The sequence below is a fragment of the Eschrichtius robustus genome, chromosome X (genome assembly GCF_028021215.1).
Source record: "Eschrichtius robustus isolate mEscRob2 chromosome X, mEscRob2.pri, whole genome shotgun sequence".
NCBI lineage: Eukaryota > Metazoa > Chordata > Mammalia > Artiodactyla > Eschrichtiidae > Eschrichtius > Eschrichtius robustus.
This window is the reverse complement of record NC_090845.1, coordinates 109,288,004-110,441,436: the sequence shown is the minus strand read 5'-3', so window position 1 is coordinate 110,441,436 and position 1,153,433 is coordinate 109,288,004. Positions and strand designations below refer to the sequence as shown.

At 38.0% G+C, this 1,153,433-nt stretch overlaps 5 protein-coding genes across 8 annotated transcripts; 1 reads left to right on the top strand and 4 right to left on the bottom strand.

Moving 5' to 3' along the window:
- Window positions 1-73,987: 73,987 nt before the first annotated feature.
- LOC137757264 (short transmembrane mitochondrial protein 1-like) lies at window positions 73,988-74,283 on the bottom strand. The gene has a single exon (XM_068533947.1). The coding sequence runs from the start codon at window positions 74,273-74,275 to the stop codon at window positions 74,132-74,134; it is 144 nt and encodes a 47-aa protein (XP_068390048.1). The 5' UTR covers window positions 74,276-74,283; the 3' UTR covers window positions 73,988-74,131.
- Window positions 74,284-179,794: 105,511 nt separating this feature from the next.
- On the bottom strand, window positions 179,795-181,246 carry LOC137756424 (testis-expressed protein 13D-like). The gene has a single exon (XM_068532686.1). The coding sequence runs from the start codon at window positions 181,244-181,246 to the stop codon at window positions 179,795-179,797; it is 1,452 nt and encodes a 483-aa protein (XP_068388787.1).
- Window positions 181,247-516,518: 335,272 nt separating this feature from the next.
- TENM1 (teneurin transmembrane protein 1) lies at window positions 516,519-1,086,518 on the top strand. Of its 3 annotated transcripts, none has more exons than XM_068532554.1 (32): window positions 516,519-516,735; window positions 593,717-593,977; window positions 595,604-595,660; window positions 733,120-733,360; window positions 757,954-758,192; window positions 790,859-791,008; window positions 820,833-821,032; window positions 822,185-822,395; window positions 827,170-827,271; window positions 828,934-829,128; window positions 832,825-833,025; window positions 907,255-907,440; window positions 909,015-909,038; window positions 910,887-911,033; window positions 922,045-922,261; window positions 939,231-939,350; window positions 945,871-946,132; window positions 951,655-951,922; window positions 967,554-967,697; window positions 975,395-975,644; window positions 983,662-983,682; window positions 988,913-989,145; window positions 1,015,475-1,015,629; window positions 1,046,927-1,047,293; window positions 1,048,727-1,049,237; window positions 1,060,120-1,060,292; window positions 1,061,443-1,061,678; window positions 1,074,446-1,074,742; window positions 1,080,832-1,081,219; window positions 1,082,068-1,083,288; window positions 1,083,880-1,084,022; window positions 1,085,760-1,086,518. In XM_068532554.1, exons 1-32 carry the CDS (start codon window positions 516,519-516,521, stop codon window positions 1,086,516-1,086,518), a joined length of 8,196 nt encoding a protein of 2,731 aa, XP_068388655.1. The 3 variants fall into 3 exon arrangements, with proteins under 3 accessions (XP_068388655.1, XP_068388653.1, XP_068388654.1); XM_068532552.1 differs by having other exon boundaries at window positions 790,856-791,008; XM_068532553.1 differs by lacking the exon at window positions 983,662-983,682 and having other exon boundaries at window positions 790,856-791,008.
- An 8,982-nt stretch (window positions 1,086,519-1,095,500) lies between these two features.
- SH2D1A (SH2 domain containing 1A) lies at window positions 1,095,501-1,114,306 on the bottom strand. Of its 2 annotated transcripts, none has more exons than XM_068532555.1 (4): window positions 1,114,165-1,114,306; window positions 1,101,499-1,101,562; window positions 1,096,713-1,096,857; window positions 1,095,501-1,095,707 (listed from the first exon to the last, which is right to left on the bottom strand). In XM_068532555.1, the coding sequence occupies exons 1-4, from the start codon at window positions 1,114,299-1,114,301 to the stop codon at window positions 1,095,667-1,095,669; spliced, it is 387 nt and encodes a 128-aa protein (XP_068388656.1). In that variant the 5' UTR covers window positions 1,114,302-1,114,306; the 3' UTR covers window positions 1,095,501-1,095,666. The 2 variants fall into 2 exon arrangements, with proteins under 2 accessions (XP_068388656.1, XP_068388657.1); XM_068532556.1 differs by having other exon boundaries at window positions 1,095,566-1,095,707; window positions 1,096,722-1,096,857.
- A 12,002-nt stretch (window positions 1,114,307-1,126,308) lies between these two features.
- Window positions 1,126,309-1,127,688, bottom strand: LOC137756423 (testis-expressed protein 13D-like). Its single transcript, XM_068532685.1, has one exon. The coding sequence runs from the start codon at window positions 1,127,686-1,127,688 to the stop codon at window positions 1,126,309-1,126,311; it is 1,380 nt and encodes a 459-aa protein (XP_068388786.1).
- Window positions 1,127,689-1,153,433: the final 25,745 nt, after the last annotated feature.

Genomic DNA, 1,153,433 nt, shown 5'->3' with positions numbered 1-1,153,433 from the left:
AGATTTTCTTTATATTTAAGCTGTGCAATATCTCTTCAATAAAGTGAGACAATCAAATCATCACCTCTGTCTTTAAAGGCATCAATTTTCCTCAAACTATTGATAAGCAGTGATAATCAAGAAGACTATGGGTCTGAATGGGAAGCCCAAATCAACAGGTAATGTGCTTTAAAAAAGTTGATTAAAGTAAACACTTGAGGGAGTCAGATATAGACTATTAGAACATACTAAAATGACTCAAGTACCATTATATAGTCTAAAGGACTGCAACATTACTTTAAAAATGATCAAATATTTTTGAATAAAGTTCAGAAACCACTTTGTTCACTTTGTAATCATACAACATGGATGTTGAAGCTGCTACAGTGAATTAGGAGACAAATAATTACCCAGAATATTGTACAATGCTATTTTTTGCCAAGCTATGAATCTGGCTTCAGTTAGAATATTAATTTTTTTTCAAAAGAATATATATCCAGTGCAGTTCTTTAAACACATCTGGTAGTCACTTATATAACTATTGTATCTTATTTGTCTTAAAACAATGGGTTCTGTTGATAGTGAGTAAAAATAATATGCATTATCCAAATGATTTCTTGTGTGCATTGAAATAAACTGTGTTAGTATCTACATATAATAGCCTCTCTAATATGCTTTCAATAGAAAGTGATCATTTCTAGCGGAGAACATGGCATTTATTGGACTTGGTAACGTACACTGAAAAGTGTTTTCTTCTCAAATCTACCCGTTACCCACAGTAAATTTTAATTTGCTTTTCACAAAGTACCTTTTAATTTTTTTACAAATGGTTAATATTGGTGTACACATCATCAAAAAGAAGCAGAAACAGAACTATAGCAATAATCATTAATGGATTAGATGGAGGATTTAGATATTGAATGAATGTACTTGGCAAAGAGATATAAAATGTTAGAAATAATAAATAATAAGTAAAATATACAGCCAATAATATTATAATAACTGTATGGTGACAGACGGTAAAAAGACTTATTGTGGTGATCATCTCATAATGTATAAAAGTACTTAATCACTACGGTGTACACTTGAAACTGATATGATATTGTAAGTCAATTATATTTCAATAAAATTTTTTAAAAGAATAAGTAAAATAGAAAGTTCTATTAATTTATGAAGGCCATTATATGGGCTTTATGTGTTAAAGAGAATTAAGATGACAGATTCCAGGTAAAGTGGGCATGTAATCAGAAGTGTTAATTTCCCTCCCTCTCACACTCTTCTAGAAGTGAACTGCAAAATATTTAAAAAAAAAAAAAAAAAAAGGTAAAAACTTATAATGGTGCTGAAATGTAGAAAAAGTGTCTCAACAAATATAAGAAGATACTCAATGAGAGTGTTTTCCCCTATGAAAGAACAGGTTTGGGGAGTAATTGGAGGAGACAGCCTCTAAATCACTGAGGGCAAGTGAAGACAAGATGCAGAAAGTTAATGTGGACACTATCCTTCCTGACAAGTCATACTCCCTTCAAGAAGAGATGTAGTGAGGAAAAGAGGATAAGTGGGCACAACAAACAAAAGCTGGTACACCTGTGTATTTCTCCAAAGTGAGAAAATTGTAAATGTGGTTGGATTTATGAAGCGATACTGTAGATCAGAAGAAAGGGACCACCTTAAGAATCATAGTAAAACTATTTCTTCTAGTCTTATGATGAGAAACATAAGAAAATATCTAATTTGTTTTTTTTTTCAAAGAGATTAGAAAGAATCCTGCATTTATGAAACCAAAGCAAGTAGTTGAGAATAAAGAGTAATCTGAGATCAGGAAACACAGCATAGAGAAGATTGCTGAATAAAAGCAATAGAGAATAAACTGCAAATTGGCATTCCTGATTTTTAAATCTCTTTTTTAAATAGGAGCAAAATATTTCATCCATTACATGATACAATTATTTATTTCAAACCAACAACCAACTTCATGTTTAATGGTGAGAAGCAAAAGCAGTGGTTTTCAAACTTGGTTGTACATTAGAAGCACATAGAGAGATTTAAAAAGAACTTTTTTTGATTCCTAGGTCTCACTGGAGATCAGTTAACTCAGAATCTCTGGAGGTAGGATCCAGACATGAGTATTTTTTAAGTTCCATGGGTAATTTTACGTGCAGCCGAGACTGAGAACCACTGTACTCTAGCATCATTTTTCAAAGTGTTTCTTTAATATGTTAATATAAATTGTAACTCTGCTGGAGAAGGATATGATATGTAGCACTTCCACAGAAACTATTTAATGTGAAGCATCTGGTTGGACCACTATTCTATAAAACAATTTGGGAAATGCTGAACCAGAGGTATTGCCATTCAAAATAGGAGTGAGACGAAGGTGTTTTCAGCATCATTATTTAACATTCTGGACACTCTGGCAACTATAATGAGATAAGAGATGAAATAAGATTCAAATATTGGAGAGAAGGGGATATATTACAGTTACCATATTGTAGTATACATGAGGAAATTGAAGATAATCAAAGGGAAAAAATAGAATTAAGAAAGTTCAAGGGGCTTCCCTGGTGGCGCAGTGGTTAAGAATCTGCCTGCCAATGCAGGGGACACGGGTTCGAGCCCTGGTCTGGGAAGATCCCACATGCCGCGGAGCAACTAGGCCCGTGAGCCACGATTACTGAGCCTGCGCGTCTGGAGCCTGTGCTCCGCAACAAGAGAGGCCGCGACAATGAGAGGCCCGCGCACCGCGATGAAGAGTGGCCCCCGCTTGCCGCAACTAGAGAAGGCCCTCGCACAGAAATGAAGACCCAACACAGCCATAAATTAATTAATTAATTTTTAAAAAAATACATTCACCCTTTTAAAAAAAAAAAAAAGTTCAATAAACTTGCAGTTACAAAATTAACATTCAAAAAAATAATAGCTTTATCTTATACCAGCATTTCTTGATCTTAATACAATTGGCATTTTGGGTCAGATAATTCTTTGCTATGAAGGGCTGTCCTGTGTATTGTAGGATGTTTGGCAGCATTCCTGGTTTCTACCAATTAGTCAGCAGTAGCACCACCCTACTCCCAATATTATGACAACAAATATGTCTCCAGACTGTGCCAATATTCCCCACGACATAAAATCACCCCTGGTTGAGAACCACTACCTTGTAGCAAATAATACTGAGGCTATACAACAACAACAAAAAAGTGAATTCATCAATAAAAGCATCAACAAATACAAAGCAGTTACGAATAAACTTGGCAAGGTATCTTTAAGAAAACTATATAAAGAAACTATAAGCTTAATTGAAGGATACAAAAGAGGATGTAAATATTTTAAAAGATATATTACATTCTTAGATGAAAAATCTCAATACTATATAGTAATGTGAACTCTCCCCAAATGAATTTATACATTTAATGCAATTTTAATCAATATCCCAGTGGACTTTATTGTGTATCGATATATAATTATTCCTTAATTTATATGTAAGACTAAGTAGGCACAAATAACCAGATATATATTGAAAAAGATTACTAATAAAAATAAACATGCACTCTCTGATAATAAGAACTGTTTTATTCTTTAATTTTTTTCCAGCTTTATTAAGATACATTTGACATATAACATTGTATAAATTTAAGGTGTACTCATGATGATTTGATATGCATATACTGTGAAATGATTACCACAATAGGATTAGTTAACACATCCATCACCTTGCATAGCTACCATTTTTTGTGTGTGTGGTAAGAACTTACAAGATTTACTCTCTTAGTAACTTTTAAGTATACAACATATTATTCTTAGCTATAGTCACCATGCTGTATATTATATCCCCAGAACTTACTCATCTTGTAACAGGACGTTTGTACCTTTTGACCACCTTTGCCCACCCCCACCCCAGGAAACCACCAATCTACTCTGCTTCTATGGGGTTTTTTTTTTTCCTTAAGATTCCACACATAAGTGAGATCATACAGTATTTCTTTCTCTGCCTGACTTATTTCAGTTGGCATAATGCCCTCAGGTTTCACCCACGGTGTTGCAAACAGCAGGATTTCTTCCTTTCTCATAGCTGAATAGTATTGCATTTTCTTAATCCATTCATCCCTTAATGGACCCTTTGGTTGGGACTGCTAGGTGGGCTCCCTGATTTGGTGGGGCTTCTGGCTATATTCCACAATTAGGCAGGACCACTAGCTGAACTCCGGAATCACCTCTCATCAGTAGGGGAAGCAAGCTGTTTTCCTTGGAAGAGTAGTTTCACTAGTCAGATTCCACAATTGTTTAGGGCTTCAGGCCATGCTCTGCAATCACTCCTGGTCAAGTGGGGCCTCAAGCTGTGCTCCCTGACCAGATGGTGACGCTGGCTGGTCTCTACATTCAGGTGGGGCTGGAGCCTGGGATATAGGGTCGAATGGGGCCTCCCACTGTGCTCTGAGATCAGGCAGGGCCCCAGGCTGTGCCCAGAAGTTGGGTGGTACCTCTAGCTGGGCTTTGTAATGGGTCGGCCATTGACTGTGCTCTGCTGCTGGGTGAGGTTGCTGGCCCAACTCTCTGGTCATGTGGGGTCTCTAGCTGTACCCCACAGTTGGGTGAGGCTGGAGACTGTGCTCCGCAGCTGAGCGAGGTTGCACTCCAGGCTCCCTGGTCAGGTGGAGCCGCAGGCTATGCTCGACAGTTGGGCAGGTTCACCGGCTGTGCTGTCCCTGGGTGAGCTTCAGGCTGTGTTCAGCAATCAGGTAGGACTGTTTGCTGGGCTCAGCTGCTGGATGAGTTGGTAGGTGAAGCTTTGCAGCTGGGTGATAAGGTAGGCTGGGCTCCAAGGCTGCTCAGGGTCACTGTTCAGGTTCCCTGGTGGTCTGGGGCCAGAGTCTATGCTCAACAGTTGTACAGGGCTGCTGGCTTGACTCCCCGCCCAGGTGGACCATAAGATGTGCTCTGCATAGGGCCGTGGTCTGTGGTCATGCTTCCCAGAGGGGTGAGACTGGAGGCTATGCTCAGCAGTTGGGTGGAAGAATAAGAACTACTTTAAAGCTATCACAATCAAAATAACATGAGCCAGAAAAAGAATATACAGTGTGATCACTGGAACAAAATAAACAGTCTAGAACCAGACTTATTTTGAATGTCAAAAACATGAGTAACATAAAACTTTGAAGAATATTTTTAACATTTGGCAGATATAACTCAATACCTATTATTTATAAAGAGCTATTTAAATTAGTAAACAGTAGACACATACTCCAATTAAAAGTAGTTCAACGAAATGATCAGCAATTGAAAAAAATGAAATAAATTCTGACATTAATTTGACATTAATTTTGCAACTTAAATTTCCCTTCCTTAAAGAAGGGCTCACTGACTCTTTAGTCTAGGTCAGGTCTCAATTATGTGCTTGCATAGACCCTTGACTTAAGCTTCACAGCTTACATTAAAATTGTAATTTAATAACTAATACAATTATTTTATAATATTTACCATAACCATCTCTCAAGTCAGACTTTAAGATTTAAGTGCCATGCCTGACTTTGTTCAGTGTTTCAACCCCAAATACAACACAATGCTTGGATCATAGTAGGTGTTGAACAAATTTACTCGGAGGTATTATAGTGTGGCAGCTATGAGTTGAGACTGTAGAGCCAGACTCTACCTGGATTCAAATTCCCACCCCATAAATAGCACTCACTAGCAATGTAGCTGTGTGACTTTGATAAGTTATTTAGCCTCTTTTTGCTTCAAGTTCCTCATCTGAAAAACGGGGTAACAAAAATACACTCAACTCACAAGGTTGTTTTGATAGCTATTTTGACACAAATATGTGTGTGTTTTACATATATATAGTGTATTTATATAAAATAATATCTAGATAGTGCCTGGCAGAGAGTGTTACATAAGTTATATAAGTGTAAGATATTATATTTATTAAATGGATGTTGAATGAACCTCAGTTCAATTTATTAGCCACTGATGCTAATTACAGCTCAGAAATTTCCCAACACCAAACTCATATATCAGATAACATACATGTGTATATATTTATATATACCTATAAATCAAAGTAATCAAAGAAATATGTAATAATCAACATATAGTAACCACTATATATTAGTTCATATAGTTACTATATAACTATAGTTATATAATAATTGCTATAATTACTCTAGAAAGATACAGTTATCAAAGAAATAGAAATTAAAATGATGAAAGACCATTTTTAACCTTTTTCTTAATAATGATCATAATGAGTCAACAGTATTCCCTAACACTATGATTAGGAGCACAAATTCATATATCCTTTCTCTGGGGCAACTGAATGGCCCTAAATCTGTTTTTATTCTTTAGAAAATCTAATCCCTTTCTAGATACTTTTGTGAGAAAATATTCAAAGATGTGTATAATAATGTATATGATTATTCAAAATGTCAGCATTTATAATAGTAAAAATTTTGAAGCTAACTAGATATCTAACAATAGAACATTTGCTAGATAAATTGTAGTACAGTCAGCCCTCGGTATCCACAGAAGGGATTGGTTTTAGGACCCCCACCACCACCCCAACCCTGTTGCAGATACCAAAATCCACGGATGTTCAAGGGATATAGTAAGGGATATAGTTCAAGGATATAGTACTATATCCATGCAATAGAATACTATGATGCTTTTAAAACATAAATGTGTACTGCTAAAAATATTTAATAGCATGGTAAGATGTTTATGATTTTTACAGTAAAAAAGTTTATAATATTAAAGTAAATGTGTGAAATTATATTAAATATGCATAGAAAAAGGAATAGTAGGTAATATCTTAGTATTAATCTCTGAGTAGAGTGATCAAAGTTCTTATTTCATTATGCTTTTCTTTATTTTCCCAATTTTCAACTATCAACTTGTATTTGTTTTATAATCATAAAAATCAATAAATGCTATTAAAATTATAAAGGCAATTAAAACTTGGATTTTCAAATTAAACTTATTAGTAAGAACAAGAAAAAATGCTTCATGGCATAGGATTACCTAGATGTGATGGTTAACTTAATGTGTCAACCTGACTGGGCTAAGAGATACCCAGATAGTTGGAAAAACACTGTTTCTGGGTATATCTCTGAGGGTGTTTCCAGAAGAGATTACCATTTGAATTGGTAGACTGAGTAAAGAAGATTGCCCTCACCAATATGGGTGGGCACCATCCAATCTATTGAGGGCCTGAATAGAACAAAAAGTCAGAGGAAGTGTGAATTTACTCTATTTGACTGGGGACAATCCATCTTTCCTTACTCTGGACATCACTGCTCCTGGTTTTCAGGTCTTCAGACTCTCGAACTGGGACTTACACCATTGGCTCCCCTGGCTCTCAGGCCTTCAAGTTTGAATTGGACCTACACCAATGGCTTCCTTGGGCCTCCAACTTGCAAATGACAGATCGTGGGACTTTTCATCCTCCATAAATCACATGAACCAATCCCTCATAACAAATCTCTTTTTATATATCTATATATATCCTATTGGTTCTGTTTCTCTGGAGAACCCTAATGCACTGGGTTATTATTTACATTTTTTAACTTGCACTGGCTTCTGGATAGAACTAGTAATCAGTGTTTATATATTTCAGCTAAGGTCAAAAATATGACTCGATAAAAGAAGACACTTAATGAACTAATATATTACTTATATCTCTAAAGCCCTGTAAAAGATGCATATATAATATATATCAGATACATATGAAATATATATATGTGTGTGTGTGTGTTTATATATACAAATATATGTTATTTGATATACAGGTTTGGGGAAGTTGAGTTTTCTCAGCTATAATTAGCATCAATGGTTAATAAACTGAAGTACTCATAAGTAATAGAGGGACAAGTAAATCACAAGTTGAAAAAATATTCTTAAATTAGATTTGCTAACATAAGTGGAGGGAGTGTACAGTGAAGTATATTAGCAATTACTTGGACATTTTTGAAGGTTCCTTGCAATACATATATATAGAATTTATAGCACAAAAATTTTAACATTAAAAACTGCAATCCCCCATTTCTGCCCTCCTACCAGCATATGTCCAAATTCATCAAAACATATACATTAAATAAGTGCAATTTTTCATATATCAATTATACCTAAATAAAGCTTTTACAAAAGAAAAAGAAAAAGAAAAACTACAAAGAAAACCCACTTCACTTATTCATTTTAACCTAGGTTCCTAAGTTATTCATCTTGATAATCAATTGACAGAATAAAGTAAATGAATTCTGGGCACAATTCAAATACCTTAGAAAAATCATATGCGTGTTAGAAACATTAGATACCACCCATATCTTGCCCAAAATATACTAATATATGTTGGTATTTAATTAGTATATTTAATATATCAAATATCCAAAGGTGTCATACTAGCATTATTCATTTTCTTTTCCTTACATATCAGTTTTTATGAATGATAATTTTTTCTCCTATTTCAGCTTCTGATTGTCAGAGAATTTTGGTCTTGCAGTTTGCGTCTGCCTTTCATTTTATCTTCAGATACAGATTGTTTAACTTAAGATTATTACCAACCACTTATGTATCATCTACAGAATCTCCTTCCTCATAACCTTAAATATCCACTGTGATCCCTCTCTTGCTGTCTTACCATGTGACCTTTAAAAATTGCATCTTCCAGGTATTTAGGGAAGCCATCTTTGCTGATTCCAATGAACAAGCGCTCTCCCTAGTTTTATTATTGAAAACAGTACTCTATATTAATGATTAAGTGTTTACTCATTCATTCACGAATTCATTCAAAAAGTACTTAACACAGACATAGTACTATACCATACAATAGTTAAGAAATGGTGAGTATTTTATAATTCTGCATTGCTGATAAAAGTTATAAAAACACAACTTTGGTTATATTAAATTTCCAAAATCAAAGAACATTCAATTAAATTAGATATAATTCATTAAGACTGGTGGTAGCCATGACTTTAAGAAATCATTTATAATACTTAAGTACACTTAAAATGATGTGGTTGGATTTGAGGGACCGAAGAAAAAGGGGGAACATGTATTTTCATCATTTCTAGGAAAGAGCTTAGGCAAGAGCGTATACACATCATCATCATCATCATCATCCATACTAGCAGGAACACACCCATTAGAAACTTTTGCTGGCAAGAGCCATACCTCTGAATATAAAAGGCATTGTTATTTTTCTGGAAGGAAAAAATTAGAAAAGAAAAGGAAATCCCCAAAATGGCTACTATAATGAATGCAGAAGAAATACAGTTTCATATTTAGAAAGGAAACGTTGTAAAGAAATTGGTGTAACATATTTGTCTTTCCAAGTATGTAACAGATTGGCTATGTCTCTAGCTTCCATTTACATCTCCATATACCAGCCTTAGATCCTTTCCACTAGGAAAATGTTTGAAGCTGCATATTTCCTAACTCTAAGAAAACTTAGTAGCTCATTTCCCCAAGAATATTCTAAAAATTGCATTTAATATTTGACTCTTTTTTTGGCAGTTCAAACTATACCCATTACTCAAAAAATTAAAAACAGAACTACCATATGAACTAGCAATCCCACTTCTAGGTATAGGTCCACAAAAATTGAAAGCAGAGTATCAAAGAGAGACTTGCACACCTACATTCATAGCATTCACAATAGCCAAGAGGTGGAAGCAATCCAAAGGTCCATGAACTGATCAAAATAAATTGTGATATACACATACTATGGAATATTATTCAGTCTTTAAAAGGAAGGAAATCTTGTCTCATGCTACTATGTGGATGAACCTTGAAGACATGATGCTAAGTGAAATAAGCCAGTCACAAAAAGTCAAATACTATATGATTCCACCTATATGAAGTATCTAAAGTAGTCAAATTAATAGGAACAGAAAATATAATGGTGGTTACCTGGAGATGGGAAGAGGGGAAAGTGGGAAGTTGTTTAGTACGTGTAATAAAGTTTCAGTTTTGCAAGATGGAAAAGTTCTGGAGATCTATTGCACAGCAAAATGAATACACTTAGGAGTACTGAACTATGCATTTTAAAATGGTTACGATGGTAAATTTTATGTTATGTGTTTTTGCCACAATTTTAAAAATTAAAAATATATATATATACATGTATATATATGTATGTATAGATAGATAGATAGATACATACATACATACATACATACATACATACATACATACATACATACATATGTATCTCCAATTGTGGAGAGTTGTCCTGCTTTATGGTAGACCAGGACGATTTCTACCCAAAGGGGCTACTGGGATCAGAAAAAAAGGACAGACTAGGTGTACTATTACTTACATTTCTTGGCCAGAATTAGCTAGTTTGGCTATCATGAGTTCTGAGGAAAAGAATAAATATCTATTGATTGGATTTGGGGAGGAAATGTTTTCCTTAAAATATATCTAGTATATTAATAAAAGAATATATATAAACATAGTAAATAGGAAAAATATATAGATAATCTTATCAGAATAATAGTTAATTTATATAGGGTACACCAATCCTGTCAGTAATTTAACAAGTAGAAACTTGCAACATGTAGTAGCAGAAAATATATCACAAACATTGTAGTCTAGTGTAGTTCATGACAGCAAACCAAAAAAGTTATAGACCTATTTAAAAATAAAAGTGCAGCACTGTATCCTGTAAATAAAGCCTTCAGTTCTTTGAATGCATTTTTGAAGTGAATTTTCTTCTTTTGGAAGAATAATATTAGTAGCATTGAAAATCACTATATTCATTCCATTTTGACAGATCCAGTGTTTGATTTGTATTTTGTATTATATTTGATTTGTTGTCTTAGGGGAAAGAGACACATATGACCCTTTCATTGAATCTTCCTATTTTCCCCATATGAGTCATATCTTTGCAACAAGTATGTAAGAAACTGAGTAAGTTTTCAAGACAGTCTTTGCCAGTCATTTATTGAACTTAAATCTAAACATAGGTATGGCTTAATTTTAAGCAAATTTAATAAACAGAAATATAGGTTTATAAGACAGATCAGTAAATCAGTGACTGCTCACTTCACAAAAGGATTCTTCTTAAATTATATACTTCCCTAGAAAATTTTAACTGGAATTAAAATTTGTTTTATACAAGTTCTCTCTAAGACGTTTACTATGTTGCTAATACCCTTCAGCCAAAGACCGCCAGGAACACACCTGTAGGTGAACAAGTTGGCTTTATTACTCATTTCAGTGTCTTCAGTAAGAACGTGTTAGGAAGAATTTATGATAGGATTTGGGCTTTGGTTGGGTAATATTGTGGAGGATCTAAGGAGGCAAGGCTTTGCTTTGTATTGAGTGCTGTCAGGAAGTGGGGACAATTCTGTGACTGGGCATCTTAATAAATTTTATCTATAGGGAGGGTAGACTAGAGTAAGAATAAAGCTGTAATTGGTTAAGAAGTATCAGTCACTCATAGTGGTTTAGTTTAGATCATGTAAGCCTTGTATAGAAGGCTAAAACTTTTATATTTTACATTAAAAATGAAGAGTAATTGAAGAATTTTAAGTAAAGAATGGCATAACCAGATTTGAATTTAAGAAAGACAATGAAGATTAGAGGGGGTAAATAAGAGATACAATAGCAAATTAGTAGGTAGCTGTATTAATTCAGATTTTGAGGGCTCAAATTGACCATAAAGATGGAAAGATACAGATCTGAGAATTATTTGGGAGGTAGAATCTACAATACTTAATGACTAACTGTGTATTAGTCAGGGAGAAAAGAAAGTCAAGCATGACTCCAAGATTTCTGAACCATTACCTGAAATGAGAATATGAGAAAAGGTGCAGGGTTTTTGAAGGGGAGTGGATGGGTAGGGCGAGGGAGATATTGAGTTCACATTTGAACATAATTCATGTCCTAGAAGACATCCAAATGGAGATATCTAGATAGAAATTTAAATGTGAGACTCAAGAAATACATAAATAAACAAACAAACAAATGGTTTGCCCTGAAGGTAACATTTCAAAGTCATTTCATCGTACATATAATGTAATGGTTAGTTTCACGTGTCAATTTGGCTGGGCTACAGGATGCCTAGATATTTGATCCAATGTCTTCTGGATGTATCTGTGAAGGTGTTTTTGGATGAGATTAACATTTAAATCAGTAGACTTTGAGTAAAGCAGATTGCCCTCCATAATGTGGGTCAGTCTCATGTAATCAATTGAAGGTCTGAGTAGAACAAAAACACCATCTTCCTCTGAGCAAGAGAAAAAAATCTCCAGCAGATCGCCTTCAGACCTCATTTGCAACATCGGCTCTTACTGCTTGTATTCCAGATGGCTTTCAGTCTGGAACTGCAGCATCAGATTTCCTGGGTCTCCAGCCTGCTGGCCCACCCTACAGATTTCGGACTTGCCAGTCTCCATCATCATGTGAGCCAATTTTTTATAATAAACTTCTTCATATATATAATATATACATACATCCTGTTAGTTCTGTTTCTCTAGAGAACCCTGACTAATGCATACTATATATATATACATATATATACACACATATACATATATATACACACACACACATACACACACATGAATGGTTTGCCATCACGTAGGAACAAAGTATAAAATAACCAAGAACAGTAAAAATATTTGGAAGGTGCATGGAGCAAGAAGAGTGATGGAAACAGGCTGAGAAGGGGTATTAAGAAATATAGGAAGGGAAGCAGCAAAAAATAGTGTCCAAGAAGAGCTGACAGGAGAGTTTCAAGAAGTGAATGGTGAACAGGGTCACGTGCTGCAAGGAAGTACAAAAAGATAAGGACTAAAAAGTGCCCAAGTGGATTGTGTGAGTACGAGGTAGAAGTTAGATCAGCCAGAGGATCATCCTGTCTTTTATGAGATGCTGTGACAGCAGAATATGAGAATAATACCTTATATTTGTAGGGTACTTCATCATCTACACAGCCCTTTTACATACTTATTTATTTCATTTAATCTTCATAACAACACACTGTGAGAGAGGAAGGTATAGTTATTCTCATTTTGAATTTAAGGAACTCAAAACTTGAATAAGCTTCCCAAAGGTTTAACTTTTAAATGTCAAAATCAGTAAAAAAAAAAAAAAAAAATCTAGACCTGCTGATTCCTAATGTAATTCAATTACACTATACCACAATGAACTTCTACCAAGCTACATAAAATTCTAGAGAACCTAGATACATACTAGCAAGAAACTTGGTTATCCTTGACATCAACATCAGAAGTCAGATTTCCCAAACATTCCTGGCTTCAGTAAACTATTATGGAGGTTTCATTCTTTAATCTAAACCACTGTGGAAGCTACTCTCATTTTTGTTCTCTACTACCTTGTAGGGTAATTACATTCCATATGTTACTATTTTGCATGCAGTCACACTCTTTTAAAATAGTAATAATAATAGCTAATATTTACATTGTGATTACCATATGCTGAACACTCTTCTAAGCATCTTACATATATTAAATCATTTAATCCTCACAACAAACTTATGAGGTAGGCCTTATTATTATTACTCCCATTTTGCAAATAAGAAAACAGAGGTACTGATTATTTGAATAACTTGATCAAGATAATACAGCTAAGAAATTGTGAGACTGGGATTCAAACTTATTCCTTTCTAGTATGCTAGCTGCTATTGTCTTCTAAATTCAAAGAGGCCCATTAACTCTGATATTCTAGCATTGGTTAACAAATCCATATATACTCAGTTTGTCCCCTTATTATCTTACAGACTTCAGAGGATTTCAACCTGTGTTTAAAAATGAAATTTTAATCATCTTAGCCTATACTCATATGGCAGCCACTCTAGTTCTCCTCTCCTGTCCCTCTCCCTATCTCTTGTAGGCTTTTTTTTGCTGTTTTTCTACATGTTATTCAACACTTTAGCCTCTTTCTTCAAATGTGGTACCTGAATCCCAAATAAGTTTTCATGATTTACAGATTCTTGTGTTTTTATATAGACTAAAGATAAAGGGCTCAAATGCTCTTAGCAATGTTGTCATAAAATTATATTATTACCATGTTTATCTTTTGGGCTGTAAGTAACAATTATTCATTTCTAAAGTCAGTAGGTTTATGTAAGCCTATTTCATCTGTTCAAAAAAAAAAAAAAAGTAGTATGACAAGAGCAGTGTGTTTATCCAGCTTTTGAAAGGACAATTCTCTTGATCTTTGCCTCTCCCCTACCCCAAAAGAAGACTGCAATATAGTATTTTCATCAATCTTCATTCAAGACCTTTAAAAACATTAATTTGCTTAATCCATAGGACTAGTAATTAAGAGCTGTAGAAAAGACTGTACTGAACTGTACAGTTCAAGTACTTTACATAGACACAAGGTTGATAGGTTTTTGAAACCTCTAACTGCTTAAAGCACATCTTCTACTCTGTCGTTAATCGATTGGCATTCTTTTGACTGTTTGCTCTACAGTAACAGAGAAAACTTCATTACACATTTCAATGACACTTTAGATAGAGTGAATACTGGAGAGACAGTAGATTGCCTGCACTAGAAGAGAGAAGATAAGTAGATTTATACCCTTTTTTGGTTTTTTTCTTGCAACTCTGCAAAAACACAAACAGAATTATACAGCCAATCATTAAAACTCCTTTATTTTATTACATGGGCCTAGATCAAGATAATTCCTTTTTAACACAACAGTGATGATGTCGCAGTGCTTCTCAAAGCAGTTATCTTCCTAATGTTTCATTAGCTTTTTAAACTTCTTGCTTTGATCCAGAGTATTTTTTCTCTATTTCATTTGTAAAGCAAGTAAATGTAATAAGCTTCCTTTTGGAAAATCAGCCCAGTTTAAATCATGCATTCTTTATACAATGTTAGGAGGAGAATGGTTAACATTTGTAGCCTCATGACTTGCAAATGAAAGAAAATAATAATGCTTAGCAAGACATTAGAAGAACACATTCACCATGAATCATACTGCCCTTGAAGGTGCAGCTTAAAAAAGCAGAGAAATAGATTTGACACCACTTGGACTTGCAGCTCGGACATGCTGCATTAAACTGTTCAAAATTAATTTAATCTGAGCAAGGAGAATAATAGCCTCTCAGTTCAAGGCTTCTGATAGCAGTAATTTGCACTCGAAAGTACTTCCAAAGGAAAGGAATAAATGAAGGGCGACTCTCCAAAACTGAGTGAGCAAATGTATTCACTAAAATGAAAGCCTCTTGATCACCCTATAAAAGATCATGCCAAAAAAATGACAAATTCTATGTCATTCTCTTGGGTAGGAATTTTCTCTTGCAACTGTTCACTTGCTCCGTTTTGGGGACAGACTTATCCCCTTTTGAACTATTGTGGCTCTAGAGGAAGTGTCTAGCTTCAGTTGCTACATTAATTCAGTGGCCCAAAACCAGTCTGACAAAAGATCATGCACTTGTGGGCTTTGGGCCCAATATTCTCTTTCATACTCTTGGGGAAGGCATTCCTTGGTGAGTAAGTAAACAAGAGTCATAGCAAGTACTTCGGGTTTGAGACAATCCATGCTACTTTCTTACAGTCACAGAAATGCTCTCACCAAAGCCAGGTGCCAAGGTGCTGAGCAAAGGAAGGACGTGTACCCAAAAGAGGGGGCTCACGCTAAAAAGGTCTGACTCATCAAACTATTCAATGAAGTAACCAGTGGGGGCAAACTGGTATATAGTGCAATTTGAGGAGAACCACTAGGGTCTCCTTGCTCAAAATTCTCTCTTCCATTGACTTATCACAGACTCAAAAATTCTGCCCATATGTCACTGCCTTGGGGATAATGCCTTCAGGAATAACTAACATATTTATTTACTGCATTAGCAATCATCTAGCACTTCCCATAAATCTGAGAAATCGGGACACCACACAGGCATTGAGAAAATTGGCTTCAACAGTTCTGGGCAGGTGAGTCCCTTCGAAAGTAGATGGAAGAGAGGACTCCTGATAAACGCCTCTTATTCATAACTAGTAAAAAAGGAGTAAACACGGACAAAAATAGTGATGATAAGTACTCAAATAATTACACGCACAGAAAGACAAAACTAACTTCATTTTTGACAATTTCTTTTCCTTGATGTTAATCAAGTAGTTTTCTGCATACACTGGGAGAAATTATTTTTCCCTTGATTTGAGATCTAATGGTGGTGAGAAAGAACATGCAGGGAAATACAAAGAATGAGTTTTTCCAAATAGCATGAGAATAAGTAATATATTAGTATTCAAGTTTCATTTCCACTTCCTTAGTTGCTTTCCTTTTGCAAATTTAGAGGAAGGAAAACCAGAAGGTCTTCTTAAATTCTCTGGTAACACATAATTTCTTCTGAATAATTTACCTGCCAGTAGTTATTTGTTCTATAATAATTCAAAGAAGGCTGGTTATGCCAAAGGCCTTTAAAAACAACAACAACAACAACAACAAAAATAAAACAGGAATGAATATAATTTAAAAGTTGCACACAATGTCTTGTATACTTATCTGGTCTTTAATGAACACTAATGAAATTTCTTCCCACAGTTGTACCATTTTTCATGAGTTAGATTGACATTATTAGATTAGTGGTTTTAGGACATTTTTAGTTAACAGAAAATTTCAGAAATGGCTAAAATTCTGTTTATCTCCTTAGTTAGCCAATTTCTTCTTTTCACTTCAGAAGAAACATAGAATTCTACATATTATTATTTGATTACAAATCAGGTCATGTTTCTCAAAGTGGGCCTGTGAACCATTTATATCAGAATCACTTGTGGTATTAAGAAAATATGCATTCAGGCCCCATCCCTGAGGCCCCCTCCCTAATCAACTGACTTTAATTAAAAAATTTTCTTTCATTCTGATTTTTGAGAACCACTGTTTTCCATATTTTAGACCAACTACTACCCAATGCAGAAACCCACCCTACAGTATCATTGAAGGATAGGTTTATAGCCTCTGCTTTAAAATTTCCAGTGAAATGTAACTCATGAGGTCACACATCAGCCATTATTAAACAGCCTTAATAGTCAGAAACTTTTTCCTTGTACTAAGTCAAAATATATCACTAAACTTCTACTTGTTGGTTCTAGTTCTTCCCTCTGAAACCACACAAAATAAATGTAATCCATTTCCACATGACAGTCTTTCAAATATTTGGAGACAAGTACTATATTCCCTCTGTTTTCTACCCTGGGCTAAATATCTTCAGTCTCCACAACCATTCCTTCTCTGATCCATTTCCATATGCTTTACCATTCTTGTTGCCAACCTTAGATATGTTCCAGTGTGTCACTATTAGTCTTAAATGTGGTGCCTAGAGCTGAACATAATATAGAAGATGTGATTCGACCAGTGTAAAGTATTGTGACACTATTCTTTCTGTGATTTGTTTAGAACAATAGACATTAAGAAAATACCCTAAATTCATGCAGGCTTCTGTGTCTGTGTGTGTTTTGTTTGTTTTTGCAGTCACATGTCACTGAAGCAGCATATTGTGCTTACAATGAGCAAAAGCCTCTAGGTCTTTGTCATGTAGAAGGTTATCAAGCCAGCCCTGCTTCACACTCTATGCATACAGTTGACATTCTCATCTAAGGCCAGGACTTAGATTTATTTCCTTTATATAAAATGATATTATTAGTGAAACATCACTGAAGCATATTGACTTTTTGTTTATCAAACATAATTTGGTAATATCCATTCCAACCAGCTTTTGTTAATCTGTTAAATTTGAGAAGTCTTATTTTTTTATGCTTTCATTCAAGTCACCAACCAAAATACTGAAATTCAGGACAAAGTTTATAATCCTATAGCAAGCCCTTAGTGATCTCCTACCAGGCTGATCTAAATCCATTAATTAAAACCCCCCAAATTTTTTTCACTTACATTTATTTGTGACTAAGTTTTAATTTTTTTTCAGGCGTTTGGTATTTATATTTACTTTTTGGTTATTAACTTCATATCCTTTACTCACTCTTTTTCCCTTAATAGTTTCATTGAGATCTAGGTCACATCCCATAAAATTGACTTATTTAAAGCATACAGTTAAGTGTTTTTTTTAATACAGCCACAGAATTATGCATTCATCCCAAAATAAATTTTAGAACATTGTCATTACACCATAAAGAAATCCCATACCCTTTAACAGTGACTCCCCATTCCAATAACCCCAGCAATCCTAGGCAACAACTAATCTACTTTTTGGCCCTATACACTTGCCTATCCTAGACATTTCAACTAAGTGGAATCATATAATATACAGTCTTTTCTTCTGTCACTTGGCATAATGTATACAACATTCATCCATATTGTAGTACGTATTAGCACTTCATTCCTTTTTATACCTGAGTGGTATTGCATTATATGGGTATACTACATTTTATATATCTTTTCATCAATTGATGGACATTTGGATTGTTTCCAATTTTTGACTATTATGAATAATGCTTCTATGGACATTCCTGTACAAGTTTTTGCATGGACATATGTTTTCATTTTCCTTGAGTATACACCCAGGTGTGGAATGTAGGTCAGATCTAAACCCTATGTTTAATCATTTGAGGAACTGCCAGATTGTTTTCAAAAGTGGCTGCATCATCTTATACTAGCACCAGCAGTGTATAAGGGTTCCAATTTCTCCATATGCTGAGCAACACTTGCTATTGTCTGTCTCTTTTCTTATAGCCATTCTAGTGGATAAGTAGTATCTCATTGTGGTTTTTATTTCCATTTTCCTCATATCTAATGATGTTGAGTCTAGTTTCATGAGGGTATTGTCTATTTATCTTCTTTGAAGAAATGTCTACTCAGATAATTTGCCCATTATTTTAAGTTCTTTTTTTTGTCTTTTTATTGAGTTGTAAGAGGTCTTTATATAATTTGGATGTTAGTCCATTATCAGATATCTGATTGGCAAATATTTTCACCCATTCTACAGGCTGTCTATTCACTTTCTTGATGATGTCCTATAACATGCAAGGGTTTTTTTGTTGTTTTTGATGCTGTCCAATTAATCTATTTTTCTTTTGTTGTATCTTTTGGTATATCTTAAAAAAACACTGCATAATCCGAGGTCATGATGATTCACACCTATGTCTTCTACTAAGAGTTTTATACTTTTAGCTCTTACATTTAGGTATTTGATCCATTTTTAGTTAATTTTTGTATATGGTATGAGTTACGGGTTCAATTTTATTTTTATGCATGTAGATATCCAGTTGCCCCAATGCCATTTGTTGAAAAGACTATTCTTTCCCCTTTGAATTGTCTTCATACCCTTGTTGAAAATCATTGGCCATAGATAAATGGGTTCATTTCTGTACTTTCTATTCTACTCCACTGATATCTATGTTTGTCCTTATTCCAGTACCACACTGTCTTGATTACTGCAGCTTTGTAGTAGGTTTTGAAATCAGGAAGTGTGAATCCATCAACTTTGTTGTCTGTTTTCAAGATCATTTGGCTGTTGTGGATTCCTTGAGTTTACACATGAATCTTAGGGTTAGCTTGTCAATTTCTGCAGAAGAGGCAACTGTGATTTTGATAAGGATTGCACTGAATCTGTAGATCAATTTGGGGAGTATTGCCATATTAACAATATTAAGTATTACAGTCCATGAACATAGGATATCATTCCATTTATTTAGATCTTTAAATTCTTCAATGATGCTTTATAGTTTCCAGGTGTATAAGTCTTACACTTCTTTTGTTATCTTTATTCTTTATACGCCTTGCAAATGCAACTGTTTTCTTAGTTTTAATTTTGGTTTCTTTATTACTATATAAAACACAATAGATTTTTCCATATTAATCATGAATCCTGCAACCTTGCTGAAATTGTGTATTAGTTCTAATAGTTTTTGGTTTTTTTTTAATTTATTTATTTTATTTTTGGCTGCATTGAGTCTTCATTGCTGCGTGCCGGCTTTCTCTAGTTGCAGTGAGTGGGGGCTACTCTTCGTTGCGGTGTGCAGGCTTCTCATTGCGGTGGCTTCTCTTGTTGCGGAGCGTGGGCTCTAGGCACGTGGGCTTCAGTAATTGTGGCGCACGGACTCAGTAGTTGTGGCTCATGGGCTCTAGAGTGCAGGCTCAATAGTTGTGGCACACGGGCTTAGTTGCTCCACGGCATGTGGGATCTTCCCGGACCAGGGCTCAAACCCGTGTCCCCTGCATTGGCAGGCGGATTCTTAACCACTGCGCCACCAGGGAAGTCCTAGTTCTAATAGTTTTAAATGATTCCTAAGGATTACCTATGTACAAAGTAATGTCATTTTCAAGTAGAGATAATTTTTTAAATTTATTTCCAGTATGTATGACTTTTATTTCTTTTTCTTCTTCCCTATTTGCCATGGCTAGAACCTCTGGCACAATTTTGAATAGAAGTGGTGAAAGTGGACATCCTTGTCTGGTTTTTGATATTAAGGGGTAAGCATTCAATCTTTCACCATTACGTCCGATGTTATCTGTGGGTTTTTCATAGATGGCCTTTATTCTGTTGTTTTTGGGTGGAATGTCCTATAAATATCAATTAAGTCCATCTTGTTTAACGTATCATTTAAAGCTTGTGTTTCCTTATTTATTTTCATTTTGGATGATCTGTCCATTGGTGAAAGTGGGGTGTTAAAGTCCCCTACTATGATTGTGTTACTGTCGATTTCCCCTTTTATGGCTGTTAGTATTTGCCTTATGTATTGAGGTGTTCCTATGTTGTGTGCATAAATATTTACAATTGTTATATCTTCTCCTTGGATTGATCCCTTGATCATTATATAGTGTCCTTCTTTGTCTCTTGTAATAGTCTTTATTTTAAAGTCTATTTTGTCTGATATGAGAATTGCTACTCCAGCTTTCTTTTGATTTCCATTTGCATGGAATATCTTTTTCCATCCCCTCACTTTCAGTCTGTATGTGTCCCTAGGTCTGAAGTGGGTCTCTTGTAGACAGCATATATACGGGTCTTGTTTTTGTATCCATTCAGCCAGTCCGTGTCTTTTGGTGGGAGCATTTAATCCATTTACATTGAAGGTAATTATCGATATGTATGTTCCTATTCCCATTTTCTTAAATGTTTTGGGTTTGTTATTGTAGGTGTTTCCCTTCTCTTGTGTTTCTTGCCTAGAGAAGTTCCTTTAGCATTTGTTGTAAAGCTGGTTTGGTGGTGCTGAACTCTGTCAGCTTTTGCTTGTCTGTAAAGGTTTTAATTTCTCCATCAAATCTGAATGAGATCCTTGCTGGGTAGAGTAATCTTGGTTGTAGGTTTTTCTCCTTCATCACTTTAAGTATGTCCTGCCACTCCCTTCTGGCTTGCAGAGTTTCTGCTGAAAGATCAGTTGTTAACCTTATGGGGATTCCCTTGTGTGTTATTTGTTGTTTTTCCCTTGCTGCTTTTAATATGTTTTCTTTGTATTTAATTTTTGATAGTTTAATATGTGTCTTGGCATGTTTCTCCTTGGATTTATCCTGTATGGGACTCTCTGTGCTTCCAGAACTTCATTAACTATTTCCTTTCCCATATTAGAGAAGTTTTCAACTATAATCTCTTCAAATATTTTCTCAGTCCCTTTCTTTTTCTCTTCTTCTTCTGGGACCCCTATAATTCTAATGTTGGTGCGTTTAATATTGTCCCAGAGGTCTCTGAGACTGTCCTCAGTTCTTTTCATTCTTTTTTCTTTATTCTGCTCTGCAGTAGTTATTTCCACTATTTTACCTTCCAGGTCACTTATCCGTTCTTCTGCCTCAGTTATTCTGCTATTGATCCCTTCTAGAGTATTTTTAATTTCATTTATTGTGTTGTTCATCGTTGCTTGGTTCCTCTTTAGTTCTTCTAGGCCTTTGTTAAATGTTTCTTGCATTTTGTCTGTTCTATTTCCAAGATTTTGGATCATCTTTACTATCACTATTCTGAATTCTTTTTCTCTGGAGCTCGTTTAGGCGGCGCTCTGAATCCCCTCTCCTCGCGCACCAGGAAACAAAGAGGCAAGAAAAAGTCTCTTGCCTGTTCAGCAGCTCCAGACCTTTTCCCGGACTCCCTCCAGGCTAGCTGTGGTGCACTAACCCCTTCAGGCTGTGTTCATGCAGCCAACCCCAGTCCTCTCCCTATGATCTGACCTCCGAAGCCCGAGCCTCAGCTCCCAGCCCCCTGCCCGCCCCGGCAAGTGAGCAGACAAGCCTCTCGGGCTGGTGAGTGCAGGTCGGCACCGATCCTCTGTGCGGGAATCTCTCCGCTTTGCCCTCCGCACCCCTGTGGCTGCGCTCTCTCCTCCGTGGCTCCGAAGCTTCCCCCCTCTGCCACCCGCAGTCTCCACCCGCGAAGGGGCTAGTGTGTGGAAACCTTTCCTCCTTCACAGCTCCCTCCCACTGGTGCAGGTCCCGTCCCTATTCTTTTGTCTCTGTTATTTCTTTTTTCTTTTGCCCTACCCAGGTACGTGGGGAGTTTCTTGCCTTTTGGGAGGTGTGACGTCTTCTGCCAGCGTTCAGTGGGTGTTCTATAGGAGCAGTTCCACGTGTAGATGTATTTCTGATGTATCTGTGGGGAGGAAGATGATCTCCGCGTCTTACTCCTCCGCCATCTTCTCCTCTCTCCCGAGCAGTAAGATTTTGAAAGAAATCTTTTTTTCTGAGCACTTGGTCTCAATAGTGGGCTTAAAATGTTCAGTAAACCATGTAGGAAACAGATGTGCTGTCATCCAGGCTTTGTTGTTTCTTTTGTAAAGCACCAGCAGAGTAGATTTAGTATAATTCTTATGGGCCCAGGGATTTGGGGAATGGTAAATGAGCACTGGCTTCAACTTAAAATCACCAGCTGCATTTGCCCCTAACAGGAGAGTCAGCCTGTCCTTTGAAGCTTTGAAGCCAGGCATTGACTTCTCCTCTCTAGCTATGAAAGTCCTAGATGACATCTTCTTCCAGTAGAAGGCTCTTTCATCTACAATGAAAATCTGTTGTGTAGAGTAACCACCTTTATTAATGACCTTAGCTAGATCTTCTGAATAACTTGCTGCAGCTTCCATATCAGCACTTGCTGCTTCACCTTGCACTTTTATGTTATTAAGATGACTTCTTTCCTTAATCCTCATGAACCAACCTCTGCTAGCTTCAAACTTTTCTTCTGCAGCTTCCTCGTCTCTCTCAGGCTTCATAAAATTGAAGAGAGTTAGGGCCTTGCTCTGGATTACACTTTGGCTTAAGAGAATGTTGTGGCTGGTGTGATCTTCTATCCAGACCACTAAAAATTTCTCCAAAGCAGCAATAAGCTGTTTCAGTTGCTTATCATTCATGTGTTCACTGGAGTAACACCTTTAATTTCCTTCAAGAACTTTTCCTTTGCATTCACAACTTAGCTATCTGGCACAAGAGGCCTAGCTCTCAGTCTATCTTGGGCCTTTCAACATAACTTCCTCACTAAACTTAATCATTTCTAGATTTTGATTTAAAGTATGAAACATGTGAGTCTTCCTTTCACTTGAACACTTAGAGGCCACTGTAGGCTTTTAATTGGCCTAATTTCAATACTGTTGGGTCTCAGGGAATAGAGAGACCCAAGGAGAGGGAGGAGAGATGGGGAGAATGGCCAGTTGGTGGAGCAGTCAGAACACACACATTTATCGATTGTTTGCCATCTTATCTGGGCTTGGTTCATGGCGCCCCAAAACAATTACAATAGTAACATAAAAGATTATTGATCACAGATCAACATAACAAATATAATAATAATGAAAAAGTTTGCAATACTGCAAGAATTACCAAACTGTGACACAGAGACCTGAAGTGAGCAACAGTTTTGGAAAAATGGTGTGTCAATAGACTTGCTCAACATAGGGCTACCCCAAACTTTCAATTTGTAAAAAAAGCAATATCAAAAAAAAAAAAAAAGCAATATCTGCAAAGCACAATAAAGCAAAGTGCAATAAAATGAGGTATGCCCATAAAACAAATATATATATATATATATATATATATATGTATCCATTCGGTTCTGTTTCTCTGCAGAACCCTAACACAAGAGAGTTCCCATATATCCTTCATCCAGTTTCATTTTCTCATAGTGTTATCATCTTCATTATGATGATGTATTTGTCAAAATTTTTTCAAAAGGCTGATTATTAACTGAACTACAGCCTTTATTCAGCTCTTACCAACTTTTCCTTTGTGTACTTTTTCTGTTCTAGGATCCCATCCAGGATACAACATTGTATGTACTTTCCATGTCTCCTTAGTCTCCTCTGGTTTTTGACAGTTTCTCAGATTCTCTCCTTGTTCTTCATGACTCTGACAGTTTTGAGGAGAACTAGTTATGTATTTGTAATATGTATCCCTATTTGGGTTTCTAATGTTTTCTTTTCTCAAGATTAGACTAGGAGTATGAATTTGGGAGAAGAATACCACAGAAGTGAAGTGCTCTTCTCATGACATCATAACAAGTGGTGCATGATATCTATATGATATCACTGCTGATATTAACACAAGTCAGTTCTCTAAGGAATGTTTGCCAGGTTGTTCTACTATAATGTTAGCATTTCTCACTTTCTGTATTCTATTCCTGTGAAACAAGTCACTATGTTCAGTTCATATTAGGAGGCATGAAGGGAGTCATCTCCACCTCTGGGAGGTGGAAGTATCCACATATATTATTTGGAATTTTGAGAATTACATATTTAAGATAGTCTTATTCCTCAGTAGAAGAGATTTCATCAAGAAACTAAATATATGATGCTCAGCTATAGAGATTCAAACTATAGAGCTTGTGATTCATCTTTGCTTATACATCATATCATGTTCATAGTGACACTTCCAAGGTTTATGGGTAGTAAATCATTAAAGGCCTTTTTGTTTTTCTTCACTAGGAGATGTTTTTATGTCCCTCAGACAGGTGGAAGCTAGGACAGAGAAACACAGACTGAAATTTAACTCCTGTCTCTTTGTACTTCATTTCAATTTCTGGCAATATTGGTCCTTTTGCTCTCAACAGTAATTCAAAGTGTGGATCTCACATCCTTGACAATGGGAACTAATAAGAAATTTCATAAATGCTGAACACATTGTGAAAGTTACTAAAAGTCTCATGTGTTTAGCTCTATTTTAAAAATATGATACTGTCTTTGAAACAAGTTTTTCTCATTGTTGTCATCCTTGCGTTTTGGGTTTTTTTAGGCACTTTAACTCCTTTTACAGTTCTTATCACAGTTGAGCATATCCTATTATTCTCTATGTTGTATTAAGCAACTAATTTTTTCTCCTGAAATGCATCAATGTGTGCATTGGAATATCATTTTGTTACCAATTCAAAAATTACATTTTGCCTTCTAACCCTCCCTTTTGAAAAATCGGCAATATCACTGAACATTGCTCACTAAATAATAAAGGTGAAGGAGAAACTATGATTCCTACATTAATAATAATAAATATTATATTGCCTCGCAGTTTACAGAGGGTTTTCATATATGTTCTCTCATGTGATCATGTGATTTGCCCCCAAAATCTCAGGAGGAAGGCATAGACTAGAAATCATAATTTTACAGCAGAAAAACTAAGATACATAGAAGTTAGTGGCGTGCCCTTACTGGTCATGAAAATTAGGGGCATGTGTCTGAATATGTTTCAATCAGATTAGATGAGTTTAGGCTATGAACCAACATCTCAGTAGCTTAACATACCAAAAGTTTATTTCTCACTCACACAAAATCCACTCTGAGTCTGGGAGAGTCTCCAGGGCATATGACATCTATTTGGTCATTCAATATTTCAGGCTGCGTTTGTCTTTCCTCCTCACCTTCAATACAATAAATACATGCTTCTACAATTACTATGGCAAAGAAAGAGAACACGGAGAATCTCACACCAGCCTTTAAATACTCCTAACCAGAAATGGCACAGGTCACTTCTCTCGTCCCATTGGATAAAGCAAGTCATATGACTATGTCCAACTTAAAGGAGGCCTGTGCCCAAAAGGCGAAGAGAATCAGAGACTTGGGTGAACATTTGTATGTCCGCTACAGAATATTTGTTTGGTTCCCTTCCACAAGATCATACTGCCTCAACTCAGAATGTTCATGAGTAGTGTCAGTAATGACCCACCAGCTAATGAAGTATCCTTCTGGACTTAAGAGTCTGAACAATTTTAAGACTCCAATACACTTTTTCAATCCACATTAGCTAAAAGATTCTCAAAGAGGCACTATTATCTAGTAGTCAAAGCTTGAGCTTTAAAGTCAGAACAACAGTTCAAACCCAGCTTTACTACTTATTATCTTTGAGACTTGGGGCAAGGTGTTTTACATCTCCAAGTAAAAAGGAAATAAAAATAGTATCTACCTCACAGATTGCTTTTGAGCATTAAGAAAGGTAATGCATAAAAGCACAGTGCTTGGCATATAGTAAACCCTCAATCAATGTGTACAACTTTCATTATACTGTAGCCCACTGTAATTATAATAAACATAGGTCCTAAGTTTTCAAGGACAATCCCAGTGTTGCCTTCTCTTACCCTATATGTATTGACTTAGGTGCAAAAACATTGTTAAAAGTATAATCCACAATAAGATAAATTTGAAATCTTAAAGAAAAACAGATTACATCTAAAAATGTTCACATATGAATATAAATACACTAGACTAATATTTCGGGAAGAGTGACAGGAACATAACATCTGCTTCACTTCCATTCTATTTAATAAGGCCATTTGTCAGTAAGAGGTAGAAATTTAAATATTCCAATATGAATGATTCTTTATAATTCCATGTTGTTTATTATATTATTCTGAAGTCTTATAGATATGTGGCTATTAATTGTTTAGTATTTAGAACCATGAACTTCTAAGATGGAGTGGTCTTACAAATTAGAAAGCGGGAACACAATTAAACCATAAAAGCCTTTTCAACCAGGTACCGTTTATGGTATCACTGAAGGTATAGAAATTTATTTTTAATCACTATAAGCACTAGCATAACAGAACTAATTCCTTTAGTATTATTTTTGAAGTGCCTAATGTGACAGAAACACTTAATATTGTGAATTAATATGCTTGCAAATATTAGCTTTCCCTCAACACCAGTAGAATGCCATAAAACTGGAAACTTTCTATTTTCATTCACTTTATATAAATAAAATTCTAAGTTTACAACAGTTCCAGATAAGAAACCATTTAGATAAACTCCTAATCAATATCAGGCTCATCTAACTGCTAATCAAAAAGGAATTTCTGAACTTTTGAAGTTTAGCCATATACAATATTAACAATTTAGTATTTTGTGTGTGTGCCTCTGTGAAGCATGAATTTATCCTTAAAATTACACTGAGATAATCTGCTAACTTCTTTTGTATACCTCAACAAACATACACAAATGGAAGTGAACTATTGACCTAATGTGAAGACAAAATTATGACTTTACTTCCAACTCTATGCTAGTTGATAAGCACTTCCTGAAATAATATTTTTCACACAAAGAACTAATATATTTTCTAACACTTTCCTCACCCCACTATTTTTTTTTATAAAGTAGTATGTTTATCATGACTGTCACTGATTAAAATTTGGTCCATTTTCCCACTTTCAGAAGTGTAAGTTAACTTTTGAAATCTGACTGAAATAAATTACAAATGACAAACTTTGCGCTCCTTTGTAGAAAGAAGCTAGATTTCTTTTAAAGTCCACTTTCCTATAGTCACCCACACGTGTCCGTTCTGAGAAATGAATTTCTCAGATTGTCTCAGTAAGGTCATGTTTCCTTACTAATTTATACTAAGTGAATTTTGTACCCTACGTGAGGGGGACAACATCCAACTAAATTGCTAAAGTCCCACCAGATTTGAATTGTAAGTTTATAGTTTTATACCAGATATTTTTGACCTTTCCATTTTCCAAGATCAATTTAAAAATACTTTCCACTAAGATTTCTTCATGTAAAAAATTAGTTTGCATATTAGAAAACTCAGATTTCTTTTCATTATTCCAGAAAATTCAGAAGAGGAATAAAAATAATAACATGGAAGTAAATAACTAGTATCTTATAGGAGCACTGTTCTTCTAAACATCTATTGGGAAATATTGATCTAGACAGCATGCTGCTCAAGGGCAGTGACCATGATTTATTTTTCTATGCAATTTCCCCAGTACGTAGTTCAGTGCTAATAAGTGTCTAATAAATGTTGAAAATGTTGAATGAATGAATGGACAAATGGATGGCTAGATGGATGGATGGAAGAGTGAATGAATTAACAAATGAATAAAATGACTTTCAGTCAACAGTTACAATAGGTCAGATACTTCACTTTATGAGGTCAAAATTTCTTTGCCCCTAGAAAAATTCTTTTTGTACTGTATTAAATGGCCTTTTAAGATTTGAACTTGACATTATCATCAAATCAGTAGATACATTTCAAGAAATAATACATGATTTTGACCTTTTTTATTGTAGCCACCATATCATCACTCTGCTTGATTAACTTGTCAGCTTTCTCCTCTTCAGACGGTGAGCCAAGCCCTTTGCACTGAAAGCTTTTAAAATGGCTAAAGAATTCATGATAAGGTCAGGCTATATCAACAGAGAAAGCAGAGCAAGACTTTTTATTTTATTTTATTTTATATTTATAAGATGAAAATGACTAAAAATTGATTAGTGGCTGTCTCATGACACTTCACTTATTCATGATTTTTTTTAATGCAAGTTGGACATAGGGTTTTCTCAAAGTAAAGACTTTGAAATCAATTTAAGGTATATTTCTGTTTTAAGACCCCATAAACTAAAAGTTCTTTATAGAACTGCAGCCTGAGCTGCATCTTCAGGAAGTATCTTATTTATTAAACAAACAGAATAGTAAAATACCCTGAACTAAGCAGGGACAAATAAACTACATTTCCCAAGACTAGCTGTTATCAATGTCAATCAATATTTTTGACGATCCCATTTGACACAAAGCATTGTATTTTGTTTTATGAAGGAGTTAGAAAATAAGTCTTCTAAATATCTAAAACCTATATTATTCATGTAGAGAGAGAAAACAGCCATATGTGATTCAGCCTAAGACCACTTAAAAACATTGTGATAAACACATATAAATTTATGAGACTGACACGCTGCCCACTGAAAACATATAAATTTAAATACTCAGAAGAAATAATATGCAGAGGACACCACAGTGAAGGAAGGATTAGGATGGTGGTTCAGAATGGATCAGCTAAGTCAGTGGTTCTCAACCGGGGGAGATTTTGTCCCCAGGAGACATTTGACAATATCTGTGGACATTTTTGTTTGTCACAGTTGTGGGTGTGCTAATAAATTTAGTGGGTAAAGACCATGAATAATGCTAAGCATCCTACAATGCACAAGATAGTACCACAACAAAGAAGGTGGCACAAAATATCAGTAGTGCTGAGGTTGAGAAACCCTGAACTAAGTTCTGGTAAGACAAATTCATGGTATTCTTGTTCCAACTCAACATCTTCCCATAGTATTGGGTTACTAAGTTTGCACTAAAGCAATCAATATTTGAATGCACACACTGCTCTAAAAATTATGTGATCTAAGTCTATTTTCCTACTTTAATGCAACGACACTTGATCCTTATGCATCAAAATGATTTTAGTGGTGGATATAAACAATATTATTGTTTATTAGGGTATGAGATAAGATTATTTGATTTTCCATGGCGCTTCTAAATTTTCAAGGAAGAGGAATAGTGAAATCAGCAAAGAGTTAACGACAGCTATTATAACGTCTTATCTTGAAGGTAAAAAATATATATATATAGAACTATCCATAATGACCATAAGTCATATAATTAGCATTGATGATTTTGATTTTAAATGACACTCTTTGCTCTAGAGCTTTTGCCTCTCAGAGAGGGCAGTATACTAATATCAGGCCTTAGTTTATTTCCTCATTTCTCTCATCAAAGGTTTTGTTTGTTTGTTTGTTTACCATGTAGTGAGAATCATCACGATTAGGAAAAGAAAGTTTGAATATTGGTATAATGAACTTCTTTTTATAAGGCAAACATTTACTTCTCACTTTTGTCAGTTAAAAGTACCTGGTCAATGAGTGAAAATATCCCGAACATGATGGTCTCAGTTCTCAGTGTCTTTGGCCAAGGTTTTATAGACTCTTTGATTTGTGTTCTAAAAGAAATGCAACAATCTCAGGAATAACTTAAAAATTTCAGGACTCCATTTCACATTTGGTCTGAGCAGATGAGACATGATTTTCAAATGACCTTTAGCAAGAGGTATTAAATAATGTCCTGAGCTTCTGCATTAGACAGGTAAATTCAGAATGGAAAAAAGGTTTTAGTAAAACCTTTTGAGTATAGCTCATGTAGTAATCCTATCGCTCTACCTCTGGAACCTTGGTGCATCCATAATGCTCCTCAATTCCCAGCATCCTTTACTTCAATGTTTCCATTCTTCCCTCCCTTGCTAGGGCGAAGTTCCATAGCCAGAACTTATATGGCCCTGCTTCTCTCAGCAGATATTCCATTTGACCACTGACAGGTAATCAAAATGACCAATCCATACTAATCACCGCCAAAGTATAATTTCTCCAAGATACTACATCTGCATTTTAATATGAGCCTTTTAGAAATACAATGCCTTACATGAAAGCAGTGATTCCAAAGCAACACTAGTTAATTACCATATTGATTGCATTTTTGGCTTAATAGATTTATTAATATGTGAAAGATGCAACTTAACCAAATGATAATTGAAACAATGAATTCAAAGGCCTAAAAAAATAAAACATGAAATAATTGAGAGATGGGTGTCTCTGATAGAAAATGACCCTGATCATAATAAAATATACACATGCATATTCAGTGATTGCAGGAAAGGATACAATCTTGTCTAGTATTAATATACTTGTAGAACATTGGTAGTAGAATCTGAAGTTGGTTCATTTTTGATAAATATTAATATAAAATATTATTCTAAAAATAATGCATTTCTTTGTTGCAGTGGTCATTTTCTGGTTATTTTTATTTAAAACAAACAAAAGAATACCGAATTGACAACTGTTTAAGTGTTCATCATAAGATAAATAGTAAGGACACATCTACCAGCTTATTTTAATAGTAATTCTAGCAAAAGTCAACTATTACATTTTACAAATGAACAGAATATAACAAGGGAATATAGAAAGACAGGGATTCTATTAGACTAGGACTGTATGTAACTTGGCTTGAAGTTTATTTTCTGTGACACTTACAAGTGAGTGTGCTATTCCTCTCCATTATCAACCAAAATCCAAGAAAACACAGATAAATTATGGCTGAACTCCTACAGCCTGAGAGGGAAGTTAAGGCGCATGTTACCATGACAAACTGTAAAAGCTGGGAAGGAGTAAGTCCAGATGTTACAGTTGAGAACATTACGTGAAATGATAGATTGAAAATAATGGTTACACCAAAGGAAGAGAGAAAATTTCACTGTAGGAGGAAAAGATATAACATGATAAAATAGTATGTAGGAAGGGTCATAAAATAATGAATTGCCAAGACAGTAAAAACTAATATAAGAAAAATGAAGAAAATGCTACAATCATTTTGGATAAGTTTTGGATAACTTTGGTAAGTTTTGGATAACTTACCACTGAAATATATTTTTAAAAGAATTATAGCAATAGCATATTGGCTTTAGAATGAAGCACAGAAAGCATCTAGTCCATCTCCATCACTTTGAAAATGAAGAGAATGAGATCAGGATTGAAAAAATTCATGTAAAGTCACAAAGTAAATCAGTGGCACAACAGTAACAACTATCACTTAAATGCTGCAGATAACTTGTTTATTAGAATTAGAGCCCAACGTCCCCCACATTAATTCTCCAAAGTAAGAAGAAATATTATCCAATGGGGACTTTTCTCTCACTTAGCAAAAGACTGCTGTTCATTTTAGACTGGTTTTATCCATATTGGAAAATAATAATTAGCATGTATTCATTGCATACTGTGTCAAATACTGTACATATTTTTCTTTTCTCTCATTTAGCTCTTATAGCAACCCTATAAAGAAGGCACATTTAGTGTCCCTATTTTCAGATGAAACAAACTAGAGGCTTAACAGGGGAATAAATTGCCCAAATTTTCACAGATAAAAATAGAAGGACCAGCAGTCTCCCAAGGCAATAGAAATAAAAGCAAAAATAAACAAATGGGACCTAATCAAGTTATAAGCTTTTGCACATCAAAGGAAACCATAAACAAAACGAAAATACAACCTACAGACCGGGAGAAAATATTTGCAAATGATGTGAATGATAAGGGCTTAATTTCCAAAATATACAAACAGCTCATACAATTCAATAACAAAAAAACAAACAACCCAATTGAAAAATGGACAGAAGACCTAAATAGACATTTCTCCAACGAAGACATACAGATGGCCAAAAAGCACATGAAAAGATGCTCATCATTGCTAGTTATTAGAGAAATGCAAATAAAAACTACAATGAGGTACTACCTCACATTGGTCAGAATGGCCATCATTAAAAAGTCTACAAATACTAAATGCTGGAGAGGGTATGGAGAAAAGTGAACCCTCTTAACACTGTTGGTGGGAATGTAAATTGGTGCAGCCACTATGGAAAATAGTGTGGAAGTCCCTCAAAAAACAAAAAATCCAGCAATTCCACTCCTGGGCATATACTCAGACAAAACATAATTCAAAAAGATACATGCTCCCCTATGTTCATAGCTGCACTATTCACAATAGCCAGGACATGGAAACAACCTAATGTCCATCAACAGATGAACGGATAAAGAAGATGTGGTATATATACACAATGGAATATTACTCAGCCATTAAAAAGAATGAAATAATGCCATTTGCAGCAACATGGATGGGCCTAGAGATTGTCATACTAAGCGCAGTAAGTCAGAAAGAGAAAGACATATACCATATGATACCACTTACATGTGGAATCTAAAATATGACACAAATGAACACATCTATGAAACAGAAACAGACTCACAGACATAGAGAACAGACTTGTGGTTGCCAAGGGGAAGGGGGGGGTGGAAAAGGGAAGTATTGGGAGTTTGGGATTAGCAGATGCAAACTATTATGTATAGGATCGATAAAAAGCAAGGTCCTACTGTATAGCACAGGGAACTATATTCAATATGCTGTGATAAACCAGAATGGAAAAGAATATGAAAAAGAATATATATATATATATATATATATATATATATATATATATATATATATATATATGTATATATATAACGTATAAATGAGTCACTTTGCTGTATGGCAGAAATTAACACAATATTATAAATCAACTATACTTCAATAAAATTTCTAAAAAAAGAACTAAGGCCCAGAGAAGTAATTTTCACAAAGTCACAGCAATTTTATGGTAGAACAGGTCTAAAATACAGTTTTTCCAGCACACTGACAAGTGTTCAATCCATTACGTACCTTTTCTGAGTTTGTACAGTATTTATAGTCTGTGACTCAAGATTTCAGTCAATGTTGTATTCACTTCAAGTTATTTCTCATATACACATGGGCCCTTCTCCCAACTAAATTGTCATCATTTAAATTCTCTTTTCTCTTGTTTCATCTTTCAGAAGCATGTTTATCATCCATTCCTGGTAAGCACAATTTTTCAACATCTTGCTAATAAATAATTTTTAAAAATAGAAAGACCAGGATTTTGACTTCAAGTAGTCTAGTTTTGGATACCTCTACTGGCTCAAATACCTAGTTTGTCAAGGTCTGTAGGGTAACAAAATGAACAAGGCTTAACACCCTTGACTATTCAGTAAAGCAACATGAAAATTAAGTAACATGCAAATAAAGCAACAAATAAAAGAACAGAAAATTGCATGGGATCTAAGCAAACATTACTGCAACAACACTACAACAACAAAAGAAACCTTCAAGGAAAATACCTCTTTATGGGAGAAGTTTGATTTATTCATGAGGTCCACTAATGAGGACAGACACTTAGAATGAACCAACAGGAGCAGAGAGGTTGGCAATAAAACAGAGAAGGAGTAATTCATAGTGCAAGACTCCTACAACAAGAAAGGATAGGACTCAGCTCACAGGTGACACAGTTAGCTTCGGAAAGGAGAAAGGATACTGCTTCCCTGTAAAAGAAGAACAAGAGGAAAATACAGGTATGAGTGAAGATATAATTTTTGGTTTGGTAGCAGTGAGACAAAGGGAGAAGTAATTTAATGGTGCCCATTTTCTCTGTGAAATAAGCAAGAGGTAATCAACTGTAGAAGGTTAGAGGTTTAAAGAGAATGAAAAAGTTTTGAAACTTTTGTTGTAAAGAATGGAAGACAGCTGAATGGGGAAATGCAGAAATCTTGTCAGGCAGCATTAAAGGTTCCTCTGAAGTAGGAAGTAAATTATGTAAATATTTTGTTGTGAAATATACCATCTATGGTGGTTAATTTTATGTGTCAACTTGGCTGGGCCACTGTGCCCAGATATTTGGTCAAACATCATTCTGGATATTTCTGGGAGAATGTTTTTCAATAAGATTTACATTTAAATCAGGGAACTTTAAGTAAAGCAGATTGCCCTCCATAATGTGAATGGGTCTCATCCAATCAACTGAAAGCTTAAATAGAACAAAAGGCTGACTTTCCTCTGAGCAAGAGGGAATTCACAGACTGTCTTCAGTTTTCATCTGCAACATCAGCTCTTCCCTAGGTCTTCAGCCTCACTGCCTTTGGACTTAAACTGCAACTCTTTCCTGAGTCTCCAGCCTGCCAGCCTCCCTCATCAGATTCTGGACTCATTAAGTCTCCCCAGTTGCATGAGCCATTTCCTTAAAATAAAGCTTTTCCTATATATTTACACATACAATTGGTTCTTTTTCTCAGGAGAGCCCTGATTAATATATCACCTATACAGAACAGTGAATTAAACGTAAATATATAAAGAAAAAGTTAAAATTACAAACATTGGTGTTTACAGATCAAGAAATAGACCATTCCCAATGTTCAGAAGACCTTATGTACCCCATCCTGATCGTACTTCCTCCCAAGACCATATTCTAAAATTGACAACAGTTTGCACAGTTGTATCTTTTTTTTTTTCTTAATAGCATTCAGCATCCCTCTGTAAACTCCAAAAAAGTATATAGGTGGATTGAGCCAAAGTTGTATTTAAAACGATGGTACAACATAAGGACAACTGAATAAAAAAATAAGAATATTAACAGAGTGTCATTGATGGAATGGGCCATACAGGGAAACAGGTAAGCTGAGAAGACTGGAAACCTATGAAATATAAGCTTAATAGACAATAGCCACTGCTGGCTAATGGTTGCCAGAAAGAATGGCTTCCAGTGTTCCAAAATTAGTTATAATTTTCAGTAAATATCCCCTAATATTTAACTGACATATAACTAATAAAACTGTCTCATCATATAACCTAACCAGCTTATACTAGAAGGCTAACTGGAGAGTTATATTGCTTGATTAAGATGTATAATGGATGATATACTGAAATTTCTTCTTCCAGATGAGAACGCATGTGGCACCAAACTTTGGGACGTTGGGTATTTGTTTATCTGTGTGCCAAAGCACAGAACATATTAGCCTTGCAACTCTCAAACCACCTCTACAAAGGTGAAAGGGTCTTTTTTTCAAACATGAACTCTCACTAGGCTTCTTGATTTGATAAGAAGTCATTGCTATGCCCTATTGACGCCTAAAGTTTATGCGTCTGTACTTAACCATTACCACACTTAATGTTATATACCTCAGACCTATTCCAAATCAATATTTATTTTAAAAATTACTAAGTAAAATAGGGTTTAGTGGAGTGCCTAAAAACTTAGCGTTGTGCAAACCATTTATTTCTCTATTCACCAAAAATTTGTCCTTAGATTAAGCTAGACCAGCAGAGAGTGATATATTTAAATCATATTATTTAGGACTCATATAGAATTATTTTTATTAATGTCATTGTCTTATCTTGAAGAAGCCTATAGAAAAATCTTATGAAATGCTTCATTGTATTTACTATAAAGCTATGGTTGAGGACATTGTTAATCATATTATATAACATCTTCCTTATAACAAAGCACTGGGAAATTTTCTCTTATGTCTCAGTACCAGGTATAATTGGATTTCTTTTATGAAACTGGCTTATTTATATCTTTTGTTTACTGTAAATCATGTGTCAGTCTTTGCATTAAATGTTTGAAAGCTCAGAGCTAAATGTTGGGCCAACTTCTAGCAGGTGTACCGACATTATGGCACTAATTCTGTGTATTTATATCACCCTTGGCTTCGTTTTACTTTTCTATGTTTATTTTTATTTTGCCCTGATTGATCTTCCTTACTTTTTGCTTCAACTCTTTTATGCTGTATGAATTTTATAAGCCATCTTAAATCCTTTTGGGAACAAGACAGGACATAAATCAGTAAATATACTATATATAAATTATGGACAAAGAGGGAGGCATGGACTAGTGGAAAGAACAAATGCTAAGGTCACTTAAGTGGACCTCTGTTTCCTAATATAAAAAATATATGTTACACTTTCTTCTATTCCTCAAGATCTTTGTGAAAAGAAAATCAGATAGTATATATGAAAACACTTTAAACAGCAGACTAATACTTAGGTGCAAAATAACCACAGTATTGTCATCTTTCAAGTAGAATATAATTGATGATTTGTGCAATAATTAGTCAAATAAGAATTATATCCCCCAATCACGTTGAAAATAAAAAGTGCCATCTAAAAATAAAGACACTGTGGCCAATATCAATGGTTTTATCCTAAGTCTTGGTGACAATCTGAAATTTGGCATTATCATCACCTAGTTAAAAATTATTTATTGCCTTCCTATGAGCACAAAATGTTCTGCTACAATTCACAAAGCTCTTTATTCCAAAAAATAAGTTACTAAAATTACACATCTGTAAATTAAAGAGGTTGGACCACACGTTCCCTATATTCCCTTCCAGACAAAATCTATGTGATTTTATAGCTTTTCTGGATTATATAAGCCAAACAACTATTCACAGTATTTTTATGGTGTCATAAAATAATAATTACTATTTACTTTATTAAACATTTATTTACAGAACTAATTACCACAAGTTCAGTGCCCTATTCATCATTTTATGCCATATATAATAGCCTCCTGCTTAATACCAAGGTCCAATCCACAATGGTATCATAAAAGATGTTAGGTTAGTGAAACAGAAAACCACTGGTAGCACTGAGGAAATATCATATTCAACACACATGTTAGGAGCCAAACACAGGACAGATAAAACATTTCCTGGAAAATAGATACAAGTGACTGCTTTGAATATGGCTGTGAAAACCCAGGAAAGAGCATTAAGTCTATTTGGAAGCACTGTTAATAAAGTATATAATAACATTAAGATATTAAAGTGACTATAGGAAAAATATACAGGTACCAACTACCATAGCTGCCATTAAAGCCATAGAGAAATAAAATCATACATCCAGATAGCTTTCTTAGTGACTATGAGGAATGACCAAGAGGAATAGGTGACCAATCTGGTGGCTTTAAGATATGTACACAAATCCTATGACACTCCTCACTTCAAGAGGCAGAGCCTAATTTCCCTCCCCTTGAGTGTGAAATGCTTCTAACAAATAGAATAAAACGTTGTGTGACTTCAGAGATTAGTTCATAAAAAGCACTTCCTGTCTCTCTCTCTCTCTCTCTCTCTCTCTCATCACTCATTCTGGAGAACACCAGATGCTAAGACATGAAGACACTCACTTACCCAGAGACCCCCGTGGTAAGGAGCTGAGGCCTTCGACCAGTGAGGAACTTGAGGACTCCAACCAACAGCCATGTAAGTGAGCTTGGAAGTGAATCCTCTAGCATCTCAATCCTTCAGATGACTGCAGTCTTGGCTGACAACTTGGCTGTAACCACATGGAAGACCCTGAGCTAGACTCGCCCAGCTAAGCTTCTCCCAAATTCCTGACTCAATGAAACTGTGAGATAATAAATATTTGTTGTTTTAAGCCACCAAGTTTGGGATTAATTTGTTATGCAACAATACACAACTTATACAAATAAGGATCTCAGTCTGAAATATATCAGGTATATGAATTCATGGGGAAGAGGGAGAAAGAAATTAGTTAGTGAATAATGGAGAACACCAAAGTATTATACTTTCATGTTTCAATGGATGTGGGGCCATCTATGTAAGTAGGTTATTCCAGTGTGAGAGTTTTTTAAACATATTTTGAAACCAGTTTTCAAAATTTAATCTTTTAATAGGGCTTTACTAGTGACTCCAAAGAAACTCTTCCTTATGAAAGAAGCATTGCTCATACAATACAGGGTGCTTCTTCCTACTTTTTCCTTCCTTTTTAGGCACTGTGATGATTCCTAATCCCCACCAGACTACTAATCAATTTGAAAGCATTTGTCATTTTAGTATTGCTAGAATCATAACCATTGCTAGGAGTTCAGAAACCAAACAAGAAATGCTTTTAAATATCACAGAGGCATAACATTACCTATCTACAAACAAACCTGAAAAATTGCAGATAATCACTCTCCCAAACATGTGCTACTTAAAATGCACTACCCCATCCATTTTGATTGCCCTCCTCATTTTTCAAGCTGACAAATCAGAAAGCTGGACCTCTTACTTTCCCTTCTGCTATTGTATTTATTCAAAAGTGAGCCATGAACAGACTTGGAAAAAGGTAAATTTAACTGACAAGGTGACAGTTGGGCAATGATATAACATACTACTCCAGCCTTCACCCGCCTCACTTTTAAAAATCCCTGGTGCTGTTTTGTTGTACATTTTTACTCCTTGATTCTTATACATGCAAAATAGAAGAAGCCTTTCCATCTTATTTTTATTAGATAAAAATAACATTGAAGGGCTTCCCTGGTGGCACAGTGGTTGAGAATCTGCCTGCCGATGCAGGGGACACGGGTTTGAGCCCTGGTCTGGGAAGATCCCACATGCGGCGGAGCAACTGGGCCCGTGAGCCACAAATACTGAGCCTGCGCGTCTGGAGCCTGTGCTCTGCAACAAGAGAGGCCACGATAGAGAGAGGCCCGCGCACCGTGATGAAGAGTGGCCCCCGCTTGCCACAACTAGAGGAAGCCCTCGCACAGAAACGAAGACCCAACACAGCCAAATAAATAAATAAATAAATAAATAAATAATAATTAAAGGTGCTAATAATTAAAAAAAAAAAACACTGAAAAGTTTACATTGTCCTCCTCATTGATTAATACACTAAATCATCACCATAACAAGATTTGCTACATAGAAACTTCTACCTCCATTCAAATACACACTAAAATACAAAAGACCTCATTATGAGGCAGTTTGGTCTTTGATAGCCTCAAGGAAGACTGCAAGGCTACAGTAAAGTGCCTGGCGTGCTTATTTTACCTCATCAAAACTATGCCGGAATGAGTACTAAGAATGTTAGTTGAAAATAATAGGATATCAGTATGAGTTCTGAAGCTTGATTTTTTAACTAAAAGCACATTTACTTTGAATAACATGGCAAATAATTTAAATTAATATGCATTTGTTAGGCTTTTAAAAATTATATAAAGTATGTGAAGTCACTACAGCAGGCCACAGATTGCAGCATGGGCTCAATAGATAGTACTTACTTATGGTACTAAGTAAGAACAATAGATAGTATTTATTAGCAGATAGTATTTATTAGCAGTGCTACTGCTAGTACTGCTGGGCTCTCATTTTTACTATAAGTAGTAATAGTAATAGCAGTAATAATACAGTAGCTTCATAGTAGTTCCCTGCTCTCCTCCCCCTTTTTACGTGTGCATTTTTTCCAGAACATCATATCAATCGTAGAAGGGCCAGCCTCTGAAACGTATTACCAAAATGATCATTGAGTCCCCTTATTATATATAATCAAGAGAAAAGGTCCAGATTTTATGCAAGACAATGAAAGACCCAAGTGAGAATAGAAAGGAGGGAAATCTGGAGAATTCTCCCCAACTTTTGCAAAGGAAGAGAAGCCCATATTTTAGCTACTGACACATATAATAATACTAATCCACTGTGGGATCCACTGCTATGTGATGCAACAGATATTACCACTACAGAAAGAAGAGGAGAAAAAAAGAGAAAGAATAAAAATCATCATCGCCATCATCCAATATGGAAAAGAGTACAGAAAGGAAAGCAGTGACCTATACAAAAAAATAAACTCAAAATGGGTTAAAGATCTAAATGTAAGGCCAGATACTATAAAACTCTTGGAGGAAAACATAGGCAGAACACTCTTTGACATAAATCTCAGCAAGATCTTTTTTGATCCACCTCCTAGAATAATGAAAATAAAAACAAAAATAAACAAATGGGACCGACTTAAAAGTTTTTTCACAGCAAAGGAAACCATAAACAAAAAGACAACCCTCAGAATGGAAGAAAATATTTCCAAATGAAGCAACTCACAAGGGATTAATCTCCAAAATATACAAACAGCTCATGCAGCTCAATATCAAAAAACAAACAACCCAATCAAAAAATGGGCAGAATATCTAGACACTTCACCGAAGAAGACATACAGATGACTAAAATGCACATGAAAAGATGCTCATTATCACTAATTATTAGAGAAATGCAAATCAAAACTACAATGAGGTATCACCTCACACTGGTCAGAATGGCCAATCATGAAAAAATCTACAAACAATAAATGCTGGAGAGGGTGTGGAGAAAAGGGAACCCTCCTATACTATACTGTTGCTGGGAATGTAAATTGGTACAGCCACTATGGAGAACAGTATGGAGGTTCCTTAAAAAAAACTAAAACTAGAACTACCATATGATACAGCAATCCCACTCCTGGGCATATATCCGGAGAAAACCATAATTCAAAAAGATACATGCACCCCAATGTTCACTGCAGCACTATTTACAACAGCCAGGACATGGAAGCAACTTAAATGTCCATCGACAGAGGAATGGATAAAAAAGTTGTGGTACATATATACAATGGAATATTGCTCAGCCATAGAAAAGAATGAAATAATGCCATTTGCAGAAACATGGATGGAACAAGAGACTGTCATACTGAGTGAAGTAAGTCAGAGGGAGAAAGACAAATATCATATGATGTCGCTTATATGTGGAATCTAAAAAATGGGTACAAATGAACTTACCTACAAAACAGAAATAGAGTTACAGATGTAGAAAACAAACTTATGGTTACCAAGGGGTAAGGGGCAGGGAGAGGGATAAATTGGGAGACTGGGATTGACATATACACACTACTATATATAAAATAGATAATTAATAAGGACCTACTGTATAGCACAGGGAATTCTACTCAATACTGTAATGGCCTATATGGGAAAATAATCTAAAAAAGAGTGCATATATGTATACGTATAACTGATTCACTTTGCTGTACACCTGAAACTAACACAACATTGTAATTCAACTATACTACAATAAAATTTTTTTTAAAAACAAGAAGAAGGAAGGCAGTGACAATAACTGAAGATAAATTTGCTAACTGTAAAATCATATTGACAAGAAGAACAGAGACAAAATGTGGACATCTCTTTCAAAGCTTAGTATTTTACAGTCCTAGGCATTTACCCGGTCTATTTTTTGTAAGGAGGTTACTCTGGCCCTAACTTCTCCACAGAAGAAGTTGAATTTATAGAGGCATACAGATTTCCAAGAAAGGCAATTTAAGAGAAGTTTGTGGGTAGATATTTGGGTTAAGGGATTGTAAATCCTGGGGGATCTCTGGTTCAGACACTGAATTACCCTTAATCCTCTCTTAAATCACTCAGCCTCTCTGCTCTATTGTTTTACCTAGTTAAGAGGTCTCTTTTCTAAAGTCTAAACAATGTATATTCCTATATCAGTCATGAAAAAGACTCCATAGAAATGCAAAATAAATTTCAGCTGTTATAATTTCTTTTAAAATTAAAAGCTCTGGTTTTATCTAAGATCAGAATGAAACTGAGACTGAGGTGGAAGTCCAAGAGGAATTTAGAGTCCAGGAGATTAATTTTTCTCTATCTTTAGCACTTCTGAAGAGTTCACAGAAATACTAGCATCCGTTTAATTGAAAGTAAGAGAGGGAGTAGTGGTGAATGAATTATAAAAAAGAACTGGATTTCATATTTAGTTCCTTTAGTCATCGAAGTTCTTTCAAAACACTTTTCACATTAATGAGTTAAATGTTAGCAGCAGTGAGCATAGGTCAATTGAGATACTTTTTGCACTTCTTTTAAAGTGGGGAAATTTGGTAGGATGCAAAGTGCTATTATTGTTGTTCTTCCTGTTGAACAAACATTTGTACAGACTCAGCATTTTAACAAGTGCCTAGAATAATTTTTATTATTTATTGTTCATAGGTACCTAAAGAAATGATCCAATATTAATCATCCCATTTTCCAAATGAGAACACTGAAGTACTTAAATTTTCAGGTAGTTGTTACCTGAATCATTCATCGACAAAGACCTTTTTAAAAGTGGTTTACCCAAATAGGAACCAGCTCTAATTAGGAGTTATTCTTAGAATCAATAGGACTTTAACTAAAATGGCATTTGAGTCCATCCAATCCAAATGTCTTATTAAAACATAAATTGATACTGTAAATTCAAAACTTCAAAAAAATCACAAAAATATAAGGAGAACAAAATCAGAACTTGATAATAGCTATATACAGTTTGCTGAGTATCAATTTAAGCATACAAACTGTACATTAAAAAGCAAATATCAGACAATCCCTTTTCACTGGTCTCTGATACTTCCACAACTGTCACTATTTTATGCCTCTGCTGGACCACAAGACAACTAATTTCTGATATAATAATTGTTGACTTGTCATTCTCTCTCAGAACTTATTCAAAATTCAGACTTTATATTACTCAAAGGTCTTTTCCTCTTAGCCATTTTCTTAAAACTGCACACTAAAGAAGCTAGAATTAAAAGTTGATTCCTTGCAACAATAAAAAAATGCTATTTTGCTGAGGTTTTCCCACTCAACTATTTCATGCCTTTGGCCTGTGGGTTACAAATACAATTCTCTACTCCTGTCTTTCTATTCAGTTGCTTAACTACCTGTGAAAATCCTTTACTACCTTCAACACCTGAATAATCATTGCTATTTGACCAAGAAACGACTACCGCAGGAAAACAAAACTGTATGGGGAAGGAAGTAGATAACTGGCCTTATTCTAATACTGCATTCTACCAATATTCTCCTTGTGAATATTTTTTAACCGAATGGGTGAGTTCCTGAAAAATAGATTACATGTTTCTGTTCACAAAAACATAATTTTTCCTCTGGCTTATATTTTTTTAATTAGAGGTATATATTCCAGTGGGGTGATTTGGCAGAGAAAGGAGAAAAAGACCATTTAAAAATTGTGCAAGCAATTTATAACCACACTTTTAAGGAATTATTAAACTCCTTATTTCATTAATGAAAATACTCAAAATCATGAATAATTATTACCAGATACTTGTACATAGTTGGTGATCAAAAACTATTTATTGAATAATAAAATATCACCATATAATCTTGCATGATCTCAATGGAAAATATATCCTTTAAGGCACTGGAGTAACATGAAATTATATATACCCTCTGAAAGTTCAAAGATCTGTAGAAAGCAATAGAAAAAACAGAACTGCCTCATTTGTAACACTTGAATAGATTCACTGTGTGCCAACTAAATATTCCTTTTTTCTATGCTTACTATTGAGTTGGTAACCTACAGCCATGAGTTTCTGAACTTGTACTATACTCTCTTAATTGCTCCATTAATGTTTCTAACTGGGCTTGTTAACTTCTTAAAGAATAAGGAAATAGAGAGGAAGGTATTTCCATTTCATTTGAAATATACTTGTGAACTAGGCAGCACTCTCCATGGATTAGAAGATGCGTCTTAGCAGATGCGTCTCCATGGATTAGAAGAACTAATAATCTTTATTATTTTCATAAAAATGATTATTTCATCTACTTTGGAATTCCTTTAATTAAAGTGTATAATGTCTTATATATGCCCCCCTCCAAAAAAAAAGCTGCATTTTTGTTTGGTTAAGTAATACCTTCATCCCACATAGCAAATTCTGTCAATGCTCTTTATAGTTTCACCTTGTTATAAACAATTGTAGACTTCATTCATTTTATATCATTGTATTGTTCAGTAAAGGAGTCATTCTTTTTTTTTTTTTTTACATCTTTATTGGAGTATAATTGCTTTACAGTGTTGTGTTAGTTTCTGCTGTATAACAAAGTGAATCAGCTATATGCATACGTATATCCCCATATCCCCTCTCTCTTGCATCTCCCTCCCACCCTCCTTATCCCACCCCTCTAGGTGGTCGCAAAGTACCGAGCTGAGCTCCCTGTGCCACGCAGCTGCTTCCCATTAGCTATCTATTTTATATTTGGCAGTGTATATATGCCAATGTTACTCTCTTAACTTCGTCCCAGCTTACCCTTCCCCCTCCCCGTGTCCTCAAGTCCATTCTCTACGTCTGTGTCTTTATTTCTGTCCTGCTCCTAGGTTCTTCATGACCTTTTTTTTTTTTTTTTTTTAGATTCTATATATATGTGTTAGCATACGGTATTTGTTTTTCTCTTTCTGACTTACTTCACTCTGTATGACACACTCTAGGTCCATCCACCTCACTACAAATAACTCAATTTCGTTCCTTTTTTTTTTTTAAGATTTTCATTTTTTTTTAACATCTTTATTGGAGTATAATTGCTTTACAATGGTGTGTTATTTTCTGCTTTATAACAAAGTGAATCAGTTATACATATACATATGTTCCCATATCTCTTGTGTCTCCCTCCCTCCCACCCTCCCTATCCCACCCCTCTAGGTGGTCACAAACCACCGAGCTGATCTCCCTGTGCTATGCGGTTGCTTCCCACTAGCTATCTATTTTATGTTTGGTAGTGTATATATGTCCATGCCACTCTCTCACTTTGTCCCAGCTTACCCTTCCCCCTCCCCATATCCTCAAGTCCATTCTCTAGTAGGTCTGTGTCTTTATTCCCATCTTACCCCTAGGTTCTTCAAGACCTTTTTTTTTTTTTCTTAGATTCCATATATATGTGTTAGCATATGGTATTTGTTTTTCTCTTTCTGACTTATTTCACTCTGTATGACAGACTCTAGGTCCATCCACCTCACTACAAATAACTCAATTTCGTTCCTTTTTATGGCTGAGTAATATTCCATTGTATATATGTGCCACATCTTCTCTATCCATTCATCTGTCAATGGACATTTAGGTTGCTTCCATGTCCTGGCTACTGTAAATAGAGCTGCAATGAACATTGTGGTACATGACTCTTTGAATTATGGTTTTCTCAGGGTATATGCCCAGTAGTGGGATTGCTGGGTCATATGATAGTTCTATTTTTAGTTTTTTAAGGGACCTCCATACTGTTCTCCATAGTGTCTGTACCAATTTACGTTCCCACCAACAGTGCAAGAGGGTTCCCTTTTCAAGGAGTCATTCTTCTATACCAAAGTCACAACATGTAAGTGGAGCTAAGCCCTATTTAATGTAGTTTTAAAGTTTTTCAACAGTGTTGAATTAGAAAAGTAACACAGGACTTCCCTGGTGGCTCAGTGGTTAAGAATCCACCTGCCAATGCAGGGGACACAGGTTCGAGCCCTGGGCCGGGAAGATCCCACACGCCGTGAAGCAACTAAGCCCGTGTGCCACAACTACTGAGCCTGCGCTCTACAGTCCATGAGCCACAACTACTGAGCCCGCCTGCTACAACTACTAAAGCCCGCACGCCTAGAACCCGTGCTCCACAACAAGAAAAGCCACCGCAATGAGAAGCCCGTGCACCACAACAAAGAGTAGCCCCCACTCACCACAATTAGAGAAAGCCCGTGTGCAGCAACGAAGACCCAACACAGCCAAAAATAAAATTAATTAATTAATTATTTTTAAAAAAGCAACATAGAGACAGAAGATGATCAGAATCTTCAACACTGGATCAAAAAATAATTTGAATAATGCCACCCTAAATCACTATCACACACAACCATTAGTCTTCAAAAGAAACAAACACTAAGGGAAATTCATCAGAAGGAAAACTCCAAGATTTAACTAAGGAGTCCAGAGGATTTAACTACAGACATTTTTCTTCTTTATAAGAATGGCAAAGAAAAAAAGAATTTGAGTTTGAATTTACTTACTTACTTCACCCTGCCCACCCAGAAGTAGAAGTAGTGACGAGATTAAATAGCCATAGACCTGAAGAATAAGAGAAAACAAAATAGCACTTGGATCATCAATCTATGAACATCTGAGTGTGAATGGTACCGGAAAAAGGTTTCTTCGTTTGTCTTATGTTAGTAATCATGCTTCACCTTGTACTTATGTTTTCTCCCAGTGTTTGCTAAATTCCTAGCAAACACTTGTCTTTTAGAAACATAGTTTAAAGTATTTTAAAATATTGATTGTTAAAGCCCTGATGCTAGAATTGGGCTGTGAAATGAGTGAGAATTATCCTACACTAGCTGCCAAGATAAATCAATCTTCACTTGAAACTCTGACTTGGTTAAAGTTCAGGGACAGATTTTCATCAGGGGATTTTTCACATAATTGCATAGCCAAGAGTAAAAACATTTGACAGATTATCACATAATTCATTACTAGCTAGTATCTTGGTCAAGCAGGAGAGCCAACTGTCTGTCCCCAGGATATGTACCTGTAATTGAAGCTTTGCAGCCACTAATACAGCTGTTGACCTTTCACATGTACACAGAACATCTGCACAATTCAGTCACAATGATCAGTTTTAGTAAAAGAAAAAGATGAGAGAAGGAGGAGGAGGTAAGAAGGGGAGAGGAGGAAAGGGAGGGTGAGAAGAGAGGGAAGAGAAGAAATCATAATGTGCTACTGAATCAAACTTGGGTCCACTCACCCACCATGCAACAAAGCCAATCTACTGACACCGGGTGTGGTGAAAGCACAGCGTTGACTTGCAGAGCACCAAACAAGGAGATCGGGCAGCTCATGCTCAAAAGATACCCCAAACTCCCCAGTGGCTTTCAGGGGAGGGTTTTTAAAAGGCAACATTTGGGTGACGGTTGTGGACTTTCTTCTGATGGACTGTTGATAAGGTAACAGGGTGATGTTTTGGGAATCTTAATCATAAACTTTGGGGTTCTGGGGCTTCCCTGGTGGTCCAGTGGTTACGACTTCTCGCTCCCACTGCAGAGGGCCCAGGTTCAATCCAAGGTCGGGGAACTAAGATCCCACATGCTGCGCAGCATGGCCTAAATAAAGAAAAAAGGAAAAGGAAAAAAAAAACCTGTGGTTCCAACTAGTCTGGGGTCCACGGGCTTGTGGTCAGCATGTAGTCACCATCTGTCTAGGTGGAGGAGTCTTAGTTTCTACAGAACTCAAAGATATGCATCAGATTATTACATATATTCCCCTCCCTTTGAGTGTAGGTGGGACTGATGACTTTCATCTAACCCACAAAATATGTCAAAGGTAACAGGATGTCAATTCCATCACTGTGTTATGCTATACAAAACTATCTTGCTAGCAGACTTGCTCTATAGGGTCTTGTTCTCCTTGCTGGCCTTGAAGAAGCAAGCTGCCATGAGTCCTACAGCCATAAGGAAATGAATTCTGTCAACAACTTGAGAGAGCTTGGAAGCAGACACTTAGTCAAACCTCCATGTGAACATCCAGCCCTAGCTGACACCTTGATTACAGCTTCGTTGAGGACTCAGACAAGCTGTGCCTGGATTCTTGACCAACAGAAATTATGAGATAGTAAATGTAATGTTTTTTAAGCCATTAATTTTGTGATAATATGTTTTGTAGCATAGAAAACTAATACATCTCCTCTTGATAACATAAACTTTTGATAACATAAAATTTTGATAACATAAAATTAACCTATCCTACTTATTGTTTTCTCCTGAATAAAATAAAAAGTCTGGCATAGTATTTTGAAATTTTCATATTCCATCTATAATTGAGATGTGAATGCCAACTACTGATAACTTATTTATTTTCCTCAAAGTAATACTATAAAATACTTGGAAAAATAGAAAAATCAGTTTCTACTGCTATCTACATGTATCAACTCACAGTAATTAGACATATTGTTTATAAAAAGCATTAAATGCTAAAATTTTAGATACTCATTTATTGTCAATATTAAGATGATTTAAATTAAATCATAGATATACTAGAGGTGAAAGGGACCTTTGAGACATTTAAATCCTTATTATTCTTTTCAGAGATGAAGAACTTGAAGCCTAGAGAGGTAAAGTGACTAAGGTAACTTAGCTAGTTAGTGGCGGAGCAGGAAACTTGGATACCTACTACTTTTTACCATTTTATCCTTACACCTAATAATTGTGCCATTATTTTAAAAGAAATGCATAACGCATTCAAACGAATATTACATATTCAGAATGTAACTAAATGTTTAGTTATACAGGTAAGAATTATAGTGCCTACTATATTTCTGGGTTTTCTTTTTCTATTACAAGAAATGGTGTGCTATTACATTCACGAAGTTATGACATCTTTTTCTATCACACTGTCTCTGCATTAGTGCAAAGTGGTGGGGGTCAATCCATTTTTGCTTTTACTGTTTTGAGACAGAGTTACATATGATTCTTGTTGAAAGACATAATATTTGAATTGTATAGTGCAATATTTCACTATATTGATTAAACACTGCAGTTTCTGTAAGTGGCTCCTGAGTTGTTGAGTCAGTATTGAAACACTATAATTCTCATACTTGCAGTTGGCTCAAAACGTTTCTATATCAATCTGCCATATATTAAAGACCAGCTGGTACTACATTCTATATTATAACATTTTATTTGGGTTTTGTTAAGACAAATTTTTTTTCAAAATAAATCAGTTCTTTTCCCCCAAAAAGTGAGCTAGTTATGTTATTCTTATTCAAGAGCATCATGAGGTAACTGAGTCAGCAAATACTCCTTAGTCACAGTTTCCATAAATGTAGCAATCCAGTTAGGTAACCTTTCGAACTATAATATTTGGGTCACAAATCATCCCTTTAAAGATGTTCTGGTAAAAAAAAAAAAAAAATGAAAGGAAAACATACTATCCACATTCAAAATTCAAGCTGCAGCCTTAAATTTATAATTTCTTTATAAATTCTTATTGCCCAATAGATGTTTCTGTACTCTATAGCCTTGAATGCCTCCCAGGGAAGAAAATAAAAGGAAAAGGAGAGGAAGGAAGGATAAATGTAGGAAGAGATAACAATGCACTAATAAAAGAGTAGTAGAATGTCACTAAAGATTGCTTCAGTTAATTGAATTTTTCACACCTATCCCTTGGTCATTCAAACTATATTTTGAAACTTTCAACACACGTACATACACACACACTTTGATCTGACCTTTTGAAAAAGAAACAGAAGCAAACTAAAGGAATTTACATGGAGAATAGCACTTTTTGGCATTCATCCTTTGGTAAATACATTCCCACCCCATTAGGCCAAATTGTCCATTATTGTCTTTGTGTAGCTTATGAGACAGCAAGGCACTACAGTATATGGATATGCCAAGCAATAAGCGGCCTACAGCTTGGGAGCCAATTCAAAGGTATCAGATCACGCCCATGTTACAGGATTGCTCAGAAATGAATGGAGACCCTTTATTAATGCCTTATCATTACTTGGGAACTATATGACTGAGTTCAACCACGTCTTTTCATTTCCATTTTAGTCTCTCCAAATATAATGTAGATAATAAATACATTGTGGTGGTCCAGTGTTGTAAAAGTTGTTAAACTAGTACTCTTAAACAATATTTAAAATGGCATTTTTATTAAGTTGGCATGAACCATGCTGCTAAATTGCTTTTAATATGATAATGTTTGCAGTTTACTCTGCCATAAGTGCAGTTTGGCAGTAGAGTGTACATGAATATTTCATCTAGCAAAGGCCATGATTCTGTAATTATAAATAGACGTGTTCCAACAGAAGTAGACAGATGCTTGTGTTTCAAAGCAAATGTTCTAAAGTATGAGGAGTTGGTTAAAGGCTTGGGGAAAGGCAGATATGCGGGGGCCGGGGGGGGGAGTTGTGTGTGGATGTGTGTGTGCACACACATACACGTACATGTGTGTGCAAGTGCGCACACCCAAGTGTGTATGTTATCTGTAGGAAGTCATTTAAGGCACCATGAAAGCTGAGAAGTCAACAGTAAAGTCAGCCATAGCTGTGACTTAGACTACACTACCTCTGTAGCACTCCATTGTACTTTTGCTTCTCTTAGGCTGCTTCCATTTCAGAAAAGAGCTTCTGTCTTTTGCCCCAAGAACAAATATCCCCCTAAAACCTAATCAAATAGTACACACATTACCAAAGGGCTTAAGCAAGCTGTATGTTCTATATTCTGCCATGAGTAAATTAATTAGCTAATGCAACGTTTTTCTCTTTTCTTTTTTCAAAATTATCACATGATATATATTGGGTATGATGTTCCCCGGATGAAATGACTGGTAACAAAATGAAGTAAAGTAAATGTTGTCCATCTCCTTGTGTATACTCCTAGTGAACTCTTAATAGTCTGAAATTTTCAATGCTCTACTCATTTGATAGTGCCTGTTAAAGACTTACACACGGCTGAAGAGATCGGCCAAGATGGTGGAGTAGAAAAACCCTGAGCTCACCTCCTCTCAAGGACACACCAAAATTACAGCTATTTAAAGAACACCTATCGACAAAAAAGACTGGGACCTACCACAAAAGATCCTCTACAACTAAAGATATAAAGAAGGAACCACAATGAGATGGGTAAAAGGGGCAGTTGCAGCAGAATCAAGACCTATACGTGCGGGTGGGCAACCCAAAAATGGAAGAATAATTACAACTGCAGAGATTCTCCCCAAGAACGGAGAGGTCTGAGCCCCACATAAGTTTCCCCAGAATGGAGGTCCTGTGCCGAGAAGACAAGCCCCTAGAGCACTTGGATTTGAAGGCCAGCAGGGCTTCCTTCTGGGAGACTCAGAGGGCTGTGGGGAAGAGACATTCCACTATTAAAGTGAAATCTCATAAAAAAATCTTACATGCTCCAGGACACAAGCAGTAATTTGTTTTGTTTTGTTTTCTTTTTTTATATATATCATTATTAGAGTATAATTGCTTTACAATGTTGTGTTAGTTTCTGCTGTATAACAAAGTGAATCAGCTGTATGTATACATATATCCCCATATCCCCTCCCTCTTGCGTCTCCCTCCCACCCTCCCTATCCCACCCCTCTAGGTGGACACAAAGCTCTGAGCTGATCTCCCTGTGCTATGCGGCTGCTTCCCACTAGCTATCTATTTTACATTTTGTAGTGTATATATGTCCATGCCACTCTCTCACTTCGTCCCAGCTTACCCTTCCCCCTCCCAGTGTCCTCAAGTCCATTCTCTACATCTGCGTCTTTATTCCTGTCCTGCCCCTAGGTTCTTCAGAACCTTTTTTTTTTTTTTAGATTCCATATATATGTGATAGCATACGGTATTTGTTTTGCTCTTTCGGACTTACTTCACTCTGTATGACAGACTCTAGGTCCATCCACCTCACTACAAATAACTCAGTTTCATTTCTTTTTACAGATCGGTAATATTCCATTATATATATGTGCCACATCTTCTTTATACATTCATCTGTCGATGGACATTTAGGTTGCTTCCATGTCCTGGCTATTGTAAATAGTGCTGCAATGAACACTGTGGTACATGTCTCTTTTTGAATGATGGATTTCTCAGGGTATATGCCCAGTAGTGGGATTGCTGGGTCATATGGTAGTTCTATTTTTAGTTTTTTAAGGAACCTCCCTACTGTTCTCCATAGTGGCTGTATCGATTTAAATTCCCACCAACAGTGCAAGAGGGTTCCCCTTTTCTCCACACCCTCTCCAGCTTTTACTGTTTGTAGATGTTTTGATGGCCATTCTGACGGGTGTGAGGTGATACCTCATTGTGGTTTTGATTTGCATTTCTCTAATGATTAGTGGTGTTGAGCATATTTTCATGTGTTCGGTGGCAATCTGTAGGTCGACTATGGAGAAATGTCTATTTAGGTGTTCTGCCCATTTTTGGATTGGGTTGCTTGTTTTTTTAATATGGAGCTGCATGAGCTGCTTGTATATTTTGGAGATTAATCCTTTGTCAGTTGCTTCGTTTGCAAATATTTTCTCCCATTCTGAGTGTTGTCTTTTTGTGTTGTTTATGGTTTTCTTTGTTGTGCAAAAGCTTTGAAGTTTCATTAGGTCCCATTTGTTTATTTTTATTTCCATTTCTCTAGGAGGTGTGTCAGAAAGTATCTTGCTGTGATTTATGTCATAGAGTGTTCTGCCTATGTTTTCCTCTGAGAGTTTGATAGTGTCTGGCCTTACATTTAGGTCTTTAATCCATTTTGAGTTTATTTTTGTGTATGGTTTAGGGAGTGTTCTAACTTCATTCTTTTACGTGTAGCTGTCCAGTTTTCCCAGCACCACTTATTGAAGAGGCTGTCTTTTCTCCATTGTGTATTCTTGCCTCCTTTGTCAAAGATAAGGGGACCATATGTGTGTGGGTTTATCTCTGGGCTTTCTATCCTGTTCCTTTGATCTGTATTTCTGTTTTTATGCCAGTACCATACTGTCTTGATTACTGTAGCTTTGTAGTACAGTCTGAAGTCAGGGAGCCTGATTCCTCCAGCTCCACTTTTCTTTCTCAAGATAGAAGCAGTAATTTGAATGGAGCCTGGGTCAAACCTACCTGCTAAAATTGAAAAGCCTCTCAGAGAGGCAAGAGACAACTGGAGCTCACCCTGGGGACACAGAAACTGGCAGCAGCCATTTTGGAGAGCTTGTTCTACCATGACGACACTGGTACTGAGAAGCATCATTTTGGAATCCTCCCTCTAGCTTATTAGCACTGGCACTCGGCCCCAACCACCACCCTGTCAGCACCAGTATTGGGACAAGCAACTAAGTGGGCAGGGACACAGCCCTATCCACCCACCACCAAACAGGTTGCCTTAAGAAACCCTGAGCCCAAAGGAACCACTGAACGTGGCCCCGGCCACCAGAGGGGCCAGGACCAAGCCCCACACACCGTGCACAGGCACTAGATCTAGGATCCCCAGGGCCCTGTAGCCAGAGACCCCAGAACCCAACTCCACCCAACAGTAGGCAGGCACCAACTCCAGAATCACCAACCCTGCCCACCTATGAGCCTGCTCAAGCCTTGGGACCAGCCTCACCCACCAGGAGGCAGAAACCCACCCAAGGAAAACTACAGCCCCACAGCTTGTGGACTTAGTCAAACTACCAGCAGGCCAGCACCAGCCCAGAGACCAGCCAGACCCCAGCCCCTCCCACCAGTGAGTCTGTTACACCCTCAAGACCAGCCTCACCTGCCACCAGGCAGACACCAGCCCCAGGAACATCTCAGCCCTGCTGCCTGTGGACAAGGCCCATCTACTAGCAGGACAGCACCAGACCTGGGACCAGCAGGGCCCAAACCCTGGCCACCAGCAGGCCAACACAAGCTTTGGGACACCCCAGATACTGCAGTCAGCTGTGTCAGGAACCAGCACCACCCACCACCAACTCTAGGACTCCTGTGTTCTGCAGCCAGACCCCAGGACCCAGCTCTGCCTGCCAGTGGGCCAGCACTAGTTCTAGGACATAGCTTCATCTACCAGTGTGCAGGCACCAGGTGCAGGAACTCCTGGAATCCGCCTCTGGCCACCAGAGAGCCAGCACTAGCTCCAGGACCCGCAGGATTCTACAGCCAGACACCTTGTGACCTGGCCTCACCAAGCAGCAGCCAGAAGTCTCTGCACAAGGCAGGGATTAGCAACGAACTGGACCGGGGTCAGCCAAGCCTACCAGACAACCCACAGTAGTCATGCCACCACAACAGAAAGACCCAAGAAGCTCACATAGAAGGCACAACTAGAGCATATACCTCTAGTGACCAGAGGGGAATACATACTTCTGGGGCTAATAGGATATCTCCTAAAAAAAAAGGCCACTTCTCCAAGTTCAGGAAATGTAACCAACATACCAGATACATAGAAACAAAAAGAGCAAGTTAGGTGAAATGAGATGACAGAGGAACATATTCCAAACAGAAGCACAGGATAAAACCCCAGAAGAAGAACTAAGTGAAGTGCAGATAGCCAACCTACCTAAGAAAGAGTTCAAGGTAATGATCATAAAGACACTGAAATAACTCAGGAGAAGAATGGATGCACTGAGTGAGAGGATAGACGTTTATACAAAGAGTTAGAAAAAATAAAGAAAAAACAAATAGAGATGAAGAATACAATAACTGAAATGAAAAAATACACTGAGAAGAATTGAAAGTAGGCTAAATGATACAGGGGAAAAAGATCAGCAAGCTGGAAGACAGAGTAATGGAAATCACTGAAGATGGAAATAAAAACAAAAATAAACAAATGGGACCTAATGAAACTTAAAAGCTTTTGCACAGCAAAGGAAACCATAAACAAGACCAAAAGACAACCCTCAGAGTGGGAGAAAATATTTGCAAATGAAGCAACTGACAAAGGATTAATCTCCAAAATGTACAAGCAGCTCATGCAGCTCAATAACAAAAAAACAAACAACCCCATCCAAAAATGGGCAGAAGACCTAAATAGACATTTCTCCAAAGAAGATATACAGATTGCCAACAAACACATGAAAGAATGCTCAGCATCATTAATCACTAGAGAAATGCAAATCAAAACTACAGTGAGATATCATCTCACACCAGTCAGAATGGCCATCATCAAAAAATCTAGAAACAATAAATGCTGGAGAGGGTGTGGAAAAAAGGGAACCCTCTTGCACTGTTGGTGGGAATGTAAATTGATACAGCCACTATGGAGAACAGTATGGAGGTTCCTTAAAAAACTAAGAATAGAACTACCATACGACCCAGCAATCCCACTACTGGGCATATACCCTGAGAAAACCATAATTGAAAAAGAGTCATGTACCACAATGCTCATTGCAGCTCTATTTACAATAGCCAGGACATGGAAGCAACCTAAGTGTCCATCATTGGATGAATGGATAAAGAAGATGTGGCACATATGTACAATGGAATATTTCTCAGCCATAAAAAGAAAGGAAATTGAGTTATTTGTAGTGAGGTGGATGGAGTTAGAGTCTGTCATACAGAGTGAAGTAAGTCAGAAAGAGAAAAACAAATACAGTATGCTAACACATATATATGGACTCTAAGGAAAAAAACAAAATGAAAACGTCATGAAGAACCTAGTGGCAAGATGGGAATAAAGACATAGACCTACTAGAGAATGGACTTGAGGATATGGGGAGGGGGAAGGGTAAGATGTGACAAAGTGAGAGAGTGGCATGAACATATATACACTACCAAACGTAAAATAGATAGCTAGTGGGAAGCACCCGCATAGCACAGGGAGATCAGCTCTGTGCTTTGTGACCACCTAGAGGGGTGGGTTAGGGAGGGTGGGAGGGAGGGAGATGCAAGAGGGAAGAGATATGGGAACATATGTATAGGTATAACTGATTCACTTTGTTATAAAGCAGAAAATAACACACCATTGTAAAGCAATTATACTCCAATAAAGATGTTAAAAAAAAAAGAAAGAAAGAAGGACATTTAAGAGACCTCTGAGATTACATTATACATACTAACATTCAGATTATAGGGTTCCCAGAAGGAAAAGGGAGAGAGAAAGGGGCAGAGAGTATATATGAAAAATATAATAGACAAAAACATCCCTAATCTGAGAAAGGAAACAGACAGTCTAAGAAGCAAAGAGAGTCCCAAAGAGGATCAATCCAAAAAGGACCACACTAAGACACACTGTAATTTAAATGGCAAAAATTAAAGATAAAGAAAGAACATTAAAAGCAGCAAGGGAAAAGCAACAAGTTACATACAAGGGAACTCCCATAAGGCTATTGGCCTTATAAGTGATACAAGTTTACCTCAGGAAACAAGAAAAATTTCAAATAAACAACCTAACCTTACACCTGAAGGAACTAGAAAAAGAAGAACAAACAACACACAAAGTTAGTAGAAGAAAAGAAATCATAAAGATCAGGGCAGAAATAAATAGACACCAAAAAACAATAGAACAGATCAATGAAACTAAGAGCTGGTTCTTTGAAAAGATTTTAAAAATTGATAAACCTTTAGCTAAACACATCAAGAAAAAAAAAAGAGAGGGCCCAAGTCAAGAAAATCAGAAATGAAAAAGGAGAAGTTACAACTGACACCACAGAAATACAAAGGATCATAAGAGATTACTACAAACAGCTATATGCCAATAAGATGGACAACCTGGAAGAAATGGACAAATTCCTAGAATTGTACAATTTCTCAAGACTGAACCAGGACGAAATAGAAAATATGAATAGAACAATTACCAATAATGAAATTGAGTCAGCAATTTAAAAAACCCTCCTAACAAACAAAAGTCCAGGACCAGATGGCTTCATAGGTGAATTCTACCAAACATGTAGAGAAGAATTAATACCTATCCTTCTCAAACTATGCCAAAAAACTGCAGAGGAAGGAACACTTCCGAACTCATTCTATGAGGCCAGCATCACACTGATACCAAAACCAGACAAACATATCACAAAAAAAAGAAAATTACAGGCAATATCACTGATGAACATAGGTGCAAAAGTTCTGAACAAAATATTAGCAAACCAAATCAAACAATACATTAAAAGAATCATACACCATGATCAAGTGGGATTTATCCCAGGGATGCAAGGATGGTTCAATATCCACAATTGAAACAATGTCATAAACCACATTAGCAATTTGAGGAATAAAAGTCATATGATCATTTTAATAGATGCAGAAAAATCTTTTAACAAAATTCAACATTCATTTATGATAAAAATTCTACAGAATAGGGATATAGAGGGAACATACCTGAACATAATAGAGACCATATATGATAAGCCCACAGCTAACATCATACTCAGTGGTGAAAAGCTGAAAGCATTTCCTCTAACAACAGGAACAAGACAAGGATGCCCACGCTCTCCACTTCTATTCAACATAGTATTAGAAGTCCTAGGCACAGCAATCAGGCAAAAAATAAGAAATAAAAGGCATCCAAATTGAAAAGGAAGAAGTAAAACTGTCACTGTTTGCAGATGACATGGTACTATACATAGGGTATCTTAAAGACACCACCAGAAAACTACTAGAGCTCATCAATTAATTAGAAAAGTTGTAGGATACAAAATTAATATACAGAAATCTGTTGCATTTCTATGCACTAACAACAAACTACCAGACAGAAATTAAGGAAACAATCCCATTTACAATTGCATCAAAAAGAATAAAATACGTAGGAGTAAACCTACCTAAGCAGGTAAAAGACCTATACTTGGAAAACTATAAAACACTGATGAGAGAAATTTAAGAACACACAAACATATGGAAAGATATAATGTATTTGTGAATTGGAAAAATTAATATTGTTAAAATGACCTTACTAACCAAGGCAATCTACAGACTCAATGCAATTCCTATCAAAATACCAATGGCATTTTTTCACAGAACTGGAACAAATAATTTTAAAATTTCTATGGAAACACAAAAGACCCTGAATAGCCAAAACAATATTGACAAAAAAGAACAGAGCTGGAGGTATCACACCCCCTGACTTTAGACTACACTACAACACTACAGTAATCAAAACAGTATGGGTACTTGCACAAAAACAGACATATAGATCAACGGAACAGGATAGAAAGCCCAGAAGTAAACCAACACACTTCTGGACAATTAATCTATTACAAAGGAGGCAAGAAGGAGAAAAAACAATCTTTTCAATAAGTACTGCTGTGAATACTGAACAGCTACATATAAAACAATGAAGTTAGAACATTCTCTAACACCATATTAAAAAAATAAACTCAAAATGGATTAAACACCTAAACGTAAGAGCAGAAACCATAAAACTCCTAGTGGAAAATATAGGCAGAACACTCTTTGACATAAATCACAACAATATTTTCTTGGATCTGTCACCTAAGGCAAAGGAAATAAAAGCAAAAATAAACAAATTGGACCTAGCTAAACTTAAAAGCTTTCACACAGCAAAAGAAACCACAAACAAAACAAAAAGAAAACCTACTGAATGGGAGAAAATATTTGCAAATGATATGACTGATAAGGAGTTAATACCCAAAATATATGAACAGCTCATACAACTCAACATCAAAAAAACAAACAATCTGATTAAAACATGGGCAGTAGAACTGAATAGACATTTTTCCAAAGAGGACATGCAGATGTCCAACAGGCACATGAAAAGATGCTCAACATTGCTAATCCTCAGGTAAATGCAAATCAAAACCACAATGAGACATCACCTCACATCTGTCAGAATGGCTATCATCAAAAAGAACACAAATAATAAATGCTGGTGAGGATGTGGAGAAAAGGGAACCCTCCTGCACTGTTGGTGGCAATGTACATTGATGCAGCCACTGTGGAAAACAGTATGGAATGTCCTCAAAAAACTAAAAATAGAACTACCATATGACCAAGCAATTCCACTCCTGGGCACATATCCAAAAAAAACCAAAAACACTAATTCAAAAAGATACATGCTCCCCAATGTTCATAGCAGCATTATTTACAACAGCCAAGATATGGAAGCAACCTAAGCGTCCATCAACAGATTAATGGATAAAGAAAATGTGGTATACATATACAATGGAATACTACTCAGCCATAAAAAAAGAATGAAATAATGCCATTTGCAGCAACATGGATGGATCTGGAGGGTATTATGCTTAGTGAAATAAGTCAAGCAGAGAAAGACAAATAATGTATGTTTTCACTTACATGTGGAATCTAAAAAATAAACTAGCAAATGTAGCAAAATAGAAACAGACTCACAGTTACAGAGAACAAACTAGTTGTTACCAGTGAGGAGAGGGAAGGGCACTATAGGAATAGGGGATTACGAGGTACAAACTACTATGTATAAAATATATAAGCAACAAGGATATATTTTACAGCAGAAGGAATATAGCCAATACTTTATAATACTATAAATGGAGTGTAATCTATAAAAATTTTTAATCAATATTTTGTATACCTGAAACTAACATAATATTGTAAATCAACTATACTTCAATTTAAAAAAGACTTACACACTGCTTGCCACATTTTTATGTTTATTTTGTGTTCCTTTTTCTCCTCATGTTTGATTTGATGAAGGCAACAGAATACATGTTGGTAGAACACAACACATGGATAATACTAACATTGCACACAACTAACAATTATGGTAATTTTCCATAAGACTAATTCTCCACCAATACATCTAAAAGGGATTCTCTTAGTATATCTCAGGATCTAAAAGGAGTCTCAAAAATATTAATATAACCTCCATTTTACATATGTGGAAAATGAAGTCTTGAGTAGAAATGCAAATGGTCTATACACCTGGAAAAAGAAAGAAGCTCTTTGAACCTGTTAAATGGCCAAAAACAAATCCAGTCTGAATGAGTTTGTATTTGAATAAAAAGCAATGTCTTGATGAGCAGTGTAAATTGCGATGGAGTTAGAAAGTACTCAACATTTCCTTGCTTTACCAATAATGGAATCTTTGGCAATGAGGTAATTTAACATAATTTCATTATAATATTTTTCTAAGATTGTTTTTTCAAACAGTATTGGATTAATAATAAATGTAAACTATAACTTTTATGTAATAATTCATGCAATTAAGATGTATATGAGATGAGTTACTTGAGTATTTATATTCATTTATCAGTGAACTTTAGAGTTTGTATTGTTTCCTTAGCCAGTGGAAAATTAGATGGATACAGTTTATATGTAAGAGAAACACAAAAAATTTTTTTTGAAAGTTGTAAAGTACATTCTTGGAGGATGTTTTAACATCTTCCCAACAATACTGCATATGGGTTCTAAATTCTCTACCTCCTCACCAACACAAGCTATTTCCTTTTTTTTTTTCTTTAATCATAGCCATCCAATTGGATATGAAGTGGTATTTAGTGGCTTAATTTCCATTTCCCTAATGACTAATAACTTCTTTACATGTGCTTCTTGGCCATTTGTATATCTTCTTTGGATAAATGTCTAAATAAATCACATGTCCATTTTTTTAATTGGGCTGTCTTTTTGTTGTTGAATTGTGTTTTTTATATGTTCTGGATATTAGATCCTTATCATATATATAACTAGTAAATATTTTATCCCATTCTGTAGGTTTTTTCACTTTCTTGATAATGTTCTTTGATTAACAAAAGTATTTTTTTCACCTATAAGCTTTTTTCTATCATTTTTTCATAGCATTTTGAGTGTTCCAAGTAGTGATATAAATTTTACTTTTGTAGCAACCGTTATTGGTTTCTTTTATAAGTATGCCTGTAATTGTATACCACTAGTGTCTACATTTATCTGACAGATGGGTTTTGTTCTGTTATACTTTTACTAAAGCTATAAGTCACTATAAAAATGAACAAAAATGGATTACTTGAGTTCCTTTATAATTCTGTTTCAATTAAATGGCTGACAGTTGCTTCCCATAAAGTTGCTATAAAATTAGATAAAATCAGAGTATTATTGCACTTATTTAAAAAATGTATTCTCTTTCAACTCATGGTGCCTTTCCCCCCAGCTTTATATGATAAGGATCTACTTTTTTAAAGAATCTACTTTTTCTGTTTAGAAAATAAATTATTAAATTTTTATTTCAGTTTTGTAGAATTCCTCTGTTCTCCTGAATTACATTTAATATCTTCTTTTTAAAAAAGATGTTCCTTCGAAACTGAGTTGTTTGTAGTGAGGTGGATGGACCTAGAGACTGTCATACATAGTGAAGTAAGTCAGAAAGAGAAAAACAAATACCAAATGCTAACACATATATATGGAATCTAAAAAAAAAAAATGATCATGAAGAACCTAGGGGCAAGACGGGAATAACGACGCAGACCTACTAGACAATGGACTTGAGCATACGGGGAGGGGGAAGGGTAAGCTGGGACAAAGTGAGACAGTGGCATGGACACATATACACTACCAAACAAAAAACAGATAGCTAGTGGGAAGCAGCCGCATAGCACAGAGAGATCAGCTTGGTGCTTTGTGACCGCCTAGAGGGGTGGGATAGGGAGGGTGGGAGGGAGGCATATGCAAGAGGGAAGAGATATGGGGACATATGTATATGTATAACTGATTCACTTTGTTGTAAAGCAGAAACTAACACACCATTGTAAAGCAATTATACTCCAATAAAGATGTTAAATAAAAATTAAAAAATAAAAAAGATGTTCCTTAATTAATATATGCACAGATTTTCATGACAGCATAAATTGTTTTCATTTTTTAATGTTCTCAAAATGTCTGCTTTGATACAATTGCCTAAAATATTAACATTAACACAGAAGCTAGTAGAAATGTTCCTGCAAAAGACAATGATGAATGCTATTTTGAAATAGCTATAAACCATCAAGAAATACAGTAAGGGCTTCCCTGGTGGCGCAGTGGTTAAGAATCTGCCTGCCAATGCAGGGGACATGGGTTCAAGCCCAGGTCCGGGATGATTCCCACATGCCGTGGAGCAACTAAGCCCATGTGCCACAACTACTGAGCCTGAGCTCCAGAGCCCACGAGCCACAACTACTGAGCCCACGTGCCACAACTACTGAAGCCCGCACGCCTAGAGCCCATGCTCCACAACAACAGAAGCCACCGAGGAGAGCGCAGCAACAGGGGTGCAGAGGGCAAAGCGGAGAGATTCCTGCACAGAGGATCGATGCTGACCAGCACTCACCAGCCCGAGAGGCTTGTCTACTCACCCACCGGGACGGGCGGGGGCTGGGAGCTGAGGCTCGGTCTTCGGTCAGATCGCAGGGAGAGGACTGGGGTTGGTGGCGTGAACACAGCCTAAAGGGGTTAGTGCACCACAGCTGGCCGGGAGGGAGTCCGGGAAAGGCTGGAGCTGCCGAAGAGGCAAGAGACTCTTTCTTGCCTCTTTGTTTCCTGGTGCGCGAGGAGAGGGGATGAAGAGCGCGGCTTAAAGGAGCTCCAGACACAGGCACGAGCCGCACTCTCAGCGCAGACCCCAGAGACGGGCATGAGACGCTAAGGCTGATGCTGCCGCCACCAAGAAGCCTGTGTGCAAGCACAGGTCACTATCCACACCGCCCCTCCCGGGAGCCTGTGCAGCCCGCCACTGCCAGGGTCCCGAGATCCAGGGACAACTTCCCCGGAAGAACGCACGGCGTGCCTCAGGCTGGTGCAACGTCACGCAGGCCTCTGCCGCCGCAGGCTCGCCCCGCATCCGTACCCCTCCCTCCTCCCCGGCCTGAGTGAGCCAGAGCCCCCGAATCAGCTGCTCCTTTAAGCCCATCCTGTCCTAGTGAAGAACAGACGCCCTCAGGAGACCTACACGCAGAGGCGGGTCCAAATCCAAAGCTGAAACCCGGGAGCTGTGAGAACAAAGAAGAGAAAGGGACATTTCTCCCAGCAGCCTCAGGAGCAGCGGATTAAAGGTCCACAATCAACTTGATGTACCTGCATCTGTGGAATACCTGAATAGACAACAAATCACCCCAAATTGAGGAGGTGGACTTTGGGAGCAAGATATATTAATTTTTCCCCTTTTCCTCTTTTTGTAAGTGTGTATGTGTATGCTTCTGTGTGAGATTTTCCCTGTATAGCTTTGCTTTCACCATTTGTCCTAGGGTTCTGCCCGTCCGTTTCCTTTTTTTTTTTTCCCCCTTTTAAAAAATTTTTTTCTTAATAATTATTTATTTTAATAACTTTATTTTATTCTATCTTACTTTATTTTACTTTATTTTATTTTATCCCCTTTCTTTCTATCTATTTTTTCTTCCTTTTATTCTGAGCCATGTGGATGAAAGGCTCTTGGTGCTCCAGCCAGGCATCAGGGTTGTGCCTCTGAGGTGGGAGAGCCAACTTCAGGACACTGGTCCACAAGAGACCTCTCAGCTGCATGTAATACCAAACGGCAAAAATCTCCCAGAGATCTCCATCTCAACACCAAGACCCAGCTTCACTCAACGACCAGCAAGCTACAGTGCTAGACACCCTATGGCAAACAACTAGCAAGACTGGAACACAGCCCCATCCATTAGCAAAGCAGCTGCCTAAAATCATAATAAGGTCACAGACACCCCAAAACACACCATCAGACGTGGACCTGCCCACCAGAAAGACAAGATCCAGCCTCATCCACCAGAACAAAGGCACTAATCCCCTCCACCAGGAAGCCTACACAACCCACCGAACCAACCTTAGCCACTGCGGACAGACACCAAAAACAACAGGAACTATGAACCTGCGGCCTGCAAAAAGGAGACCCCAAACACAGTAAGATAAGCAAAATGAGAAGACAAAAACCACACAGCAGATGAAGGAGAAAGGTAAAAACACACTAGACCTAACAAATGAAGAGGAAATAGGCAGTCTACCTGAAAAAGAGTTCAGAATAATGATAGTAAAGATGATCCAAAATCTTGGAAATAGAACAGACAAAATGCAAGAAACATTTAACAAAGACCTAGAAGAACTAAAGAGGAAACAAGCAATGATGAACAACACAATAAATGAAATTAAAAATACTCTAGAAGGGATCAATAGCAGAATAACTGAGGCAGAAGAACGGATAAGTGACCTGGAAGGTAAAATAGTGGAAATAACTACTGCAGAGCAGAATAAAGAAAAAAGAATGAAAAGAACTGAGGACAGTCTCAGAGACCTCTGGGACAACATTAAACGCACCAACATTCGAATTATAGGGGTCCCAGAAGAAGAAGAGAAAAAGAAAGGGACTGAGAAAATATTTGAAGAGATTACAGTTGAAAACTTCCCTAATATGGGAAAGGAAACAGTTAATCAAGTTCTGGAAGCACAGAGACTCCCATACAGGATAAATCCAAGGAGAAACATGCCAAGACACATATTAAACTATCAAAAATTAAATACAAAGAAAACATATTAAAAGCAGCAAGGGAAAAACAACAAATAACACACAAGGGAATCCCCATAAGGTTAACAGCTGATCTTTCAGCAGAAACTCTGCAAGCCAGAAGGGAGTGGCAGGACATACTTAAAGTGATGAAGGAGAAAAACCTACAACCAAAATTACTCTACCCGGCAAGGATCTCATTCAGATTTGATGGAGAAATTAAAACCTTTAAAGACAAGCAAAAGCTGAGAGAGTTCAGCACCACCAAACCAGCTTTACGACAAATGCTAAAGGAACTTCTCTAGGCAAGAAACACAAGAGAAGGGAAACACCTACAATAACAAACCCAAAACATTTAGGAAAATGGGAATAGGAACATACATATCGATAATTACCTTAAATGTAAACGGATTAAATGCTCCCACCAAAAGACACGGACTGGCTGAATGGATACAAAAACAAGGCCCGTATATATGCTGTCTACAAGAGACCCACTTCAGACCTAGGGACACATACAGACTGAAAGTGAGGGGATGGAAAAAGATATTCCATGCAAATGGAAATCAAAAGACAGCTGGAGTAGCAATGCTCATATCAGACAAAATAGACTTTAAAATAAAGACTGGGCTTCCCTGGTGGTGCAGTGGTTGGGAGTCTGCCTGCCAGTGCAGGTGACACGGGTTCGAGCCCTGGTCTGGGAAGATCCCACATGCCGTAAGAGCGGCTGGCCCTGTGAGCCACAACTGCTGAGCCTGTGCGTCTGGAGCCTGTGCTCCACAACAAGAGAGGCCACGATAGTGAGAGGCCTGCGCACCGCGATGCAGAGTGGCCCCCGTTTGCCACGACTAGAGAAAGCCCTCGCAAAGACACAAAGACCCAACACAGCCATAAATAAATAAATAAATAAATAAATAAATAAATAAATAAAATTAACAATAAAGACTATTACAAGAGACAAGCAAGGACACTACATAATGATCAAGGGATCGATCCAAGAGGAAGGCATAACAACCGTAAATACTTATGCACCCAACACAGGAGCACCTCAATACATAAGGCAAATACTAACAGCCATAAAAGGGGAAATCGACAGTAACACAATCATAGTAGGGGACTTTAACACCCCACGTTCACCAATGGACAGATCATCCAAAGTGAAAATAAATAAGGAAACACAAGCTTTAAATGATACATTAAACAAGATGGACTTAATTGATATTTATAGGACATTCCACCCAAAAACAACAGAATACACATTTTTCTCAAGGGCTCATGGAACATTCTCCAGGATAGATCATATCTTGGGTCACAAATCAAGCCTTGGTAAATTTAAGAAAATTGAAATCATATCAAGTATCTTTTCGGACCACAATGCTATAAGACTAGATATCAATTACAGGAAAAGATCTGTAAAAAATACAAACACATGGAGGCTACACAATACACTACTTAATAACGAAGTGGTCACTGAAGAAATCAAAGGGGAAATCAAAAAATACCTAGAAACAAATGACAATGGAGACACGACGACCCAACACCTACGGGATGCAGCAAAAGTCGTTCTAGGCGGGAAGTTTATAGCAATACAATCCTACCTCAAGAAACATCTCAAATAAACAACCTAACCTTGCACCTAAAGCAATTAGAGAAAGAAGAGCAAAAAAACCCCAAAGTTAGCAGAAGGAAAGAAATCATAAAGATCAGATCAGAAATAAATGCAAAAGAAATGAAGGAAACGATAGCAAAGATCAATAAAACTAAAAGCTGGTTCTTTGAGAAGATAAACAAAATTGATAACCCATTAGCCAGACTCATCAAGAAAAAAAGGGAGAAGACTCAAATCAATAGAATTAGAAATGAAAAAGGAGAAGTAACAACTGACGCTGCAGGAATACAACGGATCATGAGAGATTACTACAAGCAACTCTATGCCAATAAAATGGACAACCTGGAAGAAATGGACAAATTCGTAGAAATGCACAAGCTGCCAAGACTGAACCAGGAAGAAATAGAAAATATGAACAGACCAATCACAAGCACTGAAATTGAAACTGTGATTAAAAATCTTCCAACAAACAAAAGCCCAGGACCAGATGGTTTCACAGGCGAATTCTGTCAAACATTTAGAGAAGAGCTAACACCTATCCTTCTCAAACTCTTCCAAAATATTGCAGAGGGAGGAACACTCCCCAACTCATTCGACGAGGCCACCATCACCCTGATACCAAAACCAGACAAAGATGTCACAAAGAAAGACAACTACAGGCCAATATCACTGATGAACAGAGATGCAAAAATCCTCAACAAAATACTAGCAAACAGAATCCAACAGCACATTAAAAGGATCATACACCATGATCAAGTGGGGTTTATTCCAGGAATGCAAGGCTTCTTCAGTATACGCAAATCAATCAACGTGATACACCATATTAACAAATTGAAGGAGAAAAACCATATGATCATCTCAATAGATGCAGAGAAAGCTTTTGACAAAATTCAACACCCATTTATGATAAAAGCCCTGCAGAAAGTAGGCATAGAGGGAACTTTCCTCAACATAATAAAGGCCATATGTGACAAAACCACAGCCAACATCATCCTCAATGGTGAAAAACTGAAACCATTTCCACTAAGATCAGGAACAAGACAAGGTTGCCCACTCTCACCACTATTATTCAACATAGTTTTGGAAGTGTTAGCCACAGCAATCAGAGAAGAAAAAGAAATAAAAGGAATCCAAATCGGAAACGAAGAAGTAAAGCTGTCACTGTTTGCAGATGACATGATACTATACATAGAGAATCCTAAAGATGCTACCAGAAAATTACTAGAGCTAATCAATGAATTTGGTAAAGTAGCATGATACAAAATTAATGCACAGAAACCTCTTGCATTCCTATACATTAATGATGAAAAATCTGAAAGAGAAATTAAGAAAACACTCCCATTTACCATTGCAACAAAAAGAATAAAATATCTAGGAATAAACCTACCTAAGGAGACAAAAGACCTGTATGCAGAAAATTATAAGACACTGATGAAAGAAATTAAAGATGATACAAATAGATGGAGAGATATACCATGTTCTTGGATTGGAAGAATCAACATTGTGAAAATGACTCTACTACCCAAAGCAATCTACAGATTCAATGCAATCCCTATCAAACTACCACGGGCATTTTTCACAGAACTAGAACAAAAATTTCACAATTTGTATGGAAGCACAAAAGACCCCGAATAGCCAAAGCAATCTTGAGAACGAAAAATGGAGCTGGAGGAATCAGGCTCCCTGACTTCAGACTATACTACAAAGCTACAGTAATCAAGAAAGTATGGTACTGGCACAAAAACAGAAACATAGATCAATGGAACAGGATAGAAAGCCCAGAGATAAACCCATGCACATATGGTCACCTTTTCTTTGATAAAGGAGGCAAGCACATACAGTGGAGAAAAGACAGCCTCTTCAATAAGTGGTGCTGGGAAAATTGGACAGGTACATGTAAAAGTATGAAATTAGAACACTGCCTGACACCATACACAAAAATAAACTCAAAATGGATCAAAGACCTAAATGTAAGGCCAGACACTATCAAACTCTTAGAGGAAAACATAGGCAGAACACTCTATGACATAAACCACAGCAAGATCCTTTTTGACCCAGCTCCTAGAGAAATGGAAATAAAAACAAAAATAAACAAATGGGACCTAATGAATCTTAAAAGCTTTTGCACAGCAAAGGAAACCATAAACAAGACCAGAAGACAACCCTCAGAATGGGAGAAAATATTTGCAAATGAAGCAACTGACAAAGGATTAATCTCCAAGATTTACAAGCAGCTCATGCAGCTCAATAACAAAAAAACAAACAACCCAATCCAAAAATGGGCAGAAGACCTAAAGAGACATTTCTCGAAAGCAGATATACAGATTGCCAACAAACACATGAAAGAATGCTCAACATCATTAATCATTAGAGAAATGCAAATCAAAACTACAATGAGATATCATCTCACACTGGTCAGAGTGGCCATCATCAAAAAATCTGGAAACAATAAATGCTGGAGAGGGTGTGGAGAAAAGGGAACACTCTTGCACTGTTGGTGGGAATGTCAATTGATACAGCCACTATGGAGAACAGTATGGAGGTTCCTTAAAAACCTAAAAATAGAACTACCATACGAGCCAGCAATCCCACTACTGGGCATATACCCTGAGAAAACCATAATTCAAAAAGAGTCATGTACCACAATGTTCATTGCAGCTCTATTTACAATAGCCAGGACATGGAAGCAACCTAAGTGTCCATCATTGGATGAATGGATAAAGAAGATGTGGCACATATGTACAATGGAATATTTCTCAGCCATAAAAAGAAAGGAAATTGAGTTATTTGTAGTGAGGTGGATGGAGTTAGAGTCTGTCATACAGAGTGAAGTAAGTCAGAAAGAGAAAAACAAATATAGTATGCTTACACATATATATGGAATCTAAGGGAAAAAAAAAAAGTCATGAAGAACCTAGGGGCAAGACAGGAATAAAGACACAGACCTACTAGAGAATGGACTTGAGGATATGGGGAGGGGGAAGGGTAAGCTGTGACAAAGTGAGAGAGTGGCATGGACATATATACGCTACCAAACGTAAAACAGATAGCTAGTGGGAAGCAACCGCATAGCACAGGGAGATCAGCTCGGTGCTTTGTGACCACCTAGAAGGGTGGGATAGGGAGGGCGGGAGGGAGGGAGATGCAAGAGGGAAGATATATGGGAACATATGTATAACTGATTCACTGTGTTATAAAGCAGAAACTAACACACCATTGTAAAGCAATTATACTCCAATAAAGATGTTAAAAAAAAAGGAGAATCCACCGCAATGAGAAGCCTGCGCACCGCAATGAATAGCCGCCGCTTGCCGCAACTAGAGAAAGCCTGCGAGCAGCAACGAAGACCCAATGCAGCCAAAAATAAATAAATAAAATAAATAAATATTTTTTAAAAAAGAAATACAGTAATATTTTCATCATTGCATAGTTTTTCTGACCAGCAGGAAAAACAGATCTTTTCTTACTTGAATCCAAAGAATATGGCCAGTACAAAACAGGGAGCTTAGGCATATGCAGTAAGAGACTCTGGTATTTACTTTTTGACAAATCTAAATTTGTACAGAATTAAAGAAAGAATCTTCATCACTTTAAAGGTGACAATGTCAGGGAAACTATAGTTTCCCTGGGGTGGGTTCTAACAAATCAATTAAAAATATGACTAAAGGAGTCATTTTAGTTGCCTTTATAACTAATGGCAAGAATTCTAGAAAAAAATGAGGAGTAAGAAGACTCATGAGGGCTTCCCTGGTGGCGCAGTGGTTGAGAGTCTGCCTGCCAATGCAGGGGACACGGGTTCGAGCCCTGGTCTGGGAAGATCTCACATGCCGCGGAGCAACTAGGCCCGTGAGCCACAACTACTGAGCCTGCGCGTCTGGAGCCTGTGCTCCGCAACAAGAGAGGCCGCGATGGTGAGAGGCCCGCGCACCGCGATGAAGAGTGGCCCCCGCTTGCCGCAACTAGAGGAAGCCCTCGCACAGAAACGAAAACCCAACACAGCCAAAAATAAATAACTAAATAAAATAAAAAAATTTTGAAAAAAAAAAAAAAAGAAGACTCATGATACAAATTATAACATAACTACTCTGAGTCTGGGACCAAGTGTTTAAATACTAGGCAAGGACTTCCTTGGTGGTGCAGTGGTTAAGTATCCGCCTGCCAATGCAGGAGACACGGGTTCAAGCCCTGGTCCAGGAAGATCCCACATGCCCCAGAGCAACTAAGCCCATGAGCCACAACTACTGAGCCTGTGCTCAAGAGCCCACAAGCCACAACTACTGAGCCCGCATGCCACAACTACTGAAGCCCGCGTGCCTAGAGCCCATGTTCCGCAACAAGAGAAAGCACTGCAATGAGAAGCCTGCGCACCACAACGAAGAGCAGCCCCTGCTCTCTGCAACTAGAGAAAGACTGCGCACAGCAATGAAGACCCAACACAGCCAAAAAATAAATAAATAAATACTAGGCAAATATATAAAGGCCTTAGTAAGTCCAAATGTAGAACAGTATCCTATAACACAACACTTTCAGTAATGGAGGCATCCTTTAGAGGAGGCAAGACAAGTAATGCCAGCAATGTGGTAGGCAGCAGACAGGTGCTTGATACAAGAGTAGTACAGTAGAGGGCCAAAAGCCAATTTTCAGTTACCAAAAAAATAATGTGCATGAGTGGAGAATTTTGCCATTAATTATTAGTGATGCTATAAATCTGTGCATATACATCTCTAGCACCAAAATAAAGATAGAAATAACTTTATTAAGAAAGCATTTTAGGTCAAGATTCTGTATTATGTAAACATCTTAAAAGGGAGAAATTATTTACCTACAAATATTCCAGATCTGAAACAAAAAATGATAAGACTGTTATAATAATAGTTTATTTTTAATACTTCATTATTAAGGCAGTTTTACATTCACAGAAAAATTGAGTGGAAGGCAAGAGATTTCCCATATATCCCATAATCCTACACATGGATAGCTTCACCCATTAGCAACATTCCACACTAGAGTGGTACATTTGTTACAATTGTTGAACCTACATTGACACATCCTTATCACCCAGAGTCCATAGTTAGGGTTCACTCTTGTACATCCTATGGGGTTTGACAAATATATAATGGCATATATACACAATCATAATTTCTTACAGAGTAGTTGTACTACCCTAAGAATCTTCTGTGTTCCAAGTACTCATCTCTCCTTCTTCCCATGACACCTGGCAACCACTGATCCTTTTACTATCTCCATAGTTCTGTTTTTCTAGAATATCATATAGTTAAAATCATACAGTGTATAGCCTTCTCAGAGTCACTTCTTTCCTTAATAATATGTATCTAAGGTTACACCATGTCTTTAATAGCTCACAGCTCATTTGATTTTAGGCACTAAACAATATTCCATTGTCTGGATGTACTACTACAGTTTATTTATCCATTCACCTAATGAAGGACATCTTGGTTGCTTCCAAGTTTGGGGCATTATGAATAAAGTTGATGTAAACATTCATGTTCGGGTTTTTGTGTGGATAGGAGTTTGCAATTCATTTGGGTAAATACCAAGTAATGCAATTGGTAGATCGTATGGTAAGAATATGTTAGTTTTGCAAGAAACAGCTAAACTGTCTTCCAGTGCTGCTGTACCATTTTGCATTCCCACTAAAACTGGATGAGAGTTACTGCTGCTCCACAATCTCACCAGCATTTTGTGTTGTCAGTGTTCTCAATTTACGACATTCTAATAGGTGTTGAGTGGTTGACAATTTCTTGATAGATTATTTCTCTATAAAATAATCTTAATTTCCTTTCTTAAGAATATCCATAATCTATACAATACGTTATAGCATACATATGTTGTCAGTAAGAATAGAAAGTCCTCAGACTTTCCCCTTGGGGCTGTCTCCTCTTTAATGATGCTCTACCTGAGAGTAAGAAAGGAGAAACCTGTACCCTAGGCAGCCATTGCCAAAACTATAAGAGAATAGGTATCGTTTGAAAACAGAGCAGTGATTTCTGTTTTGCCATTGCGTGGATTTTCCTCCTTCTAAATCAACTTTATTTTAACATAGTTTATGAAAAATTAAAAGCATTAATTTTAACTGTACAGTTCAATGAATTTTGACAAATGTATATACCTATTTAAGTACCACCACTTCTACAATAAGAACATTTACATCACTGTCCCCCTCCAATACCTCCTCCAAACCTCCAAACCCCTCCAAACCTCTCCTTCCTTCCCCTTTTGCAGTCAATCATACCTTCCCCCACACACACCAATCCACGTCACTAAGCAACCACTGATCCGATTTCCCTCATTAAAGATTAGTTTGGCTGTTCCATAATTTCACATAAATGAAATCATAGCGTATTATTTTCTGTCAGTTCTTTCATTCAGCATGTTTTGGAGATTTATCCATTTTTTGTGTGTATCAGGAGTTTTCTGCTTTTTATTATAAGTAATATTTCCTTGTACAGATACACTACAATCTATTTATCCATTTATCTGTGATAGATCTTTGAGTCATTTCAAGTTGTGGGCATATGAATAAAACTGCCGTTAAAATTGGAGCATAAGTCATTTTGTAGACGTATGTTTTTATTTCTGCTGGATAAATAAATACCTACGAGCAGAATGGCTGGGTCATATGGTAGGCATAACTTTAACTTTATGAGAAAGTAGAAGACATTTCCAAAGTGGTTATACCATATTATATATGCCCATCAACAACATATGAAATTCCTGGCTGTTGCACATCCTTGTTAACAATTGTCACTCTTTTTTTTTTTTTGACTAAAATCTACTATTTATTGGACAATTTGCAAAGCACTGTGCTACACTGCTACACATCACATACATTATTTCAACTGTTTCTCATGGAAGCCCTATGAGGTAGGTATTGTATCCACATCTTAAAGAGAACACAACAGTTTCAGAAAAATAAGCTGCTTGCCCCCGATCACACTGCAAAGGAGAAGCCAAACCATAATATGATCCTAACCTGTCTCACGCACCAGTACAACCTGACAGGGACAAAACTTATCTCCATGTATGAAAGATCCAGGTTTTCAAAGAGAAGTAGAATCACTTCATTTTATAATCACATTTAGTATCAGTGGCTTCACTGTCTGAAAAAAAGGTCTCTAAACCATTCTTCCAGTTTACTAATTCTGCTAAAATGTCTTCAGAAATGGCATCATCAGTGAAGCTGCCCAACAAGCCCTCTAGAACAAAACACCCAATGAAATGGGCCTTTATTTATATTTACTGCAAATTGCACTTCCAGGACTTTAGCTTGGAGCTATCCCCCTGCACAGATATGTATAATAACATTACGTGTAAGGTTATCACTCTAATAGCAACAGATAGGAAACAACCTAAACATTCCTCAGGAGCAGATTAAATAAATTATGGTATATTCATTCAGTAGAACCTTATGTAGCCAAAAAAGGAAAGAGGTTCTTTGTTCCTTACCTACTAAAATGGAATGACCTCCACTGGGGAAAACACTGTATAAAGTTTGTTATCATTTGTATAAAAACCCCCATGTACGTGTGTTTGTTCAAGCACAAAATCTTTTGCAAAAGGATACAGGAAACTAGCGAGTGCCTGACTCCAGGGAGAGGAACTAGGAGCTGGGGGACAACGCAAATCACTTTGTATTGACCCAGGGGGAAAGTTATGTATTTAAAATTTTTTTTCAATTAAAAAAAATTATGGACTGATTATACACTTGAAAAATTACAAGAGTAATGTATGGTTCCAGAAGAAAAACCAAAGTCTTCTTATGAAAATCACTATAAAGTTATAACGTAAATAGATTTTTTTAAATGTAAAAAGGCATAAAATTTCCTTTATAGACAACTTCTCACTTATCTACCATGTAATGATAAATGTGCCTGTAATCCCATAAAATAAGTATGATTCTTATGAGAGAATAGAGCCAGGTCAAATGCATCATTAAAAAAAAACATGCATACTAGACTATGAATTCTACTGAGAACAAAGGCCATTACTTTAAATACTTTTAAATTTCCTAGTTCCTGATAGGGTTTTCAGAACAGAGTTTCTTGGTTAATGAATAGCAAATTGATTTATTGGTTAAATTAGCAACTATGGAGCTTCCTGACAACAATATAAAATTAGTGGATAATTCACCAGAAACTAGCTTCTAGATTTTCATTTTAATTACTACTTTGAAACAACATAATTTAGTACCAAAGGTTTAAACACCCAATATAATTGCTAGACTGTGAAATCAGCATTATTTATATCTCATCAGCTATACAAAACTCATCAATTTTTCTTTTGAAAACGGTAGCAGAAATCCCAAAGAATAAAAGAGAGACTATTAATTAAAGGTCATATTTACTAATATAGCACCATAATTCCATTCTCAGGACCTCCCAAGTGGCTGGAAGGAGGAAGGGAAGAAGTGAGGATGTTGGAAAAGTGAGGGTTGTTCTTAACTTGTGGCCCAATTGTGCTGTAAGGCAATGCAGGGTCTAGCAAAGAAGAAAATTGCTGAGGCTGGAGATGAAAACAAAAGCTTTTGGTTCAGATGGTAAAGGAGGCCCTCAAGAACAGTAGAATCAGTTTATCCAGGAGGCAGTGCTGGAGTCGGCCTCATGAACTAGGGGGTTTCTTCTTGGCGTCCACGTCCTTTTTAATTTCTTCAGGTTTTTTAGACAGGTTTGGTATGTCATAGTTCTGAGCCAGATACATTCCCACCACGTTGCCAAGAGTAAATCCAAGCAGGAACTGGAGCATAGTGTCGGCAAGGAGGGCTCGAAGGGCCTCCCCCGGAGTGATGGGTCAACAATTGTCACTCTTAATTTTAGCCATTCTAGTCGGTGTAAAGTGGTATCCCATTGTGGTTATCATTTGTAGTTTCCTAATGATTAATGAAGGTGAGAATATTTTCATGTGCTTAGTTGCTGTTCATTTATATTCTTTGGTGAAGTGTCTTCAAATATTTCTCCCAAATTATACTGAGTTGTTTTTCTTCTTAGTATTTAGTTGTAAGAGTGCTATTTATAAAACATATTATAGATACTAGTTATTTGTCAATTATATATAGAAAGAATCTTTTCTCCCAGTCTGGAGTTTGACTTTTTATTTTCTTCATGTCACATTTCAAAGAGCAGAAGTTTTCATTTTGATGAAATGCAATTTATCTTTTTATTAATTTTATGATTAGTGCTTTTGTGTCATCTCTAAGATATTTTTGCCTATCCCAAAGTCACAAAGATTTTCTCCTATAGTTTCATTTAGATGATTTATACTCTTAGCTCTTTCAGTTACACCTATGATCCATTCCAAATTTAGTTTTGTATATGGCATGAAATAAAGGTCAAGGTTCATTTTTTTCCACATGTATATTCAGTTAATTTAGCACTATTAACTTACTGGAAAGACTATCCTTTCCCCCATTGAATTTCTTGATAATTTTGTTGAAAATCAATTTATCATACATGTGTGGTTTTTTTTCTGGACTCTTTTGTGTTTCCTAGATCAATATGATCTATAATAATCTTTGAAACTAATTTTAGAGTAAGTTTCGAAACCAGATAATGTGAGTCACCATACTTGTTACTCTTCTTCAAAATTGCTTTGACTATATAATTCCTTTGCATTTCCATATTAATTTCAGAATCAACTATTAACTTCGCTATAAAAGCTGCTGGGAATTTATTTGGGATTATAGGGAATCTATGGATTAGTTTGGGGAGAATTGACATGTTTACAATATTGAGACCTGCAATCCATGTACATGGTATATCACCTCATTTATTTAAATCTTTTAAAATTTCTCTCAGGAGTGTTTTTTGTTGTTTTTGTTTGTTTGTTTTGGTTTTTGTACACACTATTTAAGAGCCAGAGGAAGTTTCTTCCCCTTCCTAAATTGCTGGAAGTTTTTATCAGGAATAGGTGCTGAATTTTGTCAAATTCACTTTCTACATTCATAGGTAAAATTTTTTCTCCTTTATTATGTTATTATGGTAAAATATAATTGATTTTAAAATATCAAACCAGGCTTACATTCCTGGAATAAACACAATTGGTTATGATGTACTGATATTACCCCTCTAAGTACTGCTTCAGTTACATTCCCAAAATTTTGATATGTTGGGTTTTCATTTTCATTCAGTTCAAAACTTTATTATCTAATTCCCTTGTGATTTCTTCTTTGAACCATGGCTTATTTAAAGATTTGGGTTGTTTTTTTTTTTAATTTTTATTTTATTTTATTTTGATTCTTTTTTTTAAAAATAATTAATTAATTAATTAATTATTTTTGGCTGCGTTGGGTCTTCGTTGTCATGCGCGGGCTTTCTCTAGTTGCAGAGAGTGGGGGCCACTCTTCGTTGCAGTGCATGCACTTCTCATCATGGTGGCTTCTCTTGTTGCAGAGCATGGGCTCTAGGCGAGCGGGCTTCAGTAGTTGTGGCTTGCGGGCTCTAGAACACAGGCTCAGTAGTTGCAGTGCGTGGGCTTAGTTGCTCCAGGGCATGTGGGATCGTCCCAGACCAGGGCTCGAACCCGTGTCTCCTGCACTGGCAGGCGGATTCTTAACCACTGTGCCATCAGGGAAACCCTAAAGATTTGTTTTTAATATCTAAATATTTGGGGATTTTCCTAATATATTTCTGTTACTGATTTCTAATTTCATTGTGATCAGAAAACAAAATCTGTATGACTTTAATCCTTTAAAATGTATTAATACTTCTTTTTATCACAGACCATATTCCATATCTAAATGACTATGCCATATGCACTGGAATATAATGTACATTTTGCTTTTGGGGGTGTGCTTTATAAATGTCAATTAAGTCAACTTGGTTATTAGTGTTTTTTGTACAGATTTTGTGTGAACATAGTTTTTCATTTTGATGGAATAAATACCCAGCAGTAAGATTGCTGTTTTGTATGGAAACCATATGTGTAGTTCTGTAAAAAATGCCAATCTGTTTCCCAGAGTGGCTGGATTATTTTACATTCTCACCAGCAATGTATGAGTGACCAGTTTCTCCAAATTATTACCAGCATTTGGGGTTGTGATTTTTAAATTATGGCTATTCTGATAGGTACCTAATAATACTACATTGTGGTTTTACTTTGCATTTCCTTAATACCTAATAAGATTGAACACCTTTTCATATGCTCACTTGCTATATGTATATCTTCTTAGGTGAAATATCTCTTTATGCCTTTTCTCATTTTCTAACTGGATTCTTTGGGGGTTTGTGTTGTTGAGATTTGAGAGTTCTTTATAGATTCTAGACATTAACCTTTGTTAGATATGTGGTTTGCAAATATTATCTTTTAGTCTGTAGCTTCTCTTTTCACCTCAAAAGGGTATTTCATGAAGTGACATTTTCTAATTTTGATGAAGACCAATATATCATTTTTTCTCTATGAATTATGAATTTGATATCCTCTAAGAACCTTTTCTAGCCCTAGATCCCAAAGAGTTTTCTTTTTTTCCCTAAAAGTTTCATAGTTTTACATTTGACATTAAAGTCTGTGATCCACCTTCAGTTAATTTGTACATAAGATGTGAGGTTTTGGTCAAGGTTCAATTATTTGGCTATGGATATGCAGTTGCTTCAGCACTATTTGTTGAAAAGGCTATCCTTAGCCCATTTAGTCTGTTTTACACCTTTAACGAAACTCTGTTGATGATACTTGTGTGCCTGTATTTTCAAGTTCTCTATTCTGTTCCATTGATCTATGTATCTTTCTCCACAATCACCACAGTCTTGATTACTGTAGCTATATAATAACTTTTAAAATCAAGTAGACTGATTGTTCCCACTGTATTCTTCTTCATGTAAGTTATTCTAGTTCTTTTGTTTAATATAAATTTTAGAATAATCTTGTCCAAATCTACAAAAATAATCTTGCAAGTATTTTGATAGAAATTGCATTAAACATGTATATCAATTTGGAGTGAATTGACATTTTTACTATTTGGGGTCTTCCACTCTATAAACATGGTATATCTCTCCATTTATTTAGATGTTATTCGATTACTGTCCTCATTGTTGGGTCGTTTTCAGCATACATCTTATACTTGATTTGATTGATTTATACTCAAGTATTTCACTTTTTGGATGATTATAAATGGTGCTATGTTTTAATATTGATATCCACGTGTTTATTGCTAGTACATAAAAATGCGATTAATTTTTGTATATTTATCTCATGCCCTCTAACCTTGCTGAACTCACTTATAAGTTCTAGAATGTTTTATTGTAGATTCATTGGGATTTTCTACACAGTCAATCATGTCATCTGAAGATAGGGACAGTTTTATTTGTTCCTTTCTAATCTGTATGCCTTTTATTTCCCTATCCACTGGCTAGATTTTTTTCAGCACCATGTGGAATAAGAGTGGTGAGAGCAAACATCTTTGCCTTCACAGTCTTTCACCAATGAATAAAATACTAGCTATAGATTTTGCTAGACAGTCTTTATCACGTTGAGAAAATCCCCCTCCATTCCGATTTTTCTGAGAGTTTTTACCATGAACGTGTGTTAAATTTTGTCAAGTGGTTTAACTGCATGAATTGGTATTATCATGTGATTTTTCTTCTTCAGCCTGTTAGTCTGGTGGATTACATTGCTTGATTTTTAAATATCGAACCAGCCTTGCATCACTGGAATAAATCCCAGTTGGTTATGGTGTATAATTCATTTTACATATTACTTAATTCTGTTTGCTAATATTTAATTAAGTTTTTTGTATTTATCCTAATTAGGGATATTGCTCTGTAGTTTTCTTTTCTTGTACTGTCTCTTTCTGGGTTTGACATCAGAGTAATAAAAGCTTCATAAAATGAATTAGAAAGTGTTCCCTCCTCTTCTACTTTTAGAAGCAACTGTCTAGAATTGGTGTTTTATTTCTTCTTTAAATGAATTACAATTCACCAATAAAACATCTGGGACTGGAGATGTCCATCTGGGGACTGTTTTCATTATTAATTCAATTTCCTTAAATATTATGAGAGTATTCTGTACTTCATATTGAGTGAGCTGTGGTAGATTGTGTTTTTTGAGAAATTGTTCCATCTCATCAAATTTATTTGGTGTCAATTTTATTTTTATATTGCTGTTTGAAGTGTTCTCATATTATTCTTTTGATATCTTCAGGGTATGTAGTGATATGCTGTTTCATTCTCATTACTGAAAATTTGTCTCTCTCTCTTTTTTCATTTGCAGTCTTGACGAAGGTTTCTAAATCTTATTTTTTTCAGAGAACCAGCACTTTGTTTCATTGATTTACTCTACTGTTTTTCTGTTTTCAGTTTTACTGATTTCTGCTCTTTATTATTTCTTTCCTTCTGCCTACTTTGGATTTGGTTTGCTCTTCTTTTTTCTAGGATCTTGAGGTAGGAGCTCAGATTGATTTGAGACTTTTTATGTGCACTTCGTGCTCTAAAGTTTCCTTTTAGCACCACTTTATCTATGTTCTACAAATTGTGATATGTTGTATTTTCATTCTCATTCAATTCAACGTATTTTCATTATTTCCATTGGAGACTTCCTCTTTGACCCATTGATAATTAGAGAGTACTTTGCTTAGTTTCCAAATGTTTGGAATTTTTCCTGTTTTCTTTCTGTTAGATTCCATTTTGAACTCTAATTAGATTCCATTATGTTTGGAGAGTGTATTCTCTTTGATTTCAGTTGTTTTACATTTGTTAAAGTTTTTTTTAGAAGCCCAGAGTATGACCTATCTTGGTACACATGCCATAGCCACTTGAAAAGAATATGTATTCTGAGTTTTGGGGATAGAGTGATCTATAAATGTAAATGTAAATCAGATCTTATTGGTTACTAGTATTGTTGAGTTCTCCAACATCTTTGCTTATTTTCTGTCTGTTGTATCAATTGTTGAGAGAAGGATGTCAAAGACTCCAACCATAATTACAGATTTTTGTCTATTTTCAGTTTGATCAGTTTTCATCTTATATTTTTCAACTGTCTTTTTGGAGCATATGCATTCAGGGTTGCTAGGTTTTCTTAATGGATTAACCCTTTTACCATTATGTACTTACCCTGTTTTGGGTAGTTTTCTTCACTCTGAAGTCTATCTCAAGTTAGTATAGCCACTCCTGTTTTGCTAGGATTAATAATTAATGCTATTTTTCCATTCTTTTACTTTCAACATGCCTATACAATTATTTTTTAAGTTACTTTCTTAAAGACGGCATATAACTACATCATGCTTTTAAATCTAGTTTGTCAACCTTTTAACTGATGTGTTTAGACTACTTACATATTGATATATAATGGCTTATGTCAGCCATCATATTTTTTGTTTTCTCTGGGTTCTCTCTGTTTTTATAGTGTTTTATTTTTTCTGCTTTCCTGTGAGTTAATTGAATATATTTTAAAATTCATTTTTATCTGCAGTGGTTTTTTAAGTGTCTCTTTGTATCATATTTGTGGGGGTTGCTCTAGTTATTAACAAAATAAAAATAAAATTATATATACATAACATCACAGTGTGCTGGTGTCATTATTTTACCAGTATATATATTTTACCATTATTTTACCAGTATAAACCTTAATTCCCACCTCCCTTTACTCTCCTACATTAAAATTGTTTGAAATATTTCCTCTATATACATTTAGAACTGCATTGGACAGTGTTATAAGTTTGCTTCAACTGAAAAACATAATTTAGAAAATTCAAGAGGAGAAGAAAAGCCTATTGTATTTACCCAACACCTTCCTGATGTCCCAAGATTCCTTTTTATCATTTCCTTTCTGTGTAGCCAACTTCCTTTAGCCACTCTTTTAGGGTAGAATTGCTGGTGAAAGAACCCCTTAATTTTCGTTCATATGAAAATATCTTGATTTCCCTTTCATTCCTGAAAAATGTGTTGTGTGATATAAGGTTCTGGACTGATAGTTCTTTTCTTTTGGCACATGAAAAAATGTGCCACTTCCTTTTGGCCTCCATGGTTTGTGATGAGAAATTTAGTCATTCAAATTCCATTTCTACTATAGCTTGGCCTTTTCAAGACTTTGTCCTTAGTTTCAGAAATTTAATTATGATTAGCCTTAGTGTGGATTTATTTACATTTATCTTCTTTGGTATTCACTTACCTTCTCAATTATGTAAGTTTATGTCTTTTGCCAAATTTGGAAAATTTTCAGACATTATTCTCTCAAGTATCTTTTTAGTCCTGCACTCTTTCTTTTCTCTTTCCAGGGCTCCAATATGTGGCTATTAGATCTTTTGTTATAATTCCACAGGTACCTGAGGTTCTGTTAATTTTTTGCCTATTTCATCTCTATTGTTCAGATTAGGTAATTTCTACAGTTCTGTATCCCTGTTCACTGATTCTTTATTCTGTTCCTTCCCTTCTGTCACTGAGTCAATCTACTACCTTTTTAAATTTCAGTTACTATGTTTTTCAGTTCTAAAATTTTTATTTCCTTCTTTATATCTTCTCTCTTCTGATATTTTCTATTTCTTTGCCAAGGCTATTTTCTCAATTGTTTCAAGCACATTTGTATGCTTGAAACACTATACCCACACTTCAATTACTCATTGAGGCATTTTTTTGATGGTTATTTAAAACCTTTGTCAGATAATTCTAACATCTCTGTTATCTTGGTGTTGGCATCTATTGATTGACTTTTTAATTAACATTGTTATCTTCCTAGTTCTTAATGTGATGTTATTTTTATTGTAATTTGGACATTTTGTGTTTTACAGTTTTTTAATTTTGTGTTCTACATTATGAGATATATCTTTTTAAAATACTTAGTTTTAGCTGGCTTCTTCTGACATTGCTCTATCAAAACAAGGGCCGGGACAGGAAGGGTTGCTGTCTTGTTACTGCCAGTTGGAGGAAAAGGAGGTTCTTCATTACTGCTGGGCCATGGGAGTTCTATCTCCTTATATGACCTCCACTGAAACCACAGAGGGAGTGGCCTCATTACTCCTAGGCAGTGGTGAATGTCCTAGGCTTTTTATTACATCACCACAGTAGGGAGAGGCTAGAGTACCTAGTAACTGTTGATGCGGCTGGAATTCTAGGCTTCCCACATTGTTTCCATTGACACTGTAGTGAGGAGCTTATTACTTCCGCACAATGATGACAGTCCCAGGTTGCTACTTGACATTCTCTTACATTATCTTGGCAAGTGTATTCAGGTGCCTCATTGCAGCCTTGTGAGCACAGAATTCTAAGCTTCCCACCCAGCCTCTGCAGGCATGGATAGGGGTAAGAATACAGTTTTTTCTGTGGTGTCTGGATGAAAGAACAGTTTTTTCTAAAAGCGTTCTGTCTTTCTAAGCTATCCCTGTCCTGGTCCTTTAGCAAGAGAGTCAGTTCTTGGTGGAACTCTTTGTGTATGTGTCCATTGGTATTTCTGGGTTGCTGGTTTCTTCTGATCCAAATCTGAGATATGTGTAGAAAAAAGAAAACCCAGTGAGTTTACCACCGTATCATCCCTTGGGTCCTGAGTTCTCTAGCTGAACTGCCTTCTTTCTACCTTTCAGTCTTCTTATGTTTGTTTTACATATAATATTCAGGGTTTTCAGTTTTACTTAGTAGGAGGAATAGGGGAAAGTATGTCTACTCCATCTTCCTAGAAACAGAATTGTACAGTTTGCTTTTTTTTTTTTTGATCCTGACATTTAGTTAATTTTGTAATTTCCAGTAACAAAGAGAGAAACTTAAGATTGTTATGATTATCATGAGGAAATTTTTTTTAACTAGAAAACACAAGTCTGACACAAAAATCTCCTTAGGTGCTATTTTTTGTTGTTGTTGTTCATTTTAAGCACATTCAGGGACTTCCCTGGTGGTGCAGTGGTTAAGAATCTGCCTGCCAATGCACGGGACGGGGGTTCGAGCCCTGGTCCGGGAAGATCCCACATGCCATGGAGCAACTAAGCCCGTGTGCCACAACTACTGAGCCTGTGCTCTAGAGCCCGTGAGCCACAACTACTGAAGCCCGCATGCCACAACTACTGAAGCCCGTGCGCCTAGAGCCGGTGCTCTGCAACAAGAGAAGCCGCCACAATGAGAAGCCCACGCACCACAACGAAGAGTAGCCCCCGCTTGCAGCAACTAGAAAAAGCCCACACGCAGCAAGGAAGACCCAACAGAGACAAAAATAAATAAATAAATGTATTTAAAAAAAAAATAAGCACACTCACATTTTTTTTTTGTTCCTATGAACCAAAGTTATCCATACATAGTTTTGATGATCATACAATATTATTTTCCACACTGTTCTATGACATTTGGGCTTTTTCCAGCTATCATTAGACTTACCAGGAAACACTGTGCATACATATAGTATACTTTGAATTATTGTTCAAAAATTGCTTTATCTACTTCACCTGATACACATGGTTATTTTTTTTCCAGCTATAAATGGATTTTTTCTAGAAAAACTGGTGAAAAAACATGAAATTATCTGAGTTGTCTTTATGTTCAGGTGCAAGTGCTAGCAAGACAACAGTCAAATTGTAAAAGTAGTAATAAAAATAGTCTTCCTATCTTTATTTGAATTCCCCCTTTACGTAAACCAACTGTTTAGTAATTTCCACTGAGTTATCTTACCTGTGCTTTCGCTCCACCTGCATTACCAAATATCCTGGACATATCAATTTTAAAAGATGAGACAATTTACAACTGACATGTAAAGATATCCATACACATCATTAAGTGAAAAGAACTGGTTACAGAAGAATATGTGTAACGTGATTATTTTTGTAGAAAACAAAAATGTGCATAAATATGTAAGCTTTATATATGCAGAGAGAAAAGCTCAGAAGGAAAAACACTATACATTCAACAAGGGGTTGGCAAACTTTTTCTGAAAAGAGTCAGATAAAAAGTGTTTTAGAATTTGCGGGCCACATGGCATCTGTCACAACTATACAGCTCTATCATTGTAGCATGAAAGCACAACAGACAATATGTAAATGAATGATCATGCCTGTGTTCAAACAATACTGTATTTATGGATCCTGAAATTTGAATTTCCTGTAATTTTCATGTGAGACAAAATATTCTTCTCTTGATTGTTTTAAATCATTTAAAAATGAGAAATAATTTTAGTTTGTAACCCATAAAAAAAAGCAGGCTAGATTTGTCCCACAGGCTTTAGTTTGCCAACTCCTGCTCAAAATTATTAGCTCTTACATTGTGAGGTACAATTTTTTTGGAGGTTGTGGTGGGTGAAAGCACTTTTTATTTTATACTTAATAAACTTTCAAATTATTTAAAAATTTTAGAGCAAATTTGTGTTACTTTTAATAAAAATAAAAATATTTTATACTGAACAACAAAATGTTGGTTTTCCGATAGGAGCTAGTAGAATTCTAGAACGGATACTTCCTACTTCTTTGGTAGATAGCTTTGTTATCATTGTTAATTTTCCTCACTATCACCTAAACTAAAATAGAATTTTTCTGGGAGAAATATATAGGTATAGATATAGATGATACAGATTTAGATTAGATATAGATACAGATATTACTTAGACCTGAAATCATCTTTGGTGGATAAAGACTGAATGATTTCCCCCTAAGTTTGGGAACAAGGCAAGAATGTACTCTCACCACTTTTATTCAACAATGTACAATGGGTTGTAGTTAGTGCAACAAGCAAGAAAAATAGCTAAAAAGGCATACAGATTGGAAAAAAGGAGATAAGATTCTTATTTGTTTACAGACTCTATTTATTTATTTCTTTATTTATGGTCACAGATTTAGAAAATCCCAAAAAGTCTACATAAAAGCAACTAAAACTAATAAGTGAGTTTAATAAGGTCACAAGATACAGGATGCTATAGAATGAATGTTTGTGTCCCCCCAAATATATATGTTGAAATCTAATGCTCAATGTGATGGTATTAGGAGGTGCGGCCTGTAGGAGGTGCTTATTATGTCATGAGGGTGGAGCCCTCTTGAACTGAAATTAGTGCTTTTATACAAGAGATCCTACAGAGCACCTTAGCCCCTTCCACTATGTATGAACACAGTGAGAAGTCAACAGTGTGCAACACCAAAGAGTGCCTTCATCAGAACCCCAACCATGCTGGCACCCTGATCTTGGACTTCCAGCCCCCAGAACTGTGAGAAATAAATTCCTGTTGTTTATAAGGCACCCAGTTTATGGTAGTTTTGTTATAGCAGCCCAAATGGATTGGGTCAATACAGGGTCAATACACAAAAATTTACTGCATTCCATACACAAACAGTGGAGAAGAGGTAATAGAAATTTATTAAATAAAAAGTACCATTTACAATGACATCAAAAATATAAAATATTTAGGGATATATCTAACAAAATATGTATGTTGAAAACTATAAAGCATAGGTAAAAGAATTAAAAACATATAAATGGAGAGATCTACCATGTTAATGACTTAAAATTCAATATGTTTGAGATATCAATTCTTCCCCAAATGATCTATATATCCCAGAGTAATCCCAAACAAAATCCCAGCGTGCTTTTCTTAGTAGAAATGGAAAAGCTAATTCTAAGTATTATATGTAAAAACAAAGAACCTAGAATAGCCCCACCCAAAAGATAAAAGAACAAAGTTGGAGGACTTACAGTACCAGATTTTAAAACTTACTATAATGGTAGACTAATCAAGATAATATAGTGTTGGCACAAGGCTAGACATACACCAATGGAACACAATAGAGAATCCAGAAATAAACCTATACATATATGGTCAACTGCTTTTCAACAAAGTTGACAAAGTACTCAATGGAGAATGAAGAAGCTTATCAATAAATTGTGTCAGAAGAACTGAGTATCCATATAGAGGGAAAAAAACACTCAACCCATATCTTGCACCATCTACTAAATTTAACTCAAAATGGATCATAAACCTGTATATAAGACCTAAAACTACAAAAGTTCTAGAGAAAACATGGAGCAAATCTTCGTGACCTTGGGTTAGGCAAAGATCTCTCAGTAAAATCACAAAAAGCAAAAATGATAAAAGAAATATTTGCTGAATTTTAAACTTCTCATCCTTTAAAGATGATGTTTAAAAAATAAAAGGACAAGTCACATACTAGGAGAAAATATTTGGACATATATTTCTGATAAAACTCATATCCAAAATATATAAAGAATTCAAACTACTCAATAATAAGAAAACATAAAACCCAGCAATAAAATGGACAAAAGATTTAAACGGACACTTCACTCAAGAAAAGATATAGATGGCCAAAGTGCATATGAAAACATGGTCAGCATCATTGGTCATTGGAAAAATGCAAATTGAAACCACAAGAAAATATTACTACACACCTTTTAGAATAGTTAAACAATTTTTTTAAAACTGACAATACCAAGTGCTGGAGAGTGTGGAACAACTGAAATTCTCAGATAATGCTGGCGGAAATGCATAATGGTAAAGCCATTTTGGAAAACAGTTTGCCAGATACTTATAAAGTAAAACATACACATACTCACCATACTACTCAACAATCCCTGTTCCTGAGTATTTATCCACATGTAAACACAAAGGTCTATGCTCGAATATCTATGTAGTTCCTTAAAAACTGGAAATAATCCAAATGTTGGTCAGTTGCTAAATGGATGCACAAATTGTGGTACCTCAATAAATAGAATACTACTCCTTAATAAAATCAGTCAAACTACTGATTCATGCAACAACAATGATGAATCTCAAAAGCATTATGTTAAGTGAATGAAGCCAGAAACAAAAGACTACACATTCCATTTATATGATATTCTGAAAAAAGTTAAACTGCAGGGACAAAAATCAGTTCAGGGAATAGGGTAGATGAGGTGATTGATTACAAAGTGGAATAAGGGAACCTTTTAGAATGATGAAAATATTCTATAACTTAATTTCAATAGTGGTTATATGACCATCATGGTTACATAAATAACATACATGGTTACATATTACTCAAACCCATTAAACTGTACATCTAGGGACTTCCCTGGCGGTCCAGTGGTTGGGACTTCGCCTTCCAAAGCAGGGTGTGTGGGTTCGGTCCCTGGTTGGAGAGCTAAGATCCCACGTGCCTCTCAGCCAAGAAGCCAAAACATAAAATAGGAGCAATATTGTAACAAATTCAATAAAGACTTTAAAAAAAAACTGTACATCTAAATAGGAACAATGTTACTGTAAGTAAATTAGACCTTAGTAAACCTGACATTAATAAAATATCAAAGTTTCAAATATTATAAATTTGGAGATTTTTATTTAGATATTTGATAGAACTTTGAAAACCTGCTTTTTGTGAAATATTCAAGTATATGGACCATAGTTTACAAAGTATACTTCTAAGTGGAAGATTATATTAATTGCTCAAATAGAAATAGTACCTTTATTATTTTGTTTTGGGTTCATCACATTTATCATGAAATCATTAAAACAATTATCTTTTTTCCTTTCCCTAAAGGTGAAAACTATAAACACTAGTACTAGTATTTAACACTAGTACTAAAAGCAAAGGATTATACTTAATATTATTTTTTCTCTTTACAGTTTTGGAAAATTATTTTGTAAATGTCACGGGTAGTCATTTGTTTCTGAAATTTATTCTTAAAAACTTTAGGAAAAAAAACCTCAGCTCATTCTGCTAGAACAAATGTTGCTTTATTATACAATTATCAGCTTCAGAAATTACTTCCTACAGATTTGTCTAGTCCAGCTGAAAATGCATTCTGTGATTTCTTTGGACCCATATGCAAATATCTTTGGTGAAAATAAACATTCCCTTTGGAACCTGTAGATTCTTATGAATTAGGGTAGTAGGTACTAAACTATGCACTGAAATTCAAGGAGCTCTAGAAAGAAACTACCTGACAGAACCTATTTTCTCTGTTTGTTGGCTACTGATATGAGAAATCCCACTAATGTCCATCTGCTTAAGATGCAAGTGCTGTTGGAAGAGAAAACCAATAATTTCTCAACACCTTAGTGTTAATAATATTAATTTGTTTATTTTTCTCTATCAGTTAGAGTAAGGAATCAATTTGAAAACCTTGGAGGAGTGAGGAGGGTGCTAAAAGTGAGAAGAAAGGATCAAGAAAGGAGAAGATTGGCCCACAGAAGAAAAACTTCTACTAACCTCACAATACTGCCTGGTACTAATTGTTTAAGGTTAAATGTGACTGTCTCTCTACAAAGTTCCTGAATGATGATAATTTTTTTCCTTTATATTGTCAATAAAATCATTATTTTAAGATACAAATAATTTTAACAGCTATCATACATTTGCCCTTTTTTTATTTACCAAGTTTTACTTTCATAACTCACACACTCACTTTATTGGATTCCAAGAGCACAATGGAAAGAACGGGCAACCTGTATATCATTCACTGAACATACGTCTTATTAAAAAAAAAAAAAAAAGCAATCAATACAGGATACTTTACTCCTATTTGTAACGCTGCAATGTGTGGTGTTTCAACAGGAAAAAATAGTGATGGTAAGCTTTTTCATTCTTTAAGTCTTCAGCAAGGTAAGAAATATGGCCACTTTTAAGGCTGTATTCATTTTTAATGATATAACTTTTGGTAAACAGTAATGTTTTAGCCTTAAGAAACTGTATATATAGCTTAAATATCAGTTTCATTGGAGAGCCATGCCTTTGTTCTACTGTGCTCTTCAAGTAAGATGAGGTGCCACTGATTTTCTAAGTAAATTTTAGATTTCTGACTACCTATGAATTTTTTTTTTTACTCTGTATAGGAGAGAGCCATCAGCTTCATCACCCACAAGCAGTTATTAACATCTTAAAAAGTACTTTTCATACATTCAACTTCAGTTCCAAGAATATCACCCCAATATATTAATAAAATTCTATTTTATTTTCTAATCATGGTTTGGAAAATTATAGTTGAAGGTGTAATGGAAAATTACAGGTCTGGAAGGGATGGCAAGGACCTCTTATATTATAATGTTAAAAAAAATTACGTCTCCCTCTTTTTTAGATTACATGGTGAACATATTTTATCAAATCAATTCTCATAGATACTATATATGGATACAATGTTAATAGAGTAATACATTTATTTATAAATACTATATAAAGATATTATATATGGGTATATAGATACCATATGTGGGTATCATTTATAGATACTATATATGGATACTACTAACTCCTAATAAATCATCTTGAGGTAGTTAGAGCATGTTTGTTAATTAGTTCTTGGGACTTTGTTATAAACCTTAAAAATCTAAATTCTGTACATATGGGTACCTAGCTTTGGGAACCCAGTCTTAACGGTAAGATGTTATAATGAAAATTGTGTCATTTTAATTTTAATTTATAAAAGATTCTCAGTGTTTGAGTCTCATTTGCAAAGCTCAAATAAATAGATGATTATTTATTCTGTAGTTAAGAAACAGCCCAATGACAATTCCATATTTAATATCCATGTCATAAGAGTATTAGGCAAATTTAAAAAGTCATAAAACATCGTCACACAATGTATTGCTGGTTAGCTCAACTGGATATACTAACAGGCCTAATAGGTCAAGATCATGTGGTAAGATGACATCAGCAAAAATGACAGAAAGAACCTCTAAAAAACTGCTCCTTCATAAAAGCAATGAGAACATTGGCAAAAAATTGTCAAATCGGTTTTTTCAGAAACATGAGAACTAACCAAAGTCTTGCAGAAATCTAGGTAGTGTTTATTCAAAAAAAAAAAACAAACAAACAAACAGCTGAATTTCAGTAATAACAGCAAGCTCTGTGGTGTTTTAAACTTCCCCTATTCTCATCTGCCCCTCTACCAGATCAGCAGTACTCCTGAAAATCAACAGCACACAGTCATAATGAAAACCAAAAGCCTTGCAGGAACCACAGGAGGCAATAAGGAGTTTGAGATCCTTCTAAGCCCCATTCCCAGAGGATTATCATTATTTGACCTGTTGGCTATTCCCTGAAAGATCTCACTTCCAAGAATGTCTTTATTTCAGGAGCTTATCCAGTGTGAAAGCCTTTTGCCCAGGAGCCTTGGTCAAAGACAACTGCAGGCAATTATGGCTGCCTAGGTCGGTGTATACCAGTTGGGGCAAACAACAGATTATCCAAAAAACTTAAAAGTAAAAACTTTTGAATAAGGAGGCTTGAGAAGCTATGAAATATTCCTGGGAATTTAGAAGTCCATGTGTGTAGGGCTGTGTACAGCCCGATACTGTGTACATAGTCAGGAAAGATCTGAGAAGGCCCTTATTTCTCATAGTTGGCTAACCTTGAGGCTCTGCAGAAGCAGGAAATAGAGACTAAGGCAGAGTTTTTAACTGTTTGGTTGAGTGTTGAAGGCATGCCTCAACAAACACACAGAGCCCCTTGGTGAAGACTGAGAAACGTATTGGTTCTATGCATTTAAGGAAATCTTGGCTAATCTTGGCTAATCATTAGCTAATCACTAAACTAACCAAGCAGAGACTTCTGTGGCCATACACAACAAAGGAAACGGACTTTACAGAATTGGTCCATAAAAGTCACCAAGCAAGCACAACAACTAATAGCAAAAATAGCAAACCTGGAGAGGGTGGAGAATCTGATATCCAGAGTTGCTACATTATATTATTTAAAACATTCAGTTTTCAATTGAAAAAGACAAGACATGCAATGAAATAGGAAAATATAGCCCATTCACAGGAAAAAAGGAATCAGTAGAAACCAATCCTGAGGAAGCCCCGGACTTAGTAGATAAAGATTCTAAACCAGCTATTTGAAATATGTTCAAAGTAAATGTGTCTAGAGAATTAAAGTATGAGAATGATGTCTCACCAAAGACAGAACTTAAAGAAAGAGATAGATATAAAAAGAGACAGATAGAAATGCTTAAACTGTAAAGTGAAAAATTCCACTAGAGAAGCAAGAAGAGAATGTAAGATTTGAGAAGGCGGAAGAATCATTGAACTTAATGATAGATCAATTGAAATTATCCAGTCTGAGGAGAAGAAAGAAAAAGGAATGAAAAAAATTGAACACAGCCTAAGAGACCTGTGGGATGCCATCAAACGTACCAAAATATGCATGAGGAGAGTCCCAGAAGGAGAGGAGAGACAAGAGTCAGAAAAAAATTTCAAGAAAAAAATAGCATAAAATTTCCCAAATTTGATGAAAGACATTCATCTAACATCCAAGAATCTCAACAAATTCCAAGTAGGATAATCTCAAAAAAATCCACACCTAGACACGTTGAAAGAAAGCTCTCTAAAGAGAAAGTCTTGAAAATAGAAAGATGGAACCCATTTATTATGTATAAGGGATCCTCAATAAGATTAACAGCCAATTTCTCATCAGAAACCACAGAGGCCAGGAGGCAGTGTGATGGCATATGCAAAGTGCCGAAAGAAAATTACTGCCAACCAAAAATTCTATATCCAGCAAAAGTATTCTTAAAAAATGAAGGAGAAATTAAGACATTTCCAGATAAGCAAAAACTGTGAGAATTTATTGCTAGCAAAACCACTCTAGAAGAAATACTAAACAGAGTGTTTCTAGCTGAAATGAAAGGCTGTTAGACAGCAGCTCATATCTAATGAGGAAATAAAGAACATAATAGGTAAATATTAAAGACAATATAAAATGCATTCTTGTTTGTAACTGTTTTTTTTCCATCTAATTTAAAAGACAAATCTGTTTGACAGGCATAAAATATATATAAATGTAACTTGTGTGACAATAAAAGCACAAAAGATGGGGTGGGAAATGGAGCTACATAGGAGCAAAGTTTTTATATACTATTCACATTATGTTGGTATTAATAAGAAATAGATTGTTTCAAGTCAACATATTAATTGTTATCCGTATGGCAACCACTACAAAAATAACTCAAAAACCAGTGAAAGAAATGTGAAGATAATTAAAATGGTACATTAGAAAATATCTAACACAAAAGAAGGCAGAAACAGAGAAACAAAAGAAAAAGACATAATACAAATTAAAAAACATAAATCACACATAATTAGACTTCTTTACTGCAAGACTTCTCAAATCTTTTAAAATGTTAATGGATATTATGAAGCTTCAATAATGGGATATAGTATGCAGAAATTTCCAAACATGTTTGGACACAGAACTATTTTTTCAAAGATTATTCCATAGGTCTAATGTTCCATTCAGAATACTCTTTAAAACATACTAAATTAAATCTTTATAACATAGAACAACAACAAAAATCTGTCATCCCTTTTGTGAGTCATAATTCATATGCTTGAAAATGAATTTTGACAGTATTCTCGGGACATAAGAAGTAAATTTCTTACTATCTTTCTTATGTAAAACAAGATGAGAGTTTTATTTTATTTACGAGAGCTCATACTGGCAGATACTGTATATCAGAAAGTAGATTAGAATCAAGCAAAGAGGGACTTCCCTGGTAGTCCAGTGGTAAAGAATCCACCTTCCAATGCAGGGGACGCAGGTTTGATCCCTGGTCGGGGAACTAAGATCCCACATGCCACAGGACAACTAAGCCCACATGCCACAACTACTGAGCTCACGCACCTCAATGAGAGAGTCCGCATGCCGTAAACTACACAGCCCACGCACTCTGGAGCCCATGCACCACAACTAGAGAGAGAAAACCCGCATTCAACAAATAGAGAGAGAAAACCCGCATGTCACGACTACAGAGAAGCCCAGGTACCACAACTAGAGAGAAGCCCACGCACTGCAACAAAGAGACCATGCGCTGTAATGAAAAGATCCCGCATGGCTCAATGAAGATCCCATGTGCCGCAATTAAGACCTGATGCAGCCAAAGAAAAAAAATAAGGAAAATAAATTAAATAAATATTTTTTAAAAAAGAATCAAGCAAAGAGTAGAATGGAGGGAAAGGAAGTAGTTGCTTGGGCTTGTGAGTCTGATAGAATTGCTAGCCAGTTACACACTTTATAACATCAGTTAAATGGCTTAATTTAGTTAAGACTCTATTTTCTCCTTTGTAAAATAGAAGGTGATAATACCTAGCTCATAAGATGGCTGAGAGGAGTAGAAAACAGAAACATCTAATTATATCAAACATCTTATTATGGCATCTGGCACATAGTAAGTACTCAAATATTACTCATATATGAATCCATAGGTAGCATGAGTAACATGCTACAGTAGGTCCAATAAATGCTTCCATCAACATCCTACCAGTGCCATGGCTCATTCTCAGAATACTCAGACGGTTGTTTTTTTTTTTTTTTCAGTTATTTTGTGTAAGATTTTCTGTTAAATAATGATTGCATCCATTAGTGAAAATGCAGCAGCTACTATACAAGTAAATGGTTCATGTGAAAGTTGTGAGCTGTAGCTACTCTTTTAGATTAGTAACCATGTCAGAGGAATGTTTGTCTGTACAGAGACAGGCAGTGCGGGAATAAAATGTCACCTATAAGAGGTGGATGTAAGTCAGTAACCATTGCCACATATAGTCTCCTGCCAAGGAAAGGAAATCAAAGAATTAAAATAGTAGCTACTATTTATTGAGCACGTACTATGTGCTTAAATTGTACTTTACCTCTATTACCTCATTTTTTCTTCACAACAGCTTTATGAGGTTGCAAAACTGCTATCTCGGCCTTTAAAAAGTGAATACAATTATTATCCCTGTTCTACTAATGGGGACACTGAACCCAGGAGAATTGACTTGCTGAACCACTCAGAAAATGTATTCAGCAGTTTTGAAGATTAAATGAGAAGATGTGTATGGAACACTTAGTTGATCCGATGTTTCTGTTAGACTTGGTGCTGGGCTCTCAATCTTAATTTCATGACTGAATACTGTATTTCTGAGCCCACCTAGTTTAATTCCTCACAGTTGAACCAGTGCAAAAGAGACAGTTGCATCCAACTCCACAATCAGCCCTGATTCCTCTCTGGATGGGAGGAATAAAGTTCAGCTAATATCCACAAAAGTATTGTTAAACACAGACCTTCACTGCCCAACAAGTCAAATCTCAGGTGAACAAATTTCCTTTCACAGTTCCTTATTTTACTCCTCCCCTTTCCACTGCCCATTTTGGTTGCTTACACTCTGTGATGTAAGGCCTAAAATTAAGCCCCAATATTATGTGTTGCCTTGACACCTGGTGAAACTGGGAGGGTCTTAAATGGCCTAATGGCATATTCTCCTCCCCATTCTGCTCCTGTGGAAAAAATATCCAAGTGAAACAACTCTCCTTATAAAATAGACCAGGTACACTTTCTGCTTTTCCCTGAGTAGTGAATTTCAGTTCCATGCAAGCCCATGGAATTAAATAAGCCAATGACATTGTCCTGCAGGTACAAGATGCCACCTCATCCTCTTAATACTACAAAGCCTGCTTCCCACAGCCTCTACTTGTTCACTCTGTTCCCAAGTACAACCCCCATGTGACCCTGCACGGCATGCTGTATGTTCTTCCCAGGCCATGAGTGTATGTGACTGACTAACTGCTGTCCATCTCATCTATCCAGCATCTGGTGTCATGTGTTTGGCATTCCCCATAACCCTATGGCAGGAATCCCTCCCTCATCAATGAGGTGAATAGAAAACAAAACAATTGGCATCATTAACAGGATGGTCCACCATGACTGATAACACCTGGTTAACTTTACCTAACTCTTGGCTAACTGACTGGCTCCATGACATACTGAAGGCCACCTACAATGGAACCACAAATTGCTGCTGCGCTTGGGCTTTGGCCTGAGCAGCATTTTGCTGCCTTTGTTGGATGTGACAATCTCCTTTCACCCTAAAATGCTCTTGTCCTCAAGGTGATAACTGATGTTAACTGAATATACCCCAGCATGATGTGCTGTTAGGTTCAACCTGTGTTTGGGAAGTCATCTCTGAGGTTCCCACCTATTAAGGTGGTGACAACACAGCACCTTAACCAGTTGACACTTGAGTTCTGCATACCAAAGATCAGACTAGAGCTCTCTGGACACAGCATATAGCCTTGTGACCATCATTGGGTGCTTGGGGCAGCCATATGGACACTGTTTGTGATTGTGCACTGCTAGGACGAGCTCAAGAATGAGCCTTTGTTTGTTTGTGGAAAATAAGGAAGCCACCGACCTGAGGAAAATTAACAATAGCACCCCAGTTGCCTAACAAGACTCTTTGTTGTTCAGGCAAGGTGGCTGCCTTGTCCATCTCCTGTACTGCTGTTTCCCTTGCTGCTGTCATCTGGGGTCTCCTGACCCCCAAAGATATCAAGGTGAACATTTATGGTAGTCCATTGCCCAGGTGCTAATGCGAAAGAAATTGGGAAGGAGTATTTGGTATTAGCCCCTCTAAAAACAGTGAAGAACAGCAGTCCCACCCCCTGCGCCCAGAATAGAGCCCACGTTTCCACAGAGCTGGAACTCCTGGCTCGGGGTCTCCTCCCGCCGCCGTCACTGAACTGCCCCGGAGCCCGAGGGGAGGGCAGCCTCACTGAGGCTGCCGGCGTTGGAGGGGCCCCAGCAGCCGAAGCCGCGACAGCCCTGGGGACTGCGGGCCGGATCACTCATTCTGGGGTAAGCCAGCTGTGATGGCATGAGGACACTCAAGCAGCCCTAAGGAGAGATCCATGTGGCAAGGAACTGAGGCCTCCTACCTACAGCCACATGAGCTCTTGGTGCTCCAGCCAGGCGTCAGGGCTGTGCCTCTGAGGTGATAGAGCCAAGTTCAGGACACCAGACCACAAGAAACCTCCCAGCTCCACATAATATCAAACGGTGAAAATCTCCCAGAGATCTCCATCTCAACGCCAAGACCCAGCTCCACTCAATGACCAGCAAGCTACAGTGCTGGACACCCTATGCCAAACAACTAGCAAGACAGGAACACAACCCCACCCATTAGCAGAGAGGCTGCCTAAAATCATAAAAAGGCCACAGACACCCCAAAACACACCACCAGACGTAGACCTGCCCACCAGAAAGACAAGATCCAGCCTCAACCACCAGAACACAGGCACTAGTCCCCTCCACCAGGAAATCTACACATCGCACTGAACCAACCTTAGCCACTGGGTGCAGACACCAAGAACAACGGGAACTACGAACCTGCAGCCTGTGAAAAGGAGACCCCAAACACAGTAAGTTACGCACAATGAGAAGACAGAGAAACACACAGCAGATGAAGGAGCAAGGCAAAAACCCACCAAACCTAACAAATGAAGAGGAAATAGGTAGTCTACCTGAAAAAGAGTTCAGAATAATGATAGTAAAGATGATCCAAAATCTTGGAAATAGAATGCAGAAAATACAAGAAACGTTTAACAAGGACCTAGAAGAACTAAAGAGCAAACAAACAGGGATGAACAACACAATAAATGAAATTTACAATTCTCTAGAAAGGATCAATAGCAGAATAACTGAGGCAGAAAAACGAATAAGTGGCCTGGAAGATAAAAGAGTGGAAATAACTACTACAGAGCAGAATAAAGAAAAAAGAATGAAAAGAATTGAGGACAGTCTCAGAGACCTCTGGGACAACATTAAATGCACCAACATTCAAATTATAGGGGCCCAGAAGAAGAAGAGAAAAAGAAAGGGACTGAGAAAATATTTGAAGAGATTATAGTTGAAAACTTCCCTAATATGGGAAAGGAAATAGTTAACCAAGTCCAGGAAGCACAGAGAGTCCCATACAGGATAAATCCAAGGAGAAACATGCCAAGACAGATATCAAACTATCAAAAATTAAATACAAAGAAAAAATATTAAAAGCATCAAGGGAAAAGCAACAAATAACACACAAGGGAATCCCCATAAGGTTAACAGCTGATCTTTCAGCAGAAACTCTGCAAGCCAGAAGGGAGTGTAAGGACATATTTAAAGTGATGAAGGAGAAAAACCTACAACCAAGATTACTCTACCCAGCAGGGATCTCATTCAGATTTGACGGAGAAATTAAGACCTTTGCACACAAGCAAAACCTAAGAGAATTCAGCACCACCAAACCAGCTTTGCAACAAATGCTAAAGAAACTTCTCTAGGCAGGAAACACAAGAGAAGGAAAAGACCCACAATAACAAACCCAAAACAATTAAGAAAATGGTAATAGGAACATGCATATCAATAATTACCTTAAATGTAAACGCATTAAATGCTCCAACCAAAAGACACAGACAGGCTGAATGGATACAAAAACAAGACCCGTATATATGCTGTCTACAAGAGACCCACTTCAGACCTAGGGACACATACAGGCTGAAAGTGAGGGGATGGAAAAAGATATTCCATGCAAATGGAATTCAAAAGAAAGCTGGAGTGGCAATTCTCATATCAGACAAAATAGACTTTAAAATAAAGACTATTACAAGAGACAAAGAAGGACACTACATAATCATCAAGAGATCAACCCAAGAAGAAGATATAACAATTTCAAATATTTATGCACCCAACATAGGAGCACCTCAATACATAAGGTAAATACTAACAGCCATAAAAGGAGAAATCGACAGTAACACAACCATACTAGGGGACTTTAACACCCCACTTTCACCAATGGACAGATCATCCAAAATGAAAATAAATAAGGAAACACAAGCTTTAAATGATACATTAAACAAGATGGACTTAATTGATATTTATAGGACATTCCATCCAAAAACAAAACAATACACATTCTTCTCAAGTGCTCATGGAACATTCTCCTGGATAGATCAAATCTTGGGTCAGAAATCAAGCCTTTGTAGATTTAAGATAATTGAAATCATATCAAGTATCTTTTCCGACCACAATGCTATGAGACTAGATATCAATTACAGGAAAAAATCTGTAAAAATTACAAACACATGGAGGCTAAACAATACACTACTTAATAACCAAGAGATCACTGAAGAAATCAAAGAGGAAATCAAAAAACACTAGAAACAAATGACAGTGAAAACACGACGACCCAAAACCTATGGGATGCAGGAAAAGCAGTTCTAAAAGGGAAGTTTATAGCAATACAATCCTACCTTAAGAAACAGGAAACATCTCAAATAAACAACCTAACCTTGCACCTGAAGCAATTAGAGAAAGAAGAACAAAAAAACCCCAAAGTTAGCGGAAGGAAAGAAAACATAAAGATCAGATCAGAAGTAAATGAAAAAGAAATGAAGGAAACGATAGCAAAGATCAATAAAACTAAAAGCTGGTTCTTTGAGAAGATAAACAAAATTGATAAACCATTAGCCAGACTCATCAAGAAAAAAAGGGAGAAGACTCAAATCAATAGAATTAGAAATGATAAAGGAGAAGTAACAACTGTCACTGCAGAAATACAAAGGACCATGAGAGATTACTACAAGCAACTATATGCCAATAAAATGGACAACCTGGAAGAAATGGACAAATAGAAAAGCACAACCTTCTGAGACTGAACCAGGAAGAAATAGAAAATATGAACAGACCAATCAGAAGCACTGAAATTGAAACTGTGATTAAAAATCTTCCAACAAACAAAAACCCAGGACCAGATGGCTTCACAGGCGAATTCTGCCAACATTTAGAGAAGAGCTAACACCTATCCTTCTCAAACTCTTCCAAAATATTGCAGAGGGAGGAACACTCCCCAACTCATTCTACGAGGCCACCATCACCCTGATACCAAAACCAGACAAAGATGTCACAAAGAAAGACAACTACAGGCCAATATCACTGATCAACATAGATGCAAAAATCCTCAACAAAATACTAGCAAACAGAATCCAACAGCACATTAAAAGGATCATACACCATGACCAAGTGGGGTTTATTCCAGGAATGCAAGGATTCTTCAATATATGCAAATCAATCAATGTGATACACCATATTAACAAATTGAAGGAGAAAAACCATATGATCATCTCAATAGATGCAGAGAAAGCTTTCGACAAAATTCAACACCCATTTATGATAAAAACCTTCCAGAAAGTAGGCACAGAGGGAACTTTCCTCAACATAATAAAGGCCATATATGACAAACCCACAGCCAACATTGTCCTCAATGGTGAAAAACTGAAAGCATTTCCACTAAGATCAGGAACAAGACAAGGTTGCCCACTCTCACCACTATTATTCAACATAGTTTTGGAAATTTTAGCCACAGCAATCAGAAGAAAAAGGGATAAAAGGAATCCAAATCGGAAACGAAGAAGTAAAGCTGTCACTGTTTGCAGATGACATGATACTATACATAGAGAATCCTAAAGATGCTACCAGAAAACTACTAGAGCTAATCAATGAATTTGGTAAAGTAGCAGGATAAAAAATTAATGCACAGAAATCTCTTGCATTCCTATACACTAATGATGAAAAATCTGAAAGTGAAATTAAGAAAACACTCCCATTTACCCTTGCAACAAAAAGAATAAAATATCTAGGAATAAACCTACCTAAGGAGACAAAAGACCTGTATGCAGAAAATTATGACACTGATGAAAGAAATTAAAGATGATACCAACAGATGGAGAGATATACCATGTTCTTGGATTGGAATAATCAACATTGTGAAAATGACTCTACTACCCAAAGCAATCTACAGATAGAATGCAATCCCTATCAAACTACCACTGGCATTTTCACAGAACTAGAACAAAAATTTCACAATTTGTATGGAAACACAAAAGACCCCAAATAGCCAAAGCAAACTTGAGAAAGAAAAACAGAGATGGAGGAATCAGGCTCCCTGACTTCAGACTATACTACAAAGCTACAGTAATCAAGACAGTATGGTACTGGCACAAAAACAGAAATATAGGTCAATGGAACAGGATAGAAAGCCCAGAGATAAACCCACGCACATACGGTCACCTTATTTTTGATAAAGGAGACAAGAATATACAATGGAGTAAAGACAGCCTCTTCAATAGGTGGTGCTGGGAAAAATGGACAGCTACACGTAAAAGAATGAAGTTACAACACTCCCTACACCATACACAAAAATAAACTCAAAATGGATTAAAGACCTAAAGGTAAGGCCAGACACTATCAAACTCTTAGAGGAAAACATAGGCAGAACACTCTATGACATAAACCACAGCAAGATCCTTTTTGACCCACCTCCTACAGAAATGGAAATAAAAACAAAAATAAACAAATGGGACCTAATGAATCTTAAAAGCTTTTGCACAGCAAAGGAAACCATAAACAAGACCAAAAGACAGCCCTCAGAATGGGAGAAAATATTTGCAAATGAGGCAACTGACAAAGGATTAATCTCCAAAATTTACAAGCAGCTCATGCAGCTCAATATCAAAAAAAAAACAACAACAATCCAAAAATGGGCAGAAGACCTAAATAGACATTTCTCCAAAGAAGATATACAGATTGCCAACAAAAACATGAAAGAATGCTCAACATCATTAATCATTAGAGAAATGCAAATCAAAACTACAATGAGATATCACCTCACACGGGTCAGAATGGCCATCATCAAAAAATCTAGAAACAATAAATGCTGGAGAGGGTGTGGAGAAAAGGGAACCCTCTTGCACTGTTGGTGGGAATGTAAATTGATACAGCCACTATGGAGAACAGTATGGAGTTTCCTTAAAAAACTAAAAATAGAACTACCATACAACCCAGCAGTCCCACCTCTGGGCATATACCCTGAGAAAACCATAATTCAAAAAGAGTCATGTACCACAATGTTCATTGCAGCTCTATTTACAATAGCCAGGACATGGAAGCAACCTAAGTGTCCATCAACAGATGAATGGATAAAGAAAATGTGGCACATATATACAATGGAATATTACTCAGCCATAAAAGGAAATGAAATTGAGTTATTTGTAGTGAGGTGTATGGACTTAGAGTCTGTCATACAGAGCGAAGTAAGTCAGAAAGAGAAAAACAAATACCGTATGCTAACACATATATATGGAATCTAAAAAAAAAAAAAAAAAGGTCATGAAGAACCTAGGGGCAAGATGGGAATAAAGACGCAGACCTACTAGAGAATGGACTTGAGAATACAGGGAGGGGGAAGGGTAAGCTGGGACAAAGTGAGAGAGTGGCATGGACATATATACACTATCAAACGTAAAATAGATAGCTAGTGGGAAGCAGCCGCATAGCACAGGGAGATCAGCTCGGTGCTTTGTGACCGCCTAGAGGGGTGGGATAGAGAGGGTGTGAGGGAGAGAGATGCAAGAGGGAAGAGATATGGGGACATATGTATAGGTATAACTGATTCACTTTGTTATAAAGCAGAAACAAACACACCATTGTAAAGCAATTATACTCCAATAAAGATGTTATAAAAAAAAAAAACAGTGAAGAAGGTCGCGTTGGTGGTATAGTGGTGAGCATATCTGCCTTCCAAAAACACTGAAGAAGGTAAGTTAATTACTCTCCCAATACAAAATCCCAAGCCAGTGTGCCTGGGCTTTTGCTTAGTGCTGCTGCCTACCAACACATGAAGGGTTAATCTTGCAATCACAGGGCTTAATGACCCCCACCTGGTCCACAGACAAAATGACTTTACTGGATGTGGCCCCCTCAACCCGGGGAGACACTCCCTGGAGAAGGAGGAAACAACCTATGAGATGAGCCACTGGGCACTCAAACTTTTCCCTGTAACCAACTAGAAGGTTTGCACTGTGGGTAATCAGACGGAGACAGAAACTAAAAGTTGTGATTTCACGTAGCTAGAACTCCAACATATTCTGTGGGAATCTGTACTGAGAGAAAGGAGGGAAAAGTACCCATTAGATTGTAAACTGAGGTCCACATTCCTAACAGCAGACAATTCACTAGCACCCTTAAATACTACTGCTGCTGCCGCCTATGACTGTAACAGCAAAAATTCTGGTCCTCAGGGTTATAGGGGAAACACCCATGGTACCCCTGTGGCACAGTGAAGGGGTTAATTCAAACCTGACTCAAGCCTGGGGTCCTTAAGCCCTATAAAGCAACCATGGCCATGGAGGAGGCCCCTAACCCTGGGAATATTTGATTTGAAGCTCTCTGGAGGAAGACATTTATAAATATGAGCAGAATAAAGGGGACAACTCCTGAAGTATATCAAGTTAGGGCTGGGGAACAGGAAAGAAACAAACGTGGATACAGGGGAGGAAACAAAAAACTGAAACAGAGGTCCACAATTTGAGCTAACTGGAAATTCAAAGTTTACTAAAAGAATTTATATAAGAAAAAGGTAAAGGTTGCTGATTGGCTTTTGCATCTTTGCAACATAGGTTTTGAATTAACTTCAATAGCTGCTGAAATGCATCAACTGTGAAGCCTTCATGATCTTAATCTATACTGGGGCTCAGATTACAGTTACACCAGGGGATCTCACTAAATTTAAACATGGCACACCGTGTAATCTTAGTAAAGTTATTGAATATAAAAGACATATATGTTTCACCTTAACCAATGGAACCATTCCTTTGCCTAAATTCCCCATGGTCATAGCACCCACTGGCCTAATTTTAAGACAAATTCACAGTGAGTATAGACACTCTGACACAATGAGTAATAAGTTAAAATTAAGTCTTTGACACAAATTTGCTTGAGAAGATGGGACTCCATAAATCACACCCCAGTTACAACAGGTAATATGGCCCAATGTAAATTAAAACAGGGTCTTCAAGGATTGACACCCATCATACAAGACCTATTTAGTAAAGGGGTGATTATCCCGTTTCCCCTTTCAGCAGTCAAATTGCATTTTCTTAAGCTCGGAATGAGTGGCACCTCACAGTGGTTAACACAACCTTAATGCTGTGGTCCCATCCATTAAGGCCTCCAAATCCAATACCCAATATTATCTAAATTACAAAGTCCATCCAATAAGCAAATGGTATACATTTTGCTATTACAGATTTGGCCAATATGTTATGCTGGGTGCTTATTTCAACATCCTTTCAGTCATAGTTTGCTTTCATGTCCAAAGGGAAATGATACTTGGTACCCCATGGAGTACCTCAGCAGCCTTGCAATCGCACACGGTCTTCACAGGCAATATTTTAGCTGTATCAACCTTTCGCCATGAGCACAGATATGACATTAGATGGACGACATCCTGAGGAGAAAATTCATTTGCCACATTTATTCAGGACATACACATTTATAAAAGGGCTCATAAAAGCAGCATGGGCCATTGTCCTATATACAATGCAATGGCCATGCCACTTTGGTTAAATTCCTAAAAATTATTTGGTAACCTAAGGGTTGCTCCACCCCTGACACTGTCAAGAGACAATTATTGATCCTCTCCACACCCTCAATGTTAAAACAAGTCCAACATCTTTTAGGCCTTTTTAGGCTCTGGAGGCAACAAATTCCTCATTCAAAAATTTTATTTAATCTGTTACTTGCAAATCAGCCCACCATGAATAGCAGCCACTCAAAAAAGGCTCTAGAATCTGTCCAAATTGCCATACAACAGGCACTCCCATTAGTGACCCTGAGACTTAATTTTAGAGGCTTTAAGCAACCTCCTCTCATGTCTCCTAGTCTCTGGACCACCCAGGATAACTAAAAATTGCCCACAAACTTCTGATGCAAAACACTGCCCTCCTTGGCCACATGTTATACACCATTACATCAGCAATAGCTGGCCACCTACTTGGCTTTTTTGGAAGTTTAGGCCCTGGGACCACAACCCTCTGTACTTAGCTGACCATTATACCTTGAGTTACAAAAGCAGCACCTTGAAAGCTTGGCATGGCTACTAAGGGCTCCTTGCTACAAGATGAAGCCAAACCTGGACCCTCTGGCATATCACACCTACAGGAAGGGGTGGACTCCTTTGCTCTCAGTCCCTTGCCAGATGCCATGGTACTGGAGGGGTCACTCCTCTTCCAGACCCACTGGCTACTCAGAGAGTCCCTTGGGATCAAATGAGTGGAGAGCAACAGAAATTCATACACTTTATGGATAGTATTGCCACCATGTAGGTGATGGAGCTAATTGGGGAGTTGCTGCTTTTTCATCCCTTAACCAGGACCTCCCTGATAAGGGGCCAGACCTAAATGTCAGCACAATTGGCTGCACTTCATACAATCACCTCAGCACAGGATGCCCTGGCCAGAAAATGGCCCCACCTAGACATTCTTTCAAACTCTTAGACCACTGCCTAAGAGCTGTCCCCTCTGGGGTAAAGAACTCTGGCAGTCTCTTGCCTCACAGATACCCAAAATATAAAGCAAGGTAACAGATGTCTCTATGATATTAAGACCATAATACAAGGTCTTACCAGGACACCTTATCAACTTCAGAGCCCCAGACATTGCTGATAGTGACCAAGACACTCAATTCACTTCTTAGAATACACAATGCTGGGTTCTTGAAGAAGGCATTCGATGAAACTTCTACCTCCCCCATAAACCCTAGGCAGCTGGAGTAATTGAGGAATAATGGGCTCCTCAAAGAACTCCTACTTAAGTTCAAAAGAGTCAAATGGACCCCCTTGTGGTTGTCACTATTGCCACAGGCATTGATTAGTCTAAATTCATGCCCCCTGGGAATGTGTACTCCTTACTCTAATGCCACACAGGTCTCTCAATTGACTTTATTGGCCATAAAGGGGAATACTTCTAAAGTTCATGGTTTTTACTACCACCTCACCATGTGCCCTCTCCCTTTTGATCAAGGGCCTACTTTATTTCCTAAGGAGGCACTCTACCTACTTCCTTGAAGTCCTAGTCATCACCTAGGTTTAAACTGATGTCAAAGTATCAAGGAGTCAATTGCTGTGTAAGGCCTAAAATTAAGAGCCAATATTATGTGCTGCCTTGACATGTGACAAAATTGGGAGGGCCTCAAATGGTGTAACTGCAAGTTCCCCTCCCTAGTATGTTCCTGCAGATAAGGCCCCCTAACCAAGTAACTCTCCTCATCAAGAAGACCAGGCACAGTTCCTATTTATCCCTGAGCAGTAGACTGCAGTTCCCTGCCAGCTCACAGAATTATGCAAACAAGACAAACACATCCTCCTGTGGGAACCAGGGGGGCACCACACCCTCTTAATACTATAAAACCTGCCTCCCACAGCCTGTGGTTATTTACTCTGTTCTCAAGTGCAACCCCCAGGTCACCCTGCATGGTATACTGTGTCCTCCTCCTCTGGGTTGTGAGTATATGTGCCTAATAACTACTGTCAGTCTCATCTGTCCGGTACTGGGTGTCATGTGTTTAGCCATACTCCTAATCCTAGGGCAGGAATTCCTCCCTCACCAACAGGTAAATAAGTGATTAAAACACACCCTTTCATTGGGTCACCAATAAGCACAGATGAACGCCAAGCAGCTGTGCTTTCAGGAAAGCCTGTCCTCTGCCAGACATGGAAAACAGGAGGGGGCAGGAGATAAATTTCATTTGGAAGAAGTGCAAGCTGTGTCAGGGTAAATATGGATCATGAGGGAGAATGATGTACAAATTAGTCAGATTTGAGAAATATAGGCTACATGATCTTCCTCATCCCAAACTAAAATTGTGAGTCGTGAGAATTAAAGGTAGCGAAGTAAAAGGAGAGCAAAGCAGTGGGGGGAGGGGGGTTAAATACCACTTCCCAAAATGTTCCTAAGGAACCTGTGAGACAGGAGGTAAGTGACTTGAAAGAGCAAGATAGCAGGTGGATAATGCACAAACACATGTTTAAATAGAAACTGGAGTTCTATTTAAACGGAGAAAAATGTGCAATTGTAAGAATGAGAGCAAGTGAGAAAAAGTCTGTTACAGATGAGCAGGAACCATTTCTTTGTTCCTTTATTGTTACACGTATTCACAGACCCTAATAAGCAGTGGATCCATGCAATGAATATAAGAGTTAAATAACAGAAAGAATCATCTAATCGACCAATCCCTTATGTCAATTTATAAATTCAAGATTGTTTTGTAATTTTCTCTACATTGTATTGTAATTAATTTATGTTACCTGGAATAATTAACCACCCTGAATAAGAAAAGACCTCTGCTTAACCTTTTAATAAATATTTTTATGGGCTATTTATTGGAAAGCTAGGATTCCGTTAGGCCCTGTTAAAAATCAGATTCAGGACTGAGCTTCCCCTTTCAGTTTGAAACCTGATAGCCTAAAACAGGAGCAAAATTAACTTTGGAAAACTGATCAGTCTCTACATCTATTACCAGGAAGTTGCAGCAAGCATTAGCTAGAACTTCAGATAGCAACATCATACTTCCAGAGCAGGTAAATAACCTCTAGCTCTGGAAGACAAAGTGTCTATCCCTCTTATGAAACCAGCATTGGAGCAAGAAACAAACATGAGAATTATTGTGGTTCCCTCCCTGGAAGCATTTTTTTTAATTGGAGTATAGTTGCTTTACAATGTTGTGTTAGTTTCTGCTGTACAGCAAAGTGCATCAGCCACATGTATACATATATCCCCTCTTCCTTGGATTTCCTTCGCATTTAGGTCACCACAGAGCAGAGTTCCCTGTGCTATACAGTCTGTTCTCATTAGTTATCTATTTTACACGTAGTAGTGTATATATGTCAATCCCAATCTCCCAATCCATCCCACTCCCCCCCTTCCCCCCTTGGTATCCATGTTTGTTCTCTACGTCTGCCTGGAAGCATTTCTAATTTAACTACGACAGTTTCTTAGTGCCCATTATATAGCAGCTGGGTAATCTTTTGATTACAAGGAAACCTCCTCCTGTCCTGCTGCCCCTGGATGAGATCTCCCTCAGTTGTCTGCACCTGGAATAGATCCACTTTGTTTTTCACTTTACCCTAGGAATGGTGCAGTCCTTGAAGTTTGCAAAAAAAGTAAATGTAGCCAAGGCACTGACATAACTTATTGCCAAATGAGAGGTGTTACTTTGATTTATTTAGGAATTCAGAGTTGGGAAGTCAAGAAATGAAGGACATTGTCTTTGGTTTGGTTCTTTTTTTTTTTAATGTTTATTCATTTTAATTTTGCCTTTTTAAAAATTTTGAAGCCAATATATTGTGTTTTCCACATCAAATATTTTTTCTTTTTAATTTTATTTTTTTATACAGCAGGTTCTTATTAGTTATCTATTTTATACAAATTAGTGTATATATGTCAATCCCAATCTCCCAATTCATCCCACGACCGCCAACACACCCCTTGGTTTGGTTCTTTTTTTCTCCTCACATAGCACCTAGCAGAGTTCTAAGCACACAGTAAGTGCACAGTAAATACCTACTGATTGTTTTTCTACTAAATATGCAAATAGATGACTGTACAAATTGCTTCACATTGAGTGTTTTTTTCCCAGCATGATCCATATCTAATCAGAAAATACTCAAACCTAAACCCAATGGTGGAGAATAGAGACCTTGACAATTCATCCCTGTATGCTTTCCTTAAAAACATGTATTTACTTGGTTTTTTTTCTAGCTTGGATGAAGGACAGTCCTGCTTGCTGGTACAGGGTGTAGCCTATAAATTTGGTTCCAAACCTATAGATCATAGACTCCTGGGCAACTATGAAGTTATTTATTGTAACTGGTATATGATTCTAGATTCTATTTGCTTAGAATAGAATAGAATTAGAATAGAACAGAAGTAAAAAACAAGGGTCTTCATCCAAAAAAAAAGTTGAGACCTAACAGTCTAGATAAATGCTTTGGTATTGTTCTAATTCTATAGCTCCACTGACAATGAAATATAAGATAGTTAACAAATGTTTTCTAAGTTCCCAAAAGTAAATTTTAAATTCAAAGGTCTGACATACCATTTCCTGATCCATGCTCTTGCTCTATGAATCTCACCCCTGATTTTCTAATATCCCATGTAGTTTTATGACAGAAGTCTCTAAATGTTAAGAAAATCCTTGATTCTGTTCATTTTTAAAAACAAACATATGCAAGAACAAGCTACAACAATGCATATGAAGTTCAACCACAATTCTGTAAAGAAAAAAACCACAGGAAAACAAAGTAAAATTATGGGTGATTTGTATTTTCTTCTTTATATATTTTTATACTTCAAACATTTCTAAAACAAACACAAAAATATTTTTTATAATTAACAAAGGCCTTTTAAGTTCTCTTAGGAGAAAAGAGTCAGAGAATAATGTGTTGTTACAAATCCAAAAGGGTTTTGAATTCCTACTTTTTGTAACAGGCCATGCTGATTATCAAATATTACATTTAACTTTTCCTCCTAAGACTACTTCATATAGTGTTATCCAAGTCAATATTACTGGAAAGCTAAAATAACCAAAATGTTTTAGAGGATTGTGCATCTGCATCTTCTATCTTCTGCATGCATAAGAGTAAGAAAGTGTAAGTGAAGGACACTCTACTAAGGACTTATTAAGTTTTTCAGCAAATCAATTCAGCTCCCCCAAAGAAAACCGAAACATACCAGTATCATTCCGACCTAAGTCAGTCTACCTACATCTAAGATCCAAAAGTGCCTGCTGAGTCATCAGGTTTTCATGTTAAGTATATGTTACTAGATTATTGTCACTCTTGACAATCTCCAAATTCAAGAACATCATGACAAGAAGATTTATGAAGATCAAGAAGCAAGTTGAAAATAATATCTCATTCCAATATTTGTGTGTATGTATGACTAAGACCATTCAGTAGTTAAGTGATTTACTCTTATCCAAACAATGAAGGGCTAATATAATTCGAATTTGTGCTTAGTAAATTTACAAAATATTCCCTGTTGTGGACCTTCAGGTATTTGGAAAGTGGCTGAACTCTTAAATAATATTTATTCTTATATAATTAGTAATCTGTTCAGTCACGAAGAATATTTGATTAACCACCTATTATAAGATCATTTTTTATTAAAAAAGACTTTAATGAAAGAATATAAATATCTTGAATGTTCACAGCTTATCTGTTTGTTGTATGCATTGAGAGAGACTTCTGATATTTTCATGGTTTATTTATCGCTGCAACACACACTTACTTTTAGCTTTGGTCCACATAGTGCACTGCCCTGAGTATCTGAATTTGGATGTTGTATCTGTCTTCACAGCTTTAAAAGGTCTACTTGTCTGTTGATTAAACTGGGCTGATATCTCAGCAAATACTTGGACTAATATGTAGTCAAAATGCCCTGCATTTTTTTGTGCAGGAATCATTTAGGGAATACACTGTGAAAAATAACAAAATATATCAAGGGACTATGTTAAGATAGATCAGCAACTATTACATGAGGGTTTTTTTTTTCAGCTTTGTGTAAAAATGCAAGGTAACAAGATAGGATTCTTTTTAAATTTCTGCTTTCTTCAGTAGAGCTGAGGCCTTCCTCATGTTCCATTGTAATCCAGATAAAGAAACTATAAGGCACGCAGTTAATATGAGGCAGCACAAATTGGGTAGTATTTCCAAGAAACAGAATTTCCTGTGCTGTTTTTCAGCTGAAATCTTTATCCTGGCCTTGTTTTAAGAGTCAAGAATTTGGAGACAGAATACTACAGTTTGAGTCCCAATGGTAGCACCTATAATTTCTTTAACCTTGGGTAACAGGTGTAATTTCTGTGAACCTGATTTTTTCTATTAAAAGGGTAAACATTATACAATATAGTATCTATAATATTAGTTTCTATAAATAATAACACCATTTAAACAATGGTAATGATTTTTCCCTGGCCTGTATGTTATAAAATGCCACACAAATAGTACCATTATTCATATTAGTATTCAATCTTCAAGTCTCTTTATTTTCTTAAGGGAATTCGAGAGAAGAGTTATAAGCTTTCAACCAGCACCTTACCATGAAGACTGCAACTCACTATATTAAGCAAAATTTCTTGCACCTAGTATGTGGAAAGCTTTATACCAGGGAATGCTATCTCTTAAAACATTCTTTGGCTTTTTTTTATTGTGGTAAAATTTACTTAACATAAAATTCATCATTTTAACTATTTTAAAGTGTATAATTCAGTGGCATTTAGTACATTCACAATGTTGTATGATCATCACCATTATCTATATCCAGAATATTTCCATCACCTGAAAGGAGACCCCATACTCTTTAAGTACCCACTCCTATTTCCCCCACTATTCGGTAAATATCGTGTAAGTGCAATTAACATGTGGCCTTTTGTGTCTGGCTTCTTTCATTTAGCATAATGTTTTTGAGATTCATCCACATTGCAGCATGTGTCAGTACTTCGTTCATTTTCATGGCCAAATAATATTCTATTATATAGATAAACCACATTTGTTTATCCATTCACTGGTTGATGGACATTCTGCTTTTTGACTATTATGAATAATGTTATACTGAATATTCTTGTACAAGTTTTTGTATGGGGATAAGCTTTCAATTTTCTTGGTTATATACCTATGAGGGGATTGCTGGGTCATGGAAATTCAATGTTTGGCACTGTTTTCCACAGTGGCTGCACCATTTTACTTTCTCACCAGCAATGTAAAAGTGTTCCAATTTCTCCACATCCTAACCAACACTTGTTATTTTCCTTTTTATTATAGCCATCCTAGTGGGTATGAAGTGGTATCATGTGATTTCAATTTGCCTTCCCTAATGACTAATGATGATGAGTATCTTGACATGTACTTGTAGGCTATTTGTATCTTTTCTTTGGAGAAATGTCTATACAGATCTTTTGGTCATTTTTTAAAAACTGGGCTGTCTTTTTGTTGTTGAGTTGCATGAGTTCTTTATATACAGTATTCTGGATACTACACCCTTATCAGATATATGATCTGAAAATATTTTCTCCCATTCTGTGGGATGTCTTTTCATTTTCTTTTGATGATGTCCTTTTGAAACACAGAAGTTTTAAATTTGATGAAATCCAATTTAACTATTTTTTCTTTTGTTGCTTGTGCTGAGTTACATCTAAAAGTTCTTTGCCAAATCCAAGATCATGAAGATTTACCCCTATGTTTTATTCTAATACTTTTATAGTTCTAGCACTTATATCTGAGTCTTTGATCCATTTTAATTTTCACATATGTTGTGAGGTAGGGTCCAACTTCATTCTTTTCATATGGATATCCAGTTATCTCACCAATATTTGTTGAAAAAACCTGTTCTTTCCCCATTGATTGGTTTGGGCACACTTGTCAAAATTAACAGGTCATACACATATGGGTTTATTTATGGACTCTCAATGATATCCCATTGGTATGTATGTCTATCCTTATCCACAATCACGCTATTATGATTTCTGTAAGTTTGTACTGTGTTTTGAAAACTGAAAGTTGAGTCCTCCAATTGCGTGCTGTGTTTTGAATACTGTTTTGGTTCTTTGGGATCCCTTGAAATGCCACACAAATTTTAGAATCAGGTTTTCTATTATTGCAAAAAAACAAAAAAAATTGGGATTTTGATAAGAACTTCACTGACTCTATATATTGCTTTAGTGAGTATTGCCATCTTAGCAATATTAAGTCTTCCAATCCATGAACATAAAATGTCTTTCCATTTACTTAGATCTTTAATTTCTTTCAGCAATGTCTTGCACTTTTCAGTATAAGTCTTCCACCTCCTTAGATAAATTTATTTCAAAGTATTTTATTCTTTTGAATACTACTGTAAGTTGAATTGTTTTCTTAATTTCCTTTTTTGAGTGTTCACTCTTAATGTATAGAAATACAACTGATTTTTATGGGTTGATCTTATACACCGCAGCATTGCTGAAATCATACAATATTTTTTCCTGGATTCTTTAGGTTTTATTATATATAGGATCATGTCATTTGTGAATAGTGATAGTTTTACTTCTTCCTTTCCGATTTGGATGCCTTTTATTTATTTTCCTTGCCAAAGTTATCTGACTAGAACATCCAGTACAACATTGAGTAGAAATGGCAGAAGCAAGAACCTTTGTCTTGTTCATGATTTTAGAGAGAAAGCTTTCAGTCATTCACCATTGAGTATATTGTTAGATGTGGGTTTTTCATAAATACCCTTTATCAGGTTAAGGAAATTCCCTTATATCCTTAATACGTTAAGTGTTTTTATCAAGAAAGGGTGGTGGATTTTTTAAATTTCTTTTTCTACATTAAGATGATCATATAAACTAACATAACACTGTAAATCAACTACACATATATATATAATCATATAGTTTTCTCCCTTTGTTCTATTAATATGCTATGATAGGTACATTGATTGTTTTTCATATGTTGAACTACTCTTGGATTCCTCAAATAAATCCCACTTAGTCATGGCATATAATCCTTTTAATATGCTACTGGATTCAACTTGCTAGTATCATGTTGAGAAATTTTACATCAGTAGTTATAAGGGTTATTGGTTTGAAATTTTCTTTTCTCATAATGTCTTTGTCTGGCTTATTATCAAGGTAATACTCGCCTTATAAAATGAGTTAGGAAGTATCCTGTCCTCTTCTATTTTTTGGAAAAGTTTAAGTAGGATTGGTGTTAACTCTTCTTTCAACATTTGAAATAATTCACCCCTGTACATGTCCAGTTGCTTCTCTCTTGCTACTTTCAAGATGTTCACTTTATTTTTATCTTTTGACATTTTTATTATAACATGTCCTGATGTGGATCCCTTTGTGTTTATTCTACTTAGAACTTTTTTTTTTTGGCTGTGCCACATGGTTTGTGGGATCTTAGTTCCCCGACCAGGGATCGAACTCAGGCCCTTGGCAGTGAGAACAAAGAGTCCTAACCACTGGACCGCCAGGGAATTCCCCTACTTAGAATTTTTTGAGCTTCTTAGATGTGTAGATTCATGTCTTTTATAATTTGGGAAGTTTACAGCCATTATTTCTTCAAATATTTTTCTTCTTATTCTACTCCTCTCATTCTCAGTCTCCTATTATATATATGTTGTTATGCTTAATGGTATCCCATAGGTTTCTTAGGCTGTGTTCATTTGTCTACACTCTTTTTTATTTCTGCTTCTCAAGAGTGGATACTCTCAATTAACCTATCTTCATGTCCACTGATTCTTCCTTCTGCCTTCCCTACTCTGCTGTGAGCTCCTCCTCTAGTGTAGCAATTTCAACTGTTACACTTTTCAGCTCCAAAATTTCTCTTTGATTCCTTTTGATAATTTTTATCTTTTTAAAAATATTCTCTATTTAGTATGACATTGTTCTCCTGGTTTCCTTCAGTTCTTTGTCCATGGTTTTCTTTAGCTCTTTGAGCATATTCAAGACAGCTGACTTAAAGGCTTTCTTTAATGAGTCCAATTTCTGTGCTTCCTCAGAGACAGTGTCTATTAATTTTTTTTTCTGGGTATGGACCAACTTTCTTATTTCTTTGTATGCTTATAATTTTTTGCTGTAATTGGACGTTTTGAATATTATAATGTGCTAACTCTGAAAATCAGATTCTTCCTTCTCCTCAGGGTTTGTTGTTCTTACTTACTGTGGGTCGTGGATACTTGCTTATTTAGTGACTTTTCTAAAGTATATTTAAAAACTATTTGTTTGTTGTATGTGGCCTCTGAAGTCTCTGTTTCTTTAGCTTGTGGTCAACTAGTGATTTGACAGAGATTTCCTTAAATGCCTGGAGCAAAAAAGAAAAAGGAAAAGTAAAAACTCTCCTGGTCTTTGCAAATTATATGTGCACTGGATACTCCCTCAATACTTACCAACCCTCTTAACAACTTTACCTTAGCTTTCACTTCCTAGTTGGGCTGATCCTAAAGCTCAGCCACAGGTGAAAGCTTAAGGCCTTCACAGGTCTTCTCTGAACATGTGCACATGACTTCCCAGATTCCCTGTTATTTATGGGAGTTTTTCAATTCTCTTACTCACCAAAATAACTCTTTCCCCAGATTTTCTGCCTGAGCTTTCAGCATGTCTATTATTTTTTTCCAACTGTAATACTTTGCCCCTAGTAGGCAGTAGTTTATTCATATGCCTTACAATTTTTTGACGAACACCCTCTATTTAGTCCTTTTCCACCCTGAGAGAGTTCTGAGTTAGGTAAAAAAAACAAAACAAAACCTTGTGTCAGGCCTTTGAGGAATCCTCAGATAGGTCAAAGCAGATACACACAAGTTCTTAGAAATAAGCTCTGCTCTGCTCCCTCTGAAAACAGGTACCCACACCAAGAATGTGAGTGCTGTCTCTAAGACAACTGCCATTCCAGCAAAGGGAATGGAGTAAGGCTAATTAAAACACCACAAAACCTGACTTCCATGTGTAAGTCACCTTTTTCTTGATTCTGTTATTGCTTGGTTGCTATTAATTTTTGCCTATTTTCCAGAGTTCCAAAAAAGTTGATTTTGAAAGTTTTCACTCATTTTTCAGTGTTTATTTGGAGATATCAGCCCTTGGAACTCCTTCCTCCTCCATTTTCACTCTGATCATACTATGAAAGTAGCAGATGGGTGATGGGATATGGTCAGGAAGGAGGGTAGAAGGAATAATCAAAGGTGATATGATTTACTTTTGCTTGTATACTATTTTACCAATTATGGAGCATTCCCACCACAGTGAATATATAAAAAGTTTCAAAAGATGTGACCCTCACAGTTCACAGTGTTGAAAGCCAAGTCCTTTTGTTTTGTAATATAATAGACCCTTAGAACAACACAGGGGTTGGGACACCAACCCTCCACACAATTGAAAAATCTGTGTATAATACACAGTTTACACAGAAATCCTCTGTATCTGTGGTTTCACATCCATGGATTCGAACAACTACAGATCATGTGGAAAACATCCATGTATAAGTGGACCCACACAGTTCAAACCCACGTTGCTCAAGTGTCTACTGTATTGGTAATGAAGGGATAAGGCGAAAATGTGTGATTTTGCCAGAGAATCTATACATAGAAGAAATCAGAGGTCTAGTCAGATTTAGAAGAGAATTTAGAGGTATAAAAAATAATATTGCAGGGCTTCCCTGGTGGCGCAGTGGTTGAGAATCTGCCTGCCAATGCAGGGGACACGGGTTCGAGCCCTGGTCTGGGAAGATCCCACATGCCGCGGAGCAACTAGGCCCGTGAGCCACAATTACTGAGTCTGCGCGTCTGGAGCCTGTGCTCCGCAACAAGAGAGGCCGCGATAATGAGAGGCCCGCGCGCCACGATGAAGAGTGGCCCCCGCTTGCTGCAACTAGAGAAAGCCCTCGCACAGAAACGAAGACCCAACACAGCCATAAATAAATAAATAAATAAATAAATAAATAAAAATAAAAACCCAAAGTTAAAAAAAAAAGATTGTGGTTTGTGGCACAAGGGCAGGCACCCCAAAGCGGACGTGACGTTATCATCTCCGGGGAACAACTATTCAGCTTTCTGCCCTCGTCGTTTCATTTATATATGTAATATATAATGTGTGTATGCGTGTAGGGAAATAAAGATAGGTGCTGGAGATATATGCCGTTAAAAAAAAAAAAAAAAAAAAAGTAATATTGCAGGTTGGAGGTCTCTGGAACCAAGTTCTAACATTTGGAAGGAAGAGGGAGAAAGCAAAATTGGGCACAGGGTGAAATCAAACTGTGATGTAGACCTAGACATTTTTGGTCAACTCCACCAGGAGCTCTGTAGCATATATGGCCCTTCAGACTTATCCCACAGTGGACCAAAATGGTTGGGCCTTTATACCTCATCTCAAGCAGTCATTGGCTATGGGCTGCCCCTGGAAGGACGTGATCTCAAACAGGGCAATTTTCTGCAGTTGAGTCACTACCTAGAGCTGCTGACAGCTGAGGCAACTAGTCCTTCCTTGCAGGGTCTGAACGATACATCTCTGAGTCAACCATAAGTCGAAATTCTAGTCTAAATTAGGTACATGTTAATATAACTGGCACTGTTCCATCTTCATAGAACTTTGAAGAGAGGTGTATAATACAAAGTTTAAATTAATGCTTAGATATCAATAGGGATATACATTATAAAGATGTCATTTCAAAGCCCTTCACTAGTGCTTCTTAAGAAAGTAGATTTTAAGTCAATTTATGTTTCAAAGGAAAATAAAGAAATTTGATAGTGCAGAGAAAGAGTTGTGCTAAGATAGGAGATATCAATACATTATTTAACAACAATTTTTGGTTGCCTGTTTTTTCCCCAAGGATGATCTGGGGACAGAATAGATGTAGTCTTCTCACTGAAAATTTCTTTAGGTACACCACGTTAGAAGTCTGTAGAGCATCTTACTTTTATTGTTTTTATTCATTACCCTTTCAACCATAAAACTATACATCAATGTACTCCTCTATTAGTTATAAAATGGCAATAAGGGCACATAATCCGGATTGAATCCCTGAAAAACATAGTTATTCTAATTTTAATGACCATTCCCAATAAGATTCTAAAAGACAGCATATAGCATTATATTCTCCAGAAATATGACATTGCTGATCAAGAAGTTAGAAGGATAACATATCATAAACATAATGCCTCTCCTTCCTGACTTGTTATGGAAAAGGTATAGAAATATTAAACATATTAAAGACTCATCAATATTAGTGATGATGATATTACAGTAGGTTATCAATAAGCTCTGATTTCAAAATTAGCAACTGCTGTCTTCTGCTTTAAATATTCTATTTGTCCTGCTATCCAGTGTTATAATAGGACACTTCTGTATTCTTTGTTATTCAAAAAATGTTTACTCCTAGAAAAATCTGAAGAATGAGTAAATGCCTCCTTTTTAAAACAAAATGCATCTAGAAGGTTTAAAGGATAAAGCAATTAAGTTGTGTCTCATATTTCTTTGTAGCTAAAACGAAAATGCCAAGACTCTTAGAACACTGGCTCATGTGTATGTAAGAGTAGACTTGCCAATGAAATTGATACAATTCAACAGATTTTTTCTCAATTTTCAGTTCTTTGCCAAATATCTTTATCATCTCATAGCAATTCTCTAAAGGCTTATTACAACTGAGAAAAAGGGAACAACTTAAAATTTTAGTCTGAATCAACAAGCTACTATATCAATTCAAGCTAGTATATCAATTCAAATCTTAAAAGTTCCTGAGCCAAGTAGTTTTTACCTATAGTACATTATACATACCTAAACCTATATGAAGGATCATACATGAATACAAACTGAGGAAAATATAAGCAGTGCTAAGTATTGTAGTCTAACAGAAACACCAGAAGCAGCAAAAACTTCCCAAGTCAATAAACAAAACCATTCTCATATTTAGGGGTATTATGTGATGTGATCAGTAACATAAATACGCACAGAAAAATTCCTGGTATGGGCAGGAGAAATATTTTTGTTTCCCAAGGGTGATTTAACAGCACAAGAAGATGTTATACACTGTCTCTTGGAGCTCCATAGAGTCCTCATCTTTTAATAGAACACTTTTTTTCCATTTTAATTTTAGAAATGTCTGTTTTGCATCGAAGAGAGGGAAAAGCTCTATTCGGTCATTCAGTCAGTCATTCAAGAAATAGTTTTAGTGCATCAGCTATGACAGGAAATAGACAAATAAATAATTCTTTAACAAATGAAAAGTTGGTAGTTGGTATAGAGAAGAATAAAGCAAAGAAATAGGAAGTGATATGGTGGAGAAAGTAGAAGGGTTGCCTCGCAGGCCACAGAGCTTCACGGGGAATAGTTAGGAATAGGATGATCTAGGATTCTAGAAATCCTGGACTTCTTTCAGGGATTGATGAAAACAGGAGAGAGGACATCATGGGATTCATCCGGATAGTCTCACAACACATAACAGAGGTGAAGCTGGGACACTGAGAGGTCCAGAAGGGTGGTGGACTGAAGTTCTGGGCCCTCCCCTTCAGTCCTGCCAGTGATTTCTGGGAAAGAAGGTAATCTTGTCCTAAGCTAATGGAGACTTCCTCTTGACTCTGGGACTTCCTTTTGACTCTTCTTGAATGAGATGTGGAGGCCTCCACACGATAAAACAGAACATGTGTTTTATCTAACACCTCAGAAATAGCCAACAACCTATTCAATGAAAACCAAAGGAAACATTTTTACAACTGTAAATAAAGCCTCACACACACACTATTTGAGAGACTGCAAAGGTTTGTGGCACATTGACAGATTGTTGGTGAATTCTTTTTTCTTCTTGAAAAACTGTGCAAGTTCATGGGACTGGAAATTGCTGATGGAATTTACTCCATGTCTTACAGATATTTTGTTGGACAGCACAATATAAAGCAAAGTATAGTAATCATGTTTGGTTCACATTTATTCTTGAGTTTCTACAATATTTTACTGTCCACCAACATGAAAGCAAGTAACCTGAGGCACTGGCAAGACTTTATTGTGGCATTCTTCAATAACTTTTATATACTGTTTCCTTTCATAATTTGAGATGCAATAATGATTTTTGTTATAAATTTCTTCATAAATATTCTTAATGATGGATGATGCATTTATTTAAGCATCAGTGGACAAATAAAGTTATCCACGGGTGACTAACAACCTTGAATAAATACTACTTCACTCAGTTACTATCCATAGTACCTAAGAAATGCAATTACATGCTGGGACCTATTATCCCAATTAATGGACTGTTTTATATTCATTGTGCATTATACTTGAAACACTTTAGAGGCCTGGCCTTCACTTAGCTATAGGCAAAGTAAAATTTATAACAAATAACCAAGAAAAGGCTTTCATTTACTGACCAAGATATGTAGCGTGTAATTATACTTTAAGCATAACTAGGCAGGGCTCAAAAACGCCCTTTGATTTAAACCACAATAAAAGAATATTTTTAAAATCATAACAAATATAACTTTGTAATGAACAAGTCATTGTGGGTTGTTGCAACACTGGAGTTTTCATTATCAGCTATGTCTATCTTTCCCTTCTTGTAATGATGTGGCCAAAGGTTAAACTTGATTATTATTTATTATATTCAGAGAGAATCTCATTATTCCAGGCATATGAACTAAGAGAGCAACAATACACGGAGGTCTTCCACTAGTAGTATGGGTGAACAAATAAAATAGTCTGCTAAAAAGTACACAACCCCTTGTTGTGTTGCTACTTTGTAAAATGTCAGCCTGAGGCTATGTTTTACCGCAATGGAATTTGACCACTGAAGTCTAACTCTACTCCCTCTGGTGGTTTCCAAAGCTGTATTACCAAAGCTATAAAATAAAACACAGTTGTAATTCTTCTCCTTATTGTAAGAAGCATTGATCGCCTCTGATTGTATATTATAGCAAAGGGGTAGTCTATTACATGAATTTACTGCACTTTCTTCCTGATAATTACTGGAAGTTATTGAACAAGGCAGGGAGTTATAGCCAGTAAGTTCCTACGCTAGCTGAGGAAGCAAATCTACAGATATTTAGTGGATCTAAACAGCTGTAAACAACACATCCTGTTTACAGTGTACTAGAAATTTATAATTTACAGTGCATTTGAGGTTATTTTAAGAATCACACTCTCAATTCCACAAATTTAGAATTGAAATATGAACTGTAGCAAAATGTCATGCTAACTATATCATCTTTGTTTTTTAAAACCGATTTGACAACACTTAAAATGTCAAAAGTCAAACCATTTGGATTTGCTATTTCACTTTGTTAAGACAGATGAGTTTTGTTAATTTTTATTTAAATTTGTCATGTATAGCGAATATATCATCTTTGGTCATATTTATTTCTGCACTTGAAATTATAATTATTTATGTATCTAAACTCATCCTTATTTAGTAGAAAAACTGTCCAATAATAAAAAATATAACCAATTTAAAAACATCAAGTTCACCAAAAGAAAAAGATACAAGTTAAAATATAATACTTACATTCTCATTCTGCAAAATATACAATTAAAAAGGGGCAAACATAAGAAATAAAGAAACATTAAAATTAATCAATCAACCTCCAATTACTTCTACTGATATATTAAGTCTGAAATAAGATTATATTTGTACAACAGTCAACAAAATATAGATTGGGAATCAGCTAGTATCATTTACTATCTTATTTATATATTCTAAAATCACATAGTTTGAATATTCCCTGTCTGATAACGGAGAATTAACTACTATAAAACCAACACTCCTAGAGATACAACTCTAGGGAAAAAATGCCTGAAGGTACTAGAGAGCAAGCAGAAGCAAGCAGATACTTTAGGGAGATTATACTTGGAAAAAGGAAAGGGCAATGGTTGAGTTTCCATATTTTAGAGCTTTCTGCTTGAAGGCAGGCCCTAGGCAGTCCCACCTGACACAGATAAAATTGAATAGAAAACCCCAAACCACAATGACTTGAAGAAATAAATAAGGGACTTAGGAGCAATGACAGCAGCTGGAAAGTGAAGGCAGTATCTCATAAAAAAGAGAGCTACAGAGGAGGAGCTACAGAGGGGGATCTAGTGTGTAAAATCTTCCTATATATCTAGCTGACTTCTGAATTACACAGGTGTGAGACAGATTGAAAGCATCCCAATTATGACTAAAAGAACTAAACAGAGATTTCAACTCCTGGCCACCACAGGGGAGACAGAGCTAGGAGCAAAGTTAACTGCCTGTTGTAACAAAAACAACAATGACAAAAAGCAATACCCTTCAGAGGAATATAACAGAATTCAGAATTTCTGGATTGTATCATTTATAATGTCCAGAATATAATCTAAGACTACCAGACATATAAAGAAGCAGGAAAATGTGACCGATATTCAAGTGGAAAGGGAACCAACTGAGACTGTATCAAGATGACCCAGATGCTGGAATCAGCATATAAGAATTTTAAAGTAGCTATTATAACTATGCTCAAAAACACAGGAAACTCTGCTTGTAAGAAATTACATAATAGAAACTTTTAGCAAAGAAATAGAACTATAAAAAAAAGAGCCAAAGGGAAATTGAGAAAAGAAAATATAATTTCTGAGAAAGAATATCACATGGCCAGATTTATTATCACATGGGAGATGACAGAAGAAAAAGTCAATGAACATGAAGACATATCAATAGAAAGTATCCAATCTGAAGGACTGGGAGAAAAATGATTGAGTCTCAGTAACCTGAGGGATAATATCAAAAGGTTAAACATGTATGTAAATTTAGTACCAGAAGGAGAAGAGAGAAAATAGGTCAGGAAAACAAAACATATAAAGAGAAAAATGACTAAAATTTTCTCAAATTTGGTGAAAAATATAAATTTAGAAACTCACAAAACTCAGCAAACCCTGTCAAGTTAATACAAGGAAATCCATACCAAGGTATATCATGTCATTTTGCTAAAAAATAGATATGTAATATTTTATATCTATATACCTAAGGCTTATAAGATATATATGTGCCATATATATCTTATAAGATATACATAGTACTATATATTATATATAATATTCCTTGCCCCTCTCTCTCTCTACACACACACACACACATATATATATACACACACATACACACACACACACACACACACACACACACGCACACATATATCTCCATCCATTCCCAGGCCTTCTTTAGACTTTGATAAAGTGATTCTAAAATTTATGTGGAGTCGAAAGACCCAGAATATCTAAAATAATCTTGCAAAGGAAGAATAAAGTTGAAGGAATTATCTGTATGTCAATTACATCTCATTAAACTGGAAGGAAAAAAAAGTTGGAGGACTGTTCTACTTGATTTCAACACTTACTATAAAACTATAAAAATCAAGAGAATATAGTCCTGGCATAAGGATAGACAAATGTATCAAGGGAACAGAACAGGGGGCCTAGAAATATACCCACATTATATGGTCTATTGATTTTTGGTAAAGGTACCAAACCAATCCAATAAATGTCACTAGAACAACCTACCTCACATCACACACAAAAATTAAGATGTGCCATAGTCCCAAACTAAAAACTAAAACTATAAAATTTCTAGTAGAAAACAAGGAATTTTTTTTTTACTTGGGGGTTGGCAAGGCTTTCTTAGACGTGACACAAAAAGCAGCAATGATGAAAGAAAACTGTGATGAATTTGACTTGATTAAAAATAAAACTTCTGCTCGTTGATAGACACAATTAAAGAAATGAGTGGCCAAAACATAGGCTGGAAGAAAATATTTGAAAATCACAGTCTGATAAAATATTCATCCAGAATATATAAAGAACTCTTCTAACTCAATAATAAAAAGACAAAAGCATTTTTAAGGGACAAAAGATTTGAACTGACATTTGACCAAGAAGATATACAAACAGCCCATAAGCACATGAAAAAATGCTCAACATCATTAATCACCAGGCAGATGCAAATTAAAACCACAATGATATACCATTAGACACCCTCCAGTTACAATTAAAAGACTACAATATCAAATGCTGGCAAGGATGTAGTGTAACTAGAACTCTCATACATTGTTATTAGGAATGTAAATTATATAACTACTTTGAAAAAGTATCAGGCAGTTTCTTATAAAATTAAACATACACTTACACTATCACCCAGCAATTCTACTCCTTAGTATTTACCAAAGAGAAATGAAAGTTTATGTTCACAAAAAGACTTATATGAGAATGTTCAGAACAGTTTTATTCATAATAACTAAAATCTGGAATCGATTTGGATCCACGACCAGAAAAATGGATAGACAAAATGGGATGCATTCATACAATGGAATTCTACTTAATAATAAGGGAAATAAACCTCTACTAAATACAACATGGATGAATCTCAAAACCATAAATCTGAATGAAATAAGTCTTACACAAAAGAGTAGAAAATCTATAGTAACTTTTATATTAAGTTCTAGAACAGACTAAATTTATAGTAGAAAAAAATTAGGCAAATGCCTTCTTGGGGTGCTAGCTACATGACTTAGAAGGGACATAAAGGAATTTTCTGCAGCAGTGTTAACATCCTATATCTTCATGAAGGCTTGGGGTTATACATGTGCACGAACTGGTTAAAACTCAGCAAATTTCACTTAAGATCTCTGTGTTTCATTGTATATCAATTTTCTCTCAAAAGAAAAAAATATATATAACCACATATTGAACTCTGGGCAGCTGTGGCTCACCGTGGGGAGGACACTGGCAGCAGAAGTTCTGGGAAGTACTCCCTGGCGTGAGCCCTCCTGAAGTCTGCCATTAGCCACACCAAAGAGCCTCTAGGCTCCAGTGATAGGTCGCCTCAGGCAAAACAAAAGGGAGGGGACTCAGCCCCACCCATCAGCACACAAGCAGATTAAAGTTTTACTGAGCTCTGCCCACCAGGGCAACACCCAGCTCAACCCACCATCAGTTCCTCCCATCAGGAAGCTTGTACAAGCCTCTTAGATAGCCTCATCCACCAGAGGCCAGATAGCAAAAGTAAGGAGGAACTACAATCCTGCAGCCTGTGGAACGAAAACCACATTCACAGAAAGATAGACAAGATGAAAAGGCAGAGGCCTATGTACCAGATAAAGGAACAAGATAAAACCCCAGAAAAACAACTAAATGAACTGGAGATAGACAACATTCCAGAAAAACAATTCAGAATAATGATACTGAAGATGACCCACAACTGCAGAAAGAGAATGGAAGCAAAGATCGAGAAGATGCAAGAAATGTTTAACAAAGACCTAGAAGAATTAAAGAACAAACACCTGGAAGAATTAAAGGACAAACAGAGATGAACAATACAATAACTGAAATGAAAAATACACTAGGAGGAATCAACAGAATTACTGAGGCAGAAGAATGGATAAGTGACCTGGAAGACAGAATGGTGGAATTCAATGTCTTGGAACAGAATAAAGAAAAAAAGAATGAAAAGTAATGAAGACAGCCTAAGAGACCTCTGGGACAACATTAAATGTACCAACATTCGCATTATAGGGGTCCCAGAAGGAGAAGAGAGACAGAAAGGACCCAAGAAAATATTTGAAAAGATTATAGTCAAAAACTTCCCTAACATGGGAAAGGAAATAGCCACCCAAGTCCAGGAAGCGCAGAGAGTCCCAGGCAGGATAAACCCAAGGAGAAACATGCAGAGATACATAGTAATAAAACTCACAAAAATTAAAGACAAAGAAAAATTATTAAAAGTAACAAGGGAAAAATGACAAATAACATACAAGGGAACTCCCAGAAGGTTAAGAGCTGATTTCTCAGCAAAAACTCTACAAGCCAGAAGGGAGTGGCACAATATATTCAAAGTGATGAAAGAGAAGAACCTACAACCAAGATTACTCTACCGGCAATGATCTCGTTTAGATTTGAAAGAGAAATCAAAAGCTTTAAAGACAAACAAAAGCTAAGAGAATTCAGCACTACCAAACCAGCTCTATAACAAATGCTAAAGGAACTTCTCTAAGTGGGAAAAACAACAAAGGAAAAGTACCTACAAAAACAAACCAAAACAATTAAGAAAATGGTCATAGGAACATACATATCGATAATTACCTTAAATGTGAATGGATTAAATGCTCCCACCAAAAGACACAGGCTTGCTGAATGGATACAAAAACAAGACCCATATATATACTGTCTACATGAGACCCACTTCAGACCGAGGGAAACATACAGACTGAAAGTGAGGGGATGGAAAAAGATATTCCATGCTAATGGAAATCAAAAGAAAGCTAGAATAGCAATACTCATATCAGATAAAATAGACTTTAAAATAAAGAATGTTACAAGAGACAAAGAAGGACAATACATAATGATCAAGGGATCAACCCAGGAATATATAACAATTAAAAATATATATAACCAACATAGGAGCACCTCAATACATAAGGCAAATGCTAACAGCCATAAAAGAGGAAATCGACAGTAACACAGTAATAGTGGGGGACTTTAACACCTCACTTACACCAATGGACAGACCGTCCAGACAGAAAATTAATAAGGAACCACAAGCTTTAAATGAGACAATAGACCAGATAGATTTAATTGATATTTATAGGACATTCCATCCAAAAACAGCAGATTACACTTTCTTCTCAAGTGCGTAAGTAACATTCACCAGGATAGATCACATCTTGGGTCACAAAACAAGCCTCAGTAAATTTAAGAAAATTGAAATCATAACAAGTATCTTTTCCGACCACAAAGCTATGTGATTAGAAATCAATTACAGGGAAATAAACGTAGAAAACACAAACACAAGAAGGCTAAATAATACGTTACTAAATAACAAAGAGATCACTGAAGAAATCAAAGAGGAAATCAAAAAATACCTAGAGACAAATGACAATGAAAACACGATGATCCAAAACCTATACGATGCAGCAAAGGCAGTTCCAAGAGGGAATTTTACAGCAATACAATCCTACCTCAAAAAACAAGAAAAATCTCAAGAAAACAACCTAACCTTACACCTAAAGCAATTAGAGAAAGAAGAAGAAAAAAAAACAAAGTTAGCAGAAGGAAAGAAATCATTAAAATCAGATCAGAAATAAATGAAAAAGAAATGAGCAACAGCAAAGATCAATGAAACTAAAAGCTGGTTCCTTGAGAAGATAAACAAAATTGATAAACCATTAGCCAGACTCATCAAGAAAATTAGTAATGAAAAAGGAGAAATAACAACTGATACTGCAGAAATACAAAGGATCATGTAAGATTACTATAAGCAACTCTATGCCAATAAAATGGACAACCGTGAAGTAATGGACAATTTCTTAGAAAAGTACAACCTTCCGAGGCTGAACCAGGAAGAAACAGAAAATATGAACAGACCAACCACAAGCACTGAAATTGAAACTGTGATTAAAAATCTTCCAACAAACAAAAGCCCAGGTCCAGATGGCTTCACAGGTGAATTCTATCAAACATTTAGAGAAGAGTTACACCTTTCCTTCTGAATCTCTTCCAAAATACAGCAGAGGGAGGAATACTCCCAAACTCATTCTATGAGGCTACTGTCACCCTAATACAAAAACCAGACAAAGATGTAACAAAAAAAGAAAACTACAGACCAATATTACTGATGAACATAGAGGCAAGAATCCTCTTTGTTTATTCAAATTCTTTGCTCAAGGGAAACCATAAACAAGATGAAAAGACAACCCTCAGAATGGGAGAAAATATTTGAAACTGAAGCAACTTGACAAAGGATTAATCTCCAAAATATACAAGCAGCTCATGCAGCTCAATATCAAAAAAACAAACAACCCAATCCAAAAATGGGAAGAAGACCTAAAAAGACATTTCTCTAAAGAAGATATACAGACTGCCAACAAACACATGAAAGATGCTCAACATCACTAATCATTAGAGAAATTCAAATCAAAACTACAAGGAGGTATCACCTCAAACTGGTCAGAATGGCCATCATCAAAAAATATACAAACAATAAATGCTGGAAAGGTTGTGGAGAAAAGGGAACCCTCTCGCACTGTTGGTGGGAATGTAAATTGATATAGCCACTATGGAGAACAATATGGAGGTTCCTTAAAAAACTAAAAACAGAACTACCATACAATCCAGCAATCCCACTACTGGGCATGTACCCTGAGAAAACCATCATTCAAAAAAGAGTCATGGGGGCTTCCGTGGTGGCACAGTGGTTGAGAATCTGCCTGCTAATGCAGGGGACACGGGTTCGAGCCCTGGTCTGGGAAGATCCCACATGCCGCAGAGCAGCTGGGCCCGTGAGCCACAATTACTGAGCCTGCGCGTCTGGAGCCTGTGCTCCACAACGAGAGGCCGTGATAGTGAGAGGCCCGCGCACCGCGATGATGAGTGGCCCCTGCTTGCCGCAACTAGAGAAAGCCCTCGCACAGAAACGAAGACCCAACACAGCCATAAATAAAATAAATAAATAAATTTTTAAAAATTTAAAACGAAAAGTCACGTACCACAATGTTCACTGCAGCTCTATTTACAATAGCCAGGACATGGAAGCAACCTAAGTGTCCATCATCGGATGAATGGATAAAGAAGATGTGGCACATATATGCAATGGAATATTACTCAGCCATAAAAGGAAACAAAATTGAGTTATTTGTACAGACGTGGACGGACCTGGAGTCTGTCATACTGAGTGAAGTAAGTCAGAGAGAGAAAAACAAATACCATATGCTAACACATATATATGGAATCTAACTATTTTTTTTAATGGTTCTGAAGAACCTAGGGGCAGGACAGGAATAAAGACGCAGATGTAGAGAATGGGCTTAAAGACATGGGGAGGGGGAAGGGCAAGCTTGGACGAAGTGAGAGGGTGGCATGGACACATATACACTACCAAATGTAAAATAGATAGCTAGTGGGAAGCAGCTGCATAGCACAAGGAGTTTATCTTGGAGCTTTGTGTCCAACTAGAGGGGTGGGATAGGGAGGGTGGGAGGGAGACACAAGAGGGTGGAGATATGGGGATATATGTATATGTATAGCTGATTCACTTTGTTATACAGCAGAAACTAACACAACATTGTAAAGCAATTATATTCCAATAAAGATGTTTACAACAAAAAAAGGAAAACTAAAAGACACTGATGAAAGAAATCAAAGATGATACAAACAGATGGAGAGATATACCATGTTCTTGGATTGGAAGAATCAATATTGTGAAAATGACCATACTACCCAAAGCAATCTACAGATTCAATGCAATCCGTATCAAATTACCAATGACAATTTTACAGAAGTAGAACAAAAAAATCTTAAAATTTGTATGGAGACACAAAAGACCCCGAAGAGCCAAAGCAATCTTGAGGGGAAAAAAACAGAGCTGGAGGAATCATACTCCCTGACTTCAGACTATCCTACAAAGCTACAGTAATCAAGACAATATGGTACTGGCGCAAAAACAGAAATATAGATCAATGGAACAGGATAGAAAGCCCAGAGATAAACCCATGCACCTATGGTCAACTAATCTATGACACAGGAGGCAAGGTTATACAATGGAGAAAAGACAGCCTCTTCAATAAGTGGTGCTGGGAAAACTGGACAGCTACATGTAATAGAATGAAATTAGAACACTCCCTAACACCATACACAAAAATAAATTCAAATTAAAGACCTAAATGTAAGACCAGACACTATAAAGCTCTTAGAGGAAAATATAGGATGAACACTCTTTGACATATATCACAGCAAGATCTTTTTTGACCCACCTCCTAGAGTAATGGAAATAAAAATAAACAAATGGGACCTAATGAAACTTAAAAGCTTTTGTACAGCAAAGGAAACCATAAACAAGACGAAAAGACAACCCTCAGAATGGGAGAAAATATTTGCAAATGAATCAATGGACAAAATATATAACATCTCATGCAGCTCAATACTAAAAAACAAACAACCCAATCAAAAAATGGGCAGAAGACCTAAATAGACATTTCTCCAAAGAAGACATACAGATGGCCAAGAGCACATGAAAAGCTGCTCAACATCACTAATTATTGGAGAAATGCAAAAATCAAGACTACAATGAGGTATCACTTCACACCGGTTAGAATCAGAATCATCAGAAAATCTACAAACAACAAATTCTGGAGAGGGTGTGGAGAAAAGGTAACGCTCTTGCACTGTTAGTGGGAATGTAAATTGATACAGCCACTATGCAGAACAGTATGGAGGTTCCTTAAAAACTAAAAATAGAACTACCATATGACCCAGCAATCCCACTACTGGGCATATACCCAGAGAAAACCATAATGCAAAAAGACACATGCACCCCAATGTTCACTGCAGCACTATTTACAATAGCCAGGTCATGGAAGCAACCTAGATGCCCATCAACAGATGAATGGATAAAGAAAATGTGGTACACATATACAATGGAATATTACTCAACCATAAAGAGGAACGAAATTGGGTCATTTGTAGAGACGTGGACGGACCTAGAGACTGTCATACAGAGTGAAGTAAGTCAGAAAGAGAAAAACAAATACATGTGGAATCTAGAAAGATGGTACAGATGAACCAGTGTGCAAGGCAGAAATAGAGACACAGATGTAGAGAACAAACATCTGGACACCTAAGGGTAAAGGGGGCGGGGATGAATTGGGAGATTGGGATTGACATATGTACACTATTATGTATAAAATAGGCAAGTAATAAGAACCTGCTGTATAAAAATAAATAAATAAAATTCAAAAAGAAAAAACTATCCCAAAGCTTGGTAATTAAAAATTACAACCATTTTGTTTTACCACATGATTCTGGGAGTCAGGAATACAGTCAGGGCTTGGCTTGACAATTCTGCTTCACATACTGTTGACTGGAATCACTCTGTAATATTCAACAAGCAGCTAGACTGATCTGGAGGGTACCAGACAGTTTCACTCACATGCCTGGAACCTTGGCAGAATTGGCTAGAAGGCTGGCCATAGGTAGGCCCTTAGCCCTTTCCTTGTTGTTTCTAGAGCTCTCCCACTGGTCTTTCCAGCCATATTGTTAGATTCCTTACATGACAGTTCAGGGTTCCGAGAGACCATCGTGGAAGCTCTTTTAATGGTTTGGCCATCATATTCTGTTAGTCAAAACAATCATAAACCAGCCCACATTTAAACAGAGGAATGTCAAATACTTTGCAGCTATCTTTAATCTGCCAAACCTAGCAGAAGCATTTGTTAACTGAAGCAATTTTGGTATTTAAGTGTTTGAACTACTGAATACATATGAATTGACTACTTATTATAAGAGGACAGAATTTAGTGATACATGGTTTGAAAACGTGAGTCTTGCCTTCAGTGAGCTTACTGTTTAACTTATGAAAGGAGTGGTAAATATAAACTTAATACAATATGATAATTACTTTAATGGAGAAATATACAGGGCAGCTGGGAACATAGAAGAGGGAGCAGAGAGGAGCCAGGGAAATTTTCCTAGAAGAGAGAAAAACTCCGTAGACTCTAAGAGCAGTAGTGGAAATTTGCCATACAGATAATAACAAGATGGTACTCCGTAAAGAGGGGGGAAGCATGTTACCTGGAAATCGTAACATTAATTCCAATATGATAACATTAATTCCACTATGTTAAGGAGGGACGCTAAGAACTAAGCAAAGCCCTTTGTCATTATAAAGAAAAATTAAAGCAAATAAAAAGCTACCAAACATCCTATCAACTAAGGTGAAAAACCTTGTCTCCTGCTCTGATCCTCTGGTTTGAAGAACAGAGTCAGAATGAATAACCTCTTCAAAGGTCCCTAGTGAGATAGCCAAGAGCAGAGAGTCCTTTTCTCAACAGAGCCTTGATCAGATGCTTTCATATTAGATTCCCACAGGAGTAGGGACAGCCTCAGCCATTTCCCTGTCTAGTCAGAGATATCAAAACTTACAAAAAACAGATCCCAATCTCTCTTCACAAAGATTCAGCTTTACCTGATACCAAAGCCCTAGTATTAAATTATTACTAAAGAGAGAAAAATAATCACTCCTTAGCTCAGGAAGTCTCCTTAGGACCATTCTGTTTACTCTGATTATGAGAAAAGCCCAGATTGAGAAAGCAAGTGTGCAATGTTCACATAGTTGTAATATTCTGAAACACTGTCTGTCACTGATAGAAATTAATGCTATAATAAACAAGGAGACCTGTGATGGGCAAGTAAGAATTGTGGTGGACAAAAGAAAAATAAATGTGAACAATCAATGAGTTAATAATTGGTCTCTCTTAAATAAGAATCCCAATTTCTTCTTTAGCTATGGATCTTCCAGTTCCATCTTTCTCTCCTGGTTGTGAACAATTTTTTTTCATATTGACACAATTATATTTTCATTTGAATGAATGTTTATCTATATAGCACACATGCTTAGGACTAAGCCTAAAGAAAAACAGAAAGAAATTTTGATGCATTTTCCCAAACTTCTTTTGTCTAATTGAAAATTATTAAAATTGTTTTATTATTATACATGGCAAGCTTCCCTAAAGGTTGTTGGCTAAACAAATATGTATGTCTTTTTACTTTAAATTTATTGACACATCATACTACTTTGGAGAAGATAAAGGATTTATCTTTAGTACAAAGTCATTATTGCCATAATATTTCACAACTGACTTGCCATTTCCTCTATTATCATAAAATCCAAATTATCCCTGATGACCACCCAAGTCAGAGCTAAAGACAGAATAAAAGGCACCATATTAAAGGAAATTTTAAAACTATTCATCATTGTCCTGGTCTTATTTTTTTTAATATAAAGAACTTCAGATAAAATATTTAGAATTATGCCCTTTTAATCTTTTTTTTAAATAAAATGGATCTTTTTCTCCTAAAAATATTTCCTTCCAAAATATTTATATTTATTTTCCACTCAATGCATATTTTATTATTTAATCAGATACAGGAAATTCTTGTTACATAATAAGAGCTAACATTACTGAGTCCCTACAATGTGCCTGATACTGTTTTACTTGTTTTATATAATAATACTAAATATAATATAATAATATAATAATATTATATTATATAATATAATAATATAATAATATTATATAATAATATAATAATACTAAAAGCAACATTCATATTGACAGATAACATTTAATGAGTCAAGTATTATTCTAAGTACTTATATTCATTTAATTCTAACAACCTTATGAGATAGCATAATCATTACAATTGTACAGATAAGAACACTGAAATGCATCAAGATATGACTTATGATTGACAGGAAGACCCCGACTTCACCAAGGAGGATACCCCACGTCCAAGGACAGAGGAGAAGCCACAGCGAGACGGTAGGAGGGGCGCAATCAGAGTAAAATCAAATCCCATAACTGCTGGGTGGGTGGCTCACAGACTGGCGAACACTTATACCACAGAAGTCCACCCACTGGAGTGAAGGTTCTGAGCCCCACGTCAGGCTTCCCAACCTGGGGGTCCGGCTACGGGAGGAGGAATTCCTAGAGAATCAGACTTTGAAGCCTAGTGGGAATTGATTGCAGGACTTTGACAGGACTGGGGGAAACAGAGACCCCACTCTTGGAGGGCACACACAAAGTAATGTGTGCATCGGGACCCAGGGGAAGGAGCAGTGACCCTGGGGGAGACAGAACCAGACCTACCTGCTGGTGTTGGGGGGTCTCCTGCAGAGGCGAGTGGTGGCTCTGTTTCACCGTGGGGATAAGGACACTGGCAGCAGAGGTTCTGGGAAGTTCTCCTTGGCGTGAGCCCTCCCAGAGTCTGCCATTAACCCCACCAAAGAGCACGGGTAGGCTCCAGTGTTGGGTTGCCTCAGGCAAAACAACCAACAGGGAGGGAACCCAGCCCCACCCATCAACAGTCAAGTGGATTAAGGTTTTACTGAGCTCTGACCGCCACAGCAACAGGGAGGGAACCCAGCCCCACCCATCAACAGCCAAGTGGATTAAGGTTTTACTGAGCTCTGACCGCCACAGCAACAGGGAGGGAACCCAGCCACACCCATCAACAGTCAAGTGGATTAAAGTGTTACGGAGCTCTGTCCACCACAGCAACAGTCAGCTCTACCCACCACCAGAGCCTCCCATCAAGCCTCTCAGATAGCCTCAACCACCAGAGGGCAGACAACAGAAGCAAGAAAAACTACAATCCTGCAGCCTGTGGACCAAAAACCACAGTTACAGAAAGATAGAGAAGATGAAAAGGCAGAGGGCTATGTACCAGATGAAGGAACAAGAAAAAACCCCAGAAAAACAACTAAATGAAGTGGAGATAGGCAACCTTCCAGAAAAAGAATTCAGAATAATGATAGTGAAGATGATCCAGGACCTCGGAATAAGAATGGAGGCAAAGATTGAGAAGATGCAAGAAATGATTAACAAAGACCTAGAAGAATTAAAGAACAAACAAACAGAGATGACCAATACAATAACTGAAATGAAAACTACACTAGAAGGAATCAATAGCAGAATAACTGAGGCAGAAGAATGGATAAGTGACCTGGAAGACAGAATGGTGGAATTCACTGCTGCGGAACAGACTAAAGAAAAAAGAATGAAAAGAAACGAAGACAGCCTAAGAGACCTCTGGGACAACATTAAACGCAACAACATTCGCATTATAGGGGTCCCAGAAGGAGAAGAGAGAGAGAAAGGACCAGAGAAAATATTTGAAGAGATTATAGTCGAAAACTTCCCTAACATGGGAAAGGAAATAGCCACCCAAGTCCAGGAAGCGCAGAGAGTCCCATACAGAATAAACCCAAGGAGAAACACGCCGAGACACATAGTAATCAAAGTGGCAAAAATTAAAGACAAAGAAAAATTATTGAAAGCAGCAAGGGAAAAACGACAAATAACATACAAGGGAACTCCCATAAGGTTAACAGCTGATTTCTCAGCAGAAACTCTGCAAGCCAGAAGGGAGTGGCATGATATACTTAAAGTGATGAAAGGGAAGAACCTACAACCAAGATTACTCTACCCGGCAAGGATCTCATTTAGATTTGATGGAGAAATCAAAAGCTTTACAGACAAGCAAAAGCTAAGAGAATTCAGCACCACCAAACCAGCTCTACAACAAATGCTAAAGGAACTTCTCTAAGTGGGAAACACAAGAGAAGAAAAGGACCTACAAAAACAAACCCAAAACAATTAAGAAAATGGTCATAGGAACATACATATCGATAATTACCTTAAACGTGAATGGATTAAATGCCCCAACCAAAAGACATAGACTGGCTGAATGGATACAAAAACAAGACCCATATATATGCTGTCTACAAGAGACCCACTTTAGACCTAGGGACACATACAGACTGAAAGTGAGGGGATGGAAAAAGATATTCCATGCAAATGGAAATCAAAAGAAAGCTGGAGTAGCTATACTCATATCAGATAAAATAGACTTTAAAATAAAGAATGTTACCAGAGACAAGGAAGGACACTACATAATGATCCAGGGATCAATCCAAGAAGAAGATATAACAATTATAAATATATATGCACCCAACATAGGAGCACCTCAATACATAAGGCAACTGCTAACAGCTATAAAAGAGGAAATCAACAGTAACACAATAATAGTGGGGGACTTCAACACTTCACTTACACCAATGGACAGATCATCCAAAATGAAAATAAATAAGGAAACAGAAGCTTTAAATGAGACAATAGACCAGATAGATTTAATTGATATATATAGGACATTCCATCCAAAAACAGCAGATTACACGTTCTTCTCAAGTGCGCACGGAACATTCTCCAGGATAGATCACATCTTGGGTCACAAATCAAGCCTCAGTAAATTTAAGAAAATTGAAATCATATCAAGCATCTTTTCTGACCACAACGCTATGAGATTAGAAATGAATTACAGGGAAAAAAACGTAAAAAAGACAAACACATGGAGGCTAAACAATACGTTACCAAATAACCAAGAGATCACTGAAGAAATCAAAGAGGAAATCAAAAAATACCTAGAGACAAATGACAATGAAAACACGACGACCCAAAACCTATGGGATGCAGCAAAAGCGGTTCTAAGAGGGAACTTTATAGCTATACAAGCCTACCTAAAGAAACAAGAAAAGTCTCAAGTAAACAATCTAACCTTACACCTAAAGAAACTAGAGAAAGAAGAACAAACAAAACCCAAAGTTAGCAGAAGGAAAGAAATCATAAAGATCAGAGCGGAAATAAATGAAATAGAAACAAAGAAAACAATAGCAAAGATCAATAAAACTAAAAGTTGGTTCTTTGAGAAGATAAACAAAATTGATAAGCCATTAGCCAGACTCATCAAGAAAAAGAGGGAGAGGACTCAAATCAATAAAATCAGAAATGAAAAAGGAGAAGTTACAACAGACACCGCAGAAATACAAAGCATCCTAAGAGACTACTACAAGCAACTTTATGCCAATAAAATGGACAACCTGGAAGAAATGGACAAATTCTTAGAAAGGTATAACCTTCCAAGACTGAATCAGGAAGAAATAGAAAATATGAATAGACCAATCACAAGTAATGAAATTGAAACTGTGATTAAAAATCTTCCAACAAACAAAAGTCCAGGACCAGATGGCTTCACAGGTGAATTCTATCAAACATTTAGAGAAGAGCTAACACCCATCCTTCTCAAACTCTTCCAAAAAATTGCAGAGGAAGGAACACTCCCAAACTCATTCTATGAGGCCACCATCACCCTGATACCAAAACCAGACAAAGACACTCCAAAAAAAGAAAATTACAGACCGATATCACTGATGAATATAGATGCAAAAATCCTCAACAAAATACTAGCAAATAGAATCCAACAACACATTAAAAGGATCATACACCACGATCAAGTGGGATTTATCCCAGGGATGCAAGGATTCTTCAATATACGCAAATCAATCAATGTGATACACCATATTAACAAATTGAAGAAGAAAAACCATATGATCATCTCAATAGATGCAGAAAAAGCTTTTGACAAAATTCAACACCCATTTATGATAAAAACTCTCCAGAAAGTGGGCATAGAGGGAACCTACCTCAACATAATAAAGACCATATACGACAAACCCACAGCAAACATCATTCTCAATGGTGAAAAACTGAAAGCATTTCCTCTAAGATCAGGAACGAGACAAGGATGTCCACTCTCACCACTATTATTCAACATAGTTCTGGAAGTCCTAGCCACGGCAATCAGAGAAGAAAAAGAAATAAAAGGAATACAAATTGGAAAAGAAGAAGTAAAACAGTCACTGTTTGCGGATGACATGATACTATACATAGAGAATCCTAAAACTGCCACCAGAAAACTGCTAGAGCTAATTAATGACTATGGTAAAGTTGCAGGATACAAAATTAATGCACAGAAATCTCTTGCATTCCTATACACTAATGATGAAAAATCTGAAAGAGAAATTATGGAAACACTTCCATTTACCATTGCAACAAAAAGAATAAAATACCTAGGAATAAACCTACCTAGGGAGACAAAAGACCTGTATGCAGAAAACTATAAGACACTGATGAAAGAAATTAAAGATGATACCAACAGATGGAGAGATATACCATGTTCTTGGATTGGAAGAATCAACATTGTGAAAATGACTATACTACCCAAAGCAATCTACAGATTCAATGCAATCCCTATCAAATTACCAATGGCATTTTTTACGGAGCTAGAACAAATCATCTTAAAATTTGTATGGAGACACAAAAGACCCCGAATAGCCAAAGCAGTCTTGAGGCAAAAAAATGGAGCTGGAGGAATCAGACTCCCTGACTTCAGACTATACTACAAAGCTACAGTAATCAAGACAATATGGTACTGGCACAAAAACAGAAACATAGATCAATGGAACAAGATAGAAAGCCCAGAGATTAACCCACGCACCTATGGTCAACTAATCTATGACAAAGGAGGCAAAGATATACAATGGAGAAAAGACACTCTCTTCAATAAGTGGTGCTGGGAAAACTGGACAGCTACATGTAAAAGAATGAAATTAGAATACTCCCTAACACCATACACAAAAATAAACTCAAAATGGATTAGAGACCTAAATATAAGACTGGACACTATAAAACTCTTAGAGGAAAACATAGGAAGAACACTCTTTGACATAAATCACAGCAAGATCTTTTTTGATCCGCCTCCTAGAGTAATGGAAATAAAAACAAAAATAAACAAGTGGGACCTAATGAAACTTCAAAGCTTTTGCACAGCAAAGGGAACCATAAACAAGACGAAAAGACAACCCTCAGAATGGGAGAAAATATTTGCAAATGAATCAACGGACAAAGGATTAATCTCCAAAATATATAAACAGCTCATTCAGCTCAATATCAAAGAAACAAACACCCCAATCCAAAAATGGGCAGAAGACCTAAATAGACATTTCTCCAAAGAAGACATACAGACGGCCACGAAGCACATGAAAAGATGCTCAACATCACTAATTATTAGAGAAATGCAAATCAAAACTACAATGAGGTATCACCTCACTCCTGTTAGAATGGGCATCATCAGAAAATCTACCAACAACAAATGCTGGAGAGGGTGTGGAGAAAAGGGAACCCTCTTGCACTGTTGGTGGGAATGTAAATTGATACAGCCACTATGGAGAACAATATGGAGGTTCCTTAAAAAACTAAAAATAGAATTACCATATGACCCAGCAATCCCACTACTGGGCATATACCCAGAGAAAACCGTAATTCAAAAAGACACATGTACCCGAATGTTCATTGCAGCACTATTTACAATAGCCAGGTCATGGAAGCAACCTAAATGCCCATCAGCAGACGAATGGATAAAGAAGATGTGGTACATATATACAATGGAATATTACTCAGCCATAAAAAGGAATGAAATTGAGTCATTTGTTGAGACGTGGATGGATCTAGAGACTGTCATACAGAGTGAAGTAAGTCAGAAACAGAAAAACAAATATTGTATATTAATGCATGTATGTGGAACCTAGAAAAATGGTACAGATGAGCCAGTTTGCAGGGCAGAAGTTGAGACACAGATGTAGAGAATGGACATATGGACACCAAGGGGGGAAAACTGCGGTGAGGTGGGGATGGTGGTGTGCTGAATTGGGCGATTGGGATTGACATGTATACACTGATGTGTATAAAATTGATGCCTAATAAGAACCTGCAGTATACAAAAACAAACAAAACAACTAATACTAAAAAAAAAAAAAAAAAAGATATGAGTTATGACACTAAAGCATGAGCAACAACAGAAAAACCCAGTTCAACTTGACTTCATCAAAATTAAAAACTTTTGTTCTTCAAAGGACACCATCAAGAAAGTAAAAAGATAACCCACAATATGGGAGAAACTATTTGCAAATCATATGTCTAAGCAACTTGTATCCCAAATACATAAGAATACTTATGATTTAATAATAAAAGACAAATAACTCAACTAAAAAATGGGGAAAGGTCTTGAATAGACATTTCTCCAAGGAAGATACACAAATGACATCATTAGTCATCATGGAAATGCAAAACAATACCACAATAAAATATAACTTCATACCCGCTAGTATGGCTAGAATAAAAAAATCAGAAAATAACAAGTGTTGCCAAGGATGTAGAGAAATTAAAACCCTTTAGCTGTTCTAGTGCACCATGTAAAATGGTACAGTCACTTCTGAAAATAGACTGGCAGTGTCTCAAATGATAAATATAGAGTTACTATGTGACCCAGCAATTCCACTCCCAGATATATATCAAATAGAAATGAAAGCATATGTCCACACAAAAACTTATATATAAATGTTCATAGCAATATTATTCACAATAGCCAAAAGATGGAAACAACTAAAATGCTCATCAACTAACAAACAGATAAACAAAATCTGATTTTCCATACAGTGGAATATTATTCTGCCTTAAAAAGGAATGAAGTTCTAACTCATGCTTATATATGAACGGATCTTAGAAACATTATGCTAAATGAAAGAAGCCAGTCACCAAAGATCACATATTATATGATTCCATTCATATGAAATGTCCAGAACACATAAATTTACAGACACAGAAAGTAGATTACTGGTTGATAGGGCTGAGGGAGAGGGAAAGGGAAAGGGGGATGCTGGGATGATAGCAAAATGGTACGGGAGTTTCTTTTTGTGGCAATAATAATGTTCTAAAACTGACTGTGGTGATGGTTGCATATCTATGAATACACTAAAAACAACTGTATTGTAAATGTTAAAGGGACGAATTGTATGGTATGAGTTATATTTCAATAAAACTGTTTTTTAAAAAAGATTAAGTAACCTGTTCAAGATTTCACAGCTGGTAAGTGACAGAACTGGGATTCAAACTCAGGCAGTTGGGTCCCTGAGTTCAAACTTTTACCCAGCATATCCGTAGCCTCTCATGTGTTTTCTTTTGTTTAATCTTTATAATAACCCAGAGAGATGGGTACTGTTATTAAATGCATGTTATAGATAAATGATAAATGAATATATAAACATGCTCTCTGCCTTTGGGGAACTTTTAATCTAGCATGGAGGAGATACATGCATTAAAAAATAACTAAAATACAAGGCAAAATAAAATGAATATTATAATAAAGTATGGAATACTGATATAGTGCAGAGATCAGAGAAGCATTTGTTGTATAAAATTATTGTTGTAGAACATTCAAGAAACTTAATCCATATAGCACTATTCCTTTAAATGAACAAAAAGGACTTAGAACCATTTTTGGAAACTGCTCAAAAACCTTCACTGCTCTGTCTTACCTACCCATCATCACATTGCCAGTAGAATGAAATCCAAACTTCTTATCAATGATATTTAGGGTCTGTCACCATCTGGCCTTAAATGTACCTCCTAGCTTCTTCAATGACTGCATCCTAACACATATCCTATGTGCTAGCCATAGTAAGCCATGTATTTTCAGGCCTCATCACTTCTGTCATGATTCTGGTATGGAATACCCATTTCTCCCATTTTCCCATCCATTTGGTATTAATTATTCCTTCCTCTGCACTCTACATCAGCTTTTTGTACCACTATAATAAAGCTTATTTCAACTTATTTTGTTCCATCTTGTATTATACTTCATTTCCCCCCCAACTCCCACTAAATTACACACTCCCTGAAGGCAAAGACCACATCATCCTTTCCAGTACTTTAAACGTCAAAAATGTTTGCTGAATGAAATCCTGCTAGCTCTAGATGGCAATTATATAATTGTTTCCCCTATTTTACCTGTGTTCTTATTTAGATATTTGTGTCACAAGCTTGTTATATACTTCATTAGCAACTGTCACTTGGAACAATTAGCTTATGCATGAACTGTAATGCATAGACCAAGTGCCCTGGAGACTCTGACTTTATATTTTGTATCTGTATCTCTAATTCTGTGACTAGTACACATTAGGCCCATAGTGAAGTGTTACTGAATGAATAAACAAACATTCAGATGAGACTATTTCTCCTAGTAACATAAAACATGCACCCAATTATTATAGATATCATATCTGAGCAATATAAACAATGGACATAGCAGCTTAAAAGTTGTGTAAGTAAAGATTAATACCTAATAGTGCAAATACTGGTTTGTCACTCTCATTTCCCTTAAATTGCACTGCCAATCCTTAGTTTCAGGACATTTGTAATCACAGTTGTTTCTTAAATAACTCAAGAGTCTGGTTATAAAAGGAAATTAACGTAAAAACACATTTAAATGAGTGTCGTGTCAGAAAATACAGTGTAACCATGAATGCTATAATTAAGGCTAAAAAGGCAACTAGACTATAAGCACATAATTTTAAGGCTTTTATTTCTCACAGAAAGATTTGTGAAGGTAAACGTTTTCATGGTTGTTCTTAGCCTAACTGTCCATTTTATTTTAGAAAGTTTTAGAAAATGCGTCAACGTTTTGTAGTGAGTCTGGCCTAAAATACATATTCTAGTCACTACGAAATTATTTATATGCTTTTCTCACTGCTAAATGATTCAAAACAATTTTACATTAAAATGTCAAGCTTGTCACGTGTGCAATACTGAATGGTGATGTGTGACGTTACTATAATCAAGTGAGTTTGATTTTCAAAATTGAAAAAATATTTATGGAATTTTAAATAGCATACTTAAAATAGTATGCACTACAAGGATTACTGTTTCTCTTCAAAGGAGACAAGTCTGATGTTTGCTCTACTCTCTGCAGTTGTAGATATTAAAGGTTCCAGTAGTCAGAGAGAGAGGAGGGAGAGGAGGAGGAGGAGGAGGAAGGGAGGAAGTGGGGGAGGGAGGGGGGGAGAGAGCGAGAGAGAGAGAGAGAGGTTGATTCAGCTCTCTCTTTTTAAGGAAATGTGTTCTTTTTAAACATTTCTTCTTGGTGTTCCAAGAACATTTATATGACGAAAACATTACTTTTCTATTGGAAGAGTCAGGAAGAAGAAATAATTCTCCACTGCAGTAATTGATCCATGCAAAGCTCATTTTAAAAATTATAATATTATAAAATAAACACATGAGATTTACCCTCTTAAATTTTTAAGTACAATACAGTATTATTAACTGTAAGCACAATGTTTTACAGCATATCTCTGAATTTTTCATCTTGCATGACTGAAACTTTATATGCAATGAAAGAACCTCCCCATTTCCTCCTCCCCCCAGTTGCCAACAACCACCATTCTACTTTCTGCTTCTGTGAGTTTTACTACTTTAGATACCTCGTATAACTGGAATCAAGCAGTATTTGTCCCTCTGTGCTGGTTTATTTCACTTAGAATAATTTCCTTAAGGGTTCATTCATACTACAGCATATGACAGAATTTCCTCCCTTTTTAAGTCTGAATAATGTTCCACTGTATTTATATATCACATTTTATTTGTTCATCCGTCAATGGACATTTAGGTTGTTTCCACCTCTTGGCTCTGAATACTGCTGCAATGAACATGGGAGTGCAAATATCTCCGGCAGATCCCGATTTCAATGTTTTTGAACACCCAATATTGGGATTGCTGGATAACATGGCAGTTCTGTTTTTAACTTTTTGAGCCTCCATACTGTTTTCCATAGCAGCTGCAACATTATACATCCCCGCCAACAGTGTGTCAGCATTCCAATTTCTTCACATCCTTACCAACACTGGTTATTTTCTGGTTTTTTGAAAATGGCCATTCTAACAGATGTGAGATGATATCTCATTGAGCTTTCAATGTGCATTTCCTGATGATTAGTGATGTGGAGCATCTTTTAATGTGTCTATTGGTTATCTGTGTCTCCACTTTGGATAAATGTCTATTGAAGCTGTTTGCCCATTTTTTAATCAGGTTATATGTTTTTATGCTAAGTCACAGAAGTACCCTATGCATTTTGGATATTAACCCCTTATCAAATATATGGTTTGTAAATATTTTCACCCATTCCATAGGTTGGTTTTTCACTCTGTTGATTGTTTCTTTTGCTGTACAGAAGTTTTTTAGTTTGAAATAGTCCCACTTGCTTTGGTGTCATGTCCAAGAAATCATTACCAAGCCAAAGTCAGAAAGCTTTTCCGCTATATTTTCTTCTAGGAGTTTTACAGTTTCAGGTCTTAAATTTAAGTCTTTAATATCAAGTTGATTTTTGTGAAGGTCCAATTCCATTCTTTTGTATGTGGATATCTAGTTTTCCCAGCATCATTTGTTGAAGAGACTATCCTTTCCCCATTGTGTATTATTAGCACCCTTGTCAAAGATCATTTGATCCTACATACATAGTTTTATTTCTGGGTTTTCTATTATATTCCATTGGTCTATATGTCTCTCTTTCTGTCAGTGCCAAACTATTTGATTACTGCAGCTTTGTAATATATTTTCAAATCAGGAAGTGTGAGGCCTCCTGCTTTGTTTTTCTTTCTCAGGATTGACTTGGCTATTCGGGGTCCTTTGTGGTTTCTTACATATTTTAGGATTGTTTTTTCTATTCCTATAAAAATGCCATTGGGATTTGATAGGGATTGCACTGACTCATTAGATTATCTGGGGTAGTATAGACATTCTGACAATATTAATTCTTCCAATTCACAAACGTGGAACATCTTTCCATTTATTTTTGTCTGCTTTAATTTCTTTTATCAGTGTTTTGTAGTTTTCAGCGTACACGTTTTTTGCCTCCTTTTTTAAGTTTATTCCTAAGTATTTTATTCTTTTTGATACTGCTGTAAATGAGATTCTTTTCTTAACTTTCTTTTCTGATTGTTCACTGTTAGTATACCAGTCAGTGTATACAATTATTCACTGTTAGTGTAGTGTTCATTGTTAGTGTATCAATGTGCACAACGGATTTTTATGTTGATTTTATAGGATGCAACTTTACTGAATTCATTTATTAGTTACAACAGTTTTTGTGGAATCTTTAGGGATTTCTATATATATGATCATATCATCTATGAATATAAATCTACTACTTCCTTTACAATTTGGAAAATTGGAAATCTTTCTTTCCTAACTTCTCTCTCAAGGACTTCTAGTACTATGTTGAATTGAAGTCACAAGAGCAGGCATCCTTACCTTGATCCTGATCTTAGAGGAAAAGCTTTCGGTTTTTCACCATTGAGTATGATGCTACCTATGGGCTCTTCATATATAGCCTTTGTTATGTTAAGGTAATTTCCTTCCATTCCTAGTTTGTTGTTTCTATCGTGAAAAGGTTTTGAAATCTGTCAATGCTCTTTCTGCATCTATTGAGGTGATCAAGTGATTTTTATGCTTTGTTCTGTTAATGTGGTGTATCACTTTGATGGATGCTTTTTTTCATGAGATGGTCAGTCAGGTTCAGCCACAAGAGGGGGACACAAGAGGGGTACAGGAAAACAAAATGTATTACACTCACAAGCCCTAGAGAGACAGAGTCACTGCATTCCATGAGGGGACCACATAGGGTGAGCACCAAGGAAGCAGGCTCCACCAAGCAGGTAGGAGCTGAGAGAAAGAGCAAGAACCCATGGGCAAGTGCCTTTATTGGGGGTCTGGATGGAGTACCAAGCAAAAGGCATGAGGTGATTTCATTGGTGTGTTTGAATGTCACAGTGAGGGGAGGGCAAAAAGGGGAACTAGAGGCAGGGGCCAGCCTTATCACACTAGTGCACCGGTCACCTGAACAGGGTGTAAACAGCCTGTTTGTGGGGATGTTGAAACAGAGGTAAATAATTAAGTTTTTAAATTTACTATAAAATGTACTTTTGTATGGTTTTAAACCATCATTACCATCACAGGGATAAACTCTAATTGGTCATGGTGCATGATCCTTTTAATGTGCTGTTGAATTCAGTTTGCTAGTATTTTGTTGAGAATTTTTGCATTTATATTCATAAGGGATACTGGCCTGTGGTATTCTTTTCTTTTAGTTTGTTTTTGTTTTTGTTTTTGTTTTTGTTTTTAAATTTCTGGCTTTGGTATCAGACTAATACTGGCCTCATAAAATGAGTTTGGAAGTATTCTTTCCCCTTCAATTTTTCGGATGAATTAGAGAAGAACTGGCATGAATTCTTTAAATGTTTGGTAGAATTTATGAGTGAAGCCATCTGGTCCTGGGTTTTGCTTTGTTGGGAGATATTTGAATACTGATTCAATTGATGTACTAGTTACAGGAATGTTCAAATTTTCTATTTCTTTATGATTCAGTCTTGGTAGGTCAAATGTTTCTAGGAATTTATCTATTTCTTCTCGATTGTCCAATTTGTTGGCATATAATTGTTCATAGTATTCTTTTTTAATGCTTTTTTATTTCTCTGGCATCGGCTGTAATGTCTCCCCTTTCATTTGATTTTGAGTCTTCGCTCTGTTTTTCTTTTCTTTTTTTTTTTTTAAAGGTAATTCGTTTTTTGTTTTAAACTTTTGGGTTTATTTATTTATTTATGGCTGTGTTGGGTCCTCGTTTCTGCGCGAGGGCTTTCTCCAGCCGCGGCAAGTGGGGGCCACTCTTCATCGCGGTGCGTGGGCCTCTCACCATCGCGGCCTCTCTTGTTGCGGAGCACAGGCTCCAGACGCGCAGGCTCAGTAATCGTGGCTCACGGGCCCAGTCGCTCCGCGGCATGCGGGATCCTCCCAGACCAGGGCCCGAACCCATGTCCCCTGCACCGGCAGGCAGACTCTCAACCACTGCGCCACCAGGGAAGCCCTTTCTTAATCTAACAGAAGATTTGTCAATTCTGTTTATTTTTTTAAAAAACAACTCAGTTTCATTTATTTTTTCCATTGTTTTTCTATTTCCTACTTTATTTCTGCTCTCATCTTTATTATTTCCTTCCTTTTGTCAGCTTTGAGCTTAGTTGGTTCTTTCTTTTCCCTGAGGTGTACAGTTAGGTTGTTTGAGATTTTCCTTCTTTTCTACTGTAAATATATCCCTATAAACTTACTGCTATATTGCTTTTCCTGCATCCAATAAGTTTTGGTATGTTGTGTCTTCATTTTCATTTGTCTCAAAATATTTTCTAATTCCCCTTTTGATTTCTTCTTCGACACATTAGTTGTTCAAGAGTTTAATTTTGACATATTTTGAAATTTACTTTTCCTTCTGCTATTGATTTCTAGTTTTCATTCTATTATAGCCAGAAAAGATACTTAGTATGATTTCAATCTTCTTAAATTTTGTTTAAGAAAGGCTTGTTTTGTGATCTAACATTGATCTATCCTGGAGAAATGTTGTGCTTGAGAGTGTGTATTCTCTGCTGTTGGGTGGATTTTTTTTTATATGTTTGTCAGGTCCATTTGGTCTTTAGTATTATTCAAGTCCTCTGCTTCCTTATTGACCTTCTGTCTGGATATTCTATCTGTTATTGAAAATGGGATATTGAAATCTACATTACTGTGTTACTGTCTGTTTCTCCCTTCAGTTCAGCTAATGTTTGCTTCATATATTTAGGTACTCTGATGTGGAGTGCATATATGTTTATAATTGTTACATCTTCCTGGGGAATTGACCCTTTTATCATTATATAATGTCCTTTATCATCTACTGTGACAGTTTCTGACTTGAAGTCTATTTTGTTTGATATAAATGTGGCCACCTCTGCTCTCTCCTGTTGCCATAACCATGGAATATCATAGTCCATCCTTTCACTTTCAAGTATGGGTATCCTTAAATCTGAGGTGAGTCTCTTTGTAGACAGCATAGAATTGGATCCTGTTTTTAATTCAGTCAGCCACTCCATGTCTTTTGATTGGGGAGATTAATCCATTTACATTTAAAGTAATTATTAACAGGGAAGAATTTACTATTACTATTTACTATTGCCATGTTGTTGATTGTTTTCTGTTAGTCTTGTAGTTCTTTTGTCTGTCTTTTCCTCTCTTGCTGTCTTCCATTGTGTTTCACTGATTTTTTTGTATTGACACACTTTGTTTCCTTTCTCTTTTCCTTTTGCATATTTTCTATTGGTATTTTCTTTGTGGTTACCCTGGGGATTATATAAAGCATCTTGAAGCTATAACAATTACTATTTATTTTAAACCAATAATAATTTAAGTTCAATTGCATACAAAAACTCTACACTTTTTGCTCTCCTTTCCCAACACTTTATGTTAGTGATGTGACAAATCACATCTTTTTATACTGTGTATTCATTAACATATTTTTATAGTTTACTTTTAATTTCTATGCCAGAATTAAAAGTGATGTATGTACCACTGTTACAATATTACAATATTATGTATTTGTCTATATATTTACATTTACCAGTGAGCTTTATCTTTCATATGCTTTTATGTTGCTGTTCAGCACATTTTTGTTCCAATTGGAAGGACTCTCTTTAGCACTTTTTGTAAAGCAAGTCTATTAGTGAACTCGCTCAGCTTTTGTTTGTCTGGGAATGTCTTTATCTCTTCTTCATTTTTAAAAGAAATTTTTGCCAGGTATAATATTGTTGGTTGACAGGTTTTGCTCTTTTGGGACTTTGAAAGACTACCATCCTGCTCCCTTCTGGCCTGCAATGTTTCTGCTGAGAAATACACTGATAGTCTTATGGGGGTTCCCATGTATAGGCTAAGTCACTTTTCTCTTGCTGTTTTCAAGTCTTTGTCTTTGAATTTTGACAATTTGATTATACTGTCTCTCAGTGTGTTCTCTTTTTAAACACCAGTCCAGTGGTATTCTTGAATATGGATGTCCACTTCCTTCCCTAGATTTGGAAAGTCTTCAACCAGTTTCTCTGAATAAGGTTTCTGCCCCTTTCTCTCTTTCTTCTCCTTCTGGGACTCCTAAAATTTCATGTTTCATAAGTCCCTTAGGCTTTCTTCACTCTTTTTCATTCTCTTCTCTTTTTTGCATTTCTGACTGAATAATTTCAAATGACTTGTCTTCAAGTTCACTGATTCTTTCTTCTGCTTGATCAAGTCTGCTCCTGAACCCCTCTAGTGAATTTTTCAGTTTAGTTATTGCATTTTTTAGCTGTAAAATTTGTTTTGTTCTTTTATGTATTTTCTCTTTGCTGAAATTCTTGTTTTGTTCACACAATGTTTTCCTGAGCTCATAGAGCACCTTCATGATGTTTTTTTTGTTTGTTTGTTTTTTATGGTGGTTATTTTTAATTCTTTGTCAGGTAATTCAAATACCCTCCATTTCTTTAGGGTCAGTTTCTAGAGATTTATTTTGTTCCTTTGGACAATTTTTCCCTGTTCCTTAGTGTTCCTTGTAACTTTGTGTCAGTATCCATACATTTGAAGAAACCAGGCTGTATAGACTGACTTTGTATAGGGAAAGATCATCAATCATCCTGACTAGAGATTTGGGGGGGCCTCTCAAACCTTTTCTGTGGATGTGACTTCTCTAACCTTCTGTGTGTAGGTTCCTTATTAGAGGGATATGCCAGTTTCTTTTTTTCAGGAGCTTGCTATCTCTTGATCCTTCTGGTGTCTCTCTGCTGTCCCTTTGGACCGTGGAGTAGCAACACACCACCCATCCCTTTTATTGTTTCCAGTGGCTCTCAGCTGGTAGAGTACCCTCAGTCCTATCTACATCCTGTTGGGTGAGACAGAATCCAGTTCCTCATGCAGCTCTCCAAAAAGCCAGAACATTGTACACTTGCTCCACTCTTCTCTTTCCCCCCTAAGGGAAAGGCCACAAGCTGTATTATCCTCTGTCTGATTTACCACAGGCCCTTTGGAACAGTAGCATGAGTCCAGCTCTTCTATGTGCTCAGTGCCCCAGGCTTCTAGGGTATGCCAGATCCTGTTCATATTTTGAGAGAGGTGAGACAGACACCAGTCCCTCAGGTCACCCCTAAAAAAAGCCAGAATGTTCCTTTCTTCTCTTTCCCCATGAGGAAGAGACTATTAAGCTGTATTGACCTTTGTCTTCTGTACTACAGATCCTCTGGAGCAGCAACATGTTACCCAGAATTTTTTTTTTTTAAGTCTTAGTGGTCTCCATGCATCTAAAGCATGAAGGATCGTATCAGTGCTCCAAGAAGGTGAGACAGAAGCTAGTATTTTGGGCAGCCCCCTGAAATGTCAGAACACTGTACATATGATTCCTCTTTTCCTCCCCAGGGAGAAGCCAGAAGCTGGGAGTTTCCTCCCAATAGGATGGCACTGTGTCAGGGAAAGAGAGTATCAGGAGGAGGTGACATGAATTTTCCTACTGGCTTCAATGTGGTCAGTTTCACACTCACCTGGGGTGCAGGAGCCTCTTAACCTTCTCACGAAGGAAACTGGTGCATGTATTATTGAATTGGTGTGTCTGTGAAAGGAAGGTCTGTTGCTTACTTTTCTGCCATCTTGCTGATGTCACTTCTGTTAAAACCTCATCTTGACTGGTAGAATATAGATAGAATTATTTGGGAATATTATTTTAATTCCTATGGAATTAAAGGAGATTTCCAAAGTACTATGTTAAATTAGACTTTTCTAGGATCAAAACGCGTGTTTGTCATGTTCTTTTTAACAGGAAGCAAACACCTAAACTTTGCCTATTTTAACCACCCAACTTCACAACAGAATGTCTTGACTAAGTATCCTTTAGTTTTCATCTAGTTTAGTTTAGTTTATTTATTACTTATTCATTCTTTCATTCATCCATTCTCTAATTTATTTATTAACATTCTGCACTTTAGTTAGGCGGCTTAGGAGAAACAGAGTCCCCAGAGCTTAGCAAACTATGGCCCAGCTCCAAACTGACTCATCACATGTTTTTATTAAGGTGTTATTCGAATATGGCCACACTTATTCATTTTATCTAGGCCTATTTTCATTGTACAATGGCAGAGCTGAGTAGCTATTACTAAGACCATATGGCCTACAAAGTATTTATTATACAAAGTCTTTTATAGAAAAAAGTCTTTTATAGAAAAAAATTTGCCTACCCTCCTCTATGCTATAGTTAGTTCTCATTATTGGCTTGTGTAGACATTCTTCTTTATATAAATATAGTGATATTTAAATTCACTATATAAATTTATATAAAAGAATATAAATTCTTTATATAAAATAGTGATATTTATAAATGTTTGTGTTCAAATTATATTTTTGTGAATTGAATTGTGTTATAGGAACCCCATCTCTAAGTTCTGTCATCCATGAAGAAACCCTTGGGAGTACAAATAGTACACTGCATGTGTTCTACTGGATTTAAATTCAAAAGAACTTTTTCTATAGTAGCACCCAGATAGAACAGCATGGTGTACCAGTGGAATGGCATCAAAGAGCATTTTGCTCTTAAAAATAAGAAGTATGTCTTTTATAATTCACTATTTAAAAATTCTCTGTTTTGAAAATAGGATATACACAAAAACACCATACACCCGAAGCTGAGATTGTTAATTATCACCCTGCACTTTTAGTGGACTATTTAATGTTCATTTGAAACCTAACTGTGATTATTTATTAATTTCCCGCTCTATTTATTTTAAACCTGTAATTTTTTTAATAAGAGGCTGTTTTAAAGTAAGTTGCACTTTTACCTTTACTTAGAATGTATTTTTACCCACATAGAGTGTAGTTTATACATATAAATACATTTTTCATGAATAATTGCAAACTAGAAGGCTATTTCTAATGTGTATATTTTATTACTTTACGTAAGAATCTTCCAAAATCTTTCTGTAGCTGTATCATATTCCTTTTTTAATTTTCCAAAACACAGCCAAGTAAAGATATCTCTGTGAGTAATAAAATTCATTTTACTTAGTCATGTGTACATTTTAAATAAAGAGATCATTTCGATAACCAAACAAGATGCTATTTGGCAGCAAATGTAGTAGAACTCATTTGACATGTTTCTTTATCCATTTTCTGGTCCTCTGGTTAGAAATGGAGGGGAAAAAAATGAATTCAGCATTTCTCAGAAATTACACATCATTATAAAAATAATATAAACAAATATCCAACTTTTCTTAAAAAAGCTAATCAGCTTCTCCTTTAGATTTTTACTATAAATAATTAGCTCATAGAATGATTTTGCTTCCATAAACGAAAACAACATAATTAGATTCCAAACAAAATATAAGTATCCCACCACATAAAACTGTATGGTAGAGAGACGTTCAAGATGGCAGAGGAGTAAGACGTGGAGATCATCTTCCTCCCCACAAATACATCAGAAGTACATCTACATGTGGAACAAACCCTACAGAACACCTACTGACCACTGGCAGAAGACCTCAGACTTCCCAAAAGGCAAAAAACTCCCCACATACATGGGTATGGCAAAAGAAAAAAGAAAAAACAGAGACAAAAGAATAGAGACAGGACCTGCACCTCTGGGAGAGAGCTGTGAAAGAGGAAAAGTTTCCACAAACTAGGAAGCTCCTTCACTGACGGAGACGTGGGGTGGCAGGGGTAAAGCTTCGGAGCCACAGAGGAGAGTGCAATAGGGGTGCAGAGGGCAAAGCGGAGAGATTCCCGCACAGAGAACCGGTGCCGACTAGCAATCACCAGCCTGAGAGGCTTGTCTGCTCACCCGCTGGGGCGGTTGGGGGCTGGGAACTGAGGCTCGGGATTTGGAGGTCAGATCCCAGGGAGAGGACTGGGGTTGGCTGCGTGAACACAGCCTGAAGGGAGCTAGTGCGCCACAGCTAGCCGGGAGGAGGTCCGGGAAAAAGTCTGGAACTGCCGAAGAGGAAAGAGACCACCGTTTAGGGGTGCACAAGGAGAGGGGATTCAGAGCACTGCCTAAATGAGCTCCAGAAATGGGCGTGAGCCACGGCTATCAGTGCAGACAACTGAGACAGGCATGAGACACTAAGGCTGCTGCCGCAGCCACCAAAAAGCCTGTGTGCAAGCACAGGTCACTATCCACACCTCCCCTCCCAGGAGGCTGTGCAGCCCGCCACTGCCAGGGTCCCGTGATCCAGGGACAACTTCCCCGGGAGAACACATGGCGCACCTCAGGCTGTTGCAATGTCACATGGGCCTGTGCCGCCGCAGGCTCACCCAGCATTCTGTGCCCCTCCTTCCCGCCAGCCTGACTGAGCCAGAGCTACCTAATCAGCTGCTACCTTAACCCTCACCTGTCTGGATGAAGAACAGGCTCCCTCAGGGGACCGACACGCACGGAGGAGACAAATCCAAAGATGAACCCCAGGAGCTGTGTGAACGAAGAAAAGAAAGGGAAATTTCTCCCAGCAGCCTCAGGAGGAGCAGACTAAATCTCCACAATCAACGTGAAGAACCCTGCATCTCTGGAATACCTGAATAGACAACGAATCATCCCAATATTGAGACAGTGGACTTCGGGAGCAACTGTAAACTTGGGGTTAGCTTTCTGCATCTAATTTGTTTCTGGTTTTACGTTTATCTTAGATTAGTAGTTTCAGTTTATTATCATTGGTAGATTTCTTTATTGATTTGGTTGTTCTCCTCGGTTTTTTAATATATAAATATATTTTTTTCCTTTTTCCTTTTCGTGAGTGTGTATGTGTATGATTCTCTATGTGATTTTGTCTATATAGCTTTGCTTTTACCATTTGTCCTAGGGTTCTGTCTGTATATTTTTTTCTTTGTTTGTTTGTTTTAGTATAGTTTTTAATGCTTGTTATCATTGGTGAATTTGTTTTTTGGTTTGGTTGCTCTCTTCTCTTTCTTTCTTTTTTCTCTTTTTTAATACTTTTTAACTTTAAATAATTTTTTTAATTTTAATAAATTTATTTCTTTTTATTTTATTTTTTCTTTCTATCTTTCTTTCTTTATTTCTCCCTTTTCTTCTGAGCCATGGGGCTGACAGGGTCTTGGTGCTCCGGCCGGGTGTCAGGCCTGTGCCTCTGAGGTGGGAGAGCCGAGTTCAGGAAATTGGTCCACCAGAGATCTCCCAGCTCCACATAATATCAAACAGCGAAAACTCTCCCAGAGATCTCCATCTCAAGGCTAAGACCCAGCTCCACTCAACGACCAGCAAGCAACAGTGCTGGACACCCTATGCCAAACAACTAGCAAGACAGAAACACAACAACACGCATTAGCAGAGAGGCTGCCTAAAATCGTAAGTTCACAGACACCCCAAAACACACCACTGGATGCAGTGCTGCCCACCAGAAAGACAAGATCCAGCCTCATCCACCAGTACAGATGCACCAGTCCCCTCCAAAAGGAAGCCTAGACAACCCACTGAACCAACCTTACCCACTGGGGGCAGACACTGAAAACGAGAACTACGAACATGCAGCCAGTGAAAAGAAAACCCAAAACACAGTAAGTTAAGCAAAATGAGAAGACAGAGAAACACACAACAGATGAAGGAGCAAGATAAAAGCCCACCGGACCAAACAAATGAAGAGGAAATAAGCAGTCTATCTGAAAAAGAATTCAGAGTAATGATAGTAAAGATGATCTAAACTCTTGGAAACAGAATGGAGAAAATAAATGAAACATTTAACAAGGACCTAGAACTAAAGAGCAAAGAAACAATGATGAACAACACAATAAATGAAATTAAAAATTATCTAGAAGGAATCAATAGCAGAATAACTGAGGCAGAGGAACGGATAAGTGTCCTGAAAAATAAAACAGTGGAAATAACTACCACAGAGCAGAATAAAGAAAAAAGAATGGAAAGAATTGAGGACAGTCTCAGAGACCTCTGGGACAACATTAAACTCATGAACATTCAAATTATAGGGGTCCCAGAAGAAGAAAAGAAAAAGAAAGGGAGTGAGAAAATATTTGAAGAAATTATAGTTGAAAACTTACCAAATATGGGAAAGGAAATAGTCAATCAAGTCCAAGAAGCACAGAGAGTTCCATATAGGACAAATCCAAGGAGAAACACACCAAGACGCATATTAATCAAACTACCAAAAATTAAATACAAAGAAAAAATACTAAACGCAGCAATGGAAAAGCAACAAATAACATACAATGGAATCCCCATAAGCTTAACAGCTGATCTTTCAGCAGAAACCCTACAAGCCAGAAGGGAGTGGCAGGACATATTTAAAGCAATGAAAGGGAAAAACCTATAACCAAGGTTACTCTATCCAGCAAGGATATCGTTCAGATTTGACAGAGAAATTAGAACCTTTACGTACAAGCAAAAGCTAAGAGAATTCAGCACCACCAAACCAGCTTTGCAATAAAGGAACTTCTCTAGGCATGAAACACAAGAGAAGGAGAATACCTAAAATAACAAACCCAAAACAATTAAGAAAATGGTGATAGGAACATACATATTGATAACTGCTTTAAATGTAAATGGATTAAATACTCCAACCAAAACACATAGACTGGCTGAATGGATACAAAAACGAGACCCACATATATGCTGTCTACAAGAGACCCACTTCAGACCTAGGGACACATACAGACTGAAAGTGAGGGGATGGAAAAAGATATTCCATGTAAATGGAAATCAAAACAAAGCTGGAGTAGCAATACTCATATCAGACAAAATAGACTTTAAAATAAAAACTATTACAAGAGACAAAGGAGGACACTACATAATGAGCAAGGGAACAATCCAAGAAGAAAATATAACTATTGTAAGTATTTATGCACCCAACATAGAAGCACCTCAATACATTAGGCAAATGCAAAGAGCCATAAAAGGGGAAATCGAAATTAACACAATAATAGTGGGGGACTTTAACACCTCAGTTACACCAATGGATACATCATCCAGACAGAAAATTAAAAAGGAAACACAAGCTTTGAATGACACAAAAATACCAGAGAGACTTAATTGATATTTATAGGACATTCCATCCAAAAACAACAGAATACACTTTCTTCCCAAGTGCTCATGGAACATTCTCCAGGATAGATCATATTTGGGTAATAAACCAAGCCTGGTAAATTTAAGAAAACTGCAATCATATCAAGTATCTTTTCCGACCACAATGCTATGAGACGAGATATCAATTACAGGAAGAAAACTGTAAAAAAAACAAACACATGGAGACTAAACAATATGCTACTAAATAACCAAGAGATCACTGAAGAAATCAAAGAGGAAATCAAAAAGTACCTTGAAACAAATGACAATGAAAACACGATGAACCAAATCTATGGGATGCAGCAAAAGCAGTTCTAAGAGGGAAGTTTATAGCAATACAATCCTACCTCAAGAAACAAGAAACATATCAAATAAAAACCTAACCTTACACCTAAAGCAATTAGAGAAAGAAGACCAAACAACCCCAAAGTTAGCAGAAGGAAAGAAATAATAAAGATCAGATCAGAAATAAATGAAAAAGAAATGAAGGAAACAATAGCAAAGATCAATAAAACTAAAAGCTGGTTCTTTGAGAAGATAAACAAAATTGATAAACCATTACCCAGACTCATCAGGAAAAAAGGGAAAAAATCAAATCAACAAAATTAGAAATGGAAAAGGAGAAGTAACAACTGACACTGCAAAAATACAAAGGATCATGAGAGACTACTACAAGCAACTCTATGCCAATAAAATGGACAACCTCGAAGAAAGGGACAAAATCCTGATGGTACTTCATCTTCCAAGATCAAACCAGGAAGAAATAGAAAATACGAACAGACCAACACAAGCACTGAAATTGAAACTGTGATTAAAAATCTTCCAACAAACAAAAGCCCAGGACCAGATGGCTTCACAGGTGAATTCTATGAAACACTTAGAGAAGAGCTAACAACTATCCTTCTCAAACTCTTCCAAAAGATAACAGAGGGAGGAACACTCCCGAACTCATTCTATGAGGCCACCATCACCCTGACACCAAAACCAGACAAAGATGTCACAAAAAAAGGAAAACTACAGACCAATATCACTGACGAACATAGATGCAAAAATCCTCAACAAAATACTAGCAAACAGAATCCAACAGCACATTAAAAGGATCATACACCATGATCAAGTGGGGTTTATTCCAGGAATGCAAGGATCCTTCAATATACGCAAATCAATCAATGTGATACACCATATTAACAAATTGAAGGAGAAAAACCATATGATCATCTCAACAGATGTAGAAAAAGCTTTTGACAAAATTCAACACCCATTTATGATAAAAACTCTCCAGAGAGTGGGCATGGAGGAAACCTACCTCAACATAATAAAGGCCATATATGACAAACCCATAGCCAACATCGTTCTCTGTGGTGAAAAATTGAAACCATTTCCTCTAAGATCAGGAACAAGACAAGGCTGCCCACTCTCACCACTATTATTCAACATAGTTTTGGAAGTTTTAGCCACAGCAATCTGAGAAGTAAAAGAAATGGAAGGAATCAAACTTGGAAAAGAAGAAGTAAAGCTGTCACTGCTTGCAGATGACATGATACTATATACAGAGAATCTTAAAGATGCTACCAGAAAACTACTAGAGCTAGTCAATGAATTTGGTAAAGTAGCAGGATACAAAACTAATGCAGAGAAATCTCTTGCATTCCCATACACTAAAGACAAAAAATCTGAAAGAGAAATTAAGGAAACAATCCCATTTAACACTGCAACAAAAAGAATAAAATACCTCGGAATAAACCTTCCTAATGAGACAAGAGATGTATGCAGAAAACTGTGAGACACAGATGAAAGAAATTAAAGATGATACAAACAGTTGTAGAGATATACCATGTTCTTGGATGGGAAGAATCAACATTGTGACAATGACGATACTACCCAAAGCAGTCTACAGATTCAGTGCAATCCCTATCAACCTACCAATGGCAATTTTCACAGAACTAGAACCAAAAATTTCCCAATTTGTATGGAAACACAAAAGACCCAGAATAGCCAAAGCAATCTTGAGAAAGAAAAACGGAGTTGGAGGAATCAGGCTCCCTGACTTCAGACTATACTCCAAAGCTACAGTAATCAAGACAGTATCGTACTGGCACAAAAACAGAAATATAAATCAATGGAACAGGATAGAAAGCCCAGACATAAACCCACGCACATATGGCCACCTTATCCTTGACAATGGAGGCAAGAATATACAATGGAGAAAAGACAGCCTCTCCAATAAGTGGTGCTTGGAAAACTAGACAGCTCCATGTAAACGAATGAAATTAGAACACTCCCTAACACCATACACAAAAATAAACTCAAAATGGATTAAAAACCTAAGTATAAGGACAGACACTATCAAACTCTTAGAGGAAAACATAGGCAGAACACTCTATGACATAAATCACAGCAAGATCCTTTTTGACCCACCTCCTAGAGAAATTGAAAGAAAAACAAAAATAAACAAATGGGACCAAATGAAACTTATAAGCTTTTGCACAGCAAAGGAAACCATAAAGAAGACGAAAAGACAACCCTCAGAATGGGAGAAAATATTTGCAAATGAAGCAACGGACAAAGGATTAATCTCCAAAATATACAAGCAGTTCATGCAGCTCAATATCAAAAATACAAACAACCCAATGCAAAAATGGGCAGAAGACCTAAATAGGCATTTCTCCAAAGAAGATATACAGATTGCCAACAAACACATGAAAGGATGCTCAACATCACTAATCATTAGAGAAATGCAAATCAAAACCACAAGGAGGTATCACCTCACACCGGACAGAATGGCCATCATCAAAAAATCTACAAACAATAAATGCTGGAGACGGTGTGGAGAAAAGGGAACCCTATTGCACTGTTGATGGGAATGTAAATTGATACAGCCACTACGGAGAACAGTATGGAAGTTCCTGAAAAAACTAAAAATAGAACTACCGTATGACCCAGCAATCCCACTACTGGGCATATAATACCCTGAGAAACCATAATTCAAAAAGAGACATGTACCACAATGTTCACTGCAGCACTATTTACAATAGCCAGGACATGGAAGCAACCTAAGTCTCCATTGACAGATGAATGGGTAAAGAGGATGTGGCACATATATACAATGGAATATTACTCAGCCATAAAAAGAAACAAAATTGAGTTATTTGTAGTAAGGTGGATGGACCTAGAGTCTGTCATACAGAGTGAAGTAAGTCAGAAAGAGAAAAACAAATACCGTATGCTAACACATATAAATGGAATCTAAAAAAAAAAAATGGTTCTGATGAACCTAGGGGCAGGACAGTAATAAAGACGCAGACGTAGAGAATGGACTTGAGGACACAGGGAGGGGGAAGGGTAAGCTGGGACGAAGTGAGAGAGTGGCATGGACATATATACACTACCAAATGTAAAATAGATAGCTACTGGGAAGCATCTGCATGGCACAGGGAGTTCAGCTCTAGGTGTTTTGTGACCACCTAGAGGGGTGGGATAGGGAGGGTGGTAGGCAGGCTCAAGAGGGAGGGGATATGGGTATATATGTATACATATAGCTGATTCACTTTGTTATATAGCAGAAACTAACACAACATTGTAAAGCAATCACACTCCAATAAAGATGTTAATAAATTTAAAAATAAAAATAAAAATAAAATCATTTATCCATAAAACAAACAAATATAATTAGGTCCAACAAGACTGCTGATTAGTTTTAATATTTGGTCTTAATATTTGTTTGGATTTTTATTTAGATACTTAAATCATCTTTGAATGTGGAGAATTTTTATTCCCTCCTTTCTGATAACTGTTTTTCTTTTTTCCTTTTATTTTTGTACTGGGTAGAATTTCTATTGCAATGTTGAAAAAGATGAGAATGGGCATTTCCGCTTGCTGATGTTAAAGAATGCACTTAATATTTCACTATGATATCTAAATAGGTTTTTGGTAGATAGATACCATTCATAAGGTTAAAGAAGTTAATAGTTTGCTATGATTAGATGTTAATTTCATTAATAGCTTTTCCTGTATCTCTTAAGATGATACTATTTATCCCTCTTCTGTTAATTTTATTAATAGATTCTCTAATATTAAACCATTCTTAATTTTTAGAATGTAATATATTTGAGTTACTTTTCAAAAATATGTTGCTGGGACTTCCCTCATGGCACAGTGGTTAAGAATCTGCCTGCCAATGCAGGGGACATGGGTTCGATCCCTGATCCGGGAAGATCCCACATGCCGTGGAGCCACTAAGCCTATGTGCCACAACTACTGAGCCTGCGCTCTAGAGCCCACATGCCACAACTACTGAGCTGGCGTGCCACAACTACTGAAGCCCACACGCCTTCAGCCTGTGCTCCGCAACAAGAGAAGCCACCGCAATGTGAAGCCCTCACACTGCAACGAAGAGTAGCCCCTCCTCGCCGCAACTAGAGAAAACCGGCGTGCAGCAACGAAGACCCAACGCAGCCAAAAATAAAATAAAATAATGTTGCTGGATTATATTTGCTAATATACATCTCAGTATTTTTGCATCTATGTTTCTGATATTTGCCTATTATTGTCCTTTATTTTATTATTCTTATCAATATGGTGTATCAGGGTCACAAATTTCCCATAAAATAAGGAAAAACACTCCCTTTTTCTATTCTCTGGAAATGTTTGAATAAAGAAAGGGATTATCTGTTCCTGGAGGGTTTCCAAAACATGCGTTTTTACACCCTCTGGACCGGGTATTTGGAGAAGGAGTAGATTAATAACATTAATTCAGTATATTTAATGTTTGTAGGACTATTCTGAGTAATTGAGTAAATTGATCTAACTTTGTTAATACATATTTACCTGGAAGTTTTTCCATTTCATCTTTGTTTTCTTATCTAGTGGAATAGAGTTATTGATAGTAATGTTATAACTTCAAAAGTTCCTACCAAAGCAATACAATGGCCTCCTTTTCATACTAATACTATTTAATTGTGCCTTCTACTTGTTCAACAATATTGCCAGAAGTTCCTATACCTTCATAATTATTTCAAATATTTAGTATTTCAGTTTTTTATCCTCTCTATTGTTTCTCTGTCTTTTCTTCGAATTAATATCTGCTTTTCTGAGTTACTTCTATTTTTGGGTGGGGGGGGGTTGCTTTATACTGTTTTTTGTCCAACTTTCAAAGTGAATGCTCGCCTCAGTAATTTTAAATATTTCTTTTCAAATACGTTCCTTTTAGGCTATAAATGTCCTTCTTTAACTGCTTTTTCTGCATTCTACAAGTTTTGATTTATAGTGATTTCATTATTCTTCAGTTATAAGTATTTAATAATATCCATTATGGTTTCTCATTTGGATCATTTATTTATTTAGAAATTTCTTCCTTTAGGTGCTTTTAATTTCCACATATGGCAGTTGCACATGCAAGCTTTATTTGGGTGACACAGTGACAGGTTTGCATGCATGCTGGAAGTCCCTCACAGCATGAGACTGCCCAAGGGTTTGGTGCTGGTGCATGGTTACCATCCAGAAGAGAATGTGGGCAAGGGAACTCCAGGAGAGGCAATCAGAGATGAGGTCCACGTGTCTAGGTGATGTGGCTCAGCAGCACTGCAGGGAGTCTCTGGGTCAGAGCGCTCTGAAGGGCAGCAGTGGCTGGGAGTCTTTATAGCCACAGGGTTTATCTTATCTGTGGCTAACAGATGTCTTGCAGTTTCACTGGCTTTGCAAAACAGGCAGACTCTCTAAATGGCTAAAAATCTGCTCATTTGGGGATGTTTAAAACAATCAGATGTGTAAAAATTTGAGTTGGTGCCAGAGGGCATTTGGGCTAGGATGTCAGCCTGCTCTGTAGGAATAAACAACCTAGGGGCCAATATACAGAGGCTATCTTTGGTTCATTTATATAACAATTTTTAAAAGGGCATGTGCAGTAGTTTAATATATCATGTTGCCTGAACTGCTATGCTTAGTTTTTTATCAATGAGCAGCATGCTGAAATAGTTTATATTTCAAGTATACTGGGCTAATTCTTAAAGAACTCTTTTAAACTCCAGTAGTAATTCCACAATGAATGGTAATAAAGTAGTACTTAGCTGGCTATGGCCAAGACTGGGTCTTCCTATATAAGCCAAAGTCAGTGAAATGTAAGATGTTTGAGGGGAAGGAAACTTGAAGCTAAATCATCTGATCCAATGCTTCGTTTTAAAGATGAAAAAGTTGAGTCATAGAAAGACTAAATAAATTGTTTACAATCACATGCTAACTAGTGACGGAACCACAGCTAGAATCCAGGTCTCTTGGTTCTTAGTCTAGTAGTCTTCCAACTGTACTACAACAGGCCAAACCTATTAGTTGCATTAATAATTTAATAAACAAAATCTACCAATTGTTTTGTCCCTACAATATTCCATTTATTTTAGCTACATTCCTCATTTTGTCTTTATCAAGTTTTATGTTACAAATGAAAGCAGAGTAAAAGTGTAAACACACATAAAGCCAGGGTTAGCATCTAGGTGTCACTTCCCAATCTCTTCCTCTTTGTGCTACACAATGGTAATAGTGGGAATATATTTATAGTTAGTAAAGACACAGTGTAGTTAATGCTACATTGCTATGCTGAAATTTTATCATGGCTAGCACTTTCTCTTACTAAATCAGCTACATCAAAGTGTTATCTGAAAAGAGCAACAAGTAAACAGTTTTATCAACTCAATTCATTCTTAGCAATGGGTGGTAGTTTCAGTAGGTGTTTTTATGAGTATAAACAAGTTTCTGCTTGCTCCCTAACAACTCTTACCTCATGAGAAAGAAAGAATATACAGGAGATAAGAGGGATGCACACAGTGGGCTTTATTTTGTTGTGCTCATTATTGTTTTGTGTTTCAAACAAAGTAGAGTAATAAAGAGTATTTACCATGTACTCTTATCAGTAACTCTTGTGACCCAGTCTTTTTGTCAGCCTTTGTGGACATGTGTTTGTTTAACTACCATCTTAACTTATGAAATTGAAGTAAGGAATGCTTACCAGTTGCTTCAATGTTCTTTTTAAATTTAGGCACGTTTTCCTCTTCAAATGATATGAGTGACATCTTTAAAGCTAATTTTGGCTCCTCAAATAAAAAAAGCTGAGTATACAGTAAGCACAAAATTTACATTTATATGCAGACATGAGAAAAGCAAGAGAATATGCTGTGAAAGGTGAATATTTCAGAAATATTGGGAGCATGCACATTTCAAAGTAAGTTATGCTGATAACCTATCAATCTTGGAATGTAGATCATCTGTAACAGAAGCACTTCATCTGAGTCATGTTAGTTTTATAGAATACGGGATTCTTTTCTTAGTTTATTAGTCCTCTTTTATTGCTTTTAGTACAAAGTGTTCCACAAGAAAGATAACACTGATGACCACACATCATCATTTCATAAGTGTCTCTGGCATTAATCAGTGTGTTTGAATCCAACGAGCGATTATTTTAGCTACATTTAAATCCTGATTGCATTTTATTCTGCTTTGGCAATGCTCACAGTGTGATCTTCATTAGAATGTATTTTAAGCTTTCACATGCTGGCATGGCCATTATTTGTATCCTGCACTGTGAGCAGTAAATCATGTGGAAGATGCCTAGATGCAGGGTCCCAGGCTCCAAAATTTGCCTTCTTTTTGTTTTCGTTTTGTTCTTAGTGTTTTTCAAGGACTGAAAGGGGGTGTAGAATATAACCATCTCTGGAAACTAAGTCCATTTCCTGGAGAATCTCAGATCCATACTATTTTCAAATAAATTTAGACGTCTGCCCAGTTCCTCAAGTACCTTCACTCTGGTGAGTAAACATAAAATAGATTGGGTGTATCCAGGCATTTTGGTCCATATCAGAACTCTGTATAATTACTTCAAATGCTTTGGGTAGTTGAAGCAAATGTTAAAGAGCCTAATGTCCTGAAGGTTTTCCTACAGCACCTGCACATTTGTGTCCCTGCTGTGGAAGCTCTTTTAATTCACTTCAGAAAGGGCCTCAAGGCCTCACACTTGTTACATTCCCCTTAGCAGTGTGAAGCTCTAATGTCAGAAGCCATTTATAACGAGTTTTTCAGTCATCATGAGTTAGGTCAAGTTGGGCATCCACACCTGACTTCTCGTCGCATGTACTCTTTTATCCTGCTTGGCCATTCAGGGCATATCTATGTCACATTCTATAGGAACAGTTTCACATAATGTTAAAAATCATGGGATTCTGAATCAGGTAGACTTGAGTTTGAATCCCAGCTCCCACCTTACAAGCTTATGACCTAAGGCAGTGGTTCTCAACAGGAGGTAATTTTATACCCTGTCCTCAAATGCCCAGAATATTTGGCAGTGTTTAGAGATATTTTTGGTTAGCACAGCTGGTAAGTGCAACTAGTATCTACTGGTAGAGACTAGGGAAGGTATTAAACATCCTACAATGCACAAGATAGCCCCTTAGAACAGAGAATTATCTGTGCCAAAATGTCAATAATGCCACACATATCCACATATCCATTTGTCAAATAAGGCAAATTATTTAGCCTTTTTATGCTTCCTCATATTTAAAATGGGAATAATACCGTCAACTCTCAATTATATGGTTCAAACTGACTATTTGGACGTTAACTTTAATTAGGGCTCAACGAGTGACCCAGGATATATACACAAGGGGTAGGGAGATTGCTACTTTTGCCTCTAGGAGTGGAGGAGGCAAACAGCCTTGTGATTGAAGCAGGGCTGGAGGCAGTGGGCCACAACTCCTCCTGCTAGGCCTCTCCATCCTTTACCAGTCCCCAGTTTAATCAGATATATTTAAGTCTGGTTTAATGTCAGAGAACAAGAGAGTACATAGTTTCCTAGTAACTTGAGTTAGTTGCTGAGTCCTTCTGGAGATAGCGCCCCCTCCTTCTCTCTGTGTTTTCCATCAGTAACTCTAATAGCTAGAATTTCAGACCAAGTCAGAAGGAACACCATGAAAGTGCATTATAAGAGACAGTTTTCTTCCAGTTGGTCCTTTCAGCATCTCACACAGCATACCAGGCAGCTAGCTATTCTTCTGAAACAGAATGCAGCCTACAGGTAAGCACACAGGACACGTATAATAACACTTATATAGCACTATGTGCAAGGCACTGTACCATCTAAGTGCTTTACATTACTCACTCACTTTAGTCCCCACACGAACCCTATGAGGTAGCTACAAATATCTTATTTTTACAGATGAGAAAATTTGGGCACTGAGAGGCTAAATAACTTGTCCAAGTTTACACTGCTAACAAAGTGGAAGGGCCAAGATTCAAACCCAGGATATCTGGCTCCAGAGTCTCTAGAGTCTATGCTATTAACCACCATACAAATCTGAGTCTCAAATAAGGAATACAGAAGGGACTTGGAGTACAACAATCTGTATTCCAAAGGAGAAATCTTGCTCGAAAGGCAACTGAAGTTTTATGAATTGGGTAGAAAGGAAAATGCAGTTCAAATACATAAAAGCTAGTCCGATTTTAAAGTGGAAGTTAATACAGCATAGAAGAATGTACATAGGCTCTGAAGTCAGAAAGACTTCTGGGCCTAAATTCAGGCTTCTTAGATAAAGGAATTCAGTGACCTTAGGCAGATTACTGTAGTCTCTGATCCTCACTTCTTTTTGAAGGCCAAATTAACCAAATTTGCAAAATACCTTAAACAGTGGCTGGTACATAATAGTCACTTTATAAATGTTCAGTTGCGTCCTTGCCACCAACGTTCTGCTCACATCTATCCTTCCCCAAGGAAGACTAGGCAAATAAACATTCTCCTTGGAATACCCTAACCTACAAAGAACCACACCCTAGATCACATAGACGAGATGGTGGCCTAGACAATATAGAGGGCTATACATCCTCACTGTGCTTCGACTAGGAATGTATCTCTTACCTTTGAGTATATGTCTCCCTACTTCAAGACTAAGGATGATATGGCAAACCCACCATCATCAGAGAAATTTAGTGTCACCAAATTAAACAATTTTAATAGACTACACAAGCTTAGAAAAACCAGCAAAGAAGGGTAAATATTATATTGTGAAATATTTGTTTCACATTACATATACATATGCGATATAATTATATATATGCACATATACTTATGTGCACACATATATAAATATACATTCATACACACACACACACACACATATATGTATATATACAATAAGCCTTGATGTAAAATGCATATCTTTTGTAGTTAAAAAAAAATTGAAAAGGACTACATTAAAGTTTGGGATTTGGTTTTCGTTTCTGACAGGATGTGTTCACAATGTGCCATTCATAATCTCTCAGAGAGAGACTGGCCCTGATCACAAAGTCCCCCTTGTGATCACGGCCACAGAATTGTAAGGTGATTAGCTAACACTGAGGTATAGAGCAGACTGTGACAGTGAAAATACAATGTGTTTCATTAAAAAGGATCATATAGTTATTTCTTGGTGTCCTACTTGTCTATCGCAGTACTCTGAACAGAGTAAATGGTCAGTAAATAATGTTTGATTTGATTTCATGAAGTAATTCAATAACAGGTAAAGCACCACCATGATGCTTTCAGAACCATGTCCTAGAGTAGCCACAGAAGAACATTTTTGCTGGCTCAACAAATTTTCCAAAAACAAACAAACAAAACCCACTTCACTTTAATTTTAATTTTCTCTTCTGGAAAGGTAAATAATTGGTAGACAAAGGATACACTCCAAAATAGTATCTTTAGATATCAGATTTTTGCCAGATTTTAACAGGATAGAGAAATTTTAACAGGATAGTATCATGTGGGTCAGATGACACTAAAGTTAAGGGAATGTACAACTAGTTGAACAACTAAAACAAAGGATGCAATTTAACAGAATAATGTCGACCTAAAATGGAATAATGTTAACCTAAAAGGAGATCAACAATATGCCAAAGAAGTTCTCTGGTCTATGGCCTGTTTAATAATTTGATTAGTGAATTCTCTGAAAATATGAATGGCATATCTAGCAAATTGGTAGATGCCACATATCTGGGCAGAGGAGAAAATGCTTTTGTTGGCAAAAATCAGAATCACTATGGATTGATCATCACAGGTTTGGCAAATGACAGGTGAAATCTAACAAGATGAATAATTATAGAGATAAGTGTAAGGTCCTGAATTTGGATTCAAAAAACCAACTCTACAAGTGCAGCATGGGAAAGACATGACTCAGCAACAATACATATTAATAAAATATAGAAAGGAAAAAGATTTGGACATTTTAATTTAAAATTAATACAAAATGAGTTAGCCTTCAAAAAGTGGGTTACAATTTAGGTTATATTAATACAAGCATAGTATTTAAAAGATGGGAGTCAATAATCTTGCTTGGACCACACCTGGGTACGGTGTTCAGTTTTGTGAGCGATAATTTAAGAATCTGTTTATATGAAAGCAGTCAAAATGATGAGAGAACTTGAAATCATTTTACATGAAGAATAGGTAAAGGAACTAGTAATGTTTAATCTGAAAAAGAGAAGCCAAGATAAAGACACTAGATTACTTCTGTAAACTCCCAAAAGAAGAAATTGGGACTGCTGGGTGAAAGTTGCCAAATGTCAGCTTTCATCTTGGTATAAGGAAAAACTCTGCTTTCTCCAGGGGTTATAAGTTCCTGGGTAGAATGAGGGAGTAAACTATTTACCTGGACACTTGGAAACCAAACAATCACTTTGAGGAATTTGGAATGTTCTGATGTCCAATGACCTTTAAGGTCCTTTCCAACTTCCAAAGTAAATACTTTTAAAAATAAATGTATATGCTATACATCCTTTTGTAGACTTAGCATTGTCTCTAAATAACAATAATTTTAAAAGGTAGAATATTAAAACTCCACAGGACTGCAAATCCTTACATTAAACCTTTTACATGATACCTATTAGCTGACACTCTTTTGGCATAAAACAAATTTGAAACTAGCAGTAGAAACGTATATTTTGAAGCAAAAAGTATAATAAACTCCATGATAACCTTCAAGTAGTTAGATGAAAAGTAATATATCTCTCTGATGACTGACAGATTAAAGGAGACAAAATTTCACCTGAATATTTTCAAAATATCTGTATACCTGCACTCACACATATTAAAAAAAAAAAAAAAACTAAGGCTATGGCAGATTTTCTTTTCACTTTTATTTTGCTATTGGATAAATGGAACCTGAAGCCCCAATTGCAGACGGATTTGCTAGGAGCAAATAGTAGGGGACTTTAACACCCCACTTTCACCAATGGAAAGATCATCCAAAATGAAAATAAATAAGGAAACACAAGCTTTAAATGACACAAATATACCAGATAGACTTAACTGATATTTATAGGACAGTCCATCCAAAAACAACAGACTACACTTTCTTCTCAAGTGCTCATGGACCATTCTCCAGGATAGATCATATCTTAGGTGACAAATCAAGCCTTGGTAAATTTAAGAAAATTGAAATCCTATAAAGAATGTTTTCCAACCACAATGCTATGAGACTAGATATCAATTACAGGAAAAAAATCTGTAAAAAATACAAACACATGGAGGCTAAACAATACACTACTTAATAACCAAGAGATCACTGAAGAAATCAAAGAGGAAACCAAAAAATACCTAGAAACAAATGACAATGAAAACACAATGACCGAAAACCTATGAGATGCAACAAAAGCAGTTCTAAGAGAGAAGTTTATGGCAATACAATCCTACCTCAAGAAACAAGAAACATCTCAAATAAAAACCTAACCTTACACCTAAAACAATTAGAGAAAGAAGACCAAACAAACCCCAAAGTTAGCAGAAGGAGAGAAATAATAAAGATCAGATCAGAAATAAATGAAAAAGAAAAAAAGGAAACAACAGCAAACAACAACAAAACTAAAAGCTCGTTCTTTGAGAAGATAAACAAAATTGATAAACGATTACCCAGACTTACCAAGAAAAAAAGGGAGAAGAATCAAATCAACAGAATTAGAAATGGAAAAGGAGAAGCAACAACTGACACTGCAAAAATACAAAGGATCGTGAGAAATTACTACAAGCAACTATATGCCAAAAAAATGGACAACCTCGAAGAAATGGACAAATTCTTAGAAATGCACAACCTTCCGAGACTGAACCAAGAAGAAATAGAAAATATAAACAGACCAGTCACAAGCAATGAAATTGAGACTGTTATGAAAACTCTTCCAACAAACAAAAGCCCAGGACCAGATGGCTTCACAGGCGAATTCTATCAAACATTTAGAGAAGAGCTAACACCTATCCTTCTCAAACTATTCCAAAATATAGCAGAGGGAGGAACACTCCCAAACTCATTCCACGAGGCCATGATCACCCTGATACGAAAACCAGACAAAGATGTCACAAAGAAAGAAAATTACAGGCCAATATCACTGATGAACATAGATGCAAACATCCTCAACAAAATACTAGCAAACAGAATCCAACAGCACATTAAAAGGATCATACACCATGATCAAGCTAAGTTTATCCCAGGAAGGCAAGGATTCTTCAATATACACAAATCAATCAATGCGATACACCATATTAACAAATTGAAGGAGAAACACCATATGATCATCTCAATAGATGCAGAAAAAGCTTTCAACAAAATTCAACACCCATTTATGATAAAAAAAAAAAAACCCTCCAGAAAGTAGGCATAGAGGGAACTTGCCTCAACATAATAAAGGCCATATATGACAAACCCATAGCCAGCATCGTTCTCAATGGTGAAAAACTTAAACCATGTCCTCTAAGATCAGGAACAAAACAACGCTGCCCACTCTCACCACTATTATTCAACATAGTTGTGGAAGTTTTAGCCACAGCAATCAGAGAAGGAAAAGGAATAAAAGGAATCCAAATTGGAAAAGAAGAAGTAAAGCTGCCATTGTTTACAGATGACATGATACTATACATAGAGAATCCTAAAGATGCTACCAGAAAACTACTAGAGCTAAACAATGAATTTGGTAAAGTAGCGGGACACAAAATTAATGCAGAGAAATCTCTTGCATTCCCATACACTAAAGACAAAAAATCTGAAAGAGAAATTAAGGAAACAATCCCATTTACCATTTCAACAAAAAGAATAAAATACCTAGGAATAAACCTACCTAAGGAGACAAAACACCTGTATGCAGAAAACTATAAGACACTGATGAAAGAAATTAAAGATGATACAAACAGTTGGAGAGATATACCATGTTCTTGGATGGGAAGAATCAATATTGTGAAAATGACTATACTACCCAAAGCAATCTACAGATTCAATGCAATCCCTATCAACCTACCAATGGCATTTTTCACAGAACTAGAACAAAAAATTTCCCAATTTGTATGGAAACACAGAAGAACCCGAAGAGCCAAAGCAATCTTGAGGAAAAAAAACGGAGCTGGAGGAATCAGGCTCCTTGACTTCCGACTATACTACAGAACTACAGTAATCAAGACAGTATGGTACTGACACAAAAACAGAAATATAGAACAATGGGACAGGATAGAAAGCCCAGACATAAACCCACGCACATATGGCCACCTTATCCTTGACAATAGAGGCAAGAATATACAATGGAGAAAAGACAGTCTCTTCAATAAGTGATGCTGGGACAACTGGACAGCTACACGTAAAAGAATGAAATTAGAACACTCCCTAACATCATACACTAAAATAAACTCAAAATGGATTAAAGACCAAAGTGTAAGGCCAGACACTATCAAACTCTTAGAGGAAAACATAGGCAGAACACTCTATGACATACATCACAGCAAGATCCTTTTTGACCCACCTCCTAAAGAAATGGAAATAAAAACAAAAATAAACAAATGGGACCTAATGAAACTTAAAGGCTTTTGCACAGCAAAGGAAAACATAAACAAGGCAAAAAGACAACCCTCAGAATGAGAGAAAATATTTGCAAATGAAGCAACTGACAAAGGATTAATCTCCAAAATTTACAAGCAGCTCATGCAGCTCCATATCAAAAAAACAGACAACCCAATGCAAAAATGGGCAGAAGACCTAAATAGGCATTTCTCCAAAGAAGATATACAGATTGCCAACAAACACATGGAAGGATGCTCAACACCACTAATCATTAGAGAAATGCAAATCAAAACCACAAGGAGGTATCACCTCACACGGGTCAGAATGGCCATCATCAAAAAATCTACAATCAATCAATGCTGGAGAGGGTGTGGAAGAAAGGGAACCCACTTGCACTGTTGGTGGCAATGTAAATTGATACAGCCACTATGGAAAACAGTATGGAGGTTCCCTAAAAAAACAGAAATAGAACTACCATCCGACCCAGCAATCCCCCTATTGGGCATATACCCTGAGAAAACCATAATTCAAAAAGAGTCATGTACCACAATGTTCACTGCAGCTCTATTTACAATAGCCAGGACATGGAAGCAACCTAAGTGTCCATTATCGGATGAATGGATAAAGAAGATGTGGCACTTAGATACAATGGAATATTACTCAGCCATAAAAAGAAACAAAATTGAGTTATTTGTAGTGAGGTGGATGGACCTAGAGTCTGTCATACAGAGTGAAGTAAGTCAGAAAGAGAAAAACAAATACCATATGCTAACACATATACATGGAATTTTTTAAAAAGTGGTCATGAAGAACCTAGGGGCAGGACGGGAATAAAGATGCAGACCTACTAGAGAATGGACTTGAGGACGCGGGGAAGGGGAAGGGGAAGCTGGGACAAAGTGAGAGAGTGGCATGGACATATATACACTACCAAATGTAAAACCGACAGCTAGTGGGAAGCAGCCGCATAGCACAGGGAGATCAGCTCGGTGCTTTGTGACCACCTGGAGGGGTGGGATAGGGAGGGTGGGAGGGAGACGCAAAAGGGAGGAGATATGGGGATATAAGTATATGTATAGCTGATTCACTTTGTTATAAAGCAGAAACTAACAAACCATTGTAACGCAATTATACTCGAATAAAGATGTTAAAAAAAAAAAAAAAGCACCTGAAAGAAAATGACTGGTTCCACTAATCATGTCATTAATGGTATTAATCACTGTTACATTCCTAACCATGTTTATCACTGCTTCTGGGAAAGCAGCTATATGGCCACTAGGCAGTAAGGTATCCTTCAATATATCATAGCATAGTTTGGCATCCCAAAGCATATCATAACATATGATCATCATGAAACTTAGGTACTTAAAATATTAGGTATTCAAAACATAAATCTTATCCACGTGAATGTACATATTTACACATAAACCAATGATTTCCAAGAGTGATGTGTTCTGTGCAGTTTAAAGCCACAGCTATAAATATCAAAAGTTAACAGAAAATAATAACAATAAATAAACACAAATACTCTAATATATATAGTTCCCTTTACTCGGTAAACCTTATGCATGTTTGCATTTATTTTTTTAAAGGTAAAAAATAAAAGTAGTTCTACAGCATCATGTGTTGTCTCTCATGCTATAGAGGATAAACACATTTTCAAATATTCCTTCAATCACTTTCTCATCATTATTATTAGGCACTATTAGTTTTATTTTGCCCTTTTATCATCTCACAGAATATTACAAGTGCAAACAACAGGGATCAAAAGAAAACGAATGTTACGTGCATCTGTAAAATGTCACAGCAGATAAAGTCATTCGTTTATTTGGTCACCTTTTCTCTGGCCAGGAGAAGCTATGTCTTTAAGCTTCAGAGAAATCTTGGCCTCTCATATGAGATCACATACACAAACACACACACACACACACAACTATGAATTATTTTAATCAAACATAAAGTATTCAGTGTGTAAAACCAAATTGCAGGCAGAAGAAAAGGTGATTACTCCAATCTAATAATGGATACTATATCTTTCTTTTAAAAGTGAGGAATATAACAAAGAGCCATGTTGTGAAAATATTTTTCCAAAAGACAATATGTTTTTCTTTTCATATTATCTTAGCTCAAAGCAGTTTTATAAAGCACTCAATTTTTCCTAGGGACAGAATGTAATTATATGTGAATTATTCTTTGCTAGTGTTTTAGCTGATCATGTGACTCATTATTATGAGGAAATCAAATCAATATGTTCACTTTGCCTTTCTTATAAAGGCAAAAGGATGCCCAATTTGAATCACTGCCACGTTTTCATTTTTTTTCAGAGAAACCTCAGAGCCGAATCCTTCACCTTCAGTGTTACAATAAATCTTCTTACTTATAACAAATCAGGGGAAAAGTGGCTTTTTTTCAGTTAAGACTTTCTTCTACATGTCTAAATATGGAACTATCCAGAGGTATGACAAATTCCATAAAAAAATAGCTGAAGGTGTTAGATACATGTAAGACCTTTGTGTGTGTGGTTTTAAAGAATCAGTTTATTATTTCAAAGTTCTGTTGCTATGTATCTCTCATAAGAGGTTAAGAGAGGTTTCTGTGTTTTCATAATAAATTTTTAATTTATTCTAAGTCCTTTAATTATTTTTCCAATGAAACCTATGACCCACTTATTCTGCAATGAAAAACAGTGTTGGGGTGTATGGTTCATGAATGCAGAATATGACCTGTATTCAACAAAAAGTAAGCTAAGAACCCAATGCACATATCAAAATTAGTTCAGGGTGTTCATAAATGTGGAAAGTTTTATCTTCTAATTTTTCAAATAGTTTCATAAAATTTTAATTTTGTTTACATATATAAAACATGTTCATTGTAAAACTTGAAAAGAACCACATTTTAAAGGTCTTGAAATCCTTCCACCAGAGATCACAACATTTAATATTTCATTCACATTCTCTTCATATTTCTATATATCCACATGCATACATATTTCAAAGAAAGTACAGCAGATGAGAAAGAAAACTAAACAAAGAACAGTGAGCCAGCTGGAAGTTCACATGATTTTAAACATGAAGAAAGTACTGTGAGTTCTGTATCAGTACTTGTAGTAGGCAGCTTCTGACATAGTCCCATGATCCCTGTCTCCCCAAGTTCACAATCTTATGTAATCCCCTCCCCTCCATTGTGGGCTGGACCTAATAACTGGCTTCCAACAAATGGAATACACCAAAAGTGATGAGATATCTCTTGTGTAACTAGGTTACAAAACACTGTGAATTCCATCTTTTCAGTTCTCTCTCGCGCTTGCTTTCTTGCTCTCTTGCTCTCTCTTGCTCTCTCTTGGTTTTGCTCTTTCTGAGTGGTTGCTCTGATGAATCAAGCTGGAGAGGTCCACATCTCAAGGAACTAAGGATGGCCTCCAGCCAACCACCAGCAAGGAACTGGGGCCCTCACTCCAATAACCCCTGAAGAACTGAATCCTGCTGCATTAGTTTCCTATTGCTGCTATAACAAATTATCACAAACTTAGCAGTTTAAGACAACATAACTTTATTATCTTACAGTTCTGGAAATCAGAAGTTTGAATTGAATCTCACTGGGCTAAACTCAAGGTATCGGCAGTGCTGCATTCCTTTCTGGAGGTTCTAGAGAAGAATCCATTTCCTTGCCTATTCCAGTTTCTAGAGGCTAACTGAAATCAAGCAGAACTCCGTGGGGCCCTCCCAAGTACGAAAGCCCTTCCTGTCCCCCGTTTCTTGTTTGTAGAAAAAAGGTTTCAGCCTCTTAGACCTCCCCTGTGTTCCAAAGGGCAGATTCAAACAGTTAACTAATTAGAGGAGTGAGGGAATGCAGAAATAAAGAAAAGGCAGTCAAAAAATGATAATGCAGCTGATGTGGCAGGGTCCTGGTTCCTCCTCAAGGGATATACATAACAATCTGATACATATCTCAGAGTTCTTCTACAGGAACTAAGCCCCCCACCTGGGTGGAGGATGGCAACTTCAGGCTGAGCACAAGCACATAGACCCCAGACTGGTTGGAACCAGAAGGCTGATGATAGAGATTCCTGGAACATCACCCTGTTACCTCCCCACCAACCAATCAGAGGAAGGTCACACACCCTGCAGCCCTCCCCCCAAATTTTGCCTATAAAAACTCTTCCCTGAAAACCACTGGGGAGTTCAGGTCTTCTGAGCATGAGCCACCCATTCTCATTCCTCGGTCCTGCAATAAACCTTTCTCTGCTCCAAACTCCTATGTTTTGGTTTGTTTGGCCTCACTGTGCGTAGGGCCCATGAACTTGGCTTTGACAACACGACCACATTTTTTGACTCACACCCCACCCTTTTCTGTCTTCAAAGCCATGCAGCAATGAATGGACAGCTCTATCTCACTGTATCACTCTCACACTGATTTCTCTTCTGTCTCCCACTTCTACCTTTAATGCCCCTTGTGATTACACTGGGCTCACCCAGATAATCCAGGATGATCTCCCTATTTTAAGGTCAGCTGATTAACAACCTTAATTTCTATCTGCAACTTTAATTCCCCTTTGTCATGTAACATAACATATTCACATGTTCCAGGGATTAGGACATAGGCTTCCTTAGGGAACCATTATTCTGCTTACCACAACTGCCAATAACCAAGTGAGCTTGGAAGTGAATCCTTCCACAGTGGAGCCTTCACATGAGCCTCTAGCCCTGGCTGACACTTTGACTGCAGCCTCGTAAGAGACCCTGAAGCAGAGGACCCAGCTAAACCATATCCAGATTCCTGACCCATATAAACTGTGAGATAATAAATGTATATTGCTTTAAACTGTGAAATTCTGGGTAATTTATTACACAGCAATAACTAATACAGTACTTTAAATTATTGTTTTTATTTGCACATTTTCCCTCGATTTTATTTTGGCATCCTTTTAATTAAAAATAAATGTACTCCACTGATTTCAAGTTGTGGAAATTAGGAGTTACATTTAAGTTCAATAGCTAAAATGATCAATTATGACAGTGTTTGTAATGAAAAGCTCCAATTTGCAACACCCACACAGTAATTCTATTACATCAACAATACAAATCACTCTTCTTTTAGCAACAGACTGATCCTCAAAATATGATTACAGTATAGAAAGATGATCAGTCAGAAGAAAAAGCATGGTGGCCCAGCTACACCACAATGCTTGTAATTATAAAGAAATTGTGGTACATTCAACTGAAATTTTAGCTGCTGAAATCAAATTAATGTGTTGCTAGTTAAATTTTTTCTTCTTCAGAAATTAAGAATGCTTTTTTCTTCTTTGTAAAACAAGGAACACCAAGAGACGATATTACTTTAAAAAGTGAAAAGTTGATTTATCTTTTAAAACTTTTGTTATATTCAATGGGTGAGATCTATACCAATTGATCTGTAACTGATTCACTCAATTGGTTAAATCATGGAGATAATGAGTGAAGCTAATTGCCCTAGGTAGACTAGAGCTCAAGACTTTGTTTCTTTAGCACTATGTTCCCATCAGCCAAATGATCACTCTTTTAAAAAACCATTAGGAGGGACTTCCCTGGTGGTGCAGTGGTTAAGAATCCGCCTGCCAGTGCAGGGGACACGGGTTCGATCCCTGGTCCGGGAATATCCCACATGCCACGGAGCAACTAAGCCCGTGTGCCACAACTACTGAGCCTGTGCTGTAGAGCCTGCGAGCCACAACTACTGAAGCCCACGCGCCTAGAGTCCGTGCTCCTCAACAAGAGAAGCCACTGCAATGAGAAGCCCGCACACAGCAACAAAGACCCAACACAGCCATAAATAAATAAATAAATAAATTTATGGGGGGGAAAAAAAAAACATTAGGAATATTAGTCGAAACTCTGTCTCTCATTAGTAAGAAAGTCTAAAATTGTACATTTCCATATGCTTGTATTTGGTAACTATTCAGAGAGATTACCTGTTTAATACTAATCAGTTAGGTTTCGTTGTTACTTCTGAGAAAAAAAAAATCATACAAATTATTTTATAAACTGAAGCCAGTACTGTTCTAAGTGCGTTTTCATATATTACTTCATTTAATCCCCATAACATCCTTATTCAGTAGGTATTATTATTCCCATTTTATAGATGGGAAAACTGAGGCACAGAAGTGATAAGGAACTGGCTTAATATCACACAGCTAACAACTGGCAGTGCTGAGATTCAAATCTAGTTTACTCACTATACTAGAAAAGAGTTCTAAGAGCTTTGAGAGTTTTAATTGTTCTTAAATTCAGATGTCTAGGTAGAAAAATCCGTATTTAGGATTCTCACGCGTTGAATTGTGTCCCCTAAAAATTCACATGATGAAGCAGTACTAAATTCCAGCACCTCAAAATGTGACCTTACTTGGAAACAGGGTCACTGCAGATGTAATTAAAGATGAGGTCATTAGGGTGGGCCCTAATCCAATACGATTGGTATCTTTATAAAAAGCGGAAATATGGACACAGAGACTGAGACACACGTAGAGAGAAGATGATTTGAAGAGGAACTGGTAGAAGATGGCCATCTATAAGCTAAGGAAAGAGGTCTGGAACAGATCCTTCCTGCACACCCCTCATAGCCCAACTCTGCTAACACCTTTATTTTGAACTTCCAGCCTCCAGAACGGTAAGAAACCAAGCTGCTTTTTGAAGACCACACCGAAACAAAAGATATGACCTGTGAGATGTTAAAAAAGCTCTGCTGAACCGTGCCTCTTTCTACAAGTTCAGGAAAACTAATTTCATTTAAAAATGAGCAACAGAAAATGACAGAAGTAAAATCCCAAACAAAGTTATTATAAAAGAGAATACAGAGCAGAATGACATCTCTCCTCTCAATGTGCGTTTGTCCTGGAAGGGAGCTTGGGATGCAGTTTTGAGAGTTCATAACACCTAGGTGATCCAACCCCATCAACCTTACCACATACCGCCTGCACCCATTCTAGTTCCACTTGCTTTTCTCAAATTGGTCCACTGTGCTCTCTAGTAAATACTTGTAGAGTACTTTGGTTCGCAGAGTATTTTAGGGTTTTCCTATTTTCTGGTCTGTGAGATGATCCATTGTTCCTCTATGCTCATTCCCTCACAGACTGCTCGGGTCGTGTAGCTGTCATTTGCCCCCAACCTCTTATACTTAGGGCTTATGAGAATATCTTATCACATACATTTTTGCAGATGCTGTTCACGGATTAATATTAAAATGTTAATATTAATATATCACATGCACAGTTCACTCACCCTTTCTGGTGTCAGCAGTCCCGGTCCCGCCCCTGCTCAGCCTCGGGGCCTGAGCCCGGTCCCCAACACCGGACCACGGGCCCCTGCGAACAGGCGCCACACAGTGACTCTCCGTGGGGGAGTGTAGGGGGGATGAGGCATCCATGAGGATGGGGTTTGCTTGATAGGTGGTGCGAACCAGACTCCTTGTGAACGAGTCTGGGACCAGAGGCCTCTAGCCTCTGCCACACCCCGGTATTTCTCACCCTAGGGCTGTCCTGCCAGCCCCCGTAGAACCCCCGAGATCCCCCAAGATCCCGCGAGATTCCCCCGAGATCCCGCGAGATCCCGCGAGATTTGGCTTCCTCTGGGGAGTGTAGTACCGGTGGCCACACCTTTAGCCTAATTCTGCCGTTTTATGAGCCGACTCACGCAGTCAGCGCGTCCCAGCCCATTCTCTCCCTGCCTCTCCATCTGTACCCACATTTACACCTCCACACACACCCGAAGCCACAAAGTATACCCTGCGCGCTCCAACTGCACTCTGTTTTTACCTTCCCGGCAAACCCCACACTCCACCCACCCGGACCAGGCCCTGGTCCTCGCCCCGGCCTGCAGGCGTCCTCTATGCTGTTGAAAAGGGAACATTTACGGATGGAGGGGCTTGGGTAAATGGGCCAGTTTCCCCATCGCAGGGTGCTGGCAGTTGGGCTGGGTCTGAGAGAGCAGTGCCCTGAGTCTTTTCTTCAGGGGAGAGGCTCCAGGTACAGGCAGCGATGGTCTCCTGGGACGAATTCTAGACACCTAACTAGTGCTGGGAGGAACAACTGGCCCCAACGATGTGCAGTGGAACCGGTGTGTTCGGGTTGCTTTGGCCTTGGACCTTGGGGCCCCATGGTTCCTGGCCAGAGGCCCACGTCACTGCCCCAGGAGAGACTTGCGCCCCTTGCATGTGCAGTTCATTCCCCGGTTCTGGCCTCCGGCAGTCCTGCCCCTACACAGCCTCGGAGCCAGAGCCCTGTCCCGGACACCTGGCCACAGGCCCTGAGCAGAGGCGGTGCTGCACTGTGCCTCTTGAGTAGGAGGGAAGGCATTGAGGAGGATTGGGGTTTGCTTAATAGGTAGCATGAGCCACACTCCTTACGGAGGAGTCTGGGACAAGGGGCCTCCAACACTGGGGCACCCAGGTGTAAAAGAAAAAAAATTTAATTAATTTAAAATAAGGCTATAGGTATAAAGTTTCAATTATGCAAAATGAAAAAGTTCTAGAGACCTGCTGTACAACATTGTGTTTATAGTTAACAGTGTAGTTAAATTTTAGTTAAAATTTTGTGAAGAGGGTAGATCTCATGTTGGTTTTTTATCACAATAAAAAAAAGGCTATAAAATATGTACAATTGCATGTAAAGGATGTTTTTTAAAAAATCTGTTATGCCAGTGTGTGTATGTGTACAGATATGGAATTAAACACATAAAAATATAAACAGTGGTACCTCTAGTGGTGAGATTCTGGTTGAATCTTTTTTTTTTCTTTTTTTCTGTTTTCTAATTTTTCTAAGTGAAATTAAGCTACGTTTATAGCTTTTTTAAAATATAGCTATATTTATAACCAGAGACCTACTCAGGAAATTGATTTTTGTTTCAGATCTCCTTGGTTCCCTCTTACATTTCTGAAATCAAAGAGGACTGCCCCATAAGGAGACAGAACTCCTGTCCAGGATCAGACATCTCCTTCATTTGAAGCATGGTTGCATCCCAGGAATCATTTTTTACCACTTTCATCATTCCAGTCCCTTGGTTTTTACAAGGTATAATTCTCTCATCCCTAAGGGATCTTAAGAAATGCTGAGCCCTTTGTTCCTGTCCATTCTGCCACTGAAGCTGCCGCCACCTCTTGTCTACCACAGGGACTTTTTTCCATAACCCACACCTGCCAATATGCTATGCTAGCAGCAGATGCTCTCACAGGAAGTGCTCTTATTTGAGGTGCTTCTGATTCTGCTTTTGTTAGTGGGAGTGGAAGGGGTTAAATGATAGATGGTATACTAATTGTGGAAATGGGAATGGGTGTTTGAAGGCACTGCTCCTGTGTAGGGTCCAGTAGCAGGTATGAGTGATAGAATGGGTGAGGAGGTGGAGTGGAAGAGAATATTGCTATGATCCTTCACTTTCTCCACACAGAATTTTTCTTCTCTTGCTCTGAAGCTCCCACAGGATTTAAAAGGCCTCTTCCCACCTCCCCTGCACTCTCCTGCTCAGAGAAATACCCATATCCCTCCTCCAGCACCACCATCTTCATAAGTGCCTGTAAGGGAGGAGTACCAGGCCCACCCCTACCACCAATAATGGCATTAGTTGCTGCCAGGCCTGATTCTTTCCTCCTTTGCTCCACCACCATTTATACTCTTCCTCTATTGCACCAGCACTGAATTTACATCCAGCAGGAAAAATACCAGCACATGCCCATCTTTCCAAGTGTACAGGGCACATTAGGATCTACAAAATATCATAGTATCTCCTCTCCTCCCCCTCAAATAGTTTCACGTTTATTCCCCCTGACAGCCCTCTTCTTTTCCTTTATTCCTATCCCAAGTAACCAAGGCTGTTACGGTTAGTCATCTCTGAGAGAAGAGAGTTCTGGTATGACAGGGACATTTTTATCATCCACCCCCTCACCTCACCATACCCATTCCAAAGGTGTTCAGATCTTGTCCCCCCTTATCCCAGGGGAGGTTTATGCTGCCAGCCTGTATTTGGTTTTCTATAATCCTGACCACTTGAACCGAATTAGGCTAAGAGAGACAGGAGTGACTTAGAGAACAGAAAGGAGGAGAATGCTGCTTATGATACCTAAGCACTCCTTACTCCGTGCCAGGACCCCAGGGAGAAGGCAGAGCCCCAGAGGGAAATGGCTGCATAGGGTATTTAGAGAGACTGGACCCTGGGCATTAGGGCTTCCAGCACTGGAAGACACCTCCAACCCCCACTGGCTGTGGAGAAGTAGACATGCCCACCCTCAAGGGACCACGTGGACTTGGGACAGTGAGAGTACCAGGGACAATAACAATGGATTGAAAGCCCCATAGAAGGCCCTCCCCCTCCCATTCTTGGGTAATTCACAGGAAGAGGAGAGGCCCTTCAATAGTGAATGAAATTGAACTTTCCATCACCTCAGTGGGAGAGAGGGAAGATGCAGATTTAAACTGCCGCTCTAAGCAAACCTGCCCCAAGGTACACACTACACAGAAGACACAGCAAGTAAGTGCACACTTTATTACTAGTTAGAATCAGGAAACCTCTGACAAAGGTTGAGCTTGGTGAGCTGGATTCTCCTGGGGGAACTCGAGGACACCTTTTGTTCAGCCTGGAGGCTGATCTGACTTCTCAGCCCCTGGGCTCCACTTGCCTCTGAGAAGCTGGCAGAGAACACACCAAGTGGAAGAGAAGGGCCCAGGAGCATTCTCAAGAGTGCTTGTCCCAGTCCAGTTCTACTTTTAATCCAATTAGTCCTCCCAAGAGAAGCGCCATCCACAGCACGATGTCTGTCCTTGGAATCCATTTTGTTCTTCATCCACTGACCGGAAAGGGGCTTGCGATGGTGGCTGCCTGAAGCTGAGGGCTCAGACACTCCCCCAAGCACTGTCCTTCTTTAAGACAGTCGCCCAGTGGTCTTTCAGACAACCAGGAAACTAGCTGTCCCTCGCAAGGGAGGAAATCAGGAGAGTATCAGAAAAGTCCTGCCTGCAATTTTATTAGGCCACTTTTCCACTCTTTGCCACTACTCATTTGTCTCACCTGGGACCAGTGAGGTGAGCAGTTCGGCAATCAAGTCCCTTCACGAAAGTCTCTTTGAGGTTGCTCCCAGAACTGCAGAAATATCTGGATGTTATATCAATTAGGTTTATCTGAAAGTTACCATACATGCAAGACAAATAAGTCACCTCTGATCTGTAATGTATCTGAAATTATGCTCTCTCCTGTCATCTAACCAAACTCACCAAAAAGAGTTATGTGTGCACTAGATAATACCATATAATTCTAGCTCCTATCATATACTAGGCAATCAATAACTATTTAATTACTTAAATGAAATCCAACAATTTGCTATCATCTATAGTATTTAACACTGCTGAATTAACTTCTGAATTAATTCCATGTCCCAACAGAGAAATTAAAGCCTAACAAAATTATTTTGCCCCCCCTTTTCCCCCTAATAAGTGCCAAAGCATCTCTTCTTCCCCGACTTCTCACTCTTCTTGGCTTCAGCCAGTGGTGGGGGGGATGGGGGTCTCACTGCGGTGTGGGTCAGTCAGAAACGAAGAGTTACTTCTTTAGACTCTTGGGAGATCTTCTAACGGGATAGGTTCAGATTCTTCAGCAACAAGCAAATTCCGTGGGGCTCAGAGACACAAAAACAGGCCCTCACCTATAAAACTTAAAAACAAGAAGAAAACATGAACACTGCAGTAGGTTACAAAGGAACAATAGCATTTTCAAGGAAAAGCAGTGCTCCTAAAATTCAATACAGCTTATAACTCCAAAAACACATGGCTGTTCCCAGGCAAAGACATGGTATTTTCAGGAAAAGAAGGTTAATGAGACAGACATGAGTGAAAAAGAAAATAAATTCTTCATGACTTCAGCACCTCCAGGGTGTCAGCGAATCAGCATCAGCCATCCAGAATCCAGCCCCTGCAAACTTAAAAGAAATCAGGAGAAATCCCTTATTTTAAAAGTGTGATACTCAAAGTAGTCTGTCTTTGTTAAAATAAATGTACAAAATAAGAATATAAATGTGTGTGTGTGTGTGTGTGTATATATTTGTGTGTGTACTCAGATGATAAAATTTGCTTAATTTGGGTAATGGGATAATGAATTATTTTATTTAATTTTCGATATCATGATTTTGGTTTTCAAATTTTCTGTGAAGTAAATGAATTACTTTTGGATCAAAAGAGGGGGGCTTGTTTGTTAGGAAACTGGTTTCTCTTTGGAGTGTTTCCATTCTTACTTACCTTCCTGAAATTAGTGGGTTTGTCCTGGGTCCGGGCCCTCACTCTCAACAGCCATGCAGACTTTCTTGCATTTATAGCACGCCTCGCGCCATGGAAAATTACTCCCTTTACACCACGGGCAGTCCCAATTCTTAGGTCTGGAGCATGAGTCAGGCTTCCCCCGATGCTGGGAATCCGAAGCCTTTTTCCCTTTTGGCCGCTTGGCCTTCTTTTCCTGAGGCTGCTGTTTCTTTGGGCTTTTTCTCACATCACGGCTTGTGCTGCCTCCCGGGGGAGACGTCCCCTGGGAATTCTCTGGACCACCTTCTTGGTTGTGGCTCTTGCCCTTCCCCAGGGGGTGCTCTTCCTGGCGCAGCACTGGACGTTCGTCCTGGCTGTGGCTCCTGCTGTCTCCCAGGGGGGCTGTCTCCTGGGGCCTCGCAGGATCTGCTTCCTGGCTGCAGCTTCCGCTGTCCCCCAGGGAGGGCATCCCCTGGGGACCCACAGGATCTTCCTCTTGCCTGTGGCTTCCGCTGTCCTCCAGGGAATACTCGCCCTGGAGGTTCTCAGAATACTCCTCCTGGCCACAGCAATTCTGGGCATACACTAGGGCCATCTCTTCCTGGGCCCCCACTGCAGCCCACAGGCCAGGTGGGTAGGTTCCCGGAGCAGAGCTCTCGGGTGTGACCGCTGCTATTGTTGTCGCTGCCGCGGCTGCCGCTCCTTCCATAACGGCCGAGGATGGTAAGGAGGTCGCGTCCGGGAATCCCACTGGGAACGGCACATGGAATGGGAATGGCTGTGGCACCGGCACTGGCACAGGGGGGTGCATGACCTGGGCCCAGGGGCTCTGGGATCCCGGTACATAAACCACAGCTGCTGGGGCTGCCATCTGGCCCTCTGACTGAGGCATGCCCTGTGCCCCCATAGCTGCCATCGTGCCCTGCTCCCCTGCACCCACGGCCCACGCTGTGGCCCCAGGCTGCTCAGGTAGAGGCCAAGGCATCATTTCATGGGCCCATGGGGCTACATGGACCGATCTCTCGAGCTGGAGCAGTTGCCCACGCAACATATCTCGCTCGCCCAATGCCTGCTGCAAGGCGGCCTGCGTGCATCGTAGCTGCACTGCCGCCTCGTTGCGCTCCTGCCACCGGCGCCTCAGCTCGGCGGGGAGGGCCCAGGAAACCGCCTCGCGTTCCTCTACCTTCTCCTGGAGCCACCGACCCAAGCGCGCCTGCTGCTCCTCCTGCCTCGAGCCCCCACACATGCTCAAGGCCAGCGCGCTCCAGGCACAGGCCCTCTTGGTGTCGCGCAGCACCAGCGGGTCAGCGACGACGCCGCGCAGCAGATCCTCTGCCTCTTTCCAGCGCCGCGAGGAGGCCACGTAAAAATCGGGGCCGCCCCTGTACATGAGGACGTTACTGTTCGTGAGTCTGATCCCCTCGCTGTGGCGGAACCCGCTGGCACGGTCCCCGAGGTCCATGGCCAGGGCCGCTGCGGCCTAGTCAACCGACCGCCTCACGGGAGTTGCCGCCCGCCGCCGCCGCCGCCGCCGCCGGTAAAGCCCCTCACGTCCCGGCTCAGTCCTCCTTCAGTTCTAGCCCAGTCCTGGCCTCCTCCTCGGCCTCTTTCCTCTGTCACGGTCCGGCTTTCCTCACAGAAAGTAAAGCAGAACCCCTCACAGCGCCAACCCCAAAACGGCAGACGCAGGCGTCACACCTCACAGGCGAGCTCTGACTGGCCCCGCAAGACCTGCTGGGAGCAACCTCGCTGCCAGAGCCCCTCCTACCGGGTGAGCAAGGCCTGCTGGGAGCAACCTCGCTGCCAGAGCCCCCCCGTACCGGGTGAGCTGGCCGGAAGCTGCACCGGGTGCCGCAGTGAACCCAGACGTGGCAGAGGCCGGAAGCTGCACTGGGTGCCGCAGTGAACCCAGACGTGGCAGAGGGGAGGAGGGAGTTGGAGCAGGCAGCGGGGCGCAGGCGCACAGTGGCAGCTGGCATAGCGGATCCCTTGGAGATGCTGATAGTTGCCAATCCCACACCTAGGGCCTGCAACCACACACACATACACACTCCTGTTCTAAAAGGAAGGGTGAGTCAATGGAGGTCAGAGAACTTCTGGGGGAGGGAGGGAGTTGAGGTGGAGGAGACTGGGGCTGCAAGACCCCTAGTTTAGGGAGGTAAATAGGGTGCAAACTTGGCGTCTATCAAAACCCAGAAAAGGGGAGGGACAATGTTGGGAGAGACTTGAGAGAGAAGGCTGTGCTTGCACTACTGTAACGGGGAAGAACAAAATCTGACTCCACGTTGGATCCGTTTCTTTTACTTTGACCTTTGCTTTCCATTGTTTTTGTTCTGTCTCTAGCTATAGGCATACATAATGGCCTGCCTCAGGGAAACCTGCCCCTCTGCCTGAATGTTAAGCTAAAGTGCCTTTTATTTACAATAGCCAGGACATGGAAGCAACCTAAATGTCCATCAACAAAGGAATAGATAAAGAAGATATAGTACATATATACAATAGAATATTACTCAGCCATAAAAAGGAACGAAATTGGGTCATTTGTAGACACGTGGATGTACCTAGGGAGTGTCATACAGAGTGAAGTAAGTCAGAAAGAGAAAAACAAATATCATATATTAATGCATATATGTGGAATCTAGAAAAATAGTATAGATGATCTTATTTGCAAAGCAGAAATAGAGACACAGAGGTAGAGAATAAATGTATGGATACCAAGGGGGAAAGGGGTAGTGGGAGGAATTAGGAGATGGGGACTGACACATATACACTATCGATACTATGTATAAAATAGACAACTGATGGGAACATACTTTGTAGCCCAGGAAACTCTACTTAATGCACTGTAGTATCCCAAATGGGAGGGAAATCCAAAAGGGAGAGGATATATGTATATGTATGGCTGATTCATTTTGCTGTGCAGTAGAAGCTAAGGCAACATTGTAAAGCAACTATACTCCAATAAAAATTAATTAATAAAAAAAACAAAGTGCCTTTGTTCAGCTCACAGGGAAACACCCTGACCCTGCCCACCTGTGAATGGCTGCAGAAAAGAAGAAATTAACACATCCCCTCCCTGAAGCTGATCAAAACTAGGAGATATGTTGCAAGACTTAGGCCTTTTTACTTTAATTCCTCACCTCCTCCCCCTCTCTGTTCTATAAAAGAAACTAGCATCCAGACCCCGATAAGATGGTACTCTAGGACACTAGTCTGGCATCTTCTCAGATGCCTGGCTTTCCTAATAAAGTCGCTATTCCTTGCCTCAACACCTCATCTCCCGATTTATTGGCCTGTTGTACAGCAAGCAGAGCGAGCTTGGACTCGGTAACAAATTTGGCTTAGCCATCCAGGAGCCTTGCTGCTTGTGGCTAGCCGGCCCGGGTCAGGGAATTTGGGGGCAAGGCCTTAGCAGCTGCTGGGACCATTTGTCCTGAGGATATTCCCTTCAAAATTCCCTGAAGCGGCACCGGCTACCCCAGCACTTGGCAGTTGGAGCAAGGAATTGATGAACTTCTGTGAGTTGATGGACTCGACCTTTGCTGGGTAAGTTGCTCTGGTGTGTACAACCAGGAACAAATTCCCCCCTCAATTTGTTTTGCGTTTGGTTGGGGTACCCTACTGGACAGGGGAATTGTTGGACTCTACCTGATATGGGAACCGGTTCATTTGCTTTTGTTTTGTGTGCATCAATGTTGGAATTTGTTTGTGCTCTTTGTGTTGGAATTTGCTTGTATCTTTTGTGTTGGAATTTGTTTGCATCTTTTGTGTTTTGGTGTTATCAAACTTATAAAAATGGGAAATACTCCATCTATCCCAAAGGAGAGCCCTTTGGGGCATATATTAGATAAATGGGCAAAACATAGCCATGAGCCTATGACTAAGAAAGAGGTGATATATTATTGTAATAGGGTGTGGACCCAATATATGTTAATATCAGAGGAGCGATGACCCCTGAATGGCTCACTCAATTATTATACGATCTCACAATTAGAAGTGTTTTGCAAAAGAGCAGGGAAAAGAGATGAGATTTCGTATGTAGAAGCATTTATGCTATTGCATCAGGAGGAAAAGGAGTCAGAGGGCTGCCACCTTATGGTGCAGCGGTCTGAAAGAAAACCCAAGGAGGGACCTAGACAAAAAAGCTTAAACAAAATTTTAGGAGATAAAACAAAAACCAAATGAGGATCCATCAGAGTCTCTAGAAAGGATTTAGCAAGTTTATAGGCACTACACGGATGCAGACCCTGAGGCCCCTGAGAACGTAAGGATGGTAAATATGACCTTCATCGTGCAAAGCGCCCCAGATATAAAAAGAAAATTACAGAAGTTAGATGGTGTATTTCGAATGAACCCTTCTCAATTAGTAGATGTTGCTTTTAAAGTATTCAACAACAGGGAACAACAGCAGAAGCAAGAAGATGCAAAATGGAGGGCAGCTTTTCTGGCAGCAGCATTGAATTCCTGGAAGGCGAGTAACCTAAAGGAAGATAAGCCACCATTGGGGAAGGAACAATGTGCTTACTGCAAAGAGGAAGGGCATTGGAAAAAAGATTGCCCTAGACTAAAGAATAAGAAGGTGAATAACAGAAGGAAGACGGGAGCCTCTCATATGGTAGAAAGAGAGGAAAACTCTGATAATGAATGAAGAGGCCCGAGGACTCCCTTGGACTTGAGGCGTCTGATTCTAATTTCCCCACAGGAGCCCCGGGTAACTCTGACAGTGGGGAACAAGTTGATTGACTTTTTTTTTTTTTTTTTTACTTTTGCTATGTGGGATGCATTTTGATATACTTTTTTTTTAACATCTTTATTGGAGTATAATTGCTTTACAATGGTGTGTTAGTTTCTGCTTTATAACGAAGTGAATCAGCTATACATATATCCCCATATCTCCTCCCTCTTGTGTCTCCCTCCCACCCTCCCTATCCCACCCCTCTAGGTGGTCACAAAGCACCGAGCTGATCTCCCTGTGCTATGCGGCTGCTTCCCACTAGCTATCTGTTTTACATTTGGTAGTGTATGTATGTCCATGCCACCCTCTCACTTTGTCCCAGCTTATCCTTCCCCCTCCCCGTGTCCTCAAGTCCATTCTCTATCAGGTCTGCGTCTTTATTCCCGTCCTGCCCCTAGGTTCTGCATGACCATTTTTTTTGTTTTTAGATTCCATATATATGTGTTAGCATATGGTATATACAATGGAATATTACTCAGCCATAAAAAGAAACGAAATTGAGTTATTTGTAGTGAGGTGGATGGACCTAGAGTCTGTCATACAGAGTGAAGTAAGTCAGAAACAGAAAAACAAATACCGTATGTTTGACTTTCTAATAGATACGGGTGCCACATATTCTGTGGTAAATACCAAGGTGGCACAGAAAACATCTCAGTTTATCCCGGTCACGGGAGTTTCTGGAGAAGTACAAAACCGTTTGTTCTTACAACTTCTAGAATGCCAACTAGGGGACCTAACCCTGAAACATCCAGAGTGTCCAATCCCCCTTTTGGGACGAGATCTCCTTTGTAAAAGGGATTCTGGGACACCTAATCTAAAACAATATCCTCTGAGACAAGAGGCCCAAAAGAGAATTCAGCCAATTCTGGGAAAGTTTTTGAAAACAGGACTGACTAAACCTTGCAGGTCCCCATATAACACCCCTATCCTCCCAGTCAAAAAGCCAAACTCAGCAGAGTATCACTTTGTCCAAGATTTGAGGGCTATTAATGAAGTAGTCCAAGACTTACACCCTGTGGTGCCTAATCCATACACTCTGCTCACAACTATTCCAGGAGAATACAGCTGGTTTTCAGTCCTGGACTTGAAAGATGTTTTTTCTGCATTCCTATTGCAAAAGAATCACAGCAGCTGTTTACTTTTAAATGGCAGGACCCAGAAACACAGGTAGTCTAACAGTATTGTTGGACAGTCCTGCCTCAAGGATTTAAGAAACCTTCCAAACTGTATGTACATGAGAGACAAGGCATTAGCCTTGGGGTGTTAATTCAAACCCTGGGGAATATCCCTGACCCACTGCCTACTTCTCAAAACACTAGAACAGACTGTTAAGGGATAGCCCCCTTGCCTTGGAGCTGTAGCAGCTACCTGTGATGTACTTCAGGAAGCTGAGAAGTTTACCCTGGGCAACCCACCATTGTGTATGTTCCTCACTGTGTCCTTTCTTTGCTGGAACAGAAAGGGGGCCTGTTTATATTATATGTCTGTGTACACATTATACATAAGAGATATCTCTATCTCTGAAAAATATTATCAAAATTGAATTTAAAAAGAGCTCTATTCAATTTAAAAGTAAGCGCTTACAAATTAAAGAAACCGGCCAAAATGACCTTCAGGTTCATGTGAACTGGGAAGTATTCAATATTAAGTTGACACCTGGTATTAAAGGTTGTTTGTTGATCTAATTAATATAGACTTGTCTTTAGAGTCATCAACATTAAGTATAATACTTTCACTGCACCTAGGTTTAATAGAAGTTAAATGAAATCTTGTTATATCTGTTGCAAATTTGTCAGCAAGAAAAATAACTTGGTATGATAAAATTTTTATGAGTGAATTAAATGCAAACGAGATAAAGAGCTTTTAGGTAAACACTATAGAAATAATTACGTTCTGAAAATTATCTAAAACAGTCTTTCCAGATTTTGGTAACGATTACTTGCCTCTTGGTTTTCACTAGAAATTATGGTTTTTAAGAGTTGGGGATTCTAATTTAAATATGTAATTAAAGCTACTAAAAATAACAAAACATTTCACTATACAGTAGGCAAGTGGGATACATGTTTTGAGTAAAAAGGAGTTTTATGCATGGTCTGAAATTAGATTAAACTTAATTGGGTAAATGAATTTTGCTATTAAAAGTAGGCTGGTGTAGGACTTGACTTGGTTCCTCTCTCTGCTAAGAGAACAAGTTTACTTAGAATGCTGCTTTTGATAACAGACTGTGTGAACTATCTTGCCTTTAACTGATCTGTATTTGTTCTTAAATATTCTATCTGACCAAATGTTTTTCAAAAAACTTTTTGATATTTTTGACAAACTTCCTATCAAATTCTAATTAAAGTTCTTTTGACTTCAGCTAGCTTTGGGATGCTTCAGAGGGCCCCTGAGAGCCTTCCCTATGGCGTACGTTTTGCCTGTGGCAGGCGTTGGCTGGGATTTTCTCTTTTGAACTAGCCTTGATCATTCATTCAGCTTCATCTCCAATGGGGCATTGGCTGGGGTTCTCCCATTTTGGACTGATGGGGCATTAGTTGGGAATCTTCCTATTTTGGGGCTAGGGAACTGTGACGCTGAGGCACCTCAGAAAAAAAATGTATGTATATATGTGTACATATATATATATATTAAACTGACTAGAATTGGTTGATATGCTAAATTACATGGAAAGCATTGTCAAATGAGTGATAAGCCTCCTCAGAGTATATGGTATGAATAAATGTTATTAATATAGACATTCTAGAAATTATATAAAGTTTCTGAAATTTGTATGTGTCCTGGTATAATGTTATAATTTTAGTCATTATCTTAAAATGTTGTATGTCACAACAACTTGGATAAGCTTCATTGCCAAGAAGAATTGTAATCAGATCTTTACCTTGCCTTTTTAAGACCTTTATCATTCATAGGCAGCTAAGGTGATGCTTTGCAAAACTGCCACATCTCCAAGAAGACTCATGAAAAAGAACTTTTTAAAACAATATAAGTTTCTGATAGCCTTTAGATAATACCACTGGGTAACAAATGACAAAACTAATGGAAAACCTGATTACTTCACCCAGATCAACAGGAATTAATTACATGGGACTGAATGAACTGATGAATATGACATAACTTTATGACTTTGGGAAACGTATTGATGCTAGCCTTAATCTTTGTCTTCCAGAAAAACCTTTTCTCTTATGCTATGACCTACAACAAGTTGATAAAGTATACCCTTGTAAACAAAGATGAAACATTTATCTTTTTCTCTCTACATGATCCTGCCAGAATTTGGCTTCTCCAGCCAGCTCTACTGTGGATTTGACGGTTTATTGTAACTGGATTATAACCAGTTATACTAAGCATTGTTTTAATTTGTTCTTTGTTTCCAAATTGTTTATACTTTGTGTCTCCCTGCTAAACTAGGACTTTGTCAATATTACTAGCTGCATTACTTATATCCTATTTTATGAATGTTGTCTCTTACAGTACCCAGTATGTAACCAGGCCTCCAACAAAATTGATGATGGCTAAACATCTTGAGGAAATAGATCACATTTATGACTCTTAGAGAATAATTGTAATAGTGTGATTCTAGGTATGGGAATAAGCAATAAGGGAAAACATTTCCTGGATCATAATAGACTAATAAGACAGAGGATCCAGAGAATCTTTAATAATCAACAGGGCCTTATCTGGAAATTAGCACCTGGAGTGGCATATCAACAAGAATTTTCACCTGATCTGGGATGAGCCTCCCAGCACCATGGGACAAAATTTGGTCATGAAATGTCTCCCAAATATTGGTCGAATTCCTAACCAAGAGGGGGATCTGAGAAATGGAATATTTCCTGCCACAGTCTTCAGTGATTGAAGCCAGCACCGATGGTGAGCTGGTAAGCCCTGAGGGAAATCAGGAAGGAAAGAATGCCTGCCATCTAGCAGCCATCAGACTGCAGCCACTCCCTATGGTGAGCCTTGAGGAAACTCAGGATGTGAAAACACAGGATACTGGCCCCAGATAGGTGAGGTTCATATCAAAGGAATAATTTCAGTGAGCCCAGACTCTTGTATCTTCCCATACATAGAAAAGCACTAAATTCCTTAACTTGAGATTGCAATTTCCTTACTGCTGGAGAAGGGTGGGTCAATCTACTTGTTTATTCCTGTTCTACTGAACAACACAGCATCAGGTTCAAATAACTGAGAGTTGTACTATTTAGTAAAAATTCTGAGAATTATTCCCTGCCCAAGGCTGATCAATTCCATTCCACCATCACCCTTCGTCACCCCTACACAGCAGGAAGCAGTTAGAGCTGTCATCGCCCTTTATCCCACAAGATTGTGGAATGGGCATTGACAGTGGGGAATTGTAACAGGGAAGAACAAAATCTGACTCCATGTTGGATCTGTTTCTATCTATAGCTATAGGCATACATCAAACTAATAAAATTAGAAATGAAAAAGAAGTAACAACTGACACTGCAGAAACAAAGGATCATGAGAGATTACTACAAGCAACAATATGCCAAAAAAATGGACAACCTGGAAGAAATGGACAAATTCTTAGAAAAGCACAACCTTCCAAGACTGAACCAGGAAGAAATAGAAAATATAAACAGACCAATCACAAGCACTGAAATTGAGACTATGATTTAAAATCTTCCAACAAACAAAAGCCCAGAATCAGACGGCTTCACAGGCTAATTCTACTGAACATTTAGAGAAGAGCTAACACCTATCCTTTTCAAAATCTGCAAATCCGTAGCACAGTAGGCAGCAGGTCAGTCTCATAAAGGCTACCCAAGTGGGTTCAACATTCAAAAGAAGAGCAGAATTTTCTTTAAAGACAATTTGAGTCAGCTACAGTAATCATGCATGGGCTTATTGGGCTTCTGGGTACAAGCCTGAATTTTATTCCCATCAACTGGCTTTGACAAAACCCTAGGAATTGCCAACTGTAGTTGCCTGGTGATTCCCCAAGCCCGATGGTATAACAAAACAGCAGGGATTACTTTATCTCCAGGGTGTAACTCTAAAGACTTCCAAGGATTATTCCAATTAGCAGTTTTTATCCAGTGTTGGGTCTGGCCTTCATCAACAGGCATATGAGCTAGCTGATAAGTCAGAGAAACCAGGATGACAAGTTTGAATGACTATATTAAATTCCTCAGGAAATCTGTGGGGATCCCCAGTTGTTTGGGGGAAATCTTTGACTATGGCTTATAGTTCAGCTTTAATCCAAGGAACATAAGAAAATAAGGGTTTAGCATTTAGATCCTCAGAGAGTCTGATTTTAAGAGGTTCAGGGGAAAAAGAAGCAGGGGGAGGTTGGGAGAAAAGGGAAAGTTCAGTGGGGGGATTCGAATGAGGAAGCAGAGGGTGTAGAGGAGGTAGAATGGTGCGGAAGGGAAAGAGGAAGATGGGAATAGAGACAAAGAGGAAAGGGAAGGGGGAAAAGTCCTCAGAATCTTTTTTGTTTTCTTCCAATTATTTGTTCTCCTCAGTTTATTTAGAAATGGTATCTTACAAAGAGGGAATTTTAGAGGCTTGAATGCGTTTGAAAGCTTCCAGGTACCAATTAAAACAGCATCCCATTCAGTCTATTTAATTTTAGAGGCATAGTGCTCTAACTTAGTTCTGAGAAAAACAAGTTTGGAGAGGTCTAAAGTTCCCCATAACGGCCATTGGAGTTTTAAATTATTTTTGGTTAAGTTGATCCATTTAGTTAAAAATGTGCATGAGGAGGAACCATAATTTTTAACATAAAACCAGCCAGGGTCCCAGAAGGAGGACCCTCCCAAGAGAATTTAGAGGCTTGGGATCACATACTTTAAAACCAGAGGTTAAGAACTTCCCTGGTGGTGCAGTGGTTAAGAATCCGCCTGCCAATGCAGGGGACACGGGTTCGAGCCCTGGTCCAGGAAGATCCCATATGCCGTGGAGCAACTAAGCCTATGCACCACAACTACTGAGCCTGCACTCTAGAGCTCATGAGCCACAACTACTGAGGCTGTGTGCCACAACTACTGAAGCCTGCGTGCCTAGAGCCTGTGCTCCACAATAAGAGAAGCCACCACAATGAGAAGCCCACACACCACAGCAAAGAGTAGCCCTCTCTCACCACAACTAGAGAAAGCCCACGCACAGCAACAAAGACCCAATGCAACCATAAATAAATAAATAAATAAATAAATAAATAAATAAATAAATAAATAAATAAAAATAAAATAAAACCAGAGGTTAAGAAATGAGTACTTACCAAAAGGCAATACCTTCACACACACACACACACACACACACACACACACACACACACAGAAACAGATCCCAAATAAAGTCAGAGAGCTCAATCAAAAAGAAGGAGCTCAAATCTGAGAGACTTGCCAGATCAGAAGGAAGAAGACAACTCATAGAAGTGAAGAGCACAAGGGGCTCAAGTGGGTACTGCACACAGTTCCAGGGGTCATTAATTCCTCAAGGGTTCAGCTCCTTCTATCCCACTTCTGACACCAAGTAATATCAACCTTTAAAACAAAAAGATAAGTGGTTGAACCGGTGAAATCAAGTTTATTCAAGAATGGCAGAGGAATTGCAATTCAGGACATGCAAGCTATGGCAAACCATAGCCAAGTCCAGAGAATATAGGAGAGGAGCACTCTTTTATGGAGGAAAGGAAGAATTTGGGAGGGGCTGTTTTGAGACAAGGTTCGTTGGAGGAGAGCGAGAGTTCTGGGTTGTGGCAGCTTCTCATTGGCTTAGTTGTGGTGGTTGCTCATTAGCTGGGTTGTTGCAAAGCAAGGAGAAAATCTTTCGTCTTCCTGCTGGGGTATGTAAAGCAAGCTTCTTACTGCTGGGGTATGTAAAATAGACTGTGACAAGTGCTGCGTGTGAGAGCTCTCCCTTCAGGGCTTCCCAATTCCATTTTGAATGGGGGTTTTCCTTTATTCATTTTCACACCAGAAATAGGGAATTTAGGGCCAAGAAGGCTGTATAACAAATATTGTTACTTCACTAATTTACTACCCCAAACCCAAACATTTTTCTCTTGTCAAATCTTTGCAAATGCATTGTTTCTCTGTCTAAAAGTATAAAAGCTGCCTGCTTTGGCCACTTATTCATCTCATATTTTTATGGTGCTCTCATACTTAAATTTGTTTTTCTCCTATTAATCTATCTTACGACAATTTAATTATTAGACCAGGCAAAGAACCTATAAGGAAGAAGGGAATAGTTTTCTGCCCCTACACAGGCTCAGCTGTGTACCCTGTACATGAGTGAAGGGAGAGCCTGGCAACTACAGGAGATTATAAGTCTAAACGTGTTGGTGAAGTCTGGTGAGGGGCACTAGAATCGTGGCCGAGTGGATAAGGAGGAATGGGAAGCCAGACCAAGATGTTCTGGGAAAATAGGGAGTTCTCAAGAAAAGGAAGCCACACTGAGGATAAGTGACCTGATTCAGTGAAGAGGTGGGAAGGACAGTTCAGATTTTAGCATTCCAAGCCGGAGTACTCTAATGGATGATGAGACAATGTTTGTGAATAAGTATGGGAGAAGTGAATCATAGTGAAGATGTTGAATCTCAAATATTTCTGGGGGCTTCAAGAGTACACCACAAGCCATATAAAGGGGTTTTCCATTCTGGATTGTGTGGAAGGGAGTTCTCTTTGCTCAGCTCCTTCTCTTATACTTCTTAGTTGCCATCCTCTCCTCAAGCCTCCTACATATTTCCCGCCTCACTTGCTCTTGCAGAAGAATTTTCTCTCCTCAATTTTAAAGCTACATCCTTCACCTGTGATTTGTATCTTAGCCTCTTCCATCTTCTCAGGGAGTTAAATCCAGTCAGAATCTCTCCACTGTCTTCTATATTTCAGCCTTTTCCTCTCTACTAGCTTTTCCCCATCATGGTATGAGCATGTTCAAGCTTCTTCCATCCTGTAAAATGTTCTTATATACATTCCTGTACCTTAATTTACACTCATAAAACTATAGAAAATATTCTAAGGGTAACACCAGTGACCTTCTCCCCTCTATTAGTTCAAGTTTCTTCTAACTTGACTTTTCTGTAGCCTTTAACTCTATTGATCACTCCATTTTTGGAATTCAATCTTCCCTTTTCTTTGGTGACACCAAATTCTATTGATTTTTCTCCTGTCTTTCTGGCTGTTCCTTCTTAGTTTCCTTTTGCTGTCTGCTATGCTTCCATTCAGCCCTTAAATACTGGTGTCTCCCTGAGTTTTGTCCTTAGACGCCTTAATTTTTTTAGGTACTCTTCCTTATTCCAGACACTTTTTCTATGTGATCGTATCTATTCTCTTGTTCTTAACTACCATAATTAATTGCCAAAGACTCCAAAACTTTATATCCAGTCCTGCTCTGTGTCCCACACTTGAGATTTACCTAATCAACTAACTAGAAACCTTTACTTGGATCTTCCATAGGCACCTTATTTTCCACAAATCCTAAAATCAACACTACGTTGGACAAATGGCTTGCCAAATTTCTTAGCATTTTTGAGGATCCACTTACTCAAAGAGTTGTTGCAAGCATAAAATAAGAACATATATATATATATATATATATATATATATATATATGGTAATTTTCACTTTCATCATATCATCCTTATTATTATTAAAGAAATCTTCATGCAGAAGGTAGGGCTTTATCTGGGATTTGAACAATAGGTAGAATTTAGATGAGAACAGTGAGGGAGAAAATGAAATTGACAAAATATGTTTCTTTGTTATTTACCAATCAACTGCTTAGCCAAGATTTGTACCGGGTCACCCAGTTCTTCCATATCCAGTTGAATTATATTGCTCAATTCATACAACAACTGCCTCTTGTGCTCTTGTTCCACTATGTTTTTAGAAGCTGACATCTGGTCCCCCACCTACCTGCCTTCTACATTTCAGCTATTTCCATGGATGCCCTTTGCTAGAGGTACACATGTGATACCACCAAGGAGGCACCATGTGAGTACTGATATTTGTGATATTTCCAGGATCTGTGTTGCTTTCTGGGTGCTGAGGCATCATCTGTCTCTGATCAGAAACAAAACGTATCCTGTATATGAAAGTAGAAAGATAGAGTTGTTAGAGAGTACATATAAGACTATAATTGGAATATAGAGAAAAAAAAGAAAACATATTAAGAGGATATAATTATGAGGGTAAATGATTTTATATATAATAATAATCATATCTTCTTAGGTCAGTAATAGAAAAATGAAAATAAAATGGAAAAATCTGGTATGACCCCAAAATATTAAAAAGCTACATTCAATGTGTTTATATATGTCTCTATGTAGATAACCAGATAACAGCTTTCCCTGAAAATAAAAACATTTTCATGCTTGGACCTGTTCAACTTACCAAGTATAGAATAAATATTATAAATAACTGCACTGTTTTGCTAGCTATATAAAAAAGCATTCAGGTGTAACAGGAGCAATTATCAATATTACCAGATCTAATTTCCAAATTGGCACTAATCATTGTTGCATATTATGTGAAGGTAGAAGTGATTCCATTTAAACTAAAACTAAAGTTGCTCACTGATGATCCTTTCAATAGTCTCTTGCATATTTATATTATAAACAATAATATGGTGTTAAAAAGTTTCTCTTCTGGGCTTTTTATATAGTAATAAATAATAGATAACTTTTTAGTACTTACTATGTGCTAGATGCTGTGCATAGTTTGTGAGCTTTATTTCATGCAATCATCACCACAACCATGTGAGTTAAGTAACAGTATTACCTTCATTTTTTAAATAAGGAAACTGGGGCTTAAGAAAGCTAAATAATTTTTACAAGGACCCACCACTAGTATGTGGTGAAGCCAGAACTAATACCGTGATTGGTCTGAGTACAAAACCCATGCTCCTAACATTACACTCTACTGCCTTCAATGACACTTTTCCCCAGAATGCTGAGACCCAAACTAATAAAGTCAACACATGATAGATAGATATGATTATACATGTGCAAAAGTCATACTAAAAGAGAAAATGTCTTTCAAGCAAAAAACAAAAACAACTCTTGCCTATAACCTATTAGGTAGCCTAAACATATTTTAAAAATGAGTCGAATGAAGAGAAATAAACAATTTGAAACATAGGAAAGCAGGAATCAGAGGGTACAAATTGAAATTGGCATTAAAACCTGTACAGTGTAGAGGGTGTTCTAACCAATGGATGGTAACATTCTGGTCCTCTGGTCAGATCTGTCTCTATAGTGGAGACAGAGGCATCAGACCAGAGCATTCCATGACAAAACTCTATGAAAATCTTCCAACCTATTCCAGTTGTTCTCATTACATGTTCATCTATTGTTTCCTGATAATATTTGGACTTCCAGTTTAAGTTACAAATACGGAGGGAACTCCCTCATCATCAACCTAAGTGTTGCAGTCTGCTTGACAGTTAGGCTTATAATTGTAAACAAATAAAGCAGCACTCTGATTTTAAACGTTGATCCTTTTTGAATTAAACTAATGTAATCTAGTCTCATATAAATTGGTAATATTTGGGAACCTGATCAAATTGAGCATCTGATCTACCGAGCTGAGAAGCATATCCTGGATAGGGTATCCCCACAAAGATATATCCATGCCAGGTAACAACTCTATGTCATGATTCATGCAGCCACAGGTTCACCTACTTGACCTAAACTAATCAAGATAATCATTATAATTTTAGGGAGAATCAGATACATAGTGCCATTTGTAATGTTTCTCATTGTCTGAAAGCCCTACAAATAATTGAAATTACAAATAATAGCATTTGTAAAAAATAAAAAATGTTTGGTTACATGTTATAATAACTGCCAGTATTCCACTAAAGCAACACCCCTCTCTGATGTTCTACTTCAAGAATTGACCTTCTATAACTAATGAGTATTAGCAATTAATTTTAGATGGCTGTAATAGAATACCATTGCTTTTGATCCACCAATTTAGGTCATCATTGTTCATATTTCTAGTGGCAAGCTTAGTGTGTTTTACTTCCCAGGAGAGTTATTTCCTACTCCACCCCTGTGCTTCTGTTGTTTTCCTCTCAGTAGTCTTTGTCAGAAAGCTAAAAATATTGCATTACCCTTCTGAGATTGCATTCTAAATTGACAGGAAAATTAGGATGCAGTCATGTGTTCCCATCCCTGCGCTTATAGTATGTCAATAGGGTAAATAAACCCATGAGTTATCACCCATTTGGTATTAATCCAGACAACATTACAAACGGTCCTATGGGTGAGTGTTATGATAAAAACATAAGAAATGCCTTTTATGTCTATGCATGTCAATTTAATGAAGCTACTGCAAACAACCTTTCTTTTATTAATAAATACCATGGATCTGCAACTCACAAAATTATCTTAAAAAGGCAAGAGTTTTTTTCAATCTGTATCATGTCTTGGAAGCTAGAAATTCCAGTGCTCTTCTACCTGGTCTATGTACAAGAAATGAAGGGAACATCCTTCTATTAATCCTAAGTATTGCCCTCTTAGCTTCCTACTCAATCCTCAATTTCCTGGATTCTAGATTCTATACTCACTATCGTAACTGATCTTGCAAAGCTTTTAATTATAAGCTCCAAGGGAGATTTTTTAACCCTTACTTTTCTGGACCTCTCTACTGTATTTGGTAATGATAATCACTCTCTTTTCCTGAAATTCTTCATTCTTGACCCCCAGGCCCCCAAATTCCTCCAGTTAATTTAGTATATCTTCAACCATTTTTTTTTGTTTGCATTTGCTCAGTAAATATTGATGTTTGCCAGAGTCTGTATCATTCCTCTTATCTTCTCACTTTGCACCTTTCCCCAGATGATCCAATTCATGCACAAGTTCTTAAATATTACCTATATATTCATAACTCCTACATCTATATCTCTAACCTATATCACTCCTTCAGGCTTAAGACTTGTACTAAATTGCATGCTAAATGTCTTACAGAACTTAATACCACAACTGAGCTCATCTCTAAATCTCGTGTCACATCCTCTCCTCCCTCTGTAATTATTTGGTATCTATTGTCATCATCTATTCAATCACCAAAACTAGAAATTTTAAAGTCATCTAGACTCCTCCCTCTCCTTCCCTCCTCCTATATCCAATTGGTGGCTATATCCTCCTTAATATTCCCTGGGTCTGTCATCACTTTAACATCCATACCACCATTATCCAAGGCAATTGTCATCATTTGCCTAGACTAGTACAACAGCTTCCTAACTGTTCTCCCAACCTCTTATATATTCCCTTTCAAATTTATCTTCCAAAAAGCTTCCAGGATGATATATTTTTAAATTTATATATATATGCTATGCCTAAAAATAAATGAATGCCCATATTTCCTACACAGTAATGCCCAAACTCCTTAATATGTTTTTTAAGCTCTTCATGATTATCCCTATTGGCCTTGCCAATCTCATTTTTCATCCATTCCCCTATCAAATGCTACATTCAAGCAATGTTGAACTGCTTGTAGTCCCTTACACATGCCTTCCTGTTTCTCTTTTTTGTTTGTTTGCCAAGCCATGTGACATTCGGGATCTTAGTTCCCCAACCAGGGACCAAACCTGTGCCCCCTGCAGTGGAAGCACGTAGTCCTAACCACTGGACCTCCAGGGAATTCCCCCTTCCTGTTTCTCTTGTATTTCCTTTGTTTCTGCTGTCTTCTCTGCCTAGCTCCAAATACTCTTCACCTTGTTATCTTCTAATCATATTTTAATATTCAAAATAAGTATCACCTTATCCAGAGAGCATTTCCTAAAATTCCCACATCAGGCTTTTATGGACTATCCTATGAACTATTTTATTTTATTCATCTTCGTGTCTCCAGCATCTAGCACAGTACCTGTTACACAATGCATGACTATTGAAAGAAGGAATTCCGAAGGGCAACCCTACTTATTAAATATGGACATACAATGAACAGTCCTAAACTCATTCTTTCCCTTACAATGTCTAACCTTCAGCTTCCGTCTTATCAGATTAAAGAAGCTTACTCTTCATAGTCTACTCTTGAAGATTTGCTCCTCAATCATCCTGATTACTTGTTACTTATATTTAGAACTTCTCCAGTTCAAACACACCTTCAAGATATGGGGATAAATTTTTAATTTTTTAAACAAAGTAGGATGCTGTATTTTTTATGTTTGATATCCACTGTGATTATGCTTTTTATTTTCTTGAACTTTTGACCACAGTAGCATGCTAAATTGAGGTCTTCAGGATATTCATGCATTCAACAAATATTTAACAAGTGTCTATTTTTTTTTTGCTAGGAGCTGATGATTCAGCACAACAGATAATAACAACTAAAACCAGGGTGCCTACTCTCATGGAGCTTTCATCTTGATTTGGGGATGGGAGAGGTCGACATAGACAACAAACAAATAAGGAATAATAAAATATGAATGGCAAGTGCTATAAAGAAAATAAAACAGGTGGATATGATAAAGTGTCCTTGGGTGCCTGGAGAGGCTATATTAGACATACTCACAGCTCCATTCTATAGATGGAACTGATAAACTAGGAATCCATTAGCCTATGAGTATAATTTGGATTATTACCCTCATGCTGCATACCATATGAACTTTCACTCGCCACTTTCCTGCCCACTCACCTTTAAAAGTCATACCTCCTTTCTTTAATCACATCTTGTAATTCATTTTAGTCAGGGAAGTGTTAAAAGTGGTCCCTCAAAGTCCCTGGTTGAATTCATGTCTTTGCATTACAGAACGTTAGAGTGATCTCACAGAGGATGCATTTTCCTTGTTTTACAACCTCCAACTTAGCATTTCACTAACCTAAAAGACTGTGATATTAACTGCCAACTTGGCAAATGTATTATGGCTTCGCTCCTCCACATAGTTTTATTCAACAAACATTTAGAAAACATTATATTATAAATATATGAAAAATAAGATTAATCTTAGTATTTATACCTGTGAGACATCCCAGTTCCCACTTTATCTAGAGAAGTACATGCCTAGCATCAGTGTGTCTTTGTAGCTCTTTTCTCCTCATGAGCTCAGTAACTCCCTTTAAAGTAATAAAACTCTTGTTTCTTTGTGAAAAATACCCCAAAATATCCAACTGCTGGTGTTTGTGATAGAAATGAAGAAAAAGAGAAAATGAGAAGCTCTAAGGTAGTGATGGTTCTGAGCCATCAAAATAGAACTTCTATGTGTGAAATTACAATGATTAGCAATATTGAGAATTTCCAAACGTCTCTGGATATGTCCTTTGTGAACATTGAGAGTCTATAGAAGCATTTTCTAAAATTGCCTTACCATAAGAATCACCTGGGTTACATTATATCAGGCCACTCCTCCTGATTACCATTCAGGAAGTGAGCTGAGGGCAGGGAATCTGTATTTTTAACAATTGTACCGGGTGAATATAATGACCTGACAGGACTGGGAAACACTGATCTATATTACTTTCCTCATAGGATAAAGATTGCATGAAAATAGATTGGAAATTTTTTCACAAATAATAGGTACTTGATAAATGTTTTTATCCCTTTCTCTTACTTGTTTTTATGTCCCTTTTATGAAATTGTGATATTCAAGGAGGTTTGTATATCTCATTTCTAGAGCTCTGCTTCCTATGTGAAAGGAGAACCAAATTCTTACATTTTCTCCCAAAATTTTGCCATATAATCATTGTTATTCTATTTAAGCAACTTGTTTAGGCCATTCATCATTGTTATTTTACTTTCATCATGTTTTCCATTTGAGTGGCCTTCAAATCTCAGTATTTTTCTTAGACTTAGAAAAATGATAATTTTATCCAATTTGTTACTCCTTGGGAAGAATAGATTGGTATTACTATAACACTATTTTAATCAGGGCAATCATAGAACTAATTAGGGGCAGAAGTAAACCGGAAAAAATTTCTCAATTATCAGTCCAGTACTCTTATCACCACACTACACTGTCTCTCAGCATATATTAATGTAAACAACTATAAATGCTCATTTCGGACATGATACTACATATAGAAAATCCGAAAGATGCCACCAGAAAACTATTACAACTAACCAATGAATTTGGTAAGCTCGCAGGATACAAAATTAATGCACAGAAATCTCTGGCATTCCTATACACCAACAGTGAAAAATCAGAAAGAGAAATTAAGGAAACAATTCCATTTACCATCACAACAAAAAGAATAAAATATCTTGGAATAAACCTGCCTAAGGAGGCGAAAGACTTGTACTCAGAAAACTATAAAACACTGATGAGAGAAATCAAAGATGACATAAACAGATGGAGAAATATATCATGTTCTTGGATGGGAAGAATCAATATTGTAAAAATGACTATACTACCCAAAGCAATCTACAGATAGAATGCAACCCCTATCAAACTACCAATGGCATTTTTCACAGAACTAGAACAAAAAATTTCACAATTTGTATGGAAACACAAAAGACCCAGAATAGCCAAAGCAATCTTGAGACAGAAAAATGGAGCTGGAGGAATCAGGCTCCCTGACTTCAGGCTAGACTACAAAGCTACAGTAATCAAGACAGTATGGTACTGGCACAAAAACAGAAATATAAATCAATGGAACAGGATAGAAAGCCCAGAGATAAACCCATGCATATATGGCCACCTTATCCTTGACAATGGAGGCAAGAATATACAATGGAGAAAAGACAGCCTCTTCAGTAAGTGGTGCTGGGAAAACTGGAGAGCTACATGTAAAAGAATGAAATTAGAACACTCCCTAACACCATACACAAAAATAAACTCAAAATGGATTAAACACCTAAATGTAAGGCCAGACGCTATAAAACTCTTAGAGGAAAACATAGGAAGAATACTCTTTGACATAAACCACAGCAAGATCTTTTTTGACCCACCTCTGAGAGTAATGGAAATAGAAACAAAAATAAACAAATGGGACTTAATTAAACTTAAAAGCTTTTGCACAGCAAAGGAAAACATAAACAAGACAAAAAGACAACCCTCAGAATGGGAGAATATATTTGCAAATTAACAACAGACAAAGGATTAATCTCCAAAATATACAAACAGCTCATGGAGCTCAATATCAAAAAAAACAAACAATCCAATTAAAAAATGGGCAGAAGACCTAAATAGACATTTCACCAAGGAAGACATACAGACGACCAAGAGGAACATGAAAAGATGCTCAACATCACTAATCATTAGAGAAATACAAATCAAAACTACAATGAGGTAGCACCTCATGCTGGTCAGAATGGCTATTATCAAAAAATCTAGAAAAAATAAATGCTGGAAAGGATGTGGTGAAAAGGGAACCCTCCTGCACTGTTGGTGGGAATGTAAATTGATACAACCACTATGGAAAACAGTATGGAGGTTCCTTAAAAAACTGAAAATAGAACTACCATCTGACCCAGCAATCCCACTACTGGGCATATACCCTGAGAAAACCATAAGTCAAAAAGAGACATGTACCACAATGGTCACTGCAGCACTATTTACAATAGCCAGGACATGGAAGCAACCTAAATGTCCATCAACAGATGAATGGATAAAGAAGATGGGGCACATATATACAAGGGAATATTACTCAGCCATAAAAAGAAACGAAATTGAGTTATTTGTAGTGAGGTGGATGGACCTAGAGCCTGTCATACAGAGTGAAGTAAGTCAGAAAGAGAAAAACAAATATCGTTTTCTAACGCATATATATGGAATCCAAAAAAAAGTGGTACTGATGAATCTAGTTGCAGGGCAGGAATAAAGATGTAGACATAGAGAATGGACTTGAGGACAAGGGGTGGGAGGGGGAAGCTGGGGCAAAGTGAGAGTAGCATCGACATATATACACTACCGAATGTAAAATAGTTAGTGGCAAGCAGCAGCGTAGCACAGGGAGATCAGTTCTGTGCTTTGCGATGACCTAGAGGGGTGGGATAAGGAGGATGGGAGGGAAGCTCAAGAGGGAGGGGAAATGGGGACTATGTATGCATATGGCTGATTCACTTTGGTGTACAATAGAAACTAACACAGTATTGTGAAGCAATTATACTCCAATAAAGATCTATTAAAAAAACCAATAAATAAATTGTTAGCTCTTATTTATTCTAGAACATCTTTATTCTGCTGAATCTAAAAACCATTTTTACTCAAACTGAATAATATTTGGAGTAAATGTTAATTTAATTCTTGAATTATCAAATTAGATTAGTGGCATTGTTTTTCATTTCTAACCTTTTCATCCTTTTGCATAGCAGAACTAGATATGTCAGGGTTAACTGTGAGGGGGAAAAAACATTCTAAAATGCATTCATTTCTGTTAACCTGAGTTTCTCAGAAACAACATCATTAGGGAAACTTCCAGTAACACATAGATTTTTAAATATGGTGCTTCACCAAATATGACTCACCAGAAGTTTATGGGCTAATCGTAAGTTATCTTTGCACTTACGTCCTCGTTTATATCATTACTTTTCCACCCATATGTCCTGTTTTCCCAAACTAGATGATTAGCTCCTAGAGAGCAGAAACTACCCGGTAAACCTTTGTTTTTAACCCAGGACATAGTAAATTGTCATTAAATGCGTGTTGTTTTGTTGATCACTTTCTTAGAGTATTACAAGGCACAAAGGGACCTCCTGGGAGCATCTAACTGGTTTAAACCCATTCTTAAAACTAGGTGAATGGCTAAACCATAATTCACACAAACTGGCAGCCCTCAAATTGAATCTAGCCTTCCTATAATAATTGTCACAAGATTTTTAAAAGAAACAAACTCAATAATCCCACATCCATACCTCTCTGACATTTGTCATCTGCCTGTCATAAGTCAGTCACTAATGCCATTTTCCTCATGGAAATTTCTAGAGGTAAAGAATTTAAACATATATAGATCATCACCCGGATGATCCATAAAGTTTACTTAGTAACCAACTCAAAGTTTCCCACTTTTATCATTTTCTTTACTCTTTTCCACTTCACGGTAATCAGAGAGTAGACAAAAATCTTTCACATTAAAATCTTATATTGGAAGACTGTGACCAAGTCACCCCTTAGCCATCCATTCTCCAGAAGTAAGCCTAATTCACTTCCTTATCTCCGTAAATCTATTTTCTGTATCTTTCATTCTATCTCCCTGCCTCTAATCTCGCCCATTCTAATCCCTACCACCACCAGTGATTTGAGCCAAATGTAAACAGAAACATGTTAATTCCCTACCTTAAGCCCTTCCCTGGCTCCCCATTGACCCTGAGGACCCAACTTCTATCAAACTCTTCCACATAAACTCTAGTTACTTCCTTTTTTGCATTCTATTCTCCAGCAACTCTACTCTTGTGTTTTCCCACTGTTCACTTATACGCCTTTGCTCAAGACGCCCTCCTTACTTAGAATATCCTTCCCAAGCTGTCTCCACCACTTTCTTACCCATCCTTTAAGGTTCCAGGTTTCCATTGTTATTCTCATTCTCCATTGATTTCCACAGTGAGGAGTGCACACTTGAGGGAGTACACAAGATGGTGCTTTGGAGTGTGGAAAATATTAGAACTCTTATGTGTATATATTCTTATATCATCTTTTTAATATTGACATTTTGGTGGTATCTGTAATAAAAATATTTACAAAATATACACATATACAGTTAAACGAATATACCCATACATGCATAGAAGCCAAACATTTTTATGGATGAAATACATCACCAATAAAATTTGGAACGTATTGCTTTGCTCTTTTCACTTTTCATGATTTCTCTAAATGATAGTGTCCACTTCTGTAGCATCAACTAACATATAAGTACAGATGACTCTATATTTTGAGCCCAAACTCCTGACCTTCACATTTAAATTTCTAACCAGCTACTGAATATCCCCACCTAGGTGTTCTGGAGTTATCTCAAAGTCTACCTAAGTATGAACCAGTTGTTTGTTCCTCTCTATTTCCCCAATCTATTTTTCCTCATATGTTTCCTACTTTTGTTAAATACAAAGTTTTCTAAGATAGAAACCTAGAAGCCTTTTTGACTCCATTTCTTTCAAATACATTTCTTATTCCATGTTCCTACAACCATGTCTTTATCTGAAGCCCTCAAATTATTAAAACCGGACTGTTGCAAGTGTCCTAACTACTTTCCCTACCTCCAGTTTTCCTTTCAGTTCTTCCTTCAGTCTACTGTCAAAGGACTCATATAAATTGCAAATGAGATTATGTCACTTTTCAGGACTTCCCTGGCGGTCCAGTGGTTAAGACTCTGCACTTCCACTGCAGGAAGCACAGGTTGGATACCTGGTCTGGGAACTAGGATCCCGCATGGCACGTCGCCCGGCTAAAAAATAAATAAATGAAAGAGAGAGATTACCTCACTTTTCCTTCTTAAAACTGTTTGTCAGTCACCACTGACTTCAGAATACAATGCATGATCTCTTAGCATAGCCTGGCAGACATAGGAGGCCCTTAATGATGTCCAGGGTCATTTTCTGACCCTCCCACAAGATACAGACAATGACTTGCTGTTTTCCAAGTACACCATGCTCTCATTGCTCAGTGATCTTGCAGGACTCAATTCACATGGTCAATTCAATTCAATTCAAATTCAAATTCCTCCTCTAGGAATTCTTTGCTGATAACAATTTGTTCCAAGATTGGTTATGTCCATCAGTTGCTAACAAAGGAATAATTATTTAATCGTTAATTAACAATTAATCTTGTTGACCTTCTTAGGTGTTCCCAAAGGTCCAGGTGCACAGTTTTAGTGTGTGTGGAGTGTGAGTAGAGATTATTTTTGAATGAATGAATGGTCTAAAGCTATTTTCTGAAAAATCTCCAAGTTATCCGTATATCATTAGAAATTCAAAGGAAAAATTTTATTTTATAAGATCTCAACTAGTTCAGAAAATGGTGGAAAGGTGATTTGTTTGCTTTTGTATAGATTCTGTGAGGTTTAGAGCTATACGGGAACAACAGCAATCTATTAGACTCACTTTCATTTTACTGGTTCAGGAGACTAAGGCTTGGCATTTACATACTTGTCTAAGGTATGTATTGTAGGTAATAAGCAGCAGAGCTGGAAATCAAAACAACCTCTTCTGTCTCTCTTTTCAGTGTGTTTTTTCCCCACAACAAGAGAGTTCTTCACCCTTTTTGGGCCATAGACCCCTTTGACAGTCTGGTGAAGCTTATGAGCCTCTTCTCAAAATAACACTTTTAAATAAATAAAATACATAGGATCACAAAGAAACTGAATATATTGAAATAAAGCTATCAAACTATTAAAAAATTGTGATATAGTAAAATACATGTTCATTAAAGCAGTAAGTAACAAGATCTATTGGCATGTTTAATAGCCATCCTAATTTTGAAGTAGTGATGAGAATGAATGATATTTTGAGATATCTACAAAAACTAAATGTGATTTCCATTGATGAAAAAGTCAGAGGTACAACTAATACAACTGTGTGGGGTTTTTTTTTTTTAACCTAAATTGATAATTGAAGGAAGTGCTAAATTTCAGTAACAGAGTAGTGGAAGTAAAGAAGTAATAATTTTCCCGTAAAAATTCATGGATACCAGATATTTGAACCTACACATGTAATAAAATTGTACAGAACTAGACACACACACACACACACACACACACACATGCACTTGACTATAAAACTGAGGAAATCTGATTGTGATCAGTAGATTGTATAAATATTGATATCCTGGCCTTGATATTGTACTATAGTTTTGTAAGATATTACCATTGGGGGAAATTGTATTAAGGGTATACAGGACCTCTCTGTATCTTACAATTGAATGTGCATCTATAATTACCTTAATAAAAATTCCAGTTAAAAAATTCATACTCCAGGTTAAGAACCTGTAGGGGAGCAAAATTTGCCACCCCAAAATATGCCTCTTTAGCATATTAATTACTTTAAGCTAGTTATTTTCCAAGAAACAGCAGACAAAGGAAAAGCTCTGAAAACCAAGTAAGAGTTACCCTTTTGTAAGAAACATTTACATTTATAAGGGAAATCTTCATTTGTAAGGGTGTCTCTCTCCCTGTACCAGGAAGAGGAGGATGACCAAATCTCTAGAAACTCATCAGTGAAGTGAAGGCAATGACTTAAATCTTCATAACAGCACTGTGCTGTTCTTAGTAACCTCCCATAACTGACTCTCCCTATCCTCAACATCCTTTTTGTCTTTAGCTGAGTATGGTATTTAAGGTGAGGGCTTAAGTCATTTTGTACTCAGTTTTCCTGGGTCTGTCCCATGTATACATGTTATTAAACTTTTGTTTAATTTTCTCCTGTTAATCTCTCGTGTCAATTTAATTCTTAGACCAGCCAGAAGAACCTAGAAGAGGAGAGAAAATTCCTTCCTCCCCGACAAACACTCGCAATATCAAAATCTTGATGTAGTGTTTCCGAAGTGTTCTCGAAGATGTGTTCCAAGGCATTGAAAGGTATTGAGAAGTCAAGAAATATTTTTAAGAAAACTCTAACTCAGACTTGTCCAAGACTATTTGCCCCCAAAAACCTTATTTTTGTGGAATACTTATTAGTATCTCAAACAGACTTGCATTCCACAGACTCCACTTTGAAAGTGCTGCCTTGTTCATCAAGGAATCATGTCAGCTCTTATCACAAGAGCACAAGAAAAGCATTCAAGATAGCATTTGAATAAGGATATTGCATCAGACTGTTACCACTTTCCTTTCATCATTGTTTTTGAGCTACATAGTTTGCTTTGGGGTGGAGTCTGTTTGGAAGGATAAGGCAACCAGGTGGAAGGACTATGTGGGTGTACTGTAACACTTTCACACTCATTATTTTCCTTTGCAATTCAGTGAGCTGTACTGAATTGAAAATAAATCTGTCAACAACCAAAGCAAAAGAAAAAATAAAAATGTTCTGAGGAAAAGAAGAATCAATTTAATGGAACATAGCAAAAAAAAATATATATATATAAATATAAATATAAATATAAATATAAATATAAATATATATATACACACACACAGAAAGAGAGAGAGAGAGATGCACACATACACTTACCATGAGATATGTACAGAACTCTTTTCACAAACTTATGCACATAAACCCACATTTAAAGAAATTTAGGCATTTGCATGCTCTTTTGAATATTCTTAGAGAAGGTACTTCTAGGTTGAGTCTTGTTCAGCATATCAGCCCTTTTGAATTTTTCTTTCCCAAGATTTCTGAGGTAGTACTATATGCTTTGGAATGATTATAAGTTGCATTCGACTTGATGTAGTACAGTGTGGTGAAAAGAACACTCGGCTTGGAAACATGTAAGGGGGATCCCAATCACAACAATGCTACTCACTATGTGACCTTAGGCAAGTCATTTTGAAACAGGAGGGAAGGGGGCAGGGCACAACCTCTAAAAGAATGACATAGTCCGAGGACATGACATAAACTGATTAGAATTAAATAGGTCCAAGATGGCAAACAAGTTGACTTCCACCAGACCTTGAGCTTCAGTATATGCTCATTGTAACACACCCTCAAGCACCATGACAGTTCCAAGGCCGACTATAAAGGTCAAAAAGTGGGCAGTGGCCCAATTCCTGGATATCCCCACCCCTTCCCCAAAATAGCTGGAATACTCCTCCAACTCATTAGCCTATGAAATTACCCACCCCTATAAAAACTGACAACACCGTACCCTGGTGCCTTTCTCACTTTCTGAGATGGCCCACACTCTGACTGGGGAGTGTGTTTCTCTCTAAATAAATCTACTTCTTACCTATCACTTTGTCTCTCACTGAATTCTTTCTGTGACGAGACATCAAGAACCTGAGCTTCATTAAGTCCTGAGACCAGATGTGTGATCTCAGTTAAAAGACCATGGGTTGGGGGCTTCCCTGGTGGCGCAGTGGTTGAGAGTCTGCCTGCCAATGCAGGGGACACGGGTTCGATCCCTGGTCTGGGAAGATCCCACATGCCGCGGAACAACTGGGCCTGTGAGCCACAATTACTGAGCCTGCGCGTCTGGAGCCTGTGCTCCGCAACAAGAGAGGCCGCGATAGTGAGAGGCCCGCGCACCGCGATGAAGAGTGGCCCCCGCTTGACACAACTAGAGAAAGCCCTCGCACAGAAACGAAGACCCAACACAGCCATAAATAAAATAAATAAATTAAAAAAAAAAAAAAAAAAAAAAGACCATGGGTTGGACTTCCCTGGTGGCACAGTGGTTAAGAATCTGCCTGCCAATGCAGGGGACACGGGTTTGAGCCCTGGTCCGGGAAGATCCCACATGCCGCGGAGCAACTAAGCCCGTGAGCCACAACTACTGAGCCTGCACTCTAGAGCCCGCAAGCCACAACTACTGAGCCTATGAGCCACAACTACTGAAGCCTGCGCACCTAGAGCCCGTGCTCCGTAACAAGAGAAGCCACCGCAATGAAAAGCCCATGCACTGCAAAGAAGAGTAGCCCCCACTCGCCGCAACTAGAGAAAGCCCGAGCGCAGCAACGAAGACCCAATGCAGCCAAAAATAAATAAATAAATAAATTAAAAAAAAAAAAAAAAAGACCATGGGTTCAAGTCCCAATCTGGGTTTTGGCTGGGTTCGAGTCCTGGCCTGTGGGTTCAAGTCCCAATCTGAGTTGCACGGTTTCAATTTAGCCTCCCTTGGACTTCTATATGTGGTTTGTTGCCTACATTTATAACTGAGAGAGAATAAAGTGTAGGCCAGCTGACCTCAAAGGAATCTTTTAGTTATATAGAAGCAATTGTTATCCTTGAGCTACTGTACAAAGCATGTATTATGCTCAAATCAAAAGTATAACTGCTAACATTTAATGAGTTTTATTGTACAATAATTTTTCTGCGTGTTTTACGTATATTATTTATTTGGATCCTCACTAAAATCCTAAGGGTAACTATTACTATCATCCCTGTTTTACAGATGAAAAACTCTGAGCCATAGAGAGGCCAAGTAACTTGCCCAATGTTATGCAGCTAATGAATGGAAGAGCAGAGATTTGAACCTAGGTATTCTGACTTCAGAAACTCTGAGATTAACCAAGGTGTTGAAGGGGGGCAGAATTTGCCACCCCCAAATATGCTTCTTTGGTATAAGGATTATCTTGAAGGGAAATCTCCATTTGTAAGTGTCTACCTCTCTGTAACAGGAAGAGAAGGATGACTACATCTCTAGAAACACTTATCAATGGAGAAGGCAAAGACCTAAATATGCATAACAATGATACCCATGTTACTGTGCTTTTCCTGATAGCCTCCCATAACTGGCTCCCCAACACCCAACGTCTTCTTTTGTCTTTAGCTGGAATTGATATTTAAGGTGGTGACTTGGGCCATTTTGGAGAGTTACTCAGTTTTCCCAGATATCTCCCATGTATACAGGAAGTATACATGCTAATAAATTTAACTTTATTTTTCTCCTGTTAATCTGTCTTTTATTACAGGGGTGGGGGGGTGGGGAGGTGAGCCAAGAACCTAGAAGGGTAGAGGAAAAATTATTTTTTCTCTCCTACAGTAGAAAAGAAACTGAAGAAATAAATACTCCCACAAAGAGAGAAGATGGGACCAAAAGAAAAAAAAAGAAAAAGAAAGAAAAAGGAGAACACTCTAACTAATCAATTTCAGTAGTTGCATATTCCATATGTTTGTCAAGAACTTGAGTGGTATTACACAGATGGAACAATGTGAAGCACTCAGGAAGCTATTTTGCTGCTCTGAAAGCTATCCAGTAAAAGAAAGACACTAACAAAGAATAAGATTTAGTGGCCTCAAATCCTTATTCCCTGGCCTGCACTTACAAAAATAGATCAATGTGTTGTTGCAAAAGCTTATGGATAAAATGTTTTCCTTTTGGTATATTCTGTTTGGAACATATAAAATAAAGTGTGTGTTCTCCATAGATAAAGAATGCTAGCCTGTATGCACGTAAGAAATCTTAATAGTTTCCAACATGTCAATGAATACTTGTATAACAAAGAATTTCGTTGGCCTTTGTCCTCAGTTCCTGGGAAGTAACTTCTATATTCTTGGAATTTCCTGAGTGATAAGAGTGTCTTTGTTATTCATGGCAGGCGCTGATAGTTTATGCTAATGAGGGGACACATGGTGGGTTTCTATAGAAGCTAGCTAAGATGACTTAGGGTAGGAGAGCTGGCCACGCCAGAAAGAACAACTATATGATTAGAAGTTCAAGGCTTTAAGCCATGTGACCTCCAGGGAGGGGCAGAAAGCGGGAGATTGACTTCCGTCACGTGGCCAGAGATTCGGTCAATCATATCTATATAATGAAGCTCCAATAAAAAGTCCAGACACTGAGGTTCAGGTGAGTTTCCTGGGTTAACAATACTGTGTGCATATTGTTACACACTGATGTGCCAGGAAGATGACACATCCTGATTCACTGGGAGAGGACCCTGGAAGCTTCACATTTGAGACCCTACCAGATCTTGCCACATGCATCTCTTCTTTCGGCTGATCTTGATTTGTGTCCTTTTTACTATTATAAAACTGTAATCCTAAGCATAGTACTTTCCTGAGTTTTGTGAGTCATTCTAGTGAATTATTGAACCTAATGGGGTAATGGGAAATCTTGAATTTATAGCCTGTTGGTCAGAAATGTGCATGGTTTGAGACCTCCCTTCCCTCAGGCTGGTAGCCGATGTCTGAGGTGAGGACAGTCTGGGGAGGATTGTGCCCTTAACCTGTGAAGTTTGGCTTAACTCCACATGGCTAGCACCAGGAGTCTTTCCAATAATCCAGTAAAACCTGACTTAGAGTATGACATCAGAAATATTTAATAAAAGTTGACCACTGCAGATTTCCATAATGCATCAGGACTATACAAACAATATTCAAATATATATTTATACATTTTTTCAACACCATAAATCATAATAATGTTGCCAAAATAACTTTTCTAGTCAATCATTAAATCAAACTCATCATTTATGAAATCATACATTTCAGTGCACAAAACTGAATTTTTGGTGTAAACCAAAACATTCACTGTTTCTTTTTCTCACTAAAATCAAAGCCTTTTGACCAAGATATTTTCATCTCACTAAGTAAACTGATTATATTCATCAGCTTTATGTCAGCATTAGACAGGTAATTTTCAAACAAAACTTTTTTCTCACTGAGTCTGAGTCCAAACTTTAATCTTATATCTGTGTTCTTCAAACTCAGCTTACAGTAACATCAATATGGTTAGGAAAAACTCTTACTATGTAATATGCAGATAATAGTGTTAAGTTTTCAGTAACATGAGAGTTCTACAACTATGTCCAGTGATACTGAAACTTGTTTTCAGAACAAAATAAGGCCATTTTGTTTGCTGACTCTAATAGATTTCCTAAATCAAGTTTAAAGAAAACACATCCCATTAAGTAAAAGAAGACTACGGTTAAATAAGGAAGCTAGTAAATAAGGAATTAATTGAACTCATCCCCAGCATTTAGAGGGTGGGTCGATTTGTTTAGTGTTTCTGAAGGAAGCTGAGACTGTCCAATCTGATTTTCTAACAAAGTGAAGGACTATTGACCATTAGCGCTTAGTTCAGTTTTCCAGTCCTCATGATGAAGAGCAGTTTTAGATCCAGTGCTTCATTCGTCTTTTCAATAAATTTTTACAGTTATCCTCCACTTTTCAAAAGTTCACTTGATGCCACTTCTGTTTTACTAAAGACCTACATTAGCATCTGTTTTCACTAACAGAAAGAAATCCTAATAGGATTTTCACTTTTACCAAAAACAAAAGGCAAAAAGTGAAAATAGGATTCGGTGTTTGTTTTTCAGTGAGCCATTACAGAAGCCGTGGGCACCCCAGGCAGTGGGAATGGAAGCTCCTTCCCCACGGACTACACTCAGCATCTCAGCATCAAGCCACCATAGCTTTGGACCGGGTTTGTGAGTACCTGTGCTTTATCTCAGTTTATTTTGTGCATCTGTTAGCAAGATGTGTCTTAAGGTAACTGCTTCTTCACTTTTCGCCATTTTGGCTTATGAAAGGTTTCATAGGAACGCTCGACGTTTGGATAGAGGGGGAAACCGGTATTGATTACTTGTTATGTACCCAGCACTGTTAGGCACCCAAAAAAACAGAGATGAAAAAAAACTCAGTTTCTGCCCTAAGGAGCTCTTATCTAATGGGAAAAACGACCAAGGAAGCAATGTGGTAAATTCTGTAAAAGTGATATCCAGTGTTCTACGGGAGCAGAGAAAAAGGAGCACTTAGCCAGTAAGTATCAGAAAGTTTCATGGAGGAGATGGACTGCTTAGGCCAAGCCTTCAAGCTGTTGTTTGAAAACAAGTCAAGGCAAAGACAGGGAGTTGTAGGCATAGAATAAAGACATGGAGACAGGATGACCACTCATCCTGCTTTTCCCAGAACTGAGGGGGTTCCTGAGACACAGGACTTATAATGCTAGTAGGAAGGTCCCAGGCAAACCAGGATAAGTTGGTCAAATTTCAAGGAAATTGTATGCGTATAGTGAGTCAGCACCAGCATTTTTAAGAAGAACGTAGTAAGATTCAGTGTTTTTTCATAATATTTTTGTTTCAGAAATGTGGTGTGTGGGTGTAGGTGGGTGGGTGTACACGCACGTGCATGTGTATAAGTAAAACCCAAGTAGAGGACTATTTTCATTCCTTTTTTTCAACATTTCTTAAGCGCTTTTGAGCAACTACCTGTTCAGAGAATAAACAGGGACCTTGTTTTCCCAAGTGAGCCCATCTTGGAAGACAGGCTATACGTGCTTAAGACCTGTGTAGTAAGGAGGCCCTGATCTCATGAGTCCCACACTTGATTTAATGTTCTGCTGTCACCATCATGAAATTCTTAATAGTTTTGCCTTTGAACTTGTGTTTCGTAAATCAAATCCAAAGGTACAATGGAGTATGGGCATGAGCGGAGGAAATATGCATGGCGCCAGCATACATACCAAAAGCTCAGGCTCAGGAGCACGATGAGCACTGTACTTGATTGCCTGAGACCCACTTGCTACCTTAGGGCAGTCTGGGGCTCTGCTGGACCCTAAGGAATGACTGGGGTCACGACCCAGACCCATATATATGCAGCTACAGTGATGGCAGCAGCAGTAGAATTAGCAGCGGTGGTGGCAGTGGCTGTGGCCTAGGGAAGAGGAGGGGTTCCTCATGGGGGCAATGCTGAGAACTGCAGTGGGAGGTCAGCTTGCCTGTCCATCCTGGCATCCCACCCCTCCAGCATCTGTACAAATATTAACTCTCTGAGCAGGAACTGCAAGAGCTCGGGAACAGGCAGTAAATTTTTTCAGTTAATTTTTACAAAGTAAAAGCATATACATGGACATTGCAATAAAACATATCAAGGAATTATTAGAATTCTTTTAAGAGTTTAGAATTTCTGGATTTGAAAATTGCTGCAACATTGTAAAGCAAATATCTACAGGCTTAGTAATAGAAATTAAATTTAAAGAACACTATTTCCATTTGAGCATCACATGAACCAATTATTAATGGGGAAGAAAATTTAAAAATTAATTTTCCTTATAATTGAAGATAAAGCAATAGAATGTATAAACAGGCATTTTGAGCTATGGACACACTTTCAGTTTCTTCTCCAACCGTAACAAGTTACAGAAAATGTCAGAGGACACATTAAAATGCCATTATATGAGTTCGCATTTAAAATTAAATTCAGACTTACATGAAACTGAATTGTATGAAGAGTTAAATATTTTTAGAAAAATTGTTCTGAAAAAAAAAATCAGCTTTAGATGTACTAAAATTTTTATTTAGAACTAATTTATCAGAAATTGTCTCAATGTCGTCATGGCCTCTAAAATACTCTTAACAGTTGCATCAGCAGAAAGATCCTTATCAAACAAAAATTATCAAAAATTATTTGCGATCTTGCATTTGCCAAGAGCAACTGATGTCACTTTCAGTTCCAGCAATTGAAAATGAAGTGGCTCAGATACAGAGAACCAACTAATGGTTACCATAGGGGAGAGGGGTGGGCAAAATAGGTGAAGGGGATTAAGAGGTACAAACTACTAGGTATAAAATAAATAAGTTCCAAGGATGTAATGTACAACACAGGGAATATAGTCAATATTTTATAATCACTTTGTATGAGGTATATTATATAAAAATATCAAATTATTATGTTATATACCTGAAACTAATATAAGTTCACTGTACCTCAATTTTTTAAAAAAGGAAAAGAAAATAAGGTGGCTAAAAGTACACATTTTGATGACCTAATAAATGAATTTACAGAGCAATGAGCCAGAAAAATCCTTTGATGGATCAAGATATCACACTAATAAAGTATTATTTATTGTATTTTATAAAAGTATTACACCAAAATATTTTTTTCAATTTGCAAGGTTATGTTTTTATTCATGTGTTTTTATTACCCCTATTATGTTTTATAAGTAAAAAGTATTTCAAAGAAAAAAGCTTTATATTTTAGTACTTTCAACTACTTTTTCCTGCTTTTTGAACAAGAGACCATACACTTTCATTTTGCACAGGCCTTGCAAATTACGTATCCCTCTCTTGTTGCAAGTATTACCATAGAGTAAGAGAAACAGAGAGAATCTAAGGCATTCTACAAATAAATTTCTTTTGTTTTTTTGGTTTTTTTCCCCAGGATCTCAGTTCCCCTCAGATCCCCCAGTACCAGGGATCAAATCCAGGCCACGGCAGTGAAAGCTCGGAATCCTAAGCGCTAGGCCACCAGGGAACTCCCTTGTATTTTTAATACATAAATCATCAAGCAAATAAAACTATGATATGTAGTAGTTCTTATCTTTGTCTGCTCAGGATATTTTCCTAGCCCCATTTTTTAATAAAAATGAGTGAACATGTGACCCAGGCTGAGACCATCACAGCAACCCAGTTGTTTGATCTTGGTGATTAGCAATGGGATGAGCATGCCATTCTTGCATGCAATCAGAGTCCTTCCTCAGGATTTTTCAGCTGGAGGTGGTGGTGAAGTGTCTCTCTTAACTCTAGTCAAGGAACTGTAAGGATATCAAAGAACTGTAAGGCTATGACTCTAGGGGTACCATAGGCTATTTTTTCCACCAAGTAGAGAAGCCTGAGAGGAAAAAGCTAATACAATGGTCCCCCCCCTTATCCATGGTTTTGCCTTCTGCAGCTTCAGTTACCTAAGGTCAAACATGGTCCAAAAAATATTAGATAGAAAATTCCAGAAATAAACCATTCATAAGTTTTAAATTGTGCACCATTCTGAGTAGCATGTTGAAATCTCACGCTGTCCTGGGACATGAATCATCCCTTTGCCAGCGTATCGTGCCCATTAATCACTTAGTAGCTGTCTTGGTTATCAGATCAACTGTCGAAGTATCTCTGTGCCTGTGTTCAAGTGATCCTTATTTTACTTAACAGTGGCCCCAAAGCATAAGAGTCGTGATGCTGGCATTTTGGATATTCTCTGTGCTTAGTTTATAAATTAAACATTATCAGGTATGTATGTATAAGAAAAAACATAGTATATATAGGGTTTGGTACTCTTTGTGGTTTAGGCATCCACTGGGGAGTCTTAGAACGTATCCCCCATGGATAAAGGGGGAATACTGTATTCTCCAATGGGAGAGAGAAGCAGGAGAAAAAGAGAAAGCGAGAGAAAAAGAAATCCATGGCACTGAGACCTTACTTTACATACCTGATATTCCTAGAGCTACCCTGTCCTTGCAGTTTATTTTTTCCTTCTTTCTTGATTCAGAGAGCTACCCTATGCACTTTCAATACATTCATATTACCCCCTTAATTTAGTTGGAGTTGGATTTCCATCTCTTGCAACCAAAATAAACCAGACTAATAGATAGATGACAACAACTTGATATGATCAAAATTCTAATGCTAACTTTCGTAGAGTATAGTTGACCCTTGAACAACACTGGTTTGAAATGCGCAGATCCACTTATACACGAATGTTTTTCAATAGTAAATTCTACAGTACTATACAATCCAGGGTTTAGTTGAATCTGTGGATACGTAGGGTCAACTATAAATTATACACAGATTTTTGACTTCCTGAAGGGTCAGTGCCCCTAAACTCGACGTTGTTCAGGGTCAATTGTATTTCATAATGTGCAAAATACATACAGTATCTCATTTGACCTTCACATCAATTCTGTGAACAAGGTAGGATAAGTATTACTATGGCTTGTTTTCCATGCATTAGATGGCAAACTTCATAAGGGAAAAATCTTTATCTTTTTCAAATTTTATAATTAGCCACCAGCCAACTATATTTCAGAAATAATAAAACTGAGGTTCAGAGGATATGATTGACCCAAGGTTATACAAATGTAAGCATCCCGTCACAGACTGGTTCCCCTTTACATCCTGTATTTTCTATTTTATGATAGGCCCCATATTTGGCATTGGAGATGCAACGGTGAACAAGATGCTCTCAAAGAATTCAGAGTCCAGTGCAATGGTTCACAAAGGCACACTCCTCAATTCTCACATGCCCCATTCCATCCTGTTGAAATGACTGGTCTGGTGGTAGGTTTGTATTAACTATCCTTACAAAAGGGTCTCAAAGTGCACATTGTTTATATATTTCATCGTATTTTAATTTTTATCAAATGATAAAATAACTAACTGGATAAGAAAGACCCCCCTCCATGGGAAATCTGCCACATCCAGTGCAGTACTAAAACCTGGCCCATAATGGACACTTAATTAACCAGCTGTATTGCTGCACTCTACACCCTCACCCCCAATAGTCTTATTCAGAAGTGATATTTTAGGGTAGTTAAGAGATTGGGATCTTGGGATAAAAAGAACTTGGTCAAGACTCAATTCTGCCACTTATGAGCTCTTCTACTACTATAAAGTATCATAATCTTTTTGTGCTTTACTTTCCTTTTCTGGAGTACGAGGATAATAACAGTACTTATCTCACAGGATTTGGTGTGAGGACTAAACGTACTATTTCAGTATAAAGCACTTGGCCTATATTTTGCAATGTAATATATTTTATTTTTATTTACTTTTGGCTGCGTTGGGTCTTTGTTGCTGTGCGTGGGGTTTCTCTAGTTGCAGGGAGCGGGGGCTACTCTTCGTTGTGGTGCGCGGGCTTCTCACTGCGGTGGCTTCTCTTGTTGCGGCGCTCAGGGTCTAGGCACGCGGGCTTCAGTAGTTGTGGTGCACGAGCTTAGTTGCTCCGCGGCATGTGGGATCTTCCTGGACCAGGGATCGAACCCCTGTCCCTTGCATTGGCAGGTGGATTCTTAACCACTGCGCTACCAGGGAAGCCCTGCAATGTAATATATTTTAAATTTTGTTGTTTTTCCTAATTCTAAGTTAAAATAAAGTATAAGAAGTACCGGCAGGTGATTAAATAATCAGAACAGCATGATCTATAGTAAATAAAAGGCATGTGCAATGCTGTGATGGTATGCTTTCATGATTAAATAAGAAAGGCCTACCGACAGCACTTTTTAATGAATTTACTCCTAAATATCTCTATTTGCTTTGACCTTAAGATTGATACCACAACCACATTATTTGCAAGCATCTAGTTTATGAAACTTGCATGGTTCATAGAATATCAAAGTTAAAATGCATTACAAAGTTAAGTTGTTACTTCGGTAGTTGAGCTTGACAAGGCACACCCATTGCAATCTCCTTTTTCCCCCATTTACTTCCCTTTTGAGAATAGTACTATCCAAACTTCTTTTGGGGACTAATATTATTTAAGTCTGAATGTGAACTTAGAAGTATTCAATAGATCAACTGTCTTGTTAATTTGTAGTAATTAGCTTACCTTTTTTCTAGTCTAATTTTCAAGAGATTTAAATAGCAAAGTAGCATGCATTGATTAAAATTCTAAATTGACAAAGGCTATTAATTTGGGAAGCATAAATTTTATGCAAAATATGGTGTCACACAAAGATTTATTCATTTCAGTGTAGGATGATCCAGCATGGTGATCAAGACACATGCAGATCAGATATCAGCATCAGCCCTATAATAGTTTTCTTTGGGGAGAATAAAGAGCTGCCTTTAGATGCTGCAATTTCAGGCACTCTTAAAAAACACTTTGAATAGTTGCTCCATTCTAGTGAATTTATTTAATGTCAACAACTTCTATGTATATTTTAGCTTGCTAACAATTTCTTTTGTTCTATAACATTTCCTTAGTATAAATCAGGGGTCTGCAAACTGCAGCTCATGGGCCAAATCCAGCCTGCCATCCAATTTTGTAAATAAGGGTTTTTTGGAACACATCCACCCAGGCCAAATTGTTTATGTTTTGGCTGCTTCCTTGGCTTTACCATGACAGAGTTGTGACAGAGACAAGAGGGTCCTTTACAGAAAAGTTTTGCTGACCTCTAGTCTAAATTATTCAAACCATTACATCATTTCTCTAATATCTTGAATCTGCCCCACTTCATCAGAAACTTCACTAAGCCAAATTTGTTTGAAGGGCTCCTTTCAACTATGATAGCATAGTTTCACTTTTTCTCAAATTCCTTTAGAGTTAGAATAGACCCATTGGTCACATCTAATAATCATATATCCACTCCATGCCTAACTCTATTTGAGGTTTCCTAAATTTCCTTTAAACATTTTTACCAGTTTCCTTTAAATCCTTATTATCCTAAACCTCTCATACATGACACATATGATCCCCCCACCAAGAAAGAAGTCCTCTCTCATTTCTTGGCTATGATATATGATAAACTCCTATTTCTCCTACTTTTCTGTAGTTTTCTCTAGCTCATCTTCTTCTTATGCTCTCTGTGAATGTTCCCCTTGGCCATCTTCTAGTCTCATGCTTTGTATATTTATTAAAAACTGATTTATTCTCATTACTTTAACTATCATATCTATGACTGCTGACTCCAAAAAAGACTACCAACAAAAATCTGTTGATCAAATGTTACCAAATGCAAGTTTGTGTGCCCAATGCACAGCGAGGCTGTTTCCAGGGAATTTAAGGTTCTTTCTTCGTCGCAAAAGAATTCAGAGACCAAGTGATAAGTAAGAATCAGATTTATTTAGAGAGAAACACACTCTACAGACAGAGTGTGGGCCATCTCAGAAGGTGAAAGAGAGCCTCAAAATATGGTGTGGTTAGTTTTTATGGGCTGGTAATTTCATAGGCTAATGAGTGGGAGGATTATTCCAACTATTTTGGGGAAGGGGAAGGGATTTCCAGGAATTGGGCCACCGCCCACTTTTTGACCTTTTATGGTTGGCCTCAAAACTGTCATGGCTCTGGTGGGTGTGTCATTTAGCATATGCTAATGTATTACAATGAGCATATAATGAGGCTCAAGATCTACTGGAAGTCGAATCTTCCGCTATCTTGGACCCAATTGGTTCTGACTAGTCTTTGTCATGTACTATGACTATATCTTTCTTTTAAAGGTTGTACCCTGCCCCCTTGCCTCCTGTTCCAAGGCCAAACAAACTGAAACATCAGAGTTTGGAGCAGAGAAAGGTTTATTGCAGAGCCAAGCAAGAATGGGTGGCTTGTGCTCAAAAACTCCAAGCTCCCCAATGGTTTTCAGGGGGAGGTTTTTATAGGCAAAATTTAGGGTGAAGGCTACAGGGTGTGTGACTTTCTTCTGATTGATTGGTGGTGAGGTAACAGGGCGGTGCTCCCGGAATCTCTTGCTTAACCTGAAGTTACCATCCTCCACCTGGGTAGGGGTCTTAGTTCCTGCAGAAGAACTCAAAGATAATGTTATGTATATCCCTTAAGGAGGAACCAGGACCCTGTCCCTTGCTGCAGTATTGTTTCTTGACTACTCATCCTTTGTTTCTGCATTCGCTCACTTCCCTGATTAGCAACTGTTTGAATCTGCCCTTTGGTATTCAGGAAGGTCTAGGAGGCTGAAGCTTTTTTCCTGAAAATAAGAAATGGGGGACACAGAAAGGCTTTTGTGCCCAAGAGGGCCCCATAGGGTCCTGCTTGGTTTCACAAACGAAACTTAATGTATTACCTGTTTTAGTAAGGAGAACTATCACCTTGACAGAGTCTTAGTAGTATCTTGGAAAGGGAAAGTCAAAGGCAGATATTTGTAAAGTTTAGGGGTTTGGTTTAAGGAACCTCTTTCAATGCAGGGATCTGATTGGAATTGGACAAAATTTGTGATATAGATTCTTAGATTGGTGACTATAGCAAGGCAAGAGTTTTGAAGTATGTCCTGTTGAATAATCATTTGATGAGTGAGCAATTTGCCCATCTGAGAATGGTGATATTTACTCTGACCCGTAACCTCTTGCCTTGAGAAGGGCAACTAGTTAAGCCAGCTTATTATTTTAATAAATAACTTTTCAGAAAGTTCCTGAAACAAACAATAAAGTTATTTACAACTTTATTCTCCTAAAGAAAAATTTGCTGTACTAGTAATGTTAATATCGACCGCCTTAGTTCTGGATCTTAATAAGCAGTATGCTTACAGGAAGTTTGTTCTCACTTCTATTCCAATAACTTTCAAACAGCATCTACAAGACTCAGTCTCCTTTACTCTGGCTGTCTGCTATAACAGCTCCTATTTCCAGTTTCCATTTTATTGATGGCATTAATATGTTTCAGGAATCTCAGATTTGAACCCTAGGCACTATTCTTAATTCTTCTTTCAAAATCACTCTAAAGGGGAGCAGAATTTGCTACGCCAAAATATACCTCTTTGGCATAAGGATTACCTTGAGCTGGTTATTGTCAAGAAGGAGGAGACACAGAAGAAGCTCTGAAGCCCTAGTAAAAGTTACCCTTTTGTAAGGGCCATTTACATTTATAAGGGAAATCTCCATTTATAAGAGTTTCTCCCTCTCTGCAATAGGAAGAGGAGGATGACTAAATCTCTAGAAACTCCTGGAGAAAGGAATGACCTATATCTGTGTAACAACCATACCCTCATTTCCCCAATCTTTCTTTTGTCTTTAGCTGGAGATGGTATTTAAGGTGATGACTTGGGCTATTTTCAGGAGTTACTCAGTTTTCCTGGGTCTCTCCCATGTATGCAGGAGGAACACATGCTATTAAACTTCTGTTTGATTTTCTTCTGTTAATCTGACTTTTATTACAGGCGCAGCTGGGGTGTCTCAGCCAAGAACCGGGAAGTATAGAAGGAAAATTATTTTTCCTCCCCTACTTCCAATATTCAACTAATCCCCACGTGCTACCTATTTACTTTATGAATCTCTTTGATGAAACTCTCCAAAAAGTGATGAGACTGGCCTACTGAGGAAGTAGTTGAGCAGAGTCACATAGCATGAGACTAGAAGATGGCCAAGGAGAACATTCACAGAGAGTAAGAAGAAAAGTAGGAGAAATAAGATATTACTGTGTCTCAGAGCCAACAAATGAGAGGGGACTTCTTTTTGGATGGAGTGATCATAATTGTCATGTGTGAGAGGTTTAGGATAATAAGAATTAAAAGGAGAGTGCTTAAGCCCTCTCTATAAGGGCTATTCCTCCCATAGACTGAAGAATACCTTTGGTTAGAGGTGAACTGAAACTTTACAACAAAATGTCTCTTGACAAGGAGAGTGAGAGAAATAAAAGGACACTAATTCATCTGTAATTTACTGTTGGTAAGCCTAGCAGTAAAGAGACATTGGTCAATTGCTCTGACCCTACAGATCTAATCTTTCATCCAGGTAGTTTCCTGGATGAAAGAATAGATCTGTAGATTAAACAATGTATTAGTTAATCATCAGTTTGACATTTAGGGTTGTACAACTTCCAGAATGGCAATGTAGAAAGAAAAGGTTACATTGCAAGACAAATGATGGGAGAGAGAGATTTGGAAACCATTGGTAAAACTGAAAGTGAAATTTGCAATGCTATGAAATGTCTTAATTAACATCTACAACCAATTAGAAGTTAGGGATCCATAAGAATTCAATTTCAGTATGCAATCAGGGTTGAATAATATTTAGCTTAATGACCAAATACCCCAAGTAGGAAAAAATAAGTATTAGCTGAATTGAAATGATGAACGCTCACTATCTTTGGGAAGCATTCAGGAGTAAAGGCAAAGTATTGTTGCTCTGTTCTAACTTACCCCAGAGGATAGAACGTACAGAAACCAACAAGCCTACTGAGCTTCCCTCAACAAAGCAATTCCTTCCCTTTCATTGACCCCCAACATTCTGATCATGGATAACTTGATATTTGGGGAAATCTTTTTTTTAACTTTTTATTTTATATTGGAGTATAGCCGATTAACATCATTGTGATAGTTTCAGGTGCACAGCAAAGCGACTCAACCATACATGTATCCATTCTCCCCCAAACTCCCCTCCCATCCAGGCTGCCACATAACATTGAGTGGAGTTCCCTGTGCTATACTGTAGGTCCTTGTTGGTTATCGTTTTTAAATATAGCGGCATGTACATGTCAATCCCAATATTGGGGGAAATATTGATTCTGGTTGCCGTTTGGCAGTGAATTCCCTACTGTAGCAAATAGGTCTAAGCTATTGGTTTGGCCAAAAAGTTCGTTCGGGTTTTTCCGTAAGATGTAACAGAAAACCCGAACGAACTTTTTGGCCAACCCAATATTTTGGCAATTCTGGGAATGTCAGGTTCTTCTGGTAAATATCGGCAATCTCCAGTGATGAGAAAATAAATGGAGGTTACCTATCTTTAATCCTGAAGTTTACTACCAGGAGAAAGCAATTCTCAAACCAAATTCCACCAAAGGAACTAATATTTCTTGGCAACCCATTTATAGATAAAAGAGGTCCTTTTCTCTGCCCTCAAGTCTACCTTGCATGAAAGGCTCACTCTGAAACAAATACAATTATATTCTTCCACCCTAAATGGCAGAATGTGGAAGCCTTGTAACCATACCAAGTGGCAATATTTTCAATGAATAGGAGGTGCAGGGTCAATAAGCTTCAGACATAAAGCATTGTGCCTAAGGCTTTTGGGCTTCTGATTTCCAACATCTCATTCATATGAAGGAGTTTGGTCCTCTTGTGCTATTCCTAACCAATCACATATCTTAACACTGCTATTTATTTAAGATAGTTCACCAGCTAATTAGCTAGCCCCCAAGTGTTGCTACATATTAAAGACACTTCAGGGCTTCCCTGGTGGCACAGTGGTTGAGAATCTGCCTGCCAATGCAGGGGACATGGGTTCGAGCCCTGGTCTGGGAAGATCCCACATGCCGCGGAGCAACTAGGCCCGTGAGCCACAACTACTGAGCCTGCGTGTCTGGAGCCTGTGCTCCGCAACAAGAGAGGCCGCGACAGTGAGAAGCCCACGCACCGCGATGAAGAGTGGTCCCTGCTCGCCGCAACTAGAGAAAGCCCTCGCACAGAAACGAAGACCCAACACACCCAAAAATAAACAAATAAATAAATTAATTAATTTTAAAAAATTCCTATATAAAAATAAAATAGAATAAAGACACTTCATTTGGTAGTCAACCCTAGGATTTTAATTAGAATTAACTTCTTTTCTCTTACCCATCACACTGCTAACACAGTCCTGAAGTATTTTAAATTCCCACTCAAACAGTATAACTCACTGACTACTGCAGGCCCACATGTGTGTTAATGTCAGTAAAGCCCTCCCCACACTCTATAACCTGGCTGCCAGGATGTGGGAGAGCTACCTTTCACAGACAACTGGGATGAACCCAGCTTGACTCTCAGCTCTGCCCTTTAATGTATAATTGAGTATTTATGTCCATTGTCCCTACTAGAATTTCAAACCCACTATCATTATCTCTTTCTCTGAATTATCACAGCACTTCTGGATCTCTTATAAGATCCTTAAGGCAGGGTCCAGTCTGTCTTGATCACTGCTCTATTTATAGCTCCTAGAACAGTTTCTGATGAATAAATGTGTCAATGAATGAACACATTAATGAATAACCTGAGTGATTCCAGGCTATTACTGAATCTCTCTAACCCTCTGAAATTTCCTTATGTTCAGAATAGGAATAGTAATAGTACCTACTTTATACCACTAATTTGATATCCTTAACTCAAGTGCACTTTACATAGTGCTACCACATTAATTTTCTTGAAATACTATCTTATATATACACCCCTGCCACTGACTGTACTTATAATATTGTTGCATAATTATCTCTTTACTTGTCTGATTTTCCCACTGGATTGTGAATTTGTTGAAGGCTGAGACTTGACATTTTAAATTGTATCCCCAGATCTAACACTGTGAAAAGCACATAGGAAGAAGCCTCAGTGAACGTTTGTTGAATGAATAAAACTGCCTGAGTCATTGAAATTGTTAAAATGAACCTAACTGTAACTGCCCTCAAGAATCTGAGTACCAAATTTAGTGTTACCCTTAGTTTCAAAGTTTGCCCACTCTGAAGATTTCCAGTCTATTATTAAATTGTATCATTTTAAAAGTTACCTTTTCATAGGAAATGAATTCCTCAGAGTAAGTTAACTGAGCCAGTTGATTTGCGGCTATGTGTACAAAGGCAAATGAAGTAGAAAGTTGAGTAATTGCTCTGTCAATTTAGTCAATATCGACAGACACTCTGGAGCACCCACACAGTACACTTTTTACTTAAATAGTACAGATACTTGCCTCACATCTAAAAAGAATGACCCTGAGTTTGTTCCCCACATGACATAAAACTGGTTGCAGTGAAATGGAAAATTAAAACTCATACAAAGATACTAGTACAAGGGTACTAGTTCTGTAAGTATCAGAAGGAAATAGTTCTAAAGAGCTTTTCCATACAGGACAGCTACATGACATGAACCTTGAGGAGAACACCAATGGGGACTGTATAGCTTTCAAGGAAGGGCACCAAAGAGTTGAAATTTTTATTTCCACCATAAACTCATTACTTACAATTCCACACCAACAAACGAGCTTAACCCTTCTTTAAAAACATTTGTCCTACGAGTTAAAAGATAAAATTAACTCACAACATTCCCAATTGTTCACAACATTCCCAACTGTTCTGGCATAACTCTAAAATAAGCAGAGAACTTTAAATTCCTAGTTTGAATTTTTTTAATATAAAAAAGCATTTGAAAAGAAGCATTTATATTTCCACTTCTAGTTCTTCCAAATTCAAATCATTTCCTCTTCATTCTTATCTTCACAATATTTTGCTCAAAATCTGAAAATTATTCCAAGGGGTATAATATATTTTATCTTATTTTAAATTGATTTGTAATGTTAATCAGTACCATCATCCATTAAAATTACTGAATTGACTTAAATATTAAAGTATATGTGACAATCAAATGCCATTAGTCAGTAAAATTTGAATTTTGCTGGGAGGTTAGGCTTGATCTGGTTGCAATTGAGCTTTCAATCTAGTTCTAATCTTCCTGGACTCAAAGGTAAAATGGGAAACATTATGGGGTTATATAGTTCTTATTTTCTGTAAAAGGAAACAAAAGTATTTGTTTGCAGAGACTAATGTTACTGGCATTAAACTATTACATGAGTGTTTGAGTAACATGACACAGATATGGAGGAACATGACAGGCATTGACCTCCACTTAGATTTGATAGAACGTACAGAAATATTTTCCACATGGCCATTTCTTATACAGACTCAAAAATATAATGTAAGGTCTTGACAGCAGGTTGTGATCCAGTAAAGGTATTGTTGCTAGAAAAAATTAGAATTTAAATTCCACTGGGAGAATCTCAAGTTCCTGCTGCAACATTGCTGTCCATTCCCAAGAGTCTCACAAATATGCCCTTCCCCCTCTTCACCCGTCCCAGGGCAGCCAAGAGGACAAGAAGGATAACTTCTTTAAAGTTCTCCTTATCAGATGCTTTTTGTCTCGAAACACTTGAAATAAATTTAATCTGGAATGGAAGTGAACTATTAGAGCAGAATTTGCAACAAGAGGGACCCATTGTGTTTCAGGTAATCTTGGTGGAGATATACTACATTGTCTCTAAAAAGCAAATGCCAGACAGACATGAAAATTATGTCTCAAGGGCCTCTGATTTTCAGTCCTGCAGGTAAGGAGCTTAGAAGTCTTCACTCCATCCTAACAACAAATAAAAAGCTGATCAAAATGAAAAATCACCAACACTTCTTAGATCCATCAGAGAAGTGAAGTCACAGGGCAAACCAATGTCCCCAGAATTAGAGAGACAGACAGGTGGATACAGAGAAGCACAATTTACAGGGACAGAAATCCATGAGCAGAAACCTCTATGGGAATCAGTGCTGTGGTTGGAAAACCTAAAATGTAATTGCAAATTGCTAGAGGCTCAGTATAGACAAGCCTAAGGAATAGAAAATCCAAGAGGACCTAGTCATAGAGGGGCCCTCACACTTCCGTGGGTTTTACCTCCAGGAGCCCTACCAGGTCCTCAGAGTGAATATCAGAAAAAAGTCTTCTCATGCTTTGGGCAGGGGGAATGGAAAAGGAACCATTTTTAAATATGCCAGAGAATTCTATTTCTCTTAACAAGGCTTGCTGTAGGAAAAATGACTTTACCAGAGCCCAACCTGCTGGTAAAATTCTAGCATATAATGTCATTATATCAGAGCCTAGCTTACCTGGGGAAGAGGAGGGATATCCAACACCAGGCCCCTTTAACCTTCTATGTGGGGGAAGGGAAGTATACAACTCCAGCCCTCTCCAGCCATCCTGTCCCACCTAAGCAGGGGGCAGGGGTAAGGCCTTGGGGAGATGGGGGATAGAGAAGCACTGATGAGGTTCACAGTCCAGAAGCACAGGCTCACCAGAAGACTGCGACCTAATCACAGGACTATGCAATGCTTCACCTCCCCCACTAAAGGCCTATTTACTGCAATTCCTTTTACCCTGTATATCATATCTACCTTTTAAGAAAAAAATTACAAGGCATACTAAAAGGCAAAAAGCACAATCTGAAGAGACCAAACAAGCATCAGAAACAGAGTCAGATATGGCAGGAATGTTGGAATTACCAGACCGGGAATTTTAAAAAGATTATGATTATTATGCTAAGGACTTTAATGCCAAAAGTAGACAACATGAAACAACAGATGCATAATGTAAGCAGAGGGTTGGAAATTCTAAGAAAGAATCAAAAATAAATGCTAGACATCAAGAACACGTAACAGAAATAAAAAATGCCTTTGATTGGCTTATTAGTTGACTGGGCACAGCTCAGGAAAGAATCTGAGTTTGAGAATATGACAATAGAAACTTCCCAAACTGAAAAGCAAAGAGAAAAAGACTGAAAAAATACAGGAAAGGACGTCTAAGAACTGCGGGACAACTACAAGAGGTGTAACATATGTGTAATGGGAATACCAGAAGGAGAAGAAAGAAAGAAAGGAACAGAAGCAATAGTTGAAGCAATAGTGAATGAGAATTTCCCCTGAGTAAGGTAGATCAGAGAACACTAAGCAGGATAAATGACAACAACAACAACAACAAATATATATCATAGCTAAACTTCAGAAAATAAAAGCTAAAACAAAATTCTTGAGAGAAGCTAAAGGAAGAAAGAAAATCTTACATATAGTGGAGCAAATATAAGAATTACATCCAACCATGAAAGCAGTAGAGAGTGGAATAAAATATTTAAAGTATTGAGAGAAATAACCACCAACCTACAACCCTGTTCCTATGAAATTATCCTTCAAAATTAAAGGAGAAATAAAGACTTTCTCAGGCAAACAAAATTTGAGGGAATTTATTGCCAGTAAAGCCAGACTTGCAAGAAATGTTGAAAGAAGTTCTTCAGAGAGAAGGAAAATGATATAGGTCAGAAATTCGGATCAATATAAAGAAAGGAAAAACATCGAAGAATGGAGAAAAGGAGGTAAGATAAAAACTTTCATTTAAAAAATTCTGAATTGATCCAACAGATAACAGTTTGCTCAAAATAATAAAAGAAACAATGTATTTAATTTTATGTGTGGACATACATATATTTATATATGCTTATGTATGTTTATGTATAAGTGAAATGAATGACAGCAATGATACAAAGGATGGGAGGAAGGAATTAGGAATATTTTATTATAAGATACTTCCACTACCCATGAAGCAGTACAGTGTTATTTGAAACTGGACTTGAATTAGTTGTAAATATGTATTGCAAACTCTAGGGCAACAACTATAAAAAGAAGTAAAAGAGGTATAATTGATAGTCTAAGAAAGGAGAGAAAATAAAATCATATAAATTGTTCAATTAAAACCAAAAAAAGCAGAAAAAAGTGTGGAACATAAAAATAGGAACAAAAACAAGGGCAACAAACAGAAAACAGTAACAAATATGGTAGATATTAATCCAACTATATCAATAATCACTTTCAGTGTCAATGGTCTAAATATACCAATGAAAAGACAGAGATTGTCAGAGTGAATCAAAAACAAGACCCAGCTATATGTTGTCTACAAGAAACCAACTTTAAACGTAAAGACACACATAGATTAAGAGTAAATGGAAAGAGAAAGATAGACCATGTTAACACTAATCAAAAGAAAGCATAAATAGCTACATAAATTTCAGAAAGAGCAGAATTAAGATCAAGGAAAATTATCAGGGAGAAATATGTACATAACATAATGATAAAGGACTTAGAGGAGCCTGACTGAAGTTTGGTTAATGAGTCTTTGTCAGGGATTGCTTCGTATAAAAATATTTCAATATACCCTTTCATAAACTTGGGCTCTGGAAAAGGAGTTAGGTTCAAATCTATGTTCTGCCACTTGCTAGCTGTGTGAACTTAAAAAGGGATAATAAATAGTGCCTCTCTTGTGGGGTTATTATGAGAAATAAGTGGGAATATATTACAGGCGGTAAGCATAAGGGTATGAAACAATGAAATACAATGTCTACCACATAGTAAGCATCTGAATGTTAACTGGTATTAAAAATAAAGTAATAATGATAATTTAAGACTGTAGACATTGTATGACCAAGGGAGAATTTACTCCACATAAAATGCATATTATATTATTGAGCAATTCATAATGTTTCTTTATGACTAGAATTGTAATACACTTTTTAAGAAATATTGACTAATATGGAATTTTGTCTTATATAGGTTTTGACTATGTTGCTGGGGAAATTTTTAACCTTTTTAGTACTGAGATAACTGTAGGAATTTTAAGGTTACATGTTTCCTCAAAGTATTACTTTATAGAAATCTGTTCATTTGCATCCAATAATATTTCTTTGATCTGCATGCTAAGTTATCTATCACTGCATAACAGATTACTATGAAATTTAGAGCTTTAAAACAACAAATACCTCATGACTTCTGTTAGTCAGGGATCCAGGAGCAGGTTAGTTGGGTGGCCTTGACTCAGTTCTCTCATAAGATTGTAGTCAAGCTGTCAGCTAAGGATGGAGTATCTGAAGACTAGCTGACAGGAGTCTGAAAAATCCACTTCCAAGTTCACTCCTGTAGCTTTAGTCAAGAGGCTTCAGTTCATCAGCACATGGGCCCCTCCGTTAGCCTGCTCTGACATGGCTTTCTCAAGAGTATGTAATCCAAGAAAGACAGAAAGAGGGCAAGTGGCAGTGAGCATGCCCAAGCCAGAAGCCACAGCCATTTACATCATTTCTGCCATATTCTATTGGTCACACAGGCCAATTCTGGTACCATGTGATGTGGGCTACACAAGGATGAGAATACCAGGAGATGGGTATCATTGGGGGTCATATTGGAGACTGGTCACCACGATCAGTGACTGTGGATTTAGATACATCTGCCCATAGAGTCTTTCAGCACCTATTCTCACTTTCTCCTAATACTTTAATCGCATTACAGTAGTGTCTAGATTAATATGTATCTCATATATCTTCATTTCTGTGGCTGCAAGATCTTAATTATATTTCAAACCACAGCATGCTCAAAGGCTGAAAATATATACAAGTGTATGTAGATTTCTTTCTCAAATACAATAAATTGTGTTTAAGACATGAACTCCTCATGGAGAGCTCACAACTTATTGTAGTGCTCCTATTCTTGTATCGACCAAAAATTATGTAACATTTTAAAATGTTATTCTGATTAGTAAATCATTGTTATGACTAAATGGAAGCTGACACCTAGCCTCCCATAATGAGATTCTGTGGAATCATAAATGAATCAACACAGTTAGCTTTGAAATGACAATTTTGCACCTGATGTATCTGCCTGTGTTGTGTATCTATGGATAGTTGTATGCACCACAATAATTATCACATTTAAATATTCTCGGGACCTCCTTGGCGGTCCAGTGGTTAAGAATCCGTCTTGCGATGAGGGGGATGACGGTTCGATCCCTGGTTGGGAAACTAAGATCCCACATGCTGCGGGGCAACTAAGCCCACACACCACAACCAGAGAGCCCACGTGCCACAGCTAGAGAGCCCACGTGCCGCAACTACAGAGCCCATGCACTCTGGAGCCCGTGCACCACAACTAGAGAGAAGCCCGTGTACCGCAAGGAGGAGCCCGTGGGCCACAGCAAAAGATCCAGTGTGCCGCAACTAAGACCTGACACAGCCAAAACTAAATTAATTAAATAAATAAATATTAAAAATAAATAAATAAATAAATATTCTCCCAAAATTTTCTTTGTGGGTTATCTTTAGTGCCTAGCACAGTGCCTGGCACAAAGTAAGAGCACATTTTATAATGTTGCATTGAATCTAGGAGAAGTGGACAATGGTGCTGACATTTATCAAGAACTAAAGAAATATGCGTTTATGCATATGGCATAGTTCAGTGGTTCTCAAACGTCCATATACAGCAGAATCTGTTTAAGAACTTGTTTAGAATTCATATTTCTTGGCCCTAAGCCCAGGGATTTGTTTTGCTGTGTTGGAGGGAGCCATGTGATCTGTATTTTTAACAATAATTTTTAGGTGATTCTGATATAGGTAATCAGTATTTAATATTGTACTCCGAACATGTACCTAAATATAGCATAGATGTTATCAGGTCCCTTTTAACATCCAAGCAAAATGTCTCAAGCTCCCATCTTCTCTACTGTGGAAAACTGTCACCATATCTCAGCCTCCAGCATTTCCAATGGTTCCTTAAATGTGATACCAAAAGCACAAACAACCAAAGAAAAATGAGATAAATTGGTCTTCACCAGATTTTTAAATGTTTGTGCTTCCAAGAACACCATCAAAGAAATGAAAAGACAACCCACAGAATGGGACAAAATGTTTGTAAATCATATATTTGATAAGGGTCTAGAATCCAGAATATATAAAAATTCTAACAACTCAAGAACAGAAAGACAGTTATCCCAATTAAGAACGGGCAAAAGGGGGGCTTCCCTGGTGGCGCAGTGGTTGAGAATCTGCCTGCCAATGCAGGGGACATGGGTTCGAGCCCTGGTCTGGGAAGATCCCACATGCCACGGAGCAACTGGGCCCGTGAGCCACAACTACTGAGCCTGCGCGTCTGGAGCTTGTGCTCCGCTACAAGAGAGGCCGCGACAGTGAGAAGCCCATGCACCACAATGAAGAGTGGCCCCCGCTCGCCACAACTAGAGAAAGCCCTCGCACAGAAACGAAGGCCCAACACAGCCAAAAAAAAAAAATTAAAAGAATGGGCAAAAGATCAGAATAGACATTTCTCCAAAGAAGATATATAAATGGCCAATAAGTGCATGAAATAATGTGGGAAATGCAAATCAAAACCACAGTGAGATACCACTTCACACCCACTATGATGGCTGCAGTCAAAAAGACAGACAAAAAAAATACAAGTGTTGGCAAGGATGTGGAGAAATTGAAATCCTCATATGCTCCTAGTAGTACTGTAAAATGTGCACCCACTTTGGGAAAGTTTTGCAGTTCCCCCAATAAATTCAACATAGAATTACTATATGACTCAGAAATTCCACTCCTAGAGGCATACCCAAAATAAGTGAAAACAGATGTTCAAACAAAAACTTGTAAACCAATGTTTATAGCAGCACTCACGTTAGCCAAAAGGTTGAAATAACTCAAATGTCCATCAACAGATTCGTGGATAAACATACTGTGGTATATCCATACCATGGAATATTATTCAGCCATGAAAGAAATGAAGAAGGTATGTATATGTATAGCTGATTCACTTTGTTATAAAGCAGAAACTAACACACCATTGTAAAGCAATTATACTCCAATAAAGCTGTTTAAAAAAAAAAAGAAAAGAAATGAAGTACTAATTCATGATACAACATGGATGAACCTTGAGAACATTATACTAAGTGAGAAAAGCCAGACACAGAAGGCCACATATTGTGTGATTGCATTTATATGAAATGTACAGAATAGGCCAGTCTATAGGGGCAGAAAGTAGATTAGTGGTTGCCAGGGGCTGAGAGACGGGGGAATGGGGAGTGACTACTAATAGATATGGAGTTCTTCTTAGGAGTGATGAAAATGTTCTGGAATTAGATACTGATGATCAATGTGCAACTTTGTGAATACACTAAAAACCACTAAATAGTAAACTTTAAAATGGTAATTTTTATGGTATGTAAATTATATCTCAATAAAATTTTTATTTAAAGTTTTTCATTTAATTTTTCCATTTTAGTTTGGCATGCCACATGAAAATTAATAAAAATTTTCAAATATTAAAGTGAGTATTTCAGACAATAAGGCACATCTTCGCAGTTGTGTTTTGAGGGAAGGTATTTGCTAATATGAGAGCTAATTCAAAGCTTTCTCCCGTCTTCATTTCACATTTTATCCATCATCATCTTTTTTTTTAAATTTTTAACATGTTTATTGGAGTGTAATTGCTTTACAATGGTGTGTTAGTTTCTGCTTTATAACAAAGTGAATCAGCTATACATATACAAATATCCCCATATCTCCTCCCTCTTGCATCTCCCTCCCACTCTCCCTATCCCACCCCTTAATTGGAAATGTTTTCAGCTCTATCTAACAAAAAATCTCTGGCCAACAGTGTTTTAGATAGTATTCAATTATATTTCGTAACTAGAAGTCTGGAACCAGGCTGTCCTAGAGTTGCTTTTGGAGTTCAGTGATATCACAGTACTACTGTTGGGTTGGTATCACTTCAATTCACTTGGCCATTGTGTTGTGATCAAAAGATTGTTGCCACAGTTCCAAATACTACACCCTTACACCAATATCTGAAAGAGTGCGAGGCAAAAAGGAATTTCTTCTTACTCGGCTCATGCCCTTTTTTTTTAAGAGATAAAAATCTTTCCCAGAAAGCCCCATCAGACTTTTATTTGCAAGAATTAGGTAACGTGCCTACACCTAGACCAATTACTAACAAATCAAAGGGTAACTTAGAACAATCATGATTCATTCGCTAGAGCTGGAATGAAATCAGGGGGTCTGTGTTGTCTAATGATTGGAAAATGCCTGCCACAGAGTAGCCAAAATCTTTTGCCACAATGTGACTGGTCTCAGAAAGACTTAATAGTTCTTAATAACTCTGAAAATAGAACCGACTTCCTGCCTCTACGTAGAGGACCCAAGTGTTTGAAGAATAAAACTGATTTCTTTCCATAAAAATGACTGGTGATCTTCCCTGATTATTCCATTTTTTACTGATGTCTCCTATGATTTCTTTAAGTATGAATAGCCTATATCCAGGGCCAGATCCAAAGTTTGTGGGGACTGGACTTATATACAATTTGGGGAATCCTCTTTAAGGAGAATAATATACAATTAGGTTCAGAAGTGAAAATTTGTTTAGAATTAGGAAATAAGTCACAACAAATTACACATTTCAATAACTGACAAATACCACAAACATCACAAAAATCAAGAAAAATAACACATTTTATTACTCAACTGACTGACACTCATTTATTTCTTGAATGCATACTCTTGATCACCTCTTAAGATGACAATTATTTTGTAAATTTCATTGTCTATAGAGAGAATAGAAAGATAATTTAGTTTTTCACAAGATCAAAACTGGTGCCTTTTCTATTATTGTTGATAAATATGCATAACGCATGTAACTTCATACAGACATATTCACTGCTTATAATACTTCTGTAGATAAGTGCCCTACAAACAGAAATTTTGATAAATTATATTTCATATAATTTCCATCAAAAATGAAAAGAAACATATGGTCCTTTTATAGTAACATTTTCAAGAATATTGCTGATAGGAGAGAATATTTGACTAGGCTCTGGTGAGAACCAAATCCTTTGCTTATAATTTTATATATTTAATGTTTGGAAGACTTTTGCATAGACAGGTTTCTGACTTCATACATTTCAAATCTTGCTTATCCTTCATTGCCTTTATATTTCCAGTGCCAGCAGCTATAGGGTCATATTCATATCACAAAACAGCTCTAGCTTTGCATCTTCCTGTGGTAGGCACAGAGGTGACAGGAGTATCCCTGGAAGCCACTCCTACCCTGGGGCAGCTAGTAATAACTATACAGAAAAGTGACTATGAACCACATAGATAAATCCTACTAATGCCAGACTAAATGATCTTCCCCTTAGCCAGATCTCTAACGTGCCTGTGGCTACACCAACCCCAGTCTATACAAGGCAAAGGGGGTGGGAAGACAAAGGTGAAATATAGAAATGGAACTGGGTAATGGATGGAGACTGGAAGAGTTTTGAGGTGCATGTTAGAAAAAGCCTAGATTGCCTTGAAGAGAGTGTTGATAGAAATATGGACATTAAAGGTAAACTCTGGTGAGGACTTAGAAAGAAAAAAGGAGAGCTGTGGATAAAGCTTATATAATCTGAGAGATATACATACATCATCATGAACTGAATGCTGGTAGAAATATGAATGTTAAAGGTGCTTCTGTTGAGATCTCAGATATGAGAAACATGTTATTGGAAACTGGAGGAAAGGCAATCCCTGTCATAAATTGGCAAAAATTTGGCCAAATTGTGTTCTAGTGTTCTGTTGAAAGTAGAACTTGTAAGTGATGAATCTGGATATTTAGCTGGGGCGATTTGTAAGCAAAGTGTCGAAGGCACAGCTTGGTTTCTCCTTGCTGCTTACAGTAAAATGCAAGAAGAGAGAGATAAATTGAAGAAAAAATTGTTAAGCAAAAAGGAACCTGAACTTGAAGATTTGGAAAATTCTATCCTATGCCTCCCCCCTATTGTATTTTGGAAGCAGATAACTTGCTGTTTTCATAGGTTCACAGCTGAAGAGGAACTGTGCCTCAGGATGAATCAAACCTGGAACCTTTCCATATTTGATTTAGATGAGACTTTGAACTTAGAATTCATGTTGGAATGAGTTAAGACTTTTGTGGCTGTTGAGATGGGATGAATGTAACATGCATGTGGCAAAGACATGAATTTTGGGGATCCAGGGGGCAGAGTACTATGGGCTGAATTTTCTCCCCCCCACAAATTCATATGTTGAATTCCTAACCTCCAGTAACTGAGAATGTGACTGTATTTAAAGATAAGGTCTTTAAAGAGGTACTTGAGTAAAAATGAGGTTACGTAGGTGGACCCTAATGCAATATGATTGGTATCCTTATAAAAAGAGGAGATTAGGACACAGATACGGACTAGGTGAAGACACAGAGATAAGATGGCCATATACTAGCCAAGGAGAGAGGCCTCAGAAGAGACCAAACCAGTTGACACCTTGATCTCATATTTCTATCCTCCAGAATCGTGAGAAAATAAATTTCTGTTGTTTAGGTCACCAGTCTGTGGTACTTTGTTAGGACAGCCCTAATGAACTAACACAGTCCTAATGAACTAACACAGTCCCTCTTAGGACCTTGCAAGGGACCCATTCTAGTAAGGGTCTCTGAAGTTTAAGTTTCATTAGCTTCATGAATATAACCATCTCTGTATCTCACAACTTATCACTTAATTTGGTTCCACCTTGGATCATTCATCAATCATTCTATCCAATTCTATTTTAAGTTCCTTGAGGGCACTGATAGTTTTCTGATTCTTCAGCATCCACCCTTGTCTTGCCCCTCTTATGTCCCAAAATAGAATTGAACACAGTAGGTATCTAACAAGTAACTTTCATTGATTTATTCATCACACCTACATGTAAGCTCATGTAGAGTTCTTAAAAATTTATTAAAGAGAGAATTACCATCTCCCTAAGATTAACTTCTTCTCTGCAAAGTCATGGTTATTGTTGTGAGTAAAGATTTTCACATGATACTTTTGTTGAAAGCCAAGGTAATTTTAGTTTTGTAGTAAATACTGTCATAGGCTGAAATTATGATATATAAAATGCTAAGTACCAGATATCAAATAAATATTTATTAGTAACTAAAAATAAGAAAACTGATTTATATCTAGGAATAAATGTCATGAAAAGAGAACTTCAGTAAGTGATCAAATGAGTATACAGAATCACTAACTTCATGTGTGTTGAGGCCACGGCCTAACCAAACCCCTTCTTGAAATCAGAATCTGAAAATTATTTTTATATATGCAGAAACCTAGTTTCACTTTTTCATATTTTACAACTCTGGTGATTGTTTGTAAAAAGATTTTATTCATAAGGTAAACCGATGCCTGTTTAAAAGGATCTATAAACATTCTAAATCCTATCCATTTGTAATTTATTGTTGCAAATTCTGTCTTTTTTATTGATGGATTCTTAAAATTGGCTTGATTTCTATTTGCAGTTCTTAAAAATTACTATTGATTTAATTATTTTCTGGTTAATAATTTAATAGGTTTCATTCTCATAATTCATTAAAAGAAAACATCAAGGGCTAGAAAACACAATTACTATTATTTTCATAATGATTTACTTGATTCTCCTGATTGTTTCCTAGGTGTTGTCTTGAGAATGGAATGTGGGATATCTGACATACGGGGAAAATGCTAGACATCGCCCTCGTGAAAGAGTAATAAAATGCAGCAGTTCTCTTCCAGAGGAGAAATAAAAAGTTAAATAAGTCCTATATCTCCTAAATATTATGGTGTAAGAAAAAAATATAACTAAGTACATATTATTATGTAAGAAAACAGCTGGTAAACTGGATTTTTAAAAGTAGAATTAAATATACAATGAAAATAACTTAGTCAATGGGAAGCAGAAGGTTTAAGATGTGTCTATGCAAACCCTGTCTCCTTTTCAGTCATGGATCAATGTTTTGTATGTGATAAAATATCAAAGTTCATGGGCATCTTGACAAAATGGTTATGGTACTAAGTTTTGCTTGCTTATTTAGCCAACAACCTATTATTGTTGATGATTTCAGATAATAACTGTGCTTAGAAAAAAATCTTGCTTCTGTTTAACTTGCCATGCTAAAGGCTAAAAATGTGTTTTATAAAAAGGTTCTGCCTTGGGAATTCCCTGGCTGTCCAGTGGTTAGGACTCAGCGCTTCTACTCTAGGGGGCATGGGTTCGATCCCTGGTCAGGGAACTAAGATCCCACAAGCCACGTAGCGCAACCAAAAAAAAAAAAAAAAAAACAGGAAAGGGGTTCTGCCTTGATTATCATCATCAATATATAAAAGGGTAGATAATGAATGTATTTTCTAAGTTGGGTTCCATGATGTGAAATGCTGAAATAATAAATTTTACTTTCATAGAGTCATGAAACAAAATAGATAGGTGTTGTAATTGTTCTCTTCTAATTGTGGTTTTGACTAGGGTCCCATTAAATAAACATGTTACCTGACTGTAAATATAGTATATGCTCATCATAGAAAATTGGGAAAACAGGAAAGTTTAAAGCTAATATTCTATATACAGTTGTATCCCATTTTCTTTTTTTCTCACACATTGCATATCTTATGCATTTTCCCAAGTACTTTATAATTCTTTGTAAACATCATTTTCAGAGTTTCTTTTTGATAGTAACTTACAAAAATGGCCTAAATAAAAGGTTACACTTAGAAGTATATTAAACATATTTAAAACTACACTATGTTGAGAAAGAATGTGTGTAACCAGAGACTATTATTTGTTTTTTGTTGGACAATACTACACTCTAAAACACTTATCCTTTCTAGTGTTGTTCATTTACTTGAGCTCTCATTTATGGAAATGAATAACTATGTCTGTGAATAAATGTGTCTAAAGCATATAACAAAAGCATGTCATTAATACTTCCTCAGAAATATTTTAGCTGTGGTGGAAGTGGGAGTAGACTTTTAATTCGGACTTCCCCTAGCTGATAATTATAGCTTCTAGTTAAATTGATGTAAACATACAATAATTCAAATACTCAGCCACAGGACTTTTTAGCACCTTAAATTATGTCTTCCCTAATTAAGGAACTCATTAAGCTAAAGTTTCAGGTAACACATATTCTCAGCACTTCACTGAACTTAGGTCAGTTCCTTGGTTTTATTTCAGGCAGTGTCTGTTCTGAGATTTTCCAGACCATTTTTTCAAATGTTAGGGGAAGGACTATAACAAATTAGTGAACTGTCTGTCCATGAACCTGTCGAAATTCTTTACCAATAATTAAGAAAAATATCCTACTTTCCTCTTGATGTGGTTTCCTTAGAATAGAAAATAGTCAGAACCTTGAGATTATTTTTAACAAAACCATTTCTAAAGAGAGAGAGAACAGGTGGCTTAAAGAGAGAAAGAATTTTAACTTATGAAAGTGACTAAATCTTTCTAAATCTATAAATAGCATTCCAGTCCTCCAGTTGTTCAACTCTTAAAATTTAAATGCTTTTGGCTATAAAAATATTACATCTAATAATTTTGAAATGTGCTTTCAGTAATGCATTTTTTATTTAAAAATGTCTTAACATTGAGAATGTCATCGTGAATTATGAAACTTTTCTATATTTAATTTTATTTGGTGCCATGGGCTATGAGGAAAAGATTTTAGTGAAATAAGAGCTAATAATAACTTCACTTTAACATTAATTATTTTTCTTTATTTTTTCTTCTTTTATTAGCTAATCATGATTGAGTGCCCCTTAAATCAGGACACCAATGACACTTTGTTTCCAATTAACAGTAAAAACCTTCTTTGATCCTTTGACTTTTTTTATGAGATGAATTTATATTTTCCAGACTAACATGCATGACAACATAATTCTCTATACTTATTAATATTCAACTGTGCTGCTTTAATGAGAGAAACCAGGAGAAATGTAATGTCATCTGCTTATCTAAGGCATTAGTATCTTTTGCTAATATAAAGAGACCAAAAACGCTTTTGAATAATAATAGCCAACATTATTTGAGCACTTGCTATATGCCAGACACTGTTCTAAGTGCTGAATATGTATTTACCTATTTAATATTCAAAACACCCTTATGAGGTAGAAACAATTGAACAGTGAACACAAATAAATATGCCTAACCTACTTCTAGGTTTAATTTTTTATTGATTCCATGGCTCTATGTTAACATTAAGATGAAACTCTGAAAATGATGCTTCAAAAAAATATTTAATGACCTGGAAAATATGATTTAATGCTTAAACTCTATATACAGTGCTATATTAGCTCCACTTTATACAGGTGCATATTCATGTATATATAGAGAGAGGAAGTTCACCCAATATCCATAGCGTTCCCTCTAGATAATGGAATTTCAGGTGATTTTCATTTTCTTCTTTATACACTCTGAATGTTTTGAACCCAAGCAGCATCCACAAACTTAGCATGACAATAGAATATTAACAAAAATCACATGAAGGATGTGGACTGGATTGATAGAAAAATGTATTGTATGTTAGCCATTAATACTCCAAAGCAGAAGAAGGAAGAGGCTATAAAAATCGTTGATCCAGTTTCAGCTGATAATCTGGTGATCTAGGAGCTATTCATGATAAAATGTGTAGGAGACAATCCAAGCATTTTCCTTTGTTCTAATGAGCCAAATGGTCATATATGTAACCCTTACTGATCCATTACTAAAATTAGATTGAAGTAGCCAATGCTAAGGATACAAAAATAGAACTCAACAGCGCTTTTCAACTTTGTGTTATGTAAATCCAAAGAGGCCCATTTAATTCTGATCCATATTTAACAGGAAGGATTTGAATGAAGTATAATGAATTTGAAAGAGGCTATAATATTTTTTGAGAATGTGTATATTCACTAAAAATATTAATTTGAAAATAGGGTCTTATACTCTAGTAAAGGCAACATATTGAAGTTGATATAGAACACTGTCTAAACCAGTGTTTCTCCAAGTGTGGTTCCCTAGTTATGTGTATCAGAATCATCTGTGGTACTTGTTAAAAATGCAGAGTCCTGGGTCCCCTCCCAAACTAACTGAATCAGAATCTCTGAGAGTGGAGACCATGTTATATGAATTTTCAGCAAGCTCCCTACATGATGTTAAGCGTACTAAAGTTTGATGATCACTGTCCTAGAGGTAGGATTTAGTCTCTGACAATGAGATATTTTTTATGTTCACAATATAGAACCATAAAGGAGGATGCAGTTGGACTGCAAAACTCAAATTAAGGACTCAATTTTCTCTGAGGAACACAGTGCTGAGGACAAACCCCTCCCATTATGCCTCTTGTGGTAATTTAGACTAGTGCATCTCAAATGTGGTTGAGTCTCAGAATTTCCTGGGAAGATTTTTAAAGCACAAATTCTCAGACTCCACACCATACCTACTGAATCAGAATCTCTGGGGAAAGGATGTGGGAATTTGTCTGATTTTTTAACATTTTCGGGCGATTTTGCTATTTGCCAGTTATGTTTGGAAGCCTCTGGTCTAGACTACATGGTAGGCCAAGGTTTTCATTCTGAACTAGTTTTCCTTTCTACCTTGAAGTTCGTTTTTCCAGGCCCCTGAGTCTGCCATAGAATGAAACTGCGTGTTTTTTGTTTTGTTTCATGTTTTAGGAAATTGATCAAAATGCTGATCACTATGATATCTTATAGAGACTTGCTCATGGGTGCAACAGTGTATCATTAGCTCCACTGACACTGATTTCTGTTAATTGCGTTGTGCAAATAAACTGTGGCACATTGGTTAGACTGAACATTAACAGCAAATATGAGTGATCTACTGCGAGTAGGTTATACATGTATAAAACCAAAGGATTGAAATTTTAAAGCTAATTTGACTAAATTTATTTACCACCCCATTGAGAGGTGGGATTGAGGCTCATGAACCTTAATTATAATAAAATGTTCTGTGATTCTTTCATTGGTAAATGAAATTATGTGGAAACTGGCAGTTCCCTCAAATTCAAAAATAATTACACAAGAAACCTTTTAATAAATATACCTAACCTCTTTCTGGTTCTTCATGGTTTTCAAAAATCTTTCACATACATACATTTTCTTATTTTATTAGACCCTCGGAGGAATATGTGAGGTAGGAATGTCTAATATTATCTTTTCCATTTTATAGATGTGTAAGTTAAGGTCTCGATATTAACTAATTTGTGTGTGAGTTTGCCTAGAGCTAATACAATCATAGAACTTAGCCCAGAAACCAAGTCTGGTAAGACCAAGTGTCTTCCCCCCACTGCATTATGCTACCTCCTTCACTGAAACCCACTCAAGGTGGCAAGCACTGGACAAATTGATTTTTTTCTCCTTTAGAGGAAAGAAAAAGGGAAGAAAAAAAGTCTTTAATTGGAGTATTTTCTGAATTCTACCCTCACTGAATGCTGCCTTATTTTAAAAAAAAAAAACAAACCTCATTTTCAGAAGAGTTTGTTTAGTCCAACCCTCTTGCAAATAAGTCAGTCACTAAGATACAAATCCAAGTGCACAGCAGGTCCACACTGGTGCATTCATTATATGAAAAAGATAATAATCTTTATTGATAAACAGAGTTTCAGACCACTAATACATTACTTCATAAAACCATGAAAACAAAGAATGCTAATAAAAAGAGGTCAAACTGTCATGACTGTATTAAGCACATGAATATAAGGAGAAAAAATATCAGCAGTCGGATGGAAACTTTAAGGATAAAAGAAGATTGTAAAGATGTTATTAAATAAGGAATTGAAAAGTTAGGTCATGCTGGCCTCATCAAGGTACTATTAGGTTACTGACAAAAACAAAAAAATAAAACAAAATGGGGGCATTTTGAAAAGGAACATATGTCAGAACAGTGATGCAGAATGAAAGTAATTATTTTTACTTTAGAAGATAACCCTTTAGATGCTGCCTGCCTTGTGACAGTTTACAGTGACATGGAATACTCAAATACAGATCAACCTTTCCAGCCCAACAGGAAATTTCATGTGAAGCACATTGGTAGAAACTAGAGAAGTTCCTTCAATACAAATCAAGGATTTTGACTAGACCTTAAAAAATCATTTCTGTTGCTGAAGAACAAGACTTTTATCTCATTCTGTAACTGTCATCTCAGCTGATGATTGTGCAGCAGAGGTTTCAAAATAGAGGAGCCAGGTCTTAACAAAAAAGTATAAGCGGTTTTTTAAACCTTATCAGCAAAACTTTCCTTGATCAAAGCTGACTTTATCCAAACCAGATTTTTGCACAGTATTTATGTGTTCCTAGAGGGTAATAAGCACGATAAACCCAATGAATAAAATAAAATATATTTAGCCATATTCTCTCCTGTGCCTAAGTCTCTCTCTGGGAAGGGAGCAAAGTGGTTAAGGAGGTGCATTAATGTTTTTAGGCTACTTACTGCATAACTGCTAGAAGGGCCTTAGTGGGCTCCCTAAGCCTCTAACTTACTCCTAAGGAGAGACTTACTGGGAATATTAACCTCCAGGTTATATAAAAAGCTTGATCAAGTGTTAAAGGTACAAAGGAAGTATTACAGTCAGCCTTCCATATCCCCAGGTCCTGCATCCGCAGATTCAACCAATCACAGATCAAAAATATTAAAAGAAAAAAAATTCCAGAAAGTTCCAAAAAGCAAAACTTAAATTTGTCATGCTCCCAGCAACTATTTACATCACCTTTACATTGTATTTATGACTATTTGCATAGCATTTACATTGTGTTACTTATTATAAGTAATCTAGAGATGATTTAAAGTATAGGGGAGGATGTGCATAGGTTATATGCAAATACTACGCCATTTTGTATAAGGAACGTAGCAAATCCCTGCGGGTCCTGGAACCAATCTTCAGCATTTGGATATCGAGGAATGACTGTATTCTAGATATGCAAGGGATACAGTCAGCATGACATAACTTTTAGCCTAGCTGAAAAAAAATGCTCCAGAAACCACAGTGGGCCATGTTGCCCAAAGGAAGAAACAGAAGCTAATCTACCTGGAATAAGTGAGTATTCTTATTTTCTCTTACACCGAGAATTATTTAATAGCCCAGCAAGGGGTGGTTCTCCATTACTCTGTCATATGATCATATAAGGAAAAATCACTTATAACAAGGATACCAAACACTGATCTGGGAAGAAGATGGATATATATATATATATATATATATATATATATATATATATATATGATTATGGTTAAGGGAGAACCAACTTTAGCAGGGAGATATATATATATATATATATACACTCCCAGATCAGTATTTGATACCCTTGTTATATTTCATTTTTTCTTATATTTTTTATATTTATAGCATTGTCATCTAATTGTTTTAAAATAGAAATATTATGTTTTTTAAGTGAATTTTGTTCTTCTCTTTGTTTTAAATTTTCTTATTGAAATAGCAACATTTCTTCTATACTTAGAAAAACAGGCAAGGAAAAAGAAAAATAATAACTCTCAAAATCCTGCCACCTAGAAACAACTGCTATTAACATTTAGTGTTCTTCCATTCACTCATCAGTATAGAAATATTTTATGTTAAAAATGCAAGTTTTATTGAGTAATTGATAAGATTGAATCACTTCCTTCTACCTCGGTAAATCAAATGGCTTTACATGTTATCCCTCCCTTACAGACAAAAATCATAACTCTTCTTTGACATATATGGAGACCTGTTCATATAAATGTTTAAGTGGATATTAAAGTATGCTTTTCATCCTGTTATTTTAAATCTGGAATATGTATTGAATCTGGTATTCAAAGATTTTTGAAATTCTATCAATTAATAGATGGTTGATTTCTTAGACAGACCCATCTTACCTGAAGTATAATAGTGCTTATAATAGTGTCTTTCACAAGAGTCAGGACTCAGTGTTCACCCTGGATTCACCTTTGAATTAGAATTGTATCATGGATGTTTAAAAAATTGAGTCTTTTGATTAAAAAAGGAGAGAGGGACTTCCCTGGGTGGCACAGTGGTTAAGAATCTGCTTGCCAGGCTTCCCTGGTGGCGCAGTGGTTGAGAGTCTGCCTGCCAATGCAGGGGACACGGGTTCGAGCCCTGGTCCGGGAAGATCCCACATGCCGCGGAGCAACTGGGCCCGTGAGCCACAATTACTGAGCCTGCGCGTCTGAGCCTGTGCTTCGCAACAAGAGAGGCCGCGATAGTGAGAGGCCCGCGCACTGCGATGAAGAGTGGCCCCCGCTTGCCGCAACTGGAGAAGGCCCTCGCACAGAAACGAAGACCCAACACAGCCATAAATAAATAAATAAATAAATAAAATTTAAAAAAAAAAGAATCTGCTTGCCAATGCAGGGGACACAGTTTCGATCCCTGGTCCTGGAAGATCCCACATGCCATGGAGCAACTAAGCCCGTGTGCCGCAACTACTGAGCCTGCACTCTAGAGCCCATGAGCCACAACTACTGAGCCTACATGCCACAACTACTGAAGTCCGCGTGCCTAGAGCCCGTGCTCCGCAACATGAGAAGCCACCGCAGTGAAAAGCCCGTGCACGGCAATGAAGAGTAGCCCCCGCTTGCTGCAACTAAAGAAAGCCCGCGTGCAGCAACGAAGACCCAGCACAGCCAAAAATAAATAAATAAATAAATTTATAAAAAAGAAAAGAAAAGGAGAAAGAGAAAGAAAGAAGGAAAGAAAGAAAGAAAAGAAAAGGAGAAAGAGAAAGAAAGAAGGAAAGAAAGAAAGAAAAGAAAAGGAAAGGAAAGAAAAGAAGCAGTATTTTTTACCTCTAACATGAGGAAATCCTTATGCTTTAGAATTTATAACAATATATCTGTGGCAAAATATAACCTGACTGATTTACTATGTAAAAAGATTGTGAGAACTAGGCATGACATATCAAAGTAGTGAGGCATTTGACAAAAATTTGAAAAAGATACACTTGAGTGGAAATGACTGAATATTTTTAATTAAAATTAGAAAAATAACTAAGGCATTGGTGCTCAATGGAAAAAAATACACTTAAAGCTTTGTGTTCTATAAAGAGAATTTTGAATATGCACCAATATGCATGCATCAATATTTTTATTTACTATGTAAATAAATCAACTCTATGGAACCAATTCTTCCACTGAGGCATGAAGAAATTATATAGGAAAGTAACTCTCAAATGAATCAATGAAAGAGTAAGCTATTTAGCATTTTACAATTCTCTTTATTCATTCATTCCATTTCCCACATGAATATGCCCCAAACCTCAGAACCAGAATCTGTAAAATTACAACCTACAATAAAATGCACTTTCCAGGAAAGTGCTATGTGCTAGCACTTTGTGTATCTAGATATGCTTATCTTTGAGATTTTGGAATATTTAAAATGCATCATGCTTATAAGTATCCTTTTTGAGATACCCACATTGAAAACGTTGTTTTAAAACAATACTTACACTGCACTCTACTTTCTGCAGTTATAGGCCACACTCTTCCCCAAAGTATTTTGCAGGGCTTTTACTGGCAAAGAATTTCTCATTGCCTTCATATTTCAGATATTGGTTTACAGGAAATTCATACACCCTTGGAAAGTTCTGGGAAAGGGTAGTACACATTTGTTCAAATCTTTTTTTTGTTTTGATTAAATATGTGTGCATGATATAGAGGAAGTTAATCGTGTTGCATACAAAACACTGCTCCAAGTCACAAGGTGTTTCAGGGATATGGGAATGCAGCTAATAAAAACATTTATAAAATAGAATAAATCAGGTAGAACTCTCAGAAGTTCTATTCCTATTATAGATCCTTTGCATAACAGAGCAAATGGAAACATTTAGATAACATTTAGATACATCGATAACCAAAAATTCTAACACTATTTCACTGTGTGTCAGTAGCACAAAATAAGAGATCCTTAGAAATTCCTGATGGAGATAAAAATCAGCAACAACTAATCAGGGAGTGGGAAGAGATCTGAAGAGGTTAGGGTGCCTAGCCTCAGGCTCCTAAAAGTAACTGTACTCATCTGAGATAGAACTTTTGCACCATCAGCATTGTCAGAAGCATTAACACCTTATTCATCTGCAAATTCCAAATTCAGAATTTCTGATGATCAAAATGGATTTGGGTTTGAAGTTTGCTTTTGTAATAACCGTGAAAGAAAGATTTTCCATGTAATTAAGGGTTTGAATCAGACAACCGAGGGAAATGTTCAATTTGATAAGAAAGTACACTTTTCAAGCCCTCTTTAAAAATCACTTTGATGGTTTTTATTTCCTTCACCGTAAAAGCACCATGGAAAACTTGGGGAAAACACAAACGCAGAAAGAAAAATCAAAATCAAAATTTCCAATAATCCAATAACTCAGATACCCACAACTAATATTTTAGACAGCAGAGGTTGACAAACTTTCTGTAAAGACCCAGATAATATATATTTTAGTCTTTGTGAGCCACATAAGATCCCTGTCAGTTTTGCATTTTGTTTTTGTTTTGTTTTATTTTGTTTTTAACAAACCTTTTAAAATGTAAAAACCCTTCTCCTTCTTAGCTCAAAGGTCATACAAAAACAGATCCTGAACTGGACTTGGCCCATGGGCTATAGTTTGCCAACCCCGTTTTAGTGTATATCCCTAAAGGTCATTTTTCTTTTAAAGATTATTCTTTTCAATATAAAATATTTTAAACACTCAAAAACAATATTTAAAATATTAATATTTTACATTATCAATTTTCAGTATTAAACTTTGCTGGATCTTATTTGAACTCTTCCTTCAAAAAGAACTCAATATTACAGATGCAGCTAAAGTCTCACCCCCTTCCCAGGAATCAAGTTCTAGAGGTTTTATTTTCCTGAAGTTATGTATATATTATTCCTGCACATAATTTTTAGACTTTTACTATTTCTACATATACCCATAATGATACTTTTTTGTGTGATTTTTAAATTTATGTAAAATAATTGTATTATATGTACCTTGTGTTTTACATTCAACATTATGTTTTTAGATGTCTCCAAGTATTTCCCCCTATTTAAGTCCCCTTAATAATGCTATATACACACGTATAAATTCCTATAAGTCATTCTAACCTATTTTAGAGTGCTTATATTTGACCGTACCCCGTTAACAATTAGTCTGCGTTACTGAATGCATTAACCTCACATCTTGTACATCATAGTTTAGAGCTGAGGGGACTCAGAGACTATCTAGTCCAAACCCCTCATACTACAAACGAGTAAACAGGCCCAATGACAGTAACTGGCATGTCCAAGATCCCATAGCAAGTTAGTACCATATTCAGAACTAGAACTGAGCTTTTGTGCTTATACTAATAAAGCTAGTACAACCCATGTCCTCTTAATTGGGGCACAGTAACAATGGCAAAGTATTTACCTTACCTTGCTGGCATTTGTAGAATTGCTGGAACTCCTGCTCCCTTCAACTTGCTCCATTCAGTGAGTCCCTGAGGAATATCTCACATGAACATGAACATGTGCATTGCTTGATTATCACATGGTGTCCATCACGTTCCTTTCAGATGTCCTCAAGATCGTAGTTCTCTGGAGGGTAATCTTCTTGGATATGTTCTGCCATTTTCTTTCTCTGGCTGCTATAATTGACAGCTCTCACCTGCAATCACAAGAGCCCAAATAGATGATGTCCTCTTTGGTGTCTCCTTTATGCCCTTCTGTAGGCTGGTTTGGTTTGTTGTTCTGGGTGCTGTGCACATGTTGTATTCTAAAAGTGACCACAAATGAAGAACATGTCTATCACATTACTAAGTCCTACAGAGATTTAGTGAAGCAGATTTTTACGAATTTAGTGCAGCTCCTCTCCTTTGGACTCTGGCAGAAGAACATGAGGACTGGACAATGGGATAGTGAAAGTGACAAGATCATTCTACCCATATGAAACTGACTGTTGTCCCTTGGACAAGGCTTATCTGCCACAATTTTCTCTTTGTTAATAACGAACTCCATCCTCACGCCCAATCCAGGATGGTCTCTAACCCTTCATAAAAATAGTTACCTTGCAGTCTATTCTACCAACCCTTCAGATGTGCCCAGATAGTAGAGCTCTAAGATGATCAGTCTATTTCTCAAACTAAGATTTCCTGATGTAAAAATTCTACAGAAGAAATTTTTTTATTACTTTAGTCTAGCCTTTCCTATAACCTTCTTATTCTGGTATTAAAGATTTAATATAAGAACACATTTTCTTCTAATCCAAGCAATACATTCTTTTCTCCCCCTCTGGCTTTGTTGAGATAAAATTGACATACAACATCATGTAGGTTTAAGGTATACAATATGATCATTTGATATATGCATATATAGTGAAGTTTACCACAATAAGGTTAGTTAACCTTCACCTCACATGATTACCATTTAGTTGTTGTGGTGGTAACAGTAAAGGTCTGCTCTCTTAGCAACTTTCAAGTATACAATACAGTATTGTTAACTATAGTCATTACGCTGTACACTACATCCCCAGGACTTATTCATCTTAGACCTGAAAGTTTGTATCCTTTGACCAACATCTTCCCATATACCCTATCCCTCAGCCCCTAGCAAGCACCACGTTACTCTCTGTTTCTATGGGTTAGATGTTTTTACACTGCACATATAAGCAAGATCATACAGTATTTGTCTTTCTCTGTTTGACTTATTTCACTTAGCATAAGGCCCTCAAGATCCATCCACATTGTTGCACATGGCAGCATTTCCTTCTTTTTTATGGTTGCATAATATTCAAATATATATACATATATATTTTATATATCATCTTTATCTGTTCATCTGTTGATGGACACTTAGGTTGTTTCCATGCCTTGGTTATTGTGAACAAAGCTGCAATAAACATGGAAGTATAGATAATTCTTTGAGATAGTGATATTTCATGTCCTTCAGATATATAACCAGAAGTGAGATTGCAGATCATATGGTAGCTGTATTTTTAATTTTTTATTGAACCTCCATACTGTTTTCCATAGTGGCTGTACCAATTTATATTCCCACCAATTGTAAGCGCTACATTCTTGATCCACAGGAAATGTCATGTGAGATTTCAGTATTTAACTACTATGACTATGAATAAAAATTTAACTATTTCCTATTCATTTTCCCCCCTTTTTCTCTTAAAAACTAGTCAGGGTTAGTGTAGTAGACATAATAATGCCCCCGCACAAGATGTCCATGTCCTAATACCTGTAGCTTTTGTATATGCTACCTTACATGACACGAGGTACTTTGCAGGTTTGATTAAGAGTAAGAACCTTGAGATGGGAGATTATCCTGGATTATCTGGGTGGACCCAATATAATCACAGGGGTCCTTAAAAGTGTAGAACCTTTCCAGGATGTAGTTAGAGGGAGATATGACTACAGAATAATTGTCAGCTAGATGTGATGTCGCTTACTTTAAAGATGGAAAAATGAGCCATGAGCCAAAGAATGTAGGTAGCTTCTAGAAGCTGAAAAAGGCAAGGAAATGAATTCTCACCTAGGATGTCCAAAAAGGAATGCAGCCCTGCTGATATCTTGAGTTTATCCCAGTGAGACCTGTGTTGGACTTCTGAACCACAGAACTATAAGATAACACATTTATATTGTTTAAGCCATTACACAAACTTGTTATGGCATCTGTTACAGCAGCAGTAGTGACAAACCACTCCAGTTAACAACCCATTTACAGGCTGTTTTATTTAAACCTGCTTTGTTCCTAAAAGGCTAAAGTAGTGTACAAGGATGCATACCATAAAACAAGACAGTATAAATTAAACATTGGCACAAAAGGGATAAAAAAGCAAATCAAGGACAGCAACATAAAATGAAACCTAAGAATGAGGTTAATACAAAAATGCATACCATACATACATATATTACAGGTGAGCTCTAGCTTTCTGGTAGCCAATGCAAAGAGGGAAGCCTGATCAGTTCTAAGGATACTATATGCTATCGTAGTATTCATTTTATAACAATCGACGATTTGCTTAGAAGAAGTTCACTTTAACTTGAGACTTGAATCAGATGAGAAGTTGTCCCGAGAAAGTTTATATTACGCAATAATGTCCCCACCCAAATTCGTATGATAGAGACAAGTCTAACTATGCTAAATTATACAATTAGTGATATATTTTGATGAGTCCACTTTGGTTTACAATTTGCACAAATCAATGTAACAATGATCTGAGTTAAAAATCCTCACAAGCTGTCTTTCTAATACTTGAATCATTTGGAATTCCATCTCCTAAAATCAAGTAATTTTAGGGCTTAATGAGCTTAAATATCCTCTAGTTTGACTCGATACCTTTACAGAGGAAGGAATGGAGAGTCAGAGTGACATCACAATCACACCACAAATTACCATCAGAGCTGGGGATAGAATGCAGGTGTTTCCACATTTGTTGGCTCCTCCCATATACCTCTGTAAACTTCCTTAAAAGATGAGTCACAGTTTCTTTAAAACGAAGGCTTAACCTCCTTATTTTGACACATTCTTCGTCATAATTCCAAAGGGTACATATTCTTCCTCTGATCCAAGCACTGAATTCTTGATACCTAGGCAACTCACAAATATTACCTTTGGCTCTTTCAAGACTGGAAGAGCTAACTGGGGAATGAATTCTGTTCTTTTAGTAGACCTAGGTTCCTTCCATAGGTAGATTCCTTTCTTCTCCAAGGAATAGAATTTCTTTCTCCCTGTACACTTTCAAAAATAGAAAATTCGGTGTAGTACAGGTATAAGAGACTCTTAGTAGAGGAAAAAAAAAAAAAAAGAAAGATGGTCAACACTAAAGAAATGTTAGCTACTTATCATTCATTGAGAAAAATGCCTTTTTAAGTCAGAGGAATCACAATGTGGCTTCATTTAGTCACACAATTCTGTCTCAAACCTTCCTGGTAAAATAGTGACAACAGATTGGCTTCAACCAGAATTCAGAAAGATCTTTTGATCTTACCTCATGCATTATCTCCCATCTGAAGACATAGAGCCTTTTTTTTTTTAATCGAAATATAGTTGATTTACAATGTGTTAATTTCTGCTGTACAGCAAAATGATTCAGTTACACATATATATGCATTTTTTATATTCTTTTCCATTATGGTTTATCATAGGATACTGAATATAGTTCTCTGTGCTATACAGCAGGACTTTGTCGTCTATCCATTCCATATACATTAGCTTACATCTTCTAACCCCAACCTCCCACTCCATCCCTCCCCCAACCCCCTCCCTCTTGGCAACCACAAGTCTGTTCTCTATGAAGACATAGATCTTTTTAAAAACAGCAAGAACTTAATACACGGTAGAGGGAAATGAGTGACAGAGCAACAACATTTTAAAGGGTTGTTATTAATTTGTATACTGGATATCATGTCTTTGTTTTGATTATGGTATTTAATGGATGAAAATTCATTGTTTTATTGAATGGATTGAATGTTATTATCTTTTAAAACATGGAGCAGCATTTTCATACTTCGGGAGTTTCTATTCTAACTAAAACAATATGTTCCCATGTTTAACATTCTAGAATCAGAAATATTGCATCAGCCATGCAGATGGAGAAAGCACTAGACTTTACAATGAAATTTAAAAAGAAACAGTAGTTACCAAAGAGCCGTAGGAATGAATGCACACAGAAGGGGCAGAACATGCCAGTTTAGAATTGACGGGTTGCTAAGAATAAAACTGAGCGATAGCAATAAGACAATATTCTTTTTCAATAGTTTTTTCAATCACATCTGTACTTAACGACTCTAATATATTTCTAAGCAAACAACATAGAAACTAGAGTCATATTTAGGGTGAAATGACTGTCACAAAGCAGGTTAAATAAGTCCTTGGAAAAGTAGGACACTTGGAAAAGTCTACAGGTACCCCACCCAGGCACAGGTGTCTTTTTCAGGATAGGGAAAAAACATGTGGATTCTCTCTAGCCACCTGGCTAACCAAAACAATTAGCTTTCTGGGGATATCCTGCCTTGTTTCGTATCAGACAGCTAAAGTGCTCTTCTACGGCTTTTAGTTTTTTTGCCAATGGTCCTCAATCCTGCCCTGGAGGACCCACCTCCTTTTTGTTTTCTTGGTTTGTTAAGGAGCTCTGAATGGGATCTGTGGCTCCTATAGGGGTACATGGATGGTTTCAGAGATGTGGTTCTTAAACTCCCTGAAACTGTCTACAGATGTATAAGAATATACAGTTGATTAATTGGGTGTCCATATATATCCAGTGACTCAAACTAGACTTTGAAGACACAAAGGCATAGAATTATGATGATTATAGTATTTACAATGCCTTACATACTATCACACATCACATACCTTACAAACTACTTTCATATAAGGGTCTATCGATGAAGAGCTTATATCTCAGTTGGGACCAAAAATATACACTTCAATTGTTTAATAAATATTTATTAAGTTTCTACTATGTGCCAGGCTCTGTTCTAAGTACTCGAGAAACACCCGTCAATAAAACAAAGATCTCTGCCTTAGAAGATCATCTTACATTTTGCATTTAACAAATGTAAAACATGAGAAGAGTTTGAAAGCTATATATACTCTTATGCAAAGTGAATAGCAAAATGGTTATAGGCTGCAGAGTAAAGAACTTATATTTAAACCTCTACTCTTAAAAAAAAGCACTATCTTATATATCAGAAATACCCTGCCTTTCACACTGCTTCCTACTTTCAAATAATGTTAAGGAATTAAGTTTGAAACTTGCCTGGCCCTAAATCCTAGACTTAGCCTTAATAGCCTTCAATATTTTTTATTTTGGATCTTCTCATTTAGGTTGATTGTAGAAACAGCTGGTCTATTTCAACACAAAAGCCTAGAGGTGAAAGTAACCATGATTTTTTTTTTTTTTTTTTGCCTCTTTACTAGAATAATACATTATTTCATAGTGGTACAAACTTAGACCATGTATATTACAAAGTATCTCTTCCTGTTTGGGTTTTGTGCCCTGCTGGCACTGTGCCTGGTAAAAGTGGTAAACAAAGCAATATCATTTTTTCTTTCCAATTAATAAGAAGGTAGCAATTTATTTTTAGGAGCACAGAAAATAGAATGTACACATTTATTTAAGTTGTGAAGAATACCAAGAAAAAAAGCATTTGCTGACAAAGCCTAAGAAATTTGGATGGTGATGCATATAAAACCATGCAGATGAAAGAAATTTTAGTCCAACATATTAATTATTCAATATGTAGTTTCTGGGTTCTTAAAAGAAACTCATGCCTGAGAAGGAAAAGCTGACATGGTAAAATATTATAATGTTTAATTATAAATATTATATTACTAAATATTCTTACTAGTGGACTTTCTATCTTTTGGTCTGGACTAGTTAGTGTGCCTAATGTAAGCTAGAATATAGAATTGCCAATTTGTTCCTTTTAGAGGATGTTTGTAATCGGAGAGAAAATCTCTTTTCCCTTGTCACGGTTACCCCCCTCATCAGCCACTGTGCAAATGCATGTATTTAGGGGAGTGCGGAGGGCTCAAAACAGAGTAGCCCCTTGTCTAGGAGAGAAACAACACTGCTCCTAATAAATGAGCCACAGGTGTCACCTTCACGTACAAAAGACAGTATGTACTGTCTTTGCATCATGCTCGTGACTCAGATTACCAGAACTCTTACCAGTTTTATTTTCCCCCCACCACCCCCTTCTACATAGAGTATGTATTAATTTAGCCTGAATGCTCAGTTCCTAATATTACAGAAGGTGTTAATCTTTTCTCTAAGGGTCAGAGTGGGTTCTGGTAGATCATAAAACTGATGTTCTGGGAAGAATTGCTGTAATTGCTGTTCTAACAGAGTTCTTTGTGTCTTTGTATCTATGGAGGGAAGAGAAATTTTTCCCTTTACTAATTGTCTTTCCTTCTCCTTAGAGTGCCGATTTCATTTAGTAGGACAATTTTAAAACTACCCTTTAGAAAATGATTTTTGTCATTCTTTAAAATATCTAATTCTTATGGGGCTCATTATACAGGTTCTCCAGTGAGGCTTTCTACCTGTGTGACACACAAACAACATTTTCTCTTCTCCGTTTTCACATCCTTAATACGTCTATACTCTCTACTATGAAAATATATCTACTTTTGCTTTAATCCCTATCTCTTTATCTGTTGTTACCTTTAGGTCTATCATGAAATCACTTTAAATCCAATAAATAAAATCTTATTTTTAAAGTGCTCAGTTCTCAGAATTGGAAGAATGCTATTACTGAGAAAGTGGCTATCAGAACCCACCTAACATGGCCTTGAGGCACCTCTCAGCCCTAATAAACCAGAAGAGCCAGAGGTAAGAGCCCCCAACTCAGAGCTTCAGATGAGCTCACCATCAGAGTCAATTATCTCTTTGGCTCTTCTCCAGCTGCTCAGGTTCATGGAGCAGTCTGCTTGGGCTGCCACAACAAAATACCATACACTGGGGTGTCTTAAACAAAAAATATGTATTTTCTCACAGTCTGGAGTCTGAAAGTCCAAGATCAAGGTGCCAGCAGAGTTGATTCCTGCTGAGAGCTCTCTTCCTGACTTGTAGATGGCCACCTTCTCACTATGTCCTCACATGGCCTTTCCTCTGCATGAAGAGAGATCTTTAGTGTCTTTTCCTCTTCTTAAAAGGCCACCAGTCCCATCGGATTATGGCCCTACCCTTATGACCTCATTTAACCTTAATTACATCCTTGAAGGCCTATCTCCAAATGCAATCACAATGGGAGTTAGGGCTTCAACATACAAATTTTGGGGAGACAACGTTCAGTCCATAACAGTACTATTCTTCTCTATCCTTGAATCTCTATTCTGAGGATTCAGTTCTCCCCCCTCCCCCCTTCCACAGTATAACTTACCTCGGCATGCCTCTTAGGTGACATTAATTGTATTTGGCTTTTCATTTTACGGTCTCTCTATTCCTGGTTCTTGGTTCCTTTGCCTCTATGTTTCAGGTACCACTTCTGTAGGCCTGTGTATTTAGACTGTTCAGTGAGTTGTCTCCCCAGCTCTTCCCTCAGGAGACAGATTTTTCTATGAAATGATAGAATGATTTTTATTTGATAGTAACATTCTAGTTGAATTCCCTTAAAGATAGGTGAACCTCACCCATTACCTAGCTCCTACACACCCACCCAGGCCCACGCAAGCACCTGACCCTGCTCCTCCCCGTCAGTTACTGTAACCCTAAATTCCAGTCAGGAAGCCCTGCCCTGTCCTGCCTAACTTCTCTGAATCCCACATAAACATCAAACAAACCACATACCCTATAGTTTCATTTGTTGCTTTGTTTTTCATAATAACCAAAGTAGCACTGCCATTCAGTGGTAACCCATGAAAGCTCAGTTTTTTGAAGGATAAAATACAGTTATTTTTAACATTGAAACTGAACCTGAAGAGCTGAAGTCACTCACTGACAACACTATCATGAGATTTGTTTAAATTAATTAAATTTTTCATGTCTTTTACTAAATTTTAATATATCATTGTTCCCACCCCTCGTCAACTGTACTTTTTAAAAATTGAGCCATATATCAGATGATACATGTCTGTATTCTAAACTCTTATATAACAAAATAAGTGTTTCCATGGTTTTGTGATATAATTTCTTCTATAACAGTTTTTGGAATCTTTTCACTATCAAGTTTTGTGAAAATTCCAGGTAAATGGCTTAGATTTTTGAGGGATAAGAAGGTGGCGTGGGTAAAGGAGAAACTATTTCTAGTGAGAAAAAGAATCCTCTGAAGAACTTTGTGCACCAGTGAATACCAAAGAGAGAATTGAAATTGATGTCTCTGGGGCAAAACAGCTCATATAGCCTTAGGCAAAATTCTATCGACCTATCTGAACACATCTAGCTGATGAGAGACTATGTTGCTTGAGATTCTTCTGTTTTCCCAAATGTGCTTAACTTCGATTTCTATATCCTTTGTGCTTTCAGTGGAAATCCTCCAGGAAGAATTGCAGTGATTTAAAAATAGATACTTGCCACACTTTTCTTTGCATATTTCAGTGGCATCTGACTACAGATCATTTGAGGAGTTCGAATTCCAAAATATCCTAAACCTGCATTGAAAACAAACAAAAATCTATGAGTTCTGTGTGTTCATTGTTAATGTACAGCTCTTGAAAACAAGAATTTCATACGTGTCTATCACAAAATCCAGAAAAAAATGTGTACTTGATGCTTCAGTGTCTAAAAGAATGCTTGGGCTTCCCTGGTGGCGCAGTGGTTAAGAATCCGCCTGCCAATGCATGGGACATGGGCTCGAGCCCTGATCCGGGAAGATCCCACATGCCGCGGAACAACTAAGCCCGTGTGCCACAACTACTGAGCCTGCGCTCTAGAGCCCGTGAGCGACAACTACTGAGCCCGCGTGCCGCAACTACTGAAGCCCACGCACCTAGATCCCGTGCTCCTCAACAAGAGAAGCCACCACAGTGGGAAGCCCTCACACCGCAACGAAGAGTAGCCCCCGCTCGCAGCAACTAGAGAAAGCCCGCGTGCAGTAACGAAGACCCAACGCAGCCAAAAATAAATAAATAAATAAATTTATAAAAAATAAATAAAATAAAAGACTGCCTAATGCTGAAGGATGAATAAAATTTGTCTTCAGAACTATTGTTTCTTTAGAGCATATTATTTCTTTAATTGACAAGATTTTAAAAATAACATAGATGTTGCAAGAAGATTACTGTGCCAAACCCTTTTTTTATGGATTTTTTTCTTTTTAATGTTACCACATTGATTATAAAAATAATGTATAGTCATTCTGTAAATTTTGTAAAAATGTATCAGGAAAAGAAATAGTCTTTTTATAAACCCACCAACTTGAGATGATTACTGCTAACATTTCAGCAAACTTCTTTCCAAATACTTCTATAAATATTATAGAGTTTAAATATATGATTTTTCTATCATTTTAACTTAAGATTATGTCATAAGTATCTTCTTATATTACTAAAAAGGTTTTTAAAAATATTATATTAAATGGCTATGTAATATTCTTTCATACAGACAGTCCATAAATTTTTAAACATTCCTCTAATGTTGAGAATTTAGTTTGCTTTTAATTTTTCATTATTATAAATAACACTGTATAAATCTTGATACTTAAATTTCTGTACAATTTCCTCATTATTTCCTCAGGGTAAATTCCTAGATAAGGAACTATTGGATGAATAAAAATATCTGTTGGAAAATAAAAAAACTTAATGCTGAGGTTTCTAACCTCTTTGGGTTTGCAGATACCTCCGAGAATCTGATATAAATTTTGCCCTTCTTCCAGAAAATGCTAGCAATTATAGTTTCCTTCACATAAAGATACTATAAAATGTTTTTTAAGTATGTCTTACTCATGAAACCACGTTGAAATTCTGAAAATAACAAAAAGCACATTTAAATTTTGCTCAAAAGTAAATTTCAATGAGAATGTCTTTGTTTCAAATGAGTTTAAAACTTAGATGACAGCACATGCGATTTGAGTCACCAAGTGACTTTTGATGGCCACAGGTGCTGAAAACTCTGACAAAATTATATTGAATAACAAATTGAATCACACAGGTTTGCCAGATGAAAGTAAACTTGTGTCAATGAGCCTCAGAATTCTCCAGAATTCTTCCAGTTGAAATCATGTCCCAACATGTCATTTGTTCTCAAATGAATAAAGACATCTTCTGTCAGAATTTACTTTGTTGATGCTGTCCATTTTACTAAGGGCGAGTTTAGAAATCAATACTTCAGGGACTTCCCTGGTGGCGCAGTGGTTAAGAATCCGCCTGTCAGTGCAGGGGACGTGGGTTCGAGCCCTGGTCCGGGAAGATCCCACATGTCGCAGAGCAACTAAGCCCATGAGCCACAACTACTGAGCCTGTGCTCTAGAGCCCGTGAGCCACAACTACTGAGCTCACGTGCCACAACTACTACCTGCGCGCCTAGAGGCCGTGCTCCGCAACAAGAGAAGCCACCGCAATGAGAAGCCCGCACACCGCAACGAAGAGTAGCCCCTGTTCGCCGCAACTAGAGAAAGCCCGCATGTAGCAACGAAGACCCACCGCAGCCAAAAATAAATAAATAAATAAATTTATTTAAAAAATCAATACTTCAGTTTCAACATCATCTGAGCAAGAACTTTCAAAGAATTAGGTAATGTTTTTAAGTATCAGCAAATTTCTGCCTGTAGAAAAATTGACCCAGTTTTGGCAGTCTTGGCTCCACCCAGCAGAAGTTTGTCCAAGTTTGAAAAGTTTGTAAAGTTGCCTACTTCCAATCCCCTTTTCCAGAATAGCAAGCTTGGCAAAACAAAACAACAACAATAACAACAAAATTTTTATGTTTTTTCCATGGCAACCATAGTTGTGACTGCAGGACTTTGAGTGAAAAGATTTTTCTTAACCCTATGGCCAAAAATCTTCAAATAAGCCAAACCGTCATCTGGTAAGTAAGCTATAAGTTAATTAATCAATCAAACACTTTAGAACTTGTTTTGTGGAAAGCCTATGTAGTCAAAAATTTCAAATTCTGTTCACCTTTCTTCACAAAGCCTCTTGAAAAGAAGGTGATTCCAGGTTCAGGCTTTCAGAAAGTTGGCAAATTCTACAATATCATAGGTCTAGCCAAAAAAGAACAGAAGGGGTAAGTCTCCTGGTGCCAATCTACAGGTGAACCACAAAGATGGCAATTTAGGCTTGGCGGTAGTCTCCCTTTATCTGCAGGGGATACATTCCAAGACCCCCAGTGGATGCTTAAAAGAGAAGATAGTATGAAATATATATACACACACACATATATATACACACACACGTATATGTATACACACACAGATATATATATACACACATATATATACTGTTTTTCCTGTACATACATATGTATGATGAAATTTAATCTATAATTTAGGCAACCATTACTAAAATAGAACAATTATGCCAATATACTGTAATAAAAGTTATGTGAATGTGGCCTCTCTAACTCAAAATGTCTTACTGTATAAATTTAATGCCTTTTCCATCATAACTAAGCACTTGTCACGCACTGTGGCTGTAACTTTTGCAGTTTGAAGTGTGACAGCAAAACTAGCATGAATTTCTTTTTCCTTCTTCACAATTTCATGGAGAGAAGATTCGTTCTTTTTTCTTTTTTTTTGGCTGTGTTGGGTCTTCGTTGCATGCAGGCTTTCTCTAGTTGCGGTGCGCGGGCTTCTCATTGCGGTGGCTTCTCTTGCTGCAGAGCTTGGGCTCTAGGCACGTGGGCTTCAGTAGCTGTGGCACACGGGTTCAGTAGTTGTGGTTCATGGGCTCTAGAGCACAGGCTCAGTAGTTGTGGTGCACGGTCTTAGTTGCTCCGCGGCATGTGTGATCTTCCCAGACCAGGGATTGAACCTGTGTCCCCTGCATTGGCAGGTGGATTCTTAACTGCTGCGCCACCAGGGAGGTCCCGAGAAGATTCGTTCTTACCATAGATATTAACAATTTAGAACTTATGAATTGTTTATTTCTGGAATTTTCTATTTAATGTTTTCAGACCTCTGTCGACCTCGGGTAATAGAAACGGCAAATAAGGGGGGACTACGGTATAGAGATTGAGCTTCCTATAGAGTGAATGTGTCCCTCCAAATTTGTAAGTTGAAATCTAATATCTGATGTGATGGTATTAGGAGGTGGGGCCTTTGGGAGGTGATTAGGTCATGAGAGCAGAGCCCTCATGAATGGGATTCTTGCCCTTATAAAAGACACCCTAGAAAAGTTCATTGCCCCTTCTGCCATGGGAGGGTGCAACAAGAAGTCCATCTATGAACAAGGAAGCAGGCTCTCACCAGACACCAAACCTCACCAGACAGATTCTGCTGGTGCCTTGGTCTTGAACTTCCAGTCTCTAGAATTGTGAGAAATAAATTTCTGCTGTTTATAAGCCACCCAGTCTATGGTATTTTGTAAAACCAGATGTACGGTCAAGCACTGCAGATACTGTATAAAAGACTACCAAGATTGTTTCCCCTATTGAACTTTTGCTTGGCAAATAACCTCCCATTTTAAAGACATCAACAACATCTGAGTTTCTAAAAGGGGCTCACAAAAACAGGAATTCTTTTGTGACATTAGCATGCATATAACATATAAATACTAGATGCAGTCTGCACTGAGAGATGTGAGTGATGCTATCCAGTTCCAGTTCTTGCTGGAGGCAAACGTTTTAGCTGCCTATTTCTTCATGTCTCATTTCAAAATATTTGAAGAAAAATCATCAATTATGGAGTCGATGGGTTTGACAGAAACACTGCTCATATTTTCTCTGGTTTCCCTAAGTCATAATCCAGTTCAGCCTTTTCCAGAGCACATGGCTTCACCAAATCCCTCAAAGTATATGTGGCTTCTTTTGGCTGGCAATGTGACAAGCAATCTTATAGGAAAATACTAGAAAGGTTTTTGTGCTGAGGCAAATTTAAGTCCTGGTTATTTCCTTGTCTTTTCAAACTGAACTATATTTTTAAAAATCCACACTGTTGGCTTCATGTTTCCATTGACAAAATCTTTGGCACATAGTAAGTATTATGGCTTTGTGTCACATCATATTCAGTAATGAAAGTGAAACCAAAGTACATCTTAAGTATTTTAATACATTATTTTAATTTTTTTGTGTGTTTTCCCACTTAGGCTTGGGCAGATATAAACAAAAATATGTCCTTTATTGTTAACTATGTTTTCTTTAATTTAAATTAACATTGAATTGTATGAAAAGTCAGAGCATTGTAATACTATCTGATGTGACCTTTCATTCCACCCCACAGTTAATAACATAGTTAGGATAAAATATTTCAACACAGTTTTCAAAATCAAAGGGAAAATATATTCATACACGTGTAAGTACACACATCTATAGACACACATATATATTTCATACCTCATGACACTTAACAACATTATTTGAATACATTTTTTCACACAATTTCTAAAGTAACAGGAAAAACACTGAAGTTATATTTACACATATATGTTTATGTATGTATGTGTGTGTATATGTGTGTGTGTGTACACATATAATTTTACCCTGTTAACAATTAACAATAACTGCTATACACTTTTACAGCTCCTATGAACATGACTATATAATAGAGATCACAGAATATGGGTGTTCATAATGAGGACCTAGAATCATTATCTCAGTTGGAGTTATATTCAGTAGACTCTATAAATTCAGAGGATGAGTAATCCTTTCTATAAATATTTCCATCAAAAATAAAGTAATTTTCAAAATGCACAGATATGCTCTTTCAGTTTTCATTGGCTAGAACTGTGTCACATTAGAAGTGTCACAGTTTTTGTATTCTATCATGTACTGCAATGAAAGGAAATCAATGCATACTTAGACATTGTTGTGCTTTCTTACTTTGGAAATTTTCTAACTTAAGCTAGGTTCATTGTAAACAAAAGCAATCATCTGTGATTATAATAGCTGGATACATTTTCTTTAATTCCTAACAAGAGAAATAATTCTAGATGTCATAATGTGGCAATAATAATATACTGATGGTGCTCATTTAGCATACCGGGCCACCTATATTAATGAGAATAGGCTAGGCTGGTGTAGCATTAACAACCATACCTTAATGGCCTAACACAGAAAATATTTAGTTCTCATTCCCACAAAATCCAGTGTGGGTTGAGACAACTCTCCAGGGCAGTTTCCCTCCATGTGGTGGTGATTCTTGCAATAATTAGACTAGACTCCTGCAATAACTTGACTCAACCATTTATTTATTTATTTATTTATTTATTTTTATTTAAAAATTTTTATTGGAGTATAGTTGATTTACAGTGTTGTGTTAGTTTCAGGTGTACAGCAAAATGAATCAGTTATACACATACATATATCCACTCTTTTTAGATACTTTTAGGTCATTACAGAGTATTGAGTAGAGTTCCCTGTGCTACACAGTATGTCTTTATTATCTTTTTTTTTTTAATTTTTGAATTTTATTTTATTTATTTTTTTATACTGCAGGTTCTTATTAGTCATCGATTTTATACACATCAGTGTATACATGTCAATCCCAATCTCCCAGTTCATCCCACCCCCACCCCCACCCCCCACTGCTTTCCCCCCTTGGCGTCCATACGTTTGTTCTCTACATCTGTGTCTCTGTTTCTGCCCTGCAAACCAGTTCATCTGTACCATTTTTCTAGGTTCCACATATATGCATTAATATACGATATTTGTTTTTCTCTTTCTGACTTACTTCACTCTGTATGACAGTCTCTAGGTCCAACCACGTCTCTACAAATGACTCAATTTCGTTCCTTTTTATGGCTGAGTAATATTCCATCGTATATATGTACCACATCTTCTTTATCCATTCATCTGTCGATGGGCATTTAGGTTGCTTCCATGACCTGGCTATTGTAAATAGTGCTGCAATGAACATTGGGGTGCATGTGTCTTTTTGAATTATGGTTTTCTCTGGGTATATGCCCACTGGTGGGATTGCTGAGTCATATGGTAATTCTATTTTTAGTTTTTTAAGGAACATCCATACGGTTCTCCATAGTGGCTGTATCAATTTACATTCTCACCAACAGTGCAAGAGGGCTCCTTTCTCTCCACACCCTCTCCAGCATTTGTTGTTTGTAGATTTTCTGATGATGCCCATTCTAACTGGCGTGAGGTGATACCTCATTGTAGTTTTGATTTGCATTTCTCTAATAATTAGTGATGTTGAGCAGCTTTTCATGTGCTTCTTGGCCATCTGTATGTCTTCTTCGGAGAAATGTCTATTTAGGTCTTCTGCCCATTTTTGGATTGGGTTGTTTGTTTCTTTAATATTGAGCTGCATGAGCTGTTTATATATTTTGGAGATTAATCCTTTGTCCGTTGATTCGTTTGCAAATATTTTCTCCCATTCTGAGGGTTGTCTTTTGGTCTTGTTTATGGTTTCCTTTGCTGTGCAAAAGCTTTGAAGTTTCATTAGGTCCCATTTGTTTATTTTTGTTTTTATTTCCATTACTCTAGGAGGTGGATCAAAAAAGATCTTGCTGTGATTTACGTCAAAGAGTGTTCTTCCTATGTTTTCCTCTAAGAGTTCTATAGTGTCTGGTCTTACATTTAGGTCTCTAATCAATTCTGAGTTTATTTTTGTGTATGGTGTTAGGGAGTGTTCTAATTTCATTCTTTTACATGTAGCTGTCCAGTTTTCCCAGCACCACTTATTGAAGAGACTGTCTTTTCTCCATTGTATATCCTTGCCTCCTTTTTCATAGATTAGTTGACCATAGGCCTGTGGGTTTATCTCTGGGCTTTCTATCTTGTTCCATTGATCTATGTTTCTCTTTTTGTGCCAGTACCATATTGTCTTGATTACTGTAGCTTTATAGTATAGTCTGAAATCAGGGCGTCTGATTCCTCCAGCTCCATTTTGCTTTCTCAAGATTGCTTTGGCTATTCGGGGTCTTTTGTGCTTCAATACAAATTGTGAAATTTTTTGTTCTAATTCTGTGAAAAGTGCCATTGGTAGTTTGATAGGGATTGCATTGAATCTGTAGATTGCTTTGGGTAGTATAGTCATTTTCACAATATTGATTCTTCCAATCCAAGAACATGGTATATCTCTCCATCTGTTGGTATCATCTTTAATTTCTTTCATCAGTGTCTTATAGTTTTTTGCATACCGGTCTTTTGTCTCCCTAGGTAGGTTTATTCCTAGGTATTTTATTCTTTTTGTTGCAATGGCAAATGGGAATGTTTCCTTAATTTCTCCTTCAGATTTTTCATCATTAGTGTATAGGAATGCAAGAGATTTCTGTGCATTAATTTTGTATCCTGCTACTTTACCAAATTCATTGATTAGCTCTAGTAGTTTTCTGGTGGCATCTTTAGGATTCTCTATGTATAGTATCATGTCATCTGCAAACAGTGACAGTTTTATTTCTTCTTTTCCAGCTTATATTCCTTTTATTTCTTTTTCTTCTCTGATTGCCGTGGCTAGGACTTCCACAACTATGTTGAATAACAGTGGCGAGAGTGGACATCCTTGTCTTGTTCTTGATCTTAGAGGAAATGCTTTCAGTTTTTCACCATTGAGAATGATGTTTGCTGTGGGTTTGTCGTATATGGCCTTTATTATGTTGAGGTAGGTTCCCTCTATGCCCACTTTCTGGAGAGTTTCTATCATAAATGGATGTTGAATTTTGTCAAAAGCTTTTTCTGCATCTATTGAGATGATCATATGGTTTTTATTCTTCAATTTGTTAGTATGGTGTATCACATTGGTTGATTTGTGTATATTGAAGAATCCTTGCATCCCTGGGATAAATCCCACTTGGTCATGGTGTATGATCCTTTTAATGTGTTGTTGGATTCTGTTTGCTAGTATTTTGTTGAGGATTTTTGCATCTATATTCATCAGTGATATTGGTCTGTAATTTTCTTCTTTTTGTAGTGTCTTTGTCTGGTTTTGGTATCAGGGTGATGGTGGCCTCGTAGAATGAGTTTGGGAGTGTTCCTTCCTCTGCAGTTTTTTGGAAGAGTTTGAGAAGGATGAGTGTTAGCTCTTCTCTAAATGTTTGATAGAATTCACCTGTGAAGCCATCTGTTCCTGGACTTTTGTTTGTTGGAAGATTTTTAATCACAGTTTCAATTTCATTACTTGTGATTGGTCTGTTCATATTTTCTGTTTCTTCCTGGTTCAGTCTTGGAAGGTTATACCTTTCTAAGAATTTGTCCATTTCTTCCAGGTTGTCCATTTTATTGGCATAGAGTTGCTTGTAGCAGTCTCTTAGGATGCTTTGAATTTCTGCGGTGTCTGTTGTAACGTCTCCTTTTTCATTTCTAATTTTATTGATTTCAGTCCTCTCCCTCTTTTTCTTGATTGACTCAACCATTTAAACAGAAGGTTCCAGAATTGCCAAAGAAGAGAAGTGGGAGCTGAGGAATTGTGCACTATGTCATAAGTGTTTCAGCCCAGAAGTGACACATATCATGTCTGCACAGCCCTTTGAACAGAAATATGAAGATGACCCCACTTACATGTGAGGGATCTGGGAAGTATAGTTTTACAGTTACTCAGAGGAGAACAGAACTGGATATTGGTGAGTAGTAAAAATGTCTACTATACCCTTCTAGACTCCCTTAGAATGAAGAGAAAGATTCTTCAAAGAAGTGAGAAGGAAATCAAAGACACTGTAGTGATCTTTGGGATCCTAGTTAAGGACTCTTGATTTACTTTCTAAAAGTTATAAATCCAACTTTCACTCAACTGATTCCAATAAGAAGCAGAATCATTTAATGAATTTAACATGAATTTTGTGTTTAATTCTCAAGTTCACCATATACTAACTCTGTGAGCGTGTGTTCTTGAACAAATGACTTATTATCTCTAGTCTTTGATTTTCTCATCCTTAGAAGGAAGACGATAATGCCCAACTTCCATGGTAATTTTGAAGAGTAAATGAGATATTATGGAAAATGAACTAGCATTGTCTCTGGCACACACCAGATTCTTAATAAATACTAGTTCTTTTCTCTATCTCCTCTTCCTTCTTCCCTCACTTTTCTAAATATTAGCCCTTTCCAGGGAGAAGAAAGAACTTGTGCGGTTATAGGATTAAACTCTGAAAATACAAAGCTTGCATCTTAGCTGTTACTCACTAGTGCATAATCTTGGGAAAATTACTTAAACCTCCTGACCTTCAACATTCTTATCTATAAAGTAAGGGTCAATACTTACCTCATAGGGTTTTTAGGAGCATTAAATTATATAATTTCTATAGAATATTTAACAAATTTTTCAATAAATGTTGGCAATTATCATTATTAACAATGCAGTGCATTTGCAGATTCATGTCAGAAATTTGGCCTGCTTAAGTCAAGCTTTGGATAATGCATTAATAACCAGTTATTCAAAATATAACCCATGGACCAGCAGAATTGGCAAATTTTAGGAGGTTGTTAGAAATGTAAACCCTGCCCCAGACGTACAGAATCAGAATCTATTGTTTAAAGAGATTCCCAGGTGATTCTTTTTTTTTTTTTTTTTTTTTAAATTACACTATACTAGGTGTGCTTTATTTATTTATTAATGGCTGCGCTGGATCCTCGTTTCTGTGCGAGGGCTTTCTCCAGTTGTGGCAAGCGGGGGCCACTCTTCATCACGGTGCGCGGGCCTCTCACTATCGTGGCCTCTCCTGTTGCAGAGCACAGGCTCTAGACGCGCAGGCTCAGTAGTTGTGGCTCACCGGCCCATTTGCTCCGTGGTATGTGGGATCCTCCCAGACCAGGGCTCGAAACCGTGTCTCCTGCATTGGCAGGCAGATTCTCAACCACTGCGCCACCAGGGAAGCCCCCAGGTGATTCTTATACATGCTGAAGTTTGAGAAGCACTGCCCTACTATATGTGGTGGGTGAGTGTTTTCATGTAATGTAAATATTATCAGAGTGGTGACAAATAGGATGTCCAAGAAGGTAGCACAGCCTTTTGGAAAGGGCATTGGATTGGGAGTCAGAAAATCAAAGTTTACATTTGAATCTTCCACTGACAAGCTGATTGACCTTATACAAATAATTTATTTCAGCCCTTTTCCTCATTTACGAAATGAAAGACTTAAACTCTACCTATGGTTCTTAACCAGGAACACACATCAGAATTCACAGAGGGAGTTATTACAAAGTATCTGACAAGCCTGCGACACGTGAAGAGTCTAATTCATTAGATCTGGAGGCAGCTATCTCCAGAGGTGGGAAGAGTAATAAACTGGAGAGGGGACACCTGTAAAATAACCTCAGAAAAGAGCAGAGGGTGAGAACCTGGAAGACAACATGCATCATGCAACAGACATTAACAAGCACTCCAGTGCAAGAACAAAATCCCATGAATAGGGCAAGCTGGAGAGCTATTATGCTCAGTGATCTTGTGGGTATAAAAGAAATTACGTGGGGGAAGCACTTAGCCTAGAGCCTCGCACAAAACAGACTCTCAATAACTTTTCCTTCTCTTTCCTATTTTCCTCCTTGAGGAAGTTCCCAATTCACTTCAGAGCTATCTAACTGATTTCCAAATGCCCCCCCTACTTTAACTCATCTAGGCGCAAGAAACTGGATATTCTTAAAAACAAACAAAACACCTAATAAGTAATTTCGGCAAATCAAACAGAACAATAAAATGTCTTGCTTTATTAAACAATAGAGTTTTGATGTTGTAATACTAAGACTTTAGACCAGTTACATTATTTGAGGGGCCCAGTGCAAAATGAATATGTGGGAACTCTTTAATCAAAAAAGTATTTAAAAAAGGGGGGTAGGGATAAATTGGGAGATTGGGACTGACATATACACACTACTATCTATAAAATAGATAACTAATAAGGACCTACTGTATAGCACAGGGAACTCTACTCAATACTCTGTAATGGCCTATATGGGAAAAGAATCTAAAAAAGAGTGGATAGATGTATATGTATAACAGATTCACTTTGCTGTACACTTGAAACTAACACAGCGTTGTAAATCAACTATACCCCAATAAAAAAAATTTTTTTTAAATGTAGTAAGAATTTCAAGGCAGTGACAGCAGAGCATTAAACCAAGTGTAGGTCCCTTCTGCACATGGGCCCTTGGAGAATGCACAGGTCACATGCCCTGCAAGACTAAAGGAATCCTGAACTTGAAGTCTGAAGGCCTGGAAAATATGCTAGCTAGGCACCTTTTTTTGCCAGTTGATCTCAACCCCATCACTTTGTTTCTCTGGGCCTTAAAAATTTCCACACCTGTAAGAACAGCTCTGATATTCTATGAGTCTATGGTACACACTGAAATTTCCTAGAAAATACATTACTTAATTTTTCACTCCATTGAATAAATTTTTAAATGACATTGGGCCCATGAAACAAATTAATTCAGAACTTTGTTTTGCCCTCTGACCTGTCTTTTATTTAATGTGTGCTACTCACCATGGAAGCAAGGCAATACAGGGCTAATATAACTAATAAAAATAAAAAGTATTTTTCCGATGTCTGAGTGCAAAGAATCCAGATTTTCAGGTAATAGGGCTTATTGGGAGTAGCCAAGCAAGCAGTTGCAGGTCCCAGCACTCCACTGGGAGAAGGGTACAGATTTACATGGAAAAATAGTGGAGATAAACACCAAAGTCTGGTGTTAATACGCACGCATTATTTGGATTCATCTCAATTATCTGAAATATTCAGTCATACCAATAGCTTTGTTCCCATTATATTCAGTTTGCTATAGACTAAAACAGTGACTGTTTCAAAAACACAAGGCTACACGAATGTTTATCCTCCTCCTCGTTATCAAAGACCTTTGCTATACAGACTAATCAAAGAGGAGAATTTGGAAAAGCACCAGTGAGACACAAGCTTAGCATGTGTGACCAAGATTAACTCAAAATTACTAGAAGGGAGACAGAAAAAAATAAATTAATCCATACCCCCTGCAAGGGATTAAAAAAAATGAGCAAAAAGCTTGATTAAAAAAAAATCTCAAAGTCAAAAAAGACTATTTGAACAAAAGCAGCACTTGCACAAGGTGAAACAGAATACCCCAGGCAGAACAGAAATGGTATCCACTGGAAAGCTAATGTTCCCCGAAGAAGGAAACTCCCCAGAAATTCAGAACAAAGATAAAGGCATAAAGAATCAAAGTGCACATTAAGAATATTAAATTCTTCTAAGTGAACAAAGTGCTTGATTCATAAACAAGCACAGTAAGGAAGCTCTCTACCGAGTATTGTGTTCTGCCTGAAAATGCAGGCAATGAGTGAAAATAGCCACACAAGGCCATGTGGAGACCAACACCTTACTATGGTGTCACCTTCGTGGTTCATGGCATGGGACCATACTGTAAATGAAATGGTGTCTCAGTGGGGTTGCTATGGACTGAATGTTTGTGCCCCATCCCCAATTCACATGTTAAAGCCCTAATCCCCAATGTGATAGTGTTTAGAGGTGGGGCCTTTGGAGGTAATTAGGTTTAGAGGAGATCATGAGAGTGGAGCCCCCATGATGTGATTATAAGAGCAGACCTCTCTCTGTCTCTGCCTTGTGAGGACACAGCAAGCTGGAAGAGGGCTCTCATCATACACCCATTACCACCAGCACCTTGATGGTAGACCTCCTGGCCTCCAAAACTATGATAAATATTTGTGGTTTAACCCAGCCAATCTATGGTATTTATTATAGCAGCCCATGTTGATGTGGACAAGGATTCTTTTCAGACTCTCGGAGATAATATCCGCTCCCCACCCCCTGAAATTAAAAGGCATCAAGATAGAGCTAACTTAAGCTGTTTTGTATAGTTTTTAAAAGTTTTGTTAAACATCATCACTTTTTATGTTTGCTTCAATTTATCACATATTTACTGAGCACTTAGTATCTGCCAGGCTCTGCACTAGGCATAGAAGATATAGAGATAAATAAGGCAGGGCCCATATCTTAAAGTACCTTAAAATCCAGTACAGGAGACTATAGGAGACCAGATGGTATTAATACATGGTATACAATCTTTAAACTTCTTTTTAACAGGTACATAATATTCTACTGCATGCATTTGCCAGAGTGGACTAATCATCCTCCTATTATGAGATATTTAGGCTTTCCCCTGACTTTTAGCAACCATAAGCAATAATGCATAAAATACAATTGTACACTTTATATTTTCCATATACGTGTGAATGCATGTTTAGGGAAAATTCCCATGCATGAATTGCTTTATCAAAGCCTATATATTTTTTAGTTTTTATTTTTTTAAAGAACTGTTTTATTCAGATAAAATTCACATAACCACACAATTCTCCTATTTAAAGTGTACAACTCAATGGTTTTTAGTGTATTCACAGAGTTGTTCAACCGTCACCACAATCAGTTTTAGAACATTCTCATTACATGCCCTTCCCACAAAAAATCACACTCATTAGCTGTCACTCCCCATCTCCTCTCCACCCACCCTTCTGCAAGCCACTAATCTACTCTCTGTCACTACAGATTTTGCCTATTCTGGACATTTCAAATAAATGGAATAATACTGTATATGGTCTTTTGTGACTAGCTTCTTTCACTTAGCATAAAGTTTTTAAAGTTTACCCATGTTGTAGCAAGTGTCGATATTTCATTTCTTTTTGCCAAATAGTATTTTATTGTATGAATATACCATATTTTTTTATCCATTCATCAGTTGATGGACATTTGGGTTGTTTCTAATTTTTGGCTATTATAAATATGCTGCTGTGGACATTCATGTTCAAGTTTTTGTGTGGACACATGTTTTTATTTCTCTTGGGTATATACCTAGGAGTGGAATTGCTGGGTCATATGGTTACTCTATGGTTAGCCTTTTGAGGAAGTACTAGACTGTTTTCAAAAGCAGCTGCACCATTTTACATTCTCATCAGCAGTAGTTGCTTAGGGTACTAATTTCTCCACATCCTTGCCATTATTATTATCTTGCCTTCTTATTATCTGTTTTTTGGTTATAGTCATGCTAGTGGATGTGAAATGGTATCACATTGTGGTTCTGATTTGCATTCCCCTGATGACTAATGATGCTGAGTATCTTTCCATGAGCTTATTTGTCATTTGTATATCTTCTTTGGAGAAATATGGAGAAAATTTATTCAGATCCTTTGCCCATATTTAAAATGGATTATTTGTGTTTATACTGATGTGTTGTGAGAGTTCTTTATGTTTTCCAGATAAACATTCCTTATCAGTTATATGAATCAATATTTTCTCTCCTTCTATGGGTTGTCACTTCACTCCTTAATGGTGAAGCACAAAAGGTTTTTTTGTTGTAGTTGTTTTTTCATTGGAGTATAGTTGTTTTACACTGCTGTGTCAGTTTCTGCTGTACAGCAAAGTGAATAGCCATACGTATACATATATCCCCTCTTTTTTGGATTTCCTTCCCATTTAAGTCGCCACAGAGCACTGAGTAGAGCTCCCTGTGCTCTACAGTAGGTTCTCATTAGTTATCTATTTTATACATAGTAGTGTATATATGTCGATCCCAATCTCCCAATTCATCCCACCCCCCCCTTCCCCCTTGGTATCCATATGTTTGTTCTCTACGTATGTGTCTCTATTTCTGCTTTGCAAATAAGATCATCTTTACCATTTTTCTAGATTCTACATACGTGCATTAAAATACAATATTTTTTTTTTCTCTTTCTGACTTACTTCACTGTGTATGACAGTCTCTAGGTCCATCCACGTCGCTGCAAATGACCCAATTTCGTTCCTTTTTATGGCTGAGTAATATTCCATCGTATATATGTACCACATCTTCTTTATCCATTCCTCCGTTGATGGACATTTAGGTTGCTTTCATGCCCTGGCTATTGTAAGTAGTGCTGCAATGAACATTGGGGTACATGTGCCTTTTTGAATTATGGTTTTCTCTGGGTATATGCCCAGTAGTAGGATTGCTGGGTCATATGGTAGTTCTATTTTTAGTTTTTTAAGGAACCTCTATATTGTTCTCCATAGTAAAGCCTATACAATTTTTAAATTTTGCAAAATTTTCTCTCAAAGGGCTTGACAACATGCAGGCGTAGAAATAGTACATGCTTCCTCAAACTCACATAATTTTCAAGCCTTTTACATATCAATATGATGAGTGAAATATTATATCGAAATGTGATTTGGATTTGTTTTTCACTAAAAATAAATTTCAATCACTTTTTAAAAAATATATGGTACAGATGGAAAGGTAATACCAGTGACAGAAGTATGAACCTTGGCCCTCCACTAAGTTTGTCAGAAGGAATCTCTTTATACTGTTAGCAGTTTACGAGCCTTTTGGCCTCTTGGCCATACATTCTTTTTTTCCCCCCATAATATCACCTTTGCTAGGTAAAGATACTGCCTATGTGGACAGGATGCAAACAAAACAAAACAAAACAAACCTCTCCAAAACAACCCGGTGCCTTGGATGGGGAAGCTAAAGCAATCCTATCGCCCCCAATTAATGGCCATCAGTGGACAAGATTGACTTCAAGTAATATCTCAAAGCTAGAGAGGTTTCCTTTGGCTCCTTCTCACTCCTTTTTTCAGAATCCACCATTCTAGACTCTCAGTACCAACTTGTGCCTCTAGGACCCTAAAAGCAGCTTTTAATTCCTCATCCTGCTCCTTTTCAAAACAGACAGTTTGTTGGAGTTCATTAAAATAACAATTAGGGCTACTATGGCATATTGAGCATTTTGTAAGTAAGTGTCAAGCTCCTTGCTTAACATTTCCATATAATATCTCATTTAATTTTCACAATCCTGGGAAAGTATTTTATTCCTCATTTTATGGTTAAGGAAACAGGCTCAGTGAAGTTAATTCAGCTGATATTCCATAGCTCCTATGTGGAAGAACAGGATTCCAACCCAGATCTATCTAACTTTTAAAGTCCTGTCGTTAACCCTAAAGGATGCTGAGTCTATAAACAAATTCTGGTCGTTGTGTTAATGGTTAAGACTAAAGGAAATTGTTATCTTCTTTGCAAGGTGTCTGTATTTCAAAAGACAACATTGGAGAATGCAAAAATTCACATCAAAGGAATGATTCTCTAATGTTGGGATTGCTAGCACTAAAAAAGAACAGGTAGGCACTATTTTTAGCCACATGGGACTTTTGACTGTACTTCTAAAACTACACTGGGTAGGTAGGCACTTTCTCCACTTGTGTAGAGGCTGACGTCCAGTTCTTTAACCTGTCACATCTTTTAACTACAGCATCCACAGTTTCTGGTATGATAAAGGTGATTGTTTAGTTCATTCATTCATTCATTTAGTCATCCATTTAAGAAATATTAAGAGTCATACACTGTGCAAGGCACTGGAAATGCAATGGTGAATGAGACTGATATTGCCTCTGGCCTCAGGGTTATAGAATAATTAGACATGATGAATATCTAAGTATAAATATTACTTAGAACATACAGCAATGGCTATTTCTGTCCACATATATATTATAGGCAAAGATATTCTTATAGCCTAGTTGTAAAATAATCTAAATCACTCTGCAGACATGCTTAGTTTTCACATGAAGAAGAAATTAATTTTTTAAATCCACAAGAAAGTATTGTGAATTAGAAAGCATTCTTCTGCGATGAATTACTTTTTGAATGAGGAACTTTGGAGAATATTCAAATCTATATGGTTTATTGGGTTCTGTGAATTTGGAAAGGAAATTGACTGGATTATGTTAGAAAAATAAGGGCACTACCTCCCCACTTCTTGATAAACACTAGAATACACATCTCTTTAAAGATGAGCAAAGGAACAGGTATTTTCCAAGTCATTCAGCATTTAAATGGATCAATCTCACTGAAAACCATTGAGATTCAAAGATATTAAATGGTTTTTTTCAATTAATTAATTAATTTATTTATTTTTGGCTGCGTTGGGTCTTCGTTGCTGCGTGTGGGCTTTCTCTAGTTGTGGTGAGCAGGGGCTACTCTTTATTGTGGAGCGTAGGCTTCTCATGGTGGTGGCCTCTCGTTGCAGAGCATGCGCTGTAGGCACACGGGCTTCAGTAGTAGTGGCGCATGGGCTTAGTTGCTCCACGGCATGTGGGATCTTCCCAGACCAGGGCTCGAACCCGTGTCCCCTGCGTTGGCAGGCGGATTCTTAACCACTGCACTACCAGGGAAGCCCAAAGATATTAAGTTTTAAAGCAAGGATATTGTTGAATGCAGAGCTTACAGTAACAAATCTGTAGCAACACATTAAGACTACTTCTCTGACATATCACATTCAGTAGATGCCCTTTTCAGGAGAACACTTAACTCTGTCCATTTAACAATCCATTCCTTGCCTTTTGCTTTTGAAAGCGCATTGACATTTGCCCTTCTTATTTCTGTAAGCAGTGTCATAAAGCTTAATTTCAATCACAAGGTTCAGCAGCTCAGAAAATTTGTACCCTTCCATTCCTCTTGTGATGAAAAGAAATACATTTTTCTTCAGCAGGGAAAGGGGTAATGAGGTAAAGATTTAGTGTTCATGATTATGAGTGGTTTCTGTGGTTAATCAACTCGTCTTTTTAAAAAGTGTCTTTGTCTATATGCTGCAAGTATAACTGATGTTGATATAAAGCATATTTTTTAGTTTCTGTTAATTTTAGACAAAATTTTATCATTGGTTAATTAGCATTAACAAAACACAAGTGCTACTAACTCATTTAACCGTAATTCATTTTAGTTTCAAACATACTGACAATTTTTGCTTTATTTAAATATTCTGAATGGATAATTCTTTCATCAATGTTTATTATTTTTCATACCATTTATTTTTCTTTTTCAGTACAAATGGGAAAGTGTATTTAAGGAATAAACAAATTCAAATTAAAGTTGAGTACACTTTGTATTAGTTTCCTATGGCTGCTATAACAAATTACTACAAACTAGGTAACTTAGAACAACAGACATTTGTTCTGTTACAATTTGGGAGGCTAGAGTTGTGAAGACCGTTTCGCTGGGCCTAAATGAAGGTACTGGCAGATCCATCCATGCTCCCTCCAGAGGCTCTAGGGGAGAATCCATTCCTTGCTTCTTCCAGCTTCTGGTAGCTATCCGCATTCCTTGGCTTGTGGCCACATCACTCCAATCTCTCCCTCCATGGTCATACTGCCTTCTTCTCTTCTCTGTGTCAAACTTTCCTCCACCTCCCTCTTATGAAGATACATGTGATTACATTTACGGTCTACCCAGATAATCCAAGGTAGTCTTCTCATCTCAAGATTCTTAATTTAACCACACCTGCAAAGTCCTTTTTTTCCATATAAGGCAACATTCACAGGTTCCAGGGATTAAGACATTGATATCTTTCGGGGGGCCACTATTCAACCTACCACTCCCTTCTGAAGTATATACAGGGCCACATATGATTTCTGTGGGCCATAGACACTTTTGTTTTTGTGGTCCTTTCCTCCAAAAAGAAATTTAAAATTATATTTTGACTGCAGTGATATAAACATAAATATTCATATATTCACTGTTATCATTAATATATGTGTATTACTATTGTGTTCATTTTTTCTTCTGATGTTAAAAGAAATTAAAATGAAAACATTTTTGCGGACCCCTAAAAGTGTTATGTGCTCTAGGAACTCTGCCTAATGGAAAAGTCAGTCCTGTATATAGAAAACATATAAGGTCTCTGGACCTCAGCAGCTGATAAAATTTTAAAAGTACACAAGCGGGCTTCCCTGGTGGCGCAATGGTTAAGAACCCACCTGCCAATGCAGGGGACACAGGTTCAATCCCTGGTCTGGGAAGATCCCACATGCCACGGAGCAACTAAGCCTGTGCGCCACAACTACTGAGCCTGTGCTCTAGAGCCTGCGAACCACAACTACCGAAGCCCGCGCACCTAAAGCCCGGGCTCCACAACAAGAGAAGCCACCGCAATGAGAAGCCCACACACTGCAACGAAGAGTAGCCCCCGCTCGCCACAACTAAAAGAAAGCCCACACGCAGCAACGAGGACCCAACGCAGCCAAAAATTAAATAAATAAATAAATACATAAATTTACTTTAAAAAATAATAAAAAAATAAAAAATAAAAGTACACAAGCTTGGGAAAGAATTCTAATATATACGTACGTTTCTTAATTGCACTTGGGTTTTCAAAATTCACATGATTTCTGCTCCAGTTTAGATGTTTTCCATTTTCTAAGCTCTATCATTTTTCTATCATGTAATCATTAAAAAGGAAAAGATGAAATATTTTTAAGGTCTGTTTCTTCCATACCTCACTGATATGAAAACTGAGAAAAATAATGTGCATGATTTTTTAAAATGTGATAAAAATTGTTTCATTCTGTGTCATCTCACTGCAGATTCTGCATGTAACAATACATACCCCACGGTGTTTGCTTTCTTTTAAAATTTTAAAGATTGGGTGTAAGAGAGAAGTAACACTAATAACATTGAACTAAATCACACAGCTTCAATGTGACCTGGTTGGACGTCACCCAATTTACACCTTGTCCAAATTAGGTTTCTCAACAATAATGTTGTTCTACTATCAAATGGTTCATAATTGTTAACACAGTTCATTTGTGGTTTGCAGAACTACATTTCCTTTGGCAATACAAGGAGAGTGAGAAATCATACAAATTTTTATTTTCACTGTGTTATGAAAGATTATGTTAATCAAAAAAATCAAGCTTGGTTATCTAACAGCAAATCAAAGTTTGTTTTTTCTCCTTTAGTAGGAAAATGCTATTATTATTGTGCATGGTTTTTCAACTAGGAATTCAACAACCATATATTTTTTTAATATGTAAGCTTTGTTTCACAAACTCAGTTCATTAGTTTTAATAAGCTCTTCTGATTTACATAATGCAACAGATGATATTTTATATTATATTTTATTACCTCCAGGACAGTTTTAGCTACACCTAAACTAAAATGTGCTATTGCACATTTTATATTTATTCATTGCTTTCTTTGGGAGAACAGAATGAGTAATTATATATGGAAAGGATAGATGAATATATCATAAAATATACTTATTAAAGACTATTCCTATGTTTATTTTCAAATTGAATTAAATTTTTCATGCTATTATATAGTTTACAACATTCTCAGTCTCACATAGTTATGATATCAGAGTAGTAATAACAATAGTTATTTTGGCTTCACATGTATTATCTCATTCACTGCTCATGACAAAATTTGAAACAGTTTCTTTCATTATTCCATTTTATTGGTGAGGACACTGAGGCACAGAGCAGTTAAGTAATTTGCAAAGATCACAAAGCTAGTAAGTAATGAAGTTGGGATTTAACCCTAAGTCAGGTCTGTCTGCCTACAGAGCCTATACATTTAACCACCATATTATACTGCTCCCACATAGACTATCTTTCCATGTTATTATAATATTTTAGTTCTACTTTTCTGTCGAAAATGCCAATGATCATACAAAGTTTTTGATGACTGCAAAGTAATAACCAAATTCAATTAGTAAGATACATGTATGTCATGAATCAAATGCAGAATACACTCAGAAAGTTAACTCAAGTTTGCAGTTTAGTGGGCTGAAGAATGGGATTAAAAATGACAACATTTTGATAGCCTTGTAGATAAAGCTGTTTGTTTTACTTTGTTACAAAGTAACAGACTGGACCAGTAACCCCATCAGTTTCATAAATATATGGAAGGCACAAAGAGGATTTGGGCAGAGAAGATGAACAACTCATAACAAATCTGTTGTTTCTACTAAAAAGGAAACCAAAGATTATGTCCCACTGAGGAGGTAACAGTAGTGCCACATTACAATCAGAGGACAACATTACAACATAAAAGAGCCAAAGGCTTTAATTGAAAGCACTGTTTCCTATCCATTGCTGTTTTAAAAATGGGGGTATCTCTATTACTACATGACACCAGAAGAAGTAAGATAATAATAATAAGAAAAAAAAAATAATACATGTATGAATGTTTGCAGAATGCCAAAGCACTCTTTGGCTCACCCCCTCATGCTGCTCAAATTCACAAATCGTTCTGATACCATAGAATCTAGGAGTTGGAAGAGATTGTGAGAGTTCCTGAGCACAGCTTATGAGCAGTGCAGAGTTTCCCTCTACACTATGCCTGGTAGGTAGATATCCAGTCTCTGCTTAACACTGCCAGTGACGAGCAGCATGAAAAGTAGTCCATTCCATTATTGTACAGTAATTTTAGATTTTGTTGTTTTAGCAGACTGTCTGTACTTCCATTTATTAGGCCTAGTTGGCTTTCTGAAGAAGACAAAATTAGACGTAATCTGTTCTGCACATGACAGTATTTTAAGGTAGCAATTATGTTTTTTTCTCTTCCTTTGGCTAATCACTGCAGATTATGTTAACCACTCTTCATATGGAATGTTTTCATAGAAAGAACATGCAACTCTTAATTTACTTCTCCATTTATTCTGGGCCAAAGATCACAAGATGAACCTTGTAAGTTTTAAGAGAGAAAGGAGTCCCTTGTTTCATATCTGCAGTTTTCCCTCAATTCTGAAGTTATTATCTATTTTTTTCCTGAAGCAGATCTCATGAGAAAAACATCTTCTTCCTCTGATATTTCACTATGCATGTTCTTAAGCAATCTGAAAAGAGAATGTCTTTGCCAAAATTCTTGCTTGATTCAGAGGCATTTGAATTTGTTGTATCTGATCATGCATCCATGCAGTTAAAAGGTTTTCCACCTCATGTATCAGCCCAGCACACTTTCTTTTAACTGTTGATTATATTGGCTTTGTGCCTACCTTACAGTTTTATCCTCATACTGGCATCAATTACAGTCCCTAGGATGCCATAAACATGAGTTTTTTTTTTCACTGTGTGGATCTGAGTCAAGACGAGGTGAGGAGAAGGCTTGAAAGTCAAGCATTCAAAAATTAAGGATAGCCTATCTTTTATCCCCTGAGACCAACATTCTATTCAGAAACCTGAAGCCATTTACTTGTCTCCAATCTTTTCATCACATATGCTTTCTCAAACTCTCAACCTTCTATTGCCTTGAACTTCCTCCTTCCTCCCATTCTTCCAATGGGGATAGGGTTCCCCTCTCCAACCTTCCAACATCTTCCTCCCTTACAATGCTTTCCACTATGCCAATCTGTTTCATGATAAACAACCTACCTCTTCTCCTTTGTTCCTGTTGTTTGTTCTCTCCCAAAGACAAGGAAGTTTCCTCTAAGAAGTCCTCTGGAGGAAAAGCTACTCATCCTTATGCTTTGGGTGAGGGGAGAGGACAGGGTGTTCCTGGGAATAAGTATTAGCTAGCTCTCCTTTACTGCTTTCAAAACTTTACTTCACCTTCCTGCTAATGTATCTTGTTCTTGAGGATGGCTTTACCATTCTCTAACATACTCCATTACTATAATCCACAGACTTCCCGGTCAGTTTTCCACTGTTTAGTTTTTAGAAGCTCAATCAGCTTGCAGATGCTTTTTCTAGGGTAGAAGACAATTATATCTGGAAGTTAGGATGAAACAAACAAAAATTTGTAGGACTGAGTTTGGAGTCTGTTGCCACCTGCTACTGACTCTCCTGATATCTAGAGTATATTCATTCATTGTCTTCATTTATGCTTCCTTGCCTCCTTTTGCTAAACTACCCCAGGCAACAATCAGGATTTGCAAGTAAGGGGTTCTCACCAAGGTCTTCAATGTCTGCTTGTTGACAAATCCAGTTGATACATTTTTTTTTAGACATACCAGTCAAAGGCTGTAGGTCATTCATAAATGATCTCTTACTTTGGCTCTCATGACACTATTTTTCTCTAGGTTATCCTTTTATCTCTTATACTCCTCTGACCATCCCCTACATGTTGATGTTCCTCCCATTCTGTCCTAGGGTCTCTTCTGTTTTTACTTTTTTAAAAAAAATTAATTAATTAATTATTTTTATTTTTGGATGCATTGGGTCTTTGTTGCTGCGTGCGGGTTTTCTCTAGTTGTGGCGAGCAGGGGCTACTCTTCGATGCGGTGCGCAGTCTTCTCATTGAGGTGGCTTCTCTTCTTGTGGAGCATGGGCTCTAGGTGTGCGGGCTTCAGTAGTTGTGGCACGCAGGCTCAGTAGTTGTGGCTCGGGGGCTCTAGGGCGTAGGTTCAGTAGTTGTGGCACACAGGCTTAGTTGCTCCGTGGCATGTGGGATATTCCTGGACTAGGGCTCGAACCCGTGTCCCCTGCATTGGCAGGCAGATTCTCAACCACTGCACCACCAGGGAAGCCCCTCTTCTGTTTCTACTTTATACCCTTTCTTTTGGAAACAGAATCCCTTTCTTCTCATCTCACTCCATTCACCACCATTCCCCTGATTCTGAACCTGTCTGTTCTCTCTGGTCCTTCAAGGTTCAGCCCAGGAGTTCTTTCCTCTAAGGACTCTTTCTTGACTTATTTCCCTTCTACCTCTTAGAGCGTCCTACAGTTCTTTGCTTTTAGAATATATATTCATTAGATCTTAACTTTATTTTGTCTTAACTTTTTTGAATGTTACTTTCCTTAAGGCCTATGGTATGTTAACTGTCTACGTTTTTTTTCCCCTTGTTTATTCAGTTTAAAAGAGGTCATTCTCTCTGAATGCATCTATTGCTATCCTTTCCTCAATTAGTTCTGCATTGTTAGTAAATATAAAGTCCAAAGCAATGTTTCCCATTGGTGCTTTCTCCTTCTTTCCTTGTGAGGAATTAAATCGTCAACAACAATTAAGACAGGAATATATAAGTGTTTTTACCTTTAGCATAAATAACTCTAAAATATATATATAGGTGAAGCTCTAATCCCTATGATGTCTTGCCTATGTAAGAACTGGGGTATTTTAAAACAGATATCTACCATAGTCTGTCTATTTGGGTAGTGTATATATGCTTTTAAAAATCATATAAATTCTCCCTCCTTTTCCTTTAACCTAATAAAATACCTGCACCACATTTCTACACTAAGATTCTTGGATTTTCATATGGGTGCTCATTTTGATGAACTGTGTCATAACACAATTCTTATTTTTTATTTCCATCATTGCCTTCCAATTATGAATCACATTTGTAGTAGGCAGCATTCTAAGATGGGCCCAAAGATTCCTTCCCTCTGGTGTACAGGCCTTACATAAGCTCCTCCTCTTAAATATGATCAAATCTATGAATATGATGAGATATCACTTCTCTGATTAGGTTACTAATCAGTTGACTGTGAGTTAATCAAAAGGGAATGGGCTTGGCATAATCAGGTGATCTCTTTAAAAGAAGGTGAAACATCAGAGAGACACTTCTGCTGGCCCAGAAAATTCAGTTTCTCCACTTTTCTGAGCCTATCACTACTACAGTTTAACAGTGTTTCCCCAATTTCCCTGATGATAAGAATCCATGTTGTGAACCTCCATCAGTGATAGATCACATGACAAGGGAATGTGGGCAGCTTTAAGACCCCACACCCCACACCCCACACCCCACAAGCCCCACACCTGAATAAGGATCTTCAGGAGGAGGGGCTTGGTTATCTGTTTTGTCAATAATTCCTTCTAGTGAATCTTATCCAGGAAACTGGGGAAATGCTGGTTTATAACATGGTCCAGAAAACCAGCTTATCTTATTTGACACAGCTATGGAACCACCTGATAAATCACCGTATTCCTTACTGCTTACAAAATCATGATATTCAACTGGAAAAAATGAAAATTCCACTTGCGTCCCAACACCCTCCATTTCCTACCCCAAATTGAAAAATTACTGGAGATTTTATTACTGTTTAGTCTGGTAATAAAACGTATTCTACAAGGTCTCACTATGTTTGGATTTCATCCTCTTCACCCTACTGGTGAGGGAGGTATTCCCACCCTAGGGTTATGGAGAAGGCTGAACACATTACACCCAACACAGGACAGATGAGATTAAAAGCAGTTTATTAATCACATATACTCACAGTCTGGGGCAGGAGACACCACATGCTATGCAACATCATACAGAGTGGGGATGGGGTTGTACTCAGGAACCAAGTGAAGAACCAGGGGCTGCAGGAAGCAGGCTTTATATTATCAGGAGGGAGGGGTGACCCCTGGTGCCCTTGGAGGATGTGATTGGTTTGTTTGAATAATTCCACAGACTGACAAAGAACTGAAGCTCACTACTCAGGGATAAGCAGGAACTGTGTCTGCTCTCCTGGATAAGGATGGTTGTTAGACAAGGGGACCTCCTCCATGGGAGCAGAGTGGGGAGGAAAAATATGGTTGGGCTATTTGAGGCTCTCCTGGTTTCACGAGATGCCAAAGCAGCACATAATTCACGGCCTTAATTTTAGGCCTTACACCACACACAATCTCTAATGAACAGTGGCAGGCAAGACCCTCAGTATACCCTGAATATGTGTATGTAGAAGGGCTTATGCCCCACTTAACCATGCTGGATGAGTGAATCTTTAATGTATATTTACATGTAACCATTTTTTATTTGCAATATTGATAACAATAAAAAAATTAGGTTCTTAGACTCCTAGCTGAATGCATATCATGCATTTATTCCCTGTTAAAATATCAAATTTTCAAAATTATTAATGGAAGCGGGATATTAAACTATGTTACCATGAAGTTAAAGTCTTCTTTCAAAATAATTCATTTCAATTGTACTTAAAATATCTCGCAGAATAGAAACATTGAGAAGACCATAATGCATTATATCAAATAAATTTGTGTCCGTCTTATTTCTAGGAAGTTGTTAAAGGACATATTTGTCTAAATAAATTTACCCCTGGCTCCAGCTTCAGAAACAAAGAGCAGAAAGCCATTAGGTCTGCTGTTTCATTTTTCTGATAAGAGGAAAGTAGACAATTCTTTCTCTATGAAAAAAAATTAGCCATAAAACTTTTTTTACTTTCCATAGCACTTGCAAAACTTTTCAAACCTGACACATATGCCCTCTTCTTTTCCTCCCTTTCTGCCCCACCTTATGATATTACCCGCTAGGGGAGGTTGTTTCCTTGGTAAAGAATCATTGCTGTAGCCTTCAGTATAGCCATGAGTGTGATTAGAGACAGAGCAGTTGATAACCACTGTGCAATAGTATAGTATTTCCCTCCCTTTCCCCCTCCTTCCCTTCCTTTTCCCTCCTCCTTTTTCTCTCCCCTGTTTTTACCTTACTACTGTTGCAAGTTAATTGAAACTTATAAAAACGACTTCAGCTTCAGGTTATGAAAGAAGGCAGTAAGATAAATGAGTCTTGAAGCCAAAGTTCTCACGGCCTAGAGTTGCAGGAGGCTTAAAAGTCTGAAGTCTTAGAGCTGTAGAACTTCTCTGGGGTGGATATAATTCTAAAACACAATTCAGGGTGATCTAATGAGTAGTATTATCAAAACAACCAAAGTGAGAATTAAGAATAAGGTTAAAGTGTTGCTTCTGTTGAGGATTTCTGGGATGTTCAGGGATTTTCTTCCCCAAAAGCTTACTTCATAAGCATAATCTTTAAATATTATATTTTTAAAGTATATCTATACATAGCTTATAAAGAAGAAAAATAAAGGTATATCTATTTGAGACACAGGGGAAAACATTATTGTTTGGACCCAGTATTCCTATTCATAGTACCTTTGCCAACTGGGAGTAGTGATCATATCTGTGATAAAAGCAACTAAATGGAAAAAACCCTAACTCTAGTGAGCTGAACTTACAAACCTCAAGTTACGCAGCAATTGCAAACATCATGTATGTCAATGTAATAGTTGCAAATGTGAAACATGATCTACTTTAAATCATAATTAATGAGACGGGCAATGGTTCAGAAATGTAATGTTTCCATTTAAAAGATGTTAAAATTCATTACTATATTAGCGTCATATTTTTAAATTTTTTGGACACTGGGTTTAGGCCCAGAGGAATTTCGAAAATCAAAATTGACAGTACATATTTAACTATCATAACCACTCAGCAGTTATGCTTAGCTGCTATATTCTCATCCAATAACTCCACAATCTAGGAACTTCTGTGCATATTGAGATTCTTATGGAAGTTATAGCATTAATGAAATTGAGTTTTAAATTTCCCTAGGCTCAACCTACACATTAAGAATATAAATGTAAATTAAATACTAACACTCAAATTACATTCATTTCCATTTAAATTTTACGCAGACAGCAGGGAAACAATTTCTCCTCCTTTCCTCCAAAGAAATTATATTAATAATTTTGGCAGTCTTCCTGTGAAGGTACAATGTGCAACATCTTTACCTTACTTAGAAAACAGGCATATTGTAAACTAACACTTGATAGATCACATTTGCTTTGCTAGTGGGACAATTTTAGAGGCTTAAATAGGCTACTCCTGCTTTGAGGAGATTCTAAGTTTAAAAATATGAGTTGAATATACTTACTAACCAATAGTTTGTTAATGGCATATAGTACTACCAGGTATATCAAAAAGAAGCATAAAGTAAATAGTCAAAACAACAACAACTCTGCATAATGATATAACTAGTAGCTCCCCCCATCTGTCTAGAAGATTCTGCCATGATGAGAGTGCTGTATGTCTCTTACGTGGCTTTACTCACCCTTCTATCTTCCTCCTTTCCTTCAGATTAGACAAACAAAAGAAAAGGGGGAAAGAGTAACAAACTGCTGGCTGCTTAGTGTTTGGTTTACTTGATGTTTGGTAAAGGAGGGTGTCTACTATAGGTAGACGGACAGGTCCAAGTAGTATGGGGCTCCTGGGGGACAGGTGGATACCAAGAGCAATCCCTAGTGAAAGTGAAAGTTGTCCAGTGAGTAGCTCCATTCCAAAGTTGTTTATTTGAAACATGTATTAGGTATGGTTGAGTAAGTAGGACAATGAGAGCAAGAAGCTTAGCTTATGTGTCCTAGCTCTTGGGCCCTTCACTCAAGATAATAATTTGATCCTCTTTATCTGCCTCATGGGGTCTCCCCACCAAATTTCTCTGTGAATTTCTCACATGGACTGTCTTTTCTGATGAAAGTTTATTCCTTGGTGTTACAGATAATTTTCTTCTGGGGAATACATTCTCAAATATTGTTATATAACAATAATCCAAATTCATAATCAATTTTCCAGAGCATTCCTGATAGACATGTGGGGTCATTATAAAAAATTCTGTGTAGTAGAAAGATCTTGAAAGTTCATATAGGTGAAAAATGTGCACAAATACTCTTCTTCTTTTAACCACAAAAAATGTTTAAAAAAGAAGGATGAGAGAGGAAGGGGAATGCCTTCCTGGAGAGATGTCAAAACACACTATAAAACAATGTTAATATAGGATGGTATTCGTTCAGGAAAGTCAGTCAAATCCATGGAGCATAACTGAGAATTTTCAAAAAAGATGTAGGGCTTCCCTGGTGGTTCAGTGGTTAAGAATCCACTTGCCAATGCAGGAGACACGGGTTCGAGCTCTAGTCTGGGAAGATCCCACATGCCACGGAGCAGCTAAGCCTGTGCACCACAACTACTGAGCCTGTGCTCTAGAGCCCGTGTGCCACAGCTACTGAGCCCACATGCTGCAACTACTGAAGCCTGTGCACCTAGAGCCTGTGCTCCGCAACAAGAGAAGCCACTGCAATGAGAAGCTTGCGCACCGCAACGAAGAGTAGCCCTTGCTCCCCACAACTAGAGAAAGCCTGCACACAGCAACGAAGACCCAAAGCAGCCAAAAATAAGTAAATAAAATAAATAAAATTTTTAAAAATGTATAAAGGTATGCTCATTTGGTTTATAATAAACTTCAGATTACTGAGAAAAGGACGGACCTGTCATTAAAGGTTTTGGGACAAGTGGGCAATCAAATGGACAAAAAAAAAAAAAAAAATAGGCTGTACCCTAAACAGAAGCCACTAACAAAAATAAACATTAGAGTCATGGTTTTAAAACATATTGAAAACAGTAGAAGAAAAGAATGGATATTCTAAAAATATGTGGGTGGTAAAGTATTCTTAAGCAAAATACAAAACCCAGACTCCATGAAAGAAAAGACTGACAGATTTGACAACACCAAATGATAGACTGAGAGAAGATACCAACAACATATATAAAAGAGTAATGCCTAGAATATAACAGAATTCCAACAAACCCATGAGGAAAAGGAAGATAATTTATTAGAAAAATGAGACAATGACATAGGTACTTCACAAAAGAAATTTTAAAAAGCAATAATCATATGAAAAAAAGTTTGACAAATATGTAGTAATCAAGCAAATACGTAGTAAAACGTCAATGAGAAAAAACAAACAACAACAAAGCAATAAGATATTTTTGTCCACCAAATTTAAAATGTTTGATGATGTACAATGTTGTTGAGTATAGGGGAAATGCACACTTTCACACACTTCTGCCTTTTTGAAGGGATATTTGGCAGTATAGAGCTCGGTCTTTAACTCATCACAGCCACTCTTGGAATCTATTCTAAGGAAATTCTCATACAAGTATGCAAAGATTTCTAATGAATAAAAAAAGAACGAATTCAAGAATGTTTATTATAGCATTATTTGTAAAAGGAAATAATTGGAAACTACCTGCATGTCCATCAATAGAAAATGGTTAAATAAATTATAGTACATCCACAAAATGGAATACTATGCAGCTGTTTAAAAAAGGAGATAGATCTGTAGATACTGATATATCACCTTGACTGATTTTTAAGTAGAAAAGGCAAGTTTCAGAATCCAGCATATAATGTGATCCAATTTAGGTAAGGAAAATGCATCTGAACATATTTATATACATAAATGTGTAGGACTAGGACTAAAGAAATGCATATCAAATTGTCAACAGGGTGAAAGTAGCGGCAAGATTAAGGAGAGTTATAGCAGAGTAGTTAAGTACATAAGCTCTGTGGTCACAGAATTCAGTGGCCTGCTACTTACTAGCTATGTGACCTTGGCAACTTAGACCTCTAAGTTAAGCTCTCTGTGCCTCAGTTTCTTTATCTACAAGATGGTGGTGATATTATTGCTTACCTCAAAGACTTGTGAGGTTTAACTGAGGCAATGTTATATAAAGCACTTAAAATGAAGCCTGGTCATAGTATAAGCTTACTGTGTAAGAGTCTGCTATTATTATATGCCTTAAACATTTTGCAACAAGAATGCATTCATGGATTTCTTATTAACAAAAAAGGGAAAAAAAAGAGAATGGGACAGAAATGCTTCTAAATAAAAAAGGGAAAAAAGGAAAAAATTATATCACCTGCACTGGAATTTTAACTATATCAGAATCCAGTAGAACACTGAATTTATAATAATTCATATCTGAAATTGTGCCTATGGTACAAAGAAAAGCATGGCCACATTATTTTGCAGCTCCTCATATCAAGAGATGAACAGTCTATTTCTCCAGTCCAGTGATTTTCTTTGAATAATAGAACCCAGCAGAAGCAACACTGTGTGTGTTCTAGAGCCTAGGCCTTTCCAGGCCTTGTAGCTCCTACATTTGCCATCCTGGGATGCTGCCCTGACACCAGCATTTGAGGCAGCTGGTGTAGCCTACTCTAGAAAAAGAGACCATGTGGAGAAGAACTGACAACTAAGGCATGCAGACAGCACCCGGTACCTATTGCCACCTTGTACCTTTGAGCCCAGCCAACCCTCCTGCTGAATGTAGCCACATGAATGTGTCAAGGAAAAATCAGCAGAGCAAACGTGTAGTTAACCTACAGAATCATGAGAAATGATAAATTGCTATCTTTTTAAGCCACTAAGTTTTAGGGTCATTTGTTATGCAACAATAGTTAACTGATACAGAGGATATGGCATCTCATGGAGACACCACACGGAGAGAGGTTGACACCTCAGTTGTTCGTGCCAACCCAGCTAAGTCACCAGACACATAAGGCCATGTGACCTGCCAACTAAATGCAGCTACTTGAGTGAGCCCAGACAAGATCAGCAGAAAAAAATTCCCATCTCACCCACAAAATTGTGAGAAATGGTAAAATGTTGTTTTAAGCTATGAAGTTTTGAGGTAATTTGTTATGCAGCAGTAGATAATTGACACCATATCCAAAAAGCCTAATTTATTAGATACATAGAGAGAATCTCTTTCAAGCACAATATTACCTCTTAGACATCCCCACGGCATGGACTAAGGATGGTGTTAAATCAAGGCACCAGATTTTAAAGAATATGAGGTAGGAAGCTTGATAATTACAATTAAACTTGATCAAAAAAAACATATTACAGACTTCTCTTAATTCTTCTCATTAGTTTAATCCTTTGCTTTAGAAATAAAGTTGTTAAATTCAAGATTTATCCCCAGTTATTTCTCAAGGACCTACTATGTATAACTAAGATATATAGAAGGCCATGTCCCTGCCCTTGAAGAAATAAAAGTACAATGGGAGAAATAAGCATCTAAATGACTAACTGTAATACAAAGGAGAAGGGGATAAGGGCCAAGAGAGGAAAAGTACTTTAGCAGTTCAGAGGAGAGAGAGCATTTCAGGATGGAAGTTCAGGGAGGGCTTCTTGGAAAAGGTAGTAATGGATATAAGTCTGATAAATATGAATAGACAGCTAGAGGTGGAAAAGGAGGAGCATCCTGGACAGATGCAGGATTCTTTTTACGTATAGAATTTATAGGTTTTATTCACAATGTACTTGAACGGAAGGATAGACTGCCCCACTGTAACTAAGTGTCCATTTGATGGCCCGTGGGATAAACTGTACTTTACACAATTTCAAGAAAGACAGAGAGGGGGAGGCCTTCAAGATGGCGGAGGAGTAAGACGCGGAGATCCCCTTCCTCCCCACAAATACATCAGAAATACCTCTACACGTGGAACAACTCCTACAGGACACCTACTGAACGCTGGCAGAAGACCTCAGACCTCCCAAAAGGCAAGAAACTCCCCACGTAACTGGGTAGGGCAAAAGAAAAAAGAAAAAAAACAGAGACAAAAGAATAGGGACGGAGCCTGCACCAGTGGGAGGGAGCTGTGAAGGAGGAAAGGTTTCCACTCACTTGGAAGCCCCTTCGCGGGCGGAGACTGCGGGTGGCGGAGGGAGGGAGCTTCGGAGCCACGGAGGAGAGCGCAGCCACAGGGGTGCGGAGGGCAAAGCGGAGAGATTCCCGCACGGAGGCTCGGCGCCCAGCAGCACTCACCAGCCCGAGAGGCTTGTCTGCTCCCCCGCCGGGGCGGGCGGGGCTGGGAGCTGAGGCTCGGGCTTCGGTCGGATCCCAGGGAGAGGACTGGGGTTGGCGGCGTGCACACAGCCTGAAGGGGGCTAGTGCACCACGGCTAGCCGGGAGGGAGTCCCTGAGAAAACCATAATTCAAAAAGAGTCATGTGCCACAATGTTCATTGCAGCTCTATTTACAATAGCCAGGACATGGAAGCAACCTAAATGTCCATCGACAGATGAATGGATAAAGAAGATGTGGCACATATATACAATGGAATATTACTCAGCCATAAAAAGAAATGAAATTGAGTTATTTGTAGTGAGGTGGATGGACCTAGAGTCTGTCATACAGAGTGAAGTAAGTCAGAAAGAGAAAAACATACCGTATGCTAACACATGTATATGGAATCTAAAAAAAAAAAAGGTTCTGAAGAACCTAGGGGCAGGACAGGAATAAAGATGCAGATGTAGAGAATGAACTTGAGGACATGGGGAGGGGGAAGGGTAAGCTGGGATGAAGTGAGAGAGTGGCTTGGACATATATACACTACCAAATGTAAAATAGATAACTAGTGGGAAGCAGCCGCATAGCACAGGGAGATCAGCTCGGTGCTTTGTGTCCACCTAGAGGGGTGGATTAGGGAGGGGTGGGAGGGAGACACAAGAGGGAGGGGATATGGGGATATATGTATATGTATAGCTGATTCACTTTGTTGCAGAGCAGAAACTAACACACCATTGTGAAGCAATTATACTCCAATAAAGATGTTAAAAAAAAAAAAGAGAGAGAACCGCAGTAGCCTATAGCATCTAGAACTTCAACCAATGTATTAGGTATCCTAGAAAATTGATGAACCTACTTTGTGGTGGTATGTGACTCCTACCTATACCTATCCTGCCATTGGAATTCCTTTGGTAATAAAATAAAGTGGTCTTGCAGGAGTCTGCATTATTAAAATGACCATGACTGAAAAAATGTGTTTAAAGCAAGTCTTGAGATAAATAAAATCATACCTTTGAATGAAAGGCATGAAGACGTATAGGATATGTCAGGAAGATTAGTTCTGTTTTAATTTTTTAATTGTAACTTTCTGATTATGAATTAGCACATACTTATTATGGAAAATTAAGTATAGAAATAGAAAAAGGAAAATTAAAATTACTAACAATCCCATGAATCACTATTAATATTGTGATTTCCTAGTCCTTTCTCCATGCATCTATTTGTAAATAATTTATTTTTAATCAATTCATATAAATCTCAGATTACATGCTTTTGTAATCTCCCATATTTCCTATTTAAAAATATTTGGGGGATCAGTTCAGTTTTAAACAAGTTGAGTTTGAGGTAATTGTGAAATATTAAGGAGGAAATGTCTAGCCAGCCGTTAGAGGTGGCACCTGGGAGGAATGCTGGGACAGGGAATATGGTCTCAAAGGTATCAAACTAGAAGTAATTATTGCAACCTGGAAATGGGGTGAGATCACCCACACTTTTTACTGGGTTAAGAAAGCAATTGATTTGGTTGGAATAGAATAGATAATTTCAAAACGCATCATAGAGTAGTTGTAAGTAATCATTCTGGATTGCAATGTAAAAGTCAATTTCTTATTGTAAATCTAAGAGTGAGCCTTTAGGAACAGAAAAAGATACTGATAGGAGGGAAACCACAAGCAGTTTTAAGAAAAGAAGAAGATCAGTGGTTGGCACTGGTCTCTGGACCCCTTTTTACTCTAAAATTTTTTTGAAGACCCCCATAGTGCTGTTGTCTTTGTGGGTTATCTCTATTGATATTTATTTATCAGAAGTTAAAGCAGAAAGAAATTAAATATTTATGTACCGATGCACTTAATATAACAGTAATAAACTTAACACATGTTAAAATAAATAAGAGTTTCATGAAAAAATACTATATTTTCCCAATTATTGAGAAGTTATATTGTTATCTTTAATACCTGGCTTAATAGAACACAGCTAAATTCTCATATTTGTTTTTGCATTCAATTAATTGATGTACATTTGTAAGAGAATGTGAGTGAAAGGCAAATATTATCTTGGTATTATTGTGAAAATAATTTTGACTACACAGACACCTTAAGTCTCTAAGGAACTCCCAGGAGTCTCTGGACCAGAGAGAGGTCAGGAAGAATAAGGATAGAAAAGGGGTTACTATTTGAGAGTTGGCAAGTATCAGAATTTGACGCAGGTAAAGAGCCATTGAACTGTAAATCAGATCATAACACATCCTCCCGTTGTCCTTAGGGCAAAATCCAAAGTCCTTATCAAGGCCCCTAAACCCTTGTATGATTTGGCTCCTTCCTGCCTCTCCTTCCTCATCTTATGTCACTCTCCGCCACCCCCCACCCCCAGGACACTACTTATGTTCACTACACTCCAGATGCACAGGCTGTCCTTGTGTACCTTGACATTGCATATTTCTCATGTCGAATACCATAGATTCTTTAGTCGGTGCCTGGAATGCTAACTACTACTCATTCATGCCTCAGATTAGTAGCCGCTGCCTCAGGGATGCCTACCTCAAACTAAATGGAGTCTCTTCCGTTCTCTTGCCAATACTGTGTTCCTTTCTTTCAGAGCCCTCATCGTGGGATTGGTTTTGTCCATCTCCTGCCAGTGGACTGTAATCTCCACAAAGGCAGGAACAGATATGTTTTCTTTATCACTCTCTTCCCAGTACTTAGCACTGAGTAGGCACATAGTAGGTATTCTATAAATCTTTGCCTAATGAAAGTATGAATGAGAGAATGAAGATACTTATGGAGAGCCTGTTTCCTTAATGTGAGAAGAAATTTTTCGTGTTTATTGTGTTGCATGGAAAATGATGGCATCTTAGTTCCCAATTTTCTTATAAAATGTGTTTAAAATCCGTTTATGATAGACTATCCTAATAATTGTTAGCATCTAATAGCAATTGTTAATGTATGTGGCTATAAAATTCTTCTTATGGCCATGATTAAGCATGCATTTTAGAAGCACTAAGTGCTTTAGTTATTTCAATACAAATTAATAGTTAACTGTAAGTCAATCATGATAATAATTCACTTAAAAGGTTATGACGATGAGGTCAAAAGTTAGAAAGAAGTTCAAGTGCATTTAAATGCCAACAGAACAATCCTAATTGTTCTATACTCTTTTCAAATTCTTTTTCTGGAGTGTAACTTCGTCTCTCAAACAGAAATCATGGTACATTTTGAAATCAGTATTTCCCCTTTTCAACAACTGTGATAGTTAAAATGTGCCAAAAAGTAATATTCTTAAAAGTATTTACAATAAAAAGGCAAACACTAGCATAAAGCCAGCTTTCAGATCTGCAAGGGAAGGCACTATGTCATCTTTATGAGGGTACAAATTATTGTTATTGCCATATTTTTATGTGTATGCATATCAAATATAAGTGAATTTCATATAAATTAAAGATCAAGGTGCCATTCTTTTAACTGTCTATAATTTTAAATTTAGGCAATTATTTGAATCCATTATATCAATGATACAAATGAATTGCCACTATACCCTACTGAGAAACCTTGGTTTCTGAAGGTTATGATTAATCTGTATTAGGGATACATTTTACTTTGAGAGTAAGGTGCAGAGAGTAAGGTGCAGAAGCACTGATGGAGCCCTTCCAGTAAGGGATATTCTGTATGAATGTACACTTCCATGAACAGGGCTTGCTATATGGAATACAAAGTGACTTGCTAAAGCCCAAAGTTAAAAAAAAGTATTTTTCTTCTCCTTGGAACTCTAGCCAGAGAAGTGGATCCAGAGGATCCATTTGGGTACTAAATAGGGATAGGTAAAGAGAAGACTTTAATTGGCTTGTCTGTGGCTCTCCTGAGGCTTGAGTGTGACAAATGTGTCTATCTGCTCTGAACATATGGATGCAGAATCATGGCCACAACCTGTTCACATCCAGGCTCAAGTGAACTTCCTTCAATGTGGCTGCTTCCCCCAGAGGGGCGCATAGCTAACTGGAAATGGGCACCCTCTAGCAGCAAACTGGTGACTGCAATTTTACAACTCTGTTTATGACAACTGTTTGGGTAGAAAATCATTAAGCTACCTTTCCTGCTTCCAATCATTGTAGCCAAAAGTTGAGGTGCCAGCACCATTCATAATCCCTGGTAGTTAATCTCTAGACGACATTGTTATCAGTTGCAATAGGAAATAATGGTTCACCACAAGTATGTATTGAAGGTGTGCCTTTGAAATCATCTTCCCATTAGACAAGCAACCAAACAAAACTCCTCCATTTCAGATGGTTCACATTGATTTTCTTTATGTAATTGTTATTGACTTCAGTCTTTTAATATTATTGTACTTACACTTTTACTTATGAGGGTACTTAGAAACAGGATTGAAATAAGTGATATTTTCCATTTTCCATTCTTTGCAGAGAATGCAACCTATGGATTAAACAAATACTTAAGAAAAAATCAAATCTAAATACTGTTCTCTAGGACTGAATTGTTCTAGGTACATGGTAACAGTCATTCATTTTATGCTTGTTGATTAGTGAATTGTTCACAAATCTTTGAACATTGTCTTAGCTTCTGTAATTTCTTTACCTATTCTCAGTGCTGGCACAGTTCCTGGCACATAGTAGATGCTCCATAAGCATTTGCTGAATTGACTTATGTAATTACATTAGTTCTGGGAATAAATGTATCAGGGTGGGTATGCATGCATGTGTGTGGTCTTTGTTAATGAAAAGGCAAATCTCTTTAACAATTCCTAGCAAATTATTTGAATAATATAACCCAGGCAACTGGGTAACTGTGTTATACAGACTGCATGCTCCATTACAATTGGTTATATTTTCCTTCACATTGGCCATTCTGAAACTGGCAATTTAGTGTGGCTTCTTCCTGATATCCACATTTGAAATAGAAATTCTTGGTCCCATGAGCAAAACGACTTAAAAATTCTGCAATTTCCTGTTGCTTAAATGTGTCTAGGGAATCTCTAAAGTTGAATAAACGCTTTAGGAAATCCACCTACAGTATCAGGCTATGGACCTCCAGAAGCAGTAAATCAGTTCTTTGGAAATGGAGAAAAGTCACAGAGCCCTCTGTACCTTGGAATTCGAAAGGGAAACAATGTTTCTGAAGGGACTAAAGGGAGACAGGCGCAGACCAAATGAATTAAGGACTCCAGGGAGCTGTGGAAGACGATAAGGAAAATGAGAGGCAAGAATGTGAGAGAAAACATAAGGAGGAGGCGGTAGAGGAGAGAGTTTTTTTAAAATGATTAAACAGACTGCCGAATCGCCAGGAGAGAAACAAGCTGAGTTTCCTTTCATGAAATCCCTGGGGATCAACTGTCCCTTCCTCCCTACGTCTTCGAAAAGAGTAACAAAGAGGCAGCGAGTGTGAGCGTGAGGATGATCATGGTTTTAAATCGTATATTCCATTTCCGTGGCTGTTATGATCTGTCCAAGTCTCATTCTGCCAAAATTCCCTTTTCATTAATGAGGAGCTCTTTCTTTAATCATTGGTGACAGAGTTTCCTTAGACTCAGAGTGTTTCCAGTCACTGGAGAACTAACTGGCCAGATGTTTCTTTTTCCTCCTTCCAGAACTCTTAGATGGGAATTGGGGAGGTATCCTGAAAGTCTTTTCCCTCCACAGTTCGTGGTTCAGGTCGTTCTTAATGAGAAATCTTTATTTTATTTAGGAGATACATGTAAACATATCTCCTATATCTCCTAAATATATGTTTTCGTTTTGTTTTGGAGGAGAGTAGGGGGTTTTAGGAAGGTTCGTTTACGTGTTGGTGGCTAGACACAGGTTTTATAGCCATCCCTTCCCCGCTGCTTTTTCAACCGCCCAACAGAGAGATGGTTCTGGAAGCAGTTGCTATCCCCCTCCAGAGTCGAGTTGTCATCTTTTGTTTCTTTGTCGGCAGAGCGATGGGGTGGGCGTGGGAGGGGTGATGGTGAGCGGCTGGGATCCAAACGATTCCTGCCCGAAGCTGAAGGCAGTGTTTAAAAAGGGACGATGGGAATAAACATGCTCTTGCTTCCCCGATTCTTACCCTGAGAGTGTTCAGCTCGCTGTATTTCCTCCCCTCGTTAGTGTGCTGGGCTTACAATGCTCCCTCTTTGCAAATACCTGTATCAAAAACCAGGAAGATGGGAACACACGGTTCCGAGATCTATCCCTGGCGTCACCGTATACTCTCTCTTTTTAGGAAACTGAATCCGGCCCCCCTGCTAGGGAGCGCAGAGACCATCCAGCCCGGAAGCCGTTCTCACGCAGCTGCCACCACCCAGGGAGAAGAACAGCTGGAAGCTTTGGTGCGCGCCCACCGCGCCGCGAGCAACTCTTCCCGGTAATTAGCGCCAGCCAAGGCTCCAAATGTGCCTTATTGCAACCCCTAGCGGGATCTCAACTCAGCAGTAGCTTCTCGCTTTCCTGTCCCTGCTCTTGAGGAGAAAAATTACAAACATGCGTGCACACATACACATTCACACATGCCCTTCTTTCTTCACTCAAGAAAACCATCAGTAACGTCTGTCTCCTAAAGATTCAACTCTTCGCGCTCTCTTTTCTTTACCTAGAGGCTAGCAGTCCCTGCAAACACACACGAGGCTCTCTTTGCTGCTTTGCGCGCCCCCTACCTGCCTACGGCGGGGGTGGCGCTGGGGGGAAGGGGGTCTGGGAGTACGCTAGACTCCAATTGGTGCAGCTCCCCTGGCTCGGCACTTGGTATCTCCCACGGTCTTCCTCTAGCTGGGAAGTCAGGAAGGAGAAGGCGACTGTGGGCGTCGCCGCCGCCCTTCCCGGACCCGGAGCCAAACCCCAACCCCGGACCAACTTCTCTCACCTCAGACTCACATCTGGCCCAGCCGTGCAGATGTTGGCGGCTGGAGAGTTCCTCCACGCGAAGCGCCCCAAGTCCTGAGCATGCCCAGTAGGACTCCTTAGGCTCCCAAAGCGAGTTTCTGGGCATGCAGATTCCGCTTTTCCGCTTTTTCGAGGAAGCTGAAGACAGCGGGAAGGGAGGGATCCAGGGCTTGGGGCAGCGCGCTGGGTTCGTCCGGGTACTTGCCCTCGTGCCTGGCTGGGTGAGGGGCGGAGCGGGTTGGGGAGCCCAGGGACCTGGGCGGCCAGGCTGGGTAGAAGCTGGAGCGCAGGGCCCCTCTCCAGGGGGAGATTGTCAGCGCTGACCCGACGCGCCGCCAGGAGGCTGCTGCATGTGGCCGGCCGGCCTTGGCGCGCTGGGGTCACACTGTCAGCGGGAGGCAGTCGGCGGTGCTCTCACACGCACGCACGCTAGAAAGCTTGCGGGTCTCTTACGCACCGCACTCACGGGCTTGGCTTTTCTGGAAGGCGGGGGAGAGGGGGAAAGGAGGAATCCAAACAATTTTCTCTCTCTCTCTCTCTCTGTCTCTCGCTCGCTCGCTTTCTTTCTTTCTTTTTTTTTTTTTTGCCAAAGTTATACTGGCAAGAGACTTTGCATTCTTTCTAAGTCAGTCCTCAGGCTTTACACATCGCGGTAGCGTTCGCGCTCCTGTGTGTGTGTGTGTGTATGTGTGTGTGTGTGTGTGTGTGTGTGTGTGTGTGTGGTGTGCAACAGCGCGCGCGTTTGTGTATGTCATGACTATAAAACACTGTTCCAGGTTGCTTTGGGGATGACAAACACTCCTCCGAACCACCCCCACCCCACCTAACCCTCCGGAAAAAATAGAATCTGGTCATGAGAGTACCCTGGCCGGGAACTCATTGTGGTACGAAATCTAAATTTTGTTGATCCTTATTTCCTTCCTCTGCTCCCACCCCCAGCTTTCTCCTTCCTTCTCTCCACCCTCTAACACCCTGATCTTTCTCATCTCGATTTCCCTTCCTTTGCCCGCTACCTGGTCCCTAAGCCCTCCTCCTCCGGAGCTCCCCCCCCCCCGCCCCCCCATCTCAGCTGCGGCTAAAACCTGGAGTCTTAGTGGAAAAGGAAAAAAAAAAAAAAAAACCCTGGCTGTGGAGCTGTCAAACCGGGCATGCTCAGTAGACAGGGCAGGTTTTTTGGTCTCGAGTAGCGGAGAAACATTTTTTGCACCACCGCGACCAGCCTTAGAGCGCGGCGGCGGCGGCCACGGCAACATCAGCACAGCCATCAGCCGTGCAGAGGCCCCGCACCCGGGAGCGCGGCGGGCTCCGGCTTAGTCCGGAGTTCACCTCCGAGTGCCCCGGGGGCTGGGCTCACCCCTTCTGCTCGCACACACACCCACACTCTCTCTTTCACGGACACAAACGCGTATACACACTCTCGCACCCACGTACGACCCCGGGCGCAAGCACCCTCCTGGCAGCGATCGTCCGCTGGCGCGGTAGTAGCCAGGTTCGGTCCCTGCCCCCGGCGGCTGCCGGCTGAGAGCACCGCCGCCGCCAACCGGAGGAGAGCGATGCGGGGGCCCGAGCGGCAGCTCGAACAGTAATGTGGATTTACAGTCGTTTCCCGCAGGAACCGGCTGAGACGCCTGAGGTCCCGGGCACGGGCAGCGCCCGGCGGGGCTGAGCACCTGGCGAGGGGGCGGGGGACCGCACCTGGGGACGCCATCGAAACTTACGCCTGGACTAGGTAGGTGCGTTGCTGCCGGCTCCCACCTCCTTCCCTCTGGCTCGCGGCTCCCAACCCCCCACTTCCCACCCCAAGGACTCCCGGCGAACTTCGCCCCAAGGCTGCAGGCGGCCGATGGCGGTTCCCGGCCGTGAGTGGCGGGCAGCGTCCGCTCTGGGAGTCCTGCCCGAGGTGGCATAACCTCGGCTCCTTCTTCTCTTGGTCTTCGCCCGGCCCGGGGCTCTGGACCACCCGGGGGAGATGGGAGGTCGGCCTTGTTCGCAGTTCAAGCTTTCAGCGGGCCCTGGGGGCGCTGCCCTTCGAGGGCTCATTAGGCTTCTCAGGCGACACTTTTGCCAACCAACTCCTCCAGTTCTGAAAGGGGGGCCCTCTCCTCAGCTCTCGCTCAGAGCCCTGGCGCTCTAACAAGTGGACCTGGACGCTGGGAAGGGGGGTGGGCTCGGTCCGAGAAGAGACAAGGGGGCGCCTCTCCTCCTGCATCCTTCCCTCCTGGAGCGTCCGCCAGGGGCTCGGCCACTCGGGTCCCGCTCCTGCCGTCTCTCTGAGAGAAGATACTCAGGGGCTAGGAGGCACTTTAGTACCAGTTTGCTTTTGAATTTCTCTTTGAACCTCACTCGGGGAGCCCATGTTCCGGGGGGTACTGCAGGACCTCCTTCTAACCTACGCCGTCTGGGGCCCTACCCAATGCTTCCTTCCTACACCCCAATCTCTGTCATAAGAGACAGTCATTACGCAGCAGTCGGTGCTCTGGGAGCCGTCGGTGTTGGCTTTAACCACGCGCTGAAGCTGCGCGGGTTTGTGTGTTTTCGCATTTCATCCTGAGACGTGGTACCGGCAATCTAGCAGCGGCCAGCACCTCTGCGGACTGCCAAGTACCCACTAGGCATGCCTGAGGAAATGTAACCTCACTTTCTTCCACTCCACAACGGGCGGATTGCCAGTTCAGTTTTAGGATGCTTTTCCTAGAGGTGGAGAAGGGGAGACTGTTAGCGCGACTTGGTGAGTGGATGTGTTTGCAGTCAGGAGTGTATTTAAAGATTTCAGCAAACCCAGTGCAGCCGGTTGTTTACAATTGCGGAGACAGACGATCTCACTCCACTAGTACAAGTCTTCTCGACATCTATTTTGCCACCGGGAGAGTAGGGGCGGGGGCGGGGGCTGGTTTGCAGCTCATGCTTGCCGTCGGCAGCTTTGGGTTTAGCGGATCTGCATCATTGCTACTGGCGATATGATAATATGGGTAGGTCTTCAAAATGCAGCAATTGGTCAGGAGACGTCCTGAACTTTCCCGTTTTTTTCCCCTGGGATGTTAATCCGGAGGAGTATTTGAGGTGGCCCGAAGAAATACAGAGAGAAGTTCCTAGTGCCATAGAAGGGAAATTAGTAGCCGCTCGGGTTTAGAAACCAAAAGGAAACGAAACACTCCAGTGGATCCTGTTAGGTACTGTTAGATTAGCACTTAATTGATCGCGTTCGTGGTGAGGGTCACAGACAGCTTCCTTGAATTTTAGATTGTTGTTCTATGGTTATAATTAACAAACCAGGTACACTGTACTGTGAGAATCAATCGCTACTCTTAACCTGTTAGGGGAAAACATTGCAAATGTCTGCTCTATTATTATCTTTTGGCTGAAATATCCTTGTCCATCTTCTTAGTCCGAAGACTTCCGATTTGGAGCATAGGGTACTCCAGTGCTGCCAAGAAAGATGACAGTCTAAGAAGAAAAGGCTTATTATTATGATGATGATGATGAGATCCACAGCTTTACATTCTGCTCCATGGTTACCCAGCATTTGCTTGCTTGCTCACCGCCCCTTCACCCTTGCTCTTAATATTTTCAACGTGGGGAAAAATGAATTTTCATAAGGCATAGTATGACCCTTTAAGTAGTTAACTGGAAGAGCAGAATCCTAGTTTTGCCATTTTTGTCCAAGTTCATAAGACTTTTTGTGTGTGTGATGCGTTAAATAATTTACCCTTGCAAAGTTTTTTTAAAGGGTAGTTAAAAGCTTGCAAGTATGCCAAAGTCATGTTGGAACCTTTTAATGATAATAAAAGAAAGTCACGAGATGCATTTTAAAGGGGTTTGGGTAATTTCTAAAATGAATCCATGCTCTAAATGTTATTTAAAAGTTTTCAGATTGTCCCCCAGAATGTTTTTGAAAAACAGGTGTTTCTGGAAAACAACTCAACGAACAAATGTTAACATTTGTATAATAAAACCAATAGAGTCTAGTCCCTAGAACCATGCCAGACACATAGTAGAAAATGAGTATTTTTTGAATACATGAATTAGTATTTACCATTAGCTCTAAGTCCCCATTATGAATTAAGAACCATCATGCCATTTGACAAAATATACAATGGAGCTGAAGGAAAGAATGCTTTGTGGAATCATTGTGCTGTAAGATTAAGTGAGATTCCACATATTCAAACAAATAGGTGTGTTAAAAAGTAAAATCAGATTATATGTTAACTACCATCTCTTTCAGAGGCCTAATTAGAAATCTGAGTACTCTAAAGGTCTCGGTGTTTCATTTCAGCTATCATTTGTGTATATAATGCTGACATGATCATAGTTTCCCTTATAGTCATTGTACCTTTCTGATGCTTTTAATACACAGATTCTTGCTGAAGCAGAACAGTCCAACATTCAAGTTTATTCTGTACAATATGACTTTAAATTGTCAAACTGCAAAATATTCTTTTGATATGTTGCCTCTGAAAACAGAAGGTTTAGTGGAAATTTATTTTCCATGACAGCCTTAAAAACTTGGAAATGGTAAGAAGGTTCAGTATTAACAAAGAGTTTTTCCATTTTATGTTAGAGATAGCAATTAGAATCCATGTAATTTTTCCTTGAAGCTTGCTTTTCCGGAAAGTCCATCAGTTTCAGTTTTCAGTATAGTTATCAAGTACTTGGTATAGATTATGGTTAATAAATTTCCTAAGGTTTCCCAAACAAATGATTTATTTATCTATTTATTTACTTACGTACTTACTGACCTGAGGTCAAAAGAAGACCAGTACTTTGAATACTTGACACAATGATTAATTATTTTAACGAAAACAGATTTTCTTATAATATTCACATATTTGTTCTAGCACTCTCACATACGCACACACACTTTTAGAAGCAACCTCATGAGAATGCCATGCATCAGATATGAGACATGTATGATAATTTTATTAATATTACATATATTTAAGTTCCTGTCGATTTAGCCTTAAAAATAGTAATCCGTGCGTGCTTTTTTTTTTTTTAAAAGAAGCTTCCCATCCTTTACCAGAGTGGTTTGAATTGGATTACTAGCACAACTACAGGCAGATTAAATGATGAAGAATATTGTAAGGGATAGTATTTAGCAGTTATGATCAACAACATATATCAATAGCTACAAATATAGCTGCTGATTATAAAAAATTAAAAGGAATCAGATTTCAGAACTGTTTTCATATACAGAAACTGCTTTAAATCATCTGCAGATTCTGAGTATTAGATTAAATCACTATTTTGAATTGAAATTAGTCTGTTTCCTTCCCCTAAATGGTAAAACATTCTGAATCCTGGCTTAATATATTATTTCTTTTCCTTTCTGTTTTCCATTGATTTTTTTTTTTTTTTTTAGAACTGAGGAAAGTAAATATCAAATAGAACCAGCTAGAATTGTGCTTAGTTTGAGCAGGTGAATGCTATAAAAGGTTTCACATAGCTTTTGATTATTCCTAACAACCTTGATGGTCCAAGCATATGTGTCTCTTCCAAATGTGGTACCCTGTTATGACAATTTATATAATGTATAGAGATTTTGTAGTTTGCTAGTTGTACTATGGTACAATTTAGCAAGACCAATGAAATTGCTTACATTTGGAACCCATGAAAAATAGGGCTGAGGAAATTGGAATATAATGGCATAAACTGAAAATTGTTTTATAACAATATTTGTACTAATTGTACTGCTAACATTTCTATATATAATCAAAGCAAACTAGTTTTAATTGGAGGTAGTAAATATTTTTACAATTGATGTTGGATCACTAATGTTTTAAATATAATAATTTAGAGTCTGATAAATAAAGCCTGTTAAATTCTTATGTAACTTCAGGACACATTTCTAGACCTGGGAGTATAATCTTGGATAATTTACAACTTAAAAAAAATTCTGACTTTTACTTCCTGTCCAGGCCTCCACTTTAGGTAAACAATAGCATATGGTGAAACATGCATATATGCCAACTAACCACTGTCTCTTGGATGATGTTTTCAATGTGATGTAATGATTCTGAAATATTGGGTTCTCCATTCCCACCTACTCTAAGTGGAGTGGAGAAGGTAATTGGAAAATGGACACAGGAAAATGTGTTAAATCATCTCTTTTTATATCAGTGAATTACGCCCTGTGAAGCTCTTACTCAGAGCCTTCATATCTGTGTTTATGGTAGGTATGTGCCAAGATTAATATTTTTTTCCTGGGTACTTATGACAGGTCTCTATGGCTGTATCTAGGTGACACCCAAATATGTGAGTGAAAAGTTCCGTCAACCATCCAGCTGTTTGAGGTGATGCAAACAAACATCTGGTTGGTTGAGAGAATTTTTTACTTAGTTTCTGGATGTTTTGGAGTCATTTAACAGGCTGATGAATCTTAATATCTATGTCAAAAAAGAAAGAAAAACATAAAATGAAACGCTTTAAAATACATGTAGAGACCCTTAAACATTCTTGGGTTACTATAAAATACATAATGAGCCAAATGCCATCCTGAATCTACAGCCTTCTATGAAATGTGTAAGGAGCTGTTGCTTGCATCCCTCAGCAGTGACAAAAACAGAAACACACTGGCCTTTTCAAAAAGCCAGGAAATAAAACACTTTAACTTCAGTTCTACCTCCCCCCACCCCCACCGCCGCCCCCGGTACTGATTCATCAGCTTAAAGAAATCGACTTAAAGAGTTTGATATGTCGGCTTCTTACAGTTTCCTGCACCTCACTTTTCACCGATTCTTCTACTGCCATGGAAACTAGATGGGACAGACAGCTGGGAGTCACTAATTCAGGATGGGACCTGCTTGTTAATTTAATTTCATGCCAGCCTGTTGGTCCCTGAGAGTAACTGTAAAAGGCTGGGGGATTGAATTTGCGAGCAATAAATGATTAAGCAGAACAAAAATCAGTGCCATCTCTGTCATTTTCCTGAAGATTTTATGCAACCTGCCTTGTCCCTACTCAAGCAGTTCTTTAAAAATAATCACAGAAATAGAGCTTTGATTTGTGCATTCCTATTGGTATTTATGTGTATGCTACAGAGAGTTTTTTGTTCTATGAGGACATTCACAGCTGTAAAATAGTTTCATAATAGCTATTACATTGAAAAAATATGTTCAGTCAAATTATGATTTTGTAGACTTTGAAGAAGCCTAGTTAGAGATCACAGTAAAGTTAAATATAAATGATGCTTGAATTTTCTGGTAAGATTAGTTATTTTTCCTTTTCAAGTATAAAAACTATTTTATTAAAATATCTGTGCCCCACTTTTTTTTATTACAGAGACCAAATGGATTTGAATACATTTATTTGAAATCTGTAAAACACTCATTTTACCCATCACCATAAAGCATACTGATTGTTTTAATTTTAATTGACTAAGTTGTCAGTTGATAAGTAGTCAACAATGAGGAAATTGCCTTTTAATGTTTCTCATATTCTGCTGTAACATTTTTGTGGCTGATTATGACTTACTAAATTGAACTTGGGATCACAAACTCTAATATGAGCTGAATTTCAATCCATGTTAAGCCTTTTGCAATATTATCAGCTATGGGTTCTGATAAACTAATATTTTTTTGTCTGAATTTATAGCTGTAAACAAATTTCTGTATTATGGCTAAGAAAGAGTGATTCCCAAAAAGGATTTTGGTAAGGAAAAAAAGAATGGAGATCTAAATCTATATCTATATTTATATGTCACCAGGTAATTTTCTGTTTTAAAGTGACTATAATTTCAAACTATAAATGTCCCAGACAGAATTATTAAAGATAGAATGAAGTAGGATTTAAAAGTTTAGGAAAAATTGGGAATTGCCTGGCAGTCCAGTGGTTAGGACTCCGTGCTTCCACTGCAGGGGGCCCAGGTTCAATCCGTGGTCGGGGAATTGAAATCCCGCATGCCGCACTGTGTGGCCAAAAAAAAAAAAAGTTTAGGAAAAATAATATTTTCATTTTTACATGTTAGGGAATATTCTTGATATCAGTATCCAGTTGTTGGGTATTGAATTGCATATATTTTGTTAACTGGTTTATTTTTGTTACTTGAGCTATATCTGAGTAAAAATACCAAAATATCTGAGTAAAACATGAAAAATTCAGTCAATCATCATTATTGAACATGTAGATTTCCTAGTATCTATCTATGTCATATTTTCTTTGTCATGTCGATTTCCTCTAACCTTTCAGCAGATGCTTGGCATTTGGATGTACAGTGAAAAAAAAAAATTAGTCAATCATCTGAATAGTTCCAAAGATCTGATCAATGAATTTTAACTGTTCATCCAAATGATATTGTGAAGATACAGCCTCAGTTTCCCTTTAGAAATGACTGTATATTTACTTTTAAATTGTTTTCCTATTTAGATGAAAGGTACTGTAGATATTCAGAATGTTGATTGCATATATATCTGTGTGTGTGTGTGCATGTATATGTGTGTGACTTTAAGTAGAACCCCTATATGGTTTTATCAAAGGAAATCCAGTTTCATTTTAATGTTTGGAATCACTGCTTAGTGTTTTTAACTGCCCGTGTGAATGAGGGTTTTTAAAGCAACCAAAATAAAAAATACATTGCTATCAGTTTGCATACGTCAGGGAAAATATGATCGCAGGCTAAGGTCAAGGAGAAAATTTCCCAGTTCCAAGGTTTTGTATAATTGGTGGATTCTAAGTATTTATATTACTCCTAATGCCTCTATCTGGTTTAGACACCTGTCAAAGAGAAGGTGCCAGATTAGCTGGACAATTGGTTTATTAGATATTGCCTTCCCTGTGTCCCAGATGTATATAGACATTTTAAGAAAACTCTTCAGTTGTTCAGGGAAATTAGAAAAAGATACTGCAGATGGCCTATCTCAGTAATCCAGGTTTTTTCAGGTACATTTAAAATTAAATGTCCTGAGAGATGATTAATTCAGGAAAGTTATTGATAATGAACTCATGCTACACATCCTTTGCACCTATGATGATGCCTTATTAAAGGTGTCTCAATCTTGCTAATTACCACCTGTGTTTAAATATAGAGGTGTATAAATACACTACAACCACACAGTGGCTGGAAGCTTTCTAAACCCAAAGTGTTCCTAGCTAACTCAATTGCTATCAACAAAATGTTTCTCATCAACATTTTGAATTTATATCTGTGCATTACCCCCCTTTAGCATTAATGATTTTCTTTTTTCAAAGCTGCTCTGCTTAATTGCAGGCATTTGAGTGATATTGATGTGTGATCTCCTGCTCCATTAACTAACCCCCAAATATATTTGTATTTATGCGTGTGGGGATGGGATTTTTTGACTAAAGGAATATTTATTAAAAATTATGTGTACATTTTTGATGTGGATTTTGCAAGCATCGTTCACAGAAACATACATCACCTATTTGCTTACTGCGTGCTTGAAATGAATATATTTTTGTGATTGTGACTCATATCTTTAGAGCTTTAAGCGATGTAGGGAAGCATTGACAGAATTGCTGTGCAAGTCAAATAAGAAACTCCTTTTATAAATTTCACTAATGAGATCTAGTGACCTCTAAGGGAGAAGGCTGTGCAGTTGATTGGCCACTTGATACCTATTACTTCGACTTAAGAAGACTCTTGTACCTTGAAATACCAATAACATCACTCTCTTTTCTTCCTCCCTCCTTCCCTTCCTTTCTTTTTCTTTCTCTTTCTTTCTTTCAGCTATTTCCAAGAGTTGAGGTAGTATACAGATTTATGAGAAAAGAAGCTCTGGGACATTCACTAAAGTTTTCGGAGTGATTAATCTTTTTATTCTTTTTCTAAATCCGACCAATTCCTTAGGTATATACTAGCGAATATAAGTATAAAGTGAAATATTGTTTTTTATATTGTTTTTGGCTCATACATTCTTTCAATTATCTTGGGTAGGAGCTAAAATAACATATAGATTTTCTGGATTGGTACCCTTTATTACAGATTTACTCTGTGCATGTATCCATTCGTTGTGAGTGCATTTGTGATTGATCTTTCATGTTTAGTCTAATAAAATGTCAACCCTTAGGTGTGACACCATTACTTTTGGTTTCAAATACGTGAAGTGTTAACACAAGAGCGCTACATTTTCTTCTTTGTTTTGTTCTTTTCCCCTGTTTGAGCCATTGCCTTGATGAAACATTGGACAACTTGTGAAAGTGAGGTAATTTTAATATAAACAATTAGAATTCAGTGCAAGGGAAATATTTTAAGGGTAATTTAACACGGAATAGAGAAAAATTTAACGATATAGTTCTGCTAAACATGGAGTAGACCATGTTGAAGAAAATGTGTAAAACAGCACTAGACTTAGTAAGAAGGGAACACTGGTCCTAGACATTTAGCAAAATGCTTGGGACCGCTTTGTTGTTGAAAAGGCAGAAAAAGAATCAATGTTTACCCAGAGCTCTAGGACAATGGGTCTTGAAATCTCAAGTGTTTTCCACAAAGACTCTCCAAGTCTCATGGACTGGCTTCTTTTTTACTGAAGACTTCAGTATTACAGGGTTTTGGTTATACATCATAAAACAATCTTCATGAAGAAAGAACTTCATCTGTTCAATCATTCATTCATTCATCAAAGCTTTTTAAATGTCTCTGTTTACCCAGTGCTACAAAGACATAAAAAAAAAACTTACCATCTAATGGGGGAGACAGACATTTGAATTGGCTCTTAAAGAATAGCTAAGAATTTTTCAGTCAGAGAATATGGAGACCCACAGTCCACAGGGCTAAAAGATCCTGAAAGGATACAAGGCTAAATTAGCATTGGGGAATACCAACCCAGGAAAATAGAGTGTCATTTTATTTCCTACCCAGGTCTGGGGAACAGACGTTAGGGATAATGTCTTATTTTATTTCCTTACATGTGTCTGACACCCAGAGGGGGCTTAGTACATATTTATTGAATGACTGGATGTGTTAGGATTTTCCTCCATGGAGAATTATATTGGAGAATTGTGGTTTTTATGGAAAATTACACAATGTAATGCATTGTAGCAGAATCTACTGAATTAGATGAAGGGCTTTAAAGTGAGGGGGGCAGGTCACCAACTTTGAGTTTTAGAAAGATGGCACCTGTATGAAGGATGGATTGAAGTGCATTAAGAGTAGTAGCAGTGAGACATTAAGGGGCTATGTTGCAACTGTGAGCGGTTATGAAGGTGTGAACCATGGCAGTGACAGTAAAGATGGAGAGGAGGGGGAAAGTTTGAAAGCCACTCATAAGGTAACATCAGTGGGACATGGAAATTGATTACATTTAGAGGCTGAGGGAGAGAGAGGAAAGACACTGAGGCTTTTGGCTTGGAAAATTAGGTAATGCCATTAAGCAATACAGGGAACATGGCAGAAAAAGCCAGTTTGGGTGGGAATAATGAGGTCAGGTTTGGATTTATTTAATATGAGGCACTATCTTGACATCCAGATAGAGATGATTTGTCACAGATGGAAATTACAGATCTGAAGATCAGGTCTGGAAGTAGAGATTTGTGTGTCATCAGTCAACGTAGTAGTTGAAATCATAGGAAGGTGGGTTCACCTAGGGAGTATATGTAGAGGGAGAAGAGAAGTAAGGATGAAATCTCGAGACACACTGAACTTAAGAGGTTGGTGAAGTAAGAGGAGACTTCAAGAGAGAGCAGGTCAAGAATAAGGTCAGAGAGGTAGGAGGCAAACCAGGAAATAATGAAATAGAAGCTAAGGGAGGAAAGGATTTTATAAATGCCATCTGGGCAAAGGCGTGGAAAGCTAATTCATAAGAGGCAATTAAAATGGCTAATAAATGCGAAAAAAGCTCAGTCTTCAGTAATCAGAATAAATGCAAATTAGAAAAAATAAATACAAGGGTTTTTTTGTTTGTTTGTTTTGTAAGATAATGCTCGGTGTAATTGCTCAAGTCCCAAACCTTAGAGTTTTCTTGATTCCTCTTTTTTTTCACACCTGACATATGACTCTACCTTCAAGCCATATCCTTTGAATCATTTGCCTCTCCTCTCATTCACCATTAGTGTTTTAGTCTACACCACCATCACCGCTAACCTGGACTACTGAAACAACCTTCTAATTGATGCCCTTACATACATTTTTGCCTCCACATAGTTTTCCACACAGCAGCTAGGGTGATCCTTTTAAAAAATAAATAAGATCTTCTGATTTTCCCACTCTCTGCCCTCTGATGGCTGGCTTCTTATCACACATAAGATAAAATTTTTAAAATAAGTTAAAAAATCTTTACCATGTCCTACACAGTCCAACAGGATTTGTTCCCTATTTATCCAGTCTCATATCATTCCATTTTTCCCACCAAACCTTGCTCATAACATTCTAGCCAAACTGCCTTCCATTCTGTCCCGTAAACATGCCATGCATTTTTGTCTCTCAGGGCTTTTGCACTTGCTATTTCCTCTGCCTGAAATGAATTCTCACTTCATTCAAATCTTTGATCAAATTTTCCTTCACCATAAAGGCCTTCCCGGACCATCCTATGTAAAGAGTCCTATCGTGGTTTATTTTCTATGCCTTTATCCGCTTCTGTTTTTCCTCATATTACTCATCACTACCTGGTATCACACTGTATGTTTGTTTATTTAGATTTATGAAATCTACTAACATACTAGCTCCCTGAGGGCATGGACTTGATGTCTGTTTTGCTCACTACTGCATCCATATCACCTAGCAAGCACAGTGCCTGGTACACAGTAGGTGTTTAATAAGAATTGGGTGAATAAATGTATGAATAATAAGGACATGATGAAATGTTAGTTGGTATAGATTTGGCAGTTTGCAGCAGAAGCATTAAAAATGCTCATACCATTTGACCCAGTAATTCTACTTCTGGGAATTTGTCCTAAAGAAATAATGTGAAAGGCAGAAAAAGCATTATTTGCAAAGATTTTCACCAAGCATCATTTGTAATAGTGGAAAAAATGAAGGAACTTAAATGTTCAACAAGGGAATTGCTAAGTGATTTATAGTACGTTTAGACAATGTAATATTTTATGGCCGTTACAGATGATGTTTACAAATATTTTATGATAAAAGGAGAACGTTTATGTTATACAATCAAGTGGTAAAGCAGGATACCAAATTATATATACCCAATAGGTAAGAAAAGAAAGACTGGAAAAAGATGCAGAAAAGTGCCAAAAATAATTATCTCTGTTTGGAGGAGGTGGGTAATAGGTGATATTTTTCCTTTCTGTATTTTTCAGATTTTCTGTAATAAGTCCGTATAACTTTCACTACAGAAAAAATACATTTACAAAACAAAGAGGAAACAAAAACACAAATATAAATATTGCCACCTTACAAGTGAGGTTTAGGTAATAAAAAACAAGGAGAATAAACCTATTCTCCTTGAGAGATGGTGCTGGAGGGAGAGGAATATACCAATTGTAATTGGGGCCAACTGTTCTGTGGCAGCTTTGCTTTGAAGAGGTCCACAGCCAGGGAAAATAATTGAGATCCACTGATCCAATCTAGTCTTCACTCACTGGAGAACCAAGGAGGGTTGAGTTTATCATGTCAGGATTTAAACAGGATGTTCGAGGGAGATTAGGCAAGTTAAGGCTTCTTCATATTGCTGTGGAAAGCACTAGCAATTTGCTTCATGTAAAACAGAAGTGATTACTCACTATATTTCTTCATGTCATGTAGTAAAAACAATTAAGTGAAGTTAGACTATAGATTACTTGGCTATTCAGCCACAGTCACCTCTAATGGAAAAGAAGAAAAATAGCATTGACAAGTTTTGGCAGGTCTCATCATTAGAAATGCCCATATTGCCAGAAAAAAAAGAAGCTGCAGCCAATAATGTAAACCTAGATGTTCTCTAGACCCTGAGGAAGAAAGTGACAATACAGAGTGTTGCAGCATTAATTGTCTGAGAGCACTGATCATTGTAATGGGGAAACTGTCTCTGTTATTAACACAATTATTTTCTACAAGGTCTTTGAGTAAACGTCCCATTAGAAAAATAGCATTAGGGGTGTCAAAGCATGTGTAGCAATATGTAAAGATACACTCATTAGTAAAATAAAGTGTGACCTGTATGCATCCCAAAGTCTTTTGAAAATATAGTGTTAATATAGGTGTTATAGTTATAATTAGTTTATAATTGAGTAATTATTGAAAAACAAGTTTGAAAAGTCCCATTTTCTAAATGAGTAGGAATTATACTTTTTAAATGCATCTGAGAAAGATATCTATCTATACACACATATATGCATGTTCATATATATGTATATATTTTTTGAACCAGATTTTTAGACCTTTCTTCTGCTCACCTCCAGTTTATGCATTTTATCTCCATAGCCAGTCTCAGATGATAGTTTCATTTTAAGAAGCTGAGAACTGAATGATGTAGTATATTATTCTCTAGGTGGGCCCAAACAAGAGGTAGTGGCACTAATGGAAGTTTGGGTTAGATGATCCCTTGATGAGCTTTTCCAATTTGGATTTAGGACTAGAGCTTGTTCTGTGAGATGCATTTCTAACATTTGTGGCTCCTGCTGTTTTTGCCTCTGGTATGCATTATTTGGTTGCGTTCAATGATGGTCCTGTCAAACATTCTAACTTGTTTTTTCTCTAAGGGTAGCTAGCCCTCATGTAGTATTAAGACAGTCAACAGTTTCTTTTGTGGAAATGAATTCTTGAGTCGAACAAAAAGGTAAAAGGTGAGGGAAGTGGTACATGTTGGGAACTGATAAGTGATGGCAAGTAACCTGGGGTATCTTATATAGATCGTGTGAACTGGCCTTCTCTAATCATAAAGGGGGAGATAGACTCCGAAAGGCTTCAGTCAGAAGGCAATTGAGAAGTGAGCAGAGAAGAGCTATATGATTTTAAAGCCCTCTTGCTTCCCAGTCCTCTGTGGATCTCACCCAGGCAAAATGCTGCATATAGGGCGGTCTGTTTTTTAAAGCAATTTTGCTAGCTGCCTTGCAGAATCAGCCTGATGAGTATGAAGCCAATTTCTACAGACTTGCTCTGGTATATGTGGCAGAAGAGCCAGAAATACTTTTTGTAGTCTAGATCTAAGTACTTTCTGAAATGTCTTCCCTTAAAAGATTCTATCTTAGCACTATTATGGAACTACATGAACACTGGAGCAGAACCATGTCTTTTTTGAGCAACATTAACAGTGATGAAAAATGCACATCGGGCAATTAGATTGCAACTAATCAAGAGCACCACTTTAGTCTATTATGAATGATTTATATATAGTGTACTGGATATGGAGATCATTACTAATAATATTATACTCTTATCATTGCAAGGTCACCTTGGTGATCTTTGTCATCTTTGTCAAAGGTGACAATGACGTTATTGACCTACATTTTTTAAAAATTGCATTTAGATATTGTCTTCTGTCTTGATTCACTGTGTAGAAATTTTAAATTGTTTGCCCTTATTACTAAGATTTTTGCCTCAAATATTAAAAAAATAGGTTTGGGAATTACTTGATTGATAAATTAGGGCCATCAGGTTAATTAAGTGCCAATCATAAAATATTGGAATGTTAATGTTTTCCTTTTTCTTTTGCTTTATAATTCATCACACTGCCTTTTCTTTTCTTTTTTTAAATTAATTAATTTATTTTTGGCTGTGTTGGGTCTTCGTCGCTGCGTGCAGGCTTCCTCTAGTTGTGGCGAGCAGGGCCTACTCTTCACTGAGGTGCGCAGGCTTCTCGTTGCGGTGGGCTCTAGGCGCATGGGCTTCAGTAGTTGTGGCACTCGGGCTTAGCTGCCCCGCAGCATATGGGATCTTCCCAGACCAGGGCTCGAACCCATGTCCCCTGCATTGGCAGGCGGATTCTTAACCACTGCACCACTGGCGAAGTCCCCACACTGCCTTTTCTAAAATGGATTTTTGAAGAATTTAAAACATGTAGCTTTTTAATATATGGGTGATATAAGTTCATTTTAGAAAAATTAGAAAATAATGTGCTTTTTTGTTTATCAATATATTGTTAACATATTTCTATTTCAATAAAATATATTATATATGTATACACACACACATACAGAGACACAGAGAGGTGAAAAAACAACCAAAAATGTAAAAAAATAATTGTAATTCTCCACTCCCCCAGCTCTTCCAGAGTATAGTTTAAAAGCAGCAAATTAAGCCATAGGTAGAGATGATATGCAATGACAATTAATATCCTGACAGTTCTCACATCATATTTAATGGCTTCTTAGTAAAACATCCTATGGTTGTTCCTTGATTTATTTAACCAAACTCCAATTATTGGGCATTTAAGTAATTTCCAGTATTTATGTAAAAAACATCATGAAAAAATTCTTATACTTCTTTGTATACATCTCTGATAATTGCCTTATAAATATATAAACATGCAGTAAATGGATTGAAGGGAGCGCATATTTTTAAGGCTTTTGGTACCTATTGACAAGTTCCCCTCCAAAAATACTGTACCAATTTATATTACTGCTGAAGTGTTTTTTAAAGTTCATATGTTAAACATCTATGTGGCTTCATATGGGGCCCTATATAAATCAGAGGGAGAAGTATATCTGTCAGGTGGAATAAATTAATGGGGGTCATTATAGGGTACACTTCCTGCCCTATTGCCCAGTACCAAGTGTGGCACATGGAGACATATGCTCCATTTTATAACTTGAATAAAGGAAGTCATGTGGGACTTGGGAAGCCAAAGTGAGGAGACATGGATTCTAGTCCTGGCTCTGCCACTAACCACATTATGCGACTTTATGCCAGCCATTTAATCTCTCTGGGCCTCACTTTCCTGAGAATTAAATGAAATGTATATATGAAGGTTTTCTGTAAATTGTAAAGGACTATTTTAATATAAGAAATTACAATTATTATAAATTGTTTACATTGGTGAAAATTTCTTGAAATTGTGGGCATTTCATCTCAAAATGAGTGGTATATTGAGCAAAAATTGAATAGTATTAAGTTGGAAGAGTCTTTGTAGGGGAGAAGTCCATAGCCCTCCAGGTATACTCATTCGTAATTAAGAAATTCTTTATTAGCAGCATAGTTAATATAATTGTTTGGAGTTTCAAGCAGATCTTTTAAGAAACTGACACCTTTATCCTTTGTGAATTGCAAAATGAAGCCTTATATTCACAACTCCCGTGCCCACTCCCACCCCACGTGTCTCTTCCTTTCCCTCGTGTAAGGACTGCTTTGGACCTGCTTGTACATATGTTTGAAGGATAATTTGGCCTAATTTGTTTACAGGAATTACAAGGGTGACCTTTATTCAGCTGTCTCCTTTTTGATTCCCATAACTTCTGGATCTATCAAGGTATGTGCATTCTACACTGAAATTTACTTTGGAAATTGAACACATAGATATATAATGTGAAAAGAACAGAATGTTCCACCTTTATAATCAGTTACATTTATTGCGTGCCATGTGAATGAAATACATTGTTTTAAACTTTAAAAAACCCATTTGGCCATTGTATAGATAAGCTTGTATCTGTACTCCATAATTGCTTGAGTCTTTGCAAAACCAAATGTGCGGGCTGCCCTCTGTATTTGAATGATTCTGTGACCTTTTCCACACACAGCTACTAAAACCAGGAGACTCTTTAACTAATGGGAATATCTGCAGAGTACAAGGGAACAGCAGTGGCCAATGAGGATGTTTGCTAAACCATTTAGTAGTTAACATTAACTGCAAATAAACATGGCATTTCTCCATAACAATGGCAAAAGTATTTCCATTCAGATAATTTTACTGACAAAACAAATATTTGCCTCCTGAAAAGAATGTTTTAATTTTTTAGGAAAGTCTGAAGTAAAATATCTGTATTGTCATGGTATTACATTAATTTATTTACCCTTCCATTTTTCCTTCCTTTCATCTATCCATCTGTTGAACCATACTGGTTGCAAGTCATTGTGTCTTTTCTTTTGGTAAATATGCCAATGTAGATAGAATTCACCTGGAATATTGAGAAAGTGACTGCTTCTATGTTCAGTCCTATGTTAGGTGAAATATGTGAGAAAATGTGGCAAGATGGGGGAGATTTTCAGATTAATCAAAATCTTCAGTTACTTAAAAGACTTCCCTCATTGGGCTTCATTCTTATTAAAAATATTCATCATTGTTAGGTTCTTAGTAAGTAGAGAAGAGGAAGCATTGACTTTTTTTCTTTAATACCTGTATCTGGCAGTGCTACGTATCATTATTCAAATATGAATTCTCACCCCACTTACAAAAAAAATCAGAAGAATGACCTGAATTTGTGTTAAGTTTTTGGAATCACTTGATACTTCCTTTAAAGAACATTAAACAATGAAATTACATAAAAAATGAAATCTTTAAAATCTTGGAATTTGCATTGCCCTTCAAAAAATACAGTACAAATACATTAAGGGTTTTTTTTTTTTTTTTAATTGGGTTCCAGTTAATTGAGATTAGTCTGTTAGGGAAATTTTAAATGGATTTGCCAGTTTTAACTCTGCACTTAGTTCTATTTGCCATTCTTCTAGAGGTACTGCCTTTAAGGGGATACCATTGCCAAAAGTTCATTTCACTACAGGAAAAAAAAGAAGTAAGATCAGAAAATAAAATGACATTAAAAAAGAAACTTACTGGGAAGGAATAAGAGATTTTTGCATATTGTGTCAGTTGTGAAAATAATTTGGGAATTGTGAGTCTGCCAGTTGTGTAATATTAACTGAAAGGTATTTTTTCATACTAAAAAGGTTTAAATGTGTGAAAAATGATGGTCTTGCAAAGCTAATGTGAATGAAAAATCAGAATGGAGGAAAAATGCCTAGCAGGCCAAAAGGACGCACACTTATGAAAATAATTGGCACTAAATATTTAAAAGGTTCAGAGAGCAGCTACTTTCCCTCCCTTAGAGAGACAACATGGTATAGCAGAAAAGCCCTTGCCTGTCAATCAGAAAACATAGGATCTACTCCCAGTCTTATAAGAGCGATATGGTCCTCCTAGGTCACTTATCTGCTCTGAGCCTTGGTTTTCTCACATCTATAATAAAAACTTTCTTCCTGATAAAACAGTCGATGATTTTTAAAAAAATAAGGGCTCTGCTCAAGTATGCAAAATGGAGTCAAGATTGGCCATTAAGTGAATACACACACCCGTTGTTAAAATGATTGCTGCTTGTTTAAGTGGTTTAGTGAGTTGGTAATAGGGCATTTATTTACTTTTTATCTTAAAGCAACTGTGTATGCTAACACCATTGCCCACCCCACTACCCTCCACTGTGCACACCAGTATTGGCATTATACTAAATAGATTCAAGTAGAAGTTTAGTTAGTAGTCTCATTTTCCTCCTTGATAAAAATGCTCAACTTTGGGGTGCTGCTGTGCCGCTCCTCTGTCGGTCTCTTGAAGTTCAGCAAAACTATGTTTTCTCCCTCTTGCAAGGTGGTCGTTCAAGGTCAAGTATCTCTCTGAAACTTGGAACCAGCCAAGTGCATAACCCGATGACTTCAGACTCCAATGCTTTCAATCTGGCACCCTTCATGAGCATTGAATTCATATTAAAGCACTTAAAATATATTCTCCTTCATCTACATATCACAGCAATAACACCCTGGGCACAGGACAGTGCCTGGGAGCAAATAACCACTTGGAGTTAATGATCTGAGGGGCAGCTGAAGGACCATTGACTCTTCCTAGTCAGTCCTTCATCCCTATAAAATGCCTATTCCTGAGATGCCAAGCCTTCAATAATTTTTCTGTCTCACGTCAGATGAAGTAGTAGCCATAAATAATAGCGTTTAATACATAATAATGAGATGTGGTAATGCAATAAAATGTCAACAATTCTAGTACTATATAAAGATGTCTATTCTGATCAAACCAAGAGAAGGAGCGGTAAATGAAGTTCATGAATCATAATATTTTAGAAGTGACTTTCCCCTTATTGGTTGAAATGAAATATAAGTAAGAATTCATATGGTTTAGGGGAACAGTTCCCTTTCTTTTGCTTCTTATTCCACTGCTGAATGATCCATTTTAGAAATAATTTAAAAATACCTCTGACATCTATTTTAAATAGATTTTTAAAAATCGTGTACGTTCAGCTTCCTTCTCCTTTTTTAGCAGTAGATTCAGCTTTCGAGATATATACAGCTCTGAAATAAGTAACAAATACAACTCTATGATTTTTTTTCCCAGAGGAAGCATTTTTCATTTATTTATTACTGTGATAACAATAAGTTTCTGCAATGTGCCAGGCATGGTGCTAGTTGCTGGGGAAACAAAAATCAGTGAGGGACACGGTCCCCAATCACAAGCTATTGGTAGAGAGGTGAGGACTGACCTATATAGAAAGAAGTAAAATAATCAAGTGTTGTAGGTGTGGAATGCATGTGAATTTATTTGCTCATGGCATTCATATTCTTTTTTCTAAATTAAAAAAACTTCACACATCAGAACCTAACCAGTAGGGCAGTGAGATGTATAGTCTCAATAACCACCCACTCAAAAAATCTATAGGAATCACTGGTCATGGTAGGCAAAATGGCCCCCAAACATGTCCATGCTCTAATCCCTGGAACCTGTGAATATGTTGCATCACATGGCAAAGGGGAATTAAGATTGCAGATGGATTTAAGGTTGCTATTCGGCTGACCTTAAAATAAGGAGATTATCCTGGTTAACTCGGCCTGATATCGCTGGCTTTGAAGACAGTGGCCATGAGCCAAGGAATGGGGGGTAGCCTCTAGAAGCTGGAAAGAGTAAGGAAAAGGATTATCTCCTAGAGACTCTAGAAAGGAATGTAGCCCTGCTGACACCTTGATTTTAGCCCATCAAGACCCATTTATGACTTCTGACTTAGAGAACTGTAAGATAAATCTGTGTTGTTTTATGCCACCAAGTCTGTGGTAGTTTATTACAATGGTAATAGAGAACTAGTATATTGAGGTTTGCCCAGTACAGAAAATCTGGGGAGAAGTCTCTAGTTGTTAGCAATTGCTGTGGCTGAAAGGTATGGTTTGTGCTGATCTTGGTACACAGAGATATTTGTCTAGTGATTATTTTTCCTGAATATCCGTATCAGGCCCCTCTATTAGAAGTACAACCACTATGAGATCCCTGAAATACCTGGCAGTTCTCCTTTGCTCCCACCCCAAGTCTCAAGGAGAATGTAGCTCTCTTTCCCTCTTCTTCTGTAGACCACTTATGCCCTTTCCTCCCCTCCCCTTGCCCTTCATCCCTCTGCCTTGAGGTCTAGGATGCAAGGTTTGTGGATAGGTGAAAAGTGGAAAATTATCTTTCTTTCATGGGGTACCTACAGCAGTGAGAAAGATGCAGGCACTACTATCTAATAAATTATCCTGGCAGGGGCTTTACGACAAGCATAAAGTTGGGAATTGAATATAGTATGAAACAGGAGTCTCAAGCTAGTGGCCTACTGCTCAGGATCATTCCTCAGATATATTCTGTTTGCATCCCAGGACTCTTCTTTTCCTCACTCCTTCCTCTCCTCTCCCCTTCCTTTTTAAAATGCTTATAGCTTGAGTGTGCCCTGTTCAGTTCCATAGTGTCTGCCACCCCCCTACTGTCTTATTCCTTGCTTACCTGACTTGTGTGTTATGATCCTGGTCCCTGTGCTGTAGAAGTTAAGGGCAAATGCTTTGGAGTTTAAATAGGTGAGATGATTCAATTCTGCCACATATTGGCTGTACAACTTGGGCAAGTAGAATAAGCATAGTCTTTCTAACTTTAGTCTTCTCACCTCTAAAATGGGATAATAATTATACCTCACACCTCATAGACTTGTGAAGTTTAAAATAGCCTGCACATGACACATAAAGCACTTTGCACATACAACATAGTACATCTTCAATAAATATTAATTGTCACTCCCACTACTATTATCACCACTGTGAGGGCACAGAGGGGGGTTAATCAAGTCCATCTAGTAAAAGGATGAGAAGCAGGCATCTGAAAAGTTTTCGTGGAGAAGGTAATGCCAGTGCTGGAGCTGTTCTGTAGGTATGCACTGGTGTGGGGTAGGGACTAGCAATTTGGTATTATCTGATGAACAAATGGTGGAGATGGGCAGATGTTCTATGCAAAAGAAGCAGTGGCACAAAAACACCAAATAGCCTGGTCTCTTAGAGGAACTGCGATCATCCTGTTCAGCTAAAGGGTGATGTAGAAGGTAGACATGAGAGAAGATGAGGCTGGAGAGGTAGGCTGGGGGCAGATGAAGAGGGACTTCTCTGACCTAAGAACATCTCCTTTTTCCAGGAGGCCAGTGGTTTTTTAACGCTACTATGAACTTTGAAGTTTGGTGTACTGCCCACTGAGCTTTTGTCTTGTCTGTCAGGCAACCCTTGAAACAGGTTTACCTAGGAACACAGCTTAAAAGCCACTTCTAGAGTCATAGAGGAACTAGGGAAGGACTTTAATGATCATATTTGTGATATAGAGGGTTCACCCTGGTGATAGTATGGAGAATGGATTGGAGGGGGCAGAACTTCTGATGGCCGGGAAACCAGTTAGGAAACTATTATTATAGGCCAGATGAGAGATGACGAGGGCCAGGTGGCCATTTGCAGTGGGAACAATGATGAAGGGATAGGTTTGAACAGTGGTTCTCAAACTTGAGGGTTTGTTGGAGGGCTTGTTAAGTTGCAAATCTCTAGACCCTGCCTCCTCTTGAGCTTCTGTTTCAGTTAGTCTGGGGTGGGGCCCAAGAATTTGCGTTTCTAACAAGTTCTCAGGGGATGCTGATGCCACTGGTTCAGGGACTACAGTTTGGGAATCTTGAGATTTGAGATATGCTAACTGTAGAACTGACAGGCATGGGTCACTCAGTAGATATGGGGAGTAGGGGAAAGCTCTCTGGCTTGGGAGACTGAGTGGATGGTGATACCATTCAGTGTTACTGAGATCAAGTTTAGGCTGAGTTGAAAAATTCTTTTTCATGACCCTAGCAAGGGAAGCTCAGCTAAAAATCTTTAAATAGGATTTGTAGTCATATGCTGGGCCCTCTTTTAGATATCTTGACCCTGTACTTTTGTACCAGTTTTTCCCAACCCTACCGCACCCCACCCCAATCCCATTTACCTGCCTTGGTGATAGAAGTGAAAGTAGAGGTCTAGGGGAGGTAGGTTAAGGAGTTCCATTTTATACCTGTTTGTTTGTTTAAGAAGCCTGTGGAGCATCTAAATGAGGGAATCTCAAAAAAATAATTAAAGCTTTAGGGTTTTGTAGGTTTTTTGAATTTAAAATAAGTTTATCTCCTTATTTCAGTTTGGTCATCATCTTTTCTTTATGTAAAATCAGAATAGTCAAGGTACAGGTCCTGTAGTTAGATTGAGCTTTCATCTAGTGACTTCCTGTATATTTGCAGTCAATCCTATAAGGATTTCTCAGTGCTAAATTTGCTCGTACCTGACACTCATCCTTTTTATAGTATAGATCGGTGAATCCAAACATGTTCATTTTTAAATTCCCCTTGAACCCTCCTGTGACCCAGCTTTCTCTGTATTGCCGCTTCACCTAAAAGAAAAATCAAAGTATGGCAGAATATCCATGCTGTTAAGTAGGGGAGAGTAAGAGAGCATCATTTAGGTTGCCCTTTTTTCTACTTTTCTTTTCTGTTTTTGTGTGTGGCCTATTTCAGTAATGGTCAGATTTTTCACCAAAGCTACAAGCTATCTCTGTAAGGTTGAGAGTAGGCAAAGAAAAGATCTTACAATAGGATGAAGTACCTACGTGCAATGGTGAGATGAGGAATAAAACAGCCTATTAGACTTTGGAGAAGCAGAAGAAGTGGATACTAAGCAAGAAGAATTAAACCGATAGACTTGATTTTGTTGCAAGGGGGCAGTTGTACAGGTAAGTCGATCTTTTCTGGCATAGAGTATATCCTTACAGAGATAGATAGATAGATAGATAGATAGATAGATAGATAGATAGATAGATAGATAGATAGATAGATAGATAGAGATATATAGATATATATAGATTCTCAATTCACTTGTCAGCTTATAGTTCCATGAAACTGTAGAATCATCTTAATTTGGGAGCAGAAATACTTAACTTGTAGATTCAATTCATTTTCTTGTGGCATTTAGCTCTAATCTTTTAAGGAAAATGGGAGTATTGCTTAGTTGGTACTTATTCCTCTACTCCAGGAAAAACACACACACACACACCACACACACACACACACACACACACACACACACACACAAAAAAAAAAACAATCACAAAACTGAAAATAAAGCCTTGGGCTTTTCCTAAGTGTTTCTAGATAAGCCAGAATCTGAAATGCATCCATTATTTCCCAACAGAAAGTCCAACATTGGATGTTTAGGATATGGAATCAGAGTTAATAGAAATGGCTCTTAGGATTTCTGGAAAATCTCTTTGAGCAGATGATCTTCCTTAGGAGTGTTATTTCAGCCCCATAATATTGCTAACCTGACAGCCGAATGTGGCAAAGTGTCTTTTGGGTGAGGCAAAGTCCAGCCCTCCATCTCACCATTATAAATTTGAAATCACTATTTCTTCAGCCTAACGTACTTCCAAAGTATATTGAGAATCATTATATATTATGTTTTTTAAAGGTAAAAAAAATAAAAAATCAATGACAAAAATTCTGAAATAAGTATAAAGGGGCAATGTAATCCCTTGCCGTGTGGTGCACTATCCGAAGTAGTCAGGGTCTTTTCTATAGGACAGGCATTGAATTGGTGACCTTCAAATATTGTCCTACTTTCGCTAGATGTCTGACATATGTCAGATGAAACTATTCAACTTGTATGATTTTAAATGGCTGTTTTCCAAGAACACATCAGCTACCTATTTTGTCCCAGACTCATCTGTACGACTGCATGCGAACTTTAATTTTGAAAGATACACTTTAAGTGACATGGTTGACTATCACTGTGTGTAATAGATGACTGATTTGTTCTCTTCCTATTTGCAAAATTCTCACCTGGTTAAATGGGTTAGATATAATTCAGAGTGTATGATGTAAACCTTCAATGATAAATTAATGTAAAGAATACAAGTTTTCAATGCCCTTCTTAATTTTATTTAATTTTACACACTGCTTTGTTCAAAAGCACTCTGATTCATGCTTGACTCTTTTGTATACTGTGTATGAACACAAAATGAAAGATGCACTTCTTTGCATGCCGTGGTCTAAGCTTGCGTCTACATACTGTATGATGTGAATGCTACCTATGAGTACTAATTTGCATCAAGCTTATAGTTTTAATCATAAGAGAGCACATGAAGTTACTACTCATTTTACTGTTGACAGTAGTTTGAGGAGGTGGAGGTAGGAGCTGAAAGAAGACTGGTAATTCTAAGAAAGGCTGATTTTCAGTTAAGTACATTTTTGTAAGTCATTCTGTCATTTGGTAAACACACAATGATTATTCCTTCAGACAGATGAAATATTCATTAGAAAGAGTAGTGAGGAAATCACAGTACTATTAAAGAATAGCAAGGGAGTGGGAGGCCTGTCAAGAATATTCTGACCCTAGGAAAAAGAAATCAGAATTGCCATACAGAGGGACCACAGAATGCAAACTTTTAAAAAGGTTATTTCCATAAAGTCTGAGGAAATCTTGGCCTCCATTAAGATTTTTGTCCCTGAGAGCCTGAACTGTAAGTATGGTATCTGCTTTGTCTGCAGAATAAAAAAGATCTTCACTTAATCATTATCCTGGGAGCTTAACATCCTGCTACATTTGAATAAAAATGCCTACTTCATTACTGATGGGAACGCAGAGTTCGGTGTACCAAATGATTTACAGTAGAGCTTACTGACTGGGGTACCTTATAAATGAATGGGCTGTTTAAAGAATACTAGCTGTTAATGTGTTTAGTATTAGATGAAGCACATAATTAGATGAAGCCCACAAATTCTAAGAAATCTACCAAATGAATGCTGTCTAGTAAAAAAGTAGTTCTGTCATACCTTTAGGTAAAATGGAAAATGATGACGTAGAAAATAGATTTCTGATGCGTCAACAATGCCATCAGTTGTTTTCTCTAGTGAAATCTCTTAAAATGATGGAAAACAGAGAGCTATGAAATAACTGAGCTGCAGAGGACCTTGAGAAATCATTTGCTCTAGGCTTCTGCTTTCAAGCATGTGAATGTCTATACAAAGGGTAAGGGAGTCATGTTGTCAGCGTTATGAGTATAGAATTCTTTATTTAGCAAATATATGTGTGTATATATGTATATAATATATATAGCATTTGTGTGTCAGGCACTGTTCTGAGCACTTAACAAACATTAACTGGGCACATATGTCATGGCATTGCTTTTCCCTCCTTCCAGTCTTTTTTTTCCCATATTTTTTCTTAGTACGTCTTTTTCTGCTTCCCTTTTCCACTGCTTCTTTCTTCGTTTTGCCACAGGCCTTCCTTAGCACTCTTCCAGGGTAATGAGGTTACTGAACTCTAGCGCAAGCCTCCTTTTTTCTCATTGCTTTTAAGAATGTCACGTAATTGAAGTCAAATTTCTTATAGAAATCAAAATAGATTATTTTATCATTTTGCCTTCATCTCTGTGACTTGTCATTTTATCTTGGAAAGGGATAAAATTGGCCTAGAATAATTTGATATCCACGTAGCATTGATAGTTACATCTGGTGTCTTAAGATCGTTTCTTTAATGATAATACTTTTGGATAAGACGAGAATTGGAAAGGGGACTGCATATAGACTACTCCTTAAATAATGATTTCCCATCTTAAATTTCCAGTTTGCCAAATCACATGAGAATCTTTTTTTCTCATTCCTGACTTTTGGCAAAAGAGGGTGAATATACTTTCTTCATTTTATATTTTCTCTTCTCATTCTTGAGTTTGTGTTTTTTTTATTTTATAAACTTAGTAGGTCTTTATAAATGACTTTTCATCTTGTTCTCTCAGTTTTCTGCCTAGAAGATAGATAATCCTATGTGACTGACATACATACTTGTATTTTAAATAACAGTAGGAAATTCAGTTTTTGACCTAGTATTTAAAAAATCATGTAGAATTTTCTATGTGTTGCTTATTGACGGCTGTGATATAACAAATTATGAACAATTACTTTATGCCAAGAACTATTCCATTCATTTTACACCTGTTATCTCATTTAACCCCCACAATAACTTTATGAAGCCAGTACTACTATCATCTCCAGCTATAAAGTTTAGAAGACTGAGGCCAAGAGAGGTTAAGTAATTTGGCTCAGGTTACATAGAATCTAAGTGGTATGGCCAGTATACAAATATGGTTTCAGCTACTCTTATATCTCTATTTGTTACTAAATCAATTAAGAAAAGAAATCTGGTTTTTAAAAATCTGACTTGTTTTTCTTGTTTTCTGACTTGTTTTCAAATTCCAAATTTTGGAATTCCTAAGTTAAGGCATCTGAATATTGGACTGGACCTTTGGATATGGCAGATGAATTTCAGACACCTGCACAGAGAGTGCTTTTATTGTAGAATACCTCAACTAAAGGACCCTAATGTGATGCCTCCAAAATATAATTCTAGTAGGTATATTCTGAAATATAGTCTTAAAAATGTTTGCAGTAGTCTGAATAAAAAGAAAGGAAGAAAGAGAAAGAAAGGAAGGAAGAAAGAGAGGAAGGAAGGAAAGAAGGAAGGAAGGAAGGAAGGAAGGAAGGAAAAGTGAATCAGAGTAACTTGGTTTTCTGGTGTCCCCTAATCTTTTGCCTACTCATATCACCATTCTGAAAAGAACTTGTTTGTCTTCTCTTTGCCTGATATCAGTGTTGTTCATTTCCCGTGAAGCTTTCTTGAGTAAAGAAAATGGGGATTTCTTCCTGGATTATTTTGTTTCTTATACTCAAACTATGGATATACTCAAGATCCATTATTTTTCTTCCTCTACCTTTTCTTCCTTGGAGATTTCATCTACCTTTATGAGTCTAACTACCATTTCTTATATAAATTATTTTTTCAAAATCTGTTTCCTGCACTATGGTCCTGTAATCTCCAACTTCCTGCCACATGTATATGCTTGGATACCCTGCTGATATGGGAAACGCATCGCGTTTCTAAAGGTGAGCACATCATGTTTCCGAGGTTGGAAACATAGAGGTTGGATCCCCTATTCATCTTCTCGCTTTCTGTCAGAAATTCCATTATTCTTCTAGCTACCCAGGCTTAAAACCTTGAGGTTTTCTTTGCCCCCTCCTTGTACTTTGCTTTCTGTATATAATCAGTCACTGTGTCCCATTGGTGGTTCGTAATGTCTTTCACTTCCCTCCTTTCTTTTTTATATCACTGCCATGAGATTTACCTCTAGTTTAGACAGTTTAGCATCTTGCTCATTAGTGCCCTACCAAAGCTTAGTATGTTGCTTTGCCCGTAGCAGGAACTCAGTGAACTTTGGTTTTGTGATTGACTGAGGCACAAGTTCCCTCCTACCTCTAGCAACAATGAGCAAGTCACTTTTTGGAACCAGATTTTTTGAAGTCCATCTTTTCCTGCATGTGTGCAATATTCCTTTTGTAGCCAAGTGTATATATTTTATCAGGGTCAGTATTATATATCTATCTTTCGTGAGCTGCTAGGGGGAAAGGGATTTAAATAGATCCTGAATTAATGAGTTCCAATGCTTTAGAAGGACTATCAGTACAAGACAAATTTTTAGAGCAGTTTAAAGTTCACAGCAAAATTGAGAGGAAGGTACAGAGATTTCCCATATGCCCCCTGCCCCCGCCCCCCCAGATGCACAGCCTCCCCCAGCATCAGCATCCCCAGAGTGTGGACATTTGTTACAAATGGTGAACCTACGCCGACATGTCATAATCACTTAAAGCCCACAGTTTACATCAGCATCATTCTGGGTATTGTATGTTCTGTGGGTTTGGACAAATGTAAAATGACATGAATCCACCGTAATAGTATCACACAGAATAGTTCCACTGCCCTAAAAATCCTCTGTGCACCCACCCCCCATATTCATCCCTCCCCCACCTTCCCCAGGTCCTGGCACCACTGATCTTTTTACTTTCTCCATAGTTTTGCCTTTTCCAGAATGTCCTATAGTTGAAATCCTCTTCAGATTGGCTTCTTTGACTTAGTAATATGCACTTAAGGTTTCTCCATATTTTTTTCATGGCTTGATAGCTCATTTCTTTTTGGCCTTGAATAATATTCCATTGTCTGAATGTACCATAGTTTATTTATCCATCACTGAAGGACTGGAGGACATCTTTTGGTTGCTTCCGTTTGGCAATTATGAATAAAGCTGCTATACGCATCTCTGTGCAGGTTTTTATGTGAACATAAGTTTCCATTTCCTTTGGATAAATACCAAGGAGTGTGATTGCTGGATCGTCTGGTAAAACTATGTTTAGTTTTTTAAGAAAGCACCAAAATGTCTTCCGAAGTGGCTGCACCATTTTTGCGTTCCTGCCAGCAATGAATGAGAGTTCCTGTTGATGATCAGTACATTTTATCTGGTGAGGGTGAGATAATAATCTCCATGACGGTGGAAACTATCTAGACTTTATTCACTGCCAGATCCCCAGCACCTAGCTATGTACCTAGCATCTAGTAGGTATTTACAAATATATGTTAGATGAATTAATAAATAAATGCCAATGATAATGATAACTCTGCTGTCCCCAAATGGGAGAACAAAAGCCTCCTGATGACTTGCCTCATTTGCTCTAATATATTAGACTGAGGGGATTGTACCAAACATACTGAGATTTTTCCACACAGTCATATATTTAAGGCAATAATTGAATCTTTAAGTAAAATTTATGTCCATTCTAAATTATGCTTCTTGTGGGATATCATGGCATGATTCTACTTGGGCACTACAAATTATATTGATGGGTTGAAATGTGTTTTCATGTCCGTTTGTGAAATGTGGAATGTTATTGAATTACTTTAAGTGTCATGTTTGAGACGAGTTTAGGCTGGTTTCTTTGAGTTTGATACATTTCAGTCTGTCATCCTGTCCTTAGAGATGCTGGAAATTAAATGGGGATACTTAAATAATTTAATTTATAAGCTTGCTTACAGCTATGTGGTTTCTCAAGCCAGATGTCGGTAGCCTCAGTTTCTTGCAGCTCAGATGTTGCCAGAACATAAATTAAAATTGTTTCTGTGTGTCAGGGATTAGCATGTAAAAACAGAAGACACCTTCTATCAGAGGGCCAATAGTCTCTGCTGGGCAGCGCCATTTTTGTTAACCACTGGCCAATTTTGAAAAAATAAAAAAGTATAATTCACTTATAATACAAGCTCAATTATATTTCTGGGGAACTCTTGTTTCCTGTGTATGTGATGACGTAACTCATCTCTCTAACACAAAGTCTATAATAGAAATGTTATTCTGGTTTTATGCCTCTCCCTCCCCAGAAGTCATTTTCTGTTGTTGTTTAAATGCAATAGATTTACTCAAGTTTTTATGGTTATATTGTCAGCATTTCCAGGTTCTCTTTTAGAAATTGGTCTAGACAATGTTTTAACAGGGCGTTTTTCCTAGCAAAAAAGTATGCATCTGAGACCTACTAGAGAATGGACTTGAGGATACGGGGAGGGGGGAGGGTAAGCTGGGACAAAGTGAGAGAGTGGCGTGGACATATATACACTACCAAACGTAAAATAGATAGCTAGTGGGAAGCAGCCGTATAGCACAGGGAGATCAGCTCGGTGCTTTGTGACCACCTAGAGGGGTGGGATAGGGAGGGCGGGAGGGAGGGAGACGCAAGAGGGAGGAGATATGGGAACATATGTATATGTATAGCTGATTCACTTTGTTATAAAGCAGAAAGTGACATACCATTGTAAAGCAATTATACTCCAATAAAGGTGTTAAAAAAAAAAAAGTATGCATCTGAGCACATCTTCCCCCACATAAATAGAAAACAAATAGCCTCTATGTAATTTAAGTGAGTTTGTAGGAGACTACTTGAGGTGATAGGAGCAATGAAGATTCTCTCCCAGCATTGCACACATCCACTGTGGGACCTTGGGTAAGTCAGTTTCTCTATCTGGGTTTATTTCTTGTATAAAATACGGAATTTAGGAAGAATCATCTCTTAATTTCCTTGCGTGGTCTAGAATTCTTTGAGATGTTTATAAGTCTTAGGCAGCCTTTATTTCAACTCTCTTTGCATTATTAAATTCTTTCCATCCTTTCAGGCCCATGAAGTATTCTAAGCTGCATGACTCTAGCTTGACTTTGCCATGTTTTGAATTCGTACAGCTTTTATATAGTCAGAATGCAGAATTTTGCATGTTTGTATAGTCATATTTTATCTAATTCTTTTTTGTGCATTAAAATGATTTCCCCCACTGTATTGCAGGAGTTTTTAATATAAGAATATGTCTTATAGTTCTCTTATTTCCTTTATTAAATCTGTTAATTATGAAGTACATAAAATTATTAATTGATTTGGATGAGATGTGAATCACTTATCACCTGTATTGAAAGAATTTGGAGTATAAACAAAGATAGCCTCTTTTCACGGGCAGTTGATTCTTTGGTAGCTAAAAAAGGGTATATAGGCCTCCTCTGAAATTACTGCTCTAGAGCCATTAAATTGAAGTAATACTCCAACCAAAAAGAATGTTTCTGGTTCTTTAGATCTGGGGGATTCCATTTGTGAGAAACAAGTACCTGTTTGGCAAGAAGGAGCTATTTTGGTTATTTTTCTTCTCTGGACCTCTAATATCAATTTTGTAATCCAATCCGGCCAACATAAATTGAGCACACACTATGGTCATGTTCTGTTATAGACACTGTGATGGTTTGGAGGAAGACTGGTGTGTGTAAAGACTGATGGGACATCATTTTTGGCCTCAAGGCGTTCACAATGTGGAAGTTGAGGCACAACTGACATAAAAACAAACAAACAAAACCCCCTACAATATAATGTAAAATGAACAGTAATAGAGGTATATATGAAGTGATTTAGAATCACAGAGAAGGAAGTTTCTGACTATATCTCATGTTTTATATCTGGGAGTATACTATAGAAAGGTGACATTTATTTGGACTTTAGAAAATGACTAGGAACTTGGCTGTTAGAAAAGATAGAAAAGTGAATCTAACTTAGATATATTATAATAAGTAAAAGCATAAAGGCATGCAATCTATGGTATGTCTGAGGGACCATCTGGTATGGCTAAATTATAGGATGTTTAGGGAAAACGTTTCAGAAGAATGGACTGGAGTAGCAGGCCTGCTTCCTAGCTTATCACTGATCTTCCAAGTACATTTAATTCCCTAGAGGATATATATCATTGAGCATTTTCTAAAAATGATGAAGGCCATGCGGTGGGGGAGACAGTATACAAGAGGAACTTGTGGCTATATATTCCTTTCTGCCATAAAATTTTCAGTCAACTTCTTCAACTGTTCTATATATTCCACGCAGTAATTTTTTGTCCTTTTCCATTGCATTAGGAATGATGAGATTGTCTTAATTCATTTTAATGACTAATTAAAATGGAAAAAACAAGTATGCACCTGAAACTGAAATCTTACAACTCATAGCAGTAGGCAGCCACCCAGACAGCTGACACTACATCACATTCAGGCTTGAATACAGAAAAATTCTTCAGCCAGTTTGGAATGCGGATCTCGCTTTCTTGTGTACTTTTTCAAGTCTCAGTGGTGGATGTCTCCTATTCCCTCAGGCAACCAGGGAATTTAAGTTTACCCTCTTCCTTTGTGTCTACTCCCTGGAAAACATAAAGCCTACTTTCAGAAAAGAAGCTGATAAACTTTGTCATTTGGAACCCTAAAGCGACTTAAGGCTCTGAGGGATGGTCTCCCAGTGCTGTTTGCATTTTAACAAGGGGATAAAGGCCTTGCTTAACTTAAATAACAGACTTTAGAATTCCCTGGTAGTTGCTACCTCAACATTAACAAGAAGTCACTGATAACACTTTATGTCCTTTCATCTTGTCCCATAATATTAAGCTACTTGAGGTTTGATATTTCTTGCAACTGAAATGAGAATATATAGCTAGATTTCTATAATAAAAACTGTATGAAGGATTTGATTCTCCATACTATTTCCCACACTTATTGTTTCCCTTTATAGTAATGAATAAACAATATTTTAGCTGGAGAGGAAAAGAGAGTGAGAATAAAAGAAAAAAAAAAACAGACTGAATGAAGAAATGGTTTTCCGGGCCTTTGGTTCTTTCCTATAAGACGTTTACTTTGGCTTCTCCTACATGTTGCTGAGTTTAAGAAACTGATCTTTGATTGGCAAGGAGAGTGTTAAGGTTTTGAGTAGAAACTTAGCTATTAAGAGAACTGCATTTTTTGTAAGGAAATCAGCACGGGCTCGGGGTGTTTAGTTTTAAGATAAAACTAAATCTCTTAAAAACTATCCGAGGGTCAGATAGGAAATAGATACCTCCGTTACTTTAAAAGCAAAGCTGTAGCCTGACTGAGAAGCAAATTAAGAAAGAGGAAAATAATTCTGATTTATACCAGCCATGTGTGGCCACCATAGCCAGTTTGTTAGTCAGTTCATTGTAATTGGATTGCTGAATTATTTTTTTTCATCTTACATTATTGCCATCTTTAAAAGGAATGTGGTCATTTTTCAGCTTCATGCATTGATAAGTAGGTACACAACTCCCACTGTTTTTCATGTGTGTCTAATTTTTGCCACTCTGTTGAAAAATATGTGACAAAACAGAAGTCAGTATATTGCATTTTACTTCCTCAGTAGAAAACAGTTTCAGCAGGAAGTACAGTATAATACCTAGTGCTCACAAGTAGAAACGATTTATTTCAGCCTGCAAGTATGCCTGTACAGTGTACTTGGCTGGGCACTTGGCACTGAGAGAGAGGGAAAGCAAAAGATGTGCTTTCTTCCCTCAAAGTGTTTATCCTCTAGGATGAGAAGTATGATCTGTACACACACAGCGTGTACTGGTTTTCTATGGCCCTGTAACAAATGATCACAACCTGAGTGGCTGAAAATGACACCAATTTATTAGCTCACAATTTCTGTAAGTCAGACATCTGGGCATGACTTCCATGATTTCTCTGCTCAGAGTCTCACAAGGGCGCACTCAGGTTGTTGGCTGGGCTTGTTCTCATCTGGAGGCTAGACTGGGGAAAAAATCCACTTCCAACTCCCTTATGTTGTTGTTGGAGTTAATTTCTTTCCAACTATAAAATTCATGGCAGTTTGGTTCTTCAAAGTCAGCCACAGAGAGAGAGAGAGAGAGAGGGACTCTGCTACTTCAAATCTCTAATTTCAGAGATGGCTTTAACGGTGTTTTAAAGGGCTCTCCTGTCCACGTTAGGTCTACCCAGGATAATCTCTCTTTTGATTAAACTAAAGTCAACTCATTAGGGGGTCCTAATTATACCTGAAAAATCCTTTTGCCTTTTCCATATTCTATTGATTAGAAGCAAGTGACAGATTCTGTCCACACACAAGGGGCGGGGATTACATAAGGGCATGACTTATTGGGTGTTATCCTAGGATGTGTTTGCCACATACAGCAGACACTAAATACAAGCAAAGGCTATACAAGTACCTTGGTCCAGACAACAAATCTAAGTGTAAAGTGTGCACAGGGACTGAGGGAACTCGGAAAAAATGGGTAAACCCTGCATGGGGGTAGCTCATTTATTCAGCAAATGTTTACTATATGCTTACCATACACCAGGCCCTCTGTTAAGCACTAAAGGCTGAAGTAAATGCTGAATGGCAAGCACCCTAGGTTACTCTTGAAGACAAACAATGTTCAATTCCAGAACACTCCAGAACCCTGTTAGATGTATTTGTCTGAAAAAGAAATACTAAATAAATAGATGATAATAATATGTTTACTTATAGCCATGAGTTCTTTATATCTTGCTGGGGAGGTACAATACAGACAGACACAGACACACACATAAGCATGTCAACAAAGCAACGTAAGTGAGTTTGACTGTATATAACAATCTGCAAATATATCCCTGGACACAAAATTGTGATTGCTTTATTCTGGCCTCTTTATTTAGTTTGTGAGGAAGGTGGGAAATTGTAATGATCCAGGCCAGGGTTTGAAGTTCTCACTATTGAGTCTATTCAGGTAATGTATGTGGTGAGCAAAGAAGCTTCTCAGATCAGTCAGGGCATTTAACATATCACTTACAATTTGTTTGACTCTTTTGGATCTGAATCCTATCACATACACAGAGCAAAGTTCCACTCCCACTTTACAGAGGAATTCTTTGTCCAGAATTACATAAGCAATATAGCGGAAAACAAGGGCAAAAACCTAGGTCTCTCTTATTCCAAATCCAGAGTTTTCTATAGGATACTTACAATTTAAGAGGGAGGAAGTAAGGTGGAGAGAAAAAAATAGTATAGAAAACAAAAGTATCCAGCTTCTCTAGTTCTATTTTGTAATACAAGATTTCCCATTTTATTCTGTGTTTGGTGGGCCCTTTTTTAACCTTGTTCATTTTGAAGCCCCAAATCATGGAGGTTGGAGTTCTTTATGGAGTCAGAGTATTTACACTCAAGAGTTTATGAAAATAAAAAAGTCATTGTCCCTAAAAAGTGTCCTCAGACACACCTAGAGGGACCACTTCTTACGATTAGGTTCTCCATGCCCCATAAGTTTCTTGATATTTCTACTGAGACTACAAACAAGCGTACCGTTTTCACAGTGATTGTAATGATGTGAATATCTGCCCCATTGAGAATGAGACTGAAATCACCAAATCATTTCATATAGGCTATTGCACAACTGACAGTGATGATAATAAATTTCAGGACACTGCTGTCTGCTTTTTCAAATCCACTTTGGGATGTTTGCAGTTCATCCAATTTTGCCCCAGATTTTATGTGCTAAATATTATTCAGACTACTTTAGGCCAAATGTTTAGTCAGTTTTTAATTTTTTATCCTTTCTGTCTGCATCCAGACTTTACATGGTATACTGGAGATACTGCTTAGTCACCTAGAGCTGCCACATCCTGTCAGTGGGAGAGTGGGCTGGGCACTAAATCCTGAGAGGAATGGGCATTTGCTTCATATAGGTATCTCGAAGGGTAATTGCAAAAGCCCTCTCAGGATTCTATTGCAATGTTTGTTTGTTTTCTGCAGGTGAAACTCAAAGATTAAACAACAGTGTCATATCTGGCTGAAGCTAACAGCAGCAAACCAAACTAGTTATGGGGATTTGATTATGGGGAAATGGAATTTATGATTCCATAGCCATTTAGATACCACCTAATATGCAATTTTATCTGTCTTCAATTATTTGTATCTCATTTCACAGACACATTAAAGTTATACCAACCCTTACAGCCAACCATTTTTGGTATCCTGTTTCTCTAAAAATCTCTTTAAGAAGAATAAATTTAAATGTTTCTAGTTTTTCAATATTTAATATGTTATAGTGTAAACATAATGAGCCTTTCACTTTACACTATAAGTACGTTAGATTAGTAATCTGGGTCCTTTAATTTCAGTTGCTGACTTTATTACTAACTAGCTGTGTGACATTGAAGAATTCACATAACCTCTCTAGGCCTTGGTTTTCTAGTTTATTTCCCAAGGCTACTGTGATGAAAAATCAAGATAGTGTGTGCAGAAATACTCTGCAGAAAATGAAGTGGAGTGTAAGGAGTAGCTAGTAATAATAATAGCAAATGTTGATAACTTGGGGTTACTATTTAAATTCATATGGTAAATTCATATGGTAAAACTTTTGTAAATGGTGTTCATTCCCTAGTGTGAATATGAGCATTCTTAAGTTAACATTGCTTCATCTGAACTTCAATGTTGTTTCCTAATGAGGTTATGATGTTTTAAAGTTATCAGGTGTAAATGAAAAGGGCCAAGTTTCTCGAAGATTCCTAATGATATGTTTTTTTTAAATAAGGCATTATGTGTTACTAGATTCTACTTCCTGACAAGTAGGGTACAGAATGAGGAACAGATATTGGTTTGTTCTGCTTGCAATGCTATTGTGCATCCGTATGCATTTCAAAACATGCTCTATGTCAGTATATATCACATGTGCAAAACTTGAATGTCATCAGCACCAAGTCATTTGATTCATTCTTTACTAAAATTGTTCTTCTCTCTAATGGCAAGAATTGTGGCTCTTGAAGCACCCAGAAAGTACCTCAGACCAACCATGATGGCTTAAAAATGTGACTACTTTGTTAATTATAGTAGTGATAAAATATGTGGTGAACAGGGAGAAGACAAAATGTTTTCCCAGAAAAAAAAAAGTCCACGTAATTTTCACTACCTGTGTTCTCTGTTGAAGCAAGCTTAAGGAGTTAGCATAATGCTCGTCCTGAATTGTGGACCTGGTACCACCAGTCTCTCAAAAGTTGAACAGAAAAGTAGCTCAGCTTTTGTCTTCCTACTGTCATTAAAAGCGTCTCTGAGGGGCTTCCCTGGTGGCGCAGTGGTTGAGAATCTGCCTGCCAATGCAGGGGACACGGGTTCGAGCCCTGGTCTGGGAAGATCCCACATGCCGCGGAGCAACTAGGCCCGTGAGCCACAGTTACTGAGCCTGCGCGTCTGGAGCCTGTGCTCCGCAACAAGACAGGCCACGATAGTGAGAGGCCCGCACACTGCGATGAAGAGTGGCCCCCGCTTGCCACAACTAGAGAAAGCCCTCGCACAGAAACGAAGACCCAACACAGCCAAAAATAAAAATAAATAAATAAATAAAAATTTAAAAAAAAAAAAAAGCGTCTCTGCTTCTCTTCCCCCTGCCTGTATCCATGGGAGTCTCACCACATCAAGGAACATTACCTGTCATTGTGATGCCTTTATGATGCAGGTGTCTAAATATTTCTTTTTCCACTTTTTATTTCATGCAGTGTAGTAAATTTAGTCTTCCTATGGAGAGGACATCTTATAAATAAAATAATGTCTCAGATCTGCATGCACATTTCTCTAGGTTAGTGTCTAATGATTTTGTTTTGAACCATTGGTGTATTGTCTATTAATCGAGCCAGAGAGTATGGCAAAAATCCAACTTCCTCCACATTTCTGTTTAATATGCAAAACCAATCCTTCTCCATCCTGTTCTTTCCCGCCTTCTCCTCCTGTGTCTCTTCTATCCTCATAATGGTGTTAAGAATTGGTATAATTTCATTAAATAGAGGTTGTGCAAATTAATACAGAAGGTTTCTTTTGATGGCCCAGATAATGTGAATGAGAATCGCTTTCTCACTGTAAACTAATCTGTAATGATACTCAGTGTCATTTGTGTCGCTGACAGCTTTTTATGCCAGCTTTAGCAACCCTTGTCCTACTGAATCAAGTCTGTTTTCTAGTCATAAACATGATATTCAGTCATGAATACCTCTTTGGTAGAAGTTGAATGGAGGAGGTGGTTGGTATTGGAAGTAAGCCCTAACTCCTTCTCCAGAAACTTATTGCCCATTGCAGGCTGACCCGCTCTGTTATGTCTTCAGTGATAGAACAGTGCCTACAACTATGGTATGCTTATACAAATTAACATTGATTCAGTGGAGAATTAAAGGCACACAGGAAAGGAGATTTTCCCTGTTATTTACTAAGTGAAGTATAATTTGGAAGGTTGTTATCACACCTTAGGTGCATTCTTATTCCATTGGAAGAAGTCGATGAGGCAAGTTTACAAGTGTCCATGGAGTATCTACTATGTGCTAGGTACTCTGTTAGGTGCTCTGCCAGGTACAGAGCAATAATTTTGACATTTCACGTGTTAACTTTCTGTTCTTTAGATTTTAAGTTCAATACATACTCAGAGAAGAGAAACTTAGTGCACACTGTAGTAGTTATGGTTGCTTTTGTAGAGGAGTTGAGACACTGGGGCTTGAGGAGAATCTATAATCTGGAGAGATTGAGAAGAAGAGTGAAAATTTTCCATTTGGGCAGAATGACATAATCAAAGGCTCGGACTTTATTTGTAGGCAAGAAAAAATTACTTGAGGATTTTAAGCAGGTATGTGACATGATAAATGATAGTATTGGAGAGATTGAAGGTGGCTTGGGAGGATGGGGGTTTATCGTTTAAAAGGGTATCACAGTAAGCTACGTTTGTACATTACTTAAACAAATGGCCAGTTCAGGCTTTGTGTTCACAGGTGACTGCAATAAGTCAAAGACCTAGTTGTTTTGAAATTAAGTGACTTGGAACTGTTGTGAAAACAACCAGTTTGATTGAATTCAGTTGGTTCTCTCCAAATCAGCTCATTATTATAGAAGCACTATGTGTTAATTACACTCAGAAAAAAATCACTTAAGCTTGTTGTTTCATGGCTCACAAGCAAACCAGCTTGTAGATTACCTAAAAATTTGGCTTTTCAGCTGGAAGTTTCAGTGTTGTGTCGATACAGCCTTTTAAGAGTTACATAAGATATTGGCAGGCAGTACTGAGATATGTTAGAATTTCTAGGTGTTAGGAAAGACTTAAGTTATCACCCATAGCAAAATAAATCCTTGAGCAAAGAAATTACAAAAACCCATATGGTATATTAAATTACTTTCAGTGGTTTAGAATTTGCTAACTTATAAATTAAAATTTACAGAATGGAGACTGGTTGAGGAGAAAAAAGTGACTTAAAAGCACTTTATTTTATATATCATGTTGAAAATAATCCATATTGAAGAACACGCTATTGCTAGGAAACAGTCTTTTCTGAAGAGAAGGAGTTCATTTTTCAAAACCATATTCCAAAGGGTTAGTACCATGCTGAACATTAAGCAGAGGTCATGAATATTTTTTTAAACACTCATTTTCTCAGATCTGAATGATGTTTCAAACTTACTCTTCCTGAAGGGATACCAACCAACTGCTCTACCCTTAATGATATCCTGGACATCTTTATTTTTGCTTCTCATAGCCAATCTACATAGAATAGTTAGTTATATCAGTCTCTCTTGAACATTAGCGATCAATGCTTTCTAGATAGCTATTATGATGACATTGTCAATGCTGAGTAAGTTAATCTGGTTGTGACAACCAATGGCAAGGGTTACTCACTGACTAGTGGCATGTGCCCTAGGGTAAGTGGGGCAATATGAAGCAAGAAAGTCCCTTTGAGAAAATAAGCACTTCCCTGTGGCAGTTCTTGCCCAATAACCACATGCTGCCACTACTAATTTACTTCCAGCTTCCAATTTATAGCTATATCAGTAATACAGCATCCAGAGAGACTAGAGGCAGGAATACTACTTAAGAGGCCATTGGCACAGCCCAGGAAAGAGTTGACATTTGTCCAAATTAAAGTATTGGCAGTGCGGGTAGTTAAGAGATGGACATATGATTGAGACATTCAAACTTTGGTAACTCTGGGAAGATGCAATGTTAAGAGTGAGAGGGAAGGTAAAATGACTCCAAAGTTTCAATCTTGGGCAACTGGGAGTGTGGGTACCATTAAATGAAATTGGATATTTAGGAGGTGGGGTAGGTTTGTGATGGGGAAAGATGTTCCATCCTGGACATGTCTTTGAGGTGCCCAAGGGGGTAAAAGTCAACTGACTGTTGGGATTGTGAGATTGGGGTTTAGGTAAGAGATTAGGGCTGGAGATGTAGATATGGAAGTCATCAGTATATTCAGAGTTTGGGTATTAACTGAATCTGTGGCAATGGATACAATTGCCCATGGAGAGAATATAGAGAGCAAAGAAAACAAAACAAAATAAAATGGACTGAGGAAAAGACCTTGAGGTGCTGGTGGAGGAAGAGTAGCCAATCAAAGAGTTAGTGAAGGGGCAGTCAAAGAGATAGAATGAGAACCATGATAATGTAGTGTTTTGGAGTCTAAGGGAAAAGAGGGAATCAAGAGGTGTGAGGGTGGTCAGCACTATGAAATGTTGCAGAAAAGTTGAAGAGACTGAGGACTGAAAAAGGCACTTGGCACTTTGACACTTTGGTGACCTTTATTTCAGGAGCAATTTCAGTGGAGTGGAAAGAGCAATTATCAGATTGCAATGAGTTATTGAAGAAGTAGAAGTAGGACATATATGCTAGGGCACATATCATCAGTGATAGGGACTATGGTGATAAAGCAAAAAGAAATATGAAAACTGCCTTAAGGTTATGGATTTTAATTCTGACAGTGCACAAATGCTTCATTAGGTATATCCCCAAGTCCATATGCTTACCTCCCATGAATCCAGTATAGCAATGTGAAATTCTGTCAACAGCCATTGTAATTTTTGCAGCCAAAACAGGGAGCAACAGAGATGAAGTCAAGGAAGCCATTCCCTTAGTGAATCCTTTTCTGAGTTCCTCTGGGTCTCCCAGCACCTGGCACATAGTAGGCACTCAACAACTGTTAGTTGAATTGAATCGACTCACTTGAGAATCTCTGTCTTAACACACTGATTGACTTAGGGAAAAACAACCAAATAAAAGCTTTTCCACTGGCAAGGGCTCACACGTGCTCCCATGTCTTTTGAGAAAGGAGAAGTTGACATTTTTATTCTTCAGTGCCAGTGTTTGGTACTGGGCTTGTGGTGAAATGCCCCTAGTTTCTTTGTCTGTTTTTCAAAGCAACTGTAATAACTAGGGACTTCATGTATATTAGCAAATGATCTTAACAGAAACTCCAGAAACTCCCTCACCTAAATACACATGCACACACACTGACTTAAAGTCTATTGTGAAATGGAGGATTTTCTGTCTAGAACTGAGAATGATTTAGAGTTTTGTTTCATTAAACATTTGTCATGATTTCTCAGACAAAACATTGCTGACATTCTTTCATCTAATTGGTTTATCATCCAGACTTAAGCATCTGCATCAAATCTACTTAACCTGGTTATTATCATTAGAACTACCTGTTAACTTACAAATTCTAAACATTTGTCATGCCTAAAATTTATACCACCAGTGGTTTTGCATGTTTCTATATAATGTTAAGATTTTTCACATCAGGTTATATACAAGGAAGGAATTTCCGGGAGATCTGTTAAACACTGAAAAGTGATGGAGAGAGAATACATTCATTCTCTAAAAGTCTACTAATGATTTAAATAATTATCATCTCTTCGACAATGGGGTGCAGGGTTCACTGTCAGATAGGGTTGATGGACATGGTAATATGAGCTCCTAAAGACTTTTCTAACTCTTAATTTTAAACGATTATTTAGGTAGTTCAAGTGATTTTGGTGTAAGATGGAATGTAAATAAATATTTTTTATTATTTAGGATGTTCTCAACTACAAATTGAAAAAAATGCAACTCAGAGTGGCTTTAACAATGAAGAGATTTATTATCTCACCATAACAAGAACTCCAAAGGTAGTGTTTGTCACTTCTGTAGCATAAAGACATCATTTTATTTCCTGCTCTTCCATCCACAATATGTAGAGTAATTTGCCCCTCATAATATCAATATGGCTGCAACAGCTCCAGGTATCACATCATTGTACAACAATGCAGAAAGGGGCAGAAAAAAGAATTATTTGTTTCTTGTAAGTCTCTAAGTGCTAAGAAATCTTTCTCATCCTTTTATCCTCAAGAAACCATTCCCTTACATCCTATTGGCTAAAATTGGGTTGCATGAGTTTTCCTTAGCCAATTGCTGACCAAAGGAAGTGGAGTTACCATAATCTACGTACACTAATCAAGAGTAACACTCTGTGATTGAGTCTGGGTCTGAGTCTGGGCTTGCAGCCTTATCTGGGACTGAGGACGGGGCTGTGGATGGACTTTTTTAAACAGCTTTATTGAGATATAACTCACAATACAATTCACACATTTAATGTGTACAATTCAATGGTTTTGGTCTATTCACAGAGTAGTGCAACCATTACCACAGTCAATTTTAGAACATTTACATCACCCCTAAAGGAAATCCTATACCCTTTAAGTAGTCACTCTCTAGTCCCCCTTCAACTTCATATTCTATACATTTCTTTGAATTCTCAGAATTTCTCAGTTACTGACTCAAGAAGGATTCAGTATAATAAGCAAACATATCTGGATATAATCATCCTTTTTTAAAACTGAAGTATAGTTGATTTACAATGTTATATTAATTTCAGGTATACAACATAGTGATTCAATATTTTTATAGACTATATTCCATTTAAAGTTATTATCAAATATTGGTTATATTGTCTGTGCTATACATTACATCCTTGTGTCTTATTTATTTTATACCTAGTAGTTTGTACCTCTTAATCCCATTCCCCAATCTTGCCCCTCTCCCCACCCCCTTCCCCCCGGCAACCACTAGTTTGTTCTCTGTATCTATGAGTCTTCCTGTTTTGTTATATTCATTCATTTGTTTTATTTTTTAGATTCCACATAAAAGTGATAACATACAGTATTTGTCTTTCTCTGTCTGACTTACTTCACTAAGCATAATACCTTCGCGGTCCATCCATGTTGTTGCAAATGGCAAAATTTCATGCTTTTCTATACAATAATAATGAACTACCAGAAAGAGAAAGCAAGAAAACAATACCACTTATAATTGCATCAAAAGAATAAAATACCTAGGAATAAACTTAACCAAGGAGGTGAAAGACCTATACTCTGAAAACTATAAGATCTTGATGAAGGAAATTGAAGATGATACAAATAAATGAAAAGATATACCATGTTCATGGATTGGAAGAATTAATATTGTTAAAATGTCCATACTACCCAAGGCAATCTACAGATTTAGTGCAATCCCTATGAAAATACCCAAGACATTTTTCACAGAACCAGAACAAATAATCCTAAAACTTTTGTAGAACCACAAAAGATCCCAAATAGCTAAAGCAATCTTAAGAAAAAAGAACAAAACTGGAGGTATCAACCTCCCTGACTTCAGACTATACTACAAAGCTACAGAAATCAAAACAGCATGGTACTGGCATGAAAACAGACACATAGGTCTATGGAACAGAATAGAGAGCCCAAAAATAAACTCACGCATATATGGTCAATTAACCTATGGCAAAGGAAGCAAAAATATGCAATGGGGAAAAGACAGTCTCTTCAATAAGTAGTGTTGGGAAAACTGGATGGCTACATGTAAAAGAATGTAATTAGAACATCTTCTCACAACATGTACAAAAATAAAGTCAAAATGGATTAAAGACCTAAATGTAAGACCATGAATAATCAATTCTATAACTAAAATATGGTATGAAAAATATAACTCTTCAAATTCATTTGGGCTGTTGTATTAATTCCCCCCAGTAGATGGTATGAATGATACAAGAAATGATCAATGTTATAACATCAATTCCCAGAAGACCAGAATACTTGTCAGGTCCATTTATCCCAGGACTGGGAGTTGGGTTTGGTGAAGAATGGCAAAGTTAAATTTTTTTAGAAACATGATCATGCACATAGGAAGACTTATTCAGGAGATGGGGGTGTGAGTCCTGTAAATCCATAGGCCAAAGCTAAATTCAGTCTGAGAATGTCAAGGGAGCTAACATGAGAAGTTAAGGGGCTTAAAACCAAATGAGAGTCTATAGCTTCTTTCTTGTGATTAGCAATTATATGCCCATAGTGCTTTATATGTACCTCCCTGATTATTTATGGGTCATTGTGCAATTTCTTTTTTGACTGAACTTGGTTTCCTACTGGTTAGCTGTGCCCTTTTTGGATCTCAAAATCTCACCTCTTCATGTGTTTATGGACTGTTTCTGCCTTGGCTCTCCTACACAGCTTGGATCTCTGGAGCTGACTCTAACTCTCCTTGTTTGAATAAGTGCATAAATAAGATCAGATACCACTACATCTGCTCTTCCTTTTTTGTTCACATAATATCAGATATTTTTCAGGAATCCTAGAATCCTAGAGTCATAATCATACTTGATATTTTATACATGGAGGGAACTTGAAAGTCGTTTAGTCCTCATTTTCTAACTGTAGGAACTACATTCAAGCCTATAGGCTTGGCATCTCAAACACTAACCTCTATTAGTAGTCAGGTTCACACTTATACAGTGGTTCCTTGAAACAGGTCTGAGCGTCATATTTTGCCTACTAATACCATATGAGCCCTTGCTCTCTCTTGGGAACCTATTAAATCAGAATCTCTAGGAGTGGAACCCAAAATTGGTACTTTTTAAAAAAAATTTATTTATTTATTTTTGGCTGTGTTGGGTCTTCGTTGCTGTGCGCAGGCATCCTCTAGTTGCGGCGAGTGGGGGCTACTCTTCGTTGAGGTGTGTGGGCTTCTCACTGCGGTGGCTTCTCTTGTTGTGGAGCATGGGCTCTAGACGCGTGGGCTTCAGTAGTTGTGGCATGTGGGCTCGGTAGTTGTGGCTCACGGGCTCTAGAGAGCAGGCTCAGTAGTTGTGGCGCACGGGCTTAGTTGCTCCGCGGCATGTGGGATCTTTCCGGACCAGGGCTCAAACCCATGTCCCCTGCATTGGCAGGCAGATTCTAAACCACTGTGCCACCAGGGAAGTCCCCAAAATTGGTACTTTACAAGCTCCCAATAGCAATTAAAATGTGCATCTAGTGTTGAGAGCTGCTAGCTAGTCTAACTTCCTAAAAAATTGCTTTGAGAAGTATGGATATTAATGCCATAAAGGGCTATGCTCGGATACTACCCTAAATTTTTCTGGTTGATATCATGTAGACACTCACAACCCTTCATCCCTACTCCAAAATGCTCCTTGATACCTCTACAAAGACCATCTTGCCTGGGAAGGACCCTATTGATTCAGTTTGTTATTTTCTGTGATTTTAAAAAAATATATTTGTTATCTATGTCAGGATGTAGGTAAGAACACATCCAAAAAAATACTCCTTCCCATCCATAAATTCGATGTCTTTATTTTTGGTTTAGGGATGTGTATCATAGAAAGTTCAGTTTCTTCACATTGGTGTGATATATGCTATATACATTCAGTTGAAAACATGGGTTTTAGGAATACTGAAGCATATTGAGTATTCTGCTCTTTTACTTTTTATCAGCTAGCGAGTTTGTTCAAATGATGACCCTTTTCCCCTGATTTAGTGAGATTATTGCTCAGATATATGTCCCAGTGTAGTGTGCTGGGGAACATATTTCGACATTTCTAGGTTTTCTTTTGTGAATTGTAATCTAATTAAGCTCTGAATAACATGATTTTATTTTTATACCTTGGTTGTGGACTCCTTTCACTTTAGAAATGCATTCCAAACACAGCCATCAGTGTTGAATTCATAATGCAAAGTTATTTGGAAATTGCGGCATGTTTGTTCACACCAGATAGACTTGTTAGGAGGTCAGCCATTCTTGGAAATTACTCCCAGAGAAAACAATCATCAAGTTTTATTACATGTGCATGGTGTAAAGTGCTCCAAAATCTATAAGAGCAACAAAAACATGATATCAGTCGATGGATACAAAAGTATATGTTATGTATAAGTGTCTATCTGCGTGCAGCCTTGTGCTGAGTACTTGGATTGTGACCTGGTGCTGCTATTTTCAAACTGTATTGCATATTGGGGTGATTGCTATAACAAGCTAGTTAAACAGAAGTATAACGTTGTCCCAGTGCTTCTAATATAAGGCAAACAGCCTATGTCTACATGTATGACTACCTCAACTCTGCCTGCATATTAGGATCCGCTAGGGAAATTTTTAAAAAATAATGACACTCATTCTCTGCTCTCACCAATTCTGATTTAATTGGTCTGGAGTGGGGCCCAGGCATCAGTATTTTTTTTTAAGTCCCCGAGATGATTCTAATGTTGAACCAAAGTTGAGAATTGCTGGGCTTAACTGTATGCCTTGTGAGAATAGGCCAGTGCCTGACACAATAAATACTTGTTAAATGCAAAGTTATCAGCAGTTGAGTTGGTAGAAAGATGAACATTTAGATTCAGTTTTTTAGGCATTCAAATAGCAACATTTGCTCAATGTTTAATGAGAGCTGTGAGTGGTTACAAAGAATATAATCTCACAAAAGCCCTCATTAGGAGGGTTTCTTAACTAATGGTCCATTATGTTTGTGTCTTGCCTAAAATGCAAAAGTGTCAAAAACAAAAATATACAGGCTTTGACCTCAAGGTGTTTGTAACCTACATAGTTTTACTAATTTTCCATGTTCTCCATTTTGTGTGGTCTCCTTCCTGGTCTTTACTCCCTTAAGAAATGGGAACAAATACTACTTCAGGTGGGTCTGCTTTTTCTTTTCATAATAATATAAAGAGGAGGAAGGTGAAAATATGTTGAGTAAACAGAGCAAGAGACCTCTGTAGAATTTTCAAGGTAGTTTCTAAGTCTGGTAGCACAGTAATGTCTCTGGTTTATATTCTTGGTGTAACTTCCTTCTTTGAGATCTAGCTTACTCTTAATTGCATCTCAGAAACTTCTCCAAACAGAAAATTTTCAAACTAGTTTCCACCTCTTACTCTTTGTCATAACTTCAATGACTTCAGAGTCTCATCCCATACCCCAGGGTTATGACTCCTATTTAAATATGTAAATTTAAGAAATGTAATGCCAGTGCCCTTTCTTTTTAGTGTAGATTGGCTCCAAATGCTGGCATAGCTGGGATTTGATAATTACTTTGGCCTATAGTAAATCTAGTTGGGTAGTGAATCAGGTAACATTTAACTAATTGATTGTATTTTCTTTTTATTAATTCCATGTTTGCAATTGAGTTATGTATGAAGCAGTAAAAACATCCCGCTGTTCTTTGAGAATGGTGTTATATTTTATCACACAGTGTCTTGAGAATACTAATAATGTTTAAGGAGACGACGTGAGGATTAAAATGCAGTTTTAGCTTATGGAAGAAATACCGCTCAACAATAGTCAATACAACTTACATGCAGTGAAAATGACAATCAACCGATCTATTAAGTGTGGAGACAGATGTCTTGTGTAAAAGATTTCTGTGTCATTGCTGGAAGACGTGAGTGTGCATTATTCATCTCTGCTCAGACACTACATTCAAATCCTTTCCAAGTGTTCCCTTTTGAAGCACTTTCATGCTGAATCGCTGTCTGTGAATTTGTACCTTACATTTAACACCCAATTTGACTTTTAGCAGAATCACAGTACCAGAGTAGGGAGAAACTAAGGGTCAAAGAATAGCTTAATCTGAAAATCCCAGCTTTATGTAGATACAGTTGGTGTAAGAGGACTCCAGTGAGGAAGTGCTTTGTGAAAATGAAAGCTTCAGAATGTTAGATGGGGTTATTGTACTCAAGTATGCTTGGCATTAAAACTCCCTCTTTTTTGCTGATTAGTAAACTTTCTCTGACTACCCATCAAGAAACAGTGGGAAAAAAAGAAGTAACTTTCACTTCTGTTTTAGTAGACTCACCTGAGGAATTTAAGCCAGTTAGGCTTTTTTTATTATTATTTTTCACTCAGGAGATTAATTCAGTTTACATCTAAAAGCGGAAAGGACCTTTTTCTCCAAAGGATTGAACTAGTGTAGAAAGGCCTATAATTAATGCAGTAAGTGATTCTGGAAACTGCGTTTGAATAGAATCCCTGTCCCCTGTCCCCTCCGGCCCCCCCCCCCAGTCGTATACCCCAAGGGCATTCTAACAGTTGAAACTCGGAGAACTCAGCTTGTTTTACCTTTCCAGTGTTAAAAAAGAACACTTGGTGGCAGTCCTTCTTAAGCACCAAATTTCCTTGATTTAGCTCTTTCTTGGGGAAACAAGAGTCTCCCTCAAGCTTTTCTTGGGCTCCTGACAGATTCCTTTCTCCTTTAAGCGGTAACTGAATTACTAAGACATTTCTTCCGGTGAGGAAACAGCAGTTGGGGGACTCTAGCCTTATGATTTGCTTTTTCATTTGAGACTCAGCTTGCTCAGGAAGGAATTGTTTCTTTGGGATTTTAAGACACACCTCCATTTTTTGCATTATCACTGACTTAATGGTTCTCTATTCCTTCCCTCTTTTCCCTTTTCTGAAGCAACATTTCCAGTGTGTATACTTTGGATTAGCCTTGTCATATTGTCCTCTTTAATAACATCTACCAGCTTCTTGACCATATAACACATCTTGAATCCAGAAGGTATTTTTGGGCGGCAGTAATCTTGGTCTTCACAAGCTTCCTTCTTCACAATATCATAGTTTGCACAAACTAGTCAGGCAAATCTGCTTCTGTGTATTCCTAGAACTATATGGCTGTAGCTCTCTTCTTAGAAATTTTTTTATGTAATGATGGTTCCTAAGTCATATGGAAAGCTTTCTTTGAATATTGTGAACAGAGATTCAAAATGCATGTGTTATTTTTGACCAAATGAACAAAAATAATCATTTTTCTGTTGTATAATTCATGTCCTCTCCTTTAATTACAACTAAGTAGTATTCCATACTTGTGACTTTTTTTTCCTCTTCAACCATATCTGCATTGTGTGGGAGAGGAAAAATAATTTTCCCTGTACCTTTCTGGGTTCTTGGCTGAGACCTCCCTTAATAAAAGACACGTTAACGGGAGAAGAACAAACAGAAGTGGAATACCATGTATACCTCCTGTATACATGGGGGATACCCAGGAAAACTGAATAACTCCAGGCCCAAGCCAGCATCTTAAAATACCATCTCCAGCTAAAGACAAAAGAAGATTTGGGTGGGGGGCAGTTATGGGAGGTTACCAGGAAAAGCACAGTAAACAAGGGTATGGTTGTTATGCAGATTTAAGTCCTTGCCTTCTCCATTGATAAGAGTTTCTAGAGATTTAGAGTCATGTTTCTCTTCCTTATACAGAGACAGAGACACCCTTACAAATGGAGATTTCCCTTGTAAATATCTCTTACAAAAGGGGTTTTCAAGCTTTCCCTTTGTCTATTTCATTAATTTATTTATTAAAATTTTTTATTGACGTTTAATTGACTTACAATATTATTTTAGTTTCAGATGTACAACATAGTGATTTGATATTTTTATACATTACAAAATGATCACCACAATAAGTCTAGTTACCATCTGTCATCACACAAAATTATTACAATAATATTGACTATATTCACTGTGCTGTACATCACATCCCCCTGACTTATTTATTCTTTATCTGGAAGTTTGTACCTCTTAATTTTCCTCACCTATCTTACTTATCCCCCCACTTCCCTCCCCTCTGGCAACCACCTGTTTGTTCTCTGTGAGTCTGTTTTGTTATTTGTTTTGTTTTTTAGATTTCACAGATAAGTGAAATCATACTGTATTCGTCTTTCTCTGTCTGACTTATTTCACTTAGCACAGTACCCTCTAGGTCCATCCATGTTATCACAAATGGGAAGATTTCATTCTTTGTTATGGCTGAGTAATATTCCACTGTGTGTGTGTGTGTGTGTGTGTAATATATATAGCACATCTTCATTCATCTATCGATGGACATGGATTTCTTCCATATCTTGGCTATTGTAAATAATGCTGCAATGAACATAGGGGCGCATATATCTTTTCAAATTGGTGTTTTTGTTTCCTTTGTGGAAATACCCAGAAGTGGAATTCCTGGATCGTATGGTAGTTCTATTTTTAATTTTTTGAAGAAACTCCATACTGTTCTCCATAGTGGCTGCACCAATTTCAATCCCACTAACAGTGTACAAGTGTTCCCTTTTCTCCACATCCTCACCAACACTTTGTTATTTGTGGTCTTTTCAAAGATAGCCATTCTGACAGGTGTGAGGTGATATCTCATGGTGCTTTTGATTTGCATTTCCCTGATAATTAGTGATGTTGAACACGTTTTCGTGTGTCTGTTGGCCATCTGTATGTCTTCTTTGGAAAAATGTCTATTCAGGTCCTCTGCCCACTTTTTAACTGGGTTTGTTTTTCTGATGTTAATTTGTATGCGTTCTTTGTATATTTTAGGTATCAACCCCTTATCAGATGCATCGCTTGCAAATATTTTCTCACATTTAGTCTGCTGCGTTGTAGTCCTGTTGATAGTTTCCTTTACTGTGCAAAAGCTTTTTAGTTTGATGTAGTTCCATTGGGTTATTTTTTATTTTGTTTCCCTTGCCTGAAGAGCCTATATCTGCTGTTTCTTAAAAATAATCAGCCTAGAATAATTCTTACGCCAAAGAGGCACATTTTGGGATGGTATATTCTGCTCCCCTTCAATTGATCAAGCCATCTCTTATCTTCTCAAACCCACTCACATTCACACACATATTCCTCTGCACATTCACAGTACTTCTGACTCTTCACTGCCTTCCATGGAGTATACTGCCCTACTAGATGAATACACAGAGTAGATTTATTATAATGCTTTCTAGGAAAACACATGTATTAAAAGTAAAATCAACTCCTAGGTAAAAATATCTTTTAATATGTTTTGTACAGTGCTTGGACATGAGATCTAAGATGGTATTCTTTGTGACAAATTTCAGTTGATGTTATCTAAGGTTTGTGAGGTCTCGGTATAGTCACTTAGGACAGGGTTTCTCCACAGAGGCACTATTGATATTTGGGGTTGGCAATCCTTTGTTATGAGGAAGTTATCCTCTGTGTTGTAGGATGTTTAGCAATATCCCTGGCCTCTACTTGCTACATGCCGGTAGCATATCCCCCACCAACTGTGACAATCAGAAATTTCTCCAGACATTGTCAAATGTCCCCGTGCGGGGGGCTTGGTGGTGATGGGGACAAAATTTCCTCCAGTTGATACCTACTGGGTTTGAGTATCTTGGGCCTGGCCTTTCATTAAAAAGATACAATCACTTTCCAATATAAACTATATATACAATATCCTCATGACTCTGAATATACTTCCTATATTTGAAGAGTTAAAAATAGCCTCATCTCTTTCCTATGACTGTGACATGATTATCAAAGTAATTTATAATATCCTTACCCAAGCCCCATTGTCAAGCATTTTCTCTTACAAAGCAATAATCTATAATATACCACAAACAGTTCATCTGTGTCGTTTTCTGCATTGGTCTCTGATCCGTGTGTTATGCTGACTTGCCATTATTTTTAAAGCAGTGATGCTAAACTATTTTGGATAAATACTTTCATTGCTTTGTAACTTTGCTGGAAAGATTAAAGACACTTTGTTTTAATATTTTGGGGGATTTCTTTTCTACTAAGGATTTTTAGCCAGCATTGCTTTTTAAGATATCGTGTTCTGATGATTTATTTGTTAAGTGTACCCTTTCAACATAACTGCTGCTATAAGCTTGAGATGCATCATACATTTTCAAGACCAGTCAGCCCACTAGAATTTCGATTTTTTTCCCGTCACATTTGCAGGAATTTTATACAGACAGATTTCCTATTTAAAGATAACTTTGATTTTGTATAAACCTCACTGTGCCATTTAAGTAATAAATATTGGTGCATGAACTGGTTTGACTTTCTGCTGAGAACTGCTAAAAGCCTTTTAATAGAAAACAATAGGGAATGTCAAACATTGAATCACGATCTCACTGAAGCAATTTTTCTTAGAAAGACTTTCATCACACAGAAGTTTTCTCCGTGCTCAAATTTTGCTAGAAATTATGTCTGGTTAAAATCTATTGCGATGCTTTGTCCTGCTTGTTTACCCATATTTTTATGAATAAAAAGCATACTTTTAATATGTTGATAGCTTTTAATTTATTAAATCTTTATCTGTAGATATATTTAGAGATAAAATGAGATTACAACTTTATTTTAGGTTAAATATTCACTAGGAGATATGGCAGAATAGCCACATGTATGTTTAATAGTATATGACTGGTTGCTTTGAAGCAAATAAGCTAGAATTCCCCCAAATGAGCCACCTATTTTCACTCTGTCTTCTTGCCAGTCTGTGCCCTCTTACCCAGGCCAGCTGCCTCACAACAGAGACCATGTGAAAGGAATGTAGACTCGGCAGAGTTCAGTCACCATAGAGAAAATTTGCTAGAATAATATAAAGTACTAGGTTTATTTACTTTAGTATTTTTCTCTTTTTTTTTTTTTTAAATTTATCACTTTAACCATTTTTTAAAAAATTTATTTATTTATTTTTGGCTGTGTTGGGTCTTCGTTTCTGTGCGAGGGCTTTCTCTAGTTGTGGCAAGCGGGGGCCACTCTTCATCACGGTGCGCGGGCCTCTCACTATCGCGGCCTCCCTTGTTGCGGAGCACAGGCTCCAGACGTGCAGGCTCAGTAGTTGTGGCTCACAGGCCTAGTTGCTCCGCGGCATGTGGGATCTTCCCAGACCAGGGCTCGAACCTGTGTCCCCTGCATTAGCAGGCAGATTCTCAACCACTGCGCCACCAGGGAAGCCCCTACTTTAATATTTTTCAACTACAATATGCTTTCTGTGAGTTTTGACTAGGCCTTAATTTTTACAGCTCATGTAGGTCTCTTTAGAACAGTTGAGAGGAGGAAATAGAAGTGAAAACCAAATAATAACTCAGATTATTCATTCCGGCTTTACGTAAACAGAGTCTGTGTTTGCTATGTGAAAAGTCCCTTTTCACAGCTAACCACCATTTTGGACTTTTCCTTATCTCCCTCCCTTTCTTCCTTCCTTCCATTTCTTATAGAAATATTTAGCTAGTGATGATCCTCATTACACATTTTACAAACATGTGTTCGTTGCTGAAATAATGGTATAATTAGGCTAAAAAATAAGAATGTTGCCTGTGTTGGACCCAGAGGAAGTGGGTCATCAGACACCTAAAAGATGTAAGTTGTGGTTAGATTGTATGTTATATTCCCTCATTGTACACTTCCATCCTAGTTCAGTGCCTCACATAGGAAAGGTACTTTTATTTCCTTTGATTAGGGTATTCTTACATTAGAAGTGAAAAATGATTCTTTTTTCTTCTCCATTTACTTCCTTCAATGATCACAGTTAACTCCTCTTCCCAGATGGGGACAGAAAAATGTTTTATATAGCATTACAGTACAATTGCTTAGATATGCTCGATTCCATAGCACTCGAGGTATATTAGAATTTATCCTTTGTTGCATGGAAGTACATGACTTGTTTGACATCTGTGTCATATGTTCCAATGTTGCATTGGGACAATTTAAAGTATATAATACTAGAAAGATAGAACCTCGAATGCCAATTAATGAATTTGGACTTTATTTTATAGGCATAGAGAGCCTTAAGCAAGATTCTGGCATGATCTCCATTTTATAGAGAGAATTTTGGTAGCAGTATTGAAGATGCATTAGAGGGAAAGGATATGGGATGTAAAGGAATCAGTTAGGAGTTCACTGCAATTATACAAGTGATAGATAATGAGTGTCTGAATTAGTTCATGGGCAATGTAAATGGAAAGGAAGAAATATTTTGTAGATATGATAGACAGAACTTAGCAACTAATTACATTTGGGGCATAAGGAACAATAGAGAAGAATGACCCAAAGGCTTCCGCTACCACCTAGGGGAATACAGGACGAGGAAGAGGAGAAGGAAGAGAAGGAGGAGGAGGAGGAGGAGGAGGAGGAGGTTTGATTGGGAAAGGTGAGGTTGGATGTGTTTGTTATAAGATTACTGTAGAACGCTAGGCATGCAGAACATTTAGAACAATGGAACTGGAGTTCAAGAGAGAATTTAGAGCCAGACACATAGATTTGAGAGTCATCAGCATATACGGGGTAGTTAAAACCATGACCTGAGTGAAATTGCTCAGTGAGAGCATATAGAATTGTGAAGAGTACAGGGAAGAGGACAAAACTCAGGGGAAAGACAGGTTTTAAGAAGCTGGTAGAGAAAAAGAAGCAGACAAAGCTAGAGGTGTCGTGATCAGACTAGAGGAGAACTAGGATACAGTGCTGGTGAGGAACTTGAAAGAAGAGAATGAGAAGAAACAGAAGGAATGAGAAGAGAGAAATTAAGAAAGGGAGAAAGATTGAGAGAAATTGAGTCAGAGAGTGATTGAGAAAGATATTGAATGCTGGAGAGAGAGAGCGAGAGAGCAAGAGAATGAGCAAGAGAGAGGAAGATAGATAGATAGATATACACACACAGAGTTAGAGACAGAATTTTGAAAGGAAATATAACTGACAGAGCAAATTTTCAGAAAAGACTATACAGGTGAGATGGAATTAAAAGCACAGATGTGGGAAGATTCTTGGAAAATAAGGAGGACATTTCTTCCTCTGATGCAGAAAAGATAAGAATAGATGAAAATACATTTTGAAGGTATAGGTAAGGGAATTTGAGAGTTCAGACCTGATGACCCTTGATTTCTGTAAGAATAAAGGAAAAAGTCATCCATGACCAAGAGAGTGAGTTGGCCTGAATGAATTAGGGCTGAGTAAAAGCATCAATGTTAGATTCTTAAGGACCAACGGTTGTTAAAAAAAAAAATTCCAGCTCTACAGTGGAACCAATCAGCAAGGACATGTGGGTTTTCTCTTGCTTTCAGCTGCCTGTGGGCTTGAAGAGTTAAAAAAAAGAAAAAAAACAAACAACGAAGGAGGGATGGGTGCAGGGTTGTGAATTGGCAGGTCCGATGTGTTGGCAGGTCAGGGGCATAAGGGAACTGTGATTACTGATGAGGGTCAGGTGGGCATGTAAGGGTAGTCAGGAAGAGGCTGATAGACTAGGATGTGATTGGAGGTTTCACTGAGGTTGAAAAACAGATTTAGCGGGAGTGAAAAAGTATATTTTAACGTCTAATTATAAGGTTAGAGTCTTGCAGATGTAAACAGAGAGTCTATTATGGCTTAACTAATTTTTATAACTAAAAAGTAATGTTGAGTAAAACATGAAAAGAAGCTTTAGACTCCCGTGAAGTGTGTGTGCCTGTGATTAGAGTTGCACAAGTTTATAGGAGTAAAATCAGAAAAACTGAAGCTGGAAATGGAATACTCTTTCTCTCTCTGTATATATGCTGTGTGTGTTTATATATACACAAACATATATACATTGTTATATATATATTAATATTTGTTATATATGATATATATTATATATTTTTCTTTCAGCCTATTTGAAACAACAAAAGCTTGAAAAAATCGATGAATCTGTGTTTAACTGAAAAGGGAAAGATTGGACCTGAGAGAAGCTAACAGAAACTATTAGGGGTTATGCTTAGATTCTTGGTAGGTGGGCTTAGAACTCAAAAGTGACTTTTATATATTGAAGAAATGGTTAGAAATCAACCAAATTCAATAATGGCATATTTTGGGGTAACTGAGAGGCAAAAACGAACCATGGGTGAGGAAGGTCTGGCTTGCTAATCATGAACCTTTTAAGTTTTTTTACACCTCACTAAATATGTGTTGCATTAACTTAAAATGTGAATAAATTTTCCTTATTAATATGAAAAAACTGCCAATTAACTATACCCTTCACTCTATTTACCATTAACTCTCTATCTCTCATCCCCTATCCAGTTGGTCCCTAATTATGGTTGGTTCTACCTCAGAAATGCCTTCTTGAATTGATCTTTACACCTCTCTGTTGATGTACTGACTTCGTGTTTGTGTAAAATTCACATATGTTGCCTAGTAAATTTTGCTGATCATTTGTGCAGATTAAAAGGTATAAAAGCTCTCTCTGAAAAGGGACAACATTCTAGTTAGTTTTGCTATCACAGTGTCCTGAATCAATATGGTTTCCATGATTAAGAAAGTTAGAAAGCAAGTTGTAAAAATTTAACTTTGTCCTATGCCAGTGAACCCAACCTTGATCAAACCAAACTTGAGTTCTCAGATCTAAGAGGGCATTTGTTCTCAGTGTTTTCTGCTTGATTTCCCTCAGTGGAAGTGAAATGGTTGAGGAATTTTAATTTGTCTTTTTTGCATTCAAATATAAAAAGTCATTGAGTGTTAGTTGAAAATTTATGAAGTGACAGTCTTGTTAATAAAGATAAATGAGATGGCTTGTTTTATTAATATTAAAGTTGCACATAATGTAGCTTTGCTAAATAAATACAAGGTTATATTTGGCAAATTTTGCAAACTCAGAATCTATAGCAATTATAGAGCTTAAGGCTAAGTTGTAATTTTCAGGTGCATTTTATTTGTTGTTAAATCTAAAAAAATTGGAGAATCACTTGGATTTATTTGAAATATTTATGAGAAAATCTGGTTATAACTTTAATGATTTCCAGTATTTGTAGTGATGTCTCAATCATCATACTTAAACAATGAGGACTAATGCAAAACATATAGGTATCTGGTAATTGAAAAGCAGAAACCTCCATGCTCTAATACAAGTCAGTCCCACCACTATGAACTCCATAGGGGAGTCACATGTTCTGGCTGCAGTGAAGTGCTTACAGCCTCAAAGAAAAAGTCAGGCCCAGATTTTCTGTGGGAGATGGGGGTTAAAATAATAGTTAGGGGGGAAATGGAAAATGGGAAAGGAGAAAGCCTTGGACATGTCTTCATTTCACTCATTCATTCATTAAATATTTGTGAGTACTTTTATTATGAGTCAGGCCTATGATGGGTCCTGTGAATAAGACAGTTCTTGCCCTCATGGATATTCATCCCTTTACTTCTCAAATGTGGTGCTCATGTGCTTCTATGGTATTGTTAGTTGTTTGGGGAATTTGGCTGGATCTTTCTGGTCAAAGTCCTAACTTAGTAAAGATGATTAAGATGTAGAGGTGGAGAGAAGGGAGGAGAGTTATTGCTGAACAAAACTGATGTGAAGAACTTAGCTGTTCTCTCCTTACCTCTTTCCCTTTTTGACTGCCTGCCTAAACTTTCACAATGGATTAGCAAATAGGATGTGTTCTATAGGCAGCACAGGACTCCATTTCAAGTTTTTCATGATTGTTTTGGAAAGTGACAGGAATTAGAAGCCCAGTTTGGCTACACAGGAGGTAGAAGTGACATTTATTCCAGACCATTTTTTTTCTTATTTTAGTTTTATGATGTAAGCTGTGATTATGAATGTAACTGTTTTATTCAGTGTTTACACTTTTATATATTATCAGAACAAGTATTAATGTATAAGAGAGGAACAATGTAAAAAGTGAGCTACATCTTTGGATTTATTGGAAGGTTAGTTTTCCTAACTTATATTTATAAATGACTCAGGATCACTAACAATGCTAATGAATTTGACCGAAAGTTATCATCAGAATGATCCTCAGACACCGTGTACATTTGGATTTAGTAACATACCATTCTGTACTTTAATAGGGAACAAAAACATTTCAAAATCATTCTGCTTTGAGGAATTTAGTTACTTCTTGCTCTCTTAAATAAAAGGATTTGCATTATGACTCAGAATTCCTGTGTCAATAAGACATCAGAGATATCTCTGACGAACTTACGGTTACCAGGGGGGGAAGGGTGGGGGGGAGGGATAGACTGGGAGTTTGGGATTGACATGTACACACTACTATATTTAAAATAGGTAACCAACAAGGACCTACTGTCTAGCACAGGGAACTCTGCTCAATATTCTATAATAACCTAAGTGGGAAAAGAATTTGAAAAAGAATAGATATATGTATATGTATAACTGAATCACTTTGCTGTACACTGAAACTAACACAACATTGTTAATCAACTATGCTCCAGCATAAAATAAAAGTTTTTTAAAAACTCTGAAAAATAAAAGTGTATAAATTATCCATATGTTTTTTGAGACATCCAGGTGTTTAATTTCATGGTCTAGGAAAATTAACCTCTACATTGACTATTTTCCCCAAATCTGCTATTGATACTTTAGATAATGTAAAGGGAGAAAAAGTAAATGCTATATTAGTCTCTTTTCCAAGAAGACTTATGGCTTTTTTTCTGATTTTTTTCTTCATGGGATTAATCATTACAGTATTAGAAAAATTCTTGTTTCACAATCTAGACTGTTATGTGCCTTTGCTTTGTGTAAAGGATAGTTAATTTCTCTTTGACAGAATTTCAGATTTCTAATACCGCTATGTTAGCATGTGGGTATTTTGGTGATAGGTACTTTAAAGAAAGTCACAAATGGTTGCACTACTTTTACCTAGTAGCTAACATTAGTTTCCATGGCAGAAGATACATAAGCTATTGTCAGTCTTGACAATATAGAAATAAGATCAGCTTTGCTCAAGAAAGTTTTCATTTAGGTTAATAATATTAGAGTAACATCCCAGCTGAGTCTATATCAGGAAATCTTTTATGCTCTGGTATCATTACACATTCAGGAATAACAAACTTTCCTTTAAATAAAATTAGAGAGAGTTGGTTTGAGACTGAGTAAAAAAATATGTTGGAATACTGTGTACAGTGGAGATACATACTCTTGCTCTGTTGGGAACCCATTTATCTGTGACTCTGAGACTAATCATGTTATTAATAGTCATACACACTCTGGGCAACTTGAAAAACAATCAGTTTGTTCAGTTCCAGAAGGACCCTCTGAGATAGCGTCTCTTGCCTGAAAAAACCTGTTTGACTCTCCTTCTGAGATTATTATTTTTTACATTTTTTGCTTGTGCATGTGTATGTATTCCATGTATTTCATATTCTTTTATCTCATTTTTTTTTCTCCTTTGGTAGACCCTGTCAAGTATTACTGATCATTAACAGACATTTTCTTGGAGAGCCAGTTCAGAGGCCTACATATCATTTCCAAAGGGTTCTTGCATGCCACTGGTCTGGTGAATCCAAACCCCTACTGCTATTTCCTTTGTATAAGTTTGTTCATGACTGTGTTTGGGCAGCATACACTTATACCAGTATACTTAAGATAGGTTATATTTTCAGATAGCAATTCTGATCCATGTTAGAATGACCTGAAACCTTATGGTTATAGCTGTACTAGAATGAGATGGCTAGAAATGCTAAGTGCTCTGAAAAATGAGATTGAAAACCACTGGGGTAATAATAAAATTTTTTGGAAAATCATTGATCATTGACTTTGGAATGTTTAAAAGTTTTTTTTTACATTTTAAAATTGGAGTGTCAGCTGTTTAGGAAAGTCAGTCATATCAGTTCACATAAAAATAATAGTCCTGCTATGCAAACTGGATGCAGGAAGAATTAAAAATCTGTCCATCTTTACCACCTTAACAAAAGATTAAGTAAATATATGAAATGTGATGAAGTTTCATGTAATTTGAAAACTGGATTCCACACCTACCCCCATATCCACCCCACTGGCAGGAGGGGAACTAATTTTTGTTGAGCATCTACGGCCTGCCAGGTGCCCTGCCGTGTGTATTATATTCTCTAATTTAATTCTCACAACAACCCTGGGAGATAGCCATTATTCTTATTTAACAAATAATGAAAATTTGGCTTGTAGAGATAAAGAAACTTGTCTACGGTCGCACAGCTAGGAAGTGAAGAATCTGGATTCTGAACCCTAAACTGGCTGGCTGACACTCCCATACCCTTTCCCCAATGTTATGCTACCTTCCCAATAATATAATGAGGGGAAGCAAGGATATCATGAAAGGGAAATACAAGAGAGTTCTGGAAAATCTGCATAGGGATGCCTTTGACCACAAACGCAGTCTTTTTCATTTACTGCCTGTGTACTATTATGTTAGTACCTCTTCCTTTCATTTGCAACATATTTAGTATATTCTTTCTCCTTACTCCTTTCCCTTCTCTCTCAGTAGGGAGAGAGTTGCACAGTCTTAAGGGGGCTAGGTCCTCCTCTCCTCTAGTCAAGGTTCTTTTTGATTACAAACAGTGGAAATTCACTTAAGATAGTAAAGTGGGGAGGTTATTGAAAAAAACATAGAGCTATCTCACAGAATGCAAAGGCAAGACATGAATACTAGGGACTTCCCTGGCAGTCCAGTGGTTAGGACTTCCTGCTTCCACTGCAGGGGACATGGGTTCGATCTCTGGCCGGGGAACTAAGATCCCGCATGCCGCGTGGCACGACCAAAAAACAAACAAACAAACAACAAAAAAACCCCACGAATACTATATTAGAAACTTAGGCATCTCTCTCCACCTCTCTGCGAGTGCGTGGTCTTTCTTAACGCCCGCTTCTTGCTCCCGGATTCTCACTGAACATCTGCTCTTTCTCCCCTCACACCTCTACTCCCCTTAATTGGATTCCTCTTCTTAGTCCTCTGAAGCATTGGTCACTATGGATGTCCAGGCCCTAACTTGGCATGAGCTTTCAGATCCAGTACCTGGACTTTTCCTCCACATCTCTAGGTTTACATTCCTGATGGCTTATGATCTGCTCGGCCCAGCTCCGGAAGAGTCCCTCCTTCTTGCATTAGGTATTCATCCCTGGTCCAGTCAGCTATATTGGTGTGGCAGCTCACAGGTTCAGATATAGTCCCTTCGGTAGAGGCTCTAGATAGGGCCTGAACCCCAAGACATGTCACGTATACTTTCCTTTATACTGGACTTTGCTTCCACGTGTACCCTTCTCCCCTGCACCCGAATTACTCTAGGATAGGAGGGAAGGAGGGACTGTGTAGCTAGCAGGACTTTCTCCTACAAAGGAGGTTACATGGTTCCACGCAGGACTCGTCGTAGGAGACATGTTTAGTTCAGTTGGGCCTGGGCATCCCAGAGAGTGGCAGAGGGCTCAGAAACCTTTGTAGGAAAATAAATGGAAAACAATGTTCTTGGGTATTTGTTTTTGTATGGAGTCAATCCTTATAAAACTACTTTTTGAATTAGAATGAACAACATAAAAAGCCTTTACCATGTTGAACAGTTGCTTTAGACATGGGTAAGAAACATGAATGTAGTCCACCTTGCCTGGGGTTTTCTTACTTGTGCAAATAGTAGGAAACGTACTTCTGTGAATAAGATGTACTGGATGCTTTGTTTCTCGTAGGTTCATCCATACTTGAAAGAGAAGTATCCATAATGCTGCTGCCGTTTAAGGCCCAGGACTTCAAAGAACATCCTCAAACTACAGTGCAGCCCTTTTATACTCATGTGTGTGTATGTGTGTGTGTGTATGTGTGTGTGTCTATGTTGAGAATGGAGAAGTGCAGTGTGAGGCTGGAGTAATGCTTGCATTATAGGCTAATAAGGTTATATCAAACTTTGGCCCTTACGATTTGACTAGATGATAAGAGTTGTGATATATAAGGAAGTGGTTAAGATAACTCTAGGGTACGAGTCTAGTCTTGATGTATCATGTTGTGAGTTTGCAACTCTAATTTTCTAAAAAGCCTAAAAAGGCTTCCTTGGTGCTCTTCGGGCATCTTTCATTATGAACATTTAACTGAGGAAGTAAAGAAGATGGTCATAATCAACAACTCCTCAAACTTGGCAGCATATCACTTTCAGGTTTGAGAGTTTTTCCTGGAGATGCTTTGCTTCTAGATACTACCTCTTGCCTTCCCCACAGCGTCAGCAGGTTTAGTGCTAGCTTAGAGAGGGCTAGCCACTCCGTGGTTGCTCAAGCTTTTCTACCTCAGGGCCTTCATATGTGATGAGTCCCCTAGACTTCATGGGTGATGACTTGTCACTTCAGGGAGGCCCTCCCCAACTATCCTGTCTGCAACAGACCTCCTCATCCCTCCTATTATCTCACTTTACACTCTGTTTAATTTTCTACATTTTCTTTACCACAATCTACAGTTATTTAATCATTTTACGCTTTATTGAATGCTTTCCCATCAGACTGTGAGCTCTGAGAGGGCAAGGACCATATCTATGTCAGTCACCATTGGTATCCCCAGTGCTTTACACAGTGCCTCGCACGTAAAAGGTGCTCAGTAAGTATTTGATGGATGGATGAATGAAGAAAGCAATGGAACACTATCACCCATGATTACAAAGGAGCCACATAGCCACTGCTTCACTTTAGAAAACATATAGGAAATCTGTTGCCACACTGGCTGTCTCTCTCATATTCACTTGGTTAGTGTTAGTGCCATCCATGCAGAAAGGGATGAGGAATTTGAGCAAATCTTACTACGTGGAACGTCCCCACGCCTACCTTTTAAAAATAATATTTATCCAAGTTTAATATAAATATAGGAAGGCTCCCTTATTATAAATGTGCAGGCTAATGCTTTTCATACATTGAACATGGAACCAACGCTCAGATCAAAAAACTGAATATCCCCAATACCCTGGGTGCCCCCCTCATGCCTTCTCCCAACTGTTATCCCTTTAGGGTTAACCACCATCTTGTCTTCTAACAGCATACGTTAGTTGTCCATTTTAACTTTCTATAAATGGAATCATAGTTTGTGCCCTTTCAGTATCGTGTTTGTGAGATTCATCCATCAGCCATATTGTTGCATGTCCACACTTAATCTTTTTAAATAGTGGAAGTGAATCCCAAGACATAGTGAGAGGCCAAGGTAATGGGAGAAGGAGGTTAGTCATACAGAGTGAAGATTGGAGATTTATGTGCTGAGGTGAGCCATGTTCTATTAAATTCATCTGGCCTTCTTTGCTTCCTCTAGCCTTGCTTCCCAAATCTTAGACATGTAGCTTACAAATATTTTCCCTTGGGAAAAATACTTACTGATCCACTGAAGTCCATCTCTGCTACTGCAAAAAAATTAAAAATCTTTTGAGCCCACGCTCTCTCCCTGAGGTGTGCCAGTAGTACCACTTCTTTGTACCAGGGGCAGCATTTAATTATTGATTCTTAATGCATATGTCCTGAAGGTGTTTATTAAGCTGAGTTTTGGAACATTGTTCTTTCCTTCTCAATGCATGAGGTTGTGAGAAGACCTACGGGGGGGAAGGGGCGATGAAAAAACTGATTAAGTTTCTGGACTTTAACACAGAGACAGATAAAAATAGGATACTATGTGTGATTTAAAATTGGCAAGGACAGGCCTTCGGGATGAAGAAATCTCTTTGAGTTATTAATCATGAGTTATATGTTTTTGTGACAGTGAAAGGTAGAAGCTTTAATTAAATACACCTTAATAACCTTCCCTTAGAAAATCTCTTTTTAAAAATACATGTGGCATCAAATAATCTATGGAAGGTGAGGAGTAACTCTTCTCGAGTCCAATATAATGAGGAAGCACTCCCTGACAGACAAGGTTGCCAAACACTTGCACAAATTACTGAAGAAAGCTGGGGAATCGGTGGCCATCTGTTCAGCATGAGTCTCAGGCAAGTGTGCCTGGAGCCAGGGGGCTGGTTGACATGATCTTAGAAGGAAAAGGCCTTTTGCTTTGCATTTGATGATGATCAGGGTTCTTCAAGCCTTAAAAATGCTTTAAAACTTAAGGAATGAAATAAGATGTGCCTTTGGCTCATGCAGTGTGTCTGTCTCCCTCTCAAGCATTTTCAGACTTTATGCCAGAGACCACTTGGAGGCAAAAGACACCATTTATTTTCCTCCTTCCACTCTTAGTACCGCACATTAAAAAAAAAAAAAAAGGTGTTGTGCTGTTGCTTGAGTAAAGAGCTATTATTTACTGGGCCTCATTGTAAAATGTTTTTATTGCTTTTTAAAGTGGTCAAAATGACACTTTTAAAACCCACAATTTTGTGTGACCTGCATATTGAACCAGGCCAGACACCACTTGAGAGGTCTTTGCAGGCCACTATGGCTCCATACACAATAGTAATCAATACCACTTAGACTACTTATTGGGTGTATACTAGGTGCCAGGAACTGCTAGGCACTTTACATATATTATCTCATTTAATTCTCTCAATGATCCGGCAAAGCAGGTATCATTATTACTTCCCTTATAAATGAGGGAAGTATGTCTTGGCCAAGTCAGATAACTAGCCCTCAGGCACATAGCTGGTTTTTCCAAGCACTGAATTATGAACTCAGGTCTATCTGACTCCAAGGCCCACATTTCTTTTCTGCATTATACTTTCCTAATACTTTGAGAACCCTGGCGTATTTAAAGTAAGGCTCTGAAACAAACACAACTGCTGATTTGGATATATTTCTACGCTCAACGGATTTGTTTCCTAGTCATTTTTGACATATCGGTAAGACTGGGTTTTAGAATTGGATAGTCCTAGGTTTGAAGCCTGCCTTTTCCTCCTGTCACCTATGTGACCTGTAGCAAGTTAATTAACCTCTTTGAACTTCAGCTTCCTCTTCTGTGAAGTAGATCAAATAATAGAACCAACCTCACAGAGCTAGCTTAAGGATTAAATGAGATGATGCAAGTGAAAGCATATATCAAAATAATAAAGAGCACGTAGTAAGTGTTCAAGAAATATTAATAACAATGATACTAGGAATGGTTTTTGAACTTACAGGACCTTGGCAGTCTCTCTTCCCCTGCTCAATATTTAACTTGGTTGCCTCCCTCAGAAGGCTTTCTTGTTCCAACAGGGCCAGAAAATGTTTCTTATCACCCAGAGTTTAGGTTCACCAGTTTAATGGAGGCTGTCATTGCAAAAGAATCTTGTTTCTCAAACTTAGATTTTTTAGGAGCCTGTCTTCCCATCCTTAAGGTCCAAAGAATAACCACAAAAATATAAACTAACCCCAATCAAATCAATTCGTATGTGTTCTAGCACTATAAACCTTTAAAATGTTGTAAGAGCAGAATTCATGCCTATTTACCTGGCCCTGTGATTCTTATATATTCCAAAACAAAGATTGGGACACATGGTCTAACAAAGAATTTTTTTTTCAGATTTTTAATCTGTTATATAGGCTAAGATTAGTGGAGACGTAACAATTAAATTGCGTTTATACATTTTATGCATCACTTTTATGGGAAAAAATATAGGAACTCCATAGAGTTGAACTCTCCCGAAGATCAGGGACACGTGCTACTCCACATCCTTCTTTCCAGTAAAAGCCTATCAGTGATCTTTCGAATCTCCTTGAAAAGTAGAAGGTAGAAGGTGATTAACATCTATTGCAATGTTAATAACTTCATTCTAGAGTTTCCTTGGATTTCTGGTGTATAGCTTCACTTGTAGAACTCTTATTAATGCAATGCTCAGTTTACAGAAACACATGCTTTGCCTAAATTTTGGTGTTGATAAAAGTGATGCATATTCAGAGGGGGGAAAAAGATAATTAGCCCCAGGGTTTGATAGACATCATTTAGTAGTCATCCAGTTAATCCAAAATCCTGCATATAGCCAATTACCATTGTAATGAGAACTTTAATTTTTAAACTTCCTATCCAATTTCTTTCAATCATTGCTGCAAAACATTTGAGAGCCAACAATGCAGAATTTGCTCTATAGGGCTGTGTTAGAGACAGTCAGATCCCCAGGGAGCTAAAACACAGATCACACGTGTAGAAAGATCTTTTTACTCTGAATGTTATATAATTTAGGCTTTTGAAAAAGTTGTATTAATAAGGAGGAAACCCAGCAACTTTCAGTGATAAAAAACACTTTGCAATCATGTTCATAGAATACCCACCCAACACCATTGTTTCTCCTGATTTTTCTAAAGAAATTGCACTAACTGAAGTGAATCTAGATAAAGGATGTTGAAGGCAGTGGGTGTTAGTAAGATTCTTGTTTGGTTTCTGCAGGTCTCTGTGTGCCTTTTGCTATTCAGGGCCTTTTCTGCTTCTCCTCCCCCATCAACTTTCCTTTTCTACCTGTTCTTAAAGACATTGCCCTGTTAGTTGAGGGTGATTCATTTCTACTGGTGGTGAAAAGGCATTTTCTTCCACCACTCTGAGGTAGTATTAATCTGCTAAGCCTTCATAAATTTCATTGTGAAGGGACTTAATTTGTTTCCATTATGAGAACTTCTGAGCACATTCAGTTATCATAATCAAAAAGCACTTAACTGCGTGTGTGCTACACCAAGAGAATTACAGAGACACATTTTCTGCCCTCTGAGTGTTCAAGTTTAAGAGTAAGTGCCAGGTTTGGTGGAACGCTGTGCAGAAGGACGAGGTGATGCGTGATCTTGGTGAGCAAACTTGGGGTCAGGCTGTCAGTTCAAACCAGAGGACCTGTGTCACAATTGGGAATTTCAGGGGAGCTGGGAGGTGGTATAGGAAGTCCAGCCATGATAGGGACACAAATGGAAGCCTGGTTAGTTTGTGTAGATGGGAGAAAGAACTGCATCCAGAGGATCAAGCACAGCTGGAGGGTACAGGCAGGAATGGAGTCCAAGTACATTCATGTCAGATAAGAAGAAACAGGTGATAGAGTTTTGACCCAGATTCAAAACAGATAGGCATGTCTACTTAATAACACAGCCATGGTGGGAATCTATATTCCTCCCCTTGCCCTGATTTTAAACAACTTTTCTGATATATTTGGTTTAGGAATACTGGTTTGGGCTACTTCCTCAGGTGAGGCAGGCTGCTACTGATCCTGGGTATTGCAACACAGACTGGGATCCTGGAGTGGGCTCTTGCAATTTTACCTTTGACACCATATTAATATGAATAAACATTCATTTGAAGGTCAAATGATATCTAGTGTCTGAGGGCTACAGTGAATCGGACCTTTTCTTACAGTTCCTTCTTTCTTGGCAATGAAATACAGAATATAGGCTGACTCCCATCAAAGCAGCTTTTAACATTTAGAACAGAGGAAACCAATTGGTATCTGAATAGAACTTTTTCCCCCATCTCTTAGTCCCTAAGGAGAGTAGATTTCCCAGAAAGGGTTCTTAGATTGTGGTAAATTCCAGGTGATCAGTGAATCTGTTAAGTACAGTGGTAAGTACCAAATTAGTCCCTGTTTAAAATTTTTTTTTCAATTTTTATTTATTTTAAAACATTCAACTTGTACTTCTAGTCATCATTTAGTTTGATGCACACTGGCTACTATACTGGTTTCAACTTAGACAGTGATGTGTATTATTTCTTCATAGTGTCAACTGTGATTTGATAAACAGATACTAGTGCCCTTTCTGGAATAAAGGCAAACATAAGCCCTTGGGTGAGTGAGAGGGGAAGGAGGCAAGGTCTTTAAGGGGATGCTTAACAAGCTGCTAATTACTTTTGATGGCATTATGCCATTGTACATGCATTAAGGATTATCTTGATGTTGAAACAGCGAACCAGAGAGTATCACTTGGAACCCTGAGGGCAGGAAAGATGATAGGGGAGACTGCCCTAAAGAATTCTGGGGCAATAAGTCCAAGAAAGTTAGGGCTCCAGTTGAGTGTGACAAAAATAAGTTCTCAGTGATACCTGAAGAATTGAAGCTTCTCCTGGGTTCCTAAGAAATGGAGAGGGAGAAATGGGAGAGAAAACCACCCACCATCTGTGCATTTGATCTTCATAATAACATTATGAGTTGGTATATATTATCATCCTTGTTTGAGTAAACTGGATGCTCAGTTTACAGTTGAGTAAACTGAAGCTCAGAGAGGTTAAGTAAGTCGGTTAAACATTGTGGTTAAGAATTAGGACCCTGGAGGCAGAGGAAGCTGAGTCTGAATTCTAGCTTCCCCTAATTTCTAGCAGTATGACCTTGGGACAGATCATTAAACTTTCTCTGTACTTTGTTTTCACCATCTCTGAAATAGACATTTTAATAGCACCTATAATCAAAGGCATTTTGTGGCTATTTAATGACATATGTGTATAAGTCACTTATATGAAGATCAAATGCATTTAAAAACAAAGATAAAGGGAACTTTATACTAAGAGGCATGGTCACTAGAAAGCCACTGGCTAGCAATTGTCTCAGGTGCCACACTCAGCGTGTCCTACACTAAAACAACCCTTCCTTTCTAAACCCCTAAGGTCATTAGATTGTAGAGAAAAAAACCAACAACATGTGATCAATCAATGAGATTGATCGATCGGCCTTCATTAAGCTCTGTTTGAGAAACCCACTATGTAAAATTCATCTAATATTCTGGCCTGTAACTCGAAGGGGGTTCAAAACTAGTTGTAAGGCCATGCACATGCAATGGAAAATAATGGTCAACCCAACATATTTATCTGTCTTAATGACTGAATTAAATCAGTTCCATTACCTGTGAGATATAAGGAATGATCATTAAGTATTAAATTGATCAATTAAATCTATTGAACTTTCAAAGCCATGGATTTTTTGTGTGCCAAAAATTATTCAAATTGTGCAAAAGCTATGTGAAACTATTAGGTTGGGCCACTTTAACTCAATTTCAAATCATTTGCCTGAACCTCCATGTTTCTTCTTACAGCACTCAACAAAGTAACCAACTGTGTGCAGATGGAGCTAAATTAGCCTGATGAATTCATCTTTCCTGCGATTGCTGGTTTGACCTTCATTTTAATATAAAAGCGAGAATAAATAGGATCCTTTTCACTTGTTCCTCTAGTAATTGATCACCATTTCTACTAATTCATTCTTAGTCTCTACACCATTTTCCAAGGGTATCCAGCCAGATGCCTTCCACCTGAGAAATTCCTGGTCCCACGCTTGAGTTACTTTCATGAGTATTGAAGTTCAACATACAAAATTATTGGACAATAGCTGATGAAGAATTAACCATTTTTGGTCAAGTGGGACTTTTAAGTTCTGAGTAGAAATTTCCCACATTCTGAGACTTGGACTTTTGACCTGTGGGGCAGTTGATACCGTAATCAAAGTAGTGTTCTCTTTATTCACTAGGTGGCAGGAGCTCCTTAATATAAATGTAAGGGATTTCTATAAATGCATGTTTAGACCAATGCATCAATAAAGCTGTCATTTTAGAGAAAGGAGAATACATGAAAATGTGAGGCCATGAAATATTGAAACAGAGCCTATGAGGAAAGAAATCCTTTTTGTTAAGCACAGCAGTCTAGGATTTAATAATAATAAAACAAGGTTACTGTTCCTTTACATAATGCCATTTTGAAGAAATTCCAGTAGTAAGTTAACCAAAATGGAGTGATAACACTACAATTTACTAGCATTTTACTGTTTAATTTCAGTTTTTATTTCTGTTTTGAGCAGTTGTGTAGTATTTTCTGGTGTCTCTTTTTATAATGGCATCAGTCCTATTGGATTAGGTACTGTAATAGGCACTTTAAATGAATTATCTCATTGTAGTAGTCAAATATTTTGGTAACTTCCCACAATAAATATTTATTTGGCATTCACATCACAATCCCATGAGGGTCAGTGAGAGGAGCTCTTTTCCATGTGATTATTTAAAACACAGACTCTTTCCATCTCATGGCTCTGGTTTCCTCTAAGTCCTAGGAGTCTAGCCAGTGGATGATTAAAAAAGAGTGGGGATTGCAAAAGGGAGGTTTTTATGGTCTATGCCTGAAAATGATACTTTACCACTTTTCATTAGCAAGAGCTTAATCACATGGTTATACCTAACAGCTGAGAGATGCAGTCTCTCTGTGTGCTGAGGAAGAGGACAACAAAGAAATACAGATCTTGGTGAGCTTTAGCAATCTCTAGCATACTCACTTATCTTCACAGTAACCCACTGAGGTAGGTACCATCATTGTGCTTATTTTACCAATGAAGAAAGGATGAGTAATTTGCGGAAAGTAACACAACTAGTAATTTGGGGTTGAACTCAGTCTAACTTCAGAGGTTTGCTTTTAAACACTATGCTGTTCTTTCTGAACTAGGGATAAAAGTATTATTTCATTACTATAGGGAATGTTTGAAATGTTTCAACCATCCCTCAAAGATGTTTTAGCAAGTTGCTATGTTTGGATAATAGATCAGTTTGTTTAGTTTTAATTTGTTTTGTTGCTGAAGGAAAGAAGGAAGGAAACAAAACGGGAAAGAAGAAAGGAAATAAAGGAAGGAGAGAGGGAGAACAAACAAGAATAACAAGCTTTTGGTGGAAGTGTTGGATGCTGTTCATTATATTCAATCTTATGTGTACTTGTTAATAGAAGCTTATTCACCATTAGGCTCTTTTCCTCATTGTCATAAATTAATAGAGTTACTTTGAATGTGTTTAGGGTATGATGGTGATATCAAAGTATATGAAGTCTTTTGTCTGTCCCCCCATAACTACCTCTTCAACAAAGGAGGTCGTACTGTCCAGAGATACCATGCAAACTCATCTCAGAATCTGAATCCATTTGTCTGTGTTGACCAGAAGTTGAAAGGTCGAGAACTAGGATACTGCTTCCCACTGAGCTAAGAGGTTCCTGAAGTGATCCAAGAGAGGGGGGTGGGGATAAGAGACTCCCCCATCCCTTTTATCTAAGTGAATACAGTACTGAATATAAATGACAATAGGCTGCCACTTGTTTTTTGTATCTGGGGTGACTTACAGCCACTTGGATTGGGCTTCCTTTCCACTGTACCACATTAAATGGTGCATTGGTTGATTTGCAATATTCAACAAACATCTACTTTTTCCATTCCTATATTGTAGTTGAGAGTTAAAAAAAATTTTTTTATTGAAGTATAGGTGATTTACAGTATTAGTTTCAGGTGTACAACATAGCGATTCAAATTTTTATGGATTATACTCATTTAAAGTTATTATATAAAATATTGGCTATATTCCCTGTGCTGTACAATATATCCTTGTAGCTTACTTACTTTATACATAGTAGTTTGTACCTGTTAATCCCCTACACCTATCTTTTCCCTCTCCAGTTCCCTCTCCCCTTCCCTCTCCCCACTGGTAACAACTAATTTTTTCTCTATATTTGTGAGTCTGTTTCTGTTTTGCTACATTCATTCATTTGTTTTATTTTTTAGATTTCACATATAAGTGAAAATGTACCATATTTGTCTTTCTCTGTCCTAATTATTTCACTTAGCATAATACCCTCCAGGTCCATCCATGTTGTTGCAAATGGCAAAATTTCATTCTTTTTTATGAATGAGTAGTATTCCATTGTATATATATACTATTGATACATCTCCTTTATCCATTCATCTGTTGATGGACACATGGGTTGCTTCCATATATTGGCTATTGTAAATAATACTGCTGTGACCATTTGGGTGCATGTATCTTTTTGAATTAGTGTTTTCGTTTTTCCCAGATATATACAAAAGAGTGGAATTTTTGGATCGTATGGTAGTTCTATTTTTAGTTTTTTGAGGAACTTCCATACGTTTTCCATAGCGGCTGCACCAATTTACATCCCCACCAACAGTGCACAAGGGTTCCCTCTTATCCACATCTTTGCCAGCATCTGTTATTTGTGGTCTTTTTGATGATAGCCATTCTGACAGGTGTGAGGTGATATCTAATTGTGGTTTTGATTTGCGTTTCCCTGATGATTAGTGATGCTGAGCATTTTTTCATGTGCCTGTTGGTCATCTGTATGTCTTCTATGGAAAAATGTCTATTAGATCTTCTGCCCATTTTTTAATTGCATTGTTTGTTTTTTTGATATTGAGTTGTATGGGCTGTTAATAAATTGTGGATTTTAACCCTAATCAGTCACATTATTTGCAAATATTTTCTCCCATTCAATAGGTTGTCTGTTTGTTTTGTTGATGGTTTCCTTTGCAGTGCAAAAGCTTTCAAGTTTAATTAGGTCTCATTTATTTTTGCTTTTATTTCTTTTCCCTTAGGAGACAGATCCAAAAATATATTACTACAATTCATGTCAAAGAGTGTTCTGCCTATGTTCTCTTCTAGAAGTTTTATGGTTTCCGATCTTACGTTTAGGTCCATAATCCATTTTGACTTTATTTTTGTATGTGGTGTGAGAAAATGTTCTAATTTAATTCTCTTACATGTAGCTGTCCAGTTTTCCTAGCACCAGTTACTGAAGAGAGTGCCTTTGCCCCGTTGTATATTCTTGCCTCCTTTGTTGTAGATTAATTCACCATAAGTGAGTGGGTTTATTTCTGGGCTGTCTATTCTGTTCCACTGATCTATGTGTTTGTTTTTGTGCCAGTACTATACTATTTTAGTTACTGTAGCTTTGTAAACTAGTCTGAAGTCAGGAAGCATGATATCTCCAGCTCTGTTCTTCTTTCTCAGGATTGCTTTGGCAATTCAGGGTCTTTTGTGTTTTCATACAAATTTTAGAATCATTAGTTCTATTTCTGTGAAAAAATGCCATTGGTATTTTGATAGGGATTGCATTGAACCTGTAGATTGCCTTGGGTAGTATGATCATTTTAACAATATTAATTCTTCCAGTCTATGAAGAGAGTTCATTTTCTTTTGACAGATAGTACAATACTACCCTAATTCTAGCTAAGTTGCACTAACAAACTACAGAATATGAAATTCTAAGCTCCGAAAAGTTATTTTTCTACCATTCAGATGGTATGTTTCTTAAAAATGCCAACATATCTCAAAGACAATTTAATTCAGCCTTCTTGAAGCACAAGAAGGAAGTATTGCTCTAGTAAAGCTGTTCTCCTACCATATTAAGTGAAATCTCTCCAATACTATAATAGTTCTGGTAGCTTTTGAAGGTGGAGGGAGATAAAGTGTTTAGACAGAGTGTGAAAGAGCTTAAATGTTTCCTTCCTATATTAAGGAGAGTAGCACACTGGGATAATTTCATCTTAAAATAAATTTGTGTTCTGTGGTTGTTGGTAAAGAGATAGGGAAGTGCACTGGACTGACCTGTTCCATTATTAAAAGCTAAGTCCAGATTGTTGCCTGTGCATATATATGTGGTCAAATGAGAGTTCATAGACAATGACATTACAACATTAGGCTTTCATCTGGTGCTTTTGATAGTAGCAATAATATGGATCAGGCCTGTCTTACCAATTCTGAAACACTTTATAATCTGAGAAAACATTGAAACCAGACTTGTAGAACTGAATTAGAGATGTGTGGATATTAAAATACTCCATCCAACCCATTTCCACATGTACCATCTGTTGTTTCCAGATGTACTGCTTCCTAGAGGCAGTATTCATGGGCATGGTATTATAACAACAACAAATCGGCATTCCTAGTTCTGGGACTTAATTCCCAGAAATACAAGTTTTCATGGGCTGCACTTCAGGGAATTAGACTCCTCTGTGGCTAGGGACATGCCATTACAACCATGGTAATGGAAATAGACCAATTCAGAGCCTATAAGGCATGAGGGAGCCTTCAAGTTGGGAGCAGTACAAAGTTTCTCTTATGTGTCTGTAACTCAAGGTAAGTTGCGCAACACTATTAACGCTCCCCCCTTGGTGATTAGATATGCCTAGCTCATTGTAGATAAGGTGTCGGAGGTACCTCTTCTATGTTAAGTTTGATAAGGAAAGTTATAAAACGCTCCAAAGGCTCTAGAGTATATGTTGAAAGCCTCGTATATTGTCCAGCACCTTAATCTGGTGCTGTCTGTAAAGCAATGGGCTGTCACCTCCCTCAAGACCACTGCTTGCCTCATTAATACCACTGGAACAAATTATCACTTCACAGCCCAGAAATCTTCTATAGCAGTTGTGGTGATTGATGTAACAAGGCTAAAAAATAATGATGAAATGCATGTTCCAGAAGACAGATTCAAATGGCAGGAGCTTCAAAGGCAATTAAATGTGACACAGAAGGAGTCTTCCTGGAAAAAAGTGTTTTCAAATAAATGGTAAGGTAAGTGTGATAATCTCCTAGACTCACATTACACATAAATTGGCTTGCTATGAATAATTATTTCTGAAGGCTTAGTGTGCATTAAAGTAAAAGTTTAGAAACAGCCAGTTTGAACTATTTTAAAAATATATTTTTGAGTTTAAGATGGGGAAAAAAAGCAATGCTTTCAGACTGGCATATAGGCTCATAGGCTCGTGATGGGATTTATTTATTTGTAGCCATAGTATTTGAATGACATCTTTTGATAGGCTTTAAAGTTTCCTGTTGGTTGGAAAGTAAAGAATCGTGACTACAGATGTCAAGTTTACCTGCCTTCCTCCAAAGTGAGTCAAACGATTCTTACGATATATTGATTCTATACCACTAAGTTACTAACTGTGCTGTGGGAGGAACCTGCCTACTCAAGAGAGTGCAGCTGTACATTAGACAGGCACATTAAGGTCGCCGTGAAGGGGAAATTTAAGACATGTGGAAGTAACTGGAACAGCTGGGCAATGTTAAAGCACTCTGGCATCTAAAGCCTTGGAAAAGGTAAACCTCAAACTGCCATTTTGGCTCTGTAAGTGCCCTTGTTTTCTTGAAATTTGAACATAGGACAAATAGGTGAGCACTGGCTCAGATGTAGCAAGAGAGAGGTTATTTTTATAGGAATTCTCCACTAAAAGGTTAGTTAATCATAGGACTGGACTTCCAAAGAGACTTTTAAGAATAACTTCTAAATAGTAATTTTAAAAAATCATGTTGTTTGAGTTTGGTGTAAAATTATCTGGGGTTGCATTGGATACTTGTTTAAAGTTATTTCTTCACTAGTCTATTATTAGCCAAACCCGATGAGGTCATTTGTTGATTTCTTGGCAGGATCAAAGGAACACATTTATTTAAGGTAGATTATGTGTCGCTCTCACTCAGAATTATCTAGATATGAGTCAATGCAAGTCAACAGCCATTCATTGCACTTTAAATAATCAGTTTCACATTTATTTTTTTTAATGATATCTTGACCATCCTTTTCAGTGAAATGATCAAAGGATTCAGAAATGTTTTTCTGATTGTACAGGCCATCATTAACACTGTTATTTACTCTCGGTGGGGGGTTGAAGTGTCCTTTTGAAATAAAAATTAAGGACTATTTTGACCTAGTTCTTTAAAATAAGTAACACTTTTATGCCAGGACACTGGTTAATATGTAGACCACAGACAGAAATATTCACCAACTGTCAAAAGAGGCTTAGAGGTTATTTCCACTCTAAGATGTCTACAGTTCACTAGGTTAGACAAAGATACATAAACATGAAGCAAGTGACTTGTTTTTTTCCTTAAATTGCTTTAAAAAATTGCTTTAGCTTTAAAAAATTGCATTCGCCTCTTAAAAACTTCGAGTTTGGACTTAGGAAATTCTGCCTTTTACTTACCTGTCTTGTTAACTGGTCAGAAATATTGAAAATACATACTTATGTATCATGGATGGCAGAAAACACATATGACTAAAATGACAGCTGCTTGAAATAGAAAAGGCAATAAAATGACTTTGTACTTTTATGACACATTTATAGGCTGGTGATAAAGCTCCTTCCTAATCTCATTCTCTCATCACAGCACCCAAGTGATTTGTGTAATAATTATTTAATCTATCTTTTTAAACAATGGAAAAGCCAGAAGATGAACCTAATGACCCAGCATTCATTTTTATTGTTACCTGAATGCATACTCATAGTCACTTTGAAGAAAACCCTGGGTTTTTTAGTCCAATCCAAAACTCATGTCACTAAGTTCTCATATCTTGTGACAATTGACAAAGAATAGCCAGAGTGTATTTTTTTATACTAACTGATTTTAAACAATGTTGAGAATTGGTTGCTTATATAGGGTAGTTAAATTAAAACACAGAGATAAGCCTTTTTAACTGGATACTTGGAAGCACCCCATTCCAAATTAGTCATGTAATATTTTGAGAAAGGAAATATACTTACGTGCACTGAGTGCCTGCTCTGGGCCAAACACTGTCATGTATGTAAACTTATTTAACAGCAACTTCACAACAACATTGTGCGGTAGTTATTTTTATCGCTCTTTTTATAGAGGAAGAAACCCAACCTCGGAGACGTTAAGGAGCTTCTCCAGTGACACACCAGCTGCTCAGTGGCAGAGCCAATATTCAAATGTGCATCTGCCTGGTTCTAACTAGCACATTACATAGCTTTTAAATAAACGTGGAGAATATGTTTGATAATAGTGGTTATATTGTAATACATTGGAGTAAATCTGTATAATACCATTCATCAAGGTAAAGTATGTGTTTAGTTTGTTAAATTGCTTTATTTAAGCTGCTGGAATAAATGAAATGCATGAATGATATCAGAATGTACAGAATCGAGTTTATTATATTCATGCTATTTTATAAATTATAGTAATGATTTTCATATAGGAACAGTCTACACAACTACTTAATGGAAAAAATAAAGTTATTTGCACCCACACATTGATAAAATTATGGGTTTTAAAGCTGGAATTTCTATCTTCTACAACCTCATATATAAAATAAGCCAACTACCAAAACTGAAAAATGATATTGCTTCAGATTTGAACTATCTGTTGCTAGGTGTGAGGATTGTTAAAGATATTCTGATGCAAATTACCCTTTAAAAAGAGGACTTAAATTAAATATGTTTAATTGTATAATATACTTTTGGCTTTAGGGTGTAATACAATTATTTCACTGCAATTTAATATTGACATATTTCTGCTGGAGAAAGAGGCCAATTACTATGGAAAGCAATTGTATCATTCTACATGTGTAGAAATCTTACAATGTAATTGCATTTCTGTTATTTTGCTACTAATCATTTATGAATGTTTTTATTTTTTTTCACTTTCAATTTAAATGACACTATTTTTGCAGACTTATAGAAAGAATAGCCTAAACTTAGAAATGTACTTATTAGAAATAGTAACTATGCCAGAAAGTGCAGCAAAATAAGTTCCTATTTCTTTACCAGATGAATCAGTGCTAAGTACCTATGATAACCCTTGAAGTCCATATGACCTTGTAGTTCTGTAACCTCTCTGAGGCCATAGCTTTCCTTTCTTATCTATGAAATGGGGTAATAACTACGACTCTGGGCTGCTATGATAATTACATGATATAGTGTACAAGAGGGTAATGAACAGTGCCTAGCAATGAGTAGCTATCAAATTATTATGGAATCAATTAATGTTTGTGCATATAATTTAGCATTTTTGAAATATAATTTAGGAATGTCTTAAAATCTGATGCAGAAATTGATTTTTAAAATGAATGAACCCTCAGTTACACTGCAGCTGCTTATCAGATCCCTTTGATAGCTTCCCCAACATTGATCAAAATGACATAGACCTCTCAAGAGCATGCCTCCTTTACCACATCTTACCCTATACTTTCCCTCTTGTGTTTCACTAGTTTCCCTCACAAAGCAGAGCGTTTTGATATGGCTCTTTGACATGACTATTTTGATGGAGGCATATTGACATAACCACATCTAAATAATACTTTCAAATATAAAATCACTGTTTTTTTTCCTTCCAAGGATTGTATATCATATCAAACATTGCTGAACCTAGTTCTATCTCTACCACTCAGACTGCATGGCTCTTTCTCTTCCTGCTTTACTCGTATTTAAATTGTTTGATTTTTCTTTCATTAAAATATATTGCTTTTATAGTCATAAAAAAGAGAACTATTTTAAAAATGCATACAATTGAGTTAACCTCCAAGGGAGAGGGGTGGTTTTGTCTTCCAAAACCATGATTATAAGAGTGCTACCATATAATGTATGTATACCACTGTGGAAATTGTTAGAAGAATTATTCTCATCCATCATCCCCAGTGTCTTATGGGGTTAGCAAAATCAAGAAACCTACCAAAAAACAAATGGCCATTTAAAAAACATTTTCTACTGGAAAACAGGACAAATTCCGTGATTACAAGGCTAAATCTGTATATCACTAGAGATTAAGTATGACCATTGTAACTTTAAGAGATCATCCAATTTGAAATGGTGACCATTCAGCAAACAAAATGAATTATGACTGATACTCCGTTGTGAGAAGCGCATGTGTGATAAGCACGTGGCTCCTAGTTTTATGTCATGTGGATGCCAGATGGTGCCGAAGGCCAACCTCATCTTTTACCCTATTTCTGAGCTTCTTGTCATCTCATACTCTTCCGGCATGTAGATCAGGGATGGGGTGAGGCTCAAAGACAGGCTGAGGATGACTGCTTCACATATTGCTTGCTTTAAAATAATCTGAATATTTAATAATTTTGTTGGTTAAACCTTGTCACATTATTAAAATATAAGGTACCCACTTCCTTTCTTTTCAATATTCTTGTCTCCTCTCTCTACCAAAGTAGCAAGTGGTTGATAGTTGTGCTACAGGTCGGGGTTGGTAGGTGGGGATGGAGTGGAGAATGATGTATGCAGTTGGTATAAGAGGCTGGACATCATTTTCCTTGATTTTTTAAAAATTTTGATTCCCTGCTTCTGTGTCATAAAACAAGTAAAAGTTATAAAATTGTATAACTAAAGAACTGTAAGATATTGCTAAATAATAAAGAATATTAAAATGTGCTTTCAAAGTAAAAATTAATCTCTATTCAAAGAGAATGTCTTGGAAAATGCAGTGGAAAGGCCAGAACATCTGCAAGAGATACAGATGAGAGAGATTTGGAGAGATATTTGTGTTAAAAAACAGGCCCTATTTTTGCAAGCAACCTGCCTGACTATAGTTATATAGTAACAGACAAAGATTTGAGTGAGTAGAATGATAATAGAAAATACCAATACATGTATATGTGTAACTGAATCACTTTGATGTGCACCTGAAATTAACACAACATTGTAAATCAACTACACTCCAATAAAAAGAAAGAAAAGAAAATACCAATATGGAACAAGCTGGTGATATACTTTATAAGGCCACGTTGGCCATGGCATATCCCATACAACAGGCAGATGTTAAAATAGTGTCAATAATTATGCATTTGTTGAGGATCTATGAGCAGTATGTTTTTATAATATAATGGATGCAGGCATTTTGATTCTTGCCTTTAGACGACTTTCAGTCTAGAGGGGACCATATGACACTGTAAAGAAGAACAATTTTTTAAATGTTGCTCAGACAGATATTTAAATATTGTTAGTGCATAGAATTGTTATAATCCAGATTAATCCAGAAAAGGTCTCTGAACCAAGTGAACCTTAAGAGGAAATTTCTAGGAAAGGGTTTTGTTACTCGTACTTTTGAATCAGAGGTATTAAAGACTGCTCAAGGAACCCTGCAATCTATATTATCTTCTAAGTCCAGAGTGGAAGAGTGCTATCATAAGAAAAAGTTCATGAAGAAAGACTGTTGGAGGCTTTGGTTGGGTTTAGTACATGCTGATTTTATGGTAACAGTATGTCATCAACTGGTGCTATAAAGATTATTACTCACTACTCACACAATTAGAAGATAGCAACCATTCATTTCCATTTTGATCATCTTCATTTTTTTCTAGGATATTTATAGCTTGTAAAATAGGATAACCTGATTAAATTTAGTCCCTTGAATCACAAGGAATTCTAGATTATTTCCTTTTTAATTCTGGGAGAACTTAAGCCATCTGTTGCCTTGAAGCAGAGAGATTTAGTAATCAGGCACAGCAGTAAGAAGGTATTTGTCTAGGGATGCTATTAATTAACAAACTTGGAAAGCATTCTGCATTTCTTACCTTAAAGTCAAAGCACCCCTAACAAACAAGTACATTGGACACTTAGATGAGAAAATCTGTCTTGGGTCAGATGCTCTTTATGTTCTGCTTTGGGTAGTGCAGAAGAAAATGTGAATAGAAGGTGTTAGATCCATTACCGTGAAGAGAAAAAGCACTAAATGACAAAACTTGTTGATTCTGAGATCCCAGAGAAGTGTGCATTTAGAAAACCCCAATATTTCTAAATAAGTATTATGATATTTTCATATAATCCTTTTTCACTTAAAAGTAACTCTCCTGGTGTTCCTTCTAATTAACTACTAAATTTAAATTGGAAAATTTGTGCAAAAAATTTTGAGGGAATTAGAGAACATATTTTGTTCCTTTTTAAATCAACTTTATTTAGGTATAATTGCCGTACAATAAAATGCACTCATCTTAAGTACATACATTAATGAGTTTTGATAAATATATATACCCATAAAATCACCACCACTGCTCAAGACTTAGGATGTTTCCCTCATCCCTTAAGATAGATTTTTTTTTTTTTTTTTTGCCCCTTCCTGGTCAATTCTGCGCTATCCCCAGTCTCAGAGAATCACTGATCTGCTTTCTGTCACCATAGATTAAATTTGCCTTTTCTAGAATTTCATATTAGTGTAATCGTATAGTATTTACTCTTCTGTATATGACTTCTTTCACTTAGAATGAGCGGTTTTTTGGGTTTGTTTTTCCATCTTTACTGAGGTATAATTGACAAATAAAAAACTGTGTACGTTTAAGATGTACACCTTGATGTTTTGATACATGTCTGCATTGTGAAATAGTCAGCACAGTCAAGCTATTTAACATACCTATCACCTCACAAAGTTGCCGTTTTCCCTCCCCTCCTTCTTTTCTCCCTCCCCCCTTCCCTTCCTTCCTTCCTTTCTGTGAGAATACTTAAGATCTTCCCTCTAGGCAAATTTCAAGTATTCATTACAGTATTGTTAACTATATTCACCTTGCTGCATGTTAGATCTCGAGACCTTATTCATTTTCCATAACTGAAACTTTGTACCTTTTGACCAACATCACCCATTTCCTCCTCCCCCTAGCCCCTGACAACCACCATTCTACTCTTTGCTTCTATGGGTTCAACTATTCAGATTCCACATAAGTGCGATTATGCAGTATTTGTCTTTCTGTGTCTGGCTTGTTTCACTTAGCCAAAAGTCCTCCAGGTTCATCCGTGTTGTTGCAAATGGCAGAATTTTCTTCTTTTTAAAAGCAGAATAATATTCCACTGTATATATATGTTTTATATACCACATTTTCTTTATCCATTCATCCATCAACACTTAACGTTGTTTCCATATTTTTGAATAGCATGAACAATGCTGCAAAGAACATAGGAGTGCAGGTATCTCTTTGAGATCCTGATTTCTTTTCTTTTGATTTATACCCAGAAGTGGGATTGCTGGATCACAGAGTAGTTCTATTTTTAATATTTTGAGGAACCTTCACACTATCTTCAAAAATGGTCGTACCAATTTACATTCCTACCAGCAGGGTACAAGGGTTCTGTTCCTTTTTCTCCACATCCTTGCCAGTACTTATTCCTTGCTTTTTTTGATAATAGCCATCCTAAGAGGTGTGAGGTGATATCTTATTGTGATTTAGATTTGGATTTCCCTGATGATTAGTGACGTTGAGCACTTTTTCATGTAACTGTTGGCCATTTGTATATCTTCTCTGGAGGAGTGTCTATACTCAGATCCTTTTCCCATTTTTCAGTCAGGTTTTTTTTTTGCTATTGAGCTGTCTGAGTTTTTGTATATATTTTGGATACTAACCTCTTATCAGATAGATGGTTTGCAAATACCTTCTCCCATTCCGTAGGTTGCCTTTTCATTTTGTTGAGTTTCTGTCCTCAAATTCCTCCAGGGTACATAAGTAAATCAAGAATATCCAGTCTAGACTTTGACATCAAGTAGACTAGCATTTGAGTCCCAGCTCTTCCATTTACTACCTTTTTACTTTTGCAAGTTATTTAACCATTCTAAAGCATTGCTTTCTTAACTCAGAATTAATGATAGTACTTTATGGATATATTATTATTGCTAGGATTGAATGAGTTAATGTATATAAAGTGCTTTTACAATAATGACTGCCATATAGATGTTTCCCACAAATGTTAGTCCTTCTCTTCTGTCCCCCTAAGAATTGACTTTATTCTTTAATAAACTTCTATACATCCCATCCTTCCCCATTCCAAACTATCCTGTATACTACAACCATAGCAATCTCCTAAAAATAGCTTTTGGATCCTGCTGTGCCCTGCCACACAGTGTCCAATGGTGTTCTATTATCTACTGGGTAAAGTTCAAACTTCTTAGCTCAAAATTCAAGGTCCTCCACAATCTGACCCCAGCTGTTTCCTCCCTACCACTCTACGTGAACATTTCACTCGCGCTCAATTAGTAGACCCCAGGGGCTTGTTGTTTAAGGATAGGGAGGTTTGGTATTGCAGGGGTGGATGGTGGTGTGATGATGGAAGTGCTGATAGCATTTCAGAGAGGGGAGGGCAGGATTGAGAAAAAATGTCCTCTTTTTCTCTCTGCTCCGCTCTCCCAGTAAAATATCCTTTTATGAAGTACGTCCAGGTTATCTCAGCTAGGGAGTGTTACTTTAAAAGACCAGGTACTGAGCACCAACTCTGTGTGTAAGATATTACCTTAGAAATGAGGACCAAAGTGACCTGAGAGTTCATCACAAACAGGAGACACACATGAAAACAATTTTTACAAATTGTAATATGACGTGGTACTACCCTTCTGTGTGTGTGTGTGTGTGTGTGTGTGTGTACCCTTTTGTGTGTCTTCTATGGAAACACAGAGGGAGGTGTGGCAAATGGATGTAGGTAATCATTCACTAAGAAGGTAACATTTGAGTGTGAACTTGAGTTATGTAAAATTTCAAGGTGAATAAGAGCACTGAGTAATGGTAAGGCAGGGAGGACGTTTGAGACAGAGGTAACAGAAGATGCAGAAGGATAGAGGATGTGAAAGGGTTCCGTGTGTCCAGGGAATCACAGAGTCTAATGAGGTTTCAGTATAGAATTGGGGTGAGGAGGGAGTGGAAAATAATGAGAAATGAGGCTCTGAAGGTAGATTAGAGCCAGTTTATGGATTATATTACAGGAATAATTGCAATTATAATTTATTGAACACCTGCTGTGTGTTAAATGCTGTATATACATTGCCTTTTCCAAAGATTTGTATCAACCATATGAGATATAAGGAATATTATTATCCCCATCTTATAGTTGAGGAAACTGAGGCAGAAAATAAGTAGTTGCCCAAGATCACCAACTGGAAAGGGCAGAGCTAAGACTCAAAGCTAGGTCTGAATGACCACAGAGTCCATGAACATGAATGAATGGAGCAGTGACGTTAGCAACGTGGATATAGAGCAGGGGGAGTTGCATCCTTTGAGGCATCCTATGAGGTAGAAAGATAGTGTTGATGTGCCTTGGTAATTGGCTTGATGTAGAGGGATAAAGTAGAGTGAGGCATAGAGGATGATTCTAAGGTTTCCACCTGGGGAGATGTGGTTTTGGGGACATGGTAAGCCCATTTGCATTAGGAGGGAGAAGAGTGGTGGGAAGCATTCATGAATTTGCATTTGGATGTTTCATAAACTTCAGGATCTTCCAGGGGATTGAAGCTGGTCACTAGAGATTTATAAACATACATGGAGAGATCTGGACTGGATATACAGATCTGGAACCATCAGTATATTGGCAATAATAGGAGTTTAGTGTAAAAGTAAAAGAGCGGAGCACCAAGGATAGAGTGCTCCTTCCTTTGAAAATTGTTTACATTTTCCTTGCTAAATAGCATAAGCCTCCTAGTGTTATATAGAGTTTTGTTTTGTTTTGTTTTAAATCTGTCTGGTGTCTGTGGATTATCAGCTACTTGAGGACCGAGACTGTTCTGATTAATTTCTGCACGCATTTAGCAGAGAGCCTTGTGCATAGTGTGAATTCATTATATTGGATTGCCTTGGAGCATGGGATGGTTAGAGATAGGACTCTGAGAAACCATAAATGAGGGGCTTTGGGTGAGAGCTGTGCATCAGGAGCAATGGAATCGAGGAGAAAGTGTCTACTGCTCCAGTCTTACCAAGGGTTGGGCTACTTCCCTTATTTAAAGGTGGAAATATAGTCATTTCCAAAAGTATTAATTTTGTGTTTTGTTAAGTAAATGTTCTCAGACTTGATGTTTGATAGAATTTAATGGAGGCAGAGAGAAGTCTTCATTTTGAGCTTTCACATTGTGAAGAAAACTTCCGTAAAGTTTTGACAAACTGAATAAATGACAAACTGAGTTTTTTTTTTTAATTGAAGTATAGTTGACTTACAATATTGTGTTAGTTTCAGGTGTACAGCAAAGTAATTCGGAGATATATATATATATATATATATATATATATATATATATATATATTCTTTTTTTTGATTCTTTTCCATTATAGGTTATTATAAGATATTGAACAAACTGAGTTTTTATTTGTTTTAAAATTTAGGAATAATATTTCAACTATGCCTCACAATGCAGCTGTTTAAATGAACTATTCACTGGTTATTCTGGGATTTGAGAAGACTCAGGGCACCAAATAAAAGCCGACTATTGTTATTTCATTGTTGCTAAAAGGCAAAATCAATACTTGATTACTCTGAATTAGTACATGCAGCCATGCAAATCTTTAACCTCAGATTAACTAAATGTAGGACCATGACCCAACCTACAACAGTAACATTTAGAAATAGAGAATTAACTGATGCAGAGCCCATTTGTAAAGCGTGCAGTTGCACTGATGCCGAAGCTATTAATAGTTTTCTATCATTCTGTCTGAAGTAGTGGCAGAATTATGGCAAGCAGAACGTTAACTAATTGGCATTTCCGTGCTCCTTCCCCTTCTCCCTATCCCTACTACCCATTTTATTTTTTTAAGATATTTTTTGGTGTGGACCAATTTTAAAGTCTTTATTGAGTTTGTTACAATACTGCTTCTGTTTTATGTTTTGGTTTTTTGGCCGCGAGGCATGTGGGATCTTAGCTCCCCCACCAGGGATGGAACCTGCACCCCGTGCGTTGGAAGGTGAAGTCTTAACCACTGGACCGCCAGGGTAGTCCCCCCTACTACCCATTTTATAACACAGCTCGTAAATGAGATCTTCCTACCCCCAGTGGTATTTTGCATCATAGTAAAGGTTGTTTCCTTTCTTAATATCCCAGATAGTTTTACAAATTGCCATTTCTCATGTCCTAAAATATTCATTAAATCATTCAAACTTTAACAATTGTGTATTGAGTACCTGCTATGTGTCAGGTACTATAGTAGTACACTAGGCATTGGAGCTGTCGTGGTGAGCAAAACTGACAAGGAACCTGACTGTACATTGTGTAATGAGACAGAAAGGTAATAGACAAACAAATGCATAAGTAAATGAGGTAATTTCAGATTAGTGTCATGTAGACAATGGAACAAGATAACGGGATAGAATGATTTGGTGGTGGTGGTATTGCAGAGCTGGGAAACATCAACTAAGATTGTTGTCAGAGAAGGCCCCCCTCTGCCAGGAGGTGACATTTGGGCTGAAACCTGAGTAGGGGGAAGGACTCGGCCAGGCAAAGATATAGAAGATATAGGAGAAGAGGGTCCCAGACGGGAGGAAGAGCAGGTGCACAGACTCCAGGCTGGGAATTAGTTGGCAGGTCTAAATAACCTAGAGAAGGTCAGTGTGGACAGAGCTAGTGATGGGGTGGCGGGGCGGTGAGTATATGAGGTGACGTTGGAGAAGCAGGTGGAGTCTGGGTCACTTGGGGCCTCAAGGGCTATGCAGCTTGGGTTTGATTCCAAGGACAGTGGCGAGTCCACACTGGGTTTACCAGTCCGGCTTCTGAGATTTGCTCTTGGGCCCCCTTGTGTCCCCTCATCCTGCTTCTTTCTATAGTGAATGATACCTGTTTTTCAGTGTCCCAGAGGAATGCTCGGATCTCCGGTATTCTAGAACCATCCATTCTATGCTGTCACTGCCCCTCCCCAATTTCACCTCCTCCTGCCCCGGCTCAGAGTGGGAACCCCTCATTGTTCTCAACAGAGGGGCACAGCCGGAACTGGGGGACCAGGTCAGAAAAAGAACTCCCCCACCTCCGAGATGGAAGGTAACATGAATCTTCCTGGAGTAGGTCAGTGCCACTTCTTGCAGCCGAACCTCAAGACAGAGGAGTGAAGGTGCAGCTGCGGGTGGGGGGGAGTGTCTGACACCAGACAGGGCAGTGTCTCCAGAAGGGTGTCCATCTCAGAGGGAGCTCATGGCAGAGACCCTGCAGCCAGCATCAGTCATTTCAGCATGTGCTTTGTGAGGAGACAGCAGGAGGATGGAAGCTTTGGGTGTCTAATAAGGAATTTTGAAAAAGGTGTTAGAGACTGAGATTTCTCTACATGTCCAAGGCACAGAGACTACATGTGGTGGCTTTGAGTCCTTAGAAAAGCTGTCTCTATAGTGCAGTAAGGATTTTTTTTTTTGGTTCCACCAGAGTGGGGATAATATTGCCTACTGAATTCTCCAAGCCCCTTTCTCAGATTCTATGCCCACCAAACTGCCTTCTTATTGTTAAAAGTAACTTTTCTATTTGTACTATGCTCACAAATATTGCCATATATGCAATCTAGTTTAGTCATCAAACCAATCCTATAAGGTAGGGTTTATTATATGTCAAAGATTATGAAATTAAAGCTCATAGAAAGTGCCCCCAAGAAAATATCAATCTTTACATAAAATGTAGGGAAATGAACAAAAAATGGGGTGAATATCTTGGAAATAGAGCCAAGAGGATTTTTTTTATGGATTAGATGTGGAAGATGAATAATATAGCTGTTTTGTCATTGTTACAGACAGAGAAATTGAATTAGTTAGGGTTAGTCTATAGTTCTTACTAGAAAGCAGCTATTAATTCGTCCAACACATTGTTGTGTTTAGGTTTCCGACAACTAAAATAAAAACTTTTAGGAAGGCTTTTCTCTTTTTTTTTCCTTTCTAGTTATTTCATCCTTGGGGTAGCTCTAGATTAAGTCATCCAATTGTAAGTATTCTGTTTGCTTATAAGTACTCTGTTTACTAATGTAAAACTTTCTTTTTTAATGTGAGGAAATTGGTTGTTTCCCTTAGTGGGTTGATATGGTTGAGGATGGAGGGAGTTGGATCTTTGAAGAAGCTCTTACTAATGAAGAGCAGACTTCAGCTCTTCAGTGACAAATTGGATCCAAGGAGGTTTGGAATTTTGTGAAGGACATTTGACAATATCTTAAATGAAGGATGGAGTTAGACATAGATCTTAGTTTTCCTGGGCTTTTGTAATCAGTGATGTGCTACATGTAAATCACTTCCCTTTCGGAGTTGTTGGTCTTACGGAAAAGTTTTGGAAGTAACTGGGAAAGAGCAATTGAACTCAGATTTACAGACCTCCTACAATGTGCCAGGAACTGTTGCAAGATTTTTCTAAATATTATCCCATCCACTTTCCACAAAAACACTGGGAGGAAATATAAAGCCCTCTTAACAGATGAAAGGTTGCCACTCACCCTTAAAGAATTTAAGTAACTTGCTCAAGGGACAAAGCTGGTAAGTGTCAGATTCCTGATTCAAACCACAGCCTACCTTCTCTTTACACTACAGCCCTTGTGATGACATGAATGAACTGCCTTATTTAAAATTGCTGGTTTATTTGTATTTTTTAAAAAATATTTATTTATTTATTTATTTTTGGCTGTGTTGGGTCTTCGTTTCTGTGCGAGGGCTTTCTCTAGTTGCGGCAAGCGGGGGCCACTCTTCATCGCGGTGCGCGGGCCTCTCACTACCGCGGCCTCTCTTATTGCAGAGCACAGGCTCCAGACGCGCAGGCTCAGTAATTGTGGCTCACGGGCCCAGTTGCTCCACGGCATGTGGGATCTTCCCAGATCAGGGCTCGAACCCGCGTCCCCTGCATTGGCAGGCAGATTCTCAACCACTGCGCCACCAGGGAAACCCCTATTTGTATTTTTAAATGTGCATCATAACTAAGCTTCTGACTGTAAGTAAGTCTTAATTTTACATTAAGCAAGCAAGATTGACCTCCCTAACTCTGGAAATTAGATGGTTGAATTATGGAAAGATACTTTATGGAACCACTCTATATGATACTTCATTTTGCTGTCAAGTTTAGGAGAGCAATCCCTCTTAATATCACAGTTTTGGGCTATGTGATTAGCTTTTTCTTGGGATTGTCAAAAATATCTAAAGGGTTGTAATGAAAACAGAGCCCTAAAAATGTGAACAATTACACCACGGGCCAAAGAGAACTCCAAACACTAGGCGGCATGGGAACCAAGGCACCTGATTATGTACTGAGGTATCATTAAGACCTGAAGTGTTAGCTCCAAATGAGAACAAAATGGGACTAGAAATGTTCACAGCTTTCATGATGAATTTATAATATTGAAACCAAATTAACTTGGGGTACCATTTTACAATACCTATGTCAAAAAGAAAATTACTAGAGCTGGGAGAATCTAAGAAAAACCAATAAGAACTAAAATGGAGGGCTTCCCTGGTGGTGCAGTGGTTAAGAATCCGCCTGCCAATGCAGGGGACACGGGTTCGAGCCCTGGTCTGGGAAGATCCCACATGCCGCGGAGCAAATAAGCCCTTGCGCCACAACTACTAAGCCTGCGCTCTAGAACCCGCGAGCCACAACTACTGAAGTTGTGGGTAGACACAACTACCCACACGCCTAGAGCCCGTGCTCCGCAACAAGAGAAGCCACGGCAATGAGAAGCCCACGCACCGCAATGAAGAGTAGCCCCCGCTCGCCACAACTGGAGAAAGCCCGCATGCAGCAACAAAGACCCAATGCATGTGGTGTGATGAATTGGGAGATTGGGATTGACATGTATACACTGATGTGTATAAAATGGATGACTAATAAGAAAATAAATAAATAAATAAATAAACATTAAAAAAATAATAATAAAAAATTAAAATAAAATATGACACACACACGCACACACACACACAAGACCCAATGCAGCCAAAAAATAAAATAAAGCAAATAAATAAATTAAAAAAAACTAAAATGGAAAATCTTTATATTTGGATTTTTAAAAATTAAGAGTATATAAATTCAACACACACCACTTACCTTTTGCATTATAGTTTAAAAAATTTTTGATTACAAAGGAAAATATATGTGCAATGTCAAGTCTGCTACCTCAAGGAGAATAATTTATTGAGAGTCAAAATGTGGGATTTAAAAATCATTTCAGATTAGAATTATTTTCATCATGACATTTGTTAGTTTGTTTCTTATACTTCAGCAGAAATTTCCTCACTGTTTTGGCTTAAGTTTCCATCTCCAGGACATAATCTTGCAAGATCAGCTGTCACCCTTATCTCTTGGTGACTGGGTACTGAAATGGGACATTATGAACTTGATCTGACAACTTAATAAGATGTAATAAGACCTGAAATAGGGGCAGTGCCCTCTCAACTGAGAAGATCTAGATAGGTACAGAATCTTTTCAAGGGTATGTCTAACTAAATTCCCTTTAAGACTTCTCTTTAAAGCATTAAATGTCTTTTCCTGTTTCAAACTAGAATGTGATCAGTTGGAATATTGGCGAGGAACAGGTCATTAGCAAAAACTCCAATGAAGACAGTTGGCTTTGGGTTTGATTTTCCTGTTTTTGCGGTTAGCTTAGCACCAGATGGTGCCCTCGTGAGTTCTGTATAAATAATACAATCATAGGGTTGAGTGATTCTCTACCAGTCACAGACTCAAGCAGAAAATAGCACTTGTCTTTCCACACAAGCCCGTGTAGATTCTCTTATTGCAGAATTGTTCTTATGCAGCTCTAACCCTCAAGTTGTTGTTATGGTTGATGGTTTTTTTTTTTTTTTCCTATTTCTTTATTGGGCAAGCAAGCAGCCAAATCCTCACTGTGACCCAGAGGGAAGGGCTACTGATTTGAGGCTCTTTAGCTGATACATCCATCCGTTGCAGAGAGGAGGAGAGGCAAAGAAGCAAAAATCTCTGCATTTCCTCTATTGTTCCTGAAAAGGAAGAGTGGCCCCAATACTCCCTTGACAGTTGGTGCACATTAGGGGGTGAACTGGCTTTGCTTACAGAAGCCCTGTGGCAACCCCCTTACAGGCTTTCAAGGTCCAGCTCAAGTGCCAACTCCAGCCCATGATGCTCAGTGATCTTTCCTCTTTCTCTGGGTTCATATGACAGTTACAGTTTGTTCCTCAAGATCTAGCTCTTCATTAGGTACTCTTTGGTATACTTTCCCCGCACCTCTCCCTTTGGATATGTCTTATCTCACCTGCAGGATTCTAAGTTGCTCAAATCTATTTTCTTACAACCTGAACTACGTCGCACAGAATTGGGCATTTAATAACTGTTGTTGAATTGATGACACTGGAGCACAGTTTTAATGGTCAGTACCCCACTCAATGAGCAGAGTTCATCCATTGTGATACAAAGGATTCTAGTTAATTAAGAGTGATAGAGAAAAAATGAAAAACCTCCCCTACTTTTCCCCTTTCACTTTACTGTCCTGAAGATCTGGCCCATATAGTAACAAACCACAGAAAAGGTGATGTAGCACACTGGGGGAAATAGGCAGAATCACTAAGAACCTTTCTTCTTTTGAAAGCTGCCTGTATTTTTACTTTGGAAGCACAAATAACCATACAATGTGTCCAACATTCACAGAGACCTGCAATAAAATTGACCCACTCAAGTGTTTTCCTGAGCTTGGGGCTCCATTTCCAAGTCTTTGTTACTTCCTATGTATTAGATGTTTTGGGTGACCTCAAAAAGGTGCTTAGGAATTCAGATCAGACTATTTAAACCAGTAATTTATTAATTATATGCCTAAATAACTTATTTCACATATTTCCCAAAATATTTTACGGTCTGCAGCAGAGTTCTCAAAGTGCGTCCTGTGGAATATTAGTATTTCATGAGATATGAATAGATGCTTCCTGAAAGAATAACTGCTTGCTTGGTTGCTAGGAGAAATGTGACATACTCTGCCTCTTGGAGCATCACATAGCATATTAAAGGCTCCAAAGAGTCTTGCAGCAAAAAGATCTGTTTAATTTGTTTAACTTGGCATTTAGCAAACATATTTGATCTTAGGAAGAGAAATAACATTTAGTGAGTATTCTGTGTCAGGTATATATTAGCTTATCGAATTTTCACAATAAGACTCTAAATTAGGTATTACTATCTATATTTAAAGATAGGGAACTGAGGTTCCGCTATATTAAATGATTTGTTCCAGATCAAACAGGGACAGAGTCTTGTGTAGTGGGTTCTCATGTTTGACTCTGCCACCAATTAGCTATGTACGACCGTTTTGGACAAATCAGTCAATCTTGCCTTAATTTCCTTATGTATGAGTCACATCAAAATAATAATGTTGGTTTAAAGATGAAAGGAATTGAATTTATATTACCATATTTTGACAAAAAAGTGCCACACAAGTAGCATTTGTACTTTACAAAAATAGGAGGAGGAGGAGGAAGAAGAGGGCAACAACTAGTCCTAGGAAACATGTTCACTCATAACATATAATGCTAAGTGCTAGACTTTTAAGAACAAACACACACACACACACACACACACACACAAATAGTTGCAGCTGCCCTGAATGTTTACCAGAGCACATATATTTTCATTTTGTAAATGCTGTAAATTTTTGGTATAGATTCTCAGATTCGCGGATTGATCAAATTGGGTAGTGCAGCATTAAAGCACCCAGTGGTACTGTTTTGAAATGTTAAGGCTAGAAGTACATTATGACTAGATATTGGAACTTTGATCCTTAACTGCAACTTTCTTTGCTTCTATGGCTTTAAGCCTCACTCTACCAATTCTACCGTATGGTACCTGATTCTTAGGACTCTATTGTCTCTCTTAATTTGTCAAGTTCACCATATGAGGTAAACTCATTTCTGCTCAGCCCCTTGCAAGCTTAATTTTGAATGATTTGGAAGTAGATACATTTTCCCCCTAAATTTCGAGAGCCTTTAAAAATGTGTTCTACCTGTAAATTCTACAGATAAATAAATAACACAATGTATAATATAACACATAATTCCAGTTCTCTCCAAACTTACTCCACATACTGACCTGAATGTGGTGATGGGTTTATGACAAAGAGGAAGAAGACTGCTAATTAGATGTCTACCTTGCCAAATTGGAAACTGATTTCCTTGTTACCTAAGTTGAACTGAATCCCGTTTCCAATCTAGAAGTAATTACCAAGGCAGTGCACAACTGAACTGAGGCAGACTGAATTTTGCATTCTGTATCCCTAAACTATCATTAGGTGGTATCATAAATATTGATATATAGTATAATACTTCACCAAGTTTATTAAAAGAATAATTTAAAAGTCCATGGTGGTTTTATCATCCGGGGTTCTACCATTCTCAAAAGTGTGGTGTTTCCGTGGTTTTCCTAGATTTTGTATTTATGAGTTGTTTATGGCTCTGACATTACTTTATGCCAGAATTCATTAACCTTTAAAAAGTTTCTGATATGATTAGGCACTATTGTCACCTCTGGTTTCTAGACACACAGAATGCATCCTAAAAAGAGGAGATGGAACTGATAGCATTCAGATTCACCGAAAGCTGCTTTCTTTGGCCACTTGGTCTCTGAGGTGCAGTGCCAGATGTACTGGAGAGGGCAGAACTGCCTTTGATGTGATGACATTCCAGGTCCTTTGTTAGAGCCTCGAATTACAAGCTTCATTCTCTGATAACTGTGATTTCTTGAAAGGTGTGCATCCGTATCTTTACTGTAAATAATAGAAGAGAAATAATGCCACTGTTTAAAGAATGGTTTCAATATATAAAAAAGGGTAATTGCCATGGAATCTGTACATAGCCTAAACGAGCTTCTACTCTGATAAAAGCATTTCTCTAAAGGCAACCGCATGGGTAGGGTAGATTAATGCTACCGTCTGCGTTCTGCTCAATAGAGCTTATGGGACTGAATGGGATGGACAATAAAAAACAAACAGACAGACATAAAAACAAAAACCTCTTTCGCTCTTTTCTAAACCCTTTGGTCTTTATGCAGCTCAAAAGATGAAGCAAGTATCAGAAGTACTTCTTAACACTCATTAAATACTGAGCCTTCTGCTGCTAAGCAGTGACTTAGGAAGGACTGAGGTTGAAGTAAGATCTATGCTAATATTGATTCTGGCCTGAAATAAATGTTTATGTCCTTGAAGTAATTTGCTGGTGGTTGTTTATTCATTATTTTCTTTATATATTAAATAGAAAGTCCTTTGGTCTCCTTCGAGTTCTGGATGGGCTAATTAGCCATTTTGTAAACCAATATAGTACAGTATTTCATCTGGATAAATTAATTTATAGTCCTGCATTGAAATGTAATTAAAATGTTGTTGCAACTAGTTTTTAGTCCCTAATCAGCAGTTGCTGTTACTCTTTACATGAATTGGATGGTAAATTTCATTAGCTTGTTTTCCTGGGCAAAAGATAGTGTCTAATCACAGTCTCTGATCCACAGAGCTGCAGAACAAAACCTTGGCTTCAGCTTGCTAAGCAAAAGTTTTCCATGCTCTGTAAAGATATAGAGATGAAGATGCTTTCTTTAGGCTTGATAATCCCTACTTAGGAACTTGAAAAGAAATAAGGCTATTTTTGGCCGCAATTTAAGCCAATATTCACTTATTTTGTTCTTCCTACATAAGTGTCAAGTACAATCAATCCATCAGTTTGTCTACCAGTGCAATGTAGAAGTAAATTTCAACACTGAAACTTATCCATTCACTCATTTATTCTGTCACTCAACAAATATTTATGTCTGACTACATTGTTCAAGGCATTGTGCTAAATATACCTTATGATGCTTTTTGTGAACGTAGCAGGACAATTTCTTAAGTTTAAAATTTGAAGTTAATAAAATTAAACATTTTAAATATCAGATTTTTAGCAGAATGAGGCCAAATTGGTGGCAATATTTATCACTAAGCATGGTATATTTTCAAAACTTTAATACTTAGTAACTGTGTAAAGAGCAACATATTTGCTGAATTAGTGACTTTTTTGGAAATTTAAATTGCTTGACTGGTAGCCTTTTAAGAAAACACTGACAGACTTTTCTGTAATGGTCTGTGTAATCATGTGATTTACATCGCTAAGCTTTTTTCCTGGGAAGGCACATTACCTCAGGATCAAAATAAGAAATACTGTACTATGTTTGTGTCACAGACCTCAATTTTAATACATTTAGTAAATAAAATTGAACAAATTAAAAATCAATGAGGCTTTTGGGTTGTGAGAAGGTTATTTGGAATTTTTGACAACAGGTCTGCACCTTAGGTGAGATTTTAAAAAATGCTAAATGTTGCTTTACAACATTGTTTGAATTTGTAGAAATGGGGCTTTGTGATTGTTTCTACACACACACACACACACACACACACACACCAGTTGAGACCCCAGTTGAGAAAAGAAGGTTGGATTCAGTCAAAACTGGTAGACACAACATAGTTAATGAATCCACTTGTCTAATTCAATGTATACCTTCCTGATTGGTTATGGTGTAGGCCAGCAAAATATTCTGGAGTTTGAGCTAGTTTACATTATCCTGACAGGGGTAAAGAAGGAACAGAAAATACCCTCTCACGTCAACTTGTTCTCAGGCATCAGGTCACAACTACCACTCAGTACCAGAAACCCGGTCTTCAGTAGGTAGGCCCAGATGAAGGGCCAGCTTTCTAGCAGGAGGGTCGGGCAGTGGTGGTTGGTGAATGTGGAGACCGGACAGCCCTGGAGCGCAGGGCCGCACTCCTCTACGGTGGCTGAGCACACGAAACACGGTGCCACTCTTTGACCAGCTTTTCTGTGACTTACCGGGCTCTTGTTTTCACACTGCTGTCTCTTTTCACCAATCTTAATAATCCTTCTCCTAATATTTTACCACTAAGATAGTTGAAAAGATAGCCTTTCTTTCTTTCTTTTTTTTTTTTTCTAAATGTCAGTGTGTATTTGTGCACATGTATGTTTATCGTACAGCCTGAGTGATTGCATCTTAAATGTATTTATTTTTAAAGATTTTTTTTCTTGATGTAGACCATTTTTAAAGTCTTTAGTGAATTTGTTACAATATTGCTTCTGTTTTTTATGTTTTGGTTTTTTGGCCACGAGGCATGTGGGATCTTAGCTCCCCGACCAGGGATCGAACCCGCACCCCCTGCATTGGAAGGTGAAGTCTTAACCACTGGACGGCCAGGGAAGTCCCAAGATAGCCTTTCTGAAGCATGTGCTTGTTGGAGAAACTGTTTTTCCCATCACTCTGCTACTGTGGTAGTCCTCCAGAGAAATTTTCTTCACTGGATGCTCTGCTCCAGGTGTCATAGGGAATTAGTACTATGTATTAGGTCTAGTTAATCAGGTATCACAGACTTCCACGGTAGGAGGAAACCTTCTGGTCTTTAGGCCAACATTCATCTGATGTTTGGATGTCTTCTGTTTTTAAAAAGAATCTCACAGGGAACTCATTGCCTCCTGAGACAGCCCTTATTCAGTGTTTCCTCAGGGGTATCCTCTTTAGTGGCAGTCCCACGAGGTACTTTACAAAAAGAAGTGTTCCATGGTCAAATAAGTTTGAGAAGTAATGGTCACCATTTAGGCTCTGAGTATTCCTATAGAAAATAGACTTGTTTAAATTAACCTAGAGCTTCCCTCAACTGATTTGGTCATGAAACCTCTTTCTCCCATATAACATATTTTAATATCCATTCTACAGAAAATGCTTCAATATATGTCTTTCCAGATAATACATATTTATTAAAGCAACTTAAAATTGCATTGACTTTTTGGACTCATATCAAGCTGACCTTAGACTCCTTGAGTCTTATTCTCTACTACAACTTGCTGTTCAGTCACATCTTCTTCCTGTTTTGCTGCACTTGGCTTTTTGGATTCAAGTATTGGTCTTCTTTTTTACATTTCATCTTATTGGATCCAGCTCACCTCTCCAGCTTGCCTTTTTGGATCCTGACTGTGTCACCCCGTACGTTCATCAGCAGTCTGAGATCTGTGCTATTCACTGATGTCATGAGCATGCCATCTACATCTTTATTCAAATTGTTGATTAGAAATGATGAACAGGACTGGGCAAGGTTGGTATCATTCCATAAACCATCACCCTTTGGTTCTGATTGCTAATTTCCCTAATCAGTAACAAATCCTTGAGAAGAGAATTTCCAGTTGCCCGGGCGTCTGGTCTTTGTGGTTTGCAAACCTTTTTTTTTTTTCAAGAGGCAGATCATCTTTTCCTATTATTAGCTCTCCCAATTTTTTCCAGAGCAAAACTGGTAATAATTTTGTTTCTAAATATAGTGGCTCATCAACTCTTCATAAAGCCAATGCCACCTCTTTTCAGGAAATAATGTTGGTCAAAATCCTGCTTTATTTTTGCAGAAAATATTTTTGGGATGTCTTATAAACACTGGGGTGTCTTTCTGTGCCTAGATAATTTAGTTGGTGTGGTTTCAGTATACTTGTATTGTAATTTTCTATCTGGAGGAATAGTCTTTTGAAATTGTATACACTAATTAGTGTAGTTTGTAAAATAATGGATATTTTTGAATGTGTGGGAGGTAAGGCTTTCAAATGCAGCATTTAAAAATAATTGCTCTTTAAATATCATTTCACTTAAAAGACATGTATTAATTAATTTTTCTTATAACTACAGGTTTGGGGTGGTCTATTGTTCTATTTATTTATTCATTTATTTTTGGCTGCGTCGGGTCTTAGTTGCGGCACGTGGGATCTTTCATTGCGGCATGTGGGCTTAGTTGCCCTGCAGCATGTGGGATCTTGGTTCCCCCGCCAGGGATCGAACCCACGTCTCCTGCGTTGGAAGGTGGATTCTTAACCACTGCACCACCAGGGGAGTCCCTGGGGGGGTCTACTTTAATTAATCTCCGCACAAAGCAAAAAGCAAAAAAAAAATCCAATGATTTCCCAAACTTGCCCCAAATATCCTATTTTTAATATAGTTTATTTATATTTGTGCAAGTATATTTGCAAAAGTTTAGCCCCATCTGTTTATTTCCACCAAATCGAATCCTGGAGAAGAATTTTTGCATTGTGTGCAAATCACTAGGGTAGTATTATTGAGATTTTGAATCTACTTTTCAATATCAGAGCATCTTTATATTTTCATTGTTAAGGTTGACTTAGAAAGGAGTGTGTTAGAAGCAGTAGAAACCTCAAGTTCTGAGACTGAAAACACGTGAGTTCATAATTGACACCATGCAATTTTCTAGCTGGGGTACCTGGAATAAGTTATTTAATGTGTCTGAACCTCAGTTCTTCATTTATGAGATGAGGATGATGATGGATACTTACCTCATAGGATTGCTTTAAAGATTACATGAGGAGTATTTATAGAAAGCACTTACCACATTGCTTTACACACATTGAGAATTGGATGAGTGATAATCAATCTGTTAAGTTTCATCTGTAAGCAAAACTCTTAAAATGTCCAGAAAAATTTGGCATATTATGTCAAAGTTTTATTTCCACAGCGCTCTGGCAATCAAAATGGTTATATTTCTCAAAAGTCTTCAATTTTCATGACGACTGTGGATTTATATTATCTGACTCACAGTCATACAACATGGCAGCATAGTTGGAATTCAGACTGTTCTAGACAGTCTATTTCACATAGCCACCATCCAATAATAACCAAAACATGTCTCAATCACAGTACCTACCACAGTGCACTATTCAGTCTGTAGGAAAAAACAAAAAACAAAACGACAGGCTCTTTCCATGGGGCATCTGACTAGTCTGAATTTGTCAAAGTGCAAATGGGCTTTTTTAAGTTAATTTAAGTTTAGGACATGGTTCTGGATATATTTGTTTCCCTATCAAAGCCAGCTAGTTTGATTAAAATTTTTTCTGGGTATTTTTCATTTCTTAGGAACAGCCTAAGTTACAAAAATCCAGCAGGGTGCATCATGGCTCAGAGTAAAATGTCTTTGGGTAGAGTAGACCCCTATTTAATATTAAAAGGACAATGAGGGTTGTCGATTGAAAGAAAAATGCACAACCTAAAAGTTGAGAATGATGTTTTATTTGGGGCATTACTGAGGACTGTAAGCCTGGGATACAGCCATGTAGAGAGCTCTGAGAAACTGTTCAAAGAGGTGAGGGAGGAGCCAGAATTTGTAGGAGTTTTTGCTGGAAAAAAAAAAAAAAACAAACCACGTAGTCGGACGTCAAAAGATGACTGCTAATCACAAAAAACAGACATCTCAAGTTAATAATTTTAGTGCTTTTCTACGAATGGGAAGAGGCAAGAGTCTGGGCTAATTGAAATTATTCCTTTGATATAAACCTTAACTATCTAGCGCCAGTATCCTGTCTTTTTCCATCTTGAATTCCCTTCAGGGTGCACCGGGGGCAGGTGGCTTTATGGCCACATCCTTTGTTTACTGAAGTGGCTGGCGATATACTGGTTTATTGATCACCAATCCTGTGAGGACCTAAGGTGAAAATACCAGCCAACAGCCCAAGTCCTCTGGAGTGATAGCTCCAGAGAACAAATCCAATAGATGATTTTAGGCAGTCAGCAGGGCCTCACAGATGCTTGTGCGATTTGTTTTGTGTACAAGGATGCCCTACCGAGGGGACATGAATTTGGGTTGAAATTTAGTCTGCGCTCCACTCACTGTGGGCCCTTTGTAGTTGTTCTGCCTGGAGATGGTACCCTGTGGTAATTCCTCCAACTCGAGGGAGTGTCTTGTTCTATTTTGCACAAAGATATTTCTACTCCCATGTGCCTCTGACTGTACCTTGAAGATACAGAACCCTTTCATGGAGAACTTGTGCTATGGTAAGGGCTGAAAAGGCATAACCTGGTCCCTCTTGGTTTCTGTGATATTGTGATTTATAAGAAAAATATATATTTGGCCATTATCCGTGGTGTCTGGACTCAGCTCCCCAAACCCTTGGAATTTCAAGTGTTGAGCGAGATTAAGGTGTTTTTTGTTATGTTAATGATTGCTTTTGGAAAGAGCCTAAGGGCGGGGGCTGGTTGCTGGTAGAGCCAACCTAGTGATTGAGGGTTGGAACTTTTATTTCCACCCCACCCTCCAACCTCCGGAGAGGGGAGAGGAGCTTGAGGTTGAATTAATGGACAATAGCCAATGATCTAACTGAACATTACTACGTTACGAAGCCTCCATAAAACCCCAACAGGCAATCTTCTGGTTTGGTGAACACGTGGAGATTTGGGGAGAATGGCGAACTCCGAGAGGGAACGCAGGCTTCCTCGCCGTTTTCCACATACTTTGCCCTATGCATCTCTTGCATCTGGCTGTTCCTGAGTTATATCCTTTCATAATGAACCGGTAACATAGTAAGTAAAATGTTTCTCTGAGTTCTGTGAGCCGCTCTAGCAAATTAATCAAACCTGAGGAGGTGGTCATGGGAACCTCTGATTTATAACCAGTTGGTCAGAAGTACAGGTAATAACCTGAACTTGCAACTTCCCTCTGAAGTTGGGGGAGGGGGCGGCAGGGGGACAGTCTTGTGGGACTGAGCCTTTTACCTGTGGGGAATCTGATTCTGATCTCGGGTGGTCTCGGCCTGCAGCAGCTTGAAGCAGGATTTTGGCTCTCAGCCAGAGATTGAGTCAGGCCGTGGCAGTGAGAGCGCTGAATCCTAGCCACTAGACCAACAGGGACCAGTGGCAGTGACAAGGCCCTGGCCCATCAGCTGTGTAGAAATGAATTTCCACATACAGATGGAAAGCAGTGAAACAAGTAAAGTGTTTATTAGGAGGAAAAAGGGTGCGTGTTGATAGACACTTGGGTGGACTCAGAGAGTCAAGCCCCTGTGGTAGTTTGAATCACTTTTATGGGGCATTTCTCTCAGGTTTCCTTTGGTCAGTCATCTTGCTTTGCCTGGTTCTGAGTCCGTATTTGGTTTATCTCAGAGTCCTCCCATGTGTGTGCGTGTGCATCATTTAGCCAAGGGGGGTCTAGTGAAGAGGCCTATGGGTAGCTTGACATCACCTACTTTGGGTGGCGTCCCCTCCCTTTTTGACGTTCAGGGAGGCTTTCTGCGCGTGTGTAGTCAGGAAGGTCTCCTTGACTTCAGGAATGAGGAATAAGTGGTCATTTATCTCTTATCTGGGCAGGGCTTAGCTTCTCCTCCCTCCCGTTACTGTCTTCGTCTTGGAGTCTGTCCACGTCTTGGAGTCTGTCCACAGGGGATGAACTCCAGCTGCTCAGCCTGGGGCCCATCTAGCTCCTGTCTCAATTATGTCTCCAGGTGGATAGTGTCAGAATTGAGTTAAATTGTAGGACACCCAGCTGGTGTTCCCCCACTCACCCACCCCCGCCCATTGGAAACTGAGTCTCAGAATACCAAAAGAGTTCCATAATATTTCCAGAAATCATACAAGGATCACGTTAGTGTTACAATAGAAAAAACTGAGACTTTGTAGTCAGAAAGCCCAGGATTTGAATCCTAATTTCAACAGTTACTGCTTTGTGACCTTGGTCAAGTTAATGAAAAATTTGGGATGTACATCATCTCTATAACATTTTAAATGATCACATATGCTGTGAATTTTACTAAATTTTGGTGAAATTTGGTACATAAGTAGAAAGAAATGATTTTTGAGACAAAGAAATGACTAGATTGCTATTTTAAAGCGAACTAGTCATCCTGCCTACAATATTTGCTATAGGTAAAAATCACCTCTGGTTCACGTTGACTGATAGAATATATGTATGATTCTTACAACTGTGTGAATTCTGGAATTCAGAGAACCATCTCTTATATAATGACTGCCTCTAGGATTTAGAGGGAGTGACTCCCCATGCTGTTATCTGGCCCACTGGGGTCTGAGCTGCAGAGGGGTGATGCCCTACACTACTACATTTTGAATAGCTTGAGATTCAAGAGCAGCAAACCAGGTCACATTGCAACGTCCACTGTGCCAGCCTTACAAGTATATTTCAGAAATGGATAGGTGACCTACAAAAATCCTATTCTGTTAACAAAGTTTTTTGTGTTTTCCTTTAATTTTCCAAGTAGAGATAGTTCTCTGGGGGAAGACCCATTGCATATAGAATACACTTATCAGCAACAATATTCCAAGGTTCTTATTTACACAGGAATGGGAAAAACCAACTGAAGGTTCGAGGTAGTTTTCATCATTTTAATATGCAGTGTATATAGATTCTGCAGTTGTTAGTCAGGCACAAGATGTTCTGCAGGAATCCTGAGGTGTAACCTAGAGAAATACATAACTAAAAATATCAAGCTCCAATAATATCCCTATAATTCTTACTACCTCTAGGAATATGGGAAGAAGCCTTACAAAAAATGATTGCCTTTCATGTAAATACTTTTAATAAACAACATTGAATCATAGGGAATGTTCTGCGTGTTGTTTGCTAGTTGTTTTTATAATTTGATCTGTGATTCATATATTTAGTTCTGTTCCATATATGATCCTTGTTATTTTCTGGTGGTACTTGGGTCAGAACCCATATTAACTTGTAGTTTCCCTGGTTCACAAATTTCTACTTTTCTGGAGCACGTTACTCCCATATTAGACCATAGAATTAAGCTTCATCCAAAAATTGGTTTTCGTAGCACCTACATTCCTTGAAATCACATCTGCAGTTGGGTTTTATGTTCCTGAAGAATATTGTCTTTCATATGACTACTTTTAATGTGTCTTTGGTTTTTTATTGTTGCCTTTATTGACAACATTTTTGGGAGAAACGTTAAGGTAGTTCTGCAATTTTTTTGTCTGCAATAAAGTCTACAAACCTTTAACTGCAAAGTAATATTGCCAAAAATAGTAATTTTATAATGCATAAAACACTTTAATTTGAACTTTCCCTTTCATTTTCTTTTTTTTGAGTGTTTTTTTTCAATTTTTTTTAACATTTTCATTGGAGCATAACTGCTTTACAATGCTGTGTTAGTTTCTGCTGTATAACAAAGTGAATCAGCTATATGCATACATATATCCCCATATCCCCTCCCTCTTGCGTCTCCCTCCCCCCCCATCCCACTCCTCTAGGTGGTCACAGAGCACCGAGCTGATCTCCCTGTGCTATGCAGCTGCTTCCCACTAGCTATCTATTTTACATTTGGTAGTGTGTATATGTCAATGCTACTCTCTCACTTCGTCCCAGCTTCCCCTTCCCCCTCCCCGTGTCCTCAAGTCCATTCTCTACGTCTGCGTCTTTATTCCTGTCCTGCCCCTAGGTTCGTCAGAACAATTTTTTTTTTAGAGTCCATATATATGTGTCAGCATACGGTACTTGTTTTTCTCTGTCTAACTTACTTCACTCTGTATAACAGACTCTAGGTCCATCCACCTCACTACAAATAACTCAATTTCATTTCTTTTTATGGCTGAATAATACTCCATTGTATATATGTGCCACATCTTCTTTATACATTCATCTGTCGATGGACACTTAGGTTGCTTCTATATCCTGGCTATTGTAAATAGAGCTGCAGTGAACATTTTGGTACATGACTCTTTTTGAATTATGGTTTTCTCAGGGTATATGCCCAGTAGTGGGATTGCTGGGTCATATGGTAGTTCTATTTTTAGTTTCTTAAGGAACCTCCATACTGTTCTCCATAGTGGCTGATCAATTTACATTCCCACCAACAGTGCAAGAGGGTTCCCTTTTCTCCACACCCTCTCCAGCATTTATTGTTTGTAGATTTTTTGATGATGGCCATTCTGACTGGTGTGAGGTGATACCTCATTGTAGTGTGGATTTGCATTTCTTTAATGATTAGTGATGTTGAGCATCTTTTCATGTGTTTGTTGGCAATCTGTATATCTTCTTGGGAGAAATGTCTATTTAAGTCTTCTGCCCATTTTTGGATTGGGTTGTTTGTTTTTTTGATATGAGCTGCGTGAGCTACTTGTATATTTTGGAGATTAATCCTTTGTCAGTTGCTTCATTTGCAAATATTTTCTCCCATTCTGAGGGTTGTCTTTTCATCTTGTTTATGGTTTCCTTTGCTGTGCAAAGGCTTTTAAGTTTCATTAGGTCCCAACTGTTTATTTTTGTTTTTATTTCCATTTCTCTAGGAGGTGGGTCAAAAAGGATCTTGCTGTGATTTATGTCATAGAGGGTTCTGCCTGTGTTTTCCTCTAAGAGTTTGATAGTGTCTGGCCTTACATTTAGGTCTTTAATCCATTTTGAGTTTATTTTGTGTATGGTGTTAGGAAGTGTTTTAATTTCATTGTTTTACATGTAGCTGTCCAGTTTTCCCAGCACCACTTATTGAAGAGGCTGTCTTTTCTCCATTGTATACTCTTGCTTTCTTTATCAAAGATAAGGTGACCATATGTGCATGGGTTTATCTCTGGGCTTTCTATCTTGTTCCATTGATCTATATTTCTTTTTTTGTACCAGTAGCATACAGTCTTGAGTACTGTAGCTTTTTAGTAGAGTCTGAATCTGGAAGCCTGATTCCTCCAGCTCCATTTTGCTTTCTCAAGATTGCTTTGGCTATTCGGGGTCTTTTGTGCTTCAATACAAATTGTGAATTTTTTTGTTCTAATTCTGTGAAAAGTGCCATTGGTAGTTTGATAGCGATTACATTGAATCTGTAGATTGCTTTGGGTAGTATAGTCATTTTGACAATGTTGATTCTTCCAATCCAAGAGCATGGTATATCTCTCCAGCTGTCTGTATCATCTTTAATTTCTTTCATCAGTGTCTTATAGTTTTCTGCATACTGGACTTTTGTCTCCTTAGGTAGGTTTATTCCTAGGTATTTTATTCTTTTTGTTGCAGTGGTAAATGGGAGTGTTTCCTTAATTTCTCTTTCAGATTTTTCATCATTAGTGTATAGGAAGGCAAGAGATTTCTGTGCATTAATTTTGTGTCCTGCTACTTTACCAAATTCATTGATTAGCTCTAGTAGTTTTCTGGTAGCATCTTTAGGATTCTCTATGTATAGTATCATGTCATCTGCAAACAGTGACAGTTTTACTTCTTCTTTTCCAATTTGGATTTCTGTTTCTTCTCTGATTGCTGTGGCTAACACTTCCAAAACTATGTTGAATAATAGTGGTGAGAGTGGGCAACCTTGTCTTATTCCTGAGCTTAGAGGAAATGGTTTCAGTTTTTCACCATTGAGAATGACATTGGCTGTGGGTTTGTCATATATGGCCTTTATTATGTTGAGGTAGGTTCCCTCCATGCCTACTTTCTGGAGCGTTTTTATCATAAATGGGTGTTGAATTTTGTCAAAAGCTTTTTCTGCATCTATTGAGATGATCATATGGTTTTTCTCCTTCAGTTTGTTAATATGGTGTATCACATTGGTTGATTTGCGTATATTGAAGAATCCTTGCATTCCTGGGATAAACCCCACTTGATCATGGTGTATGATCCTTTTAAGGTGTTGTTGGATTCTGTTTGCTAGTATTTTGTTGAGGATTTTTGCATCTGTATTCATCAGTGATATTGGTCTATAATTTTCTTTTTCTGTAGTGTCTTTGTCTGGTTTTGGTATCAGGGTGATGGTGGCCTCGTAGAATGAGTTTGGGAGTGTCCCTCCCTCTGCTATATTTTGGAAGAGTTTGAGAAGGATACGAGTTAGCTTTTCTCTAAATGTTTGATAGAATTCGCCTGTGAAGCCATCTGGTCCTGGGCTTTTGTTTGTTGGAAGATTTTAAATCACAGTTTCAATTTCAGTGCTTGTGATTGGTCTGTTTATATTTTCTATTTCTTCCTGGTTCAGTCTCGGAAAGTTGTGCATTTCTAAGAATTTGTCCATTTCTTCCAGGTTGTTCATTTTATTGGCATAGAGTTGCTTGTAGTAATCTCTCATGATCCTTTGTATTTCTGCAGTGTCAGTTGTTACTTCTCCTTTTCCATTTCTAATTCTGTTGATTTGAGTCTTCTCCCTTTCTTTCTTGATGAGTCTGGCTAATGGTTTATCAATTTTGCTTATCTTCTCAAAGGACCAGCGTTTAGTTTTACAGATCTTTGCTATTGTTTCCTTCATTTCTTTTTCATTTATTTCTGATCTGATCTTTATGATTTCTTTCCTTCTGCTAACTTTGCGGGGTTTTTGTTCTTCTTTCTCTAGTTACTTTAGGTGTAAGGTTAGGTTGTTTATTTGAGGTGTTTCTTGTTTCTTGAGGTAGGATTGTATTGGTATAAACTTACCTCTTAGAACTGCTTTTGCTGCATCCCAGAGGTTTTGGGATGTCGTGTTTTCATTGTCATTTGTTTCTAGCTATTTTTTGATTTCCCTTTTGATTTCTTCAATGATCTCTTGGTTATTTAGTAATGTATTGTTTAGCCTCCATGTGTTTGTATTTTTTACAGTTTTTTTCCTGTTAATGATATCTAGTCTCATAGCATGGTGGTCAGAAAAGACACATGATACGATTTCAATTATCTTAAATTTACCAGGGCTTAATTTGTGACCCAAGATATGGTCTATCCTGGAGAATGTTCCCTGAGCACTTGAGAAGAAAGTGTATTCTGTTGTTTGTGGATGGAATGTCCTATAAATATCAATTAATTCCATCTTGTTTAATGTGCCTTTTAAAGCTTGTGTTTCCTTATCTATTTTCACTTTGGATGATCTGTCCATTGGTCAAAGTGGGGTGTTAAAGTCCCCTACTGTGATTGTGTTACTGTTGATTTCCCCTTTTATGGCTGTTAGCATTTACCTTATGTATAGAGGTGCTCTTATGTTGGTTGTGTATATCTTTACAATTCTTATATCTTCTTCTTGGATTGATCCCTTGATCATTATGTACTGTCCTTCTTTGTCTCTTGTAATAATCTTTATTTTAAAGTCCATTTTGTCTGATATGAGAATTGCCACTCCAGCTTTCTTTTGATTTCCATTTGCATGGAATATCTTTTTCCATCCCCTCACTTTCAGTCTGTATGTGTCCCTAGGTCTGAAGTGGGTCTCTTGTAGACAGCATATATATGGGTCTTGTTTTTGTATCCATTCAGCCAGTCTGTGTCTTTTGGTGGGAGCATTTTATCCATTTTCATTTAAGGTAATTATCGATATGTATGTTCCTATTACCATTTTCTTAATTGTTTTGGGTTTGTTTTTGTAGGTCTTTTCCTTGTCTTGTGCTTCCTGCCTAGAGAAGTTCCTGTAGCATTTGTTGTAAAGCTGGTTTGGTGGTGCTGAATTCTCTTAACTTTTGCTTGTATGTAAAGGTTTTAATTTCTCTGTCGAATCTGAGTGAGATCCTTGCTGGGTGGGGTAATCTTGGTTGTAGGTTTTTCCCTTTCATCACTTTAAATATGTCCTGCCACTCCCTTCTGGCTTGCAGAGTTTCTGCTGAGAGTTCAGCTGTTAACCTTATGGGGGATTCCCTTGTATGTTATTTGTTGCTTTTCCCTTGCTGCTTTTTATATTTTGTCTTTGTATTTAACTTTTGATAGTTTGATTAATATGCGTCTCGGCTTGTTTCTCTTTGGATTTATCCTGTGTGGGACTCTCTGTGCTTCCTGGAGTTGATTGACTATTTCCTTTCCCATGTTGGGGAAGTTTTCGACTATAATCTTTCCAAATATTTTCTCAGACCCTTTCTTTTGTTTTCTTCTTCTTCTGGGACTCCTATAATTCAAATGTTGGTGCGTGTAATGTTGTCCCAGAGGTCTCTGAGAATGTCCTCAATTCTTTTCATTCTTTTTTCTTTATTCTGCTCCCTGGCAGTTATTTCCTCCATTTTCTCTTCCAGCTCACTTATCCGTTCTTCTGCCTCAGTTATTCTGCTCTTGATTCCTTCTAGAGTATTTTTAATTTCAGTTATTGTGTTGTTCATCTCTGTTTGATTGCTCTTTAGTTCTTCTAGGTCCTTGTTAAATGTTTCTTGTATTTTCTCCATTGTGTTTCCGAGATTTTGGATCATCTTTACTATCATTACTCTGAATTCTTTTTTATGTAGGTTGCCTATTTCGTCTTCATTTATTTGGTCTTGTAGGTTTTTACCTTGCTCCTTCGTCTGTAACATATTTTTTTGTTGTTTCTTTTTTTTTTTTTTTTTTGATGGGTGGGGCTGTATTCCTTTCTTACTGGTTGTTTGGCCTGAGGCGTCCAGCACTGGAGTTTGCAGGCAGTTGGATAGAGCTGGGTCTTTGTGCTGAGTTTAGGACCTCCAGGAGGCCTCACTCCAATTAGTAGTCCCTGGGGTCTGAGGTTCTCTGTTAGTTCAGTGGTTTGGACTTGGAGCTCCCACCATAGGAGCTCGGGTCAACCTCCGGCCTGGGAACCAAGATCCCGCCAGCTGCGTAGCATGGAAAAAAAAGAAAAAAAGAAAAAAAAGAGCAGTACAATATCAAAGAATTAAAAAAAAAAAAATTAGAAAGATAAAAATATATTAGGAAAAAATAAAATTATAATTAAAACAACTGCAACAAGTTAAAATAAAACCGCAACAGAAAAAAGAAAAAAAAAACAATAGGGAGTGTGGGGGGAACAAGCCAAAAGGAAAGAACAATAAAAAAGTATAAAGAATAAAATAAAATTAGAATAATAAAAGATTTATTAGGAGAAATAAAAATATAAATGAATCAAGAACAATGAATCAACGAGGTAAAACAGAACCCCAGTGCAAAAGAGGAAAAAAACAAAGCCTTGTCTATTGGGGTGACGTTTAGGCAGGGGTGGGGTTTAGGGTGGGGCGGGACCTAGGCTCAGTACCCATGCAGCCGGAAAAGGCCTTTGGGGCGGGGCTTAGGCAGGGCAATGTTCAAGTTCAAGCGTGGGGCAGGGCCTCTGCTTAGGACCTGAGTGGAAGGGGAGAGGCAGCACGTGGAAAGGAGGGCCTCTGGAGTGTGGGGTTCCAGAGTTTGGAGGTAGGGCCCTGAGTGAGGGTGTGTGGGTGGGGTTTAGGCCCGGCCCGTTGGAGGGGGTCTCTGAGTGTAGAGGTGGGGCCCTGGGTGGGGGTGTAGGGGTGGGGCTTTGGCTCTGTGAAGCAGGAGGGAGGCTCCAAGGCCAGAGGACTAGGCCTGGGAGCTCAACAGGCTCCCCGGTGCCTAAGTGGACAGGGAAAGTGCTGGCCGCGTACCCTTCTGTTCCTCCGTGCCCCCCCATCATCTCTCCTAGGGTGTCCCCCTTCCCTGCTGGACCCCTAACCGTGGGGGGGTGCCACTGGGTGTATGAACTCCTCCCCTCCCCCAGGCACCCCTCAGGGGCGCCAGTCCCATCCCACCTCCACTTCTCCTCCCCCTTCACTCCCCCCATGGCCCACATCCTACCCGGCCACTGGGGGTTCCTCCCATCCCTTTAGGTTTCCGTGGTTCCCCACTGGTGCCTGATAGGTGCCCTAGTTGTGCGGAGATGCGAATTCCACGTCCTCCTAGTCTGCCATCTTGACTCTGCCCCCCACTTCGTTTTCTTGATTGAATAGCTTCCTTCTGTTGGGATCCTTAGATTGATAAGCTAGTTAAGCAAGGCATGTGTTTGTTTGGTAGATTGTTTGAGTTGTCACATTCTAGAGAGTTTCATTTGATGTGTGCTTTGATTGAAAGAATTTATATACAAGGGTGGGACAAGATTTCTGCAGTTGGTAGAGATTATTTGGACATTTTCTTTTCCTACTTTCATGTGGATATCTTTTTTTCAAAACATCACTTTGGCAGATAATGGTGTAAATATCCCAAGCCAAAAAAAAAAAAAAAAGTTTTAACAATCCTTTGTCCTAATTACCACAAAATCATCCATTTCTCCCCTTAGAAATACTACTCATGGTTTGAATTATAGGTCCACATTAGATGCAAAGGAAACACTTTCTCTTCTATCCTGTGTTCCCTAGCTGATAGATTTGGATCTTATGAACCTTTATTGTGAATTAACATTGGGCTAGCCCTCCTGACCCCTAGATGGCCTTCTTGGTATTCTGTCTACTTGGGGGCAGGTTTCTGGCCACCTGTCTTTATGCTCCCCCATGGATCAATTCTCCTGACACCCTGTGTCATTTACTTAACACACTTAACCTACCTGGTCTCCTGTGAGTTGACTATACTACCATTTAACACTTCCCAACTTAGCTGAGCTCTCTGCATTTCTTTCTTTTTTTTTTTTTTTTAAAGATTGATTGATTGATTGATTGATTGATTGATTGCTATGTTGGGTCTTCGTTTCTGTGCTAGGGCTTTCTCTAGTTGCGGCAAGCGGGGGCCACTCGTCATCGCGGTGCGCGGGCCTCTCACTATTGTGGCCTCTCTTGTTGCGGAGCACAGGCTCCAGACGTGCAGGCTCAGTAGTTGTGGCTCACGGGCCCAGTTGCTCCGCGGCATGTGGGATCCTTCCAGACCAGGGCTCGAACCCATGTCCCCTGCATTAGCAGGCAGATTCTCAACCACTGCGCCACCAGGGAAGCCCTCTGCATTTCTTTTATAAGACAATCTTTCTATCCCTCCACAGTAAGCTTCTTTTTCCATTCCTTTCAATAGCTGTCTCCAGCCATGTCTGCCTCACAGTAGATGATTAGGCCTTCTAATTTCACCAAGAAAATGGAGGTTGTCAAGCATGAACGCCCTCAACCTTCCTCACCTCTGTCTTCAAAATATGCTTCAAAATAGGCTTAAAAATATGCTCAAAGCATTTTTCCTCTTTCCCTGTTTTTGAGTAACAAACCTGTTTTGCCAGTATTTGCTCATTTGTCCTTTTGCTTTCTACTTTCTTGCTACAATCCCATAATTCAGACTGTCATCATCTGTCATCTTATACCTACCATTGTCTCCAGTCTTGTCCCCCAGCCCACCGATCCATTCTCTGCAGTGTAGCCAGAGTGATTTGCCACTCGAGTGGTAATTTTATATCTCTGTGCTTTGCTCATGAAGCTATCTCTATTCCCTTTTCCTACAATGTCTTACCCATCTTCTGGTCATAGTAAGTTCCTACTCATCCTACAAGACCTTGTTGAAATATTGCCTCCATGTGAAGCCTTTTCAAGACCACCTCTAGGCAGCATTCAATTTCTATACATTTCCATGGCCCCGTTTGCATATTTCTCTACAGGGTCTCCACATTGCCTTCGATTACGTGTTTACATGCCTTTCTATCCTTACTAGCCTGGTGAGCATCGTGTCCTAATCATGTTTGTTTCTCAATTTTCTAGCAGAGTGCCTGACATGCATTGGATACTCCATATTATTGAAAGAGCAAGTAGAAGAACTACAAGTGAGCAGAACAGGTTTCATTTTGGATAGTCAAGCATAACTTGAAGCCTCAAACTCCAGACACTTGAAAAGATAAACAGCATTACAACAAAACTGGCAAAGTCAAAGTTAGAGATGACATGGATAGTGGCAGAGATAGTTATGGGATTGCTAAAGCCGTACACAAGCTGAGGCTTTTGTGTTGGTAGTGGGGGAGTAGGGGTGCAGGGATAGAAAGAGAAACAGGGAGCCAGAATGGCCGACAATGATGGGTCCCCTCTCCATCCCATGACTTCCACACACACTTCTAGATTTTCTATCTGGCACTTCCTGTAATCCTCTTAGATGGATATAGGAAGTCCGCATCTTTCATTTCTCTCCGGAAATACTTTCCCAAAGGGTCATGTTTACTGCTTGACTGTGGTGTTCCTGAATGTCTTTCCTTGTGCTTCTCCATGGTAGAAACACCAAAAGGAGGATGGTTCAACTTACTCCCTTCCTCACCTGCTACCATCATCAGACTCCTCCCATTTGGCTTTATCCCATACAGCATGCCTAATATTTTTATTGACTTCTGTCTCAAAAGACTCTAAATAGATCTAACCGCCCACTGAGAGGCATAACATAAGTTTAAATTATGAGCTTCTAAACCAAATGTGTTGAGTGACTGCCCCATTTATTCATTAATTCAACAGTCAGATTAAGAGTACCTACTGTGTGCCAAACCACAGAGTACTCAGAAAAATGTTCATCATGCCCTATGTGGATGTCATATTCTTATATACTAGTTTGAAATGATGCATTCCTCTTGCTTTTTAATTTTTAAGTAGTTTTTTGGAATTTAGTTACCAGTCATTTATAAGGGTGATTAAAGTTAGGTGGTACTAATCAATAATCTTCGAGCCAACAGTCTTAAAAGTATCTTAGTGCAGGTAACTCCAAGAAAAGTTTGACAAAATAGGGTCTTACAAAGTAATTGCTAAAACCATAACAGAGGGATCTTTAACTATGAGGATGACCCTGATAATTTATGAACCTTCTCTGGAGATCTTTATAAAAGATCAACACCCCAGTAAAATGTTACAGACAATAATAAACTTGGACCAGAGATCTTTTTGAGATCCTTTGAGGTCTAAGATCCTATGGTTAGAATGCATGCTTGATATCATACATTCTAGGACAAACCTCTATTCAGTTCTCTTATCCCTTTTTTGGCATCCCATTTAGGAAAGTGAACAGTCTTTGGGCTAATTTGGAATACAGTGAGCCCTCTTTACATCACTGGTGATGGGGGAGAACTGTTTTATATCAAAATTTTACTGTGTATAGGGATTTTTGAAGCTATGATTTGACTCATGATATATGAATTTATTCATATTGTAATTTATCCTACTGTAATGAGCTATGTTATGACATTGACATTTAGATGAAGTGGATTTGATGTTAGGAAAAGTTTGTCTGGTGTTGTCTTTATACCCATTTTCCTCCAAGAGGTCCAGGAGGTCAATTTTTTCCTCTTTCTTCACTATAATCTCCTAATTTTTCTGACCTCTGCTGTTTTACAAAATGAAGTAAAAAAATTAATAGGCTATGTTTAGAATAGTTTTAGGTTTACAGAAAAATTAAGCAGATAGTACAGAGATTTGCCATTATGCCCCCCCTCCACAGAATTTCCCCTCTTATTAACGTCTTGCATTATTATGGTACATTTGTAACAATTAGTGAAATTTACATTGATTCATTCACTAAAGTCCATAATTTATTCAGATTTCCTTAGTTTTTACCTGATGTCTTTTTTCTGTTCCAGGATCCCATCCAGGTTACCACATTAGAGTTACTTGTCATGTCTCCCTATATTCCTCTTAGCTGTGACAGTTTCTCAGATTTTTTGTTTTTTGATGATTTGGACAGTTTTGAGGAATATAGTTCAGGCATTTTGTAGAATGGCCTTCTATTGGAATGTGTATTATGTTTTCCTCATGATTAGGCTGGGGCCATGGGTGTTTGGGAGGAAGACCACAGAGGCAAATAAAATCTTCTTCACAAATTATCACAGGTACATATTATCGACAAGACTTATTGTTGATATTGGCCTTGCATCACCTTACTGGGATAGTGTTTGTTAGGGTTCTCCACTGTAAACTTCCTCTTTTTCCTCCTTTCTATAGTATACTCTCTGGAAAGAAATCATTATGTGCAGCCCACACTTAATGAGTAGAGTTAGAGTCTACCTCCTTGAAGGTAGAATATCTATACAAGTTATTTGCAATACTGCACAGGATATTTGTCTCTTCTCCCCCATTCATTTATTTATTCAATCATCCATTTATATCAGTAGGGACTCATGGATATTTATTTTATACTTTGGATTATAGTCCAATACTATTTTTTTTGTTGATTGTTCCAACTTAGGAGATCTTTCACTTGGTTCCTGCGACCCTCTGACATACTCCCATCAATGCTGGTTATTTTTTTTTTAAGCATTTACTTATTTTTTGGAACAATGGGATGCTCCTGTTTTTCATTTCCATTTCATTTTGTACATTCAGCGCTTTGCTTTTAATCTTAGTGATTTTTGTGAAGCTGTTAGAAGATCACAGATGACCAGAACAAGCTGATTAATAGTTTAGAAAAGTGGGATGACTTAAGCCTTTGCTAGTCTCTCATCTATGACTTCAGATTGCAGTTAATAAGAATTCTTCTCGTGCTTTATATTGATTTCCCAAAAAATTAAATTGTTTTCTATACTACTAAACTGGAATTTGTGGGTGATGACTTTCATAAATTTACAAAGCCTTCTGTGGATTTTAGGTTCACGGAATCAACCTTAGTCTTTAGAAAAAAGTAGTTGATATGCTTGTGCCCAGACATCATAGGCATTAGTTATAATTAGTGAGTTAGAAGAAGACATTTTTCAGTATAAAATATTGAAAATATGATATATTGTCTAAATAATTGAAAGGCTATGTAGATTGATTATGTCCTAATAGTAACTTTAAGGGAGACAATGGACACTGAATGATAAATAAGAAAATGATTTTCAGAAAAAAAAAAAAAAACCTTATCAGTTTACATATACTGCCTATGTATACAGAGATTGTCACTTACACATAAGTGACATTAGAGGTGCTCACGATACTACAGTCTTCTCTCATAAGGTCTGTCAGCATTTTCATTGTAAACTTGCTTTTCAAGGGCATATAACATCTCTAAAATTTCATTTGGGATTTAAACTTGCCAAACACAATTGCAAACTGTGAAAATTTCCTTTGAAAATTTAATCAGAATCATTGTTTTTGTCCCAGTGCTTTGACTTGTGGATAGCTACTTTCTTCCTGTGTCTTGATAAATGGTTTCTCTCTCATCTGAGAATGATGACTGTGGAATGAGAACATGGCCTTAAATTCTCTGAGTTTGATGGGTGATGTGTAATATCATAACTCTTTGATTCTACAGAAGGCAACTTCCAGCAGAGAATATGTTTCTGAAATGACAGTGTTTTGTCTTCCTTTTTTTTTTTAATGGCCTATTAATGTAGTCCCTATGGGCTGTGCTATACTTCTCTGTTGATGTACCCACAATAACCAGTTAGAAATTATAAATAGGAAAAAAGAGTTTATTGGCAATACTTAAAAATAAATATCTTCAAATTCTAAGGACAGTTTTAACAAGAAAAATATAAGGCCTATATTTTCTTCAAAATTACCAAAATTTCTGGAGAAACATAAAGTAAAATTTGATTAAATGGAAAGATGCATCATGTTCTTGGCTAGGATATCTGAATATCTAAAATATGTAAGTTTTTCCAATTTAATTAATTTATAGGTTTACAAGTATAGGAAATTAAAAATTAATTTGTAAGTTTCATATAAAGTCAACAAAAATTTGTTTACCTTTTGGACAATGTTTCTAAAGTACATTTTGGAAAAATAAGCAGATTTTAATAGTTAAAATGTGTTTTAAAAACATCAATAAAAGATATTAAAATGTATCACAGAGTTATAATTATTAGCATGGTAAGGTTGTAAGAATGGAAAGGTGAATAAAATGAACCAGATAGCCTTGAAAAAGTATTATTTTTATGATAACAAACATGAAAAATGGGGAAAAGAATAATTCAATAAATAGTTCTTTGAAAATTGGCTGTTTGAGAGGTGAGGGAATTTACTGTAGAATCTCAGGTTAGAGCCTCACTTTACACTATATGCCTAAATGAATTTTTGAAACATTTGAGTTAAATGTTTTAAAAGTTTAAAAATAAAAACAAATAGAGTTGGCTATTAACTAATTTTATGATGAGAAGAAATCCCAGAAGAAAAGGTTGATGGGTTTAAATCTATAACAACCAATATTTTTTCTTAAAAAACATAATTAACAAAATGAAAAGGCAAATCACAAACATGCAAAATATATGCACTGTATATACCAAAGGCCTAATAATATATAAATATCTCTTATAAATCATTAAGAAAATGGTGAACACCCCTGTAGGAAAAAGGCAAAGATCTGAGTAGGAAATGCAAAGAAATGCACATGGACAATAAACATTTGGAAAAGCAGATTTTTTTTGTTTTTTTGCCAATGATATTCACAGAGATTAGTTCTTGTGAAGTTCTTGTGAAGGTACTGTGAGACAGGCAATCTCCTGTACTTCTAGAAGAGTGTAAATTAATATATTTTTTCTGGAAAGCAAATGGTAATATGTACAAAGAGCTTTACAAAGCTGTTAAGCTTTAATCCAGGAATCTTGTACCTAGAAAACAATCAAGAGAAAATGATCAGGATGTGGACAGATATTTGCAAGGTCAGTCATTTTATTATTACCAGTGGTGAAAGACTGGGGAAAATCTAAATGCCTACAAGATGGAAATTTTTTTTTTTTTAAATGCTTAGCTTTCCTTTTTTCTTTTTTTTTTCTTTTTTTTAATTTTTTATTTATGGCTGTGTTGGGTCTTCGTTTCTGTGCGAGGGCTTCCTCTAGTTGTGGCAAGCGGGGGCCACTCTTCATCACGGTGCGCGGGCCTCTCACCATCGCGGCCTCTCTTGTTGTGGAGCACAGGCTCCAGACGCGCAAGCTCAGTAATTGTGGCTCACGGGCTTAGCTGCTCCACGGCATGTGGGATCTTCCCAGACCAGGGCTGGAACCCGTGTCCCCTGCATTGGCAGGCAGATTCTCAACCACTGCGCCACTAGGGAAGCCCAAGATGGAAATATTAAAAGAAAATTATAGTACCCCCATTAGAATAATGTGCAGGCATTTACAACCATGTGGCTTACATGATTTGAGTTGTCATTTGAGTAGGTAACTTTTTCTCCTCCTGCACTTTTCATCCCTGAGCCTTATCAAATTAAAAGATTGATATTTGAATCAAGGAAACTTTATAGAATTTCCAAGACTATACACAGGTGCTGTTCACTGTTTCCAGTTGGATTTTTTGGCCTGGGTCAGGACCGTGCTCTTTTGCTGTTTTGTGGGTATCAAATTACACTTGCACTTGCGACCTGCTTAGATCACCTAACTCTGAAAAGATCTCAGAAACTACGTCCCAGTAAAGAACTCAGTTTCTGTTCCCAAGTAGGTACATCAAAAGGTTGATCATTCACTTTCCTGAAACTCTCTTTTCCTTACTGCTGGGTCGCTACTCTTTCTGGTTGTTCACCCATATTTCAAATTTGTCCTCTACTGTCTCCCTAGTATGAAGGGGGAGATACCATGTAGGTCTCCCAAACAACCCTCTGCCATTGAAAATGACTGTGCTTTGGGTTAAGACACTTAATCTATCATGAAACAGAATGATGAGCATAGAATTTGGGGTCAGATTTACCTAGCTTTGCTACCAGCTAGGTAGTGACTTTAGGCAAATGGCTTAACCTCTCTGAGCCTTAGTTTGTTATGGATTAAAAGATAAAATATATATAAAACACTTAGTTCATTGCCTGAGATATAGTAGGCGATTAAAAGGGTAGCTATTGTTACTACTATTGTGTATCAGGGACTGCAGGAGACCAATGAATTTCTAAAGAAAATACTGAGGTTTTTAGGAAAAGGTACTTTATTGTTATCATTAACAGCTAATGCTACCAGAAGGACAGAATATCAGCTGAGCTGCCAGTCTAAGTACTTAAGTTATAAAAGAAAGAAGTAGCTCTCAGGAAATGTTCTAAGCAAGTAGCTCTTAGAGACTTTCATTCATTTCTTCCATTTCTCTATCCCCAGCACCTAGCACAGTTCCCAGCAGGTAGTAGTACACAAAGATTTGTTGAATAGATGGATGGATGGATGGCTGACTGGCTGGCTGGCTGGCTGAGGTGTGACAAATCAAAGCCCCTGGTAGCCAGGGAGTAGTGTGAAGGAATATAGCGCATGTGTGCCTGGAGAAGAGAGGACACACGTAACTGGGAAGAGACGGGAAAGGTAAGACAAAGGGAGATGCAAGGGTGTGAAAAGACATCTTCAACTTTTTGAATTACGATCCTCATGTCCTTTATGTTGTTTTCACACCCAACTAAAATAGCAGGGAACATACTGTAAGAAAGGCAAACTCTTATGGCCTTACTGATGGACTTGAGAATCCCCTCCTTCACTTCCACCCTCCTAGTGAAAATTAGTGACAAGATGACAAGGCAGAGACTACTCCAGGGAGCTATTTCTGAAGTCTGTGGGGATCCAGAATCTAGGCTAACAGAGCAAAAGGACCATGGCCAGAGTGACCTATTTTCTGAGCCTTAAACTGGGACACATGGTCTGACCAAAGATTTTTTTTTAATATGTGAGTGCATTCATGGTGACAATTTCAAAAGATATATATGTCATATATCCTTTAATAAATTACCATTATTGGAAATAATAAAATTCTCTGAAATTAAGGCTGTCCTAAAAAGTTGAAAGCACATGGTTGCCATGGTTTTTGGAATCTTTTAAAATAGAAGGATTCTGAGGGGCTTTCAAAAAATTCAGTAATCTCCCAGATTACACACACACACACACACACACACACACACACACACACACACACACACATTTCTTTATTGTAGGAAGTCCTATGAGGATTTCAGACTGGTAGATTTTTCCATAGTCAAGACCAGGGTGCAAAAGCCCAGGTAGGACACGTTCAGCTTCAGAAGTGGTGGAGGAGTGGGGGCCAATAGATGTGATGTTAAGCGGACTTGACTGATAAGGGTAGCATAGTAGAATCTAGACCCCAGGAATTCAGGAATAAAAATGGGACTCGAAGGGAGGATTAAGCATTTATTGGGATTGGAGTATGATAATTATGTATGCTTTGTAAATAAACCAAAAAGTACATACACTTGTTCAAAGAGAAAGTGAATCTTTGTGGAAAGACCATAAGAGATGTCAGGCTTTATGAAAGAGGAAAAGGGCACATACTTAGTTGGCTTGAAAAGAGAATAGTAGAATGAGGAAGGTTTCAAAGACAAAGGTGGTGTCCGTCAGTATTCATTCAGTTACCAAATATTTTTGGCGTGCCTTCCATGTGCCAGATAGTGTTCTAGGCACCAGGGATACAACAGTAAGCAAGATCTACCAAGTTCCTGCCTTCATGGAACTTGCGTTCTAATGGGAAGACAAACAATAAATGAATAAACAAATACATGTATAATGTGTTAGCTAGGGATAAATGTTATAAAGAAAATAAACCAAGACAAGGGGATAAAGAATGGTATAGTGCAGTTGGAGTGTGAATTTGGCTATGATGGTCATCAGGGGCCTTCTTCCTGAGGAGGTGACACTTGAACAGAGACATGAATGAGGTGCAGGAGGCAGCCATACAAAGCCTAGCAGGGAAGGGACCAGCATTGCAAACAGATTGATCAATAAATGAATATGCCCTGGGGTGGTGTTAAGCTTTGAGTGTTAGAAGAACAGAAAGCAAGCCGGTGAAGTTGGAGCTGAGTGATTTTGAAGGAGGCAGGGGCAGTTTGTGTGGGACCCTGTAGGCTATGGTGGGGAATTCACTTCAAGTTTGATGGAAAGCCATTGGAGGCCTTTGAGCAGAGGAGTTAGGTGATCAGATTTATGTTTTAAAAAAATTACCCTGGTTGCTGGGTAGGAAGAGACTTTAGGGAGGCAAGAATTGAAACAGTGAGGCCAGTTAAGAGGTTATTGCCATTGTCTAGGTGCAGGCTGATGGTGGTGTGGATGAGAGTGGGTATGGTGAGGACTGGCTAGATTCAGATGTTTTGAAGGTAAACTTGAGACAATTTGCTGATTGATTGGATAGAAGGGAGAGAGGAACCAGGGAGGGCACCAAGGTTTTTGGTCTGAGTAACTGGGTAAGTAGTGATGCCATTTATAGAGGTGGGGTTATAAAGGTGGTTCCGGTTTGGGACGCAAATCAAGGGACAGATTTTGAACATGTTAAATTTGAGATGTCTGTACTGTTACCAAGTGGCCATTAGGAGTAAGTAGTTGGATACATGAGTTCAGGGTATGGTCAGGATTGAAATTACAGTTTGAGGAGTGGATACATAGTATCTAAACTGTGGGACTGGATGTAATAATCTAGGGAATGGGTGTAGATAGAGAAGAGCTCCAACAGATATGCATTCCATAGAAATTGCTCTCACTGAGATTTATTTGTTCAGTCAGCAAATGTTTCTGAGCGCTTATTATAGGTTAGGCACTGTTCTAAACTCTGGGAATATAGTGGAGAACCAAATAGAGCTTCTGTCCTTACAGAGCTTAGAATGAAAAGCTGCATGGCTGATAAAAGGATCAGGAGAAAAGTGTCGCCCAGAAAGACAGATTAAAACGTTGAGCTTTACAAAGAATAAAATAAACGTAACAATTGCTAAGTTAATATGCTCCAGTTAAACCAGAAGACAGAGAAAATGAGTATTCAGGATATGTGTAGGGAAGCAGAAGAGGATGAGTCAGGGACCCCCCCCAGAAGTGAGGTTAGGTATCTCTGGAGAACATACAGACAGAGGAAGCCTTGGATGGAAGTTTTGGAGTCTATGGGAAAATATCTTTCTTACTCAGGGTAGATATGGAATAGAAGTACATTCACATTGTGCCAGAAAAGACATCCTAGAGTCACAAGTAGAGAAAAGATCAAAAAGGCAGTAACTGGTTATGAGCTCAGGTTCCAAAGTCATGTGTGGATTAAAGTGAAAAGTATGGAAAAGTATGGAAAGTATCTAAGAAGTTGCCTGCTATATAGTACACAGTGAATAAATGTTATCTTATAATAATACTGCTTCTGATGATAATAAAGTTTGAGAATCTTCTACAGCTGGGCTAGTATTGCTTTCCATCAGTCTGATATTTCCTCCCAACAAACTGAGGGAAGAAACTGGGTTAATTGAGGCTCATAGGTAATCGATGTCAATGCTTGGTAAATATGTCTGGTTTTGTACTTTTAAATTTTTTTCTTAATTTCGTCCTTTCATTTTTCATTGTTTGTGGGTCAAAATCTTTTCATATGTCCCCTCTCAGCTATCTCAGAGAGAAAGAAAATATTTTCTTCAACTGGGCGTCTTACCATCTCTAGAGCAGTGCTTCTTAAATGTGCTCAGGAATCACCATGGGATCTTGTTACAATGCCGATCTCAATTCAGTAGGTCTAGGGTGGTGCTTGAGATTCTGCATTTCTAACAAGTTTCCAGGAATTGCTGATGCTGGTTCTGCTTTCCATGAACCAAACTTTGAGTAGCATTGAGCTAGGAAACCTATCTATCTGGAGAACACTAGAAAATAGGACAATCAGTGATGTGAGTCTCAAATAAGTGAGGCACACTTGCCATGATTACTTCTGCTTCTCATCTCAGCCTCAAGTGGTTCTCTCACATTACACCCCATGTAAGGAGAGCATTTCGGGGTGGGGAACCCCGGTAACAAAAACAAGAACGCTGCATGTGATCCCTTACTGCCTCCATGTTGTCCTGAAACAGACGTGAGTGCACGGCTGTCTACTACAAAGAGAGCTTCTGAGGAAAGTCTCCATGGAGCAATATATCTTACTTTTATCATTTTCCTCCTTATGATGTTTTCTCAATTCCATGAAAAATCACATAATGGGATTTTATTGTAACCTGTTTGAATGGATAGGACAATGGAGAAATAATGTAGCCAAGAAAGTGTTCCCACACTAAAAGAAGTTTATCTGAGAAGTGTTTGTGGCCGAACATAAGCAACCATTAAAAATGAAATTTGGGCAAGTTGAAACATCATTCAATATAAATTGCATATTGTTTATCAGAAATATTTGTAACATACAGAAAGACTTTCATTATGATTATTGAGATAAAAAATGTGGCTTTCAAATATATTGTTCCAATATGACCAGCATATTTTCTTGCAAAAATAGTCCTTCCTCAAGAAAGGCCTCTGATAAATGGAGATTGAAATAGACAGTATATTCAGATACTGCTGAATATCCTCAGATATCTTGGCCTTTTCAACATGATCCACCCTTTTAATGAATAAAACATTGAGTTTTATCCCATTACTTTAGAGGCATTTATTATCTTTGTATATTGTTCAGTCTTTCTTTGTTGTCTAAAATTGTTTAGTTTTCAATCCACAGCCCTTTAGGAATTTTTTCTGTACTTGATTGTTTGATACGAGAGGCAGTATAGTGAAGTGTTTAAGAGCATAGCCTTTAGAGACTGATTTGAATCCTGCCATTGCCACTTATTACCTGTGTGACTTTGGAGAACTAACTTAAGGTCCTGATGTCAGTTTCTTCATCTGTGAAATGATGAATAATAATAGTCATAGGTATAATAATAGTCCTTAATTTATAGAGTTGTTGTAAGTAATAAATGAGTTAATACTTTAAACCAGCCTAAACTATGACCAGTGTGCTTGTGAACACTTACTAAGCATTCAAAATATTTTGGATAATCTGATTAATGATGTTAAATGGTAAACCATTTCATATCAGTGCTCATGTTTTACCTCCCCAGCCAGACTACAAATACATTTTAATTATGGGAGCAATATCTTTTATTTTCTGTTTATTTCCTTCAATGCATTATTATTTCTGTACGTTTGCCATCGTCACTTTAGATTTGGTTTGCAGATGCAACTACCATGAAGTAAATTATACATAAAAAAATTAGAAACTGCAATTAGGAAATGCTGCCATCAATAAGCAAGTAATGAGGTGGGGTAAATGGAAAACATTTTCTCATTAATAATTAATACTAATTATAATAATCCTATTTATCAAGTACCTGCTTTACTGTGTTAGACACTATGTCATATCCTTTATTCTTCACATTAATTATATGAATTAGAAAACTGAAACTCACAGAAATTTAGTAGCAAGTTTCAGGCCACTCAGATAGGATTCAAACTGATTACTTACTAATTGCAAATACTCCTTTGCCTTATCCCTTTAAAAAAAATTTGAGATATGTTTCTTGGTTAAAACAGCTGAATTGAGTTCACATAACAGTTCTGCTTCTCACTAACCACGTGACAACTTGGAATTCAGAGCCCATGTTTGTACAGAAAGACTCTCTAAATCTAAATCTGAGGCTTCTTTGTAAAAGACTTCATCCTTTGCCATTTCCCTGCTAGGCTGCTGCTCTTGCCTCCAGAACCACATGAGTTGACCATTTCCTCCAAATTCCCTAGTTACTGCCAACCCAAGACGGCGCATCCTCTGTTATTATGCCCCAGGATTTGTCTTCTTTTTCTTCGTAGGTATAAGTTAGGATAATGTATTTCTGATTTTCCATTCAGTGAGAATAATCCAAATGTGAAAACATTGTATTTCTCCATCTATTTCAATACTTGGGCTAGCGACCACATTTTAATTAGTAAGTACTACTCTGAAGCAGTGGTCTGGAACAGAAAGAGAATGATCAATGCTGCTGGTTCAAGTGCAGTTGTACTATAATGAGTATCTTGGCTATAAATAGGATTACTTCAGTTGACTTATAGTCTTGGCATTGGCACATTATTAAACCACTAATAATCTCCCAGTTCTACTTTGCCTGGGGCCAATAATTTCAAGAGTTTTTCCTTTCTCTCCTGATCACTTCTATTTCTTACTATTCTTATGGAGTGTGTGTTGAGTGGGGGAGTTGGTCAAGGGTAGGTATAGAGATGGTGATAGATCAGAGAGTAGGAAGATCCGGAATGTACTTTTTTATGCCCAAGTATCCTTAATATGAGAATATACTTTGCCTTATATTGATTCAGTCACCTGAATAATATGTGTCTTTAAGGTTTTGATTACAGTTCCTTCATCATTTGCTTTTCTTCCAATTTGAGTATCATTTGCAAACTAGGAAATGTTTTCAATATCCTCATCCAAATAATTACATTCATATAAAAAATCTGTTAATGAAACATTAGCGCTAAGGGCTTAATTGCTGAAAAATCAACTCTCAGAGCTAGAAAATTCAGTTAAGGTTCCATGGCAACAAGATCTATTATTAACTGTATGAATGTTATCTAATAACATTTTGAAATTAACATGCTAGTTTAGGTACTTTCAAGACTATATATAAAGGTAAGGTGCTGATAAAAAAATAAAAAAATAAAAATAAAATAGTCTGTTTAAATGGTTTCTCTGGATGAAAATTTTGGAAAACTTCCAGTTTCTCTCAATTATTTTATTCCTTATCAGATTTTATGCTCATTTTTCTATCAGTTAATGTGAAAAGGCTCCATTTCTTTTGAAATACGACAGCATTTAATGCCCAAGTCTTATTTCTGTCTCAGTTTTTTCTAAAGAAAAAAACTAGCAGAAAAGAAAAATGCAAACACAAACATAATGACGTGGGAAAGTTGCTATAGGATGTGTCTAAGAAGGGAATCCAGGAGAGCAGATTGTCCTTTGAAGGAAAGAATTTTAGACATGAGAAAATATTTTTGCAATTTGAAAGTATGATAAGGATACAAAAGTATCTCAAGTTGAGTGAAAGATATTACATACTTATTTGCCACAAGAAGTGAAAACTGGCCCAGGTTAATAAAAATGAATTTAGGAAGGCGGTAAGAGTTTTTAGTTACCACATCATTAATATAAGGCAAAAATGATTGAATATTGAAACTATTGAATGTATAACTGAGGACTTCTAGTAAGCATATTGAACAGATGATTCAGGAGTGGGAAGCACTGCTGAGATTTTTCTCATTCAAACGATGCCCATGCTACAGATGGCAAAACAGGGGCCCAGGGCTGGGCAGCAATTTTTCCAAAGGCACACAGCGAAATAGTAGCAGCCTCAGCATATAGAAGAATGCCAAGCTCCACTCTTCTAGAGAAAAATAACACATCCTCATGAGAGATGATGGTAGTATGCAAACACTGGAAGAAGCATTTATTAGAAACATGCTGTTTATTCATCACTATGCTGGTTAACACAGGGGATCCAAAACAAAAAGACATGGTATTTGCCCATGAGAAGCTTTTTATCAATTAGGGAAGACAAGGGTCTAACATATTTACAGCAACACCTAGAGGACAAGTCCAAGTTCAGGTAAAACATAAGGCTCTAAAAGACTACCTGGAGCAGACTAAATACACGTTGTTGGAGCAGTTCCGAGTAAAGGTAGATTGTTAAGGGGTGAGGTGACTAAAATATGATGGTGCTTCAGCTGCTGGTGCCATACTGACGCTAAAGCAAAAGACTGAATGTTGACCTTAATACGAGTAAGATTTAGGTTAATATTAAGGAATAACTTTCATTAATTAAAAAAAAATACTGAGCTCTGTTTATACTACTTTCTGGGACTGAGGAGAAGTCAAAGGAAATATAGTAAGTGGTTCTGCCTTACCCACGGTTTCGCTTTTCATGGTTTCAGTTACCTGCAGTCAACTGCGGTCTGAAAATATTAAATGGAAAATTCCAGAAATAAACAATTCATGTTTTAAATTACGTGCCATTTTGAGTAGCGTGACGAAACCTCGCGCTGCCTTTGGCCTTTGTCCGACGTAACCCGCCGTCCGCCTTTCAGTAGCCACCTCGGGTATCAGATCAACAGGTAACCCTTATTTTACTTAATAATGGCCTCAAAGTGCGAGTGGAGTAATGCTGGCAATTCTGATGTGCTAAAGAGAATCTGTAGAGTGCTTCCTTTAAGTGAAAAGGTGAAAGTTCTTGACTTCATAAGGAAAGAAAAAAAATTGCGTGCTGAGGTTGCTAAGCTCTATGGTAAGAACAAACCTCTCCACAAAACTGTGAAGAAAGAAAAAGAAATTCGTGCTAGTTTTGCTGTTGCACCTCAAACTGCTAAAGTTACGGCCACAGTGCATGATAAGCGGTTAGTTAAGATGGAAAAGACATTAAATCTGTACAAGAAGATATTTTGAGAGAGAGATCACATTCACGTAACTTTTATTACAGTATATTGTTATAATTGTTCTATTTATTATTAGTTGTTGTTAATCTCTCACTGTGCCTAATTTATAGATTAAACTTTATCGTAGGTATGTATGTATAGGAGAAAAGGTATATATAGGGTTTGGTACTATTCGAGATTTCAGGCATCCACTTGGGCTTTTGGAACATATCCCCCCCATCACCCCCCCAAGGATAAGTGGGGGAGGGCTACTGTACATACTTCTTGCTCTTCATAAACTTACAGTTTGGTCGTAGATACAAGGCATTTGTTTTGAAGTGTAAGACATAGATAAGGAAGTTGATGATGAAATACTAAAGGAAAGATGTAAACAGGAAATCAAGTGAATATCCTAGAGTGATCTCAAAGAAGAGGATTAGTGACTACATGGTGATGTGGAAATATTGTGAGCTATGGAGTCATACAGATTGTGTTCAAATGCAGGCTCTGATGCTTAGCGGGTGTGTGACTTTGCTGATCCTCTGTTTCTTTATCTGTAAAACTAGGGGTGTAATACCTAACTTGTAGGGGATCCTATGAAGATTGTCAATAATGGATGCATTGGTTTGGGACTTCATTTTGGGGTGGTGAAAATGTCCAGAAGTTGATTGTGGTGATGGTTGCACAACTCTGTTAATATATTAAAATCCATTGAATTGTATACTTTAAATGGGTGAATTATAAGGTGATATATATATATATATATATATATATATATATATATCTCCAAAAAAGTTAAACATAAATTTACCAAATTGAAAAAATTTACCATATGATCCAATAATTCTACTCCTAGGTATAGAGACAAGAATAATAAAAACATATTTGAATGTTCGTAACAGTGTCATTACCAATAGCCCCAAAGCAGGCACAACCCAAATGTCTATCAACTGGTGAATTGATTAGTAAAATGTAAAATATCCGTACAATGGAATATTATTCAGCCATAAAAAGGAATGAAGTTCTGATGGATAAATCTCAAAAGTGTCATGGTAAGTGAAAGAAGCCAGATGCAAAAGACCACATATCGTATGATTCCATTCATAGGGAATGTCCTGCAAAGGCAAATCTGTAGAGACAAATAATAGATTAGTCGTTGCCAGGGGCTGGGGGTGGGAACAGGGAGTGACTGCTAATGGGCACAAAGGATATTTGGGGGGTAATATAAGTATTGTAAAATTGGTTTGTGGTGATGGTTGCACAGCTCAGTAAGTTAACTAAAAACCATTGAATCGTACATTCTAAATAGGTGCATTTTATGGTATGTAAATTATACCTCAATAAAACTGTAATGGGTTCAAAGTGTCAAGTAATATATGCTTAATATATTATAATATAATTGCTTTTATCTTTGTTGAAGCAATCAGGGAAGGCCTTCTGAAGAAAAGGACCTTTGATGATGGGTGGTGGGTAGGTTTTGGCTAGATAATGGGGAAGGAAAGAAGGAAGGATAAGGAAATAGTGTGAGTAGTGGCCTGGAGTGAGAAATAGGCCTAATGTAATGAGTGTTACTTTAGAGCTAACTGGAGTATGGAGTCTACTAGGGGCTATTGGTAGATAAGGAACTGCTGCAATCAGACTGAAGACTGGTAGTGCACAGCTGGCACATACCAGTGATGAGTAGGTAGAAATGAAGAGGTCTGAGTGACAGAGGACCCAGGTGATAGTGACAGTTTGTCAGCTGGCTGGTGCTGATCCAAACCATTTAGAGGCCGATTTCGTTCGGAAGAGCTTAGGTGATAGGATGTGATACTGGTGGGGTGTGATGTGGTGTGACAGGTGTCTAAGCAGTAACTTACATAGTAAGATCCGTTTTATGTCTGAGCAAGTATGCTAGAAGGGCCAGCCTGAGGAGTCAGGCCCAGAGTGACTAGCTTGGGAGCAGGTAAGGTAAAGATAGAGTTGTGGAGACATGTAGGTAAAAAAAAAGTTGTGATCCAGCTGGCTATCTTTTCTCTGGCTGCTCTGGAATCAGGTAAGAAGCGCTGACTACACTACCTTCCAGTCTTATGAGTTAATTACGTAAGCAGCCCCATCAACATTATGGCTTTCCAACAAATTCAGTGAGGTCTCTGGGGGAGAAGTCTCCACATGTCTTCTCGAAGTTGTCTAGAATTTTAAAGATTTCCCACCCAACTGGAAGCAAATCTTTACAGTGCTTAATCTAAGCGATGTGATGAGATCATAACCTTTCCAGAAATGCCCTTGCTGTCAATCCTAATTCCACTAAATTTTACGTGACAGGGGAAGAATGAAACATTATAAACTAGTTTGTCAAGCATCTCAGTAATCTACTGTGGCAATAATCTGCTGCAGCTCAGCTCTGCAATGATGGGGTCTGGTGAGTGATGTTCTTTAACTTGGAAGGAAATTATTAAGTATTTGGCCATTGATTAATGAAGTAAAAATGCACTAAGTAGACCTTGAAGTGATAAACTAAATAGAAACCTTGACAGCCATTAGTCCCTCCTGCCCACTATCCATACTGTGATTTATTTTGAAAATGATGACTGTTCATTTTCTTACCCACATACCTACAATGACTCAGAAAAACCAGTGTTGACAATCAACAGATACAGAAATGAAAAATACTGCGGGTAACTCCTATCTTGAGTTTTAATCACCATTATAAAAGTGAAAAAAAGTGCCTATAAAGGATTAGAGTTGTGAAAGCCCATCTTTCCTCAAACGGCTGTTCTGATGTATAAATTAAAGAGCTATGCTATCACTTTTTGATAATATAAACATAAAAGATCAAGGAAATTGAAATTGCATCTTTATTTTTTCAGGTGCACTTTATGATTGGTCATAACAACAAAGTAAGTATGTGATATTTTTGAGTTGATCATCCATTAAGTTTTAGAACGCTTTTAATCTCTTCTTCATCAATGTGTCCCATTTTCCCAAAGACCATAGATACTACAGTTCACAAACTGAAGAAATGGGATTATTTTGGTCATTATTGCTTTTCTTAATATTTTCATGAGTTATCAAGTTTCTTTCTGTTAAAATTTCCCTCTGTATCCACAAAGATTATTGAGAGCTTAGAGGATTGACAGCATACAGCATATTCGTTTTTCTGCCTCCTGCTTTTGTGCCTCAATGTGATACACAGGGTACAGTCTGAAATATTTGATACTCTTATAGACTAGCAGCTCATGAATCCCTGTTGAGGCTTGTTTGCCATGAATAACTCTTTTTTTTTTTTTTTTTTCGTCCAGGTTAGATTTTAGCATGTCATGCCAGACTATATATAGTTTTTGAAACTTCTTTCTAGAGCTATTCTCTCGATGTGATCATAAGGCAAATGAATGAAAACCTCCCCCTTCATCATAAAAAGGCTTTACCGAACATGAACATAATGTAACATTCATAATGGTCAGAACCAAATGATATATAGAACCAAGGTGGCATGGAAGATTCTACTAGAGATGGAAGGCTTACCAGTGTTGCCTTGAAGCTTCTTCCCTAGACTTCGAACGTTTTTTGTTCATTACAGCCCCTCAAAATTTGAATACTACAGCCCCAAACCTTGCTTCGTGACAGTCCCTGTGTGGGCAACTTATTTACCAAGAATTATAATTTCTTAAAAAGAAAGTGAGAAGATACTAGTTTGATAACACGAATCAATTCTTCATATCTTGGTGCTCAACAGGTATGCTTATGAATTACTGATATATAATAGTAGATGGCAGTTCCTGCATCACTGCCACTAAAAGATAAATCTATGATGTATTATTACAGCTTTTATTGTCTCTTAAAACATCATCAGATTGATTTTTAGAGTAGCAAGAATGTAATATTAAATACACAAGATACCCTTCTCATAAAGGAGAAGAAAATCAGCCTTCTTTGTGCCTAGTGTCAAAATGGAATGACATTTCTGAGAAACTTCTTGTTTCAGCACAAAAAAATGTATACCTGTTTCATACCTGACTTTAAAAAATGCAGAGCCAGTTTGTTGTAGAAGAAAAATCACAGGACCAAGAGAAAGAAAAGCCAATGTTTCAGTCCTACCGCTATCACTAACAAGCTGTATGACCTTTACCAAGTCACTTAAGTTCTCTGCACGTTAGTTTCCACCTCTGTACAATTTTATGGTTAAATTAGATGACCTTCAGGTTCCCTTTTGGTTTTAATATCTTATAGTCTAAAATGATTAATGTACATAATACATATGTACCTTATTTATAATTATGTACCTTAGTTGTATGACGTGACAGCAATATAGAAGTGAAAATGAACTAGTCCCTTTCCCTTCACATGTAATAGTGAAGGACATGGTTCTATAATATAGAAAATGCTTGACTAACTAGATACTTAGGGAAAGGGATGTTAACTGAGGCTTTTAAAAAATTAAGTAGTACAGCTATCTTTTATTTAAGTCTTTGTGTTTAAAACATTTTATAAACCTGTAGTCCATTTTACTACCTTAATAAGTACAGTTTAGTGAACATAATTGAGTTTTACTTTAGTATTTGGAATATTTTTTCAGGGTCTCAAGTTCATAATTCTGAAATCAGTCCTTATTGTACAGGAAAAGCAAGGGATTGTGATGAATTTATATTGGACCACACCATTTCTTAGGAGATGAGTTTGGTTTTCTTTAAGTGCATTCAGGATATCTGCTTGCTTAGTCACCATGTTTCTTTTTCTCATAAAAGTTGAGTATAGAACATGAAATAAGATGTTTCATCAGTTTGGCTTCAGTTAATTAAGGTTTTACTGTACATAAAATCCTAATTAGTAACATGGGAATCTGGTTGGGTTTTTGGGAATTAGTACATTCAGCTTTCAGTGCCAGATTTGGTTAGGAACATGGGCTGACTACATGATGGTATCCAGAAGAGATCAACCAGAAAGGTAAAGGTAAAGCATGTGGGAGTTGCTATTTTTTTACCCAGCTTTATTGAGATATAATTGGCATATAAGACTGTGTAAGTTTAAGATGTATTACGCAAAATGGATAAAGAAATTTAAAATATTTGTGTTGAGGGAATTCCCTGGCAGTCCAGTGGTTAGGACTTGGTGCTGTCACTGCCGTGGCCTGGATTCAATCCCTGGATGGGGAACTGAGATCCTGCAAGCTGTGTGGCGTGGCCAAAAAAAAAAAAAAAAAAAATCTCTCTCTCTATATATCTCTCTCTATATACACCTATATGTATATATATCTATATATATATATATATACACACACACACATATATATGTATATATATATTCGGGTTGAAGAAAAAAGAGCAGGAGATAGATCTATCTTTCATCTCTTTGAAGAGCTCTCTTATGGAAGAGTGAGTAGAATTCCACTTGGAAGGGATCTGAAAAATTGTCTATTCCAATACCTCCTCTTATACATATCCATATAATATTTGAATCCCTTCTACAGCATTCCATTAAGTGACTGAGATCATCTGGAGAACTTCTGACGCAGCCCATTCCACCCATGACTGCCCTTGTTAGCTTTTCATTATATTGATCTCAAATATGTCCATCTGCTTGCTGGTTTAAGCTGTACAGAATACGGCTTTCATACCATACCCCTTTCATACCATAACCCCTCAGATACTTGAATAAGAGTTAATCATGTCCTCTTATTGGATCTGATTTTTGCCCCAGAATCTTAACAAGTAGACTTGTTCTCCAGAGGGTGGAGGTAGCACCAAGAACACTCCACTGCTTAAAATCTGCTGTTGGCTCTCTGTTGCCCGAGATATTGTACCAAGTTCCTTATCATGGCATTTAAGGATCTGCCTACCTTTGGCCTTAATTCCCATTATTTCTCCCATGCCGGCTTTACTCCAACCTCCTTTGACCTTTCTCTGTTCTATTAATGAGTTATTTATTTTGTTTTCATTCATGCCCCTCTTCTAGAATAGCCTTCTTTCCCTTCTGAGACCAGTGAACTTTCAAGTTCAAGGTCCAGGTCAAATGTCCTCTCTTCTGTCAAATCTTCCTATGCTTCTCTTCATTCCTATCTCCTTTCATCAGAAAACTATTCCCTAATATGTTCTTTAAAAAAAAAATTCATTCCTTTTTATGGCTGAGTTATATTCCATTGTATATATGTACAACATCTTTTTTTTTTTTGGCCACGCTGCATGTGGGATCTTAGTTCCCTGACCAGGGATCAAACCCATGCCCCCTGCATTGGAAGCACGGAGTCTTAACCACTGGACCGCCAGGGAAGTCCCCTAATATGTTCTTATACTCACAGCCCATAACTCTTTTAAATCATTTATAACATTTTATCATGTATAGGTTTTATGTATTTGCCCAGCTGGTATGTGAACTCTTGAGGTTAAATACCATATCTTGTCCATATTTCTTTCCCATAGATTTAACATATTTGAAAAAAATTAATGTATAAATGATATATAAAGTAGTATTTCATTTCATTGATCATAAACTTCATTCATCAGTTTCATAGGATGTTACCTAATTTTACCTTACTGAAATGTGATTCATTCAATCTGTAACTTCTTTTGTTAGATTTCTATCATATACTTTTCTTCTCAACCTTTGTCTTTCCAGATTGAAGAACCTTTTTTTGTTCCTCATTCCATTAATTACGTTTTTTTCTGAATCTTTTCCATAACTGTTGTGGAGCAGAACACGGAGCAGGAATAATTGGGGAGGGGCGGGGAGAGAGGCACCATGGCAACCGATAGCACCATTCATCCTAGGTGAAAATTCTCAGCATTGTTCTACTACCATCACTACTTCTTTCATTCTTGCTTGCTTCCCCCAGGACAGCTTCTGATTCTCACTGAATCACATAGCAGTTGTGATTATTTCCAAGTCAGTGGCTTACTATTAGTTTGTCTTTTTTTGCTCAATAATGCAAATCCAGAGAGTGTCGTCCTTAAAATTATGTGCATTTTAGTGTGTGGTACTAGAATGTTAGTTCTTACTCTTCCTTTGAATATGCATCTTCCAAAGCATTGCAGATCAATACTAAATCAACTTTTCACTGGAATTTATGTAAAATTACAGGATATTTCAAAACCAACTTTTATTCTCTCAAAAAAGGAGAGAGGAAGGATGAGAAGGAAAAGTATAAAGGTTGAATGGGAGCCTGAAGTCAGTTTCTTTAGGTGAAAGCTTGAAAACAGAAACAGTCTCCTTCTGAAACAAAAAACAAAACAAAAACAAGAAACAACCACCTAGAGAGGCCATTTCAAACTTTGGCAGCAGTAAGAAAGCTGTGGCCTGCTACATAGATCAGACATGATAGAAGTTTGCCTGCCTCACCAATCTTTGAATAGCAATTCCTTTTAATGACTGAACTTGAGTTACTGAAAGCCCAGATAAGTGATAACAGTCGATCAACTGGAACCCAAGAAGTGATGAGCAAAGTTGAATGGTTTTTAAAATACAGGGGAGCAATAGGAAAAGCTTTCATTAGATAAACTATATATTCCCTTCCCTGTCAACAAATAGTATTTCAAATTCTTTAACCGAGAGTCTCTGGCAAAACGTCCCTTACCCAGAAGGCTCCAACATGATAAACTGAAATCTATTTGAACCCCAATGTTATTTTGGGAATAAATGCCCTAAAATGCTTGGGAAGCTCTTCATGTCATTGGATTTTTTATGAGACTGGATTTTCCCCCAGATCCCTTGACTTGAATTCTAAGGAGAAAGAACCCTTTCTTTGGGGGTGTTGAGGCAAGAATGAGCTGTTAACATTTGGTGTGCATCTCTGCAAAGCGATGTATTATTATGGTGAGCAGCGAACATTGATCTCTGAGCTGCCATTTCTATTTCTGAGAAAAATTACATTTGAAAGTCACTGAAAATGAAGCATTTATGCTTTAAATTCTATATCTATAAATACTGTATGTTTAGGCCTTTTACTTTTTCCTTATGTGAGATATTTCTGCCTTTAAACAAATGACACATTTCGGTTCAAATATGTAAGCTGAATCAAAAACTAGAAAGAGCTATTCTAATTTGAAGAAACCCTGCTTGGGAAAATTCATAGCAGGCTCACTCTTCTTCTGTGGCCTTTTAGGGCTTCTGACCTTCTGTCTCAAGCATAGAATTTTGGCTCCAAATTCCTTTTTTGCTTGTCCTGGCATTTGCTCTGCTAAGAGACAGCTCTTTAAAGAAGGAGAGTGTGAATTTCTACCAGATTGAACTAATGTTGTAAAAAATGGACCTGAGTTTGAACCAACCAACCAAACAACAAACAAGAGACCATTTAAAGCAATTAGAACTGGAAATAAAACTATGTTTGCCTGAATCACTGAACTTAAAGTTCTTAGCGTTCTCTGCACTGAATATGTAGTGTGGAGTTATTTCATTCAGTTTAATTCACTAAGTCAAATGATGGCTTATTTTCCTGCTTTGTTACTGCCTTTGAAGAAAATCATAAGATATTCTTTAAAAATTAACACAATAGTGATAGAATTATAGTATATTTTCAATTTGAAAATGACCTTAGAGACTAATCTGACTGCCTCCTTTCTCAGATGACAAAATTGAGACCCAGAGAAAATGAACTAAGGCAGGTCTTATATAACCTTGGTATCCTCTCAGTTCAATGATCTTTCCAGTACTGCAAGTTGTTCCCTCTGTAGTCAACTCTTTGGGGATTGTAACTTGAAGAGAACAATAATGAAGGGCGCTAAAAGTTGCCACTAAGTTTCTGTTCCTCTTCATTAGCATAAGTAGCTAGGCTCAGAATCAGGCTTATTGGAGGGAGGGACTCTGGGCTAGAAGCCGGTAGTAGATGGAACTGGGGAAGGTTGTCACAGACCCTCTGAGTTTCAGAGAAAAGCTGACCCAGACAGAAATTTATCTGTGAAATACCCTTAATTCTGTACCAATCTTGTGTGCCTTAGTTCCCAGCTTCCCACCAGCTTGCCTCTTTAAGGCACAGACTTAGGCTTGGCAAAATCCTTGTAGGTATGTAAGTCATCTATTCCTGTTGTTTGAGTCCTTTCCACAACTTTCTTGACAAGTGGCCATGGCCTTTTAAAGACGGGGAACCCATAGTTGAATACAACACTCTAGGTATAGTTTGGGCAGCCCAAATTAGATCAAGAACATCATAGTTCTCTTCCTAGAGTCTACGTTTCCATTCACACAGCCTATGCTCACGTCAACCACATCATCCTGCCAACTCATTGTGCTTACAGTCAACTAAAATCTCTTAGTCTCTATACACACACTATTCTAAAGCCAATTTCTCCCACGAGGTACGTATGTAGTATAGATATCTTTTAATGCAAATGCAAGATTTTATATATCTGTGTATGAAATTATAACATGTCATATTTGGCTCATAGTTCCATCCTGGCATGAATTTGGGGCATCATGATAGTATTATTCAACATGTTAGCTATTCTGGCTAGCTCTGTGTCACCTAAAAACTACTTCCTCACCCATGGCATGGATTTAAAAAAATGTTAAATAGGATGAAGGAAAGGAGATCGCTAGAGACAAATTAACCAAATTAAACCTTGGTATGGTTGTTCATTCATTTATGTGTTAACTTAATCGGCACCGTCATTTGTCTCACATATTGTTTAAACTCATCTAATAGTATCACGAAAGACTTTGCAGAATGCTTTGCTGAATATGAAACACAGCTACCTATTTCCCTGTTCTGTCAATTAGTCAGCCTGCTCAAAAGGAAAGTGAAGTTAGTCTGTCAAGACATATTCAGAGTTGCCTAGTCTGGCTACTGGTTCTGGATGCATCCTAGTCTCAGAGCTAAGTCAGTACTCTCAGAAGTCTCTCATGCGGGCCAAGAAACATAAGTGCTTTTAACAGTACTTCCTCATGAATCCTGGGCTTCAATTTATTCTTACTAATGATTCTGTTATTCTTTCGAGTTCAAAAATCTCTTTGACAGAAAAGACAGATGCAGAATAGGGGTTATCTACTTAGTGATTCCAGGATTTGTTAGACAACTAGCATCATTACACCACTGACTCGAGCAGGGTTCATATTCACTCATTTTTTATCATGCCCTGGATGTAGCTTAAAAACCCTCCACCCCTGAATTTTTTGGCCTCCACACCTTTCCTAAGTTATATTAGGTTTAGCTAATCAGACCCTATTCTTGATGATATGCTATTATCCTCATCTTTTAGCATCATCTTTAAAAAAAATCTGACTTTGTGAAAAAGTTCCCAATTGTAGCCATATCTTAATCTTAAGGAAATTTCCCTTTTATCTCCTGTCAATAGTGCTAAGATAATGATGATGAAGGTTATGAAAATGACAGTGACAACAACAAAAGTATTCTAGGAGCTAACAGCTATTAAGCACTTACTAGGTGCCAAGAGCTATTCTGTTTTAGTCTGTTCAGACTGCTGTAACGAAGTACCATAGACTGGATGGCTTATAAACAACAGGCATGTATTTCTCACCGTTCTGGAGGCTGCGAAGTCCAGTATCAAGGTGCCCGCTGACTCAGGTTCTGGTGAGGGCCCACTTCTTTCTGTGCCTTCGCATGGTGGAAGGGGCAAGAGAGCTCTCTGGGGTCTCTTTTATAAGGGTACTAATCCTGTTTATGAGGATTCCACCCAGATGACCTAATCTCCTTCCAAAGGCCCCACCTCCTAACATTGTCCCATTGGGGGTTGGGATTTCAACATGAGTTTTGTGTGGATGCAAACATTCAATCCATAACATATTCCTGGTGCTTTTCCCTTGTTAATTCTTAATTTTTACAACAACCCTTTGAGATAAATCCTATCATCTCCATTTCACATATGAGCATAGGAGGGCATAGAGAGGTTAAGTAGCTTGCCCCAAATCCCATGGTTAGTAAGTCTCAGAGCTGGAAGCCCTGCATTCTGATTCCATAGCCTGGGATCTAAACTTTTACTCTACTGCTTGAGAACACAGGTCAGACACTGAAAGGTTGAATTGTCAGGCGAATCATGATGCAGTCTCAGAACATCTTACGGGCAAACTTGTGGGGTGTACAGAATTAGTTTTTGGCATGCCTCATCTCCTCTTCTGCACATTTAACTACCCTACTGCTTCTTGCTGCCAGCCTCTAGGTTTTCTCTACTTGTCAGCTATCCTTAGAGCTTCAGCTAAATTGTAAAGTTCTAGAGGGTATGGTTCATGTTTCCCACATACTATAGCCAAGCACAATGTTAAATGTGGGGTGTATGTGAAATCCTTGTGGAATTAAATAAGTGACAAACTTTGGAATTCATTGTTCAAAAAAATATAATGGGCTGCGTTCTAGAGGAGGTGTGTGTGCACGTGCACATTCAGGAGCTCAAACACATTCTCAGATGAGCTGTGAGTAGTGAGGGGAAACACAGTACCTGGCATAGAGCAGTGCTCAGTGACTGCTGAATGAATAAATGAATGAGTCAGAGAGGCAGAGAGAGCTTCCTTGGACTAAGATCCATATCAGTGGCCCCCCTGCCTTATTTCTGCAAAATATATACTCTTTTGAACCATTAACTAATTGATCCAGTGTGTTAAAAGTCTTTTATTCAGATCTGAGTCATAGTAATTATGCCAACAGTTTACTATACTGTCTCATCACAAGTTCAATTAAAAACACAAGTGTGTATCTGTATGGGATGTGTGTTTATCTATATAATCTCCAAAGACAGATAAGAATATTATGTGTTTTTTGTTTGGGTAAACAGATCAACTCGTAGTGTGTTTCAGGTAGGTGGATACAGTTTATTATCTTAGTATCTGGGTAAATCTTGAGGTAAAAATTGACTCAGACCTATTCAAATTTTAATATCAGACTTCAGACAAATCTTTTCATAACAAAAAATAAATGGAGACCATATGATGGCTTAGGTCTTTTATATATAATTATATGGTTCCCAGAGGGGAGTTATAATTGAATTATAAACTGCCTCATGAGTATTCTAGCCAGTGTTTAGAGAACCACGAAGCAGAGCTGAGCAATTTTTTTTTCACCAGCTAGAATGTGAACAAGACACCCTATAATTCAGTTATAACTAGCCTCCAGGAACTATAGAATCATATTATAAAGTAGTTTGGGGACACTGGGAAACTGAATGTTTTTCAACACATTGTATATGTTTAAATGATAATTTGATAATTTTACTTCCCCTCTCACCTTTCCTAATCACGCAGGTGTGGGGACACGTTTTGTGACATTAGTCTCATGTACTTTAAAAAATTTTTGGAATAAATTATCATCCTGGGAAGTCCTTAGCTTACTCTCCTTTGATTGTAGGATTATCTGTACATACATACACATCACTTAAACTCTTTGGTCCTCAATTTTCCCAACTATAAAATGATAGGTTCGATTTAGATGATATTTAAAGTATTTTCCAACAATTAGGGTGCTTCAGAGAAGAAGACCAATAGGATCAATTGATTGATCTATGATATAAATATATATCATATATATAGAACTATATATATACATATATATAGAGAGAGAGAGAGAGCGCACGAGTGAGAGAGAGGGAGTTTAAGGAATTGGCTCACGTGCAGGGTAGGCTGGCAGACTGGAGACCCAGGGAAGAGTTAGTGTTGCAGCTTGAGTCTGAAGTCTGGAAGCAAAATTCCTTATTCCTCAGGCCACCTCAGTCTTTTCTCTTAGGCCTTCAACTGATTGGATGAGATTTATTCACATTATGGAAGATAATCTTCTTTACTCAAAGTCTAATGATTTAGATGTTAATCACATCCAAAAAAATACTTCCACAGCAACATCTAGACTGGTGTTTGACCAGTAAGTGAGTACTATGGCCTAGCCAAGTTTACACATAAAAGTAACCATCCTAAGTCTTTATAGCAAGAGAATTTTGTACTATTCAGGGTCTGCTTCTCTAGATTGTGAATTATCTTTTAGGAACGTGAATGTAAATTGGGAAGGTGAAACTTTAGCTCTGAAGCTTTGGTATAATTCAACATTGTCATGAGTATAATATAGAAAAGTAGATATTTTTATTTGTAACAAACTCATCCTAAGAAATATGCCTTCAGAAAAGAAAAACAACGTGTTTAAATCTGTTTCCTATTGAAGACTTCCTCGAATTTTCTATTCTATAAGTAACTGATGGTACAGTAACTCTCTGTAGAAAACCCACCCTTATCTGCTTTTCCACCATCTTACCATCTTACGGAGGTTTCCTCTGAGTAACTAATAGTTGTGGTGGCTATATTGATTTTTAATATTTGCACTAGTTTTTATTTAAAAGTAATGCATACACATGTACATTAATGCTCATAGCAGCACTATTCTTAATAGCTAAAAAGTGGAAACAACCCAAATGTCCATCAACTGGTCAATAGATAAACAAAATGTGGTATATACATACAATGGACTATTATTCAGCCATAAAAGAGGGTGCAGTTCTGATTCATGCTGCAGTAATGATGAACATTGAAAACATGCTAAGTGAAATAAGACATTCACAAAAGGCCACATACTGTATGATTCCATGTATATGAAGTATCATGAATAGGTAAATCATAGAGCAGAAACTAGATTGGTGGTTATCAGGGGCTGAGGGGGAGAGTGGGAAATGGGGAATGACTGCAAATGGGTACAGGGTCTCTTTCTGAGGTGAAGAAAATATTTTAAAGTCAATTGTGGTGATGGTTGCACAACTCTGAAGAGACTAAAAACCACTGAACTGTGCATATTAAATAGGTGAATTGTATGGTATGTGAAATATATCTCACTAAAGCTGTTGAAAAGTAATGTACACATAGGAAAAGTTTCAAACAACACTGAAGAATATATATTGGAAAGTTAAAGTCTCCCTTTCACTCCCATCCCAATCTGCACTCACCCCGGGACTCATTCCTTACTGGTAACCACTGTTAATATGTCTTGTCTTTGATTTTTCACTCAGTGATGTTTTAAAACTTTCTGTATCAGCACATATACAGCTTTAACATTCTTTTGAACAGCTGTCTAGTAGTCCTTTATGTGGGTACATCACAATCTTTTTAAACATTTCCCTCCCGCAGAATTCTTAGTTCTTTCCGGTTTTTGCAAAAATGCTGCATAGACATTCTTTCATATCTATTCACAAGACAGTAGAAACATATATCTGTAAGATAAATTCTGAGACATGAAATTGTCTAGTGAAAGGGAATGTGTATTTTATTTTATTTTTGAATTTTTGAATTTTATTTTATTTATTTTTTATACAGCAGGTTCTTATTAGTTATCCATTTTATACACATCAGTGTATACATGTCAATCCCAATCTCCCAATTCATCACACCACCACCGCCACCCCCCGCCACTTTCCCCCCTTGGTGTCCACACGTTTGTTCTCTACATCTGTGTCTCTATTTCTGGAACGTGCATTTTAGATTTTGATAAGTATTGATTGCTTCATTGCCCTATACAATAGTTGGACCAATTTAGACTCCCATTGACAGGGCTTGAGAGCACTTATTTCTCCTAATTAACACTGGGTATTATCAAGCTCATTAATCTTTGTCAATATGACGAGTAAAAAATTTTTTTTCTCATTTCAGTTTTTAATCGTGAAGAAAGTTGAACATCTTATATTTTCTCATATGTTTTCTTCTTGTGAATTTTCTGTATGCTTTGTTCACATTTCTATTGGGCTATTGGTCTTTTTATTATTGATTTGTAAGAGCTCTCAAACATTAAGGAAATTAGCCCCTTGTCTGTCATAAATGCTGCCAAGATTGCCCACTTTTTCATTTTTCTTTACTGTCTGTTTATGATATTTTTTGGATGGGTACTTCTTTAAAGTGTTTGCTTTGTTGCTTTCAAATAGATTGGAATGTACAATAGAAAATATAGTTCACACTAAAATCACACCTTTATGTGACTTATTTTGTTTCGATGAGGCCATGAAGTCCCCTCTGGAGGAAACCCTCAAATTACCAGTGCTGTCAATACTCCACTTCACAGACCCTTGTCCTCATAGATATCAGATATTCCTTAATTCTCATCCTCAAGTTTAAGGGTATTTTTTGGTTGTTTATTTTTTAATTGAACACAGATTGATCAGTAAAAACATGATAACACTGAACAGATTTCAGATCCTTTTTCTCTTGCCAGGGCATTCTCACTTCACTCAATATAACAGCTGCCACAGTGCTTACATTATATGCTAATTTAACTCTATTACTCTTTCCTTATATACCAGATAAGAGTCTTTACAACACACGATTTTATAGTGGAGACAAAAAGGCACAGAAAATGGTTTAAAGTAGAAAATGCAATTAAAAACACAGAAGACCTGACAGTAGGGTATTAGCTATTAGTACTACTTTCCTTTTCTCTTCCCTTCCTCCCTCTCTTTATCTCTCCCTCCTTCTCTCCCTCATTTCTATTTTAGTTTTTTCATTTTTGCTTTTTTTCCCTTCCCTCTTTCCTTTCTTCCTCCCTCCCTTCCTTGTTATGAAAGCAATTACACACACAGTAAAAAATATGTGTGTGTGTGTGTGTGTGTGTGTGTAGATAGATATAGATATATCATTAGAAACAGGATACATAAAGTAAAACCTCCCCTACTCTGCATCCCCCCCAACTCTCCATTGAAATGCCCCAGAAGGTACAAGTTTTTTTTTTTTGTATTTTTTTTGAAATTTCCTATGGAAATACAAATGGGTATGTGGGTGTGGGTGTGCAGTATATCATCTTGCAAGAATATATGCATACAGATGAGTGTGATTCCCTTAGGAATAATCATCTCAGCCTATACACTAAATCTAGTGCCATCACTGCTAAACATTTTCTTAGGGTTTCTTTCTGACGACTGCTTTTAGACCTTGCGAATTATCACAAAATGTACTCACTGGTGGAATTTGTTTTTTTGAAGATGGAGCTGATTTGGGGGAATAAGCAAATGCTATTTGGAGTCAAGTCTGTTGAATATAGGTGTTCAAAATATGTAGTATGACCTTTGATCAAAAACTCCAGAACAGTAAAGCTGATTTTTTAAGCAGCCCATAAACAAACACTAAAGATGATCATCAATGAGGAATTGTATTTTGAGTAATGACAACATTGTTTGTATGTTTATGGCATCACAAGGTGACAGAATCAATGAAGGAGCCAAGGCTCATTTGAATGTATGAATTCCACTGTACTGGTTTTTGGATGTCAGAGTTCTACTTATAAAATTTGCCTTAGTTCCCCTCCTTAAGAGAAGAAGCCTCATTCTAGGTCAGCAGTGTGGTACATCCAGCATAGACTTCTGCTTCTGACAGTAGCCCTGAGGGGTATAATGACAATCGCACAGGTGAGGAAGAGCCCCCTGAATTTTTTTGGCAGTCTTTAATAACCCGTTGTACAAAGACTCTTTTTTTAAAAAAGAAACCTATTTTTAAAAGGATGTCTGATTACAGTCTGTATCTGGCACAGATACATTGTTTTAGTTTGGCTTAAATTCATCTCTTATCTCTTCAGAGAAGTCAGATATACATCTTACGACATTCTCTATCATCATTCACATTGAGACACTTAAAAAAAACTTTTCAAAAGCTGTCACTTAATGAAATCATTATTATGTCCTGATATTCAAGAGTTTCTTGCTTCAGGACAGCTGCTCTTTTCATTGACTTTGATGGCCTATATAGAAGCTTAAGATTTAAATTAATGAAGGGCACAATAATAATCTATGGTCAATCTTTCCTAGTTTAGGTAAGAATTGTGGCACAAATAATTGCTTTTTGTTTTTCATTCTGTAACGTGTACAAATGCTAGATGCGGTAGAACTAGGAAAAGTATTGCACTGTGATTATAAAGAGGACTTGTGGTACCATGTGTTGGGCATGAAAGAAAGTAATTATCAAAGCCATTCATAAGAAGTGAAACTTGGTTTCTAAATATGACAGGGTAGATAGGAGGAGGCCAACGATTTGGATTCTTAGTAAGAGCCCTGACTTTCAAAATGAAGAATAGTCCTCTAAATTAACTGCACATTTCCATCAACATATTTTTTTTTCAGATGAAATGTGATGGGGCAATCCTGTGTTGTTAATCCTATGTTGTTCATATGTTGTTTTAAATATACAACTGTTCACGTCTATATACAGTGAAGCCCGTGTCAGGCAGTCCCAGTTCTTGTTAAATATGGGCTTCCATGTTTCTATTCACTAGTTTGTTCCTTTTTGGAACATGGCCCTTCACTGCAACTGAATGGGCAAAATGTGGGTAGAATCGTCTTCAAATGGTTTTATAGAATTTATGTTGACAGGATGTCATTCCTTCATTCAACAAGCATGTGTTGAATACCTACTATGTGCCCGTCACTGTGGTAGGAGCTGGGAATATAGAAATGAAGAAGATGGCATATGCCCTTGAGGAACTCACAGTCTGAGGACAGAGGTTGGAGTAAGGTGCTGAGAAAGAAGTGTCTTTATGGTATTGATTGACTATACTAAAGGCTTTCTCGATCTCCTCCTCCATTAAATAAATAAAAGGCACACCTGAATTCAAATCCCATAATAATTACCTCACAGAATTTCAGTGAGCTTTATAATTTATGCATATAGTGTGACTAGTCTTTTGTGCACAGTCAATAAATGGTAAGTAAGAACATGATTATTAATATATAATTTGCTTATATGGATTGCAGTTGTGTGGCTGAGTTTTTTTTTTTTTTTTTTCTTTTCTTTTCTTTTTGGAAACATGATTTTTACAATTTAAAAAGTGACAAACGTTAGAAAAGAAAATGACTATTTTCCCAAAGCCTTACAAGTGCTTATAGATCACACCAAACATGCTTTTATGGTGACACATTTCCTATCTGTCCAGCATGGCATGCATATTACGCTTGCCTTAAACACAATAATTTCATCTGCCACTTAACTCCTGTCTCACACATTTTTCCTTCCTACTTCCCTTGTAAGGGTCATGCTAAGGAAAAGTGTGCACAGAAAAACGTTACCCTCCCTTCCTCCACATGTCTCCTTTCTAGTCTCTGATATCTTCCTTGTCAAATTGAAGCCTTAAAATTGGACTCACTTTAGGACATGAAAAGCCAGCATTGAATAAAGAAACAGAAATACTTCAACCTGACTTATGGCAGAAAGTTTTATGTGCTGTTTTCCTGTCTCTGTCCTTTATGTCCCTGGTTTCAAGCTTTCTCTACTTAATGTTGAAACATTCAGTCATTGGGAAAAAACCAGCCAAATTAGTTGGCAGTTTATAGACAGATTTTTTTTTTTAACTGACTGCACTTCTCGAGATTTTTGACTTTATGATATGTTGGTACAGACTTAAATGTATCTTTCAAATGAGAGATAATATTTGCATTGGAGTAGGAGTGTCAACTTAATCACATTTTGTTTTTGTTAACTGACTATTAAGCCTAAATTCATTTTTAGCTTATTACTAGTAAAAAGCCCAGTAAGTAATTTTACTTCCTTAGTAAATTCAATAAAGGCGTGGATAGCACACTGTATATGTGTATACTAAGGAATACGTGTGTATCATGTGCCAGCTATTGTGAAACATACTGAGGAAGCAGATAAGGTGCTACCTCCTTCCCTCATCTTGAAGAAGGGTCACAGTGTAAATAGAGACTTACTGTAGAAATTTGGTGAGTGCTATGATAGAAATATGAACAGATAAGATAGGGCAGTTATCTTTTCAATAACTATCATTTATTCATTAAGAAATATTTCTTGAGCACCTACTATATGCTAGTTACTATGCAAAGCATATTTTTATACCATTCGGTAATTATCCTTCAGCATACTTATTACAATTTTAATTTTATAACTATTTCTTGTCTGTCTCATTATTAATTCCAGAAAGCAGAGACTGGGTCTGTCTTTTCATTGCTAATTACCCAATGCACGGGGCTCCTCCCTCCCCCAGCAAAGAACTATCCAGCCCCAAATGTCAATAGTGCTGAGGCTGAGAAGCCTTGCATTAGATTCTAATAAAAGAAGGGAAGATCAGTGTACCGGGGAAAAGTACAGAAATAGTACAAGAGAAACCTGAATTCAGTTCAGCAAACTTTATTGAGTATGTATTGTGTACTAGGTATGAGGGTGAAAGACATCGTTCCTCTCCTTAATGAGCTTAATCTACTAGGGAAAACATAGGTAAACTCCAGAAGTAGTACAAGTGATATAAATAATTACACTGTGCAAAGGACACATTGACAAGGGGTGACTAACACATTTTGAAGAGGTCAGGAAAAGCTTCCCTACAGATAAGACACTTGAATAGATTTTAAATTGTGAATAAGAATTAATCTTTCTGACACCTTTGGAATCACTGAGGGCAGAGAATTAGAAAATGGACTACAGAACCTTAGAAATGGACTAGGGAGCCAAAATTAAGGCTTAGGAACACAAGAGAAGGGTATGACATTCCCTAAGCTAGCAAGCAGGTTCATCCCAGTGGGTCCTGGAACAAAAATACAAATGTAGCCTCAGGCCTGCGAACTGACCCCCTTCCTTGCCATCCGCAGCTCTTTGTAGACAATTTGGGCAGAGAACTGTGGGGCACAACATGGTCTGGATGGAGGGGAAGATCAGGCTCAGTGTGGGCATGGCTCCCTGGGCTCTGCAACATTCTCATTCTGTGAGCAAGAGAGTGTCTAGGGTCCTCTAAGGTGAGGTGCAAGGCCGGGGTGTCAGCAGCTGGAAAACCCAGAAAATGCAGCTAGAGGCTTGGAGTCAGTTAAGTAGTTACAAGTCAGGGCACAGAAAACACAGGTTACTTTAGGTAATGGATATACTCTGGATCTAGGATAGCTTTTGGATAGTAAACATGAGACACTGTTAGCAAGGACATCTTCATCCTGAGGCCCCAACCTCTGAAACAACTGTCTCAACCAGAAGCTTCTTGTGTATCTCCTGCTAGTGAAGGAACAAATACAAAAGTATTGTAGATAAGTGAATATTTCTTCAAAATAATTCAAAATTTGGGGTATATAATGTTCATTCTTCTGAAACACTCTTTTTCTGCTGTGCAGGATTGTACCTAGAGATGGTATAGGCGGTTTAGTTGATTGTATCTTGACCCTTGTGCCCATGCTGTAAATTCTGATGTCAATTTAATTAGCTCGTTGTAGAGCTATGGAATTTTTTAAAGCTAAAGAGGTCTTTAGAGCTTATGTAGTCTAATGGGGTTCAAAATTTTACCTTTTATTTTTTAAGCAACAGAAACTTCTGTTTCTGAGACAGCATAGCCGTAGTGGTGAACAGTGTGCGTGGTGGAGCCAGACTGCCTGGGTTCAAATTTGCATCTTTTATTTACTGGCTATGAGAACGTGGGCAAGATCCTTAACTTCTCTGTGTCTCAGTTGTCTCATCTGAAAAAATGGGGATCATGTGCTGATTAAATCAGCTAATGCATAAAAAAAGGCTTAGAACACTGCTTGGCACCCAAGGAAGTATCATTAAAATGTGTAATATTTTTCCAAAAAATAATCTTTTACAGAACCCAAACCTATACAGCAGACAAAAGAAAACCATTTTGGTTGAATGGGAGAGGGTGACAGAAGTGACATTGCTGCTCAGCCACACTCCACCCTACAGCCACTACCAATGTGGAGCCATTCCTTTTTCTTCCAGTAGAGGCAGTCTGGAGAGACTTTGAAAACCTGGAAATAATTTGAAAACCACCGATCTAAGCCAGTCACCTCTTTTTGCAAATGAGAAAATTGCTTTAGGTGTATTAACTCAGTTAGTCCTCACAAAAGTTCCCATTTTGAAAAAAGTTCAATAACTTGCTCAAGGTCATGCTACTAGTAAACTGCAGAGATGGAATTTGAACCCATGCAAAAAAGCGTGTCAAAGGATACAGGTATTTTTACATGTTGGCTCCCACGTCTACCATCTTCCCCAAAGAGGACTTTGTCATAGATTAGATACTTGATTTTGAAGTCATCTCAACTTTGTTTAATCTCAATTAAATTAGAGCATAGTGAATTAGAATATAGTAAACTTTCAATCAATATTACCTAGTATTTTTCTTTCCTACAATTTTCAGTCACTTTCTACTGTTTTTTATAATAGTTTTAGCATCTATCATGTCAACATGCTACCTTAAAATTTATTTAATTAAATTTGTGCCACTTTTGGAAAATGTGTTTGGGCGAACAACCATTTCTCTGCTTCTGTTTTCTGTTAGCAAAGCCTGAAACATTTGTGTTCTGCTCATAAAAGTACTTGGTGCTGGCAAGCAATGGAGTGGGAGTTGTATTGTCTGTTTTATTTGAGGGATCTATCCATTGGATTGCAGGTCTTTTAAAAAATTGTAACAATATTGGTCTTCATGTGCAAAATGAACTAAATGTCCTTTTCATATTATTATTGTTATGATGATGATGATGGTGGTGATGTCTTTGAAGGAGGGGAGAAATCTGGTTGCTTGTTGTGTGGCACTATGGTAGCAGTTGAGCTTGCTCTCTCCCGTATAAAGTGTCTTCGGTTAAAACTGAATGCGTTAAATTTCCCCACTGCATCCAATTACTTCAGTAATTGAAAAGGACAGCATTCCACTGTAATTATGTTTTCTCATTTCTGCATTTCTTTTAATTTATGGATGATAAAAAGTAAAGCAATGCAAAAAACAACCATTTGAAGAGCCATTTGGTGCTGTTCCTGTTTGACCCCGTCCATTTGATATTTCCAGATTTTCTGTGATTTTGGTCTGTCTCCCTAAGCATGGTTGGTTAGCTTCACTCGATATTTTCAACAGCACATTAAATGTCCCCTGAGACCCTGCTTTCTGGCTGACATTTGATACTGTTTCTGCCGTCACTTTGAAGATTCTATACTTCTCCAGCTGTCCGGTCCTGGAGTAACCTGCCTGTGTTGCTTACATCAGAATCATTTAGAAATTACAGGGAAACATGAATGGGAATGTGATTGCATCAGTATTTCTTTCTTTTTTTTTAAAATTTATTTATTTATGTATTTTTGGTTGCATTGGGTCTTTGTTGCTGTGCGTGGGCTTTCTCTAGTTGCGGCGAGCGGGGGCCACTCCCCGCTGCAGTGCGCGGGCCTCTCACTGCGGTGGCCTCTCTCGTTGTGAAGCACGGGCTCCAGGCGTGCGGGCCTCACCAATTGTGGCATGTGGGCTCAGTAGTTGTGGCTCACGGGCTGTAGAGCGCAGGCTCAGTAGTTGTGGCGCACGGGCCCAGTTGCTCTGCGGCATGTGGGATCCTCCCGGACCAGGGCTCGAACCCGTGTCCCCCGCACCGGCAGGCGGACTCCCAACCACTGCGCCACTGGGGAAGCCCTGCATCAGTATTTCTAATGAGCACTTTTTTACTTCCTATAGATGAAGTAATAGTAATAATAACAATAACAACAACAACAATAATAATAATGGAAGATGGAGGATGAAGGTGAAGGATGGGGAAGAGGAAGATACCATCAAGAAAGTGAAATGAATGGGGAAAATATTTGCAAACCGTATGTCTGATAAAGGACTTATGTCCAGAATATATAAGGAACTCTTAGAAGTCAATAATATAAAAATAAATAACTCAATTAAAAAATGGGCAGATATCAGCAAGATGGTGGTATAGAAGGTATCACACTCATATGTCTCCTCAGCAACAATAATTTGACAGCCATCCAGGGACAAAAGCACCTTTGTGAGAGCTTTGAGCTCCAGGTAGGAGATTGTAAAACCTTGGTGGAGTCCAACACTGAGGAGGGCATTTTGAGAAGTCAGGCCCCTGCCCAGGTGGCAGATTCCCCAACCATGGTCCCCCAGAACAGTTCTGTCTCCTCGTGGACTCAGCTATAGCCCTGTTTGGCTTTGGTCCTGCCTTACCAGCACCATCTGCTGAAGAACTTAGCAGAAATCATGCCCACTCGTGCCCCAGATGACAGGCCTGCTGAACTCAATCCTGGCTGTGACTATGACCCGGCTGCAGTCCCACACAGTCATCAGTCCTGCCTGGGAACTGGGCAGGAGACATGCCTGACTGTGCCCTGAGACAGGCCTTCATATCCTGAAATGGGCCTATGACTCAGTTCCAGCCCCTCTCAGCCATGGGTTGACAACACATGGCAACGTTAGCCATGGCCTGCTCAGAGACCGGCTGGGACATGCACCCATCCATGTCCCTGAAGCAGGCCCTGTGCCATCGGTCCAACTGCAGATCCCTGCAACTCAGCTCAAGCCCCTCTCAGCCATCCATGGGCCAAGAATATTCTTGTCTACCCAGGAGCCAACTGGGAGCCATGCCTGCCTGTGCCTTTGGAGGTAGACCCGTTGACCTTGGTCCAATTGTGGGCCTTGAAACAGTCCTGTAACCTGGCTCCAGCTCCTTGCAGCCATGGCCTGGGAATAATCCTGTCTGCCCAGGGACCCAGAGGGAGATATGCCTGTCTGTGGCCCTGAGGCAGGCCTATAATCTTTGGTCCCAATTGTGGGCCCTGAAGAAGTCCTGTTACTCAGTTTCAGCCCCACTCAGCTGTGATCCGGGGCCAATCCCACCTGCCCAATGACCTGTTGGGAGCCTTCCCAGGGACTCGGAAGGAGCCACAGCTGTTTGCATACCTGGAAAACAGGCTTGCTGTCTGAAGACACTGGGGAACGCTTGTTACGGTGCCAGTGCTACTGACCAAGGTCCTGGAGGCAGTCTCATCCACTCAGGGACCAGACAGAATCCACACTCACCTGCGACCCTGGTCATAGGCCCGCCAACCATGCACTCCACTGTGGACTTAAAAACAGCCACGTGGGGCTTTCCTGGTGGCGCAGTGGTTGAGAATCTGCCTGCCAATGCAGGGGACACGGGTTCGAGCCCTGGTCTGGGAAGATCCCACATGCCGCGGAGCAACTAGGCCCGTGAGCCGCAATTACTGAGCCTGCGCGTCTGGAGCCTGTGCTCCGCAACAAGAGAGGCTGCGATAGTGAGAGGCCCGTGCACCGCGATGAAGAGTGGCCCCGCTTGCCGCAACTAGAGAAAGCCCTCACACAGAAACGAAGACCCAACACAGCCATAAATAAATAAATAAATAAAAATAAAAAAAAAAACAAACAAAAAAACAGCCACGTGACCTAGCTCCAAATGGCTTGACTATGACGCTGTACCATCAGATGAGGGACCTGACATAAAGACTTTACCAGCCAAAACTATTCTTTAAAGCCTGGAAGAGATGTTTGCTTCTTCAAATGCACAAACACCAATGCTGGGCTATACAGATCATGAAGAATCAGGCAAACATGCTATCACCAAAAGAAACTAATAAAGTTTCAGTAAGTGACCCCAAGGAAATGGGGATCTATGAATTGCCTAACAAAGAATTCATATAATCCTCCTAAAGAAGCTCAATGAGTTGCAAGAGAACATGGATAGACAGCTAAAAAAAAATCAGGAAAACCATGTGTTAATAAAATGAGAAGTTTAATAAAGAAATATAAACCTTAAAAGAGTGGAATAAAAATCCTGGAGCTGAAGAATACAATGATAGGACAGAAAAATTCAGTAGACAGCTTCAACAGCAGACTCGATCATGCAGAAAGAAGAGTCATCAAACTCACAGAGGTCATCTGGAATTAGCCAGTTGAAGGAACAAAAAGAAAAAAGAATGGAAACCCACACGTATATAGTCAAAGGAGCCAAGAATATACAATAGGGAAAGGATAGTGTCTTCAATAAATGGTGTTGGGAAAACTGGATATCCACATGCAAAAGAATGAAATTGCACCCTTATCTTGCACCATACACAAAAATTAACTTGAAATAGATTAATGACTTAAATGTAAGACCTACAGCCATAAAACTTCTTGAAGAAGCATAAAGTAAAATCTTCTTGATATTGGTCTTGGCAATGATTTTCTTTTTTTAATGTACAATGCTTTTAGATATGACACCAAAGCACACGCAAACAAAGTAAAAATAAAAGTGTGGGATTATATCAAACTAAGAAGCTCTGTATAGCAAAGGTAACAATTGACAAAATTAAAAGGCAAACTAGGGGAAGGGAGAAAATATTTGCAAATCATGTATCTGATAAGGGGTTAATATCCAAATATAAAAGGATCGCCTGCAACTCAATAGGTAAAAAACAAATAACGTGATTTTAAAAATGGACAGAGGACCTGAATAGACATGTTTCCAAATAAGACACACAAATGCTCAGTAGGTATGTGAAAAGGTGCTCAATATCAGTAATCATCAGGGAAATGCAAATCCAAACCACAGTGAGATATTATCACCTCATACCTGTTAGGGTGGTTATTATCAAAAACACAAGAGATAACAATTATTGGTGAGGGTGTGGAGAAAAGTGAACCCTTGTACACCATTGGTGGGAATATAAACTGGTACAGCCATTATGGAAAACACTGTGGAGGTGCCTTAAAAAATTAAAAATAAAACTATGATATGATCCAGGAATCCGCTTTTGGGTATGTATACAAAGAAAATGAAAATGCTAATTAGAAAAGATTTATGCACCCCATGTTCATTGTACCATTAGTTACAATAGCCAAGACTTGGGAACAATGTAAGTGTCCACTGATGGATTAATGGAGAGAGAAGATGTGATTTTATATATAAATACACACACACACACACACACACACACACACACACACACAGTGGAATATCCTTCAGCCATAAAAAAAGAATGAAATCTTGCCATCTGCGAAATGGATAGACCCCGAGGGTATTATACTAAATGAAATAAGTCAGACAGTGAAAAACAAATACCCTATGATCTCACTTATATGTGGAACCTTAAAAAAAAGCCCCGCGCTCCTAGGTACAGAGAACAGATTGGTGGTTGCCAGAGGTGGAGGATAGGGGTTGGGCGAAACGGGTGGAGGGGGTCTAAAGGTACAAACATCCAGTTATAAAGTAAGTAAGTCATGGGGATGTAAAGTACAGGTTGCATCTTTGGAAGTTGCTAAGAGAGTAAATCTTAAAAGTTCTCAACACAAAAAAATTGAAACTCTTTAGTGACAGATGTTAACTAGACATGTTGTGATCATTTCACAATGTATACAGATATCGAATCATTAATACACCTGAAACTAATATAATGTTCTATGTTACTTATACCTCAATTTAAAATATAAATAAGTAAATAAAATAAAAGTAGATATTTCCCTTTTTCATAACTTAAAAAGATGATTTCATTTACTTTTATATTCTGTCAGTGATGAGCATTTAAAATGTTACCATTTTATCCTATACACATATCTTTGCCATTAAGACCGTCTATATTTATATGGGATGTTGGGTAGGAAGGCACACAGGAGTTTTGATTCCCCCTCTTGATGAAAAAAGCAACAGCAACAAAAAACATATGTCCATTTTACTTGAGTGTTCAAAGCAGCATTATTCATGATAGTGAAAAAATAGAAATTCACAAAATGTCCATCATGTGATGAATGGATGAAACAAAATGTGAAATATCCTTACCAGGGAATATTATTCAGCCATAAAAAGGAATAAAGTTCTGATACATGCTGCAATGTGGGTAAGCCTCAAAAACATTATGCTAAGTGAAAAAGCCACACACAAAAGGCCACGTATTATATGATTCCATTTATATGAAATGTCCAGAATAGCCAAATCCAAAGAGATAGAAAGTAAGATTAATTATTGGTTGCCACTGAGGGAGGAGAAGACAATGGGGAGTTACTGCTAATGAGTATGGGGTTTCTTTCTCGGGTGATGGGAATATTCTGGATTTAGATACTGGTGATAGTTGCACAATTAGGTGGTTATACTAAAAATCACTGAAATGTACACTTTTTTTAAAAAAGGGTGAATTTTATAGTATGTAAATTAGATCTCGATAAAGCTGTTACCAGTTTTTTTAAAGGGATAGAATAATAGCCAACATTGAGCACTTACTGGATTCTAGGCATTAGGCTAATCATTTTGCAACACATGATCATATTTAATGTTCAGAACAACTGTATGTGCATAGATAATATACGTTTTCTCCTTTTTACAGATCTGAAAATTGAATCTTAGTAACATTACTTAAGTTACTTCATAATGTACCCAAGGTCCCATAGGCTAAAAAGTCCAAGGACTGGAATTTAGCATCTAGATAGCCATCTGGCCATCTTGACTACGACATATTCTTCCTGCCTATATTTTTTATAATAACTTTAAGATATAATTAACATACCATATAGTTTGCCCATTTAAATGAACCACCCATCAATGTTTGTTTGTTTCTTTGCTTGAGTATACTCACGGATATGTGCAACTGTCACGCTAGTCAATTTTAGGACATTTTCATCTTATAACACATACAACCCCTACCCCCACCCCCAGCCCTAAGTAACCACTAATCTGTCACTGTGCTGGTAGATTGATAATGCTACCTGTAGCCACTTGCGTCACTGTATTATCTGTTAAAATTGTGTTAGTCGATATAGATACAACCAAGGAATTGAGACCGTAGAGTTGCTTTTAAAAATGACTTGGAAACCTCCATGGCTAGAAAAGGGAATTACTGAATATGATTTAAATGGACCGAAGGCAAAGGAGGGACATTGCAGGTGTCGATTTGCCCTGCTTCTGGAATTACATTATTTTACTGAGGAGCTGGGTCTAACCAAAAAAAAAAAAAAAAAAAGGAAATCTTGATTGCAAAAAGTATATTTTGCTTCTGAGCAAGGATACAGAAATTGTTAGGAACTTTCCTTGACTTTGAAATTGGCACAATGCCCTCTAGCTAAATGGTTTTGCTAAGTGGCTTTGCAAGAAAACCTTTCCTACCCTCCTTGTCCGGAAGCTACTGCTTTTCCTCCTGACCCTCTTGACTTCAGTTTGAGTGCATGTCTTCCAGTTAACAAGTAATTTGGGGGAGTGTCAAAAGGTAACTAGTGTCCCCTGGGTTACAATTAACCTAAAAATTAAAAGGTGGAGTTTAAAATCCTCATTAAGTATAACAAAAACATAAAAGAGAGTTTCTGAATTGGAGTTGGATTTAGAAAGTCACCTTTGAATTAATGAAACTGACCGTACTTGACTAAGTACCAGGCTAGGTATTTGAGAGAGGGTATGTGCTTAAGAGAGGATCTGTAGTATAGTTTAGTAGGGATTAGTGGTTTAGGCAAAACGAGTAGAAAGATATTCTTTCTGGGAGTCTTTTTCTGTGATCCCACTCACAGTGCACATACTAATGCCCTTGAGTTTTAATTACCACTAATTTCTGAAATATGTTTATGAGTGTTATATTATTGGAATTAAGAATTAGTGTTTTCTCATTTAACCTGGCCAGATATTTGGCAATGTCATATTGCCCTGAGAAATTCTTCATGATTTATTTTTAAAGATAGCATAATAAATATAGCTGGGGTTTCTAAAAATGATTTATAGTGAACTTACAGCTTAGTGGTGAATTCTAACTAATATGCATTACTCATAATGGAGGCCTATAGCTTGTCAACTCTGAGCTAAAAGTGGGTAACAATATTGTTATTCTTATTATGTAAACCTTAAGCACCTATTTTGTGCTCGATATACTCAAAGCATGGTGGATGCTTAAAATATTTAATAATTCAGACATGCCAGTGTTTTTAAAATAATTCTAAAAATTGGTTCTAAATGCAACAATGTTCTTACCCTAAAATAGCATTTAGAATCTCATTTTTTGGAAGTCAGTTTGTGACTTCTAGAAGCAGAAATATATAAATATAATCATCTACTGAACAGGAAACATTGGGGAAAGAATTGAAAAATACCACTGCTCTTTTGGAATATTCAGAACTGAATTGTTCCCTCAGAAGTGCACATGCTCTCTTCTGGTGTTTCTATTAAATGGTGCCTGGGTAGTAATAAGCCTCAATTACTTATTCAAATGTATTCCTCTCACCCCATCCCCCAACATACACGTTTGAATGAGCAGATATGCTGTGGGTTCCATTGTCTTAACCTTCTCAGTTGCCAGGTTTTTAGGGACGTTCATTTGGAGGCATGGAAGGATTTAGAGGTGAAATGAAGATGACCCCACTGACCCACAGTCAGTAGGCCATGTCCCTTGAGTTTAGAAATGCAGATGACCTTGCCAGTTCCTCTGTTCCCTGTGGCGAACATTTCTGCAGCAGCTGGTTGGGTTAGGCTTTCTTCTGTATCCATGGAAGAGAGAAAAGGGAACTGGCCCATTTGAAGATCAGACCCCCACCTCGGCCTCATTAGTGCTGGGCTTTAACCAATGGATATGGGATTATATAGAAGTGAGCAGGTAGCAAAGGGCAACTAGCAAGTTCATGGCTATATGACAGAGATATAGTATAGATATCTAGGACATTTTCTTCATTAGGAATGCCTCTGAAAGGCTCAAGCGCTTGAGTTCTTTGGAGAGCCATTTAAGATATCTCATGTGTAAGGTTTCAAACAGATTCAAACTGAATTCAGACACACTGTAGGTTTTTGGACTGAGGTCAAAGAAAGATTTTTAGTTGGTATGAGTGCATGAGCAAGTTTGTCTCTTTGTGAAATGCAGGCATACAGATAAAAATAACACTTTCTAAAAGGGTAGTGTTTTTGTACTTATTTCCTTCATCCTTTAATAACATCAATAAAAAGTGAACAGATTTGGTTACTTAGTGGGCCTTCTCTCAGTTTAGTTTCTATCACCAGAAATGGATTGGCAAAATTTAGAATTTGAGGTTTTGTTTATTTTTAGTACTACTCTTCCAATATTTTGTTTTTTCCAAACTACCTCCAAGTCAGGAGTGCAAATATAGGAAGTGGTTGCTCTGCTTCTTAAGAGAAAAAGAAATGTTTCTAGTATTTGTAAATGGAAAATGGTATACTAATGCATATGAGAGTTTTCTCTTTTTTTTTTGAATTTTATTAATTTTTTTATACAGCAGGTTCTTATTAGTTATCCATTTTATACATATTAGTGCATATATGTCAATCCCAATCTCCCAGTTCATCACACCACCACCCCCTGAGTTTTCTTTTTTTTAATTGAAGTATAGTTGATTTACAATGTTGTGTTAGTTTCTGGTGTACAGCAAAGTGATCCAGTTATATATATATTATATATGTATATGTATATATATATTCTTTTTCATATTCTTTTAACTTATGGTTTATTACAGGTTGTTGAATATAGTTCCCTGTGCTATACAGTAGGACCTTGTTGTTTATCTGTTTTATATTACATATAGTAGTTTGTATCTGCTAATTCCAAACTCCTAATTTATCCCACCCCCACCCCCTTTCCCCTTTGGTAACCATAAGTTTGTTTTCTGTGTCTGTGAGTCTATTTCTTTTTGTAAATAAGTTCATTTGTATCATTTTTTAAGATTCCACATATAAGTGATATAATACGATATTTGTCTTTCTCAGTCTGACTTACTTCACTTAGTATGATGATCTCTAGGTCCATACGTGTTGCTGCAAATGGCATTATTTCATTCTTTTTCATGGCTGAGTAATATTCCATTGTATATGTATACCATATATGTATATATCTTATTTATCCATTCATCTGTCGATGGACACTTAGGTTGCTTCCATGTCTTGGCTATTGTAAATAGTGCTGCAGTGAACATTGGGGTGCATGTATCTTTTCGAATCAGAGTTTTCTCCGGATATATGCCCAGGAGTGGGATTGCTGGATCATATAGTAACTCTATTTTTAGTTTTTTAAGGAACCTTCATACTGTTTTCCATAGTGGCTGCATCAATTTACACTCCCACCAACAGTGTAGAAGGGTTCCCTTTTCTCCACACCCTCTCCTGCATTTATTATTTGTAGACTTTTTGATGATAGCCATTCTGACTGGTGTGAGGTGGTACCTCATAGTAGTTTTGATTTGTACTTCTCTAATAATTAACAGTGTTGAGCATCTTTTCATGTGCCTATTGGCCATCTGTATATCTTCTTTGGAGAAATGTCTATTTAGGTCTTCTGCCCATTTTTGGATTGGGTTGTTTGTTTTGTTACCGAGTTGTATGAGCTGTTTGTATATTTTGGAAATTAAGCCCTTGTTGATCGCATCGTTTGCAAATATTTTCTCAGGAGAGAAAATATTTTAATTGAAATTAAGTTGAAATTAATTGGTAAAACTGTTTTTGGCTTAAACTGAATGAGTCATTGATGTGCTTTAAACTCTCGCAAAAAATGAAGAATTTGATGGAGAAAAGAATCTGGAGCTGATTCGTGACAACAATTCAGTAACTTGAGTGTTGGGACTATTTTCTACTTTCACTGAAGTCACAACGATGGTCAGAATTTCCATTGACAAGAGTTATGCCTAACTGGCGTAATGATTAAGGAATGTGGATTTGCTGAATCCTGAAGATAGATTTGATAATTTCTCTGGCATTTAATGCTGAGCTATAGCCACAGGTAGTAAAACATTCAGGAGTAAAGGAAAAAGGAAAAACAAACAAACAAACATCGTTCCACCTTTCCCTTTGGATATATGCATAGGAATGGAATATGTCAATCTACAACCTAGTTTACTATCAACCAACAACAAAACTAGAGACCACTCCGTAACTTTGAGATTATGTAGAATATCATTAGTCTTAGGTATATTTCAGAAAGAAATCAAAGAACTAGCTATTAAGAATTGAATCAGTAATGGAATACGAACGTTAGTATAAAGATAATAAAGTCATTGTCATATCTTGTAACAAATTTGAAATTACTCATCAAGTTACAAGATTTGGTAGTATGTTAGCTCTCCATTCCTGCAAATGGCTCAGTTGTCATTTAATGTAGAAGAATATCCTTGTATAATGAGTTGGATTTAATAGAGAGATGTGAATGCTTTCTAGGCTGATAATACACCACCACCTGGAATTTATATAGTCTCTGTTGTGGTTAGTGAGGTATCCTTCTGCCAAAGAGATACATTTCTATTTCAGGGTTTATTAAGGAACATTACATATGATTTGATGATTTTATAATTTTTAACTCTCTGTAATTTGTTAGGTACCTACTCATCTCTAAAGATGAAGGTCAAATTAACCTGTTCCTAAACTTTATACCCAGATATGATTTTCTTGCCTTGTAATACCCTAATCTGTATAGTGTGCTGACCAACCTGTTGTTCAACTCTAGGCCTGAATCTGACTTTTGTCACCTACCATCCATCCCTCCAGGTATTTTTTAAATGTCAGCGTCTAGTCAGGGTCTTGAACTTTGTTACCTAATGATATCCTCTTCTAATGGGTTGATCATATTTCTTTTAAGAGCTCCACTTGGTATATATTATAAAAGAGGAGGAATTTCATATCAATGCCCTCTCCTTAGGTATCTACATATTTTTATTTTCTCCCCAAACATCTCTGACCAACCCCACTATGGTGCCTAAAATTCCTTCTTGAGAGTTAAGGCATCATTGCTCTAGGAGTCCCATGCTATAAATGCAATTACTTGTATTGACATATTTTGTTTGATTAGTTTATCCAAGTCATTTTTAGGTTTCTCATTTGAGAGCAGAGCCCTAAGGGAAAGGTTAAGTTTTGGCTTGGCTTGGGAATGAGAGGAACAAGTCTGAAGATCATATTATTGTCCATTCTGCTATTAAGTGAGAAGACTGTTTAAAATTACTAGTGTTACCTATTAAGATAAACAAGGGGAGAGCTATAGAAACAGGGAAAGAGGACTTAGAGGGAAAAGCAGATCTGCGAAGACCAACATTACCTACTTTACCGTTCTGCCCAAGACTGATTCAAAAATGTAACTCAGCTCACTACTGGCATTCACTTCAAGGTATATTGCTGCTTTTAAACTTAAACTGTGTCTAATTCTGTGATGAAGAGAAATTAATGAACAACCTCAGCTTTTTGGTATTTTTTTAAAGTGCACTAGAGTCATACTTAAAGCTGTTGAATAGAAAGTGCCCATTAATTGAAGTATGGGATATGTGCTGATATGAGAGGTTTTATTATCCTTTGGAAAGTACAATGAATAATCTTTAAGAGTCATTAAAGCACACGCATTCTACTTGACCTGCTATGTTTACATAAGCTTTGCCAGTATATGCCTGTGTGGTTATATCCTCTTCAATTTTTTTTTCTATTCTTTCTCCCTTTTATCCTCCTTACTATTCATTCATGCTTCCTTCAGCTGTTCACAACATTGCTAGGCTAAAGTAATATATAGTCCACTGAGTGGTACCATTGAATGGTACCATTTGAGGGATGCCACAAGGTCTACTTGCTAGTGTCTTTTGCTCTGTCCTGCACTGGTGCCTGAAATTTCCACCATTTTGGTTATGGTTTGTGGCTAAGCCTAAAAAATAAAAAAACAACAAACAAAAAAACCCATACGGGTAGTGCATATGTCCAAAGTAAGTATACTTACATTTATTTCTTAGAAGGCAGAGAGAAGATTAAATGTTCCATTTCCTTAAGACTTAGGTAACCTGGCATGTTAGAGTTGGAAAGGATCTTTTAGGTCCTCTCCAGTTTTTAATTAAAGTTGGATTTTTTTTGTTTGTTTCTTTTTGTTTTGTTTCAGAATCCTTTCATTAAATGAGATTTGATATGAAAGTTCAGTGAGTAAAATAGATGAATGAGAGAACATTAGGGCTCACCTCCTCTGGTCATTATCAGTTCTGTGGAAGCTTAGTTCTTCCATTTACTTTAAAATGAACTCAGAGTCCCGGAACTATTTTGTGGAGAAAGGTGTTACTAGAAGCCCTGATTCTGATTCCTAATACGTCCTCTTTCTATCCATTGAACTAGTCCAGTGATTACTTTTTGTTTAACTCACTCAAATTTCTTCTACTCTGTGGAAATATTCATATGAACATGCTGCATAATAATACTGCAGTAATACTAAATAGAGAAATGACAACCATAGGGAAAATAATCCAAACGGGAAGGAATAAGGGTGGTTCTGAAATAGAACCCTTTCTTGCAGGACCTACAACTTTTAAGAGAATCTCTGAAATATGGCTAGGAAGATTGGGGAGGGGTGTTGTATTATTAGCAATTTTTATTGTTTTTGACGACTCCCTAATTGACATTAAATGATATTCAACGAAAGTGGCCTTTAATAGAAAGGAGAGTGAATTGTAGGTCAGATCCTCCCAACTCTAGAAGATTACTTTCTGAAAACAAATAGCAATATCTGGTGAAAACCAGTTTACTGAGGTCATGAGCCTAAATTTTATTACAAAGTTCCAAATGATGAATAGTATCAATTGTTTTCCTTCAGCTCAGATTTTTAAAATCAGAGGAAAGGATGTTATATATGGCAAAACAGATGTAATTAGTGAATCCAAATAGAACAGTTACTGTGCAGTGAAACAGTGGATCCAAATGGAATCTTATTAATTAAAATATGTCATATTAATTAGGAAGACAGTTGATGTCATAACATGTAACTAGATGTTTTAAAATATTGTAACTGATGAAAGTTGCCTATATTAAGCATCTGAATGGGTTTTTGCAATAGATGGGAGAGTTCCCAGTTTTTGAGAACTGCAATTGGAGCGTTAAAGAGGTGCTGACCATGAGGGAGAGAAATAAATATCATATCATTACGTTTAATTTCCATAGAGTTCCAATTATCCGATTTTTGTTGTCCAAGTTTCTACAGCTTTTCCTTCAGAAACACTTCTGGAAGACATGCAGGCAGGTGAAGATGCAGGTTTTTTGGAGGCCTGAGGTTTATACAATTTGGGGGCCCCTCTTTAAAAAAAGAATACAAGATCACAAATACAAAATTAGATATGAAAGTGAATATTTAGAAGGGGCCTATGCAAGTGAGGTGCCCTGAGGCTTAAGCTTCAAGGTAAATCCACTCTGGCATGCAGAACACACCACTAAATAATTCAGTAGTTGATCAGTGAAGGAAAGGGAAATTTTTCAAAAGCCACAGCCCTTTGATATTGGCAGCGTTTTTGATATGCTAATGACATGTATAAATACAAGTGACAAGATTGCAATCATTTGGTCAAAGAAAGACGAAATTATAATGCACAGTTTGATGAGATCTAAATTAGATCAATTAAACTTTGATAGTGCTGTGACAATCTGGTATATCTTTATGCAGTGCATCTTGAGGAATTTAGTTACAATTATTTTAAATCATTGGTAGTGCATTTTATACCAATGAAATGGGAATTACCAAGAAATACATTCAATCTGATCAAGGTTAATAAGAAAAGGCTCAACATTTTCATAAATGCCCTCTTAAACAGATGGTCTTGTATAACATGTAAAATGAAATCTAGGATTAAAGTAATGATTCATTTTTTAATTTGTGATATATAGTCTGCAATTTAATCTAGAATCACTATAGTTTTAGGCAGCTGAGTCTATTGTCTGGGCAGTTCACAAAGTAACAGCATCGAGTTGATTTCAGCTTCAATAAGAACCTTTGTACACACACTTTTTTATCTATCAGTTTCAAGTTTAATTATGTCTTTTTTTTCTGTAATTCATTAGAAGCTTTTTTTAAGGTCTATGTATATCATTACTAGCAGAAAAGTTAGAGTATATGTTGATGGTTACTAATGGTGGATGAGCACAATAGATTCATGCTTTTGGGACCAGTGATATAGGTTAGGGAAGCTTTTGGCTCTCTGAGTGGTACCATTTGTGGGGCACCACAAGATCTACTTGCAGACTGTCTCCCCCTCTGTTCTGCACTGGTGCCTGAAATTCTGCTCACCATTTTGGCTATGGTTTGGGGTTAAAACACTGGTCTGAAAACACAAATCATCAGAAAAATTAAACCTGCTGGAAGGAAAAAAACCTTATCTGATATCGATCCATGCTAAATATAAAACTGATAAGAGCTTGGCTATAAATCCAGTTAAAGGTGTGTAGTCAAGAAGAAGATAATGAATGTCACTGGAATGTATTCATACACACGCAGCTTGAATTTAGGGATATAAGTGTGATAAATTGGCTCATTGGGAATGAGACCTTAGTTCTACTCTTTGACTTGGTTACTAGCTAACTGTATGACTTCAGGAAAGTCACTTGAATTCTGTAAGTTGTCCCTCTCTGTAACATATAGGAATTAGTCCCTTCCAGTGACAAAAGTCTGTTTAGTTAAACACATGTTGAGCATCAAACTTTTTTTAGCTTAGTCTTCTGGAATATTAATCTGGAGTTCTTTAAGCTGAGGTCTGTAAGCCACTTGCCACTGATGAGCCTTGCACTCACCATCTGCTCATGCACTACTAAATTCATATTCACTCTCCCTCTTCTGCTATTCACTTTTGGTATAGAGGTCTAGGTCAATTACAGTGCTTTTGTGAGATGAAAAATAAATTGAAAAATGACAACTTTATAGGCTGATTTAAAATTTTAATTTGAAAATCGTCTACTGTAGACATGCATGTCATACTTCAAAACAGGTGTGAATGTCCCTGTGACCACGATATCTATTGCAGATAGTTAGATGTGGCCCTCAGAGAAAATTATAGTAGAGGTCTCAGTTTAAATAGCAGAGAATGCCATGTGCCTATAATAGCTGTTATAAACATAAGGTGCTTTTTGTACAGTAAATGTATGTATATAGCACTTACTATGAGTCAGCCACCGTTCTGGGTGCTTTAATATATTCACTGATTTACTCTTTTTAATACATCAGTGAGGTTTGGCACTCTTATTATGTCCATTTTACAGATGATAGAATTGAGACACAGAGAGGCGAAGTAACCTGTTTAAGCTCACAGAGCTCAAAGTGGCAGATGGGAGGATTGAACTTTCTGACTCCAGAGTCATACTGAATAAAGGAAAACAAAGGAAGGCTAAGCTGTCAAAGGGCGTAGAAACATCCCTGGAAGTAGCCAAGCAAAGCTATTTCACATCTATAAAACTATATTCTAAAGACTATGTAGTTATTAAGAGCTACTTATCATAATAATCTACAAGAGTGGCTAGTATGAGACAGAGAGGAAATGTGAGACAAGCATGGCTGGAGAAGTGTGGAAAACAGGGCTGTGAGGCTCTGTTGTTTTACTGACTCTGTCTTTCTGCCTTGGAATAATGATTACAGCCCCTGCAGAAATACACCTGTGAATGTGGTGTTCCATATACCAATGTGAAACAGATAAAGTTCTTTCCCACTTGGTTCTGTCGTAATGGCATGAGGAAGACAGGGCAGCTTATAACAAAAGTCTGGGAGAAAGTAGTGCACAGTACTGAGAACATTTCAAGAGCCTAGAGAGACTAATTTATGGGGAAAGATTAAAAGGATTAATTATATACAGCTTGGTTAAGTAATGACTAATGAGAAACATGAGACCTGTCTATAAGTATTTGAAGAACAAATATAGCAAGGAGAGAAGGGATTTACTTATAGATGAACTAGAAACATTAGTTGAAATTACAGAATGGATCATTTTGGTGTATAAACCTTCTTGACAGGTGATATCTACTATACTGTAAAATAGATTCAGAAAATAAAACAAAACATAAAAGGGCCCAGTATGGGTTTTAAGAACATCAGTAGGTTTTAAAAGAAGGTACAGTGACATATATCAAGAGGTGTAGTCTAGTTTAAATACTCTGGTTCTAGAGTCTGATATCCCTTAGAGTTGGGAAGGTCATTGCCCATCTAGCTCATAACAATGTTATAGTGCGAGTTAAGGTTGTTATGTTTTTCTTTTTATTGCCCAGTGGCATGTCCAGTAGTTTTTGTGCCTGGTTCCCTGGATAGGTGTTGCTACAGCAAGAGGGGCACCAGTGAGAATCAAAACCTGTTCTCCTGAGGGAGGAAGTGTTGTTTCAAGCAGAGACCAGAGGCTGGAACTCAGGAGATTAGACATTGCAAACTGGGCATTTTACTTAACATAGTAAGTATTCACTTATTTATAGACTGAATAAATGGATAAATGAACAAATCTCATTGAATCAAAATATCTTAATCTGTAAAACATGGTTAGCAAAAAATACATACTCATTAGGTCAGTTAACTACTGTGTGTGGAGCCTGACATATATATATATCTGGTGCTCAGTGAACTGCTACAGAATGATGTTTAAGCTCTTCCTTTGACTACTCCCTGCTCTTGCACCCATGATTATGCCTACCTTATCGGGAGGGTGTTGACAGGGGTCATAATACTTAAACTCCTTGGGGGAAGTCAGGACTTCAGAATGAGCCACTATTGAAGCATTCACTTTTGGATTCAAGTTAAGTCATTCTGCACAGAGTAGAAGCCTGACGGTGCCGCCGAAAAGAAAAATAAATCACCATGTTTCACAACATTGTTCTGGTAGAAGAAATTAAGATTATTTTATACAATAGCTTGCCAAAGCATTTGCTTATCCTTTTGATTCTCTGTCGCTAGAAAACACCCATGTTCATTAAGTTGAAAGTCCCAGTTGGCCATTCGAATATTCTCATAGACACTCCAAGTTGTGGTGGGCATTGCTGTGCATGTAAATACAAGTGTATCGTGTCCTAACCTCTCCCCAGTACCCTGTATTATAGTTGAACTCTATGGGGTTTTTGTCTTTGTTTCCCTTTTACAATTCTTTGCACATTTTGACACCTTAACTCGTAAACATTTCAAACTTAAATGTTTTTTTTTAACTCTCAGTTGTTTAAAATCAACACAAATATGTTGCAAAACCGTGATGCTTTATTTAGGGTGAAAAATCATTCTTTTTAAAGATACAGTGGTTGAGCTTTCAACAAATGCATCCTTAAAATGAGTATAACAAAAGCAATACCAAGCATAAATTACATTCAAAGATAAATCAGGTGGAAATAGAAAATTTTGACTAAGTGCCAACTGCTACATAATGTTGCTAAGACTTAAAGAATACATTTACATTTATTTAGTAAAGATTAAAGGCATCTCTGTTTGTGAAATGTCAATTAATAAGGACCTGCAGTTTTTGTTAGAGTGAGCATGCATTTTAATTGTTTCTGTGGAATTTTAATAATGATTAGATTGTCCTTTTAACCCGATTACTAGCCCTCAGTCTCCAGAGTAGCCTGAGATAATACACAAGATAGTTCCTGCAGTCTTTTTTTATAGAGTTGTCCATTGAGAGTGACGTGCTATTGTTTCTAGTGGAGCACCGTAATGGGAGGACAGCACACCTTCTCCATTCACGAGGGATAGGCCCTGAGACCTTCTTGACTCCGCACGTCCTCAAATATCACTTTAGCATATAATTTCCCTCATAAAATGTAGTAAAGTATAACTGAAAAATTTAACAGACCCTTTTCAGACCATTAATGATTCTATAAATACAAGACCAAAGTCATTTACAAAGCCATTTTCTAGCTAAGAGCTAGCACTTTCTTTTCACTGCCAGGATTCTCACTAGCAGTTGTTTTTCTTTTCAGGGCCATTTTTCACACAGAAATAAAGTTAGCTTTTATCACTTCAGTAGACTTGCTGCATACACCCCAACACATATAGAAGGGCATAGAGTTTTGGATGCTAGGTAGTTGGCCAGCTACTCCGTAGCTATACCAACTTTAGTAGACCAGCCTCTCAACACCAAAGATCCAAATTCCTGTGTCAGCAACACAACCGGTTACTACAGGTCATGGACCCATGGAGTCACTTCATGAATAGTCGAAATTGCAAATGTTAAATCCATAAATTCCAAGGATCTACTGTATTTACTACCTTAATGAGCTTGGAAGTTGCTCTTCACTGGTTATTAGAGCAGAGTATCAGAAGCATCTGAATCTTAACGGACTCTTGGTGCTAATATCAACTCTACAAAGAAATCTAGAAAAATGTTTTACATCATAGGTGTTGAAGACCAGTACTGGCCTTTTTTTAAAGGAATCAATCTACCTTTACTTTAATAATGTGGAGATTATGGATTGCAAATTAAGAGATTTTCTGCACAAAAGAATCCCCAAAGAGGGCTTTTTAAAAAAGGTTTTTAAAATGCTGCTATCCATGCTCACTTTTTGATACTCCCAAAAGTAGAATATCATTTCTAGTAAATTTTACTTATATTACTATTAAGAAATTAGAGAGTATTCTATTTATCTGAAAATTAGATGCTAAATAGCAGTATGTATAAGCCCTAACTACCTGCTATATCCAAACACTGTGCTTGGCACTACAGTGTATAAAGATATTAATATAGAAGCTTTCATTTGTTGTTCACTCACCATATGTCAGACATTGGGTAATCCCTTTACATGCATTACATCTTATTACTTTTAATGATGAGCATATGAGGGATTCTCCTTGCTCTTAAGGAATCTGTAATCTGTTTGAAGTGAAGTCATAAAAGTTACATCTGATTGGTTCCTTAGGATGGCCTGAGAGGCATAAGGGGTTTTACCCGAAAATAAACTGAAAGTCCAACATCCAGTTTTCCAAGTCAATTGCGTTCTCATTTTTTTCACAAACCAATTAATTTAGAATTTCTGGTAATTCAAGTAGGTGTCTCTGAAGTTAAAACCTTTGTTTGTCTAATTTTAAATGATTTATAGAATATTATAATGATTTATCAAGAATATAGTAGGATAGTATAGTAAAATCTTAATCTTCATTTGACCAATCTGCTTTTGTGTTTTTTATTCTAAAGCTTTTCATTACATATAACAGGATCTTTATCTTCTATTAAGTAGTCTACGGCCCTGTTGGGTTTGTGTTAGTTTGTGAGTTTACTATAATCCTACCAGTGATCTTAGATCAAAATTTCATTTTTTTTCCATGGGAGTTGCAGGCATGAGGCAGTCCCAAGCTTGTTCCTTTAGAGCAGGCTCAACTTACTGAATTAGAATTTGTTGATCAGTGCATATTGATGCCAACTTTCGCAAATGACAATTTTTGGTCTCCCGCCTCCTCTGGTGTATGGTTAACTAAGAGCAGTGTAACATAGAAAATCCTGCAAAACCAAACAGATTGCAGAAGTCTAGCATCTTGGACGGTATGTAGATTTGTTGCTTTTCCTGGAGGACTCTTATCTGTGAAGCAATAAAGTCTCCTGAGTTATATATTGTCTAGGGAGTCAAGAACTCTAGCTTTTAGTCCAGGCCTTGACACAGACTATGTAACTTCTAGCAGGTTACTTTATCTCTAGGGGCCACAGTTTCTACGGCTATAAAATGGGATGATGATGTCTATCTCAGAGTGCTAGTATAAGGACAAACGCCAAAAAAAAAAAATGTGTTCCTTTCAGAAGAAAGGCACAATATACATCCAAAGTAGTGTTCTTAGATATGCACGTATGATGTGTTTTTTCATTGTTGACATGTATAATGAAAACTATTTGTCATTTTATTTAACTGTTGCAGCCCAACAAGAGGTACAGATGAATAAAATTTGGTTATAAACAAAGGAAGAATATTGTGTAGATGAGCTGAGTACATTTTTCTTCTGCAATGCATGCAGTTTATGATTGTTATAGTCAGGAAGAGGATATGAAAAAAGAAAGTAAATCTGCAGTAATTCAGCACCAATCTCTATAAAGTAAAATGTTCTATAGCAAACTCATGGTTCAAGAGAAGGAATTGCGACTTCCACTGTTTTACCGACCCTTTGTTGTTCCCTGTCTCCTACTACTTATTGCCAGAGGCTGCTTTTTCCACTCTTAAAACCCCATTGCTGTCCCTCAGGAGGTTTAGCAGGCTCTACTGTCACAGCTTTGTCTTCTTCACTGATTTTAAAATACAGTAAGGATGATATGATTATCTGTAGAACTATCCTTCCCCTGGATGACATAATAAACATTGAATTTTGGGTTTTTTTAAAAAAATAGCTTTCAAGTCAGTAAGTCTTTACCTAGTGTCTGCCGTATATCCAGACTAGTGTTAGATACCACAAGGGACTGATGGAAAATAACCAACATAGTCCTGACACCAAATAGTTTACATGTTGAGATGTAACATTTTTATGTATAACACTCATGCTATCTTCCCTTTGAACCAGTAAGCTCACTGAGGCCATGAGCCATGTCTCATTCGTCTTGGGGTCTTCACTCACCTTTTGGGAGGGAGAATTCTTCATATATGGGACTGCTCCACACCATTGCATGAGAATTATTATTCCTGGACCCTGTACACTGCATGCCAGTAGCACCTCTCAGTCACTGTAACAACAAAAACCACCCCCGCACATTTCTACATTTGGGGTAACTGTCCCCTCAACTGAGAGTCACTGTTCTATAGCCTCATAGATGTTACCTTGCACATGATGGGAGCTCAGTTAATATTTTCTGAAGGAATGAATTCATAAAACATAACAATTGGAGAATAATTCAAAAGAACATGAAATCACATGTAAGAATCTTTGGAACAGAATACTGGTACATTAGGGCTCTGGGAAGCAATACTGTATTATGTTGGGCTGTATGAATTGTTACCTTGGGCTGTGCCTTAAAGGCTAGGTAGACTTTCAAAACTGAATGGGAGATTAGCAGCCCCTGTAAGTAAGAGTAGCAAAATTAAATAAAAGTAGGTTTTGGAAGGTGCCATGCTGACTGGGTTGGAAGACTGTTTGGGGAGATAGTATAAGAAATGTTTGTTTATGTAGGAGTGGACCAGACTGTAGACAGCCGAAGAGTCTAGACTTGAGCCTTGCTCCCAAAGGCTCGCGTACAAGGTTATAACAAGGTGGAAGTCTTATTTTATGAAGATGAATTTGGTAATTTGGGCATAATTTGGATATAAGAAGGCACATAGTGGTGACTAGTGAGGCATTGTTACCATAATCTAGTTGGAAAATATGTCATTCCCTCTTCTTTTTTGTTTTCCCATCCACATTTTTCTTTTACTGTTTCTTCATCTCTTTGGGGTATTTTGATACCAAAATTTGTTAATGTATTTTTTTACTTCTCCTTGCCTTTCTAGTACCAATGGAACATGTTCTATTACTTTAATAATTTTTAAAAATCTGCATAGTTTTATCTTCTAGTCTTTATTTCACATTTTAAAACCTTAAAATTAAAGTACTGGAAGATGGAAACAAGAATCAACTCAGTCATCAATCTGCTCTGCTCCTAGGAGAAATGGGAGCATAAGAGGAAACATTTAACTCTAAAATTTAATTCTTAAATATGAATGGATGAAGTTCACAGAGGAACAATGCCTTCTAGTTTCTGAAAAACAAAAAACTTGACGATGAATTGGACTGTATTAACTCATGTTTTTCTTAGCAGATTCTTTTATTCAGTTGTCAGTGTTTTAAAATTTCAGTTGGAAGAGGGTTAGAAGAGGGAATGATATATGTCCTTACTTCTCAGAACAATTGTTACTTACTTAAGGTAACCAGAAAAGGGGCAATATAGTTATTAATATAGCAATATAATATGGCAACAACTCATTAATGTCTATTAATTTATAAAACAATTCAGATTAATAACTAATACAAGATTCCTAGGCTGGTGATTCAAACTTTGGAAGAAATACATTTCCAAAACATAGTTTTACTCAAGTGCCCATTTATATACAATCAATATACCAATTTCATATTATATTTATCTAGTCATTAAATGTCCCTAAGGGAACATCACGTAGCAGTTAACAAGAATCATTGTTTACAAATTAATGAAGCTATTGCATTAATTAAAATATTTTAAAATTTACACCTTTTTAAAAAAATTCACAATTTTCTTACACCACTAAGATTTTACGCTCTGTATATTACATGTGTTATATAACATTAAGCAGAACAACTGTTAGACTGTTTGGGTAGAGATAAATGAACTTCTGACATCTATCATATATAGTTTGAAAGAGAATTCTGGGGAAAAGAAAACATAAGATGGAACGTTTTTCATGAACAGGTAGTTAAGAAAGTATGGAATACAAAATCCTACATGACATAGGAAGCCACTCTGGTGGCTCAAAACTAGAGTAGTGGCTTTTTACCTTGATAATTAAATTTTCTTTGACATCTTTTTGAACTGAAGTCTTTTGGGAAGCCGATAAAAGAATGGTTAAAATAAATACATTTATGAAGCAAAGACAACAGTGTAGTTAAGAGTGAGAAATGTATTTTTCCCATAAGAGTTCATCTGAGCTTCATGTGTTCATAAATGCCAACCTTTGAATCTTTAGGATTTAATTTTGGTAATATTTAGCCAATTGTGATTCTGCAATTTGAAGAGGGGGAAAAAGGCCTCCTAATATCTACCGTGGCCAATGTGCCCCCTGCTTGGTAACATTGGTCCTCGGTTCTCATCAGTGCCCTACCTTGGGAACTGGGTTGGTCCATGTGTCAACTGCAAGGTCTCTATTTGCCTAGGACATGGGCAGACTATAGGGATATGCGGTGCCACTTGTTTCCTCTTGGCTTTCTAAGAGGCCTGTGGTGAACTTGGGCCTGTGTTCCCTACAGGAGGACTCCGCAGCTTTCTTATTGTGCTGGTTGCATGAGTTCCAAAAAGTAGAAGAGCAGAGCAGTGTAATATTTACTTTTGAGGTTAACTAAGTTATCTTAAACATAGGAGAAGGACATGGACTTTGTAATCAGACCAACCTAAATTCCAATCCCAGGTTTGACACACATGAGCTTTGCCATGTAACCTCAGGCAAGTTGCTATACCACTCTGAGTCTAGGCTCCCCATCTGTAAAATGGCCAAAAGTATGCCTATTACCTGCTAGAATGCTTTGATTTTAAAGTGTGGCAAGACATAAGAAGAGATGGGGTATCTTCTGGATGTTGGAAAGAGTTGATATAATATAGACTGGTTCCAAGAGTGATTAATACCTGTTGTTGAGATTTAGCATGACGATAAGAATAAATAAGAACTATTCTTAACATCTGGCTTATGAATAGATTTAAGGAAAATCAAATAGAACATAGATCAGGATAAAAGCGAGACTTAAATGGACTGGAGCCAGAGAGCTCTCCAGAAGAAGGGTGAAAGAACTACCTGTAAGCTCACCGTCAGGCAGCCTGAGGACCAGCCTGAAGGCCAGTGTCATCATTACTCAGTGTGCATCAGGGCAGGATCAGCAGTGCCCAAGGTATTCGCAGAGCAGGAATTCAGAATATTTCATGGCCAGCGTCTATAAAATGGAGGGCTATACCAGGAAAACAAGAGTGATATTTTTATCTAATGACAATAGGATTCACATCCATAAAGCCAATTAATTCTCATCACAAATCTGTGGGAGAGGCATGACAGCTATTTTTATCTTTTTTTTTTTAATTTAAATTTATTTATTTATTTTTTTAATTTATTTTTTGGCTGTGTTGGGTCTTCGTTTCTGTGCGAGGGCTTTCTCTAGTTGGGGCAAGCGGGGGCCACTCTTCATCGCGGTGCGCGGGCCTCTCACTATCGCGGCCTCTCTTGTTGCGGAGCACAGGCTCCAGACGCGCAGGCGCAGTAATGGTGGCTCACGGGCCTAGTTGCTCCGCGGCGTGTGGGATCCTCCCAGACTAGAGCTCGAACCCGTGTCCCCTGCATTGGCAGGCAGATTCTCAACCACTGTGCCACCAGGGAAGCCCTATTTTTATCTTTTTTAAAAAGTCTTTTTTAATAGACTGGAAACAGGTTTGGGAGAAGCAGTAAAAGGATAAAAGATCAAGACAGGCTCGCCCCTAACGTTTGCCAGGCCTCAGGGTAAGAATATACATATATTATCATATGACTAAAAATTTTAAAGCTGTATATTAAACTGACATACTTTGAAATAAAATGTATTATACCTTCCTGCCTATGAAATTTATCTTCACAGTGACCTAGAGGGTCAGGTTCAAATTTAGAACACTTCTAAGTGTCCTCACATAGACACAGTTGACATTCCAGCCACTGTGTAAACTCCATCCACATCTGCTGCAAACAGCTACTTCTTGACCCCAGTGGACCTGGGGATATGGACACAGAAATCATGTCTGCCATTAGGGGTAAGGACTTGGGGAAGAAACCCTTAAAAATCTTGGAAATGGTTTCTAGCTCTTTGGGGAATTCCAGGGTTTTGGAACAAAGGATTCCATGTTCCAGAACATAGTCTCTCCCTCCTTTCCTCCCTCCCCCTCCCTATCTTCCTCTCCCTCTCTCTACTGTCTTCCTTATGTGAAGCTTTGGGTAATTACTGTGTAAGATATTTGACTTCTAAAGTCAAATGTCATTAAAAGGCATCTTTAACCTAGCAGCAATTCATAAGAAATTTAAAAATTTCTGCTCAGCTCGCAATTTTTAGGCTTCTTTGGTTTCTCTTTTAACTGCTGCCGTTTTTTTGGGGGGGGGCATTAAGATGCATTAATATATATTTAAACCAACTTCTCTGTTCATTTAAATCATTTGATGTTTTATAGAATTTGGTATCTTTGGAGTCAATATTTGGAAATCTTTAGTGGCATGTGAAGTCAGCATACAGCTGCTAAATGCCAACTTAACTAGTACCTCAGGATGAAACTTTTAATTCTGGATGAGTTTATCCTGGGTTTTTAATGCCAGGCTGGTTCCTAAACTTGGGAGAAATTTTTAGGAACATTGGGTGAAATGGTTTTTATTTTCCTCTAAATATTTTTATTAATGATGAAATATGTCAAATATACAGGAATTTCACATAGCAAATATGCATATACCCATCGCTCTTTTCTCAGCTCAGATCTAACATGTTACCATATTTTCTTTAGATTTATTTTCAGGAAATAAGACATTACAGACAAAATTGAAACTTTTTATGTATCCCCCCATCTCATTTTCCTCCCTCTCAAATACAATTCTCAGATGTAACCAGTATCCTGAATTTGATATTTATCATTCTCATGTATACTTTTTTTTCAGCATCCACATAAGTTTTCATTAAATACATATCCTTCGTCAATGGTCTTTTGTGTGTTAACACTGTTTCTGTGATTTAACTATACTGGTATGTGAGGCTCTGTTTCAATCTGTTAATTTATATAAATGGTCTATTAAATTAATATACTAATCCTCCCCTACTAATAGACATTTAGACTGTTCCTCAAATTTAATTTTACAAACAGCTGCAGTAGAAATTCTCGTGAGTGTTTTTTGTGTGTATGTGTGAGAGAGTCTTTTAGAGTATATACCTAGAAGTGGAATTTCTGAGTCAAAGAGAATGAGTATCTTCGACTTTACTAGATATTGCCCAATTGCTCTCCAAAGTGCACGAGGTGAGACTTCCACCATCAGTACCTGAAATTCCTAATTCTCTATATTCTTATCAACATTTGTTTTTGTTAAATTTTTGCCAATCTGCATGCATGTTATTGTTCCTCACTGATTTAATTTATATGTCATTGATTGCTTGTGAAGTAAAGGGCTTTTTCAGATTTCTTTGTCTGAGAATTGCCTGTTGGTATCATTTGTTTATTTTTCTACTTTTTTTTTACTTGTAGTTTTTAAAGAAATAAATCCTGGATACTAATCTTTGTAGTTAGGATCTTTGCAGTTTTTGTCTCCAAGTTTGTGATTTGTGTTTTCAGTTTGTTTCTTGTGTCTTTGATTGATTGGCATTGCAACAGGTTTATAGATTAATTGGAGTACAGTTCATATCTTTCTGATATTGAGTCTTCCAATTCATGAACATATTTTAACTCGTCCATTCATTATAATCTTTTATGTCCTTCAGTAACTTTTGCAGCTTACTCCATAAAGGTTTTGCACAGCTTCTGCTAGATTTATTCTTAGGTTCTTTTCAGCTTTTGTTAATACTATAAATAGGATCTTACTTTTTTTTTCTATTGAATTATCTAATTGGTTATTACTTGTATAGGGGTTTGCTATTGATTTTAGTATATTGATTTTGTTTCCAGAAACCTTGCTAAACTTTCTTGTTAGTTCTAATAGTTTTTACTGACTCTTGGATTTTTTTTTTTATGTAGACAGTTATATCATTTGCAAATAATAACAATTTTGTCTCATCCTTTCCATTTTTATACCTGATTTATTTTCCTTATTTTACTGCATTGTCTAGGACCGCCATTAAAATGTTGACTAGAAGTAGTGAGAGTGGGTGTCTTTGTCCTGACTTTAATGGAAACACTTCCAAAATTATACCATTGATTATTCTGTTTACCGCAGGTTTTTAACAGGTACCCTTTAAGAAGTCAAAGGACTACTGCTGTATTCCTAATTTGTTATATAAAAATAGATTTTTAAACATAAATAGATGCTGATTTTGTTAAATGCTATTTCTTTATCTATTCCGATAACATGCATTTTTGTTTCCATATTTGTTATTTGGTTAATTACACTGATTAATTTTTCTAATGTGGAACCAGCCTTTCATTTCTTGGAAAAACTCAGCTTGGCTATGATATATTATCTTTTCTTACACATTCCTGGATTGGTTTGTTCTTTTTTTTTTTTAAAGGATTTTTGCATGAGTAAGATTAGTCTGTAATTCTCCTTTCTTAAATTGCCCTTGTCAGGTTTTGCTATCATGGTTATACAAGCCTCAGTGAATGAGTTGGATAGCTTTCCCTCTTTTTTTAGTCTCTGGAACTGTTTATATAGACAGAAGTTATCTATTCCTTGAAAGTCTTATAAATTTTGCATTTAAAATTGTGTGAGCCTGTTGTATCTTAGAGTGGGAGATTTTTGATTACACATTCCATTTGTATAATGGTTATTGTTTATTTTTAATTTTTTATTTCTTCCTTAAAGTACTTTGGTAATTTACATTTTCCTAAAAAATATTCCTTTTATCTAATTTTTCAAATATATTTGCATAAAGATGTGTATTGTTATCTTTTATGGTTTTTGTAGTCTTTATTATATCAGTATTTTTTCTTTTTGGTCTTACTTTGCCTTTTCTCCTTTTTTATTTATCAATTTTGCCAAAGGATTGTTCATTTTATGTTTTTTTTTTTTAAATGAACCAGCTTTTAGCTTTACTGTTCCTTTCTCTGCTTTCTTTTTTTTATTGCAATAATTTCTGTGCATATTTCTATATTACCTTCCTTTTACTTTCTGTAAGTTTAGTCTGAGGTTATTTTTCTAACTTTTTGAAATAAATATTAACTCACTTATTTTTCCATCTTTCTTGTTAGTTAATGAAGGCATTTAATGCTGTCTCTTTCCTTCATTGTATAACTTTAGGTGTGTCCCACAGATGATACGTGGACTCTTGCTGTCTCTAAGTTCTAAATGTGTTTTTTTAATTTCCATTATGATTTCATATTTAACTCATTAGACATTAGATATTTAGCAGTGCATTTAAAGTTTCCATACATCTGGGGGTTAAGGACTGTCCTGTTAGCATTGATTTCTTAGTGCTCATCACTGTGTTCAAGGGCTCTCACTAATCCTGTCCCTGAGCCAGTGGGTACTTAGGTCAGTGCTGGTGTCTGTGCCTTGTTCTCTTTTCTCCCTAGGTCAGCAGTTTCTTATAAATCTGTGACCCTGTTCAGGTGGCCTGCCATCAGGACGTTTTACTATTCACCTAGCCTGCCTCAGAGCACTTTTATTGCTGACAATCCTCTGGAACTGAAGTCTTGGTTAGCACCACATGCTTTTGGACTCAGAACCCAGCACATCATTTGCTTCACACCACTTTGCAGTTTCTCTTCTGTTCCTAGTCCAAGGAGATGCTAATCTCGTCTTTGAATCCAGCTATGTTTTTTTTCTGTTTTGCTTTTCCCTTTGTATGAATTATCTATCATTTCTGTGTATTTAGAATAGAGGGATGAGTCATTTTGACTTCCAGTAGCTTTCATATTGTTAAGGCATTTTATTCCTTTGTAAAGATAAAGAACTGGTATAACATCTTCTCTTTCACTTCCCTGCCCCACAAGCAACAGTATATATACTTATAGCCCCAATTAATCTTCTATTTTGACTAAACACCCCTCTTCATGCAATGTTGAAAATTCCTCTTTGCTTTATGGTCAGGCAGCTCAATACTTATAGGAACATTGCCCTGTTTTTTGGAGCCTTCAGAAGTGATTATTCCCAAATAAAATAATACTTTTGTTTTGTGTCGAATATTCTCAACATAATTTTTTAAAAACTTTCAACTTTTCAGTATAAAACTGAAGGTCATGCTGCCTGTTGATAACCAGCTCACTCAAGTAACAGTGAATCATAAGGCCAAACAGAATTGATTGGGAATTGGCAGGACTCTCTGCATTCTCGGGGCTTACCAGGAGATTTAGTGAAAGCTAATCACTTCACTGCAAAAACAGCTAAAAATGTAAAGATCCCTTTTGCGTTAGGTAAAGCATATTGATAGTAATTAGATGAGAATAATAAAGCTAACTAACTGCATTATTCTAAGCATATTTTAATGGGTAGTAAGAGTATAGGTTTTGGGTTAAAGGAGGCATTGTAGAATGCATCTCCTCTACCAGCATCCATGACTGAGAACAGTGGCTACATGCTTTATACTGAGTCATCTGGGAGCATTATTTATACCACTGACCCATCCAGTGAATTTTTTTTAGGTTCTTTTGTCTTTATTCATGAGGCACAATCTACTCAGTAAAAGTGTATGCATGTTATCATCTGTCATCATCCAATGTTACTCTTCCGGAGCATTATTCCTTTCCAGAATCTTAACCTGCCCAGTTGATGAAGAGCTGTAAGACTCTGGTCAGTCTTCGAAATATATTGTCACATGTCCATGCCTAAAACTTAGCCAAATGGTGGATTTACAACCTGATACTTGCGGCTTTCAGAACTCATGTGGCCCAAAGCTTAGTGGACCACTTATTCCTTTAATCCTGCATATTATTTTTGTACATTCAATATGCACAATATGTGATGTATAATAAATCTACATTTAAAAAGATAACACAAGAAAGAGAAATGAAAAAGTCTTATAGAATTAAGTTGTATTTCTTGGGGATCCACAGAGAATATATGCACATTTAATGCAGACCTAAGTTTCTCAAATATAAAATCAATTGTACTTTAACTCATACCTTGGAGGGATAAATGGTCTGTTTTAGTAGAAAGTGCCTTACTCTAAATTAATTAAGCCCCTTGATGCTTGGGATGCTAAACAGAAAATTTTAAAAGTAATTTTGTAGTAGTCATGGAAGTGCTCTTTAAAAGGTTCATTATATAGCATATTTGAGACTGGAGGTTTTAGAGCACTGGGCTATTACTGAAGTTGCTAAGACCAAGCATCAAACTCTGTTTACTGTAATAATTTTGCTACTTGGCCCCCATATTATAATGCCACCCGAATCTCTGAGGAGTTAACCTAAAACAAGATCATGTATTTTATACATTTTGACCTGAAAGCTTTCATCTTGTATTCAGCCTTTTTTTACGGAACCCTGAGCACCACCTCTGTTAGTTCTTTGGCTTCCTCTTTGCAGAGGGACACTAGATGTGGTCAATACTGAGAAGACTGAAACCTGTAAGGTTCTGGTTTTATTTTTTTCTACAATTTTAGTTTCTTTGGGTCTTTCAGCCACCGAGTATAGAGTCACTAAGCTCTAAAGTGAGGTCTTTTTCCTTGTGGAAAAACTACTTATTTGCCCTACAGGGGTGAGGCACATATCAATTATTTGAATATTGGGGTGGAGGGGCTTGATGTTGCTAACACATTCATTTCTAGCCAAAGAAACACTCAACAAATAATTTGCTGAATGAATGAATGACCATATATTGTGCTAGTACTTGCTACAACTTCCTTAATTTTTTAGTGCTGTATCATCATCAGAGGAGAAAAGGATAATAATTTCTGCCATGTACAAGTGTCATGGAACAACTTAGAGCAGGGGTGGGCCAACTACAACCCTCAACCAGATGCAGCCTGCCTCCTGTTTTTTTTGTTTTTGTTTTTCTTGTGGTTTGTGAGCTAAGAAGGATTTTTGAATGGTCGAAAGAAAAAAATCAAAAGGAGGATAATATTTTGTGATATGTAAAAATTATATGAAATTCCAGTTTCTGTGCCCATAAACAAAGCTTTATTGAAACACAGCCATGTTGATTTACTTACATACTTACTGCTTTCACACTACAAAGGAAGAGCTGTGTATGACAGATTCTATATGAACTGCAAAGCCTAAAAAATTTAGTATCTGGTTCTTTACAGAAAAAAAAAGTTTACCAACCCCTGACTTAGAGGATTGATGAAATGGTTCTCATAAAGAAACCAACTAGGGGAAAAACAGTGCAATATAAACGCAAATCGTTATGACTTTCATTTCTAAATCTGTTGCTATTATTTCTGAGCTATTTGCTTGCAGGCCTTTTTAATGGTAACAGGTGCTAATGCACAAGAATAGAACAATAATTCCTACCATAATTGTCCACATTCATACAAAACTACAGGTATAGCTGCAGCCAGATGTTTAAAGAATAGGAACTGAAATGGAAATGTGAAAGTCTTCACTGGGAAAAAAAAAAAGGGTAAATGATAATAGGAATTGCACCAAAGACCTGTTAAGAAGCACAGGCAAAATAATTTTGTCTTTAATTCATGTGTATAATCCCTGTGGTGGATTTTTAATAGACAGCCCAACAAAAGCTCAATAAATTTTACTAGACCATAAAGCAGTTTTCTAAGGCAAAACCTTAACTTCCTTAAAATTTACAAAACATCAACCAGTTCAAGTAAAAGCTACATTTTATTTTATTAACAATGAGTCATATAGAAAATTTTGGCAATTTATTTACAATCACAACATAAAGCCTTGGTGAGATATTTATATTCCTATGGGGTAAGCGTGTAGCGTATTAATTCAGTGGTGGAGGGAGAAAAAGAATGGAATATTAAATTTTGAATAATACAAGGAAAATTCGGCAGATTTTAGGATTACAGCCATTTTTAGGACTACAAACTTACAACATAGGCTATCTTAAAACTGCACAAATGGAAGTGGAGTTTAACTAATGGAGTTCATTTAACTAATGTAGACACTAAAACCAGATACATCACTCCCCAAATGGGATTACATTTTGGCAGTTACCTAGTTAATTTGATTCATGGGGATTTGTAAATTGGATCATTCAGAGTCCAAAGTGAAATGGTGATTTAAATGCAGCCCAGTGGCCTCTGGAGAAATAATCAATTCTTTAGAATTCATCTGAAGACTTAAGTTTTATCCTAATTACTCACCTGGAGAATTAACTTGAATTTTGAAGCATTTGACTAGGAAAAAAAAATAAACCTGGGCCTTCCATTTAGAAAAACCCTCCAGGGAACAAGTTTGGAAACATTTGAGCCCTGAAGCGACAGGCCCATACCCTTTCTTGATCAAAAAAAAAAAAAAAAAAAAAATTCAGTTATATTGCTTCATGGAGTTAGCAGATCTATTCACTTGTTTATTTAGTAAATATTTATGAAATCTTTCTATATGCGAAGTACTTACGGAACTATTGGGAATACAGAGATAAACATGTGGACAAGACAAATAGGTTCTCTGCCTCTTTGGAGCTCACATTCTTGTTGGGGGAGATAGATGAAAACTGTATTTAAAAAACTTGTTTCAGGAAGCAGTGAGTTTCATGTAATTAAAAAAAAAAACAGGTCATTCCACAGAGATTGAGATAAGAGGTACTACTTTATGGTCAGCAAAGGCCTCCCTGAGGAGTAGCTTTTGTGCTGAGACCTGAAAGATGAAAAGGAGCTGGTCATGGGGAGTTTATAGAGAAGATACACGGAAATATGTGAAATTAACCCCAGTATGGAGGCAGATTTCATTTCAGAGACTATTTGATTTTGCTCAACATTGAAACCCAACCTGTTTTCCAATCAATTCTCAAAAACACCTTCGAGGGACAATTATGACATGGATTTTATTGCTATCATTATTTTTGTTAGATTATGATTAAGATTTTATAACTCTTAGAGTTAAGGGATGTTTTCATATATATCATACCATTTGAACCTCATGTGGTATGGGTCCTAATAATATCCCCATTTTATAGAAAAGAAGACTTGGCATTCAGGGAGCTCAAGTAGCTTACCCAAATCCACTCAGAGAACAGTTTAGTAATTGTGCAGATAGGGCCTTGAATTCAGACTTTTTGTTCCAAATTTCCAAATTGCTCATTTTATTATACCATTCCACCTTAAGCTATACCTGGAATTATAAATGTCTGAATACTAATTAATATCCACAACAGACAACATATTTCTGTCTGATAAAATAAGATGGTTTAATATGTGCTACTTAGGAAAAATAATCAGAACAAAATTTTCCATCTGAAACTTCACAATGATTTGTGATCAAAATAGAGGATATGATTGATTTTATATAGTATCACACATGATTACCCATGCTTAGTTTTTTGGGCTTCCTCTTTTCAAAGTAACTCAACATGTGTAAATATCAATATTGTTACTGGTTTATTTTTAAAAGGGGAATGGTTCTTTGAGCGTAGAATTAGTCATAGTGTAAATTTGCAATTCAGTGGGGGTTTGTTTGGTTTATTTTCTGTTTTGCTTTTTGTTTTGCTTTTTGAGCCTCCCTGGCACTAATGCTAAAATGCCCACCTGTAGTGGCCTGGGTTTGTGGGGTATTCATTGACTTTATGTCCATACTGAAGTAGTGCACATTGTCTTATGTGCAAAACACATTTGGCTATGGTTGACAGGATTTTCATTTTCCATTCACAGATGTAAAGCATTTTCAATATAACACAAGCCTCAGCACAACAAAATCAGCAATTTATCCGAGTCATACAGCTCTGCTTACCTTTCATTTGTCAAAGGTTGATGTGAAACATCTATATTGCTTGTTCAATCTGTTAATTGTATGTTTTCATCCAAGCTGAACTGACAAGCTAAGATCTGTCCACTCATATTAGTCTGCAGGGATGTGCTTGTCAATAAGGCCTTTAAACTGCTTTACATGTGACCTATAATTCAAGTGATTCTTAATAAAACAATATTCAAAAGGTTATCTACACTTTAACATTACAGTTGTGACACACTCTAAAGAAAGGATGCAAATTTCAAAGACTGCAGTGTCATCATCTCTAAGGTTTGTAATTTAGTTAATTTTAGATGGGTTTAGTATTAGTTTTGAGGAAGGAGCTAGGAAATTTACCATCGAAATAGTCTGCTTTTAATTTTTAAATTACTCAGACTTTTACAGAGAATTTGGAGAAGTTTGGATAAGTAACGTTGTGAGTTTAAGAGATGTATTTTCCCCTATAGATAAGACCTGAAAAGTCTTTTCAAAATCCAAATTGTAGAATATTCGAACCAGAAGCATAGTGGGCTATGAGCCCCTTGAGAGGAGTGTCTCAGCTGGTTAGCTCTGGGTCTGGTGTATAAAAGGTGCTCAGTAAACAACTGATGAGTAAGTCAGTTGTCTAACTTATTATTATTTACTATTTTTGAACCTGGGGCCCAAAGAGGTGAAATGACTTTTACATGCTCACACAACAAGTTAATGGTAGAAGAGGAAAGAATTGAATCCCCTTCCACTCACTGCCCTTTCCTCTACAGCACCGTGTTTCTTTTAATTAATTTACCTTGCTTCCTCAATCCTAATTTCCAATGACTAGGGTTGGGTAGGTGATTGGCTATTTAGACTCTGTCCCAGTATAAGGCTGCACTCTCAAAACAAAGAAAGTATAGATAATATATCAAAGCATTTATATGGAGCTTTTAAGGTTAATAATGATTCCTCCATAAAGGGGTCAGTTTTTATTTTATAGGTTGGATCTCAGCAGTGACAGCTGAAACTAATGTACAGCACAGCTTTTTCTCATTAAAGAGCTATTGGGCAACATTGGGAGCAAGAACATTTTCTGAATAAATGATCAAGTTGAATTGCTTGCTCTGATATATTACATGTATGCTCTATGATATATTGCATAATCCCTTGGGAAGTGTTATCTTATTGATGCACTAGAGGGAAGGTTTCACTAAGTGTTGCCAGATAAAATACAAGATGCCCAGTCAATTGTAACTTCAGAGAAACAATTAATATTTCTTTTTAGTGTAAGTATGTCCCATCTGGGACTTAGTTGCTGAATCTGGCAATCCTAGATTATCTACCATGTAAGGTTGTCTTGATTTGCTTTTTGACAGCTTGCTCTTCATTGCTTGATTTTAAGAGTGGTGGTGATTGCTTTGCTCACTGTTCTCTTTACTGTGTGTCAGTGAATCTTCAGAGCATCACTGTGGGCCAGTTGCTAATGCTAGCAATTTACAGGACCTGTTAACAGATTAGTGATCTAGGCATAACAGAAACCTTTCCCCAGAGCCTTTTGGGAGCTGGGGCTAAACCTTTGAACTATTTTTTAACCTATTCAAACACTTATCTCCTTTTAAGAAACGTAAAAACTTATGGCCCTGAACTCCCTTGAGAGTGTTATTTTCTGTAGATTCTTTTATGAAAATATTTAATCTTTTCCATTTTACAAATATAAAATTATATTATGATAGTAAGTATGCTTTTTCAAGTTACACTCCGTATAACATTGTTCTTGAGATTTTGAAATCCAACCCTGGAGAATTAGGCCCCCAATTGAGAATCAGTGGTCTAAGAGATGCCAAAACCAATCAGTGAAAAGTCAAGTATTCAATCAAGCTACCCATTTAAATTTTTCTCTTTCTTTTTTGCTAAATCAGTGTTTCTCAAAGAGTAACTTCAACAAAGGTTAAATAATAATTATATAGTTATTTTAATGTGTATTACAAAATTATAGTTTTCCATTCTGTTGTAGAGATAGAAAGCTTCAGTTTGGAAACCACTGGTCCATATGAAAGCCCAGAAATAGGTAAGCAGAAGACTGCTGCCTTTAAAAATGGCCACATACAAATCTGAAAAGCCTTTTATTGTTAACAAGTGTAAAATTATAATACCTTGCATTTTTTCTCAATTTATCTTTTCAACACTGGGATATGATTATATTATTCCCATTTTGCAGATGAAAAAGCTAAAACTCAGAGTGGAGAGATACCTGGTTAAGCTATTGAGGATCAGATTATAATCTTTATTATAAACCATAGCTTGTTTTTATTTCTATTGAATTAATTTAAAAAATTATATTATTGCACATTTCTGTGCTTCAAGTGTCTATTGATATATGAACTATTAGATTTAAAGGAGGAAGTTTTTATGAGAAGATTAATATCTAGGCAATTACAGCTCTAGGAAAGAAGCTTAGAGATATGTATTAATTCTCCTTGTAGATATTTATTTTCATCCAAGTGATAGGTTTAGCATCATGCAAAAAATATGTAATAGCAGTGTTTTGTATTGTATCATCCACTTGTGGATTAAGCTTGCTGAAATGTTGTAGCAGCCCAGGGTTCGCACGCTTAATCTGGTTAGGCTGTTGCCTGCCAGTTAACTAGGACTTACTGATTTTTTTCAGGTTGGAGAGCACTGTGACTCAGAAATCTTTAATCTTTGATTTAATCAATCTAAAATAAATACCAAACTTAAACTGATTTCTGAGTTTATCACATAATATCACTCAAGCACAGACCATCGTTTATCATTGTGGCATATCCTGGCCTCCTAAATAAAGGAAAACACAAATTACCCCGTGAAATTTTTTGGTGGAAAGGTGTGAAAACACCATTTTACTAATTGACATCCAATATTAGCTCTTCATGTTAACCAAAGGCAGAAATGAATAATCAGGATCTTTAGTGGTTACTGTAATATGAATTACGTATTTTAAGGTTATTGCAGATTAAAGTATTAAGCACTGATTATTATTAAAATTAAATACTAAGATATTTATCAGGCTCACTTTAAAATTCACTGTCTTGAAACAAAATTTCTACAGCAATAAAATTTAGATAAAATGTCTAAAATTCTAACCTAAAGCAATCATTTTGTAGTTACTCTACATTTATGATTGCCCATCCCCATTTGCCTAGACATCTTGATTTTTGAGATAACCAGTTTTGTCTTTTCTGTTTATCATCATATAAATCTAAAAATGTTACCAGCTCCTTTGGAGATGAGGGACAGTGAGGTGCAGGAAGATTAGGTAACTTCATAAAGGACTTCTCTGAATCTTCGTCCTCAGCCAGCACCAGACAGAATTGTAGATATTGAATACTTTGGTGTTCTGTCTTCTGGATAAAAAAAACCATTCATAGAAAAAGTGAAATATTGCCTGTTAACTAGGTAGTCAATCTATACAATGCCCAACTTTCAGATACTTTAAAAATATCTGGTTGTTTATTTTCATCTGTAAATCAGATGCTTGACAAGCTTGTTGCCCTAGCCATCTCGTATATTTTTAGATAAAGCTAAAATACCATGTTAATCAATCAACTAGACACCAAATGACCTCAGCTAGTATCCGTGAATTGTTTTGATCTCATGCACACCCATCTTTGGTCTTGTGCCGTATCAGTGTTTTCATGTTTCCTTCCTTTAGCCTTTATTTAAATTGATTTTAGGGATAACAAAGTATAATTCGGGTTAAATATAATTCTCACTTGATTTAGAGTGTTTTTTGCAAATATAATCATTATACTATTCTGTGAATATCTAAGTCACTTTCCAATTTACTATAATGAGATTATCAAGATATATATCAAAAAGAACACTTTAATTAAATTATTATAACCTAAAAAAACTGGCTCTGGGTATGATGGTATGATTAAATTATTATAATTATATGATGCTTTTATTTTAAAGTACAGTTATAAATATATTTAATTTGAAAATCTACTTTAATATTTTAAAGTTGTAAGGAGCCAATTCACTTCTACATGGGTAGTCTCATTTTAATATTTGAAAGTGGACAGGAATCTGTTCTTAGTTTCTATCACTGGAATATTACATCATTTTTCCTTGAAAGTTTTCTTCAACATGTAAAGTAAAGCAAACCCTAGATTCTCTTAGTGGAGCATTTATCAAAATGTTTTCTAGAGATACCCCTTAAACAACAAAAATAATACACACACAGCAACAACAACAATCAAAAGTTCATCGTTTAATACAGTGGAGAAATACTGCATACAAACTGTAATATTATCTTGGAGATTCCCAATGTATATTAGTTAATTAGAGGCTCTATAAAGTACTGCAGCAAAGAAACCTGTTTATTTGAACCAGGGTTTCCCAAACTTATTTGACCATAGCAGTCTTTTTGTGGGTGTGTGTAACACCTATTAGCAGCCTAATGAATGAGTATTACGTGGAACACACTTTGGCTAATGGTGTCTCAGTCTAATTTCTTTCAATATTCTTTTGGAATGAATTTTGAACAGCAACTTAGTTTCCTAGAAAGGGCATTGAGCTAAGAGGCAGGCAAGTTGTCATTACCTTATTCCTAGTGCCTAGCCCAATGTCTGACACAGAAAAGGGATCCATCGTTTCTGTTCTGTTACAAACTTGCCCTGGTATCTCGGACCAGTCTTCTGAACATTCCTTAAATTTCTTTGTCTTAAAAAAAGGAAGATCTCTTGACCTATGTTCTTAATAGATGTTGAGAAAATAGTAGAAATTTAAATATTTTGAAAGTAAAAGTACAATATAAAAGGTTATGTTCTTTTTATATACAGAAATACTTTGGGGAGAGATATTTCTGGGATTTACTTTAAAATACTCCAGCAAAAAAGAAAAATAAAGCAAATTCAGCAAAATATTAATAATTATTCAATCTAGGTGATGGGTATGTGGGTATCTATTATACTATTCTATTTTTAATCTATGTTTGAAAATTTTTTGAATTAAAAGTTTTAAAAATTAAAAAAAATGGTATGCTCATTGTATGTAAAGCTGCAGTTACAATTTAGACATGTTTGCATGATTGTACAGAACAGGGCATAAGATTACAAAGAAGCATGCCTATTTTGCCATCTTGTCCTCCCTGTAACCTAGGGCAGACATATGTTGAGCTGTCATATCTGGTTAGGGTGATCACATCAGAATTTTTCTCTATGTAAAACCAACTGATTGAAATGAGATTTGAACTTAAAACCTTAGGCTGATTATGACCATGCTCTAGCACAGTGATTCTCAAAGTGTGTTCCTTGAACCAGCAGCATTGACATCATCTGGGCACTTGCTCGAAATGCAAATCCACAGGTCCTATCCCAGACTTACTGAGTTAGAAACTCTGGGGGTGGAGTCTAGAAATCTGTGTCATAACAAGCCCCCCAAATGATTTTGATGCATGCTCAGTTTTTAAAATCACAAATCACTGCTCTAACCTATCGTGTCGATCTACATAGACTGAAGTGCAGTATGAAAACTCTATTGTTAGCATTGTGTAAATTCTCTCTTAACTCTATACTAATAGGAAGAAGTTAACAGAGATTGTATCATTGCTTGACTTAACCTGCTGCTTCTCCATCTTTTGAGCACTGTTTACACAGGGTGAGTAGATTGAGGTAGGAGCTGAGAATGTGTCTACTATCTTAATGACCTAAGAGCCTTGCTGCATGCCACGATAGTCCCATCCACACAAGGCATGCTTATGGCATGCAGTGAGAACCTTTCATTGTGCAGGTATTTTTAGACACATCTTCTGAGTTGTTGTGGATGGCTTATTATCTTGTTTTTTTGTGACAAGGATATTCTCTAGCATCTATAGATGATGGGTCGCATCCCATCTCCATGCCCGCAGCATATATAAAAGCACTCAAGTTACTGGATCACAGAGTTTGGGTTCAGTTACTATTTAACTAGAACTAGTTACTAAAGTAGAAATGTCCTTCTCAGTTTTGGTAAAAAGCAAAAGGAAACCATAGTCATCAGGCTGAGGCTTCCAAAAATTATAAAGCAGCCCAAACTCTGTCCCTTGAGGCTTTATGGTAGAGGTGGCTAACATCTTATAACTTGAAAATAAAATCCTAAATCAAGCTTCTTCAGAGGAATTCACAATGCTCTACATTCCTCTATTAACTTGTTGAATTAGAGAAGAGGAGAATTATTTCCATACGGGGGGGGGGGATTGATGAGAAAATGGAAATTTGGGAACTTTTCTCTAATTGCATACTTGGCATTATATATGTATTCTAAATGCAAAGCAATATAACCCTCTGTTCTTACATTTCTTAATGAGGAAGGCCATTTTGTTGATCGTATTTCACTTTTTATGCTAACACTTGGCAAAAGTTCTTCCCAAATGTTCATGGAAACACAGGATCAGACATAGCATTACAGGTAATTTCCTCAAACCTTCTCCCTATTTCTGTTGCCCCATCAAAAAATGGCAGAAGCTTTTGGCTTCATAGACACCATGGCCATTTCTAATCATGACAGCTGTAGTATGAGATTTACTGGCGCTATCCTGCTGGCAAATCAAGGGCATGTTCTCACTTTGTACAGTGAGTCAGTATTGCAATAGGGTTTGTCGTTTACAATGTTTCCTTTCCTGCCTACTTTTAATTTATTCAATTCTAGAGCAATTAGGACTGTGAAAAATGTCCAGTTCCATTTAACAAATCTCTTGGGACAGTTAAGAGTTAAGTCAAGTTATGAAGAAGTGAATTGTAGAAACCAGAGGGCCCTTTAATTAGTTAGTAGAATCACTTGGGTGTGTAAAGGAAGGACCCATTTACTGGGTCTTTGGCAGTTGCTACAACAGAGTCTAGTAAAGAGGAAAAGATGAAGGAGCAGGTCTTATGGAAGTGGTTCATTTTCTTCTTTTACTTTATTTTCATCTAAATCTATATGAAGTATTTTAACTGAAACCCATTTGGAAAGGGCTTACTTTTATGAGTCAAATGTACACCAATAAATGTTAAGGCTATTTTTAAACTTTATCGAGGTATAATTGACAAACAAAAATTGTATAATATTTAAGGCGTACAACATGTGATTGGATATATGTATACATTGAGAAATGTTGATCACAATCAAGCTAATTAACACATCCATCACCTCACATAGTTACCCTTCTTGTGTGGTGAGAACGCAAGATTTACTCTCAGCAAATTTCATGTGCACAGTAGAGTATTGTTGACTGTTGTCACCACGCTGCAGGGTCCCTTTGACCAACATCTCCCTCATTCCCCCCACCCCCCAGCCCCTGGCCACCACCATTCTTAATGATACTGGGGACTCTGGCAGAAAACCAGGCTTTCAGTCTAGGACAGGTTACAGGCCAGTTTGCAATGAACAAGGACAAAGTTCAGGAGATTTGGGGGTACCAAGACACTTTTGAGCTTTGTCTTAAGCAGGAAAGGACCCTCAGTCACTCAGGGGAAGGGAAAGCGACTTAGAGGGCAGGTCTGACTGAGGGCCTTTATGTACACAAGGCAAGAACTCTTTTGTTGGCCCCAGAAAGCATTCTCCACTTACAGTATGAAAACATTCACTGAGTTCAGACCTTGATTAAACAAATACTTATTGAGCACCTTGCTCTCTAAAGAAGGAGACAGACAATATATAGCAATTACAGTATAAAGTGATAGGTGCAAGGATGGTGCAGGAAGCCCAGGTGAGAAGCACCATGTAATTTAAGGCCTCCTTCATTGACTAAGCAAATATTTACTGGACACCTTCTATGATCCTGGCACTAGGTACTGAGAAGGCAGTGATGAATATAAAAGACAGGACCCCTGCCTTCCTGGGGCTTATAGTCTAGGAGGGATGAAAATTCAGTAGCTATAGCTATACTCCCCGGTGCGATCAATTTAGTCATGGGGGTGGGGGGATGGGGGTCGTATTGATAGATACCTTCCTGATGAGCAGTAGGGCCTCATGCTTTGACCTGAAGTGTGTGCGTGTGCCTGTGTGTGTGTAACCTCTTTAGACAAATAGAGGTAAAGGTATATGTAGAAGTATATATGAAGTTAGGGTAAGTAATATTTACTGCTGTAACAAACCACCCTCAAATCACAGTGGTTAAACACAATGAAAGTTTATTTTTTTGCTTACTTCTTAGTCCAATGTGGATTGGTGGGAGTAGGAGTTAAGGGACTCCACTCTATGCACCCATGCTTCTCATTTTGGTACATAGTAGCCTTTTCCTACCCTGCACTGTTTTGTATCCTTGTACGGATATAATCTTATTTCTCTAACTGGGTTTCTAGCCACCTTTAGAATCTTAGACCTCTTTGTCTCCCCAGTGCCTATCATATGTTTGTTGAAGATAATTTTCTAAATGTGTGTAGATTATTAAATCAAATAATAGAGCACATTTAAAGTGAGTCGAGTCGTAGGTGGTTAAAGCAGGGGAAAGAATTTGCACATCATTTAGTCCCAACTACCTCATTTTACAGACAAGGAAACTGAGGTCTAGCAAATAGTTCTAAGACTATCATTTCGGTCAATAAATCTCACCTGACACAGTCAGCCAAGTGTGTCCTATCTCGTACGGAAAGGATATTGTGGGACCAAAGGAGATGATAAAAGGTAGCTAACTATGGTGGGCCCTGCTTCCTTTTACTTTGCAAGGGAGGCTGGAGGGGTGTTTTAGTTAATCCACATTATTCACTGTTTCTGATGCTTGGATTCGCCTCCCTCATCTCATAAACTTATATGTACGAGGATCCTTTCAAATATATAGCAGAATTTGAAAAGAATTGAAATTAGACAAATAAATAAAAACAAGGTCGCACATGTACGTATGGGATGACTGGAATACACTCTTAGGACAGCGGGCAAGCCCTTGGCACGCTTGTAAGCAAAGTCCTCTCTGGAATTTAATCAAGACACTAATTTGAATTGAAACAGGTGGGGGAAAAAAATCGAGCTCATTCAAGTACAGTAAATTGAATTCCAGTGGAGTGAGTCTCTGGCTGTGATTAGAAGCCTTTGGAAGTCTCAAAAACGAGAAACAGAGTCCTCACCCTCATAGAGTCAGCAGCTCAAGGTGAGTTTGGGAAAGGTTTTATTTCAGAATATACTTCTTAGATGGCTGGGCTTGCGGGCCAGCAAGAAACCATCTGGCTGCAACAAATACAACATGTACATGGTCATTTCTCATTTTATATGAAAAAGCAGACTCAAACAGAGTTCAGAATTTTCCATACAGTTTATCACTTAATGAAAAAAACAAAACTTACTATTTTGATGTTAAGGCAAACATCTTCTGCTCATGCCAGACTCTAACTCGATGTACATTAACTTGGCTCCTCTCATATTTGTAACATATGCATTTTGGAAGTATGATGGTTTTAAAGGAATTCTGGAACTATAAATTGCACAAAACAATGTAATTTTCTTTGTTCATGTATTCTATATTTTTCTGTTCTGACATAACTAAAAAGATGGCCTCAGTGTTCAGAGACTTCTGTTATTCTCAACTACGAATTTCAGATGAACTTTCAAGTTTCAACATTTTCCTTCCTCTAGGTCAGATAGTATTTTCAATTATTAAAATCATAATCTTGAAGATAAGCATAATTTTTGTAGCTTACTTGTAAATTTGTAATTTTAATGACTTAGTTTATGCTGAACATGAATAATAAACTATCACCTATTGAACCTGGAGAGCACCAGAAGTTACTAATATGATTTACAATGCACTGTGAAATGGGATTCATTATTGTCTTGCATTTTAAAGATTTTCAGTAGAGTAGTGTAAACAAGTATTTAATTAAGGAAATAGCAAGGATTTTTTTAGGGCCATGTTTTATATAGAAAATAATTATCCAATAACCAAGGAAACTCATACTTGGTAAAAAGAATTCTCTGCGGGTACTGAATTCTACCTGAAAACTCGTTCATCCTTTTGAAAGCCAATAAGGCATTTCTAAAAGCTTATCTACACGCTGCTGATGGCCCCTTTTCGATCTTGCCAGCTCACCCTGTCTTTAAAGCAAGGTCAGTGGGAGGGCCTTTACTCAAGGGAGAGAGAATTTGAAATATCCATGTTACTTTTCTTTTCTTAGATTGCCTTTGTAGAGCAAGACATTTATTAGTGGGCCTTGACAGATCCTTGAGACTTACAAAATCACAGGTGGAGGGATAATAGGCTAACTTTATTTTTTTTTCTACTTTTTTTTTTTTTTTTTTTGGCTGCATTGGGTCTTCGTTGCTGTGCGCCGGCTTTCTCTAGTTGCAACGAGCGGGGGCTACTCTTGGTTGCGTTGCACGGGTTTCTCATTGCGGCCCTCGGGCTTCAGTAGTTGTGGCACATGGGCTTAGTTGCTCCGCAGCATGTGGGATCTTCCCGGACCAGGGAATGAACCTGTGTCCCCTGCATGGGGAGGCGGATTCTTAATCACTGCGCCACCAGGGAAGTCCCTAGGCTAACTTTAGATCATGCTCAAACTCCCCAGCTAGCATTCATTCGGCAGCCCTCCTCCCCCTGTAATCTGAGTCTACCGTACTGTCTATGTTTGTCTCTCACTGTTCTCTAATATTAACATCTGCTTTTGTTGATGTTTGGTTTAAAAATGAGTTTCAGGTGGGCTTCTATTTCATGGATTAGAATCTTTTTCAAGTCCACTTTTATTAACTCATCAAGTCAGATTGTTCTACACTACGTGGAAGATCTTTTCCCTTACTTACTGAAATTTCCCGCGTTCTTCAAGCCCAGGTCATCCCTACATCTCTCCATAAAGCCCTTGTCAGCTAGTCTAGTCCATACTGATCTCCACATAATTTGAATACCCATAGTATTTATAATGTATCTGTGCATGGATATCCACATGTAGGAATATTATTCTCTAATGGTCTTACATGAAATGTGTGATGTAAAATGTATAACCTCTTAATTTTAATATAAAGATTTGCATTTTAATATGAGCCCACATACTAGAACCAGAATTTATAGAGTTAGGCTTTCTTCTAGGGAAGTTATTGCTGATTTTAAAGATGCTGCCACTGCTCCAGAATTTGGGGGGAAAAATTCCATCTGATTTCTCCATGTCACATCATGTTCTTGATCCCCAATGAAATTATATAGCTTGATCGCTTACTTCATTTGACAGACTTTATTCCAATTTATTTATTTATTTTTAGGTATTTACAAAATTTAAGCTTCACCTCAAGGATAGAAGGTTTCCACTAGTGAATAGGATAAGTGTGTTTCAGGTTTAGAACACAGTCACTAGAAAAAGAGTTTTGAAATGTTTGCAGCAGTGTAATAAGTGTATGGCTCCCTAAGGTGACTACTTTGAACAAGACAGTCCTCATTTGTTTGTATAAATTCTGCTGTATTGTTAAAAATCATCCATGGTTGCTGGGTTCTCTGGAGGCATATGTTAAATTGCCTCAACCAGAATGTAACCTCATGCCTCAACCTGACATTTAATCTCAGGGAACTTACTTAAGTTCTCTGTGCCTTACTTTTCCCATAAGTCAAATGGTTATAATAAGGCCTGTCTCATAGGATACTATGAACACTAAATACGAATACATAGAAAGCAGGTATACGTTGAGCCTGCCATGCAGTAAATATTCAGTAAATATTAACTGCTCTTGTTATTGTTAACATTGGTTCTTTGTAAATCCTTGTTCATGTCTACCTTCTTTTCTCAAATCCTCTGGTCACATTTCATATTTTGGATCCCAGTCGTCTTATGTTAAGTGACCATGCACAACACTCCTGCTAAAATCATCTTTATCTGTTTCCGAGCTTTCTCTTATTCTTGAAACCTCTCAGTAGCTTCCTATTTAATTCTGTTCTAACTTAAAACCCCTTGATGCCAGTTTCAATGCTTATATCCTATTACACTCATTGAAGTCAGAGACTATACGTCTTTATGGTATCTAGCATCATGTAAATTATGTTAATAAATAACAGTAATACCATAATGAGCTACGTTGAAGAACTAGCAGCAACCAGAAAGGCACTTGTGGGAAACAAAAATTTTTTTCTGAAATGAAACTCCCCAGTTCAAAGCCTCATGGTGATTGGCCATAATATAGAATCACAGGTGAAGCAATTGAAAAACTCATCCCTTCTAAAATGAACATGGACAACTGATGCTGTTAATAAACAAACTCAAGGATCATTGCCTTGACCTTGTACATAGATGAAAACAGAGTGGTTTAGGAGATGGAGGCTTTCCAGAGTGGTTTAAAAAATGGTCAGATGTTGTTCTACTTGAACAACCTTACTATCCATGTTGAAAATGGGACAAGGGAGCAATCAGATCTAAAGTCGAAAATTACAGCCCAGTTTGTGTTCAGGTCTCCTCTGTGTCTTCGTGTGGTGTCCAGAACCACTGCCTCACACCTGGCACTAACTGTACCAGGGAATTTGAGACTTTGGCATTTGACAGAGCACATGGTCAAAGTTCTTATCGTTCACTTGACCTAAATTAATGGAAGCATTTGTGATGAGAGCACACCAGTTATGATAAAGCACATTAAACTGAGACCTTTTGTCTCTGCAGAATAATGTTCTGCTTTGAGATTTCTCATTACACAAAGTAATGAAACAGCCAAATCACTATGTACATCTGCGTTTGTTGATACTTGACATTTGGTTTTAAAGTGAGATTTAAGAGGACCCATATTTAATGTGGGTTAGACTCTCCTGTGATCCAATTTATTTGCTGCCATTTGGATTTCATTTCTGTAGTTGAGCATCCTGTTGCCCCAACATAAAATTAAAAGGCCTTCTTCCTTTAATTAATTATACTTAACCATATTCTGTACCATTATTCAACTCATTCACCTTGAAGAGTTGGAATTAACTGTATCTCAGGGCCATAGACAAATGGCACTCTCAGCTAAAGTTGTGCTTTGGAGAGGTTTTGGAATAGAGTTGCTAATTGCTATTGGCTCAAATTCAAACTCCTTAATCTACTAGCATTTCAGACCTTCCAAAATCTGGTCCCAATTTGCCTTTTCCTTTCATAAATTCCCTTGTAAGTTCCCTGCACAAGGTAGTTGCTTTATAAACCAAGTATGTTCCTCCTTTTCCCAGCTTTCCTTGTACTTTAATCAAGCTGCTGTCTTCATACTTCTGTGCTTTCAAACTACCTGTCTTTTAAAGTCTACTGAAATCCCACCTTTTCTTGAAAGTTTTCCTTGTAGTATAGCCTCCTCTACGCTTTCCCTCTTTTCTTTAATTTCTTTGGGGCTAGGTGCTAGATTCTGCTGGCTAGTTGATAAATGTTTTACAAAGATAGATCTTTTAAACAAGATTATAACGGCTAAAGGGGCAAGGACCACATCTTATTCACTTATAAATCCTCCAGAGTGCCCAGCACAGTGCTAAGTGTATAAACAACACTTACTGATCTATGATCAAGTGGTTGATCGGCCTGATGTACCTTTGAAATTGTTTATTTGATGAGTTTATATTGCCTACTATAAGGAGGATTCTGAGAAAGTGAGAATTTCATGATGAATGAAATACAGGGTTGAATTTCATTTGAAAATGCAATTGTATTATTCTGGAAGGATAAAAGTGGTTGGTTGTTGTGGTGGTGGTAGTTGTGGTTTTTTTTATTTGTTTGTTTGGGGTTTTTCTTGTTGTTGTTGTTATTTGGTTATTTGCCTTTTAGCTGTAATGGAATCAGTAAATCCCCTTTTGATTTAACATGGAATCTGTTGGTAAGCAGCTGTTAAGTTTCTAATCCTGCAATCCAGAAAATAAAATTGGACTTTTGACTGGAATATCTATTTTTAGGAGTGCTGTATTAGACATATGTCTTCATATGGACTACTCAGAACCAAACTACATCTGTAAGATAGTTGCTAACATAGGGCAACCTGAATAAATTAGGTTTTTGTGTCACTAAAATATTTTCAGGGACTTAAGAGTGTTTGCAAAAAGCTAGGTCAAAAAGTTAATATGGAGAAGGATTAAAGAATTTGAAAGATCAGGCACCTATTAGATGATTTTAGTACTTCAGGATTATAACTTGGATTTTCTAAAGAATATGCACAATTCTCAGATTTCACTATTAAAAGTCTACTTATGAGTTTAAAATAAAAACCTTCCATAAGTAGTTTTTCCAGAAAAGCATTTCATCAATTTTCTTTATTATGTCACTTAGCTTTAAACATCTAAAAATGTAAATACATATTTCCACTTAACGTTTTTTTAAGGAAGAACGGTGTTCTGTTTTATTTTTTCCTTCCAAATAAGTAACAACTTAGTCTGTGAAAGGTTGTTTGTGATGTTTCTATAAAAACATTAGGCATCTTAAAGAAAAATGAAATTCAGAAACCCAGGTCAGCAAACTGAAAGTATTGAGGAAAAACTTTCAAAAGAAACTTAAATGCGCTTGTAATAGTACTACATTCTTTCCTTTTATGGTTAATGCTCAAATACTTAACTTTAAAATTCACATATACACGTACTACTTTGATGATAATAAAAATACTTTGTGCTCACATTCTTTAAAGCATGTGGTTTATTGTTCTACCAGTGGGACTGAGTTGCTAATGCATTCATACACTCCCCTTGGTGAAAAATGTCGTACATATGTGTAGCAGCTGGCAGAAGTTAAGGGGTTAATATGAAGCCAAGAAATAGAAAAATGTCCCAATCCTGTGTCGTTGGCCTAAATAGAAGCAGCATTGTGCCATGAGGAGTTCCAAACTAGGACCCAGGAAACTTGAATTCTATCTCTGTGAACTTCTGGAAATTCATGCATTCATTTATTAAATTAGTATTTATTGAGCTAAGGGCAGGCATTGAGCTGGGTATTGGGGCTACAGTAAAATAAAATAGACAGGATCCCAGCCCTGATGGAACTTACAGTCTGGTGGTGAAGACAGACATTATTAAAATAATCACACATCTAAACTATAAAACTGTACCTGTGATAAGTACGTGAAAGGAAAGATACAGTGCTAAATAAGAGCATAAAATAGGGGAATTTGAACAAGTCAGGAAGGTCAGAACAGGCTTCTCTGAAGAAGTGATGATTAATACCTGAAGGTACAAATTAGGCAAAGAGGGGGAGGGAAGATCATTCCAGACATAGGAAAAGCATGTGCAAAGGCCCTGTGGTGTGAGGGAGCTTGGCAAGTTTAAGGGACTGAAAGCAAGTTAGAATGATTAGAGCAGAAAGAGTGAGGATGCAGGTGGAACAAGATGAGACTGCAGAGGTCTGCAGAGGCTAGATAGTATAGGGCCTTTTGGGTCACATTAAAAGTTTATTGTTCATCCTAAGATCAATCAGAGGCCTTTGAAGACTTTTAGGCAGAGGTAAGTTGTGATCAGATTTGCATTGTGAAAAGATCACTCTGACTACAGCATGAAGAGCAAATCAGAGTAGGGCCAGAGGAGAAACAGAGAGAGTACTTAGGAGACTGTTGCAGTGGTACAGGGGGGTGGTGGTGGCAGCTTGGACTAGAATGGTGGCAGTGGAGAGAAGTGGAAAGATTCGATAGGAAGGACACAAAATTGGAAGAGCTTAGACTGGATCTAGGGATGATATAGAGGGGTCTGTTAAATGACTTGTGGATTTCAGGCTTGTCTAACTAGGTAGATGGTGTGTCGTTCCTTGAAATGAAGAACACTGTAGAAGAATTGTGATTATTTTGGGGGTCCAGGAGGGTAACAAAAACCATGCATTCTTAAATCAGATATATTGAATTGAAGTCATTTAACCTGTTTGGGCCTCAATTTCCTAATCTATAAGATGAGGGTGATGATTCATTGAGGTCTCGGTCTCCTCTAGAGCAGAGGTTAGCAAGTTTTTTCTGTAAAGGACCAAACAGTATTTTTGACTTTGTGCAACATGCGGCCTCTGTTGCAACTACTCCACTTAGCTGTTGTAGCTGGATTAAAGCTTTCTACCTCAGTTATCAGATATAACGTCCTTAGACCACGTCAACATAAACCTGCCAACTGATTTGATCAATTGCAGGAAATAATCAGTCAATTCAATGAAGGACTGATTGTATATTCAGTTAATGAGTCAAATCAGTAAAATTAATTGAAGCAGTAGACTTGAATAGACATAAGTATATGTATTATGACTATAACAGACCCAGCTGCCAACTTAAGGGGTGGCAACCAGGAAGGTATGGATTACCCACCAATGCAATAACTAAACAAAGCAAATCAGAGCAATCCTTGTGAAATGAGGGCTGTACTAGGCATTTACTTTCTGAATAGAAGTTACTGTCTTTGCAGATGTTACTTCCTGTTCCAGTCATGGGTGTTGCCATTGCCTCTTGTTTTGCAGCCTCAGATTAGTGGGACAGCCCAGGTACATAAATGATATGTGTGTACGTGCATGTTTGGCAAAATAAAACTATATGAAGAATATTATATTGTAATCTGATTTTTCAACTTAATGAATATTTTGGACATCTCTTAATTTTATAAACTTTTTTGTTGAAAAATGCTTATTCTTAGCTTCGTGAATTGTCTGTATTTAAGTCTCATTTGGCTTTATCCTTGCCACTCAGAGTTTTCTGAAATAGCTTCCTCTCATCCTTAATTGGTGTATATTTTGTCTGTAGCCACTGCTCAATAAATGTTTGTGTGGGAATGGGGTAGAAGCATCATATAATGTACTCCCAAAGCTCAGAAGATTTAAGTTTTGAATAATATGCTATTGTTGATGAAATGTTTTTCTGCTCCTCACCATTAACAGGGATGATCAAGGGTTAACCATGAACATGACTTATGCAATAGGTGTGCCAAATGAGGCTTCTGAGTATATGGACTAGGGCAATTGGGTGAATAATTGAGTATCTCAGGAAAAAGTAAAAATTTTAATCGAATCATACCCATAATTCATCCTTATGGAATACTAATTCGTTTCCACTCTTTACAACTTGTCATGAATGAATGTAAGGAAGCTAAGCCTAAAACCAAAGATATTTTTCATAAAATTCTTTCAATTTGAGACAGGTAGGTTGACATTTCCATGATTTATTTAATGAGATACTTTTACTTCATGCTATATTATTGTTATTTTATATTTATTGAACACTATAGACTGAGATGGTTGCAGGGAGAAAAGAAGGGAGTTTGTCAAGTCTTAGTTGACACCAATTCTGAGCAAAAGTTTTGCTCTAGCATTGAGTCAAAGCCACTGTCTCTGCCTACCATGAGTGGAACATGACCAGCGGTGAGGGCAAACTAAAGAGGCCAAAATCTGGAAGCCAGGCAGATGGAGAGGGACTAGACAGAGCATTACAAAAACCCAGGAAGGTCTTGGTTGTGGGGAATAAATAGAAGGAAATCTAGACATGTAGGAAATTGTCCTCAGGGAAACCAAGCAGTAAATAAAAGTCTTAATAAGCAAGTTTAACATGTATCAGAGAAGGCCAGTAACAGATATTTAGGTATTCTGGTAGTCGCTAAATGTCAGGTCTAGCTCTACCAGGAGATGATGGGGCCTGAGATTCAGAGCCAGGTTTCCATTCCCCAGAAATACTAGAGTGAAGGTACTAGCCATGACCGGGGAACTGTCGTTTTAGGCTAGAGAGTTATGAGAAGGCAAGACAAAGACTTGGTTCCTGGAACTAGGATCATGGGTGGGGCTTAATTGTAAAGGAGCAATAGTGAAATACTAAGAGTTCACAGGGTTAGAGCAAGTCTAGCAGCAAAGTTGATTGGATGCCAGACACTTGAGTCACTTAGAACTTTAAAATATTTTTCCACTTGTGTAACTGGTCCCAGATTCAAGGATGGGAGGGGGGAGCATTGAACACAAATGTGGGTACCTAGTGACACTGGCTGCTCATATTAGAAGAATATGGAGTCAAGTATCCTATCATTGTCAGAGCAGGATGATAAGTTTCCCTTTTCCATCAATCATTTGACTGAAAGTGATAGAGTCATGAGAACAACTTTGCTACATGAATTTGAATGCTCTTTCTCTTTCTCTCTGTCACACACACACACACACACACACACGTACACACACACACACACACACACACACACCACTTCCACTCTCACAAATATATGGATCCACAAGAAGACAGCAGAGCCAGCCTTAAGTGTACATAGTCTTGTCTGTGGTGAGCTGTGCTCTCCCCCAACTGTATCCATTTCCGACTATGACTGGCCTGAAATTCCTGCACTGGCCGCTCCTTTGGGAAGAAAAAGAGATGGTTGCTAAATGGTTTCTTTGAGATATTCCAGATATTTAAGGGAAGACACAGAAGGGGTAGCAAGTGTCGCTTTGTCCAGGGCTGGTCCTGTACAAAATTCTTAAGTAGGGGTGAAATCAATCGATCTTTGCCTCTCTCCCACCTCCCCTTTCATACCCTTCTTCCCAATATGGCAAGTCTACCAAATTATATTCAGACTCCTCTGCACAATAACAAAACTCCCAATCATACAGCTTTAATCTCCCTATTTAGCTTTATCACTCCATGCTCTCCTATACTGTCCCTCTACTTCAGACAAATAGACCCACTCAACATTCTGTGAATAACATCAGCATATTCCCACTATGCTGCATTTGCTCAAACTGTTCCCTATGCCTAGAAACCCCTCTTATTTATATCATGGTTCTTCCACTTACTGTGTGACTGTGAGCAAGTTATTTCACCTTCTGTAAACCTTAATTTCCTCGTGTATAAAATGTTAATAATAGTCCCTTTCTTGTAGGGGGGTTGTGAGAATTAAATGAGAAATGAATAAAAAGTGCAAAGCACAGTGCCTGACACATAGAATATGTTCAATATATAATAACTCTAATTAGTTTTATGATCGTATCTTAAATACCCTATCTCTTTCATGAAATTTCTTCTTGATATTATTTCATGTGCTTTGGACCTATTTCAACATTTCCTTTCACTTCTAGAATTAACTTTTTAATTAACTGTCACTCAGTGATAATAGATAATCGTGATATAGTGATTTATAATAAGAAATAGATATTTAGTCTTCATCCACTTTTTCTGGCACAGAGCTCCTAAAACCCTTGGAGTTTCCTAAGTGATGAGAGCAATAAAGGTGTCTCTTGTTATGTTCATGAGGTGACTTTTGGACCTCACCTAAAGATGGAGACTGGTTGCCAGGAGAACCAACCGTGTGACTACAGGGCTGTAACTTGCAGTCCTACTCCCCTGACTTCTGGGGAGGGGAAAGGGGCTGGGGATTGAGTTCAGTCACCAAAGGCCAATGATTTAATTATTCATGCCTATGTAATAAAACCTCCATAAAAACTCAAAAGTATGGGGTTCAGAGAGCTTCCGGGTTGGTGAACACGTGGAGGTGCTGGGAGAGGGCATGGAAGCTCTGCAGCCTTTCTTCATACCTTGCCCTATGCGTCTCTTCCATCTGGTTGTTCCTGAGTTATATCCTTTTATAATAAACCAGTAATTAGTAAGTAAAATGTTTCTCTGAGTTCTGTGAGCTGCTCTAGCAAATGAATCGAACCCAAGGAGGGGGTCTTAGGATCCTCTGATTCATAACCAGTTGGTCACAAGTACAGGTAACAACCTGGACTTGCAACTGCCATCTAAAGTCCAAGGAGTAGATCATGGGAACCTCCAGTCTATAGCTGGTCTATCAGAAGCACAGGTAAATAGTTTGGGCTTGCAACTGCTGGCCAAAGTGGGCAGGGGGGCAGTCTTAACCTGTGGAATCTAATGCTGTCCCCGGGTAGATAGGCGTTAGAATTGAGTTGAATTAATTGTAGGCCACCCAGCTGGTGTCCTGAGAAGTGCTTGTTTGTGTGGGGACTCACCCCCACTGCCACATTGGAATTGGTACCAGAACCAATTTAATAATAATAATAGCAGCAACCATTTTTTGAGTTCTTATGTCATGCCAAGCACAATATTAAGCACTTAACTTAATGCATTATCACATTCAGCCCTTACCACAATTTTGTGAGGGAGGCACATTCTCTGTCTTTCCAGGCACCAATTCTTCTCCATGTCTGTGAGGAAGGTGAAAAATGAATTTATCTTTGTTTCTAGCCTTAGTGACTAACACAGTGGCTGTCATGTTAGAGGCACTCAGTGGAGGATTACTGGTTGAGGGAGTGAATGCTGTTCCCTGGCTGCTCAAACTCTGCCACCACAGTGCTCTACCTAGGTTTCAACACCTGAGCTCATCCCTAGCTCCACCCACATTAAGTTGTATCTTTCCTACATTAGATACCCTCAGGGCTTTTGTTTCTGCTGGACAGTTGATAAATTAATCCTGATAGGATGATAGCAGCAGATAATTACTGTGAGTATGTTAATGTGTCACCCCTCCTACATACCTTATTTGCATTTTAATGGAGCAATTCTGGAGATAATCCCTTAAGGCAAAGGACTGAATCTTGAGGGTAAGAAAGCCAGAGTCAGTGCCAAACTGCAGTTGTAGGGGTGGGGAGGAAGGTGGTGATGTACATATCTCAGAAGTGACACCATATAGACAGCTACCTACTCCACTTATGTGTTGTGCCAGCTTTGATGAGTAATTTTTAAAAGCCAGAATTATGATCTATGGCTGTCCTTCCTTAGTATTTTATTAGATTTGTGGATTCTCTAGAGCAAAACCTCAAGCCCTTTTGGGCAAAGATGAATGGCTAAGCCTAATAAGATGCATGGTGCTGTGAAATTAGATTAATTAGCTAGGATTTGAATTGAAATTGTTTTCCAGATAAAATTTATCCAGAATGTATTCTTATGAAATGTTTGTTTGCAGAGCGTACAGTATGCCACTTTGAATGTAATTTTTCTCTTGGTACTGGGAAGGGGAGCATGTAGTGGGACAGCTTAGAAGAGGAGAAAAATATCTCACTCTATACCTTTCTATTATCCAGGAGGCTTCAGATTAACTCACCATGGTGTATTCCATTTGGGGTCAATTATATCTGTAAGAGGTCATAAGAGTAACCTTTAAAAATTGTATTTAAAAAAAGAGGTCATAAGAAGTATATTACCACGGATTTTAAAAGGTTTGCTAATTTTACCTTGCTAAGATATATGCACATAATCTGCTTTTACACATAAATGATTAATTTTGAGGTTGATGGAGTTAGATTATTTTCAAATAATATGATGATGTCAGTTACCACAGAGAATTAATTAAATTTCTGCCAAATGGATTATTGCCCTAGCGTGAATGCTTAAGATGGATTTATTCAACAAATGTTTGATGAACACCAACTATGTACCAGAACTGTGAAAGGTGTTATGGGGAATGTAAAGATTATTAATAAGTGAATACATTTCATATATCCTCAAGCCAGACCTGGGGTTTCAGACTTTTTTTCCTGCATAAGGCTTCTTTAAGAAATTGCTTCCATTTAGTTCCATTGGTCTATTTGTCTTTTCTTACACCAATACTATACATTCTTGGTTACTGCCATTTTGTAATGCATTTTAAAATCAAGTAGTGTAACTCCTTCAACAGTGTTCTTTTTCAAGATTGTTCTGACTATTCTGAGTTATGTGTTTTTCTACCTAAATTTTAAAATCAGCTTGTCAGTTTCTATAAAAAAAAAAAGCCTGTTATTTTGATTGGGGAGGCAATTTGGGGAGAATCAACATCTTAATGATATATATCCATGAACATAGTATATTTCTTCATTTATCTAAATATTGTTTAGTTTCTCTCAGTAACATTTCATAGTTTTAAGCATAGAGGTCTTGCACATTTTTGTTAAATTTTTTCTTAAATATTTTATGCTTTCGTTTAGGCTATAGTTATTGACATTTTAAATTTGATTTTCCAGTTGTTTGTTGCCAGTATGTAGAAATACAGCTGATTTTCATATATTGATCATGAATCATGTGACCCTCCTAAATTCACTTATTAGTTTCTAGTAGTTAATTTGTTAGCACCTTAGGATTCTCTATGTATCCTGTAATTTGCAAATAAAAGCAGTTTTACTTCCTTCTTCAAAACCGGTATCTCTTTTATTTTGTATTTTTGCTTACCTTGTTGCATAGTCTAGGTCCTGTAGTACAATATTGACTAGAAGTGGTGAATCCATACATCCTTTGCTTGTTCCTGATCATAGGAGAAAAGTTTTTAGTCTTTCACTATTATGATATTAACTATAAATTTTTTATAGATCCCCTTTACAGGTTGAGAAAGTTCCCTTTTTTAATACTTTGCCAAAAGGTTTTTTTTAATCATAAATGGGTGTTAATTTTTGTCAAATATTTTCTGCATGCATTTTTTGAGGTGACCATATGAATTTTATCTTTTATCCTCTCAATAGTGTGAGTTACACTGACTGGTTTTTGAATGTTTTATTAACCTTGCATCCCTGTGATAAACCCTATGTATTTATGATTTATTATCCTTCTTTATATATTGCTTGATTACCTTTGATAATATTACATTGATGATTTTATATCTATGTTTATGACAGATAATGATGCATAATTTTTTTTCTTGTAATGTCCTTGTCAAGTTTGGGTATTGGTGTTATAGTGGCCTTGTAAAATGAGTTGGGAATATTTCCTCCTCTATTTTCTGAAATAGTCTAAGATGATTATTATTTATTTATTTTTTAAACGTCTGATAGAATCCACCAGTAAAACCATCTGGGTCAAAAGTTCTTTTCTGAAATTGGTTTGAAAACTACAAGTTCAATGTTTTTAATAGATATGGGCGTAATTAGATTTTCTATTGCTTCTTGTGTAAGTTTGCCAATTTTTAAGAGAATTTGCCCATTTTATCTATGTTTTTATTGCTGTAAAGCTGTCCCTATCCTATTTAATGTCTATGGGATCTGTATTGATATCCCTACCTTCATTCCTGATATGTCTTCCACTTTATTTGGTGGTGGTGAAGAAATAGGTCAATCCTGAATTCCATAGCCAGTGCTTCTTAAACTCTAGGCACTTGTTTCTCCTCTTCAATAATCCACCACTCCATCCTTCCCAAAATTCTACAATTACCCAGAAAAACCATTTTTAAAAAATATTTTATTGAAGTGTAGTTGATTTAAAATGTTGTGTTAATTTCTGCTGTACATCAAAGTGATCCAGTTATATGTATATATATTCTTTTCCATATTCTTTTCCATTATGGTTTATCACAGGATACTGAATATACTGTAGTTCCCTGTGCTATACAGTAGGACCTCATTATTTATCCATCCTATATATACTAGTTTGCATCTGCTAATCCTAAACTCCCAATCCTTCCCTCCCTCACCCCCGACCCCCCTTGGCAACCACAGATTTGTTCTCTATGTCTGTGACAGGAATAACAATTTTTTTCTGTATAAACTACTGCTATTTTTTTTCAGGGAATTTTTAATCATTAAGAAACAATCCATTACCTTGAGCCAATCAAACCTGACTCCAAAAATAGCTACCACTTTGAATTTTAAGCTACAGTAAGTTTTCAGATTGTTTGAGGAACAACCAAAAATCTGGCATTAATGTAAATGCTTGAATTAATCAGCCAGAGTTCGTGGTTCTACAGATTGTCTTCTAAATTCCTAGGGGGAGAAACATAAAGGTAGTTAGGAAGTATAAAATCTTTGCTGAAAATTACATAAATGTCTTTGAAGATAGTCTTATACCATCTTTTAAAATTAAAAGATATATATAAAATGGAGAGCATGTGGGCAATATATATCATCTATAGTTCCAGCATCTTAACTGCTGTCATTTTCATGCATTTTCATTTGGTCCTTTTTAGGTGTTTCCATTTGGTCCTTTTTATGCACAGATTTGTTTTGACTTAGTTACAAACAATAGGATATATTTCTTTTTCCTTCACTTAACAATATATCATATACATGTCTTTAAGTCTCTACATAGTTTTCGTTGCCTTCACTTTTAATGATGGCATCATAGTAAACCAAGTGGTATACCAAAATATAACTATTTCCCTACTTTGACCCATTGGATTTTTCCCCAAGTATTTCAGTTCTCTAAACAATGCTGAGATGAACATCTTCATATATATAACTTTCCCCAATATTTTGTCTCTTTTAATTAAGATGGGTTTATAGGGGTGAGATTATAATCGAGTGTTAAATAGGAAAGCCACCAGATTCTTTTTTAAAATTAGGTTAACTACAGAGACTGATCATGAACTTCTTATTGGAATTCCTTACATGTTGAAAATGATGATTAGTATTATTATGGGATCTCAATTTGGCATACTAAAAAAAAAAAATTCTTGAGAGCAAAAGGTAAGGTATAGTATAGCAGAGACACAGGAAAACTTTAAGCCTTTCAAGATCATGGATTTATAAGGAATCCAGGTCTAGGGGAAGGATGTGGTGAAGGAATGGTAGGGCAAGGTGTACAGTTAATTCCCCTGAAGAGTAAGAAGACATGTAGCATCTTAAGGTCTGCTGCTGAGAGAGGTGAGATACGTCCACTGGGAAGGCCCTTGTTTCATAGAAAAATCACTTAAATATTCTCTGTAAGAATTCAAAGCTTCAAATGCTTCTAAGGTTGTTGGACATTATATTGTCTTGTATTCAGAGGGAAACATTTATAAGAGATTGCCTAAAAGAGAGTGTTGTATGATCAAGTAACCCCTAGGACAGCAGCCTCCACACTTGAGTCCAGGAGGCTTTCAAATTCTTCCTCAGCATAAGGTTTAGGTATTATTATGTGAAAGTGACAACTCCATTTCATTTCTTAATTAAGAGGAGAAAGGTCACCCTGACCATCATGCTCAGAAAGGTTCTTGAAAAAATTCAAAAGTATATTATGTGATAGATAACATTGGGCTAGCCTTTCCCAAAGAAACTGTACATCTTAGTGTTTCATTTTCACTGATGGAAAGGTCTTAGGTCAAAGAAAAGGGAATATAAGATGTAGAACATGAAATAACTCCTTGTTTAATATATATCTGATTATCTGATTTTGAATAGAGCTATTATTAGTTGTATTATTTAAAAAATTAATAGTGATCACCTCTCCTTATATTTCCCCCACTGTGTCAGCTCATACACCATTCTTTCTAACCTATGTTCTGAATGTCAGTAAGAGACTGCAAACTTTTAACTACCAGATTTCCCCCATCACTGGCACTGCAGCTGAGCACATTTGATGTGCCACATTTAATTTTCCATGCTTTTCAAAATGATGTTTGAGTTGTGATGTTGTGTAGAAATGTCAGGGCTACTGACTTGTCAGCCTCATTATGCTGTGCTTTTCCCAAACATTAATTACATTGCACAGAGACCATGTCTATTGTTTTCAGTTTTTTTCCCCTTAAACTATGAACTTTGAATTGCTTTAAAAATTAAATGCAGCCAATTAGTGTTTATAATATTCTCTTAATTAAACACAGTTGGAGGTCCAGGCTACGTATTATATGAAACACTGACAGCATTGCCAAAAGATAGCCCACACCCAGTTCATTTTCTGTGACAAGGAGTTTGTAAATGATTACAGCTCATGCCACATTTGTCAACCTATGTGTATTCTGATGTCAAGATACCTTAGAGATACAAATGACTACTTATCTCTAAGCATAGTGGATGTCACCCATGTGTTAGTCACAGTTGCTCATGAGTAAATGTTTTAAGGTGACACTGCATCAAAGAAAGTTACAGTGGTCCTAGAGGGTGATTCAGAGGTCTGTGTCTTGATGGCAGTGTTTTTATAATTTCAGTATGATTGAATAATCAGATGCCCAGCTTAATCAAATAATATGCTTTGTAGCACTTCCAAGGAATGAGAATTTAGTAAACAATATTTAAATGTAAAACTTCAACGAGTGGAGTATAGTCTTTCTTTGAATATTCAGAAGGCACTTCCAGTTGAGGCTCTTCTTCAGGGTCATCATTAGAATTATCTATTATAGTACTGGCTGAAGCCCCAGTCAAGAGAGATTTCTTACTGACAGAATGCCAGAACACATAGTGTTGACTGTAATTCACATGCTTTGTTGACGACAAAAGGGTCAGAGTCAGTTACTGTGGGCATTTTTAACCTTAGATATTTGAAACAAACACTAAATGAGACTCAGTGAAAAAAAAAAAATCTAGAAATACCAATTCCTTCTCAGTAACTTGAGGCCAGTAGCTTCTTCAGGACTCTTACAGCATTGGCAGAGGGGGAAAAGAGCCCTAGCTTTGTATCACTGAATCCTATTAGAGGAATTTTATATAAGCACAGGAATACAACAATTCATAGGAAGTTACAAACTCTTAACCTTATTCAGCAGTGCTAATTCATATGTTTAAGCAACCAGTGATGTAACACTGAGTCCCTCTGAGGCTGCAGAGGGGAAAAATTTTATCATTTGTTAGTTTCTATCTAGAGATGAGCTCAATTCTCCTCACTTAATATTAAACCCATGGAAGACATTCCGTGAGGATTCAGGCCAGTCCTGTCTCTACCCTAAGGCTTAAAGAATCATGTCTGGCTAGAACTCAGCCCTGTAAAGTTGGTGGTTGCTGGAATACTTTGACTTTAGAAGCACAAAGGAAAGCACTCTCTAGTCACAGGATATCTTCTTAATGGTCTACTATGGGGCTTCTTTTTCAAAACTAGAAATTAATACCTTTAGTCAAAGATGCTGAATTTCCAAATGCCCTCTGTAAAAATTAACTTCTTCTGGTAGGGATAACCCATTTAGTTCTGATTAGTCATTAATCACTTTGAATAAGTTGTTGACAGGTAACATCTGGAAAAGACATGAGAGAAAGGGATATATAGACAGATCAAGTAACCTCTGATGAAGGAGAGGAAAGAGGGATAGATTTAAAGTAGGGATGAAGGAAAGGTACTGTAGTAGGATCTTTTATTCAGTCTGGGAGCAGCAAAAAGCCACTGGAATTCCGAAGAAGCAAGGGGAAGGGATCGTGGGTGTGGGTGTGGGTGCTCAGGCATGTATACAAGATTGAGAGAGAGAGAAAAGCTTTACCTACTGATGGAAATCTATGAGAATTGGCAAATTATTATTAAAGACTATTGTTATTCTTTAATTTTCAATATTGGAAATCCCTTCCTTTTCTTGATGTGATTTTATGACTCTGTCAAATCTTCATATAATTTCTTGCATACATTGTTCCCTTGTCAAAATTTTGCTCCATTTTAAGCAGTCTGATTGAGTGAGGGCTTATGTGTTGCTCAAGTTTGGGTTGGTGACTTTCTCAACCAAATCTACTTATTCATGATTCATAAAATGAGATGTGTTTATATATGTGTAGATTTCAAGCAGTATGTTAGGCATTTTGCTTGCTTCTGAGATACATGGAATTAATAAGTAAGCTACCAAACCTCTTTAGGCCTCTTATTTTCACACCTGTAATAGGAAGAATAAGATGATGATGATATCAATGACAATGATGATGGCAGCCACCAATGAGGAATGAGTCCTTATTCTGTTCCCCACACTAGAATAGGAACTTCACATATATTATTTTAAAATAGTATGTGATATCCTTTTCCTCATTATAATATTAGAATGTGTTCATTGTAAGAAAAAATAAGATGATAGAAAACAGTAAAAATTTGCCTTAGTGCTATTATTTAATAATTAACCTAAGAATTCTACCATCTTATCCATTGTTGATACCTTGATGATATATATACTTTCAAACTTTTTGCTACAAAATACATCCAGCGTATGTTTTTGTTAATTCTCACATCAACATTGCAAGGTAGATATTGTTATTCTAATTTTATAGATGAGCAAACATGAAGTTAAGTGAATGGAAAAGATGGTAGTAGAACCCAGATCTGTCTGACTCAAGAGCCTTCTCCAATATGCTTCTTCTCATTCTTCTATAATAGAGGTATTTAAGGTTACATACCCCTCCCTTTAGCCAAGTAGACATCTGCACTTAGACTGAACTCCAAAATATTTCATTTCTTCCCCTATACAAAACAACTTGCCAGTAAGGAGTCATATGCATGTAAGACAAGGTTTACCAAATATAAAAGATTGACCATACCCGCTGGAGGACCAAGTGACACTGTCTGTCATCCAAAGTGATGGTGATATTTCTGGAAAAGTCCCCTGTCTCACCCAGTGAACCCCTTCACTTAAACAGGAGGTATTTTCCTTGAGAGTTTCTATTAAACTGATAGCAAATGTTCTTGTAGCAGATAAAGCAAAATTTTCTTATTCTTAAAAATCTACAGAAATGTCTTCTTCATGGGACTTCCGTGGTGGTCCAGTGGTTAAGACTCTACGCTTCCGCTGCAGGGGGCATGGGTTCAATCCCTGGTCGGGGAACTAAGATCCCGCAAGCCGTGTGGCGCAGCCAAAAACAAACAAACAGGCAAAACCAGAAATGTCTTCTTCAGATATTCCACAGTGCCCTGCTCTCCAGCATCTTTCTTCCCTGTTAGAGAAGAAGTAGACTAACTTGCAATGATTAGATCCTTTGTATCAAACTAAGGGCTACTTGGAGATTTCACAACCTCGGAGGGCAAAAAGGGCAAAGATATTATTCTGCATAGGAGCCCTTAGCTACTTTTGCCCTTACGCTTTTAGTATTTTTGGTTGCTTCCTGGTTTAACTTTCATTCTCTTTCCTGAGGGTTACTTTCATTTTCTGAAATTATAAATCCCCATTCTCTAGCCAGAGATAAACATAAGGCTCAGCTGTATCCCCACTTTCCTTGAACTGATGACGAATCCAGATGACAACCTAGAGTCCTTCTCCACAGTGGATAATCTGGATAGTTTGTACCCACAAATGGGTCAAGCATATTGCATTCAGTGTTCCATCAAGTCATGCCAAGTCCATGCTCTTACAGGTTTAGATTTTAAAAGAAAGGGCTAGGAGGTTGGTGCATTTCCTGGCATGCAGTATACCTCTTAGTGAAATGAAAGACACTTTGCAGACCAAAAGCTGGCATGAAACATACCTTTGATTTCATCGGCAAGCATGCCATATGTCACAGAATTCTACTGCTTCCTCCCTGTTATTTCATCTGAGTGCGTCTTTCCTGCACATGGCTCTCAGTTGCAGTTAAGTAAAATGGATAGTACAGTTAATTGATGTAAATAACTTGAATTCATTTGGGCCTAAGTTAGTTATTTGCTAAATTAACAGTATTCTGAGTTTGATACTCTTTATGGGAGGTAACATGTTACAGTGAAAAGAGGAGCAGACTAGGAATAATGAAACCTGGGTCCTCGTCCAAAGTCTGCTACTGCCTTGCTGTGTTTTGCAAGTATTTGAGGCTCTGTTTTCTCATCTGAAAGTGGGAGTAATAATATCCTGCCAACGTGCTATGTCAGAGGGGTGTAAGCGTATAAATTGTAATATTGTATGTGAAACTTACAAGTTGAAAATGTCTAAAGTACTTTGCAAAGTGCAAGGTACTCTTAATATACACATTCTAATGAATGGCCAAATAGCCATGCATATATGAACGTGGATAGGAAAAGCAGGAAGGACAGTAAAAATTTAAAGTTTTCCACGCAAAACTTGTCATTCCTAATATTCTGGTGAAAAAGTGATACATCCTCAATGTAGAGAATAGGGAAAATATAAAGGAAATAAAAATCATTCATAGTCACACAACACAAAGATAATTGCCATTAGTATTTTGATGTATTTCCTTTCAGTTTTTAATTTTCAAAAAATAATTGGTAATAAACCTCTGTGTATGAGGGGTACTGCTTTTCTGGTTAAAAATTAATAGAAGTTAATTATAGAAAACTTAATAGTTCTCTGTAATCAACCCCTCTTCCCATGAAAGTAGTTTTAACAATTTTTCAGTATTTCAGTTTTGTACCTTGTTTTTCTCATTTAACATTGTATTCTAGTGTTTCTCCAAATCATTAAAAATGCTCTGAAAGTATTTTAACTGTTTAGTATGTAAAATTTTAAATATATATTGAAGTAGAGAGCATGATTGAATGAATCCAATATTTAGCCATCACATAACTTCAGTTAATTTTCCACTCATGGGCAATCATGCTTTATCTACACCTCACTCATTTCCCTCTGTTGCCTCCCTAGATGTTTTTGAAGTTCAAGATATCATATCATTTCATCCAGAAAACTTTAGTATATGACTACAAGATATAAAGACTCTTCCTTAACCTAATTTTGATACCATATTGCACCTTAAATATAAACAATAAATCTTTAATATCATCAGATATGCTGTACATTTTCAGATTTCTCAGACTATCTCATAAATGTATGTGTAGTTTTTCATTTCTTTGTTCAAATGAGAATCCTAGTAAGATGTACACATTACAATTTATAGCTATGTCTCTTAAATCTCTTTCAATTCGTGTATTTCCCTTCCTGCTATTAATTTTTTTCCTTGCAATTTATTTGTTGAGGAAACTCGGTCATTTCTCACACTCTTGATTTTGCTGTTTGCATTCCTGTTGCATTATTTGATGTGTTTCTCTGTCTTTAGTATTTCCTCTTAACTGGATGTTAGATCTGGACTACCACTGGTTAATAGAAATATAATGCAGGACACATATGTAGTTTTTAAATTCTGGGAGCCACATTGAAAAAGGGAAAAAAAAACAGGTGAAATTAATTTTAATAGTATATTTTACTTAACCCAATATGCCCAATTGTTATCACATCAATATAAAATTATTAATGAGGCATTTAAAATGGTTTTTATTATATTCTTTGAAATACTAAGCAAAAAAGCTATAAATACCTAATGTGTAGCATTTTTATAAAGTCCTGTCGTTAAAAGATCAGTGATTTGGGCTAGATTTCTGGCTGTGGCCTAGTAAGGATCTACAAAACCACTTCCTAAAAAACACCTATAAACTATGAAGCTCTACAAGTTGATAAAAACAACCATTTAAGCACCCTGGAAATCAACCAAAAGCCTCCAACAACCCAAAAGGCACCTATACTTGAGTAAACTATTGGACTTTAACTAATAGTAGTGGGACTCTGTGGTTTTTTGGCCTGGAAATACTCATGCTGTACACACACCCCTCCCCCCTTCTTTACACACACACACAAACACACACACACAGACTGGTCAGTGCCCATGGTGGGACAGGCAGTAAGAATTGTAGCTGCACTGCCATGGTTGACAGTGGTTCACTTAATGTGGAGAGGTGCACAATGCCCACGTCCAGTGACATTGCTGGTATAAGTGATAATCTCAGTGGAGTTTGACCAGTGGGGTGGGCCAACCGTTCTGCTAATCTGAGATTGTGGTAAGCATATTCCTGTCTGAGACTGTGCACATGTGCAGTAGGCAGTGGAGACTTGAGAGAGCCTCAAGCCAGCTCTATTCATCACCCCTGAGGCAGTGCACAGAGGAGACGTGAAAAGGCCCAGTGGAAAATGAGAGCTTTGGCAAACTTAAAAATGTCATGAACTTTGAATGTGCTCCCTTTTCCACACACAGATCCATTGGCAGAAGATAGAACCCTTATAGATTCGAGGTGGTTGAGGACAACCTCTTTGCAATTATTGACTGATCACAAAGCTACAGGGACACAAGAGTTCACCCTTAGGAAACCAAGCTTAAAAAAGAATATAACAAAAATACTGACCAGAGAAATCAGCCGTACATCATCGGGTGACATATTTCACAGATTTAGCCCAGGCGGGTTAGTAAATAAATTAAAAATTCAGCAACAGTTACCTTCAGGGGAAAAGTCAGAATCCAGAATTGTTATATTTCCAAAATGTCCAGTTTTCAACACAAAATTATGAAATATGCAAAGAAAAAAAATCAGTCAATATAAACTCTCTTAATATCTCCAGATGTTGTAATTAACAGACAAGACTTCAAAGTAGCTATTATAAATATGTTCAAAGAAGAAAAAGAAACCATGAATAAAGACAGTGGAAATTATGACAAATGAACAAACTAGTGATTTTGAACAAAGAAGTAGAAATATAAAAAGAACCAAATGGAAGTAATTGAAATAAAAAATTCACTAGAGGGACTCAACAGCAGATTCAAGATGGCAAAAGAAACGATCAGTTAACTTGAAGATTGATCTATAGAAATTATTTAATCTGAAGAACAGAGAGAAAAAAGATCAAAGAAAAATGAACAGAGCCTCAGGGACACGTGGGGCAACATTAAGAATACAAAAAAAAAAAAAAATACCAACATATACATAGTATGAATCCCAGAAGGAAGTGGAAAAAGAAAGGGGTGGCAGAACATGCTTAACAAAAATATTTGCAAATTTAACACAACAACATACAAAAAGGATTATGTTCAGAAATAAAAAGGACATGAAAGACTGATAAATGCTCCAACATGGATGAACAAGAGCATTATGAAAGCATTGTGAAAGTAGCCAGATGCAAAAAGACCACATATTGTGTGATTCCATTTATAGAAAATGTCCAGAATAGGCAAATCCATAGACAGAAAGTGTATTAGTAGTTGCCAGGTGCTGGGGGGGAGGTTGAATTGGAAGTGACTGCTTGATGGATTTAGGGATTATTTTTAGGATGATGGAAATGTTTAAAAACTGGATGGTGGTGATGGTTTCACAACTCTATAAATGTACCCCAAATCATTGAATTTCACATTTGAAATGGTAAATTGTATGTTATATAAATTATATATCTAAATAAAGCAGTTTAAAAAAGAAATAGTAAACCAACAACAGAAACAAAAAGATCAGTAACAATTGACTCCCTGAATATTATTTTTTCAAAACAATAGATAACCTAGGATTGCTACATTTACAGTTGCAAAAGTCATTAATTAATAATCATAACTGTATAAATTGTTTTGCAGTTTACATGGGGCTTTCATATATTTTATTGGAGTCATCTGCCAGCACTCTGGGGAGGAAGGTCGTTTAGCCTTTATTATGCAAAAGGAGAAGAGGTTAGCTGATTTATCCAATGCCATACAGTAAGTGACACAAGATAGGCCCAAACTCAGACTTTCTGACTCCAAGTTCAGTGCCCTTTCTGCTATATTATATCAACCCCACTCTCTGTGGTAGCAACCCAGTTGGAATTACATTGTACTACTCCCTGTAGGTAAATATGGAAACAGATATTAGAAGAGGGAATCACAAAGGTGAAAATTACAACTCAATCTGTGCTGTGTTCTTACTGAGCATTTGTTGGTAGGGAGACTGAGGAAGTCTAGTAAGCTTCCGGCTTGTGGCCTGGAATGGTGCAGAAATCTGTATCAAACTGATCACACGTTGACCCAGCAACACCAAGCCTGTTCTAGCGCTCTTTCATCTGGGTGTCTAGTAAAGGCAAAATGTGGTAGGCAGGAGAAATTGTGTTGGAGATTTATACCCAATAGCGTTTGCAGAACAGCCAAGTTTTTATAGGTTTACTGGTATCACTCATGGCATTGTAGGACCCTTCCACTTAGATCTAAATTCCTCCTTTCCTGGGCATCTTTGTGCCATCCTTGTCCATGAAGCTTATTCTCTTTGTTACATATGCAGTACCTTTCAGATGCTTTGTAGGATCTAGAAGCCACTTAGTCTCCTTCTAAGCTGCTAAGCTGCAAACTAAAATCTTGCCTGAGTTTCCCACTCTGGTTCCAGCAGCTTCCTCTGAATCTTATTTCGAAGAATCTGTGACCCTCATAGCAAAGAGATTAAGAGTACAGGCTATGGAGCTGGACATTTTGGATTTGAATTCTAGCTTCACTAGCTGTGTGATCTTGGTGAAATTACTTAACCTTTCAGTGCTTCTGTTTCTTTATCTGTCAATGAGGAAAACATATCTCATTATGAAAATTCTGAGGATTAAATGCAATCATGGATGTATATTGCTTAAAAGAGTTCCTGGATCTTCTTTTTAGTCCTTTTACTTCTGATAATAATAAGAATAATAAGGGGGAGGAGAAGAAGGAAGAAGAAGGAGAAGGAGAAGAAGAAGAGGAGGGGGAAGAAGAAGAAGAGGAAGAATTATTATTTAAGCAAGCTGAAAACTTGAACTTATACTACAGGCTTTCCTCTGGTACTTGTTTTTTAAAACTTTCAATCATATTATTTTCATGTGCTAGCCATAACAGCCCTGTGAGGCTCATAGGATTAATGATATTAGATATTTTCCCCACTTTACAGAAAAGAAAATAGTGGTACACTACTTTGTCATAAAGCTGGCTCTGGAACACACATTTTAAGATTCTCTCATAGGGCTCTTTCTAATACAGCCTGCTGCCTTTAACATAGTTAGCATTTGCCCAAAGGAGCAAAATACTTGGTGCAAAACTCAGCAATCATTATTAACCCCTGTATCCACCTCTACAATTAAGTCACTAAAGGGTCTACATCTTTGTGGCATATGTTATGTTAATTTGATTAGCTTCTTTTCCACCTAATATTTAACATAATTGAAATCGAAGTTCAAGCAGTAAGCAGTGAAAATGTTTCTGCTCCCAATTGTTTTACATGAAACTTGAGAGGGTTACTGATAAAGTGCGAATTTCACTGAACTAATGTAGAAGATGGATGGCAACAGAAAGCTATGATTAATATTTGCTATTTGCAAACTATGGAAGAAAGTGATATCTCTGGTTGTTCAATATCATATTTAAAGCCTATGACTTTTCAAGATACTGTATTAAATTTGATGCTACATTTTGGATAAGTGTGTTAATGCTAAAATTACTATGAAATTTACAAAACCCCAGTGGATTTCATTGTAAGAAAAATGAATCCACTGTGATTGTTTATTTGGGGAAATAAGCAGCTATTGTTCTTCTCCAAAGAGTGAAAAGGCTTTTATACATTGAGTTACCTTCAGTTTTTTTGAAGCGTGTTCCCCATATTAAGTGTTTAGCTGATTTACATAATCTGCCACAAGGATATTGAGAAGTTATAAGAGAAAGATAATTTGAAATTACTTTAGGTAGTTGTTGGAGTTCCAAAACAGGGATGGTGTGATGCAGATAGATGTCACTGCAACTCAGAGATGTATTATTATTTTCAAATTACTAAGGTATAGAGATGTGCTAGGTATTTGTACACAATTTTTAAAAAATCCCTGCCTCAACAAATTTGAAATATGAACCAGAGATTCTGGGCCCTCATTTTGGCATGTGGTAAGCTGTTGCCATTTATCTAATGGGATATTATGAAATGCTCAATAAATCTTTAAAATTATGATATATATTGTTCCAGTTCCCAAGAACTTTGACCAAACATCTGTGTGTCTGTGTCTGTGTGTCTGTGTCTGTGTGTGAGTTTTGGAGTCCAAATTCCCTAAGCAGCAATGGGGAATACGAAATTAGAGTGTCTAAAATAATTGGTCTAGAATTCTAGATGTTTTTCTTCTAAAATCATTTTCCAGATTAGAGTGTTTTGTGGAGTCTGGCAACAACACCAACTTTGCCATTCACTACTTCTTCTCTCTCCCTGCTTGTCTCATGTGAACTAGCATCCATATCCATAAAAATGTTTAGAGTTTTTATCCAAAAATAATGAGAAAAAATAGACACAAGAAGCCAGAAAAAAACAGAGCATCTACAGAAAGAGATGTGAGATTAATCATCACTATTTAGTTGTGGAATTAAATGACTTCCATTTTTCTTTTTCAAAATGGCCTAAAGAGCCTGCCGAGGCACTGGGAGGAAATCCACTACAGCTGTTCTCACAACTGAGTCAAATCAGTTTTAGAGGAATATTTTTCCAGGAGGGACCTTTCATGCTTCCATTGTAAGACTTTAAAAGCACTAATAGAACAATTAGGTTAAACAAACTCATGTGAACCAATGCGGTAAACAGAATTTCATTTCAACTCTTGAGTGTTATCTCTTTGATATAATAGGATATCTATGTACCACAAAAGCAGTCTACTTCTAAAGGTATCATTTCCTGGATAGGAAGCCGCATATGCAGTACATAAAATTCTCAGCCTATCTCCTGAAAAATGATGATTTATTTCTCTTTTTATTTACTAAAATGTTATAGCAGTATCCTTGAGACGCCATAATACCTGGCCAATTCCATAACAAAGCAAACTAGTGCTTTAGGCTTTATGTACCTATCTAGGCTCTCATCATACACATATTGATAGGTTTTCTTTTTTTTTTAAATAATAGAATTCAGTCAAACTACAATTTATTTGGTGTATAAGTAAATGAAGTCAATCAAACAGCTGCCGGGTAGTTGGATACTAACAAATTGTTTTCAGAAAAACTCTTGGTTTTATCAAGTTTGTCATATTTTTCTAAAGCATCTAAAGCAACTGATTTATGTCCAGCCAGTGATCATGCTTTCCTCTTAGTATAAAGTTCATTCATCTAAAAAGGACAAAAATAAAAAGGGCAAACAACAAACTATGAAAGGCAGTTTCAGCAAATATTATAAAGGCTTAATTTATTTGCCGTATTGTACCAATATAGTTTAATTTTTAAAAAACTCACTAAGGACCCCAGTCGATAAATGCACAAAAGCCGTAAATAGTTCAAAAAGAGGATAAAGAACTAGCAAGCACATGCAGAGGAAATATTCAACATCACTAATAATCAAGGAAATGCAAAGTAAAAGTGAAGATACCTTTAATTTACTTATTTCAAGTAGACATTAAAAAATAATACTCAAAGTTGACAAGGGTACAGTGAAAGGAGAGTGTTCCCATACATTGCTAATAGCAGGGTAAATCATTATAATCCTCCAAACCTTTTGACTCATTAATTCAACTTCTTGGAATCTACCCTAAGGAAATAATAAAAAATATCGACGATGTTCGTGTTATTTTTATATGACTCCAGTTAGAATACTTGTAAATAGAAAGGGAAGAATATAAATACCCAATAATAGGGGAATGGGTGTGTAAATTATGGTACATCCACACTACACTGCTATTAAAAATGATGGTTACACAAATTCTACAGAAACATGCAAAAAACATCTACTGTGAAGAAACGACATGAAAAAAATATATGTGTATATTATGACTGTAAGGAAATGGGCCAGAATGACAGCAGTCACTCTTACAGGCTGGTAGGATTATGGGGGAGATTTCTCCCTCAATTTTGCAAAGATGCAAGTGATTATGTTGCTTTTAAAGCTTCCCCTGCCCCCCAACAGTTCACTACTTAAGTGTTTGCTTAAGAAAAACAAAGACTGGTGAGAGAAGAATCAGCCCAGAGTTCACATTTACTTCCTAAGTTCAATGTCTTCTGAGTCAGTCAATCTGCATTAAAATAAAAGGTCCTCATTAAGGAAAATTATTGTAATAATTCCAAAGAGTACGATCCCCCTTTTGCTAGCTGTTCTCCAGGTACTTGGTGGCCTCATTTGGTCTTGTCTGGTGTGCTATGAAGGCCTGTTTTCCTTGGGCAATGTGCTCTGTACCATTTAATTTTTTTTCTAGGGTGGAGTGAGCCTTTTTGGTGAAAGCCCCTACAGTTGCTATGAGTAGGACAAGTCTGTTTTCCGATTTGAGAGGGCAGCCATATATGATAAAGAACAAGATATGGAAAGAGAGTAACAGGAATAGAGGAAGAGGAAGGGAGGTTATCCTCAATGCATAGATGTATACACAGACCCACGGATTCAAAAGCAATATTTTACTTAAACTACCCTATAATAGATTGGAATGAGTGTAAAGGATTGGGAAAAGGGAGGGGAAAGGAAGGAAGGCAAGCTGATAGGAGGAGGAATGATAAATAATGTAAACTTGGCTTTGAATATACCCACCATTTTGGGGGGCAATCAATTTAAGCTTCCCTTCAGTTTCGTATACAATCATGGGATTTTAGAGCTGGAAGAGCTCTTTGAGATAATCTACTCTCCTTTTATATTTAGGTAAACTAGAGGCCCCGAGAGAGGGAAGATGATGTACCTTAGGCCACTATTCCAGGTATTCTTCTGAAAGACAAAGTGGAATAGTGATCAAGAGTGTGGCCTTTGGAGACAGATTGTATGAATTGAAAGCTCTCCTGCTTACTAGCTGTGTGACCTTGGGCAAGTCGCCTAACTGTTCTGTTCCTTGGTTTTCTTTATAAAATGGGTATAAAAGTAGTACCTACCTCATAGGGTGCTATAAGAATGAAAAGAGGTAATATATGTAAAGCATTTACAACAGTGTCTGGTAGGCCTGATACCTGGTAACTGCCCTGAGTTAGCTGCTGCTGGGGCAGCTGCTGCTTTTGTTGTGATAATCCTGCCATTCCAAGGCCAGTGATTTCCCCATACCAGATTGTCTCTCCATAGCCTTATGTGACTAAAGAAATAAACATAAAACCTCCTTGGGTCTCCTCGGAAGTCACCTTGGAGTTTATCTTGTTAGCAAGTAGAAAGTGGAAAACACAAGGGTAAACCACAGGTGGTGACATTTGAATTTATACTAGGTGATCTATCTGAATGGATCTTCTGCAGTAGCAAAGATAATTGACTTCTTTGTTTTTTACTCTGTTACATTAGCAGCATGCGCTTACCTACCCAATTGCTTTTTTTTTTTTAAACTTTGGGTTTATTTATTTATTTATGGCTGTGTTGGGTCTTCGTTTCTGTGCGAGGGCTTTCTCTAGTTGTGGCAAGTGGGGGCCACTCTTCATCGCGGTGCGCGGGCCTCTCATTATCGCGGCCTCTCTTGTTGCAGAGCACAGGCTCCAGACGCGCAGGCTCAGTAATTGTGGCTCACGGGCCTAGTTGCTCCGCGGCATGTGGGATCTTCCCAGGCCAGGGCTCGGACCCTTGTCCCCTGCATTGGCAGGCAGATTCTCAACCACTGCGCCACCAGGGAAGCCCCCACAATTGCTTTTTTAAAAAAAGTTTATCATTATCAAAATAATAGAGAAATAATTATTTTGATGTGAATTGCATTATATGTACCTTTGGTTTTTCTACTAGTTGATAATGTCATCATCATGTCTAAATGACATTGGCTTGTCAGTGGACCTCCAGGCACTGAATGAAAAAGTCAATTAAGCAGATATGAGCCTATTCTTTACCTTAGTATTTAGAACAGCATCTTTTCAGAATTATTGTGCTTTCAAACTTTGTTACATTTAAAATATTAATCTCTTTCTTAATGTTTTACCACTTTTTTATTTTCAAAAGGTGAACTAGTTTTGAGTAACGTCAAGCTCTGTCTCTCAAGACCTTGGTAAATCTCACAGTTATATACTTTCACAGCTCTAGGCACACAATTATGTATGCCTCCGTATCATGTGTCTAAACAGAGCTGGAGTATATCTTCTGCCACCTCTGTCCACTGACATAGATTTTAACATAAGAAATTGTGGTTGAGGGTCAGGGAACAGGGAAAGATTATTTTCTCTTGGTTTTTACCAATTTGTGGTGTAAGATTGTTTCCAAGGGACACTCAGTGATTATAGCTGTGAATAACTGTGATTAGAACTTCAAGAATGGTTCAGAATGGCCATAGGAATCTCTCTCTCTCTCATCTCATTTTCATGTTGCAAGTACACATACTGAGGGAAAGAAGAATGTCTAGATTTCCATACATAAAAATACAGGTGATTTTAACATAATAAATCATAGTAACCAAAACACAACGTTAGGCATTAGAAGTGAGATGTTCTTCATTTTTAAATTTAACTTGTCAGGTTCGAGTGGTGTAAATTTATAACCAGCTGAGGCTTAAGAGGGAGCATTATTTTGGCCATACCTCTGCTATGTTAATCCCAAGCAGAGTGAACCAAAGATTTTACTGAAAGAGCAAGTGAGAGATCGGAAGTGTGCTTTAGAAAATAAAATAATATCTATTTATCTCCTTATTATAACATTTTATCAAGCATGTTATTGTTATTTTTAATTATAAGGTCCTTGATTGATATTTTTGCATTATCAATGACCTTATGTGGAAAATAACTCTCCACCCCTGCTCAGTAAACTTTCAGTCTTTAATGAACAAAGAACTGTATGTGTTGGTTAAAATGAAGTGAAGTGAATTTTATTGATGCCTCCTTTTCTGGGTGAAAGTCCAATCTTCAGCTGCAACAATGCATCTCGGGAAGTCTGCTATTGGTACATTTCTCACTTTGCACTGTTTGTAGCTAAGTCAAGGCCTAAAATCCAGGCAACTGTTTACTTTCTGAAGAATATGCTATGGGAACCTAAGAAGAAAGAGATTAAAATTGGCTTTAGATGCTCAATGGAATTTCAGTGGTTGTGGTGATGGTGTTGGTGATGAACAAATAAGCAGTCCTTTCCCAATATCTTCATCTTTGGTGCTCAGACATTACTTTGTCTTTTTTTTTGAGTCATTTCATTCTGCTTTGTAGTAGAGTTATTTATTTATCACTTATATTACATAACAACTGTGAGTTCCTTGGGGGCAGAGACTATGGCCTATTCATTTCTATATTCTCTCTGGCCCCTCTTGTGAGTCTTGGCAATGGTTTATTCATTTCATTTAACAGGTATTGATCAAATGTCTACTATATGCAAGGCACTGTGCTCATTTGGGGGATATAGGAATGAACAGAACAGATAAAAATATCTACCTTCATAGAGGTTGCATTTTAGAGGGGAGAGACAGGTGGCAGACAATAAACAAATAAAATATACAGTATATCATTTAGTGACAAGTGCTATGAAAGACGGGAAGGAGGATGAGAAATGACACTTTTCAGTGGTTTACAGTGAGAGGTTGCAAAGGCCCTGAGGTGGAATCGTGCCTGGTATTTTTGGAAACAGCAAGAAGGCTAATACATCTAGAGTGCATGAGATGGGGGAAATATCAGAGGATGAGTTTGGAGACGTTAGGGGAGGGAGAGGTGGACATTGTAGGGGTCCACCTAGGTCACTGTAAGGATTTCAGCTTTTATTTTAAAGGAAATAGGGTGCCATTGCTACTTTTGAGCCAAGAAGAGACATGATATGACTTAGATTTAAAAGCTTCATTCTGGCTGGAGCGTGGGGAACGTGCTATAAGGGATTGATGGTGTAAGCAGCGGATCAATTAGGAGGCTCTTGCAATAATCCTGGTGTGGTGGTGGGGAAGTGGAGAGACGTTGTTGGATTCTGGATATATTTCAAAGGTAACACCTACAGGATGAACTGATGGATTGCATGTGGGATGTGAAAGACAGGAATCAAGGATGACTTCAAGTAGTGTGGCCTGAGCAAACAGAAGAATGAAGTTGCCATTTACCAAGGTGGAGAAGACTATGAAAGGAGCAGTTTTGGGAAGGGAAGCAGTTTTGAACATAGTAAGTTTGAGATACCTTTTAAATATCCAAGTAGGGACATTGAGTAAGCAGTTGGATATTCAAGTCTATGGCTCAGGGGAGGGACCTATGCTGGAGCTACAGATTGGGGGACTGTGAGTGTATAGTCAGTATGTGAAGCCATGAGATGGCATGAGCTTAGATTATTGTCGAGTCGTCAGTATATATTCATTTATAATACTTTATCTGCTTTCTCTCCAAGGATGCTCAACTCTGCTGTCAGTTCAACCAAGCTAGGTGTCTCCGTGGGCCACTTAATGGAATTTGTAGATTCAGGAGTTAAATAGTTTTTACTATGAATGTGCCTAGAGTAGTGCTAAGTGGTATGGGGGACATAAAGAGGAATAAGACTCAGAGTCAGCCTTCAAGGACCTGGTTAGGAAACTAAGACTTCAACTAGTGAAACTTTGCTCATACTACGAAGCATTATGTACCATTGAATGCATATCAGTCAATTGATAAGCTTTATTGAGTGATTTCAGTGTTCTTTTTGCTGTACATGCAATAGAAATTCCAAAAAGTGAGATACTGTACATGATAAAGGAGCCACTATCTAGATGCCTGATGATTTCTTTGACAATGCATATGGTGAAGAGCTGAAGAAAAATAAGGGAGTCATTTTCACTGCAAAATAAAGTCATGGCATTATTTGATTTCAAGCTAGGTTTCTTTAACATTGTATGAAAGGACCAAGTTGCAGAGTTGCAACAGCGGATGAAAATGATGATAAAATAATGCAGAGAATGAAAATAAGAACATTTTGACAGGACTTTAAACTTTTCAGAAGACTTTGACATCTCAGGTGGCGTTTGATCTTCTCAAACCACTCTGTGCTAAGTAAGGTGGATAATGCCTCTATGGGTCTTAAGAGCCTTAGTGGCTCCTAGCTCAGCATTCTGTGGGGAAGGGGGGTTCTTTCAGTGATTTATCATGAAGTGTTAAATCTCTATTTCCAAACCCAATTTAGATCCTGCTGTTCCTACACCAGTATACTCACCAGAAGTGTTGTTTATATCCTCTCGGTACTATGAAGAACAAAAATTTACCACCACCTAACTCATTAAAAATGCTCTGCAAGCCTGAGGCGCAGAAGCCACAGTATGAACACATAGAGCTCAGTCCCCCTTAAGGACACTTTATTTCATGAGCCTCTCTAACTCAGAATCATTCTCTTCCTCAGAGCCCCTTTCTTAAATGCAATATTAAACCAGAGGCAAGTATGTGTTTTTTTCTGAATGTAGTTCTCTTACCAGTTTTCATTTCAGATGTAGGATGTGCTGGGTTAATATTTGTACTTCTGGCCACTTTCAAATCTTACAATATTTTTTAAATCTGACCACAGACTTTAACATTAAAAACATGCACACACCATAGAACAATGCTGTCCTTTATTTGCCTTCCAATACAAATATTTTTGAAGGCTGACTCTCTTTCACCTTGTATTTTCTAATACTGCTACCTCCAACTTAATCCTAACTGCTTGACAAGGTATGCGTGTAACGCAGTGTTATTATTGCCTCCGGCTAGCTTCATGTCATCTAGTTTGTTTTTTGCTCCCCTCCTTTGACAGTATTATCAGGACCAATTGTGAATCGGCCAGATGCATTTTCTCGCAAAAGGGCAAATCTAAGACGGCTTGTGTTTTTCCCTCTTTCTTTCAGGACTGCTTACATTAAAGGAGTTCCTTTTTTCATGAAACTGAGCTTGCTTAATCAGAGATGGAGCAAACAGACTGCAAACCCTATCAGCCTCTGTCAAAAGTCAAGCATGAAATGGACCTAGCTTATACTAGTTCTTCCGATGAGAGTGAAGATGGAAGAAAACCAAGACAGACATACAACTCCAGAGAAACTCTGCATGAGTATAACCAAGAGCTGAGGATGAATTACAATAGCCAGAGTAGGAAGAGGAAAGAAGTAGAGAAATCTACTCAAGGTATGTTTTTATTGGATTTTTATAGCTAATATTATTTCTCATTAGGGAATGCTTGTATGCATAAACTTAAGTTTCAAAAACAAATTTGCTGACGTTAACTGGTTAATAATTCGCGCTACTTACATATGCTTAGAGAATCTGTTTCATATGCCAATCCAGCTGAGGTTGTCGGATTGTGCATGAATTTGGATGCAACAATCCTCTTATCAGAGCATTCAAAATTTGTCTAATCCTACAAATAGCCATTTACAGACTGAAGGATAAATAATTTATAGTAAGATGAAAAGTAAACAGCTAAGTGCTTTTCAAGCCATTGCCTATATGGGACAAAAGTCTCAAATAAATATTTGGCATCTAAAAGAGCTTTAAAAAGGTTAGTGGGGACTACCAAGCAGAGGTCCAGAAAGTTTGTCCACAGAATGCTGCAACCTTGTGCAACACAGTCCTAAGGGAAGGTTCAAGTAATTCGTTTTAATCTTCCCTATTTATTCAGCTAAAGACTGAAACTTTGTTATGAGTAATTTTATTCTTCTGCGTAACTGGAAATTGGAAAATGTCTTCTTATGGGAATTTTTCTGGGGGTGTTCTATTATGCTTTAAGAAATGTGTAGTTACCATTCAAATATTTCTCTATACGTTTGTCTTTACAGAATATGAACTTACAATTGTGAGTTGTGGATTATGGAATTGGAGTGTAGAGTAGTTGACTTAATAATGTTGTGAATTTAAATAAGAATGTATTTCTGGTGACAGTTTGTTCTAAAAGTATAAGCAATTTTATATTAAGTCAGTATAAAGAGCTAGCCAGCCTCGGATTTTGTCTCTCTGCATTGTGATCAAAATGAATTTTGCGACGAGATAAGTTTGTCTTTAAAGATGTCATCCTAATTTCCTTTTAATAACCTATTATTACTCAATAAGTTTATTTTTTAACATCTTTATTGGAATATAATTGCTTTACAATGTTGTGTTAGTTGCTGCTGTATAACAAAGTGAATCAGCTATATGTATACGTATATCCCCATTTCTCCTCCCTCTTGTGTCTCCCTCCCACCCTCCCTATCTCACCCCTCTAGATGGACACAAAGCACCGAGCTGATCTCCCTGTGCTATGCGGCTGCTTCCCACTAGCTATCTATTTTACATTTGGTAGTGTATATATGTCCATGCCACACTCTCACTTTGTCCCAGCTTATCCTTCCCCCTCACCGTGTCCTCAAGTCCATTCTCTACATCTGCGTCTTTATTCCTGTCCTGCCCCTAGGTTCTTCAGAACCATTTTTTTTTTTTTTAGATTCCATATATATGTGTTAGCATATGGTATTCGTTTTTCTCTTTCTGACTTACTTCACTCTGTATGACAGACTCTAGGTCCATCCACCTCACTACAGATAATTCAATTTCGTTTCTTTTTATGGCTGAGTAATATTCCATTGTACGTATGTGCCACATCTTCTTTTTTTTATTTTTTAATTTATTTTTTTAAAGTATTTATTTATTTATTTATGGCTGTGTTGGGTCTTCGTTTCTGTGTGAGGGCTTTCTCTAGTTGTGGCAAGCGGGGGCCACTCTTCATCGTGGTGCACGGGCCTCTCACTATCGCAGCCTCTCTTGTTGCAGAGCACAGGCTCCAGACGCGCAGGCTCAGTAATTGTGGCTCACAGGGCCAGCTGCTCCGTGGCACGTGGGATCTTCCCAGACTAGGGCTCGAACCCGTGTCCCCTGCATTGGCAGGCAGATTCTCAACCACTGCGCCACCAAGGAAGCCCTGTGCCACATCTTCTTTATCCATTCATCTGTTGCTGGACACTTAGGTTGCTTCCATGTCCTGGCTATTGTAAATAAGGTTGCAATGAACATTGTGATACATGACTCTTTTTGAATTATGGTTTTCTCAGGGTATATGCCCAGTAGTGGGATTGCTGGGTCGTATGGTAGTTCTATTTTTACTTTTTAAAGGAACCTCCACACTGTTCTCCATAGTGGCTGTATCAATTTACATTCCCACCAACACGGCAAGAGGGTTCCCTTTTCTCCACACCCTCTCCAGCATTTATTGTTTATAGATATTTCAATGATGGCCATTCTGAGTGGTGTGAGGTGATACCTCATTGTACTTTTGATTTGCATTTCTCTAATGATTAATGATGTTGAGCATCTTTTCATGTGTCTGTTGGCAATCTGTGTATCTTCTTTGGAGAAATGTCTATTTAGGTCTTCTGCCCATTTTTGGATTGGGTTGTTTGTTTTTTTGATATTGAGCTGCATGAGCTGTTTGTAAATTTTGGAGATTAATCCTTTGTCAGTTGCTTCATTTGCAAATATTTTCTCCCATTCTGGGGGTTGTCTTTTCATCTTGTTTATGGTTTCCTCTGCTGTGTAAAAGCTTTTAAGTTTCATTAGGTCCCATTTGTTTATTTTAGTTTTTACTTCCATTTCTCTAGGAGGTGGGTCAAAAAGGATCTTGCTGTGATTTATGTCATAGAGTGTTCTGCCTATGTTTTCCTCTAAGAGTTTGATAGTGTCTGGCCTTACATTTAGGTCTTTAATCCATTTTGAGTTTGTTTTTGTGTACGGTGTTAGGGAGTGTTCTAATTTCATTCTTTTACATGTAGCTGTCCAGTTTTCCCAGCACCACATATTGAAGAGGCTGTCTTTTCCTCATTGTATATTCTTGCCTCCTTTATCAAAGGTAATATGACCATAAGTGCATGGGTTTATCTCTGGGCTTTCTATCCTGTTCCATTGATCTCTATTTCTGTTTTTGTGCCCGTACCATACTGTCTTGATTACTGTAGCTTTGTAGTATAGTCTGACATCAAGGAGCCTGATTCCTCCAGCTCCGTTTTTCTTTCTCAAGATTGCTTTGGCTATTTGGGGTCTTTTGTGTTTCCATACCAATTGTGAAATTTTTTCTTCTAGTTCTGTGAAAAATGCCATTGGTAGTTTGATAGGGATTGCACTGAATCTGTAGATTGCTTTGGGTAGTATAGTCATTTTCACAATATTGATTCTTCCAATCCTAGAACATAGTATATCTCTCCATCTGTTGGTATCATTTTTAATTTCTTTGATCAGTGTCTTATAGTTTTCTGCATACAGGTCTTTTGTCTCCTTAGGTAGGTTTATTCCTAGGTATTTTATTCTTTTTGTTACAGTTGAAAATGGGAGTATTTCCTTAATTTCTCTTTCAGATTTTTCTTCATTAGTGTATAGGAATGCAAGAGATTTCTGTGCATTAATTCTGTATCCTGCGACTTCACCAAATTCATTGATTAGCTCTACTAGCTTTCTGGTAGCATCTTTAGGATTCTCTATGTATAATATCATGTCATCTGCAAACAGTGACAACTTTACTTCTTCTTTTCTGATTTGGATTCCTTTCATTTCTTTCTCCAACAGTGACAGTTTTACTTCTTCTTTTCTGATTTGGATTCCTTTTATTTCTTTTTCTTCTCTGATTGCTGTGGCTAAAACTTCCAAAACTATGTTGAATAATAGTGGTCAGAGTGGACAACCTTGTCTTATTCCTGATCTTAGTGGAAATGGTTTCAGTTTTTCACCATTGAGAATGATGTTGGCTGTGGGTTTGTCATATATGGCCTTTATTATGTTGAGGTGAGTTCCCTCTATGCCTACTTTCTGGAGGGTTTTTATCATAAATGGGTGTTGAATTTTGTTGAAAGCTTTTTCTGCATGTATTGAGATGATCATATGATTTTTGTCCTTCCTTTTGGTAATATAGTTTATCACATTGATTGATTTGGATATATTGAAGAATCCTTGCATTCCTGAGATAAACCCCACTTGATCATGGTGTATGATCCTTTTAGTGTGCTGTTGGCTTCTGTTTGCTAGTAGTTTGTTGAGGATTTTTGCATCTATTTTCATCAGTGATATTTGCCTCTAGTTTTCTTTTTTGGTGACATCTTTGTCTGGTTTTGGTATCACGGTGTTGGTGGCCTCGTAGAATGAGTTTGGGAGTGTTCCTCCCTCTGCTATATTTTGGAAGAGTTTGGGAAGGATAGGTGTTAGCTCTTCTCTAAATGTTTGATAGAATTCGCCTGTGAAGCCATCTGGTCCTGGGCTTTTGTTTGTTGGAAGATTTTAAATCGCAGTTTCAATTTCAGTGCTTGTCATTGGTCTGTTTATATTTTCTATTTCTTCCTGGTCCAGTCTTGGAAGGCTGTACTTTTCTAAGAATTTGTCCATTTCTTCCAGGTTGTCCATTATATTGGCATATAGTTACTTGTACTAATCCCTCATGATCCTTTGTATTTCTGCAGTGTCAGTTGTTACTTCTCCGTTTTCATTTCTAATTCTGTTGATTTGAGTCTTCTCCCTTTTTTTCTTGATGAGTCTGGCTAGTGGTTTATCGTGTTCTCAAGGAAATAGCTTTTAGTTTTATTGATCTTTGCTATTGTTTCCTTCATTTCTTTTTCATTTATTTCTGATCTGATCTTTATGATTTCTTTCCTTCTGTGAACTTTGGGGTTTTTTTGTTCTTCTTTCTCTAATTGCTTTAGGTGTAAGGTTAGGTTGTTTATTTGAGATTTTCTTGTTTCTTGAGGTAGGATTGTATTCCTAAAAACTTCCCTCTTAGAACTGCTTTTGCTGCATCCCATAGGTTTTGGGTCATTGTGTTTTCATTGTCATTTGTTTCTAGGTATTTTTTGATTTCCTCTTTGATTTCTTCATTGATCTCTTGGTTATTTAGTAGCATATTGTTTAGCCTCCATGTGTTTTTATTTTTTACAGTTTTTTTCCTGTAATTGTCATCTAGTCTCATAACCTTGTGGTTGGAAAAGATACTTGATATGATTTCAATTTTCTTAAATTTACCAAGGCTTGATTTGTGACCCAAGATATGATGTATCCTGGAGAGTGTTCCGTGAGCACTTGAGAAGAAAGTGTATTCTGTTGTTTGTGGATGGAATGTCCTATAAATCTCAATTACGTCCAACTTGTTTAATGTATCATTTAAATCTTGTCTTTCCTTATTTATTTTCATTTTGGATGATCTGTCCATTGGTGAAAGTGCGGTGTTAAAGTCCCCTACTATGATTGTGTTACTATCGATTTCCCCTTTTATGGCTGTAAGCATTTGTCTTATGTATTGAGGTGCTCCTATGTTGGGTGCAAAAATATTTACAATTGTTATACCTTCTTCTTGGATTGGTCCCTTGATCATTATGTAGTGTCCTTCTTTGTCTCTTGTAATAGTCTTTATTTTAAAGTCTATTTTGTCTGATATGAGAATTGCTACTCCAGCTTTCTTTTGATTTCCATTTGCATGGAATATCTTTTTCCATCCCCTCACTTTCAGTCTGTATATGTCCCTAGGTCTGAAGTGGGTCTCTTGTAGACAGCATATATATGGGTGTTGTTTCTGTATCAATTCAGCCAGTCTATGTCTTTTGGTTGGAGCATTTAATCCATTTACATTTAAGGTAGTTATCGACATGTATGTTCCTATTACCATTGTCTTAATTGTTTTGAGTTTGTTTTTGTAGGTCTTTTCCTTCTCTTGTGTTTCCTGCCTAGAGAAATTCGTTTAGCATTTGCTGTAAAGGTGGTTTGGTGGTGCTGAATTCTCTTAGCTTTTGCTTGTCTGTAATGGTTTTAATTTCTCCATCAAATCTGAATGAGATCCTTGCTGGGTAGAGTAATCTTAGTTGTAGGTTTTTCCCTTTCATCACTTTAAATATATCCTGACACTCCCTTCTGGCTTGCAGAGTTTCTGCTGAAAGATCAGCTGTTAACCCTATGGGGATTCCCTTGTATGTTATTTGTTGTTTTTCCCTTGCTGCTTTTAATATTTTTTCTTTGTATTTAATTTTTGATAGTTTGATTAATATTTGTCTTGGCATGTTTCTCCTTGGATTTATCCTGTATGGGACTCTCTGCACTTCCTGGACTTGATTGACTGTTTCCTTTCCCATATTAGGGGAGTTTTCAACTATAATCTCTTCCAATATTTTCTCAGTCCCTTTCTTTTTCTCCTCTTCTTCTGGGACCCCTACAATTCGAATGTTGGTGCGTTTAATGTTGTCTCAGAGGTCTCTGAGATAGTCCTCAGTTCTTTTCGTTCTTTGTTCCTTTTTCTGTTCTGTGGTAGTTATTTCCACTATTTTATCTTCCAGGTCATTTATCCGTTCTTCTGCCTTAGTTATTCTGCTATTGATTCCTTCTAGAGAATTTTTAATTTCGTTTATTGTGTTGTTCATCATTGTTTGTTTGCTCTTTAGTTCTTCTAGGTCCTTGTTAAACGTTTCTTGTATTTTCTCCATTCTATTTCCAAGATTTTGATATCTTTACTGTCATTACTCTGAATTCTTTTTCAGGTAGACTGCCTGTTTCTTCTTCATTTGTTTGGTCTGGTGGGTTTTTATTTTGCTCCTTCATCTGCTGTGTATTTCTCTGTCTTCTCATTTTGCTTAACTTACTGTGTTTGGGGGTCTCCTTTTCACAGGCTGCAGTTTCGTAGTTCCCATAGTTTTTGATGTCTGCCCCCAGTGGTAAGTTTGGTTCAGTGAGTTGTGTAGCCTTCCTGGTAGAGGGCACTTGTGCCTGTGTTCTGGTGGATGAGGCTGGATCTTGTCTTTCTGGTGGGCAGGACCGCTTCCGGTGGTGTGTTTTGAGGTGTCTGTGACCTTAGTATGATTTTAGGCAGCCTCGCTGCTAATGGGTGGGGTTGTGTTCCTATCTTGCTAGTTGTTTGGCATGGGGTGTCCAGCACTGGTGCTTGTTGGTCGTTGAGTGGAGCTGGGTCTTAGCGTTGAGACAGAGATCTTTGGGAGAGCTCTCGCTGACTGATATTACGTGGGGCCAGGAGGTCTCTCGTGCTCCAGTGTCCTGAACTCAGCTCTCCCACCTCAGAGGCTTAGGCCTGGCACCTGGGTGGAGCACCAAGACCGTGTCAGCCACATGGCTCAGAAGAAAAGGGAGAAAAAAAGAAGAAAGAAAGAAAAAAATAAAATAAAATAATTAAAATTAAAAAAATTATTAAAACTTAAAAAAAGTTTAAAAAGTAATAAAAAAAAAGAGAAGAGAGCAACTAAATGAATAATCAAATCCACCAATGATAACAAGTGCTAAAAACTATACTAAGATAGACAAAAAAATCAGAAACTAGTCAGTCGCATACAGCTAACCCCATGTCTACAGTTGCTCCCAAAATCCACCGCCTCAATTTTGGGATGATTCGTTGTCTATTCAGGTATTCCACAGATGCAGGGTGCATCAAGTTGATTGTGGAGATTTAATCCGCTGCTCCTGAGGCTGCTGGGAGAGATTTCCCTTTCTCTTCTTTGTTCACACAGCTCCTGGGGTTCAACTTTGGATTTGGCCCCGCCTCTGCATGTAAGTTGCCCTCTGGGGTCTGTTCTTCGCCCAGCCAGGAGGGGGTTAAAGGAGTGGCTGATTCAGGGGCTCTGACTCACTCAGGCTCGGGGGAGGGAGGGGTATGGAATGCGGGGCAAGCCTGCGGCGGCAGAGGCCAGTGGGACATTGCACCAGCCTGAGGCGCACCGTGTGTTCTCCCAGGGAAGTTGTCCCTGGATCACGGGACCCTGGCAGTGGCGGGCTGCACAGGCTCCCGGGAGGGGAGGTGTGGATAGTGACCTGGGCTTGCACACAGGCTTCTTGGTGACAGCAGCAGCAGCCTTAGCGTTTCATGCCCGTCTCTGTTGCCCGTGCTGATAGCCGCGGCTTGCGCCCATCTCTGGATCTTGTTTAGGTGGTGCTCTGAATCCCCTCTCCTCGTGCACCCTGAAACAATGGTCTCTTGCCTCTTAGGCAGGTCCAGACTTTTTCCCGGACTCCCTCCCAGCTAGCTGTGGCGCACTAGCCCCCTTCAGGCTGTGTTCACACAGCCAACCCCAGACCTCTCCCTGGGATCTGATCTCCGAAACCCGAGCCTCAGCTCCCAGCCCCCGCCTGCCCCGGCGGGTGAGCAGACAAGCCTCTCGGGCCGGTGAGTGCTGGTCGGCACCGCTCCTCTGTGCAGGAATCTCTCCGCTTTGCCCTCCGCACCCCTGTGGCTGCGCTCTCCTCCGTGGCTCTGAAGCTTCCCCCCTGCCCACCCCCCATCTCCGCCAGTGAAGGGGCTTCCTAGTGTGTGGAAACTTTTCCTCCTTCACAACTCCCTCCCAGAGGTGCAGTCCCGTCCCTATTCTTTTGTCTCTGTTTTTTCTTTTTTCTTTTGCCCTACCCAGGTACATGGGGAGTTTCTTGCCTTTTGGGAAGTTTGAGGTCTTCTGCCAGCGTTCAGTAGGTGTTCTGTAGGAGTTGTTCCACATGTAGAAGTATTTTTGATGTATTTGTGGGGAGGAAGGTGATCTCCACGTCTTACTCCTCTGCCATCTTGAAGTGCTCTCTACTCATTCAGTTTTTATTTAGCACTTGCTGTGTGTCAGGCCTCAAGTCAGATGCTGGGGATAGAGATGACCATGATAGTTTCTGCTTGTAGGAAACTCATAATGTGGTGGAGAAAATAGGCATCCAACAAATCATTACAATTAAATGTAGTAAGTACTTTTACAGATAAAGTGCTATGGAAGTACATGGGTGAGTCAGGGTCCATAGAAAGGTGATATTTGATCAAGGTCTTCATATTTGAATAAGAGTTTACTAGGAAAAGGACATTCCAAGAGGGTAGATTAGCAGGTGCAAAAGCATAAAACTGTGAAAAGGCCTAGCATGATGAAAATTTCAGTATGAAAAGCGTGAGGTGCATTGGCGCCAGATGACAAAAAGTCTTGCATGCCCAATTTAGGAGTTCCTTTTTTTCTTTAAACTTTTTTTTTTAAAAAAGCTTTTAAGTGATAGAGAACTTCACGATGAATTATAATTTTTAGGATGAGAATTGTAGAAGCGAATTGTAGATGTGTAAGCAGCAGTATAGAAGATTGATTGCAACTGGGGAAAATTGGGTGCAGGGAGACAATCTGTGAAGACACTGAATTAGCCCAGGCTAAGAATGGTGATGAATGTCTAAGCTCTGGCTGTATCAGTAGAGGTGAAGAAACATATTCAAGAGGTATTAGTGTGGTAGAATTGATAAGACTTAGTAATTGATTACTTGTCGAGGTTGAAAGAGATAACAGAGTCAAGGATGACTCTAAATTTCAAGGTTGGAAAACTGGGAGGATGGTGATCCATTTACCAAGAGAAGTAAAATAGGAGTGGGTTTGGAAGGGAAGAGAATGAGTTTCTTTCTGAACATGTTAAGTTTAAGTTGCTTGGGTGACATCCAGGTGGATTTTCCTGTCAAGCAGTTGTTAATGTGTGCCTAGAGTTCAGGAAAGATCTGGACTGTTGATATAAGTAGATTTGAATTCACAGGTTTCTTATAGTAGGAGATGCCTGGGGATGGATGAGATTACCCAGGGAGAATGTGTAGAGTGAGACCTGAAAAAAGTCAAGGACAAAAACCTGATTCTATCATCCATGAACTGAAATAAACATGTTTTCAACCTATTTAAATTTTTAACTCGCACCATCCTTTGCTATATTGAGTTATGTAAAGTATAAAGATCCAGGAGGTGAAGGTCTAGAAACTTAGGGTCTTCTTGCCACTGACTTCATGATCTTTAGAGATACCTAGGAGGGAAAATATGTGCCTCTTTGGGGAAGAAATGAATTAACCTACATTAAGCAACATGGTGGGCCCCGTGATCATCTTTTCTGTGAAGTCTGGAAACCTCTTTGTTATTCTAGTTCATATATTGCTACCTATGTGTTAAAAAAAATGTTGTTGATTTTCACAAATATATGGTAACATCTTGCATCAGCCTAGCTAAAGGTGAGCCTGACATTATTTTTAAGGAATAAAATTCTCAGAAAATCATTGAGTTTTAAGATAGGAAGGAAGAAAGGTAACATAGTGTTGATTGGGCATCTGCTATAGTGCCAGACACTGTGCTAGATGCCTTTTAAGCTCACCAGCTGTGCAGCCTTAAGCAAGTTACTTCAGCCCTCTGAGCCTGTAAAGTTCACTGCAAAGTTGACTTCATCATCATCATCATCAATACCATAATCACAATAATAAAAATAAAAGTAGTAATAATAATTTAAAAAAAAACTTGAATAGTACCTGCTCTGTTCCAGGACTCTGCTAGATGCTTAAATTTACTCCTCATGCATGCCTTATGAGATATGAGAGGTTATCTCCAGTTTACCAATGAGGTAACTGAAGCTTGGAGAGAAATACTTTGCCAGTTTCTGCAGCTAAGAAGTAGTAAGAGTTGAGTTTGGAGATCAAGTCTGTGACTCTCATATGTACATCATGAGGTTGTGATATGGAGTAATTGTGATCATAAGTGTGAAAGTTTTTAGGGACTCAGTAATTGTTAGTTTCCCTTCATTTCCTTCCCTAAAAGCCTTGTCAGCCTCTTTGTGTTCCGATGACCAAGGGTTTACAAGGAGGTTTAAAAAGGTTTTCTGTTCTGATTTTTCTTTAGTAAAGGGTAGATGATATGCTATGTAATTTATAATGAAATATTCCTGAGTCTGTTTGTTGTTTTCCACTTTTTAGGGAAGTTACAGTGTCATTCAATTCAGGGCTTGTTGGGGGGAAATATTAATAAGAGGAAATACTTGATCCCATTTGAAAGTATCTTCATATTCTTATCTTTATTTGCTGAGAAAACAGAACCCCCCCTCTGCCACGTACACAGAGTGCTGGATTTTAAAACTGGTTTTCTTATTTTCCAAAAGCTTTCGAATTAAGAGATGGACACTAATCTAATATTATTCACAATTCTTTGCTAATAGGATGAACGAGCCTTAGGCAAGCTTACTTTATATGATTTTTGGTAGGTAATAGCAGGGGTACATTTCCTGGAGGCACACGGGCTGGCAACTGTTCCCAAGCAGCCTTACTTCCAAGGGAGGCATCAGTTAACTAAGAAATTAGTATAAAACAAATGAAAAAAAAATGGATATATAAATCAAGATAATAATTTTAGTTATGAGAATTGCCCTATAATTTTTATAACAGGTAAGATTAGTTTTGAATATAGCCATTTTACTGAAAAGTAATTATGAATGAAAGTCACCCATGCATAAAAAAAAGGTATAGGGAGGACCTATTACAAATCCCAGAAGATCGTAGACTCCTGAGATACTGCAGCTGACACAGACATTTCATTTCTCCCTTCTTAACCTCTGTTTTGTGGCTTCTCTTTCTCCTAATATGGTTTTTGTTTGGTTGTTTTCTGCTTTCTGTATTACAACCTAAACCTAAATCTCACATTATCGCCATCTGGTGGAAAAAAACTAAAACTGCCAATCTGTATTTACCAAGATTACATGGGAGCAAAGCTTATCTGTCATCCATCTATCCATCCATCCATTTTTTCAGTTACTCATTTATGCATCAAACATTCATCTAGTGTCAACTGTTCCAGGTACTTTGTTAGGTGAATGCAGTTCATCTTGAACTAAATGGGCACAAGTGACTATTATTTTCCTCTTAATTGCCCCTGGCTAATAAGCCACTTCATCCCACAGCAGAAGCTGCTCAAACAGTATTGCTGCTTGTGGGTTCAAGGTGTAGACAGAAGCCCAGATTTGAAAAGCACATTTCTTGACTCTTATTTCAAGCACTTAGCAGTAGTATAAACTCTTGTTGGCCTATGTCTAAACAGTTTGGATAACAGTTCCTACAAAAATCTTGAAAGAACTCAACCTCAGAATCTGTATTTACGTGGTAAATATCACAGATGGCAGGTGTAATATAATGTAGCAAGGCCTATGAAATGAAAATTTCAACAGCGTTTGATCACCTGTGATGAATTTTCTGCCGTAAGCATGTTATGCTTCTAGTTGTCACAAGTTTCTAGCATAAAAATCTATAATGATTGCCCAAAAAATTAAACTCTAAGAGAAAAGTTATTTAGCAACACCTCCAATTTGCTCATGTCTTTCAGCCAGTATAATTTGTTTATGAAAACTTAATAAACAATTATTTATATAGCATCTGAAACTGGTATGGAATATCAACGGCACTTGTGCCACTGCTCTCTCTACCTGTCCCATGGCAGACATCCCTGATCAAACAGTGGTGCTCTTTCTTGCTGAGCCCAACTGCAGCCTCACATCCTTATCAACACAGCATTCCATGCAAACATTGTCAGTCAATTAGAGTTAGCAAGAGAGATGAAACCTATTTCCTATCTGTGGTCTGCTTATCTGTGCCAAGTTCTGTGTTAAACTCTGAAGATATAGATGAATAAGAAGCAATCTTTGCCCTCAAAGAATTCAGAGTACGTTTAGGAAGGCAGGTATAAACCAGCTACAGTGCTGCAGTATGATTGATGTTGCAATAGTGGTGTAGGTAAAGTACTATGAGAGTCTAGAAGCTAGAAACATGTTCTCTCTTTGGGGAATGATAACAATGATTATAAGTGAAATATCTAACATTCATTAAGCACTAGGCATTGAGTAAGGCACTTTAGATGGATTATGTTATTTAATCTTCGCCATATGCTATGAGGTTGGGAATCATTATTATCCCCATTGTAAAGATGAGTAAAGTGAGGCACAGAGATGCTAAATAACTTGCCCAATATTACAGAGGTAGTAAGTGATAGGACTGGGATTGGAACCCAGGCAGTCTGACATTAGATCCAACTGCTGCATGCAGAGATAGCTCCAAATTCAGATCTTAAGTTCAAGGAAATGGTGTCACTGTGTGTGTGTGTGTGTGTGTGTGTGTGTGTGTGTGTAATCATCTAGAAATAGATGGTTCCTGAAGTAGTGAGAGTAGAAAAAATCATCCAGTGAGAATATGTACAGTCAGAAATAAAGAGAGCCAAATATAATACCCTGAGAAACATCTGAATTTAAAGTAGTGGGCAGAAGAAAAGAGTTGGTCTTGAGATGTCAGAGAAGAATCAAGGGGAAGAGGTATCGCATAAGCTAAGGGAAGAGGCTTTCCAGTGGGAAGATGTGACTAAATAGTCAAACACTTCAACAAATAGAATGAAAATTGAGAAAAAGCAATAAAACAGGCAATTAGAAGGTCATTTCTGACTTTAGACCAGAGATTCTCTACCTTGGTTGGACATTAAAATTACCTAGGGAGTTTTACAAATCCCAGGGCCAACACTGCTCCTCAGACCGATTAAATCAGAATTTTCAGTGGTGGGACCCAGGCATTAAAAAAATCTCCTCAGGGAATTCCAATGTGCATCCAGACGAGGATCCACTGCCTTAGAGTAAACAGTTTCAATAATCTTAGAGAAAGACGCCAAATCCAAGGATTTGAAGGGTGAGTACAACTGAATATAATGACTGGAATAAGGCTCTACTGGAGAATGTTTCGGAATCTCAGGTGGAAGGAAAGGCTTTGAAAGGGTTCATTGCTTCCTCTGAGGCAGGAAGTAAATTCCAAAACGGAGTGGCAAGTGTTGAAGTTCGAGTCTTGGATAAAGGAGGGGAAGGTTGTCTGCTGAAAGTGTGCATCAAGTCAAGAGCTGCAGATGAGTAATGAGGGAGTTTTTTGACCTGGCCAAGATGGAGTGTACATACATATCTGCAGCTCAGGTGAGGCAGGACGGAAGATGGAGATGTGGGAATATTAATGACAATAAATATTACTGACCACTATGTGTCAAGTAGTCTGCTGAGTGGGTTCACATATCGCTTGTATTTAGTCCTTGTCATAACCCTATGATGTAGCGATAATCGTCATGACCCCTATTTTATAGAAGTACATAGCTTGAGTAAATAGCAGAGCCAAAAAGTAAATTCATGACTGATGTTCTTTCCTCTACACTGTTAGGTGCAGCCCTAGTACCTGATGTCCACGCTGTGCTCCATGCTTTAAATATTTGTTCTCATTTGAAAAAATGGTTTCCAAAGAGTATTGAGTGCCAAACTGAAGTTGGAAATTCTTTATTTTGGGGGATGCCACTTTGTAACAGATTTAAAGGAGATAGGGTGTTTACTTTATGTGTTAAAGTTTCTTCTAATGAAAAGGGAACTCCAGACTCTCCTCCATATTGTTACCGGTGATCTTTGTAAAAACACAAATCAGATCACACCATTCTTCTGAAAATCCTTCAGCACGTCCCAATGCCCAGAGAAGTGGTTCTTCACAGCAGGGGGTAGAGGGGGGCGCACTACTAAATGCTTTGAGAGTCTAATCAAAGCTCTGTATCTTCTTTGCAGAAAAAAATGCACACACACACAATATCTGCCATGTATTTCAAGGGTTTCAGGAAGCTTGAAGTCATTCTACATCCATGGACCATGGGTTAAGATTCTCTGCTAAGGGAATTTCATGTTCCCTGAGTTAATGCAACTTAGATCTTCCACGATCTAGTACTAAAAGTAGAAGCTACAAGGAGAGGCTGTTGGGGGTGGAAGGCTCAGCCCCTGAATTTCACCTTCCCTTGGCATTCAGTCACCTTGATTTATTATGTTCATCATCAGCTAGGAAGTTTTCTACCCAGTGCTAAATCCACAGATGGTCTGCATTTTGTTTCCGACAAGGGAGACAATATTTCCTTATATAGACATTTATATAACACACCCCTACATACAGATGATTTTAAGTTAGGCTGATGTGTACAAAAATATATATTGCACAGGTAAGTTTGGAAGCCGACTTTGGAGAAGGGAAGAGAACCAAATAGGTGGAAAATTGGAGGAAGGATATTTACAGTGATGCACTATAGAAGTTGTACCTTCATGCAACCTTCAGGAAGTCCTCATTTCTGTAAAACTCCCCTTTGCTCTTCATCATTTAGCCACGAGTATAGGTAGCCACAGTCAGTCACAATTCGTCGCTTCCTAGATACCAAGTCATTATCAAATGGGAGGCTCATCTAGTGGGGCTAAATTTCATGGAAGTAATTCTCTATATAGATTCTTAAACTAACTTTATAAAACAATACACAGTTACCACTAATTATAGACATATTACACAGTGTGGTTTTACCTTTGACCATCTCTCTTGTTGATGGACACTCTTTCTCCAGGAATAGCTCGGTCAGTTTCCCAATTCTTCAGCCTTGCTGCTTCTGAGGCTACATGACCTTTTGCTCTCAGTCTGAAAATATCTCATCTCTGCACACTCATCCATTCAACTGCCTATCCCTGAGCCCACTTTGCTTAATACTTTAACCCTTTAATGCTTCTTTCTCAATCTAGATTAAAACCTATACCACAGTATGGAGAATAATTATGGTGTTTTCTTCTTAAATAACTCTTTACTCAGTGGAATTATGTATTTTCCTTTGAGGATCTACATGATTTCAGAAGGAAAAGACTGGCTCCCTGGCTGAGTGTCACAGAAGTGACTATGCCCTGGGAAACAAAGCAACTGTCCTCTTTTTAGGTGCATAATCTGGTTCCTCTTTTTGAACTGCTTCAGCTACAGGGAAGGCTCAAAGGGGATATATACCCTGGGGTTGTGAAGACTGGGAGAAAAAAGCTTTGTTCTTTTCCTTTTAACTCTTTAGGGCCCATTTATTATATGGTTAACACAAAGGCCGGACAAGGGTAAGTCAGATCATTTGAATGGCAAACATGATAGATAACATGGCTGGAGCAGAGAGACTATTGAAGATTGATGAAAAAGGGAGGTTGGTGAAATATAGAAGAAAGCAGTTGCTAAACCTAAAAAGTGAAGTGAAGGGGCATGGATTTGTTTCAATACATAACAGGGAAGCTGTGGCATCTTGAAGGATTCATAGAGTTCATTGAGACCATATCCATGTTACATGTTGATTCTCTTTTAATACAACGGTTTGAACAAGATTTCAGAATTGGCATTTGAAAATGTAGCTTTATATTTCTGTGAACAGTAAAAAACAGTTTTAAATATCTGCAAAGGAATGACTGTGAGGTATGCCAACATGTCCTGTCAGGAAATCGCCCTGTCAGAAAACTGTTATTCTGCTTTTTTGGTCATCTGTGATGCAGAACTAGCTTCATATACAAATAAGTTCTATTTATTATCTTCAGCACTTTTCTTTCTCATTATAATTCTGAAAGGGTCTAGAGGTGACAGAAGATAAATCTTGAATCTTCTGGAACCTTGGAAATATTCTCATTTGAAGCCTTTATACTAAAAGCTGAGGATTCTGCTGTCCCGTCAGTATAAACTGAACCATATGCAGTGCTATTTTGGTGCCAGTCATTCCTGTAACACATGAAGTATTTAATTTTATTACTCTTGAGTCTTTAACTGTTTGGGCAAATGACCATTTGTGTCTTTTATGTCATGTAAGAAGAAGTTAGAAATGAGCTCAAAGGCAAAAAAAAAAAAATGAAATTAATAAGGACACGCCCAAACCTTTCATAGAATTTAAAGGTTTAAGGTAAGATTCATTTCTCTACCTTCAACCAAGACATTTACAAGGCTTCACTACTAAAGTCCAATTATGTCTCCTCATTAACGGTTCAAGTCTAGAGTTTCAAGAACACTTTAAAAAATTATCACATTGACATACAAGTAGGCCGAATGCTAATGTGTCTGAAATTAAGCAATAAATATGGTCCAAAACCACCTTCACTAATTGGAAAAAAGGTAATCTGTGGTATTGAAAAATGAGAGAAATAAAGACACAGACCTACTAGAGAATGGACTTGAGGATATGGGGAGGGGGTGGGGTGAGATGTGACAGGGTAAGAGAGTGTCATGGACATATATACACTACCAAATGTAAAATAGATAACTAGTGGGAAGCAGCCGCATAGCCCAGGGAGATCAGCTCAGTGCTTTGGGACCACCTAGAGGGGTGGGATGGGGAGGGTGGGAGGGAGGGAGATGCAAGAGGGAAGAGAAATGGGAACATATTGTATATGTATAACTGATTCACTTTGTTATAAAGCAGAAGCTAACACGCCATTGTAAGGCAATTATACTTCAATAAAGATGTTTAAAAAAAAAAACAAAAAAAAAAAAGAAAAATGAGAGAGTCAAAGGAAATGCAGAATTTTATTGTACATTTTCTATGTATAAATACACATATATTTTGTGATCATCATTTATATGTATGTAACATAATTTATAGTTTTATATTTATATAATTTATATATGTAACTTAAAGAAACAGTGAGGTAGATTAATTTTTAATGGAACGGCTCTCTGATTTTTTTCCTATTGATTGCATTTTCTTAAGCAAGGCATACTTGTATATAATAATGGAGAGGCAAAACAGAAGAGAAGCTATATGAAGTAGCATCTAAAATTCGAACATGGATACATGCCTCCTGTTTTTCCCATAGTTTCCCACTCCAAATGCCCTAAGCTCCAAGTACGCTCAGCAAGTGTTAGTGGCTGGCAAGCTATGTGTTTCTCAATTGTTCCTCTCAAACTACCTCTTATATAGATGGCAATAAAGCTGATTTCTGCTACATCCTAACTATAACACACTGCCAAGTCCATCAGTCAGCATGCTGTTTCCAAGCCACACTGTGGTTGGCAGGGCCAGTATATATGGTCAATGGGCTATGCAACCTGTCTGATCTATTTGACTTACAATTGGGCTGGCTATGCCATCTTTCTGCCACCATGCTTTTGGAATTAACTTTAGAGCCTAGAACAGTATTTGGCACATAATAGGTGTTTGATGAATATTTATTGAACAAATGAATTCATTAAATGTGTCGCACTTAGTATTCTCTTCTGGTAAATTAAATTTGTAAGAGGCTCAAATTTGAATTTTGGCCACCTTGATTGCTATATATCTTTTTTACTTTTCATAGAAGAGCATTTGATAGTTTTAGTGTATGATGCTTTGTCTGAATGGTTTGTAGTCTTTGCCATACCATAAATAACAAGTTTAGATAAAATTGAAATATAAGTTCAAAACCTTTTGCAGTTAACAACAGTTAGCGTAAAATTCATTGACAAAAAGTTTTCTAAAATGTGTGAGTCTTCTTTTTCCCATGCCTTAGTTTGTAGAGTTGGATTTGGATGTGGGATTGGTTTAAGTGACTTTCTGTGTATGAGGAGGGGGTTATCCTGATCAGTTACTTCCAGTTTTATTGTACTAGGCTATAGATGTAGAAGCCAATGAAGAATGACCTCAGTGTAGAAATATAGAAACAAAGCTCGGAGGTGGCTTTGTATTGTTCATAATTATCTCATTCTTATCAATGCCAGCTGCCAGTGATGAGTGGAAAGGGAGATAATTCCAATTAAATGAGACTCCCTATTATTTAGACTTTTAATCGTGGTTATACTGTACTAGTAAGATGATCTAAAAGGTCTATTTGCAATTCTTATTTGCACATACTTAAATATTGTAGGGTTGACATGTACGTTTCAGGAAAAGTTTGGAGCCCACGTTTTTAGGGTTCTGCCTTCCTAAGAACACTGTGGAGGGCTGTTGTCCTGGATTTGTAATCTTATGTGATGTCCAGACTCAACAAGAGTGCCATCAGAAAGTTACCTTTTCAACAAACTTCAACAAACTAAACAAACTCTCATGAATCATTCTCTTGGTCAAACACTTGAACTTCTGCTAAAATAAAGCTTAAAAAAATAGAAGCTGTAAAAAGGAACCCAATTAAGCAGTTTTTATTACTCAGGTTCTGAACCAAAGTTCAAAGCACTTAAAATTGAATCACAAGGCTGCCAAGGACCTTCAGAGAACATGCCTTCAGGCAGGAACACACAAAACCTCCCCCTCTACGAGTTTTGTGAAATTTGGTTCTATTTCACTTGTATCACCAAGCTTTGGTGATAGTGGGGTGTGTTGATTTTTCCTTCCCTATGTAAGTGTAGCAGTTCTAATTATTCATTCTTTATACCCTAAGTCTCACCAGAGTTCAACGCAGTAATCACTGTTTTCCAGAGGAAGCATTCAATAAGTATTTGTTGATTATTGATTTTGAAGGCATCAAGGGATTTGTACCATTTTCTAGTGTTTGACAATGTTTATTGCTGAGCGTATTTTACCAGAATTCCACAGGTAGAACTTTAAGCCCCTTTCCCCTTGTCCCATCCTTGGAGATTATGGATTAAAACCAGACATTATTAACCAGTAACTGGGCATTTTTTATAGTGCAACATTTTGCACATAGTGAGCCAGGGATTGAACAAATATTTATAAATTGAATTAAAAAGTTGGATACCTTGGTTTTGATGTATTTGTTGATAAATTATTCAGGATGGTATAAGAGAAAGACTACTGAACTAACAGTGATTTACTTAATAGCCTAGCACAGTGTCATTACAGAATAAGTGCTTAGTAACTATTTCCTCAAAGAATGAAGGCATTGAATTGAATGAATGAAGCCTTGGGCACCCCTTCCCCTGCAACTCTCTCAGGCAATTCCTCATACCTTCCATCCTGCCTCAGGCATGACTCTCCTCTGAGGCTACTATTTCTCCATCAGCCACTTTCTTGGAGCTACTCTTCACTCTCTCACACTCCACAAACCTCAGTTCCCGCTGCAGCACTAAAACCCTTATGTTAGAAACCAACAAACCTCAATAAAACAAAAATCCTGCTCCTTTGTGGTGCATGCCATCTAGCTATACCACTTTACCAACCCTACTGGCATGGTCCCTTATTTCTTTATTGTTTTTGGAACTGGTAAAATTCTTCCTGTTGATTCCAAATGTTGGTATAGCCCCAGGTTCACTTGCACCAGCTTTCATTTGTGGCTGAAGCATTGTTATAAACCTGCTCTTCCCCTCTCATCACCTGGCTGGGTCCTTCTTAGCCTGCAAGTCTCCATCTAGACACTGCCTGCTCTGGAAAGCCTCTCTTGGTCCTGTGCAATCTCAGCTAGATGCCCTTCCTATGTGCTCCTACAGCACTCAGTACATATTCCTACCAAAGCACCAATCACTCTTAATTGTAACTGACTCTTAACTTGTTTGTGTCTCCAACTAAACTGTAAACTTCTTGAGGGCAGGGACTGTCTTTTTTACTCTTGTAGACTTTGCTACATAGGTAAGTTCTCAAAACATATTTTTTCTTTTAATAAGATAACTTTTACAAGGTTTTGTTTCCTCTTATGTAAAATAAAGATGATATTTGCTTACTGTGGTACAGAGGATCAACTGAGATTGCATACATAAATCATTCTGAAAGCTGCTGGGACACAAATATTATTCCCAATTGTCAAATCCTTTCACAGGTGCCTTCCACTCACAGAATGCCAATTACAGCCATTTTCAGAGAGTGACTTCCTGCCCATTCTTAGGATCTAGGAAATTGTGTCACTGGAAATAATATGAAAATGAATGAAGCGGAACATTATGTATGGGAATAAGGACACATGCTATGTCCACACCAGCTGGTCTGAGTTCATTGAGGATCGTAAATTCTTATGTATTTGCTCTGTAGCTTAACTATATGGATGAGCAGTAGTAGAAACAGGCTTAACAAACTTTTTGGCTCTGTCATAGTGATTGTAATTGTAAGACCTCCAATTAAGTTGCTGTGGAACACCAGAGAATGGTTTTCACTTCAGATCTTCTTGAGAATGTCTGCTAAAAATGACGTGATTAACACCAGATAATAAAAATTTTAAATCCTGAAAGAATATTGATGAAAATCAAATGTCTAACATCCATCTTTTTCAGTATTGTAGTCATGCATATTAACCAATTAGATTAGAAGAGCCTTCCTCTGCTATAATCTACCAGAAGTGTCATGGCTTTTGTTACACTGTAGCTCTCTAAAAACTCTATCCAAAGTAGTTCAGCATGTACTCCCTCTAATACTTGCTGATGGCACTGACCTCAAAGACCTTTCAGTAGCAGATGAGTCTTATCCTGTTGGATTCTTTATCACCTTCTATTGCCTTCATGCCACAAACCCCTTTGAAAAGTTTTGTGATCCAATCTCATTTCAGTTACTATCATTGCACACCTATACATATAATCAAAACTCTGTACATATTAATAGGTCTATTATGTTGGGAATTCTCAGGAACTGTTAAAAAATTGAACAAATTTATCTGAACACTTCCCTTCATTGGTAGAATATAGGAGGCACATTCTAATTGATGTTGTAGTTGAATAAATGGAAATATTGCTCTTTATTATCCGGACGGCCTTCCTAAGTAAGCATCCACTGGATTATTTTACAATTTAGTCTACTCAGAGTGAGAATGGGAGAGTTTCTAATCTTCTAGGGGATTTTTCTTTCTTCCTTGAAAGGTTATGATAACTAGAATTCGTAGCTCATAAAAAGCCCAAATCAATATTGCCATTGACTTAATCCACATAAGAGGCTTAACTTCATAGGTGACTTCTGAAAAGCTGAAACAAAACAAAAATCAGTCTCTGTTGAGTTCCCAAGTTTAAAATAAAGTTGAAAGCTGTTGCAGAAAAACGCTTCTAGGCTAACAAAGACAGCGCGGTAGGACCCCGTGAACAATTATATTTCAGCAAATAAATGCTCATGCTTTCCCATTTTCAAGAACAATAAGAGCTAATATTTATTATGTGTCAGACACTGTGCTAAGCATGAACTTTAAGACAACCCTATGACATTTAGACACACTTATAATCCCAGTTCACAGGTGATGAAATTGAGACTTAGAGAGGGAAGTTACCTTTCCCAATATGACACATCTAGTAAGTGGCCTAGTTGAGACTTAAACATATGTCTGCTGGATACTAAAGATCATGTCCTTTATTTTTTTTTTAAACACAGGGTAAATACTTGCTTTATTTATAAAAATATTTATTTATTTATTTACTTGGCTGCGTCAGATCTTAGTTGCGGCACGTGGGATCTTTAGTTGCGGCATGCGGGCTCCTAGTTGTGGCATGTGGGATCTAGTTCCTTGACCAGGGATCGAACCCGGGCCCCCTGCGATGGGAACGTGGAGTCTTAGCCACTGGACCACCAGGGAAGTCCCTAAAGGTCATGTTCTTAATCAATATACTGTGTATATAAAATTCACTCATCAGATATAGTAGTTGATGTTCAAATAGGTCTATAATAGAAGATGATGCTCGTTACCTACCATTAGAAATATCTGTGTGATTTTCCTAGATATAGGGAAACACCCTGAGCCTCTGCTCTTTAATGTCAGGAATCCACTGTGATTGGCATCAGGCCAGTATGGCTGTGCATGACTATAGTGTATGCCATGGCCATGGGACAGTGTTCTTTTCTTTGTCAGAATAGCTATCTAGGATTAAGGTCAAATTCTTGACTTTATTCTAACATTATGCTCTAACTACTTGAATTAACTGAGCCAGAGGTAGTGTACTCACTGATAAACAATTTATTCCAGGCCTTCAGTTTAACAGCCTTTCTTCTTTTGAAATTCATACCATCTGACTTCTGTTTTCTCCTTCCTTCTGCCTCATTAAAGTGGTCTATCAATCTTCAGACTACTGACAGGTGTTTTTCAGTGTCTGAATTTTGCATCATTTCATTCTCTACTAGTATCTACATGAAATCCAACATTGAGGTTAACAATTTTTCTAACGTCTAACCCTTAGAGTTCTTTGGCATCTTTAGTAAATGCACTTGTCGAGATCACCAAGGCCTCCACGTTGCTAAATTCAGTGGTCAGTTCTTAGTTCTCATCTTGACCTTTCAGCAGCATTTGACACCGTTGATCACTCTTCCTTCCTCTTCACTTGATTTTCAGGATCTCTATATTCTTCTGAGTCATCCTATGATTCTCTGTTGGATCTTCCTCATCTTCCCAACCATGAAACATTGGAGGGCCCGAAGACTTCTTCTCTTCTCTTTGAAACACTTATTCCCGCTGTCCTATCATCCTGTCTTATGATATTAATACCATTTATATGCTGAAAAAAAAATTCACAGCTCCGGCTTGGAACTTTCCCCTCAAATTCAGATTCGTATATCCAGCTGGCTATTTTTCATCTCTACTTGGGTGGCCGATAAGTATCTCAAACTTAACATATCTATACCAAACACCTCTTGTTCTCCACCTCACATTCTCTCATCCCACCTTTTTATTCCAGCTGTTAACTGCAGCTACCAGCTGTGTGCATATGTACACTAACAACATCTCCTCTCAGCTGCGCCAGATAGCTCTATTTCCTACCTTTTCTGCTACCTCTGTGTGGAATGCCTGTGGCAGCCCACTCAGTCAATCTGAACCATGTGTAAGCAGGGAAGTGTGAGAGAGTTAATATGGCATGGGACAATTCCTGACCTGTAAGAGACAGAAAGCCAGTCGTGACTGTCTCCCTCTTCTAAGTTCAAGCAGGTAATCTTCCAGGCATTTTACAAGCTCCTCAGAGGGCCCCCAGTAAGACTAAGCTTCAATTACCCATAGCTGTGACTGGCTCAGAAACTCACCCTTGGATTGACTTTCCATGCTGGTCTTCCATTCCTGTTTGGGAATCACTTCCCAAAGTTCACTCCCGGCAACACAATCTCTTGTCTCAGGTTCTGCTTTTTGGGAAACCTGACTGAGACATTATGCAAAACCAAACTCCCGGTTCTCCCTCCAAAACATACTTCTCTGTCTCAGATTATGGCAACTCTTCTTTCCAGGTCCTCTTATCAAAAACCTTGGTGAGGTCACTAACCTCAACTATTTTATCAGGAGACCTTGTCATCTCTACCTTCAAAATAGGTTCAGAATCTAATTTTTCCCACTTCCTCTGTTACTCTCCTAGTCTAAGCCAGTATCATTTTTCATATTGATTTTTGCAGTAGTCTTCTAACCTGTCTCCCTGCTTCTGCCCTTGTACCCCAACATTTATTCTCAATACAATTGTCAGAATGATAATTTTAAAACCTAAGGCAGATCATGCCCACCCCCCAGTCAAAAGCTGCAATGGCAGGACTTCCCTGGCGGTCCAGTGGTTAAGACTCTGCGCTCCCAATGCAGGGGGCACTGGTTCGATCCCTGGTCGGGGAACTAAGATCCCACATGCCGCACGGTGCAGGAAAAAAAATTTAAAAAAGCTGCAATGGCTCTCCATCTAACTCAGAACACAAGAGTCTACATAATGTGGTCTCCCTTCACATTTGTGACCTCATCTACTACTAACTTGTTCAGTCGTCCTGCTAAAACCACAGTGGCCTCTATGATAGTTCTCAATACAGGCATATTTCTGCCTTAGTGCCTTTGTAATTGCTATTCCCTCTGCCTGGAATGTTCTTCCCCTTGATAACTACCAGGTTTGGTCTATCACCTGATGGAGGTCCATACTCAAATGTCACCTCAGTGAGGCATTCCCTGACCATACTACTGAAAATTACAATCTTCCCCCCATACACTCCCTTTTCTGCTTTTTTTGTTTTTCATAGTTCTTACCACTTAGATGACTGTACAATTTATTGTCCAAACTGGGACATTTTTGAGAGTGAGAGAGCGCACTAGGAAAAATCACACTAGGACCACAGATGTAAGCCAAGACTGTTTGAGACAACTGAGACACTATGGTCACCCTACTTATCACCATCTGACGTACTATTTTGCTTATTTTTATTTATATTTTATATATTTATACTTACTATGTATGTATACCATAATGTATAATTAAATACATAGTTATTTATATTTTTACTATATTTTACTTTACTCGTTTATATTCTATCTCCTCCACTAGAATTAAGTTCTATGAGAGCAGGACTTTTTGTCTGTTTTGATTTCTGCTGAATCCTGGTACTTAGAACATTGCCTGGAACATATTAGGCATCTGATAAATATTTATTGAATTAATGCAAACCCACTAGAAGAGTGTCTGGTACATAATTAGCTCCCAATGAATATTAGTTATTGTTACCAATAGTTATTATTTATCATCAAACAGAAGTGATTTCTTTTAGCTCTGATGAGAATGGTGTATCTTGGGTGGCATTACTCTATTTTATTTACTCTCCAGTAATATTTTCATGGGCCACCTGTATAGAGATGCTTGCAACTGCCAAATAATTTTTATTGAAATGGCCTGCTCTCCTCCAGCTTTTTAATCAAGATGCCTCATAGTTGGGTGACTTACAATCCTTTGTGATTCCTGACATACTGATGAACTGTTCTTTTATACGTCAGAGCAGATAAAAAAAATTAGCTGGTAAAACCTTGTAGGAAGTTCGTGTTTTAGAACATTGGATTAGCTTATTTAAAGTCCAGTTGTGAACATATTAAAAAAAAGCTTGAACTTCTAATTGTAATAAAAAGTAGCACATCTCTTGTGTACTTTATCAAGTTGAGGAATGTGGCTAAAAATATCTTAGAAGAGTGATTTTGAGTTCTTTCAGTAGAGTTCTAGAAATGCAAATTCAGGTAATTATAATGATCAATCATTTACTGGTATGTTAATTTCTTAATGCATTCAATTTATCAGCAGCAGGTTTTTCCTAATTCTAAAGAAGCAACGCTTAATTCTCTTTTTACTGATTAATTGTGGAGAATTATACTTCTGGCAGTTGACAAAGGGACTTACATGGCTTGCTTCAATACCATTCAAGACATAGGTAAATAATAAAAGTAAACAATTCATGAGAAGTGGAAACATAATTAACAGCAATCTTATAAATGTTTGTCTCCTCTTGCGAACACCTTGGCAAGCTATGGCATGAGCTTCCGGTTTTCTTTGGATGAGAAGTACTTGTTAGCTAATCAATGTATAATCCCAAATGCTCCTTAAACATTAAAAGATTGACATTAGCCAATTAGATAATTCAATTGGACAAGCATTTATGGGGCATTTACTATTCAGAGAATTTCCTTTTGGTCACAGTCACAAATTAAATACAGCAGCAGCCCTTTGTAAAGCTAATGTTTGGAAGCATAACTGGTAGCTTTTTTATTTTGGCTTTTGTCTTACTGAGCCTTTGTATTTCAAGGCACAGGATTTCCTCTACAGTATATCTGCAGCCTTATAATCGTGGGCTGCGTTGTAACAGGATTGTGCTTTATTGAGATAGAATGGATGCATTGAAAGTTCACTTGGTAACTTCTTTTATTTTAATACAGAATTCCATGCTGAGAAGCCTTGTCTTCTAACCTTTTGTGCAGATAGTGTCCCTTATTCCCATTTGCCCCCTTTTGGATAGCCTCTACTATATTGTCTACCAGAAAGATCACATCACTGGGTCAAGACTCATGCTTTCAATTTTGCTTCATTCACTCACTGAATGACCTTAGGTCTTCTTTTAACTGCCTTTACTAGTATATTAATAGTCACCTGGGGTCTTGTGGCACAGTTAATCAAAGTCCTAAAAATAATTTGAAATGTGCAGCCCTCCCTTCTGCCTCTAGAGAGAATCTTTGAACCAAAGAAGAAAAGTGAAATGGAAAGGGAGATTTGCTAAGATAATCAACAATATCTCTGTGTGATGATTTTCTTTTTTGGCACTGGCCTGTCTGATCCTCCTTAGTCTCCTAAAACTGAAATACTCATTTCTGAATTTCTTCTTTATAATTCCTCATTTGAAGAACAGACCTTAGAAAATGACGAGACTGACATCTATTTGAAATAAAAATAATAAAACTGGTGATATTTCTTTATGATGCCTGTGTTAAGGTACAAGAGAACAGCAATGACTTCCAATATATGCTAATCATATAATATCGGGCTTGATCTGCATATAGATATGGTTCAGAAGAAGTGATTGAACTCTAGCAATATCCAAATTGTAATAAGAAGTCAGGTAAGAATTTAATTCTCCTCTAAATTACATTGCCATCTCTTTTTCTCTACTGTTTTACCTCTTTGTCTAACGCTATTACCAGTATTCAGTGACTTCTTATTGCTACTAATAGACTTCCACTTTACTTAGTTAATTACAGCCTTATCAAAATAACTTTGAAACATTCAAAGGTACATTTTTGAATCATTTATAATGAGCCGGGTGGGGGGAAAATGTACAGTCCTCAAGGTGGACTTTGGTGTATTTTAAGCACATTCCTGTGCATTGGGGGAGATTTCCTAACTTTTGTGGTTTCTGTTGGGAATGTAGTGGGCCCATTGGAAGAGTAAAAGACAGGTTGAAAAGTTCCCAGTTAGGAAGGCATTGCAATAATCCAGAGGAAGAGATGATGAAGAGCTTAACGTAAGCATTGAATTTCTGAGTAAAGAAAAGGAGACATACATGAGAGAGAAATTAGAGTTTGCAGGACTTGGTGGCTGACTGGATGTGGGTGATGAAGGAGAGAGAGGAGTGAAGGTTTCCATCTTTGGTAAGTGAGTGAAGAGGGGTGCTAACAATTAAGGTAGGGAAGCAAGAAAGACAGAGTTTTGGAGGAAAACTCTTCTCATTTGAACATGACTTTGCAGGTTTTCCAGGTAGAAATATCTAGTATGAAGTTAGATATAAACTTGGAGTAGTGGTGCTGGAAAATGGATTTGGGAGTTGTTGATGCATAATTGATACATGAGATTAGATATGATCACACAGAAAGAGCATATACAGTGAGAAGAACAGAGAAAAATGCAGATAATGGACAAAATCATAGCGTACACAAACATTTAAAGGACCGGTCGGAAGAGGAGCCCAGGAAAAATGCTGAGTAGTTAGAGAACTAGATGGAGAATGAAGACAAATGGTATTACAGAAGTCAAGAAAGAACAGAATCCAGAAAGAGGGGATAACAGTATCATATACGAAAAAAGGTCTCTGAAATCTTTACCAGGTTTGGCAATTAGGAGTTCATTGCTGACTTTACCAAGAGAGTTTTTAATGGAATAGTAAAGACAGAAGACAGATTCCAGTGGACTGAAGAATGAGAGGAAAGGAAAGAAGTAGGGACATTAAGTATAAGCTTTTAATATGCTTGGCTGAGAAGGGATGGGATAGTCAAGGATAGGGGCAGTAGCTTAAGGAGGGCACAGGTTCCAGGAAGGAATTTTTCTCATCTTGTTTATTTAGTTTATGGGAAAAAAGAAAAACTTGAGCATGTAGGCTGGCCTAGTCCTGTATCTCCCACAGTGGCAATGAATAAATATTTGAAGTGTGAATGAATGGATGCTTATACAATGAAAGAAAAGGACTAATGAAGAAAGAAAATTTTAAGTGATAGGAAAGACAGGTAATAACTGATAGAGCAAGGTCCTGGAGAAAGCCAAAAGGGATGGGATCTGGAATACAGATGAAAGAGTTAGTCTCTGAAACATGAGAGAAGGAGGGATAATTGAAGGCATTCATGATTCATTAATATCTGTTTTCTATGTTAAGTAGGAGACAATGTCATTTACCAATACTCAGTGAGAGACGGTTGTGAATGGAGTAAGACATTAGCAGAGTGAATAATTAAGACATTGAACAGACTAGGAATAAATATGCTAAGTGGTATTAGGGTTGCAAGGAAGGTTAACATATAAATTAGGATTTTGGTTGTAAGTGATAAAGTCAACTCAAACTAACCAAAGCAGAAAAGGGGAACTTATTTGTTCAGAGAATTTTAGAAAAAAATTTTGAATATCAAACTTCGGAAAAGGTAGGGTTGTGACTGACACCAAAAACAACTAGAGCTAATGAACCAAATATTACCAGCATAGTCTTTAAATCTTTCTAATGGTCTTTATATTTAAGCTTCATTTTCTTTTATGCACATAGAATTTCTCCACAGAGTCAGAAACATGGCTGGTAAGGGCTCATGAGCTTCTCCTCTTCTAGTTCTAGCCACTCTGAGAGAAAAGGATTCTATTCTATGGGCTCTAAGTCCTAAAACAGTAAGCAAGGACTCTGATTATTCCTGCATGGTTCAGTTGCCTACTTCTGGATCCATCAGTTATGACCAAGGGTGGGATCTGTGAGATGGTACCTTGATTGATAAAGCTTGGGTCAGGTGCTCACACATGAACTGATCAACTGTGGCAATTCATTACATCAATTCAATAAGTATTTATTGGGTGCTTAGAGTGTGCCAGGTCTTGTTGTAGGTGTTGGTTACACAGTGATGAAAAGCACAGACATGGTCCCTATGGTCCCTACTTCTGGGAGCTTACACTCTAGTAAAGGGAGGCTGATAATAAACAAGATGTTTCTGGCTATTGATAGACTGAAGAAAGTAAAACAGAATGGGGCTGATAGACTGGGAGAATAGGAAGATGTCCTCAGCCTTGTGGTTTTTGAACCACCAAATTAAAGAGTAGGTTTTACGGCCATGATAAAATCCAGTAGGTAGAAGAGTAGGAAATCATTGTCAGAGGGGGATTTCCTAGTTAAAGGTGTTGTAATGTCCTTTCTTGTTCAGGTGAACATTTGTTTTCATATTTTTACCTATGTCTAACCTACATGCTTGAATACTTTGTTAATGTACCTAGTTTCCAGGAACTTTCTGATGTGGGTTCAAAATACCCTCTCTTTTTCTCCCTTCGTTTTTAAATTGTGATCTTTTCCATTATTAAACACTGGCTTTTTTCCCAGGGATGGTACTGAAGAAGAAAATCAATGACATATCTAGCCAGCCGCCTTGGACTGAATGGGCATTCAAATAGACTCCAAGGGCCAAGTACAGATGGTGATTTATTGTGCATACAACTTCTACAGAATGCCTTCATTTGAGCATTGTTGTATATACAATTACTTACCAGAATGCTGCAGTTTTACAATTTAGCCAGGAATCTGTGGAGAGATTATGTTCACTAAGAAATCCACAAATGCAGTTTTCGCCCTTTTCAGTAATTCTACAAACTCTCAGTAGTCTTCTACATGAAGAAAAGAGATTTCAAAATAGTTCTTCCATTTTACCATATTTCTCACTATCGTCATCTTTATGCAATTCTTATTTCAGAACCAATTCAAATTTTATTAAACCATGTTCTTCTCCTGACATGTAGGTAGATGGAGTTGCTAGACTCAAATCATTTACTGTGGCTATTGTGAAACCTAAAATTGTGGTAGTCATCCACACATATCACAGGCCTGCTCATTGTAAAGATCGTTTTTGGCAATGTTTATGTGATACTGAAATAGTCACTTGAAAGTTGAACAGTTTAAATAAACCAGATACTTGACATCTCATAGGCAGAAAAAACACGAGGGCACTCCTAAATTCCTTTTTCTTATTGAAAACAGTTTGAATTACCCAAGTTTGTCCTTATAATTTGAAGTTGAAATTGTAAGGATATTACTACCTTTAAGAAGATATTTTCCAAATCTTGCTTTTTCTCTCTGGTCAAATATTACCTCATTGCTATGCTATTTTGGGAATGGCACCCATGTCCAAGCATTTATGAGTTTATATTGTATTTGTGTTTTATAATATTATGGAGAATGGGTTGTTTACAACTGAAATTAAATTACATTTTTCTTTGCACCAACATATATGGCGTTCTATCACAATGTATTTTCTTTAGTATTTTGGCTAAATTTCAGTGAAAAAATAATGTTAATCATTTTAATAGAAACACTTCAGACCACTCCTTAATGCAAACAATACACAGTCAAGATTAATAGAAGCTATAAATAAAAAGAAGCTGTGATAGTATTGATAAAAATCAGCTCAGCAAATGAAAATGAGGAAGTTCAATAACAAATAATATACTGCAATGACATAGCCCATCGAGTTGCTATATGAGGCAGCATGAATAATAGCCCTTGATTTATTTATGTACCTTACAGTATGATCAGCATCTTGGATGGTAAGCTACTAGAAGGGATAATCAAACTTAGTATACATACAGTGTTGAGCCTAGTACCACCCCTAAATTAAACGTGAATGTGCATTCGATGCCACATGACAGTGCTTCTCCTAGTGTGATTGTGCCCATCATCACTGACTAAGTTTCCAGTTCTCATTAGGGTTTTTTCTTCTTATCTGTATTTTCTCTGTGCTTTCCCAGGGAATTTCTACATTTGAATCTTAGTGTGAATTTCATAATGGAAAAGTTCATGGTCTGTGTCTGTTAATACAGGGAGAAGCCCTGACATGAGCATCGTTTATTTGTTGAGCATTGCAATAGGCACTCTTGGAACGATAAAAATAAAATCTACAGTTGCTACTCTCCACGTATAGAGTCTATTCTCCATATATAGGAAGAATAAGCACATACTTGTGGAGGAGTTTACAGGCAGTTAAATATAATTTACCAAAAAAAAAAAAATAGTTCCATTTTATTTTTAACTGGATCCATCCATTTATGATAACAGTTTTTATACATATAGATTATCATAGTCATTATTGATTCCATATTACTATATCATTTGTTAAATGAATGACTGAATAAATGGGTGAATGTTTTCAGTGGTTCTTGCCAATATTTATGGGTGAGGTGTGGTGGATAAGTGCTAAATAATTATAGGTCATTTTAAGAATTGTGACTAACCACTAAAGATCTATTTATTAAGAACACCCCTCCTCCATGATTAACCATATTTTGCTTTTGCACCAAAGACAGTGTTGTCATTATTTGTACTCTCAGTCGGTATCTATTACGCATTTGCTTAGGATTACATTTCAACATACTGGAATGTATGTGCTGACTACTGTGGTACACGAAAGAAATATAGATCCTACCTTCATTGAGTTAATGGTCTACTAGGGGATATGCACAGCAAACAGTGCTATGAAGGTAACCAACAGAGTGTACTGTTAGAAGATGTGAGGATGAGGCTAGGGGTCTACTTAGTGTGTTCGGGGATGGCCTGTCTAAAGAAGTAATCTTTAAACTGAGAAAAGAGAATGAGAAAGAGCCAAGCACGTGAAGAACCAGGGACAGAGCACTCTGAGCAGGGGGAACAGCATATGCAGAGTCTCAAAGGCATGAAAAAGTTTGGTATGTTTCAGAAACTTTAAGGAGACCTCTGTGGCTGTAGTGCAAAGAAAGAGGGAAAAGGTGCTACTTGAAGCTGGGGAGATAGGAAAAAACCAGACTTAGGGCTCTGTAGGTCATGCTAAAGAGTTTAGTCTTTCTCTTAAGGGTAATAGGAAGATATTGATGGGTTTTAATCTGTGATAGGAGGGGATTTACACGTTTAAAAGATTACTTTGGCTGCTGTTTGGATAATGACTGGAGAATACAAAAGATGGATAGGAGAAATCAATTATAAAGTTATTGCAGAGGTTCATGTAAGAGGTAAAGCTAGAGGGAAGTGGACTAAATTGATATATATTCTGGAGATACAATCTATAGGACTTTCTGTTCCAGGTTATATTTAAGTGGAGAGGGAGAGAGAAGAATCAAGAACGAGTCAGGTTTCTGGCTGGAGCAACTGATATGAAGAAGAATAAGAAATGAATGGGTTTTAGGCTGAGAATCAAGAATTTTGTTTTAAACATCTTCACTTAGAGACACTCATTAGATATCTAAGAATATAAATAGGTATTTTTATTTGCTAGACAATGATGTAGGAAGTTCCGAAGTTTCTTCCATGAAAATAATCGACAAGAGTGGTTTGACTGTCATGCTTTAATTAATTCAGCAAACATTTGTTGAGTCTCTGCTATGTGGCAGGTATTGTACTAAGCACTAGGAATAGTAAGTCATAGTCACTGCCGAAGGAGTTTATTATAATCTAATGAGGAGACTGGAAAAAAAAACATGAATAATTTAAAATCCAGTGTGATAATAACAGTAGGAGGAACATATAACTCAAATAGGGGGTTGGAAGGGTAAGGGAAAGATTCCTGGAAATATGATATCTGAGTTTGGTTCAAAAGTAAAATCTAGCCAGGCACAGAGAAGCAAAAGTCATTCCAGACTATCTTTATTGGAAAGAATTGTGTCAATAATGGACTTACGATAAATCTGAAAAGGAGCATTTTAGTATTTTTCTGACCACAGAATATTTTATGTCTATACAATATGATTATTGAATATGTCCCCAATACAGAATCATAGAAGTGAAAGAGCTGTTAGAAATCATCAGGCATAGCCACCTAGTTTTACAGATGTGGAATTAGACTGAGAAAAGAGGCCTGTCTAAAGAATCAATTCCACCGTTACTTTTTCATTTACAAATATTGTAAGTATGCTGTGAATGCACAGTCTAAGTGGTGCCCCAAAGTATTAATTTTTTAATTTTGTTTTTCTTTTTCCTTAATTTTATTTATTTATTTATTTATTAACATCTTTATTGGAGTTTAATTGTTTTACAATGTTGTGTTCGTTTCTGCTGTATAACAAAGTGAATCAGCTGTATGTATACATGTATCTCCATATCTCCTCTCTCTTGCGTCTCCCTCCCACCCTCCCTATCCCACCGCTCTAGGTGGACACAAAGCACCGAGCTGATCTCCCTGTGCTATGCGGCTGCTTCCCACTAGCTATCTGTTTTACATTTGGTAGTGTATATATGTCCATGCCACACTCTCACTTTGTCCCAGCTTATCCTTCCCCCTCCCTGTGTCCTCAAGTCCATTCTCTACATCTGCGTCTTTATTCCTGTCCTACCCCTAGGTTCTTCAGAACCTTTTTTTCCTTTAGATTCCGTATATATGTGTTAGCATACTGTATTTGTTTTTCTCTTTCTGACTTACTTCACTCTGTATGACAGACTCTAGGTCCATCCACCTCACTACAAAGAACTCAATTTCGTTTCTTTTTATGGCTGAGTAATATTCCATTGTATATATGTGCCACATCTTCTTTATCCATTCGTCTGTCGATGGACACTTAGATTGCTTCCATGTCCTGGCTACTGTAAATAGTGCTGCAGTGAACATTGTGGTGCATGGCTATTTTTGAATTATGGTTTTCTCAGGGTATATGCCCAGTAGTGGGATTGCTGGGTCGTATGGTAGTTCCATTTTTAGTTTTTTAAGGAACCTCCATACTGTTCTCCATAGTGGCTGTATCAGTTTACATTCCCACCAACACTGCAAGAGGGTTCCCTTTTCTCCACACCCTCTCCAGCATTTATTGTTTGTACATTTTTTCATGATGGCCGTTCTGACCAGTGTGAGGTGATACCTCATTGTAGTTTTGATTTGCATTTCTCTAATGAATAGTGAAGTTGAGCATCCTTTCATGTGTTTGTTGGAAATCTGTATTTCTTCTTTGGAGAAATGTCTATTTAGGTCTTCTGCCCATTTTTGGATTGGGTTGTTTGTTATTTTGATACGGAGCTGCATGAGCTGCTTGTATATTTTGGAGATTAATCCTTTGTCGTCAGTTGCTTCGTTTGCAAATATTTTCTCCCATTTTTAATTTCATTTATTGTGTTCTTCATCATTGTTTGTTTGCTCTTTAGTTCTTCTAGGTCCTTGGTAAACGTTTTTTGTATTGTCTCCATTCAGTTTCCAAGATTTTGGATCATCTTTACTATCATTACTCTGAATTCTTTTTCAGGTAGACTGCCTATTTCCTCTTCATTTGTTTGTTCTGGTGGGTTTTTACTTTGCTCCTTCATCTGCTGCATATTTCTCTATCTTCTCATTTTGCTTAACTTACTGTGTTTGGGAGTCTCCTTTTCACAGGCTGCAGGTTCGTAGTTCCCGTTCTTTTTGGTGTCTTCCCCCAGTGGCTAAGGTTGGTTCAGTGGGTTATGTAGGCTTCCTGGTGGAGGGGACTGGTGCCTGTTATTTGGTGGGTGGGGCGGGATCTTGTCTTTCTGGTGGGCAGGGCTGCATCTGGTGGTGTGTTTTGGGGTGTCTGTGAACTTAGTATGATTTTAGGCAGCCTCTCTTCTAATGGGTGGCATTGTGTTCCTGTCTTGCTAGTTGTTTGGCATGGGGCGTCCAGCACTGCAGCTTGCTGGCCATTGGGTGGAGCTGGGTCTTAGTGTTGAGACAGAGATGTCTGGGAGAGCTCTCGCCGATTTATATTATGTGGGGCCGGGAGGTCTCTGGTGGTCCAGTGTCCTGAGCTTGGCTCTCCCACCTCAGAGTCTCAGGCCTGACAGCAGGCTGGAGCACCAAGACCCTGTCAGCCACACGGTTCAGAAGAAAAGGGAGAAAAAACAAAGGCTGACTAAATAAATAAAGTTATTAAAATAAAAAAATAAAAAATAAAAGGAGAAGAGAGCAACCAAACCAATAAACAAATCCACCAATGATAACAAGCGCTAAAATCTCTACTAAGATAAAAATGAAAATCAGAGACATGTGAGTCGCAGACTGCAAATCGCAAGTCTACAGTTGCTCCCAAAGTCTACCGCCTCATTTTTGGGTTGATTTGTTATCTATTCAGGTATTCCACAGGTGCAGGGTACCTCAAGTTGATTGTGGGGATTTAATCCGCTGCTTCTGAGGCTGCTGGGAGAGATTTCCCTTTCTCTTCTTTGTTCGCACAGCTCCCGGGGTTCAGCTTTGGATTTGGACCTGCCTCTGCTTGTAGGTCGCCTGAGGGCGTCTGTTCCCACCCAGACAGGACGGGGTTAAAGCAGCGGCTGTTTAGGGGGCTCTTGCCCATTCAGGCCGGGGGGAGGGAGGGATACAGTAGTTATAATTGGAATGTGGGGCGAGCCTGCGGCGGCAGAGGCCAGCATGTCATTGCACCAGCCTGAGGCGCACCGTGTGTTCTCCCAGGGAAGTTGTCCCTGGATCACGGGACCCTGGCAGTGGCGGGCTGCACAGGCTCCCATGGGGGTGTGAATAGTGACCTGTGCTTGCACACAGGCTTCTTGGTGGCTGAAGCAGCATCGTTAGTGTTTCATGCCCATCTCAGGTGTTTGAGCTGATAGCCGCGGCTTGTGCCCGTCTCTGGAGCTCATCTAGGTAGTGCTCTGCCTTCTCTGGGCAGACAGGAGAGGAATCCCCTCTCCTCACTCACCCGAAAACAATGGTCTCTTGCCTCTCTGGGAAGTCCAGACTTTTTCCTGGACTCCCTCCTGGCTAGCTGTGGCGCACTAGCCCCCTTCAGGCTGTGTTCACACAGCCAACCCCAATCTTCTCCCTGGGATCTGACCTCCGACGCTGGAGCCTCAGCTCCCAGCCCCCACCTGCCCTGGCGGGTGAGCAGACAGGCCTCTCAGGCTGGTGAGTGCTGGTCGGCACGGATCCTCTGTGCAGGAATCTCTCCGCTTTGCCCTCCGCACCCCTGTGGCTGCACTCTCCTCCGTGGCTCCGAAGCTTCCCCCCCGCCACCCCCCATCTCCACCAGTGAAGGGGTTTCCTAGTGTGTGGAAACCTTTCCTCCTTCACAGCTCCCTCCCAGAGGAGCAGGTCCCATCCCTATTCTTTTGTCTCTGTTTTTTCTGTTTTCTTTTGCCCTACCCAGGTACGTGGGGAGTTTCTTGCCTTTTGGGAGGTCTGAGGTCTTCTGCCAGCGCTCAGTAGGTGTTCTGTAGGAGTTGTTCCACATGTAGATGTATTTTTGATGTATTTGTGGGGAGGAAGGTGATCTCCACGTGTTACTCCTCCGCTATCTTGAAGGTCCCTCTCCCAAAGCATTAATTTAAACCACTGAATTGTTCACTTATTACAAAAGAGTATTTTATTCTCAGGGAGATTGCGTTTATACCCCGATTCTGCTCCGTTAATTTTTCCCCCTTAATTCACAGGGAATAATGTGAGGCAATCCTTGAGTGAGTGGTATCTGCAATTAAACAGCCTGTTTAACATTATCGGGCAACATTAACATATAGTCTTTCGAAAGAATGTTCTTAATTGTTAAGAATGTTAAACATTCTCTTTACCTCCTAAGCCATTTATGTTTCCATTTTCTTCCACAGGACATACCAGTGTTTTGGGGGAAAGATGAAAGAGCTGACTATTCATAGTTAAGTTACATTTGGTTGTCTCTTAGCCCTTTGTTTCTACTGCTCCTATCCTTTGCCAGACTAACTCTCTGTTCAGCTATACCATTGATTTCCTACTTGTTCTGCCACCGTTGTTTCTAGTTTTGTACATACTAGGAAAAGCAGCTCCTCACAAACCATATAGTCAAAATAATACAAAAGCAGAGAACAACACAGTTTTCATCTTCTTCCTCTCCCTGTAATGTCAAACACAGTATAAATGAGCTGAAAACTAGCAAAGAGGGCAAAATATGTCACAGTAGCAGCAGTGTCTTCAGAATCAAAGGAAAGGATTGTATACTGGTCCTCACTAATTTAGACCAGTTGAGAAGAAGCTCATCAGCATGTTTGAATGTATTAGTAAGAATTGCAATCTTATTACTCTAAAATATAGAGAATCAGCACTCTTGTGTAATGCAAGTCCATGCAGTCTCTTTGGGGGAAGATTGTGCTAATATCTGACAAAAACAAAATGGAATCATCTTAAATCTCTTGTCAGTAGGGACTGGTTAAAAAAAAAATCAATTCTTCCATATGATGGGATACTATGCAGCCCTTAAAAAGGGTGTGGATGGATATATCTCCAAGATATTACATTATTAAACAAAATTAACAAAGTATAGAATAGTCTATGTGAAAAGTTCCCAGATTTTATTTAAAATATATTATACATGCACTCATACAAAAAATACACATGCACTATACTTTGATCCACACATACAAAGGTGCACACACACAATTACAAACACATATAGGTGTGTATATGCATAAAAGATACACAAATATTCTTAACTGTTACCTATGGAGAGTAGCACTTAGGAACAGCGATAGAGGAAGTATCACTTTTCATTCTATACTTCTTTTTATTCTTTTGGAAATGTTTACCATGTGCAAGTACTTTTTTTTTATAATGAAAAAGTATGAAATAACGTGAAAATATTTGTATGGAAAATATATCATGCAAAATAATATACATATTGTTATATAGCTATATAAAAATTATGGAATAAAATATATCAAAATGATTTTTAAATGCAGAGGAACTTAAACTGGGTAAATAAAGTATGGCCAAATAGAGATTCTTTGGTGTCTGCTTTAATGAACAGATAAGAATGGTTACCAGTTGTTGGAAATGTAAATGCATGCCTTTAAAACACTTTTTAAAAGGCTTATTTTAAATAGCTGAAGCTTTTTCTCTTCAAATTTTAATTTTGCAATTAATTTGTCTTACGTGTATCTTTTCACTAATAGTAAATTTCTGACAAAGCCTGTTGGAATTTTAACAAATTCTGGATTTGTAGACCATGAAAGAGGATTTTACCCATTTTTTAAAATTAACAATGGATAATATCGAATCCCTCTTTTAACATACTCTTTGAAACACTGAATTGAATATTGTCTGTAAGTTGAGAAGTCACTCAAGATTGCTCTAATCACCCTTAATGTGTCTTTAGATTTATTTATCATCTTTGAAATCATAGATATGTTCTATTTGGTGAGCCAGATTCTCACAACTTTGGGTTGTTGAAAGAGGGCTTTCCCAGTTGGTAGACTGTGGGTGCCTTTCTTTCTGTGGCTGCTGGCCTTTGTCCTTTTAGCTGCTCATTAACACCTTCCTGAGAGTGCTGGTAACTGAAAGGAAAGGTGAAATACAAACTGCTTAATACTGCTGCCCCCAGGATAAAAATCTAGGAGGAGGGTTCTATGAAAACCACAGGTTAATTTTCTCTACTGCTACCACATGGATAATGAAGAGTTAGAATCTGTAGAGTTGGAGGATTTGGTTTTACGATTACTCCTGGGATTATTTTTAAACAGAATATATGATTGATTTGAACATGAACTCACCAAGTGTACTGACTTTATTATGGATCACATTCAGAGGCACCTCTTGGGATTTTTTTACTCTGGCACTAATTCTGATCTTGAATGGAAGTATGCAGAGGTGCCTGAAATTTAATTAAAATAAAAATTTTAAAATTTATTTTTCTGTTGGCGTCATAGGCAAGTTTAGAAAAAACCCCACATGAATTGTGATTTATTTCATTTTAATCTCTAGGGACTTTAATTTCCATATTAATAAGACTATCTCCACTGATTCTTATACTCAAGAGTAAACATAGTAACTGTGACTCATGCTGAAGGTCATATTTGGAATCTCATATTTCCCCTGAGTTTTGGTTACAAACATTCTTTCTGGGATTCTTTCTTGGCGTTTACAAATCCTACCCATCCCTCAAGGCCTAACTCAAGTCTCCTGCCTTTGATAAAGTCTTCCTTCCCCACTTCCGCAGCAGCGCTGCCTTCTGTGAGCTCCTAATGGTTTATATTGTCTGACATTCACATCTTGCAGTTGACTATTTACTACTAGCTTAAGCATTGGTAATAAAGCTTGTCTCTCCAAAGAAATGGTAGCTTCCTTAAGGGTAGGAACTGTAAATAGTTTTAATTGTACTGACATAGAGGTCTGTTGAATTCCTTATAGTACCTAACATAGAGGACCTAGTGGGTGCTCAGTAATATTGGATTTATTTTTAGTCCATTTTCAGGCTGTTACACAAGTTACATTAAAAATTCTTTGTATCTCACTATTGCCACTGCCTCAATTAGTTCCATCGCTTACTATATCATTTTTTTTTTTTTTTTTTTTTTTTTACAAAGCAGGACAAAATATTGCCACTGATACTGAACTCTAGTTTGGCTTATCTGCTGGCAGCAGGCTTTCCTGTAGGGCACTGTGAGCGTTTACAAAGCTAGTATAGCTAATCTGTTATAGAGCTATCTTACCCTTTTGGTCTGATTTATTTTCATGGGACTGCAGTATTCTCTAGGTGACTGTGGAAGCTCAGAATTCGACTTTTGCAAGCATCAGTGACCCGGTAGTAACTTTGTGGAACCAGTAATTATGGCATGTTCACAAGTGACCATCAACACTTTTAAAGGCCAAACACTTCCTGTGGTGACGAAGGGCCTTTTGGCCTCTTTATCTACCCCGCCAGTCCCAGTAGGCCTCAAGCCACCTGAGCTCTAATACCTATGTCATATTTTAATATAGCACATAACAATTTATCTTCTTTCTCCAACGTAGACCATAGAAAATGTTTGCCTCCCTCCTCTGCTCAGATCTTTAAGAAATTTCCCTCTATCTGCCAGAAAAACAACTTGAGATACTATAAAATTTGAGAGACCTGCATGGACTCTTATGCAAGCCAGCCCTGCCAAGGAAATAACTCCAGAGGAATCAGGGACAATAGTTCAGGGTCGCAAGAGGCATCCTATCCTGCGCTTGGGCGTTTTCTGCTGTTTCAGCCTCATGGTTCCTCTCCCTGAAAAGAACAGGTGTGCCTGACAGCAGGTGTGTTTGTTCTACTTTTCCTATGGCAGCTGTCACTCCCCAGGTAACTCCCTTTTCCAGGTGGTGAATTCTTACAACCCATCATCTTCTTTCCTGGCTACCATTACTTTAAAAAAGGTTTGGCTGTCAACTGCCATCGCTGGACTTTATATTCTGTTGAAATGTCATTGTTGTCATTGTTGGTTTGTTTTTTGTTTTTGCCTTTGTGTTTTGGGTTGATTTTTTAAAAGGGAAAATATGTCTTCAGATGGATTCTATTTACAATTCAGACAAACTTAACGTTTTCCTTTTAAAAGCCTCCATGAAAGTCTGCAGCCCTCTTTGATTTGGATTGAGTTTTGAAGGCTTCTTCTGTGACAGCTTTGGGTTTCTCCATTTTTGCCTTTTCCAGTAGATCTTGGGATCTGTCCTCAGTCAAGACACCTGCTGCTGGGACCGCCAGTCACAACATGCTTGGCTTTTATCCTCCCTTGTTTCTATTCATAGCGTGTACTTCTCATAACTCTAAAGGACTATTTGATGCCCCCATGTTGTTTAATATCTACATGATTAAAGCAGCTGAGAGAATTAGCACATGTCCTAAGCCTAAGGAAAATCCAGTCCCAAAGAAATTATATTACAGACCCAGATCATTTTTAATAAGTACTGCTGCTCAATCTTACCTATGCCTCTGTTGGGCTCCCTTGGGCATTTTGTAGATATTTGAGAGTTAGCTTTAAAGGGATGCTTTCAGGCATGCACTCGGCTCTCAGTATAACAACATTTACTGAGGCCGAACAGTGTGCAGGACCCTTATAGTGGTCCCCTGGAAAGATACAAAAGAAGCAAGCATACCATTCCAACGCTCAAGGAATCAAGGGACCTGGAACTTAAGATGAACTGAGGGAGACAGAGTGCATACAAATAAAAGGCTTATGTGTATTTTGAAGGCACCGGATGGGTAAGAGTGACACAAGTGCCCATCGGGTACATAAGGGGGGGGATGCATAAAATGAATGTGTGATCACAGTTGGAAGGAGGTAGGCGTCTTTTTTTTTTTTTTCTTAAACGTAACAGATTTTTTATTTATTTATTTATTTATTTATTTATGGCTGTGTTGGGTCTTCGTTTCTGTGCGAGGGCTTTCTCCAGTTGCGGCGAGCGGGGGCCACTCTTCATCGCGGTGCGCGGGCCTCTCACTGTCGCGGCCTCTCCTGTTGCGGAGCACAGGCTCCAGACGCGCAGGCTCAGTAATTGTGGCTCACGGGCCCAGTTGCTCCGCGGCATATGGGATCTTCCCAGACCAGGGCTCGAACCCGTGTCCCCTGCATTGGCAGGCAGACTCTCAACCACTGCGCCACCAGGGAAGCCCAAGGTAGGCGTCTTTAGTGAGAGCTTCAGAGGAGTGAAAGGTGTGAGTGGAAGAACTTTTCTGCTGAGGCTTTGCAGGGACTTCAGTAAAGGTGATGAATGCACAGTGCAGAAAACAGGTTTGTCTTCTGATAGAGTTATAGGATAGCAATAATAACTGCTACTATTTATTGAATTTCTACTCTGTGTCAATCTAAAATGAGTGGAAAAATTAAGAGAACAAGAAAATATAAGCTTTAGAGAAATACATTTTTTAAAAAACTTTTGGTTGCGCCGCAGGGCTTGCGGGATCTTAGTCCCTTGAACAGGGATTGAACCCAGGCCATGGCAGTGGAGGCGCGCAGTCCTAACCACTGGACCGCCAGGGAATTACCAAGAAATACATTCTTGAAGTGTTAAGTGTATGACCATGGGTTGCAGTCTACCTGGGGAGGTGGGTGATGTGTGCGTGTGTGTGTGTGTGTGTGTGTGAGAGAGAGAGAAAGAGCGCCAGAGACAGATGGAAAGGGAGAGAGGCAGAGAAACAAAGACAAACAAAGAGAGACAGAGAGAGGGAGAGAGAGAAACTTGGAGAATAGGGCAGGGTCTGGGAATTAGGGGTTACAGTATAGGTGAATAGTAAGTTAAATGAGGAAAGGAGTACAAGAAAAGACAGTGTGTTCAAAGAGAAGAATTCATAGTTCTAGATCTTGGAGTTAAATTCTTTACCTTCTGAATGGATTTGTCAGTGAAACCTTGGACTTATTTTGCTCATGCGTAATGAAATAGAACATTTAAATTTGAAAATAGTGTTTTCACAGAAAATAAAGTGTTTCTTTAAAATACTAAATTCTTGACTTCTAGAGTATGTCCAAATTTTCCACATATTTGTAATCCATGGTAAGTCTAGGGCATAGCCTATTGGAAATTAGAATGCCAAAGCCATGTCAGAAAACTAAGCAGGTAGAGATTTGCAGTGAATTATTTAAGAAACTCACATCATCACATTAGCACATGGCTTAGCTGTATTATGACACTGGAAAAGCTGGCATAAGAGCCTCCTAGAGCACCAAGTAATATGCCTGAGGTACCTTTCCTGCAGGTGAATTCTCTAGTGGCCGTTATCACAATTTATGCCAGAGGCTTATTTTTATGCAGACATAATCTCTGGCAGAAATTTCACAGCCTCTGTTGACAAAACTGACAGTGTCTATTGGCCCAGGCTACTAGACAGCACCAGCAATCAGTTAGCAGTCAGCAAATATTTATTATGTCTTGACCATGTGCCTAGCACCAAGCTAGAAATGAGGGGGGTATAAAAGAAGAGGCATACACAATCCCCTCAAATACTTTAGTCTAGTTTGAGCAACCGGGCTGACATACTTAAAGTAACTAAAATAGTGACAAGGCTATATTGAATCAAATGCCATGTTGGGAGAAGGGTGAGTATTTTAGGATGTTAGCAAAGGGAGAGATCAGTTAGCTCAATAGATTGGGGAAGTCTTCATGAAGGAAATAAACTGGTCCCATAACTCAAAAGATAGGTAGAATTTAAAGAAACAGAGCGGAAAAAGGAGATCTGTTTACGTGGAGAATAATTCAAAGGAAGGCAAAGAAGAAACCTGGTGTTTTTATAGTTTAACAAGGAGACCGGTTTGATTGGCATGGAAGACAGGTTTGAGATCAATAGAAAATAAGTTAGGTAGGGCCAGATTGTCAAAGGACCTTAACAACCAGGTCAAATATTTTGAATTAAATATATTGAGAAATGGGGAACCATTGATAGTTGCAAGATAGGAGTATAGCATAATCATTAAGGGACTATCTTAAGAAGGTGAATGTGATACTGATATACAGGACAGGTTAGAGAGGGGAGAGAAAGGTATTCAAATATTACCATAGCTGTAAAAGAAGCACATATTTGACTTCAATCCCACCTTTCAAAGAAGTCATGCAGGCCATTCCCAACAAAGTCCTAGATTCCATTGTTAGAGGGACCATGCACTTACCTCAGGGTAGAAAAACTCCAGTTCTTAATTTTGATTTGGTTTCTACAGATTTTCTTTTAGGAATTATCATTCCTTTTTATTAGAGCTACCGCTCAAATTTTCTCCGTCTAAGGCTGATGAAATAGCTTGGCAGCTCTTACTGTAGGAAAAGTGGAGCATATAAAAAAGATGGAGTTCTTTTGTTTGTTTGTTTTTAGGAGAAACAGTATGTTTCAAGAGGAAAATATAAGCAAATCAAAATAATTTAGGTGGGTGACCCAAAACCCAGGATGTAGCTGAAAACAGAAAGGCAAACAAGTGCCATCCCAAAGAAAGACAAACTAGAATAAGAAGATGGGCACTGCGGAGAACTCAGGACATAAACTAAATATCACCGGAATTATACATAAACATTAAGACAATTAGTTATTTCAGTTTTGATTCATGCACTTGGTTATTTCCCTGTTAAACTTTGTAAGCGTAAACTTCGTTATACTTATATCATCATCAAAGGGTACTTGATTGCTAGATTTGAGGGAAGGAAGTACTTTTCTTTAAAAAACTGGAAATGAAGACTCAGGAAAGCTACTTCTCCAATGAATACCTTTTAAAGATAATTGATATCAAGAAGAGAGGTTAATTAAATGACACTGTAAGGGAAAAAGTCAAGTATATCTTTACTTATTTGTCTTTTGCCTTCCTTTGTTCTTCCCCTACAGCATGATTTCTTTCCTTTAGACCAGTGGTTCTCAATGCTGGCTGTACATTAGGATTTCTATGGGAACTTTCAAAAAATTTCACTGCCCGGACTCCACCCTAGATTAATTCAAGCTTTGGTATTTTCCAAAGCTCCCTAGGGGATTGTAATAGGTAGCCAGCATCTTTCCCTCTTCCCTCCTTATTTAGTCCCTTAAGGCATAACACTTTTTGCAAGGGACATATATTTTAACGAGACTACAAACTAATGTTACACTGATGACTGAAAGCTCTCGAGGGCAGATCCTAGTTTTGTTCCCTTTTATGTCACTCACTGGGCTGTGGTCAGTAAAGTTTGTTAAATTAATATTAAATAGAGGTATAAGTGGTAACTGGGATTGGAAATAGGACCTAGGACACATGAGTTTTTATATAAGGGGTGAGGGGCAGGAAAAATCCAGGTTGTAGGATGCACTAGTGGTGGCTCTAGCGGGAAAGTCCTGGCTAGATCCTGTGGATAGAAAATGCCACTTTAGAACTGTAGTCTATTGCTAGATCTTTTAGTTATTTGTATTGTGACTTTAGGTAAGGCACTTGTCACTGGATGTCTCTGATCTTTGTGAAATGAGGAAAATAGTTTCAGCCCCATCTACTTCACAGGGTTGATGTGCAATTCAGTTGAAATTTATAGTTATGAGTGTTCATTTGACAGTATTTTTAAGTACAATAAGCTAGATATATGTAAAATTGTTATTATGATTCATAAAGCCAGCGAATAGACTTTTTGTCAGGATGAAAAGCCTGGAAGGATCAATAGAGCACTATAAGTGCCTTTAACCATCAAATTCAGTAGAAGTGAAAGAAATAGACTGTTTTTGAAAGGCTTCTTTCCTCAAAGGTTGTGTTCTCTATAAAGCTGAAAGAGGATTATGTCCATGTTGGACATTACATAATTTTGGCAGCTCTCATTAGTGCTATGGAAATAATCCTAAAGAAGAAAGTTGATATGAATTTAAGTTCAAGGTACAGTTATTAACTTGCATTTTGAACTTGGGCAGCATACACATACATGTACTTGCCTTTGTTTATTCATGAAAGGGAAGGAGTCAAGGCATTATCATTTGTTGAAATCATTAATTAATCTATTCAGCCTATATTTATTCAATACCTATTATATGCCCAGCAATATTTTAGAGCCTGGAATAAAGTAGTGAAAAAAATAGACACATTCCCTACCCTCATGAAACTTACTTTCTAGTTAAGAGGTGGGGCATAATATAACTACAGTTGCACAGAATTACTATTGGAAAAAAAATAGAGCAGGGTAGGGTCATAGAGTGACGAATGAGGCTAAAATAGTGGATGTTTTCTATGTGTAAAGATCCCCTATAGGCACCTCCCATATGTTATGTTTATATAATCTTCATAAGTATCTTATGTCATATATATTATTACCTTTGTTTTAAGGAGAGGGAAACTAGGCTCAGAGTTTAAGAAACTTGCCTAAGGTTACATAGTAGCTATGTAACAGAATTGGAATTGAACTCAGATGTACCAGAGTTCAAATCCCATTTTCTTTCTGCTACATGTGGCTAAGTACTTAAGTGACTTCATCTGTGTTTCCATATTTCTTTCTGTAAAAAAAGAACGTTGGACTTGATCAGAAATTTAAATCTGGCATGCTATGCACCCTATATGTCTTGCAGATAGTAACATTTTAAAAATTGAAGTAGGTAGCATTTAAAAGTAAAATATTTCATATAAAATTATTGATTTCCAACTTGTCTTTAAGTATTGGAAAGTCTGCCCCCCCCTGCCCAGGCCTGTATTACCACTTGTCAACACCAGCTGAAGCTGAGCAGTAGCACCTCTTTCAGACAGAGTATATTCTCTGGCTCTCCACCAATCCTTATGGCCATAACCCACCCACTTCCCTCGCTTATATTACCCGATCCATGAAGGTATTTGAATGTGTGACTCACTAGACCACATGGTCTGAAAAGCCCCTTCCAGTTCCAAAATATAATCCAATGTTGAAAATTCAGTTATAAACGTTATATTTTTCTTTTAGGCTTTTAACTATTTATTTGACAGCCTTAGCTATATTTCAGTGAGTTTTCTTCCTTCATGTATTTCTCTCTTTGCTTATATTTTATGGTTTAGCAACCATGTAAGTGGTAATCAAAACTGCACACTAACGCCTTTATTTTTCCATTTAAAAATATGATCCAGTGAGTCTTTATGAAGGAAAAAAAATGTGAGACATGCTAAACATGTTAAGTCTCAAGAATGCATATAAAATATAAACAGCATAATTAACAAGTAATTCATAATGGTAGTTGAATTCTGCCAGTGTGGAAGCATGTAAGCCAGTTTAGAAGTCCATGTTTTAGTTAAGTCTGTTATTCACCATAACCTTTAAGATCCAAATAATTTATTAAGCTAATTTTGGTGAGAAGAGAAATCCAATGATAATACTGAAAAGTGTGTGGGAAAAGATCTCTTTCATGAAAATCAATCAAAGTATAATTATTCTTAAGCACAGCATTATTAAAATGTATTTCTATAATATAAAAGTTTTTATTAGTATTCTATGATATAAGGTACCCTATTGCATTATTATGTTAAATTCTTTCTCTCTCCATATTTATAAGATTTATAGCATTTATTTTATAGTGGTAAACAATGGAACCTCTGCTAGAGTCAGAGTGAATTACAGTTGTGTTTAATGTTATGGGTACAAGTTGTTTTGTCATCTCACAGGCCCAATTATCTGTCCGTATAGTTGCCTTAGAGCTGCCCTGAGGCACAATCGCCTCTAAGTCTTGGTTGGTGGTTCATTCTCTGTTGTTACTTGTTTGATTTCACACAGGCGTAGTAGGAGCTCACTTACATAGTGCAGGGTGAAGTATGATGTGAAGTCCCCTTCCCTTGTCCCAGCCACAAATGTCTCCTTATGTAGCCGGCCACAATGCCTGTGATTACCAGCCTTGGAGAGCCATTTCTTTGAGTATAGTTATTGTTCCCTTTTGCAAAGCAAAACCGCTTAGGAAAAAAGGTGAAGCCATTGTCCCACAGATAAATAATATATGTTTCATTAACAGCATGAACTTGTTCATTGCTTTGCATGCCAAAGTGTCATGGAGCATAGAGCAAGTCCCTACGGTGACAGGACACGGCACAGGTAACTCTTAAGGGAAGAAAGAGAATAATTGGTTCCAGATATAAGATATTCACCAGGAAGGTCATGCCTGGGATGGCGCTCTTTGGTGGAGAGCCTTGAACAGTCCATTCTTGGTTGGGGATAAAGGAAAGGGACAGTAAAATGGGGAGGTAAAAGTGAAATAAGGTTAAATTTCACCTACTTCCTGCTACTCCCTCCCTGGGGCTAACCCTCATGTTATCTGTTGATTATAAATTAAAAGGATAGTAAGACTTCAATTAGTATTAGTGCTTGAGGAATGGGCCACTATAACTGAAAGCTTTTGTTAATTTAGATTGAGATATACTGTAAAATAAAGATACCAGTAAAGTTGCAAATTGCTGTGAAAGGGCAGGTAAGGGAGAAAAAGCCAATTTAAAAATTAAATAAGGATCCAAAATCTTGGAAATAGAATAGACAAAATGCAAGAAACATTTAACAAGGACGTAGAAGAACTAAAGAGGAACCAAGCAATGATGAAAAACACAATAAATGAAATTAAAAATACTCTAGATGGGATCAATAGCAGAATAACTGAGGCAGAAGAAAGGATAAGTGACCTGGAAGATAAAATGGTGGAAATAACTACTACAGAGCAGGATAAAGAAAAAAGAATGAAAAGAACTGAGGACAGTCTCAGAGACCTCTGGGACAACATTAAACACACCAACATTCGAATTATAGGGGTCCCAGAAGAAGAAGAGAAAAAGAAAGGGACTGAGAAAATATTTGAAGAGATTATAGTTGAAAACTTCCCTAATATGGGAAAGGAAATAGTTAATCAAGTCCTGGAGGCACAGAGAGTCCCATACAGGATAAACCCAAGGAGAAACACGCCAAGACACATATTAATCAAACTGTCAAAAATTAAATATAAGGAAAACATATTAAAGGCAGCAAGGGAAAAAAAACAAATAACACACAAGGGAATCCCCATAAGGTTAACATCTGATCTTTCAGCAGAAACTCTGCAAGCCAGAAGGGAGTGGCAGGATATACTTAAAGTGATGAAGGAGAAAAACCTACAACCAAGATTACTCTACCCAGCAAGGATCTCATTCAGATTCGATGGAGAAATTAAAACCTTTACAGACAAGCAAAAGCTGAGAGAGTTCAGCACCACCAAACCAGCTTTACAACAAATGCTAAAGGAACTTCTCTAGGCAAGAAACACAAGAGAAGGAAAACACCTACAATAACAAACCCAAAACATTTAAGAAAATGGGAATAGGAACATACATATCGATAATTACCTTGAATGTAAATGGATTAAATGCTCCCACCAAAAGACACAGGCTGGCTGAATGGATACAAAAACAAGACCCATATATATGCTGTCTACAAGAGACCTAGAGACACATACAGACTGAAAGTGAGGGGATGGAAAAAGATATTCCATGCAAATGGAAATCAAAAGAAAGCTGGAGTAGCAATTCTCATATCAGACAAAATAGACTTTAAAATAAAGACTATTACAAGAGACAAAGAAGGACACTATATAATGATCAAGGGATCGATCCAAGAGGAAGCTATAACAATTGTAAATATTTATGCACCCAACATAGGAGCACCTCAATACATAAGGCAAATACTAACAGCCATAAAAGGGGAAATCGACAGCAACACAATCATAGTAGGGGACCTTAACACCCCACTTTCACCAATGGACAGATCATCCAAAATGAAAATAAATAAGGAAACACAAGCTTTAAATGATACATTAAACAAGATGGACTTAATTGATATTTATAGGACATTCTACCCAAAAACAACAGAATACACATTTTTCTCAAGTGCTCGTGGAACATTCTCCAGGATAGATCATATCTTGGGTCACAAATCAAGCCTTGGTAAATTTAAGAAAATTGAAATCGTATCAAGTATCTTTTCCGACCACAACGCTATGAGACTAGATATCAATTACAGGAAAAGATCTGTAAAAAATACAAACACATGGAGGCTACACAATACACTACTTAATAACGAAGTGATTACTGAAGAAATCAAAGGGGAAATCAAAAAATACCTAGAAACAAATGACAATGGAGATACGACGACCCAAAACCTATGGGACGCAGCAAAAGCAGTGCTAAGAGGGAAGTTTATAGCAATACAAGCCTACCTCAAGAAACAGGAAACATCTCGAATAAACAACCTAACCTTGCACCTGAAGCAATTAGAGAAAGAAGAACAAAAAAACCCCAAAGCCAGCAGAAGGAAAGAAATTATAAAGATCAGGTCAGAAATAAATGAAAAAGAAATGAAGGAAACAATAGCAAAAATCAATGAAACTAAAAGCTGGTTCTTCGAGAAGATAAACAAAATTGATAAACCATTAGCCAGACTCATCAAGAGAAAAAGGGAGAAGACTCAGATCAATAGAATTAGAAATGAAAAAGGAGAAGTAACCACTGACACTGCAGAAATACAAAAGATCATGAGAGATTACTACAAGCAACTCTATGCCAATAAAATGGACAACCTGGAAGAAAAGGACAGATTCTTAGAAATGCACAAACTGCCGAGACTGAACCAGGAAGAAATAGAAAATATGAACAGACCAATCACAAGCACTGAAATTGAAACTGTGATTAAAAACCTTCCAACAAACAAGAGCCCAGGACCAGATGGCTTCACAGGTGAATTCTATCAAACATTTAGAGAAGAGCTAACACCTATCCTTCTCAAACTCTTCCAAAATATTGCAGAGGGAGGAACACTCCCAAACTCATTCTACGAGGCCACCATCACCCTGATACCAAAACCAGACAAAGATGTCACAAAGAAAGAAAACTACAGGCCAATATCACTGATGAACATAGATGCAAAAATCCTCAACAAAATACGAGCAAACAGAATCCAACAGCACATTAAAAGGATCATACACCATGATCAAGTGGGGTTTATCCCAGGAATGCAAGGATTCTTCAATATACGCAAATCAATCAATGTGATACACCATATTAACAAATTGAAGGAGAAAAACCATATGATCATCTAAATAGATGCAGACAAAGCTTTCGACAAAATTCAACACCCATTTATGATAAAAGCCCTGCAGAAAGTAGGCATAGAGGGAACTTTCCTCAACATAACAAAGGCCATATATGACAAACCCACAGCCAACATCGCTCTCAAAGGTGAAAAACTGAAACCATTTCCACTAAGATCAGGAACAAGACAAGGTTGCCCACTCTCACCACTATTATTCAACATAGTTTTGGAAGTGTTAGCCACAGCAATCAGAGAAGACAAAGAAATAAAAGGAATCCAAATCGGAAAAGAAGAAGTAAAGCTGTCACTGTTTGCAGATGACATGATACTATACATAGAGAATCCTAAAGATGCTACCAGAAAACTCCTAGAGCTAATCAATGAATTTGGTAAAGTAGCAGGATACAAAATAAATGCACAGAAATCTCTTGCATTTCTATACACTAATGACGAAAAATCTGAAAGTGAAATTAAGAAAACACTCCCATTTACCATTGCAACAAAAAGAATAAAATATCTAGGAATAGACCTACCTAAGGAGACAAAAGACCTGTATGCAGAAAATTATAAGACACTGATGAAAGAAATTAAAGATGATACAAATAGATGGAGAGATATACCATGTTCCTGGATTGGAAGAATCAACATTGTGAAAATGACTCTACTACCCAAAGCAATCTACAGATTCAATGCAATCCCTATCAAACTACCACTGGCATTTTTCACAGAACTAGAACAAAACATTTCACAATTTGTATGGAAACACAAAAGACCCCGAATAGCCAAAGCAATCTTGAGAACGAAAAATGGAGCTGGGGGAATCAGGCTCCCTGACCTCAGACTATATTACAAAGCTTCAGTAATCAAGACAGTTTGGTACTGGCACAAAAACAGAAATATAGATCAATGGAACAGGATAGAAAGCCCAGAGATAAACCCACACACATATGGTCACCTTATCTTTGATAAAGGAGGCAAGCATATACAGTGGAGAAAAGACAGCCTCTTCAATAAGTGGTGCTGGGAAAATTGGACAGGTACATGTAAAAGTATGAAATTAGAACACTCCCTGACCCCATGCACAAAAATAAACTCAAAATGGATTAAAGACCTAAGTGTAAGGGCAGACACTATCAAACTCTTAGAGGAAAACATAGGCAGAACACTCTATGACATACATCACAGCAAGATTCTTTTTGACCCAGCTCCCAGAGAAATGGAAATAAGAACACAAATAAACAAATGGGACCTAATGAAACTTAAAAGCTTTTGCACAGCAAAGGAAACCATAAACAAGACCAAAAGACAACCATCAGAATGGGAGAAAATATTTGCAAATGAAGCAACTGACAAAGGATTAATCTCCAAGATTTACAAGCAGCTCATGCAGCTCAATAACAAAAAAACCAACAACCCAATCCAAAAATGGGCAGAAGACCTAAATAGACATTTCTCCAAAGAAGATATACAGATGGCCAACAGACACATGAAAGAATGCTCAACATCATTAATCATTAGAGAAATGCAAATCAAAACTACAATGAGATATCATCTCACACCGGTCAGAATGGCCATCATCAAAAAATCTAGAAACAATAAATGCTGGAGAGGGTGTGGAGGAAAGGGAACACTCTTGCACTGTTGGTGGGAATGTAAATTGATACAGCCACTATGGAGAACAGTATGGAGGTTCCTTAAAAAACTACAAATAGAACTACCATACGACCCAGCAATCCCAATACTGGGCATATACCCTGAGAAAACCATAGGTCAAAAAGAGTCATGTACCAAAATGTTCATTGCAGCTCTATTTACAATTGCCAGGACATGGAAGCAACCTAAATGTCCATCATCGGATGAATGGATAAAGAAGATGTGGCACATATATACAATGGAATATTACTCAGCCATAAAAAGAAATGAAATGGAGGTATTTGTAATGAGGTGGATGGAGTTAGAGTCTGTCATACAGAGTGAAGTAAGTCAGAAAGAGAAAAACAAATACAGTATGCTAACACATATATATGGAATCTAAGGGGAAAAAAAAGGTCATGAAGAACCTAGTGGCAAGATGGGAATAAAGACACAGACCTACTAGAGAATGGACTTGAGGATATGGGGAGGGGGTGGGGTGAGATGTGACAGGGTAAGAGAGTGTCATGGACATATATACACTACCAAATGTAAAATAGATAGCTAGGGGGAAGCAGCCGCATAGCACAGGGAGATCAGCTCGGTGCTTTGTGACCACCTAGAGGGGTGGGATGGGGAGGGTGGGAGGGAGGGAGATGCAAGAGGGAAGAGAAATGGGAACATATTGTATATGTATAACTGATTTATATGTATAACTTTGTTATAAAGCAGAAGCTAACACACCATTGTAAGGCAATTATACTTCAATAAAGATGTTTAAAAAAAAAAAATTAAAAAAGAAAATATAAAGAATAAATAACAAAGGTGAATATTAATATCCTTATTTAATTCTTGAATTGACTTTTTCTCATTATCCATTTACCTCTCCCTTCTGCCCCCAGTAATTTGGAAACGTACCGTTATCTACATTTTACAATATTGTATTAGTTTTCTGTTGCTGCTGCAATAAAATTACCACAAACTTACTGGGTTTAAACAACAAAAATTTGTTATCTTACACTTCTGAAAGTCAGAAGTTTGAAATGAGTCTCACAGGGCTAAAATCAAGGCATCGGGATTAGGACATAGACATCTTTGGGGGGACCATTATCCTGCCAACCACAAATATAAAAAATATAAATTATTACACTGATTAAGACATTGGGTTTGTCACAATAATAAAAATGGGTTGACATCTCTTATTCCTGGAGTAAAACACACAGATTTATAAATTTTAACTATGTACACATAAAAGAGAGAAACATTAAACAAAATGGTGAAAATGTTTCAAAATAAAGAAACAAAGAGGTGTAAGAAAACTTTCAATAAATAGTGAGTAGAGAGATGCCAATATCAGATAATGTGGCATTTAAGACCAAAAGCATTAAAGTAGAACCTACATGTATTCATTTATTCAAGAAATATTAATTATACATAACTTTGGAACGATACACAAATGATTTGGTAAAACTACAAAGACGGTTGTGGGATGCAACTCTCACAATTTGAAAAATAAGTAGGCAAAAAAGTAACAGTACAATGTATTTGAATAATATAATTAAGAAACTTGACCTAATATTTTGACAAATACATAGAATTATAGACTTTAATGGAAAAGAATACACATTCATATCGTATGCCCTGGACCATTTAAAAAAAATGATCATGTACTTTGCCACAAGAAAAACCTGGATAAATTCCCAAGTAGAGAACTGACAGGTGACATTCTCTGATGAGAATTTTATAAAGCTTAGAAATAAACAATAAAAAATATGACAAAAAAGTAAATAGGAAAAAACCTTGGAATCATAAAATACTTTTTGTAAATAATTTTTGGATGAGAAAGGAAGTCTAAGCAAATTTAAAATTATTTAAAAATAAACAAAAATCAGATTACTTCATAAAAAGCCTAAGGATGTGGCTAAAAACAGCACAAAGGAAATTTTATAGCATTAAATGAATTTAAGGAAATATTGGAAAGAAACATCCAATTCAAGGGAACAGAAAAAGAAAAAAAAATGTATCACATGAAAGTAGTCATACGGAAACTAAGGTAAAATTATTTAAAGAAATTAAAAGCCAAAAGTTGGTTCTACAAAAAGATGTATAGAACAGGAGTTCTTTGTTTTACACTTAAACATACATTGATAAATTTCCTGAACTCCAGGAATAACGAGAAAATCTTGCAGTGTTCCTGGCAGAAGGAGCAAGTTACCTACAAAGAAAAAAATTAAGACAGGTATTGGTTTTCTCATCTCTATTGTGGAAGCTAGACTATAATGTAATAGCATCTAGAAATTTCCAAGAAAAAAGGACAATCCAAGCATCTTATTACCCAATCAGGATATCATTCACCTGTTTGATTCAGAGAGAGATGTTTGAGGACATACCAGAATTCAGAAAGTATATCACTCTCATACAGCATTGAAAAAAATGTTTGAGAAAAAACTCTAACCAAACAATAAATTAATCAGAACAGAGACCTCAAGGTGAGAGAAGATAAATAAGGGAGGAAACAAGGATGAGCAATGAACCTTGCTCTCTGGAAAAATATTTAAATCTAAATAGAAAGGCAGATTGCTTCGGATAAAGGTCTAAATTAGTATTCTTTAAATAGAAAGGATATTTTATAAGGGAAATGTAATAACATTCAGAACAGACTCTCCAATAGAAATATGAAATCTAATTTAAAACTCTTCAGTAAACACATTTTAAAAAGTAAAGAAGAAACAGATGAATATATTTTATTTAGCTCAATGTATCTAAAACACTTCAATGTGTGATCAGTGTAAAAAATTATTAATGAGATATTTTGCTTTCTTTTTTATGCTAAATCTTAGGAACCCCACATATATATATTGTATACTCGTAACGCATCTCAGTTCAGACTAGCCACATTTCAAGTGCTCAGTAGTCACAGGCTACCATAATTGGACAATGCAAACCTGTAACTAAAAATACTAAACCATCTCAGCAAAACATAAGAGTTGGGGGTGAGGAAAAGGGGGGAAGTAACAGCACTCAGAAGATCTCATGAGATCAGGAAGATAAGGGAGAAGGATATTGAATGTAATATCATTTTTAGGGTTAACAATAATAAGAAAAAGAAACAACCTGGATATCTAACAATAGAACACTAGTTTAAATAATTAACGGCACATTCATAGCATCGAATATTCCTATATATGGAAAGCATGAATTAGATGCATATCCTATCATAGAAGAACATCCATATTATATCATTAAGTAAAATAAACAAGTGTAATGTAGTTTATAAAATATCCCATTTTCATAAACATAAGAGGAAAGTCTCTTCATATGTGTCTGTATATTTATATATATGTTTATGGGCCTAGAGAAAGGTAAGGAAAGACAGTCACTCTATAATGAATATCAGTTGCCTTGTAATGGAATTGGAGGAGGCAGAGAAGGAGTTGTTAACTCATTTTGTCTTTATGAACATCTGTATTGTTTGAATCGTTATAATGAGAAATGTTTTGGTAATTTCAAAAACATCTTATATAGTATAAATGGACTGAGAAAGAGAAATAAACAGCAATGGCCCTTGGTGAGTAGAAAGGATTTGATCTCTCTTGATGGAGTCAAAGCCTGAGTTAATAGCATAATAATTCAGTCATTAATAAAGGGAGGGTGGGATTAAAGGGGAAAAAAGTGTAAAAACAATTCTGTTATATAGAAGACCTTCCTAAGCAAAGCATGAAACCCAGAACCTGTGAAGGATAAAACTTGACAAATTTGATAACATGAAAATTGAACACTCATAAGCAACAATAAGGGAGAAGCAATAGGCTGAGAGATAATATTTGGCACATATAAAATGCAACGGGATAGCACATTCCATATACAAATGAAAGAATTACACATTACCAGTAAATATATAAAAAGACATTCAAATAAAAAGATTATAAATACATATAAATAAAATGCAAATAAAAATGAAATAACATTTTTACCTTCTTATTTGGCAAAAGGAACAAAAAGATGACTAAGATCTACTGTTGGCAAGGACATAAGGAAGCTGGCACTTGGGCACACTGTTGGTGGGAATGTGAATTAGAATAATCTTTTGTAGCATAACGTGGCAGAACCTAACAAAACTTAAAAAGCATATATGCTGTGACCCAGCAATCAGGCTTTCAGGAATATATCTTACATAAAAATAGCAAGAGTGCAGAAAGATGTCTGTACAAGGATAGTCACTGAACTTTGATTGTAATAGTAAATACTTCAAAACAAGCTAAATATGCAGGTCTGGTTAAATAAATCATGATATCCTCAGACAATGGAATTCCTTGCAAGTATTAAAAAGAAGGAAGTAGATCTATATATTCTGACACGGAAAAAGTCCATGATATAGTATTGAGAGGTGAGAGAGACAAGTTACAGAACTTGTCATATGTATCAGTTAACATGATGCTTACAGAACGGGGAATTCAAGTAAATCCATATTTTTGGTTGATTCAGGGTTAACCATATTTTTTAAAAATTTCAACCTTTAATTGTTGAAAATCTTTTAAAAATGATTCCTTTTCTGTCCATGTGATATCTAGGAAACATTTTTGAACCTTCATTCTATGACTGTCTGGTAGTAGAAGAAAGAGACAAACCAAAGAACTACTACAGGGCATTTAATAATGAGTACTTAGTAATGAGTAAAATAACACTAAGTAGAAGACTAAGTGGTTAGAACAAGACTTTGAAAAGAGATGATTTGAAGTGAGCCTTGAAAAATGATTATAACTTTCAACAGGCAAATATAGAGAGGTTGAACTTTCTGTGCAAAAGAGTCACTTGAGTGCAAAAGTGGGAATTTAAGGACAATATTCAAATACTGAATAGCGTAGGTGTGGTTGGAGTGTAGGTACTTGAAGGTCTGGCTTACTCAGGCTAGGCAGGAACAGGCTTTAGAGTGAAACAGATATGTGATCAAATTCTAGCTCCATTTTAAAAAATTGGCAGCGTTACTTAACTTGCCAGGTTACTTAGCTTGACCCTGTTCTCTCATCTGTAAAATAAAGTTAATAATGGCTACCTCTCTGAGTAACTGTGACGGTTATATCTTTAAATGTGAAATCTATGTAAAGCTCTTTCTTGGCACAAAGTAGGCCCTTACTGAAGTCAGTTCCCTTCTCTTCCTTGACATTGACTTGAGTAAGGCCTCCTTCACTTGGCTGAATAGGTAATGGGCAGTATATTTTTCTTGGAATTTCTCTTCAGGCTTAGAGCCCCACCATGACACTTTTCCTTGCTTCTGTTAGAAAACTGACTACTCTCTGACTCAAGTTTTCAGCATCTTCATCGAGTTGTCTTCCTCTTCCTATTTCTTATATGTAAATATTAATTCCTGTACTTCAGAGACAGCCCAAGCCAGGATATGAAACTCAGTCCAAGGAGTTTGGATAGAAAGAAGGAAGAATGTAGACAAGGTTTTTGTTTAGTTAACCTGAGCTGAGAAACCAGCATCACAATTGGGTTTGAGATTTGAGTCCAGATCTTATAAGCTACGTGTTCCCTTTCTGTTTCGTTCCTAGGGGGCAGAGCTGATGTCAGAGTATAGAGAGCTCTGAGTATATACATTACCTGGCTACCACGGAAGAGTGTTGAGCCAAGCGATTTAATTTTACTTGATAAAGGTGAGAAAGTCAGATGAGCCAGTGAATGTACTAGAAAGAAGCAGAGGGTGAATAAGTTAAACAGGGGTGTCCAGAGTTAAATCATATCACGCGATAGCAAAATAATGTGACCAGCTAGCAGAACAAGCACATAAACAGGGTTTATTGGAGTTGAAGAGATAAGAAAATTAAAAATCTACAGGAGGAATCTACCACAATTCAATCCAATAGACAGTTATCAGGCACTGATTCTGGACCAGGCTCTCCTCTTGGTCCTGGGACGTACAGGGAATACACCCAAGGGCAGTTAAAAATCCAAGTCAAAAAACAAGAGCCAGTAAATCTGTGTGGGGTTAAGGGATGAGATACAAACATCCATTAGCAGAGACTTGACCATGAAGATATTTTCCAAATCCAACTCTACAACTGTTTCCTCTGATTTTTTTTAGTAGTCAGGACTCCAATTGCAATGATGGAAACCCAACCCCAACTAGCTTAAGAAAAGAAAAGAATTTTTTTGGTTCATATAACCAATCAGCAAGGTGGACATGGTCTTAGGGAAAGCTAGAACACAGGCCAGAACCATGGACTTGAGGACAGTCAAGACCTCTTCTTAAGCCTAGCTCTCTCTGCATGTCACCTTCATTGTATACAAAAATTGGAAATCTGGCCGCGCTGACTGCTCTGGGCCATCAACCTACCTAGCTGACTGAGAGGAAAGGGTCCTCTTCTGCCTATTTGCAGAAAACATTTAAAAAGCAAAGGAAGAAAACCTGAGGACATACCTGGATTGGCCTGGCCTAGGTCCCAGACTAGATCAGCTGTCCACCTCTTGAATAATCGCTGTGGCTAAGACTGCAACACAAAGGTAGGAGCTTGTTTTCCAAAAGCACAAGTCTAAAATGGTGATAAAAAGAATGGTTTCCTTAAAGAAGTGAGATTACAGATAGATGTGGTCACTGGGAAAATCACTGTGAGCCAGTCATTCAAACATGTGGCAGTTCCATTGGGCAGGAACCTTTCCAAACACAGCTGGTCTAGAGATACTGAAGGTTGGGACAGGTATTTGGAAACTCTAGGCTGAAATGGAGACTACATGAGCGACTGTGAGAGCAGCAGATACCAAGAGGCATGTCTGAACCACCTCAAGCCTTCAGTTGTTCTCTATTGCCTACAGAATAAATTCTGAAATACTTACCTTATTAATTAAAGTCCTTCATAATATTATCTTTCTTTTCACCCTCTGTATGAACTCTCTAATCCAGCCAGACTGGTGTATTTCCTGAGCAGAGAACCATGTGCTGAAGCTACTCTCACGCTATCGTCAGTCCCCTAGATTTGGCATCCTCATTCGCATCTGTCTGCTTATGCTACCATCTTCGCTTAGAATGCTTTCCCAATGCAATCCTTTATTCACCAAATATATATTGATGCTTCTTTGTATAAAAAGTTGTTTTGGACACGGCTATATACAATGATGATCAAGACAGATATGGTCCCTGCTCTCAAGGAATTCACACTCTGGTCATGTTAGACAGTCATTGCATAATTATATAAATAATCCGAAAATTATAACTGTGGTAAGTGCTATGAAGAAAGAAGGACCTAATCTGGGCTGAAGGGCCAAAGAAGTGAGCTGAAATCTGAAAGATAAGAAGGAATTAACCAGGTAAAGAGTAAAGAGATGGGAAGGAGAAGAGGGAACGATATGTACAAATATCATGGGATGAAGAGGAGGATGACACATCTGAGAAAGTGGAAGAAGTACAAGGTTGCTGGAGGAAGAGAGTAAGAGGCTAGAGAGATAGATAGGGAGCCAGATCATATAGGGTTTTGAACAGTATCTTAAGGACTTTGGGATTTACCCTAAACATTACAAGAAAGTATTGAAGGGGGGTGATGTGGTTAGTTTGATCATATCTTTGGTGGCTATGCAGAGAATGGATTGGAACGGAACAAGATTAGAAGCAAGGAGACCAGTTAGGTTACTGCAGTCATCTAAGCCAGGGATTATTGAAAGTGGCAAAGGAAAGAACTGGATAGGTTCAAGGTATAATTAAGAGATAAAAATGACTGGGTTTGATGTTGTGTTGAATATGGGGGTGGGGGGATGCCTCCTAGGGTTCCGACTTCTGCAATTGTGTGGTTTCATTCACTAAAAGACAATGCCAAGAGGAGGATCTGATTTGGAGGCAATAGTAGTCATATTAGCTTTGGATATTTTCTTTTTATTTGAGGTACATTTTAAGCATCTAAGTTAGATGACAGATGAACAGTTGGATATACAAATCTGGAGCACAGTGTTGGGTCTAAACTCTTCCCTCTGCTCGTTCAAACCTTATCCATTCATTAAATCCTAGCTTAATCTACCACCACCATGAGATGTCACCGACCTATTTTTCTCTCTGACCTTCCTCTCCTCTCTGCTCTCCTAATACTTATTGTCTGGACCACTCACTGGGCTCCAGTTTTATACTCTACCACGTGTATGTTCCTTGAAATTGGCGACCATGTTAGATTAGACTATGCTTCACTACCACCACTAGCTCTACATATAGTAAGAGTTCATTTTACCTGTAACAAAGTGAATGCATAGCCTTTCTGCTACTAGGTAGTATATAGTTAGAAGTAAGAGGTGTTAAATGACTGGGGTTTGAATTTTGACTTCACTTCTAACTAGCAATGGTGGCTATAGTCAAGTATTTTAAGCTCTTCTCAGTTTCCTCATTTGTTAATTCAGGATAATACTAATACCTCTCTCAGAGAGTTATTGTTAGGATTAAATGCATAATGTCTGCCAAGTGCCTAGCATAGTGTTTGGCACACGGTAAGCATTAGAGTAACTGTTTGTTGTTGCTGTTGTTGTTATTATTATTTTGGTAGGGATCAGAAGGTACCATAATTTAATGTGACATCTAGTGGAGACCAGCCGTCAATTTGTCCTCATTATCCCTGGTTGGAGCTTGGCTCCTGGTTTTAGAGAACGTTCTAGTGGAGCCAGTCTCTTGGGTTTCAGAAAGCATAAGTTAAGGTATGGCTGGAAATCACAAAGTGTTGAGTTGTGTGCACATGTGGCTATATGTACATAAATATGTACCTATTAATCATTTTTATTAAGAAGACCCATTGCTTATGGTGCGTGCCATGTACTGGTTTTTATGTTGCTAACAACTAAAAAGAAATCACTCATTTTAGAGGAGAGAAGCATATTAACTCTTTAAACTAGTAGGGGGTGCTTTTTATAAATTACTTGTTCCAGTTGCTTTAATGGTGCCCTAGTCACCACCACCCACCCACCCAGTAATGTATCTCTGAAGACTAAGTAGTTTTCTGTCACCTCACCAAGAGAACTAGGATATTTCTTTTTTAACATGAAGAGCCTTGGGAGGCCGTGTGGATTTTTTCCCCTTATTTAAATTAATGAAATATTTATGTATGGAATCATGTTGGGAATGTATATAAGTGCATAGTAGACATAAATTGCTACCTCTGCTTATAAAAATCCAGTGTCTCTTTTACATGAATAGTAGTAGTAAAAAAAAAAAAAGTTATGATAAACGTTTTTCCAATTTTTTACATACCAATGAGTCCAATTTTATACTTAAATTATTCTACTAATTCTTATTGTAAAGGGCTTTTTTATTGAAATGTGAATTTGGAATCCAGTTGCATTTTTAATATACCAGTAGATAATATATATTTCAATTTCATATATGAATAATTAGAATTCCAAATGGCCTTTCCAGTTTTCTTTTCACACTTCTCCGAAGGCCCATTTGAATTTTATGTAGGTTAAGAAATAAAACTGATTTCCTAGATGAGTGAAAGTTATCTTTCTATAATTTTAGCCTAATGCTAAAATTAAACTCTTCAAATCGACTGTTTTAAATAACCCTGCCCAGACTTGAAATTCTTAGAGCAACTATTATTTGGTATTTAAATGGGGCACCCTATCCAGAATGTACTTTTTTTATTGATTATATATCATGAGGTAGAACAGTGATATGCGTATCATTTTATAGGTAAACTGTGGAATAATTCAATTTTTCTCTTCCTCCCCCCTAGCAAGTCCCAGTCACTGCAGGCTAGCCTCCCACTTCCTCCCCTGCGCTCAAGATTATTTTAACCTCTCAAGTATTTAGCCAAAAATATTTTTGGAAGCAAAGTGAATACATATAGCAGGGCCAAATGTAGCATATCTCAGCCTAGCTTCCTGAGGTCCTCAACTTCCCCGCTGGAAGATGCACAGAAGACATTGTTTTCACATAGTAGATTCAGGTGTTACAAGAAGCTAAATTCCTGCGTGTCACTGCTTTCATATACACAAGGTTTAATGAAGCCTCTGGAAAGACCTTAAATTAATACCCAGATGAAATACACAGACAGTAATACACAGATTAATATACAGATGAAAATCTGTGTAATACTGATACTGAGTTTGGTCTGAACACCATTCTTACAAATTTATTCCAACTAGAATATGAGCTCCATGATGGCAGGGATTTTTGTCTGTCTTGTTCGTTTTTCGCTAGTACCTAGAACAGTGCCTGCCACATTATATGGTTAATAAATATTTGCTAAAAAAAGTGAATTTTCTTACATTCTGGATGAAAACTCAGAGCTCCAGAATTTCCAGGATGCTTCATAGATTTCTGAAAATTTCTTAAAATTTGATTACTTGTGTGTAATGATTCTGACACCCTTACATATAAGGCACAGTAAGCAGCATGGGATATAATTTGAGACAAGGCCCTTTGCAAACTGGCCCCTCTACCTATACACCTATAGCATAGACACAGCAAATCATTTGCTATTCTTTGAATTTACCATTTCCCTGCACATACCTTTGCCTTTCTCTCTGCTAGAAATGCTCTTACCACCTTTTTAACTTGCCAGAGGCATATTCATCCTTTTTTAAGGTGCGACTCAAAGTATCATCTCTTCTCTGAAGCCATTCTCAATCTTCCAGGCAGGAGGAGTCCCTCACGTCCCTTGGACTCCACAGTCCTTTATGCCTAAATTTGTCATGGCATTTACCTCCTTGTCCTGTCATCATTTCCAGGTCTGCACTAGATTGTCAGCCCTTCAAGGGCAGAGGACATGTCTTTTTTCCCCTTCTTTCTTATCTGCCTGGATCATATCATAGTGTATATCACACAGTAGGTGCTTCATAAATGCTTATTGAATAACTTACAAACTGAGTGTATGAAAACTAAAGGTGGGAGTGTTCTATTAAAAATGATAATATATAATTTGGCATGAGTTTGGAAAAAGTAAGTGTACTAAACCTGGCTTAGATTTATCAGATTTGCTAGCACAGTGCTGTGGTTTCAGGTAACTGGCCACACAAAGGAACAGTTGAAAAAGAAAGAGAGAATAAACAGATGGAGTTAAAGTTCTAGGCAAGGAGGTGACACAATAAAGATAATGAATGCCGGATATGGAGTCAGAGAGGCTAAAGGGCAAGTGGGTGGACAAAAGGAACAGACCTACCTTAGAATCGTGTCTAGGACAAACCTTGGAACCGGTGAAAGAGCCAGTGACTACGTCGGAAGTGAGTATTCAACCAAGCAGATGTTTTGTCAGTACAACATCAAATCACTGTTTGGCTGTTTGTGTAGGTTGATTTTTTCCCCCAAGGTGATGATTTGGGGACTGAATGGAGTCAACTGTTCAGGCATTATGTAGACTCATATTATATCCGTCCTTATATCATTAATGTCGTTGGGCAATTCTCATAGACTGATTCATGTGCACATCTTTCCAAAATCTGTAAAATGAACACAATTGCATTCGTGTATATAGATTGACCATTGTTTTTTAAGTGCCTGAAATGTTCGTTTGCTTGTTTGGGTTAAATATTTAGGGCAACGTTATTAAGGAATTGGGCCATATGAATTTCCAATTCAAAAGCATTAATGTTATTGTTGCTGTTTGTATTTGCTTTCTAGCTTTAAAAGGTTTTGGAAAACACATTTTGTAGAAATCGCCTGCAGTGTTAGCACTAAACGATAGCTAAAGAAAAGCATGCCTTTATCTAATTTCATACCTCCTTGATAAATTTAAAATAAAGAGAAACTTCCTCAACATTTAATCAGAAACTGTAGAATATTTTGAACTCAAAGCCGTTCTCTGAATGCTGTAATACATGTAAAGTTCTGAATGTAGATCACAGATTTAGCCTCAATCTATTTAGCTTGAAATGGTAATGCTACCTTGTAAACAGGAAATGCCCCCAATTTTGATCTGATTGTCTCCTCTGGCGGGGTGATAATGTGATGTAGTAATACCCCAACACGCATTTCCCAATGAATAATATTCCTCTCTATTTTGTTAATGTTAAATAATTTCAAAACTCAAGGTAGCTGCTGTGAGCTAGGGATCTAAACACAGGAGAGGCCAGCGTTTTATTTGTCCGCCTGTAGACACAGATGTTGTTTGTGTTGTCTGGAAGCCTGGAATATGCTCTAAGATATCACTGTTATTTTCAGTGACTTAAAGTGCCATGATGGTGATGAAGTGAATCCGTAAGAATTTGTACAAAGTGAAATAATACTTCAAAAGGTATAAAAATATATTAAACTCTTATAAGAACAATGAGCTTATATATGCATAGTTTAAGGATCTCTTTTTCATACTGTCAGTGACAAAGGAAATGCTCATTGCCTCCCAGCTGCCATATCCCTCAAAGTATTTTGGCGGCTGGCTGTGAAAATCCAGATGGAAACAGCAGCGAGGTGAATGAAACCTGGGAAGGCGAGAAGCAGGAAGTTCTAGCATGAGCCACATGCGCACTGTACAAAAGAGGAAAACTAGGCTGTGAATTCGAATGTGCTACTTATAACTTCATATGCTGTATAAGGTGATTAGGACTCAGTGATAAAATTGTTCCAAGTTGGCTTTGCCACTTGGTATCTATGTGGCCTTGGACAATTTACATAAACTCTCTTTGAGCCTCAGTTGCTTTATTTGAATGATAGGGATAATAATAACCTTTCTCACAGGGCATACTGTGAGAATTATATAAAATAATGTATGTCTTGGGACCTGGTACATTGAAGATGCTAAATTTATGTCTGGATGTGATCTTGGTGGCCTCGGCCTGCGGCGGCTTGAAGCACCATCTCAGTTCCCCAACCAGTGACTGAAGCCAGGCTGCTGCAGTGAGAGCGCTGAATCCTAGCCACTAGACCACGAGGGCCAGTGGCTGGTGACAAGGCCCTGGCTCGTCTACTTTGGAGAAAGGAATTTCAACAGAAAGACGGAAAGTAGTGAAACAAGTAAAGTGTTTACTAGGTGGCAAAAAGCACGTGTGGATAGACACACACGGGCAGGCTCAGAGAAAGAGTCACGCCTTTGTGGTAGTTTAAATCACTTATATGGAGGCAATTCTTCCGGGTTTCCTCTGGCCGATCATCTTGCTTTGCCAGGCTCTGTGTCCATATTTGGTCTCAGTCAGGGCCCTCCCCTGTGTGTGCACGCATCTTTTAGCCAGATGGATTCCAAGGGTTTCTGGAAAATAGACCAAACATATTATGGTCTGGCGCCCCCTCCCTTCTCTGACCTCTGAGGAGCCTTTCTGTGCATGTGTAGTCTGGGAGGTCTCCTTGACCTCAAGAAGGAGAAATGTGTGGTCTCTTTATCTTTTATCCAAGCAGGACTCAGCTCCTCCTTGCTCCTGCCATTATCTTTATCTTGGAGTATCAGCCTGGGGCCCATCTATCTCCTGCCTCAGATGTACTTTTTTTTCAATACATTAAAAAAAAAAAAAGAAAGCAAAAAAAAACCCCTGCATGTTCCTTGGTAGCTTGAGTTCCATCCGCTTGTGCCCTAGGACTGGAGAATGTGTGCTTTGAAATCAGAATTACTAGTCCAAGTGTTTAAGTCTAAAACCTTGTACTTTGTCAGTTACAAATGAATTTCCTGGTAAATGAGGTAGATTAGTTTCTCAATTTCCACAGCAAATAGAGAATGGCCTTTCTTTCTAAATATAGGTTTGTACAGGTAGGATTGTAATGTAAACACAACTCTCAAAAATAATTCTATTAGTTCAGTTGAACTGTACTTTAGAATGAGGTCAAGACTGGCCCTGATTACTAGAGTATTTGACTACTGTGCTACTGTTTCTGTGTAATAACCTATTCTACCATTGACTATATATACACTATGCTACTAAAGAGCCCTTGTAGAAATTAGTGGTAAACAAAGGGGACATTACTAACCTCCCATTAGTGAGAGGTAGCTTTTGAAGGTTAGGGCTGCATTTGCACTGAGTTAACCATTTCCTCTCATCTAAGTCTTCTTTGAAACAAATAACATGCATTTGGACAGAATAGTTAGCCAGGATTATGTGAGAAATCTATAGCTGTAGACTAAAACAAAGGCAACTAGCCTGTTAAGGTAGGAATGGCAAATGTGTGTCACTGGTGTCGAGTCCACCTGATCTGTCGCGGTACTTTATTGCTGAGCTCAGATTGGCCCATGAATCCTTCCTGCCACATTAGGATCATACCTAATTTGTTGATCATGTTTGCATCAGTCTGTAACAATCAAAGCATTCAGGAATTTTAGTGTCCAGAATCGAAGCCCTTCTGATTTCACCATAATGAAGGCAAAATGGCAGACAAGTCAAGAGAAATTCACCTGTCATTTCCTCATTCATGGCGGTTTGTGAACACAGATTGGTTTTTCAGTCTTATCAATTATGTTACTTTGTTTCACTGCTCCCAGTGTTCAATTGGGACATTTGAATTAGGCAAACAAAACATTCTTGTCTTCTCCATTTTCTAAAAACTTGCTTATTAAGGTATAATTAATATACAATAAACTATACATATTTATAGTGTGCAATTTGGCAAATTTTGACCCATGAAAACATCACCACAATCATCATAGTGAGCATATCGATAACACCCCAAAGTTTCCTCTTGCCACTCTGTAATGCTTTTTCCTCTACCACTCCCAACCTACTCCACTCCCAGGCAACCTGGGATCTGCTTTCTGTAGATTAGTTTGCATTTTCTAGAGTTTTACATAAATGGAAAGAAGCATATAGTATGTAGACTTTTTGACCCTTTAAAAAGAATCCAGCATAGCTTGATATTTACCCATATTTTTGTATGTATCAATAGTTCATTCCTTTTTATGGCTCAATAGTAGTCCATTGTATGGATATGTGAGAGTTTACAGTTATTCACCTGTTGATGGCTATTTGAGCTATTTCCAACTTCTGGCTCTTACAAATAAAACTGTTGTTTATGTACAAGTCTTTGTGTGGACAGATGATTTCATTTCTCTTGGGTAAATAGTTAGATCATATGGTAGGTGTATGTTTAACTTGATAACAGTTGAAGGTCTAATTAGCCCTAGAGCAAACGTTGTACTCCACCCACCTAACAAAGCTTAATAGCAAGACCCAAAAGGATAAAACCGTTGCCGAGTATGGACCACACACCAAAACAAAGTTCAATAATAGATATAGGAATGCAAAACCCTTTTTGCGTACTCTACTCAGTGCTCATGAATTATGAGGTTTTTCACTCTGGTTGAGAATAGGGACTATTTGCAGTCCTGTTTCAGATTCAAAGTTGCTTCCTTTAATCCTTTCAGATGGTTCTTTCTCCAGTCTCAAGTGGTTTCCTTGCATCCATGTGCTGTTCCGGACTCCGGTGAACATCCAGGGGGACCCTCTGCAGATCTCTGGAATTTTCTTTCTCTGCAGCTCTCTCCTCTTTGGTACTCTGTACTGCCAGCTCTAGCTGTCTTGGCTTTCCCAGACTACCAGGTCCGTCTCCACAACTCAGAGAGAGACTGCCAGGCTCCCCCTACAGTCTCCCTCCCCTGTGCTAAGGCCTGGAAACTCTTTGCAGGCAGTAAGCTGGCGCACTCATAGGGCTCATCCCATTTGTTTCCCACATCTCAGGGATTACCGTCCTTTGTTGCCCAATGTCTGAAAACCATTGTTTCATATATTTTGTCTGGTTTTTGTTGCCGCTGTTTCAGGCATGAGAAGAAATTTGGTCCCTGTCACCCTATCTTGACTGGAAGTGGAATTCTTCTCCAGAATTTAATGTTTTTCTCTAAACAGAATTCAAATTCAGAAGTCCCTGATGAGTATCCTAAAAGTTCTTTCTATAACTTTTGCCCGTTTGGAAAGTTTCTTCTATCTCTGGGGGAAAAAAAAAAGACACATTCTCTGAGTTCATGAAAACAGAGTCTCTCAGAGGAGCCACCTGTTTACTCCAGGACACGCTACAAATTTGCCAAGATGGTAATTTCTATCTGGTACATGGGATGGGACCAATGGGTAAGAAGAACAAAAGAAGTTTTGACTCAAGTCAGCTGAAAGATCATCTTCTGCCAAGGCTCTGTGGCTGGTTTGATCAAAGGCCTCCCGTTTCTATACCCTAGGGTATATTTTGAAGAGTTTTAATAGGAATTAGTTTCCCAATTCTTTAAGCCAAAAAGAATAGTGAGGACAACTTCCTTGGTGAGACTATCTCAGTCAGAAGATGGTACAGAGAACTTGTTCCCCATTAGTTTAATATTGCTATAAATTGGTTTTTTTCCCTAAATCCACAGCCAGTGTGTTGCTGTCTTTCTCTTTCTGCCACATTTGTGGAGCATCAGTCAAAATGCATAGCTAATTTACCAAAATAGCAATTTTTCAATTTGTAGTGGCAGGCATTGTTTTCTGTTAAACAAAACCATCTCATATGTGTCAGAATTGGATTCAAGAATTTAACCCTTTCAAGAATGGTTTCATATTAAGTACTGACTTTAAAACTTTGGTATTTTATGCTCACTCCTTGCCTAGAATTATTCTAAGGCTGGACGGGATGGCAATACTACCTTATATTTATATGTTCCTTCATAGATCATACAACACTTTGCAGAAATTATCTCATTTGATTTTGAGAGATACTAAAAAGTTTAGAAAACTCTAGGATCCGGAGGCCTGATTCAGGAGGTAATACAGATGATATACATATAGAGAAAAAATATAAAATCAGGTTTAAAGTCATGTAGTAAAGAATAGAAATGCTATAAGGAAGGATGAGATTATTGGGAGGAGGGAGAAGAAAGTCAGAGAATACTTTGTGAAGGTACTGACCCAAACTGGATATTAGGAATTAGATGGGTGAAAAATCAGAGGGCCGTATTCCAGGTGGTTGACACAACATGTCCAAAGATACTGAGGCACAAATAAATAGGTCATGTTTGAAAGATGGTAACAGGAATCCCCTAATGGAGCAGAATGTAGTTTATTCAGTAGTTCTTTGTGGCCAGTGACTCTGGCGCACAGTTCTATCTTGACTTCTTTACTGAATCATCACAAAATAAATGCTTACAGATTAGGGTAGAATGTTATAGAAGTCACATTGTTTGCTTTTAAGAGTATGTGTTTGAAGCACTCTCAAGTGTTTTTAGTGGTCATCTAACTCTTTAGCTCACTGTTCTCACTTCTCTAGATGAAATTGTGCTGCAGATTAATGCAGTTTAACATGTACACATACAAATACATACATTAAACAAACAGCTTCACATACTTTGTGACCATAATGAAAATATGGAAGTATACATGGAAGACCACAGTGGTCAGTCAATAAGGATTCAGGCTCCAAAGTGATATGAACAGCCAGAAAATTGGACCAGCACAGGTAAGAAATGAGAAATTTTTAGGGCCATTGAACAGCATGCATTTTCAGTGTTCAGTAGCCCTGAAAATCTCTCATTTAGGCCAGGAAGTCTCAGTCTCATTTGAAACGTTGAAATAAAGAGAACATGCACAGGTTCTCATTGATCTAAATTTCTGATGAAGTCCAGGACCTCCCACCATCTTTTCTAGTCCTTGATTCTTTTTCCAGACTCTTGTTATGAAGGCTGTAGAGCAGGCCTCACCTTTTTTTATTGTAGTGGTAACTGCTGTCTGAGTTAGCTTCAGAGCAAATTCTCCCATCTTATGTGAGTACAGTCTAAGCTGGACCCTGCACTAAGATGAATATTAGTTCAAGGAAATAAATGGAAGTTGTTTATTCCCACATCAAATTTCCTTCCTTCTTAGATTGCTGAAGGATATTTTCATCTCTTTCTAAATAAGATTGGAGTCCCTTTTGATTTCTTCTAGGTTCCTATCTCATCTCCCTTCCTTTTGACTTTATGCTATAATTCTTTGTCCTTCTCTGGTTTGAGCCATTTTTACAGATTTGCAAATCAGTATACTTTTTTTTAACTGTTTATTTTATATTGGAGTACAGTTGATTAACAGTGTTGTGTTAGTTTCAGGTGTACAACAAAGTGATTCAGTTATACATATACATGTATCTATTCTTTTTCAAATTCTTTTCCCATTTAGGTTATTACAGAGTATCGAGCAGAGTTGCCTGTGCTATACAGTAGGTCCTTGTTGGGTATCCATTTAAAATATAGCAGTGTGTACAAATCACTATACTTTTGAGAGCATCTTTTTTTTACATTAACATAGTCTTTTAACTATGTTCTGAGATGGCTCCAGTTAGCCAATATCGGTCACAAAGGATGAATAAGTTTATACTTCGGGCTTTTAACTCTGCCAGATTTTTTGCCTTACTTTTCACTATACTGACAGATGGGGAAATCTTGAAAATTAAATAAGGCAAAATTGGTAGGTCCTGAGTACCGAGATAATGGGTACATTTGGAACTGTGAGGGGGGAGATTAGGCTTCAGGAAGCTTAGTTATTTAAGTCATCTGATACCCATAGGCTCCAGACTTGCATGTGGGAGCACTCCATCTCTCACTCTGGTGCCCCAGAAAAGGCTGATGAGCCCTGAGCAGAAAAACAAAGGTCAGGTCTGGGTGGTGTGCCTTTAATACTCTGTTGTCATTTGGACCTTTAAAAAGGCTCTCTGTGATACTTGCCAAAGGACATGACATGGTCCTGTTAACTCACTCTGCTCAGTGCCTAGTACAGTACTGTGCATTTGATACAGGTTTTTCACAAAGTAACAGAAGAGGAAATTAAATTGGGCTAATTTTCTAAGACTAGGAGAAATCAGAGAAGTCTATTTTGTTTTGTTTTCTTGACTTGAAATTGAGTGGGTGTTCAGCAGAGCTGTGTTTAAGTAAACTTAGATGAACTGATTCGTTTGACAATTTGATATCATTTCCCCTTCAAAGCCCCCAAACTGAGAAATATAAAATGATACCCAGTTGTGAAAATTATCTGCCTCCTGTCTAATGTTGCTCCTTCCTTCCTTCCCTCCCTCCCTCCGTTCCTTCCTTCCTTCCTTCCTTCCTTCGTATTTCTTGCTTAAGACTGTAATAACTCATTGTATTTTTCCCTAGAGCCAGTCATGAATTATTAGTGGGTCTGTAGTATTTTTTTTTAATTTTATTTATTTATTTATTTATTTATTTATTTATTTATTTATTTATTTATTTATGGCTGTGTTGGGTCTTCGTTTCTGTGCGAGGGCTCTCTCCAGTTGCGGCAAGTGGGGGCCACTCTCCATCGCGGTGCGCGGGCCTCTCACCATCGCGGCCTCTCACCATCGCGGCCTCTCTTGTTGCGGAGCACAGGCTCCAGACGCGCAGGCTCAGTAGTTGTGGCTCACGGGCCTAGTCGCTCCGCGGCATGTGGAATCTTCCCAGACCAGGGCTCGAACCCTTGTCCCCTGCATTGGCAGTCAGATTCTCGACCACTGAGCCACCAGGGAAGCCCTGTAGTATTTTTAATTGTGTGAATTTTTATTCACTATGCCATAGAGTACTGTTTGTAATAGCCATGTTTATAAACTGATAATTTCATGTTTGATGAGGAACTATTTATTAAGTAGACTTTTTACATGATATATTTTATGTACTCTGTTTATTAATAATCTTGCAATTCACAATGGATACCTAGGCTGTATCAATACTTTAGCATAGCAAGACTTGTAATCATGACACAAGATTTTATTTAGCTAATGTGACTGATTATCTATCACAGTAGAAGTATGAATAGCACCTTGACTCATAAAACCACTAGTTCTTTTCCCATTCCAATTTGAAAATATTAACCATTCCACATTTTGCCATAACAGGCTTAAGTTATAATTACAGAAATTTATAGAGGTCAAGGGAGGTCACCTAGAGATTTGTTTCTAGTTGGACCTGAACATTTTGCAAATGAGGAAACTGAGGCCCCAAGATATTAAGTGACTTACCCAAAAACTGCATGGCTAATTAATAACAGCTGTCTTTGCATATAGTCTGTAAGGCTTGTTATGAATTACAGTAATTAAAGCTAATAATTTTATCCCCTCTGCCTCTTCCTTATTTTGGAAATGGACTATACTCTTTGGAAGTTATATTCCAAATCACTCAGGTCATGGCTAAGATTTACCATGCTTTTTGGCCTCCAGTTATTTATTTGGAGTATGATGACTTAAAGCTCCGTTTTAAGAGGAAGTGTGGATGGGTAGAATTTAAAGAAAAATAAAGTCTTGAGCTCATCAGAAACCAGAAGTTCTAGAAAAATGCTGATATAAGTATTACTTTCCCTTTCAAGTTCTGATAAATGGCTTCTCCAGGCTGAACACCTGAAGATCAATCCCTAGATTCAGAGAGAATATACAGTAGTTCATTTTATTCAGCACTTCATAGAATTTTTAAAAATTATTAAATTATTAGCATTAATAGAGGCCTAAAGTGATCCTTCATGCCAATCCACTCAACCTAGTCACATGATTTCCAACTACAGAATGTTCCCTTAGCTGCTGAAAGCTGATCAGTGATCAGTTTCATATTTAGTTTCTCCCCTAAAACTGGTTTTCGAAAAATGGTTTTCAATAATGTTCCTAGGAAAAAAGTGCTCCCTAGAGGATCAGTGAGAAATCATGAGTCACTTAGCCTTGATTGCCTCTTGACTTATAAATAAGCAAAACAGAATTTTGACTACCTTTTTGTTCATATTACATGTGCTTTCTTCTACTAGGAGGAAAAAAGCAGGGCCTCCTTCTGGCTCAGAGACCCTTAGCTCCACCTATGAACACTAACGGATTCTCTAGTCTCCTCACTCTCTTACTATCTGGTGGGGTACAATCCACTAAAAAAACAATTATAGAGGTATAACTGAAGTACAATAAACTACACATACTCAAAGTGTACAATATGATAAACTTCGGTATGTATACACATGTGTAACTATTGCCATAGTCAAGATAGCAGATATTTAGATCATCCCAAAGGTTTCCTTGTGCCCCTTTGTTCTCCATTTCTCCCTTATTGTCTTCGCCAGATAACCGTTGATCTACTTTCTGTCACTATAGGTTGGTTTGCATTTTCTAGAACTTTATTTAAATGGAAACATGCATTACATACACATTCTGTTGGTCTTTTTTCACTCACTTATTTTGAGGTCCATGCATCTTGTTATGTATCAATAGTTCATTTTTTTTGACTGAGTAGTATTCCATAGTGTGCATTTACCACAGATGATTTATCATTTCAGCTATTCATGGACACTTGGGTTGTTTCTAATTTTTAGCTGTTAATGAGTAAACCTTCTGAACAACCTTGTACAGATTTTTTGTGTGGACAGAAATTTTTATTTCTCCATGATAAATGACCAGAAGTGCCTTGCTCTCCTGTTAAATTTAGCTTCACCTTTTTAGGGAACTGCCAAACTGTTTTCCAAAGTGGTTGTACCATTCTACTTTCTTACCAGCAGTGTATGTAGTTGCTCCACACTTGGTGTGATCAGAATTTTTTAGCTGTTCTGGTAGGTCCGTAGTGGTATCTCATTGTGGTTTTAGTTTGCACTTTCCTAATAACTAATGAGGTTGAGCATCTTTTCATTCATTTATTGGTCATGCCTGTATCTTTTTTTATGAAGTATCTCTTCAAATCTTTTGCCCATTTTAAAAACTGGATTTCAACTCTTTATTAATTTGCTCAGATTTTGTCTCCTACAAGGCTGCAAAATAGGTTTTCCTTACAATAAGAATTAAATACATGTTTGTAAGGCCCACATACATCATTCTCTTGGCAACATCTGTGTCTGTTTACTCCTGAAATGTAGTTTCTCATGTTTCCAGTCTATCCATTTAAATCCTAGATATTCTAAGATTGTACTTACATTTCTCTTGTGACTAGCTTTTTGGTAAGAATAGATCTATAATAAATCCATTGAACTTTATCTTCTCTAGGGAATCTGTAGTATTTTAGGTAACAAGGTTATATGTGCAAGGCTAAAAACATCCACTTATGGTGCTTTGTAAGTGCTTTATAGAAAATGCATCCTGTGGGAATTTTGAACGCCACCAAGACATTTGTGTATTTAAGGAAATAATTTACAATGGTAACATTGATTTCAAGAATGGGAAGCGAGGCTGTTCAATGAATAACACTTACTGTAAATAAGTGAAACTTTTCCTTTTCTTTCTTTCCTTGTTTATTTATTAATTTCTTTCTTTATCATTAAAAAATGAACAACTGATAACTTACTTGCGTTGTTTCTTTTAAAAGTTATATATCGGCAAGGCAGTGTACTTTTATCTGACTGTATCTAAGAGAATGTGGGGTTTAGTCTTTGTATTCAAATCATAGTTCCACTAGAAATCTTATGTAATTTTTTGATCGTGTTACACCACATTTCCTTAGAAGGGAACAAATCCATGTTCAAGTTTCTTTCTGAATAGGAAACAAATCTCTTTAACAAAGAGGGATTGTGCTTACATCCATCAGTGATTATTTTTAAAAACTTCTCTGTTATCTGAAATGACAGATTAGCCATGTATTTATTTTTATTTGCTCATCCTTTTCCAATGAATGTCTTTACTATGACTCAGATGCTCATATTAAAATCTTTGGAAAGTCTCATCTCATATGCCATCGTATGAGTGAAAATAAATGCAAGTCTGTAAATTTATTTCCTAAATATTCCTAAAGTAAATTTAATTCCCTAAAGTAAATTTAATTCCTAAAGTAAATTTCCTAGTTAGTGCCCTGAATCCATGGCAAATAAATGGGGGGCGGGGCGGGGGGCGGCAGTTCACAGTAATTCAGTTCAAACACTTTCTTGCTTGTGTCTCCGAATAGAATTTGAGCTGTTGTTGAAAAATCTTTGGTAATGCCACAATAAGGTTGCTCTCTCACTTCTCCCCTTTTCCTGGCTCCCACTGATTTCAGAGAAATCTCTAGGGAAGCAGTTTTCAAAGTCCCTGGACGAATAACGTAGGCCTTACCTGGGAACTTGCTAGAAATGCAGATCCTCGGCCCCTACTGCAGACCAGCTGAATCAGACACTGAAACTGGGGGTGTGGGGAGGGCAGGCCCAGCAGTCTGTGTTTTGACACGCCTTCCAGGTGATTCTGAAGCATGCCAAAGTTTGGGAACCACTGGTCTAGGGGAATGAAGGAAGTTGTGAATGCAGGCCTATATAAAATTCCTTTCCTACAGCTCCAAGCTGACAGGTTCATGATGAGGTTGCTGTAGCAACAACTGCACAGTAGGATTGGAGAATGAAACTTTGTGAAATTAAGAGGCATGAATATTAACCAATCCCATATTCTAGATCACTAAGATTTATATTGGGCAAAATGGATTTTTACTTTTAGCCTTATGTCAAGAAGCAGTTTCATAAGGTTTTATGTTTGACAAGTGGAAACCATGCCATTTTTTTAAGCATCACTCCTATAGAATTTAGACAATTTTGGTAGAAAAATAGAATTACTCTTAAAGACATTCATCACAGGACTTCCCTGGTGGCACAGTGGTTAAGAATCTGCCTGCCAATGCAGGGGACACGGGTTCTATCCCTGGTTCGGGAAGATCCCACATGCCCCAGAGCAACTAAGCCCATGCACCACAACTACTGAGCCTGCGCTCTAGAGCCCGCGAGCCACAACTACTGAGCCCGCGTGCCACAACTGCTGCAGCCTGCACACCTAGAGCCCGTGCTCCGCAACAAGAGAAGCCACTGCAATGAGAAGCCCATGCACCACAACGAAGAGTAGCCCCCGCTCGCCGCAACTAGAGAAAGCCCGCGCGCAGCAACGAAGACCCAACGCAGCCAAAAATAAATAAATAAAAATAAATAAATTTATTTTAAAAAAAGACATTCATCACAGAAATCATAAGCAACATCCTCAACAGTGACATATAACCCTGAAAGAATTTATGATTGACTTTTCATAATAAAATATAGTAGCTTTATTTACCTGTAATACCTGTTTCACAGAACACAGTGCTGGGTACCTAATGGCTGTTGAATAAGCATTAAGATTTGATTCGTTAAACCCTTGTTTGGCAATTGCATGTCACAAAAATTGCTATTTTAAAAAATATATTTGTATTCTGTACTCTTCTTTCTAGTATATGGTCAGTCTAAATTCTAGCACTTTCTGTATTCAAAGAATTAAATTCATTTTAGGGTTTGCATTTTATTGATATGTGCTAAGGATTAGATCCACTCAGTTAAGCTTCTTCCTGGCCAAATGACATACCCTGTCTCTGATGTCAGTCTGAGAAAATCCTATATAGTGTACAACATCCCCGGATTACCTTATCTAAGTATTACATGGACATTTCAGATGATATGTCTTGGCATGTGGTCATTTTTCATTAACTTATTAAGGTCTGTTAAAGCATCTTTTCCCCTTTTTGACACCTTGCCATAATTGAATGCAAAATTGACTGTAAGGCTGAATGAATGTCTGATATTCATGCAGTAAGTTGATGGGGCTTCCTTGGTGTCTAGCAGACACCACGCACAGATGAGTGTTTTAGGAAAAGGGGCTCTGTTGCTATCTAACATTGGCTATGGACAAGTGACATCTACCCTGTGGACTTCATTTTCCTCAACTGTAAACAAAAGGGATTCATTACAGCATCTCTAAGATCTTAAACATTTTATGATTCTAAGGCTTAGGGGGAATTGGGGGGAGAATCCAAGCCTTGAAGCACTGCTGAGGTGCAATATACGATTGAAAGTTTTTTTATGTATTTCTTGAAAGAATGAATGAAACAGAATAATTAGCATAAAGTCAGCCTCATACTTCTTTGGAGACAATGGAAAATAGTGATATTAAGTACTCATAATTTTAGAGTTTAGACTAATGTGTTTTAGGAAAAATACTTTCAAAAAGTATACTTAAACTTAATGTTTCTTCCTCAGAGTTTTCACATTGAATTATTTATTCTTAACCCTAAGGTGTATTAAATACTTAGAAAAGCCAATAATTTTAATATTTTAAGCATAGGTGTGCTCTGCAGATCATATATATTCTTCCTAGAAGAGAAATATCTTTTAAAGGACAGCTCTCTGCACTTTATACTCCCCTGCACTCACTTATTTCATTACATTTGTGCAACCTAAAATTATAGGTCTAAAGCTATTTTGGGCATGCTTTTTCCAGAACCTTGTAAGAATCAACAGGAGCATAATTTTAAGCTACAGAAATGCAAAATAAGCACAGAATCCTAGCTACCATAAATATAAAGGCCAGAATTCTAACTTGGCAAAAACACATAAATACTAGCAATGGAGGAGAGGGACATAAAGACAAAAAAGTAGAATTTTACCAGGTATTTCTGTATGTTTATAAACCTTTTCTCTGAACTTTGTTTCTTCTCAGAGATGGAATTTTGTGAAACTCCTCACACTCTGTGCTCTGGCTACCAGAGAGACATGCACAGTGTTTCTCGGCATGGCTACCAGCTAGAGATGGGATCCGACGTGGACACGGAGACAGAAGGTGCTGCCTCACCTGACCATGCGCTGAGAATGTGGATAAGAGGGATGAAATCAGAGCATAGTTCCTGTTTGTCCAGCCGGGCCAACTCCGCATTGTCCTTGACTGACACTGACCATGAAAGGAAGTCTGATGGAGAGAATGGTAATAGAACTATCTATATTGCTTACATAAAACCCAGAGAGGATGCAGGTTTTAGCCTTTGATTTGTTTTCCTTCCCTATGTCTGCCTACCCTTCATTTCGTCTGCAGAATGGAGATGCAGGTTAGCAGGGTCCCATGGTCAAGGCATGTACCTAAGTATCTGGCAAATAGACACATTCATTTACAATAATAGATGAAGTACTTTTTATTTCTGGTGATTCCCCCAAGGGAAATAAATCTCAAAGAGTCAGCAATATTGTGCATGTCTTATTCATTACTCACCTTTTATTTTCATCTTTATTTTCCAGTGCAATACTAGTGATATTTATTTTAGAAGTACTCATGTCATGTATTTTGGCTTTGTATCACTATATGAACAATGAGACGAACAGCTGTATAGCAAGCTTATTCTGTATGTGCTCTCTATTTTGATTCAGATTAACCTGTCAAGTGTACAGACAAAGGCAAATTAACCAGATTGGACTGAAATGACTAAAAAAAAACAGAAGGTGACCATCAGCCATTTGCCAGACAATACGTAGTAACAGCAGTATCATTAAATTGTAGTTATATATTATTTTCTTACAACTTTTAGAAATGGAAAAGTTTTGTCATTTTGATTTGTTGGGAAGAGGTTAATTTATTTTGTTGTCTGCTTTTCTGTCCCTACCGAAGAACAAAGTCCCTTCATAAAAGTCACATTAATGCTTATTAAACACATTAATCTAATCTCCTCCTCATTCTGTTTGTCTAAATTTCATAGGTCCCATCACCATGACCACAAAGCCTGGTCTGTTAGCAGTGGCTAATGAGTATTTTCTCAGGTGCCAGAGAGGTAGCCAACAGCCCTGTACCTGCAGCGTTTTCTATTCTATCCTCCTCTGCCTCCTTCAGCCTGTAGGAGACATTGGCCACAAGGATATAATCAGGAATGACATTTGTAATATCACTAAATATCCTATCACCAAATATCCTTGAGGGTCTTGATATTTTAGGTTTATTTTCATGTATGTATGTATGTATTGTTGACTTAGGCCAAGAGTGTAGAGGAGGTGAAGTGTGGAAGTGAGAAGGGAACATATTTGATCTATGTCATGCATATTCATGTAAGTGAAGCAGCGTTAGGATGGAAGTTGGGAGACCTTGGACTAGCCCCTACAGTTTTGGGGCTTCAACTGTCAAACAGGAAAAATAACGACCAAATTTATGTGAAATGGGGTGATAGAGGATCTCCTGTATTTCAAAGACTTATTGTTCTTCCTCATCTCACTCCTGACATAAGGAAGTTATAGCCAGTTCACTGGGTTGAAACATTAAAATAAAAGAAAGGAATTTCCCCGTAGGGCTCCACCATTCTTCTACTCCTGCAAGACCCTAGGTATGGGGTTTCTTCTGGGGTGATGAAACTTCTGGAATTAGGTAGTGGTAGTAGTTGCACAACTCTGTGAAAATACTAAAAGCCACTGAATCGTACACTTTAAGAGTGTGAACATTATGGTATGTGAATCGTATTTCACTGAATTTGTTATTTAAAAAATACTACTGGATGAAGGGTAAGGATTGAAGATTGAAGAATCCCAGATGACTTAGACAAGGATTAATTAGTAAAAATGTTTGCTATTACAGGTTTTAAATTCTCTCCTGTTTGTTGCGACATGGAGGCTCAAGCTGGGTCTACTCAAGGCAAGTGTTTCCAAATATTCGACGACAAATTATTTTACCTCACCCCATCCCTGACACCCACCCTACAACATTCACCCCTGCCCGTCTGATAAACAACACACAGGCCTGGTTAATTAACCTGTCAAAGATTAGTTTATTGGTAGCTTGTTGGTTTGCTTTCCTCTGGAAGACTTCATGTGTGTGCATGTTGATAGTAATGAGGAGGTGGAGGGGGAGCTGGGGAGAAAGACGAGATTTAAGGTAGAATAGGGAAACGTTGATTTAGCATGAGGGCAGAGATTTAAATCAGGTTGGGTTGGTTTTGGCCTCATGACTTTCTGTTCTATCAATACATTATCTATGATTTTTTGCATGACTCTAGCCATTAATATAGTATAGTTCAGATACTGTCATAACTTTACACCTAGCAAATGGTCTTGGTCTTTTCCTTCCGGTGCTCTGGCTCGGCTTAAGAATCACACTATACCCATGTCATCAATTATAAATAACACCTTCAAATGAAGGAAATGTCGTTCATTCTTTTCTGTAGACCTGTTTTTATACCGTGTCATTCCTCAGTGAGGGGACATTGGTGTCCGTTTACTTTTGCCTTCATTGTGCTCATTGGGCTTTGCCCCTTTGCAGAGGGATACTGAAAGCAATATTTATTAATGATTTTAATGAAAATCAAACACTTTGTGGCAGAGGGAATCCTCACATCTGACCACAGGGCAATGACTCAAAATATGTAAGGAACTTGGGGAAATGGATCAGAGGGAAGATATATTAGAATCAGCTTCATCAAAGTGCACATTATCCTCCCCTTCTTCCACCGTGAGAACTGCTTACTGTGATGAGCCACTATATGCACTGTGTTCACGTGCCACGTCCCTTGGATGTGTTAGGAACCTTCAGGAATGTTTGGGGCTGTTCAGTTTCGTTTCGCCTTCAGTCTATAATCAGCCATCTACCTTGACCATGTAACACTATTTACTGAGACAGAGTTGGAAGACTCAGGAGTAAAGGCTGTGTATCCTTTCTTTTCTTTATAGGTTTATTTTCCTTATGATTTATTTTAGGAACTGGATGCGCTACCACAAAATTGGGCAGGGCGCCGATATAAAACTATGATCCACTCTGCTAAAAACTAGTCCTTAACTGTAAGCCTCTTTTGGCCCAATGTGCACCTCCAAGGAGGATTTCAATAGAGCATAGTGATAAAAAGTTTGTATTGTGAAGCCAGGCAGCTTAGATTTAAATCCCAGCTGTGTGATCTTGAGAAAGTTGCCTAAAGTTTCTGTGCCTGAACTTCATCATTTGTAAAACAAGGAGAATATTGCTATTTACCTCTAAGATTTTGTGATGATTGAATAAATTAATGTATATAAAGGTTTAGAATAGTACTTGTAACATGTAAGTACAATAAGAATGTTCACTATTCTTACTGATCAGCACTTCACAATTTCCAAACACACTTTTAATATCTTTATCTCATTTCATCCTCATGTCCCATCTGTGGAATGATTCTATTGTTATCAGCATTTTACATAGGAGGAAGAGTTAAACAGCAATTCAGAAACAAGTTAGCTAAATACAATTGATTGTTTTCCAAATAGCCACTTTTTTCCTCCCTTGGATCATGAATGAATATAAGATATGAACTTGAACAACTTTTCTCTACTCAGAGTTCTGTAAGTTTTACTCTGCTCCTACTAGTAATTTTCAGTAAGGAGTATACAATTTGGAATCTTACGACCTAAAGTAAGATTTCACCAATTTAGATTCCATAAATTTTCAATCAGTGATAACCAGGCCTGGCCTGCCTTCAACATTTCCATAGATTCTCACAGAGGAGGTTTGAGTTGAGAGTGTAAATGGTTTTCCTAAAAACGTGTTAATTTGAAAAAACAAGTTATTTTTAATGAATTAACATTTATGTGCAGACGTGGCTATTTATTTCCCATTGATCTCATACATTCATGAAAGCAGGCCTAGCAAGGAATCTATTTCAGTAATTTGAGTTTCTATATACTTGTTTGAAAGGAGTAAATAGCTTAAAATTTGGGGGATTTATATACTTCACTACCTCAGACTCCATGCCGCTCCATCCCTGTGTTTCAGTTAGTGTCAATGACATTTTATTTTGTTTCTGTCTTCCTATACATTCTGATTTTTAGATTATTGATGAGGCAATGGAAACAATATCATGGATCGGTTTAGGATGATTTAAGCTTCACTCCTGTAAATTTGGGAGAGAAGTGAAGATAGGGGAAATTGTTAATTTGGGTGTGCTGTTCAGCTGAGAAAGATTCTGAGATGTGATTTCAAAGGCACTTTCAATTCTATCCATCCTAGGCTATAATGTCTTGGATTTTCTACTTATATTTCCAAAATCATGTCTATAAGGACTTATTTCTTTCATTTAATTAATCGATCAAGCCTTTGAAAATGTTTATTTTTTCTCATTTTCATAAACTCTATTTGGTTACCCTTAATTGAATTGAAGTTTCTGATATGCTTTAACCCATGAAAAATTAAAATAAATAACCTTCCATTTCAGTACCGAAACAGACTGAGAGGTCTGCAGTACAAGGAAGGGAGAGCAGCAGGTAACAGAAGAGAATGTGGATTTCTCGTCTTTCACAGGGCAATCAGAACACTAATGCACTTTATTTCCATTCCCTCAAATTTGTCCTAAGTAAACCCTTTGTTGTCTATTGACGCTTAATCGGCTGTTAGGAAAAATGCAGATTTACTCAAGTTAGCTTCAGCCTGAGGCCCATGAGCAGGACACTTCTATATCAGTCATAATGCTTTATTCATTCTACTCCTTTTCTACTCCCATTCCACATTACTACCAACCTTACTATTCATTATAGTCTAATACTTGAGTTGTGTATTTTCTATCTTCACGATGGTTTTTAATAAGTACTAGATAGGAAGCTACTTGAAGACAAAGCCTGGTTTATTCATATTTTTGCTTCAGTACTTACCCACTGGATCTGGAGCCCAGTAGGCACTAAATAAATGAAAAATATGCTTTGCTCTGAGGGGAAAAATTAAAACTGAGAGCTAATATATTTTGTAGATCTTCTCTAATAGAAATGCTACAGTGGGTCAAACCTCTGGTCATCTAACACACAACTCTGCCTCTGACAGGTGATCCAGTGGGCTTTTCTTAGAAGGATTTGGCAGTCCTACTTGAGCATTAACCTCAGTGATTAGGGTGTTCCTCAATAATTACATTTGACTCTACATTAGGTTGGAGGAAAAAACTATATCAGCAGCTAAATCTGAATAATCAATTTCCAAGAATGTGTTTTTCACATGTGGCCTAATTGAAACACTTGGATTAGAAAATGTGAAAACGAAATTGCTTATCAAGAAGCTAAATAGGGGGAAATAGGTAGAGAAAAGACATTTATAACCTTTAACTAATAAAGTATAAGTTGCAAAGAAATTATTTATGGCTATGCTCTTGTTGATAATGCTATTTCTGTGTAAGCAATATTTACTGAGCACTTACTCTTTGCCAGGCTCTGTATTGGAGACTGGGGATATATACAAGATGACCAGTACACGATCTCCACCCTCAAGGAATTTACAGTCTAGTGGGCAAGATTGATGCCCTATTAATTAGGATTGTTTATTATTATTTATTATTGTTATTGCAGGTAACAGCTTGAGCTAGCTTAAAGAGAGAAAAACAAATTCATAAAAAGGGCATGTGAATGCTTCATGGGACCAGGACAAAAGAAGGAACTAGATTAGAAGAATTGCCGGGGCTTTGCCTCTTGCTTCTGAATCCATTTCCTTCAGTCCTGTCTCTGCAGATTTACTTTCTCTAAATCTCCATCCACAAGGCAGGCATAAAACCTCATACAGTTCTCCAGTTTATATTTCTTCTGTTCAGGAAAGAAGTTGAGATTAACTGGATGTTTTTCAATGCCGTTTCTAAATTCCAATGAGACAGATTAATTTTCCCAGCTTGAGTCAGATGTCTACCACTGGTCCCATCAGCTGCAACCAGGGAGTAAGGTCAGCAATACAAATGTTGCTTTCTGGGAACCCACCCACTGGATTCTTGGAGCAGTTTGCAATGCAGGCGGTCAGAGTCAAGTGGGCATGTATACCCAGCGAGGTCTACCAGAGAAGATAAAGAGCTAACTTTAATACGATTTAGTTAGTACCCTGATAAAAAAATATGTGCAGCTTGCTATGAGAACACAAGGGATGTGAAATCATTTATTAAAGTAAAAATTGTTGTATTAATGCAATCTAAATAACAGTGTTCTCCAGACGGTGAGTGATTAAGAACATGGACTGTGGTATAAGATAGACCTAGGTTTGTGCCCTGGTTCTGCCACTTTACTGTGTGTCCTTGGACAGGTAACTAAAGCTCTCCAAGCCTCAGTTTCCTTGTCTGTCAAATGGAGACATTACCTATTTTAGTTTTTGTATGTGAGGATTAAATGAGAAAATGGACATATAGCACTTTACAGTGTTTTATATTAAATGCTCAATAAATCTTAGTCGTGGTTATCTTTCACACAACAAGAATTTATTATGCATGTATTGTGAGGTAGGTGCTACAGGGTGAAGTCTCTTTTATCAAGGATTAGCCAGACATGCAGTGTGGCTTCTGAAACATCTGGTGTCCCAGGAAACTCTAGCGTAGCAGAGTTCAGCCTACCTTCTCATTTCAGACTGGGTAAAATTCCTTGCACTTGTCTTACCTTAAATAATACATCATTTTAATAGCCAACAGTCTTGTTCTGCTAAGTAGAGAAGACTATGAGAGGGAATTCAATGAAGCACTTCAGACCTGGCTGAGGGTTAACTTTGTACTATTGTATGTCCTATTGTCATTGTAGTAGCCCCTTAAGGTAGAGCTGGGATTTCAACTACTCAGAAGCCCTGTTGATTTCCATGATTGTTGGGCGGCTGAGCTCCCTATGCACTGCTCAGGAACTTTACAGGTAACGGATTATCTGGTCCAATCCCATAATAGCCAAAAAATCCGTTAGTACTACTCCCTATTGCTTCTGCACTGCATACCACAGAAACCTGGTAATATACCATGTGCTACCAACAAACACCATACCATCATAGCCATGCATTTGTCGTTCTCAGACCCTGAATTGCTTCATCGGAACAGCAGGCAGGAGTGGTGAAAAAATAGCTAGCCTAACACCTGGGTTTCTTGAATGACATGTAATAGTTATACCCAAATGAGGAGTTATGCCTTCTGATATTTGACCATGTGGGGCCATTCATGTGCATTTAATGGAAAAATGTGTTTGTTTTACACTTCTTTCTTTTGCTTTTTTTTGTTTTCCCTTGGTAGTGTAAGTTATACAGGACACTTCCATAGCCATGATAACAGTTCCTCGGGAACCATCTGAATGTCGAAGGAAGTGTGTGAAACAATGCAGTGACTTGGTAATAGCTTTGGCAGGAGCCCTGCCATATAACTGACATCCTAATGGCTCTGTTGGACCCATTAGGCATGTATAAGACAGTGCAGATGACGTTGTAATGGCTCCTTTGGAGATGTTACACGATCAGAGGAAGAGTGTGAGTCATTGGGATTACTTTATGTGTGGGTGAGACACTTCTGCGATGACCATGATACTCTTACAGTTGAAAACGATTTTGATGATATTGAAATTTCAAGCCATTATAAAGTTAGGTATAACAAGCTTATATTTTCCTTTTTAGTAGGGAATTTTAACTACTATTTTTTTTAGTATGAAAGTAATATCAGCTGATGGTTTAAAAATTAAAACAGTAAAAACATGGGTTTTTGTTTTTTTTTTAAATTAATTAATTTATTTATTTTTACTTTTGGCTGTGTTGGGTCTTCGTTTCTGTGCGAGGGCTTTCTCTAGTTGCGGCAAGTGGGGGCCACTCTTCATCGCGGTGCGCGGGCCTCTCACTATCGCGGCTTCTCCTGTTGCGGAGCACAGGCTCCAGACGCGCAGGCTCAGTGATTGTGGCTCAAGGGTGTAGTTGCTCCACGGCATGTGGGATCCTCCCAGACCAGGGCTCGAACCCGTGTCCCCTGCATTGGCAGGCAGATTCTCAACCACTGCGCCACCAGGGAAGCCCTAAAAACATGTTTAAAGTGAAAATCCTCTCCCTCTTTACTCTTCTATATAAAGTATAAAAGTCATAGGATTACAAAGATTCCATCGTGCATATGCAAGAAAATAAAAATTATTAACCGGCATATAAATCTTTTAGGTAATTTTATAACTAGGACTTCCAATTGTATCACCAGGGCAAGAAATTATCAAGACACTATTGAGAGGTAGCCAGTGTTAACAGTGTATTATGTATCATTCCCCAAATGTTCTGTACATGTACAAATGGGATAACATAGTAAAAAAAGAACAATAACTTTTTTCTAGTTAATATTATACCTATATAATATATAATATTAAATATATAAATATATAATATTAAATTATATCATATATTTATAGATATAATATATAGATATATATAATATTATAATATTATATAATATTATTATCTAGTTAATATTATATTTTCCCATGTTTGCAGTATAGATCTGCCTTATTCTTTTTTTTTTTTTTTTTTTTTTTTTGCCACACTGAGTGGCTTGCGGGATCGTAGTTCCCCGACCAGGAATCGAACCCAGGCCCCGACAGTGAAAGCGCCGAGTCCTAACTGCTGGACCACCAGGGAATTCCCCTGCCTTATTCTTTTTAATAGCTGTATATAGTATTCTGTTTCTGTATGTATCATTTTTTACTTAGTCCCCTGTTTATGGAAATCTAGGTTTCCAGGGCTTTGATATTAAAAACAATGCTGTACTTAACATCTTTGTACACATCTTTTTGCTTACCTGTTGGATAATTTCTTAGAAGTAGAAATGATGGGCCAAGGATATGTACATTTGACATTTTTTATAGATATTACCAAATTTCCCCTTTAAACAACCAGTTTATCTTCCTACTAATGCTATATACTACTAATGCATCTGTTTTCCTGTATCCTTTTCAACACTGGCAAGGAATGAAAAAGATTTCTAATACCCAATCTGCTAGATGAAATATGGTATCTTTTTGTGCTATTATTTTGCAATTTACTCATGAGTGAGCTTGGGCATCTTTTTGTATGTTAATGGACCATATACATTTCTTTTTCCTAAATTGTCTGTTGACATTGTTTACCAATTTTTTCTATTTGAATTTTCTATTTCTTTTTTAATTAATTTTTTAAGTTGAAGTACAGTTGATTTACAAGGTTGTACTGATTTCTGCTGTACAGCAAAGTGACTCAGTTATACGCATACATACATTCTTTTTTTATATTCTTTTCCATTATGGTTTATCCCAGGATATTGAATATAGTTCTCTGTGCTATACAATAGGACCTTGTTTATCCATTCTATATGTAATACAAATTTTCATATTTCTTATTAATTTTCAAGAACATTTTATATATAAGAGGTAAAAAAAAACCTTGAACGCATTATGCATTGGTCCTAGTTTGTCATTTGCCTTTTGAAATAGGTTCATATGATGCATTTGTGCTTGTAGATATAGAGCTTTGTATTTTTAAGTGGTCAAATTCAACCATCTATACTTTATAGCTTATGGAAGTATATGAAGATTAGCTATAGATAGATAGATAGATAGATAGTAGGTAAAGATACAGATATAATTGTTAACAATATTATAATGTCCCCAATTCTAAAAGTAAACTGCTTGAAAATTTATTTTAATTTTAGGTTAGAATATAAATATCTACATACAGATCATAAATCTAAATGGATGTTATGCATGCATGTAGTATGCATCATGGTTATATTTACCTGAAAACAGACTTCAATGTGGAAGTAGTTTCAGTATAAATACAGCATAAATAATGTAATTTTTAAATTAGAATTATTTAGGTTAGTCTTCATGATTGATCTTGATATATTGTTTAATCACTTATTTATTAGTACATTAAATAGTGTACTAATGAGTAGTGTACTAAGAAGCCAAAATGAGTTAATGTGGGGAATTCCCTGGCAGTCCAGTGGTTAGGACTCAGCGCTTTCACTGCTGAGGGCCCGGTTTCAATCACTGGTCGGAGAACTAAGATCCTGCAAGCCACGAGGTGAGGCCAAAAAAAACTCAACCAACCAACCAACCGAACAAACAAACAGAACCCAAAATGAGTTAATGTGCTTACAGTACATCATGTTACTTTATAAGGATCCATGCAACTTGATATTTTAGTTGAATTAAAACATAGGCATGTTCATAGTATTTTAAAATATATTAGTTAAAATGAAAATATGTATCATAAAAATCTAGAACTAATGAATAAATCCAAGGGCCAATTCTGGGATGGGGGGGCAATAAAATAGATAAGACAATCAAGAAAATGGGAGAAGATAAGAAATAAGCATGTCAAAATAACTATAAATAAAGAGGCAACTGATTCATAAGAGACTACTTTGTGTACCTCTTTTAAGATATGCTTGAAAACATGGGTGGAATAGATGATTTTATAGAACAAATATGAATGACCAAAATGCTCTGAGAAGATAGATAAATATAAACTTTCTAATTTATATTATAGAAATAAATTTTCCAAAGAACCACCCAAACCAAAAAAAGTAGCAGATCTAGACAGTTTCATAGACAAAATCTGCCAAAACTTTAAGGAACACATACATCATTTCAATGCTACTTAAATGTTTACAGAGCATAACAAAAGTGGAAGCTTCCAAATCTTTTTTTAATTTTTTGAAAGGAAGAAAAGCAATGAGATCTAAAGCAGAAAAAGAAATCACAAAGTAAATCTACAAACCAATTGTAGTTGTGAATACTGATGCAAAATTTTTAAGTAAAATACTGGCAAACAAGGTCCAGCAATATAGTTAAAGAATAATACACTACAACTAAGTGCAGTTCATACTAGGGAATGCAAGGATAGTTCAATATTAGGAATTCTGTTACTCTAATTTATCATATGAATAGATAAATATAGGCAAACCATATGAAAAGTTGCATAGATGACAAAAAGGCATTTCATAAAACCCAATGTTATATTAAACAAACACATAATATTTACTCTCTGCTTGATACTGTTAAGTATTTTAGATATTAATGAGTTTAATTCTCACAACCACTCTATGACTTAGGTACTAATAACATCCCCATTTACAAATGTGGAAACTGAGGCACAGTGAGGCTAAGTAAAAAGTCATTTAGCTAGTACGTGGCAAAGCCAGGATTTAAACCCAGTCTGATTCCAAACCCTTGCATTTATCCACTATACTATACTACTGCTCATTAATTTTTGATAGAGACTCTTAATTTTAAAAAATATATAATATATATAATTTCTTATGTAAAATCACAAAATCCAGTTTTACTCTAAGTGAGGAAACACAACAAAGATTTCTGTTAGAGTCAAGAACAGAACAAGGATGTCCATTTTCACCAATTACTTTAAACTTATAATGAAGGTAGCAACTGTAGCCACGAGAAGAGAGACTGAACTGAGAGAAATAAAATTAGAAACAATGAGGTCAATTATTATTTGTAAGCTATACAGTTGTATATCTAAAAAATCTAAGAAAACTGAACAATAAATTAACACAAATGACAAAAATTCAGTAAATTAATTTGGTATAACATTAGGACACCAAATTAATAGTTTTCATCCATACAAATCACAACCAATTAGAAAATGTGGTTGAATAAATTATTACTTTTACGAAAGCAACAATGATAACCAAAATGCCTAGGAATAAACTAGCAAAAAGACCAAGACACACACTCATACACACATACATTTACACACACAAACACAGACACACACACAACAATGCTATTGAGGAATATAGAAGAAAACATAAATAAATGGAAAGCCTTACCCTGTTTTTGGATGATAAGTATCACTATCATAAAAGTCTCCCTAAATTAATCTGTAATTCTAACATAGCTCCAATAACAATATCAATTGGTCATGTAAAAACTCTGATTTACTGGCGCTAATGTTCAAATGGGAAAAAAAAAGCCAACATGCAAGAATACCTTGAAAATATTTGGAAAAAATCATAATGTTGTGATAATAAGTTTGCCAGATGTTTAAATATATTTAAGTTCATTTTAATTAAACTAACATTCTAATACATGAATAAAGTGTTAGTTAGAATGGAAAAGGAAGCCTGTAAATGGACCCAATACAAACAGGAATATAATATATGATAATGATAGCATTTCAGATCAATAGGGAAAACATGGATTGTTTAAAAAAGGTATTGAGACAATTGGGTAGCTGTCGAGAAAACAATAAAATTGATTCTCTACCTCACTCCCTACACCAAAATATATTCTGGTGAATCAAATTTTAAATGTGAAAATAAATAGTAGAAGGAAATATGGGAGAATTTTGTCCTAACCTTAGAGTAGGAAAACTTTTATAGATATAGCAACAAAAAAAAAGAAAAAGAAAAAGTAAAAAGAAGCCATAAACAAAAATGTTGCCATGCTATCTTTATTAGCATCCAAAGACAAAAAGGGTTAATTTCTCTTATGTAAAAAGTACTCATAGTCAATAAGAAAAAAGTCTCAACAATAAAATGAAAAATAAAGTGACTATAGGCCATAGAAAAGGAAATAAGAATGGTTCATGAGCATATGAAATATGTTAACCTTACTGCTAAGAGAAATGCATAATAGAACTATGTTATTTATCACTGATCACATTGCAAATAAAAAATTTGATAATATACTTTGTTGGTAAATGTGTATAAAATGTTGGTTATAGGAGTATAAATAGATACAATCTCTATGAAAGAAAATTTGGCAATATCTAGCAAAAAATATACCTCCTTTTACTTAGCAATTTCACTTCCCGGAATTTATCCTACAGCTAGTCAATGGGTATGCAGTGAAACGTGTGAGGATGTTCATAGTAGCATCGTTTGAAATATCCAAAAATCAGGGATATCAATCAAAATGTAAATCAATAGGAGGCTACTTGTATAATTTATGGTAGAGTCATGCAATGGAACACTCTGTAGCCTTAAAAAGAGTGAATATACATGGTGGAAGGAGAAGTGGAATGCCTTAGCGGGAATTGCACAGCGGGATTTCAACTCTATTGACACTATATTTATTTGCATATTTATTTATAATATTTTATTTCTTAAACTAGGTGGTAGGGGTACATTAGTGTTTACATTATTGCTCTTTATACACTTTTATGGATGTCTGAAATATTTTTTCATAAATTTAACACAAACAAAATGAGACAACTATGTATCGAAGTAAAACAATCTTCGACATACATCATTAAGCAAAAACCACAGGGTTTGAATCATCGTATATAGAAATGGCCTTTTTGTCTGTGACCCAGAGTAAGAAATAAAATTTACATTGTGACCCAGTTCTCAATGAATCTATAAACAAAAATAAAAGCTAGAAAAAGTTTTCATAAGACAATACCTACCCTTACTATGAACAGCGCCCTTTGACATTTTCTGTTCTGTTTTATTTCATGTCATTATAATGTTAACTGTGATCCAGTGAATTTATTTCTTAACCAACTCATAGGTCACAACCTGCAATTTAAAAACTGTGGTGTCCAGTACACTACACTTGATGTGTGATTTTTAATGGAATGACATGTATATATGCTTGTAGATGTATAGAATTTCTCTGGAAATAGTCACAATAAATGGATTATTCTGATTGCATTTGTGGAAGGGAACTAGGTGACTGTGAGATAGGGTTGGAGGGAGATTTATTTTCATCTGTGCTCTTTTGTACTTTTAGAACTTTGTACCATGTGTTATTAAAATTTTTAATTTAACACAACTAAAAAGTAAATAAAATGACAATGGTATCAAGGAGGAATGAATCCAACTCACTTGCTTTCTAGACCACTTTTTAAAAATAACCAAATGTAAACTAGATGGCTAGTGGGAAGCAGCCACGTAGCACAGGGAGATCAGCTCCGTGCTTTGTATCCACCTAGAGGGGTGGGATAAGGAGGGTGGGAGGGAGATGCAAGAGGGAGGAGATATGGGGATATATGTATATTTATAGCTGATTCACTTTGTTATACAGCAGAAACTAACACACCATTGTAAAGCAGTTATACTCCAATAAAGATGTTTAAAGAAAAAAAAGAAAAAGAACCAATAATTAATTGCTGCTTACAGGGTTCTTTCCAATGTTTGAAAATAAATGAAAGAAATAAAAGCTTCCCTAAAAAAAATGAGCACAAGATTATTAAATATTCCCTTTATGGCAATCTCCAGGTGTAGCTCTTGATTTATTTCTTTAACACAGCTTTTTTGGTGTGTGTTCCTTGTAAAAATAAGATGAGAAACAAATCTTATTAGACCAAGGGTAATATTTTGCTCTTTACATTACTATTAAGTCACTTGCTCATTTTAATTGTCATTATGAAATTAGAGCCCCATCTATGGAAGAGCCATATTCTTCTATTTACTTGGAAAAAAGCTATGTTTGGAGATCGTTTCTGTCTTACAGAGAAAGCAAGGAAGGCATGGAAGTATTGTTATCCAGCCGACCAGCAGTTTTATGTTTAAAAGTTGTCTGCCAAAATTAGCAGTTTTAAAACAAAGACAGCTGAGAATTTCAAACTTTTCATGTAGTATATACCATACTATTTTCCTTTGAAACCAAAAACATGTATTTGTCATTTAACAATTTCAGCGGTGTACGCATAATTGTGTTTGCATGAACAAATGACTATTATACTAGGCGGTTGACTTTAAATAGCATTTCTTTATTCTCCAAGGTCTATATTTTTAATTTTTTGTTTTCAGTTTTATTCTCCTATCATCTAGAAATTTGTGTTTAAATAATTTTCATTTATTTTGTTGTTTGTAAGTGCAAAACTAGTTTTTTTTGAGGTAACTTATCTTTTATTTTCATTGTTCCTTGGCAAGTTTATATTCGCTGAAATAATCCTGCAGCTAGAGAGATTGTGTGGCCTGTAGAAATCTTCTGTGCAAAAGTTTAATAACTTTTACTATGAGAAAATTGGCAGCCTTGTGAAATAATCCAAGAATTACCCTTCTACCACATTTTTTATAAACCTTGGGTTACCTCTGCTAAAGAAGGGCCAAGACAAGAGAAGGTTAAAACTAAGGGAGTATCTCATTTCCTGATGAATTCGTGAGTTCTCTGTGCTTACTTCACCTGACTTCCGGATTACCATGCTCCTAGTTTTCCTCTTATCTCAGTAGTCACTTCTCTGTCTTATTCGCTGATTCTTCCTCTTCTCTCTGACCTTTTAATATTGTAATGTCCCAGTGATGTCTTTGTCCTAGAGTCTTCTCCATTTACACTCACTCGCTGAATGATCTCATTTGGTCTTGATGCTTAAAACACCGTCTAATACACAAATGAGTCCCAAATTCATATCTCAGCCAAGACCTCTCTTCCAACATCCATTTTCAACTTACTTGATGATTGCACCTGGATGGCTAATGGGTATCTTAAATTTCACTTGTCCAAAACTGAGCTCCTAATCCTCCCTCTACTTCAAACTTGCTCCACTTGCAGACTCGCCCATTTCAGTTGATGGAAATGCCAGCCTACCACTTGCTCAGGCCAAAAACCTTGGCATCGTCCTGAAAGCTCTCTCACTCTCACACCTTACATCCACTCTATCAGCAAACACTGTTCCTTTACTACCAACCCTACTGCTATCACCCTTGTCCAAACCACCGTCATCTCTCGCCTGGTTAATACCCCCTAATAGGTCTCCCTCCTTCCTAGAATGATCCTTTTAAAATGTCAGTCTACTCTGCTTAGACATATTGCAGTGGCTTCTCATTTCACTCAGAGTAAAATATTTACAGTGGTCTAAAATTCCCTCCCTGATATCTCTCTGACCTCACTTCCTTCTATACTTCCCCTTATCATTTCTGCTCCCACTTCAATGGCATCTTTGTCCCTCTCCAGAAAAACTGGAGCACACTTCTGTCTTAGGGACTTTGCCTTAGCTAAGTCCTCTGCTTGGAACTCTCTTCCTCCAGATCTTGCATCTTTAACTCTCACACATCCTCAAGTCTTTGTTCAGATGTCTCCTTCTCAGTGAGGCCGACTCTGACCCATACTATATAATACTGCAACTTTCACCCAACCCCAAATGCCCAATACCCTTTACCCTGCCCTTTTTTTCCCCATAGCATGTGTCATCTTCTATATAATTTACTTATGTACTGTGATGATTGTTTATTGTCTGTTCCCCCCATCAGAATTATAAGTTCCACAAGGGCTGGGATCCTTGTCTGTTTTGTTCACTGAAGTATTTAAAGCTTCTATCAGTAGAATAGTTTTGGACACTTAGTAAGTATTCAACAAATATTTTGAACAAATAAATAAATATAGAGATGTAATTCTTGCTATATATGTTTTGACTGTGTCTTTGCACAGAACTGAATAACTGTTTTTGATTGATTTGAACTGTTATTTCTTGCACAATTGATTTTTTTAGCGCCTTGTCTATATGCGTAAACCAACTTGGTTTCTGAATGATTTGATCAGTCAGCTCAATAAACTCAGTAGTTTTTAAACCCCTTTGTTAATAGTTGAATCAGTCAGACCTGTTTACTTGTTTCCTGGATTTGTTTAGTTTCCGTTTGTGATGACTGTACTGGCTTTTATAGGTAAAATATTCAAGCTAATTTATGCATGGAAAAACCACTGCAATTGATATGCCAAATCAATGCATGTAGACATAACCATATTCAATCACAATTAGACTACAAGTCAAATCAGTATTGTAGGAGAACTTTATAGTCAGCATAGTTCGTTTTAAGACTAAGAAATAGCAAATAGCAATCGGTTGTGTATCCATAAATAAATAAATAAATAAGCGCATACATATATCTTTTTGAGTGATTTATGAAAATAAGCAAGTCAATCAAAATTGTCAAACAGTTTGATTCATTTAAGACATTGCCTAAATTGATATGTTGTCTGACTGAATTGCCTGGTCATTCCGGTGGAAGTTATTGAACCTTTTGTTTATGAAGACACAACCGTATTTTGTCAAATGACGCATCAATTGATTTTTTAAAAAACCATTCCAATTAGAATTGATCAATCAATTCAGTCAAAATTGAAATGTGAGTCTATAGGACAGTCAAGTCTAAATTAAAACTAGGATAAGAAATTATATGAAGATGTTAAAGTGAGATTTTACTAATAATCCTGAGTCACGTCAGAGTTTGAGGAAGTGTCTGTACAAGTTGAAAAACCAGTGGGAAATGAAATTTCAACATTTCAGCCTTGAAAGAGTCATGAACCCATCAACTCATGACATTTTCACCAGTTCTCCCATACTTACTGGTGTCAAAACAGTGCCACAACCGATATTGAAGTACCTCAGGAAGGAAAAGCAAGACAAAACAAAACAAAACAACCACAAAAAAGAAAGAAAGGAAACAGTAGCTCTGTGGATTAAGTACTTGATATATATGTGTTTACTTACCCACAACATATGTGCATAAATTATTTTAACCTTTGGCTGCTTTCATTTTAGTCCTGGATCTATAGGATACCCTTTATTAATTTGTATAACTTGCACAGGAAGCAGTAAGGATTTGGAAAGTAATTTTATCTTTTCCCTCAAGTGTAGTTTTCTCCCTGAGCTCTGTCATTTGTACATCAAACTAACACTGCCATTTTTATCAGCTTCAGCCACAAGAAGGTTTATCAAGGTGTTTCTGTTTCACTTCTTGTTTCTAAGCAGCTGCCTAGAACTGGAGTCACGAGTCTGCTAAATTGGGCAGTCATTTGGAGCTTGTTTTTTATCACGTTCTTCTAAGAACCATAATTTTCTAAAAAGAAATTAGCCCAAGGTAAATCTCAGCAGAAAAGTGGTTTTCTCTGATAATGGTTTGCCTCCAATGAAGAGGTTGGTCTTTACCCACAAGAACTAGAAAGAATAATTTGGACATATTTTCTTGTACCTTATACCTTGAGCCTGTGAGACTTAAAGAAATATCTTGCCTTCCAACAAGTTAAGTTTCAGTTGTTCCAGGTTGAATTAGTGTAAATAAGATAGAAAGAAGAGCCCTAGCAAGTCAATACTGCATTGGTAGTAAACTGGAAAATACTGACAAATTATCCTTTTAGGCCTTAGCGAGGTTTAATCTAAACATCGCTTTCTCCTGACAGTATGAGAGAGAAGAGGGTAATTTATTACACAGTCCTGATATGGATGAGAAAAGACTGCTGCTTGTTCTTCACTGTTCTGGCTCTTTCCCTCTCCATGCCAGTTCAATTTTTGTTTTGCTTCAGAAAATCATTCTCCAATAATATATTTATAGGTCTTGTAACTTTAATGCATAGCAATTGCTGCCTTATCATGGTGCATTTGAGTACTTGCTAGCTTGTTTAAGAATGTAGATTTTTAAGTGCCCCTTTGAAGCTCAGGTGTCTCTTAATCCCCACAGGAAGCATGTTCTTAAAAAGCGTCATATGCAAATCTTTTCATAGTTTACCTGCTGTAGGGGACCAGGATATAAACTAATCTTTTAGAAAATCTGGTCACATTATCATGCAAATAATTACCCTGCTCCCAAATTGATGGTTTTCATGACTTGGGCTTTTTGTTTGCTGGATTTATTTAAGGTGACCCCTATTTCTAGTGCAATTAAAATTTATTAGCCATTTGCAGAAAAGGAGAAATTTGTGTTTTTTGACGGAAAAATATTTAGTGTTTCTTTCAAGTTTCTTATGATTTTTAATTGTTTCATCATATAACTCTTATTCTATGTGATAGGTGTGAAGTTCAAATATGTGAAATGTGTGGGAGAAAAAATTAGGTCAGCAATTTGTTCATCCTTTTCTGTTAAATAAATTACTTGGGTTAAATGTCACATTTTCTAACATGGATATGATAAAATAACATTTTTAATTAACCCAAGAGGGATATGGACATAAGAAAACCAAACACTTGCTCCAGGCAGGATTATTTCTCAAGATACTGCATTGTGAACAATATTTAAATTACTGGTTATATTTATCCCATGTATTTTGCAAAACTTGAAGTCTTATATTAACAGTGCACCTCAACAGTTAGAGTAATAAAGAAATGAACCTCAAACTTTTCACACATTTTGGGGATAGTATATATATTAAGTAGTAATAAATGTTTTCCTACATGATGTACCCCATACCAAACTGAAGCCTTACTATGTTTAATTGCTCATCTAGACTCCAGAAATATTTAAACTCCCAGGTACCTCTAGCCAAAAGATTAAAAAATTAAGATGGAAATGGTGAACATATTTACAAAAGGAGGAATTTTAGTAAGAAACTCAGTTAAATTTAGTTTTATTGGTTCAGAAGGGAAATAAATTTCTTTTGGAAAACATTTTCTAAAAGAGAAAAATGTATTATGGATATATGATTGGACTATTAAATATAAATGTTGCAATCTTAATCTTCTCTAGACCAAGCCATTGTGACAAGATTTCCCTATATAATTAGCAGCACGCTGCATATGCCAGTGAGTTAACAAGAGAAAAAGAATCAGTTTGATGCCTTAAACATAATTAACTACAATGTATGAATTTGCTTTACTTCAGATATTGTATGAAACATTATTACCATTTTGTGAGACTTCTAAAGTTATTAAACACTTTAAAATTCCCTTTGAGGGCAAGGCGTTGTTATAGGAATGATACGGGGAGGTGTTGTGCGGGGAGAGATAAGGATTAAAAACAAATGTGGTCACAGGCCTTCTACTTAGCAGCTTGCTTACTTGGACCTAATGGTGTTGATAAAAGTAATTCTGATGGCATTATTAGCCTATCTCTATACAACTAGGCCAATTGACCAAATAAGATCAGTATTTTTTCCCAATTGTCAAGACAGCCAATCACCACGGGTTTGATTGGATCACTGCACAGTTGATCCAATTCATTAGTTAAGATTACTGAAATAAATCACACTTGGAGGAAACTCAAATGCAAGTTAGTAGGCAAGTACCATGTGGTGGAACAGTTCCATAAGAGCAAGCTCATCAAATGATTTCTGCAAGTCATTATTTATATCCAGAATTGATTCAGTGAGTAAAGTCATTTGAAGGGTCTTAAAGATATAAGTAGAAAAAGATGTTTTTAGCAATTTAAAGTGAAAACATTTGTTAGCATTTATTAAAGAATGTTTCAACACTAGAATTTATTTTTTCAACAAGCATTTGTCAAGCACCTACCATATGCAAAGGACTGGGGACCCAGAAATGAATAATTAGACATTTTCCCTGACCTTGAGAAGTTCACAGTCAGCTGGTAGGGTGGAGGAGTAGACAAACTAACAATTATGGTTTGATGTAGTAAGTTTTATAATAAAGATATAAGCAAAATGCATGCAATGAAAGCATAGAGAATAAAATAACAAACAGGGGAAATCTGGGAAGCCACCACACAGAAGGTGATATTTGAAGTATGAATACAGATTTACCAGGCAGAAAAGGAAAGGAAGGATATTTCAGGCAGAGTGAACTGAATGTGCATAAGCACAGAGGTATTAAAGGGCATGGCATATTCTAGAAATTGCAAGAATTTGAGTCTGGCTAAGTGATAGCATACTACCAGAGACAGATAAAAGATGATACGTCAAGATAATTTGGGGACAGTTTGCAAGGGCCTCATATGCTTGGCATTTTTCTCCTGAAAATATGGAGCTCCACCGATTTGTTAATGTGATAAGATTTGTACTTTAGAAAGACAACTTTTATGGCATTGCAGAATATTGATTGGAGTTCATTCACTAATTCAACAGTATTTATCGAATACTTACCATTTGTCAAGCAAGTGGTAGAGATAAAAAGACCAATAAATCATAGCCCCTGCCCTAGAAAAGTCAGCCTGGTTAGAAAGACAGATATGCAGACGATTACAATTCAACATAACATGTCCTTTATTATAACTATGCCCCAAATACAATGAGAACAGAGAGCAAAAAATGCCTAAGTTATCTTGAGGAAGTAAGATAACGTTTCAGAAAGTATGTTGACAGTTTAGCTAAGACTTAAAGGAAAAGTAGAACTTTGTCACATGGGCAGAGAAGAAAGACATTGTGGCATAAGGAAAATCTAGAGGTGACTTACATTTTTACAGTGGTATGGTAAAGTGGACCCTGCCCTTTCTTTTCTCCAAAATTACCCAAATACAAAAGGAGAATGAAAAGCAGAATAACCTTATGTCTGAATCACAATGAATGGATAAAGCCTGCCAAGTGCCATAATGATCAAGGAGTGTGGGAAGATGCCTAGAGATGACTAGTTTTCAGACAAAGCAGAGCATACATTCTCAAAGTAATCAGCTCATACTGTGAAATAAACCAATAATCCTTTATTTAGAAAAATGGGAATAGGGTTATAGACTGTTGGTGGAAGCTTCCATGGGCCAGAGGGAGTTCAAGTCTGAATAAGGAAGCATGTACATACATCATCTTTGCAGTAATCATTTTGAGGAATGATAGAGGAGAGGGATTGTATTTTGAGTAGCCATTCAACTTCCAATATTCATTGACTGGAGATAAATAAAAGCTAAAACAATTGTCTCTTTCTGTCGCGCACACACACACACACACACACACACACACACACACACACACGCACACCCCGTGTTGAAAGGATCTTTATTCTGAACCAGGGGAAACTTCTGTTAGTCAGGAACAGTGCATTATCCTGTCCCCTACCTGAACCTATTACTAATAGCTGGTCTAGAAAGAACTAACCTTATTCAAAGATGAGTAATAATCTACATGGAACCAGAACATAATCTATACAAAGGAACTAGAAGAAAAATAAAAAATAGGAAAAACAAATGGCAGTTAAGCACTCGCTAGAGAAATATGACCCACAAGCAGAAAAAAGTTGGAACAAACGATATAGCCATGAAAGGACATAGTATATAAATCAGACAGCTCAAAGAGAGTGATAAAGTTATAATCAAACAACATAAAGGGAAATAATGTGAGACAGTGAAGCTCATGAAAATAACAAAAGAGCAAAAAATAATCATGAAAATGAAGAAAACATTGGAAGCAGCAGTAAGGAGAATAGACACTGCCAAAAATACAGTTAAGGCACATGAAGAACAGAATAGAAAAAAGCGAAAGAAATTAATGGGACAAACAAATAGTTTTAAAGAAATAGAAAGTCAAATCTATTTAATGTGGACAAAGTAGATCCCATCTAAGTGCACATGTTATTCCCAAAGACGAGAACCAAACAAAAGTAACAAAAATGTGCGAAGATAAAATTCAAGAAACCATTCTAGAAATTAACTTGAATTTGTATGTTGAAAAAGCACAACATATCCCAGGAAAAGTGTTAAAAGGATGATCATTGAGGCACACACTGGTAAAGTGATGAGACTTCAAGAATCTTTAGCACATCTAGGTAAAACAGGGTGCCCTGAGACTACTTCACAATAAAGTTCAACACTAGTAAATAGTGAATCAGTGCCTACAAAGTCATTGGGGTAAAAAATAGAGCTCAAGAAATGTGAGGCAAGCAAGGTGTCTAGACCACTGACACCAATGGTAGTACCCAATCTCAGGTACCAACACTACTCTTCACAAAAGAGTTAGTGCCTTCTTGAATTCTGTGCTCTAGGAGCCTCACTTGCCTCTCCCTAATACCAGCCCCAGATACTGGCTACAAAAGTATATAATATTTAATAAATATAAATAAATAATTTATAACTGCAAAGGTAACCATTCGTAGGTAATACTAGAACTAAAAACAGAATACAAAACTTCCACATTATCAGAAGAAATATGCACACATAATACACACAGCAGAGAAAACATATACCACATCAATTAAGAGAAAAGAAGGCACCACTCTTAGCTCCTAGAGACACCTCTCAGGTCTTTGTCCTATAGCCTTTTCCATCTCAGCAACAGAGAACCTTCTTCACATTGAATCCCTTCTGCTTCCTAATTTCTCTTATAATAAATTTAAACTTCCCTTCCTGGCATTTAAAATGATCCATAATCTGACACCTCTTCATCTCTAATTTAATTTCAACAATGTGAAAATTCTATTATAGTCAGCTCTGTCTCTTTTTGATTTTACCTAGATTGTTCTACTGAGAATAGGCTTGAATCTTTTCTCTACTTAGGCATATCCTACCCCTTCTTCAAAGTGTATCTCATATATGGGGTCATCAGGAGTCTGCTTGTTATGTATTCTAGCCCACACTGACCTTTTCTTAACTCCTGCAGTACTCACATTTCGTTCTATCTCTGTTTTCTTAACTCTGTATACTATCTTTCATTGTTCTTTTTATGTGCGTGTTTGTGCACGTATTTTCCTCTCTCCCCATTACAGTCTATAGGCTCCTAGACAGTAAGAATGCCTTATACAATCCCACAGGACTTAGCACAATGCTTTGTCTAATGTAGACATGCAGTATATGTAGTTATTCATTGATTTCAGGCAATGAGGCTAGTTGGTAATGTACTTGTTAGTCAAAAGGACCCTTGTTGATGCCTCTTCAAGTCAGACAATAACTGCCTTACCTGTCTATTCTGTAAATACATATCTTTAATGAACTGTTACTAACCTAAATACATTATATGTTAGGCTCTTAGGTCCCTGTTTTGTTTTTGTTTTTGTTTTTTTAATTTTATTGATTTTCTTTTAAACTTTTTTTTTTTTAATTAATTCATTTTTGGCTGCATTGGGTCTTTGTTGCTGTGCGCAGGCTTTCTCTAGTTGCGGCAAGCAGGGCCTACTCTTCATTGCGGTGCGTGGCCTTCTCATTGCGGTGGCTTCTCTTGTTGCGGAGCACGGGCTCTAGGCACGCGGACTTCAGTAGTTGTGGCACGTGGGCTCAGTAGTTGTGGCTCACGGGCTCTAGAGCTCAGGCTCAGTAGCTGTGGCGCACAGGCTTAGTTGCTCCACGGCATGTGGGATCCTCCCGGACCAGGGCTCAAACCTGTGTCCCCTGCACTGGCAGGTGGACTCCCAACCACTGCACCACCAGGGAAGCCCCCTGTTTTGTTTTTTTCCCCTCTTCCACACTTGTTTCCATATAGGTCTGTTTGGAAACAGAGAGGTACCTCTGATTTTGCTGAGTTAATTTTTAAGTACATTTTTGCAATAATCCTATGTACTGCAAATACTAGGTGGTGGTGGTTTTGCACTTGAACTGAACTGATGAAGTGATAGGCAGTTAGTTAAGGCTACTGTAGCAGGATGGATATACTTTTCAAGTAAATTGTACTTTTTCTTGTGGTTTCTAGCAAGTCTTATTCTCCTCACAACAAGCATCTGTATTTTTCCTTATTTTCTTGTATAAGTGTGTGTGTATGTATGTGTGTTTGTGCATACATGCATTAGTATCTATATCAGTTGGTACCCTTCAGTTTGAGAGTGACAGATCACCTGATTTAATCTGGCCTAAGGACAAGGTGAATGTTGGACTTCAGGTTTATATTTGTCTTCAGATATGGCTTGATCAGGGCTCAATTTATGTCACCAAGATCTAATTTATCTCTGTTTCTTGGCCCAGGTCTACTCTTGGGGTCTTAGCTACATTGTCAGGCTATGTAGTGGTGACAGAAACTTTTCTGGAGCGGGGAGGAAAACCTTCTTCTTTCCCAGAAACTCTAGGAAATGTCTAAGTGCATCTCATTCCCTTTGGTTAGTGGTTAGTCATTTGCCCAACCCTGAACTAATCACCATGGCCAGAGGAGTGAGATTTGCTGATTGTTTAAGCCCATTAAGGGCCTACCTATGGAGCCGAGAGAATGAGATCAATCTCATCCAAAACATGAGAGTTGTAGAGGGGTAGTTTACAAAAAAATATTTAAGGTACAGTTTCACAAAAAGAAGGTTGAAAAGTACTGGCTAGCAAAAACAACTGCTCGTCAACACTGTTTGGCTTAGTTGTTCTTTCTCCTGACCTGTGCTTAATATTGATACTCAGATTGCTACTGAGCCTCTTGTTTTTGAAGAATGTTCTTTGTTTTTTCAACAGCTTTATTGAGATATAGTTCACATGCCATACAACTCACTGGTTTTCAGTATAGTCACAGTTATATGCAATCATAACCACAGTCAATTTTAGAACATTTTCATTACCACAAAAAGAAACTCCTACCCTTTAGCTATCACACCCCTAACCCTGTATCTCCCAACCCTATGAAACCACTAATCTACTTGCTGTCTCTATAGATTTGCCTGTTCTGAACATCTCACAGAAATGAAATCATGTGCTATGTGGCATTTTGCATCTGGCTTCTTTCCCTTTGTATGTTTTCAAGGTTTGTTCATGACATAATATGCATCAGCATTTCGTTCCTTTTAATTGCCAAATAATGGTCCATTGTATGGATACAACACATCTGTTTATCTATTCACCAGTTCTTGGAAATTTTCACAGGGAGTTTACTCTTTTTTCTTTTATGTTTCTATTGTTCCATCTTGCTGAATTTTTTTTATCATCTTGGAGATTCATATGCATCTATATCATTTTTCCCAGTTGAGAAGTATTTGTTCTCCTGAGAATGAGATAAATGTGGTTTTCCCTCAGAGGAAAATAATCTTCTGGTCATATCTGTGGTCATGAGTAAAGCTTTTCTCTACTCTCTGTGAGATGTAGAGCAGCTCCTAAAACAGTAACTTTCAAACTTTTTTGGCAGTGATCCACCGTAATAAGTACATTTTCCATTGCAACCCAGTAAACACATAATATGTATGAATATACTAAAGTTTCACAGAACAGTTCACCAAACACTGCATACCAATGCACTGTGATATCCTATCCTATTCTAGTCTATTCTTTTCTACCCTACCCTACAATATTCTTTTGTTTTAAAGTGCCCTTCATCACCCCATACATTGATTTCACAACCCACTAATGGATCACCACCTGAAGATTCAAAAACACTATCCAGAAAGATACTTTCTCATCTTTCTGAGGTAATGGCTAAAGAATGATTTTTTATTGTCTGATACCCATCAAATGTTTGTGGATAATAGAAAGCCCCTATGATGGCAACTCTGTTCTCAACCTACTGACCTTGAGAAGCAAAAGAGTAATTATTGGCATAATTTGTCATGCTGGGAACAATTAGAGTAACTGTGCTATGCATATTATTCCCTTCTCTTAGGAATCAACTTCCCTATTATGACCCATAATATTTCTTTTGTACCAAGAATCTAAGATTTACCATTTAAACGTTGTTACCATGATAAACTCTTTATGGGACTTCCCATCCGTGTTTTATTTTATTTCATTTTGTTATTTGTCATGTGCACTAAAATTTTTTTTCCTTTTTTTTCAATTGCAGTATAGTTGCTGTACAATATTATATAAGTTACAGGTGTGCAATATAGTGTTTCACAGTTTTTAAAGGTTATACTGCATTTATTGTCATTATAAAAAAAATTGGCTATATTCCCTGTGGTGAACAGTATATCCTTGTAGCTTATTTTTTACGTAATAGTTTGTCCCTCATAATACCCTAACCCCGTGTTGCCCTTTACATTCCCATGAACAGTGTACGAGGGTTCTCTTTTCTCAACATCGTCGCCTACATTTGTTATTTGTGATCTTTTTGATGATAGCCATTCTGACAAGTGTGAGGTGATAGGTGATATCTCATTGTAGTTTTGATGTGCATTTCCCTGATGATTAGCAATGTTGAACATCTTTTCATGTGCCCTACCTGTATTTTAAAGGATGTCTTAAGGTGACAAGGTTTCTCTGGAGTGACAAGTCCAAAGGAAACATTAGTAAAATGTTCCCTATGGAAACTAGAATAACCTGAAAGACTACTGAGATTTTTTTTCATATGCCCTGCTTTACTAAATTTGGTTTTAACAGCTTAGGTTCTAGAAGGAGGATAATTGCCAGTTAGAATTGAAATAGCTGTGAATAAAATGTGTGTCTAGGACACAATATGATAATATATAATAGCAACCTATTTTTTTTTAAACTACAAGTCCTACAACCTTACATCGCACCTCTTCATGGTTCCTAAATAAAAGAGTACTCTTATTCTCTTACTATATGACATTATTGCTGAATTTACTCTTTTCCCCTTCCCACACTTCTCCCCAAACACATAAGCTGGGAAAACTGCTCTAAAGTACCTTCCTACCTCGTATACACAAACCTTCCTTTCCCCTTATCTTTATTTCCTATTCCTCCTGCACCACCCTATCCAGAGTCTTCTTTTCCCTCTTATACTTGTGGCCTTCATTTCCAAAAGAATCCAAAATGTAAAACTGACAGAAAATACAATCTGGATTAGAGGGAAGGGCAGAAACTTCAACTTCCCTTTTTTCTTCTTTACCTATCACCCTGATCTTTCAGAGAACTTAAGTTTTGATTGCAAAATTACTGCAAAATCAAAACTGAGAAGTAACCACACACAGTGAGGGCTGAGGGAATCCTACAGTGGAAGAAAGTAAAGATATTAGAACCCTCCAGCCTGTTATGTGTTCTTCATTTTATTTATTCAAACTCTATCCTTTTTAAAATCTATATTTCCAGCATGGGTCATCATAACAGCTCCATCAAACATCCAATTTTAGCCTTTTTTGTATTGATTTGTTATTTCTTTGGGTGGAGAATTTCACACAAAGCACTGCATTTAAGTAATGCCCAATAATGGCTAGGAAAGATGGTTTTGTATATATATTTTCTAAATGGCAGATAATGCCCAAATAAGGTAAGAAAAAACATAGATGAAAAGTTTAGTATATGCTTCTATAGTCAAGCTTTATCCTGATTTCAGTTAAGAACTATGACTTATAAAGGTAAATACAAGAATGTAAAATATATGAAAGTTGTCAAATGTAAAGTGTATGAAAGTCTCACTTACCTGCGAAATTGCAAACATGCTTTCATTTATTCTTGGGGACTAATGACTTTAAGCCAGAACATCTCAAAATAACACTAATGACAATTACATAGGTTAGATGACTATGAAGTGGACTTGAATTAATGAGTTTTTTTCTTTAATGATGTTGGCTAATATTCAGTCTTCAAGTATAAAATATTCTTTCCATGTTCATTTCCAAAAAAATCATGTTTAACCCAATTCAATTTTACATTTTTCTCTTATCCTACCAGGCAGAGTTTAATGCAGTATAGCTGGACTCGTGTTATCTTTTACTGAATAAGTTTATCCTACTTGCCCAGAGTTAATGCATTTTATTACTTTGAAAGTCATTATTGAAACTTAAACGTGTTTTCCACTATTTTACCTAACAACAGTTGAGAGTATCTATTTAGTTAAAGTGTGTCTTCAGATTTTGAGATTCTTTCTCCAAATAGTATTTACAAAACATTTTCTGTTGTTCTATTGAAATGAGCTTTTTATAATTGGCATTTTGGGGGATATTTTCTCATTTATTAAATGGCTGTTGACAATTGTAAGTAGATCTATGATTCAGTTCATTTATTTACCTCTTTCACCATGCCAGCCTCTAACGATGAAAAGATAAACAATATATTGTACCTGCTCTCCATAAGATTAAGATACAAGCAGAAAAGTAAGTATCCTATAATAACAGTGTAATATATGCCATACTTGAGATATGAAGAAAGGAGTAAAGGAATGCAGAGGAGGAAGTAAGTAATTTGGCCAGGAGACAGAATAAAGAGGGATGCAAGGAGCCTTCACTTGAAGGGAAATTCTAGCTGGGCTTTTATAATTGGCATTTCAGTGTTTTTATGGGTCATGAGAATGATACAACATGTACTAGATTTATACTTTGCTGAATTTTTGGTTTGGACTGAAATCTACTTTTTTGATAGAAAAAATATTCACCTGAAGTAATCTGCCTGTATGTTTTAATAGATAACTCATCTGAAACCCTAACTTACTTCATACTTCCTTGACCTTCTTCAGGCCAGTGATCGTTGCCTGCACTCCTCATCAGCAAGTCACTTCCACTGCTTCCACTCCTTTCCTCTCATTAAATCACCTCTGGTATCATCAAGAACTCTAGGCCCTCACAACTCCCTAGCTACCTATCTACCATTCAGATCTTTTCATGCTTTCTTTCTTACTAATACCCAACGCATTCTTACCGTGAACTCATTGACATCCTTGTATTGCACCATCTTGCCAATGCTCAACGTTGATCATTTTCACTTGATGTTTTCTTTCTTCCTTCTCCCATTGTGCTGACAACTGTCAAAGAAAATCTCATGCCTGATTGATTGGTGCCACTTCAAATTCATAATATCAAACCTTAGCCAAGTCTTTAAGACTACCCCTTGTCTTTATTTTTATCCCTAAGTCAGCTTCCTTTCTAAGCACCCCATTCTTACTGCTCTGTTGCCATCTTCTTTGAACTACTTGCTTTACTCACACCCTCACAGACAGCAGAAAATCTTGCTTCCTGTCTCAACTTCCTATCACCCCACCTTTAACATTCCTGTATTTATACTCAGTCTCACCAGAAATTTCACAGTCAGAAGTAGCCTTCCCCCTTTTCAATGTCAATTCCCATTCTGTGTTTTCAATCCTGTACATTCTTCACTTCCTTTGGAGCTTAAACCTTTACTTCTCTCTCACTTGTATTATTAATTTCTCCGTTACCTTGTAAATACTTCTTCCTTTACCAGTAAGCCCTCAGTCTTCATGGATTACTCCTTAATTTTTTCAGGTCTTTACCTAATGATAACCTGCTCCGTGAGTCCTTATCTGACCATGTAATCTAAAATGACAACTTTGGATTCCTTACCCATACATGTACACCCTATCCCCCCTCTCTGTTTTAATTTTGCCTTTAGCCCTTGTCACCATCTAACATACTTTAACTTGTCTTATCATTTATATCTGCTTTCCCCACTAGGATGTAAGTCCATAGGGCAGGGATTTTTGTCTGAATCCTTATCAGCTATAACAATGTTTGGCACATAGTAGGAGAAAAATAAGTTTATTGGATCAAATGAATAAAATAAACTGTAATTTGACTTCTATTTCCACTATTCTATTAGTCATAAAGATCATCACTAACATTTTGGCCAAATCCTCGTTTTAGTTCTCATCCTACTTAAACTTTCCATAGAAATTAGTACTATTATCCAATTGTTCCCTTGGGAAAAATGATTTCTCTAGGTTCTCCAAAATTTTTAGACTCCACTGATGTCGCTTCATCATCCTGCTCAAGGTCAAGTGGAAGAGTAGTGAGATGCATATTGGGATAGGCAAATTTGAACTTGATTATGGGTTGCCTGAATATCATGAATTTATTTTTGTATTGGGTATGTGTGTGCCTAGGCACATGCGTGCCACTTAGATACAAGATATATTTTGCCCTATTATCTGTCCTTTTCTATCCATTCTCATCCTAAAATGACCAGATCTAAACCAAAAGGTTTTCTGGAGTCCTCAGAGAATCTATCTGGTTATCCTCTTGCATTATCCTGTAATATTCAACGCTGTCCTTCTGGAGTCTACTCCATTCATTTTGACCTCAGTCTCTGATCTCAGGGTCCAAGTTATACATTGCACTGATTCTGAAGGGAAAGCAGAAAGATGAGAGGTCATAAATGGGATAAAATGTGGATCACAGAGATCATTTTCTTGATGTGGCAACAATTTTCAGCTGGTAAGGTGAAGAGGCAATAAAAGCAGCAGTGCATATAGTCTGCAGTTTGAACCACAAATTTGAGCCATAGCATTGGATGTCCCTTTTGCTTTCTGGCTGTCTCTTTATTCAGAAGTCTATGTTAATTAAACTTTGCTCTCCTAGTGTTTGAATGCCAATTCTCAGTGCCTGCGGTAAGAAAATCACAACCTATAAAATCAGTCAAAATGCACATTCTAGAAGAGTAATCACAATTGATAATGATATTTCCTAACATCCTTTTGCCCTTAGTATTCCTGATATTTTCTGTACTGTTTTTTTCTAATTATTATCTGTGGAGATTAGTGGTTTGCCCTTTGCTTTCTGGCATGGCACGCTATACAAATGCTTTGTGGTAGGACTTTAATTTGTTCATGATGACACTCTTTCTGCCTTTGCCCATGGGAAAAATAAAATTGAGTCATTCTTCCTCTGGCCTTTTTCAGCAACATATCCTGTCAGTATGATGTTTATCTCAACTTGCCTATTGATGATTACATTGATTGTGTCACATTCTGATATGCAGCTCTATGCTTCTGGCTTTTTAGTTTTGTAGGGTTTACTTCCTTTAAAAGGAAGTCCATGTGAACTTAAAAAGTCAGTGATCTCCTGATACTAAGGAACAGAACTACCCTTGACATGGGTTATCCACCACTACGCTATTTGGTGTAACTCAAAGAGGAAATTATGTGAATGGCAGAATACATAAAGCTGTGTGGTATTGTAGCCAAGTTCTACTGTTAATAACTCTTACTGAGTTTTTATTTTAAATCACTGGAAAATGTAACATATTTGAGGGGAAAGAAGTAGCATTTGATCTACTATTTGGGTGGATTGTCAGACTACCATCTTGTTTTTTAATCACTGATTTTGAATGTATTATCTGAAAGTGAAGTGAGTTTTTTAAACGTTGGGTCATTTGTTGATTTTTCTTTTTTTTTTTTTTTAGTCATGTTAAACACAGATTTGGGGTATGAATCCTGGCTTAGCTACTTACTAGCTGTGCCACCTTGGGCAAATTTTGTAACCTTTTAAAGCCACAGCATCCTTATGTGTGGCCACTTCATAGGAGTCATGTGAGGATGTTGTAAGATAAGGGATGTAAATGCATAGGATGGTGCCTAACATACAGAAAGTGATTTATAAAGTTTGCATGTATGCACTCATTAATGATTCAGTGAGAGGGAGTTGGTAGGCAAATTAGCTGATTGAGTGCATTCTCTTGTCTTCTACTCCTTACTGTGGCATCAGACAGATTGTAAAACAACATAATTGTATTAGTTTCCTATTGCTGTGTAACAAATGAGCACAAACTTAAGGACTTAAAACAACAAACATTTATTATCTCACAATTGCCATGAGTCAGGAGTCTGGGCACACTCAAATGAATTATCTGCGTGTGGTTTTACCAGGCTGAAATCATGATGTTAGCTGAGACTGATGTCTCATCTGAGGATCCTCTTCTGAGCTCATGTGGTTGTTGGCAGAATTAAATTCCTGTGGTTGTAGGACTGACTTTCCTATTTTCTTGCTGGCTATAAGCCAGGGATCGCTCTCAAGATACCAGAGGCTATGCTAGAGTCCTTGCCACATGGCCCCCTTGTTGGTATGCAAACTCAGGAGTTCCCCAGGTAAAACCCGAAATGCCCCTATACATGGAGGGCAAGGAGAGACTGAAGAAAGACGCAGACCACTCCAGATTGGTAGGTAGCAGTTTTAATAAGGGAACTTACACACAAGGTTTGTCTTGGGTGGCTGCAAGATGAGTAAATCTCTGCACCAGCTCGTCAGAATCTTAGAAGTTTACATAGAGGCCTTAACTGGGTTTGGTCACTTATACCATCCAGATGGTCTCCACAACATTTTACTTTCTCAAGGCTGCTTCTTTGAAAGAACTCCTACTGTGGGAACTGTGGGCAGAACGTACAATCCAAGGGCAGGGGAGGGGATGAGGAGCCTCTGATTGCCCAGGTTCAGCTCAAGGGTTAACTGGCGGTCATGTCTTTTCGATGACCTCCTCCAACACCGCCTCCATAGGCCCATTCACAGCATGGCAGCTTCTTCAAAGACAGCATCAGAGAGAGAGAGAGAGAAAGAGAGAGAGAGAGAGAGAGAGAGAGACTATTATATGCTGGTAAAATGAGTCTTACATGTCTAAGTGGTAATATAATTAGGGGAGTGATATTCCATCACCTTTGCCATATTGTATTGGTTAGAAGCAAGTCATAGGCTGTGCCTACACTTAAAGGAAGGGGTTATATAAGGGCATGAACATGGGGGACATTCTAGAGTCCATGAGCCACAGTACTCAAAGAAGTACAGTAAGTCCCTACATACGAATGAGTTCCATTCCAAGAGCGAGTTCGTAAGTCTAATTTGTTTGTAAGTCCAACAGAGTTAGCCTGGGTACCCAACTAACATGACTATATATTACTGTACTGTAATAGGTTTATAATACTTTTCACACAAATAATACATAAAAAACAAACACAAAAAGTAAAGAAAACATTTTTAATCTTACAGTACAGTACCTTGAAAAGTACAGTAGTACCAGCTACATCACCACTGCTTTTACGCTTGCTTCCAGACATCCTGAGCTTGAAATAAAGATACTGTACTCTATACAGTATTGTACAGTAAAGTACACAAAAGCACAACCACTTGTAGAGGATGCACGCATGTGACAATGTACGCCAGACACGTGAACTAACTTACGTGATTGGACATGCAAACGCACGTTCGCATCTTTGAAATTTGGCAACTTGAAGGTTCGTGTGTGGGGGATTTACTGTAACAGATATATCACTGGCCTAAAACCTAACAGAAATAATGGGTGTGTCCCTTAATAAATTCTTTAATCTGCCTGATGAGAACTATTATCAAATGCCTCTCTTTTCTTTTCTCTGAGTGTATGACTTTTGAAACTAATGTTTCGGAGATTATTGCAGCATCATTTTACTGTAAAAATATTAGTTACACAATTAATACAGCATTATACACTTATTGCAAAAATGAAACAAACCATACAAAAGTATAAAGCTGAAAAGTCCTTTATTTTCCACCCCACCCTGTCTTAACCCATCCCCCTATCCAGAGGTACTCAGTGATAATAGTTTGGGAGGTATTCTTCTGTAATATTTTCAAAACCTAAATAGGATCATGCTATATGTGTTTTATGACTGACTTCTTCCCTTTCTTAACAATGTACATTGGAGATCCTTTTATGTCAGTATATATAGATCTACCTCTGCTGCTTGATATTCCTTTATATGTAGGGGCAGTTAGGCCATTTCTAATTTTTTACTTATATGAGCAACACTACAGTGAATTCCATGTGCATACATATTTGTGCAGCTGCGTAATTTATCCTTTAGGAAGTGGAATTGATGAGTCAAAGGGTATACACATTTAATATCTTGATAGGAAAATAAATCAAAGATATCTGATATATATATAGTGCTAAAATGTCCTCCCCAAAGTCCACATATGTTTACAGTCTTACCAACAGTGTGTACACGAGAGTACCCATCCTTTTTCAGAGAATGGCCTTTTCCAAAATCAGTAACATGTTACATTTTAGCAACTCCACAGGGAGAGCAGTAGAAGTCGATGAGCATAGGCATGAGTAGGAGTGGGAAAGCACTGGAAATGATGGGCAAGGTTAGTGCCCTTTTGGCTGGCCACAAAAGACTTAAGTATACTAATAGTGTTTGAAAATGACTTTCAGGGCTGTATTATATCAAGAGATGCTATCTCTTGTGGTATATAAAATTAGAGTACTCATTCTAATTCAGCCCACATTATGTACACATACCTACATAGACGGGGAGAGAGGAGGAGGAGGGAAAGAGAATGAGAATGGCTCATTTAGAGAGTGAACATTTTGGGAGTATAAAAAATATCATGGAATGTTGGTAACGCATGTTATTAACTCAACAGCTCTGAGTCCTTCTTCAAAGCCATTTCCAAATCACCTATGATTACATGATTAGAGAGCTCTTAAAACAAGTAAAATAGTTCTGTAAACTAGGTTATCTCTCAGAGTACTAAAAAGCCTGTTGAGAGCTATCATGTAAAAATGTCACAATACATAACCCCCAAAAAAGAAATACAGTGGCCTTCATAATATATAATAATGCCAAAAGATACACTGTAGGATGGTATTTCTGGGGCTGCATGGAAATTTTTCAATTTGCTGATTACAAAGCCTACTCAGAATACCAAGGCTCATTCCAAACCACTGTGGCTTGTTGAGACCCACATTTCTTATTCAGTCTTCTGAAAGTAATTATGAATGCTGCAGAAATACTCAATTTTATCCAATTTCTAGACAACTCCATTCCGATAGTTACTCCAATTTAGTTTTTCTGTTTTGAATGAGAATGTATAGGAGGAATACAACAAGCAAATAAACCTTCTTTCTCCATGCTTTCTGTTTTGCACACACACACTTTTAATTAATTTTATGTCGACAATTTGTGGCTCGATCATGTAAAGTGGTAATCTTGGCTTAGTCCAGTTTGTTTAATTACCCTGAATTACATGTCCAATCTGGAAGTTATAGACACACTACACTGCCAACGCTGAAAGTTGCTGATTAGAGGACAGCATTGGTGAAATGTTTTGAGAGATTTGAAGATATTTTTAATACAGGCAGTTTTTAAAGGAGTGATTAAACAAGATTTATACCATTTCTTAAGTTTAGAAATAATGATTATTTCCAATATATTCTAATTTCTCAAAATATGTTAAAGTGAAGCCCTAGTTTTGAATTATGCACTGCAAAAGATAAACAGTCAATGTGTCTAGGAAATGCTGCTTACCATATCCTTCTCGTGGTAATTGATGATACCTATCAGCATATTAAAGACTATGAGACGTCCTGTAATTAAGAAACCTGTTAAACATGTGTTTAACACAAAGTTTCCCAAATTTATTTGTATTGAGAACTTTTTTCTCTTGAAACACTCATGAACATTCCCATACATTAGGAAATGCTGATTTAAGAGATATCATTACTAGTATTAGAATTATTTAGCTGTAACATATTTATTTCAACATTTACCATGCTAGTTTCATGTCATTCCTTTTGATGCATTTGATGAAAATTTTCATTCCTTTTAAAAATACAAATATATCTCAAAATAATAAGATAATACATTTGGCTGGCAAATTGATGGCAGCTTTTGTTTATAAAACTCATCATAAAAGCCTTATTGATTAAGATTGTTGAATTAACCATGCAATGGGGAAGAAGGTGATTCTGGATAACCACACCCCTCATTTCAAAAGATTATTTGATTCATGTTTAATAAAAAACACAGCCCACAGAAGATGGCGTTTGATAAACCCTCATCTTTGAATTTATTTTTCCTGTTACCATTGTAGACTTTACTTGTGAAAGATAATCTAAGGGCACCTCGGGAATTTGATAAAGAAGGGCTGCTGGGTCACCTTCGTCCAAGTGATGAACTGATAACTGTGATTGAAAATTGTAGTCAACTTAAAACAAAACAAAGTAAAGAAGGAAATTACTGTCAAATGGAAGTGTAGCTTTGAAGCCGAACCATTATAAATTGTATTGATGGGGAGCCTGTACCTGAGCCACAGTGAATCACTTCACTTGGATTATATTTAATAGCAATTGGAAATATTCTTATTCCTTATGCTTTTATCGTATGGCACTTTTTTTTTTGGTTCAGCTCAGAAAGTCAAGTTTATCAGGAAATAAATTTTCAGTGTTTCATACATTGTCTTTAAAGAAACAGTGGTCACCACCTGCCGCTTGACACCCACTGAAGTCGTTTTTCTTCCCAATCAAAAGAAGCAGGTCAGCAATTTCCTAGCAGGACGAAAGTACTAAAGCTTCCTTTTTCCCCTGCACTATATCATGGGCAGGGCTTACACCTAGTCTGATTTGGGGCATATATCTTCCTAACCTCCCTCCAACTACCCTGCTCCCCCCAAGAAGAAAAAAAAAGTATTTATACAATTGTCACAAGGCCTGAAATTTCCTATTGCCTTCTCCTTTGGGTCTAAATATATTTTCTGTGAAAGGTGCATTTTGGCCAAGTGCTTATTCATGCAAAACTTTTATCACTTCTAAGCCTTCGTATAATCTGTTCCCTGTGCCTGAAACATTCTCCTCCTCTCTCTTCTCCCCCCATCCACTCACCCATCTCCTTCCCAGCCTACCAGACTCCTATGCAGCCTTTAGATCTAAACTTCAATGCCAGTTTCTCCACGACTCTTCCCATAACCCCTCCTGTACACATCCAGTCACACCGTGTAATTTCCCCGCCTTGTCAAACTTTTTTAAAAAAAGTATGTCCCAGTGTTTTATAAAATGAGACAAAATATTAATTTTTAATTTTTACAGTAATTGTGCGTCTTTTATTTTTAACCCCCTGGTCACCTGGAGTGCTTATTATACATGCAGATTTCTCAACCACAGCCCCAGAGATTCTGTATTACGTGACCTATAATGGGTTCATGAATCTCCCGTTTTAACAAGCTGCAAAGGTGAGTGTGATGCAGGTGGTCCATGGACCTCATTTTGAAAAACAATGGGAGATTGGGAGGGATAAGAAGAGAGAATGCAATATAAATATAGTAAACTAAACACCATCTGCATTAAGCCAATTGTAGATACTTCCTTAAAAATACAATACCAAATGGCAGATAGTTTATTTTCAAGGGACCAGGTGAACAACATGTTTTACCTCCAGCACAACTTTTATTCATGTTTGCCAAAGCTCCACAGTTAGTGACACATAATTTTTCAACATGAAGTATTAGTTCTGTGGAAGGGCCTGTGATTAAAAGCCTTAGCTATCATTAGCTATCAGAGTGTATATAGTCTTTTACAGGAAGCACTCAAAACGTAGTACAAAATGACCACCCCTCCTCCTCCACCGCTACCACCCCATTCAACCACATAGTCCATCAGGACTGAGAAATTGCTTCTGGGAGCACCAAAGGGAATGTTGCAGAAGGGGAACTTTCCCTTAAAGATCCAATGTAGATCTATAGACTGTAGCCCATGCATTTATAAGAACTTGAGAACAACTTGGGTCAGGATGTGTCTATTTAAATGCCTAGCAACAGATTCTAGTATTGAGTTATTAGATACATCAGAAATGATAACCTCGAATACACATTTACAATAGTTTGTGTGCTAAAAATAGTAAAGTATTTCTATAGTTGTGTGCCCTTGAAAATTCCTTTCTACTTGGCTAGAAGGTCCAGTGCCGTAAACTCTAGATGTAGCAGTAAAGGAGAGGCTTTGCCTGTGGTAAGTAAAGATTCCACAGAGCACTGAACTAGAGAAAGTAAGTCTGTTACATAAACTGTGCATCTAGAGAGGAAGGTGAGGCATAATGTACTTCCACTGTGAACCAAACGAGGCGGCAGGGAAGTTGATAAAGTTCTTGATTCCACTCTGGCTGCTAATGGTAATGAATCATTGAATGCATCTGTTCATTGCATTCCTCGGGCATCCCAGGAGGAGAGGACCATAGAACATAAAACCTCAAGGAAGTTAAACAAAAACACAAACTGGAACACTAAGAAAAGTAGGCATCTCAGTGAATGGATCTATGAGTACCACATGGTGCCGCTTAGGAGGTAGGGGAGCCCAGCGGAGATCTGCGTCACTACTTACGCAGATTTATAAAGAAGAAACAGAATCGAGTTTGGACCCTTCCTTTAAAAAAGCAGTTTTTTGGTTGAAAGAAAACTGCTAATGATATCTGAATTTCCTCCCAGTGGGCTGCTGCAGTGTTTTATGAATTAGGTGAAAAATAAATTGATTAGCTTCCACTCAGCTTTGAGCATTGTTCAAATTAGCCGCAGAACAACTAAGGAGGAGTTGTGAGGTGAGGATCAGATCTCTGAAATGGGGGAGGTTGTGATAGGGATAGGAGGAGTGGAGAGGCAACAGGAATCAGCTGTGGCTAACACACTCCTAGGTTCTGAATGAAGTGGCAAACAGCCGTAAGAACAAGGGGTTCCAGATGAATAGAATGCTGGGCAAAGCTGCTCCAAGAGTTAATGGCATAGGTCTAGAAAAGTCGAAGAGAGTGCAGCTTGGATAAAAACGAGAAAAAAAAACACTATCTCATTTTGAAAGTGAAACAACACTTAGTGGGAACAAATTTTATTTGTCAATTACAGGTAATAGAAATGCTGTTAGCTATCTAGTTCTAATATGGCCAGTGTGCCAATAGGAATACTTAGTACATGATTACTTCTTGTTACTGCTTGCATTTGAGCTCGGATAAGGCAAAATGAATGACAGCATTTGAGGCTTTCATTAATACAGATATGTTCATGCTTGATGAGAGGACCTGAGGTTTGAAAGAAGAGGTGGGACTATGTAGGCAGTGGCATCAGTTGATATAAGGGAACCCGAATAGAATGGCTGATGGTAATGGTGTCAAAGAATTCTATGCAGTTTTTTTTCCAGAAATTTATTCTAACTGTATTCTGACCTTCAGACTAGAAATCCTTAGTAATTAACTTAAAAACGAAACCAGTGTGCTATGGACTGAATTGTGTCCCTGAAAATTTAAATGTTTAAACCCTAACCCCCAATGTGATGGTATTTGGAGATTGAGCCTTTGGGAGGTAATTAGGTTTAGATGAGGTCATGAGAGTGGGACTCTCATGATGGCATTAGCGCTCTTAGAAGGCGAAACACAGAGAGTTTGCTGTCTCTGTGTTTGCTCTGTCATGTAAGGACACAGCAAGAAGGTGACCATCCGCAAGTCCTCACCAGAATCCGTCCATGCTGACACGCTTATCTCAGACTTCCAACCTCCAGAACTGTGAGAAAATAAATTCCTGTTGTTTCAGTCACCCCATCTGTGGTATTTGGTTATGGCACCCAAGCTGACTAAGACACAGTGTAGTTGTCATTCAACTTCCAACTTAGTTTCCTTTTCATAAATAGAGCATCAGCAAAGGAATCTGCTGCTTGGGAGTAAAGAATGGACGATGTTTGCATATCAAACTTAATTATTTCAAACCCATGAGTTTATCTCATTTTTCTAGTCATTTCCCACATCTCTGAGAAATTGTCAGGCCTTGGGGTTTTTTTCATTGATTCATTTATTTATTTCACAAATATTTGTTAAGTGCATACTTTGCATCAGAGGGTAGACTAGGCATTTGGTCATGGTAATATGGATTTCTAGGCAGTAGACTGAGAGCATGGAAATCCCAAGGTGTGATGAAAAAATATCAGAAGAGACAGAAAACTTAGGGGGAAGAAAGGTAAACACCTGTGTCATGATTTTGTCTACACTCAGCTCTGATAACACTGCAAGTAAGACATTAAGTGCTGCAAACTTGGAAATATTTCTAGGAAACCACATTGCCTTTCTAGAGGCCAACTGCTCAATGGCAAGTATAACTAGCTATTGAAAAACAGATCACAGACATAAACACACTATTATGTATAAAATAGATAACTAATAAGGACCTACTGTATAGCATAGGGAACTCTACTCGATACTCTGTAATGGCCTATATGGAAAAAGAATCTAAAAAAGAGTGGATATACATATATATATATAACAGATTCACTCTGCTGTATGCCTGAAACTCTAACACAACATTGTAAATCAACTATACCCCAATGAAAATGAAAACAAAACAAAACAAAACAGATCACAGAGAAGCCAACCTAAAGTGATTATTCATGAGAGACAAAGTTATTCAACATGTTCTTGATATGTCCTGGAGGTTTTGTTTACAGATCTTCAGAAGTTTATATAATCCCCAGCAGGGTCTCTTGTTTCCATCAAGGTGATCCTGGCATCACACATCTTCCTGTTCCATAAGTGGGTGGTGGTTTGAGAGCATCCGAGGTGATAAAGACATAGTAGGTCTTGACCACAGGTAAAAGGACCAGTAGGTGGCATGTTGATTCTGTGTCTATCAAATCCTCTCCAAACTCATTCCTTTTTTTTCTTAATCATTCTCAGAAAGAAGCAGCCAGATTACTTACCTGCTAGCCAAGATGGGTCACAACCTATGCTCTGCATGCAGAGCTTTTGAGAAGCCCCAGGTTACTGGGAATGATGCAGAAGCAATTGTACATGATTGGTACTCCTCTGAGCTGAGTTTTGTCCACTCTTTTCTAATAATGGGGAACGCATGTTGTGTACCAAGGAAGTCTTTTTACCTTTGCAGGAGTCCAGGAGTCCTTGCTTTCATTTACAGAATACAAGCTCCCTAAATATTGTAGGTAGGTTTAGTTTTAGTTTACATTCTATTGCTTATCTGGTTGCTCTCCTGTCTTCCCTTTCTTTAGCCAAAAGGATAAAAGATGGTGTGTTTATCTAACTGTGTGCTTTCCACTGAGGTAGGAAGGCATCAGGAAAAATGCTTTCTCCACCCAACTGAGGATAATGTTTAGAAACAGCTAACTATTTTCTATTTTTGTTGCCTGTCATTTTACCAAAAGTATCTAGTTACATGGAAAGGTTTTACTTTTCTGAGCCCTTGGGTATAAACTCTGTAGAAGTAATTTTAAGCATAGAAATATCTTATCCATGGTGACTAAGTCCCTATTTTGATCAACAAAAAAGTGTAAATCACCTTGAAATAAGCAGAGCGAATCATATTCTAACCTCATTCCTTTTTTGCTAGAGAAATCGAGCTGAAATGTAAAAGTAAAATGGCATATTAACTTTGCTGTAGCATATTAATGTCTAAGTAAAATTATAATATGTGTGTGTGTGTGTGTGTGTGTGTGTGTGTGTACCTGAAGATATGTATGCATATCTCCAGGTATTTTTAGCTCTTTTCACTTGAGGTTGTCAAATAGGCAGTTGGGTACTGATTATCACATATTTTAAGCATGATCTGATTAACCTAAAGAGAATAGATCAGCAGCTTTTTGGAATATAAGGCATTTCAGAGATGTGCTACGTGCATTGGCAGATGTGTATGATTTTTGAGCTATATGGCAGCCCCTCTCCTTTATCTTTTTCACATTTATCTACAAATGTGCATTCAAGAGGTTAGTCCTAAGCCGTTTCTAAAGTTTACCATCTAACATAATTTGTACACATAAAGATACCTTAGCAGTCATTCTTCGAGTTAAATAAATGTCTGAATGTTTTTTCCATGTTTCTGCTATGTTTATTACTGTCTCATTGCAAAATGAATAGCGAATACTCATAGCTCAGTGAAGGTTAATCGGGAAATTTAATAAATACTTTATAATCATATTATAATCACTGTGAAGTAGATGAATCTCTAGGCCCTCCCAAGACAGTTTATTTGATGTGGGGTGGGTACCAAAAGAACTTATCAAGGTCGACTTTGACTGTAAGGGAATCTTATGCCACGTGTTCCAATGACATCATTATCATAAGGCTTTTGTGTAGCACCGTGCATTTATCTAATGATGAGTATCCAAGAAAAGAAGTATATTTTAAAAGTAGTGTCGATATTATCATCTTCATTTGAAAGATGGAAGAACAGAGGTCCAGAGAGGTCAAACCACATGTCCAACTTTTAAGAAGTCATTGCCAGAGATTGAATTCTCAAGGCTCCAATCCTGTACTCTATCCACTCCCGTCACTCAGTTGTGAAGCCAAGGATTTACTATAAGCGGAACTAAAAACAGCAGGATCTCCTTCACTTATGATATGCCAAAGAGATAAGGTCCAATCACTTGACAGAATGGATTGAGGCTGATTACATCTGAAGGACAGGGGCCAGATGATTTAAAAGGACTTTTTTTTGGTCCATGCCTAAAATGACCACTGATGTACTTCATTTAGAAAAAAGTGCTGTGAAGATGTTTCATTAATTTCCCTGTTCTGAATATGGTATCCTTTTATGACTAGCTGATAAACATTTTCATTGGATGAACAGAGCTGATGATGTCACTTCTGTCTAATCAGCAACTCTCCATTGCCCTTTTGTACAGAGGCACTCCATTTTCTGTCCCTAGTCTTTTCTAAAGACAAACACAGACTTTATTTTTCTGTATGAAACCTTTTAACCATATCAAAAAAGTGCAGAAAATATAAAATTTATGTGTCCACAACCAATATTAAACCTGTATTAACATCTTGCCACATTTGTTCCACAACACTCTTTCTTTTTAAAGAAATAAAATGTTAAAGACCTGTGTAAAGCTCTACCCCCTCCTTTCCTTCCCAGAGTTAACCAATTACCACTGGAGTTTTTTCCTCTGTAAATTGCCTCATTTTGTCCTTTTCCTGTTTCTTCTTTTGAGTAATTAATGTTTTCCTAATTGATTTGTAGGAATTCTTTATATACATTCTGGATACTGATCCTTTGCCAGCTGTATACATTGAAAATATCTCCTCTCAGTCTATGGCTTGTCTTTTCACTTTGTTTATGGTTTTGTAACCTTTTCCAATCTTTTTCTTTTATTTCAATTTTCTGATGGAAAACGAATTATGGAAAACTTAGCTTCGTACCCTATTAAGAGACAGATGCCTTCTGTAAATACAATTGTTTTGATCTTCCTGTCTTCCATATAACTTTCAAACTTAAAAAAAAAAAAAATCCAGCTCAAATTCTAAAACGATTACTGCATCTCTATGATTACAGAGCAAAATAAGATTAATTTTGGATTGCACTGATGTGGTGCACGTTTATTTCTTTTCCTCTTGGTCTTTCTGCTTCAGCACAAAAGCTAATTGCTTATGCATTTACCAGGCCCATCTGCCCAGGTGGAGGAAGAATCTCTCTATCTAGCTAGAGAACTGCTCTTCTTCACAAGTTTGACGAGCTGGTATGCCTGGGGGATATGTCTGAAGTCTCTCTGCTCATGTTTTATCCTGTTTGATTTCATTTTCTTTAAGTGTGAGCAATGTATTTTCTGTCTGTGAATACCATTAGGGAGCATACTTTTCCAATACACATCTGTAAAATACAAAATATTTGGCAATGCGTTTTTGGTTTTTTGCACCTTAACTATGCAACAGTTAACATCCCTCTCTGCAGTGCTGCAAAACTCTGTTTTTTCCCCCTGTCTAACCTGTAATTAAAATAAAGCCGCGTTTAAAATATTTTTCCCTTGTCATCATCCTTGTGAGTTTCAGTAATTCCCTTTTGTTATCCCATAAGCCCAGTAGACATTTTAGGTATGGAAGAGGCTGTGTTGCATTCACTCAGATTTGATTGTTTCAGGTTCCTGATGGATGGTAATATGATATGTTTAGAGGCAGCATTTATATGGTTTGAGCATAACCCATTTTACACTTCACTGATTTTCACCAAGCAAAGAACATTTCTGCCTTTGTTTCCTACGCTGATGGAGCCATATTCACATATTTAGACATAATTGCCTTCAAGGGAAAGAAGTTTTTTTTTTTTTTTCAACTCTGTTTTATTAGAAGTATGTGTCACTGAACCAACTGGTCAAGACAGAGCGAGTAAGAGAGAATAAGATCTATGTGTCGTAGTTGGATGGCAAAACTTAAGGCTCAAACTACAATCTAGATCATACCAGGTTGAGGCAAGTGGGCAGCCCAGGGACATAACCTGATTAACATCACAAGTCATGGGATTGACAAACTGGAATCAGTAGAGTAAGAGTCCAAATCCAGATAGAGAGCAAGGATCCAAACAAATCCTTTAAGAGTGACAAAGATCCAAACTTAGAAAGCCAGAGCACTAGGAAGTAAAGCAAAGATAAAGTAATAGCAAATCAGGAGATTGTATGGAGGCTGTTTTCCTAAGTGTTTTAAGTCTGATTCTAGGACGTGACACATCACAGAGGACTAATGCTAAATCCAAATATCAGGAAACTGTCTACTTTTATGAGAGGGGCAGTTCAACAGTCAGGCAAATAAGATGGTGGTGCAGAATATTTAGGTGGTTGTTCTGCATTTTTAATCTTTCTATATTTTCTAGAGTTTGGATATGCAAGAGGTAAAAAATTACAAGAAAAAATGTCTCTCTTCTCAAAAGGATAAAGATTTTATTATGTTTATGTAGAGATAAAGGGTAGTAGTCAGACTGATTACAAGTACTCTAGTGAGGAGTGGGAGAAGGAGGGAAAAGGTAGGAGGAGGAAGAGGAAGAAGATACAAAGTTTTTGAAGTAAGGGTTGTAAGGGAGCTGGGAGAGAGACTCAGACACTAATGATGAAGAGGGTTGTAAAGGACCTGGAGATAAAAGAGAGATGGTACTTTGAAAGAAGGGAAGGCGTATTTTCCTACATAATCACAAATATATTTATCATTTGGGTATATATGTACTCTTCTGTACAAAGTGCTGATGTGGGCCTAAGAAGTGATATATTTTAGACAACAGTTCTTTAAAATCAAGTTATGTTGAACCTGCTTTACTGGTCTGACATGAGATTGTGATTTAAAATGTTCACCTGCTTATGCCTTAAACCAATATCACTAAGCCACCTGTGGTCCGTGGAAAATCATTTTATTGGCAAAGTCGTCATGAGCCTTTCCAGAGCCCACGCTATGTATTTTAAACTGAATTTCACCCCCTCCGAAAACATCCCTATCGTGCATGCAACAGCTGTGCCTCTTTCCTATGTCCTTGAAGCAACTTTTAATGAATGGCTAAGTGAGATGATTCCCCTGAGGAGTGATATTCCAATGATCATTTTTCACTTCTGGAGCCCCATTTTTGCTGTTATTTCTTTAATTTTAATATTTCCCATTACGTTGAATCATTTATGAAGGTAACTCTCTGTGCCAACTCTTAGTGACCAGCAAACTGAAAACAAATCAGTGACCTCTTAGAAGCTAATGTGGGGAGTGCGTCCTATTGCTCCCAATAGGATGGGAAATATTAACACTTAGGGTAAGATGTTAATAAAAACTAGAGTCAAATGTTGTAATGAATTCATTCATAGAGCAGAAATGTATTTTAACATTTTGCAATATATATGAAACATTTATAAATATCAACTAATGTATATTTAATGAACATGGCAAGGATTCTACTGCCTAATATCCAAACATTATATTTCATAATTATGATCTGCTCACTGGGCAACATTTTACAGATGAGAGGTCATGGCTGGGAAAACAATTTCTAGAAGCATAAGCCCCAAATGTACTTTTCATAGCATTTTAGCAAATCAGATTACTGTATTTACCCATGTTCATCTCTATCCCTTAATTTTGAAAAGGAAATAGCCTTTATTATTGTTGTTTTAGCCAAAAGATATTTACTGAGCACATCCTATGTGCTGAGGAGTCTTAAAGGACAGATGGGAGTCTAGGTCACGAAACGGGGTTGACCTTTTCAGGCAGTGGGAATCACATGTGCAAAAACCCAGAGGCATGAGAGCATGGAATTACTGGAGAAACTAAGGCCAGCTTAGTTTACCCAGAACAAAAGGTACCCTGTGGGGGAGTTGAGACTAGAGAGGTAGGCAGGGACTACTTTACCAAGGGCCTTCCTTCTATGTCCTCTGTGGAATTTGGACTTCATTCTAAAGTCAACGGGGAACATGCAAGTGACATGATTGCATTTGCATTTCAGAAAGCTTAAATCTAGCAGCAGCTTGAAATAAAGACTGAATGAGAGATGGTTAAATCTGGAGACAAGGAAGCCAATTAAGAGGTTGTTCCATTGATCCAAATGAGAAATAATGGTTTGGACTAACATTGTGGAAGATGAAATAAGGTGACGGAAGAGGCAGCATGGTGTGAGCGTGGGCTTTGGAGTCTGTCAGAAATAACTATTAATTCCAGCAATTACCATTTACTATCTCTGTGGCTTTTGGAAAGTTATTAACTTCTTTGAGCCTACAGTGATGTGGCATGGTGCCTGGTGTGAGCTTTCAATTAAAAATTAATATTATTGTACTATTTGGATGCTACGATCTACAGAAGTTGGTAACCAGTTGTACATAGGGGCTGAAAGAAAGAACATAATCTACAATGACCCCCAAGTTTTCCCTTCAGATAAAGTTGTCAATGGCAAGCAAAGCCCCTGAGAAGTTGACGAGTGGTATAAATGGTTGTTTCTCAATAATGAGAGAAAAAGTATACAATCTTATTTGTACATTTATATTTGGGGATATGGCTTAAAAATAGGAAGTGTCTGGTGACTATGGGGTAGAGAACTAGGGATAAAAAGAAAAGGTAAGCAAGATAGATGGGACATTGAGGTAATGAGTTACTCTTTGTAGGAAGCTAATGGACAGTTTTAAGCATGAAAGTAATGTACTAAAAGTATGAGAAATATTGTGTGTCATAGAATCATAGAATCCTAAAGCCAAAATGAACTGTAGAGTCTGTCTAGTTCAATTGCCAAACCTACAACTCCAAGAATCCGCTAAGCACATAAGCATCTCTACTTGTGGTTCACTCAACTCAGTACCTCCTGGGCAGAGCCTTTTTGGAAAGTAAGGTGGTGATTTTCCATGAAATGCTTCTCCAGACCTAGAGGGATCATTTGATAACCACTCATAGATCTAGCATTGAAAAGTGTTGGTAAAAATCTCTTGAGCTGATTCAGCCTATGTTTAGGAGTTCATCTTTCTCTCTACCAATTTCACCTGTAATGTGTACCTAACTTTTAGCTTTTGGCTCTTGGTAATTTCCACCTATCAGTACAGGACATAAAATTTCTATTGACCTTTCTTTCAGCTACTTTTATTTTTTGCTATTTCTATAAAAGACGTCCTTTGATGGCCACAAGGCATGTCACCAGAAACTTTTCCTATTACATCTACTAGTGTCAATAACACCTAATGTGTTCATTGCATACTTACTATCTGCCAGACACTGTTTTAAGTGCTTTGCGTATATGAACTCCTCTAATCCTTACAAGAGAGAGACCCTATTATGTTTCCCATTTCACAAAAGAGGAAACCAAAGTCAGAGAACTTCAGTAGTTTGGCCAAGGCCACACAGCTAGTAAATTGCAGAGCCTGTATTCAAACACAGGCAGTGGCAGTCTGACTCCAGAGCCAGGCTCTTACCCTCTCATCATACTAACTAATATGTTTTGCTGGCTAAGAAACAGACACTGTTTTGAACATTACACAGCACTGTTCTGTTCAGGTATGATTATAACTCCCTTAATAATATTTATTTCTCTCATTTTCCTCTGCTAAAGTTTTCATCCAGGCATTTATTTCTGTTTTGCCAGTTGCCTTAAGATGCATATGTTTTCATTTGTTCAAATTTTGTTTAAGTTTTTTATTATGAATATACGCCCAGGGCAATAGCAAGGGTTGCATTTAAAAAAAAGGAAGGGGGTGGGGATAAATAAGTAAATAAGCACCCCCTGCCAGGATCTCCAGGGACTCTGGAATGTGATAAAGCAAAACAGTGTTAAAAATTCATACTAGTAACTTGTGTTGTATATTATGCATGGCAACTAAACTTTTTAGTGTCTTGGCAAAACCCTGGGGTAGCAGAGAAGTACCTCAGAGCACAGAAAGTGCATTTGAAATGGTAATGAGAAGTGAGCCGTGTGACAAAGTGCTAGTCAGTGAAATATTTCTCTGAGATAAACATGTAGTTGGAGAGGTTGGAAAGTCACTGACTGCTGCCATATCTTGAAGGTTTTCCTTTTTCCCCCCCAAGCTATGCTTAGGTGACTTCACAGAGGGCACAATTTTCATAATGCAATAAATACCACTCCATCTGAAGCTTGATGCTAACATGTTGCATTATTAGTTCTCAGAATGGGAATTCGGGGTTTCATAGTTTTAAAACAGCAGATCCTATATTAAAGTACTTCCAAGGTTTAGAATCCTTTAAATACTACTCTGTTTTGAAGACAATTCCGAAGTTCTTCTTCATCATGCCTTAATAGACTATAAACTTGCTTTTTCTCTGGACTGTTGGATAAGCAGTGAGTGAAGTTCCTTATATAACACATTTCTGTTGGTACAAAGTTCATTGAAGTCTCAGCCTTCTGGTCGCTGATGAATAAAATATGATAATGAAAAAGAAGCAGGTTTCAAATTTGCAAGAGTCATTGAGTACCATTTCTCATCACACACATATACACTTCAGCATTCAGTGCAGCCTGTGGGATACTGGTACAGTGAGCGAGCTGCCTTAAATCAGCAGGAACTTCCAGATGCTCTAGGTTTTTGTTCAGAACTTTTGAGTAAGAGATTAGGAAAGAGAGGCTGTCTAGGGAAGCTCTCAGTTCAGGCCCTAAGAAGAAATTTAAGGGAGGAGAGGCAGAAGGCTGCAGTGGATTGTGAAAACTAAAGAAACAGTCTCCAGAGGTAGAGCAGTCAGGGGACAGAGAATGAAGCTGTGAAAATGTTGTGTTGGGAACAAGGAAAAAAGTCAAAGGACATTCAGATCTTCAAAAATTGTCCTTCACTAAGACGAAGACAACTATGGACTTGCCTCCGTGCTAAATCATCACAGCCTATTACTCCCAGGAATACCTGAAAACTTGGAACACAAACAAAACCAGTCTGGAACTCCAGTGTCTTTTGACATGTATGTGATGCTCTTTGGTCCCCTCGCGAGGGCTTGTGGAGCTCAGTATCCTAACTTTGTAGCCAGCCTTGTGTGTGTAAGAGGTGGGATTGGTTGTGAATAAGCTCAACAGCCTGTTTAGAGAATGCCTTGAATTTTTTCATTATTCAAAGACCATAGGCCTTCATCTGTCTGGAAACGAATGAGGTCACGTGGACGTCAGTACTCAGATTTCCCTAACATCCCAATAAGCACTCACAGGTTTTCCCTGCAATGTGCAGGATCACAGCTTCTCGCTACCTTTGTCTCTCCGATTATTTCTGGAATCACCCAGTACCTTACATGCTCAAGGCCAATCCTTTCACAGTTTTCTGCTCTGCCTTTCTATTGCCATTGCTGCAACTAATGCTACACTCTTTATGTAGCCAGTTTCCCCTTCAGGACTCCGAATGTTACCCACCCCTTCAATGTACCAAACTCTACCACTAGTTCTCAGCCCTTGCTGTGTTGCCAGAGTCATACTATGTTCTATACAGAAATGAGCAAACTGTCCCTCTCCCCTATTCTATGTCAATTTTTGTCACCTGGTCCCTGAAGCATCACCACTTATTTATGCTCAATCCTTCATGAACACAGATCCTTCCATTTTTGTCAGCAGCCCTTATTAACGTACAGGCTCCCGGGGGCAGGCAGAGAAAATGTGTATGTCAGGCCAGTCTCAGTTCTCCATCTCTGACCGCCAGATATCCCTCACTGCAAATTTCCATACAATACATGTACTCAAAGATCTTTCCCCCCTACTCCCTATCTAATTCATTCATACAAATAAACTCCCCTGGGAGTTCTTATATTTTTTCCCATGCTCACTCTCAGTTTATGCTAAGTCAGGACCACCTAACCACCTAACTTGGGATACCTAGTGCCACGGATACTTACTATGTTTGAGGTACTGGGGCCAAATGGTTTTTTCTAGGTTTTATGTGCTATTTGAAGAAACATGAGGAATGAGTATTTAAGAAGAGGTGTTTTGGGTTTTGTTTTTGTTTTATGGGGAGGTGGGGTAGGGGTAGTTTGTGATGAATATTGCCCACAGATCATAACATAATAAACTATGTAACAGCCAGCACACAACTATGAGCCCAAGAAGTCCCAACTTTTAATTACACAGGATGAACACTTACAGGAAATAGTAAAGATTTCTGAACTGAGCGATTTCACCCTCCCTTTTGAATCTCTCACCCACTAGCTTTTGTTGCCTTGGACCTTTTAAAAGTAGAGGCCACTGGTCTCATATATGATGCCCCTGAGACTTGGGATATGTTGGTTTGAAGAATGTAATGTCTTAGAGGACACAGACTGTGTCTCCTGTGTATCTTTCCATCATCTAGCATGTGTGTACTCTCAATGAATATTAAACAGTGAGGTATGACCCTCTTAACCATAAGAGATGATTCCTCGTTTTGAGATGATGTGCCCTGGGAATAAAAGATGCTTCCTTCATTTTCCATGGCTGTCAAACTGGCATCTTTCATCAACACTAAATTCCCTTTTATGTAGTGGAATGCCTTACATGGTGTTAACAGGAAATCTCTCAGCACTTCTAGCTATTTGTTGAAAAGAAAACAACTCTTTTTTTTTTTTTTTCAGATACGTCTTGCAGAAAAGCATTTCCCAAATAAAATACAAAAACGTGGTATCATATTTAGAGGGAAAGAAATAAGCCCCTGAATCGTAGTGCCAGTTTCAAGTTATCCTTAATGTTGCAAAGGTGATTATTTTTGCCGTAGTCTTCTTCTGGCTGTTAGCCCAGGATGGCAAGCTGCATAGTGCCTTGTTAAATAAAAGAGAGGGGAGACTTTCTTGAGGCCATTTTTTCAGAGGATTTGTACATATGTGTGTGGGAAGAGTGTGGGTAGAATCCTCAGGACAAAAATTCCCATCTACTACTTTCATAATAATTCATGAAAAAACGGAGTTCTATCACTTGTTATTAATTCAAGCCCTGGGAATATACTCTAATCATCAGTATTGTTTCCAAACAACATGTAAATATCATGGTGTGTTTCAAGTCACCAAAGAACTTACATTCTGTGGTTTCTTTCTTCCTTTCTTTCCTTCTTTCTTTCCTCCTTCCTTCCTTCCTTCCTTCCTTCCTTCCTTCCTTCCTTCCTTCCTTCCTTCCTTCCTTCCTTCCTTCTTTCTTTCTGTTGGGAGTCTCTGTTGCTTCAATAAGGAAAGGAATGGGTACATGTAGAATGGGTTAGTTCCTTGCCTTCGGCCTCTTTGATAATCATTCTCTACATTCCTTTTGTCTAATCAAATGTGTACTGTGCTAAAAAGAACAGTTTATTTGAAAAGGGTCTAACTGTCATGAGCTGCCGTTACTGTCACGCTGAAGTCCCGCTGACAAGGCTGAGGTTGGCAGAGAAACAAATAAAAGCAACTGATAAATGTCAGAAGTGAGTTGTAGTAAAACATACTGTTTGTTTAATGTTGATAAAAGGGCAGGTGGAAAGTGCATCAGATTCTCTTCTCGGAGAGTTCTTGACTCATAAATTGCAAATGCTTGCCAGAAATTAAATTTATCTCTTATTTAGTCATGGCTAAAACAATCGGATAGTGAGTATACTAGGAGTATAGCATACAGCAGACACTGCCTGTATTCCATGCTTGACTCTAACAGATCTGAGAATTATGAAAAATGTGTTTCAAAAGAATGATATTCTAATGTATCCTTTAGCCATTATAAATACTTAGATTTTAATATCAGAGCAGAGGGACTGTAGTATTCCAGGAAATAACCCTAAAGTAAGATACGTCACTGTTTGAAATGAAAATATCGTTGGAAAATGTGTGTAAATGGTTGTTAATCAAAGCCTGTCTTTAAATTGATTTGATTTACTTTCAAATTTCTGAGATCTGTTACCTTCCATTCTGATTGCTCTGAAATTGACCATGACTCCTAATGTTTTATCTTAAGTTTTTAATTTCTTGCTTTCTTTATATCATCTGACAGTACTAGCACTGGGGCCCTTTCTATTTTAAGGGTCACCTTCTTTTGAAATATATACATAGAAAGAAAAGGATTGACTTTCTTTGTGAATAATAATTTACCTTTTTTTGCCTATTCTTTTAAGTCTGTGTTCACTATATTGACTTTTCCTAAAGGGGAAAATCTGCGACTAGTTAAATCAGGCCAAAAATATTTTAAACTGCACGTTAATTTTTTTTTAATGCAGTGAGGCTAGATAATAGCCTTTGACTTGGCATTATAACCAGGCTCTTCTCAGGATAATAAGGGCACACACATGCTGCTTATCTGATTGACACTTTTTTCAGAAGCAGGAGATAGTTTTATTGACTTTGGTGTAAATCCCAGAGTCAGGGCTTCCCTCATATAAAAAAAAATAATGTGAACCTTGGCTGTTGGGAAGGTCACAGACTTTGGATCTGAGCCAAAGGTCTAAGTTTTATTTGGGGCTCCCAAGCAAAATTTTCACACAAGAATTCCTCAGATTCACTTCACTGCAACATAATCGCATTTTCACTCCCTCCCAGGTTTAGTGTGAGAGGCCCCTTTGTCGCATGGGGCTGCTTGGGCAGTATTTACGCTTCCATATTGACTGCCTGCAAGCCTCTCAGCTAGAAAGTGAAAGTCATCCAGGTGGGCTTGATAAAAATCAGAAAACCCACATAAACTTTTTAGCAAATTCACTTTTCTTGCCTTGCTTTGCTCTTGTAAAGAATCTGCAATTTGGAGAGAAGTGACACATTTTTGCTATTTGAAACAACACTAATGTAAGAAACAACCAAGGGATGTTGCAGTGGACAGAAGTGTGACCTTCACAAATATTGGTCCTGTCAATAAAACAGAGTCCAAACCTTTGCTGTCAGGTGATTTAAAAAAAATTTTTTTTTTCTGATTTTTGAGGAAATAGATGATCACTAGAAAATTTAGAAAGCACAGAGCAATAAATTTCAAAAATACAGAAAAGTATAAAAGTGGAAGGGGGAAAACTGTTTATTTTCCCACAACCCAGAAGGAACAACTGTCAACGTTTTGGCTTATTTTCTTACAGGTTTTTCATTTTTTATTTAATGTGTATCGTATTATTTATATCATATCTTGCCTTTTGTTCAACACTAGTCACATGTAAGTTATAATACCAGTAAACAACTTTTTGGAAATGATTTTAATGGCTCTATCGTGTTCTGTAATTTACTTAAATATTCCCCTGATGCTGGATATTTAGGGTGTCTCCAATTTTTCGGTATTCTGAATAATTCTACACTGACTATTTTTTGCATGAATTTTTGCATACATTTCAGATTATCTCCTTAGGAGAGCTTCCAGCAATAAAATAATAGGTCAAACAGAGGAACATTTTTAAGATTTCTGTTATTATGGTTTCAAATTAATTTCCAGAAAAACGTAACTAATTTATATTACAGACAACAATGTATGAGAGGACCTGTCTCATTACTCACTTTCCCCAACGCTGTTTTAATATTTTTTTTAATTTTTGTTAATTTTGTTGGTAAAGGGTGGTTTTGTGTTTTAATAACCTTTTTTGCCTTTGATCAATTTTCAAACTAATATAAACTTGATGACAGACCTGAAGGCCAGATCCTGCACCACAGACTCTTCTTCAGGAGGTGAGACACGTTATTTACAGTAAAAATTGCCTATTCAGTATTGCTGCATATTTGAAATGATATAAAAAGTATATCATGCACACACATTTTATATCAGTTAAATGCAAAAATGGTTAATTGGGGATTAGGATGGTTCAAAAGGGAAAATGCTTGCATAACTAATGCCTGATTCTTTTTTTCTTTTCAATCATGGATATCATAACCCATAGACTTAAGAGTAAAAACATGCAGAAGTTGTCATCCTGAATTGTTTGGATCTTTTGGGATTGATATTTTCTGCCCAGTTTTCTACCTAAAAGGGGATAAAGAAAGTTGACTCGTGTGAAAAAGAAACTTGTCATTTTCTACTTGTTAGAATATCATTCAATTCAAAATCAGTCTATAGTATAACAGTATTTTCCAAATTATCATCTTTCTGGGAAGAGCTTGAGAGGAAAAAATGTTAAACATTGTCTTTCCCATCCTGGAGTGCTTTGCTTTGGTTTGGTGTGGTGTTTGTGGCCAAGCCTGAATGTGCGATAAATGTTTTCTTTCAGCCAGACCTGGAAGCATGGGTAGAGAGTTAAGAAATTAACTGTATCTGGTAATAATAATAATAATAATATTTTCCTTACTTTCCTGTATTTCATCACCTTCCCATTTCATTTTTTTATTTCAGTGGAAGGAAATGTGTGTAATGAGAAAAGAATTTCTGTCCTTTTAAAAATTTTATTTTTGGTAAGGTAAAGTTTGTGATGTGAAATCAGTTTATTTCTAGAAATCCTCTAGTTGGAAAAAATGCTGTCCTTTAATAACATTACTCTGGCCTTAAAGTATGGAAGGTAAGAGGTAATAATGCAGGATTGACATATATACACTATTGATACTATGTATAAAATAGATAACTAATGAGAGCCTACTGTATAGCACAGGGAGCTCTACTCAATGCTTTGTGGTGACCTAAATGGGAAGGAAATCCAAAAAAAAGTGGGGATATATGTATACGTATAGCTGATTCACTTTGCTGTACAGTAGAAACTAACACAACATTGTAAAGCAGCTATACTCCAATAAATTTTTAAAAAGGAAGTAGTCATGCACATTAGTAATATTGCACATTAAATGGATTGTGTTTGTAATTTTGTAAGTTACATCCTGCTATTGTTTTATTTGGACATGAGAAGAACACCCTGGCAATGGTTTGGAGCATGGACTTTGAAGTCAAACTTGGAAACTAAGTTTTCTAATCTGTAAAATGGAAATAATAGTAATTTTAAGACTGGGGATGAAAATTATAAGATTATTGGGAATTAAGTACACACACATTTCATTACAGGCTGCCCATGTAAATGCATGTATGTGATACTCCCTCTTATACTTACCTATTTGGTTCTTCCTTCCATCACGTGGCTACTAACCCCACTTCATGTGTTTGTTTTGTGGCCCTCCATGAAGTGCATGAACAAAAAATGTCTACCGTGGATATAGCAGCTAAGAAAAAGAGATGCTGGCAGGTGCAAAGAGCCATAGTCCAGGACATTTGCTTCATTTACCTTTTAATTTTTTTATTTTTGGGCCACGCCGTGTGGCACATGGGATCTGAGTTCCCCAACCAGGGATGGAACCCATGTCCCCTGCATTGGAAGTGTGGAATCTTAGCGACTCGACAGCCAGGGAAGTCCCATTGCCTCATTTACCTTTAATTGGCTGAGCTAAAGAAGCAGCAGTTTTCTTCTTAAAACTTTTTAAGAAAAATTTTGACAAAAGCAAACTCCTCTTAAAATATCTTATTAAATAATTGATAAGTATTTTTACCCCCACATTTTGTGTAATTAGGTATAAATGAAATAAATGTGAGGGAAGAAAGAGACATAGAGACAGGAGGGAAGTCCTATAATGGAGGTCTAGTTAAATAAGTTAGGATATATCTGTACAGCAGAACGTTATGCAGCATTAACCATAATGCTTTAGAAGACTAATGACATGAGACATTTTTCATGATGTGTTAAGTGGAAAAAAAGCTAATTATAAAACAATGTCTATGTAATGATCACGATTTCTTGGAAAACATAATTATATGTGTTTTAAATCAACCAGAAGAATGTCCACAAAATTGTTTATCTCTGGGCAATGAGTATATGAAACCTACATTACTTTCATAAATTTAAAATATTTTCAGGGAAAGGAAGAAAACGAACTCTGTAAGGATAGTGTATTCCCATACTAGCCTTTTAGGCTCACAGATAAAAAACTATTATTTAGTGTTTTACACTTTTGTTTTTTCACTTTCCTCTTTGCCTGGCACAGGGAATTGAGAAATGTTATTGAATTATGATATATCAAAGTACAAAGAAGAAAATAAGTTTGTTAGACTGTTTGCTCAAACTTTCCTATTTTACATTGATTAGAATGGTAGGAAAAAAATAATAAATCTCAGCCCAAGATCTCATGTGCAAATTGGTAAGCATATTTATTTATCTGTTTCTGAGTAATTTCTTTGAAACGTTCAGGTAAATTTCCATTTTTACCAATGCCTATTGCTCCTTAGTATGAAATATAACACATAGGTCTCTGCCATATTGTAAAAATGATGGTGGCACGTGAGGACAAGTGAAAGAAAAGCAGCTTAATCTAACAGTGTAGGTTTTCGACTCGAAATGGTTCTTGGCCTATTCAGTGCCTGACTCTACTAAGCTTTCGTAAAGGGACAAAAGTTGTCACGAAGGAGCACTTTGCCACAATCCAGTCAGGGGTTGGTCAGAAGTGAATGTAAACTCTTTAAGGTAACTAACATGCATCCTTTATCTTCTTTGGTGCTATGAAATGCTGGAAACAGAAAGCAGCATAAGACATAAGATAGCAAGGTCATAGGTAAAAGTTGTTTTGAGGTCAACTTGTCATCGATTCTGGGACCTAGATTCTTTTCTGCTTCTGTTGCCTATGACAAATATGTCCTTGCTCCAGGCTCACTCAGCTACAACAGTGGATTATAGACAAACAGCATGAAGCTCAAATGTTTCAGTCCTTCATTCAGACAATAAGCAATTCTTGAGAAAGGCACAGTGCTAGCACTTTAGAGGTTACACAGGAGAATAAACATGAACTCACTCTCATGAAGTTTGCTCTGGTAGAAGAGATAAGACATGCACAAACAAAACTTACTTTATGAGGTTAGAAAATGAGAAGTCCCATGAGAAAGGAACAAACAAGGTTATGTTCAGCTAGTGGAAGCTTGGAGGTAAATGGGGAGAAGATTTGTGGAGAAGTTGCATTTCAGTTATGACCCAAAGTATGGGGAGCATGTTGGCACAAGTAGATGGATGCAGTGGACACAAGTAATAATAAGCTCTTTAAATACTTTCCGGTGTGTAATAAGTTTCTGGCATATTTGTACATTTATTAGGGTAAAAGGCTTAGCTGCTGTAACAAAATGACCCAAAAAAGAATATTATTGCATTCTCATGCAACAGTCCAAGCTGGGTGAGCAGACCCCTCTGCCGCACACAGCCCTGCAGAGACCCAGATTCATCTCTTCATGTTATTCCATCATCCCTAGGGCCACTGTTATCATCTGGATAATTGAAACTTCTCCTACTACATCCTAATTCCAGCGGGCAGGAAGTTGGAAAGAATGGAGGAATATACTTGCAATGTGTTAAGGCTTCCATTGGTGAGCACATGGTCACCTGGTTGAACTGGGGCTGGAAAATGTGGTCTCTGGCTGGGCAGTCATGTGATTTCTATAAATGTTACTCAGGAAGAAAGAGAAGACAGATTCTGGTGGATAGAGCTTGTAGTCTCTGCCACAGCTATTATTCCTATTGCACAGTACGCTATTATTACCATGCCATAAATGGACCACAGTGATCTGAGATGGCTAGTCCATCTCCCTAAGCAGTGAATTTTCTATTATGTAAGTGACTCAAACCCAAGATATTCTTGTCACTGTTTCTATAGAATAGGATCTAAACCATTCCCAAGCCTAGCTCAAGCTATCACTGAGTAAACTTCCTTGACTGCTTAAAGCTCATATCTTTGCCCCTAAGTATCAGGCTGTGAAGCAATGGGTTATAAAAGAGTGAATTGCAAAACCAGTGCATCCACCAGCACCAAATGCCCTGCTCTTCTGATTAATTCATTTCACAATAGAGTGGCAAGGGAAAATTGGTTGAAATATTTTATTCTATACTAAATTCTTCTCCTTTGCCTTTTAAAAATCACTTACAGAAAAAAAGCTTCAACAGTTCACTTTGAAATTTCAAATAATAGTTGTCTTTTTGTGAAATATTTTATAGTAAATTAAACGGATAATAATCAATGTCATAGAAGTTTATAGCTTTCACAATGTGTACTTTTCTAATTGTTCTAATTTTTCATAGTCATCTTGGATAAGAAGTAGCGCATCATCTTATCCAAGCTGGGGAATTATACCAATTGAACGCTGCACAGAAATGTCTATTTTTTTTTTTTTTTTTAATTTTTATTTATTTATTTATGGCTGTGTTGGGTCTTCGTTTCTGTGCGAGGGCTTTCTCTAGTTGTGGCAAGTGGGGGCCACTCTTCATCACGGTGCGCGGGCCTCTCGCTATCGCGGCCTCTCTTGTTGCGGAGCACAGGCTCCAGACGCGCAGGCTCAGTAATTGTGGCTCACGGGCCTAGTTGCTCCGCGGCATGTGGGATCTTCCCAGACCAGGGCTTGAACCCGTGTCGCCTGCATTGGCAGGCAGATTCTCAACCACTGCGCCACCAGGGAAGCCCCAGAAATGTCTATTTTTAAGCAACTTTTCATTCTGTATCCTGTTGACATAATGATTTATTTGTAACTCAGAAATGGAAGGACAAGAAGCCACCTGTCTGTAGTGATCACTTGGCTTATGGAATTTTAATTGCAATGCTAATTCAGTCTTGGAGTTAGATAGTCAACTAAATGATGATAAGTACAAGATATTGATAAATGACAAATAAGGGAAGTATTTAGTAAGTCACTGGTAAATCTGTTTTATCTTAATGTGTTGAGAAATTTGAAAATTAGGAGAAGGAAATAAGAGCATATTTACGAAATTTTATAAATTAACTGCTGCTCCCAGATATTATTCTAGATGTTGTAGAGGGTTACATAAAGGAGGAAGAGGGAACTCAGCCTTTGGTTGATCTTTGCCTTTATCGAATAGAAGACAACATATACTTACTCAAAAGGACAAGGCAATATGTTAAGTATAGGTTATATCAGAAGAAAAGAACTGGCCTGTAAGGCAGGAGATGTGGCTTTCGGGATATCTTCCACCTGAGTATGTGACTCTGAGCAGGTTTCTGCTTCTCTCTAGGCCTTAGTTTCCCCACCTGCAATATGAGGGGGGTTGCATTAAGTCGACTATGATCCCAAAGAGATTATGTGGTTATTTGAATTATGTAGCTGTACACTTAATAGAACCTACCTACTGATAGAGAATACAGAACACTGAGGGAAAACAATACAAGTGTGAGATGTTCACTTTCCCAGTAACGATAAGATTTAATGGGGAAATATTATCTAAGATTTTTCAAGTGATTGCTTTCAGTGACCTTCAAGAATGCTTCTAATGCGAGGACTTTATGATTACTGTTGGGCAAACAGTGAGATCTCTCTTCTTCTCTTAAGCCCCTAGAAGATATAAATTGGAACCCAGATGGAAAGAATAGAAATTGAAGGTCTGTGTGTGTTCAACAGTGAAGGGGCGGGGGTTGGTTCTCTGACTTTGGGTAAGATAATAAACTAATTTATGTAATCAGAATAAGAGAAGACATGAAAATAATGTATGACTTACTGAAAAGTGTAAGTAAAAGCCAAGCAGAAAGAGAAGTGAGTTGTCTGATACAGGGAAGAACTGGAATGAAAATGGTGGGCTGCATGTCAGAAAGTGAAATTGGGACGGCAACACTAGGACAAAAATACATTGACCGATATATGAAAAAGGAATGGGGCTGGAATATTTTAAATTCATATGGCCCAGTATCATTCAGATTAATTTAAAAACTTGGAGCTTGAGAATTTCATGGTGCTTGTGCGTAAGAGAGAGTGAAGGTTAGCGGTAATTAAAGAAAGGGAAGAAGTTTCTTACAATTATATAGGCCAGAAACATTTTCTCCTACTCTCTCAGGCATTATGTTCTTTTGCCTGTTGCCTGAAAAAGACTTTGTATTGGAAAAGTTTCCGTTATAACACTGTAATAAGGAAAGAATTAGAGCTTTAGACTCTAGGTGTCAAACCATTGAGACCACATGATCTAGTGGCAATTCTAGACTCTGGTCTACACTCTGCCAATGACATCAATGACATGTCAAGCTTTTAGCCAAGTCACTAAACCTATCTATATAACTTTTCTCATATAGCCAATAGGGATTGCACCTCATGGAGTTGAATGTCATAAGAAGCAAATAGGGGGTATATCACTTTGAGATTTTTAAGGTGCTATAAAAATTCACCAATTTCTTGTACCTTCTTCTTTGCTGTCCTATTTTTTTTTTTTTAATTTTAAGTGACTTGGTTCATAAGATTGTGCAATGAAAATATTTTTAAATTTAGGATTGGTTGGAGCACCTGGAAGTTTTGAAATTCAGATAAATTTCTCAAATTATTTCATGCAAGTCCTTCTTGATATTGCTGTTAATAATAAGAATAATCCATAGCCTGATTAAGACCAGGAGGCACTGAAATTTGTGGCTCGATTGTTTAAAACTTTTTGGATTAGATTAAATTGTTATCTTCCCGGAATCATTTATCTTCATGTCATCATTATCTTATTTTGTCCAAAATTGGCCTGGGGTGTATAGCCTTGCAATGACCTTACTGTGAGGTTACTATTTGCTCTTAGGCAAATTGTTTAGTTCTCCTTTAATGTTTAAAGTATTCTTACACAACCTGACAGCTTTCTGCTGTGGACTGACCTGAGCATGCAGAACTTTTAGGGTTTTTTAATAAGTAACGGTAGCCTCTGGAGAAGTCTTGAGATGACTGAGGGTTACTCTCTCCAAAATCTCACTATCAGGTTACAGTAAAAGCAAATCTCAAACCAAATCCTGCCATATACACATATATTATTTAAACATTTATTAACAGTTCAGCATATAAAACAGTTTGTTCAGCGTGTTCTCTAAACTCAAGGAAATCCCAGTTCACTGTCCTTTCAGGTGCTTAAGAGATTCAGCGAGACAACTTCTCTAAGAGAGATCTAAAAGATATTATGGGTTAATCCTGTCTTATAAAAGGTGCTCCTGATAGTGAGAAGACTATGTAATCATGGCATTAAGTTCAGAGATGGTGTATCCTTGGTTGTTGGTTGGTTGAGAAATGACAATGATGAGCACGATAAGAAAGAAGATAACAATAAAAGTAGCAACCACATTACCACATCACATTTACATCCCCAAAAGGTACATTTCATGAGGGCAGGAACTTTGTTCTATTTACCAGTCTATCTCCAGCACCTAGAATTGTGCTTGGAACATAGTAGGCACTTAGTAAATTTTTGTTGCATGAACAAATGAACAACAGCAACAACTAACTATTTCAGTAACTGATGGGCCAGGCACTGTTCTAGGCATTATCACATTTACTCACCATATAAACCTATGTGAAAGGCAAGTTAAATAGAGTAAAGCTTTTACTAATATAAATGTTCTAGAAATGAAGTATATTAATTGATTGAATTTTATGGTTAACAGAGCATCACACTTCAATTCCTTTTTATTTTAACCCTTTTCATTGCAAATTAAAAAAAAAAAAATCAGTGACTTTCCTGCCTCACTAAATAGAATCTAGAGGACATTCTTGAATTTTTGATTAGCTGATTGAAGGTTTTCTCAGGGTCCCAGGAGAAGCTTCAAGCATCAGTTGTTTCACACAGAATCATAAATGGAGAAGGTGTAATACATTAGATTAAATGCATAAATAATCTCATAACATTCTCTAGAAGTTGTGTTTTCCTTCTCGCCGGTGTGGGCAGGGTTACGCTGTTAACGTTTTAATATAGCCTTGTTTTCCTCTGCCAGTGGTCTCATGGAGAGCCAGTAGTGCACAGTGGAGAAAGCACAGGTTTTGGAGTATGAAAAGATTACATTAGAATCCTAGTTCTGTCATTTAGCTGTCATGTAATTTAGGCAATTTTCTTAACATCTCGGAGTCTTAGTTTCCCCTTCTATGAAATGGGGAGAATCCCACTTAGTCTCAGGTTTGTTGTGAAGATTGAACGAGTAGTGTATGTAAATCACATAGTTGCTGCTGCTGTGAGAATCTCATGCACTCTGAAAGGCAACTTAAAACATATATCTTGCTTTTGAAACACATGAAATATGATGCATAGGCAAGAGAATATTCTTTGAAAGTTGACAAATCTTGAATGGGCTGTATACAAATAATTAATTACGAAAGTACTTTGTTCCTTTTATAACAAATGACAATGATAAAATACTAATCCAAAATAACTAAGGTAATTTTTAAAGTTTTACAGCAAATGGTCCATTTTATGAATTCTGTATAGTAAAATCTATTAATCCTGAAACTATTAATTATTTATGATTATGAGTGCAGTGGCTAGGCTACATCCCATTGCTCTGTGTAAGGTGATAAGCAAATTCAGACATAGAATAAGGTGGCAAAGAGCATAAAATACTTGAGGGAAACCAAAGTGTTTTCAAACACTTTATAAGCACTCGTTTACATAGAAATAACTGATATGCAAATTGTGACTCATTCTTCTATATTTCCAAAAGCAAGTGCTTAGGAGTGTTTCTTTAGCCTATGTTGAACTCTTGTATATATTTTAAATACGATGCGTGAACACAAACACAAATGCATACACACATGCACACATATATACATACATGCATATATTAATCGTTTGTTTTTTTAATGAACTATAATTCTTATGAGTCTTTTTGCAAATTGGTCCGAAAGAAAGGTTATTTTGTTGTATTTTATCATCTCCTTTCTTTCCAGCATGCTAATGTAATTACCATTTTATGCCCAATGATTGATTTTGTCTTTATGACAGCTGTATGATTTTCATCTTTGTAATCATCTCTTGGTACATTCACAGATAGAATAATTTCCAAAATATTTAGAAAGAAACAGAAACATGTTCCGTTCATTTTCAAACTTCGTACCCAATTTATTTTCATTAACACAGTTTTACAAGATTTTAAAATACTTTAAATTATTTTCAAATATATTAAACCCCTAAGTAAAAGTAATTTCCTTTAAAATTGCTTAAAATTTGAAACAAATACTATTTTTTGCACAGAGGAATCCTTCTCTCAGCTATTTTACGTGCTTTTGTTTCATACGAGTGCTTCTAGTCTATCTAATGTTCAAGTAACTATTTGCCAAGTCTTTTCAGATTGTTTCATTGAACGATTCTGTTTCATCGAACAATTCACAATGTCTTAAATCAGTTTTATTTCCCTGAGTACAGTGTTTAGATAAGATTTGCTTTATTCACCTAAACTACTTCTTTTTTAATTAACAGAGAATCTTTTATTATTGAAAATTATCTCTGAAGTATAAAATGCTATGTACATACTGATGGTATTTTAAAGAAAAAATATAGAATCTATTTAGCTTCTGCCCATAATTTTTCTGGCAACTATTTCAGAGGACAATAGTCATTTAAAATTTAATATTGGCTGGTGTTTTGTAGAGTCCCAATTAGAACGTTATAATTTACTGTATAACGAAATCAGTGTTGGAATAAAAATCCCTGGATTTAACAGAGTAAGTCAATTGTGTCTTGGTTTTAGGAAAGTTTCCTTAATGTATTGTTTCATGCGACCAAATTGAAAATTGTCTTTATAAACATTGTAGAGCACTGTAAGTTACATTGTTTTATGTATTTATTTGTATTTACTTGGGCTACAGCATATGATTTGGTGGAGGATAAGTAGAGAGTAAACCTTTTATTTTATGCACATGGGCTCCGTGGAGTGTATAAACAAGCATTTCTAAAACCCTGAGTTGACTCTGACAGACCCAAGGTATTGATGTAGTAGCCTGCCAGCCATTTACAGTCATGCATAGCCTCTTGAATTCCTCATTAGGAAATAATGAGGAAACAGTCATAAATACATTCAATTGATTATACATTACTACTGATGCTTGCATTGCCTTTCAGTACTGGTTAGGCCTACTCTAGAGTTTTAATTAATAGTTTCCAGCACTTGCTAATGGAAACATTAGATATATGACATCAAGGCAGACATAACTTTTTTGTTTGATTTAGTGAAAATGTTAAATCCTCTTAAGACTTGGTTACCACAGTACTAACATTGGAGATTACTTTCAGTGTAAGTTCATACCCATAGGATTCAGTTAAATAAGACTGGTCAGGAACTGGAATCATTCCTGGCCACCAGCGTGAATCACATCCTGCCTACCCTCCATCCTTTATCACACCTCTTTGTGTTGGCCCTACTGTGTCAGTTAAGGTCTAATCAGGAAGAGAGAAATAGAAATTAAAATAGAGGGAGTTAACATTGGAACTTGGTTACACAAATCGTGGAGGAACTGAAGAACTGAATATGGGACACTGAGGCCACCACAATAAGCAACAGAAGGAAACCACCACTGCCTCTTGGGTGAAGGGACAAGGGAAGAGTCAGCTGACATGGAAACCTAGGGATGGGGAGCAGGGATAAGGAACAGAGGAGGAGAACCATGAATACTGCACCTGAGGGCAAACAGATCCAAAACAAGCACAATTGCTGTGGGCTTTTGGAAGGAAAATGAGGAGAGAACAAAAGGATGAAAGTGAGCTTGAAGCTCTGGAGAAGTGAGTAAGCCATGTTAATAATAATAATAACAATGATAATGGTGGTGATGATGATGATAACAGTAGCTAACGTTGTGGAGCACTATGTGTCAGGCATTGATCCAAGCACATTAGACATTAGGTCTATTTTATCCAACAATAGCCTGCTGAGTTAGGCTATCTCCTGCTATCTCCGTTGTACAGACAAAGCTGGGGTACAGAAAGATAACTTAACTTTCTCAAAGTCACACAGCTAAGATTCAAACCTAGGCAGTCTGATTCCATAAATGGGGCTCTTAACCTCTATTCTACACTACCTCCCAAAGAAAAACTGTGCTGCTTCTCTCTTGGCCATTCCATTCCCCAGCCATCTACATAACTGACCATGTCCTAAGTTAATTTGATGACACTATAATAATTCTGGTAAGAGACAACAAAACCTTTTGCATGCATTGCAGCTTTTATTAAATCACTTCCTTTTTGGCCAAAGCAATCTTGAGAAAAAAGAACAAAGCTGAAGGTATCACGCTCCCTGACTAGAGACTATACTACAAAGCTATAGTAATCAAAACACTGTAGTATGGCACAAAAACAGACACATAGGTCAATGCAACAGAATAGAGAGCCCCAAAATAAATCCATGCACTTAAGATCAATTGATCTATAACAAAGGAGGCAAGAATATACAATGGGAGAAAGACAATCTCTTCAATAAGTGCTGCTGGGAAAACTGGACAGCTACATTTAAAAGAATGAAATTAGAACATTTTCTCACACCATCTACAAAATAAACTCAAAATGGATTAAAAACCTAAGTGTAAGACTGAAAACCATAAAACCCCTAGAGGAAAAAATAGGCAGACACTCTTTGACAGAAACTGTAGCAATATTTTTTTGGATCTGTCTCCTCAGGCAAAGGAAACAAAAGCAAGAAATAAACAAATGGGACCTAATTAAACTTAAAAGCTTTTGCACAACAAAGGAAACCATTAACAAAATGAAAAGACAGTCTACTGAATGGGATAAAATATGTGCAAGTAATATGACTGATAAGAGGTTAATATCCAAAATATATAAACAGCCCATACAACTCAATATTTAAAAACAAACAACCCAATTAAAAAATTGACAGAATATCTGAATAGACATTTTTCCAGAGGAGACTTACAGATGATCAACAGGCACACGAAAAGATGCTCAAACAGCACTAATCATCAGGGAAAGGCAAATCAAAACCACAATGAGATATCACCTCACACCTGTCAGAATGACTATCATCAAAAACCCACAAATAACAAATGTTGGAGAGGATGTGGAGAAAAGGGAACTCTTGAATGCTGTTGGTGAGAATGTAAATTGGTGCAGCCACTGTGGAAAATAGTATGGGGTTTCTCAAAAAACGAAAAATAGAATTACCATATGATCCAGCAATTCTACTTCTGGGTATATAGCCAAAGAAAATGAAAACAGTAATTCAAAAAGATACATGTGAGCGTCCCTGATGGCACAATGGTTAAGAAGCCGCCTGCCAATGCAGGGGACACGGGTTCAAGCCCTGGTCCAGGAAGATTCCCACATGCCAACTAAGCCCGGGTGCCACAACTACTGAGCCTGCGCTGTAGAGCCTGCGAGCCACAACTACTGAAGCCCGTATGCCTAGAGCCCGTGCTCCACAACAAGAGAAGCCACTGCAGTGAGAAGCCTCCACACTGCAACGAAGAGTAGCCCCCGCTCGCCGCAACTAGAGAAAGCCCGTGCACAGCAATGAAGACCCAATGCAGCCAAAAATAAATAAATAAATAAAATAAATTAAAAAAAAAAAAAAGAAAAGATACATGTACCTCAGTGTTCATAGTAGAATTTTTTACAAGAGCCCAAGATGTGGAAGCAACCTAAGTGCCCATCAACAGATGAATGGATAAAGAAGATGTGGTATATATATATACAATGGAATATTTCTCAGCCATAAAAAAGAATGAAGTTTTGCCATTTGCAATAACATAGATGGACCTAGAGGTTATTATGCTTGGTGAAATAAGTCAGAGAATGACAAATATTGTATGTTATCACTTATATGTGGAATCTAAAAGGTAAAACTTAATGAATGAATGTAACAGAACAGAAACAGATTCACAGATATAAACAAACCAGTGGTTACCAGTGGGACGAAGGAAGAGGGGAGGGACATGACAGGGGTAGGGGATTAAGACGTACAAACTACTATGTATAAAATAAATAAGCTACCAGGACATATTGTACAGCACAGGGAATATAGCCAATATTTTATAATAACTGTAAATGGAGTATAATCTATAAAAATTTTGAATCACTATGTTGTATACCTGAAACTAATATAATATTTTAAATCAACTATACTTCAATTAAAAAAAGGAAAAAAATGCCTTTTTAATAATAGGAAACACATGCATGGGGGAGTAGATATTGTAATGTTATTTTTGAACCATATGAAATTGATGTTTTTGTATATCAAAAACAGTTCAGTATTGGCAATTTCTTATAGTTCAACCTAATGTAGAGGTTATCCAGTAAAGATAAATATCTCCCATTCCCCCCCTCCCAGTTTCTCTGAAATCGCCCACTCCTACTAGATACTAGGTATCTTTCCAGAGATATTATGTAAATATACAATCACATATGCAGATATATTCCTTCTTTTGGCCTAAATAGAAGCACACTATACTTACTGTTCTACACCTTGTGTTTTGTCATTTAGCAGTATCTTAAAGATCCTTATTTTAAACAGCTGCCAAGTTTCCAGTTACACAAATGTACTATAATGTGTTTACCAATACTGCTTTAAGTTAGTTTCATTCATTTGCTATTATAAAAACATACTATAGTTAATATTTTTATGCGTGTCATTTTATACATGAAAAAGTGCTAGAAGTAGAATTTCTGTTCTGAAGTATCTGTGCATTTTAAATTTTGGTAAACATTGACAATATTTGTCAAATATTGTTAAATTGCCATCAATAGAAGTTAGATGAATTTGATTTCATCACCAATGTGTGAGAGTGCCGGTTTCCTCAAACACTTGCAAACACAGGGTGTTATCAAACTTATTGAATTCTGCCAATCTGATAGAGTCAAAATCCAATATTACTGTATTTTCATTTTGCATTTTACTTATGATGAATATGAGAGGGGGGATTTTTCATATGTTCAAGAGCCACTGATATTTTATTTTCTATAAACCATATTGTTTACCACATTGGATTGTTGGTCTTTTATTATTGATTTGTGGGGTACTCTTTGTATATTAAGGAAACCAGTCATTTATTTGGGATTTGATTTGCAAATACTTTTTCCATTTCATTGTGTTTCTTTTATGTTTTTAATGATGTGTGTGTGTGTGTGTGTGTGTGTGTGTGTGTGTGTGTGTGAATAATAGTTTTTAAAAAATGTTCTATATGGTTTAAAAATACCCGTACTGGGAAAAGCAGGCTATACTTACTAATCAAGAAATCTGAAGGAAAAAAGTTTCAAAATTGGCTGGCTCATTTTTGATGTAGTTGGGAAGGTTCTAGTGGTTTGTTTTATTTTAATCAAAACTACTTACTTTTATCCTTTATTTCAAAATTTCTATTCTAGATTTTTAATTCTAAAAATGATTTTGTATAAGCGTTCATTGTATGCTTGGAACAGTGTGTCATATAAAATGCATAAAAATATTTTTTCTTGTTACCACAGTGTATTCATATAAATGTAAAAATAGAATAAGAAGAAACAAGAAAACCTTTCAGCATAATTTTCTTGTTGTGATCCTTGTTTCTGATTTGTGGAAACAAATTGGAAAACTTTTTCCAAAATGGATTATAGAAAGTTATCAAATTTTATGATACTGATACTGTCATTAATCCTACTGATAAAGTCATGACATTTGTTAGGTAGTTGTATCTATCTATAGGAATGTAAAATAAAACCTTAATATTTAGCAATGATTGAGATCACCTGTTTCTTTTCATTCTGGCCAAACATGAATATTTTAAAAGTCATCAAAAAATAAATAAATAAATAAATAAATAAATAAATAAATAAATAAATAAAAGTCATCAATAATGACACATTAAATGCTTTCTTATTTTAGCTGCTTTTAATTTTTGAAATACTATCTTGAGCACTCATTATTACATACCAAGCCTATTTGATAACTGTTAAGAATGATTTAAATGGTTGTTAGTTATTAGCACAAATAATTTCATTTGTGTTCCAAAGCATTTTCTTAGTGTCAAGTTAAATTTCTGTCTGGTTTACGTCCATGATATCACAAATATCTCCCGTAATCATTCATTCATTTATTCACTCATTATGATAATCGCCATGATTTTATTGAGCATTTATTATATAGGCACTGTGCTAAGGGCTGGAGATACAGCTCCACTGAGGTGCATATGTTCTGGCTTATTTAATGAAGTTGGCTTTTTTTATCATCATGACTCTCCAGCTCTACTATATAATACTGACTCCATTCCCCTCTCACCTCTTATTACCCTATCAACCTCTGAAAAACTAGTATGTTCCATTTTACCATGTATCTCATTTGATTTGAATTTCTACCTCATTACATCCAAATTCTTCTTTGAGGCTTTCAAGGTTAGAAATATCATCTGTCATTTCCCTTTGTATCTATTTGATATTATTTTCCTATGACTCCTCAACATATTTGCTCTTGCAATAATCTCCTCAGCACAGCACACTTCCAAATCACTCTTCCCATTACTCATGTTATTCTTCTCACCTTATCTGTTTTCTCCATCCTTCAAGGCTAGCATGTTTCTGAGTGAGAAATACACATAATGTCATATCTGGATTCTTGTCCCAGATCTTACTAGCTCTTAATAACTGTGTGACCTTGAGCAAGTTAAAAGAGATAAAGCAGGTAGCATATTTCCTGGCACATAGAAGACACTAATTTTTTTCTCTTCAGCCTCACTCCACATAGTTTTCGATGAAGACTTCACTGAATACACACTCCTCTGAGCTAATCTCTCTCTCCTCTTAACTGCAAATACTCCCTGTGTCACACAAACCAGTGCTATCTTGCAGATGCTATTTGTAATTTTTTTTCTCCCTAACTAGATTATAAACATCTTGAAGTGAAACTTTTCTCCTTGTACATCCACTACCCCCCTCCCCAAAACACGTGTTATAATGCCGAGGATACCAGGCACTCAATAAGTATTTGGTGGTTAGTTTGTCTATATGTGAAAATAGGATAGCAGCGTCAAACTTTCTTCAATTGGTAAATATAATTCTAGGAACACATATAACTTGAGGACCTGGTACTTCTTTTTTCGTCTTGTTGTGGTCCCTGCTAATGTCTATTAGTTTACAGATGACTGGATACACAAATTTAGCAAGAACCATTTTGTGACTCACAAAATCTTTGTTATTCAAAGTCATGTTTCAATACCTCTTAATTGGTTTTAGGATTGTAGGGGAAAATGGAATAAAAACTGTAGTGATTTAAAATATCACAGGGTAGCGGGACCAGGAAATTAACATATTTAATTATAGATTTTAAATGACTTCAAAGGAAACTCAGTTTTTTTCAAGGGATTAAGCCAGGAACTGGGCCCTTATTACAGGAGGCCACTTGGGCCTCCATTTAGCCAGTTACTGGCACATTCATTGACAGGAATAATTTAATGATTGTGAATAATCACCAAGTGTAGGAAATAAGGCCCTCTTTGAATCATAAAGCTTTTAAACATGAAAAATATTATGCATTTGTTTGAGAATGGTGAAATGAGTGAACTAATTTCGTATTGTCCTACCAAGTATGAATGTGTTATTTCTGGCAAGCAGGTCTCTTTAAAATTGCATATGCTTAGTTCCTTGCCAAGGAGGTGAGAGAAAAACATTGTCAGCGTCTTTATACCCAGCTGGGGCCAGGTGCTGTTCATTAACATGTAAATAGTGCAATTACTGCCAATTAATATTTTTAAAAACAAAGTCTATGGGAACACAATTATAGCACCTATAAAATTTTTAAAAATATATACATCTTAGTGCTTTAGGTTCATAGAAGGCATATAATGTATAACTTGTACTTTTAATTACACAGTGCATCAAGTTGCTGTTCCTTTGCAGAATGTCATGTATGAGGTTAGAATGGTAAGTAAAAAGTACATTGGCTGGTTACTGATCATAGCCAAATATTGAGATTTTGTTATGGGTTATAGTATTTATTCAGTTCCTACCGTGTGTAAAGAATTGCATTAAGTGCAAGGCATTCAGCGATAAACAAGGCAGAAATGGTCTGTGCCTCACGGAGCTCATAGTCTAGTTGGGCTCCACAAATAAACACACAATAAACATACAAATAAACACACAAATATATTAATATTGTTATTAGCACTCATGTGAAATGAGAGGGTGCCATTTGAAAACATGATGGGGTCAAGTGGACACAATTTGGGTAGAGTTAGGAAGCTATCTATTAATAAGCAGCATTTCAGCTGAAACCCAAAGGATGAGCAGGTGATATACTAGTGAAGAGAGTGAGGAAGAGCATATCAGCAAGAGAGAACAGTGCTTAGGAAGGCCTTGAATCAGGAAAGAGCTTGATGTCTTCAAAGAACTGACAAAAAGAATACGGTACCCACTTCAGGACAGTGGTTGCCTCTGGGGAACAAGGGAGCAGAATAGAATTTAGCAGAGGTAAGAATGGGACTTCAAGAGTAACTGTAATGTTTTAATTCTTTAATAAGAGATATGAAGCAAATATGATGAAAGGTTAACTTTTGTTAATTTCCCATGGTGGATTTATGGATGTTTGTTATACTACTCTCAGTACTTTTCTGTGTGATTGAAATACCTGATCAGTGAAGGGAAAAAGCAAATGAGAAGAGACGGAGTTGAAAATTTCTTTCAGTAGCATAAACTGGGTTTAATTTGCTATAAGGTAGAGTTAAAATTTTTAATCTATTTTTGCCTCAATTTAGTCTTTAGAAAAATACTCTTTATATGCTTGAGGTAGTCAACATCCTTAGCTGCTACTGACACTTATTAGGAAACCCCATTACCTATAGATGACATAAATACTGTGATATTAATAGATGTAACACGGCAATAAGCACATCTTTCTGCCGCACCCCACTCTTAGGTCCTATAATTTGTTTTTATAGTTATAAGACCACTTGGGGCTAAAACAGTGGGACTTAAATAGTGGGACTTTTTCAGGTAGCCAAATCCCTGTATTAAGAACAACTAAATAAGCCAATCCTGCATCAAATGCTGTTAACACCTAGCTAGCTCAGTTATAGTGTTAAGACTTTAATTATGTTCCCAGGGAAAAATAAATCATGCCACCCTCTCTGAAAACTGCAGTCAAGTAAATAGGAGATCCTTGAAAGGAATTTCTTGAATTGTGGTATTTTAGGCTTTATCAAGGTTTTATACCTGGATTAACAAATCTCTAGGAATATCTAGTGACTGAAAAGCTGGAGAGAAAAAGCTTCCTATAAATCATTTTGCGAAGCCCCCCAAAACTATGTGATATGGAAAACCACTTAGAAAATAATCAACTGGAAATTGCTCTTGTTCATCTACTCACCTACATGAAAATGAATTTGGGACTAAAGCTTATTTTGAGAAATGCACATGATGGGTTTGCAAGGGGATATGGGGATATATGTATACATATAGCTGATTCACTTTGTTGTACAGCAGAAACTAGCATGACATTGTAAAGCAATTATACTCCAATAAAGATGTTTAAAAAATAAAATAAAATGAAGATACACACACACACACACACACACACACACATTTGCTAGAGCATCTGGGGAGCTCAGCTAAGCCCGAAGGCTTTTGAAACATAACCAAAAAGGTTCATGCAGTTAAGGTGCTTCTTCCTGAAAGCTTCTGTCAACAACACTTTGCCTGCCAAAGTAGACTTCACGTCTTCTAATTGAGTAAATTATAAAACTTGATTTCTTTCTTTAGGATTGGTGGCTATTTCACTTTCTTTGATATAAGAACTGGAAACATATTGACAGATGTTAAGAGTTTCCTTTGTTTCATCTCCTGAAATGTAGCTTACTTCAAAAATTGAGAAGGCGCAAAATACTCATGCCTCTCTGGCGAGAAATACACCAGGGAGACTGTTTCCTCCTTTTCCCTCAATGACAGAAACATGGAGAATTGTTAATAAAAGTTGTCAGCAATTGAAATTCTTAACATGACTTGAAAAGAGAATTTGCGTGAGACACCGCCACCCAAACTCACATCCAGTTCACTCACAGTAGGACTAAATTTCAGTTCAACAAATATTTGAGTCATTACCATATACAAGGCACTTCATGGGCTAAAACTGAGTAAGATACAACCTGAATACAACAAGGAGTTTATAGTCTACTTGTGGAGATGAAATACAAATTCTACTTAACTTTGGAATAGGAGTAAGAATGGGAGAGTGGGACATGCAAAGGTGGCCAGGGAATGGGAAATGACTATATTTCTTTCAATTCCTAGATAAAACGGTTCCAGTTAGACTGATGCCCCTTATTCCTATCACATTTTCATGGAAGACAAATTAGTAGAAACCTAGAAATATTCATTGTAGTTTAAATGGCTGTTTTAAATACCAAAGTGAAATTAATGATGTATGATTATCTTTCACAATCCAGGGAAACTTTTTTTTTTCTTCATAAAAAGTCCATTTATAACAATGAATGTCAAGGTCCCGTAAGTATAAATCTTACAGTGGAGGTTTAAATAACTGAGGTTGTATTTGGTACTCCAAAAGATACAGCTTTGTACATTATATTTTATAAAATTTCAAACAGAAATTTTATTCTGTTTGACAAAGTATATCTTCCATATTTAGTATAATAATGAGCTCTCCCCAGCAGAGCACAACATTCTTGAAATCTAATGTTTGATGCTGGTCGCAAGACGGTGGTACTCAAGGTACTTGTTTTAGAAAGAAGAAAACAGAAAGGTTATCCTGTGTTTTAAGGTTGAGAAGTCCTGATTTTATAAATTGACTTGGATAGAAAAGTGCATAAAATATAATGCAAAGGTCATAGGGGTCTGTTATCTGTTCCAAAATAGTGATCCCTGGTGGAAAAGCAGTGTAGTGCATATTGCCATGTGCTGCAAAATGAAAATGTGTTATACCACCCTTCATAAGCAGGACCTGCTGAACTGAATAAGCACAGATGTACTTCAAATTAATATTTAATCTGATACCAAAAACACTTAAAGGAGTTAGGGATATGAGTTCCCCGTAAGAAATGACTGCTTCCTCACAGACAGCAATTATGGTACCAGAAGATAACACAAATAAGATTCTCCTTAGGCTTAAATAGTAAGTCTGGAGGTGAAAGTATATTATTGTCTCTATTTTGAATTTTCTAAAAATTTCTTAAAAAAAAGAAAAAGAATTATTTTTGAATGTCATGGCACGGATCAAATCTAAAGCTAATAAAGTGACTTTGATTAAGAAACTATCTCAGTCCTTGAGAGTAGATGAGAGTGACTTTTAACTGACATCATTAGAATATTATTAGAATGAAATAGAACCAAGTAACCCTTATTGATCTTTAAAAGGAAAGTGCCTATAATAAAGTTACTATTCTAATTTCTTTTTGTTGCTTTTTGAGGCCATCTTTAGAAAATAAATCCCCAAGATAAGTTTGAGTCCAGAGCCATCTCACGCCTTTCATTTTAAACTTAATTTTCTTCCAAGATTTTAGCATCTCATTACATATTAGGTACTCAGAAACTACCACCTTAGGTTAAAGTGACATTTCATTTCTTAGGGTGTTTTTTTAATTATCTGTAAAAGGCATGACTGAACCTACTATTTCAATAGGAGGTTTAAAGCAAAGACATTTTGCAAATATTATAGGTATTAACTGGAACACGTTGTATGACAGTTAAAAGCAGGCAGTATTACACTTACTGACTGTCATGTTTAAAGTATTAGCTCCTTCTGAAGGATAGTTAGCTTTTAGATAATCAATATGACAAGTGGGTGTTGTACTGAGATAACTATTTTTAGATGATGGGTTGGTCTTATACATGGTGGCAATGAGAAGCTATGTACATCTTTCAGTTTTAGAGGAGATAAAAAAACATGTTCCTTCCCCACCATTCATTAAACAAGTATTGAAACGTACTATTTATTCATATCTTTGTTGAGCACCAACTACAGCCAGACACTGGATGTACAACATTGAATAATGCTGCTTATGGAGCTTATATTCTAGTGGGAAGAAGAGGGGAACATCAAAAAAACAAAGGCAAAATTTTGAATTAAAGATGTAAGTACTATGAAGGAAATATACAAGATGTGATGAGGCAAGGGTAGGGTAGGGAGAATCTTTCAAGCATAGGCAAAGGCCTTGTGGGAAAAGATGACCCCATCTAGGGACTGCTAGAAGACCAGTGTGCCAAAAATGTGGTGGGCTAGGTGGAGAACAGCTCAGCAGGAAACTGTAAGCTAAACAGCGGTCAAGTTACAAGGCTTTGGAGGCCATGATGATGAGTTCAAACGTCTTCCTAAATGCAGTAAGAAGCCTTTGAAGGGATTTAAGCGAGGGAAGGGTGTGTCTAGGGCTGGTTATTGTACAAGAAATAGATTGAAGGGGGTAAGATTGGAAGCGGGGGACCAAGAAGGAGATTATTGCAGTTATTCAGGTGAGACATGAAAGTAGCTTGGAATAGGAAACAGAGAGAAGTGGATAGGTGCAAGATACATTTCTGAAGGAAGCCAGTAGAATTTGGTGATGAATTGGATGTAGGAGGTATGGAAAAAGGTGAAATCTGAGATAATCCCATTTTCTTGCTTAAGCAACTGGGTACCTTGTGGTGCCAACTAGGTAAGATGAGGAAAAGAGTGTGGTGAGATTAAGGAAATCAAGAGTTATATTTTAGGGATGTTAAATGCATTTTTATGAGATACCCAGACTATATCTTGAATTTCAGTTGGATATACAAACCTAAGCTCTAGGAGTTCTGGAGTTAGCCTTCAACTAACTGGGAGGGGTCAGCAAACAGCCGCATTTAGAGTCATCATTTCTTTGATGATAGTCCCTGAATACTTACCCCTTTGGATTCAGGCACTGAAGGCTCTACTCAAAATATCGGCACCACCTCCATGGTAGTTGGTCATTCCAGATGCTGTCTCATGGCACTGACTTGAGAGAATGTGCCACAGGATGAATGAGTTTTGTTGGGATAGAGAAAAGTTTTTTAAAGGGACTCGATTATAGTTTTATTTAAGAATGTATATTTGGGTGAGATTTCGTAGCCAGAGGGGAAAGGGCCACTTGGGAGGAAAAGAGGAAGCTGTAAAGGAAAGGGGGTTTTAAAGAAAGCGGGAAGAAAGTGCTCTAAACGAAACTTTGAGTCATTTCACAACTTTGCATAGAACCACGCCTACTACTAAATATTTATATGTAAATTATTCTGAATTCCTCTTTATTAATAAGAATTGCAAAATTTAGTGAGCACTTACTATATGCCAGGCACCATTCTAAGTACATGAACTAACTCATTTAATTCTCTCCAGAAATCTATGGGATATTTGTTATTTGACCACCTTTACATGAGGAAACAGGCCCAGAGAGGCTCAGTAATGCCTAAATTAACAGAGATATTAAGTGGTATGCTAGGATTAAAACCATGGTAGTCAGTTTCCAGAACCCCTGGTCTAAACACTACACTATACATTTAAGTTTGCATGTAATATAAAAATGTGATTGTAAATGGCCTTCTGTATCTCTAATAAGTCAGTCTTTCAACATGAGTGCCAGTGACATCTTAATATTCATTATTTTTCATTCTGTAAGCTCCACATATTTTATGGCATGGAGAATAATTGTGATGATAGTTCTGTAACATGAAGATATCTGCTTCCTGGTCTACATATTTTGTGATTTTTATTTTACTTTATTTTATTTTTGTTTTCTTTTCATATTTCCTAGCTCTTTGCCCTTTAAAAACAGTAACAAGAGCAGTATTCACTGGTTAGGATAGAAACCACCACGCAATTCTGCAACCCTGTTATACTGACCATAATTTATCGATGAAGTCTGCCATCTCAAACTCTTTAACCGTATTTCCTCCCATGGGGAGAAGACCATAAAATTATTTTCTTACCTGGCACATTTAATTCCAGAAACTTGTATTGTGGTGAACAACCTCAGCAGCTGTGCCAGATTCCGAGCCATTTTACCCCATAGAGAGAAATGAAGTATGCTAATTGGCTAATCTATATATTATAATATTTATTTATTTAATGGGATAGTTTTAAGTTAGTTTGGTCATATATCTAAGCCCATGTTTAGAAACCAGTCTATTTTCAAACTAACATGCAAGAACTACCCAAGTGTAGAGAAAAGCTTGATTGAGATGTTTAAAACAAAACAAAAATGATCTTTTATTGAGTTTAGAGTTATATGTTAATGACTGGCTGTTTTTTAACCTCAAAATACTTAAAACTCATTGAAACTTTATTGTAATTAATTGATTTTCAACTTACTAATTTGAAAGTGTTTTGCCTTTTTTAAATGGTTTTTTAAAAATCTTAATGGAACCTTTTTCTTTTTCCTTATGCCTGTTCCCATCTGTCCCTGTGCCTATGGTCTTGCCCTTTTTCTTTTGCAAATGATCTATTTCCCTTTTAATAAGTATGTTCCCAATTTTTATAGTAAATATGAAACAGAGTTTGCTCTTATTCTGTGGCTGAGAAATGGTAAAAACTTATGACTCTAAAGAGTTTATTACTGAGAAAGTCTGTCTCTTGAAGTTATTGATGGATCTTTGCAAAAATTATGAGAAATTTTTCTCTCTTTTGATCGTCATCAACAGTACTTCAGTGGAAGGTCGGTTTAGAGGTAATTCCTGTGTCACTGACGTGTTTTTTTTAATGCTCTGACCAAATAATAGACAAAATCTATAAAACAAAATGACCTACAGTTACTGGAAGCTTGCAGGCTATCAGGATTCTGGAAATCTACCTACGGAATACTTAGCACACAATTTTTATTCAGCATTGAGTAGGAAAAGAAAATGCAAATTCTCTCAAAGAATAAATGTATAAGGAAAAGTGTTGGGGAAAGGAAAGAGTATGGGAGTTAGGGAGGTGGAAAATCAGATTACTTGAGTTATTGAAATGATTCAGGCTGGCAAGTTTCTAGAAATACTCCCAGTTTCCCTCTGAGATAATTCAGTCCTCCCAAAGATAGGTCGGAGAGAGGAAATATTGTACTATCTGAAAGAAATAAAATCCTTGCCTGGATCCATCCTTCATAGGGAGGTTAACATTTCCCTGAAGGCTCGCTATCACCTCTGGAGACACAGTGTGATGTGTCTGGGGGGTATATTTTACACACACACACACACACACACACACACACACACACACACACCACTAAAATAAGATAGAGAAATAATGACTCTACTTATTCCCAGCTTCTGACTGAAGTATGCCAATCCCATTTCTCTCATAATACAGAAAATTAATATATCCTGTCAGGGCCACATGATATGAATAGTAAAATGCTGTGAAGTGACTGCATATAGAAGAGTCAGGAAATCCACTTTGATCTACATTTTTGATGTTTGATAATTGCACTTATTATCGGGTCCTTTATACTCTTTTTCTTTGACACAAGATCCATTATCAGTGACAGCATGAGTGTGAGTATGGGTTTGATTTGAAAAACTACTTAAGATGAGGTAATGGAAAAGAAGCTTTTTTTTGGTCCACGCATATTAAGAGAATGGGAGAAAATTAAGTCTCATCATACAATGCCTCACTTGAATTATTCCTCTTTTATGTGTGGTATTGTTTGGGCGCCTTATGAAGTTATTTTTTTTAAGAATTTGTTTCCTAATGAAATATTTTGTATATACATAGACTGTGATTTGCTTTGATACTTTCATTCTCTGACAAAGCATTGAGTGAATAAAGAAATGATGGCCACAGAGAATAGGACAGGTCATGTAGCCAACCTTTGTAGCTTCAGAAATCATTATAAGTAGAATTCAAAAGAGGATGTGGATAGGGCTAAAAACAAAACACAAGCTCATACTTATAGCAAGACAGATAATTGGTAAATTCATTAATTAGGATTCTTTCTGTATCTGTTAACCTATTTTAAATAACACAAATTACCTTGATGCAAGTCATTATTGGCAATTAATATGTGATAATGTATTTGAACTTTTCTGCTTGCCTAAATTTCACAAAGACCAAGGCTAATTTAGCACTTTAATGCGGAAACTTGCACATTAACAAATTAGTATTCATCACAGTAGAAGCCTAGGTAAAATGCTGATTCATTCATTTACCTCTTGTTTGTCTCTGTTACTAGCATTACCTACTGTTTGGTCGTTGGCTGTAAATAGTGTATATATAAATAAAAATGAGATAAATAATACATAGTCAAATAATAAAATTATAAAACTCTTTCAGCCAAAACTAAATGCTATTCCTGTAGTTTTGCTTTTGAGTTTTTCTTTGCTGTATGGAAGAGAAAATAAACTTGTCCTTAATCAAGTTAAGTTGTATTTGATTGGGGGGCAGCTAATAGAAATAATAGTCTTTAATGTTCCTCTTTTCCACTGACTATTCTGTTTTAGATACGTTCTCAATAAAAGTTTCTGGAGAAGTAATATTCCTCACAGCTTTTGGAGAAAATGACACTGCATTTGGAAATGGTTTATGAAGTAGCCTTTTGTAGTCCCTGACTTTCTCTGACTGTACCCAATGATCAGGTGAAAGCATTTTATAAAGTATAAAGCACCACACAATTGTCATCAAGTGTTAGGAAAAGTAGAATATGGGAAGGTATGACGAAGCGCAACCACAGACTTTCCAGATGAAAGCCTTAGCCAAATTTGTGCTGCCTTAAAATTGCTAGTCTATTTGTTCCTGTTCAAGTGCATGTACTTTTACATTCTAGCTCCTTATTTCACTGTTTTCTAGATTTCTGTAAATCATTTAGCACATCTTTAGGGAACTAGGAGGAGGTTTAAAGTAGTTTTAATTGGAAATTTATAAAATAATATTAAAAGTTTGTGGGGAAGGAAAAACAATTTTCCCTCTACCCTTCTAGGGTCTTGGCTGAGAGCCCTACCCCCATAATAAAAGACAAATTAACAGGAGAAAAGCAAACAGAAGTTTAATAATATGTATACCTTGGGAGATACCCAAGAAAACTGAGTAACTCCCCGAAATTGCCCAAACCACCAAGTTAAATACCTTCTCCAACTAAAGACAAGAAGATGTTGTGGTGGCATGGGCGGCAGTTCTGGGAGGTTCAGGAAAAGCACAGTAAACAAGGGTAAGGTTGTTATGCAGATTTAAGTCGTTACACTATCTATTATAAAAACGTTTCTAGAGATTAAGAGACATCCTTCTTTCCCTGGTACAGACTGGGAGATAACCTTACAAATGGAGATTTTCCACATAAATGTAAATATCTCTTACAAAAGGATAACTTCTACTTGGTTTTAGGAGCTTCTCTAGTGTAGTTTGATGCTGTTATTTGAACATGATCTCTAGGGACAAGCGAGAACTTATTGGGAATTGGCGACCCTCCAATACCATTTTGATAGAGGTTGACCCCGGTACTAAACTATGAATATCAGGCTACATCAAGAGTATTACTAAAGGCAGGGCCTGAAGTCAGAGAATTAAAAGAAACTGGAAAGAAGCCAAGAACAATCTGATCTCAAATTCTGCTTATAGCCAATAACATCAAGACAAGATTTACAAGAGGATAACTTTTCCCAAAGTTTGTGAAATCCTTTAACTGAATTAATTCCATATGGTGAAGGTACACACAAAATGTTTATAGAGAGACATTAATTGTTAGTAGGATTACACTTCCCAGCTTCGCAGAATATTAACTTCGATGCCTGATCAATACCATAGCTGATGATCTCAGATATTTCAGTTGCAACTAATGTGCATCTGCTTTTGTATAGAAGTGTTAACAATTAGCACTGCAATGAAATGCTGTATAACATTTAAAACTGAGATTTGTGTTGGGTGAGCAATAACATTTTCATTTAAATGATAGAGTAAGGGGTATTGAATGAAATTACTAATGTTTTCATGAACACTAAGAGGAAAGTACAGAATTCCTGTGATTATAGAACTATTAACCTCTTTCAAAGTGAGATTTTGGTGTCACATTTTCATAGTGAGTTACATTATTTTTTAAATAAATTTATTTATGTATTTATTTATGTATTTATTTATTTTTGGCTGCGTTGGATCTTCTTTGCTGCACACGGGTTTTCTTAAGTTGCGGTGAGCGGGGGCTACTCTTCATTGCGGTGCACGGGCTTCTCATTGCGGTGGCTTCTGTTGTCACAGAGCACGGGCTCTAGGCGCGTGGGCATCAGTAGTTGTGGCACGCAGGCTTCAGTAGTTGTGGCACACGGGCTTAGTTGCTCCGGGGCATGTGGGATCTTCCTGGACCAGGGCTCGAACCTGTGCCCCCTGCATTGGCAGAGAGATTCTTAACCACTGCGCCACCAGGGAAGCCCCATTATTTTTTAAAGAATAGAAAGTAGTCTCTCCATCCCATATTTGCATTGAGTTGTTGTTAGGCCATGTTCATTCCTTTGCTTGGTCTTTCTGACTTGCTTTTTGCATTATCATGGATAAGAAGAGGAAGGGCAAGCATTGTGTAATAACTTGCTTTGTCCATATAAATAGTGGCTCAAATGACAATCTAGCAAGTTGTTGGACCATGATAATATTGCATTCCATATTAAAACTCAGCTATAGGAGCACCGGGCTTCCACTGGTTTTTCATTTCTGCTTTGTAACAATTATATATATTTCTTTTAAGCTCTTTCATTTGGATACAGTTGATTTCCAAAATGTTCAATTTGTGGGTAGTGTTCACTTAAGAATTTCCTGAATGATTGAGAAAATAATTTGAATGTTGACTGATGGTCCACTAAATCCTTTGAAGTTGACCACACAGTCTTCCTGCATACCATAAACCTAAATTGGTGTGTATAGGTATTAGAGGGAGTAATCTACAGAAAAAAATACTTTATTTTGCAGTACAATTTATTACAAGTTCATTTTAAATCATGTGGTTAAAATGTAATTTAACAGAGCACTGATTATGTGTATACACTTGCCAGAGCATATATGTTGCATACAGAAGAGATATGTCTGAAAACTCATTGGCAAAAGCAAATATCCTTTATTAATTTGTCTTCCTGTATAAATATCAGCTGCTTCCCACTTTGAAAATGCAGAGTTACGGTAGAGAATATAGAGCGGTGTTCTTTCCCTGCTTCTGAGTAAGATAATATCATAGTGAATATATATTTTGCTTTATAGTCAACATTCTTACAATGTACATTTTCCAGTTTTACCTGGAAATGCCCTAGAACATTTGTATATATCTATATATTTTTTTATATTCAAAAGTAACATTGGTCTATTACACTAATAATACAATACATGAGCTATATATAGTTCCTACTTGAGACAAATGTATTTTCAGTATGAAGCTCCTATAAGAAGTTCCAAATATTCATGGACTAAACACAGTTGAGCAAAATACAATATTTGTGAATAATTTGAAATTTAACCTACTTGGATATTTTTTTTGGGTGAATGACAAGATAGAGTCATTACCTAGAAAGACTGGATTGCAAATCTGGACCTCTTGAGGAGGTACTATCCTATACCACTATTTGGCACGTTAAGTCTATTTTATTTTGTTATGACATCTAGAGTTATTTGACCAGCAGGAGTCTGCCTTTCCTTAGCCAAACTCATAAGATACTGATGTATAAAACCAGTAGGTAAATTGATTCTTTTAAAATGTGAAATATAACTATTAAACAGGTTAAAATATTCTTGTCAGTCGTCCAAGCATTAATTTCCTTTGGGAAGCTACATGGGAAATCAAATGGTAACCAGAAGGCTTCTTGTGTAGAGGTAGAAAAATTTTTCCTTCTTCCCTTCTAGGTTCTTTGGCTCGTCTAATAATTAAAATGACACAAGATAGATCAACAGGAGAAAAACAAATTTCATACATACAGGAGCCCATAAAAATACTCATATACCATCTTGAGCTATGCAGAAGAGGGTAGGGGTCTAGGGCCTCAGAGGGAAGGAAAACAATTCACAGGAAGATGAGAAGAGCAAATGTTTGGCAAACAAATTTTTACCATGCCATGCAGATAAGGCTTTGTGATATAGAAGTTCTCTCTGGTAATAGCTGTCTTCCTGGTACTGGCCCCCTACCTCAATTCTTCTAGGCAGTTAAGGGGGAGGTAAAAAGCTTTTCCTGAGTCTGCTGGTCTTAATTGCCTTCATCTCAAAACAATACACATGCCAAAGTGTTTGTTACATTTTGGGGCAGTGTGTTCTGCTCCCCCTCACTTGACAACAATGAATTTGAGAGAAAAAAGGAGTTAGTTTGGAAGATCAAACTGAATTTCCCAGTATGGGATAGACCTAGTCTAATGCCAGATACTTAGGTTCCTGAATCAGGGGACCCCTTTAACTAGACAAAATGGGTAAGGGGGACAATGATGAATTCTTCCTCTGATTCCCCTTTTCTATGACTCATGTTTCTGATAACATGTTCTTTCTTCAGATAAACTACTATAACTATATTAGCATGTCAATTTAATCACATCTGGCTGTTCCTGAAATACTTGACCACTCAGTTATAGATTATTGTTCAGGATGGGTTTCTTCTACAAATAACTGATCTCATTCATTACATATTTTCCTAATTTCATTCTCAATTAATGGCCTTTACTCTTAAATTTGAGAAGATACCTTATTTTCATGTTCTTATTGCTTCCACTTCTCAGCCTTGAATTATTGCCGCATCCCGCACTTCACGCATAGGTGACTAGCCAAAGAATAGATATATACATAGGCACATAACCAAGACTCTTTTGATAGCAAGTAACAGAAATGTAAACAAGAAAAGTGGGAAACTGAATTTCTTATAAAAATATAGGGTCATATCAGAGAACCCAAGAACATAAATCATTATAAGGCCTAATGAGGGGGCTTCCCTGGTGGCACAGTGGTTGAGAATCTGCCTGCCAATGCAGGGGACATGGGTTCGAGCCCTGGTCTGGGAAGATCCCACATGCCGTAGAACAGCTAGGCCCGTGAGCCACAATTACTGAGCCTGCACGTCTGGAGCCTGTGCTCCGCAACAAGAGAGGCCGCGGTAGTGAGAGGCCCGCGCACCGCGATGAAGAGTGGCCCCCGCTTGCCACAACTAGAGAAAGCCCTCGCACAGAAACGAAGACCCAACACAGCCATAAATAAATAAATAAACAAATAAATAAAAATTAAAAAAATAATAAATTTATATAAGGCCTAATGAGGGACTGGAACCAGGAATTGGAAAAAAAAAATCAGTAACCCCCAAAGTCTCAGTTTCTCCATGTATTTCTCTCTGCAGATGAGTTCTGTTTGCTTAAATCTGTACATGGCTGGGCAGGGCCACACCTCTGATTTAGAATTGACATGACATCTCAATTTAAAAACTTGACTGAGACTGACTAAGGCTCTGTTCTAATTCTAAAATCCCAGGAGAGATCATCTAATTAGTAAATCTTGGATCAGGGGCCCACTGCCAAGATATTTAGCCCTCAGAATATTAGAAGAAGAATCACGTAAGTGTCACAGGAGCCCTTTCTCTGTAGGTGTTGGGCAGTTTTCAAACGAAAGGGAGGGTGAACTAAGCAAATACCCCCAAATTGACTGTTACCTATGAAGAGGGTAATGAGAATTAGTCATGTTCTTGACTTACACATCCTCACCTTTTAGTTCAATTATTGTAATTTTTACATTAGAACGTCCATTTGTCTTTTAAAATATTTTCTATTTCTCTGATGAGATTTACTTTCTTTCCATTTATTATAAGCATATCTTCCTTCATATTCATGAGCATAGTTACAATAGCTACTTTGAAATCCCTGTCTGCTAATTCCAGCATCTGGGTTACCTTGGGGTGAGTTTCTATAAGGTCATCTTTTCTCTTGAGAATGGGTCATTTTTTCCTATTTTATCATATTATTAATTTTGGATTATATCTTGGACATTGTGATTGTTATGTTACTCCAGGGGCCATGAGTGCCTGGGTTTCTCATATCCCCCCCACAGGGTTGCAGCAGAGGAGGGAGGAACATTTTATGATGAACCAAAAACTCTGTGGGGGGGGGGGGGAGTTGGGGGTGGAGGAGGGTGAGGGGTGCCGCCCATAGGCCACAAATCTCTACAAATGCCTGCTATCCCTCTCCTACTTCCCACCCCAGCGCCAGTCCAACCCCTTCACCCCCAGCTGCTCCTAGGACTGGCCCGTAGGCAGGCAGGTGGGAAGGGGGTGCCCTGACACCAAACTGGAAGCCCCCTCTGCCTCCCAGCTGGGGCCCCTGGGCTGGGGGTCTGTGGTCAAGCCTTATTCTGTACTGGGGACGGAGGTTGGGGGAGGGAAGTTGGGGGCTGCTGGAGAATGTATTCAAAACAATAATACTTTGGACCTTTGGATGCAAAAAAAAAAAATGGATTCTGTTATATTCTGCTAAAGAATTTTGATTTTCTTTTTCCTTTCTATCTTTAGCAAGCAATTCAATTTTTTTTTTCACTCAATCAGCAAACTCTGCCTCTTGGGTTGCAGCTCAAATCTCAATTCAGTTCCTTTATTCTAAGTTGGAGTCTGCCCCACACATGCATGGCTCCAGGGTCAGCCAGAGATTGGGGCAGAGTTTATATGCAGAATGTGGGGTGTAGCTTCTCTATTTCCTTTTGGAGGTTCCCTCTTTACTTTTCAGTGACTGTCATTGCCTGAACTCTGTCTTCTGGTTCTTTTTTTTTTTAATTTAATTAATTAATTTATTTTTGGCTGCACTGGGTCTTCATTGCTGCGTGCGGGCTTTCTCTAGTTGTGGCGAGCGGGGGCTACTCTTCACTGCGGTGCACGGGCTTCTCCTTGCAGTGGCTTCTCTTGTTGCGGAGCATGGGCTCTAGGCATGAGGACTTCAGTAGTTGTGGCATGTGGGCTCAGTAGTTGTGGCTCGCAGGCTCAGTAGTTGTGGCACACGGGCTTAGTTGCTCCGCGGCATGTGGGATCTTCCCGGACCAGGGCTCGAACCCATGTTCCCTGCATTGGCAGGAGGATTCTTAACCACTGTGCCACCAGGGAAGTCCCTGTCTTCTGGTTCTTTAACTCACAGATACTAAGAGTTTTCTGTCAAAGTTTTTGCCACTTTTTGCAGCTCTGACCACTCCCTACCCTCAGGTTAAAAAAACATAAAAAATGGAAACTCACTCACACTTTCTTTTCTTCCAAGTTTCAATTCCCCACCAGAATCTACTTGCCTTTGTTTAGTCTCCAGTGCCTAAGGTCATTGATTTTTTTTTTAATTGAAGTTTGTCCAGTGGTTATTGTCTGTAGGAGGGCAGAGTAAGGTAGAAGTTTACTCAGCTATACACTTCTCTTCACTTATTGGATAACTCTCACCGCTCTTTATGATAAGTTAACTTTTTTCATTTTTCAAATTAATATTACACATGTTTACTGTAAAAACAATATAATAAAAGTAGCTAGCAGGTATATACCACTTAATTTGTGCTAGGCCCTGTTCTAAGCACTTTACATATATTAACTGATTCATGAAATCGAGTACCACAAAATGATGTAAAGTACATTTAAAAGTTTAACTTCTGTCATTCTCCTCCCTGAGAGGTGAGTATTCTTCCTGATATTTTTTACACAAATGAGATTATACTATATATCATCTTTCTGCAATATGTTTTTTTTTTCAAACTCACACTATGTTATAGATATCTCTCCAAGTCACTTTAAATCTTGAATTATCTAAAATAAATTTGCTACTACTACTACTGCAATCCACACACACAAACACATACACACTCACAGACTGGGTACTTTCATAGAGAAAGTTGCAATGGTCATTTTTGTGAATGAATTTTTATGGTTAGGGTAGCATCACTAACTAATTTTCTTTTCCTCCTCCCTTAGGTGGTTAAACCATGCCCATGACCAGTGTCAGAATACTGAGATCTAGACTATACATTTAACCAACTGTCCTTATTTTAGTCAAATCATTTAAGTCTACATAATCATTATAAGGCTAACAATGAAATAATATATATGAAAAATACTTTGAAAAGTTTAAATTGCTAAATAAACCAAGTAATATCAATTCAACCTATATTTCTTCAGTAATTACTGTGTATAAGAGTCTGTGCTGATTGCTGGGGTTTATGTGAATAAATGAGAAGCAATCCCTATCCTCAAGGTGATAGCAATCTAGTTTTGAAAATAGGCATATGAACAGCCAAAATGTATTTCAATTTAGAAATAAAGTTAATGCTAATGATACAGATTTTTTTTTAATGTGTTATGGGAGTGCCAATGGGAAGGCAGTTGATTCTGACAAAGAAGAATATGAGAAAGATGTCTTCAGAGATGATAACATGTGAACTGGACCATGAAAGATAATAATAATTTCAAGTATGCAACAGAAGAAAGAGAATGGATTCTAAGATGAGGGAACAGCTTGGGTGTTGGCATGAATGTATTCTTTTTCCTTCTGACAATGCCAACTACAGTAATTCATTGTGGTTGAAGCAGAAGGTATGGTATATGACCGTGGGAGGGCGAAAGTTAAGGATTTAAAGTAGAATGAGACTGGTAGAGTGATTCACATTTAGATTATAAAGGGCCTTATACACGTCCTTCTAAGGAATTTGTGTAGAGTGTGATAGCCAATGGGTGAAGGATTTTGACCAGAAGAATAGCATGGTGTGTTAGTTAAGACAGTACCAGCTTCTGTTACAAGCTAATCAGAAAATGTACACTGGCTCAAAAATAGTAATTTCTTTCTTGTTCATCTAAATGCAACCTGAGAATTCCTCATTAGTAGGCAGTTTTCCCAGGTTTGACCCAGGTCCCAGGCTCTTTCCACTCTATGGCTCCACTGTCTTCTACACATGGCTTGAAAAGTTGCCATGTTTGTCTGCATTAAGCTAGAGGAGGGGAGAGGGGCAAATAAGATCATGAATAGGAGTTTTTTATGGATCAGACCTGGAAATGGTGCTCAACACTTCTGTTTTCTAGACTCAGACATATACCTAGACCTATCTGTAAGAAAGGCTGGAAAATGTGGTCTAACTGTGTTCCTTGGAAGACGGAAAGGATGGTGAACAGCTAGGTAGTCTGTGTCCTGCACAGTCAGATTTAGTTTTTAGAAAGCATATTCTGGTGGCAATGTTACTGCTAGATTGGAGGGGAGGATACTGAAGGCAGGTTCTTGTAATAGTTCAGATGAGACATAATGAGGCCCCTCAGGCAATGCCTAAGGCATTTGCAGCAGGGTAAAACAGGGATATACTGCAGAGGCAGAATTAGGTGACTGAGATTTTGGGGGTGGGGAGGTTGTTAACATGATCAACTAGATGAACAGTGAATTCTCTATTTCATGGCAATAATGCACATCCAAAAGTAAAAGGTTTCTTTCTTAGACTCATAATTACTGAGTGCTTAATTGATCGGTGCCCTTTACTAAGAACTATAGGCAAATAGAGTAGAAATATTTGATAGAGCCCTTTCCCTCAAGGAGTTTTTCATCTATCCGGGGAGGGAGAATATACCGAAAGAAGAATTTGAGAATTTTGTGTGTATCAGTAACATAAATTAATTCACCACAAACTGAATCCAGAGTGCTAGAGATATTCAGGGGAGAGTTGTGATCAGGGGTACATGGGATCATTTGGACTAAGTTTGGGGTTTAGATTTTATTCCTTCATTTAACAAACATGTATTAAATGTATGGTGTGCTTGATAACTGTAGTGCCTGGCTCATAAAGGGGCTGAATTAATATTTTTATTGAATTAAATATTAGTTGTTTAATGAGACAAATAAAACACAGTCCTTGCTTTTGAGGGACTTATTTGAAATAAGTAATATGTTCAACAGGATTAACATACAGGTAAATCAACTAGTACGAAAAAGTGTAACGGGTGGTAGGATAGAATGGTCCAGTCAGGGCACAAAAGAAGGAGTGTTCAGGAAAGTATTTGTAAAGGAGACCCTTGAGCTTGTCTTGAAATAAGAGCGCAGGTGACCACACAAACCGAAGATGAAAGATGAGTGAAGAAAGGTCTTTCCAATACAGAGACAAAGAAGGAAAAATGACGAGTAGGCAGAAGGTGAAGTATAGTGCTCCTGAGGGTAAGAACCAGGTTGTGTTAATATCTGTACCCTCTTGCCTACCATAGTCCTTAGCCCTTCGCAGATGCTCAGAAAGGTTGGATTCTATCCCTGTATGCATTTTCGTAGTCCTTGCTAGTATGTTTAGTTTACTCCTCTCCAACTTCAGACAACAAAGTAATTAACAGAGGTGGTAAAATAATGATTTTTCCATCAGTAGTTGAAGGCTCTGCTTGTCCCTGCTGGTGACCTCACTTTGCACTCCCCTAAGGCTACAAAGTCATTTGCCGGTGTATGTGGTTGCTTTAAATCACAGTTGCAAACCATCACTGATATAAGCCATCTGAATCCCAATTTCTGTTCAAAGTGAGATGCCTAACTGAAATAATAGTGTCACCAAATACCATCTTGAAGTCAAAATCAGATTGAGGAAACAAAGTTTTATGTGATGTGAATCACCAATGGTTTGAATTTCTCTTACTGTAGCAGAGCTATATTTCTTAAAAGCTAACAACCATATTTTCTTAGTGAAATTTACTATTTGAAGTATGTAAGTACACTTTGGTCCTTAAAGGGTAATAATTTTAACCTGGAATATTTCAGAATAGGATAATAAGTTAAGAAATGAGCACTTGGGCAAGGTGTTTGAAAATGTAATTTTATTTCATTGGAATTTTGGTATCTATCCTCATTTGTGTGTTTATGCATAAAATAAGTATCTATTATAATTTAAACTTTGTGGTTTAATTTTCCATGAGCTCAATTCCTAATCTACCTGGGCAGAATTGATGCTCTTTTAAAATGAGGTATACCTAAAGCTTCTTTGGTGTTTTCCTACTAATAAATACCTTACATTAATAAAAATAGGGTAGGGTGAATATTTGATGTCAGACAGACTCAAGTTCAGCTCTCAGGTTTGCCACTTACTAACAAGGTAGCCTTTCTGAGCCTTGGTTTCTTCATCTGTGTCCATTTGGGTTGCTATAACAGAATTCCATAGATTGGGTCACTTATAAACAACAGAAATTTATTTCTCACAGTTTCAGAGGCTGGGAAATCCAAGATCAAGAAAGCAGCAGGATCAGTGTCTGGTGAGAACCCACTTCCTAATTAATAGATGGCCCTCTTTGTACTGTACCCTCACATGGTGGAGGGGACCAGGGAACTCTGTGGGATCTCTTTTTAAGGGCACTAATCCCACTCATGAGGGCTCCACTCTCGTGACCTAAGCACCCCTCAAAGGCCCCACCTCCTAATACTATCACATTGGGGATTAGGTTTCAACATATGAATTTTGAGGGGACAAAACATTCCTTCCATAGCAGTCTGTAAGTAACAGCTACCCTCTTGCAGGGTTTTTTGAGACTTAGAGATTATATTGTGGAAATCACCAAGTATGAGGTGTTTAAAGATTGGAAACTTCTATTGCCGCCAGTGTTGTTGTCTGCATCTTTCAATTAAAGTCATTCTTTCTGGGGGAGGAGGAAAGTGTGTTTGGAACTGTCCTCTGCATATATAACACTTTTAAAACTTTCCCCCCTTTGCACCAAGGTATTATGTGCAACTTCAATATACACAACAGGTGAAAGTGAAAGTGAGGACCTCAAAGCTCCAACCCCCATCCTAGTCCCTAAGACATGTTCCTGAAACACTATTTGAAAACCATTCCCTCAGTGGCACACATTTAAAAGGACTGGGGAAACTTAAAATGTAACTTTAAGAACAATAGCAAGATGATTAGGAAAACACTGTATAGTTTCTGATAGATCCCTGTATGATCTAAATATTTATTCTGTGGTTGGTGTGATGAAATCACTGCAGTAGAAACCTACAAGAAAATTGTGCACTATGCCTACTGACCTTAGCATTTCAAAAAGAAGAAAATGGAAATGGATATCCTTTGAATAGAGAGGTATAAACTTTTCATGGTTTCCTATCTTTCTTGCAGTCTTGCCAAGGAGGATAGTTACCACCTGTGCCCACAATTATTAGAGGAAGGGACTAATTCCCTCATATAATGCAAGGCTACTACTGGAACAAATGTTTATGGGTTTTTTGTTTCTTGTTTCTAATGTGAATATAAACTTCAGCCCTTCCTCAAGACACTTTATTACAATCCATCAAAACATGACTGTAAAATACTGGTTGTTAGAATAAGACTCTCTACAGCCATTTTCCAGAAAACTGTTTTAATAAATCTGTAGATTTTCAGTATACTCAATGATCCATAGTGTCCCAATGTGAATTGTCACTCCTTGGGGTGATGCACTCTTTTGTAGGGTGCAACCTCCCGACCATTACACAGTGACCCTGCCAATATCCACATTTTTTAATGAAGGTGAACTGTTTGGGTAATTAAAAATGGCAGCTAATTAAAAATGTAAGTTTCACTTTAAAATTTTTACAAAATCTTTAGGAATTGTGTTCAAATAAAGCATTAAAACTACATAGATTCTTGAATTTCAAGGGCTTCTCTGTAGGTAGGTAAAAGAACAGAAATTCAGCTGTCAACAAAATTATAAGCAGATTAGGTGCTATCTATGAATTTAAATGTAAAATTTGTAATAATCTTCCTGGAGGTGATTGAGTTGAATATAATTTATGCACATTGACAGTTGAAATTCCTTCTTTTACTTTTTTTATGACAAAATATATTGGAACTATAAATGCATCCCCTTATGGGGATATATGTTATATGTATAGCTGATTCACTTTGTTATACAGCAGAAACTAACACAACATTGTAAAGCAATTATACTCCAATAAAGATGTTAAAAAAAAAATAATAAATGCATCCCGTTGACTTGTAAGCTGAAGTACCTTTAGAATACTGAAAAACCAAGGCAGCATTTCTTTCAGTCCTTAAAAGCAAATTTTTCAGAAAAGTTCCACTCGGTGGAGCAAAAGTAGTTTGCAGTTTAAGAGAACAATTAAATAATCCTGGCAGTGAACTCCGTTTTGTGAAATGAATTCACTGAGTAATGAAAACCAAACCAGTACAGCAGGGGTCAGCAAACTATGGCCCGTGGGCCAAACCTGGCCTACTGCCTGTTTTTATAAATGAAGTTTAATTGGATCACAGGCATGCCCATTCACTATGTATTGGTTGCTTTGGAGAGTGAAATACTTGGACAGAGACCGTAAAGACCTGCAAAGCCCAAAATATTTACTGTCTGGTCCTTCACAGAAAACGTTTGCTGACTTATGCAATATTAAGTTATTTCAGGTAAATATTAAATTCTAATTTAATATTTCAATATTAAATTATAGGATTCTGGAAGCAAATTCATAAGTATAGGGAGAATATTCTACACCACTTTATTTATTTATTTTTTTTATTGTGGTATAGTTGCTTTACAATGTTGTGTTAGTTTCTGCTGTACGACAAAGTGAATCAGCTATATGTATACATATAGCCCCTCCCTCTTGGACCTTCCCCCCCCATCCCACCCATCTAGGTCACCACAGAGCACTGAGCTGAGCTCCCTGTGCTATACAGCAGGTTCCCACTAGCTATCTGTTTTTACACATGGTAGTGTATATATGTCAAACCTAATCTCCCAATTCATCTCATCCCCCTCCCCCCAACCCCCGTGTCCACATGTCCGTTCTCTACATCTGCGTCTCTATTCCTGCCCTACAAATAGTTCATCTGTACCATTTTTCTAGATTCCACATATATGCGTTAATATATGATGTTTGTTTTTCTCTTTCTGACTTACTTCACTCTGTATGACAGACTCTAGGTTCATCCACCTCACTACAAATAACTCAATTTCGTTTCTTTTTATGGCTAATATTCCACTGTATATGTGTGCCACATCTTCTTTACCCATTCATCTGTCGATGGACATTTGGGTTGCTTCCATGTCCTGGCTATTGTAAGTAGTGCTGCAATGAACTTGGGGGTGCATGTGTCTTTTTGAATTATGGTTTTCTCAGGGTATATGCCGAGTAGTGGGATTGCTGGGTCATATGGTAGTTCTAGTTTTAGTTTTTTAAGAAACCTCCTTACTGTTCTCCATAGTGGCTGTATCAATTTACATTCTCTCTACACCCTCTCCAGCATTTACTGTTTGTAGATTTTTTTGATGATGGCCATTCTGGCTGGTGTGAGGTGATACCTCATTGTAGTTTTGATCTGCATTTCTCTAATAATTAGTGATGTTGAGCATCTTTTCATGTGCTTCTTGGCCATCTGTATGTCTTCTTTAGAGAAATGTCTATTTAGGTCTTCCGCCCATGTTTTGATTGGGTTGTTTGTTTTTTTGATACTGAGCTGCATGAGCTGTTTTTATATTTTGGAGATTAATCCCTTGCCAGTTGCTTCATTTGCAAATATTTTCTCCCATTCTGAGGGTTGTCTTTTCGTCTCACTTATGGTTTTCTTTGCTGTGCAAAAGCTTTTAAGTTTAATTAAGTCCCATTTGTTTATTTTTGGTTTTATTTTCATTACTCTAGGAGTTGGGTCAAAAAAATCTTGCTGTAATTTATAACAAAGAGTGTTCTTCCTATGTTTTCCTCTAAGAGTTTTATAGTGTCCGCTCTTACATTTAGGTCTTTAATCCATTTTGAGTTTGTTTTTGTGTATGGTGTTAGGGAGTGTTCTAATTTCATTCTTTTACATGTAGCTGTCCAGTTTTCCCAGTACCACTTATTGAAGAGACTGTCTTCTCCATTGTATATTCTTGCCTCCTTTGTCATAGATTAGGTGACCTAGGTGCGTGGGTTTATCTCTGGGCTTTCTATCCTGTTCCATTGATCTGTATTTCTGTTTTGGTGCCAGTACCATGCTCTCTTGATTACTGTAGCTTTGTAGTATAGTCTGAAGTCAGGGAGCCTGATTCCTCCAGCTCCGTTTTTTTTCCTCAAGATTGTTTTGGCTATTCAGGGTCTTTTGTGTTTCCATATAAATTGTCAATTTTTTTGTTCTATTTCTGTGAAAAATGACATTGGTAATTTGATGGGGATTGCACTGAATCTGTAGATTGCTTTGCGTAGTAGAGTCATTTTCACAATATTGATTCTTCCAATCCAAGAACATGGTATATCTCTCCATCTGTTTGTGTCATTTTTTATTTCTTTCATCAGTGTCTTCTAGTTTTCTGACACCACTTTACTTTAAATGTTAATTGTTGTCAGAAAGGGTATTAAAAATTAAATAGAACATTTTAACCTCCCTGTTGTACAACCTTAATGCACTCAGACGTAATATCACTCAATGGCATCAAACAAACGCCAACACTGATATCAAGCCATCCCACAGAGGGAGCTGTTGTGACACTCAGAATCTGCGGGAGAAGCAGAAAGTCAGTTCTGAAATACAGGAGTTCAGCATCAGGAAGAGGGAAACAATTACATGGAGTGGTCCTCAGACTTTATTTGCAGAACCCTTTCTTCAAACAAAATTTCAAGTGGAAAGCCAAGATATGAAAAACAAAGAAGCAAAGGTGATGATGAAGCTAGAGAAGATGAGTGTTAAAGTTCTGCTTGCTTGGATCCCTCTCTTCTGTCTATCTCTTCCGTGGAGAGGAAGTATGTATTTTCAATTAGCAGTGTCTTACTGAAAGTGAATCAGAAAGCTTACTCAAAGAAATGGAATATGTATGTCCAGCCCATCTAATCTCCAGCATGTCCTGATAGGTTTATGCTCAGTTGCTGTCTCCCATTTATTTTGTCCTTTGTTTTCCTGTTATGAAATACTTGTGACATACTGAAAAAAAGTTGTGTTTAATATTTACTCATCAAATTTTATAAAATGTTAAACCTAATAAATTTGCACATGAACAGAGATATAGTTTGGAATGCTTTTCAGCCAGTATTCATGGGAAAAGTTTATTACTTCTTTGAAAAAAGCAGTATTTTTTGACTTTCTGTTCATGACATTAATATGTTTATCTATGTTTAATTGATTAAACCAGTACTATCACAAGAATGAATAATGAAAAAAAAAAAGAATGAATAATGATAACAATGGATGTGACTTACTGAGTACTAACTGTATGCCAGGCACTATTCGCAGTATGTTCTGTGGGTTAATTCATTAATCTTTACACAATCCCTATGACATAGAATCTATTATTATCTTCATTTGAAATTGAAGAAGCTGAAACACAGAGTAGTTAAGTGTCTTATTCAAGGTTACCTAGCAAGTGAGTGGCAGAGCTGGGATTAGGCCTTTGAACTAAGTCTGGCTATAGTGTGCTTTCTCTCATTCTCTCACAATCACTACTTTTTAAAAAATTTTTTATTGGAGTATAGTTGATTTACAATGTTGTGTTAGTTTCAGGTGTACAGCAAAGTGAATCAGTTATACATATACATATATCCACTCTTTTTTAGGTTCTTTTCCCATATAGGCCATTACAGAGTACTGAGTAGATTTCCCTGTGCTATACAGTAGGTCCTTATTAGTGATCTATTTTATATATAGTAGTGTGTATACATCAGTCCCAATCTCCCAATTTATTCCTCCCCCCCTTATCCTCTGGTAACCATAAGTTTGTTTTCTACATCCATGACTCTACTTCTGTTTTGTAAATAAGTTCATTTGTAGCCTTTTTTTGATTCCACATATAAGCGATATCATATGATATTTGTCTTTCTCTGTCTGACTTACTTCACTCAGTATGACAATCTCTAGGTCCATCCATGTTGCTGCAAATGACATTATTTTGTTCTTTTTTATGGCTGAGTACAAGAACAACTAAATGAAGAGGAGTAAGCAATTTATCTGAAAAAGAATTCAGAGTAATGATAGTAAAGATGATCACTACTTTTTAATTGTTATCTTTTCTTGCCATCTATTGAATTGATTTTATTCTTTTCTCCCTCTATTAATAATTATTCATTTTAATTCCATTATTTTAGTAGATAACTTTAATTTTTATCAGCATTTTTTGGCTTGAAGTCTAAAATTAGTTTCTCTACCCTTTTCCTTAATAACAGATGGAGCTTAGAATGCTCCCCTCTTCACTTACATGTATTATCTAGTTTTTTGGTACCACTTTTTCTTAACACACCAAAATTATTTATTATAATATTTTCCGCATTCAGGGTTCATTTAGATTTACCCTTGTGTTTACCAGTTATTTTACTCACCACTCCTTGTAGCTCACTCCTTTTTTCTAGACTCAGTTTTATGCTTCCTGAAGTGCCTCCTCTCATAGTGCTTTCAGCAAGGGTCTGTTGGTGGTAAATTCTCCTTCCTTGTCAGAAATTGTCTTCATTTCAGCATTTGACTAACAAATTCACTAGATATAGAATCCAATATTGACAGTTTTCTCTAAGCATCTTGAAAAAATTCTATCAGTTAGATTGCGTGGTACAAGTAATATAATATCCAGAAATGATGGCTTAAAATATAGACATATGTATTTTCCTCTCATAACAAGCAATCCAGAGCTAGGCAAGGCCAGCGTTGATTAATTGAGAAGCTCAATTAATTGAGAGCAGCTGATTAATTGAGAGCTGTTGATCAGCTTCTCTGTGACTCTTTTGGCTTGTCTGTTTTAGTTGCTAAATGGCTAACAGCTCCGAACATCATGTCCTCACAGTGACAGTGTCCAGAGGCTGGAGAGAACAGATTTCTCCTTGTCTCTCTCTCTCTATATCAGATAGGATAATCTTTCCCAAAAGCCTCTTTCAGACTTCCTCTCTGCCAGAAACATGTCCACCCTCTAACCCAGTCACTGGCAAGAAGAGAATGAAATACCCTGATTTGCTTAAACCAGTAATGGAGCTCAGGGTGGGGTACATCTTTCATACCCGAACAACTAAGGGTTCTGTTAGCAATGCAGAAGAGGTTAATGACTGCCGGGTAGGCAAACTACAGTGGTTGCCACACATTGTCTTACAGCTCCTGTGGTGCAATTGAGAAATCAGCTGTCAGTCTAATTAAGTATATATAGTTCCATAGTAGGTTATCTCTTTCTATCTAGTTGTTTTAAGATTTTCCCTTTCTCTTTGATATTGTGATAATTCACGTAATTCAAGAAGCAGATGCCAAGATGGGATTAGACAGGCAAGAGTTTTTTGGAAGTCTCTTTGAAGGATACAGGAGAGAGAGCTGAAGCCAGGGAGGATTTTCAGACCAAGATGCAAGGTCTGTCCTGTAAGAGAGGAAAAATTGAGTGGGAAGAATTTCATACTACAATGTGGATCCAGGAAAGTTTTAGCCAGGCTGATGGAGAGTCCTAGAACCAAACTTACAATTAAAGGAGTCCCCCATCTTGCAGGAATGGCCTGCATTTAGTACCTAAACCTCATTCAGTCATTGCCTAGGAGTAGGCCTTAGCATGAACCTGGTACTGGATTCAAAAGGGCCGGAACTGGGGCTGTTAGTCAATTCTGCACCCATAGCAGATCTGTGTGGTGCATTTTCATGGCTGCCTCAGATGTTTTTTAGGTATGGATTTACTTTTATTTTTCCTGCTTGGGGGTTGTGCTTCCTGAATCTGAGAATTTTCCCAGACTCTGAGATTCTTGAATCAGTCTTGGGAAATTCTCAGCCATCATTGCTTCTTCCCATTTTCTTTATTCTCTATTGCTAGAACGTTTATTAGAGCTATATTGTATCATGTCATTCCATCTTCCGTGACCCTTACCCTTTCTTTGAAAGTTTCCATCTCTCTATCTGTCTGCACTGCATTCTGTGTAATTTCCTGAGACAGACGTTCAAGTTCACTAATTCTTGCTTTATATGTGCCTTACTTGCTATTTAACTTGTCCTTTATGTTTTAGTTTCTATTGAGTTTTTCACTTCAATATTATATATTTTTTAATTTTAGAATTTCTCTTAGCTCTTTTTATTGTCTACATGATCTTTTTTTTTAAATACTGCTTTGTTCTTATGTTTTCCATTCTTCCTTTGACCATTTTAAACATATACTTTTTTTTTTAACATCTTTACTGGAGTATAATTGCGTTACAATGTTGTGTTAGTTTCTGCTATATAACAAAGTGAATCAGCTATATGTATACATATATCCCCTCCCTCTTGTGTCTCCCTCCCACCCTCCCTATCCCACCCCTCTAGGTGGTCACAAAGCACCGAGCTGATCTCCCTGTGCTATGCAGCTGCTTCCCACTAGCTATCTATTTTACATTTGGTAGTGTATATATGTCCATGCTACTCTCTCACCTCGTCCCAGCTTACCCTTCCCCCTCCCCGTGTCCTCAAGTCCATTCTCTACATCTGCGTCTTTATTCCTGTCCTGCCCCTAGATTCTTCATAACCTTTTTTTTTTCTTTTTAGATTCCATATATATGTGTTAGCATACAGTATTTGTTTTTCTCTTTCTGACTTACTTCACTCTGTATGACAGACTCTAGGTCCATCCACCACACTACAAACAACTCAATTTCGTTTCTTTTTATGGCTGAGTAGTAGTCCATTGTATATATGTGCCACATCTTCTTTATCCATTCATCTGTCAATGGACACTTAGGTTGCTTTCATGTCCTGGCTATTGTAAATAGAGCTGAATGAACATTGTGGTACATGGCAAACATGTGGTTGGGTGCAGGTGCACAGACTTTTTTTTTTTAAACATCTTTATTGGAGTATAATTGCTTTACAATGTTGTGCTAGTTTCTGTGGTATAACAAAGTGAATCAGCTATATGTATACATATATCCCCATATCTCTTCCCTCTTGCGTCTCCCTCCCTCCCACCCTCCCTATCCCAGCCCTCTAGGTGATCACAAAGCACCGAGCTGGGGGCAGGACAGGAATAAAAACATATGCATTTTTACAGTCTTTAAATAATTGGCACTATTATCTGAAATTCTCAGGGATCTAATCTTATAGTTTGTTGAATCTGTTGACTTTTGTTTAAGTAAAATGTTTCCTCATATAATGTTTAACTTTGGACTGTGATCTTATTTGCAGTTGCCTCTGCCAAGGCCTCCAGATACTTCTATATTAAGGTCTCATTGCTAATTGTGAGACCACACAGAAATTGTAAACCCAACTGTATTTGGTTTTTTTTTTTTTGGCCATGTAGTGCAGCTTGTGGGATCTTAGTTGCCCAAACAGGGATCAAACCTGTGCCCCCTACAGTGGAAGGACAGAGTCCTAACCACTGGATGCCAGGGAAGTCCCTGTAAACTCAACTCTAAATCCATGCATGACATAGACCCATGCTGATGAATTCTCAGGAATGAGTGTTTATTATTTTCACCTGGAGGTCATTCCAGGACAGAAAAGATTCTTTTTTATCCCCTTATGCCAGTGGGCAGACTTTTTTTTTTTAATTTAATTTTATTTATTTTTTTATACAGCAGATTCTTATTAGTCATGAATTTCATACACATGAGTGTATACATGTCAATCCCAATCGCCCAATTCATCACACCACCACACCCAACCCCCCGTGGCTTTCCCCCCTTGGTGTCCATACATTTGTTCTCTACATCTGTGTCTCAACTTCTGCCCTGAAAACCGGTTCATCTGTACCATTTTTCTAGGTTCCACAAATATGCGTTAATATACGATATTTGTTTTTCTCTTTCTGACTTACTTCACTCTGTATGACAGTCTCTAGATCCATCCACCTCTCAACAAATGACCCAATTTCGTTCCTTTTTATGGCTGAGTAATAATCCATTGTATATATGTACCACATCTTCTTTATCCGTTTGTCTGTCGATGGGCATTTAGGTTGCTTCCATGTCCTGGCTATTGTAAATAGTGCTGCAGTGAACATTGGGGTGCATGTGTCTTTTTGAATTATGGTTTTCTCTGGGTATATGCCCAGGAGTGGGATTGCTGGATCATATGGTAATTCTATTTTTAGTTTTTTTAAATTAATAGCTACTTTATTTATTTATTTATTTATTTTTGGCTGTGTTGGGTCTTCGTTTCTGTGCGAGGGCTTTCTCTAGTTGTGGCAAGTGGGGGCCACTCTTCATCGCGGTGTGCGGGCCTTTCACTGTCGCGGCCCCTCCCGTTGCGGGGCACAGGCTCCAGACGCGCAGGCTCAGCAGCTGTGGCTCACGGGCCCAGTTGCTCCGCGGCATGTGGGATCTTCCCAGACCAGGGCTCGAACCCGTGTCCCCTGCATTAGCAGGCAGATTCTCAACCACAGCGCCACCAGGGAAGCCCTATTTTTAGTTTTTTAAGGAACCTCCATACTGTTCTCCATAGTGGCTGTATCAATTTACATTCCCACCAACAGTGCAAGAGGGTTCCCTTTTCTCCACACCCTCTCCAGCATTTGTTGTTTGTAGATTTTCTGATGATGCCCATTCTAACTGGTGTGAGGTGATAACTCATTGACGTTTTGATTTGCATTTCTCTAATAATTAGTGATGTTGAGCAGCTTTTCATGTGCTTCTTGGCCATCTGTATGTCTTCTTTGGAGAAATGTCTATTTAGGTCTTCTGCCCATTTTTGGATTGGGTTGTTTGTTTCTTTAATATTGAGCTGCATGAGCTGTTTATATATTTTGGAGATTAATCCTTTGTCCGTTGATTCATTTGCAAATATTTTCTCCCATTCTGAGGGTTGTCTTTTCGTCTTGTTTATGGTTTCCTTTGCTGTGCAAAAGCTTTGAAGTTTCATTAGGTCCCATTTGTTTATTTTTGTTTTTATTTCCATTACTCTAGGAGGTGGGTCAGAAAAGATCTTGCTGTGACTTATGTCAAAGAGTGTTCTGCCTATGTTTTCCTCTAAGAGTTTGATAGTGTCCGGTCTTACATTTAGGTCTCTTATCCGTTTTGAGTTTATTTTTGTGTATGGTGTTAGGGAGTGTTCTAATTTCATTCTTTTACATGTAGCTGTCCAGTTTTGCCAGCACCACTTATTGAAGAGACTGTCTTTTCTCCATTGTATATCCTTGCCTCCTTTGTCATAGATTAGTTGACCATATGTGCATGGGTTTATCTCTGGGCTTCCTATCTTGTTCCATTGATCTATGTTTCTTTTTTTGTGCCAGTACCATGTTGTCGTGATTACTGTAGCTTTGTAGTATAGTCTGAAGTCAGGGAGTCTGATTGCTCCAGCTCCGTTTTTTTCCTTCAAGACTGCTTTGGCTATTCAGGGTCTTCTGTTTCTCCATACAAATTTTAAGATGATTTGTTCTAGTTCCATAAAAAATGCCATTGGTAGTTTGATAGGGATTGCATTGAATCTGTTGATTGCTTTGGGTAGTATAGTCATTTTCACAATATTGATTCTTCTAATCCAAGAACATGGTATATCTCTCCATCTGTTGGTATCATCTTCTCCTTGGGTTTATCCTGTATGGGACTCGCTGCGCTTCCTGGACTTGGGTGGCTCTTTCCTTTCCCATGTTAGGGAAGTTTTCGACTATAATCTCTTCAAATATTTTATCTGGTCCTTTCTCTCTCTCTTCTCCTTCTGGAACCCCTATAATGTGAATGTTGTTGCGTTTAATGTTGTCCCAGAGGTCTCTTAGGCTGTCTTCATTTCTTTTCATTCTTTTTTCTTTATTCTGTTCCACAGCAGTGAATTCCACCATTCTGTCTTCCAGGTCACTTATCCGTTCTTCTGCCTCAGTTATTCTGGTATTGATTCCTTCTAGTGTAGTTTTCATTTCAGTTATTGTATTGTTCATCTCTGTTTGTTTGTTCTTTAATTCTTCTAGGTCTTTGTTAAACATTTCTTGCATCTTCTCGTTCTTTGCCTCCATTCTTTTTCCGAGGTCCTGGATCATCTTCACTATCATTATTCTGAATTCTTATTCTGGAAGGTTGCCTATCTCCACTTCATTTAGTTGTTTTTCTGGGGTTTTTTCTTGTTCCTTCATCTGGTACATAGCCCTCTGCCTTTTCATCTTGTCTATCTTTCTGTGAATGTGGTTTTTGTTCCAGACGCTGCAGGATTGTAGTTCTTCTTGCTTCTGCTCTCTGCCCTCTGGTCTCGACTTATTCTGCTAGTGTTGGAAGGTCTTCTGCAGAGGCGGGGGGTGGCTGTGGCTCACCTTGGGGATAAGGACACTGGTAGGAGAAGTTCTGGGAAGTACTCCTTGGCGTGAGCCCTCCCAGAGTCCACCATCAGCCCCGCAAAAGACCAGACTTTTTTTCTAACGTACCCTTTTATGGCCTGTAGCATATATAAAGGTCCATATATATATGGGCAACTCCCTGCCTTGTAAAGACCCAAAGCCTGCCTCCTGCCTGTCTCACTTTAGCCTTAAAACCTATGTCCTTAGATCACCACTTGAAGGGGAGCTGCAGCATCAACTCCTGGGCATGCCACTCTTGTTTACAGTTCCCACCTTGGCTTTGGCTTTTGTTGTTTTTTTCCCACTTCTTCTGAGTGTCATTCTTCATGTGAATAGATGTATGCTATGTTCGTCCAGCATTTCTAAGTGTTTTGTAGTATAAAATTTTAGGTTTTCTAGTCTACTAGTATTTCCAGAAGCTGAATTCTTAATTCTTCCTCTATACTATCTCCCTGTAGTTCGGTTTCCTAGCATCAAACTTCACTTGCCATCAACACATCTTCTCTTTAAAGTTTAAGAAATCATGTTATTAGAAAAAATCTTGACTCCTCTGACTTCAGAGAAAATGTAGTGCTTCCAGGGCAACTAGAGAGGTCTCAGACATGCTAGGCAGAGAGATGCTTGAAAATGTTTTGACCAAGCTTACCATTACATCACTGAAAAAGTAGAGGTCTTTTTTAGAGAGAGTACTTGGAAAGGCACATTGCTCCTTTTTTAGCATAGGCCATTGTTTCAAGGAAATTGCTCTTAATGTTATCTGTTTTCTATCATCTGGTAAGAAACAGTGAGGAAATAAGCCTATTGTGACCCAGTTGGCTAGTTGTGTAAGTTATAAAGTTTTGTTTTGTCAATAAAGACTTACTTTTCTTAAGAAAGTTTATGTTACTGAATCCTGTAGAAGCTGGGTGAAAAGAAATCAGCTGCTAGATTATTACCACAGATTCAAGGTCCCATCTAGTGACAAATGCAAACTCAGGTCCATACAATTAACAAAAATAAAAATGGGTTCATTCTTTGATATAATTGACATAGAATGACATATATCTGCCTTTCAACATCTGCTTTTTAATGAGGTATCTCCTTTACAGTATGTTGTGATATTGTTTTAGAGTTCCTAGAAAGGAGATTTTAAATTGTTATCTACCAAGTAACTATTGGAAATTAGAGATTGGCTTTTTAAAATGTTTACACCTTTTATATGCCATTTAAGGGACAGTTTTTTTATTTAATTTAATATAGCAAAATCTCATAATTTTAAGACTTACATTGACAGGATAGAGCTGAAATTTACCTTGAAATAGCCCATGAAAAGGGTACTATGAAGATTACAGAGAGCTTGTTTCACGTGCTTAAGAGCATAAACCATTTAAAGCACATTAAAAGCAGTAATAAGAATACAATAGACATTTTTACAGTTTTTGTTTATCCGTGACCCTAAGTGCCTCTATAGGACATTAGTAGTAGCAACATATTTGCAGTGCACGTGAAAGTAAATACAACATACTTGTATTTTAAATATGATTCAAACTTAACAATGAAACTTGACTCTTTGAATTAGGCTGAATTCATAGAGGTGAAAAATATTTCTACCCATTTTCTTAAATGTAAATATTTTATAAACTGAGGGAAAGCACAGTTTCTTTTTCTTAAGCTGTTTCTTAAGGAATCATTACATTTTCATGACTCACACCTTTGGATTCCATTTTTATTTACAAGCCCAAATCGAGCTGCTCATGTCTCTTCTCTATTTCAAGTAATCTTTTGTCTCATTCATTTTGAAGATGTGGTCAGAGACAGGGTGTGAGTGGATAATATTCAATGCAAACAACATGACTACACATAATTTAAAGCATTCACTGAATTTTAAACTGACATTTAAGGATCGCTCTGGACTAATTTATCCTGCCCTCTTCAGCCTACATATTTCTTCTGTGCATAATTCCTTCTTGAAGTTAATGGGAATTTGGCATGTGGCAGGAGTACATGTTTCATGAAATGGGAATCTGGGACCTGTCATTTGATAAGAATTCTGCTTCTACCTTAATTGGCCTGTCCCCCTAATGTCTTTCACTATACTACAGCAGTGTAGGCAGGCCTTCCATTCCAATGTGAAATGAAACTATTTTAAAATGCAAGGTATATGTGGGTTACCATGAGCAGAGGACAAGTAGTATGATCTATTGGACTGAAGATAGAAAGATTTTGAAATGCTATACTTACTGAACATAACATAAAAGTAAAAATTTCTATGTGCTGCATTGCAAACATTTTCATTATAACACATATTTTCACTTACCCATACCAGTAAACCCTGGGAAAACATCTTAATTATGCAATGAGCTTCAAGACTAGGACTTTAAATCAAAGGGAAAGTAATGGCTTTTCTAGTTTTTCTTCAGTGCTGCGCACACTGCCCTGCGTTTGTCGTGATATATATATTTTCTACATTTTCCGTTATGCAGATAAGTATTTCTTATAGGTAGAGTGAAATAATTTTTAGCATCTAAAACATTTTCAATTAATTATTTGTAATTTACCAACACATTGAATAAACTGTAATATATATGCAAGGGAACACTATGCAGCTTAAAAGAAAAAATAACAAGGAGGATTTCTATGCACTGATATGGAATGATCTCAAGATGTATTTTTCAGTGAATAAAAGCAAGATGTAAGGACGTATGTAGGGTGTACTATATTTACGTACAGAAAGGGAGAAAATAATAATATACATTCATACATTGTGCATTGGCATGAAAAAATACTGGAAAGATGAATAAGAAACTAGTAAAAATGGTTACCTGCAGGGGTTGGAGGAAGAATGGGGTTGATTGGGAAACAAGAGAAAGTGAAACTTCTCAGTGTATATCTCTGTATACAGCTTGGGGTTTGTTGGTTTGTTTTTAGTTTTGAAACGTTAATTATTGCAAACAGGAGAAAAGGAATTTACCAATACCAATACATAAAATTCTTTTTTACCTGTTGATTCTCCAGGAATACATAAGTTTACATGTTGGACCTAGATTTTTTTCTTGACTGTGCCACTAATTAGCTATATGACCTTAAGCAACTCATTTAACTCATCTGGACTTCAATGTTGTAAAATAAGGAATTTAGAAGAGATGGTTTCCAAGGTCCCTTTCAGCTCTAACATTCTATGAAATGCAAATAGGTGACAGCATAATATGGGTATATATAAGTCAACTTCTTAAGGACTGGAATTGTGTGTGACTGATAAGAATATTTATTGCTGCTCTAGGGTGTTCTGTTTTGGCTAATCTTTCTCCAGAAAAAGTAACAGTTAAAGTGAGTTTTCTTACCCAGGCAGATAGATGCCTATATATAAATTACCTTTTGAAAGTAGATATAAATTACCTTTTGAAAACCCAAGTTTACTGCTATGCTAAAGAGAATTTCTTTTAACTTTGGGTAAAAACTTTATACAAATATTTTTTAAGATACCGTAAGTGTACTAACACAGATGAACTCAAAACATTGACTTTAATTGTTAATCAGTATTTTGATAAGCTTCTGAGTCTTTATTAAATATGTGTTCATGTTTGATATCCATTCTGTTTAAGCTTCAATTATTTAATTACAGGTCTCGATATGAAACTAATCATGCATATATCCATACGAAGCTTGCATACTGACGGGATAAAATCATTAAGCAGTCATTACTGTAAACTGACGTTGGCCTGAAATTTTTGCAGTTAACGGGGGAGTTGATGCTTGATGAACAATCCAATTAAAACTGGCAACAAAAGACCTAAAATGTCAGCCAAATTGCTTTTTAATAGTCAATGCAGCCGTCACAAAACATAAACATTAAAGTCCCCATAGAAGCATAAAGCTTCATGGTGAAACAATTCTAGAAAATGAATAATAATTACAGCATCTTGAGGATTCTTTTAATAGATGTGCACTCATTAAAAATATTTTGTTGGTTAGAATCAGATGATAAAGTATGTTTTGCTGAATACTTCTTTATATTTGTTATAGTAATGGTTTTATTTAATATTAGATAGGTATAATTTCTATTATTATTCAAAAAAATGTTATTTAAAAGGCATTTTACTAACCTAGAAGGCAAGGTTCTGAAAAAATACACAATATGACTTGCTAGCTCCTCAAAATATAAAAAAAATAATGAATCCTCAGTTACACTGAAGTTCAGATGAAAAGGCAGGGAAGCCAGTTGTGATTTCTACAAGTAACCTGAAAGCAATAGCCAACATTTAGACTCTTGAGGCTCTGGGTGAATACTGAATATGTGAATGGTTTAATCACCTAGATGTTTCCTACTATCCAACAGTTTGGTTTTTAGTTGAAGATACAAATCCAAGTATTTTATTGAATTTTTCACCTTTGGTTCAGGTGCTTCACACCTGGAGGCCAAAGTGTTAGATTTTTATAAAAGATTGTCTTGTGTGTTATGAGTAATCCAACTTCTCCCTCTGTCATTACGGCCATCTTTTTCAATAAGCAGAGAAAGAAATTGTGAGGTTTTTATCTTTGTGACATTATAACACAGGAGAAAATATCAAATGGCTCCTAGGGGAAATGTTTAAAGCATCAGGGCTTTAATAATCTATTCATTTATTTTTCCAATAAACATTTGCTGAACACTTATTATGTGTCAGCACGGTGTTGACCACGCTGGGAATCTGGAGCTGAGTAAGATTTGGATACCATCCTAAGCTTTCTATTGAGTTGAAGGTTAAACATGTAAACAATCAGCTGTAATACAAGGGACAAATGTGTGAAGAATTCAAATGAGGAAAATAAAAAATACTTGTCTCTCAGATTCACATGTGAGTTAGGAATTCGTAGCCTACCATATATTTTTTGAAAATATTTTGTAGCATAGATATACACAGTAGAGCCCTCAAACAGATGGCACCCTAATAGATTTATGTATTAGAATATCTGTCAATTAAATATTGCCTTCCTCTACAATCATAGAGTGTAATTTTTTGTGCTATGAAGGGTAAATTGGCATTCACACTTCTCCAGCTGTGGTTTCTCTGTTTTATCTTTTGAGGAAGTTAGTGCTGTGTTTTCAGAGCAACAATTAAAAAAAAAATCCCTCAAAGGAGCGATAGACACACTGGGACTTCAAACTCTATTAGCTGAAACAGTGAGGAGAAAACCCTATAGGAATATAAATAAAACGTTAATGGTACCACATCACAAAATACTAAATGACCCAACTATCCATGAAAAATTGCTTATCTTTTCATTTTTTTCTTAATACAATGATGACTAAAATTTGGAGGGAAAATTCTAACATGTGGGCTATATCTCTAAGCCACCATCAGCCTATGGAAAAGTAAAAATGCCTTGGTCTGTATCTTGCACATAATCAGATAAAATGATGTCAGCAATTTGATTAAATGTTGGTTTGAACAGACCAAATCAGCCAGCTCTTTTGCCGATGTATGGACCACAGAATACTAGATAGAAATATAATCTTCTGCCCCTAAATTAATATTTTAATATTCAGGTATTTAGAAGAGAACAATGAAGGTTTCAGTGTGAAAAATAATAGATAATCGATGATAGATTAAAATTCTTATGACCTCTTGTAAAATGCTTTGTGTTTTGCATTTGCAAAATGCAAAATGTCCATTAAAACTAAATAATATATCTCGCATATTTAGCAACGAATCAGGTGTCTGTTATGTCCTAGGCATTGTTCTGGGCACCAGGGATTCAAGAATGTATAAGACAGAGACTTCACCTTCAAGTACCTCCTTGCCTAGCTGAAGAAACTCACACAAAGAAATAATTATAGTAATGTGAGATCTCTGATAGATAAGTTATGTGAGAACACTTGAAAAGGAATGGAGGAAGGCATCGCAGAGGAGGTAACATTGCCTAGAAGGCTTGTATTCATCCTTTAAGACCCAGCTTCATTGAGGAAGGTGGGAGGCAATGGCATCCAAGCAAAGGAAGCATGTACAAAATTACGGAGACATGGAAGAGCGTGGCCTATATGAAGTGGAGGGACAGGAGATAAAGCTCCCAGCACTTATATGCTCTACTAAGGATTTTGCACTATGTCTTATAGACCAGCGGTCCCCAACCTTTTTGGCACCAGGGTTAGGTTTCGTGGAAGACAAATTTTCTATGGACCGGGGGTAGGGGCGGGGGAGGGGACGGTTCAGGTGGTAATGCGAGTGATGGGGAGCGGCAGATGAAGCTCCACTGGCTCGCTGCTCACCTCCTGCTGTGCGGCCCGGTTCCTAACAGGCCACGGACCGGTACTGGTCTGCGGCCCAGGGGTTGGGGACCCCTCTTATAGGCAATGAAGAGCCACTGTATTAATCGTAATTAAGAAAGCAGTTGTGGATTCATTCATTTTGATTATTCATTGATAATACATATATGTAATTAAATACGTTGCTAATAAATTCCAGAGCTATCAGATATTCTTATTTTGATAGGAATCAAATACTTGAATTCCAGGGTGTTATCTATACTCAGTGTTTCCTACATTACCCTGAATATATTTAGTCAGGTAAAGATTTTCTAAGATGATTTCTTAGTAAAGCATTATTAACGTTTTTTCCCATAAAAACTTGAATATAATCAGTATCATGTCTAATAGAAACCCTCAATTTTTAAATATAATATTCAAGTAGAACTCTTAAAAGAGGGCAAACAATGAATTTACCCCACATAATTAATACCTAACTGAAGGATTGCCGGAAAATACATTTTCATTATCCACAATTATTTTAATGTTAAAACCAAAAACATGGAGACTTTTGGCATCATAAATTACTTTTGAGCAGCTTGATTTAATGGGCGACATGGTATGTTGATCAGTGACTTTTGATGTACTTTTCTCAAAATTTCTCACAGAAATATATTTTATATTATAATAGACAAAACTGAAACAAGTTTCAGGAAACACTTCTTTCCTTTACTAAACAAATTCTTACTTTCAGTAAAAAATGAAATCATGGAGCTAATGCTCTATGATATATTCTGTTCTATTTCATTCTTTAAATGCTGGTCAAAGTTGGTCTCACAACCGATCAATTGGTCATAGCCAGAAGTTTAAAAAGCACTATCATAGATAGACTAGTTGAAAGAAAACTGGATCTGAAGTCAAAAGACTACTGGATTAGAAGTTGAAAGACTTGGGTTCTTTTCCTAGTTCTCTTCACTATTTACTACCTCTGTGACCTTGGCAAAGTCAGTTAACTTCTCCATTTTTTAATATACAAGGTGGGGATGATGCCTTCTGTGTCTATCTCACAGACTCCTGTCGTGAGGAACAAATGAGATAATATATTTCAAAGTGCTTTGCAAACCGTAAAACACTGTGTAGGTGTAAGAAGGTGATATCCATGAAATGAGACTATACTTCATTGTTATGTATTTCATGTGACTTTGGTGAACCTTTTAATCCTTCAAACTCGTTCTTGAAAAATAATTTCCTTGAGGGTATCTAGTCACACCAGATATATATGAAAATAAGATTGACAAAGTGTTTCCCATTCTGAATAAGAGACAACAGTGACATTAGTTCAATACAGTTTACATTTCTGGCCTCTCAGAAGAGAACCTGATACAGATCACCACCCTTTAAACAAGGATACTGGTTAAAATAATGGGAGGAATGCATGGCTTCATATTATGTAATTTGCTTATATGACACATATTTTATGATACATGGTGCGACTGCTAAAGTTAGCCTTTGGCAAAGATATGTCATAAACACGTTTGCAGAACTCTAATAGAAAGAGAGAGACAGGCAAGCCACTCATTTGAAAAAGCAATGTTTAGTAAAATATTATTCTGAACTACCTGTGTTTGGTTCTTGCCTTGCTACAAATGACCTGAAATTCAATATGACGTGATGATCAATTGTCCAGTTTTCTCCATCCTTCCAGCAAGCATTTATTGAGCGCTGACTCAATAAATGGCACACTGACTGTGCCACACTGCAGGTACTAGTGGAGTCATGAGAAAAAAAGAAGCCATGGTCACTGCCTTGCAAAGAATTTATGGCCTGTTAGGGAAGGTAAAACAAGTACATAAACACAAGGCACAATATTAGGCTGTTTGGGTTGCTTGAAACATAGACTTGCTCAGAGTAGCTCAGGTGATAAGGATTTACTGTCAGCGTGCATATCCAAAGACTGAAAATGAATCCAGCTCTAGAAACCTCAGCAGTACAAATTTGTGAATCTTCTGCTGTTGGTATGACGCAGTGACTGGCCTCGTGTCTGCTTTTTTCTGTGACCATCTGCTTCCCTCCCCGCCACCACCTAGCTTCACATGTCTTATGAGGTGCTGACAGCATAAGAGGAATACAGTGCTGTAGGAGGTCAGAAGAGAAAAACATTGCTTCTTTATTCAGATTTCAAGGAATGCTTAATGAAAGGAGTAACATTGGTAACTGGCCTCGGAGGAGTGGGATGTAGACAGAATATGGGATGAAAGGACACTCAAAGTGGAAATTCAAGTATGAAAATAAACATTCAGAGATGGAATGCACTAATTGTCTGTTAAATGACAAAAATTGCAATTTGGTTGGAGAAGAGGAAGTATGGAAAGGTAGACTGCAGCAAAATGATGCCCTTTTAACCTCCCAAATATATTTTTTTAAATTTTGAATTGAATTGTAATGTAACCAATCTCTATATACATATTAAATTATAATAATATATTTTATAAAATGATTATATATATAAATAGTTTTCCATTTTAAGAAACAGTTTGTACAGAGCATACTTCAAAAAAATGTCTTCCACTGGCCTTTTCTTCTGTTTATTTTGCAGAAATTGGAAGACATTTGTCACTCCATTGACAAGGTCTATTTAGTGAGGCACGGCACTAGGCAGTGTGTGGACTGATAAAATAAGAAATTCCCTGTCTTTAGAATTCACCATTTAGTTGAGGGACAAGACAAACAAGCACAAACACAGACATAATGGTATCAGAAGCAGGTACTTGTAGAGAGTTGTCACCAAGTGCTTGCATAATCCCTAACCATTGTACACAGGTAGTACTACCCAACTGCCTTATTAGCTTTCTTGTCCCCTTACCTTTTTTCAGATCCCTTCCTCCTCTACCCTTCAGCAGAACAAAGAGACACCTAATTGGTTCTCAGGTTGAAATATCTAGTCCTGGGCTTAAAGGCCAACAATCAATTGCTGCCCACCCCCAAACTCATCTGACTATGTTGTTCCCATTTGTACTTAGCCATGCTCTCCTCTCCAGAGTCTCAGACTTATTCATCATTGGAAAATACTGTCTTTTGAGGATCTCAGAGTCTTTCTTAATAGAAGGCAGAAGAGCAAACAATGAATCACTGATAAAATTTGATTGCCTTTGATAAAGTAACATGAATAAGAGCTTAACACATAAATTCCTTGATAAGTGTTGGGTCAAAGCTTAACCAAACCCTGCAAATAACAGTTATATGTTAAATAGTTGAGATGTACTAGCAAAAGTGTTTTATTTTTCTTACTAATTCTCCAGGAAATAGAGGCTAACTAATTCAAGGTGACCTGATTACAGTAGGAGTCAACAAAGTCCCAGTCTGTTCCAGGATAGAAAGGTATCTTCTTGCTTCTCTTGAACGCCCTCCAGAAAGAGAAGACCGCATCCACACCTATTCCAAATTAATTTCAAACCCAAGAGATATCTCTGTGCCTATTACCTAATTCAACTACTGCCATAGCACTGATCACCTTGTAAAGCACACATATAAATGGCTCTGGAAAGAAACAGAGACGTGTCCTCACATGAAACTTAGAATATTTGTGGAGTGATTATATATAGATTAATGATGTGGCCATTAGTAGTGGCAGCTCTACTGAGAATAGCAGACGGGCTTCTACAGAGACAAAGAACCTCATGTCTCACCATTTCTTCAAATTGACTCTAAGAAGATGTATGTGTATGTGTGTGTATGACTGCATGATAATAGAAATAAGCTTTCTTGGGGCTTCCCTGGTGGCACAGTGGTTAAGAATCCGCCTGCCACTGCAGGAGACACGGGTTCGATCCCTGGCCTGGGCAGATACCACAAACCGCGAAGCAACTAAGCCCGTGTGCCACAACTACTGAAACCTGCATGCCATAACTACTGAAGCCTGCCTGCCTAGAGCCCGTGCTCCGCAACAAGAGAAGCCACTGCAATGAGAAGCCCGTGCACCACAACGAAGAGTAGCCCCACTCGCCGCAACTAGAGAAAGCCCGAGCGCAGCAACAAAGACCCAACGCAGCCATAAATAAATAAATAAATAAAATAAAATAAAATAAAAAAATAGAAATAAGCTTTCTTATGTAAGCTGAAGATTTAACATGTAATTTGGTTTTATTGAACTTCTTTCTAGTATCTTGGATTAATAATATTTATAAGGTATTAAAACAAGATACCGTTAGTTCAGTATAAAAAGTTATAATAGATTCATGGAAAATAATTTACAGCAATAAGAAAATATTTCTAAAACGAATGGACTTGGCACTTAAAAAACTATGGTCTTGTAATATGCTTTAATTGTATACATGTCTGTCCCCCATGCTCCAGCCCCCAACCCATCACACTGTGAGCTTTTGAGAGCTGTGACATTCACTTTCACCATTATATCTTGTGTATAAAACATGCCTAACCCTTAATAAGTAGTCTATAAATGCTTATTTAGAGAATTAAATAACCGGGTTGGAGTAGGGAAAATATTAACTCAGCATTAGCATGTGTATAGTTTTTTGTCCTGTCTTTTATCTCATTATTTGCTTCTGCCACCTTGCCATTCCCACATGTCATTCACTAAGCCACCAACAAACTCTGATCCCTTTCACTCAGGCCATTTCCCTTCCCTATCACTCAACTTTTCTGTGAAACCTTATAGACGCGTTTGTTCTCTCGCTCTTTCTTTTTAACTGTATCACTCTTTTTTTTTTTTTTTGAAAAGCATGAATTTATTTGAGGATTTCAAATTTAGCATATCTTACTTCAGGAAAATAAACATATTTCTCCAAGATTCTAAGAACAATCTTATTGCAAGCATTATACATAACACATATGTACATGATATCAAAGACATTTATTTATTTATTTTAACATCTTTCTTGGAGTATAATTGCTTTACAATGGTGTGTTAGTTTCTGCTTTATAACAAAGTGAATCAGTTATACATATACATATGTTCCCATATCTCTTCCCTCTTGCATCTCCCTCCCTCCCACCCTCCCTATCCCACCCCTCTAGGTGGTCACAAAGCACCGAGCTGATCTCCCTGTGCTAGGTGGCTGCTTCCCACTAGCTATCTATTTTACATTTGGTAGTGTATACATGTCCATGCCACTCTCTCACCCTGTCACATCTTACCCTTCCCCCACCCCATATCCTCAAGTCTATTCTCTAGTAGGTCTGTGTCTTTATTCCCGTCTTGCCCCTAGGTTCTTCATGACCTTTTTTTTTTTCCCTTAGATTCCATATATATGTGTTAGCATACTGTATTTGTTTTTCTCTTTCTGACTTACTTCACTCTGTATGACAGACTCTAACTCCATCCACCTCACTACAAATAACTCCATTTCGTTTCTTTTTATGACTGAGTAATATTCCATTGTATATATGTGCCACATCTTCTTTATCCATTCATCCGATGATGGACATTTAGGTTGCTTCCATGTCCTGGCTATTGTAAATAGAGCTGCAATGAACATTTTCATACATGACTCTTTTTGAATTATGGTTTTCTCAGGGTATATGCCCAGTAGTGGGATTGCTGGGTCGTATGGTAGCTCTATTTTTAGTTTTTTAAGGAACCTCCGTACTGTTCTCCATAGTGGCTGTATCAATTTACATTCCCACCAACAGTGCAAGAGTGTTCCCTTTTCTCCACACCCTCTCCAGCATTTATTGTTTCTAGATTTTTTGATGATGGCCATTCTGACTGGTGGGAGATGATATACTATTGTAGTTTTGACTTGCATTACTCTAATGATTAATGATGTTGAGCATTCTTTCATGTGTTTGTTGGCAATCTGTATATCTTCTTTGGAGAAATGTCTATTTAGGTTTTCTGCCCATTTTTGGATGGGGTTGTTTGTTTTTTTGTTATTGAGCTGCATGAGCTGCTTGTAAATCTTGGAGATTAATCCTTTGTCAGTTGCTTCATTTGCAAATATTTTCTCCCATCCTGAGTGTTGTCTTTTGGTCTTGTTTATGGTTTCCTTTGCTGTGCAAAAGCTTTGAAGTTTCATTAGGTCCCATTTGTTTATTTTTGTTTTTATTTCCATTTCTCTAGGAGCTGGGTCAAAAAGGATCTTGCTGTGGTTTATGTCATACAGTGTTCTGCCTATGTTTTCCTCTAAGAGTTTGATAGTGTCTGGCCTTACATTTAGGTCTTTAATTCATTTTGAGTTTATTTTTGTGTATGGTGTTAGGGAGTGTTCTAATTTCATACTTTTACATGTACCTATCCAGTTTTCCCAGCACCACTTATTGAAGAGGCTGTCTTTTGTCCACTGTATATGCTTGCCTTCTTTATCAAAGATAAGGTGACCATATGTGCATGGGTTTATCTCTGGGCTTTCTATCCTGTTCCATTGATCTATGTTTCTGTTTTTGTGCCAGTACCATGTTGTTGTGATTACTGTTGCTTTGTAGTATAGTCTGAAGTCAGGGAGCCTGATTCCTCCAGCTCCATTTTTCTTTCTCAAGATTGCTTTGGCTATTCGGGTCTTTTGTGTTTCCATATAAATTGTGAAATATTTTGTTCTAGTTCTGTGAAAAATGCCAGTGGTAGTTTGACAGGGATTGCACTGAATCTGTAGATTGCTTTGGGTAGTACAGTCATTTTCACAATGTTGATTCTTCCAATCCAAGAACACTGTATATATCTCCATCTATTTGAATCAACTTTAATTTCTTTCATCAGTGTCTAACAGTTGTCTGCATACAGGTCTTTTGTCTCCTTAGGTAGGTTTATTCCTAGGTATTTTATTCTTTTTGTTGAAATGGTAAATGGGAGTGTTTTCTTAATTTCACTTTCAGATTTCTCATCATTAGTGTATAGGAATGCAAGAGATTTCTGTGCATTAATTTTGTGTCCTGCTACTTTACCAAATTCATTGATTAGCTCTCGTAGTTTTCTGGTAGCATCTTTAGGATTCTCTATGTATAGTATCATGTCATCTGCAAACAGTGACAGCTTTACTTCTTCTTTTCCGATTTTGATTCCTTTTATTTCTTTTTCTTCTCTGATTACTGTGGCTAACACTTCCAAAACTATGTTGAATAATAGTGGTGACAGTGGGCAACCTTGTCTTGTTCCTGATCTTAGTGGAAATGGTTTCAGTTTTTCACCATTGAGGACAATGTTAGCTGTGGGTTTGTCATATATGGCCTTTATTATGTGGAAGAAAGTTCCCTCTATGCCTACTTTCTGCAGGGCTTTTATCATAAATGTGTGTTGAATTTTGTCAAAAGCTTTCTCTGCATCTATTGAGATGATCATATGGTTTTTCTCCTTCAATTTGTTAATATGGTGTATCACGTTGATTGATTTGCATATATTGAAGAATCCTTGCATTCCTGGGATAAACCCCACTTGATCATGGTGTATGATCCTTTTAATGTGCTGTTGGATTCTGTTTGCTCGTATTTTGTTGAGGATTTTTGCATCTATGTTCATCAGTGATGTTGGCCTGTAGTTGTCTTTCGTTGTGACATCTTTGTCTGGTTTTGGTATCAGGGTGATGGTGGCCTCGTAGAATGAGTTAGGGAGTGTTCCTCCCTCTGCAATACTTCGGAAGAGTTTGAGAAGGATAGGTGTTAGCTCTTCTCTAAATGTTTGATAGAATTCGCCTGTGAAGCCATCTGGTCCTGGGCTTTTGTTTGTTGGAAGAGTTTTAATCACAGTTTCAATTTCAGTGCTTGTGATTGGTCTGTTCATATTTTCTATTTCTTCCTGGTTCAGTCTCGGCAGGTTGTGCATTTCTAAGAATTTGTCCATTACTTCCAGGTTGTCCATTTTATTGGCATAGAGTTGCTTGTAGTAATCTCTCATGATCATTTGTATTTCTGCAGTGACAGTTGTTACTTCTCCTTTTTCATTTCTAATTCTATTGATTTGAGTGTTCTCCCTTTTTTTTCTTGATGAGTGTGGCTAATGGTTTATCAATTTTTTTTAAAAATATTTATTTATTTTATTTATGGCTGTGTTGGGTCTTCGTTTCTGTGTGACGGCTTTCTCTAGTTGCGGCAAGTGGGGGCCACTCTTCATCGCGGTGCGCGGGCCTCTCACCATCGCGGACTCTGTTGTTGCAGAGCACAGGCTCCAGACGCGCAGGCTCAGCAGCTGTGGCTCACGGGCCCAGCCGCTCCGCGGCATGTGGGATCCTCCCAGACCAGGGCTCGAACCCGTGTGCCCTGCATTGGCAGGCAGACTCTCAACCACTGCGCCACCAGGGAAGCCCCCAATTTTGTTTATCTTCTCAAAGAACCAGCTTTTAGTTTTATTGATCTTTACTATTGTTTCCTTCATTTCTTTTTCATTTATTTCTGATCTGATCTTTATGATTTCTTTCCTCTGCTAACTTTGGGGTTTTTTTGTTCTTCTTTCTCTAATTGCTTTAGGTGCAAGGTTAGGTTGTTTATTCGAGATGTTTCCTGTTTCTTGAGGTAGGCTTGTATTGCTATAAACTTCCCTCTTAGCACTGCTTTTGCTGCGTCCCATAGGTTTTGGATCGTCGTGTCTCCATTGTCACTTGTTTCTAGGTATTATTTGATTTCCCCTTTGATTTCCTCAGTGATCACTTCGTTATTAAGTAGTGTATTGTGTAGCCTCCATGTGTTTGCATTTTTTACAGATCTTTTCCTGTAATTGATATCTAGTCTCATAGCGTTGTGGTCGGAAAAGATACTTGCTACGATTTCAATTTTCTTAAATTTACCAAGGCTTGATTTGTGACCCAAGATATGATCTATCCTGGAGAATGTTCCATGAGCACTTGAGAAAAATGTGTATTCTGTTGTTTTTGGGTGGAATGTCCTATAAATCTCAATTAAGTCCATCTTGTTTAATGTATCATTTAAAGCTTGTGTTTCCTTATTTATTTTCATTTTGGATGATCTGTCCATTGGTGAAAGTGGGGTGTTAAAGTCCCCTACTATGATTATGTTACTATTGATTTCACCTTTAATGGCTGTTAGTATTTGCCTTATGTATTGAGGTGTTCCTATGTTGGGTGCATAAATATTTACAATTGTTATACCTTCCTCTTGGATCGATCCCTTGATCATTATATAGTGTCCTTCTTTGTCTCTTGTAATAGTCTTTATTTTAAAATCTATTTTGTCTGATACGAGAATTGCTACTCCAGCTTTCTTTTGATTTCCATTTGCATGGAATATCTTTTTCCATCCCCTCACTTTCAGTCTGTATGTGTCCCTAGGTCTGAAGTGGGTCTCTTGTAGACAGCATATATACGGGTGTTGTTTTTGTATCCATTCAGCAAGTCTGTGTCTTTTGAGGGGAGCATTTAATCCATTTACATTTAAGGTAATTATCGATATGTATGTTCCTCTTCCCATTTTCTTAAATGTTTTGGGTTTGTTATTGTAGGTATTTTCCTTCTTTTGTGTTTCTTGCCTAGAAAAGTTCCTTTAGCATTTGTTGTAAAGCTGGTTTGGTGGTGCTGAACTCTCTCAGCTTTTGCTTGTCTTTAAAGGTTTTAATTTCTCCATCAAATCTGAATGAGATCCTTGCTGGGTAGAGTAATCTTGGTTGTAGCTTTTTCTCCTTCATCACTTTAAATATGTTCTGCCACTCCCTTCTGGCTTGCAGAGTTTCTGCTGAAAGATCAGCTGTTAACCTTATGGGGATTCCCTTGTGTATTATTTGTTGTTTTTCCCTTGCTGCTTTTAGTATGTTTTCTTTGTATTTAATTTTTGATAGTTTGATTAATATGTGTCTTGGCATGTTTCTCCTTGGATTTATCCTGTATGGGACTCTCTGTGCTTCCAGGACTTGATTAACTATTTCCTTTCCCATATTAGGGAAGTTTTCAACTATAATCTCTTCAAATATTTTCTCAGTCCCTTTCTTTTTCTCTTCTTCTTCTGGGACCCCTATAATTCAAATGTTGGTGCGTTTAATGTTGTCCCAGAGTTCTCTGACACTGTCCTCAGTTCTTTTCATTCTTTTTTCTTTATTCTGCTCTGCAGTAGTTATTTCCACTATTTTATCTTCCAGGTCACTTATCTGTTTTCTACCTCAGTTATTCTGCTATTGATCCCGTCTAGAGTATTTTTAATTTCATTTATTGTGTTTTTCATTGCTGCTTGGTTCCTCTTTAGTTCTTCTACGTCCTTGTTAAATGTTTCTTGCATTTTGTCTATTCTACTTCCAAGATTTTGGATCATCTTTACTGTCATTATTCTGAATTCTTTTTCAGGTAGACTGCCTATTTCCTCTTCATTTGTTAGGTCTGGTGTGTTTTTACCTTGCTCCTTCATCTGCTGTGTGTTTTTCTGTCTTCTCATTTTGCTTATCTTACTGTGTTTGGGGTCTCCTTTTCGCAGGCTGCAGGTTCGTAGTTCCTGTTGTTTTTGGTGTCTGTCCCCAGTGGCTAAGGTTGGTTCAGTGTGCTGTGTAGGCTTCCTGGTGGAGGGGACTAGTGCCTGTGTTCTGGTGGATGAGGCTGGATCTTGTCTTTCTGGTGGGCAGGTCCACGTCTGGTGGTGTGTTTTGGGGGTCTGTGGCCTTATTATGATTTTAGGCAGCCTCTCTGCTAATGGATGGGGCTGTGTTCCTGTCTTGCTAGTTGTTTGGCATAGGGTGTCCAGCACTATAGCTTGCTGGTCCTTGAGTGAAGCTGGGTCTTGATGTTGAGATGGAGATCTCTGGGAGATTTTCGTCATTTGGTATTACGTGGAGCTGGGAGGTCTCTTGTGGACCAGTGTCCTGAAGTTGGCTCTCCCACCTCAGAGGCACAGCCCTGATGCCTGGCTGGAGCACCAAGAGCCTTTCATCCACACGGCTCAGAATAAAAGGGAGAAAAAATAGAAAGAAAAAAAAAGAAAGAGGATAAAATAAAATAAAGATAAAATAAAATAAAGTTATTAAAATACAAAATAATTATTAAGAAAAAAAGAAAAAAAATTTTTAAAGTAAAATAAACAGAAGAACAAAAAAAATGGACGGACAGAACCCTAGGGCAAATGGTGAAAGCAAAGCTATACAGACAAAATCTCACACAGGAGCATACACATACACACTCACAAAAAGAGGAAAAGGGAAAAAATAATATATCTTGCTCCCAAAGTCCACCTCCTCAATTTGGGATGATTTGTTGTCTATTCAGGTATTCCACAGATGCAGGCACATCAAGTTGTTTGTGGATCTTTAATCCGCTGCTTCTGATGCTGCTGGGAGAGATTTCCCTTTCTCTTCTTTGTTTGCATAGCTCCCGGGGTTCAGCTTTGGATTTGGACTCACCTCTGCGTGTAGGTCGCCTGAGGGCGTCTGTTCTTCGCTCAGACAGGACGGGGTTAAAGGAGCAGCTGCTTCGGGGGCTCTGGCTCACTCAGGCGGGGGCAGGGAGCGGTACGGAGGAGGCGGGTCGAGCCTGCTGCGTCAGAGGCGTCGTGACGTTGCAGCAGCCTGAGGCGCGCCGTGCGTTCTCCCGGGGAAGTTGTCCCCGGACCACGGGAGCCCGGCAGCGGAGTGCTGCACCGGCTCCTGGGAGGGGCGGTGTGGAGAGTGACCTGCGCTCGCACGCAGGGTTCTTGGTGGCGGCAGCAGCAGCCCTAGCGTCTCCTGCCCGTCTCTGTGGTCCGCACTGATAACCGCGGCTCGCGCCCGTCTCTGGAGCTCGTTTAGGCAGCGCTCTGAATCCCCTTTCCCAGGGCACCAGGAAACAAAGAGGCAAGAAAAAGTCTCTTGCCTGTTCGGCAGCTCCGACCTTTTCCCGGACTCCCTCCCGGCTAGCTGTGGCTCGCTAACCCCTTCAGGCTGTGTTCACGCCGCCAACCCCAGCCCTCTCCCTGGGATCTGACCGAAGCCCGAGCCTCAGCTCCCAGCCCCGCCCGCCCCGGCGGGTGAGCAGACAAGCCTCTCGGGCTGGTGAGTGCTGCTCGGCGCCGAGCCTCCGTGTGGGAATCTCTCCGCTCTGCCCTCCGCACCCCTGTGGCTGCGCTCTCCTCCGTGGCTCCGAAGCTTCCCCCCTCTGCCACCCGCAGTCTCCGCCCGCGAAGGGGCTTCCTAGTGTGTGGAAACCTTTCCTCCTTCACAGCTCCCTCTCACTGGTGCAGGCCCCGTCCCTATTCTTTTGTCTCTGTTATTTCTTTTTTCTTTTGCCCTACCCAGTTATGTGGGGAATTTCTTGCCTTTTAGGAGGTCTGACGTCTTCTGCCAGCGTTCAGTGGGTGTTCTATAGAAGCAGTTCCATGTGTAGATGTATTTCTGATGTATCTGTGGGGAGGAAGGTGATCTCCGCGTCTTACTCTTCCGCCATCTTCTCCCGAGATCCCTGTATCACTCTTTACTGTTCCTTGCTGGTTAAGTCAGTTAGGTTCATATGAATGTGCTTCCACTCTCCCTGTGTCGGTTGTATTACCTTCTCTGATGACCACCCATTGTTTCTTATGGTGATTTTTCAGGCCAATGCCTATGTTAGGGGAAGGGTGAACGTGTTGAATGGCAGATCTATGTCTGTAATCTTTGGAATGAGGTTAGTCAGTAAAGAGTACACAAATGTATCTTTTGCTCTTCCTTAGTTCAGCCTATAGTGTGTTTTGGGAAAGACATCAGATGCTGATCATTTGGTATAAAGGTAGAAAGTGATTATGACATGGAGTAAAGCTACCTTCATCAGAAATGCCACCCTTGTTTGACCATGTGATCTTGGGCAAATAACATAAATTTTCTGTGCTTCATTTTCGTCTTATATTTAAATGTATTTATGTATTGCACCAGCAACTGTAAAATCATAATAATTTACCACATCTTATAATGGGAATGATATGTAAATGGAATGATGTTTGCACTTCTCTCTGTGTCAGAGAACTGAGAGTAATTAAATACAGTAGAAAACCATTTACTCGGGAAGTCTGAGACCTGATCTGTTCTACATTAATTATATCAGTGTTTAGATATCCGAATTCTAAATGAGCATAACAATTTTTAAAGGGATGTTAGCTCATAAATTATGCCATATAGTGTGGGATGGTAAAGTATAGTGAGAAATAATTTTTTAAATCAAAAGTTTTAGGAAGTATGAAACATAATATGGAATGCAAGATATAGTAGAAAATAAGATTTTAAAGCATGAGTCTTAGAAAATGTTTATTTAGTGTTTATATATTATTATCCAGATCAATTAAGGAATATGTTGGTGCTAGGGGCTGAATTGTGTCCCATCCCCCCTCCCAAATTCATATGTTGATATCCTAACCCCTAATGTGATGGTATTTGGAGATGAGACCTTTGGGAGACAATTAGGTTTAGACGAGGTCACATGAGGACAGGGTCGTAATGATGGGATTAGTGCCCTTATAACAAGAGACACCAGAGAACTAGCACTCCTTTTCTCTCTCTTTTCTTTCCTTGCTTTTCTTTCTTTCTCTCTCTCTCTCTTTCTTTCTCTCTCTCTCTCTCTCTTTCCTTCCTTCCTTCCTTCCCTTTCTTTCTTTTTTTTTTTTTTTGCCTCTGGATAAATGATATCTCTAGTCTCACCCAAATCTGATTTAGATGATGTTTAGATAAGAATTTGGACTTTAGACTTGAGTTGATGATGGAATGTGTTAAGACTTTTGGGGCTGTTTGAATGGAGTGAAAATATTTTGCATGTGAGAACATGAATTTGGGGGGACCAGGAGCAGAATGCTATGGAATGAATTGCATCCCTCCAAAATTCATATGCTGAAGCCCTAACCCCCAATGTGATATATTTGGAGATGGAGCCTTTGGGAGATTATTAGGTTTAGGTGAGGTCATGAGGGAGGGGCCCTAACGATGGGATCATTGCCTTAATAAGAAGAGATATCAGAGAGGTTTCTCCCACTCCCTCCCTCTCTCTCTCTCTCTCTCCCTGCCATGTGAAGACACAGTGAGAAGGTGGCCATCTACAAGTAAGGCCAGAAACTGACCATGCTGGCACCTTGATCTGAAGCTTCTATCCTCCAGAACTGTGAGAAAATAAATTTTTATTGTTTAAGCCGCCCAGTCTATGGTATTTTGTTATAGCAGCCTGAACTGATCAAGAGAGTTGGCTGCTTATCATTCTGTTTATGTAAATATTTGGCCCAAATTTTCCAAATGCAATCACTTGTTTTCTCTTTCCATTGTATAAATTTAAGGAATAGGCTGTACATATTAACACAATTCAGTGCATTAAAACTATTCTTGCCCATTAAAGCATAAATGGCCAAGAACACCACAGTTCTTGTATTACCAGCGAGATCTATGATGACGACCATGTCATCATCTATTACAGTTTGTCCACCCTGTCCATAATGCTTGGATGTGGCCACTGTGATATCACTAACCCACATTATCACACTATGACTATATGACTAAGGTAAAATAAAGATCCAATTAGTGGGGGAATGGCATGACATTTTTATTGAGGTAAAAGAACATACAAAATTTACCATCCTAACCATTTTTAAGTGTACAGTGGTGTTGTGTTAACTATATGCACATCGTTTTGCAGTGGGTCTCTTTTTCATCTTGCAGAATTGAAACTCTATACCCATTGAACAGCTCCCCAGTTCCCCTCCACCCTTGGAAGCCACCATTCATTTTCTAATAGTTTAACTACTACTTTAGATATTGCATATAAGTAGAATCATGCAGTATTTTTTGTGACAGGCTTATTTCATGTATAATATCCTCAAGGTTCATTCATATTGTAGCATACAACAGGATTTTCTTCTTTATTGAGGCTGAATAGTATTCCATAGTATGCATATACCACATTTTCCTTTTCAGTTCATCCACCAGTGGACATTGACGTTGCTACCACATTTTGGCTGTTGTGACTAATGCTTCAATAAACACGGGTGTGCAAATCTCTCTCTGAGATCCTGTTTTCAATTATTTTGGATGTACACCCAGAAGTGGGATTGCCAGATCATATGATAATTCTATTTTTAATTTTTTGAAGAACCTCCATACTGTTTTCCATAGTGGCTGCACCAATTTACATTCTTCCCATCAACAGTTCACAAAGTTCTAATTTCTCCATGTCCTCACCAACACTCATTATTTTCTATTTGTTGATAGTGGCCATCCTAATGGGTATGAGGTGATATCTCATTGTGGTTTTGGTTTGCATTTTCATGATGATTAGTGATGGTGAACATCTTTTTCTGGCCTTGTTGGACATTTGTATATATTCTTTGGATAAATGTCTTTGCAATTCCTTTGCCTATTTTAAAATAAGATTTTTTGTTGTTGTTGAATTATAGGAGTTCTTTGCATATTCTGTATATTAACCCCTGATCTGATATATGGTTTGAAAATATTTTCTCCGATTTCATAGATTGCCTTTTCATTCTGCGGGTTGTTTCCTTTGCTTCACAGAATGAACAATCATTTAAAAAGTAATTTTTAGAAAAAATATGTTGTTCTGATACTTCTGCTCATTGGATTCCTGGATAAACAAACTTGTTGTAATGTTTAGGGCATTAGGGGTTTGTTTTAGGTTTTGGTTTTTGCTTTTTTTTAATTGAAGTGTAGTTGCTATACAATATTATATGTTACAGGTATACAATGTAGGGATTCACAATTTGTAAACTTTTTATACTCCAATTATAGTTATTATAAAAAATTGGCTATGTTCCCCATGTTGTACAATATATCCTTGTAGCTTATTTTATACCTAATAGTTTTTACCTCTTACTCCTCTACCCCTATATTGCCCCTCCCCCCTTCCCTCTCCCCACTGGTAACCACTAGTTTTTTCTCTGTATCTGTGAGTCTGTTTCTTTTTTGTTTTATTCACTAGCTTGTTGTATTTCTGAGATTCCACATATAAGTGATATCATACAGTATTTGTCTTTCTCTGTGTGACTTATTGCACTTAGCATAATACCCTCCAAGTCCATCCATGTTGCTGCAAATGACAAAATTTCCTTTTTTATGGCTGGATAGTATTCCATTGTGTATATATTACCACATCTACTTTATCCATTCATCTGCTGATGGACACTTAGGTTGCTTCCATAGCTTGGCAATTGTAAATAATACTGCTATGAACACTGGGGTGCATGTATCTTTTTGAATTAGTGTTTTTGTTTTCTTCCAGTATATACCCAGGAGTGAAATTGCTGGGTCATATGGTAGTTCTATGTTTAGTTTTTTGAGAAACCTCCATACTGTTTTCCACAGTGGCTGCACGAATTTACATTCCCACCAACAGTGTACAAGGGTTCCCTTTTCTCTACATCCTCACCAATGTTGGCTATTTGTGTTATTTTTGATGATAGTCATTCTGACAGGTGTGAGGTGATATCTCATTGTGGGTTTTTTTAAAAATATTTATTTATTTATTTTATCTTTGGCCATGTCAGGTCTTAGTTGCGGCATGCGGAATCTTTCATTGCAGCACACGGGCTCTTCTTTGTGGCGCATGGGCTCTGTAGTTGCTGCACGCAGGTTTAGTTGCCGCACGTGGGTTTAGTTGCCTCGTGGCATGTGGGATCTTAGTTCCCCGACCAGGGATCGAACCCATGCCCCCTGCAGTGGAAGGCGGATTCTTAACCACTGGACTACCAGGGAAGTCCCCTCATTGTGGTTTTCATTTGCATTTCCCTGATGACTAGCATTGTTGAGCATTTTTCATGTGCCTGTTGGCCATCTGCATTTCCTCTTTGGAAAAATGTCTATTTAGTTCTTCTGCCCATTTTTAAATCAGGTTGTTTGTTTTTTTGATGTTGAGTTGTATGAGCTGTTTCTACATGTGGGATATTAACCCCTTATCAATCATATCATTTGCACATATTTTATCACATTCAGTAGGTTGTCTGAATCAGTAGGTCGTTTTGCTGATGGTTTTCTTCGCTGTGCAAAAGCTTTTAAGTTTAATTAGGTCCCACTTGTTTATTTTGCTTTTATTTCCTTTGCTTTAGGAGACAGATCCAAAAAAATATTGCTGCGATTTATGTCAAAGAGTGTCCTGCCTATGTTTTCCTCTAGGAGTTTTATGGTTTCTGGTCTTACATTTAGGCCTTTAATCCATTTTGAGTTTATTTTTGTATATGGTGTTAGAGAATGTTGTGTTTTGGTTTCTTTTCTTTTTTTTTTACATTTTCAGGTCTTTCAAATGGAAGCGCAATACAAATTACATTAGAATGGTTGTGTTATAAAGAATACAGTAATTGATACATAACAAGTTACTAAAATCCATAAAATATAAAATAACGTTTAATTCCTTTTTAAAAATAAAAGCCACCTCTAATATCCCTAGCATTTTTAGCGTTTAGATTTTGACATATCCATGAAGCATTACACTATGGATTTGTATAATATAGCCAACCGTTAGAGCTATTTTACTGAGTGACATGTAGTGGTACTACTTCTAGGGTTGCTACTTGAACTACCCTAACTTAAGCCATCCTCATGATTATCCATTGTTGTAACTCTAACACATATTTAGTAAAGGAAAATCCCTACATGTGATTCGTAGTTGAAGGAAATCCATTTTATTTTAATAACATGTGTTTAAAACCAATTTTGTACTCTCCATAAGTAGAGAGATGGTCATCATGAGTGCCAGTTGTACAAGAATTTATTTTAGAGCCATAGTATTTCATTAATAAATATGATTAGGTTTTAACGTGCAGAAAGAAAAATAACATAAATAAATTGCTCAGTTGTCTTTTTAAAGCAAGCCCATTAAGCAATCTCTTCTGATATTTTCAGGATCAACTTCGGATAAAATGATATACCAACTAAGTTAAAGACTGTTAATAAGGATCACATAAATTATATAGACACTTCTGAAATGAGGATATTTGCTACTGAGAATTAAAAAGAAGCACTTAATGATGTGTGAACGAGCATACTGAACTGGGTTTACAAATAGAGTAACCCACTACCTAGATTTCATTATGAGTTGTTACATAGCTAATTCAGTCACAGCACTTTATCTTCATTGGTTGCAATAAATATGAATGGCAAGTGTGATAGAAGCACCGTTGGTGTGATTTGCTTGGCATCCCAGGAGAGATGGCTGAGTGGCAGCTAATGGAATTAGTTCAATACTATGGTATCAAGGCCTTGGACCAGGTTCTTTACTTCATTAAGCCTCATATTCGTCATCTCTCAAGGCGGAACAATATATGACTTTAAAACAATGCATTTTCTTCAAAGAAGTGGAAATTATTCATCGCCTCAGAAGACTTTCATAATCCCACATTCTTAACATTTTTTTCAAATAGTCCAATTTCACAACATATTAGTTATGTGAACAAGAAGGTACAATAATAGAGTATAGAGGACCAAAACTAATAACCCTAAGAAGCAGTAAATGAAGCTGATGGTATCTCCACAGTGAATGTGTGTAGACTAATGTTGTGTTTTCATGGCACCAATACAATTGATTAAAACTCTTTGTCAGTTATTTCATTTGGATTATAAAAAGGCTCTCACTTGATATAGTCTCCCCTCCGCTACCCCCGAGAATTACCCATGTGTTTTAATGACATATCCACAACCATAGTCTCTATGACAAACAGACACTGTGTAAATGATTCCAGTCGGAAGGCTGGAAGAGGTCTCACCGTGCAAGTAGCCATGCCTCTCTCCACCTTGAGCTGCTCTTCCTAGCGAGAAAGGGGGTGAGTTTTTCTTTCCTTCTTAGTTCACAGGTACATATTTTATTTTATTTTTATTTTTTTTATAAATTTATTTATTTATTATTTATTTATTTATTTTTGGCTGTGTTGGGTCTTCGTTTCTGTGCGAGGGCTTTTCTCTAGTTGCGGCGAGCGGGGGCCACTCTTCATCGCGGTGCGCGGGCCTCTCACTATCGCGGCCTCTCTTGTTGCGGAGCACAGGCTCCAGACGCGCAGGCTCAGTAGTTGTGGCTCACGGGCCCAGTTGCCCCGCGGCATGTGGGATCTTCCCAGACCAGGGCTCGAACCCGTGTCCCCTGCATTGGCAGGCAGATTCTCAACCACTGCGCCACCAGGGAAGCCCACAGGTACATATTTTAGCAGCAGCATCAACTATGTGAATACAGGTAAGCTTTCACTGAATCCTTTTAAAGAAAACGGTTTTCCTAATCTAAATTCATAATGATAATAGTTACAATAATAATTATTTTGGTAACTAACATTAACTGAGGACCAGGCACTGTGCTAAGTACTTGGCATACAATTCTGGTCTGATGCCCGTGCTTTTTATATGTACTAGGGACTATCATTAATATGCAATGTTTATATATATATATATATATATATATATATATATATATATATATGGCAAGTCATCTTCCCCAAATTAGGTTACAAAATTGATCAAATATCATTAGCATATAATGCGGATGTTGGTCTCAGTGCCAATACAACAAAGTTCCTGTGTATGTATTTACAGTGAAAGCTATACCTATGGGACCCCATACTTCTAAGTAGTAGTCATAGTTTGTTCGCTGATATTTTCGTGTATACTATTTGTAAATGTCTCTGAATATTCTTGACACTTTAACCAGCTATCTACAGTTCCTTCCCTCGTGGGGTTTTATGTACTTTGACGGACTTTATTGAAAGGCAGTTTTGTTTGCAGCTTGGCCCAGTGAATAAAGCATCAGATAATATTCATGAAGGTCTTTGAGAGATGCAGATGAAAGCTGCTTCCTAAATACAAAGCACTAATGTTGTATTCATGAAAATGGTTTTTCTTCACATCCTTTGCTCTAATGTTAAAATCCCGAGGTGTTATCATTTAGAAATAGAGTCTGTTATCTGAAGTGAAAGGGACTGAGAGCATAATAAAGCTAATCAATAGAGAGTGTTTGGTGTGGTTTGGAGGAAGAAGAAAGGATAGGATTCAACTGTTCTTATATTGACTCGTGATTTCAATAATAGCTTCTTAGAACTGTTGGGAAGAAAATAAGAAACGTGTGAAAATTGTAAAACATTTTTTAACTATAATGGAGAAGTTTTAAATAATCAAAAAGCTTAGAATCAGATAGATTTTTTTCTCAGGTTACTTACTAGCTAGTGCCTGAATTTTATAGATTTTGTTGGATTCAATAACTGATCATTCATTTAATAATATTATTTAGTGGTTACTATGTGCCAGGTACTCTACTAAGTGTTTTATACAGATGACCTCGTTTAATTTTCACAAAAACATTAAGAGATGTTTAGTACTATCCCTATTTTACAGATAAGGAAATAGAGTCTCAAAAAGGTTTGGTTGCTCAACATCAAACTTATAGTAAATGGCAGAGCTATGATTTAAACTCAGATTGATCTCATCTTAATGTCTGTGTCATTTGGAAATGTCACGATGTACTTACAAATTTAAACAAGTTATGTGCAGATTGAGTTCTCTAAATAAGTAGATGAGCAGTCGAGAAAGTACTCTATACTTGTTTCAACTTATTGAAAATAAACAAATGAAAACAAGACACCCTCTCCTTTGTCTTCTGCTACTGAATGAAAGGTGTTTCATAACTAATTAGGTTTAATTCCCTCTTTGATTTGGCTCCTCTATCATTTCTTTTGAACATTATAAGCAGTAATAACATATTAGTAAGATATGAGCCCTACTTTTAAAAAAAGTATATTTCTTTTTTTTAATTTATTTATTTTATTTATTTATTTTTGGCTGCGTTGGGTCTTCGTTGCTGCGCATGGGCTTTCTCTAGTTGCGGTGAGCAGGGGCTACTCTTCATTGCGGTGAGCGGGCTTCTCATTGCGGTGGCTTCTCTTGTTGTGGAGCACGGGCTCTAGGCAGCGGGCTCAGTAGTTGTGGCTCGCGGGCTCTAGAGCGCAGGCTTAGTAGTTGTGGCGCATGGGCTTAGTTGCTCCAGGGCATGTGAGGTCTTCCTGAACTAGGGCTTGAACCCGTGTCCCCTGCATTGGCAGGTGGATTCTTAACCACTGTGCCACCAAGGAAGTCCCCCCCCAAAAGTATTTCAATAGTGGTTCACACTTGACCTTTTATTTCTATACCTTGACCTGCAACTGACTTTTTATGATTACTACGAGAAGGCCCTGTGGTATACTGTGGCCCGATTTGCCCATGTAAATCCCCTAAGTGGGAATAAATGGGAAACACCTAGAACTTGTATTGTGCAGAGAGATAAGGGGACATTTCCCTAGTGTGGCCATAGCAAGAATTTGAAGATCAGGGAGCTGGTTGGACATTTACCCTGCATGATGTGACTGTCTGAGTCACAGAATTATGCTTTACATAAGCTGTTTCCAAATGCTAATGAATCTGGGGGTACAAAAGAGAACAATCCTGTAATACTATGTTCTTTCCCCCGTTAGACACTTCACTCTGTGTAGGCTACCAACCACCACATCAAGGCTTGCTTTCATGAAGTACAAGGGAGGCAAATGGAGCCATGTACACATGCCTGTGTTCAAATTTTATTTAATATCTTTTGCAGTGCTTATTTGCAGTTGACAAAGCAAACTTGAGTCAAGTCCAGGTTGTCATCACACCCCACCATGAACCCAGATCACACTGCAGTTTGGCCTGGTGCAGACCCCCCTTATTAATACACAGGAAGGAGCTTCTGTGCACTCATTCACTGATTTCAGGCACTACAAGAGGTCTCTTTGAGAACTGCTTCAAATAAGCAATGTGTGTTTAAATCCTCTGTCCCTCTCAGCATCTCATCTATCATACATAAAATGTTTCCCCTGAGTACCGTTTGAAAAAGGTTATTTAAATGACCTTAACTAAGAATTAAGTTGCTTAAGATACTTTCTTAAAGGAAACACTGATCAATCACTACCTATGAAATATTTTCTTAACTTCTAGGATTACCATTTATATTTATTTGTTACTGCAGTCTCAGATATTCATAGTTTCCTCAACATATGTTCTCATTTTTCCTTCTGTTTGTGCAGGCTGACACTCTTCCTCTTGAGACAAGTTAATTTTTTAGTTTTCCTAAGGCATCTATACATTAAATCTCAGTGGGTGAGAGTTGGGAGGAACTTGTCTGAATTCACCAGTTGTTCATTCAAGTCTAACGTTATATTAATAGATTTCACTAATTTGCTTATTTTTGATGGACCTTTCACTTGATCCACTAGCAGACACATCTATACCAATATATCAGTATATTTCCTAATTGAGCCGCTTTCTCATGACTTTATTAGCCATCTTCCAGTTAATGAAGTCTCAAGTGCAATCTATACATAATTTGAGGATACATGTGAGAAGACATCATTAAAAAGAATTTTTCAGATAACTTTTTTGTATTCTGGGCGATGTTCATCCAGAATGTTGCATTTTGTTTGGGGAACCATAAAGACCTAGTTAAATTGGAGGGAGTCCAGGGAGATAAGCAGTAATGTAATTGAGGGAATGAATCAGAATTTGAAGGAAAAATAAAATGAGTCAAATATGCATAGCTTAGCATAAACAAAGTTTATAAGGCAGGCTTAGTAATAGGTCTTAATGTCGGCACCTCTCCAAAAATTAACTCTATTTAACGTCTCACTAAAATAACATGTTGAAAAACAAGAAAATGAAAATTTGTAATAATGAGTGAATTAATCAATGAACATTTCAGAACACTTTAGGCAGAAAACTTGAGATACAGGCTGTGCCCACACAATGCCAAAACAGCTGGTAGGAATGTGAAAAATTCAGTCAAATAAGGTATTTGTCATCATCAAATACTCTCCCACCATAGTGGCTATAATTGGTTTTTTAAAAATAAATTTAATTGAATTCAAACTTTAAAATTTTGAATTCATTCAGATTAATTAAATTTGCAAACAAAATTTTAAAGCTGTATTGAATAAAATTATGAGCTAAGTGTGTGGGAGCTATAAAGATGATTCAGACCTGGGTCTTGATATATGACAAGTAGATGCAACGCTTGAATGCAAGACAGAAATAAAGCATACTCTCTCCTTCCTGCAGAACTATCGCTTCTCAGCCATACCTTTTGGGAGATTCCCTCAGTAATCCAAAAGATATCCTGCAGAAAGGTTGATGGAAGCCAGTAGTGTTTTATATCACAGTTCTCCTTTTTTTTGGCTCCAATATATTTGAATAACATGTACATGTATAAAACACTCCTGTGAGAATGCCAGGATTTTTTTCCCAATTCCCCCCTCCCCATTTTCTTTTTTGGGGGTGAGAATAACCAAACTTTCATCATCCCTATGATATGGATAGACTCATTTTACAAGCATGTGATATGGAAATGGTTTATGGGATCAGAGCTGTACCCAATTACTAGCACTAACTCTAGCCCCACCACTTTTGCTCCCATCCAGGAAAGCACATCCAAATGTAACTCAGAGTGTATTAGAGGTATCACCTTGAATTCACTTTCATCTACCATTTTTAAAATAAATTGTCTGTGAACTTTAGTCCTCTATTGTAGTAACAGGCGATTGCAAAACATTGGTTTATTTAGATCCTGTAGCAGAGAACTGCTGAGTTAGAGCAATAGACCAAAACATGGGTGAAATTTGAGAATCATCTGGGTCTTGTAAATACTGCCACAACAGTGCTGTCTCTTCCCATTGTCCCTGGTGGAGACTACGTATGTTTTCAGTCTCCAAGTATAGATGTTGGAACCCCTCTCCACCACTCCACTGGGCATCCGTGGGTCCCTGTTGTTCATGGGGGGAGGACCTACAGGGTATGGGGGAACTTTCTCATCAAATAGCCAGGCAATGATTGTTAGATGGTGTTTAATGTAACATTATTAATGGTTAATAAGAAGGACTTTTTCTTCAGTCTTTTTTTGAAAAGAAAAGCTTGGGGTGGAGGGGCTAAAACTTTCCCCAGCCTTTCCTAGTTCTCCATGCTTTCTTTCTATCCTCTAGGAATTTTTTGTCTTTTGCTTTTTGTTTTTTATTACTCAATATAGCTTGTCCTCATTATTTAACATATGGTAGTTTGAAAAATATTTTTCTTAGAGCTTTAGACACAGTCACAATGTTTTCTTAATTTGTGCTTCAAACATTCAGAATTCCATTTTCATAAATAACATTAGAATGATTTTCATCCATTGCTTTTTGAACAAATATAGGGTGAACATTTTTAATAGTCTAATGAAAAATGAAGCTCTGAAAATGAAAACTTTGTAAAATTCCATAATATCTGTTATTAGCTAATTTATTAAATGATTCACTGTCAATTAATTCATAACCCTCCATTACCTACTTGCAAATAAATAATGAACTTGGGGACTGAAAATAATTGAAATACCTACATACGACTTTAGTTTGAGTATAAACTAAATATGAACTTTTAAGGATCATTACTTTTTTATATTTTCTTTTTGATACACTTCACTGACTAATAATGGAAGCCACAGCATCATTGTCAGCATAAGATAAAACAGGGCAATTAGCTATTTCATGTTTCATACATAATGGATAACAGAGTTTCCTTCAAGACCATAGTGAAAAAGGCTTTGGCCAACCACTGATTTTAATTGTTAATATCATATATTAATATTTAGAATTTGACATTTAAAATTTCAAATTGTGCCATGAAGTAGAGCTCTTTACCATTCTGCATAGAAAAATAAATAGGTAATAAAATGTATTGGCTTCATTTTTCTTTTCTTTTTTTTTTAACATTGCCAAATTACTCTGAAAACATAAGCAAAGATGTATCCTTCTTGTATTTTCACAACCAAGAAAATTAGATAGTTTAAACATTTACATTAGTAATTTAAGCAAAATAGCATTTAGCCACAGTCCTCTCCTTTTTTTTTTTTTTGGTTGTAAAGTCCTAGTTTGTTTGTCTTAATCTATGTCAGAGAGTTGACTGAGTTAACAGACCAGGCATTTATTGGCAGGAATATTGACTATTATGCCTGAGATTGGCTAAGATTGGCCTGAGATTGCACTATGTAAAGCCGATACAGCGTGTAGCACAGTTGGGTTCCCCCAAAAACAGAGACAAGGAGAAATGGATTGCGGGAGGGCTGCCTTGTGGATATTTAACTCTTTGTTATGCTTGTACAACACACTGGAAAACAGGAAAAGAAATTAATGAGACCTAGAAAATAGAAAGTTTAGATTTTCTGGAGGTAGACTAGCACATCCTTTGAAGATAAGCATCAGCTTATGGAGAGACTGAAGTGCAAATATGTGTTTCAGCACAAACATGTCAAAGGATAGTAGGTGCTTCACTGTTGACCTTTATTTCTAGTGGTTGTAACGAAGATCAGCTTAACTGACAAAAATTAATAGAGCATACTCTCTTACTTGCTGGCTTAGTGAGAGGACCATTCAAAGTCCTCAAAGGGATGGACTTCACAATCTCAAAGATAGTACAAAACACTGCAGGGCTCGGGAGCAGGCAGAGGGCAGTAATCCAGAACCCGATTGAAACCATGTAAACTGGATGACATTATAATTTATTATTGTTGGCTTTCCCCCAGCGCTTCTGTGACTCTTCTCCTGCAGTCATCTGCTTTCATTGCGAATTCTCCTCTCTGTTTCTCTTTCCTTCTGCCTCTTTCTGTTGTTGTCTATGTCTCACTCATTCACATGCCAATACATACACACAAATACCTATTAAGCATTAGCTATGTAATAGACTTTATTTCTGTTCTCAATCTGATGGTTTATTTAACTAATGAATCTGCTTTTATTAAAGGTTGTTAGTATATTAATATTAAGGCAGTATTATTTGAGCCAGAAGAGTAATAAGGTATACTTGTTCAATTTTCTTTGGAAAACCAATTTTCTTACCTTCATATTCTTTGAGCCTCTAATAATAATTATAAGGTTAAGAACAGAAATGTCAACAGCCAGATACACTTAAGACTAATTTGACGATCACTGAACACTATCAAGTTAATGGATATTAGCCATAACATGCAAATGTATAAACTATGTCCTCACTGGTTGTGAAAGCTCCTTGTGACAAGTACTATAAAGTAGTAATATATTGATACATTTAGAATTAGTAGGAATAGTTAATATTACTAATAAACCTCTCTTCTTTCTTTTAAACCTGTTTTTTTTTTTTATCCCCTCTCCTTCCTGGGAGGGAGAACAGCTCAGAAAACCAACCCAAGGAACTAAAGGCTTACAATTGGCCTCAAGAGACTTGACATAAGTAGTTATGGCCATAACCCTTGGTGCCCTGATGTTCTTTGCTCATGTAGATTACTAAGGTCTTCAGAAGTGTTAATTAATTTTGCCTTATAAGAGTTCAGAGAGGTGGTTAAATACTAATACAGCCCCATAACCCTTTATACAAAATCTTTGGGGTCCACTTGTTAAAGAATTTAGAATTTTTCAGACTTTATAAAGGCAATGGCATAAATATATACTGTCTGTTGTGCAACCCCTGGATTGGGATGTGGGCCAGCACCTCTTAATAAAATGCATCAGTATTTTTGTAGCTAAAGGTAGGAGAATTCACTAAATGAAATACATAAAGACTGTAAATATCCTCATATCAGTTCTGGTTAGGTTTTCCCACCAATGAGTTAGAAAAAAACCCTCCATTTTCAGACATTTTTTCAATTCCAGAATTGCAGTCAAAGCATTGTGGAGCTATCCCTGCTTTGGCCAATGAGGTAATGAAACAAAGACTAAAGTGAGGAAGTACAGACATGTTCTCTGACCTTCTGTGACCTTTTCCTAGAGCTATAGGAATATATGCACCCCCTTTTGCAACGTATACCTGTATAGTGACTTTGGGAAAAAACATATTTTGGGGGGTATTGTCATAGTGTCACTATAGAAAAGAATGATCAATGAATTAATTAAGTACATGGAGTTTGAAAAACTAGGCCTACTACTACTACTACTAGACCAAAGTGTCTACTTTGGTCAAATTGTTCAAGAAAAATTATCTATTTGACTTTACCATATTAATGACAATATTTTTTTTAACACCTACTGAAAGTTATTTTGCCAGTACAGTCAGTTCTGCTACAGTGCATGTTTTGAAAACATTAATTTGTTCCCATGCTATTGGTATATTTGAGAATAATTTGAACATAAGAGAAATTGCATGTTTGCATATGTGCGATTCCATCTGTTAAAAATACTAGGTGAGTGCAGGAAACTGCATACAGCAGATAGAGCCATGGAGGAATACACAAAATGCACACATGCTTACATCTGAAACATCCACCAGCTCTCTTCGTTCACCACATGTATTAGAAGCCTTGCCCATCCACATCTGGTGTTAGAACTTTCTGTCTGATTCAGATAACCCTCCTTCCACCACTTCACAATAACTCACAAGTTGCAACCCTTCTGACACCCACTTTCACAAGCACATTCAGGTATTGTGCCCAAACCCCATTTTTCCCATAAGCCATGCATGATTTTGTGATGTGCAATGGATTTTCAAAATGCAAACATCACCTTATAGCTGAATTGACCGTATGTGTTAATGAAATGAAAGGGGTAAAACACCCTGACGGATACCTTGAGAAGTTCCCACACAGTGTTTCTGGGCAGATATATTCTAACTTCTGGTGAAAAGTTTCTCTAACACATGATCCAGAAGAAGGTTTATTTGCAGAAAAAGAGGAAAAAAAAAAATCTATGCATGACAACTTTCTTCTCCCACTTACCTTTTGACAACAAGGATAATGTTTTTTCTGAAGGCTTATACTTCAGTTAACAGCTCTGCCACACCTAAAATGCCTTGGATATAGAGTTTGGAGGACGCCTACCCCGCCACCCCCCGAGAGATTTTCTTTCCAAGTTATTTTAGGACCTTAAACCTGAAACTGGCTCCCATCCAAGTATATTATGTGAATTAGACCTTTCCATCTGAAAATTTAATTTACTTTCAGAAAGCTTTATAAGTATGTCTGGATACCCATATTTGCATAATCACTACTCCCCCCTTCTCCCTTGCATCTCTCTCTTGGGCACAGAAACGTATGGTTGCCAGATACATTTGGAAGTGAGTGCATGTGACTCTTAACCCCTTGGAACTGGTGTTCTAGAGCTCCTGACACTGAACCCTAATGTATTTTTTATTAGTATTTAATGTTGAGAAATCCCATTTCATGGAGCCCAAGGATTAAATTACTTCATTTGGGAGGGAACCAGTGCATTCCCCATCTTTTTCCTGAGGTGAAAAAAAGAATGAAGCCGAGATGATTTGCATTTCATAAAGGCTTAAGATCCGGATATATTCCACTCAGTCCAATATTCTGAATTTTAAAGACAGTATTAACAAGTAGGGAAACCTCTGCATATTTAAAATGTGGAAACAAAAATAGACAATAAAATAGATATAAATAAAAATATACATATATATAATCAAAATATATGTTTTCAATACATATAATCGATGTATATAATCATAATGACTATACAAAGCAGTACTACCTATGGAAGAAATGATATAATATGTTATAATAATAGAATGATTGTACTTTTCAATGAAGTAGAATTTTTATCATTTTTCATAATTAGAAAGGAGTTGCAAAGATTTTGAGGAGATCCAACAAGCACTAAATCCAAATGATAATGAGTGATCCTTTCTTTTGAACAATTGTACTGAACAGGAACTTTCTTTCTTTCGAACAACTGTACTGACAGAAACACCTACTCATTAGGCTAGTAGATGCCACACGCGTTGCTTGGAAGGTGTTCTGAACACAAGACCTAAAATTGATTCCTTTTCTTTCTAACTCTGGGCTCCCACCTTTTGCTTCCCTTCCTTGCATCATTAAGTTCATGTATTTAGGTGACAAATCTGTAGAGTGTGTCACTGCTGCTCTTTTCACATCTTGGAGGGCATGATTTTCAGCACCCTCTTCAGGGTATCATTGTCCTTCCCCATGGCTCTGGGAGAGATGCCACTGAGACCTCCAAGGGGGAAACCTGGTGCTCTATGAGCTGTCTAGAAATCCAGTGGCTCTATCAGAATGAAAGAGCCAAGGGAACCTTAAGGGTGGTTCTCTAGGTCCCACAGACCAGTGAAACACTTTTCTATCAATAAAAACTTTTAGGGATCTCACTCTGTACCCAGCACTGTGCTCAATGTTACGTGGCATTCAAGAAAGGTAGAAGGTGATTTGCTCTAAGAAACATGTTGTCCCTTTGGGGAGATAGGACAAAAACATGGAATAGCAAGGGAATGTTGTAAAATTGCAAACTCAGAAGCCAATTTTATGATAAAAATAGTAAGTGTTGAAGTCAGAGAAGAGAGTCATTTATTTTCTAGAGTCGTATAATGCAAAGAGTTCTGGGCTGGGAATCATCAGACAGGCAGGCAAATTCATACAAGGTGAATGACTTTGAACAAATCACTTCACCTGTCTGAGCCTTGGGTTCCTCAGCTGTAAAATGGAGAGGGAATGAGGGAGGGCTGAACTAGGTGATTCCTATGGTCAATTCCAGTCTCTCTCTTTTTTTTTTTTTTCTCGACCGTGCTGCGCTGCTTGCGGGATCTTAGTTCCCTGACCAGGGATTGAACCCAGCCTCCTAGCAGTGAAAGGGCGGAACCCTAACCACTGGACCACCAAGGAATTCTCCAGTCTTAAAGTTTTATACTCCTGCTACCTTCAAAAGACAGTCACTGACATACTACGTCTGAGCACATTTTACATGAATTAAAGTCAATTATTAGGAAAAAGGCTTATTATCTCCATTTTACATATGAGGGGGTAAAACTTCCAAACGGTAGAGGCAGAACTCAAACCCAGGTTTTTCGTACCCGCAAGTTCTGTGCCCTTTCCACTATGCTGTGCTGCACACCATTACACCACTATGCATTCCTTTGTAACGGTCTAAGAGGGGAGCAGACATAGAAGCAAATAACTGCAGTGCAGGTGGTATGTCATAAGTGAAGAATCCAGAAAATGTGGAGGAATCTGTATCTCTGTATCTTAAGGAAGTAAAGAGAACTTGTATTACAGAGATCTGCAAGACAGTGAACGGAGTACTGGCCAGAGTCAGGAGGTGTGAGTTCTGATCTTGGCCGTGCCACTAACTTGCCAAGTGTCTGGACAAGCAATTCTCTGGGCATCAGTTTTGTCATCTACAAAATTAGAGTCTCCCCAGGTGTTTTGGGTTCCAGCATTCAATGCTTCTTTGAGCCCCAAGGATGGAAAGCATGCTTCTGGTTATGGTTATGAGTATGAGCCCAGAGGTTTAAAAAAATTAATGAGATGTTAAGTACTTGTGATGATATTTTTAGTGGATATGGGATTTGGGCTGGGCCTGGAGTAATGGGGGTGATTTAGAAAATTCATGAAGCATTTTAGTTCCTTTTAAATATACAAGGGTAGCTGACTTTCTAAAGGAATTCTTTGTATAAAATGAATGATCACCACTCCTTATCTTTTGTACAGTTCCTTTCTTCATATAGCAAGCTTATTTAAAGGGAGAGCCACCTGTACTAGAGAACACAGCCAAGAATTTGTCATGCTCTTGGGGCACTAGTATCGTTTTAAAAGACGAAAATGATGCCAGTGTCTTCAGAATTCAAGTTTGAGGTGGAAGGGTTGAAAAGAGTGAATTTTTTTTTTTTTTTTCTGTGATCAGCCACTGCAAAGTGAGTCTCAGCACAAACCAGCTGAGCCCTTTGCTGGGCATCGAAAGCCTCTGGCATTTTTCTGCTTTTCAACTCTCAGTCATTTGGGAGGTGGGACAAAGCCATGCTGTCTACAAAGTTCATCTTGAATGTGCTGGTGTTACAAGAAATCACTTGACATCTACTATGTTTCTCCTGTGAAAGAGAGGTGGTTATCAACTACAATAGTGATTTCTTTTCACAAAGGTTTAATTGGGGTATTTCTCATGAGCCAAATTCTAACTTACCGTGTATATGTGTGCCTGCCAGGAAAACAGAGGAAAAATACCAAACAATAGCAACAACAGAAGTCTGAGGCCCACTGTCCCAGGCTGCCCCCTCTGCAAACAGGCAGAAAGAACAGTTTATGTGCTGCCTAAGCTGCAGCTAATATGGTAGAGCTTCTAGAAAGGTGTGGCAAAGGGGGGTGGAGTGTGGACTGTGCTTTGCACGGCCGTGGAAATACGTGTAACAATCTGAACAAACTCCTTCTGGCCTACCTTTTACAAGTAGCACTCTGAGTTGGGGGGCTGGCAGAGAGATTAGTCTCACACAGTTGTTACACGCTTGTGAGCTGTTTTTCTCCCACGTAGGCAGGCTAGCATCCTTTCCTGAGGAAAGCCAGAAGGTGGCCTTATACTTTTATTTGAAGTGTCGAATGATTTTCCTTGCAACAAATTTGTCCCTTTCACTGGTATTTTCCAAAGTGAGGCTTTTGCAACCGATGGAAATCGGCTCACTTCTGTTCTGTAATTCAGTGTCTTGTTGATGATTTATTTGTTCAGTAGGAGAAACGATGACAAATTGTGTGAGGCGACCTCATTTACTTTTGAGCTGCTATAGCCCTGAAGAATTTACATGTAAATGCAACTGTGAATGTTTTACATTTCATAAGCATGCTGCACGTGTTTTTGTAAGTTAAGTGACATTTTTACAAGTAGACTGAACTTCAGACTCTCCCCCCACCCCACAGGTTATATTATTCTGAAATCCTGATAAGTCTGCCGTGCTGTGTTTTCCTGCCTGCCAAGTGAGAGAGTCTGTGTCTATTTTGTGTTTTTCTTCTTCTCTCCTCTTTAGACATGCAGAGCAGCTCACACAACCAGTTCACCTTCAGACCCCTCCCGCCGCCGCCGCCGCCTCCGCACGCCTGCACCTGCGCCAGGAAGCCACCCCCTGCGGCTGACTCTCTCCAGAGGAGATCAATGACTACCCGCAGCCAGCCCAGCCCAGCCGCTCCAGCTCCCCCAACCAGTACACAGGATTCAGTTCATCTGCATAACAGCTGGGTCTTGAATAGCAACATTCCATTGGAGACCAGGTACTTGAGCTATTATCGATCCCACTGAACTTAAATATTGGCACAGGATGATTCCACTGAGTGCAGAAACGCACAGACATCTGCAGAGACCCACAAATACACAGATACACACCCAGATGCCTGGGCAAAAAGGCAGACCCCTCCACAGGCACACCATCTAGATCCAGGCACAGCCACAGACCAAAGCAGACGCCCGTGTAAAGAGGAAACCACAGGTGCATCAACACCCCTGTGGTGGACACCCACAAAAAACACAGGAAACCAAGCAATTACCCAAACTGTCATTGTATCCTCGAAGGAAAAGACAATTGTCCCTTGTTTTAAGATGCTGCGATATTACAGGAAAATCCAGACACAATTGGAGGAACAGCGATAGTTTACATTTTATTTATTTTGAGATTCTTTGACAAAGTAAGTTGCCTTCAAACATTTTTAAAAAGGATTTACTCCATCGGAAGTCCATGTGTAATTTCAAAAACTTGATTCTACCTTTAGGATGAAGTTTGATCTTTTGAGCAAAAAGTTTGCCTCTGCTTTTCTGTTGCTTCATATAGTAGGTTTCCAGATTCCTCCTCAAATCTTTGTCAGGTGATTAAAGTTCTACTCCTCCACAGTTCTAGGTGCCTTGATCATAATAGACTTTAGCACTAGATGCGATTAATTGAGAAATTATTCATCATTTCTAGTTACTCTCTCAAGTGAAAAATTACAACTTTCTATTAAAGTAGAAAAACATTAACTAATAAAACATAGTATTCTGTTATCTTGTTAAACTGAAGGGCTTTCCCTTGTCTTCTATATGTCGTCTTTAGATCTACCACCAAAGCTTTTTCTAAACACATCTGTGTGTAAACACTGTACGTATAATATATCACTTCATAAGCAATGTCTGGTGTCAACTCTGATCAACTTCTATCCCAAAAATCTGAGAATTGGAATGGAAAGGGGAAGACTAATAAGCTCACATTATAAGACTATTTTTCTTTAGCAACATATTAACTTAAATGCCAGCCATAGCATCAGAAATATGTCGCCACCAACAAACTGATGGCACTATGGCCCAAATCCAGGAAACTCTGTATCATCCATCACTAACTAGATTAAATAGTTTCATAAACTGGTATTTCTAATCTTTCCCAAGAGATAAAATAGCAGTCAGCACCGATGGTGAAGATAACTGAATTATCACTGTGCTAGTGATAAGGTTTGTGTATCGTTCCTTTTTTTTTGATTTTTAAATTGAAAGGCAGGGAAGTGAATGAAGTGAGAGAAGCAGAGAGCAATGTATATCTTCAGGGAGTTTTCACTGACGGTGGTGATTTACTCACTCTTCTTTTAATTCCTTTGCAGGGCCTAGTGATAGCTAAGAAAGCAGTGGGCCAATCTGGTTAACTAGCAATCTTGATAAGCAAACACACTTCTTTCATCTAAGAAGCCAAATAACAGGAAATCTGGAAGGAGGGTGGGGAATGGGCTCAGGCAAATGGGGAGAGAAAACTATTCTTATTTGAAATGTACATCTAGGCATGTTTGTACAAACTGCACCCACGGACCTTCTGTATCTATGCAAGGAATGTATTAATTGGTCTCAGTTTCATAAGACGCAGAGAAGAACATAAGTTTTCATGTGAGACTGAGCAGAGAGAGAGTACCTTTTTAGTACATTTGAAAATATATTCAACATCACAAAGATGAATTTTAAAAAACCTAGAAACCCTATCAGCTTGATCAGCAAGCGTTTTCCAGATATATCCTTTACAGTGTTCATTTCACATGTAGTCAATAGAAGGTAACTCTGTGAGTACCCTGGCACTTAATTATGAGCTGTGTGACATACCGCTCTGTAAACATGAATATAAAATTGCCTGTCTCGGGACTTCCCTGGCAGTCCAGTGGTTAAGACTCCACGCTCCCAATGCACGGGGCATGGGTTCGATCCCTGGTTGGGGAACTAAGATCCCGCCTGCTGCACAGCATGGCCAAAAAATAAATAAATAAAACAGTAGATATGTAAGCCAGCTATACTTCGATTTAAAAAATAAATAAATAAATAAAAATGCCTGTCTCAACAGATTGTTAAGAAGATCAAGCTAGTGTAACAGAATGTGCCTTATACATCATAAAGCATTATAGAATTTAAAGGTAATCTTGCTCTCCCTACTAAGCGGTTACCTGCTTCTGCCTCAATATCTCCAAAATAGGGAATGGACTCATTCCTAAGGCATTCCATTTCATCTCAGACAACTACCGGAAGAGTCTTATTGAACCAAAATCTCCCACCTCTTAACTCTACCCATTCCTCCCAGGTCTAGTTCTAGGGTCTCACAAAATAAATAAAAACCCTCTCACACCTGACAGCCCTTCACTGTTGCTGATACTTCTCTACTAAATGTTTCCTCAGTTCCTTCACTTGCTCTTCACATTAACTGGTTTCAAATCCTCCATCCTGGTCTCTTCCCTTAGAACATACTCCAGTCTGTCCAGACTGCTCTTGAAGTGTCACGGCCAAGGTTGAATGCAGGTATAGGTTATTAGGCTCTTTGGTTGAAAGGAGCAGAGGTCATTCAAATTGCCTCAAATAATTGAGAACATCTTTTTAAGACTGTTATCTCTCCCTGGGAACCCAGGAAATACTGGGTCAACCCACAAGGAAGGATAAGGCCTATAGATCTCTGGCACCAATATGACTCAGCAGTTCTCTGCAGTTCTGCCACTCTCTGTCTTTTTCTTTGTCCAATAGCTTATTGTCAGCTTAATATTTCTTTTGTCTACCACATAGTTTCTACCTTCTCATAGCAATGTCAGGTTTTCATTGCACTACGTGACTCCAAGTATACCTCCCAACACCTCTTACTTTATCCCTTCAGTGCCTGTCCCGTTGCTACCTGCCTAATTCTCCTGCTAGCTCTAGGTTTAAAAACCTAAGAGAGTGAATTTGATTAGCCCAGTTCATCCCTTTTGTACCAGGCAGTGTTTAAGTTTCTTGGCAAGCCCTGTCAGTTATTCTCTCAGTCAGTTGAGACTAAGGGGAGAGAAAGATCATGTGATTTAAAAAGCAACAGCATGGACACCTATGGCTGCCCCTGAGCAAGAGCTGGGAGCAGATCTGATGTCCCTTAGATGGAAGTCTCAGCAGACAATCAACTTGACTGACTCATTCAGGAATTTGTGCTATGACCAACAATCAGATGTCTCCCCTGTTCTAACTAAAAGTTTCTCTTAATGCCAGACCGTCTACTCCAATATCAGCATTTTTGGTGAACACATAACACTACTGATACACACCGAAAACACTAAGTAACTAAACTCTTAAAACTTTTAAACGAGTTCTGAGGCTAAGCCACATTTTAGTTATTCTATAGAGTTGGTGGGTATTTTAATTGTGTGTTTGGGATTGGGAAGATGTAGGTGTAAATAGGTTTAGAGCTTTGATTTGGCCTAATTTGATTTCATCTTGTTAACCTGTGGATATGTAGCTGAATTCTAATTCTGCCATACAAAGTATTGGGTTGGCCAGAAAGTTCGTTCGGGTTTTTTCCATAAGAGGTTGCAAGCCCGAACGAACTTTTTGGCCAACCCAATATTTGCATTCTATTGCTCTCATAACTGTATCATCTGTAAGTTTGTTAGGTATGTTTTCCTCATTTTTATGTAAGTCATTAATAAAAATGTTATATAGGATAATATTAAGGTCAGAGCTCGGTGGCATGCCACTGGAAACCTCCCAGCAGGTTGACATTTATCCATCCGGCAGCATTCTTTTACTAGCATACAACCCACATTTCTCCATCTTGTTCACAGGCATATCATGAGAGACCTTGTCAAATGCCTTGCTGATATCCAGATAGAGAGTGCCTACATTTTCACTGATCTGCCAATCCAATAATGATATCAAAAATAGAAATGAAATGAGATTTGTCTAACATGACTTGTTCTTAGAGAATTTATGCTGCCTTCTGACGGTTACTACTTTTTTCTTAAGCGTTACCAAATCATCCTTTTAATAACCTGTTTTAGGATTTTGCACTCAATCAACATGATGTCCCGTGCCTAATCTAAGGACCCCATGTGCTTTCTGTCCCTTTTCAAAACCAAAGCCAATACTAAGGTCTCCAGTCTTCTGACATACGTCACCCATACCGCAGTCCCAAAACTTCAGCAGCTGTGACTGGGCCATCCAATCCGCAAGCCCTCTCACCACTCTGCAATGTAATTTTAATTCATTTAGAACAGTTGAGTGCCTTCTTAGGGACACCTTGCCTATCTTAGGCTTCAATTTATGGTTATGATATTGACTACCCTTTTAAGTCTAGAATCATTCTTTTTCACAAAAAAGATACAGTCATTCGATATTATTCCATGAGTTGCATGTCTATCCTATCCTTGCTCTTCTTGCTCTAAACGTATTTTTTAAAAACTGTTCTGTCGTCTTTAGCAGGTAGTTTTCAACCTTTAGGGTCATTTCGGGTATGAATCTTCTTGGCATTTTTTTTCACCACGCCCTCTTATATTTATTTATCCTTGATTTTCATCCCTTTATTCCAGTACATGTTCTTTAGAAATCAAAACTGGATGGAGAGCACCCAGTACAGGCACACTGGTTTCAATAGTCAGCAAAGCTCCCCAGCTGACTCTTAATTAATCTCCCTTTTTTAGAGTGTCTCCGGGCATGGAATCATACCTACTTCACTTTAGAGAACTGCTTTCCTAAAGTCTAGGATTTTGCTTCGCAAAGTACTTATGAACTCTCAGCTAAAATGGTTGCTTTCTCTAAAGGTTTCTATTGCCTTCGACTCACCAGTTTCTCTTTTTCAGTCAGTGAGAGAAACAAATATCCTTATCATTTTCTCTACCTTCTGGGAGGTGGAGTTGTCGACAGTGGAGGTTGAAAACTTGTCAGATGTTGGCCTTTAGTTAAAGGATACGTCTAGCGGATGTCTATGGAGCTGAAACCACTCATGTTTACTACACTTACTCTTAGAACACTTTTGGAGCATCTGTGTTGGAGCATCTATTTCCTCCATCTGGCCAAGTGGCTTATTGTAGACTCCCTGATCTCTTCACCAAAATGAATCCTGCTTAAAGATTTTGCTGTGATATTCAATACTAGGGAGAACTTGGATCTGATATTAACATCACCACTTCAACTCACAATGACAAATCAGAATTGTGTGGAGGAGTCAGGCCAGAAGAATGGGTAGCAACTATCTTCATTGATTTTTAGCATATTCTGACAGATGGCTGTAGCTTGTTATGAGGCTAACTGCCCTTGGTGGCTTTAGGCCAATGTGACAGTTAACAGGAGCCAACAGGTTATTTTTACAAAAGAAGAGCCAGGGCCATTGGCGGAGGAGATGTTGACAAGGAATGGAAAGAGAAATGAAATCTACATGACCAGTGCTTGTTACCAGACTTATAGAGCTAGTGTCTATCTTGGGGAAATAAGAATCATTTGGAAGAAATATTCATTAGTGGTGATGGCAGTGATTTAAATATCTATGGGTTAATACTCTTTAAATATTAACCCATAAAAAAAAAAAATTAACCCATAAATGTAAGGTCTCTAGTGGTAGTTATCTTTACTTTATAGTACTACTAAAATCTACCTAACGTTTATAAGTAGGTTTTCTTTTTTCCCTTAGGGTGTTTGCTGTGGAAAAATAGATTCAGTGATCATTTTTTCCAAGCTCAGAATATACGTATTCAGTGCTTAGATCCAACAATATCGCATGCTTGAATCCTTTAACAGCACTGGGGTTAGCAAAATCTATCTTCAGCCACAGATTTAAAGATTCTTTTTAAGACAAGTAAAGACTTCGTAGGACTAATCTATGACCTATAAATCCTGTTTACTACAGATGAACAGGAATCAACCAAGCTTTTCAGCCTACACCAAATGATGGATGTGGAATATGTTAAATTTACATGAAGGAGAACTCTGTAGCCTTTAAAATATATTTTACATATTGAGAATAAAAATATATCTATAGTAGTCTATTGCGCTTGGGCAGTGAAGAGCAATATTTCAGAGATTATCATGATACAGTCTCTAGTCACTTTGGTGGTGGTATTATTTTTTTAAATGCTTTTGAATTGACTATTTATAGTTTCAATTGAAAATTAAAACCATAGGCAAACATAATGTGTTTCATTTTATAAAGAAAAGGAATTTCACTATAGGTGAGATGAAATCTGGTTTTAATATGGAGAATATTTATTTAGCAATCTAAATGTGAATCTAAACAGATGTTTTTAAGGAATTTTAAAAAATGAGTTGATCGGTGAAATATATAAGTATAGCAAACAAAAAATACATTTTAGAGGACTCTCTGTACTAACCTTTTTGCCCTCCCTCATCATATATACTTCCCTACCCTGGGTTGTATGTTTAAACAAAAATATCCAGCTTTGATCCAGAGAGAAACTAGTTCTTCATTGACTACAAAGTTATTTATCCAGTTAATCATAATAAATATTTTCATTGCCATGTCGAGTTAATAGATACTTGTCTGTTATATTTTACTAAAAGTATAAAATATATTTGAAGTAGCAAAAAATGATTTTCCTGTCAATTATTCTCCTTATTTTCTACAGAGAGGTGCATGTGTTTGTGTGTGTCTGTGTGTGTGTGTGTCAAAGACATTCTACTAAACATCTCCCTTTGGGAAAATCCAGCTGTTTTTTTATTAATTCCACAACACAAAAATGTTTGTAGCTTTAAAAGCAAAAGACAAGATCAGGTTAAGTCCTGAGGTCTTTGAAATGTCTCTGCAGGAATTGTGAAAGTGTGGTACTGAGTATTCCATTTAAAGAACAGGAAAGCTCAAAAAGAATTGCCCCCTTTGGCAAACAAATAAGCAAATAAACAGTAACATCTGCTTCACCATTCTGTTAATTTTTTTGGTGTGATATCTGAAGGTATAAGAATGTGTACAATGTGAATATTTTTAATGAAAAACAGTTCATTATAAACACTATGAGGAATTAATTCTAGCATAGGTAAGTTTTAACAAATTTTGACCAATACTTATTGAGTGCCCACCATGTACCATCCACTGTTCTAGTTGCTGGGGCTACATCAGAGAACAAAATAGACAAAATCTCTGTCTTTATGGAGTTTACATTCTAGTGGGGGAGACAGCTTTTACCCTAAAACGTTAATTATATTGAGACTAATAATACTGTAGGAATTGTGGCCTGGCTAGATGTAATATGGGAGACAGGGGAGAGGGGACGAAGATACCTCTTAGAAGTCTTCATTTACCTGCCTTCACTTCCCCACAGCAACTTTCATAGAATTGCCCCTTATCTATGGTCTCATAGCACCCTGTTCATGTGTCTGTGAAGACCTTATTCCATTGTATATTTGCACTCGAAATATTTCATTTACTTGTCTTTATTCCCCGTTGCAACGTGAGTGAAGGACTATGCTTTTTTTTACTTGGACTCCTTAGTTCTTGGCTTATATAGTTCAACAAAATTTTTATAGGGTATATGGATAGACCGATAGAGTAACTGAGCAAGGAACTACTGATGGAGTAGATTTCTGAAATCAGAAACAGTAGTTTGTAGAAGCAGTGAGTTTTATTTTGTAAACATGTATGTGGGACATCCAGTTTGAAATGTCCAATATCTAATAAATAGTTGCAAATATGGATCTGTGTCCCAGGAAAGGAAGGAAAATGGAAAACGTTTTTCTACTACCACTTACCGAATGCTTTCTGTGTGCCAGATATTGTGCCAAGCCATTATCACATTTATTCCAACTTATGGTTTTTTAAACCGAGGTTTATAGAAGTTGAAAAATGTACTACAAGGTCACCAGTTAGTATGTAATGAAGCCAGCTCATGATAGACGTGGATAATTAAGAATTTCATAGGTAGACATAATAACTGAATTTCCATGAATGATGGAGGAAATACTGAAAAACCTATAGGAGAGTTTAGTGTAAGAAGAGGACAATAAACCAAACCGTGGAAACACTTTTTGGGAGTCCATGAAGGAGAGAAAGCCAGTACAGGTGATTGAGGAGTAATCATAGAATAGAACAAAACCAGGGAGAAGAAAATTTCAAGGAGATAGTGATCATGATTTCCAAATGTCTCAGAGGAATTAAATAGGATGTGGATGAGAAAACATCATTGATTCTGTCCATTATAGGCTTCTTGATTTTTAAGCAGCTAATTTCAGTACAGTGGTAAAATTGAAGCAAGACTGCAATGGGTTTGAAGAATTGGTAAGAGGGAAGAAAATGGAAATAGAAGGTAGAGTACTGTTTTGAAATGGAACAGTAGATTGAGAAGAAGCTGAATCTAGGTAAAACGTCCTTATAAATTGGAAGGAGGAAAAAGAAAAGGGGAGAACTACATTTAATAAGGAGGTACCCAGTAGTCAGCAGGATGGTGATGTGATTGACAGAAGGAAAGCTACAGACCAAGTTAGAGATCAAGTTTCCTTAATGGTAAAGAATATGGAAACTTGCAGAGATGATCGCCTAATGCTGAGGAAAACTGCATGATCCCACAGTGGTACAGGCATCCTGGGTTGCCAAGTCTCAACAAGGGCATACAACTGATAATGACTCTGCCTTTGGGGAATAATGCATCCCTTAGGTGCAAAAAGTTTGTCTTTGCTAATCTCTTACTAGAGGGAGGTATTATACCATGCTTATTTAAAGTTGACTTTCAAATATAAGTCACATTTCCAAGGGCAAGCAGCTATTACTGGCCAACCCAAGATTATAATTCAGACTTCTGGTCTCCACCTGGCACATACAAAACTCTAGGCAGTCCCCTGTTGTTGATGAAGATACTCAATAGTGACGTATGCACAAGGCCTCATTGATAACATAAATGCTAACTTATGACTATTTCCGATTGAACTATCAAAATATCAAGTACAATATAAAAATAATATCAAGATATCATTGATTCTTTCCTTTTGTGGCATTATATTAGCCTCCTAAGTAAATTGATTTTCTTTTCAAATAAAATATTTGCAATCTGCTATTTCCCCCACCGTTCAACCTTTCAACTAAAATAATTGGTTGTTTTTGGTCTATGACAGTCAGATCTTTCAAATTTGTCACTTACCATACTGAATAGTATCATTAACTTAGTTTTATAACACCATGGCTGGTTGCTTTTTAGTAGATACGCTTGTAGCTAAATACTTTTCCTTATTTGTAATACTCAAAAGACTCAGATTTTAGGTAATATATTGTATATATGTGCATGTGTGTGTGCACACACATGTAGGCATATGTGTATATATAAATATGTATGTATAATTATCTACTGTCCAAAGTCCTTTCACTCGTTATCTCATTTTAAACTCTTAACAACCCTGAGAGGTAGACATAATAGAAATCATGCCCAGTTTAAAGATAAAGAAACTGGGTCTTGGGAAATTTTACTCATTTCTCCCCGTGGCAGTTTATTACACGATTTGGAGCTAGAGTGCAAGTCTCCATGCAACCAATCCAATATTCTTTGTACTATAACAATTTGCCTCTGGAATATAAAGAACCCCAAGTCATCCCTTTTTGTCTTTTGGTGAATATTTATAGTTCAGTTAAATTTCCCTGCCTGGAGACATAATCTAGGTTTTATTCTATTTATATTAAAATCTTGATGAGCCTAAACGCCCAGAAAACTGGGGGTCTGGTTAATTGGATTTGGTGGTTAGCTTAAGGTTAAATAGAACTTTTGAAAAATTACCATTCTTGTTGAAAATCATTCTTAAATGTGAATCTACTTTCCATTTTAATCCAAATGATCATAATTTAAACTTTTATAATTGAAAATCTTACAGTAAGTGAGGGTTGTCATTTTGAACATGATTTTTTATTGTACAGCACTCTAGATGTAAAAGATATCGTAGATAGAACAAAATGTCTAGCAGTCCCGGGATATCCTTTGTAAATTTTGGATGGCCTCTTGTGAGTAGTTGAAAAAGCTCTGAATTTAGAGTTAGAAATCATGAGTCCAAGTCCAATTCTGCCACTAAATAGTTGTGTGACCTTGATAATGTCTCTTTCTTTTTTATTTATTTATTTATTTTTGGCTGCATTGGGTCTTCATTGCTGCGCGGGCTTTCTCTAGCTGTGGCGAGCGGAGGCTACTCTTCATTGTGGTGTGTGGGCTTCTCATTGCGGTAGCTTCTCTTGTTGCGGAGCACGGACTCTAGGGCATGGGCTCAGTAGTTGCAGCATGCGGGCTCCGTAGTTGTGGCTCGCGGGCTCAGTAGTTGTGGCTCGCAGGCTCTAGAGCGCAGGCGCAGTAGTTGTGGCGCACAGGCTTAGTTGCTCCACTGCATGTGGGACCTTCCCGGACCAGGGCATGAACCCGTGTCCCCTGCATTGGCAGGCGGATTCTTAACCACTGCGCCACAAGGGAAGCCCTGATAGTGTGTCTTTCTTTCTCCCAACTTCATTTTACTCAACAGTCCAATGAGAGAATAAAGCTAAATGATATTTGAAGTCGTTTCTGGCTTTACTAACTCAGTTATTCTATGGCTTTTGCCTTCTTGTCATTTGCTCCTCAACTCTATTGAGCTTTCCAGTTAGTTGGATTCTAATTAATCGCAAGATTACTAATTCTAGGTGAGGTCCCCAAACAAGTCAGATAAATTTAAGTTGAGAAATCATGATTCCTTTCAGAATTTCCAGTAGCCAAGAGGAAATGAGGAAAACACTATATATCCCTGTGTGTCAGAGGGTAGCGATAATGACAGGCAAGTATAGTTAAGAAGGCAGTCTTAGGCCAGTGCAAGACTAGTCTATGATTCCGTTTTGCCTGATACATAATCGGTATTCAGTAAGAGTTTGCTGAATAAATGAATTTAAGAACAAAACCCTTCATAGAGAAAGGATTCAACATGCAACACCTTATGCAGAAATTTATCTTGCCTTGGGTCATATTGTGAAACAGAAGTAGTTTCAATATTTTCTTTCATATTGTCATTCTCTAATTGTGAAATAAATATAACTTCATTTTTGTGTTTCTTATTCAAAGGTAAAAATACAATCTGTTTTGGGTTTAAGTTCCAATCAGCCACTTCTGTATCGCATTGTGTAAATTCATGATTAAGTTTTTTCTGTGTAGTGACAACAATGCAGAGAGAAAATAGGCTCAGGTTTAATAATATATTTGCCAAATGGAGATGTATGTTTAGAGGTCAAAGAAGTACATGAAATCACTATACTCTTGAAGTTGGTCTTACCTTGTTGATCTTTCTGTTTTGTCCCTGAATAATTAAAGTGAACCAATCTTTCTCCTTTGTGTTCTTCAATCCGCTCAGCAGGGAACCAGGGAGAGAATATTTCTGTGGAAGGAAGACGTGGTTTCCACAAATTCTTCTATGCTCAAGTGGGAATATAATCACTGAGTTTAGAGCATGGCACAAAGCTGAATTTGACTGTTTCTTAGGTGACCTAACCTGAGGGGAGTTAATGTTATTTCAATTGTTGTGATTATTATATATTGTGCTTTTTTTTTTTTAAATTTATTTATTTTATTTTTTTTTGGCTGCATTGGGTCTTCGTTGCTGCACGCGAGCTTTCTCTAGTTGCGGTGAGCGGGGGCTACTCTTCATTGCGGTGCGCGGGCTGCTCATTGTGGTTGCCTCTCTTGTTGCGGAGCACGGGCTCTAGGCTTGCGGGCTTCAGTAGTTGTGGCGTGCAGGCTCAGTAGTTGTGGCACGCGGGCTGTAGAGCACAGGCTCAGTAGTTGTGGCACACGGGCTTAGTTGCACCGCGGCATGTGGGATCTTCCCGGACCAGGGCTCGAACCCATGTCCCCTGCATTGGCAGGCAGATTCTCAACCACTGCGCCACCAGGGAAGTCCCAACTGTATAAGTTTTAATCAGTAGTTCAGGTTTTGGATTTATGTCTCATGACAGGTTCATGAGGGGTACAGTTTGAAAAGCAATTTTAAAAAATTGAAAGTAGAAAATGTTTTCTATTCTCCATATTTCTTAAAGATTTCTTATTTGGTCAGCAGCGTAAATGTTGGAGGTAATTATGGTGAGTTGTATATGCTCTCTGACCCTAGGGTTCAGGATATTTGTTTGGATAATAGAACAATCCCAAGTGCACATAGTCTCAAGGGAGGAACGGCTGTGAGCTTGGGGAGAAAGGCAAGAAAATCTTTCTCTGAGAGTCTTTAAGGAATGACAGATTCCTTCCCATAGGGACATGGAATACTTCAAAACTGCATGTTCCAATCGGAGGAATAGTTTTCAACCAAGGTTTCTCAACCTTGCCCCTGTTGATATTTCAGCCTGGATAATTCATTGCTGTGGGAGGCTGTCCTGTGCATTATAGGCTGTATAGCAGCATCCCTGACCTCTACCCATTAGATGCCAGGAGTCTCCTCTCCTCAGTCTTGGCAACTAAAAATGTCCCCAGACATTGCCAAATGTGGGCCCATTTGTCCCCATTTGAGAAACACCCTTTTAGATTAATGGTTAGACGAAATCTATTGTTTCATTACCTGCTCACTTTACTCACCCCTCTTCAGACTCTTGCAATTTCTTTTCTCCCTTACCACCTTCCCCCTTCCTATTCCTTTCTTCTTAAGCCTTTGTTGGAGGGTTTAGATAATTCTCCAGTCTATAACATAATTGGGGTCGGAAACCACCGCTATAGATTCAATGTTTGTATCGCCCCAAAATTCACATGTTGAAAACTTAACGCCCAAGGTGATGGTATTAGGTAGAGTTTTTCGAGGTGATTAGGTCATGAGGGCAGAGCCCTTGTTAATGGGGTTAGTGCTCTTATAAAAGAGAGCTCAGATTGCTCCCTACCCCCTTCTGCCACGTGAGGACACAGCAATAAGTTGTCAGTCTGCAACCCAGAAGAGGGCCTTCACTGGAACCCTACCATGCTGGCATCCTGATCTTGGACGTCCAGCCTCCAAAACTGTGAGAACATATTTCTGTTTGTTATAAGCCACCCAGTCTATGGTATTTTGTTATAGCAGCCCAGACGGACTAAAACAACCACTAAACTAAATCCATTTAGTCAATGTATCATTGCTGACTAATAGCTAGACAGCCTATAACAAGGGAGGTCAGAGTGACCCCCAAAGCAACTAACAAACGATCTCCTACCCTTGCATATACAGCCATATCTATCTACCTATCTATCTATCTATCCATCATCTACTTCTCTATAAAATTTCCTTTCTTATTCTATTCCTTTCTCTTCCCCTACACTCTATTCATTCTTCCTATATTCGCTCTTTATTCTCTCTTTCCTATCTTTATATCTACACCACTCTTGGGCGTTTCTTAGCTCTTCTGATATTTCTAAAAAACTTACATGAGAACACAGAAGCCTGAAAATAAATGGCACATTTGGGAAACCGTATATGACATAGGATGTTCAGAGCTTAGAGAGCACGGGAGACAATAGCTGAGGTGAGGCAGAGAGGCCTGCAGAGGCCAAATTATGAAGGCTCTTATAGAAGTAATAGACCTTCATTCAAAAACAGGAAAAACACAGGAAATCAGAAAGAAAAATATATCTACAAATTCTGTTATGCAAAGATAGTTACTATTAAGATTTCCATACGTTTTTTTGGGGGTTAGATTTCTGCAGAATAAGGATTTGAAATTGGAATTGTTGTTGTTTTTGTGTGGGAAGGGACAGCACATAGTTGTGGTTGTGCTGTATATATGAATTCTGGGTTTTGTTTCCCAACATGGAAAATCACTTATTGCCTTAGAAATTATCTGGTTAACGGAACAGAAATGCTTTAAAAAACCAGATCTAGTAAAAAGGAGGTTTAAAAAAATGATACAGGATAGTCTCACAGGGAAAGGACAGTGAGTACGACAAGGCCTAATGAGAGATAGAGCTCTCCCCATTGTTCTGTTTCTTTCTGGGGCCACATGTGTGCTTCTCTCTGCACACATGCTCTTTTCTCAGGCTTCATTCTAAATGGGATTTTTTTTATCTGTTCCCCTGTTCTGCTGCAACTTCAGCTCTGGCTCAAAATGACCTTGCATTTTGGCTTTCCTAGCTGACAGGTTTCTGTGTCTAGATTTCTGAGAGAGAAGTCGAGAGAGAGAGAGAAAGATGGAGAGAGAGAGAGAGAAAGAGAGAGAGAGAGAGAGGGGAAGAGAGGGAGGGAGAGAAAATATGATTGTCTCTGAGGTTGGATGTCCAATTCTGGTCCAATTAACTATGACTGTGAGCAGTGGGGAGTGGGTTTGGGAAGGTCATGGATAGGGATGCTCTGTCCAGGGCTCTTTGCAGAGAGACAAAGGTCAGCATAGCTAATATACTTTTTTTTTTTTTAATTAATTAATTTATTTATTTTTGGCTGCGTTGGGTCTTCATTGATGTGCGCGGGCTTTCTCTAGTTGTGGAGAGCGGGGGCTACTCTTTGTTGCGGTGCGCGGGCTTCTCACCACGGTGGCTTCTCTTGTTGCGGAGCACAGGCTCTGGGCATACGGGCTCAGTAGTTGTGGCTCACGGGCTCTAGAGCACAGGCTCAGTAGTTGTGGCGCACGGGCTTAGTTGCTCCACGGCTTGTGGGATCTTCCCGGACCAGGGCTTGAACCCGTGTCCCCTGCATTGGCAGGCGGATTCTCAACCACTGCGCCACCAGGGAAGCCCCCTAATATACTTTTGTGGTTAAAAATTCTTAATATTTTTTATGACTTCATAACATTCCATGGAATGAATGGACTAGATTCCTTCCATATTTGAATCTGCTCTCTTATGCAGAAGGAGATTGAGAATCATGGGTTGGAATTTTTTAGGGCTGAAGACTGGAAGTGTCAAACACCACTTTTTCTCACCCTTCACATTTCACTACCCAGAACTTAGTCACATGACCATACCTAATGGAAATGGTGACTGGGAAATGTAGTCTAGCTGTGTGCCCAAGAGAAAAGGAGAATATGGACGTTGGTCAGGAGTGGACAGTTTCTGCCTCAGGCCACATCTTTGATTTTTGAGGCTGATATTTCAGAGGACAGCCGTGCCCTTTGCCAGTTTGTCCCTTAGAGAAACGTTATGCTGAATAAGTTAGAGGACTGATTTGAGTGGCATTTCTTATGTTATTTTATAGCATTATAAAAAACATTCTTGCCTTTATTATACATGTATGAGTAAGACTTTCAGAGAAATGAAAGCTAATGAAAGCAAGTGTTGATCAACATCCTTTAAAAGTTGCATTAGAATGATAATCTAGATTTTTAACCTGAAGAGCTTAGTGGTAAACTCTCGGGTTCTGTCCTTATTATACTCCTTTGTATTTAGTTTGAAACACTCTTTCTTTAAAATAAAATGTCTTTGCTAATATAGATTACAATTCAATAAAAAGAAATGATACAGAAAAGTATACCATGTAAACTGGCTCATAAAATAAACGAGGATAATACATATCTGAGGAAAATGAGGGTGAATAAAAAGGTAATTAAGGTATATAATACTCTGCCCGCTATCCACTCCTCTAAAAAGAGAAATAAATAAATAAGCCAAGTAACCAGTGAAGACCAATTCTACAAAATCAGCAGGTTGCTCTGGTGAGTAAAATTGGGAATGGACTTTCAGCTTTTGCAAAGGGAAACATAATTGAATTTCTTTATAAAATGAATGAAATTCTCTTAAATCTTAGAAAATTTGGGGTCTGGTTTAATTTTAAACGTGTGCTAATAAATTTTGCCTAGGTTCCATGTTTGTTCCCATTTAAAATGGTTCCCTGGTGGGAAATGAACTCTTGAAAACTGTGGGGTGGCATTTTGTTATGCCTTCATGGAGAAGATGTATAAAATCATAAGAGGATTGAAAGTCTCACCCCTCAGTAGCTTTCCAAATTGTTTCTAGTTTGAAAGGATTACAGCTTCCACACCATATCTCGGAACCTAAATTACCTTTAAATACAAAGAGAATGAAAAAATGGTAAGATTACTAATCTAAGTAAATAATTTTTATATGTTGGCCTTATCCTTTTAATACAGGAACGTTTACATTAATAGAAAATACTAATTTGATATTTACCGTTCAAGTGGTGTAGGGTTTTTTAATATCAATTTTTAAATTAAAAATTACATCTACAGAGCATGGATTTAACTTAGAGAAAGAGAATGAGAGGACGACTTGAAAGGGCATTATTATGAAGTGGAGGATAATTGTTTATTTTCATTTATTTTGGAGTCTACGAAAGCATCTTGGTAAACATAAAGCAAACATTATGGAATACGTAGTATTTTCTTTCTCTAGCATTTATATATATGCCATATATATATATATATTCCAACCCTACTAGCTCCAACGTATCTCTAAATGTCCTGTTACAGAAATGTTTAATTTATATAGGAAAGTCTGATACACTGTTGAATGAAAAATGTTCTGATGTATTCTAAACAAGGAGACATGACAATTAGTTCACTTTCATAAGTATGTATCCTCCTAATATCATTTGTCAATTCTGTAATTAAAAGAGTTGAAATAAATATTTCCATAAAAACATATTCAGTGGAATAATACGCTCATATATGTTAATTCTGAACAGAGAAATGCCAGATGATCATGTGATTTAAGAAGATTTTATTACCTTAATGATTAGCATTAAGAGTGACATCAGGGATGTCATGAGTTAGTATGTGCACAGTGGTTAAGTAAATGGGTTTCATTGTTCGTTCATAGAAGTAAAAATATTTATTGAGCACCTACTCTTTGTGAGGCACAATTCTAGATGCTGGGGATACAGCAATAAATAAGACAAACAGAAATTTCTACTCTCATGTAGATTGCATCCTAGTAATCAAAAAAACTGAAGTAGATTCTATCATTTACTGGTTGCGTGACCTTGGGAAATTTACTTAAACTTAGTAGCTCAACCTCAGCCTCCTAAACTATGACATGTGGATAATATCATCTACCTTATAGGGTTACTTTGAGGATTCAGTGAGAAAAAAAACCCCACAAATTATTTTAGCAGAGTGCCTGGCACATAGATGTTCAGTAAGTGGTCATTGCTATTGCCATTATCATTCACAGCGATTATTTCTAATTATTAGTATTTTTATTAACAATAATTCTTTCCTTACTCAGATGTCTCAAATAGAGATGAAATGTGACTCAACTGTTTTTTTGACTTATTTGTTTCTTTTAGATTATGTGAAAATAAAATGAAAGCTTGTAATTGTCCTTTTATATTCAGTAAACCAGGAGATATTTGCTCACGAGTGAAACAGTTATTTTAGAGTCCCAAGCCTCATTCATTCTGTACAGAGAATCAAGAGCCTTTTAGAAAAAGCAAAAACATCATGCAAATCAATATATATTCATTGAGTACCTTTGAAGTATGAGACAAGGAACCTAGAAGTTGACTTGGTCCCTGCCCTAACAGAATATACAATCCAGAGGCAGTTGAGGAGGTAGGGTAGATATTACTTCTGATTAAAAGACAAGAGGGAATAATAGCCACAAAAAAGATATTTAAAAGAGCTCCCCCATTAGCTGCTAACTACCTCACTTGGAAAATCACAAGAATACCAATCTAGACCATAGAGTATTACCATTTAAGAATAGATTATAGAACTAAGGCTTAAGCCTAGAAAAATTAAAGTTTAGATATATATCCTGAAAGTATATTTTTAAAAAAATCTCTTAAAAATTATGAACAACATGGAGAGACTATAAACATTTTTATGAACACTTGGCATATAAGGTTTGAATGGGACATATGGACAGGGTGACTTAAAGTTTGGAAGAAAGAAACCTAGGGCAAATAAAATGAAATCCACCTTTATATAGCTGTTAATAAAAAAAAAAAAAAAATTGTTACCCCCAAGAGGTTGTCCAAGCTGACAATACCATTTAGGCTCAGACAGAGTTTGGATAAATACTCTTTTTAGGAGCATTTATCCTAAAAAGGAATATCAAGAATAGGCTATTATGCAAAAACTAGAGATGTTGAGGTTGATATCTTGCCTGTAACCAGCTTTGCCACAAAAGAACACTAGATATTCACTAGATATTCTTGTCAGAGAAGAAAATGGGGCTGACTCAGCATGACATTTTCCTTTATTTTCTCATGTTTTTGGAGGCATAAGAATGAATACCTATGAATAGACATTTCTTCAAAGAGGATATGAAAAACAGCCAAAAAGCATACGAAAAGATGCTCAGCATCACTAATCATCAGAGAAATGCAAATCAAAACCACAATGAGGTATCACCTCATACCCATTGGGATGGCTGTCATCAAAAAGACAAGAAATAACAAGTGTTAGCAAGGATGTGGAGAAATGGAACTCTTTGCACTGTTGGTGGGACTGTAAAATGATACAACTACTATGGAAAACAGTATGGAGGTTCCTCAAAAAAATAAAAATAGAGCTGACATATGATCCAGCGATCCCACTTCTGGGTATATACTTAAAAGAATTGAAAGCAGGATCTCAAAGAGATATTTGCATACCCATGTTCATAGCAACATTATTCACAGTAGCCAAGAGACGGAAGCAACCCAAATGTTCATCAACAGATGAATGGCTAAACAAAATATGGTATATATGTACAATTAATCAGCCTTGAAAAGGAAAGAAATCCAGTCACACGGATAAAACTTGAGGACGTTAAATTAAGTGAAGTAAACAAGTCACAAAAAGACAGATACTGTGTGATTCTACTTATATGACATATCTAAAATAGTCAAATTCGTAGAAACAGAAATGAGAATGGTGGTTACCAGAGGCTGGGGAGAGGGGGAAAGAGGAGTTGTTTAATGAGTGCAGAGTTTCACATTTGCAAGATGAAGAAGTTCTGGAGATCTCTTTCTCAATAACGTGAATATACTTAATACTACTGAACTATACACTTAAAAACGGTATAGGATGGTAAATTTTGTGTTCTGTGTTTTTTATCACAATAAAAATACATTTAATAATTTTTTAAAAAGAATAAATGCCTGAATTCCGCTATCCTATCTGAATGTGATTTGGCCCTAACACCTTGACTCAAGGCCTTTTTATCGCAGTCTTCTTCTTTATTATTTGTTTTAAATCAACCTCAGCTTCTAACTGGAAGTAAGTTGAATTCCTTCCTCTGGGTATAAAAATTAGTCTAATGTTTGTAGCTAAGGGAATGCAGGTTTAGACACTCATAAGTATGTTTACAAGATGTAAAAGAAAAAATTCATTGGTTATTTATGCATCTGTTGTTAGAAAGCTGTAGATTTCTGTCTATTTCCTATAGAATTTCAAGTGCCGCATTAAATCACATCATTTAGTGCTAACAGATACCCTCAGAATTATGTTGTATGTAGGGTTTAAAAAGAGAGAGTACATTGTCTCCTTTTTTATAGATGATTTTAAAATCCTTACAGGAACATTTATTAAATTCCCATTTACCAGCACTGGGTCTCATCAGTCTTAAAGATATTTTTTTTTTCAATTTCCTTATATGCCCATTTCCTTTTGGCAATATCTTGCTTTTCCTTTTTAAATTTGAAATTGAATATTAAAACAGATGCAAAGGAGAGTACTACTTACACATAAACTCTTGAACTGCATTTTTATCATTTCCTCTGTGGAAAAAACCCCAATTGTATGAAATTGATAGCAACATTTTAGTATATCCTCTGGTCCCCTGGGAAAAGCAATGTGCTTAGACAGATGATCTGATTTTATGAGCACATAGCTGAAGTCTAGCAGTGTGCATTTGTCTTTATGCTCCTACTTTTTTCAGGGACTATGAAAACACATTTCGGCAGTAGTTTCGCTTTCCAACAATGGACTGCAAAGCCTTTGACAATACATAGCATTTGCATTGCTGTTGTTCATGATGCACATCAAAGTATAGATCACTTTCAGCAGAGAATCGTAATCTCAGCTTGTTAATAAGAAAACAGGAACCTTAGTATATGAACTCATTTTATCATCTACCCTCACTGAGGACTGTGATTTGGATTCCACTCAAATATGAATTAGTTTAAATGTTGCTCTGCTGCAACTGTTGAATTTATTCATTATGTTGTAATATTTTACTTATGAAACTGCATTTGGAAATCCTTTGGTATATATCAAGATGAAATTACAGTGCTCAGGGATATTGATTATTGCTTGTAATTGCCATCATAATAGCCAACAATTCTCTGTCTTTCTTTGTCTTTCTTCTACTTCTTAATGATATACCAAACCAAATCAATATCCAGCATATGGGGCCACTTACATTGTCTCAAAAATCCAATTGTTCTCCTTCATAAATATGCAAAGGATCGAAGATTTTTATCTCCAAACATTGAATAAAAAAGCCCCATACTGCTAGATTTCTCTTCTATCCCATAGGAACATATCACAGAGTGTTGCTGTATAGGATCAGTTATATGCAAGTGACATATTATCGCCTCCAGTGTAACCACAAAGTTGTGGTGGGGAAATGGGGGGGGCTTCTCCACTCTGCTGTTTGTAAAGTGCTATACTTCTTCCTCAACTAGTAAATTAGATGGCCAAAGGGGAAAACATAGGCTGGGAGAGATAGCCAGACATTAAAGAAGAAATCTACCTCCTTATGACATGGAGGTGATTATTTCAGGGACTAAAGAGGAAGTACAATCAAATGGAAGAAACATAATGCTGTGAGTCACTTTTTCAATAAAATATGTTTATTCTTATTTCTACTACATACTCTTTGTCCATTCTGGGGATACGTTCAGTGCCTTTAGAAGCAGCAATAACTCCTTTACAGTCTTAACGACTGAAGACTAGCTTCTTTCTAATGGTTCCCCATTCATTCAAAATAGTTAAGATGGTCTTTAAAACTTACTATGAGAACATGTGACATACAGAAAAATAGATATGTATTATGAAGTACTGTTTGAATAGATGGTATTTGGTTAGCCCTGGTCAGTTAACCCAGAAGATGAGATAGAACCTGGTGGTAATCTGGTGAAGACTGGTTGGCAGGTAGCACAGGGTAGTGGAAATACACTATTTTGCAAGTCCTCGATTCTAACTACATTGATATCATTAACTACTGATGTTTCTTTTAAATAATCCACTTTTATTCTCTGGGCCTCCATTTCTCTAACTGCAAAATGAGGGTATTGGGCTGCTAGCTGATTTCTGAGATCCCTTCTAACTCTGTGATTCTGTAGCCATCATTCTCACGTTTTTCTCTCAGGTCCCAAAGGCAACAGGGTAAAATTGTGGCTCAATCCAATATCATCCACATGCCAAAATCAACACAAAGCATGCTTCTTCTGTGCCCTATAAGGCCTGGGCACAAAGGCCTTTCAGAGCTTCATGTGTCCACTAGCTGCAGAACCCTGATATACTGTACTGTAATGTCGTGGTTAAGATCAATGGCTCTGGAGCCAGACTGCTTGGGCTTGAAAGTCGGCTTTACCAGTTACTAGCTGTGTGACCATGGACAAATTACTTAACCTCTCTGTGCACTGGTTTTCTCATCTGTAAATGTACATACTTACTGTAATGGGATTGTTGTGAAGATTAAATTATATAATGCTTTCTGAATTAATTAGAATAATGTCTGGCACAAGTAAGCACTTAATGAATGTTACCTCATTATCATTATTATGATAACTATTATCATTACCACTTTGCTCCTACTAAACCTCTTTTGATCTCTGTTTCATCATCTGTAAGATTATAATAATAATATCAACCCCACAGATGTATTAGGATCAAAATATTGCATATAATGTACCTGCTTTGGTGCCTGGCTTTTCTAGGTGCTCAATAAATTATGTTCACATAAATAGAACCCACTATTCATGTGGTTGGTATTAGTCACTGCATTTTTCCCACTGATCCCACTCCCAATCTTTTTGATACTGGTTACAAGAACAATACAAGCTCAAGGCAGAAAACTTCAAAAAATACCCCTACTATCCAAAGGTAACACAAATTATTATCTTTCCATGAACATATATATTTTTTTATTTTAAAAATTGTATTCTATTGCCCATATTGTTTTGAAATCTACTTGCTTTTACCTGGTGGCATCTGTAAACACTTTTCCTAATGAATAGATATTCTTTTACAGTGCAATTTGTAATGGTTGTATAGTATTCTACTGCGTGTTTATAAAATAATATACTTACCCAACTATCTATTAATGAGCATTTGGGTGTTTATCTTTTGCTGTTATAAATAACACTTCAGTGAATGACTTTTTATATACATTGTCATACACATCATTTCCTAAGGATAAATTCCTATAGGCATAATTTTTGGACAAGGAATATGCATATTTTAAGTCTTTTGTTACGTAATGCCAAATTATCTTCCAGAAAGGCTTGTGAATCTCCACTCCCCTCAGCAATTCTGCCCTTTAAATAACTTTTATCCTCATATACTAAAGCAAAACTCTCTAATGTGGATATTTTCATTAACTGGCATGTTGACAGTTGTTTTTTCCTTTAAACATATATGCTTTTGTTCTTTAAAAATGGAAGCTAAAATCAGTCTTAAAATATTCTTAATGATTTATGCATTTGGGTGTATGTGACATGTACAAGGTGATGTTGGCTCTTTGCTCAGTGGAAGGGTCTTGTGATGTATTACATGAAAATGTGGCACCAGAATGTTTTTTGTTTAGCGGTGTATTTTACTGCCCCAGGCAGCACAGTAGAGTAGATTGAGGACTTTGGAGCTGGAATGGCTTGAGATCCCGTTCTGGCTTTGTTATTCACTTCCTAGGTGGATTTAAGCAAGTTACTTAACCTCTTTCGGCCTCCATTTCCTTAAATACACCATGCAGATAATAATGTAGCCTATTTCATATGAATGAATATTAACTGAGATAATGAGTGTTTAACACAATGCATGGCACTTAGTACTCGATAAGGGTAAAGTATTGCACAAAAACATATTTTTATGCCAACTCCTTACATGTGAATGTATCACTACTGTTTATGAAATACCCATATCACAATAGTCATGAGCTGTCAATAATCATCCTCTAGTAATTCAAACATGACAGCAGTATGAAGTTCCAGGACAGGCAAAACTAATGTAGGGTAGAAAAAATGCAAAATAGTGGTTGCCTCTGGGGGTTAGGGAATAGGGATTTACTTTGAAAGGCAGGAGGGCACTTCCTGGGGTGATGGGAATGCTCTGTATCTTGGTAGGGGTTTAGGTTGCACAGGTGATTGCATTTGTCAAGTCTCAGTAAATGTACACTTAAAATTCGTGCATTTCATTGTGTATAGTTTTTTATGTTATATTTACATATAACAGTTTATAAGTTTAAGGTGTCCAACATGTTGATTTGATACATTTATATATTGCAATACAATTGCCATTTGTAGTGTTAGCTAACACCTCTATCACATAATTATCATTTCTTTCTTGTGGTGGGAATAGTTAAGATCTACTGCCTCAGCAAGTTTGATATTTATTTTACATTATTATTGTCTATAATAATACTGTGCATTAGATCTCCAAGACTTATTTATCTGCTAGTTGCAAATTTGTAACCTTAAACATCTCCCTATCCCCCACCTCTCAGCTCCCGGTAACCAACACGCTGCTCTTCGTTTTAACAAGTTCACGGATGGACCTCGAGGATATTATGCTGTGAGATAAATCAGACAGAGAAAGGCAAATACTGTATGATATCACTCATATGTGGAATCTAAAAAACTCAAACTCATCATGTATAAATTTTACATTAAAAATCTATAAAAAAAATATTGAACTCTAGATAATAATATGAAAGTTGAAATATGTGAAGGGAAGTGTACCGATGTATGCAGCTTACTTTGAAATGCTTGAAAAATGAGATAAAAAATGAAATGAAATGTTTTAAAAAAAGATGGACTAAGATAGGAATGGAGAGGTGGATAAATATGTGATAGAGTGAATATAGTCATATGTTAAGTATAGAATCTAGTTGACAAGTACATCTGTGGCTTTGGGGTTTTTTTTATTTTTAAAATTGTTTATTTGATAACCATCTTTTAAAATTTGAATCTAGCATTTTTAAGGCCAGTGCTGCTCAACTGGATACGCACATCAAACTTACCTAGGACGTCTTATTAAAATATACATGCTTAGGACCTACTCCAGATTTACTGAATCTCTTTACTTGATATTCTCTTGAGTAGATGTGTGTTTATTATAAAATTCTTTCCTTTGGCTGTATGTTTGGCAATTTTTATAATAAAATATAGGGTGAAAATATGTCTGTGAAAGCTAGTCTCTAAATAAAATACTGGTCTCTAGGCCATTCATATTATCAAAATTCCTGATGATACTTCTCTTTCTGTTTTTGAGTATTATATTTAATGAAAGGGAGCAGTATAGTGAATACCATCAAATGTGGAATGTTAATGCTCAGAATTTGAGAATTTCATTAGTCAACAAGTCAGGGAAAAGAAGACCTCTTTCCTCCTCTTAAAAGTCTAAAATAGGAAAACAAAAAGGAGACCACCAATGGCGCTTTGGAATTAAGTGTTAGGTATATGAAAATTTTGTTGAGTTTCTCCTAGTTCCCCTGTGCTTTGTCATAGCATGATTGTTTCAAATTAGTGGAATTTGTATTTCTGTAGCAAGTGGCTTTGGTTTTGATAGCCCAAACTTTTGTTTGTTTCCTTTCCGCAGGCATTTCCTGTTCAAACACGGATCTGGTTCCTCGGCCATCTTCAGTGCAGCCAGTCAGAACTACCCTCTGACATCCAATACTGTGTACTCGCCTCCTCCCAGGCCACTTCCTCGAAGCACCTTTTCCAGACCTGCCTTTACCTTCAACAAACCCTACAGGTGCTGCAATTGGAAGTGCACGGCCTTGAGCGCCACAGCAATCACAGTGACTTTGGCCTTGTTACTAGCCTATGTGATTGGTAAGCCCTTTCTTCCATGCTTCGCTTTTCTTCTTAATCAAAGTCTTGTTTTGCTTGTGGTGGAGTTGGGGGAGGGGGGGTTTTCTCTCTCTACTCTGCGACCTACAAATTTGAACTAAGGCTTAGTATTATCAATAACAAATAGATTTCTAATTAGGTTATTTATTTATTTTTTGGTACTTCCTAACCTTAAATACTGCTGAGGAGCGTAAGGATCGCTCTTTGGGAAGAAATATTTATACTACTAGCACAGTCTTATTGATTGCAATTACTGTAGTTAACCATTTCCCCTTCAGTTAAAAGGTTGTTATGGTTTTCTCATTAGAAGTCATAAGTACCAATCTACAATAGCTTCTTAAATTATAGTTAAACAATAATACTGCTACCGAATTTTCAGGTAGCAATTTCGTTAAAGTAGTAGTTACTTGGAAGCTATCGGAAAATCCAGGGCATAATCTCTTTCCAAGAATGCAGAGTTTTACACTGGGACTAAAAAAATGTCTTCTTATTTTCACTAGGTAAATGGCTGCAAAATTGTGTGGTTACTGTGTTTGTGAGGGTAAAAGAGAAAACAGTAGTGAGGCACACTTTCCACTTTTGAGAAAAATGTTGTTCTTGAGGCATCTTGATTAAAGTCACCCTTACTTGATAGCAAATCGTATTGATTTTTCTGGCTGGCATTTTATTTTGGCTGAACATTAATTTCCTTGTCTGAGTGGTTTTACAATCTAAGATGTAAATTAACTTAAGAAACATGTATTTTGTGGAAGCACTGTTCCTAGAAGAATAGCATATCATGGTAGAAAATAAATTCTAAGTATGTCACTTGTATCTTCTTTTCAGGTTTAGCCTGATTCCTTAATTGAAGGGGAACTACCCACAAAGATACATTGAATATGATTCTGATAGATTAAAAAGGGATTTAGAGTTTCTTATAATTATGAAAAAGTAAGATTTGTTGAGTCTGATTTATTAAAAAATGTGAACAATAAGAAATTTCCCATAACCAGTTTTTATAAGAGTCACAGAACAAAGGGTAGTAAGTTAAATAAACAGATATATTTTGTAGGGGAGTCACTGATAATGTCAACAGTATAGGATCATAGCCTATATTGATGTTCATGATTATCTCTTTTCTATTTTCATCATACAATCTGAATATGTTTGAACAATGCTTCTATTAAATGTGGATAATATTAACCTATAATATCAAAAATGTGTCCTTTATCTCAGACATTTCAGGATAACCCAACATGTATGTTTATTTGTTTTGTAATAACGTTTAATGAGGAATAGCGCTGAAGGAATGGAGGTCGGAGATGAGAAAGTACTGTAATATAAACAGGGTTTTAATATAGTATCATTCAAAACAAGGAGTAATTTGAAAAGTTTAAATACATTAGAGGCCCTTTAAAATGTTATTGTTCAATTATGAGACCAACTCTTATCTTATAGGTCAGCTTCTATTAACTTTTACTATACAGAGAGATAATATTTTAGATTCAAGACTTTACCTCTGGAATAAACAAATTCAGGTAATAGCAAGCTTCTTATTAACAGGTTAATACTGTATTCAAACCTATGTTTCTATTTAAATTTATTATATGGCCACTCATATAAAAAATTGTATTATGTACTCTGAGACTTGTTTAATTAGATTATGTTTATTCATTTCAGAAGCAAAAGTGGAGGGTTTCCCTGGTGGTCCAGTGGTTAAGACTCTGCGCTTCCACTGCAGGGGGCACGGGTTTGATCCCTGGTCGGGGAAGTTCCACATGCCATGTGGTGCGGCCAGAAGAAAAAAAAAAAAAGTAAAAGCAGAATGTTTCAGTTATTTCAAGGACTGCCTTTTTTAATAGGGTAAACAATGGCATATAAATTTGATATGACAGTAAGGCCGTATAGTACAACGGTTATGAGCATGGATTTTTCAGACCTCTGCCACTTCTTAGGCATGTTACCTTGGGCAAATTATTTACCCTTTTAAGGCCTCCATTTCCTCAACTGTAAAACTGTCCTAAAACAGTACCTGTAACATAGGGTTGTCATAAGAATTAAATGAGTTAATATAACTAAAGAACTTGGAATAGGACTTAAAACACAGTAAGTATACTATAAATGTTAAATATTATTATTGTTGTTGTTATCATTACGACCTATATAATCATTATTCACTATTAAAATTCACTGGTGCTCAGAGTTAGCCATTTTATTCATGGCTGTACCCCAGCACCAAGAACAGTGCCTGGCACATAGCAACCCTGTCGGTAAAAGTTTATTGAAAAAAACGAATTATGCTAAGCACTCTACTTGTATTAGCTCATTGCATTCTCAGAACAGTCCTTAAGGGTGGCTATCAGTATTAAATCTATTTTATAAATGAGGAAACTGAGGCACAGCCAAGGTAAGAGATCACATAGAGGTCATAGCACTAAGAAGTAGGGATCCTGAGCTTTGAGCTTTAAGCCAGAGCAGCAGACTGACCCCAGAGGACATGCTGTTGAGCGCCAGGCCTTGCTGCCCTTCTAGCACTGCAGTAGACCTTGCAGTTCATTTACTTCTTGATCTACTAAGTAAATCCACCATTTTTTTTCTTATTAAATCACAAATTAAATTAGATTTACCAGGTCATCCACTGCAGTAGTTACTGCAACTAAGATTTGTGGATCGGTGAGAGATATCTGTTGAAATGCTTTTCTGTGTGACTTTGAAAATGCAGAAATATCAGGCTAAATACTAGCACAGTAGGTTGAGTGGGTTCAAAATGAGGAGATGTTGATGGCAAACACTGTAACTTTGTTCTGAGTTCTGTCATGAGCTCGACATTATGTGACTTTGGATAATCAGTTAAAATCTCTTCCTCCACTTACCCCATCTGTGCCATATCGCTGACCACCTCAGGAGGGTAGAGTAAGAATTCATAAAGAGGCATTCAAGTGAAAGATGTCGCATAAGAACTGTAACATACAAGATTATTTTTAAATGGCTTTCTGTGGTTGAAATACAAAAGTATTATATTTCAAAATATGAAACCATTTCACTCTCAACTCTTGCTGAGTCTGTAAGAGTCATCTGGCTTTTTTTCAATCCCCCTTTGTAGTTTCTGTATAACCCAAGTAAGATCTTTCACTGAAACTATTTACTGCTTCTGTTTTTTTTCCTGTGCAAATTCCTTTCTGCTATTTCATGTTCCTCTATTATCCATTATACATAACCTTTAGATACGAATGGCTATAGGCTGTGCTGCCCTCAATCCACTATGGGAAATCACATCAGTATCAATGGGACATCAATAGATGTTCTGTGCATTATGGCTCTGTAAGTGGTCATTGGAAAGCAGTGGAAATCCAACAAGTGAAAAGTCAGAGCTGGATTATTCAGGCAACCAGCCCCATCCCCACTCCTACCCACTATACCTTTTGGGTCAGCAAGTAAATAATTTCTTTGAATAAGTTTTGAGGTCATAAAATTCAGTGAAGGGAGGCATGGGAAGATACTGATTATATGAAGATATTATGGAATGGCTATTGTCATCATTTACCCATAAATCTGTAATATTTTCCATCTGAATCAAAAAATATGTCCTTACGCTTCATCCTCTCTGATATTTTGGCATCAGTGCCAGTCAGAAGCACATTTGCTTGAATTTACAAATAAGCCATATGAAGTAGTAGGAAGACAGATGACCATTTGCAAGGCATCAAGAGGAGGCGAGGTTAAGGTGCTTCATCAATGGTTGTGAAGGGCACAAGCTCGGCTTCTCTGGTAATCTTTGATGTTTTGATCAAGTTACTCCACAGTCAGCAGTTTGTATAAGAGGCAATAGAAACTCACAAGAATACATTGTGCCTGGGGTCAAATGGACTGTTGCATTGAATGAGTTGGGGAGTAGGGATTTCTGTCTCTCAAACCCAATATCATCAGTTAATGATATCAATGTTCTTTTTCTTTTGCCATGAAATTAGTAGTGATTCATACCACCTTCAGGGGATGCAGGTAGTGTCCAAACTCTACAGATGAAATAATTTAAGTCCATGAATCTCCTTGCCGAGACATGCTATATAGCCCACATGTAGAAATTTGACCAGAATGGTTGTTAATACAGAATTAGGAGAGATAGAATATTGAGCTCAATTCTGTGATTGAAAGTTTAGGGATGAAACTATTCAAGAGGGCAAAGGGCCTACTGCACCTTGCTCTCTGCATCAAAGTTGAGTAACAATGATTTTACTGCTTTCTTCTGCCTCCTTTATACTAGTCCAAATTGCTCTACTTTCTAGGGCTGTTATGACGGTGGAGTAAGAACATGCTGAAAGTGATAGAATGAGAGGAGTGGAGTGTGTTTATTTTGCCTCCATCACAAAAAAGAATGCAAATACTTTATAATACAGGGAAGAAACAAAATAGAGTAAGGCAAATTTTGATTTTGGAAAATTCAAGAACTTAGTTTTTTTTTAATGGAGAGAATTGAAATGGAGGGTTTTTTCCCCCATCAGATCTAGATAGACAATGCCCCTTCCCACAAAGTTTGCTAAGTATAGATAAATACACCTAACAAAAACCATCTCTTTTACTTACTAGTAACTTCATTAATGCCTCTGTGCCTCAGTTTCCTCGTCTATAAAATGGGAATGTTGATAATACCTTCCTGATAGATTTTCTTTTTAATTAAATGAAGGGAAACATGTAAAACACCCAGGACATTGCTTAGCAGATCTAAGTAAAGATTAATGCTTATTATTAGTGGAACAGGATTATTATTAGGATTATTAATTTGAGCTGAGGTAAGCATAATGAGCATACAGTTTATCCTAACATAAACTACTTTTGTTTCCCTTCTTCCCAAAGTCATCTAGAACAGTTTTTTCAGAGCTGGAATGTCTGTTTCACAAGAATCCTCTAATGGGTCTGTTGTTTCCTTCTGCCTGGTCTATAATATCTGTAACTTTGCCTTTATTTTACTAATTTCCCTTTTCCTTGGTGTTTTGGCCCTTCAAATGGTTTTGTATTTCTATCTGGAGGTCATATCTAGGTTGAAACACATTTTCTTTAAAATGCATTATAGCTTATAACATTCAAGAAATGACTCAGCATAAAATGCTAAAAAGCATTTTACTTTATCCTGTAGACCATTATCAATCCTTTTGGTGTCACATTTATACTTATTACTACTTTCAGTTCACTCTTGTGGACCCATTTACGATAATGATGGCAGTTTCTGCGTTAGCATTGACTTTGCCTCCTACCCATGAATCTACCAACTTTCTAGCAATCTCTCTAGGCAGGGATCTGGAAAATGGTGGTATAACTTCAGTCTAATTATAAGTCTGCCATCCATGCATTTATCAGAACTCTTCTTTAAAAAAGGTTTATATTTGCATCTGACATCACCTTTTTGGTGTAATATGTCCCATAAGTTTTATCCCCACTATGTTAAGTGGCACTTTTACCTGTCATAAATAAAACTATAGATTCAATCTGAATTAAACATACTAAAATGGCAGGAAGAACCTGTGCCACATACAACTAATTTCAGAACCATAGTTAGCACCTATTGCTGAAAATGAAGGCACTTTAATGAAAGGCAAATGCTATACTTCTATTTGTTTTTTTTTTTTTTGGAACTCTAGCATGCTGTAGATTTAAGACGTAAAGAGAGATAATTTCTTGGGTGAGTGAGTAATGGATACTAAACATAAGTCTTGCATCAAGAGATTATTGTTTTGTCTCAAGGAGAGGTATTCACCCTACTAAGTACTTCCCATACACCACTGTCTAAGCCTGGGTAGAGAAATTTAAATGAGGCTTTGTGAAACACGGGGTTGGCCAAAAAGTTCGTTCGGGTTTTTGGTACCATCGTGTGACAATCCCGAACGAACTTTTTGGCCAGCCCAATAGATAAAGATCCACTGGAAAGCATAGTAAAAGAGGACTGGACAGCATGTTAGTAATTTTGGAGGTTTACATGCTTAAGAAGTTTTACAACAGCAAGAATCAATCTTGCAAATTCAGGGGAAAAATTCTCTCTCAAGAAATCTCTTTCAAAGTAAATAATTTGAATTCTTTTGCATAAAGGAAATTTCACTCCTGTTTAACTTAGTTTCTGCTCATCCAAATTATATATATACGATACATATATAGATATGTTGTATGAATATTTTTAGACCCACATTGCGTAAGTCGTTAAGCTATACTTGCTCTGAAGTGAATAAGAATAAACTAAATTAGAGCAATGGCTTTGAAACAGATGGCAGGTTAACCCATTTTAAACTTCAGAAATGTGACTGCATTTTCATATAGAACAGCCAGAATGGGGAGGGCCAGGGTCACCAGCAGAGTATCTGATTTATCACAGTCAAAACAAAGAGGTGGCATCTTACAGGGTGGAGACACATACATTTGGAGCTTAGCTATATTCCCTTTACAGAGAGGTGAAAAAGCATATGTTTTATTAAATACAAATATATTGGAAAACCTGAGGCAGCACAACTGGAGGATATGGTGGCAGGAAATGAAGATAATAAGCAGGAGCAGATCATGAAAGGCATTTTAAGTCATGGGAAGGAGCTTGGAATTTATCCTAAGAGCAAATGGGAAGTTTTTTATGGTTCTTCATTAGGGCAAGAAAATGATTTGCTCAGATTTACATTTAGAAAAATCGCCCTAATGGCAGTATGGAAGTTGGAATTGGCAGACAGGACCAAGCTGCACCAAAATGGAGGCTTGCAGGGCAAGTGCAGAAAGAAGACAAAAGAGATAAGGAAATTATAGGTGCTACTAATAACGTTTTTAAAGTGATCAACCAAAGTATCAAACTTAGTAGGGAAGGCAAATAGGAAGGAGAAACTAATGGCATTCTAAACAAGAGGTGGGTCCAAGTGTCTAGAACTGTCAGTGATATCGTAGGGTAGTTACAGCTGTGAGCGAGCTGAATAGCTAAAATGAGATGGTCAGAGGCTAGTATATCAGAATTTTAGATTTCAGACACGGAGCATAAAAATGTGACTCCCCTGTATATTTTAGACCTAGTAAAGGAACATATATGAGGACCTCCTTCCAGATGAATCATTTGTTCAGGGAAGACTAGATTCTTAGCTAGGGATAATCTCACAAGGTGGTCTTCCCTGGGTAGACTCACAAGCTCACCAAAGTGTGGATAGTGTTTAAATAAGAGCACCACATTATATTGGATCCTCCAATATAGACAAGACCCATGTGGAATTCTAGATCACAGTATGGCTCCTCAAGAGCTCCTTTCTTGGGGATCCTGTTGATCTCTATGGGATAATAATGAACAAATTAAGAGGGTCCAAGATGACCCACTGTAATTTTCTGCTGATTAAAACCTCATTATAGCTTTGCCAATCTAATTAATGTAGACCTTATATAACAAATTATACTTAACATCTAGAGTAATTGCTTACCATGAGAGTTTCTAAGGAAGGGCCTCACAAATGTCTCATTATCATGTTGAATTGGCAACAGGAAATTTTTAACTGGAAGAAAAGACTTATGATATGGTGCTTTGTAAAAAACAAAAACTCTTGATTCCATTTCATTTCTTTTATATTAAATGAGCTTCATGTCCTGATCAAATGATCAGGAGACTGAAGGCTAGCATATGTACATAGAACATCAGAGGAGGTTGTGAGTTCTCACATAAACTAGTTGTGGCTATGGGCAAAAATGAGTACAAATGGGATTTTGACAGCAAGCAATCTGTGCTGTTCTACCACCTGGTACAGAAGAGGCAGATTTTGCTTTTTGATATTCATAGGTTTCACCAACTCAACTAGCCCCATTTTTTATGTTGTAGGTAACTTTGTTTCAACCTTAATTCAGTTTTGCCTTTTGTTCCTTGAAGGAAGAACCTAGATTCACTTTGATCTTGAACTTTATTTTAATTAAACATAGGTGTTAAATATAGCAAATAACAATACCACATAGTGTCTTTTCTGTATTCCATATGTCCAAATACTTTGCAAAATTAACTAATAAAATTATGGAGTTAAGTGAAAATAATATCAAGAGAGAGTACATATTAGACTTTGGATTTTACTCATAGCAAGCAACCAAGCTAATACTGGGTGCACAGTGCTTAAGAGAGATGCCCGCTATTAAGAAATTAGGAACAAGTATACTTTGCTATGAAAGAAAGTGGAAATTCTTGAAATGAAGCAGTTTTTGTTAAAAGATCATGTGCTGCCTCCAGACAGAATCCTGATAAATCCAAACCCTCTGAAGTTATCAGACAGTTTAGTAGTTTCCCCACCACCTCACAGAGAGACAATAAGTTTTTTTATATCATTGACCTTGGTGGTAAAGCTAGCATTAGTCAACCCATGAGTAGTTGAAAGGTCAGATGACTTTTGAACCTAGTTGAACTATTTGGTTTTGGGGAGATGATGAAAATTTTTATGCCAGTGGGAAAATGTGGTAAAGCATTGCACATGCTCAGTGCTACTCCAGGCTGTAATAGCACATGCTCAAGGATTATCATATAGGATATTGCAGACATGGCACTAGTTAAGACTTACCAACATAGAAGGCTGTGGGAGTTTTTGAAAGCCAGATGGCACAATAGATTCTTCCTTTGTCATGGCTAAAACACAGCCTGTTCCAAGATTGAACAAAACCCAAGTAAACCATTAGTGTCTTTGGTTTCTATTCCTGTCTGCTGTATGTTATTAGTTTGGTTTCCCTGACCAAATCCTGCCCTTGGATTAGCTGGCGTAAGTCTCCTTGCTGACAGGCACCAATCTAGTCTTTTGAAACAGTGAAATATAAAATGTAGAGATAAGAACCCATCAACAAAGGGAGAAAAAAAGCTAAATTTTAAAAATAAGAGATGCAATGGGCAATCAAGATCAAATATATAAATAAACATTCACTAAAAAAAAACACATGAGTTTACGGGGTCCAGTGATGGGTATGTCTTTTGGCCCAAAATAAACAGAATTAATTGTTAGCATACACAGCAAACTGGTGAATATAGTTCTATTTTTATTGGAAATAATAGTGTGTGTGTATTTTGTGATTTGAGTAGGTAGGAAAGAAAAATATTTAGATTACTTACTGACTATCTCAGCAGCATTCCCACTAATGAGGCCAAGGTCATGGGCTCAGTTACTATTTCAACCTTTTAGCTCTGTTCTGTTTCATTACTAAAGCCCACAGTCTCAATCTCCCTTTTTTCTCCATCCCCCAAATCAGAAACCTAGTCCTGCCTTCTACCCCCTAACAAAACCTGAACTCAGAAATGAATCTGATAAACTAGGCAGGTTTTGCTTGACACACATAGAATTTGTTAAATGCTGCCAACTAATTTAAAAACTTAAGTCTAGAGATTTTACATAAAATCTCTGGTTTACATAAAATTTCTAGCCTGTCTTTAAAAATAAAAAGATCTGACATTCCCAGATGTGCATTCACACATTCATCCACACATTTATTGAGCACCTATGTGCTACACACTATTCTAGTCTTTTGTTTTGCAAAAATAATATGAAAACCATTGACTGCAGCTAAATAGGGGCTGCTCCCAAAAGGCCCATGAACTCTCCAGTCCATCAGAGTAGCCATACTGCCCTCTTCACTTTTTTATACTACCTGCCTTCCTTCTCGATTGGCATTTACGCTTGCAACCTATGTAAAAAGATAATTCACACTGAAGTAAAAATGGCTGTGACAAAGAAAATGTATTATATCTCCCCAAGATTATTTGCATTTTAACAGAAGACAGAGTCGAATGCCAAGAATGGCAAATCTCTGACATTAATGTCATTGCTTCCCTGTTCCAGACCCATGGAAGATATAAGTAATCAAAGCAACAAACATTCTTTCCTGCTGAGTCTAGATTCTGCAATTTGAGTTTACTCAGAAGTTGGAATATACTTGCCATCACTACTTTCAGCCAAAGAAATGAGATGCTCATTATGAATTTCCTATCATTAGAAGTTTAGGAGGAGGAATTATGTAAGGGGCAGAAAAGTATAACACAATCACCCTATTAGTAAATCTGACCCTGTTCACAGTTACTAATGGTAGCCCTAACCATGGCCAACTATCTCATAGATGCATGGAATTGAACATAAAGAACAGTGACAGGTAAATTTATAACACATCTTCATTATTAGAGACTCATTTCAAGTGAATGTCCTGTAAATACTGGGTACACAATGTTCAAGTATATGTTTCTGCATATGTATTATATAAATGTAAAAGTAGATATTAATAGTTAGTTCTGAGTTCCCGTAGAATAATGCTGGCCCCTTAAATTCAAATCTCTCCACACCATCCTCCAGAAAGAAATTCAGATCAACAAGGAGAGCAAATAAAACCACACATAACCCACTTCAATAGCACAACTAGGAGATGGAATTCTACACACTTCAAATTACACATAAGGAGAGAAAAAATACTCGAAAGAAGCAGAACTAGCTCTGTAGACCATGCCAGAGCCAAGAGTGAAACGAAGATTAAATAGAAAAGAAGATGTGAGAGCTGGGGCCTAGCGATGGCAGAATTGATCAATTAAAATGCCCTTGGGGGCTTCCCTGGTGGCGCAGTGGTTAAGAATCCGTCTGCCAATGCAAGGGACACGGGTTCGAGCCCTGGTCCAGGAAGATCCCACATGCCACGGAGCAACTAAGCCCGTGCACCACAGCTACTGAGCCTGCGCTCTAGAGCCCGTGAGCCACAACTACTGAGCCCACGTGCCACAACTACTGAAGCCCGCGTGCCTAGAGTCCATGCTCCGCAGCAAGAGAAGCCACCGCAATGAGAAGCCTGTGCACTGCAATGAAGAATAGCCCCCGCTCGCCACAACTAGAGAAAATCCACACGCAGAAACGAAGACCCAACGCAGCCATAAATAAATAAATACATAAATTTATATTAAAAAAGAAGAGACCAGATAGTAGTAAATATTTCAAGCTTTGCAGGCCGTACAGCCTCTATCACAACAATTCAACTTATACCCAAAAGCAGCCATAGGCAATATGTAAATGAATCAGTGTGACTATGTTCCAATAAAATTTTATTTATGGATGCTGGAATTTGAATTTCATAAAATTTTCATGTATCCTGAAATATTGTTATTCTTTTGATCTTTTTCAACCATTTAAAAATGTAAAAGCTGGAATTCCCTGGCAGTCCAGTGGTTAGGGCTCTGCGCTCTCACTGCCAGGGGCCCGGGATAGATCCCTGGTTGGGGAACTAAGATCCCACAAGTTGTGCTGTGCGGCCAAATTAATTAATTAATTAAATTTTTTAAAAATGAAAAGAAAACTTAAAAAAAAAAAGCTATTCTTAGCTCTCAGACCATACAGAAACAGAAAGCAGACCTGATTTGGCCAAGAGTTGTAGCTTTTTGACTTATGATCTAGAGAACAAGCTTAATCCACCTAAGAGTTAATGAGGGAAACTTTGGCAGAAGGGCTGTTGGTGAATGATAATATGCTTAATTGTAGATTTAAGGTTAAAACAAAGGTGAGGACAACGATGGAGAATTGTATTAAAATGTTACGTATTTTTGATAAAGTAGTTATTACAATTAAAGCTTGGGAGAAGAAAAGAAAAAAGTAAAATAAGCTCAATGATTGTCACATTGAGTCAAAGAGTATAATTTCAAGCTGACCAACCAAATAGTAGAAAGCCAAGCAAGCAGAAGGGGGACGAAGAGCTTTATAAAAAGTAATAGCATAAAGGTAATCAATAGAACAACAATCCAAACCTTCTTAAATACCAAAGTAAAAAATTTTTTTAAATTTTTATTGGGGTATAGTTGATTTACAATATTGTGTTAGTTTCAGGTGTACGGCAAACTGAATCTGTTATACATATATCCATTCTTTTTAGATTCTTTTCCCATATAGGCCATTACAGAGTACTGAGTAGAGTTCCCTGTGCTATACAGTAGGTCCTTATTAGTTATCTGTTTTATATATAGTAGTGTGTATGTGTCAATCCCAATCTTCCAATTTATCAAAAGAAATTTTAAAAAAACCAAAGAAACAAACTACATAAAGAAATAAAATGAAATTAACATAATACTGTATATATAACAAAATAATACGTTGAGACTAAACATATCTGTCACATCAGTAAATGTAAGCGGGTTTAATCACCTATTAGTAAAAGGAAAAGATTTTCAAAAGAGCTCACAAAGCAAAACCTAATTCTATGCTGTTTAGAAGACACACCTGAAATGAAAGGAGTCAGAAATGGCTAAAAATTAAAGAATAAACAAAAGGTTTATCGGGCAAATGGAAGAAGCAGTAAGAAAGCAAAGCTTATAATCTTTATATCAGACAAAGTAGAATTCAGGCCAAAAACCATTAAACACAACAAAGAGGATACTCTATAAAAAGCTATGACTATCTATGCACAAATAACAACTGCCTTTACAAAACAGAAACTGTAAGAGCTCAAGGAGAAATAAACAAAAACAACTAGTAATAAGATATTTTAACCCATCACTCAGGTCACATGGATAGAAACTTATTAAGTATATAGAAGACCGAAAAAAGCAAAATCAATAAGATAGATCTATGGCTGTATATTGAACTTAACACCCTGATAATAGAGAATATACCTTCTTCTCAAGTACTCACAGAACCTTCACAGAATTTGATCATGTATTAGGTCACAACAGGAACCTCAGTGAGTTTCATAAAGTAGAAGTTACACAAACATCATTCCCAGATCATGGTGAAATGAAACTGAAAATTAGGACGAAAATTTTAAAAAGAGGAAAGTCCTTCCACCTGGAAATTTTTAAAATCTTAAGTCTCTGGTAAAGGGGGAAATGAAACTTTAAAATTATAAAATTTCTAAGAAATAATGATAATGAACCCAGCACATGTCAAAATTTATGGGATATAAGTAAACCATTTATAAGAAAAAATTTGTATCGGTAAAAATAAAAGAATGAAAATAAAGCTTAAAAACCATAAAATAAGCTAGAAGAAGGTACAAGAAAGGAAATAATAAAAATAAAGCAGAAATAAATGGGGTAGAAAACAGAAAAATAATAGAAAAGTGGTGTTAAAAATCAAACAGGCAGACCACAAACTACCTTAAATCAAGAGGAAAGAGGGAAATGTATGCAAAATAAGAAATGACGGGAAATATCCATTGGTACAGAGGAAAGTTTAAAAACATGGTAAGTGGCTACTTTGCATGAATCTCTTTCACAGGGGCTGTAGCATTCTGTACACCCACCAGCAGTGTGTGACAGTGCCCATGTCCTGATGGACTTCCCATCAGTGTGTCACAAGTTTTTGGATCTTTGTCAATCAGATAGGTTAGAAAGGGTATCTTGGGGTAGTTTTAGTTTGTATTTCTCTTATTATGAAAGAATATTCCGTGAAGCTGAATATCTTTTCATGTGTTTAGGGATCTTTTTTTGTGAACTGTATGTTCATATCTTTTGTCCATTTTTCTATTGATTTTTTTTTTTTTGGTCCTCTGTGTCTCAATTTTTAAGAGTTCTTTACATATTAGGAAGATGCACTATTTTTACTACACAACACTGTACACCCTCAGGAGGATCTATTCTAAGGAAAAAAACCACAAACTTTGAACTTAGTAGGATTAATTCTGGTAGTGGCATTGGTGTAGTAACTCTAATACTTATTTTGTGTGTCTTGTACAATAAGCAAATGAGTAAATACATTGATGTTATTGAGAATTTGGTTCACTCTGTGAAAAAGGAGATAAAAATATGGGATTAGGGAGAGAAAGAACTCTGTGGTGCTGGATTAGAATTAGGAATATCAATATGCACTCATTCTTTTAAAAACATACATACATACAGATATATGTACGTGTGCATATGTGTACATACACACACACACACACACACACACACATTAACAAAGAAAAAATCTAAAAGTTTTGTTCTATGTGTCTATATCCTTGCTCTGTTCCCTGAAAGGACTTAAAAACAATGACACCTCAGTAGTAATGAGCATATCTTAAAACTAGACTTTGGTTTCTAAATACATTTCCTACTGAAAGCTCCTTAGAGAAATGGCTGATTCTAGGTCTGTCAGAAAAAGTCAGTACAAATTAAGCCTGGAATATCTTGTGCTAGAAAGCAAGGAAGAGTTGAGACATGTCAAAATGACACAGAAACCAATTTGGAGGAGCTCCCACTGGCCAAATTTGAGTATGTAATGATGGTAATGGATTATACATTGAACGACAACAACAAAAAAGAATCTGAGTCTATTGTAATACTTTAAAAATAAAAGGCGCTTAATTTCTAGAAATAGATCTGAATTGTATTGTAATTCGTGTAGATCCCTTTATGCATACTCATAGTATCTTTCAAATTAGGTATTATTATTTCTAATTTATATGTGAGAACTGACACTCAGAGAGGTTAAGCAGCTTGCCTCAACTGCACAGCTAGTTAGAGGAAGGACCATCACTCTTAAGGTCTGTCTGACTTTTCAAAAAGAGCCTATGGTGCCCCTATTACACTAACTGGCCTCTAAAAATGAGCTCATATAACAAATACTGTTTTATAACCTGCTTTGGGAACATCTTTTTCTATTATTTAACATTTTTCTACAACATTATTTTTAATTGCAGCATCATCCTCTACTGTATACAGTCACTTATATAATCAATCCCTATTTGCTGGACATTTAAGTACTTTTCCTTATCTTGCTGTTATATACAACATCATGTTGAATATCGTTGTTTTAAAATTTATTCAGATCCTTTTCTTAGTATAAATTTCTAAACATGGAATTGCTGGATCAAAATGTTTAAAAACATTTCCAACACTTTAGGTATATATTGCCAATTTGCCCAAACATTTTGCAACAGTTTACACTCCTGCCAGCAGTACACAAGAATGCTCATTTCTCTGAACCCTTGAAAACTTTTGATATCGTCAATTATAAAAAAAGAAAAAAAAGCCATTTTGATAGGCAAAATGATATTTCAGTGTTTTAGCTTGCATTTTAAAATTATCACTGTGGTTGAACATTTTAAAATGTCACTGCTAACTTGCATTTCTTCTTTTGTGAATTGCCTGTTGATATCTTTTGTCCGTGTTTCTACTAGAGGGTCAGCTGATATTTATTGATTTATAAGGAATTTTATATATTAAAGATTTTGACATAAACTGCATATTTTAACATTGACTAAAAAAGAATCAAAATTACAATTTTAAATCATAGGGAAAAAAAATAAAACTGAGAGCCTGCCGTATTCTTTTCCCACATCTCCTGAAATCCTGGCAAGACATTTCAGGAAATAGTAAAAAAAATTTAGACCCATTTTCGATAATTATATGAAGTTGAGTAAACTTCCTATAGCCTACCTTTTCTTTAATGCAAAACTTGAATCTGCTTCAAAAATAGAAAACAAGGCTTGGACAGCAAAGTGATCTGTTTTAACAGAAATGCTAAGAAGGTTGAGATAAAAAAGAAAACAGATTGTAAAACCAGTAGAAAATATATTGTGTATACTTCACTTACATGTAACCCAGTAAACCAATAAAATAATCAGTGTCCATATAAAAAGATTATTCTACTCATGTTCTTGTATTTTGGATTGACGGAAGATTGTTAGAGAGCTTCCAGTTCTCTCCTATGCACTTACCTGAGAAGGATGGATGAAATTAGTTTGAGTAATCACTCTGTGGGCAAAGAGCAGAGTTTTCCTCTATGCAAAAGCAACTGGTTGGCATAAAACTTTAACCTATAACATTGGCCTCATTAGCCCAATATTCCAACCAGATTACTTCAGTACAAAATGGATCACATCCTCTCTTGGTCCCGAATAAGAGAGAAGCCGGTCTCTGTGTGTCCTAGGGCAAAGCACTTCCTCTCCAGCTTTTAGTTTCCTCTTCTGTAAAATGAGATTGAACCAAGTGGTTGGTCTGTGGTCTTTTTTTGGTTTTGTTTGTTTGTTTGTTTTTTTCCAAAAGAAGCTTTTAATTTTAGAACAAGTTTAGATTTACAGAAAAGTTGCAAAAATAGTACAGAGAATTCCCATATACTCCTCATCTGGTGTCTCCTATTATTAACATCTTCTATCACCATGGTACATTTGTCACAACTAAGAAACCAACATTGAATATTACTATTAACTGAACTTGACACTTGATTTAGATTTCACCAGTTTTTCCCCAATGTCATTTTTCTGTTCCAGGATCCCATCCAGGATAGAATATTACATTATATGTCATGTCTCCCTAGTCTCCTCTAGTCTGTGACAGTTTCTTAGATGACCTTGACAGTTTTGAGTAGCAGTAGTCAGGTTTTTTTGCAGAATGTCCCTCAATTTGAGTTTGCCAGTGTTGTTCTCATGTTTAGACTGGGGTTATGGGTTTGGAGGAGGAGGACTACAGAGGTGCATTATCATCGCATCATGTCAAGGATACATGCTATCAATGTACATGTTATCACTGATGATGTTAACCTCGATCACTCGGCTGAGGTTGTGTTTCTGGGTTTCTCTACTGTAAAGTTACTCCCTCCCTCTTTTCTAAACTATTAGCCTGTGGTCTTTTTGAGCTCTGTCATACCATGATTTTAGTATGTTACATACAGATTCCCTTACCTGCACAGATCAATTTGCTAGAGTTGCATCCATCACCCAGGAATGTATACTTGTGCTGGGTAACTCAGCTGAAAGTTTTCTTGGGACCCATTTCATACTATATGGCTATGTGAGAAATCTCCATTATGTTTCATAGAATGAGACTCTAACCACTTTCTTTGTAGAAAGTGCACTCTACATTTCTTAGTAAAGAAATGATGACTTTACAAATCTTAAGGATGCTCTGATTTTTGGAAACCTTTTACCAAGAGGACCCCAAATCTACAACTTCCAAATCCCAGTGATCAATATGATGGAGAAAAAAAAACGAGCAGGTTTGGGGGATGTTGGCGAGGGTGAGGAGAGAAATGAATGTCTGTTCTAAATTAAGTCGAGGATTTGGAATTAGGAAATCAGGTGAGGTGTGTGTTTGTCTGAATTCTGCTGTAGAGCTGTGTGAAGATGGCAGCTGAAGTTCTCTTAGAGACTTGAGTCCCTCTACATTGCTCTTGCCAAAAAAATGCAACTACACAAACCTCATTTAGGGCAAGAAAGCGAAGGATGCAATGGGCAAATGACCTTCTGCCTTTCTCCACTTCCAAGATAGTTTTGGAAAGGCTAGCTTAAGGGGACAATTAACCAGGCCTAATAATAATGGTTAACATTTACGGAGCATTTATTATGTACCAAGCATTTTTCTAGGTGCCTTACATGTACTGACTCACAAGGTCCTCACTAGAACCCTAAGGGGAAGGTGCTATTATTATGCACATTTTTTAGTGAGGATACTGAGACACGGAGATTGAGTAACTTGCCCAAGGTCACTCTGATACTAACTGTAGCAGAGTTGAGATTTGAAACAAGACATTTCCGCTCCAGACACATGACAACTGCCTCCCTTTAGATAGAGTGTAAAGCTCCAGGAGGGCAAGCGTTTTTGTAACCAAGCAGTTACTGTTGTATCTTCAACACGTAGGACAGTGTCTAATACCTAGTAGTCGGCCAGCAAATAATTACTGCATGAAGGGAGGGAAAGGCTTGAGGATCCTGATCATGAATCAAGCTCACACATCGGTGACTCTTCCAGAAGAACACCGTCATGATGCCACCTCAGAAAACTCAGAACAAACTGGGCCATTATAATCTCCACCAGTTCATTCTCTGTATCGCCCCATCTGATCAAATCTTATAAGGCAGCTAGAAGGGCTCGGTACATACCCAGCTGTAGTTTTCTCCTACTCATCTGTTTTCCACCTTCACTATTATATATTCTGACTCCCCAGCCTCATCTGAGCCCTACTCTTTAATGCTAACTCTGAATAAGCAGGTAATGGAAAGGGTTTTAACATCTCAAAATCTAAAAGTTTGCAGAAGAACACATGCCAGGTATCTATGGCTGTGACAACATGATGCCAAATCAGGAAAGTGAGTTTCAAAGCATCAACTACCAGGGGTTGAGAACATAAATCAATGAATACATTCCCATTTTTTAAATTTAAATACATTCAGGTCAAATGAGTAAGAGGAGGAGAGAGCTTCTGTGTAAGTCTGTTTCTCACTTTCCATAGTCACCAGTTTTATATGGATCTTTTTAAAAGAATATGCATATTATTACCAATAAGCATTCAACCAGGAAAGAGGATGAGAGACTGTTTAGGAATCTAAGAGACTTCCATCATCAGTAATGATGAAGTGATAGGCAATGATTTGGACCATAGCGAAAGGGAGACTTCGTTGAGCAGAAAACGAAGTAAAATGAGAAAGAAAAAGAAAATTTTAAGGAAGAATCAGAAGTGCTGAGTCCTGGCTAAATTGACATTTTTGCTGCATTATTCATTAAGGTGGGGGTTTTTTGGGAAAAAAAAAAAGTGTCCCGTCATTATGCTGCTTATTTCTCCTGGCTCCACAAAGCAAATAATAATACAAAAGTAAATAAGATTTGAGTTATGGAGAGCACTTATTGGTGCTGTGACTTGAGATGAAAACACTAAATAATTGTGTCTGTCTGATAAGGAATACACAGATGGGCCCGTTACGCAACTGCAAATGGAGATCATATATTAAACCTGTGGTAAGGTACCCAAATAGACATGTTATTTATAAATATTGCTGCAGCCTTGGAATGGAAAATATAAAATACATAGTAAATGAAAGTTTTAAGATAATATAATATAGAACTGGGATATTAAAATGATTTATTACCTTGATAGAATCTTTTCTAGCTTCAATATTGGATAAAACTAGGACCGTACTAAGGCAAAAAAAAAAAAAAAAACGTATGCTGCAGTAGAGAATGTTTCGTTCCATTTAGGAGAGGAAATGTAGGGATTCAAACATGTGGAGCAACAAGAAAGGTGTCCTTATTACCTCTGTTGTACTGTCTCAATCTTTTCTTTAATTGGCATTTAATTTTACTGTTTCACTGTGGCAGACTAGCAAAATGTGTTACGTAAAACTGTTCAAATTATAAAACGCTTTTTTTTCCACTTTTTTTTTAAATTAATGAAGTCCTTCTTTTGGAGGAAATTCTACCCATACCCGACATGACAGCTTTTAAAAATGTTTGAAAGGAATCTCACAGCCATACTGACTCCATTCAAATTGCTATGAAAAGGAACATTTAAGTATGTTTTATTTATGTTTATGATGTCGTGCAACCACAGATAATATTTTTAGTAGAAAATGTATATGTATAACCCTAGGAAAAAAAGAGAAAATTTGAATGAAACTGCTGAAGCAAAAGTAAGGTACCATAAATAAGCATGCATTACTTCCTCTATTTAGTTCTTAAAAAATGCTTCTCTGAAAACTAATGGTTTTCAATCCTGCATGTAATCTGGTTATTACCAGGATAAAGCCAAGATCTGAAGGTGATTTATCAAAGGGCTATAGTTCACTCATATACCAATTTGATGTTTAATGTAATGAAAATGGGATTTATTTTAAGATGGAAAGATAACCTGGTTTCTGTAATGTTAGCAGTCACTGCATTTAATTCAAGTAGTATTTATTTTTGCAGTGATGTTCCTTATTGTGGAAGCCTCTTGCTTCACACGCTGTCCACTGAAGTATTGGTCTGGTGAAATTGCTTCCAACAGGAGTTAACTTGAAAGCCTGAAGTCATCAGGGGTCACCATCTGGGTAATGTACCTGGTATATTTTTCAGGAAGGGAACTGTCCAACATACAAGTAGATCTGTAGCTTTGACGAGCTTTGGAAGTAAAGTACAAAAGCAGTAGCATCCCTTAGCCTGAAGGAACATGAAGCAAGATATGTAAGGGAACTAGTGGGAAAAAAATTGCTGACAAAAAGGGAAAGCAAATTATCTTGAAAAATATCACATGCTTTTGTCTTGGCATGATTTGAAGCTTATGACATCATCTATAATGGGCAGGACTTTTAACTGTAAGACAGATTTCAAATTTTCTAAATAAATTTATTTAGTCAGATTTGAAAATAGCACCAAAAAATTTCTTGTAATAAAAAATATAGCATCCTTAGCTGAATATGTGTGCAGTTTGAGATGCAAGATGAATTTCTTGAAAGCAAACTTGTATTTGCCTTGCAAATATTGCAATTTCAAGGTTACTTGTGTATTTATTATCAGAGCTCTATTTACCTTATTATTAAGTGGATTAGAATATTATCTGTAAAAGAGTGGACACAAAACACCAAGAGATACAGAGTAACATAGAAGGTTTCATATCTTCTGACACTGGCATTATGAAGCTATTCCAATAAATTTAATTGCCTAAAAAGAATTCTTCCCAGCACCCAAAGTTTCCTGATTCAGATATTTCAAGGATAATTTTTTAGGCCAGTACATTTCAAACTATATCTGTGGAGCTTTTGGACTCCCAATTCCTTTCAATCAAAAGAGTTCTGTTTTATCTTTTGATGGGTTTGGGGGTTATTCATATTTAATTGCTGGATTGTTCTGCTGCTTTAAAATGTTTTGAAAAGCCCTATTTTAGACAGAAAACAAAAATTAAAGAGATGGAATAAAAGAATGCATCTATCCATTCAGCTTTTTAAAAGGTTTGTTGAGCACCTACTATTTTTTTATTGTATAACAATATGTGAATACAGTATCATTGTAAAAGATTCTAACAATACTATGAAAATGTTGAAGTTCCCCCAGCTCCCCACTCTAAAGATCAATAATTTAATATTAATCCTTCCATTTCTCTTTCTATGCATTTACATACATAGAGATACCTTTTCTTTTACTTAAATAGGGTCATTGGGTGTGCCTTGTTCTACATTGTTTTTTATACAAATCTTAGAGCTCTTTCCATGTCAGTACATATGGGTCATCTAGTGGTGTGCTGATAAATGTTTAACAACCAGCTCTCTGGGCAAAAAAGCCTTGATTTGCAACATTTGCTGATTCCTGGAGTGTTAAAACACCCACCATGGTGATTTCAACTACCAATGTGAAGTCCCTGAAGGTGGAATTGGGAAGAGATGTGCACAGTTGGCTCTTGTAAACCAGTAGATGCTGGCTCTAGCACACCACTGGGTCAGTCCTTTCTCTCTCTTTCTTGTTTTTTTTTTTTTCTTTTTGGCATCTTATTTTGAAATGCATTGAGACTTACAGAAAAGTTGCAAATATAGCACAGAATTCCTGTAAACCTGTCATTCAGTTTCTGCCAATGTTAACATCTTGCATAACCATAGTACAGTTGTTAAAAGTAAGAAATTAGCATTAGTATGATGCTATTAACTCAGAGTTTATTCCGGATTTCTTCAGTTTTCCACTATTTGTTCTTCTTGTTCCAGGATCCTATCTACTATACCACATTGCATTTAATTGTGATGTCTTCTTAGTGTCCTCTAATCTGACAGTTTGTCAGTATCAGTCCTTTTGATTCTTATGTAGGATTTTATATTATGGGTTTACCATTCTCTCATAGATGGATATATTGGTGGGGTTTTTTTTTCCACTATATTAACAAAATCATTATATTAACAATGCCGTTTTGACCTTCCTTGTACATGCCCGTTTATGCACGTATAGGCATACTTCAGAGATATTGCAGGCTTGGTTCCAGATCACTGCAATAAAGTGAGTCATATGAATTTTTTTGTTCCCCAGTGCATATATAAATTATGTTTACACCATACTGTAGACAATTAAATGTTTAATAGCATTATGTCTAAAAAAACAATGTACATACCTTAATTAAGAAATACTTTATTGCTAAAAAATGCTAACCATCATCTGAGCCTTCAGCAAGTCATAATCTTTTTGCTGGTGGAGAGTCTTGCCTCGATGTTGATGGCTGCTGACTGATCAGGGTGATGGTTGCTGAAGGTTGGGGTGGCCGGGGCAATTTCTTAAAATAAAGCTATGATGAAGTTTGCCTCACTGATTGACTCTTCTTTCACAAACGATTTCTCTGTAGCACATAATGCTGTTTAATAGCATTTTACCCACAGTAGAATGTCTTTCAAAATTGGAGTCAATCCTCTCAAAACCTGCCCCTGCTTTATCAACTAAGTTTATGGAATATCCTAAGTCCTTTGTTGTCATTTCAACAATCTTTACAGCATCTTCACCGGGAGTAAATTCCATCTCAAGAAACCACTTTTTTTTTTTTTAACGTCTTTATTGGAGTATAATTGCTTTACAATGGTGTGTTAGTTTCTGCTTTATAACAAAGTGAATCAGCTATAAGTGTACATATATCCCCACATCTCCTCCCTCTTGTGTCTCCCTCCCACCCTCCCTATTCCACCCCTCTAGGTGGTCACAAAGCACCAAGCTGATCTCCCTGTGCCCTGCGGCTGCTTCCCACTAGCTGTCTATTTTACATTTGGTAGTGTATATATGTCCATGCCACTCTCTCACTTCGTCCCAGCTTACCCTTCCCCCTCCCTGTGTCCTCAAGTCCATTCTCTACGTCTGCATCTTTATTCCTGTCCTGCCCCTAGGTTCGTCAGAACCATTTTTCTGTTTTTGTTTTTTACATTCCATATATATGTGTTAGCATACGGTATTTGTTTTTCTCTTTCTGACTTACTTCACTCTGAATGACAGTCTCTAGGTCCATCCACCTCACTACAAATAACTCAATTTCGTTTCTTTTTATGGCCGAGTAATATTCCATTGTATATATGTACCACATCTTCTTTATCCATTCGTCTGTCGATGGACACTTAGGTTGCTTCCATGTCCTGGCTATTGTAAATAGTGCTGCAATGAATATTGTGGTACATGACTCTTTTTGAATTATGGTTTTCTCAGGGTATATGCCCAGTAGTGGGATTGCTGGGTCATATGGTAGTTCTATTTTTAGGTTTCTAAGGAACCTCCATACTGTTCTCCATAGTGGCTGTATCAGTTTACATTCCCACCAACAGCGCAAGAGGGTTCCCTTTTCTCCACACCCTCTCCAGCCTTTATTGTTTCTAGATTTTTTGATGATGGCCATTCTGAATGGTGTGAGGTGATACCTCATTGTAATTTTGATTTGCATTTCTCTAATGATTAATGATGTTGAGCATCCTTTCATATGTTTGTTGTCAATCTGTATATCTTCTTTGGAGAAATGTCTATTTAGGTCTTCTGCCCATTTTTGGATTGGGTTGTTTGTTTTCTTGATATGGAGCTGCATGAGCTGCTTGTATATTTTGGAGATTAATCCTTTGTCACTTGCTTCGTTTGCAAATATTTTCTCCCATTCTGAGGGTCGTCTTTTCATCTTGTTTATGGTTTCCTTTGCCGTGCAAAAGCTTTGAAGTTTCATTAGGTCCCATTTGTTTATTTTTGTTTTTATTTCCATTTCTCCAGGAGATGGGTCAAAAAGGATCTTGCTGTGGTTTATGTCAAAGAGTGTTCTTCCTATGTTTTCCTCTAAGAGTTTTATAGTGTCTGGCCTTACATTTAGGTCTTTAATCCATTTTGAGTTTATTTTTGTGTATGGTGTTAGGCAGTGTTCTAATTTCATTCTTTTACATGTAGCTGTCCAGTTTGCCCAACACCACTTATTGAAGAGACTGTCTTTTCTGCATTGTATAGTCTTGCCTCCTTTATCAAAGATAAGGTGACCATATGTGCGTGGGTTTATCTCTGGGGTTTCTATCCTGTTCCATTGACCTATATTTTTTTTGTTTTTGTGCCAGTACCATACTGTCATGATTTCTGTAGCTTTGTAGTACAGTCTGAAGTCAGGGAGCCTGATTCCTCCAGCTCCATTTTTCTTTCTCAAGATTGCTTTGGCTATTCGGAGTCTTTTGTGTTTACATGCAAATTGTGGAATTTTTTGTTCTATTTCTGTGAAAAATGCCGTTGGTATTTTGATAGCGATTGCACTGAATCTGTAGATTGCTTCGAGTAGTATAGTCATTTTCACAATGTTGATTCTTCCAATCCAAGAACATGGTATATCTCTCCATCTGTTTGTATCATGTTTAATTTCTTTCATCAGTGTCTTATAGTTTTCTGCATACAGGTCTTTTGTCTCCTTAAGTAGGTTTATTCCTAGGTATTTTATTCTTTTTGTTGCGATGGTAAATGGGAGTGTTTCCTAAATTTCTCTTTCAGATTTTTCATCATTAGTGTATAGGAATGCAAGAGATTTCTGTGCGTTAATTTTGTATCCTGCTACTTTACCAAATTCATTGTTTAGCTCTAGTAGTAAGAGACCACTTTCTTTGCCTATCCATATGAAGCAACTCCTCTTCTGTTGAAGTATTATCATGAGATTGCAGCAATTCAGTCACATCTTCAGGCTCCCCTTCTAATTCTAGTTCTCTTGCTATTTCCACCACATCTACAGTTACTTCCTCCACTGAAGTCTTGAACCCCTCAAAGTCATCCGTGAGAGTTGGAATCAACTTCTTCCCAACTCCTGTTAATTTTGATATTTTGACCTCTTCCCGTGAATCACAAATGTTCTTAATGTCATCTAGAATGGTGAATCCTTCCCAGAAGGTTTTTAATTTACTTTGCCCAGATCCATCAGAAGAATCACTATCTATGACAGCTATAGCCTTATGGAATGTATTTCTTAAATAGTGAGACTTGAAAGTTGAAATAACTCCTTGATCCATGGACTGCAGAATGGATGTTGTGTTAGCAGGCATGCAAACAACATGAATCTTATTGTACATCTCCATCAGAGCTCTTGGGTAACCACATGCATTGTCAGTGAGCAGGAATATTTTGAAAGGAATCTTTTTTTCTGAGCAGTAGGTCTCAACAGTGGGCTTAAAATATTCAAGAAAACATGTTGTAAACAGATGTGCTGTCATCCAGGCTTTGTTCCTCCATTTATAGAGCACAGACTGGGTTGATTTAGCATAATTCTTAAGGGCCCTAGGATTTTCAGAATGGTAAATGAGCATTGGCTTCAACTGAAAGTTACCAGCTGCATCACTCCCTAACAAGAGAGTCAGCCTGTCCTTCGAAGCTTTGAAACCAGGCGTTGACTTCTCCTCTCTCGCTATGAAAGTCCTAGATGGCATCTTCTTCCAATAGAAGGCCGCTTCATCTACATTGAAAATCTGTTGTTTAAGGTATCCAGCTCATTAATTATCTTAACTAATTCTTCTGGATAACTTGCTGCAGCTTCTACATCAGGACTTGCTGCTTCACCTTGCACTTTGTTGTTATGGAGACGGCTTCTTTCCTTAAACCTGAGGAACCAACCTCTGCTGGCTTCAAACTTTTCTTCTGCAGCTTCCTCACCTCTCTCAGCCTTCATAGAATTAAAGGGGGAGGCCTTGCTCTGGAGCAGGGTTTGGCTTAAGGGAATATTGTGGCTGGTTTGATCTTCTATCCAGACCACTAAGACTTTCTCCAAGTCAGCAATAAGGCAGTTTTGCTTTCTTATCATTCACGTGTTCACTGGAGTAGCACTTTTAATTTCCTTTAAGAACTTTTCCTTTGCATTCACAACTTGGCTAACTGGCACAAAAGGCCTGTCTCAGCCTTCAACATGCCTTCCTTGCTAACCTTAATCATTTCTGGCTTTTAATTTAAAGTGAGCGACATGTGACTCTTCCTTTCACTTGGACACCCAGAGGACTTTGTAGAGTTAACTGGTCCAGTTTCAATATTGCTGTGTCTCAGGAAATAGGGAGGCCGGAGGAGAGGAAGAGAGATGGGGGAATGGCCAATGGAGCAGTCAGAACATACACAACATTTATCGATTAAGTTTGCTGTCTTATATGGGCACGGTTCATGGCATCCCAAAGCAATTAAGGTAGTAACATCAAAGATCACTGATCACAGATCACCACAGCAAATATAATAAGCATGAAAAAGTTTGAAATATTGTGAGAATTACAAAAATGTGACACAGAGACACAAAGTGAGCAAATGCTGTTGGAAAAATGGTGTTGATAGACTTACTGGACACAGGGTGGGCACAAACCTTCAATTAGTAAAAAATACAATAGCTGGGAAGCATAATAAAGTGAAATGAAGTAAAGCAAGGCATGCCTGTATGTGATTATTTCTTTAGTGCACATTCCTAGAAGTAGAATTCCTTGGTCAAGGAACATTCCCAATTTAAATTTTGATAGACAATCAATAGCAATCATAAAATTGCTTTCCAAAGCCCATTTACCACTTTACAGTCCTGTCAGCAGTGTATAAGCAAGAGTACTTCTTGACTACCAGGTGCTGAGTTAGGTACCAGGGGCAAAAAGATGAAGAAGACATGGTATCTGCCCTTTCAGTGCTGAAAATGATGAGGCATTCATATAAATAGGTATCTTCAGCATAGCATGGTGGGTTCTATAACGAGGTGCTAAAAGAGAAACACCATATCTCTTTGTGAAATGTTCTCGATAGTCAAGATCAGTACTGTCCAATAGAAATACAACCCACACCACATATATAATTTTAAATTTTATAGTTGCCACATTAAAAACGTAATAAGAAGCAGGTGGAGTTAATTTAAATAGATTTTTAATTTAATGACATACATATCCAAAATATTAACACTTCAACATGTAATCAATATAAAAATTATTAATTGGATAATTTACATTCTTACTTTCATACGAAGTCTTTGACTTTGACTAACCACATTTCAAATGCTTGATAGACACATGTGGTGAGTGGCTGCCATATTAGACAGTACAGACCTAGGTCATTCAGCATGTATTTCCTACATCTACTTCTGAAGCACTTCTGCAGTCTCTCCCTTATAAGTGAATATTTGCCTTTTGAAGGGGCATGGAATGGGGAAGCATTATCAATTATAAACATTACCAGAGACCATCAGTCTTACTTAAGAGAAACAAAGACCAACATCCTAACAGAGAGTACAGAAAGATAACTGCAGAGAGGCTTGGAGTCTCCAGCCTATAGAAATATGCAAGTTAAGAAGAGCTTCTTCTCATGAAGCCAGGCTGCCTTGAGATCCAAGATGCTTGATTGAGTTTGACAATTGGGGACAGCGAGATACTCCATTTGTTACCTTAACTTTGTAATAAATTTATAATTTCAGAGCATAGCTCTTTGCAGTTGGATAAAACAAGAAGGAGAGGAATTATAAAATCTACAGGACTCAGCACTAAGGAACATTTGTGCGGAGAGCATTAGGGACTGCCATTCTTAATCAGCTGAAAAGACATTACTCCTGGAATATCTGAATAGGCAGACACATTCTGTCCGGCCATTGAATTTTAGTGAAGTGCAAGTAACGGAACTGGTACTTCCTGAGAGATCTGGCTAGTGTCCAACCTTGCTCATTGAGTATGTATATTTTTACATATGTCTTTAGGAAAAAGAACTTTGACTTTGTTTGGGGTCAGGAGTAGTTATATTAGACCTACTATAACCAGTAGTGCTCATTTGTAGGTATATGTTGGGGCATGTGTGATTTTAGTTTCATTACTTTCTATTCACTTGTAGTTTATTGGTGACCAGTTTGTGAAGTTGGTTAGAGCACAGAGATAACAGGATTATGGTTCCAATCCTGTTTTTGAGTTTTCCTACCACTCTTCTCTTTCCTAACTGAGCTCTGGCCACACTGAGCTCCTTAGTGTTCTTCACATATTCCGTACAAGACTTCAGGGTTTTCTGTAATTGCTGTTCCTTCTTCCTAGGAGGTTTTTCAACTAGATATTCATATGGCTTCACTTCATTCAAATCTTGGTTCAAATATTACCTACTCCAAGAGACCTTCCCTGACTACTTGGACTTATTTTTTTCCTTTATAGCATTTGTAACTACTGGACATTATTTCACTTCTTTGTTTCTTTGTTTCTATATAGCCATATTATATCACATCATATATTTATTCATTGTCTGCCTCTCTTAACTTACCACCCTCTTACATGAGTTCTGGGAGGGTAGAGATTTTTTTTTAATTCACTGCTGTAAACTTAGGAAAACAGTGCCTGGCACAAAGTAGGCACTCAAGAAATACTTGTTGAATCAATATATGAATATAACTTAACACTGCCCTGTTTGTTCATTACCAGTTGTACCCTTATTTCTAACCAGTGGGCTCATAATGTTTATACTTGGGTTTAGGGGACTTGCTTAAAGTGTGGCTATAAATACATAGCATAGATCTGAATGGTGATCTACTAGAAGGTAAGGACTCTGTATCTTCCTCATTGTGTATCCAAGGCTGATATGCAGCCAGTAGGTCCTGGTCAGGATATATTGGTTGTTTACATCCAACATCCATATTGGTCAGCCAATACCTTTGCAGTCCTGGCTGTTTATTACCTTTTTCTGTATCCCTGACATTCCCTGTGTGCTCAGCATATGCTTTGAAAATACTTGTTGAATGAATCAATAAATGCATCCCCATAATAGAAGTATTGCCATATCTTTCTAGTGGTGTGTTGGTATATCCCAAAGTTCAACATAGTTTTATGTATTGGTCTTAGTGTGAACAAAGTATTATTTATTTCTAACAGAACTCAAAAACTGGAGTTATTTAGTTACCTCAGTCTACCTTGCACATAAATGCACTCTTTGATTTCCTTTCACAACTCAGTATATGGAAGTTCAGTTTGGAGGAGAGAAGAGACCCATAGCCTTGCTATAGTACCCATAGTCTGTAGCAAGTAATTTTCATTATTTATTCATACATAGGTACATCACAAAAAAAATGGGTACATTACAAACAGCTCGTTGCCTAGAAAAGGCATAAGTAAACTCAAAAAATTATAAAGCTTTACCACCCTCAAAAAGTATTTGACTAATCGTGCATACCTCTTTATCTGTCATGATTGGCTAGAAGCAGTCCATTTCATTTGATGGTGAAAAATTAAACCTTATTTTATTATTTTGAAGTGATTCTCAGCACATGTATTTTCTCTCTCATTGTTAAGTGCCGTCAGGAAACTGGCTTAACTTAAATAAAGTATATAAAATAGCCCCCTTGATCTGCAAAATGAGAACTACTATGCCTTTTGTTCCTTATGGCCGATCTAATTTCAAAAAAGTAACTGAACCAAGAAAGTCAAACACATTTTCAATATAGTTTCTAATATCCATCATATTCAAATAATTAGGGGACTGAGTAGACTGAATTTTCTATAAAGCTGATAAATACCTTTAATTGGAGCGAGGATGTTAAACCAACTGTACTTTGAGTCTTTTGGCAAGGAAATCTCAGGGATGTCCCTAATATAGCTCTATTAGCATGCCATACTGTACCTTACTCAGAACCAGTATCATTTGAGTTTCATTTGTTTCCGGTAATTGCAAGAGAAATTCATCAGGCAGTACTGGCCTTAATCCAAAGAAAAGGGTAGAAACCAATTAAATGCTTAAAAGTTTTAAGGATAAATTAGAAGGTAGGTGTTAGAAATCTCTTTAGCTCAACTAAAAGTGGATGAATGATTTTTAAATAAGCTATCTGGCTAGCTTTTCTGTTCTCGGTTGCTAATTCATATGCTATGTATTTGTGTTAGACATATAAGTTAGCCCCTTTCAGTCTGCCTAGGAACATAAAGAAAAATATGAGATGGCTTATGAACAGATACACTTTTTTTTTTTTTTTTTTTTTTTTGCCTTTTGGTAAGATTTGGTTGATTTGAAAATTGCAGTAAGAAAACAAATAAAAGGATGTCCCCAGCTTCTGTCCTAGGCACTGTTTTCTCCTAACATTCTCCACTCAGTAATCTCATTTGCTCTCACTTCAACTGTTGCTTATGTGCATGTGTGATTCTAGTCTTGTCCTAGACCTAATATTTCTCCAGAACTTCAAACTCCTGTGTCTGACATGACTATCTAGATAGCCCATCAGTCCCTGGAACCTGGAATCTCCAAATATTAATTCATTGTATTCCTCCCATCACCTCACCCTTCCCCAAACCAACTAGTAAGCATTCAACAAACACATATCCAGCACCAACTATTTGTAGCTAGTGCTGAGCTAAGTGCGAATTCCCTAACTCTGTTAATGGTTCCACAGTGCTTTCAGTTATCAGCCTCAAAACCTGAACCATTTTGGATTCCTCCCTTTCTGTCACTCTTTCCTATGCCCATCCCCAGCACACCTACACACATACACAAGCGTGCAAGCACACACACACCCACTCATACACAGAGCTTGTTGCCAAATCCTGAAATGACATTTATGCGATTTCTCCTTAAGGAATCGCCTTCTCGGCATTCTCACAGCCATGGCCCTAAATGAGACACTCATCATTTTTCACCTAGATTATTGCAATGCCATCCCAATTTGTGTTCTTGCCACATCCTTAGGCCTCCAATCCATCCTTCTCCACACTACCACTGGATTTATCTTTCTACAAAGGGTGCTCTGATGATATCATTTATTTGCCTAGAAACCGTCAATGCTCCTCATTGCTATTAAATTAATCTTCCTAAAGAAAACTGATCATATCCCTCATCTGCTCAGAAAATAGCAGTACCTCCCTGTTGCCCAGTAAACTGAATCCAAATACCTAAGTGTGGCATTCAATGTCCTCCACAATATGGCCCTTATCTACCCTTCCAGCCTTAACTTCCACTAACTTCTATACATAGCTAAACTCCAACCAACCCCATCAACTTCCTTTGCCTCAAATACATCCTGTGCTTTACAAAGTCATATTTTGTTCAGCCTGCCCCCTCACCCCACCCATTGTTGACACCTGCCCCACATATCCTTCAAGGTCTATCTCTAATCCTACTTCCTTCATTAAATCATCCCTGATCAACCAAGCCAATTTTAATCTATTGTTCCTTTAAACCATTTCTTTTAAAACAAAAATTTCTTTTTTCCCCAGATGGCAAACATCACACATGTTCATTGTAAAAAATATAGGCAATACAGAAATCATAAAGAAGAAAATTAAAATCCTCCATAAACCCCGCATACTGTTACTGTGTTGCAATACATCCTCCCAGCCCTTTCTCTCTCCACACAACAACATATGCACGCGTGCACACACACGTACACACACAATATAGATCATACTATTCATACTGTTTAGTAGACTGATGTTTTTCATTTGATGTATCATAAATATTTCCCATGCCATTACATAGTCTTCTGCAACAAGATTTAATAACTGCTTAATCTTGTATTATTTATAATATCATCAGTTATTTAATTAATCTCCTTTTGATGAATATTTAGATTGATCATAACTTTCTACTAGTTTTTAAATGCTACAATGGATAGACTTGTAGTTTGGTACACATTCATAGCTAATTCATAGAAATTGAATTGTTTGCTAAAAGATTAAGCCAAACTTCAAGTTTTCTTAATAAATGGTGCCACATTACCCTCCAAAAGGTGACTGGTTTTGTATACTCGCATCAAGAGTGTATGAGAGGGCTTCCCTGGTGGCACAGTCGTTAAGAATCCGCCTGCCAATTCAGGGGACACGGGTTCGATCCCTGGTCCGGGATGATCCCACATGCCGCGGAGAAACTAAGCCCGTGCACCACAACTACTGAGCCTGCACTCTAGAGCCCCCGATCCACAACTACTGAGCCTGCGCACCACAACTACTGAAGCCTGGGCGCCTAGATCCTGTGCTCCGCAACAAGAGAAGCCACCGCAGTGAGAAGCCCACACACCGCAACTAAGAGTAGCCCCCGCTCGCCGCAACTAGAAAAAGCCCCTGTGCAGCAACAAAGACCCAACACAGCCAAAAATAAATAAATAAAATAAATAAATTTTTTAAAAAAAGATTGACTTAAAAAATAAAGTGTATGAGAGTGTCCATTTTCCTGCATGCCGATCAACACTGAGTATTTTTTAATCCTATGATAGCAATTTTTTAAAAATAAATTTATTTATTTTTGGCTGCGTTGGGTCTTCGTTGCTGCACGCAGGCTTTCTCTAGTTGCGGCGAGCAGGGGCTACTCTTCGTTGCGGTGCGGAGGCTTCTCACTGCGGTGGCTTCTCTTGTTGTGGAGCACAGGCTCTAGGCACACGGGCTTCAGTAGCTGTGGCTCGCGGGCTCTACAGCGCAGGCTCAGTAGTTGTGGCGTACGGGCTTAGTTGCTCCGCAGCATGTGGGCTCTTCCCGGACCAGGGATCGAACCCGTGTGCTCTGCATTGGCAGGCAGATTCTCAACCACTGCGCCACCAGGGAAGCCCGATGATAGCAATCTGAACCTGTATTACCTCAATTATTCTATGTATTATCATTATTTTATACTTGTATTACTTCCAGCTCCGACCGTAATAGGCATCTAGATGTTAACATCTGCGGTAGCTATCATAGGACCTTATGCATACTAGGCACTCAGGAAATATTTGCTGAATTGAACTGAACGAGGGCCATAGAGAAGGTCTCTCATGTTCTCGCGATAGCCTGTCCACCATTACTCTGCGGTTTCCATGTGCAAACTAGAGTTACACGACTAAGGGAAATGGAAGAGGAAGGGGTCACAGCACTGAGGAGCAGAGTCCAATCCCACTGTAATTGCTTAACCAAAATTTCAATTTTTGCTATCACTGGGATAGCTTCAGCCTCAAAATTTTAAGCACTGTTTGGGAAAGTCGCTACCTGTGTGATGTGGGTATCAACTCCAGGTTGCTTGGCCTAACTGAAAGAAAACCAGTCATGGCATTTTTGGGTGGAAAGGGACAGCTGGTTTAGAGACCTTTTTGGCAAGTCTGCAATAAGTTCATGTGTGGCTTGTTTTCTTGCAGCAGTACATTTGTTCGGCCTGACTTGGCAGTTGCAACCAGCTGAAGGACAGCTCTATGAAAATGGAGTTAGCAAGGGGAACAGAGGGACTGAATCCATGGATACCACTTACTCTCCAATTGGAGGAAAAGCTTCCGATAAATCAGAGAAAAAAGGTACAGTGATCAAAGTGATTGATTGATTATTGATTACTTTTCTTCTAATTTAGTCATTAGAACCAAACCTGGGATGGTTTCACTTCACATTAAATTTCATGATCACTCGAAAGAAATACTCTACGTGGACAGAATAAATACATGTAAATGTCTTGTGAAAGCAGATTTTCCTTTCTCTAGTGCCTTGAATATAAACCAATTAAACTTTTCAAATATGTTGGCAATTTTGAAAATAGATAAATATTTACAGGATGGAGGTTTCAATACAATGGAAATTGCATTTCGCATATAGGTACCCTGAAGCAACGTGGGATTTTGATTAAGTTCTTTGTGTCCAAGCCCAGCATTTATATATAACACTTTACAAAGGGTATATGGAAATTTCTTCTGTTTATAATAAGAAAATGCCTTCTATGTGTAATACAAGGGCGAATGTTTATGTCAAAGTGGGGGAATATGAATTTTTTTCCTAGTTGGGAAACATGAATTCTTCCTAGTTGGGGAAAAGAAAAAAGCACTTTGAGTACTGAATTGTTAAATTTAACCAACATAAGCTTGAACTACCTGACATTTACAATAAATGTCACAGTACTGTACCAGCAGTCCCAACATTTTATTCATGTTGAATGATCTTAGTCTTAATATTCAAATATTGAAAATAACTGAAAATTTGTATTGTGATTTCTCTTGATATAAGATACAGTACAGAGGGCCTCGAGCCATGCAAAATATCGGAATGTCAATTCAAAAAGTAGAAATTGAAAACAAAACGTATAGCCAGTACTATCCTACATATTTTTAGATTAAATATAAACAGATGAATGAATGAATGACCCAAACCCTACCCTTAAATTAAGAAGCTTATAATTTTATAGAGGTGGAAAATCAGTTTTGGTTCATTAGTTGAAAATAAGAGATTTTTATAGTTGTTTCGATTACTACTCTTGTGTTTTTAGTTCCTTCTGGGGAGTTATTTGTGGGTTTTGTTTTGTTTTATTTTTGTTTGCTTTTGAAAAAGGAACTTTGCTTTGGTCTATGCTTCAGTAAAAATTAATAATTAGGGTTCAGGAAAACATTATGGTTTATTCCAGTTTTCAATTCACAGTGCAGTTTGCTTTATGTCCTTTAGAATTACTGTTTCTAGCCTGGGCTGAACTTTCCCAGCAATTTCATTGTTGCTGCTGAGAGGGGCTGGGGGTAGTGCAGGGGTCAGAAATGGCAGAGGAAAGGGTCTGAATACACTTGGGCTTGGACATTTTCTCCCTTACCTTCTCTCCTGCTATTTGATTCCTTTATATCTGCAAGTACAAGAGCCACCATTTGATATCATATGCTTAGGGATTTTTTTTGCCAGTCACACTGAAAATCATGAATTATCTGTTTGATGAAAATGAAGCATACAAGACAGCAGAAGGTCATCACATAGTTGTCATCAGAGCATATTCATTTTTTTATTCTAATTCAGATTTCTAGAATTCCTTTCCAAAAAATAGTTTGATGATGATGACTAAATTGTATTAAACAGTTACCATGCGCCAAGAGTTACTCCAGACACTAAACATGTATTTATATCATGAAAGTAATGCTATGGTCTTCATTTTCCAAATGAGAAATAGAAGCACAGAGAGTTTAAGTCATTTGCCCAAGGTCACAGAGCTAGAAACTTGTGGTCTGATTCCAGAGACTTGTCTCTTAACTTCTGCATTATACTGAAATCCACACATGAAACATATATGAGAACCACAAAAGACATTTTACACCCTGAAAACAAAGCCCCAGTGTCTATTCATGATAGATTTTAGGTAAATTCTGTATTTTAATGTGTTGTGACAAGTTTCATAAATGGAAACTTTTTAAGTTTCTGCTCAATTACAACAACAAGCAGGCCAAACCAATTTCTTTATTAAGAAAAATCATTAAAGGTTGGTGCCATATATACCAAATTGTTATCTTAAACTGACTTTTTATGGAAGTCTGGACAAAACGTTAACAATAGCTGCGCATCATAGTTCTGTTACATTAGGTCTTTACTGTGTATTACTAACCAAGTAAAAACATAGCTCCTCTTTTATAAAGTCCTGTGTATACTAAACCAAACCTTGCAGAAGATGTAGTATACTATAAGGATATTTTCAAATGGTCACCTGTATCCTTTTACAATTTTCTAGACATCACACAACCCCATAAATACAGTTCTAAACTCGAAAACCAGGTAGTTCTTTTTATACTGTTTTCTTTACTCTCCTAGAGGGTTGAACAGTGTAGCACTGTAGTTAAGAGGCTGGACTCTGGAGTCAGGTTTGGCTTTGAATACTGACTTTGTCATTTGCTGGCACTCCAACCTCAGGCAGTTAATTGACACAGCCTTGCTGAACCAGTGTCCTCACCTGCAACATACGGATGATAATATAGTACCTGTCGCACAGAGTGGTTGTAAGGAGTAAGTGAGACAATAGATGTAAAGCATATAGCACAGTGCCAAGCACATTGTTTAATTTAGCAAAATAATTATTATTGGGTCAGATGATTGGAAAATTACCTTCTATTGGCATCCTATTAGATACTATAGATCCTGCTTTCAAACTGACATCAACTTTTTTATGAATGATGGCCTCCTTAGGATTTAGATGTTTTCTCTCTTTAAAGTTTGATTTCTCTTTACTTACCAATTTAACATCTATTATTTTTAAATTATCATCACTTTCATCATCAAAGGCATGGATAAGTAGAATGGCACTTTAAAAATAATCAAATTCTACTGGAATTGGTTCCCCATTAACAGTAGCTATATGTATCTGCTTCTCATTAGGAGATTAAAGAATTTTCTTACCACTTAATTTTCACAATGAAAGAAAAACAGAATATTTGCTTATATATATTTAGTCTGCTAAAATTTTCTTTTTAAAATTTATTTGAATAATTTAAATTTAATTTCAAAAAGAAGACATAAGTCACAACCATATGTCAGAATCTACCAGAAAAATCAGTTATCAATTGTTCAGTAATGTAGAATTGAAAGTATTGTACTAAAACAGGCCCTACTACCTTAGAAGCTTACGAACTAGTCATAACTCACTCTTTCTCTTTAACTTGTAAATATTATGTAACAGCTGGTTTAAACAGAGCAGGGGATATGAACAAATGAAAGACTTGTTCCTAGACCTGAGTCATGTAAGGTCCATAAATTGAACTGAAAATAATCACAGTGTAATTTATCAACCAGTGTAGAATGTTAAAATCTTAAAGATGATCAAATCCAATATCATTATTTAAAGATGAAGAAACTGAGGTCCAGAGGGGGCAAGAACACACAGAGAACTGGGACTAGAACCAAGGACTCCTGGTTCCACCTCTTCTGTTTTCTCATCTGTTATCGTAATAATGTAACACAATCTAAACATGTAAATTCCTAAAGAGGTTTTCTAAGGGGGAATCAAAGACAGAAACTGAGCTGGTAAGAAGATTAATTTTATTCAGGCTATTGCAATAGGGAGAGCACCCCAGGTTCAAAGATCAGTTTTGCCTAAGGCTTTTATAGGAGGAGTACATGAGCTACAAGCGGGATGATTTACAGTTGGAATTGTTTTGTACTCAGGGCAAATCTCAGTGAGTCAGATGAACAGGAAATGTTTTCTCTGTGTCTAGCTAGTTGAAGGGGAACAAACAGTTCTAAACTCCGATAATTATTTATGAAAGAACGGGAAATTGGAGGGTCTGTATCTGCTTTTTCAGCAGGTTCCAGCAAAAGGGGAAAGGTCTGTGTTTGGCCTTGTCACAGGTAAACAAAGGAGTCATGTGCAATTCTTATGGGAGTCCTGAGAAAGAATGGACAGAGAGCCTTCTCTAATAAGTCATAGGGAAAAGGCTTTTCAGTTTGGTTATTTTTGTTTATTTATTTGTTTGTTTTGTGGTAAGCCACTTCCTAAATCATAAAAGGGTGGAAGGATATCTGAAAGCAAAAGGTTGGGGTAATCTCTTAACCAACTCTGTTTTCCAGGGGCATAGGGCTCAGGTAAAATCCAACATTGTCACTAACGATCTGAATGAAGAAGAAGTTTATTGGGTAGATGAGGGTACTGAATTCCTGCAGGTTGGATGCCCAGGAACAAAAAGGGTGGGCGGAGAGACAGAAAGCTAAAGGACACTAACGACAACTTTTATCTCCTTTACAATTTTTGCAAAAGGCTGGCCTTGGGAGGAAGTGACACTTCTTTTAAGTTCATCCTACAAAATCTATCTCCGCAAAGTTGAAGGAAAAAAAAGACATTTTCTAGTCAATGTCTGCTGAATATACGACCATGTAAACAACGTATAGCTGATTGATATGACACAATTTATAGCCTGTCGTGAAGATGCTTCAGCCAGGACCAAACTGTGACTATAGCTTCACCTGTCTGGGCTCCAGTTTCTCCTCTGAAAAAAAAGGGAGTTGGCTTTGCAGGGAAGGAAAAATAATTTTCCCTTTACCCTTCAGGTTCTTGGCTGAGACCCCCTTGTAATAAAAAGAAAGATAAATAGGAGAAAAACAAGCAAGTTAAATAACATGTGCACCTCCTGTATTCATGGGAGATACCCAGGAAAACTGAGCACCTCCCCGAAATGACCCAAGCCACCACCTTAGATACCATCTCATCTGAAAACAAAAGATGTGAGGGGAGTCAGTTAAGAGACGGTATCAGGAAAAGCACAGTAAATGGAGTATGGGTGTTATGCAGATTTAAGTCATTTCCTTCTCCTTTGATCAGAGTTTCTAAAGATTTAGAGTTATCCTTCTCTTCCTGGTAGAGAGGGGGAGACACCCTTACAAATGGAGGTTTCCCTTATAAATCTTGCAAAGGGTAACTTTTAACTTGTAATTTTTAACTTGCTAAAGGGTCTCTTGCTAAAGGGTAACTCCTATTCACTTTTCAGATCTTTTCCTATGTCTGCTGTTTCGTAAAAATAATCAGCTCAAGATAATCCTTACGCCAAAGAGGCATATTTTGGGGTGGCAAATTCTGCTCCCCTTCAGCTTGCAACCCTTTGTGGGGGAGAGGTCATGGGAAGTGAAACACTTTTTGCAAATGAAATCTTACCTAGCAATTAGAAATATATAGCAGATAAGAGCCACCTTTCTCCAGATAATGTGAGGGAGGGGAGCAGACTCCTGCCACCCCTCTCTTTTCCTTACCCTTTCCTTTCTTTTCCTCCATTCTCTTCCCAGCTGCTAAGGCTTTGACAAAGACGGGGTGATGCTCAGTAGGGCTAGCTTATCTCTAAGGTCCCTTCTAGCTGTATACAGTATGGATCAGTGAATTCGAATTATGCAGTTAACAAAGAACAATTAGCCATTCCAAGTAAAAGTTGCCCTGTTTTTGCAAAAGGGGATATACTCCTGGGAAGTGGTTGAAATGTGTGTCTGTAAAATTTGTAAACCGCGTTTTCCCATTTAAAGTACTTGCAGAGAATTCTGTTGTAATTCAAATAATTAATTCCCAGTTTTCTGCAGTATAAGTTTCGGTTTTTGACATGTATATAACAATAATCATATGCACTTAGAGAGCATTTACAGTTTCAGAATAATGTCTTTTATCCACATAACAGTTTTATGCTGTAGCAGCTATTGTTACCCTTGTTTTACAGTTGAAAAGGAGAACACAAGAAGGTTAAGTGACTTACCTTGCATAATAGACATAACTACAGGCAGAGCTGAGATTAGGATCCAATCTCTTTACTGTTATCTCAGCACCCTTTTTTGGGTCTTAGTTTTTTAAAAAATTCTTTTCTCAAGGCCAGTTGTTTAAGTAACAGCTGTCTTGATTAAAGATCTCAATGCTAATAGTCACATCCCTTCCCTAAGAATACTTTTTTTTTTGCCATTTTCTGCACTGGTTTTTTTTTATTGATATTTTATTGTCCTTGTAATTCCTTTTAAGTCTTTTATTCTCCCACTACATACATTACCATATCTTCCCCATGTGGATAGTCATCTGTAGTTATACCCTTTCTAGTCCCACTACCAATACAAATAGTCACCATATCCACCATGTTTTATCAATTTTCTCTTGCTGTATCCTTAACATCTATTTTCTAAAACGTTCTGGTTGCCATCACTACTTAATTTCAGATGTATACTTAATCTTCTCACCTGTCTCCATACTGTTCTGCATTTTCTATTTAAAAAAAATTTTTTTGAAATATAGTTGATTTACAATATTATATTAATTTCAGGTGTACAGCATAGTGATTCAGTATTTTTACAGATTGTACTCCATTTAAAGTTATTACGAGATAATGGCTATAACTCCCTGTGCTATACAATATATCTTTGTTGCTTATCTATTTTATACATAGTAGCTTGTATCTCTTAACCCCATATCCCTAATTTGCCACTTCCCTCTCCCCACTGGTAACCATTAGTTTTTTTACATCTGTTAATCTCCTGTTTTGCATATACGTTCATTTGTATTATTTTTTAGATTCCATATATAAGTGATATCATACAGTATTTGTCTTTGTCTGACTTATTTCACAAAGCATAATATTCTCTAGGCCTATCTGTGTTGCTGCAGCTTGCAGTATTTCATTCTTTATTATGGCTGAGTAATATTCCATTGTATATACATACCACATCTTCTTAAGCTAATCATCTGTTGATGGGCACTAGGGTTCCTTCCATGTCTTGGCTATTGTAATAGAGCTGCTATGAACATTAGGGTGCATGTATCTTTTCATTTTTCCATTTGTATACCCAGGAGTTGGATTGCTGGATCACATGGTGGTTTAATTTTTAATTTTTTGAGGAAACTCCATACTATTTTCCACAGTGGGTGCATCAATTTACATTCCCACCAACAGTGTACAAGGATTCCCTTTGCTCCACATCCACTCCAGCATTGATTATTTGTAGACTTTTTGATGATAGCCATTCTGACAGGTGTGAGGTGAGATCTCATTGTTGTTTTGATTTGCATTTCTCTAGTAATTAGCGATGTTGAGCATCTTTTCATGTGCCTGTTAGCCATCTGTATATCTTCTTTGGAAAAATGTCTGTTCAGGTCTTTTTCCCATTTTTTGATTGGGTTGTTTGTTTTTCTTTGATATTGAGTTGTAAGAGCTGTTTATATATTTTAGGTATTAACCCGTTGTTAGTCATATCATTTACAAATATTTTCTTCCATTCAATAGGCAGTCTTTTCATTTTGTCACTAGTTTCCTTTGCTGTGCAAAAGCTTTTAAGTTTGATTAGGTCCCACTTGTTTATTTTTGCTTTTATTTCTTTTCCCTTAGGAGACAGAGCCAAAAAAATATTGCTATGATTTATGTCAAAGAATGTTCTGCCTATGTTCTCTTCTAGGAGCTTTATGGTTTCAGGTATTACATTTAGGTCTTTAATCCATTTTGAGTTTAGTTTTGTATATGGTGTGAGGAAATGTTCTGATCTCATTGTTTTACATGTGTCTGTCCAGTTTTCCTAGTACCACTTGTTGGAGAGACTGCCTTTTTCTCCATTGTATATTCTTGCCTCCTTTGTCATAGATTAATTGACGATAGGTGCATGGGTTTTATTTCTGGGCTCTCTATTCTATTTCATTGATCGATGTGTCTGTTTTAGTGTCAGTACTGTGCTTTTTGATTACTGTAGCTTTGTATTATAGTATGAACTCTGGGAGTGTGATACGTCCAGCTTTGTTCTTTTTTTTTTTTTTTTTTTTTTTTTTTTAAGATTTTTAGAAATTTCATGTAATGTCTGAAACATTTATATTAACATATTTCCATACATATTTCCATACAAATACAAATACAAGATTTTTAGAAATTTCATGTAATGTCTGAAACATTTATATTAACATATTTCCATACAAATAACCCAATGAAAGTTTAGTATTAGTTGTTTTGTTTGTTTGTTTTTTTATACTGCAGGTTCTTATTAGGCATCAATTTTATACACATCAGTGTATACATGTCAATCCCAATCGCCCAATTCAGCACACCACCATCCCCACCTCTCCGCAGTTTTCCCCCCTTGGTGTCCATATGTCCATTCTCTACATCTGTGTCTCAACTTCTGCCCTGCAAACTGGCTCATCTGTACCATTTTTCTAGGTTCCACATACATGCATTAATATACGATATTTGTTTTTCTCTTTCTGACTTACTTCACTCTGTATGACAGTCTCTAGATCCATCCACGTCTCAACAAATGACTCAATTTCATTCCTTTTTATGGCTGAGTAATATTCCATTGTGTATATGTACCACAACTTCTTTATCCATTCGTCTGCTGATGGGCACTTAGGTTGCTTCCATGACCTGGCTATTGTAAATAGTGCTGCAATGAACATTCGGGTGCATGTGTCTTTTTGAATTACGGTTTTCTCTGGGTATATGCCCAGTAGTGGGATTGCTGGGTCATATGGTAATTCTATTTTTAGTTTTTTAAGGAACCTCCATATTGTTCTCCATAGTGGCTGTATCAATTTACATTCCCACCAACAGTGCAAGAGGGTTCCCTTTTCTCCACACCCTCTCCAGCATTTGTTGTTTGTAGATTTTCTGATGATGCCCATTCTAACAGGAGTGAGGTGATACCTCATTGTAGTTTTGATTTGCATTTCTCTAATAATTAGTGATGTTGAGCATCTTTTCATGTGCTTCGTGGCCGTCTGTATGTCTTCTTTGGAGAAATATCTATTTAGGTCTTCTGCCCATTTTTGGATTGGGGTGTTTGTTTCTTTGATATTGAGCTGAATGAGCTGTTTATATATTTTGGAGATTAATCCTTTGTCCGTTGATTCATTTGCAAATATTTTCTCCCATTCTGAGGGTTGTCTTTTCGTCTTGTTTATGGTTTCCTTTGCTGTGCAAAAGCTTTGAAGTTTCATTAGGTCCCACTTGTTTATTTTTGTTTTTATTTCCATTACTCTAGGAGGTGGATCAAAAAAGATCTTGCTGTGATTTACGTCAAAGAGTGTTCTTCCTATGTTTTCCTCTAAGAGTTTTATAGTGTCCAGTCTTATATTTAGGTCTCTAATCCATTTTGAGTTTATTTTTGTGTATGGTGTTAGGGAGTATTCTAATTTCATTCTTTTACATGTAGCTGTCCAGTTTTCCCAGCACCACTTATTGAAGAGACTGTCTTTTCTCCATTGTATACCTTTGCCTCCTTTGTCATAGATTAGTTGACCATAGGTGCATGGGTTAACCTCTGGGCTTTCTATCTTGTTCCATTGATCTATGTTTCTGTTTTTGTGCCAGTACCATATTGTCTTGATTACTGTAGCTTTGTAGTAGAGTCTGAAGTCAGGGAGTCTGATTCCTCCAGCTCCATTTTTTTGCCTCAAGACTGCTTTGGCTATTCGGGGTCTTTTGTGTCTCCATACAAATTTTAAGATGATTTGTTCTAGCTCCGTAAAAAATGCCATTGGTAATTTGATAGGGATTGCATTGAATCTGTAGATTGCTTTGGGTAGTATACTCATTTTCACAATGTTGATTCTTCCAATCCAAGAACATGGTATATCTCTCCATCTGTTGGTATCATCTTTAATTTCTTTCATCAGTGTCTTATAGTTTTCTGCATACAGGTCTTTTGTCTCCCTAGGTAGGTTTATTCCTAGGTATTTTATTCTTTTTGTTGCAATGGTAAATGGAAGTGTTTCCATAATTTCTCTTTCAGATTTTTCATCATTAGTGTATAGGAATGCAAGAGATTTCTGTGCATTAATTTTGTATCCTGCAACTTTACCATAGTCATTAATTAGCTCTAGCAGTTTTCTGGTGGCAGTTTTAGGATTCTCTATGTATAGTATCATGTCATCTGCAAACAGTGACAGTTTTACTTCTTCTTTTCCAATTTGTATTCCTTTTATTTCTTTTTCTTCTCTGATTGCCGTGGCTAGGACTTCCAGAACTATGTTGAATAATAGTGGTGAGAGTGGACATCCTTGTCTCGTTCCTGATCTTAGAGGAAATGCTTTCAGTTTTTCACCATTGAGAATGATGTTTGCTGTGGGTTTGTCATATATGGCCTTTATTATGTTGAGGTAGGTTCCCTCTATGCCCACTTTCTGGAGAGTTTTTATCATAAATGGGTGTTGAATTTTGTCAAAAGCTTTTTCTGCATCTATTGAGATGATCATATGGTTTTTATTCTTCAATTTGTTAATATGGTGTATCACATTGATTGATTTGCGTATATTGAAGAATCCTTGCATCCCTGGGATAAATCCCACTTGATCGTGGTGTATGATCCTTTTAATGTGTTGTTGGATTCTGTTTGCTAGTATTTTGTTGAGGATTTTTGCATCTATATTCATCAGTGATATTGGTCTGTAATTTTCTTTTTTTGTAGTGTCTTTGTCCGGTTTTGGTATCAGGGTGATGGTGGCCTCATAGAATGAGTTTGGGAGTGTTCCTTCCTCTGCAATTTTTTGGAAGAGTTTGAGAAGGATGGGTGTTAGCTCTTCTCTAAATGTTTGATAGAATTCACCTGTGAAGCCATCTGGTCCTGGACTTTTGTTTGTTGGAAGATTTTTAATCACAGTTTCAATTTCATTACTTGTGATTGGTCTATTCATATTTTCTATTTCTTCCTGATTCAGTCTTGGAAGGTTATACCTTTCTAAGAATTTGTCCATTTCTTCCAGGTTGTCCATTTTATTGGCATAAAGTTGCTTGTAGTAGTCTCTTAGGATGCTTTGTATTTCTGCGGTGTCTGTTGTAACTTCTCCTTTTTCATTTCTGATTTTATTGATTTGAGTCCTCTCCCTCTTTTTCTTGATGAGTCTGGCTAATGGCTTATCAATTTTGTTTATCTTCTCAAAGAACCAACTTTTAGTTTTATTGATCTTTGCTATTGTTTTCTTTGTTTCTATTTCATTTATTTCTGCTCTGATCTTTATGATTTCTTTCCTTCTGCTAACTTTGGGTTTTGTTTGTTCTTCTTTCTCTAGTTTCTTTAGGTGTAAGGTTAGATTGTTTACTTGAGATTTTTCTTGTTTCTTTAGGTAGGCTTGTATAGCTATAAACTTCCCTCTTAGAACCGCTTTTGCTGCATCCCATAGGTTTTGGGTCGTCGTGTTTTCATTGTCATTTGTCTCTAGGTATTTTTTTATTTCCTCTTTGATTTCTTCAGTGATCTCTTGGTTATTTAGTAACGTATTGTTTAGCCTCCATGTGTTTGTCTTTTTTACGTTTTTTTCCCTGTAATTCATTTCTAATCTCATAGCGTTGTGGTCAGAAAAGATGCTTGATATGATTTCAATTTTCTTAAATTTACCAAGGCTTGATTTGTGACCCAAGATGTGATCTATCCTGGAGAATGTTCCGTGCGCACTTGAGAAGAACGTGTAATCTGCTGTTTTTGGATGGAATGTCCTATATATATCAATTAAATCTATCTGGTCTATTGTGTCATTTAAAGCTTCTGTTTCCTTATTTATTTTCATTTTGGATGATCTGTCCATTGGTGTAAGTGAAGTGTTAAAGTCCCCCACTATTATTGTGTTACTGTCGATTTCCTCTTTTATAGCTGTTAGCAGTTGCCTTATGTATTGAGGTGCTCCTATGTTGGGTGCATATATATTTATAATTGTTATATCTTCTTCTTGGATTGATCCCTGGATCATTATGTAGTGTCCTTCCTTGTCTCTTGTAACATTCTTTATTTTAAAGTCTATTTTATCTGATATGAGTATAGCTACTCCAGCTTTCTTTTGATTTCCATTTGCATGGAATATCTTTTTCCATCCCCTCACTTTCAGTCTGTATGTGTCCCTAGGTCTAAAGTGGGTCTCTTGTAGACAGCATATATATGGGTCTTGTTTCTGTATCCATTCAGCCAGTCTATGTCTTTTGGTTGGGGCATTTAATCCATTCACGTTTAAGGTAATTATCGATATGTATGTTCCTATGACCATTTTCTTAATTGTTTTGGGTTTGTTTTTGTAGGTCCTTTTCTTCTCTTGTGTTTCCCACTTAGAGAAGTTCCTTTAGCATTTGTTGTAGAGCTGGTTTGGTGGTGCTGAATTCTCTTAGCTTTTGCTTGTCTGTAAAGCTTTTGATTTCTCCATCAAATCTAAATGAGATCCTTGCCGGGTAGAGTAATCTTGGTTGTAGGTTCTTCCCTTTCATCACTTTAAGTATATCATGCCACTCCCTTCTGGCTTGCAGAGTTTCTGCTGAGAAATCAGCTGTTAACCTTATGGGAGTTCCCTTGTATGTTATTTGTCGTTTTTCCCTTGCTGCTTTCAATAATTTTTCTTTGTCTTTAATTTTTGCCACTTTGATTACTATGTGTCTCGGCGTGTTTCTCCTTGGGTTTATTCTGTATGGGACTCTCTGCGCTTCCTGGACTTGGGTGGCTATTTCCTTTCCCATGTTAGGGAAGTTTTCGACTATAATCTCTTCAAATATTTTCTCTGGTCCTTTCTCTCTCTCTTCTCCTTCTGGGACCCCTATAATGCGAATGTTGTTGCGTTTAATGTTGTCCCAGAGGTCTCTTAGGCTGTCTTCATTTCTTTTCATTCTTTTTTCTTTAGTCTGTTCCGCAGCAGTGAATTCCACCATTCTGTCTTCCAGGTCACTTATCCGTTCTTCTGACTCAGTTATTCTGCTATTGATTCCTTCTAGTGTAGTTTTCATTTCAGTTATTGTATTGGTCATCTCTGTTTGTTTGTTCTTTAATTCTTCTAGGTCTTTGTTAATCATTTCTTGCATCTTCTCAATCTTTGCCTCCATTCTTATTCCGAGGTCCTGGATCATCTTCACTATCATTATTCTGAATTCTTTTTCTGGAAGGTTGCCTATCTCCACTTCATTTAGTTGTTTTTCTGGGGTTTTTTCTTGTTCCTTCATCTGGTACATAGCCCTCTGCCTTTTCATCTTCTCTATCTTTCTGTAACTGTGGTTTTTGGTCCACAGGCTGCAGGATTGTAGTTTTTCTTGCTTCTGCTGTCTGCCCTCTGGTGGTTGAGGCTATCTAAGAGGCTTGATGGGAGGCTCTGGTGGTGGGTAGAGCTGACTGTTGCTGTGGCGGTCAGAGCTCAGTAAAACCTTAATCCACTTGGCTGTTGATGGGTGGGGCTGGGTTCCCTCCCTGTTGCTGTGGCGGTCAGAGCTCAGTAAAACCTTAATCCACTTGACTGTTGATGGGTGGGGCTGGGTTCCCTCCCTGTTGGTTGTTTTGCCTGAGGCAACCCAACACTGGAGCCTACCCGTGCTCTTTGGTGGGGTTAATGGCAGACTCTGGGAGGGCTCACGCCAAGGAGAACTTCCCAGAACCTCTGCTGCTAGTGTCCTTATCCCCACGGTGAAACAGAGCCACCACTCGCCTCTGCAGGAGACCCCCCCAACACCAGCAGGTGGGTCTGGTTCAGTCTCCCCCAGGGTCACTGCTCCTTCCCCTGGGTCCCGATGCACACATTACTTTGTGTGTGCCCTCCAAGAGTGGGGTCTCTGTTTCCCCCAGTCCTGTCAAAGTCCTGCAATCAATTCCCACTAGGCTTCAAAGTCTGATTCTCTAGGAATTCCTCCTCCCGTAGCCGGACCCCCAGGTTGGGAAGCCTGACGTGGGGCTCAGAACCTTCACTCCAGTGGGTGGACTTCTGTGGTATAAGTGTTCGCCAGTCTGTGAGCCACCCACCCAGCAGTTATGGGATTTGATTTTACTCTGATTGCGCCCCTCCTACCGTCTCGCTGTGGCTTCTCCTCTGTCCTTGGACGTGGGGTATCCTCCTTGGTGAAGTCGGGGTCTTCCTGTCAATGATTGTCCAGCAGCCAGTTGTGATTCTGGTGCTCTCGCAAGAGGGAGTGAGAGCACGTCCTTCTACTCCGCCATCTTGGTTAATCCCTCCCAGCTTTGTTCTTTATCCTCAGGATTGCTTTGGCAATTCAGGGTCTTTTGTGGTTCCATATGAATTTTAGTATTATTTGTTCTAGTTCTGTGAAAAATGTCATGGATATTTTGATAGGAATTGCATTAAATCTGTAGATTGCTCTAGGTAGTATGGACATTTTAACAATATTAATTCTTCTAATGCAAGAGCATGGGGTATCTTCCCATTTCTTTGTATCATCTTCAGTTTCCTTCATCAATGTTCATAGTTTTCAGAGTATAGGTCTTTCACCTCCTTGATTAAGTTTTTCCTAGATATTTTATTCCTTCTCTTTCTGATAGTTAATTATTATTATATAGAAAAGCAACAGATTTCTGTATATTAATCTTGTATTCTGCAACTTTGTGGAATTCATTTATTAGTTCAAATAGTTTTTCGGTGGAGACTTTAGGGTTTTCTATATAAAGTATCATGTTATCTGCAAAGAGTGACAGTTTTAATTCTTCCTTTCCAATTTGGATGCCTTTTATTTCTTTTTCTTGTCTGATTTTTGTGGCTAGAACTTCCAATACTATGTTAAATAGAAGTGGTGAGAGTGGCCATCCTTGTCTTGCTCCTGAATTTAGAGGAAACGCTTTCAGTTTTACACCCTTGAGTATGATGTTAGCTGTGGGTTTGTCATAAATGGCCTTTATTATATTGAGATTTGTTCCCTCTATACCCACTTCGATGATAGTTTTTATCAATGGATGTTAAATTTTTGTCAACTGCTTTTTCTGTGTCTATTGAGATGATCATGTGATTTCTATTTCTATTCTTCCTTTTGTCAATGTTGTGTATCACATTGATTGATTTGTGAATTTTGAAGCATCCTTGTGTCCTTGGCATAATTCCAACTTGATCATGGTGTCTGATTCTTTTTGTGTATTGTTGGATTTGGTTTGCTAATATTTTGTTGAGGATTTTTGCATCTATATTCATCAGAGATATTGGCCTGTAATTTTCTTTTTTTGTCATGTCTTTGTCTGGTTTTGGTATCTGGGTAATGGTGGCTTTGTAGAATGAATTTGGGAGTGTTCCATCCTCTTCAATTTTTTTTGAATAGTTTGAGGATAGGTATTAGTGCTTCTTTATATGTTTTATAGAATTCCCCTGTGAAGCTGTCTGGTCCTAGACTTCTGTTTGCTGGGAGTTTTTTTATTACAGCTTCAATTTCACTACTAGTGGTCGCTGTGTTCATATTGTCCGTTTCTTTTTGATTCTGTCTTGGCAGATTATATCTTTTAAGAAATGTGTCCATTTCTTCTAGGTTGTCCAATTTGTTGCCATACAGAAGGGTCTTGTTTTTTTAATCCAACCAGCCACCTTATGTCTTTTGATCAGAGCATTTAGTCCATTGACGCTTAAAGTAATTATTGATAGGTATGTACTTATTGCCATTTTATTACTTGTTGTCCTTCTATTCTAAATGACAAACTTGCTAGGTAAAGTATCTCAGGTTGCAGGTTTTTCCCTTTCAGGACTTTGAATATCTTATGCCACTCCCTTCTGGCCTGCACAGTTTCTGCAGAGAAATCAGCTAGTAGCCTTATGGGGATTCCCTTGTATGTGAATCTTTGTTTTTCTCTTGCTGCCTTTAGGATTCTCTCTTTATCTTTAACTTTTGGCATTTTAATTATGATGTTTCTTGCTGTGGCTCTGTTTGGGCTCATCTTGTTTGGGACCCTCTGTGCTTCCTGTACCTGGATATCTGTTTCCTTCTTCAGGTTTGTGAAATTTTTAGCCATAATTTCCTCAGATACATTTTTGATCCCCTTCTCTCTCTATTCTCCATTTGGAACCCCTATAGTGCAAATGTTGGAATGCTTGATGTTATCTTAGAGATCTCTTAAGTTGCTTTCATTTTTTTTTTAATTTGTTTTTCTTTCTGCTGTTCTGATTGGGTGATTTCCATTATTCTATCTTCCAGACCACTTATGCGTTCTTCTGTATCACTTAGTCTGCTATTCATTCATTCTAATACGTTTTTTTGTTTCAGCTTTTGATTATTCATTTCTGATTGGGCTAGTTCCTTGTTAAAATGTTCATTGTTTAGATCAATTCTTTTCCGTAATTCAGTTAACATTTTTATACCAATGTTTTGAATTCTTTATCTGATAAATTATTATCTGATACTTTGTTTATTTCTGTTTCATTATTCATTTTTTCAGGACTTTTCTCTTGCTCTTTCAGTTGAAAGTAGTTCCTCTGCATTTTCATTTTGCTTAACTTTCTCCATCTGTATGAATTTAGGTGAAACAGTTACCTATTGTGGTCTTGAAGGAGTGTTCTTATGTGGGAGCAGCCCCATACAGACTGCTTGTGCCCAGCACCTTTGATGGGAGGACTGGATTTGACGTGGATGCAAATCACATCTTTTCTCAGGGTGTGCTGGTGGCTCTCACCTTGGTAGGGTGTGGGGCTGGAAATGGAGGAACTAGAGCTGCTCAGGGTGTGAGGTGGGACTTCCTCTCTGCTCAGTGGTTATCACCGCCCTGTCAGGGGCAGGGTCTAATCAAGTTGCTGGAGCAGAAACCCCAAGGGTTTGACTCGAGCTGGCTCTGTTTCAAGTGTGTGATTTTCACTCTCCCCACACTGAGACCTTTGCCCCAGACGAGGGGAGTGCTGAAATAAGTGGGCCCCATGTGCAGACAGAGGTCTGATGCACTGCCTGTGTAGGTGTCTGAGGCTCCACTCAGATGCAGCCTTGGGTGCGAGACCCCTTCGTTTCTCGCAGTTGATCACTGCCCACTGCCTCCACCACCCCTGCCCCCTTGTGGAACTGCTCCACAGGTCTGGCGGGACCCACTTGGACTCTCTGCGTGTATTGAGTAGTGAGCTGCAGTAGAGCAGCTGCCGTCAGAGATCTGGGCTGCTTCTGAGGCGCTGCCTGAGTAAGTGTCCACAATAGCTCCGCCCCCGCACTGGATCACCTCTGCGGCCCATGATCTAATCTTTTCCCGGGTCATATCAGCCCCAGATCCAGTGCCGTGCTATGGCGTGGAGTGAGCGGGGCCAGAGCGTTCACTCAGCTCAGGCTGTGGTGCCTGGCATGGTGGTCTCAGGAAACCCAGCAACTGCTGGGGCAGACCTCTTTCTGCCCTGCGTGAGGGCAAGTCGGTGAGCCCAGGCAGAGTCCAGGCTTCACCAGACTTTCTATCTGATCCAGCGGTCCTCCAGACAGCTAAGGGGGCTTGTCTTCTCCGCATAGTACCCATGGACTGAGACGTCCAGTCTGTGGCTCGGCCTGCTCACTCCCAGGGCCGGTATCCGCCTATGTGATATCCCTTTTCCTCCAATTCCCCTCCCAGGTGCACAGGTCCCAAGCCGAGACTTTTCTTTCTGTCCTACCCGATTATGTGTGTATCTTTCTTACAACCTTGGTTGTACAGGAGTCCTTCTAACCAGTTTCCATTTAGTTTTCAGTGAGGATTGTTCCACATGTAGATGTATTTTTGATATGTTGGTAGGGGGATGTGAGCTCCACGTCCTCTTACTCTGCCATCTGTATCTCCCTCCTCTCCCTAAGAGTACTTTGCAAATCTTACATTTCACACCAAAGATCTAGGTTCCCCAAGCACTCCCTCCTCCTCAAAGGAGAACACATACACTTGCACACATGCAAGTACCCTTGGGAATTGAAAATTAAACAACAGCACAAAATGCACCTTTCTGACCTCCTTTCCTTGTAGACTTAGCTGAAGAGGGGTGTGTGTGTGTGTGTGTGTTGCTTGTTTTTGGCTTTGTTTTGTTTTCTTTCCACCTACAGCATAGTTACATTTGGAGGCAATTTATGCTATAACAGTTGTGGGCCCTGAATAACAGGTTGAATTCTAAATTTACTTACAGTTTCACTGATATTTATTTCACAGACCCAGTCAGTAAGTGAAGATTCATTTTGTGGTACCAAAGTAAAAAACTGCAACAACCCCACTCAGGTAATCATTGTGCATTCAGATGGAACACAGTCCTGCATTATAATTCTGTGGTTCTTCAATATTCGTCCATAGGACTTGTGGATATTAAAATGCACTCAGTTGCCCTTTGAGTCAGCCCATAGTTTCAGTCAGTATCTTTTACTTAGAGGATATTAGAGCCTAGAATATTGTTGTAGAATTGTGAATAGTTCATATAAGCACAACAAACCACGTGAATAAAATAGTAGTAATGCACTAACAAAGACAACAGTGTTGGGAGCATAACATTATTAGTTTTAAAGATTGATGGCAAATTACAGTAAATGTTTCCTATAATGCTATATAGATGTTTCTCTAACACAAGGTTTCAGGGGGCCCAGCTAGAGAGCTGCAGCTTGTTTTCAACTATATTAAATCACTTTATCAATATACCTCAGTTTTAACAAAAGCTTTTCTAAAGTATACTGGAGGCCTGACTTCTAAAAAGATTTATGAAAAGGGTTCACTATGCTAAAAGGCCAACTTATTTACAGTATAAAAAATTCATGTTAAATGTTCTTGGCCATATATGTTTTACGTTTCATTCTTGTTTCATTTTAATCCTCGTTTTCCTTCTTTTTAAACTTTTTTTTTAAACATACCTTTCCTGTGATGCCTATGAAATATGTCTGCCTTTTGGTCCCTCTACCCCAATAGTCTACATCTGACAGAGGCACTAAATGGTATGCTATAGAATGACATATTTATCCTCCTGGAGTAGTCCTTTGAAAGCTAGGGGATCTTCCCATAACATGTTTATAACGTCTTAGTTTTTTGAAAGAAGCAGTCCATTGTAGAAATTTATCAGCCATGTGTATATCTAATCCTGTTGGAGTGTCCAGTTATATCTTTTAGCCTGTATTATTTTTGGAGGAAGTTCAAACACTTACTAGCTTTTTCGTGAAGTCAAGGTAACTCTAGTATGTAAAATTTACTTTTGAAAATAAAGTGCTAAAGTTCCAGGATCTAACGCACAAGTCTGCATTTTTTCCTATGCATAACTTTGGCAATCCCATAGATAATAATCACAAATCCTTTCTTAGCCTTTGCTTTTCTAATACTAAGAGTCTTTGGTTTTACTTCTGTACTCTACTTGTAGCTCCTATGCTCCCTTAGTCATTTTAGTTTCCTTTTCCTATTTCCATTTTATATCCTACCAAAGGTGTCTTCACCGGGACTGTACACGGATACCATCTTGCCATTGCCAGTGGTTCAGTGAGAGGGAAGAATACATGTAAAAAGTTGAATTGTATGAGATTCTTGACCACCTCAAACCCCCCATTAAAATAATATCAAGGGAAGAAAAGTGAAATCTTAGTATTCAGAAACATAGAATAGAAGCTCATGATTTTTAATGCTATTTTGAGCCAAGGTGCTATTTTAACTGTAGTAAGTACTGTGGAAAGTTAACAAATGAAGCAGAAGACATAGCTTTTGCCCTTGAGAAAGTTCCTATTAAATAGTAGAGCTGGAAGAAACATGCATACATACACACACAGTGCAAAATAACATGCAACCAACTGTTGTACAGAAATAGAAATAAGATGGTTAGGTGACTAAGAGGCTTAAAAGAAAGAAGATGAAAAGATGATTGTTATTATAGAAGTAGCTTGAGCTGAGCCTTGAGAAACAAGAAAAATCAATCCTAGTTGACCTTAAAGAGCGCATGTTTAGGAGACTGGAATGATAGGGTGGTAAGGGGGAAATGCAGGTGGTAATAGCCTACGTGGTAAATAAATAATGAAGCAATAGAGGCAGCAGATGGAGACAGTTTGGCAAGGAAAGGAAGGAGATAAATAGTTTGATAACGAGATGAAGGGGTAGTTGTTTCATTTTATTCCTTTTTTTATTAAAGAAGAGAGACGTGTGGTTGTTTGAATATACAGAATAAGAAACCAATAGAGAGGGAGACATTGAGGGTGCTAGTAAGAAAGGAGATGGTAAAGGGACAAAGTCTCTCAGGAGGAGAGAAGGGGAGGGAGGAGTCTCCGAGATAAACTGACACCAATTGTATGGCACACTGTGTATGAGAGAGACACTTTGATATTGTGGAAATGAGGTAGGAGTTCAAAAAGAGGACACAATACGTTCAATAGATGTTACCATCTATTATGATTACTATTATTATTATTATTCTCTGTAATGAGTTTTATTTGTGAAGAAAAGTTTTAATTTTTTAAAAATTTATTTATTTTTGGCTGCGTTGGGTCTTTGTTGCTGCACGCGGGCTTTCTCTAGTTGCGGTGAGCAGGGACTACTCTTCATTGTGGTGCGTGGGCTTCTCATTGTGGTGGCTTCTCTTGTTGCGGAGCACAGGCTCTAGCCACGCGGGCTTCAGTAGTTGCAGCACACGGGCTCAGTAGTTGTGGCACGCGGGCTCTAGCGCGCAGGCTCAGTAGTTGTGGCGCACGGGCTTAGTTGCTCTGCAGCATGTGAGATCTTCCCAGACCAGGGCTTGAACCCGTGTCCCCTGCATTGGCAGGCGGATTCTTAACCACTGTACCACCAGGGAAGTCGCAAAGTTTTAATTTGATATAATTATAGATTTTCTGGATTCTCAAAACGTATCAAAATCTGTAGCAATATGACAACCCATGAGAACTGGTGCCTATGCTGGCTGCTTCTCTTTCCCAAGACCTGTCACAAGAAGATATATAACCCCCTTATTACTCTCAGCTATGGGATAGGAGGGTCATAATATAATTGCCTTTATTAAATGCCTGGTAGGTAGATGTCAAGAATTTAGACAGACGTGACTGTCCTGTCCTCTGGGAACTTATATTCTAAGATACAAAGGGGGAAGCTACAGAAAATGAGCCATGACCTGCCCTCCGGCCACTATCCCAAAGTCCAGAAGGATGTGATCATAGTAACCTACGTATAACAAACATCTAACATTTTATAAAATAGAGAAAATAGGCGTCCCCGCGGTGAACTACCAATTACATGTCCTAAAAGTACTGGCCAGGAGACAGTTCAGCTTCTAGGTAACAGGTGACCTTCTAATACCATTTGGAAACACATCAAAACTCTTATGGCAGTGCATGATAGTTTGTGTGAATGTGGGTGTAGGTTATGCATGGCAATTTATACCTTCCAACCATACTTTTTGTAATAGCTTTGTTGAGATATACAGTTGTATGATTAGAATTTTTTTTAAAGTGACAGGAATATGTACATCCAGATACAGTTGTCCCTTGGTATCTGCGGGGATTGGTTCCAGGACCCACCCAGTGACCAAAATCTGTGGATGCTCAAGTCCCTTATATAAAATGGTGTAGTATTTGTGTATAACCTATGCACATCCTCCCATATACCTTAAATCATCTCTAGATTACTTATAATACCGAATACAATGTAAATTCTATGTAAATAGTTGTATATTTGAGTGCAGCAAATTCAAGTTTTGCTTTATGGAACTTTCTGGGATTTTGTTTTTCTGAGTATTTTTGATTCACCATTAGTTGAATCCACAGATATGGAACCCATGGATATGGAGGGCCAACTGTAATTTACATACTATATAATTCACTGATTTAATGTCTACAGTTCAGTGATTCTTAGTATATTCAGAGTTGGGTAGCCATCACTACTATTTAATTCTAGAACATTTTCATCACGCCAAAAAGAAACTTCATAGGCACTGGCAGTCACTTCCTATCCCCAGCTCTCCCCAGCCCCTGGCTACCACTAATTTACTTCCTGTTTCTATAGATTTGCCTATTTGTACATTTCATATAAATGCGGTCATAATGTGTAGCCTTTTCTTTTCTGGCTTCCTTCACTTAACATAAAGTTTTCAAGGTTTTTCCATGTTGTAGCACGTACCAATACTTTGTTCCTTTTTATAATATTCCATTGTATGATAATATTCCACTGTATGGATATAACGTATTTTGTTTATCCATTCATTAGTTGATGGATCTTTGTGGATTTTCACCTTTTTTGGCTGTTATGAATAATGCTGATATGTGTTCAAAAATAGATCTATAGAGTCAAAATGCAAATCAAAATTAGTCCTTTAATTAAGGGTAAATTTTTAACAATGCCATTTTATTTCTGTCTGAGAAGATGTATGCAATACTCGATAAGATACTGTACTGGAATCTGAAGTCTGTCAGTGTGTGGACATAACTATTTACACTTATACAGTAGTGTGTTTCTCAAGTGTAAGATTAGTTAATGGACTTTTCTACACAATCAGGTATTATCACTGTCAGTAAGACAGAGGTATTTCATTGCTGAACATATTTTATTCACAGTCAATTCCCAAAGGTCTATGTATGTAGATGATTTCAGTTCTTCCTCGCACCAAACCTTGTACTGAAATGTCAAAATAAATGATCAACAGTACTAAATAGATTATCAAGATTACTATTTTATTAATTCACTGAAACAGTATTTACCAAGCGCCTACTATGTACAAGGTTCATTCTTCCTTTTCTTTCTCCTGCATACTCCTGGGTATAACAATATAAAAGGCATGTGTAATACACCATCTGGAAAGTGAGAGTTGAATACATACTTTTCTTCAATGGTTCGTATAAGGAAAATTATACAAAGCCACATAGATGGACAGGTTAGGTTTTTCCCCATCCCCTGTTCATCTCTTAACACCTTTTGATCACAGGGAATAGGCCCATTTTGCTCCAAGCACTGATATTCTAAATTTCACAATGACTTGTTACTGTGAAACAATCATTGTATTTGAAAGAACACAAAGAAGATGGTACTTAAAACATGAGAGACACACTAGGACTAATTCAGGTGAAAGACGTACCAAAGCCACTTGATTGTGTCTTTTGTGCTATAGGATGAAGTGAAGGGGAAATAGAATCTTAAGGCATATTTCTTTTTCATCTCTTTGGACAACATTCCCTTCAGTTAAAACGGTACTTTTTTAGCTTAGATACTTTTTATGGAATTTGCAAATGTCTTTAAAAGACTTCTGAGATTTCTGTTATGGACACAACCAAAGCCTTTAACCTAGTCATTTTTACACAAGGACCTGATAGTGGAATCTTTTAAATAACCATGTGTCAGTATCTTCTACTAATGTCCCACTGAGTTTTGCACAGAATCATTGAATCCAGTCTAGCTATATTAAGTAGAAAAAGCAAATACATGTATATGTCCAGTTATTTACCCCCTCTCTTATAAGGACAATGCTATTAAAATCATGTTATTAGTAGTCAGGTATGTGTCTGAACAAAGCTTTGGTTTAGTGAATAGAACCACTACATATGATGTCTGTCACCAATTCCAGCCTCCAATTCCAGCCTCTGTATTTTATCTTTCAGGTAGCTTGACCTTCTCCTTTTGCACCATCAGTTTGCCATCCTTCAACCCAGCCTATCTGCCATTGTTTTTTCCTACTCTGCAGTTGATGCCTGTGTTGCAACCTATAAAGAGAGTGTTTAGCTCAAACTAAATTGGTGGATATTGGTGAGACTGTGATAGCTACAGTACTTCACAGTCTGTTATAATCCGTGGCTGTCTGCACTTCATCTTGGATTTGTGCAAGGAAGTGCCTGTTACTGAAGAATATGACCCTCTTGGGCATGCTGATATGCTTCAGTAAAATAAGTGATTAAATGATAATTAAAACATGAGTATTAAAATGATAATTAAAACAAAATCTATACCTTAGTGCTGTATTTTAACTCTGCCACTGACGATTTGCAAATGAAGGATCAGAGTCAGTGTTAAGTTTGTCCAAAATTATTCCACTTACCTATATTGATGCAGAATTTCATCATGAAATCACATTACATATTGTTTTTCTGTGTGTAATTTCCTTCTCTTTAGTTTCCTCCTTTGAACTACATTAAGAAAAATAATGAAATAATAAATTAACCAATAATCACTACATTGTAATCCATAACTAATTTTGAGAGAAGTGAAAAAGGAACAGTCTATTTAGTGAAGTAAATTGCTAACAGGGAGATATCTTCCTTTCTGATGCACTAAGCTCTAAGAGGTTAGGGGCTGAGAAATTTTCCATCTGCAAGCTGTGAGAATTTCTCTAATACCAAATCACTGCAAAAAGCTTGCTTTGCTATTTTTATTTAAGTTATAGCCCAAATGTTCATTCATGTTGTCACGTCTCTTTACCTACCTTGTCTTAACTGTGATGCAGGCTCTCAAAGGGTAAGACCATCTTCTTTTAAAATCATTTTTATAAATGACATGTATATATGCTTTGGATATTTAGTAATGCTAATAACCAGGAAACTCCAACAATACAACTTCACGAGTTCCTTTAGATTTGGTGAATAACATTTAAGTGGACTTATTATGCAATATATGATGCTATAAAATACAGAAGGGAGAGATGGTGTAACATTTGGTAAAGCTCATATATAAAGGTTAATGTCCATTAGCCAGTTTTGTCCTGATTTTTTAAAAATGACAGAATCTATATTCATTGGAGACTGTTCACAGCACCTTTAAAATACTGTTTGCTGAACCTAAAACATTTTTTTGTCACTTTTTTTTTTTTATTTCAAACTGAATTTATTTGCTGTTAATGAGCTAAATACTATGGCGAAAATCTACATTGCACAGCACCAGGAATGATGACATTTCTAGATACAAATAATAACGATCATTTATTGAGCACTTGTCATGTGCCATGCTGTGTTTTTTTTGAATTTTTGAATTTTATTTTATTTATTTTTTTATACAGCAGGTTCTTATTAGTCATCCATTTTATACATATTAGTGTATATATGTCAGTCCCAATCTCCCAATTCATCACACCACCACCACCCGACCCCCCCGCCACCCCCTTGGTGTCCATACGTTTGTTCTCTACATCTGTGTCTCTATTTCTGCCCTGCAAACCAGTTCATCTGTACCATTTTTCTGGGTTCCACATATATGAGTTAATACACAATATTTGTTTTTCTCTTTCTGACTTACTTCACTCTTTATGACAGTCTCTAGGTCCATCCACGTCTCTACAAATGACCCAATTTCGTTCCTTTTTATGGCTGAATAATATTCCATTGTATATATGTACCACATCTTCTTTATCCATTCGTCTGTTGATGGGCATTTAGGTTGCTTCCATGACCTGGCTATTGTAAATAGTGCTGCAGTGAACATTGGGGTGCATGTGTCTTTTTGAATTATGGTTTTCTCTGGGTATATGCCCAGTAGTGGGATTGCTGGGTCATATGGTAATTCTGTTTTTAGTTTTTTAAGGAACCTGCATACTGTTCGCCATATTGGCTGTATCAATTTACATTCCCACCAGCAGTGCAAGAGGGTTCCCTTTTCTCCACACCCTCTCCAGCATTTGTTGTTTGTAGATTTTCTGATGATGCCCATTCTAACTGGTGAGGTGATACCTCATTGACGTTTTGATTTGCATTTCTCTAATAATTAGTGATGTTGAGCAGCTTTTCATATGCCTCTTGACCATCTGTATGTATTCTTTGGAGAAATTGAACCTAAAACATTTTAAATTCTTATGTTTATAATATTGTTTGCATGACCAAATGATACATTTTAACAAGTGATAAAAGCCCCTAATGAGGATAGCAGTTGAACAAACTGAACATTAAATTGAGAACAGACGTGTCCACATAAACATGGTCTGTTAATTACTGCTGATTGAAGAGATTTCTCTGCTCCAGGACCTTAAGAGTTAAATGTATAATCAACCCTTTAGGGACCAAACTGTTCTGCCTCACATGGAAAAAAGTAACTTCCACTGAAAAGTAAGGTCCTCAGTTGGTCATTTATCATCTCAAAGGGCATATTTTATTATAAATGTCAATTCCACAAAATTATGTAATACATAATTATGTTCAAAATTACATTTGAAATCTATTATTAACAGTTAACAGTGAACATTCTTAAAATAGTTATTACTCTTAGCCTTAACCCAAAAAGCAATAATGGAGGTATTTTAGGGAGTTAAAAGCTGCAAGGCATTGGCCTCTGAATAAAGCCACTGCAGGTGTGTTTCTTAATAGGCTGTTAATTTTATAGTGGGTGAACACAAAGGACAGAGACCATGTGTGTTTTTAAACTGTGTTTGGTGTGGAAAAGGAGTTGATGGCTGCAAAATATAAAGGCAGAGTGAAATGAGGCCAAATTGAACTTGCCCTCCTGAGATGTAATCCTTCTTGCTTAAAATCAAGGCAAACTAATTCTTGCCCCCCTGCTTCTCTCTCTTCCCTCCGCCCCACCACCACATAATAAAGAATCCCACAGAAACTTACATTAAGCTAGCACAGCTGAAATAATTAGAAAGTATGGCAAGAAATAATAAAGACCTGATACACTAACATTCTCTCATACTAACCAGCTCCTTCTAGGTTTCCTGTTTTTGCTACTGTCACTAAGTCACTCAAAATTACAATTTTGACCACCCCGCCGCATTCCCCACACGTAGCTTCCCAGGGTCCTCAGAACCTTGCTTCCCAGCATGTGGGCTGTGGACCACGAAGCATGGGCATTAGTTGGGAACTCGCAGGATGTTAGTTCCCCAACCAGGGATTGATCCCGGGCCCCGGCAGTGAAAAGCACCGAGTCCTAACCACTGGAGTGCCAGGGAAGTCCCTACACATTCCAGTTTGAGAAGCACTGCTATAGAACTGTCCTTTACATTGTCTTCTTCCATTTTTTTTCTTGTTTTTTTGTGTTTTCTTCCTGGGGAAATAATTGGTTTTATTATTTTAAATAACTCTCTTTATATTTTAGATATGTTTTTTGTAAGAAACATAATTAGATTTTACTTCTTAATTCAGAATGGTGGTTCTTACCTTTTAACACAAACGTATAGTTCATTACTCTTTATTTTTAATTTTAGATATAGATATATGAAATTTATCTTCCATCTTCTTTTATGTTTTCTAATTGTCCCATCTAGTCTGTCTTCCCCTTCTTATTACCTTTGTTTAGATAACTTATTTTTATCTCACTATTATTTTCTCTATGCTAGTTCAAAAAATAAATTTTTATTTTTTAGTATTTATGCTTGAAATTATAAGATTTTTAAAATTTATAATAATCTGAAGTTAGTTGATATTTGTACCATTCTTTAGGATAATCCAGTTTTACACTTCCCAGATAATATGTGATTTTTCTAAACATTATTGAGGCATAATTGACAAATATGATTGTATATATTTAAAGTATACAGCATGATGATTTGGTATACATATATATTGTAGAATGATTACCAAGATCAAGATAATTAAAACATTCATCACCTCGCATAGTTAACACAGTCAACTCGTGTGTGTGTGTGTGTGTGTGTGTGGTGAAAATGGTTAAGATTTACTCACAGCATTTTTCAAATATACATTACCACATTATTAGCTATAGTCACCATGCTGTACATTAGATCCTCAAAACATCTTATAACTGAAAATTTGTACCCTTTGACCTACATCACCCCATTTTCCCCTCCCTCCAGCCCTGGCAACCACCATTCTATTCTTGTTTCTATGAAATCGACTTCTTTCTGTCTGCCTTATTTCACTAAGCATAATGCCCTTCAGATTCATCCATGTTGTTGCCAATGGCAGGATTTCTTCTTTTTTATGGCTGAGTAATATTTCATTATATATATATATATATATATATATATATATATATATATATATATATATATATATATAATGCTGCAATGAATATGGGAGTGCAGATATCTCTTTGGGATCCTGATTTCAATTCCTTTGGATATATACCCAGGGGTAGGACTGCTGTATCATATGGTAGTTCTATTTTTAGTTTTTTGAGGAACCTCCATGCTGTTTTCCAAAATGGCAGTACCATTTTGCATTCCTACCAACAGTACACAAGGGTTTTCTTTTCTCCACATCCTCACCAACATTTATCTCTTGTCTTTTTGATAATATCTAAGCAAACAGGTGTGAGGTGATATCTCATTGTGATTTTGATTTGCATTCCCCCAGTGATTAGTGATGTTAAGCACCTTTCATATACCTATTGGCCATTAATATGTCTTCTTTGGAGAATGTATATATTCGAGTCCTTTGTCCATTTTTAAAAATTGGATTATTTGCTGTTTTGCTATTGAGTTGTACAAGTTCTTTATATATTTTGGATATTAATGCCTTATCAGATACATTTAGCGTTCCATATTCTCGGATTCCGCATCTGCGGATTCAACCAACCTCGAATCAAAAATATTTGGGGACAAAAAATTCCAGAAAGTTCCAAAAAGCAAAACTTGAATTTGCCACAAGTGAGCAGCTATTTACATAGCATCTACATTGTATTAGGTATTGTAAGTCATCTAGAGATGATTTAAAGTACATGAGAGGATGTACATAGGTTATGTGCAAATACTTTGCCATTTTATATACGGAACTTGAGCATCCACAGATTTTAGGATCCATGGGGATCCTAGAACCAGTCCTCCACAGAACTGAGGGATGGCTGCATATGGTTTGCAAGTATTTTCTCCCATTCTGTAGGTTGCCTTTCCAGTTTATTTATTGTTTCCTTTGCTGTGCAGAATCTCTTTAGTTTGATGTAGTCCCACTTATTAATTTTACAATTGACTGGAATGTACTTTTTCCACATGAGCTGTTGGTTCTACCCTAAATTTAGATCTTCATGTCATTCACCTGAATTATTGCCCCATAATTCCTATATCGTTCTTGTGCCTTCCTGCTCTAAAGCATCCTACTTTCTGCTTCAGGATTAGCCTTTTTTTTTTTTTAATTTTTTTTTTTTTGGCTGCGTTGGGTCTTCGTTGCTGCGCACGGGCTTTCTTTAGTGCAGCAAGCAGGGACTACTCTTCATTGTGGTGCGCGGGCTTCTCGTTGCGGTGGCTTCTCTTGTTGCAGAGCACGGGCTCTAGGTGCACGGGCTTCAGTAGTTGCAGTACACGGGCTCAGTAGTTGTGGTGCACGGGCTTAGCTGCTCCGCAGCATGTGGGATCTTCCCAGACCAGGGCTCGAACCTGTGTCCCCTGCATTGGCAGGCGGATTCTTAACCACTGTGCCACCAGGGAAGTCCCAAAATTAGCCTTTCTAATGTACCCAAACCTCTCCCCTCTTCCTAAAAACCTTTAATGGCTTTCCATCCTTTACTAAGTAAACTATTTAGGACTGGCTCTCAAGGAGCTATTGAATATCATGCCGTCCTTTCCCTCCAGCCCTATCTCCAACTGCTCCTCTCTATATACACCTTCCCTGCACCTTAGCTTTACGGTTTCCCTCTTTGTTTTGGTTCAAGCTGTTCCCTTCACATGGAAAATCCTTCCCAACAGCTCTGTTGAAATCCTTTCCATCCTTTAAGGCCCATCTTCAGTACCACTTCCCATACATAGGCTTTTCTGATTCATTCTTTCATTCATTCATTGAATAAATATGTACTGATCACATACTATTTGCCTATATTTTTCTAATTACTGGGGATAAAGCAATAAACAAAACAGCCACAGCCTCATGGACCTTATATTCTATCGGGAGAAAACAGGTGATAAACAATAAATAAATAAAACATGTGCTATGTTAGGTGGTGATAAGTGCTAAGAAGAAAATTAAAGAATATAAAGGGGACTGAGACAGCTAGGAATGATGAGTATCCTCCAACCAAAACCTTTTCCTTCCTTTGTATACCCAGCTCAGGTATTTTCCTTTACAATGTGGATATTTGTGTACTTGTCCTATTTTCTCTCTTATATTCAAAGTTCCTTGAGAGCGAGAACTGTATTTTACTCATCTTTGTATCTCCTACAGCTACCAAGACAAAGCTCAGTAAATAATGGTTAAAATGACTCAAATGATGGAAATAAATGCAATAGTAGTTTAGAGGAAAGAGAGACTGATATAGTGGTTGGTTATGGAAGGCTCCTTGGAAGATATTAAATTTGGGTAAGGTCTTAAAAGATGGGTGGGGTGAGGAGGAAGAAAGAGCTGAGTAAGTCTTTTTGATATACCTGTTCTTGAAAATCTAAAAACCATTGCTTTATAAATTAAGATTAATATTATATATAATTTTCTTTACTTTTAAAACCAGTGTTTCAGAAGGGACGGGCAATAGACACCGGAGAAGTTGACATTGGTGCACAGGTCATGCAGACCATTCCACCTGGCTTATTCTGGCGTTTCCAGATTACTATCCACCATCCTATATATCTGAAATTCAATATTTCTTTAGCCAAGGACTCTCTGCTGGGAATTTATGGCAGAAGAAACATTCCACCTACACATACTCAGGTATTTGATATTATAGGTATTTCTTGACCCTTTTAGAGAGTGGTGGGATGAATAGTTTAGGGGTTGTGACTTGCAAAGTATGTGGGAGTCAGAGGTGAAGGCAGACAGTTTTTGTAATGAGCAAATATCGAGAATAATCACAGTCAAACGAATAAAAAAAAATGGTATTGAGAAATAAGGACTAGCATTTAGCAGAGCAGATTCAAAAAAGGAAGTTTAAGAAAATATTCTTGCAACTTGAGTTCTGCTTCCTGGAACAGGATGGTCATGAGCCTTCCCAGCCCCCTCCTCTTACTTAGCTTTGGTGCCCACACCTCCTCTGCTGCTTCCATACATTCCCGACCTGTTGTCCCAATAAAGGAATGCAAATCAAGAGGGAAATGAGTCAAAAAGGCACGTTTTGTCTTGCAGGTAAAAATTTTTCCTTGTTATTGTTAATAAAAACACAAATCTGTAAAACCTCTATGGTTTACAAGACCCTTTTATAAACCTTTGCCACATCATTTCCCTTAATTTCCTTCCCTTATCTCTTCCTTACATGAACCCATTTGAGGCCCTGCTCAGTCTAAGAAGTAGCACAGGGAATCATAACCATCTGGGGCTTGGGATACATGTGCCATGCGCTTGTCCACCGATTAGGAAAAAAAAAAGGACAGGGCCTTTGAATATTTAAATATGTTACCACAAAGGTAGTAAATTATGATGAATGTTCTCAAATTTTCAACTGTTCATTTATTTGTTTTAAAAACTGTAAAACTCTTTTTAATTTGTAAGGAAGGTCATGGTAACATTTCAAGGGGAATGTCTATTTTCAAGTATCTTCTATCAGATACTTTAGTAAAATATCAAGATTCTCTTGCATAATACTAAATAAGAATTTTTATATTTCTTGGTTTATTATTTTTAAACAATTATTTTTAATACTCCAAAACCGAAAGGTTTATAACATTTATAAATATAGTAGAGAGTTATTTTTTTCAGAATTAATAATATGCTTTTGGGTTTAGATATTCTTAAGGATGAATAACCTCTTCTCCCACTTTGCCCACCTCCAAAGCAAAGAAGTATGAAGTAGCACAATTGAAGTGAGAGATGTTTATCAGCCTTAGAAGTAAAAGTAGCGGCTCATATTTGTGTTTGTATTTGTTCCAGTTTGATTTTGTAAAACTAATGGATGGAAAACAACTGGTCAAACAGGACTCCAAGAGCTCTGATGATACCCAGCACTCCCCTCGGAACCTGATCTTAACCTCACTGCAGGAAACAGGTTTCATAGAGTATATGGATCAAGGGCCTTGGTATCTGGCATTTTACAATGATGGAAAAAAGATGGAGCAAGTATTTGTGTTAACTACAGCAATTGGTAAGCTGCCTTGGCTATAATTTTGAATTGACAGTATAACTCCAGAAAGACACAATCAGTGATGAAAGTGATACAGATGTTATTTAAGCATATTGCTCATTCTACCTTAAAGTCATTACTCAGGATAGGTCACAATGAGAAAGGTTTATATTGTTGTTGTCAGTAATGTTGTTTAAATGCTGATGAAGATTTTTTAAATGCTCCTTTATTTGCTGCTATTTTAGGTTACTTGCCATGCTCCTTTTTATGTGTTTTCAAGAGGAATACTTACCTGGATAATATTAATACTATTACCGAGAATTCATAGATGAACAACTTCATGAAGAAGGGAAATAAGCAAGAGAAGCCCTGTTAATTCAAGTTATATTAAAAAAGAAAAAGCGAATAAATACCTTTTTAAATGAAAAAACTAGCATCAATCCAGTTCTTCTTTACAACAACTGATTCTAGAACCATTAAGATTTAAAAATACAACCTAAGAGTAGAGAAGAGTCTTAAGGATAATAACTTGGGTCATTCAAAGTTCTTTCTTTAGAACTGTTTAGTTTAAAAATCATCACAATGGCTCTTTCACTGCGCTCAGAGCCTTTTAAAGCATGTTCTTTTTAATACAATGCCTACACACACTGTTATTCACTTTCACCCTAGTTAATCAGAGACAGCAAGCTCTTGTCATTTTTTTGGGTGAAGTCATTCCCCATAACCCTTTGTGTGAATAAAGCTGAGATCTTTAGCAAATTTCGAGCCCTAAGGGTAAACAACTCATAGACACGGTATTTTACTGTGTGAATTTTCCTAAAACACATGTCTTTTAAAAGAAGGGAAAGTATCTTACAGCTGTCAGTTTTCTACACACCTTTCACCACTTTATCCTTTAGTTAACCTGTTCAACCATATGTTTAGGAAATTGTGTTGACTGTTAATAGATATACCATCTGCTCTTTATAACAATTATGTTTTATTTTTACTTGATGCTGAAAACCTTTTGTCAGTAGAAAATGGTATTCCAGCTGCAAGATTATCAAAAACTTTCCTCTAAAGTAATCAGAAAGGCAATAAAAATGCACTGATGATTTTCCCCCTAGAGAAAACTCCACGGATCTTACATCTTCAAAAGACAAAGTGTTAAGTTAGAAAAAAAAATATTTTAAGTCATGACACTGTTTTGCCACTCACAGATTCAGTGGGGCAAATTCAGCGGACACACCTTTCATGATATTTGTCCACCAAGACCTAGTTTTGATAATGCAAATACTAATGAGTTATGAGAGGTTGAGTTTCTCCTAAGAAATCAGAGGAATTAGAAGATTTAAAACATTTGTGAGGAAGATTTTCTCTCTTCCTGTTATCCTTACCCCTAAGCTCAAGTTAAAACACTAACCAAGCTATTAACCTTTCAAAAATCAATAGACCCAGAAACATGCTTAAAGTTTTTTTCCTGTCCCTTACTTCCTCCCCCCAAAGAACTTAACCTTTGAGATATAATTTTCTGTTGTCCAGAGATGAATCTGTTAGTTTCATCTGCAACAACATATTTGCTTTTCCTTATGCAAGTCAGTTTCTTCACTTTTCTGTTGTCTTTAAGATTAGAAGCAACAGAAACATTTCTCCTATAATTCCACTTAAAGAGAATCCAAGTAAATTTCCCAAAATGTCAAAGGTATATAAGTTATTCACTCTAAATTCTCCCCAGTATTTTTATGTTTTTGTACTTTATCTTAATCATAGTAAAAAGAGGATAATGTATTTGATTAAACAAATTAAGGTCTGTATGAACTTTTCTAAATGTTGCTCCTTTGTCTATTTCATGATAATGTTAGAATCAGTTGATTGATCTTAACTATATTTGGTCTGCTACTCATAGGGATCAAAACAGCATTAATAACCAACATTTATTGAATGACTAATATAGGCTAGCTACTAGCCTATATTATTATATGTTATTTTCTAGCTGTATAGACAGAGTTATCAATATGCCCTAATCTCAGCCAACCTGCTCAATAACATGATAATATATACCATCTATGGAGTGCCATTCTGCCCCAAGCACTCTACTGGATGCTTTACATTCAGCTATCTTGTTTGATTCTCATCACAACCCCGATAGCATAGGTATAGTGCTACTTACGTTACAAGTAAGGAATCAGAGGCTTGGGATGAGTAAAGAATTTGGTAAAGTCTCACAGCCAGCAAGTGGCAAAATTGAGATTGGAGACACTCAGTACCTCTGATTCCAAACCCCTGCCCTTTAGACCATACTCATTCCATTCGATTATTCGTTAGCTTTGGCTTTTCCCATGAGAAAACCTGCCAGAAGCAAAACCCATCATCAGAGCAGATGCAGAAACCAAGGGGCTTTAGGCTGTAGCATAAAAACAGGGTTTTAAGCATAGAACTTTAAAATGATTCTCAACTCTAATGAACTGGTGTCTAGGAAGTGAGTCTGAAGTAAGATTTAAAAGATAGAAGGCAAGTTTCCTGGAGGCCAATATAAACAGAAAAGCACATTCTTTTTCATCACTAGTTATTTATGTGTTTCTGCTGTAGCCATTCTCCTTCTGGAGTCCCTAGGCTATCCCGATGTCTCTTTGATACCCAGTGGAGGTGGCAGCTTCCAAAACCTCCTATATTGCCTTCTCTTCTCATTTGCATTGCAGGTGTTAAGCTCTGTGCGGCATTATGGGCCCAGGAACGGTTCTTAGATAAGTGAATAAGATGTAGGGATTTTTATTCATTTTGATAGCAAACTTTATTAAACATTTTTTCTACAATAGCTACATTCCCACAAGGCTGCTTCCATAAAGTTGTCAATAGGACCTGGTGTGAAATTAAATTCAAGTATATTTACCTTTGAAAGCTTCCTCCATGGCCTCCTATTAACCATCCAGGGCAGGGGAAATCCAAATGTAGATTTAAGAACTGCCACTACTTTTTGGTACAAGAAAGCAAGATAAGAAAATAGATAATAATTGTTCCATCTCTGAATGAAAAGAGAAAAAAAGACCCTTTGTGCCTTTTCGTAATGACCTTTTAAATAAATTAATGATTTTCTGAAAATAACTAATGTTTTAATGAGTTAAAAATGGTTAGCTCATTGTCAAATGTTACATTCCTGCCAGCCCAGTTGTTCAGCAGATGCCACGTGTCAGTTTCTTATCCAGTTCAGTTTTCTAGCACAGGGATCAGAGAACAAGCCACCATAAACCTGCAAAAAGGAATCTGATGTATTCAGACAGATGTCAGAAGAATAATCTCTGATTGATAATAGGGTGGCTATCCACACAGCCACTGGATTCATTCTCAGCTTTCTAAGAACCACCTAAATGGACTAGATACCACTTTCTTCCTCTTGCTTTTATTGCAGAATTCCAAGTCTGGACTAGAATTCCTCTAACCTGGAAATTTACTGTCTGAAGCATTGGTTCTCAATGCTTTAATTCGGTCATCACCTGCAGAGTCACCTGAGGTACTTGTTAGAATGTAGATTACTGGGCTGCATCCCTCAGAGACAAATTCAGTATATCTGGAGTGAAGCTCAGGTATCTGCATTTTAAGTGCCTCAGGTGATCCTACTGATATAGGTGGTCAAAAGACCACAATTGAAGAAATGCTATTTCCCAACTCTCTTTATAAATTCTCATAGTTTAATGGAAGATGCCAAGACTACTTACTAGAATATTTCCTTCTAATTGGAAATAGCTTATCCAAGTGAACCTAGATGAAGTAGATAATTTGGATTGAAAAGAAAAAACTGGTACATACGAGAAGTATGAGTGTAATGGGCTAGAACATAAAAGTCAGAATCCAGGAGTGCTAAGTTATGGAAAACTTACAGAAAAGAGTAATGAGAAGATTTTTTTTAAAACTACAGGAGTAAAACATGCATATCATAATAGTTCATGGACTTGGAATTTGATGCTATCATACTCAAATACAGTTTTAAACTAAAAACAGTTTTTAACGTCATCGTCGGAGACTGATTTTTGTATAACTTTATACCTCTTCAATCAAGTTACTTAACACAAGACTTATCAAAGTACTGTTGCATTGCACATCTTTATGTCACCACAACTACCTATGGGCACCTTCAAAGCCTTCTCAATTCCCCTGAAGCCTATTCTTCTCTAAGAATGGATTGAAGGGAAATTAGTGGCAAAGAACTGATAAGCATTTACAGTCAAGAAAGCATTTCTCAACAAAATACTTAGGTTCTAATGCTTTTAGTGGTGGTGAATTTAATATGAACACTTACTTTAAAAGCTTTCCATTGTCACTTATTAATGAAAATGAAATACTGATTATCATATTTAAGCTGTCAAGATAGTAGATTAAACATTTTAGGTGCTAGAGAAGAAATTTTTATTTGCTACAACCTACATTTGAAAAATAAACAATAGACTTCGTCTTCCGGGTTACATGTTAAAGTCCATTTTGCTTTTGAGAAATGACCTATAATCCTCGTACATTTTTAGCTTTATCATGAATGTCTCATAAGAATACAACTCATCTAGACCCTTTATGCACTTTAGAGGTGAGGCTGGTTTTTAGTTCCTTTCCTGAATAGCCAATTCAGCAAATCCAGGGCGCTTTTAATAATTCGGTACTGCATATGACATCTTACAGAAATCTTTGGCATCTGATTTTAAATAGTAAGTGCTTTGTAGACAGCAGAGGGCAAAGATTGTTACAGGCCCAGAGTTTTTGCAATTTCGAAAAAATTAAGGACTCTACAATCTATAGGTTTGTTCTTTTTTTTTTTTCTCTCTATTAATAGAAATAATGGATGATTGTTCGACCAATTGCAATGGAAATGGAGAGTGTATCTCTGGCCATTGTCACTGCTTCCCAGGATTCCTTGGGCCTGACTGTGCTAGAGGTGAGGTTGCTCTGTTATACTGATTGATTAGGGAACTCAATGTCATCTGAGAACTCAGAATTAGTAGCAATAGGAGGAAGAGGAGGGACAGGAGTGGCAGTAGCAGCAGCAATAGCAACAACACCGGAGCTGCCACTACCAAAAGCTGAGCACTTGCTCTGCCAGGCACTGTTCTAAACACTTTGCGGTACTTCTTTTAATTCCTACATCCTACGATAGTCCTACGATGTAGATCTATTATCACAGTTTTATGGGCAAAGAAATAACCTCAGAGAGGTGAAATACCAAGGTTATCTAACAGCTGGGATTTGTACCTGGATCCTCTGACCCAACCACTCCATGATACTTCTATTCCCTTCATACACTCATTTATAATGGATGAGCTTTAAGAAAGGGCAGAGTGGGTAACCGGTTATACACACCAAGGTAAACTGGAAGGGGTGGACAGTCACCAAATTGGTGAGTAGCCTAGAAAGGAAAGACTGGAAAGGCAGAAGTTAAACTTTCAAACTTTACTAGACTTCAACTAGACTTGCCCATAGTTTAATTCTTGAAAAGCTGTAGATAAATCACACTGTGTTTTCCCCACAGACTTCCAGTTATTACTTTAGAGATGCTTTCTGCTCATTCGCAATGTGTTTGTAAAGTTCTCAGTCTGCTAATGCTTTCATCTCAGGTTTCTCAGCCACTCCGTTTCTTTAGATTAAATTCTATTCAACGGAGAATTCTTTTTTTTTGAATTTTATTTTATTTATTTTTTATATAGCAAGTTCTTATTAGTTATCTGTTTTACACATATCAGTGTATACATGTCAATCCCAGTCTCCCAATTCATCCCACCACCACCACCACCCCCCACCCCCGCTTTCCCCCCTTGGTGTCCATACATTTGTTCTACATCTGTGTCTGTATTTCTGCCTTGCAAACCGATTCATCTGTGCCATTTTTCTAGATTCCGAATATATGTGTTAATATACGATATTTGTTTTCAACAGAGAATTCTACAGCATTTGCTAGGTTCCAAGTTCTCTGATAGATCTTGAGGAGGTGGGAGGTAGAAGTAGAGGTGGTGGCTGGTATTGAAAAAATGAATAAGAGAAGATACAGGCCCTGCCCTCAGGAAGCCCATATTTTTAATAAGGAGACATACAGTGACAAAGCGGAGTGAGTGTTCTAATAAAGGTCTGCACAGTGTGGGATAGGCACAGACATCTGTCCAGCATAAATCTCTTTAAATGCACAACTTTTTAAAGATAACATTCTATAATATGAATAACCCCCTACTAGTTTTACAGGTTTTCAGGATTTTCTTCCTGAAAGTAGCATACATCTGCTTGAGGAAGAAAAACCATAAAAGAGAAAAACCCTAGCTTATAATAATGATGATAATAATAATTGTTAAAGAGTATGGTGGAATCAAAAGCAAGTACTTGAAATAATTTCTCCACTCAGGATGTTTTTATAATTTATCTTTCCCCCAATCCATAAGAGGAAAATTCTGTTTGTAATCACGAACATGTGCCGATTTAATAAAGGCTAAGACAGAAATAGTACAATTTTTTTTTTTTACCGGAAATATTATACGAGAATCGATAGAGAATTGCTCTTTGGAGATTTTAAAAGCATTATGAGAACATTACAAGTTCATTTGCCAACCTTCAGATTCGTGCCCTGTGCTGTGTGGTGGGAATGGAGAATACGAGAAAGGACACTGTGTCTGCCGAAATGGCTGGAAGGGGCCAGAGTGTGACGTTCCAGAAGAGCAATGCATTGACCCAACGTGCTTTGGCCATGGCACCTGCATCATGGGAGTCTGCATCTGTGTGCCAGGATACAAAGGAGAAATATGCGAGGAAGGTCAGAGCCCTGTGTTAATCTATTGCTCCAGGCTTTTCTCTCACTGAATTGTCCAAGGTGTCATTCTGGGTTTCTAGTAGAGATGTAAATGGTCTTTGCAAACCATTAAATGCTCAACATGTCTACTTAGTACCTGGAGAGGGGGAGCTTGTGTCTCTTCTGACAGCCTCTAATATTAACAGGAGGCTTTATCTGTGGCCCTTGCAGAGCAGTAGTGAAAAATGGCATTTCCTCCCTCGTTTTAACACTGTTTTATAACTTGAGAATTTCCATACTGATGATTTTAGGTGTTAATTTACATGCTTTCATTATTACAGAGTGCACTAGGCTACATCTTACTTTAAAGCACATAATAAAAATAATAATACGTGCACATTGGAACCATTTCATGAATGTTTTCTTTGGGAGTGATTTGTAATTACCATTATTATTATTGCTTTATATTGTTTATTTTTACATACCTCCTGCTGAAACTTGACCTCCATGCCTAAGGCAGTAGACTTACCACTAATGAGTTTCGAGGCAGTGCCTTTATATTAAAATTCACCCCAAAGGAGCCTTTACACATACACACACAATAGTTTTATCATTTACAAAACATACTTCAAAATAGTAATAGTTTTATAATTTAAAGAAGACACATTGGAAAATAAATTTACTAGTAATCAGACCTTTTTCATGTCACATTCCTCAAATAAGACTGATTTCAGAAATAATATTAAACCATTACCATGGGAGATGGTCTCATCACAACTGTTGTTCAGGAAAGAGACTGCTGAAAATGCACTATAATTGCTTTTTAAAGATGGCTCATTGAGACTATTACACAGCATTTTAAAGGGGTTAATCTCATTCCACTCCATGAGCAAGCCAGAGTTTAGCTTTCCACTTCCCATTAGCCATAGTAGAATTTTGGTGTGAAGATTGTATCTGTTCCAATATGAATGTCATTGGGCCTAGGGAAGGCAGTAGAGTTCCTGAGTTACTTTTGGAAGCTGTTTTTATGGGAATCCATCTGCAATCATGATATTTAAGTTGTACATTCAGATGCTATATGGACACACAGACATTCACCAAAAAATGGTATCTATCACAACATCTACAATCTGCCCTGAAAAACATTTAACCTAATTAATTTAGACCCTTCTAGTTTAAATTTTGTAAGTCGTTGAAAAAAAGACTTAGCTTATGTTTGCCTTCTAGGGGCCACTAAGAAAATTTACAGAATAACCAAGATAGCAAGGAATACCATGTTTAAATGTATAAACTTTTCAAATACAGGTTTTTAACAAAAAATATTTTAAGTCAGACATCACAAACCAGGAGTTCACAGGTTGAACTGGGCCCATGGATGGGTTTTGTTTGATTCACAAAGTGGTGGTGGTGGTGTTTTTGTTGTTGTTTAATGTGACGTATTTCCCAAAATTTAAAATAGAAAATGTCATATAAAAGTCTCTGTTTCTAGCTTCTCTTGAACAACTAGAAAATCTGGTAACCTTGGGCCCGCATTCCTATGTGTTGGCAATGATTGTAGCCAATTAGCAGCATCTTCCTTTAAACTGGACACTTATTCCCAGCACACCCTGTTTGTTTGTTTTTTTAATTCTTGAATTAATGTACTTTATTTTTTAGAGAAGTTTTAGGCTGATATAAAAATTGAGCAAAAAGTACAGAGTTCCCATATAACCCTCACCCCTACACACACACACACACACACACACATACACACGCACACAAACACACACACACAGTTTCCCCTATTAATAACACCTTGCATTAGTAAAGTACCTTTGTTACAATTGATGAACCAATATTGGTACATTATGATTAGTAACTAAATAAAGTCCATAGTTTACTTAGGGTTCACTCCTGGTATTGTGCATTATATGGGTTTTGCTGAATGGATAATGTCATGTATCCACCATCATGGTATCATCCAGAATCATTTCACTGCCCTAAAAATCCTCTGTGCTCCACCTATTTATCCCTCGTCCTACTCCAGCCCCTGGCAACTACTGAGCTTTTTACTGTCTCTGTAGTCTTCCTTTTTCAGAATGTCATATAGTTTGAATCACACAGTATGGAAATTTTAAAACTGGCTTATTCCATTTAGCAACATGAATTTGTCTCCTCCATGTCTTTCCATGGCTTGATAGCTCATTTACTTTTCACTGAATTTCCGTGGTCTTGATATACCAGTTTGTTTATCCATTCATCTATTGAAGGACATCAAGGCTGTTTCCAAATTTAGGCAATTATGAATAGAGCTACTGTAAACATCCATGGGCAGGTTTTCATGGGGGTGTAATTTTCAACTCATTTGACACCCTGTTTTCTTACATCCAGCCCATCTCATTCAAGTATGCTACCAACCTGGTCCTTTCAGCCATATGACTTTGTGCCTCTTACTTACGTATGACTTGCCTATTCATTGAAGGTGGCCTTCTAAAAAAAGAAACTATATTAAGTTAAATACTATTTCAGTTATTAAAATTATTGTATTTTTATGTAATAAAATTACCTCCTTCTGAAACAATATTCTACATTTTAGACTTTTCCTCTCCCTCCAAATAATGAACGGATGAAATCAGATGCACCTTCTGGTGTTTATTTGCTGATTAGCTCAGGTATTAAAGCATTGTGCTAATGATCCTGAGATCATGGGCTAATTATAATGGCAATAACACTAATTATAATACTGCTTAGTTAGACTTACTCTGTTCCATGGTACATGCCACACCCTAAAAGTAGGCCATTCTTGCAGATGATGGCAGATTGTATCAGTCTATTTCCATTGCTGGAAAAGTAATTCAAAGCATACATCCTCATCATGGTTAAGTTATTTTGGTCTCATCTTATTTGTATGGGAAGAGCAGAAATTTGGAAATCAACTTTCCCATTTCCCATGGGATGGTCACTCAATTAAAAGCACAAAATGATTTTCCCCAAGGCAAACATAGGAATCTACTTCTAAAATAGAGTGTTTGTTAGAATGTGTCCAAAAATTTCCAGACTTCACAGAATCCGAGACAAATATAATTGAGTCTGTGATATTCTAAAGCATTGAAAACTATGTCACAGCGTCCTGGTAGAAGGAGAAGCCACAAGGAAAAGAATTTTAAAATTACATTAAAAATGTTGCATTTTCAGTGCTTCTTAGGGATAAATGAGAAATTATAAGAAATTGATTATATTGTATGATTTCATGAAACAGCAGTCACCTCACCCAATACCTTAAATAATCCAAACTTAAATATATATAAAAACTCCTCTAGACACATCAAATAAAAGCCATTTCTGGGAGCTATGGTTCCAATTTCAGAAAAGACGAGGAATGACTTACTAAAAATTCTTGATCTTTCTTACAAAGCCAAGGAATTCTTATTGAAGGCCCACACTGGTCCACCCACCCATTTGCGTGGGAGTACTATACACTGCTCATAATTTCACATAGCATATGTGTGGTTTCCTTCTTCTAAGTTTAGGTTGCAACCTTTATGATAGCCTACCATGTTTTTAAGTGCTAATAATATTCTGGTTTGAACACAGCATTTACATGAGTCATTTTATTGCCTAATTAAAACAGCATAAATGATATAATATTAGGAAATCAATGTATCTCGGTTTCATTGTCCCAAGGTAAACTGGCCACACCTGTTTACTTTCAACCTTTTCCCTCCTTTTTGGGGCCTTCAGAGGACTGCTTAGACCCAATGTGTTCCGGCCATGGCATCTGTGTAAAAGGAGAATGTCACTGTTCTACTGGTTGGGGAGGAATCAACTGTGAAACTCCACTTCCCATATGTCAAGAGCAGTGCTCAGGACACGGGACTTTTCTCCTGGACACTGGAACATGCAGCTGCGATCCCAAGTGGACAGGATCTGACTGCTCAACAGGTATGTCAGAGTTTTCTTCTTGTTCTTCTCCCTTCACTCCCAAGTTCTTACTGGTCTTTACCTTAAGGTAGTGTCTCTTAAACTCTGATCTGTATGCCTTCGTGGGTTATAAAGGGCTTCCAGGTATTCCCTAGGCTAGTATTTTACTGGATTTTCATATACAACATACTGCTGGGCTTTTAATCGTATTTTTCATTGTCATAGTTCTGTAGTTGAACTTCTGTCCTCGTTCTGTATTCTCCTGTAGTTATTTCATCCATTCTCAAGTCTTTTGTTATCAGTTCTATACAGATTATTTGAAATCTGTGTCTTCACCAAATTTAAGTAGTCCTTCCTTTCCAGCCATCTGCAGAATATTTACACTGGGTGTCCCATCATGTAAAAACTCAACTTAGCCAGGCACTTTACTCTATTTCTATATTGCCATGTTCCTGCCCGATTACTAGTCCCACAACTTTGCTTCTCTACCCTAACATCATCCACAGTTCTCCGTTGTCTATAGAAAACCTTCAGATATCCTAGCCTGTTATCAAAAGCCCAGTACAAACTATTCCATATCTCTCTCTCCAGCCTATCTTGTACTTCTGCTTCCTGCATAAATCCCTCCTTCCGCTAAAGTAATCTGTATGCTCTCCTTACCCCCACTTTTCTCTGTGCCCTTTCCTCAGCAGGTATGCTAGTCCCTCTCCACCTATGAAAATTCACCTCATCCACCCAGACCAAGTACAGTTTTAGCCATTTTATAAAACTTTTCCTGATCACATCAACAGGATCCTCTGAAATCCTACCGTACTCATTGCTAGAGAATCAAAAAGGCATTGTGATGTAGGTATTTGAGTACATGACTTGTTTTTCCACCTAAACCAAAAATAAGGGATCGTTCTTTATATATTTTTTCTTATCCTCAGACCATGTGCTCATTAAGTGAGTAGAATTAATAAGTAATAGCTCTTACAAAGCCTCTGCTGATGAATTTTGTTGAGGATGTAAAATGGCACGTGATAAGCAAGAAGGACAGGTGCTCTGTGAGCACCTGAAATAGTTTTGAACCAAAAATCTGCAATGCTGTACTATAAAGAAACAGGAGAATCGCTCTGTTAAGGGAATTAATTCTAACCTAATACTTCACTGTACAAAATTTTGTTGCCTCACATGGAAATAATATGGGAGAAAGGATTGCATTTTACAATTTCAGAAAATGATTAAAATGATAAAGACAGTGTAATAATAAATGCAAATCTTAAAAATCACTCATTTATACACTTAGCAAATATAGTGTGCCTACTATGTGCTTGGCATGGTGCTTGGTGCTGGGGATATTGTGATGAACAAGATGGACGTGGTCCTTGCACACAAGGAGCTAGTGGAGGACACACATTGAACAATTAGAAGATAGTTAACAAAAGGGAAGTAACTGCATATTAGGGGACTGTACAGTATAGCTCTAACCTGATTATTAATTTATTTACTAAATGTTATTAAACACCTTCCATCCTTCCATGTGTCAGATATAGTATCATGGCCTAGAGCATACACTTACGTAACAATTATTGTGTATTAGACACTTTTCTAACTGTTGGACTTATGTTCACTTAATCTTCATAACAACCCTATGAGATAAGTACTGTAATTAGGCCCACTTTACATATGAGGAAACTGAGGCACAGAGAGATTAAATAACTTGCCCAAAGTCACCCCTATAACAAGTATCAGAGTCAGAATTTGGACTGAGGCATTCTGGCTTCATGCTTCATGCACTGAACCATTGTACTATACTGTCCTCTGGGAGCCCATCACCTAATTCACCATGTATAAAGAGGTATCATTGCTAGGCTGTGTCCAAGGCCATGTGCTGCAGAGCACAAAGAGGGGGGCATGGGTTATTTCTCTGAGAAGGAACCCTACAGCCAAGAAGACTTTGGAAAAGTCTTTTTTTTTAATTTATTTTATTCAAGTATAGTTGAATTACAATGTTGTGTTCATTACTGCTGTACAGCAAAGTGAATCAGTTATACATATATATACATTCTTTTTCATATTCTTTTGCATTATGGTTTATCACAGGAGACTGAATGTGCTATACAGTAGGACCTTGTTATTTATCCGTTCTATATATAATAGTTTGCATCTGCTAATCCCAAACTCCCAATCCATCCCTCCCTCACCCCGCCTTGGCAACCGCAAGTCTGTTCTATATGTCCGTGAGTCTGTTTCTGTTTTGTAGATAGGTTCATTTGTGTCATATTTTAGATTCCACATATATGACAGGGACATAATAGGGGCTCAATAATGTTTGGCCAATGGACAATTAAATGAGGAGGTTAGAATGGTGCCCTAGCTCTCACATCTAGGGGCAAACTGCTTCGCCTCTCTGGCTTCAGTGCACTAGAATCCTTAAGGATGCTGAGACAGGTGAACTAGAGGCTACCACATTTGTGAAACATTGAACCACATATCTCTACACTTCTTCTATTAAACAAATTTTCCTTGAGCACTTACTATGTGCCATGTGCTAGCTCTTGGGATACATCAGTGAGGAATACAAAGATTCCTGCACTAGTGGAGCTTGCAGTCTGGCTGGGAGAGATAGACAGTAAACAATGAACAAGAAGTGTACAAGTTTCTGAAACATGAGGAAACTGAGGACCAGCGAGGTTCAATGACTTGTCCAAGGCCATAGACCTGGCTAATTTGCAAACGTGCAAGTAGAAACCAGGGCTGTTGATTTCATTCTACATCTAGCGTTCCTTCCAGCCTCCACCCTCACCCCCACCAAAGGAAGAGTTAGACAAGGAGCCAGGGACTCAGGTATATAGATTAGCTTACTGAAAAGGGAAAGTTCAAGGAGATGAAGGGCATCAAATATCAAGTGCATGAATGACACATTCTTGTCCAGATACAATGTGGACTAAATGTAGACTAAATTAGAATGCAGACTAAAGCCATGTTCATCCATTCTAGACCCAGTAGAAAAAGAACACTGGAAGCATCTCTTGCTCAAAGAAGCAAAAGAGTGAATAAGTGTGATCCAAAACTTTGCAGCCTTTCAGGCAAAAGGCTTCCTAATAAAACTACCAACTTGAAAAATAGGGGGAGGAAATGCCTTCCAAATCTCCGGTGTCATGGTAGGAATAGTCCTTCTGTGATTTTTAAGCTCCATAAAGGTTGTTCCCACAGAGCATACTTAACCATCGAGATGATCTCACTGTGCAGACTTTTAATTGAGTGTGCTCAGTACAGGATGCAATTTAACATCTGATTCTTATAATGGATCATGTCATTTCAAAGGTGGTGGATACGCTCTTTGCCATTGATCATTTTCTTCCTCTAAGCACATGACGCTTAGCTGTTAGCATGTTACCTGTGCCGCTCTGATACCAAGGGGACTGCGGTGAATGGTTTACTGATTATTTTCAGTCTGTTTTTTAGGTACGTTGAGTATTGTTAGTGGCAGTGAATTGATACTTGATATAGGATTCTTTAACCTGAAGGTCTCATGGTACTTCACAAAGGTTAACTCATTAGTCTTTAAAAATACCTCAAGAGGAATACAATAGAAACTAGTTATAACGTAGTTTAGATTTGGATATACCTCAGGTCAAATCATACTCCCTTAAAATAGAACTCCTTGCCATGAAATCTCAGTAATACATTTAGCCTATACTGAAGATACTGGCCTTGGCTTCTAATATCAGCATTGTAAAATGCATCTACTACATGTCTTTCATAAAATCTGGCTTCTCCTGGTCACATAGTCTTTGAAGGGGAGCAAAAAAGCAGAGTTTGGAGCTTAGCTCCTTTCTTCCTGATGAAACTTCCTCTGAGTCACCCCGTCTATTCTCACTCTCAGATAACTGACTGTGAAATTCATAGAAGGTAAGCATTCACAAAGAGAGGACAGCTTCTGCTTTTTCTACCCTGATTACCTCTCATTATACTGGATCTTAGAACTGGATTCGTCAGCTAGAGAGATGGAACATTACGCCCTGAAGTATTTCTGAACCTCAGATATATATATATATATATTTTTTTTTTTTTTGGCTATATAACAGAAATCATCTGAGGTACTATCATCATGTACCCCATCCAAGCAGGGTTAGTTCCTGAAGATCCCATAAGGCTTTGTTATAAGGATATTTGCTTTCAGGCTATCCTATGACATGTGGCCATCTTGTCCATCGGAGAGATGACACTGCGTGTGTGTATTTGTGTGCGTGTGCACCTGTGTGTCTATTCACAGCACAGTGACTTTGAGTAACTAATTTAACTTCTTTGAGTCTCAGCTGCCTCATTTTTGAAATGGTAGAAGATTAGCCAAATGGCCCTTGAGGCCCCTTTCAACACTGAGATCTATGATTCTTGATACTGTTTACTGAGCTGTTGACACTGATTATGAATGGTTCATGGATGCAGTCCATAAACTCTCTTAACTCCGTATTGTTTATGGTGAGGAAATATTAATTGTAAATAGTTTTGTTTTCATCATAAGGACATCCATACTTTGATATATAGACCATGCTGTTTGAGAATCTACCTCTATTTGTAGAGGTATACATGCACACACACACATAAACGTGTATATATAACAATGTCTTGTTATGTTTTTAAGTGTTGCCTAATGGATGGTGATATGCATCTACTAATAAAACGGATAATTAGAGGAGGAAGTTGTAAAAGGCTCATATAATTATTATTGCTAGGAAAACTTTCCTTGATTACACAAGTATCATATGCTTTTAAAACATTATTAGTTTTCCCCTTTATTGAAAGTGCCAATAATCAAAAGATTTTCATCTGATTCTACATACCTATCACATACAACGCATCACTTTCCTGCAATTTCCAGGTATTGATTAGGCCATTTGAAATGATTAGTGTGTACGCTGTATTTTTCCTACAGATATTACAGTAACAGCAGGGTTGTACCTGCCATTTGATAAAGAAGCTTTGTTCAAAATCTAATGTACATGCTGCGGGCACAACGATATAGTCATTCATCATGCCACTGAAGAGAAAAATCCACTCATATATAAAGTAACTACCATTAAGTATCTTCAGTAGAAAAGAGATAATCAATGTACCCAGATTAGGAACCTAGGATTGCAGGTACTTTTCCCTCTTCAGTTCGGGGGACACACTTGAATTTCTTAGGCACAGTAGCTGAGTTCTCAGAAGAAAAGTTTCTATTAATTAGTAAACAGTGTTAATATATTATAATGCTACAAATTCCCTGGACTTAAAAGAAAAGCTCAAATATAGACAACTAGTCACCGAAACATGATGGGAAGTTCTTTTTAGCGTACAGGGACAAAAGGCTTATGACTAATTCCTATGTAGGCTTAATTATTTTTAACTTGCATTCAAAGTATGACAACCTCTGATCAAATTTATTTTAAAGTAATTCTTTTTCTACTCAGTAAAAAAATAAAGGGTAAACCTTAAGGTGACTCTGATTTGATTGATTTAATAAAACAAACCCCTGCTTGAAACATAGTGGCTACACCATTAACACTACAGTGAGGTCAAAACATTAACTGTAGATTTACTGAATCAGTAAGTGAAGTTCATTGGTGGCACTAGAAATACAACCCAAGAGCATCCTTAATAGAATTTCAATTCAAATTAAGTGTGTAAGATGGAATCCACATAAATATTTTTGAGAGGTAGATATGAAATGGAAAAAAAATCATACTATTATCATGATTTCCTAGCAACACATCCTACTCAGAGATAGTTTGACACCCCCTAAGTTTTTTTTGTCTCAAGTGAAAATAGAAATTGAACTCCAAAATATTCTCAGATTCAAAAATCCCTTATTTTTATAAAAGAGAGTTCATTTAATAGCCATAAGATTATATATACAGTGAGGTGATTCAAAGCTCATCAGATATCAAATGTTTTCAAAATACGTCTTTTACATTCTGTTCTGAGACAATAAAAACCATGCCTGTTCTGCCATCATTAGCAGGCTGCAATGCAAAAATCCAGCGAAACTTTTGACAATTTGACAAGTTTGAAAAAGGAAGTACATTTGCAGCTTCCTCTCTGTAAATCTGAACTAACTCTACTGACTGTTCCAGGACATTAAAGCTTTAAAATTGTTTTTCAAACCAGGGACATATATTAAAATAAGGTGGCAACTGTGAGGCAAGAAAATGTAATTAAGTAAACATGAGTGTGAAGATGCATGCTTACTTACATGGTTAAAGTACAGTTAATAATAAGGAATGCATTTGGACAGACCAGTAGGGGCATCAAAAGAAAACAGGAAAATTCTGTGCTTCACTATTAAATGCATTCCTCTCATTTGCCCAAAGTCTTATTCTGAATTCCAATTCACTTTCTATTTGGCATTTTTCTCAATTCACATTTATCTACATGAAATGAAAACAGACCCAGAAAAGGGTGTATCTAAAAGGTGTATTTGGCCCTGTAGGTGAGATCCTGCAGGGAAAGTGGCCACCTGGGTGCCCACCTCCACAGTCTGACCTGCCGCCTGCTTCTCTAGTGGAGATGGCTGAGAGAGCTCGAAGGAAGCCAGAATTCAGTTGTGCACAATCGGTGGCCAGGACATACACAAGGATCAGAATAAGTTGTCCCAGTCCTGTGCAAAATCAAACGATTAGAGATACTGAAGAGCACCCCATACATCTCCCCCAAATAAACTGAAGGATACTTTCACTCCTGTAATTAAAACATCCTGCGTTTATCTGTTGGTTTTAATTTTTTCTCCAAATACTTACATATCCATTTTCTTCATTTCATTATTATGGCCATAATCCGGGGTCATTATTAGAATGTGGATTGCATATTGAGCTTTGATGATACAAAATACCTCCAGGACTGTTCCAGAGATTTGCTCTACATGTATTCTTCTGAGTCATTGGAAAGAAGGAGAAGAGGCATAGGAAGGACAGAGATTAGTCCTTCATTAAAGAGTAAGGACAATACATTTTTACCTGGAAACTTAATAAGGTGGAGCTCATAGAAATTCTGAATGGGTACTTGCCTCTGCTATAAAGAACTTGACTTGTACTTGTACTTCCACATTCCCAATAACCTAGCAAACAGGTTTCTATTAATCTCGTAACATCCATAAAGTCTAAGCAGGGTTGGTAATAAGTTTCCTCATTTTATAGCTGAAGGAACTAATTTGCCGTGAGACACAAGGAAAAAGTTACTTTATTGTATATGCTTCAGAGTTGAGGTTGGCAATAGAATTCACAGCCCAGTGTCCTATCCTAAGGATCAGTGTGGATTAATTTTGTTTTTATCCTGCTTGTGACTTGCAGAGCTTCTTGAATATAAGAACCCATGTCTTATATACACTACCAAATGTAAAATAGATAGCTAGTGGGAAGCAGCCGCATAGCACAGGGAGACCAGCTCGGTGCTTTGTGACCACCTAGAGGGGTGGGGTAGGGAGGGTGGGAGGGAGGCGCAAGAGGGAGGAGATATGGGGATATATGTATACGTATAGCTGATTCACTTTGTTATACAGCAGAAACTAACACAACAATGTAAAGCAATTATACTCCCATAAAGATGTTAAAAAAAAAAAAGAACCCATGTCTTTCATAAATCATAGAAAATGTTTAGTCATCATCTCATCGGATCTTGATTTTCCCACTTTCTCTGTTACCTCCTTTCAGAAGTTCCATTAGACTGTCCCACTCTGGCCTCTATGTCTTTTATTCTTTTTCCAATTTTACATTTCTTTGTTTCTCTGTTGTTTTTATAGGTGATTTCTTCAAATTTGTCTTCTGGCTCACTAAATATCTCTTCAGCTGTGTTTATTATGATGGTTAACCCTTCCATTAGATTTTAAATTTCAGTGATTTCTAAAATTTTAGTTTTTTTTCAAATATGCCTCATTAATTTTTGGCAATTTCTTGTTCCTTAATCCTGTTTTTGTTTACTCTCTTTTCTTTAAACATGCTAAACATTGTTATTTTATATGCTATATTTGAAAATAGATCATGTTAAGGCTTTGTGGGTCTGGGTCTGTGGTTTCTTGTTTCTGTCAACTCTTGCATATGATGGCTTGCTTTTTTGTTTCTTTTATTTTTTAATTGTTGGGTCAAATATATTTAAATTCTAAGTCTGGGGAAGATTTACGTTTGTTTCTGTCAGAACCTGTCTGCACTACAGATCAGGGCAAACTTTATTTTTTTACTGTAGTATAGTTGACTTACAATATTATATTAGTTTCAAGTGTACAACATGGTAACTATTTGTACTAATTTAAAGTTTAAATTAAAAATCTCAGGTTACAGTTTTTCGGACCATACAGATAGTACAAATTCAGGCCCCAAACCCACATGAAACTTGGCTAGTCGCCATGAAGTATCAGAGGAGGCTTGTTATTTAACATCCTCAGACCCAAGCCTGAGACAGATTATTTCCTTCTAGTCTGTTTCTGCAAGGCACATTTTCATCTAGATTGGCTTTAATATGGATCCCTGATCCTGTGCAGGCCCAAGGTTCAGCTAACAATCTGTTTCCCACTCTGGACCCTCACCAGAACTCTAGGTCACCCAGATCAGCAGATGCCTCTGGTGTACTGGCATACCTCTGACTCTCCATATAATCTTAAGCTAATCAGCCACTATGGATCTCAATTTATACATCTGCAAAATGTGTTTTTCAGCTAAATTCGCATTTCAATTTATTTTTAATAGTTAACTTTTTTCACTTTAAGTGGAGAAAAAATATTTAAGTTCTAATTAAGTCAAGAATTTTTTGTACTAAGGTATGTGTGAACACATTAGAGTCCAACAAACCTTGAAGAGTTTATTCCAGCTAGCAAAATGGTTCAGTTAGTGTGCATTGGAAGAATGTTCTGAGAAGTACTGTTCAAAAGATATTTCTGAAGCCATAGCAGTCAAAGTTAATGGTGGAGTCAAGAGTAAACAATTTCAACAATCAAAGAGAGCTTCCCACACTTCTCTGCTAGGTCCATTCATTTTTAAAATTGAATTCTGCATGTCAAGCAGTGAAAGGTAAAGCATTCTAAATACTACTGCCTGCTTTCATTTCCAACCGTCTTTGTTTATTTCTTCTTTGACAGACTTTTGGCATAATCATGGAATATTGACACTAGATTAGATCTTAGAGATCACCTAGGTTTGCCCTTCCTTTTATAAAAGAAAACTGAGGCCCAGAAAGGTTGAATGATTTTGTGTAAGGTCAAGTAGCTAGTTAGGCATATAGTTAATATGAGAGACAAGTCTCATGATTTCTGGTTTAGACCTTTTGTCCAATATACCATTCAGAGAGCCTTGTTCAAATTCAACAGATGTTACCTTTCCATTGTCAGCACTGCCACTGAATCTCTAGAAAATTGGCAATGAGCATATATACAGGGCAGGATCCCAGCATCTATCTCTTCCTTGACTATCAGAATGTTATGATTTAGGGGAGAAGTAGGTTGATGAAAGTGATCTGAGCCAGTGTTGGAAAAAAAAAAACAATGTTATGAAAATTGTCAGAGATTCAGCATAGAAAAATTCAGACAGAAATGAACTCAAATCCCAGCTCTGCTTCTAAGAGTTACTGTGTGACCTTGAGTAAGTTAATTGGTTTCTCCGAGCCTCTCCTGTAAAATGGGGAAGTAATTCTTACTTTGTAGGGTAGTTGTAAGGGTTAAATGAGATAATATACGTGAAACACCTAGCATAGTGCTTCTCCCATAGTAGACATTAAATTATAATAATAAATGGTAGCCATTATTGTCATTATATTTCAATTCTCATTGTAAAGACACATTTCAAAGACAAATCTTTTGTAAGTAGAAGATAAATTAGTAGCTGTCTCAAAGAAGTTCATTTTCAGACGTGGTAAAGCTGAATTAATTTAAAGGAGTATGAAAATTCTTTCTATTCCAAAGTCATTACATTTATTTTTGGTCCCTTCCCAAATGGTATTATTTCTTGTGTTTGTAGAATAGATGTTTCACTGAAAAGTTGGCTAAAAAGTATTTATTCTATCTCTCCACTCCCTTTACATTAAGTCCTGCTATTCATCATAAAATCACATTCAAGGAAAATTTATATTCCTGATCTGTCTGCTAAGATTAGGTTCAGTATCAGGAAATACCTCCCTCAGGGGAGGCAAAAAAAGAGTAGCTTTAACAAGATATAACTTTGACCTTACTCTCACACAAAAGAAATCTAGAAGTGGGCAGACCAAGGCTTATATGATGACTCCAGAAAGAAAGTTTCTGCTGGCTCACACCTCTAGTATCCCTAAGATGGGACCCTTATCCTCATAGTACACAATGGCAGCCAGTGCTCCAGCCACCACATCTTCATTTCAGGCAAGATGAAAGAATGGAGGAGAAAAGGGCCTGTCTCCTCTCTTTTAAGGAGACTTCATTGATGCTACTGCTGGAAACATTTACTTATATCTCATTGACCAATAATTAAATCATGTGACCACACCTAGATGCAAAGGAAGCCAAGAAATGTAATCTTTATTTAAGGAAGCCATGTGCACAGCTAAATAACATCAAACTTCATTGTAGTTTTCTAGCTTCCAACCAACACATCAGGGCAACAAGATCACTTCCGTGACTCACCATGTCCTCAACATAAAGCCAAACCCATAGCTCAATAGAAATAAAACTTTCTTTGTATTGGGACAGTGAGACACTACGCCTACGGATCCTCTTCAAGATTTAGTATGGAAAATGAATTAAGGTATCTCCTTATTAGTTGTCGTATTGATAACATGTTGAAATGACAATATTTTTGACATGTTGGGTTAAATACAATATATTATTAACATTAATTTCACCTGTATTTAAAAAAATTTTAATGTGGCTACTAGAAAATTTAAAGTTACATCCGTGGCTTACATTTAAGGTTCACATTATATTTCTATTGGACAGCATTGCTCTAGCATATGGCAGTATTAAGTTTAGCCTGGAAAATATAGCTAAATGTATCTTCTAAATTAAACTGAACATAATATAACTAAATGTATCTTCCAAATTAAACTGAACATATTCAGATAGCAAGGTAACTTGAATAAGTACCTTGTAGTATAGGATTGTCAACAAAGTCAGCTGTATGTGGAAAAGGTTTACCAAAAATGATGATTTGGGTTTTAGTATAATTGATCAACAATCCTTTTTGGCACTAAGACACCAAGGGCAACCATAATTAAATCCAGTTCTAGTTTATGACAATAAAACCATAAGAAAGAAGTATAAAAGAATGCTTATACTTATATTTCCTAAGACAGGAGAAGCATCAAGTCATTATACTCAGAGTTCTGCAAAATATGATAAAGAATACAAATGTGGGACAACAGTAGAATAATTAAATGCCTAATGATAACCTACTTCTTGTATAGAACATAGGCCTGAGAAGCCCAGACTTTTAATCTCTCAAGAAGGAAACCAGCATATGTTTTAAATAAAATGTCTAATGAAGTAATAGGTTTCTAACTTGGATGGACGAAAGAGTTTTTATGTCACAAAATGAGTTAGGACACTCTTGAGTCCAGCCAGAAAACCTATAGAGATAATAAACAAACTGGCACGGATTAGAGCTTGTCATTCAGAGTGGCTCTTGGGTGGTTCTTCAACCATGAAATCTTCCTCAGATGCTTTATTTAGCTTGATTGTTTAAAAAATCATGTGTGCTATATAAGGGGGAATTACTAAAACATAGACAGAGGTGGCTCGGGATCACCAGGTTGTCAGTTGTCATCTGAGAGATGCCATGACCTTGCTCTCTAAGTACATACCTGTGTAACTACCACAGACCCTGGCCTCTTTACGGGATGGAACAACCAAATTCAGATCTTTCCACAAGGTCATATGAAATCTGAGTTTTTACTTAGCAATAAGCTTTTCGTAAACACAGCTTGACTTTGATAAAAATCCAATGGCCTCTCTTTATTTAGGAAGGTCACCACGTTTGTTTTTCTCTATCCAACATTCTTGGCAAACCAGATACTAGGACAGTAGAGACAGAGAGTGTATCCATTTTAATTATCATCCACCCATTCATAATGAGAGATGTCCCTCGCTTAAGGACCATGAGGGAAGGATTGAAATGGCCCTTGGGAATCAGTGGATTACCAATAGAGTGTGATAGCTCCCAGGCCATCTCAATCCTCTCAGCCTCCTGGCATTGTCAGTCCAAACATAAATGCAAAAGAGCTCTAGAACAGCTATACCAAGGGTTAAAATAGTGACAAAATTATTAATTTCTGCCTTTTTCGTAATATCCATCTAAGCAAGGTAGTGAGAAAGAGAAGCTAATCCTAGTCAATAATCCTATATAGCAAATAAAATCTATAATGTTGGCCTCCAGGCTAGATACAAAGTTTCTTGTAGATTTATCCCACATCCTACTTTTCAGTACCAGCAGGTTTGGTGCATAAAAACATTTTTTATGTGTGAGGAAATTTCCTTTTGGGTTAATACATCTCCCTCTAAAAATATATCTCTCTCTAAAAGATTGGCTCATGGGGAAGCAACCCACATAGTCCCTGAAGACTTCTGGTAGAAAGCAATAGGATCCACCACCATCCTAGAATTCACCTCTTAAGATATGACTAATTCTACAATAAGGAGCAGAGAATGGATAAAAGTTCAAAGATGATTTTAAAAGGGCCATATATCCAAGCAAACTGTGTGCACCTTGACAGGAGATATACAAGGGTAAAGGCAAATCATTTCCAGATTGTCAGGGAACTGAATCAGGACCAAAAGGAAGACAGTCCAGTATATAAGTCAGACATTCAATAGCGGTTCACCTTACCTCTGCCAAGTTTTGTAGTTGTTATTGTTTCTTAGCTAAGTGGAGAGGGAGAGAGGCAAAACTCTAATATATGGGAAGATACCTATGTTAAACACAAGGTCTCATGAACATGTTTAAACCAATCAGAAAAGACAGTGTAACAACAGGGTCTCTACCTGTGGAATTCCAGCCTGGGATGTACCAGAAAAATCCTGGTCATCAAAGAACACTTTGGTAACTCTGAGGATTCTATTTTATATAGATAGATACAGCCAATATAATTATTATATAGTACATTGTCTGTTGAAGCTTCTACCAACACTGGACTAGTTCAACCTAATCTGGCAGACAAAAACCTCTGTCTGCAAAGTTGGAAGACCCCCTATTTCTGCAAATGTATTAGACATACTTTTTCTGGCCCAGGTAATCTGTACCATGGTGGGGCTCATTAATGACTATAATGATGATTATGATAATAATAATAGTGACAAAGACATTACATTTATTGAGCTCTTACTATATACGTGCTTTACATTATTATGCATTTAATCTTCATGACAAGTCAGTATTTCCAAAGTATTTTCTATACAACTGTTTACTGCAAGATGTTATAGACAAACAAAAACCATTATATGGTGAAAAAGTAAAAGGAGAAATCTACGTGTTAGCTCCCACTTGAAAATTCACAAAGCACATTCTCATGTTATAGATTCTAAAAATTCCCTGCATGAGGAAAGCTGTCTACCAGAGCTTCCCACAAAATTTTGATCAGTAAACCCAGGTTTCGCTTAACATTTCTTTATATCCTGTGGAGATAGAAGTGTTCTTTGGAACCACTTTGGGAAAAGGTGCTATAGAATGCTATCATCATTTTATAGATAAGGAAATGAAAACCTAGAGAAGTTCAGCAGTGTACCTCAGATCACATAGCCATTTGGAGGCAGAACCTTTGAAGCTAGGTCTATTATTGCCAAAGCCCATACTCATCATTAACTGTAATGACTCAGATAATTGTTATCACGTATTAACTGTCTATTATGTTCAATATGCTATATGTATATTGCCTTTCATCCTTGTAACAATCCTGCAGTGAGAGTACTGTTATTCCCATTTTATAAATGAAGAAAATGAGGCTTGATTAGATCCAATGACTTACCCAGACCTTGCCAGAAAAGCTTATCCAGGGCTGTCAACAGGACTGTAGAGCTGGCCAGTTCTGGTTATGTAGTCTTAAGCAAATTACCTAACCTCTTGAATTTTCAATGTCAGTATCTGTAAAATGGGTGTAATATCTCTGGCACATAATGGTTAGTAAATAGTTTCTAAAACAAGTGTAATCAAGCCAGTATACTTTGAAATAAACACATAGCAAGGGGCTTCCCTGGTGGTCCAGTGGGTAAGACTCTGTGCTCCCAATGCAGGGAGCCCAGGTTCAATCCCTGATCAGGGAACTAGATCCTGCATGCATGCCACAACTGAGTCAGCATGCCACAACTAAGGAGTCTGCATGCCGCAACTAAAGAGCCTGCGTGCCACAACTAAGACCCGGAGCAGCCAAAATAAATAAATAAATAAATATTTTTTAAAAAAACACATAGTGAGGTTTAACATCATTGGAAGTATGGTTCATGAATTTATTCATTACCTCTAAGGTAGATGTGAACTTGATATCAATCAAGTTTTTAGGCATCATTAGAGAAGGCAGTTGAGGGCCAGAGAGTAGCAGGCAATCAAATAAACCCCAGGCCCAGGGAGGGAAGATATAAATTCTGTAAAGGTCATACTTTCAGATTCAGTCAAAAAGGTTCAGCACAGTGTAATACAAAGAACACAATACAGTGTCAGACAGACTGCGTTTGATGCCAGCCTCACCCCTAATTAGCCACGTGACCTTAAGCAACTCATTGAACCTCTCTGAGCAACAACACCTCATCTCAAACATGGAATTAACACTATTTTGCAAGGTTGCCATGAAGATTAAATGCGGTAATGTATGTAAAGATTCTAGCACTGAACCTGGCACTCATGACATGGTAGGTTTGGCCCCTAGGACTTTGCCTTCTACCTTCTAGAGCGGCATACTTTAACCAACAAAAGGGAAATGTATCGATGAATGGGCGTCTATCTGGTCCCAGAAATGTGCCTGGCGCCCTCAAGGTGGTCTGAAGTGGAAACGATGTTAATTACAGTCTTTTAACTATCAATCTCAAAGTATCCTCAATCGCTGTAGAAGTGACATGTGTCACTAAGAATAAGGAACCCAGAGAGAATAAAGTAATCCAAAAAAATTTTTAAAGCAGCGGGGAAGGAACATTTCCCAACTTTGGCAGCTGATTTACATCTATTAAGCTGATATAACCAGGTGCAAAATCCTGGGGCAAAATTTAAATATCGCTCTTTTTTCCCTGCAAATTTTCAAGCAAGGTATAAATTCTGTGCGTGTTTATGCAAATATCTTATAGATGTGTTATAGATACACTTGGTGGGGGGGCATTTCCCCCATTCTATGCTGAGGCTAGAGCACACTCTACTGACTGCCTAAATAAAAGTGCGCATAGCCTTTAATCTCCAAGCACATATTTAAACCAGAAAGTCACACACAATCAAACATGCTCACAGCCACACAAATGCACAAACACGCATACACCGAAACACTCATGCACACACTCTGAAACACATTTGTACTCATGCACACACTCTTTTTTTATTTCAGATTTTAAAAAGGCATTTATTTTTTTTAGCATCTTTATTGGAGTATAATTGCTTTACAATGGTGTGTTAGTTTCTGCTTTATAACAAAGTGAATCAACTATACATATACATATATCCCCATATCTCCTCCCTCTTGTGTCTCCCTCCCACCCTCCCTATCCCACCCCTTTGGGTGGTCAGAAAGCACTGACCTGATCTCCCTGTGCTATGCGGCTGCTTCCCACTAGCTATCTATTTTACATTTGGTAGTGTATATATGTCCATGCCACTCTCTCACTTCATCCCAGCTTACCCTTCCCACTCTGCGTGTCTTCAAGTCCATTCTCTACATCTGCGTCTTTATTCCTATCCTGCCCCTAGGTTCTTCAGAATCATTTCTTTTTTAGATTCCATATATATGTGTTAACATATGGCAGTTTTCTCTTTCTGACTTACTTCACTCTGAATGACAGACTCTAGGTCCATCCACTTCACTACAAATAACTCAATTTCGTGTCTTTTTATGGGTGAGTAATGTTCCATTGTATATATGTGCCACATCTTCTTTACCCATTCATCTATCGATGGACACTTAGGTTGCTTCCATGTCCTGGCTATTGTAAACAGTGCTGCAATGAACATTGTGGTACATGACTCTTTTTGAATTATGGTTTTCTCAGGGTATATGCCCAGTAGGGGGATTGCTGGGTCATACGGTAGTTCTATTTTTAGTTTTTTAAGGAACCTCCATACTGTTCTCCATAGTGGCTGTATCAATTTACATTCCCACCAACAGTGCAAGAGGGTTCCCTTTTCTCCACACCCTCTCCAGCATTTATTGTTTGTAGATTTTTTGATGATGGCCATTCTGACTGGTGTGAGGTGATACCTCATTGTAGTTTTGATTTGCATTTCTCTAATGATTAGTGATGTTGAGCATTCTTTCATGTGTTTGTTGGCAATCTGTATATCTTCTTTGGAGAAATGTCTAGGTCTTCTGCCCATTTTTGGATTGGGTTGTTTGTTTTTTTGATATGGAGCTGCATGAGCTGCTTGTATATTTTGGAGATTAATCCTTTGTCACTTGCTTCGTTTGCAAATATTTTCTCCCATTCTGAGGGTTGTCTTTTCTTCTTGTTTATGGTTTCCTTTGCTGTTCAAACCTTTTAAGTTTCATTAGGTCCCATTTGTTTATTTTTGTTTTTATTTCCATTTCTCTACGAGGTGGGTCAAAAAGGATCTTCCTGTGATTTATGTCGTAGAGTGTTCTGCCTGTGTTTTCCTCTAAGAGTTTGATAGTGTCTGGCCTTACATTTAGGTCTTTAGTCCATTTTGAGTTTATTTTTGTGTATGGTGTTAGGGAGTGTTCTAATTTCATTCTTTTACATGTAGCTGTCCAGTTTTCCCAGCACCACTTATTGAAGAGACTGTCTTTTCTCCATTGTATAGTCTTGTCTCCTTTATCAAAGATAAGGTGACCATATGTGCGTGGGTTTATCTCTGGGCTTTCTATCCTGTTCCATTGATCTATATTTCTGTTTTTGTGCCAGTACCATACTGTCTTGATTACTGTAGCTTTGTAGTATAGTCTGAAGTCAGGGAGCCTCATTCCTCCAGCTCCATTTTTCTTTCTCAAGATTGCTTTGGCTATTCGGGGTCTTTTGTATTTCCATACAAATTGTGAGATTTTTTTGTTCTAGTTCTGTGGAAAAATGCCAGTGGTAGTTTGATAGGGATTGCATTGAATCTGTAGATTGCTTTGGGTAGTAGAGTCATTTTCACAATGTTGATTCTTCCAATCCAAGAACATGGTATATCTCTCCATCTGTTTGTAACGTCTTTAATTTCTTTCATCAGTGTCTTACAATTTTCTGCATACAGGTCTTTTGTCTCCTTAGGTAGGTTTATTCCTAGGTATTTTATTCTTTTTGTTGCAATGGTAAATGGAAGTGTTTCCTTCATTTTTCTTTCAGGTTTTTCATCATTAGTGTATAGGAATGCAAGAGATTTCTGTGCATTAATTTTGTATCCTGCTACTTTACCAAATTCATTGATTAGCTCTAGTAGTTTTCTGGTAGCATCTTTAGGATTCTCTATGTATAGTATCATGTCATCTGCAAATAGTGACAGCTTTACTTCTTCTTTTCCGATTTGGATTCCTTTTATTTCTTTGTCTTCTCTGATTGCTGTGGCTAACACTTCCAAAACTATGTTGAATAATAGTGGTGAGAGTGGGCAACCTTGTCTTGTTCCTGATCTTAGTGGAAATGGTTTCAGTTTTTCACCATTGAGGACAATGTTGGCTGTGGGTTTGTCATATATGGCCTTTATTATGTTGAAGTAAGTTCCCTCTGTGCCTACTTTCTGCAGGGTTTTTATCATAAATTGGTGTTGAAATTTGTCAAAAGCTTTTTCAGCATCTGTTGAGGTGATCATATGGTTTTTCTCCTTCAATTTGTTAATTTGGTTTATCACATTGATTGATTTGCATATATTGAAGAATCCTTACATTCCTGGGGTAAACCCCACTTGATCATGGTGCATGATCCTTTTAAAGTGCTGTTGGATTCTGTTTGCTCGTATTTTGTTGAGGATTTTTGCATCTATGTTCATCAGTGATATTGGCCTGTAGTTGTCTTTCTTTGTGACATCTTTGTCTGGTTCTGCTATCAGGGTGATGGTGGCCTCGTAGAATGAGTTTGGGAGTGTTCCTCCCTCTGCAATATTTTGGAAGAGTTTGAGAAGGATAGGTGTTAGCTCTTCTCTAAATGTTTGATAGAATTCGCTTGTGAAGCCATCTGTTCCTGGGCTTTTGTTTGTTGGAAGATTTTTAATCACAGTCTCAATTTCAGTGCTTGTGATTGGTCTGTTTATATTTTCTATTTCTTCCTGGTTCCGTCTCGGAAGGTTGTGCTTTTCTAAGAAATTGTCCATTTCTTCCAGGTTGTCCATTTTATTGACATAGAGTTCTTGTAGTAATCTCTCATGATCCTTTGTATTTCTGCAGTGTCAGTTGTTACTTCTCCTTTTTCATTTCTAATTCTACTGATTTGAGTCTTCTCCCTTTTTTTCTTGATGAGTCTGGCTAATGGTTTATCAATTTTGTTTATCTTCTCAAACAACCAGCTTTTAGTTTTATTGATCTTTGCTATTGTTTCCTTCATTTCTTCTTCATTTATTTCTGATCTGATCTTTATGATTTCTTTCCTTCTGCTAACTTTGGCGTTTTTTTTGTTCTTCTTTCTCTAATTGCTTTAGGTGTAAGGTTAGGTTGTTTATTTGAGTTGTTTCTTGTTTCTTGAGGTAGGATTGTTATTGCTATAAACTCCCCTGTTAGAACTGCTTTTGCTGCATCCCATAGGTTTTGGGTCATCGTGTTTTCATTTGTCATTTGTTTCTAGGTATTTTTTGATTTCTTCAGTGATCTCTTGGTTATTAAGTAGTGTATTGTTTAGCCTCCATGTGTTTGTATTTTTCACAGATTTTTTTCCTGCAGTTGATATCTAGTCTCATAGCATTGTGGTCGGAAAAGATACTTGATACGATTTCAATTTTCTTAAATTTACCGAGGCTTGATTTGTGACCCAAGATATGATCTGTCCTGGAGAATGTTCCATGAGCACTTGAGAAGAAAGTGTATTCTGTTGTTTTTGAATGGAATGTCCTATAAATATCAATTAAATCTATCTGGTCTATTGTGTCATTTAAAGCTTTTCTTTCCTTATTTATTTCCATTTTGGATGATCTGTCCATTGGTGAAAGTGGGGGGTTAAAGTCCCCTACTATGATTGTGTTACTGTCAATTTCCCCTTTTATGGCTGTTAGCATTTGCTTTATGTATTGAGGTGCTCCTATGTTGGGTGCATAAATATTTACAATTGTTATACCTTCTTTTTGGATTGATCCCTTGAACATTATGTAGTGTCCTTCTTTGTCTCTTGTAATAGTCTTTATGTTAAAGTCTATTTTCTCTGATATGAGAATTGCTACTCCAGCTTTCTTTTGATTTCCATTTGCATGGAATATCTTTATCCATCCCCTCACTTTCAGTCTGTATGTGTCCCTAGGTCTAAAGTGGGTCTCTTGTAGACAACATATATATGGGTCTTGTTTTTGTATCCATTCAGCCAGTCTATGTTTTTGGTTGGAGCATTTAAGCCATTTACATTTCAGGTAGTTATCGATATGTATGTTCCTATTACCATTTTCTTAATTGTTTGGGGTTTGTTACTGTTGGTCTTTTCCTTCTCTTGTGTTTCCTGCCTAGAGAAGTTCCTTTAGCATTTGTTGTAAAGCTGGTTTGGTGGTGCTGAATTCTCTTAGCTTTTGCTTGTCTGTAAAGGTTTTAATTTCTCTGTCGGTTCTGAATGAGATCTTTGCTGGGTAGAGTAATCTTGGTTGTAGATTTTTCCCTTTCATCACTTTAAGTATGTCTTACCATTCCCTTCTGGCTTGCAGAGTTTCTGCTGAAAGATCAGCTGTTAACCTCATGGGGATTCCCTTGTATGTTATTTGCTGTTTTTCCCTTCCTGCTTTTAATTTTTTTTCTTTGTATTTAATTTTTGATAGTTTGATTACTATGTATCTTGGCGTGTTTCTCCTTGGATTTATCCTGTATGCGACTCTCTGCGCTTCCTGGACTTGATTGACTATTTCCTTTCCCATATTAGGGAAGTTTTCAACTATAATCTCTTCCAATATTTTCTCAGTCCCTTTCTTTTTCTCTTCTTCTTCTGGGACCCCTATAATTCTAGTGTTGGTGCGTTTAATGTTGTCCCAGAGATCTCTGAGACTGTCCTCAATTCTTTTCATTCTTTTTTCTTTTTTCTGCTCTGTGGTAGTTACTTCCACTATTTTATCTTCCAGGTCACTTATCCGTTCTTCTGCCTCAGTTATTCTGCTATTGATTCCTTCTAGAGAATTTTTAATTTCATTTATTGTGTTGTTCATCATTGTTTGTTTGCTCTTTAGTTCTTCTAGGTCCTTGTTAAACGTTTCTTGTATTTTCTCCACTCCATTTCCAAGATTTTAGATCACCTTTACTATCATTACTCTGAATTCTTTTTCAGGTAGACTGCCTATTTCCTCTTCATTTGTTTGGTCTGTTGGGTTTTTGCCTTGCTCCTTCGTCTGCTGTGTGTTTCTCTGTCTTCTCATTTTGCTTAACTTACTGCGTTTGATGTCTCCTTTTCACAGGCTGCAGGTTCATAGTTCTCCAACCCCACCCATTAGCAGAGAGGCTGCCTAAAATCATAATAAGGTCACAGGCACCGTAAAACACACCACCAGTCGTGGTCCTGCCCACCAGAAAGACAAGATCCAGCCTCATCCACCAGAACACAGGCACCAGTCCCCTCCACCAGGAAGCCTACACAACCCCCTGAACCAACCTTAGCCACTGGGGGAAGACACCAAAAACAACATGCACACACTCTTTAACACTGCACAATCACACATATACTGAAATATACCATCGCACACTCATGCATGCACTCAAACACATGCTTGCTCACTCATACACTCCCCTGCACACTTGCACACATTCACCCACTTCCACTCACACACACACAGTGTATGTCCATTTATGAAGTATATTGTCATTAGTTTGAATAAAAAGAAAATTATTTTATAAAATCCTCAGCCTAAGCTTATTTTATGTGCCCACTGAACACTTAAGAATTTATTTACTTAGGTTACATTCTACATCAGAGTGGGTAGAGAATTTTAGAGGCTGTAAATTGTATTCATGCCCTTTTGAAAGTTAACTCTCTCTCATTCTACCTCCAAATACAGAACATCTTTAAAACTGAAGTGCTTTGGGAAAAAAATGTAAAATGTTGTAATAGTTGTAAATTGGTATGTGCACTGTAGAGTAATTTAAAATCATTAGAAAGATGAATTTTTTTAAAGTAAGTGCCTCGCAAGAAAATGAGTGAAGCAATATCACAGTGTATTAATGGAGCTCGAGACATCTTAAATTGATTTTGAAATTAAACATCAAAAACTGAAACTTGAAAAAAAAATAATTAGGTAAACCATTATATGTATCGCAATCAAAAAGAAAAAAACCTCTTGAAATTTAGGAAATTGCAAATTAATGGTGTCAGTCATCCTGATTTGGCAAGGGCAAGGATTGTCAATGAAAAGAAAACATATGTCTACTTAAAATATTCTTGAAAACTGAGCTGTGCCCAGGGTTTGCTGCTCTGTTTTGGTTTCTGGTGGGACCTTCTTCTGCTTATATTACATATCAGTGTAAGAGGTACATTCTGCAAAGGACTTGCAAACCTCTTATCAGTGGAAGACTTGACCCTGTGATCTTTTTGCAAAGGAAGGTGGTGACACTAACCTGGAGGAAATGGTCAAGCTACTCATCTCCTCTTTTCCCACCCCTAATATTAGATTGAACTGTATGAAATTGCTGATATTTGACCTATAAATGTGACATTTTCATACGATTCAACCTAATATTTTCAATAAAACTAGATTTCGGAGGGAAGGGAGTGCTAATTATCTGGCACAGAAGTGGACTTCTGACCCCATCAGTATACTGAAAATAAAAGTGATCTAAAAATCATTTCTGAGACATGTAGCTAGTTACTTAATTGCTAGTAGCTCATGTGTTTAAAAATGGGAATAAAACCAACCTGCCACACATAACTCAAAAGTTAACTGGATGAAATTAAATAGCAGGTATGTTTTTAAACAGTCCAAATTACAATACAAATAAACTTAAGTGCATCCTCCCTTGTCTGGATCTTTCATTTATTCAGGCTGTTCTCAGTGTGTAAGCTAACTTGCCCAAAGGGTTTCTCCATTTTTACTATCAGGGCCAAATATAATACTTAATAATTTGAAACATCTCCATGCTGAAAACATTTATCTTCAGCTACCCCTGCATAAGGAGGATTAAGAAATCTTCAACTCTATCTGGATATCTCTATTATATGGATTGAACCCAGTCTCTGTCAATACAGGTACCTACAGTTTTGTTCTATTCTATTCTTCTCCTATCTCCTTGGGTCTCTAGCAACTCCTGTCGAGTAGAGTGACAAGATACAATCTACCCCCTTCTTCTAGGTAACTCCTCCTGTTACTTATTCTTCAGGGACATACTGGTGATATTGCGTGCTTTGTTTGGTTGTGACCTTGACCATTTATAGTAATTATCTCCATAAGAAGAATGATTTCAGCTCTGAAAAAAGAACTTACTCAGGCTCTGTGTAAGGCAACAGGCTTATATTATGCACCTACTATGTGCTGAATCCTATGTGTTGTGGGAATGGGACATACAAACAGAATGGTAATCCAAACAGTATGCCTGTTATTCAAAAGAGAGAGAAATCAGCTGCAGCTTAAATGTGCCATAGTATCAGGATTGTTAGGTAAATTAGGGTGCATTTTGGAATATAGTTACAATGTTTACAAAGAACTTTTAATTTATATTAGAAAGTTCTCAAGATATAGGAAGTCCAAAAGTAAACTAAAAAAATGTATCTAATATGTCCATAAAGTACATAAAGTACAGAATAGAAGGAAAGATGCCAAAATATCAGTAGCATTTTTCACTAGACTGGGGGGGGTGTCTTTTTCTTCTTTACTCTTTTCTGTATTAGGGACTCACAGGATTTAGGAATGTAGAGAACAACATAATTTAAAATTCTGGGCAAAAAGATACTTGAAGATAAGTTAAGGCCCTTGTTCATTCAGAGAAAAGAGAGCTTGTAAGAGACTTAGTAATAGTCTTAAAGTACTTGTAAAGCTTTCAGACAAGGTATAGTGACCAGGTGTTCCCAACCCCATAAAAATATAGAGTAAAAAGATATAAGTAAAATACAGAAAAAGAAATCAAGTTTGGCCATATGGGAAAATTTCACAGGGGGATGAGATCATTTAAAAATCAGAATTGCTTATGATGGCAAATCATGGCATTTCCTTTTTAGGTTATTGGAACAACAATTTGTTCATCTGCCTATGAAGATTCAGGAACAATCTGGGCAGTCTCCTAAAGGCAGAAGGGTTAACTGATTATAATCTTGAAATTACTTCATCCTTTGATTACATCTTTTGTTTTGTGCCCTCAGAGCACATGGTATAACTCTAGCCTCTGAACATTATACCCTTTATTATGGGCCATTCTGTTCAAATGCATCTTGATAGTCTTTAGGAAAGCAACTGGAGAAGATGCTCAATTCACTAGTAATCAGTGAAATAAAAATCAAAAAGAGACTTCTTTTTTCACTCATATTGGTCAAAAGTGTCTAGAAACAAGTGTTCTTTCACTCTCCTTGTGGGTGTATTAATTGGTACAGTCTTTTGTCGGTATCTATCAAAATTTAAAATGCAGATAGCCTTCACCCCAGTAATTCCATTTCTAAGAAATATCCTAGAGAAATACTGGCACATGTGCACAAAGAGGCATTGTTTACAATAGAAAAAAGTGTACAAACTATCTAAATGTCCATTTGTAAAGATTAAACTATATAACATCCAGACTAGGGTATGCTATATACCAAAAGAATGAGTTAGTTCTAAATGAACAATAATATTGTCTTAGAAATATTACCCAGTTCTAGAAAAATATATACAATATTATACCATTTAGGTTAAAGTACTGTTTAGTCATGTATCTCTGTGTACATATATTAATTTATTGCATAGAAAGATGTCCAGAGAGAATTTTTATCAAAGAGTTATTGGTGGTTACCTTCTTGAGAAGTAACTATGACTGGTGGCTCAAGATGTATTATTGTTTTATCTGTAGTCAGAAGTTTTACAATGAAAATGTATTTTTTAATTACTTGTAATAGCATGTAATTAAAGACAAATAAAAATTAGGAAACGGGTATACAACATAGAAATGGAGGCAAATGTTTAAAATAGATGTTCATGGCATTTGACAAGGAAAAAAACTAGGAAGATTAGGCTAAAGCTAAAAAGGATGGTGGCAACAGGGTTTGCAGGGAGAGACAAAATATAGTGGAAAAAAAATCATGCTTACAAAAGCAAAAAAAATTTCTTAAGATTAAATAATACAAAATGTGCAGAACTGTGAAGAAGAGTATCAAACTACTGAGTAATGCCTACCAAGGTGTCAAAATGTGTTATAAAACTTAAGTAAGTAAAACAAGTTGGTACTGATGCCTGAATAGACACATCATGGAATGGGATAGAAAGTCTAGAAAGCAACTGAGTACACATAAGAATTTGGAGTATGATAAATCAATAAGGATAGGATGGATAAACCAATATATTCCAGAAAGTTTCATCCCAGCCCAAGCAGCATGAAAGTCTTACCACGTCTCTCTGAATAAGTAGGAAAACGATGGGTGGAATAGAATTCCCCAGAGTAGGAGTAATTCCACAGCGTAAAGAAGTTTGAATGGTACTGGTTTAAATATACTGATTTTTCATGGTTCTTAGGTTCTATATTTTTACTTAAAGATTTTACTTTCCTGTGATGACACAGGAAATGATAGGGGAAGTTCTTGAGGATGAATATGTTTGTGAATAGAAGCCAGGTATTATTTTCCTTAATATATAACCCTCACTTTCATTTCATCCACAGCCTCTTGCCTCTTCTGGTGAATTTATAAATAAGGTCTCATTGTCCAGGAATCTCAGTATTTCTTATAGACTCTAAAAGAACTCAGGGAGGGGGGAAACTAACTGGTGAACTAGTTTCCTTTCTGGGAAAAAAAATCATCATCATAACAGGAACAAAAGCTTAATTCAAGTCTCCAAGGAATTTAAAGTAAAAATCATAGGGCAGCAAGATGGAAACCCCTAGGTTTTTGGAACCAGTCCAAGCTGAACCAGAAGGGCCTAATGCAGTCATTCATTGATTTGAGAGATAGGATATGTCAAAGGTATTAGAGTTACAACGAGGCAACCTACAAGGCAGAGGCTAGCCTGCCAACCTTTACTTGATCATTTGCTGCTTGATATTACCGGCAGGAGGGTCAGAAATATTGCCTCTTCCCTGCCCCCTTTCCTCTTTGTGTTATATCTAGTCAATTCTCAATTCCCCTCTGCTTCAGCTCCAGTTATCTCAAAAATAAACCTTCTCCAGAAAGCCTACCTTTATTACACATATATCATTTTCCTCATACTTGGCACTGTTCAATCTAGTCAGGCGTGAAAATTAGGGAGGGATGATTAGAAATCCCTTAGTATCCTTTTGTCTCAAGTCACCCTTGGCATTCCTATTTAGTGACACCTATTCAGTGACACCTCTTAGGACATATGGCAAGATACTAAGCACCTTAATTTCTGCTTAAAAGAAGGAAACCTAATTAACATCAGTAGTAATGACACTCAAAACTTTGGCATGATCCAAAGGAAGTCTAAAAATTATACAAACAGCCTAATGACTAAACTTCATATTCTGAGGAGTCTCAGGATTCTTCTAAAGACCACTTTCCCTTGTTAGATGCTTTTTTTTCTTAGCACTAGGGCCAAAAGTGGGGAGGACTCTCAATAAGGTAGAGCCTCCCTCCTTCAGATAGAAATATCTTGGGCAGGTAGGCTTTTTTCTGTTTCCTCTTCTCTGAATTCCTATGTAAGTTCTTCCACTGATTCATTCTATAGATATTTAACAAATACTCACTCTTTGCCAGGCACTGTGCTTACATGATGCAGATTCAATGGTGAAAAAATCCAAACCCATTCCCTCCCTTCATAGAACTCACACTTGAGGTGGTCTGGTACATAGAGACCATGCATTCTACTTCTACCATAGCACCCTCACCGAGAATAAGGACTCACTCCCTTGTTGAATATGTTTCTTAAAGCTCACTTGAATGTGCATCTGAAATGACTGGGGTGCTTATTGAACATACAGATTTTTGCACTCCCTCCTCCTCTCCCCCCACCACAGATTCTATTATGGGAAGCCTGGGATGGGGATCAGTTATCAGCATGTTTAACAAGCTTCCCAGATGATTGCGATGCAGATGATAGAAGGACAACACGTTGAGAACACTGCCTCCACTTATGCTCATAGCTAATTAGTGTTTCACATATTTTAATTTAAGGCAATTAACTTTTGTTCAGTCTTCTCTGGACACAGAAGACAGATGCTTAGCATCTTCTTTATATAAGAAGTCTAGACACAGCCCGGAATTGACCATTTTGTGGTTGATTTTGGGCTTTCGGCCATATTAATAGCCAGTTGCTGTGCAATCTATCAGAACAGATATGTGGTCAATTCAACCATTAGGATGCCCAACGAAATAACTGAGCTGATGGTACCATGCTAACACTGAGACATGTCCAAAGTCTGGCAAGTCACAGCAAGGACGGTTTTTTAGTTCTTTCCTAATCATGGTGACAAAGCTTAAAGAAGAACGCTCTAAGTAATTTCTTTTGAAACGGTTTAATTTTTTGATCCACCAATGGCTGATTCAGATCTGAGTGTTGACAACTAATGATGGCAAGGAATATTTATGTCCTCATCCCTAAAAGAACATAATAATGCCAATAATGCCAGGATTAAATGACATAACATGTAAAAATGTTTATTACATGGCTCCAGTAGGTGCTCAATAAATATCTTTTCCCTACAGAATGATCCAGACTTCATAGAAGTTAATCTGTATTAAAAAGTCATTAAGTAAAAAAAAAAAAAAGTCATTAAGTAGTTGTGATTGTAGAATATATGACACTACCAAAAACCAAAATAAAAAGATAAAGTAAGAGAAAACACAGGTAAGGTAATATATGAATTATCTTTCTTTTTCCACCTTATTTCCTAGAAGTTGTTAGTTTTTGTAAGAGGTTTTGGCTTTTAAAAAATGCTACCTTACCTTTGTGTGGCATTGCACTTTTCAAAGCTCTTTCCCAATCATTATTGCATTTGATACAACAATCCTGTAAGGAAATATTCTTACCATTAGACAGATGAGGAAACCAAGGTCCTGAGAAGATACATGATTTGCTCAAGTTCACCCAGTCCATGAAGTGCCTCAAGTAAATACTGAGTTTCTTGAGTGAGTCCAGTTCACCCTGTGTACAGGTTGTTTAATAACTGAGATCATGCTTGAGTATCAATAAAGTGTGTTTGAATTTCAACAGCCTTTCAATTCAGGGTTTGAAGCCACGACACTTTCATGCAGAAACACGTCTGATCTAGGCGTGAAATGCTACCTCAACCAGTAATTACTCAACTGTTTTGATTGTCCTGCTATACCCAGTGCTACACATTTTTTAAAAAGTAAATATAAGACTTCCCTGGTGGCACAGTGGTTAAGAATTTGCCTGCCAATGCAGGGGACACGGGTTCGAGCCCTGGTCCGGGAAGATCCCACACGCTGCAGAGCAGCTAAGCCTGTGCACCACAACTACTGAGCCTGTGTGCCACAACTGCTGGAGCCCGCACACCTAGAGCCCGTGCTCCACAACAAGAGAAGCCACCGCAATGAGAAGCCCACGCACCGCAACGAAGAGTAGCCCCCTGCTCGCCACAACTAGAAAAAGCTCACACATAGCAATGAAGACCTGATGCAGCCAAAAATAAAAATTAATTAATGGATTAATTAATTTAAAAAATAAAGAGCACCCAGGAAACTTCCAATGCATTTGTAATTTAAAAAAAAAAAGTAAATATAAATCTTTGTATTATCATCAATACACATTGCTTTCTTCTTCCTTTTGTGGAAGAAACAGGAATTAAGAATGCTGTAGAGAAGATGGATTCTAGGCATAAGATCACATAGTTTATAGTTACTGGCCTAATATTAAATCTTCGGCCTGTTCTTAGCAAAGAGACCCTATTTTGCTCTTGGAAATACCTTTATCATAACTTCCCAGATAGGGGCATTTGGCCCAATGCACTAAGCAAACCAAAACACACAAAAAAGAAATTACGCACTCTGTGCCCAGATTTTATAGATTTAGATCCTAAACCATTTGGCTTTGACCATCTCATACCTCAATTCTTGTTCTTTTCTTCAAACTTCTTTAATTATGATATTTAACCCCATTCTACATTTATACCTTCAACCAAATTCCCTCCAGTTTGAAGCATGTTCCATTCCTCCTAGTTTCCATCCTTGGTTCTGCCTCCTAGTTACTGTTCAGTACGTCTAAAATGCTATCTGGGTAACCTCCCTTCCTGCTTGAATAAACCCTGGCTCCTTTCCTCCTGTGTGCCATCCTATGTGCAGCCACCCCATTTCAGTGTAGTCTGGTTGTATATGCATGACCTAGAAGTGGAAGAATTGGAGACTGTTTTCATGGGCCTGCAAGCATAGCATGGAGCTTCTTGGGAGGTAGATATATTAACTTCTTAGGTGCAATGATCTATACCACGGCTAATTTTTTAGATTGCCTTGACATTCCACATATTAGGCTGTCAAAAGAGAATCTTATGTGAGGGCTGCATCCTTTACAAGTATAATAGGGGCAAACATGACCACCCCTAAAATTTGTGCTAATATTTGTGGAGCCTCGAGCAAGGATACAAATGGAGACCTGCCTATGTCCAGACCTCCTTCTCCTCCCAGCACTGACTATCAATGAGGGGCTTCATACGGATGTTCCTGGATACACCCTATCCATATACCATGCCCTCTCACCCCCAGAAAACAATTGTCCTTTGGCCATTGCTCAAGCTTAGTGGTGCACATATTGGCAATACATTCCCTACTAGGCAGAGTCCTACATAGTAGGCTCAGGCCATTTAGACAGGGAATTCCAGGCTCCCAGCTGCCCAGGAAGTGGTCTAATGGGGGTTGGAGATGCAAACTCCAGGTAGGCATATACCATTGGCCCAGTGAACTTCTTGCCCCAAAGGAGGAGTGTGGCTGTAGGAAGGCCAGGTGGGGCCATTCAAAATGGGCTCAAAGTAGACCCTAGTTGCCCAGGTCTAAGGGTGATATAGTGTCTTGGAGTTTTTAGTATTGTTAAGGCCCAACCATCTAGTGCTACAGAAAATACATTGGGGAAAAGAGTTTTGTGATTCAGGTGAGATGTTATCAGGCAGTGAAATGAAATAGAGGATGAGATGGGCAGATTTAAAGGTTACAAAAATAATTTGAAGAATGAAATACTTTATGACCGCCTGACCTATATTATAGTTGGTTCTTCCATTTCCCACTGTCTCTTTATTCTGTGCCTGGATTCTGTCTGAATTTTCAAGGACACTTGGTTTTTTTAATGGTTTATTGAAACTAGGATACTACTCTGTTCTTTTATTTTATTTTCGTAATAAGTTCAGTGTACATACACATTAAAATCAAGTACACTGGGATCAGCAGGTGGCCCTTTCCTGGATTTTCTCAACTTTATTTCTTGCCCTGGTCATTTCTATTTTTTCCTCATAATGCCTCAGGCATAGGAAGCAGGGAAAGTTTAAGGTGATGTACGTGACTTGAGGCATTATGATAATGGATCAGAAAGTGCTTGGTAAAGAGTAAAGTTCTATACAAATGTAACTTGTTGATCATCTTAAAAGGCAGCATCTTTCTGTAGCAAACTTGCTTCAAATAGTACCCCTCACTCAACACCAAAAGGGAATTTTGAGCTAAGGCCTTCACTCAGCTTTACAGAATGTAGAAAGCAAAGAAAGGTAACATCTAGGCAATAGAATGGAATATGGATTTTCTTTTCTTTCCTGCTCTGGGAAGAAAATGGACTGAGGGACTAGTAGATTGATTTGCTAATCTCTTGTATGATCAACTGTGTATGTGTTATATGTGAAAAGTCTTTGTATTCATGTGTGAACACAAAATTCATGTGGGAATGTGCTTAGATGATAGATAGATAGATAGATAGATAGATAGATAGATAGATAGATAGATAGATAGATGATAGATAGATAAGTAGATGAATGGATGGATGGATGGGAGTGAGAGAGAGGCAGGAAGGGAGAAAGGGAGAACATTCAGATTAATAGGTCCTCCTCTTCCCTCTACTTCCCCAACTTGGAAATTATAGGCCTTGAACAAAAATACCTTTATTCTGTGTATGTATAGTTTTGTAATCAGTTGTCATTTCAAATGCATAGCACGATAAGAAATGTCTTCTCTCTTGGGGATTTGCTGTTGGCATGCTTTTTATCACCACAGTTGGGGATGGATGGATGACACTGCTGGAAGGAGAATTCTGGGTTTAATTCCTAGGAAAAACATTGTCACATATGTTTGCAGTACAGAATATTGCTTCAATCTACTAGATTTCAAGCTTTTTATTCTATCTGATCTACCTGACGGCTATGACAGGCTCCTCCTCTCAGTAAGGATAACTTTTCACAGTATAGATTCTTAATAGGGGGTAGTTATCAGAATGGGTGTGGTAGAGTGGGTATAGTTTGAAAAAGCTCCCCCAGGTGGTTTTGATATGTCCCCCAACACACACACACACACACACACACACACACACACACACATACGCCTTGACATCACCGTTCTAACCATTTTTATTCTATGCCTAAACAAGTGCTCCTGAAATATACATACTCTTTGATTTTTTCTGTCTTGATTGAAACTGTTCCTCATAAAAGCTGGTGACACTGAATGACCTTTCTTATATTCAAAACGATCATTTTTCTTCCAGCCATAATCCAATAAAAGAATTTTTGTTTTCTGAACAAATCATATTTTAAAATTCAGCAAGGATAAAAACTTACAGGCATATTTTATTAAAACATTTACTCTTGCATATAAGGCAAGTTGCTTAGTGGTAAGAGGCAGCTGTGGAGTTCAAAATGAATCTAAAAATGTGTACCTCCTTTGGAATTTAGTTTCTAAACCATGCTGTGCACTTGAGATTTAGCATTCACTATGGGTAACATTATGTGCACCTAATACATTGTGACATAAGTCACAATACTCTTGAGGATTGGGTATCACAGTGGGAGAACCAAAGTATAGTGAGTAAAACAAGAGACAAAGAATAGATCATTCTGTGATTTGCTCCCATTCTAGCTTCCATTTTATCTCATGATCCTGAAAGAGATTATTGGTCTTCTTATCTGTAATATAAAGATACTCATTCTATATGTTTGCTTTGTATGTGTACTGGGGCAGTGATTTTGAATTGTGTTCACTAAATCCTGAGGTTCCTTAAAAGGTACCTTACTATCTTCTAAAAAAGCAAGGGGTTCCATGTATATGTGTTAGCATACAGTATTTGTTTTTCTCTTTCTGACTTACTTCACTCTGTATGACAGACTCTAGGTCCATCTACCTCACTACAAAGAACTCAATTTTGTTTCTTTTTATGGCTGAGTAATATTCCGTTGTATATATGTGCCACATCTTCTTTATCCATTCATCTGTCGATGGACACTTAGGTTGCTTCCACGTCCTAGGTATTGTAAATAGAGCTGCAATGAACATTGTGGTACATGACTGTTTTTGAATTATGGTTTTCTCAGGGTATATGCCCAGTAGGGGGATTGCTGGGTCGTATGGTAGTTCTATTTTTAGTTTCTTAAGGAACCTCCATACTGTTCTCCATAGTGGCAGTATCAATTTTCATTCCCACCAACAGTGCAAGAGGGTTCCCTTTTCTCCACACCCTCTCCAGCATGTATTGTTTGTAGATTTTTTGATGATGGCCATTCTGACTGGTGTGAGGTGATACCTCATTGTAGTTTTGATTTGCATTTCTCTAATGATTGATGATGTTGAGCATTATTTCATGTGTTTGTTGGCAATCTATATATCTTCTTTGGAGAAATGTCTATTTAGGTCTTCTGCCCATTTTTGGATTGGGTTGTTTGTTTTTTTGATATTGAGCTGCATCAGCTGCTTGTAAATTTTGGAGATTAATCCTTTGTCAGTTGCTTCATTTGCAAATATTTCCTCCCATTCTGAGGGTTGTCTTTTCGTCTTATTTATGGTTTCCTTTGCTGTGCAAAAGCTTTTAAGTTTCATTAGGTCCCATTTCTTTATTTTTGTTTTTATTTCCATTTCTCTAGGGGGTGGGTCAAAAAGGATCTTGCTGTGATTTATGTCATACAGTGTTCTGCCTATGTTTTCCTCTGAGACTTTTACAGTGTCTGGCCTTACATTTAGGTCTTTAATCCATTTTGAGTTTATTTTTGTGTATGGTGTTAGGGAGTGTTCTAATTTCATTCTTTTACATGTAGCTGTCCAGTTTTCCCAGCACCACTTATTGAAGAGGCTGTCTTTTCTCCATTGTATATTCTTGCCTCCTTTGTCAAAGATAAGGTGGCCATATGTGCGTGGGTTTGTCTCTGGGCTTTCTGTCCTGTTCCATTGATCTCTATTTCTGTTTTTATGCCAGTACCATACTGTCGTGATTACTGTAGCTTTGTAGTATAGTCTGAAGTTGGGGAGCCTGATTCCTCCAGCTCCATTTTTCTTTCTCAAGATTGCTTTGGCTATTTGGGGTCTTTTGTATTTCCATACAAATTGTGAGATTTTTTGTTCTAGTTCTGTGAAAAATGCCAGTGGTAGTTTGATAGGGATTGCACTGAATCTGTAGATTGCTTTGGGTAGTATAGTCATTTTCACAGTGTTGATTCTTCCAATCTAAGAACATGGTATATCTCTCCATCTGTTTGTATCATCTTTAATTTCTTTCATCAGTGTCTTATAGTTTTCTGCATACAGGTCTTTTGTCTCCTTAGGTAGGTTTATTCCTAGGTATTTTATTCTTTTTGTTGCAATGGTAAATGGGAGTGTTTTCTTAATTTCACTTTCAGATTTTTCATCATTAGTGTATAGGAATGCAAGAGATTTCTGTGCATTAAAATGGTCATGAAGAACCAGGGGCAGGATGGGAATGAAGACGCAGACCTACTAGAGAATGGACTTGAGGACACGGGGAGGGGAAGGGTAAGCTGGGACAAAGTGAGAGAGTGGCATGCACATATATACACTATCAAATATAAAACCGATAGCTCGTGGGAAGCAGCCGCATAGCACAGGGAGATCAGCTCGGTGCTTTGTGATCACCTAGAGGGGTGGGATAGGGAGGGTGGGAGGGAGGGAGACACAAGAAGGAAGAGATATGGGAATATATGTATATGTATAGCTGATTCACTTTGTTATAAAGCAGAAACACACCATTGTAAAGCAATTATACTCCAATAAAGATGTTAAAAAAATTTTTTTAAAAAAAGCAAGGGGAAGTTAAATAGGTTTTGATGTCTTCACCATTTTGTATCTGTTTTATATAAACAGGGGTTCTAATTAAGATTTCATTTGAACAAAATGTGTTGTGGTAGACATATTAGTGTTCACCAAGATTCCAGTTGTTTTCTCTTATGGGGCACGGGGCCCCTATGTAATTAGGTATGACTGCATGATTTGCTTTGGCCTATGAAATGTGAGCAGATGTTAGGTGTAACACTTCCAAGGGGAAGCACTTAAGAACCCCTGCATAATTCTCCAAGTTCTTTTATTCTGTCTTGGAAAACCCTAAAAGAAAAGCCTCATGTCATAATGGCAGTATTCTAAATAGTGATCAGAACATCACCTCCTGAACTACTTTGGACATGTTGCATAAATGAGAAATAAGCTTCTGGTGTTTCAAGCCACTGAGAGCTGGGGGCTCATTTGTTACCTGATCTAACCTATACTGACTAGTACAAGAGTGACCTTTCAGAGCCACTGCTATAATGAAAAGAGCTGAATGTCAGGAGCCCTAGATCTAGTTCCAGCTCTGCCACTGACCAACACTGTGACTTTAGTCAAGTCACTCATTTCTTTGAGCTTCAGTTTCCTCTTGTTTAAAAAAACAGAGGGACTTCCCTGGCATTCCAGTGGTTAAGACTTCACCTTCCAATGCAGGGGGTGCGGGTTCGATCCCTGGTCAGGGAGCTAAGACCCCACATGCCTTGGGGCCAAAAAACCAAAGCACAAAACAGAAGCAATATTGTAAAAAATTCAATAAAGACTTTAAAATAAATAAATAAAAATTAAAAAGCAGAAATAAGTAAGCTGCATGCTTCATAGAATGTTTAGGAGATAAAATGATCTATTAGATATGAAAGAATAATTATTTAATTATAGTATCATTTTATTAACTCTAGCCAATATAAATGTTTGTAAATCAATATAATGCTGAAAATGTCTCCAAAGGGGAGAACAAAAGACCAAATTCCTAAATGTTTTCTCCCAAGTGCCTAGTACCTCCCCTGGTAGAAAAGATCTTATGTAAAGGAGGCATCATCCCTTTTCCAAGCCACTAGTATACCTAAATCTGGCTGACTCATTGTACTAAGGATCCACCAAGAAGTAATATTTCCTGTTGAGATTTGACTACACACACTTAGTAGGAAGAAATGCAAGACATGTCATAATCAAAGAATTTAGATGGCAGTACACTTTACAAAGCTTGTAAAAGACCAAAAGACAAAGGTAGAATTCATAGCTTTTCTGTATTATGACACAATTACTACAAAATAGATTCCAAGGACACTGAAATTTGGACATTTAAAATACATGTTTCTCTTACAGTTATTTCATATGTTCAAAGGTAAAGAGCAAATACCTACTTCCTAAACTGTATAAATTTGTATGTCATGGAAGACAATCTTTTTCCCTATTCATTTCTGAATTATTAGCTCCTATTTTTGCACACTATAAGCAGAATCAGATGATATTTTGAGCTTATACATTGTCAACTTTCTGAAGGGATCTAAAGCAATACAATGAAACTGCTATAGGATTTTCAGCAAATTATTCTGGGCCTCTTTTTTTCAATTATCAAAACAAAAATAGCTATCCATCTCTAATGAGATGATTATGTGCCTATGTTAACTTGGGATAGAGAATTAGAAAGCATTGTGAGCTATTGTGAGAAAGCCCTCACTTACAAATCGATTATAGGAAATATCAATTATTATCTTCTGATCACCCACAGTGATCACAACATGGTGCTTACCGGCATTAATCTTTATTGCCTAAACTGCCCTTGGGTGATTCCAGGGTAGAATTTATGTCTGAATTTTTAATATCCATCTCTTATGGTGACGGTATATTTACAGCCATAGCCATATGTTTTCCTTACCTTCATGCTTCCTTGGCTTTAAGCATCAATCTTATATTCAAGAGTCATAATCCTTAGGGACAATGTTGCTTTTTCCTGTACTCCAGCTGAATTATTTCTCCCAGTCTCAACTCTTTGTGTGCTTCTGCACTCTAAGTTTCAAGTACACTTAACTCCAGTGAGGGCAACCAAGGGTTACGTGAGCATGAGACAGAGGCAAGTCTGAGTTATATCTTTTGATGAATTTCATTTCCCCACCCCAAGTCCACTAGAAATGATGGAACACAGTTCCTTCGGTATTGCCACAATTTTGATTAAGCATGTTAAAAGGCTTGTTGGCTGCAATTTGAACCCCTGGCAACAGCTGTCTTACAATTTGACTTGTAGCATGCCTTACTCAAAATCGAATGTTTTAGAGAACATGTGAGAGAAGAAATAACAGCACTGGTTCAAGGATCTGCAAATCCATCTCCTCTAAAAGCTTAATTTTTAAAAAGTTGATCTTGGCTTGGGAGACTCTTATTTCTTCAACAACTATGTCAGTCTAATTTTCCACCCTATCAGATTAAGCTTTTTTTCATTCATTGTAAACGATTTCCCACAATATCCTTATTTGATCTGCCAACTTGTACAATCTATGGGCCCTAGGGGGGACTGCGGAAGGCAAGTTCTACTATTCAAAAACCCCTTGTGTGTTGGCCACAGCATAATTGTATTTCTGCTTTACACCTATATCATGGTTGGGTAAACAAAGTTATGCCCAATGGTGAATGAGTAATCCTTTTCAGTAGTATCAATTTCCAGAGCTTTGGCCCCATGAAATGAAATATCTGTTAGTATGTTTACCATTACCAGTCCAACTCATAAGACTGTATTGATTAGATTTTTGCACTGCAAAAATACCATCTTAAACCAGAGTGAAATCAATATGGGTGTGTATTTTTTATATACAAATTGAATTTAGCTCAAAAAGAATATTCTTCGTTGGAGCAGAAATAAATCTGGAAAGAAAATCTGATAAAGCATCCTAAAATGAAAAAAAAGAAAAAAAGTTTACCCTTCCTGGCGCTTTAGTCCTTTCCCCTGACTATTAATCTGAGCTCAGTCCTTGCTGTCTGAGCGGAGATTTCTTTTCTGTTCAAAGCAGATCAATGTTTGCACAAATTAGGACTTGAGATAACATCATCAGCGTGCAAATGCCTTCTTTAGATTTAAATGACACAATAGCGTTCCATTCAGCTCTTTGGGAAGCAGCACAAACTGAAGTACAAAACAGTCAGTGAGGCTCCTGATGGCAGTGCGCTTACTGTAAAGCACAGAAGCTCTTTTTCTTGGAGCACTTAATGCTTCAGAAACATCCCACCAGATGGGGTAGGATTATTTCCAGAAAGCAATTAAGGCAGTTACTGGAGCGATGGTAAGGCATCACTGTGAGTAAGCAAATAGCAAAGTTGCAGCCCCTCAACTTGTACTAGTTTTCATTTGATTTGGTTAAAGCTGAAGTTCAGAGATAATGAATGTGGCTTTGGAGAGCTGAAAAGTGATGTATATTAACGCTGAATGTGGACTTCCCTTGCATGAGGAAAACTGCAGCTTATTCCCAAAATAATTTTATAAGCACTGTACTAAAGCCAAAGACAGCATTCCCTAGTTCCCTTATAATACTAACAAGAGCACTTTACTAATAAAATCCCAGAGCACCTGTTCCTGGGCTCCTCACGCAGGAACTGCTCACTAAATGTTAGTTGACTGACTCTTCTCAAGATATCAACTGATTCGCATATGTACTTTATCTTCCCCATGCCTGCTACGCCCACTGTCTTCCCCATCTCAGGAAATGCAATTTTGTTCTTCCAGTTGCTCATGCCAAAAACTGTGAAGTCATCATTCTTTCTCCCTTCCACATCCAGTCGATCAACACATCTTACTGGCTTCATCCTCAAAATATATCCAGAATCTGACCACTTCTCACTGCCTACGCAGCTAGTATCCTGGTCCCAGGCCACCATTATCTCTTGCCTGGATTATTGCAGTAACCTCTCACTGGTCCCTCTGTTTCCACCTTGTCTCCCTAGAGTCTATTCTTAACACAGTGGTCCTTTGTAAGTCACATCATGTCACTCTTCTGCTCAGAACCTTCTATTGTCTTCCCATTTCAGAGTAAAAGCTGACTTCCTTACCACAGTTTACAAGGCTCTACACAATCTGTTCCCTCCCACTCCCATGACCTCTCTCACACCATCTCCTCTCTCCCTCATTCACTCTTCTCCAGCTACATAGTTTGGACTCTGTCCTCCTTGTTATTCCTCAACACTCTGGGCCTTTCTATTTGCTATTCCTTCTGCCCTTCCCCAAAATGGCTTCAAGGCTTTCTCACTTCAATTATCTGTTCAGTTGAAACATTATTAATAATTGATACATTATTAGAGAGACCACCCTATGTAAAATGGCAACTCCTCACCCTCCATCACTCTGTCCCCTTACACTGCTTTAAGTTTAATCACAGCAGTTATCACCACCTGAAATATTCCATATTCATTTATTTATTGTCTTCCTTACCCATACCCCCTCCCCATACGCATACATTTCAGAATATAAGCTCCACAAGGTAGAAATGATCTGTTTTGGTCTTTGCTGTGTCTCCAGTGCCTGGAACAGTACCTGGCACATCATAAGTTCCCAACCAATATTTGTTATCAAACAAATCTACCAGAGCACAAAAAGGCGCACCATCTTGTCTCATTCCCTTCCTCTCCTTCCTCCTTGTTTCCTTTGTCCTTCTCCTCCTCTTTCCCTTCCTTCTCTTCTTTATCACATCTATTATGTATTGGGAACCCGTTGCTGGGTGCTGTTGCAGATATTGTTCTCACTCTTTTCATTATGATGAGCTCTACAAGGTATATTATCCTCATGTTAATAAACAAGCAAATTAAAGCCCAGAGAGTAATGTAATTTGCTCAAGATGACTCAGTATATTAGAGCTATGACCTAAACTGTAGTCTGTCTGATTCCGAAACTCATGCTCATTCCACTCCTGCAAACCTAGTGACTTTTTCAGCTTATCCTCCTGTCCTCTTTTTCCCTCTGCTACTCTCCCTCTAGCAGCTAGAACATTCATAAAATACAGGAATGTTGGATCCAGACAAAATCTTAAACATTAACTCATCTAATAATCTTGCTTCCTCCCGTTCCTTTCCTACCTTCCACCATTTTGCAGTTGGTGAAAATAAAGCTCAGAAATATTAAGACTTGTCCAAGGTCATATGGATAATAAGAGGCAAAATGAGGACTAGAACCTTCTTATTCCCAATCTTGTATTCTCAGTGGAACACCTACACATCTCTTAACAGCCAACTGGGCAGCTTGAGGTTACTGAGAAAGGATTCAGATGAAGAAGATGATAAAGGCTCTTAGAGAGGGAAAGAAGAGAGGGATTGAAGAGTGCTTGCTCCCCCAAATCAGTGGCTCTAAAATATTAGAATGCATAAAAATTACCTAGAATATTGTTAAAAGGCAAATTCCCAGGCGCCTCCCTCACATTCTGATTCAGTAGATCTGGAGTAGGGCCCAAGAATCTACATATTTAATGCATCTCCAGCAGGCGGTCTGGGGGCCATACTTAGCTAAACTCATATAATCCAAACGCACCAGGTTTAGGGTGACAGTATATGGTCTTGTTGCAGAGGTGCCACAGAAATTATTTTTAAGAAGAAAAACATCATCACATTGCTTCATTTAAGAAAGCTTGGAGAAAATCGAATTGTCATTTCCGTACTGAAGTGGTTTATAAATTTCAGACGTTAATACACACTGCCACAGTAAGAATTCAACTTTTCAAGTCAGCAAAAGTAACACAAGATGAAAAAAAGTCTGCTTGGTTTGATATATGATGACAAAAGTATGTATGCTAATTAAAACCCTCTCACTTAATGGGAACTGTGCATTTATTAATGATGCATGACATTGGCATTCCAGTGGAACAGTAGATCATGTTCCATATTATCCAATACATTGTATTACAGTAAACACCCCAAGGATTAATAATGTTTCATTATGGGAAAATGGAGTTTAAAATCATTGTTAGGTTACTGGACAAGTGACATCAGTCCTCAAGGACTGAAAATACAACACTGAGAAAAGCAAACATTACCAAAGACGAAACTGGCAAAACAAAACCAGAAGGGTATTCATAAATTTTAGGTAGCTGTGCTTTCAATATTGGGAAAAGATACTGAAGATTAGAAAATGGAATTTGCTCCCAAAGCTCACCAGCAATTCTCTTGCCCCTTGACTCCATATATAGATCACACCTGGAGTTATTTGAGCAATAGACCAAAGGAGAAAAAAAGTTGTTTTATGTGTGATTTTTAAGGTAAAACTTTCTGTTGGACCTAAGAAAGGACAAAACTGTTCTTATACACACAAAGCCACCCAGTCAAAAGTAGTAAAATTCACCCCTTTTATTATTTGTAGTGAAAGAAAAGCCCATCTAATATGGTGAAAGTGGTATTGAATTTAGAGAAAACTTTGAAAACTCATACTCTAGATATTAAAGGCCAATTTTCCAAAATGCAGCCTCCTTTTTGGTTGGACTCAAATTGATTTTTCTAAGAAAATTTGGAGCCTGACACTTTGACTTCACAGTAGTTCCTGGGGCTCTGTCCTCAGGGCTTTTTTTTTCTTTTCAGGCTGGAGTTTTTTTATTTTTTATTTGAGATGGCCAACTAGGGTATCAAAGAAAACAATTTTAGTTGTTGATAAAGTCTCCAGAAAACCTTGAGAGTCCTGCTAAGGTATACACATGACCGGTTTCTCTCTTTACATGCTCAGGGCTTTTTTTAATGAGCTCCATGTAGAGGAAACCTAACATTGGTCCTAAATGGGTTATCATATTTGTCCTGGGTCTAGGGGTGTTCTTCAGAAATAGAAAGGTCATAAAGGGGAGAGATAGGAAGGGAATGATATGCTATGACAGTCGGTGTGCTAAATACTTTCATACATATCACCTGTTTATTTTTTTAACATTTATTTTATTTATTTATTATTTATTTTTTAATAAATATTTTATTTATTTATTATTTTATTTTTAAAATATTTTATTTATTTATTTATTTATTTGGCTGCTCCAGGTCTTAGTTGTGGCACTTGGGATCTTCATTGCCAGTGTGGGATCTTTAGTTGTGGCATGTGGGATCCTTAGTTGCGGCATGCAAACTCTTAGTTGCCGCATGTGGGATCTAGTTCCCTGACCAGGGACCAAATCCCAGCCCCCTGCATTGGGAGTGCGGAGTCTTAGTCACTGGACCACCAGGGAAGTCCCCATATCACCTGTTTAAAACAACCCTTTTAAGTAGCTATTTTTATCTCATTTGCCAGATTAGGAAACTAAGATTAATTTCTGCAAGTCCACACATCTAGAAGATGGCAGATCCTGGATTCAAATCTAAGTCTGTCCGTCATGAAAGCTCATACTATTCCTGTATATCAAGATTATTTTGGTCTATTGTTTAAGCTTTCGAAGTGTTTGCACATATTTACACCATATTTTTGATATTCCTGTAAATTAGGGTAGGTGATAGCATACTCCTTTTGCAAATGAAGACGTAAACTCAGAAAGATTAAATCACATATCCAAGTTCATGTGGATGATAATTAGCAGATCTGGGACTCCCAGCTGGGTCTCTTGATTCTATGTCACACATCAGTGACTTTGTACCTAAAGATGAGTTTCTGCCCCAACGCTTTAAAAACTGATCATTTGGGGCATTTTAATACAGAAAAGTAAAGAACTCTATCCCTTGAAGGAATGAAATTTTGGAAAAAAGCAATGTGATTCTGTTTGAGGAAGGCAACATTTGAAGATATCTCATACATAGAGAGATATTAAAAATACGGGATTGAACCTACTACACATTAGTACTCTCTTATGTCATTGTTAGCTTCTGAAATAAATAAAAATATAATCAAGAGATAATGCCAAGGGAATGGAAGGTGTCTAAGTAGAAGAATTTCCTATGACAGCTGAGCAATCCACATGCCAAGGCAGAGCAGAGGTGCCTTCATTTTTGAGGGGGAACTGCTGATTTTGAGATGGCACCATATCACTGTGTCTTTTTTCCATTATGCTAAATAATTTATGTAGATTAAATAAATTTACAACAGAAGTTAGTGCAAAGGTGTGAGAATAAAAGAGGAATATAGTCAAGTTAAAGGGTGAAAATGTTATTCTGATAATGTAATGATTTTATTAAAGTGTCATTTGCATATATTATAGAGCAAATAGCTTAAATGAAAAAAAGAAAAATTGGACACATTAGAATAACATCCCAATTTAATGTTGGCTGTGGTAAGTATGGTATTGCAAAAGTTACAATTTTTCTGCTTTTGTCACCTCTGGTCACTTGAACTAAGTGATAAGAAGTCTTGTAAAGCTTCCATTTCATTGTGATGTACACTTGTGCTTATTATATAGCAATGACTATCTGAATTTAGATTGTACTTAAAAATGAAATTCCCTTTCTTATCCAGCCAATCAGAATACAAGTGCCTACCAACTGCTGTAGGGCATCCAAACTACTCTTGAAAGCAGTCCAGTATAGGGGTTAAAAGTGTGGGCTCTAGAGTCAGACTGTATGGGTTCAAATCCCTGCTCTACTGCCTGGTAGTTATATGACCTTAGGCAAATTGCTAAGCCTTGATCCCTTCATCTGTAGAGTGGGGTTCATAACAGTGCCTCTATCATAGAGCCGTTGTGAGAACTAAGGAAAAGAGTTCATTTAAATCATTTAGTACAGTGTCTAGTATCTAAAATTCCCAATAAATACTAGCAATGGCTATTACTATCATTATTCTTGCTTAGTGCCAAGAGATGTACAGGTTGAGAATACTTTATGTGGTTTTGATAGCTACAGTAGAACCACTGTTTGTTTAAATAATGATAGAAATGTATTCTCTCACAGTTCTGGAGGTTAGAAGTCTGAAATTAAAATACCAACAGGGAAGCACTCCCTCTGGAGGCTCTAGAGTAAAAATCTTTCTTGCTTTCTGCAGCTTCTGGTAGCTGTCAGCATTCCTTGGCTTATGACATAATTCCAATCTATGCAGCCATCTTTACATGGTCTTCCTTCTCTTCTCCTTTTCTGTCTCTTAGAAGGACACTTATCATTGGATTTAGGGCCACCAGGTTAATCCAGGATGATATTATCTCCAACTCCTTAACTTAATTACATCTGCAAAGGCCCTTTTTCAAAATAAGGTCAAATTCATAGGCTCTAGGGGTTATGACAAGGACATATTATTCTACTCACCACACTAGGTAAAACATCTGTAGTTTCATTTCCTCTGCCTTCATCAACTCTTCGAGTGATACATCAGAGAAAAGGCTTGTTCGTTCAGGCTGCTATAACATAATGCTACAGACTGGGTAGCCTACAAACAACAGAAATTTATTTCTTACATTTCTGGAGGCTGGGAAGTCCAAGATCAAGGCACTGGCAGACTCAGTGTCTGGTGTGGGCCTGCTTTGTGGTTCATAGATGATGCCTTCTTGCCGCATCCTCACATGGCAGAAGGGGTGAGCTAGCTCTCTGTGGTCTCTGTTATAAGGGCACTAATCCCATTTATGAGGGATCCACCCTCATGGCCTAATCACCTCCCAAAGTTCTCACCTCCAAATAACATCGCACTGGGGATTGGGATTTCAATATATGAATTGGGGGTGGGGTGTGGGGACACAGTCAATCTATAGAAGAGTTGTATCATTTTGTCTTTGTTTCAAAGACATGATTTCATCAAAATTGTGAAAATAGCAAAGTTTATCTTCAGTGGCCTATAACCTCTCCCTAGGCTCTCACCTTCCCCTATGTGGCTCTTCTGTCCTGTTCCTCTCCTCTACACATAGCACCCTCATTCTGCCTAGGACACCCACCTGCCATCCCCCCAAGTCTTCTTTACCCTGAGCAGCACCTCAGATTCAAGACTTAATTTTCTCCTTGCAAATTCCCAGTAATCTTATTATCATTTATTTTAACAATGCTTTTTAGTGCATTCTCCTAAAAATCTGGTAAGGAAAATAATGTCAGCCTTAAGATTAAAATTTGTGAGAAAACTGACACACTGGCTAAGGGTTCTTTTCACTAGATCAGTCAGTGACTTTTGAACTCCATTTTTGGCAGCAGAAACTTCCAGTTAAATCTTCTTCAGAGCCCCAATAAATAACACAGGTAACAGTGGAGCTGTTCATGTGGACATGGAGGTATCTGAACTGTAATGGGATAGTATCTTAGTTGTTGAGATTTCAGGCACTAGCTGCAAAGGAGTAGCTGTCCTTTGACTCCAGAATCAATATATTTAACCCATTTGTAATGACACTGAACAGATAGGACCTTCTCAACCTAAAATCTGTAATTATGTGCTAGTGCTTTAAAGTTCTCATTAGTGATTTCAAATGGTAAGCAAACTGGGGAACATTATTGTAATTTATTGAGAAGAGTAAGATTTTCAGCTTGGAGAGTATTCAACTTTAGATTTATTCTGACACCTCAGAAGTTTACTAAATTACAGGTTCAGTGGGTTTTATTTTTTCCCCATCAGTAAAAGGTTACAGAATTTCTATATAAATAGTTCATTTAAGGGAGAATGCACACATACTTATTTCCCCCGAGTTCCAATGCAAATGGTCTATCATTTCAATCTCTCTTGCAAATACCCTAAAATCCCCTGCCCCATTGGGCCTTCCTGGCAAAACTCAAACAAGGAATGATGTCACCCATTAGCCTTGTCCCTGTCTGTACCCAGCAGCCAAACTCTGTTGGAGAAAAATCACCATTTGTGTAGATTGGTACCAAGAAAAATTCACGATCACCAACCTCACCTGGGCCCTCAACAGTAATATTGCCCAGCAATACTTTTCTCAAACTTTCAACTTCCTCACTGTCCATTCACTCTCAATAGATGACCTTGCCTCCTACCTCACAGAGAAAATAGCCATCACATGAGAACTCTCTCAATTTCCTGCCATCAAATCTTAAGTAAGATTGCGCCCATGCCCTCTTTCTTCCTCCTGTCAAACGTCAGTCCTTCTACCTGTGCTCAAGACCCTACCCCTCTTTCATTTTCTCTCACATATAAGTTTAATTCCAGAGTTTCCGCTATATCTTTTTCAAGAGCTTTTAAACATGATCTTGTCTTTCTCATTTGAAAAAAAATTTCATTTAGAATCCTACATTCTCTGCCAGCTAGCCAATCATCTCTTTCCTCCCTTTCATGATTCAACTTCACTTCTCCACTTCCTCCCATTCATACTTCTTTTTCATTTTGAAACAGTCACAAGACTACAGAAAATTTTAAGTACAGAATTTTAAGTAAAGAATTTCCCCCTGGAACATGTATGATTAAGTTGTCGACCCATTTCCCCCAATTCTTTTATTGTCTATTTCCTAAAATAAGGATATTTTTCTACATAGCCACAATGCAGCTATCAAAATAATGAAATTAACATTCAGACATCACTATCATCTAATGCTCAGACCCCATTCATGTTTTGCCATTTGTCCCAGTAATGTCCCTTATAGCAAAAGGATCTGGTTCAAAATGAAGCACTGCATTTTAGTTGTCACGTCCCTTTATTTTCCTTCATCTTGGAACAGTGCTTCAGTCTTTCCTTGACTCTTCATGACTAACATTCGTGAAGGTTTTACACCAGTTATTTTGTAGAATGATTCTCAATTTTAGGTTTCCTGATATTTCCTCATAATGAGATTTAGGTTATGCATCTTTGGCAAGAATATCACAGAATTAATGCTGTGTTCTTCTCACTGTATCCCATCAGGTGGTGTCCATTATTGATTTGTCCCACCACCAGTGAAGTTAACCTTGAATACTTAAGATGGTATCTGCAAGGCGTCTCCATTGTACTCTCCCCCTTTCCACTTGTAATTAATAAGCATTTTGTGGGGAGGTACTTTGAAACTATGTATATATTCCATTACTCATCAAACTTTCAATTTATACATTCACTTTTTTATATCTGTTTGAACTCATGGTTTCCCCTATAATTCAACGAATTATATTTGTTGCTATTTTTATTTTGTTACTCAAATTGTTTTGTTTTGGCCAGTGATAACCCCTTCAAGCTGGCTTTTGTGTCCTTTTGACATATCCTCATCATTCTTTGAGCACTTCATTACTTTCTGGCACAATAAGATGTTCCAGTCTCATTTTGTATTTTCCCTATTCTAGCCCTGGAATCAGGATTTCTTCAGAGAACTTGATTCCTTTTGGTGTAATGGTATTTAGAAGTCAAGTTCTGGGCACTAGGTATGTTCATTGCTAGATCCTCACAGTGAACAGGGCTAGGGAATATACACATACATTTACAAGCATAATATATTTATTTACATCTATATTACTTTATTTATCTATCTATAGAAAACTATGAATTTCCATTAATAGTTCCAATTCCAATCCAACAACACAATGTTTATTCTAGTTTTCTCCCTTTTCATATTTGTACATCTCTCCTCTGAAAGAGTTTAGCTTTAATTCCCTTATCCTTAATATATGTACTCTTAATATATCTTAATATATATAATACATATATATGATATGTACTTAATATATGTCATTCATCAACCTATTGATTCAGGCTTCTACCCCCCATCACTTCACCAAAACAGCTGTCACTCAATTTACCAGTGATCATCATTTTACTAAATACAATGGACACTTTTAAATCTTTATCTTACTTGACTTTTAGTAGCATTTGGCATAGCTAACTTCTCCGTATTTATGGAAAACACTTCCACTGGTTTCTGTGATGCTACATTTTTCTGATTTTCTTCTTACATCTATGGCGAATCCCTCTCACTCTCCTTTGCTGGATCTTCCTCTTTTACTTGACCTTTAAATGTTAAAGTTCCTCAGTCTTAGGCCCCATTCATTTCTCGTCTTAGTCTACATTCATTCCCTTGGCTTCAGTTACTATTTTTACTTGTGACTCACAAATTTAATCTCTAGTCCTAACCTCTATTAATTCCAGACCCATAAACCCATCTGCTTACTTGATATCTTTACTTACAGGCACCTCAAGTTAACATGTCTAACGCTGAACTCATGATCTTCCCCCGAAAACTTGCTCTTCCTCCACTATTCCCTATATTGATAGAAATAACCTAACTACCCATGCAGTTACCCATGCCAAATCTAGACATCATTCATGGTACCTCCATATCATTTACCCCTGTTTTATCTAATCATTCACTAAGTCTTATTGCACCTACCCTAGCCCTAGCGACCATTGTCTGTCACCTGGACTCTTATAATGGTCACCTAAATGATCTCCTTGAATCTCTTCTTCTTCCTTCCACCCCGTTCTCTATATTGTATCCAAAGAGACCTTTTTAATACAAATTTGATTTTTGTCACTTCCTTACTACCTTTCAATACTTTTCCACTGCTACTACTATAAAGTCCAAAATTTTTAGCAAAGCTTACAAGGCCCTGAATTCTCTGACCTCTGTCTTTTCTCCAGTCTCATCTCACACCATTCTACCCCTCTGTCTTACTCTGCTTCGAACACACATTATCTGTTTTATCTACCCCATCACCACATGCATATACCCACGCATCCTGTGGGTTACAACTTAAATACCAATACCTGAATGAGGTCAAAATCCTGACATCCTCAAATTAAATTAGGTCACCCTGTTACATTCTTTCATTGCACTTTGTATTGTCCCTCCATAGTACTTACTGAGGTTTCTAGCTACATAGTTCTTTGAATATTTATGCAGTAGATTTTATGCTCATGAAGGCAGAGTCCATATCTATCTTTATTGTAACTTCACCAGTTAGCACATTGTGCTTAACTCGTGGTGCACATTCAACAGATATTTATGAGATGGATGAATGGATAGGAAGTTAAAACTAAGTAAAAAAGGAAGGAATACTGATCCTCCCAAAGACAAATATTTGGGTAAGAGATTTCAGTCAAACATTTAGATATATCCAAATAATCACATATTTTAAGTTTACATAAATATAGGCAAACTACTTTTTTAAGTCAGGCATAAGATCCAATTTGATTGGCCGGCTTCTAATCATTTCACTTTGTGTCATTCAGAAATCACTCTGTGATTTTGAAACGTTTTCTTAACTCAGTTGCTCAAAAATGAAATTGGATTGTATCCTGGACACAGCAGGAAGGTAATTTATAAAGAACCCATGAACATTGTTGAAATTATCATGCAAGCTTATTAAATGCAATGTATATTTAAATTGAAAAAAACTGTCTTTATTAAAACTAGATAGGTGAATTTTTACAGCTTCCAGCACTAAAATATATTAGATTTAAGAGTCAGGTTAGATTAATTTCTAACTTTATGGAAATCATTTTTATTAAAAAGTGGAAAGTTAAGAATTTGACAGTTACAGGGTTTGGATAACTCTAAAAGGGTCATCATTTAAATATGCAGGAAAGTAAAATCAGAGTGCTTTCATGATAAAGATGATTTGTTTATTTTAAGTGCTCATTTTTAAAAGCTGTTTTAATATTTAGGCTTGTTAAAGAAAATCTGAAATGTAGTTGACTATATTAGAACCTAAATAAGAATTTTGTTCTTCATTTCCTTTTATAAGAACCAACCAAATAAATCTCAGCCTGGACTTAGATGCTAAAATGAAAAAGATTAAGGGGTTATTTTCACTTATAATATAAGTGATCAAAATATTTGTTTTTTACTTACGAATACATTCTATAATTTTCAAGTTAGCTGATATTTTCTACTTTGATAAAAGAATATTTCACATAATTGTAACTTATTTGCTGATCATTTATATTTCATATTGTTTCAAGTTAAAGGACACTTTGGTTTCTGGGGGTGATTGACTCAGAGGTGGATCAAAACATTGTTTTCCCCAGGAGGTAGCTGACAACAGAGTGAGTGGAAGCCACCTCTCTCCTTTGAATCTGGATTGCTCTTGGTGTTCGTAAAAGTTGGAAACCAAACCTCAAATTAATACAAAATTTTGCTCCTCCAAAAGAGCAAAGGCATTTGTCTAGTGTGTTTATTGCTGGTTTGCAAGTGACTTGGGAGGTTGTAACTTGTGAGAACTGACTTTTGAAGTTTAGGCAAAACTTAACTATACTCACATTCTAGGCCTTTCAAACCAACGACTGTATAGAATGAAGTCCTCACTAAATGAGGATAAGAATGAAAATAGAGATTCAGGTATCTCCCAGAGAAACTTAGTGGCTCATAGCCACTGGTTTTATCTTGTTACTTTGATTTATTGTTAATCTCAGCCAAGTGCATAAGAATTAACACTCTCCCCTTTCCTGCCTTTTAAAAAAATTTTTTTTAATTGGAGTATAGTTGATTTACAATGTTATGTAAGCTTCTGGTGTACAGCAAAGTGATTCAGTTATACATATACATATATTCTTTTTCAGATTCTTTTCCATTATAGGTTATTACAAGATAATGAATATAGTTCCCTGTGCTATACAGTAGGTCCTTTAGTTTATCTATTTTATATATAGTAGTGTGTATCTGTTAATCCCAAACTCTTAATTTATCCCTCCCCTCCCCCTCTGGTAACCATAAGTTTGTTTTCTATGTCAGTGAGTCTATTTCTGTTTTGTAAATAAGTTCATTTGTATCATATTTTAGATTCCACATATAAATGATATCATACATTTGTCTTTCTCTGACTTACTTCCCTTAGTATGATAATTTCTAGGTCCATCCATGTTGCTGCAAATGGCATTATTTCATTCTTTTTTATAACTGAGTAATATTCCATTATATATATATGTACCACATCTTCTTTATCCATTCCTCTGTCGATGGACATTTACGTTGTTTCCATGTCTTGGCTACTGTGAATAGCGCTGCTGTGAACATTGGGGTGCATGTATCTTTTGGAATTAGAGTTTTCATCTTTTTCAGATATATGCCCAGGAGTGCCTGCTTTCTTTTTGTATCCACAACAGCACTTAGCATGGAGCTTTCAATGTGCCAGCTTTGTAAATATCTATCATTCTGCATCTTTTGCCAGCATTTTAAATTCAACACATCCAAAACCAAACACAGTGCTCATCCCAATCAATCACTGCCTTTCTAGACTTCCTGATTTCTCTCAATAGTGCCAACATTTTTGTAGTCACCCAGACTGAGAATTTCAGTCAGACACTTTTATGTTTATCAGTAATCGATGTATTAAACATATATTAAGGGGCTTCCCTGGTGGCGCAGTGGTTAAGAATCCACCTGCCAGGGCTTCCCTGGTGGCGCAGTGGTTGAGAATCTGCCTGCCAATGCAGGGGACACGGGTTTGAGCCCTGGTCTGGGAAGATCCCACATGCCGTGGAGCAACTAGGCCCGTGAGCCACAATTACTGAGCCTGTGCGTCTGGAGCCTGTGCTCCGCAACAAGAGAGGCCGCGATAGTGAGAGGCCCACGCACGCAATGAAGAGTGGCCCCCACTTGCCGCAACTAGAGAAAGCTCTCGCACAGAAACGAAGACCCAACACAGCCAAAAAAAAAATTAATTAAATAATTTTAAAAAAAAAGAAAAGAATCCACCTGCCAATGTAGGGGACACGCGTTGAGCCCTGGTCCGGGAAGATCCCACATGCCACGGAGCAACTAAGCCTGTGCGCCACAACTACTGAGCCTGTGTGCCAAAACTACTGAAGCCTGTGAGCCTAGAGCCCGTGCTCTGCAACAAGAGAAGCCACCGCAGTGAGAGGCCCACACACCGCAACGAAGAGCGGCCCCCGCTCGCAGCAGCTAGAGAGAGCCTGTGCACAGCAACAAGACCCAATGCAACCATAAATTAATTAATTAATTAAATAAATAAACCAATCCAGAAAGTTCTTAAAAAAAAAACATACATTAAGGTCCTGTTATACCGCAAGCTACATGGGGTACTCAATAAATGTTTACTAAGTGAATTAATGAAATAATTCCACATGTATTTATTGAGTGCTTATCATGTGTTAAGAAATGTAAGAGAGAGAAAAATGATTGAGACTCAGCTACTGCCTTCATCACCTTATAATACAGTAGGGAGAATATGTATACAGAGCTACAGTAACAGATTATATGCAGTAACAGCCATAATAGATGTGTGAACAAAGCACTGTAGGAGTACAAAGAGGGTCATATCATCCCTGCCTTGGAGCATCATGGACCATAGACTGTTGCCTTAAGAAGGTGTCATTCAAGCTGTGAGCTGAAGGACCACTGGGGCAGATAGAGATAGACCGAGGGAAGAGCATTGAAGGAAGGGAAAACATGATGTAGCTCCAGATGCATGAAAAGGAAGGTGATTCCGGAACAGGGCTGGTAGTCAAATTTGTCTGTAGCAAAGGATGCAAATAGGAGAATAATGAAAGCTAAAGTCAGAAAGGTAATGCGCATCGTTTGGTTGGGAAGAGTTTCAATTTCTAGGCTAAGGATTTTGGACATTAGTGTGCTTTGGGAAACTATGAAATATTTTTACACATAATGTGTGACCAGAGCTGTGCTTTGTCCAGAGACGAGAAACCAAGATGTTAACTGTAAACAAACCATGTAATACGAAGAACACCTAAAGAACTCAGGGATGGTTAGAAGAAAAACTTTGAGATCATGTAACTATTTTCAATTATCCGAGAGGCAGACCAGTGGAAGAGAGAGTATGTCAATTTCTGGTAGATCAAATGGACAGAAATAAAACAAATTGGTGAAGGAAAGAGGATAATTGGTTGTGGCGTGTTTAAAGAGAGAACAGAACATTTGAGAAACCAGTAAGGAGGCTTTTGTGAGACTCAAGACAAACGATGATGAAAGCCCTGATAAGCAGAGATCATCATGATAGCTAACATTTACATAGCACTTATTATCTATCCCGCACTGTTGTAAGCACTTTACATATATTTACTCATTTGATCCTTACAGCAATCCACATTATAGATGGGAAACCAAAGCACAGAAAGATTTAGTGACTTGCCCAAGGTCACATAGTTAATCCATAGCTGACCTAGTATTCCAGCCCATGAATTCAGGCTTCAGAGTCCAGACTCTTAACTACTATGCTACACTGGCTCTCAGAGAGAGAAATAAAAGTGGAAAATAAAACAGAAGAATTGAAAGACCTGGCTAGATATGAGCAGAAGGGAAAAAGAAGATGAACACATAATGACAAGGTTCCTAGTTAGGAAACCAGGAATATTATCATGGTAATAACAAAAGTGAAATCAGGAGGAGCTTCAAGATGGTGGAAGAGTAGGATGTGGAGATCACCTTCCTCCCCACAAATACATCAGAAATACAGCTACATGTGGAACAACTACAGAACACCTACTGAACGCTGGCAGAAGACCTCAGACCTCCCAAAAAGCAAGAAACTCCCCACATACCTGAGTAGGGCAAAAGAAAAAACAGAGACAAAAGAATAGGGACGGGACCAGTGGGAGGGAGCTGTGAAGGAGGAAAGGTTTCCACACACTAGGAAGCCCCTTCACGGGCAGAGACTGCGGGTGGCAGAGGGGGGAAGCTTCGGAGCCACGGAGGAGAGCGCAGCCACAGGGGTGCGGAGGGCAAAGCGGAGAGATTCCCGCACAGAGGCTCGGCGCCGACCAGCACTCACCAGCCCGAGAGGCTTGTCTGCTCACCTGCCGGGGCGGGCGGGGGCTGGGAGCTGAGGCTCGGGCTTCGGTCGGATCGCAGGGAGAGGACTGGGGTTGGCGGCGTGAACACAGCCTGAAGGGGGCTAGTGCATCACAGCTAGCCGGGAGGGAGTCCGGGAAAAAGTCTGCAGCTGCCGAAGAGACGAGACTTTTTCTTGCCTCTTTGTTTCCTGGTGCGCGAGGAGAGGGGATTCAGAGCGCCGCCTAAACGAGCTCCAGAGACGGGCGCGAGCCGGGGTTATCAGCGCGGACCCCAGAGACGGGCGTGAGACGCTAAGGCTGCTGCTGCCGTCACCAAGAAGCCTGTGTGCAAGCACAGGTCACTCTCCACACCGCCCTCCCGGGAGCCTGTGCAGCCCTCCACGGCCTGGGTCCCGTGAGCCAGGGACAACTTCCCCGGGAGAACGCACGGCGCACCTCAGGCTGCTGCAACGTCACGCCGGCCTCTGCCGCCGCAGGCTCGCCCCGCATCCATACCCCTCCCTCCCCCAGGTCTGAGTGAGCCAGAGCCCCCGAAGCAGCTGCTCCTTTAACCCCGTTCTGTCTGAGCGAAGAACAGACGCCCTCAGGCGACCTACACGCAGACGCAGGGCCAAATCCAAAACTGAATCCCAGGAGCTCTTCGAACAAAGAAGAGAAAGGGAAATCTCTCCCAGCAGCCTCAGGAGCAGCAGATTAAAGCTCCACAATCAACTTGATGTACCCTGCATCTGGGGAATACCTGAACAGACAACGAATCATCCCAAATTGAGGAGGTGGACTTTGGAAGCAACGATATATATATTTTTTCCCCTTTATCTCTTTTTCCGTGTGGATGACAGGCTCTTGGTGCTCCAGCCAGGCGTCAGGGCTGTGCCTCTGAGGTGGGAAAGCCAAGTTCAGGACATTGGTCCACCAGAGACCTCCCAGCTCCATGTAATATCAAACGGCGAAAATCTCCCAGAGATCTCCATCTCAACGCCAAGACCAAGCTCCACTCAACAACCAGCAAGCTACAGTGCTGGACGCCCTATGCCAAGCAACTAGCAAGACAGGAACACAACCCCACCCATTAGCAGAGAGGCTGCCTAAAATCATAATAAGGTCACAGACACCCCAAAACACACCACCAGACGTGGACCTGCCCACCAGAAAGACAAGATCCAGCCTCATCCACCAGAACACAGGCACTAATCCCCTCCACCAGGAAGCCTACACAACCCACTGAACCAACCTTAGCCACTGGGGGCAGACACCAAAAACAACGGGAACTACGAACCTGGAGCCTGCAAAAAGGAGGCCCCAAACACAGTACGTTACGCAAAATGAGAAGACAGAGAAACACACAACAGATGAAGGAGCAAGGTAAAAACCCACCAGACCTAACAAATGAAGAGGAAATAGGCAGTCTACCTGAAAAGGAATTCAGAATAATGATAGTAAAGATGATCCAAAATCTTGGAAATAGAACACAAGAAACGTTTAACAAGGACCTAGACGAACTAAAGAGCAAACAAACAATGATGAACAACACAAGAAATGAAATTTAAAATTCTCTAGAAGGGATCAATAGCAGAATAACTGAGGCAGAAGAACGGATAAGTGACCTGGAAGATAAAATGGTGGAAATAACTACTGCAGAGCAGAAAAAAGAAAAAAGAATGAAAAGAATTGAGGACAGTCTCAGAGACCTCTGGGACAATATTAAACACACCAGCATTCAAATTATAGGGGTGCCAGAAGAAGAAGAGAAAAAGAAAGGGGCTGAGAAAATATTTGAAGAGATTATAGTTGAAAACTTCCCTAATATGGGAAAGGAAATAGTTAATCAAGTCCAGGAAGCACAGAGAGTCCCATACAGGATAAATCCAAGGAGAAAAACGCCAAGACACATATTAATCAAACTATCGAAAATTAATTACAAAGAAAAAATAAAAGCAGCAAGGGAAAAGCAACAAATAACACACAAGGGAATCCCCATAAGGTTAGCAGCTTATCTTTCAGCAGAAACTCAGTAAGCCAGAAGGGAGTGGCAGGACATATTTAAAGTGATGAAGGAGAAAAACCTACAACCAAGATTAGTCTATCCAGCAAGGATCTCATTCAGATTTGACAGAGAAATTAAAGCCTTTACAGACAATCAAAAGCTAAGAAAATTCAGCACCACCAAACCAGCTTTACAACAAATGCTAAAGGAACTTCTCTAGGCAGGAAACACAAGAGAAGGGAAAGACCTACAATAACAAACCCAAAACAATTAAAAAAATGGTAATAGGAACATACATATGGATAACTACCTTAAATGTAAATGGATTAAATGCTCCAACCAAAAGACATAGACTAGCTGAATGGAGACAAAAACAAGACCCGTATATATGCTGTCTACAAGAACCCACTTTAGACCTAGGGACACATACAGACTGAAAGTGAGGGGATGGAAAAAGATATTCCATGCAAATGGAAATCAGAAGAAAGCTGGAATAGCAATTCTCATATCAGACAAAATAGACTTTAAAATAAAGACTATTACAAGAGGCAAAGAAGGACACTACATAATGATCAAGGGATCAATCCAAGAAAAAGATATAACAATTGTAAATATTTATTCACCCGAAGCAGCCGCATAGCACAGGGAGATCAGCTCGGTGCTTTGTGACCACCTAGAGGGGTGGGATGGGGAGGGTGGGAGGGAGGGAGATGCAAGAGGGAAGAGAAATGGGAACATATTGTATATGTATAACTGATTCACTTTGTTATAAAGCAGAAGCTAACACACCATTGTAAGGCAATTATACTTCAATAAAGATGTTTAAAAAAAATATATTTATTCACCCAACATAGGAGCACCTCAATACAAAAGGCAAGTACTAACAGCCATAAAAGGGGAAATCGACAGTAACACAATCATAGTAGGGGACTTTAACCCCCGACTTTCACCAATGGACAGATCATCCAAAATGAAAAAAAATAAGGAAACACAAGCTTTAAATGATACATTAAACAAGATGGACTTAATTGATATTTATAGGACATTCCACCCAAAAACAACAGAATACACATTTTTCTCAAGTGCTCATGGAACATTCTCCAGGATAGATCATATCTTGGGTCACAAATCAAGCCTTGGTAAATTTAAGATAATTGAAATCATATCAAGTATCTTTTCTGACCACAATGCTGTGAGACTAGATATCAATTACAGGAAAAAAATCTGTGAAAAATACAAACACATGGAGGCTAAACAATACACTACTTAATATCCAAGAGGTCACTGAAGAAATCAAAAAGGAAATCAAAAAATACCTAGAAACAAATGACAATGAAAACACGATGACCCAAAACCTATGGGATGCAGCAAAAGCAGTTCTAAGAGGGAAGTTTATAGCAATACAATCCTATCTCAAGAAACAAGAAACATCTCAAATAAACAACCTAACCTTACACCTAAAGCAATTAGAGAAAGAAGAACAAAAAACCCCAAAGTTAGCAGAAGGAAAGAAATCATAAAGATCAGATCAGAAATAAATGAAAAAGAAATGAAGGAAACAATAGCAAAGATCAATAAAACTAAAAGCTGGTTGTTTGAGAAGATAAACAAAAGTGATAAACCATTAGCCAGACTCATGAAGAAAAAAAGGGAGAAGACTCAAATCAATAGAATTTGAAATGAAAAAGGGGAAGTAACAACTGACACTGCAGAAATACAAAGGATCATGAGAGATTACTACAAACAACTATATGCCAATAAAATGGACAACCTGGAAGAAATGGACAAATTCTTAGAAATGCACAACTTTCTGAGACACGACCAGGATAAATAGGAAATATGAACAGACCAATCACAAGCACTGAAATTGAAACTGTGATTTAAAATCTTCCAACAAACAAAAGCCCAGGACCAGATGGCTTCACAGGCGAATTCTATCAAACATTTAGAGAAGAGCTAACACCTATCCTTCTCAAACTCTTCCAAAATATAGCAGAGGGAGGAACACTCCCAAACTCATTCTACGAGGCCATTATCACCCTGATACCAAAACCAGACAAAGATGTCACAAAGAAAGACAACTACAGGCCAATATCACTGATGAACATAGATGCAAAAATCCTCATCAAAATACTAGCAAAGAGAATCCAACAGCACATTAAAAAGATCATACACTATGATCAAGTGGGGTTTATCCCAGGAATGCAAGGATTCTTCAATATAGGCAAATCAATCAATGTGATACACTATATTAACAAACTGAAGGAGAAAAACCATATGATCATCTCATTCGATGCAGAGAAAGCTTTCGACAAAATTCAACACCCATTTATGATAAAAGCCCTCCAGAAAGCAGGCATAGAGGGAACTTTCCTCAACATAATAAAGGCCATATATGACAAACCCACAGCCAACATCGTCCTCAATGGTGAAAAACTGAAATCATTTCCACTAAGCTCAGGAACAAGACAAGGTTGCCCACTCTCACCACTACTATTCAACATAGTTTTGGAAGTTTTAGCCACAGCAATCAGATAAGAAAAAGAAGTAAAAGGAATCCAAATCATAAAAGAAGTAAAGCTGTCACTGTTTTCAGATGATATGATACTGTACATAGAGAATCCTAAAGATGCTACCAGAAAACTGCTAGAGCTAATCAATGAATTTGGTAAAGTAGCAGGATACAAAATTAACGCACAGAAATCTCTTGCATTCCTATACACTAATGATGAAAAATCTGAAAGTGAAATTAAGAAAACACTCCCATTTACCATTGCAACAAAAAGAATAAAATATCTAGGAATAAACCTACCTAAGGAGACAAAAGACCTGGATGCAGACAACTATAAGACACTGATGAAAGAAATTAAAGTTGATACAAATAGATGGAGATATATACCATGTTCTTGGATTGGAAGAATCAACATTGTGAAAATGACTATGCTACCCAAAGCAATCTACAGATTCAGTGCAATCCCTATCAAACTACCACTGCCATTTTTCACAGAACTAGAACAAAAAATTTCACAATTTGTATGGAAACACAAAAGACCCCGAATAGCCAAAGCAATCTTGAGAAAGAAAAACGGAGCTGGAGGAATCAGGCTCCCAGACTTCAGACTATACTACAAAGCTACAGTAATCAAGACAGTATGGTACTGGCACAGAAACAGAAATAGAGATCAATGGAACAGGATAGAAAGCCCAGAGATAAACCCACGCACATATGGTCACCTTATCTTTGATAAAGGAGGCAAGACTATACAATGGAGAAAAGACAGCCTCTTCAAAAAGTGGTGCTGGGAAAACTGGACAGCTACATGTAAAAGAATGAAATTAGAACACTCCCTAACACCATACACAAAAATAAACTCAAAATGGATCAAAGACCTAAATGTAAGGCCAGACACTATCAAACTCTTAGAGGAAAACATAGGCAGAAGCCTCTATGACATAAATCACAGCAAGATCCTTTTTAACCCACCTTGTAGAGAAATGGAAATAAAAACAAAAATAAACAAATGGGACCTAATGAAACTTAAAAGCTTTTGCATAGCAAAGGAAACCATAAACAAGACGAAAAGACAACCCTCAGAAAGGGAGAAAATATTTACAAATGAAGCAACTGACAAAGGATTAATCTCCAAGATTTACAAGCAGCTGATGCAGCTCAATATCAAAAAAACAAACAACCCAATCCAAAAATGGGCAGAAGACCTAAATAGACATTTCTCCAAAGAAGATATAGAGATTGCCAACAAACACATGAAAGAATGCTCAACATCATTAATCATTAGAGAAATGCAAATCAAAACTACAATGCGATATCATCTCACACCGGTCAGAACGTCCATCATCAAAAAATCTACAAACAATAAATGCTGGAGAGGGTGTGGAGAAACGGGAACCCTCATACACTGTTGGTGGGAACGTAAATTGATACTGCCACTATGGAGAACACTATGGATGTTCCTTAAAAAACGAAAAATAGAACTACCATATGACCCAGCAATCCCACTACTGGGCATATACCCTGAGAAAACCATAATTCAAAAAGAGTCATGTACCACAGTGTTCATTGCAGCCCTATTTACAATAGCCAGGACATGGAAGCAGCCCTAGTGTCCATCGACAGATGAATGGATAAAGAAGATGTGGCACATATATACAATGGAATATTACTCAGCCATAAAAAGGAATGAAACTGAGTTATTTGTAGTGAGGTGGATGGACCTAGAGACTGTCATACAGAGTGAAGTAAGTCAGAAAGAGAAAAACAAATACTGTATGCTAACACATATATATGGGATCTAAAAAAAAAAACATGGTTCTGATGAACCTAGGGGCAGGACAGGAATAAAGACACAGACGTAGAGAATGGACTTGAGGACATGGGGAGGGGGAAGGGTAAGCTGGAACAAAGTGAGAGAGTGGCATGGACATATATACAGTACCAAATGTAAAATAGATAGCTAGTGGGAAGCAGCCGCATAGCACAGGGAGATCAGCTCGGTGCTTTGTCACCACCTAGAGGGGTGGGATAGGGAGGGTGGGAGGGAGGGAGATGCAAGAGGTAAGAGATATGGGGACATATGTATATGTATAACTGATTCACTTTGTTATAAAGCAGAAACTAACAAACCATTGTAAAGCAATTATACTCCAATAAAGATGTTAAAAATAAATAAATAAATAAATTCAATTTGGAAACATAAAAAAAAAATCTACAAACAATAAATGCTGGAGAGGGTGTGGAGAAAAGGGAACCCTCATACACTGTTGGTGGGAATGTAAATTGATTCAGCCACTGTGGAGAACAGTATGGAGGTTCCTTAAAAAACTGAAAATAGAGCTACCATACGACCCAGCAATCCCACTACTGGGCATATACCCTGAGAAAACCATAATTCAAAAAGAGTCATGTACCACAATGTTCATTGCAGCTGTATTTAGAATAGCCAGGACATGGAAGCAACCTAAGTGTCCATCGACAGATGAATGGATAAAGAAGATGTGGCACATATATACAATGGAATATTACTCAGCCATCAAAAGAAACGAAATTGAGTTATTTGTAGTGAGGTGGATGGACCTAGAGTCCATCATACAGAGTGAAGTAAGTCAGAAAGAAAAACAAATACCGTATTGTAACACATATATATGGAATCTAAAATACGGTCATGAAGAACCTAGGGGCAAGATGGGAATAAAGATGCAGACCTACTAGAGAATGGAGTTGAGGATACGGGGAGGGGGAAGGGTAAGCTGGGACAAAGTGAGAGAGTGGCATGGACATATATACACTACCAAACGTAAAATAGATAGCTAGTGGGAAGCAACCGCATAGCACAGGGAGATCAGCTCGGTGCTTTGTCACCACCTAGAGGGGTGGGATAGGGAGGGTGGGAGGGAGGGAGACGCAAGAGGGAAGAGATATGGGGACATATGTATACGTATAACTGATCCATTTTGTTATGAAGCAGAAACTAACACACCATTGTAAAGCAATTTTACTCCAATAAAAATGTTAAAAAAAAAGTGAAATCAGGGTAAAAAATGGGATTATGAGTAGAAATTAAAAGGTAGGTTATAAATATTTTGAGTTTAAGGTGATGATGGCCTAGCCAAGTAGAAATATGTAGCATGATGTCTGTGGAATTGAAAGTAAGTCAAGGACTTTAACTTTGTCTTAATATAGCCAGGTTAATATACTCCCTACCCATAGCTTTCCCACAGTACAGTACAACCTCTCTGGAATGCTGATATTGTGGAACAAGGATAGACATGAAGTCAAATTCTTTATATAATAATAATCCCATTATTAGTTCTTAGAAGAGTGAATATGGCGGCTTTTAGGAAACATATAAAGTATGTCTCTTAAAGTTCAGATGACACTAATAACCATACAGCCTTTTAAACATTTTAGTGATTGCCATAGAGTAAAATTATAAATTAAAAACTAAATGTATTAAATAGCACTAAATTGTGCATTCAGATGATATATAAGGACATTTATATGCCTTTGTCTTCATCATGCAGAGGATTTTGTTGACTCTGGATTCTTTACATTTCATTTCTCCATGTCATATTTATTTATAGGGGTAAAAATAAACTGTAGGTGCATGGTCTGCTGGGCAATGATGGCAGCTTTGTAAATATGTATGGAGCCCTTCCCCAGGTCTTTGACAGAAAGCTGCTTTCTGTGCCTGTGTAATGTCTTGAACACACCTTACACGTTAAGGATGCATGTGGAGCCTACCACAGTTTCAGAGATTGCCTGATGACTGCTAGCCTTGTCTCTCTTGTGGACTCCAATTAGACTTCATTTTCTAAATCCAGAGAGCCCTTAGCAAGAGTGTTGAATGGGGTAAAAACAACTATATAAGCTTTCTTTCATTCAGAGTAAATTTTCCAGTCTGCATGAAGTGTCCTTCCAGCAAACAGCTTTGGCTTCACCCCTGAAGTATGCTATCAGATGTGTTTTGGAGCTTGGATGTGTCTGAAGATCTCTCAGTCCATCATTTGTAGAGCTTCAGGGAACATAGACCTTTCTGTGCTCACTTGGATGGCTTATTGCCTCAGAAAAACACCGAGCAGGAGTTTTAGATGTGCTTAATGAAATTCATTTTGGGGAGAAGAGAGGGAATGTCAAAATTTTTTCAAGAGGGAAGAAGAGGTCTAATATCAATGAGAAGGAAGAGAAAGTTCTCCTTAGCACAATTTTAACATTATGTCTAATCATGCCAAAAAGAATGCTAAACGTTATATATAAAGAACAGCTTTCTGACTTACTAATAAATACTTCTTAAGTAGCCACTCTGAGCCAGGATGTAATGATAATTGCTCCAGTAGTAGTTGTATATAGTTTAATGAGTGAGGGCACTGTTTTATTGAGGCCAAGGACGTGAGTTCGATACCTTGATGAGCCACTTAGGCTTGCCCTTTTAGGTGGTCACAGACTGCAAATAGGTAGCAACGACGGTAAGAAAGTCTAAGCACAAACTGTGGATAGACTGACACAAACTTTTCCACAGCTGAACAATCAGTTCAGAGCACAGGGCCTGCTACAAATCATATGTTTGGAGTTTCCAAAGTTAATATTTTCTCCTTAAGGGTGATGGTGTTACCCTGACAATCTGGTACCTGATTGGGTCAAGTGAAAAGCAGTTGTGAGACAAGTGTCTAGATATCAACATTCTTTGCCAATTGGGGATATTATTGGATAGACGAGTATGTTGGGTTCGTCATCAAAGGATTGAGACGGTTTTGCATCTGTAGCCGTGAATGAGTAGAAACTCACCTCAGCCTCAGTGTTTCCAGCTTCTCATCACTGAGTTAAACAAAATATGATCTCTAGAGTTATGGGAGAATATTTCATTAGGCCGAAAAGCAAACAGGATTTATTCCAAAGGAAAGAGTCTAGCTACTGAAAAAAGCCAGTTGAGTATTTTATTGAATTCAAAAGTTGTAAGCCAGGCGTGATTTTTTCTGTCTTGTCAGGTTTTTCACATTTACCGAAGAACAGTTCACCAGTTTATAAAGGAAATCCAAAGCCATGTGATAACCATAATGCATGAAACATTAAGCTGAAAGTCAATTCAACTTTTGATCTTCACATACTAGATTCCTTCAGATTTAGTTCTTATGCAAGAATCTGAGACTCATCTCAAGAGTTTCATAGGCTGGAGTGTGCTGTTGTTGTTACTGCTGCTTCTATGTTGCTATTTGTACAGAAAGAGCTAGCTGACATGTATCATTTGTAGTCTCTTCAATCAAATTGTTGTTCAAATGTAAGACAGTGTTCAGATTACTAAAATATACTGAAGCTCATTGTAATGTTGGGGCTGAAAGACAAGTGTTATGCTTATGTCATAGGTTTCTGTGTTAGAATGAGATACACTATTACACCTGAAACACAGAAAATGTGATACATGGCCCACAGTAAAACCAAATCTTTGTCATAGCGACGTACTGATAAAGATCGGGTGGAGGTGGTATTGAATTTAACTCTGTGCAGTAAAATAGATAATATTTTCCCAATTGCTTTTCAGAGAAACAGGGACCCAAAAAGTGTGTGTGTATGCATGTCTATGTGCGAACCTGCATGTGTGCGAGCCTGAACATGTGTTCTACAAAGTTAACAGTTATTTATGATAGTCCCACTCTCAAGTAGAATGTCTGCCACTGAGGAATGCAAGGACCTGTAGTAGTAAAATAAAAATGATTCAAATATTTGAAAAATAATACCAAGTACACAAACCTTTATTCTTAATAATATTTATTATTCTTGGTTGATTCATTGCTTGATTTTAGCGAAGAGCCTGGGATACACTGTAAAAACTTTTCCAGTCCTTAACCTGCTTGACTTGGTACTGCTCACACTTATCAAATCAACTTACTTTTTTTCCTTACTCTTATTTCCCATATTAATCACATAAAACAATGAGAAAATCTCATAGTTTCCCCAATAAAAATTGTATGATAGTCTATCAAAGAGAAAGTCTCTATCTATTCAGGTTCATTCATTCCCAATTCTTGATTTTCCTTATGCTCCCAGCTTGATTTCCTTTGATCTTTAACTGATTCTACTAGATGCTGAACAAGTGGACATGTAATACTTCCTTAATTTTCATGAATTTTTACATCAAAGGTGTCCTTTCTTTGTTTAGAATGCCATATTGAATTATTGAAAATGTTACATAAATGTGTATTTTAGAGCCTAACTAATACCCAGATTTAATATTTCAGGGTGCCCAATATTATCATTGTCTAATGTTGGGCACAGCCAAAGTGCTAAGAATAACAGAATTTACTTTACTGGGAACTTTTGTCTAAGAAGTAAACCTAAGAGACATGGTTCTGAGGGAAGCTCTGAAGGATTTACTGTTTAATCAAATTGTTCTCTGTCAGCATGCAACAAAGAAGTGTTCCAGTTGTATCCTAGTTCAATTTATACGTGTTGTTCATTGTTGACATGCATAAAGAAACTTATTAAAAATGAAATGTCTCAATAGAACTTTAAAGTGTCTGCCTATATTTTTCATGTTCTTTTCCAATCCATTTGCACAAAAGAATGTTTATATTTTAGCATTCTTTTGTCATATTTTGTAGCCTGTAATGTTAATGTATTTTCAACCAGATAGAAAATATTACACATGGAATAGAACTATTCATAAGACAAATATATTAGAGCAAATATCATTTCTAGCATGTTTATAAATTATACAATTGCCAGCATCTGTTTTCTGTTAGTCCTCCCACACCCACCCCACTGCTAATCATAAAAGATTGGGATTGAAAAACATCTTAGTATGAGTCCAGAAACTCCATTTGGAAATGGAGGCAATTGCAGGAATGTTGATGCAGTTCAAAGTGAGGAATGCTTCTTGTGGAAGATCTGCTTCTCCATGTGTAGTAATTTATTTCTTAGAGGATTCCCTTACTCATGCGGATATCGCTTCCCACCTGGATCCTTGCGGTGCTGAAACTGTCAATCAGATTAGTAGTTGTGGCTTATGTCTGTGGGGGGTTTCGTGTTGAGGTTAAGTCACATCTCCACTTATTTATTCAACAGAGTGGTCCCTAAAGACAGTTGTTTCCTTTTCTTTTTCTTGCACTGTTTACAACATTTTATTAAAGTACAAAATTGTTGGAATTAACCTAAATAGAAAAACATAGTAAATATTTACAAGAGCACTGATAACACCACTCAGGTCACACACGTGTAACAAATACAGGAAGGTTTTAAAAAGATTACAAGTTGAAAATTATGGAGATTTCCCCAAATGGATATAACAGCTCACTGCTGAGTATGGCATCAATATAATATGTAAGGTCTTTGAGAGAATGCTGTCCCCGACTCTTCTGCAATCTACTGCCTCCTAGAAATTTGTTCTTTGGGAGATTCAGACACAGAGGCAGCCAGAGCGGACAAGTCGTTTCTTTTTTTTTTTTTTTTTTTTTGTGGTCGCGTCCTGCAGCATGCAGGATCTTAGTTCCCCGACCAGGGATCGAACCCTTGCCCCCTGCATTGGGAGCAAGGAGTTTTACCCACTGGACCGCCAGGGAAGTCCTAAGACAGTCGTTTCTTATCTATTCTTTATTTCTTTTCTTTTGGATATTATTACTAAATATTCCAAACACATAAAATAACATAATGAACAACTGTAAACCCACAACTTAGCTTTAAAAAGTAACAAATACAAATAAGTCCCTGTGTATCGTTTGGTGCTTCCAGCCCCCTCCCTTCCCTGCAGTGGAAGCCACTACCCTAAATTTAATCATTCTTGTACATATTTTTAGGCTTTTACAAATATGTATATACCCATAAAACTATATTGTTCTGCGTATGTTTAAATTTCATATGAATAACTTGCTTCCTTCCATTAACATTATGTTTTTAAGGTTTATCCATTTTGAGGCATGTACCTCTACTTTATTCAACTTAACTTCTGTATTTTTTTGCATTGTATGAGTACACCGAAATTTATATATCCATTTTCCTATTGATGTACATTTAGGCTGGACACACATACACACACACATACACACATCAATGAATATACTTCAAAATGTTCTTAGTCTTTTCTGTTTCATATGGATTTTAGGATCATGTTTTCAAGCTCTATGAAAACGGTTGTTGAATTTACAGAACTAGTAGAGGAAAATTGACATCTTAATGATATTGAGGTTTGTGAGCCATGAACACAGTGTATCTCCCCATTGATTGAGTCTTGGTATGTGTTCTTCAATTCAAAAAGTTTTAAATTCTTATATAAAAGAATGTTGAACTTTTTTTTGCTAGATTTGTTATTATTATGAATGAGATCTTTTTTAAAAAATTACATGTTCTAATTGGCTGTTCCTGATATATAGGCAGGCTGTTGATTTTTTTCTGTTGATCTTGTTTACAATAACTTTGCTATCCTCTCTTCCTGTTTCCATAGTTTACCTGTATATTCAATTTTGTGTCTTCCTTTCCAGACATTAAACATTTTATATTTTTGGTTACCTTATTGTGCTAGCTAAGTTCTCCAGTACCACATTGAATTTGAAGCAGCAGTTAATTGTAGTACTTCTGACTTTAAGGGAACTCTATTATTTTATTACTAAGTTTGATGCTTACTTTAGGATTTTGGTAAATCACCTTTATCATATTCAGTAAATTCCCTTTTAGTCCTATTTTGCTAAGAGATTGCATCATAAATAGGAGCTATTTTATAAATATATAATATTATATAATAATCTTTCTGTATATAAGATGATAATTTTTCTTTAATACATTATGAAATGAGATTAAAGTGAAACGGATTAATTCAATGATGAATTGCATTAATAGATTTTCAAAAGTTAAACCATCCTAGCATTCATGCCTACTTGGTTGTGATTTTCTATATGTGTGTGTGTGTGTGTGTGTGTGTGCACGTGTGTGTGTGCGTGTGTGTGTGTGCACTGCTGGTTTGATTTTCAGATCTTTTATTGGAGATTTTTGCAGCCATGTTTATAAGTGAGATTGGCCTACAAAAACGTCCCTTCTTCTTTACTTACCTTATTTTAGAACTAGATTATAGTGGTCTCATAAAATGATTCAGGAAGTCTTTTCTCTTTTTGTGTTCTCTGGTGTGACTTAAAATAGAGATTATCTATCTGTCTCTTAGAAGTTTGGCTAAATACACCTGTAAAACCATCTGGGCCATTCTCAAAGTCTTTAAGGTGTATTCAGGCTTTCTATTTCTTCTCAAATCCATTTTTTTTTTCTTGAAAAATAATCTACTTCATCTAAGGTTTCAAACTTACTGGCATAAAGTTGTTCATAGCACTCTCTCATTTATTTTTATATTTTAATCTTTAATGCTTACTTGTATCATTTCCTTTCTTTATTTCTTGTTCTACTTTGTCAAAGCTTTCTCTATTTTATTATTCATGTCAAAGACACAGATTTTGGTTTAGTTCATCTTCTCTATTGTTTCTTTTTTTCTCATTTCATTAACTTTAGCTCTTAATTTTGTTGTTTCCTCCCTTCTAGTTATATGTAGTATTTTTTCTAACTCCTTGGGTTGGATGCTTTCTTCATTAATTTTCAGTTCTTCTTTTCTACTAAATGTATGAAAGGCTGTACATTTCCTCTAAGTTACTGTCTAAGCTGTATCCCACAGGTTTTTATAAATAGTATTTTCATTGTTATTCAGTTCCTAATTTCCAATATAATTTTTATGTGATTCATAAATTATTTTAAAGTGTATTTTTAAAGAACACTTTTCTGCATTTTTTCTTTTGCTTTTTGTTTATTGATTTCTAATTTTAGTGCATTTTGCTGAAACAGCATTATCTGTATGGTGTAGAATCTTTGCCATTTGTTGAGCCTTGCGTTGTGAACTAATAATTGTCAGTTTTGTGGGTATCCTGTGTGTTCTTGAAAAGAATATGTATTGTATAGTCATACGTTTGGGGGTTCTATATATGTCCATTATATTAAAGTTGTTAATTGTACTATTCAAAGTTTCTACATCCACTAATTTTTTATCTTCTTATTCCTGATGTTGAAATTTTCAATTTGTCTTATTATAAGTATGTCGAGTTTTGCTTTATATATCTTGAAGCTGTATTTTCTTACAGGATCAGGATTGTTACATCTTCCTGGTGAATTAATCCTTTTATCATTATATAATGACTCTATCCATAATAATGTTTTATACCTTGAAATCTATTTCATCTGATAATATTATAACTACATCAAGTTTCTCTTGGTACTTTACTACAGTGCCTTTTTTCCCTTATTGCTAACTTTTCTGTATTAGTTTGTTTCAGCACATCTCTTATTAACAGAAGGAACATAACTAGATTTTCTTCTTCACTCAGTTCCAGAGTCTCACTCTTAAATTGCAAGTTCAATTTGTTTTTATTTACTAGGATTACTGACATGTTTGGATTTATATCCTATAATCTTCTTTTGTGTCTCCTATTTACATCATTTATTTTTTCATTGACTTTTACCCTTTTTCTGCCTTTGCTCTGACTGACTGGGTTATCTTCATTCTTATTTCTCTTTTTCTGGTTAAGAAGTTATATATTCTGTTTATGTTCTTTTGGTCATTATCTTTATTTTTTTTAAAGGGAGGTTTAAATTTTTTTTTTTTTTGCCAAATCAGAATATAAAATCTTTAATATATCTCTATGATAATATTTTTTAACATCTTTATTGGAGTATAATTGCTTTACAATGTTGTGTTAGTTTCTGCTGTATAACAAAGTGAATCAGCTATATGTATACATATATCCCCATATCTCCTCCCTCTTGTTTCTCCCTCCCACCCTCCCTATCCCACCCTTCTAGGTGGTGACAAAGCACCGAGCTGATCTCCCTGTGCTATGCGGCTGCTTCCCACTAGCTATCTATTTTACATGTGGTAGTGTATGTATGTCAATGCCACTCTCTCACTTTGTCCCAGCTTACCCTTCCCCCTCCCCGTGTCCTCAAGTAGTCCATTCTCTACATCTGCGTCTTTATTCCTGTCCTGCCCCTAGGTTCTTCAGAACCTTTTTTTTTTTTTGATTCCATATATATATGTGTTAGCATACGGTATTTGTTTTTCTCTTTCTGACTTACTTCACTCTGTATGACAGACTCTAGGTCTAGCCACCTCACTACAAATAACTCAATTTTGTTTCTTTTTATGGCTGAGTAATATTCCATTGTATATATGTGCCACATCTTCTTTATCCATTCATCTGTCGATGGACACTAGGGCTGCTTCCATGTCCTGGCTATTGTAAATAGTGCTGCAATGAACATTGTGGTATATGACTCTTTTTGAATTATGGTTTTCTCAGGGTATATGCCCAGTAGTGAGATTGAAAGGATGCTCAACATCTCTAATCATTAGAGAAATGCAAATCAAAGCTACAATGAGGTATCATCTCACACTGGTCAGAATGGCCATCATCAAAAAATCCACTAATTGGCTTCCCTGGTGGCACAGTGGTTAAGAATCTACCTGCCAGTGCAGGGGACACGGGTTCAAGCCCTGGTCCAGGAAGATCCACATGCCACGGAGCAACTAAGCCCATGCGCCACAACTACTGAGCCTGTGCTCTAGAGCCCGTGAGCCACAACTACTGAGCCCGCATGCCACAACTACTGAAGCCTGCGTGCCTAGAGCCTGTGCTCCACAACAAGAGAAGCCACTGCAGTTAGAAGCCCGTGCACCACAACGAAGAGTAGCCCCCACTCACCACAACTAGAGAAAGCCCGCGAGCAGCAACAAAGACCCTACGCAGCCAAAAATAGATAAATAAAATAAATAAATTTTTAAAAAAATCCACTAACAATAAATGCTGGACAGGGTGTGGAGAAAAGGGAACGCTCTTGCACTGTTGGTGGGAATATAAATTGATACAGCCACTATGGAGAACAGTATAGAGGTCCCTTAAAAAACTAAAAATAGAACTACCATATGATTATTTTATTTATTGCTTTTCAATTTTTATACTTTTTTTCTTTTTCTTGCGTTATTGCACTGGCTAGGACCTCTAGAATTATGTTGTATAGAAGTGATGATCATAGGCATCTTTTCTCAGTCTCAGTAATAGAAGAAAAGATTTCAACATCTCAGTACTAAATAATGTTTGCTGTGGGGTTTTTGCAGCTAATCTTTATCAGTTAAAGTTCCTTTTGGTCTTAATTTGCTATAAGTTTTTATCACAAATGAATGTTTAGTATTTTATCAAATACTCATTATATATCTGTGGAGATGATCATATGAGTTTTCTCTTTTATTCCATATATATGATGAATTACAATGATTGATTTTCAAGTTTTAATGCAATCTTGCATTTCTAGAATAAGCACAAATTGGTCATTATACAATTTCCTGTTGTGTAATACCAGTTTTACTGTGTTAATATTTTGTTTAGAGTTTTTGCATCCGTATTTATGAGTGAGATTGGCCTGTATTTTTTCTTATAATATACTTGTCAGAATTTTACATCAAGGTTATGCTGGACTCATAAAGCATATCTGTGAAGTGTTTTCTCTTTTTCTATTCTTTGGAAAAGTTTATTCAAGATTGGCAATTTTCCTTCCTTAAAAGTTTGGTATATTTACAAATGAAGTCATCTGAGGCTGTAATTGTTTGTGGGCGAGGGAATATTTTTCATTGTTTATTAAGGTTTTTTATAGAAACTATTCAGTTTCCTGTTTTTCTTGTGTTTATTATTGTAAACTGTATTTTTCTAGAGATTTTTTCATTCCACTGAAAGTTTTAAATGTATTGACAAAAAGTTGTTTGTGATATCCTCTTATGATGTTTTATGTCTGAAAGATCTGCAACAATGTCATCTTTTTCATTCCCGATATTAATTATTTGGGTCTTCAGTATTTTCTTCTTGGTCAGTCCCCATCAGGGATTTATCAGTTTTATTAGTCTATGCAAATCATCAAGTATTGGCTTTGTTGATCCTTTCTATCATATGTTTGTTCTTATTTAATTAATCTCAGCTCTTATTATTTTCTTCCTTATACCCTCTTGGAGTTTACTTTGCTCTTCTTTTTCTAATTTTTTAAAATTGGATGCTTGGGTCATTGTTTTCCAGGTGGTTTTCCTTTCTACCTTATAAGTTTTCCTGTACATAGGGACTGAGTTATATTACACAAAATTTGATATGTGGTACCTTCATTTTCATTCATTTCAAAATATTTTCCTATTTCCATGATGATTTCTTCTCTGTTCTGTAGTTCATTCAGAAGTCTATTTCTTAATTTCCAAATTATATGGATTTTATAATTATCTTTTGTTACTGATTTCAAGTTTAATTCCATAGTAGGTAGAAAACATGCTATATATAATTTCAATACTTAGAAATACGTTGAGACTTGCTTTATAGCCTAGCATGTGGTCAATATTTGTAAATGTTCTATGTGCACTTGGAATTTCTGTGTATGTTGTAGTTATTTAATGCAGTGTTCTGTATGTATCAATTGGATCAAATTTGTTAATCATGTTGGTCAAATATTCCATATTCTTTCTAAGTCGTCTGCTTGTTCTGTCAGTTAGTTAATGAGAAAGGGGATCATAAAAGTCTCTGACTATAATTGTGAATCTGCCTTCTCTTTTTTGCTCCTTCAGTTTTGCTTCAATATTTGGCTTGGTGTTTTCTTCAGTATTGGAAATTTCCTAGCCATTATCCAGTCAAGTATTTTTTCTGTCCCCATGAGACTGACAAAAGCTTTACCCAACCTTTGAGCCTTCCAGCTGCATCTACCAGAATTGACAGACACTTCTAGAAAAGAAGCATCCAAAAATATCAGACACCTCTCTGGGTTTTCGTTTTCTCCTGGAACTTGGCCCAGCAATTCTTTACCCTTTTGTGAATTCTAGTAGTAACATCCAACAAATTTTAAAATATATTTTGTCTAGATTTTCTAGTTCTCATCAGAAGAGAATAGTAAAAATTACTTAGGTCACAATCACTAGAAACAGAGCTCCACCTTTACATTTTTATATGCATACTTGACAAAGTATCTCTTACCTAACTCCTGAAAAATACAAGGCTTTAGAAATATTGAACACAGGGCACTCCATTGCACGTATTATGATAAGGTAATATTTTATTTCACTACTGTTTTCTAACCCCCCAATTGTTATTGTTGTTGATGTTGTTGTTGTTACTATTATATAGTCAATGCTTCTTTGCCATCTCTCTGGGCTAGTGGATAGTTTATTAGTCCCCATCTCATTGAGATTGCAGCTTTTCAGGGGTTGTCCTTGCTTTCTGCAGGAGTTTCCGTACAACTCCCCATCTTAAATGGACCAAAGACCTCATCTCTTTTCCCTTTGTGGACATAGATACCCAAGCCCCTGGTCATTACTGGGTATAATAACCCCTCTATGCTGCCAGAGGGTTGACTTATATGCTTACGTCTTTGACTGTTAGCATCCTCTTTGCTTCCAGCGTTTGAGAATTTCTCTTTCTTGTGAGCTAAGACATGCAATTTTAAAAATTATTACATTATATTCAGCATTTCTAAGGGTTTATATCAAGGTGGTTTAAAGATAGCCTAGTCTGCCATTTTGCCAATACTGTTCATTTAGTTCTGAACAGTGAATAAATTCTAGATGAATACTATTTCATCTAGTCCTACTACTTTTCAGGAAATCATCAGAATGATGTACTCCTATGTCTAAAATTTATAGTTGTATAAAGCAATATAGGCAAAATGTTTGCCTCTCATTGTTTCAGTCAGCTCTGGCTTGATTGGCTTTGACCAATTTAGCTTTCTAATCTTAGAAAGGCCCTTTCAGTTCAGCTTTTAGTGTCTTAAGGGAGGCCATTAAGGGGAGCATAATTACAATATCAAATTCACTATAAGAACTGAATTTTAAAATCCAGATTATCAATCATAGATTCAGAATCAAGATATAGAGTGTTGGTGCTAATTCAAGATTAACCTACTTGAGCTACCATTTATTAGGCTAAGTCCCCCCTTTTTGGTGTTGTCTGGGTCCTAGACTTTTCTCACAACCTGGTGATCCCACACACAGTTTTCTATTCACTCTTCCACCCAGTGCAATCTGGCTTTACAACTACCACTTTATCAATACAGCTCTTCCTAAAGTTACCAACAATTTCCATGTGGTAAATCTAATGGGTACTTCTCTGCCCATGTCTCACTTGACCTCTGAGCAATATTTTTTATGTAACTGAAACCATTAGGTGGCACTTCAGGGGCTCCGAGGAGCTCCAGTTCTTTATGTCTCAACGCAGAAAGAATTCAGCAAGAGGCAAAGTGATAGATAAGAAGTGATTTATTAGAATAGGACATTTGTGAGGCTTACAAGCAGGTGGGCGAGAGGGTGCCACACCCCAAGAACTTAGTGGGCTACAGTTTTATAATCAAAGGAAAAGTGGGGAGGGGGAGAAAACCACCTTCTTCCTCATTCTTGAATAGACATCAAAATTCCATTGTCCTCAGTTCCTCCTCCACGTCGGGTGGGGGAGTTTTCTTGTCCCTACATGGTCAAGCTGGAACTGTCATGGTGCAATGGAAATGAGCAAAAAGGCAGTAACATATACTAAAATATGTTAAATCATTTCAGCTTTTAGTATAATGTCACCTTTTCCTTATATTTTTGTTTTTAGTGCGCGCAGAGGAGCGTGTCCTAGTAATCATTAACTTACTGAGCTCACTGGGAAGGATGTGGGTCTCATGCCACCATTGTTTTATTGTTTGGGGGCATGTCTCATGTTTCTGTAACCTGGTTTTGTTGCTAAGCAAGCCTGCTTGGTTTTGTGGTTAAGCAAATCTGCTTTCTTGAGTGATCATTAACTTACAGGGGTCTCCTATACTTTTTTCTTTACTTATAATCCCCTAGTGGGATTAACTATTTAATCACCTACTTTGGCCCTTTACTCTGTCCCTATGATAACTACCCCCTTCTTCTTGAAAAAGTGTCCTCTTGGCTTTAGCTATACCACAATCTATTAGATTTCCTCCTATCACTCACTGCCCTCTCCTTCTCAGTCTCCTTTGATGGTTCCTCTTTTTCTACCTTATCTTTAAATCACGGAACACCTCAGGGCTCATTCCTTAGGGGATATCATCTGGTCTCAAACTTAAATGCTAAATACCACCTATATGCTAATGGTTGCCAATTTCATATCTCTAGCCCTGGCCTGTCAAATTCATATATCTTACTGCTTAATTGACATCTTCATTTGGCTATCTATACGTTATCTCAATGTTAATCTGTTTGATCTTCCATCTTATTCTTCCTTTATCCTTTTCCATTTTGTTAGTGACAACATTACCCACCCATTTGTTTAAGCCAAAACTTTTATTTTTCACTTTCCTTCATTTCCTGTATCCCCTCTTAAGGAAATCATATTGGTTCTACCTCCAAAATATATCTCAAACTGCCCAATGACCCTGTCAGGTGTAAATATTATTTCTTTCATTGTGTAGTTACACAAGCAGAGATTAAGAAAGCATGTTAGTAATTTGCCTAAGGATACGCAGCTTTTATGCAGAGGAATTCTTATTCCAAACCATTTACTCTTTCTATGATATCTTGACCCTCAAAGAATACTTGTGAATGAATTAGTGAGTATATTGATCCAGATAGTAATAAAATTCATAATCATGGCTTTATCAGAAGAATATTCTCACCTACTGAAAAATAACTCTGCTATCTATAGAGTAGAAACCTTTGTTACATATGAAGAGCTTTGTTACATGTAATACAGGGTAATACTTATATCATCATATGTCAATATCTATCAATATATAAAACCAGTTTCAGAATTTGAGACTATGAAAGATAGACAACTTGGCTTCCAGAACACCTTCTTTTTCATTCAAGGATATGTGGCCAATTGTACCCAAAACCTATTGCATTCTCTCGATAGGCTTTTATCTCCCTTCTGCTCCTCCAGCAAGGGAATTTGATGAAGAAACAAGCTAGCCAAACTTTTATTTTGGTTTTCTACTGTCATGATTTTATTAATATTCAGTGTTTCTCAAAAAAATGTCAAGGATACAGAAGAGAGAAACTGGGCAGAGCTAATAATACACCTTGATTATATTGGCTAAATATTGAATGGCATTTTGAGATAAGAAGACTGTGTGTTTTAATCAACCAAGAGTCACTTTAAATCCTTAAAATAAATGCAAATATTGTTAGTATGATCAGAGAAAGCAGTTGATTAATGTCACTGGCAGCTTTACCTCTTGTATATTATGAATTTTATTAGAAAGCTATCATCTTTCTGATTGTAAAACCCGAATGAAGTTAGGGCACTGTGTGTTTTCCCCAGTGATTTCCTTGTAGCATCACAAAATCCCTACAACATTATCTGTAATCTTAATGAATGTTTAGTGAAAACCGCTTGACATTTGTTTGGCACTGACTTCATTTCCAAGCCTTGAATGCTCTTATCATTTTGTGGACTGCTCAAAAGCAATATGATTTAGAGTTTATTTTATACATAGAGATATAACTACCTTTTTTAACAGAGTTCCTTGTACATTCACTCAAATGCTAGAGGGCTTTGTGACATTTTGTTTATATATTTTAAATACAGGTATAGACTGAGATTTTGGTAATTCTAATGTGTTTTTGAAAGAGTAGACTCTGGTTGTAATAAATTATGTAAATACATCTTCTTTGAATTCCCCACAGAGCTCTGTACCATGGAGTGTGGTAGCCATGGAGTCTGCTCAAGGGGAATTTGCCAATGCGAAGAAGGTTGGGTAGGACCAACATGTGAAGAACGCTCCTGTCATTCTCATTGTGCTGAGCATGGCCAATGCAAAGATGGAAAATGTGAGTGTAGCCCTGGATGGGAGGGCGACCACTGCACAATTGGTAAGTACCACCATACTCTGAACAAAGTAAATTGGATTAATTGAAGAAGTAAAGCAGTCTAGCAAGTCAATCACCAAGCTGTTTGTAGAATTTGAGGTGGGAAGAGGGAAGAAGTAGGAGGGCTGGCCATAAGTTTGAAAGTTTCCTTAACTGGGAGGTTTCCTGTTTTGTTGATAATATCTTACTTATTTCTGTGTCTTTTCCTTTCTCATTACTTCAGTATTCTTTATATTTTCTGCTTTCAAGTGCTTTGAGTTACTCAAATGAAAGATGACACATTAGAATATAGTGTCATTAGTTAATAAGAAAAGTGCTTTTGTTGTAAAGGTAACATTCACTGGCCATTTTTCCTTTTGAAAAGTATAGGTTGTTTTGGTTGAAAGCACTTAGAGGCAATTTCATTAAATGGGACTACTTTATCAGGGGCCATTCAATATCATTAAGGGCTGTCTTTAATGTGTATAAGGAAGACACTCCTGACCTGCCATCAATAGAACATCTGTGTTGAATTGTTTATTGGGTAGTATAGAGAGTTTGTACCAAGGCATCCACCCTCCCTCATCCCTTGTCACCAATTTCACTAATTTTCAGGCTGCTTCCTGGGAGAACACCTGTGGGTGTGAGAAAGTCTATGTAATAATTAATCTATCACGTGGTCTTCACACCATAAAAAACACTAATAATAATGAAAGTTTCATTTATAAAATACTTTTTTCTGAGAAAAATATCAAAGCCCTTGGCACACACATGTATCTGCCACAAAGGTTCCCTGTATGTATACAGAGGGACAAATATGATTACCATTGTTCAGCTAAGGAAAGTGGGTCACAGAATGTTCCAGTGTCATTCTATGAGCACACAGAAAATTCGTACAGTGCAAAAGCAAGCGTGGGCCTCTGGATACACAATTCATTGTTTATGGGCTTTTTTTCCCCTCTAGACTGTAATACAGCTTTCATTTTTAGGTGATTTTTGTTATAATGGTTGGAACCTGCCAAAGTAATGTATAATATATATAATATATATAACATATAATTTTAATAAACTGCATTACTACTCAACTACAGTCAGTCTTGTTCTGTGACTGTGGAAAATACTTAAGATTCATTAAATAGGTGGTGAGGGGTGAGATTCAGATGCAGCTTAAGTAATTACATTCCTGCACTAGAGTAAGTTTATTGCCTTCACATAGGAGGATTTAAATATTGTCATGATTACCAAAGGTGGTTACTCCAGAACTCCCTTCTAAAGATATTACTAATAAGAAGTTCAAACTAGCACTCTTTCATGAGTTATTACTGAAATGTAAAAATGCAGTTCTTATACTTCTAATGAAATATGACACTTTTTTAGGAAGCCTAATAGAGTTTCTTGCAGAAAAGCCATTAATATCTTTCCCACAGAAAATATTATTCACAAACTACACAGGCCAGTGTACCAACTTCTGAGCTGCAGGCATTTCAGAACTCACAGTTTGCTGTTCTCCCAGGCAACAGATGGTAAACCATTAGTACTTGTTGTATAGCTTTGGTCTCCCAGAAATTCATTCAATCACTGTTTTCCCCCCTTTTTAGCTCACTACTTAGATGCTGTCCGAGGTAAGCCTGTTCTCTCTAGTTTTATAACAGAAAAATATTTTAAACCGAAAATATGCATGTGGGAAAGGAAGTGTTGGTGGGGTTTGGGTGTTGTTTGTTGTTGTTTTTAATGTTGGCAGTCTTACTTAAGTGCAATATTGTCAGGTTCATGCTGTAATAGACGTAAAAGTAATTTGCTTTCCCAATACCAAAGATTCATTTTTTGCCATAGAGTTTAATAGACTGATAAGCAGTTTTAAGAATTATTTTTCTTTGTCTTGATGTCGAGGGGTGTGTGTGTGTGTGTGTCTGTTTATATGACAGAGAGGTAATTATTAAATGAACTAGGTTTAGGTAGACAGCTGAACTTTTTCTCTAACATAACAATATAGCTTTAAGTCCGTGTAGAGTATCCTTACAAGGGCAGAAGAATTATTCCCCTGTTAGTACCTCATCATCCATCCCCACCAGGGATCTGCATTCGATAGAGACTGCAAGGGTTTTTCTGTCAGATTTCCTGGTGCCTTTCATTACCTCAGCCTCAGAAGGTTGAAAATGTCCTACTCAAATTATCCCTAATTTCTCTTTATCCACTGTATGTGCATGAGAATGGAACTAGATAAATTTCTTTCTTAATCTTATACATGTGGGTGAGGAATATATATATAATCTTTTCATATTTTCTAACAGCCATCTGTCATTTTATTTTAAAGTCTTTTCTTCTTCTGGTCTGTTGAGAGTTGCTAGGAAAACCATTTGCAAGAAACACTGGATTACTTCTACAGATTTAAAAAAAAATTCTTTTGCTTTTTATACTTCTGGAATTTTCTTTCAAAGACAGAAAATGGAAAGAATATTGATTGGACTCTCTCCTGTAAAATCCAGATCTGGTCCTGCGTTGCTACTGGGGAAATTTCCAGAAGCTATATGCCATTATTGCTCTCTCTGTTCATCTGCCCACTGAGCACTTGGGACATGCAGAGTTGCCCTTTGGAATAGCCTATTTCTGAACCACTGGTAGAAAGAGTAGGTCATCCCTGAGAAATTAAAAGTCTAAATAGAGACCATCGTTAGTGTTTGTGGTTAGGGTTATCAATGGATAGAAGTCATTTAAGCATTATAATTTCCTCTTGACTATATTTATCCAGTTATTCTCTAGAATTCTGAAAGTCTAAATTTGGTGTGCATTAATTCCATAAATATTTGTTGAGCACTTACTACAGGTATACTATTATGCTAGTTTCTGAGAGAGATACCAGATAAGTAAAAAAATCAATCCTTAGCTTTCAGATCAATAATAATCTTGAAGAGAAAAGCTGAATAGATGTAAAGCAACTGCAGCACATTTCTAAGGCACCATGTGGGCAATTAATGGTATGGTCTGAACTGTATACCAACATACCTAAGTCCTGAAGCAACATCTCACAAGGGAAAAATCAGCCCAGAGTAGCAGTAGTTAGGAGAAGTATCTCTTCATAGAAACTGCTGTCTTTTCCCAACTTTTTGGCCATAACTAGATACAATATCATCCATCCAGTTTTGATTGAGATGAGGAGATACCTTTTTCGAAAAGAAACAGAAAACATGTCTTGTCCCCATCATAGTTTTTATCCTGTCTGAATCAGAGGTTGGGAATTGGGTTTAGCATTAATAATGTTTAATTGGCTCTCTAAGGAAAAGCACAGCAGAGTAAGGGATAACAAGTTCCCTGGGAAGGTGGTATAAGCATGCAAGCTCCTCTTCCATTTATTCAACACCTCATCTGAATGGAGCCCAGATGATTCGATTTTTCCCTCTAGGCAGATACATCATTGTTGGCCAATCCCATTCTGATGTCTCTGAATTTGTTACTCTCTGCTGTCTTTTCAGATGGCTGCCCGGGGCTCTGCTTTGGAAATGGGCGATGTACCCTGGATCAAAATGGTTGGCACTGTGTGTGTCAGGTGGGTTGGAGTGGGACAGGCTGCAATGTTGTCATGGAAATGCTTTGTGGAGATAACTTGGACAATGATGGAGGTGAGTCATTTATTAAATGTTCATGAAAGAAAGGAATAGCCCAGCCTCTAGCACAGTGATGACCAATCTGGCCAAGAGTGAAAATTAGGAATCCTCGGTATAAACAGTATAAAGTCATACTATTTTGTAAGTCTCAGTTTATTGAATATTTACAGTAACCAGGCAATACTCCAAACTCTTTCCATGTATTATATCTCATTTAATTCTCACAATAATGCTATCAGGTATGGGTACAATTTTCCCTGTTTACAAATGGGAAAACTAATGCTTGGAGTGGGGATGGTAAGTGACTTTTCCAGGATCACACAGCTAGAAAGTAACAGAACCAAGGTTCCAATTCAGGGCTATATGACTTCAGTTTCTGTTTTCTTAATTGTTACAACCATGCTGCCTCCCATATCTGTGGCATTTATTCTACTAAATTAAATCAACGTACTACTGTCTAAACTGTCAGATGCTAGTGTAGCTTGCACTACACACGTCGTGAGGTAGTTTTCTTTGTTCTTAGTTATTTAGAGCTCCCTCTTGTGTCTTTACCTTTTAGTACCACTTTACATCTTTCAAAGGACACAGCATCATGACAATTCACAGTAGAATATTTTACATTTAATTCAAGAGCTGCACATGTTTTAGAAAGCCATATGTGGCTCCAAGGCCTCAGGGTAACCACTTCTGTTTTAATCAAGCAAACAAAGGCATCTAATACATTGTACAGTCAGGCCTCAAAACAGCCAGATCACCTCTGAATGAGCCTAAAACAACAAATCCTCACTTTCCTCTTACTTTCTACTCAAGAAAACATGAAATTGACAAAAATTTTTATTTCTAATTTCTGTATATTAACTTAAAATGAAGTACGTTGTTAAATTTGACTCCTCAAGGTTTCTATTTGTGCTTAGACAATTATATACCTTGTCATTTGAATCCAAATGGGGCTTAAAACAATAAGATAGCAGTCATCGTTTAAGCACCAAATTAGGTGTAAAAGTGTCTTCTTTTATTGTTCTGGCTAACAGTTTACCTTTAAAAGTTATAAGACCTTATGAATTTTAAGTAGAAGCAACTTTCTGATTAAGAGCACAGGGCTTTGAAGTTAGAATTTCTGGGGTCAAATATTAGCTCTGCTATGTACTTCTGGCTGTAGGGTTTGGGAAAAGTTTCTTGCTATCTCTGTGCTTCAATTTCCTTACCTTCCAAATGGGGCTGATAATAATAATAACTGTCTAATAGGGTTGTTATAAGAATTAAACAAGATAATTCATGTGCACTACTTAAAGGATGATAAACTACACCAATCAACGCACATGTGCACACGTGCACACAAACACACACACACTAAATTTAGGATAACAGACCATTTTCTGAAGAGACTGTTTACTTCCTATCTAAATTGAAATTTTTGTTGGGGAGGCCAGAGTGAGATTTTCAATTAAATGGTACACTAATCAACCATTTACTTGACTTCTGTGGTCTGCCAAGACTCATTTTCTTTTTTTGTTTTTTTCAAGACTCATCTTCTACACCCACCATTCTCAGTTCATCATTTAAGTCCCAACTCATATCTCCCATATCCAAGCCATATCTCCCATGATACCTCTGACATCCACCACCCCAATCTACCATGGTGTTTATCATATGCACCATACAATCAAGCACTAAATTATATCCTGTCTATATTGTTTCCTTATTACGTGTTAAGTATGACCCAGAGTCCATAGTTTGATGCCCAGTATAATTACTAATAATATTAGCTCACTTGTATTCAGGGTTTACTATGTACAAGGCACTGTGCTGAGTCCTTTCTGTGAATAATTTCACTTAATCCTCATGAGGTAGAAACTACTATTAACACTACTTTACAAATTAGGAAACTGAGGCACCGAGAAGTTAAATAAATTGCTCAAGATCATATAGAAAGTAAACGATAGAGCCAGGGTGTAAACCTAGGTGGTCTGCTTCATTCCAAAAAAGATTGGAGGCAGTAATGGAGATTTCTCAATTGATATATTGATTAAAATGTTATGCTCAGAAAATACATTAACAACCTATGCAAGTATAATTTCTTTCTTTCTCTCTTTCTGTATTTATTTGTTTTTGGCTGCGTTGGGTCTTTGTTGCTGCACACAGGCTTTCTCTAGTTGCGGTGAGCAGGGGCTACTCTTTGTTGCGGAGCACGGGCTCTAGGCACGCGGGCTTCAGTAGTTGTGGCTCGCGGGCTCTAGAGCACAGACTCAGTAGTTGTGGCGCACGGGCTTGGTTGCTCCGTGGCATGTGGGATCTTCCTGCACCGGGGCTCGAACCCGTGTCCCCTGCATTGGCAGGCGGATTCTTAACCACTGTACCACCAGGGAAGTCCCAAGTATAATTTCTGACTCAGGGTTGAGCTAAAATAAGTTTCCTGCTTAATAAAGTACAGCTTGATAAAAATAATTGAATAATTATCAAGCATTTTCTATGGCCTCAAGGTCACCTCAAGGGAGCCAAAAATGTTTAAGGAATGGATCAATTAAATATTAATGAAATAATGGATTATCAGTTTTCAATATCTGTGGTATATATAGATACAAAAGGTATAGAAGATGTTGCTGAATGTGTATTGGCCTATGAACATTCCTTTAAAACTGTGTATCTATGTGGGAATCAAAAATCAAAGACCCTGATGTGAGTTTAGTGTATTTTTATGATTGTCTCTTTAGGGAGTAGCAGGGGGAGGCTCCTAGAGATATTCAATTACCATTTTTTCCTTTGGTAGGATTAAGATGATACTGATGACAAATAAATGTTTAGTTCTACTTTGACATGGAAAGATGGATTAAATAACCTCTGAAGGCCTCATGACTAAGATTTTGGACAATAAATCCATTTTTATACTGTTTAAGTAACATCCCTAAGAATATATTAAATGCCCTTCATTTGGTGGTCTCAGCTTTCCAGCTATCCAGAATGGCTGGATTCATTTCCAGCCATCCAGAATGATTGTATATGCCTAATGATTAGTATTTGCATACTTGTTTGTGCATGTATGTGTGTGAGTTTTAACTAAATCAGAAAGTGCCAATTGAACCTTTTGGGGGAAAAAAAAGTGGTCCTAATTTTTTAAATGTTAATTCTTAAGAAATCTTCCCAGTCAAAAAAAAAAAAAATCACTTTCAAGCAGTTGCTTCAAGTAGCTGCTTCCTGATTACTCCATATCATTGCTGATACTTAAAGAATGGCAGGATTTTTTTTTTTTTGCATTCTAATCAGCTTTGAATACTCATTAGTATTACTGCTACTTCCTGAAGCTTTGACTTTAGTTACACTCTGATTCAATGCATTGTGACTCTTAGTAACTAATTGGGCTCATTGAATATGTGGGTGACATAGGTCTAGGAACTACCTAAGAGCTTCTTGAATAATAAAAACAGAACTAAGAACAAATAACCCTTGGATTTTTTTCTTAACATGCAAAAAAATTGAAAACTGTCTTTTACATTGTATATTTAAGAACTAATTACTATAGAAATCACAAATCTATCAAGTGTCTTGACCTCATGTATCCCTTTAGTCAACAAGCACATACCATGGACACAACCTTGTGCTTGGAAGAGGAGACTTAACCTTATGGTGACCACATTTTCATGTGTTCATCATGTGTCCTGATTTAGGGTTTGAAAAATATAATCACCATACATTACATGCACATATGAATTGACATGAGAAAAAAAGTTTAGACATTATATTAACTGAATCAGAATAGCTAAAACAAAGAATAGTGAGAGCAAGCTAGAACTATCAGATGTTAAAATAATATTTTAAAACTATGATAATTAAAACAAAATGGTACTGATGTAAGCATAGACAGATCAGTACAACCGAATAAAAGCTCAGGAACACACCGCGGTACAAATATTTAGGATATTATAAAACCAGCATCAAAAATCAGTGGGGAAAAGAAACATTATGAAATAGGTGGTGCTGAGACAACTATTAAGGAAAAATAAAACTTAGATTTTCAATTCATACCATATTCCAAAAGAATAAAATAAATAAAAACACTCCAGCTGATTAATGAGTTGAAGGCAAAAGAAAACTCAAACACAATTAGAAGAAAATATAGGTGGTAGATCTCAAGATTGGAAGGGACTTCTTAAACATAAAAGCTAGGAAAGAAACCACAATAGGAAAAAAATTATAAGTTGGACTTCATAAAAGTTTCCAACTTCTTTGTATTCTTTGGCTAAGTTTATAGACCATCCGACATCTATTTGGAGATACCAAAATCTGCATTGTCTGATATGGTAGCCACTAGCCACATATGACTATTTAAATACAATTTAAATAACATTAAAAATTCCATTTCTCAGTTGCACTAGCCACATCTCAAGTGCTCAACAGTCACATGAAGCTAGCGACTACTGTGTTGGTGCACATCTAGAGCATTCCTATCAATGGAGAAAGTTCTATTGGATAGCGCTGATCCAAATGTTTGACTCAAAGATTTAATTACCTTTCAGCCAAACATTTCAGATTGGGCACCCAATTTTCCATTCATTCATTACTACTTTGTGCCGAGTATTGTGCTTGACACTGAGGAGAAAATGTCAAACAAGTTTCTGCCTTCATGGAGCTTATGGTTTAGGTATTAAACAAGAAACCACACAAATAACTATATATTTACAATTGTTTAGAGTGCTATAAAGTTTTTAGAGTGCTATAAACATGTATAGCAGGACCTAACCAAGTCTATGTGGCAAGGGAGGCCTCACATGAGTCAGGGGAAGAATGTTCCAGGCCAGGGAAACAGCATGTACAAATGCCCTGAGGTGGAAATATACTAGACTCTTCTAGAAAGTGAAAGGTAAGTCATTGTGGCTGGAATACAATGAGTCAGGGAGAGATTGGTGGGAGATGAGAATATAAAGGTAGGCACTGGCCAGATTATACAGAACATTGTAAATTTTTAAAGATCTTCAGCTATCAAAGATTACATTTTAGTCCCTCAAGTCATAGAGGAAGGAAGGTGACTTCTGATACTGTGGAACGATTGTCACGGAGGTTAAAAAGATGTACAATAAGAGTGTTTAATCGAAACAGTCTTTTTCCCCCGATCTTTTAAGTATTTGTCACATGTTTGTCCAAGCTTCTCTGATATAAACTCTTCCGGTGGTCTATATTCATATTCATTGGTAAAATCAATAAGTTAATTGCCTAAAAGAGAATGATCTTCCAGGAATCATTCTTCATAACAAGTCACCATTCATTAAGAACAATAGCTATTTGCAAGCCTGTTTTATGATGCAGTGTTTCTAGATCTAGAAATCAGCACCATGGGTGAATTATGAACACATATAAGCTCATGGATCAATAAGCCTCATGTTTTGAATGTCACCAGCATGCTGCAGGGTTTAATAAATAGGAAAATGAAATAGAAGGAGCAATGAATTGGTAACATTTGCTCTGTTTAAGGGCCCCTCTCCGCATTTACTTTTAAGATTTGGCTGGGAAAAAAGACCTGGCAACAGAAAGCATATTCCTAATTATTCTCTTCTGACCATACCCCCCTCATTTCCAAGGAACCCATTTATTAGAAGATCATCACTTAGTTATGAGAGCCTAAACTGCCAAGTGATTCCAGATATGAGTGGAAGTTGGAACATCTAAACTCCATAACTCAGTTAACCCCTCTATAACTGGATCTGTCACATTATTTATCGACTAAAACTAGTAATACTTGACATCTTCCTACTTTGTAGTGGTGAAAATGAATGAAAATGTTTGAAATACAGTAATATAAAGTGTGTGATAAAGGTGTGGTATCAATGAAGAATCTATTTGTAACTTAACATATTTTGATGCATTAATTGAACATTTATTAATCTCTAGGTGTATTTATAAATGTCCTAAAAATAGGACTTTTAGGATATCCATTTATTCATTCAATAAATATTTATTGAAAGCTTACTTGGGGTCAGGCACTATTCTAGTCATTGAGGAAATAGCAATGAATAAAAAAGACTAAATCCGTGTTCCATGGATCTTATAGTCTAGTTTTGAGAGGCAGACAATAAACTAAAAAATTTTTTAAATAGTCTGATAGAAGATGGTAAGTGTTATGGAGAAATTTTTTTTTAAGCAGGTTAAAAAAGGATAGGGAGTGTGCGACAGAGGTGGCATTTTAAATAATGTGGTCAGAGAAAGCCTTACTGAGAAGGTGGCATTTGAGTAAAGACTTAAAGGAGGTGAGGGGTGAGCCATATTGACATTGGAGAAAAGAAGATTCCAGGCATAGGGACAGTGGGGAAGGGGGTTGTGGGATACGGTAATGGGAGGTAAGGTCAGAGAGGTAAGAGAGAGATGGTAAAGAACCAGACTGTGAGGAAGTAGGTCTTTGTCAGGACACAGGCTTTTATTCTGAGCAATTTGGGAAGCCATTGATGGCAGGTGGGAAGGACATGAACATTAGTGGCATATAAACAATTTACTTTCCTGATGCAGAAAAAGTAAATGTATAGGTTATAGCAATAACAATGATTTGGGCAGTTCCAGTACTAAGTGCACTTGAACTTCTCCCACTTTCTTTTTACCAATACAGCAAAATACTAGGGTGAAAGTCAGCCTGAATAAATGAAAAAAGATGAATTAGAGACTATTTCCAAAGGAAATACAGTCATATTACCTTCAATGCATATAATGGCAACAACTAAGCTACCAGGAGTGCCTAGTAGAGGGCCTGCTTTAGTAAAAATTTATGAATGATTTGTAATGAGTCCATTGTTTGTAGGTTTCTAAAATGCCCGAGAAGATTTTGTTCAACTGAATCACTGGAATGATCAGCCCTTCAATTTCTTTTTCACTATTAATTTGCTTGGTAGATGCTCTATTCTATCGATGCTGAAAAGGTTAAGCTTCAGTCCAGCCCCTGTCCAAATGATAACAAATTCTGAATTTGTGAAATTCAATGAATAAAGATTTACTGTAGCATTAGTGTCTGTTTAGAGCCACATAGATTCCTACCTATCTGACAACCTAACCAAGCAGAGTTCACAAAATGAACACATTCTAACGAACTGAATATGCTACAGAAAAGTTAACTGCCCTCTGGCCAGTGATAAGGCAACTTAAACAGAAGTGAGTCTGAACATTTTAAGCTGCCACTGCAGACCATTGGCATCTACCCCTAGGACTCTATCCCTAGACTCCTTGTAGTCTGTACAGTCTATAATTTGGTTAATGGCAAGAGCTAACATTTATCGAGAGTGCTAGCTACTAAACACTAAGCACTATGCTGATATGATTATGATAGCATGTGATCCTTACAACAATTCTACTCATCCCATCTAGTAGATGAGGAAACTGAGAATCCAGGAGTTGCACTGATTTGTCCAGGATCGTGTACATTGTAAGTGGCAAAGTCAAGATTAGAATCAAAGTCGTCTGATTCTTTCACCTTAACCACTTCATGTGTTCTAAATACTACATTGGTCAGGCACTTGGAGGTCTTACAGCCTAGGCCAGTAGTACTAGTCATACAGCTTGGATGGTGATGTCGGACGTGTGATTTGTAGTCAGAGCACTGGGTGTTAATATGACTCCCATATTTCTTCCAACCACATTCAGCTTCCCTTCCTTTATTTGTAAAATGGAGATGAGAATGTCTACCTAACAGGGTTGTCACAAGGATTTAGTTAAAATACTACATGCGGAAGTACCTAGTGCCATACCTGACAAATATTAACTAATCTATACATGTTGCCAAATCCTTTTGGATAGCCTGCCATGGAACTAGCTGTCCATTTTTATCAAGGCGATAATATGGGTGCTGTCCCTAAGAGGATATATATTTGTAAATTCATTTTAAGGATTAGGAAAACGTGGGTTTTCCCTATATCATTCATATTCCCTTGTCCAATCCTGCTTTCAACCAAGGGCATACATCTAGTAGGTAAAAGTTTAATAGTGAATGACTTGATCATGTACAGAAGAAACCAGTGTCCTTGACCTTCATCAACCCCAACTGAGCCAGCTGGCATAGTCCCTAACTGGCTGTCAAAGCTAGGATCAGTGAATGCCCTGTTTAGTCCTTCAAGACAATTTAACCTCCCTTTTATTTTGCTAGCTTTTATTTTTATTCCTTTAAAGGGAACAGGCCCTAAAAGTAAAATAAGCTAACATTTGATATGTCCATATCTGACACCTTGAGCCTGGCTGTCAAGGGTGCCACAGCTTCCAGTTCAGGGCGATAAAAGAACCATTAACAGCCAAAAAAAAAAAAAAAAAGAAAAAGAAAAAAAGAAACCCACACAAGCAGTGTGATATCATTTGCACTTCTTTGTAACAGTCTAGACATACTGTATGGAGTGTTATCCAATGTGATAATTGGTAAGTAGATCTTTGCCCATGTACTGGGCTTACCTATGAATTATAATTCAGGGGTTGCATACCATTATTGGTCTGCTTGCCTGCAGCCTTTCTAGATTCAACAGAAGTCTTGCTGTTCTCAGAAAACAGAGGTCTTAGAGGGTCAGCCCTGTATAATAGGCAATTAGTGAATATGAAACATTAACTTGGAATTTATAGCACATAACTAGATGAGAATGTGAGTCCCAATTTTGAATTGGCTCTGTGTTTAGTTTTAGAATCCAGTTTTGAAGATCGTTTGGGCATTACTATTTATTTAAAATCTATTTCTTTTCAAAAATAAGTTAGAATTGTGTGGTTGACAGGTCGAAACCTGTGAATGCCCAATCTGATTATTACTACTGCATTTGCTGCCAATTGAAAGATAAAGGTGACTGCCCATCTGAAAAGCAGTTTTTCATTGTTTAGTATATTGTGCATCAATTCCAGACATCAGAAAACTGTTTTAATCAGATTGATATTTTTGCCAGCTTTCCAGCGCATCCAGATGTTTAATTGGCATAGTAAAGAGATAATGTGCTAATAGGAGGCTGAGAACAATGTATTGGAGAGAGAGGTGATAATGGCATCTAAAATCTGTAGAAAATCTGTTAATATAATTTGCTGAATGAGGGGAGAAAGGGGAGCAGAAGGGAACTTCTTAGTGAAACTAATCCACACAAAAGTTATTCATCAGTGAAAAAGAAATATGTATACAGAGAAGTAAAAATCAGGGGCAAAAATACACTGAACAAACAGGGTAGGCCAGAAAGCAGCAAACTGCATTTTAAATCAAAGTAGTGTCTATGGTACAGGGAATTTGAAAGGACCTCATGTGGGGAAGAATATTTCCAGGGTGCCCTAGGGCTACCGTTCCAAACGCCTGCTCTCTTGGTGTTCCTGACTTTCATTGCCCCCAGCTGTGGTACTTCCCCCTCCAGCTCAACAGGGGCAGCCATGTAAAGGAGAGAGAGCGAGCAAAAGAGCTGCATGAAACCGGTGCCAGTAACTTTCATCATCAGCCTTAAGGAGCAGGTGATCCATCTGAACCTCCCTATTCCACTGCAAGCCAAGAAGATGAGCATCTTTATATTTCCCCTTGTTAAACATTTGAATTAGAGCTACTGGTCTGCTTTAAGGACCATGGAAGTGCTTTAATTTTTTTTGCTTATTGGGTGCGGAATGAAGTGTCCATATGCTCAAATAATCACTCCAACCCCTTCTCTTTGCACGTAATTCTTATAACACTTATTGCAGGTTTAAGAGTCAGCTGTTTTATGCACCTATTCCTCCTACTAAGTTCTGAGCTCCTAAAAACAGGGAAGGGGTTCTTTTTACCTCTTTCCTTCCCCAAGCACCTAACACAGTGTTGTGCACCTACAGTCAGCCCTTCGTATCCTCAGGTTCTGCATCCTTGGATCCAACCAACCACGGATGAAAAATATTTGGAAAAAAAAGAATTCCAGAAAGTTCCTAAAAGCAAAATTTTAATTTAGCGCATGCCTCATAACTATTTACATTGTATTTACAACTATGTACATGGTATTTACGTTGTATTAGGTACTATAAGTAATCTAGAGATGATTTAAAGTATACGGGAGGATATGCATAGGTTATGTGCAAATACTGTGCCATTTTATATAAGGGACTTGAGCATCTTCGGATTTGGGTATCTGCGGGGGTCCTGGGACCAATCACCCTCGGATACCGAGGGACAACTATATCAGGTTCTCAACAGTCTCCCCTCCTCCTGTAACCCCTGTGTCCCACATCATTCCTCTACCAAAGAATGAAGCTTTTATGTGATTTATTTGTTGGAACAACCATGGATTCAGGAGTCTGGAGTAAATGGTGAAGGCCTAGGAAATGAAAGAGAGCCATTCATCACTATATACTGAAAATTTCTTAGTATTTGCTTCAAATAACTGCAGTTAGGAACAAGTAAGCTCTAGTCACTTCTACAGATTCCTAAAAAAGTGGTTCTGAAAATTTAGTATGCTTCAGAATCACTCAGATTAAATATGGCATAATCCTGGACTCTGAAGAAATTCTGCTTCGATAGGCGGGACTCAAGAATATACAAATTTTATAAACTCCCCAGGTAATTGACTACACATTTGAAAATCACTGCCCTGCTTTAGACACTTTGTCACCATCAGAATACCAGCTTCTATTGTGGGAATTAGGAATAGACAAGTATATTGGGAGAATTTTTTAAAAATACAAATTCAGGTTGGCAAGCATTTGTTAATTATGTGTTCATAAATGTACATGATGTGAGAAATTCAAAAAAATTATAAGAAATAGTTGCAATCCCGGAGGAATGGTCTTGCTGAGGAAGAAAGAAACTTCAAAAGAGTGATAACTAACAGAATACTCTCTTCAAATGCTAAACAATGTAGTACTGCTGGAGGATTCAGGAAAGGTTTATGAACAAAATAGTTTGAATTTCACTGACGTGCCATGTAAATTCAGAGTGGGTGGTAATTCATGAGAGACATGTGAATTTAATAGATTCTAAACTCAAAATGTGGACCGTTACCTTTGGCTATATTCTAGATATTTCTCCATTCGTGCATATTATTAACTATGTTGTTTCTCTTGACACTAAATTTCAAAAATTTCTTTTCAGATGGTTTGACTGACTGTGTGGACCCCGATTGTTGTCAACAAAGCAACTGTTATGTAAGTCCTCTCTGCCAAGGCTCACCAGATCCTCTTGACCTCATTCAGCAAAGCCAACCGCTCTTCTCTCAGCACACTTCAAGACTCTTCTATGATCGAATCAAATTCCTCATTGGCAAGGACAGTACTCATGTCATTCCTCCAGAGATCTCATTTGACAGCAGGTATATATGTATTTATTTTATTCCTTAATGAACAGTGGTCATGTTTTTCCTTAACCGTGAAAGGAAGATACACACACACAAACACACACACACACACACACACACACAGACACACAACACATGATGTGTATTATTCGTAGTAAAGTATAAATGGGGCTTTTAATGACAAAAACAGAAGTATAATTTACAAATTTATTGTTCAGCTTCTGGATTGATCTCTTGAAAAATTCTTGAATTTCAAAAGCCAAATTTTAAGTTTTATTCCATGGTGTAAAATGTTTCCATGTGAAAGAATTGGGTGAGTCTGATGTCCCAATGTGAAATGCAAGACTTGTGAAAATCTGTCTTCTAGGGAAGCTCAAATGCGTGAATTGTCACTAAAGACCTGAGACCGAACTCCAACCCATTAGATGAAGAAATTTTAAAACACTAACTTACTTGTTTGAAGTGTAATAACATGAGTTTGCTCATTGTTCTTCTCAGCTGCATCTTCAGCAATGATTTATTTTAGTCATTAGCACTAGGTATAAGTAAGTCACTGAAGTCAACATTTCTGATCTCTTAAAAATGTTCATGCCTTGTTCATGCCACAATTCAACATGTTTAAATATTGTTATTAAACTATAAGGATGTTTATCTCTCAGAATAGAAAGTCCAGCAGTTGGGGGGTTTGGGGGTTGGCTGACCTAAGGGTTCAGTAACATCATCTAGGCCCCAGGTCCTTTCCATTTCTCTATTCTACCATCTTCAGCATAAGCTTCATTCTTAGGTTGGTAGGAAGATGGCTGTGGCAGCTGCAGGTTCACTTCAGACACAACAAGGACCAAAGGAAAAAAGAGAAAAATATTCCCCCAAGCACGGAATATAAACTCTTCCCTTCACTCTGTTTCTCATATTTCACTAGCTTCTAGACTATTACAAACAGAACTTTAAAAAAAAAAAAAAAAACTTGGGAAATATTTGTCCAGGAGCTCCTGTTTACATCCCACCCACTCAGTTGCATCCTGGTGCGTGTTATCAGGCTCCAAGAAAAACTCGGTCAAGAGCTTATATTGATATGAGTGATAATCTAAGAAAACTACAACTCAATCTTGACCTATACGCACTAGGAAAGGGAAAAAAAATGATGTGCATGGAAATTTAAAACACTCAGCATCCTTCTCACAGATTGTACACTAGAACTGCTATTGAAACTTAAAACTTTCTCATTATGTTTATTACGTGCAGTTCTAACCTTTTAAATCTTTGACAGAACCCCAAACCAACTGCCAATGCATCACAAGAAAGGCCTTTTCTGCCAGGGGATCTAGTCAAAGTTTGCCTTCTCCCAAGAGACTCAGTCATCCCCATTTTGAAGTATTTCCCCGAGCTCGATAACAACTCTGGGGTAATTTCAAATGGCTGTAGTAAAAGTAATTCTTGAGATAGTGAAGGCTTACTTATTGCACACCAGAGGAACAAAGGAACCAAAAAGCATTCTTCATGCTTAAGGAAAAGTCAGTCCAAAAGAAAAAAAAAAGAGGTAAATGAAATAACCACCGCCATGACACGGAGATATGTATTAAATGACTCACTGAACTCAAGTAAAGGGAGAAAGTCAGGACCTGAGAGGGACAGGAACCAAGTCATTGTGATCCAGAGGAGGGCGTTTGAGCAATAAACTCAGAAAAGTGAAGAGAAACTCCAGCCCCTGCGGTTCAGCTTCATGCTTCAGCAGCGTTGCCAGCCACTCACAGAGTGAACAAGCCTATTACTTGTGGTACTTAATGCCCTTCTCCTCCTCCTGGTTTGATTGAGTTTTCCTCATTCTTTTGTAAAAGGCTCCAAGTTATCATTTGGCTCTGTAAGTCACATTTGAATTCAGAACGACGGTCTCCTTCATCCAGTGGTCTCCGCTCTGACACACGTCTAATCTGTCAGAAAAGGTGCAGGCCTTTTCCAAGGGAAACAGTTGAGGACAAGCAATCTAACTACATTTCCTTTAAAAAAATCAACGCATGCAGTGTTATTCGGGTTATCTCTGGATAAAATAAATCCAACTCTGATCACGTAGAGTATAAGTAATAATAGGTACAAGCTCTTACATCTCCATAGTACTTTTTAGTTTGTGCAGCTCTCAAACATACAATATTTCATCTTATCCTCACAGTATCCCTGTGAAGTAGGTATTGTCTTGGTGCATTTTATATATGAGGAAATTGAGCTTCAGAGAGATTAAATAACTTGCCCAACATCACACAGCCAGCAAGTTTGTATTGTAGCAACTCTTGTAATCTTTCTGTTATACCACTGCTGCCCCATTTCAACTTGTCCTTAAATGAGCCTAGTGACTCAGATCTCATTTATACTGGATGAATGACATCTGGGTTAACACAAGAAACTTAGAAACCAAGTGATATTGTAAAATCCAGCTCATTTTAACACATTTCAGTGACATTATTTACAAACTCCGAGTCAATGGTAGTGAGCTTCTTGGTAGAAGAACACTTTTGAACAACTGGTAAAACAGGCCTTTTGCTACGTGTAAATTGTTATTAAGCACTTCTTATGTGTCAGGTCTCTTACTAAGCTTTTACATGTGTTATCTCATTTAATCCTTACAAAAACCCGATATGGTAGGCACCATTATGATCCCCACTTTTCAGGTGAGAAAACAAGAACTGAGATTTCAAGTGAGTCACTTGCCCAAGGTCACAACCAGTGAGTGTCAGAGCCAGGATTTGAAACCAAGCAGATTCATACTGAGAGCCTGACCTCTAAACCACTGTGCTGAGCCACTTTGGCTACTTAGAAAGCTCTGCTGAAGACTTATGACCCTTATCCATCTCTGACTGTGGGGTTGCTGTCCTCAGACAGATCTAGGTACTATAATCAGGGGAACCATTCTCCTTTTTGGCTTTTGCCACATAACTGAGTGATAGCTGAGTAGGTGGATGAAGAAGGCATTGCCAAGGGGCTCGTTTGCCTACTGGCAAAATGTGACCTGCACGGAGGACTTGCTGCTGAGTGTTGCCACCATCAGAGGCCTTTGAGCTAAAGATGGTGGCATATAGGTGACTAACTGTTGCAAGGACAGATAAAGGTTAAATAACTGTGCATCCAAGTGAGACTAGCCTTTCTTGTTCTGAGTTTGCTGCACTGGCATGTGAGAGCACATGGAACGTAGACCTCCTGTGCCTCTGATGGTGTAATGTCACTGGGAACATGCCACTTGCCCACGGTAGAGTCTCCAGCAAGCCCAAGTCAGTTACCATTTTTTCCTTAAGTACATTTTACCCTGTAGCCTGAGTTTCTTGTTTTCAGTCGACTCCAAACATGACTACAAAGTAAACCACATATTCTACGTGCCCTGTATGACTTATTACTTTTTAATAATGTAAATAGGTGAACAGAAGCATTATTGATCTTCAGTGTCTAAGCATTTAATCACTATTAATAATGTAAAAGGTTTTTATAAATATGTAAAAACAAGAGTACATTAAACTAAACGACAGCAGTAATATGGAAAGCCAGACATTTCACTCGTCATCACTAATGGAGAAGTGCATTTAAAAAACAAAATCCTACCAGGGTTAGTGCAACCGCTGACAGCAAGGTCTGGCCAAACTCATTTGTCTGTTTTGTAGCCACGAGAGGCTGATCCCCACATCAATCCATGTCAAGTGTCTACATCAGGCATTGCTTAATATCAGCCCACAGATGTATTTTGTTTGGCCCAACATTTAGAAACGAAGAGATCTAACATAAAAATTGGAATGTCTTCCTTCTCTAGAAAATTGACAAAGTTTGACATCTCTGGTAGAGGCCATCTAGAGCTGAGGGCCAGTTACCCCTCTGGAATGACTATGACATGCCTCTCTAGCTCACCATTCACTGTTTCCCCTGCACCTGACTCACTTCCCTCACTTTTAAGGTCCTGCCTGGCCCTGCTGGCCTTTGAGTTCGTAACCTCTGGACTACACAGCTTCTATAGCTTTTCATGGAAAGGCCACAAGTGTTCGTTTTTTTCTTTCTGATCTGTTTCCCTGAGAGTCTTTAAAAATCCAATCTTAACTCTTTACTTAATTTTTGAACCTTTGCTGTGTTGGTTTAAAAAGAGAAGAAAAGTGACCGAACATAAACTAACAACCACATTAATGGAAGGATATTTCCACCCTTAGTTCACTGGGGGACCTGTGGACACCTCATGAATAAGTTGGTGTGCATTCTGCCTCACATCTTAGAGTGATAAACCCCCAGGTCCCACCATAGTAGAAGCAAAATGTCCGCTTTCTATGAGAAAGACGTGTATGTTGAGAGGCATTTGACGATTGTTGGTCACGTAGAGTAAGTTTTAAGAACAATTTAAAGATCTAAAACTTTGCAGCAATGCTGCTGGGTGTGGTTGTGGCCGCCTCTTGTGCCTGCTCCTGGTGGGATCCCTAGCCTTAGTTGAAAAGTTCTAGAGTTGGGACCAAACTTAATCCAGCACTAAGCACATGACAGCACTGTTAACACGCTACAAAATGAAGAGGTTGAGCAGGATGATAGGTTTCTTCTAGTGCTAACTTTCTGTGAAGTTGCTGTATTTCAATTTCTTGCTCCACACTGGGATGTGCAATATTTAAGTTCTGAACTGGCCTCATTGCTGAAATCTAAGTTCTTTGAGGACAAGGATCAAGTCTGATTTGTTCTCTCCCTGTTTTGATTATCTATCACTGTGTAGCAAACTACTCCAAAACATAGTGGATTAACACAATTTATTATGATTACATTTCATGATTCTGTGTGTTAGAAAAAAGAAAAAAGAAAAGAAATTCTTTTCTTTTCTTTTCCCGGGCAGGGAAAAAAGAAAGAAATTCAGACAGGGTATGGCCAGGATGACTTGTCTTTTCTCCATGATATTTGGGCTCTCAGCTGGGATAACTCAAATAGCTGGGGGCTGGAACAGCTGGACAGCAGCCAGGAATCCCTCTTTCTACCTACAGCCTCTCTACTTGGGTTTCCTATGGGCATGGCAGCCAGTCTCGAGTTTGTCAGAGCTCTAATATGGTGGCTCAGGGCTCCAAGAGGGAGCGTTCCGAGAGACAGGAAACAACAAGATGCCAGTCTCTTAAGGCCTGGGTCCAGAAATTGTCCCAGTGTCCCTTGTGTTATTCAAAGGGAGGGTCATAAATCCTACCTCTAGCGGAGAGAAGTATCAAAGAATTTGTGGCCATCCTTAATCTACCATACCACTGTATCCCCAGATCCGAACACAGCATCTGGCAGAAAATTGGTAAGAAAATGCGTGAATGAGTGAGTGGCTTAGTTGTAGTGATATTGAAGTGCTCTTCTCATATTTGCTAATGAAAAACTCTTTCTGGTTGCCTAGAACACACAGATGATATTAGGACCTCAAATAAGTCAATTCCCAAATGTAGAAGCAGCCTAAAGGTAAGATTACTGTTCTCCAAATAGCACAGGAACAAATTCATAAAAGATGAAGTGATTATATAACAGTAGCAAAGTAATTACTCTTTTCCTTTAACTTATGAGACATTCCACCACTGCCAGAGCCTGTCCATAATTGACATCATTTATAACTTTGTGTAAGCATCAATAATCTTCTCTGCCTTCAGTGGGCTAGATAATCAAAATTTGAAACCAAGAAAAAATTAGAAAATAAGGAGCAATATCAGGAAGTCAGTAGGAATACTGCTGTGAACTGGCTCACTTTGGTGTTCCAGCTCATGAGAAAACCAAAGACAAGCACCCCAAAACAAATTGAGGTACCACAAATGCCTTGAGCCTGGCATTCTTGGCAAACTCTTTACCTACCCAAGTCCTTCCCTTCCTTTACTATACCCCATTCAATAATGAAATCTTGATTGATGCACCTGATTATTCATGATACCTGGCAACAGCCATGATTACTATCATAACTTGTTTAATAAAATATGCCTTTCTGCACTTAATTGATCTGGGAACGTATACCATTTGAAATCCTGTGAATGGCAAAATGAGTTCTTAAATCAAGAATGAGGTTAAGGCGAAAGTTGCAGGAAGATGATCATTGCTGTTGATCTCGGATTTGATGAAGACTTAAGAATAACCATACTTGACAGATACAAATTACTGTTTTTTTAAATGTACATTTTATTGAAATATTAGTATTTCCAGAGCAACTGAGAACTTTAAATTTCTCTACAAGAGATACCAAAGTCCTCTGCTGTCTCTAATGTAATCTGATATCCTCCTATCAACTCATTTTTATAAAGTGATGAGGATGCGTGTTCACTCATTTATTCAACAGATATTTCTTGAGTCACCCACTCTGTGCCAGGAACTGTGCAGGTGGAGGTAAACGAAAGAAACAGAGTCCCCTTATTCACAGAACTCCCTTTACATTCTAGTGGTGGAAGCAGTCAAAACATCAAGTAGATACATAAAGAATTAAATGAATTACAAATTGCAATAAATTCTGTGGATAATGGAACATCAGGGAGCTTGGGGTTCATCAACTCAGGGTCCCAAATTCGACTGCTTTGATGAAGCAGTCAGGTAACCGTAATGGATGTAAGACAAGGTATTCTAGCAAATGAGACAAAGTCATTAAACAATTACAGAAGTGAGACTGACCTGGAAGTTTTCAGCAGAAACTCAGGGATGGGACTAATTGACTCAAGTGAGCTTGAGGAGCTGCTAAAATTGATACTCACAGGAGACTCTTGGATGACTTGCAAGAAAAAATACAAAGCTTATTTGGACGGTGAGCAGCTTAACTATTTGCAGGAAGTTTCATCCTTTGACATCTGGGCCTATAAATAATTTTAGTACAATTTGAAATGTTTGTGTTAAACAGATGAATTCAAGGGGAAAAAAACAATCATCCAAAAAAATTCCCATTTACCACACTGAAAAAAATTCCCATTTAACCACACTTTGGTGTCATTTGTAGTGATAGATCCTACAGTTTCTTTCAAGATAATCCACATCGGGGAAGATTAATCATTTCACTCTTGAGATTGATGAACATGGCAGTGTTTACTTGGTTCGTGTAATGGCACTGTCCTAGGCTCTGGCCTACAGCAGACAAATTGCCTTCCCCATACAGTCTAGTGAGGAAAACTGACAATAATGAAAAAGGTAAATGTCAGGTAGGTATAAGTACTGTCAAACGAGATAAAGAAAATTTAGGGACAGAGAGTGACCATTTTAGACAGAGTGGTCCGGGAAATCCTTTCTGGGCAGATGACACTAGAGCAGAGAGCTCATAGCATTCATCTATATGTTAGATGATCTTGGCAAGAATGTTTCCTGCCACCTGGACCCTTCTGCAGCAGCTTATCACACAATCCAGAGCCTGGCTGTCACTTTTAGGGCCCACTGAATCAAGATTCTGTGGCATTGTGTGAAACAGAAAGGTAGGACAAACCTTTCTCAAGGAATTACTACATACTGGTTATTGTACCAGGTTTTACTGATAAATGGATGGGGTGCCTGTCCTTCAGGAATACATTGAGAAAAACTGAATACCTCAGACAAACTGAATGGCCTCTAGAAAGAGAAATCAGCAACAGCCCTCGACCATTTAAGTCATGAAAAGAATTTAAAAAAATAGCAGATTGTCATCAATTAGTGTTGACCCTAAAAGAAATCAGATACGTAGAAACCACATCCTGATTTGGAATTATGAAAAAGAAGAGGTAAGGAAAGCTTATATTTGAGAATATTTATAAGGAAATGCAATGCTATTACAATATTAAAGCATTCATTGAGTTAACATTCACAGTCTATGTACAGGTATCCCCCAGAAGGCCTGTACCTAATCATTCATAATTTTGCTGAGGAACAAATTTGAATTCATATGCTTTGTGTTTAACTTTCTCATGAATCTAGTAGTTAAGGACCTCCAAGTATACTTACTAATGGCAAATCTTTGTGTATTTTTAATCTTAAGAATGTGAAAGACATTATATCAGGTACACAACTAGGGGTTGATAAACACACAATGCAACAATTGCTGAATAAATTGAATAAACTAAGGACTGGGGGAAGCTCTTTCTAAGGCATCAGCACCTGCAAATCTATCTTGTGTTCACCTTCCTTTCTAAAGTGAGGCACTGCACATAACCTGCCCACATTTGGAAAAGGGACCCAAGAGTGGTTTGGCTCTGCCATGATTCCTTGTGAGCCTGTCTGTCTTCCCATGTTGCTTTTCCTAAGCAACCTCCTTTGCTTATCACTTCTGTAGTTGTCCCAAGTGAGAAGTAAGATTGTTGCTACTTGCTAATAAAGCACTTTGATCTCATTTATGTGAAAGGTGTTACATGTGTGAAGATGGGATGTCCTGATTTTCAGACAACTATTTTGTCTAATGCTAAAGTTCAGGAAACATGTTCAAGACATTTAAAAACTTACAAAGTGCTGAAGGTTCCAAGATTTATAGTGCTGACTAGCTCCTGAAATCAGCAGTCAACACCTAAAGGTACCAAAAAAGAAAGAATGTGTGACTTTCGCTTCTTTGCAAATGCTCTTGGGCAAAGAAATCTGAGCACAAATCTTTCAAAAGCTGCTCAATTGATTATTTGTGATATTTTGAAACTCAGATGTTCTGAGGTGCTTAATAATGGTGATTAGTAATACCAGTAGCTGTCTACAGCTTATCTCGGTGTGAATAGGTGTCTTCTAATATTTTATCTATCTTACTTACTGCTCAATTAGGATTGAAATTCGAAAGGCTCAAATCCTTAATACCTACTTCTCAGCCATACGATTTGCTTGCAGTGACTCTAGCTAGTTCTGTCATCTTGTCCCTGGAGAGGGCAGAGTCAATGCAAGTCTAGGGAGAAAGAACGAATGACATCTTGTGGTGCATCTCCACCATACACCCTGCACGTAGAAAGTGCTCAGCAGCTGGTAAATGTCTACAAAGTAGTGACATCCTATGGATAGCGCCATCTTTGTGGGTGAGCACTTTCTTTTCATCTGTAGCCACATTATTTACATCTTGACTAAAAAAATCTACAGCTTAGGCCATTTAGAGTCCAGGTCAAAAGACGTCCACCATTTCTACCACTTACTAGCTGCGTTATCTTGAGCAATTTTTTTTTTTTTTTTTTAAGTATTTGGCTGGCCAATGAACAGAAGGAGCAAAGATAGCTTCTTTTTCTTTTAATGGATGGGCAGTTAATTGAACCCAGTGTTTATATTTAATTTATTTATTTTTATTTATGGCTGTGTTGGGTCTTCGTTTCTATGCGAGGGCTTTCTCTAGTTGCGGCAAGCGGGGGCCACTCTTCATCGCGGTGCGCGGGCCTCTCACTGTCGCGGCCTCTCCCGTTGCGGAGCACAGGCTCCAGACGCGCAGGCTCAGTAATTGTGGCTCACGGGCCCAGTTGCTCCGCGGAATGTGGGATCCTCCCAGACCAGGGCTCGAACCCGTGTCCCCTGCATTGGCAGGCAGATTCTCAACCACTGCGCCACCAGAGAAGCCCCGTGAGCAATTTTTTTAACCTCTCTGAATGTGTTTCCTCATTCTTTAAAACAGGCTAATAGTAGTACCTACTCAGGGTTATATTGATGGTAAGTGAAATAAAATAAGGAAAGTGCCTGGCATGGTACCTGGCTCATAGTAAGTGCTTAATATCTTATTTATACAAACACACACACACACACACACACACACATATATATATATATATTATATATATAGGGTACATAATAGAATATAATTTGAAAGGTCCAGTTCAAAAGACAATCACTTTACTGGGTTACTTTACTGTTACAGCATCTTTGTGAGGTGACTGGGGATAAGACAGGGAAGAACTATCACTCTCACTTTCCATAAGGAACAAAGGAGGCTGAGAGTAATCCCATTTCTTAGGAAAAGTCACATTGATGATTATTAACAAGCCAGAGCTAGAACTGGCGTGGACAGTGAGGCCACACTTTTTCCTCCTGGAGGGAAGAGTAATCCATGGCCAGGCTATAGCCAACAAGACAGACTTGCCCTGTATTTAACGACTATCCATTATTTGAAGGGCAGATTCACAGAGAAGTGACAGGAAAGGTTAATGAGGTTAACAAAACCCCATAAGGCTGATTACAAAGATAAACCATCTGAGTAATGTGGAAAACAGGACAAAAACAAACCAACCAAAAAAATAAAATAAAACTTGAGACTATTCAAGAGTTGCATGGCCTTCCAGGGCAAATATTTCAGGATTCAAATTCTGGACAAAAATAATCATGTGTCTAAATGAAGCAAACTGGCACTTCTGCAGTCCTGAAAATGTGACTGTGTTGTCAGTTTTCTTATTGCTTCAAAACACTTGATCTTTTTCCCATTACTTCGGGGATTTCAGGCATCCAAAGCAAGCCTACTTTTGACAAGCAATTACCAGGGCAGATGGGAAAATAGGCACCCTACCTCAGGGTGAGTGCCCCCATTTTGTTTTACTTGAAACATCACTAGCCATGAGGAAAATAATTCTGCTTAAAAAGCTATCTGCATTTGCAATAGCACCACCTTTCCCAAAGTCCTAGAATGTTGATGGGTAATGCTCCCAGCTGCTTTTAATGTTACCCATTTGGTAGGTATTATTTATTTGGGCTAGTGACCAACTGAGTAGGATTAAATCAGCCTGCTCTATTTAACTAAAAACTAATGAGATTTTATTGGGTTTGCATATGAACATTCACTGCATTCACATTTTCAGAACGTGAAAACAGGTTTATGCTATAGAAGTAAATGTTTTCATGGTACTGTACCAGCTTAGATAACATACATCAAAAAAAAACTAGCATGTGATGTGTGGAAACCCCCAAAATATCTGAATGTTAGAACTCTCAAACGTATTTGAGTTATGAAATACCAAGTTGTAATTACATGGTTGTACATAAAGGAATAATGGGGTTAGTGTTCATAAATTAAGCATTTGAGGAGGACTATTCATTCATTCTTTCCAATCACAGGGGTACTATTTAATTCCCTGAAGTAGTCAATTATCAGACAAAACTCTCATGATGAAAAGGTCGTAATTCACAATCCAGAATGCTGGCTTCTAATAAATGAACTGTTACACAGGAACCTCAAAGTGGTCTCTGAAACCCTTGAAGTAGTGCTGTGGGATAGGCTGGAAGTATTTTACAACTCCATATAAAAATATTTGAGTTGAAATTCGATGGAGCTTTCTTGAGCACATGCTGTATACACCAGGCACTGGGAAGGACAGAGGAAAATCATACCGTCCTTACCCTGGAGTGACTATCTAATAAGAAAGACAGACCTATAACTCTCATCCAAGGCAGGCTATGACAAGTGCGATAGCACAGATATGAGCACTAATGAGAATAATAGGGCTGGGGAAGAAATTAACATTTATTTGGGACAGATAAATCAGGTTAAGACATATTTTTCCATTTCATAATCTCTGGGTTTGAAGGGATCCTACAGTTCATCTTGTAGTCCAACCACCACTTTGTCATGACAGTTTCAACATGACTCCCCAAACTGCAGTTTTGCAAACCCTATTCCAGAGGTTTGTATGGAAGTATTAAAAATTCATGCCTCACAGATTTCATAATGGTGAGATTGTGAACCAGTTGGTGACTTGCCTGCCTTTATACATATGGTTTACGCCTCCTGGCTCCTTCCTCAGGAGTTCATACACCTTAATTGGCTGAGTATATACTGTTTTTGCTTTCCCTAAAGTTCTGTCTTCAGCAGCATGAACATCACTTGGGAACTTGCAAGAAATGCAAATTCTCAGGCCCCACTCCAGACCTGTGAATCAGAAACTCTGGAGGGCAGGCCCAGCAGTCTGTGTTTTAACAAGCCTTCCAGGTGATTCTGGTGCATGATCAAGTTTGAGAGTCACTGGTGTATACGAGAGAAAGATAAACCAGAAAGGACTGAGGACCAATACTACAGTCCCCAAATTACACTCTTAAGAGAAGATCATTTATTCATCGTGTGCCACGGTGGATAAGAGGGCATCATAAGCCCTCTGTCCCAACCGCTCAGAGGTATTTGCATTCCAGTAGCGCGCCCAGAAGCAGCAGTGATTTAGCCCAAATGACACAATCTACAGCTGTGGAACGTTACGGTATAATAAGCCCGCGGAGAAGATGTCAGGAGAACCATGAAACCACACCTCATATGCAGCAGGTTTCTGTCCCTTGGAGATTTGAACCAACTGACAACTCATAGAGGAATTTACAGGGCAGGATTCCAACGCCACTGAGCAGAGGATTCACGTAGCCTCTCTCAGCCCAGTCCTTCTCAATGCTATCTCTTGACCAGAGCTGTCAGCTGTGGAAAGGATTTCATCTGTTCCTGTGGAAAAAACAACCTAACCTGTCCACCTGCTGCTAGATCCCCTGCTGGCCAGGTCCTTGATTGTGAATGTTACCCTTCAAAGGTTGCTTATGCTCCTGTTAGCAACAAAAGCAAATAGCTGTAACTTCCCTAGCCCTTGAGCCTCATCTTCCTTACGAAAGATTTTAATCAGAAATACCATGCAGTAAATTACATCTTCTTTCAGCAATTTAGTTTTCAGCCTTGTTTTTCAAACCAACTTTTGTGCTTGAGGTTAATGTTTTTTGCCTGCGGTGTTGAATGAATATTGGAAATTTGACACCGAAGACAAAAGACAACAAAGGGAAGAGGAAAATGAAACCAAGAATTTATTGAAGGCTAGGGATAATTTGACTATGCCACGAAAATAGCAAATACAGAATGAATTAGACCTTTTGCGTCAGAACTGTCTAACAAGCAGCTTGTTAGTTAAATGAGGCTCTCGGTAAAGTGTATTCTGACTTGCATTTCCCAAGATGCCCTGTTCTTCAGACCAAGCTCCAGACACCTAGAGGATTCAGCATTTAGTTAAAGGGAGAAGCAGTTCCTCTGAGGTTGCTGCTTTAGCATAGTGACAGCAGGTAGACAGCTTGGCCTGTATTATCCAGAGAACAAGAAAAGAGACACTTGTGAGGGGTGATCTTCTCCATACATGTTTTTAAAGTCACATTGGACACGTTCATCCAAGTTCAAGTTATCTTCCTCTAACCCACAATAGCAGGGAGAAGTCCTTGTTTTTAGAGGTTCAGGGAAGCAAAATATCCCATCCAAGTCTGTGGATCAAAGAAGGAGAGCCCCGGGCAAAGATGGAAAGCATGCAGTACCCGCCATTGAGAGTACACAAACACACACACACAACCAACACAAAAGACAGTCACACTGGGCACATACCTGCTCTACACATGTGCAGGGCCAGCCTCATGATAGTCCAGACAGTAGCTTCTGTAATCTAGTTTGAAAGGTTCGGAAGAGTTCCGTATATTATTTAATTGAAAAAGTTTCAGGAAAAGACAGGTCCTTAAAGGTTTAGGACTCACGTTGAACTTTTTCATGTGGCAAAAGTTTAAGAGTTCAAGATGTTTCCTCAGGACAGACCAAGGACAGGCCAAGTATGGCTGCCTCACTTAAAGGGTGATTTGAAGAAGCTGGACAGGAAACAGGGAGGCACCGCAATTGGGCATGACAAAAAACACGGAAAGTGGGAGTGTGGGATTACCGAAGACAGACCCCAGCCATAGACGCCTCACTACTTCAGCAAGGATCTAACCTAGGAAAAAGGTGAATTATGCAGGCCACCTTGGATATTGGAAACGTAAACAAACAGATTATATACATGGGGGAGAAAGTATATTTTAGTGGTTGCGTAAATCAGGAAAAATAAAGCAGATACAAGGCTACCACCCACAATTATGAAGAAAATTGAGTTTAGAAGCTAGAGCACAGAAAGTGGCAGTTGTGCTGTACGAAGTGGCACAATACACCATATCTGCCAAGACAATATCTAAAGGTTCCCTAAGGGCCATCTGGAGCTGGAGTAGCCTGCGGAAGCGAGCAGACTTGAGAGCATTCTTTTTGAAATGGAGAGTTTGCCTGAGAAGATTTGTTTCCTAGGTTTCTGCATGCAGTGCCAATCCAAATTACTGCCAATTAAAAAAGAATAATACTGTCCCGAAATTTAGACAACTTATACTGATGCAGGATGACTGATGTTGGTCAAAGATTATAGTAAGTACTAGTAACCCAGGAATGAAAGGAGCTAAGAGTTATTCTTGTGAAAAATGGATGACATGGAGTGTGTAAATAATGGAAGCAAATGCAGCAAGATACAGGGAATCTTAGAACATTTAAAGTCTAATACATTACAAAGAGAGTTCAATGCTGATAAATGTAGAAGAATAAGTTTTATGGGGCTTTATCATATGCTGTAAGTTGGTGTGGATCATAAAATATGAGGAATAAAAAAAGTAGGGGAGTTGAAAGACAAGTCTGCGCATTATTTATGAATGATGAGTGAAACGAATGAGAAGAAGAACAGGTAGACAATGTCTTGAATAATGATGACTTTGATGAGTCGTTATCACACAAATCTGTGTGCTTCATAAAATATGAGGAATATTAAAGAGCAGAGGAGTCAAAAGACAAGTCTACTCAGAATGAGATACAGAATGAAGGAAGAGAAGAATACAAGAGAAGTGCACAGAATAATGATGACTTTTATGAGACTTTCACTCACCAGCCTGGATCCTTCATAAATATAAGCTGTATAGAAAATAAAAGAACAGCAGAGAGAAGAGACAGGTCTGTGTCTGTCGTAAAATATGAGCAAATAACGTCAACTAGGCTTGACAAAATAAAAACAAAAATAATTGAGCCTAGTATAGCTGTGGGAAGACACAATGTCTAGATTAATGTGAACAAATAAAATAAGCGGGTGTAGAATTGTCTTGCCAATAGGCAATCAGCGACCACCTAAGTAGGCATCATTGTTGAAAAGCCCACCTTGTTAACTGGTAAAGCCTTGGCAAGTTCATAATTACCCCCTACCACACCCCCCCAAAAGCCATCAGCACATAGGGCTCAGGAAGCAATGTTGAACTGATCTTCAAATGAAGGTGGCCTCACTAATGCAGGTCTCTTCTCAGCCCCTCTGGCTCCGATCCCTAGGTAGTTTGCAGGAGATTTTCTCAGCTGGTTTCTACTTAATCTATACCCAGTTTGTCAAATTTTGCTTTGTAAAGACCTTCAAAATGTTACTGTATAAAACTAGAGACATCCTTCTCTTTTCATGTCTTGTTACATTGGATTTAGAACCAGGGACCAGATCTGTCAGGATTAGTTCAAAATCCAGAACTCGGTGACTTTCAAATATCTTCTCTATTAGAACAAATGGGATTTCAAAATCTCACAATTTCAAAATCACCCCAAAAAGGAACTGGAAGAATCAGACAAGGCAAAGCAAGTGCCAGTGTGCCACTTGCATGCCATTCAGAACCATTATTTACAGAATTCATAAGATGGACAGCTCATTGGAAAGAAGAAACCCACTAATTTATGTCAGAACTAGGAATGTCGGTCTGAAGAGCTCAGTAAAGACACTAATAGCAACAATTATACTAGCTTAGCTTTGTGCAATACTTAATGGCTTATAGTTTGTGTTGGGGGAAGGCTTTAGGTGATGCAGGATAAATCCTATCAGTATAACATATCCCAGTTCCTCTGATTGCAATAGAATTTAGTAGTGCTGTTTGTTGGCTATAACATATAACACAAGCTTTGGCTGGTAACTGTCTTCTGCTTTTTCACAGTTTTTTTTTTTCTCTTGAACGATCTTTGTGGCCAAGAGCCTTTAGACACATTGCCTTGACTTGCTGATTGAAAGAATGTATAATGCCGGGGTGGAATTATTATGGTTACTTTGGAAAGTCATGTTTGCCCAAATAACATGGCCCCTTTTAATCCAAGATTGAGCTTGCCTGGATACCCTGAATCTCACTTGGTGAAAAAAATGACATTAATGCCCTAGGAAAAATCATTGACCCTGCCTAACCTCTTCAACCCTACCAGCTCCAGCTATAAAATGCACGTTCTAGAGCTCAGGGCTGCCAAGGCTAGGACTGGACTCTGGTGAGACCCCCTTCCCCCCAACCCCAATAACAACAGACAAGTGAAAAATCTGTGCTTGGGGGTTGCCCCTGGGCCTTCTTAACTGCCAAGCTCCTAAACTTTTTTACAACTTGTTGGCCAAGCTAGAGCTGAAAGTATACTCCTTTTAGTGGACTATGTCCCTGGGAGACAGCTCTGTTAAGGGCTAGTCTAATGGAATCCCCTTATTTGGTAAAGATGAAACTCGTTTGTTTAAAGGGAAAATCTCCTGAAATATTTTATTTCAATCGGGCCAGAGAAACATGGTACTATATAGTCAGGGACCATGTCTTTTTTGCAGACTTTAACTGTTAAAATTTGCCCAACTAAGTCTGCTTTTTTTTTTTAAATTATTTTTCCAGAAAAAGCAATTTGGCAATATGTATTAAGAGCCTTAAAAGTGTTCACACCTATGTATGTAAATGCATAGAAAATGCCCTCAACAAAATGATATTGCTGATTACCTCTGGGGAGAAGACCAGGAACTGGGAGGGAGGTGGTCAGCAGGGACTTTAGTCATGTCTACAGTGTATTTATGTGTTAACTAATTTTCATTTTAATTAATTTTAATAAGAGAAAAGTATCTTTCCACGACTAGGACTATCTCCCAAGGAAATAATAAGAAATTCAATGTAGAAAAAAATAAAAAACAGCTAAATATCCTAAAATAGGGAATGGATTAAACAAGGAATACTGTTTTAGGGCTATATTATCTAATATGAAAATGATATATTAAGGAATTTCTAATTACATTGGACAATGTTAATAATATACTGCCATCTTAAAAATATCAGGATTCAGAACTATACCGAGTATAATCCCAATTTTTATTGGTAAAAAAAGATATTCATACCATCACCAAAATGTTATTAGAAGTTACTACTCGTTAGTGAAATTATTGTTTTCTTTGTTATACTGAACTGTGTTTTCCAAACTTTCTCCAACTTGGCTTCTAGAATCTAGTTTCAGCATGCTTTTATATTTGCCTTTGATCTTGTGTTGCAGGCGTGCTTGTGTGATCCGAGGCCAAGTGATGGCTGTAGATGGAACCCCTCTAGTAGGGGTGAATGTTAGTTTCTTGCACCACAGTGATTATGGGTTTACCATCAGCCGGCAAGATGGAAGGTATGTCAATATTGCTTCTGATCGTTGTGCGGGCCAAATACCGACTTCTAGCCATGAGTCAAACTAGGGCTCAAGTGATACAGTGTTTATAAGCCCATCTTCCTTCAAGCTGTATCTAAAAAAGTCATTGGTGTTATTTATTTCTTCTATTCCCCATCTAAATCAAACCAAGTTTTATCTTCTAACCAACCCTGTACTATTACTGTCAAGTCTTCCTGAAACCCTGGCCATGTGGAAAGTTGTCTACCCTTCACCTAAGGCTTCATCATTTATAAATCCAGATTCAAAATCCAGTGAGATGATGCAGGTAATAAAGCATTGAACACCTAGGCTGTTCTTTCCATGATAGCCTCAAAATATTTCAGAGATAAAGTTGTCCAAAAGTTTTCTTCCAAAGGTATACAATTCAACCACATTAAGACATTAAAAGAAAAAAAAAAATGTGTCCTCCCTAGACTGCCTATTTTACTAGTGGCTATAACAGGTCGAAAAGCATGGCCAGCTTAACCAATTTCCCTTGGTGTCTATATAACCATAGTGATTTAACCTTAAGCACCAACCACCAAGCTGCTCTCTAAGGGCTTCCCCAGGTTCTCAGAGACCTGGAAAGCAAGACCCCTAGTTAAATCTTTTCCTCCTGGAAAAGGATTTGCTCACAAAAACATTTTTGTTGCCATCCTTTAGGTAGACATTTGTTTAGAATATTTGAGTCAATAGGCCCATGTGTCCAGCTTAAAGGTACCTATTTATGATTCTCAGGAACATTGTAATGATGGCTTTGAGGTGCCCTAGTCTCCAGGTGGCTACCCTTGAAATGTCCTACTCATAACAAGCCGCTTCAGTACTCATATAAAGAGACCTGTTGCCTTGAAGCTTTATCACAGTGTGAGAGACTATGTCATTTCAAGAACCTAAAATCAGACCTTATTATTAGTCCTAGCCACTTCAGAATTGTTAATTGTTCAACTTGGGCTATGCTGAATTTATTTTTTCAACTGCCTTTCAAGAAAAGGCTTACAAAAAATAGTTAAAGAAGATAATAAGGAAGAATTTTAACCTACTTAAGAAAAACTTTTTAAGATTTTAGCAAATTATATGAATTATTTGTATGTAAATTATATTGCTAATTAGTAATGAGCCGTCTATTCATTATAACAAGCTCAGCAGAACTACTCTGGGAGCATCTAGTCTGAATATATGTGTATATATATATATATATATATGTATGCAATAAAAACTGTTTCCTTTCAAATATTCTATAATCAGAGCTCTCTACTAATTCAAATGGACTTTTCTCTCAATTAGATTGAATGATGGAATTTTGGTAGTTCATGCACCAGTAGCTGGTACAGAAAACTGGCCTCTCCCTTGCCAGCAGGTTCAACCATGTGCCAGAAATTGAGAAATGGATTATTTCTTTAAATAGAATATGCCCTCAGGGACATTTGGCTTCTCATGGAGAAATGATGGGCCTTAGGTTTTTTAGCTTGTGTACAAAGGTTTCAGTGAATTATTCGATATTCACAAAAGAACCTAAAAGAAATGTGATGTCTAAGAAGTCTATAAATTTTCTGTTTCCAGTTTACAGAAAGCATTAAAGGGGGACAATTTTTGTTGTTATTTTTGTGCTTTTAATCTTAAGTAAAATGCCAGGACCCTCCCACTGAGCTCACTGTGAGAACTAGGTTTATATAGATGACAGACACTAGCCAGAGTCCCCTCTGGCAGTAACTCTTCCCTCAGGCTCCACAAAGGGTGTAGGCATTCAAAATATGTGCCCCAAATGCCAACCAGACAGTCCCACTATCATCTCTTAGACATAAAGTGAGTGTGATGAGAGTTTCCATTTATATGTCTCTGCTGGTTGCTACCTCAGATTGAGTTAAGTACATTTCAAAAGTAGAATATCATAGGGAAACTACAGATCTTCCTCAGTTTATGATGGGATTACATCCCGATAAATCCATCGTAAGTTGAAAATATTTTAAGTTGAAAATGCATTTAATACACCTAACCTACCAAGCATCATAGCCTAGTCTAACCTACCTTAAATGTGCTCAGAACATTTCCATTAGCCTACAGTTGGGCAATATCATGTAACACGAAGCCTGTTGTAATAAAGTATTGAATATCTCATGTAATTGATTGAATACAGAACTGAAAGTGAAAAACAGACTGGTTGTGTGAGTACAGAAGAGTTGTAGGCATATCAGTTATTTACCCTCGTGATCACGTGGCCGACAGAGCTGTGGCGCGCTGCGCTGCCCAGCACCACGAGAGAGTTTCTATCGCATATCGCTAGCCCGGGAAAAGATCAAAATTCAAAGTATGGTTTCTACTGAATGCTTATCGCTTTTGCACCATCATAAAGTTGAAAAACCCTAAGTCAAACCATTGTAACTTGGGGACCATCTGTATACCTGAGGGCAAAAGGATTATAGAAAGGTTGAGGTTAGCATTTAGATACCTAGTAGACAGGGTGTGATATGCAAACTGCTGTAAAGTTCTGGCTTTCTGTCTCCCAAATCTCAATCCCACCTCTCTGCCACTGTGCCTGTTGTTCCCATCAATGCTATCACTGCTTTGGGTTAAGTTATTGACTCTTTCAAACTCCCTGTTATATGCAAATATGTTATGGTGGCTGGAGAACTAATTACCCACATTATCATCCATCTGCACAAGTTAATTGACAACTTTCCCTAGGGAACCAGGAAAAGTCTAGGTCATGAGACCAAAGTGATGTATAAAAAGCAGAAGGAAGGATGGGAGTGGAAGACAGGTCCCTCTAAAAGTAAGAAGAGATTAGGTATGCAGATTGGGAGAGGCCAAAGTAGCAGAAAAGAAAAAAAAAAAGGCAATTCTAAAGGAAAGATGATGTATGATTATCTACTGTATTCCTTGCATTTTCATACATATTCTATTTCATCCTCACAACAACTTTATGAGATAGGAATCATTATTATCATCCTCCCCATTTGGCAGATGAGAAAACTTATCCAAATTAACACAGCTAATAAGGGTAGAGCCAAAAGTTGAACCCAAGTAATCTTACTCTTACCTTCTATGATTTACCACCTTCAACTTAGATATGTAACAGATGCTCATATTAATAGTTCAGCTAATGATAAGCAAAATAGGTGAAGCATTGACATTCTTAGAAGATTCTTGAGAGCATTAAAGGTCTCAAGAACTTTGTTCGGAAGACCTTGGAAGATGAAGAGAGGGCTTCCTCTGATTCCCCTCAAGATAAGAGTTTGTTCATTTATGGATACCATAAGGCAGAAATAAGCATTTTACATAAGCTACAATAGTCTTCCATCTATGAATAGGACTGGTCTGACTTATTACGGATTAACAGTCTCCAAACAAATATGTCCTCTCCCTTGGGTGTTTTATGCTCACTCTCACGTGACTTTGTAACCTGTTCTTATTGACTCGTGCCAATGGAGACCATTTGTGGTGGGGGAAATCCCAAAGGAATTAATCATCCAGAGAGCATTCTATTGGGTATTGCAATAATTTAGATGGGTTGTTGGCTACAGATCCACCTTCCACCACCATGGCAATTAATGAGTCACCCAGACAGTGTTTACTATATATAATAGCTAGGTGGGAAGAGGAGAAATCAGTCAGGGTTCTGCAGAGAAACAGAACCTCTGTGTGTGTGTGTGTGTGTGTGTGTATGCATATATACATGTACATATACATGCATATGTGTGTATATACATATGTATATTATATATGTGTATATTATACATATACATGTATAATACATATTATACATATGTATTATAATATGTACATATGTATTGTAATATGTATAATACATATCATACATATATATTATATATATGTATAATATATATATATATATACAGTTGGCCCTTGAACAACATGGATTTGAACTGCACGGGTCCACGTGTGGATTTTTTTCAATAAATATGTATTACAGTACTACATGATTCGCAGTCTGTTGAATCCGTGGCTGTGGAACTGTGGACATGGAGGGCCAACTGTAAAGTTATAAGCAAATTTTCAACGTGCTTGGGGGGGACCCTAACCCCCACGTTGTTCAAGGGTTAACTGTATATAGAGAGAGGGAGAAAGAAAGAGATTTCAAGGAATTACTTATGTGATTGTGGGGATTGGCAACTCCAAAAACTGTAGGGTAAGCTAGCAGACTGGAATCTCTCGGCAAGGAGTAGATGCTACATCTGCAGTCTTGAGGCAGAAATCCTTCTTCCTCTGAAAAACTTCAGTTTTGCTCTTTCAACTAATTGAATGAGGCCCTCCCACATTATCAAGGGTAATCCCCTTTACTTAAACTCAGCTAACTGTAGATATTAACCAGATCTACAAAATACCTCCCCAGCAACACCTAGATTAGTGTTTGATTAAATAACTGGGTACTGTAGCCCAACAAAATTGACACATAAAACTAACCCAACACAGGACGCTTAGGGGAAGTTCCCAGGAGAACTTAAAACTCAGTATCTGCTTATGGAGATAATCAAAAACTGGCCTAGAGTTCATTTGAACTACAAGAGAAGACATCTGTAAATTTAATAGGGCAATGGATCTGATTTGAGAAGAAAGTTAATATTTGTTGAGTCACTACTATATGCTTGGCTCTTAAGTCTTTATCTTATTTACTCACTTATGGTAGTAGCTGAGTGATAGACCATATTAGCCCCATTTTACTAATGAGGAAACTGAAGTTCATGAGAGTTAAATAATTAGCCCAAAGACACAAAGTTAACGTGGCAAAGCTGAGATTTGAACCCAAGTGTGTATGAAGCCAAAATCACATTCTTTCTACAAAACAAGAAGCCTGCCCTGTCTGCTTAATCTTTCTAGAAGTAGAGAATAATTGCCAGGTACATATGTTCTTGTTTGGGTAGTTTATTTTGTTTTTGTGTTTGCATTTGTTTTTGTTTTCAAATAAGTAAGCAGTTCAGTTTTAAGGAGTCAAGAGCTGAGGTTTGGGTGAAGCAAATAAACTTGCCCAAGGACACAGTTGAATCAGTGTAGAATGTGAACCAGAGAAAAGGTCTCTTGACAAGTAATGTAGGACTTCCCCTCACTACGCTTGCCTTAAACTGCTCCTGTATTATCATGAATTCAGCCTCTCTGTCTTAAACCATAAGCTGTTTGGGGTTTTCTCTTTTTACGTCAAACCTAAATTATTTTCTAAAGCTAATGCAGTTCTTCAAATCCTCTTTTTGGAAACTGCCTTAATATTACAGCTACTTGACTGAAAAAGCAACAATAAAAAATACCGTATTAGCTATCCTTTGTTACTGTCCACTTATCTTTACATGAAAGATTTCTGCAACAGGACACAATTGGTAATACTATAATAAATATAATAAATGTCATATGAAGGGAGTGGTGAGATATCCATAATTAAGTCTGATTCACTATCAGAGCATTTTACCATTGAAAAGTGTTTTAAGAAAGTTCTTTTTTTTTTAACACACAGGATTGCTTACATCTCTCTCCTGTGGATTTAAGTTGCTTGAATATTAAGGAGCATCCATTGCCCTTTATCCATTTTTAAGAGATAATGATAATAATTTATCATTATCTTGTACACATAGTATTTTATGCTTTTTGAATGCTTTCAAGTACATTATCTCAAAGACATCATTGTACTTAAAAGAGCAGGAAGGTAGAGCCATCTAGTGCAGAATGAACTGAAATCTGAGTCTATTATGCTCCAACTGAAGAGTCATTTCAGAGACCACATCAAGAGATGGACTTACAGAAGAGGTAGTCTTGTTTAGTCAGAGATATGGAAGGAGTTGTCAGTGGAGATGGACAGGGTCCACTACAGACTTCCTTACAACAGGAAATGAAGAGGCATTCTAGAGCGAACCAGAAATCCTAAATCTAGAGTTCAAGTAGAATCAGGAGCCAAAGGGGGTAGCCAGATGTGGAGGGTTCAAGCATGGTATTGTTCAAGCAGATTTCACTGAACAAATTTCCTCAGCTGGTATCTCTCTCCAAATGCCATCTCAAAGACACCACCAGGTTTCTGACACTGTGTTGGTGACTGTGAACAAGATATTTAACCTTTTGGCTCCTTACTTTTATTGAGTTACATTATAGGAATTTTTTTTAGGATGAATAATGCAGCATATTACAGATGTTGCTTAATGTTCAATGGCCATCTTTCAGTTCTCTCTAGCACAGGGAGGAGCAGTGATGTCAGATTTGGCTTTGCAGAAATACATGCAGTGATTTTGTTTAAGATAGCATTAAAATTGATCTATAAATCCTAGGTGAATATCAACTGGTGATATGGAATTTTTTCTCAGAAGTCTACTGGATAGTGAACAGAAGTCTCCATGGAATGAATATTTAGTTAGACGGAATAGAAGGAATAAAATAGAGAATACAAATGGATATAGTTGCGTCCCAAAAGAAGGAAAGAGCACTGAAATTACCTGTTTTTTAAACTTTAATTTTATTTTAGTTGTTCATTTGGTTGAAGCTATCTTCTGTTTTTCCTTCTCAGCTTTGACCTCGTAGCTGTCGGTGGTATCTCTGTCATCTTAATCTTTGATCGGTCACCTTTCCTACCTGAGAAGAGGACACTCTGGTTGCCTTGGAATCAGTTTATTGTGGTGGAGAAAGTGACCATGCAGAGAGTTATATCAGACCCACCATCCTGTGATATCTCCAACTTTATCAGCCCAAACCCTATTGTGCTTCCTTCACCACTCACATCATTTGGAGGGTCCTGTCCAGAGAGGGGAACTATCGTTCCTGAGCTGCAGGTGGGTACATTGACCTTGAAAGTATAAAATCATAGTATCCATGGGGTGCTCAACAGTGCATAATGGCTAGATTCCTTTTCCTGGTACTCCTGCCAGCCCTATAATGTGCTGCCCTTCATTTTTCAAGAGAAGCCTTCAGATGTAATCTCTCTGGCACACATTTGCAAGGTGATTGGCCGGGGCTATAAGGTGCTATCTCTGGCCATGGAACAAAGCAAGATGAACTAGCTCATGTCATGAGGATTAGACCCCAAACCTTGACCTGATGAATACTGTGATCAAAAGAACAAAGCTTGTTGCCTCAATAGTGGTAACAGTATAATCAACGAGGTGGGACCATTTGTGGTTCTGAAATTAAAGCTCCTTAAGAAATCTAGTTTTCTTCCACTGTCTAATTTGCGTCCGCTGTCATTGTTCTTAGAAGTCATGACACCTCCTCTTGTTTAGCTGTGTTTCGTAAAGGTAGTTGTCAAGCCTGTGCATTTTGTCTAAAACTGCTTTTTAAGTGTTCACGCTTTATAGTCAGAGGAAGACATTTTTGAAACTTCATATTCTAGGATTCCTGAGGATTTTTCTTTTCTTTTTTTTTTTAACATCTTTATTGGAGTATAATTGCTTTACACTGGTGTGTTAGTTTCTGCTTTATAACAAAGTGAATCAGTTATACATATACATATGTCCCCATATCTCTTCCCTCTTGCGTCTCCCTCCCTCACACCCTCCCTATCCCACCCCTCTAGGTGGTCACAAAGCACCGAGCTGATCTCCCTGTGCTGTGCGGCTGCTTCCCTCTAGCTATCTATTTTACGTTTGGTAGTGTATATATGTCCATGACACTCTCTCACTTCGTCCCAGCTTACCCTTCCCCTCCCCGTGTCCTCAAGGCCATTCTCTAGTAGGTCTGTGTCTTTATTCCCGTCTTGCCCCTAGGTTCTTCATGACCATTTTTTTTTTAGATTCCATATATATGTGTTAGCATATGGTATTTGTTTTTCTCTTTCTGCCTTACTTCACTCTGTATGACAGACTCTAGGTCCATCCACCTCACTACAAATAACTCAATTTCATTTCTTTTTATGGCTGAGTAATATTCCATTGTATATATGTGCCATATCTTCTTTATCCATTCATCTGTTGATGGACACTTAGGTTGCTTCCATGTCCTGGCTATTGTAAATAGAACTTCAATGAACATTTTGGTGCATGACTCTTTTTGAATTATGGTTTTCTCAGGGTATATGCCCAGTAGTGGGATTGCTGGGTCGTATGGTAGTTCTATTTTTAGTTTTTTAAAGAACCTCCATACTGTTCTTCATAGTGGCTGTATCAATTTACATTGCCACCAACAGTGCAAGAGGGTTCCCTTTTCTCCACACCCTCTCCAGCATTTATTGTTTGTAGATTTTTTGATTATGGCCATTCTGACCGGTGTGAGATGATAATCTCATTGTGGTTTTGATTTGCTTTTCTCTAATGATTAATGATGTTGAGCATTCTTTCATGTGTTTGTTGGCAATCTGTATATCTTCTTTGGAGAAATGTCTATTTAGGTCTTCTGCCCATTTTTGGATGGGGTTGTTTTTTTATTTTTGATATTGAGCTGCATGAGCTGCTTGTAAATCTTGGAGATTAATCCTTTGTCAGTTGCTTCATTTGCAAATATTTTCTCCCATTCTGAGGGTTGTCTTTTCGTCTTGTTTATGGTCTCCTTTGCTGTGCAAAAGCTTTTAAGTTCCATTAGGTCCCATTTGTTTATTTTTGCTTTTATTTCCATTTCTCTAGGCGGTGGGTCAAAAAGGATCTTGCTGTGATTTATGTCATAGAGGGTTCTGCCTATGTTTTCCTCTAAGAGTTTGATAGTGTCTGGCCTTACATTTAGGTCTTTAGTCCATTTTGAGTTTATTTTTGTGTATGGTGTTAGGGAGTGTTCTAATTTCATTCTTTTACATGTAGCTGTCCACTTTTCACAGCATCACTTATTGAACAGGCTGTCTTTTCTCCACTGTATATGCTTGCCTTCTTTATCAAAGATAAGGTGACCATAAGTGCATGGGTTTATCTCTGGGCTTTCTATCCTGTTCCATTGATCTATATTTCTGTTTTTGTGCCAGTACCATACTGTCTTGATTACTGTTGCTTTGTAGTATAGTCTGAAGTCAGGGAGCCTGATTCCTCCAGCTCCGTTTTTCTTTCTCAAGATTGCTTTGGCTATTCGGGGTCTTTTGTGTTTCCATACAAATTGTGAAATTTTTTATTCTAGTTCTGTGAAAAATGCCATTGGTAGTTTGATAGGGATTGCACTGAATCTGTAGATTGCTTTGGGTAGTATAGTCATTTTCACAATGTTGATTCTTCCAGTCCAAGAACATGGTATACCTCTCCATTTGTTTGTATCATCTTTAATTTCTTTCATCAGTGTCTTATAGTTGTCTGCATACAGGTCTTTTGTCTCCTTAGGTAGGTTTATTCCTAGGTATTTTATTCTTTTTGTTGCAATGGTAAATGGGAGTGTTTTCTTAATTTCACTTTCAGATTTCTCATCATTAGTGTATAGGAATGCAAAAGAATTCTGTGCATTAATTTTGTATCCTGCTACTTCACCAAATTCATTGCTTAGCTCTAGTAGTTTTCTGGTAGCATCTTTAGGATTCTCTATGTATAGTCTCATGTCACCTGCAAACAGTGACAGCTTTACTTCTTCTTTTCCAATTTGGATTCCTTTTATTTCTTTTTCTTCTCTGACTGCTGTGGCTAAAACTTCCAAAACTATGTTGAACAATAGCGGTGAGAGTGGGCAACCTTGTCTTGTTCCTGATCTTAGTGGAAATTGTTTCAGTTTTTCACCATTGAGGACAATGTTGGCTGTGGGTCTGTCATATTTGCCCTTTATTATGTTGAGGAAAGTTCCCTCTATGCCTACTTTCTGGAGGGTTTTTATCATAAATCGGTGTTGAATTTTGTCGAAAGCTTTCTCTGCATCTATTGAGATGATCATATGGTTTTTCTCCTTCAGTTTGTTAATATGGTGTATCACATTGGTTGATTTGCGTATATTGAACAATCCTTGCATTCCTGAGATAAACCCCACTTGATCATGGTATGTGATCCTTTTAATGTGCTGTTGGATTATGTTTGCTAGTATTTTGTTGAGGTTTTTTGCATCTGTGTTCATCAGTGATATTGGCCTGTAGTTTTCTTTCTTTGTGGCATCTTTATTTGGTTTTGGTATCAGGGTGATGGTGGCCTCGTAGAATGAGTTTGGGAGTGTTCCTCCCTCTGCTATATTTTGGAAGAGTTTGAGAAGGATTGGTGTTAGCTCTTCTCTAAATGTTTGATGGAATTCACCTGTGAAGCCATCTGATCCTGGGCTGCCACTTCCTGGCTGCGCCCCAGCCCAGCAGATCAGATGCGGCCGCACCCTCGTGGACGGTGGAAGCGGCAGCGAGCTAGAGCCCGCTTCGCAGTTTGTGGCCACGTAGAGGCCGGGCGAGCCCAGGCACCGGGACCCGGCCCAGGCTCGGCAAGCACCTCTGCGCACGGCTGGGGTCATGGTGTACTGAAAAAGCACTCAATCAAGAGAAATCTCGGGGGAGCTGGAAACCATCAAGTTGTTGAGGTCACACAGGGGACAGAAAAGATAGAGTTTTATAGGAGGAGCTTCAAGATGGCGGAAGAGTAAGACGTGGAGATCACCTTCCTCCCCACAAATATATCAGAAATACATCTACATGTGGAACAACTCCTACAGAACACCTACTGAACGCTGGCAGAAGACCTCAGACCTCCCAAAAGGCAAGAAACTCCCCACGTACCTGGGTAGGGCAAAAGAAAAAATAACAGAGACTAAGGCATTCAGATATCCATAGTACAATTTTCTCACTATGTTATAGAAACATTTTAATGGTACTTTAATTTTAATATTTTAATGATAGTTTAATGTCCACCAAAATGGACTCATAAATCAGACAGATCCAGGATTCAAGTATACTTAAGAAGAGGTAAATGAACAGTCAAAGATTGAATTGGTTTTTCTTCCATCACAACATCCCCACCAGCTGTTAGCACTGCCCAGAGGATACCACTTGAGAAAGGCTCACAAAAAATAGTACTCTCCACAAAAAGGAGTCTGGAGTGTTGCCACTCCTGTCTTTTCCATTGTTTTCCTGAAGAAAGGAAGAAAAAACTAGATAGTATTTAATGAGTACATTGGGCTGGTACACCAATCCTTTCACAGATATTAGGAAGCATGGGTCTCTTTCAACACAAGTTTTCAAACTGCTCTAGGATTGCATGATTCCTTAGGGAAATGAAATACCAAGGTGGTGAGTGTCATGCTATCCTTCACTATTGTACTTCTGCCACCATCTAAGAAGATAGAGCCAGTGGACAGCTTTGGTATCAAGTAGATAATGTAGAGGAAGGAAAACTGGGCAAAGAATAGACAAAAGGGATTTGTGCCCTCAGAAAGAAAAGAATGGCTAGAAATCCTGGACAATATGAGATAGAGTGTGTTTAACAATCAGTTCTACTATGTGCACCAGTTTGGAAAAGGAAGACGGGACAATGTTCTGAGATAAAAATGAATAAGGGCACAAAAATATCCACACTATCCATGTCCCCTTAAATGTGTTAAATAGGATGGGCTCTTTCTTCAGCTGTATTTGGAAAGTTGAAAGTCACAGAATGTAAGATGTAGTTTTAGTGACCACTTTTGGTTAACTCCATCCATGCTAATAAACAAATAAGTAATAGTAATTAATTAAGGAAGCCAGGAGTTATTTTCACTCTGGGACCAACGTTTGTAAAAGATTTGCAGAGGAGTTAATGGGAGTTATTTGCTTTTCAGTCACAGGTGCCAGCTTGGAAAAACTTGTCCTAGCTATTGATACATCCAAACACAGAGAAATATGCAAGCAAAATTTGATTAAAAAGTTGGCCCTCGGGGTCATTGCAAAGCTCCAAAGAAGGCAAGTTTGATGGCATCAGGAAAGATTAGTTCTAGGGACACCATAATCTCTGTCATAAAATATCACTTGCTGGGCCTGCTTCCAGAGTCCTTCCTCTTAGAGAGCCTAACCTGAATAAGAGCTACAACAGTGGTTTGTGATATATAACTTAACACATCGAACAAGCTTTTGTGTCTGAATATATAAGAAAAAACCTTTAATGGAACCCATAGCACTGAAATCCTTGACATTCAGCAGTGTGATCTTCTCCAACTCCTACAAAGCAATTTTTGGAACATTGTTGAAAAACCAAAATTGTTATTTTCACAGTCTTTCCTGGCAGGAAAAAAAGGAGAGCAATCCTCAGGATAGGCTGGACGTCTTGTCCGCATGCAGATTTGGTGCAAAATTCGAAACCTATGGTCATGTAGCCTCACATAGATTCTAGACCAAACGCCTTGACATCCATAATCCCTTTAAGCTCTCTCCTTTGGCGTGTTTCTAAGACAAAAGCATGCAGTATCCTTGCCTACCTGTGACCACTGGTAAGAACCCATGTGACTTTTTTTCTTTCAGGTTGTACAGGAGGAGATCCCCATTCCTTCCAGCTTTGTGAGGCTGAGTTACCTAAGCAGCCGCACCCCCGGGTATAAAACCCTGCTACGGATCCTTTTAACACATTCAACCATTCCCGTGGGGATGATAAAAGTACACCTCACAGTAGCTGTGGAAGGGCGACTCACACAGAAGTGGTTTCCTGCTGCAATTAATCTTGTCTACACATTTGCTTGGAACAAGACCGACATCTATGGACAGAAGGTTTGGGGCCTGGCAGAGGCTTTGGGTATGTTGAAATAATTCTGTGTAAATAGCAGTGTTGTGTTCACAAAACAGAAAGTACTAGCTGCATATTAATTTGTATTTGGAATAATTATGGGTTTTCTTCTATTTGAGGGATCTAAGGCACTTTTTCATTTAAGCACTCCCTTTGGGCCTGTTTAGAGTTCCCTTTTGACACATTTTTGCTTCAAAACGATTTTAGTTCCTCTTTCATGATGGCTGCATACCAGTGGAATCACACAATATCTGACTTGTAACTGTCTCCAAAGCTGAATGTTGCCTTCTAACTGTGACCTTTGGTGTGGTGTTCTTCAGGCCATGTTTTCATATTTGACATTTAGACTGTCATTTCCACTTAGAAAATACAAAATTTTAACTTACAGGCATCTCCACGTGCTATCTTTTATGTCTAGATAGTTAGACTTCATTAGCTTGTTACTGTGGTAGGTTAAATAAAAAATCATCCTGCCTTCCTAGTCCTTTTGACTTTAAAACCTAGAATCTTACAAATAGCGGGGACCTTAAGAGGTCCTTGGGGGTCTGTGGTCTTCAGATATTTAATTCCTTCAGACAAACGGCATTTTTTGAAAATGAGACTGAGACAGATTTGCCAACTTTTTATTTTGTCAAGTAAGAATATTTTTTAAAAAAAGCCCCTACAATCTACTATTGCCTACCACTACCATAATTTCATCAAGGAGGAATACCTTAACATCAAAAAAAGGAATAGTCTGTCTTAGGAAATGATAGTAAGCAATCTAATACTGATGCTGAGAGACAGACAGATAGGCAGACAGACACCGATGTCTTTATTTCTCTCAGTCTGTAGAAGACAGTGAAAACTTCCTAAGAGACCTGACAGGTCTTCGGAACCACAGTTGGGGGCCATTGACTCTTGTGCCTTCAGGCAGTAGCTCATGGAAACCACCCTTGGACAGATGAGAAGACTATTTTTAAAGTTCTCCAGAGGAGATCTTTTCATAGTCTCCCTTGGAAGTGTCTATCATGGTACAATTCGCATATAACTGACCTATATTTCTTAGACTACAGTGTGTCAATTTCCTCTCTTTCTTTCCAGAGGGAAGCATAGGGAGGAGAAAAAAAAAAAAGACTGGTGACTCTTCTTTGCCCAAGAGACCCTCATATATTTAAATAATCAACTCATCTCTGTTGGCCTTTATTAGAATGCAAGGACCACGGAGTGGTTCACATTTCCTCAGTTAGTGAGGAATTATTGTAACGACACAGGGGAAAGTAAGGAAAGAACAAGAAAAGGCATCAGCAGCCTCAAAGGTGGGCCTCATCAAATTGCAGCCTGGCTCGGGATACACTGTAGTCCTAGAAGATCAGCATCTGCTCTATCAGCTGAGCAACAGCTCTAGTGGTCCCCTCTGCAGCAAGAGTCCACTGCTTCCCACCATGGTGACCCAGCCATACTGATGACGGAGCTCATGACTTCTCCTGTTGTACTAACTACCCTCTTTTTCTCTCAGCTCTTACCAACTCCATGATCTGGTGTCTTGCTCTGTATCTTGCATTCAGATCTCTCTTACAATATTGGGTTTTGTCAGCCAATCACCATGCAGTAGAGAACATCCGAAGGCAGAGCTCTACCTTTAGGCTAACTGCCAATGAGGTCGCTGGCCAGCCTGTGGAGTCCTGCCCAATCCCTAGTCCAGTGAGTGTAGTGATGAAGAGAACAACTCTGGAGCCAGACTCCCTCCCTGAGTTCAAATCATCCCTTCTCTACTTACTAGCTATGCAACACTGGGTAAATTACTTAATCTCCAAATGCCACAGTTTTTCCATCTATTAAATGGGTATCATAAAAAGAATGTTACAGGTTATTATGCTATGAGGATTAAATGAGGTGAGTGAGTGCTGGTTGCTGGTACGGTTTTTTCAATTTTGCTACAGTCAGCATATTGGAATCACAAAGTATAAAGCATGGCGCCTATGCAGGTGTTTGTTGCCTCAGCTTCTCTAATAAGGGAGCTGTGGGCTTAACAGGTAGGTACTGTGTTAATTATTCTCCATTTGCCCTCCCAGACGCGCGCGCACACACACACACACACACACACACACACACACACACACACACACACACACACACACACACACAGTCTCTTCTGTGACCTTCTCTGTGCTTTGAAAGACTGGCTTCTATGGACCACATTGACTGGACTCCTTTGCTCTCTGGCTTCCCTCTTGATTTGGTCAATGGATGGCACCATCAGGAGACAGCAGGGTGGAAGGAGAGAGAGGTCAGGGTATTTATCCCTCTCCCTGCTTCACTGCAGTTCTGGCAGTGACTACACTGGAAGATGGCAGCTCCTGTTGAGTAGCCCCTCCTCCAAATCCCCAAGCTCTCTCTGGTCTCCTGTATCACTCCCTCCCTCTCTGCAAGCCCAGACAGCTTCCCAGTGTTGCCAGTCCCTGGGTGGGTCACGACCCTTGTTGATTCCCTTCACCCTGCTCATGCCTCTTTAAATAGTCCCTTTATACAACTCTTTGCTGTGAACACTTCTGAGTGTGATATCTGACTCCTGCTGGGAGTCAAATATCACAGCCTGGCTGATGCCTACTCAAAGCCTCATAGTCCCCTCTCCAGGATATTATCCTAAAGCCTTTGCTTCACTAGAATAATCTAAAATTCCTCTAACTTTTCTCCATAGGGCTTTGTTTTCCAATTCTTCATGGCTTTCCTCAGAACCCTTGCCAAGTTGTGAGATTTGGGGGTTTTTTTGGTTTTATTTTTTTACTTTTTTCTTAAGTTGTGACACTTAGCAATTTACCCAGTACTCTGATGAAGAGCTGACCAAGACAGTGTCTAGCAGTCATTTCTTGCTAGGGTTCACATAAATGCAACTCAGCCTGACTTTTTTTTTAATTTATTTATTATTTTTTTTAAACGTCTTTATTGAAGTATAATTGCTTCACAATGGTGTGTTAGTTTCTGCTTTATAACAAAGTGAATCAGCTTCACATATACACATGTTCCCATATCTCCTCCCTCCCGCATCTCCCTCCCTCCCACCCTCCCCATCCCACCCCCCCAGGCGGTCACAAAGCACCGAGCTGATCTCCCTGTGCTAGGTGGCTGCTTCCCACTAGCTATCTATTTTACATTTGGTAGTGTATATATGTCCATGCCACTCTCTCACCCTGTCACATCTTACCCCTCCCCCTCCCCATATCCTCAAATCCATTCTCTAGTAGGTCTGTGTCTTTATTCCCATCTTGCCACTAGGTTCTTCATGACCTTTTTTTTTCCCTTAGATTCCATATATATGTGTTAGCATACTGTATTTGTTTTTCTCTTTCTGACTTACTTCACTCTGTATGACAGACTCTAACTCCATCCACCTCATTACAAATACCTCCATTTCATTTCTTTTTATGGCTGAGTAATATTCCATTGTATATATGTGCCACATCTTCTTTATCCATTCATCCGATGATGGACACTTAGGTTGCTTCCATGTCCTGGCTATTGTAAATAGAGCTGCAATGAACATTTTGGTACATGACTCTTTTTGAATTATGGTTTTCTCAGGGTATATGCCCAGTAGTGGGATTGCTGGGTCGTATGGTAGTTCTATTTGTAGTTTTTTAAGGAACCTCCATACTGTTCTCCATAGTGGCTGTATCACTTTACATTCCCACCAACAGTGCAAGAGGGTTCCCTTTTCTCCACACCCTCTCCAGCATTTATTGTTTCTAGATTTTTTGATGATGGCCATTCTGACCGGTGTGAGATGATACCTCATTGTAGTTTTGATTTGCATTTCTCTAATGATTAATGATGTTGAGCATTCTTTCATGTGTCTGTTGGCCATCTGTATATCTTCTTTGGAGAAATGTCTATGTAGGTCTTCTGCCCATTTTTGGATTGGGTTGTTGGTTTTTTTGTTATTGAGCTGCATGATCAGCCTGACTTTTTTAAAAAAGTAATAGCTTTATTGAGATATAATTCACATACCATAAAGTTCACCCATTTAAAGTGTACCATTCAGTGGGTTTTAGTATTATCATAATGTTGTACAACCATCACCAACACCTAATTCCAGAACATTTTCATCATCACCCCACAAAGTAGCCCTATAGACACTAGCAGTCACTAGTCACTCCTCCCTCCCCTCCAGGCCCTGGCAACCACCAATCTCCTTTCAGTCTCTATGGATTTACCTTTTCTGGATATTTCAGACAAATGCAATCATATAATATGTGGTCTTTTGTATCTGACTTCTTTCAGTTGACATAATGTTTCCAAAGTTCATCCATGTCATAGCAGGTGTCAGTCCTTCATTCCTTTTTTTTTTTTTTTTTTAATATATTTTTTTAAATTTTTATTTATTTATGGCTGTGTTGGGTCTTCGTTTCTGCGCGAGGGCTTTCTCCAGTTGTGGCAAGTGGGGGCCACTCTTCATCGCGGTGCGCGGGCCTCTTGCTATCGCGGCCTCTCTTGTTGCGGAGCACAGGCTCCAGACGCGCAGGCTCAGTAGTTGTGGCTCACGGGCCCAGCCGCTCCGCGGCATGTGGGATCCTCCCAGACCAGGGCTCGAACCCGTGTCCCCTGCACCGGCAGGCAGATTCCCAACCACTGCGCCACCAGGGAAGCCCCTTCATTCCTTTTTATGACTGAATAATATTCCATTGCACAGATATACCACATTTCGTTTGTCCATTCATCAACTGGTGGACTTATGGGTTGTTTCCACCTTTTGGCTATTGTGAATAATGCTGCTATTAACATTTGCATACAAGTATTTGTCTGAATACCTGTTTTCAGTTCTTTAGGGAATATACCTAGGAGTAGAATTGTTGGGTCATATGGTAATTCTGTTTGACTTGTTGAAGAGTGGCCAAACTGTTTTCCACAGCGACTGCACTATTTTGTCAATCTCACTTTATGCATAAAAATGTGTTATACATCTTCCTTTTAAATACTCCCAGTGCTGAAGATTCTAAAATTTTCCTCCTTGCTGTAGTTAAGCACTCTTAATGACTTAGTTTCTGATATGTCCATGGATGATTGAATAAACAACTAAAACACAAAGAAAAGCAAAGATGTTCTAGTATACACACCAGTGATGAAGGCTTCGTCTGTATTGTTTGCCTATGGATGTTGTTTTACTTCCTATTTCTACAGTTATGTTCCTGGTCAAAACTTGCTCCAGCATTCTGACTATAAACGTGGCCTTAATTAAAATGCTGAAATATATATTGTTGTTTCCTTTTTAAGGCTAGTAACAGTAATAAAAGCAAGAGACAATTGACCCACTCAGAAATATCCAAGGGAGAGGGAAAAAATGTTCCTCGTGGTGTTTTATGTGTGCTTAAGGGACATTTTTTTTTAGAGTAGAGAAAGAAAAATGGCAAGGATCCCAAGGAAAACAGCCAAAATAATTTCAGGTGTGGTACCTAAGATGGAATATGGATTATTTACCTTGTAGGAAGTGTTCCTGGTAACTTAATCATGGTTAAAGGGATTTTATTTACTACCTAGTCTCCATTTCCATCTCCACGGAGACTAAGGGAATTTTCTTGACAGTGGTAAAGCATTAGGATGAGTGGTAGAATGAAGATGGACAGTCTACTTCTCTGAAGATGGATTGTGAGTGCCTTAAGAATATAACAGACAATAAATAGTTCAGGTGATAAATGGATGGAGACAAAGGGATCAAGTATGTTACCATTGAATTCACACCTTAATAGATATGATTGAATCTAAACAAAGAAGCAAACATTTAGTTGTACTCCTAGCCATATTTTATAATCACTTAACTGATGTGAGAAGAAACAGACTAAATTTTGCACCAGATATTAACAATGGTGCTATATATGACACTTCTCAGATTTGCTTCAAATTCAGAAATCCTAGTATAGGCTTTGGGTAGGTAGAATAATAGCCACCACCTCCCAAAGATGTAAATATATTATGTTACATGGCAAAAGATAATTAAGGTTACAAATGGGGTTAGGGATGCCAATCAGCTGACCTTGAGATGGAATGATTATCCTGGATTGTCCGGGTGGGCCCACTGTCATCACAAGGGCCCTTAAAAGTGGAAGAGGAAGGCAGAGGGGAGGTCAGAGTTAGAGGATAATATAGCTATAGAAGAAAGGCACAGCAAGATGCAGTTTTGCTGGCTTTGAGGATAAAAGAAGGGAGCCAAGGACTAAGGAATGTGGGTGGCCTCTAGAAGCTGGAAAAGGCAAGGAAATGGATTCTCCCTTGGAGCCTCCAGAAGGAACTCATCCCACTGACCCCTTGATTTTAGCTCAGTGAGACCCTTTTCAGATTTCTGACCTCCTTAACTATAAGATGATAAATCTGTCTTGTTCGAAGCCTTTAAGTTTGTCATAATTTGTTACAGCAGCAATAGGAAACAAACCTTGACCACTATTCTTACAGCCCCAGTCATAGCTAGGATTTTGATTAAAACTCTGGCTTGAAAGGTCTCCCACTCTTCTTCCTTCCCATGCGAGTTAAATATGAACCTCTCCCACCCGTTTCCGGGTGATGGAGAAAGAGATCAGATTTAAACAAGCTGAATTTGAAATGATGGTGAATATCTAAGTTGAAATGCCCACTTTTAGTGTGAAGTGTGGGACTCTTGTTTCTCCCATGGCTCAGCTGTGGGAAATTGGTGTGATCTCTAAGGGCTAGAGTGTCACAAAAGAAGAATAGATTGTTGAGAGACAGGCAAAATGAGAAAAGGAGTACTTGAGATCCTAGGGTATCCCACCAGTTTTTACAATGACACAGATTTTGCAACTAGAGGGATAATACCAGAGTGAATAAATTACCAACAGAGGTTGTGTGAACTAATTCCTTGGAGAAGTATCAATGGCAGCTGATAAGATTGATTAATCCAAGTGCAATATTGATCAGGTGGAAGAAGAATAAAATCTCCCTCAGGGTTGCGATACAAAAACCACAATCACTAGTTCATCCGGCTTAAAGATTTTGTTGTCTGATACACAGACAAGACTCCCCTGCTAAAAACTCCATGTGAGCATTTGAAATAATTTGGCCTTAGTACTTAATTCTCTGGCTCTAAATAAGGTATGATGTCTGGAAATCATTGTATATTATTTAGTTTCTTTCCCAACTCTGCTGCTTGCAAAACAGTGTAAAAAAAAATCATTTTTAAGTTCACAGTGCTGTTAAAATTCTAGAGACGGCTTATTTAATTTGACAAACTGGCTTGTTCAGGGGCTCTGATCTGCATCCATTATATGAATTTTGTCAAAATAATTCCCTATGTCCGCCTGTGTCCGCATACCTTATCAATATATAATAATGCATTCTGCCTGGTCTTCATTTTTTTTTTTTTAATTAATTAATTAATTTATTTTTGGCTGTGTTGGGTCTTCGTTTCTGTGCGAGGGCTTCCTCTAGTTGCGGCGAGCGGGGGCCACTCTTCATCGCGGTGCGCGGGCCTCTCACCATCGCGGCCTCTCTTGTTGCGGAGCACAGGCTCCAGACGCGCAGGCTCAGTAGTTGCGGCTCACGGGTTTAGTTGCTCCGCGGTATGTGGGATCTTCCCAGGCCAGGGCTCGAACCCGTGTCCCCTGCATTGGCAGGCAGACTCTCAACCACTGCTCCACCAGGGAAGGCCAAGGTCTTCATTTTAATTAAATTAAACTGCAGTGGTTTGGAGTCCTGGAAGTGCAGGAAATCAGCCATCCGCCTTTAGTAGCACTGCTATAAACAATTCTATTTTTCTTCAAGGTTATTGGCAACAACAATTGCATAATTATTTAGTACAGTAGTTTGGCAAGAAAGAGTGGTGTTTCAGGGAGAACTAGACTTCCTAAAGGTTCACGACGCAACGGAGTCTGTCTAAATTGTGTTAGAGAGAAACAGGGGAACATTAATGGTAATAGGTGCTAAGCTAAGTTTGCTTTGTGCACACAAAACATCCCCAAGAACGACGCTTTAGTGTTCATAAATTTCCCTTCAGTAAAACCTAAGCAGGCTGGGCAGCCACAAAAATAGCATCCACTGAATATTTCGATAATAAATGGGTAGTGCTTTACAATTTACAAAGTTCTTTCACATACATTTTCTCATTTTAATCCTTATAACATTCCTGCCTGATAGGTATGGCACGATGAATATGAGCTTCATGTTACAGAGCGGGAAACTGAGGTTCAGAAAGAACAAGTGACTTGACGAAAGACCTTTCCAGAGCAGGGATTCAAACTCGGGTCTCCCAGTCCTGAGTTCTGCATGCCTTTTACTGCTGCCTGTCTTCACTAAAGGGACCAACCCACTTTACTGAGTACCCAATTCAACGCCCCAGTGGCTTTCTGTCAAAGAAGCTAGCAGAGATAATAATCTTTCATCATTTCTCTCCACTCATGAATTCGTAATCATTAACTGAGAGCAGGGCTGTTTTATCCATTCAGCTTTATAGGCACAGCACCAAGGATATGAGTTTTTCAAGGACCTACAAAAATCTTCACAACCTGAAAAATAAATTTATCGGCACCAAAATGTTTAAAGAAAACCAGGAATCAACATTAATAAATCGTTTAAATAAATGTCTGCAAAATGGAGCATTACGTCAGCTTGTCAACTCCAACTCAATTTTCACACTTACACATGAAATGTGTTTAATGTTGGATATGGGTTGTGGGTTGTATCCATTTTAATATTGCTGATAAAATGTGAGATCGGCCCTCCAAAGAGTACCTAGAGCTTACCAGGGTTTTTAAATGGCCCTTGATTGACACTCTGGTAAGCAAGTGGTCTGTGCCCATTTCAAACTGCTGGTCACACCCAGTATTAGATTGTGAAATCCATTTGGTGAGTCAGTCAGTATTTTTTAATGGAATAAAATGGAATGGAATGGAATGGAATAGAACATAAGTGAATAGAATAGAATAGAATAGAATAGAATAGAATAGAATAGAATAGAATAGAATAGAATAGATCAGAATGTAAAACTATGAAGAGAGTATGGTTTTGGAAAACTTTCTTTCTCTTACACGTGTGTGCATGTGTGTGTATCTTTACATGTGTGTTGGGTCACAATTAAATGACTTTCAGGCATAAGAATTTGAAAGCCATTGGCAAGGTAATATAGTCAAGAGACAGAAAAATTAAATGATTTACCAAACCATATGGTTTATTTTCCAAGTCAGCATTTATGACTGTTCTTGCCTCCCAGTCCCCTCTACCAACCCATCTCAGGGCATTATGGCGATATCTCTTCAAGATTAGGTGACCATATATATAATTTGTGATTCAAACCAAGATACTCTTGAGAGTGAAAGAGGATGCTGTTAACAATAGCATAACTGGATACTGTTTTGGGCCAACCAGGATACATGGAGCTTCTACTTCAAGGTTATCCCTAGCTTCCAATCCTTATACCTTAAATTCAGAGCAAATAAAAGGTTATTTATTTAAAGCACTTCTGAATCATGGGTCTTTCCCTTAATAGCTGTGATCTAGCATAGAGGTAAAAAGCACTTGCTAAGAAGTGACTGGGTTTGAGCTCTGGTTCTGCCATTTACTACTAGTCAGATGACCTTGGACTAGTCACTTCACCTCTCTGAGTCTATTATCTCATCTATCAAATGGGAGTAAGTATATCTTCCTCATGAGCTTGCGTGAGTCTTCAAATTAGGTAATATACACAAAAATGTATTTAACTGTTAGGTGTTATGCAAATGTAAGGTGATATTATTTTAAGGAGGCCATGGATGAAAGTTCCAAAAGGCAGGTAACACTTCAGGGTATGGCCTCTCTGACATGACGAATTATCCTGCCCTATGTAATATCCACTGTATCTTCAGTGCTTAGCAAATCACCTGCCTGGCACATAGAACTGCTCAGCGAAGGTTTGCTGAGTCATTAAATAACCAGCACCTTTCTTTCCATTGCAATATTGCATCCCCTTTAATCAATCACATTGTTTCAAAGGATAACTAGTCCATTTTCAAGGTGAATCTATTTGCTAAACCCCCTCCCAAAGAAAAATGCCTAAATACTGCTAGAAGATAGTAACCTTTTGTTTTCTTTCGTACTGGGTGAGGGGCGGGGGAGCGGGGAAGGGGAAGGGGTTGTTCTTCATTTGTTTTTGATGCACTGCCCAGACACTGACTGTCTAGCCACCCTGACCTTCTTTCAATCTCCCAAAGATATGAAACCTCAAAGCCTTGCCCACATGCCACGCTCTCTGCCTAGAATGTTCTTCCCTGTTCTTCATGAGGTAAACCCCTTCTACATGAAGAGGCTTTCCCTTGTCTTCCCATTCCAACTTAAATTCCCTTGTTACACTGTCTCATAATACGCTGTACTTTCCCACCATAGCAGTTATCATGATTTGTGTGTGTGCGTGTTGTCTTGTTTCATATTTGTTCCTCTCACTAGAATGTGAGCAACGTGAGCTCCACCGGGGGGAGTGCTGTCTTGTTCCGTCTTGTTCGTTCTCACATCCCCAGTGCCTGACAACAGGAGGTACTCATTAAATATCGTGAATTTGTTCACCCTGCCTTCTGTGGTACACAGGTCATCTGGGTTCCGGGTTCGCTTTTACGCAGCTAGGCTCGGACAAAGCAGCCCGAAAAAAAAAAAATCCATAAGGTAAGTTGTCAGTGTACAGGACCTCTTGGCCGAAGCGCTCTGTGGCTACCTCACTCCTGGGTGCTTTTTACCTTTTCTACCTGTATTTTCTCTTCATTCAACTACTGTGTCGCTTTTAGCACTATGATGTTTAAACTGGTAGGGTTATTTTTGTAAACTGGTAAGGTGCAGATCCTAAGTAAAATATTACCAAATCAAATCCAGTGACTCATTAAAAAGATAATACATCATAACCAAGTACCGTAGAGTGTATTTTAGGACCTCAAAGATGGTTCAGCGTTAGGAAATGTATTGCTATAATTTACCACCTCAGTAGATTAAAGGAGAAAACTATGTGAATATCTCCATAAGTACTGAAAAGGCACTTGGTAAAAATTCATCACCTGATTCTGACACTCTTAGTAAGCCAGGAATAATAGATAAACAAAGCATTTCAGGCCACTGGGCAGTGTGTCAAATTGAGGAGTCTCTGGGGTTATCCTATCCTATGAGAAATCACTAGAGAGTAGGAGAAAGTAGAGGTCATTCTGGGAGCAGGTACCCGTTCTCAGTAGATAGCATTTTATCTGTAGTTTTTGTCTGTTGTGGCCGTGGCCTTCATTTGGTTTGTTAGGCCTCTCGTCTTTTATTGTTGTTGTTTTATGTTAATCTACTATTTTAAAAGAATGGGAAATATTTCTTGTTCTATTTAATGATTTCTTTTCGATACGAAGGTTTCGATCTTGTTGTTACTTACCTGTTAAATGTGATGAAATTATTTTTAGATGTTCCTTGAGTTCATGAAGGTAACATAAATTTCTCACACTGACTATCAGACTACTTTTAATTATATATTGCCTTCATAAATGCAACCATTATGAATTCTGAAGCCTTAGCCTGAAGCTGTTGAAAATCATCTGCTTAATCTTGTCATATTTTGCACATCAGCTTCATTGCATGGCATCTTTACCTTGGCTATTTAATGTCCGTCTCCTATCGCAGCCCTTATAGGTGAATGTCACAGTCACTAAATCGGGTGTCAGGAGCACTGTGGCCCTCCGCCTTCTTGCAGTCCCCGCATCACACTAATGCTGCCGCTCTGATAAGTAGAGTGCAATCCAGTTACTATTTTTCTAATGTCAAATGGCTTTGGGGGAGCAAGCTGCAGTCTTTCTTTATAAGCCAGTAGAATAAAGTCTTCTTTATAAGCCAGTGTTGTTGCAAGATGACTAACAGTGAAGTCAGGTGCAAATCCTGTGACCAGAGAACGGCGTCCTCTACAAAAGTAGCAAGGCTATCTTGACAATCAGTGACTCTTGGTTAAGGAACATCCCATTAATATCTCTGTGTCAAGGTGAGGGAGAGAATATGGGAAGACAGAAATCCAGACGGAATTAAGGGTGTCACAAGAGAGGCAGTCACATGGTTCCGAGAAAGTATTCTGCCATATTAATGGCTCTTTCTCAAATGCCTTCCCAATATGTACACACCAGCATGGGACCCACTGTACCAGCCCCTGGGAAGTATAGCCTGGGACCCCCTCCTTCCCCACCTATCTTCACTCACTGCCAGACTGGTCTATCCTCCATAGCGCCTCTGAAATGTTGATGAATAATTATTCTTTCCTTCCTATTACACTGTTCTTCCCAGGCCCCACTCCAGAATGCCGGAGGCCGAATCCTTTGTCTACACCATGCTGTGTTGATGATCAGATGTGATAGGCACCAGGCCACCTGGGAAGTGGTAGTGGGTCCACTCTGCTTATTTAACTGAGACCCAGCTGTCACAGTACCAGGCAGAGTGTAATGTCGGCGCTCAGCCTGTTCAGTGCCAGCCCCTGAGTAGCCCTTTTATCCCCCATATTTAATTCTATGAAAAAGAGTAGGCGTTCAGTGCGTTACAGTCTGCTTCCGTGAGAGGAAGTCTAGGATTGGTTGCTGCTGTATTTGCCAGTTCCTCGTGCATTTGGAGAGCAGCTCAACTCCGTGGGGTGAAACGTCTGCCTTCTCATGCACCGACTGCAAGTTCCAGGATTCTGTTAAAGCGGCTGCTGTCAGGAAGAAACCTTGCCTTGTTACTCTGAGCAAGGAGCCACGTACAAAAATACCCCGACACACAGCCATTCTCATTAAAGTCAGTTGGAATTTTGGACAAGTCTTAAGTATAAATCATAACTTTATTAGCTCATGGAGCTTTCTCAGGAGAAAGTAAATCTAATAAAAATTAGAGGGAACTTATTAAGTGGCCGCCTTGTTGCTATTTGCTATGACTAGGGGAAAAAATAATATAATTGTGGGGTTTGCAGCCAGTGCACTTTTTTGTTGTGGGCTAGAGAGCAATCCAGACATGAGGAGGTGAAGAGGATGTCTCATTACCATTGCACTGAGGATACTTTATATAAGCATTTCCTGCCACAGAGGTGGGAGGATCTTTGTTCCTGAGAGGGAAAAAGCAGGCTCCAAACCACCATCAGAGGTCACCAGGGCACACTGCTTATTTGCAAAACTGCACAATCACCTTCCGGAGAAGAGATTCTAGGGGAGCACATCAGGCTTAAAATGTATAAGAGGCAGATCCTGACAATAGCAGGGAAGGAGATGTGGCTTTAAGGGAACTTGTAATCATTATCGTTGTGATTATTTATTAATCAAGACTTTTAAGTGTTGGCAAGAGAAGCAGAAACTGTGTTATTCTTCACACCAACATGGCCCTAAGTGTGCTTTCTCACCCCCTGATTTTTCCAACATGAGATACAGTGCTCTCTTTGGCTTTTGGGTTTGATTCCCCAACTTGAACTGATCAAATACAATCTTGAAAGAATGCACTTTAGAATCAGAGAGTGAAATGCTAAAGGGGGACTATAAGAATTATCTAGTACAGCAGTCTTTGATCTGAGACCTTTATTTAGATTTCAGGAGATCAGTGAACCCCCTAGAATTATATAAACAGTTGCATTTTTCTAGGAGGAAGATCCGTAACTTTTATCACATTCATAACAAAAGGTTCCCTGACCCAAAAGGGTCTAAGAACCACCAATTCTAGTCCATCCTCTCCCCGCCTCCTGTGTTACCAATGAAGAACAGACTCCCAGAGATGGAGAATAACATGCCTGCAACCACACAGCTAGTTAATGGCAGACCCAAGAATTGAAGTCTTTTCTGACTCTAGGTCTGAAACCAGTTATTTCCACTATACCAGAGTTGTTTTAGCAAAGCACTGGGGACATGATAAGATATCAAGGAGATTGTAGACAGCAATGATTTGTGCCACACGTGTAACCTGAACTAGATTGCCTTTGAGATCCTCTTCACCACTGAAATTCTGTGTTTCTATCCATCTTAATAGAGAACAGCATTGAACCAGATGATCCCAAACTAATTTCCCTTTAGAAATCATTTCCACTGTATGATTAGTCTTTCCTGCTCCCTATTGATCTCCCTTGCTAATAGTGCTTGGTTAGGGCTAATACTAAAATGAGTTTGCATTCCAAGAGTCTTCACCAGCTGATGGCAGGGTAGAAGGGCATCCCCATCAGGACCAGCTACATAATTTGCAGGGCCCAGTGTTAAATGAAAATACCCAGCCTCTTGTTAAAAATGTATTAAGGATTTCAAGACAGTGACAGGAGAACATTAAACCAAGTATGGGGCCCTTCTAAGCATGGGCCCCTGTGTGACTGCGTTAAGTCACACACCCGTGAAGATGGTCCTGATCCCTATTAAAGCTTTGATGGAGGGGGAACAAAGAGAAGTCAGCCTGTGGTTTAAAATTGGCCACAGATGACCCCCCAAAGGTAACGAGTTGTATATTCACAATCGTAAGGACTTTTTGGCTTATCTGTGCATGTGCTTGCACACACACATGCACATGCACACATAAATCAGTTGGACTAAAATTACCATCTTTTCTCTTCACCTAATGCCCAAATCCAAAACTAGTCTGCTTGAATTTTTCCTCTTAGGACCTATTGTGCTGGCATTGTTTAAGCACACATTTTCATTACCAGTTTTCATAACCAGATGACAAAAAAAGAAATGAGTTCTCCAGGGGCATCTGAAGAGTCAGGTAGAGGCAGGTACTCGAAAGCAATGGCACATGACCAGCTAGGGATATTTTAAGCTGCCAGAAAGGGGGAAAAGCAGCTTTGGGGTCTGCAGTGTAATGAGCCAATACTCTCAGGCTTAGAACATTATGAGGACACAAAGCATTTTAAATTCAAGAATCAGAACTCTGGGGTTCCAACAGGTAAGCAGATTTACCAACTGAGAAAATGGTTGGGACTTGGTATGCTTGAGTTCTACATATTTCAGTGGAGCAGAGGCACCCAAGTTATCACATTCTGCACTTCCCATTTTAGCGGCATACAGGGGTTCCCAGTTTAATGCACGACATCCGTGCTTCATAAGGGTTGGAGCCAAATGTTGGGTGATGTACCATTGGTTAGAAACCAAAGTCTAACATGCACAAAGTGGAATTTACACTCACAGTGCTTGTAGCACTCTAAGCAAACTCAGACTTCTTGGCAAACTAAAGGCCAGTTAGCATGGGAGAAAATATAAATGGGCGAATCGATTTTTATTAGTCTCATGTGTAGTCAGTTGTTGTATAAGTGACCCAGTACTCCAAAGCTAGCTTCCTAAGTGCATTTTGCACTCCAGAGAGATCAGAAAACAACTTTCCCTGCACTTCTACTACAAAGGTAAAGAAAGAAATTGTATCACCACAGCTTAAGCCTTCAGGGAGCTTATTTCTTCAGTTTTACAACACAGCCTTTTACCCAAAAGCCCATACTGAAGCTTGATGTCCAAAACATATGGTGCATACCTAATGACAGCCTCAGTGAGTCACTCATTCATATATTTATCCAATATGCACTGACTGGTCACTTTTGGATGCCCGATGCTATGCTAGGTGAAAAGTATTTGTGGTCAAATTTCAACCCAAATCAGAATTCAATAGCAAATGTGTTATCCAGAGGCTTACCAACCAGTGCAAAAATGAAGCAAATCTTTTTAAATGTTCTAATGTTTTATTAACTCTTTGTTTGCAGTGTCTGTGGGATATGAATATGAAATGTGCCCCGACTTTATTCTCTGGGAAAAAAGGACAGTTATCTTACAAGGTTTCGAGATGGATGCTTCTAACCTAGGAGGCTGGTCATTGAATAAGCATCATATTTTGAATCCTCAAAGTGGTAAGCACATTTTTTGATATTTATTAATACTATTTTCCTAATGCTATATACATATATATGTAATACTTATTGCAGAATATTTGGAAAAGTACAAGGAAAAAAGTACTTTTAAGTCCACCACCTAGAGATGACCACATTATATTGCTTTTCAAATGGATCTGATTTCAAATTAGTGCTAGTAGAGTGAGACCTCTTCACAAAGTTATATGAAACTGGGTTTTCAGAATCATCTGTCGGGGCTTCCCTGGTGGCACAGTGGTTAAGAATCCGCCTGCCAATGCACGTGACATGGGTTCGAGCCCTGGGCCAGGAAGATCCCACATGCCACGGAGCAACTAAGCCCGTGCACCACAACTACTGAGCCTGCGCTCTAGAGCCCGCGAGCCACAACTACTGAAGCCCGCGCGCCTAGAGCCTGTGCTCCGCAACAAGAGAAGCCACCGCGATGAGCAGCCCACGCGCCGCAACAAAGCGTAGCCCCCACTCGCCGCAACTAGAGAAAGCCCGCACACAGCAACAAAGACCCACTGCAGCCTAAAATAAATAAATTTATCTTTAAAAAATCATCTGTCATTACTGCGCTATCCCAAGTGATTAACCAGTTTATCTGACATTGTAACCAACTTCTAAAAATTGGAATAATAATTGCCATATTTCATATGATCTAAGACACCGATTATAAGTACACCACTATTTTATGGAAAATGCTGTCAATTAAACAATGACACACATTGATTGCAAGATACATACTTATTCCAGAGACGTGAAACGAGGAGGCAAAATGTGCATCTTAGAATTAATGAATCATCTAAGTAATACAATGTTCAAAGAGTTTTAGTGAACTCTGTCCCATTTTAAACACAGCAACCCTGCAGTGTGGCCTTAACCCCATTAAAAAATCAAGACTTCCGAAGCTGAGTCACGTTACTTTCCCCTAGGGCTCACGGTAAGTGGCCAAGAGCTGTCCGTGTGCTCTTTCTCTACGCCAGTTTTTTATCCACATAAATGTCAGTATATGCAGTAAGAAGCTAGGGGTAGAGTAAAGGGACAGTAATGGGTAATAGAGAAAAAGCGGTAAGAGGAACACAGGGGAAGAAGAGAAAGAATCTGGGAAAAGTGTACAGCTCTGGACTCCACTTAGTTTTAAGCCTCCTAAGTCCTGGACTTAGGAAAGAGGGAAAAGCAGTGAGAATCAGGACACATCTTCAACCTTTGCCTTCTTTATACCACTTTTCCTGCTGTCACTTTCTCCTAGTTTGTAATTTAAATGTTAAATAAATCAGGAGAGGAGACCAGAGGTGGCCCTTAAGTCCACGCTTCTCTCAGACAAACTGATTTTGCTACCCTGGTTATAAATGCTTCATCCAAGTCACTTCACCTCCTTTTGCTGGGAAACCAATCGTTGGTGTTTCCATCCAGCGTCATTTGAACATCTACTGGTAAGTTTTCACTGTGAAATCATATTCCTTTTCATCTAAAGAGGCAGATTCTGACCAACCTTTAGTAGAATGTGTACTTTGGGTTATTTCTCCAGGACTGGGGAAATGAATGTATATATGAGGCAGCTACACCCTTCCATCCAGCTGCCCGTGTATCCCTCTTACCTTTGTGAAATAGCTGGCTAAGGCCGGGTTATCTTGTAAGGCCATGAACTGACCAAGGCTAAGAGATCCGTTTTATAACCACACCTATGGTCTTATTCATTTGCACCATAGTTAAATCAACCAATCCAACCAGCCACACAGGCTGGGAAATTTTGATCGGCAAAGCTAACCAGGTTTGCTTCAACCACAGAATGAGACCACCTACCAGAGTCCCAGTGTGGACCCTGAAGATGGAGTCCATTGCTATATGCCCTTGTTATACCTCCTTCCCCCCATTCAAGGAAGATCCTAAATTCCACTTCCAACTGTTTGTTTTTTTTAAGAGCAAAGATTCAGGCACGGATATAAAATGTCAACTTTTTTTCTGTTGTCAAAAGGAGAATCACAGTTTTAAAAGTATAAAAACGAAAGGGCAGATGCCACTTATTAAATTATTAGGTTTTTTGTTTTGATTTGAAAGAGTTTGACATTTTAAGCAGCCATTTCTTTTCCACTCACTTTTATTGGCTTGTGTGGATTGTCTCTTTCAAATGCCTGTCATTGACATTAAACACAAAGTGGAAATGACCTCAGTCCAGCCAGCCCCCAGCTGTGTGCTCCCAGTCCTATATTCTCTTACCATTTGCTTCACCCAGGTTTAAAAATTCAGAACAGAGGGGAGCCATTCAGAAAGTTGGCTTTAGGGGCCCCCCCGATTTCCACAGATGTGTACTTTTCACCCCTAATTCACCAGTAATTGGTTTTTACGTGATAGGCACCAAGTCATTTCTGGGAATCTTTTTAACAGCTTTACTGAAGTATAACTTACACACCACAAAATTTACCCATTTTAAGTATACACTTCAATGATATGTAGTAAATGGTAGAGTTGTGCAACCATCACCACCACAGAGTTTTAGAATTTTTTTTTTTTTTTTTAATGGCTGTGTTGGGTCTTCGTTTCCGTGCGAGGGCTTTTCTCTAGTTGCGGCAAGCGGGGGCCACTCTTCATCGCGGTGCGCGGGCCTCTCACTATCGCGGCCTCTCTTGTTGCGGAGCACAGGCTCCAGACGCGCAGGCTCAGTAGTTGTGGCTCACGGGCCTAGTTGCTCCGCGGCATGTGGGATCTTCCCAGACCAGGGCTCGAACCCGTGTCCCCTGCATTGGCAGGCGGATTCTCAACCACTGCGCCACCAGGGAAGCCCTAGAATATTTTTATCACCCCAAAAGATCCCTTGTACTCACCCCAACCCCACTAAATCTACTTTCTGTCTCTTTCTGAGAATTTTATTCTGAGAAAGAAACCTTACTTAAGATAGATGTTTTAAAAGGAAGATTTGTTCATTTTATCATCTCATTTGTAGGCACATTGTATTTCTAACCAAGAACTGGTCACACTTGCCAGGAAACAGATCTGAAGGCAGCTCTGCCAGTGCCTTTCAGCCTGCCCTTGGACACAAACACCTCTCTTGGGACATTTTCAGAATCTAAATCCCACCCATAAATGCAGTTTTAGAAGCAGGAATGATAAGTGTGAAGGAGCAGCTTTGAGAGGACCAATTAGAAAGCAATGCTCTTTCCCCCTCAGGTCAGAGAGTCTTTTCTGACTGATTAAGGCCAGAGCCTAACTCTTTAGGCACCCCGCTTTTTTGATCTGAGACAGATAGCAGCTTAGAAACAAGAATCTATCTTCCCCCAATTTCCTCTCGCTGGTTAAAAAGACACCTGTACTTAGATTGGATGTCTGCTGCCATTCAATTCTGCAGTTTTTCTTTGGCTCCAAAATCATTATGCAGCAGGTAGTTTCTAGTAGGCAGTGTTTTCAGACCATTTGTCATTTCAGTTGCAGCAATTGTATTTACCTGACAATTAACCATTGGTTGTGGAGCATTGTTTCCAAATATTATGCCTGATATATCGAGATGGTTCCTGCTTTCACTGTGAGATTAAAAAAAAAACTAGGAACTTGTGTTTTTCAATATTATTCCTTCAAAATACATCTTCTCAGTGATTACAGAGAGTACATATTTACTCTTTTAAGATAAATCAGTTCTTTAAAATTATGCCAGTTGAGTGTTTAAAATTATTAGAAAAAACAATCCAGGGTTCTAATTGGGCATTGTCATCTGTCTGAAATGGATAAAGAATTTCCTTTAACTTAGCCTCCAAGATAGGCCAGTAGTTTGTAGGCAAATGGTTTTAGTGGGAGGACAAGTAAATTTCCATTGATCACGTTGGCATATCTCCCAGTCTGTGTTTATATCCTCTCAGTCAAGTCCTAAGAGAAATATGTATTGGGTCCCATGTTGTTCATAAGCCTGAAAAATGGTTTCTTCTTTGAAATCAGCATAAAGCACCACCCACTGGCTCCCAAGGGGAATTTTTATTTCAAACTTATTTATAAGCTTCAAAAGAAGTTCTGAGCAAGGTAGCAGGAAGATATGAGTCGTGTGTTTAAAAGTATGCTTAACTTACTATACAACAGACTTGACTTTTTGGCAGAGAAAAGGAAAACTTGGGGGAGAAAATGTGCTGTAGGGCTCCAGCCGGTGGGGTTTCTTTGTTGACTGTAAACAAGACACCCAATCCTTAGCAGGAAGTTGGCCTTCATATAAATAATGTGTGTAGTCTCAGGATCATTTGATTCTGTTTTCAAAATGAGCGTGCGTGGCAGAATAAACTGGAAAGGAGGCAGCAGTAATTGATCAAGATTTCCAGGAACATAAACAAAATATTTTCAAAGCATCCTTTTGCAGAAGAATTGGTGTTAAATCATTGTTGCTAGATGGTATGCCCCGGTTCTATGTAATGGAAGGTTAAACAGATTCTTGAAACAACAAAAACACCCTTCAAAATGATCTATCTTTCCAGGGCAATACAAAAGGGGTTTGCCCATTTTTGGTTTGATTGCTTCAGCTTTAAACAGGAATGGTAATTTCAGTACACGGGCACTTTAGTACCTTGCATGAAAGCAAGACATCAATTGTTGAGATGTAATCAGAAAGTACATTGCCTTATGTTTTATTTCCTTTAATCATTCTTCTTCTTTGATGGAGTGCTGGGCTTTCTAATAGAAGAGAGGAGTTTTAGAATTGCAGGCTTAGAAGAATGGTTTAGAATAGCCATCTTAGTTTTTAAATTGCCAGGAGCCTGGTAATAACATGTCATTTTGAAGGTAATTGTTAACTATACCATTATATTGATATAAAAAAAATGGAGATCTATCTGTGAAAATAGATTTTAATAGCAAATCTGCTATTTCCAAGCCCATAATTGGAAATAGTTTTGAATGATATACCCTGTAGTGGATTGCTGAAATACTGACATGCTAAACAGTTAGTTTTCTCATTTATTAAAGAACATATCATAGTCTCATTGGTAGGATATTCAGTGAGTGATCATCAGGAGATTTCTTTTCAATGATGTTGTGCAACTGTCATGCCAGTTCTCATTCACTTTCTCCCAATTCATTTAAATTGCAGTATTGATCACATTGCAATTAAGTGTCTTTTGAGAAATGAAATTCCATCCTATTAATCTAACTTAATTAACTATTCTAAATCTTAAGAAATTTCTTTACTGCCTAATAAAGTTATTAATAAAATAAATAAGAAAGTAGTGAGCCTCAAGATATCTATCTCATGGTTCTACAATAAAAGACCAGTTTGTTGGGGCATAAGCTCATAGCTGCTCCTGCAGATCATATGTTGAAAAAATAGCCAGAAATCACCTTGGGAGGGAAAGTAAAATTACTTTAGATTTGAAATCCAAAGGCTATATGAGTATGGGATTTCTGTTTCCTGGAAGGCCCCTTCCAGGTTCATATTTGGTGCCATGGTTTTGTGCATGTTTTACCCTCTTATCTATTATTTTTGCCAGCAACGTTCCTATTTCAGAGTGATCAGTAGTTTCTATTGTAGGACTGTGGGACTAAAAGTTGGAAGAAAACTGAGGGAGACATTTCAGGAAATGTTTAGGGAGAGTAACAGGTAGTCCGAGGAGATAGATAGCAGGGGTCATGGGAGAAAAAATAAGACTGGACAGGATAACTGCATTCATTCATTTGCTGTCAGTTACTTCAGCCTGACACATTGGCATGCCTTCTCACCACATGGCTTTGTTTTTTTTTTTTTTACCTGTCCTGGCTCATTCTGGGCAGACTTGAGCTATTTAGCACAGCAGTACTTGTTCCTTGGGTTTTCTTCCCAGGCTCAGCAGGTTTTCAAAATCATTGGAATTTGGACAAGGAAACTATAAGAGACTCAAAGCCTGTTTTCAACATTTACTGAGCACTTATAACAACTTGGCCACAGGGATGGGCACTGAAACGCAGGAAGGAGTAAGACAGAGGGTGTGCCTTCAAGGAGCTCATGTTCTAATGGGGAAGATAGAGAAGTAATGAAAACTGTATCATACATGTGGCAAGTGTTATAATAGAGCTATGGAAAACTGCACATACAGGGGAGCAAGTAACTAATTCTGGCTGGATAGAGCATTGGGGAAGAACTGAGCTGAGCTTTGGAGGCTAGGTAAGAGTTTCCCAAGCAAACAAGATGAGGAAGGCATTCAGGATAGAGGGACTAGCAAAGTACAAAAGCAGAGAGGAAGGACTTCCCTGGTGGTCCAGCGGTTAAGAATCTACCTTCCAGTGCAGGGGACGCGGGATCGATCCCTGGTCGAGGAACTAAGATCCCACGTGCTGCACAGCAACTAGAGAGAAGCCCACGTGCCACAGCGAAGACCCGGCACAGCCATAAATAAATAAATAAATATTTTTTTAAAAAAAGCAGAGAGGAATGGAAGCATGTGAAAATACTTGTAAATAGTTTGCTGTAGCTGAAGCTCAGGATACACATGAGAGGGCGATGAGACAGAAGGCTGAAGAAGGAGGCAAGAGCCAAATCATGAAGGACTTTGTATTCCTTAATAATAAGGAATGGACCCCTTACTCCACAGAGGATATGGAACTATTAAAAGGTTTTAAGCCACAGATTGAAACAATCTCTATGGCAGGAGTGTGGACAGTGGTTTGGAGATGGGTATGCACGGAGACCAGGAGACCAAGAACTTAAGACAAACTGAACGAAAGCAGTCGTGGTAGGAACGGAGACCATGAAACTGGTTCAACATATTTTAGGAGATAGACTCAATGGGGGTTTAGTAATTAATTAGGTTTAGAGAGTGGGGAAAAGAAGAGCCACAGTGGTGCCCACATTCCCAACTTAGGTAAATACACGCCTGGTGATACCACTCGGAAGATCAGTAGGGAACACAGGAGGAGGAGCAGGGTTTGGTAGGGGAGTGCAGAAAAATAATGAGTTCAGTTTTCAATTTGTTGAGTTTGAGGTACCTGTGAGGCATCCAAGTAAAGAGATCTACTAGGAAATTGCATGTCAGGTGAAAACTCTAGACAGGAGAAAGTTTCAGCATAGAGAGATGGGAGTTAAAGCCGTGAGAATGGATGAGATTGCCCAAAGAAAATGACTGCAAAGTATTTTTCAGCATTCTCATAAGTCAGTATCTCTATTTCCTGCACTGATGATAGTGAGATATGGTCCAAAAGAGTGGAAAATTCAAGTCCTTTCCTTATATCTTTGAAGTGCATTCTAGCAATATGATTTCTTTTCTTTTCACAGAAGTAGATTACCTTCCTGATTGTGTTTTGCTAAGGTTAATATTAAAATTGACTGATACTCCCTTTTCAGGAACCCGTTGCATAGTGCGGGTGGTCTGAAGTCAGACAGGTGTGCGCCAGGCATCAGAAGAAAGCCAGCCAGAGATGAAAAATCAGCCACGGATGATTCACAGAGCCCAAAGTGAACAGGAGATCATTAAAAGTTAGTCATTAAATGCTTCATTGAGGCATTTAGAATCAACATTAAAGGGACTGGTTATATTACTCCATTTCACAGATGGGCAAACTGAGGCAAAGTGTTATGCTGCCATTTGTTGTCGCTGTGCAGTTAAATAAAACCTGGGGCAATGTGCTTCACTCTCAACTTCTTTTATAGCAGGCCAACGCTCCTTCCTGCTTTGAACAATGAGAAATTAAAATATCGCTGAGAATATTGTGTGGTAATTTTTTTAATTCTTTTTTTTTTCCCTTGGATCTAGGAATCATACATAAAGGGAATGGAGAAAATATGTTCATTTCCCAGCAGCCTCCAGTCATATCAACCATAATGGGTAATGGACACCAACGGAGTGTTGCCTGCACCAACTGCAATGGCCCTGCCCACAACAACAAACTTTTTGCTCCCGTCGCCTTAGCTTCTGGCCCTGATGGTAGTGTGTATGTTGGTGACTTCAATTTTGTAAGGCGCATATTTCCCTCGGGAAACTCCGTTAGTATTTTGGAATTAAGGTAAGTCTCCTCTAATCTCTATGTTTGCTTAGTGGATAAGGAAAAAGCAAGAATGAGAAAACAGGAAGAGACAAGGCATTGCCAGAAGGAGCAGAAAATGCAGTTGCCCATATTGTAGTACTGAGCTAAGATGCAGGAGTAGGGACAAAGACATAGGTCACCATGGCTACTTGTACTTGAAGAAACCTTTGAGCACTGCTTTGGAGAACAAGGAAGTGTTGACATCCCTGTATGTGTGGCCTTCCCTGGGTGCATTCCTGTCACTGATGTGGATCTCAGTACTTCTGAGTGCTCAGGTAAGTCACTCAACCCCTGCTCTGGCCACTGTGAAGACTGATCAGAAATATCTAGTAGTCATTCTAGCAGGTAGAGGTGTTGTCAAATCCAAAAGGCTGAATTTTCTAAGTTCCCCAGGTCCAGTCTTTTGAAGTGGTCAGTTCATCAAAAGGGAAATGGCCGTCTGTGTTTGTGTGGCATTTTGAGGAAGGATTACTTTTTTATCCTTAAACGCTCTAATCCATTGGAAAAAATGATTAAAGCATTCATCTTTAGGCTTTCTCCCTCTGTTTTAGGAATTTTCTTGAGAGTACAAAGTATTTTGGCACCTTTTGAAAGGAATTCATACCTTTTGGTATTTCATATTTTGAAGTTACACAAAGATAGCAAGTAAATAGACCATGGCATAATCAGCTTTATTTCTCCCTAAGGATATAAGACACAAATATATGTCCCCTGGAGTCCTAGAAAAGGAAAACATCCTCTCTCATCCCAGTAGAGATAAACAGACCTGTTTCCCTTTCCCTGGGTAAACTGGTAGAGCCTTTCTTCTCATTGGTTATGACAGCTTTATCCCTGACACATGCCTTCAGGACATTAGGCTGAAAATTTCCCTATGTTCCAGAACACTTTGGCGCCACTCTATAAACTATTCCACAAAACAGTTCTTGCCTCATTCATCACCTCATTGACCTGAAAAGTAGTGACTGGGAGAATAGAGACATGCACATGCAAAATCTTGGGTCATTTTCATTTAACACTCATGTTGACACAAACGTGGAAATTTGAATACATAAGGACAGTCCTCGAAATTTTTCAGATTCTTGTGCTTTGCTTTGGAATCTACCTCCCGTTTCTCAGACTGAGTTAGTCTTTCACACCTAGCTGGGGAAATCTTCTAGTCCCAAGCCCCCATCCATTTTTCACATTAATTCACTCCAGTTTTAATACATTTCTTAATTATAATTGCAAACGCTGTCGTAGAGAACAAAGCTGTTAAATCCCTTGACTGATAAAAAAAATAGATTGTAAAATTAAGATTTTATAAAGATAAAGCACATCTACAGAGTCTAGAGAGGTACTAATTCATAGCACCCTGCCCTAATCAAATGTTCATGTACCTCGGGATGTCATACCTCACCGGGATTTGTCATTACAAGCACTTATCCCTTTGGGCACCTACTTACTGGAAAGTCAATAAGGAAGGCCAAGATGGTTGTATGCCTGGATTTGCAAATGTTCTATACAACATTCTCTGTTGTTTTCAAAATCCTAGGGAAGTTCTGTCTACCTGATGCCAAACGTGGGTGGAGCACTGAACAATTCATTCGCCCTCTGAATATTTCCAGGCATGCAGATCTTGGCCGTAGGGTAGACAGAGACCTTGTCTTGCTGACCCTATATAGCCAACCCTATAAAACCTATATAGCTAGCCCCTATATAGCTAACTCCTCAGAGGAAAAAACCATAGGATTATCTATAAAAACAAAAAAGAAAACCCAGCTAAATTTAGTCCTTTCCGTTGTAATTTAAATGCAAATTTACCTAAGGTGGAGCAGTTGTCATTCGTCAAGGAGATTCTCCCTCGTCAAGGATCCTTAACAGTTCACAAATTTGAATTTGAGTCCAAAGTACCTTATGACCTTCAACACAAAGTCATTTGAAGACTAAAGTAGAATAACTTGGACCCTAATTGCAGTGATTTTCTCAGTATAAAGGAAAATTCATTTCTGACGGCGTGAAGTGTTTTGCAATCCCTCTATTCCTTCTTACTCCAAAACACCGCTCTCCCTCACTGTCTCAGCTCTTCACATGCATAGGCGGGTGCACACCAGGAGCTCATACACGCAGGCTCTCACTTGGCCCGAGTCTCCCTAGCTGGCTCTTCGGAGCTGACTTCCTGTAGAGCAATTCTTCCTAGCACTCTTTTTTTAAATTCTCAGATCTTTTTGAGAATCTGTTGTATGTTATGGGCCTTCTCGCCAGAAAAAAACATTCACACAAAATTCAGGGGTCACATATTTTCCCTCTCCCCACCTTCCCCCCCTGTGGATGAAGCCCTTTCATAGACTCATGGTTAAGATTCCCTGCATTAGGTTCAAGAAGAAAAAAATAGTTCTTCCTTCTCTACTCCAACACTCCTCTGATTGGCCATCGGAGAAATACGCTGATTGAATATATATATATATATATGATCATTTTGACCTAATTAACAGGTAACTCTCTATTTGACTGCAGTCAATACCATCCACCCAGTCTGTGACAGCAAACATTATCTGTCATGTTTACTCAGAAAATAATATAGTTCTTATTAGATTCACTTTTTTTAAAAAAGTATCTATCCTGATCGGTAGCCTATACTGTACACATTGCATCTTTCACGTACAATTGGTGAATTTTTATATTTGCTTTGTAACTTTTCCAGGCTTAAACTTCCTGGGGAGAAATAAGTTGATATAAGGGGCTTTGCTAGCTTAACAACCATAATGTTCATTGAATTCTACTGTATATAAACAGAAACTTCGTTTTGTACCAGTTTTTGGTTGATGTTAAAATCAGTTAATTTAATTGCCCCCCCTCCAGTGCATATTAGTCATTTTATTTGGTTGAGTCATCTGTTTCCTTGGAAACACAGACTATATATAGTCATTATGTTATTGGTTGCATTTAAAGCTGTGAATGAAAGAGCAATATCGTCAATAAGTTGTTACAGAAAGGGATACAGAACATTCTAGATCTTCACTCTCTGTCAGGTTATTCATTATATAACTTAACTACTCTGTTTTCTACTTTTCTATCTATAAAATTGGCTTCACGTTAATATTTGAGCATCCTTTTACATGTCTTATACGGTCTAACTTGTTTTAAGATCCACAGATGTGTACTTCTCAGCCCAGAGTTTGATGACATTTTGAGAGGACATAAAGCTTGCTCCTACTGGATGCCCTTCTAGATTTCCTTCTCTTTCATCCTCTTGTTCCGTTTTGGGCCACATTGAACAATTCCAGATGCCCCTTGACATTTCAAAGATTAGAAGACTATAGATTTTTCCTCTCAGCTCTACCGATCCAAACTGTCCCCAATTGAGTTTCTTTCATCTGACCTCAAAAAAAATTTCATTTTCATTGGTGGATGATCATTTATTTCCTCAAGCTGATCCCCCATTGGCTGAATGGGGAGGGTAAGGAAAAGTCAGTTATGTGATTATTATTAGCAACATGCCAAGAGCAACAATATTATTTCTTGTTATTTAAGTATATAGTATCCCTTTGCCTGTTTACTGCAGATTTCGTCTGCACATATACATCTTAGTGCTTCCTTCCAGTGGGAAATTGAGATAAAATAATAAAGAAGGGAAGCTTATAAGATCATGCAATTAAACCTGAGGGAGTCTCAAAAATACATTCTGTGAAGAATTTTTTTTAAGATAGATTTATTTCTATATGAGATAGTTTAGGTCTAGGTATCCCTGGTGACTTGCTTCTCGTGTTAAAATTTTAAACACACACACACACACACACACACACACACACACACACATATTTCAGTAACACAAAAGTGATGTCACAGATTTGTGAGCTTAGCAATAGACAGAGTCCATGGAGGTATCTGGTACAACGTAGTGCCCACTGCATGCCTGACGGTTGATCATCTCTACTTTGTTTGATCCTTTTCAATAACAGAACACTTACGTATCTCTCTAGACAGTCCATTGCAGCTTTGGAATGCTCTGTTGAAAATTCTTCCTTATATTGCCTTCATGAAACATCCACTCAGTAGTGGCAAATGTTAACATCTGAAGCACAGAAGCCACTTCCCTCGTTTACCTGAGAAACTTTCACAAGTGTAAAGACAGATTACCATAGGTTCCTGAGCTTTCTCTCCTTCATTCTCAACATCCCCAAGTCCTTCAACTATTTCTCATCAATTAATGACTCTGTTTCCTCTTCCTTTGATTATGGCCTCAGGGTCATTTTTCAGTTTTCTAAAACTTACATGAATAGTTATATAAGTAAAAACAGGAGACACCATGTCAAGTGCTGTGCAAGAGTTTAAATATGAATATCCTCTTGCTCCCCTCTCATCTTCTAATTTCACGAATCTATTAGAAAACTTATTAAGCATAACTGGAAATGGCTTATTCTTTATAAAAACCTCATGCTGTTATTCTTCAAGATGCTGTTATTCTCCAGATATTTATTTTGTCCTTTCCTTAAAAATGAAAGAAAGAAAAAAAAATAAGAGCCTGGCAGATGCTTCTTGGTACCTTGAGTAATTTGGACTTGACAAATGTCAATGTGACATGAAAGTTTCTCTTGAGATTTTACTGTTTCCTTTACAGTGACTGGTTAATATTTCCTACATTGTTCTCAGGACTCAACTCCTGTCGTTGACTAGGGATTGAGTAGAGCTGGAATAGCACCCATTTAGGGGCAGTTAGCGTGCTGAGGGGCAGTGGAACTTGTAGAGCACTCTGCTGAAGGAGCATATGGAACGTGGACTTTGAGGGCTCTGAAAATATCTGAGAAATGACCAAGAACCTTCCTCTTGTCAGCAGCACTGGAGCTACGAAGACAGAAACAAACTACATGTAGATGAAATAGGTGGTTACCTTCCCAGTGTAATCTCATGTATTAGCATTGACACTCAAAGGCTCCCTTTACCTCACCCCAAAACATCTTCGCTGGCCTTCCACAGTGCCCCAATTTCCACTCTAAGAAATGTGTTCCTCTGAGTTGAGACATTGCCTCTCCAAGAGTCCCCAACACAGGAAACCTGTGTTAGAATGACCCACCAAGCTAAAATCATCATTAATCCCTGGGCATGGATTCGTTTGTCAGATTGCTTTTCAAACGAACTGCTAGCTGAAAGCAGGACCCTAAACACAAGACAGGTAAGTTGAGATAAGGCCAAGGGACAGAGCCAGAGAATGAGAAGGACAGTCTTAGATGAGGGTTTGCTGAAGTTGGAAGATCTAAGAAGTCAATGAGTGGCAGGAGTGGGAACTCAGTCTTCAAAGGAAGACTACCATGGGAAGATGAGCAGGCAGGGAAGTCCGTTCTTTGACTTCAGATATTTCTGGCTAAGTATAAGGGAAGAAGCTGAAAACAGCATGAAGAACAAGCAAAGTGCTGCAACCAACACAGAGCAGACCAGGCAAACTCTCATGACGACTGGTCACAAGACAGCAACTCCGAGGTTGGCATGTCCCTTTTTTCTCCATCCCCCACCTCACTGGAGGTACAAAGAATAGGTCAGAAATGATGCTAAGTGAAAGAAACCAGACACAAAAGGATACGTATTATATGATTCTGTTCATATGAAATGTCCAGAATAAGCAAACCCATAGAGGCAGAAAGCAGATTAATGGTCGCCTGGGGCTGGGGGAGCCGGGGAAATGGGGAATGACTGTTGATGGGTAGGGGGTTTCCTCATGGGATGATGAAAATGTTCTGGAATTCAGTGATAGTGATGGTTGCACAACTCTATGAATGTATTGGAAACTGCTGAATTGCACTTTTTAGAAGGGTGAATTTTATGGTTTGTGAATTATATCTCAATAAAAAGTTTTTAATTAAAAAAGAATAGACGGCCCTTTTAATCATGTAGGTCCTGAACAAAATCAAAGATCTACTTAAAGACCCTACCATCAGGAGCATTTCTTGCTCTAAAAAGATTTGCCATTCCACTCCTTTCTCGGAGCTCACCGCAAGCTTCAAGTCAGTCAGTTGCCAGGTGGTGATGCCCGCTGATGGGCCCGGGCACCTGTGAAGCGCTCACACGCTGACACCTCAGCATGCAGTCCATTGCCAGCTACACAGCAGACCGACTTTGGTGGTGGCTCAATCCTAAATCTTTAACTAAAAGTAATTCTGGGACAGAACAAGGTCACACACTGGAAATAAATTCCGTCATTTTCACTTCCTCCCTCTGAGATGTTGATGAGAGAAGCTGCTCTGCATAATATGGGACATCTTTCCAAATTCACAGTGACATTATTGGCAGGATCGGAAGGAGCCGCAAGAAAGGCAGACCATCCCCCTCCCCACACCTTGCCATCACCTAAGGATTTCAAAACCCTTTGTAGCCACACAGATGGTTCTGTACCATGACACTCCTCTGTGGTAGATGAAACCATGCTTTAATGAGATCCTTTTGGTATTTTTACAACTCAACTTCCTTCAGGAAGATCAACCCTGTAACGGTGATTAGAGCCAGCCTCAAGCACACTCACCCTGTAATTTAGAGACCACAAAAACAAGCAAGTGTCTAGAGACAAAAAAACTCAAAGAGGTTCAAATGTCTGGGGCCAGATTTCTAATCACATCTCCCCGCGCTTACCTTTTGATCTTCTGTGTCAACCCAGGGGATACCCACCCTTTTGAGGTGGCCCCATGAAACAGAAAAGTCAGTGGATCCTCACCATAACCCAACTAGTAAAATCCCAGAAAGATTCTCTTTAAAAAGACTTGAATCAGTAGTTGCAGATGGCTTCAAAAGAAATCATTTTGTATCTTTTCTTCTTTCCTGATGTTCCAAAGAATAAGAACATTTTCTAGGTTAGATAAAAAGATTTGTTATCTTCATGTTTTTCAAAATGACATAAGGGCCAGGTGTAAAAGGATTTTAAAATTTAAATGACTGTATTTCACAGATGATTATAGCCTTTTAATTCTGGGCAGATTTGACCCAAAGTCAGGCCTGTCCACGGACTGCGCTCCCGGTGTGAGAAGACCCATACCAGGTCCCAGAGTGAAATAGCCTAGGCAGTGCCCTGTGCCAAGAGGCTTACAGATCAGGGGCTCCCCAAAGCGCTCTGCTGCTTCTGACATAGTTCTGTTTTGCCCACCCCGGTTGCCCCCTTGGTGCATGGATAACTGGACAACACAAGGCCCTAAGAGTTTGATGTAAATGGTGTTTTATCGAAGCTATTTTGATGCAGCAGTTTTGATGCCAGGGACATTCTATCATGGTCGAAGAGAAAACTTTTATACTTTCAATTTGTTAAATTGTTTAATATTGCTGAATAATGTGCTAATGTTCACAAGAGATGTCCCTATCTTGTCTCTGCAATCATATAAGTGGCTTAAAGTTGGGTTTGGGATGTCTGTTGCACGCAAGACTTGATAATGAAAGAGTTTGCATTTTGATTAAGTGGCTTTCAAAATAACTAATAAGAACCTGCTGTATTAAAAAATAAATTAAATAAAATTGAAAATTAAAAAAAACAGAAAAACAAAATAGAGCCTAGAACAGTCAGACCCCTTGCAGTGGCTACTTCTTCAAAACCTAGCCCAGTGGTTCTTAAACCTTATTCTGCATCAGAATCACCACCTGAGTTTGTTCAAAATGGAATTCCTGGGAATTCCACTCCCACTTCAAGATCCTGATTCAGTATGACTGGGGAGAGCCCCAGGAAACTGCATATGTGGCAAGAACCCAACCGATTCCAATGAAAGCAGTCCCGAGTGAACTTTTAAAAAAAACTGCCTTAGAGCTTTGCCCACCCACCAAGCAGGATATTCAGTCACCTTGACACCATTTTAGGAGGAGCAACCTGGAGGGATTGGGTTCACTTTGGCTTGCACATCTGACTAAGTGATCCCTGTGGGGTCCCTCTAATAGCCACAAGCTGAGTTAGGAATAGGAATAATGTCTGGTTAGGTTTGGCTTGTTGAATGATACTGATGACTCTCTGTTTGCTTTTACTTGCCACTCGTGGATACCTTGTGCACCCTAGAAACAGAGATACCAGACATAGGTAAGCAAATCACTTGGGTGGCTACCTAATGCCCCTTCTTGCCTAAGACGCCACCTCCTAATAATGCGCTGACAGGGAAACTTCTTAAGTAAGGTTAAAGGCATAATGTGAACATGAACTTGGAAGTTATAACTCAGGTAAGTGTCTTCCAAAAGGAGAGAGCTCCACTAAGTGGGAATTTGCTGGAGGATCAGAATATACCAAAAAGAAAACAAGATAAGTGAAAGCTGGCCGTTCAGTACTTCATGGGAAAGCAAAACTTTCAGGCTTATGTTTTCCTTAGGTGATATCACAAGTGAGTTCCTAAGTTCAAATAGATTCGATGTTTTCAAGTTGCAGGTAGAGAGAGAGGTAGCACAGCAATCTTCCTGCTTCCAGGAATGTAGTTGACGTGTATATTAAGAGAGAATGCCCATGATGACCTTCTTGAATAAGATTTTTCCATTTTCCTCTTATGTGACCTCATGGTTTCTATTTTATCCCACCAGAAAAATAATAAACTTTAAACTGACCATTTACTGACAAGGGCACGTAACTCTGAAATTAGTCATAATGAGTATTTGTATTCAATTTGTTTATGCATTACACTTGTCAAAACTGTTCTAAATTACCTGAAATTGCAAAGGAGAAAATTGAATTTATTCACTTTCAAATGCCAATTGTCATCAAAATGGCACTGGTAGGGTTTGTAATTTGGATTTTGTTTGGGAGATGCCACTTCCTAAATACCAGTGCACAAGATCAGCCTTGCTACTTTGGCATAACTGATTCCTTAAGCAAATTAAATTGGTTATCAAATTGCTTACTGGTAAAATGTTGCCCAGTATTAATTATAAGCATTAATTGCCCATTTAACAATCTGTGTGATTTTAACTAGCATGAATGAAGTGATCTTTGCTAAGTTGAAGGGCATTGCTTGAATGTAAAACTAACCAGAAGGTGACAATAAGTGTAACAGTGAAGTTGTAAGAGAAATCTTCACGTATCTCAAATTGCAATACGCGTTTAGACACAAGGGATTAGAACAAATTGGAATGTAGTCCAGTGGTTTTTCTTTCTCAGGTTTGGCATGTTTTCACAAAGTAGAAAGAAACAATCTCAAAAGAGCTGATGTGCGCTTGGGAAATGGCATGAAATGGCAAGAAATTACATCTCAATATAGGAGACCTTCCTGACTGTTGGCTGTCAAGAAAATAACCATCAGATTTGAATTTGGTGCGTTGGGCTGTTCCATTTTCTAAAGGCCAGTGCGCAAAGTTTGAGAACAGCCTCGCTGAGCAACATAGTTAGAAGAAGACAGTAACACTGATTTTTTTTTTTTGCCACTTTCAGAACAAGACTATTCTTGTAGGTATTTATTTTGCATACACAGTCACATATGATCTAATCTAATATTAGTCCAAGCACAGGCTTGTTGGTGACCCTGGGCGAGCCTTCTATGTGTCTGGGTTTCCCCAGCTGAGGTTTGAGAAGAATGATAATTCCAACTTCCCTCACAGGCACATTGGGGATATTCAATAATAAATGAATGGAATGCATTCCAAAGTGCTTTTGTGCAAATAACATTTCTCTTGGAAAAATAGCCTATGGACTTTTCCTAAACAAAACATGATTAATCTGGCTCAGTTGAAACTTCCACAGACTGGCTACCAAAGTATTGAAGGTTGTTTCAGGGAAGGGTTGTGACCCCCTTCTGTATTCTAGAAAGATCTAAGGGCACTGGAAAAATTTTATTCTGAAGGCAAAAAGTGCAAGTAAATATGTCAAAACTTTTACTCAAACCCCTATTTAAGCAGTCTTTGCTACAGAGATGCTTTGTCTGATATGACTGCCAAATCAATTCTGGAATCTGTTGGGACCCTTTACAGTTTATTTACAGCAGCTGTCATGGTGGTTCCAGGGTTGAAGATGTCCCTGGAATCTACCGGATTCTCTTATTTGGTGAAGGTAAGTAGAAAAAAATCAAGTATTCCAATTGGATTTGATTTTTTTCCAATTAAAACCGTAAACTGGGTCTCAAATCAGTATTTGCCAGCCTTACTATCATTAATATAAATATGCTTAGAGGGCAAATGCAATTACAGATACAATCAGGAACATGCCAGTCCTTAGGAGTATCTTAATTATTCTAATGACCTTCTCCCCTCCATTTTGCTTGGCTAAGTAGCCAAGGCCCGAACTCCTCTGTGTCTTAGTTAGTTTCATGTCCTACAGTTTAGTTCAGCACTTCCTGAACATCAACCCTGTCAGACCCTCTGTTGGCACTGAGGTAGAGAGAGGAATAAGGTTCTTGCCTGCAAAGAGTTCACAGTGTAGCTGGAGAGAGAGAGATGTGGAAAAAATAGTGCTTACACCCAGCACTCAGATCTCAGTTTCTAATACCATTCTTCAATAAAAGGAACCAGGGGTCCTTGGAGAAATGATTCATTCTAGTCCTGGAGCAGGGATTATACACGACGAGCCTGCAACATCTTGTACTTCCAGAAAGTAAGGAAGTGCTCAAAAAAAACAAAACGCACCAACATTGATGGGGGTTTATGAGGGGCACATAAGCCCACAGAAAGAGCTCCCAATGGCTAAAGCTGGAACAATTTGAGCAATAAAATAAAGTCACACTGGAGTTTAATGCAAAGTATAAAGCAAATATCCATGAGTCCATACTGATATAAATAAATGGTTGAGTTCATAAATAAATGGAGGAGAAAAGATAAAGTTCTCATGCAGAAGAACTCCAAATAATTTATGTAGCTGCTCGACCCTCAAGGAGGTGGAGTGTAACTCCCTACTCCTTAAGTGTTGCCTTGGCAGAATGACTTCCTTCCAAAGAATACAGTGTGGAAAGTAAGAGAGAAAGTAAATTTGCAGAGGACAAACTTGACAAACACTACCTCAGCCAGGCGATCGAGGTCAACATCAACAGTAAGTCATGTTGATATTATTACCCTTGATTTGATTTGCTGAGAATGGCACTTTACCCTTGTGGTCTTCCTCCCCAAAAGCTGTAATCGCTGTCTAACTATGAGAAAAAAGAAAAATCAGACACGTTGCAGTGGGGGCATCCTACAAAATATCTGACCAGTACTCCTTAAAACTATCAGGGTCATCAAAAACAAGGGAAGTCTAAGAAACTGTCACAGCCCAGGGGAGCCTAAGGAGACGAAGACTAAATATAATTTGGTATCCTAGGTGGAATCCTGAAACAGAAAAAGGATATTAATTAAAAACTAAGGAAATATGAGTAAAGTATGGACTTCATAATTTTTTTTTTTTTTTTTTGGACTTCATAATTTAAAAAAATAATGCTAATACAATGTGATAGCTGCTGCTAGGTCACGTGTCCCTCCTATCTGCTCATTTCTCTCCCTTTCTGCTTCTATTGTAACACTTGGATTTATGACAGTCATAGCCTATTTACTGATCTGACTCCCCCACTAGACTGTGAGTTTCATGCAGCAAGGGGCTGTATTGGGCGCACAGGTAGGTCTCCAGACCATAGCACAGTTCCTTGGCACACTGTTTGCACTTAGTAAATACTTCTGAATGACTTGATGAACAAATCCACAATACAGAAATGGTATTACCAAGCAAGGAGTGCAGCTGAGAGATGTCAGGACCTTGGACTAATGACGGTGGAGATAAAGAGAAGTGGGCAGATTGGAAAAGACTTTAGGAGGTAGAATTTTTTTTTAATGATGTTTTACTGGATATGGGGAATGGCGGAAAGAAGGAGCAGTAAAGGATGGCTTCTGGTCTCTGGCTTAGACAACTAAGTGTGTTGCAGAGTGCTGTGAGGCAGAGTGCTGTGCAGTGAGCACGTTAGAGATAAGACAGGATTGCTCTCCTCCAAGCTCTCATGGTTTACTGGGGCATACCAATACATTTTTTAAAAAGTAATATGATGTGTGATCCCCGAGAACAGAGGTAAGCATAGTGCAAATAACTGAGCCTAGAGATTTCCGGAAGGCTTTCTTCAGAAGATGATGCCTGAGTAAAGCCTTAAAGGGTTAATGAGAATTAATTACTAAGTGAAGAAAGGAATGTGCACCACACCAAGGAACATTTAAAAGTTTGTACAGTTTTTAAAGATGGGAACCAAATGATCAGAATAACCCTGGAATCAGTATGGGGGAAAAATGGATTTAAGATTTGAAAAACACCTCCTATGGGCAGGACTATAGAAAGTATTCCAGGCCACAGATGATAAGAGTTAGAACTAATGTGATGGCAGGAGGGACAAAGCTTCTGAAAGCTTTGTTTTCAGGCACAATTAGGCACAATGTGGAGAGAAAAGGGGAGAGTAAGGGTTAGACTTCCATGTTTGGAGCTTGGATGATATCAGCAGTACATGAACCTTAAGTTCAAGCAAATTGTCCCCCAAACCAAAGTTCCTGCAGCTATCGGAAGAATGATATTAGGAATAATCAAAACTAATGAATGAGCTCAGCCACGTATGCAGATAAAAATAACACAAGATCCTATGTAAATATGTAACTGAAGAGTTTCAGGAATACCAAAATCCAATCAAGGTAACTTGAGTGTCACCTTTTGGAGGTATGGATGATTGTAATTACAACCAAAAAAAGGTCAAATAGGATCACTTCTATTATGTCCTGAAAGAAGAAAAAGTGTATTGGAGAAGTACGGTGGTCAGCTAACAAAAGGAAGCTTGGAGTGGAAAAGTATCTCCAGCACAGCCCTCCCTAAGATACACTCCTCACTTTTTGTACATGCCTTTCAATTTCCAACAGGACCCTGGGAGGACAGTAGTGACCCCAAGTGAGGCAGGAAGCCCAGAAGACAAGAAGTAGGTTTTTGAAGGATGGGGAAGGCAGGAAGAGAATAACTTCTGTTTTGGATTTGTTGAGTTTGAGGTGACTTAGACATCCAGGCAGTCATCTAGTAGGTAATTGGAGAACTGTGGGGGGTATGAAAGGTATGTATGAGAAAAAGGATCTCCTGGGATTTTCTATCTTCTGCTTCTTTCTCTACCCCCAAATGGACGGTATTGGAATATCAGGAACATTACAGGTTAGCAGTATGCACTGAATTATTTTTTAATCCCAGACCCATTACTAGAAAAACAAAGAGGTATCTATCTCCTCGGCACATAAGGAAGATACATTAATTATTTTATCTCTTAAGAGAATTTTCCATTTGTGACAAAAGGCAGACCCCAGGGAGTGTATGCTGAACAAATTGCTTTGAATAACTTTACTTTTCTCTCCCTTAGCACAAGTCCTGCTCACAAATACTATCTGGCTATGGACCCTGTGTCTGAATCACTTTATCTATCAGACACCAATACCCGAAAAGTCTACAAGTTGAAATCTCTTGTGGAAACAAAAGATTTGTCCAAGAATTTTGAAGTGGTGGCAGGAACAGGAGATCAGTGCCTTCCCTTTGACCAGAGTCACTGTGGAGATGGAGGGAGAGCATCGGAAGCTTCGCTGAACAGCCCTCGAGGTAAAAGAGAAAAATCCTTTGGTTATCTAAAGGTTTCATTTGACTTCGCAGAATCCTAAGATTGTTATCACACTGTAGTCCATCCATCCCAATGTACCTCTGACAGACATCCTCTCTGAAGTCTATCTCGGAAGATAGGCACAGCCAGGACTAATTTTTAGCCAATATGCATTAGTATAGTCATAACTATTATTAAAATATTGGAATGCTTCTTTTCTGGTTGATAAATAGCTATTGCCCAGAACCCTGTGCCTCCCGGACACCCCAGCCTCTCCCCATGATCTCCTTCCTGGAAACTCCCAATAGTCCAACAACTAAAGGGTTAACTCCTGGCCAGCAGAGAGCCGCCAGGAGGAAGGCTTTAGCACTGTGGCCTGCACTGGTTTGGGGTCAGGTCTGTGCCACCTTCTACCACTTTCAAATATATTGAGTATCTCACAGACTTTAGACATTCCTGGCTTTTCCTTAACAACCAACCTTTAATGAACCTATCTTCCATTAATTTATCTAAATCATTCTTGAAGCTATTTGTATTTTCAGTTTATATCACCCCTAGTATAACAAATTCCAATTTTTTTTTTTTTTTTTGGCCTTCTGTGAGAGCTCGGCCTTACTATTATTTTTTTCTAAATTCAGCTTCTCAGTCTTTAAGGGCCAACCCTCAATTCTGTTGCCTGGGATTTGTAAATAAACATGTGTTCTCCCAGTCAGCTTCATGATTTTATAGACTTGGATCATATTCCCATCTTAGGCCACTAAGCTGAAGGATAGTCAACTTTTAAGTCTGTCGTCATATATCATCCACCCTGTCTCCTTAATTATTTAATCATTCTTCTCTGTTCCTTCTCCAAGATGTTGTGTGTATGTGTGCTTTTATTTCCGCAGATTTTATGAAGTATTCATTGTAGTGGGTTTTAAGAACCCAATGTGTGTTTTTTTTTAAACTATTACACAAATAATACACAATTGTTGCAGAAAAATTAGAAAAGAGAGAACACAAAAAATGTTTTTAATTGAGGTCACCCATAATCCTACCACATCTAGAAAACCACCGTTAACATTTTAGTGTATATCCTTCTAGACTTTTTTCTATGCATATCATATATTTTATTCTCTAATAATGGAATCATATTATAGAATGCTGTTCTGTAATCTGCTTTTCATGCTTAATGTATTATGAACACCTTTCCATGCCAAAAAATATAATGAGGTCAATGTGTTTAATCTGTTAGATGGTCAACTTACTATTTCAAGTATTAAGAGGTTACTCTTTAGCTATTTGACATTTGCCATATGGGGATTAAATTTCAACTACAATCGGAGTTTAAAGCCTTCCCTTTCTTCAACGCCATACTCAAGGCATGTGTCTTTCATAAAGCCCCTCTGGCTAACCCAGCCCATTAAATCTGAATTTCTTTAAGAGTGTCTACACTACCCAATTAGCACCTGATTATATTTTGCCTTCTTTTACTTTCCAGTCCTTTCATGAATGGAGTGTTTCTTTATTACCAAAGTGAGCTGCTTGAGATGAGAAGCTATATCTAATATTTCTTTTGACTCTTCCCCACCTCCCCAGCAATATCTTGCACAGTGTGAGATCCACTACACATGCTTCTTGTGTAATTGACCAATTAGGTAACTCTTATCCATACCCAAGTATTCCTAAGAAGAATTTCAGTGGCACTTAAAGGGGATGACCTTTTTTCCCTAAGGGAACATAAGCGTCCCCACCCATAAGTATCATGGTAAAGTGTTTGGGAATGTTTCTTTTTTCCTCTTGTACCTGCGCTCGATCCTTACACATAGTAGGTCCGCAATAAATATTTGATGAGTGAATGCATAACTCAGGTGCAACATATAATCAGCTCATCTTTCAAGGAAATCCATCAGGCTGGGTCCCACCTTTTACACAGGTTTAAAACCCTTACAGGTATTATAAGGATTTCTGCATGAGAAATAGGGAGGAATCAAGCTTGTATTGTGCCTGAAATTGACATCCTCCTGAGTTGCTGCTGGTATGAAAACCACTCATCTCACCTACCACATTCAACCTGCCACATAGAGGATGAATATCAGCTTTTCCAAATGAAGCAAATAATTGGTTCACTGCAGCTCTGCTTTTTTTTTTTTTTTTTTTTTTTGGCTTGGAAAGCAGCAATAATAGAGTCCTGATGAGCAGGATTTACATGAACTCTGGAAACGTCAGTAATGAGAGTGCCAAAATTTATATATCTATTAAAGTTAACATTAAACTAAGTTTTTCTTCTTGTCATAGCTAGTAGCGCATTTTCCTTTGGCTTGACTTACGCAACCTTCTATCTGAGCGTGGCTTTTACAGTAATCTGGTACACTTTATTCATCCCAAAGCAGTAAGGGGCCCTAAGAACAGCTGGCCCAGTCTTCAGACAGCTGAATGTCTAATCCATCCAAGACAGCTTTCACATAATGTACTAAAGCTGCTGTTGGCAGCATCTGCTCTGATCCAGTGAGTGAATGAGGATGTTTAAAGGGAGGGAGTGTGTGACTCACACTAAGTGTCCATCACATCTCCTTCAACCATATTCACAGTGTTTGAGGACCCTGTTAGTGATCTTCGAAATCGCTCAGGTGGCAGAACCTATGTCCAGACATCGGTTGATCTGAAAATGCTGGTCAGAACACTTAGGTGCCTAGCTAGGGCACCTATCTCCACGCTGAATCTAGACAGCACTTACCCTTGGCAGTGAATCAGAAGTGGGGTTCTCATTATATGGAATGCTGCAGGGCAATTTCGTAGACTTCCGTAGAGGAAGGAAATATCATGCAAGAAGTCATTAGGGCACGGTGTGCAAATTGAGAGGAGAGTATTGCTAATTGCTAATTATGTCTTTGAGGTTCTTCTGCAGGTTCTTTATCTCCCGAGAAAGCCCAATTTGTTTGTTTTTTGGCTTTACAGCTACCATGAACAGCAGCTCCTTCGTCCTTCCCCCTTAGAAGACAGCAAATGTTTAATGGATTTCTTGAAGGAGAGGTTTGATTTTTCTCTCCACCTAGAAGCTAATAAAGAAAAGCTGTAGATCAGTAGAAAATGGAAATGTACATCTAGGGAGTATCATTTCTAGGTTAGGAAAGAGAGCTCGCTCTAAGACTTTAACAAGCAACATATTGCAATTACACGCAGGCTCTCCAGCATGTCCTTAATTATGCAAGGTAAGTCAAATAAATGTTAATCTGCAAGACAGCTGATTTATTTTCTGAATCTATTCTAAAAATAGGGTGAAATAAAATTTGCTTTTGAGATCATTTGTCCTAACGTTGGAATAGATTATCAAATGGGATTAAAACCAGTCAGCAAAAGGTCAGAAAAAAAAAAAAAAAGGTCAGAAGCCATGGGATTTTTTTTTTTTTTTTTTTTTTTTTTTTTTTTTTGAGAAATGGCAGCAAATTGTGACGAATACTGGGTTAGGGAGCCTAGGCTTTCGTGTTCAATCCATGTAATGCCACTGTTTCTTGGAAAGTCACCGTACCTCCCTGAGCGCTGAAATAGACTTAATGATGCCATTGACTAGTTTTGTTGCATTGGGCTAGTCATATACACACTGGGTCCTGAGATTGCTCAGTTGTAAACTGAAGGGCTTGGGATGATCTCCCTCCCAGCTCTAATGTATTAAAATAACCATAGCTCTAACTTACTTAGTGTCTACTGTGTGCTGTACACTGTGTGAGATATTTTACACAGGGTATCTCTAATCTTCACAATTCACAAGGTAAATAGTATTATCCCCATTGTAAAGATGAGGAGATAGAGGCTCAGATACCTTAAGAAATTTATCTAGGGCCAGACAGTTTACAGATAACACTGGAATTCAAACCAGGTCTTCCTGACTCCAAAACCCATGAGGTGGGGTGGGGGGCAGGGTAGCCTTCCCTTCAGCTAAAATCCATGATCTCTGTTGGCTTCTCTAGTAGGGTAGGAAATAGTGGAAAATGCTTTTCAATCTAATGACATGTATTCAGTGAAAACAAAATATTTTTATTTGGAAGATGAATGACTTTCAGTCCAGTTTCCTTTTCCTATTAAAACTGTTTCTCTGATTTTTCTGACCCAATAGTGTACCCATAGTGCACTCCATAGCATTTGCATAATCTGTAAATGGAATTGTTCAAATAAATCTCCAGGAAACCTTGTCACGTCCCTTTGGAAGATTCTGCAATTAGGAACTTCAACTTTTTCTTAAGAGATGGAGTCAGGAAACCTTAACTTCACTAAACTGACTACAACTGGTAGCTAAAAATTGTGTTTAAAGGAAAAATGGAAGTACCCCTGAATAGAGTTTTATATAAGATAGCCCCTGGGTACCTCTCCTGGGAAGAAGTCTTTATCTGATCCAGTTTTACGCACTCTGATTTGAATCCCAGTAAAGAGAAACATTTGCCATTTTACTCATCAATACTTCAATGTAATGGGGCAAGGAAAAAAGTTTAGCAAAGAAGTTGATGGTGTGCTAATCCCTGGCATTGCATATGAGTTTGAACTGACTTTGAAAGATGCTTTTAAAACATGCATGGATGATGTAGTTGAAACTTAGGTTCCATTTATTATTTTTACTGCAACGTTCTTTAATTCTACAGAGAACTCAAACTAATGAGTCATGTAATAGATGACCAAGTACTTAAGCAGAATGTGAAATGCTACTAGGTGGAGATATAAAATAAAATTTGCGACAAGCTGAATACATTTATTTTTTTTAAGTAGCTACAGAGGGTGAAGGAGCGACTGGACAGGATGAAATTAATCAATGACTTAATTTGGTTTTCTTGGACCTCACCAAGGAGTATATTTCTATTTTCATGTGCATCTTTAAGCATACTGACCTCAGAACTCAGCAGGAATTGGGCAATATCCCCACAAATGCAAACAGCCCTGGAGCCACTCCCAAGGAGGGAAATGATCCTTAAATCTTGATGGCTTCCGAAAGTGTTTTTAGGTTATTCATGACACTAATCGCACAGGAGTTCCTTTAACTTTACTGGCAAGTAAGAAAGCTGGGTATGATAAAGTCTAGACAAAAACAATCTGTTTTTGTCCCTACCCAGATCTATCCAAGGTGCATCCTGCAGCTCTACTGATTCCCCTGGTATCTAAATGCTATTTTGAAAGGCTAAATTTGGGGTTAGTGGAAAGACGGTAAAACTCTCATCAGTGACATCTTGCTCATGTAACTGGTATCTATGAGGGAGAGAGTATAGTGCACAAACACATATGAGAATGTTCTTTTGGTTCTACTATGCAACTAGGGTGCAGTAAGACCTTTCCTAAATTCCTTTAGTACATGATCCATTATGGTGACATAACCATTTGGACTGGCACCAGGGCCAGCCCTCACCAAAATTACAGGCAAGCCGCAGCATGAGTAAAATGAATGGTATATTTGGGAAACTATAAATAATCCAGTATTATTAAAGTAAACATATTTGAGGGTAATAGGAGCAGGGCAAGAATAAGAAGTTTGCATTTTGTCCTGTAGGCAAAAGATCTGAAGCAGGAAAGTGACATGATCATTTGATGGATGCATTTTTGATGGATTGTTTTGGTGACAGGGTAAATGCACAGGAGCGAGGCTGGGGCAAAGAAATCATAGGGAATACTAATATTTATAGGGTAGGCAATGGAAGGGGATCTAATGAAAGAGACAGAGAGGAAATCTTCACAAGAAAAGGAAGTGAACAAAGAAAGCTTGGTATCCAGGAAGCCAAGGGAATCATTTGTTTCAAGAAGGTGTGAAAAACAATATCAGATGTCACACATTTGTAGCCATTGGATTAGGCAACGAGGAGCTCATTGGTGACCCTGCCTTTGGTGGTCTGAATGGTGGTAGGGGTGGAAGCCAGATTTCAGGCATTTGATGAGCCAGTGAGAGGTGAGGAAGTAAATACGATTAGTGAAGATCATTCTTCTGAGAGGCTTGGATGTGAAAGACAGAGTGATAAGTAGTAAGAGGACAAGGCACTCAGGGGAGGCTTTTTCTGTGGGAGACATGGCAATGATGATAGGTAAGTGGGAAGATACAGGGGACAGAGGATAAATGATGAAACCAGATCTTGAGGAAACTGGAGCAGGCCTTGAATGGGAGGGGAGATTGAAGAGACCATCCTAAGTTAATGTGTAGGTGTAAGGATGAGAACTTTGTAGATAGAAGGTGCTAGAAAGTTGATGGTACTCCATTCTGATAGCCTCAGTGTTCTAGAGAAGTGGGTCTATTCTGCTAAAAATGAGGAAGTACAGTTAGGCCTTGAGGTATGTGAGAATGGTTTGGAAACACCACTTAGTGAAGTCAGCTTTTTGGGTAAGATCAACATTCTACCACCCAGGCCAAATTCCCAGCTCAGTGTCAAGACATTTCCTGTGAGAACTTTCCTCCCACATCCTTGTCCTAGGATCAGAGGCAACTTGAGAAAAATATGTTTGACAAAGCCTTGGAATTCAGGCAAAATATTTGTTCTTTATTACTCAGTGATCCTGTGCTGTTTCCACTCCTGGGTATTTCCTTCCTAAACTATGTTATTGGTCTCTCAGTTTACGGTAGCTACACCAGATGACTTAGTACCTGTGATGCAAGCAGAATGAGAGCTTAACTTGTTATTTGCACAGTTGGTCTAATGCATCTGCTTATGAATGGTCAAAAGATTTAGACCTTACATTATGTCAGCAGCTGGAATCTGAGAACCTTTCTGCCTTTTCTGTCACAATCCTAAAGCCATAAGCTGTTGGTGGAGAAGTCAGACAAAAGGAAGGCACTTACATCTAGCCTTGGCTCATTGGTCCAGGTCACATCCATGGTTAATACAGTGGAACTTGTATTAAGTTCATTCAGGTTTTATAAAGCTACAAATACATCATTAAATGACTTTTTCTTCTGCATTTATTTTAATTTTCATGCATGTATATAGCATTCTAGCAAACAGATAATACTTTAGAGGCCAAATACCATGAGAGATAAGTTCCCAGGTTCTGTAGTCAAACAACTGGATGCAAATTCCAGATCCACCACTCATGAAATGTGTGACCTTGTGTAAGTCACCTAACTTCCCTGAGCTTCAACTTCCTCATCTATGAAGTTAGAATACGAGTAATAGTGCCTACATGAGAGTGTTTGGTAATGCAGGTGAAGTGCATTGTAAAGCACGGTGCCCAGCCTGTGGGGCGTACACATTAAATGTTACCTGCCATTATGATCAGGCTTGCTGTTTGGTTGCTAATACTAACGCTGCTTATGATAGTGACCCAAACGTGGAATAAGTTACTTTTAAAGGAGGCAAGTTCCAAATTGTCCAAGGAGACTTGGTCATTTCTAGGGTAGAATGGTGCCACAAAAGAAGGAGTCGAGGTAGGGTGGGATTCGGGTATTACATGTGATTTGATTAGCTGATCCCTCCCGACCTTGAGATGCAGTAATTCTAGTGCTGGTTCTTTCTACATGTTGTATTTTGAGGAGCCCCCCCACCAAGACCCGTGTAACCAAAATAAGTCCCTTAGCAGCCTACCATTAAATTCATCCCATAAGGGTTTTCTTCGGATGTGAACTTCAGTGTTGAAGGCAGGATATTGCCTAGGAGAGCAACGCATTAATTCCTCATTAAAACACTTTATGGGGGCGTTAAGGACATGGAGCACAGGATGGGTGTGTTTGGATAGATGAGGTCACCGGAGGGGGACAAGCCAAGGTGGCAACTACTCCAGGTAGCATGAGGAAGGGCGGTGCTAGGTATCGGGCAGAAGGGCAGCAAAGTGGAGAGAGATGGGAGAATAACGATGATATACTTCTCTGCAGTATTGTCTAGAATGAAACTTCAAGCCCTACAAATCAGGACAGACAGAATGGAATTATGATTCTTCCTCTTTTTATTTGAGATCACTAGCCCCCAAAACTTTCCTTATCACAGCTCCTCAGTGTCACATCTTTCTTATCTGTCCACTTAAGAATCACCTCAGCTGATTAAAAAAAGAACCCCCTCTCCATCAAACAAAAATGACAGGGATCACACACTAACAGACTGCAAATCACTAAGATCATATTTTGAGTGGTGTATTATGGTAACCTATAAATAACTAATTGCGTAAAATTGCTTTAGTAGTTTCTAGATGGCAGCTTTAATTAAAAGCACCAGAGACATTTAGAAGTTTAGAAATGGATGGCATGTAATTTGCCCTTTTACCAACCATAAAATGGTAATTAAGGAATTTGATTCACTTCTTCCTATTAAAAGTTTTATGAGAATAGCAAGTTCCTTCTAAATACAGTTTCTCTTCAGCAGAAGGTAGTACGTTTGTTCTATCAGTCTTCTCCAGCAGGGTAAGATGTTTTAATGTACAAATCCTTCAGAAGTTAATTAGGAAATTTCTTTCAATGCAAAATGTTTGTTTTTAAGGTTCTAAAACATGAAACTGTATTAGAGCTAAAGCTTTGACCATGGCCCCATATTGCTCCACCATCAGTACAAGATGGCCCAGTAATTTCAAGTTTACCAAATGCATGGAGCTGACTGTAAAATCAAAGAAATGAGCAAGTCATTTCCTGGTGAGTCTAGCATGCTTTGCTGATTCTTGAAGGAATCTGAAATCTACCGTGGGTTGACTTCCCAGGGAACCAAGAATATTCGCTCCACAACAGAGAAGCCATCAGAAGATGTTTTTAGCTTCATTGATCCTCCAGCCATACTGGCTGAATTAGCAGGTGTGGAGTGTAAAGCTCCAACAACATGCAGCAAACCTAGATAACTTTGGAAATCCATTATTTTAACATCATCACAGGCTAAAACACAGCTGGAAATGGAGTCAGGAAGCCCATTTTTATTTTATAATTGATCAATTAATTGTGTTTTTTGGCCATTTCAGACCAAGGATTAGAGATGGCACAACAGAGGGTATTTAGACCAGCATTTTGAAGGTACTAATGACTTAAGTTACATGCATATAAGACAACTGCTAAGTTTTTTTTTTAAGTCAAGCAGATTCTCAAGTGAACTGAATCTGACTAAGCAGCAAACTAGCAGTAAAGGAGAGGCTGTTTGAAATGTCTCCTCTTCATTCCCTCTTTCAGGGACTCCCCTGGCTAACTCTGAGCCCCCCTCCCTGCAGCCCTCAGCCTGTCTTCCCGAGATAGAAATCCAGCCTTTCCCTTCCCTCTCCCCTAGTCAGAGCTGTGTGGGCATACAGTGGTGTATGCTAAAGGGAGACTGGGCAGTGGGAAGAATATTTTATCCTGACATTGTTTACAATTTCCAGTGAATGGGGATAGTAAACACAGTCCTGTTATTCATCAGTTTTATTACTGTTTTTAATATTCCTATCAAAAATGCACTCCCCTCATTGTCTGCACCCAGAACAGACCATTCCCGTAGCCCCCAAACCTGCAGGTATAAGGAAGATACTCACAAAATAATATTCAGTGGAAAGTTCAGGATACAAAACTATGTACTGTATACTGCTACATCTGTAAGGGGGCAGGGGTGGTATATATGTACAGAGAAAAAAAAATAGAGAGGAAGTTTATCTAAATGTTAGCAATGGGACTTTCCTGGCGGTCCAGTGGTTAAGACTCCACGCTTCCAATGCAGGGGGTGCAGGTTCAATCCCTGGTCGGGGAGCTAAGAGCCAACATGCTGCGTGGCATGGCCAAAAAAATTTTAAAATAAAATAAAATAAGTAAAGTAAATGTTAGCGATGATAATTGCTGCATAAGGAGTTTTGAGTGATTTGACTTTGTTCTCTTTAATTTTCTGAGCATTTATTATTTTTATAATGCAACAAAAGACAAAGCATATTATTTTAAAACACACACACACCCTGTCCTGTCCTATGACCAACCTCTGAGGACCCAGGTCTCTTTGCTTTCATAAATGACAGCTCTCCAGAAAGTACTCATGGTTGCCAATGGGTTGCTCTCATCTGAGCATGTTACTAGAGACCTGCTGGAGGGGCTATACCATCAGCCAAGGAAAAAAGCTCAGTGGAAGACCTTGAAGACATCCTGGCAGGCCCGTAGTAAAAGACATTTTAATTATATTTATTATTTTTTAAGAAAGAGAAATGTAAAGAATACAAATTAAAACGGCTTATAATCTCACCATCTAGATAAGCTCCATTGATATTGAAAGATAAAAATAACGAAAGTAATATATGTCTGTGGTTTGAAAGTCGGAACTCTGTAGAAAAGCACAGAAAGAAAATTCTAGGCTTCTTTACCACAAACACACCCCCCCCAGTCCCTCTCTCTAAAGGCAACCAGTGTTAACAGTTTCTTGCGATTCCTTTGAGACCTCTGTATGTATTTTTCTCTTACATAAAAGGAATCATATCATATTCATTACTCTTCACCCTCCTTCTTTCATTTGATTATATTTCTTGAAGATCTTTCCATAAAAGCATGTATATATCTGCCTCTGTTTTTAAGAGATGTATGATATTACAACATATGGACATACCATAATTTTTTAAGTAATTTGCTTCTTGATAGACATGTTGTTTTTTTTTTAATCCTTTATCCCTGTAGCACTGCATTGAACAACCTAATTCATGTGTTTTGGAACACTTTTGTGAGTATATACACCGGATTAATTTTCAACAGTAGTAGATATTACCAAATTGCCCTCCCAAAAGATTGAACACATTTACACCAATAGCGTGTAAGGATGCCCATTTTGCCATACCCTCAGCCACACTGAGTATCATTAAACCTCTTAATATATGCCCATCTGATCAGTGGAAAATGGTATCTCATAGCTTGTAGCTTTAATTTGAATTTCTTTCATTTTAAGTGAAGAGGAGTGTCATTTCATATCTGTTGTGACCATTTGTATTTCTTTTCCAGTAAACTCACTTTCATATCCTCTGCCAGTTTTTCTACTGAGCCGTTGATCCTTCTCTTTTGAAAATTAAGAAAAGCATCCCTTTGTCTCTCCTGTGTGTTGCAAATATTTTCCAAGTTTGTCATTTCCTTTAACAATGTAGAAGTTTTCTAACTTTATTTGGTCAGATTTAGCAATATATGCAATATATGTCCTTAAGGTCTCTAAAGTTTGTGTCCTTCTAGAAAAGCCTTCCTGTAGTAAAGGTACTTTTAAGGCAAGTGGGCAGGCCTTTCAATGACCTTTAAATCGTACTCTTTGTATTTCCCATTTGGGCCCCGTGAAATCTGGAAAACTTAGGAAGTGTTTAGAGTAGTTAAAACCGGAGACTTTGGAATCAGGCAGGTAAGACTGAGTTCGAATTTATTACTAACAAACATCTCTGAGCCACTGTTTTCTCATCTGTAAGATGGAGACAGTGCTCCTACCTTCCTTATAGGGTTATAGAGGATAAAATGACACAGTATGGGTTAAGCCAGTACCTGGCACAGATTAAGTACTAAATAAAGTATGATGATGAGAAGGAGGATAAGTAAATAATTTTTTAAACTAATATTAACTGGATTGTTTTCAAGACTAGTAGTAAACATTTTGTTTTCAAAATTGTTTTACTGTATTCAAATTCTCTTCTGTCAAACTTTGTTGATTGTATATACACAGCCCTACTTTAATTCTCTTTGCCTGCAAAATACATTGTCCAACTAAAAGGAAAACTTGCTTTTAAAATACTTGGAGAGAGGTACTGAAGGGAGCTTGGGTGAAGAAAAATGTATGGAAAGTCACAAGTACACATGTGTATAAGGAGACGTGCTAGGCTGTCATTACAGTATAAAAAATGGAAACAACCTAATGATCTGTCAATCGGGCTTGGTCAAACGATGGAATATTATACAACAGTAAAAATGAATTAAGTTGATGCCCATGTAAAAACATTAATAGTCACAAAACATAAGGTTGCATGAATGAAAGAGAAAATTGCAAAAGAATATGTATGATGTGATATCATGAGCATATTTTTGTAGCAAAATATACAAAACAAAATTTACCATTTTAACTTTTTTTTTTTGGCCGTATCTTGTGGCTTTCGGGATCTTAGTTCCCCAACCAGGGATTGAACCCAGGCCCCGGCAGTGAAAGCGTGGAGTCCTAACCACTGGAGCAGGGAATTCCCCCATTTTAACCATTTTTAAGTGTACGATTCTGAGGCATTAAGTACATTCACATTGTTGTGCAAGCATCACCACCATCCATCTCCTACATAAATTTTTGAAGCACAAAGACATACTGTATATTATTTTTTGGCATATACATATGCAGAAAATGTATAAAAACATGCAAGGGGATCACACTAACTGCAGACTAGTGCTTACCTCTGGGGAGGGAAGGGAAAAGGGAACAGAGATAAAGACATGGGTTTTGGCTGTATTCATAATATTTTCTTTTTTTTTTTCAGAGCTATATGAAACAAATGTTAACACCTATTAAACTGAGGGGGTAGATGCATGGCAGTGTGTAATGATTCTCTGAGTTGTCGACCATTTGAAATCTTTCATAATTTAAAAAAAATGTTAAGTCAGAAATAGGGTTTAGAAAACAACTTGCAAATTCATACCTGACAATTCCATTTTAAAAAGTGTTTGTTTTAAATAAGGCTTTCACTCATACAGAGACAGTGTTCAAAATATTTAACAACCTTTAAAGCACAGGAACCAACATATCAGAACACACACCAGCTTTGGCCCTGGAGTAGGGTCTTCAGGGACCCCTGCAGTGGCCAGTATTAATCCCTTATTTTCTGAACTGATTGGATGTGAGTGAGGCTCTTCCATTAGCTGCAGAGCTCACCAACACATCTAGTGTGTGTCCGTATGTGGAGTTCCCTAAATGGCTGACACTGAACTTCCTCAATATTAAAGAGCCTTGATATAATGAGTCAGCTTTACCATTGACCAAAGAAAGTCACTGTTCCCTTGGGAGTGAGTTCTGGGCCATTTAAAGTTTCTCTCTGAGGAATCAAAGGCTTAATAACTCACATGTGAGGTTGTCTTTAAGCCCCAAATATCAAAGCCTAGCCAGGAAGCTGCAGTGTTTTTTGCTCCATTTTTCTTCCAGTTTCATTTACTAGCTATTCCATTTGGTCTTTCAAAAGGCTTGTTAGACTGTATAATAGGTTTTTGGGGAAAGGAAGGTGGGTGGGTGCCCCATTTTACCCGTATTTGCTCAGGAAAGAAAGCTGATTACAGCAGTAATTTCCCTTAGAAGGCAGGAATCATTCCTCATTGTGGAAGGCGTCTCTAACCCAAGGAAATTGAAGCCATGGTAATAGATTGATAGGTCTGCTTTGTCCTCCTCCCCACCACCACCCCCCAGTCAAAAACCCATCAGAATGCCTTCTGCCAAGACTACCTACTTTGGTTTCTATAATCTTTTCTCTGTGTTCTCTTGAACAAAGTAAAACCGGAACTGTAGGCAGTCACCTGCCCCAGCCCTACCTTAGGGCTTGAGGTCCCGCGAAAGGTGCCTCCCACTTTTCCCAGAGTGGTGAAACTGGGGGCATCTCTGGGGAGAGTGGTCTGAAGAAGGGCTACTTTTAAATCTTCTGATTTTAGCCTGTTTTAGGCTTGACATTTTTGAGAACCCAGAGATCAACACTTAGCGCCCTCAAAACCTTTCTTTATGTGGTTGTAAGGGGGGGGGGGTGTTCATTTTTGTTTTTTGCTTGTTTGGTTTGGCTTTTTTAGTTATGCTGGGCACTATTTTATTTCCCAAGTATATCTGGTCTAGTTTTAACAGCATGACTTTATTCAAATAATCTATTTGAATGTTTAAAAAAAAAATTAGTCAATTAACACATGACCAAAACCACTGCCTTCTGAATTGGCCCTAAATTGATATCTTCCTAGTTCCTGGAAATGCTGAATATATTTTGAACAGTTGAATTAAGGAACCATTGCAGCTGCAAAATATTATCTAGCAGTATTTGTAAATGCCTGTTTCCTTTCGTTTTACCTTCTTTATTAGACTCGCTGGCTGCTATTAATTTGTTTTTTTCTAATTGCTCAAATTGTTCTCTTTCTAATGTAGAGCTTAGTCATTTATTATTCTATAAACACATAAAGCACTTCTGTATGGCAGGAACTATGCTAAATGCTGTCGTCAAACACTGCAACCATCTCTTGTCACAACAAAGATCTCCTGGTTATCAAGCAGGTGTCCAGAGGTGCCATCATCTTAACTAATACTTTCAACATATTTAACTAGTGTCAATGAGACACTAGTGTCAATGACCCACTATACTATTTATAAGACTCCCACTGGTTTTAGCTACTCTGTCAGACCCATGTCATGCTCCTGGTATATCTTATTAGAAAAAGAACCATGTTCACTGACCTTCAGTGTTTTGTTGAGCTTTTCAAGCAGCAGACAATCTGGTCTGCATTGGGAAATTTGGAAATTATAAGTGTAGTAAAAAGGCTTGATCCCTGCCTGTGAGTGAAATATGATCTGGTTAGGGAGACAAGGGAGGAATCGTCAGAGGAAACAGTAATCAGCATTAGGTTGTGTGATATAAACTGTAAGCGCTCGAGGGGCTCAGAGAATGGAGAGCTGGTTGGGATTTGGAGAAAAGGGGAGGGGAAAAGGAGCAGAAGGGGGAAGATGTGGAAGAAAGGAAAGGAATCTGAAAAAGGACTGGACACTTGGGTAAAGGAAAACTGGGAACTAGATTCTAACCTCTCTTCCTGGTAGGTTAAGTGAATTCAAAAAGGAATGAGATCAAAGAACAAGGCAAAGAAGAAAGGGTAGGGCAGTGGAGAACAAAGAGGCCACCTAGATGGGAAGTGAATGACTCAGCTCTTCCTACGAAGGTTGGGGTGGTCTTGAAATGGATTGGTTAAAATGGCCCTATCTCAGTATGTAAAATGCATTCTTGAGTCTAGTCAAAAATCCTCACACTCTTAGTTACAGGCCAAGCTTTAGATTTGCAACTTAATGACATATACCTGACGTGATCCTCATTCCTACCCACTTATATCGGTGGAATAACACATCTCTTCTAAGAGGCTCAGATTTCTACCATCAGACAAGATTGATGAAATTGTTTGATATACTCGACAAGGAAGTACCTCCATCAAGATATTTGCAAGTCTTTGAGTTAGTTTATATATTGTAATTATTGAGGCTAGACTTTGCACTGTGTCTTAAAAGATGAGTAGGATCTGGGTACTAGGAGAGGGAGAGGGGATTCCAGGCACAGGAGTAGTGCAGGCAAATATGTAGTGATAACCAGGGAAAGAGAAAGATGTGTTTCAGAGACAGTGAATAGACCAGTTTGACTGGAAAAGTAACACAGGACCCCTGTACAGACTGCTCGTCACCATCAGCATGGAGGAGACGCTGACAGAATTGCAGAGGGTTCCTGCTGTCTAAGTCAAGCTGTGCTGAAGCAGGTCATCATGTAGCAGATAATCCACAGCAAGATGCCGGAAAACTAACAGTTAATCAAAAACAGAAATATTAACACCACTTGTGTTAACCTTTCAAAAAGATTTCACAGACTATTCTGCTCCGATGTGATTTTAGTTGGTCTTTACAGTAATCCACTGACATGGGCATCTCAGCTTTTCTTCTCGCAATTAGACAAAGGCAAAACCCCAAGGACTGGGAGATTATGTAAATTTTTGAAAGTCACAGTCAGCCTCACAACAGGATCTCCTCGTAGCTTCTACCCCCAGACTCTTTCCTCCTACTCTCATAGCTCTCCTGAACATGTCTGGGTAATTGAACTTAGAGGAAAAAAGGTGGGGAAATGGCCTTGGAAACCCCAGTCTCAATCAAGACAAGGCCAGAGATGTCACCAGCCCCCTTTGAACAGCGAATCCCAGTTTTTTTCAATACCTTTCAATGTAACCTTCTTCTGCACTCAGATTGTCAAACTTGTAGGTCAGAGCGTGGAAAAGAAAAAGTCAAAGAGTTGTTTGTCTCATTAGACAACTGCTTTGCTTAATTCTTTTCTTTTGCTCAACTGTCATATTTGTGTTTGTTGTTGTTGTTCTAATAATATATTTTTGATTGAGCCCAAATTGGTCCTCCTAAGTGTCTCTTTAAACCTCATTTCAAAGGTTCGAAAATTGTATTCACAGAGTGTTCATCACCCTGCCTTTCTGACTTCCTGAACTTCTCTTCTAGTGTTAGCTTCATTAGTCAGGAGGTACGGCTGTTGGAAGAATTTTAAATGGGCCTTCCACGTTGTCTTTGAATAGATCCTACATGCAAATAACTTTCCTGCAGAAATTTTCATTCTTCTTGAGTTAGCCCAGTACTGTGAATAGTAAGCACCGTCAGGCTTAATTCCTCATATCCTCCTTTTACTGAGTATTCAGGCCAAGGTATTCTACTTAGCTTGCTTTTTTATCAGAACCTCTTGGTCGTTCACATATCTTGAAAGAGACTCATTTTCCCCCAGAGTGTAACAACTGCAATTAGTTTTTTGCTGGTCCATGGGCAATAAATGAACTTTCCCTCCTCAAGCTAATTGTTCACGTAAGGTTCTTGTGAGGTGGTTTGTTTCCTTAGGATGACAAAGGCATTTCTTCAAAATGTATCTGAGTAGTGTCCCAGATACAGTTGCTTGATAATTGAAGAATTTTTTAAGGGGGGGGGGGGAATATAAAATATTCAGCTCATGTCCAGTAAACCTCATTTATCTTAGCCCGTATGTACTGAGTCCCCTTAAATCTCAGCCTACAGGCATCTTTTGAGCAAGAACTCTAGCACAAAAATAAAACATGGGATATGCATTTCAACTTGAACTGGAACTGTCTATTTAACCCAATCGCTTACACACACACACACACACACACACACACACACACAGCTCTATAAAGCAAGGAAAAATAACTCATACCATCCCTAGTGTCTGGTGTCACTGTTAAATGTTGAGGCACCAGCACCACCCCCAGCCCAGGGTCTCCCTGAGCCAGTTGCACAGCATGGAGCTTCATTTATTTGATTCTCTGGATGAAAACTTTAGCTATCTTATAAAAGCTTGAAGGCTTTTACACCAGTAGTTCAGTAGTGCAGTATTTCCCCTAAGCTAACAAAGTTGTTTTCAACCTCTGCCTTGTCTCTGTGGTGAATCTAACATAGGGCACTCTGCCACTGACCCGGGTTATGGACTTGAAGCTTCTACTATGTCTGTCCAACATAGAAGAGCCTAAAATGTTGAAGCAGAGCCTATGTGGAAATCTTTGTCTATGGTTCTAAGGCTTAGAAAAGTCACTTTCAGAAAGAATTACAGCAATGACTGAGTAATTAGGACACCACTTAGCACCACTGTAAGACTTCATCCTCTTCAAAGGGCTCTCATTTCATTGGCTCTTGTGAGCTTCACACTGTTTTAACCCTGTGCAGTAGGTAGGGTGTGGGTTAGGAAATCAAGACAAGTCCTACAGCTAATCTGTAACAGAAGTCAGCCTGAAGCCCAGATCCCCTGATGTGACCCTGGAGCCGGTGTTCTCTCTGCTTTCCCTTATGTGGTCCAGAGTGAAGCAAATTAAGGTGAAATCTTGAGATATTGCTGTTTCCTTAGAACTCCTAAGATTAGAGTACGGTTGGAAGAGATCATAAGATCGTAACACAAAGTTGTGTTGATAGAGCAAAGTGGATTTGCAGGGAACCTGAGCTATTCAGTGTAGCTATCTACATGGATCAAATTCAGTTGCAGTTAATTTGATCCATGGTCCTTATGCTATTTGCTCTGAGTGGTCAATTCCCCTTTTTCCCATATTCTCGTCATCACTAATTGATAGGGGGCTGTACTCCTCTTAAAGGTCTTTGGAGAAAGAGATTACCATTGCCTCCTTTCCAAACTCATTTTTAGAGAAATTCATATGCAGATCTTGACATCGTGGCATGCTTTATTTGATTCAAGATAGATGTGCTTCATTATAGATGTGTGGCAATTAAGCCTATAATTCAACAAGGTTTATTGAACATTTGTGCCTGGGTCTACTGGATTTGTTGAGCTATAAAACTAAAGCATAAAACCCAGTTCTTGCCCTCAAGGAGCTTATTGCCTAGACAGAGCATGACTGGATAATTCACATTTGAAAAAAAAAAAAGAAGCTTCTTTAGGTTAGAAAACAGAGAGACCAGAAAGTGGAGTTTGCAGAGAAGGCTTCCTGGAAGAGAAACATCTCATAAAAACCTTAGAAGATGAACAGGATTTGAATTGGTGGTTGGTGAATGTAATAGTGAGGCCAAGCTAACAACTATATATTACACACACACACACACACACACACAATCTCATTGGCTTAACAAAATAGTCGTTTATTTCTTGCTCACATCACAGTCCAGTAAAGGTTGCCTGTGGGATAGGAGAAATCCCTGCTCCTAGCAGTGACTCAGGAGCCAGGCTCCTTCCATCTAGTGGCTTGTCAATCTCTTAGGCCTTGGAGTCCTCCAGTGGGTACTCTGCATCCAGCCAGCCTAGAGGGAGGGGGGGGCTCCATAAAGGAGCTCAACAGAGGTTTTGTTAGGGGCCAGGCCTAGAAGTAGCATATATCACTTCTTCCCACAGCTAACTGCAGTGGAGGCTGGGAAATGTAATCTAGCTCTATTCTCAGAAAGAAAAATAGATAGGATGACCTGAATACATAGCATTGTCTCCGCCATACTAAAGAGGGAGAGCTTCCTGAGGGAAGGATGAGGAAGAGAAGGGTGGCAGAGCAAGAGCGAAGTCAAGTTCAGCTTGAACACCTACTTTTCTGGTTTGATTTGACTAAATTTGATGAACTTGTCATAAATTCTGAGCTTTGATCTTGGTGGGAACAAAAGAAGCTGCATTCTTAGCAAGCATTGTATCACTAGCCATCCAGGGATATCATTTTCCCGTGATGGAGAATTGTAACTAGATTTGATTATCTTTGGTTTCTCAGAGCTTATAAACCAAGACATAACTTCTTTTTAAGTGGACTTTATTTTTTATAGAGCAGTCTTAGGTTCACAGAAGAATTAAGCAGAATCTTTATACACTGAAACTACTCTGTCTGATACTCTAAAGGTGGAAATATGCTATTATACATTTGTCCAAACTCAGACAGTGTCCAACACCAAGAGTGAACCCTAATGTAAATTATGGTCTTTGGGTGATAATGATGTGTCAGTGTGGGTTCATTAATTGTAACAAACATACCAGTCTGGTGCAGGACGTTGATAGTGGGAGAGGTATGCATGTGTGGAGGCAGGGGGTTTATGGGAAATCTCTGTATCAGGACATAACTTTTAACAGCAGTACTAGTTATTAGATTTATTCTAAGTTCATGGATCTTGTCTGCTCACAGCAGCCTCTTCACTGACGATATATTCCTCTTGATTGTCCTCTAGCAAGCATCATAAATTGGCAACTCAGGGAATAAATCTGGTTCAAAATATAATTCATTTGTCCCACTCTGTGTCTTTATTAAAAAAAAAGAGACTGAGTGCATTTAGGTGGGACATGCTTTTTCTAGTTAACCTTTGTTTCCCCTAGAACTTGTATAATCTAACACCTGACCTAACTTACAAACTAATGTCACCTGCCTGTCCCCTGATGACATATGAGTTTGTGACCCTTGTTTCTGGGGTCTCCTTTTTATTTAGTAGATCATAAATAATAGTCAAGTTACCAAAGTCCCCATCACATGGAAACTCTGGGTGCTTTCCTGAAACTCACCAGCTCTGTAGGAATGAAGCTGCAGAATATCTTTGAAGAATAATTCTGAAGAGGTCCGGGAGCTCTACAGGAATATAAGAATTCTTACAATTTCAGGGGAGGGATCATGGATCACTTTGACCATCTAACAAAAGCAATGGACCATCTCCTCATGACGATACACATACATGAAACATTTTGCAGATAATTTCATGGAGTTTCTGGACCCTCAGAAACCATTCTGTATACCACTCCTGTGGTAAAGTGATTGATAGCCCCATTTAGGCTACATGGGATAGTGATCAAAAGAACGGACATTGAAAGTCAGACAAACATGAGCTAAATCTAGCACTGGCAACCTGGAGTTAGTCATTTGACCTCTGAACCTCTATTTCCTCTTCTAAAAAATGACATTAATAATACCTACTTCACAGGGTACTGTGAGGATTAAAAAGAGAAAATGTATGTAAAGAGTCCAGCACAGTGCCTGGAATATCTTAGTATTCTCAGCAAATGAAAATGGTTATTATTTAGTGATAATAGTCAGCCTTAATGGGCTTTTTGTGGTGCTTACCTGGATTTCACACTGGGCTCATCAGAATTTCAACATAGTCCTTCAGATTTCTGCTTACGTGTGACTTATAATCTGAGAAAACACTAGTGACCTTCATTCCCCAGCCCATCCCCCAAGGCTGCTCCCATGGTACCGTGGACTTGCCCCAAACTAGTGCTTATCTCAAGGCACTGTAATTGCCTGGGTATTTCTCCGTCTCCCCCACTGGTTTCTGAGCTTCTCAAGAGCAGTGCCATATCTGTTTTATAGTCTGCAGTCGTCCCAGTGCCTAGCACAGTGCCTGACATATAATAGGTTCAAAATAAATCCTGAATAAATTAATAAGTGAGGACAAAAACAACTTTCCCAGTAAACTTTTAGGAAAATAGTGCTGGTGGAGGTGGGAGAGCTCTTCATTCACTCTGCCTTGCCTGGAAGGCTAAAGCTTTGAGAGGATCAGAAGGAGTGCCCTTACCTGTCTTTCTCTCAATCACAATTCTTGGTCAACTAGCCCACAAATCTCTTGTTCCTCGTGATGTCTCTGAGTGCCTTCTGAGTCTTGAAAGGAAGGACATATTAGTCTGAATGCTTATCATTTTTAATTTGTATTTAAATTCTTTGGAAATTGACCTTTACTGTTAGAATATAGTGTAATTTTTTTTTAATTAAAGAGGTCATCTGATTAAATAACTCACACTATTCACTTGTCCTGTAATGTTACGGTAAGTTTATTAGAGTCTCTTATTTGAGGACTCCTGTTCTCATTGTTAACCACACAGTGAAATCATCTCAGCTGGTCATTAAGCTCTGCTTCCTTCCAACCCTAGTAACACACAGGTATTTGTAATCCCTCCAAATTCTAGAAGCTCCATTTAGTGTCTACCTAGCAAGATAACAGGCTTATTGTACAGAAGTAACTTGGCCCTTTCTGATTTTGGTAGGTAATTATAAGTGGACAGTAGTTAGATCAGTTGGGGAATGGACTTTTCTGCCTAGTGGAGAATTTCCATATAGACCACACATATGATACCAATTTTCTGAGAATTGAAATGCACAGAAACAAAGCAAAAAATTTAAACTCTCTTTGATTTAAAGGGCACTTTATGATCAACTGGCTAATGGCAGCTACACAATTCAGCACACTCAGTATTGGAGATTGAGCTGATGCCATATTGCACTTAGAACATTCTCTGAAAGTTTATTTTAACCATTTACCTCTGTCTCATAAAATTAAAGAGCAGATTGTGGCAGGAAAAAAAAAGAAGAAGCAGTATTTCAGTTTTCTGGTTGCTAGGGCTGTAGATGGAGAGAATTTTATGACTACTTTCCAAAGCTTATATTCTGAAAGAAGGTTCATTTTTAATACAGAAATAATAAAAATGTAGGTGGCCTCAACAGCTGTAATTTTTATAAATTAAATGCAGAGATGCCTTCTGCCAACATTTGAAATTGGCATTCTGCACAGCCAAAAACTCTGATCTTCTCTGTTATCTAATTTGGGATTTTAGCTACTATTTCCAGGCTGTTAACCTCCACATCTGGACTCTCAGTGATACCACGTCAGGTTGCCCCTGCTGCTTCAGTATCGATCAGCAGCATCCTCTTCCCCAACAGGTGATAAATTTATTAGTAACTATCCAGGCTGCCCCAGCTTTAGGCAAATTGTCTTCTTAAGAATTATAGTATTTATTCATTGGAGGATAATAAGACAAGGGAAGACGTCAAATACTTTCGCCCGTTAATTTGCAGCTGTTTCATACAGAGCTATGCTTCACAGAGAAAAGAGCCTGCAGTTCAGATATTATATAATGTCCCCTACTTTGCATAAGACACTGCGAATAATTTTTTTTTTTTACTAGATGCACTTTATTTATGAGCAGGTTCCTCCATAGAAAGAGCTTGTTAGGGCTTAATGCTGATGAATGGAGACAGCACCATTCACACTTCCAGGTTATGGTCTGTCAGTGCTTTCATTATATGCACTAATTTACAAGGATTTATTTATTTTCTCACAAATGTAAAAATGTGCTCCAAGCTAAACATGCTGTCTGGGCATCTGAGAGAAGTGTTTTCCTTGGTCGTTCGTCCCACCTCTATCCCACCCACCCTGCATCACTGCCTAACCTTGTGGTAATCGCACAGATCTATATATTTTTTGCTTGCTCTAAAAATGAATACTGGTTAAAATTTTAAACCCTGGAAGTGAGTCTTTTCAATGCAGTTTAATTCCTTTCTCATTCAAAGACTGTGCCTTCCATTGTGTTTTAAGTGCTAATGAAAACCCTGTCAAGTAAGCACATCAAGGGACGTGACCCTTGGAACAAATTATGCCCACAGCATTGGGTAACAAATTTTGGAAATCTGGGTACAACTATATCAAAATATGAACGTCATATTGAATCTGTAAGATCTTGCTAGCCCCAGATGGCTTTATGTGATCTGAAATCACTCACGTCCCCATCTCTGAAGAATAAAACTTAAAATAGACTGGGCATGTGCCACCTCCTCCCACTCAGTCTAACAAACAGTAATAGATCACACTGCGTCATCAACATCCCTGGGCTATAACGATACTCATTATGGGAGATGACCACCCCCCACTCCCGCTCCCCAGCCAAGTAATGGCAAAAATAATTCTCTTTTTCTTACCCGTGATTTCCAGTTTGGTTTTTAACCTCAGTGAAAATTAAATACCCTTTAAACCTCACCAGCGAAGAGTTTGTAAAACTAGTTGTTTGGGGAATTTGTCTGTGTGTTGGTTGTTTGTTTGGTTGGTTCATTGGTTGGGGTAGGAAAATGAGAGGAAATGAAAATATGTACATATAAAATATGCCTAGATGCATAAATAAAACACCTATCACACAGCCCCTCAAAGCCCTTTCTACTATTTCTTTTTCAACTCCAAACATCAGTATAACCCAATTAAATTTAATTAAAGAATCTCAAAAATTGGAGTATTTTGGAATTTGGACCGCGATAAAAGAAATTGCTACACAAATATATGAAAGGAGAGTATCCTACAAACTGTCAGCCAAATAAGCCCCGAAGGCCAACAGCAAGGATTTAGTAAGCCTCATCTGTGGAGTTCAGCTGACAGGAACAGAGAGAGAGCAGTTCAGTGTTTAGAAGTTCACAAAAATTAAAAGTGGGAAAACCATGTAAGTCCAAGATTATCCTCCCCAGATCAGGCCAAGCTCCACCCTCTGACGGGGGTGAGGAGTGTAGTAGTCAAGGAACAGAACTTGGCACAGTGCCATTCAGTATGCGTTTGGTAAATAATTCATGATTTCATACACTTCAAGCCTGTCTGCTCTCAGCCTTTCTCTCTCCAGATTTGAGTCTTGATCTTTCAGTTCATCCTCTTACGACAGCCAAATTTCCAAGTTCACATTCAGTGATATTGAATACAGAGGTCATAGAAGGTGATCCCAAATCATAGGCCTGCCACACACCAGACCAAATTCTAGGCATTTAAGAAATTGATTTTGCCAAAACACAAAGAAAAATATAAAGCAGAGGTACCCCTTGATTCATCTTCAGTCCAAATATTCTGGAGATGAAAGAAATGTTCCTGTGCCATCATCCTTTGACCTGCCGCGGTCTTAAAAGTCTTTTTAAAAACTTTCTTTAGGGTCTTTATGCCACCAAAAATAATAAAGGGACTTATTGACATGGAATTCCCCTTGTTTGGACATGCTGGTTTCCTTGGAGAACTCACCAAAACGTAGATGACTTTAGAGGCATTCAGGGAAAGTTAAGATGAATCTGGGGCTTCCCTGGTGGTGCAGTGGTTGAGAATCCGCCTGCCAATGCAGGCGACAAGGGTTCGAGCCCTGGTCCCAGAAGATCCCACATGCCGCAGAGAAATTAAGCCCATGCGCCACAACTACTGAGCCTGTGCTCTAGAGCTGGCGAGCCACAACCACTGAGCCCGCGTGCTGCAACTACTGAAGCCCACGCGCCTAGAACCTGTGCTCTGCAACAAGAGAAGCCACCTCAATGAGAAGCCCACGCACCACAACAAATACCTGATGCAGCCAAAAATAAATAAAATAAATAAATTTATTTTAAAAAAGTGAATCTGTAACTTTTATAGAGGTTAAGGATTAATCAAAGTACATCATAAAGTCGAGCCTTAATATTAACCTCCTGCCAATGAATTAGCTCATCTAAAGGCAGTTTATTAAGTTGGGTTTATAAACTGTCTTTAGATGAGTTCACTCTTTGCCAGGAAAATTATTGTGAGTGTGTGTGTGCGTGTGTGTGCGTGCACACATGAGCACTAAGAGGACATGCTGGTTATCACGGATCTTGCTAACTTTAACATACATTCTGAGTTTCACAAGGTCTGAATAAAGGAGAACTAGGAAAAGACTAAATTGTAAACTAATTTTAAAGTAATGCCATGTGGTTGTTTTCAAAGTAGCAAGGGAAGCAGGAGTTGAACCATATGTTCTTTATCAGTGTCTGACACTTTTTAAATGCATTATTTCATCAGATACTTACTACAACCTAGGCATAGAATAACCACCTCATCCTAGATTGTCCAGGACTGTCCCAGGTTTAAAACTGAACCCTGCCTCAGTCCCAGGCAAACCAGGACAGTTGGTCACTTTAGCCAAGTAAAGCAATAAAAGGTGTTCTGAGACCAATTTCCAGCATGGGGAGAACCACCAACAACACCACCAAGCAATTCTACACCAGTTGGGTGTCCTACAATTTCACTTAATTCTGACGCGATCTACCCGTAAATAGTATCAGATCCCACAGGTTAAGGGGTGAGTCCTGCAAGACTGCCTCCCCCCAACACCACTTCACATGCCAATCACAAGTCCAGGTTGTCACCTGTGTTTCTGACAGAACTGCTGTAGATAGGAGGTTCCAACAACTCCCTTCTTGGGTTCCATTATTTTGGTAGAGTGGCTCACCTAACTCAGAGAAACAGTTTACTCACTAGGTAACTGGTTTATTATAAAAGGATGTAACTCAGGAACAGCCAGATGGAAGAGATGCATGGGGCAAGGTATGGGGGAAAGGAGAGGAAGCTTCCAGGCGCTCTCCAGGTGCACCATTCTCCCCAAATCGCCCTGTGTTCACCAACCTGGAAGCTCTCCAAACCCTGTCCTTTTGGGTTTTTAATGGAGGCCTCATAATCATAATTGATTAAATCATTGGCCATTGGCGTTTGAACTCAATCTCCAGCCCGGGTCAGGAGGTGGGACTGAAAGTTCCAATCCTCTAATCACCAGGTTGGTTCTCCTGGCAACCAGCCTATTCTTCGGTGCGGCCAAAGTCACGTCATTAACATAACAAAAGTCACCTTTATCTCTCTCACCACAGGCAATCCCAAGAGTTTTAGGAGCTCTGTGTTAGAAAAGGGAATGGAGGCCAAAATTCTTTATTATAAATCACAATATCACAGGCAGATAATCTTTTCCATATTTTACCGAAGAGGAGGCTGAATCACTCAATCAAAGTCACACATCAGTTGTAAGTGGTGCATTCAGTATTAGAACCCCAGCCTTCTAACTGCTTTTATATATTTTCCAAGAAACAAAACTGTAATTAGCACAGTGTGTAAAACTACTGTGAGAATTTTATTGACTTTTATTTTTTCTAGAAGCTTAACCGTTCCTTTTGTGACACCATAATTTTGCTCTCCAGCTCCCCTCTTAACAGATAATACAGAGAAAAAACTCAGTCCAGTTTATCAGAATTATTACAGACTCTGTTAACTGAGTGTGAACTGATGAAAATAATTTTAATGCTTTCCAAGTCAGTTATTTCTAATGCAACTATGAAAATAAGCAGCGGCCTATGCATCTGCACTCTAAAAGAAGTGTAACATACACTGCCTCCCCTGTCTTTTCCCATTTGTCTTAGAGGGTTGTTTTTTTTTTTCTGTTTGTGGGAGTAAGCAAGTATCAGGGGGGTGGAAATGTAAAACTGGACAACAAAATTATTAGACTGGCTTTCTCTCCGCATATTACATTTTGTCACTTCTTCTCAATACACAGAGGAGTGAATGTGTGTCCAAACAAACCTCTCCCGTTACTGTTCTGTCTGTGCTGAGCAAAATTGAATCCATATGTCTTTAAAATGCCTTTTCATTTCTAGGGCTTCTTTCAAAATACTGATCTTGGTGCAAATGTGGCCCTCTAGACTACTAATGCTCAATTGCTCTTCCCCAACAGGCATCACAGTTGATAGGCATGGATTCATTTACTTTGTGGATGGGACTATGATTCGGAGAATTGATGAGAATGCTGTGATCACAACTGTAATCGGCTCAAACGGTCTGACTTCCACGCAGCCACTGAGCTGTGACTCGGGAATGGACATCACTCAGGTAGGCACCAGTGGTTTTCAAGCGCTATCACCATTTGGCATCATGGAAATGGATAACAATTTTCTCATACAGAAATTAGGTAGAAAGGAAGCCTGGCGTATCCATTATAACACCAGATAGCAGAAGTTTCTCTTTATGTAAGTTACTTTTCTCCTCCTCAGAAAAACTCAGTTGAGAGGAAAGAGTAAACTAGGATGGGAGTAACACTGGGTGGGATGTTGGCGTGAACATTAAAGTCTCTCAGATTTGAATCAATTAGAGGGTAAGGCCAATTTCACTTGTTGACTATGGTCCAAGATATGTAATTTTATTATTTTTGAATAATACAATAACTCACATTTGGAAGAGTACTGACTACTAAAGTCTGGAAATCTTTTTTAATGAATATATGAGCATGACTTATTATTCATGTCTATGTAAATAGCTATTTCTAGGGCGTTTTTTTGTTTGTTTTTGTGGGGTTTTTTTTTTTTTGAAGTAAAAGCAACATTCCCTCTGAGATCTATTTTACATGTATTTAGGAAAGCCTTTTGCCAGTGAGAATAAAAGGGAAAATTCAGTGTAGTTCTGAGTTCAAAATTCTGAGTTCAAAATTCTGATTTTACCAGAATTATGCAAAATCAAGATTAGGCATGTAGAGATTACAGAGCATAGAGCACAGTCCCAGCACCTTGTGGATGACTTTCTTAGTTTGCAGACACAAGCAGTTGGTATGTTCAGTGAGGGAAACAGACTAGACAGTCATCAAAGGGACTTACAAACTAACATTCCATGAATCTGTGACTCTGATGACGTAGATTATTTGTCTTTTCAAATGAATCGCAGTAGAAGTTGAGAGTTTTAGAATTGGTTAGTGTATCAGAGAGGATGGTTTTGACTGCAAGTAGTAAGACACTTAACTAAAAGTGATTTGAACAATAAGGCTTCATTAATTCACATAGTGAGATGGCCAGAAGTAGGCAAAGATGCCGGCAGATTTCCTTCTGGTGTCACATTGGCCAGAAGTGAGTCACTGGCAAAGGGGAAATGGGATCTCCAAAATGGATTCAGACCCTCTGGAACTGGGTCAACCTCCCTGAGCAGATTGCTACCTAATTCTAGAACCCAAATCAGGGTTCTCTTAGCAAGGAATGAAGGATTGCTATTCAGTAGGCAACCAGCAATATTCTCCACAGTTAGGGTGCCCCTGCCTCACCCCAGAACCTCAGAAAATAGTCAAATAGAGTCAACTACAAAAATAAAATAGGAATTGGAAGGCCTGGAAAACTGACAAAATGAATGAACCCTCTTTAAGAGAGATAAGAGTGGATCCGGCTATCAAGTCCTAGAGCAGCCTAACTTTCCACGATGCAAAGTCCTGCGGGAGGCAAGCAAAAGCAGCATTATTTATGGCAGTGAGGAAGGGCGTGAATGTGTTTATATGGAGGAGGGGGACGAAAGAGAGAAGATGCACATATATGATTCACTTGTGGGATAGTTTTAACTTAAAATAGAACACTTAGTATTGCAGTCAGTCAGCTCTAAACAATTTATCTGTTTCTGTGTGGAAAGTTATGCTGAAAAGAGAATTCTTTGTCTAAATAGAGCAAACATAGGCTCCTCATCACTGTGAGAAGGGTTCTTTTTCACACGACACCTCGCAAGCCATAATTGCCACCGTAAAAGCTACCTCATCCCTTTCAGGTTGGCATGTAGAGTGCAGCCCACTGAACAGGAGACAGAGTCACAGTTTCTCTATGGCATTTCATTCCAAGCCTCAGTTTCCCTGACAGTAGCCCCCTTCCCTTTTCCTTACACAACATCAGCTTGAGAAAAACAGTCGTTTTTTGGGGGGGAGTGGGGAGGAGATGGAGAGTTAAGTGGGGTGGGTCAGGGTACATGTTAGAAACCAGCAGGACAGCCTGGGAGAGAAATCAGGCTTCATGTCCAAATTATCTGGCTTCTCTCTCCGCTGCTGTCCATCCCTTCGTGTTGTGTGCTTCAATCACCCTAAAGAGTATCTAGCATTTGTCCTCTTAGGCCGGCACAGGACAATGAGGCTGGACTGATGTCTACTTCAGTGTCCAGAGTATGACCTTCCACTTTTATTAGGAGCCTGCTTCTCGTGGCCCCAATCCTTCAGACTGGAACTTCTTCTGCTGGTCCAAGTCCCCTTCCCTACCCTCCTTACACCTCACCTCTTCCACGGGACCCTTCCCTAATGCTTCTAATCCTCTCTGTGGTCTCATTCCCTTCCTGGAATTTAATATCACAATGTTTAATATATAATCCGCTCTCTGTCGCCAAACTATGTATCCAACGAGTTTCCCACTGTACCTTCTTTGGACATGCATAGTAAGTGCTCAGCAGGCATAGTTAACATATATACCAATATGAAAAAGACACTATGGTACAAAGAATATGAAGGAGTTAAGTGCGGACAATGTGGTGAAGGACCTTATAAGCATGATGGAGTTCCAGTTTTATCCAGTGGACATTGGGGAGCCAATGAGAGCATTAAGCAGGAAAATGCATTTTTAAAATAGTCTTAAGCATGGAAATTCATTTTTAAAGGAGCATTCTAGCTGTAGTATAGAGAATCAAGTGGAGGGAAACAGTATTAGAGGCAGGGAGACCACTTAAGAGGCAGTCAAAGCAATACAGGTGTGACAGGGACAAAACATCAATAAATAAATGATTAGTCCCTTTTCAAGAAACTTCAGTGCAAATTAAATTGCTTTCCAATTTTTTTTTTTTGGCTGTTCAGGTGATATTTCTTTGAGATACAACTCTGTGATGACCCTGACCGTGAAGCTGCTCAGTTTCACGCAGGTTACATAGGCACGCAATGATAACGGCCAAACCTAAAGTATCAGCAGTGTGGATTAAGAAAGCTAGACAGATTAGTGAAATACTGGAGCTACAGTCAAAGAACTTGCTGACTGACAGTTTTGGAATTAAGGAAGTATGTGTATGGTGGTACCATTCACTGAGATAAAAATACAAGAAGAGGAGAAGCAGGTTTGGGTGAGGGTTGGGTGAAGGGTTTATTTGGGGGCAAACTGAGTTTGAGGTGCCATTGTGTGTTCAGGTAAATACATCTGGCAGGCAATTGGATATCAAGGCCTAAAATGGAGATGAGATTTGGGATTATCAGTTTTATCCCATGGTAATGGCAAATAGGGAAGTGGGTGAGATCTTCCAGGGAGGGTACACAAGCAGAGAAAAAGAGAAGGCTTCAGACCAAACTCCAACGATAACAATATTCAAGAGAAGGATGAGGAATAGGAACCCACAAAAAGGAGACTGAGATGAAGAGACCTGACAAGTAGGAAGAAAACCAGGAATGCATGTGGTCCAAAAACGCAAGGGAAGCAAGCTTTTCAAAAGGAAGGGAACGGTTAATATCAGATGCTGCTTAGAGGTCACGTAAAATAAGGTGTGTTTTTGTTGTTGTTGTTGTTTTAAGAAGCCATTTGGTTGGACAGCATTCGTGACTCTGATAAGAGTGCCTTTGGTACAGTGCAGTTTAATTGGAGTTGGACTGCAGTGGTAGAGTGGGAGGTGAGGAAATGAAGACAGTGAAAATAGATCACTCTTTTGAGATGTTTGGCTGGGAAGCGGGAGGATCTGGCATTGAAGCAAATCAGCACCCAGGTGCGGCACAGGTGGACAAAAGCTGGAAGACACCAAAGGAAATGCTCTGGGTCAAAGTGTCTACCGCGAGGAAGCCAGCGTGTGGCACAGCTTCCCAGATGCTCAGCCTCTATGGACAGAGTTTCCACTGTCTGTTTAGACAATGGTGGCAGATTGGGGACTTGGGTTTCCCATGACTTTACTTAAGAACACGGGCTGTCTTGAGCTGGAAGGGAGAAAGCTGAGTAGGGAGCTTCATAACACCTTCCAAGAGGAAAGCCCCAGTTGTTTATAGTAGTACTTACAGTGATCCAGCTGAGCTTCCACAGTGCTCAGTTTTATATTTCAGTAAATCAAAATATATTGATGGGTGAGGGTAGAGACAAATGTCTAAATGAGAGCGCACAGATTCTGCTGACAGGCACAGGCAAGAGAAAAAACAGAGGCCTGTGCTGCAGCATGAAGATTTGAATCAGACCTCATGAAGAGCTTACTGATTCTAAGACAATGTGGCATTATCAAAAGGTCTGATAGAATCCCCACCGTTTGAAACTTTTAAAGCAAATGTGGATAGCAGTAATCTATGAATGCTTGGAATACAGGCCTCTCTGGAATCAGGAAGATGGATCGACTGTTTTCTCAAGGTCCCTTACAACATCATGAAGGTTTCTCTATAGAAATATAACCCAACTGCTAAAGTTCCTTGTTACTCTCCCTACATTTCAAAACCAAAAGGTCCTGGGCATTCCCTGGCTGTCCAGTGGTTAGGACTCGGCGCTTCCACTGCCTGGGGGGTCTGGGTTCTATCCCTGGTCGGGAATCTAAGATCCCACCAAAAAAATAAAAATAAAAGGTCCCCAACATGGGAAGGCCCAGTAATGCTAGCATAGTATAATACCTTTGGAAACTGGGACGTGATGCCTTTGTTTTCTGTTCTTTTCTGAGGCAAACCTGAGCCCCTGGGAAGAACCAATTCTCAAAAGCGTGCCCTAATCCTCAGCAGATTATGAATATTCTCCTTCTGTTAATTCTAATAATAACTGCTACTACTTATTGAGAGCTTACTATGTGCCAGGAACTATGCTAAACATCTTACTCACACTGTTCCATTTTATCTCCACTACCCAACCACCCTTGAGAGAAGAAACCACCCTCCCCATCTACAGAGAAGAAAACTGGTAGTCAGAAGGATTATGTATTGTGCTATGACCATAGAGTTATTAAGTGATACAACCAAGAGTTGAGCAAAAACTTTCTGACTCCCAGTGTGCAGTTTTCCCACTTCTGCATTTTCAATGACAACTGGAGATGACCAAACATAATTGTATTTAGTGGGTGACAAATGTCATTTGGTTGAGGAATATGCTGTTTATTCACAGAATGTGTGTTTAGTGGCACTTAGGAAAGAGTTTAGTAAAATCTAATCATCTCAAGAAATGAAATTTGCTTTGACAATAAAATCAGCCATTTGTTCAAAATCAGTATCTTTTTTTGATTTACTGAAATGTGAAACTGAACTCTCGGTATAAACTCTGAAGCATAACTGCCCATTGTAAGCACTGCTATAAACAACCAGGCCTTTCACTTCAGGAGATGAGTTGATTATGAAGAGACTGGGCTCTTTATTTCCATTGCTGCTTTTGAATCATCTTGCTCTGGTAACTCACTTCCATCTCGTGCCTGACTAGAATGGAATTGGGAGTTAGACCAAGTCTCTTGGTGTGCTAGCAAACTTGAGAGTTGATTTACTCCTTGGAGCCAGCCTAGTGCTCTCCCCAATATCAGCCCAATAGCAGATACACAAGCAACATGGACCTCTTGTATGCAGATAATCCTGTTGACCCACTGTCCATAATGTGCACACTTTGAGGTGTTTGTGTGAGTATCCAATACTACCCTTCCCAGCCTTGTGTCACCTATGGACGTGATGAATGCCTTCTATGTCTTCATCCATGATAAAATTGACGGATAGATAGGCCAAGATGAAATTGTGGCACCACTAGTGTAGTCATCTCTTACATTGTGAATCCATCTGTTTGAACTATCACCTATGGGTTGTGATTCATAGTGGATCAGGAAAGCAATATGATGGCCTATGACCAGTTTTCAAGAAAAATGAAATAGAACAACAAAAAAAATCAGAGTGCATCATATGTGGTAAGGGTAAATAAGTATTATTTCATGAAACTTTTATTTCAATTGTATATCCTGAATAATGGTCTAAAATATAATTCTTACTGAGGGTCACAGTCAAAACAAGCTTGAAAGCCACTACACTCACCTATACTTTCCCTAACTTATCCACAAAGGTATCATGAGAAACCTTACCAAGTTGGTAACTCTGTTTAAAAGAAAATAAGAATCCCTTGACATAATTTGTTTCCAGCCATAGTATCTATAAACACCATTTCCTCATCTAAGAACTAAAAAGCAACTGCTTAATAACCCATTCCAAGACCTTTCCTAAATCAACATCAGGTTCCCTCCTTACAGTTTGTGGGGCACATCTTCGGATTCTTCTTGAGGTCAGGCCTATGTTTAACCACCTCTAATCGTCCAACACATCTTCTACGGCCCAGTATTTCTCAGTAATTGTAAAAATTGGTTCTAAAAACTCGTTTGCAATTCTCTAAGAGGTAATTCTTTCTGTCCAGGAAACTTGAACTCAGTTTAAAGAAGTTTGGTGCTATTTTACAGTCCCTTCACCCATTTTGGACTTTAGTAACTTTTACTCAATGTTCTTTGTGGTCATTCTGTTTAACAAAGGAAACAAAACTTTCCTCCCTCTCATCCATCTGCATTATACCACCTGCCCCAGGCCGCGGACCTTTGCCTTCACTGATAGTCTTCAGGTCTCTACGTGCCTGAAGAAAAGCTCTTTTCTATTGTTCTTTAAATTTTTTGCAAGTCTCAGATACCCTAACCACAACTGGATAGAAGGAGAAATATTAGCCTCCTCTTTGAAATCTACATGTCAATTCAATTTTATACAAGTGGATTCAGCATTTCCTGTTGTTTTGAAAAACTACATATAATAACATTCATGCATGAAAAGTTACAGCAATCCAGGGAGAACAAAGAAAAGAAACAGTAGTTTTAGTACAGAAAAGGCACCTTCTTTTCCCCTTTTTAAACTCTTGCCTAATGTGCCTCATCATCTCTTCCTCTCTCCCCTGCCAACCTTTTCATTTCTACAGAATGTCCTCCATCACCCTGAGTGATACGGATGATACGGAAACTCAAGTTCTTCAGGGGTTACTTGCCTTTCTTTGTGCACTTCCATCACTCTCCCATGTGCACACGAAAAGAGAACAGAATTAGATCTTTGGAATGAAGGCCATTACAAGTGAAATTCCCTGCAGGGACAGACTTCTGAATTTTGTGAAGCTCTGTAGGGAATCAAGAAAATATGAATTATAATAAGTTTGCTTGAATAAAGGGGTTTCCCGGGGAGAAAAAAAAAAAAAGAAAGTTTATTTTAAAAGTTCTTGGCAGCAGAGATGAAAATCTCACCACCTCCACCCCCTCCACCACACCCTCCCAATGCCTCAGTGACTATGGAACCTATCTCACTGTCACAGCAAAGAAACGGTCTGTTGCCACACTCCAGATAATTCAGACCAAGGGATGTGCGGTGGAAGGAAGGAGTGACTTGCCGGTAAATGGCAAGACAGGGAAGATGTAAGCAAGTTATCTGAGATATCTGTAAACACCTCTATCAGGAGCCAGCAATGGCAGTGGGCAGCAGGGACAGCTAGGTGGAAGTAAAAAAGAGGTGACAAAAAGGATAAGAGAAGTTTAGGGAGTGGAGAATGGCTCAAAGAGCAGATTAATGAGGCCCAGGAAGTAGTAAAATGAAACTAAAAAAGTTATTTGACAGCCCTTGTGCCAACCATTTACTTCATCCTATTTGGCTGGTTAGTTTAAACAACTAAATCAACCACTTTTTTTTTTTTTTGGCCTCGCCTTGCGGCACGGGGGATCTTAGCTCCCCAACCAGGGATCGAACCCACACGCCCTGCAGTGGAAGTGCAGAGTCTTAATCACTGGACTACCAGGGAAGTCCCTGAATCAACCACTTCTATAGTGACCACCAAATAATGAATTGGATGGTATTAAAACATATCAGGAGAAAGAAAATCTGGTACATACAACCAATGGAATATTATATAGCCTTTAAAAAGAAGGAAACCTTGTCACATCCTACAACATGGATGAAACTTGAGGAAATGCAAAGTGAGATAGACTGGTCAAAAAAAGACATATACTGTATGAGTCCACTCATATGCAGTGTCTAAAGTAGTCAAAATCATAGAAACAGAAAGTAGCAAGGTAGATACCAAGGGGAATGGAGAGAGAGAATTAATGTTTAATGGGTATAGAGTGTCATTACTGGAAGATGAAAAAGCTCTAGAGATCTGTTGCCCAACAATGTGAATATACTTAACACAACTGAACTGCACACTTAAACAAGGTTAAGATGGTAAAAATGTTATGCGTGGCTTTTTTTTTTTTTACAATAATAATGATAAACTCATACCGACCAAACCTCCAATGGATTTTCTCACTTTCTTTCCCTATTCTCATGCCTGGGCAGCATTAGTAGTGCAGCAGTCTTGCTGCTCGGCAGCTGGTTGTTGCAGCAGTCCAGATATAAGCATCCTAAGGCAGGAATGTTCTGCTCTATTCATTTGAGCCACGTGCACTCTGTCAACCCACATCAGTCACAGCCAGTCCCTCCCGCGGATCCAAAGGCTCATGAACGTAAAAATGGGGGAGGGGGAAGTGCTACTCTCTAAGGTAAAGAGGAAGCTTAGTCTACACCAACCGTGGCAGGAAAGCGCTGCTAACTTAGCCACGCTCTTCTCAAAGAGCTCAAAATATCGATAACCTTAAATGTGAAAGTACTTAAATTAGGGAGTGATGACAATTGACTAAAAATGAGCAAACTTCCTGTCAGACACGTTTATAAGCCTGGAACAATTATTCACTTCTTCAGGAGTACTAAGGCATATTTTAGTTCTCTGGACAATTTCCTAATCACCCACTTCCCTTTGACTAAGGTAGCATGTCTAGTAGAAAGAACATAGCCAGTCCTGGGTGTGAGTCCAGATTCTGCGATTTATTAGCAGTGCAACCTCAGGCAAGTTACTTAAAGTCTCTGTGTCTGAGCTTCCTCAACAATAGAAAGTGGGATAAAAGCCCATACTGTCTCCTAAGGCTATTGTGATAAACAAGAAAACAAATATGAAAGACCTTTGTTTTCTGAAAAGCACCTGCAACTGTAAATTGTTGGTGTTAATCAGAAGTGAAGAGAGAGGTCATATGGCATTACATGTAACCTTAGCTTTTGTTTTCCTTTGCCCCACCAGTTAGGTGAGTGGCATGTGGAAGGAAGGTTTCACAAACCTTCAGCTATATAGCAATCAAATTGTACTGTCACACAGCATGAGATGGCAGTTAATGTTGTTCAGACTCTGGTTTGACAACAGCACCAAGAACCATAAAGAAAGTTGACTTTAGGAGTCCCTAGTGACTCTCCACATTACTCACCTGTAAAGGAGTGATCCATTAGCGTTTATGGCTGAAAATTACAAAATAGCACTAAATAAACAATGCTTCTAGTTGCCATATCTAGACTTGAGGAAAAGAACATCTATTTTTGAATCATTTATTCTATTCTCCTCTGAAATATGGCAATTTTTTTTTCAATATTTTATTCTATTTTTAACTTTTTTTTAACATCTTTATTGGAGTATAATTCCTTTACAATGGTGTGTTAGTTTCTGCTTTATAACAAAGTGAATCAGCTATACATATACATATATCCCCATATATCCTCTCTCTTGTGTCTCCCTCCCATCCTCCCTATCCCAACCCTCTAGGTGGTCACAAACCACCTAGCTAGTCTCCCTGTGCTATGTGGCTACTTCCCACTAGCTATCTATTTTACATTTGGTAGTGTATATATGTCCATGCCACTCTCTCACTTCGTCCCAGCTTACCCTTCCCCCTCCCAGTGTCCTCAAGTCCATTCTCCGTGTCTGCGTCTTTATTCCTGTCCTGCCCCTAGGTTCATCAGAACCATTTTTTTTTTTTTAGATTCCATATATATGTGTTAGCATACGGTATTTATTTTTCTCTTTCTGACTTACTTCACTCTGTATGAGAGACTCTAGGTCCATCCACCTCACTACAAATAACTCAATTTCGTTTCTTTTTATGGCTGAGTAATATTCCATTCTATATATGTGCCACATCTTCTTTATCCATTCATCTGTCGATGGACACTTAGGTTGCTTCCATGTCCTGGCTATTGTAAATAGAGCTGCAGTGAACATTGTGGCACATGACTCTTTTTGAATTATGGCTTTCTCAGGGTATAAGCCCAGTAGTGGGATTGCTGGGTGGTATGGCAGTTCTATTTTTACTTTTTTAAGGAACCTCCATACTGTTCTCCATAGTGGCTGTATCAATTTACATTCCCACCAACAGTGCAAGAGGGTTCCCTTTTCTCCACACCATCTCCAGCATTGATTGTTTGTAGATTTTTTGATGATGGCCATTCTGACTGGTGTGAGGTGACACCTCATTGTAGTTTTGATTTGCATTTCTCTAATGGCTAATGACGTTGAGAATCCTTTCATGTGTTTGTTGGCAATCTGTATATCTTCTTTGGAGAAATGTCTATTTAGGTCTTCTGCCCATTTTTGGATTGGGTTGTTTGTTTTTTTGATATTGAGCTGCATGAGCTGCTTGTAAATGTTGGAGATTAATCCTTTGTCCGTTGCTTCATTGGCAAATATTTTCTCCCATTCTGAGGGTTGTCTTTTCGTCTTGTTTATGGTTTCCTTTGCTGTGCAAAAGCTTTTAAGTTTCATTAGGTCCCATTTGTTTATTTTTGTTTTTATTTCCATTTCTCTAGGAGGTGGGTCAAAAAGGATCTTGCTGTGATTTATGTCATAGAGGCTTCTGCCTATGTTTTCCTCTAAGAGTTTGATAGTGTCTGGCCTTACATTTAGGTCTTTAGTCCATTTTGAGTTTATTTTTGTGTACGGTGTTAGGGAGTGTTCTAATTTCATTCTTTTACATGTAGCTGTCCAGTTTTCCCAGCACCACTTTTTGAAGAGGCTGTCTCTTCTCCATTGTATAGTCTTGCCTCCTTTATCAAAAAGAAGGTGACCATATGTGTGTGGGTTTATCTCTGGGCTTTCTATCCTGTTCCATTGATCTCTATTTCTGTTTTTGTGCCAGTACCATACTGTCTTGATTACTGTAGCTTTGTAGTATAGTCTGAAGTCAGGGAGCCTGATTCCTCCAGCTCCGTTTTACTTTCTCAAGATTGCTTTGGCTATTCGGGGTCTTTTGTGTTTCCATACAAACTGTGAAATTTTTTGTTCTAGTTCTGTGAAAAATGCCAGTGGTAGTTTGATAGGGATTGCACTGAATCTGTAGATTGCTTTGGGTAGTAGGGTCATTTTCACAATGTTGATTCTTCCAATCCAAGAACATGGTATATCTCTCCATATGTTTCTATCATCTTTAATTTCTTTCATCAGTGTCTTACAGTTTTCTGCATACAGGTCTTTTGTCTCCTTAGGTAAGTTTATTCCTAGGTATTTTATTCTCTTTGTTGCAATGGTAAATGGGAGTGTTTCCTTAATTTCTCTTTCAGATTTTTCATCATTAGTGTATAGGAATGCAAGAGATGTCTGTGCATTAATTTTGTATCTTGCTACTTTACCAAATTCATTGATTAGCTCTAGTAGTTTTCTGATAGCATCTTTAGGATTCTCTATGTATAGTATCATGTCATCTGCAAACAGTGACAGCTTTACTTCTTCTTTTCCAATTTGGATTCCTTTTATTTCCTTTTCTTCTCTTATTGCTGTGGCTAAAACTTCTAAAACTATGCTGAATAATAGTGGTGAGAGTGGACAACCTTCTCTTGTTCCTGATCTTAGAGGAAATGGTTTCACTTTTTCACCATTGAGGATGATGTTGGCTGTGGCTTTGTCATATATGGCCTTTATTATGTTGAGGTAAGTTCCCTCTGTGCCTGCTTTCTGGAGGGTTTTTATCATAATTGGTTGTTGAATTTTGTCAAAAGCTTTTTCTGCATCTATTGAGATGATCATATGGTTTTTCTCCTTCAATTTGTTAATACGGCGTATCACATTGATTCATTTGTGTATACTGAAGAATCCTTGCATTCCTGGGATAAACCCCACTTGATCATGCTGTATGATCCTTTTAATGTGCTGTTGCATTCTGTTTGCTAGTATTTTGTTGAGTATTTTTGTATCTATGTTCATCAGTGATATTGGCCTGTAGTTGTCTTTCTTTGTGACATCTTTGTCTGGTTTTGGTATCAGGGTGATGGTGGCCTCATAGAATGAGTTTGGGAGTGTTCCTCCCTCTGATACATTTTGGAAGAGTTTGAGAAGGATAGGTGTTAGCTCTTCTCTAAATGTTTGACAGAATTTGCGTGTGAAGCCATCTCATCCTGGGCTTTTGTTTGTTGGAAGATTTTTAATCACAGTCTCAATTTCAGTGCTTGTGATTGGTCTGTTTATATTTTCTGTTTCTTCCTGGTTCAGTCTCAGAAGGTTGTGCTTTTCGAAGAATTTGTCCATTTCTTCCAGGTTGTCCATTTTATTGGCATAGAGTTGCTTGTAGTAATCTCTCATGATCCTTTGTATTTCTGCAGTGTCAGTTGTTACTTCTCCTTTTTCATTTCTAATTCTATTGATTTGAGTCTTCTCCCTTTTTTTCTTGATGAGTCTGGCTAATGGTTTATCACTTTTGTTTATCTTCTCAAAGAACCAGCTTTAGTTTTATTGATCTTTGCTATTGTTTCCTTCATTTCTTTTTCATTTATTTCTGATCTGATCTTTATGATTTCTTTCCTTCTGCTAACTTTGGCGTTTTTTTGTTCTTCTTTCTCTAATTGCTTTAGGTGTAAGGTTAGGTTGTTTATTTGAGGTGTTTCTTGTTTCTTGAGGTAGGTTTGTATTACTATAAACTCTCCTCTTAGAACTGCTTTTGCTGTACCCCATAGGTTGTAGGTTGTTGTGTTTTCATTGTCATTTGTTTCTAGGTATTTTTTGGTTTCGTCTTTGATTTCATCAGTGATCTCTTGGTTATTAAGTAGTGTATTGTTTAGCCTCCATGTGTTTGTATTTTTCACAGATTTTTTTCCTGCAATTGATATCTAGTCTCATAGCATTGTGGTTGGAAAAGATACTTGATATGATTTCAATTTTCTTAAATTTACCGAGGCTTGATTTGTGACCCAAGATATGATCTGTCCCGGAGAATGTTCCATGAGCACTTGAGGAGAAAGTGTATTCTGTTGTTTTTGGATGGAATGTCCTATAAATATCAATTAAGTCCATCTTGTTTAATGTATCATTTAAAGCTTGTGTTTCCTTATTTATTTTCATTTTGGATGATCTGTCCATTGGTGAAAGTGGGGTGTTAAAGTCCCCTACTGTGGTTGTGTTACTGTCGATTTCCCCTTTTATGGCTGTTAGTATTTGCCTTATGTATTGAGGTGCTCCTATGTTGGGTGCATAAATGTTTACAATTGTTATACCTTCTTCTTGGATTGATCCCTTGAACATTATGTAGTGTCCTTCTTTGCCTCTTGTAATAGTCTTTATGTTAAAGTCTATATTGTCTGATACGAGAATTGCTACTCCAGCTTTCTTTTGATTTCCATTTGCATGGAATATCTTTTTCCATGCCCTCACTTTCAGTTTGTATGTGTCCCTAGGTCTGAGGTGGGTCTCTTGTAGACAGCATATGTACAGGTCTTGTTTTTGTATCCATTTGGCCAGTCTATGTCTTTTGGCGGGAGCATTTAATCCATTTACATTTAAGGTAGTTATCTATATGTATGTTCCTATTACCATTTTCTTAATTGTTTTGGGTTTGTTATTGTAGGTCTTTTCCTTCTCTTCTGTTTCCTGCCTAAAGAAGTTCTTTTAGCATTTGTTGTAAAGCTGGTTTGGTGGTGCTGAATTGTCTTAGTTTTTGCTTGTCTGTAAAGTTTTAATTTCTCCATCTAATCTGAATGAGATCCTTGCTGGGTAGAGTAATCTTGGTTGTAGGTTTTTCCCTTTCATCACTTTGAATATGTTCTGCCATTCCCTTCTGGCTTGCAGAGTTTCTGCTGAAAGATCAGCTGTTAACCTTGTGGGGATTCCCTTGTATGTTATTTGTTGTTTTTCCCTTCCTGCTTTTGATATTTTTTCTTTGTATTTAATTTTTGATAGCTTGATTAATATGTGTCTTGGTGTGTTTCTCCTTGGATTTATCCTGTATGGGACTCCCTGTGCTTCCTGGACTTGATTAACTATTTCCTTTCCCATATTAGGGAAGTTTTCAACTATAATCTCTTCAGATATTTTCTCAGTCCCTTTCTTTTTCTCTTTTTCTCCTGGGACCCCTATAATTCGAATGTTGGTGCATTTAATGCTGTCCCAGAGGTCTCTGAGACTGTCCTCAATTCTTTTCATTCTTTTTTCTTTATCCTGCTCTGCAGTAGTTATTTCCACTCTTTTATCTTCCAGGTCACTTATCCGTTCTTCTGCCTCAGTTATTCTGCCGTTGATTCCTTCTAGAGAATTTTTAATTTCATTTATTGAGTTGTTCATCATTGTTTGTTTGCTTTTTAGTTCTTCTGGGCCCTTGTTAAACGTTTCTTGTATTTTCTCCATTCTATTTCCAAGATTTTGGATCATCTTTACTGTCATTATTCTGAATTCTTTTTCAGGTAGACTGCCTATTTCCTCTTCATTTGTTTGGTCTGGTGGGTTTTTACCTTGCTCCTTCATCTGCTGTGTGTTCCTCTGTCTTCTCATTTTGCTTAACTTACTGTGTTTGGGGTCTCCTTTTTGCAGGCTGCAGGTTCGTAGTTCCCATTGTTTTTGGTGTCTGCACCCAGTGGCTAAGATTGGTTCAGTGGGTTGTGTAGGCTTCCTGGTGGAGGGGACTCATGCCTGTGTTCTGGTGGATGAGGCTGGATCTTGTCTTTCTGGTGGGCAGGACCGTGTCTGGTGGTGTGTTTTGGGGTGTCTGTGATCTTATGATTTTAGGCAGCTTCTCTGCTAATGGGTGGGGTTGTGTTCCTGTCTTGCTAGTTGTTTGGCATCGGGTGTCCAGCACTGTAGCTTGCTGGTCGTTGAGTGGAGCTGGGTCTTGGCATTGAGGTGGAGATCTGTGGGAGGGCTTTCGCCATTTGATATTGCATGGAGCCAGGAGGTCTCTGGTGGACCAATGTCCTGAACTTGGCTCTCCCACCTCAGAGGCACAGGGCTGACACCCGGCTGGAGCATGAAGACCCTGTCAGCCACACGGCCAAGTACGTGGGGAGTTTCTTGCCTTTTGGGAAGTCTGAGCTCTTCTGCCAGCCTTCAGTAGGTGTTCTGTAGGAATTGTTCCACATGTAGATGTATTTCTGATGTATTTGTGGGGAGGAAAGTGATCTCTACGTCTTACTCCTCCGCCTCTTGAAGGTCTCTCTCTCTGGCAATATATTTTTAAAAAATTGAATCATTTTTGTCTACTTCTTGACCCAAAAGAGGTTTCTCTGTCATTTCCAATTCAGCACTACGCTTGGAAAACAGACACTAGAATTTTAGAGCCGGTTAATTATTCCTCTTTATGAAGGCTAATTCAATAAATGACCCAATTGTTGATTAAGTGTCATCGCTTTTTTTAATGTAAAAGCACTTGGAAAAGTATGAACTGCTTTACAAATATAAGGGATGATGTAAGATGTTAATTGGCATCTTCAGGAAATATTTTCTGTTGATTCATCATACACTTGCTAAAATGGAAGGACACAAGAACAAAATACGTCTGCAAGGTGTTTATTCTGATTTTGTAATATCTGTGATTGTCAGTCTCTATTTTAAATGCATTCCTGGATAATGTTATTTATTGCTCATTCAGTCCAGACCTACTCTCCTTGGTCTGTCAAATGCAGGAAAACACCTTCTGGAACTGCAAAGGAGAGCCAAACTTTTCTCTAATCCTTTAATAGAGGGTGCAGGAGACAAAAATCAGGCCTTTAGGGTAGATTCTCCTTCATAATAATATTAATATAAAAAGTCAGTAAAGTTGAATGGTTGGGAAAACAGACCACGTGGATTTGAATCCCAGCTCCACCACTTGCTAGAAGTGTGCCTCTGGGGAAAATCCCTTATCTGGAAATGGGGATGACAGTGATACTTTTCTCTATAGGGAAGTTGTGAGGATTAAATGAGATAATACTGATATATAAAAAATCACTTAGCAAAGTAGCTGGCTCATAAATGCTCAGTAAATTAGGAGGAGGAGGAGCAGTGGCAGCACCAGTAGTAGTTTTTGACCTTCCATTCACAGAACAGAAAATTGAAGTGATAATTTACAGAACCATGATATAAAAGGACCAAGAAGTTTGGAACTGCTAGAGAAATTGTGTAATCTTCCCTTCTGTCCTTTGTACATAGGGATACCTTCTGCAGAGAGGCATGCATAAACCTGTATATGAGTTTGATGGGCTGTATCAAGCATATGCTCCAGAGACTGGTCTTAATCTACTGTGACCTTCACAGAATGTTTCATGTGCCTAATGCTGATGTGACACTCTATCTAGATCGCTTAAAGCGTGTTCACTGTAGTCATTGAATGGTGCCCCGAATCCTTCATTTTCTTTCTACTTTCAAGAAGTGTCACGCGGACTATGGAGCTAGGGTTGGAATGTAGTGTGAGTTTCATACGTCTGTGAATTTGAGATGTATAGATTTTAGATCATCTTCCATCACTTTGAAATCAAGAGGTAAAGAGCAGCTCATTCAGTGGGTGGCCATCCTAGGTGGGTCAATTTCACAAAAAAATTAAATATAAAAGTAGATAAGTAAGACGACAGGGTTTTTCTAGGTCAATACGAAGAATATGACTCTCCCAAGACAAAACAGAGGCTCCCAGCTAAGTGGAAAATCAAAAGGAAAGAAGTTATGAGGCTAATATATTCATAATAAGAAAGAGAGCAGTGTCCTAGAATTTTTGAAGCAAGTTTAGTGTATGAGTTGCTTTGTCTTTTTCTTTTTTTTAATCAAGATATTCAGGTTCCAAGCATGTCAATCAGTTTTAAAAAGTCTAATGTATAAAAACCCAAATTTAACAAAATTATAAACTGGGAGAAGCATTACAATAAAATTACCCACAGAGTTTCTTTCTTTCTTTTTTTTTTTGGCTGCGTTGGGTCTTCGTTGCTGCGTGCGGGCTTTCTCTAGTTGTGGCGAGTGGGGGCTACTCTTCGTTGCAGTGCGCGGGCTTCTCATTGAGGTGGCTTCTCTTGTTGCGGAGCACAGGCTCTTGGCGCATGGGCTGCAGTAGTTGTGGCACGTGGGCTCGGTAGCTGTGGCTCGCAGGCTCTAGAGTGCAAGCTCAGTAGTTGTGGTGCACTGGCTTAGGTGCTCTGTGGCATGTGGGATCTTTCCGGACCAGGACTGGAACTCATGTCCCCTGCATTGGCAGGCGAATTCTTAACCACTGTGCCACCAGGGAAGTCCCAGAGTTTCTTTAAATATCAATCATTTCCCTTCTCCAAATTCATTCAAACTCTTTTTCTTTTAACTGCACTTTTTAGGCCTACATCTCTTAGGTAAAATCACAATCAGGGTGGAATAACCTATTACCCAAGATATTTGCATTGCTCCCTCCAAAGTGAACGCTCGGTTGTTTATATAAGAAGTGGAGAACAGCAGGCCAACATCTTCAACTCCAGCACATCCAAATTCTGCTGAAATGTCTGCACACAAACAAATAGCCAGAGTTGTCAGGGGCCTTAAAATAAAAGTCAAGTACCGTGCTCAGTGCTATATCGAAAACATAATTCATCACATAAATAAAACTCCCTCAGCAGTGTCCTCTTTCCACACAAAGGACAATGGCATGTTAGCTCTTATTAAAACTATTAAGCACTAGAGGAAAAGCATCTTCAAAGTTCAGGGAGAGTCACAAGATGCAAAGCTTGCAAACTACTTTTGAACCACTCAGTCTTGCACACATTTTGACTGGCAGGCGCCATAACCTGAAATAAACCTGGAACTCTCTAAGATGCAAAGGTATCTGGTTGGCAAATTCAGTGGTTAGCATCTAGGGCTTATATGGCCAACATCCTGGGCTAAGTCCCAATGTGAGCCAATTGGCCTAACTATCTTTCAGACTTTAAATATAGCCTTACTCTCTATTAACTGTGGGAGGGGGAAGTGCATGAATCAGTGCCAACCCATATTTATTAAATGGAAACAATTAAATTCAAAGAGAAAGTTCTGTTGGCTGTCATCAGGAGTGTCATCTTTTCATGCAGAAGTTAGTATATTTGTAAAAATTGAACACGGGAACATGTGAAAGACTTACCAAGAGGCTACACCTGCTGAGAGGTGTTTATCTTGAGATACCTAAGAAAAACAGGTGTTCACTTGGTCCACCTCAGAATACACTCCCCATTCCAAATCAAGGGGAAAAGGATTCTGAAGGAGCAATCCTAATTTCTGACAAGGAGACTAGCAAGAGAGAATATAATAGACATTTAGTAGTAAATGCCCATTGTATTATTATTTAATAAGTAAATTCTAAGCACACAGGAACTATTGTCATGGGCCCACCTTATGAATCATTCAGTACAGAATTCTTTCTCCAAAAGATGTATGGGAGAGTGGCATGATCCACTGTGAAATCATCCTCAAAAATCAGAAGAGTGAGAAGCTTTTAAACAGTAAGGACATCAACATGGCAGCACCAGAGAGTCAGAGAAGCTCTGGTTAAAGTCAATCACAACCAACTTCATTAAAGTCCAAACACAGCAGATTTATTTTATGTGGCTATTTTCTGGACATGGCAGCTTCACAGGCCAGTAGATACACCGAGGATGCTGCTGACTAATAAATTCTCTCAGTACGAGATAGTCTTTGCTGGTTCTGGCTCACTTTTACTAGTTTTCTATTACCACTGCCCCGCAGTGGGTATTGCTCTTCCTTTGTCGTGTATATGGGTTGATGCTGTGAATCTGAGGTAAGATCCAGTCAGAAAAACAGAAATTAGTTATTTCAACAGAGAGAGATTTAATATAGGGAATGGGCTGCACAGGTGTTAGAGGGTTGCAAGAAAAGAGATGATACCTGCAGGAGGCAGCCACCACCTCTAGGGCTGGGGAAACAGAAGAAAGGGGTTGGACTTGTCAGAACCTAGAGAGGTGGAGGATTCGATCCATCCAAGTGGGACCTACTCCTCTGAGAAGAGGATGCCAGTCAGCCTGCTTCCGGTCCCTGAGAGGGAGCATGGTGAGACCAATTCTCCGATTACGGAGAGGAGCTGGAAAGTGCAGCCAGCCACTGCCACCAGGATGAAGGGCTACTGTTACAGCAACACTGACTGGAACAGAAAGCAGGTGGGAAGGAGTGAGTGCCTTCTCCCTCCTCTAGCCTTCCAGAATCGCTTTATTTCCCAGATCGTCAGGATCGATCAAAAATCCAGCTGGTAAAAAAAGAAATGTAGTTTGCAGAGTCCCAAGCCCAGTATCACAAAGCAGTGTCTTAATTTTTTTTTTTCTGAATTTTATTTTATTTATTTTTATACAGCAAGTTCTTATTAGTTATCTATTTTATACATATTAGTGTATATATGTCAATCCCAGCCTCCCAATTCATCCCCCCGGCCCCCCCCCGCGCCCCCCTCCCCCACCGCTTTCCCCCCTTGGTGTCCATACGTTTGTTTCTCTACATCTGTGTCTCTATTTCTGCCCTGCAAACCGGTTCATCCAAAGCAGTGTCTTTAAAGGGGTGAGTCTGGAGCTGGGAGACAATAGCTCACTAACTAACACACTGTGCAATGAGGTGTTGGATTTCCATGTCATTGTTGCTGCCGGAGTCACTCAGATATGCTTATGGTTTGGATGAAATGTTAATTAGAGTGGACTGTTTGCCACAGAGGATTTCATCATTACCGAATCCGTAAGAAGCTGTTATGGGGAGACCTCAACCAGAGCTGCTCAGTTTGTTTGCTAGAGTGATTCTGACTCCCCTCTTGTTGAAGCTCGGGTACTCAGTATGCATCACCACGTTTTCCTTTTGTTCAGGCTCAAGTCCGTAGCCTGCCTGCTTCCTTAAATGATTCTGTACACATGGTAAGTGGTCAGGTGGCCAGTCTCCAGAGTTCTGGAAGCATGAAGCCTGAGCTGGGCCATCTGTTGAGGATGTGCTGTTTCGTATTACACACAGGGAAGTGGCGGGCAAAACCCGGAAGTGCACTGCAGGCCTAATGAAAATAAGACCAGTGAAATCTTCCCTCTAAATGTTCATTAGGCCATCTGTTCTTATTAGTGTCCTTATCATTTGGAAACATTACAGAGTTAAGATGAGACACAATCTGTGGTAGAATTCTAGTCTAACTTGAAATAAACTTTTGAGTAGAGCAATCATGACTTGTGACATTTCTCTTCCCATTTAGAACCCTGCCCACTTCTAAACATCTCCATGGTGAAATTTTTTAATAGTTCCTTCCTGAAATATTATACCGGAAAACAGGGTTAGCAGTAGCTACAGAAATGAAAACATAATCTCAGAGTGGCTGATCAATGAAATCAGAACATTTCATAAAAGCAGTGCAGTCATACTTCTGGCCTGTAAATTGCTTTAGGTGCCAAAGGGAATTGGAAGCTTGGTCTATCCTGTCGAGCCAATACTATAATATTAACAACCTGCAACAGACAAGTTTCTGCAACTGCTCAACAGGAAGAAACGCTACCAAATGATTCCGGGGCCTTCTTCAAAGTCCCTGGCTCCTACGCGGGCAGAGCCTTGGCTCTCGACAAGAGCCCCACCCGCTACTGCATGAAGACCCACAGTGGTCTTCTCTTTACTCCAAATTCTCTCAGAATGCATGGTCTCATCACCTGGTCTCACATGGGATTTCATGTTACCTTGGACTGTTCTCTGGTCGTCTCCCCTTGTGTATGTGTATCTCCCACAGTGCTGGCTATACACTGGGAATTTAAGAAATACATGTAAAATTAAATTGAAATAGAGACACAAAAGAAAAAGCAAAAAAACAGTAAAACTTTCATGTTCCTCTCCCCACCCGCAGAAGTGTTGAAAGTGTTAAGTTCTTTGACTGTAATGATAAAACCCAAGATACAGAGAGATACAAATAGTAAATCGACAAGTAGCATCATGTACAATATGTTCTTACAATAACAATCAAATTTACAAACAAATTAGCTGTGGAGTCTGAAGGACATTCTGTAGTTTTCACACTGGACCTTCATCTCCTGCTGATAGATGACTTTGACTGTAAATTGAAAACTGGAAGTGGTTAAACATTCTGTGTATTCACAAGTGCCATTTCCAAAATTGAGGCTTCAGAGAGGAGATGCAAGAAAGGGTGACGGAAACTCAGAGCAATTATGCCTGTTATGAAGATGAGGTAGTGGCAATTACACAGCAGACTCATACAGAGTGTGTACGTGCTGATTGCTCTGAGGGAGACTCTGAGAACAAACTTTTATAGCACCCATCAGGCCTTGGGTCTCTAGAGGAAGGAAAGATTTTCAGCCACTCGGTCAGTGTGCTTTTGGACAGAGCTTATGGCCCCAGGAACCATCTTGGAAGGGATACGTGCTTTTTTCTTAATGAGCTTGAATGAAACTCTTATGTAACAGAGTGGTTTCATTCACTGTTTCTTTCCTATTCTCAAGCTTTTTGGTGTCAGGACCCCTTTACACTCCTACAAATTGTTGGAGACTTCAAAGAGCTTTTCTCTATGTGGGTTTTATCTGTTTACCTTATTAGAAAGTAAAAGTGTGAATTTTTTAAAACACAAAGCTATAGTAGCCTCAGGCACCCTCTGGAAAACTCCTCTATATACTCAAAAGAAAATACAAAAGGCAAGTAGTATTAAGAATAGTTTTGACCTCACAGACCTCCTTGAAAGAGTCTCAGGGATCCCCGAAGTCTGCAGACCAAAATGGAAATACCATATTTCCTCAGTTCTAAGACACCATGTATTCTAAAACATAGCATCAATTTGATAACTTTAGGTAGTGAGGAGAGGTGCTCCATTAAATGTATGTGTTGATTATAAGACAAAACCTCACTTCAGAAAATTTAAAATATGGAAAGGGTAGGAAATACACTTCTTAAGACTGAGGAAATATGGCAACTCCCACTAACCTCAGTGGGTCTCTGGAAACCCAGATTTACTGACTGAAACATGTTGATGAAAATTAGTTCTTCTTAGAGCTAATTTGTGTTTTACAATTTTTAAAATGCGTTCATGGACTGAAGATGTTACAGTCAGTGAGGCACTAATGTTTTCATTCAATAAACACTTGCCAACTGTAATACCAGATACTGGAAATACAAAAATGAATGAGACCTCATTCCTGCCCTTGAGGACTCACAGACCTAATAGAAGACAAAGGAAGGCAAACAAATATTTATAGTATAATGGAGAAGCGTTGTATCTGAGTGAGTCATGGACCTGGAAGAACAGCTTGAAGTACCCAATGATGGAGCCCTGGGTATTCAGGAATGCTTGAGGTTAATCACTAACTTTAAGCAATTAGTCATCCTCATAACAAAGGGCTACCCTAGTGGACTTTGGCGCATGTGTCGATCTCTTTGGGACATAATTTATGTCAATTTAATTTAATTTTGCGAACACTGGTGATCTATCCAGAGATGTAAACCTAGAAATATGTTAGACTGGATTGACCATATTGGTATAGTCGGTAGCGCCAGTCAAAAACAAAGCCTAACAGAACATTTTCTTGGTTGTGATTTGATTCAGCTGAGAATAATAGCGCCCCTTCCCCCCGCCACACACACACACACACACACACACACACACAACAGTGACATAAGCAAGATAGCAGCCAGACTAATATAGTCCAGGACTGGATGGCAGTTCCATGAGGTCGTCTGGGACCCAGGCTCCTATAATTCTGCCCTGCCCACCTGGCACAGAGCTTTCATTTTCATGGCCACCTCATGGTCTAAGACATCTGCTAAAATTCCCGCCACTTATATCCATATTGCATACTGGAAGAAAGGGCAAAAAGGGGCTCCTTCCAGCTGGGTCAGCTCTCCTTAAGCAGCATCAATTTAAAAGTGTGGATACTTCCACACCTCCTCTTACATCTTATTGCCTTGAACTTTATCACATGGCTACAGATAACTGCAAATCAGGCTGGAATGTCTTCGATTCTAGATAGCAGTGTGCCCAAATTTTAAGATTAGTGCACTAAAGGAGGAGGAAAGAGTGAAAGAATGATAGGGTAGGTCTAGAACTAGTAGTCTCTGCCGCAGGCATCTTAGTAACCACAAATTCAGCATTTTGTTTTGACCCTGATACTGTCTGAGCTTCTTCAAATTTCTAAAAGCCATCTGGAAAAAGTTTGGTTTGGGGCACTTGGAAAGCACAATGATACTTTTCAGAGTGATGGCTCCTATTGATCTTCCTTTTAAAAAGTGTAAATTATTGCAAGATGAAACATACCAGCTCTGCTTTGGGGGGTTTTTGTTTGTTTGTTTTGCTTTGCTTTGTTTCCTCAACTTCCAAAATGTTTTTGAAACATTGGGGCAGGTGTGATTTAATCTATAGGCTCTGCAGCAAAATGATTCTAAAGATCAGTCCAATTGTAACTCTTGATTAGATTGATCCTGGCTCTTCATCTGCAATGAATAACGTGACTTACGTGTCAGTTATTCTGATTGGGTAGCCATGGACACAGACCAGGCTGACACATTTGACCAAAGGTTGAGGGGTTCCTCAAACTCTCCAGCCGTTATTCAGAGAAACACAAGAATGTGGATCTGAGATAATGGGAAATAATTTGCCGGTTGACGAGTCCGTGTAGTCTCAGTGTATTTCATCTTCTGATAATTTCCACTTTTTAAAAGCAAGATCAATAAGGGTCATCGCTCTCAAAGGTGTCATTGTGCTTTCCAGCTGCAGAAAACCAAACTTTCTCCAGACGGTTTTTTCCCTCTTTGATAAATTTGAAGACGCTCAGACAGTATCAGTGTCAAGAAACGAGAAGGCCATTTGAAAACTGACAGAAAGTGATGGTAACAATCTGGAGTTGTCAGCTTTTAGAAGCACAGGGACGTCTAACATGGAGCTGGCAGAACACCTGGCAGAGAGCATTGCGTCCCATCACTGCACCTTCCCCCAGGTTGGCGTACTACAGAAGCGATAATCATACGCTTCCTGGAAATTCCTGCTGAAGAGGCCTCGGAGATCAAAAGCAAACAGTCACTTTTCAGATGAGCCACAAGGCTGGAAATGTACTAAAGGAGGGAGATGAGAAGTGTCCTGTTTAGGATAGGGAGACAGGGCCGTTTGGGAAACAGCTGGTTTCTTCAGCACAGTTGAACTCGGGGAAGAGAAGTTATTAGCACTTGGTAGCAATGGCAAAATATAGTAACAGTCATGATGTGTTTCTGAGGCTTTTCCATGAAAAGTAATTTCTTAAAATGGATGGAATGGAACAGAAGTAGTCTACTGCTCTGTGTCACTAGCAACACCCTGTATCTATTAGAAAATGAAGGAAATGAAGTCAGCCAAAGGTTGTCAATTACATGAGGGCAGGGCCTAGTCTGTCTTGGTTAGAGCTGGCTCCTTAGTGCCTAGCATAATGCCTAAAATGGGATAAAGAGCCATTTATTGGCAGAAGAAAGGAAAAGAAAGTAGCATGTTCTACACTTGGAACTGCACCAAGAGTACTGTTACAAATAACAGTGGGGAATCCAAGTAATAAGCTGAAATATTAGCCATGAAATTGGCTGACAAATGTATGTGAAATAATATATCGCAATATAAGCCAAATGTTTCTTGGAGGACACATAGCTTACAAGGATTCTCAAGCAATGGAATAAATGAACAAGGAGGGAATGGCTGGTGACAGAGAAGCAAGGGAAACCTTGAAAGAGCATGACGATGTGACTGCACTTAAGAGTTCATGAGAGGGACTTCCCTGGCGGTCCAGTGGTTAGGACTCTGCACTTCCATTTCAGGGGGCACAGGTTCAGTCCCTGGTTGGGGAACTAAGATCCCACAAGCCGTGAGGCACAGCCAAAAAAAAAAAAAAAATCAAATAAAGGTTCATGAGATAGCCAAGGAATAGAACATTTCCACAGTCAGACAGGAATGAGAAGAAATACAGGCATGTTCCATAATAAAAAGTAGCCTTTACAGAGCTCTTTCTGTGTACCAGGCACTGTGCTAAGTGCTTTATGTAGATTTTTTTTTTTTGTATAATTCCTATAATAAATTTTTGAGAAGGTATTACTACTATACCCAATTTCTAGATAAGGAAACTGAGGCTCAGAGAGGTTAACTGATTGGCTCCAAGGTCACAGAGTTAGCAAATAACAAAATTTTGAACCCAGGAAGTCTTAACTCTGAAGCCTGAGCTCCTAACCACTTCCTTCTACTACATCTGAGCCTTTTTCTACGGAGAGAGTATATAGCTTCCATCAGATTCTCGAAGGGCTTTGAAAATCCAAAAAAGCATGAGAAACAGTGTAGCAGACTCTAAGCCCGTGAAGGCAGGGACTATGTCTGTCTGAATCAGCACTCAGATATTTGCGAGAGGGGTGGAGGGACAGCTATGTTAATGTGTGAATGTACTGGTGAAGATCTGGCCTCCAAATTGATTCTCCTGCATCAGTCTGGTCTCCCTCCAGCCTGCTCCCCAAACTGCAGCCTAAGTGATCTTTCTAAAGCCCTAGTCTGACCATGTCAACCCCCAACTTTAAAGATCTTCATTGACTCCTCAACACACTCAGTTCAAGTCTAAAGTCCTTAGCCTACACAGCCCTCCATGGCTTAATGCAGTGGTTCTCAACAAGGGACAGTTTTCCCCTTAGGGGACATTTGGTAATGTCTGGAGACATTTTTGGTTGTCACAGCTCAAGGGAAGGTGCTACTTGCATTTAGTGAATAAAGGCCAGAGACGCTGCTAAATATCTTGTACTGCACAGGACAGGCCCCACAACAAAGAATCATCTGGTCCCAAATGACAATAGTGCCTCAGTGGAGAGACTTAAAATTAGTCCCCGGCAAACACTGAAACTTCATTTACCACCACTACCTACCCTACTTATGCTCCAGCAATCCCAGACTGCGGTGAGCTCCACACTCCCATATGGTTTCGTGCTTCTGTGCTTTTGTTCATTCTTTTCCCTCTGCTGAGATCACTCTTCCCACCTTGCTTTTTCTCAGTACCTTTGCTTCATCCTTCAAGATTAAGTTTACATTTCTCTTCTAGGACTATTGCCCCAAACTTCCTCCTCTGTGTTCCCATGTCACCCTGGGCATGTGTCTATCGTGTCACTTAACCACGTGATACTGAAATGACCTGCTTCTGTATCTGCCTTCTGTCACTTGACTGTGAACTCATAAAGGGCAGGGACTTTTTTTATTTACCTTTATAATAGTGCCTGAGACAGAGTAGGCACCACAAAGCATTGAACTGAAAGGTAACAACTGACAGAGAGAAAGACAAATCACTCAACTCCTAATGAGCTTTGACCTTCTCAGCAACAACAACAACAAAAAAGGTTGACATCAACCTTTAGGTTGAATCTAACCAGGTAAAGGGGAGGCCAGACTTGGTGAGGAGAGCGTGAAGAAACATGTCCACTCTTCTAGGTGAGGAATCAGACGGCATAGAGGCGAAGAGCAGACATCTGAAAATGGGGATATTGATAGTTTCTTTCTCAAGTGATTGCTCTAAGCATATAAAGTAATAATCCATGTAAAGAGCCTGATACGTAGGAAGCACTCAATAAACAGTAGTTACTTTTATTAAAGGCTCAGATGAGTGGGCCTGTAATTTTACAGATGTTATTGATTAGGACCAGTTCAAAGGAAGGGGCAGCACCTATTTATATTTAAAAAGTAGGTCAATTTAAAGAAAAATATTAAGTCAATAATAGTGCAAGTGGTGGACAGCTAAGGCAAAATTCATGAAGCTGTTATGTGGACAACTGAAGTCTGGGAAACGGAGCTGAAAAGGAACTATATTGAGTGGTAACTGGACTAGGTTCCTTCTAGCGCTAAAGGTTTATGACTTTGAGACCATTTTTCATGTTAATACCATTGGCTATCCCATACTTTGTCCAGGCACTGGGCTCAGTACCTTGCCTCCTTATCACAATTAATCCACGCAATATCTCTGAGAAGTAGATAGACTATCATTAGCTTCGTTTCCTTATTGCAGATGAAGAAATCAGAGACTCATAGAAGATACCTCATTTGCCTAGGGTTACACACTAGTATGGGAAGGAACCAGCCTTGAAACTGTTAGGGAGAGCCTCAGTTTACAAATTATGGTCTGTGTCTACAGTGTGGGATAACTGAGGAATTTTCTAGTTTAGTCTAATCAAGGGCTCATATTTAGATTTTGCTGTTACACATGGATTTTCCCCGATAGGATTCTGTTGCTTTATAAACTACTACTTAGGTCAAAATTAGCTGGCTCTCAGCCATGGGACTGGCTGACCTGAGAGCCAAGTGCCTTCAAGGCAGATTTTCAATTAGCAGAGGAAGACATGGTGCTGTCAAGGCTTGACATCCAGACCAAGAGCCCCTTGCTGCTCTGGGTTATTTCTCAGGGAAGGTTGTTGGGAGATGGGCACATTCTACCAGCTGGCGGCTACACCAGTGACCTTTAATGCTAGTTTAGCTTAAATACATTTTGACATTTCAAGCAAATTAATGTATTTTTACAAGGTGGGGCAACGACCAGAAATTAGGCCAAATGGTTTGCCTGCAGGCCGGGCTACTGTGCGAAGTTTCCAGAGCCTCACTGCTGTTCCTTCAGCTCTTTCCGCTCCCACCACCCCCAGAAGAAATGTTTATTTCTCTCCACCCGGACAAATGCCAGCAGCCCTCAGGGCGTAACCTTAGCCCCACCTCAGTGGTCTATAATTCTGGGGTCTCTCTGCAACTAACAGATGCTAATTCTGACAGCCAGAATGAGCGCAAAGACTCCAATCCGCATGCTACGTTGTGTGCTATGGAAATGCCTTGGTATAAAGCACCAGTTCCTTGAAAAATTACGTGGAAAAGGGAGCATCTAACATAAGAAGCAGATAGAAGGAGCTAACAACCTACGAGAGGTGAAAAGGTCCAGTTTCTGAAAAGACAGACCCTAGACTACTAAGTAGCCACACACCTTTCATCTGAGGAGTTTTCAGAGACAAATCAAATGGGAATTAAAGGGATTCTGTGTAGCTCGTCCAGAAAGTGTCTCAGAAGCACAGAGGCCACTTTAGTCACAGGAAACTGCCAGAGGGTGACTTATTTGATGGAACAGAAAACAAGCAGACACAATAGCTGGTGTATTTTTGAGGCAATTTTAAACCTAATAAACATGACACCAACAGTGTTGACTTAAATCAGCTTGGGCGAGTCGGAGAATTTAATAGCTCATCTTCCAACTGCCAGCCTTTATCTCAGAGGCGGCCTTGACCGCAGAGAACTGAGTCCAAAACATGGCCTTCTCTGACTTCTGCCAGGTGTGTGCCGTCCCCAGCCTCTGCCCCGGCCTCAGCTCTCAGAGTGGGGATAATTAGAACGTCATTTCTGCCAACTTTGTTTTTTCTGGGTCACTGACTTCAGACTTGATCAAAATACGAGTGTTGGACTGAAATCCATTCGTTTCCTCTTCCTCAGCCAGCCCCAGCTTATTTCCTGGGAGACTGAGCTCCATAGGCCCAGCGCACACAGACAGCTTCTGTACCAGCCCGATGGTGTGTATAGAGGTCCAGAGTGAGGGCTATGGGGGGGTCCACAGCGCAGGCCTCCATCTCCCTGCTCTCCCTCTCCGTGGCAGGGCGCTGACATGCAAGGGCCTCAGACAGACGTGCTGAGGAACACATCACAGCAAACTGCTCTGGGAGCTGTTAAGGCTGGTGTTTAATGTTTATCCAATGGCCTCAGTCTGAAAGGCTCTGTAGAACATGCATAACAGAAGCTCAGCTTTATACTCCATTAGCATTCAAATTCCTAGCTGTCCAGAGGCATATGGTACTGACCAGAGAAGGCCAGCCTATGTCGAGGCTGAGGGCATGTAGAGACAGGAGGACAGGTTGAGGCTGCTGTGTGTCTGGGAGAGACACTCAGAGACAGGGGGCCAAGAGCCCCAAGTGGTACAAGAGGGGAGGTCAAAGACAACCTTTGCCTTCTTTATAACATCACCAGTTGCCCTCCATTAAGAGACAGAATTAGAGAGAAGGGCTTTATCTCAGACTGGCCTTTGTCCACTTCATTACTGAGTGGAAGGCCTCTTCCAACCTGGAAATAGTGGGCCTCAGAATGCGACGATAGCGTGTATCTTGTTTTCAGACTTTTGGATTCAAGGAGAAAAACAAAGCTTTCCTCGGGCTTTCACTCAAGGCAAAAAGAATTGCAGCTACATTACTGTTACTATCTTGGCCAGGAATGGGGCAGACTCTTCTGCCTTTGCCTAGCCATAAGAGAAGAGAAATAAAGTACAGAATAAGTGAGTGGTGGAGTCGAGAGTGCACGTAACATAGTTCTCTGAGAAGTGCCCGGTGATAAATAGCAGCTGTCGAGGAAATGTCAGGGTAGGCATTGGGCTGACTCCTGTGTCAAGAAAGGAACTAGAGTAGATCCGTGTTTGCTTGGCCTGTGTGTCCCAGTGCCCAGCACAGCACTGGGCACCAGCACGCCAGACACACACACACACACACACACACACACACACACACACACACACACACACCCCAGTCCAGCACGCCAGACACACACACACACACACACACACACACACCCCAGTCCTTTTGCTTCTAACTCCTTAATGTGTCTCAAATCCATCTACTTCTCTCCATCCCCACTGTCGCCAACCTAATTCAGGCCACCATCATCCCTCACCTGGACCACTGCAGGAGCCTCTTAACTAGCGGCCTGTTTCCCATCTCACCTCCTCCTCCAATATGATCTCAACAGCAGACAGTGTGATCCCTCTAGAACCCAAATATGATTATGTCACATCCTTACTTAAAGCCATCAGAATAAAACTGGACATGTACATCTCTCCATTACCTGGTGTATTAGTCTGCTGGGGCTACCACAACGAAACACGACAGAGCAGGTGGCTTTAACAAGAGAAAGTGATACTCTCATAGTTCTGGAGGCGGGAAGTTCAAGATCAAGGTGTCGGCAGGTTTGGCTTCTCCTGAGATCTCTCTCCTTGGCTTGCAGACGCCCATCCTCTTACTGTGTCCTCACATGGGCTTTTCTCTGTGCATACACATTCCTGGTATTTCCTTCTTCTTATAAGGACATGAGAGCCCCATGCTTATGACCTCATTTAACCTTTATTACCTCTTTCAAGGCCTCATCTCCAAATACAGTCACATTAGAGGTTAGACTTCAGCATATGAACTTAGGGGGGCACAATTCAGTCCGTAATACCTAGCCACTGTCTACCTCCTGATTCTCACCGATCACCTCTCCCATCACTCAGCCTGTATTAGCCTTACTGAATTGTTTGTAGTATCTGGATGGGCCATACTGTCTCTAGTCTCCGAACCTTCACCCATGCTGCTCCCTCTCCCTGGATTGCCCTCAACTCTGCTGCCTGCCATTTCCACCCCATTCCTCTCCTACTGGTCACTGCAGACCCTATTTAGGTACCACCTTCTCTGGAAATACCCTGCCTCCTGACTCCTAGTCTGGGTAAAGAGCTCTCACATCCTCTCTGCTGCCTCCTTCTCATGACATGGTGAGTAATTGCCTGATGGCTCTCCAAGGGTTCTTGTAGACCATGAGGCATTTGAAGACAGAAGCTGTGTCATTTTGGGGATCTTTTGAATGCCCAAAGCCTAGCGCAAGGCTTAGCACAGAGAAGGTGCTCAGCAAACATCCAATGAAAGAACAAACCAACCTGTTTCTTTGCTGAGGAAAGGAGGATATGGAGTGAACCAGGTCAAGCCACATGAGCAGTGCATTACAACTTAGGATTCCAAATCCGCAGCTGATGAACTGTACCTGAGTATTCCACAAGACAGATGCTAGGTCTGTGCCAATGAAAGGTCCTGTCCCAAAAGGTTGCTGATAGAGTAAAATCGGGTTTCTCTAGCACCCTTTTGTCCAGATGCCTCTATGACTTTGCTGTTCCATGCATCTACAGAGCAGTGAGAGAGATTTGCATCTCATAGTGCCACAGAAGCCCTAGAGCAGTGGTCCTCAAACTTTATTGTGCTTCAGAATCATGTGGAGGACTTGTTAAAACATGGCTGGCTGGGCTCCAACTCCAGAGTTTCTGATTCAATAAGTCTAGGTTGGGGCCTGAGAATTTGCATTTCTAACTGGTTCTCAGGCGATGCTTTTGCTGCTGGTCCAGAGACCACACTCTGAGAAGGATCCTTCTGGAATTATAGCAGAAAATAATTCACATTATGTTGGAAATGGCATAAATGGTAAATGTGTTTACCAGAGCACTTAATCAACTGTCCTTCCGAACTTTGCCGGATAACACCAACATTGCTGAAATTCATGAGATGGGGAACCAATAAACCAATTTTTCTTTCAAGGTAAAACGGCCCCGGAAAGATATTGTAACCTAATGGTGTGTGTTCTGTTCTTTTTGCAGGTGCGATTAGAGTGGCCAACAGACCTTGCAGTCAATCCCTTGGACAATTCATTGTATGTCTTGGATAACAACATTGTGCTTCAAATTTCTGAGAACAGGCGAGTGCGGATCATTGCAGGGCGCCCCATTCACTGCCAGGTGCCAGGCATCGATCATTTCTTGGTCAGCAAGGTAGCAATTCACTCCACTCTGGAGTCGGCAAGGGCCATCAGCGTCTCCCACAGCGGGCTGCTCTTCATAGCTGAAACAGACGAGAGGAAAGTAAACCGCATTCAGCAAGTTACCACCAATGGGGAGATCTCCATCATGGCTGGTGCCCCCACTGACTGTGACTGCAAAATTGATCCCAACTGTGACTGTTTTTCAGGTATGACCTTTTTAGCAATTCAGCAGCTCCCCCTCTCTGTTTTCAAAAGAAAAACGTGCGTCAGAAAAGTCAAAAAAAGAACAAAATTATTACTTGTAAACATTGGTGTGAGGCAGTGGAGAAAGCAATGGATTGGGGACCAGACAGCTTAGTATCTGGTCCTTGTTCTGCAACTGACTCACTGAGTGACCCTAGGAAAGCCATAAAACCCCTTCATGACTCACTTCACCTGCTAAGTAGAGAGACCATGTGTCTCAGTTATATCACCTTGCTGCTTTGAAGATAAACTAGTATAATAAAAGTTTTGGTACTCTAAGAAGTTAAGACCACTCTACAAATGTAAGATCATGATATTATTTGTACTTTGGAGAAAGGGAAGCTAGGTAAAACCTACATTTACTGATTTAGCTAAGGAAAAAATTACTTCCAATAAGTGACTGGTTTCCAGATTAACAATGTGAGCTATTTGAAACCCAAAGGGACCATCAGCAGGCTGCTTTTGGGATACAAGGGCAAAATTAAACCTCGCAATGAGGGTTCTCAGGACATCAGTCTGCTACTTACATTGTTTTTTTTTTTAATCCAAAATTTTCTCCATAACCAATAGTGCCCTTTACTTCCAATTGAAATGGGGGGGAAAAAAAGAGCCTTTTCTCCAAAACACGGAGTGGATATTCCAGACAGTAAACAGTCCTGTAAATGTCAATAGATGCATTTATTGCTGGTGCGTGGACATCCCTCCATGCTGCATGCAGCCCTATCAAACTGCTCATCCACGCCCAAATGGTTCTTTTAACCTTTGCCTTTCCTTGGGACAGAGGAATCAAGAGTGAGCAACTGGGTCAGTATGACTTTTGATTGATATTTCCAATGTTTTCCTAGACAACTAGTTTTATAGTTATTTTGCTAATTGATATCTTTCTTTCAAGGCAAAACTGGAATGTTTATTCCAGTTATCAAATTTGATGTTCTGAATCATTGTCGCACTTGCAGACTTAGTGTACTTTGACAATGTGACAGTGAAAGTTAACAGAAGAAAGGTGTCTGGGCACAGTAGGACTGGAAAGCCCTGAGATAGATACTATGAGCATGGACAAGTGTTAAGTCTCTGGATTTCCAGCCAGATTTGGGGTGGCTGTCATCATTTGCTGTTTTTGTATCCTTCAATGCAATAGATACAGAAGAGCAGGATTGACGATTTCACAAAACTGGTGTTAACTGAGAGGATTGCATCTCATTGTTCATCCTCAGTGGCACTGACTCAAGAATTGTGAATAATGGGTTTCAAATATCCAGCTGGGGCATGTGGAGAATGTTGGTTCACTGATTGTTCCCTTTAAAATGATTCTTGATGCACAGCGATTTCTGTATACGGTATGTTTGTATAAATGCTTGTGACCACAACTATTAACATCAGGGTCTTTCTCCCACAGGTGATGGTGGCTATGCCAAAGATGCAAAGATGAAAGCCCCTTCCTCCTTAGCAGTGTCACCTGATGGTACCCTCTACGTGGCAGACCTTGGGAATGTTCGAATTCGTACCATTAGCAGGAACCAAGCCCACTTGAATGACATGAACCTTTATGAGATTGCGTCACCTTCTGATCAGGAACTGTACCAGTTCACTGTCAATGGAACCCACCTGCACACCTTGAACTTGATAACGAGGGACTATGTGTATAACTTCACCTACAATGCCGAAGGCGACTTGGGTGCGATTACCAGCAGCAACGGCAATTCTGTGCACATTCGCCGAGACGCAAGCGGGATGCCCCTTTGGCTTGTGGTGCCTGGCGGGCAGGTGTACTGGCTGACCATAAGCAGCAACGGAGTCCTGAAAAGAGTGTCAGCCCAAGGCTACAATCTGGCCTTGATGACCTATCCAGGAAACACGGGGCTTCTGGCTACCAAAAGTAACGAAAATGGATGGACAACCGTTTATGAGTAAGTTTCTAATTCTCAACATGGGCTTTGTTAGGTTTGTATTTGCAATTGTATTACAGTGGGAAAATGACTTAGTAATTGCTGAGTGTTGCATGCTATTTTCTCCTAACAGCCACAATAAAAAAAAAAATAAGTCAAGGAGAAAATTTTACCCAACTCCTAGGCTTCGAACCCATTTCTCCAGAGCACTTTCGCAGAGCATAAGAATAAAAACATAGGCTGAATGAAGAATCAAGCGCGGCGCTGCACGAGACAAGAATGAGGCGGAAGTCCATGTGCTCGAGAAACTTACAGCATAGCTGGGAAAACAAGGGGAAATTTCATTTAAATGACAAAACTAGAAAATAGTTCTAAAGTAGCAAAGAAGCAGTGTAGTTTAACTAGTATTTATTGATCCCTGTGGCGTTTAACGAATGTGTGCGCAGCCCAGCCCAGCCCAACTCAGTTTAAGTTGTGAAATGACGTGGGGCAAATGCTGAAACAGGAGAAGCTGCACTCCACTGGCTGCTTCTGGGAAATGTGGGGTCAAAAGCTTCAGTACAGGCCTGCGCCCTCCCCCCAGTTTCCCTGCACAAGGCAAAGACTCCAACACATTTGGGTTTTCACAGACCGGATCTGTGATAACTTTGTGTAACTGGGAATTAACAGAAGGTGTGTCTGACGGCAGGCTACTAGGAGGTGTCCTGTCATGGAAATAGAGACCATCGTCCTAGCCTTTTAGGGCTGGACAACGTTATTTGCAAGTCAACCCATTTAGAAAGCTAGTTTGCGAGCACTCGGCAAGCATCTTCCCCACGAAGGGAACTGCTGAATTTTTAACCAGTTTACCAAGTGAAGATAATCCATGGAACTGAACCCAGAGCCTGAAATGGCATTCAAGTTGAGGAACGTGAGAAGCGGAGATACTAAATACAAGGAGTTCCAGGTGTGACTCTTCCGTGAGGATGTAGGGAATATGAAGAGAACAGATCCCACGAAACCCTCCTGAGGAAAGGGACAAAACAGTTGGTCTTCAAGTTTTGGATCATTTCCCAAAGAAATGCCACTTATACAAAAGAGCTGGACAGCTATTTTAGTTTCACTGAGAAAAATGTATTCAGTTTCTGTTGCAGGTCTTCCTCTATTTCTTGAAAAATTTCTCTTACATCTTAATAAAAGTAATAAAAGCTACTGTTCACTGAGGGTTTACGATGTGCTAGGTCCTAGGGTAGGTGATTTACATAAAGTATTTTGTTTGATCCCCAAAATAACAACATGGGGCACGTGCTCCTGGTTTGCCTATTTTATGGATGAGGAAACTGAGGCCCAGCATGGTGAGCTTGTCCTGATTCACACAGATGTCCAGGATTCAAACTCCAACAGTCTGACTCAAGAGCCCACATTTTGAAATATACTACCCTTAAGAAAGATAAAAGTTCTAATGAGAATATCTTTTTTTAAGAATTCACGCAAGGTCACATTGCAGCTGAAATTAGACAAATAACTATTTTGAAAGCTAATGGTTAAATTCAGTTAAGCAACAAGAAATGGCAGAATTATTAACTAGTTTTCAAAATAACCAGTTCAACCGTTCACTAATTTACCAATTATCACATTGTACACTTGAAATACATGCAATTTTATTTGTCAGTTATACCTCAATAAAACTAGAGGAAAAAAACCCACGAAATAACCCGTTTAACCATTCATTTATTTATTCAACAAATACTTGCTAAGCAGCTAGTATATGCCTGGCAGTGTTCTGGTGCTGGGGATATAGCCGTGAACAAGACAGATACAAATCCCTACCTTCATAGCGCTCACATTGTACTGGAGGGAGACAAGTAAAATGCACAGAACTTCAGATGGTGATAAGTTCTGCGGAGGAAATAAAGCAGGGTCAGGGGGAATCAAGATTTGGGGGCAGAAGGGGGTTTTATTTCAGGTTGGGTGGTCAGGGAAGGCCTCACTCAGAAGGTGACATTTGAGTAAAGGCCTGTAGGAGGTGAGGGAGTGAGTCGTGTGGGTATCTGGCGGGGAGGAAGGGGGAAAACATTGCAAGCAGAGTGAACAGCAAGTGCAAAGACCCTGCAGCAGGAACAAATCTGACATGTTCAAGGAATAGTAAGGCAGCCACTGTGACTGGAGTGGAGTGAAAAATCATGGTAGGGAGACAAAATCAACGAAGTGGCCAGGGCCACTTCACATAGGGCTTTGCAAGCCTCTGTAAAGACTTTGAGTAAAAGGTGGGACCACTGGAGAGCTTCAAGTAAAGGAGTGACAGAATCTGCCTTACATTTTTAAAGAATCACTCTGTATTGAAAACAGACTGTATGGTGGAAGTAGAGGAACCTAATGGAGGGAGTGGGCTATTGCAATAATCCAGGCAAAATGGTGACTTAGACCAGGGAGTGAGGGCAGTAAGTGATAATATTCTAAATATATTTTGACAATAGAGCTGTCAGGACTGACAGATGGGATGTGGGGTATGAGAAAAAAAAAAAGGGTCAGAAATAACTCCAAAGTTTTTGGCCTGAGCAAGTGGGTGTTGGACTTTCCATTTACCAGGATGGGGAAGACCAGGCAAGGAGTACATGATACTGGGTGGGAGTTCAGGGTTGGATATGATCAGTTTAGACATCCAAGGGAAAATATCAAGTTGGCAATTGGATTTTTGAGTCTGGAATTGAGGGGAGAGGCTGGAGATGTGAAATTTGGAGATCCAAATTTGGCGTCCACCAGTGTTTTGATTGTGTTTAAAGCCACGAGATCTTCATGGAAAAGTGAGTGTAGTCAAGGAAGAAAAGAGATCTGATGATGGAACCTAGAGCACCCCAACATTGAGTTGAAGATATGAAGAGGAACCAGCAAAAGACACTGAGAAAGAAAGTCCAGTGAAGTAGGAGGAAAACAAGGAGAGTGGGACGTCCTGGAAGCGAAGTAAAACAAGTGATGCAAGGAGGAAGGAGTGATCAGCCATGTCAAATACTCCTGATAAGTCAAGTAAGATAAGCACGGAGAATTGACCGTTCCATCCAACACTGTGGAGATCATTGTTTACCTTCACAAGAACAGGTGCTGTGGGCACTGGGGGACAGAAGCTTTAGCAGAGGAGGTTTAAGAGAGAATGGATACACACATGTTCATAGCAGTGTTCTTCATAATAGCCAAGAAGTGTAGAGAACCGTGTCCATCAAGTCATGAATGACCAAACGAAATGTGGTGTATCCATACAATGTGATATTATTCATCCATGAAAAGGAATGAAGTTCTGGTACATGCTACAGCATGGATGAACCTCAAAGACATTAGGCTAACTGAAAGAAGCCAGACACAAAAGGACAAATATTATATAGTTCCGTTTATATGAGATACCCAGAAAAGGCAAATTCATAGAGACAAAGTATAACAGATTAGCAGTTGCCAAGAACTAAGGAGAGGAGTGAATGGGGAGTGACTGCTAATGAGTACAGGGTTTATTTTGGGGGTGATGGAAATGTTCTAGAAATGGTGCTGATGGTTGCACACGTTGTGAATGTACTGAAAGCCACTGAATTGTGTACTGTGTACTTTTAAATGGTGACTTTTATGCTATGTTAATTATATTTCAATAATAATAATCATAATAATAGAGAGAGCAACTGGGAGGAGAGTTTGGGGACAACGAGTAAAGAACTCTTCTGAAGATCCGTGCTGTAACGAGGAGCAGAGAAATGGGAGCAGGGGGGGAACAGAGTAAACAGAAGGAGGTTTTTAAAATGAAAGAAATAATGGTACATTTGTGTGCTGATGAAAATAATACAATACAGAGGGGGAAATTGATGATGTCAGATAGAGAACAGAATGTTGTAGTCGGATAGTTTGTGGTCCCGGCGGATACTTACAGCAAGCGGAGCCCAGGCCTGTTAACCAGGACTCGGCTGGCAGTGAGAAAAAAGTAGCATCTAACATCATTGTTGTTGGGTAACCAATCTTGAGGCATTAAGAGATGAGAAACACAGGCATTCACGTGGGGGTAATCATGGAATTTTATGGCCACAAGGAGACATCAGAGGTCACTTTACAAATAAGGAAACGGAGGCCCAGAGTAGGGGACTAATTTGCCCATTCACGTTGCTGGTTGGCTGGGTCTAGAGGCGGATCTTTGAGCTTCTAGCCCACTGCTCTTTCCACCACTACCCCACTGCCTTCCAGAGAAGGGAAGAGGATTTGGGATTACAAGAGTGACCATGGGAAGTCTGGGGAGCTAGAAGATTTCGGCTGCAGTAGCAGGACAAGAGGAGTATGAGAGCGCCATGAAAGAGAAAGGGAGGCTGAATATCCGTTTCGTCCTTCTCCCACCTTCTCAACTCCAGCCAGTATTATGCCGAAACCCTCCTCTTCCTCCTGAAGCAGTGCATTCTGTCCCCAGCGGAATGCTGTCCCTGTCGGTTCTTGCCTGTACATATCGGAATGAGCAATTTCCCAACCTTCAAAATGAAACTAATTCTTCCCAGTCTACTCTGTACAAACTCTGGCTTCTTTCACTGTTATCCTCCAGCGCTTTAGCCGGTTCTGAGCGCTCCTTCGAGGTTTTCCTTCTCCTTCTGAAGCCAGGGAGCACCGAATGGGACCTACTCTTCCAGTCAGGGTTACAGCCATGCTGAGGTCGGTAGAAGGCGGCCTTGGGCCACTGTTACCAGGCCCTCCTAAGAGAACTTGAGCGTTGCTCTGAGGTGAGAGAGAGGCTGCCTTCTTTGGCCAAAAGGTGACAAATCCTTTGCCAAGGTGGACATCAGATTTCTGTTCTGAGACGAGAAACGGAAGCAAAAGTTGGAAGGATGGAAGACTGCTGCATAGAGGTAGCTAAGCCAGTAATCCATTCAACTTTCGGTTATCAGCAACGATGGCAGGGAGAAATGACACAGATGACCCTGAACACTGTGCACAGTCCAAATGGGATTTTAAAATGCATCTGGTGCCGTGGTAGTATGTGGGCTTGTCTTGTGTAGTGTGATGTTGTTTAAATAGTTCATTGCTTTTCATAATTCCGTTTGACTTGGACCAGGATCAAAGTGGCACACCCCAAGTATTAGTACTTGATGCTTGACTGCCCTTAAGTGTCCTGAGTGTCAGGGGAAAAGCTGACCACGGAGAAATGGCTAACAGGGAGGTGACTGTCAAAACAGAACTAGGAACGAGGCAGGGGTTCTGGCCCGAGGGGCTGGCGGGCTCCTAATTGCAATGACCCTGCCCCAGCAGAGCTGCAGGAATAGCCAGGATGCCCTTGCTTGTTTCGCAAGCATTTCCCTGGCAAAGGCTTCTGCTACGCTCAACTGAAAAGGTCCCAGACTGAGGCCAAAGTGTCAGTTTTGTCACTGCTGCCAGTGCCGGCCGAGCTGACAGTTCCTCAGGCCCTTGACCTTTGTGGGAGCGTGATCTCTTGATCCCTGGTTTTCTGTGCTCTATCTCGGGACTTGGTTCGCACATTCCCCACCCCAACCCCCCAAGAAAACGCCATTCACTGACAACTTGAAATGCCCTCACGATAGCTCTGGGTGCCTTCTAGGCTGTTTTACAAATGCTCAGTCTTATGGAAGATGGCTAGCGGGAGCTTCTCGCTCCTCCCTGATAAGATTAGCGGAACGGGGGCGGGGAGCGGGGAGGCGGGGCAAGGTAAACAAGCCTCGTCTCTGGGTGAGATATTTGCCTAAGCAGAGGATGTGATTCCCATGCAGAACTGGTTATGTAAGTGAATAGTCAGTCCAAACACATCGAAGTGTTTCCAGTGCTTTTGAGAATCTCAGAGTAGGGAGGGAACTAAGGCACCACATGGTTCAGCCCCCTGCCTCTGGGCAGGTGAGGGATTTCATTTAAGCAAGAAGAACGTAGACTTGCCAACAGTTCCTTCAGGACTCCAGAGACAGACTGGACACCTTTGCTCAGTCCCCTCCCCTTGTGCTTCATGCCCTTGATAAGGCTCAGGAATGGGCAGAGAGAACTGTTGTGGCTCATGCTGGGGAGAGAGAACTACCGAAGAGAAAGGGACTGAACAGAAGGAAGAGAGGCTGCTGGCCGAACGAGCTTTCCGAGCCTGGCTGGGAAGATGCACCTCATGGGACGTCCGTGAAAGCTCAGCCTCCGCACCACCTGGGATGGCTCTGTCTGTCCTCTCACCACGCTGACTCTCATCCCCACCCCTTCCTTCCCATTTCCACTGGCAGATCCTGTTTCTCTCATTCAACGAGTATATGCAGTGAGAGTCTGCTCTGTGCCACACACCGAAAATACAGAGGTGATGAGACACTGTGTCCTCTCTCTAAAGATGCGAGAGTTTACAACCTAGGAAGGAAGACTGGTCCCAATGATAGGCGATCACAATGCATTTCATAAAGGCAAGGGGCCACCATCTTCTCTTACACAAGCTGAGGCGTTAGCCTCCCAACAGGTTTCCCTGTTCCATAGTTTCCCTTCCGAGATTCACTGCCACCAAAGAACTGCTTGAATCATACTGTTCTCTCCCTGAAGAGCTTCCTATGCCTCTCCATTGTCTACTGACTGCATGCTTTCCTCCAGAGCCTGACACCCCAGTTTCCCCGTGCTCTGCTTCCAACGTGCCTCTCCGGCCTCATCTCCCGCTCCCCTCCGAGAGGACCCTTGTGCTCCAGCATCCTGCTTCCCTCGATGGTCATCCCAGCCACCAGTGTGCCTGCCTTTGGAATGCCTTCCTCCCGTCCCCAGTCTCTACCTATGAAGGGATTGATCTCCAGCTACCCTCCAGGATTCAAATACCACCTCCTTCTCTTCCTTCTCTTCTGCTCAGCCTGCCTGGAAATAACTTCTGCCTCTTCTGAGCTTCTGCGGCTCCTTGTTTACAGAAGTATATGGCAATATTCTGACATCAGAGTGATTTGTGTGCGTATCTTATCTACACTACTAGACTTTGAATTTCATTCACCACAGTATCCCCAGTACCTAGCACAAGACTGATATTTATTGAATGAAGGACAAGTGAAGATAGAAGGGCATTATGGACTTGGGCTGAATCATAGGAAGCCACATGAAGTTATTGGTGAAGAAAGGGTAATCCAGTATTTCCTAAAGAATGCTTATTAGGTTGGTCAGGTTTCTGGCATGAGAGGGTAAAGAGGGTCTATTTCCTTTAAAAAAAATAAGTAATGAATTTTTCTTCTATAATCTTCAATATTTTCTTAAAAGCAAAGATGGAGGAGCTCCTAGTTTTTACCCTGCGTGGTTTAGCTCTGGCTTACATAGTCCTCAAGGGAAAGGGCAGGCCACCCCTTATGAGAAAATATCAGACCAAATATATTTTTAATAATGTGTAAATATCATCTCCCCTAATATAAACTATGTGTTCCTCAAGGACAAGAATGAATTCTGCATTGCCTTTACAAATGTTTCCTTTGATCCACGGGGACATGTGTGTGCGCACACACACAGTGGAACTCTGTAAAATCAGGGACGGGAAGGGACAAGGTGATGGCAAGTCTCCTCTTACCACGCTCACTCCTGATGACCATGAAGGCAACAGTCAATGCCTGATCACACAATTCACCAACCAGAATTTGTAGGGAGGGGGAGTGGGGGCAGGGAGGTGGAAGTTACGACCCTGTTATGGCCTGAGGGGATCAGTTGCAGCATATTGGCTTGTGTTCTCTGCACCAAAGGATGCAGGCACCAGAGGGAAACCCACAGAACAGTGTAAGAGGTTTTGATTAAACTTGTTTCTTTGACATTCAGTCTGGAAACATGCAGTCCCCTGTGATGGAGGGGAAACAACAACAACAACAACAAAAAAACCTCAAGCAAGCCATAAGAAATCAAAGGCTTCCTTTATTTCTTATCCAGTTTGGAGCAATCTTTCCAAAGTTGTGGGATCTGCCTGTTGCTCTTCCTTTGAACATGACCCCATAGAAAAGACTTGGGCCTGTAGGTTTTGACCGAGCCCGAGAGAGACACCACACTGCAGATACCACCAAATGCCATTGCTTTGACTGTGACTAGCAGAATTGGGGTGGGTGAGTGTACTGGGGGGTAGAGTGCTTTGTTTTTTGGGCTTTTTCCCCTTCAGTTTTACTGAGATATAATTGACGTACAGCACTATATAAGTTTAAGGCATGCAGCATAATGACTTGATTTATATATATTGCAAAATGATGACGACCGTAAGTTTAGTGAATGTCCGTCATCTCACATAGATACAAAAAAAAAAAAGAAGAAAAATATTTTTTTCCTTCTGATGAGAACTTTTAGGATTTACTTTCTTAGGAACTTGCATACATACCACACAGCAGTTAACTATTGTCGTGTTGCACATTGCATCCCCAGTACTTATGTATCTTATGACTGGAAGTTTCAACCTTCTGACCACCTCTGTCCCATTCCTCCCCCCACCCCCCACCTCTGGTAACCACAAATCTGATCTCTCTTTCTATGAGTTTTGTGTGTTCGGATTTTTTGGTTTTGTTTTTTTTTAGATTCCACATATAAGTGAGATCATACAGTATTTGTCTTACTCTGTCCGATTTATTTCACTTAGCATAACGCCCTCAAGGTAGAGTGCTTTGTTTATGATAAAGTCAAATGTACACTTTCAAATAAGGAGGCTTATCCAGCCACAGAAAGGAAAGCAGACAATACAACTTTCTAGCTCTCTAGAGTCTGGGCAGGACTGTGGGAAATTCTACCTTATCCCCACCCCATTGCCTCTCTCACCAGACAAGGAGCCAAGCAGCAGCCTTCCAGCTACATCTATCCAGGGAATTACACCACAGGCCACTGCTGAGGTTCATTCAGATTTTTGACCTTTGCTCATGGATGGCTCAGTTAGCATCTGATCTTGTCATCTTGCCCTGAGAAGTGGGCACGACCACTGCCGTCACCTTTCAATGAAATCTTGCTTTAAAACAAGGGGCTATGTGACTGGGAAAGAAAGAAACTGCCCTGAGCTGGAAAGTCCGTTGGAAACCTGCATGCGTAGCATCTTAGGTCAGATTTCCTGGAGGAATAATGAAGAGTGACCTTGCCAAGTGCTGAGGAAACCCTTTAGAAATCAGGAAAGGGAAACCAATGAGGCAGAGTTGCTGGTGATGGATGTGAAACAGAGAGGAACTGCCTGAGTAGTCCAGGCTGTGGGACCACAGTCTCCCTAGTGAGGGGGGGCCTGCAGCAGCTTCTTTCTGTCTGCTGCCTGGAAACTCCTCCCTACAGGGAAAAGCAGGTTGGTACCTTGCAAGAATCAAAACTGGATATTGTTTTCCTCTCCTGGAAGGAAGACCAGGCAGACAAAGTCGGGGCTGTGTTAGGTGTTCAGGCCCTTCCATGCCCCTTTCTCATCAGGGGTCTTCTTCTTGCAGCCACAGAGCCCCGAGCAGGCCATGGGCGAACGGGCTGAGCAGGGGGCAGGATTTTGCCATTAACCCCAGGCGCAAACAGCACCCTTCGGCCTTTCCTCGATAATGAGGCCTTAGCAGCATAGCAGCAACATGCCAATTACCGTTTTGACTGAAATCCATTTAAACAAAGGGTGCATCCAATGAAACAACTAGGGCTTGTCATATCTATGATGTCAAATGACCTATTTGATTATTTTTATTTGCATGCCTGACTGTTTTAACTGATAGCCTGTGTGTGCACGTGCGCACACTCATGTACACACAGAACTGAACTTGAGATGGCATTGTGTATAGCCTCAAGTTCAGTTTTGTCCTATAAAATAATGTCTAGCCCCTTTTCCCAAGCCTACCAAAGGCTGGTCTAAGTTTTAAAATTTCAGCAGCTATCCAGGCTGAGTTCTTTAAAGCGCAGTGGATTAACACTGAATCGCTAGGCCATTTTGCGTCATTTTGGAGGGAGAAGGCAGTAGAGCCGGACTCCGCCACTGTGTCCAGGCTGCATCCTGCTCACTTTGGGTAAAAAGAATATAATTGTTTAACATTTTAAAAGCAAATAAAAGTACTTAACTATTTTGTAATTTGCAACTTGAAAACAGTAATGGGTTTCCAAGTGCATGTCCTTACTTTTAATGAAGTGTTTATTTCTCATGGTTCTGTTGGCAATAAAAGAACAGCGCCACATCAAAAGGCTTCAGGGAAGCAGTTTCCATTTGGAGGACAGTGAGGTTGCCAATAATTCTGATTTTTTTAAAAACGTCAACTCACAAGACTATATTTCTAGATATAGGTTATTGCCTATTATCCCAGGTAATTATTTTTTTTTTTGTTCTCTTACTCATATAGGCAAATTGCAACACATTATGTACTATATTATAAAAAGATTAAAAAATTAAGTGACACTGAGATCAGGGGGCTCCAGAATGTTTTAATGAACATGTTTCCATTGTCTTCTGTGCTTGGTCATTTTGTTGGAAGAATGATTCATTCATTTCAAATTTGGCAACTTAAAGAGCAGCAAATATAATTTTCCTATCAGAGTGCAAAATCAGTTTATTGGCCTTCTCAGGCTGGTGGGGGCGGGGCGGGGCGGGGCGGGGCGGGGGACAGTCATGCCTCCTTTTTCTTTGTCAACAGCACCCTCTGCTGGTCCTTGTGACCCATCACATCTGATGGGATCGACCCAAATTGCAAACGGAGGGCTCCCTGCAACATTGCACACAGCAGGACATGATTCATATATCAGTTTTCCACCCTAGTGATTCATTACCAGATATATTTTTTCTGTAAAACAGCACAGCTCAAGGAAGTCATCAAGAATTCAGAAGCAGCAAAAAATACCTTCGTTTGATTAATCATCTTTCTGACCTTTTTCTTCTTATTGAACAAGGTTAATAATACTTGTTATCACTCAAAGTTAAACTGTATTAACTGCCAAGTGATTTTTATTTCGCAAAAGCCTGTTATCACTGCCAAGAGACTTCAGCGTTGGGATTGGTTACATTCCTCAGGTATGACCCCGAGGGGCATCTGACCAATGCAACGTTTCCCACTGGAGAGGTCAGCAGCTTCCACAGTGACCTGGAGAAGCTGACAAAAGTGGAGCTAGATACTTCCAACCGCGAAAACGTCCTCATGTCAACCAATTTGACAGCAACTAGTACCATATACATTTTAAAACAAGGTAAGAATATTTCCAACTTCGCCTGACTCCAACAGCATCTCTCTTACTTCTACCATCAAACCTCTGCACACCGTCAATGACTAGAATTCACTTTTGGCTGAGAAGATGACTTCTTCTCCCGATATTCCAGCTATGGAGGCTGAAACCCAGACAAAGTCACACCTTTCACAAAGTTCCTATAGCAACATTGGGCCATAACTCCCTGTGGGATTTATGAGGTTAAATCCCTGCCAAATCTACTCTTCCATCAAGTCATTTCCCAACACGCAGCTGTTTGTAGAGGTCTTTAAGCTCTGATTGGGTTATATTAAAGAAATGAAGTCTGTGTCCCATCTGAGATCAGCATTCTAGAGCAACGCTGACATGGGTGAATAAAAAGGATGAATGAGGATACACACCAAGCAGGAATATAAGGGAAATGAGAGAATTAAAAGCTCATTCTGTTCAAAGAGAGGAAAGTAAAGGAACGGAAGGAAGAAGAAGGAAGGGAGAGAGGGAAGGAAGAAAGGAAGGAAGGAAGGAGAGAGAGGGGGAGAAAGAGAGAGAGGAGTAAACAGGAAGGAAGGGAGGAAGGGAGGTGGATTTGGAAAGAACGTCTTGGAAGCTGAGGGAAGTGGACACAGAGAAATTGTTTTCTCTCTGCCCAGTCATTAAGGACTCTTTGTATTGTTAGGCTGAGCCACTCTAAGAGGCTCGGTGGCGACCTCTGTCAGCGTATCATTTTGTGGAGTCCAGCACCTGTGCTGGTGTCCCCAGGCAGTGATGATGCTGATTTCGACTTCATACTCCGCTCATTCTAGCTCCCAGCGTATCAAATGGAGGAGGCCAATCCACCAAGTCAGAAAGGGAGTTTGTGAGGGAATTCTTTAAAAATGAGAAAGTTTTTCAAAACCAAAACAGCCTGCAGTATTACACAGGAGTCTTTTATCCAAGAAACAAGACAGCCCAGCTGTGAAAATAACGAGACCCAAACGGACAGAGAGCGTGTCGGCCTGTCAGAGTGGTTCTCTAGCCCAGAGGGCAGTTAGGTCCACGGCACCCCGCCTGCTCACCCTTTCCCAAACTTACCTCCTAAAGCTGAACTTGTCTCTCCTCTGCTTCTGTGCTTCCCCTTCTCCCCCCTCTTCCTCCTTTGCTCCTCTGTCTGCAGAAAATACCCAGAGTACCTATCGCGTGAGTCCAGACGGCTCCCTACGTGTCACTTTTGCCAGCGGGATGGAGATCAGCCTCAGCTCAGAGCCCCACATCCTGTCCGGGGCGGTCAGCCCCACCCTGGGCAAATGCAACATCTCGCTGCCCGGAGAGCACAACGCCAACCTCATCGAGTGGCGGCAGCGGAAGGAGCAGAACAAAGGCAACATTTCAGCTTTTGAAAGAAGGCTGAGGGTAAGGCTCGACCTGATAGAAGCTATAGAATCGGTGTTTTAGTTTTGAAGACGGCAGAGCCTCCCTCATTGGAAGTCCCATTTCTCCAAAGCTTTTCTAGCTGACTGACTAGCTTATATGATATACTAATTCAAGAGAGGGTGCTAATGGCTGATAATGGTTCAGTATCCTGAAATGAACATTCTAATAGGAGCTTTCTTTCTTTTCTTTTTTTATTTATTTTTTTACCATCTTTATTGGAGTATAATTGCTTTACAATGGTGTGTTAGTTTCTGCTTTATAACAAAGTGAATCAGCTATACATATACATATGTTCCCATATCTCTTCCCTCTTGCGTCTCCCTCCCTCCCACCCTCCCTATCCCACCCCTCTAGGTGGTCACAAAGCACCGAGCTGATCTCCCTGTGCTATGCGGCTGCTTCCCACTAGCTTTCTATTTTACGTTTGGTAGTGTATATATGTCCATGCCACTCTCTCACTTTGTCACAGCTTACCCTTCCCCCTCTTAATAGGAGCTTTCTTTGTCATTAGCCAGCTAAAGTGCTCTGATAGTAGCAATTTCAGGCCCCAAGAACGTCTGGATCGAGAAATGTGTTTAGTTGGGAGGCCCTCCAGAATCCCTCACAAGGCCTGGAGATGGTCAGCAGGTCCACTGAGCTGTCCCAGACCCCTGCTTTGGGGTAGTTGATACTTATTTGGAAAGGCCAGGCAGGCACACACAGAAGGATGTGAGACATCAGGCAACATCTGGACAAAGGCAAGATAAAGGGCGAAAACAGTGAATGGTATCATTGTCATGAATATACATATTAAGGGCCAAAGGGGTCAAGGACTAGTACTCAGATTGGGCTAATGGTGCTCAGAGACAGCTGCCCGGGGGAACTGAAAGATTTGGGGGTTTTCAAGTTCTTACCAAGCACTGTTCACCACAGTTAACCAGGGATCTCTCAATCAAAGTTGCCTTTCTGCAGCACACGAAGCCTACAGACACCACAGCGCTCTGTGTACCTGTCCGTTCTTGAACATGAACCAATGTTAGGATGACGTGACCAACTTTCCAAGTATAGTAACATTCAGTATCAGCCCGAGAGCAACTGCCAGCCTGAGGGAGATGATCACTCACTATTGAGGCCCGCTTTGAGCACCTGTGTCATGCCTGGGATACCTGGAACACTTGCATTTTCTTCACTCACAGTAAAATTTCACTCACAGTAAAAATGTGGTAACCTCTAGGCTTTGGCAATGCAACGCCAAACAACCACCCAATTCCAGTGACAAGCCGTCAAGTCAGTCCCATGGCTTGATACGGACAAAATGATCTACACTAGCGCTCACTTTCCAGTCAGTTCTGTTGGTAACACAAAGACGCAGACTTCCATGCTTGTTTTTTGTAACAGCTACTAAGGTTGTCTACATGCACAAGTCAATTTGTATGTTTTGATTCCATTGGCCAGAATATTTACTAGGTATGCCACTGAATTGGGAGGTGAAACCAGTCCAAATAGTCAAACCTGTCTGTGTGGGAGCAGTGAGGGTTTCTATCAGTGTTCTTCTAGAAATGGGATCTCCTGGGTAGAACCCTCGATGGGGAAGTCGTACAACTGGCTTAAGGAATGCCTTTATTTTCTTCACCTGTGAAATGAAATGTCATACTAGAGAAAAGTCAGAATTATCTATGTATGGCTTATCAACCTCATGGACTCACCCCAGAACAATTATATCAAATAAATGGTCTCTTGGTGCCTCCCCAGCTTATAGTCTGAATAAAACATTATGAATCATATCATACACTATGCAACTTTGGGATTTTCTATTCTTTAGGAGAACTCATTCTATACTATGTGACTTTAGTATTTTCCACTTTCTACGATCACCCACCCTGTTTTCTCCCTTCCATATGCACGGATAATGGAGAGAGACTGTCAATTGTAATTTGCACCTCATATCCCAAATTGTTCTTAATACTGAGAAGCTAATGGTCATAAAACATATGGGGGCTCTTTCATGTTGAGTAGAGTGAAGTGTTATTTAGTTAGTCCCATTTATAATTGACCCGTTTCCCATCCCGTGGTAGAGTTGAGCAGATTTGTGAAACGGCTTGTAAGGGCAACAAATTCAGGGCCCTCTCCTCTATGACTTCTAGGGTTCTTCCTGAGGTCCTGGGACTGAAGAATGGCTAGGTGGTGTTACTGTACATGTCCCTAGAAATCTAACAACAATAACAATCCTTTACATATGTTTAGTGCCTTACAAGTAATAAAATGCTTTCATAGTCAGGGTTTTATTTGATCACCACAACCATCAATTATTTTTTATAAATTTATTTACTTATTTTTATTTATTTTTGGCTGCATTGGGTCTCCGTTGCTGTGCACAGGCTTTCTCTAGTTGCAGCGAGCGGGGGCTACTCTTCGTTGTGGTGCGTGGGCTTCTCATTTCGGTGGCTTCTCCTGTTGTAGAGCACGGGCTTCAGTAGTTGTGGCACGCAGGCTCAGTAGTTGTGGCTCACGGGCTCTAGAGCGCAGGCTCCGTAGCTGTGGCGCACGGGCTTAGTTGCTCTGCGACATGTGGGATCTTCCCGGACCAGGGCTCGAACCCGTGTTCCCTGCCTTGGCAGGCAGACTCTCAACCACTGCGCCACCAGGGAAGTCCAACAACCATCAATTATTGTTATTCCCAATTTACAGATAAGGAGACTAAGGCCCAGAGAGGTTAAGTGATTTGCCCAAAGTCAAACAGCTATTAAGGATCCGAGCCAGCACTAAAATGCAGGTCTTCGCCTAGCGCAGCACTCTTTCCACTACATCATGCTGTGCTGCCTTGTTCCTTAAAATAATTAATCTATAAATCATTGCCCCGCTCAGTGGAGCCACCTTGGCAGGACCTGACTCCTCATTTCAGTGCTGACAAAAAGAGACAAATAATCGACTCTAATGTACTGGCAAGTGTGGGTGGTGCGGGACAACTGGCTGGCCTCCAGGCGGGCAAAGTGTGGAGGAGGCAAGAGGAAGGAGGCTGTTTAACTGGGTAATTCTTACCTGCTCTCCCCATCCTTAGGCACTTTGGTGTATATTACTGCCTCAGTTTCCCCAGATTAGGCATATCCAATTTAATAGAATGAATACGCTCCCCAAAGGCAGGTGTGGATCCAGTTTTAACCAGGCAAATTCTTTTTCCTTACTGACTTTATTATTTCATAGATGGTGCCCCCTTCACTTATGGTAGCTTTCAAGGGGCAAGCTGATGACCCATGAGATGTAACTTTCTCTCTCTATGGGCCAAATATGCGGTGGCCCATTTGTAAACATCCATGTAAAGATTAAGGCTCTCTGGTGCCCTCAAGTACCTGGAGACCTTGTACTGAATCTTCTATTTCTCCTGGTGGAGCTGCCGTTCCAGAGCTCTTCAGACAGAATAACAGGTTCAGATAGTCACACAACATAGAAACCCCTGCTGTCCTGGGGGAAATAGGGCTCCTCTTTGAAAAACCACACAAAGGTGTGCTTGTAATTTGCAAATGTGCTTGGGCAGCAGGTCATAAAACACTAATTGTTCGGGCACAGAATGACAGGTTCGTTTAAAGGCTCCCTTGGTAAGATGATGGACATCAAATGTTCCCCAAAGCTACCTATCACATCCACCCCAGACCTTCTAAGTGGAAAGAAAAAAACTCAGAAAAGGATAGACCTCTCTTGAAGATAAAGCAACAAGAGTTGCTTTTCTCCAACCATCGGTGATTTTTTTTTTTTCATACACACTCGGGGTCCTCTTCAAGGTAAGGAAACAAACTGCTGGGAAACATGATATCCTGCTTAGCCTGAGCAGGCAAGGGATTTGTTACCTCTGGGCCATCCTGCACCAGCTCCATTAAGTGAAATAAATCACATTAACATCCTGAAATTTCATTTATTTTAAAAAGCCATTTCCCCCCCAACCTGAGTTGTATTTGAATCATCTTCCTTGCAAAGTACTTTCCCATCCAGTCTATGTATCTTCTCATCTGCTGCATCAGTCTGTCCCCATAAATACATTACCCTGGACAATAGAGAAATTAGACATTCACCAAAAGCACACTGGTTTAGGAACTACATCCAGATTGCACCTTGCTGTGTCCGTGGATAATAATGCTATTAAATGAGATTTATCCCAGCATTGGACCTCAGAGCTCTTTACAAGATTTTGCAGGCTGAGATGTGAGGTTACAGCAAAACTCCAGAACTGCAGCCTCCTTTATTTTAAAAAAAAAAAAAAAACCCAAGAAGCTTAGCACTTCAAACCAAAGTCATCAAATCAAGTAAGATGATTATGTGTTTACAAGCAAAATGAAGCCAAGACTAATCTAAAAACCCTCACGATTGATTGTTTTTCTCTCCATTCAAAGATAACTGAGAACAGGGTAGATTTGTTTTGAAATGCAACATGTGACTGTTCATACGCGAGCTGAGCTCTGAAAGGGGGAACAAGCCCAGGTGAAGCACAAGGTCCCAGGCTGACAAATGATGGGGAATGTGGGAGACAGCCAAGAGGGTTCCAGCGTCTCCTTCCTTTCTCAGAAAGTGTGTCTGCTTCACACTGTTTTAACTTCGTTCTCCCTAGGTTTGCTGGAGGGTTTCATTTTGTGAAAATTTAGATAAGGAGCCTGCTTGCAGATAGATTCATCTATTTTTTAAATATATCTGTGGCTCTCAGTCCCAAGTAACAGTGCATTCACCCCTAAGGAGTCACCTGGAGACAGGAGATTTAAGGCATCAAGGCCACTGGGCAGTGTTGGTTTTTGGGGTCAGGGGATTCTTGGGGCCTTCAAATCACAGAAACTACTATATTTGTTAATCTTGGGTCAACTCCACAAAGATAGCTAGACAGAAAGTATTATTTCACACACTATTTCACTTGTATATAAGCATTAATGATTTGGTATTAAAATTTTAAAATGCCTATTGTATGGTTATCCAGATGAATTCGCCAACGGGAAAGTAATTAAACAAGAGCAAATTATTTTAGTGCACAAAGTGTCCAAGTTAAATGGTATGGCAGAAATCAGGTGAGAGGAATGAGTAAAGTTTTGAAGAAGAACTGGTATGCCCATAATTTTACACCACTTTTCCCATCTATAAAATGAGGGATATGAGCTATGCAATCTCTATGATTATGACTAGTAGTATTATTACCATTAATCATAATTATAGCAACTAACAGTGAAATCTTATCTGTGTATGGCCATATATTAACTCATTTATTACTCATAACACCTTATCAGGTGTGTTTTCTTATTAACATTCTCACTTTACAGGTAAAGAAACCAAGGCACACAGAGGGCACACAGCTAGTAAATGGTGATACAGGATTTGAACCCAGGCAGTCCAGGTCAGTAGCCCATGTCGTAAGATTCCTTCTGGCACTAAGATTCTGTGGGCTGGCAAGGTAAAGAGAGTGCCTTGGGAGGAAAAAAGAAAAAAGAAGAAAAACAGGTATAAAGAAATTCCCGGGGGAGCAGCGGAGGCTGACGTTAACACTGCATACATGCCCTGTTCGTTTGTAAGCAACTCTGTGAAACAAAAGCAAGCCTAAGTCGGTTTTGATTGTCAGCGTAGCAATATCAATAAAAAATAAACTCTGTAGAATTGTATTGATCGATTTCTAAAAATCAAGTACTAATTACCTTAAAACCAGTGAGAATAGAGTAGTGTGTACCAATTTAAAAGCAGCTGTGACTCTGTCCATTCCCACAGCTTCATGGAAATTAAATGCAGTGCATCTCCCAAACTGTAATGTGGTTATTTGGCCCGTCTCACTTATTCACCTTTCAACTTCTTCAGCAAAAATCAAACAGGTACCTCAGTTGCCTTGTGAGTTGAAATGCTAGACAGCATCCTTGAAAATTCAGCCTTCTCCTCCTTTATTCTGAAGAAAATCAACTGCCGTGATTGGAGCTTAGAGTTTAGCACATTGTGTGTGTGTGTGTGTGTGTGTGTGTGTGTGTGTGTGTGTGTGTACTGGGTTGAACCATAGGAAACTGCCCTTTTGGTAGGCCAAAAACACTCAAATATCAGCAGTTGCCTATGGACCAACCTAATATATCTTTATCCTACTAATTGAATGAGTCTCAAATTGCAAGGGGTTGAAAGGACTTTCTCTTAAGCAATTAAAACTCAAACTCCTAGGAAAGAGCAAGGAAAGGATCTGAGGGGAGGCAGAGGACACTTTTCTTTGGAGCTTCTGCCTGTACCCACCCTTCGTAGGCACTTTGATTTCTGCTGGCAACACAACCCATGGCTCCCCAGTGCATACTCTTTCCTCTTGCCTTTCTGGTCGAAGTGTGAACAAAAAAGCAAGCCCTTCTCCTTACTTCTCTTCAGCAAAGCTAAAAAAAGCCTAAGGAAAACCAAAGAATAAATTAAAGCATAAATACTTTCCCTATTAAAAAAATTACCAAGTCCAACTTTCTTACCCCAACATACAACTCATCAGTTGCCAAACTCAAGTGTCTTGCTCAATGTCCAAAGAGACTCTTTTTAACTTGGGGCTATTCTCAAATGTCAACCTTTTCTTTGCCCCTCTCTTTTCCAGGGCAAAGATTGGTATAGATTGTTTGGAGGAAGAGCCAAAATAAGGATTGATGGCCCATACTTAGGTCAAGGGCTATTATTGTCTTTCAGGCAAACAAGAGTTTGTATGAACGTGTTGCTTTCCCACCCTTGCTCATGACTCCAGCAGTCAGAGGTGGTCAGCCTAGCATTCTTTCTCTCAGCCTTCTCACATGTGGGTTCCATAGGAGACTTGCAGGGTGGGGGGCTGTGGCATCTTCAACTCCTTCATCCCCTTTCAGCTCTTAGCCGAATTTTACATTATCTTCCAAACCTGACTTTGAAACTAGCGTTTCAGCAACATCTGAATATCTGAGTGCATTATCCAGAAGCAGAAGCATGGTTGCAGAAGTCTTGACAGGCAGGGAAAGAACATTAGGCAGAGTTTTCTTCTGCTCGCTTTGTAGTGGATTTTTTAAAAATTTTATTTATTTAGTTATTTAGTTAGTTATATTTGGCTGCGTTGGGTCTTCGTTGCTGCGCGCGGGCTTTCTCTAGTTGCAGCGGGCGGGGGCTGCTCCTTGTTGCGGTGCGCGGGCTTCTCATTGCGGTGGCTTCTCTTGTTGTGGAGCACGGGCTCTAGGCGCGCGGGCTTCAGTAGTTGTGGCACACGGGCTTCAGTAGTTGTGGCTAGCGGGCTCTAGAGCACAGGCTCAGTAGTTGTGGCGCATGGGCTTAGTTGCTCCGCGGCATGTGGGATCTTCCTGGACCAGGGCTCGAACCCGTGTCCCCTGCACTGGCAGCCAGATTCCTAACCACTGCGCCACCAGGGAAGTCCCTGTAGTGGATTTTTAACGGTGGTCCCTGCTTGTGTAGCTGTAATGACTTTATTAAGAAATGTGTTCTTGAGTAGTAAACTTAATCTATCAGACAAATAAAACCACAAATTTAGTCGAACTGGAAATCATTTGTTACTTTGGCTCTTTAACTATCATTATAACATAAATTGTAACAGTTACAACCGTCTCTGGGAGTACATGGATATTTTACAGCTATTGTAAGTGAACGGTATTACAGTTAGAGATATGTGGCTATAAAACCACAGGAAAGGTAGTAGAAGAAAGAACACCTGGTTTCGTATAGGTTTCCAAGCCCTGTGTATCAAAAGACAGGAAATACGCCCTTCTCTATCACCTTTTAGGTGATAACAGCCGTTTACTGTGTATTTATGCACCACGAAACTGCACACATTGGCTACAGATGGTTAAAGAGTCATGTTTCCCAATCTGTGGCTCTATTCCCTGAATGAAACCTACCCCTGCAACTGACAAGACTTCCTCCCAAATAATTGGAGTATCTAATCACTAGTCTTTTGGAATTCATGGCATGGAACATTTGCTGTCCTTTTTTTTTTTTTTTTTTTTCCTTGCAGAAGCTCAAAATTAATGGCAAATATCATTAGCCCCAGCTGGCTGTTGAAGAAACTGAAACCAAAAGACGTTGAAAATAGCAGACAATTCGTAGAAGACGTACATGTGGCGAATAGACATTTAAAAGGGTTCAACCTCATTAGTAACCAAATAAATGCAAATTTAAACCACAGTAACATACCATTTTCCCACTCTCATATTGGGAAAAGCTTACTAACAATGACAATACTCAATGGTGGTAAGGATGGAATGAGATGAACTCTTCCACTGCTAGTTAATAAGAGCATAAATCTGTAAACCTTTGTGCACCATGAAGTAATATCTCGGGTTGCATCAGGAGTCTTTAATATGTTATCATTTGACCCCGTAATTTCCCTTATAGGTTTTTTTTTTCTTAACATCTTTATTGGAGTATAATTGCTTTACAATGGTGCGTTAGTTTCTGCTTTATAACAAAGTGAATCAGTTATACATATACATATGTTCCCATATCTCTTCCCTCTTGCATCTCCCTCCCTCCCACCCTCCCTGTCCCACCCCTCTAGGTGGTCACAAAGCACCGAGCTGATCTCCCTGTGCTGTGCGGTTGCTTCCCACTAGCTATCTATTTTACATTTGGTAGTGTATACATGTCCATGCCACTCTCTCACTTTGTCACAGCTTACCCTTCCCCCTCCCCATATCCTCAAGTCCATTCTCTAGCAGGTCTGTGTCTTTATTCCCGTCTTACCACTAGGTTCTTCACGACCTTTTTTTTTTTTTTTCCTTAGATTCCATATATATGTGTTAGCATACTGTATTTGTTTTTCTCTTTCTGAATTACTTCACTCTGTATGACAGACTCTAACTCCATCCACCTCACTACAAATAACTCAATTTCGTTTCTTTTTATGGCTGAGTAATATTCCATTGTATATGTGTGCCACATCTTCTTTATCCATTCATCCGATGATGGACACTTAGGTTGCTTCCATGTCCTGGCTATTGTAAATAGAGCTGCAATGAACATTTTGATACATGACTCTTTTTGAATTACGGTTTTCTCAGGGTATATGCCCAGTAGTGGGACCTTATAGGGTTTTGTATTAAGGAAATATTTATTTACAAAAATGTTCAACAAAACATGAAAGATAAAAGAAAAATGGAAAACAAAAACTCTAATTTCCAACAATAAGAGAAAGGAAAAATAAATGTTTATCATGTAGAAGATATTATGTAACCACTAAAATCCACATTTTAAGAATATTTAATAACATGAGGAATGCTCAAGACAAAACATTAGCTGAAAAAGTAGGACACAAAACTTTAAGTACAATTCTAAATGTATTCTTTAAGTGTATGGGCATAGATTATGCAAAAAAAAGTGGGTATGAAATGTTGCAAAGTACTAGCAATGATTCACATTGAAGGATGGGATTACAGGTGATTATTTTCTTTGTATATGTCTATATTTTCCAATTTTTCTGCAATGAAAAAATATCACTTTTATAATGGGGGTAGAAGTTAAGGAGGTTATTTTAAAAAGCAAAGTGCACAAAATTACTGAGCAAAGGAAAACCAGAGTCTGAAATGAGAATGCTGGCTTTGCAGTCATTCAGGCCACTAAGATAAAAACTCTGGATCTCATTTAGATGTGGAATCAAAAAAAAAAAAAAAAAAAGAAAGAGGTCATAGATACAGAGAACAGATTGGTGGTTGCCAGAGGCAGGTAGTGAAGGGTGGACGAGATGGATGAAGGGGGTGAAAAGGTGCAAAGTTCCAGTTAAAAGGTTAATAAGTCCGGAGGATGTAATGTACAGCATGGTGACTATAGCTAATAATACTGTTTTGTATATTTGACAGTTGCTAAGAGAATAGATCTTAAAAGTTTTCATCACAAGAAAAATAATTGTAACTACATATGGTGATGGATGTTAACTAGATTTTTGTGGTAATTATTTCACAATATATACAAATATTGAACCTGAAACCAATATAATGTTATATGTCAGTTATATCTCAATTTTTTAAATAGCAAAAAAAATTTTTAACAAAAAAATTTTTTTTTTAATTAATTAATTTATTTATTTATTTTTGGCTGTGTTGGGTCTTCGTTTCTGTGCGAGGGCTTTCTCTAGTTGCGGCAAGCGGGCGCCACTCTTCATCGCGGTGCGCGGGCCTCTCACTATCGCGGCCTCTCTTGTTGCGGAGCACAGGCTCCAGACGCGCAGGCTCAGTAGTTGTGGCGCACGGGCTTAGTTGCTCCGCGGCATGTGGGATTTTCCCAGACCAGGGCTCGAACCCGTGTCCCCTGCATTGGCAGGCAGATTCTCAACCACTGCGCCACCAGGGAAGCCCCAAAAAATTTTTAAAAACCTCTTTCTGAGCCAGGATTTTGAAATTGGACTGAAGACCCCTAAAGGTTTCATGTTTGAGTTTCAGATCCCACTTGAGATTTTGTTTAAAATGTTTATTTATGTACTTATGTGCATTTTTCTGGGGACACAGTATGTAGCTTTCAGATATTTAAAGGAGTCCTTGACCACAAAAATTATAAATGAACATGAAGTTTAGTTGAATAGCTAGTGAATCCATTTAGTCCGACTATGATTAATGTAGTCAAATCCTAATGTTGGTTTTTTCCCCTACCTCATTAGACAGATATTTAATATTCTGTTCAGGATCGTGTTGACAATTCCTACAGATATAAATCTAATACACCAAGCTACAGTCCTTGGAATCTGACACATGGGCCCATTCAGAAGCCTAACTAAAATGAGAAAAGTAATGATATCTAAAAATAACAATTACTAATATTATTTTTACACATCACCAGGTACCCGTATATGTAATCTCATTTAATTCTTAACACAGGTGTGTGGTATAGAGTGGTAAATATCACTCCCTTTTCACAGATAAGAAAACTAAGGCCCGAATACAAGAGATGGCTGGTGCACAGAGAAGCAGCTAATTCAGTGTCCTGACTCCCGAGAGCCACTGTTGTTTATACTTCTCAAAGTTTCTCCTTTTTTATTTGAAGAGGAGAAGAATTTGCCACCCCAAAATATGCCTCTTCGGTATAAAGATTATTTTAGGCTGATGGAGAAAGCAACGACTTAAATCTGCATAGCAACCTTACCCTTGTTTACTGTGCTTTGCCTGGTCACCTCCCATCACTGGCTCCCTGCTCCCAACATCTTTTGTCTTTAGTTGGAGATGGTATATAAAGTGGTGGCTTGGGCCATTTTGGAGAGTTACTCAGTTTCCCTGGGTCTCTCCCATGTGTACAGGAGGTATACATGTTATTAAACTTGTTTGTTTTTCTCCTGTTTTTATTACAGGGTGAGGGTGGTGGGGGGGGGGGGTCTCAGCCAAGAACCTAGAAGGTTCCTTCCAGATATGCTTGGACCCCCTTCACCCAAATGAAAAGTCTTTTCCTTGAAAGTTGGGTGAAGAGTACATGGCTACTGTATCATTTTTGCAACTTCTTTGTTTTTTAATAGCTCCAAAAATTTACATATTTTATTTTATTGGCCGCACTGTGAGGCTTGTGGGATTTTAGTTCCCCGACCAGGGATCGAACCTGGGCCCTGGGCAATGAGAGCTTGGAGTCCTAACCACTGGACCACCAGGGAATTCCCCACTTTTGCAACTTCTTGTGAGTCAGACTAGTTCCACGTAAAAAGTTATAATAAAACAAAACAAATGACTCACTGAAATGAAGACTTAACTGAGCTAAACTAAAATAAATAAAACAAATTCTTAAAGCCCTCCCCTTGGCCTCCCACCCACCTCCTTCAAAGCCCCTGTCTTCCAGAGCCTTCTTCAGCTCTGTGTTGTCATCAGCTTGCTGTAGCAGTTACTGATGGGAGTGCCAAACATTGGCATTACTAGCTGAAGAGTAGAACAGATCATGTCAGTTGTCCAGTTGCTTTGAAAGCCCAGTAAAAGTGGCCTTTTTGCCAATTTAAAAACTTTTTAACTAAGCCATTTAGTTATTTGGTTATCTTGTGTAGACCAGGCTGAATTTCCTCAGAGGCAGGATTTCTCTAGGACAACTTCGGGGCTGTGAGGTACACAGAGGGGATGCTGGCATGCAGCCAAGGAAGCCTAAGACCAGAACCAAGCCGAGCTACTAATTGTTTCTAAACTTGGTACCCAGATTGAACTCCATGCTCTAACCTCACTGAGTGGTGCCACCCTTGCAAGTACTGGGGGACCTACCAACACCTGTCACATTTACCTTCTGGCCTTCATGAAAACATTGCTGAGTGGGCTTCCATCTCCAGGAGACAATCTGAGTTGCTCTGTGTTCCCCCGTGATAGATGTGAAGTAATAAAGCTCCGTGCCCAGAGGAACAGGAGGCCAAAGAAGGGAATCTCTGTATAAATTAGAGGGGGCTCTCTATATTCGTTTTTTCTGATTTCTAATTATGTAAATAACTCACCATTCTATGCTTTAGCCACTTCATTGGTAAAAGAGGGGGAGGAAATCCCGTTCCTTGGTAGGCATCAGACTCACATAAAATAAGATTACATAATCACTGACAATTGTATCAGCACACTTGAGGCTTGAGTTGGGAAAAAGCAATCAATAACCGTACGTTGAGGAGCTAGCGCATACCAGTAGTTAAGACATAGTCCCAACCTCCCAAGATTGTACAGTCTGCTGGGAGGATAAAGACAAGTGTCATCCGAGGAGAAGCCAGGCGGATTCAAAGGCAAGAGAGACCCCATTGCTGGAGAAACAGAAAAAGCTTTTCGATTGTGAATGCACTTGACGAGGGGAACTAAGGCAGTGCTTCAAATGTATTTCCTATCTCTTTTTTGTAGGCCCATAACAGAAACCTGCTCTCCATAGATTTTGATCATATGACTCGCACAGGAAAGATCTATGACGACCATCGGAAATTCACCCTTCGAATTCTTTATGACCAGACTGGACGACCTGTTCTGTGGTCTCCCGTAAGCAGATATAATGAAGTGAATATCACATATTCGCCTTCAGGATTGGTGACGTTTATTCAACGAGGGACATGGAATGAAAAAATGGAATATGACCAGAGTGGAAAAATAATTTCAAGAACTTGGGCCGATGGGAAAATTTGGAGCTATACCTACTTAGAAAAGGTAAGCATGTAGGGGAAATAAACTAGTTCTGAGTTGCCGAATGAGAATATTGAAAGCCGGCACTGACTACCCGCCTCGCTGAGGACCTGCAGCAGAAAAGTCTGTGTTCTGGCTGTTCTGCTCTATAGAAGTAACAACAACAAATTATACCTGTAAGGATAAGCTGTTTTTCAGCTGAAAACTTTCCCCAACCCCACACTCTGCCAGGTACTCTTTCAAACTGAAGTCAGGATAATGGCTTCGATTTCTCCTCATTTGAGCATATTTGTTCATGCTCCTGAAAATGTATCTTTATTATTATGAAAGCTCACACTGAAGTAAAATAGGTAGAAAATTATAAAATTGCGTGTTAATGTATCGCAGCTCTGGAAAAGAGCCTCTTACACAGAGGATAAGGACTTCTACTTTTGTTAGGATAGTCAGTAAAGGTTTAGCAGTATACATTTGAGGACTAATTTTCCCAAGTAATCGGTCTGAGGAAATGGTAGCAGTGGGGCCTCGTTGGTAATAGGCCTTCGTACGCAATGAATCTCTGGTAGCATCTGTAATAGGAGCTCGTGGCCTCTGTCTGCTCGGAATGGGCAAGGATTTTAATCCCATCACTGGATCCATCTGTCAAACATCAGCCCCCCACAGCAGAATGATTTCTAGCCGGATCAGTATCAGAAGACAGATAGAGAAATTGATCTCTATCTGCCATCTCAATTTCTGATGTCCTAAGACACTGTCTCTTTTTTCCCAAATCTACCCATTCAATTTATCAGTCCTGAATTAATTTCTGGGAAAATTGGAAGATGCCTTCCCTTGAGGATTCAAGGGTAGTCAGTGCAAAGTCACCCCTAGAAGTTCTTAGAAAAGTCATGGGCATTCATAGCTCACATCACAAAATTTCACTATTTGCACCAAATGATGCTAAGCCTTTCTGATATACCCCTGAAAGTTTAAAAAAAAAAAAAAAGTGTGCCAGCGGTTGTATGCTATTATAAAACTATTGTATTATTTCCCAGAGTCAGTCGCTGGGGAATTTGCCAAGTTGGGAATGCCTAGGAGATAAAGCAGAGCTCCACTTGGGAGCCAGGGTAAAGGAGGGAGTCCTTTGCTGTATCCACCCCCTGTCCTTTTCTGCCGAAGAAATCGATGAAATCTCTAATCTGTACTCTACACTGGGAACATCTGAATTTTACAGAGTAGATCTTTTATCTTTTGAATTTTAGTAACAAGGATGATTGGCAAAATCGTATGACTACTGTCCACAAAGTGCTCAACTTGTTACAAAATTAACTGAATCCAAATATTTGGTGTATGTTCACAGAGGCAAGGCATGTAATGATGACCATCATATGAAAAAAAGATGCCACTGATTCTAGCAGAATGTAGGCTGATTAGTTTTTCCAGGAATGAGGATAGGTTTGCGCTGATCCTCCCACAGGTCTACGTGTGACTAGTGAAGGAGCCGGCACGCCTTATGAGTATGTACAGTTTTGAGGAAATTCCCTGGTGGTCCAGTGGTTAGGACTCAGCACTTTCACTGCCAGGGCCCGGTTCAATCCCCGGTCAGGGGAACTAAGGTCCCACAAGCCGTGGGGCACAGCCAAAAAAAAAAAAAAAGTATGCACGGTTTTGAACTCAGAGCACCAGCCTCATTAGCGCCACAGTCTGGCCACTGAGCTAACTGCCTGTAGACAGTTGCTTCTACGTCTCGTAGAACTTTCCCTTTAGGCTGTCCATACAATGACAAAAGAACCTGTTGAAACTTAAATTTCAGCCCTGCATATAGTTATTTAGCCTCTTCTCTGACACCAGTGAAGCAATTTTATTGTTCCCCTTTTCTGGATTAACTGATTATTTCATCACACTTATTTCAGCAAAGAATGATGTGAAGCAAACTTCGCCTACGTCCGTTTTGCTACAGAAACTTACTTGGCAATAATTCTTTAAAAACAAAACACAACAAAGAGAACTCCCTGAGACTGTCAGTGTCTGCAGTAGATAGAAATAAGACCTTATTGTCACAAAATAATGTATGGAGAAAAGCCCCAGTGACTTCCAAAGACTAGTTAACTGACCAGTGAGACAGCCAAATCGCTTGTGCCTTTTAGTTGACTTTTCTCCCTTTCTTGATTTCACATTTAATTTGTTCTCTAATTACAAGATAGCCCCTGACTTAAGCAATGCTATTATGCAAAACTCAGAACCTACAAAACACATAATTATGGAATGGTTCTTCACTTTCCAAAAACCATCTATCACGAGATTGATTTTATTAACATTATTATTACCAGTGATAATAATTAATTCACTGAATAGAAGCAGCGATTAAATGAAATAACAATATAAAGCACCCAGCACATCTAGTCATTCAATAGAAGTTAATTCCTTTCCACTTAAATCGTGCATTCTAGTATTTATTCTAGTATTTATATAAGTCGAAGAACTTAAAGGCTGGCACTTACTGCTACTTGAAGGTAAATTAAAACAGGAAAGAACGGAAGGAAGGAAAAAAGGAAGGAAATTAAAGCAACTTTGAAATTGTGATTCTAGAAGGAAGAGGTAAAGAATATTCAATTTACCAAAATCCAGTTAACATGTAACTTTCCCAGTGAGGTGATGAGGGTTCTGTGCCTCTCCGTGCTCTTTCTAAGTCCTCTCTTTAACATGGCCTTCGCTGGAACATTCTTTCACTATGTCTGGGGCAGAGCAAGACAGAGAGGCTGGCTCTAGTAGCATATTTTGAAGTAAGAATTCTCAAACTTTAAAAATATAAGTCTCTTTTTATACCGCAAAATACTTCTGGTAGTACCTCTGTAAATTTGCTTGCCATCCCTATACCATGATATATTAAAAATCAAACAGCAGATATTTCACCTTAATGTGCAGAAATTTTGTAAAAATTGTTTGACTTCCTCTAGAGTAAGTAAAAATTACTCGTATCATTTTCATGCACAATGGTTTGTAGCCATTAGGAGAAAAATAATTATTTGGCTACAAGCTGCGGTGGCTTAAATGATCTCATCTCTATTAAAAAAAATCAGTTATTGTTTCTTAAATTTTCTCTGTGCGGTCATTAATTCTCTATCTTGATTTATGAGCCTTCCCTGAGTTAATTATATTTTGAAGACTTGTGGGGCTAAAATTTTGTATTACAGTAAATTTACATTTACATCTTTCCGTTTCCTAAAATCGTTCTTAAGAACTTCATTTTAAAATACATTTAAATATATTTTATAATCATTTAATAAGATGCTTTAGTCTGATACATTTACACAAAATTGCCTCTTTGGGGCTGAAATTTTCAAAGGCTGCCTCGAGGGAGAGAATGCAGCCTTTGGCTTGTGCTTCCAGGTGGCCCCGGGCTGCCATCTGGTGGTCATTCAAATGCTTTAATTTTTCAAATTTCTGCCATTTCTCATTTCTACTCGCGTTCAAATGAGTATACAGCCATGATTGTTCTTGTTTTCTTCTTTACAATGATGTCACAGTCTTTTCGGATCTCACAATCAATTTTTAAAAAATACAAAGTCTCCCACTCCATTGTTTCAACTAATAAGAAATGGCCTTTTACCGTATAGCTGCACTATGGGCATTGGATGGACTCATAAGTATTGCTTTTGAACAAGCTGATAATAATGCCCACCCAAAGTGAAAAAGCAGGCAAGTGAGAGCTAAATGCTATTCTGGCAACGCAACGGTTACATTCATGAGATTTCTAATCACATCATCCACATTCTTGCCATTGGCAGGAAGCTTTAAAACAGACCAGGGAGCTTTCGAGACAGCGCAGCATCAGCTCCACCCAGGAACAGGGTCAGGCAGTGGTTTACTGCAGCGCAGAGGATGAGAGCAGGGAGAGAACACAATGGCGATGTGCTATAAATGTTTGGCAAGGCTGGTACAGCGACTGGAAAAGGCCTGGCCCAGGCAGGCTGGTACTAGATGATGTGTGCAAGCCGTATGGTGATTGTCCCTGGCCCACATCGCAGGTGACAGATGTCATTTGTTCATGGCAAATTGACAGAAGAGAGTGGAAAGTAGCTGAGAAATCTGGCTTTCAGCATAGAGGTGATGCAAAGGCATTTCCCACCAATTTCCTCCCAGGTTCTGTTGAGTTCTGCCTTGGTCAAGGACTCGGTGGTCCCTTTGTGTCCTCGTGCCCACGCAGGAGTTCCAAGTCTCCAGCCTTCTGTTCAGCAGACTTTCTGGAGCTGCAGAGTGTCCACAGGTGATGAGGTGATATAGGATTTCCACAAAGCTCTGTATCCCCAGGCACAGTACTTGGTGGAAAAGAAAGAAAGGATAAGCGAACAAGCAAATAAGTGCTGACTTTGACCTCACAGTACTGACATGCGATTCCATAGCAGTTCTCAGACGAGCAGGGATGACATGCAGTTTCAAGAAGCATGTTCAATATTAGAGTATAATTTCATACTTAGAAGATTTAAAAGTACATTATATATGCTTATGTAATTCATATTCATAACTATTTATGTAATTTATATTTAGAAAATGAAAAGATACCTATTGTATCTTTTTCATAACAGAAACTTCAGAAAATAAAGCTCAACTAAATCTTTTTGCTTGATAAGCCAATTCTCAAGAAAGGAGGGGTAAAAGCTCCCTTAGGGAGATATATCAGAATTTCCAGGGGTGAACAATTTTTATTTTTATTAAAAGATGAGATTTAAATGCTTTTCAATTAGAAATAGGGTTTGAGTTCTCCCTAAAATAGTGTTCTTTTTATGTCTGTATTTAAAATTAAAATAAGATAAACCAATATCAATGAAACACCCATAACGTGCAAGGCGTTATACCTCAACAAATAACTGTTTCTGAAATACAGATCAGTTTGGGGGAGAAGGCTTGCATAACCAGAGAATTCTTCACTTTTAATGGCATGTTTCCCTAATATAGTTTAAAACATGAATTGCAGAGCAATACAGTAGTCCCCCCTTACCTGCAGGGGATACGTTCCAAGGCCCCCAGTGGATGCCTGAAACTGTGGATAGTATGGAACCCTATATATACTGATATTTCCTGTACTATCGGGCGGGTAGCATATACAGCGTGGATACACTGAACAAAGGTACGATCCACATCCTGGGAAGGACAGCGTGAGATTTCATCACGCTACTCAGAACAGCGTGCAATTTAAAACTTATGAATTGTTTATTTCTGGAACTTTCCATTTAATATTTTCAGACAGCAGTTGACTGTGGGTAACTCAGAAAGCAAAACTGCAGATAAGGAGGGGACTACTGTAATAGTAATATTTTATATACAACTTTTCAGAAAGACATCTACTCTATAAAGTCAATAAGTATTTTTTGGTGACTAATACTTAATATGTGGCATGCCCTGCCCCCCCATTTACCTCCCTCCAATCCACCTCCACATTGAAGCAATAGTAACCTTTCTGGAATACCTACTGGATTGCCTTCAATTTGCTTTCAGTGTTTTCAGTGTTTTCCTTGTTGCCAGCAGGTTAAAGTCCAAACTCCTTAGCGTGGCTTAGAAAGCCCAGTGTGATCTAGATCCAGCCTACCTGCCTGGCCTCATCTCTTGCCATTCACCCACCCCTTCCAACACACCCATACTCTGGCCACACAAAGTTCCTCTTATTCCCTGAAAAAGCCATGTTCTCTTTCTTATCCTGACCCTCACAATGCTATGCCCTGTGACAGGAATACTCTCCGCATCCTGCTCCACCCACCTCCCTGCCTTCATCTGGCCAACCCCTAGTCACCCTTTAGGTCTCAACTCAGATGTCCCAGTCTCCAGGACGCCTTTCTTGACCTCTTAAGTCTGAGTTAGCTGCTCTTCTTCCGCTTCCCATAAGTGCCCTGTACTTCCTCTGTCATAACACATTTCACACTATATTATAATTGTCTGGTTATTTGTCTTTCTCTTCCATTAAACTGTAAGTTTAGGATAGACACATTATTGCCCACTTCTGTATCCACTAGGGTCCACCACAGTGCCTGGCACACAGTAAGTGCTCCATAAATTTGTGTTGAAGGGATGAATGTGTATTTTCTTTAATCTCCTGAACTCCAATGGTACTATTATGCTGTCGTGCCTTTGTCTCGTTTCAGTCTGTGATGCTTCTCTTACATAGCCAGCGGCGTTATATCTTTGAGTATGACCAATCGGATTGTCTGCTCTCAGTCACCATGCCTAGTATGGTGCGCCACAGTTTACAAACCATGCTTTCAGTGGGCTACTACCGGAACATCTACTCCCCACCAGACAGTAGCACTTCTTTTATTCAAGACTATAGTCGAGATGGCCGACTACTACAGACCCTGCAGCTGGGGACAGGGCGCAGAGTTTTATACAAGTACACCAAGCAAGCAAGGCTGTCTGAGATTCTCTATGATACCACCCAGGTCACATTAACATATGAAGAGTCTTCTGGAGTGATTAAGACAATACACCTGATGCACGATGGCTTCATTTGCACAATCAGATACAGGCAAACAGGTTTGTTGTGAAAGGGTGGTGATGTATACAACCACATCAGTCTTATGAAATTTTTGCTGGCCACAGTCTGAGATATAAGCATTAACCTATAGACATTCAATTCAACCAAATTTCACTTGCATTATCAAATTATCTTCCATTGAAAATGAAAAACATAAGTGACATGAAAGCTGATTCCTTAAAAACATACAGTACATTTCTCTTTCTATGTCTCAGCTCTCAAGAAAGTTGAGTTCTAGGTACCTAGTCTAACTGTGTACCGGTCCCTACTCACCACCAAATCTTCCCAAAGATGCAGCTGCAAGATATGAGTCTCACTGAAACTAACTAAAGCCCTATGTAACCTCTATAAGCCTCAGTTGATGGCAACATGTCTTTAAAAGTCACAACTTTTGATTATATTTCATCCTTTCGGTTTATAAAATGCCCAAATCCAGTTACTTGAGTGCTGGAGTTGGTCAAAACCTGACCCTCTGACTTTGTAGCACAGGTTAAATAAACTGAAAGTATTTTTGTCAGTAATTATTTTTTAAAAAGCATGTTTATAATATCAGTTTCATCACCTCAACTACTGGATGGGTTATTACTTCTAAAGTTCCTATAGTTAAATTAGTCTATAACTATAATATACGGTATTTAAATTTTTTTCATATTTGGTGACCACAACTACGAGAATATATATATCTATGAGATGAGATGCCCAGGCATTAGATATCAGAGGTCAATCTCTAATATTTTATTTTGAATGTAAAAGCATCCATACTAAAGAAAAGAACACTAGAATTTTCTGATTGTTCAATATTGAGCGCCTAGCTTTGTTCTCATTATTTTTATTTTGATCCCTTCAGGACCTCTTATTGGGCGCCAGATTTTCAGATTCAGTGAAGAAGGCCTTGTGAATGCTCGGTTTGACTACAGCTACAACAACTTCCGCGTGACCAGCATGCAAGCTGTGATAAATGAAACCCCTTTGCCCATAGATCTGTACCGATATGTCGATGTCTCTGGTAGAACAGAGCAGTTTGGAAAATTCAGTGTAATTAATTACGATTTAAATCAGGTCATAACTACTACAGTGATGAAGCACACCAAGATCTTCAGCGCCAATGGACAAGTCATTGAAGTCCAGTATGAAATCCTAAAGGCAATTGCCTACTGGATGACTATTCAATACGATAATATGGGCCGAATGGTAATATGTGATATCAGAGTAGGAGTAGATGCCAATATAACAAGATATTTCTATGAATACGATGCTGATGGGCAACTTCAAACTGTTTCTGTAAATGATAAAACCCAGTGGCGTTATAGTTATGATCTGAATGGCAACATCAACCTCTTAAGCCACGGGAATAGTGCTCGTCTTACTCCTCTCCGATATGACCTCCGAGATCGCATCACCAGACTAGGAGAAATTCAGTATAAAATGGATGAAGATGGCTTTCTGAGGCAGAGGGGAAATGACATATTCGAATATAATTCTAATGGTCTGCTGCAGAAAGCCTACAATAAGGCTTCTGGCTGGACTGTGCAGTATTACTACGACGGGCTTGGGCGACGTGTCGCCAGTAAGTCCAGCCTAGGACAGCACCTCCAGTTCTTTTATGCAGACCTTGCCAACCCCATAAGAGTTACTCATTTGTACAACCACACGAGCTCAGAGATTACATCCCTGTATTATGATCTCCAAGGTCACCTTATTGCCATGGAGCTAAGCAGTGGTGAAGAATATTACGTAGCCTGTGATAATACAGGAACCCCGCTAGCCGTGTTCAGCAGTCGAGGTCAGGTGATAAAAGAGATACTGTACACGCCTTATGGAGATATCTATCATGACACTTACCCTGACTTTCAGGTCATCATTGGTTTTCATGGAGGACTCTATGATTTCCTTACTAAATTAGTGCACCTGGGGCAAAGAGACTATGATGTTGTTGCTGGTAGATGGACGACGCCTAATCATCACATATGGAAACAGTTGAACCTCCTTCCTAAACCATTCAACCTCTACTCTTTTGAAAATAACTATCCAGTTGGCAAAATTCAAGATGTTGCAAAGTATACCACAGGTATTTAAACGGTGTAACACTTTATGCTAAGGTAAAGAGAAAACTCGTTTATCACATAATCTCAATGCCTTTGTAAATATGCTTCCTCTTCCTGCCAGCTAGCCCACAAGTTATTGTGCAGTCACTCTCTTCCTTAGTCTTCTAGAGTGAGCAGAACTGTGTATGTTGACATAAAACATGATGCTTTTGCATCCCAGTACATTTTCTCTTTCCTTTTAAGCTTTCTTTTTGTAGTTTTCACTCTTAAAAGTTTCTACAAATAATTTCATAGAAGAAAAATCAGGATTCTGTTGCATCAATATCAATTAGATATAAATCTAATATCACAGTCTGTGTGGCCTTCTTACCACTACCACATTGAGAATTTCCACACAGTAAACTGAGCCGATCTCTGTGATTATCCATGAATCAAAAGGTTTCCCTGGGGAAAGGATCATATGTTTTGGAGTGGGTGACATAAGGGGGAGTTTATCCCTAACTTACCATTGGCTAAACATATCGAAGGCAGGAGAGGCATCTTTCAAGCTTTCCACAAAAGTTGTAAAGTATGGGCTTTAAAATCTCTTTTTCTTTTAAATTTGTGTCTCACAGACATTGGAAGTTGGTTGGAGCTATTTGGTTTCCAACTACACAATGTACTACCTGGATTTCCCAAACCAGAATTGGAAAATTTGGAATTAACTTATGAGCTTCTACAGCTTCAGACAAAAACTCAAGAGTGGGATCCTGGAAAGGTTAGTATATGTTTTACCATCTCTATTTCGCTGAAAAAACAGAAGAGCATCCAACACCATGAAACATATATTTGCTTACTTATGTTTGAGTCTTCTTGAATATTCACTTAAATGTCCATGATTAATGAGGAGGTAGGAAAAAGCTTCCATGAGGAAAGGATCAGGGAATCGGAGCTTTGGGAAAAGAAAAGACTAACGTGTGACTTGATGACTGCTGCAGAAGAAGAAAGTGGAACTGAACTTTAAATAACAATTCTAAAATGGGCTACCAAGGGCAATTATGGAGGGGGACTTCCCTGGTGGTCCAGTGATTAAGACTTCGCCTTCCAGTGCAGGGGGTGTGGGTTCCATCCCTGGTGGGGGAGCTAAGATCCCACATGCTTCACGGTCAAAAAACCAAAACATAAAACAGAAGCAGTATTGTAACAAATTCAATAAAGACTTTAAAAATGGTCCACATCAAAAAAAATCTTTTAAAAAAAAAGGGCAATTATGGATTCTACATAGAGAAAATTGTTCACTAAGAGACCTAAAGCATCAGATCTCCAACTGCAAAATAATTCAGGGCATAGTGCATTAAGAGCATGGGAATAACAAATTAAATTATTCTGATAAATGGGACTTCCCTGGCGGTCCGGTGGTTAAGACTCCGAGCTTCCATTGCACGGGGCACAGGTTCAATCCCTGGTTGGGGAACTAGGATCTTGCATGCCTCATGATGCAGCCAAAAAAAAAAAAAAATTATTCTGATAAAGAAAAAGTATACAAGAGTAATGAAGCAAAATAATAAATATTACAGAGAGAAAGTCTCTGGAAAAATAGGAATACCAAAACATTCAAGGTTCAGCAGATAATTCCATCACTTAATGAGGTACAAATGAAAACAAGACAGAACTTTATCTTTCAGTTGAAAGAAAGAGGAATATCTGTGTTTGCCAAAAAAAAAAAAAAAAAGGCTTTAACAAAATAAAACTGAAACTTGGGTGAGAGGGCTTGAAATTCAAGTATAAAAATTATAACAGAAAGGAAATTCTAAATAAGTACTATAGGCTTATCCCTTTTTGTAAATACATATAACATGTAAATGCTTTTTGTAATTAAACGTCCTGAAAAAAGTTTAACAAAATGTTGAAAATTTCTGATGCTTTGTAATGGATACTTGGAGGTTCATTATTCTCTTCTCTTTATTTCTTAGTATGTTTGAAATCTGCCATAGTAAAAAGGTTTTTTTTTTAATCCACATAAAAAGATCCATGGACTTGCTGATTTGCCCGTGTGATTTATAAGGTCATAAGCTACTTGAAAGCAAGAATGATGCCTTATACCGTCTCTTATACCTCACTGTGGCTAATGTATTACTCTACATCCAGTAAGAAACAGCTAGTCAGTGTCCGTTGAATGGGTAAAAATAAAATGTCTTTGTTTGGGGGGAACTAGACCCACTTAAGTGCCTTTTAGCTCTGCGATTCTATGGTGTCAAGTTTGAACGTATTTGCTTATGCTTAACTCAACTCACCAAGATATCAAGAAATATATGCCAGGTGATCAAGTCACCTGTTAGTCTTTTCCAAAGCTCTAGTGAAGAGATTCCAAATTTGGCTTGTTTTTAAATCACAAACCAGCAAGTTAAAGAGAGAAGGAAGCAACCTGGCAAGCCTTTGCTTTCTACAATCACCAAGCATATGCTAGGTGTCTAATCATCTGCTGCCTTTGCTCTGTGCCTTTCTTCTTTCCTAGACCATCCTGGGTATCCAGTGTGAGCTCCAGAAACAGCTCAGGAATTTCATTTCCTTGGACCAACTTCCTATGACTCCCAGATATAATGACGGACGGTGCCTTGAAGGAGGGAAGCAACCAAGGTTTGCTGCTGTTCCTTCTGTTTTCGGCAAAGGTATAAAATTCGCCATCAAGGATGGCATAGTAACAGCCGATATTATAGGAGTAGCCAATGAAGATAGCAGGCGGCTGGCTGCCATTCTCAATAATGCTCATTACCTGGAAAACCTACATTTTACCATAGAGGGGAGGGACACGCACTATTTCATTAAGCTTGGGTCTCTGGAGGAAGACCTGGTGCTCATCGGTAACACTGGGGGCAGGCGCATTCTGGAGAATGGTGTCAATGTCACTGTGTCCCAGATGACTTCGGTGTTGAATGGGAGGACTAGACGGTTTGCAGATATCCAGCTCCAGCACGGGGCTCTGTGCTTCAACATCCGGTATGGGACAACTGTCGAAGAGGAAAAGAATCACGTGTTGGAGATCGCCAGACAGCGTGCTGTGGCCCAGGCCTGGACTAAGGAACAAAGAAGGCTGCAAGAAGGGGAAGAGGGTATCCGGGCATGGACAGAGGGGGAAAAGCAGCAGCTGCTGAGCACTGGGAGAGTACAAAGCTATGATGGGTATTTTGTTTTGTCTGTTGAGCAGTATTTAGAACTTTCTGACAGTGCCAACAATATTCACTTTATGAGACAGAGCGAAATAGGCAGGAGGTAACAAAAAAAATCTCTGCCTTTGCGTCACCAAAGACTGCCTGTTTTTAAAACATAAAATGGTTTATTGTATTGGTTTTCTAGATCAGAACTCTGTATATATAAATATGGAGGAAAAACATATCCAACTGCCTTTCAATGTGACGGAAGATGGTATTTTAATATTGTTTGTTTAAACTCTTTAAGAAATGACAGAGATTTTTAGTTCTTGTGTGGCAGTATTCAAAATAACACAAGTAGAACTCAAACAACTAAAAAAAAAAATTTTCAGCGAGCACCGCTTTCAATTTGTGGAGCCATGCAGATGTTCAAATATAAAGAAAGAACCTGAGGTTCTCCATGTCTATTGTGACACGTGGTTTCATATTCAGCTTTTGGCAGAACTTGCGGGCCATTTGAAAGGTGGTGCAATCATATCTGAACCTTGCATTTCGAAAGACTGCCAGCTCTTTCACATGTTCCAGATCTGTTATAGGAAACTTTGAAAGAAGTGTAAAATGTCCTCGGCCACCATCTCCTAGAGTCAGGACCCATTTGCCCTTCGTCCCTGATGATTCCTCCTTGCTTGTTGAAATAGATGCCATGTTGTTGTGCTGTGTTTTGGCGTGTGGTGGCTGGGTTCTGTCTACCACGCTTCCCTGTGGGTGTGGTCACCAAATCCGATTGCCACTATTTGCTCGTGTGTACATGATACCAAGGCAGCTGGCCAATGTAACTCCTCCCACCCAACTTGTTTTGACTACATTTTGTACACAATTGTCCAGCTGTATTGGTGTCATGAAAACATAGCTTTTATTAACCTGGGTAGGAATTTCTCATTTATATATAGGGTGTGTTTTGGTCATAGTTTCACATTCGTGATTCAGTATTTATACACTAATCCAATGGTTTTGTGCACATGAAAGGTAATTGACTACAAAGTGTGATTCTGGTACAAAAAAAAAAAAAATAGGCTTTCACAGGCATACATAAGAGCCAAAACCTTTTTAAAAAAAAAATAGACATAGTACTAAGGTGAAAGGAAAGTACCAAAGGGAAGACCAAACTAAACATCACGGGAAGTTGCTGCCACATTGTTTCACCCCACTTAGATTTATCTTTCAAATGTGCAATTCTGTATTGAACATCTCCCAGCCATAGTCAGGAAATTTAATTAAGTGAGCCCTTTCCAACCTAAAACATTTCAACTAATTATAGAGAGGCAGACTATTTTTTACTAAGATAATTTATATGGTTAGTTATTTTAGTTCTCTGTCTTTGCCCATTTATTTTTGATTTAATCATCTCTCCTGCCTAGGAAAATAGCTATTTTCCAGGAAGGGTTATTTTGTTCTACGACCATTTAAAATGCAGAAAAAGATCAGGATTAGTGTTAATATCAGCTGCAGTTTCTCAGTCTGTATGAATCCTGTCGTAAAAGAAGCCCCTTGGTGAGCTGGGAGTTTTGTGCCCAGTGACAAAGAGACAGTTTGTAAACTGCTGTGCAATTGTAAGTTACCACAAATGAAAATACAGGACAGCACAATGTGGCCTGTGGAAAATTCTCCTGAGCCAGCTTCAGCACTTTCATCACCAGCTCTGGACACTCACTATGTCTGAAGGAGAATTTATGATGGAATGTTGCAGTTTGGATTCTTTCCAGCCACTACCTGAATGCAGTGTGGGGTCATTGCCTTGCTTTGTGATGACAGTCTTTTTTGAAAATATGCAAAGTCAGAATCCAGGCTCACATTAAGGTTTTTAAAGAGTCTGGCTCCTAACTACACAAAGTAGTGTGAGAGAAAGGCAAGGACCCGATGACAGTAGGGGAGGGTGTATCCAAACATTTCATTTTCAAAACCTTCAGGTGGGGATTACACATGTATTCCAAGAGAGAGAAAGAATTCATGATGAACTCATATTGGGGTTTTTTCCCCTGAATCAGGCCTGTGTTAATGGTATAGTATTTATTCAGGACAGGATCTAAAATTACTAACAAACTTGTTGAAAATTTGAATACCTCCACACCAGCCTAAAAATGGACCTTAAGTTCCTAGAACCTCTGATGTTCTTTTAAATCAATGGAAAAATAACTTATGAACTGTATATAAAGAGTGCATTCATAAATGTGATGATGTATTTTATCACTAATCCAAGATGTCAATATTAGAGTCTATTTTGCTTATACTTTAAGCGATTATACTTTTTTGCAATTCACTGATGATGTATCATTTTCAAACTGCTTTAAATATCCATTAGAAACAAGTATTTGAAGCTTTTACTTAATAGTAATTACCATGAACTGTGCATTTCTAGTTTGAAATACATATTTATTTAATTTGTGCCTTTAGTTTTTTAAAGTTATATTTGTATTATATTCAGAAAATGCACTTTTTATCACTTAGAGCTGTGGTTTTAATACTGCCTTGAACTATTACTGTTCTCTTTACCACTTCCAAAGTTTTTTAGGCGGAAAGAGAAAAAACCCCAAAAGGTTAGCACTAATGAGTAGTAAATCTAAGAGAAACATTTTGGCATTTCTTAATAAGAACATGGACATATTGAGTACATCACTTCCTATTCATGTGAATACAAAGAATGCCTTTATTGACTTGTAGTTCTGAAGTTTAAATTAATGAAAGAACAATTCATTTGTATTTCTTGATGAAAGTAAAAGCATTTTAAAGAGAAATATATGAATTTCTCATACCCAGAAGACAGGTGGCGGACACTACACAGCCACACACCATTCAAGGAAGTTCAAGTGAGAGCACAGCAGTCGGGCTCTCCTATGAAGAATATTCTGGGCTGGAGGCAGGGAATACTCCGTGGTTGTTTCTTTTTCCTAGTTAGGCCCATTTTATTTGTGCTTTTTTTGTTTTATTTTGTTTTGACTCTTGCACTACAGTCTAGAGATCCAAATGAGCTGAAAAGTTCACAGTTGAACAGACGTTTAAATATATTTATTTTTAGTTGTCATTCTAATCATTACTGATTAGAAGCATGATTCCTGAAGGAAACGGAAATAAAGCCCAATTCATACTAATTTTTAGTAAAACACTCGCCATATAAATAGGCATATGTTTTATTTTTAACCCAACAAAATAATGTATACAATAAGCGTGTCCGTTACTGTCAATTTATCTAGAAGCTCTATAATATATAGACTATATATATAATATAATATATACAACATAGCCAAATGTATGAAAACGTAACGATGTATAATTTGGAATTCACATGCTATGTAGAGAGGTATACAATTAATTCTAATTTTTGTAAGATTGTTCTTTTTCATTACTGTTGACACAGTTTCAAGCATCCTATCATGTTGTTTCTACTTTTTTTCCTCTCTTTCCTTTTTTAAAAAAATTTTTTAACCAGACCAGGCCCTACTGTAATAGCACCTAAGAGAGTCAGGGCAAAGTTTTTGCATTTATAAAGATATATTCCTGTAAGGGCAACTGTAATGGAGTTCAGTGGTAATGGAAGCAAAAGTACAGTCATCAAGTATTGAAAGGAACTTTTGGAGAGACTGGAGTGTATTATAGCTTGTGGAAAAACAGAAGGCTACAGATTGGATGCAACGTTCTTGTGTTCTTAGAGGAACTCACATACACATAGCTGACCTGACTAGTACTTCAGATCTCAGACTGCTCTTCCACAGCCTTCTGTAAGGTTCTTTATTCTGCAAAAAACAAAAACAAAAACAAAAAAAACAAAACAAAGAAAAAAAACAGAAAATAACAAACAACAACAAAAGAGAATTCAACCACAAAATAGTGACTGTTTCAGTGTGTCCTTCACGTGAAAGCTATTAAGGACCAAATAGACTACTGTGTGTAAGAAGAAATTACTTCCTAAACAGTAACTGAAAATAGTTAGAGTTAAACTTGCTGTGGATTTTGTCTTGGCAGTTGTCATCTTACATTATTTGTCAAAGGAAGCGTGTTTGGCAGTTAAAAAATCTTTCCTTAGATTTAGTGGTGGACTTTAACCTCTTAAATAAATGTTAGTATATCAGATTGTGTCCTTGAAAATATTTTACTTGTATGATTCATGACAATGTCTAAATCTTTACTATTCTTCTGGCAAAAGCATCAGTAAGAAAGAAGGTGAAAAAGAGAAGTATAGCCTTTACGTCAGAAAAATATTCTTTTTAGCTGCTTACTTTCTCATGAGAAGTAAAGATGTTTACAGTGTATGCCAAGATTTTCAGTTTCTATATAACAACAGTTAGAGGTTCTAATCATACAGGAAATTGTGTTATAATGGCCTGAGCCATGTTGCTAGGAAACAATAGGTTCCAGTTTTGTATTCCTGCTCTCAATCCTGTGCTGAAAAGTGACTGGATACTGTACAGGTTCATGTTCTCTGGCTGCAGTTAAATGGTCTTTTGCATTTTGCTCTGGCTTTCAGGCCAGAAGCATGCATTTTTCTACAAGAGCATCACAACAACATGCTGTAAATATTTAAAGTTAAACATCATGTGTCGATATTTGAAAGAAAAAAGTACTTTGAATATTTCATTTTTAAAAAATAAAATTGCAAATGAACACTGTGTCCCGTTTTATTCATGCGCCAAACTGCATTCTCAAGTCAGTCTGGTCACCTGAGATTTGAAAAGTGGCTCCCCTAACAGGGAGCAATAAAACCACATCACCTTGAAAATATAGGTGCAGAAGTCAAAAAGGCACTAATCCTAAGCAGACGCCTCTTCACTTTTATTTTTCATACATATAGGATCTCTGACACAAATGACCATTTAATAAAAATAAAATAAAAAAAGAGTAGCTGTTTCAAGTTTAAATGCCTCTAGGCTAGGACTCATAAAGGTTCTCTCTCCTGCTGATGCCTTTCTCGGCAATAGAAAGAAAATTAAGAATTGAAAAACAGGGGTGGGAGGGAGCTAGGAGAGCAAGGCAACCCAACGCATTGGCAACGAATGAACGGGGCAGGGGAGGCAATCAGGAAAGACTAAAAAACAACAACTCTTCTGAGGCCCGAAGTCCTGGGCAGTTACAATGGCCCTTGGCACTTATTTTTCACAAAAAGACATTTACGAGTGACACTGGGAAGGCTGGCCAACAGATCTTCCAAAATTCATCTTGATAGTAACGGGGTACCTATAGTCCAAACAGCCTGTTACTGAAACTTGCTTGGAATCCTGGAATTTACACCACTCTAAAATGCCCTGCTGCCTTTTTATTCACTGATATATACAGAGATACAGTGAAAAGATTGACAGAGCAGAAGACCATCCTGATTGTTTCAACACACCAATCAGCAAAAAGCAACGGGGGTGGGGAGTGGAGTTGGGGGATATTAGTAACACCAGGAGATTGTTTTTTCAAAATATGCATCCCACCCTCAGTACAAAAAGAAAGAAGCAAGAGCTCCTACGTTGAGAGAATTATAAAGGAGATGAGGGATTTCTCCATCTTCCTTCCCTGTTCACCCTCACTTTTAGAGATCTTTAAATATCAATGCTATTTAAACATTTAGTAATATTACTACCATACATTTATATAATTCTAGTATCTCAATAATCCTGTGAGGTGAGCAAGACTTAATTGTTCCTATTTGGCAAACGCAATACCAGCAACAGACTGACTTACCTAAGGTCACTGGCAGCTTTGTCAGTGACAAAGCTGAAAAGCAAATTCAAGTCTCATTTGCTATGTTGATGGTCTCTCTCCAGTCGATCAGGTTATATTCTTTCCACATAAAAATATTCATTTAAAAAGCAAATGACCTAATGATGAAAATTCAGCCTTTTACTACAAGTTGGGCCAATGATCCCAAATTATGAAAGTGTCCAAACTGGGCAGTTTAACTTCACCCCGAGCTGCAAACTGCAAAATTATGGTGTCCCATTTACTGCAAGGGCAAACATAGGCGACAAAGTTGAATTTATAGCCCACTAACAGGAAGACTAGGCATCTGTAACCTTGAAATGCTCAAGGGCAAATCTAGGTTTTATTATTAATAGACTTTGGATTCTGAACTCAATAAAGTGAATCAAATAAAACATAAGCTGATGTCTAAACATTCTTAACAGATTTTAAAGCTGGTTCTCACATTTTAACTTCTCTATCCATTCTACCACAAATAATATCTTAAATCCAGCCCTTGATTTATACCAGAAGACTTAATCAGAGGCATCCTCTGTAGACCTCTTCTACCTATGTACTACCACAAAGGTTCCCTGCCTGTAACAGCCAAATGGACAATTACCTAAGCTTGTCTCCCTACTGACCTTATCTCTTCAGAACAAATTTCAGAGAAAATGAACAAGTATTTGATAAACTGTCATGTTCCTTGTGGGCTTGCTGACACACTTTTTTTTCTGAAGAAAGGTGTGCACTTAGAGATATATGTGCATTTTTCTACCTTTACTCAGCATCTTACAGGTATATGTTAACATGGCAATATTTTAGATATGGCAAGGATATGACCTTTCTGTAAAGGTGCAAGCTATTATGTACTGGGAAATAGCAAGGATGCTCATGCCAGGAAAGAAAAAGTGCAAAAAACTTGATGAATAAAAGGCCAGCAAAAGAAGACAGTGGGTAGGCACATCAACTGGAAAATTTGACAGTAGCAAAATCAGAAAAGCACTTACCTTTTTCAGTGAATCAGTCCAATAAGATAAGTAAGATGACCTTCATCGATGCTTTATTTAGTATATTAATAGCACCTATCTTTGACTATTTTTGAAAGGAATATTTTAAGACAAATTAGGAAAATAAAGCTTTCAAATACTTTTTATTAAAATATGAAAAACCATAAATAATTCAAAAAAGCTTTTTCAAAAAAGGCCCTGGTAAAGGAACATGCAAACAATTCATATATTTAGGATTATTCCATAATGAACAAATTAGAGTAAAAATTAGTTACACCTATTAAAATTTAAACCCAAGCTACAAATAATTAAAAAATATCTAAACATATGCATTTTATTTGGAAAGTCAGCTTTCTGAATTCCTTTACAAATTAAAGTGATGCTTTTACTTCTAGAAATGGTAACTGGAGCACAATACATCATTGTGGCCATACTCCACTTTTGCACTCCCATAGCATCCAGGTTAAATGCTCAGAAATCAGATGTTGCCAGCAGAGAGAGTAGCTTTGTCTCTTGGCAGTTCACTAATTATTAACCAAGCTCACTACCTCTCACGGTACAACCCAGAATTCCAAGTTACTGGTTTATAATGAAACTTATAATGAACCAGCTTCCTATGGACCATGGGCCAGAGTATTGGGTTAACTCATTCTTCCTTTAAAGACAGATCTACCTAGGGAACCCTTGTACACTGTTGGTGGGAATGTAAATTGGTGCAGCCACTGTGGAAAACAATACGGAGGTTTCTCAAAAAACTAAAAATAGAGCTACCATATGATCCAGCAATCCCACTCCTGGGTATATATCAAAAACACTAATTTGAAAGATACGTGCACCCCAATGTTCACGGCAGTATTATTTACTGCCAAGCTATGGAAGCAACCTAAGTGTCCATCAACAGATGAACAGATAAAGAAGATGTGGTATATGTATACAATGGACTACTACTCAGGCATAAAAAAGAAGGAAATTTTGCCATTTGCAACAACATGGATAGACTTGGAGGGTATTATGCTAAGTGCAATAAGTCAGACAAAGAAAGGCAAATACTGTATGATATCACTTATATGTAGAATCTAAAAAATACAACAAACTAGTGAATATTTTAAAAAAGAAGCAAACTCACAGGTATAGAGAACAAACTATTGATTACCAGTGGGGAGAGAGAAGGGGGGAGGAGCAATATAGGGGTAGGGGATTAAGAGGTACAAACTATTCTGTATAAAATAAGCTACAAGGATATATTGTACAATACAGGGACTATAGCCAATATTTTATAATAACTATAAATGGAGTAGAACCTTTAAAAAAAAAAGACAGATCTACTTACATGTTGGGACCCTCACTTACCATGTATTTATCACCTTTTATTGTTATTTTCCTGTCTTTTATTGTTATTTTCTTTTATTGTCTTTTATTGCTATTGTTTTCTTGTCCAACTAGGCAGGGGCTACCTGAGCGTGGAGGCCAGGTGTTTTTACTTCTCTACCCCAGTGCCTATTGTGTTTGCTGAGTGAATGAATTCTATGAGGCCTGAAGCAACTTGACATATAACTGAATTGTAAGAGTCATGAAAATATAAATGTGAGAAGAAAATACCAATACCCATCACTGCCTAAAATCTTGGCTCTCACTTAGGTTACAATTACTTGGAATTGTTAAAAATTAATGTAACCTGTAAGCTTCCAATGGTCTTGTAGGGCCACCTGATAGGGAGACTGCTTGTAAATCAGCTACTCATGAGCCACAGCTGATGAGCCGCAGCTGCTGTTTTTACATGGAGTGGCAACTACTGGGGCAGAGGTAAATGAAAAGAAGAAAAGTCCACTTCATCAGATTTGTAATATAATTTCAAATCCCGTAGCATCAAATATAATAAACATTTAGAGCATATTTTAAATTACGGGAATTTTAAACTACAGATTAGTCCGTGGATTTTACTGTCCAACATCAGAACACTAGGCAAGAAGGTTGCTTTCAGAATTAAACAGAAATTCTTCACTCCCTATCTAGTACTTGTTTTTAGCACACAGTGCACAGCTTCATATATCCCCAGAGAGCCTATAACACTATAGCTATTGGAGAGCATAACACCTAAGGTAGAACCGCACGTGACAAAGACGAGGGACACGAACCAGCTTCCTGCCATATAATCAAGCAAGACATTTTAAAATTAGTAGCTATCAAATAATATTTCACTAAAAATGGTGCTTTTGAGAAAAACTGAGGATTACTTTTATTTACATTTGGCAAGAATTGACATTAATCTTTTATAAAGTATCATTATGTTTTAAATCATTTCCCATTTGTAAATACAATAACTGAAAATAACCTGTGGAATTATTTCTCCCCAATCCTCATTTCAAAGCTCCTCATTATCCGAAAAGTCCATTTCAGCTTTAACATCATGCTAGATGCTTCCATTACAGGACTATGATGGTTTTAGAAATACTTTTGTAGCTCACTGAACTATATTATCTATTATATATAAGACCTAGCATATATTTAAATTATTGAAAATAAAGTACAAGGTGTGTTTTATTTTTCTTCATGGTGCTTTCAGGAAGACATCAGGATCTTCTCTTCTCCCTAAAGAAAAATAATAACAAAAATCAAGAAGAGATAAACTTACAAGCTATTAAAATTACAGGTTAACTCAAACATAAAATTTCCAACTGCATAAAGTTCACAAAGATACAATCCAATGATACAGCTCAAGCAACTAGTATTTAAAACTGTTATAGAGAATGGAATACTGAGCCAATTTGTAATTTGGAATTCTATTTACAATTCTTTTTAAAAAAGCTAACTACTCATTAATTTAATTCACCACTTGAGTCTGAGTCTAATTGTCAGTTTATGCCTGAGCCTGGGTCCCTGTCAAAAAAGGAAATAACAACTCATTTTATTTTATCATAAATATTTATTGTTTCAATCAACGCGTATCCTCTTACTCCAGACAGATGATTAACCCCTTTCAATAGATATCACCTATCACAAATCTGACAGCTGAGGACATTGGCTAGTGTTCGGTGATTAGCTTGACACGTCCACTAAAATAGCTTTGCTCAGGAGATGTAACAATTTGCGCTAGTGGAAAAATAAAGACTACTAACTTCCTTTCCTTTGCTACAATAAAATTTTATTAATTCAGGCACCACAAATTCAGAAATCGGGATCACGTGGACCAAGCTAACATTAGCCTTTCCGTCCCTGAAGGGAAAACACTGTCTGATAACAAGCAAGGACAAGTCCAGATGTTCTCTGAATTGTCCCGTCTTTCAAATTATTTGTGTCTGAATTAGTGAAGTGAAATGGTACTCATGGAGCGACAAAACAGGCTGGGGAAAACAAGACGGGATAAGAGAGATTAAAATGTCGTGGGCTCATAGAATTTTTTATATTTTTGCAGAGTTTTATTAAAAGTTTATAGTATAGCATGTGGAAGTCATAGCATGTGAATAGCCCCCTCTCACTGGGGCTGCTGGCTCCATCTTCTTTCTCATTGCATTTTTCTATAACTATATGTTTATGACTAGGGTGACTCATAGCCCTAAGCTTCCAAACCTGTCAAAAATAAACAGTAAACCATACCTGTAGCACCTTGTGTACTTCTAGCTGAGGGCTTCTTCTCAACTGGATACTGCAAAGGTATTACAATACCTTGATCTGGCTTCTGAAATGCTGAAATGAGATTTTTTATTTTCCGGAAAAATCTTTTATGTACCCCAGGTGCTGTCTGGAAAATAAAAGGCCAAGCAGATTATTCATCTACCTCATAATGATACAAAAAGGGCCTACAAAATGTGCAAGGGATGCTTAGAGAGGTAACATTTGTGTAACTTGATCAAATATTTGAAAACATAAGGAAGAAGGAAAAACAACATTCTAGAAGAGCTTACTTTGGTTGGCTGAATTTCCCTGCAAGAGGAGCTAACGAGCTGTCATTTCAGCTCTCCCGAGGGTGGTATTAGTTTGCACGAGCTCCTGCTCATCGCCCTGCCCTTCCTGCCTGCTACCCATCATACATCCCGAACCTCTAAGGGTATACAGGCCATTACCCACAATGAATTCACCAACAGAGAGGATGCAGTTAAACAGAGAAAAAACACAGATCCTACAGGTCATTAATAAAAAGCCTAAAGAACCAAAAAAAAGAAGCAAACAAACAAAGGAAACAACAACTACAACCCACCCTCCCTGCCATCATTCCACAATATAAAATGCTACACAGGAGATTAAAAATTGGCTGCTATGAGGCACACAATGCAGGGCTAGTTAGTCCTCACACTCTTTCACTTCACGATATGTCCTGCCTCATCCTACACATTAAATTTTGTCCTCCTTGGGAAAACTTCCCTATCCTCCCCCAAATTGCTCTTTGTGTCAACACTTCACTGTGATGAGGTTTTCCCTATGACACGAAAATGAAAGACTAAGGTCACCTTTATTTATTTATTTGTTTGGTTTTGAAGGGATCATTATTTGCAGGTGACTATTAAAATGTACTCCTCTCCTGACATCAATTCTCTTGTAAAGACACTACTTGAAATCAACAGCAATTTCCTGCAAAAGCTTATGAGCCAAGCTTTAAGCATCAGCTCAAAACTGCCATTTTACATGAAATAAAATAGTATTGCTATAAGCAATTGGACAATGACCAGTTATTTTAGAAAGTTGTTTTTCAGCTATTCCATCTAGAAAGTTTTTGAGGTGGGAGCTATTTGTTTGTTAGCATTTAATGAGAAAACATGAAGGCTGGCATACAGACGTCTGTCAGCTAGACAAAATGCTAAAGGCAGCACACTGTCCACTATAACTCTTGGTCATTTCCTACACTGGGGTAAAGAGTTTTTCATTGAAAACACTGAAAAAGTTCTTTTTAGCTTTAAATTAGTGCCGCTCATAGGCTCACACAGCTACTAAGTAGATACAGAATACTCTCCCACTCAGCTCCAACCTTACAGTCAAAACATCTTCCCAGAACTCTATTGAGACCTCATCCAAAATAATATGGCCATTCTTACAGGGGTCCAAACAGTTCTTTGGCTCCAGGATAGAATCTCCAAATGTCAAAGGCAGGCCATAGGCACAAAATAACCTTCTTATATCTTCCTTAGAGTACTTTTTCATTTTCAAAGCACTTTCCCATCTCTTGGCAGTTATTGGCTGATTTGGCTACTCCCATTTGACAGATAAGAACATGGAAATACAAAGAGATAATTCAGCTTGCCCAAGGTCACACAGATAACCAGAGGCAGAACTGGCTCTAGATCCCGGGACCCAGTCTCTTGCCTTTCAGATTAGGCAGATTAGAGACCAAACAGGTTCTAGTGAAGTTAGAGTCACCAACCAGAAGAGAAACTAATCCACTCCCCCGGTGTGGAAAGATTTCAAACCACTCATCTTTTTACCTGTTCTTGTGGCTTGTAAAACCATTTATCAACAGAAGCATCTTTTTTATGAGGATTTGTATGCAGTTAACACTTGATTCTCCATGCTAACGGAGAGGAATAATAGCACTGAATGTAAAAAAGCAATTTGAATTTGGCATGCAATGTCGCATTGGCAAATAACTGACTGAATTTCTAGTGCTTTGCTTAGGTCAATAAGTAAAATTATTTAACATCCACTGATCTACTGATGATCAAATATCCAGAAAAGCCCAAAAGCACTGAAGTCAGCAGGGGGATGTTAGTACATTTTTTACAATGTACCGCAGACAATGAACATATTAATAAGTGATAGGTGACTGTATGTGGAATTCTCTGAATTAACAATTTGGCAAAATTTTAGCCTGAGTCACGTGAGATAAATTAATATACTAGGCAATGATAAAACCTAAAAGTCTACCTAAAGCTAGAAAATCACATAATATTTGTCTTTCGTAGTTCAGTGGATCCAGGGTTCAATTTCACTCCACTCTTTGAAACAAACTGCAGACACACCTAGATTTCTAGCACAATCTTTGCACAGAAAATTTAGTGCTACTGTCAAGATTTTTCCCGCAGTGTGGCAAACTAAAGCATTGTTCCAGAGAGCAATATAAATATCTGTTATTTACCCCATTTTGAAAATACATTTACCACAAGAATTGTACCACTGACATCTCCCATCCTGTCACTGAACTCAGCTATTGTTCAAATTTGCACATTTCCCATACTGTCATCTCTTAGTTATCCATGGAAACATGCTTTGGATCACAGCTGGTCTTCAATATGCTCTAGAGAAATTTCTTCCAGTCAGGTGATATAAGCTCTGAGAATACACACTAGTTTAATATTCACCATAGGAAAACATAACTAGAAGGCAAATTTAGTAGATAGAAAAAATGCAATATGCATTTCAAAAATAAATCTAAAGAGTTTTTTTTTTTTTTAACTGTTTTCCCTTTGGAGAAAACATGCCAATCTTCTGCTCTCTTGGTGCAGATAATTACAATATTATTAGATAAACGGGTCAGACCAGACAACAGAATGAGAGAGCATTTGTGTTCAATAAGCCCTTTCTTCCCTAACATGATCACAAACATGTAACAATCTGCATATGATGTTATACTTGAAATGGAAGAAAACAAGTTTAAAGAAAACGTTACCTAAGCCCTACCAATTTAAGATCCTTTCCATAAAGAATATTCTTCAGCAGCTGAAGGCTACTTCTCTAGGGAGAAGGGCTATTTCTGGTCAAATTATATACAACTATATATGTATATATCATACACTACTATTCCTCATAATAAATGAAATTTAATTTCCTATTCAATCATCTCTGCAGTGATGCAGAGAACTTTTAAAAACAAACGGGTATAAACAGTTTTGATTAGAAATAGTACTGCTTTTCCTCTAATTAGAATGGTAGCATCAATTATCCTGATATAAAGCAACAATGTGTTTGAAAACTTGCCCTAATTCATCTCAGTAGCTCCAAACATTTGTAGTCTGCAATTTGTGCTTTCTAGTTCACCGGTGCATCTGTAAAGGTTAGAGCTATTTTACTTTTTTTTTAAGTCTAGACTTCAGAGTTTCTTAAATGCATAGATTGATTGAGTTATTAATAGAGGTTGATATTAGCATTTACGTTTTCAAACAGCTCATAATGAAGTGCTTTCATTATAAAGACGAACTGTTTTTATAAAGAGTCAGAAATCAGAGAAAGCATTTGAAGTCAGAAGTTTCCATTGTAGAGACCTCTACTTTGCTAGCATGGTAGTATATTGATACTACCCTGGTACGTGGAAAGAGATTCACTCTACAGGCATTTCTTGCAATGGTACTGTGACTTTCAAATGTTTTCAAAGCCATCAGAACCCATTTTTCTAATGAAATCTTTCTCAGAGCCCCAGTTGATAAGCAAAATAAAAGGGACTGCTCAGATTAAAGACAAATTGGGGACCCAAAGCATACCCACACATCCTCCTATCCTTCTGTAACCCCCTGGGCAACTAACTCCCAGGCACTCAGATGAAAGAACCTTAGGATTTTGCGGAACATAGCTTAAAAGTCACTGGAATGTTCCCTCTCTCTCTTTTCTACCTATCCTTGTCCTTCCCATATGGCTAAGCTGGGAGTCCCGCCTCCACAGAAGAGCAGCCTTGATTACCCTAATACTTGGAAAATCCTCTATTCTTCAAATGCTTGTGCTAGATAGCACTTGACTATATACAATCATATTGTTCAGCAACTTGGGTGAGTTCCCATTTTTGAGGGCTTGCTTGCTAGTCCTGTGGCTAAGAGCTTTCTTTATATGCATTATCTCATTTAATCTTCAAAATGAGCCCTATGAGTAAGGGACTATTTTTAGGCTTATTTTACAGATGAAGATACTGGTTCAAAGAAAAATTAGGTAACCTACCCAAGGTCATAGACCTCTCAGAAAGGGGTTGGGGGTGGATAAGACCTGGAACACACATCCACCTGACAGCAAATGCCAGGCTCTCACATTGCTATTTAATTCATGTTGTATCTCTCAAGGGTTTTATAGGCTCTTAGAAAACAGGAGTCATGTTGTTTCATCCCCCATAGAACCAACACTTGCATTAGTATCATTTGGTAAATAATTGTCGATTTGATTTTTTTATATATTTTTGATACGCTTTCTAAAATTTCACATAGGCACTAAAAGTTTGACACAATCCTTTAACTTTGTTATCTTTTCCCCAAAGTGAGATCACTCCATACAGTGGTGGCTGAACAGAACTGGGACCAAAATTCTCTAAAGGCTTCTTAATGATCCATGAACAATATTGGATTGGAGCTTTAGTGATTTGAATGTGATGAATATTTTGGGAATGTAGGATTTGACAGCTCTTTTATAAAAGCAGTCTAAATTTCAAATACCTCCCTGATACCCCCAGAAGCAAAAATAAATAAAAGAGCTATACCTCAGCACTCCAAGAACCTGTTTCTGTCTGGGACACTCGGTATGTATAAATGTAACCTTGATACCTGTGAAAGAATAAACTTCCATTACTGAAAAATTCCAAAAGAACAATGGATGCTCTAAATTTGAGCTTTAACTATTACGTATAAATGATACATATACTGGGACACACGTATATTGCACCACTGCATTCATAGAAAGAAAAGCCTGTGGAATCTAACTTGCTTGCCTATTATATCTAGCTAATCACAGTTTCTAGTAAGCCTTCTTTATCTTTTCATTTTTTTTCAAACGAGGGAGCTCACACTTCTAAGGATTTGTCAAGGTGAGAGACTGTTGGGACAGAAAGAAACTGGAGACCTGTTGTAATTGGTAAAAATTATGAATTATTAAACAGATTCAACAAAGCATAGTAATATTATTATTTGAGTACATACAGAGCCTTAAGGTGAAAACATTTCACTGGGGATAAGGTACTATCAGGCCCACTTAAGTTAATAATAATAATAATATTAATTATAAATATAATAAATGTGGTATATTCCTATGATATTACTATTACTATATAACTTTATAATACATTATAATATAGTACTAATAGTAATTTGGATTAAAAAGGAGTCCTGCTAAAGTACTTGAAATCAGCTTGTCCTTTTAGATGGGGTAAACGTTTTCCCCCATTATTCACTGTGTATGCATATTGTATATCTGTATAGTTGATTTCTACTACATGCCAAGAGTTTTACATGTTGTATTAGTTTGCTCAGGCTGCCATAGCAAAATACCAGTCTGTGTGGCTTAAACAAAAGAAATTTATTTTCTCACAGCCCTGGAGGCTGGAAATCCAAGGTCAAGGTGACAGTAACATAGGTTTTATTCTGAGGCCTCTACTCTTGGCTTGTAGGCAGCCACCTTTTAGCTGTGTTCACATGACCTTTTCTTTGTATGTGTGTATGTGTGAAGAGAGAGATCTCTCTTCTTATAAGTCCACCAGTCCTATTGGATTGGGGCCCCAGCCTTACAACCTCGTTTAACCTTAATTACATCCTAAAGGCCTATCTCCAAATACAGCCATATTGGGGGTTGAGCTTCAACATATGAATATGGGGGGAGAGGGTACATGATTCAGTCCATAGCATTCCAACACTGGTACCTCCAAATTCACATCCTTCTCACATACAGAATACATTCATTCCATCCCAACAACCTTAAAAGTCTTAAACACATTCCAGCATCAACTCTGAAGTCTAAATAAAGTCCAAAGTCTCTTCTAAAGATCAGCTAATGAGATACAGGTGAGACTTGGGGATATGACTGCTGCTGAGGCAAAATTCTTCTCCAGCTGTGAAACTGTGAAACCAGACAAGTCATGTGCTTCCAAAATACAGGAGGACAAGCATAGGACAGATATTCCCATTCCAAAAGGGAGATATCGGAAGGGGAAAAGGGGTGACAGGTCCCAAAAATGTCCGAAATCTCATAAGGCAAATTCCATTAGATCTTAATGCTTGAGAATAATCCTTTTTGGATTGATGCTCTTCCCTCCAGGCCCACTGGGTGGCACTGTCACCCCCGTGGCTCTGCAGGGGCAGCCCCACCCACTTGGCTCTGTTGGGCAGCTGATCCCACCTTTGAAATCTAGGTGGAAGCAGCCTTGCCCACCTGGGCTTAGGCACTCTGGGCCTGTGGTGGGAGTGGTAACCCTGATGATCTCTGAAACAACTTCAGGATCATTTTTCCATTTTCTTGAAAGATAAAGCATGTTTGCAGCCAAATTGCACTATTGTCCTGTCCTGTTCCCTTTGGTCCAAACTGACAGTGTCTCTGATGCTTTGGTCCAAACTCTGTTCCTGGCTTCTGTTGAGATGACTAGTTAGCATCATGGGTAATCTCCTTAAGGAGTGATTATCCAGCCACTCCCTTGGTATTCTCTCCAGACCAAGTTTCCTCATTTTTTGCCATATGAGTAGGCTGAGAATTTTCCAAATCTTTGTATTCTGGTTTCTTTTTGCTTAACAATTCCTTCTTCAATTCATGTCTCTCCTTTTGCATTTTATTGTAAGTAGTCAGGAGGAACCAAGCTATTCCTTCAACACCTTGCTTAGAAATCTCTCCAGCTAAATATCCACTTTGCAAGTTCTACCTTCCACAAAATACTAGAACACAGTTCAGCCAAGTTCTTTGCCATTTATAATTAAGGATGGCTTTTCCTTTAGTTTCCAACAACACGTTCCTCATTTCCATCTGAGACCTCATCAGAATGACCTTTAACATCCATCATTCTACCAATACTGTGTTCACAGTATTGGTAGGCTTTTTCTAGCATGCATCTCCAAACTCCTCTAGCCTCTACCCATGACCCAGTTCCAAAGCCACTTTCACATTTTTAGGTGTTTGTTACAGCAGCACTGTACTTCTCAATACCAAAATCTGTACTAGTCTGCTCAGGCTGCCATAACAAAATACCATAGGCTGGGTGGCTTAAACAAAAGAAATTTATTTTTTCACAGTTCTGGAGCTGGAAGTCCAAGATCAAGGTGCCAGCAACATGGGTTTCATTCCAAGGCCTCTTCTCTTGGCTTGTAGATAGCCACCTTCTTGCTGTGTGCGCACATGACCTTTTCTTTGTGTGCATTCATTGAGAGAGGGTACTCTCTCTCTTCTCATAAGGCCAGAACGCTATTGGATTAGGGACCCACCCTTATGATCTCATTTAACCTAAATTACCTCCTAAAGGCCCTATTTCCAAGTACATCCACATTGGGAGTTAGGGCTTCAATACATGAATTTGACAAGGACACAATTCAGCCCACAGCACATGCATTATCTCTTTTGGGCCCCATAGTAATCCTATGAACTTTATATTGTGAAATTGATTTTATAGATGAGGAAACTGAGACTTTGAGGAGTTAAGTAACCAAAGCCACACTACAAATCAAACATCAAAGACGGGATTTAAATCAGGCTTCTTTGACTCTAGAGCTCTGGCTTTTGATCCCCACACTGTAATGGATATAGATTATTTATTATATTTTAGTATCTATGGTACTGCTACTTAACTTGCCTAACAAACCTTTGCTTCCTAGAAAAGTATGGTAAACTTTATGCTGAATTACTTGAAATTATGAATCTGAATCTTCACAGAGCTTTATTTCAGACATTTTCTGATTGCTATTCTTTGGCACAAGTTTGGGTCAAAATATATCTTTGATTAGAATACATGCTGGGACTTCCCTGGCAGTCCAGTAGTTGACTCCACGCTTCCAATACAGGGGGCGCAGGTTCCATCCCTGGTTGGGGAACTAAGATCCCATATGCAGCATGGCGCAGCCAAGAAATTTTTTAAAAAAAGAAAAAAAAAATACATGCTGAAGTCTGGTAAAATTAAATGTGTTTAAACCTAAAAGAACCTAAAGTATCTCAAACAGGGTCAAGCTTGAGTAACTGACCTCACTTACCATTAATCCCCTATAGAACTAAAAGTCTTTATGTGGATTAAATTACTATATTTTTAATCACTAGCCATCAGTACTATTACCTAAAGGATGAAAAAATTAGGTCTAAAACACTCTAATCAGGTTCATTCAATTTGTGAAACCCAAAAAAGGGTCAATTTAATTTGCTGGTGCAATTACAGGAAATGTTTCATTTTTGTTATAAAGGTTTGCCAGAATATTTAGATCATCTATGAAATAGCTTGATATATGCATATAGTATACTTTTTAGCATATATAATATGCTAAATAAATATAAAATATTACATTGTAAAGTCTTTTGTTTTTTTAAGCAATTGAAATGTACCTCACTGATTTCAGCAAGTACACTACAGGGAACAAAGCAAGAGCTTTGATTTCCATTTTTCACCATGGGAACTCCAAACATAAGGGTTTAAGTGGTTTTCTTAAAGTTGCACAGCAGAGAATTCCCTGGCAGTCCAGTGGTTAGGACTTGGTGCTTTCACTGCCAAGGCTCGGGTTCAATCCCTGGTCGGGGAACTAAGACCCACAAGGTGCCAAAAAAAGAAAAGAAAAGAAAAAAGTCACACAGCAAAATGGAGGTAGGAGCAGGGAAATAGCATAGGCCTTTAGCTCCATTTTCCCTATGGGAAGAGATTAATGGCAATAATTCAGTATCATTAAAGGTGTTGTGGAAATGCATTATTTAAAATTTCAGCAACAATGCAAACAAAATCATAGGCAACCAGTTTTCCACTTTCTCAAACAGTGGGTTTCTAAAAGATACAATGAATCTATCTCCCTACTACCATTCAGCCTCATTTAGTCAAAATAAATGAGTCTGTTTTGAAAATGATTTCCTAACGAATCTGATCTTATCGCACTTTCAGTTAAGCAGCAGGAACCCGAGTACCACTTCAAAAGTCCTTACCTCCTTCAGTCTTGAACAACCTGGTGCTAGTGGCACATAAAACTCCTTGTGATTAACCCATCCAATTTTAACAATCTCCTACTCCCCAACTCCTCAAATTTCTGAATGAGCAAAATGGTCTCACCCCTCAAACAAGCCAGCAGTTCATCTCTTCCACTTCCAAGTTGCTGAAGTCACTGACCAAAGATCCCCTGTAGCCAACTCTCGTTGATATACTCTCATATATCACTGATGGAAGAGATTTAAAACAGTGCGATTCAAATTATGTTCCCAGGGTAATAACAGTGCTTCACCTGGGACCTTGCTAGAAATGTAGACTCTCAGGCCCCACTCCAGAACTGCTGAGTCAGAATCTGCGTTTTAACAAGATTTCCAGATGATTTGTAGGAACATTAAAGTTACAGAAGGATTGATTAAAATGCATGGAAAATGCTCACAACTCATTGGGAATATTGATGGCAATTTCTCCAAAGTCAAGCTGGCTTCTTTCACCACCCCCATAGTCACTCAATTTTTTTTTTAGTCTATGTTTTAAGAATGAAATTTTATTTAAGTATAAGCTGAAGCTTTTTCAATGCTTTCGGTCTTCACAGAACAGTGTTTCTGAACTTTTTACTCCCTCTTCCCCAACAAGATTTCATAGTTTTGTTTTCTGTAGCTTGTATTATGAAACAATAATTCTATAATACAAAAGTAAATGAAAATATTGATTATGTTTTTTTCCAAACTACACATACTCTCTCCCTGTCCACTGAAAAATCACTCTTTTAGGAAATAAATTGACAAATTATAACAAGAGCCATAAAACTGTGCGTATTTTTACCTAATGACCTTCTTTATCTTCATACACTCTAAGGAATCAAATGGAAAAAGCAATTTGACAAAGATTTTCATAGTAGTTCTATTTTAATAATGAAAAATGGAATTAACCTAAGGAATGTTACTCAAAATAAGGAAATGGCAGCAGAAAGAATGGTTCAAAACTATACCAAAGTTCAGTTATTAGAGAGCTACGTTTTTCAAAAAATTTTAAACACCTGGACCATGTTGATATAAAATGATGGTATGTGAAAAAAGTGGACACATGGAGAGCCGCCACTCTGATTACTGTTCAAAACTATCCCAATATGTATATAAACTAGAAGTAAATTTAAGCTAATATAAATGCATCCTTGCATATTAATTTTCCTTTTTTTTTTTTCTTTTGGCCGCGCCACGGCATTCAGGATATTAGTTCCCCGACCAGGGATTGAACCCGTGCCCCCTGCAGTGGAAGCACGGAGTCTTAACCACTGGACCGCCAGGGAAGTCTTGTAATTTCCCTTATAAAGTTATACAAGTGACTAACAACATTTTTTTAAAGAAACAGAAGTAAAATTACAATTTCGAGCTTTACAAATCTAGCCTAAGCAAATCACAAATCAGAAAAATATCATTCATCTTTAAAACCTGTTACATCCCTTTTAGGATTATTCTTCCTCTGACTCCCCATTAATATAGACAAACCAAGAATGTAGTGTAATTTTAACTTCCTTCCTCCATCAAACCTTTTGTCACACTTGATGATAAGCCTGGAATTTTAAATTTATCATGAAAAAATCTAGAAAATAAATAATTGGTAGAAAACAATAGAGATTTTTGTTGTTGTTGTTGCCATTAATTAATTTTCTTAAAAAATTAATTTCTTAAAAAAACCAAATATTTTGCATTTTAATGACTACAAAGCATGTGCTGATTCAGTCCCTGCTAATATTAAAATTTGCCTTTATTTTTTCAAAAGCTGTCCCCAACTCTTAAAAATGTGTTCTGGTTAGAAAGAGACAAGAAGAAAGCAACCTGACTTATTTTTTCTTTTCTCAAAGGGTCAGCGTTGGGGACAGATCTTGCTTTACAATTGACAAAACCACATCAATTCCTTCTTTATACCACTTCAAGGACTACGCAAAAGAAAAGGTTTAGATACATCTGACTTCTTCATGACACCACAAATAAAGCAAGCTAGTGCCCAGGCTGTCTATGTCTATACAAACGAATGTTACATGAAAAATTCAAGGCACAATTATAATGTGACTGTTTTTTTAACAAATATTTCAGAGCTTTTATACCCAGAGGAATGGTATCCTATAGAAAGCCACTCTGACCCAAGAGGTTTTCGAATTTCATATGGCCCAATCTTCATTCTTTCAGAGTGAATTTGAATTTTCAGAACCATCGAAAGTCACTCAGCTTCAAGTTTGATGGTAAAACTATGTAATACCAGTTTCGATGAGTCATGACAATAAATATAATCTCTTCTTCCCTTGAAGTGCCACAGAACGTTTTATTTATGTACTCATACAATGGTCTAACTTTGTCTCACAATGATTTATGGAGCTTTTATTTATATTAACAAACACCTACTACATATTAACTTTATAAATGTTAACTCATGCAATAATTCTCATAACAACCCTATGAGGTAAGTACTGTAGTATTATTATTGCTGTCACCCTTTTCACAGATGAGGAACCTGAGGCAGAAAGTTTAAGTAACTTGCTCAAGGTAAAAATAGCTGGTTAAGGGCCAGAATTGAGATGCACACTCAGAGGGTCTGGCTGTAAGATGTGGGCTCTTAACCATCTTTCTATGCTGCCTCTCTCTTATATCAGAGGGAATGAGTTAACAAATTGATCTTAAGGTGAATCCAAAAGCATAGTTCTCAAAAAGGGAGGGAGTCTGCTTGGCCTTACGACCGGAGAGAAAGGGCAAAGGAAGGGGTTAAAGCATAGAGACAAGATGGGGAGAGCCCAAAAGAGGTCAACCTAGGCTTCCCTTTTGCTTTAAACTAAATGACATCTTCAGACTAATCTTGCAACTTAATTTTACATTGTCAACCAGAGTCAGCACTTGATTTATTGGCCTGTGAATTGTCCATTTGGTGGTTTGTGTATTGCACATTTAATCCGAGGCTGGCCTTCAGGCTTGCTCTGCCATTAATGGATTGTACTTAAATAATCCAAAGTAATTCTAGTGGCCTCAATTATCATGAAGATAAATGCGGCACCAACACACATATCCAACTGTATTCAAAAACTAACTCTAAGTTTTATAATTTCTCATTCTTCTGTTCCCTGCAATTACAGCTGATAAGCTGGAGTTTTATTTTGTCACTGTTCCTTCCCCCATTCCTCCAGTTCAATTGTTTGATAGGCACTTTATTCCCAGTCATCCTTTAAATCTTAAAGGACAAAAAGATAATTATCCTTTTATCTAAAGGCATATATGTCAAATGACTTCATTACGTGTCCTTGAGGCTAAAGAATATAATAGCATTTCTTCTTCCAAATCTTCCATCAGATAAAAGTAGCAAACTCAGATATGTACAGAGGATGTACAGAAATAAACTATTTCTTCAAAGTAATTATTTTAAATATTTTACATTTGTTTTTCTCTTATCACCATCAAACTATCCCAGTGGGCATTTAGGACTTTCCCAATGGCTGTCTACATTAGGGGTGAAAAGGGGAGAAATGTGAGGGCTCACATGTACCTTAGTGAAAAGAAACTTGATATACCTTGAAAACCAAAAAGAGTAAAATTAAATTAAATTAAATTTAAACTATTTGCATTAATAAGAATATTTAGTATACTGGATGGATACAAAAAAAACCCATAAAGTCAGTAGCTTTCCTGTTGCAAAAGAAAATATAGTGGGAAAAGATTCCATTCATGATAGAAACAAAAAAATAGACACATACATTCATACTCACAATAACTAGAAATAAACAACAAAAACTATGCAAGACCTATGGGAAGAAAACTACAAACCTCTGTTGATGGATGTAAATGAAAAAATTAATAAATGGAGAAACATAACAGGTTTTTGGATAGGAAGACTAAATTCTTTAAAGATGACAATTCCTCCTTAACTTATTAATGAGTTTAATGTAACCCCAATGGGATTTTTTTTAATTTAACAAGATCATTCTAGATTTCATCTTGAAGAACCAACAAGTAAGAAGAGCAAATAATTTTTTAAATGTATTAAAACATTATCATACTATATATAGCGCTAGTGGTACAAGAATAAATAGATCAATTGAGCCAAATAGATAACTGCGAAACAGTAACTGTTATATGTAAGAATTTAATGTATAGTAAAGTAGGCTAATAAATCAATCAGGAATGGAAGTTCTATTTATAAATTATTAGCTATTTCGAAACAAAATCAAATTAGATCCTTTCTCCACATAAAAATAAAATTCCAAATGGAATTAAAGAGTTAAGTGTAAACTAACCAAACCATAAATTTAAAACAAAAATTGAAGTGAAGTTTTATGACATCTCTGCAGGTCAAAGAACTTTCTAAGTTGGGAAGCAAAGGGGGAAGTCAAACACAAAGAAAATGAGTGACGGACTTGACTACTAAGAATGTTAATTTTTTGTGTGTCAAAGAAAAGTAATGGCAAACACTAAACTGAGAAAAGATACTTTCAATAGATCAAGGATTAGTATATAAAAACTCATAATGTGTTAAGAAAAATAGTAAGATCCAAATGGTTAAATAGGCAAAGTACACAAAGAGCCAATTCATGAACAAGGAAATACAACAGTTTACCAACCATCTAGACACTCAATCACTAAAGAGATATGAAATAAAGAGTGAGACACCAAATTTCAAGAAGAATTTTTTTTTAACAAGAATACCCACTTCTAGGGATGGTGCGGTGAGACAGGCACTTTCATGCAGTACTGGTGAGCATATATATAAACGGGAATAACCATTTAGGAAAAAATATTTGGTGATCATGTATACATCAAGAATCTTAAGCTGTCCATGTTTTCTGATCTAAAAATTGCACACCTTGAAATTCATTATAAGGAAGTCATCATAAATACAAGGAAACCTTTATGGATTGAAATATGAATCATGACGGAATTTATAATAGCAAAAACCTGGAATGATTCAAATGTCTAAAAATAGATGACTGGTTAAGGAAAATATAGTTGGACTGGTTGGACTATCATGAAATCATTAAAAATAATGTTTTAAAATCATTTGTAAGAACATTATATATAAATGTGTTTTTTTCACGTTAAGTGGAAAATGCAGCAGAATACAATAGTGTAAGAGCACATGTGTTTATAAAGCAATTTGTTTTATTAAAATACAGAAGAAAAACCACTTAATTTTCAACAGTAATTGTCTTTAGGTTATAAAACTATAGATGATTTTCCCTCATTTCCATTATCTACATTTAAAAAACTTTCTACAATATGAATAAGTGTTTAGGAACTATTTTTAATAGACTTATACCAAAATCTAGATTTACTTGTTGAAAATAATTGGAAGAAAAACTTCTCGCTTTAAATGAAGGTGAGCAATCCTATAAATGGAAAATTTCTTTAATACTTTATGAGATTCAATTTCCCAAAATGAACAGAAGGAAAGGCCTTACCTAAAGGCCATGATTGGGGGTTCAGAACTGGGGAAAGGAGCAAACTTAGTTAGCAAGTATAGTTTAAAGTACAGTTCGAAAGGCATATGCAATGTGTTATTTCTACAATAAAAATACAGAAACTGAAGCTCAACCAAACCTTCTTGGATAATGAGAAGAAACAAAAGACAGATTGAGAAACTATTCTGAGTGAACCCTACAGTCAAATATATGTTTGTTAGCTATACCTTGCTGTTCATATATATGAGACACCATTTACATTGTTATTTCTGCTGTATATCATAACCATAGATGTTTTGGTTTAAAATGAGTGTGTGGTTTGTTTCAAAATAAAATTTGATTTTGTTACTACAGCGTAGTACTAAAAAGGAGGAAATGAAATGTTTATGTTTATCAAAAGGGATCCTTGGTCCAAAAAAGGCTGAGAAACTGTCATAAAAGGCAATGTATCCTTGTGTCTTTCCTCTGCAGCAGTCTGGCCATCACCCTCCAGGACTCAGAGGCCTCAGTGTGCCCATCGAAAGATATGCTAGGGGGACTCCCAATTTGCCGACAATTTTCTGCTACTTCATAAGGAGGTTGGCACGGAGAACTAAGAGTCATAAAAACTGCATTTATGCAAGATTTACTTTGGGTGAAAACTTAACTTGAGAATTTCCCACCTGCCTAAATTAATACCTTATGTGGTCCTGGCCTACGTGGGAAAAAGGCTAAGATTATCCTTCTCTCTTGCATCTTTTACCAACTGTAATCTTATACAGAAGGTAGAACACACATTACCATTCCTGTTTTACAAATATGGAAACCAAGACCCAGAGAAGTTGAGTGATTTCCCCTGAGTCCACACCCTGGCCTCCTGATATCAGCCCAAAAGCTTTCTGCAGTAAAGAACAGTATTTGTCTTGACAGTTCATTCGTTAATTCAAAAACGTTTATTGAGCACCTATTGCGTGCCTCACAATGCCTGTTACGTGCCAGGCTGTGTTCCTGGTGTGGGAGACAATGTCCCTGTCCTCACGGAGATTACATTTTAGCAGGAAAGCTCAGCAAGACATAAGTAGACAAGCAAATGTCAGATAGTTTAAAGTTCCCTGAAGAAAAAATAAAGTGATAGAGTGTAACTGGGACAGGGAGAGGGCACTTATTTTAGATAGGATGGTCAAGGGAGTCCTCTCTGAGGGAAGAGGCAGAAGGAATAGTTAAGTGCAAAGATCCTAAGCAGGGAGCAGCTTGGCAAGCTCGAGAAGCAACGAAGAGGCCAGTGTGTCTGAAGTCTTAGGAGCATCCTGCCACACACTGTCCCCTGCTCTTCCACCCCTTCCCAGGCTTCTTTTGTACCTTATTTTTTACCTCTAGGTTAACGAGCCCATTACCTCCTTTGTCAGCTTCCCTAAAGAAGCCCCTTTCACCAGTCTACTCACTCCTCCACCTTCTTTTGATGAGAAAAGAGCCTAGGAATACTAGTTGGCTTTCACTGACCGTCTCCAGTTTCCACTTGGGAAAAACAATAATATAAAGAAAACGTAAGATCTGAGCCCAAGAGATTCAATAGCTTGCACGTATTGCCCTGGAAGCTTTTATAACAAATGCATCTAGCGTGGCCTGAGAGTTGCCACAAACATGTCTTGACTGTTTAAAAAAACACAATAAACAATGAAAATCCTCTAACACTAGGCTCAATACAATCTCTCTTCAATGACCCAGAAGGAACTTCAAAACCTTGCAGTGTATCGTCAGACACCGAAATTACTACCAAGCATTTTCCCTCATTTTGTTTCTGTCTAGAAGCTACTGTGCAGGGCTGGTGTTTCTGTGGATGTTTTTGTCCTGCTAACAAAGAGTGATCGAGCTAGGTACTTCCTTAGAAATGCCCTGTGAGTACTTAAAGATATAGACTGAAAAAAACAAAGAATATAATAATAATACTGAGTACCAAAAGAAATAGACTGAAAAAATAATAATATAATAATAACAACTACAACAACAACAACAGCTTACTTTTACTGAACATTTAGTATGTGTCAGGTCCAGTGCTAAATTTTCTACCTGCATTATGGCATTTAATCCTCACACTCCTATGAGGTAGGTAGTAATATTATTTACATTTTATGGACAAGAAAACTGAGGGGCTGAGAGGTTAACTTGCCAAAGTCAGCATCAGACCAGCACAAGATTAGGTCTCAGATCTGCCTGACTCTGGAGCCCTGGAGCAAAGATGAAGGTGCATCTGATTCAAAACGGGGCATTAGACTAAGAGATGCTTAGGTAAAGAGCAAAACTGAATCATACAAGGGTGTTTTCCCTCCATGCCCTTTATGACTATTGTCAGTCCAAGCTTTTATCAAGAAAGGCCCTATTTCTGAAACCCCCCTCCCCTGCCAACTCCTCTAAAAAAAAACTCAATAAGTAGATCCAGAGAGGTGGTTTTATTCAGAAACATCCCTCTCTCTGTGTCCTGACCTAACGGGCATTGATGTCTTAAAGTAATAGATTCAGTTTCTTAGTCTTCTTCCTCTCCTTGAATTTGACGTTCCTTTGGGAAGGCACCTCCAAAGCCATTTCAGGAGAGCTGGAGAGAGAGGCTTCTCCTTCCCTGAGGAGGTGGCGGCCCCCAATCTGGCTGCTCCACCATCATCACAGGCCTCCACCTCGCTGGCCTCTATTAGAGGTCAAAACTGAAATCGGAAGCCTGAGCCCTTTTGGCAGCAAAGGTGCATTCTAGACTGCGTTTCCCCACCCCAAAGGGCACCCGCAGGAGGCCCAGGCGTGAAACCCCCAGGGGGGGGCCCGGGCCGGGCCTGGGGCCGCGCGGTGGGCAGTGGAGGCTCCCACCACGTACTCACAGAACACACAGGCAGTACACGCCCGGGACGCTCTCGCTGTCCCTCAGCAAATAGCTGCCGTCCAGACCCGTGGCGAGCAGGAGCTTCTCCCCCGTCTCCCGGCTGATTTTGCCGTGATACACAGCCACCGCATCCATGGCCTGGGGAACTCTTGGGAGGACCGAGGCGCGGGACGGTAGCGGGCAGATGCCGCCGCTGCTGCTGCTGCTGCTGCTGCCGCCGCAACCGACACGAGTCAGCCACCCGCCTCCCACTTCAGCCAGATGTGCAAAAAAGAGAGAGGAGAGCCCGAACAACAGGATGTTGTCTACCTGCCTGAAAACCTCCCTCTCACGGTTCAATTAAAACCAGCTCAGCAGTTTAGCAGCTTGGTTATTGCCATAGGGTTCGATCCCCCTCCCAGGCCCACCCACGCAACACAGGGTTTGGACGGACAGGTGGACAGAGAGGGGAGGACCACTGGAAGAAGGTCTTTGCAAGATTTGGCCTGTACTCCCAACGCACGCAGACAGGAATGCTTGGTAATGCTCCTGTCCTTGCAGTTTTCCCGGGGGGCCACCATGACTTAGCTTAACTAACTGACTTGACTTAATTAGCTTAACTAATCAGTCCCCAGAGGGGTTGATGACAGAGGCAAGTTGTACATGACCTTCACGTGGGGCAGAAACATACTGACAGAGAATGAAAGGCCCCAAAGTTCTGAGACCAAAACACAGACGCTCTCAGTACTGTCGGTGAACATGCACCACTGAGCACAACCAGGAGGCTGCTACAGAATCGGAAGTAGTAAGTGAACAGCGGACTTGGGACAAGTGCCTCCTCTGGCCCTGCCCTCCCCCTCCTCTTTTTAATATCTTTTTTTTAAAAATTATTACTTATTTATTTATTTTTTTGGCTGTGTTGGGTCTTCGTTTCTGTGCGAGGGCTTTCTCCAGTTGTGGCAAGCGGGGGCCACTCTTCATCGCGGTGCGCGGGCCTCTCACCATCGCGGCCTCTCTTGCTGCGGAGCACAGGCTCCAGACGCGCAGGCTCAGTAGTTGTGGCTCACGGGCCCAGCCGCTCCGCGGCATGTGGGATCCTCCCAGACCAGGGCTCGAACCCGCGTCCCCTGCATTAGCAGGCAGATTCCCAACCACTGCGCCACCAGGGAAGCCCTCCGCTCCTCTTTGACTCCTCCTAGTCATCTCCAGCAATCTTAATCCTGAACAAATCAAAGTTTCCCAAACTTCCTGTCCAAGATCCCAAAGTGCTGGTTGAGGTACAAAAATCAGTCTGCATCCAACAATGTTCCAGATTTATCTATTTGATGGGCCTTAGATGAGAGAATAAACCATTTAATTGGTGCTTTGTCTTTATGTGGACTTGTATGTGCCCTTTGATGTATAGGGCCCACCTTTTAGCATTTGGGGCATTGAACTTGTTTTAAATCACACTGTGAGTGTTGAGAATTGTGTTGTAACTTTTATCATCTGTTGTTAACAGAGAATATGGTTTTTGTTCGGTTGATGCCAAACTATCATAAATTTTTTAGAACCTTTCAACCTTTATTTCCTTCTCTCTTCTATTTCAAGATGTGCTGTTAATATTTCCCCCAAACTTCCTCCTTCTTCACTAGAACAAGACTTTGTTTAATGCTTGAAGCTGAATGGTCTTCTACATTTTTCCTTTTGAGTATGTAAAATAATTTTTTAAATTGGAATTTAAGTAGCCGAAGTTATGTTGTCTGTTGTATCTCTTCAACAACATCAGCACCTAGTTCCTTGAGAACCTGGTACAGCTGGGAGCCCAATAGGGAGAACAATTTTTAAGTCTTCACTAGTCCTACTGATGGATCAGGTGTGCAGAGCTGCCTTACGCCAAAAGCCAGATATTTGCTGTCCATCCGCTATGGTTGAGAACAATCCTCTACGATTTCAGTGGCAGCTCGTAGTTACTCTCCTTGATTGGTGCATACTTGGCCTTAGAATCTATCAACCTTGGTAGATAAACTGTAAACATAAGCCTCCTACATTCATTTGCAACACCAAGAATAAAAAAATAAAACAGCATTCAAGATGATGTTGGGGGATGGCTCTGGGGAACTGAGCCAAGATTGTCTCATTATCTTCCTACCTCACTTGCTTATGGCCAACTCCACCTCTCACCCTTTTTCATGCTTTGGGTCAAGGAAGAAATTGATCTGATAAGTGAATGCATACACCAATGTTAAGGACTTGAGAAGTTAGTCCACCCTGAACTCTTTATGTTTTTTTGTTTGTTTGTTTGTTTGTTTGTTTGTTTATTTATTTATTTATTTATTTTTGGCTGTGTTGGGTCTCCATTTCTGCGCGAGGTTCTTTCTCTAGTTGCGGCAAGCGGGGGCCACTCGTCATCGCGGTGCGCGGGCCTCTCACTATCGTGGCCTCTCTTGTTGCGGAGCACAGGCTCCAGACGCGCAGGCTCAGCAATTGTGGCTCACGGGCCCAGTCGCTCCGCGGCATGTGGGATCTTCCCAGATCAGGGCTCGAACCCGTGTCCCCTGCATTGGCAGGCAGATTCTCAACCACTGCGCCACCAGGGAAGCCCCCTCTCTTTGTTTTGAGTGGGCAAATGATTAGCCCAGAGATTAGTGGGCAAATGATTAGCCCAGAGTGGTGGAATTTCAAACCCAAAAGGAGAAGATAGGGAAGGGGATCCCCTCATTCACTCCCTATGGACAACAGCCCACCTATGAGGTGAACTGTGAGAACATTCAGTGTCACACAGGCAAAAACAAAACCTAAGCTTTTTTGTCTCTGAACAACCCTGAACAAATCATCCACAAATTTAGGAACAGAACAACCTCAAACTGACAGCAAAAGTGTACCATGCATTCTTCTTTTCGTTCTCTGTTTTGTCCTGTGTTGCTAAAATAGCACGCCTGTCAAAGCAGCCAGGTACGATGGGGTTCAGCACAACTAAAACTGTATAAAAAAGGAACAGATAAATTATAAGGTAATAGTACAACTCTCACATCCAGTCCCTCGCTGTCATCTCACAAGCAAGCTGACAGCTGAGCCAGCCCACTACTGCAGTGTTGATGAAAAATACTGTCTTCACCCTAGTGCTACACCAGTACTAAACCTGACTTTAGCAAATTCAAAACCTCACACTGAGCTTGAAGTATAGAGAAAGAAGAATAGTAATGGCTTTCTTCTCTCTCACCATACCCACAAGAGAGGAAAGGGCAAAAAATACAAGGGGGGAGCAATAGAGATAGCAGAGGCACCAATAGAGAAAGACTTAGGAAGAATGGGCCCCGTAATACAAATATAGTTCCCTTAGAAGCAGAATTATCTGATTGTTTATTGTCTGTCTCCCCCACTAGAACATAGGGTCCATGATGGCAAGATTTTGTGTACCTTGGTCACCATTGTATCCTCAGTGTCTGGAACATATTAGATGCTAAATGTATTTGTTGAGTGATGTAGTGAGATTAGTGCTCTCAAGAAAATAAGAGGAAAAAATACACACATGCACACACACAAATTTGGTTCTACGTGCCTCTGGCCCACTTTTGAAATAGCAAGATGAATTGGAAGCACTGGTCCAGCAATTATGAGAGTCTGATTATACTCCATATTTTGCCACTAAATCACTTCCTCTCTCTGAGCCTCATTTTCTCCATCTGTCAAATGGAGTTGAACCAGATGACCCCTAAGGCTACTTCCAACTTTAACATTCCGTGCTTTAAACTAAAGCCAAGCATACTTTAGAGAGAACCAGAGGGGGGAATGGACTGAACTCATTTGTGTGCAAGAAGCAACAGCTGTTTCCTCAGGTCTTACCCAACAGACGAAAGATTTTTGTTCTTGTTGTTTTTAAATAACCTAAGAAATAAAAACCATGAGGTAGAGGACGACAGCTTCACAGCTTAAAGCAAACTACAACCTTTTAGAATATAAATACCATTTAAGTCAAATATAAAAGCATTGACAAACTGTCAGCCAAGGTCAAAAGTATCTTCTTATCTAAACTTGTCACCTCCTGAGGTCTCTGAGAGGTGACAGCATTTTGTTTGTGGATGCCCTGTCTGAGGTGCTAATTGTCTTCATTTCAAATGCCCTAGGCTATTCTCAAACCCAGATAGATTAAAAGGATGATGGCAAGGGTGGTTAGTTTTATAGAGTGGATCTGACATTTCAAAATCTTTTACTCTAACCTTTCAAAACTAACTTTGTTCTTCAACTAGCTCATCTATAGGTGTGAATTCTCCTGTGACAGTGTTATATTGTCACCTGTGGTGAGTTTACACATTCTCTCTTACTAAAATTGACTTCCTTTACAAAAATGAGAAAAGAAAAAAATTACAACATCTTTTAAAAAAAAGAGCACCTCCTTTTGATAATATGTTGGTTTACCTATGAGGCTAATTTTCCTAATGCCCTTTTGTAAGTGAAGATTCAGAAAGAGTGTTGTGTTTATTTAAGCCTTCTAAAAATATGTTTATTCTTTCAACCAACATTTATGAGCATCTACTGTATGATGGACACTGTGGTAGGTACTTAGGTCAGAGAGAAGAAAAGCATATACCTGATCTCAGGTAGCTCATAGTCTAGTGAAGACAGACAAGCAAACAAACAATTACAATTAACTCAATAAGAGCTGTGATAGAGGGAAGGATGGGGCTCTAGAGGCACAGTAATTGGACATTTAACTCAACTTACATTCTAAACCTGCACAACCTGCTCGAGACAGCAATGTCTTTATCTTTGTCTGTTATGTGCAGTTCCTTTCACTCGTCCTAAATCTACCTCCTTCATGGCTCAGAAGGTACTCCCTAATTCTAGCTGAAACTCTGCCTGCTTCTGAGGTTTTATTCTTGGAATAATAGCTAATATATGTTAACTGAATACTACATTCCAGGCTTTCCTGCTAAGCACTTTGCATATATTATCTCATTTATTTATATCAACAACCTTATGAAGCAAATACTATTATTATCCCCATTTTACCAATGGGGAAGCCAAAACTCAGAGAGCCTGGGTAGCCTGCTCAAGGTTTCACAACTGGTCGGTGTGAGGCCTGGGCTTTGAACACAGGCTGCTGACTTCAGAGCCTGTGCATCTCACCATATCCTCTTCTGTCTCCCAATATTAATTCTGAGGTCACTGCACCGGATTGGTCAGGCTTCAGTTTCCTATCTAGTAACTGTAATTTTGACTTCTAGAATATTCTTCTCACACTTCTCAAGTGCCAAATGTTCCCATGCTCTGACTTGTAGCATGTCTATGTCTATCTATATATGCCTTATGAGATCAGATACACTGTTCTATCCTGGGCCTCATTGGTCAGTATACCTTGGAAGGCTCTTCCAGAGTCAAGGTCTATTCATCCAGGCTTTAAGATCTGGGATCTGGATCATCAGCTTATCCATGCAAAGTAATAGATCCCTGAGTAGTTTGTCTGTTTGATTTTTAAGTGGTCTGGACACCTTCTATCCTGGGCAGACCTGGATATACTGGTAAAGTCTTATTGCCCAATTCTTTTTCTACACCAAATGAAGGCCACTCTTAGCCAGTTTTTACTTATCTTTCCCTGTGAAGATAAAATGAAGTGACATATGTGATGTGCCTGGAAACTAAGGGACACTCAAAATTTCTTTTTCCTACTAGTCTGTGAACTCCTAAAAGACAGGGATGATGTCGTATTCCTCTTTACATACCCAGATCCTAACACAGAATCTGCACCTACTTAGCTCCCTTGCTTTCCCCTTCCTCTTTCCCTTCGTAGAGAACCCTTTGCAAATTTGTCTCAAGGAGTATATCATTTCTGACATTGACTTCTTTCACATTCATTGTTTATCAACGACAATCCTGTGGTCTGCCTCATTTGGGTTTATAGAAACAACAGTTCATATCCCACATCTCAGCACCTGACAGACAAATAAATCATCATGTAGCCCTTTTGGTCTCATCAAACCCATTGCCTTTGGATCGTGTCTGAATCTTCTTTCTACCTCCCTTCATCCTGGCTGGGGGCACTCAAGGTATGATATTAGGACAAGAAAATATGACCTCTTTGTAAGGGAGCCTCCAGCTTTCCTTGTAAAAATCTATTCCCTTTCTTGGAAGCTCAAAAATAAAGTTCTACCACTGATGCTTAAACTAAAAGATTAAAGTCCAAGAGACTATTTTATCCATACATTTTTTTTTTTTGCCTGAACATTTTTTAGGAAATCTCTGATGCTTTGAAACATGGATGACCACTTTGATCTATACACCACAAACGCCAAAATTTGGCAAAGGAATGGAATGAAATGGACTTTATAAATGTTTCCCTAAGCAGCTTTGTAAATACAAATGAAATATTATATCCCAGGGACTTCCCTGGTGGTCCAGTGGTAAAGAATCCGCCTTCCTATAAAGAGGACGCAGGTTCGATCCCTGGTCAGGGAACTAAGATCCCACATGTCGTGGGGCAACTAAGCCCGTGCGCCACAACTACTGAGCTTTGCTTGCCTCAACTAGAGCCCACGTGCCGCAAACTACAGAGCCCACGCGCTCTGGAGCCCGCGTGCCACAACTAGAGAAGAGAAAACCCGCACACCACAACTACAGAGAAGCCCACGCACTACAATGAAGACCCGGTGTGCCACAACGAAAGATCCCACATGACTCAACGAAGATCCTGTGTGCTGCAACTAATAAGACCCGACGCAGCCAAAAATAAATAAATCTTAAAAAAAAATTATATCCCAGCAAGCAAAATAGCTAATGGTGGATTTCTGAATGAATTTTGTAGTTACAGATGCAACATTGGCATTATTTTTCTTTTCCTTCTCAATAATAAATATGTCATGAAAAAATGTTAGAAACATTGATCAGCAGGGAGTTCAATAGTATGAGTCTTTTACAAAGCCGGTCATATATGTTCTGAAGTTTCAAAACTGTCTAGACAATATCAGGCATTGTAGTGGTAAAAGTATGAAATTTTCAATATTTGCTCAGTCTTTTCTTTCCTGGAACCAATATGGCTCACTGAAATGATCAAAGTAAATATATATCAAACAAAAAAATAAATGAGATTAAATATCCTAAAACTTTTACTTACAGACAAAACCCTCAGAGGGCTCTTTGTCATCATTTTATAAACACTGGAGTATGGTTTATTGCTGCCTACCAGAAAAGTAATCACAACTTTCTGCCTTGTGTGCAATTATTTTTGTAATGTAGGGCAGAATGAAGAATAAAACATAAAATAGTAGATATAAACATAAAAACAAAAAGCTGCAGAATGTCACAAGTGAAACTGTAATATTGCATATTATTTTGAAGTAAAACAAACTCAACTTTTCTAGCAACTGTTTCGTCAAATGAGGGCACAATCTGAAACCATCTGGCTATCATGGAAGCTTTGCAAACTAAAATGGTCCATACTGAACTTGGACTGCTCTAAAATCCTTTAGCACTTACTGGTATTTAACATGTATTAAAACTACTAGCTTTCTAGACAACTTGTTCCTAACTTGTGTTCCCAAAGTTCATAGAAGTTTAAGAAGGCAGTAATGACGGAGGATTCTGAGGTATTGTCAGTATTACAAACAGCCTAGTAAAATGGTCCATTTGCCTGCGATTAGGCTGCATGTAATAATAATAATAATATTCATTGAATCCTCACAAAAATCCTAAACTTAAATGGCAAGTGACTGCTCTTAGTTGGAATTATATCAACCTGTGTGAGGAAACTTTATACAGGCTTTCTTAATTTTTTTTTAAAATTTATTTATTTTTAGCTGCGTTGGGTCTTCGTTGCTTCATGTAGGCTTTCTCTAGTTGCGGCGAGCGGGGGCTACTCTTCGTTGCGCTACACGGGCTTGTCATTGCAGTGGCTTCTCTTGTTGTGGAGCATGGGCTCTAGGCGCACGGGCTTCAGTCGTTGTGGCACACAGGCTCAGGAGTTGTGGCTTGCGGGCTCTAGAGCGCAGGCTCAGTAGTTGTGGCACACGGGCTTAGTTGCTCCACGGCATGTGGGATCTTCCCGGACCAGGGCTAGAACCCGTGTCCCCTGCATTGGCAGGCAGATTCTTAACCACTGTGCCACCAGGGAATTCCCAGCTTTCTTAATTTTCACTGAGAAAATAATCATTTATTAAATAATGCTCTTTGATGCACAGATTCCTTCGAAAACCAACATCTACAGGCCAGAAAATATGTTGGAAAAATTGAAGAAAAGACTGATAAGTGGTGTCTGGTGTATATTTGTCTTATTTCTTCTAACAGAACAGGAGATCGCTGAGGGCAATAATGATCACCTTCACAGAGTCTAACACGCTGCCCAGTGCATAGAAAGTCTTCTTTCCATGGATGCTGTTTGCTTGATCTGTAAAGTACCATGATTTTAAAAACATCAATTCCATTACCATTTGCAACATGAGTCTGGAGCTTTTGAAGTCTCCTTTCCCCCTACTTCCTCACTGAAAAGTACATATGCATATCTATTGGACTGTTACAGGTGGCACCTTACCCACTTAAAAACTGAGTAATTCAGACAGACTTTAGATAAGCAATCAAGATGGGCTCTATCTTAATAGAATTGAACCTGGCTCAAAGACCTTTTCATAAGGCCACTCTGCTGAATCAGATACAAGCCACTCCCACTGCCTAAATTACCATCCCCCCCCCCCTTTTTATTCTTTGCAGTCCTGAGATAATAAGTGGTCCTACTTATTGGCAGCCTAGATGATCACTTATCCCAAAGCCTGAGAGATTCTAAAAGAGCAGCTCCTGACCACCAGACTGCCACTACGCCTCAAAGTCTCTCCATTATAGTCATTTCATTGGGCTTAGGCATTGATAATCCATGTTAACATACAAATATACTACTTAGTAAGGGTAAAAGGTTAAGGCAGTGTGATATAATGGAAAGAGCACAGACATTAGAATCAGTAAAATTTTATTTTGAAGCCAGGCTTCACCAGTTCCCAAATTTGGGTACTGAGTTACCACATCTATAAAATGGGGGTAATAATATTCACTTTGAAGAACTATTAATACAGGTACCTATTATATCTTACAGTCACCAAAAGGGTAATGTGCTTAGAGTGCCTAGCACATAGTAAGCACTCAATGGTATTAATGATCTTACGACCATTAATAATCCCTTATACTCATTACCACAGCATCCAGAGCAGAACCCTGAGGGCAGGGAAAGGGAACAACCACTCACTGGGGCTCAGAGAAGTTCAATAACTTGTTTAAGTTCACACAGCTAGTGAATAGCAGAGCAAGTATCTGAACTCAGGTCTCTCTAATTCCAAAGCCCAGGTTCTTGCCTCAGAAACCTCTTGCCTTTTCTTGTGTGTACCCATTCCAGAAGAAAGTAGTGATTTGACAGCCTCAGTTATTCAGGTTGCTTTGGAAAAAGTCAGCCCTGAAAGACTGTAATCATATTAAACTATATAAAAGCTATGCACAGGGTGAGTGCTTTCATGTAGACCTAAAGGCATGCCAATGAATAGCAGAGTCCATTTGAAACCATAAATTAAAGCAAATGTAGTGAGATCTAAAATGATCTGCTGGTACACCAAAATGGATTATGCTGGAAAATTCCCAAGTCTCATCTTCCCAGAATTCTACAGAGCTATCTGCATACACAAGTGTATCACAAAGCCATTCTCCAACCCAGAAAGCCTAGCTTTGGGTTGATGTCCCTGCTGGTCCCCTTCCTCCCCAGCGCCCTCCCGAGTTACCCAGGCCTCCTGGTAATCAGGACTCCGAGGGAAGAGAGAATGCTGGTGGGTCAGGCTCACGTCTGTTCTCTGCCCCTTCCCTGTCTCTACACCAAGCAGGTAGCCAGACTCTACCCCCCTTTGCCTCAGGGAACATTTGTCTTGTTAGCTGACTGTCTGAGCCTGGCTGTTCTCCGGAGTCCTGAGCACCTTGATGGGATTATGCACAGGAGGGAGGGGGCAGTGCCTTGCAGGGCAGAAATGCGGGAGGGAAATTTCTGCTCAAGGGACCTCTGGGATACAGGGCCTTAGGGAAATGGCTTCTCGGTGCACGCGGGGGGGCTGGACACCAGGCATTAGGGCTCCCAGCCTAGGCAGAAGCCCCCTCCTTACCTCACCTCTCGTGCCCCACGGGCCCAGGAGTGGCAGAGATGCCCACCTTCAAGGAACCGTGGGGACTTGGACAGTGAGGGGAGAGGTGACAATCACAATGGACTGAAGACCCTGTAGAATACCCTCTGCCCTCCCATTCTGAGTAACTCACAGGAAGAGGAAGAGGAGGGGCCCTTCAGTAGTGAATGAGATTGGATTTTCCGTCACCTCAGTGGGATGGAGGGAAGAGCCAGATTTAAACCGCCACTTCTGAGCAAACCTGCCCCGAGGTACACGCTACACAGAAGACACAGCAAGTAAGTGCACACTTTATTACTAGTTAGAATCAGGAAACCTCTGACAAAGGTTGAGCTTGGTGAGCTGGAATCTCCTGGGGGAACTCGAGGACACCTTTTGTTCAGCCTGGAGGCTGATCTGACTTCTCAGCCCCTGGGCTCCACTTGCCTCTGAGAAGCTGGCAGAGAACACACCAAGTGGAAGAGAAGGGCCCAGGAGCATTCTCAAGAGTGCTTGTCCCAGTCCAGTTCTACTTTTAATCCAATTAGTCCTCCCAAGAGAAGCGCCATCCACAGCACGATGTCTGTCCTTGGAATCCATTTTGTTCTTCATCCACTGACCGGAAAGGGGCTTGCGATGGTGGCTGCCTGAAGCTGAGGGCTCAGACACTCCCCCAAGCACTGTCCTTCTTTAAGACAGTCGCCCAGTGGTCTTTCAGACAACCAGGAAACTAGCTGTCCCTCGCAAGGGAGGAAATCAGGAGAGTATCAGAAAAGTCCTGCCTGCAATTTTATTAGGCCACTTTTCCACTCTTTGCCACTACTCATTTGTCTCACCTGGGACCAGTGAGGTGAGCAGTTCGGCAATCAAGTCCCTTCACGAAAGTCTCTTTGAGGTTGCTCCCAGAACTGCAGAAATATCTGGATGTTATATCAATTAGGTTTACCTGAAAGTTACCATACATGCAAGACAAATAAGTCACCTCTGATCTGTAATGTATCTGAAATTATGCTCTCTCCTGTCATCTAACCAAACTCACCAAAAAGAGTTATGTGTGCACTAGATAATACCATATAATTCTAGCTCCTATCATATACTAGGCAATCAATAACTATTTAATTACTTAAATGAAATCCAACAATTTGCTATCATCTATAGTATTTAACACTGCTGAATTAACTTCTGAATTAATTCCATGTCCCAACAGAGAAATTAAAGCCTAACAAAATTATTTTGCCCCCCCTTTTCCCCCTAATAAGTGCCAAAGCATCTCTTCTTCCCCGACTTCTCACTCTTCTTGGCTTCAGCCAGTGGTGGGGGGGATGGGGGTCTCACTGCGGTGTGGGTCAGTCAGAAACGAAGAGTTACTTCTTTAGACTCTTGGGAGATCTTCTAACGGGATAGGTTCAGATTCTTCAGCAACAAGCAAATTCCGTGGGGCTCAGAGACACAAAAACAGGCCCTCACCTATAAAACTTAAAAACAAGAAGAAAACATGAACACTGCAGTAGGTTACAAAGGAACAATAGCATTTTCAAGGAAAAGCAGTGCTCCTAAAATTCAATACAGCTTATAACTCCAAAAACACATGGCTGTTCCCAGGCAAAGACATGGTATTTTCAGGAAAAGAAGGTTAATGAGACAGACATGAGTGAAAAAGAAAATAAATTCTTCATGACTTCAGCACCTCCAGGGTGTCAGCGAATCAGCATCAGCCATCCAGAATCCAGCCCCTGCAAACTTAAAAGAAATCAGGAGAAATCCCTTATTTTAAAAGTGTGATACTCAAAGTAGTCTGTCTTTGTTAAAATAAATGTACAAAATAAGAATATAAATGTGTGTGTGTGTGTGTGTGTATATATTTGTGTGTGTACTCAGATGATAAAATTTGCTTAATTTGGGTAATGGGATAATGAATTATTTTATTTAATTTTCGATATCATGATTTTGGTTTTCAAATTTTCTGTGAAGTAAATGAATTACTTTTGGATCAAAAGAGGGGGGCTTGTTTGTTAGGAAACTGGTTTCTCTTTGGAGTGTTTCCATTCTTACTTACCTTCCTGAAATTAGTGGGTTTGTCCTGGGTCCGGGCCCTCACTCTCAACAGCCATGCAGACTTTCTTGCATTTATAGCACGCCTCGCGCCATGGAAAATTACTCCCTTTACACCACGGGCAGTCCCAATTCTTAGGTCTGGAGCATGAGTCAGGCTTCCCCCGATGCTGGGAATCCGAAGCCTTTTTCCCTTTTGGCCGCTTGGCCTTCTTTTCCTGAGGCTGCTGTTTCTTTGGGCTTTTTCTCACATCACGGCTTGTGCTGCCTCCCGGGGGAGACGTCCCCTGGGAATTCTCTGGACCACCTTCTTGGTTGTGGCTCTTGCCCTTCCCCAGGGGGTGCTCTTCCTGGCGCAGCACTGGACGTTCGTCCTGGCTGTGGCTCCTGCTGTCTCCCAGGGGGGCTGTCTCCTGGGGCCTCGCAGGATCTGCTTCCTGGCTGCAGCTTCCGCTGTCCCCCAGGGAGGGCATCCCCTGGGGACCCACAGGATCTTCCTCTTGCCTGTGGCTTCCGCTGTCCTCCAGGGAATACTCGCCCTGGAGGTTCTCAGAATACTCCTCCTGGCCACAGCAATTCTGGGCATACACTAGGGCCATCTCTTCCTGGGCCCCCACTGCAGCCCACAGGCCAGGTGGGTAGGTTCCCGGAGCAGAGCTCTCGGGTGTGACCGCTGCTATTGTTGTCGCTGCCGCGGCTGCCGCTCCTTCCATAACGGCCGAGGATGGTAAGGAGGTCGCGTCCGGGAATCCCACTGGGAACGGCACATGGAATGGGAATGGCTGTGGCACCGGCACTGGCACAGGGGGGTGCATGACCTGGGCCCAGGGGCTCTGGGATCCCGGTACATAAACCACAGCTGCTGGGGCTGCCATCTGGCCCTCTGACTGAGGCATGCCCTGTGCCCCCATAGCTGCCATCGTGCCCTGCTCCCCTGCACCCACGGCCCACGCTGTGGCCCCAGGCTGCTCAGGTAGAGGCCAAGGCATCATTTCATGGGCCCATGGGGCTACATGGACCGATCTCTCGAGCTGGAGCAGTTGCCCACGCAACATATCTCGCTCGCCCAATGCCTGCTGCGAGGCGGCCTGCGTGCATCGTAGCTGCACTGCCGCCTCGTTGCGCTCCTGCCACCGGCGCCTCAGCTCGGCGGGGAGGGCCCAGGAAACCGCCTCGCGTTCCTCTACCTTCTCCTGGAGCCACCGACCCAAGCGCGCCTGCTGCTCCTCCTGCCTCGAGCCCCCACACATGCTCAAGGCCAGCGCGCTCCAGGCACAGGCCCTCTTGGTGTCGCGCAGCACCAGCGGGTCAGCGACGACGCCGCGCAGCAGATCCTCTGCCTCTTTCCAGCGCCGCGAGGAGGCCACGTAAAAATCGGGGCCGCCCCTGTACATGAGGACGTTACTGTTCGTGAGTCTGATCCCCTCGCTGTGGCGGAACCCGCTGGCACGGTCCCCGAGGTCCATGGCCAGGGCCGCTGCGGCCTAGTCAACCGACCGCCTCACGGGAGTTGCCGCCCGCCGCCGCCGCCGCCGCCGCCGCCGCCGCCGCCGGTAAAGCCCCTCACGTCCCGGCTCAGTCCTCCTTCAGTTCTAGCCCAGTCCTGGCCTCCTCCTCGGCCTCTTTCCTCTGTCACGGTCCGGCTTTCCTCACAGAAAGTAAAGCAGAACCCCTCACAGCGCCAACCCCAAAACGGCAGACGCAGGCGTCACACCTCACAGGCGAGCTCTGACTGGCCCCGCAAGACCTGCTGGGAGCAACCTCGCTGCCAGAGCCCCTCCTACCGGGTGAGCAAGGCCTGCTGGGAGCAACCTCGCTGCCAGAGCCCCCCCTACCGGGTGAGCTGGCCGGAAGCTGCACCGGGTGCCGCAGTGAACCCAGACGTGGCAGAGGTCGGAAGCTGCACTGGGTGCCGCAGTGAACCTCTAGAAGGCTTTACTGTTTCTAAGAATTTCAGAAGGACAATACCCAGCATGGTGGAATGAATTCCTAACTGGGTGGAGCTGCATAGGTGGGTGCAGTTCTACTTTCGTCTCAGCTTCATTTTAGTTCTTAGATACACTTCAGACCTTTAATACAGTCAGTCCCACTGTCGGCACACTTCCCTCAGCATCCTGAACAGGTGAACTTAGAATCCCTGTCATCAAGAAAATCCGGGGACTGAGCCATGAATTTTTCCTGAACTCTCCCTATAATTTCACTCTCATATTTACCTGATCAACTCTGTTCTCAGAAGGTGTCTCTCTTATTTTAAACTAAATGCTTCTCTCATAATCTGTGTTTTCCATACAGGAAATGCTAAAGGAGTTCTGCAGGCAGCCCTAAATGGTAACTGGAATCCACGCAAAGAAATAAAGCACACACTAAAGGTAACTACATAGGTAAATACAAAAGACAGTATTACTGTATTTTGTGACTCCTCTTTTAATATAGGACTTAAAACATGACTGCATAAAACAATACAAATCTGTCTTTATGGGCACACAATGTATAAAGGTGTCATTTGTGGCAGTAACAACATAAAGGGGGTGGAGCTATGCAGGAGCAAAGGTTTTGTATACTGTTGAAATTGTTTGTATTAATCCAAAATATACTGTTATAAGTTAACATGTTAGTTGTAATCCCCAGAGCAACCACTAAGAAAATAACTAAAAAATATACAGAAAAGAAAATGAGAAGGAAATCAAAAAGGTAAACTACAAAAAAAAAAAAAAGAAAGAAAAAAGAAATCAATGAAACACAAAACAAGGCAGTAATGGAGGAATGGGGGGAGATATAAGACATGTTAGAAAATAAATAGCAAAATGTCAGAAGTCCTTCCTTATCAGTAATTATATTAAATGCAAATAGATTAAACTCCAATTAACAGGCAGAGATTGGCAAAATGGATACTTTTTTAAAAACATGATCTAAATGTATATTGTCTACAAGAGATTCATTTTGGATTCAAAGACTTGAATTGGTTGCAAGTAAAAAGATAGAAAAGGCTATTCTGTACAAACAGTAATTAATTAAGAGCTAGAGCAGCTCTCCAAATATCAAAGTATACTTTAAGACAAAAATTAGGATTAAAAAAGAGGATATTATATAATGTTAAAAAAAGGGTCAATCCACTTAGGAAACAAACTTTTAGTTACCAAAGGGGAAAGACAGTGAGAGGGAGGGATAAATTAGGAATATGGGATTAACAGATACACACTATCACATATAAAATAAACAGGGATTTACTGTATAGCACAGGGAACTATAATCAATATCTTGTAATAACCTATAATGGAAAAGAATCTGAAAAAAGTATATATATATAACTGAATCACTTTGCTGTATACCTGAAACTAACACAATAGTGTAGATCAACTACACTTCAATAAAATAAAATAAAAAATTTAAAGGGTCAGTCCATCAAGAAGGTATGTCAATTATAAATATATGTGCACCTTATATATGCACCTAACAACGGAGTCCCACAATACATGCCAAAAGTAGACAGAATTGAGGGGAGATAGAGGCAGTTCTACAGTAAGAGTTGGAGACTTCAGTACTCCATTTTCAATAATTTATAGAAAGACTTGATAGAAGATCAAGAAGGAAATACAAGACTTGAAAAACACTATAAACCAAATAGACTTAACAAACATCTGTGGAACAGTCAACCCCAAAACAGCACACTACATATTCTTCTTAAGTGCACATAAAAGATTCTCCAGGATAAACCTTTTGTTAGGCCACAAAACAAGTTTCAATACATTTATGAAGATTGAAATCATACTAAGTATGTCCTCTGACCACAATGGAATGAAATCAGAAATTAATAACAGAAGGAAATTTGCAAAATATACAAATATGTGAAAATTAAATAACTCTACTAAATAACCATTGGGTCAAAGAAAAAAAATAACAAGGGAAATTAGAAAATATGTTGAGATTAATGAAAACAAAAACACAACATACCCAAACTAATGGGACTCAGTGAAAGCAGTGCTCAGAGGGAAATTTATAGCTACAAATGCCTATGTTTGAAAAAAGAAACATATCAAATTAATAACCTAACTAGCCCACCTTAAGGAATTAGAAAAAGGAGAGAAAACTAAACCCAAAGCAAGCAGAAAAAAGGAAATAAAAATTAGAATGGAGATAAACAAAATAGAGAAGAGAAAAAACAATAGAAAAAAAAAATGAAACAATAAATGGTTCTTCAGAAGGATCAACAAAATTGACAAACAAATAGACTGTTCAAGAAAAAAAAAGAAAGATTCAAATTACTAAAATCTGGAATGAATGTGGGACATTTACCATCAACCTTACAGAAATAAAAAGGATTATAAGAAAATACTGCGAACAATTATATGCCAACGAATTAGATACCTAGATGAAATGGACATATTCCTAGAAACACACAAACTACCAAAACAGATTCAAGAAAAAATAGAAAATCTGAACAGACCTATAAGAAGTACAGAGATTGAGTAAGTAACCAAAAACCTGCCAACACAGAAAAGCCCACGACCAAACAGCTTCCCTGGTGAATTCTACCAAATATTTAAAGAGGAATTAACAGAAATCTTTCTCAGGCTCTTCTATACATATAAGAGGAGGGAACACTTTCTAACTCGTTAATGAGACTAGTATTATGTTGTTACCAAAACCAGACAAAGACATCACAAGAATAGAAAACTATAGACCAATATCGTTTGTAAATATAGATATAAAACTTCTCAACCAAATACTAGCAAATGGAATCCAGCAGCACATTAAAAGAGTTATAAAACATGACTAAATGGGATTTATCTCAGGAAAACAAGGATGGCTCAATAAATATTGGTGTAAAACACCATATTACTAGAATGAAGGAAAAAACCCACATGATCATCTAATAGATACCAAAAAAACTTTTGAAAAAATGCAACACACTTTCATGAGAAAAAAAAAAGAACTCAAAAAACAGAATAGAAAGGAATGTCCTCAACCTGATAAAGGGCATTTATGAAAAACCCACAGCTAGGGCTTCCCTGGTGGCGCAGTGGTTGAGCATCTGCCTGCCAATGCAGGGGACACGGGTTCGAGCCCTGGTCTGGGAAGATCCCACATGCCGCAGAGCAACTAGGCCCGTGAGCCACAATTACTGAGCCTGCGCGTCTGGAGCCTGTGCTCCGCAACAAGAGAGGCCGCGATAGTGAGAGGCCCGCGCACCGCGATGAAGAGTGGTCCCCACTTGCCACAACTAGAGAAAGCCCTCGCACAGAAACGAAGACCCAACACAGCCATAAATAAAAACAAAACAAAACAAAACAAAACAAAAAAACCCCACAGCTAACATTATACTCCATGGTGAAAGACTCAAAGCTTCGCCGCTAAGATCAGGAACAGATAAGAATGCCAGTTGTACCACTGCTATTCAACATTGTCCTAGAACGTCTAGCCAGAGAAATTAGGCAAGAAAAAGAAAAGCTATCCAGATCGGAAAGGAATAAGTAAAACTGTTTCTCTTTATAAAGGACATGATCCTATATAGAGAAATTCCCAAAGAATCCACAAGAAAGTTACTAAAACTAATAAACAAATTCAGCACAGTGGCAGGGTACAGGATCAACATGCCAAAATCAGTGGTATCTCTGTACGCTAGCAATGAGCGATTCCATTTCCAGAAAATTAAGAAAATAATTTCACTTTCAATACTATCAAAAGAATAAAATACTTAGGAATAAATTTAACCAAAGAGGTACAAGGCTTATACACTGAAAACCACAAAACATTGCTGAATGTGAAGGAAACTTAAGTAAATGGAAAGACATCTCATGTTCATGAATTGGAAGATGTCAAAGTGATCTACAGATTCAATGCAGTGCCCCAACAGACTTTTTTCTTTTCTTGCAAAAATGAAAAAGCTGATTCTAAAATTAACATGGAATTTCAAGGGACCCTAATAGCTAAAACAATCTTTAAAAAGAAGAACAGGGACTTCCCTGGCAGCCTAGTGTTTAAGAATCTGCGCTTCCACTGCAGGGAGCCCGGGTTGGATCCCGGGTGCAGGGAACTAAGATCTCGCATGCCGTGCAGTGTGGCCAAAAAAAAAAAGAATAAAGTTGTAGGATTCATGCTTTTATGCTTCCTGATTTCAAAACTTACAAGGTTAGAGTATCAATACAGAGTGATACTGGCATAAAGATAGACATGCAGATCAATGGGATAGAGTTGAGAGTCCAGAAATAAATCTGTCATCTCTGGTCAATTGATTTTTGACAAGGGCACCAAGACCAGCCAATGGGAAAGGAATAGTCTCTTCAACAAATGGTTTGGAGATAACTGGATATCCACAGGTAAAAGAATGAAGGTAGACTATTACCTCAGCCCATACACAAAAATTAACTCAATTTTTTGGTTTTGTCTGTTGTTGCTCCTTGTTATTGTCATTTTAGTTACTTTTCTAAATTATTTTTGTAAAATTTCCATTTATCGTATGTGGCCGCTGAAGCCTGTGTTCCATTAGTTTAGTGGTCAACTAGTGTATTGACAGAGTATCTATAAACACCTAAAGCCCAATAATATTTTTTAAAAGAATTTTTAAAACTCTCCCCACTCTCTGAAGATTGTCTGTGTTGGGACACGCCTTCAATGCTTAGCCAGGCCATTTACAATACTGCCCTCACCTTTACCTCCTGCTTGTGCAGAGCCTGAAGATTAGCCAGAGGTGAAAGTTTAGGATCTTTTCTGAGGATTAGGCCCTTTCTGAACATGCGTCCAGTCTTGGGCATATGCATGGCCTTCTCAATTCCCTGACTTAAGCAGGAGCTTTTAAAAACTCTCACTCCCGTGTAGATTTCCTTTCCCAAATTCTTTCTTACCAGGCTTTTTGATCTGTCTCTTGCTTGTCCTGACTGCTATCCCTTGCCCCAAGCTGCTCTGGCCAATACTTTTGCCTTTAAGTGCTTTTGGCAAATGCCACTTGGGAAGCCACCCCAGACCTGGGAATGCTCTGAACTCGGTGAAACAAAGGCAAGCCCTTGTGTTACCAGTCCTTCCAGGAGCCACTAGACAGATTGAAATAAACAACCACAATTCTTTGAGAATAAGGTCTGTAATTGCTCCCTCAGGTACTCGGCAGCCTGCACCAGGGGTACAGGCTGCTGTCTTCATGGCTGCCTCCCATCTGGTATGTGGGGAAGGGTTGGTAGACAATTTAAAACACCAGAGAACTCTCTTGCTGCAATGCAGCAGCTTCTTTCTTCGTTAAGCTTTCCCCTGGTTGTTACAAGTTTTCAACTAGATTCCAGAGTTCTGTAAAAGTTGATTCTGACAGGTTTTGCCAGCTCATTAGTTGCTTTAATGGAGGGATGGAGCCCTGGGGTTCCCTACTCTGTCATTTTTGGTATAAAGAAAGCTACCATAGCCCCAAACCATTAATAATCCAAGTAAGATTAATTTCATCTCCTTGTCATCTCTCATTCATCCTTCCAGCTCAGCTATCACCTCCTCCAGGAAGACCACTCTACAAGCCATACTGTAATTAGTTTCTTATTCTTCTTTTTCACCAACTAGACCTAGTCGCTCCAGAGCAAAGACTGTGTCCTTTCATTGCTGGATCGCTAGCACCTAACACAGTTCTACTTACATGATAGCGCTTATAAATGCCAAAGGGAAGGAACAACAGAATAATGGAAGATGGGGGGAAAGAAAGAGGGAGAAACAGATGATTCCATGACTTCGATAATCCTGTTTAAAGGTGGTGCAGTGGTTGAGAATCTGCCTGCCAATGCAGGGGACACGGGTTCGAGCCCTGGTCTGGGAAGATCCCACATGCCGCGGAGCAACCAGGTCCGTGAGCCACAACTACTGAGCCTACACGTCTGGAGCCTGTGCTCCGCAACAAGAGAGGCCGCAATAGTGAGAGGCCTGCACACCGCGATGAAGAGTGGCCCCTACTTGCCGCAACTGGAGAAAGCCCTCGCACAGAAACGAAGACCCAACACAGCCAACAATAAATAAATAAATAAAAAATTTAAAATTCAAACTGAAACCTATAAGGGGATGTCCTTGTCAGGGTTTCAATTTTTTAAAAAATTAATTTTGGGAATTCCCTGGTGGTCCAGTGGTTAGGACTCTGTGACGCGACCACCGCCCCACCAAAAAAAGTAATTTTGTTAAAGACATACACATCCCTAAAGAAAAAAATTCACCGTAGCCAAACTGATGCATGTATCTTGTGGGGAAGTGCTTTCATACAATGTTAAACTTTATAACAACGTCAAACTATTTTTAAATTAATGCAACAACACTTCATAAATGCCAAGGTATTTTAAAATTATTAAATTTAAGATACATTTGACCTTTAAGACCTTTATGGAATCAATTTCCACTGTATTGAAACAGGAAAGTGATAGATAATGGCCTGTAAAGTGAGATTTTAAAAGTAACCTGAGTTATCATTCTTGATGAAACAATGATAACATCACAAATACCACCACACTTTACTTTGCAGGTGTGCAAGTTTGCAAAGTGTGAATATATGTTTACAAGAGAATAGAACAATTCAATTGCATAAATTAATCAATCTGAGAAACCACATTAAAAACATAGCTAATTTTTACATGATTTTCAGTAAGTTCATATACTTTCAATTTTAGTGTAACCTCTGTCACAAAGCCTTCATAACAACTTTAAATGATAATCATTGATGATAAAGGAAGGAAAATAACATTTTAAAGTTCATCATATTAGTATGTATCTACGCTTGTGCAGATTTAATCTCCCAGGAATCAGAGGTGGTAAATAGAATAGAGAAAAAGCATATACAGTAAATATAAGCTATATATGCTGAGTACTGAGGAACAGTTTTATACTGCTTTAGGAAAATTTACACCTTTTATTACATAGGTTTTCTTTTCTTGTACTTTGCACCCACAGTGACCTCTGCGATATAGCTGCCCAGAAGATGCCAAAAGAAAAGAGAGGAGGCACCTGGGCAGTTAATCTCAGAAATACTAGAGCCACGTTCCCTGAATTCTTTTCCCCATGTGAGCACAATACATGGGTAGGAAACCATAGTAGATAATCAACCCAAGTGTGAGCATAGCTGAACACAATATCACATTGTAAGTAAATATAGCTTACAATTAATTTCATCTGACCCATATTGACAACTTGCATAGTTATTATTGTCTATATGGTAAAATTAGCCACGAAGAGTAAGCAGATTCTGTAAATTCATTTTACACAGACAAACTGGATTTTTGTATTTCCTTTCTCCATGTTCTCAAGTATCTGTAAGTAGCATCACTATTGAACATTTTCCCTGAAATTACTCACAATTTTATGTCTTCCTACCCCCATTCCCACCACAAACACACTCATATACACAACCTCTTACATCTGCTCACATTCCAAGGTGCCCTGGAGAACTCAAGGAGGCAGGAACTCTGGGGCATTAAGCTCCAGCTGACTAACTGACTGGCAAGTCATGCTTGGATCACCACACTTGGAGGAGAGGGCAAGGACAGGTGAGCCATCAGCCAAGTGCCGCGGTGTGAAACAAAGAGGAATGGACTCTCGATCCCCAAGAATCTGAGAGTCTTAAGGTTGGTACAGAAGGTAGGGGGCTGAAGCAGAAGGGGAGGAACCAAGTAAGTGGCAGATCTGTGAGCAGCTAGTTATCTCAGGACAAGCATAGGCTGACTGGTACAGAAAAACTGGGGATGCAGCCTTTGGGAAAAATCACTGGACTAGAATTGAAGGAAATTGGCAGGCCGTTTTTGCCCTAGCAGTTCTTAGAAATAGCTTACCAATAGCTATTGGTAAGCACCATCTCCAAAATACATTTATATTATTAATATAAATTCAATTATACTAGAGTGTAAAATGACTACTGCTCTGGGTTTTTTTGTTTGTTTGTTTTTGTTTTTTAATTATTTATTTATTTATTTATTTTTGGCTGTGTTGGGTCTTTGTTTCTGTGCGAGGGCTTTTCTCTAGTTGCGGCAAGTGGGGGCCACTCTTCATCGCGGCGCGCGGGCCTCTCACTATCGCGGCCTCTCTTGTTGTGGAGCACAGGCTCCAGACGCGCAGGCTCAGTAGTTGTGGCTCACGGGCCTAGTTGCTCCGCGGCATGTGGGATCTTCCCAGACCAGGGCTCGAACCCGTGTCCCCTGCATTGGCAGGCGGATTCTTAACCACTGTGCCACCAGGGAAGCCCCTACTGATCTGGTTTTGACCTGATGGCAAGGAGGAGACTTTTGAGGGCACTGGATACCTAAAGGTCAATAGGCTATAGCTGATGATTGAATAACAGGAAGAGGTGAAGTCAACTTCTATTTTTCTCTGGTGAGGGTAGTACTGACAAGCCTAACCCCAGGCCACCTCACAGCCTTTTTTTTTTAAATGCCACTTAAGGTATCCCTGTGATTTTTCCATAACCTTTTTGACCCTTGCTCAGTGGATTCCATTTAGCTATTAGAAAGGAATGGGCATCAGGCAGTGCTGATAGGACTTTATCCAGAGTTCCCGAACCTGAGAAGGACATAAAGCCATTGGTAGAAGAAATCAGTTATCCCTCCAGACTTGCCTCAAGGCTGAGAAGAGAGGATGGTGACTTCTTCACCAGCTCTGCCAGGGTCTGAGTTCCACACTCCACTACTGTCCTGCTCTTCACAAGTCAGTGGCTAGGAAGACAGCAGACCACTCTAGAGGCACCACCTCTTTGTATGGAAATTTGAGATTAAAACCTTGTACCAGATAGGGGCACTCATTACCCACCACCCCAAGAAACACAGACTTATACAAACGCTTCAGGGGAGACAGACACTGTACCCAACAGAGCAGCACAATGAGAAGGCAACATTCCAGCCCTGCTGTCTCTGCTCAAAGGCACGCTCGGCGCTGTACACTCACCAGAGGTGTTTCTGCTCTGAAGTGCCACCCATCATCTCTCTCTGGAATGCACTTTTTCCCATCTGCTCTGACCCACAGCTGAGTGAATGCTTTGGACACTTTCTTGCTGGTAATAATAACAGCTGTGGTTTAGGGAATGCTCACGTGATGACTATGCAAAAAAAAAAAAAAAAATATATATATATATATATTACCTCATTGAATCCGCATAACAACTTTATGAATTACAGGTACAATTATTATCCCTTTTTACAGATAGGAAACTGGGGCTCATAAAGATTAAGTAATTTGCCCAAGATCACACAGCTAGGAAATGGTGGATCTAACACTTTGGTGAAGATGGCATACTTGTTTTCGATCTTTTTCTTTGAAGAAATTTAATGTTAGTGATACAACTAAAGTTCTCCTCCATCACATTTTCTCCCTCTCTCCCTTCCTCCTTCTTTCTCTGAAAGTAACCCAAGGTTGGTGTATATCTTCCTGGGTGTGCTTTTATAAATATGTATTTACCCATAAATAATATATAGTATTACCTCTGTGGTAAACGGTATCAACTGTTTTCAAACTTGCATTTTTCACTTTACATGATGTTTTCTAAATCCTCACATGTTGATAACTATAAATCAGTTCATTCATTTTTAACTGCTGTTTAATAGTTCACTCTATGAATGTGCATTTTCCAGTTTTTTCACCATTAGCAGCAGTTGTGATCAACAACATTGTACATGTCTACTGGTGTATATATGTGAGTATATGCCTAGAAGTGGAATTTTCCCCATACAGGCACCTCCAATTTTATTATACATTGCTGAATTGTTCTCCAGAATGGTCCTAACAGTTTATAGTTCAGTCTGATTACAAATACAGAATTTCTGCATTTCAGAACTTACTAAACAGAGTCATCTTAAACATAATAGCACAGTTGAGACAACTGATGCCTAAGAGAAACAGTATAAGATAGTGGTTCCCAAGCCATTGGTTCCCATCCCAATGTCCAGTAGAATTATCCAGTGGACTTATAGAATGCAGATCTCCAGGTCTGGCCCCAGACAAAATGCTCCCAGGTGATCCTGATGCAGTTCATCTGTTAATTAGAGTTTGTAGACCACTGGTCTCAGCTACATTCTTACCATACAGTCACCATTCAAGATTTTTTTCATCTTTAACCATATGTTAATTTAGACTATTAGAAAGCAACACATATGGCTGCATTAGCTGCTCCCCTTTACACATTACCATAAAATATGTGTTTGGCTTTTACTAAGGGCTGTCATAGAAGAACCATGTAAGAATTGGGAGGGAAGAGAGTTGAAATTAGGTAATTCTGTTTCATTCTGCTGTATTCTGTATTAAGATTGCTAATTAAGAAGAAATAGTCTTGTTTTCACTGCCCCAAATTCATCAACAGCAGCCAGACAAGGACAGGGGAAGAACCTTATGCTGTAAATTTTCAAAAGAGATAACCAGAGGAAAAGAGTATCTGGTGCTTCCAAACCCACCTCCATTCCCATAATTAGTACTGAGGAAAGAAGGAGTGTTCACAAAAACCTGACAACTTTTCATGAATTTTCTTCAGTTTATAGAGACATGGCATGCAAGGATGAGTAGGAGTAAAATTGCCTAATTTTTCCTGAGTCAGTTTTGATAAGTAATATTTTTCTAGGAATTTTCCAATTTCATCTAAAGTTTTCAATATAGTCTTTTATAATATACTCTTATCATCTCCTTAATGTCTGTGGCATATGTAGTGATGTCTCATTTTTTGTTTTCGTATTTTCTTGATCAGTCTTGCTAGAGATTTGTTAATTTTATTGTTCTTTTTGTAAGAACGTTTGGTGTTGCTGGTCTACTCTGTTGTATTATTATTTTATATTCTGTTTCATTAATTTCTGTTCTTACTGACAATGTTGAACATTATCTGAGCTTTGTGCTCCCACCCTTTAGTACTCCAGCTAACTTGCAAAGGACCACCCTGCCCTCACATATACCTAAAGAAGACACACCTTCTCCACTCTTCCTCAACACCTCAAATAAGATCCATCTTCATCACTCCTCATGAATCTCATAAGACTTACCTACAATTCCCTTATTTACCTGCTTCTATAAAACCCCAGACCCCTTCCTTTTGAGGCATTCTTAAGGAATATTCACCTGATTGCAATAGCTTGTATAAAATTATCTCCTTAAATGTCCAGTGATTTTGTCTTTCACATAATCTTTATTGTTTTCTTCCTTCTGCAATCTTTGGACTAATTTTTTTTTAACTTTATGAGCTTAGCTTTTTAAATTTCAACCTTTCTTCTTTTTAATATATACACTTAAGGCTGTAACTTTCCCTCCAGGTACTACTTTAACTGCATCCCACAAATTTTGATATGTAATATATTGATTGTTGTGAAGTTCAAAATATCTCTTAATTTCCAATGTCTTATTTGATCCAAGTCTTATTTCAAAATCTATTTCTTAATTTCCCAAATATGAGGGTTTTCTGGATATATTTTTGTAATTCATATCTAATTCAATTGCATCAAAGTTGGAAAATATATTCTCTGCAATTTTAATTATTTGAAATGTTAGGCATATCATTACAGCCCAGTTCATGATCATATTTGATAAGTGTTCCACATGTGCTTGAAAAAAATTATATTCTGCAGTTTTTGGTATAGTATTCAATATGCTTTCATTAGCTCAGATTTGTTCATTGTACAATTTGAGCAACAAAATAAATAATAATATTGGATTATAACTCAGAATAAAATAAATATCCATGAGTCTCTACAGATATAAATAAATGATTGAATAAACATATAAATGGGGGAGAAGGGACAAATCTCCCATGCAAAAGAATTTGAAATAAACTATGTAGATACCCTACCCTAAAGGAGGGGGAGCATAACATCCCATTCCTTGAGTGTAGGCTGGACTTAATGGCTCAATTCCAAAGAATGGACTATGAAAAAGGGAAAATAGTAACTTCACAGTGGAAAAACCTGGCAGACACCACCTTAACCAAGTGATCAGAGTTAACATCATTGGTGATGAGTCATATTGAAATCACACACCCCCCTCATAAGATGCAAGAGATGGGTACTTCACTTCTGTGGTGTTCTTTCCAAAAACCCATAACCCCAGAGAAATCATGAAATTTCAATCATGAGAAAATATCACATCAAAGAAACCCAAATTGATGGACATTCTACAAAATACTTGATCATTCAAATTTAGCCAAGGTCATAAAAGACAAAGTCTGACAAATTGTGACATACTGGAGGAGACTAAGGACACATGACAACTAAATGCAATATGGTATCCTGGATTGGATACTGGAAAAGAAAAAGGACATTAGTGGAAAAATAGGTGAAATCTGAATAAAGTCTGTACATTAGTTAACAATATATCTACCAATGTTAATTTCTCAATTTTTACAAATGTACTATTGTTACTTAAGATGTTCATATGCAGAGAAGCTTGGTGAAGAGTATATGGGAACTCTCTGTACTATCTTTACAACTTTTCTATATATTTAAAGTTATTCCAAAATTAAAAGTTTATTAAAAACACATTTATTTATTGTATTCAAATTTAATATGCACACACACACACACACACACACACACACACAGAGGGAGAGGGAGAGGGAGAGAGAGAGATTTTTTTTTTCTGCCTGTACTGTCAACTATTGAGAGAAGTATGTTGAAATCTACCACTGTGATTGTGGATTTGTTTAATTCTCCTTGTAGTATTCTCAATGTTTGCCTTTATGTTTTGAGGCTATGTTATTAAGAACATAAATGTTTTACATTTTTATATCTCTTGGTGAACTGAACCATTTATTTGTATGAAGATTCCCTTTTCATCTCTAGTAATGATTTTTACCTTAAATTTTGTATTGTCTGTTATAATATTGAGCTTCCATGCTCTTTACCATTTTCCCTTCATTTTTGACATGGTAATTCCTTACTGTGTTGTCAGTTTTCAGTGTTTTTGAGAAGCTGTCATTCATAATGCCAAGACAATTCAATGGGGAAAGAATGGTCTTTTCAACAAATGATGCTGGAAAAGCTAAACACACGCCAAAGAATAAATTTGGACCCCTACCTCACACCATATACCAAACTGAACTTAAAATGGATCAAAGACCTAAATGTAATAGTTAAAGCCATAAAACTCATTCAGGATCCAATGGGGTGGGTAAAGATTTCACAGTAGAACACAAAAAACTTTCACCATAAAAGAAAATATTGATAATTTGGACTTTGTTCAAATTAAGAACTTCTGTCCATCAAAAGAGACCATTAAGAAAAGGAAAAGCCACTTGTAATACATATATACCAGCGGTCCCCAACCTTTTTGGCACCAGGGACTGGTTTCGTGGAAGACAATTTTTCCATGGAAGGGGGGGAGGGGAGGATGGTTCAGGCAGTAATGCGAGCGATTGGGGGGATGGTTCAGGCAGTAATGTGAGCGATGGGGAGCAGCAGATGAAGCTTCACTCGCTTGCCTGCTGTTCACCTCCTGCTGTGTGCCCAGTTGATATATACAATAACAGATTCATGGCAGACTAAAGAAAGAACTTCTACAAATCAACAAGAAAAAGACAAGCCAATTTTTTAAATGGCACATCACAAAAATACTGAATAAGCACTTCACAAAAAAGATAGCCAAATGACCGTTAAACATGTGAAAATATGTTCAGCATCATTAGTCATCAAGGAAATGCAAATCAAAACAATGATATACCACTAAATACCTATTAGAATGGCTGAAATTTAAAAGGCTGACAGTACCAAGTGTTCACAAGGATGTGGAGCAACCAAAACTCTCATACATTGCTTATGGGTGTGTAAATTAATGCAGTCACTTCAGAAAACTATTCAGCAATATTTTCTAAAGCTTAATACTAGCCTACTCCCGGATCCAGTAATTCTATTCCTAGGTACATAGCCAAGATAGTTGATACCCAAGATAGCTGAGTGCATATGCCCTTCAAAAGACATGCACAAGAATATAATAGCAGCTTTTTTATAATGGCCACAAAGTAGAACAAGTCAAATGTTCATCAGTAGTAGAATGAATAAATAAATTGTGGCATATTCATACAATGGAATATGAGCAGCAGCAATAGAAAAGGACAGTCTACTGCCACACAGAAAAACATGGTTGGATTTCACATACATAATGTTAAACAAAAGAAGCCAGAAACAAGACTACTTTCAGTATGATTCCATTTATATGAAGTTTAAGAACAGGCAAAATTAACAAATTGTAATGCGATGAAAAAAGTGGCCACAAGCTTTTTTGCAGCTCCTGCCATCAGGAAGTAGAGTTTATTTCTCCACTCCTGGAATCTGGGATGGCCTTGTGTCTTACTTTGACTAAAAGAATGCAGTGGGGGTGATACTGTACAGCTTCTGGGCAATTTGCTGTGCCTTCTTGCTGCCCTGAGATCTCCATGTGAAGCAGCCCAGTCTAACCTCTTTGAGGATCAAATACCCATGTGGAGAGTGGGGCCCAGCTGACAGCCAGTACCAACCACCAGATATATGTATGACACCATCTTGGACCATCCAGCTCCAGTCAAGCTGTCAAATGACTGCAACCAAATGAGTGACCACAGGTGAGATCAGCAGAAGAATTTCCAGTTGAGTCCAGCCTAAATTCCTGACCACAGAATTATGAGCAAATAAAATGGTTGTTTTGTTGTATTGATCCACCAAGTCTTAGAGTGGTTTGTGATAGACAACTGATACATTGATATAAGACAGAATACCGGTTACCTCTTGGGGGTGGATATTGACTGAGAAGGAGCATGTGATAGCATGGCAGATTTATTTCGTACCTTGATTTGAGTGGTGGTTATGCAGGTGTATATTTACACATGACACAGGTGTATATTTATATAAAGTTCATCAAGCTGTACACTTAAAATTTGGGCATGTTTTATATGTTAAAACCAATAATTTGTTTTAAAGGCAAGGTCCGGTTTGGTTTGGTTCTCCCTGAGTTTGGTAGGCAGAATAATGCCCCAAAGATGTCCTGATCCTTGGAACCTGTGAATATGATAGGTTACCTAGAAAGAGGGAATTAATGTTGTGGATGAAATTATATTTGCTAATCAGCAGATAGGGAGAGTATCCTGGATTATCCAGGTGGGTCCAATGTCCTTAAAAGAGGAAGCAGGATGCCGAAGAGTAGAGTCAGAGGGACTACAGAAGAATGATCAGAAAAATGCAACATAATCTGGCTTTGAAGATGGAGGAAGGGGACCATGAGCTAAGGAATGCAGGTGGCCTCTAGAAACTAGGAAAGACAAGGAAATGGATTCTCTCCTAGAGTCTTCAGAGGGAACTAGCCCTGCCAGTACCTTGATTTTAACCCAGTGAAACCTATTTCAAACTTCTGAATTATAGAACTGGAAGATCCTAACTTCTTGTTGTTTTAAGTCACTAATGTTTGTAGTAATTTGTTACAGCAGCAATAGAAAATGAAGCAGCTGACCTCAGTGGATCTAGTTATAGCTCTTAGTGGCCAGCAATCTCATTTTACACCTAACTCCTTCCTCCCTAGTAAGGCAGCTCTAGAGGAGCCAGGGCAAGAACAGTTCTCTTGTGCACAGCCTCAGAAAACCAAGACCATGGGCTGGCTTCATGGGTGTACAACCAGTGCAGTTGCACAGGGCCTTATGCTTAGAAGGGCCTTGCCCTTGGTTTAATGCTTTGCTGTTACTGTCTTGAAATTCTTAATAATTTTTGAACAAGGGGCCCTGCATTTTCATTTTGCACTGGGCGCCACAAATTATATTGTCAGTTCTGCTGCCACTCCCTGCACTCCTCTTTACTCAGTGCCAGCGCCAGCCCACCAGACTGGCCTCTCTTTAAATTGTTGGTAAATTTATTTCATGGGTCCTATTATCCTTCCCTGGCATTAGGCCTTAAAAATGGCCACTCTCTCTACCTTGATAGATCTTCCTAACTCCAAATCTCAGGACAGAGAGGCTGGACATATAATTCTCTTCCCTCCCTGGACTTCTCATGGTGACTGGCCCACCCTTGCCCCAGACGTATGTACATCTGTCTGGTGAACATCTGCATAACTGAGATGGCCTCTCAAAGATCTGCTCCAGGGTGCCCTTCTGACTGCTTGTATGGAAAGTAACTGGCAACTTCTTTCTCTGAAGAGGAGAAAATATAATTACAGTCAGCCCTCGGTATCCTCAGGGGGTTGGTTCCAGATACTTACATCTGTGAGTACTCGAGTCCCTTATATAACTGGCATAGTATTTGCACATAATCTACACACATCCTCTCATAGACTTCAAATCATCTCTAGATTACTTGTAGTAACTAATACATTGTCAGTGCTATGTAAATAGTTGTAAATACAATGTAAATAGTTGCTGGCATGGCAAATTCAAGTTTTGCTTTTCGGAACTTTCTAGAATTTTTTTCTAATATTTTTGATCAGGGGTTGGTTGGATCCATGAATTTGGAACCTGTGTATACAGAGTGCTGATTGTATATTGGATAGGACACCCACTACATGTAGAACAGTAGTGCTTGGTGATGTTAATAAGCGTGACAGAAAAAGGAGTTATGTGGCCAAGGAACTTTGTCAAACTGAGTTTAAAAAATTAAATAGCTTTTTTTCCTGGAGGACTTCTCAGCTCTCTTAATGTGCTAAAGGACATTATGACTCTCCAAAGTGGGGATTGAGGGAGAACTAAAGTATGTAGTGCTTCACGAACTTATTTGACAAGGGACCTCTTTTCTCCTAGGGAATCATGCAGGACTAATTTTCCACAGAAAAAGGTTAGAGAAATTGTCTCCTAAACAAATTAAGCCCTTACCAGGCTGAACCTTTAGTTTATCTCCTTTCGCATTAACTATAACCTTGCAAACAAACACATACCTAAGTGAGAAAACTTTCTTTGTCTGTAACTCTTCCCTTCCACTGCCCCTCTGCTCACATATATACTCTATACAGAAGGACAGCAGCCTAGAGAGTAGAATTCAAATTCATGCTTCTTGAGTGGGGTGATGATGGTGATAGTGATGGTGATAATGACGATGATAGCTAACGTTTATCAAGCACTCATTCTGTACCAATAAGCTCTGTTCTAAGCACTTGTCACGTATCGTTTTATTTAATACCATGGCCTACTTTTAATTAATACCCTGCAGAAAAAGAGAATACCCTGCATTTGTAATGCAGGAGCCTCAGTTTACAATTGATAAATCTCAGTGGACACCGCTGATGGTAGACCCAGCGTTTTTTTGTCACAGGGTAGCAGCATTTCCAGTGGCACATCTCCACCCGAAGGATTAGAGAATTCCTTTTCTGTTCATAAAAAGAACAAAGCAAACCAACCAAACAAACCTTATAAACCCAACAGCAAACTACTGGCAGCTTAATTGTAAACCTGCGGGGGATGAAGCTGAAACACCTGGCATTTTTTCCATTCAAATATACATCAGTGAATGACTGATGATACTGCCGTTCGAGAAAACTAAGATTTGTTCTGGAAGCTGGGAACTGATTACTCGAGTGAGCTCTAAAGCAACTGCTGGGGGAAATATGCTCTCAGCCTCTGAAGTTACACTCAGGTCATAAAATATTTCTGTGAACACATGTAGAGGATGTTCAGCTAATGGAATATTGAACACAAAAAGGAGAACTCACTTGGTTTTTATCTTTTATATAAAAAAGTAATAATAAAAGCCAATATGATGGCTGTTACTCTCACAACAAATATCTTTAGAACACAAATTTCTTCAGGCCCCTCTAGCCTGTGGATACTACAGAACTAAATGTAATCACCAAATTTTACTGTTTCTTCCACTCAGTGCACCCAAAACCCCAACTTCTTCAATTAAGGGCCCTCTAGGTATTCCTGGGGAATGGATATCACCTGTGAGCACAAACAACTCTAACCACTGTCTAATCAACTGCCATGTGGTTTCTGCCATTTCTTCTGCTTCTACCTTCCGTACCCACTCTCTTCGCTGGGCATTATGGCATCAGCCAGGCACCACTGTCCCCCTCTGGTCATCTTCTGCCATCTTCTACCAGGCTTCTCAATGTCTCGTTGAAGCTGAGGCACTGGAGTCTAGAGATGTCAGATCTGCATGGTGCTGTGTGGACAAGTGGGGAAGAAGGCTGCTTATGCCCTATTATCTTTTTTAGTGAAAGGAGGAAGAGTGGATACTATAAGTGAACTAAAAGCCTCATCATTCTTATTGGGAGCATGCAGATATCGTTTTCATCATAAGCTACCAAAGGGGAGCAGAATTTGCAACATGAAACTATACCTCTTTGGCATAAGGATTATTTTAAGTTGGGTTTTTTTTTAAAAAAATATTTATTTATTTATTTATTTTTGGCTGCGTTGGGTCTTCGTTTCTGCGCGCGGGCTTTCTCTAGTTGCGGCGAGCGGGGGCTACTCTTTGTTGAGGTGCACGGGCTTCTCATTGCGGTGGCCCCTCTTGTTGCGGAGCACAGGCTCTAGGTGCGCAGGCTTCAGTAGTTGTGGCACGCGAGCTCAGTAGTTGTGGCTCACCGGCTTAGTTGCTCCGCGGCATGTGGGATCTTCCCGGACCAGGGCTCAAACCCGTGTCCCCTGCGTTAGCAGGCTGATTCTTAACCACTGTGCCACCAGGGAAGGCCCAAGTTGGTTTTTTTTTAAGAAACAGCAGACACAGGAGAAGCCCTGAAAACCACGTAGAAGTTACCCTTTTATGAGAGAAATTTACATATATTAGAATTTATTAGGGAAATCTCCATTTGTAAGGCACTCACCTCTCTCTTTCTCTCTGTCTCTCCCCCAAGAAAAGGAGGGGAAGGTGACTAAATCTTTAGAAACTCTTACCAATGGAGAGGGCAATGACTTAAAGTTTCATAACAACCTTACCCTTGTTTACTGTGCTTTTCCTGGTAACCTCCCATAACTGCCCCTGCCCCCAACATCTTTTGTCTTTAGCTGGAGATGGTATTTAAGGTGTTGACTTGGGCCATTTCAGAGTTACTTAGTTTTCCTGGGTCTCTCCCATGTATGCAGGAGGAATACATGCTACTAAACTTCTGTTCATTTTTCTCATGTTAATCTGTGTTTCATTACAGGGAGGGGTCTCAGCCAAGAATGTAGAGGGTAGAGGGGAAATAATTTTTCCTCCCCTACAGTACTCAGTCTCACATTTAAATGGACAGGGAGACAAATCTGAGTGATTCTATTTTCCTTAAATAGGAGTTCCTGACCTTTTTGTATGCCATGCACCCCTTTGGCAGCCTGGAGAACTCTATGGACCCTTTCTTAGAATAATGTTCTTATATGCATAAAATAAAATACATCAGATTACAAAGGAAACCAATTATGTTGAAATACAGTTTTTCAAACAATTTGGGTTTCTTTTTGTTTGCTTGGCCTCGCTGCGTGGCATGTGGGATCTTAGTTCCCCAAACAGGGATTGAACCTGCGCCCCCTGCAGTGGAAGCACAAGTCTTAACCACTGGACCACCAGGGAGTCCCTATCAAACAATTTTTAAACACAAATTTTATATGGTAATATATATGCTTTTTATTAGCTTGTTAAATAAATGATCTAGCAGCAAGTCTAACACCACAATAATTCAAAGTAGTGCATGAGTAAATAATATTTTGAGACATTTGAAAAAAATTGCAGTGTGGTATAAAAATATCTATGATTTGTTTCCATGACAGAGTGACAGATACTGCTACTCCATTGTGGTTTGTTGCCTATGTTCATAATTGGGGGAAAATGCTAAATTTCAAAGCTGTAATTGTTTTCCCTTCCAAGTTCACAGACCCCATGAATTCTATTCCTGAAGCCCAGGTTAAGAATCACTGCCTTAGAATGAGTTCTCTTTAAAGAGTACTCATAGGGCCTCATGCTAAAAGACTTCTAGCTGCCCATCCCTGCAGTTCATTGCATAAGCCCAGACAAATCCAAATCCCAGCCAGGACTCAAGCTGGGAACCCTACTATATTTAGATGAAATGTTTTTAAAATTAGATGGGTCTATTATTAGGATATCTCTACATAATCAAGAGATCTCCTTGACTGGGTCAGTTTTAACCTGGCATTGCTTCCCAGTATCCACAGTCCCTACCAATCTACCCACCACACTGTGACAAGAGTGATCATTTAAAATGCAAACATGATCGTGTCACTCCCCTACTTAAAATACTTGGCTCTTCTGGCCCTCTGTCGCTTTCAGAAAAAAGGCATTTCATAAGCATGTTTCCACCTGTTAGCCTACCTCCTTCCCCTACCCAACCACAGTTTATACTATAGTAATTCAAAATCACTAAACCAGGGCTTCCCTGGTGGCGCAGTGGTTGAGAATCTGCCTGCTAGTGCAGGGGACACGGGTTCGAGCCCTGGTCTGGGAAGATCCCACATGCCGCGGAGCAACTGGGCCCGTGAGCCACAACTACTGAGCCTGCGCGTCTGGAGCCTGTGCTCCGCAACGGGAGAGGCCGCGATAGTGAGAGGCCCGTGCACCGCGATGAAGAGTGGCCCCCGCTTACAGCTAGAGAAAGCCCTCGCACAGAAATGAAGACCCAACACAGCCAAAAATAAATAAATAAATTTAAAAAAAAATCACTAAACCACATGCAGTCGCGCATATATACCTACATTTGTACATACCATTCCCTTTTCCTGGAATGTCCTCCCACCCCATCCTCACCCAGAAAATTCCTTCTTCTACTTTAAAATCCAGCTCAAGCACTAACTAACTCCTCTGAGAGAAGGTGTCAGGCCTTCCCTGGCCTCCCTGGGAAGAGTTTATTACTTTCTCCTATGTGCTACCACTCACTGAACCTTGACTATACATATAGTGTGGCACTTATATAAACTAGTTTATGAATGAGCTAGACACAGTAGGGTGTAAGCAGAAAGCAATATAATTCTTTCACACCACTGCTTCACACCACAAGCTCTGTGGAATCATTTTTCCCCACCCCTGCATGAAATTTCAGACAGAGCTCATACCTTTTTCAGTCACTCTCAGATATTAAAAAATAGTTTTGTTTTTTAGGCATTAAAAACTCCAGTCCAGTCTAATATATCACAGCTTCAATCTGTCACCTATTTCCAAGCTTCTCCTCTCTCCCAGCTCAGGTCTAACTCAGCCAGGAAACTTGCAGTGGGGGAAGGGTATGGAGTGTGGTTAGCTTCCCCCCTCATCCATTTTCCTCTTTTATCCCTCCTCCCCCACTCACTGTACTGCCTCAAACCCTGCCTCCAGGGTTGAAGCACAGGGAAGGACTAGAAGGAAGGACCGAAACAAGCTTTCCTTCACTGGTTCAATTTTAACCTGGCATTGGAGAGTGTCGCAGATGTCCACATCTGATACTTTCTCCAGGGGGTTGCTTGGAACTCCCCTGTCACTGGAGATCTCTCACCTGCAGTTTCCTTGGCCTGGGCAACACCTCCTCTGGCTGGCCTTGAAACTGAGCAGGACCCTGTGGGGCCTTCCTCGGTACAAAAGCCTCTCTGTGTCCTGTTTCTTGTTTGCAGGAAAAAGGTTTCAGCCTCCTAGACCTTCCCTGAGTACCAAAGGGCAAATTCGAACTGTTGCTAATCAGGAAAGGGAAGGAATGCAGTCAGGAGCAAAGGAGGAGCAGTCAAGAAGCAATAGTACAGCAATAAGGCAGAGTCCTAGTTCCTCCTCAAGCACTATACATAACAATATCCTTGAGGGAGTTCCCAGGCAGTCTAGTGGTTAGGACTCCACGCTTTCACTGCCATGGCCCAGGTTCAATCCCTGGTTGGGGAGCTAAGATCCCACAAGCTGCCCGGCGTGGCCAAAAAATATGTATATATATTGGGTTGGCCAGAGTTCGTTCGTTTTTTTCCATAAGATGGCTCTAGTAGGCTTAGTTGTCTTTAACTTCATTCGAAACAATTTTGTTAGATTGTATTGTGACAACTGCCATTTCAGCGTTCATTTTTAAAAAACTTATCAAAATTGGTGAATTTTTGTGTAGCCATTTTAATATTGAAGATGAAAGAGAAAAAGCAACATTTTTGGCATATTGTGCTTTATTAAAACGCAACTGAAACACAAAAATAAGATTTGTGGGCTTCCCTGGTGGCGCAGTGGTTGAGAATCCGCCTGCCAATACAGGGGACACGGGTTCAAGCCCTGGTCTGGGAAGATCCCACATGCCACAGAGCAACTGGGCCCGTGAGCCACGATTACTGAGCCTGCGCGTCTGGAGCCTGTGCTCCGCAACAAGAGAGGCCGCGACAATGAGAGGCCCGCGCACCGCGATGAAGAGTGGCCCCCGCTCGCCGCAACTAGAGAAAGCCCTGGCACAGAAACGAAGACCCAACACAGCCAAAAATAAATAAATTAATTAATTAAAAAAAAAAGATTTGTGCAGTGTCTGGAGAAGGTGCTGTGACTGATCGAACGTGTTCAAAAGTGGTTTGCGAAGTTTCGTGCTGGAGATTTCTCACTGGACGATGCTCCACAGTCAGGTAGACCAGTTGAAGTTGATAGCGATCAAATCGAGACATTAATTGAGAACAATCAATGTTATACCATGCAGGAGATAGCCAACATACTCAAAATATCCAAATCAAGCACTGAAAATCATTTGCACCAGCTTGGTTATGTTAATCACTTTGATGTTTGGGCTCCACATAAGTTAAGAGAAAAAAACCTTCTTGACCATACTTCTGCATGCGATTCTCTACTTAAACGTAACAAAAACGTTCCATTTTTAAAATGAATTGAGACGGGTGATGAAAAGTGGATACTGTACACTAATGTGGAACGGAAGAGATCGTGGGGCAAGCGAAATGAACCACCACCAGCCACACCAACGGCCAGTCTTCATCCAAAGAAGGTGATGTTGTGTATATGGTGGGATTGGAAGGGAGTCCTCTATTATGAGCTCCTTCCGGAAAACCAAACGATTAATTCCAACAAGTACTGCTCCCAATTAGACCAACTGAAAGCGGCACTCGACGAAAAGCATCCAGAATTAGTTAACAGAAAACACATAATCTTCCATCAGGATGATGCAAGACTGCATGTTTCTTTGATGACCAGGCAAAAACTGTTACAGCTTGTCTGGGAAGTTTTGCTTTATCTGCCGTATTCACCAGATGTTACACCTTCGGATTTCCATTTATTTAGGTCTTTACAAAATTCTCTTAATGGAAAAAATTTCAGTTCCCTGGAAGACTGTAAAAGGCACCTGGAACAGTTCTTTGCTCAAAAAGATAAAAAGTTTTGGGAAGATGGAATTATGAAGTTGCCTGAAAAATGGCAGCAGGTAGTGGGACAAAAGGGTGAATACGTTGTTCAATAAAGTTCTTGGTGAAAGTGAAAACTGTGTCTTTTATTTTTACTTAAAAACCAAAGGAACTTTTTGGCCAACCCAATATATATATCTTTGAGTTCTTCTGCAGGAACTAATGTCCCCATCCAGGTGGAGGATGGTAACTTCAGGCTGAGCACAGGATTCCTGGAGCACCGCCCTGTTACCTCACCACCAACCAATCAGAAAAAAGTGATTCATCCTGTAGCCCTCACCCCAAATTTTGCCTATAAAAACTATTTCCCCAAAAGCATTGGGGAGTTAAGGTCTTTTGAGCATGAGCCACCCATTCTCCTTGCTTGGCCCTGCAATAAACCTTTCTCTGCTCCAAACTCCAAACGTTTTGGTTTGGCCCCACTGTGTGTTGGGCACGTGAACTTATTCTGGCAACAGCCTCTTTCAACTCCTCTGTCCCTGGTTTCTGTCAGTCCATTCCTCTGTTGCAGTCACTTCACACCTCTGAGTAGTCTTCTTAGGGGACATCCCTCATAAGATGACCCAACTCTAAATTCCTACCATAGGGACTATCTCTGGCCCCTCAGAAACAGACAACTTTGCCCATATGTTGGTGGAAATACAGCTCTCTGCAAGTGCAGCCCTTTCCTCTGTTATCACAGGCTGATTTAGCCATAGCCTCTCTCACCTTAAGATTTTGTTTTCAGATGTAAGTCAGTTGCCAGTCCCTGCAAATGTCAATCCCCAGAGAATACATATCAAGCCATTGGATTGTTTCTCTTGTAGCCTCATTCCACTTAAGTGAGTGGGAAGTACCTCCTCCACTCCCCCAGGAGCAGGAAAGCCTCCAAGGCATTCTTAAAATTCTCTTCAAAATCATCCTTTCTACTACTTTTCTCTCAATCAATTCTCTGGCTAAGGGGCCACAGATCATGTTTTGGAAGTCATCCTTTAGCAAATTCCATAAAGATGGTGTGTCACCTTGCTTTAAATATGTGATCCCTTTGTTTTCAACTTTGGATTCTCATCTAAAACCAAAACAGGAAAGTTCTATCTTAATATTTTTTGCATAGGACTGCATTCACTACTGCACTATGAGCTCCTTGACACCAGGAAATAAGTTTAACTCACTTCTATACCCCCAGAACCTAGCATAGTATCTGGTATAGGGAAGGTGCTCAAAACTATTTGTAGACTCCAGTTCAAGATATTGACCTATGTATATACATTGTTCACAATCCCTCCTATAGTCCACTAAAATAAAAGTACAGCAGTACATAAAGGACTAAACCTCTAACAGGAAAAAGAATGAGTTGAAGGTGAGGGGACTGCCAACAAAAGAGGTTCCAACAAATTTCTGGGAGAAGGAAAGTGGATATGAGCAAGTTGGCAGGTGAAACAGATGGATGAAACCACAGTCTAGAATATATTATGAGGAAGCTACAGAGGAGATGGGAGCCAGCCTGCCTGGCAGAACCCTGGAGATACTCTGGGCTCTGAGTCAGCAAGTACAGAAGGGAGCAGGAATGAGAAGTGGGGATTTAAACTGGGGAATTAATTGAAGATTTGTAAAACAGAACAGCTGCATCAGTCTCCACCACCAAAATCCTCCCCAAATTCTTTGCCCAGACTACCAGTTACTGGCATCTGCCAACAAGAAAAAAATTAAAAACAAAACAAAAACTAGAGGGCTTTTATCTAAAAACTAATGAATGCCACGGAGAAAGTTAAGACTTCTAGTTTGGATATCAGCTTCTCAGAGAAATGCCCTTTTCACTGGGCATTTAGAGGGCTCATAGCCAGACAATCAGTTCCCAGCTTACCAACCCTGAAATAAAGCTTGCCAAGCCTGCCTTACCTCATAAAGACTTCCCTGTTAGAATTCCCAGTCAGCCGTTAGAGAAGAGAGCTACCTGGAAAACAGACCTGCTTTACCTGGGAAACAGACCTG

What these genes read in the sequence shown, in the direction of transcription:
- LOC137757264 (XM_068533947.1), bottom strand. Translation starts at nt 74,275, where the DNA reads ATGCTCCAGTTCCTGCTTGGATTTACTCTTGGCAACGTGGTGGGAATG.
- LOC137756424 (XM_068532686.1), bottom strand. Translation starts at nt 181,246, where the DNA reads ATGGACCTCGGGGACCGTGCCAGCGGGTTCCGCCACAGCGAGGGGATC.
- TENM1 (XM_068532552.1), top strand. Translation starts at nt 516,519, where the DNA reads ATGGAGCAAACAGACTGCAAACCCTATCAGCCTCTGTCAAAAGTCAAG. An exon ending in AACATTCCATTGGAGACCAG is followed by an intron (nt 733,361 to 757,953) that starts GTACTTGAGCTA and finishes TCCTTTCCGCAG; the next exon opens with GCATTTCCTGTTCAAACACG. An exon ending in CTACTTAGATGCTGTCCGAG is followed by an intron (nt 909,039 to 910,886) that starts GTAAGCCTGTTC and finishes CTGTCTTTTCAG; the next exon opens with ATGGCTGCCCGGGGCTCTGC.
- SH2D1A (XM_068532555.1), bottom strand. Translation starts at nt 1,114,301, where the DNA reads ATGGATGCGGTGGCTGTGTATCACGGCAAAATCAGCCGGGAGACGGGG. An exon ending in GTGTACTGCCTGTGTGTTCT is followed by an intron (nt 1,101,563 to 1,114,164) that starts GTGAGTACGTGG and finishes ATTCTTTCACAG; the next exon opens with GTATCAAGGTTACATTTATA. An exon ending in AAGTACACAAGGTGCTACAG is followed by an intron (nt 1,095,708 to 1,096,712) that starts GTATGGTTTACT and finishes ATTTTTCTTTAG; the next exon opens with GGAGAAGAGAAGATCCTGAT.
- LOC137756423 (XM_068532685.1), bottom strand. Translation starts at nt 1,127,688, where the DNA reads ATGTACAGGGGCGGCCCCGATTTTTACGTGGCCTCCTCGCGGCGCTGG.